Source organism: Symphalangus syndactylus, chromosome 17 (genome assembly GCF_028878055.3).
Source record: "Symphalangus syndactylus isolate Jambi chromosome 17, NHGRI_mSymSyn1-v2.1_pri, whole genome shotgun sequence".
Lineage (NCBI taxonomy): Eukaryota > Metazoa > Chordata > Mammalia > Primates > Hylobatidae > Symphalangus > Symphalangus syndactylus.
The window spans coordinates 44,640,164-45,599,053 of NC_072439.2; the positions used below are offsets into that span (position 1 = coordinate 44,640,164).

At 37.9% G+C, this 958,890-nt stretch overlaps 4 protein-coding genes, 2 long non-coding RNA genes and 3 pseudogenes across 42 annotated transcripts; 4 read left to right on the forward strand and 5 right to left on the reverse strand.

The window, feature by feature from the left end:
• Positions 1–28,440: 28,440 nt before the first annotated feature.
• PUS7L (pseudouridine synthase 7 like) lies at positions 28,441–174,696 on the reverse strand. 15 transcript variants are annotated; one of them, XR_010116415.1, is made up of 12 exons: positions 174,460–174,526; positions 170,092–171,017; positions 164,178–164,337; positions 161,267–161,459; positions 157,713–157,811; positions 153,556–153,637; positions 151,643–151,923; positions 146,969–147,022; positions 145,723–145,963; positions 121,902–121,984; positions 59,789–59,939; positions 53,478–53,652 (listed from the first exon to the last, which is right to left on the reverse strand). XR_010116415.1 is itself a non-coding variant. In XM_063620156.1 (11 exons), exons 1-11 carry the CDS (start codon positions 174,514–174,516, stop codon positions 29,654–29,656), a joined length of 2,175 nt encoding a protein of 724 aa, XP_063476226.1. In that variant the 5' UTR covers positions 174,517–174,628; the 3' UTR covers positions 28,441–29,653. The 15 variants fall into 15 exon arrangements, 13 of the variants coding, with proteins under 13 accessions (XP_063476226.1, XP_063476227.1, XP_055105737.2 ...); XM_063620156.1 differs by lacking the exons at positions 53,478–53,652; positions 59,789–59,939 and adding an exon at positions 28,441–29,689 and having other exon boundaries at positions 174,497–174,628; XM_063620157.1 differs by lacking the exons at positions 53,478–53,652; positions 59,789–59,939 and adding an exon at positions 28,441–29,689.
• On the forward strand, positions 60,400–61,646 carry LOC129466355 (putative elongation factor 1-alpha-like 3; annotated as a pseudogene).
• Positions 174,611–204,920, forward strand: IRAK4 (interleukin 1 receptor associated kinase 4). Of its 12 annotated transcripts, none has more exons than XM_063620194.1 (14): positions 174,680–174,783; positions 176,705–176,752; positions 179,082–179,236; positions 183,879–184,048; positions 187,382–187,527; positions 188,346–188,528; positions 189,081–189,241; positions 190,136–190,200; positions 194,109–194,223; positions 194,672–194,781; positions 198,787–198,970; positions 200,143–200,205; positions 203,233–203,391; positions 203,514–204,920. In XM_063620194.1, exons 4-14 carry the CDS (start codon positions 183,888–183,890, stop codon positions 203,547–203,549), a joined length of 1,383 nt encoding a protein of 460 aa, XP_063476264.1. In that variant the 5' UTR covers positions 174,680–174,783; positions 176,705–176,752; positions 179,082–179,236; positions 183,879–183,887; the 3' UTR covers positions 203,550–204,920. The 12 variants fall into 12 exon arrangements, with proteins under 12 accessions (XP_055105755.1, XP_063476264.1, XP_063476260.1 ...); XM_055249779.2 differs by having other exon boundaries at positions 174,742–175,200; XM_063620190.1 differs by lacking the exon at positions 176,705–176,752 and having other exon boundaries at positions 174,709–174,783.
• An 11,098-nt stretch (positions 204,921–216,018) lies between these two features.
• On the reverse strand, positions 216,019–232,127 carry TWF1 (twinfilin actin binding protein 1). 2 transcript variants are annotated; one of them, XM_055249776.2, is made up of 10 exons: positions 228,798–228,936; positions 227,076–227,153; positions 224,884–225,062; positions 222,730–222,825; positions 221,689–221,793; positions 220,863–220,883; positions 220,004–220,129; positions 219,607–219,757; positions 219,281–219,402; positions 216,019–218,056 (listed from the first exon to the last, which is right to left on the reverse strand). In XM_055249776.2, exons 1-10 carry the CDS (start codon positions 228,922–228,924, stop codon positions 217,886–217,888), a joined length of 1,176 nt encoding a protein of 391 aa, XP_055105751.1. In that variant the 5' UTR covers positions 228,925–228,936; the 3' UTR covers positions 216,019–217,885. The 2 variants fall into 2 exon arrangements, with proteins under 2 accessions (XP_055105751.1, XP_055105752.2); XM_055249777.2 differs by lacking the exon at positions 220,863–220,883 and having other exon boundaries at positions 228,798–232,127.
• TMEM117 (transmembrane protein 117) lies at positions 231,374–841,878 on the forward strand. Of its 10 annotated transcripts, none has more exons than XM_063620186.1 (9): positions 231,374–233,771; positions 266,020–266,124; positions 267,193–267,497; positions 370,253–370,385; positions 581,500–581,599; positions 648,254–648,351; positions 741,761–741,920; positions 822,513–822,642; positions 840,143–841,878. In XM_063620186.1, exons 3-9 carry the CDS (start codon positions 267,221–267,223, stop codon positions 840,787–840,789), a joined length of 1,545 nt encoding a protein of 514 aa, XP_063476256.1. In that variant the 5' UTR covers positions 231,374–233,771; positions 266,020–266,124; positions 267,193–267,220; the 3' UTR covers positions 840,790–841,878. The 10 variants fall into 10 exon arrangements, with proteins under 10 accessions (XP_063476256.1, XP_055105742.1, XP_055105741.1 ...); XM_063620187.1 differs by lacking the exon at positions 231,374–233,771 and adding an exon at positions 260,013–260,059; XM_055249767.2 differs by lacking the exon at positions 266,020–266,124.
• Positions 403,007–405,524, reverse strand: LOC129466358 (uncharacterized). Its single transcript, XR_008652133.2, has 3 exons — positions 404,196–405,524; positions 403,410–403,471; positions 403,007–403,138 (listed from the first exon to the last, which is right to left on the reverse strand). It is a non-coding gene; the product is annotated as an uncharacterized lncRNA (long non-coding RNA).
• Positions 448,688–450,175, reverse strand: LOC129466356 (zinc finger protein 75D-like; annotated as a pseudogene).
• On the reverse strand, positions 618,670–667,746 carry LOC129466357 (uncharacterized). Of its 2 annotated transcripts, XR_008652132.2 has the most exons (5): positions 667,633–667,746; positions 666,518–666,662; positions 655,674–655,813; positions 644,942–645,080; positions 618,670–619,416 (listed from the first exon to the last, which is right to left on the reverse strand). It is a non-coding gene; the product is annotated as an uncharacterized lncRNA (long non-coding RNA). The 2 variants fall into 2 exon arrangements; XR_008652131.2 differs by lacking the exon at positions 655,674–655,813.
• Positions 841,879–948,583: 106,705 nt separating the features above from the next.
• LOC129465538 (selenide, water dikinase 1-like) lies at positions 948,584–949,960 on the forward strand (annotated as a pseudogene).
• Positions 949,961–958,890: the final 8,930 nt, after the last annotated feature.

The window sequence follows — 958,890 nt, forward strand, 5'->3', positions numbered from 1 at the left end:
GAACAGCTGCTGCCTAATCAAAGAGTTTTGGTCGATACAACAGGACAGAGAGGAATAAATTTACCTTAGCTGAAGTGCCTGTGACAGTGTAACTGTAGGTAATATAATCCATGCCATTTTCAAAAGTAACAAAATTACTCTGAGAAAGTACCTCAAAGTCAGAGCTGAAGATAATATCACTAGATTTTTAGATCTAAAATTTCTCTTCCACAGTATGGAAACAAAATATACATATGTAAATCATTTTAGATAACATTGTCTGGAAAATTATGAGTTCAAGACACTATTGTATTCATTTATCAATCTATTTGCAACCATAAATAATGACACATTTTGCATTGAGGAAACTATGAAATAATTTTTAAAACAACTTTTTGGTAGTTATAGATATTCTGAAAGTAAAAGATGATTTGTTTTAAGATAAAAGCCTCTATTCAACTAGGTACACAGATATAAAATGAAAAAGTATCCCAGCTCCTTAAAAAATATGAGAGTCGGAAGTGTCATTCTGGCTATGTTATAAAGAAAACAGAGTATCGTCCTGTATGCCATTGTCCACATGGGTCCCATGACAGGTTTTGGTACAATTGTGTATGTTGTTGCCCTTCATTTTTTTTTTTTAAGTTTTAGCTTCGGGGAGCACATGTGCAGCTTTGTCACATGGGTGTATTGGGTCATACTGTGGTTTGGGTTTCCAGTGAGCCCATCACCCAAATAGTGAACATAATACCCACAGATAGTTTTTCAATTCTTGCCCCCCTCCCCTCTTTTGGAGCCCCCAGTGACCACTACTTCCATCTTCATGTTCATGTGTACCCATTGTTTAACTCCTTACTCATAAGTGAGAGGATGGGGCATTTGATTTTCTGTTCCTGTGTTATTTCACTTAGGACAATGGCCTTCAGCAGCACCCATGTTGCTCCAAAGGACATGATCCCATTCTTTTTTATGGCTGGTAGTATTCCATGGTGTATGTGTACCACATTTTCTTTATCCAATCTACTGCTGATGGACATTGAGGCTGATTCCATGACTTTGCTATCATGAATAATGGAGGCTTAAACGAGACATTTAGGAGCAAGCATTTATCTTTTCTTTCAGTTCTTTGCTCTTTGCTAAAGATACACAGGCAGAGTGAACTGTCATAGCATGGGCAGAACTGAAGACAGGGTCAAATGGCCTAAATAACTTTCAAACCAGCTATGCCACTACCAAAGCTGGTAAAGAGCTATCCACTCACAGAATTTTTGAATTGACTGTGCCTTTCCACCTTGAATTCAAAATTAATTTGTACCTCATTTTGTCTATAAATATAGAGCTTGGAGTTATTCAGTGGATACTTTTCACTTTTTCTTCCAATTTAAGAGAGTGCATCTTGCTCTCATTGTCCTTAGATCTCCCACTAATTGATATGGCTACAATTTTGTACATGACAATGATTTTCAATATGTAGAGGTAAGTAAAAGGCTACAGTGTTCTCTTTCCCAAATTGTGGAAGTAAAACAAGTTGATAATATGTCTTCTAATCTTAAAATAATACCTTGTTTTTCTGGCATGCTTCCATGACAATAGGAGAGACCTGCCCTCTAATATCGCATTAAATCTGCAGAGCAAATATTACACATAAAATATTTCAAAGATATGTGAAAATTTTCTTAACCCTTAGGTTAGCCAAATAATAGTTGATGGTTCACATAATTCACCTTTATTTAGTCCTTTTTCTTTTAATTTTCTGCTACTTCTCTCCCTTTCTCCATTATTTTCTTCTTTTGAATTATTCTAAACAAACTGCTTACACGGATCTAATACTGGCTCAGTCTGTGTCAGTCATTAACAGTCCCTAAAAACAGTCTAATTGCTTTTAACTCATAGGTGTCTTCATAACCTCAATTGCTATCGTTGTTCAAAAATATGGGCTGGTAACGTTAAAAATGCTATGTGTTCTTGAAATATTTTTGCCACATTTTGTGGAAGACACAGAAGCAGCAATGGGGAATGTAAGAAGAGAGAATAAATCCATGTGCTTGGTGGAGAATGTCAGGCATGTGGAGGTTTATACTTGGCTTGTCCGATTGCTACTTTGACTCCTGCTGAGGAGGTGTTGTAAAGGCTGATGAGATAGCAGCCCATACAAGGCACCAAGCTGGAGCCAGAGATAAACCAGGCCCACCCTGTCTAGACCTTACAGCTTTGATTTTGTTGTTTCTAGTTATATTGTTGCACATACTTATAGGAATTGAGTCATTTCGTGATAATTTAATAGCATATTAATTTTAAAAGAATCAAAGTAACAGGGAACAGGCTGTATGAATGTACAGATGTTAACATTTTATAATTTAAAGGTAAAAAAATTATCTCCATACACCACAAATGTACATTTTTCTCTAAGTATCCCATTAATCTAGGCATTCACCAGATTTCAGCCTTCAATCCTCATTAATCCTCAACCTTACAATATCCATGGGGGCAGTTTCTGTTCTCATGACTCCAGTTACATCAATAGATTTATAATCCCCAAATCTAAATCTTCAACTGGTCTACTCATTTGAGCTCCAGGCCCATACATGTGACTGCCTGCTAAATATCCTGCATCTTTCCTACTTTACATTTCCAAATCTGAATGAATTCCGCCTCCACTACCCCTAGTATTCTTTATCTTTGTATGCTGTCAGTGAGTGTCATCACCATTCACCTAATTATCAAAAGCAACACTGGAGGGCTTGGCTTCTTTCTTCTTCGTCACCTCAACGCCAACAATTCTGGTCTTCTAAATCCTTTTCTTATCTAGATCTCAAAGCTGCCCATTCCCTTAGACAATTCCTTTATATATATAATAGGATAGCCCAAGATCCCAGAAGACTACTAGATATAGACTCTCAGTTATGCTTTCAATAAATATTTGTTAACTGCTTGATCACCCAATTCACCAAATACAATACACTTAAAGATCTAATATAGATTTTAACCATTTTACATATCATTTGCTTAGCAAATTTCTTGCATACCCATGAGTCCAAATTTTTGATAAGACACAGCATCATAAAACGATGCTGATCAAATCCATGGAAAATATTTCTACTCTATTTACTATAAGCCAGAGATGCATTATATCAGAGTTCCATTGGCGCATGGATTTCATCTTCCTTTGAGTACTCAGGCTGAGCAAAAGTTACTAGAGAGTGCAAGGGAATAAAAGAATTTGGACAGAGGAGAGGATTTGGGGTTATTTAACCTTATTTTTCCTGCCTTCTAACATCAGATTTATCTACATTCAGTATAGTTTTAGATCTACCAGTTGGTATGTGATCTTGACAAACCAGAAGAGAAGAAAGAATGTGTCAGCAAATTTGGTTCTGTCTTGACTGAACTTTACCTTTTTGGAATGGTCCTTTTTTGTGCCATATATTTCTTCAACACTCTAAATGTTAAGAGGCATGCTCCTTGTGTTAGCATTGATATGATCCCGGAATTGTTAATTCTGCATTTTGTCCAAACCTTTGTTTTTCATGATAAACATGTCCAAATCCACCTGAGATATTGAGCCTACCCCCAATCATAACTGATGACCTTTTTCTTTGGACTATCTTTGACCCTCACCTTTGGTAATGATGAATGACTAGGGAGAATTACTTGGGGAAAGGTAAATTAGCTTCACATTCTTTATATTTAATCTCAAAAGAAAGTCAGATTTATATATTCCCTAAAGAGACAGACCAGCTCCTAGGCCTACAAGAGGTGAAGATAATTTCATTAAAATGTATTAACTTATTGATACTCAAAGTGTGGTTTACGAACCAGCTATACTGACATAACTGCTAGCTTGTTAGGAATACAGTATCTAGGGCTCCATTTCAGATATACTGTATTATAATCTTTTTTACAAGATCCCTAGGTGATTCTAATGCATATTAAAGTTTGAGAAGAGCTTTACTAAATTATCTCAAACAATAATGCATGAAACTGAAGGAATATTGATCAATTATGAACACTATTTTAAAAATGCTTGTCCCACAAGAAAATGATCAGAGTCTATTCCAGTAGAGTTTAGGGGAAAAGAAGTCAGTCTTAAAGTATTTGCATGGGCAGAGTCATTCCTACTGTGAGCTCATCCTCTATAAGCATTTCTCCAGAAGTAATAGATGCCTAGCATTTATATCTGTCCTTAAGAGGTGGAGGAATGAGGAATCATAAACCCATTTACGATCAAAGACAGTCCTGGATTAGATACGAGCACCTTAAAGCAATAGTTAAAGCTCATGTGCTCCTTATTTACTCTATATGGTTATTCTTATTATAACAAAAATCCTTATCATAACTTTTTATTCTTCTTATGGATTCAACAAAGAGCCTTATTTGATATCTAATGAAACTGTTCCAATTCTGAACTCTTCACCAGTTTGAACAAATCTTGTGTGGCTCTTTTTGCCCATAAAATTTGTCACTGTGTTTATATCTAAGTTTAGAAAAACTCAAGCCTATAACAATTTATGACAATTAGATGTTCAGTGCCTTGGTTTCTCACTCTTTCCTTTTTATATAGTCTTTATTCTTTTCTTTCATTCTTTTCATCCTTTCTTTCCTTTCTTCTCTCTTTCCTTTCTTCCCCATCCTTCTACTTCCCTTCCTGCCTTTATTCCTTGCTTTCTTCCCTACTTCTTTCCTATTACTTCTAAACCATTAATACAGTAAATATATCTTTGTTTAAACCATTTTGCAATCTACATACTTAGGAGATACAATATGAGAATTTCCCTTGTACGTTCTTCCAGATTGGTAACCAATATCCTTAGAAAATATGACTGCAATTTTCTGTATCAGATGAGATTAAGGAATAAGGAATGCCAAAGGATTAGGATCAAGGAATAAAATATCTATTTGCCAAAATCATTGTTTTAAATAGGGCAAATCTTTGTGTCAGGCCCAATGTCCATTCATAAGAAACAGGAGACCTTCTCTTTTGATAATCTAATGGTGGAAACTCCCTGCATCCTGGCAAGCAGTGAAGAAATGTTGCTTCAAGCAGGATTATAGATGCCTTTAAATCATACCAGGTAAGGCAGCCTAGGTAAAGAACTAGTTCGAATTTTTTAAAGGAAAAGTCATGTATCTTGAGAACAAGTAGGTATGACAAAAACAGCATTAAACTGTAAGCTGACGACTCAGAGAGCTAGTCCTAGGTTCTGCAATTCTCTGGCAATCGCTGATGAGTTACTTCAAGTCTTGGACCCTCAGGTATTCAACTGTAAAACGAGAAATCGGATCCTTCCAGTCTCTTCCAATTTCAATATCCTTTTTTCAATGATTCGTCATAAAAATGAACTCAAAAAATAGTAGTGAGGTTTAAATGAAATAAGTGAAGAGAAAAATAAGGAATATGAAAGAGTGGATTGAAGTATGGAATGAAATACTTCCATACTGCTATGGATAAATATATAGCTATATATAGCTGTATGAATGAATAAATATACAGCTATTTATTTATGAACAAATGAGATCAATTTAACAGACAAATTCTTGCTGTGCTCGTGGTCTATGGGTGTTCTAAATGAGATGCAGTCTTTGCTCACTGGCAGGTCAGAACCTTGTCTGGTCACTAGGCTAAATTTCAGCAGTGAGCTTGAGATCCCACAGAACATGAAGGGTGTGTTTTCTGGAGATGAGATAGACTCCTAGAGACCATTACTACAGAGGGAAGGGTTCTCTGTTCTGTTTCACAGATGCTGTCTGACAGCAAACACACAAGCATTGAGCATATTACTTGTTTTTTCCTATGCTTTCTATGTGAATGAAAGGGGTCAAGGAAGCAGAAAGTTTCAGTAAGAGTTCTCTTAATAACTCCAAAATAGATTCTGACAGTTTGATAGAAAATTAAGTTTTTAATTTCATAATTTCATTCTTTGAGTCTCAGAAGACTAAGACTCTCCTCCCTCTTTCTTTCTTTCTTTCTTTTTTTTTTTTTTTCTGAGATGGAGTCTCACTCTGTCACCCAGACTGGAGAGCAGTGGCGCAATCTCAGCTCACTGCAGCGTCTGCCTCCCAGGTTCTAGCTGTTCTCTGCCTCAGCCTCCTGAGTGGCTGGGATTACAGGCATGTGCCACCATGCCCAACTAATTTTTTTTTTTTTTTTTTGTATTTTTAGTAGAGACGGGGTTTCACCTTGTTGAGCAGGCTGGTCTCGAACTCCTAGCCTCAGGTGATCCACCCATCTCCCAAAATACTGGAATGACAGGCATGAGCCACCGTGCCTGGCCCCTCTTTTTCTTTCAATATATTTATTTTGGAAAATTACATTGAAATGCTGACTTTAAAATTTTCCCAATTAACTACTCTATGATTTCTGCAGAGCCTGAGTAACTCTCAAAGTTCAAAGATCACAGTTCTTTACAAGTCTGCTCAGTATAACATGCTTGTGTTCACACAGAGAAATGAACTGTAGTATTTCATGCTCGTTCAGAGTGTTAACTGTTGGCAGGGAAAAACTTTTGGTAATCCTTTCCCCAGCTACAAAATAACTTCTGGGTATCATATCATTAGATCTAATGACAATAAAAATGCACAATAACTTAACAAATCTACATTGAATTAAATTATTAAGACTCAAAAAATTAAGATAACCAGAGTTTCACATGCTGACATCAAATGATCTTATTTATAGAAGGTACATATTAAATTTGTTTGTTACATCACATGAAATTTACATTAAATGTAACTAACTTCATCTGACAGTGGTTCATTTGGTTAGGACACACGGTAGTATATACATGCCAGGAAGATTGCTGTTCAATAAGCAGAAAAAAATTGAATTCATAAATGTTTGTGGAGGACTGGAATGTTCTACACTAAGACTAAATTTCAGTGATGTATTATTTTTAAATTATAACAACAGTTTGGAATGTCAAGTGTCTGATGTACTGTGTACTATGAAACTATATACAAATACCCTCTATTTTGAGGCAAATCTAGTAGTTTTAGTGTTTCCACTGCCACCCAGAGGGGGTAAAAATCAACAAATCAAAGGAAAAAAACTTCTCTACAGTCAGCTACTATAAATCAACATTAGGAGGAAATTATTCTGCTAAAGGGTTTCTTCAGAAATTTGTGTATGGAAATCATCAGCCAAAGCAAAACAAAAAAAAATAGAGAAAATTTTTAAGTGACAAAGAAAATAATCCTCAGCTGGAATTTATACTTAGCAAGTGTGCTAGGGATGGGGTGTCAGGTAGCTGTATAACGCATGCTTTCTTGGTGTAAAGCAGGAAATGGAGCATTTCTAAGCACATCCCATTACTTAAATGCATGAAAGTACTCACTGGAACAGCTGGGTTTTTTTCAAAGCTTTTACCCTTCATTTAGTCTGGATAAAGTAACTCATTTTAAAGCTAATTGTAGGTTGCTCTTAAATACAGTGTGAGGGGTCTCCAATTTCTGATTCTCCTTTTCTTGATGGCAAAGATAAAAGTACTGTGTGTGTGCGCATGTATATGTATGTGAGTGTGTTTCAGTTGAAAGACTTTAATACGTTTATTTCCTAGAGTATATGAATGGTCTTCTTAGCAGAGATATATTTTTGTTCTATTGATATGTTTCTGGGTAACCCTTTATTCTTTCTTCATTTTAATATATGTTTTATGCTTTTCACTCTTCTAAACAATTCTCAATAGAGTTTGGTCAGAAAATGTGATCCCTTTGATCAGAAAAGGTGTTTCCACTATTTTACTGTCTAATAAAAGATATTTTTCATAAAATAAGCATTAAAAGTTGGTTAGTGTCACGGTACACAGCCAGTGGGAGATATAGATGCAAAAGCTCTGGTCCTTAACTTTCAGGAGGCTTATAAATTAATGTACAATATAAATTTTATGTATATATTTTACGTATAAATATACAAACACATATTATATTTGACTTCCACATTATATAATGACATATATAATGAGGGAAGTTAAATTTATAGTTTATTCTTCAATACTTTTTAACTTTTTATGTTTTTAAGTTGTCAATAAAAATTGTATATATTTATCATGTATAATATGTTGTTTTGAAATACAGTATGTATACGTTGTGGAATGACTAAATACAGCTAATTAACGTATGCATTACCTCACATACTTATCATTTTTCTATGGCGAGAATGCTTAAAATCTACTCTGTTAACCGTTTTCAAGAATGCAACACGTTCTTATTAACTACGGTCACCACGTTGTACAATAGATTACGGTACATCACTTGAACTTATTACTCCAATCTACGGGAAATTCTGTACCCTTTAACCAACATTTTCCCATAACCACTATTCTATTTTCTACCTCTATGAGTTCAACTTTTTTAGATTCCACACATAAATGAGATCATGAGGTATTGATCTTTCCATGCCTGGTTTATTTCACCTAACATAACGTCCCCTAGGTTCATCCATATTGTAAAAAAATGACAAGATTTCCTTCTTTCTTCAGGCTGAATAGAATTCTATTGTGTGTGTGTGTGTGTGTGTGTGTATACACATACCACATTTACACATATGTGGTATGTGTATACACATTTATATATATGTGGTATGGGATACATACCACAATTTTTAAATCCATTCATCCATTGATGGACACTTAGATTGGTTCCATGTCTTGGCTATTGTGAATAATGCTGCATTGAATATGAGAATACAAATATCACTTCAAAATACTAATTGCATTTCCTTTGGATATGTACCCAGTAATGGAATTCCTAGATCACACGGTAGTTCTTTATTTAATTGAGGAACATCCATTCTGTTTTTCATAATGATTGTATTAATTTACATTCCCACCAACAGGTGGATTACCTTTTATTCACATCCTCTCCAACATGTATCTTTTGTCTTTTTGATAATAGCCTTCCTAATAGGTGTGAGGTGATATATCCTTGTGGTGTGAGTTTACAAATTTCCATCATAATTAGTAATATTGAGCATTTTTTCTTATACCTGTTGGCCATTTGTATGTTTTCTTTTGAGAAATGTCTATTCAAATCCTTTGCTCTTTTTTAATTGACTTGTTTTCTCACAATTGAGTTGAGTTCCTTATGTTTTGGAAAATAATCCCTTAACAGATATACGATCTGCAAATATTTTCTCCCATTCTGTAGGTTGTCTCTTCACTCTGTTGATTGTTTTCTTGGCTAGGCAGAAACTTTTTAGTTTGATGTAATTTCATTTTTCTATGTTTGCTTTTGTTGCCTGTGCTATTAAAGTTATATTCAAAAAAGTCATTGTCTAGCCCAATGTAATGGAGCTTGTTTTCTTCTAGTAGTTTTACAATTTCAGGTCTTAATTTAAGTCTTTAATCCATTTTTAATTGATTTCCATGTGTGGTATGCGATGACAGTCAAATTTCATTCTTCTACATGTGGATATCTACTTTTCCCAGCACCATTTATTAAGAATGAGGATTCTGTGTTCTTGACATCTTTGCCAAAGATCAATTGACCATAAATGCATGAATTTATTTCTGTGTCTCTTTTCTGTTCTATTTTTCTATGTGTTTGTTTTCATGGAAATATCACAGTGTTTTGATTACTGTAGCTTTACAGTATATTTTGACATCAGGAGTATGATGTCTCCAGCTTTGTTCCTTTTGCACAAGATTGCTTTGCTATTCGAAGTCTCTTGTGAACTCCATACAAATTTTAAAATTGTTTTTATGTATTTCTGTGAAAAATGTCCTTGAAATTTTGATAAGTATTGCATTAAATCTATAAATTACTGTAGATAGTATGTACCTTTTAACACCATTAACTCTTTCATCCTATCAACATGGTATATCTTTTCATTTTTTGTGCCTTTAGTTTTATCAATATTTTAAGTTTTCAGTATACAGGTCTTTCATCTCCTCAATTAAATTTATTCCCAAGTATTTTTTGTAGCTATTTTAAATTGGATTGTTTTCTTGATTTCTTTTTCTGATAGTTCATTGCTAGTGTATAGACATGCTACTGATATTTGTGTGTTGATTTTATATCCTGCAACCTTACTGATTTTGTTTATTAGTTCTAACTGGTTTGGGTGGAATTTTTAGGGTTTTCTACATATGAATTCATATCATCTGCAAACAGGAACAATTTAACTTCCTCCCCTTCTAGTTGGATGCCTTTATTTTTTCCCTTACCTAATTGCTGTGTGTAGTAATTCCACTACTATGTTGAATATAAGTGATGAGAAAGTATTCTCGTCTTGTTCCTGATCTTACAGGAAAAGCCTTCAACTTTTCACCATTGAATATGATATTAGCTGTGGGTTTGTCATATATGGCCTATATTGGGTTGCAGTACATTCCTTCTATACCTAATTTGTGGGTTTTCATCATGAATGGATGTTTAATTTTATCAAAGGCTTTTTCTGCATCTATTGAAATGAGTTTGAAAGTATTCCTTACTCTTCAATTTTTGGGGAGAAGTTTGAGAAGGATTTGTATTTGTTCTTCTTTAAATGTTTAGTAGAATTCAGCATTGAAGTCATCAGGTCCTAGGCTTTTCTTTGATGGGAATCATTCTACTATTGAGTCAGTCTCATCACTCATTATTGGTCTGTTCCGATTTTTTATTTCTTCTTGATTTACAAATTAATATTTTATGATCAAGTTATATATTATGTTTCAAGGACAAAAATATGTTTTGCTATTACTTAGTGTAGAACCATCAGACACATCCATCTATATTGCTTTATTTTATAACTATATTAAGGTATAAGTGAGGTCAATAAAATACCCATATTTAAATTTTATGATTTAATCATCTTTGACATAAGTATACACATGTGAGATCCTCACCACAATCAAGAAAAACATTTCCATCAACTCACATGCCCCTTCATAATCCATCCCTTTCTCCACCCCCCTCCCCAATCAATGATCTGTTTTTTGTTCCTATAGTTTACATTTTCTAGAATTTTATATAAATGGAATCATAGAATACATACCCTATTTTATCCAGCTTTTTTCATTCAGCATAATGATTTTGTGATTCACCCATGTGATTGTATTCATTTGCCTTTTCTTAAATGAAGACTAATATCCATTTTATGTCTATACAACAATTTGTTGACCCATTCTTCTTTTGATTGGCTTTTGGGTATTTACCAGTTTGAGGCTTCTACAAATAAAACTGCTATAAAGTATCATGTACAAATCTTAGACTTTTTATTGACTATCTTCCTGGGAATTAAAAGGTCGAGTTATATAGTATATGTATGTTCATTTAAGAAAGTACCAGACTCTTCCAAAGTAGTTCTATCATTTTATATCCCCTTCAGCAGTAATGAGAATTTCAGTTGATACACATCCTTACCAACACTTAATATGGTTACTTTAAAAAATCTCCACCCCAAATCAACAGAATATACATTCTTCTGAGCACCACATTGCACTTATTCTAAAATTGACCACATCATTGGAAGTAAAAGACTCCTCAGCAAATGCAAAAGAACTGAAATCACTACAAACTGTCTGTCAGACCACAGTGCAATCAAATTAGAACTCAGGATTGAGAAACTCACTCAAAACTGCACAACTACATAGAAACTGAACAACCTGCTCCTGAATGACTACTAGGTAAATAACAAAATGAAGGCAGAAATAAAGATCTTCTTTCAAACCAATGAGAAAAGAGACACATTGTACCAGAATCTCTGGGACACATTTAAAGCAGTGTGTAGAGGGAAATTTATAGTACTAAATGCCCACAAGAGGAAGCAAGAAAGGTCTAAAATTGACACCCTAACATGACAATTAAAAGAACTAGAGAAGCAAGAGCAAACAAATTCAAAAGCTAGCGGAAGGCAAGAAATAACTAAGATCAGAGCAGAACTGAAGGAGATAGAGACACAAAAAAATCCTTCAAAAAATCAATGAATCCAGGAGCTGGTTTATTGAAAAAATCAGCAAAATTGATAGACCGCTAGCAAGACTAATAAAGAAGAAACTGAGAGAAGAATCAAATAGACGCAATAAAAAATGATAAATGGGAATCACCACTGGTCCCACAGAAATGCAAACTACCACCAGAGAATACTATAAATAGCTCTATGCAAATAAACTAGAAAATCTAGAAGAAATGGAAAATTCCTGGACACATACACCCTCCCAAGACTAAACCAGGAAGAAGGTGAATCTCTGAATAGGCCAATAATAGGTTCTGAAATTGAGGCAATAATTAATAACCTACCAACCAAAAAAAGTCCAAGACCAGACGGTTTCACAGCTGAATTCTACCAGAGGTACAAAGAGGAGCTGGTACTATTTCTTCTGAAATTATTCCAACCAATAGAAAAAGAGGGAATCCTCCCTAACTCATTTTATGAGATCAGCATCATCCTGATACCAAAGCCTACAGAGACACAACAAAAAAAGAAAATTTTAGGCCAATATCCCTGATGAACATCGATGTGAAAAATCCTCAATAAAATACTGGCAAACCAAATCCAGCAGCCCATCAAAAAGCTTATCCACCATGATCAAGTCGACTTCATCCCTGGGATGCAAGGCCGGCTCAACATACACAAATCAATAAATGTAATCTATCACATAAACAGAACCAATGACAAAAACCACATGATTATCTCAATAGATCCAGAAAATGTTTTCGATAAAATTCAACAGTGCTTCATGCTAAAAACTCTCAATAAACTAGACATTGATGGAACATATCTCAAAATAGTAAGAGCTATTCATGACAAACCCACAGCCAATGTCATACTGAATGGGCAAAAACTGGAAGCATTCCCTTTGAAAGCTAGCACAAGACAAGTATACCCTCTCTCACCACTCCTATTCAACATAGTGTTGGAAGTTCTGGCCAGGGCAATCAGGCAAGAGAAAGAAATAAAGGGTATTCAATTAGGAAAAGAAGTCAAATTGTCCCTGTTTGCAGATGACATGATGGTATATTTAGAAAACCTCATCTTCTCAGCCCAAAATCTCCTTAAGCTGATAAGCAACTTCAGCAAAGTCTCAGGATAAAAAATCAATGTGCAAAAATCACAAGCATTCCTATACACCAATAACAGACGAACAGAGAGCCAAATCATGAGTGAACTCCCATTCACAATGACTACAAAGAGAATAAAATACCTAGGAATCCAGTTTACAAGGGATGTGAAGGACTTCTTCAAGGAGAACAACAAACCACTGCTCTTCAAATAAGACACAAACAAATGGAAGAACATTCCATGCTCATGGATAGGAAGAATCAGTATCTCGAAAATGGCCATACTGCCCAAAGTAATTTATAGATTCAATGCCATCCCCATCAAGCTACCAATTAATTTCATCACAGAATTATAAAAAACTACTTTAAGGTTCATATGGAACCAAAAATGAGCCCACATAGCCAAGGTAATTGACTTTAAACTATACTACAAGGCTACAGTAACCAAAACAGCATGGTACTGGTACCAAAACAGATATATAGACAAATGGAACAGAACAGAGCCCTCAGAAATAACACCACACATCTACAACCATCTGATCTTTGACAAACCTGGCAAAAACAAGCAATGGGGAAAGGATTCCCTGTTTAATAAATGGTGCTGGGAAAACTGGCTAGCCATATGTAGAAAGCTGAAACTGGATCCCTTCCTTATACCTTACACAAAAATTAACTCAAGATGGATTAAAGATTTAAACATAAGACCTAAAACCACAAAAACCCTAGAAGGGTATTCAATTAGGAAAAGAGGAAGTCAAATTGTCCCTGTTTAAAGATGACATGATGGTATGGGCATGGGCAAAGACTTCACGACTAAAACACCAAAAGCAATGACAACAAAAGCCAAAATTGACAAATGGGATCTAATGAAACTAAAGAGCTTCTGCACAGCAAAAGAAACTATCATCAGAGTGAATGAGAAACCTACAGAATGGAAGAAAATTTCTGCAATCTACTCATCTGACAAAGGGCTAATATCCAGAATCTACAAAGAACTTAAACAAATTTACAAGAATAAAACAAAAAACCCCATCAAAAAGTGGGCAAAGGATATGAACAGACATTTCTCAAAAGAAGACATTTATGCAGCCAATAGACATATGAAAAAAGGTTCATCATCACCGGTCATCAGAAAAATGCAAATCAAAACCACAATGAGATATCATCTCATGCCAGTTAGAATGGCCATCATTAAAAGTCAGGAAACAACAGATGCTGGAGAGGATGTGGGGAAACAGGGATGCTTTTACACTGTTGATGGGAGTGTAAATTAGTTCAACCATTGTGGAAGACAGTGTGGTGATTCCTCAAGGATCTAGAATCAGAAATACCCATTTGACCCAGCAATCTCATTACTCATTATAATCCCAAAGGATTATAAATCATGTTACTATAAAGACACACGCACATATATGTTTATTGCAGCACTATTCACAACAGCAAAGACTTGGAACCAACCCAAATTTCCATCAATGATAGACTGGATTAAGAAAATGTGGCAAATATACACCATGGAATACTATGCAGCCATAAAAAAGGATAAGTTTGTGTCCTTTGCAGGGACATGGATGAAGCTGGAAATCATCATTCTCAGCAAACTATCACAAGGACAGAAAACCAAACATAAGTGGGAGTTGAACAATGAGAATGTATGGACACAGGGCGGGGAACATCACACACCAGGGCCTGTCAGGGGGTGGGGACTAGGGGAGGGATAGTATTAGGAGAAATACCTAATGTAAATGACGAGTTGATGGGTGCAGCAAACCAACAAGGCACATGTATACCTATGTAACGAACCTGCATGTTGTGCACAGTACTGTAGAACTTAAAGTATAATTAAAAAAAAAATCTTAGACATTTTAGTATCTGAGTTGTGGTATCTCCTTGTGATTTTAATTTGCATTTCCTTGATAACTAGTAACTTTGAACATTTTCCCATCTTCCATTAGGTTGCTTGTTGATGATTTACTTGTAAGAGTTCTTTATATACTTAGTGTATAAGTCTTTTGTTTGATATGTGTGTTGCAAATAATTTTTACCAGTTTGCAGCTTGCCTTTTGATTTGCTTAATTGTGTGTTTTGAAGAGCAAACTTTTTAATTTTGATTAAAACAAATTTTTTTTTGAGACAGGGTCTCACTCTATAGCCCAGGCTGTAGTAAAGTGGCACAGTCTTGGTTCACTGCAACCTCGACCTCCTGGCTCAAGCAATCCTCCCGCCTGAGCCTCCTTGAGTAGCTGAGCCTACAGGTGCATACCACAATGCCTGGCTATTTTTTTATTTTGTTTTTTGAGATAAAGTCTCACTCTGTCATCCAGGCTGGAGTGTAGTGGTGCCATATCAGCTCATTGCAACCTCCACCTCCGGGTTCAAGCAATTTTTGTTTCTTAGCCTCCCAGGTAGCTGAGATTACAGGCATGCACCACCACGACCAGCTAATTTTTTTTTCATTTTTGATAGAGACAGGGTTTTGCCATGTTGGCCAGGCTGGTCTCGAACTCTTGGCCTCAAATGATCCACCCACCTCGGAAATAAGCACATTGTGAAGAATGAGATATCCATCTCCTCAAGCATTTATCCCTTGAGTTGCAAACAATCCAGTTACTCTTTATTTTAAAATGTACATTTATTATTAACTATAGTCACCCTGTTTTACTAGCAAATAGTAGGTCTTATTTATCCTTTCTAACTATTTTTTATACCCGTTAACCATCCCCTTCTCCCCTCCAGCCCCCCACTACTCTACTAAGACTCTGGTAACCATCTTTCTACTCTCTATGTCCATGAGTTCAGTGGTTTTGATTTTTAGATCCCACAAATAAGTAAGAATGTGTGATGTTTGACTTTCTGTGCCTGGCTTATTTCGCCTAACATAATGATCTCCAGTTCCATCCATGTTGTTGCAAATGACTGAATTTCATTCTTTTTTATGGCTGAATAGTACTCCATTGTGTATATGTACCACATTTTCTTTATCCATTCATCTGTTGATGGACACTTAGGTTGCTTTCAAATCTTAGCTATTGTGAACAGTGCTGCAACAAACATAGGAATGCAGATCTCTTCCATATACTGATTTCCTTTCTTTTGTGTAAATACCCAGCAGTGGGATTCCTGGATCATATGGTACCTCTACTTTCAGTTTTTTGAGGAATTTCCAAACTGTTCTCCATAGTGGTTTTACTAATTTACATTCTCATCAACAGTGTACACCTTTTTTATACATTCTTGCCAACATTTGTTATTGCCTGTCTTTTGGATATAAGCCATTTTAACTGGGGTGAGATGATATCTCCTTGTAGTTTTGATTTGCATTTCTCTGATGATCAGTGATGTTGAGCATCTTTTCATATGCCCATCTGCCATTTGTATGTCTTCTTTTGAGAAATGTTTTTTCAAATATTTTGCTCATTTTTATTGGATTATTAGATTTTTTCCTATAGAGTTGTTTGAACTCCTTATATATTCTGGTTATTAATCCTTTGTCAAATCAGTAGTTTGCATATATTTTCTCCCATTCTGTGGGTTGTCTCTTCACTTTGTTGATTGTATCCTTTGCTGTGCAGAAGTTTTAACTTAATGTGATCCCAGTAGTCCATTTTTCTTTGGTTGCCTGTGCTTGTGGGGTATTACTCAAGAAATAACCCATATGCCGGGGCCAAAGGACATTGCCCATACCAATGTCCTGCAGAGTTTCCTAGATGTTTTCTTATAGTAGTTTCCTAGCTTGAGGTCTGAGATTTAAGTCTTTAATTCATTTTTATATGATTTTTGTATATGGTGAAAGATAGGGGTCTAGTTTCAGTCTTTTGCATATGGATATCCAGTTTTCCCCAGCACCATTTATTAAAGAGACTGTCTTTTCCCCAGTGTGTTCTTGGCACCTTTGTTGAAAATGAGTTCACTGTAGGTATATGGATTTGCCTCTGGGTTCTCTATTCTGTTTCATTGGTCTTGTGTCTGTTTTTATGACAGTACCATGCTATTTTGGTTATTATAGCTCTGTAGTGTAATTTGAAGTCAGGTTATGTAATTCCTCCAATTTTGTTCTTTTTGCTTAGGATAGCTTTGGCTATTCTAGGTTTGTTGTGGTTCCATATAAGTTTTAGGGTTTTTTTTTTTTTTGTATTTCTGTGAAAAATGTCATTGGTATATTGATAGGGATTGCATTGAATCTGTAAATTTCTTTGGGTAGTTTGGATATTTTAACAATATTAATCCTTCCAATCTCTGATTTGGTATGTTTTTGTTCTTTTCATTTTTGGGAGTGTTCTCTTCCATTTTCTTTACCAATATTTTACAGTCTTCATTATAGAGATCCTTCACTTTTTTGGTTAATTTCTAGGTGTTTAATTGTATGTGTGGCTACTGTACATGGAATTTTTTTTTTCAGATTGTTCACTGTTAGCATATAGAAATGCTACTGGTTTTTGTATGTTGATTTTGTATCCTGCAACTTTACTGACTTTGTTTATCAGTTCTAATAGTTTGCCTTTAGAGTCTTTTAGTTTTTCTAAATATAAGACTGTATCATCAGCAAACAATGATAATTTGACTTCTTCCCTTGCAGTGTGGATGCCCTTTATATCCTTTTCTTGTCTGATTGCTCTAGCTAGGATTTCCCGTACTGTGTTGAATAACAGTTGTGACAGTGCACATCCTTGTCGTGTTCTAAATCTTAGAGGAAAACCTTTCTGTTTTTTCTCATTTAGTATGATACTAGCTGTGGGTCTGTCATAGATGGTTTTTATTATGCTGATATATATTCCTTCAATATCCAGTTTTTTGAGAGTTTTTATCATGAAGAGATGTTGAATTTTATCAAATGTTTTTTCAGCATCAATTGAAAGGATCATATGGTTTTTGTCCTTCAGTGTGTTGATATGATGTATCATATTGACTGATTTACATATGTGGAATCATCTTTGCATCCCAGGGATTAATCCCACTTGGTCATGATGAATGATCTTTCTAATGTATTGTTGATTTGGTTTGGTAGTATTTTGTTGAGGATTTTTGAATCAATATTCATCAGAGATATTGGCCCTCAGTGGTGAGGTTTGTGGGCACTCAAGTTCTGACTGTTGGGATCTGCAATTGTCCTCTGACTAGGGCTGCCTTAAATGCTCTGTCTGTGTGTGGGTGCTAGCTGAGTTGGGTCCAGTATTTCTTTCTGCCCTAACAGGACAGCATTGGGTTCAATGCCTCACAATTGCTGTGTTCCTTCCCCAGTGTACAAGGAAGCTCTCCACACAAGGCAGCTGCTGCCCAGGGTGCCGGCATGGTGGTGTTGGCTGTTTCGGATTTTTTTTTAATCTCTTTGGTGCTTCTTTCAGAGATAAAAAGTTAAATCCAACCAGTGCTATGAACACTCGCCTGATTTCTGGTTCTTACGAAGGCATTTTTTCTGTGTAAATAGCTGTTAATTTGGTCTCCTTGCAGGGGGGACGATCGGTGGGGCTTTCTATTCCACCATCTTGCCTACATTTATGATTGTTTTTGAGCTAATTTTTATCCATGATGTTCAGCAAGGATTAATTATTTATTTCCATTCAGTCAATCTAGTGCCTTTTGTTGAAAAGATGTGTCCCATTGAATTGCCTTGGCACTTTTGTTATAAATCAACTGGTTATATATGTATAGTTCTATTTCTGGACTCTCTGTCTAGTTATACTAATCTATATGTCTCTATTATCATGAATACCAAACTACAGGGTAAGCCCTCCACCTTTCTTCTTTTAAAAAAAAAAAAAGTTTTGTTTACTCTAGATCCTTTGCATTTTCATGAAAGTTTTAGGAAAAGTTTGTCAATTTCTATTAAAAAACATGCTGGAATTTTATTTGGGATTGCATTGATTCTATAGATAAATTTGGGGACTTTAAGAATATTAGTTGGCTTAAGAATAATGAGTCTTAATTTATCTTCATATACGTAGCATTTCTTTAATTTCTATCAGCTATGTTTGCAGTTTTCAGTGCAGATTTCTTGGACACCCTTTGCTAGCCTCATTCGTCAGTATTTTATGTTGTGACTTGTTTTTTTGTGTTATTTAGAAAGAATTTTTTTTCAGTTGTTTCTTGTAAGTATATAAGACTATAACTTTTGTATATAAACCTTGTATCCTGCTAAAATGCTAAATCCATTAGTTAATTTAGTAATTATTTTGTCAATTACCAGAGGTTTATCTATATAAACAATTACAGAATCTGCAGATAGAAACAGTTTAATTGCCTTTTTTCAATGTCTAAGACCTTAGACCACTGTTGAGTAGAAGTACTAAATCAGGCAGTATTGGTTTGCTCCCAGGCAAATGGGGAAACAATTCAGTTTTTCATCATTAAATATGATAGCTGCTTGCTGGTACCTTTTATTTCTTTCAGAAAATTCTCTACCATTTCTAGTTTGCTGATACTCTCACAAATATAAGCTGAGTTTTGTTAAAAGCTTCTTCTGCATTTATTGAAAGTATGTGGGGTTTTTTATCATTATACGAATATGGCAAACTTTACTGATTGTTTTTTGAATGTTAATCAACCTTGCATTCAGGGGATAAGTTCCATTTTATTATAACGTCTCATCCTTTTTAAATGTTTTTAAAATTAATTTACAAACATTTTGTTAAGGATTTTTGCATTTTGATTCATGAAGGATATTGGCCTATACATTTCTCTAGGATAATGGCTTATAAATTTCTCCTGTGTGTGTGTAACATTTGTGTCAGTTTGTCATATTAAGGTAATGCTGGCCATTAGTCAGTGATCCCCCCTCCTTTATTTTCTTAAAATGTGTGTGTAATATTGGTCTTGTTTCCTCCTTTATTTTATTTTATTTTTTTAATTTTATTTTTAATTTTATTTTATTTTATTTTTTTGAGACGGAGTCTCACTCTGTCGCCCAGGTTGGAGTGCAGTGGCGCGATCTCGGCTCACTGCAAGCTCTGCCTCTCAGGTTCAAGCCATTCTCCTGCCTCAGCCTTCCCAGTAGCTGGGACTACTACAGGCGCCCGCCACCGCGCCCGGCTGATTTTTTGTATTTTTAGTAGAGACGGGGTTTCACCGTGGTCTCGATCTCCTGACCTCGTGATCCGCCGCCCGCCTCAGCCTACCAAAGTGCTGGGATTACAGGCGTGAGCCACCGCACCCGGCCTCCTCCTTTATTTTTAATAAAATTTTCTGGTGATAATCTATGGGTTTCAAATTTTCTTTTTAGGAAGATTTTAAATAAAATAAATAAATTTCTTTCATTGTCATGGTAGTTAAAATTCTTGTTTCTTTTACAGCAAATTTTGGTATTTTTGAATAAATGTCTATTTTATCTGAGTTTTCAAATTTGTTAGGTATACATTTGATTATAGTATTCTCTTATTATCCTTTGGCTGTCTATGTGATCTGTGATAACAATCCCTTTTTCATTTGTGATTCTTTTCCCCTTGATTAGTCTAACTAGACATTTGTCAATTTTATCGATCTTTTCATATAATCTGCATTTGTGTTCCTTCTTGTCTCTATTATTGGCCTGTTTTCTATTTATTTGATTTCTGCTCTTCATTATTTCCTTTTTGCTGTTTAATTTGGGCTTACTTTGCTCTTCGTATTCTAGATTTTTAAGCTGGAAACTTAGGTCATTAATTCTAGATCTTTCTTCTTGTCTAATATACGTATTAGAAGTTAAAATTTTCTCCCAAAGTACTTCTTTAGCTATGTTTTACTTTGACATAATATTTTCATTGTCATTTTGTTCAGAATATTTTTTACATTTGTCTTGTGATTTTGTCTTTGACTAGTAAATAATTCATAATTGACTAATTTTTAGTTATTTGAAGATTTTCTAAATACTTTTTTTTTTTTTGAGATGGAGTTTTGCTCTTGTTGCCCAGGCTGGAGTGCAATGGTGCAATCTTGGTTCACCACAACCTCTGCCTCCCGGGTTCAAGGGATTCTCCTGTCTCAGCCTCCCGAATAGCTGGGATTACAGGCATGAGCCACCACACCCAGTTAATTTTGTATTTTTAGTAGAGACAGGGTCTCTCCATGTTGGTCATGCTGGTCTCGAACTCCTGATCTTGGGTGATCCACCCACCTCAGCCTCCCAAAGTGCTGGGATTACAGGTGTGAGCCACTGCACCCGGCCCTAAATACTTTTTATTAGTTTCTAAATTAATTATGTTTTGGCAAAAGAATATACTTTGTATAATTATTGATCCCTTTAAATTACTGAGGCTTGTTTTATTCTCTAATTTATACTCTATTTTGGTAAATCCACTATACACACTTGAAAATAATGTGAAGTCTGCAATTATTAGATGTGGTATTTTTTTGTTTGCTTGTTTGAGACGGAGTCTCGCTCTTTCACCCAGGCTGGAATGCAGTGGCGCGATCTCGGCTCACTGCAGGCTCCGCCCCCCGGGGTTCACGCCATTCTCCTGCCTCAGCCTCCCGCGTAGCTGGGACCACAGGCGCCCTCCACCTCGCCCGGCTAATTTTTTGTATTTTTAGTACAGACGGGGTTTCACCGTGTTAGCCAGGATGGTCTCGATCTCCTGACCTCGTGATCCACCCGCCTCGGCCTCCCAAAGTGCTGGGATTACAGGCGTGAGCCACCGCGCCCGGCCTAGATGTGGTATTTTATAAATGTCAATTAGATCAAGGCAATTGGTAATATTATTGAGATTTTCTATGTCTTTACTATTTTTTATTTTGTCTCCTTGCTCTGTCAATTGCTGAAATACTTGTTTTTAAATCTCCTACTATATTTGTGTAGGAGTATACTACTACTTGCCTTTTAATTCTGCCCATTTTGCTTCATGTATTTATGGATTTGTTATTAGGTGAATACATACTTATAATTATGTATCTTCCTGATGAATTATCTGTTTTCAAGCAAGATCATTTTATCATTATTATTATGACGTACAAATTTATGGGGTACACGTGAAATTTTGTTACATATATATAATGCACAGAGATCGAGTCACTATGATCACAGGATATTTACAGTATCCATCACTTGAGTACAATACATTTTTGTAAACTCAATCACCCTGTTCTGCTATCAAACATTGGATTTATTCATTTTAACTGTATGTTTGTATCCTTCTCTTTATCCTCCTCATTTCCCCCATACTCAGTTTTTCCCGTCTCTGTTATCTATATTTTCACTCTCTACCTCAATGTGATCAAGTTTTTTAGCTTCCACACATATGTGAGAACATGTAATATTTGTCTTCTTGTGCCTGGCTTATTTTTCACTTAAGATAATGACCTCCAGTTTCATTAGGTTGCTGCAAATGACATGATTTATTTCCTTTTCATGTCCTAATAGTATTCCATTGTATATATACACCACATTTTCTTTATCCATTCGTCTGTTGATGGGCACCTACCTAGATTCTATATCTTTGCTATTGAGAATAGTGCTGCAATAAACATGTGAGTGCAGATACCCCTTTAATATATTGATAACTTTTCCTTTAGGTAGATACCCAGCAAAGGGATTGTTGAATTGCATGAGAAATTTTTTGAGAAATCTTCATGTTTTACATAGTGACTATACTGGTTTACATTCCCACCAGCAGTGGATAAGGGTTTTCTTTTCACCACGTCCTCACCAGTATCTGTAATAATCATTCTCCCTGGGATAAGATGACATCTCATTGTGATTTTGATTTGCATTTCTCTGATGATTAGTGATGCTGAGTAATTTTTCATGTACTTGTTGGCAATTTATGTGTCTTCTTTTGAGAAAGGTCTAGTCATTTACTTTGTCCACTTTATAAAGGAATTATTTGTTTTTTCTTGGTAAGTTCCTTGTATATTCTGAATATTAATCCCATGTCTAATGAATAATTTGTAGATATTTTCTCTCATTCTGCAAATTGACTCTTGACTCTCTTGATTTTTTTTTCTGTGCAGAAGCTTTTTAGTTTAATTAAGTCTCATTTGTCCATTTTTGGTTTTGTTGCATTTGCTTTTGGAGTCTTAGTCATGAATTCACTGTCTAGGCCAATGTCCACAACATTTTTTCCTAGGTTTTCCTCTAGTATTTTCTTAGCTTCAGGTCTTACATTTAAGTCTTCAATCCATTTTAAGTTGATTTTGTATATGGTGAGTGATAGAGTCCAATCTCATTCTTACGTATGTGGCTATCCATGTCTCCCAGCATCATTTATTGAAGACAATGTTCAATAAATAGTGGCAGTTAATGGGGTGCAGTTAATAGTGGAGGCTGTGCTGTGTTTTGCTGGTGATTAGGATGCCAGCTTGGCCAGTCTTTGGGCCCTAGTGGTGGCAGCAATGGACTGAGCATGCCTTTTGGGCAACCCAGGGCAGCTTACAGTACTATTGGTTCTAGAAGGGCTGATTATTCCAGTATTGGGATCCTGTGTGGGTGTGTGCTGGCTGTGGTGCTATTGGAAAGTTGAATCAGCCCAACCTCAGAGTCTGGGAGGAGTGCTCAGGTGTTAGCAGTAGCAGGCTTGGCTGGAAAGTTTCCACAGTTCTGGATGGCATGCTCAAGTACTGGGTAGAGGGGCCCAGTCTGGAAGACTTGTCCTCAGGCCCCGTGGTGGTGCATTCAGATGTTGGCTGTAATAAGCAAGGGACTGTGGTCCCCAGGCCATGGCAGAATGCTCTGGTGTGGGCAGCAGTGTCTATGCTGCATACCTGCCACGGGGGAAGGTGCGTCCCCTCTCAGCTGGAGCAGTATAAGCAGGTAGCTGTGGGGAGAGCAGTTTACTCATGCATTTGTCACATAGCAGCCTACAGCAGCAGCAGTGGGATTTGTACTAGGTGTATGTACATGTGCCCAGCCTTCCTTCTTCCTCTTTGGCCCAGCAGTGGCAATGGCAGTGGCAGTCCAGGCACCATTGCAGAATGTAAACCTTTGAAGGCTAGGCTCTCCCAGGGAAGGGAGGACCCCCCTTGGCTAGAGCAAAAGGCAGGCAGCTAAGGGGAGTGGAATTTGCTTGCACCTTGGTCCCACAGCAGCCCATAACAGCACAGTGGGATTTGTCCTTGGAGTGCATGGGAGCACCCAGCCTCCCTTCTCCCTCTTTAGCCTGGTGGCAAAAGCTGTGGCATTGTTCCCAGGGCAAGACACAATTCTCTGGGGATTTGGCTCTGAGGATGGTGCCAAGCTGCAGCTGCTCAGGGCTTGGATACCTGTGAGACTTTACATGAGTTCCCTCTTTCTAGCAACGTGTCTGTGCAATCTCTAGGCCGTTCTCTAGGTTAGTTTCAGCATTTGTAGGGGTTGAGACATTCTCCCATAGCTAACATTTTAAACGACCATGGTGGAAGTATGGAGACCTGGGGGTCTCTCTCTTACGCTTTCCCTGCACCCAGAAGCTTCTTCTGGATCCCAGCCAATTCCAACCAAGCAAGGACTCACTCTCCCCTTACCTGCTTTTGGTGCTTCTCATCACTTCTCTGCTGAATCCCAGTGCTATCTTGTAGATGATCTACTTGAAATGTGAATATCCACTTGCCATTTTTTTCCTTTCTGTGGAGGAGGTTCATACTAGCTGTATTTAGTCAGAAATTTTGAAACAGCATCCAGGTTTTGTCTTTTTAAGATAGGAAATGCTTGAATATACTTGCAGAGCAATGTAAAGGAATTTAAAAGGGGAAGAAGTGAAGTTTTGAGATAGAGATTGAGAGAGAGGATCATTGGAGAAGCAGGGAGGAGAAAGAATCTAGAAGCCAGGTGGAAGGATCAGCCATAGAAAGGAGGAAAGAACTGTGAATTGGCATTTCAATCATTATAAAATATTTATCTCTGGCAGTACCATTTGTCTTAAAGTCTATTTTATCTGATACTAAAGTTTTCTCTTCAGCTTTTGTATGTATACTGTTTGTATGGTAGATCTTTTCCATCCATGTGTATATCTTTTTCTGTCTATATATTTGAGCTGCCTATATATTTGAGGTTTATTTCAAAGTATAGTTGAGTTTTGCTTTTTTATATGCTCTATCAATCTCTATCTTTAATTGGTGTATTTAGAATATGACCATTTAATATAATTATTGATATGGTTTGATTTAGGTCTACCATTTTATTATTTCTTTTTTATATGTTCCCACTGACTTCATTCCTTTGTTCTCCTTTTCCTGCATTCCTTGGGATTTTTGAATATTTTTAATGTTCCATTTTAACTTATTTATTGACATTCTGTCTATATAATTTGTTTGATATAATATAATCTACAGTTGCTCAAAAACACAGCAGTGTTGTCGTTTTTGCTTTAAAGAGTTATACATACCTTAAACAATTTAAGAGTAAAAAAAAATCTATTCTATTTAGTCAGATATATTTACCACTTCTGTTGTTCTTTCTTCATGCCTGATGACATACATTTCCCTATGATATTATGCCTCTTCTCCCTGAATAAATTATTTTAAAATTTCTTGTAGACTATACTAACAACAAATTATCTTATTTTACCTTTATTTGATTATATTTCTATTTTGTCAGTTTTAAAATTTATAACTATTTCTTTAATTTGTAATTTTGTAACACAAACATTATTTCTAAATATTGTAGTTTCAATTCATTTTAAACTAACTTAAATAAATAAGATCATACATTTTAAATTTTGGGCACCTTTCACTCAATATTATGTTGCTTATATTTTTCCAGTTGTTAATTTTATCATCTAGCATTCCATCAATGAATGTATAGCATTTATTAATTCATTCTACTATTGACAGATATTAGAGTTCTTTCCAGTTTGAGGCTATTATGAATAATTCTGCTTTGAACGTTTTTGTACATATTTATTGGTGCTCATATATATGTATTTCTGTTGGGTATATGCTTATGAGTGGAATTTCTGGATCATAAGGTATGCATATTTTGAACACTAGTATATAATATCTAATTATTACCTAAAGTGTTTGTACTAATTTACATTCCTGCCAGCAATGTAGAAGAATTTGGATTACTTCATATTCTCAAAAACACTTGGATCGTTAAGAATATGTAGCAACCCAAATTCTCCTTAACATAATCTCAATAACACTTGATATTGTCATCCTAGATTCAGCTTATTCCATTGGTTAGGAAGTGCTACCTGCTTTGTTTTCATTAATAAAATTTAGTTTTTAGAGCAGTTTTAGGTTCATATTAAAATTGAGTGGAAACAACAAACAGTTCTTACATACTTCCTGTCCCCACACACGCACAACTCCCCCTCCACTACCAACATATAGCATTGAATGCATATATTAGAAAAGAAGTTTCTTCTTCTGTATTTAATGCTATAAATTTCTCTCTCAGCACTGCATCCCACAAATTTTGATAATTTGTATTTTCATTTTCATTTAATTCAAAATATTTTGAAACTCCTCTACAGATTTATTCTTTGGCCCACGTGTTCCATTCTTATCCAGTTGATTGATGGTGCTATTGAGTTCAATCATGTTTTTACTGATTTTCTTCCTGCTTAGATCTGTCCATTTCTATTAGAGGAGTGTAAAAGTCTACAAATATGATGGTAGTTGTATCAATTTCTCCTTACAGTTCTATCAGTTTTGCCTCATGTATTTTGATGCTCTGTTGTTGGGCACATAGCCATTAAGGATTGTTATGTTTCCTCAGAGTATTAACCCCTTTGTCATTATCTAATGCCTCTCTTTTTTTTTGATAATTTTTCTGCTCTAAATTAACATAGCTACTCCCACTTTATTTTTATTAGTAATAGTATGGTAAATATTTCTCCATCCTTTTATTTTTAATGTGCACATATCTTCATATTTGAAGGGAGTTTCTCATAAACAACATATAGTTGGACCTTGCTTTTTTTATCTGCTCTGGCAATCCATGTCTTTTATTGGCATCTTTGTTCCTGTTTTTTCTTCTGTACTTGTTCTTTCTTTTATGGTCTTAATTGAGCATTTTATATGATTCCATTTTCTCTCCTTTCTTAATATATCAATTATACTTATTTTTAAACTTTCTTTTGTGGTTTCCTTACAGTTTGCAATAAATATTTACAACTAATTGAAGTCCACTTTCAAATAACATTATACCACTTCACAGGTAGTACAAGTATCTTATATAGCAAAATATTCCTAATTTCTCTCTCCCATTCCTTGTATAATTGTTGTCATTCATTTTACTTATGCGTAAACATTCATGTGTTCACATATATATGTAGTATGTGTGTGTGTGTGTGCACGCACCTATGTAATTTGCAACAAAGTCCTTGAATTTTTGTTTGTCTGAGAAAGCCCTTATTTGTCCTTCAACTTAAAGGATAGTTTCACAGGGTACATAATTTTAGATTGGTGGTTTTTTTCTCTAAACATTTTAAATATTCTACTATAATATCTTCTTGCTTGCATAGTTTCTGAGGGGAAGTTAGGTGTAATTCTTAGCTTTGCTCTGCTAAAGATCAAGTGTTTCTCCTCTGGATTTTTGCAGTATTTTTTATTTACCTTTGATTTTTCTGTAATTTGAATATTACATGCCCAGGTGTAGTTATTGCTGGAGGCTGGGGTGTGGGTGCTTATACCGCTTGATATTTTCTGAGCTTCCTAGACCTATGGTTTTGTGTCTGGCATTAATTTGGGAAAATTCTCAGTCATTATTATTTTAAATATTGCCTCTGTTCTTTTTTCTCTTTCTTGTCTTTCTAGTGTATTCATTATGCATATATTAAACCTTTTTTGTTGCCCCACAGTTTTTGGATATTTTAGGGTTTTTTCTGGCTCTTTTCTCTCTGCTTTTCAGTTTGGGAAGTTTCTATTATCATATTCTCAAGCTCAGCAATTCTTTCCTCAGCCATGTTCAACCTACTAATCAGTTGATCAAAGGGATGTTTTTATTTCTGCTACTGTGTTTTATCTCTAGCATTCCTTTTTGATTCTTTCTTAGAATTTCCGTCTCTCTGTTGCCCAGGCTAAAGTGCAGTGGTGTGAAATCTCAGCTCACTGCAACCTCTGCCTCCCAGTTTCAAGCAATTCTTGTGCCTCAGCTTCCTGAATAGCTGGGATTACAGGCACATGCCACCACACCTGGCTCATTTTTGTATTTTAGTAGAGATGGAGTTTTGCCATGTTAGCCAGGCTGGTTTTGAACAGGCCACAAATGATCCACCCACCTCAGCCTCTCAAAGTGCTGAGATTACAGGTGTGAGCCACCATGCGCATTCTCTGCTTATGTTATTTATCTATTATTGCATATTGTCATTAAAGTTCTTAGCATATTAATTACAGATTTTAAAACTTTTTGGTTAGATAATTTCAACATTCCTGCTATATCTAACTCTGATCTGATGCTTCTTCCATCTCTTTAAACTGCGATGGGGGGGGTTGGCTTTTAGTGTGCATTGTAACCTTTTGTTGAAAGGTGGACATGATATATACTAGGTGAAAGGAACTCTGGTAAATAGACCTTTAGTATATGTTGGTAACATGTGTTGGGAGGGGAAGTGTATTCATCTGTTCTCGCACTGCTAATAAAGACATACCCAAGACTGGGTAATTTTTAAAGGAAAGAGGTTTAATGGGCTCACAGTTCCAGTTCCACATGGCTGAGGAAGCCTCACAATCATGGCAGAAGGCAAAGGAAAGACAAAGTCACGTCTTACATGGTGGCAGGCAAGGGAGCTTGCGCAGGGGAACTCCCATTTATAAAACCATCATATCTTGAGAGATCCTTCACTACCATGGGAACAGTATGGGGGAAACTGTCCTCATGATTCAATTATCTCCACCTGGCCCAGCCCTTGACATGTGGGGGTTATTATAATTCAAGGTGAGATTTGGGTCGGGACACAGCCAAACCATATCAGGAAGCATTCTATAGTCCTATGTTAAGGTGTCAGTCTTTTGGTAAGGCTGTGCCCCTGGACTGTGAACTTCATCAGTACTTCACAGTTTTTACTCTGCTAGATTGGATATGATGGCTAAAGGAAGCCTGACTTGGGTATTTCCCTTCTCCCATGTGTAAAGCTAAAGGGAGTTGAAGTTGAGTATTTCCTTTCCCTATGTGGAAGGCTACAGCTGGCTGGAGCTGGGTATTTCCCTTCCCAAAGGGAGGTTTAGGCTCTGAAAAAAAACTCAGCAGAGTAGGCTGTGGTAAAATCGTTTCTCCTGAGGACAAGTTTTGCTAAAAACAGAATGCTCAAGTGTATTTTGAAATGGTTTTTTTTCCCCTCCTCCTATTAGATGTATGAGAGGATTTTTCTCCAATATTGGCTGTAAGGACGAGGCAGAGTTCCTGAAGGTAAAATTCACAAAATCATGGAGGCCTCCTTATGACTGGGTCCTCTGGAGTTCTTAACTCAGACTTGTTCCCACTGAGCCTCCAGTAATTCATGAAATGCAATTCAAGTTTTCATACCCTGGCACTGGTTCCCTCAGAGATTTCTGCTCATGGATTTCTACTCCAGTAAATTGAGATGATAGGTATTTACCTGTCTGTCTCTCCAATTTGGGAAGCGGCAATTTTCTGTGGCCTCACTTCCCCAGTAGATCTAAGAAATGGTTGTTGATTTTTCCGTTTGTTTAGCTTTTACTTGTCAGAATGAAGCTGGAATAGAGACCAGAAATTTCCTATTTTACCAGTATCTTTAAAGGATATTATCACTGGCTGTAAAAGTCTAGGTTGGCTGTTCTTCTCTTTCAGCACTTTAAAGATGTTATCGCACTGTCTTCTGGTCTCCCAGGTTTTAAATGAGCAACATGCCATCGTTCAAGTCATTGCTCCTTTGTATGTATGAAATGTAACCTTTAAAGAAAAAAAAAAGGTACTTATAAGATTAAAAGAAAATCTTTGTTTTCCTGCATTTTTAGTATTATTTGTTTAAATTTGATTTTTTAAAATTTATCTGGTTTGTGGATCTGCTGAGCTTCTTAAATATGTACATTTTTATCTTTCACAAATTTGGAAAACTCCAAGCCATTATTTTTCAACTATGTTTTTTTACTATCCCATTCTCTTTCTCCTCTCCTTCTAGAACTCCTATTGCATGTACATTAGACCTTTTTATACTGTCACACATTTTTTTCTCTCTCTGTTCTTCAGATTTGATCAAATTACCTGTCTTCAAGTTACTTTGTCATCTACGTTCTGCCATTGAGCACATTCAGTGAATTTTTTATTTTTAGGGAAACTACTTTTTAAATTCTAACCTTTCCATTTAGTTAATTTTAAAGTTTCTTTTCTGTGATGGCAAATTATCTTAATTCATTTCAAGTATGTTCTTCTTTCTTCATAAAACCTACTTGTAATAACTGCAGTAAAATCTTTGATTATTCCAACATCTGGGTTATCTAGGAAATCTGTTTATTTTTTTCTCTCGATAACGGTCCACATTTTCCTGGTTTTATGCTGCATAATTTTGAATTGTATCCTGGACATTGCAAATGTCATGTTGTGTAGACTCTAGGTTCTGTTATAATACTCTGGAGAATGTTGATTTTTATTTAGCAGGCAATCAACATGGCTAGGTTCAGATCACAAATTCTGTCTCACTTTCTATGTGTGGTGGTTAAAAATCTCAGTTCAGTTCCAAAAACACTTAGTCCACTTGTTTGAGCTTGTCTCTTGCATTCATAAATAATAAGTGAGCCTGAAACATCTGCAGGTTTTACACAGAATCAGGGGATTCTCTTTTCTGGTTCTCTCTTCTCTGAGATCCTCTCCTCTCTCCAGCCCCCGGAATCTTCTTTGTTGGTTTCTCTGGTTGTAAGACGAGCTTCCTATTGAAGTTTTAACCTATTATGCATCCACTGCTGATGTGCTGCTCTGTGACTGGGGCTCTCTCTTGGAGCAAAGCGTAAGAGAAAAAAAATGGAAAATATACCTTGTATATTTACTTTTTATTCTTTGCTCCTACTTTTGTTTATTTCTTTACAGTCCTCAGGTAGTTTCTTTTTGTTTTTGTCAAGATCCTTGTGTTGTAATTAGTTGGAAATCTGGGTTCTAGTGGGATCTTGCCATTATGCTGGACACAGAAAATTCTTTCTTAATGTTTAAGTCACTGTTTCTCAAACTATGGATCATGTTCATTTGTGGATCATGAAATTAGTTCTGTGAATTGTTGATTCACATTTTTAGAATTCAGTACATTCGAGACTAGTCTGGATTATATCTTATTGCATCATGTGTAAGAAATGTAAATTATTTTATAAAATATAAAATACTTGTTTACTTGTTTAACAACTATTTGTTGAATACCTACTCTGTAAAGACTGTTAGGTTGTGGAAAATATAGCAGTGAAAATAATATACGAACATGCACACTTTTTAAAAAAATGAGTTGGAAGATAAAAAATGTACAACATATAGTGTGTTGGAAAAATAAGAGAAAAAAAGTACTCCAAACTTGTCTAATCTCAGGAGGAGGGATTCTGTGGGGAATATTGGGATGCAATAGTAAAGAAAAGTGTTACCTCCCAAAATTCTTCACTCTACTGACATCCACATGGTGATAATTATACTATACAAAAATAAACAGAAATCTAAGTTTTCTAGGCAGTGATTAGCAGCAATGTAAATGGTGGGCCAAATTAGAACAAGAGCAAACAGAAAAATAGCTACAGTGAGGGTTGTCTCCAGAGTTTCCATAAACGAACCTCTTTTTTTTTTAAACAAGCCTCTTTTCCCCCAAAATGTGCTGAAGGCTGATGGTTTTACACTGTTTGTGAAAATGAAGATGGAGAAGGTTTTTGTCACAGCATAGAATGGAAAGTTAGAATCACTATTGTTAAAAATTCTACTACGCCACAGTCAAGAATTCTCTACTGAGCACATTTATTTTTAGGATGCAGGCTCCTGAAATAGTGTCTGGCCTATCTTTTCCCGCTCTCCCTTCTCTTTTCTGCTTCTCCCCATCCTCACATCCCTGTTTATTTATACAAGGCAGTGTCAGTTTTCCTTTCTTCAACTTCTTGCCCCAGAGTTAATGGTACATCAACATGAGAACCCTTTCTATAGCCACCAATCATTTTATTCTCCCTAAGCAACAAAGCCTATTTGTTCCTTTATATTTGGGGACAGGTAAAATTTGTGGTCTTGGTCTGCTATTGGGAGCCCTCCTATAACTCCTGCATTTGGGAAAGGAGTAGAGCTAGGTCCTATGTCCTCATATCCTGGTAGCCCCAGTAGTGAAGGTAGCAGCTATGAGGGCATGTTTTTCTCTCTTCAAATGCCTCTGACAACTTATTCAATAGCTAATATCTAAACAGATCAAAGAATTATACACAGACATACACGAAAATATATATAGTGACACATACTTTTTTCCTATGCTATATTTTGTTACTGACATGCTTGTTTTTAAGAGAAATGCTACTCAGTTCTGATATGACATTAATATTGAGATGGGAGCTACAGCACAGCTTCCCATTCCATGCCTCTGGTTGAGATCAACAACTAAACAACTCTCTGCAACACTCTACCCCCACCTTTAAAATCTTTCCCAATGCAGCCCTAAGATAGCCACAATCAGTATTGGTACAGGACAGGAATTCTGCGTGTCCTCTCTACTTTTGGTTAATAGATAAAACTTTCCCATAAAGCTGTGTTTTTGCCAATTTTTACAAATAAATTTGCATTCCCAGATGATAATAGCTGAGTAATAAAGCAATAGAACATCAAGGCACTCTTTCTTCTACAGCAATGTCCATTCTAACTCTTTGAAGGTTTTCTAAGCACCATCTTAAACTACAGAGAAAATTAACTGAACATATGTAACTAAAGAAAAGGTACATTTGGGCAAAAACAAATATTATTTTTAAAGAGCAAATATTTCTTTCTAGTTTGCTTATTTTTAAAATGCAGATCTGGAAGCAATTTAGTAAATCTACTGCATGTAAATTATTAACTTTGGATAGAAATGATTTGTTTTCTTTGAAAGAGGTAGATAAACTCAAGGGCAAGGAGGTCGGGTTCAAATTTTAATCCCAAAGTTAAGTGAGGCAGAAACAGACCCTGTATATGATGCCTACTATAAATATGTGCGAGGCTGTTTAAATTGCTGACCGCAGTACAACATTGCTATTTTGCAGTAACATTATTTATGGTTTTCACTACACAGAGATTTTTCTTAGTACGATCATTTAAATTCAATCTGCCCATTATATAAAAATTAAATTAGAATTTGTACAACACAAGCACCAGGCCTGATAAATGCAGTTTCATATTCAATCAAAGTTTGTTGAAATACGAGTGTTAGTGAAAGCTCTTAAATAAAATAATATCACTTATGGGGTAAAGTGGATGGATTGAAGCAGAAATTAAAATTCTGATTAAAAGAGAAATGGTGGTGTTCTGGAATGTCTACACTACTCACACTTCTTGAAGGGATCTTCTGCTGGTCACAACTTCTGCTGAGTGAATAATGGACCCTATGTTTCTACCCCTCTAGGCTATAGATGGCTAAAGGGGGTCATTTTGAACCATGAGTAAGATAAGTAATCAAAGGAAATTTTTAAGAGAGACAGAGAGAATGAGAGAAAGAACAGAAGCGTAGAGAAAAGCAGAGATGACTGAGGAGTATCTAAAATAGAAAGAGTATTTGTATCTCTCTGTACATCAGGGAATCTGAGGTCATTGAATTTTTCCTGGGGACATTCCTCAAGGATAAAGTTTCAAAAATTATGCCTGTGCAAAAGCAGACCTCTGCTTGCCAGTGGACCAGGTTCAAGGCATTTGTTATCATTGGGGACTAGAATGGGCACATCAGAGTAGGTGTGAAATGCTACAAGAAGATAGACAAGGTAGCTGGTCAGAAGGAGGGACATATGTCAAAAGTTACTCTTTTCTCCTGTTCTTGATTCTAATCACCTGTGTCCCCTAACACATTGCTTCATCAGATATGCAGATATGCATCTCCCCACTCAATATTTTCATTCAGCCTAAATATCTCCCGTCTTAACTCCCTCAACAATTCATCATCTTGCAACTAAAAAAATAAGACCTTATTTTTTTTCTTTCCCTTCTCAGTTAAGCATTTTGAAAGCCTACAGGTGTATCTATATTTTCACACCTCATTTGTCCCTCTGCCTACTGCAATGTGGCTCCTACCCTCATTCCATCATGTCCCTTTCACCCTACCCTTGATCATCAAATTGCCAAGTACTGTATCTTTAAAAACCTAAACAGAATATTCTCCACTTACCCTACCAAGTCTACTCTCTACTCTTTTCAGCTCTGCTTTTTTTTTTTTTTTTTTTTTTTTGAGACTGAGTCTCGCTCTGTCACCCAGGCTGGAGTGCAGTGGTGCAATCTCGGCTCACTGCAAACTCCGCCTCTGGGTTCACGCCATTCTCCTGCCTCAGCCTCCCGAGTAGCTGGGACTACAGTTGCCCACCACCAAGCCCGGCTAATTTTTTTTTTTTTTTTTTTTGTATTTTTAGTAGAGACTGGGTTTCACCGTGTTAGCCAGGATGGTCTTGATCTCCCGACCTCGTGATCTGCCCGCCTCAGCCTCCCAAAGTGCTAAGATTACAGGCGTGAGCCACCGCACCCGGCCCTCCACTCTGCTTCTTGATCAGAGAAGCCGACCTATATGAACTACATCAATAACTTTTTCCTCTGACATCCAGTTGGGTTTTGTCAATGGGAGGCACCATAAGCGGCCAGAGTATGGAAGGTATTCACCCAGCTCCCTTCCTGCCATCCCATGGTTTGGCTGCAACTATATTTTTCTATTCATGACCACAACCACCTACGTCATGAGGTTCTTGGCTCTCTTCTACAGCTCTCTCTCTCTCTCTCTCTCATTCTCTCCTTAATTGCCCCATTTGAGGGGGCCAGCTATTTCCTGGCAGAACCCTTTCTGATTCCAGTCCTTATCTTGTCTTACAATAAATTTGATACTGTTAAACATCTCCTTCTTGCTATTCTTCAATTTCTCAGATTCTGATTGACCATTCTCATTACTTTATCAGTTCTTTCTCTGTCACTTTTTTTTACATTGGTGTTTCCCAGAGCCTGGGTCATATTTTCTTCGTGTTTTCATTAAGGTATCTCGATCTAGTCCCCTAGCTTTAATGTTCACCAAAAGCATAATTCTTGGGATCTAATAGGTACTCAACAAATGTTTGCTATACAAGTGAGTGAATATGTATGCTGATGACTACCAAAGCTTAGTCTCTACCACATGTCTTCCCTGATCTGCCTGTATGTATTTCTTACTTTCCACTAAACAGCGCTACTTGGATGCCTCACAAGCATCTCAAACTCAATGTGTTCCAAACTGGATGAATTATCTTTATCCCCAAATCTTGATTCTTGTATTCCTGTATTATTTAATACCAACTCTATCCACCCAGTACACACTTCAGAAATCTAGGAGTCATACTAAACAACCACCTAATTCCACACATTGCTCACTAAATCTCGTCAAGTCTATCATGCGCATTTCTCTGTTTTCCATACCTTGCTCTCCATTTGCTACTCTTGTCATTAAGGCCCTGTTGGTCTCTCATCTGACTAGTGCAATGTCTTCTTACCTGGGCTCTGTGGCTCTTGCTTTATTCCTTCTTAAGGTACTCTTTTTTTTTTTTTTTTTGAGACGGAGTCTCGCTCTGTCGCCCAGGCTGGAGTGCAGTGGCGCAATCTCGGCTCACTGCAAGCTCCGCCTCCCGGATTAAAATAGTCTTCAGGGTGATCTTTATAAATCACTTCTCTACTTAAAATAATTTAGTGGATCTCATTTGCATGACGTTCTTGATAGGCCCCCTACCTAACTTTCAAGCTTTTCATCTTTTACTTGCAACATGTACTTCATACTAAAAATATGACATTACTGAGAATAAACCTTACTATTTCCTCTGTTAGAATTTGCTTTCCAACTTAATTTTTCAAGCTTCTTTACATCATCTAAGACTTAACCTAAAAGTGATCTCCTCACTGATGCCTTTTCTTATTTTTTAAATTTCCCGCCATTCCATTCTTAGATCGTACTTTGTAAATATTTAAATTATACTTCTAAATGAATTGCGTTGTAATTAGTTACCTACTTATCTGCCTCGTCCAAGAGCCTGTAAAACCTTTGAGGATATATGTATCTTATCTTTACTTAGTTTGGTACATTTAATGCCTAGCACCACGTCTGGTGTATAGTGGAATTCAATAAATAATTATTAGATGAGTTTATCTTTTAATTCTTGTTATTGTTATTCAGGATCACCATAGGCATTGTGTTATGAGTTAAATTGTGTACTCCTACCCCAAATTTATAGACTGAAGTTTGATTCCCCAGCAACTCAAATGTGAAATTATTTGAAAATTGAGTCTTTACAAGAATAATCAAGTTAAAATGGGGTCATTGGGGTATGACCTAATCCAATATACTGGTGTCCTCATAAAAAGAGGAAATTTGGGCACAGAGAGGCATGCATAGAGGGAAGATGATGTGAAGAAATATAGAAATAAGACAGTCATCTACAAGCCACAGAGAGAAGTTTGGAATAAATCCTTCCCTCACAGCCCTCATAAGGAACCAAACCTGCCAACATCTCGATTTTAGACTTCTAGTCTCTAGAACTGTAAGACAACACATTTCTGTGGTTTAAGCCACACAGAAATACTTTGTGATACTTTGTATGGCAGCCCTAGCAAAAAAATACACATTGCAATTTAGCAGTAATTTTTTACATTAAAATAAATTTGTTATTTTTATTAAATCTTTACTTAAATGACTCATTTGGACTCTGGGCAACTTGCAATAGGCCTAGTGTTGGTAATATTTTACCATTAAATTTCTTTCTCCTTATATATTTCCAGTTTAGTGGGTCAAAATACAGCCACCAATGTACTCTTGTCATACTCAGTTAATACTTTCAGTGGATCTTGAAAATATCTCATTAAATTAAAAATCACAATTATGCCACTTGGGGTTTATTTTGCATTTTTTCTGGCTCTACTAATTTGTATTTTTTACCACATATTACTTTCCTCTTAAGTATTTCCTCTCCACTTAAGTTAGCCAATTAATGACCCCTATAAACTTTTTCTGTCTGAATTTTTAAAACTTATCTTTCATTCATTTCTCAGACACTGATTGAGAACCTATAGAGTTTGACAAATTGCCCTAAGTACTAAGGGTGATAAAGCATGGGGCCATCAAATAGTCTCTGATCACAAGAAGCATGTAATCTAGAATAAAGGATAAAATGAGTATAGGTCTTGAAATTATAACACACATGTCCAAAGATGTTTGTCACCAAATACCTGCATGTAATTTATCAGTGACCTCATAGCTAAAATAGGTGGAATAATACAAGCATCATGGGATATTTTGACAACTAAATGAAATAATGTATCACAGAGAGTAGCACTGAGGACTGGGGGGTGTAGGCTCTGTGTGTTTGTTTAGCCTTTCTTCTCTGCTCTATGATTCATGTTCTCACACCAGCCTTGCAATACTCATAATTCAAAACAATACCTCAGCAAAATATTACATGCCATGGACTTTTAAGTCTGCTTCAAAATCCTCAGATGACAGGGCTTATCCTGTACAGGTGGATACCATTTAAGCAGGTTTCAGAGAAAGGGCAAATCATATCTGCTTGAATTAGAACACACTGGGTTAAAAAAATTAATAATCTGTGCTCTCTAAATAGAACAACAAAGCCTGGATGACAGCATATCTGTTTATAGCATGATTTACTGAATATTTTAAGCCAACTGTTGAAAAGTGCTCAGAAAAAACTCCTTTCAAAATAGTACTGATCATTGACAATTGCACCCAGTTACTTAAGAGCTCTGATGCAGACATACAAGAAGATGTTGTTTTCATGCCTGCTAACACAACACCCATTCTGCAGCCCATGGATCAATGAGTCATTTTGACTTTCAAGTCTTACTATTTGAGAAACACATTTTAAAAGGCTATAGGTGCCATAGATAGTGATTCCTCTGAAGGATCTAGCAAAGTCAATTGAACTTGCTGGAAACAATTCACCATTCTAGACGTCATTTAAAATATTTGTGATTCGTAGGGAGAGGTCAAAATATCAATATCAGTAACAGGAATTTGAAAGAAGTTTATTCCAACCTTCATGAATGACTTTGAGGGATTCAAGACATCAGTGGAAAAAGCAACTGCATATGTGGTAGAAATAGTAAGAGAACTAGAATTAGAAGTGGAGCCTGAGGATGTAACCAAATTGCTGCAATCTCACAATAAAACTTTAACAGATGAAGAGTTGCTTCTTATACGTGAGCAAAGAAAGCGGTTTCTGGAGATGGAATCTACTCCTGGTGAAGATACTGCGAACACTATTTAAATAACAACAAAGGATTTAGAATATTACATAAAACTGATAAAGCAGTGGCAAGGTCTGGGAGGATTGACTCAAATTCTGAACGTTCTACTGTGGGTAAAATGCTATCAAACAGCATCGCATGCTACAGGGAAATCTTCTGTAGCAAACTTCATCATTGTCTTATTTTAAGAAATTGCCCCAGTCATGCCAGCCTTCAGCAACCACCACCTGATCAGCCAGCAGCCATCAACATCAAGGCAAAACCCTTCACCCACCAAAAGATTACAACCTGCTGAAGACTCCGAAGATTGTTAGCATTTTTTAGCAATAAAATATTTTTAACTAAGGTATATAAGTATTTTGACATAATGTTATTGCACACTTCATAGAATACAGTATAGTGTAAACATAACTATTATATGTACTGGGAAACTAAAAACTTTGTATGACTGGCTTTATTGCGATATTCACTTTATTGCGGTGGTCTGGAACCAAACTTACAATATCCCTGAAGTATGCCTGTATGTATCTTTACATACTTAAATAACTTTTCTGGGAGAGAGATTAGACTTCTACAGGTTCCCAGAAGGCTTAACAACAATTGATCTGTGGGAACATCATTTCTGTAGGCAGACTGTGGCTTAACATAATGCAATGTCAAGATATGACAAGTAGCACTGGATAAGAAATTGGCTGTCTGATGAGGTGCCTGGCTTTCTGAAAAGAGAGTTTTCTAACAAAACATGCCAAAATGTAAAGATTATATAATTAGATATAATCTTGCATTGAAAGATGTTTAGATTAGAAACTGCTAAAATCTTTCCAATCTCAAGTTCTAGGTTCAGGTTTAATAGTATTATATTTTTAGAAATATGTTTTACATTTAAGCCAAAATTAACAAATTAAGTCAAAGACTTCAGGGAGTAAAATACATATTTTATAAGTTCCATTTAATTTTAGTGATATGTTTAAGCAGAATGAAGCATAAATTAGTTTTTTTTTAAAGTTATCTGGTTTCTAAAAAGAATGTTTCGTATTTTTAAAAAAAATCATTTCTGATTCCTTAAAGAATCAAAAATATTAATGACTGAGGTTTGTTCAACGGATTTGGAGGAAATCTACTGATGATTCATTTAAATCAATTTGGAGAAGGTTGACTAATGTTTTCATAGCTTCTGTCTAGACTAGAAGCTTAAAAAGCATACCTGTGACTCTCCAAGCCTCTGATAAATCATGTCTGTTAAAACAAGAGTATGAAGAATAAAAAACTCATCACCCACAATACCCACAAGTATGAATCTGGAGCCTGGGGATGCTGAGAGTCGTCATTGTGTTAGGAGCCCAAGTGTTATTTACACATGGCTCAAATAGATCTTCCAAAGAGCTTTTTGCCTTTGTGTTAGTGCAGAATGTATATTCCAGGAGCAGGGTCAAGGAGGGGTAATTGTGGGAATGAAAAAAAGTATGAACCATCTGTTAGTGTCCGCTCCATAAAGTCTCACCACTCTTCTTCATAAATCATTTCCAGGGGCCCTGATTCTTTTTTTCCTTCCCTGCCACTCCACCAGTACTTGAGGTTCTGTCACTCTCCTAGTTTAACATTTGAAAAAGACTGATATTAAAGCAGTAATACTGACTTTATTCACTGTGCTTTAAGCTAAAATGCAATACAGCTCTTTTAAATTATCTCATTGGGCAGGTATAGCCATTTATTGGGAAACTCTCTGTTCCATGTTTGCCAAAATATAGAAATCAATAAAATAATCCTTCAAGTAATTAAAAATTTTGGTAGTCATTTTTAAATTTTGGCTTTTAGCAGTTAAAAGATTTTATCAAAGAAATTGTATTGGCTTTCCCAAGTTTATAACACAAAAGCTGAGCATCTCTGTTTAAAATAGCCCTGAAAAGCCTGACTCCTACCCACTTCACCTCCCCAGAGACCTGCCTTTAAATAACGCATTAGTTCCAGAGGCAACTCTGTGACTAATAGATGAGAAAGACACGTAAGTAATGCGATACAAAGCAGAAATCAAGAATATAGACAAAGGAAATATTAAGTTCTATTAGGGTATTTAGACAGACATCACAGAAGAATTGGCATTTGCATTGTACATTGAAAAATTAGCAGTGTTTTGACAAAAAATATAGAAAACAGGGGAAGAGTGTAAGTGGAGAAAAAGCTGGAACAAAATTCACAGAAGCTTGAAAGTAGAAGCGTATTTTCAGAACAAGTCAGAAAAAGTAGACCCTTGGTCTTTGTTTCCCAAAAAGTCATTATTTATCCTTCACTCTAGAGTGATTGGCTATGAATGATGTAGCACTGCACAGAGTAACAGAGTAGGTTCACAGGCTGTAGAGAAGGCATTATCTCTGCTCTAAATAAGCTTGCTGGCCAAACAGGAAGATGAGACAAGTATATTATATGTAGGCAACGTTAATATAAATGCACAAGACTTTCTTACTGAATTGTAAATCATTCAGCAGTAAAGTTATATCCCTAATTTGCTTTGATCATTTCTTTTTTTTTTTTAATGTTCCTATTGTAATAGTCACTGAAATTTTCCCAAATTAATAGATCAAAGAGAATAAAAGATATTATCAGATCACAAACCATTCTGGAGCTTTTTGCCTATACTAGAAAATAAAGGAGTTGGATAAGAAGGCCATGAATGTCCTTGCAAGTTACAACATGTTTTGATTGTATTTGCATAAATGTAGTCAGCACATAAGCTCTCTCTCTCTTTTCCTCTCCTTTCTTCCCTCCTCCTCGTTCTCTCTCTCTTTTTCTCTCTCATACATATATAATAAAAATATTTACATTTTTAACAACAAAAAATTACTTAATCCTCAGGTTAGACTGACATTTTCATACACATGCATTTTGTCTCTAAGTGAATATTCTTAGAGTATATTTGCATGTATAATCTAATAAATATAAAAATATATGGCATGAACATGTGTGTATCATTGTACATATATGCTGAGGTTTTGAAGAGTTGATAATATAAAATGGTTAATGCCAAATGTGGGTTGGTACCACTCTTCAACTTGGAAAGTGTATCAGAGAGTGCTCAGAGAGAGAGAGTTCCAATATGTTACTTATTTTGGTAGCATTCCTAAGGCTCATCAGAACTCTCCTTGCCTCCAGGCTCTAAGGTCAAAGCAGCAGTTAGGTCAAGTCTAGGGACTTCATGCTAATGGACACTGATCACTCCTTAACACTTCCTCAGTCCTCACAGAAGAATGAGATCAATTCTTACCTCCCTAGAAGAAGTTCATCTGTGGTGATCCTAAACCCAGAGTCCTTGAAGGCTCTGTGGGACTTTCAAGACTGATTTCAGGGAAGCTGAGGACTTTTTTTTTTCCTTTTTCCTTTTTTTTTTTTTTTAATTATACTTTAAGTTCTGGGATACATGTGCAGAACGTGCAGGTTTGTTACATAGGTATACATGTGTCATGGTGGTTTGCTGCACCCATCAACCCATCATCTACATTAGGTATTTCTCCTAATGCGATCCCTCCCCTAGCCCCCCAGCCACTGACAGGCCCTGGTGTGTGATGTTCCCCACCCTGTGTCCATACGTTCTCATTGTTGAACTCCCACTTATAAGTGAGAACATGCAGTGTTCTGTTTTCTGTTCCTGTGTTAGTTTTCTGAGAATGATGGTTTCCAGCTTCATCCATGTTCCTACAAAGGACATGAACTCATTCTTTTTTATGGTGTACATGTGCCACATTTTCTTTATCCAGTCTATCATTGATGGACATTTGGGTTGGTTCCAAGTCTTTGCTGTTGTGAATAGTGCTGCAATAAACATACGTGTGCATGTGTCTTCATAATAGCGTGATTTATAATCCTTTGGGTATATACCCAGTAATGAGATTGCTGGGTCAAATCGTATTTCTGATTCTAGATCCTTGAGGAATCGCCACACTGTCTTCCACATGGTTGAACTAATTTACACTCCCACCAACAGTGTAAAAGCATTCCTATTTCTCCACATCCTCTCCAGCATCTGTTTCCTGACTTTTTAATGATCATCATTCTAACTGGCATGAGATGGTATCTCATTGTCGTTTTGATTTGCATTTCTCTAATGACCAGTGATGATAAGCTTTTTTTCGTATGTTTGTTGGCCACATAAATGTCTTCTTTTAAGAAGTGTCTGTTCATATCCTTGGCCCACTTTTTGATGGGGTTGTTTGTTTTTTTCTTGTAAATTTGTTTATGTTCCTTGTAGATTCTGGATATTAGCCCTTTGTCAGATGGGTAGATTGCAAAAATTTTCTCCCATTGTTTAGGTTTCCCATTCACTCTGATGGTAGTTTATTTTGCTGTGCAGAAGCTCTTGAGTTTAATTAGATCTCATTTGTCAATTTTGGCTTTTGTTGCCATTGCTTTTGGTGTTTTAGTCATGAAGTATTTGCCCATGCCTATATCCCGAATGGTATTGCCTAGGTTTTCTTCTAGGGTTTGTATGGTTGTAAGTCCTACAATTAAGTATTTAGTCCATCTTGAGTTAATTTTTGTATAAGGTGTAAGGAAGGGGTCCAGTTTCAGTTTTCTGCCTGTGGCTAGCCAGTTTTCCCAACACCATTTATTAAATAGGGAATCCTTTCCCTATTGCTTGTTTTTGCCAGGTTTGTCAAACATCAGATGGTTGTAGATGTGTGATGTTATTTCTGAGGCCTCTGTTCTGTTCCATTGGTCTGTATATCTGTTTTGGTACCAGTACCATACTGTTTTGTTTACTGTAGCCTTGTAGTGTAGTTTGAAGTCACGTTGCATGATGCCATCAGAAGCTGAGGACTTTTAGGACTAGTATTCACCCAGGCTTCAGATAGACCCTAGAAAACAACTTCCACTTAGAACTCCATCAGTCCTAATACTCACTCTCCTAGTAGACTAGACTCCCTGGACTCAGCAGAAATTTTTGTTACATATTGAACCTTAATGCTGAATGCTTAAAAGGAAGGTAAGAGCTGAACTATGCAGAAGTATGTGGAAATGCTGATCTAGCCCATGAATCAGACTATAGAAATTCCTGAAAGACTGGCAAAGCACAGGGAATAATCAGCTTAATCCATACAAAGAGGATCTCAAATAATTTTGTATTGCACATAAGGATGTTTATCTTCTCTCAAACGTTAATTCATTAAAACTATTTGGATAATAAGAATAATAAATAAATAATTTTTCTAAATTAATAGCAGTTGACTATTACACAATGAATCCTTACAAAAAGACACAGGTCAATCTGTTTACAGAAAATTTCATAAACTTCAGAAAAGCCTTATTCTAACATCTACACTTCAGAAAAGAAGAAATCATATGGAAATCTTCAACTCAGTAAATGTCAGTAGTCAAAATACTTGTAGACATCTTAAATGTTCTGATTTTCTGAGGGTTTTAACAAACTGTGCCTTGTGTTCTGACATCCAGCACATTGGTAATAATATATATTCCTGGAGAAATATTTAATTGCACTAGAGCAAAACAAAGAGAGTCTTTCTAATGAAAAGAACCACAAAATAAACATACTTTTTAAATTAAACTAAGAAATTTTATAGAATGGTTGGATTAAACTAGCCTTTAATTATATCAGAACTATTAGTTCTGGGATGATTAAATTATAAGTTGTCAACATTTCCTTTTAACTCTTTACATTTAGTAATTAATAATTTGATGAGAAAATTTTACTTTCAGCTAAGGTTAAAATATGGAATGATATAATTTAATTATGAAACTAGCAATAACAACCTCAACTAAGACACAGAGAGCCAAATATAATTACACAGGAATTCAGTTTTTATAGCTTTTTCAAAGGTGTCTATTTCAGATTTGTATTGGTTAATTTTAGGTTGTTAGTTACCTGATATAGGCTTTTTTTCATGTGTCATTCCTATAAAATCAAGTTTAATATAACTTCAGAAATAAAATTTTTATATTTCCTTTAGTGGTTTGTGCATAGAACTCATGAGCTACAGAGGAAAAATGTATTACCTATACAGTGTTTTTAGAAAGAGACATATTAATTTGTTATTTCAAAGTCACATAGATGAACTGTATATTTGATGAACAAATTGGCTCTGAAGCTTTTCTTTAAAAAAATAACACTAACGTTTTAAGAAGTCAATTGACACTTGGAACAGATTACTATTATTTTTAAAGCAGACCAATTTTAAACTTTAAATAACAGAATTATTTTAAACTTGTGGCTTTCTAGGAAATATATATTTTTAATTCTTGTGAATATATGAATAAATTAAATATCCTCCTAGGGAAAAATTAGAGTATTAACTATAGGTTTTAAACTTGTTTTAATAAGAATTTAGATCAAATATTGAATAACAGCAGAATAACTACACCCAAGGCAAGGAAAATTATTTTTCAACTTCTCTTCTTTAATGGCACCATGATAGAGAATCTTATAGTATTATCAAGTACTACCTTATAAAATATTAACTGTCTTATGATAATATTTCACTGTCTTACAGTATTAAGAGAGCAACTTAAATATCCAAATCTTATAGATTTCATGATTAATTTTTTTTGATATCCAAGTATGATGTGTAATGAAATTTTGTAGTTACGTTTAAAGTAAGGCCACTATAAGTTCTCAAATTATAGAGTTAATTCAGACAATTGAGTGAGCTGCCCCAAATCATCATTTCCTTATATGGAACTGAGATATAAATGGAGTTTGGGCCCTCTTCCCAAGGTTTCCCCAATGTTTTTTTGATCATGTAGTTCAACCACTTAGCAATTTGGGGGATTAATTAAAGATAGTAAAGAGAAAGCTACAGGAAGATATTATAAAATATCCCATGCTAAAAAGATTATGTGGTTAGGCTTGACAAATGCGAAGTGACATCTGCTGGGACCTTTTGTAAAAAGGGATAAAGGAATTGGTTCATCAAGAAAAAAAAGGATTCTTACCAGGAACCAGTGAGAAAAACAACACATCTTCTAAAAAGGAGCAGGGCTAAGCAAATGATTCACAAGGCTAAGCTCACAGTAGATGAAAGGCCATGATTTTTAATTCATTTTCTGTAGACCACAGATAAGGAATCCTCCAGATCAAAGCCTGGCAACACAATGGACACTAGCAAAATGCAACTAGGTCTAAAAACAGCTGTCGAGGGTTTAATGTGCACAGATGAAATACTTTGGCTGTACTGGATGATCTTTAAAGACTTTCACAGTTCTATTGTTGTATAATATTATACTATAAAATATGAACTAAAAGGACCTGTATATCTTTGAGTTGGTACTTTCTAATGTGTAAAAAAAAAAAGTAACTCACCTAGCAATGAAAAACTGGGCTACGGCAAATGGCTGAGGTATAAATATTTTAAGTTGAATGAGAATTTTCAATGCTATATCATTTTCAGGCAAGATTCCATGAGTTTTAGTGTTTAAAGGTGATAATTTTGGGAGAAAATATACATTATTTTATTAATTGGGTCAATGAGTTTATTAAAGGTATTGACTAAATTTCAAATACCAGGCTCATATCTTCATAATACTTTCCTCATCGTGTTCTAATTGTCTTCCCATAGGTGTAGAAAGTAATTAATAGGGTCACACAGGAGAGAATAGATTTATAACTTGGTTTGGTGAAGACTCATTTAAGTGATCTTCTATAGCGATGAAAGTGTCGGGTCTATGGGTTCCATTATTCCAAGTAGAAGACAAGTAACTTTAAAGAGATAGATCTTTCTTGTTTTGTAAAGACTGACATCACCTCTCTTAGGTATATAGATGTTCAGCTAGCAATGCCATTTTTGTTTTGACAATTTTTGTGAAAAACTGTCTCACTCAAGTGTAGAAAAATTTGGTCACCTGAGAAGATCTGGACTGCAAGGAGGTCCTGAGGACACTTTTACAACTAGAGCATTCCTGGACAATATTTTGGAGTCTTGGAGTGGGATAGGCTGTACCTTTAGATTTCCTGCATGAAAAGGTTTGAACACTGCAACCTGGGGACTGCTGAAGAAGGGTTTTCACAGTGCCTGAGAGGCAGAGTAAGAGTTACAAATTCATAAGTCTACAGATGCTAGACAGATATATTACCTGAGGAACGGGCACTGGAGGGCTTGCCTCACCTTAAAGGGACAGTTGCTTCATGGCTCCCATTCATGACACGGATTTTTGCCATGAATAAATGTTTTGCCTAGAATTGCCAGACTTTCTGATTTTTCAAGACAACCGAGAAATCCAAATTTTCATGCAAAAACTTTTGAAGTGAAGCCAACGAATTTAAGATTTTATTAAAACACTGTAAGGATTATACAAAACAAATCTAGCATGGTGGATTCAGCTCAGAGTACTTTGCATGCAATCTCCAGTATAAAGGACACACAACTAGAATGTAAGCTCCTGGAGGGAAGGACCTTGTCTTCAATACCCCTGCTAATATCTGATACCATAGCAGGTGTTTAACATGGAATTTCAATTCACATGTAAGTATTTTTATGTATGACATATTGACACCTCTAAGCTGTTCACTGGTAGGAGACTTGCAGAAGAGTGCTTGGCAGAAGAAAGCCTCTGGTTTCAATTTTCAGAGCCCACAGGAGCCTACATTTTGTTTACTTACTTGGGATCTTGGATTCAGGTTCAAGTTCCCTCCCTCAGCCACAGTTTCCTTCTCATCCCATCTCTGTTCTTACCTTATCAACTTCATTCATACTCCCCACAGTTGTGGGAGGTGATGGATTATAGGGTTTTTGGATGACAAATTAGGGAGGCTGGAGAGGGGAAAGTCACATGCATTGGGTGAACCCCTTCCTTAGCTTTCACTGGATTCTAAATTACAGTTAAAAAATATTTCTCAAATGCTATGCCAGCTAAGTAGTCCATGCTTATAAGACTGAACATCAAGTGTTACTTGACCATCTAGAAAAAGTGGAAAAAGTGAGCAGCAGAAAAAGTGAGCAGCAGAAAAAAGTGAGCAGGGAAATACCTGGCCAACATCTTACACGGGATCTATGAACATTCCCACTCATATACTGTTATATCCTGTCCAAAGGAGGATAAGCTTGCACGAGCCATAATTAAGAATTTTGTTTTCTGGCTCGCTGGAAGTGGACTTCACCTTTAATATATGACTATTGATAAAATTCTCAAATACATTTCCCATTAAATAAGAAGTAAGAATGACTGTAAAGATCACTGCTCATTTAAAAATTTAGCTGCATTGAGAATTTCCTGTTAGAACAGGATATAATAAAATGAAAAAGAGAAATCCATTAACTCAGGGTATGGTTATGTCTCATCATCTCAGAAGTCTGTTCTTGGCCTTTTTTTTTTTTTTTTTTTTTTTTTTTTTTTTTTTTTTGATATGGAGTCTTGCTCTGTCATCAGGCTGGAGTGCAGTGGCACGATCTTGGCTCACTGCAACCTCTGACTCCCGGGTTCAAGCAATTCTTCTGCCTCAGCCTCCTGAGTAGCTTGGGGCTACAGGCGCACGCCACCACTCCCAGCTAATTTTTGTATTTTTAGTAGAGACAGGGTTTCACCATGTTGGCCAGATGGTCTCGATCTCTTGACCTCATGATCCACCTGCCTCAGCCTCCCAAAGTGCTGGGATTACAGTCGTGAGCCACCGCGCCCGGCCCGGCCTTTTTCTTTTTTAACTTATTACACTATGCACTCCCCCGAAGTCATATTCTTCACTATTTTGGCTTCAATCATTATCTGTACACTCATGACAACCAAATATTTCAGCCTCCATGCCATAGACCAAACACTTACTAGATCGCTTCTGTTCAGTCTTCAGAATATAGTTTATTAGCACTTTCTCTGAACGAAACTTCTCTGACCTTCTAAGACTAGGTGCATTTTGCCCTTTATTTGCTCCTATCAGAGAATTTTTCCCATCCTGTGTTTATTTAATCAGTCAATAATTGAGTGCTAGGTGCTTACAATGTAAAAATAAGTAAATACAGGCAAATTCTGAGCGTGTAGTAGATACGCAATAAATATGTTAACTCCAGGCTAACATCAATATCCAAATGGGTGCTTGATAATGAGTGAGTCCCAACAGAATTCTACAATTCTGCTCTAGGACAGTGTTCAAAGAAGTGTGATCTGGCCAGGCACGGTGGCTCATGCCTGTAATCCCAGCACTTTTGAAGCCTGAAACAGGTGGATCACTTGAGGCCAGGTGTTCAAGACCAGCTTGGCCAACATGGCGATACCTTGTTTCTACTAAAAAATACAAAAATTAGCTGGCTGGGGTGGCACATGCCTGTAATCCTAGCTACCTGGGAGGCTCAGGCAGGAGAATCGCTTGAACCCGGGAGGCGGAGGTTGCAGTGAGCGGAGATCACACCATTGCACTCCAGCCTAGGTGACAGAGCAAGACTCAAAAAAAAAAAAAAAAAAAAAAAAGTGTGATCTATAGACCACCTTTTGAGCTCAACCCCAGATCTACTGAATCAGAATTTCTGTCAGTGAAATATGAAGACATGTATTTTTACAAGCTCCTCCAAATGGTGTTTAATTACCCTGATATTTGAGAGTCATTTGTCTAAGCCAAGACAATGGCAATGTCAGGCATTTGATTTGAATCATGAACTTAGCCAACAGCAGGAAATCCAGATGATAGACAACAGGTTCAGTTACCTCACAAAGTTTGAGAAGGATATCACCAGAATCCCAGCTATGTGTGCTGCAGATTCATGGCAGAGTCCAATATAAAACAATGAAATGACAAGCTGTGATGAACTATAGAAATGGTCCCTAACTTCACAGACAAATAAAGAAGCAGAGTAACTTCATTTATGAGTCTGTGCTCTCTGCCACTCTGCAATTCTTGTTCAATAGAGCTGTTTTCCTTATGGAAATCTAAAAGTTTTGCTTCCTAGAATGCTAACCATTTGATAAATATTATTACAAAATTACAAATTACTTCCAGAAACATGGTAATGGTTAGTGATGTCCTAAATGACCCTGTGGCCCTCAGAAAGATAACTTGATACCTATTCTCTGAGATCGGATATTCTAGAGTCCTATGACGTTAGCCACTCTTTAAAGGCCAGAGAAGACAGAAGAGTAGGTTAAAATGAGATCAAATGGCCGGTAGTGTCAGAGGCATTTGAACCAGAGCAACTCCATGTTGAATAGGGGCTGGATAAAATGAGGCTGAGACCTACTGGGCTGTATTCCCACATGGTTAAGGCATTCTAAGTCACAGGATAAGATAGGAGGTCAGCACAAGATATAGGTCATAAAAAATCTTGCTGATAAAACAGGCTGCAGTAAAGAAGCCAGCTGAAACCCACCAAAACCAAGATGGCCATGAGAGTGACCTCTGGTTGTCCTCACTGCCACATTCCCACCAGCGCATGACAGTTTACAAATGCCATGGCAACATCATGAAGTTACTCTATATGGTGTAAAAAGGGAGGCATGAATAACCCACCCTTTTTTTTTTTACCTTATCATCAAGAAATAACCACAAAAATGGGCAACCAGCAGCCCTTGGATTTGCTTTGTCTATGGAGTAGCCATTCTTTTATTCCTTTGCTTTCTTAATAAACTTGCTTTCACTTAAAAAAAAAATGACAAGCTGTGACTGCACTCATTAACACTGAATATCTACTGAGGTTATACAATAGTCCAGGCTCTAGACTGAATGATTTATATAAGCTATGTGCACTTAAACTTCACAACAGCCCCATAACATAACATTTTTATTATCCCCAAATAACAGATAAGAAAACTGAGGCACAGAATCATTCACTAAACTACCAAAGGACTGTACAATTAGCAATGTAGAGTTTATATAAATCCAGGCAATCTGCCTCCAGCTGCAATCAGGGAGAACTTTCCACTTGTAGAATAAGCTCTGCCCGGCAAAGTAAAAACCGGCAAAGTAGGAGACTATCCTGGAACAGCAGAATCTCCTGGCCATGCTTCCATTACTGGACAGTGACCCACTGAAACTCAACTTTCAGAACTGAGAAGGGTGGATGAGCTTGAAGAGTGTCTGGCTTATTGAAACGTCACATGGCTTCCCATAGTGGGCCCTCTTTGGAGACGTCACCCTTTCACTGCCCAACGTTGGTTCTCAATGGCCTCAGTGTGGCAGGTATCCAAAAGCTGGCTCCTTCAGGGTCCTTACCACTAAACAGTTATCTGAAGTAGAAAATCAGCTCCCCACCAAAGGAAGATTGTTTGCAGCCTTTTGCTGCTGAGGTTCTTCATCCAGCTTAGGTATCAGCAACACAGGCCAAGACCAGCTCTCCTCTGTGAGAAACACGTACTCTTGCCAAGCCAAAAAGTGAGAGTGAAGGCATCGTGCTGCTGTGAGCCTCACATCTCTCTCCAATTCTTCCCTCTCCTGTTCAGGTAGTGCAGACTCAAATCAGCAACACTGCTGATAAGCTGATTTCCAACTGGGGAACAAGATTCCCACCTCCCTTTGCTGCATCCTTAACCTTGTGTAAGTGATTATCTTAAAACAACCCTCCTTGATACTGAGGATTGCAAACAGCTCCCTCCCTCTCGCCTCTCTGCATGGACACTACTATCTCCAAAAGACTGATGATGACCCTTCTTTCACTTGGGCTTGAGGAAGAGGGGGTGAAAATGGTTGTTGGTGACAGGGTTAGTTATGTAATTAATTAAGATCTGCAGGAAGATAGCTAAATTAATTTCTGGAAGCTCCTTCAATGTAGAATACACAGAGCTTAGAAACTTTTGTTTCATATCTTAGAAACTTTTGTTTCAGTTTTTTACCTTAGCAGAAATTTGAGGAAAACAGGAAAAATATCACTTGGCTTTCTGTTACAAGAGTTTATCTCGTAAAAAAAATACCTCTTCATCTTATCCCATTCTTCATCAATCCATAGGAGTCTGGAATTTTATGGTGATAAAGTAAACTGTACAGTCAGTATTTTATTCCCATCTGTATTTTCGCTTTATTTCCCAACTATCAATCCAACTATGATGATAGACATGTGTTTCTGGAGAAAAGTTGAACCAAATCTATTACTGCCATGGAATATCTCTAATTCAAAGTTTCTGTGAGTTTAAGTAATTGGCTACTTGCTTGGATTATCTTCACTCTCATTGAACATCAGGGAGAAAGAAAGCTCAAATAAAATCAGGTCAGAATAAATGAAACCAAAGATGGATTGTTATGGACATTTAGGTCCCTCTTCAAGGAGGAAGGGCTTATTTCCCATCTGCTGGAAATATGGCCTGAAAACAACCCTCAATTATCAGCCTTCTTTAGCTGGAATGTCATGGCTCTAGAAAATTGCCTCCCCTAAAGTTTCATCTCCTTCCAAGGTCAGATCTTATCCAATAATTAATTTGCATGGGGTATAATGTCCAGCCCCAGCCACAACTCAGAATAATTGGAATGACCCTCTTAGATCCAGAGCTCCCCATGTGTTGTTGGCTGAGACCTTCACTGGGATCACATCACAGCTCCACTTCTCCCTATGCCCAATCTTGCTTCCATCACATCCCTTCCTCTGTGTTTGTTCCAAGAATACTTCCTAATATACATTCCACATGGGTTCCTGGGGTACCTGAGATACAGGCAGAGGTCAGAATCACAGCATTTCACCAGTTTCATTGTTTTTTTTTTTTTAATTTAAATTATAGAGAAAATATTATTTAAGGAAATATTTCATTATGTAAGAAGATTACAATTTTAGAAGCTAATTTTAGAGTCTGAAGAATATTTGGTTTAGATTTAAACAGTCTCAAAGAGAATTATGGAAAGTGGAATAATGACAGTATCCTGTATGATTTCTATAATTTATTGTTTTTATGAAAATATTTGTGCAATTTTTAAAAAGAAGATATTACATAGATGTATTCAATCAAATAAATTAAGGGATTATTTACTGGCATGAAAACCAGAAGAGCATCTAATGCTGGCTCAGAAGAGAGAATCGATACGGTAAAGAGAGTTGCAGCGTTATACTAAGGCCAAGATCCATACACAAAACCCTAGGAAGATCACTATCTATCTACTCAATGTCTCTTTTATGAATGTTTTTCCAGTCCAGCTCTTTGGTAGATGGCAGGCTTTATACAGAAGAGGAGTCTGGCACTAAACAAATTCTATGTTCCTTCAAAAGTTCTCTACTTTACAACCTTTCTTCTCCAGTGATGGGTTCTACTTTCCTTCTGTTCCAAGTGCAGAGTCATGAAATTCAACCTCTATTTTGCTGCAACGTGGACAACTCAATACACCATGCCGTAATGAGCATTTTGAATATAATTGATTTTCAAGTAGATGAACTCTACTTAGTTCCTTTTAAATATTTTTCTCTAGTGTGATCAAACACACAGTTGGAAAACCTTACAGTTATATTGGAATAACTTCTTTTTCTAGCAGCATTTTGCAGAAGTTATCTAGGGAGTAAAACATGCTGTATTAACACTTCTCTATCCATCAGAAGTTTTCATTAATTCTGACCAAATAGATCAAATAAAGCTATTTCAGTGGCATGATGAAAGCGTAATCCTAATTAATGGCATTGGAATAACAATGTATAGATTGAACCATCAGAGGCTACATTATAAATCTGACCTTACACCATAGAGCAATTTTGCCCATTATCCCAAGAAAAGGAAGGAATTTGCTGAGCATACCTATTTATTTCCAATCATTTGTAATGTTTAAAATAGACTTGTAATTGTCCATAGTTTTGAATTTATTTTTAATCAGAGTTATAGGAAAAACTTTTAATTAAGCGACTGAAATATAATTTTCTGAAATAGCTCAAGTATGTTCTTGGATCCTGGAGGTTTGCATGGCCTTGATCATGGCATCTTCTTTAGGCACTGTCTGGAAATACTTTCTCTGAAGGGAATTGAACCCAACTGTCTACTAATTGTGTTTTAATTATTTATTTTTGGAATCAGTTTTCCACATTTTAAAAAATTCATAGCTCCCACAAACACATAAATAACTTCAGGTAATGTGAAATTTTGGTTGTAATACACATGTTAAAATGCAAAATAGTCTTACCTTTAAGATTTTTATTTTATCAATTTAATATTAACTTTTAATGCTAATTGTGCACTTTTTAATGAAAATAGTTTTATTAAAATATATTATGAGCAGATATGATATTATACTTTGGTTTTAGAGCAGTAAATCCATGGTTTTATTAAAATATGGTGAGTACATTGAACTCGCACTATTTGCATACTTGTAATATTTGTGGACTAGTAATTTCAAAAGAAATCAAATAGTTGGTTATGCAACTTAAAAGATAGATAATAACAAAGCAATAACAAAATGGAATCCACAATGGAGTTGTTTACCAAGTGACTTTACTTATATTGGATACACCATCCCTCAAAAGAGAAAAGAACTAATGTGCCAAGTAGAAAACATGCATTTCACTACATAGTAGCTCTCTCAACATGGGCAACTTACCTAAATTCTAAACTTCAGCTTCTTCAAATAGAGGCGATAATTCACAATGTGACTGTAAGAATAATTAAGGTAACATAAGTAAAGTGCTTATAGCATATATGAAGTTCCTCACACACAGGTAGGATTCAAAAAATCATAATGATCATTAATATTTGCCATCAACGTATCTGCATTTCTGTTTCTATCACTAGCTATGAGTCCTGGGCAAGTCATCAAGATCCTCTGACTTACATTTTCCTTGTGAGTAATATAGGGCATTAATAGGACTTGAATGGTCTTCTGTACAGGTTGTTTTGAGGATTAAATGAGATAGTATATGTGAAGGCAAAATGTCCATCATTACAGTCCTAACTTTTCAGATGAGGAAACTAAAGTCTAATAGCTGAAAGCAAACTATTCAAGGCCAGGTTACTAGCAAGTAGCTGAGCCAGGGTTTAAAAACCAAACCTTCAATTCCTGAACCCACGACTCATTTCATCTTATCACACAGCTGCCTCTAGTAAAGTTTTTAAGAACTTCCTTTGCATAGTCCAGGATTAGTCCCAGGGCATGGGATAGGATTAAGTTTTTAAAAGAAGCATAAGAACCTCAGCTGCTAGGGTGAAAGGTCATGGGAGTGGAGAACTATAACACCAACCATACTATTTTTAATAATAGGCCTCCCTGACTACTGAATTCAGTAGCATTGCTGAAGTCAATCTTTGACTTTTCCTTCATCACCCACAGCTACTTTTCCAAGTCTCACTCTTTCTTCCCTTAAAATTTTTCCATTATCCACAATTTTCTCCCCATTTTCACTGCTAACACTCCAGCACAGCCTTTATTGCTCTATGCCTGGTACAGCAAATAACCTTAGGCTGTTATCTCCTCCCTCTACCAATTACCCTCAACAATACTGCTAGATGGCTCTCCCAGAGATACCACTTTTCAGATTTACGATGCCTGGGATTATCCATTGTTGTGCTGGACCTGGCTCTCACCAGCTGGAGAAAGTGGATTGTGCACATGTCTTCTCAAACACTGCCTTCAGCAAAGTCATGTTGATAACTTTAAATAGTCCATTGTGGGTGCATTTATACCATAGACATCAGCAAACACTATGAATCAGGGCATATTTTCCCCCAGGGGGCTTATTGTTAAACATTTAGCAGCACCGATTACATCTGACATAGTCATTACTTACAGGTACTATATACAGCGTCTGACACACAGTAGTACTCAGCATACATTTGCTTAATAAATTACAGATGTTCGTCCCCTCATAAATCTGTATGTCTTGTCTGCACAATTCATAGTCCAACTCTACTGCCTAGCTTTCTAGACCTGCCTCATTTGGTCCTCCACTAGAAAGTCAACGTTTTTATTCTAAGACTGAGTTCTGGGCTGGGCACGATGGTTCACACCTGTAATTCCAGCATTTTGGGAGGCCGAGGCAGGTGGATCACTTGAGGCCAGGAGTTCAAGACCACCCTGGCCAACATGATGAGACCCTGTCTCTCAGGTGCGGTAGCACATGCCTGTAATCCAGCTACTTGGGAGTCTGAGGCACAAGAATCGCTTGAACCCAGGAGGCAGAGGTTGCAATGAACCCCTATTTAAAGAAGCTGAAATTTAGAAATTAGGTAAGTTGCCCATGTTGAGAGAGCTACTATGTAGTGAAATGCATGTTTTCTACTTGGCACATTAGTTCTTTTCTCTTTTGAGGGATGGTGTATCCAATATAAGTAAAATCACTTGGTAAACTTAACTCCATTGTGGATTCCATTTTGTTATTGCTTTGTTATTATCTATCTTTTAAGTTGCATAACCAACTGATTTATTTTAAAATTAATAATCCACAAATATTACAAGTATGCAAATAGTGGAAGTGAGTTCAATATACTCATCATATTTTAATAAAAACCATGGCTTTGCTGCTCTAAAACCAAAGTATAAGATCATATCTGTTCATAACATATTTTAATAAAACTATTTTCATTAAAAAGTGCACAATTAGCATTAAACCATATTGATGGCACCACTGCACTCCAGCCTGGGTGACAGAGCGAGACTCTCATTAAAAAAATTAAAAATAAGACTGAATTCCACTTAAGCTGCTGAGGCCACCACTGGTGCTGGCATGGTCTATGACTAATCCCTCCTCTAGGCCTCAGGTCCTTCTCTTTCTCCCACCTGGAAAGCTGTCTCCTTCTACTTGTGCAAATCCTGCTAGTTCTTTACAGTCCAGATCAGATTTCACATCTTCGCTGAAAATTCCATCATTCTAAGACCTTCTCATCTCTATGTAGATAGTCCATTTATTTGTCATTTCATTACTTTGTATTGTTTCATTCCCATTAGTTTTATTTCTATAGCTATATCACAAACTCCTTAAAAGCATTGTCCACTTTTTTTTTTTCTTATTTGTATTTCCACAAGTCAGGTACTATACATTAAGACTGAAGAAGTACATCTGGCCCAGTTGTTCCCAAACACTTTTTCATGGTCTGATCCAAAACATTCTTCTCAGATAAATTCTAGACTGTTCTTTTTGAGGCACTTAATGCCCATACACCTCCAACCCTCAAGCTCACAGTGCTCAGTGTAAGGGGAACCTTTGAGCTTCCTAACCACAAGCTGCTCTAGCAAGTCATCCAAACTGCAGCCAAAGGTATGGCACAATCATTGCTTGGACTTTCAGTTTAGTTTTCCCAGAATATTCCAAATGAAATAAAATAGGTTTTATTTTCTACTTTTTGCCAACACTTCTATGTATTGCAAATAGTATTTTCTATGTTAAACTGTGAAAAAATAATATAGTATAGGAAACAGTTGGAAGAATAAGCTCTACTTTGTGATATATAATCAAATATAGATTTCCAAATTGAAAATTGTTCAAAGAAATAATTATTTATGGAAATGGTATAAAATAAGCCTTTATATTATAAATGTATGCAATTTTAATAATATTTTTGCTCTGTGAATACATATGTGCATATGTATGCATGAATGTCTTACCTCGATAAGGACATCTGTATTCTGCAATTGAGTCCCTCTACCTTTTTTGCTGGTAAAAATGACTTTCGTTTTATTAAGTAATGGTGATAGTTGAATAAAGTTCATTTAATAGCTTTATTTGCAAAACTAAAAAGTTGGCAATTCGATGATTTTTATTCTACTCCAGCCTCATCAAAACCTTAAATATGTATATATGTATATATACATATTTATGTATCCATTTATGTGTATGCATACATATATGTATATTTGCCTTAGTTCATTTGGCTGCTATAACAAAATTACTATAAACTGAGTAATTTATAAAAATAGAAATTCATTGCTTACAGTTCTAGAGGCTGGGAAGTCCAATATCAAGGCACTAGCAGATTCAGTGTTTGGTGAGGGCTTGCTCTGTACGTCAAAGATGGCACCTATTATTGCATCCTCACATGGCAGCAGCAGAGAATGCTATGATCTCACATGGCAGGAGAGGCCAGGAAACTGCTTTTAAATTTCTTTTATAAGGGCATTAATTCCATTCGTGAATGTGGAGACCTCATTACTTAATTACTTCCAAACAGGCCCCACCTCTAAGTACCACCACAATGGGAATTAGGTTTCAATGTAAATTTTGGAAGAATTAGACCAAAGCAATATGTATAGGTACATATGTATGTGCAGTAAAGGGTTAACTTGGACTTGGGCTATTCAAATCCTGTGCATTCCAACCGTCTTCAAGGCTGGCCTTGACTAGCTCCTAAGGGATAACCCATAAGGTCTTGGAATATTCTACCTAATAAACATGTCACTTTATACCCGAGCTTTGGGCCATGTCAGAAGTGTTTCTGCTAACAATGTGATGTATGGTGAATGCCTGTTTTTGTTCACCTGGGACCTAGGGCCATTCTCTATCAGTTTGACCTCTGGGAGGGACTGGAGACAGAGTAGCTAAGTTCAGTCATGACAGCACCTCATGCCTACATGACTGACCCCCAAAACTGATCCCAAAAACGCTGGAGTGAGTTTTCCTGGTTGGCCACACATGCCGTCACACCTTGTTACTGAGAAAATTAAGCACTGTCTGCTGTTTCTACAACTTCATTTGAAGAAGATACCTGAAACCATATGCTTACCTCTAGATTTCTGTGTGTTTTTCCTTTGCTGATTTTAATCTGTATCTTTTCTGCTGTAATAATCTGCAACCATGGGTATAACAGCTTTCTGAGTTCTGTGAAACCTTCCAGTGAAGCATCAAATCTAAGGATGGTCTTGGGGACCCCCAGTACAACCTATATGAGTATATGTGATTCACTGGTTGTGAAACTCAAAACCTTGATAACCACTGACCTCAGTTCATCCTCCTTCATTTCCACCTCCAGCATACCCCAACTTTACCCTGCCTCACCCACATCCCTATCTCCTGCCTCCTTTTCTCCATTTATAAATGAAGGAACATAGGCCCAGGGAGGTTAAGTAATTTTCAATATAATATTTAACATTCTGTAATATAATTATTTAGTCATCACAAAAATCCCAGAGGTAGGAACTAAAATCTTTATTTATAAGTGAGAACTCTGAAGGCTTGAGTAAGATACTTGTCAGAGGTCATCAGCTAGTTAAGGTATGGAGTTGGGATTTAAGTCCAGATATTCTGACTCTAGACCCCAGCTCCTAACCTCTGTGTTCCAGTGTCTCAATGAATTAAAGAATGAATGAATTAATCACTGCTATTAACCCTATCAAACCTTCTGTTCACTTTCTTGGGATTACTAGCACACATTGTCTATGACGAAGCAGGCCATTCATCATTAATGACTTAGACCAAAGAATATTGACTTACATAGCAGAGCCAATGCACTTAGCCGTATAGGTATGTTGTGCCATTTGCCATGTGTGCTCTATGAGTGACGCCTCCTAGAGGTATTCAATGCAGTGGCCTAACACTAAGCCTAATTGCTGAACAATTAGGCAATCTGAGAAGTAAAAAGCTTAATTCAGGGGGCATACAAGGTTTATAATTGGGACTATTCATCTACCTGCAAAAAAGATTCCCTTTGAAGTACAATGATTAAATGCTTATGTTTGTAGTTTGCTAAGAACTTCAGTATACAAGGATAGATCAGATACTGTTTCTGCACTTATATTTCTTAATATTTAATTGGGGAGAGAAGCCAGTGGTTCACTCACAAATTATAATTTGAAGAACTCACCATAAAGACTGAAATTCACCAGGCCATCATTTTTTTTCTTATAACAATGCAGTCAACTTATCACCACTTAATGAGAGGCAGCATAACTAGGCAGTTAAGAACACAGATTGGAGAGCTTGAATCCCAGCTTCATTGCCAGAAGTTTTGTGAATTTGGCCATGTTATTCAACCTCTCAATGCCTACATTTCTTCGTATGTAAAATGTGAATGATAACAATAGAGATACTCAAAATGAACTAATATTTCCAAATGTTTAGCACAAGGTCTAGCACATGGTAAATGCTGCATAAGTATATATTAAGTAAGTATTGTGCTTAGAGAGAACTTCAAATCTTTTTTTTTCATTCTCACTGATTTATCATTTCTAACATGTCTTATACATTTAGAAGACTTTAGTTAGCTTATGTTGTTTGGTCACATTTAAGGATAAGATGAAAGAAAAATAGAGGGGGGGAAATAATCCATATTAACATCATTGCTTTTCCTTGCCATCAGTAGATTGAAAATCTACTCAGGATGCACAGTTTCTGGTTCTGGGAAAACTGTTAAACACACTGGAATTATTTCGTATCACAGAAACAAACACACACAAACATTTTGTGAACTCTTAACCAGCAGGTGAGGAAATTAAAGTCAAGTTTAAAGTCTCCATGAGAAAGGCTCGAATTACAATACAAATTTGCCCTCAACTAACATAAATGACTTCAGAAAAAAAACTGGAAATTTCAGGCGCTCCCAAACAAAACAAATTCAAAGTTCTGTTTACCTCATAATTGTCTTTTGCAGTCCAAGCAGACCGACAGAATGAATCAAACTTCTAAGATGTGGTGACATTTAGTTATCCTACTTAGATAGGTACAAATATTTTTAGAAATTTGCCTAGAGTCTAACAGGAAAAAGTACTGGAACAAAAGAAAGATTTCTATATTTGCTGCATTGTCCTTGTACTAACTCAACAACGAAAATAAGAATCAAGGAATACAACAATTAGGTACCCACCTCTGAAGTGTTTAAAGGAGTAATTGACCTTTCACAGGCTGAGGTAGTTACATATGTTTTATTCCATAATTATTTACTTTGGAAATAACAGAGTAGCTATTTAACTTCCTTTTTCTTTCCTTTTACCCCATTGATGTAAGGCAGACCTTTTCTGTAAAAGGAAACAGGATCTTAATAAATCATTGGCAACAATCAAACTTAATCATAATCACCTCTCACCTACAAGAGGGATCAAAAGTTAAATCTGCATATTTTATTTCCATCATGACTTTCTCTCTATTTTGAAATTATCTTGTTCAAATGTATCCAAATAACAACCTTCACTAATTTTGCTTGAAGATACTAGAAAATGCTGTGGCAAACTGTCCAAAATAACTTCCTAGAAATTCTGAGCAAATTGGACTGCTTTAATTTTACAATACCTATTAAAAATACAAGAACAAGAAAAAGCGATTAAAATTACCTTCCTTCAAGTATGCCTGGGTCTTGGATAAACTGAAAGATGAGCTTGAATATTGTATCACCATTGATATCTCCCTGTGGAAATCTGAGACCAGCAAGACTACACAACTGTCATTGATGCCCCAGGACACAGAGACTTCATCAAAAACATGATTACAGGGACATCTCAGGCTGACTGTGCTGTCCTGATTGTTGCTGCTGGTGTTGGTGAATTTGAGGCTGGTATCTCCAAGAATGGGCAAACCTGAGAGCATGCCCTTCTGGCTTGTATACTGGGTGTGAAACAACTAATTGTTGGTGTTAACAAAATGGATTCCACTGAGCCATCCTACAGCCAGAAGAGATATGAAGAAATCGTTAAGGAAGTCAGCACTTACATTAAGAAAACTGGCCACAACCTGACACAGTAGCATTTGTGCCAATTTCTGGTGAGAATGGTGACAACATGATGGAGCCAAGTGCTAACATGCCTTGGTTCAAGGGATGGAAAATCACCCATGAGAATGGCAATGCCTGTGGAGCCACGCTGCTTGAGGCTCTGGACTGCATCCTACCACCAACTCATCCAACTGACAAGCCCTTGCGCCTGCCTCTCCAGGATGTCTACAAAATTGATGGTATTGGTACTGTTCCTGTTGGCCGAGTGGAGACTGGTGTTCTCAAAAACGGTATGGCAGTCACCTTTGCTCCGGTCAATGCCACAATTGAAGTAAAGCCTGTTGAAATGCACCATGAAGTTTTGAGTGAAGCTCTTCCTGGGGACAATGTGGACTTCAATGTCAAGAATGTGTCTGCCAAGGAGGTTCGTCATGGCAACGTTGCTGGTGACAGCAAAAACGACCCAACAATGGAAGCAGCTGGCTTCACTGCTCAGGTGATTATCCTGAACCATCCAGACCAAATCAGTGCTGGCTATGCTCCTGTACTGGATTGCCACATGGCTCACATTGCATGCAAGCTTGCTGAGCTGAAGGAAAAGACTGGTAGCACTTCTGGTAAAAAGTTGGAAGATGGCCCTACTTTCTTGAAGTCTGGTGATGCTGCCATCATTGATATGGTTCCGGGCAAGCCCATGTGTGTTGAGAGCTTCTCAGTCTACCCATCTCTGGGTCGCTTTGCTGTTTGTGATATGAGACAGACAGTTGCTGTGGGTGTCATCAAAGCAATGGACAAGAAGGCTGCAGGAGCTGGCAAGGTCACCAAGTCTGCCCAGAAAGCTCAGAAGGCTAAATGAATATTATCCATAATACCTGTCACCCAAGTCTTAATCAGTGGTGGAAAACAGTCTCAGAACTGTTTGTTTCAATTGGCCATTTAAGTTTAATAGTAAATGACTGGTTAATGATAACAATGCATCATAAAATCTTCAGAAGGAAAGGAGAATGTTTTATGGACCACTTTGGTTTTTGTTGTTGTTTTCTTTTTTCTTTTTCTTTCTTTTTTTTTTTTAATGTGTGTGGCCATTTTAAGTCATTGGTTTTTAAAATAAGTACTTTTTAATGAAAACAACTTGACCAAAAATCTGTCACAGAATTACAGAATTTTGAGACCCATTAAAATGAAGTTTACTAAGAAATATATATATATATATAATATATGTATATTTTTTAAAGAAATAATAGTAATCTCACCTAAGCTCTCCCCAAGAATAGGAAATAGGAAACTCTTCCTACCTGGGTGAAATTTGATGAGAAAGAATGATGTGAGCAGATTTTTAAAGTAATTTGGGGAGTACACACCATAAACTTTAGAAACAAATAGAATTTTATAACTGTTCTGATTTTCAACTCTAATTAAAGCTCAAAAAAGTTGCTTCTTGGTGTAACTAAATTTTTACCAATAGAATAAAGAAATTCATGTATACAGTATTTGTTGAATACCTCTCTTCTCCCTTCTTTTTTTTTTTTTGAGACGGAGTCTCGCTCTGTCGCCCAGGCTGGAGTGCAGTGGCGCAATCTCGGCTCACTGCAAGCTCCGCCTCCCGGGTTCACGCCATACTCCTGCCTCAGCCTCTCTGAGTAGCTGGGACTACAGGCGCCTGCCATCACGCCCGGCTAATTTTTTGTATTTTTAGTAGAGACAGGGTTTCACCGTGGTCTCGATCTCCTGACCTCGTGATCCACCCGCCTCGGCCTTCCAAAGTGCTGGGATTACAAGCGTGAGCCACCGCGCCCGGCCCCTTCTTTTTAACTTCTCCCGACAGTGGCTGTCCCTCGTGTATTAACATGCACAATTGCCTTCCTTCCTCAAAACTTTCCCTTAGCCCTGTCATTTCCTCTGCCATCTACTCCCTACCTTAGCCATCCAGACTTGAAAGATTAACTAGATTTTTGTCTCTAATTTTTCACTTCCCGTTTTTTCTTTTAGCTTCAGCAATCTGATTTTGGTAATTCTACTCAAAATGCTTTCAGAAAAGTCACAAATGAACCCCAAATTGCCAAATGCAACGTGAGCTTTTTAGTCTTTGTTTTGCTGGACTTTTCTGCTGCACTTAACACTGTTAATGAGGAAATGCTTCTTGAAACTTTTCTCCATTGACAACTCCATTATATTTCTGCCTCTTTGGGTCCTTCTTCCTTTGATTACTTTATATCTTTCCTTCAGGGGCCCAAGAGGTGTGAAGACTATATGAGTACAGTTTCAAAAAGTAAACAGCCTTTCAGAAAAAATTAAGGAATGCAAATTTACTGGTTATATACATGAAGTAGAATTGCAAGAATATATTTCTAAATAGGTGTTCTATTCAACTTTTTAACATATGCAATATTTTTATTTAGCAAATTAATGTATGTATTTATAATTGCTCTGCTAAAGCTTTGAAGAAACATTTTATTAAGTTGATTAAATATTGCCTCTCATTTTCTGTGAATTTATTATGAAAAATGTAAAGTCTGGAAATAATATTTAATGCTATCTGAAATTCTGATTTAATTAATTTGAATCTAAGTTAATTAGAATTGCAACCAACTCTATGTTTCACTGATTAAAACATTTTAAATGCATCATGATAAGTTGTATTACTATCCTTAAATTAAGTAACCACATTTAGAAGAAAAAATAGCTACACATTTAAACTTCTATCCTGCTCATCTTTGGAAACTTTAGGGATGACCCTTTCTTGCTTTCAAGACAAATCAGAATTTTCAGCATTCAGAATATAAGTGACAAGGTTGATAAGACAAGACATATATTACTTTCTATGAAACCTTTAAAAGCCAAACCAGTTATTCACCAGCACAGCTCCATACACAACAGAGAGACTGAGAGTCTTCCTAGAAGTACTTCACAATTGGCCCTTTCTACAAGTGAAATAAGAACATAATTGTAATCTCTACCTAATAGCCTGAAGCCTTTCCCTAGTAGTCAGTTTAAACTGAATTAAACTACACATGAATATACAAGTCAACAATTGAAGGGAGATCGCAAAATATGGGCCAAGAGAGTCCGGACTGAGATGCTAGAAAATTATGGCTTTTCTAAGTACCAGAAAGAATTTATATTAACTTGCCCTTTTGCAAGAGAAAAAAAAAGTAGTTGAGAAGTAGTTTTATCAAACACTTTTTTGAATCAGAAAAGCAAGTGCTATTCACCTCACTGTAACTGCGGATACAGTTTAAAGTCTAAATGTGTCCTCAAAATAAGGAACACATGCAAATAATCATCTGTGAACTTAATGTATATGATTCTGATAAATTCTCTGAAAGCAGTATTTCAAGCTGGGCAAATTTACAAAATGGTAAAATATATGTTGAATTCACCCAAACAAATAATTTCAGCTATTTGCTACAAATCACAATCTCACATTGGTGGTTGCTCACTCATCTAATAAATTATAGTCTTCTGATTAATGATCTAGTCCACAAAATCAGAGAAAACCATAGACCAAAATTTAGGATGTTTATTTTCAATTTTTAAATCTTTCTTAAAACAGTTTTGCTTGGGAGCCAAGACGGCGGAATAGGAACAGCTCCCGTCTCCAGCTCCCAGCCCCAGCGACACAGAAGACAGGTGATTTCTGCATTTCTGCTTGAGGTACCGGTTTCATCTCACTAGGGAGTGCCTAACAGTGGGTGCAGGACAGTCGGTGAAGCGCACTGTGCGTGAGCCGAAGCAGGGCGAGGCATTGCCTCACTCAGGAAGCGCAAGGGGTCAGGGAGTTCCCTTTCCTAGTCAAAGAAAGGGGAAACAGACGGCACCTGGAATATCGGGTCAGTCCCATCCTAATACTGCGCTTTTCCAACGGGCCTGGAAAACGGCACACTAGGAGATTGTGTCCCGCACCTGGCTCGGAGGGTCCTATGCCCACAGAGTCTTGCTGATTGCTAGCACAGCAGTCTGAGATCACGCTGCAAGGCGGCAACGAGGCTGGGGGAGGGGCGCCCGCCATTGCCCAGGCTTGCTTAGGTAAACAAAGCAGCCAGGAAGCTCGAACTGGGTGGAGCCCACCACAGCTCAAGGAGGCCTGCCTGCCTCTGTAGGCTCCAACTCTGGGGGCAGGACACAGACAAACAAAAACCCAGTAAGAACCTCCACAAACTTAAATGTCCCTGTCTGACTGACAGCTTTGAAGAGAGTAGTGGTTCTCCCAGCACGCAGCTGGAGATCTGAGAACGGACAGACTGCCTCCTAAAGTGGGTCCCTCACCCCTGAGCAGCCTAACTGGGAGGCACCCCCCCAGTAGGGACAGACTGACACCTCATTCAACCGGGTACTCCTCTGAGACAAAACTTTCAGAGGAACTATCAGACAGCTGAATTTGTGGTCTCACGAAAATCTGCTGTTCTGCAGCCACCGCTGCTGACACCCAGCCAAACAGGGTCTGGAGTGGACCTCTAGTAAACTCCAACAGACCTGCAGCTGAGGGTCCTGTCTGGTAGAAGGAAAACTAACAAACAGAAAGGACATCCACACCAAAAATCCATCTGTACATCACCATCATCAAAGACAAAAAGTAGATAAAACCACAAAGATGGGGAAAAAACAGACCAAAAAAACTGGAAACTCTAAAAAACAGAGCACCTCTCCTCCTCCAAAGGAACGCAGTTCCTCACCAGCAATGGAACAAAGCTGGATGGAGGATGACTTTGATGAGTTGAGAGAAGAAGGCTTCAGACGATCAAACTACTCTGAGCTACGAGAGGAAATTCAAAACAATAGCAAAGAAGTTAAAAACTTTGAAAAAAAATTAGAAGAATGGATAACTAGAATAACCAATGGAGAGAAGGGCTTCAAGGAGCTGATGGAGCTGAAAGCCAAGTTTCGAGAACTACGCGAAGATTGCAGAAGCCTCAGTAGCAGATGCGATCAACTGGAAGAAAGGGTATCGCTGATGGAAGATGAAATGAATGAAATGAAGAGAGAAAGAAAGTTTAGAGAAAAAAGAATAAAAAGAAATGAACAAAGCCTCCAAGAAATTTGGGACTATGTGAAAAGACCAAACCTACGTCTGATTGGTGTACCTGAAAATGATGGGGAGAATGGAACCAAGTTGGAAAACACTCTGCAAGATATTATCCAGGAGAACTTCCCCAATCTAGCAAGGCAGGCCAGCATTCAGATTCAGGAAATACAGAGAACGCCACAAAGATACTCCTCGAGAAGGGCAACTCCAAGACACATAATTGTCAGATTCACCAAAGTTGAAATGAAGGAAAAAATGTTAAGGGCAGCCAGAGAGAAAGGTCAGGTTACCCACAAAGGGAAGCCCATCAGACTAACAGCTGATCTCTCAGCAGAAACTCTACAAGCCAGAAGAGAGTGAGGGCCGATATTCAACATTCTTAAAGAAAAGAATTTTCAACCCAGAATTTCCTATCCCGCCAAACTAAGCTTCATAAGTGAAGGAGAAATAAAATACTTTACAGACAAGCAAACGCTGAGTGATTTTGTCACCACCAGGCCTGCCCTAAAAGAGCTCCTGAAGGAAGTACTAAACATGGAAAGGAACAACCGGTACCAGCCACTGCAAAAACATGCCAAACTGTAAAGACCATCAAGGCTAGGAAGAAACTATAGCATCTAATGAGCAAAATAACCAACTAACATCATAATGACAGGATCAGATTCACACATAACAATATTAACGTTAAATGTAAATGGGCTAAATGCTCCAATCAAAAGACACAGACTGGCAAACTGGATAAGGAGTCAGGACCCATCAGTGTGCTGTATTCAGGAAACCCATCTCACGTGCAGAGACACACATAGACTCAAAATAAAGGGATGGAGGAAGATCTATCAAGCAACTGGAAAACAAAAAAAGGCAGGGGTTGCAATCCTAGTCTCTGATAAAATAGACTTTAAACCAACAAAGATCAAAAGAGACAAAGAAGGCCATTACATAATGGTAAAGGGATCAATTCAACAAGAAGAGCTAACTATCCTAAATATATATGCACCCAACACAGGAGCACCCAGATTCATAAAGCAAGTCCTCAGTGACCTACAAAGGGACTTAAACTCCCATACAATAATAATGGGAGATTTTAACACCCCACTGTCAGCATTAGACAGATCAACGAGACAGAAAGTTAACAAGGATATCCAGGAATTGAACTCAGCTCTACATAAAGTGGACCTAATAGACATCTACAGAACTCTCCACCCCAAGTCAACAGAATATACATTTTTTTCAGCACCACACCACACCTATTCCAAAATTGACCACATAGTTGGAAGTAAAGCTCTCCTCAGCAAATGTAAAAGAACAGAAATTATAACAAACTGTCTCTCAGACCACAGTGCAATCAAACTAGAACTCAGGATTAAGAAACTCACTCAAAACCGCTCAACTACATGGAAAGTGAACAACCTGCTCCTGAATGACTATTGGGTACATAATGAAATGAAGGCAGAAATAAAGATGTTCTTTGAAACCAATGAGAACAAAGACACAACATACCAGAATCTCTGGGACACATTCAAAGCAGTGTGTAGAGGGAAATTTATAGCACTAAATGCCCACAAGAGAAAGCAGGAAAGATCCAAAATTGACACCCTAACATCACAATTAAAAGAACTAGAAAAGCGAGAGCAAACACATTCAGAAGCTAGCAGAAGGCTAGAAATAACTAAAATCAGAGCAGAACTGAAGGAAATAGAGACACAAAAAACCCTTCAAAAAATTAATGAATCCAGGAGCTGGTTTTTTGAAAAGATCAACAAAATTGATGGACCGCTAGCAAGACTAATAAAGAAGAAAAGAGAGAAGAATCAAATAGATGCAATAAAAAATGAAAAAGGGGATATCACCACCAATCCCACAGAAATACAATCTACCATCAGAGAATACTACAAACACCTCTATGCAAATAAACAAGAAAATCTAGAAGAAATGGATAAATTCCTCGACAAATACACCCTCCCTAGACTAAACCAGGAAGAAGTTGAATCTCTGAATAGACCAATAACAGGTTCTGAAATTGTGGCAATAATCAATAGCTTACCAACCAAAAAGAGTCCAGGACCTGATGGATTCACAGCTGAATTCTACCAGAGGTACAAGGAGGAACTGGTACCATTCCTTCTGAAACTATTCCAATCAATAGAAAAAGAGGGAATCCTCCCTAACACATTTTACGAAGCCAGCATCGTCCTGATACCAAAACCTGGCAGAGACATAACCAAAAAAGAGAATTTCAGACCAATATCCTTGATGAACATTGATGCAAAAATCCTCAATAAAATACTGGCAAACCGAATCCAGCAGCACATCAAAAGCTTATCCACCATGACCAAGTGGGCTTCATCCCTGGGATGCAAGGCTGGTTCAACATACGCAAATCAATAAATGTAATCCAGCATATAAACAGAACCAAAGACAAAAACCACATGATTATCTCAATAGATGCAGAAAAGGCCTTTGACAAAATTCAACAACACTTCATGCTAAAAACTCTCAATAAATTAGGTATTGATGGGACGTATCTCAAAATAATAAGAGCTATCTACGACAAACCCACAGCCAATATCATACTGAATGGGCAAAAACTGGAAGCATTCCCTCTGAAAACTGGCACAAGGCAGGGATGCCCTCTCTCACCGCTCCTATTCAACGTAGTGCTGGAAGTTCTGGCCAGAGCAATCAGGCAGGAGAAGGAAATAAAGGGTATTCAATTAGGAAAAGAGGAAGTCAAATTGTCCCTGTGTGCAGATGATATGATTGTATATCTAGAAAACCCCATTGTCTCAGCCCAAAATCTCCTTAAGCTGATTAGCAACTTCAGCAAAGTCTCAGGATACAAAATTAATGTACAAAAATCACAAGCATTCTTGTACACCAATAACAGACAAACAGAGAGCCAAATCATGAGTGAACTCCCATTCACAATTGCTTCAAAGAGAATAAAATACCTAGGAATCCAACTTACAAGGGATGTGAAGGACCTCTTCAAGGAGAACTACAAACCACTGCTCAATGAAATAAAAGAGGATACAAACAAATGGAAGAACATTCCATGCTCATGGGTTGGAAGAATCAATATCGTGAAAATGGCCATACTGCCCAAGGTAATTTATAGATTCAATGCCATCCCCATCAAGCTACCAATGACTTTCTTCACAGAATTGGAAAAAACTACTTTAAAGTTCATAAGGAACCAAAAAAGAGCCCGCATCGCCACGTCAATCCTAAGCCAAAAGAACAAAGCTGGAGGCATCACGCTACCTGACTTTAAACTATACTACAAGGCTACAGTAACCAAAACAGCATGGTACTGGTACCACAACAGGGACATAGATCAATGGAACAGAACAGAGCCCTCAGAAATGATGCCGCATAGCTACAACTATCTGATCTTTGACAAACCTGACAAAAACAAGAAATGGGGAAAGGATTCCCTATTTAATAAATGGTGCTGGGAAAACTGGCTAGCCATATGTAGAAAGCTGAAACTGGATCCCTTCCTTACACCTTATACAAAAATTAATTCAAGATGGATTAAAGACTTATATGTTAGACCTAAAACCATTAAAATCCTACAAGAAAACCTAGGCAATACCATTCAGGACATAGGCGTGGGCAAGGACTTCATGTCTAAAACACCAAAAGCAATGGCAACAAAAGCCAAAATCGACAAATGGGATCTCATTAAACTAAAGAGCTTCTGCACAGCAAAAGAAACTATCATCAGAGTGAACAGACAACCTACAGAATGGGAGAAAATTTTTGCAACCTACTCATCTGACAAAGGGCTAATATCCAGAATCTACAATGAACTCAAACAAATTTACAAGAAAAAAACAAACAACCCCATCAAAAAGTGGGCAGAGGATATGAACAGACACTTCTCAAAAGAAGACATTTATGCAGCCAAAAAACACATGAAGAAATGCTCATCATCACTGGCCATCAGAGAAATGCAAATCAAAACCACAGTGAGATACCATCTCACACCAGTTAGAATGGCCATCATTAAAAAATCTGGAAACAACGGGTGCTGGAGAGGATGTGGAGAAATAGGAACACTTTTACACTGTTGGTGGGACTGTAAACTAGTTCAACCATTGTGGAAGTCAGTGTGGCGAATCCTCAGGGATCTAGAACTAGAAATACCATTTGACCCAGCCATCCCATTACTGGGTATATACCCAAAGGACTATAAATCATGCTGCTATAAAGACACATGCACACGTATGTTTATTGCGGCACTATTCACAATAGCAAAGAGTTGGAACCAACCCAAATGTCCAACAAGGATAGACTGGATTAAGAAAATGTGGCACATATACACCATGGAATACTATGCAGCCATAAAAAATGATGAGTTCGTGTCCTTTGTAGGGACATGGATGAAACTGGAAAACATCATTCTCAGTAAACTATCGCAAGGACAAAAAACCAAACACCGCATGTTCTCACTCATAGGTGGGAATTGAACAATGAGAACTCATGGACACAGGAAGGGGAACATCACACTCCGGGGACTGTTGTGGGGTGGGGGGAGCGGGGAGGGACAGCATTAGGAGATATACCTAATGCTAAACGACGAGTTAATGGGTGCAGGAAATCAACATGGCACATGGATACATATGTAACAAACCTGCACATTGTGCACATGTACCCTAAAACCCTAAAGTATAATAAAAAAAAAATAATAATAAATAAATAAATAAATAAATAAATAAAAATAAAAAAAAAAGTTTTAAAATATTGTCTAACAAAAAAAAATCCTTATTCTTTAGTTTGACTTTAATTCTCATACATTCTTTCAGTGAGTAAATATAAATCATTAAAAAATGGAAATTTTCTAAGTAGGAAATAAATCAATGAGAAGGAACTTGTGTAGTAGATTATTCTACTTGGAAAAGTATAGCTAAGTTTTTTAATACATTTTCATGTTTTAAAGAACATGAAATTTTTAAGTTGAAACAGAATCTGCAACTCCTTCATTGTATTTCAGTTTTGGGCAAAATTTCTTCACCAAACGTGAGGCTATTCTCACAAAGAATTCTCTTTTCCTACATAAAATGCCCAGCTGCCCTTTGGGTCACTGTGGGAAAAGGGTGTGTGTAAAGCAAATATGTGCATCGGCATGTAACCCAATCCTAAGAAGGAACTCATTAATTTCATTTTAGATGAGTCTTCATAAGGTGGAGCATGTCTTCATAAAGTAAAGGATACCATAATGGTGCCTAACATATATGATATAAATTCAAGCATTTACAAGAGCTGTTTAGATGTCTGTTTCCCATTAATGACAGAACAAAGCAGCTACTGCCTATGTCCCCCACCCACCTCAGTTTGCCCCTGTCAATCTTAACTGCAGCAGATTTTTCCCTTGGCTGACATGAACAGAAGTGCTCTGCCATATCATATAACCCTAGCTTTTGGGAATGACTTTTTGAAAATCTAGCAGAACAAGAAAAAGATGAATGAGGCAAGAACAAAAATTGAATCAGAGTATGATTTTTGCTAACCCTAGCCTTGATTTACTTCCATCCTAGGTTTCTTGTCTGGCCCTTACCACAGCAGAGAGTTGTCTAAGTTTGTCTAGGGTTGCCTTTTATACCCTGTCAACTCTCACACTCTCCTCTTGATCAAACGCTTCGGTCATAGCACCACAACTGCCTTCAAGGCAAATCCCTGTTTCCTATTAAAATCTACTTTCTCAGTTCTCAACCTCCAACACCTCTGCTTCTTCCAAAATGTCTGAATTGAAGTTAACAACTGTAATGAATTAATCCATTCTAATGGAGACGGGTGGAGAACCCTAAAACCACTCCCTATTGCCCAAGAAAACTAATACATTTTAGCAATAACCTGAAATAGTGAAAGATAATATTTCTGGCCTCAAAAAGAAGACGTTTAGAGATTAGATGAAACCTGAATATCCTTCCCTCCTTTTTTCCGCTTATGATATAACTTATATCTTTTTTGTTGACTCCTCAGATAGGCATGCTGCCATAAAAAAAGTCAGGTATCAGAGTTTGCGACCCTCTCTGCAGCTTACTAGGTGTATTTCCTAGGACAAGTCATTTAATCTTCCTAAGTTTTATGCCCACAAATTGTAAATAGAGTTCATAAAAATATCTAACTCATAGAGTCATTGCATGAATCACACTGACTTTTCATGAATATGAACAGCAACAAAAAATTAAAAATTCTCCATTTTTTATTTAGTCTTACCACAAATCCCACCAATTCTATTATCTGACCTTAACTTACTAGTCATGATGATACTTTTTTCTAGTTTTAATCAGTGAGCAGATTCTTTACTGCCACATTTTAAAATTTATCACAGCTTTAACTATATACAGTTGATAACTTTTTCCTAATGAACCACATGTTATACTTTCTTTATAATAAATTACCAAGCAAGAATAACTAAAAGCAAGACCCTGGCATGTGGCCAAGCTGTCATCATCAAAGCTGGGTTTGGCTTGTGCGAAGAGAAGACTGTTGAATTTCAGATGTTCCAAGAACAGAAATATATTTTTCATATGCCAAGCAGGCAGCAAAGAAATAAACATGTAGTAGTGATATAACCAACCTTTTGGCGTAGCTGTGGGAAACAAGGAAGAAGTGAAATAAATCCACCAATTCTCAGAAATGCCATCATGAAAAAAAAGGAGGTTAACATTAAAGAAAGGGTCAGAAAGTTAAAGTATAATAATAATAAAATAAAATAAAATAAAATAAAAACAGAATCACTAGGAGTGACAAAATTTCCAAGTAGTCACAGTGGTCCATGGTTAATGTTGACTTGAGCTACTATGAAAAGACTGATGGTGGCAAGTTGACCTAAACGGCAAGATTTAATGACAAAGTATAATCACACATTTTATTTTAAAGCCTCCAAGAATCTTTTTACCTGAATGATAACTTATTTGGCAACAAAAAAGTAAAATGGCTGAGTACTTCAAAATCACATGGTCCTAGAAAAACCTAAAACAGATTTCTTACAACCATTGTTCTTGTTGCTAAAAAAGACAATTTTATCTCTTTGAAATGGCTCACTTCTTTGGAACACAATCTTCACATTAATTTAAACATTGCAATCAAGCTGTATGTTGGTTTATATCTTTTTAAAAAGTCTATTGTTAGAAAAATATTATTTCATTCAAATGTAAATATAGATTAAAATTTATTTCTGAAACAAAGTCTCCTTCATCCTTCCTTATTTTCATGATAAAATTACTCACCTTGAAGGGTCATGAACTCTTTCTAAAAAAAAAAATGTATAAACAATAGAAATGTATTGCTTATAGTTCCTGGAGGCTGGGAAGTCTAAGATCAAAGTTCCAGAAGATTCAGTGTATGGTGAGGGGCTGTTCCTCACAGATAATGCCGTCTATGGGTTCTCATATGGCAGAAGGGGCAAACAAACTCCCTCAGACCTTCGTTACAATAGTACTAATTCAGGAGAGTGGAGCCCTCATGCCCTATCACCTCCTAAAGGCCCCACCTCTTAATATCGTTACCCTGGAGGTTAGTTTCAACATGTGAATCTGGGAGACACAAACATTCAGATCATAGCAGGCCTCATCATCTATGATTAGTTCTTATTTTATTATTTTTAACTAGCAAACAATAATCATATATATTTATGGGATGCAATATGATATTTCAACACATGTATACATTGTAGAATGATCAACCAGGCCAGTCAGCATATCCATCACCTCAAATATTTATCATTTCTTTGAAGTGAAAACACTTAAAATCCTCTCATTTACATGAACTCTTTTTATAAAATCACTCATAATGACTCATGTCATTGTCTCTGACATGTTATCTTTCTGAAAACATGCTGCAAATAGAGTAATACACTGGCAACATTGCTTTGACTATGAGAGATCATTTAAACTATTTTTAAAAGAATATAAAGTATGGGTTTGTATTAATTATAAATGTATATGTGGGGGGAGTTCTTATAGACTTTGTATAAATATGAACTTGTTTAAATAATGTAAATGGTATTTTTATGATATAATTTATTCAATACTTTAATATTAAAAATTATTGGTTTCATTTTCTTTTTATTTTAGACTTCAGGTGGAACTTTCTTTCAGCTAAGGTCCGAGGATCTCTTCAGCATTTATTTCTTCTCTTTGAGCTGTGAATAGTGTTATACTTATCACAGAAAATAGTCATGTTCCTTCACTGCAAAATTTCAGATTAATGGTCCAGGATTCCACTAAAAAACTAATCATTTATTTAAATTAGTGATTTTCTCCCAATAAGTAAAAAGTGCCTTTCTTCAAATCTTGAAAATGAATTTAAAGATGTTTTAGGAAAAGAATGGAGCTGACCCAGGGGATAGGAAAAAGTAGAACATCTGTGAGAATGACAGTTGACAGTTTTTTAAAAAAAAGAACAGGATTAAGAATGAAGACAATCAATAATTATATCAATAGAATTAATATGTATTATTTAAGAATTCTCAGAATTTTAGAACAATACAAATGTGGCCAAATAAAAAGTTTGTTATTAGACATTTGTTCTTTTATAAGGTAAAGATTAAAATAGATATCTAAGGTTAAAAAAAGAAAAATTGCAGATTACAGGTATAGTATGCATTGTTAAAGAAAATATAGCATATTTGAGATATGTCTTACCTTTATGATATTGATATAAAACACAATTACCGCTAGTCCCCAACAAAGACCATAGTTTCACTGCAAAGAAAATGCAGCAGGATCGGTCAGATGCAGGAATTTCAAAGCCAATTTTTAAGTCTAAGACATTTTAACAGTAGTTGTTATTTCACAGTGATGACAGCATAAGTAACTTGTTTCTCTTCTTATTTTTACAAGTGTTCTCTAAAGCTTTTATATGTTTTTTCATAATGTGTATGTGTGTGTATATGTATGTGTGTGTTATGTATCGATGCATGTATGTATAAGTCTAAAAGTATAGATTTGCCTGTTCATATATGATTAACTCTTTAAGAAATCAGGAGGCCGAGGCGGGCGGATCACGAGGTCAGGAGATCAAGACCATCCTGGCTAACACGGTGAAACCCCGTCTCTACTAAAAACACAAAAAATTAGCCGGGCGTGGTGGCGGGCGCCTGTAGTCCCAGCTACTCGGGAGGCTGAGGCAGGAGAATGGCGCAAACCCGGGAGGCGGAGCTTGCAGTGAGCCGAGATCACGCCACTGCACTCCAGCCTGGGCGACAGAGCGAGACTCCGTCTCAAAAAAAAAAAAAAAAAAGAAATCAGAAATCAGTTTTCTCTCTAAACTTTTTGAAATCTAAATTTGAGGGCTCACATAGCATTTTTCTGCAGTTATCAGCTATGCTAGTTTTAAATTTGGAAATGAAAGTACTGTGAAATGTCAGAGATTTTATTCTACTTAGAAGCCAGCAAATTAGCCAGCCATAGTTTACTGGATGCTTGTGGAAGACATGAGTCTCCTGAATCAGAGACACAGGATAGTTCATTAGTCACAGCAATAGCAGCAAACTATTTATTAGTCACAGCAATACAGCAAATTTGTGCTCTATCCCTGAGCCCCAATTCCTGTAAGGTGACAAAGAGAGACCCAGTGAATCATGCACGTGTAGGAGGTTGCATTATGGGAGTGGAATTCAGAGTTTAGGGAACTCGAATATGTTCATAGCAGGCACTAAATCTGCCCAATCTTGCACCAAAAAGAAACATTCATTATATTGGACAGTACAGAAATCTGCTGTATATAGAGATAGATAGATAGACAGATAGATAGATAGATAGATAGAAAGATGAGATAGATACACATCTGTGTGTATCTATATCTACAGATATCTGTGTGTATATGTGTATACGTATATGTGTGCATATATATATTTTTATATATATAATACTCATAGAAGTATTATAAACTCATACATATTCCTTAGATATTCTCTAGAAAACACAATTAAGAACCAAGGATGGCAAACTATAAACATGGTGGTGATCTCTGGAGAATCTGGAGAGGTCCAAAATTGGGAGCAAGTGGGATTTTAGCTTTATCTCTAAAATCCCAAATTGTAATTTAAATAGACTATATATTCATATGTGTGATAGGCTGAAAGTGCCCCAACCCCCAAAGATACAGGTTCTAATCCTAGAACCTAAAAATGTTACTGATACGTCAAAAACTTTGCAGATGTGATTAGTTTAGATTACTCTAAATTATCAGACTGGGTCCTAAATGTAATCACAACTGTACTTATAACAGCGAGGTAAAGGGAGACTTGACACAGACACACAAAGGAAAAGTCAATGCAAAGATAGAAAGAAGAGAGAAAAAAGTTGGAAGTTGCTGGTTGGAGAGATGCAGTCACAAGCCAATGAATGGCAAGAGCCATCAGAGGCTGGAAGAGGAAGGCAACAGAATCTTCCCTAGAGCCTCTGGAGGCAGCATAGCCCTGACCACACCTTGATTTCTGCCCAGTGGAAATCATTTCAGACCTAGAGCCTCCAGAACTGAAAATACATTTCTGTAGTTTTAAGTCACCCAACTTGTGGTAACTTGCTACAACAGTCACAAGAAACTAATACAATTTGTGATTTATGAAATCTTTAAAAAAAAAAATACATAGAGAAAAGACAAAAGAAAAAAACTCAAAATGTTAACAACTATTAGTTCTGGGTCACAGGATATGGGTCATTATTCATCTCTTCCCTTTCTGAATTTTTCAAATTAAAAAAAAGGAAAATGACAACAACAAACATTAGAACAAGGAGGATGCTAAGGAGATTCACTCTGAGAAACTGTCAGAAAATCAACATTTACACAAACAGTTTTACTTTAAGGCTAAGTTTCTCAGATAAGGTATTAAATATAGAAAATTGATTTAAATATTATGTACTCTCTAAGATGGATTAATGTCTGTAAAGCAAATGGCCATTGTTTAAATAAATTTCATTGATACACAATCCCAATGCCTCTGGTATACCTTGAGGAAAATCTGTTCTCTGGAATACTCTTGGCATCTCTTGGTTGTTTCCAGGTACCTTGCAATTAGCATTCCACAGACCATAGCTCGGTTTTGACTTTTATATCAAAGAAGGTCCTTAGTCTCTGTCCATATTAGCAGTCTTTGAATTGGCTTATACTTGTTCCCAGATATACACCTAAGTGGCACAAAACAAGGATATTTTTCAAGTAATAATTTTCGTAAGAACCCTGAAATGTCCCAAGACGCTGACTGAGAAAGTTTCTTTGCTAAAGAGGTAGGTTTTACTTTCCTATATCCCCTTTCATGGTAGTCATTTTCCCCCTTACAAGGAAAGACGTCATTCTCACCCATCCTGAACCTTGCCATGATATATTCCCTTAGGACATACCCTAGTGTTAACTAATAAACATCTGTGCATACAAACTAATTAGAGAAAATAGTTCCATATCCAGCTCATTAAGATCCAGGTTACCAATAAAAGTTTATTTTTATAGTTACCACCCATTTATCAAATGCATAACATATTCATGTTTTTATTTGTATTTTCTTGATAATTATAATAATTTAATTCAGACACTTTTTGTACTTAGAACTTTATGGTCACAGGTCATAAAAAGTTCAATCTTAATTTGTATACATATTTTTATGACAAATAAATAGGAAAGAATGCTTATCTTAGCCTAGCCTAAAGTGATGGCCTAAAGCTATCACCTTAGTGAGGGATGTCAACTCAGGGCATCAGGAAAAAGGGAGAAGGAAAAAGATGCAGGGAAAAAGGGCAAGCTAATATTAATACAAAGGAGGGCAAGATTTGTGTCCAATACCAAGGAGGCACAAACTGGGGAAGCGAAATTATTTCAACAATCTTGACTATATCAAAGCAAAAATATATGTGTACTGGCAAAGGGGCTGAATTTTTCCATTACCAAGAGTCACTAGGCCTGAGATTTTAGACATTCACCTCAATTTTCTATCACTTAAAAGACCAAACCCTCTGCTTTATCTGTCTTGTTTGATGTGTTTGCTATTCTAAAAAAAAATTATACAAGAGGAAATATAGATCCAGATTTAGCTTTACTGTTGCAAAACCATTTATCCTTCTACAGTCTTTAAAAGAGCAGAAAAATAAAACTTATGGCGTTATACATGTTTAATTTAAGGATTTTGGAATACCAACAGTTTCATTAATCCTAATCACTCCATTCAAGTGTATAAACATCTTGAATGATGAGGGGCATTTTCAACAGGAAGACAGATGATTACATTACCTTTAGTTTGGACATTTGATCAAAGAGCTTCCTGTCACCTTTGAACAGGAATTTCTATTTAGATTGCCAGTCAGATAGATGCTCTATCATCTTTTTAATCAAGATAAACAACTCTACCACCACAGTTACAGTGCAACCAAAAGAAATATAGGAACATACATTTTATAGGTGGCGAAGATGCAGATTATAAAACAGTACAATTAGCTGTTTGCTCTTAGTTAAAATGATCTTCCCCGATTATTTTTAACAAAATTTAAAAATCTCACTAAAATTAATTTCAGGTATATTTTGTCTATAACAATATGGTGCCAAGCTGTAAGTCACAGCCTATATTAGATTATAAAGCTTCTCAAATACTCTGTGTATTTATTGAACAATACACTCCCCACCCTCTTTGGCTTCACTGATTCTTTCTTCTGAAGCGCCACATCCAGGAAATTTTATGTTCAAAATCAAATTATGTGAGTTGTGTCTCTACTTCCTGGTTAGATTACAATTATTCTTTTAGCTTTTGCATTCCTAGACCGTGGGAGTAACTACAAGAAAGACCCTTTCTACACTTGGAAGTTGTCTCTAGCTTCACAGAAGCTAGACCCAGATTTGAGGAAGGAGTGTCAGGGGATGGAAAGGGGTAGAATGAAGCTAGTTTTGGTATTTCTCCAAACGTTTTAAAACTGTAGTGTCAAGAAATAAGCCACCGGGAGTGGTGGCTCTTACCTGTAATCCCAGCACTTTGGGAGGCTGAGGCGGGTGGATCACGAGGTCAGGAGTTTGAGACCAGCCTGGCTACCATGGTGAAACCCTGTCGCTACTAAAAGTACAAAAATTAGCTGGGTGTGGTGGTGAGTGCCTGTAATCCCAGCTACTCAGGAGGCTGAGGCAGGAGAAGCTTGAACCCAGGAGGCGGAGGTTGCAATGAGCTGTGATCACGCCACTGCACTCCAACGTGGGTGACAAGAGACTCTGTCTCAAAAAAAAAAAGGAGATAAGCCAAGAGTCTCTGTTTCCCTACCACGTAACCCTTAGCTAATTATTTCTGTGAAAAATTCTGTGGCCCGATTTTTACTGAAGGATTGTTTAAAAATCCAGACAAGAAGTGTTTTCTTTTTTAGATAAAATGCTTTAAATTGTTATTTAAATAAATATTGTTATTCTCCAAGTAAAATAAATGTTCAGTTAATTCTTATCTTTGAAAGGAACTTAATTATCAAAGACAAAAGCTCCCTCTTTTTGTTGAAAAGCTGAACAATTTTCTATTATGTTTCCTTTTAAGTAGAGGCCTTTCAGTACTGTTCAACCTTCAATTAAAAAAAACAACAACTGTTGTGGGGTGGAACCATCAGCTCTGGGTACATCATTATTTTTCAGAATGATTGGTGATTAACAAATAAATTATATCATCCACTTACATTTATTAAGTTCCCAAATGAACATAAAGTTATGCTGCATGCTGTATGAGGCAAGTTAAATAGACACAGGCCCTGCCTTCTAAGAGGGAATTAATCATATTTGTCAGAAAACAGCATGATGTAATCCATGCTATCCAATGTAGCATTGAATGAGAGCAGATTTTACTCATAGGAGTATTATAAACTCATACATATTCCTTAGATATTCTCTAGAAAACACAATTAAGAACTGGAAGAATTATTCCTGTCTTTTGCGTAGGTGATCTGATAGTGACCCTAATTATTTGCTTTCTGTCACTAATCATCCGGCCATCATGAAATAATAAATTTTAGGGAAATTTTTATTTATACGGTTAATTAAACTGGTTATAACAGAGTTTCCCAAAGGGTAGTAAACTTATGATTACCTAAAAATAATTTTAGGTGGCAAATGCATGACATTTTTTACTTTAATAGTAATATATTTATTGTAATGCATAGGAGAAGACATTAATTTATTACCTTCTTAAATCTGTGATATAACATTTCCTTTTAGATAAATTTACATTTAAAAAGTGATTAGATTTTTAAAAAATATATTAAATGGCATGTAGATATGACAAAAGTCATAAAGGCAAAGGGAAAATAATAAAGTTTAGAAAACATTTGGTTAGAATATGAACTTGGCATGTAAGTAGTAACAGAGCAGTGCCAAAATGAACTAGTTGGCTTTTCACATAAAACTGTCTTGTTTGACCTGGTAATGACATCTTTTTGCATGGAATTACAACAGTTGAAATATTAGGTAAGAGACTGAATAAATCAACAAAACCTACCAAAACTGCTTGTTAAATAATTCGAGCTGTATACACTAAAAAACAAAAAACCATTTCAATTAAGTAGTCTAAAAATACAACGGTATAAAAAAAACTTAGGAATAAAATTATTATTATTACTATATACTTTTTTTTTGAGATGGAATCTCTCTCTGTCACCCAGGCTGGAGTGCAGTGGTGCGATCTCAGCTCACTGCAACCTCCACTTCCCAGGTTTAAGCAATTTTCCTGCGTCAGCCTCCCAAGTAGCTTACAGGTGTGTGCCACCATGCCCAGCTAATTTTTTGTATTTTTAGTACAGACAGGGTTTCACCGTGTTAGCCAGGATGGTCTTGATCTCCTGATCTCATGATCCACCTGCCTCAGCCTCCCAAAGTGTTGGGATCACAGGCTTGAGCCACCGCGCCTGGCCAGGAATAAAATTATTTTCAAGTACAAGACTTGTATACTGAAAACACCATTGAGACAGATTAAAGACCTAAATAGATGGTAGACATTCTTTGTACATGGATTGGAAAACTTAATGTTCAGATGCAATACTGCCCAAATGGATCTACAAATGCAATGCAATCCTTAGTAAAATCTCAACTGGTTCTTTTGAAGAAATGGACAAGCTGATTCTAAAATTTATATAGAAATGCAAGGGACCCAGGTTAGCCAAAACAATCTTGGAAAAGAAAACCAAAACTAGAAAACTCTCACTTCTTCATTTTTAAACTTACTGCAAATCTACTGTAATCAAGACAGTGTGGTACTGGAATAAGGATAGACATAGAGATCAATTGAATAGAAATGAGTCCAGGAAATTAGATTCAAGACAGCTGACTAGATGCAGCTAAGATGTGGCTCCTCCACAGAGAGGAACCAAAATATCAAGTAAACCTTCACACTTCAAATGGATCTTTAGAGAGAAAACACTGAAATGTAATAGAGATGTGATGGAAGACACTGTGATTGAAGAGGAAGGAAGTGGAGTATCCTGCTGGGTGTTGCTAGGTGCCAGAACCAACCCCTAGACCCAGACTGAACCCCAGGAAGGGATGAATGAAGGAAACTCAGGGCACCACATTCCCACTGTGGACCTCTGAGATCCTAGCTACAGGAGTTCCCATGACTCCTGCAGATATTTGGAGTGGCAAGGAGAGCTGTCTGGAGAACAAGCAGAGGCACCGCTTAAACCTGCATGGAGCCCTCAAGACTTCAGCGTGCTGGGCAGCTATAGCAAAACATAACTCTAGGCACCCATCCCCTGAGGCTCTGGGTCATGCCCTAAGTGGCTGCAGCTCCTGCCATCTGTGGAGGCCAGGAGAGATTTGAGGCTGGGTGTGCTCATGAGCCCAAGACAGAACCCACTGTCACTGTCACAGGACTGAGATGCATCATATCATGTACCCCTCATGACTGCTGTTCCCTCTCAAGACTACCTGCTTGTCATTCCCACGGTGGGGCAAGTGGGCATCCACAGCACAGTCTCTACTACCCTGCCTGGAGTGGTTTGTTGGTGGCCTAGGAGCAGTTCAATACCTCCATCACAGCCAGTGCATGACCCTGAGTGGCCAGAGGACAATCTGCTGGTCTGGTCCCAGTTCCCCAGGGCTTGACCACACTGCCTAGGGGTATGAAGATGAGACTAGTAGCCTGATCTTTAGCAGGAGAGGAGCCCCCACTGTCAGAACACAGAGAAGAGTTTAGTGCAGGTCCATGTCATGACGCAGGAGTTGGGCACCCCTCCTTTCACAAGACCTGGAATGTGTCTGGCCTGATAGCCTTACTTTCTGCCACAGGGAATATTATACTCTGGAATGCCTGGAATGGCTCAGTGATCTGGGCATAGATGACTTGGAAGTAGCCTAACTGGTTGGGCCTGTTGCCAGAGCCAGACACTGAGAGGAGGAAGACCCACCAGATCAGGGTGTGGGAGCTGGGTAGGCCCAACTCCCTACTGTGCTGAAAACCCTAGGCCACCCCTCTTCCTCTGAGCTGGCTCTGTGGCACAGGAGAGTTGCTTCTGCGCTTCCCTAGAGGGTTGTCCCAGTGGCCTGAGAGCTGCCCCAGAACTTCACCAAGGTCAGCACCTGTACCTGCCCTAGAGAGCCTGAACCAGCCTGACCCAGCAGTGTCCAGCTTTGCCGCCTCTAGCTGCCTTGGCAGCAGAGTATGGGGAGTGACCCCTGAGAGCCATACACCCCACCCATCGCCAGGGACACCCCAGCGCTTCCCCTATCAACAAAGGCCAAGTATAAATTCCACTACCAGCTGGGCACAGTGGCTCATGCCTGTAATCCCAGCACTTTGGGAGGTCAAGGTGAGTGGATCACCTGAGGTCAGAAGTTCAAGACCAGCCTGACCAATATGGTGAAACCCCATCTCTACTAAAAATACAAAAATTAGCCAGGCATGGTGGTAGGCACCTGTAATCCCAGCTACTCTGGAGGCTGAGGCAGGAGAATTGCTTGAACCCAGGAGGCAGAGGTTGCAGTGAGCCAAGATCGCACCACTGCACTCCAGCCTGGGTAACAGAGCAAGACTCTGCCTCAAAAAAAAAAAAAAGCCATTACCATCACTGTAACTTCATCTTGCCTACAAGCACCATCTATTGGCTGGGAAGTCAAACCATACTGTCCATCACAACTTCTGACATTAGTGTACAACAGCCAGCTGTCACTCACAAGCACCACCTACTGGCATGCTTGGTGAACTGCCCAACCCAATGTAATTCCTGCTGACAGAGGTGCTGGAGAACAAAATATGGCTCCCAAATGCTGGAGAACAAAATATGGCTCTATCTTTGTTGGAAACAGTGAACCTGATCAGACATACAGCACACTGCTACTACAACCTACAAACAACTAGCATTAGAGAAAAACACTACACTATCTATAACCAACTAATTCAAAGAGATTTGGCCGCCTAAAACCACATAGAAGAAAAGCCAGCATATACAACAGTCACACGCTCAAGGAGAGAAGAAAAAAACTCACCCAAATGAAAGTAAATTCAAAAATAAAAAGTGACAGATTCTACAGATAAGAAGGAACCAGCACAAGAACTCCAGCACTGTGAAGAAACAAAGTGTTGTGATACCCCCAAAGGACCACACCAGCTCTCTAGCAATGGGTCCTAACCAAAATGAAAACTTTGAAATGACAGATAAATAATTTAAGGTATGGGTTGTAAGCAAGTTCAGTGAGATCTAAGTGAAAGTTGAAAAATAACACAAAAAGGCAGAAAAACAGATCAGGAGTTCTGTTTTACTGAAAAAAAGCACTTATGTTTTATTGAAAAACAGAACTTCTGGAAATATAAAATACACTGAAGGAATTTCACAATACAATTGAAAGTTTTAACAAGACTACACCAAGCAGAAGAAAGAATTTCAGGGTTTGAAGACCTGTCTTTCAAATTAACACAGTTAGACAAAAATAAAGAAAACAGAATTTTTAAAAGTGAACAAAGACTTTGAGAAATATGGGATTATGTAAAGTGATCAAACTTACAACTTTTAGGCATTCCTGAGGGAAAAGAAGAAAAAGAGGTTTGGAAAACATATTTGAGGGAATAATTCAGGAAAATTTCCCTGATCTGACTACAGATGTAGACATCCAGATTTAAGAAATGCAAGGAATATCTTCAAGATAGCCTACATGATGAATATCATAAAGCCATGTAGTCATTAGACTATTCAAGGTCAACATGAAAAAGCAAATTTTAAAGGCAGGTAGACAGAAGTATCAAATCACTTACAAAGGAAATCCCATCAGACTAACAACAGGCTTTTCAGTAGAAACCTTACAAATCAGAAAAGATTGGTGGCCTATCTTTAAGCTCTTAAAAGAAAAAAAAAATGCTAGTCAAAAATTTTATATCCTGCCAAGCTAAGATTCATAAATGAAGAAGAAATGAAGTATTTCCCAAATGAGCAAATGCTAAGGGATTTGTCACCACTAGACAGGTTCTACAAGAAATGGTCAAAGGAGTTCTAAACATGGAAATGAAAAGGTGATATTTGCCATAATAAAGGCACACATAAGTAGAAAGTTCACAGATCCCATAAAGTAATTACACAGTTTAGACCAAAGCAACTAGCTAACAAAACTATGACCAGAAGAAAAAAAACCTCACATATCAATATTAACCTTGGGCGTAAATGGCCTATATACTCCACTTAAAATATAGAGTGGCAAATTTGATTAAAAAAAAAAATGACCCAACTATCTACTGCCTACAAGGGACCTTCCAAATAACTAAAGACAGACTCAAGGGAGTAGAAAAGGATATATCACACAAACGGAAAAAAAAAAAAAAAAAAGCAAGCCGAGCAGCCATTTTTATACTGGATAAAACAGACTTTTAACCAACAACAGGAAAATAAGAGAAAAGGGGTATTATATAATGATAAAGGATTAAATAAAGCAAGAAGATTTAACTATCGTTAATAAATAGCACCCAACACTGGAGCACCCAGATTCGTAAAATAATTACTATTAGACCTAAGAAAAGAGGCTGACAGAAACACAAAAATAGTGGGGACTTCAACACCCTACTAGCAACACAAAACAGGTAATCAAGTCAGAAAGTCAACAAAGAAACTCTGGACTTAAGTTGGACTCTGGACAAAATAGAACTAATAGACATTTGCAGAACATTCTACCTAACAAACACAGAATATACATTTCCCTCATCTGAGCATGGAACAATCTCCAAAACTGACCATACGCTTGGCCACAAAGCAAACCTCAATAAATATTAAAAAATCAAAATCCTATCAAGCACCATCTTGGACCACAGTGGAATAAAATTAGAAATCAATACCAAGAGTAACTCTCAAAAATACACAAGTACATGGAAACTAAACAACTTGATCCTGAATGATTTTTGAGTAAATAATGAAATTAAGTCAGACAGAGATGCAACATACCAAAACCTCTTGGATTTAACAAAACCAGTGCTAAGAGAAATTTTTATGGCATTAAACCCCTGTATTAAAAATATAGAAAGATCTCAAATTAACAACCTAACATTATAACTCAAGGAAATAGAAATGCAAGAACAAACCAAACCCAAAGCTAGAAGAAGAAAATAAATAACAAAGATCAAAACAGAACTAAATGAAATTGAGACCAAAAAAATGATACAAAGGATCAACAAAATTAAAAGATGGTTCTTTGAAAAGATAAATAAAATCAATAGACTAGTAGCTAGTTTAACTAAGAAAAAATGAGAGAAGATTCAAATAAGCACACTCCAAAATGATAAGGGTACATTACAACTGATACCACAGAAATATAAAGAGATCATCAGAGATAACTATGAACATCTCTATGTGCACGAACTAGAAATCCTAGACACAATGAATAAATCCCTGGAAACATACAATCTCCCAAGGTTGAACCAGGAAGAACCACAACTTATTTATCAATTCCTTGTTGTTAGAAATTGTCATGGTTCATATCTTCTAGTATTGTAACTGTGAAGCAACAAGCCACTTTATATGTACATCTTTGTACACTTGTCCAATTATTTATTTTAAAAATCTTGTGGAACTGAAATTGCTGAGTTAAAGGTTAGGCTTTTCACACGTATTTCTAAATGGCTATTCATATTATTCCCCAATTTTGAGTACCAAGCTCTGCCCCAGTTGTAGAGGTGTACAAGATTGACAAGATGGTGATTCTCAGGTAATTTGCCTTCTATTAGGATGGATAAATTTTGGATTAATAAATATAGGTATGATTTGTGTTTCAGAGAGGGGAAACACAGGGCATTTTACTTGCCTAGCAGAAGTGCCTCTCTGTTCAGTTCAGGCAATGCTTTACTAAGAGATGTTTAAACTGAGATCCTGCACAGTACAGGTTACACAGGAAAAACGCGTTTCAGAAAGAGAGAAAACAGTATAATAGATGAACCAGGGATAAGACAGAATATGCCATTTGGGGAAAATAAGTAAAGCCCAGTTTGGCTAAAGCCATCTGTACGACAGATAAAAAGTTAATATCCTTACTATATGAAGAATTCTTACAAATCATAAGAAAAGTTTGAACATATCAGTGGGAACAGACAATTCACCAAAAAAGAAATATAAATATATAATAATTTTAAAAGTTCAATCCCATTACTAAAAAAATTCAATTAAAAATTAAAAACATTTTTTAAATTTTTGCCTATGATACTAACCATGTTTTAAAATAATCAGCATCCAAAATGGATAAGGGGCATTGTGAACAACAATACATGGTGGCTAAGAGCTTGAATTGAGAACCAGACTGCCTAGATTCAAAACCTGCCTGTTACTAACACCATAAGACAAGGAAAGAAAAATTAAAAGTTAAACATTTTTAAAAATCTGCCTGTTTCACTTACCACAGATATGATCTTTGGCAATTTGCATAATCTCTATGTCTTAGTTTCCAAATCTACAAAATAAGACTAATGCAACCTCCTAAGTTTACTGTGGAGATTAAATAATATATGTCAAGTGATTACAGCAGCACCTGGAACACAGTGAGTAACCAGTAAATGCTGTTATTATTATGTGACCTTGCTCAATGACTTTCCATGCCACCGTATCCACGCACTAAATCATTATAGATATTTTGGCTTATTTTTAACTGTACAATCTGACACTGGTACAATACTAAATTGATTACATAGTATATGTTAATATAGAACATGTTCATTGCTGAAGTCTTACATATTAAAATATATGTCAATGATAGGATAAATTTCTTGGTTATTATTTTTTGAAACAGTTTCTTAATATTTCTTATACATTTTTTCTAAATGCACTATAAAATGTCTTTTTAAGTTTTCAAATTCTAAAGTAAAATATTCCAAAAACAAGACTTGGCATTACATTTAATTATAGATTAATATGGAGAAATTACACCTTACAATTACAAATTACAACATTGGAACAATATTGAGGATGTCCCATATCCATGTTTATGTTATTTCCCTTTATTTATTTTACTCTTATATCTGCACACAAAAATAAATACAAAACCACAGCAGTATATTTTGTAGTTTTACATATATAGGTCATGCAGAGGATAAAACTTTGTGCATGAATGTATGTGTACGTGTGTGCACGTATATTCATATAGGACACACAAGAGATAAAACACATATTTACATTTTATTTATACATACATGCATACATATATTTATGTATAAAACAAATTATGTGGGAAATTCCAAAAAAAAGTCAATAATATTGGAATAAATGCATAAGCATATCACTTTCAAAAACAACTCCATTTTAAAGACATATTTATTTCAAAATATGACTGTGTTTAGCTAAAGATGAAGCTCGTTACTTTATAGTTAAACTATTTATTAGTAGCCTGTAAATATAAAGTGTCAGGAATTTTTTTAAGTAATAATACTTGCCCGCTTTACTGATGAAATTATCATTTATATTCACATACACAAAAACACCCAACTTTCTATTTCCTAACTTAGCTTATGAAAAATTCATAGAAGTTATAGGATTATTGTCTTAGATATCATGGCATTTGGAATTCTACTTGAAATACTTTGTTTATAATGGATAATAAATATGCATAGGATAAATGGGTATCATCTAACATGATTCTTTACAAGGCAAAATTTATTTGTTAATCATTCCCCTTCCTGGTTAAGTTTGTATTATCTCTTGCCAGAAAAAAACAAAAGGGCAGCCTCTGGGTTCCGGCACATAGGCTGAAACAGGCTGTACAGGAATCATGAAGAGTTGGGCTGCACTGCCCAACTTCTATTCTGTCATTTAACAAACCCATTGTTTTGCCCAAGAAAGTCTAGTGAGTCAAAAGGGGGACCAGGTGAAGTATAAGATAAATCAATGGGAAAAATCTGCACAAAATCCATCTGAACACTGGACCAGATGCGGACTTTCTGTGACGCTAAACATTTTGGGGCCTCTCCTTTGCATAGGCCACCATGGTTGCATGATTATTTTTGTAAGCTTGTAAAGATATTTTGTATTTTTATTCTTAAACAGGAACCTCCTCTCTCCCATATTAAATAAATCTCAGGCCTCACAAAACCTGAATCCACTCCTGCTCTTCACTCTTCTAACAATCACCTTCTGCCCTTAATTTTTTGAGACCTCTCACTAAATAAATGTAAAGGGAATACATTCTCTTGGCATTGTCAGCATCTCCATGACTGTTGGATATCTGCATCCCATCGCCCTGGTAACCCAAAGGAAAGAAGAAGGATGAATAACTTCCAACTCATGTAAACTTAATTAGAAAGAGAAAAGGAGAGTTTCAGTGAGGGTGGGGACCGGGGGAGGGACCTAATTTTATTGCACAGAATGTTAACGACCAAAAGATATTTGCGTGCTACAAAATATATGTTAACATTATTTTAAATTCCTAGCTATATTTAAGGAAGAGACCAAGAAAGACCTCTTTTGTATAATCATCCCCCTTATTCTAAAACACAGCTACTCTCAAACGCAAAGAAAGGAAAAGAGTGGGCAGTAGATGCCTCACACTGTCTCTAAAGTTTTATTTTGGTTACAATTTCATAGCAGGTAGATGAGAAAAATGCTAACATTAATGAGGAAATATAACTATTTAATAAATGACATTTGTTTGAATGTAACATTAGAGAATTCAATCCTTTCAAGAGCAGAAGTTCTAGGAACACTAAGCTTTCCTTCGCAAAGTAAGGTATAAATTGAATAAAGTGGGTTTTTTGTGGGAGGAAGAGTAGCACATCTTTCATATCTTGCAAGTGCAGGTGCAAAAAAGGAGAAAGTTGTGAAAAACAAGTGATACAAATAACGATTTAAGAGACCACTGAAGTTGGAACATTGTTGAATTAATATTTTCTTTAAACTGGCGTGAAATATGTTTCTAGATATTTCTTCCTCATTTTTAAAATTTATTCATATTCAATATGAAAATAACCGAGACTTTCAAAAGATAACATAGTTATATTCAGTATTTATCACAAAGTTTTTGTTCTGCAACATTTGCATGTCTTCCTAATTTTTTTTGATGCTAGCCCAACCAGCCACCACCTTCTGTTAAATGATGCTTGTCAGGATTTCTAGTTCATCTCCTTTGTTTCAGTGAAGTGTACTGTTCTTTTTTCCACACTCAAAGCAATGATATGGGGATATAAAACTACTGAAGTTCTATTTTATTAAGGAGTTTTATTTCAATTTCAGATAATTTTGAACAATTCATATTCTTTATACCTGACCTGATTTGATAAATACATTATTAGGACATATGGATAATGTGTTATTTTTACTATTTACTTATTTTTCTGTCCCTTATTCCAAGTATATTTAATTTACTAAGTTGACAGGGCACATGGCAAGTTATAAGATGTGAACACATTGTGATTTTTATATTAAAAAATTCCAATGACTACCTTAAGGTATTCTCCAATGACTTAGTATTTCCATTTTTATTTTCAGAGCATCTTTAACCTAAAGTAACTCTCATACGGTGGTACAGACTCCTCATTTCCCCCAATAGTTCTTCTCCTTTTCCGTAATAAAGAACTCTTGACTTTTTAGTTAGACCCATAGACACCCAGAATAAGAATTGCATTTCCTAGCTTCCATTGCATCTTCAAGCAGCATGTGACTGGATTCTAGCAAGAACATATAAGCAAAACCTTTCTGTAAAAGTAGTTGGCCCACATATTTTCCTCCTTTTTTGATCAATTTCCCCCAGTCCCCCGCCACCGCCCCCTGGCCTTAGAAAACGTGAATGGAGCAGTGAACTAGGGCCATGAGTAGACGCTAGGAATGGAAATCTACACACTGCCAAACAAAAAGGGAGGAGGAATCTGTTTCCCAAGAACATTGTGGAACAGATATTTCTTACCAGCATTGTACTGCCTATTTTGGAATTTTACTTGAGATGTAAATAAATTACTCTCATTTAACTCACTGGTATTTTGGGTTTCTGGTACTGAAAACTGAACATTGCCATACCCGATATGTGGTATTGTACCAGCTAATTTCCTTGGACATAAGTGCCAAATACAAAGATCCCTCTCTAGCATGTAGGTCCTATTAAAAGTTTCTGTATAGATAAACATTCTTGCACAGTATTTACAAGCTTTATAATGGCAATGAATTTATATTTATATCTGATATCAAATACTGCAAAGCTGAAGTTACTACTACTAGCTACAGAAAAAGCAGCAAACCTATTCGAGGAGAAAACTACTTTGGAACTATACTCAAAAGTTAAACCCTGCACATGACATTCCGATCAGATATGAGTCTTTAAATTACTTTGTTATCAACTGGCCAATAATTTAATTCCATCATAACCTTTGAGGACATAAACTAGATAGATATGTATAAATAAAATAATCAGGTCCAAAAATCATAATGGAAAGCAAATAATGTGGCTAGTTGAACCATTCATTCATTTATTTAATGGGCATATGTTAAAATTCTTTGTACTATTTCTTGTGCCAATTTATTCATACACATATAAATAAAACAAGTCCCTCCTAGGGTATTGCCTTTTTATATTTAAAGAGAAACAGAATTCATAAGCGAAGGATAAATAAATACTTTTCAGGCAAGCAAATGCTAAGAGAATTTGACTACCAGACCTGCCTTACAAGAGGTTTTGAAGGGAGTAATATGGAAAAGAAAGACCAACACCGACCACCAAAAAAATTCACCTAAATACATAGACCACTGACACTATAAAGCAACCATACAAACAAGTTTGCATAATAACCAGCTAACAACATACCAGGATCAAATTTGCATATGTCAATATTAACCTTATATGTAAATAGACTAAATGCCCCAATTAAAAGGCATAGAGTGGTGAGTTGAATAATGAAGCAAAACCCAACTGTATGCTGTCTTTAAAAGACCCATCTCACATGCAATGATACCCACAGGATGAAAATAAATGGATGGAGAAAAATCCATTAAGCAAATGAACAACAGAAAAAAAAAGCAGGCATTGCTATTCTAATTTCAAACAAAACAGACTTTAAACCAACAAAAATTTTAAAAGATAAACAAAGAAAGGCATTGCATAATAGTAAAGGGTTCAATTCAACAAGAAGACCTAACTCTCCTAAATATATATGCATTCAACACAGGAGCACCCAGATTCATAAAGCAAGTTCTTAGAGACCTAGAAAGAGATTTAGATAACCACACAATAACAGAGGGAGACTTCAACAGCCCACTGATTGTATCAGAAAGATCATCAAGGCAGAAAACTAACAAAGATATTTAGGACCTGAACTTGACACTTGACCAAATGGACCTAATAGACATCTACAGAACTCTCTATTCAAAAACAACAGAATATACATTCTTCTCATTTGCACATGGCAGATGATCTAAAATTGACCATATGCCCAATCATAAAACAATCCTTATCAAATTCAAAAAAACTGAAATCATACCAATCACACTCTTGGACAACAGTACAATAAAAATTGAAATAAATATTAAGAAAATTGCTCAAAATCATACAATCACATGGAAACTAAACAACTTGCTCCTGAATTACTTTTGGGTAAGCAATGAAATTAAGGCAGAAATCAAAAAATGGTTTGAAACTAATAAGAGCAAAGATACAACATACCAGAATCTCTGGAACACAGCTGATGCAGGGTTAAGAGGGAAGTTTATAGTGTTAAATGCTCACATCAAAGAATTAGAAAGATCTCAAATTAGCAACCTAACATCACATCTAGAGAAACTAAAGAAACAAGAGCAAACCAACTCCAAAGCTAACAGAAAACAAGAAATAACCAAAACCAGAGCTGAACTGAATGGAATTGAGCTATGAAAAAACCATATAAAAGATTAACAAGTTTAGTTTGTTCATTATTTAAAAGAATAAATAAAATACATAGACTGTTCATACTAGACTAATAGAAAAAAAAAGAGAAAGAAGATCCAAATAAACATAATGAGAAGTGACAAGGGGACATTATCACTGACACCACAGAAATACAAAAAAATCTCAGGGACAACTAACATCTCCATGCACACAAACTAGAACCCTAGAAGAAATGAATAAATTCCTAGAAACATACAACCTCTCATGATTGAACCAGGAAGAAATTGAATACCGGAGCAGACCAATAATGAGTTCCAAAATTGAATCAGTAATAAAGACCCTACCAACCAGAAAAAGCCCAGGACCAGATGGAGTCACAGCCAAATTCTATCAGATGTATAAAGAAGAGCTGGTATTATTCCTACTGGAACTATTCCAAAAAATTTAAAAGGGATTGCTCTGTAACTCATTCTTTGAGACCAGCATCACCCTGATATTAAAACCTGATAGACAGAAAGACACACACCCACACACACACACACACACACACGAGAAAACTTTAAGCCAATATTCTTGATGAACATAGATGCAAAAATCCTCAACAAAATACTAGCAAACCAAATCCAGCAGCACATCGAAAAGCTAATCCACCATGATCAGTAGGCTTTTCCCTGGGATGCAAGGTTGGTTCAACATATGCAAATCAATAAATGTGATTCATCACACAAACAGAACTACAAACAAAACCATATGATCATCTCAATAGGTACAGAAAGGCTTTTGATAAAATTCAACATCCTTCATGTTAAAAACCTTCAACAAACTAGGCATCAAAGGAACATACTTCCAAATAATAAGAGCCATCTATAACAAACCCACAGCCAACATCATACTGAATGGGCAAAAGCTAGAAGCATTCCCCTTGACATCCAGAACAAGACAAGGATGCCCAATTTCACCACCCCTATTTAACATATTTCTGCAAGTCCTAGCCAGAGAAATCAGGCAAGAGAAAGAAATAAAGGGCATCCAAATAGGAAGAGAGGAAGTCAAATATCTCTGTTTGCAGATGACATGATTTTATACCTATAAAACCCAATAGTCTCTGCCCAAAAGCACATTAAACTGATAAACAACTTTTGCAAAGTTTCAGGATACAAAATTAATGTACAAAAATCAGTAGCATCTCTGTACACCAACAACATCCAAGCTGAGAGCCAAATCAGTAATGCGATCCCATTTACAACAACCATAAAAAGAATAAAATACCTAGAAATCCATTTAACAAGGGAGGTGAAACATCTCTAAAACAAGAATTTCAATACACTGCTCAAAGAAATCAGAGATGATATAAACAAATGGAAAATATTCTATGCTCACGGATAGGAAGAATCAATCTTGTTAAAATAGCCATACTGCCCAAAGCAATTTACCGACTCAATGCTATTCCTATCTAACTACCAATGACATTCTTCATAGAATTAGAAAAAAAACTGTTTTAAAATTCATATGGAACCTGTCTACAGCCATACCATCCTGAATGTGTTTAATCTTGTCTGATCTTGGAAGGTAACACTCATATGGAACCAAAAAAAAAAATCCAAATAATCAAGGCAATTCTAAGCAAAAAGAACAAAGCTGGAGGTATCACATTATCTGATGTCAAAAACAGACACATAGACCAACAGAACAGAATAGGGAGCCCAGAAACAATGCTACATACTTACAACCATCTGTTTTTGACAAAGTCGACGAAGACAAACAATGGGGTCTGAAATCCCTGGTCAATAAATAATGCTGGGATAACTGGCTAGCCATATGCAGAAGATTGAATCTGGACCCCTTCTTTTCACCATATACAAAAATCAACTCAAGATGGATTAAAGATTTAAATGTAAAACCTAAAACCATAAGAACCCTGGACGATAGACTAGGAAATACCATTCTGGACATAGACCCTGGCAAAGATTTCATGATGATGACAATAAAAGCAATCACAACAAAAATAAAAATTGACAAATGGGGCCTAATTAAGCTAAAGAGCTTCTGCACAGCAAAAGAAAGTATCAACAGAGTAAACAGGCAACCTACAGAAAGAGAGACTCTATTTGCAAACTATGCATCCAAATAAAGGACTAATATCCAGAATCTATAAGGAACTTAAAACAAGCTAACGAGGAAACAACAAACAGGTGCATTAAAAGGCAGGCAAAGGACTTGAACAGACACTTTTCAAAATAAGCCATGAATGAGGCCAATAAATATATGAAAATATGCTCAACATCACTAATTATGGAGAAATGCAAATCAAAACCACAGTGAGATGTGGTTTCATCTCACACCAGTCAGAATGGCTATTATTAAAATGTCAAAAAATGACAGAAGCTGAAGAGGTCACAGAGAAAGGAGAAAGCTTATATGCTGCTCATGGAAATGTAAATTAGTTCAGTCATTGTGGAAAGTGTTTTGGTGATTTCTTCAATAACTTAACATAAAATTACCATTTGACCCAGCAATCCCATCACTGGGTATATACCCAAAGGAATATAAATTGTTCTACCATAAAGACACATGTATGCATATGTTTGTCACAGCTCTATTCACAGTAGCAAAGACATGGAATAAACCTAGATGCCCATCAATGGTGGACTGGATAAGGAAAATATGGTACACATAAACCATGAAATACTACACAGCCATAAAAAAGAACTAAATGATGTCATTTTCAACAACATGGATGCAGCTGGAGGCCATTATCCTAAGTGAACTAATACAGGAACAGAAAACCAAATACTGCATATTTTCACTTATAAGTGGGAGCTAAACATTGAGTACACATGGACACAAAGAAGGGAACAACAGACACCAGGACCTACTTGAGGGTGGAGGGTGAGGATCAACAAACTACCTATCAGGTACTATGTTTATTACTTGGGTGACAAAATAATCTGTATACCAAATCCTTGTGATACCCTTGTGATTAAATTATAAATTATAAAGGCTATGCGTTGAGAAAGACAATATTTCTTCCCTTATACATAATGTTCAAGTTGCTGAATGACTGACCAGGATATTTCACCAGAATTTAGATTGAAACAAAAAAGGCTGGAAGTTTCAGGGACAGAACTAAGAATTTGGCTATGAGAGAGTAAATGTTAAGGCTATGATTAAAGAATATCTAAGCAGGCAAAGATCCAAATCAAGAACATTAACAAAGGCCGGTTGGAGTTGGCAAGTTCCTTGGAATCTAATTAGAAATCAGGTAGGTCAGTTATCTGGGAGGACTTAAAGCCATGCTGGAAGACAGAGGCTGAAAATTAGAGTTTCTGGGCAACGCATCAGAAAATCAAGCCAAAAAGCAAGGCTCAGATTCCAAGTAGGTGGCTTTAGTAATAGGCATAGGAAATCAACAATATAAATGAGGTTTATTATTGAGCTAAAGATTCAGTGAGCCTAGGGCTTTCTATGTGTTTAGCCCAGGGCTGGAATTTGTCTCATAGCAAGAGACTGGCATGAAATTTCAGATACCTTTCACTTGGAAGAAAAATTAAGAGAATGAAGAATAAGGCAATTCTTGATACAGGGATCCAAACTCTAGGTATATTAGACTTTCTTGAGCTAATTTATGAGCATGATAGAGTTTTAGCAAATACAGGATTATAAAATTGTCAAATTAGGATCTCTTAAAATCAATAGTTGGGTCAATTTCATGGAGACTCTGATATGACATTTTTACTTTGGTAGAATTAAATGTTGCTGACGAGTCTTGTGTCTTCAAAAGGATAATGCACAATCTAAATTATTGCTGAAAGCCTGAAATAAGACATTTGGTTTCACATGTGAGAATATGGAGTTTTGCTCTTACGCTCTAGATCTGAGGGGACAAACCCTTCAACCCAAGAGGTTGAGCTACCTTGGGTCATAACAGCCACTGTGATTGCTGCTATGAGAAAAAGGCAATCAGTATGCAGGAATAGGCAGTATAATTAGTTCTCTACATCAACACAAAGAGATGCTCAAGCTTTTTAACAGACACGGAACTCATTTACACCCAAATCTGCTTATGTACCTCAATGTAGGATTGAAGTCTACCAGAGTTTCCATAGAAATTTCTATCTTACCCAAATTTTACTTACTCCTGAAATTTCATTATCATTAAAAAATATATAAAATGCTAGTTTTTAAATTTAGATTTATAAAAAGAGGCAGAAATAGATTTTTCCATCCATGCATAGTTAAAATTATAGAGTGAACTCTAATTAATACATATGTGATTAAGAGATTAACTTGTTCTGCTATGACCAGCATAAAAAAATAGTCATTTGAACAAGCAATACAGATGAAGAGATAATTCTATAAGAAAACAAATAGAAAAACATTCCTAAAAGAAAAAAAGAAAAAGAAGAAGAATCTAAAGTAAAGGGGTAAAATCACAAATGGGATTTCAGAGAAGCAGAAGTGTTCCAGGCAATGAAGGATGGTTGAAGACTTGAATTAAAAACAGATTCAACCGACAAAAAATACATTTTGTGAGGAAGGACAGATGTAATGGCTTGGGGGGAGAAAGGAAGTAAGCAATGGAGCAGTGAACAGGAAAGAGTGACTCAGCCATGTAGTCACAGAGAGGTGATCTAAGAAAAGATGAGGCTGGAAAGCACAAAATGAAGGATCAGAGACTGACTTTGCAAGTCAAGCAGGAAATTTCAAATTAGTTTCAGAATTTGATTAGAAATCAAATGGTAGCTGATAGATAATTAGCCCTACCCTATTCTTAAAATCCTTAAGGTTGGAAGAGGGGAGTTGGCAATAAACTAGGGAGAAACTCAAGAAATTAACAACTGTCTACATGTAAGAAAGCCTAAGTAGGGAAAGATTTGAAGAAGGGACAACTCATCAATCACCTAATTTATTTATTTTAAATTTATTGTTTATTACTATTATTATTAGAGATAGGGAGTCACTATGTCACCAGGCTGGAATGCAGTGGTGTAATCATAGCTCATGACAACCTCGAACTCCTGGGCTCAAGTAATTCTCCTGTCTCAGTCCTGAGGAGCTGACACTACAATCGAGTCACCACGCTAGCTAATCACCTAATTTAGCATTTTCAGTATGCAAAGTACTTTGGCATGGGTCATAGCCTTAGGTTCAAGCCTTGGTTTCACCTCCTACAATATCATCTCATGAAGTTCTTGGCTTCTTTGGGCAAAAGAATCTTCATCTATAAACTGAGGGTAACATATATTTAACAGAATATCATCAGAAATAAATCCAATAAATTGTGCTAATGTTCTGGATAAACTGATGCTTATTGTTATTGAAAAATAAAAGCAGGTGGCCGGGCACTGTGGCTCAAGCCTGTAATCCCAGCACTTTGGGAGGCCAAGGTGGGCAGATCACGAGGTCAGGAGATCAAGACCATCCTGGCTAACACGGTGAAAACCCATTTTTACTAAAAATACAAAAAAATTAGCTGGGCGTGGTGGCGGGTGCCTGTAGTCCCAGCTACTAGGGAGGCTGAGGCAGAAGAATGGCGTGAACCCGGGAGGTGGAGCTTGCAGTGAGCAGAGATAGACTCCAGCCTGGGCGACAGAGCAAGACTCCGTCTAAAATAAAAAAAAGAAAAAGAAAACTAAAAGCAGGTATTTATTTTAGAGTATTTTTAAGCAAAAGAGGAAACTACTTAGAGAAATTGAGTCCTATGCCCATAAGAAAATAGTGACAGAGCTGACATTCACCCAAGGCATACAGCTATAGAGGCCATGATTCTAAACTATTTGTTTATACTGCCTCAGTCCCTGATTTCAGGGAATTTACAATCTAGTTTGAGGTAAAATATATGGAATACTGAATAATAAGACAACAAAAACCTTATCACAAAGGAGCCTGTGATCCCATTTTAGATGACTGCTAGAGACAGGGAACTTTATCCTGGGATAGTGTTAGAAGACCTCTTAGAAGAGAAAAAACATTTATAATAATGGTTGGAATTGGCCGGGCGTTGGTGGCTCAGGCCTGTAATCTCAGCACTTTGGGAGGCCGAGATGCGTGGATCACAAGGTCAGAGAGCGAGACCATCCTGGCTAACATGGTGAAACCCCGTCTCTACTAAAAACACAAAAAATTAGCCGGGCGTTGTGGCGGGCGCCTGTAGTCCCAGCTACTCAGGAGGCTGAGGCAGGAGAATGGCGTGAACCTGGGAGGCGGAACTTGGCAGTGAGCCGAGATCGCGCCACTGCACTCCAGCCTGGGCGACTGAGCAAGACTCCGTCTCAAAAAAAAAAAAAAAAGAATGGTTGGAATTGGCTAATAAGAATGATGAATAAAAATAGAAGAACAGGAAAATAATGAGGCAAAAAAAAGCACAGATATTAACATTACTTAGTCCCATTTATGTTAAAGAAAAAGCTCAAAAATAAACTTTAATAAAAATTATAAATACTGCTTTCATTAAGCTATATAATAATTATTAGTACTTATTTCTATTGAACATAGTAAATAATTATTCAATTCCAACATTAGACTATAGGTCCTAAAATTGTCGTTATTTACTATTTGAAGGATATTTTGAAATAAATGATTCTGGGATACACCAACCAGAAACCAAAAAATCAATAAAAGAAAATGTAAACCACAATAAATAGACTATAATTTTTAATAAAGTATTTTATATTTAGACAAAAATAACACTATTAGTAAATAATCTTATTTTAGAATATTACTTCCTGCTTTTAATGCTTATTTCATATTTAAAGTTTAACAAAATTATATTCAGTTTCAAAAAGACTTGTGTTTCTTGGCCTTGAAAGAAATTATAAAAAGAAAATTTTAATCTTAAGACTTTCTTCTACTATTAAAAAAACTGTTAAAAAAATTAAAAAAAATAAAGATAAATGATTAATGAAAAAAAAAAACTGTTAAGCCTTACTACAAAATAGTCTTACAAAGTTTAAAAACTGCATTGTATAATCTGTATTTATTTTGTGGGAATTTTGAAAAGTCAAAAGTCAAACTGGGCCAGGTGCGGTGACCCATCCCTGTAATCCCAGCACTTAGGGAGGCCGAGGTGGGCGGATCACCTGAGGTCAGGAGTTCGAGACCAGCCTGGCCCACATGGTGAAACCCCATCTTTACCAAAAACACAAAAGTCAGCCAGACAAAGTGGTGGGTGCCTGTAATCCCAGTACTCAGGAGGCTAAGGCAGGAGAATCACTTGAACTTGGAAGGCAGAGGTTGCAGTGAGCCGAGATTGCACCACTGCACTGCAACCTGGGGGACAGAGTGTGACTCTGCCTCAAAAAAAAAAAAAGTCAAACTGGAAATACAAGTATAAAATACCATTAAAAAAAAGATAGGACTCTGTGTCTATGTTAAAATTAAGTTTACCAAAACTTTAAGGTGCTTTTAGGCAGCAAACATCTGGAATAAATTCCTGCTCACTTTATCTCTCTGCACCCTTCTTCTTTGCTCTTTTGGCTCCTATCCAAAGTGTGAGCTGTGAATATTATCTCTGTGTACTACAAGAGTGAGAAATATTGTTCAAGATGGTCTCTGGGCATCTTTTGATTTAGACCTTACTATATTATGACCAACATATTTTTTCCACTAAAACATTTCTTATGAAAATGCATAAAATATAGGGCAGGAATAATACATATCACTATTAAAACCATGATTAACATTCATGATCAGCTTAGCTATGTATTTTCCTGGCGGGACTTACTTCCCTAGAGGACTTATTTATAGGAATGGGAAGTTAGAGAAGACCCTGTCATGACTTATGTATTAGTTCAGATACTTAAGTAACAAGCGACAAAAACCAAACCTGGCTAACTTAAGTAAAAGAAAACATGATATGAGCAGCTCATAGGACCTAAGAGAGAGCTGAAGAAAAGGGATGGGAAAAGTGAAACCAGATAATCCCCAAAGGTCTTTGTAATTCCACATGACCACCACTGCTCAGATATGAACCTGAATTTTCATCACGTCAAGAATACAGACGATGAAGCAGAGTTAACATAAAAAGAGAAAAGCAAGGTACCATTAGAAAAAAAAAGAAAGAACAAGGTTTGAGTAGCAAAAAATAACAATAATGATAGCCACAATACAGAGTCTTTATGGAGGGTTCTCAAAGGCAGCAGACCTGGCCAATTCCTTAGTTACTATTTCAACAATAGTGAAAATGACTGAATATAAAATATACTAACCAGAAACCAAAATTTAATAAAAACTGTATGCCAAATAAAGACAATAGTATTTTTTAAAATTACAACAATATTTTTTTTAATTAATGGATAGACCAAAAAAAAAAATACTATTGGATAAGAGCACAGACTCTGGTGCCAGCTTGATTTTGCAACCCTGAAAGAGCTACTGAATCTCAAATGATTTATGTAACTTTTTGTACCAAAAATCTTGTTTTCATCCCGCCAGACAAGGCAATATTCCTGAGATGAGTGGTATATGTCACACTTACAAATTGCTCTACAAACTTGGGGGTACACCTTAGGTCACTTCTTTATTTTCCCAATTGATTGCTTAAGCACGTGCCTGCCATTTTGGTAGTAAGTTCAACATTTTTCTTTGAGCTCCACCTTGTCCCTGAATTTTTCAAAATCCCTGGCTTTACCCAGTAGAAGAGAGGTTCATTCTGCCTTTTGCACTCAAGCAGAAAGGGAGCTGGTTCCGCAATTGCTTCTTTCTGCTACATGGTGTTGCTGTTGACAGTTGGTCCTATAGCCTGGCAGATAGCGAACGCCTAGCAGTGACACACACCCCTGCTTAGGCTGTGCAGGTCATGAGGAAGGATGAGCTGATTCATCAGGGGTTAAACTCCGCTGAAATTGCCAATACTTGGTTCCCAGCGTCTCCTAGGACTGTTTCCATTCTCTACCACGTTAAGTACTTAAAGACACAGAATCACTGTCTTTCTTCCCTCCCTAAAGATCTGGGAGTGTTTTGCTTTGAAATCCCCCAGATCCAAATGTTCTGATTACATCCTTTTCCCTCTGATAAGGGGGCTTCTCAAATATTTTTCTAAGGAGCAATACCCTCAGTGTCTCCTGGGCATTACCCCCTCCCACCCTCCTTTCACACACACTTCTGAAGGACAGCATTCAGTGTCTTCAAGGTGATTCATTGGCCTAAAGAAATTCCCCAGATAATGAAGATAATAACTTACAATTTCTCTATTGAGTCCACGTTGTCTTTGAAATCAGTATAGGCACAATTAGCTTGTTTTATATGTAATGCCACAAAATCCTCATCCGTGAGTACCCATGCTAAGTAAGTTGTGTGAACTTTTCAGTCACCTCTTGTTGCATGCAGAAAAGAATCCATGACTTATAAAACCCAACGTGATTTGGTTTTCTGAATCTTGTCTCATACTGTGTAACCCCTTGCCCCACTAACATTAGCCTTTTTCTTCTTTGAATGTGCCAAGCTCACATCCTGCTAATAGCCTTGAACTTGATGTTCCCTCTGAAGAGTTTCCCATGGCTGGTTCTAACCCTTCACTTCCCTTTTCTTTTTTTTAACTTTTAATTTTTGTCAGTACATACTAGGCATATATACATATGGGGTACATGAGATGTTTTGATACAGGCATGCAGTGTGTAGCAATTACATCATGCAAAATGGGGTATCCATCTCCTCAAGAATTTATCCTTTGTGTTATAAATAATACAATTATACTCTTTTAATAATTTTAAGTGTGCAATTAAATTATTATTGACTAGAGTCACCCTGTTGTGCTAGCAAATAACTAGGTCTTATTCAACCTTTCTAGATATTTTTTGTACCCACTAACCATCCCCACTTCTCTCTCAACCCCAACTACCCTTCCCAGCCTCTGGTAAACATCCTTATACTCTATCTCCATGACTTCAATTGTTTTGATGTTTAGATCCTACAATGCGTAAGAACATGTTATGTTTGTCTTTCTGTGCCTGGCTTATTTCACTTAGCATAATGACCTCCAGTTCTATCCATGTTGTTGCAAATGATAGGATGTCTTTTTTTCTCAATGGCTAAATAGTACTCCATTGTGTATATGCACTACATTTTCTTTATCCATTTATCTGTTGATGGACACTTAGGTTGCCTCCAAATCTTGGCTATTGTGAACACTGCTGCAACAAACATGGGAGTGCACATAACTCTTTGATATATGGATTCCCCTTTCTTTTGGATACATATCCAGCAGTGGGATTGATGGATCATATGATAACTCTATTTTTAGTTTTTTGAGGAACCTCCAAACTGTTCTCCACAGTGTTTTTACTAATTTACATTCCCACCAACAGTGTATGAGGGTTCTCTTTTCTGCATATCCTCATCAGCATTTGTTATTGCCTGCCTTTTGAATAAAAGCCATTTTAACTGGGGTGAGATGATATCTCACTGTAGTTTGATTTGCATTTTTCTGATGATCAGTGATGTTGAGCACCTTTTTATATGCCTGTTTGACATTTGTATGTCTTCTTTTGAGAAATGTCTATTCAGATATTTTGCTCATTTTTAATCAGATAATTGGATTTTTGCCTGTAAGCTGTTTGAGCTCCTTATATATTCCTTTTATTAATCCCTTGTCATATGGGTAGTTCACAAATATTTTCTCTCATTCTGTGGGTTGTCTCTTCACTTTGTTGATTGTTTCCTTTGCTGTGAAGAAGCTTTTTAACTTGGTGTGATCCCATTTATCCATTTTTGCTTTAGTTGCCTATGCTGAAATTTTTGCCCAGACCAATGTCCTGGAGAGTTTATCCAATGTTTTCTTATAGTAGTTTCATGGTTTGAGGTCTTAGATTTAAGTCTAATCCATTTGATTTGATTTTTGTATATAGTGAAAGATAGGAGTCTAGTTTCATTCTTCTGCATGTAAATATCCAGTTCTTCCAGCACCATTTATTAAAGAGACTCTTTTCCCCAGTGCATATTGTTGGTACTTTTGTCAAAAATGAGTTCACTGTAGATATGTGGATATGTTTCTGGGTTCTCTATTCTGTTTCATTGGATTATGTATGTATTTTTATGCCAGTACCGTGCTGTTTTGGTTACTATAGCTCTGTAGTATAATTTGAAGTCAGGTAATATGATTCCTCCAGTTTTGTTCTTTTTGCTTAGGATAGCTTTGGCTATTCTGGATCTGTTGTGGTTCCATATAAATTTTTGGAACTTTTTTCTGTTTCTGTAAAGAATGTCATTGGTATTTTGATAATGATTACATTGAATCTGTGGAGTGCTTTGGGTAGTGGAAACATTTTAACAATATTGATTCTTCCAATCCATGAACATGGAATATTTTTTCCATTTTTTGGTGCCCTCTTCAATTTCTTTCATCAGTCTTTTATAGTTTTGTAACAAATCTTTTACTCTTTGCTTAATTCCAAGGTATTTCATTTTATTTGTGGCTGTCGTAAATGGCATTACTTTATATTTTCTTATCTGATTGTTCACTATTGGCATATAGAAATGCTACTGAGAGGGTTCTGTCTCTCAGCTTTGGAGCCCCCCTCCCTCTGTCTCTGTACAGGGGAGTTTCTTCTTTTTTTCTTCCCCATTCTTTCTTGTCTGTTACACTCCCTGCTCCTTAAAACTACTCCTGTGTGCCTGTGATGTTTTTTCTAATTCAACTCGAGACGAAGAACCTGGTGTTTCTCCACTCATCAGAGCCATATAATTTGGTGCATTGGCTCAGAATTTGAGGTACAGCTTTCATCAGAGTGGTGAGTATGGGAGCAAGCTTAAAATCTGTTCTATCATTCCAGGGTGTCTTTGCCTCTATATTTAAATAAACCCAATAAATCAACGGGCATCCGTCAGCCTAGTACATACACTTATCGTTGGCTGCTGTACTCAAGTCATGGATGTGAGGCTTGCTGGGGAGAATGTGGAGAACCCCCATTGCCCATGGGTATTGGGAATGTTGGCCAAGTTTGAACTAGGTTCTTTTCATGGGGAACCTTGCCATTGCACAAGACTGGGAAAAGTTCAGAGGCAACAGAGAATTTCTGGCCAGGGCACACTCTGGTGTGATTCAAAGGCCTCTGGACCAGACAGAGCCTCCGACAGCCCATCCTGGGGGTTGGCAGAGAACCTCAACTGTCCTGTTGCATAACTCTTCTTCCTTCTCTATCCGCAGCCTCTTACTGTTTCTCTGTGTGAAATGTGCAAGGATTTTTACAGTCTGGGAATAGAGTTTTCCCGTTTTCCCCTAGAGTAAGTTTACTTGCTACCACTTCTCTGGCAAGCACATAGCATTTCTAAGCCGACAACATCACCTAATGGAAGTAAATCAGAGTCTAGGCTCTTCTGGGAACAGGAAGTTTCTGCCTTTAGCAGTTAGGAGTAAAATGTCTTCCGTAGCCAAATTTTAGTCTCAATATTGTCCCACTGGCAGGGAAATGGCTATTTGGTTCCTAAGTTCCTTTAAGGAATCAATTTTGTCTCCTATTAAGACAGTACTTAATTAGTAAGGGATTTTAAGTCCGGAAGTTAACCAGAACCATTTTTTAATGGGTAAATGCTTTAGCATGGGCTATAATAGAAGGATATAGAGTTCAATCTAGCATGCCCTCTCCCTTAAAGGGGCCTTGCCCAATTACATGGTTTTTCTTGAAATTCGTTGTTTTGAAAAGCACAAGGCCACACAACTCTAGAAGGTCAAAGGGAAATAAAAGGCAGAGAACTGATTGCTTGGGGACAGCATGACTAAGGTCCAAACTCAGTTCCTCTGGTTCCATGGCTTGGAGGGTCACACCTGCAGTCATGGGCGGCACACTTAAATGGGTGCTGGGAATCTAGGAAAGAAGGAGAGAAAAATAGTTGGGGGGACGGATGCCTCCTACTACTTTCTCCTCCATCCTGGATTGCATACCGAAAGGAAAGAGACTAAAAGGACGCTTTTCTTCTCGCTTCTTTTTCTAGATGGGTAACAGATCGTCTTCAACATGCACTCCCCTGGAGTGTATGTTGAAGCACTGGGACTCCTTCGACCTTGAAACTTTGAAGAAAAAGTGGCTTATTTTCTTTTGTGTCCATATCGGGCAGGCCCAGGGAAAATAGTTCCTCAAAATTGAAAAAGGTAACTTTCAGGGAAATCATCTGAGGGTCCTCCTCCTTTGGGGCCCATTCATATTCTCTTTTCATTGCAGGACATTAGGCAAGTAAAGGGAGACTTGGGTCACTTTTCTGATGACCCTGATAGGTATATAGAAGCTTTCCAAAATTTAACTCAGGTATTTGACCTCTCATGCAGGAATGTTATGCTGCTCCTAAGCCAAACCCTAACTATGGTTAAAACAGGCAGCTCTGCCAGCAGGAGAAAATTTTGGACATGAGCAATATGCCTCCTGTAGTGGGCCAAAAGGGAAAAGAGAAAATAGGGAAGGCAAAGAAATAGGAGAAACACCATTCCCAATAGGAAGAGAGGCAATACCTCTTAAAAACCCTAATTGGAACTCCTTTTTGTGGTTTTTTCCTTCTTTCGTGGTTTAAAATGGTTTCTATCTCTTTTATAATGTTCTTCCAACCTGGGAGAAGTTAATTTTCCAAACCTTAAAAATGCTTGGCTTAGAGTTGACCTGGGGAAAGGGAACCCAGAAGTCTGACATGCTGGCAAAAGGGTAAAAATTTCTTACCATTAGGGCTTTTGGCTTCTCTTTACCTGTGCAAACTGGTAAAAGGGATAAGATTAGAAACCAGGCCCAGGATCCCATGGTCCTGCTGTTCAAGCCAATCCAGCAAAATGGTCAGTAACAAACTTGGCTACAGGCCTCCATCTTATTTCATGACCTTGGGAACATAATCTGTAACCGTGTGGCAATACTTTGTTTTAGTCTCCACCATTTTTCAGCAGGAAGTAGCCTCTTCTTGTGCTAAATCAGATAAGCCAGTTTGTCAATCTGGGTGGTGCCAGCTGACCCATCAGGGGCAGAGTTTACAAAATGTCTTAAGCACTGATCTTGAGAGCAGTTTTGGGAGGGTCAAAAATCTTGTAGCCTCCAGCTGCATGGCTTCTGGGCCATGGTTTCTAATCTTGTGCCTAGTTCATTGGTCTGGTCCCCAGGAAAGAAGGAAGTGTATCTTGGGAAGTGCCTGTTATCATCTTTGTTTTAGACTATAAACTGTAAACCAGGCTCCCCCTAAAGTTGGTTCAGCCTATGCCCGGGATGGGCAAGGACAGCTTAGGGGTTGGAAACAAAATGGAATTGTTTAGGTCCAATCTCTTCCACTGTCATAAATTTGCAATGACCGTTTCAAAAGCTGCCTATCACACCTTTAAAAATACCTTTTACACTTGTGGTTAAGTCATAACTTCATTAAGCCTTGTTGGTTTCACCTGTGAGGTTATTTTTTGTAAAATTCAAAAGCCAAAAATCTTAACTGCTTGGCGTGGCTAAAGTCAAGTAACAAGGGATTTAAAAGGATTTTCTTAAAGAATGCTTAGCTTAATTAAGAGTGGATATTCAAGTTATAGGTATATTTAAAAGGCTTTTATGTTTTTCTCTTCTTGAATCTTGTTTTTCTGGAAAAAAGGCTCTTTTCTGCTCGGTTGACTGAATTATTTTTCTCCATTTTTTGTCTTATCACTCTTAATACATGCATAAGAGGCCCTAAAGTAACTTCTGGTAGTATGGGACTCCTGGGGAAAAACAGAGGAGGTGCCACAGACCCCAGACCCTGATTTGGGAAAAAACCTCTGTTTTCCTCATGAAACCCCAGGAATTAAAAGGAGATAGATCCCTCTCAAAATCAAAGGCTCTGTTCTGTTTTGCATCGTGTTATCTGACAGTTTTGAGTTTTGGGGGTATCAGAAATTACTTTGCATTATGAGAGAGCTTTGGTGTGTAATAACTAGGTAGAAAATACACCGTAAGGGATGGCTAATAGTAGTTACAAATCAGAGAAGCATGCTCTTGGCCATCTGGAAAATAGGGAAATATCCCCACCCCTGACTGGGAGATGAGACTCCCATCAGGGATGGGCTGATTACAAAATAAGCCAATTAACTTTAGGTTGCCTTGCAATGAAATCCATGGTAAAAGCACTATACTGTCCTCTCCCATAGTATCTATATGGTCTTTTCATAAATTGAGCATTGAAATAAAAGCATAGCAAGGAGGGCTTTAAGACATTAATCTGCCCTTTAGTAAAAGTGTTATAAAAGTTTTGTAAAGATTTCACCTCACTGTCAAATTGATTAAAATAAGAAGAAATGATCTATAAGGTTTCATTTAAACAAATTGGGGTTAACATTAATAAACGAATGCAAGGGTAAAATTTGGCTTTGAACAGGATTTTCATGTCATAGTAAAGGCTAATGAAAGGTTTTTGCCTTTTGAGTAATCATTTTGGCAAAATAATTTATGGCAATCTGGAAATTATCCTTTCTGATGCCTGGCTTTTTAGATGGTTCAGAGGGCCCCTGAAACATTAAAAAAAGAAGTAAACAGGATTACTTGACATATTTAGTCACATGAGATTGCCAAAATGATGTTCAGTCTTCTTTAAGTTATATTTTGGTGAATAATACTAATACATGTTCAAATATTGTATGGGATTTCTAAAATTCTAATGTCTAAGTATATGCTATCAATCATAATTAAGGGTAAAGTTGTTGTAAACCATGGAGATAAACAAACTTCTTTGTCAGTCATGTTTTTAACTGTTAACTATCCTGGAAATGTTGCCATTCACAGACAATTGTTGTCTTGCTTTGTACCTTCTCAAAAGACAGTTTATAATCAAGCCGTATTAAGGACTTTAACAGGTGTTCTCAAATGCAGGTTTTTAATAGCTTTGAAGATTGTAACACTGGAATAGAGAAAGAACGTACAGGACTCCTAAAGAACTGACATGTTCACAAATATCAAGAAAACAAGAGTTAACTAAGTGGACTCCACTCAAAAAGTTTAAGCAACCTTTTCAACTTTTCCTTGGAATATTGCTGATCCTTATTTTGTTTTTCAGAGTCAAGGAAACTTATTTTAAACTATTTATGGCCTTTAATAATTGAGTAAGATATACTACTGTGAACAAAATTTGGGGCATGTTCATTTTTCTTCGCCTGGTTCCTCTAAAATTTGGAGACTACCTGTAAGTACTCTTAACCTATGGCAATATACTTGTTCACAACAGTGCAATAAGAATCCATTTTTCTTTGTCAACAGGACACAATTGGAAAAACTGGTTATTTTACCAAGGCTTTAACTGAAACAGTGTGTTTCCCTTCAAGGAATCAAGCTTGACATGCAAAGCCAATAAAAGCCCCTTGGGGAAAACTGGCCTTATACCTTGTCTACACAGTCCTCACACAGGATTCCTAACCTGTGGTCAGTAAAGAAGGTCACTTTCTAACAGGTCTGGGAACTCTGAGTTTATCCTGGGACCTCAAGAGGAGAGGATCACTCAACTCACAGGTATTAGAGGATACAAACCCACGGTTGGGCTCAGCTTTAAAGGTCTTATCTGAGATTCCTTGTGAAACAGAGTTTCATCAAAGCCAATCCAAAAGGCCTATGTAAAAATAACCATTCTTGCTGCACTTTATGCAAATAATCAGGCCAAGTATAAAACTGAAATTTAGGTGGAGCCAAGATGGCCAAATAGGAACAGCTCCGGTCTCCAGCTCCCAGCCCCAGCGACACAGAAGACGGGTGATTTCTGCATTTCTGCTTGAGGTACCGGTTTCATCTCACTAGGGAGTGCCTAACAGTGGGTTCAGGACAGTCGGTGAAGTGCACTGTGCGCGAGCCGAAGCAGGGCGAGGCATTGCCTCACTCGGGAAGCACAAGGGGTCAGGGAGTTCCCTTTCCTAGTCAAAGAAAGGGGAAACAGACGGCACCTGGAATATCGGGTCAGTCCCATCCTAATACTGCGCTTTTCCAACGGGCCTGGAAAACGGCTCACTAGGAGATTGTGCCCTGCACCTGGCTCGGAGGGTCCTATGCCCACGGAGTCTCGCTGATTACTAGCACAGCAGTCTGAGATCAAGCTGCAAGGCGGCAACGAGGCTGGGGGAGGGGCGCCCGCCATTGCCCAGGCTTGCTTAGGTAAACAAAGCAGCCAGGAAGCTCGAACTGGGTGGAGCTCACCACAGCTCAAGGAGGCCTGCCTGCCTCTGTAGGCTCCACCTCTGGGGGCAGGGCACAGACAACCAAAAACTCAGCGAGAACCTCCACAGCCTTAAATGTCCCTGTCTGACTGACAGCTTTGAAGAGAGTAGTGGTTCTCCCAGCACGCAGCTGGAGATCTGAGAACGGACAGACTGCCTCCTAAAGTGGGTCCCTCACCCCTGAGCAGCCTAACTGGGAGGCACCCCCCCAGTAGGGACAGACTGACACCTCATTCAACTGGGTACTCCTCTGAGACAAAACTTTCAGAGGAACTATCAGACAGCTGAATTTGTGGTCTCACGAAAATCCGCTGTTCTGCAGCCAGCGCTGCTGACACCCAGCCAAACAGGGTCTGGAGTGGACGTCTAGTAAACTCCAACAGACCTGCAGCTGAGGGTCTTCTCTGGTAGAAGGAAAATTAACAAACAGAAAGGACATCCACACCAAAAACCCATCTGTACATCACCATCATCGAAGACAAAAAGTAGACAAAACCACAAAGATGGGGAAAAAACAGACCAAAAAAACAGGAAACTCTAAAAAACAGAGCACCTCTCCTCCTCCAAAGGAACGCAGTTCCTCACCAGCAACGGAACAAAGCTGGATGGAGGATGACTTTGATGAGTTGAGAGAAGAAGGCTTCAGACGATCAAACTACTCTGAGCTACGAGAGGAAATTCAAAACAATAGCAAAGAAGTTAAAAACTTTGAAAAAAAATTAGAAGAATGGATAACTAGAATAACCAATGGAGAGAAGGGCTTCAAGGAGCTGATGGAGCTGAAAGCCAAGTTTCGAGAACTACACGAAGATTGCAGAAGCCTCAGTAGCAGATGCGATCAACTGGAAGAAAGGGTATCGCTGATAGAAGATGAAATGAATGAAATGAAGAGAGAAGGGAAGTTTAGAGAAAAAAGAATAAAAAGAAATGAACAAAGCCTCCAAGAAATTTGGGACTATGTGAAAAGACCAAACCTACATCTGATTGGTGTACCTGAAAATGATGGGGAGAATGGAACCAAGTTGGAAAACACTCTGCAAGATATTATCCAGGAGAACTTCCCCAATCTAGCAAGGCAGGCCAGCATTCAGATTCAGGAAATACAGAGAACGCCACAAAGATACTCCTCGAGAAGGGCAACTCCAAGACACATAATTGTCAGATTCACCAAAGTTGAAATGAAGGAAAAAATGTTAAGGGCAGCCAGAGAGAAAGGTCGGGTTACCCACAAAGGGAAGCCCATCAGACTAACAGCTGATCTCTCAGCAGAAACTCTACAAGCCAGAAGAGAGTGGGGGCCGATATTCAACATTCTTAAAGAAAAGAATTTTCAACCCAGAATTTCCTATCCCGCCAAACTAAGCTTCATAAGTGAAGGAGAAATAAAATACTTTACAGACAAGCAAACGCTGAGTGATTTTGTCACCACCAGGCCTGCCCTAAAAGAGCTCCTGAAGGAAGCACTAAACATGGAAAGGAACAACCAGTACCAGCCACTGCAAAAACATGCCAAATTGTAAAGACCATCGAGGCTAGGAAGAAACTATAGCAACTAACGAGCAAAATAACCAATTAACATCATAATGACAGGATCAGATTCACACATAACAATATTCACGTTAAATGTAAATGGGCTAAATGCTCCAATCAAAAGACACAGACTGGCAAACTGGATAAGGAGTCAGGACCCATCAGTGTGCTGTATTCAGGAAACCCATCTCACATGCAGAGACACACATAGACTCAAAATAAAGGGATGGAGGAAGATCTATCAAGCAACTGGAAAACAAAAAAAGGCAGGGGTTGCAATCCTAGTCTCTGATAAAATAGACTTTAAACCAACAAAGATCAAAAGAGACAAAGAAGGCCATTACATAATGGTAAAGGGATCAATTCAACAAGAAGAGCTAACTATCCTAAATATATATGCACCCAACACAGGAGCACCCAGATTCATAAAGCAAGTCCTCAGTGACCTACAAAGGGACTTAAACTCCCACACAATAATAATGGGAGATTTTAACACCCCACTGTCAGCATTAGACAGATCAACGAGACAGAAAGTTAACAAGGATATCTAGGAATTGAACTCAGCTCTACATAAAGTGGACCTAATAGACATCTACAGAACTCTCCACCCCAAATCAACAGAATATACATTTTTTTCAACACCACACCACACCTATTCCAAAATTGACCACATAGTTGGAAGTAAAGCTCTTCTCAGCAAATGTAAAAGAACAGAGATTATAACAAACTGTCTCTCAGACCACAGTGCAATCAAACTAGAACTCAGGATTAAGAAACTCAGTCAAAACCGCTCAACTACATGGAAACTGAACAACCTGCTCCTGAATGACTACTGGGTACATAATGAAATGAAGGCAGAAATAAAGATGTTCTTTGAAACCAACGAGAACAAAGACACAACATACCAGAATCTCTGGGACACATTCAAAGCAGTGTGTAGAGGGAAATTTATAGCACTAAATGCCCACAAGAGAAAGCAGGAAAGATCCAAAATTGACACCCTAACATCACAATTAAAAGAACTAGAAAAGCAAGAGCAAACACATTCAAAAGCTAGCAGAAGGCTAGAAATAACTAAAATCAGAGCAGAACTGAAGGAAATAGAGACACAAAAAACCCTTCAAAAAATTAATGAATCCAGGAGCTGGTTTTTTGAAAAGATCAACAAAATTGATGGACCGCTAGCAAGACTAATAAAGAAGAAAAGAGAGAAGAATCAAATAGATGCAATAAAAAACGAAAAAGGGGATATCACCACCGATCCCACAGAAATACAATCTACCATCAGAGAATACTACAAACACCTCTATGCAAATAAACTAGAAAATCTAGAAGAAATGGATAAATTCCTCGACAAATACACCCTCCCAAGACTAAACCAGGAAGACGTTGAATCTCTGAATAGACCAATAACAGGTTCTGAAATTGTGGCAATAATCAATAGCTTACCAACCAAAAAGAGTCCAGGACCTGATGGATTCACAGCTGAATTCTACCAGAGGTACAAGGAGGAACTGGTACCATTCCTTCTGAAACTATTCCAATCGATAGAAAAAGAGGGAATCCTCCCTAACACATTTTACGAAGCCAGCATCCTCCTGATACCAAAACCTGGCAGAGACATAACCAAAAAAGAGAATTTCAGACCAATATCCTTGATGAACATTGATGCAAAAATCCTCAATAAAATACTGGCAAACCGAATCCAGCAGCACATCAAAAAGCTCATCCACCATGATCAAGTGGGCTTCATCCCTGGGATGCAAGGCTGGTTCAACATACACAAATCAATAAATGTAATCCAGCATATAAACAGAACCAAAGACAAAAACCACATGATTATCTCAATAGATGCAGAAAAGGCCTTTGACAAAATTCAACAACCCTTCATGCTAAAAACTCTCAATAAATTAGGTATTGATGGGACGTATCTCAAAATAATAAGAGCTATCTACGACAAACCCACAGCCAATATCATACTGAATGGGCAAAAACTGGAAGCATTCCCTCTGAAAACTGGCACAAGACAGGGATGCCCTCTCTCACCGCTCCTATTCAACATAGTGCTGGAAGTTCTGGCCAGAGCAATCAGGCAGGAGAAGGAAATAAAGGGTATTCAATTAGGAAAAGAGGAAGTCAAATTGTCCCTGTTTGCAGATGACATGATTGTATATCTAGAAAACCCCATTGTCTCAGCCCAAAATCTCCTTAAGCTGATTAGCAACTTCAGCAAACTCTCAGGATACAAAATTAATGTACAAAAATCACAAGCATTCTTGTACACCAATAACAGACAAACAGAGAGCCAAATCATGAGTGAACTCCCATTCACAATTGCTTCAAAGAGAATAAAATACCTAGGAATCCAACTTACAAGGGATGTGAAGGACCTCTTCAAGGAGAACTACAAACCACTGCTCAATGAAATAAAAGAGGATACAAACAAATGGAAGAACATTCCATGCTCATGGGTTGGAAGAATCAATATCGTGAAAATGGCCATACTGCCCAAGGTAATTTATAGATTCAATGCCATCCCCATCAAGCTACCAATGACTTTCTTCACAGAATTGGAAAAAACTACTTTAAAGTTCATATGGAACCAAAAAAGAGCCCACATCGCCAAGTCAATCCTAAGCCAAAAGAACAAAGCTGGAGGCATCATGCTACCTGACTTTAAACTATACTACAAGGCTACAGTAACCAAAACAGCATGGTACTGGTACCACAACAGAGACATAGATCAATGGAACAGAACAGAGCCCTCAGAAATGATGCCACATAGCTACAACTATCTGATCTTTGACAAACCTGACAAAAACAAGAAATGGGGAAAGGATTCCCTATTTAATAAATGGTGCTGGGAAAACTGGCTAGCCATATGTAGAAAGCTGCAACTGGATCCCTTCCTTACACCTTATACAAAAATTAATTCAAGATGGATTAAAGACTTATATGTTAGACCTAAAACCATTAAAATCCTACAAGAAAACCTAGGCAATACCATTCAGGACATAGGCATGGGCAAGGACTTCATGTCTAAAACACCAAAAGCAATGGCAACAAAAGCCAAAATCGACAAATGGGATCTCATTAAACTAAAGAGCTTCTGCACAGCAAAAGAAACTATCATCAGAGTGAACAGGCAACCTACACAATGGGAGAAAATTTTTGCAACCTACTCATCTGACAAAGGGCTAATATCCAGAATCTACAATGAACTCAAACAAATTTACAAGAAAAAAACAAACAACCCCATCAAAAAGTGGGCAGAGGACATGAACAGACACTTCTCAAAAGAAGACATTTATGCAGCCAAAAAACACATGAAGAAATGCTCCTCATCACTGGCCATCAGAGAAATGCAAATCAAAACCACAGTGAGATACCATCTCACACCAGTTAGAATGGCCATCATTAAAAAATCAGGAAACAACAGGTGCTGGAGAGGATGTGGAGAAATAGGAACACTTTTACACTGTTGGTGGGACTGTAAACTAGTTCAACCATTGTGGAAGTCAGTGTGGCGATTCCTCAGGGATCTAGAACTAGAAATACCATTTGACCCAGCCATCCCATTACTGGGTATATACCCAAAGGACTATAAATCATGCTGCTATAAAGACACATGCACACGTATGTTTATTGCAGCAGTATTCACAATAGCAAAGAGGTGGAACCAACCCAAATGTCCAACAACGATAGACTGAATTAAGGAAATGTGGCACATATACACCATGGAATACTATGCAGCCATAAAAAATGATGAGTTCGTGTCCTTTGTAGGGACATGGATGAAACTGGAAAACATCATTCTCAGTAAACTATCGCAAGGACAAAAAACCAAACACCGCATGTTCTCACTCATAGGTGGGAATTGAACAATGAGAACTCATGGACACAGGAAGGGGAACATCACGCTCCGGGGACTGTTGTGGGGTGGGGGGAGGGGGGAGGGACAGCATTAGGAGATACACCTAATGCTAAATGACGAGTTAATGGGTGCAGGAAATCAACATGGCACATGGATACATATGTAACAAACCTGCACATTGTGCACATGTACCCTAAAACCCTAAAGTATAATAAAAGTAGATATACATAATAAAAAAAAAATAAAAAAAAAACTGAAGTTTATTCATAATTAGTTTTTACCAAAAATGGGACTGGAGAGAAAAAATTTGCTCCAAAGCTTATCATACGTTTGTCATTAAATGCTAGTCATTAACTGTTTTTAAGCTGTTTGCCTGCATTTTAGACTAACCCTACTTATTCCTGTGAATCAAGTGGTGATCTCCTGAAGCTTGGAAGAAAAAAAAAGGGATGGGTAACGTAAATATCTGGATCAATATACTAGTTCTGGCAATTATCCTGCAAACTCTGCCAAGTAATGAAAGTGAATAGGGTGCCCATAACCTGAAGATTTCTTTGTTTAGGAAAATAAAACCAAGGAACTTCATAGACCCCCCAAAGGAAAATTCTGTATCTTGGCAAATAAACTTTTAAATGGAAATTATTTACTACACCACACTTGTGAGAATTGCTGTACTCACTCTACTATTTGCAATAGGGTTATACAAGGTGGCACTTCTAACTAAAATATTGGACACAGAGTTTCCATTGCTGTCGTATTTTGCTTAATTATTAACCTTATAACCGGGATAATAGTTACAAACAAAAAGGAAGCATAAAAGTTTTACTATCATTAAGTCTGCCAGGACTTTTTATTGAATTTACTGATGCACTTTTAAATGAAACATGCTGCTTTTGGATTAACACCTCTAGTAAAGTAAAGGAAAATCTACAAGTACTTAAAAATCAAATCAAAATTATTAACAGGCTCAGGGAAAATGCCAGCTCCAGCCCTGGGTGGCTACAATCCCTCTTTAATGAATTCCAGTCTTCTTTATGGAATTGGTTAGTCACTTTATTAAGCCCTCTCTTGCTTATATGTCTTGTATTAATATCTAGACCTTGTATACTCAATACTATAACTTGAATTGTTTCTTCTCGCCTAGAAGCAATCAAACTCCAAATGGTGCTGCAAACTGAACCACACATGGACATGCCATTCTTCCGAGGACCCTTAAATCAACCCCAGGAGGAGCCCTAGCTGCTGTTCCCCATTCAACACCCCTTTTCAGCAGGAAGTAGCCAGAAAGAGTCATCCCCCAAAACACCCTAACAGCTGTCAGTGTGGCATCTCCACAGGGAGGAATGTTGTAAGAGTTATTAAGAAATTATTAAGAAATTATTTTAGGCAAATAGAGAGAAAAAGGGGTCTTGGGAAGTTTTCATTTTTTAAAGCATCTCCGGAAAAGTTTCTTGTAAAGCCCCGGCTCTTAGAGCCAGGCCAGCAACCTTTAATATGCAAATGCCAGCTGTTAGAAACTGGGTCACCCAACATGGAGATTCCCACGGCCTTCTTGCCCTTGCCCCGCATGTTCCTGACAACATGGCTTCCCTCACATATCCCCACGTGTGGAGAACATCATGGCGTCCTCCACTGGCATATTAAAAGGCTAGGGTGAAAGGGCCAGCTTTTTCACCTGCTATGTGAATGACATGCCTAGTCGAACCAATCCCCTGAGCCCTGTGAAAAACAGACACCGCCTCCTCCAGCCTCTGCACAAGGGCAGTGGCAGGTGGGGTTCTGTCTCTCGGCTTTGGAGTCCCCCTCCCTCTGTCTCTGTAAAGGAGAGCTTCTTATTTTTTCTTCCCCCTTCTTTCTTGCCTATTAAACTCCCTTCTCCTTCAAGCTAAAAAAAAAAAAAAAGAAAAGAAAAGAAAAGAAAGGAAGAAAGGCTATGCTACTGATTTTTGCATGTTGATTTCATATCCCGCAACTTTACTGAATTTGTTTATCAGCTCTAATAGTTTCTTCATGGAGTCCTTTTTTTTTTTTTTTTTTTTTTGAGACAGGGTCTCACTAGTGTCACCCAGGCTGGAGTACAGTGGCCCAATCTCGGCTGGTAGGACAGGGTCCTTTCCTTCAAGGTAACAGGTTCCCTTCTGGCCCAGAGTGTGTCTAGAAATGTCATCTGGGAGCTAGGACCTGGAAAAGGGGCCTCATGATTCTGACCAGTGCCCTACCCTGCTGTGGTTGAGCTGGTACCAAAGATGCAAAACAAAGTCCTCCCCACTTTTCCCTCTCCTCTTCTCAAACAGGAGAATGTCTCTTGGAGCCCTGAGCTGTGCAGACTGGACTTAAGGGAGGAGTAATGCCGGCACTCCTTTGGCTACCCCAGCTAGTGTCTCAGTATGTCACATGTAACCCCAGTCCACTGTCTCTGGGCCAAGTGCTCTAGGACTTGCCTAAGAGCTGCAGTCCTTATGGCCTAGACTGCCTTTCAAGTTTATTTAGAGACTGGGAGCACTTTGGCCCTCAGTGGCAAGGTTTGTGGGAACTCAAGTCCAGAGGGATCTGCGATGTCCCTCTGGCTAGAGCTGGTTTAAATGCTTTGTCTGTGGGTAGACATCAATCAAGTGAGTTTGGTCTAACAGGACAGCACTGAGTTCAATGCCTTACAATTGCTATTTCAAGAAAATTTTCAATTTCCTATTTAATTTCTCCATTGATCCACTGGTAATTCAGGAGCATACTGTTTAATTTCCATGTATTTGTACAGTTTCCAAAATTCCTCATTATTGATTTTTAGTTTTATTCCATTGTAATCAGAGAAGATGCTAGATAATTCAATTTTTTGAATGCTTTAAGACTTATTTTGTGACCTAACATATGATCTATCCTTGAGAATGATCCATGTGCTGAGGAAAAGAATGTTTATTCTGCAGCTGTTGAAGGAAATGTTCAGTAAATATCTGTTAGGTCCATTTGGTCTACAGTGCAGATTAAGTTTGATGTTTCTTTATTGATTTTCTGTCTGGAAGATCCGTCCAATGCTGAAAGTGAAGTATTGATGTCTCCAGCTATTATTAAATTCAGCTCTATCTCTGTCTTCAGCTCTAATAATATTTGCTTTATATGTCTGGGTGCTCCATTGTTGGGTACATATAGATTTACAATTATATCCTCTTGCTGAACTGACTTCTTTATCATTATATAGTAGCCTTTTTTGTCAATAGTTTTGGTCCTGAAATCTGTTTTGTCTGATATGAGTATAGCTACTCCTTCTTTTGTATGATTTCCATTGGCATGGAATATCTTTTTCTATCCTTTTATTTTCAGTCTATGTGTGTCTTTATAGGTGAAGTGTGTTTCTTGTAGGCAACATATCATTGGGTATTTTTTTTTGTCCATTCAGCCAGTCTATGTCTTTTGATTGGAGAGTTTAGTCCATACACATTCAATGTTATTATTGATAAGTAAGGACTTACTCTTGCCTTTGGTTATTTGTTTTCTGGTTGTTTTTTGGTCTTTCTTTCTCTCTTTTATACTTTCTTCCTTTTAGTGATGGTGATTTTTCTCTGGTGATGTGACTTAATTTCTTTCTTTTTATTTTTTGTGTATTCATCGTATATTTCTTTATTTAAGGTTACCACAAGGCTTGCAAATACTATCTTATAACACATGATTTTAAACTGATAACAACTTAACCCTGTTGGCATAAGCAAACAAACATGAAAAAGAAAACTACTAAAGGCTCTACTCTTTAAGTTTGTCCCCCAACTTTTTAACTATTGTTGTTTCTATTTATAGCTTACTGTACTACCTGTGTCTTGAGAAGTTGTTGTAGTTATTATTTTTTATTTGTTCATTGTTTAGTCTTTCTACTTGAGATAAAAGTAGTTTTCAAGCCACAGTTACAGTGTTATAATATTCTGCATTTTACTGTGTGCTTTTGTATTACCAGTGAGTTTTCTACCTTCAAAGGATTTCTTAATACTCATTAACATCCTTTTATTTGTCATTGAAATACTCTCTTCAGCATTTCTTGTAGGGCAGGTCTGGTGTTGATGAAATCCCTCAGCTTTTATTTGTCTTAGAAAGTCTTTATTTCTCCTTCAAGTTTGAAGGATATTTTTGCCAGATATACTATTCTGGTTTAAAATTTTTTTCTTCCAGTACTTTAAATGTGTCATGCCACTCTCTCCTGGCCTATAAGCTTTCCACTGAAGAGTTTGCTGCCAGATGTAGTGGAGTTCTATTGTATATTATTTGTTTCTTTTCTCTTGCTGCTTTTAGGATTATTTCTTTATTCTTGACTTTTGGGAGTTTGATTATTAAATGCCTTGAGGTAGTATCCTCTGGGTTAAATCTGCCTGGTGTTTGATAACCTTCTTGTACTTGGAAATTGATGTCTTTCTCTAGGTTTGGGAAGATCTCTGTTATTATGTCTTTGAATAAACTTTCAGCCCCTATCTCTTTCTCTATCCCTTTTTACAACCAATTACTCTTAGATTTGCTCTTTTAACTCTACTTTCCAGATTCTGAAGGCATACTTCATTATTTTTATTGTTTTTTTCTTTTATCTCCTTTGACTGTGTATTTTTAAATATCCTGTCTTCAAGCTCATGGATTCTTTCTCCTGCTTGATCAATTCTGCTATTAAAAAGAATCTGATCCATTCTTCAATATGCCAATTACATTTTTATGATCCAGAATTCTGCTTGATTCTTTTTAATTATTTCAATCTCTTTGTTAAATTTGTCTGATAGAATTCTGAATTCCTTCTCTGTGTTATCTTGAATTTCTTTGAGTTTCCTCAACACAGCTATTTTGAATTCTCTGTCTGAAATGTCAGATATCCTGTTTCTCCAGAATTGCTCCCTGGTTCTAATAAAATTTGTCTATCGGATTTGTCTGATAAAATTTTTCTGATAGAATTCTGAATTCCTTTTGTGTTATCTTTAATTTCTTTTAGTTTCCGCAACACAGCTATTTTGAATTCTCTATCTGAAAGGTAAAATATCTCTGTTTCTCCAGAATTGGTCCCTGGTTCCTTATTTAGTTTATTTGGTGTGGTCATGTTTTCCTAGATGGTATTAAAACTTGTAGATGTTTGTCTGTGTCTGAGCATTAAAGCGTTAGGGACTTATTGTAGTCTTCTCATTCTGGGCTTGTTTATATTTATCCTTCTTGGGAAGTCTTTCCAGATGTTTGAAATGATGTGGGTATTGCGATCTAAGCTGAATCTGCGTTAAGGGGCACCACATGCCCTTTAATATTGTGCTTCTTGAAGACTCACAGAGATGCTGCCTTGATGGTCTTGGAAAGGTCCAGAAGATTTCCCTGGATTACCAGGCAGAGACTGTCATTCTCTTCCCTTACTTTCTGTCAAACAAATTCTCTCTCTCTCTCTCTCTCCTCTGTTCTGAGCCAACTGGAGCTGGGGGTGGAGCGATACAAGCTCTCCTGTGGGCATGAATACAGCGGGATAAGACACCAGCCAGAGTCGTGAGGCCCCCCGTTCCAGGCCCCAGCTTCTGGATGACATTTCTAGATACATGCTGCACCAGAAGGGAATCTGCTGCTTTGAAGGGAAAGATCTAGTCCTTCAAAAGATTCATCAACTGCTAAGTGAAGAGCCCTTGGGCCCTGAATAACCAGCAGCAATACCCAGGTACTACATCAAGGGGATGAGCCAACTGGAGCTGCAGGTGGAGTGATACAAGCTCTCCTGTGGGCACCAATACAGGAACTGTGCTGGGTCAGATCTGAAGCCAGCACAGCACTGGGTCTCACTCAAGGCCTGCTGTAACCACTCCCTGGCTATCACTTGCAAACTCTACAATCAGCAGGTGGCAAAGCCATCTAGGTCTGTGTCCATCCTTTCAGGATGGCAATTTTTTTCAGGACCTGGGTGAATCCAGAGCTGCCATCTTGGAGCCAGGAACTAGAGTCAAAAACCTTAGAAGTCTACCAGGTATTCTATTGTACTGAGGCTAAGCTGGCACTCAAATCACAAGATGCGGTCCTTCCCACTGTTCTCTGCCTTCCCAAAATCAGAGGAGCCTCACACCATGGCCACTATCACCACAGGCCCACAGGAAATACTGCCAGACTACCACTGATGTTCCCTTAAGGCCCAAGAGCTCATAAGTCAGCTTATGGTGAATGCTGCCTGGCCTGGGACTCACCCTTCAAGACAGTGGGTTCCCTTCTGACCCATGGCAGGTCCAGAAATGCCATCCAAGAGCCAAGTCTTGGAATCATGGAACCCAAGAGCCCACCTGGTGCCCTACCCTTCTGTGGCCAAGCTAGTACATAAGATGCAAGAAAAAGTCCCCCTTACTTTTGCCTCCATTTTTCTCAAGCTGTAACCAGGGGAAGAATCTCATCATGTAACCACTACATCTGGGAATGTGCTGAGTCTCACCTGAGGCCAGCGAGTCTCAGAGGCTCACCCCCTTGATGTAGTACCTGGATATTGCTGCTGGTTATTCAGGGCCCAGGGCTCTTCACTTAGCAGTTGATGAATCCTTTGAAGGACTAGATCTTTTCCTTCAAAGCAGAAGGTTCCCTTCTGGTACAGCATGTATCTAGAAATGTCATCCAGAAGCTGGGGCCTGGAATGGGGGGCCTCAGGACTCTGGCTGGTGCCATATCCTGCTGTAGCTGAGCTGGTATCCAACATGCAAGACAAAGTCTTCCCGACTCCTTCCCTCTCCTTAAGGAGAGGGAAGGAGTCTTGAAGCCATGAGGGGTGATGCCAGCACTCTGTTGCCCCCGCCAGTGTCTCAGTGGATCGCATGTCCCCCCAGTCTACCGGCTCTGGGCCCAGTTCCACATTAGGACTCAGCTAGGAGTTCAGATGAGTCCTTTCAATCTCTTCAAATTGCCTTTCAATATTATTTAGGGCCCAAGAGCACTTTAGCTCACAGTGGCAAGGCTTGTGGGCACTCAAGTTCAGATCGCTGGGATCTGCGATTCTCCTCTGGCTAGGGCTGATTGGAATGCTCTCTCTGTGGGTGGGCATCAGCTGAATTTGGCCCAGTTTTGTTTTCTGCTATAACAGGGCGGCACTGAGTCAATCCCTCTCTCAAGTACACAGAAATGCTCTCCGCACCATGCCACCACTGCCAGAGAATGGGGAAAGAGTGGTGTTGGTGATTCAAGACTGTTTTTCCTACCTCTTCAGTACCTCTTTCAGTTATGTGAAGTTAAAGCCAGGTACTGTGAGTGCTCACCTGATTTTTCGTTCTTATGAAGGTGCTTTTTTCGTGTAGATAGTTGTTAAATAGGTGTCCTTGTCGGGGGGAGACAATCGGTGGAGCTTCTATTCTGCCATCTTGCTCCACTCCCCTCCCCAACTCTTTATTTTTCAGTTTCTATGTCACCACCTTAAGAAAGTCCTTCCTTGAATTCCCTCTCTATAGTCACTTTCTACTTGCATCAATCTATTTGTTTATTCTGTAATACTTACCAGATTTTTTAAACTTACTTGTTTATTGTTTACCAGCCCCCTCCCACCATCTTCACTAGAAGGATCATTCTCTGTCTTGTTCATTTCTGTGTCTCCAGCTCCTAGAGAAATATTTGACATAGAGTGGGCACTCAATAAATATTTCTTATATTAAATGAAGTACAAAGCATAACTTTTTAAGTATCTGTTTCTTTATCTATATATTGGATACAACATCTGTACTGTGAGAATCAAGAAAATAGTTGTGAGAACCCTCTATTACAGCACCATTACAAATATATAATTACAGTCATACATAAAATATTAGAAATAGAGAATTGCTAAATTCTTCAACAGTTACCTCCCAGGCTGTGAGTTCTTTGAGGTCAGGAACTACGTCTATTCCCCTTATCAATGTTTGCTTCATGCTTAGCCTAGTGTCTGCCATGTAAGTAAATATTTGTAGAATGAACAAATAAATCAATCAATGAGCATATCATCTCTCTGCCTCCAGAGAGACTTTCATCTACCCGGAATAAGTTTAGTTGTAGTCCTTCACAAAGAATTACATCAATAGTATTGTCTTCTATTCTTCATTTACTCAGTCATAAGAATTATTGAGTACCTACTATGTGCCAGGCACTGTGCCAGGTGCTGAGAATACAATGATAAAAACCCACAAACCAACAATGTCCCTGCTCTCATGGGACCTCATAGTACCTGTGGTTTTGCCATACTCATTAATCATTTCTACTTGTATTAAATTATGATTGAAAGATGCTTCCACTCTTTCAATGTTATGGGATTTAATTTTTTATGTTTGTAAATATATGGCCAGTTTCCATAGACTGCTACATTGGCAATGAAAACAAGTTTTATTCTGTATTCTCCATTTATATAGCTCATTTTGTATTATATAAAATTTCTAATTTATGAATTAACATAATTCTTTTATATCTAAACATATTTTTTCCCACTTACTTTGTCATGGATGGAGGAAAGTGAAGTGTCCTGAAAGTAGTATATTTCTATCTTTCCTTCTATTTATATAATACCTGCTTTTGGACTGATGAAACTCCTTTTATTCAATGCATAACTATTCCACCTCATTATAATTTTGTAATCTGGAAGTTTTAGCACCATAAATCATCCTTCTTTGTCTTATTTAATGTATTTTGACTTGAATTCATTCTAAACTGATATTAACATTATGACCTTTGCTTTCTGTTCATATTTGCCTTTGTTCACAACTTTATATATGAGCACTTTGAATCTATTTGTTTTAGGTGAGCCTGTATCATACAGGATAGAGTGAGATTTGCTTTCTGCTATGATATGACATATATATGGCCTCATTTTCCTCACCGTTTTATTTTAAATTGACAGTTTGTGTCGGAAGCAAGATGGAATTAAACATGCAAAAGGTTTTGGGGGCTGACTGACAGATAATGAAGAGAAGGAGCAAGAGTAGGCAGGAAAAGCCTTCAGACCATGGTATGGGTCTGAAACTTGAGAAGAGGGAGGGGAAGGAAAGGACAGTTGGGTAGGAAGATCCTCTGACTGCAGTGCAGCTCTGAAAAAGTCATGGCCAACCTTACAGGGAGCTCCAGAACAAAGACTGTGCATTAGAGAAGACTCACATTGGGCAGAGATGTGGCCTTAATATCCCTGCCCTGCTAAGCACTGGTGGAGTTGCAGGAGAGAACATGTCCTTGTCATCAACGCTGCAGCACATCCTGAAAGTATGTAGTAACTAAATGCAGGCCTGTAGCTAACTGCATGCCGCCTGCCAATCTGACTCTTGGAGGAGTATTTGAGTGAAAAATTGCCACGGCTACCACACACATTTTATAATATTTTTATTCAAGTATAATTTACATGCAGAAATGCACAGTTCTTAAGTGTGTACAGTGTAACAAGTTTGACAAATTAATAAATCCATTTATCCCATCTCAAACAAGGTACCAAACATTTCTTTCACCTGAAAAATTCCCTGTGGCCCTTGGATCAAATCAAACCTCCTTCCCTCTGCACACTGGTTTCTCCTCCCCCCTACAAACTGAGGCAACCATTGTTCTCATTCTTATTACCATAGTTGATTTTGCCTGCTTTGAACTTCATATAAATGGAATCATAGTACATGTTCTGTTTTGCTTCTGGCTTCTCTTATGTAACATAATGTTTTTAATATGCGTGCATGTAGCATGATCAGTAGTTTAAAATTGTTTTTTATTCCATTGTGTAACTATACCATCACTTGTTTATCCATGTTCCTTTTATGGACATTTGGGTTGCTTCCAGTTGTTGACTATTATAAAGTTACCATGAACATTTATTTATTTATTTATTTTTTGAGACGGAGTCTCGCTCTGTCACCAGGCTGGAGTGCAGCGGCACGATCTCAGCTCACTGCAACCTCCACCTCCCAGATTCAAGCGATTTTCCTGCCTCAGCCTCCCGAGTAGCTGGGACTACAGGTGCGCTCCACAACACCCAGCTAATTTTTTCTATTTTTAGTAGAGACAGGGTTTCACCATGTTGGCCAGGATGGTCTCAATCTCTTGACCTCATGATCCGCCCACCTTGGCCTCCCAAAGTGCTGGGATTACAGGCATGAGCCACCGCGGCAGAGCCCAGTTACCATGAACATTTTTTTATCCTTCTTTTGTGTAGACATGTATTTTCATTAATCTTTGGTAAATACCTAGTTTGGAATTACTGAATCATATTGTAAGTGTATGTGAAATTTATGAGAAAATGACAAACAATTTTCCAAATCATTGTTCCAGGGGTTCCCAACTCCCGGGCCACAGACTGGTACCCACTGGTACCGGCACTGGACTGTTAGGAACCCGGCCACATAGCCGGAGATGAGTGGCAGGTGAGCCACCATTACAGCCTGAGCTCTTCCTCCTGTCAGATCAGCAGCAGCATTAGATTCTCATAAGAGTGCAAATCCTATTGTGAACTGTGCATGCAAGGGATCTAGGTTTTGGGCTTCTAATGCCTGATGATCTGAGGTGGAACAGTTTCATCCCAAAACCATTTCCCCACATCCCCCCGCCCCGTCTGTGGAAAAATTGTCATCCACGAAACTAGTTCCTGGTGCCAAAAAGGTTGGAGACTGCTGATTTGTACCATTTTTCACACAAAAAAAAGGCTGTCAAACAGAGGTTGTGTTTTGGTTGGCATTTAATCTAATCTGTACACCAATTTGGGGTAAACCATTTTAACAACATTGAGTCTTCCAGTCAATGAACATCATACATCTGTCCATTTATTTAGGTCTTTTTAATTTTTCTCTCAGAAATGTTTTGTTAAAAGTGTAGAGAACATGTAACCACTTGTTAAATACACTCCTAATTGTTTTATACTTTTATGCTATTGTAAATGTTGTTTTTAAATTTTCATTGTTCAATTATTCATTGCCATTATATAGAAATAAAGTTAACTTTTGCACATTGACCTTTTAGTCTGTGAACTTCCTAAAAGCATCGATTAGCTCTGGCTGTTTGTTTGTAGATTCCTTTGCATTTTAAATGTCCACCATCATGTTGTCTTCCAAAGATAATAATTTATTCCTTTCCAAACTTTATGTATTTACATATTATTTCTTTTCCTTACTTTATCTCCCTGGCTAGGACCTCTACTATCACGGAAGTGGTGACAGCAGACATTTTTGCCTTCTTTCCGATCTTTTAGGAGAAGCTCTTCAATATTTTAACATTGTTTTCTTCATTATGGATCACACTTTCTTGCTTCACTAAATGCCTTATTTTAAAAATTCAATTCCCAACATTGAGTATAAGATATCAGTGGTGTTTTGTTTTATTTATTTCCCAAACAGTACAAGCTCTTTCCTTATTTGGCTGTTGGAAGAAAGGCTGTTTATTCTGACTCTTTCTAGAGTTTGAATTGAGCTTAGGCTGGTACACAGATTATGTTAGGTTGAGTTTACCTACCCTCAGAATGGGAGCTAATATGGCTCTCTGCTTAGCCATAAAGAATTCATGTCAGCCTGGGGCAGTGCCATGTGCCTGTAGTCCCAGCTACTTGGAGACTGTGGCAGGGGGATTGCTTGAGCCCAGTAGTTTGAGGCTGCAGTGCCTTATGATAATCACACCTGTGAATAGGCAGTGCCCTTCAGCCTGAACAACATAGCAAGACTGTGTTGCTTAAAAAAAGAAAAAAAAAATTATATCACCCTTATAGTCAGTCCATCAAGCTTTCCTTAAATTCCATACCCTCTGTTAATTCCATGGGAAAGTATAATTTTTGTTTTGTCTCAGAGATTCTTTTTAACACAAACATAAAGGTCTTTTGTAGTCTTTTACATCCTAACCCATTAACATTTCATTTTATTGTTTTTCTTGCATTTGTGGGTATCTGTTTTGTGTTTAAATCTTCATACTTGGGAGAGCTCAATTTTGTTCTAGTGGTAGTCTTTGTTTTCTCTTAATTTGTTTTCCTCATTGTCTATTGTTACCTGTGCTTCTTTCAATTTATTTCCATTTTTCTGATGATTTTGCTTTTGTCTTTTGCATCTTTCCTAAGATCCACTATCTCAGGTTTCATCTCCTCCTCCTTTTGTCTTGTCATATCTTTCCTGTGTTTTTATACTTGATCCATTTCCTTTTTATAGTCATCCTTTATAGAAATTATTGTTTTACAAAAAAATTATGTGTTTATCACATTTTTTATCTTCTTTATGGCCACCTTTGTGTAGTCTGTTGGTAAACTTTGCTGCTCTCTTCCACATGTTTATCTTACAGTGTCTATGTATTGAGGCCATGCCAGTATCTTTTATTACTAGTAATTCAATGAGTTAAATTTCCCAGACCAGCTATTTGCAGGAAGATCTTGATTAGGAGGCAGAGGCCAAGAAAATCTTCCAAGCTTTATAACTCAAAGATTCCCTCTTCTACTTCTACAAATATAGCACACCATTGTTTGTGATGCTTTGTTTAGCCCCAAGTCAGGTTCAGCAGGGTTTCTGCTGCCAGTTTTGCTTACTTAATTTTTATACCCTTGGCAATAAGCAAATTAACTCTTTTTCTTTAGAGAGAGCAGTTTTTGCTGCTTTTGAGATCCGCTATTATTAAATAGTCTTGCCACTTTTTTCATTCTCTACTATGCAAATTTTCAGGTCTCATCTGCTCTTGGTAGCTCATAGGTGTTTGTTACATTTGCTTATTATATTGTTGGTAGGGTTTTTTTAATGTCATTTTTCTCATTACTTTTGTATGACTTCCAGAAGGGGGAAAAATCCCCACTTATACAGCCATGTTCATATCAAAAGTCACCTAAAGGTGTTTTGGCAGAAATCTAAATTCTAACTCATGTCTTATAAGACAGTGTTTTATCTAGTTTCTTGGATAACATGAAATACAATTGTAAACGCAGTGGTCAAGGATTGAAAATGCTAAGTTTGCTAATTTTTCTTTTCAAAGAACGTATACGGAATATTTCCCAGTAGCTCCTACTAAAAGAAATTCTATTCACCTGCAATTGCTAGAGCTATTCAGCTGGTTATCAAAATACTTTAATTCATCGTCTAAAAAGTGATTGCATAATAAAAATAAATATCCTAAAACTCCAGAAATAGGCAGTGAACTGTAGGGTAGCCCCTAGCTTTTCTTAGTGCACTAAGCCATGCAAGTATACCTAGTAGAGTTACATGACCTATGAGGGGGTTATAAGTGCAAGGATATATTTCACTGTGAAATTAGAGCAGGCATTGAAGTTGAAGGATGGCTCCTAGTGAGTTTTCTTTTGGGAGCACCAAGTAATCATCAGTACAAAGGTCACAGAAGTATCTTATGAAGCCAACCAACCACCTATGGCTTTCTGTGGCTGTGGAACTGATCAAGTCCAATGAAGACTGAGAGCATGGGGGCATGGACCAAAAAGAGAGAGAAAAACAAAGAAGAAACACACAGGGCAATAAATGTCATTTTTATATGGACATCATATTTTATAACATTATTTATTTTTAATTTACCCTGAAAATGCAGAATGATTAAGAATAATGAGGAATCTTGCCTTCAGCTTCTTCCTCTATTTTATCTGACTCCATATAGTGTATTGCTCCCCAACTTTTTCCCCTCACATGAAGAAAATGATAATTGTGTGACTCCAAAGTAGACTGGAGAGGATTAAGGGTATTAGTGGGGGAAAAATGATTACCTTTCTTTACATAATTATAAGAAAAACAAAATACAACTACTAGGGAAGATATTAAGTATAGAATTTGTATAAAATTTCAAAATAAAGTATTTTTGCAATTTTAATGAGACATTCAAGCTTGCTTTTCTGACCATAATACTTTAAGAGTGGGTTTTGTGTGTGCAATGGGTACACACACTTCTTGGCTAAACTTAGGATTAAAAGAATAACAGGCAAAGTGTTTGTGACAGTGCCTAGCAAATAGTAAATGATATTTAACTGCATATAAAATTTTTTGGAAAATTTGAAAGTCTTCTTTTAGAGTCATCCAAAGTTTACAGCTATTGAAAGTTCCTCCAGGTTCATCCATGTTATAGCAAATGACAGAATTTCCTTCTTTTTAAAGGCTTAATAGTATTCCACTGTGTATATGTACCACATTTTCTTTATCCAGTCATCTGCTGAATGGTTGATTTGTATTGTGGCTATTGTGAATGCTGCTGCAATAAACATGGAAGTTCAAAGATCTCTTCAACATACTTACTTTATTTCCTTTCCTTCGAATATATGCCCAGTAGTAAGATTGTTGAATCATATGGTAGTTCTATTTTTAATTTTTTGAGTAGTCTCTACACTATTTTCTATAATGACTGTACTTACTTACATTCCCACCAACAATGTACAAGGATTTCCTTTTCTCCACATCCTTGACAAGATTTGTTATCTTACGTCTTTTTTTATAATAGCCATTCTAACAGATGTGAGGTGATAGTCACTGTGGTTTTGATTTGCATTTCCCTCATGATTAGCGATGTTGAGCATTTTTTCATATACCTATTGGTTATTTATATGTCTTTCTTTGAGAAATGTCTATTCAGGTCCTTTGTCCATTTTTTAATCAAGTTTTTTTCTTGCTATTAGTTACTTTTGGATATTAATCCCTTACGATATGTATGGTTTGCAAATGTTTTCTCCCATTCCGTAGGTTGTGTCTTCATTCTATGGATGGTTTCCTTTGTTGTCATGGTAATCACCATGGGTTTTCTCATAGACTACTCCCCTATTACGTTTAAAATGCAAGTTCACCAGCTGGGCACGGTAGCTCACACCTGTAACCCCAGCACTTTGGGAGGGTGAGGGTAGACTACTCCCCTATTACATTTAAAATGCAAGCTCACCAGCCGGGCACAGTAGCTCACACCTGTAATCCCAGCACTTTGGGAGGCTGAGGGGGGCAGATCAAGAAGTCAAGAGATCAAGACCATCCTGGCCAACATGGTAAAACCTCGTCTCTACTAAAGATACAAAAATTAGCTGGGCATGGTGGCACACACCTGTAGTCCCAGCTACTCGGGAGGCTGAGGCAGGAGAATTGCTTGAACCCGGGAGGCAGAGGTTGCAGTGAGCCGAGGTTGTACCACTGCACTCCAGCCTGGCGACAGAGTGAGACTCCGTCTCAAGAAAAAATATATATGTATATGCAAGTTCAATATATGTGTTCGTTTGTGTGCATCTGCGTGTGTGTGTGTTCCCCAAACCCCAAAGCAAAGAGAAAACAGGGCAGCTTTTAAAAACGCATCTGTTTCAACAGAGGTGAAAGGATTATTAACAGATTTAGTAGTTTTCTCAAACCAAAGGATGTTTTATAATATTTATTCTTGCATCCTAAATAATTTGATACATAACAATATAAAAGTCCTTAAAATTTATTGAAAGTGTAAGTAAATTTTTAGAACATATACTCATGTAGCCAAATTCAGGCCAGAAGATAGTCTGAGGATGGAAATTTACATCCCAAACTCACACTGAAATAGAGATGCAAAAATCCTAAACAAAATATTAACAAATAATATGATTGATCTCAGAAACAGTATTGAGTAAAAGAAGGAAGACACAAACACAGACATGTACAATTCCATTCACATAAAATTCAAAATCAGACAAAACTGTGTATTTTTTAGGAATGAATACATGGGTGGTAAAGCTATCAAGAAAAGTAAGAAGATCATTATAAAAGTTCTTCTTTTCACTATAAAAGTGAATTTTCCCCAACTTTCCTTAACGTCATAAAGTTTTAGAAATACGCAGATAAATTCAGAGATAAGCAGAAATTAAATAATCACTAGCTAGGCAAAGTGGAAAACTGAAGCACTTTCCATTAGAAATCAGTAGAGCAAAGTGGTTATCATCATGGCCTTAAAACCAAAAAGGGCCAGGTTAAACTCTCTTTACAACCTGGAGGAAGCTACTTAACTTCTTCAAGCCCTAGAATCCTCATTTGTTAAATGAGAATAGTTATCACACCTGACAGCTTGTTCTAAATTTTAAATGAAATTCTACAATGCATTTAATATTTCAATAAAAGGCAAAGATGAAACTATTACAAAAGAAAGAGCATTATAATGATACCCGATTTTAATACTCTAAACTTTCTATGAGGGGAAAGAACTATTTCAGAACTTTCTTGAGATATGTATTTACCAAATAAATTTGCTAAGGTATATTTGCAGTATTCACTCAGCATTTTTAACCCGGGTATATGTCAGGCAGTGATAGGTGCCAGAGGTATAAAGATCAATGCTCTTGAATAATTCACAGTAGATGATATAGATATTTAATCAAATAAGTACAATACAATGTGAGCAATGAGATGGTAGAGAACTATACAAAAGGCTATGAGAACACATATTTCACAGAAAAGACATTTAATATAAGCAGAGATGTTCCAGCCAATGGGAATGGGAGTTTGAGGTGTATAACATAGGAACATTTGCTATTAGGCTGAGCATCTCTAATCTGAAAATTCAAAATCCAAAATCCTCTGAAATCCAAAACTTTTTGAGTACTGACATGATGGCACAAATGGAAAATTCCACACCTGACTTCATGTGATAGGTCACAGTCAAAATGTAGGTGCACAACACATAGTCTATTCAGTGTTCCCAAGGGAAAAATAAATTACCTTCAGGTTAATGTATATAAAGTATATATGAAACATAAATGAATTTTGTTTAGACTTGGGTCCCAACTCTAAGAGTATCTCATTATACATGCACAAATATTCCAAAATCCAAACATATCTGAAATCTGAAACTTTTAGTCCCAAACATTTTAGATAAGGGGTATTCAACCTGTATTTGTGAAGCAGCTGTAACAAAGGGTATGTACTATGGAGTAGTGACAGATGCCACTTGAAGATTTGGGGCCGTACTTGCAGGTGTAAATGTGCTATGTTGAGGGGTTTGGACTGTTACTACATAGGTACTGGGAAGCTTCTGAAATGTTCTATGGCCCCCAAACAATGGCAGGATCACATTTCTACTTTTTGGACAATAATTGACAATAGTAAACAAGATTGACTGACTAGAGTGAAAAATGAAGGCCACCCAGTTAGAACATCATTATAATCATCAAAATAAAGAAGACATAAAAAATAGTCATCAAATTTTCCAATGCACTGGGAGAATGCTCTTACAACTTAGAATAACTGCTTCCCAGATTTGCTATTGCCTCCTAAATGTGAAAATTACAATATTATTTACATAGAATAAAAATGTATTTGATTCCTTTGTAATATTTTATATAAAAATAAATGTTTCCTTTTGAAAATCATATGCAGGAAGTGGAGCCAAGATGGCCGAATAGGAACAGCTCCGGTCTACAGCTCCCAGCATGAGTAACGCAGTAGACCGGTGATTTCTGCATTTCCCTCTGAGGTACCGGGTTCATCTCACTAGGGAGTGCCAAACAGTGGGTGCAGGACAGTCGGTGCAGTGCACCATACGGGAGCCGAAGCAGGGTGAGGCATTGCCTCACTCGGGAAGCGCAAGGGGTCAGGGAGTTCCCTTTCCTAGTCAAAGAAAGGGGTGACAGATGGCACCTGGAAAATTGGGTCACTCCCACCCTAATACTGTGCTTTTCCAACAGGCTTGGAAAATGGCACACCAGGAGATTATGTCCCACACCTGGCTCCGAGGGTGCTACGCCCACGGAGACTCACTGATTGCTAGCACAGCAGTCTGAGATCAAACTGCAAGGTGGCAGTGAGGCTGGGGGAGGGGCGCCCACCATTGCCCAGGCTTGCTTAGGTAAACAAAGCAGCCAGGAAGCTCGAACTAGGTGGAGACCACCACAGCTCAAGGAGGCCTGCCTGCCTCTGTAGGCTCCACCTCTGGGGACAGGGCACAGACAAACAAAAAGACAGCAGTAACCTCTGCAGACTTAAATGCCCCTGTCTGACAGCTTTGAAGAGAGTAGTGGTTCTCCCAGCACACAGCTGGAGATCTGAGAACGGGCAGACTGCCTCCTAAAGTGGGACCCTGACCCCTGAGCAGCCTAACTGGGAGGCACCCCCCAGTAGGGACAGACTGACACCTCACTCGGCCGGGTACTCCTCTGAGACAAAACTTCCAGAGGAACGATCAGACAGCTGAATTTGCGGTTCACGAAAATCCGCTGTTCTGCAGCCACTGCTGCTGACACCCAGGCAAACAGGGTCTGGAGTGGACCTCTAGCAAAATCCAACAGACCTGCAGCTGAGGGTCCTGTCTGGTAGAAGGAAAACTAACAAACAGAAAGGACACCCACACCAAAAACCCATCTGTACATCACCATCATCAAAGACCAAAAGTAGAAAAAACTACAAAGATGGGGAGAAAACAGAACAGAAAAACTGGAAACTCTAAAAAGCATTGCGCCTCTCCTCCTCCAAAGGAACGCAGTTCCTCACCAGCAATGGAACAAAGCTGGACGGAGAATGACTTTGATGAGCTGAGAGAAGATGGCTTCAGACGATCAAACTACTCCGAGCTACAGGAAGAAATTCTAACCAATGGCAAAGAAGTTAAAAACTTTGAAAAAAAATTAGACAAATGTTTAACTAAAATAACCAATGCAGAGAAGTGCTTAAAGGAGCCGATGGAGCTGAAAGCCAAGTCTCGAGAACTACGTGAAGACTGCAGAAGCCTCAGTAGCCGATGCGATCAACTGGAAGAAAGGGTATCAGTGATGGAAGATGAAATGAATGAAATGAAGAGAGAAGGGAAGTTCAGAGAAAAAAGAATAAAAAGAAACGAACAAAGCCTCCAAGAAATATGGGACTATGTGAAAAGACCAAACCTACGTCTGATTGGTGTACCTGAAAGTGATGGGGAGAATGGAACCAAGTTGGAAAACACTGCAAGATATTATCCAGGAGAACTTCCCCAATCTATCAAGGCAGGCCAACATTCAGATTCAGTTAATACAGAGAACGCCACAAAGATACTCCTCAAGAAGAGCAACTCCAAGACACATAATTGTCAGATTCACCAAAGTTGAAATGAAGGAAAAAATGTTAAGGGCGGCCAGAGAGAAAGGTCGGGTTACCCACAAAGGGAAGCCCGTCAGACTAACAGCTGATCTCTCGGCAGAAACTCTACAAGCCAGAAGAGAGTGGGGGCCAATATTCAACATTCTCAAAGAAAACAATTTTCAACCCAGAATTTCATATCCAGCCAAACTAAGCTTCATAAGTGAAAGAGAAATAAAATACTTTACAGACAAGCAAATGCTGCGTGATTTTGTCACCACCAGGCCTGCCCTAAAAGAGCTCCTGAAGGAAGCACTAAACATGGAAAGGAACAACCGGTACAAGCCACTGCAAAAACATGCCAAATTGTAAAGACCATCGAGGCTAGGAAGAAACTGCATCAACTAACGAGCAAAATAACCAGCTAACATCATAATGACAGGATCAAATTCACACATAACAATATTAACTTTAAATGTAAATGGGCTAAATGCTCCCGTTAAGAGACACAGACTGGCAAATTGGATAAGGAGTCAAGACCCATCAGTGTGCTGTATCCAGGAAACCCATCTCACGGGCAGAGACACACATAGACTCAAAATAAAGGAATGGAGGAAGATCTATCAAGCAAATGGAAAACAAAAAAAGGCAGGGGTTGCAATCCTAGTCTCTGATAAAATAGACTTTAAACCAACAAAGATCAAAAGAGACAAAGAAGGCCATTACATAATGGTAAAGGGATCAATTCAACAAGAAGAGCTAACTATCTTAAATATATATGCACCCAATACAGGAGCACCCAGATTCATAAAGCAAGTCCTGAGTGACCTACAAAGAGATTTAGACTCCCACACAATAATAATGGGAGATTTTAACACTCCACTGGCAACATTAGACAGATCAATGAGACAGAAAGTTAACAAGGATACCCAGGAATTGAACTCAGCTCTGCACCAAGCGGACCTAATAGACATCTACAGAACTCTCCACCCCAAATCAACAGAATATACATTTTTTTCATCACCACACCACACCTATTCCAAAATTGACAACATGGTTGGAAGTAAAGCTCTCCTCAGCAAATGTAAAAGAACAGAAATTAAAACAAACTGTCTCTCAGACCACAGTGCAATCAAACTAGAACTCAGGATTAAGAAACTCACTCAGAAGCACTCAACTACATGGAAACTGAACAACCTGCTCCTGAATGACTACTGGGTACATAACAAAATGAAGGCGGAAATAAAAATGTTCTTTGAAACCAACGAGAACAAAGACACAACATACCAGAATCTCTGGGACACGTTCAAAGCAGTGTGTAGAGGGAAATTTATAGCACTAAATGCCCACAAGAGAAAGCAGGAAAGATCCAAAATTGACACCCTAACATCACAATTAAAAGAACTAGAAAAGCAAGAGCAAACACATTCAAAAGCTAGCAGAAGGCAAGAAATAACTGAGATCAGAGCAAAACTAAAGGAAATAGAGACACAAAAAATCTTTCAAAAAATTAATGAATCCAGGAGCTGGTTTTTTGAAAGATCAACAAAATTGATAGACCGCTAGCAAGGCTAATAAAGAAGAAAAGAGAGAAGAATCAAATAGACTCAATAAAAAATGATAAAGGGGATATCACCTTTATCCCACAGAAATACAATCTACCATCAGAGAATACTACAAACACCTCTATGCAAATAAACTAGAAAATCTAGAAGAAATGGATAAATTCCTAGACAAATACACCCTCCCAAGACTAAACCAGGAAGAAGTTGAATCTCTGAATAGACCAATAACAGGCTCTGAAATTGTGGCAATAATCAATAGCTTACCAACCAAAAAGAGTCCAGGATCTGATGGATTCAGAGCCGAATTCTACCAGAGGTACAAGGAGGAACTGGTACCGTTCCTTCTGAAATTATTCCAATCAATAGAAAAGAGGGAATCCTCCCTAACACATTTTATGAGGCCAGCATCATCCTGATACCAAAGCCTGGCAGAGACATAACCAAAAAAGAGAATTTCAGACCAATATCCTTGATGAACATTGATGCAAAAATCCTCAATAAAATACTGGCAAACCAAATCCAGCAGCACATCAAAAAGCTTATCCACCATGATCAAGAGGGCTTCATCCCTGGGATGCAAGGCTGGTTCAACATACGCAAATCAATAAATGTAATCTAGCATATAAACAGAACCAAAGACAAAAACCACATGATTATCTCAATAGATGCAGAAAAGGCCTTTGACAAAATTCAACAACCCTTCATGCTAAAAACTCTCAATAAATTAGGTATTGATGGGACATATCTCAAAATAATAAGAGCTATCTATGACAAACCCACAGCCAATATCATACTGAATGGGCAAAAACTGGAAGCATTCCCTTTGAAAACTGGCACAAGACAGGGATGCCCTCTCTCACCACTCCTATTCAACATAGTGTTGGAAGTTCTGGCCAAGGCAATCAGGCAGGAGAAGGAAATAAAGGGTATTCAATTAGGAAAAGAGGAAGTCAAATTGTCCCTGTTTGCAGATGACATGATTGTATATCTAGAAAACCCCATTGTCTCAGCCCAAAATCTCCTCAAGCTGATAAGCAACTTCAGCAAAGTCTCAGGATATAAAATCAATGTACAAAAATCACAAGTATTCTTGTACACCAATAACAGACAAACAGAAAGCCAAATCATGAGTGAACTCCCATTCACAATTGCTTCAGAGAGAATAAAATGCCTAGGAATCCAACTCACAAGGGACGTGAAGGACCTCTTCGAGGAGAACTACAAACCACTGCTCAATGAAATAAAAGAGGATACAAACAAATGGAAGAACATTCCATGCTCATGGGTTGGAAGAATCAATATCGTGAAAATGGCCATATTGCCCAAGGTAATTTATAGATTCAATGCCATCCCCATCAAGCTACCAATGACTTTCTTCACAGAATTGGAAAAAACTACTTTAAAGATGATATGGAACCAAAAAAGAGCCCGCATCACCAAGTCAATCCTAAGCCAAAAGAACAAAGCTGGAGGTATCACGCTACGTGACTTCAAACTATACTACAAGGCTACAGTAACCAAAAGAGCATGGTACTGGTACCAAAACAGAGACATAAATCAATGGAACAGAACAGAGCTCTCAGAAATAATGCCACATATCTACAACTATCTGATCTTTGACCTACCTGACAAAAACAAGCAATGGGGAAAGGATTCCCTATTTAATAAATGGTGCTGGGAAAACTGGCTAGCCATATGTAGAAAGCTGAAACTGGATCCCTTCCTTATACCTTATACAAAAATGAATTCAAGATAGATTAAAGACTTACATGTTAGACCTAAAACCATAAAAACCCTAGAAGAAAACCTAGGCAATACCATTCAGGACATAGGCATGGGCAAGGACTTCACATCTAAAACATCAAAAGCAATGGCAACAAAAGCCAAAATTGACAAATGGGATCTAATTAAACTCAAGAGCTTCTGCACAGCAAAAGAAACTACCATCAGAGTGAACAGGCAACCTACAGAATGGGAGAAAATTTTTGCAACCTACTCATCTGACAAAGGGCTAATATCCAGAATCTACAAAGAACTCAAACAAATTTACAAGAAAAAAACAAACAACCCCATCAAAAAGTGGGCAAAGGATATGAGGATATGAACAGACACTTCTCAAAAGAAGACATTTATGCAGCCAAAACACACATGAAAAAATGCTCATCATCACTGGCCATCAGAGAAATGCAAATCAAAGCCACAATGAGATCCCATCTTACACCATTCAGAATGGCAATCATTAAAAAGTCAGGAAACAACAGGTGCTGGAGAGGATGTGGAGAAATAGGAACACTTTTACACTGTTGGTGGGACTGTAAACTAGTTCAACCATTGTGGAAGTCAGTGTGGCGATTCCTCAGGGATGTAGAACTAGAAATACCATCTGACCCAGCCATCCCATTACTGGGTATATGCCCAAAGGACTATAAATCATGCTGCTATAAAGACACATGCCCACGTATGTTTATTGCGGCACTATTCACAATAGCAAAGACTTGGAACCAACCCAAATGTCCAACAATGATAGACTGGATTAAGAAAATGTGGCACATATACACCACGGAATACTATGCAGCCATAAAAAATGATGAGTTCATGTCCTTTGTAGAAACATGGATGAAACTGGAAACCATCATTCTCAGTAAACTACCGCAAGGACAAAAAACCAAACAACAGATGTTCTCACTCATAGGTGGGAATTGAACAATGAGAACTCATGGACACAGGAAGGGGAACATCACACTCCGGGGACTGTTGTGGGGTGGGGGAGGGGGGAGGGATAGCATTAGGAGATACACCTAATGCTAAATGATGAGTTAATGGGTGCAGCACACCAACATGGCACATGGATACATAGGTAACAAACCTGCACATTGTGCACATGTACCCTAAAACTTAAAGTATAATAATAATAATAATAATAATAATAATAAAACTTTTACATGCAAAAAAAAAGAAAATCATATGCAAAAAAATTCATTTTATTATAACCTATCATTTACTTTATTATAAGGGAATTATAAAGGTTATAGAAAAATATCCATCTTCCCTTTTTAGAAAAGAACACTAGTCCTTTATGTTCCCCTGCCACAGGGGAGGCATTGGAAAACAATGATCAGCTCAGATTAAAACCCTATTGTACTGAAAAACTCAGAATCCTGACTTAACTAGTCTAAGGAAATGCCAGTAAGGCTTATTAGAAAAGGGAGGCTTGGTATAAAAGCATAAAGAATTGAGTTCAACCCCCTCCACTCTTCACCCTATCCTGCTGCCCAAACTCCCTTAGTTAAGGAGTGACCAGCTCTTTGATCTCTTCTCTTTTAAAATAACCAAATAGCTCTTGTTTTGACTCCATGGCTAAACTCCATCCTTGCAACAGGAGTTTTATTTCTACATTGGTAGTTGAGTTTCTAACAAAAAAGACAATTTAATATATCTTATATTTTGTAATATGTTCTAAAGACTAAATTTAAATAATTTCATGGCTATCCTGACTTCTTTCCATAGTACAATTTTTCTTTTCTAAGAGACGGCCTATGTACACAGGCAGAGTAAATTAACTCCTGCCTCAAAGTTGCTGAGAAAATGAATTGCTTAAGAAGATTAGCATCATTTTCTTTACTTAGAGGTATTCTTGACAACCTATACTGAAATTACACAAGATTAACTCCATTAACACCATTTCCCATTCTTTAAACTAGTAGCTTTTTAGAAAGCAGCATTTAGACTGAATAGTTCAAAGCATATTTTAAGAGATCTCGAGATGCTTAGAAATGCTCAATAAGTATCATTTAAGGATTTAGAATGGAGTGCTGAGAGGTCAAGTAACATATTATTGGTCATACAGTGAGCTGTAAGTGAAATGAAAAGATGCTGCTTGTTTTTCTCTTTGCCATTTAGTCTGCATATTCCATTTGCAAGAGGCATTTCAAATCAAATGAAAACTTAAGGGATATTAACACTGTTAATCCCTCAAAGAAAGGGATATTATTTATTTTTGTCTTTCCCATAGCATTTTGTAGAGTACCTTTCACTTATTCAAATATTTGTTGGTTATTATGCCATATATTTGATATTACTTTGTGGCCTATTAAATATACATAAATCAGAGGGCTTAGAAAAACAGATTAAAACAGTACTGAGAGACAGAATCTTTCTGAAACTAGAAAGCAAAATCTATTAACACAGACCCTAAACTTTAAACTAGTTACCCTAGCTGCCATTGGTGCCATTAAAATGTACAATGCATAAAAATCTCTCTCTCTCAAAATGTTGCCATGAGCCACCAAAACCATTTCAAACAAATGCAATCATAACCCATTAATTCCCTTAAATTTCCCTCTTTGATCTTTATGTAATCTTCAGTGTTTTTAACTGCAAAATAATACACAAATATACTCATGTTTGAAATTCAAACATCAAAAGTAAATGGAGGAAAAAAGTCCTATTTTCCTACCTCCCCATATCTTCCTCCAACCTCTTTTCCTACCCTTACATTAATGTAAAAAACTTTGTATTAAATTATATATAGTTTCATTTTCTTTTTGTTCTCTTAAAGATTGCTCCCAGGTAGAAAATGTTAAGGAACATTGACCTACACAGCTCTTAAAGATCCTAATTTGAATGAACTACTAAATCCCCAGATTTAGAAATAGTTGTTTCTACTACTACCAAAAAAAAAAAAACTCTAAAAATACGAATTGTAATTACTTTATGCTAAGACTACATCAGATCAGACCTCAATGGAAAGTCACTAACCATTTTATTATAAAAATTTTATCAGGGAGCATAGTAAAGTAATACTAACTGTAATAATACCAGCTGAAATTTACTGAGAATTTGCTAGGCACCAGACATTGTTCTTAGTGCTTCATAAGACTTGCTAAAATCAACTCTCAATCAGTAAAATTTTAAGATATAGCATGTGATCATCAATGCCTCTGCACATAATGTCTCAAATTTGTATGTATTTCATAAGTTTGTTTGATGCAATACTATCCTGGACTGAAAAATGATAACTAACATTACTTCAAGTCCGAGAATTCTACAACAGAATCAGTGGGTTACTAAAGTCGCATATTAAAGCAGTGGTAGAGCCCATCTCTGATTTCGGGGATTCTCAACTGTACCAGTATATTTCCCATACTCTAATCATTCATGTATTGGTATCATAATTTCTGCTATGTCTATACCGTTATTTATTTAATACCTTTAAATTGATTCTACCTCTTTAAAATTAAATTTAGTTTTAAAGGAAACATAATACCATCACATAAACAGGAAGCCAGAATTGATTGCCATAAATAAAAGGGAAGATAAATTCAATAAAACAATGCAATCCTATTACATTCTAGCTACATATTATATTGTTGCCTGCTGATGTTTCTGAGCCTGAGGTCTGCATAGTTGGCTAGAAAGGTAAATCGGCAAATGTTGATATATGTAAATAGTATCAATCAGCTTTCTCCATCCTTAAACAGAATGATTGATGCGAGGACTGAAAGTGTATTGAAAAAGAACAAGTTTCTCACTATGCTTTTTCAATGATATTTGTGCCAGGTACCATCTAAAACACCTCCTATGATCTATAATGATTTTACATATTATTATGATACAAATCCCAAAATACTTTGGGAAAACTCCAAAATGATTTGGGGATTTCCTGAAGGGATCCCCTTTACTTTATATTTTGGTCTCAGAATCTCAAAAGGTATCTTGTCTCTCCCAAGACATGCCCCAATATGCCTATTAAATCAATGGCAAGTAATATCAAGTTGGTAGAAATGGAAGTTATATTTTAATTTTTAGTTTAGTTTTTTTTTTTTTTTTGAGGCAGAGCCTCGCTCTGTCACCCAGGCTGGGCAATCTCGGCTCACTGCAACCTCCACCTCCCGGGTTCAAGCGATTCTCCAGCCTCAGCCTCCCAAGTAGCCCAGCTAATTTTTGTATTTTTAGTAGAGACAGGGTTTCAGCATCTTGGCCAGGCTGGTCTTGAACTCCTGACCTCGTGATCCACTCGTCTTGGCCTCCCAAAGCGTTGGGATTACAGGCGTGAGCCACCGCGCCTGGCCGAAATGGAAGTTATTATCCAAAAACTTGTTTTCAGAAGGCAAATGTCAGGTAGATGAAAACTACTGATTTAGGAAGCATAATCAAGCTCAACCACATGCTATTTTGTTTGACTTTGATTAGGTTAGTAAACTACTCAGGTATGTTTCCAATCTGCAAAATAAGGGAAGATAATACCTCCACACAGGGTGGGAATATGGATTAAAGTGTGACATACTGACATAATAGATACTCAGAAAATGTTAGTTAAATCAAAAGTTACATGACTTTCAGTTTTTTTTAATTCACAGAAAAAATCAAGGTGTTTTAATCTTAATATTAATAAAAGACCTCAATTTGTTTCACCTAACCGACTCCCAGGCACTACTGCTAGCTCAGCTTCAAACAATCTTGGCAATTAAAACTAATTCAAAAATAACAAAGAGGGAGGCATCACACTACCTGACGTCAAGCCAAACTATAAGGCTATAAGCAACCAAAACAGCATGGTACTGGTACAAAAACAGACACATAGACCAATGGAACAGGTTAGAGAACCCAGAAATAAAGGCCACACACCTACAGCTACTTGATTTTTGTTAAAGTCAACAATAACAAGCAATGGGGAAAGGACTCCCTATTTAATAAATGGTGCTGGGATAACTGGTTAGCCACATCCTGAGGATTGAAACTGGATCCCTTCTTTTTACCATATACAAAAATCAACTCAAGATGGGTTAACAACGTAAATGTAAAACCTAAAACTATAAAAACCCTAGAAGAAAACCTAGGAAATACCATTCTGGACAAAAGACCTAACAAAGATATCATGACAAAGACTCCAAAAGCAACTGAACAAAGCCAATAATTGACAAGTGAAGGCTGGGCATGGTGGCTCACGCCTGTAATCCTAGCACTTTCTGAGGCCGAGGTGGGTAGATCACTTGAGGTCAAGAGTTTGAGACCAGCCTGACCAACATGGTGAAACCCCGTCTCTAATAAAAATACAAAAATTAGCCAGGTGTCATAGTGGCCACCTGTAATCCCAGCTACTTGAGAGGCTGGGGCAGGAGAATGGCTTGAACCCAGGAGGTGGAGGTTGCAGTGAGCCGAGATTGCACCACTGCACTCCAGCCTGGGTGACAGAAGGAAACTCCATTTAAAAAAAAAAAAAAATTGACAAGTGGGACCTAATTAAACTAAATAGCTTCTGCACAGCCAAAGAAATTATCAAGAGAGTAAACTGACAATCTACAGAATGGGAGAGAATATTTTCAAAGTATGCATCAACAAAGGTCTGATATCCAGAATCTATGAAGAACTTAACAAGCAAAAAATAATCCCATTAAAAATGGAAGAAAGGACATGAACACACTTCTCAAAAGAAGACATCCATGGGCCAAAAGCATATGAAAAAATGCTGAACATCACTAATCATTAGGGAAATGCAAATCAAAACCACAATGAGATTCCATCTCACACCAGTCAGAATGGCTGTTATTAAAAAGTCAAAAAATAACAGATGTTGGGGAGGCTGCAGAGAAAAGGGAATGCTATACACTGCTGATGGGAATATAAATTAGTTCAGCCCCTGTGGAAAGCAGTTTGAAGATTTCTCAAAGAACTTAAAGCAGACATACCATTTGACCCAACAATCCCATTATTGGTTATATACCCAAAGGAATATAAATTGTTCTACCATAAAGACCATGCACGCATATGTTCATTACAGCACTATTGACAATAGCAAAGACATGGAACCAACCTAGATGCCCATTACAGTGGACTGGATAAAGAAAATATAGTACATATATACCAGCTAATACTACACAGTCATAAGAAAGAACAAAATAATGTCTTTCCAGCAACATGGATGTAGCTGGAGGCCATTATTGTAAGCAAATTAATGCAGGAACAGAAAACCAAATACCAAATGTTCTTACTCATAAGTGGGAGCTGAACTTTGAGTACACTTGGGCTCTAAGAAGCGAACAATAGGCACCAGGGCCTACTTGAGGGTGGAGGGTGGGAGAAAGATGAGGATAGAAAAACAACCTATCAGGTACTATGCTCATTATCTGGGTGATTAAATAATTTGTTTGCCGAACTCCCACAAAATGCAATTTACCCATGTAACAAACCTGCACATGTACCCCCAAACCTAAAATAAAAGTTGGAAGAAAAAATAAAAATAAAACAAAACTTTGGAAATGGGGTTATAGAAGGTCAGCAAAGGGTGGGTTTGAGATGTTTGGGTAGGTTAAGTGGGCATTTTGATGACATAGCTTCTCCTTCGGCATGTTTAATTGACGTGATGTTTAACGGACATCCTTGCAGTTTAAGAAGACACTTTAAAAATAAATTATCTCCTAATAATGATGTGAAGAAAAATAAAAAATCCAAAGATCATGCTTATGAAGGTCTGAAATGTCCCAGCAAAACTGCAAAAACCTAAGTGACTAGTCATCAGTTGGTCCAAAGCATACTATTAATAATAAAAGTCCTTAAACAAAAAAAATTCAACATGGCATCTTATTGGCATATAAAATAATATTCCACATGAATGATATCTCAATACATTTTATGGTGATGAAATAAACTTAGTGATCCTTTATACACTGCTGAAGTATTTACTAAATAAATAAATAAATGTCTAAAATTATAGTGCCATCTGCAGGCAAAGAAAGTAAAATCAATGATATATTTTCATGCTTTCGTATTTTCTGATTGCTATTCAAAACTTAAAAACTAGGATTTAATAATGTATATAACTCATTTTATGATTACATTTATAGGATACGATTTATCATATAAAATAAAACATTTTTTCTAAATTTTTTTTACTACCTAATAGAGCATTACTTCATTCTCAATATAACATTAAAATGATGGCAGTAATCCAAAGAAAATCAATGGTACTACAATATCCAATTTTGTGTATTGAGAATTATTTATTGCCAAAACATATAACAAAAAAACTTTTTAGTATTAAAAAAATCCAAATACCCCATCATCTTAACAGGAAGGCATTTTCATTTATTTGCTTTCCTCTTCCAAACTTGCATCTGCAGACACTTATTTAACAATAACTAAGTGCCAGGCACTTTTTAAAGCTGCTTTACATATATTAACTTAGAAAATTCTCACAGTAATCCTGTGAGGTAGGCAATGTTAACATGCCCATTTTACAGATGTTGAAACTGAAGCCCATGAGTTTAAATAACTTTCCCAAGGCTGCAGTGCTATACGTGGCAGTGCCAGGGTTCAAACTGGGTTAGTTTGTCTCCAATATCTTTGCTTTTAATCACTATGCTAACATGTCTCTTATTTGTGAAAGATGAATTCAGAGTATTATTGCAGTTGTAATACATGTGTTCTACTTTTAGGGGGCAACATTTTCTCATGAAACTAAATTGTTCATTGCTTTTTTAAATAACTACATATTTTACCATCAAGTTGATACATATCATTTTACTTACTTTAGTTATGTAATGCTGGACTTTGAAAACTGTTTTTAGTGTCTTTAATTGTATATGAAAATATTGCAATAAGCAAATTTTGCATTGCATATAGCTTCTCTTCCTTCTTTTGGATTTTATTTCCTTATGCTAACATTTCCCAAAATGGTTAAACCGGCTTAAGTATATATATCACATTACTGATATATAATGCTCCATACTGCTTTTTAAATTTCATCATTATATCTTACCAACAATGAAAGAAATGCTCAGATCTTCCTAAATCAATAGATGTCTACATGCCAGTCATTCCTCTCCCACCCACCCCCATATTTAACTGATATAAAATGGTGAAGGATGATTTATAATGTGGGATAGTTCAACCAACCAAAATTAAAATTTTCAAATGGGCACAATGTTTTATTCCTCCAGCAACAAAAAATGTGGAGATAATTCTATTATTTGTCATTTATGAAGTCGTAATTGTCTTGATTCTATCAGTAGCCACACACAAAAAAATCAACAACATACTCAAAGTCACTAGCAAGTGTCAGAGCTAGAATCTAAGAATGAATCTGTCTGACTCTAACACCTGTTTTAGATACTATGAAAAAATTACCAATGGTCAAGCGGGTGAGCGTATGCCAAGATATAAAAATTGGATGAGAAATTTTATTTCAATCTTCATCAAAGATTATTTGTCTCACAAAGAGGTAATAACTACTCTGGGGTACCTATCACAAACAGAGGTATGGCATTTCCCTTGTATATTGTTCTGATCAATAATTTCAAAAATAAGAAAGGAAGACAATAATAATTAGCAAAATGCTTCATCTATCTTTCTCTCCAACATTTGCTTCACTGCGATCTAATTTTACCAGTGTTCTAAGCAAGGAGCTAGAGGATATGAATATTCACAACTTTTTTTCTTAAATGTTATCTTGCAGTATTATATATATTCCTAATGGTTTTAAAAGATTGTAACTTTATGACACAGAATAAAGGTCACTGAAACATATAATAGAAAAAAAACACAGGCTTTGGGGTCACATGGACCTTAAATTTGGACCCTGACACTTACATGTCCCCTATAAAATTACAGTATCAAATCCTAACTTCTCAGGATGCTGTGAAAATTAAAAGAGATAACAATTATGAAGCTCCTAACACATAGAAGGTGCTTAAGATATTTTAGCCCCCTTTCCTTCAAAGAGTGACATATATATGATTATACCAAGGGTATCAGTTTTAAACGTCATGCTTCATTATTTCCTTCAGACAAACGGTAGCATAGCATGAAGCATCAAGATCAAAAGAGATCAAAAGAGACAAACCTGTTTCATCAATGTGGGAACCTTTAGTTTTGACATCAATGTCATGATCTTCCATTAGTTGGTATGAGAGATTACGGGGATGTTTCAAAATCTGTCTATAGCATCCTGGTACATTCAGTTTCAGAGTAGGTACTTTAAACCTACATGTCTGTAGTCCATCTCTGCTAAGTATGTCATGGTACCACTGCCCTACTTTGTTCTTTGGGTACTGAATATTGTATCCAAGTATTGGAAGAACCACCTGTGAAAGAAAAGAGGGAAACAATATGAAAATAGCCTTCAAAAAGATACATGATCATCTTTTTAATGTACTTTTATGACTGGGACCTGGATTTGTAAAAATAGTCTCAGAATATAAACATCACAATCAGCCTAAAACATGCTTTAAATAATATGCTATGATATTTTTATGCTGCCAAAGAAAATAGCTAACTAAAATCAAGGACTCACAATAACTAAGGTAACCAACTCAAATCACATATTATTAAACAATCCACTATTTAAGAAGTTTAGGTACAATTAATTAGCTGATAAAGACTTAATCTCTATAAAATAAAGCATGTACTTTCTGTAACACAAAGAGTAACCTCTACTGCTCAATCACATTACCAGTGTTTTGGCGGACAATTTTAAATTTTCTTATTTCTTCCAGAACAAGAAAACAAACACATAGCAACACATTCAATGTTTATTTTCTTAGCTGCTTGTGAGTAAACACTGCATTTTGTGGGGTATTCTTCCTTTGCTGGTGTCTTCTAGACAGTTTTCTTGAACAGTACCGAAAGGTAGTCAAGAAAAGGAAGAAGGTAAAAAATTCAAATATACACAATATGAATGAATCTGAAATTCACTATGCTAAGTGAAAGATGCCAGACACAAAAGGCCATATACTGTAGTATTCCATTTATATGACATTATTTCAAAGGCAAAACCATAGTGGACAGAAAACCGATCAGGGGTTGCCAGGGGTGAGGGATGGGAATGGGCACAGGAAAATCTGGAGAGGGGAGGAAACTGTTCTTTATGATTGATGTTTGTGGTGGCCACACAGTCCTACATTTATCAAAAATATGTTTATCGAAGCCTATACAATTGTCAACTAAGTGAATTTAATTGTATATAAATTATACCTTAATTTAAAAGTTGTTTAATAAAAAAAAGAGGAGGGGAACTAGTCAACATTTTGCTTTTTGGGGACAATGTCTACACTTAGATCTAAGTGATAGTAATTTTTAAGCAAATTTACCTGATGTATTGCATACATATTAGCTGATCCTTCCTCTTCAGTTACCAGGTGAATCTAGTTTTAAAAAACATGAAAATATGAATGATTCCCAAATATTCCAAATTTCCGCCACTTTCAATTTTCCCTAACTCTATCATATATAAATCAGTTCCTACACTGAATATACATAAACCCAAACAAGATCTTATCATAATTTGTTTCTGGAGGAGTAGACTACATAAAAATTAGAATGATTCTTCCTGCTTTAACCACTAATCACTGAATTTGGATAACATGGAGAAAGGTGGGCTGCTGAAAACTCTGAGGCAATACTTTCACCTCAGTCACCAGCAATCTTTTTCTAAATCACAAAGTTTTTCTTTATTAGGCTGAATCGAAAATCTGCTTCTATAATATCAACCCCCTCCCCACCCTCACTAATCTCTGTCCCCCGAAAATATAATACTCTATACAGAACTGATGTTTCTCTGGCTGGATGTGGTAGCTCACATCTGTAATTCACTGCTTTGGGAGGATCGCTTCAGGCCAGGAGTTTGAGACCAGCATGGACAACATAGGGAGACCCTGTCTGTATAAAAAAAAAATTTTTTTTTAATTAGCCAGGTGTGGTGGCACATGCCTGTAGTGCTAGCTACATAGGAGACCCAGGCAAGAGGATTGCTTGAGCCCAGGAGCTAAAGACTGCAGTGAAACATGATGGTGCCACTGCACTCCAGCCTGGGTGACAGGGCAAGACTCTGTCTTTAAAATAAAATTGAAAAAAAAAAATTTAAAGAGGTGGTATTTCTCAGCATTTGTTTCACAGAATGGTAACAGGTGTCACATACAAGAGGAAAAAAAGGTGCATGACAGATTAACTCTATGAAATGTGGCTCTAGGATATCACAGAATAAGCAGTTCTGCTTTCTCTTATACATGAAAGCTCAAACAGAAAGGGAGCTATTCTCTGTTCACAAGGCTTCACAGCATTCTCATATTCCTAAAGCATTCATCACATGGTACAGTGTCTAGAGCCCCTCTAAATCTACCTGATTTCCCCTCAACTCTCCCTAGTCTTATCAATAATGTTGCTCCTTTTTTGTTTTTAATTTGGGATTTGTTTTTTTGTTTATTGGTAACTAACCTCTTTCAATTACTGCACTCAGAAACAGATATAAAGCTCCAGATGTGATCTGATCAAAATACAAGAGACAGACTACATGGAATTATGATCTCTCTTGCATCACCATTTCTAGCCTTTTTTCTTTCACAGAGTCGTAAGTATACCTACATACTGTGATTTGAGTAATTTATGAAAACATTGAATAAACATGGTCAGGTATAAAACACCATGCTTTGTCTTTAGAGAATTCCCTCCAGGTTGATATCCAGCAATTCATGAACAAACATGCTTTCTTTGTATGGCTGCTCCACAACTATAAATTCACCTAAGTTTTTAATTGTCTAACTCACATTTCTCCCTCTTGCCCACACACACACACAAAGAAAAGTTACCAAGTGATTTGAACTGTAGATACACCTGTTAGTCTAGTAATTCTATCAAAAGAAGGAATCAGATTAGTTTTCTACAATTTTTAATTGTAGATGCATATTACGTGCTCCATATACCATTTATTAAGAATTTTATTCTTTTTCCTTTTCATATTTTATATTTTGGGCCTCTAAGTCCTGCCTTTTCTTTCCTCATTGCTAACTAATAAAATAAGTGATCGATCTTAAAATATATAGAAACATTGTTTTTGCTGCTCATAAAAGGAAATTCTGCAAAATATGTAGGAGAAAATGTTTTCTCTTCTCCTATAGCTCCAAAAAGAAAGCAGCTAAAATTCCAATCACAAAACCATCCTTGTAAATGTTATTCTGAATGAAGAAGTCTTATAAAACTCATGCATTTCAAAAATTGTTGCTGTATCTTGTGAAAGTAATCTTTAACTTCCAAAAACCTGAATTAGACATGGATGACTTACTAATTAGGGTGCTTTCCAATATTTAAATGGACATCTTTTCTGGGAGGTGTTAAGAAATGATAACGATTTTTTATTATTTATCAAAAGGGGATCATTGACATATCTCTTCTCCCCCACATGAGGTAAAATAAAACTTATAATGCTACTAGATTTGTTTTCACACAGAGTTTGAGTCTGTATCTCAATTAAATTACCATTCTTAGTAACATATGCTGCCTCCTAGTGACCATTTTCTTATCATTTCTTTCCTATTAGGTGGGAGCAAAAGTAATTGCAGTTTTTGCATATTCATCCACTTAATGAAAAAGTGAAGCCGACATCTGATGTTCTGCCTTATGCAATCTTTACTCCCTCTTTTCAAGTAGCGGTACTCTCGTTTTCCAGGAGACCTCTCCCAGGTGTCAGATGTGGATTAGGGTCCCAGGAAGGAGCCCCAGGAATGCAGGTTTAGCCAATCACATACTGCAGTTCACACTTTCTGGTTTGGTTCTGTACATTTGATCCAGGCCAGGCCATTCCTAGCCCACTGAGACTCAATTACACAGCTTTTGTTGACACTGTTGGGAAAGAAAAATCATTTTTCTGCAGAGAAGCAAGTCTAGAGTGGTGAGAAATAAGCCTAGAGTCGTTAATAATAATCTTGCCACCAAAGGTGTAAGCTAGACTGGGAATGGATCTAACAGAGAAAAGCAGAGCTGAATGATGAAAAAAAGGAGATCGTTTAGGACACTTAAGTCCCAAATACAGCTGCGCCTGAAACTATCATGGGCTTTCAGTTATGAGGGCCAATAAATTCCCGTGTTTCTTTAAATTACTGTGGGTTTGAGGTGGGTTTCTATTACTTAAAACCAAAAAACTTTAATTAATACATCAAGAATTCTGACATTAATTTAGATAAAGTTTCCTTTATGTAGAGTTCAGAGTCTGTTTTACCTCTATTTTTGAAAAACTGGACCATGTTCTAGTTCTCACTACAGACTAATTCTCTATACTCCATGATTTTTCTAGTAGAGACCAACAGGGCTAGGAGTTAGGCAGCCGGGTCTTTTTAATTCCACTACCTGTGTGACTCTGAATCTGTCTACTCTCCAATCTGAGACCAAATTTTCATTTCTATAAAATGGGAATTAAAAAAGAATGTCTCTAAAATCCTTTTCTTCTCTAAAATTCAATGATTTTACTATGTTACATACGAAAGTGTTATTCAAATTTTCACTAATTTTTAAAACTTATGAGACTGACTTATGATAAGGTTGGAGAATAATAATTTGTTCTTTTTGCATTACAGTACTATCAAATGAATTTCCTCGCATGATTTATGGAACCCAGTTTCATTAGTTCAAACTCACAGAGAAAAAAAAACAACTGGATGGCTGGGTGCGGAGACTCACGCCTGTAATCCCAACACTTTGGGAGGCCGAGGCGGGTGGATCACGAGGTCAGGAGATCGAGACCATCCTGGCTAACATGGTGAAACCCAGTCTCTACTAAAAATACAAAAAATTAGCCGGGCATGGTGGCAGGCGTCTGTAGTCCCAGCTACTTGGGAGGCTGAGGCAGGAGAATGGCGTGAACCTGGGAGGCAGAGGTTGCAGTGAGCCAAGATCACACCACTGCACTCCAGCCTGGGCAACAGAGAGAGACTCCATCTCAAAAAATAAAAATAAAAAATAATAATAAATAAATAAAAATTAAAAAATAAAAAAACTGGACAAGGAAGAAATGGAAGGACCAAGCTTTATAATATAAACTATATCATAACTTCACTAATATAAATGTCTCTAAGACATTGTTAAGAGGAAATTATGAATCATATTTAGATAAAATCACATTTCTATAAAAGAAATACACACATTACATGTTCCATATACCTTATAAAAATCATATTTCTTCTCCTCTCCATATTTTAAGTTTTGAGTCTCTAAGTCCTACCTTTTCTTTTCTTGGTGTAACTAATAGAATAAAAATAGTTTTTCAATGGATATTTATGTGAAAACATACAGAAAGGTGTAGAAAGACACAACAAACAATAGAGGTTGAGTCTCTGGAGGAAGCACAGGGAATCACATTAGGACACTAGCAGGGATGGCAGCCTCATCTGTAATGTTTTTATTTTTATTTTTAGGCACAGTCTCGTTCTGTCACCCTGCCTGGAGTGCAGTGGCGCGATCTCGGCTCACTGCAACCTCCGCCTCCCGGGTTCAAGAGATTCTCCTGCCCCAGCCTCCTGAGTAGCTGGGATTACAGGCGTGCGCTACCACGCCTGGCTAATTTTTGTATTTTAGTAGAGATGGGGCTTCACCATGTTGGTCAGGCTGGTCTCAAACTCCTGACCTCGTGATCCGTCCGCCTCGGCCTCCCAAAGTGCTGGGATTACAGGTGTGAGCCACCACGCCTGGACTTGATTTTTATTTTTATGGGCTGTTTTGTGCATTATTTGTTTAATCTTTTTTAAAATGGGTTTTTCAAAGGAAGCTTTACTACCTATATATCTTTCACTCCATACCACTGTTTTTATCTTTCTATTTACCAACATGTGTTAAGCCTAAACTGACAGCAGACTTGAAGCAGGAGATGAGTAAATATAAGTACAAATAGATAAATAAATTACATGTACGTTTAAAGTGTTTCTATAATCAGGGCTTTTGAAAATTCATGTTCTGGTATAGTAACTACTCTTGGAAAACTCTGATGGAATGATACTTACTTTACTATTTGGGAAATTCTCGTCATCAATATCTTCATCCAAACAGACCAAATCACCCTGCACTACTCTTGCTCCATAGGTTTCAAGTCTGTAAGATACTGCCTCATTCCAAATTTTGCTGGTATATGCGTGAACATAGAATATGCGCATGGAATGGGGTAAACAGAACCATGCCTGGATACAACCTTCCTCGGTCATGCCAAAGCGGTGCAATGCCTCCAACAATGCTCTCTCGCGCACTTTGAATTCAGGCATTAATGAAAGCGTGCCTTTAGCATCCTCTGAAACAAAGGGTAAATCAGGTATAGTTAGCCACTTTTATTTAAAGGCCAGTTATAAAGGCTTTTGTTCTAATCTCAAACTGAGGCAATGAACATGGGTATTAAGATGCTATTTAACACTTTCAGTTAAACCTAGCTACACTTGAAGAGCTTTAAAAAAAATAATAAGCATAATATGGCCCTACTTTCACTTTCCTGCTATTAAAAAAAAAAAGGCAAGAATCCAACATTAGTAACAGCTTACTAAAGTCCCTTACTTCAGAATAGACATAAACTAATGAAGTTATTCACAGGACTGTTAAAACAAAATCAAATGATTAAATAATTTAATTGCTGAGCTAGCAGAGGCTTGAGTTTTTTGAAGAGCTATTCTGGACATAAACACAGAATTTTTTTACTAAGAAAGGGCTGAGATCTGGAGCCTTCAGGCACACTATTATGCCTCACAAATGCACTTTGAAATGTAGATGACTGGAATCTACCACAAAGATGCTTATTCACGTATGGCCTTGGAATTGGCATTGAAATAGATGTACCAGGTGTTTCTTACGCGTATGAATGTTTAAGAATCACTGCCATAAGGAAATTATCATCTCAGGACTCTACAACAGACACAAACAAGTCACTTTGAATTTTCCTTAGTATTACCTAAATTACTTATAAGAGTTAGAAGTGTCCACACTGTTTACACATTGTGGTGTGGCACAAAAATACTACTTTCCTGTGAATAGCTGCACATATGTAATATGTACATAATTAAAAATGATAAATAAATATTTGAAAACTGACATCCTTTATTTCAATGTAAGTGAAATTCAGTATGTCAGTCAGATATCTGAATGAATCTGAAATGGTGTGGTTGCTGTTTTTATTATTTAAATAAAGGTAATATTTATAATATTATAAATAATATTATTTAAATGAAGGTAATATTTATCTGTATGTAGTACGCGAGAGGCATTATTCCAAGGGCATATCTAAATCTCATAATACTCTTTTAGATACTGTGATTTGCTTCAATTTACAGATAAGGAAACTAACACAATGACGTCAAATCACTTGCACAAGATCATACAGTTGGGAAGTATTAAAGTTGAGAGTTAACCCCATGCAGTCTGACTCAAGCCATACTCATAACCACTTTTCCTTAGTGGCTTTCATCAAGCATTCTATATGTATTCCATCATATTGACCTAAAGTTTTAAAAATTGACAGGGCTAATTGGCAACTAGAATGAAAATAATGTGTAAAGTTTGGAATATCATAAATGAACTTTTATTTATTTGTGTTTGTATCTCCCCCAGCTGCAATTAATTATATTGCCATGAGTGCCAGATTAGAATTTGGAACTCCTCTCTCTTCAGAGGATTTCAGCCAAGAAAAACTAAGAAACTATTTCTCCCATTGCCCCTACCCCTAGACAGGAGTTAGCATAGACATAAAAAAACTTCCAAATCTGACCAAAAACGAAGTGAGTACCTAAGTCATGTAACAAAAGTATTCAGTATGTAATACACTATAATCTATTTCTTAACACATTTATGTTACAATAAATGCTCTCCTGCTGATAAGACATTTATAATGTGTATCTGTATCTGCATGGCTATGTACAGGATGAAGAAACGTAAATACCAGTTTGAAGAAAATACTTCTTTGCTCTATTTACAGGATCATCCAAGTCTTCTGGTGTAAGAAACAATTTTATGGCTTTCATCTTAAAAAAATCAAGCAAGTAAACATGTGTTAATAAAAATGTCAAATTACTTTCTTAAAAAAAGATGCAAATTCTCTAGCATTCTAAAAGAATAGAGATTTAATAATTATACTTGATGCTGCAATTTTATCTTTCGGCTTGCAAAAATTAAACAGTCAATGTTAAATGTAGAAATAGGCCTTCTGCATGAAATAATTTTATATATAGGTTTAAAATATTATGGACTGAAAAGAGTATTTCCCTATCACTTCCATAATTCTACTTTTGTTATTTTTTTAAATATTAAAGTTAAATGTATTGACATTCTTAGTAAGGTGTAAGAATTCTGAAAAGCTTAGGCTAAATGTATTAAACCCTTATTTTTAAACTGTTTACAAAAACAAAAAAATTAGCAAGTATTATAAATAGTAAAACTTTTTTGCAATCATTTCAGGTTCTTAACAACCCACCAGAAGAAGCACCAAGAAAACCTAGCATATTTCCTAAGACAGTGAAAACTGAGCCCCTTCTGGCCTAAAAATAAATATTAAATATTTCCTTAACATTTAAATAGATGTATTTGAAAATATTTAATATTTAAATGGCTGGAGTAGAAGTAAAATTAAACCAATGTTTGTATTGTTACAGAAGAAAAAAGAAAAAAAAATGCAAATGAAAAAGGAAGACAATGTCCAGATCAAAGAGTTAAATATGGACACAAGAAATGCAAGCAGCTGTAAAGTGAAAGATCAAGAAGCACTCTGAGGGCTCAGAAGTAGAAACTAGTGAACTCCAAAAGCAACCCTCAAAGAAAAAGAAAAAAAACAAGAAAGATTTTAAGTATCCAACTTACCTGAGTCAAGAAAGGGAAGAAGAAAAGAAGTCGCTCTGAAGATGTAGAACGCCTCGCTCCCAGAGCAAAAGTAAAGAAAATCACTCAGAAAGACAACATTAAAAAAAGAAGCCTCAGAAGTTTCCAAGAAAACACAGCTATAACTTTCAGGTTAGGATTAAATGAACTAAAGTTATGTTTCACCCATTTCACAGCCACAAATATCTTTTTTGTTTGTTTGTTTTTTTGAGACGGAGTCTCACTCTGTCACCCAAGCTGGAGTGCAGTGGTGCGATCTTGGCTCACTGCAACCTCTGCCTCCCGGGTTCAACCTATTCTCCTGTCTCAGCCTCCCAAGTAGCTGGGACTATAGGCGCCCACCACCACACCCGGCTGATTTTTGTATTTTTAGTAGAGACAGGCTTTACCATATTGGCCAGGCTGCTCTCGAACTCCTGACCTTGTGATCCTCCTGCCTCAGCACAAATATTTTAACTGGCTTTTTTATTTCTCAAGATTTAGAAGTCCTTGAAGAACAAAAGGATGCTGGAAATATAAAAGATGGTTCTCCCTTAAAACCAAAAAGGATTCATAAGACAAAAGATAAAGAGAGACATAAAATTGGAGAAGAGGTTATATCGAGAGTACTATCAAAGTAAGTACACAGTGTAAATTCTATTGTCATTGGCAATTGACAGACAACCTAGAGTTCTGTCATCCTTTATCTCTATTATTGAGCTAAGAACATAAGAGTAAAATAATGGCATAAATTTTAGACTGGACCAATACACATGACAAAAATAGGAAAGTAGCAAGCAGAGGGGAATGGCAAGCCCTTAATTTCATTTGTGCTCTCAATTTCCTGAATTCTTTGGACTTAAAAATAATTGCCAAAATCTTAATGAAAAAGTTGCCAAATTTAATATTTTAAATCCTAAATAGATTAAAAGACGTTCCTTTTTTTTTTTAAATAGTATCTACTAATTCATGTATTTTATCACTGTCTTTAGCACTGGGATTTATTTCTAAAGCACGTGTCTTCGAGTAGGAAAGGATCTTAAATAGGTCATTTGACCGAATTTCCGACTCAATTTTCTTCTACAGTATTCATTTATTCAAACAAATATTATTAGGTATCTGCCACATGCTAGGTACTGCATAGGGTATTAGGGACAGAGCATTGAGTAAAAGAGTCATGGTCTCTGTTCAACTAAAACTTTCTGCCTACTGACAAAATTAAATAAGCAATAACAATAAAATATAATAAAACTTAAGATGGGAAGCCCAAGATGATACAAGATCACAAAATAAGAGGAATTCACTTTTTCTTGGGGAGTAGAATGAGAATATTTAAACTGAGACCTAAAGAATATACAGGTCGGGGAGGGGGTGCTTCAGGCAAAGGAAAGAAGATATAGCTTTTTAGCTGCAGGAACCAGCCTCTAAGATGGCCCCCAATGCTCTCCATCACTTGGTCTTCACACATGGTGTAGTCCTCTCCCACACTTATCAGGGTTGGTCTGTGTGGCCAGAAGACAGAAGAAGTGAAAGTATGCCACTTCTGAGACTAGTTATAAAAGACACTGCGGTATCTGTTGTCTCTCTCTCTCTCCTTTGCATCCTTGGACTTATCTTTCTAGAAGAAGCCATGCCACAAATAGTCTTAAAGCAAGAAAATAAAGTCTCCTGCCAACAACCACAAGCATGAGCTTGGAAGCAGATCCTCCATCCCGGTCAAGTCTTCAGAGACTACACACCTGGGCCAATTGTGTGACTGCAGCCTCACAAGAGACCCTGATCCAGAGCCACTCAGCTAAGCTGCTCCCAAATTTCTGACTCTCAGAAATTTAGATAATAAATGCATGTTGTCTTCAACCACTACATTTTGGGGTAATTTGTTACACAGCAATAATTGATTATTACTACTAAAGCAAAATTTTTTAAAAGTTCAAGAGCATGCAATATGAGGTTTGAAAGAGGTAGAGGGGTAGCCATCCAGCTTTTGCTTAAATGTTATGAGAAACAGGACATTCCAGTTATTTGAACAATTGTTAAGAAAAAGTCTTTCTTATGCTGGACTACAAGTCCCTTAAACATCTAGCCCATCCCATCTATGGATGCTTGTCTGGCACTGTACTAGCTGCCTTCACAAAAGTTCTTTCATTTGATTCTCAGAAAAATCTTGTGACATACATGCTATCTCCATTTTACAGATAAGGAAACCGAGGCTTGGAAAAGTTAAGCAACTTGGAAAAGTTAAGTACCTATAGTAACACATGTGACAAATGGCAGAACTCAAGTAGAACATCTGCTGCATCCAACGGGCCCCAAACTACTAAGTTCTTCTTCTGTATGACAAAATTTTAAACATTTTACAAGTTAATTTTCAGAGTTTTCTAGACTGAAGAACCACTGCTGAGGTAAGCATTTCTAGACACTTTATCATATCAGTTATATTCCAGTTGCTAAAATCTCCTTTGAAATGTGAAACCCAGAACTAATTATAGATTTGCAGATGTGGTCTAACTCATCAGCTCTGAACATTATTTGATATGTAAGATGATGTTCAATGCACTACACTTCTCACAAAATCTTTCACTGTTTCTTTCTCTTTCACTCAAGAAATCATATTAGAACACAGGTGAGTGAACAAGATACTACCATAAGAATAATCTTGCATTTGTTCAAATATATAATTTGTATAGTTTTGTAGTTTTCCTCCATTATGTGCACTCCATTTTAGTGTAAAAATATGTAATTATATATAAAAAATATAAATTAAAAGTAGATATACACACATACGCTTTTAATATTTCAGCAAATGCAGCTTCTTAGTTGTAACATACATTTTTAGTTTCATTTTGAACTAGTCAGATTTTGTTTTCAAATTTGCTGCTCCCCTTTTAGTCTCTGGATTTATGTGGATTCCTATCTTTTATATGATCTGATATCTGATTTCTGGGATTGTAGGGTCAAAATTTCCTCTAAATCTTCTATTCAGTTCACTAAAATTGGAAAGTGATAGTCATTTCTGTGTCAAATCTCAAATATGTACTAACCACAAGGACACTCACACAGTTGGCTTTCTTGTAATGTGATATCAAGGACAGAGCAGCAGCTTACTAAATGTTCAGTGATGTAATATATTTGGTATGTGTGTGTTTACATGCATTTATATGCTAGAGTTAAGAAAGCAAGGAGCTGGATTATGTAGTAAGTATAATTGACAGAAACAGATAAGATTACATTTTTCAAAATCCATACCATTTCATTCTTCAGCAAAGCTAGTCCAATTTGGTCTGTGTGAACTTTCCTTCCCTTCCCAAATCTCTGTGGTCCATAGTAATTCACAAAGCCTTTTTTCTATGTATACAAAATAATCAACAAATTAAGAGTACATAAATACAATTATGTGTCAAAATACACAATTGAATTTTTCTCTTCATAATTATTTTAATAGAATAACTCTGTAATCAGCAGTATACACACAGGGACCAAATGGTCTGAGAAATGCTGTGCAATTAAAGAAAAGGAAAGAAAACACAGAATTAGCAGTTAGAACATAAAACCAATGAAGAAAACTTTAAAAATATGTCAGCTTTCCATTCACGTTACTGAGGGATTTCCTGGGATGTGAGATTTTCAGTGCTAAAGCCAGAAAAGCTCTGGGCTTCCAAAATGAGTTGATCACCTAGTACCAAGATCTGATCCCTACTCTGATGCTCTTTCTTATTTTGAGACTCTTCAGCTGTCTGGAGATGTCGGGAGTTAAGAACAGGCTTACTTTCAAACCGCACACATCCTGGCTCTTTTCTACATAACGTTTGTTCTTTAGTTCATCTCAGTTTCTTAAAGGCTGACCTGAGACAATGGAGCCACTTCAGCTCCATGGACAATGGATTCCTCCAGGGGAGGAATATAGACTTCAGTTCCTGCTAGAGGTGAACACTTCAGGCCGTGTTTTAAAACTGTCACATTACTCAGAAGAAATAGAAAACTGTAACATACTACTGCAACCATTAAAGAAATTGGTCAGTCATTAAACATGTGCTCACAATGAAAACACCAGGCCCAGTTTCTTGAAAGACAAGAGTCCTCCACACTTACTTTATGAGGAGAGTATGCATTTATTCAGTCAACAATTATTATTGAATACGAACTCAAGAACTTTTTAATAAAAGATGCTGAGCCAATTTGTTATCAGCATGGTACAAAAGCAACTGCATCTTTATCTTATGTCATTTAAAAAATTAATTGCAGGCCAGGCGCGGTGGCTCACACCTGTAATCCCAGCACTTTGGGAGGCCAAGGCGGGCGGATCATGAGGTCAGGAGATGGAGACCATCCTGGCTAACATGGTGAAACCCCGTCACTACTAAAAATACAAAACATTAGTTGGGCGTGGTGGCCGGCGCCTGTAGTCCCAGCTACTCAGGAGGCTGGGGCAGGAGAACGGCGTGAACCCAGGAAGGGGAGCTTGCAGTGAGCCGAGATCGTGCCAATGCACTCCAGCCTGGGTGACGGAGCGAGACTCTGTCTCAAAAAAAAAAAAAAAAAAAAAAAAAAATTTAATTGCAGATAGAATAAGTACTCCCTGAATTAAATCTCATAAATATTTTTAGTTATTTCAAATTTGAAAAAATAACATCAGATGATATCCTAGAGTAACCAGAAGAGTTTTAAATTAACGCTTCAAAGTACTTAGATATAACAAAAGGTTTATAACAGAGATATAACCCTTGAAACAAAACTTCAAAGACTCCTTATTTTCAGGGTTTCTCAATTCCTTTCTCACATCATGAGAACTAATGGAAGTTGGCTAAAACTAAAATCGTTTCTAATGGGAATTTTGTAATAGGCAGCTGTATATTCATAAATAACAAATGAAAGACAGGTAATAAATGCTATCAGAGTTCAAAGAAACTTCTACCTTTTTTAAGATATATCATTTTAGTAAAAGTTTTTGAGGAAAAAAAAGAATTCTAGGTGGGTCAAGGAAAACAAAGGTAAAACAACATATGATATGGTTTGGCTGTGTCCTCACCAAATTTCATCTTGAATTGTAATCCCCACAATCCCCACATGTCGTGGGAAGGACCTGGTGGGAAGGAATTGAATTATGGGGTCGTTTTTCTCCCATGCTGTTCTCATGATAGTGAGTTCTCATGAGATCTGATGGTTTTATAAGTGTCTGGCATTTCCCCTGCTGGCATTCATTCTCTCTCCTGTCATCCTGTGAAGAGGTACCTTCTGCCATGATTGTAAGTTTCCTGAGGCCTCCCCACCTATACGGAACTGTGAGTCAGTTAAAGCACTTTTCTTCATAAATTGCCCAGTCCCGGGTATTTCTTCATAGCAGCATGAGAATGGACTAACACAACATATAAAGAGTATAATCAGATAACTTCTATATACAGATGAAAGTGCTAGATTTAAAAGATCTTTAGTTGGAAGATATTTTCCTAACTACAAGGCAGATTAATAACCAGTTTTTGTTTGTTTTCCTGTTGGAGAGGTATAAAATTGTGTAAAAAGGTCTTTGTGGTCAGAAACTTGAATCAGTGTTTCTCCGTATTGGCTCTAAAGTAGAGTCACCTAAGAAGTTTTTAAAAAATAAGTACTAATGCCTAACCTGCATCCCCAAATGTTCTTTTTTAATTGGTTCAGGAGTAGATATCAATAGGTGAAATTTTTTGAAAGCTCCTCAGGTTGAGAACTACTCATCTAGATCAGGGGTTAGCAAACTACTACAGCCCACAAATGAAACCTGGTCCAACACCTATTTTTGTAAATAAAGTTTTATTGGAACACAGCCATGTTCATTCACTTATATATTGTCTGTGGCTGCATCCATACAATGGCAGTATATTAGTTGCAAGAGGAACCAACATGTCTAAAAGGTCAAAAATATTTATTATCTGGTCCTTTACAGTATAAAGTTTGCTGATGTCTAGATGATCTAAGATGATCTAGTCTTGAAGGCTATAGTATGTGCACGTTTAAATGTCTGGAAAATGTCATTTAGAAACTTATGCTAAGTAATTTTTTACTGTAAAACATAAAGTTTATGATATGGTTTGGCTGTGTCCCCACCAAAATCTCATCTTGAATTGTAGTTTCCATAATCCCCACGTGTCATGGGAGAGACCCAGTGGGATTGAATCTAGAGGTTGTTACTCCCATGCTATTCTCATGATAGAGAGTGAGTTCTCACAATATTTGATGGTTTTATAAGGGGCTTTTCCTCCTTTGCTTGGCACTTCTCCTTCCTGCCACCAAGGGAAGAAGGACGTGTTTGTTTCCCTTTCCACCATGATTATAAGTTTCCTGAGGTCTCCCCAGCCATGCTGAACTGTGAGTCAACTAAACCTCTTTCCTTCATAAATTAACCAGTCTCAGGTATGTCCTTATTAGCAGCGTGAGAATGGACTAATACAGTGTGTGTGATTTATAATGTGTATACATCAAAATTTCCAAAAAATAAATTCCCCTGACTAAATACTACTCTAATATAGCAGATGCTTAAAAAAACTCTCTCTTATGAATGTAGATTGTCCCCTCTTCTCTGGAGGACACCATACCCTGCATTTTTAAAATCATGTTTACATATTTTGTTTTGTTTAAATACAAAAATGTATTAAGCTGAAAATAAAATGTAAGCCAAATGGACCTACTTATCACTTTAGAAAATAATTAATCACTTTCAAAAATCCCATAAACAGGTACAAAAGAAAAAGAAGTTTCCCCTCTTGCCTCAATGTAGAGAAAGAGACTATGAAGATTTCCCTGGATGCTCTTTTAAAATTAAGTTTTCTTACCTTAACATTTTCTATCGCTTCCATAATTCTCTCTCTCAGGTTTGCAGAATCATTTATTTGTTTTTTTAAATTTCTAATGACAATATCAAAGTGATTTCCTTTGAGCTGACCAAGTCTCAGGGAATCATCTACAGACCGAATATTAAAGACATTCATTCTTTTCTTTTCAATTTCTTTTTCAATATTTTTCAACCTGTAAGTAATAAATCATATAAACTCAGTTAAATTTTACATTTAAAAATTACTTTAAAATAAGGTTTTAAGTGGCAGTTGCCAAGCAACCCCGTATATGAGAATACTAATACAATTTTTTAAGAATATTCTAAAGTTAATGTTACTTCACCAAATGTGTGCTTAATACCCATTATTATAGGATTGCATTAACAGAATTATTTTAAAAACTTGAACATATATTAGTAATGTTATCACTCTTCCTATGTAGGCCTTCTGACTTCTCCTTAGCTCGAGTGACAGAACCTCCTAGCAGTTCTCCTGATCTTCCTGTCCCCAACTCTGCTGCTTTCCTTCTCAGTCTCTTTACCCAACATTACCAAGAAAAATCACTAGCACCAGAGGATTTTCCTGAAATTCTGCTCCGACCACTTCCTTACTCAAACTTTCAATTCTTGCCAACACCTAAAGAATTAATGTTTTCAAATTCTTAGAGTAACTTGTATGACCCTATAAGGGCTGATATAAAATTTCCTTTATAGCCATATTTTCCATAGTCCTTATAGGAATTATATACTTGACAGACTATTGAGTTTACTGCCTGCAAATATATCTCTAGTTTTTTGCATCTGCTAAAATCTTACTATTACTTGAAGTGTAATTAAAATTCCACACTCATAAGCTAAATTAAAGTAATCTCTCTTCCTAAGAGGGGAGCTTTCATCTTAAATATACTTTAACATCTAAAGTTCTTCTTTCTGCCCTATCCTGCACTTCTTGACCACAAAAGAAAATCAAACACTTTTTTTGTCCCCCATATAAGAGCTCGGAAGCCTCAGAAGAGTCTACTTGCACATAGTGGATACTTAAACATGTGTTAACTAAGAATTAATATATCGATATTACATTAATTAGGCTGAATTTTGACCCAATTATTCACATTTTGAAGTTTATCTTAAGGAAATTATAAGTTACAGATTTAAGTATAAGAATATTAATCATGGTATTATTTACAGTGAAAAGCTGGAAAGAATTTCAATTTTCAAAAACAGGGAATGTTAAACAAATTAGTCTGTATGATAGACATAATTTATTCCATGACATAAATTTTCATCTAACAATATTATTTTATTTTATAAAGTAAAATATAAACTGTATATGCAGTATGATTTTCATATATATAATAAATGTTGGCTGGGTGCGGTGGCTCACGCCTGTAATCCCAGCACTTTGGGAGGCTGAGGCGGGTGGATCATCTGAAGTCAGGAGTTCGAGACCAGCCTGGCCAACATAGTGAAACCCTATGTCTACTAAAAATACAAAAATTAGCCAGGCATGGTGGTGGGCGCCTGTAATCCCAGCTACTCAGGGGACTGAGGCAGGAGAATCGCTTGCACATGGGAGGTAGAGATTGCAGTGAGCCAAGATTGTGCGTTGCACTCCAGCCTGGGCAACAAGGGCAAAAATCCGTCTCAAAAAAAAATAAATAATAAATAATTTTAAGAAGTTTCTGTGTGATGTAGTCTCTGAAAAAGGTCTAGAGAGAAATGGAGAAAAATGTTATTGCAGTTATTTATTTTTGTTTATTTTTTTGAGACAGAGTCTCGCTCTGTTGCCCAGGCTGGAGTGCAGTGGCATGATCCCTGCTCACTGCAACTCCCACCTTCCTGTTCAAGCAATTCTGCTGCCTCAGCCTCCCAAGTAGCTGGGATTACAGGTGCACGCCACTACATCCAGCTAATTTTTTATATTTTTGGTAGAGATGGGGTTTCACCATGTTGGTCAGGCTGGTCTCGAACTCCTAACCTCAAGTGATCCGCCTGCCTCAGTCTCTCAAAATACTGGGATTATGGCGTAAGCCACCATGCCCAGCCTATTGCAGTTATTTCTGAGTAGTAGGCTTACCAGTAACTTCATTTTTTAAAAATTTTTTTCTATTTTCTATAATAAATATATGTCTTTTATAGTAACAAAAAATATTTGTAAAATTTGATTAAGCTGACGGAGGCTAAATTTGAGTACTTTACATTCTATTTCACAAGGATTTATTTTAAATGTAAGGATCCATGATAATAAAGGCATAATATAATTAATTAGGAAAACATGATTTATGAGATACTTTTCTGAATATAAATGCATATTTGAATACAGTACAGGATGTTTAGAAACAATTTAGACAATTTAAATCTTCCACTTCTCAAAGTTTCTATCCTAAAATTTCTTATATTTTCAATGTAAACTTAAGACATATCTCTATTTAGAAGATAATTATGAATATAGAATGTGCTGTTCAATAAGCATGTAATCAGTGAATATTGATAGTGAGGTTAATATACTCCCAGTATTATTCTGAGCTTTTGATCTTACACGTATTTATTGGATGAAGTATGAAAGTAAAGTTCAGTCTTTTTCTTTTTTTTTGAGACGGAGTCTCGCTCTGTCACCCAGGCTAGAGTGCAGTGGCACTATCTCTGCTCACTGCAAGCTCCACCTCCTGGGTTCTCGCCATTCTCCCGCCTCAGCCTCCAGAGTAGCTGGGATTACAGGCGTCTGCCACCACACCCGGCTAATTTTGTTTTCGTTATTTTTAGTAGAGATGGGGTTTCACTGTGTTAGCCAGGATGGTCTGGATCTCCTGACTTCATGATCCACCCGCCTCGGCCTCCCAAAGTGCTGGGACTACAGGTGTGAGCCACCACGCCCAGCCAAAGTTCAGTCTTATAAAGTAATATCTTATTACCTCTCTGGAGTCACTTTTCTAACAACCATTGCTTGATAGGTGATGGCTTTCTTGTCTTTAAGGCCTGCATAACTAAAATCCGAAGGAATAACACCAAGTTTGATAGCTAAAAAACCAATTGCTTCAAACATTTCCAGGTTTTCCTTTCGTAGGGTAAAAGCTGAAACAAAAAAAAAATCTTAGATCACAAAAAAGCAGCTACCATATATCAATTACATTCTTAGCTGACTAACACATTAGTATAATGAATCAAACTATTAATGTAAGGAGGTTTTTTGTTGTTGTTGTTGTTGTTTTGAGATGGAGTCTCACTCTGTCACCAGGCTGCAGTGCAGTGGCGCAATCTAGGCTCACTGCAACCTCTGCCTCCCGGGTTCCAGTGATTCTCCTGCCTCAGCTTCCTGAGTACCTGGGACTATAGGCACACGCCACCACGCCCGGCTAATTTTTGTATTTTTAGCAGGGATGGGGTTTCACCATGTTGGCCAGGATGGTCTCGATCTCTTGGCCTCGTGATCCACCCACCTCGGCCTCCCAAAGTGCTGGGATTACAGGCGTGAGCCACTGTGCCCAGCCGTAAGGAGTACTTTTTAATGAAAATATAAAATCAGCATGATAGATTTCAGCTGTTATTTTTAAAGTGCTGGTTGGCTCATTGAAGGCTTACAGGTAAAAAAATCCAAATTCCTTCATTTGGTATTCATATCTGGCCCAAATGCACCTTTCCTGTCTCCAAGTGCACCACTTCCCTTCACATATCCTATAACCCTGCCACAGAGAACTTCTTGTAATCCCTGGATTAACTAGAGCCTTCAACAGTTTTGTACTTTCATACATTTAAGTCCTTTGTCTAAAACATGTGTTCCCCTTGTATGTTCATTGCAGCGCTATTCAGAATACCAAAGACATGAAATCAACCTACGTGCCCAACAACAGTGGATTTGATAAAGAAAATGTAGCTGGGTACTGTGGATCATGCCTGTAATCTCAGCACTCTGGGAGGCTGAGGCAGAAGGATTTCAAGAGCAAACAATCTAAGACCAGGCTGGGCAACATATGGAGACCCCATCTCTACAAAAAATTAAAAAGTTAGCCAGGTGTGGTAGCAAACACCTGTGGTCACAGCTACCCAGGAGGCTAAGGTGGGATGACTGCTTGATCCTAGGAGGTCGAGGCTGTAGCAAGCCACGATGGTGCCACTGCACTCCAGCCTGGGTGAAAGGGCGAGACCCTGTCTCAAAGAAAAAAAAGTGGTACATATACACCATGAAATACTACACAGCCATTAAAAAGAACAAAATCATGCCCTTTGCAGCAACATGGATGCAGCTAGAGGCCATTATCCTAAGTGAATTAACAAAGGAACAGAAAACCAAACACCTCATGTTCTCACTTATAAGTAGGAGCTAAACACTGGGTACATGTGGACATAAAAATGGAAACAATAGACACTGGGGTCTATAAGAGGTAAGAGAGAGGAAGGGCATAGGGCTGAAAAACAACCTATTGGGTACTATGCTCACTACCTGGGTGATGGGTTCCATCGTACCCCAAATCTCAGCATCACACAATATACCCTTGTAACAAACCTGCACATGTACACCCTGAAACTAACATAAAAGTTAAAAAACAAAATGTGTTCCTTCCATTTATTATTTGTCTTACTTCTATGCATTCTTGAAGGTCCAACAGCAGCAGCCATTCACCCTGACAATTTTGGACATGTCATTCAAAAAGCTCAGCAATTTAAAAGAAATCCCCAACTTGTTTGAGATATTAGTTTGTTGCTGATAGTAGCCTAGGTGGATAAGCATTTTTTCACCCATAAAAATTTAGAATTTAGTATAGAAATATATTTAAGAGAATCAAATCCATGATATTGTATTAATATTAATCTATCTACATAAAAATTTATGCACTTGAATGTTTAAGAGAATGAAACTTGTAGTTTCAATTTAAAATATTTAATTGATTTAATTTGTCTTTTTATATTGAATCTTATTTAAGTTAGTAAGCAATATGGGAACATTTACAAAATCCTAAGGGTCACTAAATTTATAAGTTTAATGTATAAGATTTATAACATTTTCTTAATTACTTGGAACAATTACATATTTAAAAACAAAGTCAATTATACTGAATTTTAAAATTCAATTTTAGAGACTTCCACTTTGAGCCATGTTGGAATAACTGATACCAGATGACCTCCCACTGTAAACAAATAGAAAATGGAACAAAACATATGAAACAGCCATTTTTAGAGACTGGCAAATAGGTACCACAAAACTGTAATCTAAAAGAAAAGAAAAACAAACGAGGAGAGTCCTAAAATACTCTAATTTTCTGCCTAGAAGTACATTCTGGAACACAGCACAGACATAATCCAGGTAGAGCACAGGAGTTTTGCTGAGTTAAGAGGGTAGATATTAGATTTCAGGAATGCTGAGTGGGCTGGAATTCACAGGGAGAGTACCTGGTAAGACAAAGCTTTGTAGAGAAGAAGTTCCAGAAATCTACATAAATGGTTCCTTGAGTTTGTTGCTGATCAGTAATTTGTGCATGTCTACGGTTAAATGCTATGTATTATTTATTGTTGCATGACAAGTCACTTCAAATCTTAATGGCTCACAATATTCATTTATCTCCTGTACTTTCTGTAGATCAGGACTTCAAGAACTCTTTGATTTGGTGGTTGCAGTTCAGGCTCTCCTGAGGTTGCATGCAGCTAGATGTGGCTAGGGCTGCAGTTATTTATTTATTTATTTGTAATTTTTTTATATATATATATATTTTTATTATACTTTAAGTTCTACGGTACATGTGCACAACATGCAGGTTTGTTACATATGTATACATGTGCCATGTTGGTGTGCTGCAACCATTAACTCATCATTTACATTAGGTATATCTCCTAATGCTATCCCTCCCCCCTCCCCCCACCCCACAACAGGCCCCAGTGTGTTATGTTCCCCTTCCGGTGTCCAAGTGTTCTCATTGTTCAATTCCCACCTATGAGTGAGAACATGCAGTGTTTGGTTTTTTGTCCTTGTGATAGTTTGCTGAGAATGATGGTTTCTAGCTTCATCCACGTCCCTACAAAGGACATAAACTCATCATTTTTTATGGCTACATAGTATTCTATGGTGTATATATGCCACATTTTCTTAATCCAGTCTATCATTGTTGGACATTTGGGTTGGTTCCAAGTCTTTGCTATTGTGAGTACTGCTGCAATAAACATACGTGTGCATGTGTCTTTATAGCAGCATGATTTATAATCCTTTGGGTATATACCCAGTAATGGGATGGCTGGGTCAAATGGTATTTCTAGCTCTAGATCCCTGAGGAATCGCCACACTGACTTCCACAATGGTTGAACTAGTTTACAGTCCCACCAACAGTGTAAAAGTGTTCCTATTTCTCCACATCCTCTCCAGCACCTGTTGTTTCCTGACTTTTTAATGATTGCCATTCTAACTGGTGTGAGATGATATCTCATTGTGGTTTTGATTTGCATTTCTCTGATGGCCAGCGATGATGAGCATTTTTTCATGTGTCTGTTGGCTGCATAAATGTCTTCTTTTGAGAAGTGTCTGTTCATATCCTTCGCCCACTTTTTGATGGGGTTGTTTTTTTCTTGTAAATTTGTTTGAGTTCTTTGTAGATTCTGGATATTAGCCCTTTGTCAGATGAGTAGATTGCAAAAATTTTCTCCCATTCCGTAGGTTGCCTGTTCACTCTGATGGGCTGCAGTTATTTAAAAGCCTGAAAGAAACTGGAGGATCCATTTCCAAAGGGGCTTATTTACATGGCTGGAAGGTTGGTACTGGCTGTTAGCATGAAGCTCTAGTTCCTGTCCAAAGGGCTGTTTGAGTATCCTCACAGTACAGCAGCTGGCTTTCCCCAGAGTGAGCAATCCAAGAACATGACAAGAAGTATAATACTTTTATGACCTAGCCTCAGAAGTCACCTCACATCCACATTCTCCCTCAAATTCTTTCCAAGTTCCAAGGCTGAATGCTTCCAAAGCAAATATCATGTGTGCTTTACTGACCATTATATCCCATCCACTGGCAGACTAATGGGTAAACAAAATGTGGCATACACCTACCATGGGGTATTATGCAGCCTTAAAAGGGAAGGAAATTCTAACACATGCTACAACATGGATGAATCTCGACAACATACTAAGTGAAATAAGCCCATTACAAAAAGACAAATACTGTATGATTCCACTTATATGAGATACCTAGAGTTGTCTAATCCATAGAGACAGAATGAAAAATGGTGGTTCCCATTTTTCAGAGCTGGAGAGGAGGAATAATTGTTTAATAAATATGGGGTTTTAGTTTGGGATGGTGAAAAAATTCTGGAGATGAATGGTGGTGAGAGATGTACAACAATGTGAATGTCCTCAATGCCACTGATACTTAAAAATGGTTAAGATGGTACATTTTATGTTATGTATATTTTAACATAATTTAAAATTAAAAATAAAAGGTTTTTTGAACCATCATTCCTCCTTTTAACATATGCCTCCAACTATTCACAACTTTAGAAAAATGAATTTAAACTAATATATAAAGTTCTATAATTTTTTTACTCATTAACCCAAATTAATATTGTTAGAATTTCAAGTAGTATAAGATAAATAAGAATTCCTAGAGCTGCTTAAATCACTCACAAGCAATTCCTCTTTCTGCGAGTAAAGCTAGTATTGTTTTTCCTTCAAAATGGATATATCTGTTAACACTTACTATATGCCTAATATTAAGTAACTATTACATAGTAAACAATTTCATTATTTCATTCAATCCTTAGAATATCATTGTGAGTCAGGCTTTACTATTACCCCATTTTTCAAGTACAACCAAAAGTTATGAATTATTAAGTAACTTGCCCAAGGTATTATTCTTCCCATTTTTACATTTGTGAAATCAAATCTTAAAGATGTTAAAAATTTCATAAGTCTTTTTGTGAACTAAAAGTCATAATATCAAATCAAACCCACGTAGTTCCAAGGTCCAAACTCTTTTCATTTGCACCTGTAGTCCCTACATGGCACTATCCTATTTCTGTGTCACTGTGCAAATTTAGGTTCCTGGTTTTATCTTAAAATACCTTGCTAAATAAATTTATTAAATATGATCATCTGAAACAGTTCCATCCTTCAAGTAGAATTGAGGCCAATTAAACCTAGTCAGCAGGACTTTTACAGTGAGAGTTCATCAGTTCCAGCCACCCTGGGAATTAAACACAGACCCTAAAACAGTGATTCTCCAAGAGTAGCAGACCAGGAAAAAACACTGCCTGGAAATCTGTGAAAGCCTCAGAATCAGAAACTGAGAATGGGGCTCTGAAATCTGTTTTAACAAGACCTTTTGATGATTATATGCATGCTGAAGTTTCAGAACATCTTGTCTAGAAGACCAGCAGGTCCAAGTTTTCAGGTTCCCTACCTTGGGTAGGGAAATATAATTTGTTTTGGATTACTGAGTATCTCGTCACTTTCCCAAGCACAGTAAATATATTCTTCTAATCTCTAAAAACTTAATTTTAATTGAGATGACTTCCAAAATATGAAATCAAGATTTACCTTCAATAAAACTTATTAAACACAAACCAACTGCTTCAACTTCATACATTTGTGAATAGGCTAATATAAATGCCTAGGTTATCAGTAAGGCTAATTTTTAAATTCAGTGTAATTTGAAACGTTTTATCATCTTCCAATAAGTAACAGAATAAATAAGAATTCCTAGAGTTGCTTAAATTGCTTATCAGCAATTCCTCTCCCTAAAGGTAAATAATATATTCTTTCCAATCTCTCTAGCCAAGTCTATTCAATTCATTTTCACAATTTTAAATTTAACTAAGCTTATCCAAGAAAATGGATGATGATTTATTAAATTACCTGTATATATAACTTTTCCTTCTTGGCATTCAGAAAGAGGCCTTTTCCCACGCTTGTGTGCTTTTTCCCGAAATCTTACTGTTACCACCACATTCGGATTACCAGCACTGCAATTCATTTCAGAAAAAGATTTGGTTTCCACAAGGTTTCCAAACTTTTTGTTGACAAAATGGTGGACAGCTTTTCTGTGGTCTTTGTTTGCATCAGGTTTAAAGGTAAATTTGGAATTTTCTTTCTTTGCATCCAAATATTTAAAAAAGTCAAATGCTTCCTCTTCAGATACCAAATGACAAAGTTCTTTATACTCAAGATTTGGTTTTACAACAATTTCACTGTTTTTTCCTACAGTTATTAAAAATGGAAATTTCTGCCTAATGGCACTGTGTAAACTAGCCCTCTGGTTTCTGTCAAGGATTCTGCCTATTGAGAATTCAGGAGGTAGTCCAGTTAGCTCTGTTTTAGAAAGCCACTTCTCTTTTATATCACAGGCAAAATTATTCAGTAACTCATGAGTTTTTTCATCCAAAAACGAGCTTAAAACATCAGCTTTTTCTTCACATTTGGAAGTTCCATCAACGATAGTATCTTCCCTTTCTGAACCAGACTGATGATTTTGGTCACCATCAGTGTACTTAATCAAAGTATTAACTTCTTGGTTTCTTCCATCTTCAAAGGACAGATTTTGAAGATCTAGTTTTGGTTTTTTGGGAAAATTATTTGGCTCAGGTTGTGTTTCACTAATCTTGAAAATAGGCTCATCGATGGTCTTATTAACTAACTGTCCCTGTTCATCAATTTCAGTAACAATAAAGTCACTTGGTGAGCTTTTCATAGTGCCATGAAATCCAACATGATCATTAAAGAAACACAAAGAACTAAACCTGATTCTATAATCTGTATCTTCTTCCATTCTTCTATAATAGTGCCTAGAAAACAAAACAAAGAGGTGGTTAGTTAACAGAAAGAGAAGTTATGGATGACCAAATAGGAATAGGTTTGCAGGATTTAGTTAATTCTGTCTCTCTTTTAATTCTGAGTCTTCTTAAATGGTATCATTAACTTAATTTTTAACTATATGTACTTCCTGTGTACTTTGACTCTCCTACACCAAGCTGAATTAATAGGCAAACTATTTCTGGTATAGCTAAAGATTTGTTAACTTGTATCTTCACTGACTCCAGATTTGTACCTATTATCCAGGATTAAAATGAGTCAATTTTATCTTAAAAATATCATTTGTAGGCCCACAAGAAGAGGTGAGAACACAGGACTATAAAACAAAAATTTGTCCAAATTCCATTCCTGGAGCCTAAAATTTCCAGCTAATTCCAGAGAACATGTGGCTAAGTTTTCTTATATTATTAGTGGTTAGTGACAGGAGAGGTGACAAAAAGACAACAGGAAAACTGATGGGTAAATGAAGTTCTAAATACAAATTTGTGATTCGATTGTATTTCAAGGTAGGATTAAGTCAGTCCTGGGCCTTGTCTAATGCCCGCATTAGGACAAATAGAAGCTTTCAAGGTTGACCCAGAGGAAAGTTCTAACTATATCATTGGCATCAGACAGAAGAAACCCTTACAGAGCTTCCTGGGAACACTATGCAAGAGAATAGTACTCTGATCTCTCACTTTTCACACAAACCCATGGCTCCCATACCATATGGAGCTGCAGGAAAGATAAATTGCCCAGGGGCCCCATACTACTGAGTTCTGTGTTTCCTCCACATTCTCCAAGTAATTTATCATCATCTGGACCATCATCTCATACCTATAATGTATTCTACCAATCTGAACCAATTTAGCAAATCACACCTTCTCAATCCTTTCCATCATGCCATATAGGAATCATTACAAATTCTCCATATCCTAATTTCCTAAGGAATATATAAGATATATTTACTTTCCTTAATTACTTAATTTCCTGTACAGTTCCCTCACTTTCTTGCCCTAATTGAAACCTGGCTATTTCTTCAGGCTGCTTCTTCTTTAGTCCTCTCAAGTGAAGGCTGTTTTTTCTTTCCCACCCATCTACCTTAGGACCTGGAGGCTGTAAATATTGGTCTATGTTTGTCACTGTTCCTTGCAAGCCATGTCTTCCTCTACTACCTCCAAAAACCCCAATTCTTTTGAGGAGCCTGCCATTGGGCTTTACCATCTGCTGTCATCCTCTCTCGGATCCCCAGACAACTCTGCTTCATTCACTGATCTCTGGCTCACTACCTTCTTATCCAGCATGATTTTCATGATCATCTATATAGATCATCCATTCAATGTCTTGGACCCTCAAGTCCTCAATCTCAACCTCAACCTCACACCTCTACTTCATCTTGGTCATCCACTGTCATGGTCATAACTTTGACTTTGTCATCTCCAAAAACTGCATTAACCTTAAGCATCTGATTCTTATCACTCCCAATGTCCTTTACCACACCTACTTTAATACTTCCATTCCAAAAACTTTTAGATGTTGTGAAGGTCCCTAACTCCTGCTTCTACAACTAGTCCACAAACCAGCCAGAATGGTGTCTTAAAAGGTAAATTAAATCATATCACAATCCAGTTTAAAACCCTCTAGTCACATTTGTAATAAAATCCAAATTACTCACCCTGGCTTCCAAGGACATCTAAGATTAGGGACCCTGTTTATTTTCCAAACTCATTTGTACCTTTACCCCATTACCCACTATATTCCAGCCACTCTGGCCTTCTTCAATACTTTTGTGCTAACTGTTCCTGTTGTTTAAATTGTTCCTTCCCCAATCATATAGCTGTATCTTTTAGGATTCATGTCCTCAGAGAAGTTTTTCCTGACCAATAATCTACAGGAAACTGCAAGTGATTCTCTTTTTTTATTTTTTTGAGATGAAGTCTCACTCTGTCACCCAGGCTGAAGTGCAGTGGCACGATCTCGGCTCACTGCAACCTCTGCCTCCCGAGTTCAAGCGATTCTCCTACCTCAGCCTCCCGAGTAGCTGGGACCACAGGGGCACGCCACCACGCCCGGCTAATTCTTGTATTTTTTTAGTAGAGACGGGGTTTCACCATATTGGTCAGGGTGGTCTTGAACTCCTGACCTTGTGATCCACCCACCTCGGCCTCCCAAAATGCTGGGGTTACAGGTGTGAGCCACCGTGCCCAGCAAGTGATTCTCTTTCACAAAACCCTATTTAATTTTCTGCATAGCAGTTCTAGGTAAAGTTTTTATTATTTATTATTTATCTCCTCCAAAGAGAATGTTAGTTCCACGTGAGGAGTAACCTTGTCTGCCTTATTTACTACTGATGATCCTACATTTTGAACAGTGTCAAGCACATGGTAGGTCTCCAATAAATACTATTGTTAAATAAATGAAATAACTAGTACAAAATAAGAGCTGTAGGAATGAAGTGGAAGATAATTAGGAGAGGCATGATGCAAGAAGTGGCCATCTAAGTCCTCCATAGTTCAAAAGATAGAAATGAGGCAGAGACCTCACAAGTGATGTACAAACAAAACATGCAATGTGTGAGAGAAAAACAAGCAGTCCAGATACAGGGCAGCGGGGATGGGAATGCAGGGAGAGTACAGTGCTGGAAAATGCAGCTGAGTTACTACCAGATTATGGAAGATGTTGAATGCCCTGACAAGGACTTAGAATCTATTGGGTGGTCAATGGATGGCTACTGTTAGTGTTTGAGTAGAAAAGTGACACAATTCCAAAACATGCTTTTGGAATTGTAAGATGATTCTGATGGAAATGAGCAGGATGTATCCGATGGAGTAACAGTTAGAGGAGTTCAAAAACAAAACAGCATGGTCAAGAACATAGCTGTAGGGATTGGCTCTGAAAGAATAATGATCTTTTCTTTCTCCCAGAAAAAAGGAGGAAGATAGACATTCTAAGCAAGTGAAACAGGTAGGGAAACTTGGGGAGAATGTAATTCCAGCATCCTGGTAAGAGTGGAACCGACCTGGAGGACAGCAAAGGAGCCCACGTGGCGTTAAGCCTGAAGGTGCAGTATTCCCATTCAACAGAGACTGCTGATGACAGTGGGGTGGGGGGAGGTGGGGGCGGTGGGGAATAGTTTGCTTGGCCCGTGGTTGAGGAATTCGTTGGCTGAGGAGGGATGCTGAGAAGCTATTAGAAATACTGAACCCAGTCCTGCAGAAGCTACTTAACTTCGCAGAAAATTAGGGCGTCGTTGCCCTCCAGCACGTCCAAAGGTGTCCCCGACAAGGACAGCAGCTCTACCTGTTTCTTCTCCCTCCCCTAACTCTGCCTGTCCAAAGGCGCGACACTAGCCCACGTCACCTTTATTTGGGGGAAAAGGGTATGGATCCTCAATGCCAACCTCGTCACCCCCCCGCCCCCCCCGCCCCCACATACAAGCCCACCATCTCGCAAGAAGCTCGACCCGGTCTACCTCGGTTCAGTGGAAGGCATTCATTTACACAACGCTGTGCGCATGCCCGGAAGCCTTAAGTGTTTCAGCCTCCGACAGGGGCGTAATTAAAGGGGCAGGCGCCCACGTAAAGACGCGCCTTACGCAAGACGTGGAGTTTCTCACTTTGTGGAGCCGCCTGGAGGCGCCAAGATGAAGCCCGTCGGGGAAGTGGGGCGGGGCCAACCCGGCAGGCCCCGCCCCACCGCGGCGCTTCCTAGTTCGGCTGGTTCTTCTGTCGCCGGCTTCAGCATCCCGCGCCCGGGCAGGTAAGGCATTCCCCGCCTTCATGCCTCGGTCAAACGTCGTCCGAGGTCCGCTTCCAGGCCTCGGCACCTCTGCCCCAGAGTTGCTAGGGTAGGTTGAGGAACGGAAATCTCTTTATCATCCGTGAGAAAAGTTAGAGAGGAAGTGGGTTCCTTGGACAGAGCTTACTCCAGAAGAAAGACTTGGGTAGGTCCCCGGGAATCAAGAAGTTCGTCGGCCCTGAGGAAGAGCCTGAGGCTTGGAGGGACGTCACCCAGCTGTTCTGGGGCGCAGTCGGATCTCAAGTTTCTCACCTCCCAGGCCCTGGATTCCGTGAACCCGATTGCGAAATGAAGTCTCTTTTCCCCAGAACCAGGAAGTCAGGCCAGCACCTGACAGATGCATGTGGCGCCGACAGCTCGCGGAGCCTCCACACGATTGTAATTCGCTTGTTTCTCCGGCCTCCAAGCTTCCAGGGAATTAGAAAGTGGAGGGGGCTTATGGGATCAGATGAGAACGTTCGCAGATGGGGGAAAAAAGTGTACCTGTCAGCCTGGAAGCCAGAGAGAGACAAAGGGATAAAAGCAAACCCTGTCCAGGTGCGGTGGCTCATGCCTGTAATCCCAGCACCTTGGGAGGCCCAGGCGGGCGGATCACTTGAGGTCAGGAGTTCGAGACCAGCCTGGCCAACATGGTGAAACCCCCGTCTCTACTAAGATACAAAAATTAGCTGGCATAGTGGCGGGCGCCCGTAATCCCAGCTACTCCGGGGGCTGAGGCAGGAGAATCCCTTGAACCCGCGAGGCGGAGGTTGCAGTGAGCCGAGATCGCGCCACTAACACTCCAGCCTGGGAGGCAGAGGGAGACTCCGTCTCAAATGAAAAAAAAAAAAAAGCAAACCCTGAGAAAGCGAGAAAGCACTTTGAACATTTAGAATGGGAACAAACGGCGCTATTAGTGCTTCAAAAACGTAACTGCCGAAGGCCCCTTGTAAGCAGAGGATATTAAAATCTGCCTTTTCCCTTTCTTGGAGTGGTCCTTGAAGAGGGCTATCGGGAAGTTCAAATTTCTTCTGTTTTCGTGCAGAGCGTTCATTTGAAGTTTGCCTTCTACCTCTCCAAACTGAGCTTTCGATATTCCAGGCCAAACTTGCTTCTTCCTCAGCCTTCTCCATCTCAGTAAATATCGGGAAACTTGGTTATGCCAAAAACCTTGGTGCTGTCTTCTCACTCTCCACATCAGCCCTTAGCTTTCTATTGGCTCCACCTCAGAATCCTAGGACTTCTGCACTTGCTCTGCTACGACCCTGGTCCCAGCCTGCAGCACCTCCCACCTGGCTTATTGGTAGGCTCTCCTAAATGCTTCTTTCTTGCTTCTCTGTCCTTACTCCAACATCCTTTATTCCCAGCAGCCCCAGTATCCTTCTAAGACATGAGTATAGAGCATGTCTCTTGTCTCAAAACTTCCAGCCTCTACATCTCACCCAGGGGATAAACAAAGTCGATACAAAAACTCTAAGGCCCTTGGAGACCTGGCCCCTTTACCTTTCTGACCTCATCTGCTACTTGCCTGTTCCCTCCTCTGCAGTCTCACCATGTCCTTGCTGTTGCCCAGTGGGCCCACTTCCAACCTTTGCATTTACATTTCGTTTTGTCTGCAAACTTTTCCCACAGATAGTCCAGTGGCTGGCTTTCTCCTTCTTTTTGACCTTTAATCAAATGGCATCTTCTTATTGAGGCTTCCTCTGACTACCCTATTTAGAATTGCAACCTTTTCTCTGTTTCGTTTTGTTCTTTCATTTCACTTGGCACCATCTGACATAATATAGAGTTTATTTATTTGCTTATTGCCTTCCTTCCTCCATTAGAATATAAACTCCATGAATTCAGGTTTTTGTTTTTGTTTTTTTCTCTCTCTCTAATTTTCCTAATGCTTCATCTCCAGGGGCCTGGAACAGTATCTAGCACAAAGTAGACACTCAGTAAATATTTGGTGAGTCAATGGTATTATAGTTTGTTTTTTAAATATATGCAAAGCATTTTCAATTACTTACTGTTGTGTTGGATCAATGTTCAAGAAAGATATGTTAAGTTTAATTTATGGTACACCAGCACATATCCCAGTTTGTAATAGGCAGCCCTATCTAATTTAATAGCTCTGGAAGGCCTCACCAGCTTTTGTTCATAATGATGATGTTAAAGTATCTAAAAATAAAGACTAATGGTTATACAGCATATTTTGCTAAGAATATATGGAAGTAAATAGTGTATTTTAGCAAGGATATAAATATATGAAAATTACCATAGTTGATCAAATAAGACTGCCACCGTCTCAAAAGCTTAGCTATTTTCTCAGACTTGTTATTTGTACGCTTTCAGTAGATCCTCACTAGTGTTCTGGAAATTGAACCTAAATACAATCTGCACATATCTTTAAAAATAATGTGATATAAGAATAATTTCTGCCAGAAAATAATAATTGCTCCTTTTTTTTTGACCACTTATTATGTGACAAGATTTGGCCCTTTGCATGTGTTGATTTTAATTCTTACAGCACTTCTTAGGTATTACTATCTCTGTTTTTCAGATAAAGAAAAGCAAGGTCCAGAGAAATGTATTTACTAGGTCTGGTCACAGTTGGCTTTGGTTAGAACTTAGGCCTGTGCAACCTCAAAGTTCATCTTCCCTCCACCCCTGCACAATCTTTTCCTCTGATCAAAGTGCTAATGAAGCAGTCTTAAAACTTTATTAACACATTTGTCAAGAATCTTTTGCCCTCCTGTTTTGGGCACAGTACTTTGGGATGGCATTGGATTCCATAAGCAGGTGCTGATTTTAATATATTTCTCAATCACCACCCCACCTTTTATACTTGTCTGAGTTGTCTCATTTGAAAATATGAATGGGTTTTCTTTACTATGAGAGTTAGTGGTATGAGGAAACAGTCATGAAGGTATTTACTTATTTATTTGTAAGCAACATATCCTGTTCCACATGTGTTAATCCTAAGTGTACTAAAGTAAATCTTGAACAGTTTGAAAGAGATGACACTTTTTAAGTTTTTTTTGCACAATCTGTTTTCATTATTGAAAATTCAGAAAAGCAAAATGAAAACAAAACAATCATAAAAGTCATCACCAAGGGATAACCACGTTCATATTTTGGCTTATGTTCTTGTAAGTATGTGGTTGGGAGTGGTATATGAATGTACATTTAAAGTACAATTTTAATTTCTGGGATTTTGAACTTCTGGGCACATGTGTGGAGGAGTTGCAGAAGGCCTTCTTTTTCCTAGTGTCCCTACACTTATCACCTCTGCTGGAAGCCTGGGTGCAGGAGAGCTACCAAATTTATCCCTGGCTGTTAGATAGTCTGGGTTTTTTCCTCAATTCCTTGTATTTAGTTCTAATTTATAAGACTACTAAGCAGTTCTATCTTTTCTAGCTTTGTCAATCATGTTGTACCTTACAGTAGAGAGAAATCTTAGTGAGGAAAAATAACTTGAAGAGAGCAACTGCAGAGTCTATAGGTAACCTAGATACAATTTCTTAATTAAAATTAAAAAATCATCAGCCTTTCATTCAACACAAATGTTGTGAGTCGTTGCTGAGGTGAATTTGGTTGGGTCCTAGCCCAGGAGAGCACCCATCTAACAGAGAAAGCAGACACATAAACAGTAAAACATAATAATTATTATAACAGAAGAATGACTAGGTGACATTTTGGAGCAAAAGAGATGACAAATCAGGGAAAGTTAACAGTGCCTTTTGAATTGGGCTTGAAGGAATAATAGGCATTTACCAGGTGGCCTTTAAGGTACGTGGGCTATTCTTTTACCTGGCCCTAGATGACTTCACTTCCTGTTTCACAGGAAAAAATAACAGTATGTGGGAACTCTTCTCCCTTCAAATATGTCTGTATTTAAACCTCTGCTTCCTTCTTTCTACATTCAAAAGAGGTTTCTCTCTATTCAAGGCTGATTTGTTTACCCTATGTGCTATTCATTATCCCATTTGTATTGCCAAACAGCTTAAGTCTTAAACCCTTAACACCAACAGTTCTCAAAAGTCTGGTTGGAGTCCCTAATGCTCTTTCAGGAGATTTGTAAGGTCAAAATCGTGTATAGTTAAAAGATTCATTCAGAGTGCAATCGATTTTAATGTTCCAAGTTAATTTATACAGCTTCAGATTCCACATTGCAGCTTACCTTTAGGAAGTTATTTCTTGTCAAATTTTAGTGTAGTATCAAAGAGAAATATCTACTACTTTGTGAAAAGGCTATTAAAATACACCTTTCTTTGTAACTATATGTCTGTGTGAAGCTGGATTTTCTTCATATACATCAACCAAAACAACATGCTGCAGTGGGTTGAATGCAGAAGCAGATACAAGAATTCAGCTCTCTTCTATTAAGTTAAATATCGAAGAGATTAGCAAAACTTTAAAACAATGTTGCTCTTCTGTTTTTGAGGAAAAGGTAATTATTTTTATTAAAATATATATGCTAACATGTATATGATTATTTTAAATGAATTAATAAGTAATTTTTAAGTTTCTCAGCATCAATTTATTATGGTAAATATTGGTACATATAACCAACATAAACAAAAGCCCTTTGGGGTCTACAGTCGTTTTTAAGAGGGTAAAAGGTCCTGAGACCAAATTTGAAAACTGCTACTCTCTTGCATGCTCTCCTCCCTCTCTTTCCCTACCCCTCCACCCCCGTTTTCCCTCCCCTCACACTCCCCTCTCTCTCATTCTCCTTCCCTTCATAACCAGACTTCCTGGAAAATCTGTTTTTGCCATTCACTCACTTTTTCACTATAGCTGTTCCCAAGTCACCAATGGCCTTCTGATTTCAGAGTCTAACATATCCATCAGTGTCTATTTGACCTCTGATTCTTTTATACCAACCTGCCACCTTTTCTAGAAGTCTCTGGCATGCTACTGTCCTGGTTTTTTTCTTGCCTTCATGACTAAGCAGTATTTTTAAAAATTCTTCTTTCACATCATTCCTTTCCACTTTAAGCGTTCCTGATAGGCAACCTCATTTTATTGTTGCTTCAACCGTATATGTGTATATGCTCTTAATTTGTATGAGGGCATTTCAAAAAGTTTGTGGAAAAATTGCATTAAAAGATAAAAAATGTAAACTTTGGCTCAGCGCTTTGGCTCATACCTGTAATCCCAGCACTTTGGGAGGCCGAGGTGGGCAGATCACCTGAGGTCAGGAGTTCGAGACCAGCCTGGCCAACATGGTGAAACCCCATCTCTACCAAAAATACGGGAATTAGCTGGGTGTGGTGGTGCACACCTGTAATCCCAGCTACTTGGGAGACTGAGGCAGGAGAATCGCTTAAACCTGGGAGGCAGAGGTTGCAGTAAGCCAAAATTGCACTACTGCACTACAGCCTGGATGATAGAGCGAGACTCCAAAAACAAAACTGTAAACTTTATTTCTGAACATAAGCTCTATGAAGTTCAAGACACTTTTGTAGCAATAACACCAGCCATTTGGGCCATCCCTAAAGAACTGACAGTCCTGGGAATTTAACCATGTCAATAAAGTCTTTTTTACATTATTAACTGAAGAAAAATGGGTGCCCTATGAAGATTTTTCAAGATTAGGAAACAAAAAGAAGTCAGAAGGAGACAAATCAGGACTGTAAGGTGGATGCTTAATGATTTCCAGTTGAAACTCACAGAATTGCCCTTGTTTGATGAGAGAAAAGAGCAGGTGCATTGTTGTGATGGAGAAGGACTCTGTGGTGAAGCTTTCCCAGGTGTTTTTCTACTAAACATTTGACTAAAGCTTTAACAGAAAAGCTTTAGTTTAGAAACACTTAGAAAAGCTACTGTTTCTCAAAACACTCTCTAATAAGCAGATGTTACCATTCTTTTTCCCTCCAGAAAGTCAACAAGCAAAATACCTTGAGCATCCCAAAAAACTGCGGCCATGCCCTTGCTTTTGACTGTCTGCTTTTGCTTTGATTGGACCGTTGCCACTTTGGGGGAGCCATTGCTTTGATTGTGCTTCAGAATCATACTTGTAAAGTCATGTTTCATCTCCTGTTACAATTTTTTGAGGAAATGCTTTAGGATCTTGATCCCACTTGTTTAAAGTTTCCATTGAAAGCTCTGCTCTCATCTGCAGCTGATCTGGGTACAACAGTTTGGGCAGCCATCAAGTGGAAAGTTTGCTCAACTTTAATTTCCAGTCAGAATTGTATAGGCTGAACTAGTTGTCTATGGTGTTCACTGTTGGTTCTGCTGTTAATTATAGGTACTCTTCCTTTAGGGCACAAACGAGATGAACGTTTTCCTCGAAAATTGGTGTGGATGGTCTGCTGCAGCAGGCTTCATCTTCAACATCATCTCATCCCTTAAAATGAGTTACCAATTTGTACACTGCTGATTTTCTGGGGGGGCATTGTCCCCATAAATAAAGTGTCAGTGATTTCACCATTCTTCCAACCAACCTCCACCATAAATGTGGTGTTTGTTCTTGCTTTACTTTTAGCAGAATTCATGTTGCTGTGGTAGAGGTTCTTTTCAAACTGTCTTATTCTTAGTGTCTCAAACTAGATCCTGTTTAGACATGAATGATAAGCCAGTGTGAGTTTATTTGGGAAATATGTTTTGCAAAAAAAAAAAAAAATGAAATCCATGCATGGTTTTTGCACGACATGCATTTTCCATGAACTCTTGGAAAACCCCTTATATATGAGAATACTTACATAATGAGCATTCTTTGCTGAAACCTCTCTCCTAAGCTCCAGACCACATATGTAAGTACTTGGTATGAAGGCTCCTAGATAGTGCCAAAGGTAGATATTTCACATTTAACATGAGCCAAAAAAAAAAAAAAAAACTTTATTCTACCTCCCTTTCGTCTAACTGCTCATCTCTAGTGAAATTGTTTTGATTTGGCCTCCTAAATGTTTTGACGTTTTACCTCTCCTTTCCCCTACCCTATACTTTTTCCAAGCTCTCATTTCTGCTCACCTGGATTATTGCAGAAGTTTTCAAACTAATTTTCTTGCCTCAATATACATCCCTTTAATTTTTATCCAGAGGAATCCACTTAACCATATAAGATTATTTAACATCCCTCCTAAAAATCCTAAAGTGGCTCTCCTGTAACTTTTAGTTTATAAGTTCAAACTGTTTGTCTTAGCATATGAGGTACATGATGATCTGGCCCTGCTACCTTTCCACCCTCATCTCTTCTCACTTAATCACAGGCATCCTGTGGTCCAGCCATAGCAAGCTCTTTGCCTGAGACACACATGCTCCCACCTTTTCCCATGCTATTCCCTCTGCCTGGAATTTTCTTTTGGGCTTATCCTCATTCCCTTTCATTCATCCTTCCAACCTCCTACTCCAACCAAATCTGTCTTGATATCCCTACTTCAGACTGCCTCTGCTTGATGCCCCTTTTCTGGGCCCCATAACACTCTTGCAGCATTTATCACTCCCTGTCACTGTTTGTATCCCCTGGTATACTGAACAGCTTGGAAACAAAGATTTTCTCTTCTCTGTGCTCCCATTTGTTAGTACAAAGACTGACATAATATTTTCTGAATGTATTCATGAATGAAAAGAAAGGAATGGTCTTTCTGAAATAGAGAATGGCATGAACAATGCATTGTGTTATAAAAGCAGAGTTGTATGGCATGACTTTTGGAGTCAGACATAAGTGTGAGTCCTGGATCTTTCACTTACCACCTTTGTAAAATAGAGATGATAAGACTGTACTGGGAAATAATTTAGTTGTTCCTAAAATAAATACTGAACAACACCATTATCTACAGTATGCAAGTCACTAGGTATATATTCATGAATAAAATTAGCATGGTCCTGAACTCATGGATCTTAAAATCTAATATGGGAGACAGTAAACAGGTAAACAAATAAGCATATGATTACAAATACATTGTGCAATGATGAAAGATAATTAGGTGAAGGGTAGCTAGACCTATTTAGATGTGGTCAAAGAAGTCCAAAGAGAAGAAGTGAATACTAACATAGAAGCCTATGATACAGAGAAGCTTTTCGCTTTTTACTCTTTTTGATAGTTTTAGAATGTTGTTCCATATGAACACATTATTTACTCTAAAATTGTATTTTTAAAATATATATAGGGAAGCAAAAATAATAGAAGAATATCTGAGTCTGTTTGTCTTAATTGGAAGGAAAGATCATTTCCTATTGAGAATGAGGGACACGCAGAACAAATAAAATCCACATAGAAAGAAGTAAAGGTATGAAATAGTCACTAAGGACTATGAGAGAAGACAAGTGGAAGGATTAATGGCAGTGTTGAAGGCCCTGTGGAAAGGGGGTTGCCATAAATTTGTATTCACATCAGCAACTCTGGTGTACAAGTAAAGTTGTTAGATTTATCCCTGGCTGCAGCTCTCCAGGGTGGGGTAGCAGAAGAAAAGGGGTATTGCAGAAATAAAGGTTCTGTCTAGAGAGTAGCTGAAGTGGTGAAGCACAGGTTTTGGTGTAGTAGCAAATGAATTGTGGTCAGGCAGATCTCATGGACTCAAAAAATGTGCAGAGGTCAAGGAAGAGCAAACTATGTGAAAAGGGGGTGGGTGGACCATATCTGTTAATGCTACACAAATCATTTCAGTACTTTTTTTTTTTACTTCTACCAAAGAATGTTGCATAAATTTTTAATTGTAAATAAGTACTGATCGAGAAACATATATTAAATTGAAAGGTAAACGTTTTTATTAATAGATTTGATTTCTGAATATGCTAATTCTGATAGTTTATTGATATTACTCTTAAAAAGAATTTTTCTGGTAAGTTTTTTGCCCCTTTCTATAACTTTTATTGGAAAATATCAGTGTCAGAAAAAAGTCCCCCGATTTTTATTGCTATTAATAGGGGGAAAAAGGAAGCAAACCCAGAGGATAATTGGACAAATGAATTAACAATTTTAATTTCATCTTAGGGTATCAATGACTTGACTTTGGAATGTTTCTTTATTATGGTATAATCAGTTGCTGACATTTCATATGATATAGCAAAGCGTGATATATAAGCTTACAGATGTCATCTCTAAAAGTACTGTAAAATTTTAATGAGATTTTTCCATATTTTAGGAATAGAAGATGAACAAACCCATAACACCATCAACATATGTGCGCTGCCTCAATGTTGGACTAATTAGGAAGCTGTCAGATTTTATTGATCCTCAAGAAGGATGGAAGAAGTTAGCTGTAGCTATTAAAAAACCATCTGGTGATGATAGATACAATCAGTTTCACATAAGGTAACAGATAAAATTCTTTGTATTTTTAAATGCTTACATCACAATATGGAATGATTAATTGGTATAAGTACTGTCTAATGTGGCAGTTTAGAAAGTAAACCTCTCCACTATGGAGGAGACATTGGTAGTAGGTAACCTCTTTTTGATTGTTCCTTTTGCAGTTGTGTCTTCTTTGTCCCATATGTCAATAGGGCTAATACTGTGATCTCTCAAATAAGTTTTTTGGGTTAGAATCAAGATTCCCACCTTTGCTGTGGTTCCCTGTTTGGCAAGCCAAGTGAAATTCACTCTGCCTCATACTTCTCATTTCCAGATTGAAGGAAAATAAGAATGTTACAAGAATGTCTAGTAAAAATCTAGAGCTTAAACTTCAAAATGTGTGAATCTCTAATGCACTCTAACGATGTATTTTGGGAGTTTTTCAATTCGACATTTTAAAGTTGTTGCTTACAAGTGTACACTTCTGTGCACAGAATTCTTAAATCTTAGCCAGGATTTCTCAGTGCTGCCTTCAGATAATTTCAATTTTTCCTTTTTACTCATCTCTGCTCGATTTAGTGTAAAATATGCATGCAGATTTTATTTTTGTCAGTCATTGCAGTTAAAACCTATGTCAAAATATACACCATGGAATACTATGCAGCCATAAAAAATGATGAGTTCATGTCCTTTGTAGGGACATAGATGAAACTGGAAATCATCATTCTCAGTAAACTATCGCAAGGACAAAAAACCAAACACTGCATGTTCTCACTTATAGGTGGGAATTGAACAATGAGAACGCATGGACACAGGAAGGGGAACATCACACTCTGGGGACTGTTGTGAGGTGGGGGGAGGGGGGAGGGATAGCATTAGGAGATACACCTAATGCTAAATGACGAGTTAATGGGTGCAGCACACCAACAGGGCACATGTATACATATGTAACAAACCTGCACATTGTGCACATGTACCCTAAAACTTAAAGTACAATAATAATAAATAAATAAATAAATAAACAAAATGTTTCTTTGGTAGCAAAAGGAAAAGAAGACTATTTGTTATTTTCAGCATTAACCTGGCAAAGAACCTAAAAGCCTTGGCTCCCTTGCAGGAAATGTTTCCTCATAAGAAGAGCGAACATGTTAAATTACTTGAAAGAAGCTTAAGTTTAAACTGTGTTAAGCCAATGTTTAAAGATAATTTTTTGATATTGCTGTTAAAAACTTATGGGAGATAATTGGGGCAATGGTGGCAGGAAGATAAAGCTCTTCTCTTTTTTTTCTTTTTTCCAAGACTCATTCCTATGACAGAAAAAGCTCTTCTTTACAAAATAATACCTGCAAATAATTGTGAAAAGAATGGTAGAATGAGAAAAATACCTATTTGCAACTACCAATGAGTAACTGATTCATGCAAGGCTCATCACTGAACCTAAAAGCATAAGGTGAAAGGTGGTTGTTCTCGTGCATATGAGCAGGATATGCACAAGATTTTAAAGTATTATAGGCTGGGCACTGTGGCTCATGCCTGTAATCCTGACACTTGTGGAGGCTAAGGTGGGCAGATGGCTTGAGCCCAGGAGTTCAAGACCAGCCCGGGCAACATGGTAAAACCCCATCTCTACAAAAAATTAGCTGGGTGTGGTAGTGCACGCCTGTAGTCCCAGCTACTTGGGAGGTTGAGGTGGGAGGATCACCTGAGCCCAGGAAGTCAAAGCTGCAGTGAGCCATGATCATGCCACTGCACTCCAGCCTGAGTGACAGAGCAAGACCCCCTCAATAGATAGATAAAAAGTACTGTACACAAATTACTTGCGAAGTATGAAACGGAAGGGTACATTTTTAATGACGAAATCTGAAGTACACTTCCTTCACCAAGTGATCAAACTTTAGCACCAATAATAATGGTACAAGATGCCAATATGTACCCTTGGATGTGATACAATGGGAAGGGCACATTATACCTATGTAGTATTTCTACCAAAATGCTTAATCTGAATTTAATCATGAGAAAGTAGTCAGATAAATCTAGGCTGTTAGACCCTTTCTATAAGATATCTGGCCTATATTCTAAAACACACACACCCACAGACATAGATTGAAAGAGAGCATGCACAAGAGCCCAGATATGGCACAATTTTATCAATTATTCAATTGGTGAATCTAGGTGAATGGTTGTTCATTCTATCATTTTTTCAACTTTTCTGTAAGTTTGAAATTTTTTAAAATAAAATCTTTAGAGGAAAAACAGAAAAAAAACAATATTGGTTAAATTTTTAAATGTTACTTTTCAAAACTAATTTTTAATTTTAAAGAAATGGAAAGAAATGGGTTGAAAGCCGACTTCGTGATTTTTTTTCAATTTAATTGAATTACAGTTAAGATCAAAGGAATAATTTCCTAATTTTTTGTATATTCTGTTTCTTTTTAATTAAGCAGGCGGATTTATTAAAAATTATATCGCTATCAGAGTCTTAAGTCATATGGGAAGTAATATTTCTAGTAGATTAAGAATACATTCTTAAATCAAATGAGATCTGAATTTGTACCTCAACTTGGATACATCATATTGGCTGTGTGGCTATGGGCTGGTTACCTCTCCAAGCCTGGCTTTTTCACTAGTAAATTCGTATGATAATCATAATATCTTTGAACATGCTCATGTGTGTGCATCCTGTAACCCACTAAGTAAATATCCAGTAAGTACCCAGTAAATTATTATCATCATCTTTGGCATCTTTTTTCCTCCTACCTTTCCTGTCTCTTTGTAATTCTTGCTGGTTCTCTTGTTGTCCCTTTTCTTTAATGTTATAGGAGATGCTGTGGGCAAAATGGGCAGGGGAGATCAACACCTATTTTCATATGACCTCAGTTTATAAATGCTATTGTTTGAATGTGTACCCAAAAGTTCATGTGTTAGAAACTTAATACCCATTGCAACAGGGTTGAGAGGTGGGACCTTTAAAGGGTAGTTAGGCCATGAGGGCTTTGCCCTTATGAGTGGATTAATGTTGTCATAGCAGGAGTGGGTTAGTTATCTCGGGAGTGGGTTTCTGATGAAAGGATAAGTTAGGCCCTATTTTTCCTTCTCTCTCTCTCTCTCTCTTTTTTTCTCTTTCACATGCACGTGTGCATGCTCTTTTGCCCTTCTGCCCTTCCACCATGAGATGATGTAGCAAGAAGGCCCTAACCAGATGCAGCCTCTCGATCTTGGACTTCCCAGCCTCCAGAACCGTGAGCCAAATTAACTATTGTTTATAAATTACCCTGTCTGTGGTATTCTATTATTGCAGCACAAAATGGACCAAGACAATAGACTAATTTTGTTTCTTTGTTACTTACTTTTAAGGAGATTTGAAGCATTACTTCAAACTGGAAAAAGTCCCACTTCTGAATTACTGTTTGACTGGGGCACCACAAATTGCACAGTTGGTGATCTTGTGGATCTTTTGATCCAAAATGAATTTTTTGCTCCTGCGAGTCTTTTGCTCCCAGGTAAACTGATTGTGACCAGGGTGTCCACAATTAGGGTGGAAAGACAAATGGCAGAAATATAAATGTTTCTTCTTATTCTTACTTTTTTCTCATAGTAGATGAAGCTTACATTTGAGAGTCCCTTTCTTTCTTTCAGCACTCTTCAACTCTTTAAAAAGCAGTACAGACAAAGGACACTGTGGACTCTGCTGCTGAGGTGACAGAAGCTTCGTAAGAGTTAGATAGTTTTGTGCCAACAGAAAGTTTAGAAGGAAAGACTTCATACATCTGGCTTAGGCTCTAAGAAAGTAATTATAATTTTGAGTTCTTGCTTTTTTCCATCTTCAATTTCTACCCTGATGGGACTCTATGATTATAATTTTAAAAAATAGTATTCTGATGTGTTAGTGTCTAGTTGCCTTCCTTATAACCTTTCTTTTTTTCCTTTGATGCCTTTCACACCAGTGGTTCTCAACCTTTATCATGCATAAGAATCATTTAGGTTCTGGTTGAACATGTAGATTCCTAGGGTCTGTTCCAAATCTACATAATCAGAATTCTGGAATTGGGTTTAAGGTCTATATTCTTAAACAGGTGCTTCAGTGCCTCTGATATAGGTGGCTCATGGATCACTGTTTGAAAACACTGTCTTACTCTCTTTACCCATCTTCATTATAACTTACAGATTCATACTAGGCAGCTTCTTATGTGTGCAGTGAGAATATGAGACCAACCTGTAGAAACTGGAATGATATTAAATGAACCAAGTTTCTAGTTTAACTTTTTCACAACCACTTTTTCTTACTGAAAAACCACTTGTATCTTACTTCATTTGTTAGATGCTGTTCCCAAAACTGCTAATACACTACCTTCTAAAGAAGCTGTAACAGTTCAGCAAAAACAGATGCCTTTCTATGACAAAGACAGGACATTGATGACACCTGTGCAGAATCTTGAACAAAGCTATATGCCACCTGCCTCCTCAAGTCCAGAAAATAAAAGTTTAGAAGTTAGTGATACACGTAAGTAACATTTTCAGTGCTTTCCACTAGTGGATTTGTCATTAAGACTACCAGTGCTTTAAAAGAAAGCTCTTTCTCTTTTGTTTGTGCAGCAATTACAGGCACACTGGCAATAGCTCTTTTGTGAGTTGTTTCCTTCTGATATATTAAGAACAATCTTCATTGTATTAATCAGTGATTAGAGGCAATAGGACATGCAAACAACCAGAGAAGCTATGAAAAAAATAAGTAAATATTTACATAACTTGGAAGGGTCACTTTTTAAAATAAAATATGTGACTAGAGTTTTGGGTAGGTAGACTAGACCCATTCAAATGTGTGACTAGAATTTTGCATGGGTGACTATAGTGTTCAGAGGGTAGGATCACCAAACAGAATTCTCAAGAAAAACTTGTAATTTGTATTTTAGAAATGGTTTTATCTTCTCCCATCTTGTCTAATTCGAAATCATAAGTATTTGCATATATGTGAAATCTTCAAATGAGAAAATATTAGAATTATTAAAACGAATTTTTAAAATTTAAGCATGTTTTTCTTATTTTGACATTATAGGTTTTCACAGTTTTTCATTTTATGAATTGAAGAATGTCACAAATAACTTTGATGAACGACCCATTTCTGTTGGTGGTAATAAAATGGGAGAGGGAGGATTTGGAGTTGTATATAAAGGCTACGTAAATAACACAACTGTGGCAGTGAAGAAGCTTGCAGCAGTAAGTTATATTTTCAGGAATAAAAAGAAAGAGTTGCTTCATAGTGTGCTCTATAATAGGTTTTAAAGTTAATCTTTAGGAAATACATTATTTCAGTATGTATTTTCTTTAAATAAACATCATTCTAAATAGTAGTTCTTAAAATTTTAAAATCTGTTGAACACTATGGACCCTACCCCTAGAAAAATGTGGTTATGTACATGTACACACGATCATACACACAATTTTGGGAGATTCACAAACTAAAGTTGAGAAGCCCTGCTCCACATAGTGCTTCATGTGTAATCAAGATTAAAATGGTAAGATACCAGGAAAACTATTAAAAAAAAACCTTGTTTGCATTACTTTTCCCATTTAAAAATAAAGTTTAGGAAGTATACATAAAGAAAAAACATTAAAATTTTTTTTATCTGTGTCCTTTGTTGCCGTTTCTACTGAGGTGTTCACCTTTTACTTACTGACTTGTTATATTCTAAATCTTTTGTTAGAGCCTAAAAATATCAATAGAATGCATATGTATGTGATAAAGATAGTCACTCTTTGTCATGTACGTTGCAGGGCCTTTGTAGGGTTTTTTTCCATTTTGCACTTAAATTGCTTATGTTTTCTGTTTCCTAGAATTTTTTTCAAATTTTTTTGTGTAGTGAAATTTCGTCTTATTTCATTTTGTTTCCACAACTCAGTGAAATTTATATATATTTTTCATTCCACTAACCAGCCATGGACCTTGAGCAAATCACTAGTATTTCTAGATCTCAGTTATTCTGTAGAATTGAGAGAATAATACATTATTGTTTTAAAGAAAAGGAGATGAGCCAGCTGATCTCCTGATCCCTCTGAGCATTAGGAACCTTAGAATTGTGTAGTATTACATTGTATATTTTATTTTTTCAGATGGTTGACATTACTACTGAAGAACTGAAACAGCAGTTTGATCAAGAAATCAAAGTAATGGCAAAGTAAGTCTTAATTTGGCAGTGCAGTGTAGTGGAAAGAAAAAAGACAAGGAGTAAGGAAACTGGTGCACTCTAGAGTATGCCATGAACTAGTGATGTTTGCACATATATGAAATTAAAATAAAGTGTTTAGATTAGAGAAATTGAAAGTACCTTTGGCTCCATAATTCTAAGATTACATATACTCATATGCCTGGAGATTAAATAGCAGTCATTTTTATTTATGTATTTTTTTTGAGACAGAGTCTCGCTCTTTCGCCCAAGCTAGAGTGCAGTGGCGTGATCTCGGCTCACTGCAACCTCTGCCTCCCAGGTTCAAGCGATTCTCCTGCCTCAGCCTCCCGAGTAGCTGGACCTACAGGCATCTGCCACCATGCCTGGCTAATTTTTTTTTTGTATTTTTAGTAGAGATGGCGTTTCACTATGTTAGCCAGGATGGTCTCGATCTCCTGACCTTGTGATCCACCTGCCTCAGCCTCCCAAAGAGCTGGGATTACAGGCATGACCGCGCCTGGCCACAGTCATTATTTTAAGTCACAACAAAGTTACGTGGAATTTCACTATCACGTCCTTCATTATCATGTTTTCTACTTCCAGAATTCATGAGAGATCAATTGTAGAGATACTTAAAAACTATCTGTAGAGTAATAGGCCCTTACATATAAAGTAGCATCTGTAGAGCAACTAGAGTCATGTTATCTGTAAGGAGGCTTAGAAGGCATTGATCCTGTGTGCTGGAAAATTGTTGGACATCATCAGGAAAAGTAGGAGGGACAAAGTAGGAAATATATTCTAATTATTATAGTGATTAATAGTGATTGATGGCCGGGCGCGGTGGCTCACGCTTGTAATCCCAGCACTTTGGGAGGCCGAGGTGGGAGGATCACGAGGTCAGGAGATCGAGACCACGGTGAAACCTCGTCTCTACTAAAAATACAAAAAATTAGCCGGGCGTGGTGGCGGGCGCCTGTAGTCCCAGCTACTCGGAGAGGCTGAGGCAGGAGAATGGCGTGAACCTGGGAGGCGGAGCTTGCAGTGAGCCGAGATTGCGCCACTGCACTCCAGCCTGAGCGACAGAGCGAGACTCTGTCTCAAAAAAAAAAAAAATAAAATAATGATTGATATTTGAGTGTGTGCAACATGCCAGACATTGTGCTATGTACTTTATGTGCATTGTCTGTCTAACCCTTACAACTGTTACAACTGCCCATTTTGTTTGTTAACTGAGATTTAGAAACATTAAATAGCTTGTCCAAGATCACATAGCCAGTAAGTGTTAGAGATGGGATTGAAATCCAGATCTGTTTGATTGCAGAGCCTGAACTTTTGATCTGAATCCTAATGGGATTTACCAAATTATACCCATTAAGCCCACTGCTGTAAATCACCAATCATAGTTACCTAACCTCAAGTAAGAAGAATAGACTAGAATTGATTTTTGCACGGTAAAAATGATACACGCTGAAAAAAGATCAAACTTTTTTTTTCAGGATTTGTTTTCTCCACTCCTACCCCTACTCTCCAGTTCTAAAAGTAACTTGTTCACAGTAGGTAATCTGGAAAATACAGGAAAATATTTTTAAAATATACAAGCCTATATGCATGCAGAGCTTAATACATAGGTGATGGGTTGATAGATGCAGCACACCACTGTGGTACGCGTTTACCTGTGTAACAAACCTGCACATTCTGTACATGTGTCCCGGAACTTAATAATAATAATACAAACCATCTCTCAAATATATCACTCAGAGATAACCACTGCTAATATTTTTATATACTTGCTTCATGATGTGTGTGTAGCATTTTCCCATGTCATTAAAAATAATTTGAAAACATTTTAAATTATTATACAACAGTCTAGCATATGTGAAAATCATATTTTATTTAACCATAGCTAGGTTTCTTTCTAATTTTCAATATTAAAAATAAAGCTTCTTTAAAGTTCTTTGCACATAAATCTTTAAATGCAGTTATAATTACTTTATCATCTAGGGTAAAATCCTAGAAAAAGAATTACTAGGTAGGAATGCATGAACTTTTTAAAGACTTTCTAAATACACATTCAAATGGCTTTTTAGATAAGTTACTACCAGCAATGTATTACAATTTCAAACTTTACTGGTTCCTTACCTTCATTTAATATCATTACTTTTTTTTTTTTTTTTTTTGAGATGGAGTCTCGCTCTGTTGCCCAGGCTGGAATGCAGTGGTGCGATCTTGGCTCACTGCAAGCTCCGCCTCCCAGGTTCACGCCATTCTCCCGCCTCAGCCTCCAGAGTAGCTGGGACTACAGGCGCCCGCCACCATGCCCAGCTAATTTTGTTTTTGTATTTTTAGTAGAGACGGGGTTTCACCACGTTAGCTGGGATGGTTTAGATCTCCTGACCTCGTGATCTGCACGCCTCGGCTGGGATTACAGGCGTGAGTCAGTGCGCCCGGCCTATTATTACAATTTTTTAATAAGTGCCAGTCTCTGGATCTTACTAGCAGAATGAACTTAGCCAAGTTTCTTAACTTTCTATTCGTTAATTTTCTCATCTATAAAATGGGACAATAGTATTTAAGTTATTGTGAGGATTAAAATAAAACAGGTAAATCACTTGCCACAGTGCCTCGTATATAGTATGAACTCAGCAAATGTTAACTACTCATGTTTAAAATGTGCCAGTTTGGTGGAAAATGGGACACTTACTGCTTTAATTTGCACTTCTTCAAATTTTTATGAGACGGAAGAAATTGATATAATGAACTGCTATAATTGTGGATCATTTTGAATGAACAAAATGAATAAGCACTTAAATAATAAAACACTTATCATGTGCCAGATACGTTTCTAGGCTGTCATGTTTACATTTGCTCACTTAATTGTCTCAGCATCCATATTACATACCATTTTCTGCATTTAGCAGATAAAGGAGCTGAGGCTCAGTAAGGCTGTTAACTTGCCGTAGGTCACATATCCAGGAGGGGGCAGAACTAGACTTTAAATTTAGGATGTGTAACTCTGAGCCCTGTTTGCTTTCGTCTTACCACAGATGCTGCCACTTTATTAGATTGTAGGTCTCTTTAGTTCTATTACTCTCAAGTATATAAAGACACTCAAATTAGGTTATAAATAATCCAGTGTGATTAAAGATCAAAAACATGTAAATTAGATGTGATTCAAGATCATGTCTGTAAATCAGTGCTTTGAGTGTGTTAGAAAATTCTTGACAGTATTAGCATAAAAATTCAATGGACTTCTTGAAATCTTATTTGTGCCATCATTGAAAATGGGGCTAAAGAAAGTGAGCATCAGCCTAGTCCTTAACCAAACTTATCACAAGTTCCAATAATCTGAATTATTTAGCTTTTACTGTAAAATAGAAAGAGGTTTGGCCAGCTGTAGTGGCTCATGCCTGTAATCCCAATACTTTGGGAGGGCAAAGTCGTAGGATCACTTGAGGCCAGCAGTTTGAGACCAGTCTGGGAAACGCAGTGAGACCTCATCTTTACGAAAAAATTTAAAAAGTAGCTGAATGTGGTGTACACCAGTAGTCCAAGCTACTTGGGAGGATGAGGTAGGAGGATCACTTGAGTCCAGATGGTCGAGGCCACAGTGAGCTATGATTATACCACTGCACTCCAGCCTGGGCAACAGAGTTAGACCCTGTCTCAAAAAAAAAAAAAAAAAATAGAAAAAGAGGTTTTACTTCTAATGTTGATTAATATTGGCTGAAAAGAGAAGAATTTGCAGAAAATTATAAACAGTTATAATAAACATATATAAACATAAACATCAAGTTAGAAATGACATATAACATACTATTTTTTGCTCTTTTTTTCTATTAAAACTTTGAATAACTTCCAACCTACAACTAAATATATATTTATTATTATAATTTTGCATGAAAAATTATTTGTCACAGGTGTCAACATGAAAACTTAGTAGAACTACTTGGTTTCTCAAGTGATGGAGATGACCTCTGCTTAGTATATGTTTACATGCCTAATGGTTCATTGCTAGACAGACTCTCTTGCTTGGTAAGCTATTTGTTCATCAGATTGTTTGGCTTTTTGTTTATATGCTGGAATATTAATATTCATTTTGTTACTGGATTATTTAAACCAAATTCACTTTCATATTTTTCCTGCTCTATGAAAATTATACAGTTGATATGTCAACAAATTATACAGTTGATATGTCAACAACTGGGTTGCCATTTTATTAGGTGGTTATCTTAAATGTAAAATTCAGTGAAGACTATACTAAGAAGATGCTTTTATGTATTTTTATCTTCAAATAACAAATGTAAACACCCATTTGAGCTTACTTAGATATTATTTTTAATAACTTAAAAATGTAGTCCTAAATTATTAGTGCTATAACATCATCTTCAGTTGTTGCCTAGAAAAATATTCTGTGTTATATATTCTCTGTAGATTTTTTATTGTTCTTTCTTGTTTTTAATTTGGTTTATTTCTTTATAAGGATGGTACTCCACCACTTTCTTGGCACATGAGATGCAAGATTGCTCAGGGTGCAGCTAATGGCATCAATTTTCTACATGAAAATCATCATATTCACAGAGATATTAAAAGGTAAATGCTACTGTTTAAAAGCTTTTGGAAAGCTGTCTTTAAAGAACAATTTGCTGTCACTGTATTCACTATTCACATGCATGTCTTAACCTAGAGCATCTGGACTTTTTTCCCATCACTCCATGAAAGCTCTTCTCAATAAGGACATCTACAGTCTCCTTTATTCCACGCCCAGTGACTTCCTTCCAGTACTCATCCTACTTGACCTTTTTTGTTTGTTTTAATAGTAGTTTACTCTGTTCTTCTTGACACTTTTGCCTTATGGAAATTAGTTTTCTTAGTTTATGGATCACTATTCTTTTCTGAATCACCTTCATCCTCCATGAGTACTTTTCAGTTCTCTTTCTTTCTTGTGCATTTATCTAGTTAAATATTTACCTACTATAAGTAACATATTATTATATAGAGCTCAACATCAATCAATCACAAAATAATTATAGAATGTTAATATGTATAGTACACATATATATTATATATATTATTATATATAGTATAGTACATAGGATTAATATAAAGAAGGGTTTCCAAGAAAGTGATATTTAAGCAGAGATTCAAAGAATGGGCAGGAAATAAGAAGGCCCAATTTGAGGGTAACTGTAGAATGGATGATCGGGAGAAGAACATTCTAGGCAGAAGGAACTGCATTTGTAAGACCAGTGGTGAGACAGAATATGGGAGCATGATGAGTTACAAGAAATGAAATACACTTTGGGAGCCAAGATAGGAGGATCATTTGAGGCCAGGAGTAGCAGACCTGACTATGTTCCCTGGACAACATAGCAAGACCTCATCTCTACAAAAAAACTAGTCAAACGTGGTAGTGCCTGCCCACAGTTCCAGACACTAGGGTGGCTGAGGAGGGAGGAGGCTTGAGTCCAGGAGTTCAAGGTTGAAGTGAGCTATGATCATGCCAGTGCTCTCCAGCCTGGGTAATAAAGTAAGACTCTGTCTAAAAAAAAATGAAGTAAATGCAGTATGACTGAGATGCAGAAAGTTACAGGGTGGCGGATTGGAGATAAAACTACAGAGAAGTGTAGGAAGCTAAGTCCTGTAGGACTTAATGGACCAAGGTAAGGCTTTTAGTTTTATCACAAGTGTAATGAGATGCCGTTGAAAATTTTAAGTAAGAATATGGCATCATATTTAAGTTTTGCAAAGATGATTTTGACTCTAGTGTAGAGAACAGTTTGTAAGAAGAGGCAGTTAGTAGGCTGTCATAGGTGGCAGTTCATAAGAAGAGAGGTGAGCAAATTAGAAAGATTAAAATGGCAAAGCTTGTTGATACCTTGGCTATGCAGGGGTTCAGGAACAGGGAAGTATCAGGAATGACTCCTGGAATAATGGCATCCAGGCTTGCATTCTGGAATGATTATGGCATGATTCACTTATATAGAAAGGACTGGAAAAAGACCTGGTTAGGTTGGGGTTAGAGAGATGGTTAGAAAATGTGAATTCTCCTTTGTACATGTTGTGTTTGGGGTGCTTTTAAGATGTAGTAGTAGAGATGTTAGACAGTGTGATATACAGATTTGGAGCTGAAGGTCTGAGCTGAAGATATAAATGTGTATTACTTGCATACAGGTGATAATTGAAGTGACTGTATTCACTTGAGGGGAGATGTAGATTAAGAAAAGGTCACAAGATTAGGTCTTGAGGAACCCTAAGACTTAATGGCCAAATAGAAGAGATGATCACAAAAAGGAATCTAAGGAAGTACACATACAGAGAAGGGTAAGATGAAAACCTGGAGAGTGTGGAGTCCCTGAAAACGAGGAAAGAAAGTGTTTCCCAAGAGGGAGCAGTCAAAAAGAGTCAAGTGCTTTTATCATTGGATTAGCATCACCATGGTCTTTGGTGACTTTATGGAAACCCATTTCCAGGTAGTAGTTGGTTTAGAAGTCACATTGTAGTTGAGAGAGTGAGAGCTAGAGAACTGAGACAGGAGGAGAGACAAGTCTTTTAAGACATTTGACTAGTGAAGGGGACAGCTAGAAATAGATATGTCATTCAGGAAACTTTTTTTTTTAAGATGGCAGAGATTAAACTGTGCTTGTGTGCCTATAGGAAGGATCCGGATTAAGAGGGAGAGGATACTATGAAAGAGAGAAATGAGATGATGTGTTCAGTAGGGTTCCTGAGAATGTAGAAAGCAGCTCAAGAAGAGGAACTGACCCTAGATGAGAAAAGAAACACCATCTCCTATCCTTCATGGATTGGTACTTTCTTGTGTTCTTATATCATTGTCTCTTTTCTCCCTGTATGTTCTTTTTTTTTTTTTTTTTTTGAGATGAGTTTCACTCTTGTTGCCCAGGCTGGAGTGCGATGGCACAGTCTTGGCTCACTACAACCTTCGCCTCCTGGGTTCGAGAGATTCTCGAGCCTCAGCCTCCTGAGTAGCTTGGATTACAGGCATCCACCACTACGCTCTGCTAATTTTGTATTTTTAGTAGAGATGGGGTTTCCATGTTGATCAGGTTGGTCTCGAACTCCCGACCTCAGGTGATCCGCCCACCTTGGCCTCCCAAAGTGCTGGGATTACAGGCATTAGCCACCTGTCCAGCCTCTCTCTGTATATTTTTGCTGAGTGATATTATGTTGATTTTGACTGCTACTTATATGTGAGTGTCTTTTGAATCTGTATTATTAGCTTCCAATCTTGGATTTTTAGTATCCCCGTACCAAAAACACTTCATCTGGGTATGACACAGTAGCCTTTAAGTCAGCACATCAGAAATCAAACTCATCAGCTCTTCCCAACCTAAAGTCTTCCCACATTTCCTTTCTGATCCAATGAAGTCACTATTCATTCTGTCTCTCAAGCTGAAGACGTTCTCATTCTCTATATCATGCTAATTACAAAATTCTGTTGTGTGAGCCTCAAAATTTTCACTTTCCATTTATTCCATGTTATGACCATTTAAACCCTCATTATCTCTCATTTGCTTTGTTACAAACCTTTGTAGTCAACCTAAATCCAGCCTATCAGTTCTCATCTATTCACTACAACACTACCAGTTCATGGTCCTAAAAGTTAAGTCTAATAACATCAGTTTCCTACTGTGAAAACTTTAGCTGGTATCCTGTTGCTCACAGGATAAAATTCAAATTATTTCCGTGTTTCTTGGACACTCGTTCCTTGAAGTTGACCATGTATACCATATCATGTTTTTGTCACTTTGTACCTGTTACTCCATTTGCCTGGAGTGCCTTTCTTTCCCTCATGTAACTATTAACTTCTAATAATCCTTCAATACTAAGCACACTTTTCACCCTCTGTTTGAAATTTTTCCTATTTTTTCCAGGCACATGGTTGTTCTGTCAGCATTTTGTACCTAATATTACCATTGTTTTAAAAAATTATTTATGCCTTTGTCACAGACAAGATTTTAAGACTCCCCCATGCCCTGCAGTGAGCTTAAATACTGTACAACATAGGGAGTTCTCAGTAAGATTGTGTTGAATTAAAGTATGAAAGCACATAATGAATTAATTGAGATATTTTGGCCGTATTTTTTTTATCTTCAAAAGCCAGATACTACAGAACAAAAGAATAAAGAAATGCACAATTGAAATACTTTGGTTGGAAATTTGTTTTGAAATGAATTGATACATACTAAGAAAGGAATTAATAAAGGTGCCTTGGAAGACTTTGTAGTAATTTACCCTATAATAAATGATTTGTGGGATAATGAAAAGATCTCTTACTAATGTAGACAGTTTTATTTCATTTTTATTCTCCTAAATGTTTTCCTCAAGAAACATAAAAAAAAGAGGACAGTTGCTTCTCTTTAGCTATAATCTGAATTCTAGGTTTATTTCTATAAATTTTAGGCTTTTATGATGCATACTATAAAATGTTACACTCTGTAAATATGTATGTACATATACATGTATGCATATACATATATACATGCATACATACATACATACATCTAGCTAAGGAACTGTTTGACTTTTTTGGGGTGGGAAAAACATTTTTTTCTTCAAACTTTACATTTTTTTCAGTGCAAATATCTTACTAGATGAAGCTTTTACTGCTAAAATATCTGACTTTGGCCTTGCACGGGCTTCTGAGAAGTTTGCCCAGACAGTCATGACTAGCAGAATTGTGGGAACAACAGCTTATATGGCACCTGAAGCTTTGCGAGGAGAAATAACACCCAAATCTGACATTTACAGCTTTGGTGTGGTAAGTTCCATATACATAATTATTAAAAATAATCATTCTGCTATAATTGTGAAAATGAAGTAGAATATTATTTAATACACCCATCTTATCTCTCTTATGTAACAATGTAAGTTTTTCACATTAACCTCTACTTACACAAGAAAGTTTGTAAAAACTTCCAATGTGTAAAACTTTTGAGTTGATTTTTGAAATGACTATAAGAAATGATTTTCTTGCCATCTGTCTTTATGAATTATCATGACACCTAATGCATTAAATGAATCATGTCATACAGTATATACTTTAGTCTCACATTTTTTGACATTTACTAATCTACCTGTCTATTCCCAATAAGTTTTAAGATAGAGCAAGAGATAGGTGTGGGCGGTTGAAGAAGCCGAGGGCTTTTTCTTCATTTTATTTTTTCATGTGTGTTTCATATATGGAAACTTAACTTCATAGCACTGTGAAAATAAGGCATAGGGCTATAGAATATGCCTAATGTTTAGAAAATAATATTCTCCTAAGAGCCAGAGAAAATTATTCTTGTGAAGAATCCCCAAGAGGCAGGAAAAGGATTGGGAGTTCTCAGAACATATGTTGAGTGGGGCTGACTCTTTAGTAAGTTGCCAATAGAAAAGAGCTGCTTATGGTCGTGATGGGGTCCAAGATGTCCCTGAAGGAGGGATGGTGAGAAATGCCCAAAGCTCATGTTCTTTCCACTTTAATATCTAAAAGACATAGCTTTGTATAGAATGATTAATCAAATTTTGTAAGCAAGATTCATATTCCTTCTAGTTTATTTTTGTCTTGAGTATTATATATATAATTTATTAGTATCATGTATAATATATATAGTTTTTAGAGAGACAAGGTCTTACTCAGTCACCCAGACTGAAGTGCAGTGGTGGTATTACGGCTCACTGTAGCCTCAACCTCCCAGGTTCTAGTGATCCTCTCACTTCAGCCTCCCAAGTAGCTGGGACTACAGGTGTGTGCCACCACACCCAGCCAATGTTTTTTTTAAATTTTTTGTAGAGACAGGGTCTCCCTGTTGCCCAGGCTGGTCGTGAAGTCCTGGGCTCAAGTTATCCTCCCACATCTGTCTCCCAAAGTGCTGGGATTACAGGCATTAGCCACTGTGCCCAGCCTATCTTGTGTATTATATTAATGATTTTTTTTTGTCTTCATAGGTTTTACTAGAAATAATAACTGGACTTCCAGCCGTGGATGAACACCGTGAACCTCAGTTATTGGTAATTGAAATATTCGTTTTCCTCAATCCTTTTTTCTCTGCTTTTGTAGTCTAAATTTATATGGATAAATTTGACATCTAGAAATAACATTTTCTATTGGCAATCTTTCCATTGGCTATTACACGATAGCATATGGAAAAAGCATTAAATATTTTTCCTTCTCAGCTCTCCCATGAAGTATTTGTGAAGCCTAGAAAAGTCACTTATATGTTCTTTGTTTTGATTTCTTTGTGAGTAAAATGAGAATAGAACTAAATGATTTCTGAGGTCCTCTTTAGCTTATGTTTATTTTGTCACTTTTGGGGTGGCTACTGTTAATAACAGTGTTTCCAGCATTTTCAGAAGGGGGAAAAAAAGGCTTCCATTCAAATTTCTTTCAGAATAAAATTGCTAGTAAAAGTTATCTACTTATTTCTATCATAGGGTATTTTATTTACAAAGTTACAATAAAAAACATACCAAATGTGCTATTGTTAGGAAAAATTCATATCATGTTTTTCCTTTGCTCTCACACCACAACAACAGTCAACACAGAAGATTTCTGTGACCAAATGTGAGTGGGGAGGGTTTCTCCCCACCAACAAGCAGGCAATCTACTTTGCAGCAGAAGTCAGCTGGATCTCCTCCAATTTAATTCTGACACTATGTTCCTGGACATAGCAGCAGAAGTCAGCTTGATCTCCTCCAATTTAATTCTGACACTATGTTCCTGGACATAGCATCAGAGTCAGATCCCACAGGTTAAGGGCTCAGTCCCCGAGACTGCCATCCCACCAGACACCAGTCGTAAGTTTAGGCCTCCAGAACTTCTGACCAACTGCCTTCAAGTTGGAGTTCCTATGACCTCCTCTGTGGGTATGGAGGGCTCAAGATTGAACCCAGATTGATTCACTAAGTTGCAGCATATACTTTACCTAAGTTTTCCATCATGTTGCATAAGACTTTGTCCTTCAAAATGTATAAAAGCCTCAAAACTTTGGCTTTAGTAAGAATGAAATGCAGAAAAACATAAGCTCTATCTCAGGCATAAGTTTTGCATTTCATCATGTAATAGTGAAAATCATAAATCTTTGGAGAAAGTTTTACTCTTTCACCCATTCTTAAGGTTTGACTGTGATGTGACTCTAAAGTAGTAAGATTTTCATACAAGCACAGTTTAAAAAAAAAAGTGATCATTTGAAGAACCGTTATGTCACTAGATTCTGCCATTGTCAAACATTTTCAGAATTTATCTTTGAAAGTGTTTTTGAAGAGTTTACATCCTACCTCTCATGAATAGTTTTTTTCATCTGTATTAGGACTGTTATAAAAATATACCAAAAACTGTGTGACTGGCTGGGCGCGGTGGCTCACGCTTGTAATCCCAGCACTTTGGGAGGCCGAGGCGGGTGAATCATGAGGTCAGGAGATCGAGACCACGGTGAAACCCCGTCTCTACTAAAAATATTTTAAAAAAAAAATTAGCCGGGTGTGGTGGCGGGCGCCTGTAGTCCCAGCTACTCGGAGAGGCTGAGGCAGGAGAATGGCGTGAACCCGGGAGGCGGAACTTGCAGTGAGCCGAGATTGCGCCACTGAACTCCAGCCTGGGCAACAGAGCGAGACTCTGTCTCAAAAAAAAACAAAAACAAAAAAAAAACTGTGTGACTTAAAGCAACAGAAATTTATTTGCTCATAGTTCTGGAAGCCAGAGTCTGAAATCAAGGTATTGGCAAGACTATGCTCTCTCTGGAGGCTCCAGAGAAAATCTTGCCTTGCTCATTGGATGTAGGGCTTACCTCCAGGATTATCCATAATCTGGAATAATCTCATCTCAGGATACTTAATTACACCTAAAAGGGCCATTCTTTTCCTAATAAGAGCACATTCACAGGTTCCAGGAATTATGACATAGACATGTTTTGGGGGACCATGATTCACCCAACTCCACTATCTTATTCCTACACTTCTCTCCCTATTAATTTTTTTTATCATGGCCTGCTCCCCATTTTTCCCCCTCCTTTTTTCTCTTTGATTCAACAATCTTAGTACCCATAGAGAAGTTTGTTGGGTACAGGGAGGAGGAGTCAGGGTCCAAAAGTTGGAATTGCGCTATTAGAACACATCAAGAAGCAGACCACCCTGTGCTGCCCACCTAGTAAATGCTACTAATGGGAACATATAAGCAATTAGCTCATAACGTAGATATAAAAATTGGAAGGCAAATGGGTGGAAGTATCTAGGAGGTATAAATAATTAAATATACATTTATATATACACACACACACACACACACACACATACACCCCCAGTCATGTGTTGCCTAATGACAGGAATACGTTCCGAGAAATGCGTTATTAGGCAGTTTCATTGTGTGAACCTCATAGAGTGTACTTACACAAACCTAGATGATATGACCTACTACATACTTGGGCTATATGGTGTTGCTCCTAGGCTACAAATGTATGCTGTACAGCATAATACTGTCCTGAATACTGTAAGCAATTGAAACACACTGGTAAGTGTGTGTGTAAACATAAAAGAGGTACAGTAAAAATATGGTATTATAATCTTATGGGACCACCATCTATATGTGGTCTGTCATTGACCAATTGACCAAAATGTCATTTTGTGGTGGATGGCTATACTTATTTACATAGGATTTGTCCTGTATGTCTTCAATTTTTTTCTTTTTTTTTTTTTTTGAGAGACAGAGTCTCACTGTGTCAGCCAGGCTGGAGTGGCGTGATCTCGGCTCAGTGCAACCTCTGCCTCCTGGGTTCAAATGATTCTCCTGCATCAGCCTTCCGAGTAGCTAAGATTACAGGCACACACCACCACGCCTGGTTAATTTTTTGTATTTTTAGTAGAAACAGGGTTTCACCATGTTGCCCAGGCTGGGTCTTCAATTCTTAATAAGGTTTTAAGAAAAGATAGTAAAATGAGAGTGCATGTTATTACAAAGTAGATTTTTTTAAGTAATTAAAATATATATTCTATTTTCTTTTACTTTGATTTGAAGCTCTTAAAGTTTTAACACTCATTTTAAAGCTAGATATTAAAGAAGAAATTGAAGATGAAGAAAAGACAATTGAAGATTATATTGATAAAAAGATGAATGATGCTGATTCCACTTCAGTTGAAGCTATGTACTCTGTTGCTAGTCAATGTCTGCATGAAAAGAAAAATAAGAGACCAGACATTAAGAAGGTATGCATTTTTTATACTTATTTAAAAAGTGAAAGGGGTGGGGTTCATCATATTTTCCAGAGTGTACATTTTAAAGCAACTGTATAATGTGGTTCTTTTGTTTTTTTCTTTCTTTTTAAAAGGTTCAACAGCTGCTGCAAGAGATGACAGCTTCTTAAAACTTTATTGGAATAGACTTTTTATATACACGTATCTCAACCATTTTTTTAACTAATTTTTTTCCTAAATATTCTTCTTTACCTTTAACGAGGCGCAGACTGTTGCAGGACAGTGGTTATTAAAGCATGGGTTGAACTTCCAAAATATAAAAATAGAGCCACCATATCAACACTTAGCTCTACCCATTAGTATCACCCCCAGTTCTTACAGTAATCCCTGAGAAATCTCCTTCAAGCATCACCAAACACAGTTTGAAAATTACAGGGTTAGCTAAAAGAGCCTGGGCTGTATGTAGGGTGGAAACAGTCTGATCTGAAGCCCAACTGACTCCACTACTACTTTGCTGTAAAGCTTTGGACACACACTTAGCTGCTGTGAGCCACTAATAACATGGGGCTAATATCTGCTGTGCTTCTCTGACAGGTATGATGAAAATCAAATGATGCAGAATATATACAAGCACTTTGTAAACTGTAAAATGATACAAAATTTAAAGTTTATAGAGCCAGTTACAAAATCCTATTAGTCATATATTTATAGATTGTGTTCACAGCAATCATTTAACCACAAATAAAATATCCCTTGATGATACTGCCATAATAATATGTCCATTATTAGATTATGTTACATGACAAAGTTGAAGGAATTTTGCAGATGCAGTTAAGGTTCCTAAACAACTTACTTTGAGACTGTTGAAAGGGCCTGACCTAATCAAATGAACCCTTGCAAGAAGGATTCTCCTTGTTACCCTTAAAGAAGTATGTGAGAGGGCCACATTGGCTAAAACCTAAAGGTGGCCTCTAGGAGATGAGACCTACCTTCCAGTTGTGAGCAAGAAGGAAAAAAAAAATTGGGACCTCAGTTGCAACCACAAGGAATTGAATTCTGCCAACAATCTGAGTGAGCTTAGAAGAGTACTCCAAGCTTCAGATGATAACCAGAGCCTGGGCTGACACCTAGATTTCAGCTTTGCATGATCCTCAGTATGAGAACCTATCTGTGCTGTGCTGGACTTCTAGTATATAGAACTGTGAGATAATGGGTCACATTGGCCGGATGTGGTGGCTCATACCTGTAAATCCCAGCACTTTGGAAGACCCGGGCGGGCAGATCACCTGAGGTCAAGAGTTCAAGACCAGCCTGGCCAACATGGTGAAACCGCGTCTCTACTAAAAATACAAAAATTAGACGAGCCTGGTGGTGGACGCCTGTAGTCCCAGCTACTTGGGAGGCTGAGGCAGGATAATTGCTGGAACCGGGGAGGTGGAGGTTGCAGTGAGCTGAGATCATGCCACTGCACTCCAGCCTGGGTGACAGAGCGAGACTCCATCATAAATAAATAAATAAATAGGTCACATTAAGCCTTTAAATTTGTGGTAATTTATTATGCAGTAATAGAAAACAAATACAGGGGGTGGAGCCAAGATGGCCGAATAGGAACAGCTCTGGTCTACAGCTCCCAGCGTGAGCGACGCAGAAGACGGGTGATTTCTGCATTTCCATCTGAGGAACCAGGTTCATCTCACTAGAGAGGGCCAAACAGTGGGTGCAGGACAGTTGGTGCAGCGCACCGTGCAGGAGCCAAAGCAGGGTGAGGCATTGCCTCACTCGGGAAGCGCAAGGGGTCAGGGAGTTCCCTTTCTTAGTCAAAGAAAGGGGTGACACAGCACCTGGAAAATCGGGGCACTCCTACCCTAATACTGTGCTTTTCCAACAGGCTTGGAAAACGGCACAGCCGGAGATTATATCCCGCACCTGGCTCAGAGGGTCCTACACCCACAGAGTCTCGCTGATTCCTAGCACAGCAGTCTGAGATCAAACTGCAAGGCAGCAGCCAGGCTGAGGGAGGGGCGCCCACCATTGCCCAGGCTTGCTTAAGTAGACAAAGCAGCCAGGAAGCTCGAACTGGGTGGAGCCCACCACAGCTCAAGGAGACCTGCCTGCCTCTGTAGGCTCCACCTCTGGGGACAGGGCACAGACAAAAAGCAGTAACCTCTGCAGACTTAAATGTCCCTGTCTGACAGATTTGAAGAGACTAGTGGTTCTCCCAGCATGCAGCTGGAGATCTGAGAACAGGCAGACTGCCTCCTAAAGTGGGACCCTGACCCCTGAGCAGCCTAACTGGGAGGCACCCCACAGTAGGGGCAGACTGACACCTCACTCGGCCGGGTACTCCTCTGAGACAAAACTTCCAGAGGAACGATCAGACAGCTGAATTTGCGGTTCACGAAAATCCGCTGTTCTGCAGCCACTGCTGCTGACACCCAGCCAAACAGGGTCTGGAGTGGACCTCTAGCAAAATCCAACAGACCTGCAGCTGAGGGTCCTGTCTGGTAGAAGGAAAACTAACAAACAGAAAGGACACCCACACCAAAAACCCATCTGTACATCACCATCATCAAAGATCAAAAGTAGAAAAAGCTACAAAGATGGGAAGAAAACAGAGCAGAAAAACTGGAAACTCTAAAAGGCAGAGCGCCTCTCCTCCTCCAAAGGAACGCAGTTCCTCACCAACAATGGAACAAAGCTGGACGGAGAATGACTTTGACGAGTTGAGAGAAGAAGGCTTCAGACGATCAAACTACTCTGAGCTACAGGAGGAAATTCTAACCAATGGCAAAGAAGTTAAAAACTTTGAAAAAAAATTAGACAAATGTTTAACTAAAATAACCAATGCAGAGAAGTGCTTAAAGGAGCTGATGGAGCTGAAAGCCAAGGCTCGAGAACTACGTGAAGACTGCAGAAGCCCCAGTAGCCGATGCGATCAACTGGAAGAAAGGGTATCAGTGGTGGAAGATGAAATGAATGAAATGAAGAGAGAAGGGAAGTTCAGAGAAAAAAGAAGAAAAAGAAACTAACAAAGCCTCCAAGAAATATGGGACTATGTGAAAAGACCAAACCTACGTCTGATTGGTGTACCTGAAAGTGACGGGGAGAATGGAACCAAGTTGGAAAACACTCTGCAAGATATTATCCAGGAGAACTTCCCCAATCTAGCAAGGCAGGCCAACATTCAGATTCAGGAAATACAGAGAACGCCACAAAGATACTCCTCGAGAAGAGCAACTCCAAGACACATAATTGTCAGATTCACCAAAGTTGAAATGAAGGAAAAAATGTTAAGGGAAGCCAGAGAGAAAGGTCGGGTTACCCACAAAGGGAATCCCATCAGACTAACAGCTGATCTCTCGGCAGAAACTCTACAAGCCAGAAGAGAGTGGGGGCCAATATTCAACATTCTTAAAGAAAAGAATTTTCAACCCAGAATTTCATATCCAGCCAAACTAAGCTTCATAAGTGAAAGAGAAATAAAATACTTTACAGACAAGCAAATGCTGAGTGATTTTGTCACCACCAGGCCTTCCCTAAAAGAGCTCCTGAAGGAAGCACTAAACATGGAAAGGAACAACCAGTACCAGCCACTGCAAAAACATGCCAAATTGTAAAGACCATCGAGGCTAGGAAGAAACTGCATCAACTAACGAGCAAAATAACCAGCTAACATCATAATGACAGGATCAAATTCACACATAACAATATTAACTTTAAATGTAAATGGGCTAAATGCTCCAATTAAAAGACACAGACTGGCAAATTGGATAAGGAGTCAAGACCCATCAGTGTGCTGTATTCAGGAAACCCATCTCACGGGCAGAGACACACATAGACTCAAAATAAAAGGATGGAGGAAGATCTACCAAGCAAATGCAAAACGAAAAAAGGCAGGAGTTGCAATCGTACTCTCTGATAAAATAGACTTTAAACCAACAAAGATCAAAAGAGACAAAGAAGGCCATTACATAATGGTAAAGGGATCAATTCAACAAGAAGAGCTAACCTAAATATATATGCACCCAATACAGGAGCACCCAGATTCATAAAGCAAGTCCTGAGTTACCTACAAAGAGACGTAGACTCCCACACAATAATAATGGGAGACTTTAACACCCCACTGTCAACATTAGACAGATCAACAAGACAGAAAGTTAACAAGGATACCCAGGAATTGAACTCACCTTCTGCACCAAGTGGACCTAATAGACATCTACAGAACTCTCCACCCCAAGTCAACAGAATATACATTTTTTACAGCACCACACCACACCTATTCCAAAATTGACGACATGGTTGGAAGTAAAGCTCTCCTCAGCAAATGTAAAAGAACAGAAATTATAACAAACTGTCTCTCAGATCACAGTGCAGTCAAACTAGAACTCAGGATTAAGAAACTCACTCAAAACTGCTCAACTACATGGAAACTGAACAACCTGCTCCTGAATGACTGCTGGGTACATAACGAAATGAAGGCAGAAATAAAGATGTTCTTTGAAACCAACGAGAACAAAGACACAACATACCAGAATCTCTGGGACACGTTCAAAGCAGTGTGTAGAGGGAAATTTATAGCACTAAATGCCCACAAGAGAAAGCAGGAAAGATCCAAAATTGACACCCTAACACCACAATTAAAGAACTAGAAAAGCAAGCGGAAACACATTCAAAAGCTAGCAGAAGGCAAGAAATAACTAAGATCAGAGCAGAACTGAAGGAAATAGAGACACAAAAAACCCTTCAAAAAATTAATGAATCCAGGAGCTGGTTTTTTGAAAAGATGAACAAAATTGATAGACTGCTAGCAAGACTAATAAAGAAGAATAGAAAGAAGAATCAAATAGATGCAATAAAAAATGATAAAGGTGATATTACCACCGATCCCACAGAAATACAATCTGCCATCAGAGAATACTACAAACACCTCTATGCAAATAAACTAGAAAATCTAGAAGAAATGGATAAATTCCTCGACACATACACTCTCCCAAGATTAACCAGGAAGAAGTTCAATCTCTGAATAGACCAATAACAGGCTCTGAAATTGTGGCAATAATCAATAGCTTACCAACCAAAAAGAGTCCAGGATCTGATGGATTCAGAGCCGAATTCTACCAGAGGTACAAGGAGGAACTGGTACCGTTCCTTCTGAAACTATTCCAATCGATCGATAGAAAAGGAGGGAATCCTCCCTAACACATTTTATGAGGCCAGCATCATCCTGATACCAAAGCCTGGCAGAGACATAACCAAAAAAGAGAATTTCAGACCAATATCCTTGATGAACATTGATGCAAAAATCCTCAATAAAATACTGGCAAACCGAATCCAGCAGCACATCAAAAAGCTTATCCACCATGAACAAGTGGGCTTCATCCCTGGGATGCAAGGCTGGTTCAACATACGCAAATCAATAAATGTAATCCAGCATATAAACAGAACCAAAGACAAAAACCACATAATTATCTCAATAGATGCAGAAAAGGCCTTTGACAAAATTCAACAACCTTCATGCTAAAAACTCTCAATAAATTAGGTATTGATGGGATGTATCTCAAAATAATAAGAGCTATCTATGACAAACCCACAGCCAATATCATACTGAATGGACAAAAACTGGAAGCATTCCCTTTGAAAACTGGCACAAGACAGGGATGCCCTCTCTCACCACTCCTATTCAACATAGTGTTGGAAGATCTGGCCAGAGCAATCAGGCAGGAGAAGGAAATAAAGGGTATTCAATTAGGAAAAGAGGAAGTCAAATCCTCCCTGTTTGCAGATGACATGATTGTATACCTAGAAAACGCCACTGTATCAGCCCAAAATCTCCTCAAGCTGATAAGCAACTTCAGCAAAGTCTCAGGATACAAAATCAATGTACAAAAATCACAAGCATTCTTGTACACCAATAACAGACAAACAGAGAGCCAAATCATGAGTGAACTCCCATTCACAATTGCTTCAGAGAGAATAAAATACCTAGGAATCCAACTTACAAGGGACGTGAAGGACCTCTTCAAGGAGAACTACAAACCATTGCTCAATGAAATAAAAGAGGATACAAACAAATGGAAGAACATTCCATGCTCATGGGTTGGAAGAATCAATATTGTGAAAATGGCCATATTGCCCAAGGTAATTTATAGATTCAATGCCATCCCCATCAAGCTACCAGTGACTTTCTTCACAGAATTGGAAAAAACTACTTTAAAGTTCATATGGAACCAAAAAAGAGCCCGCATCACCAAGTCAATCCTAAGCCAAAAGAACAAAGCTGGAGGCATCACACTACCTGACTTCAAACTATACTACAAGGCTACAGTAACCAAAAGAGCATGGTACTGGTACCAAAACAGAGACATAGATCAATGGAACAGAACAGAGCCCTCAGAAATAATGCCACATATCTACAACTATCTGATCTTTGACCTACCTGACAAAAACAAGCAATGGGGAAAGGATTCCCTATTTAATAAATGGTGCTGGGAAAACTGGCTAGCCATATGTAGAAAGCTGAAACTGGATCCCTTCCTTACACCTTGTACAAAAATTAACTCAAGATGGATTAAAGACTTACATGTTAGACCTAAAACCATAAAAACCCTAGAAGAAAACCTAGGCAATACCATTCAGGACATAGGCATGGGCAAGGACTTCATGTCTAAAACATCAAAAGCAATGGCAACAAAAGCCAAAATTGACAAATGGGATCTAATTAAACTCAAGAGCTTCTGCACAGCAAAAGAAACTACCATCAGAGTGAACAGGCAACCTATAAAATGGGAGAAAATTTTCACAACCTACTCATCTGACAAAGGGCTAATATCCAGGATTTACAATGAACTCAAATAAATTTACAAGAAAAAAACAAACAACCCCATCAAAAAGTGGGCGAAGGACATGAACAGACACTTCTCAAAAGAAGACATTTATGCAGCCAAAAAACACATGCAAAAATGCTCATCATCACTGGCCATCAGAGAAATGCAAATCAAAACCACAATGAGATACCATCTCACACCAGTTAGAATGGCCATCATTAAAAAGTCAGGAAACAACAGGTGCTGGAGAAGATGTGGAGAAATAGGAACACTTCTACACTGTTGGTGGGACTGTAAACTAGTTCAACCATTGTGGAAGTCAGTGGGGCAATTCCTCAGGGATCTAGAACTAGAAATACCATTTGACCCAGCCATGCCATTATGGGTATATACCCAAAGGATTATAAATCATGCTGCTATAAAGACACATGCACACGTATGTTTATTGTGGCACTATTCACAGTAGCAAAGAGTTGGAACCAAACCAAATGTCCAACAACGATAGACTGGATTAAGAAAATGTGGCACATATACACCATGGAATACTATGCAGCCATAAAAAATGATGAGTTCATGTCCTTTGTAGGGACATGGATGAAACTGGAAATCATCATTCTCAGTAAACTATTGCAAGGACAAAAAACCAAACACTGCATGTTCTCACTCATAGGTGGGAATTGAACAATGAGAACACATGGACACAGGAAGGGGAACATCACACTCCGGGGACTGTTGTGGGGTGGGGGGAGGGGGGAGAGATAGCATTAGGAGATACACCTAATGTAAATGGCGAGTTAATGGGTGCAGCACACCACCATGGCACATGGATACATATGTAATAAACCTGCACATTGTGCACATGTACCCTAAAACTTAAAGTATAATAAAAAAAAAAAAAACAAATACAGATACTTTTCCATGATATTTTTCCCGTGATGATTTCCCATGATATTTACAGGTTCTGCCCACATTTGAGGGGTATGTGGAAATTATATAGAGCATGTACAGTGGGAGGCTTATAGTGTATATACTGAAATGTGGGGTTGGAGCCCTAACACAGAGACCCCAGCAGGGCACTGCCTAGTAGAGCTATGGGAAGGGTGCTGCAACCCTTCAGACTTGAGAATGGTAGAGCCACCAGCAGCTTGCACTCTGAGCTTGGAAAAGCCACAGGCACTCAACTTCAACCGTGAGGGAAGCCACGCACCCTGCAAAGCCACAGGAGTGGAGCTGCCCAAGGCCTCGAGGGCCCACCCCTTGCCCCAGCGTGCCAGGATGCGGGACATGGAATCAAGAAATATGTTGGGGCTTTTTTTTTTTTTTTGAGACGGAGTCTTGCTCTGTCGCCCAGGCTGGAGTGCGGTGGCATGATCTCGGCTCGCTGCAAGCTCGGCCTCCGGGGTTCACGCCATTCTCCTACCTCAGCTTCCTGAGTTGCTGGGACTACAGGCGCCTGCCACCATGGCCGGCTAATTTTTTGTATTTTTAGTAGAGACGGGGTTTCACCATGTTAGCCAGGATGGTCTCGATCTCCTGACCTCGTGATCCACCCGCCTCGGCCTCCCAAAATGCCAGGATTTAAAGTTTAATGTCTTCCCCGCTGGGTTTCAGACTTTCCTGGAGCTTGTTGCCCCTTACTTTAGCCAACTTCTCCCTTTGGGGACAAAAATGTTTTACTCATTGCCTGTACCACCAACCGTGTCTTGCAAGTAAATAACATATTTTATTTCAGAGGCTCATAGGTGGCAGGAACTTACCTTGAGTCTCAAATGAGACTTTGGACTTTTGAGTGATGCTAGAATGAGTTAAGACTTTGAGGGTCTATTGGGAAGGGATGATTATATTTTGCAATGTGAGAAAGACATGAGATTTGGGGGGCTGGGGGTAGAATGACATTGTTTGGATGTTTGTCTCCTTCAAATTTCATGTTTAAATGTAATCCCCAGTGTTGGAGGTGGAGGTGGGACCTGATGGGAAGTGTTTGGGTCATGGTGGTGGATCCCTCATGAATGGCTTAGAGCCACTGGTGATGAGTGAGTTCTCACTCAGTTCGTGTGAGATCTGGTGGCTTAAAAGAGTCTGCTCCCTCTTTGCCTTCCATTGTGATTGTAACCTTCCTGGGGCCTTCATCAAAGGGCAGGCAAATATTGGTGCCATGCTAGTACGGCCTGCAGAACCGTAAGCCAAAACAAACCTTTTTTCTTTATAAATTACCCAGCCTCAGTTATTCCTTTATAGTGATGCAAAACGGGCTAACAATATATAAATTTGTAATTTTTAAGTTATAGACTGTTTTTATTAAACACTTATGAATACTGTTTGAAGTGCTTTAATTTTTATAACAATCCTATGAATTTGGTAATAATATTCACATTTTACAGATAAGGAAATTACCCAAGATTATATAGCTAATAAGTTGCATGGCAGAAATTAGCATCTGGCATCAGTTTGCAATCTTTACCACTAACACTATGTCTGTGCATCATATTAATCATAATCATTTTCTCTGTCATGTGTTGAAAGTTATTGTGCCAAACATTGTGCTAAGAGTTTTAGAAGCATGATCTGATTTGATAAATCTACAATATAGATTCTACTCTTTTACTTCTTGAGGAAATTTTGAGACCCCCAATGATTAAATAACTTTTTTCCCTTGTTCATTGTATTAGACTGCAATTCTCCACTAATTATATTTGATGCCTTTTGCAATATGGCTTTGCAATTTTTCCCTTCAGGAAGTAAAGTCTATTTCCTCAACCATTAAATCTGGGCTGGCCTTGTAACTTGCTTATAGAAAAAGTGATGGTCAGTTCCAAGCCCAGGCCTCAAAAGCACTAATGCACTACTTCTCTCATTTGGAACCATGCCACTGACATGAGAACAAGCCAAGGCTAACATGCTGCTGATGACAGACCATGCAAAACAGAGACAAGGCATCTCAGATGAGGTCATCCTTAATCAGCCCACCTGCCAGCTGATCACAAACATACGTGAGACATGAGAGGTCAGCCAACTGTAGATTTGTGAGGCAGGATGGCTGTTGTTTTAAACTACTTTTTTTTTTTTTTTGTAGAGTCTCATTTGGTCACTCATGCTGGAGTGCAGCAGTGTGATAATGGCTTACTGCCGCCTTGATCTCTCAGGCTCAAGTGATCCTCCTGCCTCAGCCCCTTGAGTAGTTTGGAGCACAGGTGCGTGCTACCATGCCCAGCTAATTTTTTTTTTTTTTTAGTTTTTTGTAGAGACAAGATCTCACTATGTTGCTGAGGCTGGTCTTGAACTCCTGGATTCAAGCAATTCTCCTGCCTCAGCTTCCCAAAGTGTGAGATTACAGGTATAAGCTACCATGAAAATCACATCTGGGGGCTAGTTTGTTATGCATTAGTGTGGTATGGTTTGTTATTCGTTAGTGTGAAGATTACAGGTATAAGCTACCATGAAATCACATTGAAAATCACACAATTTGTTATGCATTAGTATGACTAAATCATGATTTAGTCATGTAGCCATTAAGTGGCAGTCAGAAACACACACACACAAGGATATGGCCCAGCTTGTCTTATTATAAATAGAGCTTGGTAATTAGAAAACTAAGAAATGCAATCTAACCCCTGTTCATGGCTTGCCTCTTTCCCATTAACCATCCAGAGTTCACTAAGAAACTACAGCCTGGCTGAATCCTAGCAAATGAGGGTGGTAGTGCAGCAGCACTGACAGTTGAGTAGAGGCTGGTCTCAGTCTTTTCGGAGCACAGAATCAGCTGAATGAGGATCCCTACTGGAAGGCACTTGATGCTCAGGAATGGGTCAGTACTGGCATTTTGTGTGGTGGAACCCATGGCTTTTGCAGGGCAAGAGATTTTGCCAGTGCTGGTGAGTTTTCCTGTGGCCAGAAATAAAATGATGGAGGCTAGAACCTCTGGTGACCTACCACTGCTGGCATGTGCTCCTTTCACAGCTGTTCTTCAAGGAAAGGTAAATTCATTTATTCATTCAACAAATTGAAAAATGCCCACTATGTCATAGAAACTTCTAGGTGCTAAGGATGTAGCAGTGAATGAAACTAAGCTTCTTGCCCCCATTGAACTTGTATTTTAGTGGAAGAGACAATATATGCACAGATATAGAATACCTAAGAGCCACGAGGAGGAATAAAGCAGGATTAAGGTGAGAGGAACAAGGAGTACAGATTGGGAAATTAGGGGAGACCTCTCTAAGGAGATGACACTGACACTTGAGCAGAGACCTGTAAGTGAGGAAGGCATGTAGATACCGGGTTAGAGTGATCCAGTGTGGGACAAATTCGGTGCTCTTGAGGCTGTGCTTGGTCTACTAGAGGAACAGAGAGCTGTCAATGAACTGAAGCAGACTGATCAAGGAAGGTAGAGAGCCACAGGCAAATCATGTAGAAGCTACTGGGCAACAGTGAGACCTAAACTTTCTTCTATGAGATAGTGCCACTATCATAACTAGTACAGTGTAAAACTTCAGTTTATTGGCTGAATTGGGGTGGGGAGAGCTACAATTTATATGATTTAAGGTAAACTGTTCCCAGTCATGGCTAGCCATGAATCATTTGTAGAACTATTTGATTCCTGGACCCACCTACTGGGTCAAAATCTAGTATGAAGCCCAGAATTAGTATTTTATTTAAAAAAGAACATTCCAGGCCAGGTGCGGTGGCTCACACCTGTAATCCCCACACTTTGGGAGGCCGAGGTGGGTGGATCATGAGGTCAAGAGATCAAGACCATCCTGGCCAACATGGTGAAACCCCATCTCTACTAGAAATACAAAAATTAGCTGGGCATGGTGGCGCACACCTGTAGGCCTAGCTACTCGCGAGGCTGAGGCAGGAGAATCACTTGAACCTGGGAGGTGGAGGTTGCAGTGAGCCAAGATTGTGCCACTGTGCTCCAGCCTGTGACAGAGCAAGACTCCATCTAAACAACAAAAATTCCATCCTTAAATATATGGCTCTATTTGCAAAGAAAATGTGAAAGGATATACGCCAAACTGTTTACAGTACGTACCTCAGGTACATTATTTTAGTTCTGAGTAGAAATGCCTTAGCTTAAATGTTTAAAAGTTTTAACAATGAGCCTTTTGTTTTGTTTTTTGAGACCGTCTCGCTGGGTCGCCCAGGCTGGAGTGCAGTGGCGCAATCTCAGCTCACTGCAAGCTCCGCCTCCCAGGTTCACGCCATTCTCCTGCCCAGCCTGTAGCTGGGACTACAGGCGCCCGCCACCACACCCGGCTAATTTTTTGTATTTTTAGTAGAGATGGGGTTTCACTGTGTTAGCCAGGATGGTCTCGATCTCCTGACCTCGTGATCCGCAGGGATTACAGGCGTGAGCCACCACGCCTGGCCCAACGATGAGCCTTTCTAAAGTTATTTCAGCATCTTTTGTAAAACTGCTACCAAAGACATCCATTTTGTCACATCTCTAATAAAAAGGATTTGAAACCAAATTGCACACAGGAGTGCATTCAACATTTTTCAGAGGAATGAATACAATGGCAAGTCTGAAAGAGTTGTGTCAAGTAAATCGGTACTGGGGTGCTTCTGTTACAGAAAATGAATAACTCATGGCATTTTTATTATTGCTACAACAGTGGCAAATTTTTAATCTAAGCACTCTATAGTCACAATTATTCTTGCCTAGGTTTAAAGCTACTTAAAATCCTTTTTGGACTTATGCAGACTAATTAACAAATAAATGAATGGGATTTCTAACCTAACACCAGGTACTGAATTATGCAAAATTACACAAACATTTAAAAAAACTATAGTAGAAAAACCAACAGTACACAACTTAAAGAGAAAAAATTTTTATTGTGATATAAAATGCACTTATAAAATGTCCACCAGAAGGCATGTGATTTTTCACTGCTATATAAATTTACTGGGAATATGTTATTCACCATCTAGGTATGATAATGCCAACTAAAACATACTGTAAACGATGAGTTATACTCTATAACAAATGCATCACTGATTTTCAGCAATCATTGGTTTAATAATAATTAGTTTAAGACTATAATCACATCTATATTCTGGAATGTCCATTTACTTTAATGTAGTGTAGTGGAATTTAGAGTATAATTGCACATAGATGGTACAGAAAAACATTCACTTCTATTTTACATCTTCATGACAGGTAGTCTTCCTGACTGAAAATAACAGCTTCAGCTATGGTCTGCAACACAGCTCCAGGATTCTTAATGCAATAATTTGGGTGTACGTGTGTCTGTCTACGTGTACACCCACGGAACAACTTATATCTTTAGTAAACAAGTGCAACATTATTGTCAGTTATTTTGCATGTTTAAATATTATAGTCTGATTATTTGTAAACAAACAAAACCCCACACAAATACTCTAAATTCTATTTTAAAAATCTGTCAACCCATAATTATTCTCATATGCTTTACTTACTCGAACACAAATTTCTGAAAGGTGCATATATTACCTTAGATAATAAGGTTTAGAAATGAGTGCTTCACACTATGAAATGTGCATTTCCAATAAGTGATTTACGCAGCATAAACTTTAGATCAAGAAATTACAAATCCTGGATCCCCACAGTTCATTTAGAAAATGCCTCAAAGTTATGGCTCTTGCAGCAGGTTTAACAGATTAAACATTAAGTGTTCTAGCTCCCTGTTTCAAGTATCAAAGAAATATGAGGCTCAAAATCTCTCTAGGTTGTAACTGATAATGCAAAGCATTAGAAAACAGTTAAATGTGTTTTGAAATACAGTATTAACTGAGATTATTAAGGTGTTTATCTGTGTTAGCCTGTTAAGTAGCAGGACTTTAAAGTAATTTTAAATCTGAGTATTTGCTCGGAAGTGATAAAGAACACAATTTGCCTACAAATGTATGGTTTTGGAGAAAAAAAAGTCAATCCTGAGTTTCAAAACTCAACATTTTTTGTTTCCTTTTGAATGATATTAATTTAAATTTCAATCTGAACATAAATGTTTGGCCTCACAAAGCATTGGAAAGATAATTTACTAAGGCTGTTTAAAGTCTCAATGTCATCAGAAAGCCTGCAGTATAGAAAATATCTAGTACCCTTAAAGTTTCAGAGTGAGCTGATCTGCAATTTTAATGCTATTTAAAAAAAGTCAAATATAAAAAACTGCTGCAATATAAAGCACTATTTCTAAAAGTTGCAGACATGATCCTACAGTCTGACAGAACTGGCACAGCTACTCGGAGTAAGCAACTTGCGGCCTTTTCCGAGGCACACTAAGTTTCCAGCTTAGAAAATACTCTAGCCTGGTCCTTAACATATTCATTAAGTAATATGAATATTTTAAGGTCTTTCTGTCCCACAAGAAAGTAGTAAGTTTACCCTTTGAGACATCAGACTTTCTAGAACTGGCCCAACTGTATAAAATTTTAAGAAGTATTTGAAGTGTGGAATCAACACTATGAAAACAGTGTGACAAAATTAAACATTGTGTTGAACCCTTTTCTAGCTTTAACTCAAAAATAGAAATCATGAGTCTTCCATAACATTAATTTTAAAAACACACAGAAGTGAAAAGTGCTATTTTCCAAAAAGTACAATTTTTTTCCCTACTTTGTATCAACATGGAATGATTTCAGTTCTCCTGTACTAAAAGCTGGACTTTTAAAAAACTAGTATTGCAATGTTTAATGTGATGACTTTAATCAGTAGTAGCTTCAGTTTCCGCTGGGCCCCTAATTAGTCTTCGAATTCCTCTTTTTCCTGCAGGACCTTTTGGTTTTGCAAAACTTTGCTTGTGTGCATGCTGCTTGGGATGTACTTCTTCATAAAGGAAGTCTGCAGTCAACTCATCCCCATTGTCTATCTCGATCTGTAAAAGATAAAATGAGAAGCACAACATTCAAAACCTAATACAAGCAACAAGCTGGTTTTCAGGTATATGAATGCTCACAAATAATACCCATTCCAGTAAGGCAGAATCAAGGACCATATGTAAACAGTTTCACTTTCTTCTTTTGGGGAAAGGGGCTAAATGAGTTACTTGAATATATAATCAGCTACATTTACTTCCTTCTTGGTTCTTTCTTAGTGCTCCAGTTTAAATAATGTTTAAAAGTAGAAGCCACCACTATATTCTCAAGTTGCTGCGATTTACTATTTATTCAAGGAACATTTACTCATGGCCCCTTCATCACTTGGTCACTTGAAAGCCCTCTACAAGAGAGGTAAACAAACCATGGCCTGAAGGCCAAATCTTGCCCAAGATAAGATTATTTTACATTTTTTAAGGGTTGTTAAACAACAATAGGAATATATGACAGAGATTATATGTGGCTTGGCAAAGCCTTTACTTACTATTTGGTCCTCTGTAGAAAATGTCAGCTGATCCCTGCTATAGAAGGTGCTACCCATGATAAAGTGATTGATTCTTAGGAGCTTAAAAAGCATGAAGGGTTCAGAACTTAAAAACACTGGTAGTTTTTAAGGACCTGTATTTTTATGAGTTTAAGGGCTCAAGAATATATATCTTTCCCCATGCCTTATCTGTACTTAAGAAAATTAATTTAAGAAAATTGGTAGCTTAGTTCCCAAATTCAAATGTTTATGCTTATTCCTTCCTTCCCCCAAACTGGAAAGACTCCCAACCATCCCATAATTCAGTCATAATGGAGACTATAATTCCTTATTAATATGGAGTAGAAATAATCACAAGTATGTAGCTCTGGCAGCACTGTCCAACAGGACTTTTTGCACTGATGGAAATGTCCTATAAATTCTGCACTAACCAATACCGTAGCCAGTAGCCACATTTAGCTAATGAGCATCTGACATGAGGCTAGTGGAATTAAGAAACAGAACTTTAAATCTTATTTAAAGTTAAACAGCCACATGTGGCTTACTAGAAATTACAGATATATATAGAGATGGGGATCATGATAGGTAGTCCTCAGGCCCTTAGAGGAGATCCTAAGGATTTAGGATGATAACAAGAAAAATAAATATTTTCATTTATAAATCATAGCACATCATAAACTACATAGAAATGAAAAGAAAAATTTAGCAAAAACTGAAGATTTTAAAATAGGTGGGCTACCTTTCTAATTACATCCATTTGTAGTTGTCTTTCTACAATTTCTAGCAGAGGGCTCTTGCAGCTAGAATACAGCATCCGCTCCCTTATACTGCATGTGTATCCAGGCATTGAATAAATAAAAACTGTAAGTTCAAATAATAACAAATATAATTAGCATATCAATACATAAACTTCATAAAACTACATACATAAACTTCATAAAAACAAGTACAGAAACTTCATAAAACTACGGCTAAGCCCTCTGGGCAAGAAATAAGTAAGACTATAGAGCTGATATACCAATATACAAACTGAAAGTAACGTGTTAAAAACAATGTATCATATACCTATGGACTCTAAATAGTCTCCTTCATGGGAATGTTTATACAGAAAGAAATGGTAACGAGCTGAATCCTTGGGAATCCTCTTTGGCAAATCCTTCAGTTCTGTACTTGTTGTGTTGGCCAAAATTATAATTTCATTTTTTATATCTATTTCCTGCCAATAAGAAACAAAATATGTTCATTAAAACCAGATATAAGTTAAAACATATAATAAAAAGACTAAGAGATAAAGGAGGAACTTAGTTCTGGACTGTTTGTCTTTTTCACAATGAACATTTACAAAATGAATTTTAGAAATCAGAAAGCTATTTAAAATGTAAAATCCATTAATAAAAAACCCTATATGAGCCATAAACTACCAAAACGAGCAGCCACTTAATAATCATTATACATCTCTTACCAACTGCACATAGTTGAGCTGTCTGTTATTCAATTTTTCCAAAGCCTGAAAGGCTTCTCGAGAAATGGGAAATGCTACTCCTTGTAGTGTTTGATGCTTAGTGTCCACACCCACATCAGTCTGTACCTAAGTATAACAGATTTAATTTACAAGTTTAGCAGTTAGCAATATCCTATGGCAAAAATAAGAAAACCCAACCTCTATAAAATAGTATCATTCAACCCTAGCCCAACCTATAATTAAAATTATTTTTCACATTTGTTTACGGTCCTGCTAGCATTTTGTCAACATGCAGAGTGCATGACACATCTTTACGACAATGTTGGAAGTGAACATTTGAATGAGTGTACAAAGTTAGTGGGGTTTGGGGGGGTTTGTTTTTATGTTTGGTTTGGCACAATTTCTTTAGAGTGTCATCAGATTACACCACTGATTATAAAATTTTACTTGATAGAATTTATAAACAACAATCTACATACAATATGTATAGAACTTTACTTTGTTCTGTTGGACAGAAAATGCAACACAAACACCATGCATTGAATTGAAAGGAGTACAAACAGTGTACAAAGACAACACAGCTCAACAAGTTATACTACTGCAGAAGTTCCAGACTTAAGAGATTTCTTTACTAAGAACATGGTGTGCATGTACTGGAAGAGGAGAAAGATAAGAAAGCATTCAATGCACATGTTTAAGATTTTTATGCTTGATAAATGATAGCTAGTGGAGAGTCTCATTTGCAGTGTTGCAACAGAAAGTCCAATAGAAATTTTACTTTTAAAAAAATGAATGGAGATTCTACAGCATAAATGATATTGGTTAATGAAAACATCATAGAACATATGCGAATGCATACCCCAATATGATCCTCTGGGCTCTGATTGCAAGGAATAAAACAAACTATCAAACTTGTAAAAAAAAAAAAAAATCACATAAAAAGCCCTACTCAAATATGAATTAAAATAATATGACAGATCCTTGCTACCAGTTTAATATTAAATGATATTCAACCATTCTCTAGACTGATTCCTACTGTCTGTAACTCAGGCTAATGAACAGTGGTTTCGGCTAATGAATAGTGGTTTCAGCCACTTGTTCTTTTCTGTAAAGTCCAAGTAGAAATACAGTAGTTATTCCAAATGTTAGAATGGCTGTAGAAAACACATTAAAAATAATGATAAACTACAAAATAATATGGCTGAAATTTATTGACTCTAATATGCTCAACAGGTACTCAAATAATAATCTCCCATATATATTTCTATTCAAGTAGAGTTCATAGAAGTTAATTTATAGACTCTCTAGAAAGCCAACAAAACAATAATCTGCTTCAGGCAACCTTATTAGATACATTCTTTGCACGAAATGGGTAACACACACTTTTTCTCTATATAGTATTCAAAGTACAAAGTTCACAACAGTTGTACTTCAAAAGGAAGATTTACTATTCTGACAGGAAGATTATAGGAAAAGCTATTTATAAAATGCATATAAAGTTTAATATTCATTTTAACTTTTTTTTCTGAAAAGACATTAAGCACATAGCCTTATCTCTAAACTAAACGGAATTAACCTAAGCTACCTAACTTCTTTAATCTCTAGTTATCCTCCCACATCTATTAATTAAAAATACAGTATTTTCAAACACAAAATCTTGCAAAGACTTTGAAGTTGTAACTTACCTCATTGATTTTAATCTGTCGTAATTCTTCCTCAGCTGCAGTCAGTGGGGCAGGGGAAGATTGTGACAGCAAGTATTTTTTATATCCATGTAATGATACATCTTCCTGTAAGTACAGAATAGACTATAATCAGTAATTCTCTAGAAGTAAAACGACAGTGAAGTTATTTTAGGAAAAACAAAAATCATTAACAGAAGAGATTTTAAATGAAAATAAATAGCATTATGAATTTTAATATCTTTTTACTTTTCTTTAATCCTCAATTTTAAGTTTCAAAACTTTTTAAAGGGAGTACCCACTGTTCATTTGATATGAAGTTTTATAATTACTAAATATTTTGTATGAGTTTCATACTGGCAAAGTGAAATACTGAACCTGGTCATCCTGTAAGTCTATAGGACAACTGAAATTAACCTTCTGGAGAAAACTGCCCAATGATTATCCAATAATCAACATATTCAGATTCTGAATACTATGTTATAATGCTTTATATAATTTCTTTGTAATTATTCATGGAAAATTATTATAGTTTTCATGTCAAAAGAAAAAAATACTACAAAGAGGTCTACCTATCATCAAAATTTTGTGGTTTAGAAGACTGAGACTCATGAAATTGAGAAACCAGCCCACTTCACAATTAATGGTGAAGAAGCAATATATTCCCATCTAGTCTTGTGCTCTATCCACTAGATTACATGACTTTCTGAATCAGAAAAGCTCTAAACAAACAAAAAAGTTCAAAAATATATTTCAGTGTTTCAATTTGTGTATATATGTGTAAATACATATATTTACCATATACTTTAGAAGAATCAGTATGTTTCAATACCACTTATTGTCAATGTCAAATAGATACAAATGAATAAACTCAAAGTTACATATTCATTACAGCTAACTTTAATATCATATGAAATACAGTATTTCTCTTATTCTCATGTTTTCAGACTATCCATCTGAATTCATATCAATTACCCATTACCTAGGAGTTCTTCTTTAATCATTTTAATTGCAACATATAGAATCCATATAAAAATATAATACCTTTACTGTTCCAAATACTTCATCTTTAATGTGGCCACCTCCAAATTCCTTCTTCAGAGTTGCTCTTGTTGCTGCATACAACATTTTTTGACGAACCTATTCAGTTGTGAAAGTTTACTTAGTTTATAGACGAAAACATAACATTACAAAAGCAAGCACATTCTGAATACAATACCCTGAATCACATTAAAAACAAAACTGAGCTGAAGTCCACCCACTGTAATAGCTAAAATACGTGTGTACAAATAACCATCATTAACATGGGCATCTAAACTATCAATGGCTATTAAGATAGACTTCAATTTACAATGCCACTTTTTTTGTTTTTTGAGACGCAGATTTGCTTCTTGTTGCCCAGGCTAGAGTGTAATGGCACGATCTCAGCTCACTGCAACCTCCGCCTCCCAGGTTCAAGTGATTCTCCTGCCTCAGCCTCCCGAGTAGCTGGGATTATAGGTGTGCGCCACCATACCCAGATAATTTTTTCTATTTTTAGTACAGACGGGCTTTCACCATGTTGGTCAAGCTGGTCTCAAACTTCTGACCTCTGGTGATCCACTCGCCTCGGCTTCCCAAAGTTTAGGGATTACAGGCGTGAGCCACCATGCCTGGCCACATTTTAAAGTTGAAAAAAATATAAATTGTTTAAATTCTTCATTTTTCAAACTCATATGTTCAAGAATAAAAAATTGAAATATGAGGAAAACTGAAATGAAGTTAACTTTGATAGTGACATTCTTCTCAAAGCTGTATCAAAGATTACGAATTCAGTTGTTAAGAATCAAAATTCACGGCTTACCAATGGCACATACCATTCTAGGAGGGCCACAAAGATGGAAAAAAAAAAATTAAAGAGTCAACTAGTATCTATGGAAAGCTACTAAAGATAACTACCAATTAACAAATAATTTCATAATCCTGCATGGTCAAATCCAGTATTTCTTTCAGATAGAACATGGGGAATTAAAGAGGAATGGGATGATCTTTTGAGAACAATATCTAGATAACTTTAAAAATAATTATTTTTTAATAAAAATTCAAATTAATTTTTTAAATATTGGGCCATATTCATATATTAATTCTGTCTATTGTTCTATATAGTCAATCTACTACCAGCTTTCCTAAAATACTTGTTTGTATGCAGGCCTATCACTTGAATGGCAGCGATTAATGTATGATAATACTAACAAAATTTAATATTATGTTCAATTAGTTCTCAGATTTATTACAATTATTACTCTCAGGGCCAGGCAGTTTCCTTCATTTTTCAGAGGCCCATGGAGTCATTTTAAAATTACCACAAATTAGGTTGGACACAGTGGCTCACGCCTGTAATCCCAGCACTTTGGGAGGCCGAGGTGGGTGGATCACTTAAGGCCACGAGTTTGAGACCAGCCTGGGCAACACAGTGAAACCCCGTCTCTACTAAAAATATAAAAATTAGCTGGGCGTGGTGGCACATGCCTGTAATCCCAGCTACTCAAGAGGCTGAGGCGGGAAGATCACTTGAGCCTGGGAGGCAGAGGTTGCAGTGAGCCGAGATTGCACCACTGCAGGCCGGTCTGGGCAACAGAGTGAGATTCTGCCTTAAAAAAAAAAAGAAAAAATTGCCATTGCCACAAATTTTTAAATCTTAAATCAGTAATAATAATAATAATAATTATTTTTTTTTTTTGAGACAGAGTCTCGCTCTGTTGCCCAGGCTGGACTGCAGTGGCGCCATCTCTGCTCACCACAAGCTCCGCCTCCTGGGTTCACACCATTCTCCTGCCTCAGCCTCCCGAGTAGCTTGGGACTACAGGTGCCCACCACCACGCCCAGCTAATTTTTTTTTGTATTTTTAGTAGAGACAGGGTTTCACTGTGGTCTTGATCTCCTGACCTCATGATCCGACCGCCTCGGCCTCCCAAAGTGCTGGGATTACAGGCATGAGCCACCATGCCTGGCCTGTAATAATTATTTTGATTTCAAGGGCAAAACTCTCGAATCTGAGCACATTGTTCCTGATTCTCTGTTATCAATCCAAGGATTTTCCTCATGATCATTCCCTTCTATGGGAAATAATTATTGCTTTTTAACCTTTATTTGACCTAGAAATTCCAAAAACATCTTTCTAGCATTTAATGTTAAACAAACTATAAAAAAGTTACTTACATGAGAATGATCTGGAGACCATGCAATGAATATCCATTCATATCCCTGGGCATTCTGAGAATCTAACCTGAATAATATATAGCATGGTTGTTTGTCCTCCAACAGGGGTAAAACAAAGGAATCATAATCCTTATCCCAGGAATCTGAAGGCTGACTATATGATCCAATCACAAGTTGCTCTATGAAAAATTATTTTTAGAAAGATAGGTAAATGGTTTGAAATACCAAGTGGTAGTGTGATGAAGGCTAGAAAAATAAATATATAGTCATTTCCCAGTTACTATTATTCACATCAAAAAGTTGAAAAGAAAAATGTGGCAACATAGAAAGTAATTATGACATAGAGTATTATAAAAACTGTTAACTTTTTATGAACATGGTTAAAATTTCTAAAATATACACAACCTAAGAAAGAAACATATAAAAATGATCATGACAGTTGAATTGAATGGTCAAATAATGGATGGTTACATTTCTATTTTCCAAAATGTCTGTGCTTATCAACAAAATATATTTAAACTACCATTCGAAAGTATAATTTCTGACATTAACATTGAATTGTATAGTAAGAAATATTAAATAAAACCATGTTTAACTCCTATTTATTTGGCCATAATGCTACAGATTTAAACATTTGCCTAGATGCATACACTGGTATAGCCACTTTGAAATGCTATTCGGCAGAATCAAGTAAAATTGTGAATCTACTATGCATACAGAATCTCTTATACATAAATACAAAGGTGTTCACTGCAGCACTATACAGTAACGGTGGAGACTGGAAATAGCCTCGATGTTCATCAATAAGAGGAAGGAAAAATAATGTGTGGCATAGTCATATAACATTCTGTTCAGATTTAAAATGAATTATTGAGCTATCAAAACTAATTGCAAATGTAACATTTTCAGAAAAAGGAAAGATAGTGTAAGATGGTATCATGCAGTTTATGTAAATCAAAGAGCACTATATGCTATTTAGGGATACACATAAAAACAGAGTGCACAAGTATCAGAACTCCTAATTGTAGTTGCCCCAGGGGAAGGAGGTCAGAAGCAAAATTGTTTAAAGGGGATGCTCTTATACCAGAAAAACGCTGAATTTTCTAAAATGCTTGAAGTAAATATGATAAAATGTTAGCAGTTATTAATAAAGGGGAGATATAGGTATTTGTGATACAATTTAGTCTTTGGAATTTTCCTTATTTAAAAATTTTCACAAAACAAAAAAGTAAAACCAGAAAATAAAGTAGTGCCATTTTCCTTCTGTAGAGATGCTAGTTAGATTAACTTTTCCATTTTAGTTCCTTAACTAGTCACTTAGGAAGGGATGGCATTAAAAACTTTAGCTCAGTATTTTTAAAATATGCTGTTTTACAATATACATATATTCCTATTGAATGTTATATGTAAACAAATGCATATTTTACAAACTATTCTGGTATTTTTTACATAAGCAGAAAATAGAAAACAAATTAGATTTGCTTCCAGTTTGTGAAAGAACAAGTTACTTTTCCAAAGCAAAATATTTTCAGATATTTAAGAAATTAGGCCGCCGGAATATTTTAATATATTCAGTTGTGACTGAGTAGCTATAACAGTAATTGTTCAAATTCAAATCTGCCTGATTTAAAAGATTCTCCCACTCAACCAGATTCCCTGTTTACAGAATTATTTTTAAAGAATCAATTTGTAGTTTGTTATATTCTCAGAACTTTCCCAAAACAAGAAAGGGTAATGATCATTTCTGTAGCAAAGGTTGCAATCAAATGGAGAAAATGGGAGTTTGAAATCCTTTGTTTATATTTAAAAACAAACTTTATTGAATAATTTCACAAGTAACTATTTTTTTTTTTTTTTTGATAATCACCTGTTTAGTGATTTCCATTCCAGAGATGGAAGCACTGACATTAGAAATGGACTGTGGTGCAGAAACTAAGACACAAAAAGTAAAAGAGGAAGAAGTCACATCAAAAAACATCTTTCTGTTTGCCTGATAGTCACATAATTCAGAATGAAATCAGGGGCCCATAGGGACCTGCACAAAATATGAGGAATCCAAGTTACCGTTAAGGTAAGATTTGAACTTGCTTCACATTAGTTAATAGTTCAAATCACTGACAACACACAGTAAGTTTAAAAATACAACAGCCACTAATCCAGGAACAGAAAATATTTAAAAATATTTAACTAACCATTTTCAATAGATATTTTCAGAAGTCTGTACTTTCCATTTCTGGCTCTGGCAAAGATCTCTTTAACATCTTCACTTGCTGTGGAAAAAGATAAAGAAAGTAAACTTTTTATACTTATATATAAATACTTTCCCATCTATATTGGAAAAATTAATTAGAACACAAAGAAAAAATCTGGAGCATGTAGCATCCTTATTATATTATAAAACTTTACCGCATAAAATAATGAAGACTGTATACAATTAAGAAATATAAATATTAGCATTTTAAAAGTATGTTAATAATTCCAATCTGTTTTAGCTACATAATTCTGTGCAGAAATAACACTGGGGTGAATATACTGAAGTTACTCAAACCCAATAATGAGCAAATTACAATTTTGAAAAACTTTTCTTGCTCTTTTGAAAAATATTGAAAACTTGCTTTCATTCTCTAATTCAGTTTCAAGCTTATGACAGACAGACACTCCTTCATCAATTCACTTTCTGTATTTTCTCGTCAAAAACAACAGTAAATATCAAATATCCTAACTTGTTTAAAGAAAAAGACAATAAAATGCATTCAATCTTAATTCTGGTTATATTTTTCTAACTTGCATTTCTCAAAAGCTAGATTAAACTCATTGAATAAATATGTATTTAATAACTAACCCCTGTGCTCCTATTAAAGCTTCAATTTCGTTCTAATTTCGTTCCTGTGTTGTCTATTAGCAGCAAGCACCACTATGTAAGTAGGTAGTGCTTGCTGTAAGGCTCAAGCATGAGAGTCAATAACTACATATTTATATATCGAAATTAATGCGGATAAATAAAACGTTTTTAGATTTGAGACTATTTTGCTTCTGCGTGCGTGCAGGGGGATGTGTGCGGTGGTGTCAAAAATCTTTACGAATAAAACATACAATTAAGTGTTCATCTGGGAGAAAGACTCGCTATTAACAGTAAGAGCTTGAGTTTACACTAGAACTCGTTAAGTGATCGCGAGTAACCCGGGGATATATTGTTTGACTCTTGATGAGGTTAGCACCTGCAGGCTGCCCAATTTCAAACCAGGAAATAATGGAGGTCAGACATAACTGCACATTGAACTGTCTGCACTCATTACAGGCAACCATACAGATCAGTTTCCCTTGGGCAGTATCTAGGAAAAAGATCAAAACACACGCTACACTCGAGATTTCTCAGAACATAACTCTCACTTTCCTATTTGGGGAGAAAATGCGGGAGAGTTTTGGCAAGCACCCCTACTGATGTGAGAAAGATTCTGGCATGTTTCTTTTTGTAATCAAAGTCTTGTAATATTCTCCTTTGGACCATGAAAAGGAAAACTCGCCTGGCTCTCGACAGCGTAGGGACGCCCCAGTCGCCTCCACTGTCCCAGCTCTTCCCTACGTGACCAAAAGGAGGAAAGTTGGGCCACTGTCGGGGACGGTGGAAGGCACGCCCCCTTCAACCAGGCCGCCTCGAAAGCCAATTTCCTTCGCTCCCCCGAATTTCGGGTCAATCTGCAACGTGGCGGCAGCAGGGACTGGGCTGTAGGAGGACGCAGGCCGGCAGCGCCCGGGAAGCAGGAGCGCGGAGAGGCGCCGAGGCCCGGCTCGCCCCGCGAGACCGACTTCCGGAGCTCCCGGCCCGACTCCAGCCCTGCCCATCCTGCAGCCCTCCTGGCTCTCCCGGCTCTCCCGGCAGCCCCTTCCCTGCAGGTCGCGCCGGGCGCTGTTACCTTGGATGCCGGTCTGGTGGGACATGGCGGCGGCCGCTAGCTCCCGGCTCCGGCGCTGAGTGCAGCCAGCGGCCCCGGCCGGCGGCTCCAGGAAGTGGCTGCTCCTCCGCCGGCCCCGGCGCGTCATCCGCCCGCGACCCGCGGCCGCCCCGCCCCGTGAGGTTGACTGAGTGCCAGAGCGTCCACGCCTCCCCGCTGCCCTTCCTGGGTGCCGGGCTGCGGTCCAGCCCCCGGCCTCGCGATCCAGGCTCTCTGCTTGGGGTCCTGCCTCTGCTGTTGCCGCCGCCTCTCCCGCTTCTTCCGGGGGGGAAATACCGCAGAATTTAGACAGCTCAGTGCTCCAACGTCTGCTCTCTGAAGACCCCGCCGACGCCGCCATTCGCTGCCTCAGCAAAGGGATGCTCAAAAACGGAAGTGATCATTTTACCAAATAGGCATTTTGCAGCTTAAAAAAGATGTGCACATTATTTTTCTTGGTTTACTCTTCCTATAATCGATACCGTTTAGTGTAGAAAAGCCTTCTCCTTTATCCATTGTTTTGAAAGAATGTAGACTGCCTCATCAAATTTTTCCACGATTTTAAATTGAGTTAATCTCACACTGTTAACTTTTCTTTTCAGCTGGACACATTTAGAGACTCAGTTTATCTTTCTCTTCACTCCAGAAAGAGACAGCCACTAAGAGATTAGCTGATTTGAGTATCCCTCTGTGGTCGATTATACCATTGCAAATCCTGCTCTGCTTTAGGTTGGCAGTTTCTTATTTAATCCAGTAATTATTCAAAATTCACTTGGACAGATTTGGAACGTAGCAGCAGATATTACTTAAAAATCTTTTCCTTTCCTGCTTTTACAAACATGTAGTTCCTTCCTGAAAGGTAATGTTAGTTTGTGGGGGGGGGGGTTGGTTTTTTTTGGTACTGCTTCTCTACTGCTGCTAGGTGGGAAGCTAGTTCTTATTTTTAGGGCCTTGAAGTGACACATACACAAAATTATAATCTGCTAATGAACAAATAATTTATTCAGGTCAATAATATAAGTGCAAGTTAATCACTGTTCAAATACTATACGATGTATTTTTAATGAGTGATTAACAGGCCTGCAATTGTTTTTCTTTACAAGGATCACAGCAAACAAGGTTATGTTCTATTCCCTGTTATCTGAGCTCTGTTTTTCAGACATATTCTCATATTCAGGAATAAACTAAATCTGAGTTTTATGACTTGTATGGATTTAAGAAATGTAGGGAGGAGTTTCATTCTAACCAAATTCTTCCTGACACAATGGTTCACCCTGATTTACCAGTTTTTGACTACATTGCTGAGCAGAGAGAAAATTGCAGAGTTGACTTGCAGTGTTTTGACTGATTCATATCCTAGTGCTTCGGGGAAATTGCTTAAGGAAGTTGGCGTTGCTCAAAAGTACAGATGAGCAAAATATAATCCTTACATATTCGTGCTTGGGAAAGGCCACTGTATTCTCAGTCCTGAAGAAGAGGAATGTCTAGTTAGGTTGGGACCACCCTGACAGCAACCAGAAAGTGCTTATTTACTGCCAGTACAGTAGTTTGACTTAAAAGCTGCAAGGGTCTTGGGTGCCTTGCTCTGCTCTAGCCACAAATATTTTCCCACTTTTCTTCACCTATTGTGTCTCCATTTAGTGAACATTTGCCAGAGCTGTCATGAGAATAATACCTTAGATTTGTATGGTAGTTTACAGTTTTCAAATAATATATAATAGACTTATTTGAGTACCAACATAATCCTGTATGATGGGCCAAAAAAAATATCAGGTTTTGTTTTTTAACTTTAAGAGGTTTGGAAATTGAACCACAGAGTTGGGAAGTCAGCAGGTTTGAAGGCTAAGACAAGTGTCTGTAAGAAACAAACCATTTGAAGACAACGTATGCAGATAAGAGAGTTTATTATGAGGATATTGGAGGATCTTATAGATCTTGACAACCTGGTTTTCACCTCTGCTTTTCTCTTCTTTTTCTCCAAATAGGATCTCTCTGCTTGTGCAGTCAAAATGGCTGAATATGGCTACCCTACACTTTCCAAATTGACAGGGTTGTAGCTGCATGCAGAGATTACATAGCTCTTCTAAGTCCAAGTTTAAAATTCCTAAGAGAAAGCATGTGAATGACCCTGCTTGGCTTGTGTCAAATCATTCTTGGCCAAGCTGGCTTTACCCAATATACCCTGCCCACGAGTGAAAGGCAATTATCACAGGAGGGGAGATGGATCTTGGATGTGGGAAACAGGTGTAGAATTCCTACTTTTCACAGTTTGGTAGAGGTAATGTTTAGAACCTAAGATGGTGGTCACAAAACACAAACGCTTATGGGGTCAGTTAAATAACATAAATGAATGAAACTAATAAATGGAGACCGTGGCAATGAGAGGGAGCACAGGATCCATCTAAAATGAGCTACTACTAGGCCAAGTGGGATGGCTGACACCTGTAGTCCCAGCTCTCAGGAGGCTGAGGTAGGAGGATCACTTGAGCCCAGGAGGTAGAGGCTGCAATGAGCCATGATCACCCCACTACACTCCAGCCTAGGCAACAGACCCTGTCTCAAAGGGAAAAAAAAAAAAAAAAAAAAGGAGCTGCTACTACTCAATTCAATTCTGACTGACTGATGCTCTGTGGGAATTCAAGCGCAAGGTGACCAATCTTACGTTTTGCAAGTGATGTCGGAAACTGGGATTTTATGTAAAATCTCTATTTCAATTATGTAGGAAAACAAAACAAAAAGAGAACTATAACTGCAAGTCAGGTTTGACCTATGAAATGGTAGTTTAGGACTTCTGACCTAGATCATCTGTGGTCAATTGCCAAATAATGACATTTTAAAATCATACCCTCCGTAAAGTCTTTTTACGACAGAAGAGACTATGATGTGTGCCACATTAATGTGAGCAGTATACATGTTTGTGTATAGTGCATATACACAGGAAACTATAAAAAATCATTCATCCATCCATCTTGTTTCTTCTCTGAATTGAAACCTTTTTGATAGATTCATTTCTTCTTTACTTGGTGAGGTAATTATAAAGAGCTGCACTGTTTGTATTAGATTTTCCTAGAGAAGAAACCCTGCTGTAAAATTTTTAAAAACACATAGAAGTTGTATGGCCATGAACAACATTATTTAACCTCTCTAAGTCTCCATTTTCTCTCGTTATATGCCATACCTATGTCTCATGGTTGTCATGAAAATCAAGTGAAATATGACTTTATGAAGCTCTAACATGTATGAATGCTCAGTGTATGTTGGGCTTCATATTTTGTTAGAATTAAGTCTAACACAATACATTACAATATAGTATGTTTCAAAATAAAAGATCATTTAAAACAGAGCAAGTGGAGTTAGACTGAATTTCCAAACCTCAAAAGCAACAATCCAAAGTTGATTTCTTATATAGGTTCATAAAACCACAATATCACTGGGCCCTGTGAACTGCTGTGTTTTATGTAACACATCCTTAGATTTATAAAGCATTAAATAAGAAAAATAACCCTTTGGGTTATAAAAAATGAGGATCAAGAATTAAGCAACATACCTTGGCTGAAATTAACTTTTATTATATGCATGTAATTATAACCCTCAACAATTCACAATAAACACCTGACAAGATTGCTAAAACTTTTCATGAAATGGAATATATAAGATAAAATTCTTTCATTCCTATTGCACTCAGTGGTGCTTGAGAAAACAGAACAGAGAGTCTGGGTTAAGGAATAGTTCAAGCAAATGATATTTCTTTATTATTTTCCCAAGTAAAATCTAGACTGAAGTAATATTAATAAATGATACGTACTTTCCAATGAAAGAAACAGGGAAAACTTTGGTTCAAAAGAATTGTTGATAATGATAAGGATGCATATTGGAATCCAAGTGCAGGAAAGCACAAAGCAACCAGCTTTTTGATGTATTATTTATAGTGAGATTTTCACCCTGGGTTGGAAAAGTGCCTTAGCAACAGCATCTTGAATCTCTTTCTCATTATCTCTAACATGTCATGTGGGGTAGGATGGTTTAAATGCCTAATAGGAATATTTGCAAATCACTTTGAACATACTGCTTGCTCTCTTTCTCTGTTTCTCTGTCTTTGCTAGTGATGCTAATTAACACCCAAAAACCTTCCCTGACGTTTAAATAGCATGTACAGGAGATATTATCTCATACTGAGTCCACAAACGGGGACAACCTTCCATGTCCTTTATGTATTTCTGTAATTGCGACACAGGCCACTCCAGACTTTCCGTATTAGATAAATTTAGGGCTGGAATCTGCAATCTGGTGGGAAGATGGTGCAAGGGGAACTGTGAGCTGAGCTTGCATAGCAGGGTTTGTTTGTTTTGTTCAGATCTGCTGTATTTTTTTAAATAAATTAAAGAAAGGCATTCATAGCAAATTGACAAGCAGGGCGAGAGGGCAGGGATGCTCAGTGAGATTATGGGAGAGTTAAAGCCCCTTCACTTCCAGCCTAAACTACTCTTTGGAGCTGCCTGAAAATCATAGCCTCCTGGTTGGGATCCAAAACAGATTAACCCTTTCACTAAGTGCTGCTGCATAAGAAAGACTTTAACATAAAGCTTCAATGTATCTGTTATGTTTTTTCAGAATAGGCTAGGTCAATATGGGTGACCTTTATTTAGGGGTGTGCCAATGAAGGAGTTAACTCTTACATTTTATGTTAATGGGAATAGTAATATAATGAATCCCAGAAAAAGAACTGTTCAAAAGTAATTTATTAAGATAATTATATTGGTGCATATGTGTTTGTAATGCTTTAATGATAGTTTTTGGTGAGATAGACAGTTGCTACACAATAATTTTTATTCCTTAACAAAACAACTAATATTTGATGTGGCAAGGTGCTCAGCTAAAAGTTCACATTTCTACTTCCTTTGCAGCTTGATGTGGCCATGTGATTAAATTTCAACCAATGATATGAAAAATTGTTGGGTGAGTCTTCTTGAAAGGCTTCTTAAGAGGGGCTAGATAGTGGATTATCCTTTTCTATTTCCCTTCCCCACCTCCTCCTGTTTTCTGTTGGAATGAAGGTGTGATGGCCGGAGTTCCAGCAGCTGTCTTGGACCTGAGGCTATCTAAATGATGAAAACCACAAATTAGGATAGTGGAAAAGAAAGACAGAAAGGAATCTTCTGCCTCCTTGTTGACTGTCACTCTCCCCTACTGGACCTGGCATGCCTCCCTCTAGAATTGTCTTACGTTCAAGAAAAATAACTTCCATTCTATTTAAGCCACAATTAATTACAGTCTGTGTTACTAGCAGCCAAATATATTTTGTAAGTGAGGCACCTTGTTTTACCAAGACTGTTATGTAAAAATATCCTTCATCATACAGTTCATTGGTTCATAGAGTGAAATCTTTCATAGCAGGTTAGTACAACAGGGATGCTGTGTTACCAAATTCATTTGATTCCTTAATTTTAGATTGCAATTAGTGAGAATTTGAGCAGCAAAGGACACATACAGTTTTAAAGTTGAAATTACAGCAAATTAATCTACATTCCTTGCATGTAACTAGATAGTGGCAAAAGTTTCCTGTAACTTTGCTAAACAGAGAAGCAAATCAGCTGAGACCTGAAAATATTCCTTTGCATAAAAGCAGCTAAATATGCCTTGGTTATCAGATTTAGAAATACTGTATATCTTTCAGCATGTATTTCTTTATTCTTAAAACTTTAATGAGATTCACTACTACAGTAAATGAAAACATTGTAAGAGATACATATATCTTCTGAATGTCAACATTTTTATTAAATATTGACTCATCCCAAGGTTATATAAAAATCCAAAAAGTATTCACCATATGCAAAAAGAAAAAAAAAAGTTTAAGTTCTATTTGTTGAGTAGCTTTGCTAAACAGCTGAATAGTACTGCGAACAGACATCAATAGTCTCTGAATTTATGATGTTTGTACTTCATTCTTTGTTACCTACAGGCTTAGACTTGACACTATTCTCTCTTAAATGAGTTCTCAGAGACAGCACCTAAAAGAGAAAACCCTGGGGAACAATTTCTCTCTGGCCTTTCATTTCAGTTGTGTTTGACCTGTTGTCAATGGAGAATCAAGCTTGTTAGAGGATTGGGTGGGCTGGGATCAAAGAATCCACAGAAGCATGGAGCTTGACCCACCTTTTCTTGCTGTTCTTTCTCTTTACTCACTGCAATGCAGCACATTTTACTACAATTAATGTGCACCTTGCAGAGAAAGGAAAGTGAAGGATATATTTACATACTAGTGAGAGAAATGTCAAATTCTTGTTTTTGTGCTATTCAATTATCAGGTTAGCAAAGGTTTCACAAGTTAACTGTACTCTTCCAGGTTCTTCTTGTTTCTGCTCCCGGGTCCACGCTAGCCCTTGCACTTGGCAATTTTGATCAATCTTATTAAGCCAGTTGACTTTGATCCTATACTAGGCTGGGCTCTTCTTAAGAGAAGCCGAGGTCAGGTGCAATGGCTCATGCCTGTAATCGCAGGACTTTTGAGGCTGAGGAGGAAGGATTACTTGAGGGCAGGAGTTCGAGACCAGCCTGGGCAACGAAGTGAGGCCTCCCACTCCCCATCTCTACAAAAAGTACAAAAAAAAAAATTGGCCGGGCACGGTGGCTCACGCTTGTAATCCCAGCACTTTGGGAGGCTAAGGTGGGTGGATCACGAAGTCAGAAGACCGAGACCATCCTAACACGGTGAAACCCCGTCTCTGCTAAAAATACAAAAAATTAGCCGGGCGTCATGGCGGGTGCCTGTAGTCCCAGCTACTCGGGAGGCTGAGGCAGGAGAATGGCACGAACCCGGGAAGTGGAGCTTGCAGTGAGCCGAGATTGCGCCACTGCACTCCAGCCTGGGTGACAAAGCCAGACTCCGTCTCGGAAAAAAAAAAAAAAAAGCAGCTGCAGCACCGGCAGCAGCTGAGTCTGCCACTCAAGTTTCCAGATTAGACTTTCCATTCAGGCTCCCAAGAGCACTTTTCTGTTTGGATTCCCCGACTCACTGACTCCGTAGGTCCATCCCAGTTGCCTTAATATTCATACTCCTACCAGCCTTATTCATGATCCTAGGTGCTATTTCATTCAGGTTTTCTGAACTGTTTTTTTGTTTTGTTTTTTTTTTTCTGAGACAGCATCTTGCTCTGTTGCCCAGGCTGGAGTACAATGGTGCAATCTCGGCTCCCTGTAACCTCTGCCTCCCCAGTTCAAGCGATTCTCCTGCCTCAGCCTCCAGAGTAGCTGGGATTACAGGCGCCTGCCACCATGCCTGGCTAATTTTTATATTTTTTAGTAGAGACAGGGTTTCACCATGTTGGATAGGCTGGTCTCGAACTCCTGGCCTCGGCTTCCCAAAGTGCTGAGATTATAGGCATGAGCCACCACACCCGGCCCTGAACTGGTTTTCTTTCTCACCCTTCAAATCCTGAACTCTTTTTCCCTCCCTTTCTCTGAGATAACATTACAGTTCATTTCTTCACACAGTGTGCCAGCCTACATGAGTCTCATCAGTTAATTTCCCTGGGCAGTGTTTTCTACACTCTCAGAGAAGCTCATTTCAAGGCCCTTCCTTACTCAGTGACTGTTGTTTCCTCCTGAACTGTTCTTTCACAAACAATAGCACAGGTCCAACTAATTCACAGTTCACTTTCCCTGGCTCTAGTAGATAACCTCCAATTCACTTTAGCCTCAACTTTGTTTCATTTTAAACTGTTTTTCCTTCCTCCCTTCCTTTTTTTCCCCTCCCTCCCTTCCTTTCTTTTACAACCATTGTCAGTGCCCTGATATTTCCTATTTATTCTAGCTCATTAACAGTGAAGTGGGATACAGGGCAAAGATCCCTAGTAGATTTTCAGGTATATTCATACTGTGACAGCACAGCTTAGATGTTTATAATGGAGATGGACTAACGTGTTGAAAAGGATACAGACCTTTCTGTTCTACAGCTCTGGTCTGGAACAGGAATATGTTTGAAATTATATGTAATTTTCATTAAAAAAAATACAACTGTAAGTGAGCTGAATTGCACTTTGAGGAATTTAAAGTTTGAGTACACATCAGAGAAGCAGTGTTTCCGCTATGGAAAAAGCTCACTTCCACGACTGCCTACTTGTGTGATGTTGAATGGGAGATGGTCAAAGGGAGAAAGAAGGGACAACAGCAGCAGAGTCATCTTTGAACAACAGTATTATCCCAGAATTGGTTTTGGTGTTCCATCTTTGCTGGGCTGTTTCTTTCTATTCTCTTCCCTACCATCCTTCTAACATCATAGCATATTTGTCACTTTCTCCCCACTGGCTTCTCTAGATGTTATCTCACCTAACCCTACTCGTCCTGGCCCTCTGTTCTGGGCTGCATCTTTCCTTTCTCCTAGCACAGCTAACTTGTCCAGACTCTCGCTTGTTCAGAATACTTGCCAGGTAACTGGAAGCCAATCTGGTAAACTAATTCACCACGAGGAGCTCATTCACTGATTCATCAAACATTTATTGAGCACTGCAGCTCCTGTGGAGGTATGAATGGCTGACCAAGGCTGTTCTGCTGCATTACCAGTGTACAATGCAACAACCTTGGGTTTTGGGGTCAGGCAGTCCTGGGTTTTAATCTTTTTTTTTTTTTTTTTTTTTTTTTTTTTTAGACAAAGTCTCTCTCTTGTCCCTCAGGCTGGAGTGCAATGGCACTATCTTGGCTCACTGCAACCTCTCCCTCCCAGGTTCAAGTGATTCTCCTGCCTCAGCCTCCCAAGTAGCTGGGATTACAGGTGCCCACCACCATGTCCAGCTAATTTTTGTATTTTTAGTAGAGACGGGGTTTCACCATGTTGGCCAGGCTGGTCTTGAACTCCTGACCTCAGGTAATCCGCCCGCCTCAGCCTCCCAAAGTGCTGGCATTACAAGGCGTGAGCCACCACACCCATCCCTGGGTTTGAATCTTACTCTGTCACTTGCTAGATGTGTCATCTAGGAAAAATTCCTTAATCTTTCCAGATGTCTCACTTTCCTCATCTGTAAACTGGGGACAATAATAACATCTTGCAGGTGATGTTGGGTTTTAAGGACAAGAATATTCAGTGGCTAGCTCCTAGTCAATGTTAAGTAAATATTCTTGTTATTATATTGTTAGTTATATTTCTCATTTATCATTTATGGTGACCTTTAATGCTTTAACTTTGGATACAAATTGTCAGTGCCTTAACAGTTAAGAATTTTAAGTCTTGTGACGAGTTGGCAGGAGCCATTTAGGAAGTCAGGGAAGTTTCTGTTTGCCTCTCACCAACACCAGTTGTCTTAGTTCTGTCAATAGAATACCCCAGTATCAGCTGTCTGAGGAACTGAGGCAGAGTGAATTGCTGAAGACACAGGAGAGGTGTTATAAGGATACACAGAGGTACATTTTCAAATGAGGCAGCCTGGCGATAAAATACCAGGAAACAGCAACAGCAGATCATGAAGTGAAAAGTAGGTCATTTGTTTGGAGTCAAGGTGTCAGGTAGCACACAAGGTGAAGAACCCAAAGCCGTAAACAGTAACAGGCTGTAAAAATTGCTACTGCAGCCATAAACCAAAGGGCTGCCTTTTCACATATGCTGGATGGAGAGAACTGCTGGTCATGCAGCTGTCTTTTTGCCACACTTGCACGCATGCAAAACAACACCATCAGCCATCAGTGGCATCATTTTGAACACCGATGACAATGATAAATTGAGACCCGATAGCTGGCTCTGCACAAGGGCAGGAAGGCAGTGCAAGAGAAAGGAGGATAAAACTCCATTCCTTTTGTTTGCCACTCAAATGCATTGTACTTTTCAAATGTTTAGGGCTTCAAATTTTAATGCGTTAAATTTTGGAACGTCTAGATAAAACACCCATTTGTTTGCATATTCGTGTGTATTGAGTAGGCTTTCTATTAGGTAGTTTTTGTGTTGTGAAGATTTTTTTAAATACTTATTTTGTGCACAAATTGTAAGGGTTCTAAGCTCAAAGTCTTTGGCTATCACTTTAAATGGCATTTGAGCAGTCATCTGGGGTTGTCAGTTTGGGGAAAGGGAGGAGGTAGACAAAATGCCATTTGGGCTTGTTGTGGGTAATTGTGGGCAAGGTGTTCTGTTCTGCTTCATTATACTCCAAACCACTTCATTTCTTTCCACACCACAGTTAGCTCACTTCTGACTTTACTCACCTCCTGTCCACTACCCACGATGTTACTCACCTCCTGTCCACTACCCACGACTTAACTCACTTCCTGTCCACTACTCACAAATTTACTCACCTCCTGTCCACTACCCACAACATTACTCACCTCCTGTCCACTACTCATGACTTTACTCACCTCCTGTCCACTACCCAGTCTAAAACTCTGGAGAGACGGTCGAGTAGCTGGCAGAACAGGGATTTTGATAGGCCCTGCATTTGGAAACTAGCTGCAAAGAAAGAAGATACTTAGCCATCATATGCCAGTGTTTCACCTCGGTGATTTGGTTCAAGCAGCATCCTCCAAATTTCTCAGGCTTTTAAAATTAACTGCACTATGAACTAAACATTCTCTAAAATGAAACATCAATATTGTTGAAGTTATTGAAAATAAACTACCTGAGACCCAAACTATAATATGATGACAGCATTAATTTATCTGACATCTGATGTATATTAATTTTATACAAGATGGTATAATTAACATTTCGCACAACCTGAATGCATTAGGAGTTTAGAATAAATTGAAGTTATCTGGAAACTAGGAACTGTGAAAGAATGCAGAAATATCCTGGCTGCCTAGCTCTTTCAGCCGTCAAAGAGCACACTGGATTCTTCAGCATTCTGAGAAGATGTAGGGTCTTTGAAAGGCCCACATTTAAATGAATCTAAATACTGGTTTTAATATGCTCTTCTTAAAATAGAAATAAGTGACAGAATTGAGTAAAAATTCATAGGGTTTTCAATTTTCAGGAAAAGCAATTTGGGTGCAAACTGTGCCTGTTAACCTACACTCAGAAAAATAATCTTTATGGATCTCTGTCAAATGTGTTGGCCTTACCTGAAGGGATAATGAGCTAGTTAGGGAAATATATTTCTGCTATAAGAGTTATGTTTTGAAAACATAGTGATTGAATAAAAACTCCTCTTGGGAGAATAATGAGGATGATTTAGGAGATATCCCCTTGATTATGTGATTGAAAAGAATATGCACATTTGTTTATTTCCATTTGGAGTCCTAACTTGACAAAAGCAAAACTTGAATTTATGACCTTAAATGACTGGAATGAGCTTAGGATTTTTATATATTTAGGCAGCACCTAAGAAACTCTTCCATTACTGAAGGCAGTGGAAACTATTTAAATATTTCAGAGCGGACTTACAAGGAACTACATCATTCCTTTGAGTTAAGAAAAAAATCACCTTTTATTTTTCAGGCAATAAATTATGTTAGTGTATGAACACAGTCATCCTAGAGTATTTCTGAAGGTACACTGTATTAGATTAGTTGATTCCACTTAGCATCAATGCAGAAAAAATAAAAATACACTTCTTTTCTAAGCTCAGGATTAGACTATGAATTATTTCATAATTCTCCACTTGCATAAAATTTACTCATATCAGCTATATTAATGCAAGCATAAAAGCTTTATTCTTCAGAGAGTTTAGTTTTGCGAACTAAATTTAGAGCCATATCTCAGTTTATCTCATGAGTGATGAAGCTATTTTTAAAAAATATACAGAAACAAGGAGACTCCGTGTCCACTTTTGACTTCTACTGCTTGAAAATACATACTTAGTTAATAGCACAGGTATATACTTGCACTTATTTAGCAGCTCTAAAATATGGGAGAGGTTTAACTTTTCAAGGATGTCTCTCTGATGAGTTTGTAGAATGTTAAGTCCACCTTCATACTGTTACTGAAATAAAGGACTTTGATTTTTCCCCTCTCCATACACGTTAAAACTTGCAAACAAAGTTATACAAATAAATTCTCACTTCTACCCATTTATATGTGATAAGCTTTAAATGTTTGAGTGAATCAAATTTCCTGTGAGAATAGAAAGTACATGTAAGTACTGACATTTTTTCCTTCTATTTACTGGAAAATGAAATGAACTTTTAAACACCTTTTTTTAATAATTTATAAACAATCTGCTCCCCCCACTCCCACACCCCACCCACCTTAACCTAGTTTTATTACTTTGAAATTTGTATCTGTTTTTTGTTTGTTTGTTTGTTGTTGTTGTTGTTTCTTTTTTTGAGACGGAATCTCGCTCTGTCGCCTGGACTGGAGTGCAGTGGTGCAATCTTGGCTCACTGCAACCTCCGCCTCCCGGGTTCAAGCGATTCTCCTGCCTCAGCCTCCCGAGTAGCTGGGACTACAGGCGTGTGCCACTACACCCAGCTAATTTTTGTATTTTTAGTAGAGACGGGGTTTCACCATGTTGGTTGGCCAGGATGGTCTTGATCTCTTGACCTCGTGATCCGACCCCCTCGGCTTCTCAAAGTGCTGGGATTACAGGCGTGAGACACTGCACCCGGCCTATATCTGTTCTTTTAATCTTAACATTTTAATATTACCCTTATGGTCTCAGTTCAGATTTTGATACACATTTTAATGCAGTCAGAAATAGAAATTAGAGGGGTATGTACATCCATAATATTTTAAAGGAACCTCTTTCCACTTTTTATTTCTTCCTATAACTTTCTTTTTCCTTCCTTGTCACTTCTTTGAATTTTAAATACATCTCAGTGCCACATCACTCTAACAAAACCGATAGGGTTCCCATAATTCTCCATGATGTGATGCATAGATTGAGAACACAGGGTTAATAAGAAACTAAAGATACAGAATTGTACGGGGAGAGGCAACATTACCCCACAGCTACGGATTAAGTCACCGAATACATGGCGGAGGGGAGGAGGGGAAGGAGGGATTTGTTGAACCAGTTGTTTGATTGTAGACCTAAAAATCCACTTTCTATGATGTACTGTAGACACAGTGTATGCCAAATTCTTACTTGTTTTCTTGCTTCTTAGTTTTGGTAAAGGAAAAAAAGAGTGAAGGCCTCCGCCGGTCTTCAAGTCTATTTATTGTAGATCTTTCTGATTTTTGATTCTAAAGTTTGATTGGTGGCAGATTCCACTGTAAGCTGAACTTTCCTATCTTGTTTCTCAGAAAAGTATTGCATTTCCCCTTATGGTATTTCAGAAGAGATGTCTGACCCAACAGCATTGATTTTCTCTATTGTAGTACCTATGACTGGGTGGTTAAATTGAAATAGGCGGCTGGGCGCGATGGCTCACACCTGTAATCCCAGCACTTTGGGAGGTTGAGGTGGACGGATCACAAGGTCAAGAGGTCGAGGCCATCCTGACCAACATGGTGAAACCCTGTCTCTACTAAAAATACAAAAATTAGCTGGGCGTGGTGGTGCGCGCCTGTAGTCTCAGCTACTCTGAAGCCTGAGGCAGGAGAATCACAGGAGGTTGCAGTGAGCCGAGATTGCACCACTGCACTCCAGCCTGGCGATAGAGAGAGACTCTGTCAAAAAAAGAAAGAGAGAGAGAGAGGGAGAGAGAGAGAATGAAGGAAGGGAGGGAGGGAGGGAGGGGCATCATTACAGTATGAAACTGTAGGCTGATGCTGGATTCTACAAAAGAGTTGTATTTGGCATCCTAATTATTTTGTGTTTCTCTTCTATATGGAAAGATCTAAGCTTATATTTCCCACGTAAAGACAGTTGAATAAATATGGTAAAATTAAACTTGTAAAAAAAAAAGAGAAAAGAAAATTATTATCCATTGCATGTGCTTTCAGATATTCTACATCTCTAGCTCTTAACAGGGTGTAATTACAGGTGTATTTTTCTTTTTTTTTTTGCCAGGTGGAGTGCTGTGGCGCAACCTCGGCTCACTGCAACCCTCCGCCTCTCCAGTTCAAGCGATTCTCCTGCCTCAGGCTCCCAAGTAGCTGGGACTACAGGCGTGCGCCACCACGCCCAGCTAATTTTTGTATTTTTGTTTATTATTATTTGAGATGGAGTCTCGCTCTGTTGCCCACGCTGGAGTGCAGTGGCCCGATCACCACTCACTGCAAGCTCCGCCTCCCAGGTTCACGCCATTCTCCTGCCTCAGCCTCCCGAATAGCTGGGACTACAGGCGCCCGCCACCACGCCTGGCTAATTTTTTGTATTTTTAGTAGAGACGAGGTTTCACCATGTTAGCCAGTATGGTCTCGATCTCCTGACCTCGTGATCCGCCTGCCTCAGCCTCCCAAAGTGCTGGGATTACAGGCATGAGCCACCATGCCTGGCCACAGGCATATATATATATTTTTAATAGAATCAATATATTGCTGTAGAAAAATATGTAGCAAGCATTGTTATTCTGCAGGTGTGCAATTTTATGCATTTTGCCCACTTTATTGTCCTCATAATCCAAAGACAGCAGGAAGGGCACTGCTTACTCACAAATAGAAATTAGTCTCAAACACACATAGACAAGTAATAAGTTAAATGTTTGCCAAACCCTTCTGTCTTTCTATAAGAAGCATAAAGTGGCCAGGCGCGGTGGCTCACGCCTGTAATCCCAGCACTTTGGGAGGCCGAGGTGGGTGGATCATGAGGTCAGGAGATCGAGACCATCCTGGCTAACACGGTGAAAACCTGTCTCTACTAAAAATACAAAAAATTAGCCAGGTGTGGTGGTGGACGCTTCCAGTCCTAGCTACTTGGGAGGCTGAGGCAGGAGAATGGCATGTACCCGGGAGGCGGAGCTTGCAGTGAGCCGAGATCGCACCACTGCACTCCAGCCTGGGCAACAGAGCAAGACTCCCTCTCAAATTAAAAAAAAAAAGGAAAGAAAAGCATAAAGACACAAAGTGAATAAAATTTGCATTACCACTTGATATAAATTATTTAGGACTATAGAATTTTAGGGACTAAGCAAATATTTTTTAATCCAATACCCTTATTGTGTGACTGAAATCATGAAAAAATCTTCTGCCTTAGCAAAAATACACATAAGCACATGGGATGAACCTTGGGTGCCCACAGAGGTCTTAACAGGCTGGAGTGCAGTGGTGTGATCACAGCTGGCTGCAGCCTCAGCCTCTTGGGCTTATGCAATTCTCCTACCTCAGCTTCACAAGTAGCTGGGACTACAGGCACACACCAGCAGACCTGGCTAATTTTTGTATTTTTTATAGAGACAGATTTTCACCACGTTGCCCAGGCTGGTCTCAAACTCCTGGGCTGAAGCAATCCTCCCGCCTTAGCCTCCCAAAGTGCCGAGATTACAATTGTGAGCCACTGTGCCCAGCCAAGAAGTCTTAAGATTTTGAATATTAATTTCATATTCCCCAAAATGCCTGAATCTACTAAAGTTTATGAAAATGTATTGAGGCCCTGAAAGCACAGAGTTAAGTAACTCATCCAGGATGATACAAGCCAGCAGTGGCAGAGCTGAATAAGCCCGTCTTTCATGATTTCCATTTGTATTCTGTTTGTGTTATACTTCAAATGTGACTATCTGCAAGGATACCAAATATTAAATCACTATTTTGTTTTTAGTGGAGAAGGGCAGGGATTTGGTTCCTCTCAAGAAAGATAAGTTTTTAAAGCATTTTTAAAAAAGTATTATTTTGTGCATTTCTAAGGTGTCAGCCATGAGGGCCTAGAACACTATGTTGGGTGAGCTAGCTGTGGGTGTGACCGTGTTGTTGTGAATGTATAATTTTGCCTGTCTCTTTCACGAGGAAGCAAAAGATGATGAGTCTCAAAGAGTTTTTATAACTTTAAGAGGTCCAGACATTTATGAACATGGAACCGATATTCAAGATTTCAGGACTTCTCTAGGGTACTGAAGATGTATTCCAATGCGTTTATGTGTATTTTTACTAAGGCACAAATGTGAGTTGACTTCAATGCAAGATTGGCTTTGGGAAGACAGTTACTTAACTCTTGCATGAGCCCAGATAATTACCCAACATCCACATTAAAACAAGATTTTTATTTTCTTGTTGTTAAATTGGACAGAGAAACTCTCAGAACACATTACAAACTTTGGCTTTGCAGACTTAAGTAAATTCGTATCATTTATTACACTACATTAATGATTTTTCAGTAATGATTTAACATAGTTCAGTTTGGTGACAAAATTAATTTGTGTAATTTTATAGATGGCCATAGCCTAGTATTTATAAAATCTTTAAATATCTTTTTTTTTTTTTTTTAGATAGAGTCTCACTTTGTCACTCTGTGAATCCTTTCGTATGTCTAGGTGAAGCTGATGGTCCAGTACTCTGTGTTCTCATGGGACACTTATTCCTCAGTTTCTATATGGTAGTATAATAAATGATATGTTTACCTGTCTGTGTTATTTTTCTATCAGATGAGCAGGGATGATGTTCTTTTAGCTGTTCCTATAGTAAACAGTAAATTTTTGCTAAGAGGATGAATGAAATATTGATTGAAATAAGTGGCAATAGCCAGGCACGGTGGTAGCTGCCTGTACTCCCAGCTACTTGGGAGGCTGAGGTAGGAGGATCACTAGAGCCCAGGAGGCAGAGGTTGCATTGCAGTGAGAAGAGATTATGCCACTGCACTACAGCCTGGGCAACAGAGTAAGACCCTGTCTCAAAAAAAAAAAAAAAAAAAAAAGTGGTAATCTACTGAAATTTGAAAACCTTTTCCTCTCTTTAATAGAGATAATTATAACAATATTAGACCTATTGTACAAATGGAACCCACAATACATGTTTAAAGGATATCGAGTCAAAGTCATGGACCCAGAGGGTATGATGATACTTTTCCATTGAATTTATGGCAAAGCATTCATATAGAAATTTTATTATAAAAATTTGAGGACATTTATTAGGCCTATTATCCACTGGAATGAAACTTGATGTATTAAGAAGGAAATAGGAGATGTGCCAGGATGTGTTTACTTATACAATTTCATTTAATCCTCACTGCAGTGCATACATTTTATATTATTAGCCAAAAATGTTAGATATGGGTATGTGTCTCAGAGAGGTTAAACAACTTGGCCAAGTTCACAGATAGAAAAGGTAGCAAAGTAGAATTTGAACCCAGGCCTAACTCCAAAAATCTACCTCCTTTCCATATACTATACATTTATTGAAGCTAAACGATGAGATGATCAAGAAAAGGATAACCACATTCTTTTGGTGAGGCTGAAAACAATCTCACAGTAGAGAGAACAAATTTGTGTGAGTGTAATTTCATTTTTATTTGTTTATTTTATTTTATTTTTTTTGAGACGGAGTCCCACTCTGTCTCCAGGCTGGATCACAGTGGTGTGATCTTGGCTCACTGCAACTTCCGCCTCCTAGGTTCAAGGCTCAGGCTCTTCTGCCTCAGGCTCCCAAGTAGCGGGGACTACAGGCACGTGCCACTACACCCAGCTAATTTTTGTATTTTTAGTAGAGACGGGGTTTCACCATGTTGGCCAGGATGGTCTCGATCTGTTGACCTGGTGATCCACCCGCCTCAGCCTCCCAAAGTGCTAGGCATGAGCCACTGCGCTGGCCATGAGTGTAATTTAAAAAAAAAAGTTTTATGTGCTGATAGTGATTAAATTGAAGTACTTTCCTTATCAGTTCAAATGCTAATTTCCTATTGTTTTCCTTTTTACTGTAGATAAGAAACATTTTGTGCCAGCTTAATAGTTTTAACAATAGTTTGACAAATTACTTACATTAATATACATATACATTCTCACAGCAGGAAAACAAAAATTTCAGATGTCTAGCATTGATATTTTACAAAATAATTAATTAGCTAATTAGTTAGCGAATCCATTAGCTAATATTGTGATGTAATTAAACAAAAGAGACTTGAGAAAGTTCATTATTTGAAGGAGGGGCAATTTTCTTGAATTTCTCTCACCAAGTATGTCTATCGAATTCTAATACAGAATCCAGCCTTCCACAGTCCAAGGGAGGCTCTCTGGTCAAACAAGGTGGCATTGCTTTCTCCTGAAGAAGAGTGATTTCACCAAGGCTTGAGGGACTTGCCAGGATTCATTCTGGGAGACCCAGGTGTCCAGCTAATTTGTGATTAGGAGGGAATCTATCCCTGTTGGTAGAATGCAGAAGTATCAGTTTCGGTGTCAGACTTCACTTGGCCTGAGGTGAGTGCCACTTCCAGGGTAGCAGCTCTAGTTCTCTCAAGAGGACATGAGACTTTGGCAATTATGGCTCCAGGAAATGGGCTCTAGAAGGAGAGGATAAAACCAGCAGATAAGGTGGAGCCTGTTTCATGTGATTTTCCCAAACCATTGTCACGCTTGCTCAGGGAAACCTTGAGATCTGTGACAAGAGAGGCTGGCGTGGGGCCTCGGATGCAGGATGGCAGATGCTGAGCTAAGAAAGCCCTGTGGGGCTGGGCGCGGTGGCTCACGCCTGTAATCCTAGCACTTTGGGAGGCCGAGGCAGGTGGATCACCAGGTCAGGAGATCGAGACCATCCTGGCTAACACGGTGAAACTGTCTCTACTAAAAATACAAAGAATTAGCCGGGCATGGTGGCGGGTGCCTCTAGTCCCAGCTACTGGGGAGGCTGAGGCAGAATGGTGTGAACCCGGGAGGCGAAGCTTGCAGTAAGCTAAGATTGTGCCACTACACTCCAGCACTCCAGCCTGGGCGACAGAGCGAGACTCCGTCTCAAAACAAAACAAAACAAAACAAAAAGAAAGCCCTGTGGTAGGGTGCACTATAGTCCCCAAATGCCTTCAGAGGCCAGGCAACCAGGTGGGGAACTTAAATGACTGAAGACCTTGTTAGGCAACTGTATGCCATTCAAGAATGTAGACCCTACAAGGCCAGTTCTATTGGTTTTCATGAGAAGCTAAACATTCTGTTTTTGTTTAAAGTGAAATCTACTGGTTTTTAAATATTTGCAACTCAGCTAAAGTTTTAAAGTAGTATGAGGATCAAAGAAAATAATCCACAGGCAAAATTGCCACTAGTTTACAAGGGTTGGTGTAGAAGCAGCTATTTGGAACTATGGAGGGAAGGGGCCTGGCCTACCTGCTTTTAAGGAATATTGATTTCATTAGTCTGGCTGGGTGGACCCCAAGCACTGGATTATCCCAATATGCAGCAGGGGTTGATCCCTACTCACTTAAAAGGTGGTATGAAGTGACTGGATTCTAGGCACCACAGGGCCCTATCCATAAGCCTTTCCTGGCTACCTTCTCTCCTCATTCTCTCTATTCTCCTCAGGTGATTTTATCTTCATGTGAATGAATAAATCATAGATGCATTGGTCTGTGTTTGGTTGGCAAATCCAGTGACCGGAATACTCTCTTTTACATAAAGAACTGTGATTATATTGTTATTAAATATTATACTATTCAAATATAGGAAGAGCAGTAACATGAATAATTCCCTTTCTATGTGTTTCTCTGAATTAAATGTGCATAAGAATTATTTAGGAAATTATTACAATGAAGATTATGAAACTCCACCTCGAGATTCTGGTTTAGTAGGTAGGGTTCTGGAATTTGTTTGTTAACACCCACCTGAGTTTACTGTAACACAGATGGTCTGGAGACCACACTTTGAGAAACACTGACTCATAATGGATGCTGATGGCTGGCAAATCTCTTATTTCAGCCCTGGTTTCTTGCCTGAGTTGTATAAACAACTGCCTAATAGAAATCTCCACCATCTCTACCTGGATAACTTCTCATTGTCTGAATCCAAATGTATCATTTTCCTCCAAAGCCTGAACACAGACTTTTAAAAAACTCCACTGAAATGCACCATCAAAGGTACATTTCTGTTGCCTAAGCCAGAAATCTACATTTGCACCTTTGGTGGGTGGGTGCCAGCAATCAGGGTGCATGCAGTATGTGGCAGGCACCAGTGTGCCCACTGAGGCTTTGCCATGGTTGCTCAGTGAGTCTACCTGGGCTTTCTAAGGGTAATCCAGTTCTTCTGGGACAAGCCAATAATAGCAACAGCTTTATTTATTGAGGTTTACTCTGTGCCAGGCACTCTTTTAAGTGTTTCACATGTATTAACTTAATCTTTTCTTGAAGCCACTGAATTCTCTGTCCAAGTTTTTGGCAGCTCAGTACCCCCTGAGGCTAGATCTACTCCCCATATTTCCAATTGCCAGCTGGGACTGCTGCTTCAAACAGATAATGTCGTCTTTTTCCCACAATGAGACCACCCACCTAACTATAGACTTCTAGAGTTGGGGATTTCTGCTACTGTTTTCTGCTCATAATTCCAGGGATATTGGTGGCTGCCTAAATTGGAAGCTATTTAACATATCTGGCTAGCTATTGTAAAATGGGGTAGCTGCCTACCTTAAAACAATAGAGTGCAGGGGTAAGAAGAAAATTCAGAGATTGTCTAGTCCAATTTCCTGACTTTATAGACTTGGAAACTGAGGCCTACAACTAAAAAGTGATTTACTAAGTGTAAGAGAGGAGTAAGAGAGCTGAGCTCTCTCGGTTTTCTCTCTTCACATCTCATGCTGGAATGCAAGCCTCATTCTAATACAGTTGCGTGATACCGGGGATTTTTGTCTGTGTTGATCATTTCTGTATCTGCCTGCACCTAGAATAGTGCCTGGAATGCAGTGACTGTGAAGGAATACATCACAGATGTGTTAGTCTATGGTTGGTTGGCGATGCAATGACCAAAATACCCTTTTGACATAGAGGACTGTGTTTATATTACTAAACATGGTTATTTGAGTTATACTCAAATATAGGAAAAAATACATTTAATCTAGTACATGGACTACTTATCGCCTCTAGTAAGAATGCAGTGGAAGAAACAGATGTAAAATAGACTTAAGTAGCAAGGAGGTCACTTAATTATCCTGCATAAATGTCACCTCAAAGGAAATCTGCCCTGACCACCCTTCTAAAATTGTCACCCACATCCTTCTTGATGCTCTGATTCTACCTATTTTTCTTAATAGCACATCTCATAGTCTAACATGACATCATTATGCATTTTGTATTTACTGTCTGTTCACTCATTAGAATAAGCTGTTTGAGCCTTGAGCTTTATCTTTCTCACCACCAAATTGGCAGAACATTGAAGTGCCTGACACAGAAGAGCTTCCTGAAAATGATGGTTTTACATTTTGGAATGGTAGCATAATTAACATGCAATACTTTGGCATTCAGAGGCCTAACATACCTCAGCAGATAGAAGCAAAATAAAAACCCAGGGCTGTACAATGCTGGAGTAAATGTGAGAGATGTAAATAACATTGTTTGGGGGGATATTTACAAAAACACATTCTCTTTATCATTAAGTAAATGACTTACGTATTTTTAGACTTCTTTCATGTATTTTTACCCCATATTGAAGAAATGACTGGTATTATAAGTAAAATTATGACATATAGATGAGGGATAGTTGCTTATTTAAAAATGTGATGTAGGGGGCTGAATAGTGTCCTGCTCCCCACCCAAAACTCATGTCCACTTGGAACCTCAGAATGTGATCTTATTTGGAAATAGGGTCTTTGCAGATGTAATTAGTTAAATCTCAAGAAGAAATCATCCTGGATTTGGAGTGAGCCCTAAACCCAACAATGTGCCTTTCTAAGAGAAGATAGAGATTTGAACACACAGACACAGAAGAGAGGATGCGTGAAGATGGAGGCACAAATTGGAGTGATGCGTCTGCAAGTCAAGGAATATCAGGAACCACCAGAAGCTGCAAGAGACAAGGAAAATTCTCTTCTAGAACCTTCAGAGGGAATGTGATCCTACTGGCACAGATAATTTTACACTTCTAGTCCCTAGAACTGTGAGAAAATACATTTCTGTTTTTTTAAACCACCAAGTTTGTGGTAATTTGTTAGGGCAGCCTGGAAAATGAATACAGTGAGGATAGGAGATATATGCTACCTTGAGAAAAGGAGGATATGGGAATTGTACCTTAGTCTACAATATTTTGAAGTATTATTATAATACCTAATGCATATGAGTGCTCACTATGAGCAGATAATGTACTCTGTGAGATTCAGCTCTTTAATGGCATCCTAAAACTCAGAAGAATGGGCCAACCAGGCCTCAGGGCTCAGCAGCTATGATGCAGGAAGGGCCTCAGACGTGTCTCAGGTAGCTCATTGGAAGAAGACATTCCAGACTCCCTACCTTATTCCTTCATATGAAATACTAGGGGTAGGGGGTTGCTCCCCTTAACCTTTGAGAGAGGCAGAGAGACCAGCCCTTCCAGTCCATGGGGAGAGGGTGACTCTTACTGTTTTTCATTTCATGGCAACTGGTACTCATAACCCTTGTCATGAAACAAAGAAATAATTTTCGTTTCTTATTATTTAAAATTCCTGGTGCCAATTATTTCCCTTGACTTCCATTTTATCCTCCTCTATCCTGAGTCCCTGCCCCCATCCCCTTGCTGATAAAATGGCTGGACCTGAGAAGTCCATTCTCAACAATCTGTTTTTTTTTTGTAGTAGTAGTTTCCTACTACTACAAATGATATATTTCACTATCCCCCATGAGTCTCTGCTCTTGTGAATGGACCACAACATTCTGGCTCCTTCTGACTTTTTTTCTTCGTCTTTCCGTCCTTTCTTTCCTACCCTGTTCGCTGTCTTTCTCCCCTGCTTCAGCACTTATTTATTGAGAGCCTTTTGGTAATTAGAGCCTTCAGCATTGGGATTTTTTTTTTGTTTTTTAAAGAGACAGGACCTCGTTATTTTGTTGCCCAGGTTGGTCTTGAACTTCTGAGCTCAAGCCTTCCTCCTGCCTCAGCCTCCTAAGTAGCTGGGACTATAAGGGCATGCTACTGTACCCAGCTATCATTACTGTTTCTGTGCTGCTCCTCATTGCCTGGAATTTCCTTCTTCCCCCATTTCTGTGTATCTAAATTCTCCTTATCCTTCAATGTTTGCCTCAAACTTCTTCTGTCTGGCTTTCTACAGCAATTCTTAGGGATAGTTTTATTTTCCCATTTCAGATTTCTGTAGCCTTTATGGTCAGTACAATGCATTTAGCCCCGATCATCTGTAACCTTGTATTACTATTTATGGTGATTATAAGCCATCTATTGTCTGCTCATTTAGATGATGAGTTCCCTAAGGAAATAGACACAATGTATTTATATTAGAAACCTCAACATTTTGAAGTGCTTGATAGACTAGTTGCTTGGAGATGTTTATTGATTGGGTGGTGTATTTGGTACTTTACATGAAGTCAAGCGCTCCCGAAAGCCAGTATATTACCGTGTTCCCCTAGATTAAGCCTCCCTTCTACCTTGGGTTAGGTCTATCAAACTTGTCTGAGGTCTGTTTTGAAGAAAAAAAGTTTTGAAGAAAGAAAAGATCATTTGTTTTCGAACCAGGAAGAAAGGGAATGTGAGCTCAAAACTCCCCAAAGGCAAATTTGCCATTTAAAACCAGCAGTCACATTCCTGTTTATGAGGTCATCTAAGCACTGCACACTGGAAGTGGGAGCCTCTGTGTATGTGGAAGCGAGCATGGGGCAGAGGAGAAAGCAAGAGGCAGTAAAAGGAACTGTAGGCTGGGAGCAGTGGCTCATGCCTGTAATCCCAGCACTTTGGGAGACTGAGGCGGGTGGATCACGAGGTCAGGAGTTTGAGACCAGCCTGACCAACATGGTGAAAACCCGTCTCTACCAAAAATACAAAAATTAGCTGGGCGTGGTGGTGCGCACCGATAGTCCCAGCCACTCTGGAGACTGAGGCAGGAGATGTGCTTGAACCCGGGAGGCAGACATTGCAGTGAGCTGAGATCGCGCCACTGCACTCCAGCCTGGGTGACAGAGCGAGACTCTCTCTCAAAAAAAAAAAAAAAAAGGAACTGTAGGGGGGGCAGGGCAGCAGCACAATTGCCCCTCTCTGTCAAGGTAATAGGAATGGCCCTATGAAGAAACTGCTGTATTTATATAGATTCTGCAGGACAGCCCTGTGTATGAATCAGGAGTGATGCTGACCACCCCCCCAGGCAAGTAACAGCTGTATTTCTGGTGTGACTGCTAGCCCACCCTCTGTTTGCCTGACTCCTCTGCTTTGAAAACTGTTTAGAGCCAGGCATGGTGGATCATGCCTGTAATCCCAGCACTTTGGGAGGCCGAGGCAGGTGGATCACGAGGTCAGGAGTTCAAGACCAGCCTGACCAACATGGTGAAACCCCGTCTCTACTAAAAATACAAAAAAAATTAGCCAGGCGTGGTGGCGCACGCCTGTAATCACAGCTACTCAGGAGGCTGAGGTAGGAGAATCATTTGAACCCAGGAGGCAGAGGTTGCAGTGAGCCGAGATCACGCCACTGCACTCCAGCCTGGGCAACCAGAGCAAGACACTTGTCTCAAAAAAAAAAAAAGAAAGAAAACTGTTTAGAAAAGTACCTTTGCCCAGCCATTTATAGGGTTAAGCCAAGGCTAGATGAACCAGTTCTTTAGTAAAAGAAACTCTGTGGGACATGAAGAATATAAGCAGGGCAGGGGTGAAATGAATAATAATGATGATAAAAAGAGCCAACATTTATGGAAAATTTAATATGTACCAGACCAAATACTAAAAATGTAACATTCATTTTTTAATCCCTCTAAGACATGCAAAGCAGCTACTGCTAAAGTACAAAGAGGTTAATTAATTTGCTTGATACCATATTGCTACTAGTTGGCATCATGAGGATTTCAGAGCACAGGTTCTAGTAGTCCAAGCAGCAGACATGTGATGGCCATCTTTTCACAAGCAAAATTCAGGATATGGGGCTTAAAATATATCAGCGTGCATTGGGCTCAATGAGAATGAACACTTGAAATTAGGATTGTTGAGGAAAATCCTAGCAGTAGAGTCATTGCCCTTTAAATACCAAAGAAAATTATGGATCATAATTTGTCTGTGTTTGGTTGGCAAATTTCTATTCTTGCCTCTTTGGCAATAAGGAAATTATGCTGCTTATATTCAGAGCATGTAATTAGCATCATCCCGACTGACCTATTGGAAGTTAAAAATAGTTTTGCTTAGAGTCCATCTAATCACTGACAAAAGCGTTTCCCGATTGACTTGGTAGACGTTACTGATGATTACACCTGTACTTTCCCCTGGCTTTCAAAATGCCATTTAGAGAGGATAAATTGGTTCATAATGAAAGCTCTCACCAATTTTTGAAATGTACATTGAACATTGATCTTGTCTTTTTCTTTTTTTTTTTTTTAATAAAGACTAAACTGTATTATTGAGGTACCAGGACATGTGAGGTGAACGGAAAAACATCATGTCTCATGTGGTTACTTATGATTTTTTTTTTTTTTCTTTTTTGAGACCGAGTCTCACTCTGTCACCCAGGCTGGAGTGCAGTGGCACAATCTTGGCTCACTGCAACCTCCACCTCCCAGGTTCAAGTGATTCTTCTGCCTCAGCCTTTCAAGTAGCTGGGACTATAGGTGTGCAACACCACTCCTGGCTAATTTTTGTATTTTTGGTACAGATGGGGTTTCACCATATTGGCCAGGCTGGTCTTGAACTCCTGACCTTGTGATCTGCCCACCTAAGCTTTTTCAAAGTGCTGGCATTACAGGTGTGAGCCACCACTCCTGGCCTTACTTCTGTTTTTTTAACTCTTGGATCAGATTTTACAAAGGAATGGTATGTAAACAACACACATTTTAAGCCTATTCGCAGGGTTGACTTCAGATGTGGAGGTGGAGTAGGCAGATGATTGACTAGTGTGATCTGAGAGTTTTCAAAAACTGTTTCTATTGTTACCCTGACACTCTGAAACTGTGGCCAATTGGCTAAACTCCTGCATATAAAAGAAATTGAGTTGTTTGTGCATATAAAAGAAATTGAGTTGTTTGGGCTAAAATACAGATGAGAGAGTGGGAGATTTATGCCCTACTATCTTGGTTTCTTTTTGGAACTTCTATCTATACCCTTTGAAAATCACTGCTGGCCAACACTGAAGTGGTTAACTCTGCATGAGTAAGCAATCACCACCTGGCTACTGGGCCAATGGATTTTGACCTAGAGGAAAGTTTTCATAGAATGGTAATGTTTGATGGGAAGGAAGAATGGCCTTTGTTGAGTACCTATTACGTGGCAGACACTACAGGTGTTTTATAGACGCTGGGTCATTTAAAACCCCTAATAGGTCTGTGCGGTAGTGATTGGGATGGAAGGAGACTGAAGAATAGGGAGAACAGTAGCTGAAATCCTGAGTGGGATCTCTCTGTGAACTGATTTCAGTGACCTACTTTGAGCTCCTAAGTCCACATCCAGATCTAACATCTCACCACTTCAGTGGTGAAGAAGGAAGATCTGGGGATTCCTATTGCAATTTTTTAGTAGCAATTTGTATAACTTTACAGCGAGTAAGCAGTGGGGCCAGAATTTATACCAATATTCATTATGTTAGGTTTCCTAAACATAAAACCCACATCTGTTTCCTCTTATATGGGGAAGAAGTATTATATAAGATGAAAGGTTAAAACGTGGGCTGACAAGCTGCATTGCCTGGTTTCTGATCCTTACTCTACCACTATGGCTACTTGTGAGATCTTGAATGAACTACTCAATCTCAGTATGCCTGTCTCCTCAAAGGTAAATGTAGAGAGGGATACTCCGTGTTAGCAGCTATCTCACAGGTCTTTAATACATGTAATGAACTTGGTAGACAATAAGCCTTCAATAAGTTGAGCTTTTGTCACTAATTGTTATTGTGATCAAGCTGAGAGGCTATTCCTCTGTCCAGTTCTGAAACAGGGCTGAGCTGGAGATCATAGCTGGCTACCAAGGCAAAGGGCACAGGCTTCTTGGTCAGTGGTTAAAAAGGGAACATTGATGCTGAAAACAAGCCTTGCCCATTTCAGTATTCTGCCTTGAAGTGGTCCTGGAGAACTACATTCTTTAAGCCCTGAGTCTTCTCAACAATAAATAGTAAGCATTGGTAGAGCTTATTCTTAAAATTATTATTATATGAAGAGAGATCTAAAGGTCTAAAGGTAGGCTAACAAGTTCCATGTAAGTGATGCCAGACTTATGGTTCTGATGAACTGAAGTTCATTTTAGTAGACACACATGTAGTTCAATTGATTATGGAGTGGATTGAGTTCTATTTCTTAAGGAGACAGAAGACAAGCTGATGAATGATTTTTATCCCACTATCCCCTGAAATACAATATATTTTTCAGTTTCTTTCTCAATGAAAGGGAAAGTGCCTCCTCTTTTCCTTTATTTTGTTTTGTCTGGAGGTGACAGGGAGTTATAAATTACAGACCTCAACTGAGTGCTGTGGCTCACCCTGAAATCCCAGCAGTTTGGGAGGCCAAGGCTGAAGGATGGTTTGAGGCCAGGAGTTCACAATCAGGTGGGCAACGTAGACCCTGTCTCTACAGAATTTAAAAAAATTAGCTAGGTGTGGTGGTGTGCACCTGTGGTCCTAGCTACTTGGGAGGGTGAGTCAGGAGGATTGCTTGAGCCCAGGAGTTTGAAGTTGCAATGAGCTATGATTGCAACACTGCACGCCAGCCTGGGTGACAGAGCAAGACTCTGTCTCTTTAAAAAAAAAAAAAACAATAGGCTGGGCACGGTGGCTCACACCTGTAACCTCAGCACTTTGAGAGCATGAGATGGGCAGATCACTTGAGCTCAGGAGTTTGAGACTAGCCTGGACAATGTGGCAAAACTCTGTCTCTACAAAAAATACAAAAATTAGCCAGGTATGGTGGTGTGTGCCTGTTGTCCCATCTACTCTGCTGGAGGCTGAGATGGGAGGATCACTTGAGCCCAGCAGGCAAGGCTGCAGTAGGCTATAATTGTGCCACTGCACTCCAGCCTGGGGGACAGAGTGAGACTCTGTCTCAAAGAAAATAGTAATAATAAAAGAAATAAATTACAGACCTCAGTATTCTGTATAATTTGTGAAGCTTTACTATTTTTCAGTTTTACTGACTGAAGAGTCCTTGCTTTAAACGCAGATCCAAGGGAAATTTAGCCTATGGAACCTTTGTTAAACAGTTACTCACGTGTCACAGTTTAAAAATTCTTTAGAGAATAATACTAATTACAGTTATAAAAGCACAGTGGAATATAATGACTAATATGTGGAATTAATCCACTATCTATGAGCCATTACTATAACTTACTATGTTAGGTACTAAGGATACAATCATGAGTAAGATTTAATCTCTGCCCCTTGAAGAGTTCATAGCGTAGTGGGGGAAAAAAGAAGTTGCAAAAAAGAACAACAGAAGTGTAATTGTAAAATGTACCAAGTGCCAGCATAGGCAGCAACTGTTTCTGGCAAAACTTGTTAAAGCATTACAAAAGAGAACCTTACTAGTTAAGAGTTCTGTAAAATGATCACAAATGATTGACTACTATATATATAGTGGTGTGGGGATGTGGGGGTTCTATTTCTTAAGAAGACAGAAGACAAGCTGCTGAATGACATTTCGGTTCCGATGAACTGAAGTTCATTTTAGTAGACATCCACGTAGTTCAATTGATTACACAGTGGATTGAGTTCACTCTCATATATATGAGAGGCATATATAGATATATATATATATGACCATATATACATGGTCATTCTTGGAAGCTAGAAAAATGTCAAATTAGTGGGAAGTATGGCAGTGAATTACCAATTATGCCTGTGCAGATAAGCTACCCTGTGGCACTTGGGCATGGCTCTCTCCATCCCATCTTAAAATCTGCGGACACCTCAGTTCTCCCTCTTGCCATCCACCCATTCCTGAATCAGGCTACCAGTCCAGGGGAGGGCCTAGCTCTGCCTTCATAGGTTTGCTAATATGGGCATATAGAAATTATCCTATTTTCCATTTGATTATACACACTAGTGACAACTTCCATTACCACGAAATATTAGCATGCTGGATAGCAGCTGTTAACACATTTTTAGCAACTGGTAAACTGAGGTAGCAGTTGCTATTAGGTGTGGAAGGAAACAGAGGCCACACATGTATGATGGAAAGGAGGTTACATTCAGGAAGAGAGGAATTGGTCAAATGTAGTCAAAGGGTCTTCCTGCCCTATGCCGCAGAGGTATCATTTAGGTATCATAGAATGACAGGCTCCGGAGAGCCTCAGACTGCAAAAAGTTTAAAAATCGTTCATGAGTATGTGTGCTGATGTATATATGTGTGTATGCATGTGTATACGTGTGCTTATGTGTGTATACATATGTATGCATGAGTGTATTTGTGCATCTCTGTGTGTATGAATGTATGTGTGCATGTGTGTGTGTGTGTGTGTGATAGATACCAGGCAGGTTGGAAAGTAAGTGGAAGACTTCTCATACTCCTCATGGGCTCTGCCTCTCCCCACCCCCACATCCTCACACCACCAACAGACAAAAACAGAAATCATGTTTTGCGACCTGAGATTGCTTTCGAAAGTTTGTAGCTCTTCGAGGACATTCCAGTGGGACCCTCATTGGTTCCCTGCAGGATGGTGGATTTTCTGTCAGCCGCCCCCCAACCCCCACCAGGTTCCTGAGTCAGTCCCCCGCCTGCAGCTGCTGCTCTGCAGAGGCGGGCCGGCCCGGGCAGGCTCGGCCCGTGGCGCACGCGGCCCGCGGGCTGGAGTCAGCCCGTGGTGCGGTCGGGAGGGCGGGGGCGGGGAGAGGCCATGCCTCCAGCTGCAGAGGTCGCACACAGCCGGCATGATCGCGGTCACCTGCGCGGCGCCGGTGCTCTTGCGCTCGCGTTGCCCGGCCCGCGGCCGCGGACTTTGCGGCGGGAGCGCGGCGCGGTGAAGCACCGGCGCGGAGGGCGCCCGGCGTAGGCGGCGGCGGGTGTGGGCCGAGCCGGTATTTATAGCTCCGTGACAGCAGCAGCGGCAGCGACGCCGCCGGCCCGTCTCGCCGCGCTTCCCAGCGAGGACGCTGGCGCGCCAAGGGCTGTGCTCGACCGCGACTCTCGTGTGCAGTCGCTCCGCGCCCCGCGCGACCCTTCGGGTGAGTACGTGGGCCTGGGCGTTGGGCGAGCCTCCCCAGCCTCCTGGTCCAGCCGCAGCGGAGCCTTCCCGGCCCTGCCGCCCGTAGCCCGGCTGCCTCCTCGTCACTGCCCGCGAGTGCGGAAGCAGCCGCGGAACCCCGGTCCGGCCCCCGAATTCCCCGGCGCCTCTGCTCCTGCCTTCCTGGGGATGGCAGCCAAAGAGGCAGGGTGAAGTGTCAAGAAGGGAGGGGGGACGCGCCAGCCTTCTGGCTGTGGGAAGAGGAGACTCCCGGGCGAAAGGCTCTTGGTGGGAGTCCTCAAACTCCCGGCTCCAGGGTGCAGAGATACGGCGGGAGAGCAGACCTTGAACTTTCCTTGCTTCAGCGATTCGTAGCCTAGGAACTGAGTAAAAGCCCTATTTTTCTTAATTAAATTAACAGGTTGCAGTTCGTAGGTGTTGTTCTTGAGAAAAAAACAAAGACTTGGGTGTTTGGGTGTTTGCTAACTTCATCGTGACCAAATAAAACTATGTTTTTTTCATTCCTATTTTTGAAAATGCCACAGGCCCACAAGTGTGTTCTACCCTCTGTGGAACAATGAAGTGTGTGTATGTGTGTGTGGGTGTGCGTGTGAGAGAGAGAGAGACACGGGAGTAAACATCACATGCTTATCAGGAACCAAAAAGGAAAAAAAAATGAGTAAAAGTATGTTGAATATAAGGGTATGTATTGCCCCCTAATTATAAATGATGTATTGTCTAAAATCCAAGGAAAGACTTCTAGGAAGCTACAGGGTTTTGTTTTGGCTTCAGAAACAAGGTCTTCCAATTTATTGAATATAAAAGTACTTGAATCCCTGTAAACCCCATTTTTTTGTTGTTGTAAAGTATTGACATTTGACCATATATATACTTTCTTTTATACCCCCAGTCTTCGTACTTTAAAAGTAATTAATGGATTTTGACATTTTGTCTCAGGCATTTATCCCTCCTATTCCACCCTCCATCTGATCCGTGTGATGAGAAAGTGGCTCTTGTCAGTTTTATCTATGCTTCTTTAAGCTGTCATTAAAAAATAAACTTTTTACATGAATTCTATTTAATTCATTAAATGTTTTTTTCTTTGGCTTTGTGTTTGGAATATGATCATGGCAATTTCTTTTCTTTTCTTTAATTTCTTTCTTTCTTTCTTTCATGCAGTCGGGCTCTGTCGCCCAGGCTGGAGTGCAGTGCCGTGGTTTCAGCTCACTGCAAACTCCGCCTCCCGGGTTCAAGGGATTCCCCTGCCTCAGCCTCCTGAGTAGCTGGGATTACAGGTGCGTGCCACCACGCCCGGCTAATTTTTGTATTTTTAGTAGAGATGGGGGTTTCACCATGTTGGTCAGGCTGGTGTCGAACTCTTGACCTTGTGATCCGCCCGCCTTGGCCTCCCGAAGTGCGGACATTACAGGCGTGAGCCACTGCGCTGGGCTGGCAATTCCTTATTGCAAACAAATCACTGAAAAGGAGGTCTAAACATTTTTAAAGGATATAGTAGTGATTATTTTTTAACTTTGTAGTGTGCTAGGGCTCATAAATATTTTGCCATTTCAATGGAAAGTTGTCTCTGTTCAGAGGACCCCTAGACCTCCTTTGCTTTTGGAGTTGCTGTTTTAAAAACTTGCATTGATTAAGCAATTTGTTTACCCAAGGACTGCAGGATAGGATCAAGGGGAGAAAAATAACTTAAAGGTTGAAACAATGTGAAGAGAAAATCTAGGAAGTGATTTATAGATGTAAACCTCTAAATTAGCTAAGGTACCACAAATATTATCCTGGAATCTATCAGAACCACTTATGGTGGTTTTACTGATTGACTTAAAAGGTTGCTTTTTATTTAAAAGCCCTTGTGGTCTTTTGTATTAGACTAAAAGAAGTTCTAACTTTATTTCTGTTATTATTGCTATTTGTGTTTTTTTTAACCTGTGTTAGGTACTTGCATTATGTAAAATGCTATGTATAATCTTTTCTTGCCTTTTTATCTAACAATTTAAGATAATATACTAAGACCTGTCATTACCTCAAGACTGGTCTGTGTGTATGTGTACATATGTGTGTGTGTGAGACCAGGTAGCTTGGAAAGTAAGTATAAGACTTTTCATACTCCTTGTGGGCTCTGCCTCTCCCGACCCCCACATCCCCATACCACCAATAGACAGAAACAGAAATGATGTTTTACCACCTGAGATGGCTTTTGAAAGTTTGTAGCTCTTTGAGGACATTCCATATATTTGATTTTTCACCTTTCTTCCATTTCTCCTTTTGTAGATTTGGATGTGTATTATCCAGACTCTACTCTTTCTGGAATGGAGTCTTCCAGTATTTTTTTTTTTTTTTTTCCTCACCCAGGCTGGTCTGTTATCTGTTATCCATACATCTATTTATTCATTTATTCATCCATCAGCAACTATCTGTCGAGGGCCTACTAGGTTCAAGTCATCACTTAGTACCTACTCTTACTTCCTTCCCATTGGAATTTTATTCTGTGTTTTATACTTCACGCAATGGTAACTAAGAGTAATAACTTTGGGATTATATAGAGGTAGTCGTGCCTGTTTCTGTCAGCTGGTAGCTTTATGACCCTGGACAGATCATAACCTCTCTGAATTTCTGTTTCTTCACTGGTAAATCCAAATGGCTGGTATCAGGAATAATTGAGAGAATACATGGAAAGTGCTTTCCAAGAGCCCAACCCCTAAAAGCACTAAAAAGTGTTAATTACAAGTTTGCTGTCTGCATCTACTGCAACCCTCTTCATCTCAGGAAATGCATTTTCCATCTCAGGAAATGCATTTTCCATCTCAGGAAATGCATTTTCTATCTCAGGAAATGGCAGTTCCATTCTGGATTTTGCCTAGGTCACGTCTACATCCAATGTATTAGTAAATCTTATTAGTTATTTTTGAATGTGTCCAGAACCAGAGTTGTTTAAACTGCCTTAATTTCTCTCTGCTTGGTCCAAGTTGCTGCATCTTTGGCAACGGCTTCCTCAGTAGCTTCCCTGCTTCTGTTCCTTGCCCTCCTTTCTTACAAAATATTTTCAACCAGGAAACAGACAGGCCTTTCTGACATATAAGTCAGATTGTGTCCCTCCTCTGCTTCCTATCCCGCTCGGGGTGAAAGCCCACATAGGAGGGCTTCAAGGCCTGCTTATGATCAGATGCTACCTCCTGTACCTCATCTCTTTCATACTCCCCTGCACCTCCTCCCCATCCAGTCATACTGCCTTCCTTGAAGATCCTTAATTTGCTCTAAACGTGCACCCAACAATGGCCTTTCCAACTTTTGTTCCCTCTATCTGGATCACACTTTCCCTAGATAGCTGCCGGCTTCTCTCCCTTCTCTCATGCCTGTCTTCTAATGTCACCTTTTAATGAGGTCTTTAACTTCCCTCACACCTCACACTCCCTGTTAACTTTTCCTTGCTTTAATTTTCTCTATGAACTTTCTTAAATACTGTGTTTAATTTTTATCTGTTTAATATCTGTTTCCCTCAAAGAAACTATCAGATGCATGGCAACAGGACTTAGTCTGTTAGTTACCCTAGCACATAGGCCAGTGCCTGGCAAAAAATAGGCAACTGGCAAATATTAAACAAATGAATGAATGAATGTTATGGAATTAACAATTCTGTACATCATCACTTTTATAGGTATGATTGTCTCACTCTCCTGCTCTGAAACTTTTGATAATTCTCTATTTTCAGTAAAGTACAGACCAACATTTTTGGATAATCTTTGTTGGACTGGCTCCAAATTATCCTTAACTCTCACAGGGTAACTCCAAGCACCCAGTGTTCCAGCCACACAGAACTACTGATACTGTCTACATCAGTCCCAGGCGGTTTCCTTTGTGCCGTTGCACAAAATAGAAATACTGTGATTTTTTTTTTTATATCAGATGGCTTTATTTTTCTAACTAACATAAAGGGTAAGATTTTAGAATTTATGTCCTTGTGTGTGGAAGGCATTGCATGGAGTGTTGAAGCCAGGTGGCTTGGATTTAAATCGTGGCTCTGATATAAATTAATTTTGTTATTCTTTACAAGGTACTGAACTTTAAGTCTCAGTTTCAATATTTGTAAAATGAGGAAAATAATATTTTCTTCGTTGGGTTGCTATGAAATTTAAGAGATGCTTATAGAGCTCATCAGCATAGTGTCCGGTATATAGTATGTGCTTAATAGATGTTAGCCTTAGAAATATTAATTTAACACCTCATGCTGAAATGAGAGGGAGTTGAGTGGGGGTGCGTTAGTATTGTTACTGGCCAAGTCATCAACGCAGTCCTTGGACTCCACTGCTCCTCTTAGCTTTGTTTGCCTTAGCGGAAGTTGAATGGCAGGTTGCTCCACCTTCTTCTCAACTCACCTAAACAATGAGGGAGCTTCTCTTTGTGAGTGTACCACTCAGCTCATCCAATAGATGCCTACTGATCACCCAATATGAGCCCAGTATTGTGCTGTACCCTGGCAGTAAACAGCCACTTCTCTGAGGAGCTTATGATCAAGTGAGGGAGACAAACACATGCACAGGTAATTTCACTATAATGAGCCAGGAGCTAAAATAAAAGCTCATTCTCATCCGTGGTTATAGAAACGAATTTTTAAAAGTGGAAAGGTTTTGCAGACTATGTGCCCTGTGTAACATAGTCCATTTGAACAGCCTCAAGCCTGCATTTAAATTAACAGTAGATACATCAAATGATCATACTGATTGTAAAGATGTTTTATGTGCACTACAGAGGTGAAAACAGTTTTGGTTCTCTGGATAATATTGGGGTACCTAAGGAATTATAAAGTAGGGCTGAGATGACTAGGCAGACATTTGCAGCCTGTGTACGAAGTCATGAAGTGAGGATAAGCAGAGGTTTAATTCAAATTATTATGTAAGGGTTTGAAATTTGGGACCCTCTAGAAGATATCACTGCAACTTCAGAATTATGAGGCAAGAATAAATTCCAGCCAGCTTAAATGATCAATAATGGGGTCCTGTTTTGTTCTGCTAGTTGAAACTGTTAGTGGAAATAAAGAATGAGCTGTAAGCATGATGGGAAATATCTTACTGGAAGAAACACTTCCAGCTTTGTGGTATATTAGAAAGATTAAGGGCTAGGTGTAGGTCTGGATTCAAATCCTGATGTCTCCACTTGTTACGTAAATTAAACAGGCAGCAACTGCTCTGAGCCTTTGTTTTCTTCCCTGTAATGTGGCAGTGATAGTAGCATTCATGGCATTACTGTGGTAATTAAATAAGATCATGTACTAGTGTAGGATTATTGCTCAATGCTATAGTTCTCTTTCCCTAAATAATATAAATGCTGGAGAGAAACAGCTGTCTCAGAAATTTTTTGAATGTTCTAATTTAACTTGAGCATGTGGACATTACATAGCCCATGAAGCAAGATTCTGGAGTTAAAAACAAGGTAATAAGCATGTGCTAGCCTCCAAAATGCACGTATTTAAAAAAAAGAATCAAGATTGTATGTATTGGAATTGATCTAGCCGTCTGCAGGAAATGGTGATCAGGCCCTGGAGTCAGCCTCAGAGGCTCAGATCACAGCTCTTCTGAGGTGACTTTGGGCCAGTTACAAAGTCCTTGTGAGCCTCAGTTTCCTCTCTGTAAAATGAAGTGATAGGAATGATAATAATGGTATTTCAGTAGTATTTCTAAATCCTACTGCCTTAATTGTGTGTGTTCATGGTGGGAGGGGAGGTGGTGGTAGCAACCATATCAGAATTCTTCACTGGCGAAAGAAGCAACAGCAATCAACCTGTAATAACAGCTTCTTAAATAATACTCCTTTCTAGTTCTGATGGGCATATGGGAACTATTTCTTTTTCATGACTCACTGGTGACCAGTGATGAATTTTTTTTTGTAGTGGTGGTCTTTGGACACTTCCAAAAGTGTTGTGTGAAATTGAGTTGAAAACCAACCTATTCTGGCATTCTTACACATTGAATATCATGAAAACACATAAAAGTTCATTTTTTGTTCTTCACTGCTTGCTCTGCTCTCTTTGGTGTGAGAGTCACACATTTAAGTTTCTGCTGCTATAGCAGGTGATGAGCCTCATATTGAAAAATATGAAAACAAAAACAAGACTCTTGAGATAGTCACCATTCCTAGGCGATCCAAGCTACAGTCCCTGGGGACAGATTTCAGAGTGTTCACAAAGATAACAAGGGACTTAAAATTGCTTAGAAGGCTTATGAATCCAAGGCACAGTCACTATTTGCTTGGCTGAATTCTATTGCCAATCCTTTTGCACGTTTATATTGCTTTTGTAAAACAGTCATGACAAGTCCTCATTAACTAAGATTGTGGGTTGAATAGGCATTCATCAGCCCAGAATATTGGATTGGGACTCGGGAGCCTTGGAGGCTATCTCAGATCTTCCATTGACTTACTTCAGGCTTGTGGCATGGTCTTTGTGATTTCAGTCATGTATAAAGTGAGAATATTTATCAATGGATACTCCCCCCACCAAGTGTTCAGGGTTTATAAAGGATTCTTTCTCACACACACGCGCACGCACACACACACTTTTTTTTTATGCATTAGAAGTAGATATATTACAGAGTTATTATTATTGTGTCTGGAGAAGAACATGTCTCCAGAAGACATTCAAGGAATGGCATCCCTGGGACTGGGACCTGGCCCTGCTCTCTAGGCAAGGAACGTGCAAAGAGTTGATCTGGCTGTCTGCAGAGAATGGTGATCAGCACCTGGAGTCAGCCTCAGAGGCTCAGATCAGAGCTGTCCTGATAGGTGACTTTGGGCAAGTTACAAAATCTGTGTCAGCCCCAATTTCCACCCTGTAAAATGAAGTGACAGGCATGATAATAACAGTATTTCAGGGGGTTGTTATGACAAACATGATACAATGATACATGCAGACATTCAGCACAGAGCTTGGCATGCAAACTGCTGTAGGCTTTGTAAAGGACCCTCTTCCCCATCTTCCCCCTCTTCCCTTTCTGAATTCTAAATAAATTGGGAGAGAAGAAAAATGAATTGGCAGGTGGCAGTCAAATTTTTGTCTGTATTATTTTTGATATCTAAGATTTAATCAGTGTTATTGCTGAAAAACAGACATAGTTTAGTCTGAGAGCCAAATGGGCGCATGAAGGCCAAACCCCAGGATTAGATAGACATAATCATCCACTTACAAGCCCTGGTGGACCCAGACAGATCTCTTCATGTGGAAGTTACAGCTTGTGTTCTTTATGGGCAGGCTGGTTCCCAAAGAGGGAAGAAGGAGGAGCTGAGCAAGACTTTGGAGGTGGGCCTGAACATTTTCATTTTAAGACAGCTGTGTACCTCCAGTGCACATATTCAGGTTAGGACCCACTACTGTGGGCATATTACATATTTTGCAGTGCTCTGTGTCTTTGGATGTGCCGTAGCCACTGCCTAGAGTGGCTTGCCTTCTGTCTGTCCCTTCTTCACTAGTAAAAAAATTCTGTTAATCCTCCAACCTTAAACTTGGGGATATCCTTTGTGAAATCTTCCTCTTTCTTCTCATTCACCCAATGCAAAGTTGCCCAGTCCTTTCTGTGGGCTACTACTCTACTGTAGACTTAGCTATTTCATAGAACTTACTCTCTATTGAAATTATTTGATAACTAGACTGTGAACATTTTAATAAAAGTTTATTCACCTATATACATTTGTCAGTGTTTAGAAGAACATCTGAAAGTAATTACACCAAATTCGTAAGCAATCATAACCCTGAGGAGATGGATTTGGGCAGAGGAGAGAATATTGTTTGACTTTTGTTAATATATGCTCATTTTACCTCTATATTGTTTTGATTTTGTAATAATCAAAAAGAGGAGGCCGAGTATAGTGGCTCACACCTGTCATCCCAGCACTTTGGGAACTTTAGGTGGGCAGATCATTTGAGCCCAGAAGGTCAAGACCAACATGGAGAAACCCTGTCTCTACAGAAAATACAAAAGTTAACCAGGCATGGTGGCACATGCCTGTGGTCACAGCTACTGGGGAGGCTGAGGTGGGAGGATCGCTTGAGCCCAGGAGGTGGAGGCTGCAATGAGCCATGGTTGTTCCACCTCTACATTTCTGCCTGGGAGGACCTCTACATGTCATCTTGGTCACCATCCCAATTTTGGACAGTGTTCTGCCCTCTCACATCCCATTGTCTCCCCCTACTCTTTCATTGTTTTTCTTTCATAAGTCCCCAAATGATCAGAGGTATGATTAGATGTTAGGGAAGGGACAGTATTCGCTTTCCTCATTCTCAGATTTGTCTTGGAGCCATAAGTAGGAACAGGTATCATCTTTTCCAAATACCTTTTTATGGAACTGTTATAAACCTGAACTGATAAAAAGAAGAAAGCCACTACTTGTTTTCCTCCTCTAACCCTATCTATCTTTTCTTATACAGGTAAACTACGAACTGGGAGTTTTGAAGAATGGGTAAAGACTTTCGTTACTATTTCCAGCATCCCTGGTCTCGCATGATTGTGGCTTACTTGGTGATCTTCTTTAACTTCTTAATATTTGCGGAGGACCCAGTTTCTCACAGCCAAACAGAAGCCAATGTTATTGTTGTTGGAAACTGTTTTTCATTTGTTACAAATAAATACCCTAGAGGAGTTGGCTGGAGGATTTTGAAGGTGCTTCTATGGCTACTTGCCATTCTCACAGGACTAATAGCTGGCAAATTTGTGTTCCATCAGCGTTTGTTTGGTAAGTACAATGACCCATGAAATGTAATATTGCTAATTATTTAATTTCTATTCTCCAGGATACAACTTTGCTATTCTAAATGCCAATGTAGGAGGCATTTTAGTTTGTCCTCCTGCCTTAGGTTGTTACGCATGGTTGTAACTGGGTTCTTCAACTACTCTCTGTTAATGGTTTACTTTTCCTACTGTCTAAGGAAAATTAGCATGAGGTAAAATTAGTACCAAACTTCATTAAAAAAAAAATAGCATTAGGCCAGGTGTGGTGGCTCACGCCGGTAATCCCACCAGTTTGGGAGGCCAAGGTGGGCAGATCACTTGAGGTCAGAAGTTTGAGATCAGCCTGGCCAACATGGTGAAACCTCATCTCTACTACAAATACAAAAAAATAACCAGGCGTGGTGGCGCATGTTTGTAATCCCAGCTACTTGAGAGCCTGAGGTGGGAGAATCACTTGAACCTGGGAGGCAGAGGTTGCAGTGAGCCAAGATCACACCACTGCACTACAGCCTGGGTGACAGAGCGAGACTCCATCTCAAAAAAAAAAAAAAAAAGAAATAGCATTACAGATAAAATGAATATATACATAATCATTTTTTTTGAAACCTTTTTTTATTTTTAAATTTTTTTTTATTACACTTTAAGTTCTAGGGTACAGGTGCACGACATGCAGGTTTGTTACATAGGTATACATGTGCCATGTTGGTTTGCTGCACCCATTAACTCAACATTTACATTAGGTATTTCTCCTAATGCTATCCTTCCCCCTGCCCCCAACCCCACGACAGGCCCTGGGATGTGATGTTCCCCGCCCTATGTCCAAGTGTTCTCACTGTTCAGCTCCCACCTATGAGCGAGAACATGTGGTGTTTGGTTTTCTGTCCTTGTGATAGTTTGCTCAGAATGATGGTTTCCAGCTTCATCCATGTCCCTGCAAAGGACATGAACTCATCTTTTTTTATGGCTGCTTAGTATTCCATGGTGATATATACGTAATCTTATTTAGAGAAGATATGAACATGAAAATAGCCTTTCCCCCCATAAATAGTACCGAAGTGTTGTGGAGAGTTTATAAATCATAAAGAAAATGCCTCCAAATCACAGCACATTTTCATTAAATATATTTTACACGTATTGTTCATTCAGGGAGTTGGAACTGAAAACTTTTACTCTCTTTTTTTCTTTTTTGAACATTGGCTTTTGGATGTTTATTTTGAGCTTATCCGACCAAAGAATAGTATATTAATGAGGGATCTCTTGATAATGACAGAAGAAGAGACTAAATTAGTTTAAGTTAAAAAGATAACTTACTATGAGGATGTTAGGATATTTCAGAGACTGAGGGTAGAATGAAGTGACAGGGACATTGGGACATTGGGATAAATGAAACCAAGGGCTTGAAATCTGTTATGATGCTATTTGTTTCACTGTGTCTATAATATCTGCTTTATTCTCCTTTTATACTGAAAATGAATTTTTATTACCTAGAGAGACTGGGTTGACTTTCCTGGTCTCAAGTTTAAACTCTCAGGGAAGAGAGTGAAATTGTCTCAGGGTTTGGTTCCCACCTCTGAACTAACCGATTTTTGCCTAGAGGTAGGTGATATTTATTCAATAAATGTTCATCGCTTATTACATGCCAGACAAAATTCTAGACAGTGAATCAAGCAGGCAAGGTCTTTGCCTTCATAAAAACTTACTTCCTACAGGAGAAAGACTAAACAAATAAATGTATACTCTGTATGCAATGGGGGAAAAGAAAGTAGTTTTGAATGCTGTAGCTGGGTCAATTAGGAAGAAAATGTAATAATAGAGCTTTGGACTTAGCAGTGATAAGATAAATAGGTGACTTACTGAAGGTATTTTTGGTCTACAGGTTGGGTTAGAAACCATGGCAATGTTTTAAGGAATAAATAAACAAATAAATATCCATACACACACATAAACATAGTATTATATATGTATTTTTCTCTAGTCCTCAAACTATTGCCATCTGTTTCTATTATATGAATATATAAAGTGTACATATTTTATATCATCTTGTGCATATATTTATAAAATGCACACATATGTATAGATGCACATAGTTTCTAGACATTTGGTGAGAAACTAGAAGAAAGAAATGGAGAAGTGCTAAAAATGGAAGAAGGGCCAAGGGAAAATTTTGTTGTTGGTGGTGGGGCAGATAGTTTTATTTGGGGGATAAGATTAATTGACCTGCTTATATTTGTGGGAGAAGGAGCTAGATTAAAGTGGAGATAAAAAATATAGATGAAAGACAGCATCTCTGAAGGTTTCTGTGGTCTGGGACTTAAGACACAGGTAGAAATGGTGGCTTAGAGAGGACAAGAGGAGAGACCCTGGTTTCTCAAATATAGACATGGGTGAGATAAAGATTGGTACTATATTAGGTATCTTTGAGGTGTAGGAACAGGAAGGTGAATATTCTTCTCTCTGTTGAACCTGATAACCTGATATCTGTTTAACCTGATAACCTCTGTTTTACTATGAAAAAGAAGATCTGACGATAAAGATGGAGGGGCTTGATGATGCAAGGGGTTTAAGGAAGTGGTCAAAGTTTGGAACAGTGGCCCTAGGTACTTGGGAAGTGAACTGACTCAGAACAAATGAAAGGGTTGCTGATTATCATGAAGATTGTTAGCTACTATAAATTTGAATGATACCAATCTGGATTGTTGAGCAGTGTTCTTTTTGAGAGCTCAGTCATCCAGAAGAGAATTTCAGCATGATTCATCTGGGTGGGGACTGCTCAGGCTTGCTGTATTGGAAACAAAGGATGCAAAGTAAATGGAGAGTTTTAATAAAAGCATTATTTATTTGATTGACAGGGGGTTGTGGTTGGACATGGAAAACAGGTGAGGGAGATGATGGTCTGGTATTGGGGGAACCCACCCCCAGTATTTTAACGTAGGTTCTTTCTATTTTCCATAAGTGTCGGCCGGCTGAGAAATAAAGAGAGACAGTATAAAGAGAGGAATTTTACAGCTGGGCTGCCAGGGGTGACATCACATATCAGTAGGACTGTGATGCCCACCTGAGTCTCAGACCAGCAAGTTTTTATTAAGGGTTTCAAAAGGGGCGGGGGTGTAAGAACAGAGAGTAGGTACAAAGATCACATGCTTCAAAGAACAAAAAGCAGAACCACTGATAAGGGTCTAACAAAGATCACATGGCAAAGGGCAAAAGCAGAACCACTGATAAGGGTCCAACAAAGATCACAGGGCAAAGGGCAAAAGCAGAACCACTGATAAGGGTTCAGTGGTGCATGTATTGTCTTGATAAACATCTTAAACAACAGAAAACAGGGTTTGAGAGTAGAGAACCGGTCTGACCACAAATTTACCAGGGTTGAGTTTTCTCAACCCTAGTAAGCCTGAGGGTTCTGCAGGAGACTAGGGCTTATCTCAGTCCTTATCTCAACTGCACAAGACAGACATTCCCAGAGCGCCGTTTATAGACCTCCCCCCAGGAATGCATTCTTTTCCCAGGGTATTAATATTAATATTCCTTGCTAGGAAAAGCATTTAGCGATATGTTTCCTACTTGCATGTCCGTTTATAGGCTCTCTGCAAGAAGAAAATATGGCTCTTTTTGCCAGACCCCACAGGCAGTCAGACCTTATGGTTACCTTCCCTTGTTCCATAAAAATCGCTATTATTCTGTTCTTTTTCAAGGTGCACTGATTTCATATTGTTCAAGCACATGTTTCACAATCAATTCGTACAGTTAATGCAGTTATCACAGTGGTCCTGAGGTGAGGTACATCCTCAGCTTATGACGATAACAGGATTAAGAGATTAAAGACAGGCATAAGAATTATAAAAGTATTATTTGAGAACTGATAAATGTCCATATTAAGATGAAATCTTTACAATTTATGTTCCCCTGCTGCAGCTTCAGCCGGTCCCTCTGTTTGGGGTCCCTGACTTCCTGTAACAGTCTGGGAGGAGTGGGCAGGGGCCTAAAGATTTGGATGAAACTCAACAGCTGAGATGGGAGTAAGAAAAGGGAAAGGATTGGTGGGTGTGGTCACATGACATGTTGTAACAGAAGTAAACCATTCTTTAGTAGTGATTCCCAAGTAGGGTGTGGTCTTTAGAGAGTGAGTCCTAAAGTGGCATGGAGAGATAGGTCATTGACACAGAGTTTTTAGGAACTCAGTTGGATCATCCACCAAACATTAAATAAGCATTATGTCCTGCATAGTAATTATGTGGATAGAAGAGGATAAGGGTGGATAGTGAATGGGAGTGGGTCATTTTCCAAAAATGGATAGAGTGCTGGGGAGACAAAACAGTATATACCTGTTACAAGCAATGGCTGGATATATTTGGATCCCATTCAAGAAATTTTCTCAGCATAGGAAGCTAAGGCAAATTTAGACCAAAATATCCAGTTTGGAGAAAAGTCATCTGTCTATATTGAGGATTGATTGAGAATCACACCATTAAGCTAATGGTATTAATTATAAACAGGACATTTGGTTTTGTAATTGCTACATTTTGTTAAATTATTCTGTTGCAAACTTTTATCTCTTATACTAAAATCACATTTCAGTTATGGCTTACATTTTAATTCTCCTGGTGGTATAAGTAATCAGCCCTGAAAAAGCACTTTCGATTTCAAGTGATTTATTGAGTACAAATTATTTTAAAATAATGCAAGTGAGTTCTCTCTCTCTCTGTCTTTTTTTTACTTACAGTAGAAAAGATTATATGATGTAGTCAGCTTTATTTCTTCTATTTGGCAATTTCTTTCTCCTTTTTTTCTTACTAAAAACCTATGAAATTATATGGAATATTAGAGAAGGAATCATAACCTTCTGTAAATGTTGGTGAGGACTCTTGATTTAATTTCCTGATGAACTCCGAACTTGTCCCCTCTCATTCTCTGATCCAATTTCCTAATAAACTTTGAACTTGTCTTCTTCTTCTGTCTCTGCTCATGGCAATTGATTCTTCCTTACTTCATGAACTATTAATCATTTCCTCCTAATAGTTATCTGCTCCTCTTGTTCATTATGGATTTTGCTAGTGGAATTATTTTTTTCATATTGCTAAATGGCTTCTGTCACTGTTCTGTGGTGAGCAGGTCTGTGCAAACCTATCCCCAAAGACTGAGAAGCTGAGAGGCTGAAGAAAGAGGCTGACACATCCGTTTTCACAGGAAACAACATTTAATAGGGACTTACTAACAGAAGCTATGTCTCGGTACCTGTGAGATGATGGATCCTTGCCCTGTTATCCTCCAGACCCAGGGCTTATACCCCATAGGAAATTTGCCTAAGGGAAGGATTCATGGTAAGTAAAAATCTTAGAGGCCTTCCGAGAACTAGGGTTGATCAGAAGTCAACATGATGGATTAGCATTTAAGATGGAGTTACTTTTACCTGCAGAACCACCAACAGAATAAAATCTAAACTCCTTTGATTGATATCCGAAGCTATTTATGATCTGCTCCTTCCTCACTCCGAACCTAATCTTTCACATTCCACATACTGCAGGGAGATATTTGCTGGTTCTCAAACTTGCCATGTTATCTCATGTCCCAGTGTTTTTTTGCCTATGTGCTCTCCCATGCCCATTATGCTCCTCTCTGCTTTGTCACCTTGGCTAGTTTTCCTTTTTCCTTCAAATCTCAGTTCAAGCATTATCTCCTCTGTGACACTTTCTCTGACTCCCTCCTGTAAGACTTCAATTGTCTTCTCTTCAGCTCCTGCTTTTGACTACTTGTACCAAAGAGTCACAGCCATGCAATGATATGGAAAATAATTAAAAATTCAATGCAAACATTAATGTTCTTATTGGCTTGGTATATGATAAGTGTTTCTGCCCTGGTTCCCAGATAATTAGCATTTATTCATAATTCATTTTTAAAGGGACATATTTAACAATTTGTACATGCAAACTTCTGATAGGTGATGATGATGATGATGATGATGTGTATGTTAGGAGGAGTGGGATTGCTAATGACAAGCACAGAAATTTTAGTTATAGAAATATTGGAATGCCTTACAAAAATGATCAGAATCATTTCTTGATATCAACTAAACAGCTTCTTTTTTTATATAGTTCTCTAATAAAATGCCAAATACAAACATTATATAGAATGCCAGTATCCCTTTCATTGAATCAACTTGTAAGTCTTCTTCATTTATTTTGTTATGGGAAGTCTCTTCTTAGTAGATTCCAGAAGGACAATACAGTATTGCCAATTTAAGGATGTGTGAGAAAGAGTGAATGATTCTGTGAGCATGTGATTTAATACACGTTAATACACATGGTTATAAATTTAATTTTTCTGTGAGCACGTGATTTAATACACGTTAATACACATGGTTATAAATTTAATTTTTCTGTGAGACATAAATGTTATGATTTTGTGACTCTTTAGGTAGTAACATAATTCAGGAGCAATTCTGAAATCAGAATTGATATGTTTAGAACTTTTTTTAGTTTAAAATGGAATCTTTGGGTATTAGGATTTATAAAAGTTAAATTCCACTGGAATGTCAGTTTATACTCTTCCAGTACCTCTCTCTCTCATTTGTTTGGATGATTCTAGTTTTTTTTTTTAATGTGTTTTAATAATGCATCCTGGCCGGGCGTGGTAGCTCACGCTTGTAATCCCAGCACTTTGGGAGGCCGAGGCGGGCGGATCACGAGGTCAGGAGATCGAGACCATCCTGGCTAACACGGTGAAACCCCGTCTCTACTAAAAGTACAAAAAATTTGCCAGGCGTATTGGTGGGCGCCTGTAGTCCCAGCTACTAGGGAGGCTAAGGCAGGAGAATGGCTTGAACCCGGGAGGCGGGGCTTGCAGTGAGCCGAGATCACGCCACTGCACTCCAACCTGGGCAACAGTGCAAGACTCCATCTCAAAAAAAAAAAAATTCAAAAATTAGCTGGTTGTGGTGGCACACGCTTGTAGTCCCAGCTACTTGGGAGGCTGAGGCAGCAAAATCGCCTGAACCCAGGAGGCAGAGGTTGCAGTGAGCTGAGATTGTGCCACTGCACTCCAGCCTGGCACAGAGTGAGACTCTGTCTCAAAAACAAACAACAAAAAAAAATTAATCATGAAAGCAAGCCTGTGATGCTTTATTCATGAAAACATTTCTATGAAGGGCAAAGTGATAAGGGTTCAAGTTACTTTGATTGAATAGCTTTATCTGAGGATAGATTTTAGAACATCAAGACTGTAATAGGCCGGGCGCGGTGGCTCACACTTGTAATCCCAGCGCTGTGGGAGGCCGAGGCGGGCGGATCACGAGGTCAGGAGATCGAGACCACGGTGAAACCCCGTCTCTACTAAAAATACAAAAAAATTGGCCGGGCGTGGTGGCGGGCGCCTGTAGTCCCAGCTACGCGGAGAGGCTGAGGCAGGAGAATGGCGTGAACCCAGGAGGTGGAGCTTGCAGTGAGCCGAGATTGCGTCACTGCACTCCAGCCTGGGCGAAAGAGTGAGACTCCATCTCAAAAAAAAAAAAAAAGACTGTAATAATGTATTTCTCAGACAAACTCCTTTCCTATTATTTGCCTTCTCTCTTTCTTTTACTTTTGTTTTCCAACATGTGCAGAGATCCTCTATTAGTTGCATTTTCTTTTTAACATTGCCCTTTTAATACATTGTCAGATGACCTCCACCATAAGGAGCTGTCCGTCTCTCAACAAGAATAATGTTCTATGTATTCATTGAAGGTATTACTTAGCTGAAACTGGAGTGGTTGGAAGGCAGGCCACCTCAGAATGAGTTGGTAGGTGTAGCATCTGAAAATGATTCTAAACCTGTTAATACTGCATACTTCCTTTTCCAAACATGTATTTGCTTATATAGTTATTTGTATAATGTTTCATTAATGTCTGATTTCCCAGCTATACCCGAAACTCTGTGAGCGAGAGATTATGTTGATCTTGCTTAACTTTTAATTTTCAGTGCCTAAAACAATGCCTGGCACAGTAGCATTCCGTACATTTGATTGAATAAATAAATTTGTTTCTTCATCCTTTACATGTTGTCTTTACCAATGTTGCCGTTTTTATTTTTTGAGACAGAGTCTCTGTTGCCAGGCTGGAGTGCAGTGGTGCAATCTTGGCTCACTGCAACCTCCGCTTCCCAGGTTCGAGCTATTCGCCTGCCTCAGCCTCCCAAGTAGCTGGAATTACAGGCACCTGCCACCATGCCCAGCTAATTTTTGTATTTATAGTAGAGACAGGGTATCACCACATTGGCCAGGATGGTCTCGATCTCCTGACCTTGTGATCCACCTGCCTCGGTCTCCTAAAGTGCTGGGATTACAGGCGTGAGCCACCGTGGCTGGCCCAGTATTGCCTTTTTATTGTAAGATATAGAAAGGTATTTATTTGTTCATTTATAAAAAATAAGACATGGCCTCTGATCTCAAGGAATTTAAAATCTGGTTAAAAAGACAAGATACATATGCATGAAAAATTAAACACTCTTGATACAAGAAAATGTGTATTGAGTATCAAATGAATAGTATGGACTGTGAGTGCTGTGAGAATTTAGGAGAGAGGATCATAGTGGGCCAGGACAGGGGAAGAAAGCTTTGTTGCCCATGTGGGACCTAAATTGAGCCTCAAGTGTGAGTGGGATTAAAATAATCAGATATGATGAAAGGTATTCCTTATAGATTTCAGGTCATGGAGTAGAAAGTGTGAGCAAAGATGGAGACAACTCAGCTTTTTTTTTGGAGTTGGGGGAAAAGCTGAAGATTTCATGCTCATTTTGACTGAGAACAATTTATCTTAGGAAAGAGGTGTTGCAGTGAAAAGCTAGGTTGGGCCACAATTCTTTGGTCTTTAAATGCCAGTCTTCTATCTTTAGACTTTATCTCTTCCATTACAGTCTTTAAGTCAAGGAAAATATTTGAAGAATGTGTGAGATGATGACAAGATTAATCTTGAAGCAGAATTTAAGGGGAATTGGAAAGGGAGAGATTCAGGGAGTAAAAAGGAAGTAAGAAGGTATTTTAGGGGCTGCCTGCAATAATTCTGGCTTATGTTTGTTCAGACCAGTCTAAAATAAGGAGTGGAGCAAAGGCAAGCAGATTGGGGTATGTGAGGCAATGTGAAACCTCCACAACTGATAGGATATGAGTAGGCAAGAGTGAGAGTGAAATGAAAGGTAACTAGGAAGATTAGGCTGGGAGACTGAAGGAGTGATTATCTTACTGAAAAAAAAAAAGTCCATAGTGGAATCCAGTTAGAGAAGAAGATAATGAGTTAAGGAAGTGATGGCAGCAGGTCATGAGCACATAAGTGATGGCGCATTTACCTTGAACAGTTCACAGAACAGCAAAGGTGTGTGTTACTAAGCTTAGTCCAGGCATACTTTTAAAAAAATTTTTATTTTTATTTATTTATTTATTTGTTTATTTATTTATTTATTCATTTATTTATATTTTTTTCTGAACCTTGCTCTGTCACCGGGGTGGAGTCCAGTGGCGTGATCTCGGCTCATTGCAACCTCTGCCTCTCAGGTTCAAGCGATTCTCCTGCCTCAGCCTCCTGAGTAGCTGGTGTTACAGGCGTCCACCACCACACCTGGCTAATTTTTGTCTTTTTAGTAGAGACGGGGTTTCACCATGTTGGCCAGGTTGGTCTCGAACTCCTGACCTCAGGTGATCCGCTCGCCTCTGCCTCCCAAAGTGCTGGGATTACAGGTGTGAGCCACCGCTCCTGGCCCAGGCCCACCACTTCTTATCCAAAACCCTGAGGCCAGATGTGTTTCAGAATTTAGAGCATTTGCCTTTATTTAAGGTCACCCTGCTAAATACCCCATCATCAGACATGTTAATATTTCTGTATATATGTATACATATTTACATGAAGTTAGATAAGTAAAGACCACAGATAGACTCAAGTAAGTTCAGGTTAGGTTTTGCTACTAAATGGATTCAGGTTTGGTCAGGTTTTGCTACTAAATGGATTCAGGTTTGGTCAGGTTTTGCTACTAAATGGATTCAGGTTTGGTCAGGTTTTGCGAATAAATTAGTTACAAAATCAGAGTCTTTTGGATCTCGGAATTGTAGAAACTGGATTGTGGACCTGTACTTGACTATGATAAGCATTTCTTTTTTTCTTTTTTTTTTTTGAGATGGAGTTTCACTCTTGTTGCCCAGGCTGGAGTGCAGTGGCGTGATCTTGGCTCACTGCAACCTCTGCCTACCGGGTTCAAGCGATTCTCCTACCTCAGCCTCCCTGATAAGCATTTCATATACATCTTTGCTTACCCGAAGATAGCCAGCTGCATAAAAATCATGATTTTTTAAAAATGCTGTAGTTAAAAAAATAGAATAATTTGATAATTAAATGGCTACAATAGATGAATACATGCTAAAGATGTACTTTTCTTGTGTTTATATTATGCAAATCATTAAGGGGTTTGCTATTTTCTATGTACCTATGTCTTTTAGTTTGAAACAGGAAGTTTGGGGACAAAAGCATTCTCAATATATCCAGAGATTTGGGATGACAAATTCTAGTTTGTATATTTCATTTTACTGTAACAAAAAGGATATCTCCCATACAATACCAAGTAACTCAACAATATTTTGTCATTTAATGAATTTAATAAAGTGAAATGCCTGTTTGTCTTTTTTTTTTTTTTTTTTTTTGAGACGGAGTCTCGCTCTCTCGCCCAGGCTGGAGTGCAGTGGTGCAATCTCAGCTCACTGCAAGCTCCGCCTCCCGGGTTTACGCCATTCTCCTGCCTCAGCTTCTCTGAGTAGCTGGGACTACAGGCGCCCGCCACCACGCCCGGCTAATTTTTTGTATTTTTTTAGTAGAGACGGGGTTTCACTGTGGTCTCGATCTCCTGACCTCGTGATCCGCCCGCCTCGGCCTCCCAAAGTGCTGGGATTACAAGCGTGAGCCACTGCACCCGGCCGTCTTCTATTTTCTTAGCTTTAAGCTTAGTTTGAATTTTTTTTGGTATGTTGAACTGCACATATGATTTTATCATTTCAAAACAGAAGAGGTTAAAAGATTCTGAAAAGCATGGTCAAGGTAGTCATGGTGATACAGGAATATCAAAACATGAAGAATTAGACATTTAGGAATAAAAAACTATTATTTTAATACAATGATATGGGTATGGTTTGACTTCCTTTGTGTTAATTTGAGATCTGAATAGCTGAATAGTATAAATAACCAACAAGTTATCATGGTCGTTGAAAGTATATTAAAACTGTATTTATGACTACTCAGGGCAAATTTCAACAACTGATTATTTTAATAATTGTATTATCAGAGTGCTAAGGACTTTTTTGGGGAAATTACTTGAAGAAACACTGTCTATATAGCCAAATGCCATGTAGAATATCTATAGTTTTAAGCTTTGCCCCCTCAAAATGTTATATTTGATACTCGTGACAAATATTTAATGTTGTGTCACCATCTTCATTCTCAACCAGTCTGTATGGAGTTCTGGAATCATACTTCTTCTAGGTGCTTGAATTGTCAAGACCCAGTCCTTTTTCACAGGGTTAGTAATTTTAGAGCCCAAAGTGACCAACAGAATTTAAGTTAGAGAAAAATGTTATTTCAAAGTTTGGAGTGACCTTCCGGCATAAGGAATTTAAAAAAGCAGTTCCTCATGTCTATCACTATGAAACAGTCCCTCATACCCCATCACAGTCCTCCTCCTCCCTCTCCAAACCACTCCTGTCAACTATAAATTAGTTTGCATTGTCTAGAATTTTATATAAATGAAAACATACAGTATATACTCTTTTTTGTCAGGCTTCTTTCATTCAGCATAATTTTGAAATTCATTCATGTTTTATGTATCAATACTTCATTCCTTTTTATTTCTGACTGGTATTGTGTGAATGTCAAAATTTGTTTACCCATGGTATCTGTTGATAGACATTTCTATTTTTTTCAGTTTTTATATATCACAAATCTATGAACACTCATGAAAAAAATAAAAAAGCAGTTCCTTAAAAAGACATGAGATAGATTAGGAAAGGTAACCTGGAAAATTATTGATATTTGATGTTTTAAAAAATTCCCAGGAACACCCTTCAGAGGGAGATTTGGTGTGTTGGAGCTACTGAACTTTGTAGCCCTTTTCAAAAAGCTGATCTTGTTACTTTGTGTTCCTGTTATGTTCTCTCTCCTAGAGCAGGAAAGGAAGGTAAGGCTGGAAATCCCAAGTATATGGCCATTTCCTCCAACACCTGCTTATTAGGTGCCTTCATTAGTTTGCAGTGCAGTCAGTTGCACATCAATTAGCGCTAAAGGGCAATGAGCTGCATGCAGCTTTCAGTGTGATAGAATCGTCTGGCTGCTCTAGTTCCCCTAGGACAGAGGATACAAACACTGTAAAAGGATACCTCAAGGACTTAATAAACTATCTTAGGTTAGAGCATTATAATTAAGCAATTATGAACCAGGGTGCCTTTCTAGGTACTTTTTTTTTTTATTGTACTTGATACAAATGAGTCATTCAGGGGCCAAGGGACTCTTTTCTTACCAGGTCCAATCATTGCCTCCACGTCCTTTTCTCATTTCCTACCCATGGGAGGTAATGCTAGAAGTTTTTCACAAAGAGGGCTATCACATGGAATTACAGAAGGCAGACTCATATACATGGTGCAGAGGGAAACCACTTCACTATTAGTGAGATGTAACCAGCCAGGGTGGAATTTGACAGCTGGCTAAATAACATATGGTAAAATTGAAAATGAAAAGTGCTTGATTACTTGATTCATTTAAAACCATATTGGTAGAGGTCTTAGTTTGCTTATTCTTCAAATAAAGGGGTAATCAGTCCTGGCCGAGTGAGTACTATGATTTGAGAGGATGCTGCCAGAATTTTCCCTTGATTTATTTCCTTTTATCTTTTATTAATTCCTACAACTAGAATGATTTCTTGAAGATATTTTCACCGGGTTTAAAACATTATGCTACTTGAGAGGTGTGATGAACTAACAAGGATGTTAATAATCCCATCATAGATCTGTGCCCAAAGGATAAATAAGTGGTGGTAGGTGGGAGGAAGTAGGCGAATGTGCTGATACTGTAACTATGTTGCCCTCCACGGTTCTGGATAGAAGCACGGGTCAAAGAAAAGCTGTTAGAAGATTTAGGGATATGCAGAGGGTCAGACTGGAATTAAGGGGCTTCTCCAAAGACAGGCTTTAGTTGTTTTACAATGGTAGCCTTGACACTGTGTATCTGATTTTGAGTATCACAGGTGGTCCAAGCAGTCCTATTGTTTTTAATTTGTATTCCTATCTTGGCTGTGACCCAGAGTTATTGTTGATGGGTAAATAGAAATGTACAGGGTTGATCTGCCTCCTGCCTCCAAGGTCATAACAGTAGCCAGCAGTAAAATTGGAACGTAAACTGAAGCCTCCTGATTCCCAGACAGGCGCCTTTTCAGGCATCCCAGATGGCCAACTGGCAGCCGGTGTGCCTTGACTGCCTTAGGACCGGATTGTGCTAGGCCACTCCCTACAGTTTTGCTCTGCATTGCCTGTGTTCTGGCATCTTTTTCTGGCACCACCTCCTGCCTGACCAGCTCTCACTTTTGGTTAAAGAAAGTCATTTAGTTGCCCCCACAAGAAGTTCTATAGTTTCAGGACAAAGTCTGTCATTGCTGCGGAGCCCAGAGAAACTCAGTACAATGCTTCCTGTCCTTGTGGCCGTCAGTAACCTTGTGTTCTTGGCTGGACTATACTTTTTCCCTTTAATTTCAGAGGAGTGAAATCCAGATATTCTTAGGCTACTCCATGCTTGTTATGACACTTTGTGTGTCCTTGAGGATATGGCCGTTGAAATGGACAGACTAGCTAAGAGTAACCAGCAAATACACACAAACCTGAGAGAGTGAGTTGGAACTTGCCCTTCAGCATCTCAGGGAAGAGTGTTTTTTATGTCCTTTCCAATTTATTCCTGTTTGAACTGTGCTGTTTTTCAACATCATCATTGACAAATGTGTTGAATACCTGTCATTTGCAAGGGAAAGCACCAGGTGCCATGAGCCTCTGCCTTTTAGGAGGGAAAATTATCAAATATGATAATTGCCAGCACTGCAGTGGGAGTGGGAGGGACAGTCTCTTTTAAAGGGGGCAAGAAGTCAAACCCAAGAGAAATCATCAAATAAAGCTTCCTAGAGAAATAGGAGTTTGTGGGAATCATAGAATCTCAGAGTGAATGGAATTGGTGAGAGCTTCCTTGTTAAATTTTCAGCCAATCTCTGAGCACCTCCAACAATGGTGACTATCCCCAAAGAAGTCTCTGTGTTTGATTACTGTTTCTGCATTTCCTGTGTGTGAACCTGAGCTTTGCCATACAACTCCAGCGGAATTCTGTTGGAGGGAGGAGGGCCTTCCAAGCGGGAGAAATGCCAAGCGCAAAGTTGTGGGGAAGGAATGGGCAAAATGGTTGCAGTGTAGAGCGTGAACAGGCCAGTGTTTCTGGATCAGTAGTTTTGGGTAGACTGGCAGCAGGAAAGAGAAACTTCAGTGCAAATTGTGAAGGGTCTGGAATTCCAGATTTGGGAGCTTAAAATTCATTCTGAAAATGATAGGAAGCCATGGAGCATATCCCTCCCCTCTTGATTTGTAAATGTAAAAAGTTATATAAACCTATTGTGGGGAAAAAAACAGAATATATGAAGTCAAAGAAGAAAAAGTTTTTGATCAAAAGGATGACAAGATCAAAACAGTATTGTAGGAAAATGCATGCAGGCTTAGTTGGCCTTGAGGCAGGGAGGTGTGCCACAGTTGCTGGGGTATACCTGACCTCAAGTGATCAAGGCTTGAGTTAGAAGTAGTGGCAATGAGAAGGAAATGGAGGGGAAGGAAGGAAGAGAATATGTGAGGAAGACTGATAGTGCAAATACAGTTTTCTTCTATTCTAAATAACATCATTTTAAGGACTCTATTCCCTGAGTCCATTCCCATCATATAGTGAACATAAGGCATAACAATCTATTTCTAAAATTGGCAACTTAAATTATCATTAGATCATCTTACTTTATTCTCCAAGTTTGCTGAAAGAAACAAATGTATGGTTCTGGTGGTTATTTGTGACACTAGAAGAGACTTTAAGAAAAAGCAGATTTATGCTCACGGATACTAAGCTATGAAGGTGTTAATGTCATTGAGTTTCTTACTATTATTATACTTTAAGTTCTGGGGTACTGTGCAGAATGTGCAGTTTTGTTACATAGGTATACACTGCCATGGTGGTTTGCTGCACCCATCAACTCATCACCTACATTAGGTATTTCTCGTAATGCTATCCCTCCCCTAGTTCCCCCACCCCGCGACAGGGCCCAGTTTGTGAATAATTTCTTTTTTGAAGCTTAGCATTTGTTGAACTTGTGGATCATGCTCATTAATTTGTCTCATTTGCAAAGTACAGGAGCCTTAATGATATAGGACTTGATTTTGTTCATTCAATAAACACTTAGAATTTTCTAGGCCCTAGGGATCCAGCATTGAACCCAACAAGGTCCCTGCTGTGACTGAGCTTACAGTCTAGCAGGAAAAGATGGATAATAAAGAAATCATTATATATTATATCAGAGGGTGATAAATGCTGTGGTGAGTAATAAAGCAGGGAGAGTCTAGGGAGGGGTCCGGAGAGTTCCCGGAATTCCCTCTCTAATGAGATGATCTGAAGAAGGTGAGGGAACAACATATGTAGCTTTCTGGGGGAAGACATCCCAAGAAGAGGGCAGGGCAGCCCTGAAAGCCCCAAAGCAGTGGTGTGTTGAGAGTGTTTGGTGAACAAGGTGGCAAGGAGGTCAGTGGCTGGAGCAGAGGGAACAGAGAAGAGAGTAGGAGGAGAAGTGGAGGGAGGCGGGACAGCCGGTCATAGGTTTTATAACAAGGCTTTATAACAAGCCTTCCCTCCTTAAGTAAAAGGGAGACACCAATAAACACATAAATCTGTATAGCTTTATTTAGTTTCTAAATTAAATGTGGTATATTTAAAGTTGGTGTTTTAGTGACGCCCTTGAGCTCATTGTCTTAGTTTATTCTGAGAGAATGCAGGATCCATGATTTTTATTCTGGCAGTTCCTTTACTCTTCTCAGCTCCCCATTATGGCTCCTTTATGGGGCTGTCCACCTCACCTCCCTCCCTCCAGTGGGACATAGAAGTGAAGGAAGATGCTTTGTAGGAAGGCTGATTTATTTAATAATTTTTAAGAGAGATTCTTCTCTGTGCCTGTTCCCCATCCCTGTCAGTGGTAGAGGCAATGCTAACTTTGTAATAGTATTTTCAGCAGTGGAGGTGGGGAGCGTGGTTCTGGAGGCAGCCATGTGGGGAAGTCACAGTTGATTGTCTTTAAAGTTCTAACTCTCAGATCCCCCCATAGAGTAAGAAAAGCATCTTTCTTTCTCTAGGGATGAATAGATTTTCTGTCCATGTGGGGGAGGGGGTTGCAGAGATGGAGGTTCACAGACCTCTCAGATTCTTTTCCTGTTATAACCCCAGCCATGAGTCTGCTAGTTCAGGCACATGAAAATGACCCTATCTGTTTTTTTCTGGGTTGCTCCCTGGCTTCTATTTAGAGCTTAAACAGATTACTGAACTCTGTGCCATCCACTGAATTTTGTAAACACAAGTGCTTAACAATCTATGTTTAAAAGAGGACAGAGAATTTGCTTAACAGCTGAATTCTAGATGACAGATCAAATTGAATATGAAAGAAGAATATTTTTACTCTTCTTCGGAACACTGTCACAGTGGGTGGAGGAAGATCTTTAGATACAATACTTTGAGCAAGTCTAGACATATTTTAGCTTTAGGTATGCAAGAAAGGGTAATAAAAGAGATGTTATACATTCATTCGAGAGATATTTCTGGTGTGCCTATTATGTGGGAGGATTGATTCTATGCACTAGGGATACAGTGGTGAATAATAATAATAACAAAACACTCAAGATTTTTGTTCTTATAAGTTATGTATTCTGATGGGGGAAAAATATACACTTGTGGTCGGTCATTCCTGCAATTCATCAGATATTTTTGTCTCATCATGTCTGACACGTGGTGAGGTTGTACTTGTGATTAGTTATGGCTGGTTAGGTCAGAGCAGGGGTGATGTGTGGCATTTCTGAACTAGAGCATTTGATTGCACATTCCAGACCCCCCAGCTTCTTTTTCTCTTCCTTGGCTATCAGCAGTTTTCCAGACGGTTGCTTCGCTGTCTGCTTGAGTCTGCCAGAGTGAAGGCAATGTGGAGTAGGGCCCTTAACTGATCCTCAATGGACATGTAGTATGAGAAGGAAATAAACTTTTCTTTTTTTTTAAGATGGAGTCTTGTTCTGTTGCCCAGGCTGGAGTGCAGTGGCGTGATCTTGGCTCACTGCAAGCTCCGCCTCCGGGATTCACACCATTCTCCTGTCTCAGCCACCGGAGTAGCTGGGACTACAGGCGCCCGCCACCATGCCCAGCTAATTTTTTGCATTTTTAGTAGAGACAGGGTTTCACCATGTTAGCCAGGATGGTCTCGATCTTCTGACCTCATGATCCGCCCTCCTCGGCCTCCCAAAGTGCTGGAATTACAGGTGTGAGCCGCTGCACCCGGAAAATAAACTTTTATTGTTTGAAGCCACTGAGATTTTAGAGTTGGCATAACTCCAAGCATGGCATAACCTAACGTCCTGAATGCCTGACTGGGAGAAATTAAAAAGTCCTGACTGATACAGAAATTTAAAAAGTAACATTTTAGAAAAAGAAGTACTTCTAGCTAGTAATATAGTCTCTAAACAAAACAAAATAGGGAGCTGTGACAGAAAATGCCTGGGGTGGAGTGCAGAGGATACTCTAACTAGAGTGGTCAGGTTAGCTTCCTCGGAGGAGGTTACATTGAAACTAAGACCTGAATGATGAGAAGGAGCTAGCCAAGTGAAAATCTGGAAGAAGTGCATTCAAACTGAAGGAATAGCACGTGCAGAATATGAGTGGTGAAAACATTTGGTACATTTAAAAAATATCTGGGAGGCCAAGACAGGAGAATCGCTTGAACCCGGGAGGCGGAGGTTGCAGTGAGCTGAGATTACGCACTGCACTCCAGCCCGGGTGACAGTGCGAGACTCTGTCTCAAACTGAAAAGCAAACAAAAAAACCAAGAAAAACAAAAAACACTGGCCAGTCACAGTGGCTCACACCTGTAATTCTAGCATTTCGGAAGGCCGAGACAGGCCGATTGCCCGTGGTGAAACCCTGTCTCTACTGAAATACAGAAAATCAGCTGGGCATGGTGGTGGGTGCCTGTAATCCCAGCTACTCAGGAGCCTGAGGCACGAGAATTGCTTGAACCTGGGAAGCAGAGGTTGCAGTGAGCCGAGATTGTGCCACTGCACTCCAGCCTGGAAAACAAAGCGAAACTCTGTCTGAGAACAACAACAAACAAACAAACAAACAATTTCAAGGAAGTTAGTGGAGCCTAAAGAGTAAGGAAGGAGGAGGTACCTAGGAGTTTAGTGATGTTAGACTTGATAGATCACGGTATTTCATTTTAAGAATAAGCCATCATAGAGTTTTCAGCAGAACATGAATATGATCTGAATTAGATTTTTAGAGTGACTCTTTAGGTTGCTTTGAAAAGATCAGACCATTACGCATGGGGGCATCTCTGACTCTAGAAGAAAGCCACAATTCTCTTGATTTGGGGGCTCAGAGCATGGAGTTCAGGGCTGACAAAACAGTTGGAATTACTCTATTACTTAATAGAGCAAATCCTAGAAAGGGCAGACCCACAGAAGGAAGCCCCAAATTTTATGTATAAACTCTCCTTTAATTCTTAACTGGCCCTGAACTGTTCACACTTGAGGGAGTTTTTAAGCCCAGCAAAAGCAATGGCTGAGAGGTGGTGAGAGGTGACAGCGTGCTGACAGCCCTCGTAGCCCTTGCTCACTCTCGGTGCCTCCTTGGCCTCAGCGCCCATTCTGGCCGCACTTGAGGAGCTCTTCAGCCTGCGACTGCACTGTGGGAGCCCTTCTCTGGGATGGCCGAGGCTGGAGCCGGCTCCCTTGGCTTGCGGGGAGGTGTGGAGGGAGAGGCACTGGCGGGAACCGGGGCTGCACACAGCTCTTGCGGGCCAGCTAGAGTTCCGGGTGGGCATGGGCTTGGCAGCCCCACACTCAGAGCTGCCAGCCGGTGGCTGGCTGGCCCTGGACAGTGAGGGGCTTAGCACCTGGGCCAGTAGCTGTGGAGGGTGCGCCGAGTCCCCCAGCAGTGCTGGCCCACCGGCGCTGTGCTCAATTTCTCACGGGGCCTTAGCTGCCTCCCTACGGGGCAGGGCTCGGGACCTGCCGCCTGCCATGCCTGAGTCTCCCCCACTCTCCCTGCAGTGGGTTCCTGTGCGGCCTGAGCCTCCCTCACCAGCGCCGCCCCCTGCTCCATGCACCCAGTCCCATCCACCGCCCAAGGGCTGAGGAGTGCAGGCGCACTGCACGAGACTGGCAGGCAGCTCTATCTGCAGCCCCAGTGCAGGATCCACTGGGTGAAGCCAGCTGGGCTCCTGAGTCTAGTGGGGACTTGGAGAACCTTTCTGTCTAGCTAAGGGATTGTAAATACACCAATCAGCACTCTGTATCTAGCTCAAAGTTTGTAAATACACCAATCAGTACTCTGTGTCTAGCTCAGGGTTCGTAAATATCGTAAGTACACCAATTGACACCGTATCTAGCTAATCTAGTGGGGACGTGGAGAACTTTTGTGTCTAGCTCAGGGATTGTAAAAGCACCAATCACCACCCTGTCAAAACAGACCAATCAGCTCTCTGTAAAACAGACCAATTGACTCTCTGTAAAATGGACCAATCAGCAGGATGTGGGTGGGGCCAGATAAGAGAATAAAAGGAGGCTGCCCGAGCCAGCAGTAGCAACCTGCTGGGGTCCCCTTCCACACAGGGGTCTCCTTCCACGTCGTGGAAGCTTTGTTCTTTTGCTCTTTGTAATAAATCTTGCTGCTGCTCACTGTTTGGGTCCACGCTGCCTTTGTGAGCTGTAACACTCACCGGGAAGGTCTGCAGCTTCACTCCTGAAGCCAGCGAGACCACAAACCCACAGGGAGGAACGAACAATTCCAGATCCGCTGCCTTAAGAGCTGTAACACTCACCGCAAGGTCTGCAGCTTCACTCCTGAGCCAGCGAGACTACGAACCCACCAGAAGGAAGAAACTCCGAACACATCTGAACATCAGAAGGAACAAATTCCGGACACGCTGCCTTTAAGAACTGTAACACTCACCGCGAGGGTCCGCGACTTCATTCTTGAAGTCAGTGAGACCAAGAACCCACCAATTCCGGACACAGTGGGAAGGGATGAACAGAAATTTTAGCGGTGTCTACTGCAGTAAAGACAGAGTTTGGGGTTTGAGTCATACCAAGTTAGAAGGATTGGTAAAGTTACGGGCATTGAAACCCCAGAAGGGTGCCCCTTAGAAATAAACAATAACATCCTTGGGCTATAGGAGTTGCCTCAGGACTGTGGACAAAAACTAATGTAGATTTGGCCAGGTACAGTGGCTCAGACCTGTACTCCCAGCACTTTGGGAGGCCAAGGCGGGCGGATCACTTGAGGTCAGGAGTTTGAGACCAGCCTGGCCAGCATGATGAAACCCCATCTCTGTTAAAAATGCAAAAATTAGCCGGGCGTGGGTGGTGCATGTCTGTAATCCCAGCTACTAGAGGGGCTGAGGCAGGAGAGATGCTTGAACCTGGGAGGTGGAGGTTGCAGTGAGCTGAGATCGTGCCACTGCACTCCAGCCTGGGTGACAGAACAAGACTCCGTCCCAAAAAAAGAAAAAAAAAAACCCACAACTAATATAGACTCATACATACCAAGTATCAAATCAAGCCTTCACAAGTTCAAAGTGATTAGCCAGTAATTTTAAGTTTAAAGTGATTAGCCAAATCAAGCCTTCAGCAGTTTGAAGTGATTAGCCAATAATTAATAATAATAATTAGTAAAATTAATACTCTTAGAGGAAGATAATAAAACAACAATGTATCATCTATAAAGTCCAGTTTAAAATTAAAGTTTATTATACATACAAAAAACCAGGACAGTGTGACCCATAGTCCAGAGAAAAAGTAGTTACTAGAAACAAGCACTTAGATGACCCAGAAGCTGGCATTAGCAAAGACTTTATAACAGTGTTCCTACTTTGTTCATGGGCAAGGACATAGAAAACCACCAACAGTTTCATAGTCAAACTGCTGAAATAAAAGATAAAGAGAAAATTTTGAAAGCAGTCAGAACTAAGGTCACATTTCACATAGGGGAATGATGATATGAATGATGGTTAATTTCTTACCACAAACAAGGGAGGCCAGAAGGTATCTTTAAAGTACTGTAAGAAATAAAAATTTCAACCTAAAAGTATATCTAGCCAACATATACTTACAAAATAAAGGTAAAATAAAGACACTTTCAGGCAGGAGGATTGCTTGAGCCAAGGAGTTGGAGACCAGCCTGGGACACATAGTGAGACCTCATCTCTACAAAAAAAAAAAATTTGTGAAGTGGTGCACACCTATAGTTCCAGCTACTTGGGAGACTGAGGCAGGAAGATCACCAGAGCCTGGGAGGTCGAGGCTGCAGTGAGTTGTGATTGCATCACTGCACTCCAGCCTGGGTGACAGAGCAAGACCTTGTCTTTTAAAAAACAAAAATAAATAAAAGACACTTTTCAAACAAATCAACAAGAAAGTTATCTATAGCAGACCTGCTCTACAAGAAATGCTAAGGAAAGTTCTTCAGGCTGCTGATCAATGAAACCATATAGAAATATCAAATATACAGGAAAGAATGCAGAGCACCAGAAATCATAAATATAGGTCTCAATTAGACTGTTTTTTCCTTAATTTTTTTTAAAAGACAAAAATGTTTAGGCTGGCACGGTGGCTTACGCCTGTAATCCCAACACTTTGGGAGGCTGAGGTGGGTGGATCACCTGAGTCGGGAGGTTGAGACCAGCCTGACTAACATGGAGAAGCACTGTCTCTACTAAAAATAGAAAATTAGCCGGGTGTAGTGGTGCATGCCTGTAATCTCAGCTACTTCGGAGGCTGAAGCAGGAGAATCGCTTGAACCCAGGAGGCGGAGGTTGTGGTGAGCCAGATTGCGCCATTGCACTCCAGCATGGGCAACAAGAGCAAAAACTCCATCTCAAGAAAAAAAAAAAAAAAAAAGAAAGGACAACAATGTTTAAAAGGAAAATTGTAATATTGTATGTCATGATTTTGTAACATGATACTATAAAATATATGACAATAATGACAGATTGGAGGCAAATGGAATTACACTTTAGCAAGATTCTTGTATTTTATATGAAGTGGCACAATGTTAACCCTAATTAAACTGTGGTAAGTTGAAAAGGCATGTTTCAATCTTTAGAACAATCAGTGAAAAATATAAAGAGGATACATAAGAAACCTAAATAGGATGTAAATTATTATACTAATAAAATAATATTATGCCAAAAGAAGGCAGGAAAAGAGGAGCAGAGGAAGAGTATACAGATGGGACAAGGGTGAACAGCAAAGTGGTAGACCTAAATCCAACTGTATAATTTTTTATGCAGAAAAACTAAACATTCCAATTAAAAGGCAGAGATTGTCAGACTGAATTTAAAAAGTTTGATCCAAGTATATAGTGTTTATAAATGATGTGTTTTAAATATAACAACACAGAGCAGTTGAAAGCAACAGGATGGAAAATGAATATATCCTGTAAGCAGTTAACAAAAGAAAACTAGTGTGAATATGTTAATATTAGACAAAGTAACCAAAAAGATGTTTTAAAATAATGAAAGGGTCAATTCAGCTGTACAATAAAACAATCATATATGTATCTAGAGAATCAAAATACCTGATACTAAAACTAACAGAGAGCAAAAGGCATAATCATAGTTAGATAATTTATTGTCCTTCTCTTACTAATTGACAGAATTAGCTATACAGAAAAATCAGTAAGAATATAGACAATTCTAGCACAAACACCTTGATCTGATGTTCAAAAGAACATTACTCCAGAAAAAGAATACACATTTTTTTCAAGTGCAATGGAATATTAATCAAGATAGAGTATATATTGATCCATAATAAAAATTTTCAAAAGATAAAATAATACAAAGTATGTTCTCTGACCACAAAGGATTTAAATTAGAAATAAAAGTCAATATACACACACACAGACACACAGACACACTGTCTGCTGTCTCTCTCGATCTCTCTCTCTTTCTGTCTCTCCCCCTCTCTCTTTCTGTCTCTCCCCCCACCCAACCCCCGCCCCCTGCCAATTCTCTTTCTCTCTCCAAATATTTAGAAATTAAGAAACACACTTCAGGCCATGCATGGTGGCTCATGCCTGTTATCCTAGCACTTTGGGAGGCCGAGGTGGTTGGATTGCCTGAGCTCAGGAGTTTGAGACCAGCCTGGGCAACGTGGTGAAACCCTGTCTCTACTAAAATACAAAAACAAAAACAAAAAACCAGGCATGGCGGCCCGTGCCTGTAGTCCCGGCTACTCTGGAGGCTGAGGCAGGAGAATTGCTTGAACCTGGGAGATGGAGGTTGCAGTGAGCCGAGATGGTGCCACTGCACTCCAGCCTGGTGACAGAGTGAGACACCGTCTCAAAACAAACAACCCCACCCCACCCCCCAAAAAAAACACACTTCAAAATGTCTATGGATCAAAGAAGAATTTAGAAGATAAATTATAAAATATTTCTAACAATGATGACGTTATATAAAAATGTATGGGATGTTAACAAAACAGGGCTTAGGGTAAATTTATATTTTAAATGCTTATATTAGAAAAGAAAAAAGTTACAAATCATTGCTCTGTTTTTATTGTAAGGGGTTGGGAAAAGAATAAATCAAAAGTAAGTAGGAAGAAGGAAATAATAAAGCAAATAAGAGCAGAAATAAAAAAGGAAAAGGAAAAAGAGAAACAATAGAGAAAATTAATAAATCCACATGTTGATTATTTGAGAACATTAATAAGACTAGAAATCTCTAGAAATATTGGTTAAGAAGCAAAGAGAGTAAACACAAATTACCAATGTCAAGAATTAAAGATGGAATTTCATTACAGATCTAAGAGATAAAAAGTACAGGGAATGCCAGTTTATGCCAATAAATTCTAAAAAATCCACTAAAGAAATATAATAGAAAAAAATTCTTGATAGTCATAACAACAAAACTGACATAAGAAGAAATAATCCACATAGCTATATATTTATATAAGAAATTGAGTTCGTTATCAAAAACCTCTTTAGAAAGAGATTTCTTGGCATAAATGGTTCCGTTTCTTTGTGCTCTTGGGGACTTGTAGCTGCCATCCTTCTCTTGAGGAAAAGGGAGAGTCAAGGCTTCACTTATTTATTTACTTTATTTAATTCTATTGTAGCACTTATGATGTGCCAGCTACTGTTCTGAGCACTTTACAAATAATAACTTAACTGTCAGAGATGTGATTCATACTAAGGACATGAAGAGATGAAGGAAAATTTCAGGAATGTTTATTTTCTACAATATATGCAAGTAATGTATACTTAACAGAATTGTTTTCTACCCACAGGTGACAGAAACTTGTGGGCAAATGGGAATATGCCTTTAAACGTGTACTCTGACGGCAGGGTCAATTAGTCAGTGGCTTACTTTCATTTTCTCTCTGTATGCAGAATAGAAAACAATTGTTAAAACCTGGAATATGAGGCTAAACTGTAATGCTTTCTGTTTCCTGTTCTTTCTGCATGATTTTCTGCCTTTCAGGCTCATGCTATTTCCTTGGATCTCTACATTTTTTTTTTAAAATTTGTTATTTCCAACTTTTTATTTTGAGTTCAGGTGTACATCTGCAGGATGTGCAGGTTTGTTACATTGGTAAATGTGTGCCATGGTGGTTTGTTACACAGATTATCCCATCACCCAGGTATTAAGCCCAGCATCCATTAACTTTTATTCCTGATCCTCTCCCTTCTCCACCACCCCCCATACCCTCCTACAGGCCCCAGTGTGTGTTGTTCCCCTCCATGTGTCCATGTGTTTTCATCGTTTAGCTCCCAGTTAAAAGTGAGAACATGTGGTATTTGGTTTTCTGTTTCTGCATTAGTTTGCTGAGGATAATGGCTCCAGCTCTATCCATGTCCCTGCAAAGGATGTGATCTCATTCCTTTTTATGCTGCATAGTATTCCATGGTGTGTATGTACCATATTTTCTTTATCCAGTCAATCATGGATGGACATTTAGGTTGATTCCATGCCTTTGCTTTTGTGAATAGTGCTGCAGTGAACATGTGAATATTGCTGCAGTGAACATGTGAATAGTGCTGCAGTGTGCATGTGTCTTTGTTTTTTTTTTCTTTTTTGAGATGGAGTCTAGGCCTGTCGCCAGGCTGGAGTGCAGTGGCGTGATCTCAGCTAACTGCAACCTCCCCCTCCTGGGTTCAAGTGATTCTCCTGCTTCAGCCTCCGGAGTAGCTGGGATTATAGGTATGCACCGCCACGCCCACCTAATTTTGTATTTTTAGTAGAGATGGGATTTCACCATGTTGGCCAGGATGGTCTCAATCTCTTGACCTCAGGAGATCCACCCACCTCGGCCTCCCAAAGTGCTGGGTTTACAGGCGTGAGCCACCGTTACCAGCCGTGTGCATGTGTCTTTATAATAGAACAATTTATATTCTTTTGGGTATGTACCCAGTTATATACCCAGTATATACCCAGTAATGGGATTGCTGGGTTGAATGGTATTTCTGCCTCTAGGTCTTTGAGGAATTGCCACACTCTCTTCCACAATGGTTGAACTGACTTGTACTCCCACCAACAGTGTAAAAGTGTTCCTTTTTCTCCACAACCTCACCAGCATCTGTTTGCTTTTGTTTTCTTTTTGAGATGGAGTATTTTTTCTTTTTGAGATGGAGTATCGCTGTTGTTGCCAAGGCTGGAGTGCAATGGTGCTATCCTGCTCACTGCAACCTCTGCCTCCTGGGTTCAAGCGATTCTCTTGCCTCAGCCTCCCAAGTAGCTGAGATTACAGGCACCTGCCATCACGCCTGGCTAATTTTTGTATTTCTAGTAGAGACAGGGTTTCACCATGTTGGCCGGGCTGGTCTCGAACTCCTGACCTCAGGTGATCCATCAGGCATGAGCCATGGCACCAAGCCTTTTTTTTTTTTTTTTTTTTGAGACGGAGTCTTGCTCTGTCTCCCAGGCTGGAGGGCAGTGGCACGATCTCAGCTCTCTGCAACCTCTGCCTCCTGGATTCAAGTGATTCTCCTGCCTCAGCCTCCCGAGTAGCTGGGATTACAGTCGTGCACCACCACGCCCAGCTAATTTTTGTATTTTTTAGTAGAGATGGGGTTTTGCCATGTTGGTCAGGCTGGTCTTAAACTCCTGACCTCAGGTGATCCGCCTGCCTCTGCCTCCCAAAGTGCTAGGATTGCAGGCATGAGCCACTGTGCCTGGGCTTTTTGACATTTTAATACTAGCCGTTCTGACTGGTGTGAGATAGTATCTCATTGTGGTTTTGATTTGCATTTCTGTAATGATCAGTGATCTTGAGCTTTTTTCCTGTTCACTGTCCACATGTATGTCTTCTTTTGAGAAGTGTCTGTTCATGGTTTTGTGTCTGGAAATCAACGCTGAATAAAATATCTATCTTTAGCTGTCTCTACAACAATGACTAGTATTTAATTACAACTAGGTAAGCCATTACAGAGCAGTTTTGCAATATTTGAGAATTGGATTGACTTGTTATTGATCTGATTTGATAATTTTTGTTAATTGATGTATGCTAATAAGAAGCTAATAATGTTTCATAAAAGACTAATTGGAAGTATTTTTCAAACATTATTGAGGAATCTTTTTTCCTTTGTTCACAGCACAGTACTAGGCCCTATTTAGTCTTCAGCAATTTTTCTAAGTATTGTTCTGATAGCAAAAAAATATATGTATCAGTTGATCAGTTTTCTGGGTGCTCTCTTACCTTAAATGGTAGTTGCTCAAAGGTTATGGATGTGAGTAATCATAGCTCACTGCAGCTTTGACCCCCTGGATTCAGGTGATCCTCTCGCCTCAGCCTCCTCAGTAGCTTGGACTACAGGAGTGAGCCACCATGCTCAGCTAATTCCTTTTTTACTTTTTAATTTGTAGAGATGGGGTCTTGCCTTGTTACTCAGGCCCATCTTGAATTCCTGGCTTCAAGTAATCCTCCTGCATTGGTCTATTCCTGCCTTTTTAGCGGAGTGAGATGTGACTAAGGCATTTCAAAGCACTCTATCTTCAGAACTACCTGCTACCTATCTCAATTGCAGGTTCATTATTTTCTATTTTTGGCTCATATCCTGTAGTAATCAAAGATTGGCTTGAAAACAATATTGGCACAGACCATCATTATGAGCACCAATACTGTTCTAAAAATAAATGAAAAAAGTGTCTGTACCTCTAACCACAGAAAACCTATGATGAAGGCATTTCGACTGTCCGGCCAATGGAACTCAGTGACATAGCAGGTATTAAGAAATAGGGAACTTTTCTGTAAGATACTTTCTTTTGGGCTTCTAATTTGCTCACTTTTAGTTGAGAATTTCAAATACTTATTTTTTCAGAGCTTTTGTATGTGTTTTAATGTTACCAGAGAATTAGCTTATTCAAGAATGGAAGATCATAAATCATTACATGACATATTATACAGGAAGACATTGAGCATAATTCGTTGATAATGCCCACTCATAAAGGTATTTTTGAATCTTTCCATCTTCCAGTTATGACAGTTAAGATAATAGTGTGCTTTACCACTCTACCATCAAGTAGTGTGTCGTGCCTTATGGTACAAAGAAATTGTCATGAAATAAAATTCAGCCAGTCTTTGAATTCTTAATACCTTAATAGCAATATGAAATTTCTGTAAAATCCACAGATTATAGCTTTCTTTTTCCCCTCTTGATTCTTATTTTTTGGCAAAGAGAGAAAGATAAAAAATGATGATGCAAATGAGATGTTTTATAGCACTGGAAAATATCTTGAAATAAAAGATAAATCAGACTCTAAAATGTAGGGGCAATACGAGGATGTAGGAAGATCAGTAGAGAATTTTATCAAAGGTGCCATGAGAAATAAAATCTTAGGAAGAGGATGCTCAAGAGTGATGGATGCTTGAGGAGAGACAGAGGATTTTGCAAACTGATTAAAGGTGATAGAAATAATAGTTTCTAATTAAAACTGCTTCTAATTAAAACTCCTTTTGATGGAAGGATAATACTTAGTGGATTTGAGTTCTCAAAGTACTGTCTTACAGTTTAAATATGAAAGAAAGTCTCATTTTTCTTCTAATAGGTTTAGTAGAGTATAATTAGGCACATTTAACAAGTGTTGTGCAGCATAGAGATTATTTTAAAAGTTAAGTATTTGAGAATCCACTTTAATCAAAACCTTTTAGTATGTGAGAATATAATTACATTTTACAAATATATTTGAAATTCTCTTTACTATATGATGGAAAGGTATCAAATTCATCCAACATTCAGAGGTTTAGTACCCTAATGACGTTCTTATTTAACAATTAATTTTAATACCAAAATGCAATAAAACACATTTATCTATCTTCTTGCTTGTCCTGGATATTAATAAAAATCTGAGGCTTATGCTGAGGCAGGAAAAGATTCGTTAATTTTATGTCATTAAAAAAAGAAAACTGTACTCACTTTCATTCTAATCTTAAATTTTGTCTTTCTGTACAGTTTCTACCTACTTTTACTGTATCTTTCCAGTTAGTTTTTATTTTCTCCTTTTATTTTATATTTCTCAGAATTTCATTCTGAGAGCCTTTTACCAACAAGGCTCTCAGAAGAATACTTTGATAAGTTCTCTTAAAGCTATTTTATTTTTGTCTTTTGCATTCTTTTCTCTCTACCTTAAAGCTATCTGCATATACTTGTTTTCTCTTTCATTTCTTTTGTTCTTCCAACTGCCTTTTGATCATTTATTATTAAAGCCAGTGAGTTATAATTTTTTTTGTTGTAGCTTGCTTTTAATCTGAGCTGAAAAACCCGTGTTTTTTTTTTTTTTTCATTTGTTATATTCTAGTCTTACATTTTAACTCCCTTCTTTTCATTTCTTTATTCTGTTCTGTTTCCCTATCTTAGTTTTTCCCACATTGGTAATTATTGCTTTTTTTCTCTTTGGACTAGATAAATTTCTTACTTCAGTAACATTGTAGGAAGGAATGAAAATAGTGAAGACAACAGGACATTTAACTTTTGCATTACAATAAATAGGAAGGAATTACGGAACTTTAATTTGTCTCCTCTTTTCACGGGTAAGAGGTCAGAAAGATTTATTAAAACCCACATTAAGGCTGGGCATGGTGTCTCATGCCTGTTATCCCAGCACTTTGGGAGGCCAAGGTGGGTGGATCACTTGAGGTCGGGAGTTTGAGACCAGCCTGGTCAACATGGTGAAACCCTGTCCCTACTAAAAGTACAAAAAAAAAAAAAAAAAAAAAAAAAAAAAAAAAAAAAAAAATTTAGCCAGACCCAGTGGCAGGCACCTGTAATCCCAGTTACTCAGGAGGCTGAGGCAGGAGAATCGCTTGAACCCAGGAGGTGGAGGTTGCAATGAGCCGAGATCACGCCACTGCACTCCAGCCTGGGCAACAAGAACAAGACTCCGTCTCAAAAAAACAAACAAAAAGCCATATTAAATCCTGGGAGATAGCCTCATGTAGTCTATTTTCCCCAACAATTTTGTTAGTCTACACAGGTTCTAGGATAGTTGATCCTGCACTTTTAGCATTCTTTTTAATTTGACTTGTTTTTCAGTTTAAGTCCTTTGTCAATATAGCACAGAATGAGCACTCCATTTGTATCAGTTGAATTAATTTGAGCTACTATCTAATGTACTGACTTCATTACCATTTAAATATGCACTGAAATCCTTCATTTCTGGAAGAGTAATGGGGATATCAAATTAGATCCGCTGGGATGAATTGAGGTCAGGGTCACTGAAATCTGTCTGGGGATGCAGGTGGGAATTACATTTTCTCACTAATAAATAACATTTGACATTTGATAAGTTTTTTTAAGTTCAGGGGAGCTGAACTTGTTCATACAAACTGTGTTAATTATCTTCCTTAAAAAACAGGTTAGCCTCTATAATTTTGAGCTGCAAGTAATAGATACAAGTCTCCCAAAATTATTTTGTAAATGATGTATTTGTAAGAAGTTAAATACAAACAGCTTCTTTACAGCATTAAGATTTGCTTAAATTCAGGACAGGGGGTTGAAAAGAATGGTGGGGAAGTGTGTGTGTGTGTGTGTGTGTGTGTGGTGTGAAAAGCGTCAGAATCGGGTAGGGCAATAGGATAAGTAGAAAGGGTTGTGCTAAAGGTGTGCCAGGAGCCATCTGACTTGTACAGGAGATCCAGTAGCTGAATGTCTTTCACTATCAACAGTAGTGAGGGCTCAGAACGCTGAAGCAGATTTACATGATATATTTTTATTTTATTTTTTTGAGATACCTGGAAAGCCACATCTGAGCTTCTGGGATATGCTGTTGCTTTTGGCTTTCAGTAGCTTAAGCAATTCAACTTGGCTTATATGTTTCTCATTTGTATTCTAAAAGTCATGCAGGACTGTGTCCAATAAAGTTTCTCTCATAAATTCATTTCTCTATCTCTTGATTATTTTCTTTGCCTTTTCCTCTGACTGTGACTTTGGTTGGATTGATTATCTAGCTGCCTAAAATTCAAATAATTAAATTTGGGACAGAGCCTAGAACGAAAACCTGTTGGACTACTTTATTTACTATTGAAAGGAGGAATGACAAATTATCACACCATTATTGGGCCGGGCTAACAGTGAATAAGGGAAAGAAATCAGAGGCTACTTTACCTTGCCCCCATGTCCTACTCTTCTCTCTTCCCCATTATATATTACGTTTTTTTTTTCCCCCGGGATGATATTAGTCCACAAGCTTTATCTGGAAAACCTGCATTTAGTCCCACTTGGTCCACTTATTCATATGGAATAATTCTGATGGCTTAAACTTTTAGTCTTCAAAATTGAAAACCTTGTTGGGATAGTTGATTGGCTTAGTTCTTTCGAGTAAAATACTTGGTATCTCAGAATTCTTATTCCTCTCCTCCAAGATGTCATCTGAAGGTACAAGAGAAAAGTGTGCATGGCGCGGTGGCTCACGCTTGTAATCCCAGCACTTTGGGAGGCCGAGGCGGGCGGATCACGAGGTCAGGAGATCGAGACCACGGTGAAACCCCGTCTCTACTAAAAAAATACAAAAAATTAGCCGGGCGCGGTGGCGGGCGCCTGTAGTCCCAGCTACTCGGAGGCTGAGGCAGGAGAATGGCGTGAACCCGGGAGGCGGAGCTTGCAGTGAGCCGAGATTGCGCCACTGCACTCCAGCCCGGGCGACAGAGCGAGACTCTGTCTCAAAAAAAAAAAAAAAAAAAAAAAAAAAAGTGTGCATGGTATCTAGTGGCTCATCCTGTTTTCATGACTTTGTCCTTTCCTTTCCAGTTGTTGTTCACGTTGCATTTATGATGAAGAACAGCAGCTGGCCTAACTCATGATTTGATTTATCTAGGATTGTTCAGTGTGGTGGCATTCTCTGGCTGATTTTGCTCTCTGAGTTTCTGTTGTTTCCTAGAGTTGGGACACACCTTCTTGCCATGCGGGCCCCAACCAGACTGTGGGCTTTCAACTTGGTTTCCTCTGGTATTGTCTTGTCATTTCTAAGGTCATTCAAGAGCTTAGGTTGATCTTCAAGATGTGGTTTTCTAGGAAACTCAGCTCATATCTAGCTGCCAGATGGAGGATAAGAGGATGGAGAAGACATTCTTATTTGCTCAGTAATCTTAGACAGTTTATTTATTTATTTATTTATTTTTTTGAGACGGAGTCTCGCTCTGTCGCCCAGGCTGGAGTGCAGTGGCGCAATCTCGGCTCACTGCAAGCTCCGCCTCCCGGGTTCACGCCATTCTCCTGCCTCAGCCTCTCCGAGTAGCTGGGACTACAGGTGCCCGCCACCACGCCCGGCCAATTTTTTTTTGTATTTTTTTAGTAGAGACGGGGTTTCACCGTGGTCTTGATCTCCTGACCTCGTGATCCACCCGCCTCGGCCTCCCAAAGTGCTGGGATTACAAGCGTGAGCCACCGCGCCCGGCCATCTTAGACAATTTATAGAAATTTTGCAGTGCACTGAATATGGTGATATCTCACAGCCTTGTTAGAATGATTATACAATTTCAAATATTTTTTGAGCCTTTAACCTATCCTGTCTACCTTCTGAAGCTCCCCTCCCCTCACCTTTTCTGGGTTTCCACTTTCTTCCTGCCACATAGACACACAGGATAATTTTCATTAAGGTACTGCATTTTCCATTGCTGTGCTTAGCATGGTTTCTGATATATAGATACTCAGTAAATATTTGTTTAATAAATGTTGGATAAACAAGACCTATGAAGTAAATAATTATACTTAGTTTAAAATACTATATAGAAATAAGTATTAGTAGTATTTTGTCATACCCTTTCCCTCGATACCCCTCTCTTTTAAATTATTTTATGACAGTGACATGTAATTAATTTTTCTTATTTTTAAACATCTTACTGTGTCAATAAGCATATATTTTCATAATGTGTAATGTATAGTATAAACCCAATTTTAATGTCTGCTTATTGTTCCACTGAGTGTGTCTAGCATAATTTATTTCATAGTTTTCTTGAATTTGGGGTGTTTTCTATTTTCCTCTTTTATAAACAGAGCTTCAAAGAATGTCCATGTACATACATACATTAAAAATTATGCTCATTTGCACAATATATTTAAGAAAAATGCCTAGAATTAGAATTTTTGAGTCAAAGAATGTGCACATTTTTCACTTGGTATATATTTCCAGGTTGTCCTATGAACTTTGATCTTCAAGTTGGAGAAATATGAATTTTTGAAAAGAAGCTATAATCTTTGACCCACTAATTGAGAGAATCTATCTTATAGAAATATAAGTAGTTTTGGCCGGGTGCGGTGGCTCACACCTGTAATCCCAGCACTTTGGGACACCGAGGCAGGTGGACCACCTGAGGTCAGGAGTTCGAGACCAGCCTGGCCAACATCATGAAATCCTGTCTCTACTAAAAATACAAAAAATTAGCTGGGCATAGTGGTGGGCGCCTGTCATCCTAGCTACTTGGGAGGCTGAGGCAGGAGAATCACTTGAACCCGGGAGGTGGAGGTTGCAGTGAGCAGAGATCGTGTCACTGCACTCCAGCCCGGGCGACAGAGTGCGACTCTGTCTCAAAAAAAAAAAAAAAGAAATATAAGTGTTTTTATATAAACATATATGTAATATTTTGAGGGCTTGTAGCAGCTAATAGCTGAAATCAGTGTGAATGACCACATATAAGAAAAAGTTTGAATAAAATGTGGATCATTCATGTTACGTAATATTATGTAGCCCTTGGTTTAGATCTGTTAACTCATGGTAATGCCTATGATACTAAGTGAGAAATACCAGTTGCAAAGTAATATGAATAGTATGGTTCTTTTTTTGTAAAAACATAACACACACACACATACACATAATAATACTTTATATATGTTTATGATTTGTTTGAATGTACAGGAAGCTGTGAAAGGACACACTCAAGTTCTTAAAACTGTATCTTAGTGTGTGCATGTATATTTTAGGATTGTTTCACGTTTTACAATGAAAAAGTTTTCCTTTTGTAAGAAAAAGTAAATAAGGAAGACAAACTAAAAATCAGGGCCTTAACAAACCACTCTGACTTTTCTGCAAACTGTGCTTTCAAACTAGACAGCTTCCTGTAGTTCTCGGAGGAATTTCAGGACTTTAAAGAGTGTGTCCTGAAGTCAGAATCACTTTTATAGTTAGCTTAATTGGTATATTATTTTACACAAGATAACAGCCAAACTGTTGCGATTTCTCCAGTCATTGATGTTCTCAGAGGTAATCATCCGCAGAAAGGCTGCTGAAAATATGGTCAGCTTACATCCTGGTCTGGTTCATGTCAAACAACCAATTTTTTTAGAAGAGGAAATAGAGGATGAAATAGCAAAAATGTTTCAATTTAAGAAATTGTTTTCAGAAATAATCTATACTTTTCTGTTGATAAGAGGAAGGAACAATTTTTGTTGCAGCTAAAAATATAGAATAAAATAAGGTGACAACAATAGGTTGTAGCTAAATGCATGCTTTTATTAACTCGCTAGATGTATGCTGTGATTTTGATTAAAATTTTGTCTTTCTGAAGGAGAGAAGTAAATATTAAAAAGGAAAAACCTTGGTATGTCTTAGAAAATTTTAAGCCTAGTAGCGCTATGTAAAATCATTTTAAAATGAGAAAGTTTAGAAACTTGGAGAACAAAAGTAAAATAAACACTTTATTTAGAAAAGTAAAATTGGTTATTGCTCATGGAAAAAATCTTGATCATTGAACGTCTCTGAACAGAGATGGTGACACAGTGAATTAAATATGGTAGGTGATCATTCATAAATGTGTACCAATGATATATTGAAAATATCTAGTGAAAGAAGTTCTTGGAATTCTGTATTTATACTTGATTAGCCAGTAATACTTGGGTTAAATGATAAATGCTAGTCATAAATGCTGATAAATGAATAAGTTTGTCAAGCATGATCAGATCAGGGATCTGAAAACCCTGTATGTTAATATTATTTTTAATATAGGTAGATTTTGGATACACATATGAACAGTTTTATCAAAGGATATACTGAAATTGTTCTATTCCTGTGGGAGCCTCAGAATTGAAAATCAAACTATAATTTTGACATAGATCATAAACAAGCGATAATAAGTTAATTAATAAGGCAGATTTTATTTCATGTTTGCTAAAACTTTATCATCAAAACAGTTTAAAGCATTGTATTCAATGTCAATGAAATTAAATGCTAAAATAGAAACAAAAGTTTCCATGGGGGTCATTGGTGACCACTGTATATTTCAGTGTATAATTGCATATGCAACTCCGTTGCTCCCTGTTGGTGAGGTCAGTGTGAGTGCCATATCACTCTGAAGCAAACTTTTATGTCTTAGTGCAGGCCTCAAAGTAGTATGCAAATATATTTTGCTATTGGGTGAGATTAAGTGTATCAATGCATATAGCTAACCGGTAGAGGTACAAGTCGTGCCTCCTCCTAATTCTGGGTCTAATGAGGGCTATGTCATCTCCATAGTTTGATTCTAAACCATCCTACTGTGCCTGCTTGCTGTATTTTTGGAGAGCCCCAACTCATTTCTACATATTTCATCAATGTACATTGTATCAGCATGCATAGTTTGAAACATTAATTTATTCAAGTTTATCTAATTCAGCTAACTGTTAATTTGTTTCTGCTGCCTTTGGAGTAATCTATCTCCAGGCCTTCCTGTGTTATCTTGAATAATTGAGAGTGTACTCGTAGAAAGAGCCACATTGCTGCAGAAGATGCTGCTAAGCCTCCAAGAGGTTCCCTTCACTTGAGCAAGGTTGAAAGTGATTCCAACTGGCTAGAAAAAAAATTACATGAAGGCTATAATAGACCTTTAGGAAGGAAATCTGTTTCTACCAAGACAGAAGAATAATTCATTTGTAAGGAATATAAATTAAAGCTTTCTTCAAGTGTCTCTTGAAGAAATATTCAAGTGTCACTTGAAGACACTCTTCAAGTGTCTCTAATATTTTTCAGGTAGCATTTTTCATACTTCCCTATTTCGTCAACTTTTAGTACGAAATTTTCCAAGCTTTAGTTTTCTCATTTATAAAATAAAATAATAATGCCTGTCCTCAATTCTACGAATTTATGAAGATCAAATAGGAGGATGTAAAGGCTCCTATAAATTATAAATTTACCCACTATCATAAGCATTGTTTTCTTTATCAGGGTGGCTTTTGCTTTTTTATTACTTTTCATAACTACTTACTCTATATACTGTTATTTGAATACAATAACATAAAACCAACCATGTTACATGGTTACATAACTTTAAAAAAATTTCTTTCTACCTTCAATTTTTATTCCTTTTATTTTTCCTGTGCAGAAAGAAAAATCAGCCTGTCAGCTACTCATGTCTAATTTCAAAATTATCTTGCAGAATTAAGCAGTTAAGGCTTTGTAGAAATTTGGGGAGTATAAGGAATTGCAGACGAATGCCAGCTCCTCCTGGGCATGCCGTTGTTCTCAATGTAAAAGTCCGGTTTTGCTCAGCATCAATTAATGGTGCCTTGGCACTGAGTGCAGGGGTCCCTAAAGAATCTCCTGCAGGCTGAGACAGTCTCCCTTGAGCCATTTTCCACAGAGCCAGAGTGGTGTGACCTCTTGCTGCTGCAGTTTTTCAAAGTGATTGTATTTCACTGCTCTCATAAACACATCTTGTAAAAGAAACAAGGTTGTCTTTTAAACTGTGCTCTTGCTTGACAAGAAAAATAAAACCCAGTCTACTTTCAGGACCTTATGGCCTAATAAGAAGTCAACCCTTTTCATTTTTGTTAAGAATACTTCTGTATCAACTTGCCATTCTTCATGTAAAAGTACAATTTATTATGAAAGAAGAGAATCTGGATGATAAATAGGCCTTTTATGTTCTTGTTACCTGTGATTCAGAAAATTCTAAATCACAGAGCTGGTTAAATAGAGAATTCTAAAACCAACAACAAGGAGATGCTTGTTAAATATACTTTTTAATGCTTGTTTATTTTATTATACACATGACATGTACTATTCACTGTTCATCTTACGTATATGGGAACTTGCAATTTTTGGTCTATTATACATGCCTATATATTTTATGTTTGGTGCTATCAGGAACACAGATATTATTAAACAAGGCTAGTATTTATTTTATTTTATATTTGTAGGTTATTATGCAGTCCAAAGATTATAGAGATAAAGGGAAATTAGACCAATTATTTTCATATGATATGTAGAGAAAAGCATTTGTGCATTCCTTTGTGTCAGTAAGCATAAGAACTCTCTGTCACCCAGGCTGGAATACAGTGAATACAAAGAAAATGTAAGATATTTTACTAATACTTTTCATATTGATTATGTGTTGAAATGATAATATTTTAGATATATTTGATTAGGTAAAATAGGAAATTAAAATCAATTTCACTCTTGAAAGACTTTAAGGCTGGACATGGCGGCTCATGCCTATAATCCCAACACTTTGGGAGGCCAAGGCGGGCAGATCACCTAAGGTTGGGAGTTTGAGACCAGCCTGACCAAAATGGAGAAACCCCGTCTCTACTAAATCTACAAAATTATCCAGGCATGGTGGTGCATGCCTGTAATCCCAGCTACTCAGGAGGCTGAGGCAGGAGAATCACTTGAACCCAGGAGGTGGAGGTTGCGGTGAGCTGAGATGTCGCCATTGCACTCCAACCTGGGCAACAAGAGTGAAACTCTTGTGTCAAAAAAAAAAAAAAAAAAAAAGGCCAGGTGCAGTGGCTCATGCCTGTAATCCCAGCACTTTGGGAGGGCAAGGTGGGCGGACCATCCTGGCTAACACGGTGAAACCCCATCTCTACTAAAAATACAAAGAATTAGCTGGGCGTGGTGGCAAGTGCCTGTAGTCCCAGCTACTCAGGAGGCTAAGCAGGAGAATGGCGTGAACCGAGGAGACAGAGCTTGCAGTGAGCTGAGATCGAGCCACTGCACTCCAGCCTGGGAGACAGAGCAAGACTCCGTCTCAAAACAAACAAACAAACAAACAAAACAACAACAACAACAAAAAAGACTTTAAAATGTAGTTACTAAAAAATTTAAAATTTTATGTGTGAAGCTTGCATTACATTCCTATTGCACAGTACTTCTCTAAGCAGTCTTGGCATAGAAATATTATGGAAGGCCAAGGCGGACGGATCACCTGAGGTCAGGAGTTCAAGACCAGCCTGGCCAACATGGTGAAAGCCCATCTCTACTAAAAATACAAACATTAGCCAGGCTTGGTGACAGACACCTGTAATCCCAGCTACTCAGGAGGCTGAGGCAGGAAAGTCACTTGAACCCGGGAGGTGGAGGCTGCAGCGAGCCAAGATCACACCATTGCACTCCAGCTTTGGGACAAGAGCGAAACTTCATCTCAAAAAAAAAAAAAAAAAAAAAAAAAAGAGAAAGAAATATTATGTTTGTATCCTTTATCCTTCTTTACCAAATTACCTCACTTTACCCCATATTTTGAGGACAGTTTAAAGAGGTCTGCACATTCTGCAAGCACTAATTTCTGTTGTCTCACATCAAAAATTTCATTAGAAATACCTGAAGTTTGCTCTTCTCTAAGAGGTTTCATCATAAAAAGTTGATTTTAAATTCACTTTAGGTCAATGAACATAAATGTCATGGAGTTTAGCTGTGCATGTATGGAAAGGAGGCTTTCTTCCTTGGGCGAGGGCACCTTCTGGTGGAAGATACTGAACACAGCAGCTTATTCGATGATAAGATGTAGATTTTAAGATTCTGGAATTGGCAAAAAAATTTATTTCAGGTGTTTGGAGGAAAAAAACTAAGATTGACAATAAAGATGTTCATTTCTCTGCAGCATCTTTTATAATTGAAGCTCATCTCAGTTCTGGGACTTATTTTTCTTAGTTACACAAGGCTAAGGTTGAGACAATATAGTAAGAACATTCTGATTTGGAGTGCTTTTTAAAATTGCAAAGTTCTTATTTGAGTTTTTGGGTTATTTTTCCCAAAAGTTTCCAATGTTGGTTTTTGTATCCATTATAGAAAGGAGAAGAGTTCTATATTTTTGTTCTTTATAATGTAAAACTTGAGGAAGTTTAGGTTATTTAATATATACAAGTAAGCTTCATTAGATAAATGAGGAAGAAGAGGTATAATAAATAAGCCCTATTACATTTTCTCAAGAAGTGATTTTAGTTATTTTGGAGACATGCATTTAAAAAGAGAAACATTGTTGAAAGGCTCAGGATCATGTATTTCTTGTCTTTTTCTGTTTCTTCTTGATGTATTATAGTTCATATGATTATTCAAGTCATATCTCTTCATCACCGCATTTCATATACAAAGCCTGCCAAAAATAACTATGAAATAGCTGAGATCTTAAATACTGAGAACAACATAGATTTCTCATAATTTGGAATTACATTAACCAGAAACAGTAAGACAGTTAAAATATGAGCCAACATCCAGCTATCAGCTAAATAAAGATATCCAAAACCACTTATTGCCTTTCAGGCTGATGTAAGAATAGTTATGAGTGGTTATAAGGGAATGAATCAGTTGGATTTCCTTTTAATATAGAGACCCTGGCAGCCCATTTCTAAAATTGTGCTTTAGTTATGCATATTACCTTCTTTGAAACCTAGTAAAAATGTGAAAAACATTCAGATGATGAAAACATAACACAAATACCATTCTTTCTGTGTATGAAAGACAGAAAAAAAAGCCCAAAACAAGGATCTAGCCAACCAACTCTATTCTAAGGGGGGAAATATAGTAAGAGTGGCCTGTAGCCAGGCATAGTGGCTCATGCCTATAATCTCAACACTTTGGGCGGCTGAAGTTGGAGGACTGCTTGAGCCCGAGTATGAGACCAGCCTTGGCAACATGGCAAAACCCTGACTCTACGAGAAATACAAAAATTAGCTGGGCGTGATGGCTCACGCCTGTAGTCCAGCTACTCAGGAAGCTGAGGTGAGAGGCTCTCTTGAGCACAGAAGGTCAAGGCTGCAGTGAGCCATGATCACACCACTGCACTCCAGCTTGGGCAACAGAGTGATATCGTCTCAAAAAAAGAAAAGAAAGACTGGATTACTCTATTAGTGAAAGGAGTCAAAATTTACCCATATTGATAGCAGAGAGCTGAAATGACTGTTTTACTTGTATGGAAATATTGTCTTTGCTTATTAATTAAAATGCTTTCATGAGTTGATGTATGGTAATATACTTTTAGATCAGTGTATTAAATAGTATATGTTATTATATTTTATTATTTATTAGGTAAATCTCAGTGGAATAAAAAAATTCATTCAAACCCATTTTCCCAAAAAGTCTATTTTTATTTTATTTTATTTTATTTATTTTTATTTTTATTTTTATTTTTATTTATTTATTTATTTTTTTTGAGACGGAGTCTTGCTCTGTCGCCCAGGCTGGAGTGCAGTGGCGCAATCTCGGCTCACTGCAAGCTCCGCCTCCCGGGTTCACGCCATTCTCCTGCCTCAGCCTCTCCGAGTAGCTGGGACTACAGGCGCCCGCCACCACGCCCGGCTAATTTTTTTGTATTTTTAGTAGAGATGGGGTTTCACTGTGGTCTCGATCTCCTGACCTCGTGATCCGCCCGCCTCGGCCTCCCAAAGTGCTGGGATTACAAGCGTGAGCCACCGCGCCCGGCTTATTTTTAGATTTATAGTATTTGTTTTAGTGATAACTTTTGTTCAGTTCTCTCTAGCATTTCCAGAAATCTATGCTTGTTTCATGGCCTCCAGTAAAGGCTTCTGTTGATGAGGGGATTTTAATCCCATGTCTGTCCAATTGGCTTTTTTTGGTAGGGAAGGATTCATTTAAGTGGAATCTTCCAAGCAGCTGTCTCTACCATCTCCCATATTCTTGCTCTACTCTTACTGTTTTGTTTGCCTGTTGTGGAGTCCTAATTAGGGAAAAAGACTCAGGCTGGTGGGAACAGGGGAAAGCCAAAAGAAAAAGCAGATAAGCTATAAGTCTGTCTTTCTTCCTGGTCCAGGACATGTAGCCCTCCTGCACAAATAACTCACAATCTTCCTGCATTCAACTTACCACCAGACCCTACAAGTTAGCACACTGCATTCTTGGCATTATCAGTACTGCACAAAGCCCTCTTCAGCACTCAGCACAAGCACCATCCTATAAAATTCCCAGCAAGCCTTTGTCTCCTTGCAGTAAGCTCCACTCTTGCTGACTTGCCTATGGCACCCTCGCAATGTATTTTCATACTTTCTGCTTTCTCTGATAAATCTGCCTTTCTTTACTTACTAATGTCTTGGTAAATTATTCTAACTGCCTGCACAATACAGGCCCCAGATAGTCGCTACCCGAGACACCTATCCCATCCCATTTATGAAAGTGAGGCAGCGAGCCAATGAACACTTCATGGATTCGTAGCAATCACAGTCTCTTGAGAGCAGGATGTCCACCTGACCTCTTTTGGTGTGAACAATTCAGCTTTGTGTGTATTGGTCCTAGTCAGGGCAGGCTGTGTAAGGACACTGTTTTGAGATCAGCATGCCCTGTGCCTGTGTAGGCTTGTTGTCAACACGTGAGTGCTTTAAAGAGAATAAGATACAGCTTCCCTCCTGACTTGTTCTCTTGCTTTCATAGAGATTGAAGGGCCTCCCCTATTTTCTTTTTCTTTTCTTTTTTTTTTTTTTGATATCCAGATACAGTTTATTTTTATGAGAAAGAACTTTAAAAAAAAATGTGAATTCATTGTAAAACATTAAGGAAATGCAGCCAAGAGGGAAAAAAAAGAACAGTATCTATAATTTACCATTTTGAGATGACTATGGTTAATACTTTTGGGAGTTTTCTTTTTAGGCATATATACTTTATTTTTTTTAATAAATAAGCTTTATTACTTTTTGGCTTTTTGGCTAAGACCAAGTGTAAATAAAAAAGCTTTACCCTTAGTGTGTGAGACAAACATGTATACAATAAATTTCACCATAATATGGTAGAAACAGTAATACAGATATGCACAGGAAGCTCTCAGAATACAGAAGACAGACGTTTAGTTCAACCAGAGGTAACCAGGGAAGGCTTCCTGGAGATGGTTACACAAGAGATTAATTTGAAAGAATAGGTAGAGGTTAGCTAAGTACGGACAAGAGAATAAGCATTCCAGGTATGAGACATTTTAGTATGAAACATTATGTTGAGCACAGGTAATTACAACTAATGAGATATTTCTAGAATATTGAGCATAGGTTGGGATAGAGATAAAGGCAGTCACCATGACATGGAGGAAGCTCGTGTATCATATTATCTATCCCATATGCTATAGAGAGGCATTAAAAGATCTTAAGCAGTAGAGTAATAATTTAGATAGATGGTATAGATCACTTTGGCAGCAGAAAGAAGGATGAATGGTGGAAAATCCTGGAGACGATTAGTGATAGACAAGAAAACATCTAAGGATGTAAAGGGAGAGGAGAACAGGGACTAAGGAATATAAGGGACATATAGAGGGTGGTGTACCTGCAAAGAAGAGGAAGAAGAATTGCTAGAGATGGAGGAAATATCTAAGAGAGTATGGTGTCATAGGCATCAAGAGAAGAGAGTATTTCAACAACAACAACAACAACAAAATGGTCAAGTAGGGAAGGGCTGGGATGTTTCACTTAGATTTGTATGTAGATCACTTAAGATTTTATAAAAGATATTTCAGTGGAGTGGTGGGGATAGAAGTCAGATTGCAGTTGGTTCAGGAGTAAATAGTACTTAGGCAAATTCAAACAGCTTGCATAGCTTAAAAAATTGGGCTTTGAAGGTGAGGAAAGAGACAGCAATAATTTGGGGGGGACATATGTTTGAGAAATGTTTTTTTTCTGGTGAGGTAGCCATTTCTTTTTTTTGACTTTTATTTTAAGTTCAGGGATACACGTGCAGGATGTGCAGGTTTGCTGCATAGGTAAATGTGTGTCAAGGGGGTTTATTGTACACATTATTTCATTAGCCAGGTATTAAGCCTAGTACCCATTAATTATTTTTCCTGATCCTCTCCGTCCTCCCACCCTCCATCCCCAGAAGGGCCCCAGTGTGAATTGTTCCCTTCTGTGTGTCCGTGGGCCTCACCGATTTTCTTTTTTTTTGGAGACAGAGTCTCTCTCTGTTGTCCAGGCTGGTGTGCCGTGGCGTGATCTCGGTTCACTGCAACTTCTGCCTCCTGGATTCAAGCAATTCTCATCCTCAGCCTCTGGAGCAGCTGGGACTGCAGGCACACACCACCACGCCCGGCTAATTTTTATATGTTTCTGTAGAGATGGGGTTTTACCATGTTGGTGAGGCTGGTCTCGAGCTCCTGACCTCAAGTGATCTGCCCGCCTAGGCCTCCCAAACTGCTGGGATTACAGGGATGTGCCACCATGCCTGGCCTGGGCCTCACTTATTTTCAGTGAGGGGTTGGGTGGCTGCACCTGCTGTCATTTTTACCCAAAGAAAGAGCAGAAGTACTGCTTGGGACAAAGCTAGAATCCAGTGCTCAGGAAATTTCCTAGGATAAAATGTTATTGAGAATCTTATAAATAGCTATTCCCTGGGGAGAGTAATGATTAATGCCAGTTAAAAGTGAAGAAGGTACTTCTGTTCCTGCTATTTTGTGCAATGTACACAAAACTGAGTAAAACAAATTATTGTAGGTTGTTGAAATAGCATCATGAAAAATTAAACAGTTGGAAGACAACCATTGTGGTATATATAGGGGCTTTTACAAGAAACTAAACTAAGGATGTTCTTTAAAAGGTGCAACTGGAGTCTACTTAGGGTTTAGTCTGGTTTGTGACCATGCCTTTCAGCCAGTGCAGACATGTGATCTCAGGACAGGGGCCCCTACTGCAGAAGACCGCCAGCATTCTGACTCCAACAGCCGTGATGCATCTCACTGCCAAGGCCTGGATGGAAAAAAATTCAGCAGAAGTTACACTTATGACGGCAGAAAGTTCAGCAGAAGTTATACTTATTTAGGATCAGATAGAGGGCTGGGGTAGCTTCAGTAGCCAGACAAGGACCAATCTACTCAAGAACAACAGTGATGAGAAGACAGATTTTATGGACTGGGTGTGGAAGGAAAGGGGCTGTGGCTGTAGGAGTAAATTATGTGGCTGCAGGTGAGACCATTTGTTTGTTTCATAGTGAGGATCAAAATAGCAGTTACAGATCCCTTCTTTCTGTGCTATGCTATGGAAGCTAAGATGGCTCTATGTGTTTTTGTATAGCTGGTGTGCCAAAGTTAGCCTCTATTTGGGGCAAATCTGTAGAAGAGAAGTAAAGCAAAAGAGATTCTATAGTATAATACAAAAGTCTAGGTGCAGAAAAACTAAGTTCAGATGTTGGTTGTGCCACTTACTAGATTTGTAACCTTAAATAATTTACTTTCTCCGAACATCACCAGTTTCATATCTGTGAGATAGGCACAATACCTACCTCACAGTATTGTTTCGAGGATTAAAGAAAATATAAAATGCAAAACACTCCACATTGTACTTCATATATTCTAAAGGCTCAATAAAGACTAATTTACTATTCTGTATGTGATTCTATGTAGTATGAATAATCCTTTCTCATACCTTATTGATCAGATATGCCATCCATTAGCCATACAATTATTTTATAATTATGTGTTCTTTGTTAGTAGGGGTTTGCATCATCAGTGCGAATGAATTGCTTATGGAAAAGCAATTGTGAACTCATGCCCCATGGATAATGAATGGAGAGAAGTTAGGGGATATTTATTGAGCCTTTATTATGTATTTTTGTGCACATTAGTTTTTGTTTTGTTTTGTTTGTTTGTTTTTTGTTTTTGAGATGGAGTCTTGCTCTGTCGCCCAGGCTGGAGTGCAGTGGTGCCATCTCGGCTCACTGCAAGCTCAGCCTCCCGGGTTCACGGCATTCTCCTGCCTCAGCCTCCCAAGTAGCTGGGACTACAGGCACCCGCCACCACGCCCGGCTAATTTTTTTGTATTTTTAGTAGAGACAGGGTTTCTCCGTATTAGCCAGGATGGTCTCCATCTCCTGACCTCGTGATCTGCCCGCCTCAGCCTCCCAAAGTGCCGGGATTACAGGCGTGAGCCACCGCACCCAGCCACATTTGTTAATCATTACAACAACTTAATGAGGTAGATACTATTATAATTTTTTTAAATCATGAAGAAACTGAGGATCAGAGATTAAGTTGCCCAAGGTAATGGTGATCAGCGGTCCCCAACCTTTTTGGCACCGGGGTGGGTTTTGTGGAAGACAGTTTTTTCAGTGACCAGGATTGGGGGAGCAGGAGATGGTTGCAGGATGAAACTTGCACTTTAGATCCTCAGGCATTGGATTCTTTTTTTTTTCTGAGATGGAGTTTTGCTCTTGTCACCCAAGCTGGAGTGCAATGGCATGATCTCGGCTCACTGCAACCTCCGTCTCCCAGATTCAAGCAATTCTCCTGCCTCAGCCTCATGAGTAGCTGGGATTACGGGCGTCTGCCACTATGCCTGGCTAATTTTTGTATTTTTAATAAAGACGGGGTTTCACCATGTTGGCCAGGCTGGTCTTGAACTCCTGACCTCAAGTTATCCACCTGCTTTGGCCTCCCAAAGTGCTGGGATTATATGCGTGAGCCACCAAGCCTGGCCTGGATTCTTAAAAGGAGCACACAACCTAGATCCCTCGTGTGTGCAGTTCACAATAGGGTTCACACTCTTATGAGAATCTAATGCTGCCACTGATCTGACAGGAGGTGGAGCCCAGGCAGTAATGCTTGCTCTCCAGCCACTCATCTCCTGGTGTGCAGTCCAGTTCCTAACAGGCCATGGACCTGTACCAGTCTGCAACCCAGAGGCTGGGGACCCCGATGTAGATAATAAATGGTGTGGTTGAAATAGTTTTGTTTGAGAGTAGGATTTATACTTTTTTTACTTTCTAACGTTGCATTTACTTATAAATGAGAGAACTGTTGAGGGACAGACTATAACCACTTTGCTGAAACTATGAAAAAAGCAAGACATAGATTTTGTTTATATTTAATTTTTAGAACAATGGGTGATTCTTGCATCTTCCTTGCAGGTTCATTGGGTAGCAGACTCTGAGAAGGAGGTGCAGGAAGTTCAATGGGGAGTGCTCTTGGGAAGGGAAGAAGGCAGAGCAGGATAAGACAGAGGCAGCAGTTCGATTGCAATATAGTCACAACAGGGTCCCTATGAGCCCCACACAGGGAGCTCTGAAACTAGAATAGTCCTTCAGAGTAGGCCTGAGTGGGATGAGGGCTTGGGCTTTTATACAGTCACATAGATCAGCCATTGGATCAGGGCTGGTTTGGGAAGGGAGCATGACCTTGGGAGAGACAGCTCTCTTCAGGCAAGGGCAGTTCTTGGAGAGGGCTGAGGGCTGAGAGTTGAGATCAGTCAGCTGACAATCTTCCCAGCAGCTTGGAAAATCAGTCATTTGGTCTTGAAAGGGGTATTTGGGAAGTGTCACCCAGTATTCATGACATGTTTTGTAATATGTAACTCATAAAAAGGAGAAAAGTAATTTTTAATATAGGAATGTAGATTTATTTTTAGTGTTCTCTTTTTGAAGCAGTTATAAAATAAATAGAAATTTAATTTTTGATATTTTCCTTTCAAATGATAACAATTCTTTTTGCAACTTCTGGGTTAGGTTGACACCGTACTTTGGTCTGGACTGTAAGACCGTTAGTGAAAATCTGTCAATAAATCTCACCCCATGCAGTGTAAAAGTGCCTTTTCTCTCTTCATTCAAATGAGAATCATTAAGATGTCCTGTCATTCTAGATGGGTTTTGAAGACAAAAGTAGCGTCTTTTCTTTTTCATCAGATTTTAGGGCTAGAGAAAGAATTTATCCAGGGGATATTTTCTCTTCTTTTTTTTTGTTTCTGTTTTTGAGACAGAGTTTTGCTCTTGTCGCCCAGGCTGGAGTGTAGTAGTGCAATTGGAGCTCACTGCAACCTCTGCCTCCCGGGTTCAAGGGATTCTCCTGCCTCAGCCTCCCGAGTGACTGGGATTACAGGCGTCTGCCACCACACCCGGCTAATTTTTGTATTTTTAGTAGAGACGGGGTTTCACCATCTTGGCCAGGCTGGTCTTGAACTCCTGACCTCGTGATCCACCAGCCTCAGCCTCCCAAAGTGCTGGGATTACAGGTGTAAGCCACCGCACCCAGCGGCAAGGGATATTTTCTTATGAATACTTTTAAAGAAGACATTGATTTGTCTCAGTTCACTTAGATGTCATGTTATATGTATTCTGAAAGTATTTTAAAAATTCATCTGACTTTTTTTTCTAAAGAGGAAATCTCGGCAGAAAAACAGTACTTATTTTTGTTACTTTCTTATTGATTCCTAATGATTTCCCCAGAGGTGGTCATGCATGTTTCCTATTCTGTTTAAGGGCCATCCTCCTCCACACCCACTAGCTTCTTACTTTACTGACAGATATGATATAATCATCTTTGACATCTCTCAATTCTATTCCTCCACATTTCAGGATTTATCTACTTTTAAAATAAGGGCCCTTCCTTTTCCCTTACGATTTGACCAGTATTTGTTGAGTGCATACCGTGTGTTAGGTATTCTTCAAGATGCATCGAATATGCCAGTGAACAAAGCACACAGAAGTACCTGTCCTCCTTGAGCTTACAGTCTTAACTTTTCTAGATTCCTTTTCTATTCTTAAGGCATCTTCTAACATTTCTTTTGGGAAATACCTCTTGAATTTTTTTTTTTTTGAGACGGAGTCTCGTTGTATCACCCAGGCTGGAGTGCAGTGGCATGATCTTGGCTCACTGCAAGTTCCGCCTCTCAGGTTCATGCCATTCTCCTGCCTCAGCCTCACCAGTAGCTGGGACTACAGGCACCCACCACCATGCCTGGCTAATTTGTTTTTAGTAGAGACTGGGTTTCACCATGTTAGTCAGGATAGTCTCGATCCCCTGACCTTGTGATCCACCCGCCTCGGCCTCCCAAAGTGCTGGGATTACAGGCATGAGCCACCGCACCCAGCCAGAAATACCTCTTGAATTTTTAAGCTTTCTAACTGCTTTCTAGAAAACACTCATATCCTCTTATTTTACATAATTTTCTCGTTATCAGGCTACCCTAAAACTACCATACTCCTATTTATTTTCCTCTATTGTTTTAAAGTAGTCTGCACTTACTCTCAGCTTCCTTAGTTCTCTATTATTCTTTAACCTCTTGTAATCCAATGTCTTTCATTAGAAGTTTGCAAAACTGTCCTGTGGAAAATATACTTTAAAAAAATCCATTTTTTTTGCCTCCACTGCTACACTGTCAATGTCTCTCTCGGACCATTGCAATAGCCTTTTTCCCAACTGGCCTCTTTGTCAACAGTTAGTCATCAAATCTACCTTATAAGCTGCTGTCAGAATACTCCTGGTATCAGGAGGTCAAGACTACCCCGAGTTTTAATGACTCATGAGGAGAATTCACAGGCCTCAGCATATATTAGGACTCATGGCTGGGATTTATTATGGAGAAAGAATCCAAAAGAAAGTCAACTAAGGGAAAAGGTGCGTGGGGCAAAATCCTGGGGAAATTAGGCACAAACTTCCAGAATTGTTTCCCAGTGAAGGCACACAAGACACACTTAATTCCCTCGGCAAGGGATTGTGACAACACATAGGAAATGTTGCCAACCAGGAAAACTTGTTAGAGACTCATTGGCCAGGGTTCTTATTGGGTGCTGGTCATGTAGGCACCCTCTGCCTGGCATGTAACCAAATTCCAAGCTCCCAGAAGGAAAGCAGGTGTTCAGGGTAAGCCACATCATTTATATAAACATTTTAGGCATAATGAACCAGCCTTTTAAATTATGGAATGATAGGAACCTTCCCCAAATCCAAGTTCCCAGATGCCAGCCAAGGGCCAACTTTGCAAGCAGGCTTTACTAAGGACAGCAACTTAGGCCTGCTATGTTAACTGTTTTCTGTATACTCTTCCTAAAGTGTAACTCTAATCTAACTTCTTTCTTTCCTTCCGGAAATTCCAGAGGTATTTATTGGAAATCTGCAATGCATCAGCCACTATTTTAGATACTGGGGCTACAGTGATAAACAAAATAGATAAAATCCTGTCTCTATGAGAGAAGATAGACTATAAAGAGATAAATGAAAAATGAATAGTAAATGTCAGATGGTAGTCAAGATTATGAAATAAAGCAGTTTAATGGGAAAAAGAACAAGGGATGGGGTAGGCACTATTTTAAATAAGGTCATCAGGGAAGGCTTGTCTGAAAAGGTGAGATTTTGTCATAGACTTAAGGGAATGTCTAGGCAGAAGGAATAGCAAGTGAAAGGCCCAGAGGTGAAATGAGCTGGATATGATGTTCCAGAAACAGCAAGAAGGCCAGCGTAGCTGGAGTGCAGTGTGGAAGGTAGAGCGTGGAAGGAGATGAATTTGGTAAAATAGGCAAAAAACAGATCATGTTGGCTCTTTTACGAGGCCACGATAAGGAGTTTGGATTTCATTTTAAGTATAATGTAAAATTCTCAAAGCATTTTGAACAGGAAGGGACATGAGCTAATTTATATTTTTAATTGATTATATTAGTTGCTGTGTCAAAAACGAACTGTAAGAGAACAAGAATGGAAGCACAGAGACAAATCAAATGCTTTTCTAGAAGTCTTAAGACATCATGGAGGCTTGGATTAGGGTGAAAGCAGTGAAGAGGCGAGGATATTATGACCCTTTACTGCTTAAAATCTTAAATCACTCAGTTGGCTACAGTATGTAGTTCAGATACCTTCAAGGCATTTTTTGAAACTAAGTTTCAGTCTTGCACTTATTCCCATTAAAAATTTCTCAAAATTCTGCCTTTTTCAGTGCATATTTAAATCAACCTAAATCTCTGTCCATTACTTAAATATTCTAGACTTTCTTACCTCCATGATTCATTTTATACTCAATTCTCTTTGTGAAAAATCACAATCTCCTTTAGCCATTTTTTCCATCCAAATGTTACTGTTCTTCAAAACCACCTTTTCATGAACCTTTCCCTATTCTCTACTTTGAAATTAATTTTTCTTCTGTCATTCCATATATTTCACTTATCTATTGCTGCCTAAAACCCTAACCCAGACTTACTGGTTTAGAATATCAATTTTACCTTGCTTGTGATTTTGTGGGTTAGAAATATATGAAGGACTCGGGTGCATGGCTCATCAGCTGAAGTAGCTGGGACTAGAGGATCAATTTTCAAGATGGCTTATTCACTCACAAGTTTGGCACCTCAGTGCTTCTTGGCCTTTCTCCACCTCTGCATGGCACCTCATCCTTCTGAGCTTTGGCTTTTCTCAGCATGACAACTTCTTAAAGCCATCAGGAGACCAAGATGGAAGCTGCCATTCCTCTTAAAGGTTAGGTCTGGAACTGACATACCAACACTTCCATGGTACTCTATTGGTCACTGAAATCACAGGCCAGCTCAGATTCAAGAGTGGAAAGAAAGTCTCTGCTCATTGCCAAGAGCATGGCATGGACATACAGGGAGAGAAGAAATTAATGGCAGCCACCTTGGAGACAGCTACCACAGCATAATCCCTTACCCACATTTCCATTTTCAAGGTGTTGGTTGGTATTAAATGTATTTTCACAGATGTCTCATCTTCCTTATTAAATTGTAAATTCTTTGAGGGAGAGAATGGTGGCTGGTTCATTTTTGCATTCCTAGTGTCACATTACAGATTTTCTTTTTCTTTCTTTTTTTTTTTTAAATTTAACTTTTAAGTTTGGGGGTACATGTGCAGGATGTGCAGGTTTGTTACATAGGTAAACATGTGTCATGGGGGTTGGTTGTACAGATTATTTCATCACCCAGGTATTAAGCCTGGAACGTACTAGTTACATTTCCTTCTTCTCTCTCTCCCACCCTCCACCCTCCAATAGTCCCCAGTGTATACTGCTCCCCTCTGTGTAAGTCCGTGTGTTCTCATCATTTAGTTCCCACTTAGAACATGTGGTATTTGGTTTTCTGTTCCTGCATTAGTTTGCTAAGGATAATGGCCCCCAGCTCTATTCATGTCCCTGCAAAGGACATGATCTCATTCTTTTTGTGGCTGCATAGTATTCCATGGTGTATATGTACATTTTCTTTATCCCGTCTGTCATTGATGGACATTCTGGTTGATTCCACATCTTTGCTGTTGACATCACAGATTTTCAATGCCCTTTTTTTTTAATAGAATTTATGTGGCAATATTCTTAGAAAATATATACAGAAATAAAAACTAACTCAGTTGAACACATAATTATTGCATATGTACTAAGTTCAATGGGTTTATTAATTGTGAGGATTGAACATTTTGCTTTTTTTAACTTTTATTTTAAGTTCACGGCTATAAGTGCAGATTTGTTACATAGGTAAACTTGTGTCACGGGGGTTTGTTGTGCAGATTATTTCGTCACCCAGTATTAAGCCTAGTATCCATTAGTTATTTTTCCTGATTCTCTTCCTCCTCCCACCCTCCACTCTCCAAAAGACCTTAGTGTGGTGGGCTGTTCCTTTTTATGTGTCCATGTGTTCTCATCATTTAGCTCCTGCTTGTAAATAACAACATGAGGTGTTTGGTTTTCTGTTCCTGTGTAAGTTTGCTAAGGATAATGGCCTCCATCTCTATCCATGTCCTTGCAAAGGACATGATCTTGTTCTTTTTTATGGCTGCATAGTGTTCTATGGTGTATATGTACCACATTTTCTTTATCCAGTCTATCACTGATGCGCATTTAGGTTGATTCTGTGGCTTTGCTATTGTGAATAGTGCTGCAATGAACATATGCGTGCATGTGTCTTGTTATATTTGAATAGTTTTACAGTTTATACATGAATTAAAGCCATTATACATTTACTAGGCAAAGTTCTGTGGTGGGTGCTGTGGGGAATACAAAGATGAATGACACCATCTTCAATACAACATTATTTAATTCACGTATCAAAACAACTGTCTGAAGTGGTGGAGAAAATTTGCCAGTCTCATGTTATACATGAGAAATGGTCAAGGAAACTTTTGTCAGATCTGGTGCTATAATTTAGTCTCTTTGTTTCCGGGGCAGTGATATTCCCTACACCATGCTAAAGGTTCATGCTAATGCTAATGCTAATGCTTAGTTTATATTCAAGGCCCTTCATAGTATGTCCTTAAACTTACCCTTCCTTTTATGTCTCAGTAGTCTTCAAGTACTGAATATTGTTGTTTTGTAAACAGGCTCAAAACTTTCACATAATTTTGCTGATGAAGGCTGTAAGACTCAGCAAATCTGCTATTTCATTTTCTCCTGACTGCTTTATTCCAGCCATGCTGGCAGCTGGTTAGATGGGATGGTGCCCATTCAGATTCAGGGTGGGTCTGCCTTTCCCAGTCCTCTGACTCAAATGTCAGTCTCCTTTGGCAGCACCCTTAAAGACACACCCAAGAACAATACTTTGCATCCTTCAATCCAACCAAGTTGACACATAGTATTGACCATCACGGTATTTAATAATAAAATACTAATACTAACTGAGCTCCTACCTTGCAGGAATAGCGTATGAGGCACTGGAGATATAAAGGTTCGTGGGAAATATTCCTTATCCTCAGGAGATTCTCAGACTAGCAGTGGAGACAGTGTCTTCTAGATTGTGCCTTCTCCTTCCCGATCTCCCTGTTTCCATCTCTTATTGAAATCTTAGTCATTTTTCAGAGCTCAGCAAAAATGTCACCTCCTCTATAAAGTCATTTGTATTTCCTCTAGTCATCTGATCACTTTTATATGGCAGTTACATTGTTCATAGTTTGTTGTTATATGGTTGTCCTCAACTTGCTTTGTCTCCTACTCTGCTGACATTTGGGAAGATGCAACATTTTGGAAGATGCAACATTTGAGTTCAGTCTATAGCACCTCGTACAGGGTGGGCAACCCCATGTTTTTGAACATTGGATTAATTGTAACAGTCACTTCTAGGTTGCCTGAAATAAACACATTTTTTTTTGTGGTCCACACTTCCTATACATGCTTTTAAAATTTTTTCTCAGTCCACAGCCTTTGCTGGAGGCTTTGTTGGCCATGGTTATAGGATGTGACTCCTCCCTCACTGCAGTTGACTGGATAGGAATGTGCACATAATCCAAGGCTGGTGAACTCAATTGCTGACCATTGCTTATCATTTTATCATATTTTCTAATCAGTTTGCATTAAGATGAGGAGGTTTCGGTTTATGGTGGGTGTTTGCCCAATAATTTAATATATTTTTGTGTCAGGCAACCGTATTGGTCTGTGTGCAAGAAGAGGAAGCTGCTCAAGAGAAAAAATAGAGAAGATGAGGTTCATCATATAAACTTCGAGCAAATGACTAGACCTAGTTGCCTGAGTCAAGTGCCTATAAGACAACTTTTTCTTTCTCTGTGAGATTGCCTCTCTGATTATTAAGTAAATTCTCCCTCACTTGAACTATATTGAGTGTTCTTTTGCAACCCAAAATGCTTTGAATAAAACATTGCCACATTCAGTCTTCTCAGTCTACACTTTCCTCAGTCTCTCACCATATTCTTAAACTTCTGCCGAGAGCTGCTTTCTTGAAATGTTTCCTTGGGCTTTTGTGATACTGAATTATTTCAATTCTTTTCTCACCTATCAGTTCCATCTATACTTTCCTTTTGTAACCTTCTTTTTTTTTTTTTGAGACAGAGTCTTACATTGTCGCCTGGGCTGGGGTACAATGGCATGATCTTGGCTCACTGCAACTTCTGCCTCCTGGGTTCAAGTGATTCTCCTGCCTCAGTCTCCCAAGTAGCTGGGACTACAGGCATGCACCACCATGGCCCAGCTAATTTTTGTATTTTTAGTAGAGATGGGGTTTCACCGTGTTGGCCAGGATGGTGTCTCCATCTCTTGAACTCGTGATCCGCCCACCTCACTCTCCCAAAGTGCTGGAATTATAGGCATGAGCCACCACACCCAGACTTTTCTTTCTTTTTTTAGAGACAGAGTCTTGCTCTGTTTTCCAGGCCGGAGTGCAGTGGCATGTTATCGGCTCACTGTTGCCTCTGCCTCCTGGGTTCAAGCCATTCCCCTGCCTCAGCCTCCTGGGTAGCTGGACCACAGGCATGTGCCACCATGCCCAGCTAATTTTTGTATTTTTTTTCAGAGGTGAGGTGTCACCACGTTGGCCAGGCTGGTCTCAAACTCCTGACCTCAAGTGATGCACTCCGGCTTTGGCCTCCCAAAATGCTGGGATTATAGGCGTGAGCCATTGTGCCTGGCCTTTGCCTTCATTTTCTTTGTCCATGCTTTTTCTCTCATGACCCTTGTCTAATTCCCATGGCGTCGGCTGTCAAGGCTATGAATGTGACTAATATACTGCACACACATGCACATGCGTACACACACACACATGCACACACACACACACACACACCAATTTCCTTCATAGTTTTAGCTTCTCTCCTAATTTCTGCTCTTTACTTATTGGCATCTGAAACTTAACAGCTCAAAACAGAATTCCTTATCTTTCCCTCCAGATGAGTTTGTAGATTTGGGATGATGTTTGAAGTACTTCTTCACTCTTAATCCTGTGAGTCTGAGTTCTTATGACTTTATTCCCTGTTAATGGTGTAATTTTTCTCTTAGTAATCTATCTAGACATATTAATGCCCTTTTAGGTATTTTAGTGTCAAGCTGGACTTTCAGGATATATTGTGATTAATATATATTATTAATAATATGTATTAATTAATAATATATTAATAATTAATAAATAATACACTTCAGGACATATTGTGATTAATAATAGACCCTTTCTATTAAGAATAGATTAATAATAGACCCTACTTGAACCTCACATTTCTAGATCTATTCTAGATCTGGCTGTGGGATGGGAGGCTGTTTTCATCTCATCTGTAATCCACTTTAGATATCTAGGATACAGCAAAAAAGTGCCTTCAGTGTTCCAGGAGTGAGTTAATCTCATTGACCTATTATAGTGTCCCCTACACAGTTTTCCATGGCTGAGAGCAGCATGTGATGTCGGTGTTAAATAACTTACTTCATAATGTCCAACACAGTAGTTAGTTGTACTGTAATAGGGTGCTTCTCTTACATAATACTTTCTTGAAATTCAACTCCTGAGCTGATTCATTAGCATTTGCAACAGAACCAGAGAGTCTAAGAAGATCTACCAAAAGTAGGATTGGCTCTGAGACAAAAGTGGCCTCATAAGTTGTTGAAAAAGTAACCGATCTGACAGACTTGAGAACTTCCAGATTCTTACTTCAGCCAAGAAAGACAGCAGTCATTTTCTAGTTGGAATGGAGCAGCTGTCCGTCAGTGGATTTCTATTGAGTATATATTATAGGCAGATAACCAAGCATTATGGCAAGATCAGAAAGATCTTGAGAATGCAGCCCCTGCCCTTGCACAAGAACCTTTCATACTGCTGAGAATTCAATACAAATCCTAATCTAACCACATGAAAGTAGCTGTTTTCTGTAGATTCATATTGCTTGAAGTCTGATCCTAAATATGTTTAATTACAAAACCCAAAATATTTTTCTTAGCTGCAATTGAAAGCAGCCTATTAGCAATGAACTTTGTAAGGTAGAGAAAGTTGGATTATCTAGGGCTCCTTTTACTGAAAATCTTTACTGATGAGTACTGTTTATAAACCACAGTGACAATTTATGTTGATAATTTGTAAAAGATTCTGAACTTTCTTCATCGTTAAAAATATAAACTTATTTTTAGTATGTGATAGGGGGTTTTATTGTATGTACAATGTAAAACATTGGTAGTTCATATATACATTTTTAAGTGGCAATAATAACCAGCCTCCTATCATGATCATTCTGAAGAAACAGTAATTTGCCATATTGTGAATTCTGCATATTGGAGTCCTGGGGAATTGTGCTTTGTTTCCTTAGTAAGCCACTTCAATTAACAGAAGATCTTTGAAATTCATTTCAGGTGTGTTTCCCTAAATTTTTATTTTTTTTTCAGATGAGAATGTACACATGTCACTAACTTTTAGCAATTATAAAAATGACTACCATTTATTGAGCACCTGCCCAATACCCACCACAGTGCAAGGTACTTTACATACATTCTCTTTAATTGTCCTCTTTTGAATTGGCAGGATCTTTTAGTCCTAAGTAGTGTATTAGAAAGAAAATGAGCTTTGGAAGCAGACAGAGCTGGATTTGCCACTACCTAGATATGTGACCTTGTGCAAACTGCTTTTCTGCTCTCTGAAGAGGTTTATAATAAAGGTTTATATATACTCATTTTATTCTCGTATGTGTATTACTATAAAGTGGGTCAAAATTGGTAAGCACTCAGTGAGTGTTCACACCATCCATGATCATTTCCTGCTAATGGTTTATAATTGAAGGTAAGTTTTAAAGTTTGGAGCCCACTCACAACTATTTTCTCAGCTTATTCTCAAATCTGATCCTCCAAACTGCAGTAAAAATCTACTAGTGGGATTAGACCGCTGGAGTTTGCTGCAGCATATTGTGTTTAAATAGGGTACTTGCATATAGGGTTTTTTGGTTTATTTGCTTGCTAACTTTTTCCTTAACATCGGCTTTAGAGATCTGCTGGGACAGTGTTCAGAGGATGGGGGCAGTCATTACACAGAGGTAGTTTAGGAAGTTACAGCAGCGACCACTGCTTTTTGGAAAATTACCCATTAATTTATTAAGGAATTAAAAAGAGAAATCAATTAGATTTTCCTTTATTATACCTGAAGAAACTCTCATGCCCTTAAATTATCTTACATTCTCGGCTGGGCACCATGGCTCACGCCTGTAATCCCAGCATTTTGGGAGGCCGAGGTGGGTGGATCTCAAGGTCAGGAGTTCGAGATCAGCCTGGCCGATATGGTGAAACCCTGTCTCTACTAAAAATACAAAAATTAGCCAGGTGTGGTTGCACGTGCCTGTAATCCCAGCTACTCGGGAGGCTGAGGAAGGAGAATCGCTTGAACCCAGGAGACGGAGGTTGCAGTGAGCTGAGATTGCGTCACTGCACTTCAGCCTGGGCGACAGAGTGAGACTTTGTCTCAAAAAAAAAAAAAATTATTTTACATTCTCTGCAATTCTTTTTTTTTTTTTTTTTGTTAATCTTTATTTATTTATTTATTTATTTATTATACTTTAGGTTTTAGGGTACATGTGCACAATGTGCAGGTTTGTTACATATGTATCCATGTGCCATGTTGATTTCCTGCACCCATTAACTCGTCATTTAGCATTAGGTATATCTCCTAATGCTGTCCCTCCCCCCTCCCCCCACCCCACAACAGTCCCTGGAATGTGATGTTCCCCTTCCTGTGTCCATGAGTTCTCATTGTTCAATTCCCACCTATGAGTGAGAACACGCAGTGTTTGGTTTTTTGTCCTTGCGATAGTTTACTGAGAATGATGGTTTCCAGTTTCATCCATGTCCCTACAAAGGACACGAACTCATCATTTTTTATGGCTGCATAGTATTCCATGGTGTATATGTGCCACATTTTCTTAATCCAGTCTATCGTTGTTGGACATTTGGGTTGGTTCCAACTCTTTGCTATTGTGAATAGTGCCGCAATAAACATACGTGTGCATGTGTTTTTATAGCAGCATGATTTATAGACCTTTGGGTATATACCCAGTAATGGGATGGCTGGGTCAAATGGTATTTCTAGTTCTAGATCCCTGAGGAATCGCCACACTGACTTCCACAATGGTTGAACTAGTTTACAGTCCCACCAGCAGTGTAAAAGTGTTCCTATTTCTCCACATCCTCTCCAGCACCTGTTGTTTCCTGATTTTTTAATGATGGCCATTCTAACTGGTGTGAGATGGTATCTCACTGTGGTTTTGATTTGCATTTCTCTGATGGCCAGTGATGATGAGCATTTCTTCATGTGTTTTTTGGCTGCATAAATGTCTTCTTTTGAGAAGTGTCTGTTCATGTCCTTTGCCCACTTTTTGATGGGGTTGTTTGTTTTTTTCTTGTAAATTTGTTTGAGTTCATTGTAGATTCTGGATATTAGCCCTTTGTCAGATGAGTAGGTTGCAAAAATTTTCACCCATTCTGTAGGTTGCCTGTTCACTCTGATGGTAGTTTCTTTTGCTGTGCAGAAGCTCTTTAGTTTAATTAGATCCCATTTGTCAATTTTGGCTTTTGTTGCCATTGCTTTTGGTGTTTTAGACATGAAGTCCTTGCCTATGCCTGTGTCCTGAATGGTATTGCCTAGGTTTTCTTGTAGGATTTTAATGGTTTTAGGTCTAACATTTAAGTCTTTAATCCATCTTGAATTAATTTTTGTATAAGGTTTTAGGAAGGGATCCAGTTTCAGCTTTCTACATATGGCTAGCCAGTTTTCCCAGCACCATTTATTAAATAGGGAATCCTTTCCCCATTTCTTGTTTTTGTCAGGTTTGTCAAAGATCAGATAGTTGTAGATATGCGGCATCATTTCTGAGGGCTCTGTTCTGTTCCATTGATCTGTATCTCTGTTGTGGTACCAGTACCATGCTGTTTTGGTTACTGTAGCCTTGTAGTATAGTTTGAAGTCAGGTAGCGTGATGCCTCCAGCATTGTTCTTTTGGCTTAGGATTGACTTGGCGATGCGGGCTCTTTTTTGGTTCCATATGAACTTTAAAGTAGTTTTTTCCAATTCTGTGAAGAAAGTCATTGGTAGCTTGATGGGGATGGCATTGAATCTATAAATTACTTTGGGCAGTATGGCCATTTTCATGATATTGATTCTTCCAACCCATGAGCATGGAATGTTCTTCCATTTGTTTGTATCCTCTTTTATTTCATTGAGCAGTGGTTTGTAGTTCTCCTTGCAATTCTTTCTTTTTTGGGGAGGGGTTATTTAAAGAGCAATGCATGCTAAGTATAGAACATTTGGAAACTACAGAACAGAGAGAGAGAGAGAGAGACAGAGAGGAAGAAAGAAAAGAAAGGAAGAAGAAGAGGAAGAACAATGAAAAAGGAAAAGAAAATTAAAATCACCTACTATTCGAAGACTCTTGACTAACCAGAGCACAATTTTTTTTCCAGATTTCCCTGATTTCGTTAAGTATTATAGCCCATCATATAGATAGATGTACTGTAATTTATTGAATCAACCTTCATTGCTTACTTAGGTTGTTTCTATTTTTCTTTTGATATAAATGAAACATTTTTGTATATAAATCTTTAAATGTCTAATTTTTTTGGAAAGACTCCTAGAAAGAGAATTATTGGGTCAAAATGAGTTGACTTTTAAGAAAGCTCTGGAAACAAATTGTGCAAAGGCTTTCTGAAAAGAATGAAACAAGTTATGTTTCTGCTAGTAGCATATGAGAGTTATTTTTCTCCAAATGCTTTCTTTTTCAACAATAGATCATTCATTTGCCCCGTTTTTTTTGTTTGTTTGTTTTTGAGATGGAGTCTTGCTTTTTTGCCCAGGCTGGAGTGTAGTAGCGTAATCTTGGCTCACTGCAACCTCCACCTCCTGGGTTCAAGCCCTTCTCCTGCCTCAGCCTCCTGAGTAGGTGGGATTATAGGCATGTGCCACCATGCCCAGCTAATTTTTGTGTTTTTAGTAGAGACGGGGTTTCGCCATGTTGTCCAGGCTGGTCTTGAACTCCTGAACACAAGTGATCCACCATCTCAGCCTCCCAAATTGCTGGGATTACAGGCGTGAGACATCACACCTGGCTGGTGCTGTTTAACTTATTTACATGTGTCATTTTCCTCACCAAGAAAATTATACAGTGAAACTGCTAGTGTACAAAATAGAGGAGAGCATCACAGTGCTACGAACCAACTTTTTAGGATTATGAAGAACAGATGAAGCACCTGAAGGCATTTTTAAGATCTCTATTTCAAAAAGAAAAGAAGTAAAATATATGTTTTCCATGAATTTATGAATCTGTTTGCCTAATGTTTTTTTCAAGAGGCTAGGAGAGAATGGGATTTAGTAGTCAGTAAATATTGTACCATTTCTTATAACAATATACAAAATTTGTACATTTTGTGGTCTATTCTGCAGTGATAATGGTGGCATATTACATAGAGAAAATGATAATGTTAACATTTTATGGATTTGGGAAGACATTTGCTTACTCAACCTACATAAATTTTATAGGTTTATAAATCTATGAAATACCCTGTTTGATCAATTGTGCATTCTGTTGGTGAATTTACAGCTGGTTGTCTTATATTGCAAGGCAGAGTCAGACCTGACGGTGTTAACTGGAGCAAAAGTGATCTAGGGGACCTGGAAGTTGGAACTAGACATGCCCTTGAGTGAGGGAGGCTGGAGTTGGGTAGGGACCAGGGCATAACTATAGACACTGGGGGAAAGATTATTTCAGGAAGGTACTTTATGGTATCCAGAGAGTTGACATAATGGTTTTATCAGAACAAAGGCCCAGGCACAGAAGGAAATGAGCAAGGGACCCAGTTAGCACATCTAGAGGATCAGTTGGGACTTGGTTTCAGGAAAACAAGACAGAAGCCTGTTGTTAGAACTTTGCCAAAGAGTCAGTTTTCAGAATTGAACTAATAGCAAGGTTGACTTGATATCTAGTGCTCTACATTGAGCTAAAGTTCCCTTCTCATGAGGATGCTGTTGGTCCAAAGCCTGAGATAAGATTGAACATCCAGGAAAGCTTAAGTGGCTTCCACTGCGGGGAGAGAAGGGATAGGGGTAGGAGGATATTGGAACCAGACAGACCATGGTAGTATCACCCAAAGGTGACTATTAATGTTTTAGAAGAGGGATACATGATGACCCAGAAGAGCCAGTCCTAGATTCAATGCTATTTAACACTTCCATTTAATGGATAGATTAGAGAACAAGCCATTAGTTACTCAAATGGCATCAAGTAAAAATAGTTACTTGCATATTAGTAAATAAGATTTCAGCATAATCTTAAAAAACTGGATAACTGATTAAAACCCAAGAGTAGCTTAACAAGGACAAAAGCACAAAGTACCTTTAAATAGAAAAAAAAATGCTACAAGTAAATTATTTTTCCTAAAATTATAGACCAAAAAATGGCAGACCTTTATTTTCCGGTTGACCTTTTCTGAAAAACTCATGAGGTATTGATGGAATTTTTAAACTGTGACATTAGTAACTTTACTCTTGCCAGTTTTAAAGTTTTCTGAAATTTACTTGATTTTCTAGAGTCCAGTTATGCTTAGAAAAAGAATAAAATATTATCAGACCTCTCTCGGTGCTACTTGATATATACTTTTCAGAAGAAGTATATATTTTTTGGGTACAAGTCAAGAAAAGTGGATATCATGAAATTATGAAAAGTATAATCTGATTTTTCTAGTGCTGGATGGGAAAAGGTCACTAAGCACTACTATTTACTGCTTCTGCTGGTGTTTTAATAAAAACTTTTCAAAGAAATCGAGTGTTGAGGATATAAAATCAATTGAGTCCAAGAGGGACTTATTGAATATAGAATAAAGAAAAATACAGATTAAAGGACATTAGAATGAGTCATCTCACATAAAAAATGGGGTATCAGTACAGCAGAAAATTCTGTTAGAATGATTTTTATGTGTTGCATTAATAATTTACATTCAATTCATTTAAAACTGGTTAGAATATTTGAAAAATATCTACTGAAGTTGGCAGCTTTCTTTTTAGATAAAGATTAAGATGAAGAGGCAGGTGATAAAGGAGCATTTATAGCCTAAGATGTGGGTTTAGGGGAACTCAGACATTAAAGAAAATGTTAAAATGTTTGCTATATCTGCACTTTACAAAAGAGTTTCTGCTAGTGAGCTCTTTCTCTTGGAGATTGTTCAACCCAAGGAACACTTGATCTTGCAGTGCAGCTCAGCCTGGGCCATTTATATGCCTACCCATGGTTATCTGGTTATCTGACCTCTTGGAACAAGAATCCTGTCCTTTCTAATTTTCCTACCACCAAGAGTGGCTGAGCAAGTGTTTAACCCTGCCTCGGTGACTCCTTTATGTACTCAAATGCCATCATTGTGATGGCTTAACTTTTTCTTCCACAAAAAGAAACAAAACCCAATTCTTTAACTTTCATCACTATCATATTTAATGATCATGCATTCACAGAGTATTATGTTATAAGTGAATGCCTGGTCATTTTGCTAGATGGTATCATTTAAGAAAAGAAGTATTTTGATTTTTCTAAGATCAGTTTGCATGAACAACTTGACGTGTTCACAAATTAAAAAGAATGATTTCTTAATTTCCTCAAAATCATACAATAAAACAGATTCATTAAATAGTTCACAAGAAGAAAGTTTATTTCCTTAAAAACAACCTTTTAGGCCAGGCATGGTAGCTCATGCCTGTAATCCCAGAACTTTGTAGGCTGATGGGGGAAGATAGCTTGAGCCCAGGAGTTCAAGGCTACAATGAGCTGTGATGGTACCACAGCACTCCAGCCTAGGGGACAGAGCAAGATCCTGTCTTTTAAAACAAACAGACAAAATGATTCCTAATGATATTAGTGTTTTAAATTCTATTTAACTTTTAATATCTATTTAAATTTTAATGTCCCCAATCCTAGACCTTTCATCAGGCCCTTTCACAAAGCAGTCTTTCTCCTGAGGCCCCAGCCAGCTCTCTTGGAACAAGAATTCTGTCCTTTCTAATTTTTCTACCACCAAGAGTGGCTGACAAGTGTTTAACCCTGCCTCGGTGACTCCTTTGTGTACTCAGTAGCACTACATTGATCCGTTGATCATTTTTCTCTCCCAGGTTGGTGCCTGGCTTCCATTTCCCTGGTCCTAAACATTTACATCTGAAGAAGAGAAATCAGTTATAGAACTAATATTCTCTGTACGCAAGAAAACTTTTTTACATTGTTATACCAAGCAGTTTAGTCCCTTGTTGTTCCAGTTTCTTCACTCCAAAATAACATTTGCATCAACATTTGCTTATCAAAAGATCTGTTTTTGGCTGGGCATGGTGGCTCACGCCTGTAATCCCAGCACTTTGGGAGGACAAGGCAGGCGGATCACCTGAGGTTGGGAGTTCGAGACCAGCCTAACCAACATGGAGAAATCCTGTCTCTACTAAAAGTACAAAATTAGCTGGGCGTGGTGGTGCGTGCCTGTAATTCCAGCTACTTGGGAGGCTGAGGCAGGAGAATCGCTTGAACCCAGGAGGCGGAGGTTGCGGTGAGCCGAGATGGTGCCATTGCACTCCACCCTGGGCAACAAGAGCAAAACTCGGTCTCAAAAAAAAAAAAAAAATTGTTTTTGAGCATGTCTGTGCCTGTGTATGTCTCCCCTATCCTGAAGATTTCTAGTTCCCTTAAGTTATGCAGAGAAAGCTTAGAAAGGGCAGCTGCAGTTGCAAGGCAGCAGACGAGTTTCTTGCTACTCAGTCTGGAATACTTGAGTATTCTTTCTATTCATTCTCTTATTCCCAGTATGCACTCATCTGCATTTTCTAGGCACTCAGTGGGAGGAGTGATGGACAATCTTGATGAGGAATGGGGACCAGAAGATGATCCCCCTTCTTCTCCTGGCAGACCCCATGGCTGAAGACATTCTCCCATTAGATTATATTAACTGTTAGTCAATTAACTTCGACTTTATTTATTTTTAAATATTTATTTATTTATTTGCATTTTCACATAGACTCAACACTATAATGGGTAGTACCAGAAAGTTGTATTTCTGGGCTCTTTGATCTGCAGCTTAAGAGTGTTAGAAATAACCTAAAGTGTTCAGATTAGAGAAGGATGGAGACTTATTTGCTCATTTAACTTAGGAAAATGATTTAGGCCTGGAACAAGATCTTCCTTTTCCGTGAATTTCTGGATGTGGGATATCTTTATATTTTTAGAGAAGGGAGCAAACTCAGTCCTGAGTCTGATGATATCCTTATTTTCTGTTTCCTCCATGTTGTGATCCTGTGCTCTCAAATCCCCCAAATCTTTCTGTAGCTTTTGCTTAGATCACATGAGTAAATATAGTTTAAAAGTATACTGTATATTCTCTAAGAATTGTCAAGCACTTAATATCATTACTGTTTATTTGTATGTTTTGGTTATAATAATTCTGTTCATTTTAACCAAATATTTATACCAGCATGCTAAACATACATTGTATTTTGCCATCAATAATTTCCTACCCAAACATTATTTTCTCTATAACATACTTTTTAAACCCTTACTTTATTTTTTCTATTTTATTTCTATTAACACATTCATACTTGTGCAATACATTTTAGATGAGTTCAGTTGTTAAACAAAGATGGCAGAATGAGACCTAGTGCGATGGCTCATGCCTGAAATTCCAGCACTTTGGGAGGCTGAGGAGGGTGGATCTCTTGAGGTCTGGAGTTCAAGACCAGCCTGGCCAACATGGTGAAACCTCATCTCTACTAAAAATACAAAAATTAGCTGGGCATGGTGGTGCGTGCCTGTAATCCCAGCTACTTGGGAGGCTGAGGCAGGAGGATCACTTGAACCTGGATGACAGAGGTTGCAGTGAGCCGAGATTGCACTACTGCCCTTCAGCCTGGGCGAGGGAGTGAGACGTTGTCTCAAAAAAAAAAAAAAAATGGCAGAATGAAAGCTCCATGTGGGCAGGGATTTTTATCTGCTTTGTTAACTCTTATATCCTTGGCACTTTTAAGAGTTCCTGGTACATATTACACACTCAGTAAATAGTGTTTAATGAATGAAAAAAATGGAAATATGTCTTTTTTTTCACCTTGGTTAATATTGTCCTTAAAGTACTGATGTTTTTATTGGTGCTTTTCCATGTGATTTTAAATTAATATATGTGTAGCCTTTAATGCATGTACCCCAAGAAAATTAATCTCATTAATTGATAGTTATATTCATTTTATCAAAAAATAAACTACACAGTTTAGGCATCTTCCTGTTGTATCTGTCTGCCATGTTTTTGCATGACTTTAAAAATTGGAGTCCTCCTCCAAGGAAGGCTTGTCATTATTGAGATTATTCATAGAAGCTATCCCAGGCTTTGAAACATTCCAGAGGAAAAGTTCAAAAAAATGTTTTGAGCATCTCGAACTGTTTTGAGAAGTGGAATACTTTATAAGCCTCAAGGCAGTGATTCTTAACTTCATTAGGGCCACCAATCCTTTTGAGAATTTGATCTCTGTTGAACATATGGCCCTGCCAAATGCATATACCAACATGTAAACACGCTGCATTTATTTAAGGGATTCATAGGCTTCTGGAAGCTCATTCATGGACTGTCTATGGGTCCTTGGACTCCAGGTAGGAAGCCTGGCTTTAAAGGCATACCTATCAAGCTCTAAGTCCTTGAATATAGCTACTGGATCTGCTTCATTCTTCACCACAGGAAAGTGCCTCATATTTAATAAACATTGCTTGAAACAATGTCTAGTAACAAAAAAGTCATATTGTTTTATAATCATATTTTGAACTTCTTACTGTCTATATATTCATATAAATTAACAAAGTTTGTATTAGGTATCTCCTGTCATGTTATGGGATAAAAGATCCTATTTACCTAAAGAAAAGGGAACTAACAGAGAGGGACTATTTTTGCTTGATAGAGGGCTGGGGCTATCTGAGTGACATCCCAGAGAAACTGGGGACAGAGAGAGGAGAAGCAGACCACGTCCAGCTGGCATTCTATTTAAATCTAGCATCCAGTTGTTCTCTGAGTTTATGAGTCATTCCTGTTTTTGCCACTGTGTGACAGTTGCTTTTACAGTATGCATTATATTATCTCTAGAAAGTCAATACAAACTGGATTTATGCAAGGCACAGAATCACACAACATGCTTTAATAAAAGAATAAAGGAAAATTTTGGCATCTTTTAATTATTCATTTTGTTCACTTTCATCATGGCAGAATATAAGATATGTTTTATTTTTAAATTTATGTTTACAGAGAATAGAAGTATTACATGTGACCAAATATTAACTATATCATGTCAAGTAGGACAAAAGTTCTCATGGGCTTTTCCATTTATATTGATGTATTTTAATTGACTTAGTTCTGTTATATGTTTTTGGGATATTAGGTGTAAATGCCCAGATGTGAAAGATAGAAATGCTTTGTACTTTCCATATTTCCTCTGGTGCATCTGAGGGTAGACAAAGTATCACAGGAGAAGTCTTTGGCTAAATCTAATCAATTAAATGGAAATCGTGATCGCACAACCCCATGTATACCAATGCATGGGAGAGTCGGGGGACATGCAGCGGGTTCGGGAGGGGATGTGCTTGAAGGCTTGGTACTAGGAATATTCATCTATAGGGAAAACCTTGAGTTACTAAACTTTCTCTGATTCTGCTTTGGTTTTGCTTCTCTTCCCTCTATTACTGCTTACTTCCTTTCTCAGACCTGCAGGTCTCCTAAGAAACTTAGCTCTAATGAACCCGCTCCTCAGTCTTCCCCTAGATTGTGATCACATTTTATTTTTCTTTATCCCTGCACTAAGTCTGATCTGGCAATTGAATGAGCTAACTCATTTCACAAATATTCGTGGTGCCCCTTCTATGTGCCAAACACTGTGCCGAGAATTCAGTGGAGAACAAGACAGACACAGGCCCTGCCAATGGAGCTTTCAGCCTCCAGTTAAATGCATGATGGAGAGGATGGGAGAGAAAGACAGTGGGGAACAATGGGTTACTTTTACTGTCCCTGACTGATATGTCTGCATGTAAAAGAACAGTCAGATTGGTGAGATTTCATGGTAGCCGTGCCTGCTGTTTATTCTCCTGTCTTTCTTTCATTCATGAAATAAATCAAATTTTGGATTGAGGAGCTGACCAAAAAGCATTTGGGTATGTGGAAACTTTGAGAACAAAGGGAGAGGAAGCTGAAACCTTCAGAGGGTAGAGATTGATGGTATTTGATTTTGTTCATAGTGTAGTATTTATTAATAGTTCTGTAATATTTGGTGGTATAAGTTCTGGTACCCCCTCCTTCAACAAATTTATATTAAAGCTCACTGTACATCTGCATATCAGGAAGTCTAGTATCTTCTTGGGATTTTCTTCTCATCTTGATTTACCCAAGAACCCCTGAAGCTTATACTGATGAGAGGAAAATCTGGCTGCTTTCTTTCCCCATGGGAAAGCACTGATGTTTAAACAGTGTTACTGCCATTTCTTCTTTGCTTCCACATGGTGTCAGTATTGAGTGTTAGTCCTTTCCAGGCATACAGACATCCAGGTTCTCAAAGTCTAGGTCTTACCTATACCCCTTGGAGGGAGGCTTGGCCACCCCTCAGTGACATTTACCAAAGGCGCTCCACACTTAGACTTCTTCTTCAGTTAATATTCCCATGATGAGTCATTACCTCTTAGGATCCAAGCATTGTGTCAGGCGGCTGGAAACAGAGGGGCAGACCGAAGTTAACCCTCCTCTGTGGATCTTGGACTTCCTGTCTTGAGTCTGGTTCATCAGTCATAGTTCTTCTTGTCTCAAGGTTATTTTGTTTCTAGAGCTTCATTACCCTTTCTTACCACTTGACCTTGTCCAGTCCACACCCATAACTTAATTTCAAATATCAGTGCTTCTTATACAAACTGATCTTCATCCCCTTCAGTGACCAACTTTGTATAGCTAAATATTCTTGCTTGGTCACAGAAGGGTTTATTGCACTTAGTCCCAGGCCAGTGACTATCTGCTGGCCCTAGATTGTCTAATTTAAAGGCCTGCTCAGGCGAGGCCTAGGAGAATAGAGAAGGCTTGTTTCTATTATTAAAAAGAAAGAGGAAGAAAAAGAAAGGAAGGGAAGAAGGCAAGAAGGAGTGAAGAAAGAAAAAGAAAGAAAGAGGAAAAAAAAATCCAGTGGTGTTTACTGAGTATAGTGTTTTCAAACTAGAGGAGGAGGCAAGGGTAAGGGAACCCTTTTTTTGTTTTTATTTTTAATATGGGAGGCTATGACCACATTTCACTGCCACTGTTGCAGATATTACAGCTTCAGCACCGCCCTCAACCTCACCTCCCAGCCCCACTCTAACAACTCTCTTGTCTGATCTAGCAAAAGGACTGCTGTGGCCATTATGGTAAATAGTGGCAGGGAGAGGGTGATGGTTGGGCAAGAAAAAAGTGGGGGATAAATTCATAGTCGCTACTAACTCATTCTTTTTCCAGCCACATTTTGAGCCACCTTCAAATCTAACAGAAGAGGGGAGGCATGGAGGGAGAATGTTAGAAGGGGAAACGGAATGGAGAGAGGGGAGGGATTCCCTGTTCCACCTCTTTGTTCTTCATTGCCTACTATTTTTCGGTGACTTAATGCCAGCCATGGTAACCTCTTTATTTTCTTCAAAACATTGTTTAAATTATTAAACTAAAACAAGAACGTTGTGTAGAATTTAGAAAATGTAGCAAAGTTCAAAGAAGAAAAAATTCTCTAGTAATCTGTCATCTAGAGAACACCACCATTAAAATTTTGGCAGTTTTCTTATGGATATATGTTTATAAAATATGAATTTATTCTGTGTATTCAATATTTATAATGATTATACCCCATCTAGGTTATTAAATATCATGTATAAACACATCTTAATGGCTGCATGATTTTATCACTTTATTGTACCACCATATTTAGTTGAACATTTAGGATATTCACAGGATGCTGCCTTTATTTTACTACTTATATCACTCTGATGTGAACATCTTAGTCCGCAGATCTTTGAACATTGTCAGAAGGACAAACACAATGAAGAGTTGTTACGTTACTGTTGCTGGAGTGTGAAACTGATGAGTCCTGATGGTGTTCTATCTTCAGCTACTGGGACTAAAAAATTAAATGGCATCTCAAAGTTTTCCTACTTCATCTTAGGAATTGAAAGGGCTAAACATAAGCCAGGTAGATATATCTGATTTCTTGTTGGCGTGAAGTAGATCTAGGCTTCTTCTCTGATGTTAACAGTCTCACTCTTAGAGCCTATACTCCCCTCTCTACTCCTCCCAGTGGTCCATCCTTCTCCCCTGCTACAGTCAGATCCATGTTAAGGTTGCAGCCTCCTAGAGCATAATCAGATTACTTGAAGCCATTAGTTACCTTAACCATTTATTTATGACCTCCCTATGCCCAGTTTTAGCTATGATGAGTTACATGCAGAGATCAAATCTGATTTATTGATATAGTGATACAATAATAGTACTATGGCTGGGTAGAGTGGCTCATGCCTATAATTCCGACGCTTTTGGAGGCCAAGGTGGGAAGACTGCTTGAGGCTAGGAGTTTGAGACCAGCCTGGGCAAGATAGCGAGAGCCTCATCTCTACAAAAAAAAAAAAAAAAAAAGCCTGCTGTGGTGGGGCCGAGCCTGTAGTCCTAGCTATTCAAGAGGCCAAAGCAGGAGGATCGCTTGAGCTCAGTAGTTTGAGGCTGCAAGATCTTGTCTCTAAAAACAAACAAAGAATACTAAGTCACCTCGAGTGCATGCCCTGTGTCAGGGCACTTTAGTAAGTGATTTATGTAATTCACAATGTAATCTTCACAGCAATCTTATGAAGTGGTTACTATTATTACCCTCATTTTACATATAACCAGAAGCAGGGAGAAGTTATGTAGCTGTCGCCCCAGTGGGCAGTGGCAAAACCAGGAATTAAGCCTCAGCCATCTGTCTCCCAAGCCCTCACCTTTACCCATTATGCATATCATAAACATAAACATTTTTAGCTTTTAGTAACATTTATTTTTAAAAGATCTTGGGCTGCAATATTGGGGTTCATAATTCTTACCTGAATTTTCAAACCAATTCTTTTATATGTGTCTAATTTTAGGATTCTTTTAAAGATTTTTATCAAGCAAAAGGCAAACATTTTTATGAGGATTTATAAACTCATAGAAGGTGGGAGCTGGAGTGAGTGACCTCACAATCCCCTTATCCTGTCATCCTCTTGCACAGACTTGGGTTATACTTTTTTAGAGATTGGCCAGTTGAGGTTGATTTAGGTTTCTATAGAAGGACTTGATCTCTGTTCCAGTCACTTGGTCTATGGCATTGAGTCATCTTTACTAGTTTGCTAGATTGATTTCCTAGGGTTATTATCTGGTAGATGGGGAAATCCTTCAGTTTCTATTTCTGCTCCACGAGAACACTCTTATCATCAAGGACATAGCCTGAGATGGAACATAACTGTCAGACACACTCACATTATTTGACAAAAATATAGTCTACAGGGTGCTGCAGACTGCCTGCAGAGTGCTGTGATTATAGCTGTTACAAGGGGGACGTCATTCTGTCCTTGCCTGGAACATTTCTTTTTCTCTTAATATAATTACTGACAGTACACTTTTTGTATATGCAGGCTCCATCTGGTCTAGTCTGATTAAAGTTGATGGCTATTTTTATGTCATCAGCAATCATAATTTTTTGTTTCATTTTTAGAACATCTCTTGCAGGGGTTTTGAATACTTTTTTTGACTTGTCTTTTTTAACTTGTCACCCAATTCTTGCCAAGGTTAACAGCAGAGTTTACAAACGTTAACAGCTAATCTCACCTGAGAATCACTGCCTAAACAAAAGGTTATTTCACCATGCTAATCCTTTTGGATAGCTTTGTCTAGCTGCGTAGTTAATTAATCAATTAGAAGCTACTTCTGATATTATTTTTCAAGATACATGTTTGCTTGGCTGTAGGCCTTTTCTTTGAATTTATTCTCCTTTTTTAAAAAACATTAATTTGATGCTTCCTCTGTACAGATGCTTCCAGTGGGTCTTGTTAGCCCTTAGCTCTATGCCTGCCTCTTGAACACTGGGAATTATCCTGCATTCTACTGAGTTCCACAGCTGTCTGCCTTACCAACACTCAAAAGCATTTTAATATTCTCACCATGCCTCTGAAAATTCTTTAGTCTCAATTGACCGTCACACACCAAATCCACTTTTCTGTCTTAATTCTCTAATCTCTGTACAATTTGATACTGTAACTGCACTTGAAGTTTTCTCATTTGATTTCCATAATGAAAATTATCTACTATATACTCTGCTTTTTTGGTCTCCTTTATTGGCCCTTCTTTAATTTCCAGTTGCCTACAAGTATTAAGTGAGCCACATAAGAGAGCTGCTTCCCTAGTTCAAAAACTTGGGTGTTGTATCTCCAGCCCTGCATTCTTTCTTCTCCTTTTCTCCTCATTGCATGCATCCACTCTCTTTTTAAAAATTTATTTTATTATGGTAATAACACTGGACATGAAGTATACCCTCTTAACAAATTTGTAAGTGTACAATACATTATTGTTGACTCCAGGTACAGCGTTGTACAGCAGATGTCTAGGGCTGATTCATAGTTGTTTAACTGGAACTTTATGCCCATTGATTAGTGTTTCCCTATTTGCCTGTAATGCCAGAACCAGACAACCACCATTGTACTCTCTGTTCTGTGCATTTGACTGTTGTAGATACTTCATATAAGTGGAATCATGCTGTCTTTGTCCTCTTGTGACTGGCTTGTTTCACCTGGCATAATGTCCTGAAGGCTCGTCCATGCTGTCTCCTATGGCAGGACTTCCTTCTTTATTAAGGCCGAATACTATATCATTGTGTGTATATATTCCACATTTTCTTTATCAATTTATCTTATCAGTTTCTCTGTCTATGGACATTTAGCTTGTTTATATAGCTTGGCTATTGAAACTGCAATGGACATGGGGATGCAGACATCACTTTGAGATCCTGATTTCAGTTCTTTTGGATAAATATCCGGAAATTCAATAGCTAGATCATATGGTATCTATTTTTAATTTTTCGAGAAACCTCCACACTGACACAGTGGTGGCACCATTTTGTATTCTCATCAATAGTGTGTAAGGATTCCAGTTTCTCCACATCCTTTCCAACACTTTTTGTTGTTGTTGTTAATTGCTATTCTGACAGGTGTGAGGTGATATCTCATTGTGGTTTTGACTTGCATGTTCTTTCTTTTGGTGACTTCATTCTCAAGAATTGACTGATCAGCTCTAAATTGATTCAGTTCGTATTTATATCTCTAGGTTCAGCATCACTCATGATATTTTCATCTTTCTTTAGGACCTCTTCATTCTGTTACTTTAATGGAAATCCAGACTCAATCTTCTCCCTGTGGCACAACCCATGTCAATAGTTAATCTCTGCAACCTCTCCTTTTTTATTGGCTTTACCATTTCCCCAGTTTCCTGAGTTTGAAACACTGAAGTTGCTCTCTGACCTCTCTCTCTTTACATTCAACAGGATAACAGCTACCAAATTTTATAGATTTTATCTCTAAAACGTCTTTGCACTCTTCTCTTTAAAAATTACTTTTTGTTGGTCAGGTGTGGTGGCTCACGCCTATAATCCCAGCACTTTGGGAGGCCTAGGTGGGCAGATCATGAGGTCAGGAGATCAAGACCACGGTGAAACCCCATCTCTACTAAAAATACAAAAAATTAGCCGGGTGTGGTGGCAGGCACCTGTGGTCCAAGCTACTCTGGAGGCTGAGGCAGGAGAATCACTTGAACCCAGGAGGTGGAGGTTGCAGTGAGCCGAGATCGTGCCACTGCACTCCAGCCTGGGTGACAGAGTGAGACTCCATCTCAAAAAAATTACTTTTTGTCATACCAGTTCAAACCTAGAGTGCCCTTTTTTTTTTTTTTTTGTGACAGGATCTCACTCTTTTGCCCAGCCTGGAGTGGAGTGGCATGATCACAACTCACTGCAGCCTCAAACTCCTGGGGCTCAAGGAGTGATCCCTCTGCCTCAGCCTCCTGAGTAGCTGGCACCACAGGTGCACCAGCACACCTGGCTCTAAATTGCTTTTTACTGTACTATTTCAGTAGCATTTTAAAATCCATCCCTTAAAATGTGGATTACTTCCTGTGATGGATAATGCAGAGAGTATCTCTTCTCTGCTTGACAATCTAGTTATTTGTTATGCTCAAAATTAAGTATAATATCTTAGCCAGATATCTGAAGTCCGTCACCCTCCTGTGGTTCCCTCCCTGTATCTTACACTTCAGTCACATTCCTGCTTTTTGTTAGTCCTTGATCTGCATTGTGCTTTCCACTTTGACGCTTTTACTCATTTATCATTTATAACTGGAGTAGCTGGTTCCCGTTCTTAGAAACTTGTCTACTCTTCTGTGTTTCCTAATGTGGCACTATTGATGCTCTTAAAATAATGTGATCTTTTCTTATCTGAGCCCATGGCATTTTCTCATTTTTCTTTGGTACTTTTCTTACTAAGCTCTGCATTATTTGTTGGTTTGTCTCTATCTGTCTAATCTATCTACCCACCCATCTCTAGCCTAGAAGCTTCAAAAATGTAGAAAAATATTTTTCTTTCTGATTATTTTTCCCCAGAACATGCATATACTCAAACAGAGAGTCAATTAATATTTGGTGGATGATGGAAAGTGTTTTACTTGTTTTCCAGTGCTCAGTTTCCTTTACATTTTTTTTATTAGTACCTGGTAGAGAGAGAATAAGATTTGGAGTCTGATAGATCTAGATTTAAATCCTAGATATCCCACTTACTAGCTGTGTGACCTTACAGAAATCAAGTAATCTCTCTGAGCTTCTACTCTCTCATCTACAAAATGGGGGCAATTATACTTAGTTGCTTATTTTGAGATTTGAAGTATTATGTGAAAGACTTTTGCAAAGAAGAAGAGCTCAGTAAGTTTTATTGTTTCCACCTTCTCTTTCTTCCATCCTTCTGATTTTCTCTGTTCTCATATATTAAATTTGTTACACAACTCCGTTGTTAATCACATTTTATTTTAATGCTGTTTACCTTTTCGTTTCTATGTATCTCATCTTCTCAACTAAATGTCAAGTTTCCTGAGGGAAGGAAAAGTTTTTATGTTCACAACTGCAGTTAAGGTTAGGTTCTGCATAGAGAGTCAGTCAATGAATATTCATCGAATAAATGCATTCCCCCATTTGCTCAGCTAACATTCTTTCCATTCACTGACTTTCCATATTGGTGACTTCTCCATTTCTACCTCTGGTTGGCAGCTTTCTAATTATTACCAGGTCTCCCAAATGTCCACTGTCAAACCCTAAAAGTGGACTTTCTTCCTGAACTCTACCATAAAAGTCCTAAAGCTTCCTTTCTCCAAATTAAACCTCCATGTAAATTGCCCACCTTAGGGCACCTTCTTGTTAGCAGAACCAGCAAAAACGCACAATAAGGACTCCTTGGATTTAACCAGCGAGTCAGATATGTCTTACAAACTGTGGTTTCTCTTAACACTTGTGTAGTCTCTCTTTCTGTCTCTGCTTCTCTCTGTCTGTCTCTCTCTCTCTCTCTCTTTGTTGGTATTAGAAGGCAATACGCATGCAGTGGGTTCCCTAAATAGAAAGGGATATAACATTAGAAATTGGAGCAGTAATTGAATTGTAATTATTTCTAGGTTTTTAAAAATTGAATTTAAGGATACATTAAGAAACAAACCATCCCTGGTGACTTAATGAAATAAAGGAGAATGTTATATGAAATTAACATATAGGTAAATATAGCCCGTATTTGTGCTTTTGGTTTAATTATACGGAATAATTTAAATATTTGTGTGCTTTTGTAAGGCAAAAGCATTACAATAGAGTGACACATTTGGTGAATTTGGATCTTATGTTAGCATGACATAGCCTCATTATGGCATTCCATTTGGCTTCTCAGGTCTGTTGATGGCTAAAATCACCTTTGCTTTGAGGTTTGGTTAAACATGTTATAGTTTGCTAACTTTACACTCGATTAAGTTCTTTGAATCTCTTCATTGTAACTTCAAACAACATAGGTAGTTTGCAAGAGAATGAAAGTTGGAACTCATGAAAATGCTGGTGTCTGGGTGGTTGTTTTTGATCATTTTGCAGACTATTTGGTTCTTCTCACCACTGATGTTTTTAAGTCCCGTAGGAGGTCCAAGAAGGAGTACCCCCTTTCTCAGCCTATGTTTTAAATAAATAAAGAAATAAGACAGAAATAAAGCCTGTGGTGACCAAAATACCACCTTTATTCCTAGAAGACTGTATGCTGGAGAATCTGCAGGCATGGGACTTCCCAATACTGAACTCCAAAATTAAATAGATTTCCCTGGTCCCAGGCAATACTGTACTGGACACACCTCTCCTGGAGGAGCAGAGCGGAATTTGGAGTGCTCTCCAGAAGAGACTTGGTCTCTAGAGAAAAGATGTTGACTTATATATGTCAAATTTATTCTTTCAAAATGGTCTGTCAGATATATTGCTTCTCCCGTGGAAGTCTGGAAGTGGAGAGTAGGCCATTCTTTATCTGGAAGGAAACACCTAGGACTGGGGAATAGACGTTCCGCATAATAGGGCCAATCCTCTTGTGTAATCCAGTTGATAGAACAAATGAGGTGGCCCATTATAATGGATTTATCCCAACATATTTGTTAAAAGGAACAGTCAAGATTTCAAGTAATGCTTTGCATTTAATAGCTGCCTAAAAATGATTTCTTATGTGTTAGATGTACAGACCAGGGTGGCATCCGGTCACACATTTTTCAGTTTCACAAATGTGACAATACTCCTGTAACAAGTATCACTGTTTATCTTATGTATTAATGATGAACCACAGTAGAATATGGTGTGTTACAATGAGTCAGTATTTTTCATCACAAACTCATCATGTTATTACTTCTTCCAGGCACTAATGGATAACTGTTTCTAAGACTGTACAAAAGGCTAATTCAAAAGATAATCTATTTGGAAAGATTTTCCTACTAATCTCTCTGAAGTTGGAGGTTTGCATATTTGGTTAAGTAAAAATGTATAAGATAATTTTCTGTCACAATTTCAAGTTAGTGTACAATAAACATCATTCTCAGTAAACTGTCGCAAGGACAAAAAACCAAACACCGCATGTTCTCACTCATAGGTGGGAATTGAACAATAAGAACTCATGGACACAGGAAGGGGAACATCACACTCCGGGGACTGTTGTGGGGTGGGGGGAGGGGGGAGGGACAGCATTAGGAGATATACCTAATGCTAAATGACGAGTTAATGGGTGCAGCAAAACAACATGGCACATGGATACATATGTAACAAACCTGCACATTGTGCACATGTACCCTAAAACCTAAAGTATATAAAAAAAAATTATCAATTTCATTTTACATAGTCATGTAACACCATTGAGTACAGACGATGCTGGAAATGGAAAGTATTGAGTAATATACTAATATTCTAGCCACAGAATTTTCATGTCCTTATATGCAGAAAAATAAATGTCAGTAATAGTCAACAGTGTTTAATTCATAGATTTATTTGTGAAGTTCAGGAAGGAAACACAATTTATACTATATAGATACTAAATATTAAGTTATGACCATCAAATGTTAGAATAGTGGCTAAGTAAATTACTCTTTAATAAAACACAGAGCCTAGAACACAGCACTATATAAATGCCTGTTAAATAGGAACCAGATAAAATAGTGAATTCTGTAGGAGTGGGGTTTCAAATAAAAAATGGCACTGTGAATCTTAATGGGTTTTATATACTAATCTCTTTTCTGTAAATACAATTTCTTGGCTCTCCAGAGTGTGGTGTGGCTCCTTGTCTATTCTTTCTATAACTGAGACAAGTTACAAATCTCAGTAGATTAAAACCTGGGAGGAATATTGCCTGAATTCTTAAAGATGAAAGAACCCTAAGCATCTAAATTATAGTGCTTTATTATTCATTGTTTGCGTAGACACTGGTCATATAAAATAACTCCTATGTCTGTTATTTTCTTGGCAATATATACATCAACAGTCTGACTAAAAGGATATAAAATATGGTAAGAAAATATGATACATTATGTGAATTACAGTAGAGATAAAAAATGCCATTACTGACATTTACTACATAAAAGTTGCCCTTTGAAATTATGTAATTATTTCAAGTATTTCATGCTGTGAAGGTTATTTTCACAAATGTTCTTTTGCTCTGTCTTAATAAAATGTGAAACATTTTAATAATGTAAAATAAGTATTTACCCTATGAATATTGTACTTTATTTCTAGTTTGTGGTCTCACATCTCTCCTCATAAAAATTACATTATCATATTACATTTTTATCATGTTATTTCCATGCTTCAAGTTCTCAAGTGGCTCTTATTCATTTTCAGAATAATTATAGAGCACAAAGTTATTTATTGCTGTGTAACAAACACATCCAAAACTCAGTGGCTTAAAACAAGAATAAACATTAGCAATCTCATAGTTTCTCTGCATGAGGAGTTTGGGAGCAGGTTGGCTGGTTCTGGCTTGGAGTCTCTCATGAGGTTGTTGTGACTGTATCAGCCAGAACTATAGTCATCTGAAGGCTTGACTGGAAAGTTACTTTCCAAGATGGATGGAAGATGTACTCTCAAATGGATGGAAGGTTGGTGCTAGCTGTTTGCTGGATCCCTTAGTTCCTCAAGTGGAATTTTTCATAGGGTAACTTGATTGTCCTCATGCCGTAATAGTTGATTTCCTCCAGAGACAGCAACTCGAGAGAGGGACCATGGTGGAAACTACAATAACTTTCACAACCTACCCTTGGAAGTTCCTCATGTCATTTCAACCATATTCTGTTGGTCACACAGGGAAGGCATAATTCAGTGTGTGGGGGGCTGTCTAGCCAGAGGTGAGACTCATTGAGGGCCACCTTGTAGGCTGGCTACCACACTTTCCAAAAAAATTTTTTTTTTTTTTTGGTTAAAAGTATTGAATTGGGTTAAATGGTCACATTTATTGTATGTGCAACCCAATTTCACTGACTCTTTGTAACCTCCAATTTCCAATCTTATTTAAAATCTCAAACATTTATTTCTTATCTCCGAGTGTATCATATGGGCTTCTAAAGTTGTCTGTCATATTCTGTTCTGTGCCCTCTATTGATGTTGACTTGCCGGAGGCTGGTGGAGGCCAGTGCTCCGCCACTGCTGCGGGCGGAGACTCCACCTCATCAGTCATCCATGCCAATGGTATGGTTTCCCAGAGTTCCACATTCCTAAGCCCCCAGGCTACTAAAATGAAGATGAATTATGTGAAATCCTTCCTATTTAAAAACCTGTGCTGATTTCCACCCAGAAGTGGAAAAAGTGTTCCCTTTTCTACCTATGAATTATATATATTTATCCCCTAGTACAAGATAGTGTGCTTCTATATCTGGTGGGGCTTAGACCAGGATCCATGGGCTGAGCTTGACCCTCATGTACCATCATGTGCTTCAGATGCAGTGTCGTGTTGCCTAGTTCATTTGACATTTAGCCGGAAAGTAAACTATTGAAATTATTGGAATTCTTTCCTTTGAGTTTAGCAAGCCAGTCTGAGTCCCAGCTTTAAGCTCAAACTAGCCACTTGCCATGTATGTGCAACACGGAACATATTAAACATATATATCCCCAGTGCCATTAGTAGCTGCATAAATAATGTTTGAGGTTAATCTGTGTGCTAATTAAATGTATGTTTAGAAAAATTCAGTATATATCTAAGTTTTGGTCTTATAGATCTTGAAGTTGTTCATTGCATACATCTGTCAAGGAACTTTTGTACTTTAATGGAATAATTCAATTCAAAATTGGCAGTGAAGTTCTTACCTGAAATCAGTAGAAGCACCTGGGTGCTTTAGTCCTAAAACATTGGCTGGCATATTCTTTCCATTAATGGATAATTGATTTGTTCTCCCTTATATAAAGTGAAGTGCTATGCAATTGTAGATTCAACACTCTTCTCCCGTCTTCCAATCAGTTTACTGCTCCTCTTTGTAAAATCCAGGAGTTATATTGCTTAAAGTCTTCTGATAAACATTTTCATAAGCTAGGGAATATAGTCTGAGAAAAAAATAAATGGATACATCAGAATTTCAGATTTAAATTCACATTAGTCATTCTTATAAATATATCTACCCCTTTAAATTTGATTTTTTAAGTGAATTATAAAATCTTAGGGAAGAAGTTTTGTGAAATACTGGAATTAATTGTTACTTGAATGTTTGAAAGAACTCCTCTCTCATGGAGTTCTTCAGAGATGGTGTTCTCTTTACTGAAAGGTGCTTGAACTACTGAATAAAACATTTTTTAGTAATAGAAAAACTCAGGTTTCATACTTCTTTAATCATTTTGGCAAATAATATCTTTATCAAGGTATTTATCCATTTTTTATCTCTGCTATGTTTGTAGTTTTTCATTTCTAATACTTTTATTACCTTATCTCTTTTTTCTTCATCAGTCTAGTAAGAGATTTGTTGGTTTTATAAAATTGTAATGTTTTTGGCTTTATTGATCCTCTATATTTTTGCCTTTGACTTAATTATTTTTTCGTATCTTTTAATATCAACTTTCTTTTGCTTTCTATGAGTTTATTACCTTGTGTTGTTTTTCTTCTTAAGTTGGATATATAGCTTGTAGATATTCAGCCTTTTATAATCTAAACAATTGAAGACTAAGTTTCCTATTTTCAACTATTTTTGTTGCATTCCAAAAATTTGAAATGTAGTCTCTTGATAATGTTTCTTAATCTCCATTGGGATTTTTGTTTTATTATGAATTATTTTGAAATGTGTTTTTCAATTCTGAAGTGTGAGGTATAAAAATTATTTAACATTTTGTTATTAATTTCTAATTGATTACATTTGTTTGGAAATGTGGTCTGTGTGATATCTAATCTTTGAGCTTCACTGAGGTTTGTTTTGTCAATTTTAAAGCTTTCAATGCATGTTGGAAGAGAATATGTGTTCTCTAATTGTTGCATTCAGGGTTCAATATGAAGTCCATTAAATCAAGTTTTAATTGTAGTATTTAAATATACTATTCTTCGTTAATTTTTTTTTGTTTTTTGTTTTGTTTTTTTGTTTTGGTTTGCATGACTTATTAAATGAGAGAGGAGTGCTAACATCTCACACTGATTATAGATTTTTAAATTCCTTCCTATAGTTTATCTGATTTTGTTTTACATACAGTATTTTGAACCTTATTTATATAATCTATCTTACTGATCAATTTTAAAATCATTCTATTTACCAGAGAATTTATTATTTGTTATTATGTAATGATTCTCTTTATTCCTAACATTATTTTTTAACTTAAAATCTATGTTGTCTGAAATTAATACATATTCTAGCTTTCTTTTTGTTAGTTTTATCTGGCATATAATTTTATAGCCTATTACTTCCAACACTTCTGCATTCTTACTCATGTCTCTTGCAAACACACATCTTTGGATTTGTTTTTCTATCAGTTTTCTATCTTCTATCTAACAATTATTGTCTTTTAACTGGAAAGATCAATATATTAAATTTATATTAGGACTTGATTCTGCCAGGTTTTTTTGTGTTTTCTGTTAGCACAGCTTTTCCTTCTTTCTTTTTTCCCTTTTTTTTTTTGCACAGATTGAATTTTGTTTATTCCTTTTCTCTTTCTATCCCTCCTTCACTCCTCTACTAGGTTTAGAAATTATGTATTAAATATCTACTATTTTAGTGGCTACCCTTGACACTTTACTATATATATTAAAAAACCTAGCTATTCTACAGCTGATCAATATCTTAATCACCTGCTAAATAATAAAAGTTCTCTGGAACGTTATAACTGTAATCAACCTCTTCTTACTTCCACGGGATTGCTGTTCAGAGTTCTAGTTCTTTTTAACTCCACAAAGTAGATGTTAATATTTTTATTATTTTATATAAACGTTTGTCTAGATTTGATACATACTTACTAGTTTCTTTTATCATGATTTCTTTTTGCCTCAGATATTTCTTCTGAGATCACCTCTGGAATTAGGTTCATTCTCCTTGAAGTACTTTTAAATAAAGGTATATGGGAGGTATACTCTCTCAGTTTTTGCTTTTTGTTTTTTTCGTTTTTAAAATCCTGTGACAGATGTCTTTTAGTGGAGTATTTAGTCCATTTGTACTTACATAACTATCAAATATTTGCATTTAAATATATCACTTTACCATGCTAGTTTTTTATTTACCTTATCTTTCATTAGTTCTTTACTCCTTTTTGCTTTGCTTTGGATAAATAAAATATTTTTAATATTTTATTATTACTACTATACTACCTTGTTAGTTACACATACTTTTATTCATTTAGTGATTACCCTAAAGAGTAAAACACACATAATTGACATTAAAGCCTACCTTTAATTAATATTGCCAACAATTTCCAAGAACCTTATAGCACGTAACTTTGTTGACCCCTTCTGCCTTGTAGCCTATTTTTGTCATAAACTGAAATTCCCCATTTTAAATTCTAAATGGTATTATTACTGTTGTTTTAGTCTTTAACGGCATCATTGAGGTATGATTGACATATAACAAACTTCACATACTTAAGTATACAGTTTCGTAAGTTTTTGATGTATGTATATAACTGCAAAACCACCACGACAGTCAGGATAACCATGCCTGTGTGAGCTTTTGTAACCTGCTTCTCTTATCCTTCCATACATTCACACAATCACTGTTTATTTGCATTTCCTAGAAATTTATATAAATGGAATAATATATTATGTGTGTATTTAACAGCTATTAAATATATCCATTGGTTATTTCTTTGGTAAAATTCATAATCTTTTTATCTATTTCTTTGAACATGCTAATTGCAGTTTTCTGACTTCTATGTTATAATGCCAATCTTTGCATCATCACTGAGTCTACTTATGTTATCAATTTTTTCCCCTGGTTTTCAGTAATTTTTTATGTCTTGTTTCCTTGTGTGCCTAATTTAAAAAATTGAATATTAGAGATAATATCTAAAGAATTGTAGAGGTTCATGATGATACAATCTTCCCTAGAGAAAATTTTATTTTCTTCTGGCTTGTAGATACTGGGTTTCAGGCTTTCTTTGGTTTGATCTGTTTCTGATTTGTCCTTACTCCTATGATATTGCCTTTCATTTTTTTTTTTTTAATTTATATCTTTTTTTTTTTATTATACTTTAGGGTTTTAGGGTACATGTGCACAATGTGCAGGTTTGTTACATATGTATCCATGTGCCATGTTGATTTCCTGCACCCATTAACTCATCATTTAGCATTAGGTGTATCTCCTAATGCTGTCCCTCCCCCCTCCCCCCACCCCACAACAGTCCCCGGAGTGTGATGTTCCCCTTCCTGTGTCCATGAGTTCTCATTGTTCAATTCCCACCTATGAGTGAGAACATGCGGTGTTTGGTTTTTTGTCCTTGCGATAGTTTACTGAGAATGATGTTTTCCAGTTTCATCCATGTCCCTACAAAGGACACGAACTCATCATTTTTTATGGCTGCATAGTATTCCATGGTGTATATGTGCCACATTTTCTTAATCCAGTCTATCGTTGTTGGACATTTGGGTTGGTTCCAACTCTTTGCTATTGTGAATAGTGCCGCAATAAACATACGTGTGCATGTGTCTTTATAGCAGCATGATTTATAGTCCTTTGGGTATATACCCAGTAATGGGATGGCTGGGTCAAATGGTATTTCTAGTTTGAGATCCCTGAGGAATCGCCACACTGACTTCCGCAATGGTTGAACTAGTTTACAGTCCCACCAACAGTGTAAAAGTGTTCCTATTTCTCCACATCCTCTCCAGCACCTGTTGTTTCCTGATTTTTTAATGATGGCCATTCTAACTGGTGTGAGATGGTATCTCACTGTGGTTTTGATTTGCATTTCTCTGATGGCCAGTGATGATGAGCATTTCTTCATGTGTTTTTTGGCTGCATAAATGTCTTCTTTTGAGAAGCGTCTGTTCATGTCCTTTGCCCACTTTTTGATGGGGTTGTTTGTTTTTTTCTTGTAAATTTGTTTGAGTTCATTGTAGATTCTGGATATTAGCCCTTTGTTAGATGAGTAGGTTGCAAAAATTTTCTCCCATTCTGTAGGTTGCCTGTTCACTCTGATGGTAGTTTCTTTTGCTGTGCAGAAGCTCTTTAGTTTAATGAGATCCCATTTGTCAATTTTGCCTTTTGTTGCCATTGCTTTTGGTGTTTTAGACATGAAGTCCTTGCCCACGCCTATGTCCTGAATGGTATTGCCTAGGTTTTCTTGTAGGATTTTAATGGTTTTAGGTCTAACATATAAGTCCTTAATCCATCTTGAATTAATTTTTGTATAAGGTGTAAGGAAGGGATCCAGTTTCAGCTTTCTACATATGGCTAGCCAGTTTTCCCAGCACCATTTATTAAATAGGGAATCCTTTCCCCATTTCTTGTTTTTGTCAGGTTTGTCAAAGATCAGATAGTTGTAGATATGCGGCATCATTTCTGAGGGCTCTGTTCTGTTCCATTGATCTATGTCTCTGTTGTGGTACCAGTACCATGCTGTTTTGGTTACTGTAGCCTTGTAGTATAGTTTAAAGTCAGGTAGCGTGATGCCTCCAGCTTTGTTCTTTTGGCTTAGGATTGACTTGGCGATGCGGGCTCTTTTTTGGTTGCATATGAACTTTAAAGTAGTTTTTTCCAATTCTGTGAAGAAAGTCATTGGTAGCTTGATGGGGATGGCATTGAATCTATAAATTACCTTGGGCAGTATGGCCATTTTCACGATATTGATTCTTCCAACCCATGAGCATGGAATGTTCTTCCATTTGTTTGTATCCTCTTTTATTTCATTGAGCAGTGGTTTGTAGTTCTCCTTGAAGAGGTCCTTCACATCCCTTGTAAGTTGGATTCCTAGGTATTTTATTCTCTTTGAAGCAATTGTGAATGGGAGTTCACTCATGATTTGGCTCTCTGTTTGTCTGTTATTGGTGTACAAGAATGCTTGTGATTTTTGTACATTAATTTTGTATCCTGAGACTTTGCTGAAGTTGCTAATCAGCTTAAGGAGGTTTTGGGCTGAGACAATGGGGTTTTCTAGATATACAATCATGTCATCTGCAAACAGGGACAATTTGACTTCCTCTTTTCCTAATTGAATACCCTTTATTTCCTTCTCCTGCCTGATTGCTCTGGCCGAACTTCCAGCACTATGTTGAATAGGAGCGGCGAGAGAGGGCATCCCTGTCTTGTGCCAGTTTTCAGAGGGAATGCTTCCAGTTTTTGCCCATTCAGTATGATATTGGCTGTGGGTTTGTCATAGATAGCTCTTATTATTTTGAGATACGTCCCATCAATACCTAATTTATTGAGAGTTTTTAGCATGAAGCGTTGTTGAATTTTGTCAAAGGCCTTTTCTGCATCTATTGAGATAATCATGTGGTTTTTGTCTTTGGTTCTGTTTATATGCTGGATTACATTTATTGATTTGCGTATGTTGAACCAGCCTTGCATCCCAGGGATGAAGCCCACTTGATTATGGTGGATAAGCTTTTTGATGTGCTGCTGGATTCGGTTTGCCAGTATTTTATTGAGGATTTTTGCATCAATGTTCATCAAGGATATTGGTCTGAAATTCTCTTTTTTGGTTATGTCTCTGCCAGGCTTTGGTATCAGGACGATGCTGGCTTCGTAAAATGTGTTAGGGAGGATTCCCTCTTTTTCTATCGATTGGAATAGTTTCAGAAGGAATGGTACCAGTTCCTCCTTGTACCTCTGGTAGAATTCAGCTGTGAATCCATCAGGTCCTGGACTCTTTTTGGTTGGTAAGCTATTGATTGTTGCCACAATTTCAGAACCTGTTATTGGTCTATTCAGAGATTCAACTTCTTCCTGGTTTAGTCTTGGGAGGGTGTATTTGTCGAGGAATTTATCCATTTCTTCTAGATTTTCTAGTTTATTTGCATAGAGGTGTTTGTAGTATTCTCTGATGGTAGATTGTATTTCTATGGGATCAGTGGTCATATCCCCTTTTTCGTTTTTTATTGCATCTATTTGATTCTTCTCTCTTTTCTTCTTTATTAGTCTTGCTAGCGGTCCATCAATTTTGTTGATCTTTTCAAAAAACCAGCTCCTGGATTCATTAATTTTTTGAAGGGTTTTTTGTGTCTCTATTTCCTTCAGTTCTGCTCTGATTTTAGTTATTTCTAGCCTTCTTCTAGCTTTTGAATGTGTTTGCTCTTGCTTTTCTAGTTCTTTTAATTGTGATGTTAGGGTGTCAATTTTGGATCTTTCCTGCTTTCTCTTGTGGGCATTTAGTGCTATAAATTTCTCTCTACACACTGCTTTGAATGTGTCCCAGAGATTCTGGTATGTTGTGTCTTTGTTCTCGTTGGTTTCAAAGAACATCTTTATTTCTGCCTTCATTTCATTATGTACCCAATAGTCATTCAGGAGCAGGTTGTTCAGTTTCCATGTAGTTGAGCGGTTTTGAGTGAGTTTCTTAATCCTGAGTTCTAGTTTGATTGCACTGTGGTCTGAGAGACAGTTTGTTATAATTTCTGTTCTTTTACATTTGCTGAGGAGAGCTTTACTTCCAACTATGTGGTCAATTTTGGAATAGGTGTGGTGTGGTGCTGAAAAAAATGTATATTCTGTTGACTTGGGGTGGAGAGTTCTGTAGATGTCTATTAGGTCCACTTTATGTAGAGCTGAGTTCAATTCCTGGATATCCTTGTTAACTTTCTGTCTCGTTGAGCTGTCTAATGCTGACAGTGGGGTGTTAAAATCTCCCATTATTATTGTGTGGGAGTTTAAGTCCCTTTGTAGGTCACTGAGGACTTGCTTTATGAATCTGGGTGCTCCTGTGTTGGGTGCATATATATTTAGGATAGTTAGCTCTTCTTGTTGAATTGATCCCTTTACCATTATGTAATGGCCTTCTTTGTCTCTTTTGATCTTTGTTGGTTTAAAGTCTATTTTATCAGAGACTAGGATTGCAACCCCTGCCTTTTTTTGTTTTCCAGTTGCTTGATAGATCTTCCTCCATCCCTTTATTTTGAGTCTATGTGTGTCTCTGCACGTGAGATGGGTTTCCTGAATACAGCACACTGATGGGTCCTGACTCCTTATCCAGTTTGCCAGTCTGTGTCTTTTGATTGGAGCATTTAGCCCATTTACATTAAACGTTAATATTGTTATGTGTGAATCTGATCCTGTCATTATGATGTTAGTTGGTTATTTTGCTCGTTAGTTGCTATAGTTTCTTCCTAGCCTCGATGGTCTTTACAATTTGGCGTGTTTTTGCAGTGGCTGGTACCGGTTGATCCTTTCCATGTTTAGTGCTTCCTTCAGGAGCTCTTTTAGGGCAGGCCTGGTGGTGACAAAATCACTCAGCGTTTGCTTGTCTGTAAAGTATTTTATTTCTCCTTCACTTAAGAAGCTTATTTTGGCGGGATAGGAAATTCTGGGTTGAAAATTCTTTTCTTTAAGAATGTTGAATATTGGCCCCCACTCTCTTCTGGCTTGTAGAGTTTCTGCTGAGAGATCAGCTGTGAGTCTGATGGGCTTCCCTTTGTGGGTAACCCGATCTTTCTCTCTGGCTGCCCTTAATATTTTTTCCTTCATTTCAACTTTGGTGAATCTGACAATTATGTGTCTTGGAGTTGCTCTTCTCAGGAGTATCTTTGTGGCGTTCTCTGTATTTCCTGAATCTGAATGCTGGCCTGCGTTGCTAGATTGGGGAAGTTCTCCTGGATAATATCTTGCAGAGTGTTTTCCAACTTGGTTCCATTCTCCCCATCATTTTCAGGTACACCAATCAGACGTAGGTTTGGTCTTTTCACATAGTCCCAAATTTCTTGGAGGCTTTGTTCATTTCTTTTTATTCTTTTTTCTCTAAACTTCCTTTCTCTCTTTATTTCATTCATTTCATCTTCCATCAGCGATACCCTTTCTTCCAGTTGATCGCATCTGCTACTGAGGCTTCTGCAATCTTCGCGTAGTTCTCGAAACTTGGCTTTCAGCTCCATCAGCTCCTTTAAGCCCTTCTCTCCATTGGTTATTCTAGTTATCCATTCTTCTAATTTTTTTTCAAAGTTTTTAACTTCTTTGCTATTGTTTTGAATTTCCTCTCGTAGCTCAGAGTAGTTTGATCGTCTGAAGCCTTCTTCTCTCAACTCGTCAACGTCATCCTCCATCCAGCTTTGTTCCGTTGCTGGTGAGGAACTGCGTTCCTTTGGAGGAGGAGAGGTGCTCTGTTTTTTAGAGTTTCCAGTTTTTTTGCTCTGTTTTTTCCCCATCTTTGTGGTTTTATCTACTTTTTGTCTTTGATGATGGTGGTGTACAGATGGGTTTTTGGTGTGGATGTCCTTTCTGTTTGTTAGTTTTCCTTCTACCAGACAGGACTCGCAGCTGCAGGTCTGTTGGAGTTTACTAGAGGTCCACTCCAGACCCTGTTTGGCTGGGTGTCAGCAGCGGTGGCTGCAGAACAGCAGATTTTCGTGAGACCACAAATTCAGCTGTCTGATAGTTCCTCTGAAAGTTTTGTCTCAGAGGAGTACCCGGCTGAATGAGGTGTCAGTCTGTCCCTACTGGGGGGGTGCCTCCCAGTTAGGCTGCGCAGGGGTGAGGGACCCACTTTAGGAGGCAGTCTGTCCGTTCTCAGATCTCCAGCTGCGTGCTGGGCTACTCTCTTCAAAGCTGTCAGTCAGACAGGGACATTTAAGTCTGTGAAGGTTCTTGCTGAGTTTTTGTTTGTCTGTGCCCTGCCCCCAGAGGTGGAGCCTACAGAGGCAGGCAGGCCTCTTTGAGCTGTGGTGGGCTCCACCCAGTTCGAGCTTCCTGGCTGCTTTGTTTACCTAAGCAAGCCTGGGCAATGGCAGGCGCCCCTACCCCAGCCTCGCTGCCGCCTTGCAGCTTGATCTCAGACTGCTGTGCTAGCAATCAGCGAGACTCCGGGGGCATAGGACCCTCCAAGCCAGGTGCGGGACACAATCTCCTAGTGTGCCGTTTTCCAGGCCCGTTGGAAAAGCGCAGTATTAGGATGGGACTGACCCGATATTCCAGGTGCCGTCTGTTTCCCCTTTCTTTGACTATGAAAGGGAACTCCCTGACCCCTTGCACTTCCCGAGTGAGGCAATGCCTCGCCCTGCTTTGGCTTGCGCACAGTGCGCTTCATCGACTGTCCTGCACCCACTGTTAGGCACTCCCTAGTGAGATGAAACCGGTACCTCAAGCAGAAATGCAGAAATCATCCGTCTTCTGTTTTACTGGGGCTTGGAGCTGGAGACCGGAGCTCTTTCTATTCGGCCATCTTGGCTCCACCACCCCGATATTGCCTTTCATATATCACATCCTAAAGCCTGAACTCTGCCCAGAATTCTTCTACTTTGATGTTCCCTGAATTGTAATTTTTGTTTACTCAGCATCATGAGACTAAAATTTATGCTATTTTTTTTTTTGCTTATCAGCAGTTCTGTGCTTGATCTTACCTCTCGCCTACATAGTTTAGCAGGTGTCAGCAAATGATCTATGGGAAATTGTGTTAGAATTTTGGGTCACTTTCTGAGTTTCCTTTTTTTCTGGTATTTTGGTCCCTCATGTCCTGATTGCATTTGTAGATATGAATTTCAATTTTTATCTCTGGCCCAGTGACACTGCCTCAAGCTCTAAGCCACAGTTTTCCATATGGTCTCTATAACACTGAAAATCAGCAAATCTCCCAAGGGGAAAAAGATGCAATAAATTTGGTGCATCTAAGTGCATTTTCTTTCCTTAGTGGTCTTGGCCTTTCAAGTCTAGCCTGCCTTGCTTGCTTTTTGATGCCTTCAAACAGTGGCCTTCATTATGATAAATACACTTGCTAGGTACACAGCTATAGGTTGATAGTTACTTCCTCTTAGCAGTTTGAGGCACTGTCTTATGACATCCATTGTTGCTGTTGGGAAGAAATCAGTATAATTGTTGTTCCTTTCAAATAATCTGTCTTTATTATTATCTGATTTTAAGATCTTTTTTGTCTTTTAAGATAAATAAGCCCTGCAGTTACTACAGCTTACTTCCTGGAGAGTTTTTTGGCCTCATTGCAGGAAGGAGGAAATCAGGCAGAGGCTAGGGTCTTCCTGAATAGAGGAGATAGAACTGGGTGTGTGGGGAGGCCAAAACAGCTGTATCATATGGCAGAGTACCAGAGTGAGAAAGAGAGCACAGAGGAATAACCCTGGAGATCTGAAGATGCCTCTTGACTCTTCACTGAGTAATGATCACCACAGGGATGTGAGAAACCACCCCAAGCTGGGAAAAGTATCGCTCAGAAGGAACACAGGAAAAATTCTTAGAGCTCGCACAGGACTAAGAGTAGTTTGTGTCCCTACAAGGCAAAAACACAAAACCTTGTCATTTATTTACTATCAGGTAGAGTAGTCAGAATGGTGGAAGTGGGGCAAAATTAACCCTGAGGGCTCCTGCTGCCTAATAAAGTTTAATAGAAATATTCAGTAGCATCAAACTATTTCCAAGTAATTTAAATGCATCCAAGAACAAAACTCAAGAGTACTTACAGGCATACAAAAATATCCTGCACCCAAGAAGGCAAAAATTCACAATGTCTGGCATCCAATAAAAAATTACTAGACACACAAAGATGCAGTAAAATATGACCCATAATCCAGAAGAAAAATAAGTCAAAAGAAGAGCCCAGAAATGATACTGTTGATATAGTTAGTAACAATGATATCAAAAATTATAACTATGTTCCATATGTTTCAGAGGGTGGACAAATGCCTGTGTGTTAAATTGAGACATAGCAGATTTCAAATATTTTACATTTGGTAATTTCAATATTTAAAGTTCTTGTATTGTCTAAAGTTTTATTTGCTATTTCTATCAACTCTCACTCATGGTAGCACTTCTTTTTGAGTTTAGTGAATTTTTATTTTGAACTCATATTTTAATAATATAATCTATCTAAATTCTGAGGATTTAAATAAAGCTTGTTTTTCTCTAGAGAGTATTCACATTTGCCAAATTTGGAATCCAAGAGATACAACAGTTTAAGGACAACTTTACATTCTTTGAAGGGTCCTGATTTATTCTGGGAGGCCCAGGCTTGGAATCTCCACCTTGCAGTGTCCTTGAGCTTACACTTTTATTTTTTTTTCTCAGCGTTTTTATGGGCGCTTGGTCTGAAAGTAAGTCTAGATTTTAAGTTTGCTTACTGGTACTCTTTAAATTTTAGCTGACTCTTCTTGCCTCTAGCCCTTTTGATATGCATGGAAATCTATGTTTGTTGTGTTTCCCCTATTTACCATCATATTTACAGTACACAGTACTGGCCAGGTGCATAGTTAGAATTAAGAATTTGCCATATGAGTTACTATCATTAATACAAAAGCCTATGGTGTTTAAAATTATTTATTTCTAGATTTTTTAAATCTTTGGAGTCTAGATAAAATAGAGAAAAAGACTACCTCATATAAGAATTTATATAAAATAACTTAGATTTTTAATAAAAATAATTTGGTAGTCAGATTTACTTTGCTCTGATTTCATTAAATAAGATTTTTTTTTTCAGAACTGGATACTTTTTGTTTGAACACCTTTCAAATACCCTTTTTGTTGGTGATCACCAAAGTGATTCCTGCATCCTGTTCTTTTGATTCTACTTTAACTTGGGCTTGGATAGTTATTGGAGAATTGTCCGAAAGATCTTTACGCTTGGCTTAAAAGAAATAATGATTGATAGATTTGTCCTAACTCACCTTAAAGTACATCAAAAGAGTCCTGGACTCTGCCTTCAAACTGTTGTGTGATTATTGGTGGGTTATTTGAACCACTTACACCTCAGCTTTCTCATTTATTAATCAAAGGAGTTGAAATACATTATTCTTGGATATTACTAGGGGATTAAAAAGCATAGAAACTTATAATTAACACCTATGATACTCCTAATCTGTCATTTAAACTTGTATCTTATGAATTATTAATATATTTTAGTAAATCTATAAATGGAATGCATAGAGACAATAGCACATTTGCAAGTACAAGACACCAGTCTGCAAGACTTAGAGGACTTGTGGAAAGTCATGAATGAAAATCAAATTCAGGATAAAAGGGAGAGTCAGAGAGATCTGAATGCATAGGTACAAATAATAGGAATACTGTAAATGTGGATGACATGGCAGAATCTTGGCCTTGGCATCCACCCTTTGTGATTGATCAAGATTGCTTAAGACCATGGAAATCAGCCTGCAGGGGATTATTCTTGACAATTTGACTTTTCCTTCTTAATTGCATTAGTATAATGCCTGAAGTTAAAACTTATTTTAAAATTGTTAAGTATTCTTGTTTTTTAATATTGGTATCAGTATAATGATGAAGATGTAAGAATTTAATAATGGTAGTAATATTAATTTTTTTTTTTTTTTTTTTTTTTTGAGACGGAGTCTTGCTGTTGCCCAGGTTGGAGTGCAGTGGCGTGATCTCGGCTCACTGCAGGCTCCACCCCTTGGGGTTCATGCCATTCTCCTGCCTCAGCCTCCCGAGTAGCTGGGACTACAGGCGCCCACTACCTCACCTGGCTAATTTTTTTGTATTTTTAGGAGAGACGGGGTTTCACCGTGTTAGCCAGGATGGTCTCGATCTCCTGACCTCATGATCCACCTGCCTTGGCCTCCCAAAGTGCTGGGATTACAGGCATGAGCCACCGTGCCCGGCCAGTAATATTAATTTTTAACAATTGGGAACTATACTTTCTATCTCATTGCCCATTTCAAAATACAGAATTTCTTTTTTTTTTTTGAGATGGAGTCTCACCCTGTCGCCAGGGTGGGGTTCAGTGGTGTGATCTCAGCTCGCTGCAACCTCTGCCTCCTGAGTTCAAGCCATTCTTCTGCCTTAGCCTCCCAAGTAGCTGGGAGTACAGGTGCGTGCCACCACGCCCAGCTAATTTTTGTATTTTTAGTAGAGATGGGGTTTCACCATGTTGGCCAGGATGGTCTCAAACTCTTGACCTTGTGATCCGCCCGCTTCAGCCTCCCAAAGTGCTGGGATTGCAGGAGCGAGCCACCGCTCCTGGCCCAGAATTTCAATAGTGACAATCTCTAATGGTTCAGAAAATATTTTGTTTACTTTTACTTGAATTATAAAAATAGATTCAAAGAATTTTGATTATTAAATGTTGAAATAATGTTTCTAAAATAATTATTTTAAACCTGTCATAGCTAGTTATGTCGTATTAGGTTAAGTGATATCAAATTGCTGATATTTGATGGATTTTGACCTTAAAAATGCTATTTGATATAATTTCACTTAGTAGTAAAATATAGGCCAAATTGATTCCATCAAAATTAGAGAACATAATATATGTATGCATAAATTAAGTGTGCTGATAAATTTTATCTTGGGCTACAGGGTAATATGTAGTATTAATTTAGCATTCTTTTTATTTGATGGCTAACTTTTCCTTAAAAGGAAAACTAATACATTCTAATAAATGAATACCTTTATTTCCTCTTGGAGTCATGTTTTTTCATGTTGAGCAATAAGCAATTTGATTTAGTTAAACTTGAGGATAGTTTAATGGAAAGAGCCAAATAGTAATAGTAAAATATAATATTCAGACTCTCTCAAATGGAAGGTTTATTACTGTGTTACTGAGACTAATTTATGTCAACATGTGTTTATTTAGTAATTTTACTAAACATTTATTTTAATATACACACTTTTGAAATGGACATTAACTTTAGTTAAATTGACATTAAACTTTAGATCTGAACACACTATCATTCATGCTGTTTCTAACCATGCTTTTATTTTCCTTTTTTTGTAGAACCTCTTTTGAATTTCACATTGTAATCTTTGTTAGTATTATATGAGATTGTATCTCAATATTCAGTGTTTGATATTCTGTCAAATTCAGCGAATAGCTGACATTTCTTGAGTATGCTCCTATTCCTAATAATAGATGATAACCATCTGCTCAATGTTTTTAAATTCTCTTTGTACCCTGAAATAAGATTTGATCTCAATATTAGTGTAATGGTACTCTTAAAGTTTTTTGATCTTACATTTATTATATAAAGCCATGTTTGTCTAACTATACCATCCTAACTGCCATAATGATACTCTGGTGTAGTTTGTTAGATAACTTTGTTGATGTCCCATTCATGGAATAATTCTCATATTTTAGTTATTTTTATTCTGTTACCATTTTTTATTTTTTTATTTTTTATTTTTTTGTTTGAGGCAAGGTCTCACTCTGTCACCCAGGCTGGAATGCAGTGGCATGATCGTGGCTCACTGCAGCCTCAACCTCCTTGGGCTCAGTCGATTGTCCCATCTCAACCTCTGGAGTAGCTGGGACTACAGGTGCTCCACCATGCCTGGCTAATTTTTTTGTATTAGAGACGGAGTTTTGCCATGTTGCCCAGGCTTCTGTTACCAGTTTTTAGTTAGTGAATTTAAACAAAAATAGTCATATCACGTTTTTATAAACTATAAATTTACACGTTTGTGATGAATTCTTAATATACTTATTTTAGTCTGACTGGAAGTGAATTTCAATTAATTTTCAACTGCCGTGATCAAATTTCATTTTATCTTTTATTCTCTTTTTCCAGCCATAAGAAATAGGGATTACATTTATTGTCAAGTATTCTAATATTTAAAATGTTAAATATTAAGTTGGCCTTTAAAGAATGTTATCAGTGTCTTACTTCAGGTTCATTTTATATATTAGAGAAGCATACATTGAGAGATAAAATATAAGGAGGAATACTTTTTCTTTTAGTGGGTAAGGATAACATATATAGCAGATTTTGAGCTAATCTCTCACTGACAAAGCAAATCATAAATCCCAGAATTGGACTGGATCTTCAAAGTCATATAATCCAGCCCTTTAAACTATGCTTGGCAAGGGCCGTTTCTCCTTGTCTGCACTGAAAGGAAGTTAATACCTCCTGAGAGAATCCATCCCATAAGCTCTTTCTATAATCCCAGATATAAAATATTAACAAAGAAGACAACTTCCCAGAGGAGATCATTTCTGACCTGTATTCTAGGCTTTATAGGAAGTAGAGCAGTTAGTTGAGTTATGGAGAAGGAAGGAAGGTTATCCCAGGCAGAGGGTTCAGCATGAGCATAGAAGATGCAACCTGCTTAGTGTTGATGGAAACAGAGTGAAAGGATGGGAGTGGTGAGGGAGGAGAGGAAAGTATGGGTCAAATTAATTCATGCCTTGTATACCATGTTAGGGAGCTTGGATTTTATATTACGGGAGAATTGTGATTATTGGAAGTTTTTTTTAAGTGAAGGAGTGACTTGATTTGACCACATATGATTTTAGTCAGATCTCTTGGCTCTGTGGTGGATGGATTTGAGATGGAAAAGGTTGGAGTAAGACACAGTGAGTTAAGAGGGCATTGCAATAGGTCTTATCAAGAGACAGTGAGAACCTAAATTATGAGAGAAGAGTTTGGATGTAAGGACATAAAATGATAGGGCAATTGATTGAAATGGAAGGTGTGTAGGAGTAGATTTAGGGATGGGGTGGGTCAAGTTGCAAATAGAGGCATACTGTATGTTGGGGCAGAGGGTAGGGATTTTGGCTTTGTTTTTGTATACTGAGTTTGATTTGCTGGTAGGATATCTAGGACTATAGTGGGCAGCTGACTTCCAGTGTGAAGCTCAGGAGGAAAAGTTTCTACTGGAGATATGGGATGTTGAAAGCATGGGAGAGGATGAGATCATATAGTGATATGATGAAGACAAGGACTGAGGACAGACCATGGCACATCCTTATTTATGGGATAATTGGAAGAAGGGATGCCTAAAATGGTGACTGAGAAAAATCAGGAAAATATAAAAAGAATGGCATATTTGGTGTTAGGGAACCCAAGGAAGTAGTGTCAAAAGAGACGGAGAACAACTGTTAGGTCAGATGCAGCCAGGATGTCTTGCAAGTTAAAGACCAGTATATTTATTCTGGATTTGGGAGTGGTGGAGGTCATTGCATTTGCCAGAGCAATTTCAGTGGAATGTTTGCATGGCAAGTAAGATCTCGGTGAGTGGGTGTGATAAAGATTACTCTTTCTTGAAGTCTAGATGCAAAAACAAGCAGAGTGGGTGGAAGTTCAAGGACATTAATTTTAGGATCAACTTAAGAGGCCTCAGAGGTAGAGAAAAAAGAATGAGGAGAGAGGGAGACATCAGATATACAAAGGAGCGAAAGGATGGCTGGACCAAGTCCCCCAGGAGAGGAAGGGGTGTGGTCTTAAAAAGGCACAGGTAGGGTCTTCTTTGGGAGGAGTACTCCATCCTTTGAGGAATAAGGCAAGGAAGTTAGGATAGTCACGAAGGTACATAAGTAGATGAATGTGAGCAGGTAGGAAGTTGAGGGAAAATAATGTTTGATGACAAGGATGTCTTCCTGAGCTTGAGACCAAAGTCATATTCTAAGAGTGAAAAAGGCTCAATGGAAGCTTTGAGATGAAATTTGAAATAGATATTAAGAAGAACAGGAAAGAGAATTGACAAGGACAGGGAAAAGCATTGATGCATTAATGTGCAGTGCTGTGATAGCAACTAAACTCTGGATCATGATTATGTAGTGGCTTCTCAACTGTGTTGTGCAACTTTTTTCCACAGTAGTCAAAATTGGAGAAAACAAACTGTAGCTGTACATCAGAGTTGGGTGTTTGCTGGGGATGTGTAAGACAAATATAGGGTATACAGAAATGTATGTGGTGTTGATGAAAAGGCTGATAAGGAAGCAGGAGCCTCTTGCCAAATAGGAGGGAACAGAATTTAGGAGGTGGCTTATAGATGGGGAGAAAGTTGGGGAGGAGAGCAGCTTAAAGAACTGAAGGGCTCAGAGGGCAAGTATAATAGGACCTAGATGTAGAAAGATAGCATTCCATGCAGTGGAATATTATTTGTTCATTTATTTATATAGCCTTTTTTTTTAATCCATTGGACAAATAACTTAAGACATACTGTGTGCCAGGTACTATGCCATGGGGACATAGTGGTAAAGAAGATCAATCTGGTCTCTACTGTGCTACAGTTTATAGACAAGTGTAGCACACATATAGTAGACAAAAAGTATACAAATCTTTGAGTCTCAGTGTTACAGACCACACGCTTTTAGGCTCCTGTGTAATAGAAATTTACATAAGGCCTAGTAGATTAGCCAGACAAGGCTTTATTTTGGGGATTGTGCTCAAGCTCAAGGGAGACAGTGCAGGTAAAAGAATTCTCTGGCTGGCTCCCTGAAAAGAGCCCGTAGGGATTTTTTATTAGGCATGTGCAGGAACTGACATCAGGGGGAGGGTGTGCACCCTGGGCTGGGTAGAGCATGTGAGGGCTGGGGCATGCAGGACAGCGTATCTGGTTGTGATGGTTTGAGGTAATGGGCCACCTAGTGGTCTGGCTGGGAGCAACAAGGCTATAAATCAGCTGTTTAGCCTTCCTTCTCAAGGTGGGACACCCCACAACCTTGGTTGGATATTTGGATCTCCTACGGCCAGTTTCTGGAATTCTTTAAGTAAAAGGCCTGGTTAAACATTACGAGAGCACAGAAGAAAGATATAGAATGGCTATTTTCTTTGTATGACTAAAGCCTCTAGGTTAGCAGGTATAGCATCAGCAAGGTAGTGGTGTGGGTTTTGTGATCAGTGGGACAAGAGAAGAAAAAAGAGAAAATATGTGGAGAAGGAGCTGCATCCCACTCCTGCTATATCTCATTAGGACTTCTGAGGTTGAGCAGTCTGAGAGGTAAGAATACATCATTGCCAGCAAGATGTGTTTTCTTCATATTTTACTTGTAGAATTTTTCTTTTGGAGGACTTGAGTGTAGGTCTTAATTTTCTTTCTAGAATCTTCCCACCAGTATTTCATTCAGTAAAAATATTTTATTATGTGTTATTCTGAGAACTAGGAAGAAAGATAAAGGAAATAAAGACTTCAGGTGGGCCATTTAAACGCCATTTTTTTGTTGCCTTCTATGGGCCTCTTTCCATCAGTCTTCTTTGATCCAGTAACATAATGGTAGCTGCAGTAATACAAATCTCCAAAATGTATAATGACTGCAGACCAGTTGAATTTCTCATTCACATAAAGTCCAAAACATGGCAGGCACCTGTGTTCCAATCAGTGATTCAAGGACCCAGAGGCCTTTTGTTTGTGGCTCTCCCCTCTTCAATACCATGTTTGCCAAACTTAAGTTGCATTTGGGGTCAAGGTGATGCTAGGGAACTAATTTCATCTGGCTGTAGGAGTGGAGCAGGTGGCATAGGTTTAGCTAATCCTAAGGCTTAGTTAAATTGCTTTTCATAACTCTGGCTAGGGTAATTGGTTCAGGACCCAAATGAGCCCGAATAGAATGAATCTCATAATTTTCTCTAGAAGTGCTAGGGCAAAAGCGTTATCTTTTCATCCATGGACAACAATGAAGAAGCAGCCCTCAGGTTGTTATGGTCATCTTGGGACAACAAAGGGTGTGTGCGTGTGTCTTGGGGGAGAAAGTAGTGGGAGCCTGCTAGGATGAGACGCCACACTGAGGAAATGGAGCTGGGAAATAGAGATTAATCAAGCCTTGATAATATTATCTGAGTGCTCGATCAGGCTTTGCTTGAAGTCATTCTATTCCTTTAGTTAAACTAGATCTACAAAAATTTTGTTTAGAGAACAGACATGAGAAAAAAAGATGGAAAATGTGAAAAGGGCCGGGCATGGTGGCTCACGCCTGTAATCCCAGCAATTTGGAAGGCCGAGGTGGATGGATGCCTGAGGTCAGGAGTTTGAGACCAGCCTGGCCAACATGGTGAAACCCCATTTCTATTAAAAAATACAAAAATTAGCCAGGCATGGTGGTGTGTGCCTGTAATCCCAGCTACTCGGGAGGCTGAGACAGGAGAATCACTTGAGCCCAGGAGGTGGAGGTTGCAGTGAGCCAAGATTGCACCATTGCACTCCAGTCAGGGTGACAGAGTGAGACTCCGTCTCAAAAAAAAAAAAAATAATAAATAAATAAATAAAGAAAATGTGAGAAGGAAGCCAATAAAGAATCCTTATAATTTAATCTAGTTTAAGTTTAGTTTTTGTTTTAACTTTTGTTATTTGCAACAGGAATATTCTTACTGGTATGTGGAATGCCTGCTGTGCTGATTTTTTGACTATTATATCTTTCGACTCCAACAAACTAAATATACTCCTTTAAGTAACTGCAGATTCTATTTGTTTCTTGTATATATGGGTGGGCCAAATCATATATAGGTTTTAGAGTAGAAGACTTAATGGACAGTAGTATTAATTTCAGTTTGGAGTCCTCTTGAGGAATGAATCCCTTCATTTGTCCTTTTATATTTCCTAGTCAGAGTCTTATGTGTAATGCCATACTTTTTCCTCTAAATTAAATCTTACTCTGAGTTTTTGCTTACCAAGGTAAGCAGAGAGTACAATATTAATAATATTTCAAATCACCTTTTCTATCACTAAGGTTTTACAGGAGTTCCAGGGCTACAGTTACTGAAAAGACTCCTTTAGCTTGTTTTTACTTCTCCATCCCTTCTCCTACTGCTACTTCAGTAATGGTCTTCTACCACTTTGGCACAGTGACTCAGTCTAAGGTGCCTGGGATCTACTCAGGTCGTTGTGCACCTAATAGAGGTGGGTGGCTGCCCTAACTGGCACCATTCCCCTGGGACTAGCTTAGTTTGATAACTCAGACTTCCAAAGCGATGTGTATTAGTCTGTTCTCATGCTGCTAATAAAGACATACCTAAGACTGGGTAATTTATAAAGGAAAGAGATTTAATCGACTCACAATTCCACATGGCTGGGAAGGCCTCACAATCATGGCAGAAGGCAAAGGAGGAGCAAAGTCATATCTTGCATGGCAGCAGGCAAGAGAGAGCTTGTGTAGAGGAACTCCCATTAATAAAACCGTCAGTTCTCGTGAGACTTATTTACTACCACAAGAACAGCACAGGAAAGATTCGCCTCCGTGATTCAGTTACCTCTCACCAGGACCCTCCTACAACACTTGGGAATTATTATAATTCAAGGTGAGATTTGGGTGGGGACACAGGGCCAAACTGTATCAACATGACCCTTGATACCTTGGCCTTGACCAACATTCATGTAGTCATCTCCAAATGAGGCTCTGCCACCTTGGACATCTAAATCCTTGTATTCTTTATGAACCCAGAAGCCCTCGGTCTATCTGATCCCTGCTTTAACAACCTTCCAGAGGTAGTGCTCCCCACATCTCCTACCTGGAAACACAAACAGTTCTCCTTCTCCTCTGAGACTCTTTAGTGTATTTCTTTGCACAGGCTCCATGTGAAAATCACTCCTAAAGAAAAGGGACCTAGAACTCTCAATTAAAAAAGTCTGGCAGTGAGGTAGAAAGGAAATTCTTCTTTCCATTCTTTTGGTGAAGAGAACACAGCAGCAAAAAGGCCAAGAAACCAAGTAGTTTCTCCATAATTCTCCCTGTCACAGTTGTCTACCTCTATTTTCCACAACATATGTTTGCTCATTTTATATACACTTTTTTTTTTTGTCCGAGACGGAGTTTTGCTTTTGTTGCGCAAGCTGGAGTGCAATGGTGCGATCTTGGCTCACTGCAACCTCCATCTCCTGGGTTCAAGTGATTCTCCTGCCTCAGCCTCCCAGGTAGCTAGGATTACAGGCATGCACCACCATGCCTGGCTAATTTTTTTTGTATTTTTAGTAGAAACGGGGTTTCACCATGTTAGCCAGGCTGGTCTCGAACTCCTGTCCTCAGGTGATCCGCCCACCTCATCCTCCCAAAGTGCTGGGATTACAGGCGTGAGCCACTGCACCTGGCCCATAATGTATACTTTTAAATATGCTTTTATATCATTAATCTTGTTAGAATTTTATGACATCTTAGTGATCCTAAACCTACTGTATTTCCAGAAAAAATTCTGAAGTTCTACGCCATTTCATCTGACTTCAGCCAACATTCATAATCATCAATCCCTGTGCCCTCCCACCCTCTTCTTCTTCACATATACAGGTTTGTGTCCCACCTTGATGCTTTTGATTGTTCCAAGCTGTATTTTCTAATTTCTTTGACTGTATTGAAGGCGACAGTCTATATACTCCAAGATGGATCTTATTAATAACATAAATACACATTCAGATTTACAAATATTAGTATATCTGTGATTAAAATAATCATGTTTGACCATGTCAGAAATGTATCCCTCTTAGTGATGTTTTCACTTCTGTTGGCCTGTAAGGATTGTTGTCACTTGGTTGTCTCCTGAAACTCCTCTAAAAGAAAGTCATAAAATTCTGAATTTTGGGACCTATAGACCTGTAGGAAAAGTGGCACATAATTTATTTTCCAAACCAGCATACCTAAGAAAGGAAGGGGTTACTATTAATACTTATGCCAGGACAACAATTATAAACCACTACTGTCCCAGGCAAACCACCTATATAGTCACCCTAAAGGACAGAGACAGTGTATTTCCATCTGACATCCTCAGGCAGTTCCAAGGTTCTTGGTCTGATTACATTACATGGGAGAAGTCCTTCATGAGAACGGTAAGCTGAGGGCAGTCTATGTGTATATGTTTCTAACATTTGACGGTTACTTATTGAGTTAATGTTTAAGTAGCTTATGGGAAATTTTTATGATATGATTTGACTCAGCACTGAAGTCCTTTGTGAGAACAGTAAGCTGAGGCAGTCCATGTGTATATGTTTCTAACATTTGAGGATTACTTACAGAGTTAACCTTTAAGTAGCTTATGGGAAATTTTTATAGTACAATTTGCCTCAACACTTGGGTCATACTAATTCTGGACTTAATATTTTGCAGCACTTTTATTGTTCTCTTCAAATGAATTTCAAGTCATGTTAACCTGCCATTTTGTTCTAATGACACTAATGGCTGAAATTAGTGGCAGACGATGAGCTTGGCCATGACAGCATAAATGGTACTGCCACATCTCTCTTTTTGCTAACTTTGTATTATTTCTGCCTGTGTACAGTTAGTCCACAATGTTTTATTTGCAAAGCACTGTTAAATCACCAGCAATATTATTTGACTCTTAAAGTACCTTTGTTAGTGAATGTGTTTGACATATGCTTATGTTAAGAAAGAAATTCACGTTTAAATCTTAAAGGAACTCTAATTGCCAGTCTTTGAAGTGCTGCATTATCAACTGCTGAATTAAATAAATAGGTCTTGGTCTAAAGCTGAAAGGAGTTGCAGCAAAAGGACCCCTGAACAAAGAGAGCCCATGAGTCCAAAGTAAGGTCACAATTCCATTAAATACTCAAATGATAATTGACTTCAAGCACTGTCCTGCATTGCTTACAGTTAAATCTCCAGCACCTAGAACTGTGTCTGGCATGTAATAGGCACACATTAAATATTTGTTCAATGAATGAATAAATATTCTTTATAGTGTAAAATATTTGTAGCATGTGGTTTTACTCTCAAGCATTCTGTGGTTAATATATTTTTATAATATTCTTGTCAGTATGTTGTGTGGAGGCTTGAAAATCCCTGGTTTTTCATAATTATTGCTTAAATTAATCAGCAGGTTCTATGATCTTATAATTTGTGGGGCTAGTATCATTTGTTTTAGTAGAAGGTTTTCCACATTCTTCTTTTAGTTATACAGTCACATTCTCCCTGACTTTCAGTTTTAACCTTTGCTTCTCTTGTATAGGCCAAGAATCCATGGCATGATGTAACCAAATCTCCTCCCCCCTCTTTTTTTTTTTTTTTTACCCTTCATCTCAAGTTTTAGCTAGGATCATGTTTCTGTTAGCCTGGTTTCCAGATGAAATCTAAAGTACTATTTTCATAAAGGTGAGATATAAGGAAAAGTTCAATAGTTAAATCTTAAAAGATTATTTCTTCCTATGCTCAGTGAGATATATGAGATACTATTTGTCGCTAGAGAGGTAATTTCCAGATAGAAATACATATATATATTTCATAACTGACATATCATTAAAAAAGGGAATATTTTCTGACGTAAGAAATTTTAGGATGGGCATGGTGGCTCACGCCTGTAATCTCAGCACTTTGGGAGGCTGAGGAGGGCAGATCGCGAGGTCAGGAGATCGAGACCATCTTGGCCAACACGGTGAAACCCCACCTCTACTAAAAATACAAAAAATTAGCCAGGCAAGGTGGCGTGTGCCTGTAATCCCAGCTACCTGGGAGGCTGAGGCAGGGGAATCACTTGAACCCGAGAGGCGAAAGTTGTGGTGAGCTGAGATCACGCCACTGCACTCCAGCCCAGTGACAGAGCAAGACTCCGTCTAAAAAAAAAAAAATTTATTGTAAGATTCAGGTCTACTGTATTTTAATTGTAGTTCCTATATGCACATCATCTCCATTATTATTCTTAGGAAGGGAGGTAAGTATAATAGACACGGTTTATCTTGGGAGAAGCCAGGGTGACCTATGCTCACTTCTTTCTTACTCCCAAGGTTTTTCACCTTCCTCATCTTTCAGGGTACTGGTGCCATCATTTCTCTTTACTATAAATCAAAACATTTCTCTGGTCAAATTCTGATATTAGTAATTTTTACTTTAGTGTTCATCTTAATATATGTTTCTTCCTTAAAGTGTTTGCATCTTAACATTCTCTCTAACTTTAGCATTTGTCTTCATAAATGCAATTTTATCATCAGGGTGAAAATTACGTTTTGCTAGGAGCCACACCAAGCTTCATTAACACATACACTGTCACCTCTCATATGCACTTGTGTTTGTACTTGTACAGAGGCATGTGTGTTAAGAGTGAGGCTAAGCTGCGTGTTTTATAACAGAGACTTAATTTTTTCTTTCAAGTTTTCATGTACCTTAAACAATTAGACCTTGTAAGTAAGACTGGCCTTGGTTTTATCATCTGGCCAGTATTGGGAATGGATCTATAGAAAAAAAGGGAAATGATATGGGATTCATGCAACTTCTTTACCATTTGCTATGAACCAAAATCATATTTGTAAAATAAAAAATAGCAGGTAAGTAGGGCTGTAATTCATCTTGTTTTCATGCTAGCATGATGAACTATCTCTGAACACTAGATTCTTGGATTAGTACTATTTACTGTAGGATGATGTGATATGAGGATTGTCTTTGACTTTATTTATGATCATTTATTTACAAAAAAGCAAAAAGAACATTATATTGTGGCTTCACTCATAAGGCAGTCTTATGGCAAAGACTTCAGAATATAGTGAGACATTAAAAGATTCATTAAAATAAAGCAAAGATCCATGAATTTTGAGTTACAATGTACATTAATTTTTAATAATATTTGTATTTCAGGTCAGTTGCTCCGATTAAAAATGTTTCGAGAAGATCATGGGTCATGGATGACAATGTTTTTCAGCACAATTCTCTTTCTCTTCATATTTTCTCACATATACAACACGATTCTTCTAATGGATGGGAACATGGGGTAGGTTATCTTTCCCCTTTCTACTGTGGTGAGTGTTATGTTTGAAACTCATAAGAATTTAAGAGTTTTTTAGCTTGTAGTAGTCTAAGTCTGCTTTACAAATATTCTACCCTAAGGAGTATTTTGTGTATTTTTCTTACCTAAGACATTAACAATTTTTTTTCCAGGAAGCATATAGTACATTACAATATTTAGATTTTGTTCTTTATCTTTTAGGACTTTTATATAGGGTGGTGGGGGGACAGGTACTAATTTCATTATACTGACAAGGGGGTATGAGAATCAGGAAATCTTATTGATTTGCATGTATTCAAATGATTCATAGAGTGGGGCCAAGATGAAGGTTTCCGGTTTGCAATTTCATTGGTCTGCAATGCCTGGCTAAATAAAAGTGTTTGGTACAGGAGGCATTTTCTTTAACTCTCTTGACAGTCCCGAGAGAGAGAGACCTTTGTTATAAATAGGTTGTTTTAAAAGCGGGCCACAGCTGGGCACGGTGGCTCATGCTTGTAATCCCAGCACTTTGGGAGGCTGAGGTGGGCGGATCACAAGGTCAGGAGATCGAGATCATCCTGGCCAACATGGTGAAACTCAATCTCTACTAAAAATGTAAAAATTAGCTAGGCGTGGTTGTGCAGGCCTGTGGTCCCAGCTACTCGGGAGGCTGAGGCAGGAGAATTGCTTGAACCCGGGAAGCGGAGGTTGCAGTGAGCCGAGATCGTGCCACTGCACTCTAGCCTGGCAACAAAGCAAGACTCCGTCTCAAAAAAAAAAAAAAATAAAAAAAAAAAATAAATAAATAAATAAAGTGGGCCACCCTGTATTAACTCCTAGCTTGTGATACATACTTATCAAATCACTAAGGCATGAATATGTGCTAACAGGTAGTTGTATAATTTTTCTAACTTTCTTCACTTGTTTCTTTCATTATATAATGAAACACAAGGATTGGTCTTTCAGTGTAATTTCCTCTTGGTTTGTTCTCAGTAAGTTTTTTTTGAGAAGGAATCTTGCTGTTGTCGGCCAGGGCTGGAGTGCGGTGACACAATCTCGGCTCACTCACTGCAACCTCTGCCTTCCGGGTTCCAGCAATTCTCCTGCCTCAGCCTCCCAAGTAGCTGAGATTATAGGCGCCTGCCACCATGCCTGGCTAATTTTTGTTATTTTTTAGTAGAGATGGGATTTCACCATGTTGGTTCAGCTGGTCTCGAATTCCTCACCTCAGGTGATCCATCCGCTTTGGCCTCCCAAAGTGCTGGGATTACAGGCGTGAGCCACTGCGTCTGGCCTGCTCTCAGTAAGTTTTAAGGCCGGAATATAAGGAGATTGGCTTAGTATTAAAATTAGATTTGTGACAATAATAAGCCACTTTAGGTATTTGTTATGTGTTGAAATAGTTACTGAGAAAGATTTTGATCTATTTTCCCCAATAGATCAGAAAGCTAGGTAATATCCTTTTCTTCTAAATGTAGGCTAGGCAGGATTATTGTCCAGTTCCATGGGAAACATGGAACTGTTTTGATGTTACATATAGATTTTGGCTACCATTGTTCAGTACTGAGAGGGAAGCTCATTTAGAATTTCTTTTTTTTTTTTTTTTTTTTTTCTTATGGGAAATAGGAGAGTAGCTTTAATAGGATGGATTGAATAGGAAATCAAAGTTACATGGATAAAAACAAAGGTAGGGTAAGCCTTCGGCAAAGTGTCGCAACAAGGTTCCCTTGAGGATGCCACACCCTGTGAGGAAGAGGGCGATCATCTTGGTGCTCCCTCTCCCCCTCTCTAGGTGGAGGGGGCTCCCGGAGAGATTGCCAGCCTGCAGGAGTCATTGCAGATAAAAAGACTGCGCCTGAATGTGCTTTACAGTTTGCAGTGTACTTTACTGGGTTTCAATCTCATTGGTCTTCTGAGCCGCCCTCTGAGGTATATATATATATTTTTTTTCTTTTTTTTTTTTTTATTATACTTTAGGGTTTTAGGGTACATGTGCACAATGTGCAGGTTTGTTACATATGTATCCATGTGCCATGTTGATTTCCTGCACCCATTAACTCGTCATTTAGCATTAGGTGTATCTCCTAATGCTGTCCCTCCCCCCTCCCCCCACCCCACAACAGTCCCCGGAGTGTGATGTTCCCCTTCCTGTGTCCATGAGTTCTCATTGTTTAATTCCCACCTATGAGTGAGAACATGCGGTGTTTGGTTTTTTGTCCTTGCGATAGTTTACTGAGAATGATGTTTTCCAGTTTCATCCATGTCCCTACAAAGGACACGAACTCATCATTTTTTATGGCTGCATAGTATTCCATGGTGTATATGTGCCACATTTTCTTAATCCAGTCTATCATTGTTGGACATTTGGGTTGGTTCCAACTCTTTGCTATTGTGAATAGTGCCGCAATAAACATACATGTGCATGTGTCTTTATAGCAGCATGATTTATAGTCCTTTGGGTATATACCCAGTAATGGGATGGCTGGGTCAAATGGTATTTCTAGTTCGAGATCCCTGAGGAATCGCCACACTGACTTCCACAATGGTTGAACTAGTTTACAGTCCCACCAACAGTGTAAAAGTGTTCCTATTTCTCCACATCCTCTCCAGCACCTGTTGTTTCCAGATTTTTTAATGATGGCCATTCTAACTGGTGTGAGATGGTATCTCACTGTGGTTTTGATTTGCATTTCTCTGATGGCCAGTGATGAGGAGCATTTCTTCATGTGTTTTTTGGCTGCATAAATGTCTTCTTTTGAGAAGTGTCTGTTCATGTCCTCTGCCCACTTTTTGATGGGGTTGTTTGTTTTTTCTTGTAAATTTGTTTGAGTTCATTGTAGATTCTGGATATTAGCCCTTTGTCAGAGAGTAGATTGCAAAAATTTTCTCCCATTCTGTAGGTTGTCTGTTCACTCTGATGATAGTTTCTTTTGCTGTGCAGAAGCTCTTTAGTTTAATGAGATCCCATTTGTCGATTTTGGCTTTTGTTGCCATTGCTTTTGGTGTTTTAGACATGAAGTCCTTGCCCACGCCTATGTCCTGAATGGTATTGCCTAGGTTTTCTTGTAGGATTTTAATGGTTTTAGGTCTAACATATAAGTCTTTAATCCATCTTGAATTAATTTTTGTATAAGGTGTAAGGAAGGGATCCAGTTGCAGCTTTCTACATATGGCTAGCCAGTTTTCCCAGCACCATTTATTAAATAGGGAATCCTTTCCCCATTTCTTGTTTTTGTCAGGTTTGTCAAAGATCAGATAGTTGTAGCTATGTGGCATCATTTCTGAGGGCTCTGTTCTGTTCCATTGATCTATGTGTCTGTTGTTGTACCAGTACCATGCTGTTTTGGCTACTGTAGCCTTGTAGTATAGTTTAAAGTCAGGTAGCGTGATGCCTCCAGCTTTGTTCTTTTGGCTTAGGATTGACTTGGCGATGCGGGCTCTTTTTTGGTTCCATATGAACTTTAAAGTAGTTTTTTCCAATTCTGTGAAGAAAGTCACTGGTAGCTTGATGGGGATGGCATTGAATCTATAAATTACCTTGGGCAGTATGGCCATTTTCACGATATTGATTCTTCCAACCCATGAGCATGGAATGTTCTTCCATTTGTTTGTATCCTCTTTTATTTCATTGAGCAGTGGTTTGTAGTTCTCCTTGAAGAGGTCCTTCACATCCCTTGTAAGTTGGATTCCTAGGTATTTTATTCTCTTTGAAGCAATTGTGAATGGGAGTTCACTCATGATTTGGCTCTCTGTTTGTCTGTTATTGGTGTACAAGAATGCTTGTGATTTTTGTACATTAATTTTGTATCCTGAGACTTTGCTGAAGTTGCTAATCAGCTTAAGGAGATTTTGGGCTGAGACAATGGGGTTTTCTAGATATACAATCATATCATCTGCACACAGGGACAATTTGACTTCCTCTTTTCCTAATTGAATACCCTTTATTTCCTTCTCCTGCTTGATTGCCCTGGCCAGAACTTCCAGCACTATGTTGAAGAGGAGCGGCGAGAGAGGGCATCCCTGCCTTGTGCCAGTTTTCAAAGGGAATGCTTCCAGTTTTTGCCCATTCAGTATGATATTGGCTGTGGGTTTTTCGTAGATAGCTCTTATTATTTTGAGATACGTCCCATCAATACCTAATTTATTGAGAGTTTTTAGCATGAAGGGTTGTTGAATTTTGTCAAAGGCCTTTTCTGCGTCTATTGAGATAATCATGTGGTTTTTGTCTTTGGTTCTGTTTATATGCTGGATTACATTTATTGATTTGCGTATGTTGAACCAGCCTTGCATCCCAGGGATGAAACCCACTTGATCATGGTGGATAAGCTTTTTGATGTGCTGCTGGATTCGGTTTGCCAGTATTTTATTGAGGATTTTTGCATCAATGTTCATCAAGGATATTGGTCTGAAATTCTCTTTTTTGGTTATGTCTCTGCCAGGTTTTGGTATCAGGACGATGCTGGCTTCGTAAAATGTGTTAGGGAGGATTCCCTCTTTTTCTATCAATTGGAATAGTTTCAGAAGGAATGGTACCAGTTCCTCCTTGTACCTCTGGTAGAATTCAGCTGTGAATCCATCAGGTCCTGGACTCTTTTTGGTTGGTAAGCTATTGATTATTGCCACAATTTCAGAACCTGTTATTGGTCTATTCAGAGATTCAACTTCTTCCTGGTTTAGTCTTGGGAGGGTGTATTTGTCGAGGAATTTATCCATTTCTTCTAGATTTTCTAGTTTATTTGCATAGAGGTGTTTGTAGTATTCTCTGATGGTAGATTGTATTTCTGTGGGATCAGTGGTGATATCCCCTTTTTCGTTTTTTATTGCATCTATTTGATTCTTCTCTCTTTTCTTCTTTATTAGTCTTGCTAGCGGTCCATCACTTTTTTTGATCTTTTCAAAAAACCAGCTCCTGGATTCATTAATTTTTTGAAGGGTTTTTTGTGTCTCTATTTCCTTCAGTTCTGCTCTGATTTTAGTTATTTCTAGCCTTCTGCTAGCTTCTGAATGTGTTTGCTCTTGCTTTTCTAGTTCTTTTAATTGTGATGTTAGGGTGTCAATTTTGGATCTTTCCTGCTTTCTCTTGTAGGCATTTAGTGCTATAAATTTCCCTCCACACACTGCTTTGAACGTGTCCCAGAGATTCTGGTATGTTGTGTCTTTGTTCTCGTTGGTTTCAAAGAACGTCTTTATTTCTGCCTTCATTTCATTATGTACCCAGTAGTCATTCAGGAGCAGGTTGTTCAGTTTCCATGTAGTTGAGCGGTTTTGAGTGAGTTTCTTAATCCTGAGTTCTAGTTTGATTGCACTGTGGTCTGAGAGACAGTTTGTTATAATTTCTGTTCTTTTACATTTGCTGAGGAGAGCTTTACTTCCAACTATGTGGTCAATTTTGGAATAGGTGTGGTGTGGTGCTGAAAAAAAAGTATATTCTGTTGACTTGGGGTGGAGAGTTCTGTAGATGTTTATTAGGTCCACTTTATGTAGAGCTGAGTTCAATTCCTGGATATCCTTGTTAACTTTCTGTCTCGTTGATCTGTCTAATGCTGACAGTGGGGTGTTAAAATCTCCCATTATTATTGTATGGGAGTTTAAGTCCCTTTGTAGGTCACTGAGGACTTGCTTTATGAATCTGGGTGCTCCTGTGTTGGGTGCATATATATTTAGGATAGTTAGCTCTTCTTGTTGAATTGATCCCTTTACCATTATGTAATGGCCTTCTTTGTCTCTTTTGATCTTTGTTGGTTTAAAGTCTATTTTATCAGAGACTAGGATTGCAACCCCTGCCTTTTTTTGTTTTCCAGTTGCTTGACAGATCTTCCTCCATCCCTTTATTTTGAGTCTATGTGTGTCTCTGCACGTGAGATGGGTTTCCTGAATACAGCACACTGATGGGTCCTGACTCCTTATCCAGTTTGCCAGTCTGTGTCTTTTGATTGGAGCATTTAGCCCATTTACATTTAACGTGAATATTGTTATGTGTGAATCTGATCCTGTCATTATGATGTTAGTTGGTTATTTTGCTCGTTAGTTGCTATAGTTTCTTCCTAGCCTCGATGGTCTTTACAATTTGGCATGTTTTTGCAGGGGCTGGTACCGGTTGTTCCTTTCCATGTTTAGTGCTTCCTTCAGGAGCTCTTTTAGGGCAGGCCTGGTGGTGACAAAATCACTCAGCGTTTGCTTGTCTGTAAAGTATTTTATTTCTCCTTCACTTAGGAAGCTTAGTTTGGCGGGATAGGAAATTCTGGGTTGAAAATTCTTTTCTTTAAGAATGTTGAATATCGGCCCCCACTCTCTTCTGGCTTGTAGAGTTTCTGCTGAGAGATCAGCTGTTAGTCTGATGGGCTTCCCTTTGTGGGTAACCCGACCTTTCTCTCTGGCTGCCCTTAACATTTTTTCCTTCATTTCAACTTTGGTGAATCTGACAATTATGTGTCTTGGAGTTGCCCTTCTCGAGGAGTATCTTTGTGGCGTTCTCTGTATTTCCTGAATCTGAATGCTGGCCTGCCTTGCTAGATTGGGGAAGTTCTCCTGGATAATATCTTGCAGAGTGTTTTCCAACTTGGTTCCATTCTCCCCATCATTTTCAGGTACACCAATCAGACGTAGGTTTGGTCTTTTCACATAGTCCCAAATTTCTTGGAGGCTTTGTTCATTTCTTTTTATTCTTTTTTCTCTAAACTTTCCTTCTCTCTTCATTTCATTCATTTCATCTTCCATCAGTGATAACCTTTCTTCCAGTTGATCGCATCTGCTACTGAGGCTTCTGCAATCTTCGCGTAGTTCTCAAAACTTGGCTTTCAGCTCCATCAGCTCCTTGAAGCCCTTCTCTCCATTGGTTATTCTAGTTATCCATTCTTCTAATTTTTTTTCAAAGTTTTTAACTTCTTTGCTATTGTTTTGAATTTCCTCTCGTAGCTCAGAGTAGTTTGATCGTCTGAAGCCTTCTTCTCTCAACTCATCAAAGTCATCCTCCATCCAGCTTTGTTCCGTTGCTGGTGAGGAACTGCGTTCCTTTGGAGGAGGAGAGGTGCTCTGTTTTTTAGAGTTTCCAGTTTTTTTGGTCTGTTTTTTCCCCATCTTTGTGGTTTTATCTACTTTTTGTCTTTGATGATGGTGATGTACAGATGGATTTTTGGTGTGGATGTCCTTTCTGTTTGTTAGTTTTCCTTCTACCAGACAGGACCCTCAGCTGCAGGTCTGTTGGAGTTTACTAGAGGTCCACTCCAGACCCTGTTTGGCTGGGTGTCAGCAGCGGTGGCTGCAGAACAGCGGATTTTCGTGAGACCACAAATTCAGCTGTCTGATCGTTCCTCTGAAAGTTTTGTCTCAGAGGAGTACCCGGTTGAATGAGATGTCAGTCTGTCCCTACTGGGGGGATGCCTCCCAGTTAGGCTGCTCAGGGGTGAGGGACCCACTTTAGGAGGCAGTCTGTCCGTTCTCAGATCTCCAGCTGCGTGCTGGGAGAACCACTACTCTCTTCAAAGCTGTCAGTCAGACAGGGACATTTAAGTCTGTGGAGGTTCTTGCTGGGTTTTTGTTTGTCTGTGTCCTGCCCCCAGAGGTGGAGCCTACAGAGGCAGGCAGGCCTCCTTGAGCTGTGGTGGGCTCCACCCAGTTCGAGCTTCCTGGCTGCTTTGTTTACCTAAGCAAGCCTGGGCAATGGTGGGCGCCCCTCCCCCAGCCTCGCTGCTGCCTTGCAGCTTGATCTCAGACTGCTGTGCTAGCAATCAGCGAGACTCCATGGGCTTAGGATCCTCCAAGCCAGGTGTGGGACACAATCTCCTAGTGTGCCGTTTCCCAGGCCCGTTGGAAAAGCACAGTATTAGGATGGGACTGACCCGATATTCCAGGTGCCGTCTGTTTCCCCTTTCTTTGACTAGGAAAGGGAACTCCCTGACCCCTTGCACTTCCCGAGTGAGGCAATGCCTCGCCCTGCTTTGGCTCGCGCACAGTGCACTTCACCGACTGTTCTGCACCCACTGTTAGGCACTCCCTAGTGAGATGAAAGCGGTACCTCAAGCAGAAATGCAGAAATCACCAGTCTTCTGTATCGCTGGGGCTGTGAGCTGGAGACCGGAGCTGTTCCTATTCGGCCATCTTGGCTCCACCCCCTCTGAGGTGCTCATTTAGTATTTCATTGTTTTTTCCTCACCACTAAAGGAGATGAATAGCAAAGGGAAAAATACATTTCACATGTTTTATATTTTAGTTTATACTAACAAGTGATAAATTCAAGAATGTGATTTTAGATAAAATGTTCAGGCTTTAGAAAGTTATTAAAATACTTTGTAATTATTTCTTGGACTTAGAATGATAGTTTTAATACCAGGTCGGTTTTGAAGGCTGTAACCTATGGCTAGTCAGAATATGTCTCAGCCTTGGAGCAGTGCCTGTAATACTAGAATGGGTAATCATTGGAGTTAGCTAACACAGCCAAAGGTTTCTCTGTGAGTTTGTACTCAAAGCACTGAGAGCAGAAGGAGAAGGAACCTCTGTGAAAACTACATTTTAAAAGCAATTGCTGGAAATAATACATGATATAATATATAAAATATATCTTCTTCTCAGAAGCTGACTTTTGATATAATTCTGTTTTTTTTTTTCATCTAGAGCTAAAGAGGTCTGTGCTAACTGGAAATGATTATTCTGAGGAAGAGAGCAGATTTGAAAGCAATAAATTAAATGCAATAAATAATTCATTGTACTCTGTAAAGCACTCAATAGCTGGAAATAAAATGAGAGTTAATAGTTGTTGAGCATTTACACCAGGCATGAATTATCTCAATTAAATCTCGCAGTGACTCCATGGAATAAGAGTTACTACCTCCATTTTGCAGATCAAGAAACTGAGGACTAGAGACGTTTTGCCACTCTATTGTTTAAAGGAGAACACAGGTCTGATTGATGGTTGACCCTGTTACTCGTTCACCATATGCCTATTAGCCTTTCTCTGTATTTTATTATTCAAGCTGAATTTGACAATTGAAAGAAGCAGGAGATATGCTTAGGAAATAAGAGAATAGTTAGCCTAGAATTTATGTGTAGCCTAACTAAAATTGAAAGTGGTCTTTTTTATTCTCAGACTAAATGCAGTCTTGCAGATTTTTAGGTAACTGTTGAACTCTTCACCATTATGCCTCATCTTCATAGGAAAAGCATCTTTTACTGAGAGGATATATTAAAGGTGCCACATTGTAGAAAAATTCAAAGCAAGGGACAAATGGTTTAGTTCTGCAGAAAAAATAAATCAAGGCTGAACATGGTGACTTATGCCTATAATCCCAGTGCTTTGGGAGGCTGAGGCAGCAGGATCACTTAAGTCCAGAAGTTTGAGACCAGTCTGGGCAACAGAGTGAGACTTTGTCTCTTACAAAAAATAAAAAACTTAGTTGGGGTGATGGCACACCTTGTAGTCCTAGCTACTTGGAAAGCTGAGGCCGGGGGATTGCTTGAGCTTGGGAGTTCAAGGTTACAGTGAGTTATGATTGTGTCACTGCACTCCAGCCTAGGTGAAACAACAAGACTCTGCCTCTAAAAAGAAAAATAAAAAATAAAAATTAAATCACCATTTATAAAAGATGTATTATTAACTTTTATGACACACATCATTTGATCAAGTGAGCACATTGAAATAGGAGTGTAAACTTGGAGGAAAATCAGTTCTTAGAGCAAGTGGATACAACTGTGCTATTGGGGTTGTCCTAGAAGACAGCATGTTTTCTGAGGTATTGCTTCATCCCATGTAGCACAGGGAATGATGGAGCCAGAGAGTGCAGAAAGGACAGTGAGCACATAGACATCACAAGTAACTGGTTTTATGTCAGAAGATTCTTGGTAGTAGAGAGGAATTCAGGATTCTTTACACTGAATCTCATTTGCTTTACACTGAATCTCATTTGCATTACACTGAATTTGTGGGGAGTCCAATGTGTCTTTGTTTATGGGTCTCTCTAGGAATACTGGCCTAGAATTATTTCCAAAAGGGTTTCAAGAATATCCTATGATGGCTAGATCTGTGTTAATGTATTTTAGGATTCCTTTCCAAACTGGAGGAGTTCAGGACTAGAATGAATGGTGAGTGGCTGTAGGATTTCCAAGGGGAAGAAGGAGTTTTCTTAGACTGGTCTGCATTTTGTGTGCATGTGTGCCAATTTTAGGAATGGTATAAATTTAATCTAAACTGGGGTCTCATGATCTCTTACTATAGAGAAAAGAATCCCTAGGTTTATCTAGACCGGAACCTCAAGAGTTTTTAGCCTAGAGTTGCCTGGCTCCTGTTTTTCTCATTACAGTGGATTCCCTGAAGTATGCACTAACTCTTATGGCTTTAGATACCTATGGGGAGCCAAGCTGAAAGGCAGTCAGATGGAGAGGGAAAGAGGTAAGTTAGCTGGCTGAGCTAAAAAGGATCAAGGCTCGGACAATCCATATTTGTAGCACCACAAGGAAAAACCTTGTCCCAAATTTGACTCTCTTTCTGCACCTGTTCCTTATACCACTAAAATGCTGCTTATTGTAACCTCCTTTATTCTTTTTTTTTGAGATGGAGTCTCACTCTGTTGCCCAGGCTGGAGTGCAGTGGCATGATCTCGGCTCACTGCAAGCTCTGCCTCCCGGGTTCATGCCATTCTCCTCCCTCAGCCTCCCAAGTAGCTGGGACTACAGGTGCCCGCCACCACGCCTGGCTAATTTTTTGTATTTTTAATAGAGACCGGGTTTCACCATATTAGCCAGGATGGTCTCGATCTCCTGACCTCGTGATCCACCCGCCTCAGCCTTCCAAAGAGAACCTCCTTTATTCTTTAAGTCACCAAGATGTAACTAAACTCATCATTTTATAAATGTTGAGGGTTCTGCTGAGGAGAAGGTGCTGATCCTGGGCATAGTTTTGCATCTAGCCATTTTATGAGTAACTTCTTTTTTTTACAAGGTGGCAGACTAGGTAACCTGAAGCCTTGCCTACTACGAAATCTTTAGAACAGCTGGAAGAGACAATGCAGCTTGGTATACTCCTTTAAAATGCATAGCTGAGTTTACCCAAAGGTCAGGAAAAATCCCAGAGGACAAAAATGCAGAAGGATCTGAAAACTCGGGCAGTAAGACTAAGAACTGATTGATGCTGAGATGCTCAGTGGAGGTGACTTAGGCACTTGAATTTTAACCTTTATGTAGGGACCAGAAACAAGGATTTGGCTCATATTAATTGAAAAATTGAAAATAGAAATTTCCACACAGATGGTCCCGCAATGGGCTACAGTGGGAGGGGGAGGTGAAATGGAAAACAAGTAACTGTTAGCAGCACTGAATCCATCGGATCTGCAGCAAACTGGATTTTTGCCTTGTTAGAGGAAAGAATTCAGCCAAGGGACATAAGGCAGAGTGAGAGACTGAGACAAGTTATAGAGCAAGAGTGAGAGTTTATTAAAAAATTCTAGAGCAAGAATGAAAGAAAGTAAAGTACACGTGGAAGAGGGCCAAGCGGGCAACTTGAGAGATCCAAGTGCCCCATCTGACCTTTGACTTGGGTTTTTATACGTTGGAATGGTTCTGAGGTTTGCATTTCTTCTCCCCTGATTCTTCCTTGGAGTGGACTGTTTGCATGCTCAGTGGCCTGCCAGCACTTGGGAGGGGCTGCCTATGCAGTGTGTTCACTGAAGTTGTGTGCATACTCATTCAAGGCATTTTTCCCTTAGCAGTCAAGTGTTCCCAGAGGAAGGTCATATACTAGTTAAACTCCACCATTTTGTCTGTTACTGCACATGCTTGAGCCCACTAGCCTAACTTCTGAGATCTTGTCAGGAAGCTGCTGATCACCAAGAGTTTGCTCTCTGTTGGGAGACTGCCTTTCTCTGGCACTGGCTGTGACCAATTATTATTTTGGAGAGACTGTTTAACAACTGCTATCACCTGATGGTAGCCTGACATTCTTGAGGAGGGCCCTCTCCTGCCCTGCTCATGTCTGCCTAGCTACCTACTCCAACAAAACCACTTAGCACAGGCAAGCATCAAGGAAGCTTGTACTTAAAACTGGGCTCTGGGGGAAAAATATCTCCCAGGGAACTGCTACCATAGGTGCAGTTTTGTGATTTTAATATACAGTTTCCTTTGGATTTTAGAACCTCAAAACATCCCCAGCTATTCTCTTCTCCCAGTTTCAGGTTCTTACTTTTCTCTGGACACCCCTCCCCAAATAACTTGAATTCCTCTGTTTTATTATGTAGAGCAATTTAGTCTCCTTTTGCCTCAACTTCTATCCACTTTGATTTATCAAGGGCTTTTCTTTTAGTGAAAAAAATAATATTAATGCATTTTCCAATCAAAGGAACCAATACTCTGATTTGCTGCTTTCTCAGAATATGAAAGTGTCGACCTAAAAGGAAGAAACTGAGGCAAAATTAATATAAGTAGAGTTTGTTTAGGCCAATCTTGAGGACTGCAACCCAGAATCATAGATTCAAATGGCCCTGAATATATGCTTCAATTAACAGCAGTTATAAGTGTTTTGTTAAAGGAAAAGAGGCAGATTTTGAGCTGTTTACCAAGAATTTACATTAAAACAACACAAGCTGTTGATTGGCTATACAGCTGGTCAGGAGCAAAATGACTTTAAACAATTGCCCCCAGGCATGGGTGATGGGTGTGGTGGAGGCTGGGGGTGGGGTCTTGTGGGGTTGGGGTAACGACTGAAGTTTCATACTCATGTCTTTCTGGGCCTGAGTACCTCACACAGCTCAGACTGCTCTGAACTATTTTTTTTCTCAAAAAAAAAAAAAAGTGTATTTTTGTTAAACAGTCTCTCCAAAATAATAATTGGTCACAGCCAGTGCCAAGGAAAGGCAGTCTCCCATTAGATAGCAAATTCCTGGTGATTAGCAGCTTCCCAATAAGATCTCAGAAGTTGGGCTAGTGGGCTCAAGCATGTGCACTAACAGACAAAATTTTTTTTCTCAAAAGAAATATTTTCCTCAGTATTTAGGCTTTGTTTGTTTTAGAGGTAACAATTGTCCTTATTTTTGTAAATTCTACTATCAGTTGAATGATCTCTTGTGGAACAAAGGGAAGATGGTGGGAGGGGCCAAGATGGCCAAATAGAAACAGCTCGGGTCTGCAGCTCCCAGGGAGACCAACACAGAAGGCAGGTGGTTTCTGCATTTGCAGCTGAGGTACCCAGTTCATCCTACTGAGACTGGCTAGGCAGTGGGTGCGCCCCACAGAGAGTGAGCAGAAGCAGGGTGGGGCATTGCTTCACCCAGGAAGTGCATGGAGCCCGGGGCGGGGGGGTCCTCCCTCCCCCAGCCAAGGGAAGTGGCGGGGGACTGTGCTACCCACCAGGGTTACTATGCTTTTCCCATGGATTTTTGCAATCCATGAATCAAGAGATTCCCTTGTGAGCCTACACCACCAGGGCCCTGGGTCTCAAGCACAAAACTGGGTGGCTGTTCAGGCAGGCACTGAGCTGCAGGAGTTTTTTACATACTCCAGCGACACTTGGAACTCCAGTGAGACGCAAGCATCCACTTCTTTGGAAAGGGGGCTTAAGCCAGGGAGCCAAGTGGTCTTGCGCAGTGGCTTCCACTCCTATAGAGCCCAGTAAGCTAAGAACCACTGGCTTGAAATCCCCATTACCAGCACAGCAGTCTGGAATCTGCCTGGGATGACCAAGTTGCTGTGGGAGGGGAAGCTGCCATTACTGTGGCTTCAGTAGGCGGTTTGGGAGGTTTGGACTGGGCAGCATTCCCCACAGTGCAGCAAAACAGCTGTGACCAGACTGCTTCTCTAGATCCTTCCTTGGCAGGCAGGGCCTCCGTGTAGAAAGTCCACCAGCTCCAGTTAGGGGCTTACAGACTGAATTCTCATCTCCCTGGGACAGAGCACCTGTGGGGAGGGTTGGCCGTGGTCTCAGGTTCAGCGGGCTTAATCTTTCTTGCCTGCCGGCTCTGAAGAGATTGGCTGATCCTGATGAGGGTGATTCCCTGAGCACAGCACACCAGCTCTGCTAAGGGACAGACTGCCTCCTCAAGAGGGTCCCTGACCCCATGCCTCCTGTCTGAGTGAGACCTCCAAACAGGGGTCGGCAGACACCTGATGCAGGAGAGCTCTGGCTGACATCAGGTTGGTACCCCTCTGGGATGAACCTTTCAGAGGAAGGAGCAGGCCGCAATCTTTGCTGTTCTGCAGCCTCCACTGGTGATAACCCAGGCGAACAAGGTCTGCAGTGGACCCCCAGCAAACTGCAGCAGACCTGCAGAAGAGGGGCCTGACTGTTAGAAGAAAAACAAACAGAAAGCAACAATAACAACAACAACATCAACAAAAAAGACCCCACAAAAACCCCATCCAAAGGTCATCAGCCTCAAAGATCAAAGGTAGATAAATCCACAAAAATGAAGAAAAACCAATGTAAAAATGCTGAAAATCCCAGAAGCTAGAATGCCTCTTTTCCTCCAAATGATCACAGTATCTCTCCAGCAACAGCACAGAACAGGACTGAAGCTGCGATGGATGAACTGACAGAAGTAGGCTTTAGAGAGTGGGTTATAACTGATTTCACTGAGCCAAAGGATTATGTTCTAACCCAATTCAAAGAAGCTAAGATCCATGATAAAAGATTACAGGAGCTGTTAACTAGAATAAACAGTCTGTAGAGGAACTTAAATGACCTGATGGGGCTGAAAAACACAGCAAGAGAACTTTGTGATGCAGACACAAGTATCAATAGCTGAATTGACCAAACAGAAGAGAGAATATCAGAGCTTGAAGACTGTCTTGCTGAAATAAGGCAGGCAGACAAGATTGGAGAATAAAGAATGTGAAAAGGAATGAACAAAACCTCCAAGAATTATGGGACTATGTAAAAAGATGGAACTTACAACTGATCGAAGTACCTGAAAGAGAAGGAGAAAATGGAACTAAGTGGAAAAACACAATTCAGGATATCATCCAGGAGAACTTCGCCAGTCTAGTAAGACAGACCAGTATTCAAATTCAGGAAATCCAGAGAACCCCAATAAGATACTCCATGAAAAGATCTACTCCAAGACACATAATCACCAGATTCTCCAAAGTTGAAATGAAGAAAAAAATGCTAAGAACAGCAAGAGAAAAAAGACAGGTCACCTACAAAGGGAAGCCCATCAGACTAACAGCAGACCCCTAAGCAGAAACCCTGCAAGCAGAAGAGACTGGGGGCCAATATTAAACATTCTTAAAGAAAAGAAATTCCAACCCAGAATTTCATATCCAGCCAAACTGAGCTTCAAAAGCGAAGGAGAAATAAAATCTTTTTCAGATAAACAAATGCTGAGAGATTTTGTCATCACCAGGCCTGTCTTGCATATTTAGTGCTTCCTGAAGGAAGCACTAAATATGGATAGGAAAAACCATTACCAGCCACTACAAAAACACACTGAAGTACACAGACCAATGACACTGTGAAGCAACTACATTAACAAGTCTGCAAAATTAACCAGCCACCATCATGATGACAGGATCAAATTCATACGTAATATTAACCTGAAATGTAAATAGGCTAAATGCCCCATTAAAAGACACAGAATGGCAAGCTGGATACAAAGACAAGACCCATTGGTGTACTGTCTTCAAGAGACACATCTCATGTGCAAAGACACACATAGACTCAAAATAAGGGGATGGAGGAAAATTTACCAAGCAAATGGAAAGCAGAAAAAAGCAGGAGTTGCAATCTTAGCTTCTGACAAAATAGACTTTAAAGCAATGAAAGTCAAAAAAGACAAAAAAGGGCATTACATAATGTTAAAGGGTTCAATTCAACAAGAAGAGCTAACTGTCCTAAATATATATGCACCCAATACAGGAGCACCCCAGATTAATAAAACAAGTTCTTAGAGACCTACAGAGACTTAGACCCCCACACAATAATAGTGGGAGACTTAAATACCCCACTGTCAGTATTAGACAGATCATTGAGACAGAAAATTAAAAAATATATTCAGGACTTGAACTCAGCACTAGACCAGGTGGAACTGATAGATATCTACAGAACTGTCCACCCCAAAACAACAGAATATACTTTTTTTTTTTAGCACCACATGGCACTTACTCTAAAATTGATCAAATAACTGGAAGTAAAACACTCCTCAGTGAATGCAAAAGAACTGAAATCATAACAAAAGTCTCTCAGACCACAGCAAAATCAAATTGGAACTCAAGATTTAAAAGCCCACTCAAAACCACACAACTACATGGAAATTGAACAACCTGCTCCTGAATGACTCCTGGGTAAATAATGAAATTAAGGCAGAAATCAAGAAGTTCTTTGAAACCAAAAAGAGCAAAGAAACAATGTATCAGAATTTCTGGGATGCAGCTGAAGCGGTATTAAGAGAAATGTATAGCACTAAATGCCCACATGAAAAAGCTAGAAAGATCTCAAATTGACACCCTAACATCACAACTAAAAGAACTAGAGAACCAAGAGGAAACAAATCTCATAGTTAGCAGAAGACAGGAAATAAACAAGCTCAGAGTGGAACTGAAGGAGATAGAGACATGGAAAACCCTTCAAAAAATCAGTGAATCCAGGAGCTGGTTTTTTGAAAAAAATCAATAAAGTAGATTGCTAGCAAGACTAATGAAGAAGAGAAGACTCAAATAAACACAATCAGAAATGATAAGGCGGATACCACCACTGACCCCACAGAAATACAGACAACCATCAGAGAATACTATAAGCAACTCTATGCACATAAACTGGAAAATCCAGAAGAAATGGATAAATTCCTGGACCCGTAAACCCTCCTAAGACTGAACCTGGAAGAAGTTGAATCCCTGAATAGACCAATAATAAGTTCTGAAATTGAGGGAGTAATAAATAGCATACCAACCAAAAAAAGCCCAGGTCCAGAATTCTACCAGAGGTACAAAGAGGAGCTGATACCATTTCTTCTGAATCTATTCCAAACAATTGAAAAGGAGGGAATCCTCCGTAACTCATTTTATGAGGCCAGCATCATCCTGATACAAAAACCTGGCAGAGATACAGCAGAAAAGGAAATTTCAGGCCAATATCCCTGATGAACAGTCATGCAAAAATCTTGAATAAAATATTGGCAGCAGACTGAATCCAGCAGCACATCAGAAAGCTTATCCACCACGATCAAGTTGGCTTCGTCCCCAGGATGCGAGGCTGGTTCAACATAACGCAAATCAGTAATGCAATTCAACACATAAGCAGAACTAAAGACAAAAACCACATAATTAACTCAATAGACACAGAAAAGGCTTTTGATAAAATTCAACACCCCTTCATGTTAAAAACTCAATAAACTAGGTATTGAAGGAACATACCTCAAAATAATAGCCATTTATGACAAAAAACAGTCAATAACTTATCAATAACATGCCGAATGGGCAAAAACTGGAGGCATTGCACTTGAAAACTGGCACAAAACAAGGATGCCCTGTCTCACTACTCCTGTTCAACATGGTGTTGGAAGTTCTGGCTAAGGCAGTCAAGCAAGAGAAAGAAATAAAGGGTATTCAAGTAAGAAGAGAGGAAGTCAATTTGTCTTTGTTTGCAGATGACATTATCCTATATCTAGAAACCCTATCATCTCAGCCCAAAAGCTTCTTAAGCTGATAAAAAACTTTAGTGAAGTATCAGGATACAAAGTTAATATGCAGAAATCACAAGCATTCCCATACATCTACAGCAGACAAGCAGAAACCCAAATCATGAATGAACTCGCATTCACAATTGCCACAAATAGAATAAAATATCTGGAGTACAGCTAACAAGGGAAGTGAAGGACCTCTTTAAGGAGAACTGCAGACTGGTCAAGGAAATCAGAAAGGACACAGGCAGATGGAAAAACATTCCATGGTCATGGATAAGAAGAATCAATATCATGAAAATGGCCATACTGCCCAAAGGAATTTATAGATTTAATGCTATTCCCATTAAACTACCATTGATGTTCTTCACATAATTAGAAAAATCTATTTTAAAATTCATATGGAACCAAAAAAAACTCGCATAGCTAAGACAGTTGTAAGCAAGAAGAACAAAGCTGGAGGTATCACACTGTGATGCCTTTAAACTTACTACAAGGCCACAGTAATCAAAATAGCATGGTACTGGTACAGAAATAGGCACATAGACCATTGGAACAGAATAGAGAACTCAGAAATAAACTCGCACATCTACAACCATCTGATCTTCAACAAACATGACAAAAACAAGCAATGGGGAAAGGATTTCCTATTTAATAAATGGTGCTGGGAGAACTTGCTAGCTATATGTGGAAAATTGAAACTGGATATCTTCCTTACACCTTATACAAAAATTATCTCAAGATGGATTAAAGCCTTAAATGTAAAACCCAAAACTATAAAAACCCTAGAAGACAATCTAGGCAATACTATTCAGGACATAGGCATGGGCAAAGGCTTTATGATGAAATTGCCGAAAGCAATTGCAACAAAAGCAAAAATTGACAAATGGCATCTAATTAAACTAAAGAGCTTCTGCACAGTGAATGAAACTATCATCAGAGTGAACAGACAACATATGGAATGAGAGAAAATCTTTGCCATCTATCCATCTGACCAAGGTCTAATATCCAGAATCTATAAGGAACTTAAGCAAATTTACAAGGTAAAAACAAACAACACTGTTAAAAAGTGGGCAAAGGATATAAACAGACACTTCCCCCCCCCCCAAAAAAAAAGACGTACATGCAACCAACAAACACATGAAAAAGAGCTCAATGTTACTGATCATTAGAGGAACGCAAATCAAAACCACAATGAGATACCATCTCATTCCAGTCAGAATGGCAGTTATTAAAAAGTCAGGAAACAACAGATGCTGGTGAGGTTGTAGAGAAATAGAAACAGTTTTACACTGTTGGTAATGTAAATTAGTTCAACCATTGTGGAAGACAGTGTGGTGATTCCTCAAAGATTTAGAACCAGAAATACCATTTGACCCAGCAATCCCATTACTGGATATATACCCAAAGGAATTATAAATCATTCTGTTATAAAGGCACATGCACAGCTATGTTCATTGCAGCACTATTCACCATAGCAAAGACATGAAATCAACCCAAATACCCATCAGTGATAGAATGGATAAAGAAGGCCGGGCGCGGTGGCTCAAGCCTGTAATCCCAGCACTTTGGGAGGCCGAGGCGGGTGGATCACGAGGTTAGGAGATCGAGACCATCCTGGCTAACACGGTGAAACCCCGTCTCTACTAAAAATACAAAAAAATTAGCCGGGCGTGTTGGCAGGCGCCTGTGGTCCCAGCTACTTGGGAGGCTGAGGCAGGAGAATGGCGTGAACCCAGGAGGTGGAGGTTGCGGTGAGCCGAGATCGCGCCACCGCACTCCAGCCTGGGGGACAGAGAAAGACTCCGTCTCAAAAAAAAAAAAAAAAAAAAAGAATGGATAAAGAAAATGTGGTGGGTGGAGCCAAGATGGCCGAATAGTAACAGCTCCAGTCTCCAGCTCCCAGCCCCAGCGACAAAGAAGACGGGTGATTTCTGCATTTCTGCTTGAGGTACCGGTTTCATCTCACTAGGGAGTGCCTAACAGTGGGTTCAGGACAGGCGGTGAAGCGCACTGTGCGCGAGCCGAAGCAGGGCGAGGCATTGCCTCACTCGGGAAGTGCAAGGGGTCAGGGAGTTCCCTTTCCTAGTCAAAGAAAGGGGAAACAGACGGCACCTGGAATATCGGGTCAGTCCCGTCCTAATACTGTGCTTTTCCAACGGGCCTGGAAAACGGCACACTAGGAGATTGTGTCCCGCACCTGGCTCGGTGGGTCCTATGCCCACAGAGTCTTGCTGATTGCTAGCACAGCAGTCTGAGATCACGCTGCAAGGCGGCAACGAGGCTGGGGGAGGGGTGCCCGCCATTGCCCAGGCTTGCTTAGGTAAACAAAGCAGCCAGGAAGCTCGAACTGGGTGGAGCCCACCACAGCTCAAGGAGGCCTGCCTGCCTCTGTAGGCTCCACCTCTGGGGGCAGGGCACAGACAACCAAAAACTCAGGGAGAACCTCCACAGACTTAAATGTCCCTGTCTGACTGACAGCTTTGAAGAGAGTAGTGGTTCTCCCAGCACGCAGCTGGAGATCTGAGAACGGACAGACTGCCTCCTAAAGTGGGTCCCTCACCCCTGAGCAGCCTAACTGGGAGGCACCCCCCCAGTAGGGACAGACTGACACCTCATTCAACCGGACAAAACTTTCAGAGGAACTATCAGACAGCTGAATTTGTGGTCTCACGAAAATCCGCTGTTCTGCAGCCACCGGTGCTGACACCCAGCCAAACAGGGTCTGGAGTGGACCTCTAGTAAACTCCAACAGACCTGCAGCTGAGGGTCTTGTCTAGTAGAAGGAAAATTAACAAACAGAAAGGACATCCACACCAAAAACCCATCTGTACATCACCATCATCGAAGACAAAAAGTAGACAAAACCACAAAGATGGGGAAAAAACAGACCAAAAAAACTGGAAACTCTAAAAAACAGAGCACCTCTCCTCCTCCAAAGGAACGCAGTTCCTCACCAGCAACGGAACAAAGCTGGATGGAGGATGACTTTGATGAGTTGAGAGAAGAAGGCTTCAGACGATCAAACTACTCTGAGCTACGAGAGGAAATTCAAAACAATAGCAAAGAAGTTAAAAACTTTGAAAAAAAATTAGAAGAATGGATAACTAGAATAACCAATGGAGAGAAGGGCTTAAAGGAGATGATGGAGCTGAAAGCCAAGTTTCGAGAACTACGCGAAGAATGCAGAAGCCTCAGTAGCAGATGAGATCAACTGGAAGAAAGGGTATCGCTGATAGAAGATGAAATGAATGAAATGAAGAGAGAAGGGAAGTTTAGAGAAAAAAGAATAAAAAGAAATGAACAAAGCCTCCAAGAAATTTGGGACTATGTGAAAAGACCAAACCTACGTCTGATTGGTGTACCTGAAAATGACGGGGAGAATGGAACCAAGTTGGAAAACACTCTGCAAGATATTATCCAGGAGAACTTCCCCAATCTAGCAAGGCAGGCCAGCATTCAGATTCAGGAAATACAGAGAACACCACAAAGATACTCCTCGAGAAGGGCAACTCCAAGACACATAATTGTCAGATTCACCAAAGTTGAAATGAAGGAAAAAATGTTAAGGGCAGCCAGAGAGAAAGGTCGGGTTACCCACAAAGGGAAGCCCATCAGACTAACAGCTGATCTCTCAGCAGAAACTCTACAAGCCAGAAGAGAGTGGGGGCCGATATTCAACATTCTTAAAGAAAAGAATTTTCAACCCAGAATTTCCTATCCCACCAAACTAAGCTTCAGAAGTGAAGGAGAAATAAAATACTTTACAGACAAGCAAACGCTGAGTGATTTTGTCACCACCAGGCCTGCCCTAAAAGAGCTCCTGAAGGAAGCACTAAACATGGAAAGGAACAACCGGTACCAGCCCCTGCAAAAACATGCCAAATTGTAAAGACCATCGAGGCTAGGAAGAAACTATAGCAACTAACGAGCAAAATAACCAACTAACATCATAATGACAGGATCAGATTCACACATAACAATATTCACGTTAAATGTAAATGGGCTAAATGCTCCAATCAAAAGACACAGACTGGCAAACTGGATAAGGAGTCAGGACCCATCAGTGTGCTGTATTCAGGAAACCCATCTCATGTGCAGAGACACACATAGACTCAAAATAAAGGGATGGAGGAAGATCTATCAAGCAAATGGAAAACAAAAAAAGGCAGGGGTTGCAATCCTAGTCTCTGATAAAATAGACTTTAAACCAACAAAGATCAAAAGAGACAAAGAAGGCCATTACATAATGGTAAAGGGATCAATTCAACAAGAAGAGCTAACTATCCTAAATATATATGCACCCAACACAGGAGCACCCAGATTCATAAAGCAAGTCCTCAGTGACCTACAAAGGGACTTAAACTCCCACACAATAATAATGGGAGATTTTAACACCCCACTGTCAGCATTAGACAGATCAACGAGACAGAAAGTTAACAAGGATATCCAGGAATTGAACTCAGCTCTACATAAAGTGGACCTAATAGACATCTACAGAACTCTCCACCCCAAATCAACAGAATATACATTTTTTTCAGCACCACACCACACCTATTCCAAAATTGACCACATAGTTGGAAGTAAAGCTCTTCTCAGCGAATGTAAAAGAACAGAGATTATAACAAACTGTCTCTCAGACCACAGTGCAATCAAACTAGAATTCAGGATTAAGAAACTCACTCAAAACCGCTCAACTACATGGAAACTGAACAACCTGCTCCTGAATGACTATTGGGTACATAATGAAATGAAGGCAGAAATAAAGATGTTCTTTGAAACCAACGAGAACAAAGACACAACATACCAGAATCTCTGGGACACGTTCAAAGCAGTGTGTAGAGGGAAATTTATAGCACTAAATGCCCACAAGAGAAAGCAGGAAAGATCCAAAATTGACACCCTAACATCACAATTAAAAGAACTAGAAAAGCAAGAGCAAACACATTCAAAAGCTAGCAGAAGGCTAGAAATAACTAAAATCAGAGCAGAACTGAAGGAAATAGAGACACAAAAAACCCTTCAAAAAATTAATGAATCCAGGAGCTGGTTTTTTGAAAAGATCAACAAAATTGATGGACCGCTAGCAAGACTAATAAAGAAGAAAAGAGAGAAGAATCAAATAGATGCAATAAAAAACGAAAAAGGGGATATCACCACTGATCCCACAGAAATACAATCTACCATCAGAGAATACTACAAACACCTCTATGCAAATAAACTAGAAAATCTAGAAGAAATGGATAAATTCCTCGACAAATACACCCTCCCAAGACTAAACCAGGAAGAAGTTGAATCTCTGAATAGACCAATAACAGGTTCTGAAATTGTGGCAATAATCAATAGCTTACCAACCAAAAAGAGTCCAGGACCTGATGGATTCACAGCTGAATTCTACCAGAGGTACAAGGAGGAACTGGTACCATTCCTTCTGAAACTATTCCAATTGATAGAAAAAGAGGGAATCCTCCCTAACACATTTTACGAAGCCAGCATCGTCCTGATACCAAAACCTGGCAGAGACATAACCAAAAAAGAGAATTTCAGACCAATATCCTTGATGAACATTGATGCAAAAATCCTCAATAAAATACTGGCAAACCGAATCCAGCAGCACATCAAAAAGCTTATCCACCATGATCAAGTGGGCTTCATCCCTGGGATGCAAGGCTGGTTCAACATACGCAAATCAATAAATGTAATCCAGCATATAAACAGAACCAAAGACAAAAACCACATGATTATCTCAATAGATGGAGAAAAGGCCTTTGACAAAATACAACAACCCTTCATGCTAAAAACTCTCAATAAATTAGGTATTGATGGGACGTATCTCAAAATAATAAGAGCTATCTACGAAAAACCCACAGCCAATATCATACTGAATGGGCAAAAACTGGAAGCATTCCCTCTGAAAACTGGCATGAGACAGGGATGTCCTCTCTCACCGCTCCTATTCAACATAGTGCTGGAAGTTCTGGCCAGAGCAATCAGGCAGGAGAAGGAAATAAAGGGTATTCAATTAGGAAATGAGGAAGTCAAATTGTCCCTGTTTGCAGATGACATGATTGTATATCTAGAAAACCCCATTGTCTCAGCCCAAAATCTCCTTAAGCTGATTAGCAACTTCAGCAAAGTCTCAGGATACAAAATTAATGTACAAAAATCACAAGCATTCTTGTACACCAATAACAGACAAACAGAGAGCCAAATCATGAGTGAACTCCCATTCACAATTGCTTCAAAGAGAATAAAATACCTAGGAATCCAACTTACAAGGGATGTGAAGGACCTCTTCAAGGAGAACTACAAACCACTGCTCAATGAAATAAAAGAGGATACAAACAAATGGAAGAACATTCCATGCTCATGGGTTGGAAGAATCAATATCGTGAAAATGGCCATACTGCCCAAGGTAATTTATAGATTCAATGCCATCCCCATCAAGCTACCAATGACTTTCTTCACAGAATTGGAAAAAACTACTTTAAAGTTCATATGGAACCAAAAAAGAGCCCGCATCGCCAAGTCAATCCTAAGCCAAAAGAACAAAGCTGGAGGCATCACGCTACCTGACTTTAAACTATACTACAAGGCTACAGTAACCAAAACAGCATGGTACTGGTACCACAACAGAGACATAGATCAATGGAACAGAACAGAGCCCTCAGAAATGATGTCGCATACCTACAACTATCTGATCTTTGACAAACCTGACAAAAACAAGAAATGGGGAAAGGATTCCCTATTTAATAAATGGTGCTGGGAAAACTGGCTAGCCATATGTAGAAAGCTGCAACTGGATCCCTTCCTTACACCTTATACAAAAATTAATTCAAGATGGATTAAAGACTTATATGTTAGACCTAAAACCATTAAAATCCTACAAGAAAACCTAGGCAATACCGTTCAGGACATAGGCGTGGGCAAGGACTTCATGTCTAAAACACCAAAAGCAATGGCAACAAAAGCCAAAATCGACAAATGGGATCTCATTAAACTAAAGAGCTTCTGCACAGCAAAAGAAACTACCATCAGAGTGTACAGGCAACCTACACAATGGGAGAAAATTTTTGCAACCTACTCATCTGACAAAGGGCTAATATCCAGAATCTACAATGAACTCAAACAAATTTACAAGAAAAAAACAAACAACCCCATCAAAAAGTGGGCAGAGGACATGAACAGACACTTCTCAAAAGAAGACATTTATGCAGCCAAGAAACACATGAAGAAATGCTCCTCATCACTGGCCATCAGAGAAATGCAAATCAAAACCACAGTGAGATACCATCTCACACCAGTTAGAATGGCCATCATTAAAAAATCAGGAAACAACAGGTGCTGGAGAGGATGTGGAGAAATAGGAACACTTTTACACTGTTGGTGGGACTGTAAACTAGTTCAACCATTGTGGAAGTCAGTGTGGCGATTCCTCAGGGATCTCGAACTAGAAATACCATTTGACCCAGCCATCCCGTTACTGGGTATATACCCAAAGGACTATAAATCATGCTGCTATGAAGACACATGCACACGTATGTTTATTGCGGCACTATTCACAATAGCGAAGAGTTGGAACCAACCCAAATGTCCAACAACGATAGACTGGATTAAGAAAATGTGGCACATATATACCATGGAATACTATGCAGCCATAAAAAATGATGAGTTCGTGTCCTTTGTAGGGACATGGATGAAACTGGAAAACATCATTCTCAGTAAACTATCGCAAGGACAAAAAACCAAACACCGCATGTTCTCACTCATAGGTGGGAATTGAACAATGAGAACTCATGGACACAGGAAGGGGAACATCACACTCCGGGGACTGTTGTGGGGTGGGGGGAGGGGGGAGGGACAGCATTAGGAGATACACCTAATGCTAAATGACGAGTTAATGGGTGCAGGAAATCAACATGGCACATGGATACATATGTAACAAACCTGCACATTGTGCACATGTACCCTAAAACCCTAAAGTATAATAAAAAAAAAAAAAAAAAGAAAATCAGCAAAACAAACCTAAAAAAAAAAAAAAGAAAAAGAAAATGTGGTACATACACACCATGGAATAGTATGCAGACGTAAAAAGGGACGAGATCATGTCCTTTGTAGGGACATGGATGAAGATGGAAGCCATCATCCTCAGCAAACTAATGCAGGAACAGAAAACCGAACATTGCATATTCTCACTTATAAGTGGGAGTTGAACACATGGACACAGGGAGGGGAACAACAGACAACTGGGACCTGTTGGGGAAGAATGGGAGTGGGAGAGCATTAGGGAAAAGAGCTGATGCACGCTGGGCTTAATACCTAGCTGATGGGTTGATAGGTGCAGCAAACCTCCATGGCATACATTTACCTATGAAACAAACCTACTCATCCTGCACATGTACCCTAGAACTTAAAAAAAGAAAAGACAATACAAAAGGGAAGATATTCAAAGAAAAAGGGGCTAGGCAATCAACTATATTAAAATGAGAATTATATAGTAATCACAGTTGAACTTCTGCAGTGACTATACAGTATACTGCATTGTTTATATATAGGAATGAAGCCTTGAGAAAATGAGACATCAATAGAAGAGAAAACTATTTTCTTCCATAGTAATGGGATTTGACTTGATTAAAAATTATTCCAAATACATTTTCTAATTTCCTCTCTTTTCAACTATGTACCCTGAACCAGTCTATTTAGAAATTATCTATTTGGTATTAATAAAGAGAGGCGTCCTCCCATGTTCAGGTCAAAATCTTTACTGACTAGAAACTGAAAAGGTCACCCAGGGCTGGGAAGGATTTTTCAGTTTTGGGTACTTCAAACACTTTTTGAAGTTGTCTTTCTGAATAATTTCTTAGTAATGTAATTTTTATAGCATCCATAGTATAAAGCCTTAATTTAGGAAAGGCTTGCTTGGTCTTTTCAAATATTCCTGTTCCCCAAAGGATGATAATGTATAATGTACAAGGAAGGAAGTGGTGGGGGAAGCAGTGCTAGTACACCATGACTTTGATCAGAATATTCTGAAAAGAGCCACTTGATGGCAGCAAAAGGCATGTTTTCATCACTGATTGTCTCATTAATGAATCACAGGAAAAGAAGGGAATCTTCCCCCTTCTGAATTTCTGAAACCTGGTGTTGAAATATTCTCCTGCTGTGTCGTTAATGGGCTTTTTGAGTAAATCTACGTAGTGAACTCTTTAATATGCACTTATTTTGTGATGTTCTTGGCCCCTTTTACTTTATGTTCCAAAACAAGTTTAAATAACAGTATGTATAGATACTTATATGCTTGCATATGCATCTATATGTTTATAGACTTATTTTAATATTAGAATAATAAATACTGTGTTTAGCACTGAGGGAATTAGACATTTGACTCACTGATAAAAATCCTTCTGTGAACTGGAATGTTTCCAAAGAGTGCATACTATTTAGGGCAGAATATGAAGAAGCTGATTTTTTTAGTGTTAATCAAAACGAAAAGTTCCATTTTTCCTGATACAAAGCCTTTTCCAGATAATAAATTACCAATATTAATACATCACTATGTGTTAAGTATTTCAGAGAGAGAAATTGAGAAATAAGACAAAGTGATGCAGGCAATTTTGAAAATAAATGTTACTATTCACATTCAGGATCTGAACAACGTGAAGGTGTGAGTTAGGTGGTGATTGTAATGAGAATGGAATAGACTCTGTCTCTCTGTTCTGTTTCCTTTTTGATAAGCTTTAGTAAGAAGTCACATGGAGAACTCATCTGGCTGGGTGTGATGAGTACCCTCAGTAAGTGTGATCTGAACAGGACGACTGCACCAAGGGAGGTGGCAGGAGAGAATATGTGAAATGGAGACTTTCCTAAAATGTAAAATGCATGGTTTCTTTTTTTTTTTTGAGACAGAGTCTCACTCTGTCACCCTGGCTGGAGTGCAGTGGCGCAATCTCGGCTCACTGCAAGCTCTGCCTCCTGGGTTCATGCCCTTCTCCTGCCTCAGCCTCCTGAGTAGCTGGGACTACAGGCGCCCACCACCACGTCTGGCTAATTTTTTTGTATTTTTAGTAGAGACGAGGTTTCACCGTGTTCACCAGGATGGTCTCGATCTCCTGACCTCGTGATCTGCCCGCCTCGGCCTCCCAAAGTGCTGGCATTACAGGCGTGAGCCACCGCGTCCAGCCAAAATGCATGGTTTCTATGTACTGAGGGGGCAGCAAAAGCAAGCAAGGATGAATAGGAAAAATAAATAAGGGAGAGACTGGCATAGACTTGGAAGGCTGAAAGAAATTGTTCAAGATCTAATTAAAGTCCATGCACCAAGCTGACTTAGGTCTTAGCCTCTGGAGCTCTTACATTTATCCTGATTTTTAAAAGAATGACTAATACAGTGGTTCATAAGTGTGAAAAGACTCTGATTTGTAGCTTCAGTTTCTGTCATCACAGTTGTAGGCTACAGCACATAATTTTTCTCAAGGCTGAATTATCATTTAGTGGAAAAAAATCAAGGTGAACTTTTACTTCAAGCAGTAGTTTATTTTTAATTAAAAAATTTTTGTTAAGTTCACTATTTTCAACATTTTTACACAAACTTTTTTCCTTTACTAGTCAATAATGATTGAGTAGTAGGAGCCCAGGTGCACATTTTTACTGATAAGAACTGTGATTTTCACTTCTTATTGCTCTTCAAGTAATAAGTTGGTCAACCTGCTGCCATTGTTTACACTGGTGGCTTCCTTCCAAGGAAGGAATGTTTGTGTGTTTGCTTCTTTGTTTTATTTATTTTGGGAGGTGGTGTTTGTTTGTTTTGGGAAGTGGTATTTGTTTATTTTTGGAGGTGGTAAGAAAAAATTTAAATTTAATAAACTATAAGTGACCTAAACTGATGAAACTATTGAAGTACAAAGCTACCAATTGTAGCAAATTAAAAAAAGAGATACAATATGATTTCCAAAGGTATGTAGCTAAACATAGCATTTAGGGGTGGGTAAAGAATGGAGGACTGGGAAAGGGTTTAGGAGCTGGTGTGGGAAGAGAGCCGAGTTGTATGTTTTAATGAAGCCCAGAACTCCTTGATTCAATAGCTGAAAAGCTTGATTGGCTGCTCATACAAGGCTGGATGCAAATTCTGTTGGAGTGGTGCTTTAGATAATTTGTTGGGTTCACTCTTAATTAGGCTAAACATTGACTTGCTTGTACGATTAATTCACAATAATAGCACAATTAATTACTAAGGCTGGGAGTAAGGGGCAGAGCTAGTTGCTGAGAATGGGCTGGTGACAAGAAAGGCTGGAAATGAATGGCTGATTCTGGTCAAGGGGGTTGACCCGGGGAGGCCCTGGAGAGGGGGGTTGAGTAAGGGGAGAGAGAGAAGGAGGGAGAGGGAAGGGGGTAAGAGGGAGCAAGAAGAAAGAGAATGCGACTAGACTTATTTAGCTAGAGGAAACAGCAGTAGGGCACAGTTTGCTGCGTTAATACTATTGGTTTTGCATTACTTGATTTTAATAGTACAAAGGTAAAATAGCACAGCATATCCAAATTATCATGAGTTTAGTTAGTGTTGTTTGAATTGGTGAAGTTTTAAAACATTAATGAAAAACAATCAATGTTGGATCCTTGTTACTCTGTGGGAGTGCTTTATTACCTATTCAGAATGAACACTGATTTGACACACTTAAGAGGTGTTCTGTGATCATTATTCATGGTTGTTTACTCCAGCTCTCTTATTAAATATTTTATCAGCTTGTTAGAGGGGGAAAATTCTGATTTGGCAAATAAAATAACTTGAATGTTAGCCCCATCTTAACTGCATAGAGGCAAAAATAATGAGGAAAAGTTAGACAGTTTTCTCATTTTCTAGAAATGAGTTGTTATATCATTTATAATTAATGATATTAATAGTGATATTAATATTACTATTCCTGACATCATCATCATCATCATTAATCTGGGGGAAATGCATGCAAACTAAATTTTTAAGGTCGCAAAAAATCTTGGTTTTCTTTGGCCTTATTTTATGTGGGAGGCAGTGTGATATAATAGAAACAGCATGGACTTTTGTCCTGGTATTCTTTAGCCATGTGACTCTGAGTAAACTATACTTTCTGAGCCTCAGTTTCCTCAAGTGTAAAATGAAGATGTTAGTACCCATTTCAGGGTTGTTGTGACAATCAAGGAAGATAATACATGCAAAACAATTGGTATGATGTCCACCACATAATGAACTCTTGATAAATATTAGTAGCTATTATAAAAACAGAAAATATATATTTTAGTTGAAGTACTTTAGCTCTCAATAAATATTAATTGCTGTAATTAAAAGCAATAAGTAATTTGGCCAATATAATGAAATGACCTAATTTATGGCAATAATATTACATTATCATGTAATTGTAATAATTATTAATTTCATACAAAATGCCCAAATGAATACCTGGCTCCAGTAGGTCTTTAATAAATATGAATGTCTTATGCCATAGTACTTAATGTGTAATCTTAAAGATACTTATGGAGTGAAATTAGCCCATTGAATATATGGCACCTGGCTTGAATGCTATTGGAATGCATCTTTATGAATGTAAATAAGCAGTTCCTTATTTGATTTTCCATAAATGGAAAGTAAATATTAAAATCTATAATATTTCATTAGGGTTCACAAGTTATGTTAAGTAACTAAATGATTATTTGATAATTCTTTTTAAAAAGAGGGAAAATTTGATACAATTGTGGATGATAGCATGGGAATTAATAACTCAGTGGCCTGTGTGTATGCACATGTTGTGTGTGTATTCATTATCTGGAGCCCATATGATAATGAATATCTTTAGATCTATCTGAGTTCCTTCTTCCCAGTGGTGAATATGTAGGAAATAATTACTTTCTAGTCATGGAAAATTGATGTATATTGATAGCCTGAGGTTTCAAGGCTTACCAAAAGTTATATAGTTTGATTTAATAAATTAATAAGAGATGGCCCAGCACCATCTGAGAAAGTGATATTTCTGTGACAGGTTATCCTGTTTGTTATCAACTCCATAGTTACTCTTGAGGAATTGATGAAAACAGTAAACAGAGTCCTATTAAGAAAATATTTTAATATTTAAATATTTCCCTCCTAAGGGTAGCATCAGTGACAGTACAACTGTATACATTATCCTTGCTCCTGAGTTAGGAATGTCTACAAACTCTTCTACCATTCCGGTACCAGGTCAGGAAGGTAATATTTTTTTTCATGGTGGACTTAAGTGAGCTGCCTGTGCTTTCTTAAGAAGAGCATCACATTGGAATTGGTTAACTTTTCTCTATTTCATTTGCCTTTAGGCTACCACCAGGGTACCCTGACACTCTACTTTTTCTTTTTTTCTGGAGAAGCAAATATGCGTAACATAATTAAGTTAGTGTCAGAAGACGTGGGATTATGAGACTTGAAAGAGCAAAATATTTACAATAAAGTTCTTTAGAATTGGGACACTCAAAGACTGATACTGATTTAAGTAACATACTAAATATCCTTATTTAATTTTAAGAACCACCACTTTATGTCATTTATAATAAAAGATCACTAAAATAAAAACAAAATATGAAGAAAGAAAGGGAAGTATTGGATTTTGATATATATTTTGTAGCCTACATAGTTTAATTCTCTCTCCCTAAAATACATATTTTAAAAGATTAGGAGGGGCTGGGCACGGTGGCTCACACCTGTAAACCCAGCACTTTGGGAGGCCGAGGTGGGCGGATCACGAGGTCAGGAGATAGAGACCATCCTGGCTAACATGGAGAAACCCTGTCTCTACTAAAAATATGAAAACAAAAAAAACTAGCCAGGCATGGTGGCGGGCGCCTGTAGTCCCAGCTACTCGGGAGGCTGAGGCAGGAGAATGGTGGGAACCCGGGAGGCAGAGCTTGCAGTGAGCCGAGATTGCGCCACTGCACTCCAGCCTGTGTGACAGAGCAAGACTCTGAGACTCCATCTAAAAAAAAAAAAAATTAGGAGGATAGTTCCTAGGCATATTGCAAAGCATACATTATTCAGCATCCTATGTAGTAATAGGAAATAATATATATCACATATAAGATGCTTATATTCTTTTAGCAAAAAACAATTAGTTTTTATTGCTTCAGTATTGCCTCAGATTTCAATGTTGCCTCAATATTTGATTGCTTAAATTTGGTTAATACATCTACATATGCATATTCTGTTATTTTAAATATATTATAAATTATATTTTAAATATATTACTTAATGTATTCTAGTATACACTATATATCTCTATGTATATGTGTAATATCCATTATTAGGTAATAAAATTAGTTATTAAAGCATTTTACTTTTATTAGAGAATTTGATGTACGAACCTGCAGCTAAGTATCCAAAATAAATCACTGATGATAAAAAGTTATGAGTAGCAAAGAGATACATTTTGAACCCTACAGAGGCATCTTAAGTGTGTGGAGATATAGTTCATAAAACTGAGACGTCAACAACATTTCATAGAATGGATCTTAAAGGAGCAACAGATGTGCTATTTCTGTTGGGATGCTGTCAAGTTAATACAGGGCTCAGCAGAAAAGAGATGAGCTAGGAAATTTCAGCTCTAGTTGTAGTTTAAAGACAGATTTCCCTGACATCAAACAGAGTTGGTTCAAGAAGTAGGTCATTGACACATTTTGTCGTAGTTACACAATGAGTGATGATGGCTTACAAAGGCAAGGTAAGAATTTAGGACTAGAAGATGCAAGTCAAGGTTGGCATGATTGGAGATCCAAGTCATTAAGATTGTCATTTGTGGTAATAGTCTAAACTCATGGATTACTTAGCAATTAGCAATAAGGTGGAGCTAGTCAGGAGTTTTGGAGAATTTAATGAACTCCATGGACCCACTTCCTCCAGCCTCCCAAATTTTGTGTACAATGTGAGCGAGTTTACAGACTCCCAGCCATTGAACTAAGTATCTCAGAATTAGGAGAGTAAACAGGAGACCTCAATGATAAGCCTTTAAAACTAATATGTATCAATCAGGATAGGTTAGATTGTGCCTCAGTAACAAACAAATCCAACATCTCAGTGGTCTGAAACAACAAAGTTTATTTCTTGCTCTCGCTACATTTTCATTGTGAGTCAGCTGGAGGACTCTGCTGCTTGTTGCTCTCCCTCTGGGATCAAGGCTGAAGTAGCGGTTGAAATGTGGAAGGTTGCTAGTAGCTCTCAGGGAGGTCTCAGAGCGGTCAGTAATTGAACATTCTGCCTGGAAGTGACATAAATCACTTCTGCTCACACTCTGATAAGAACTAATTATTTGGCCCCACTCAAGCACAAGGGCATGGTAAATGCATGGGCCTGGGAGGGGGAGAACCAGAAGCATTTTCAGGAGCAACTCTACAGACTACCACGTGAGACCACTCCTACCTCTCAACTAGAAAGGGATTATATACTTACTGATCTCCTACTTCTCTTTCCTAAAATTCTTCTCCACCTTCTAACACACAATGTCTTTCTTCCTATGAAGGAAATATATAGAATATTTTAAAAATCATCCCATCTATGGCTTGACATAAAAGGCGTGGATGCATTTCACGTCAAAATCTAGTTCTTTTTCCAATTGTACATAGTGATACCAGTTGGCCAGTCAGGATAAGTGTGCAATAATTGAACAGAAGAGAAATCTATTTCATGAGGAAGGTAAGATGTCAGGATTAGTTAGACACTGGACTGACTGGTGGCTACTATGCTCTGGTTGAGTTCTTATCTATAATTAGTACTGTATACATTCTGATATGGTCACTACATTCATTCTGATTGGTACTTCTTATGCCATTTTGGTTCTAAATACTTCGAATGTCATCCTTAGTTAATAGAAATAAATTAGTTAAGTTATTGAATTTCGAAGAAAAGGAACAGGTCAACAGGACCTTATGGCGATGTGGATAAAACATGTATAATAAGTCAGAGGAATTATAAAATGTTATACCTTCTTATGCCTACAAATTTAAAATGAGTGTTCTTATCTATCATTAGTACTGTATACATTCTGATATGGTCACTACATTCATTCTGATTGGTACTTCTTATGCCATTTTGGTTCTAAATACTTCGAATGTCATCCTTAGTTAATAGAAATAAATTAGTTTTTGAATTTCGAAGAAAAGGAACAGGTCAACAGGACCTTATGGAGATATGGATAAAACATGTATAATAAGTCAGAGGAATTATGAAATGTTATACCTTCTTATGTCTACAAATTTAAAATGAGTCAAGAACACAGTTGGAATTTGATCATTTAAAATAGAGGCTCCAACTATGGCTGAACTTTTGCACTCGTCCTGGTTGCCCTAGTAACAGGGCTCCCTTTCTATGCTAGTAATGTTACAGCGTGAGTGAGGTAATAATTGGCAGTAGAGACATATGCGTTCAAGTCAGCTCCTACTTCTGGGTAAGTTAGGAGTTTGCTGAAGGCAAAGGATGAGGTCATGAAGGGACGAATTTGAGTTAAAAAGAAAATAAGAAAAAGAATTAAGTTGAGCCTTATCTTGAAATTTTCTGAGCAGAGCCCCACACATCGCATGCATTTCTCCTGATCTTGGTTGAAGTCAGGGTAGATAGTAAGTCACATGGTTGTATATCTCTATGTGGTCTTCCATCACGGCCCAGAGGAAGCACTAGACTGGAAAATTGTAACCTGTGCAAATTGGCTTGGATTACAGCCACTTGTGTGTGGATTACTCTGTCTCTCTTAGAGTTACCCAGAAAGTTCTCATCTGCCCAAAAGGTTCAAGAGGGAGTCAAAACAGTCTTGCTCATATTTTTCTGTAAATGTTGTTTACTTTCTATTTGATATTGTCCTTAGGTATATCGTATCCTTGCCAAATGTTTCTGTTCGAATTCTGCTTAATGGTCTGAGCCTTTTTTGGCTCTCATTAAATATATGTCAAATGTACACCACTGCTTGGACTGAGATTAGGAAGAGTAAGCAATGAGCACTTCACTGTTTTTTCTTTTTGTAATTTTGACTTTTATTTTAGATTCAGGGGGTACATGTGCAGGTTTGTTACATGGGCATATTGCATGACACTGAGGTTTCGGGTACGATTGATCCTGTCACCCAGGTAGTGAGCGTAGTACCCAATAGTTAGTTTTTCAACCCTAGACCCACTCCATCTCTCCACCCGCTAGTAGTCCCTAATGTCTACTGTTGCCACCTTTATGTCCATGTATACTCAATGTTTAGCTCCCACTTAAAAGTGAGGACATGTGGTATTTGGGTTTCTGTTCCTTTGTTAATTCGTTTAGGAGAATGGCCTCCAGCTGCACCCATGTTGCTGCAAAGGACATGATCTCATTCTTTTTTATGGCTGTGTAGTATTCCATGGTGTATGTGTACCACATTTTCTTATCTAATCCACCACTGATAGGCACCTAGGTTGATTGCATGTCTTTGCTCTTGTGAATAGCTGAGTACTTCACTCTTTCAATATCTGTTTTCTCTTTATCTAAACCTTTCCCGCTAGAAAAAGAAGAGGATAAGAGGTGCTTCCTCTGTTCCATTCTTTAAAATTCCTGAAACAAAACCTAATAAAACTATAACATAAATAAATTAAAATAATACACAACATTACCTAAAAATAGAATGGTTTTTAATTTGTTATTCAAATGAGGACACCTTTGAAAGTGAAAGAAAGTACTGTTAATAATAACACAGAAGAAAAGACATAGATTATGATGTCCATGGCTAACTTAAAAATATAGTGACCATACCTAAAGCCAGTAGGAGAGAACAGAGAGATAAGGAGGGAAGGAGAATTACCTTGGGATACTCTAAGGGGAAATCTTGGCCTTGATGCACACTGAGTTTTCATACTCACTTGTAACTAATTTACAGCCAAGTTCAGTTCTATTAATAACAGAGAACATGAAATTATTTTAAGATAAAAGCTCTTTTCCAGGAATAACTTGTATCAGGCTGACTATGTAAGAATGAGTTACTAGGCAAAAAATAAAGTCATAGAAATCCATATTCATAGTGAAGCCTCAGAAATGGTCTTAGTGATTGACAAAAGAATTGTCTAAGTTAAGGACTAACTCACTAATTTGATGGGATTTTCTATGCCCATGACAATAATTTAAGAAAATTAAAATGAGCTCCACTTTTCTGAAGGCAAATCTGTCATGTCCTGCCTCAGATTTCAACGGGACTAAAGAAGAGTCCCTGGAATGTGAGAAATGACTATAACTGTGTAGTGGGCAGCCTCTGAGATGGTCTCGGTGATCCCACTTCCTGGTATGAAGCCCAATCCTTTATTCTTTTCCCCTTAAGTATAGGTTGAACCCAGTGGATTCTGTTTTTAATGAATAGAATTTGATAAAAGTAATGCCATGTTGCCATGTTACTTCTTCTTCTTCTTTTTTTTTTTTTTTTTTGAGTGAGGTGTCATTTTGTCACCCAGGCTGGAGTGCAGTGGTACAGTCACAGCTCACTGCAGCCTTGACCTCCTGCTCAAATGATCTTCTCACCTCAGCCTCCTGGGTAGCTGGGATTACAGGCATGTGCCACCATGCCCAGCTAATTTTTTGTATTTTTTGTAGAAATGGGTTTCACATGTTTCCCAGGCTGGTCTTGAACTCCTGGACTCGAGTGATCCCTCTCACTTGGATTCCTAAAGTGCTGGAATTACAGGCATGAGCCACTGCACCCAGCCACATGTTACTTCTGAGGTTAGGGTGGCTTCTGTCTTACACGCTCTTTCTTGCCCTCTCTCTGGGAGCCCTCACTCTGGGGGAAGCAAGCTGCCACATTATCAGTATGTTGTCCTATGGAGAGGCTTATGTGGCAAGCAACTATCTCCAGATAATAGCCAGGAAGGACCTGAGGCCTGCCAACAACCTCATGAGGGAGTGGAAGCAGTTCCTTCCCAGATCAAGCCATGAGATGATTATAGCCTCAGCCGATGTGGTGATTATAGCCTTGTGAGAGATCCTCAGCCAGAGGATCCAGCTAAATTGTGTTCTGATTCCTGACCCACAGAAACTGAGATAATGAATGCTTTCTGTTTTAAACTGATACATTTGGTGATAATTTATTCTCTATAGGTGGATAACTAATGCACTGCATATAAAATAAAATAGTGTGTTCTGAATGATGAAAATACACAGAAACATGCGTGTGCGTGTGGACACGCACACATACAGAGAATGGCTACAAAATCCTTATGTGTGAAGGATAAGAGTTTTTCCTATGCTCTCCTGCATTCTCTGTGCTGATTTTATTTTTTGCCCTGTGTTTTTCTGGATATTTTCTTTATGTTTGTGGTAGGGGGACTTTAAAACGGTTCCACGGAATATTAGCAAATAATAAACAGAAGACTCAAGCTCAGGCATACAGACCACATATGATATTATACAGCATATATTTGGGAGAAGCACTATTGATCTTTCTTACTGAATGCAAATTTTTCCTGCGAGTTTTCATAAAGAGGATTCTCTAAAATGTAGAGAACACCTTCAGTGACATTCTTAACAACATCCTTACCGTAAACAGAACAATGAATTTTAGCCGGCTGTTTCTTTTCAAGTCTGTCAGTATGGTCTTTATTTGCAGTTTTAAGGACTAGCCTAATTGTAGCATGTGGCACCCAAGTGGAACTTACTAGCCTCCAAGGAGAATATCTTGCATATTTGACTTTTTCAACAATATCAAGTGTTATGACAAAGGAGTTCACCAAATTTCTTCTGCAGACGGATGGTTGTCTTTGGGAATGGTTTAAGTTCTACTTCTGACAAAGGAAAAAATAATTGACAGGTAACACCTTTTTTCCAGCTATATAGTTCTGTGATTTGTTGTCTATAACTTACCTTTTATTTGTTCTAAAAAGGTAAATATTCAGCTTGAAAAAGCTGCTGAAGGAAGATTAAATCCAGGCTACTTCTCATCCTATTCTGCTATAGGGGTAGCTAAAACCCTTTGCAGAATTTTAAAAAATATATCTCTTTAGCACAATACAAATTATTAGAGTCATCAGATTATAGGTGCCATATACCACATTAATTTAGGAATAATGGTGTAATGCTGTTTCAGTTACTTATGAGAAAGTACCTGTATTTAAAACTGTTTCCAGAATTGGCAGCTTTTACTGCAGCCTGCACATGGGGAAATAATTCTTACTAAAATCACTTAACACTTCCTTATGAGCTTTGTGTGACACACGGATTTATGTGCATGTCTTGTTAGTAGGAAATGAGTTTGAATTTTACATTGGTAAGTAAGAATTATATTGTAAGCGGAAATATAAAAAGATATAATAAAACTGTTTCGGCTGGTAATGTCACAGTATCACTAATCAAAGAAAGCACAACAGAGCCATAGAAATATATTTTTACTTTACAGAATGAAGTAGAAAATGCACTTTAATTGCTGTCAAGAAAAGATAGAAGCAAAATATTGTTTGTGATAGATATCTGTTAGTGTACAGTACAGATTTATCAACCGTTTAAAAATTAATTTAAAATTGGCCGGGCACGGTGGCTCATGCCTGTAATCCCAGCACTTTGGGAGGCCGAGGTGGGTGGATCATGAGGTCAGGAGTTCAAGACCAGACTGGCCAAGATGGTGAAACCCTGTCTCTACTAAAAAAATAAAAAATAAAAAAATAGCCAGGCATGGGGGCAGGCGCCTGTAATGCCAGCTACTTGGAAAGCTAAGGCAGAGAATGGCTTGAACCTGGGAGGCCGAGGTTACAGTGAGCCGAGATCGCACCACTGCACTCCAGCCTGGGCGACAGAGTGAGACTCTGTCTCAAAAAAAAAATAATAATAATAACTTAAAATTATATTTCCATCCTCGTATGAAAACCCATGGAGGCTTCTGGCATTCACCTTGTACTTCTTCCATTCTGTCATCTGGCAACTTGCTGAATATTCCTTCTCTCTCACTAAAAAGTTTCTGTGGCTGTCTCACAGTCTTGGTCTTTGCGTGAAGTCTTGCCATCATCTTGGGTGTTTCTAAAATCCATATGGTCACCTAGGGACTCTGTCAAATCATCCAGTGGATGCTTCCCAGTCATTATTCTACTTAACCTTTTTCTCTCTCCATCCCTCGACATTTATCACCATTCCTGCCTCCTGGAAATACTGTATTTCCTTGGTTCCTAACACCATTCACTCTCCTCCTCTCTTTAATCCCTCCTCTAGGTATAGCAGTATCTCCTTATCCCCAGTTTTTCTTTGCAGTTTCAGTTACCTGTGGCCAACCATGATCTGAGAATATTAAATGGAAATTTCCATAAATGAAGAATTCATAAGTTTGAAGTTGTGAGTCATTCTTGGTAGCTTGATGAACTCTTGTGCCATCTTGCCTGGGATGTGAATCATCCCTTTGTTCAGCATATCCACATTGGATATGCAGGAGGCAGGTCTTGGTTACCACCGTCTTGGTTATCAGATTGACTGTCAATGTACAACAGTGCTTGTGTTCAATGAACCCTTATTTTACTTCATAATGACCTCAGCGTGCAAGAGTAATGATGGTGGCCTGTTGTTATAATTGTTGTACTTTATTTATTTTTATTATTTATTTATTTTTTCTGAGATGGAGTCTCGCTCTGTTACCCAGGCTGGAGTGCAGTGGCTCCATCTTGGCTCACTGCAAGCTCCGCCTCCTGGGTTCACGCCATTCTCCTGCTGCAGCCTCCTGAGTAGCTGGGACTGCAGGCGCCTGCCACCACACCCAGCTAATATTTTATATTTTTAGTAGAGACAGGGTTTCACCGTGTTAGCCAGGATGGTCTCAATCTCCTGACCTCGTGATCCGCCTGCCTCGGCCTCTCAAAGTGCTGGGATTACAGGCATGAGCCACTGCACCCGGCCTGCATTACTTTATTATAAAATATTGTTGTTAAGTTCTTCCTTTGCCTAATTTAGAAATTAAACTTTATCATAGGTATGTATATATAGGAAAAAACAGTATATATAGGGTTCAGTATTATCTGTGGTTTCGGGCGTCCACTGGTGGACAAGAGGGGACTACTGTATTGCTTTTCAGTTTTCTTTGGGCTCTCATCACTCAGGGTTTTAATCATGTTTTCTTACTCTAGTTAGGCTACTTGTATGGACCTACCTTTCTAGCTTGATTGATAGTCTTTATGCAGGAGATTCTAAAATATGTATGTCTATCCTTGATTTTTTTTTCAGCTGAATATCATTCTAGCTACTAGAGACAGCCATTTGAATATGTCAACAGTATTCAACCTGGATAGTCTAAAATTGAACTCTTCACTTCTCTCACCCAACCCTTGCCACTCTCTCTGTTCCGTATCAACAAATAGCACAGTTATGTACCCAGTAGCTAAGGCCAGATGTAGATGTGTTGTTCATTCTTTTTTTTCTTCTCCCTTACCTCATGCATGTAGTAAATCACAAAGGCTTATTGATTCTACCTGCTAAGTATCTCTCAAATCCATTCAATTAGTCCTACCTTACGGCTGCTCCCCTTATTAATTCTTTCTTGGATTGCTGCAACAGTTGCCCTTCCTAGTTCAGTATGTTCATGTGGTGGTAATTCATCTAAAACATTTATATCCTTGCTTCCAACTCTTCACTGTACAACTTATCATTGTCTTCAAAATTAAGTCCAAGTCCTTCCCATGACTTTTACTACTCTTAAGTAACGGCCCCAGCTTATCTCATTATTCTGCTCTTTTGTTATTTTTGTCCAAAGGCTAAGTTCCATCCAAAGTGAACTTTTTTTAGTTCTATGAAGAAGACTTTCTTTTTCATACCTCTAGGTCTTGATATAAACCCCTTCAGCCCCTGCCCTCCATGCCTTCACTGCCTATACCCTGGCAAGCTCATACTTATTCAGGTCTCTGCTTAGACATCACTTCCTCTGGGAAAACTTTCCTAACGCCTTAAGGTCAGGTAAAATGTTTCTTCTGTGTATTCACATGGAACCATGTGTCACTCACATCATAACGTTTAGCACACCATGTCCCTCCCACCTCTAGTACCCTAGATGAAAATTATTTTTTATGTGGCAAGAATACTTAACCTGAGATCTATCCTCTTAACAAATTCTAAAATATACTTTGCATTAGTGTTAACTGTAGGCACAATGTTGCACAGCAGATGTCTAGAACCTAATCATCTTGAATAACAAAAACTTTATACTCATTGATTAGTAACTTCTCAGTTCCCCATCCCTCCAGCCCCTGGCAACCACTACTGCACTCCCTGTTTTTATGTGTTTGAATATTTTAGATACCTCATATAAGTGGAATCAAGTTTTTTATTTGCCAATTCTTAATTGGATTATTGGCTTCAGGGTGGAGCCCTTGAAGGAACATGGCCAGGATAGCATGCATTTTTAGGGCCTAATAGGCACAGCTGAAGGCAAAGACAAATCCCCAAAATTAAGGGTGCCATTTTATACTGGCTCTTGGATCCCCAACAGGAAGGAGATACTATGGGAGAAGACAGCACATACCATGCATTTCATTGCAAGGCAACCCAAAGCCAATCAACCTATTTTGTAATCAGCCCATCCCCCATGGGAGTCTCATCTCTCAGTGGGGGTGTGGGGATGTTTCTGTGTCCAGAGTTGGTTCCTTCTGGTGGGTTCTTGGTCTTGCTGACTTCAAGAATGAAGCCGTGGACCTTCGCTGTGAGTGTTACAGCTCTTAAAGGTGGCATGGACCCAAAGAGTGAGCAGCATCAGGATTTATTCTTAAGAGTGAAAGAACAAAGCTTCCACAGCATGGAAGGGGATGCAAGTGGGTTGCTGCTGCTGGCTGGGGTGGCCAGCTTTTATTCCCTTATTTGTCCCCACCCACATCCTGCTGATTGGTCCATTTTACAGAGTGCTGATTGGTCCATTTTACAAACCTCTAGCTAGCTACAGAGTGCTGATGGCTGTGTTTTTACAGAGCACAGATTGGTGCATTTTACAAACCTCTAGCTAGCTACAGAGCACTGATTGGTACATTTTACAAACCTCTTGTAAGACAGAAAAGTTCTCCAAGTCCCCTCTGGACCCAGGAAGTCCAGCTGGCTTCACCTCTCATTTGCATATCTTTCACGTGACCAAGAGCATGCTTCTGTGATTCAAATGTGCAAAGAGTTAAGTATCCCTCCCTATTAGCTATCTTTTAAAGTATATTTCCTACCTAGTTGTTACATATCAAAGCTCTCTCATAATATGAAGTGAAGGGGTAGGTTGCCCCTCCACACCTGTGGGTGTTTCTCGTTAGGTGGAACCAGAGACTTGGAAAAGAAAAAGACACAGAGACAAAGTATAGAGAAAGAAATAAGGGGGCCCAGGGGACCAGCGTTCAGCATATGGAGGATCCCGCCAGCCTCTGAGTTCCGTTAGTATTTATTGATCATTCTTGGGTGTTTCTCGGAGAGGGGGATGTGTCAGGGTCATAGGATAATAGTGGAGAGAAGTTGAGCAGATAAACGTGAACAAAGGTCTCTGCATCGTAGACAAGGTAAAGAATCAAGTGCTGTGCTTTAGATATGCATACACATAAACATCTCAATGCCTTACAGAGCAGTACTGCTGCCTGCATGCCCCACCTCCAGCCCTAATGCGGTTTTCCCCTATCTCAGTAGTTGGAACATACAATCGGGTTTTATACCGAGACATTCCATTGCCCAGGGACGGGCAGGAGACAGATGCCTTCCTCTTGTCTCAACTGCAAAGAGGCATTCCTTCCTCTTATACTAATCCTCCTCAGCACAGACCCTTTATGGGTGTCGGGCTGGGGGATGGTCAGGTCTTTCCCTTCCCACGAGGCCATATTTCAGACTATCACAGGGGGAGAAACCTTGGACAATACCTGGCTTTCCTAGGCAGAGGTCCCTGCGGCCTTCCACAGTGTTTGTGTCCCTGGGTACTTGAGATTAGGGTGTGGTGATGAGCATGCTGCCTTCAAGTGTCTGTTTAACAAAGCACATCTTGCACAGCCCTTAATCCATTTAACCCTGAATTTGACAGGGCACATGTTTCAGAGAGCATGGGGTTGGGGGTGAGGTTATAGATTAACAGCATCTCAAGGCAGAAGAATTTTTCTTAGTACAGAACAAAATGGAGTCTCCTATGTCTACTTCTTTCTACACAGACACGGTAACAATCTTATCTCTCTTTCTTTTCCCCACAATGAAGGAATTTGATACCCCCAAAACTAAAAACTTAGATAACACAGTATAAAACAGAACAGAGCCTATGATTTTGAGAGGGAACTCTCTGCTTTTAATTCCTAGGGTTTCATGAGGAAAACAGGTTTTTTCTGAAAACAGGTTTTTTCCCAAAACAGGGTCAGTGACACCTCTTTTGTTTTTCCCAAGGAGTCCCAGGCTACCAGAATTTATCTTAAGGCCTGTCATGTGTGCTTTAAGAGTGGCAAGACAAAAAATGGAGAAAAATAATTCAGTCGACTGAGAAAGAAAAAAAAATTTCCATAAAAATAAGATCCAAGAAGAGAAAAATGTAAAGGCCTTTTAAATATACTTGTAACTTGGATATCCACTTTTAATTAAGCTGAGCACTCTTTAAGAAAATCCTTTTAAATCCCTTGTTACTTGACTTTAGCCACACCAAGCAGTTAAGATTTTCAGCTTTTGAACTTTACAAAAAGTAACCTCACAGGTGAAACCAAGAAGCCTTAATTAGGTTATGACTTAACTGAGAGTGTACAAGGAATTTTCAAAGGGGGTGATAAGCAGTTTTTGAAACTGTCATTGCGTTTGGTTGAAAGTGTGAGACAAGACCAGCAGCTCTTTGCAATGGCATGTAATTTCAGATTATCATGTACTTACTGCTGCAAGAGCCTGATATTCAAAGCTGCTACAGCAATTTGGGGTTCTTGGCTTTGGACTGCTTTCCCAGATGTTATAATTCTTTCTGGGACACTTATTTAGAAGTCTACTATCAAGGAAGCCACATGTGAACTTCTTTGACTATTCCTAAATCAGGATCATAACCCATTTTCATATGCCACATTATAGTGACTTTAAAATTGTTTAAGTAGAAATGTTTGCTTGGGTAGTGAGACTTTTTAGAAGCAAAAAATACTATTTTGTATCTTTTTTTGTCAGTTTAGATTATGTTAAACAAGAAATCTTTTGGATTATACCAGAATTTACTTGGCTCTTTCTACAGAACTTTTCTAGTCATCAGACGATAGAAAAAGGGCTTGATTAAATTGAATCAAGTAACTTTCTATATCCTTCAGTGATTTGACTTTAAGCCACAGTTGGAAGAGAACAGTTTCCTGCCTTTGTCAGGTTCTGGAAAGATTTATTTGTTTCACTACCTATTTCTTCACTTGACACAGAGTGGTGGCACGTTACTGTTTTTTCTTGGGGACTGAAGTGTCTAGAGAAACTCTTAATTGTACTTTTCTAGTTGAATCCCAGTATTAAAGGCTTTTAAGTAAACTTTAGCATTTTGAAATCTGACTTTATTCAGAAAATAAATTTTATAGGAGAATATTAATATTATGTATTTAAAATTAACGGATATATAGCTGGGAATTATCCTTTAGAAAGTGTGTTTTGTAAAGGACTTGTTCTATTTCTGAGTTCTTGTTTCTTTCACATGTTTTAAGAAAGTGCTGAATGATTGATTAAATAAACTTTAGATTGGTTAACACCTGATATTGAGAAGACTGCGCCTTGGAATTTCTGTTTTAATTTCTCTTTATCCTCTTGTCTAATAACTATGATAGGCGATATTTATGATCTGTCTTTGTATCTCAACTTACCTTGTTCCAGATGTACATTTTTGATGTCTTTTTTTCCAGTTATCATGTATTTAATATAATTTCCTCAACTTTGCTACAACATGGAAATAGATTTTTTTACTAAAAATTATAAAGTAATTATGTCTTCTATATTTATATTCTTAATAATATTGACCTATCTGTTAATAATGTGTAATGCTAATGAATAACTTAGTTTCCTTAGTGTTAGTTTCCATGATGTTATAATTAACATCCCTACCTATGAAAATGTAGGGAGCTGTCTGAAGCCCAGGAAGGTCAGGAAGGTGTTAAGAACCAGGACAATGCATTTAACGTATCACAATCAAAATGCCATTCAGCCTTTGCCCTCAATATTTGACAAAAAATGAATTTGTCATTGTCTCACAAATATCCTGCCATGAGCTACCACTTGTCTGCCTTGTAACTCATCTTTTCCATGACCTAGTTCTTAACCTGGTTTTTGTCTTTAAGTTGTCACTATAAAATCTCTCACTGGAAGATATCTTTGGTTGCATTGTTCCTCTTATTAGTCTCAACACCTCATATTATTATATCAAAGGGTATGGTCAGGAAGACAAATTGTATTCGCTAGAGGAAAAATGAAATTAGTTCTGTGAGCCCTTGACTCTATATATTTGTAGTGGTTTTGGAGTCAGACAAACTCTGCTTCAAATCCTGCTGCTGCCACCTCTCAAACTCTCTCGTCCCAGGTATAATAATTATAGATAATAGTTATCAAGACCTAACTCTTTTCCAGGTACTGTATTACGTGATTGATGCTTTCTGCTTTTTAGTCAAGCATAATGAATTGTATCACAAAGCCACTGGGTTTCCAGCGAAGATCACCTTTGTTTAATGGATAAAACAAAGGTGATTTTATTTAATGCTCATGACAGTTTAGGAGGAGAGACAGACCACTAACAGAGGTTAAGTAGTTTGCTGAGAGTCATGTAGCCGATACCATGTCAGGCAGACTCAGAATTCAAATGCAGGCTTTCTCTCTCCAGAGAACTGGCAGTGTTAGCTACGTGGAGTTTTCCTAGGTATGAAGTAAAAATGATAATATCGTATCTACTTTATAGGATTAGTGTGGTGATTAAGTCATAGAATATCTGAAAAATACATTCTCTTCTGTTTAAAATAAACTTATTCACCAAGCATTAGCAGACTCTCAGGGTACATTGCTTTTATCCATTAAACAAAGGTGATCTGTGCTGGAAACCCAGTGGCTTTGTGATGCAATTCATTATGCTGGACTAAAAAGCAGAAAGCATTATGGCTTTAGGATGACATGGAAAAACATACACTGAAAAGACTGATAGCTGGATGACCCTCCATAGTATCTAGCGGCGTGTCACTGGGCTCTGGATCTGCCAGATTCCTCAGCCTATCAGTCTTTGGGATGATGGTGAGAGAAGTAGCTAAAGGAATCAGAATTACAAAAAGTATCCATGGGATGGTGTGATGGCTTGAAAGTACCAGGACTGAAATGAGAGACAACTTTAAATTCTACACTTGTATTAAATATCTCCCCCAAATATAGAGAAGTTTGTTTTTAGTAAAGCACTTACACTTCTAGTCGACTGGAGGCTAAATGGGAATCACCAGTGTGACATGACTGTTAAAGGAGCTAATGAGTCATAGGTAGCATTGTTTTCTAAAATAAGGAAATTAATAGTACACCACAGTATCAGACCATGTTGCCAAGTCTGTCCTGCAGACTGTGGCAGAGCAACAGATGAAAGGATTTCTCAGACACAGGTATCCAGTAAAAGAGTGGGATAGGGGACTGCTGGCACTAGGGGCCCAAGAGAGTTAGCAGCCCCCCTAAGCCAGCAATGCTCACATTTATTTAGTACAGATTTAATGACAAAGGCTTGGAGCAAACACAATTTGTGGGTAATAAACATTGTCGACCCCCGAGTAGAGAGCATCCTGAGCATGAATGATCAAAGGTTGGTTTCTGGAGACAGGAGTAAACAACTTTATCTAGATAGATTTCTTACATTCCCTTATTATCTGCCCTCACCCTTTGCCACGGTAAGAACAGCTGCCTTCAGCTCATTCTTCCCTGAAGCTTTGCAAAACCTCCTGGCCTTCCAAGAAGGCCCTATAATTTTTATAATTTTTATAACTTTTCCTACCACCCTGACTGATCTCCTATATCTCCCCCTTTTCTGATTTTTGCATCAGGTTTTGTTGATTGAAGAGTATAGATGTATGTAGCAACAGGTTTGTCAGGCGCCATGGTTATAACTCGTATTCTGGCTTTGCATCCTAGAATTAGTAAATAACATAAGACAAACATGAGTGTAATCGGTAACATTCTTTTCTAATCAAAGAGTGACATGTAGTATTACTTGGCACCTCAGTTCAATGTGTGCCATTACTAAGGAACCCCCAACTGGGGCTTTGTTAACCCCTTTCAGCTAAGCAGCTATGTTATTAGAGACTGCCCAAGTAACAGGGTGGAAGAAAGGCAGATCTAAGAGATGAGCCTAATAGAGTGTAGCAGGTGCAGGTTGCAGGCAGAGTGAGAGCATAAAAAGGATCAATACCCTATGTGAGTTGTAGTGTACAACAGAGAGCATAGCAAGGAACAGATTATCTGGAGTGAATGGTGTGTTTCTGGAGCAGGATTCACTCAGCCTCCTGAGTTGTCTTCTTCAGCATCTCCTAGGTAATGTCTGGGGCTTGTAATCATCCGAGGAAGCTGCATCGTCCAGGGCTGCAGGTTCTGCAGGGACATTTCCTTCATTTCTGACACCAGGTTGGATCCAGCCATGCCATGATATGGTTTGATGTGTCATGCTGGAATCCACAGAGGACCTGAGGGGGTGTGAACACAAGCATATTCTCTTCCCCATGTTAGCAATTCGTTTGGACCACAACATACATTACTGTTTATGTCTTTGCATAAAACTGTGCGTTTTATGTCTGGAGAGGTTTTAGCAAGGTGCTTTTCTATAGCTGATTGAAATTTATTATTTAAATTTAAGAAATTAAGGGTAAATAAGGCTTGTGCTAGTAGTGTTGCAGGGTCTTTACTCATATTCCCCCTTTTTTGTTTTCTGAGCATTTTTTAAGAGTGGAGTGGACACATTCTACTATGGCCTGTCCTTGAGAGTTATACAGGATGCCTGTGGAATGTTGGAAGTTCCACATGTGGCAAAATTGTTGAAATTGTGAGCTGGCATAAGTCGGACCATTGTCAGTTTTAATTTTTGTGGGCCACCCCATAAATGCAAAAGTTGAGAGAAGATGTTTAATAACATATTTGTTGGACTTTCCAGGAAAAGCCTGTGTGCTAATTAGGTGAGAATAGGTATGAGTGGATACATGTACATATGTAGTTTTAGTTTTGTGAATTCAGGGACATGTGTAACATCTGTTTGCCATAACTGATTAGGTTCTAGTCCTCTAGGGTTAGCACCTGTTGAAGGAGGGAACATGCCTGTGAGCTGGCAATCTGGGCATTGCAGGATAATTTGTTTAGCTAGTCTTTACGTAAGTTGAAATTGTTTAGTTAAGTTCTTCCAATTTTGGTGGAAAAGTTGATGCGATTGGGTGGCTTGGTCAAGCAGTGAGGTCATAACTTGCAGGTCTGCTTGATTATTACCATAAGCCAGTGGGCCAGGCAGTGAGCTGTGGGCTTGAATATGTGTGATAAAAATAGGATGTGTACATTGATCTAGCAATTGCTGAAGTCAAAGAAAAAGTGCACACAGGGTGGGCTCAAGAGTGGTCTTAATGAGGGCTGTTTCAAGGTTCTGCAGTAAATAAACAGAGTAAGCAGAGTCACTAATAATATTGATAGGCTGAGCAGAAAAGGTCTCCAGGGCCAATATTAAGGCTCTAACCTCAGCTCTCTGAGTGTTAGTAAGTCCAGAACGAGTGAGAGAATTATGCGGTCTCCACCAAACAGCCACTTTTCCATTTTTACCAGAGCTGTCAGTAAAAGGTGTTAAAACTTTAGGTATGGGGGAGTGAACTACTTTTGTAGGCACAACTACAGGAGAACGAGATAAGAAGTGAATTAGTTTGTCAGCAGGAAGGGCATGCTCTATATGGCCTGTATAATCAGAGAGTGTTATCTGAAGATCTAGAGATAGGGGCAATATTGCTTCCAATTGCTTTTTACTTAAAGTAATTCTTATGACATCAAGGTCATAACCTAGCAACTGATTGCATCATCTGCAGCCTGTATAGATGACTTTACTAACTAGCTGGATATAGGGAGATAGTGTTTTAGTCCCAGTATGTGAGCAAAAATCTCATTCTAGGAAGTGTAGCCTTGGGGCCATCTGTCCTATTAATCTTGTTGGGGAATGTTTAGTAGGAAAAACAAACAATTGGACTGAATATTTTGGGTCTATGCAATCTAGTTGCCTCTGAGAAATAGTGTGCTCTATATCCTTAATTTCCCTTTTTGCTGCAGGAGTTAAATGCCTGGGAGAGTCTAGAGCTGTATTGCCTTTTGGGATAGAAAACAGGTTTTGTAACTTATCAGTAGTTATGTTCAAGGAGGGGCGAAGCCAATTAATATCGCCCAGTCATTTTTGATAATCATTTAAGGTGTGCAAGTTGCTTGTATTTAACCTTTTGAGGTCTTATTGACCAGGAAGTTAGTATGTATCCAAGATATTTCCAAGGAGAAGACAATTGTACTTTCTCAGGTCCTATGATTAAACTTCTTAACTGTGTATTCTTTATGACAGAGGCATATAAACTTAAAAGTTCTGGCTCCATTGGGGCTACTAGTAAAGTATCATCTATAAAATGAATAATCTTGCAATTAGGAAATTTTTTTCTACTGGGGAGCAAAGCCTGATTTACATGATACTGTCACATGGTAGGACTGTTTAGCATTCCTTGAGGAAGTACTTTCCAATGAAATTGGTGAGCTGGCCTTTCATTATTGATAGTTGGTATTGTAAACGCAAATTTTTCTCTGTCCTGTTTTGCAAGGGGAATAGTATAAAAGCAGTCTTTTAAGTCAACAAAGACTATAGGCTGATCTTGAGGAATCACTGTGGGGGAAGGGAGGGCCTGTTGAAGGGGCCCCATAGGTTGCAGATTAGCATTGATAGCCCATAAGTCATGCAAAAGTCTCCATTTGCAAGATCTTTTGGGAATGACAAAAATGGGCAATTCCAGAGGCTGTTTGATGATTCTGTATGGCCAGCTTTTAATTGTTCCTCAACTAATTCATGGGCTCGTAATTTCTCTTCCTTTAAAGGCTACCGTTCTATCCAAATAGGATTTTGAGAGAGCTGTGTCGGGGTAGGGGAGGAATAACAGTGGCCATTAGTAGAAAGAGGTCTGCCGAGTGACCTCAATCAACCCTCTTGTAAATGGGCTAGTGGCTCCATTTTCTCTAATGCTTTTTCTTATCTCTTTATAAGCGTCAAAAGAAATGGGTTCATAGACCTGATTGCCTTGTCGATCTTGCATTACTGGGCAGGCTAAGAGCTCCCCTTCTAATGACACTTGCCTAAGATAGAGTCCCACAGCTGTAGTGTATCCCTTGTCTTTTTTCCAATTTATTGGAGGAGGGGGCTTAGGCAAAACCTCTGTTTCCTCTTTGTTATTTTTGCCCAGTAATGGCTTGGCTGAGGGAGAAGGAGGAGGTGGTAAGGCAGGTGATAGTTCTTCCTCCCTTCCCTTTTTAGGCTCTTCTGTGTAGAGCAAGACCAAAGCAGCCCTAACTAAAGCCCATAATGTTAGAGTTGTTACTGGGACCCTTTGCTTTTGTGCATGATGTTGTTTAAGATTTCTTCCCACTTGTTCCCAGAGTTCTACATCTAGCGTACCTTCTTCTAGGAACCATAGGTTATGGGTACAACAGTTTGCATTAGGTTCCTTAATTGAGCCTATGAAACCGAGGCTGTGGTAGCTTTAAGCAGTTGGTTCAATACTTTCATATACTGTTGCTTTATATACTGTTGTCCCATGATGAAACCCTAGCCTGAATAATTCCCTTAAACTTGGAAATCCCGAGTGGGCACCAATGACTTACTGACTTACTGACTGCGCAGTCTCTTCACTTCCATTTTAGAGGGTTCTATTGTGATCCGTTGCAGTATTCCTCACATGGGGCACCACCTGCTAAGTCTGTCCTGCAGACTCTGGCCAAGCAACAGATGAAAGAAGTACTCAGACACAGGTATCCAGTAAAAGAGCAGGCTAGGGGACTGCTGGCACTAGGGGCTGAAGAGAGTTAGCAGCCCCCCAAGCCAGCGATGCTCACATTTATTTAGTACAGATTTAATGATGAAAGCTTGGAGCAAACACGATCTGTGGGTAACAAACATTGTTGACTCCCTGAGTAGAGAGCAGTCTTGAGCGTGAATGATCAAAAGTTGGTTTCTGGAGACAGGAGTAAACAAAGTTATCTAGATAGGTTTCTTTACATTCCTTTATTATCTGCCCTCGCCCTTTGCCCCAGGGTAAGAACAGCTGCTTTCAGCTCATTCTTCCCTGAAGCTTTGCAAAACCTCCCGGCCTTCCAGGAAAGTTTGCGTCTTTCCCTATAATTTTTATAACTTTTCCCACAACCCTGAACGATCTCCTACACCATGTCTAGCACATTTTCACCACATCTCAAGTCTATATTCTTGAAGATTCATTGGCCATTTGATTATATTTGGAGGCCAGACCACTTGAATAAAGGCTTTTCTGACAATTTTATTTCAGGAATTGTTTAATCTGGGTTTTAGCCTGGGGAATATTATCACTATCTTCAAATACTTGAAGAGCCGTCATGTATAATTGGGAGTAGACTTTATCTGTATAGTGCTGGAGGACAGAAAGAGGAAGGATGAATGGAGCATAGTTATAGAGCTTCAGTTGGGGCTTAATATAAGCAATAACTTTTTAACTGTTAGAGCCACGTAAAACTAAAGTGCCTGGTTTGTTGGTAAAGCAATGCGTTCCTTACTGGTAGAAGTGTTCGAGAAACTACTAGATAGACTGCCTATCAGGCAGAATATAGATAAGATTTCTGCTTTGAGTGATTGGTTAAACCTTCTGACTTCTAATGCCTCTACCTAGTCCAAAATTCTTTAGTATTACAAAAAAGATACAACTGTTTGCAATAGAGCAAAGTATTGCCTCAAAATGAAATCTAAATGAAGAGAAAATGGGTTCTACTACAAAAATTACCTTTTCAAGAGATGTTCACTCATATATGGAATTGCAAAGAAAAAAAAATGTAGGTATCATAGAAGCAGAGAGTAGAACAGTGATTACCAGAGATAGGAACGTGAGGGGGCGGAGAGAATGGGGAGAGGTTGGTCAAAGAGCAGAGAGTTACAATTAGGAGGAGTAAGTTGTGGTATTCTATTGCACAGTAGGGTGATGATGGTTAACAGTAAGTATTGTATATTACACAATAGTTAGAAGAGAGCCTTTGAATGTTCTCATCACAAAGAAAGGATAAATGCATGAGGTGATGGATACACCAAATACCCTGACTTGATCATTATACAACATATATATGTATCAAAACACTAAATTCTACCCTGTAAATATGTAGAATTACAATATGCCAATGAAAAATTAAAAAATTTCATTTTGATATATAAATAGGAACGTGAGTTCATTATTTTAAGGTGAGACTACAAATGTCAGAGAAACCAGATGTGTGGGTCAGCTAAAATAGTTTCCCTGAGGAATACAAAATGATCAGAAGGGTCCAGGGTGAGGCGAATCTGAGTAAGGGAAATGGGTGCACTATTGAGTGGCTAATGACATCAGGTTCTAATGTATCCATGTTCACAAAAGGGAGATATCTGGTAGGCAAACTCGGTCTACACTCTGGCTTCATGTTAGGTACAGGAAAATATGGTTACTGCTAAGAAACCCCGATACTCTTGTTTTCTAACCATTTTTTTTAATTAAATGCATTAAAAAAGAATACCTTCTACCTTTTCTACATTATGTAATTATTTAATCTACTTCCCTACATATACTTGACAAATTATTGAGATGGCTTCGTAATATTTTCCGCTTAGCTCATTCTGGGAGAAGAGCTTCTTTTCCTCTTAAAAATTATCTTGTGTGCTTATCCCTTTCAGGAAAAATCACACCCCAAATTGCTCAGTCACAATCTCTCCTGGGAGATAAACTGTGAATAGAATGACTCTTCTTTTACTTTTTCCATCATATTGCCAAATAGAACACAGAGAGTATTCACATATTATGTATTTTGTTTAGAAGCTCAGCTATCAAAGACTTGAACTATACAAATTTCCCAGAGAAGGTATTTTGACCCCTTCCGTATGCTACCTCATTTTCCCTGGCCAATGATATCCTTAATCTATAGCTTCTCAAGCAGATAACAGATCTCATTTTAAAATTCTTGTTATAAAGTTGAATAAATACTATGCAGTTAAAGGAGTTGCATCATAAACCACCTCAACGTTTAGAAGCTTAAAACAGTGGCCATTTTATTTGATTGCTGATCTGTGGGCCAGCAATTCAGGTTGGGCTTAGCTGGATATTCTTTTGCCCATCTCAAACAGCTGTTTTCTGACATGCTTTAAGATGACCTTACTCACGTTTGGTGGTTCTGGCTGTTTGCAGGACTACAAGTCTCTGGTAGGCTTTGCGGGTTTGTTTACATGGTGGCAGCCTTCCAAAAGTAGCAAGAAAGAGTTCCCAGCACCAAGAGGGCAAGACCCAGTGGATGAGCAATTCTTAAACTTCTGTTTGTGTCATGTTGGCTAATACCTCTTTGGCCAAAGTAAGTCCCATGGCCAAGTTCATAGTCTGTGAGGAAGAGGACCATGCAGGGTCATGGATACAGGGAGGTATAATACACTAGGAGTCGCTGCTGTAGCCTCTATCACAGTTTGTGCATACATTTATAGGTTGGTGCAAAAGTAATTGTGGTTTTTGCTGTTACTTCCAGTGGCAAAAACTGCAATTACTTTTGCACCAACCATATATATATATATATATATATATATATATGGTTGGCATTTAATATTTGGCTTTGATCAACATAATATGAGGATTTACTTTATATATAAGTAACAAAGAGTAGTGTGAACAGGAGGGAATTAATCTACATTAAGAACTTATGATGTGTCAATAACTTTACATATTTTATCTCATTTAATTTTATAAACTCAGAGTGAAAAAAACTGAGATGCAAGGAAGGTAAGTAACGTGTCCAAGGTCACAGTTAGCACTTTACACTCCAGTCTATGGAGCTCAACAAGCATTAAAAAGATCAAAAAAGAACAGAATAAAAAATATCAGTAATGCATATATTAATAATAGGTATTTTTTCATAAACTGTATTTGCTTTTTTGTGTTGGCTCACAATGCATAATAGAATTCTTGCCATGAATTGTTTGTTTTTTGTTTTACACTTGAAAGCCACTGTTACCCCATATAGACTCCCATAAGCATATGAAACCAGAATGGTCAGAACCAGAGGGGACTGAAAGTATATCATGGCTGAGTGGGGTGGCTCACGCCTGTAATCCCAGCACTTTGGGAGGCCTAGGCGGGCGGGTCACTTGAGGTCAGGAGTTTGAGGCCAGCCTGGCCAACATGGTGAAACCCCGTCTCTACTAAAAATACAAAAGTTAGTCAGATGCAGTGGTGCACATCTGTAGTCCCAGCTGCTCGGGAGGCTGAGGCATGAGAATTGCCCGAACCCGGGATGCGAGGTTTCAGTGAGCCGAGATCACGTCACTGCACTCCAGCCTGGGCGACAGAGTGAGACTCCATAACAACAACAACAACAACAACAACAACACCAACAGCAGCAACAACAACAACAACAAAAGCATATCATTAGCTTCCCACTCCTGATTTAGCTGAAAGGTGTACTATGACTACTATATTACATTGAGATAGTGTTTTCATCAGATGAACACCTGACCCTTTCCACGCAGTTAATCTCCTTTTATCAGCATCTGCTAACATTTCTTTGTGACTTACAGAAAATGATTATCATAGGGAAAGATTTGAATTCTGGGTGGAATAAATTAGAACATCAATTTACCCTATTGATAGACCCTTGTAGGAACCAATAACTAGTACAAGAGACACTTAAACAATTTGGATGTAGTGCCTTGTGTTTGAACCAAAGCATATATTACTCAAATATTTAGTCCAAAGAGGTAAAGGAAAAGTATTATTTTGTAATCTATTATTATTTTTTTGTTAATCTCATTTGTCTTCAATCATGCAAAATGGAATGTTTGTTTTAAAATCAGTCCACATACTGAAATGTCTTTCATTTGCAAAATGAAACCATGCCATTAAGTGTTGGAGGAGACAGATTCTTTTAAAGAAATATCAACGAAATGGGAGCATTTCCAATAGAAATTTGAGCTGAAATAAGTTCCTGTGTGATGGCTTTATTTGAAACTTCTCTCTTTGAGATTTTTTTTTGTACTTACCTAGCATGCATAAAGATCGCATATAATAAACTGAGATCATTTGATAGAAAACAATGGGAGGGAAATGTCCATAAGTTCCTACATATCTCTACATGCAAAGAAGTCAAATGGTTACTTGAAATTCTCAAGAATGCTTTATAGATTGAATACAGATTTTTTTAAAGCCGTTGTCTTCTGTGCTCACCAAGTAAAGTGTGGGCTAGAAAGTTATTTTAAAGTCATTTTATTGCAAGAAAAACAGCAGGATACTGCCAAAGCCCAAAAGCTGGTAAAATTGCAATGAAACATTGAAAATTACAAGGTCAAAGCTTTATATTTATATGAAAGTAATATTTGAACCAAAAAAGGTGATATACTTTAAAAAAAATTTGGCCTATTCCGAAGAAATAATGAAAAACAAAATAGCTGGGTTATTTATCATTGTATATTTTGATTGTTATCCCAAATTTAAGAAATAATTAATGAACAGCATAACTTTTTACATGTTAATTATTATAGTTATTCATTTAAAAAGTGCTTGCAAAAAATAATTGTGGATGATTATTTCTTTCTGATTTTATTTTCAAATGTTTGTGTATGGAACATTGTTTTGGAAGGAAAGATTTAGCAGCATCACTCAGCTTATAATTAGTGTCAGATATGTTAATAAAAACTAATCAAGATGTTGGTAAGCAAATGCTAGAAACTGAAAATGAAGGTGATTAAAAGAGAGTAGTTTCTAAAACAGCTAGGATTAACTGAGGTTGGAATCCCAACAGGATTTCTGCTTTTGTTCACTGGCCTTGCCCGTCACTGCTGACATAATATGTCATGCTGAAAGAACAAACCTTCAGTGAGGGGTCCAGACGACATACTTCAAGTTGAAAGTTCTATATTTGTTGGTTCAATAATGCTGAGTTAATTACATTTTATAATTCTGCTATACTTGAATTCTAAATTGCAGTCCCACGTCTTGTCTTAAATTGTTATTATTTTTTTTTTTGGTCACACCTTTTATTGGGAAAGAATCAAAGTCTGAATGAATGATATTTATTCTAGTGGGCTCTAAGATGTAATACACCAGGAAAGAAAAATTACTACTTAAAGTGAAGAAAATGACTGTGAAGTTATTCTATTCAGTTGTCTTAACAAACATGAATGTGTTTTAATTAATTTTTTTGTGTAAATGTAAATTGTTAATGTTAAAATGATAGAGGTTAAAAAAATCAACTGATTACAGAAATTTTTGAAAATACAGAAAAATATAAAGAAGAAATAAAAATCATCTACAGTTAATGTACTTAGAAGTACTCACGATTAAGTTTTTGATATAAAGTATTTTTCTTTTCCTTTTGCATTCTCTTTTGAATGATCGTATAACTGGATATAGAATTAGAATTTGACTATTATTTTCCTTCAGCACTTCGAAGACATTACTTTGTTGTCCTATGGCATCTATTATTGCTGATGTCTTTATGATTTTTTCCCTTCCATTACTGCTTTTAAGATCTCCTTGTATTTGAAGTTCTGCACTTCACTACAATACATCTAAATGTGGATTTCTTTTCATTTGTCTTCCTTAGAATTTCGTGGTATTCCTAAATTTTAGAATCAATATCTTTCATGACTGTTGGAAAATTCTCAACCATTATCTCTTTAACTATTACCTCTCACTCACTTCTATAACATCCTTTCTGGAATTTCAGTGAGACATAAATTGAACCATCTCATCCTATTCTCAGTCTCTCTTAATCATTCTGTCTTTCTATTGCTCTGTGCATATTACATGTTATCCATAAGTGCTTTCCAGTTCACTAATTCTCTTTTCAGAACTCCAAACTGAACTTCTGCTGTTTAACCTACCAATTAGATTTTAAATTTAAGGTTATATATTTTTTTTATTTCCATAAGTTTTATTTTATTATTTTTTAAGTCATATTTTCTCCCTTCTGTACAGTTATGGGCTAAATCACGTCCCCACCTCCCAAATTCTTTTGTTGAAGCCCCAGCCCCTAGTATCTCAGAATGTGATTATATTTGGCTACCGGGCCTTTAAAGAGATGATTAAGGTAAAATGAGGTCATATGGTTAGGCCCCAATCCAATATGACTTGTGTCTTTATAAGAAGAGTTAAGGCACCAGACACAAGCACACATAGAGAGAAGACAGTGTGAACACACACCAAGAAGGTGGCCATCTCCCAGTCAAGGAGAAAGCCTCAGAAGAAACCACACCTGCCAGCACCTTGATCTCAGACTTCTAGTCTCCAGAACTGTGAGAAAATAAATTTCTGTTGGTTTAGTTACCCAGTACATGGGATATTTGTTATGGCACACCTTGTCAAGTCATGCACATGCTAGAGTGATTTTTTAATGTGACTTTTATCATTTTTTGATATCTTTAATTCTGTTTAACATATTTTAATCTATTTTCTAGCTTTTTGTTTCTGTTACCTTGTTCCTATGATACTCACATTGTCTTGTTTAGAATGTACATTTTACTGTGAATTAACCTCTCAATGAAGCTTTTAGTTAGTTTTTTTTGTCCCCTTGGGAGTCTTATGTGCCCTGAGTGAGTTTAAAAAATATTAATCAAATGGCCAAAAAGTGAGTATTATTTTAATTTGTGTTCTTTTAGGTACTAATGAGTTAGAACTTTTTCATGTGCTTGTTAGCATATGCATTTCTTCTTTTGTAAAGTTAGGAGCAGTGTTCATATTTATCCCAATGAAACAAAAGCATGTACATTAATCATGGACTACATTCTGTTCTGATGATTCAGTGTTAGATCGATTTCTGAGCTCTGTAATATCTGCAAGTTATAAGTCTTTCTTGGCTTCCTCCAGGAAGTTGAAAATTAATATTTATTTCTATATTTGTCAGGAAAACACATGAGTGTTTGAAGATGGGGTGGGATCTTGTTTTTAACTCTATATAATACCTGCAGTTAATCATGGCAAACCACCAGTTTCAATTTGTCAGGGTATTGCTATCATATTCTAATTTTGTATCAACTAAAATAATATATTTCTTTTTGATTGAAATGCCTTTAGAATCTTAGAACAAGCCTTAGGAAAGACATTACTGCTTATGGAAAACATGAAAATTTGAAATATTGTAATAGATTCTATTTAAATACATTTTTATATGAGAGTAAAATAAGATACTCTGTGGTAATAAGCCTTCACAGAATTGGGCACATTGGATTCACCTGTATATTAAAAAAAGTATGTATGTATTAGATGCCTGGCAGCATCTAGTAAAATGAGATCTACATGTGTGAATTCGTGTTATTTAACCCTTGACTTAAAAGTACCACTCACAGAAGTAGAAGTGTGAGTGTTAAGGTTTATCTTACGTACGTATATATCACACACATTTTTCATATTTTAATGACTAGAAATTTGGCAGTGTTACAATTAAATTACATTCATATGGTAGTGCTTTATTTCTTCTCCTTCAGGAAAGCTGTTATTAAATTGCAGCAAATTAGAATGAAAGTATGTAGACTTGAGAATATATGGACTATAATGCATTGGAAAATTCTACGAAGAACAGCATCTAGTATTTCAGTGGTTAGCAATGGGAATTGCATGGTGATAGGCTGGGGTGTCAGAGTTTTGTGGGTACAATGTATATTATTTGGGTGATGGATACCCTGAAAACCTCTGATTTCACCACGCTGCAATGTATCCATGGAACAAAATTAATGTTTACCCCATAAATTTATACAAATATTAAAAAACAAAATGAAATAAATATGAGGCTGCTCTGAATGATGGTTGGTATTTTGCAAAATATTCACAAGTATGTATTTAAGTGTTTGCTAAACATAATACAAAAATAAGAAACCACTGCTTTTTAATTATAAGCAGCTTTTCCTTATGAGTTTCTAAGTTGGAGATAGGAAATAGCTGTCACCTCAGAACACAACTCCAGTTGATAGGTAGTGACTAAGTGGGGCAATGTTTTCAAAAGGATTCAAAAACCCTCCCTATGCTCAGTGGGAAACTATCATTTTCCAATAAGTTATGTTTACTGTGGGCAATGGAAAAGGGAGCGGTGGTACCGCTATGAGGCATTTACTGACTCTTCTCCAAGTGCTAATAAGATAGCACATGTCATGTTCAATTTTTTATTGGTCCTGATGAAATATTTAAAAAGTAGGTTTACAAATAGATAAAACTTTATTCCTTCCAACTTTATATTTCTGGGACAGGTTTTCAGAGTCTGTTCCTCTTGGGTGTATGTTTATATTATTCATTGCTTTCTAGTCACTGTGCTTGATTCAGACCTCCCTGGAATGGGAAGTAGGCTGACAGGCAGTTTTGCAGTTATGCTTTCCTGATGACTCATTTGTATTTGAAATTTAGTTTTGGTTTCATAAATATAAGACCTAGAATCTTTCTACTGCTACATTTTTTTTTAAACTGCAATCTTATTCTACATTCTATAATTTGTTGTACCCGTGGCTGGTTTCTCTCTTTTTTCGAAGAATGGTTGATATTTGTGAAAGCAGCATAACATTTGGATATTGGAAATTTCAATTGCAGGATTCCAATCAGAGATCAATGACCTCTTTTAATTCAAATGTATTTATTTTTCTGGACAATTCTTTTCTCTGTTAGGGGATGCTGTACTTAGATGTTTAAGCCTTATGAGAATGTCATAGCTCTTGTTAGGAATCCTAGATCCATAAAATCTGTTCCTCTGTTCCTCTAGACAATTATTATTAATTATTGTTATTATTTTAATTTCTGCCTAAAATTTTAGCCTCAAACAATAATCTGGAGTAATTGATCTTCATTTAAGAGCTTAGATATTAAAATCTGTGTTATCTTGTGGATCAGTGGCATTTTCTGACTTTGAAACAAATTTTTATTTCTGTGTTATTTCTGCATACCTTCCATACAATGCCTTTGAATAAGACAGTGACTGTATTATCTACTAGCTCTCAGATGGCATTTTAGACTATATTTCTAAAATGGGAAACATGCCCTTTGGTAAGATTTAAACTAGTATATAAATCAAGGCCAGCATTTCCTAATGTGGAAGCTGATCTGCCTTAGGAAATATTAATTATAAGAAAATTGATTTAAAAAACTCTTAAAGGTAGTTCTCGAAGTGGAGGATATTAGAGCAACGGATCATCATCCTTCAGTCTAGAACTCTGTCATTCCTGGCAGCTGTTAACCATCTGCCTGCTTTCAACCCATGTGAGAAATGTAGATGAGCACAGGAATTGAGGGTCAAATGAATCTGAGGTCTTTTTTCTTGCAGTTTAAAAAATTAGACTTTACACTATTTTATTATCCAAAAATGACTTTAAGGTAACTCCAGATTTCCTTTTAAGATACTATCATGGGACATTTCACTATCCTTTGAAGTTTTAGGAAAAAGATGGAATTGAGCACTACTGGCTTTTAATCTAAAAGGAGAGGGCATTTATAAAGTGATCTTTTATTTTAATGTTTTCATACCTCACACCGTAAAAGATTTTTTATATAGCTTATGATATCACGGTCCATTCCTCTGAAATATATACATTTAATAGGATTTGTGTGCCTCTTTAATTCTTTAACATTAATTAGGACTTAGTGTGCTGGATCTTTCATCCAAAGATCTCAAAGCATCTTGCATGTCTATATTAGCTGATTATTTTTTCAGTATGTCCCTGTGAGGTAGCTGTTAAGTATTATTCCTTATTTTACAAATGAGATACAGATGAAGCTGAGAGAGGCATAAGAGACCTGCCCAAAGTCCCAGAGCATGTTAATATTAGAAAAGCAATAAAGGCACAGTCCTCTGACTTGAGAGATTTTCAACCTTTCCTTGGAATATATCCCTAATTCCATTCTAAAATGCTACATTGTCCATGGAACTTAGCATATTATTACATGCTGGTGCTTTAGGAAATTAAAGTGGACTTAAGAATTTAATAAAGTATCACTGTGTCTCTATTATACTTTGATTAGCTTTTCAGGGAAATATGTGTGATCAGTGTCCTGTCACACAAAGCTAAGTATTTCCTTTTGCCCAGTCATATGGGGAGCACTGAAAGAGGGCCTCAGAAATAGTAGCCAGAGAATATGGTGACTGCAAGTGTGGGTGACACTAGTGATGATTTTCTTACTGGTGGAGAACCTTGCAAGCTCAGAGGTTTCTCTATTAATGAGCAAGTCATGCATCCTTTAAATTCCTCCAATTATAAAGTCATTGGAATGTTAGTATTATTAGGGGCCTTAGGATTTTCTGAGTAAAACTTCCACACAAAATAGGATTTTGTTTCAAAACATCCTTGACAAATCGTCACATAGTCTCTGTTTGAGCACTTCAGGAGATAAGAAATTGTCCAAGAAATTTTGTTCCACTGGATAACAATTGTAATAATCAATCCACAAATATTTATTGTTATCTATCTATCTATCTATCTATCTCTGTCTATCTATCTGTCTAAAATGAAAGAAATATAAGATATTGTCCCTGACCTCCTCAAGGACCTCAGCCAAGTAACTTGATTTCAGTCTGTTTCCTAATGTATATAATGAGGAACTGGCTTGTTTTGAGGATTAAAGGAATCAAATATAAAGCACTTAGGAAAGAGACTGCTACATAATATATGCCCAGTAAATATTAGTTCTAATTATTGTCTATGGACAAGATGAGAGAGAGAGCAAGAGTGAGAGCAAGAGAGTGATTGCTTATTACATCTTATTTTGTTTTGCATACTATCATCTTAAATGAGACCGTCATCCATTCTCATTTGAGTGACTGCGGCAGCCTCCAAACTGATCTCTCCATTTCCAGTCTTGGCCTTTGTGACCCATTTTCCACACTGAAGCCAAACTGAACTTAATGCAAGTTTGGGAGGCCGAGGCAGATGGGTTGCTTGAGGCCAGGAGTTTGAGACCAGCCTGAGCAACATGGTGAAACCTCATCTCTACCAAAAAATATACAGAAATTAGCTGGGAGTGGTGGCACACGCCTGTAGTCCCAGCTACTCAGGAGGCTGAAGTGGGAGGATCACTTGAGCCTGGAAGGTGGAGGTTGCAGTGAGCTGAGACTGCACCACTGCACTCCAGTACGCTCCAGTCTGGGTGAATGAGTAAGACCCTGTCTCAAAAAAAAAAAAAAAAAGCAAGTCTGAGTGAGCATAATAACCACTATCTTAACATTCATTGCTCTCCATGTACTTCTCTATGAATTAGTTTATTTTAATTTTAACTTAATGTAATTAATTTGTTTAATTTAGAGATGAGGTCTCACTGTGTTGCCCAGGCTAGAGTGCAGTGGTGTGTTTCTAAGTCACTGCAGCCTCCATTTCCCAGGCTGAAGTGATCCTCCCACCTCAGCCTCCCAAGTAGCTGGGACTACAGGTGCATGCCACCCTGCCTGGCTAATCTCTTTTTTGTTTTTTAAACTTTTTGTAAACACAGGGTCTCACCATGTTGCCCATGCTGGTTTCGAACTCCTGGGTTCAAGCAATCCTTCCATCTCAGCCTCTCAAAGTGTTGGGATTATAGTCATAAGCCACCATGCCCGACCTGACTGCTTCTTCAGGCTTGTTTATACCACATATGTCCTCTAACTTTATCCCCAAATTCTGAAACAGACAGTGTTCCAGCTCTCCATGCTGTCTCAGGTATGCTGTGTCAAGGTCTGGCCCAGGCCCCCAGCTTCACTTCCTGCTTGAGCTGTAGCACAAATTGCCTTATTGGACTCCATTTTGCTTCCTTTCCTCAGGCTATGTTCGACTCATCAGTCAAGGTTGGGTTTATATGCCAACTCCAAGAAGTCTTCTCTGATCCCTTAGGTGTAATAACCTTTATGTCCTTCTTCATCTTTAAACCCAAGAGGCTTGAGGTCAAAGACTATGTCTTGCTCACTGGTCTTTCCCCAGAGTCCAAATCTTGGCACAAGGAAGATACTCACTAAATATATATTGAATGAATAACAATTCACAGCAGTGTGGAACAAATGTTCAGTAGTTCAGACAAAAAGTGCAAGAAAAGCTACAGAAAGTAGACACTACCTTGATTATGTAGGCAGAGAAATGGTCACATAAATGTGATGCTTTAGCTGAAAACTTTTGCTTGGTCTTTCTGGAATAAAGACATTCAAGTAAACCTCTAGGGCATCAGTTAGACAAACTTTAGTCTTTGTGCCAGGATGCAATCCCAACTGAGCTACTTCCTGGCTATAAAATATTGTACATCTGTAAAATGGATGTTATAGTAACACCTACTTTACAGACGTGTTGAGAGAATTTTTTAGTATGAAATGTGAAACACTTGGCCCAGTGCCTGGCACATAATGGATGCTCAACAACGGGTGTTTGTTACACTTACCATTATCACTTGTACTACGTGCCTCAGCTCAATTCAAGGGATCCTTAACTCTTTCAAGGGACAGATTACATAGATGTAAGCATTTCCTAAGCCTAATGATTGAGAGCACATATATCCCTGGTTCACTAGACTCCTGTGTTAGGGTTTGGGATTGAGAGGGGAGACTTGGAGAAGATGGAGGGAGGGTGGAAGATGTGAGGAGAAAATGGGAGGGAAGTGAAAAAAATCACTATGTATCCATCTCAGGCAGGCAGCAGATATAGAATTGTTTATATTAAATGAAAAACCACCTGTAATTCAGACTTTTTTTTCTTTTTTCTATTTTTTTGATACAGGGTCTCACTCTGTTGCCCAGGCTGGAGTGCAGCGGTACAATCTTGGCTCACGGCAGCCTCAACCTCCAGGGCTCAAGTGATTCTCCCAACTCAGCCTGTTGAGTAGATGGGACTACAGGCATGTGCCACCACACTCACCTAATTTTTATATTTTTTGTAGAGACGAGGTTTCGCCCTGTTGTACAGGCTGGTCTTGAACTCCTGAGCTCAAGTGATCCACCCACCTCAGCCTCCCATAGTGCTGGGATTATGGGCGTGAGCAACTGTGTCTGGATAATATTTTTATTTTCTTTCAAAGCTCATGAGAATGTTTTCATGAGAATGGAGATGTTAATGCAGAATATTTTGATGTTCTTAATCCTGCTAAGTTGGGGACCAACCTGAGTCCATGGAAGGCCTGTAAATGTCTTCTGGTTCAGGTCAGCAATGCCAAACTTCATACTTGCACTTGTCTGTTTTTGAGGAAAGGGACCATGGTATTAAAGGTTTCCATGCTCTAACAGAGGTAAAGAGACATTGTTATTTTTGTGCTTTCTCCAGTCAGAAGTAAGGCAGTGAGCTACATCGCTGAGTAATAGAGGCATGTTTATTAATAATAGACCCCTTAATATATTTGGTGACTGTAGAATATCATGATTCAACAAGAAAAGTCTTTATCTTATATTCCTATTTCTCATTATAATAAAAAAGAGTTTCCTAAGTGATTTTAAGCCTAGCATTTGATGATGGCCAAAATTTTTTTCCCGTAGAATAACTTTTGTGCAATCTTTAAGCTTTGTTATTTTGGAGCATCAGAGATTGGAAAGCAAAACCAACAAACATGCAAATAAACAGCATCAACAAAACAGTAGTAAAATCCAGGATTTTGTTTATTAGCAATAGTTACATGGTCCAAACATTTTATATAGTTTTTTCTTTTTTATCTAGTAGTGTATTTTATAGCTACTGTTCCTTTTCAATTAATTGAAAGAAAGGTTTATAATTATCCTTTTCTCATAGTGAATGTATATGCTCAAGAGAAATCATGTTTTGCATTTATTTATTTAACATATTATGTTTGATGGAAAATGGTCTTCGTTGGAATGAGAAGAGGAATTGCGATGGGAGATGAAGGAGGAAGTGAACTTTTGATGAGTGCCTATTGTGTGCCAGAAGCACTACATGTGATAATGAGAATATCATGTGTTATCTCATCCAATCCAACAGCAATCTTATATGTCAGAAGCATTATCTTTATTATAGGTGAGAAAATTGAAGCTTCAGAAATTAAGGAATTCGGTTGGGCGTGGTGGCTCATGCCTGTAATCCCAGCACTTTGGGAGGCTGAGGCGGGCAGATCACAAGTTCAGGAGATCGAGACCATCCAGGCGAATATGGTGAAACTCCATCTGGACTAAAATACAATTAGTCGGGTGTGGTGGCACGTGCCTGTAGTCCCAGTTACTTGGGAGGCTGAGGGAGGGGAATTGCTTGGACCCAGGAGGTGGAGGTTGCAGTGAGCCGAGATTGCACCACTGCACTCCAGCGAGGCTCTGTCTCAAAAAAAAAAAAAAAAAAAAAGGAAATTAAGGAATTTGCTGAAGTCCACAGAGCTTGCAAAACTGGCCTTTAAACTTTGACTCTGAAGCCTGTGGTTTTTTTCCCTCTGAATAGATACGTTTTGTAAAACCTGTTATCTCCTAAAGGTGATTGATTTTAGATGCCTTAGTGTTTACACAGGGATTGACATTGTTGTTACCAGATAGATTGGAACTCTCTCTCCATACTCTTTGAAACACTGTAAAGAAGCCATCACTAGTGATTACTTGTTTTCTTGTTTTTTAAAATTTTTATTTCAATAGTTTTTGGGGAACAGGTGGTGTTTGGTTGCATGGAAAAGTTCTTAGTGGTGATTTCTGAGATTTTAGTATATTCATCACCTGAGCAATATACAGTGCACCCAATATGTAGTCTTTCATCCCTCACCTCCCTCCCATTAGATAATGCTAGCTAGTGATCTGGACTTTATATGATCTGTGGAATACTGAATGAGCAGATATCACAGGCTATAAGAAAACAGACTAATAATCTGCACATTATCAAAACAATAACAGTAATATGATAAATTGCCAGATTATAAAATTAACAACCAATGTGATTTTAATGAGTCATCTCTGAAAACTCCTTGTTCTGGAGTTCTGTCTCCAAATAAACTCATATATTCTCTGGACAACTTTCACAATTACTGTAGAAGTCACAAGAAAGCTTGTAGAACTTTGTCTCATTCCCCTGGATTTTAACTAGGGTTATGTATGAGCCTGTCTTAATGTGTTGCAGAATTTAACCTGAAACAAATATAGGTAATATTTAAAAAAATGACAACAGAAATCTTTTACTGTTTCATGCTGATTGTAAAAGTAATACAAGCTTATTGAAGAAAAAATATAGAACAAGTAAAACATTTAGAAAAAATGAAAGTTATTCACGATTCTGTTATTCAAGATAAACACAATGTTTTAGTGCATTTTCTTACAGTGATTTTGGTATATATTACACTTTCTAAAGTTGAGATTGTTTCCTAGGTACAGTTTTATTTCATTTTCACTTAAAAGTTAATGAATCCATTTTCACTGAAACGCATCATTAAAATTTTAAAGAAATATTATTGGCCGGGGGCGGTGGCTCACACCTGTAATCCCAGCACTTTGGGAGGCCGAGGTGGGCAGATCACAAGGTCAGGAGATCGAGACCATCCTGGGTAACACAGTGAAACCCCGTCTCTACTAAAAATACAAAAAATTAGCCGGGCGTGGTGGCGGGCGCCTGTAGTCCCAGCTACTCGGGAGGCTGAAGCAGGAGAATGGCGTGAACCTGGGAGGCAGAGCTTGCAGTGAGCCGAGATCACGCCACTGCACTCCAGCCTGGGCCACAGAGCAAGACTGTGTCTCAAAAAAAAAATAAATAAATAAATAAATTTAGTGAATGTCTGTGGGATTTTCTCCCAGCATGATCCTTTCTTCTGTTGTCTACTATGGTTACTATAGGAGCAGCCATCTTCTTATATAACCATATCCCAGTGGCAATCTTTAGTTGGATCAGAGATGGGCACTTGACTCAAAATGAGCTTAGTGGAGCGCTACCTTAGGAAAAAAATTTTAACTTGGAACCTCCCTGGTAGCTGAAGCAGTGGGAACTTTCACTGGGCATATTTGTCGGTGTTAGTAAGAGGAAATTAAGTTGACAATACAGAGAGCAGATACAAGAGTCAGAAAAAGTATCCAGACAGTGCCTGTGATTCTAGTTGTTCTGGAGGCTCAGTCTTAAGCCAGTAGATTCTTTTTGTTGACGCTAGTTTGAGTTGGATTTCTGTGGCATTTTACAAAATGTTCTAATACATTTGCTTTAGAAGCGTAAAGATTAAAAATCTGAGGCCCTGAGAGATTAGATAAGCTGGAAAGTGGTGGAACTGACATAGAACCCAGATATATTTGACTCCAAAACCTGCATATGCAACTATTAAGATTCATAGTCTTGAAGCAGAGTATTTGTGGAACTTCTCTCTCCATGTGGTTCTCTCCAACAGAAATAGCAGCAAGAACAGGTGAAATGATGCATAGGTACCTGCTTGTTTTAGTTTTGTTTCCATTTTTCTTCTTATTTTTTTTGGTATAGGGACAGGGGACTTAAGAAACAGTAAGGAGATCTTCCTTTTTTTCTACTTGAATATCTCCACTTCTACTTTCAATATATACCCCATCCATCAAGTTCAGACTACATATTTAATTGGGACTAGTTATCAGTTTCTTTGCTAAAGGTGACTGGTTTCTTTCTCCTTCTTCCTTTGCATCCTCCAATTCTGTTCCCCTCAAGTTCTAAAAATAAGAACACCTTATGTAGAACACCATATATAGAATCTGTAATTTCTCATTTTCATTATCATCATTACCATTGTCACTGGCATTATATTTACTGAGTGCTTGCATGGGCCTGGCATGAATTAGGCAAATCAATATTATCTCATCTGAGTTTTACTATAAAGCCCTGTAGGCCCACCTCCTCTTTGTCTCCTACTACCATTCTTATTATTGACGTGCCATTGTTGTTAATGGTTCTCTCCATTTTATATATGAGGAAACTGAGCCTCAGAGAGCTTTTCTGACCTTTCCCAAGATCACATACCTAGTAAGTGGTGGTGCCCAGATGTGAATCCAGTTCAATCTCCTTTTAAAGTTCATGCATGCACTCATGCTAATATTACTGCTTATGCCAGATTTTGTGATAGAGCTGGTTCTCACAACTGCATAGGGCAAGAGAGGGAGATAAACAGATAGTGTTCTTACTAGTCTAGTAGAGTGTGTCTGGCTGCTAGGCTAGAAGTCCAAATCAGTGTTTAAAGCGCTATGGAATCAATTAGGGAAGGTAAGATCTATAGCAAAAATCCCTCACAACTGGTGCAATACCTAGATTATTTTGTAGATAGGATAGTGGTTCTGCCTGCAAGCACAGGACTTAAATTACTGCTTGGGAATTACAGAAACAAGATCATCTAGACATTGGCAGAGGGAGAGGCAAGGACTGGAAATGTTGTCAGGGCTCCCGTCAAGAATATAACTTTCTTTTAATTAGTGTTATCATAGTTTATCTTTCTCTATCCATTTACGTTTAATCTATATGTCTTTATATTTAAAGTGGGTTTCTTGTAGACAACATATATTTAAGTCTTGGTTTTGGATACACCCTGATAATCTTTCTTTTAATTGTTGTTTCTACATCGTTGACATTAAAGTGACTATTGATACAGTTAGGTTAATATCTACCATATTTGCTACTGTTTTCTATTTATTTATTTTGGACATATCACATTTTATTTAAGAAATCAATTCCAGATGAAGTGTAAGTCTAAATGTGTAGGGTAAAATAATACAACTGGAAAATTAAAACACAGGAAATTATTTTCATGATTTTGAGTATACAGTGATTTCTTTACTAGAACTCCAACAGCACTAATAATGAAAGAAAATATTTGATAAATCGGACTACATTACAACTTGAAACTTCCCTTCATCAAGGGACATCATTAAGTGAGTGAAACAGCAAGCCAGGAAGTAAGAGAAGATATTTGCAGTATATGTATCTAACAACTCAAATTTAGAATCAAACAAATCAGTAAGAAAAAAGATAGACATAGAAATATGGTCAAGAGACTTAGCAGGCACTTCACAAGAGAATATTCAAATACTCAAACACATGAAAACACATCTTAATTGATCATCAAGGAAATACAGATTATAACCAAAACACAGTACTACAATTCACTCACTAGGAAGGCTAAAATGAAAAAGACTATTTCAAATGTTGCAAGGGTAAGGAAACCCTCATACACTGCTATTCGGAATGTAAATTGGTACATTTTGAAAAACACTTTGGCAGTTTATAAAGAAGGTGAAGATATGTCAATATTCTAGTCATTCCATTCCTAGAATGCTAGAATGCTGCTGTATGTTATTTTTCTTGATCTGGATGATAATTACAAGGATGTTCACTTTGTAATAATTCAGTGAGCTTTACACTAAATACTCCTGTTTGTGTGTCATGCTTCCATAAAGGTTTCTTTTAAAAATGCATATAAATAGAAAAAACTTTCTTGTGACCGGGAGGCTAAGTGCTGTGTTTATTCTGACTGAGCTATTACAGTTATTAAATGCTTTTGATCAAACCAGAAAAATATTATACATTTAAATAATTATGAAGAAAAATTAAAATTTATTAAAAATCCCACTTCTAATGATGCAGATGGTTTTTGTTTGTTTCAGACAGAGTCTGGCTGTGTTGCCCAGGCTGGAGTGCAGTGTTACAATCTTGGCTCACTGCAGCCTCTCCCTCCTGGCTGAAGTGTTCCTACCACCTCAGCCTCCCAAGTAGCTGGGACTCCAGGCACACGCCACCATAGCCAGCTAGTATTTTTGTCATTTGTTTTTCTTTTTTTGTAGAGACGGGGTTTCACCATGTTGCCCAACCTTGTCTCAAACTCCTGAGCTCAAGCAGTCCACTCGCCTCAGCCTCCCAAAGTGCTGGGATTACAGATGTGAGCCACTGTGCCCGGCTGGATATAGATGGATTTTTGAAATTAGTTCATACCATGAATTAATATTAGTTATTTCCAGAATAAAGCTTGGCTCACCACCAATTGTATCTCTACTTCTTATTTTCAGAGATGGTATGTTAATGGGAATGAAAGGAATTTTCTTATAATAATAAGGTCATTCAAAATTTTAGATTTCCTTTAGAGTTATATGGCACAAATTAAATCCTGAACTATCATCAATTTTGCTCAATGATCAGCTGACTAATTGTGGAGTCCTTCTTCAGTTCTGTTGAAAGGAAAACACAGGAAATTATTTGCTATGCAGGATTTCCTTCCCAGCCTTTCCTCCTTTCCTGGGCTAGGATGTTTTGAAAGCCCCTTTGGCTCCCAGGAGGCGGTAAACTCTGGGGCAGTGTACCCGGGTAAGCTCAGGGAAGGAGAAAGTGGTGGAAAAGGTTAGTGAAAGGAAGGCAGGAAAGAACCTCCCTCGAGGTTTCTCTTGGATCAGTCTGGGGAAGAAGTATGTATGGAGCTGAGGATTTGAAAATAGATTCCTTTAGAATTCTTCATGCCCACTATTCCCAGGACAGTCTTTGTGTACTCCCAGAGGCAAGTGACCCTTGTTTGAAGACAGCTAAGGACTTCTCAGCAGTTGCTCCCCAGACTGCATCTGCAGAGGCCTCTCTGGGTCTTAAACACCTGTGCAGCTGCTGACTTGCAGGGGCTGGGGAGCTGCAGGCCCCAGAGGTGAGGACTTTCTGAAACCACTAGAGGGAGCCCCAACTTTCTCAGTGGACTTTGGACAGGCCTGGGCAACTGGGCTGAGTTCATCACGCTGTCAACTGTACCTCTGGGACACTGGAAGGATCTAGCCCTTGCTCACCTCCAGAATGAAGCAAGGGCTGAGAGTGCTCAGAGAAAGTTGTATCTCCCTGGAGAGAAGTAGGTCCCTGCACTTCCCTGCTACATCATTTCAGGCTTCTCTGTGACCTCTTCCCGGGTCAGTTTTCAGAGGGGACAGCATGCAAGATGGGCTGAGTTGCAGAGGGCCAACAGGTAGCAAAGTGGAGGAGACACAGCACTAGAAAAGAGAAAAACCAGTTTACAGAGATGATTCCTGGGTGTTTAGGTCAGTTCCACCCTTAGAGGCCACCAGAACCCAGAGGTCTTCACTATGTATTCAGCTTTGAAGTTGTGGTGACTGATGTGCAAGGGCCCAGAAAAGCAAATGGAAGACGTGCTAGTTCATGAGTTCCTGTTCATGGAGACCCAGAGGTCTTTAAGGAGACCAGGCTTCTGGCAGTCCTGGAGACATCAGGAAAATTAGGAAGACAGGCACTGGAAGCTTCTACATTGAGGGAACATATGGAGATTTTGTACCCACTCTTAATTATTGGTGCAGATTTGCCAATTGGATGAAAATAAGGTACATATTAAGTTCACATTTAACCCTAAAATGGTCAGGCCCATCTATTCAGAGAGTATATTTGGATACCTAGCTCTGGGCCAGCCTTTGGTAGAATTACTGGGCTTCTAAGGCAACCCCTCCCCTCTAGAGAAAGTACACGAGAGGTGCTCTAAGATAGTAGTTCTCAAAGTGGGGTTGCTGGAACATCAGCATACATGAGAACTTGTTAGAAATGCCAGTTTTCTGGCCCTACTCGAGACCAACTGAAGTAGAAACTCTGGGACAGGGACCCACTGATAGGTGTTTAATCAAATTCTGGGTTTCAGAAGCTGTTCTAAGAGGACACTGTGAAGTGAGCTTGCGGGGGCTACAAGGAGGAAACAGGATGTGATGCCGAAGAAAGGATTTGGACAGGTCGGGAGGCAATATTAGGGGCTAAAAACAAAGTATAATCGAAGACAGATTCACAGCCTGGTTCAGCATCAAGTATATGTGAGCTGGAACAGAGGAGAGAGAGTGGCTAACATCTGGGGCAAGGCGAAGTAAGGCCTTGAGGCTGAAGGAGGGAGTGTGGGAACTGGGAGCTGTTGCAGCTTTACGAATGGAAGAGTGACATTGTGACCGTTGTATTTGAGGAAAATTACTGAATATGTGGCACAGAAATGTCAAGTTGGGATGTTTTGAGGATTCTGTCTTTCCAGGGAAATTTCCCTGTGTCCATCCTTTCCTGTGACTCTCCTGCTTCAGAATGGGTAGAGGAGGGGCAATCAGACTGTATACAGCGACAAGAAGTGCTTCTGGAGGACATGGCACCCCCTATTAACAGGCCAGCTCTTTCTTAAAGAATTCAGGAGTGAAACCTCTGCTGAGGGGATATCCTGAAAAAATAGATTTGGAACCCTCCAAGAGGAACAACAAAAAGCCCAGACCATCCTAAGAAGGGATTCCTGGCCTTATAGGAGATAGCCAAGAGAACCCCTGCACCAGGCTTCAACATAGAGAATGCCACCAAAAGAAGATCTTTACACTCTTGTCACTTACAGCAGAATGGGCCCAAAGTGAAGAAATAAAATTGGAATAACCCCTTTTATGGAAGCTGAGGGCCTCCCTAATGGAGGCCTGGAGATGGGCAGATGCACGGGTACAATCTGAAGAGACAACCCCCTTTAGGGATGAGATCTTCTGCTACCGAACTCAGAGTCCCTCTGAAGTGTCTGCTGCAGCTCTCGGGTTGGGGTCAGTTCCTTTTTGTCATCCAAAGTCTCACCCTGAGATACCCAGAGCCTGAGGATGGACAAGGGAAATCTTTCTAGGCATTGCCTAGCTCTTCCTTCCTACTTCATCCCTAACTCCCAGCCCTGGAGCAGAACTGCTTCCCAAAGCTGACCTGGCCTCCTTCCCTCCCTCCTTTCCCTGGGTTGTCCAGATCTAAGGGTGACATTGTCCTTCTACTGCTCTCAAACATGGCTCCTGACCTCTCCCCTCATATCTCATGATTATTGATCCTTGAGAGTTTCCCTGGCTCCCTGTCTCTTCTTCCTTCTACACCAGTGTCCCTTGTCTGAACCCACGGTGGTAGCGGGGAGCGGGCAGCATGGATGGAGAAGAGGAAGGCAAAGAAGACAAGAATGAGAATGGGAGGGTTTTGCTGTTGAGCCAGGGACAGGACTTTGTAGGTGGCTCCCTCCTTTAAATGAGAAACAGCTTCCTCCCCAGCGTGGTCATTGCCATGCCCACCTACCTGCCATTTACTGTTTTTCTAGGAATAAAAAGGAGGTAGCAAGGAGGGCCTTTAACTTACTTGACAAAAGACTAGGCCATCATTCCTTTTTGTTTATTCTTTTCTCCCCAACCCTGCCTCCATTCTCAGTTATTGTGTCCATTCTTCTGGGAACAGTGAAACATAGTAACACTCGCTAGGCCCTGCCTCTGGGCCCCTCCTCCTCTACCGCCCTGGGAAAATGGAAGTGGCAAAGTGGCAGGAGCAGGATTGGCTTGTGGCAGAGGGAACAAGGCAATGAAGGAGAAAGAGGTTTCTTGGGAGTGGAGAAAGAGCTAGAAGAAACTTTAAAAAGTCCATGGGTAGAAGCCATGTCATTGTCTGCTGGGAGGGAAGGGTGGAGACCTGAGTCTAGCACAGGGTAGGCTTGACCCACTCACATGCTCTTGTGCCTCAGCCACCGCAAAAAATGGGATTATGGTGGATTCCTGACTTCCAACCTCAGTCCTCACAAATGCACACAGGTGGAAAAAGCCTGCAGTCCTCTGCTCTCACAGACCCTTTCTTGTCTTTCTCCGCTCAGCCCATCTTCTCTGGGAGACTGAAATATGAACCCACACCCCCTCACACTTGGTTCAGGTCTTCAGTTCCATCTCTGCCTGTGGGATCTGGAGTTGGAGCATTCCGCCTCTTCACTCTGTCCCATGCATGAATAATCTGTCCATTTCTCTAGTTCCTGAGCTTTTGTATGCTGTCTTTCTCTTGTGTCCTCAGAAAGGCAATGGAGTTTATGTCTCTTAGCCATGTGCTGAGGAGGTGGTGGGCAGATAATGCAGTAGAATGACATCTTTCTCCTTTATCTCATTTTGCCATTTCTTTCCTTACTGCCCATGTATGTCTCCATGGACATATGTTTTTTCTCGTTTTCTAAGATGGCAAGGAAATGACGTGAGTAGTCAAGATGCATAGGGAATGTGGCCCTGGGAGACTGTGTGAGAGGGCTGAAAGGGCAGACTAGGCACTAATGAGTCAGTCAGAAGCCCTGACATCCTGATCCTGTTCTACAACCTCAGGGATGAGAATATGCTTCTTCCTGGAGCCCTTGTATTCAAATGATGGTGGAGTATCTGAACTTAGAATAACAAATCTCAATTCTCTGTTTCTGCTCAGACACATCTAAAGGTAATCATTTCCTGCCACCTGCCATAAATAATTGATCTCAAATAGAACCATGTTTCCTGCTTTCGAACCCTGCTGGTAATGATGCCAGTGTAGATGGACCTGCATGATAAGCTTTGAAGCTAACAGGGATTATAACAGGGGTAAGCAGCTTTGGGAAAATGGAGTGCTCTTTTGCTGACTTGTTTTTGGGGACTTTGCTGATTCTCGTGAGGAGCAATAACTGCTGGGTCCATTGATCTAGTACATCCTTGAATTTTTGAGTTAACTTCCTTTCTTTCTAAAAGCTACATGAACACATTCTTTGGAATGGTGGTATGCTAGCAGCTATCCAGGATGCTAGCAAACATGGATTCACACAAAGAGAAGGGAGCCCTCTGCAGGAAGTTGAATTTCCCCTTTTAGTTTCAAGGGCATAATCTCAGATCATTGTAGGGATGATGGTGGGGCAGTCATAGTCTCCAGCCTTTGGGAATATAATGAGATCCTTTCCTCCCAGATGACTTCCTCCTCTTGGCTTAGCACTTTCATTCTTTTTAGTGGCCATTTTATACAATCACCTCTTTCCTCTTTCATTTCCACTTTATTGGCTTGAGGATGCACCTAATAGCATAAATATCATCTATAAAAATTCCACCCCTAGCCATCACCTCCCGTCCATTTTCAGGAATCTCAAGTTGGGGGTTTCTAGTATATTTTGGTTTTGTTACTCATGGGCAGTATACCTAGCTGAATTGCAACATCAGTGTATTGTTTCAGGCTGACTAGAGAGGAGCACCTCCAGAAAGAAATATCATGCAGAAGGCTACCATTCTGACCATTATTAGTGGGCCTGAATACCAGCTAGAAATGTGGGAAAACTCATTAATGAAGGATGCTTAAAAGCTGGACAAGTAGACAAAGCTTATTTTCTAATAACTAGCTGAAAGAAGAATGAAGAAAGTTCCAAATGTTTAGGAAACATCTACTGTGGCCAGTCATTGTCAGGCATGCTCACATGTGTGCATTTAATTCTCACAGTAGCCCTAGGAAGTAGGAATTATTATGCTCATTTTACAAATTTGAAAACAAGATTAGAACGGATTCTTGGTAGGAAAAATACCTGATGACCTCTGTTTCACGTAAGTGAACATTGGCCATTTCTGGGTGATTTGGTAACAAAGTTTTGTTTAATGTCTAAATTTAACATGAAATGTCATTTTCATTAAAAAGTACAATTTTATGAAATACTAAATATATAGAAGCCTTGGCCAACATTATAAACCAGGATCTGACATAAATCCATACCTTCCAACTTCCTTTGACATCACAGTATCTTTTCATAAGAAATAGTCACTTTGGCCAATAGGGAAAAGAAGAAAACGAATAACATCCAAAAACAATTTCCATCCAGCCTTGCTCTGACTGGGGTCACATGCCTTATTTTGCTCTGACACTTCAGGATGTTTCCTCCTGGTATTAACTATGCACCAAGGCTAAGAGGTCACAGGGCTCTCCTTGCCATTCTCAATAAATCAGTTTTGCAAAATCTCCAGGTCTTCTTGCAGAGTATTCAGACATAGAGGGTGTTATAGGTGATATAGTTTTGCTATGTCCCCACCCAAATCTCATTTTGAATTGTAACTCCCACAATGCCCATCTGTTACAGGAGAGACCCAGTGGCAGGTCATTGAATCACGGGGGTGGGTCTTTACCATGCTATACTCGTGATAGTGAATAAATCTCACAAGATTTGATGATTCCGTAAGGGGGAGTTTACCCTGTACAAGCTCTCTCTTGTTGCCTGCTGCCATCCGTGTAAGACATGGCTTTCTCCTCCTTACCTTCTGCCATGATTGTGAGGCATCCCCAATTATGTGCAACTGTAAGTCAATTAAACCTTTTTTTCCTATGTAAATTACCCAGTTTGGAGTATGTCTTTATCAGCAGCATGAAAAGGGACTAATACGTAGGGTTGTAGCGGATCAGCTATAAAGATGAGCCTCCCTTTAGGGCCTGCAGCAGTATGGCACCAGTTTGAAAGCCTCCATCCAGTCCACATAATGAAAATCAGAAAAAGAACATTCACCACTTATCTTTGCTTTCTACAAAGAAACAGATACCTGGTTGAGGACCAAGACTGCCTTCCTCTTCATGTCCTTTTATATGTCTGTGTAGACAGAATCAGCAAGAGGAGAGATATGAAGTGCTTGTAAGGTACCTAGGTCTGTCCTTGCATCCAGACATTCCCTTGCTACTTGTAATTCCTTGACAGAAGACATTGTGGTAGTGGGTACTCAGGAGAGAAGCAACTAGAATGGGGCACTTCTCCCAAGGCAAACATTGAATCCTCTCTTGCTGTTAGAGAGTAAAATTCCCTGAGGCCTGGGCTTGGTTTTCCATGCAGATTGATTGATAGCTATTAATACTGTCTCTAATTTAGTAATTCTCTGTGAGCTCCCTTGAGAGGTCCCAAGTACTCTTATTTTCCATCTCTCCTCACAAAGAATCAATAATGAAACTAAGTATTGACCATTATATTTGTCGAGCACATGATACCTGAAGAATTTAGATGGCTGGGGGTGGGGAAGATTTGAATAACCAGATACGTACCTACAGATAGATAGGTAAAGATATCTCATAGCTCCACTTTCATTTTTTTTGTTTGTAAAATACTCCTTATGTGTAAGTCTTGTGCTAGGCACTGAAGACACAATGCTGAATAAGACAGCTTAGATTTCTTTTTGTGAAGCATAAGATGTATCCCTCCCAAATGTTCTACTGATGACAGACTTCTATCATTAGAAGCATCATAATTTTGTATTCTTTCATCACTTCTGAGGTCAAGCTTTACATGGTAACTTTCCTCAGTTTAGAGACATACTTGTTTTCTTACTTTTTAGATGTTTGTCCTAGAGTTTGCAGTACACATTTACAAGTAATACAAGTCCCCTTTCAAATAACACTATACTACTTGATGGGTAGTGCATGTACCTCATAATAACAAAATATTCCTAATTCCTCCCTCTCATCCCTTGTATAATTGCTATCATTTGTTTTACTTATACAAAACTATACCTAAGCATATACATATGAGCATACATAATCAAATATGTTTTTGCTCTTATTTTGAACAGATTGTCAGATTAAGAATAAGAAAAAGAAGTTTTCATTTTATGTTCATTTATTTCTTGAGGATGCACCTTTTTTCTTTATGAAGATCAGAGTTTCTGACCTGTATCATTTCCCTTGTCCCTGAAAAAGTTTTTTCTAACATTTCTTGCAATATAGGTCTACTGGCAATAAATTTCCTCTTTTTTTTCTTGTCTAAGAAAGTCTTTGTTTCTCTTTCACTTTTGAAAAATAATTTCACAAGACACAGAATTCTAGCTTTTTTCAAGAAAAAAAGTGAGTTTCTTTCTCTCAACCCTTTATTACAATAGTCCCTCCTATCTGTAGGGGATACATTCTAAGACTTCTAGTGGATGCCTGAAACTGAGGATAGTACTAAGCCCTCTAAATAGTATTGATACGGTTTGGCTGTGTCCCCACCCAAATCTCATCTTGAATTGTAACTCCTAGAATTCCCATGTGTAGTGGGAGGGACCCAGTGGGAGGTAATTGAACCATGGGGGCTGGTATTTCTGGTGCTGTTCTCGTGATAGTGAATAAGTTTCATGAGATCTGATGGTTTTGTAAAGAGTAGTTCCCCTGCATAAGCTCTCTGTTTTTGTCTGCTGCCATCCATGTAAGTCATGACTTGCTCCACCTTGTCTTCTGCCATAATTGTGAAGCCTCCCCAGCCACGTGGAACTGTAAGTCCACTAGACTCTTTTTCTGGTATAAATTACCCAGTCTCGGGTATATCTTTATCACCAGCATGAAAATGGACTAATAAAGTTGTAACTGATCAGCCATAAATACAGGCCTCCCCTTAGGCCCTGCAGCAGTATGGCACCAGTTCGAAAAGCCTCCATCCAGTCCACATAATGAAAGTCAGAAAAAGACCATTCACCACTTATCTGTGCTTCTTACAAAGAAACAGATACCTGGATGAGGACCAAGACTGCCTCCCAGATTGAATGATAGCTGTTAATGCTGTCTCTAACTTAGTAATTCTCTGTGAGCTCCCTTTAGAGGGCCCAAGTACTCTTACTTTCCATCTCTCCTGACAAAGAATAAAGAATAAGTCTTGACTGTTATATATCTGTCAAACACCTGATACTGGAAGAATTTAGATGACTGAGGGTGGGGAAGCTTTGAATAACCAGATACATACATATAGATAGATAGGTAAGGATATCTCATAGCTATACTTTCATTTTTTTTGTTTATAAGATGCTTATTATGTTTAAGTCTTGTGCTAGGCACTGAAGATGAAATACTGAATAAGACAGCTTAGATTCCTTTTTGTGAAACATAAGATCTGTCCCTCCCAGATGTTCTATTGATGACAGATTGCTATCATCGAATGTCTCATAATTTTGTATTCTTTCTTCACTTCTCAGGTGAAGCTCTATGTGGTAACTCCTCAGTTTAGAGACAATGGACATGGCTTCCTTCTTCTGTGGCTTTTCTGGTGTCTAAGAAGGCTCAATTGCCTACTGAAGTTTGTTCTGCATATGATACAAGTATAAGGCAGTTCACCTGTGTGGGTTCTCTGGTGTTTAATAAGGTGGAAGTTCTGAATGAATCTTTTTCCGCATTCATGACATTTAAAGGACTTCTCTCCCATATGAATTATTTGGTATGTGTGTAGATTTGTGTCATGACTAAAGCTTTTCCCACACCATGAGCATCTATATGGTTTTACTCCTTGATGTGTCATGTAGTGCTTACTAAGATCTGAACTCCATGTAAACCTTGTGTCACATTAGTGACACTTACAGGTTTTCTGTTTACTTAAGAAGATCAGGGCTAACTGAAGCTTTTCCCACATTCCTGACATTTAAAAGGTTTCTCTCCTGTGTGGTGTTTCTCATGGAGACACATAAGTTTTGGAAGTTCTTGTTTACAAGTGGCAAGTTTCTTTACTTCCTTGGAAAAGCTCAATGCTGTTTCTGTACCTTGTGTATATCACCATGATATTCCCTGCCTGTTGTTTTCTGGGCAATTGCATTGTGGTCTTTTTTGATATTTTGCATCCTAGCATTTGTATTTCTGATGCAGAAACCGATACAGGATGATCACTTCCAGTGTCATATTTTAGCTTTAACCCTAGAGAGATGACAGTTTCATAGATACTCTGCATTACAACATTGTATTCTCAGGAGGATGCAATAATTGACATTCTTCCTCAGAAAAATACACAGCCACTTCTTCAAATGTCAACAAACTCTGGGACTCAGGCAGGATGAGCTGAGATGCCATCTTCCAGTCTTTGGTGCTTTTCTGCTCAGAACGGGCTAAAACCTGTTGAGCATACACAACTCTTTCATATACAGGCTGGGTTTCTTTGTGAGTATTCCAGCCCAGCTGTTCTTGTAGTACCCATGTATATTCCAGCATTCTTTCTGGAACACACCCTTTGGTTGGGGCTTTGCTGGTTTACACTTGAAGTCTGGGGCCACTGCTGTTCCTCCCAGGAGCACTGCCTTCTCTCCCAGCTCATGGGCTGTGACCTTCTTCTTTGTTTGACCAGGTTCTCTCTGTAAGTGTTTCACCAGGACCAGAGCCTGTTTTGACATTCTGTGGATGATGCTTCTGCACCCAGTTGTGGGTATCCTTGTGCAAAATGGTCAGGAACTGCTCTAACATCAGTATTTCCAAGATCTACTCTTTTGAGTGGATCTCTGGCCTCAATCACTGATGGCATAATTTCTGAAGTAGGCTGATAGCCTCTGGCATTCCAGTTGCTTCATTATATCAGAAGGTCTGGAAGTGCCTGTGAGCACCCTGAGGCCGAGATACCCTATTTATGTAGTGTATTTCTTACTGGGACTGGAGTTCTCTTTCACAGACCCATTAGTCTCCCACATAGCCCCCATCTGGAGGTTCAAGTATACATCTGCCTTCAGCTCTCATCACTGTTTGCTCTAGGAACAGTTTTAACCCTGCGTGTGACACTGACACCCACCTGGGGCCACTTCTGGCAAATGAGGGTGCATCAGGTTTGGTACAACATCAATGAGTAGATCTTCCTAAGATCACTTCAGTCGGCTCTGGCTTCCCTGGAGGCCACGTTCCTCTTCCTCAGCTTGACTACCGTCTGTTGCTGTGTCTCCTTGCTGCTCTGGGTATTGAAGCTCTCTGTTCCTGCGCCACATGGGGAAGCAGTATCAGGAAAGTGCACTATGCCTGGCAAGTGAAGCTCCAAGATTTTGGGAGCCTTGGAAGGGGCCCTGGAAGATCAGTTTTCCCATTCTATCCCTCCACCTCCCAGAGACCTTACCTGGATTCACTATTCCTTGGTCGATGTCTGTCTATTTTCTCTTTATTGCCCTTGTTCTTTGCCTCTGTTTTTGTGTTCCACACTTTTGCTGCCTTTTGTGGTTTAAATTATTTTATATGATTTTGTATTCTCTCCTTAGAATATTACCATACTTGTTTTCTTACTTTTTAGTTGTTTGTCCTAGAGTTTACAATATACATTTATAAGTAATCCAAGTCCCCTTTCCAATAACACTGTACCACTTGATGGGTAGTGCATGTACCTTGTAATAAGATATTCCTAATTCCTCCCTCTCATTGCTTGTATAATTGCTATCATTCGTTTTACTTATACAAAACTATACCTAAGCATACACACATGAGCATACATAATCAGATACATGTTTGCTCTTGTTATTTTAAACAAATTGTCAGCAATTAAGAATAATAGAAACAAAAGTCTTTACTTTACCTTCATTTGTTCCTTCACAATGCTCTCCTTCATGAAGATTGGAAGTTTTGACCTATATCATTTCCCTTGTCTCTGAAGAACTTTTTTCTAACATTTCCTGCAAGATAGGTTTACTAGCAACAAATTTTCTCACTTTTTTCTTGCCTAAGAAAGTCTTTGTTTTTCTTTCACTTTTGAAGAATAATTTCAGAGGGTAGAGAATTCTAGGTTTTTTTCTAGAAAAAAATGAGTTCCTTTCTCTCAACCCTTTATTGCAGTAGTCCCTCCTATCCGTAGGGGATACACTCTAAGACTTCTAGCAGATGCTTGAAACTGAGGATAGTACCAAGCCCTGTATATACTATTGTTATGGTTTGGCTGTGTCCCACCCAAATCTCATCTTGAATTGTAACTCCCACAATTCTCATGTGTAGTGGGAGCGACCCAAGTGGAGGTAATTGAATCATACATGGAGGTCTTTCTGTCACTGCTCTTGTGATAGTGAATAAGTGTCATGAGATCTGATGGTTTGGTAAAGAGGAGGTCTCCTGCACAAGCTCTCTCTCTTTGCCTGCTCCCATCCATGTAAGATGTGACTTGCTTCTCCTTGCCTTCTGTCGTGATCGTGAGGCCTCCCCAGCCATGTGGAACTGTAACTTAATTAAACCTCTTTTTCGTCCCAGTCTTGAGTATGTCTTTATCAGCAATGTGAAAATAGAGTAATATAAATATATTCCTTACTATACATACATACATATGTATGACCAAGTTTATTTTATGAGATAGGCACAGTAAGATATTAATAATATTAATGAAATAGAATAATTGTAACAATATACTGTAATAAAAATTATGTAAACATAGTTTCTCTCTCAGAATATCTTATGGTGTTATACCAAACTTCATTTTGTTGTCTGTTCTCTGATAAGTGAGAAGGCTATTAAGTGACTATATACATTTATAGCATCTAAACATATACACACTGGACAAAGAGATGATTCACTTCCCAGGAGGGATGGAATGGGATGGTGTGAGACTTCTTCACACTACTTAGAATGGTGCATAGTTTGAAACTTATGAATTATTTATTTGTAGAATTTTTCATTTAATATTTTCAGACCACTGTTGACAGAGGGCAACTGAAATTGTGGAAAGCGAAACCGTGGGTAAGGGGGACCACTGTATTTCACCCCAGTCTCTTTTTATTGCGTGGTTTCTGAGGTGAAGTTGGATATATTTCTTATCTTTTTTCCTTTATATGTAAGGTGGTTTTTTCCCTCTGGTTTTTTTTTAAGATTTTTTTCTTTGATTTTCTGCAGTTTGAATACAATATGCCCAGGTGTTATGTGCTTTTTTTGGTACTTGTTCTGCCTGGTGTTCTGTGAGCATCGTGGAGCTGTGGTTTGTTGTCTAACATTAATTTGGAAAAATTCTCAGTCATTGTTGCTTCAAATATTGTTTCTGTTTTTTTTTTTTTTTTTCTGTTGCTTCTTTTTCTGATATTCCCATTACACATAGTTATACCTTTCACGGTTAACCCGTGGTTCTTATATATTCCTTTTTCTTTTCTTTTTTTTCTTTTTGCTTTTTAGTTTTGGAGATTTCTATTGACATATTCTCAAAAAAAAAAGTTCTGATTTTTTTTCCTCAGTCATGTCCAATCTATTAATGAGCCCATCAAAGGCATTCGTCATTTCTGATCCACTTGTTTTGATCTGTAGCATTTAAAAAAATCCTTTCTTAGAATTTCATCTTTCTGCTTATGTTATCCATCTGTTCTTGCAAGTTATTTTTTTGGATAAAAGCCCTTAGCATATTAATGATAATTTTTAAACATTCCTGGTCTGACAATTCCAACATTCCTGGCATATGGGACTCTGGTTCTGATACCAGTTCAGTTTTTTCAAACTTGGGTTTTTGCTTTATAATTGTTTTCCTTGTAATTTCTTGTTGAAAGGAGGATGTGATGTACTGGGTAGAAAGAAGTGCAGTAAATAGGCCTTCAGTGGTGCAGTGGTAGGGTGTGGGGGGAGGGGAAGTCTTTTGTAGTCCTCTGATTAGGTATCATACTTTTTTTCTTTTTTCTCTTTCTTTCTTGCTTTTTTTTTTTGGACAGGGTCTCACTTTGTCACCCAGGCTCGTGTCCAGTAGTGGCGTGAACAGGGCTTGCTGCTGCTGCCTTAACCTCCCAGCCTTAAGCGATTCTTCTGCCTCAGCCTGCAAAGTAGCTGGGTCTACAGGCGCACACCACCACACCCTAGCTAATGTTTGTATTTTTTGTAGAGACGGGGTTTTGCCATGTTGCCCAGGTTGGTCTCGAACTCCTGAGGTCAAGTGATCAGCCTGCAGCCTCCCAAAGTGCTGGGATTACAGGTGTGAGTCACTGCGCCCAGTCCAAGTCTCAGACTTTTAATGAGCCTGTGACCCTGGGCTCTGAACTTCACCAGCGCTTCACAGTTTCTCCCCAACTTAGGCTGGATATGATGGCTAGAGTGGTCTTTAGGTATTTCCCTTCCCCCAGGTAGGTTAGGCTCTGATAAAATTCCAGGAGGTTAGGCTCTGGAGGGCAGGCCTTGCAAAGAACAGAATATCCTTTCTTTCATATTTCAAATGGTTCCTCTTGCCTCCCCACTGCTGAAAGCACAGGGGAATTTTTCTCTGATAGTCGCTGTGAGGACCTGGAGATAAGACTCACAGAAGTGTGAGGGTCCTCCATGGCTGGGTGCCCTGGAGTTTTTAGCTCTCAGACTTGTCCACACCGAGCCTCCATCAGTTTATCAATTGCAGCTCAGGCTTCTGTACCTCAGCATTGGTTCCTGAAGAGGTTTCTGCTCATGAATTCCTCCTTTGGTAAGTTGTGGTTCTCTGTATTTGCCTGTCTGTCTCTCCAATTTTTGGTGTAGGGTTTTCCCTACACTGACAGATTTAAGAAGAGTTGTTGATTTTTCAGATCACTCAGCTTTTTGCTTGCTGTTAGGATGGAGTGGCAACTTCTAAGCTCCTGACAGGTTGGACTAGAAACTGGAAGTTGAAAAAGGGTTTGAAACCCAACCAACTTTCAAGGGAGGGGCATAGGGAGAACAATAGACACCTCAGATACAACTGTGGATTAGTGAAGGAAAGACTTGTGTCTTTTCACGGTGAAGCCTGGGCAGTGGGAAGCCATATTCAGAAGTCCCCCTGTCCCCCGCAGCACAAAAGCAATACAGCTGAACTGGCTCTAGGTAGATAGGCCATGGCAGGTAGAGGGGCCATGGCAGCCTTACAGAGTTCCAGTCACCCCACTGTGGTGCAGAGAATAACAGAATCATTTTCCTTTTGTCACTGAGGGTGGTATGGACCTGATCCCTCCGCAGACCTGATGAGGCCTTGGGGTTAGGATGAGGGGGATAAGATGAGATTGAAAGATGAGGCCGATGACTGTAGGCCAGGTGCCTGAGGAGCTGAGCTTCTCATGACCTAACATGAAGTGTCTGCTTCCAGAGAGGATATGAGCCCGAGGTAGAAATAGCTGGGGTATGGCCTGAGAATTTCTAACACGTTCCCAGGTGATGCTGATTCTCCTAAATCTGGGATAACACTTTGAAAACCACTGCATTGTTTTCTTCCAAACTTCCTAACCTGCTATTATTTGGTAAGTATAAGTAGATCTATGCATAATCAAAAGACACGTTACACTACCCAGTTCCACAGATGGTGTACTTTCTTGTACTATATGGTTAATCACCTAGATGTAGCAAGGAAAATGAACACTGGTGTCTCCCATCTTTTGGTTACTGCTGTTTTTTTCCCCTTGATGTTGTGCTTTTATGTTGACACTTTTCTTTCTTTCTTCCTACATTTTCTTTGTTCTCCTTACTCTGATCTTTCCTTATAACCTCTATTTGTTGTACTGTTTTTTTCTATGTTCTGTGAAATACTGTGATCAATATGTGAAAATAGTATCATTTAATTAAGCTTAAGGCACACTACCTTGCCTCTAGCCTGAGAACATCACAAGCCTGCTGTAATTTCTATGATTGGCCTCACTTAGGAGATTTTATTTGTTGAGAGGTACCTGAAAAACCTTAGCAAACTCGGTTTAGAAAAAAAAATGGTGGCTACAGTAATAATATATAAATCAGAGATTTGAGACACAGATGATGTAGTTACCATAGGAAATTTTTTTCCTCTTTGGCTATTATTACTCGTGCTATCTACAAGATCTGTCCAAGAACAGTGTATCATCTAAAAGAGGGGATGCTGGACTTAAAAAAATAAGTGAAGAAGAAAATTTAAATTAGAAGTCTTAAGTCAGTCATTGTATCCATATTGATATTCTTAACTGAAAAAGAACAAAACCCAGGAAGGCTTTTATTTATCAATTCCATGAAGAACATATTTCTTTTGTGTCATGGTGATCAGTGATTTTTGATTTTAAATATATAATATGCTCAAATAAGATTTCTTCTTATTTTTTGGACTTAAAATTTTTGGATTGTATGATTCTGAGACTTACATGCATACGTTCATCTCATAAGGTGGAAAAGCTTTTGCTCAAATTCTTTTTGTCCATGTTGAAATGAGAATTAAAACCGCTAGAGGGCACTGTGGATAAGCATTTGTAGCAAAGATACCTATAGGAGCTAGAACTTGCCAGAATTTGGTTGTACAGGAAGTCCTCAATTACCCACATGTACTGATCCAAAAATGTGCTTATAAATTAACTCTTAAGAATTCAGGATTCAGAATGTATTTTCCTAATAGAAACAATAAAATAAGTAGTAGTATAATAATTTCCGAAGTTGACCCCTAATAGTCTGTTAAATATATATATGACACAGGTTTGTTTGTTATGTGAAGGTAAGCAATAATAACAAAAACAAATATTATACACCTCATTGAGATATAATGGGATTTACCAAACAACAAATAAGACTATACAACTCATTTAGATATAATGGGATTTAAGAATATTTTGATGTAGAGAGTTTTATTTTGGTGGGAACTGGCTTAATTACAAAAACCCACTAACTTGGATATATTACAGAGTTACAATCTCTGTGTCTCAAAAACAAGAATAAAACAAAATACCCGGGAATAAACTGTTAATCTGTGGGTCACCCCCGTTGACTGGATTGATAGCACTACCCCCTCCTCCCAACTCCCTTCAGTTTTCTTATGTCCACTACCTCTCACTACTGCTGCTTCTCCTCCTGGTGCTGTTCAGTAGCATGTTTGGCTTCTTTCCCTTTTCTTTAAAGGCAGCCAGATATCCAGCCAGTCCCAGCCTCTGGGTGAAGCCATTCCTCCTAGTTCCAAGCTAGCAAGGGTAATTTAGCACTGTTCGCTTGCAGACCTAACTTTGGGAATTCACTCAGTTCACCTCCCAGGTGGAAACGGGACCATCCCTATGGCCACAGCAGAGTTTCCCTTTCTCCCTGTGTCCCACCTGCCCTAGGAATGGTTCCCCTTTCCTCTTTCTTTCTTCAGCTTTCTTCCTCCTAACTTAATTACTGTTTTGGGATTATTTAATTTTTTTTTTTCTCTAGGGCTTTCACTACGTAAGTCTACATTTCAGTCAATGAGTGTCTTAAACTAGATAGGAAATAATACATGACTTGACAGTTAATTCTTTGCCCTGATTTCTTGCCACACTTCCCTTTGTTCTTTAGTGGAAATACAAAGTCACAGTTTTCTTTCATCTTTTAAGAGCTAATGGGGATGAAGGCAGAGGTCAATGGTGAACAGAGTGCCTGAAGGTTTGTGGATGATGCAAAATATTGGGGGAGTACCCTGAGCCCCACAAACCACCTTTATAATTTAGGTTGCATCAGTATTACCTGGGTGCCCGCCAAAAATACAGATTCTGTGAGGTGTTAGGTGGGACTCAGAAAAGTGCATTTTAATTAAGTATCGTTGATGATTCTGATGAGTGTTATTCTGGCCACAGATATAAATTGATAAATTATATAATAGTCCCTCCATCCTTAAGCCTCCTTTCAGGCAAATGTGTCATGGACTTTAGAGTGTTATCTTTTGTTTATGGGTTTTTGTTTTAAGGTGGCAAATGTGTCACTATCACCAAGGAGATGGGAAAGGTATGATTAGTTGGATTTTGGATGAGGTTGTGAAAAAATAATGTTTAGTAAAGATGAGCATCAGTCTGATCTGCTCATTTAGAAGGATACATGTAGTATTTCCACCTACACTTTTCACAAAAGGAGAAAGCATTATTTATGAAGCCTGTGTGTGTGTGTGTGTGTTTTAGGTGATAAATAATTGAAAGTAAAGGTTGGCATCACTATGCCATATCAAGCTTTTCCTTTTCTTTCTTTCCTTTTTTTTTTTTGGTGATGAGGAGACAGATGGTATTTTTTTCTATAGATGCCAAAAAAGGAAAAAACCAAAACCCACCAAGTCTCACAGTTGTGGAAAGAAATCTTACATGATCTCTAAAAGCAAGGATCGGATTCTGCTGGCGCTCCTCTTATCCCAGAAGACTAGGGACCATGAATCACTTGGAAAATAGCTTTGTGTATTCTGAGTGCTTGTCACTGGATTGGCTAACTAGAGGGGTTTTTAGTTGAAACCAGGGCTTTCTAATTATGCACTTGATAAGCATGTAAGAAGTAAGAATGAAATATATCCCGCTGATTAATAATGATATATTTCAAATATACTGGTGTTTAAATGGATATTAGACACTATGTTACCCTCTCCACCACTTCAAAATATTATACCATTTTAGGCTTTATAGTCTTTCATGACATCAAAGGTAATGTTATTATTTAAATAGAATAAGGACATCTGTTTTAGAAAGAGACAACAGAGGCCGGGCGCGGTGGCTCACGCTTGTAATCCCAGCACTTTGGGAGGCCGAGGTGGGCGGATCACGAGGTCAGGAGATCGAGACCACGGTGAAACCCTGTCTCTACTAAAAATACAAAAAATTAGCCGGGCGTGGTGGCGGGCGCCTGTAGTCCCAGCTACTTGGAGAGGCTGAGGCAGGAGAATGGCGTGAACCCGGGAGGCGGAGCTTGCAGTGAGCCGGGATTGCGCCACTGCACTCCAGCCTGGGCGACAGAGCGAGACTCCGTCTCAAAAAAAAAAAAAAAAAAAAAAAAGAAAGAGACAACAGGTTCTTCAATGTGTGTTTTGGCTAGGCAAATGATAGCAAAAAAAAACCTCTGATGCATCATTTTTAAATAGATCATTGAAATGACAGAGTTTTGATTTTTTTCAATGTTCTTTTTAACATCTGACAAGTCTAAGTACTTCTATCTACATAAGTCACATACTAATTAGTAATTAACCACTGTTATTTAATTAGACTATCTAGTTGGTACGTCGTGCATTAATCACTCCCAATTTGGTATGTGCTGGCTACTCTTGGTGACTAGGCCACTCTGCTGGGGTTCATTTCATGCTGTGTGTTGCAGCTGTGCCCAGACACAAACTTTTTCTGCCTTTGTCTTGAAATTAGATAAGAAACATAAAAATGTAGAGAATTGCACTAACCCTAGTTAGTCAACTAAATTTCCAAAATGGTTACATAAGGCAAAAGTGAATTTTTGCTGATTGAATGAAAAAAAGGACTCTTTCATTCAAAAAGTCATTTTTTTTCTCCTTTTTTATGCTTCAGATTTTCTTTCAGATGATTTGACAATGATATGTATGCTTTAAGGAAAGGTCAAAATTATATTTTAGACCTACTGAATTTGCAAGTGTTCTAAGCATGCAATAAAAACATGTAAAATCTCTACACTGTATTAGATGAAACATATTTGAATTAATTTTAATTAGAAATGGCCAAAGTAATTTAGAGAAATTGTTTTAATAAAAATGGTACATTTCTTAGATTATGAAACTTTTTGTACTGTTTATTCCATTGGTTGTTACATAAATGGAGACTTCTGCTATTATGAATTCCTTAAACCACATAGTATGTCTTAAGCAACTCCTAGGACCTTATCAATATTTTATCCAGAAAGTACTCTTGATAATTAACTCTACTGTTTTTTTTTCTTTTTTCTTTTTTTTTTTTTTAGATGGAGTCTTGCTCTGTCGCCAGTCTGGAGTGCAGTGGCGCAATCTTGGCTCACTGCAACCTCCACTTCCCAGGTTAAAGCAATTCTCCTGCCTCAGCCTCCCGAGTAGCTGAGATTGCAGGCACACACCACCACACCTAGCTAATTTTTGTATGTTTAGTAGAGATGGGGTCACCGTGTTGGCCAGGATGGTCTTGATCCGCCTGCCTCAGCCTCTCAAAGTGTTGGGATTACAGGCATGAGCCACTGTGCCCGGCCGATTAACTCTACTCTTGTACGTGCACTCAACCCTAAGTAGACGTCACCTAAGTCAGTGGTTCTCAGCTCTGGGCAGAGGCCAGGGAAGGAGGAGATTTATGTATTCAAATTGCCTATAGAGTTTTTTGCTTGTTTAATTGTGTTTTTGTATGAAAGAATGTTGTTTGGGGTGGGGCTTTATGATGAATGGCAGCCATCTAGTGTGACCAGACCATCATTTTCCCAGGATATGATGCACGCAAAACCCTGAGACAAAGACCATCTCAGGCAGATCCTGTACAGCAGGTTGCACACTTCTCTGAGAAGACTAGACACAGTCAATTCTCACTCCCCAGGAGACCCATTGTAGTTTTGCAGAAACACTCACTTACAGCAGCCTTGACAGAGTGGCAGAGGGAGAAACAGAGGCTTCAGGAGGGTATTGGCTCATTCAAATCTGCACCGTTAATAAGCACTGGAAGTAGGACCAGGTCTCAGATCTTTAGCTTCCTGATCTGGAGCTCTCTTCTCTATACATTTCTCTCCTTTTCCTCCTCATCTTCCTCTTTCTTCTTCTTCTGGATAAAGACATTTAGGCAAATAAGTTTAATGTGCTCATTATTTCAAGTTTTATGTAATGTTATTTCATAAATGTAATTTCTGATTATTTTCATTTATTCTAGTTGGCAGGTTCATTAATCAGTGTAAATATGTGTAGATTATAAACTATGCAGGTGGTGCCTTTAATATTACATAGATATGTGGAAGTCCTTCCTTTTATTCTTAATTGTCAAAAGATGGAATTCTGTCTCTAGAAAGTTTTGGAAGCATTCTAATAAAGGTTCTATGAACGTGAGTAATGAATCCCCCCAAACTTCTTTGATTTTCCCTCATTCCACATATGATAATCCCCAATTTGAGAAAAAAGCTCTTTTAAACAGAATGAAAGGTCTGATTGTTGATACTTTGTAATAGAATCTGGCTGTTAAAAATACTCAGCAAATAGACATTCTTCCTCCCACTACCTCTGTGTAGCATAGGGAATGGTTTAGTCAGTAATGGTGTTTTCTTAGAAATTTGTAATAATTAACTGTGCATATTAAAAATAAATTTAAAATTCAGAACAAACCAGGATTTAAAAATTCCAGGTTTTTTTGGTCAAATTCAATGATCAGGTCTGTGATATCTTTGATAAAAGAAGTAACTCTTTCAATGAAAATAATATGGTCTGTGTTAGCAGTATCCAGATATTGTTATCAGTGGGTCATTATTCCCTCACAGTTATTTTATGTCTTTTTTATTATATGGAGCCCTATCTGACAAGGGTCAACATTCTAAAACTACTACATGGGGCAGTGGTTATGCCTCTTACTATCCACCTTCGATGTATTCTCTTGGTCAAAGACCAACTGTGAAGGATTTATAAAGTGGTAGCGTGGCATAGTTCAAGAACTCAGTTTGAGCTAAGATTCCTGACTTCTCATCTATTGCTGCTGTCATCTACTTTTGTGTCCCTGGGACATCACTTACTCTGATCTATAAATTTAAAGGACTGCCCTAACATTATCACTTGTGCCTTTTAACCCTAAAGTTTTATGTGAGTATTTAAGCAAATATGTTGAAAACTTTGGGCATGCACTAAGGCTATGAATGCTGATTTAAACCTAGGGCTAGGGATTTTTATGTAAATTTCAGTGATTCCATAAACATTCTTTAGTTCTTGATAGGGTATTTTATAAATATTTTAAGGTGTCAACAGTTTGCCAGAAACAGCTAGCAGCCAGAACTCAGTCCACAATCTACACGTCATTTGGAGAAAATGCTGAAGACAGAATAGAGGCTACAATACATAGAAATGGCAAAATCCAAGATCCAGTTTACACATCAGTTGGTTAAGCAAATAACATATACCATGATTTGTGGTGCTAGCTGAGTTTGATGATAATAACTATAGGGCTTGCAAAGCCCAGGCATTTATTTCTTTCTGCTTGTAGTGCGAAATCAGGGTAATGAAGTAGTTTGTTAAAAATATAAAGAGGAGGAAAACCCATGGATTTAACTATTGTTTTTCACTGTCTCACAGATTACCTGAAATTCAGTCAGTAGATGAGAGATTTGTGTGTGTATACACATAAATAAACTTATTTTAGGTTCGGGGGTACATGTGATGGGTTGTTACACAAGTAAACTCATGTCACGGGGGTTTGTTGTACAGATTATTTCATCACCCAGGTATTAAGCCCAGTACCAAATAGTTATCTTTTCTGCTGCTCTTTCTCCTCCCATCCTCCACCCTCAAATAGAACCTAATTAGTGTCTGCTGTTTCCTTCTTTCTGTTCATAAGTTATTATTTAGTTCCCACTTATAAGTGAGAACATGCGATTTGGCTTTCTGTTTTCTGCATTAGTTTTCTAAGGATAATAGCCTCCAGCCTCATCCATTTTCCTGTGTGTAGTGTTATAGAACAGGCTAAAGAAGGCCCTGGTGTATTAGCTTGATTTGGCCTCTATGTTGTTTACTTAGCAGGCTAGGGTGGTTAGCTAGAACCAAACTCAAATTCTTACACATCCAGTTGCTTTAAATATAGCCCAAATAAGCGTATTTTTAGACACTTAGAGCTTGCCTGTTTTACATAGCTTGTGAATCTGCACCCAGCATCTGTTAACCATAGATAAGACAAACTCCAGCAATAAAGACATCAAACCCTGTTGCCCTTTGATCCCTCTAACCCAAATAGTTTGCTGCTGAATGCCCTAACCTAGGCATGTAAGCCGCCTCTCCAAGTTCTCCCCTGGAGATCCCTTGCCTTATTCTCCTTCTGAGTAGTGACCGCCTGCCACTGTCTCTGGAAGTACTCTTGCTGGGAGGAACTTCCTCTCTCATGCAACCATAAGTTGCAATAAAGCATGCTCTGTGGTAGTGCCTCTTGGGGTCTTGCCTTTTCTGTGGTCAACCCCCAAAACCTTGAACTTACCACATATGTATAATATATATCTATGAGTATGTTATTTAAAAATAATAAGCCAGGTAGATTTGCTTCTGCCTTGGCATGAAGAAAAGAAATCTACATAAAGGATGCATTAAAAATTGTTGTTCCTTCATAGTATGAAATTGTAATTTGGTTCCTGTTTTTATGTGAACATTAAAGACAACATTATATAGTGAAACACCAAAGGACTTAAAGTCAGAAGCCTTGAGTTTGAGCCTTGATTACTCATTAGCTGTGTGAACTTAGACAAGCCATTTAGCCTCTCTGAGCTGTAAAATAATGATGATACTACCTATAATTATTTTTATTGACCAAACTACAATACAGAGGTGACAGAAAGGGTGTAAAAGCAATGTAATTAAAACAGTGTAATTAAGAGAGTGAACTCTCCTTTGAAATTCTGGCCTCATGACTTGGGTGTCCAAAGGGGAACCTTTTTGAACTTGTTTTTTTTAGCCGACAAATGAGGATAACAATACTACCTCATTCATATGGTTACTCTAAGGATGAAAAGATGTCTCCTTTAAATGTTTCAAATGCATAGACGTGCATATTATGTGTGTGCTTCAATGGTAAAATGAAGTACAAGTATCATCTAAAGCCTTTACATGTGTCATGAGGAATGTGAGCGTAATAAAGAAGCATGATGTTGAGGAGGGGGTGATATTCAGTTTTAAAAAGCCATGAAGTCTTTAGGCAGTAATTTTGTTTTGATGTGAAAAGTGTGAAATATTAGGAAGGGATAACACTCAGCAATGAAAGTTTCCCCAAATGATCAAAATAATTGTTGTATGTTCCTTTCTCATGATTCACATAGATATAGACTTCACACATACTATATTCAAACCACAAAAATACTACCCAAGTACAGAGATGAATTTAAAAGGAAAACAAGGAGTTTTCATTTTAATTTAATTTCCAGACAGTGGATTACATCAATGAGGTCTGGCATCTAATCAAAAACTGCAAATAAAGGAAGCAGATCAATTATCAGACTCCAGTTCAGTGGCTTCAACATGATGCCGAGTGCTTTTATTCATGTTACACAGATGAACCCAGCCCTCTTAACATAAAAAAGCAAAGACTGCCCTTGAATGAAAACAAGGTGACTTAGTTTCCTAAAATCCAGTAGGAAGACCCATGGATTTAACTATTATTCTTTTCCATGTCACTGATTAACTGACATCTGCGCGTTCCACATGAAGACAGGAAGCCCTTTTCAGAAGACTAACATGGTAACGTGAGATCAGAAAAAACAATGAACTGTAGACATTTGCTCCTTGTGAGCCTAAGCGTAATATTGCTAAGTGCAGCGCTAAGGAGATGTGTATAGTTTGTCTTGTGCACTGCATTAGGGTGTGATGACAAAGAAAATGTAGCTAAAATGAAGACAAGTCAATTGATATATCTACTTAGATTATATGCTGAGCAGCAGAAATGCCTTTGATGGATGATGAAGTCATAAAAGTAAGGTGACCTTAACAATGTGTAGGATAAAAATATGAGTGCTGTATGGGCAGATATGAAAGGGAGCAGTCCTCACCATTACAGTACTTATTTCTGTGATGAGTGGTACAGAGAGCATGGATTGAGTGCATGTACTGAGGAGAACAAGTTAAGAAACAAGAGCAGGGGGATTATTTAGTATCTCATAAACTTTTGGGGAAGAAAGCGGGTATATAACTAAATAAATGAAAGAAAGAAAGGAAGAATGGAAAGGAAGGAAGGAAGGGAGAAAGGAAGGTAGCAAGGAAGGTGGAGTGGGAGGAAGAGAGAAGGCAGGAAGGGAGGGAGGGAGGGAGAGAGAGAAGGAAAACAGCAAATGAAAACAAAGTGGAAGGATTGTGGTGATTGAAAGTCAAATTTACCCAAACGTTTCATATTAGATTTTCTTAACATGAGGAAAAATTATTTTAACGATTAGTCAGTGTAGGTATAAAAATATTATGCCTTTGAATGTATATGTATACACATATATGTGTATATATGTATATCTACATATATATTTGTGTGTGTATGTATGTATACATACAGAGACAGAGAGAACGCCTTCATCTGTTCCTAAGTATGGGAAGGTTGGAGTGCTTGAATCAGGAGCTAGATTTCATGTTACCACCAAAAGGACTTTGCTAGGCTTTAGTCTGCTCCTGTATAGAATGGAGGTTATAATGCTCAAATGGTTGTTTTGAGGAGTCAATGAAGCAATGCCTGTAAAATGCTGATGTGAATTAAAGACTCCATCTTGTATAATAATAATAATAACACAACGAAGCAGATGTCAAGTTGAACAGATACAGTTCAGGGGCGCCTAATCACCATACGCAACAGGTGTACAGCTGATTGGATTCATACTGACTTTAAGAAGGAATTAGATAAACTCCAAATTTGCTTAAATTAATAATTATTCATAATAGGCTTCTCCTTCTGCTAATGTGGAAATAGAGTTTAAACTTCTGTGGAATTTTAGGAAAATAAACTATATAGGTTAATGAAAGATATGGAGGAATAGGTAAGTGTTAAAATTAAATTAACCCTATTTAAAGATAGAAGAACAAGAATGTAGAGATCTATTCCTCTTTTTTCATGGTTGTATTGATTGGTGTTGAAAGGACTTTTTATAAGTTTAGGAACATGTAGTAATGAAATGCTAGGACAACTTGTGAATTCAGCTGTTGTATTTTCGAAAAAAAATGTTGCTGGCAGCCTGTTGGAACATCTCATTTTTATTCTACTAAACGAGTATTAAAGAGTCTTCTTTCCTTGAGAAAAGGAACATTTCTAGAGAAAATTTCTGAAGTTTAAATATGATAACAGATGGTATTCCAAATCTTTTGTCAATTACATATGTGATAGAACTCCAAATTTAGATTCATTACACAGCTACAATTCTTGACGAAGTATTTATGAATTTCTAGTATAATCAAAGAATTACCTATCCGCCTCCCCCCCCGCCGCCCCATAGAGGTATGTATATATCCTTTTGGAGGAAATTTTAGGTGGGCCAGGTCACTGTTCTTCTCATTCAAAGATGACTTTAGTTGTCAGCACAAATAATCTTTGTGCTGTGAACCAATAATCTTTTCTACCCTCTGCACTGGAAACCATACTGACTGGTTTGTGGCTATAGCAGGTGACCCTGTTATATGAATTATCACATCTTGATCTTGTGATTATTCCCATTCTTTCACTCAAATGAGAAATTTCATTTCAAAGACTTGACTTGCTCCTTGCTGTGGTGGTTTTTTAGCCATCTGCGGTGGTATTATCTTGTTGGAACCATGTTCATATGTCCAAAATAATTCCATAGGCTGTTCTGATTTTATACTCCTGCTGCTCTGGTACCCTGATGCCACATTTTTTTCTGTCTTTCCTTGTAAATTTAGACTGTGATTAAAAACCTGGGGACCCCCTTCAAGACCTTTGCACATGCTGGCCCAGATGCTTCTGTTGCTTTTCCCTGGTTTTCCACGTGCCTCTGAAGAGATGGGTTTTCACATGTCACCTTCTCACTGAGACAGTCCCTGACCTTTACATCAGTAGTTCCCATTAAAACCTTCCCAGTCCCATTATTTCTTAATTAAACACTGTAGGGTTTTTTTTATAGCATTTATCATGATTTGTAATTATTTATTACATATTTTACTTGTTTCTTTATCTTTCTGTTATACTTATGAGAGTAGGACTGGAACACTTTTATTTTCCCAGATCTCTTAATTGGCAAGTACGTGTTTAATCATTTTGTTAATCTTTAATTTGAACTCGTTTATAACTTACAGAAAAGTTATAAACAATAGTACAAAAACTTTCAAATATTCACATTTAGCAATTATCACCGTATTTTAAAATCATATTTGCACTATTATTTTGTTTGTATATATCCCTAAATAGTTGTGTTTTCTAAGAGCAAGAACATTCTTGTTTGTAAACACAAGACAATTATTAAGACATTTAACACAGATATGGTATTAATAATCTATAGACCACATAGACATTTTGATAACTCTTTCATTAATGATTGTTCTATCAACTGTTTTACCAGCCCAAGATGCAATATGAGTTGCATTTAGTAGTTAGCTCATTTCTTTGGTCTCTTTAAACCTCAAACCATTTCTTAGCCTTTTTAATCTAATTTAATTCTATCTTATCTTATCTTATCTTATCTTATCTTATCTTATCTTATCTTATCTAGAGATGGAGTCTCTCACCACTGCCCAGGCTGGAGTGCAGTGGCACAATCTTGGCTCATTGCAACCTCCACCTCCTGGGTTCAAGCGATACCTCCCAAGTAGCTGGGATTACAAGCATTCGCCACCACACCCAGCTAATGTTTGTATTTTTAGTAGAGATGGGGTTTCATCATGTTGGCCAGGCTGGTCTTGAACTCCTGACCTCAAGTGATCTGCCCGTGTTGGCCTCCCAAAATGCTGGGATTACAGGCATGAGCCATCCCATCTGGCCTTCTTAGCCTTTTATAACCTAGACATTTTAAAAGAGGATAGGATAGGTCAGTAATATAATAGAATGTTCCTCCATTTGCAGTTATCTGATGTTGCTTCATGATTGGATTCAGATGCTGCATTTTTATGAGGAATACTACATGAGAAATGTTTCCTTCTTACTGCATTACATGAAGAGGCACATGATGTCAGATGGTCATGTTTAAATCATATTTCTTAACAGTGACTAAATGGATGGTAGAGGGTTATATTCTAGGACTTTAGACCTATCGTTTGATTGTTAGGATACCTTACAAGTAGTATTAAATAAATTGTTTAAATATAGAGAGAAGACATGAGTGTGAGTTCAGGCCTTTGGAGCCCTCGTGTTAGTCTAGAGTTAGCTGTTACACACTCTTAAGTTTTCTGTATTTGAAATATATGCTTATTATTTACCATCAAAAAGCTGTTTGAGGCTGGGCACGGTGGCTCACGCCTGTAATCCCAGCACTTTGGGAGGCCAAAGCGAGCAGATCACGAGGTCAGGAGATAGAGACCATGGTGAAACCCAGTCTCTACTAAAAATACAAAAAGTTAGCTGGGCGTGGTAGTGGGCACCTGTAGTCCCAGCTACTCGGGAGGCTGAGGCAGAAGAATGGTGTGAACCTGGGAGGTGGAGCGTGCAGTGAGCCGAGATTGCACCATTGCAATCCAGCCTGGGTGACAGAGCGAGACTCTGTCTCAAAAAAAAAAGCTGTTTGACTGAGTGTAGATTTTTTTTTTTAAAGGTATTAAAACACTTCCATCATTCCAGTATCTGGAACAAAGGCATGGGGTGAATGAATGAATGAATGAATGAGCAAATCAGTGTTTAAGCTTAATGTTATTTTGTCAGAGGCATGTGAACCAGAGCAATTCCATCTTGAATAGGAGCTGGGTAAAATAAGGCTGAGACCTACTGGGCTGCATTCCCAGATGGTTAAGGCATTCTAAGCCACACAATGAGATCAAATGTCAGCACAAGATACAGGTCATAAAGACTTTGCTAATAAAACAGGTTGCAGTAAAGAAGCTGGCCAAAACCCACCAAAACCAAGATGGCCACTAGAATGGCCTCTGTTCGTCCTCACTGCTACACTCTCACCAGTGCCATGACAGTTTACAAATGCCATGGCAGCGCCAGGAAGTTACCCTATATGGTCTAAAAAGGGGAAGCATGAATGATCCACACCTTGATTAGCATATCATCAAGAAATAACCATAAAAATGGGCAACCAGCAGCCCTTGGGACTGCTTTGCCTGTGGAGTAGTCATTCTTTTATTCCTCTGCTTTCTTCATAAACTTGCCTTCACTTTGCACTGTGGACTCACCCTGAATTCTTTCTTGCACAAGATCCAAGAATGGAGTCTGGATTGGAACTCCTTTCTTGTAACATCTTTCTGGTGACCATGGAAGGGACTATAGTGCAGAAACCCCTGACCCAAATGCTAACTTTGGGTAAGTGGTGGGGTCCAGTAACTTCTTTCTGGTGAACCCTGAAGGGATGATGCTGTGAGACCTCTCACCCAAAGGAAATAGCACTGATTGGATGACTTTGGGTATATGCATATCCAGGAAAAGAATGGAATTAGGTTAGAGGCTTAACTCAGGGGAGTTAGAGTGTCTCCTGAGACAGAGAGGGTTAAAGGCTCCTCTCAATAAAAGGCAAGGATGCTTGACTGACCTTGTGTTAGAGGCCTGACTTAGGAGGGTTGGAGTTCCTTCTAAGATTTAGGGGGTTAGAGACCCCTCTTAGTAAAGTACCTCTTGGTAGAGTCCTTCTCGTTTAAGTCCTTCTCGGCTAAGAACAGGTTTGGCACTACGGGATGTTAACTGCTATTCTCTTTGGAATAATCTGCTTTGCACTCTTTGCTTATGACTATGGTAAGCCTAATCCTTAGGCATGTACAGGCATGTACAGGATTAGGCATGTTCAGGATCATGGGACATGGGGAGCTTTTTCCCCCCTAAGTGGGGAAACTTGAGAGCTATTAGGACTGCTGGAAAAGATTCCTTCACGACTGACAAGCAGCTGCCTGAACTTTTCAGTGTCAGCTGCAATGGGGGGTCTTTCTCTGGCCTCCCTGAGTGCCTCGCTTTCCCCACTCTGCCACAGGCAATGCTCCTCTCTCTCTTTCTGTAAACTGGTTGAATGAATGGTAAAAATCATTGTTTATTAAAGTTTTGATTAATGGGGAAAAGGATTTGCAAGGCTAATCTTAAGCTGTTGTGAATTTGGTGTGTGTGTCTTTCTGTGTTCTATAATGGAGAGGGGCACCTTAGGCTAGAACACGGGCTTAGGACACCTGTAAGCCCGCTTTTCAAGATAGCCCAGCAAACTGGTCAGTTAAAAACTTTGCTGCAGTTCCTGAAAAAACTGGATGAGGTTTCCTTCTTGTCTTGTATGTCCTCGGGAGCTTGACCTTGTAACCATGTGGCCATGCTTTCTCTTTTCACAATGGCGGCCTGCATTTAGGGTTCAATTCCTGGCTTAGAGATGAGTCCTTTATCTTCTGTCAGTATGTATATGTATATATGTTGTGTGTGTGACATAAAAGAGCTTTGATTAATTGGCTTAAAAATAAGAGCTTAAATCAAATATTTTGTTAGAAAAGTAAAAAGTGTAATGCTTTTTAGTTCATGTGACTTAAGTAATCTTTAGGAAATAAAGACAGTTTTAAAGATTATTGGTAAAATAAAAATATCTTCAAAAATGTAAACATTTGGTCTAAGTTATGCAGGTTTGATATTAGGTTTGCTAAATGCTTTAAGGTCATAAACTGCTTCTTTGACTTTTGAAAATTGTTCAATTTACCTACCTTGGAGCATTAAATTCTAGATAAAGCCTGGGGACATGTGGAGTTAGCCATGCTGTCTAGCTATGCCGGAGTCAGCCCTTATCTGCACTTCTGCCTGGTGTGTCCTAGGATAGGCTCCACACCTAGTACATAATTAAAATCGCTTACTAACCAGGATTTTCACCAAAAGTAAAAGTCACTAAGAGTTAACAGTGTAACGTGTATTTGAGACTACTAAAGAAACAGTTTTACATGCAAAGTGTGTAATACAGTGAAATGTGTTTTTGGAAACGATTATAGAAAGGCATGGGAATGTGGATTTTTCTTGCCTAAATTAAAGGGTTAAAGGATTGTTTTAACCTATATATGCCTACTGTTCCATTATTGGAACGCTGAGCTTGTGGCAGTTATTTATATACTACTGCTCAAGGTCAACACCAAGGTCTGATTTTCCCCCCAAAATTTGTAACCTCCAGCATAAATGGGTTAAGTTAAATAGGATAAAGCTGAAGGTTTAAGCAAGTTATAGACGGTTTGTGAGAAGTTAATTATAAAAGAAATTCTGTGTGTGAATATATTGGCTAAAGTTAAAGTGCCATTATTCAGTTTTTCTGTATATTGAATTTTGCAATAAAAGCACAAGTTTTTCTTAAAGCAAAAACCTGCTTATAATCTGCTCTTTAACAAAACTTATACAGGGTTATAAAAGGTTTATGAGAATCTTACCTTAGGGTCAAACTAATTAAGATTAAATACATTTGTCTATAAGGTTTTATTAAGAATTGGGTTTGACATCAGTAATGCACTAATGCAACAGTGACATTTGGCTTATTTGGTATAAAAATCATGCAGGTAGCATTGTCAAATGTAAAATAGTGTTTGGCTTTCTTTGGGCTGTATTTGTATAAATGTACTATTGATATGTGTTGAAAATTATAGGAAACTCCTATAATTCTGATATAACTTAGTGTATATTAATAATTATAATTGTTACATAAAATTATCGTGTGCCACAGAGGTAACCAAAATTTGTCAATCGTGTTTTTGACTGGAGCTGTCCTAGAACTTTTTGCCATCCACAGACAATTGTTGTCCTGTTTTGGTCCTCTTTACAAGATGGTTTATAGTCAGGTATAGGACTTCGACAGGTGCATTTAAATGCAGGTTTCTGATAACTTTGGAAATTGTGACATTAGAATAAAGGAAACAACTTTCAGGACTCTCATGGATAGCTGAAATGTTCATGAATATCAAACGAGTTAAATACATAAACTAAAGAAATCTGAAGTAATCTTTTACCTTTTTGCTTAAAATGCTGCTGATACTTTGTTCTGTTTTTCAGAGTTGAGAAAACTTTTCTTTTGAGCTGTTTACAGCTTGTAGCAATTGAGTAAAGTATACTCATAAACAAAATTTGGAGCATATTTGTTTCTCTCTACCTGATTTGTCCATAATTTAGAAACTATTTGTGAGTATCCTTAATTTATGGCAATGTAGTTATTTGCATAAGTGCAATAAGAATCTGATTCCTTTTATAACAGGACACAATAGGAAAAACTGGTTATTTTACCAAGGCTTTGGCTGGAATGGCATGCTTTCCTTTAAGGAATCAAATTTGACTTGTAGAGTCAATAAAAGCCCTTTGGGGAAATGTCTCATACCTTGTCTCCACAGTTGCTGTACGGGGTTTCTGACCTGTGGTAAGTAAAGAATACCACTTTCTAACAAGTTCAGGAGCCCAAAGTTATCTTGGGACCTCATAAGGAGAGGAATTTACTCAACTCATAGGTATTTGATGGTACAAACCCATGGCTGTGCTCAGCTTTAAAAAAGTCTTAATTGAGATTGCTTCTATGGAGCAGAGTTCCATCAAAGCCAATTTAAAAAGAGCTTATGTGAAAAATAATTATTCTTGCTACACTTTATACAAATAAAGTGGCCAAGTGTAATAAAGCAAATCAATCTTACCATGATTTGTCTTTAGTAAAGATGGAAAACTGGAGATAGAAATATTATATTTCAAGAACTATGGTACACATTGTTAAATTCTAGTCTCATCAGTTGATTTTAGGTTTGTTTCTTCAATTTAGGCTAATGTTACTTATTTCTGTGAACCATCCAGTAATCTCTGACAGCAGCTCAAAAGAAACAAGAGAGATGGGTAATGTAAAAATCTGGATCAGTATTCTAATCGTGGGCACATATTGGAATCATGTAGCGACCCCATATCAGCTTGGTTCCAACAGTTGTCTAGTTCATGGAAAGCCTTCTAATTTAGTTTGAGATAATTTTACTTATTTTGCTTTACTGTTGTGGAATATTTTGCTGTTGTATTCTTGGTGTAGGAATGCAGGACAAGCTTATTAAATGTTTTCTTAAACACTTACTAATCTTTCATACAGCACCTTTAGTCAAAACTCAGAGTTATGAATGGCCCTCACCATACTGATGCTTTCTGACTGAGCTCCTCTCTATCTTGAATACAAGAGACCCTAATAGTGAGGTAGGAATATCATTGCCCCTGTTCAGCCTGAAGGAGTTACAGAAGATGGATCTTCGTCCCTCTGCAACCCTTAGGATTAAGGGTTCTCTTATAAAAGGGAGGGGAGGAATGTCAGAGGCGTGTGAACCAGAACAACTCCATCTTGAATAAGGGCAGGTTAAAATGAGGCTGGGACCTACTGGGCTGCATTCTCAAATGGTTATGGCATTCTAAGTCACAGGATGAGATAGAAGGTTGGCACAAAATACAGGCCATAAAGACCTTGCTGATAAAATGAGTTGCAGTAAAGAAACCAGCCAAAACCCACCAAAACCAAGATGGTGACGAGAGTGACCCTCTGGTTGTCCTCACTGCTACACACTCACCAGTGCCAAGACAGTTTACAGATGCCTTGGCAACATCAGGAAGTTACCCTGTATGGTCTGAAAAGGGGAAACATGAATAATTCACCCCTTGATGAGAATATCATCAAGAAATAACCATAAACATGAGCAACTAGCAGCCCTCTGGGCTGCTCTGTCTATGGAGTAGCCATTCTTTTATTCCTTTACTCTCTTAATAAACTTTCTTTCACTTTATGGACTCACTCTGAATTCTTTCTTGCACGAGATCCAAGAACCCTCTCTAGGAGCCTGGATCAGGTGGGACCCCTTTCCTATAACAATTTTATAATAATGTGCCAGTTTTGAAAACCGATCCTTTATCTCCATAATATGTCTTTGATAGAGTCATAATATGTCCTAGCTGGAAAGCCAACAAGCTCAGCTAACAGATGAAATAAGAGGCCCGGGATTATGGAGTGATGTGCCAAAGGTCACACACATGATGTGATTTGGATCTAAACATTTCCTCAATGATAGTCATCAGGCTTTTGGATAATCATCTTAATCCCTACAGTAGAAAAAATTTTCTAAGTGTAGAAGCACATTTTGACATCATCTTCAAAGTTTTTTCTCTCTCCTTCAAGGATGACTGAGTAGAATCTAATAAAAATGCTTTTAATATAATGTGCCTTGATTGGAGATGGATAATGGACTAGACAGTGTTCTGCCACTGGACGTTACTTATCCTGCCTTCAGCTTAAAGATGCTGGTGATCTTTTCAGAGCAGAATCAAAGACCATTAATGGAGTTTGATGTTTTCTTCAGTTCAGTAGAGGTGGAGATGTAGTGACTGTTTCTTGTGATTCTTGTCTACCTAGTCAATGGCAAAGATCATGTATATCATTCTTGTGGTATCCGTTTACTCTTGATACTGTTAATTTCATAGAGCATTTTATACATTTCTAAGTCCCTCAGCAAAAGCAGGATGAGAAAAACATGGAGATGGAAAACAATTTCTTAGGCAACAGGTTAAAATTCCTTTAATTACACTGTGACAGATTTTACATCTGAAAAAACCCTCCTGCTACAAACATAGAGAAATGCTAGGTTAGCTACAACAAACATCCTTTTATATTAGTAGCCAAGAAAGTAAAGGAAATTCACAGAGGCTAAACTATGAAAAAAGAGAAATGTAAACAGGGCAGTGAGGGGCTCTGTCCTCGGGTTCTTATAGCCTCATAGGGAAATCAGTAACATTTGTCTTTGCATGGTATAGCATTGGTGTTAGATATAAATAATTGATATGAATAGTATAAATAATAGTTGTTAAATTAGTCCAAATAGATTAAAATATATGTGTGATGTTTAATGCAATTAAGTCCATGGTGATTACTCCTAAAGTCGTTAGAATTCTGCAAATGCAGAATTTACAATTTTTGGTAGCTATTTTTAGACTGCAGTCTTGAATTCAGCGTGGGCTCATAAGCTGTCCACTCAATAAATTAAACTCAAATGAAATTAAAATTTGAGAAAATGAAAATTCAAAATGAATGATTCTTTTACATTTTGAAAAACCTGTATTCTGTAGGAAGGTAATGCTATTATGAAGTACCTTTTAACATTGTGACAGTTTTATGCGTCAGCTTGAATGGCCACAGGATGCTCAGATTAATTATCAGTTCTGGGTGTGTCTGTAAGGATGTTTTTAGATGAGATTAGCACTTGAATCAGTGGACTCAGTAAAGTAGATTGCCCTCTCCAGTGTGAGCAGGCACCAGTCAATCTTTCGAGGTCCTGAATAGAACAAAATGGAGAGAAAGGAGGAATTTGCCCCTGTTGCTTCTCGCCTTAAGCTGGAACATCTCATCTCATCTCATCTTCTCTGGTCCTCAAACTGGAATTTCCACCATCAGCTCCCATGGTTGTCAGGCTTTCAGACCTGGAGTGAATTACAGTGCTGGCTTTCTGAGTCTCCCGCTTGCAGATGGCAGATTGTGGGACTTCTCAGCCTTCATAATTGTGTGAGCCAATTCCACTATAATAAATCTCCATGTGTATAACTCCTACTGGCTCTGTTTCTATTGAGTTCTGTGATTAGTACAGTAAGGATGCAAATGAAACAACCCTGTAGACATTTTGAGAAATCTGGATGGTCTCATTTTTCTCACCTGTGAAACAAAGGAATTGAGTAGATGACCGCTTATGTATTCTGTGATTATATCTTCATTCATTTATTTAATATTTATTGAGTGTTACTGTATGCCCAATGCTGGACATTTGAAGATGAATAAAATACATTTCCTTTGTTCAAAAAACGTATGTTCTAGTAGAGAAACAATAGTAAGCAAGTAATTAATCCAATATGTTATTTAACTGGATGTATATGTAGAATTGACTGACTGAATAAACTTGAAGCAGGAGACCAGCCAGGAGATGACTACATTAGCCTAGGGTTAACATTGAACGTTGATTCTTTCTATTCATTGCTGTTTACCTTAATCTAGGTTGTTAAATTGAATGTACTCTTTTCTTAAAGTCTATAATCTTTATTAATGTATTGAATCTGGCTTGGATTTTAGATGGCTTTTACCTGCTGACAGTGCTGAAGTGTTGAGGTCTTGCAATTAGCTCAGTAGGTTATGCTTGATAACAAATTGATGTGAGGTTACACCAGGGAGAGAATGGGACCATGAATTTTCTCTGTCATTTGATTCAAGATGAAAATGATGGGAATCACACCTGAAGAGAAAGGAAGGCAACTGCAGGACTGTTGAGGCCCCCTGAGTTTTCTTAGTATCTTTTATCAAATGAAAGATATGGCAGGTGTTTTATGACATGATAGAAGGACATATCTCATTCTTTCCCACTAAGTGTTTTCTAGCTCTTTGTTCTCTGATATTTAGCTCTGTGCTTTTCTACACAGTTTTGGGGCACTAATAATATAAAGTAGAAAAGTAGAAAGTTTCTAGATCACAGAGATCATTACAGATCTCAGTGGTTGTTATCTCACATTGCATTAAAAATAAATCTCTTCCACTGAAGTTGCTATATACATTATCCTTTTTAACAATGATATATGCATTTTGAAATATATAAAATAAATATAGAAAGAAGTATATTTGTAAGTTTAAAGAATAATAGTGAAAGGAACAATCTTCTACCTACCACTCAGCTTAAGCAACTAATATCCTGAAGCCTTCTATGGACATCTCTCTGATCTTCTCCCACTCCCCTACTGCCTCCTTCCAGTGGAAACTTGTATAATTAATTATGTGTTTGTAATTATTCACCTTTCTTCATATTTTATCAGGTATAAATGAATTTAATTAATATGTTATTTTTCATTTGTGAAACTTGATATCATACTCATATAACATACACTGCCAAGACTTGCTTTTTTCACTCAACTTTATTTTTCTGAAATATAGCAATGTCGCTGTTTATGACTAAGGTATTTGCTTTTATTACCGTATTCTGTTGAAGGAAAATAACATAAAAAGTCTTTTTTTGTTCTTAGTGGAAATTCTTGTTGTTTGTAGTTTTCTTGCCATTTCAAATATTGTTGCTAAGAACATTCTTGTAACATGTCTCTTTGGTTACAAATTTACAGATAACAAACATACCTAGAAGTCAAATTGTAAGGTTATATGTTATGTGTATCTTCAACTTTGTTACATAATGCCAAATTATTATCCATGTTGGTTGTACCAATTTATACTCTTATCAGCTGCAGGTCCGTTCTTGTTATGTAACAGACTACAGTTTTTACCTATCTATGTAATATGTTATCTCTTCATGGTTTTAATTTTAATTTCCCTGATTACAAATGGGTTGAAATATCTTTTCGTATTTATTGATCTTTCATATTGATGGCAGCAGTGGCCCACCTGGAGTGCCCGCAGCAAACACACGGGCTACGGTGGGGGTGGTGTGGCCAGGGTTGCAGCTCCATGGAGCTGGAAACAGATGGAAGCCCCACTCCCTTCCAAGTGGGCAGGTTAGGAACCTTGCACTTCCCGGGTGATGCTGCAGCCACCCAAGCCGTGGCTGCAGACTCAGGCATCCCTGTGCTCTTGGGGGCTGGAAGCAGGCAGGAGCCCTGCTGTCCTGGGGAACCGCTATAGCCATCCAGCCACAGCTGCAGGCCAGGCATCTCTGTGTTCTTGACAGCCTGGGAAGCCCCCCTTCCCTGCAGCTTGGAAGTGCCTGACCCTGCTGCCTGGCCTCTCCCCCCTCCTGATGCTCACTCCCATCTTCGAGCAAAGTTGAGGCTGCGTCTGGGTGCTGTCACAACCCAGCCACTTGGGGCAATGCTAACATACTAGACTCCTGCCGCCTCGGCCCCTCCAGACGCTGGGCACTGACAAGCATGGGAGGGAGGCTAAGGGTGGCTGCCAGGGCCTGCAGGCACTCCTCTTCACGAAGAGCCTGGGCAATGACAGGAGGCAGATAGGCTGCTAGGCAGAAAGGGGTGGGTCCCCTGTGAAGCCCCATCTTCAAACCAGGGAGGGCCTGAAGCCTGGGGGCCTGGCTGACGGACAAGAATGGGAACATATGATGCTTTTTCTGGGCCCACCCATGGCCACCCATGAACCAATTAGTACTCACTTCCTCCTCTTTGAAGCCCATGAAAACTCTGAACTCAGCCAGACTCAAGTAGATGACTGGATGACCTGCCTGTGGAGAGGAGTGACCCACTCCAGGGTCTCTTCTCTGCTGAGATTTGGGCAGACGTCAGGACTACCAGCTGCAGAGAGGAGCTACCCACTATAGGGTCTTCTCTCTGCTGAGAGAGGAGCACTCCAGGGTCTCCTCTGTTGAGAGTTGGGCAGATATTGGGAGCACCAGCTGCAGAGAGGGGCTACCCCCTGGGGGTCTCCTCTCTACTGAGAGCTCAATACTTGTCGGGATGCCCTGCCCGCAGATGGGAGCTACCCACTGAGGGTCTCCTCTTAGCTGTTCTGTCACTCACTAAAGCCCCTCTTCATCTTGCTCACCTTCCACTTGTCTGCATACTTCACTTTTCCTGGACACAGGACAAGAACTCAGGACCTGCCAAATGGTGGGGCTAAAAGAGCAATAACACAAACAGGGCTGAAGCATGCCCCTTGCTTGCCATGTTGCAGGTGACAAGAAGGAGAGAAGAGAGAAGGAGAGAAAAGCTGTGGCCCCTTGGGAAGCCTAGACCTAGGAGCTCACCAAGCCAGGGCTGTGACACCCTCTCTGGGGCTCTGCAGTTCCCGGCATCTTCAAGCTTCTGGGCGCCATTGTGTTCCCCAGTGCCAGCCGTGGAAGCTGCTTAAGGTACACCTGGTCCAGTCACAGCCTCACGGGGAGCCGGCACCCTTCTCAGAACCTGGAGCTAAGCACCCCACCACAGCCAGTGTGCATGGCTCTGCGCAGTGACTGGACCCCATACTCAATTGCTCACACACCCCTCACCACTCGTGCCTGGCTTGCCCTTGACCGGCATGAGAGTCAGACCAGTAATGTGAGCTGAGCACAGTCTGCCAGTCTGAGTGGGTGGAATGACCCCAGCAGGCTCGAGTAAAAACTTGGGCAAAGGTGCCCCTGGCCACAGAGGTTTCCAGCTGGCGAATCAACACCTGAAGGATCCTGTGACAATATGCCTCTTGTGTAGAAAACATATTTCTATCTTGTGGCCATTTTCTTTTCTACTGAATCCTTTTTTTAATTAACATTTTAGGAGTTGTTTAAATGCTTTGAATGTTAATCTTTTTTTTCAGTGTGTGTTGTCAATGTTTTCTGCAAATTGTGGCCATTTCAAACACATGTAAAAGTAGATAGAATAGTGGTACCCACTGCTCAGCTACAACAGTATCCCTTTCATCAATTCATGGTTACTCTTACTTCATCAAACAGGTACTCACAATTCACCACCTCCCCGTCAAGCAAATGCCAGACATCATATAATTTTACTGTGGCTTGTTTTTCATTTCTTCGACGTTTCTTTTGATAAACAAAAGTTTGTAATTTTAATGTAGTTGAATTCCTAAGTTTCTTTCCTCTATGGATTGTGTTTCTTATTTAAGAAATTCTTCTGTAAAAGATTGTGGAGATATGTTCCCAAGTTTTCGTCTGTTTTAAAGCTTTACCTAGACACTAGTTAGAATAGCCTTTCCCCATTCTTTCACAGATTTCTTATGCTATCTCTGGCATATCAATTTTACAAATCTGTGAGATCTGTTTCTGGGCTCTGTACTCATGCTAATACCATATTTTATTAATCACTATACCCTTACAATAAATTAATACTATATGTTATTGTATCTATAGTATTCTTATATATTATTGTATATATAACTATATTAATAATTATTAGGGCAGGAGTTTCCAACTTTGCTCTTCAGAAACTTTGACTATTTTGGGCTTTTGTTCTTTCATGTAAATTTTAGGAGTAGATGATGAAGTTCTACCAAAAACTTTTGAGATTTTGACTGGCAATCCATGTATAGATAAGTTTGTGATAAAGTTACAGAGTTTATGAAATGCAAAAGTATAACACATTCACAGATTCAAATTCCCCAAATTTGAAATATTTTGGGGTTTTAATCTGTGAATGTGTTATACTTTTCAATTTATTTAGATTTATTCCTCTTTTTATTTAGGCTTTTAATTGGCTTTTTCCTTCTCAATGAAATCTTTACCATCCAGACTATTTAAAAAGAAACCCCACCTGATTCTAGAATATTTCTATTTTACTACCATAGTTCTTAACCTCATATTACATGTTGCTTCTCCTTGATATAAATGATAACAGAGTTTCATCTGCCTGATTATTTCCTGGAATAGTCCCTGGTATATAGTAGGTGCTCAATAAATTAACTTTTAATTTTTTTTTCCATAGAGGTCTTTCAAATCTTGTGATAGATTTGTTCTTTGATTTGGTGATGTGCCAGTAAATGTTTAACAATAGGTTATCTGGGGAGTGGGAGAAGCGGAACAACTTGTGGATTTGCTGATTTCCATGCTGTAAATTCTCCTGCCGTGGCCAATATCAAGTTATTGACATGACATCACAGAATGGGGGAGTTGAGAAGAGATGTGGAGTAGTGTGCCATTATATAGTGTTCCCACTAAACAGAAACAATAGATGCCAGTAACCTCAACAATGTAAATAATTGCGAAATGTAATAATAATTATTAGTAATTATAAGTTTATATAATTTAATTTTTATTTATGATCATATTTAACAACTGGCTCACAAAATTCTTAAAAATTTAACAGTGACTAGGCCGGGCGCGGTAGCTCACACTTGTAATCCCAGCACTTTGGGAGGCCGAGGCGGGCGGATCACGAGGTCAGGAGATCGAGACCACGGTGAAACCCCATCTCTGCTAAAAATACAAAGAATTAGCCGGGTGTCGTGGCGGGTGCCTGTAGTCCCAGCTACTCGGGAGGCTGAGGCAGGAGAATGGCGTGAACCCGGGAGGCGGAGCTTGCAGTGAGCCGAGATTGGACCACTACACTCCAGCCTGGGCAACAAAGCGAGACTCCATCTCAAAAAAAAAAAAAAAAAAAAAAATTTAACAGTGACTTCTTGCAAGCTGTACAAACTGGCTCCAGAATTCCACTGTTTCTTTATGTTTTTGTGCAACTGTTATATTTCCGTATATAAGTTTTCTAACAATTTCTTCTTGATTTATAGGAATGCAGCTAACTTTTATATTTGTTCTTATATCTGGCAAACAGGATAAAATTTCTTCATAATTTGAATAATTTATATGTACATCTTTCCAGGTTTCTTTGTGGACTGTTCTATCATCTGAAAAATGACAGTTTTGTTTCTTCATTTCCAATCCTTATATATTTTATATCTTATTGCTGTATTATTGCATTGACATGAACTTCCAGTATAATGTTGAATGTTAGTGGTAATGAAAATCATCCTTGTATTGCTTCTGATTTTAAATGAGTGCTTTAAGATTTTATGTTTCTTTTTGATATCTTCCTTGTTGGACAAAATAAGTTTTCTTTTATTTATAGTTAGATAAAAATTTGTTTTTATTATTCATGAGTGGGTGTCGGATTTCATAGCATGATTATTCTCTATTCATTGAGATGGTCATATACTATATAACAAAGATGTTGGACATACCAGGAATAGTTTGTGGCATGCTTAATAACATAGTGTCAAAATGCAAAAAGCAATGATTGACAGAAGTAAATGGCAAATGAAAAAATAAGCACATGGAAAAAAGAAATACATGTGAACAACATGACTAGCTACTTGATCTACTGCAAAAGTACAGAACACTCCAGTGAATGCAAAAATACATAGTATTCTTTTTTTTTATTATACTTTAAGTTTTAGGGTACATGTGCACAACTTGCAGGTTTGTTACATATGTATACATGCGCCATGTTGGTGTGCTGCACCCATTAACTCGTCATTTAGCATTAGGTATATCTCCTAATGCTATCCATCCCCCCTCCCCCCACCCCACAACAGGCCCCAGTGTGTGATGTTCCCTTTCCTGTGTCCATGTGTTCTCAGTATTCTTGAGCTACATTAATTATTTACAAAAATTAACCATTTAGCAGATCAGCTATAAAGCAATTTTCATCAAATTTCAAAGAATCTGTATCATGCATGCAAGGTTCTCTGACCACAATTAAGCTTCTTGTACTACCTCTCAGTAATGTTTTCATATATGTTTTTCCTTTCCTTCCAACTTTTATTTTAGGCTTAGGAGGTAAATATGCAGGTTTGTTACATGGATAAATTGCATCTGGGGTTTGGTGTACACATTATTTCATTACCCAGATTGTCAGCATAGTACCCAATAGTCTTCCGATCCCCAGCCTCCTGTGCCAGCATCATTCTGATACCAAAACCTGACAGAGACACAGTGAAAAAAGAAAACTTCAGACCAATACCCCTGATGAACATAGATACAAAATCCCTCAAAAAATATTAGCAAATCGAGTCCAGGAGTACAGCTGGATTGATAGAACAGTGGAATGGCTTTTGATTGATAGAACGGCAGAATGATCTTTGAGGTCAGAATTACAACATGAACTAGGTGACGATAATGTGCAGGGGTGGGGCAAAGTTCTCCAGAAGGCCAAGTATGCTCTGAATCAGCGCTTGATATATGGTACTATTTCTCCCATATCCCTGAATAACAGGTCCAGGAATCAAGGGGTGGAAGTGGAAGTGGCACCACTCACTGTCACCCCTAGTGATCTACTTGCAAAATTTTTGCTCCCTGTTCAAGTTACGTTCTGCTGGGCTAGAGGTCTTAGTTCCAGAGAGAGGAACACTGCCACCAGGAGACACAACAACAATTCCATTAAACTGCAAGTTAAGATAACCACCTGGACACTTTGGGCTCCTCCTGCCTTTAAGTCAACAGACTAACAAGGGAGTTTCAGTGTTGGCTGGGGTAATTGACCTGGACTATCAAGATGAAATCAGTCTACCACTCCATATCGGAGGTAAGGAAGAGCATGCATGGAATATAGGTGATCCATTAGGGCGTCTCTTAGTATTACCATGCCCTGTGATTAAGGTCAATGGGAAACTAAAACAGCCCAAATCAGGCAGGACTACAAATGACCCAGACCCTTCAGGAATGGAGGTTTGGGTCACTCCACCAGGGGAAAAAACCACGACCTGCCAAGGTGCTTGCTGAAGGCAAAGGGAATACAGAATGGGTAGTAGAAGAAGGTAGTCAGCAATACCAGCTGTGATCATGTGACCAGCTACAGAAATGAGGACTGTAACTGTCATGAGTTTATTTCCTCCTTTTTTTGTTAAAAACGTGTTTGTGCATGTATAGACTTGTACTAAGAAAATATCTTCATTTTATTGCCTTTTCCTTTATCATGTGACATAAGATTTATTGACTTCATATCAGCATTTAAGTATCACTACCTTTATGTAATAGTATTTTTGGGTTGGGGATTGGTGTGTTTCCAGTTGTATGAAGGATAATTGTATTATGTTAGGCATAATTATGACCTCATTATTGTCTTTATTTGAAGATTATGTATGATCTCAAGAGATGTGTATGGATCCAAGTTGACAAGGGGTGGACTTGTGATGGTTAATTGTGATGGTTAATACTGAGTATCAACTTGATTGGATTGGGGGATACAAAGTATTAATCCTGGATGTGTCTGTGTGGGTGTTGCCAAAATAGATTAATATTTTAATGTGTATATGTGTATGTGTATATATATATATATATATAGTTCTATTAGTTCTGTCCCTCTAGATTACCCCGACTAATACAGTTATATTAGATATCTGCTAAATGCAGTGTCAGTGGTCTTTGATTCTGTTATTTTCTGCTCTCTGCATTCTGGTTGCTTATTTCCTCATGTGTTTGATCGTATTTACATTTGAGCTCATAATCCATGGGATTTTATCTGTAGGAATTCTTTGAACTTCACATTTAAAGTGCTTTACTGCAGAGAGAATTTGAGTTTGCTTTGTCTAAAACTGTAGGCTGTGGCAACCTTGGATTACTAGATATTAATATTTTTGCTTGGATTTTTTTGAGCACACAGATCCTGTCAATTTAGCCCCCAAATCACCCACCTCCATCCATATTCAAGACAAAGAGATTGTTTTTCTCTTAGTTTGTCTTGTAGGGTGTATTTTATTTTCTAGTTCACTGTTTCATAGAAGGTATTGCTTTTTAAAAAATTCTTGCTTTTAAGGAGTGAATAATTTTACCAGCTAAATTGAATAGTCCATAGACTTTGCATCTAATCATTTATATGATTGTAGACCATAAAACCCAAAATGGTAGGCCCTCAGAGAAAAATCCCCAATTGGTCAAGATGTATCATTTGTTCTATGTATTACTGGATATAGTTGGTTGATATTTTGTTTAGGATTTTTGCATTTATGTTCATAAGTGAAACTGAGTTGAAATTTTCCTTTTGCACCAGTTTATTGTTAGAATGTAATACCAAGGTTATACCGACCTAAAATAAGTTGAGAAAAGTTCCCTCTTTATCTATTCACTGGAAGAGTGTACAAAGTTGGCTTTGTTTTTCCTTTTAAATGTTTGGTAGTATTTTCCAATGAAGCTACCTGGGCCTGACATTTTTTGGGAAAAATTTTTAAATCACAGATTTACTTTATAAAATTATTAAAACTATTGAAATTATTGAAATTTTTTGTTTCTTTTGTCAATTTTGTTGTATTTTAGAAATTTATCCATTTTCTTTATGTTTTCAAATTCCTTATCACACGTTACGATACACTCTCATAGATTTTGTAGTGATGTCCCCTCTTTCATTTCTAACATGACTACTTTTCTTATTCCCTTTTATTCTTCATTTATCTTGCCAAGGGATGATCAATTTTACAATCATTTTCAAGATCCAATTTTTAGCTTCATTGATCCTTTCTAAGTTTTGTTTGTTTTCTGTTTCTTTAATTTCTGTTCTTATCTTTGCCACCTCTCTTTTTTCACTTTATTTGCATTTGTTTTACTGTTATTTTTGTAAATTTTTGAGATGGACTTAGCTCATGAATTTTCAGGTTTTCTTCCATTCCATTATATTAAAGGTTAAACATTTTCCTATACACTTCAATAACAGCTTTAGCTGAATCTGGTAAATTTTTCTGTGTACTATCATATATAAATTTTTTTTTGGCTACTATGGATCAAAATGGTTTACAGTGCACAAAATAAAGGGCAGAACTGAGGCTACAGCTAAATAAATAGTATATGTTTTGGAATATGTTCAGCTCCTAGTAAGTTAGCATATCCATTGCCTGAGAGTATTTTTAGCATGATAGAGTAATACTGTTGGCCAAGACAGCATGGGTGTATTTGTCACACTAGGTGTCACTGACTGTGAATATATGTGAGTATTCAGAACGTGAGAAATACAAACACGTACTGGACAGAGTATTTCTTTAAGATAAAAGAAAGCTTTTGGAAATATAGTATTATAACAAATCAGTACTTCAAGGGAGTGGCATTTAATGCTGTAATCATTTTTGTCATTATATAACTATAATTCTCACTACTTTTTTATATTTATGTAGCAGGTATTAGGAAATATGTCTGAAATGTTGGATAGTTCTATCCTAGTTTAAAAGGTGGTCAAGAAGTGCCTGGGTTACAGCAATTCCATTACTGGGTATATACCCAAAGGAATATAATCATTCTACTGTAAAGGCACATGCACACGTATGTTTACTGCAGCATCATTTACATTAGCAAAGTCACAGAACCAACCCAAATGCCCATCAATGATAGACTGGATACAGAAAATATGGTACATATACACCATGGAATACTACGCAGCCATAAAAAGGTATGAGATCATGTCCTTTGCAGGGACATGGATGAAGCTGGAAGCCGTCATCCTCAGCAAACTAACACAGGAAGAGAAAACCAAACACCACATGTTCTCACTCATAAGTGGAAGTTGAACAATGAGAACACATGGGCACAGGGAGGGGAACATGACACACCCAGGACCTGTTGAGGGGTCGGGGGCGAGGGGAAGGAACTTAGAGGATGGGTCAATAGGTACTGCAGACCACCATGGCACAGGTATACCTATGTAACAAACCTGCACATTCTGCATGTGTATCCCAGAACTTCAAGTAAAATAAAAAACATTAAAAAAAAAAAAAAAGAAATGCCTGGGTTAGTCCCTATCTATGCATTTATTTCCTTGCATGTGGGACATTATGTGAGAGCACCAAAAGACAAGTTTATGGTATATTTATGTGTAAGGTAATGATTTTTCATTAATTACAAAATCTTTTATCTACAATTATAATAGTCTGTAAATTATTTTTATCCACAAGACAAATGGGCTCAATCATTTTAAAAAGTGACATCGAACATAATAATTTGTGCCCTTAAAATAGAGGGCTGGGTTAATAATGGTTTTTCAGCTGGAGAGAATGGCCCGAGGAATTAACTTTAGATTCCACCACTTTGCAAATAACAGCTTTCCCAGAGCAAATAATGATTGATACTTAGTGAGTAATAAAGTTTTATTTCATTTGACAAATTTTACAGAAAAGCTAGCTGCAGTTAGTGTTTAATTCTGATTAGCCTGAGGGATCGAGGGACAGATAAGGCAAAACAATCAATAATTCACAATTCTATAGCAGAATGAAGGGAAATGAGGTGGGGCCTCTGGAAGGGTAGGAGCTCAACACGTGAGCAAAGCTATTGGGTAGTGGGGAATCCAGACTACAGTCTTTGTTTGCTGGATTGGGTGTTCAGAATAGCAGAGGTTCTTTGTTTTTGAGACGGAGTCTCATTCTGTCGCCCAGGCTGGAGTGCAGTGGCACAATCATGGCTCACTGCAACCTCTGCCTTCTGGGCTTAAGTGATCCTCCTGCCCCAGCCTTCCAAGTAGCTGAGATTACAAGCGTGCACCACCATGCCTGGCTAATTTTTGCATTTTTAGAAGAGATGGGGTTTCACCATGCTGTCCAGGCTAGTCTCGAATGTCTGACCTCAAGTGATCCGCCTGCCTCAGCCTCCCACAGTGCTGGGATTACAGACGTGAGACACTGTGCCGGGCTAGAATAGCAGAGATTCTTAAGCAGGTGAGAACTTTAAGGGTAGTGCACAACTTCTAGGCACTGAGAAGTTGATATGGAGATGAATCCCTTTCCTCATCATCTCTCTCAACTCTGCCTCAGTCTCTTCCTCTGCCTCGCCTTTAAAAATAAAATCTAACATTGATGAAAGAAGCATATGTCGTGGCATTGTGCTTGTTAGGTACATGATCTTAAGGAACTTTCAATCTGGTAAAAGAACCCTTAGGAGATCTATCGCTAATATAGTTCTAAAGAGTGATTTCTTAAACCATTTTTGTCTGTCACCTTTTGTTTCAGAAAGAATGTCTTATATTCCCTTGAGTTAAAAATTTACATCAGTAAAGACTGAAGATTTAATCTTACTGACAGCCCCGAGGACATTCAAGGGCAATATCACCCATGTCCTAGGAAGTTTAGGAGTAAGACTGATGGCAGGTATTAAGGATATTCAGATTGCAGCTCCTTCTAAATGAAAATTTATTATTTCATTATTCCTAAGACTTCATTTATTACGATCCTTGGGATTTGAGATAATTGAAGACAACAATAATAATCTCTTTATGTGTTACATAGTATGGAGTCATTCATTTTGAAACATTCCCAAGTGTGTTGCCGACTGCATATAAAATTCAGAGTGGGAAGCTCAGGAATGGTGAAGGAAATGTGTATAGACATACACATGGATGCCCTCGAAGTCCTGAGAGGACCTTGTGGCCTCAAAATATGATAAATCCTGTAGAATGTTTGACATGTTGTAAACCCTCCTCCAACTCATAGTAGCCATGGTAATTTGATGTGAGAGGGAGGATACTAATAATAATAATGACAGTAATAATAATAGATGATATCCACATCTGTTCTACTGAGCAACAATAGCAAAAACTATACTATGTATGTATGCAAGAAATGTCAGACTTCCTTTCATTTCTCAAGAATAAATGAATAACAAAATATATTTGAAGCCCAAAGGTATATAATTAAAAATTATTGTAAAACTAGGTTCTGACAAGACTAATGTTGTAAGGAAAATTGTACATTATGTGTTCTTTCACTAAATATTTCCTCTCCTGTCAAATGGTAAATCAGGCAACCACTTAAAGGCATCTATTTAAATTAGCCATGATCAAGTTATATGACAGTGGAAATCACACCATCTTGATAAAGAAATTGAGATGCATAAAATGGTAACAAGGCTGTGTGAATAGGAGCAGTGCTAAGACAGAGGTGGGAATTCGTCTTCTCAATGGCCATGTCTCACATGCACTCTATTCATTATTGAAAGTTACCCCACTCATTATTCAAAGTACAAGCTAATGAACTTAAGTATATAATAACAACTTCAAAAGGAGTCACATGGGCTTAACCATCATTATGCAATTTGTCAATACGATTTTAAAAACCTATATGCAGTGGACAAGTCAACCTGATGCATTAAATAAGGGCACTATCTCTGGGTCAGTGAGATCTGGGTTCAGATACCAACTCTGTTCCTCGGTCATGTGCAGTATTGGTAAGCTATTTCATTTCTTTAAGTTTTAGTTTTCTTGTCAAATACAAAGATGATATAGTTGTATTTGATGAGTTGTATTTGATATAGTTGATAGGGTTATCATGTAGATTAAATATGTGCAGCACATAATAAAACAATACATATTAGCAATGCTGGCAAATTTGAGGAAGATGTTTATCTCATTGAATAACTAGGTTTCTTCAAAGTATTCTATTTTTAGCTTCAGTACTATTGGGATTGTTCACCCCTTCCCACCTTCTTTGACCAAAAAGAGGCCATATCTCATGACTTTTCTGGCATCTTTTAGGTATAAATACATTTATTTATCTGGTTACTTTTATTGCCCCCAGAGCAGTCTCAGTCCAGTCCAGGGCAATAATCCAGCCTCCCAATGCACTGGCTCCTGCAGAAAAGAAAGAGCAAGGAGGTAAGGAACAGGAGAAGTCATAATTGAGTGTAGCAGTCACGGACAGCCCCTCAGGGACACTCCAGGCAGATGTGGGCGTTTTTGTGGGTTCTTTGGAGATCTTCTGTAGTGTTGCTGGGAATCTCTCCCCTGAGTTCCGTGATGTGGGTGAATAAACCTCTTTGGCTGGTCACTTACGTTTCTACCCTCATTTCCCAGACACTGCTGGTGTCTCTACCCTGTCTCAAGGACCCTCGGGCAGAATTTAAGACAACTGCTGGCCCTCTCAAGTGTGGCCCATGTCTGACCCAGGGGAAATAGTCCCATGCCCTTTGCCCCACACATTCTGTGATTGCATTTTCCCCCCAGTGCAGGGACCACTCTTGGCAATGTTGTCAGAGCAGGTTGCCAGGCAGTCTCTTCCCCTTTAGATTTCTCAGGTGTGGGCTCACTTTCATTCTAGGAGACACATATGAATCTCTCTGATATCCCTTTCCTTGGGCATGAGGTGCAGAAAATCACTGCCTGCCCCCAAGGAATACCGCGAGCTGTTATAACTTCACACCTCTCCTCCCAGTCTCTCCAACCTTAGAGGTGCTGTCCAGGTCAGGGTTGCAAAAGAAGTTCTTGATCACCTCCTTTAAGGTCTTTTTGGTGGTCCCTGACACCAACTGGGTGTCTTACAATTCGGTTCACTTCTGACACTACTGTGAGTTTGTGCAGACACCACAGGTTAAGAAGCTCAGTCTCATACACTTGCCTTCCCTTCAGATGCTAGCTGGACATCCTGGCTCCCCATGCTACCTGCTCTTCTGCTCAATTTGACTGTAAATATGGAAGTTCCTGTCAGGTTCAAAAATTTGTTAGAATTGATACAAGACTTAGGAAAGCGCTATAGTTACTATAATTACAATGACATTTTATTATAAAGGATACAAATGACCAGCCAGATGAAGAGATACTCAGGGCAGCAAGGTCTGGAGGGGTCCTGGGTACAGAGCTTCTGTGCCCTCTCTAACTGGTCTTTCTAGCATATCAATATGTTCACCAACCAGGAAGCTCTCCAAGCCTTATTGCTGAGAGTTTTTATCTAGGTTTCATTTTATGGATATAATTGGTTAAATCATTGGCCATGTGATTGATCTCAATCTCTAGTCCCCTTCCTCTGCCCAGAGATTGGGAAGGTCAAAGTTCCAACCCCCTAATTACATAATTGGTTTTTCTGGCAGCCAGCCTCCATCCCGAAGCCATCCAGCCAGTCTCCCCACCCCACATCCATGAACCACTTTGCTGGCATAAATTCAGGTATGGTCCAAAGGGGTTGGTATGAATCACAAAAGACACTCTTATCATTCAGGAAATTCCAAGGGTTTGTGAAACAATGTGCCAAGAACTCGGGACAAAGACCAAATGTACTTTTAAAAATTATACCACAAACATGGAATTTGGGAGTGGTTGGTACCTATCCAAGGGACTTAGTCAAAAGTGAGAGGAAGAATGTTATTTTAACATCTTATTACAGAGTGAAAATGCAACAGAACTATTGCAACATGAATGTTAGTTCAGATAGGGCAAATACAACTTTTAAATATGGGTGTGACTAGTTTTAAATGTTCTTGGAAGTTTTTTGCACCAGGTTACGTAATTGTAAGTGAAAAGAAGTGATACAGATCAAAGAACTTGTTGAAAAATTGCATCCCTGATAACTAGTGACATATTTTTAATGTTAGTTATATACACCCTGGAAGTACTGCCTTTAGTGAACCAGTTTAGTTGGAGATCCCCTGGGTATCAAAGCCATAAGAGCAATGGCGTATAAGAAGGATATTTTCCGATTTTGGAAGGTTTGTACTTAGAAAATATCTATGTGCTTGTACATCTTAATCGAGGATTGGAAAGGAATAACTTATCTGGTAATTTCTAAATTTTCAGAAAGGTTTGAGGGAACTAAAATGCTTTGAATTTGAAGAACACCTTGGGGTCATATTGAGACTTCTTGAAAGGCTGCTCTTTTTCATAATCTGGAAATAGATTATATTGCAAATCTCCCTGAATATATGAACAATCGGTTTTGAAATTCAACTGAACTGTGTCACAGTGTTAGTTATGATCATTGTGAAAGCTGCGTGGAGAGGTTATCTTAAAACCCACATGGCACATTTCAAAACAATGTCTCATAAATAAAATTTGAAAACTTTGGATGTTTTGCAAACTGTGTTTTAAATATCAGAAGTACATTGTTCTCATTTGGAGTACAACTTGCCTTTAGGTTTTTGCCTTATTTGTTAGGTTGTGTGTGACAATGATACTTTCCTTATGGATACCAATAGGATTATTATTTTTTTTCAATTTTATTTATTTATTTTTTCTTCCTTATCTTCATTTTCTTTTTTTTTTTTTAGTTATACTTTAAGTTCTAGGGTACATGTGCACAACGTGTAGGTTTGTTACATATGTATACATGTGCCATGTTGGTATGTTGCACCTATTAACTCGTCATTTACATTAGGTATATCTCCCAATGCTATCCCTCCCCGCTTCCCCCACCCCACGACAGGCCCCGGTGTATAGACTGGTCTTATTCTAAAAGAATGTCCCCAAATACTGGAATAGTATCAGACTAGCAACGGCCATAAACTCACCTCAGTGTTAATCCTACTCAGAATTGTTTAGATTTATTACATGTTTATTACTTTCTTTCTTTATAATAGGTAGGCAATGGATGATTACAATTAAACTGTTAACCTAGAAAACATTTTAGATAAGAAAAGTATAAAAGTTCTGTGATGCAAACTCTATTTTATTTAAAAAAACATAAAAACTATAATTAACGGGAAGCTCCTTTTTCTGTTAAAGCTAATAAGAAATAGGAGAATGCAGATTAGATAAAATTGTATTAAATAAAAATTTTGTACATCTGTACTGATTATTTATGTTTAGGACATTTTTCATGAAAATAAAAACATGCTATGGCAAGAAAAAAACATGTAGCTGTTGGAAACAGTTACCCAGGAAATGCTCTTTTAAAATATGTATCTCTTACAATACACTTAAAATCACTTTGATTATAATGAAAATAATACAAATTCACTGTAGCATATTAAACATATGGATAGGCAAAAATCAACCTTAGGAAAAATAATCAGTGAATAAAAGCATGGACTGTGGAGCCAGAATACTTGAGTTCAAGTCCTGATATGTCCATTTACTAGCTGTGTGGCATCAGGTAGGTGTGCCGCTCTTTTTGTGCCTCCACTTTCCTCATTTGTAAAGTGGCAATAATAATAATAATAGTATCATTTTCTTATAGGGTTAAAATCAAGATTAAATTAGTTAATATTTGTAAAGTGCTTAGAACAGTATCTTAAACATATTGAATACTATACAGATGTATTGTGAATAAGATATACACATAGTCTCTTTAAGTAAAAATTTTACCCTATACGTCTTGCACCTTTTTTTAACTTTGTATATTGTAATTATTTTCCACATCTTTAACATTTTATTTATTATTAAATTAAAGCATTTTATTGTATATGTCTACCAACAATTAGATAAACTGTTACACTTTCAGCTTGTTTTCAGCTTTTTATTCTTTTAAACAGTCAGCATAATTGTTATATCTAAGTTTGTAGCAGTTATAATTTTAGAATAAATTACAAGAAATGGAATTACAAGTATATAGATATATACATATTTTTTAATTAAAATTTCACATTTATATTTAACAGTTTTCTCTTCTTTTCCTTTTTTTTTCTTTTTAATTTAGAGATACGTCCTTGCTCTGTCACCCAGCCTGGAGTTCAGTGGCGTAATCATAGCTTATGGCAGCCTTGAACTCCTGGGCTCTTCCTGAGTAGCTGAGACCATAGGCACACACCACTGCACTCCGTTGTATACACATTTGAAAGCATTTTTTTAATATATTAACAAATTGCTTTTTGTAATGTGCCACTAATGTTCCTCCCAGCATCAGAGGATGAGGGACATTAACACACTTTTCCAAACCTCTTTTCTCAAACTACTTGTTTATATCATGTTGGGAAAGGTGTTCCCAATAAAAACTTTCTCATTTGTCAAATTAATATTTTAACTTTTATTTTAATCTCTTTTCTAGAGAGTAAGTGTTTTAAAGTTTTAATTAGACGTACTTGAACAGAGTTTTGAAAGGAGTTTTATAAAATTAATAGTAATTATGGGTGTTCGAATATAGCTTTGAAAAAATGTGTCAACTTTAGAAGGTAGCAAGAACTTGACTTTCTCTTTTGTATTTTAATGTAAATTATACATTTGTGGGAAAGTGGGTGACTTGGGAGGAAAAACCAGTAATAGGCTGCCCATTACACCTGATAACAATTACTACTATGAACACTCTGTGCTAGGCACTGTGATAGTGTATCTCTCTCTCTCTGTGTGTGTATAACATATATTTTATGTAATTTCAAATCTTCGTATTGATATATTAACCTTATGGGACAGGCTATATTATTACCCAGTTTTACAGATGAAGAAACTGAGGCACAGAGAGGCCTTTTTTTCAGAACAGATGTGAGCAGGCACCCACCTATATGTAGGGTAAAGAAATGGTTACCTGAGCTCTGATCACGGCAAGTCTCATGCCTTTGAGTTGTCACTGACTGTCTCAGAGACAGCCAGAGATCTCCACCCTTTTTGTGCTTAATGACCTTCGGAAAGAAACTGCTTTAAATGATGGCCGTCTTCCATTTGTGTAACTTTAAAAGTTGTATTTTACTTTGAGGTGTTTAATCTGAGAGGTGGCTATGTTTTGTGAACTTCTGCTCCCTTTAGAAAAGGAAGCAGTGTATCTAAATTGCCCAGTTGGTAAGCGGGTCTTATGAATGAGTCACTTATTCAGGAAAAATGTTTTGATCACCTACTACGTGCCAGTCATGGTCCCGTGAATTTCTGGGGTTACATGACTAAGATAGCAGCCCTGCCCTTAAGGAACTTCTGGCGGGAGGCAGATAATATACAAACACGTAAAATAATGACAGACTGGGTATAAATGCTATGAGGAGATAGCAGCATGATATGATAGAGTAACTGTCCTGTGAATACCCAAAAACCGCAAGCATGTACCATTTCTGTCTCCGAAAGGGAGTGGAAGGTTTGTCTCTCTGTTAGCATGTAGTGGCAGAGCATTTTATAGAGGTCCTGAGAGAAAATTTGCCTTAGAAAGTCTGTGCTATGATTTTTTTGAAAAAAAAAAAAAAAAAAAAAAAAAGGAAGTATGTGGCCAGCTAATTGATAAGAAAACAATGTTTCTCAAAAAAAGAATATGTCAATTGTTATTTAAATTATTGAAGGACAACCCAAAGGACACCATTCAAAGTTTCTGTCTAGATTCTGGCTCTGTTCTGCCGCTGATAAGCTGTGTGGCTCTGGAGGAACCATATACTTCTGTTGCTTGATTTATTTATCTAGAAATAGAAAAAATATGAATGTCAGGATATAACTTAATAACAAACCCTGTGTAAAGTTGATTTCTTCTGTATGAAATGGAAAAATGTCTTGATCACCTACTACGTGCCAGTCATGGTTCCGTGAATTTCTGGGGTTACATGACTAAGATAGTAGTCCTGCCCTTAAGGAACTTCTAGCAGGAGGCAAGAAGTTTGTGTGTAAAGCACTGGTGATTATATCCAGTTACCTAATGCCTGTACAGGCTTCAATTCACAAAGTCAGGATTTCACCAGTTTTCCCAATTTTATTTAACCAAGAGTATTCTCTGTAAAAGTGAATTGTTGCTGAAGCATTTTTAAATTCCAGCTATGTTAATAAGAAGCCATTTGAGAGCAGCTGTGCTTCATTATTTATTTTTATTCAATATTTAATTTGGAAAAAATAATGTAGAAAATAGAGATTTTGTTTTTCTGGGACAATCATCATACATGTTATTGACATCAGATAGTGGGCAATTTAACCTTCTCGAAAATAATATATTCGCTAAGAATCTCAGCAGCCTCAAGTCAAAAATGAAAGCTTACGTATACCACAAGGGATAGTCAAATCAGTATGAAAAAGTCTGAAACCTGTATTTTCTTGCTGAACATGATCTTCTGTAATCACAATAGAAAGCTATTTCACCAAGTGTTATCCAGGAAGGGATTGGTAGGTGATATTACCTGGATCAGTTTTTCTATGCTGTGAATACCAATGTAATCATTTTCTCAGGTTTTTGTATTTTTCTTCAATATCCATTTAAAAATGAACCAAATACTCCTTCTTGTTCTACTGTAGTTCTTCCATGGCACTGTTTCAAGCACTTAACAAATTTCATATACTGAAGGAGTAAAAGTTATCTTGGTGACTTAAGAAAATACCCATACAGACACACTCATTCTTAAAAGGGTTTCTTCTGTGGGAAGGAAGTGGTTTCTACAACATACATGTAATTACTACAGTAAATTGTATTGTGAATATGAAGCAGATGAAATGTGAGCCCTGTAGACTCATGAATTTTGCTATTACATTTTGTCTTCAGTTTCTTTTTTTGTTCACTCTGTTGTCAAAGTGCTTTGTACATTCCTCTCTGTGAACTTTGCAGATCAGAGAAATCAACTGAAAGAAGGAAATGATATGTTTTAGTTTATTCAAAGGATATATAGCAGCGGTCCGCAACGTTTTTGGCGCCGGGGACCGGTTTAATGGAAGACAATTTTTCCATGGATCGGGGGATGGGTGGAGGTGGGCATATGGTTTAGGAAAGAAACTTTCACCTTAGATCATCAGGCATTAGTTAGATTCTCATAGGAGCATGCAACCCTGATTGCTCACATGCACAGTTCACAATGGGGTTCATGCTCCTATGAGAATGTAATGCCACTGCTGATCTGACAGGAGGTGGAGCTCAGGTGGTAATGCTCGTTGGCGTGCAGCTCACCTCCTGCTTTGTGGCCTGGTTCCTAACAGGCAGCAGACTAGTACCAGTCTGCAGCTCAGGGATTGGGGACCCCTGATGTGTGTTTAGAAATAAATTAGGATAATGTATAGATTTATAAAAAGTGGCTTAGAGGTACCCACTTTCTTGTCACTTTATTAAAATCTCTTTAAGATAAAAAGAAAATGTGTTAATAATTGTGAAAGAATTATATATCACTTTTTTCCCCGGAATCTCCATTGTTACAAGGAGAGAAGCTTAGTTTTTGAGAGAAATCTGCCAACATTTGCTGTAGCAGATGTATTTTAGTTGTTTAAGAATGTGTGATAATCTCACTCTTTCATTTTGGGGTGGTCCTTACTTTAAAAATAAGTGTAAGTGGGTTATGGCATTCATTTTGTAAGCCATTTACAAAAGTTTGCACCATTCTACCTCTTGTGACATTGAAGAAATAAAGCATAATTTTCATTTTGTCAGCAAATCTCTCTATGACAGGCAAGGGCTTACATAGTGTATACAGCAACATTCTCTAATGGATTGCAGGTCCCATATGAGAATGTGCAGTGTGCTCATTAAAATTGCAGCAGCAGAAAAAGCAGAATAAATTGTCACCAAGTATTTAACTATGACATTTATATGTATTTCTTTTTGACATGCCTGTGGGCATTTCACTGTAAATTGTCCATGAGGATTGTTGTGACAGCTTTATGGACTAAAGTTAGGGACCCAGCCTGTCACTTGGCTAAAGGATGACAGCCTAAATAAGAAGAATATAGTGAAAATAGCTTATTAATAGCTGTATGATTCTGTTATGACGAAGTTTAGGTACAAACTATCCCAAGTACCTTGGGAATTTGGAACAAAAAATGAGAAAGCAAGTATCATCAAATGATTTCCAAATATGAGAAATATGAAGGCTCTATCCCTGGAAGAATTTAACATGCAACAGTAGTATCTACCTCTCAGGACTATTGGGAAGATTAGTGAAAGCTGCTAGCCCAGTGACTAGGATACATGGGAAGCTTCATAGATGTTTAATTTTTTCTTCTTGTCTTCTGGCATTGTCTTTCTTTTCTTTTACCAAACCATCTAAGGAAATAAATGGGAAAAGAGCAGGTGTTATAGCAACAATAATCATTGCAAATTTTCTGGGGAAAGGTTGGGGCCACTGTAGAAGGATTCAGGAAGAGGTGGAATTTGTCTAGTCTTTGAAGGAACTTAGAATTTAAGTTAAAGTTGCGGGAAACTGGGAGAGTGTTCTTGGCAAGAGGGCCCTCAAGAACAGAGGCTCAGCAGCAGCGTTTAACCTGGTGTTTCCGGGGAGCCATGCAGGGAATAGCTAAGGTTGGAGGCTGATTGGGCTGATTGTGGAAGGCTTCAACATGAGAGCTCAGGAGCCCGTGGACTTCATCTTCTCAGCTTTGAGGGAAGTTGCTGAGTAATTTTACTTGCTAGAACAATGACAACATTTATAGAGAAAAGTATGTCTGGAGAGGAGCAGGTTTCAGACACAAGATTTATTTTTAGACACAGAAATTGTAAGAGATGAGAAAGTCACAAAAGCACGGGAGGAAGGTTAGAGCTGTATATGTTGAAGCCACAAAATTGGTGAGTTTTCTGAGAGAGAGACAACGAGGAGGAGGGGGAGGAACAGGAGGAAGTATGAACTCTTAACTAACTTTGGCATATGCTTATGTTTTGTAGATGAGAGGGACAAAACAAGCAAGAAACAGAGTTAAAGGAATGGTCACTGAGAGAAAAGGAGATGTTAACAGTGAAGATAGTCATGTTTGGTGGGGGAGAGTTACTTTTTTTTATTGCCTCTCAGATTTAGGCACTGTTTGGTGGCTTTATGTGTTTTAGCTCACTTTATTTTTATAACAACCCAATTAAGTAGACAGTATTTTCACCAAATTATGGAACATAAAAGTGGGCTTTTGTCATTAAAGAGGGCCATGCAAATTTTAAGTGGCAATTGAGTTGAAAATATTTATTGCAGGGGATTAGGGAGTTGGTGATTAGAAAACAGCAGAGGACATATATTTTCTGGAGAAATTTTGCAGTGTGAAAAAATGTTAAAATGGTAGATCTCTGGTATCTGGGGTCAGAGGAGATTTTCAGACTGTGATATGAAGAAGATTTTATCTTCTTTGCAACTCATGACAATTTCTTTGTAGGATGGGAAGAACATTTCTGAGAAGACGGTAAGAGAGAGTTGTTGGAGCTTAGCTGAGCTATGTTTTATACGGGATCCAAAAATTTTACTCTGCAAGAAAAATGAGTGAGAAAGAGAAAAGACTGGTCTCAGCACTCTGTAGTGGGAGGATCGTGAGGTGAGATATGGTGACTAGGGGTCAAGGAGAGAGACTGGAAAGGAGATGTGTTTAATGGGGATTTTTCTGAGTGAAACTCTATGCTTCATGGGACATGACACCTCCTGTTATCCCCACACATTTCCGTAACACTACAAAATCCAGGATGTACTTGGTATGATTACATTTTTTTTCATGATTGTCTGTAAGGGAGATGAGATTTATATCAATGTTAGTGAAGTACTAAAACAGTCATTCCATATGGAGGAGGACCCATATTCATGGGGATTTAATTTGTCATTGTTGTTTTATATTGGTTTAAGATTAGGATAGTTGAGGTAATAAATTTATGGGGTGGGAGAAGAAAACAGTAGGGAGTGAAAGACTAAAGTTTCAAAAGTGAGATTAGATGGACTCAAAAATAGGTTTATAGGCCATGAATAAGAGGTGGTTATTTTTCCTCAGAGGCAGAGGAAAAAAGAGAAGGTTGGGGAAAATAGAAGCGCATTTTTAAAGTGAATTGGTGGTTGTGCCTATGATAATTTTGGGAGAGACACTCAAGATGAGGAGTTATGTCAAGATGAACTTCATCATATCAATCTCTCTATCAAGCAGGGAGCAGTAGCATTTTGGGGGATGAGGAAGCAGCATTAAACATAAGATTTAAAGAAGGCAGATGTTTTGGACCATCTGATTGAACAATGAATAAAATGATTGCCTAGAGCAAGAAAGTGTTTGAATGCTATCAGATTCATTTTATAAATTTTTCCAGGAATATTGCCACTTGCATTAGAAGTAAATAAAGTTGAAGGATATATTTAGGTAGGACGAACTAGCTATGCTTCAAATTATATCAGAAGGGTTGTTCCCCACTTTGTTTGGAAGAGGCGGTTAGATATGCACCAGTTTTCTTAAAAGAGACAGTCCACCTAACTAAATTTATATGTCTCAGGGTATATAATTAAAGTATCTATATAGATGTCCATACCATCTATGAAATAGCTCAATATTTTGCCTCCAAGACTGTAACCTTGGTGGAATAGTCCAAATATGAGTAATTTTCCCATTAACTGGTTCAGAATTTTGCTGATGATGGGCTAAGTCAGGTATGTCTCATGGCATTTCTCTACCCTTTGTTCCTTGTAAGAAGGACTTTTTTGATTAAAGTTCCCACTGAAGAGATACACCTGGGGGCCATGGTCTTAACCAAATGATCCTAGTTTTCCCTAGACCACAGTGGACTGGAATACGGGAGTGTCCTGACAAAAGAGCTAAGGAGTAGTTAGTGACTTATGAACCATTGCCTGGCAAGAAAAGGTGAGGTAGGCCAATACAATTCTCCCTTTAGGGAATCTGATTTGATAAGTGCTAAGACAAGAAACTGCAAGTGATCACTGAAATAGAAAGGATGTCCTGAAGTCTAATTGTGGCCATAATGGTGGGTTAATTACGAGTCCAGGTCCAGTTTCTAAAATGACTTTAAGATGTAAACCTAAAAATGTAATGTTAAAAGTTTGTTTTTGAAGAGCATTAACTCTCGGCCTCATGGGTGAAATGATGTCGTGCACCTGCTGTACGGAGACACACGATGTCTTCTCAGTTGAACGGTCTGAACGTTTAGAAACAGCACCCTCCCTCCTCCTGCAGAATGTGACTGCTCAGAGAACTCGTAGAGACACCAAGACTGAAAATCCTATCTCCCAAGAATCTTTTATCATCTTCATTCCTAAAACATGAAGACTGTATATGTGTATTTCTTCAATGTAGAATTATTTCTGTTTTGAAGCTAGAAGATGTTTTTAAAAAGTATAAAGGAATGCAGTGGAGCCTTTAAATCCCTCATTGACAGTTTGTATTCCCTGCATAACCTTGAATATCTTATTAGCAATGTCAGTTTGCTTTTTGAAATGCAATCTCACTGCTCAAAGTAACCTCCAACACACTTGCCAGTTGAAAAAAGAAAGTTCCTATGTGGTTAAATAGAATCCAAATTTGTCAATTCTAGGTTTTTATTTTTTATTTTTTATTTTACTTTAAGTTCTAGGGTACATGTGCACAACTTGCAGGTTTGTTACATATGTATACATGTGCCATGTTTGTGTGTTGCCCCCATTAACTCGTCATTTACATTAGGTATATCTCCTAATGCTATCCCTCCCCCCTCCCCCCACCCCATGACAGGCCCCGGGGTGTGATGTTCCCCTTCCTGTGTCCAAGTGTTCTAATTGTTCAGTTCCCACCTATGAGTGAGAACATGTGACGTTTGGTATTTTGTCCTTGCCTCTGTACATTGTTCTTATTTCATTTCATACTTAGAAGATGTTATAAAGCCAATTAAAATTATATGCAGTTCTCTGATGATATAAAAGGATGCATGGCTCTGAGGGAGAGAAGTGGCTAAAGGTGGTTGCCAGGGGCAACCAACGAAGGAGCTGTAAATTAATAGGCTTGTTCCTTTCAGATATGGCACTAATCAGAAGCAAGCAGGGAAATTTAAAATAATTTCTTAGAGCAAAAACCTCTTCCAGTATTAGGGAGATTCTAAACATGTTTTTATGCTAGGTGAATTTATGGGCCACCTGGGGGTCTCCTTGAAGGGATAACTGAGAACCAATTCTGGAGAGAGACCTACATCTGGCAGGATCAAAAAAGACAACCACAGAGAAAGAGATGATTCCCTAAAAAGAGAGATGATGACACACTTCAGGAATCAAACCAAAATTAAGCAAGTCAGGGAGGAGATGCTTTCTCCTTAAAAGCCATAAGAACAGTGTGAATCAGTTCACATTATTTCTATTTTGTTTTTTAAAAAGTTTAAAAGTTTCCGCTTAAATATTACTGTTTAAGTTCATTTAAACTTCAGCTATTTGCAATATGTATATATGTATTTTGTTTTTAATTGGAAAAGGGTTTGGAAGCTCATACTAATTTATTACTTCAATAAAGTTTAGAGATTGCAATTTAGACCAAAATCGAATCTTTGATTTTGCCACTAACTGGTGCTAAAGTTATTCAGATTGAAAGGATATTTTATCAGGTGGCTCTTTGAAGGAGTGTGTGTGTGTGCTTTGTCCGTCTGTTAGCTTTGTTAGTCAAGACTTCTATGAAATGTTTTGCAGTGTCATTAGTATAATGACTCATGATTAATTTTTTAAAAATCTGGTTTTTTTAAAGGAAAAAGCTCTCTCTCCTGAATGGTATGATTACCAATGTGATATGATAAATTTTTGTTTCTATCCTTGGTTTTGAACACTAGGAATTGTATGCATAATTTAGCGTTCAATAACAATAGCCCTATAATGGAGAGATGTAGGTCAAATGTTATATAAAGTTGTATATGTATAGGATGAATAAGTCTAAAGCTATGATGTACAGCAGACTATAATTAATAATATTGTATTGTGTTTGTGATAATTGCTAAGAGTAGGTTTTAGGTGCTGTTACTACGTACAAAAAAGTGGGGGTAACTATGTGTGATGATAGGTTTTATTTGCTTGACTATGGTAACCATTTCACTGCATATCAAAACATTATGTGGTATGCCTTGCATACATAAAATAAAAATACAATAGCCCTTTTAGTTTAATTTTAGTAATATGATCTGATAAAATAAAGATAAAATTAATATGTAAGAATAATAGTAAACTGGCTGAGCATGGTGGCTCACGCCTGTAATCCCAGCACTTTGGGAGGCTGAGGCGGGCAGATCACTTGAGGCATTCAAGACCAGCTGGCCAACATGGTGAAACACTATTTCTACTAAAAATACAAAAATTTGCCGGGAGTTGTGGTGGGCACCTGTAATCCCAGCTGAGGAGGAGAATTGGGAGGCTGAGGCAGGAGAATTGCTTGAACCCAAGAGGCGGAGGTTGCAATGAGCCGACATCACACCACTGCACTCCAGCCTGGGCAACAGAGCGAGACTCTGTCTCAAATAACAAGAAAAAGAAAAAAAAAAGGAATAATAGTAAACTATAAACTCCCTGAAATGGAGGCTTTGGTCATACCTTAGTACCTAGTACATTACATATCCTTAGTACCTAGTACAATTTCTGGGACATATTTAGAGCTCATTACATATTTCTTAAAAACAGTCAGTAGTTCACAGGGAATTGTTAATATGATTATAGGATTATATTTTTTATTTGGCAAAATCAAAACTCCACCAAATCACAAATTTTATTTGGCAAAAATCCATGTAAAGCAGTTGTGCTTGAGGGCTTTCTAAAAAGTGCTGAGCTGAAATTGTCCTGATAGACAAGAAAGGGAGAATGAGTTCATATGGTGAGCAGCAGAGATGAGATGAAGAATCCCACTCGTGTACAGATAAACATACCTAGCTAACGTTCAGCAAAGTGGGGTAGAGGGCTACATTAAAGTTACCCTTATAATGTGATTCCTCTCTCTATGTTAATGATGCATAAGGAGAATATCATTTGCAGATGAAGTAAATGGTAAATAAGCTCTGAGATACAATTAGGATCCTTGAGAAAGGTCATATGAGTCTAGCAAAGGTTTGATGGTGTTAAGAGAAAAACCTTAGTTTAAATTTAGCAGAGTTTAATTAAGCAAAGAATGATTTGTGAATCAGGCAGACTCCTGAACCAGAGTAGTCTCAGAGACTAGTGCAGCAGTGGTGCAAGAAAATTTATGGACAGAAAAAGGAAAGCGGCATACAGAAGATAGAAATGAGGTACAGAAACAGTGCCTTATTCGATACAATTTGAACAGTTGGGCCCTTGATTACTTGATGATTGGCACGAGAGTAGGTTACAGTCTGTTTACACATCCAGTCAGTTACAGTTTAATGTGTACAGAAAAATCTTTGGGCTGAACTTAAAATAGGTAAGGAGGCAACTTTAGGCCAAACTTAATTTAACAAGGGATAACTATAGGTGAGATGATGGGAGTGGCTTTGGCTTTAGAAGCAGAAGACAGTATACTAAGCATTCTCTGGAACTGTTTGTAGAGTTGTTGAATTTCCTGTTGACTTCGTGAGCCATTGTAAACAAGCTAAATGTTTTGGGTTACCTGCGTCACCTGTTGAATTCTGAGGCTATTGCTTGATTGGAGGAACCCCTTCCTTGGGAGATATGCAGATTCAGTTCTAGACTGCCAAAATAAAGCAAATATTTCAATAAAGCAAGTCACATGAATTTCTTGGTTTCCCAATGCGTGTAAAAGCTGTATGTACACTATGCTGTAGTCTAGTGTGCAGTAGTCTAGTAAGTGTGCAGTAGGATTATGTCTAAAAGATGTGCATAACTCAGTTAAAAAACTTAATTGCTAAAAAATGCTATGATCATTTGAGCTGTCAGCGAATTATAATCTTTGCTGGTGGAGAGTCTTGCCTTGATGATAATGGCTGCTGACTGATCATGAAGGTGGTTTCTGAAGGTTGAGGGAGCTATGGCAATTTCTTGAAATAAAAATGAAGTTTGCTGCATCAATTGACGCTTCTTTCCATGAAAGACTTCTCTGTAGCATGTGATGCTGTTTGGTAGCCTTATACCTACAGTAGAACTTCTTTCAAAACTGGAGTCAGTTCTCTCAAACTCTGCTGCTTCTTTGTCAACTAAGTTTATGTAAAATTCTAAATTCTTTGTTGTAATTTTAATAGTGTTCTCAGCATCTTCACCAGGGTAGGTTCCATCTCAAGAAAATACTTTCTTTGCTCATTTATAAAAAGCAACTCATCATCTGTTAGTTTTATCATGAGACCTGCAGCAATTTAGTCACCTCTTCAGGCTCTACTTCTAATTCTAGTTCTCTTGCTGTTTCCATAACATCTGCAGTTGCTTTTTTAACTGAAATCTTGATCCCCTCAAAGCCATCCACAAGGGTTGGAGTCAACTTCTTCCAAACTCCTGTTAATGTTGATATTTTTACCTCCTCCCATGAATCACAAATGTTCTTAACATCATCTAGAATGGTGAATCCTTTCCAGACTATTTTCAATTTACTTTGCCCAGGTACATCAGAGGAATCACTATCTATGGCTGCTATAACCTTATGAAATGTCTGTCTTAAATAATAAGACTTGACAGTTGAAGTTACTCCTTGATCCATGGGTTGCAGAATGGATGCTATGTTGATAGGCATGAAAATCTCCTTGTACATCTCCATCAGAGCTCTTGGGTGACCAAGATTGTCATTGTCAATGATATTTCATAATATTATAGTGGTAATATTTTGAAAGGAATTTTTTTTCTGAACAGTAGGTCTCAACAGTGGGCTTAAAATATTCAGGAAACCATGCTGTAAACAAATGTGCTGTCATCCAGGCTTTGTTGTTTCATTTATAGAGCACAGGCAGAGTAGGTATAGCATAATTCTTAAGGGTCCAAGGATTTTTGAAATGATAAATGAGCATTGGTTTCAACCCAAAGTCACCAACTACATTAGTCCCTAACAAGAGAGTCAACCTGTCCTTTGAAGCCAGGCATTTACTTCTCTTCTTGAGCTATGAAAGTCTTAGATGGCATCTTCTTCCAATAGAAGGCCATTTTATTTCCACTGAAAATCTGTTGTTTACTGTAGCCATTTTCATCAGTGACCTGAGCTGGATCTTCTGGATAGCTTACTGCAGCTTCTCCATCAGCACTTGCTTCTTCACCTGGCACTTTTATGTTGTAGAGGTGACTTCTTTCCTTAAACTGCATGTTCCAACCTCTGCTAACTTCAGACATTTCTTCTGCGGCTTCGTCACCTTTTTCAGCCTTCACAGAATTGAAGAGAGTTAGGGCCTTGCTCTCGATTAGGCTTTGATTTAGGGGAGTGTTGTGCCTGGTGTGATGTTCTATCCAGACCACTAAAACTTTCTCCAAATCAGCAAGAGGCTATTTTGTTGTCTTATCATTAGTGTGTTCTCTCTGTAGTAGTGCTTTTAATTTCCTTCCAGAACATTTTCTTTGCATTCACAACTTGGCTAACTGGTGCTAAGGGCCTAGCTTTTGTCCTATCCTGGCTTTTGACATGCCTTCTTCACTAAGCTTAATCATTTCTAGCTTTTGATTTAAAGTGAGAGATGTGAAACTCCTCCCTTCACTTGAACATTTAGAGGCCATTGTAGCATTATTAGTTGGCCTAATTTCACTATTGTTGTGTCTCAGGGAATTGGGAGACCTGAGAAGAGAGAGAAAAGGGGAACAGCTGGTTGGTAGGGCAGTCAGAAGATACACAACATTCATCAATTCAGTTCACTTTCTTAAACAGGTGTGGTTCATGGTGCTCCAAAATAGTTGCAAGAGTAATATCAAAGATCACTGATCACAGATTACTATAACAGATATAATAGTAATGATAAAGTTTAAAATATTGTGACAATTACCAAAATGTGATACAGAGACACAAAGTGAGCCCATGCTGTTGGAAAAACAGCGCTGACAGATTGCTTGATTCAGGGTTGCCACAAACCTTCAATTTGTGAAAAACACAGTATCTGTGTAACACAATAAAGTAAAACACAATAAAATGAGGCATGCCTGTATTTACTTAGTGTAGGTACTTCTGTAAATTGCCATCTCTAGCAATGATGGCAGCCAGTTGTCATAGTTAATTATTTTTTCCTGGGTCTTACCAAGGAGTTTGAGCCCACTCAAAGAGCTTAGAGTAAATACAAAGGAGAATCACCATTAAAGTCTTTATTCTTTATGGTTTTTAGTTATATTTATTTAGGTAATGACTGACTATGCATATGGCTTGTTTTGTAAGGTACTTCAAATGTCTCTTGGTAGTTGCCCTGACATAAATAATAAAATGTTTTTTACATTTTTTTTGTTGTTTTTTTTTGAGACGGAGTCTCTCTCTGTCGCCCAGGCTGGAGTGCAGTGGCTCAATCTCGGCTCACTGCAAGCTCCGCCTCCCGGGTTCACTGTTTTTTACATTTTTATGGTTCTGAAAAAAATAAACCCTTAAGTCTTAAATCAACTTTTTATGTAAAACCTATACTTTGCAGGATATATATGGGGTTTATATTAATTAAAAAGGTTATAGACTAGTAAAACAGTGCTAGGGGCTGGGGAGGTAGTCTGATAGAGGGTGAAATAAAGACCTCACTGAGAGGTGACATTTCAGCAAAGTCCTGGCAGTAGAGAGGGAGAGGGTGGTAAATATCTAAGGGAGGAGTGTTCCAAATTGAAGAAACAGTAAAAATGAAAAGACTCAAGGCAGGAGTGGGCCTGGTGTGTTGATTCAAGACCAAGAAGCTTATTTTGGCTGGAATAGACCATGTCTGGGAAGATAGCAGGAGATGAGGTCAGAAAGTTCACAAGGGGGCCTGATTGAGTAGGGCTTTAGGGTCTTGGAAAGGCTGACAGTACCCTGTGTGAGGTGGGAAACCACTGTAATGTTTTAAAGCAGAGGAGGAACATGATCTGATTTAGGCTTTAAAACGCTTATTCTGGCTTCTATCCCTATTTCAGGAATATATTTGGCTGTAAGCAACAAAATATCTGACTAATAGTAATAGTAATTTAAACAAACAAAATCTGTTTTCTTTGATGCAGGTTTCTGAAATTGATTCAACCTTTCCATGATGAAATCAGGGATTCAGGCTCTTTTGTTGTTGTTGTTGTTGTTGTTTTTCTGTTTGAGACAGTGGACAGAGTCTGGCGCTGTTGCTCAGGATGGCGTGTGGTGGCACGGGCTTGGCTCACTGCAACCTCTGCCTCCCAGGCTCAAGTGATCCTCCCACCTCACCTTCCTGGGTAGCTGGGACTACAAGCACATGCCACCATGCTTGGCTAATTATTTGTATTTTTTGTAGAGATAGGGTCTTGCCATGATGTTCAGGCTGGTTTTAAACTCCTGGACTCAAGTGATCCACCTACCTCGGCCTCCCAAAACGCTGGGATTACAGGTGTGAGCCACCGCACCCGGCCCCCAGACTCCTTTTATCTTTTTTCTCCACCATCCTCCACATGTTGGCTGTCCACATTGTACTTTTTGTTTCATGGTTATAGGATGGCTGCTGCAGCTCCAGATATCACATCCTTGTTGAAGGCAGAAAGGAGGGAAAGACAGCACTAGCCACATCTACTTGGAAAGCTTTACCTCTGTGTTACAGGCTATCTGGATCTGTAAGGAAGGATGAAACAGTTAAAATATTTTCATTCTTAGCTCCTGTAGAAATGGCAGTTAAGAAATGAAGAAGTTGGGAGTGGATATTGTATCAGTCAACCTGCAGTGTCTGACAGTCATGATTCATGATACCTGTTTTGGTTTATCATTTTACCAGGCTCTTCATGTACATTTTCTCATTTGGATCCTGCAGTGATCCTCTGGGGGAGAGCAAGTAAGAGACGGCAAGCTTCATTTTAGGGATGAGAAAGCCAAGGCCCAGAGGGAAAGTGACTGCCTCACAGGTCTTTTGATGACAGGGCAGAGACTAACACAGATGTCACTAACTCTCATTTATTATATCCTGGGACCTAACTTTAGCATTATATGAATACCTTGTATGAGGCATTACCAGTTGCATTCAGCCTCCTCCAGTAAATGAGAGAAGCCACCTGGTCTCTGCAAGGGTTTAGAGACTATGATTACTTTGTGGCTTTTCTCTACTTGCCCCAGAGCTGAGCTTCCGCAGGCAATGAAGAAAGCCAAGGAGTAAGGAAAATCATTACTGTCTGTAGGGAAGAGGCAGATTCATCCTTCTGGCCTGTGACACAGTGGAAAAGTTCCTGAGAATTCATGGGTAGAATGTGTTTCTTATAGAAAAACATTTAAAATGCACCAGAAGAGCTCTGTCTGTAAAGAAAGTATATTTCATTAGTTTTATAAATTGCATAATTCTTTTATCAAGATAAAAATGGCCCTTTGTTTTTTAACTAACACTGTGGTTTCTTCATAAGATTTGCTTAAAGCTGGGTTTCCAAATAGCTCTGGGAAGCAGAACAGCTGCGCTCGTGCCAGACGGGTGTTTTTCCTCCTGCCTGAGTAGATGCAGCTGGGAGACGCTGCTCTTCAGATCCATCTTGTGTCCAGGTGTGCGTTCACCCTTCCCTTGCACATGACTGATGCTGTTTTATCCAACAGACCTTGGGATTGAAATAATGAATGACCCAAGGCTCTAGAATGGCTATGAAAGAATATAGAAAGCCCCTAGGTTTAGGCATAAATAATAAAATTAAACGGAATGGGAATTTTAACCTATGATGCTGAAAATGTAAACTACATTTAATCTTTATAACAACGTGTGAAAGATGTTACTATTTTATTACAATGTCTTTTATAGATAAACTGAAATTTAGAGCTACAATTAAACTACTTACAGTTACAATCAGTATTCAACCAAAAACAGATTTGGATCTAGTTGTGTTCTGCTTATGTAGCTGCTAACAGCTTTCTGCAGTGTCCTGGGCACCGTAGCAAAATTCGAGGGAAAAATGAGGAATGGTGATGAAATTCTGGGGCATCTCAGGACCTTAATTTCACAGATAGGTAATATCACATGTATCCTATAAATGACATGTGTTGTGGCCTGGTTCAAGTCCGGTGATTGGTTCTCAAATTCCTGTGTGCTTAAAATTCATCTAAGGAGTGTTATAAAATGCAGGTTTCTAGGCTCCAATCCGGAGGTTCTAGTTAAGCAGGGGTGGTGACAAGCCTGGGAATCTGTAGTTTAGTAAGCATCCAGGCTTCTTTGATGTAGATTTTCTGCAAATGACATTTCAAGAAATATTGCTTTAAATTGAAATTTAATAGCCAGAATGGCACTAGGCATTCAGGAGGCTTCCAGCTTCACATCCAGGAGTTGGTAGATTGATGCACTTCTCACTAATGAAGATAAACAAGTTATCTCCAATGGAGACTTTTTCCCATTTATTCCAGTTTGGCACTGAGAACTTTGAGGAGATATTGAAAAAGCACAGTAGCTCTTTTCTAGGTAATAATAGAGAAACAAAAAAAAAATTAAGAGGCAACATACAGCTTGCTTTATTTACTCTTTCCCTTTACTTTGGATCTGGAATTTTTTTATTTCTTTTACCTAGCCAGACACACCAGAAGAGATTCTCAGAGGATGCTAAAAATATTGCTCTTGTCACTACAGGCTTCACATTCCCATTGCTCTCTCTCTGCCTGAATCCTCAGTAGAAAAGATGGCTTTTGTCTTTTGTCTCTTTCTGACAAGAATTAGGTCCCTGGGTTCTGAGTTACTTTTGTGTAAGTTCTTGCCTCTCTGGCCAGACACACTAAGTCCACATTGAGGTCAAGCATTTAGGTCTCAGGAAGTCATAGGACCCTATATGGGGCTCAGGCTGGGCCGGGCTTTTGTTTCAAATAGGGAGCTCAGTCTGGTAGTGAAAAGAAGAAAATAGAACAAAAAACCTCCTGAATACAGCTTGAATATAACAAATAACCTGAATATAAATTTGTTTCTCCATTCCAAAAATGTTTATTGAGTGGCTGCTGTTTGTTAGATATGTGTCAAGGACCAATCAGGTAAATAGTTTATGATTAAAAGAAGCGATTTAGAAAACCACATTGTCGGCTGGGCGCGGTGGCTCACGCCTGTAATCCCAGCACTTTGGGAGGCCGAGGTGGACGGATCAGGAAGTCAAGAGATCGAGACCATCCTGGCCAACGTGGTGAAACCCCCATCTCTACTTAAAATACAAAAATTAGCTGGGCATGGTGGTGTATGCCTGTAGTCCCAGCTACTTAGAAGGCTGAGGCAGGAGAATCGTTTGAACCTGGGAGGCAGGGGTTGCAGTGAGCTGTGGTGGTACCACTGTACTCCAGCCTGATGACAGAGCGAGACTGTCCCCTGTCCCCCCCAAAAAAAAACCCACATTGTCTTTTGTTTTCTGTTGAAAACCTTTAGCATCTGCTTCCCCATTCGATATTACAAGCTTTTAAAACATTAATAAGTAGATCATTGTTGAACACTTATTGTGCCTGATGCCCAGATAACTCTATTTTCAGGCCATGTAAAGAAGAATATCAGAGCATGGATTTAAGAGGCAATCAACTGTGGGTCACACCTTGCTTCTGCTTTCCTTCCTATTGGCTGGGTGAACTCGGGCAAGTTACTTTGCCCCCACCCCCAATACCCCATCAAGCACTTTTTTTTTTAAACGGTGATGTAATACCTTCAAGTATGTTTCTAAAGATTAAATAACTAAAGAATGTAAAGCATTTGGCATACATTTAGTGTTTAATGAATTTTTTTTATTTTTTATTATTTTTTATTTTTTTAATTTATTATTTTTTATTTTTTTATTATTTATTTATTTATTTGTTTTTATTATACTTTAGGTTTTAGGGTACATGTGCACAATGTGCAGGTTTGTTACATATGTATCCATGTGCCATGTTGATTTCCTGCACCCATTAACTCGTCATTTAGCATTAGGTATATCTCCTAATGCTGTCCCTCCCCCCTCCCCCCACCCCACAACAGTCCCCGGAGTGTGATGTTCCCCTTCCTGTGTCCATGAGTTCTCATTGTTCAATTCCCACCTATGAGTGAGAACATGCGGTGTTTGGTTTTTTGTCCTTGCGATAGTTTACTGAGAATGATGTTTTCCAGTTTCATCCATGTCCCTACAAAGGACACGAACTCATCATTTTTTATGGCTGCATAGTATTCCATGGTGTATATGTGCCACATTTTCTTAATCCAGTCTATCGTTGTTGGACATTTGGGTTGGTTCCAAGTCTTTGCTATTGTGAATAGTGCCGCAATAAACATACGTGTGCATGTGTCTTTATAGCAGCATGATTTATAGTCCTTTGGGTATATACCCAGTAACGGGATGGCTGGGTCAAATGGTATTTCTAGTTCTAGATCCCTGAGGAATCGCCACACTGACTTCCACAATGGTTGAACTAGTTTACAGTCCCACCAACAGTGTAAAAGTGTTCCTATTTCTCCACATCCTGTCCAGCACCTGTTGTTTCCTGCTTTTTTAATGATGGCCATTCTAACTGGTGTGAGATGGTATCTCACTGTGGTTTTTTTGATTTGCATTTCTCTGATGGCCAGTGATGATGAGCATTTCTTCATGTGTTTTTTGGCTGCATAAATGTCTTCTTTTGAGAAGTGTCTGTTCATGTCCTTTGCCCACTTTTTGATGGGGTTGTTTGTCTTTTTCTTGTAAATTTGTTTGAGTTCATTGTAGATTCTGGATATTAGCCCTTTGTCAGATGAGTAGGTTGCAAAAATTTTCTCCCATTCTGTAGGTTGCCTGTTCACTCTGATGGTAGTTTCTTTTGCTGTGCAGAAGCTCTTTAGTTTAATTAGATCCCATTTGTCAATTTTGTCTTTTGTTGCCATTGCTTTTGGTGTTTTAGACATGAAGTCCTTGCCCACGCCTATGTCCTGAATGGTATTGCCTAGGTTTTCTTGTAGGATTTTAATGGTTTTAGGTCTAACATTTAAGTCTTTAATCCATCTTGAATTAATTTTTGTATAAGGTGTAAGGAAGGGATCCAATTTCAGCTTTCTACATATGGCTAGCCAGTTTTCCCAGCACCATTTATTAAATAGGGAATCCTTTCCCCATTTCTTGTTTTTGTCAGGTTTGTCAAAGATCAGATAGTTGTAGATATGCGGCATCATTTCTGTTCTGTTCCATTGATCTATGTCTCTGTTGTAGTACCAGTACCATGCTGTTTTGGTTACTGTAGCCTTGTAGTATAGTTTTAAGTCAGGTAGCGTGATGCCTCTAGCTTTGTTCTTTTGGCTTAGGATTGACTTGGCGATGCGGGCTCTTTTTTGGTTCCATATGAACTTTCAAGTAGCTTTTTCCAATTCTGTGAAGAAAGTCATTGGTAGCTTGATGGGGATGGCATTGAATCTATAAATTACCTTGGGCAGTATGGCCATTTTCACGATATTGATTCTTCCAACCCATGAGCATGGAATGTTCTTCCATTTGTTTGTATCCTCTTTTATTTCATTGAGCAGTGGTTTGTAGTTCTCCTTGAAGAGGTCCTTCACATCCCTTGTAAGTTGGATTCCTAGGTATTTTATTCTCTTTGAAGCAATTGTGAATGGGAGTTCACTCATGATTTGGCTAAAATCAGAGCAGAACTGAAGGAAATAGAGACACAAAAAACCCTTCAAAAAATTAATGAATCCAGGAGGTGGTTTTTTGAAAAGATCAACAAAATTGATAGACTGCTAGCAAGACTAATAAAGAAGAAAAGAGAGAAGAATCAAATAGATGCAATAAAAAATGAAAAAGGGGATATTACCACCGATCCCACAGAAATACAATCTACCATCAGAGAATACTACAAACACCTCTATGCAAATAAACTAGAAAATCTAGAAGAAATAGATAAAGTCCTCGACAAATACACCCTCCCAAGACTAAATCAGGAAGAAGTTGAATCTCTGAATAGACCAATAACAGGTTCTGAAATTGTGGCAATAATCAATAGCTTACCAACCAAAAAGAGTCCAGGACCTGATGGATTCACAGCTGAATTCTACCAGAGGTACAAGGAGGAACTGGTACCATTCCTTCTGAAACTATTTCAATCGATAGAAAAAGAGGGAATCCTCCCTAACACATTTTATGAAGCCAGTATCGTCCTGATACCAAAGCCTGGCAGAGACATAACCAAAAAAGAGAATTTCAGACCAATATCCTTGATGAACATTGATGAAAAAATCCTCAATAAAATACTGGCAAACCAAATCCAGCAGCAATCGAAAAGCTTATACACCATAATCAAGTGGGCTTCATCCCTGGGATGCAAGGCTGGTTCAACATACGCAAATCAATAAATGTAATCCAGCATATAAACAGAACCAAAGACAAAAACCACATGATTATCTCAATAGATGCAGAAAAGGCCTTTGACAAAATTCAACAACCCTTCATGCTAAAAACTCTCAATAAATTAGGTATTGATGGGACATATCACAAAATAATAAGAGCTATCTATGACAAACCCACAGCCAATATCATACTGAATGGACAAAAACTGGAAGCATTCCCTCTGAAAACTGGCACAAGGCAGGGATGCCCTCTCTCACCGCTCCTATTCAACATAGTGCTGGAAGTTCTGGCCAGAGCAATCAGGCAGGAAAAGGAAATAAAGGGTGTTCAATTAGGAAAAGAGGAAGTCAAATTGTCCCTGTTTGCAGATGACATGATTGTATATCTAGAAAACCCCATTGTCTCAGCCCAAAATCTCCTTAAGCTGATTAGCAACTTCAGCAAAGTCTCAGGATACAAAATCAATGTACAAAAATCACAAGCATTCTTGTACACCAATCACAGACAAACAGAGAGCCAAATCATGAATGAATTTCAATTAATACTATTATTGAGGTTTTCCAACTGCTCTCAAGGAGACTTTAGTATAGCTGGGAACACAGATATGTCCTTATTTAAAAGTGTATTAAAAGTCAATGTGGCAAGTTTCAGATCAGTGGAAGCTGGAGACTGGAGGTGGTTGGAGTGCTGTTGGAGGAAGCACTGTCAGAGGTTGGAGCAAGGAGAGCACTTATCGGAAGGAACTTCTTAGGAGAGCCAGTCTCAAAGATATGGTGTAGACAAAGCCTGAAGCTGCACTCTTACTACATTTGCAAGTTGATCTCCAGTGTTCGGTATTCTATTTGTGGCTACACAAATTGAGAAATGTCAAAAATGTAAGTGGCAGAAAAAAGGTCAGAAAATTATTTCTGTAAGGATAAGTTAAAGGTATTGTCATTATTTGAATCTGGGAATGTGGTTCTTAATGATTTTAGTACAGGAGCCATTTTGGAAAGGAAAAAGAAAAAGATACAAGACAACAAAACTAGTGATAGTGATTGTGTTCTTTATTTTTGTTGGCCTCACATGCCTAACAGAGGGGTTAACACAAGAAGTTTTTAATCAACCTTTGTTAATGAATCAATGTACCTTCCCTGTTTTCTGTTTGATTTTACATAGCCACAAATAAAAATAACTTTTGAAAAAAAAAACCAACTTACCTGGAATGGAGAAACTGGTAGCCCTTGAAGTTATACCAGTTGCATTATAGTCAAGGTAATCATACAATTTGTCATCCAAAATGGGACACTTTTGAGAATCAAAGGGGACTCTATTAATAATTAGACTAAGACATTAAGTATCAATTTGAATTGTCCTGGGTACATGGGGACATTTGGGCATCCTGATTATAGGTTTTATTTATTAAATCCCTCCTCATCAGTCTTTTATTAGTTAATACTAGAAACAAATTAATAGCTCCTATGGAAATTAAATTTACGAAGTCTCAGTCATGCAAATGCTATAAGAAAAGTTAAGGGATTAAAATAAAATGAATAAATAAAAGTTGATATTTATTGAATGCTTATTTGCTAAGCAATTATATCTCTCAATTATAGATATAAAGCTCAGAGAGATACATAATTTCTGTGAGGTTCTGTTGCTAGTAAGTAATAGAGATAAATGAGGCTTTAATTCTAGATTTGTCTGACTTGGAACTTTATTGGAATATACACTTGACAGTTCTGGTCTAAAGGAGAAAGATGTTTAATAACTGTAGTTAAGTAAAAATTGCAATTCTTTTATTTTTTTTTTATTATACTTTAGATTTTAGGGAACATGTGCACAATGTGCAGGTTTGTTACATATGCATCCATGTGCCATGTTGTTTTGCTGCACCCACTAACTCGTCATTTAGCATTAGGTATATCTCCTAATGCTGTCCCTCCCCCTCCCCACACCCCACAACAGTCCCCGGAGTGTGATGTTCCCCTTCCTGTGTCCATGAGTTCTCATTGTTCAGTTCCCACCTATGAGTGAGAACATGCGGTGTTTGGTTTTTTGTCCTTGCGATAGTTTACTGAGAATGATGTTTTCCAGTTTCATCCGTGTCCCTACAAAGGACATGAACTCATCATTTTTTATGGCTGCATAGTATTCCATGGTGTATATGTGCCACATTTTCTTAATCCAGTCTATCGTTGTTGGACATTTAGGTTGGTTCCAAGTCTTTGCTATTGTGAATAGTGCCGCAATAAACATACGTGTGCATGTGTCTTTATAGCAGCATGATTTATAGTCCTTTGGGTATATACCCAGTAACGGGATGGCTGGGTCAAATGGTATTTCTAGTTCTAGACCCCTGAGGAATGGCCACACTGACTTCCACAATGGTTGAACTAGTTTACAGTCCCACCAACAGTGTAGAAGTGTTCCTATTTCTCCACATCCTCTCCAGCACCTGTTGTTTCCTGACTTTTTAATGATGGCCATTCTAACTGGTGTGAGATGGTATCTCACTGTGGTTTTGATTTGCATTTCTCTGATGGCCAGTGATGATGAGCATTTTTTCTTGTGTTTTTTGGCTGTATCAATGTCTTCTTTTGAGAAGTGTCTGTTCATGTCCTTTGCCCACTTTTTGATGGGGTTATTTGTTTTTTTCTTGTAAATTTGTTTGAGTTCATTGTAGATTCTGGATATTAGCCCTTTGTCAGATGAGTAGGTTGCAAAAATTTTCTCCCATTCTGTAGGTTGCCTGTTCACTCTGATGGTAGTTTCTTTTGCTGTGCAGAAGCTCTTTAGTTTAATTAGATCCCATTTGTCAATTTTGGCTTTGTTGCCATTGCTTTTGGTGTTTTAGACATGAAGCCCTTGCCCACGCCTATGTCCTGAATGGTATTGCCTAGGTTTTCTTGTAGGATTTTAATGGTTTTAGGTCTAACATTTAAGTCTTTAATCCATCTTGAATTAATTTTTGTATAAGGTTTTAGGAAGGGATCCAGTTTCAGCTTTCTACATATGGCTAGCCAGTTTTCCCAGCACCATTTATTAAATAGGGAATCCTTTCCCCATTTCTTGTTTTTGTCAGGTTTGTGAAAGATCAGATAGTTGTAGATATGCGGCATCATTTCTGAGGGCTCTGTTCTGTTCCATTGATCTATGTCTCTGTTGTGGTACCAGTACCATGCTGTTTTGGTTACTGTAGCCTTGTAATATAGTTTGAAGTCAGGTAGTGTGATGCCTCCAGCTTTGTTCTTTTGGCTTAGGATTGACTTGGCGATGCGGGCTCTTTTTTGGTTCCATATGAACTTTCAAGTAGTTTTTTCCAATTCTGTGAAGAAAGTCATTGGTAGCTTGATGGGGATGGCATTGAATCTATAAATTACCTTGGGCAGTATGGCCATTTTCACGATACTGATTCTTCCAACCCATGAGCATGGAATGTTCTTCCATTTGTTTGTATCCTCTTTTATTTCATTGAGCAGTGGTTTGTAGTTCTCCTTGAAGAGGTCCTTCACGTCCCTTGTAAGTTGGATTCCTAGGTATTTTATTCTCTTTGAAGCAATTGTGAATGGGAGTTCACTCATGATTTGGCTCTCTGTTTGTCTGTGATTGGTGTACAAGAATGCTTGTGATTTTTGTACATTGATTTTGTATCCTGAGACTTTGCTGAAGTTGCTAATCAGCTTAAGGAGATTTTGGGCTGAGACAATGGGGTTTTCTAGATATACAATCATGTCATCTGCAAACAGGGAGGGTTTGACTTCCTCTTTTCCTAATTGAATACCCTTTATTTCCTTCTCCTGCCTGATTGCCCTGTCCAGAACTTCCAGCACGATGTTGAATAGGAGTGGTGATAGAGGGCATCCCTGTCTTGTGCCAGTTTTCAAAGGGAATGCTTCCAGTTTTTGCGCATTCAGTATGATATTGGCTGTGGATTTGTCATAGATAGCTCTTATTATTTTGTGATATGTCCCATCAATACCTAATTTATTGAGAGTTTTTAGCATGAAGGGTTGTTGAATTTTGTCAAAGGCCTTTTCTGCATCTATTGAGATAATCATGTGGTTTTTGTCTTTGGTTCTGTTTATATGCTGGATTACATTTATTGATTTGCGTATGTTGAACCAGCCTTGCATCCCAGGGATGAAGCCCACTTGATCATGGTGTATAAGCTTTTTGATGTGCTGCTGGATTCGGTTTGCCAGTATTTTACTGAGGATTTTTGCAATTCTTACAAAAAATTAATGATGTCTCAGAAACAGAATTTCAGAGGAGGAGGCAAATTCAACCTTTTCATGAGAGGTAGAATCTTGTTTCCTAGAATCCTTAAGAACATGCTAGCATCTCTTGCTTTGTGGTAATTTAGACAGAATTGAGAAAGGGATGTAAATCCCACTCTTTATACACTAATGCATTAGTGTAACCCATGTACATGAATGCATTATTTTTTCTTGTCATTTTTTCCTTCATGTTAGAGGCTCATTCAGTTTTCTCAGAAGTTGAGTTTTTTCAATGTATGAAGAAGCCCTGTGCTTTCTCCATGGTGGTAAATGCTGATTTTTTTAGACTGGCTTAGTCATAACTTTGTCTACATATAAGAGACTAGACCAGGGTTATTTTGTGATTCCCACCTTAAACCTGAGCTATGCTCTCCTCTTAGGTTTTGGCTAAGAATGGGTACATCTGAAGGATGGTGGGGATGTTGTATTAGGAACAGAGCACCTGGTGGCTTCAAATCTAGGAGCTGGAATCAGCCCTCTGTGTTCAAATCCTGATTCAGGCCTGCAGTAGCTGTGTGGCCTTGGGTAAGTTACTTCATTTCTTTGTGCAGAGTTGGCTTCATGGGCATGTGATCTGCATAGTTGCACGGCGCCCTGGTCAGGAGGGCCCTGCACTTGGTTTAATGTTCTGTAGTTGCTATCTTGAAATGTGTAATATTTTTTGAACAAGGAGATCCATATTTTCCTTTTTCACTTGGTCTAAAAAATTAAGTAGCTGATTCCGTTTCTTAGCCTTAGATTTTTTTACTAGTAAAACAGGGATAGTAATATTTTCTTCATCTTTGTGTACATAGGATCCTCCTAGGAAAGGATATGCCAGTGGTAAGGTGGAGTCAGGCAGTGAGTTTAATCTAGCTGAGTAGTTTAATCTAAGCTAATTTATTTAAAAAGGAAGGTTGAACTTGGCTATTATATGATGTCCACCTCTCGTGTTGTTTTTTAGCTTATCTTGCTGTAGACTTGTGCCTTGGGGTATAGAGGGGAAATTATAGTACTCTTTTATATGAGAATATCTAGGAGACATTAGGAGCAAAAGCAGCCTTGTTTTGAAACTGTGGCCAGGTAGTATCATATGAAGATGGTGGGGAGGGTCTCTTTTCTTCAGTAAAACTGGGCTTTGGTATCACAATTTTGGGATAGCATCAGTGCCATAACTTGGTAGACTGGCACTGTCTGAGTCCCAGCAGTGCTGACGACAGTGGGGCCAAAGTTCCCTATTAGGTTTTTGAGGACTTTGGAGAGCCAATCAGCTGATGCAATCACTGCCATTACCACCACCTAAATGAACTGACTTTTTCAAAAGAGGAAAATGGCAAATGCCAGGTAGTACCTCAGGCATTGTATTAAAAACATACGTGAGAAATTGCCTTCATTCTCTAAGAAATAATTGGAATGGATTTTGTAAAGTGCTGGAAGTACTTTAAAAATTAGTGAGGAAATGACATCAGAGAAATGTGGGTTATTGATAACATTAAGAACTATATTGTACTGTGAGTGTCTGTGGCCTGTGACACAAAAGTTACCTCGATATATGAGCCTCTTTTTCTTCTATTAATTAATGACAGGAAGAATTGGATTTCAATGACATATATAGCAACATAACATTCAAGCGAATCATACTTGAACACCAAAGGCAAGGAAGAAACAATCTTTAATGAAAAGGTTACTAATTCATCTCTTCTTTATAAAAACTAATAATGGATCATTATTGTGGTGTTCGAAAGGTTTTCATATCTTGCTCACACCTCCCAGCTCATGAAGTTAAAAGCTATTTAGAGGCTGGGCGTGGTGGCTCACGCTTGTAATCCCAGCACTTTGGGAGGCCGAGGTGGGCGGATCACGAGGTCAGGAGATCGAGACCATGGTGAAACCCCGTCTCTACTAAAAATACAAAAAATTAGCTGGGCGTGATGGCGGGCGCCTGTAGTCCCAGCTACTCGGAGAGGCTGAGGCAGGAGAATGGCGTGAACCCGGGAGGCGGAGCTTGCAGTGAGCCGAGATTGCGCCACTGTACTCCAGCCTGGGAGACAGAGTGAGACTCCGTCTCAAAAAAAAAAAAAAAAAAAAAGCTATTTAGCATGTAAGTGAGATATTCTGTTCATGATTCTACATTTATACTGTAGATTTAAATATGGATAGCAATTCAGCACATATCTCCAATTAACCAGTGCTGATATATATTTGAGTAATCAGTGTCCACAGCAATATGGTAATTTCTGATTATGCAAGGATAAACATAGTTGTCCCCTTAGTCGTTGAACTTTACTATAATAAATATAGCCCTTTGAGAATGGTAGTAGATAATGAATTAATGGGGGATTTATTGTAGCAGGCTGTAAAATAGCCCAAAGGAAGATATGAAAAAATCAAAACACCAACCATTTCCAGAAGCAGTAGTAGACAGGCCTTAAACTATTGATTTGACAGTTTGGGCCATTAGAATAAAGGCCCAACTAAGAAGCAGATTTGGGGCATTAGAATAAAGGCCCAACTAGGAAGCAGATTTCCCAGTCTGCAGAGCCTGCCAGGGAGAAGAAATATGCCATTTAACAAGTACCTTGCCCAGGTGTTTTTGCTTCTACCAGCTGGCAACTACAGAATGTGGTACAGTCTCATACTCACCAGGAGACATTACAACAAGCTCCTGGGGAGTTAACAAGTAGAAAATACCCAGGCAGGCTCAGCAGGAACAAAGCTTTAATATTCTTAACCTGCTGAAGGCAGTGAAAAGCGCTCATTAGAACAGTTGCTCAAATGAGTCACATTTCGATCGCCTTCCAAGCCTGTGTTTCTTTACTAGATGCTACTTTGAAGCTGGCATTTCCACAGGTACAACTTGCTGCAAACAGGTCAAGAACTCTGCTCTAAAGTTGTGCAGAATTTGAGGATCTTTATTTTCATTTAATGTTAGATTCATTTCAGTTTATAGCCATGTGAGAATATTTGCCAAAAGGAACTCTTTTTTTTTTTTGTTACTTTGGTCTGATGTAAATTTACTACTTAGAAACGTTGAGCTGAATTTATTACTTAGAAACATAAACAATGGCTTGAACTACTACATTTTCCAGCCCTTTAACGTGGCCAAACGTCATGTAACATGTCAGCCCTGAGCTTGGTTAATTTATTGCACCTTTCTGTTGATTGGAAGGGTTATGAGTCCTAGAAGATTTTGCTTTCATTTTGAAATACCATCTGCTAAATTGCTAAATTATATTTTAATCACTTTTTTTTAATATGAAGGGGTTCCTTTCTAAGAACAACTTAGAAACATTAAGATAATTTCACCTGCAATTGTGACCTTGAAAAAGATGGAAAATGTTACTGCTTCATTCTTTTGGCATAGTCCTTCAAACCAAACAAAGGATTCCAACAGCATAATTTTATTATTCCTTTTGCTGACAGTTCAGGTTCTTCATTCATACTTTGTATTTTCTTATTTATAGAAAATATTTTCCTCTCAAAGACATAGCTTTAGAAATTCCCTGATACCAAAATATGTTGTTGTACTTATATTTTACAAACTCAAAGAGAAGGAGGAAAAATACCAGTATTTTTTTGACATTTCCTACAGGCAAGTAACTCAAAAGAAATGCAAAAAACCAAAGAGACAGAATTCAGAAAGGCAAATTACAGGAATTAAGTAATCATAACTTCTGTGTTGATAAAAACTCAGAAAAAGGAAATGACGTAATTATCCAAAATGTTTAATTTTGAGAAATAGAACACCATTTATGTAAAAGACATCTTCATATTATTGGCACTTTTGTTCCCCTCAACTAGTGTTTTGAAGGATCACGCCTTCAGAGCAGAGAGATATGCCAACGACAGAAATATTTCAGATTCCACAGAATTTTAGTTGATTTGTTGTTGGAGTTAACAATAAAACCATATCAAGTAATTTGAACTGGATAAGTTGGCTGAGGATAGATGTCAAGCAACATACATGACACAGCTCTTTAACGTTCTAGGAAAGTGGCTGTCCCCAGCTGGATACAGCATTTCGACAGCATGTGTGCAAACATAGCTGGTTCATCCTTGGTGAGTCATTTGTAGCCACGAGTATACTCTGCAGGCGACACAAGAACCAATGCATGATTGGATGAACCACAGAGGAGGCACTTTGGTGCTCAACTTTCAACATATTCTGTTTTTACATGTTTACATTTCAGTTTTTTTTCTGAGGATACTCAGTTTAATATCTTCTATTTGAGGTGCCTTACAATTGTGTAAAATTCTTAGGTATTATTATTATTTTGTTTGTTTTTGTTTTGTTTTTATTTATTTATTTTTATTATACTTTAAGTTCTGGGATACATGTGAAGAATGTGCAGGTTTGTTATATAGGTATACACGTGCCATGGTGGTTTGCTGCACCCATCACCCCGTCACTTACATTAGGTATTTCTTCTAATGCTATTCCTCACCTAGCCCCCCCACCCCCCAACAGGCCCCAGTATGTGATGTTACCCTCCCTGTGTCCATGTATTCTCATTGTTCAACTCCCACTTATAAGTGAGAACATGCGGAGTTTGGTTTTCTGTTCTTGTGTTAGTTTGTTGAGAATGATGGTTTCCACCTTCATCTATGTCCCTGCAAAGGACATGAACTCATCCTTTTTTTATGGCTGCATAGTATCCCGTGGTGTATATGTGCCACATTTTCCTTATCCAGCCTATCATTGATGGACATTTGGGTTGGTTTCAAGTCTTTGCTATTGTGAATAGTGCTGCAATAAACATACGTGTGCATGGTCTTTATAGTAGAATGATTTTTAATCCTTTGGGTATATACCCAGTAATGGGATTGCTGGGTAAAATTGTATTTCTAGTTCTAGATCCTTGAGGAATCGCCACACTGTCTTCCACAATTGTTGAATTAATTTACACTCCCACCAACAGTGTAAAAGCATTCCTATTTCTCCACATCCTCTCCAGCATCTGTTGTTTTCTGACTTTTTAATGATGGCCATTCTAACTGGCATGAGATGGTATCTCATTGTGGTTTTGATTTTCATTTCTCTAATGACCAGTGATGATGAGCTTTTGTTCGTATGTTTGTTGGCTGCATAAATGTCTTCTTTTGAGAAGTGTCTGTTCATATCCTTTGCCCATTTTTTTGATAGGATTGCTTGTTTTTTTCTTGTAAATTTGTTTAAGTTACATTTCAATATGTAAAGATATCTCAAGATATTTTAGATAAGGCAGATCTGATTATCTCAACATAAGATTTTATGAGACTAAGGGGAAGCAAACCAAAACATTGTTTATCTCCAGAGAGGTACTATTTTAAAGGAATTAAAAATGAGAGCCAGGTGCAGTGGCTCATGCCTGATATCCAGCACTTCGGGAGGCCAAGGCAGGTGGATCATCTGAGGTCAGGAGTTCGAGACCAGCCTGGCCAACATGGTGAAACCTCATCTCTACTAAAAATACAAAAAAATTAGCTAGGCGTGGTGGCAGGTGCCTATAATCCCAGCTACTCAAGAGGCTGAGGTGAGAGGATCACTTGAACCTGGGGGGCACAGGTTGCAGTGCACCGAGATGATGGCATTGCATTCCAGCCTGGGCGACAGAGTGAAACTCCATCTCAAAAAAAAAAAAAAAAAATAGTGCATATGGGAGTCTTTCTCTACGTATACTGAGGTTTGAGAGTTCTGTCCAAAGTACCATTGTAGAACCTTTAAAACCATATGAGAAACACAAAATTCTCTTCTCATGTTGTATTAGTCTGTTCTCACACCGCTAATAAAGACATACCCAAGACTGGATAATTTATAGAGGAAAGAGATTTAATTGACTCACAGTTCAGCATGGCTGAGGAAGCCTCAGGAAACTTACAATCATGGCAGAAGGGGAAACAAACACGTCCCTCTTCACATGGCAACAGCAAGGAGAAATGCCAAGCAAAAGGGGGAGGAGCCCTTTATAAAACTATCTCATGAGAACTCACTATCATGAGAACAGTATGAGGGTAACTGCCCCCATAATTAAATTACCTCCTACCGGGTCCCTCCCATGACACGTGGAGATTATGGGAACTAAGATTCAAGATGAGATTTGGGTGGGGAAACAGCCAAACCATATCACATGTTATGCATAAAGATGATGTTTTTAAGAAAGGGACTTTTCTTAAAGAGGATAGTTTTATGTTCTAAGTCAGGGTCAGCAAACTGTGGCTCACAGGCCACATCTTGCCTCCTACCTGTTTTGGCATGGTCTGTGAACTAAGGATGATTTTCACGTTTTTAAATGGTTGAAAAAAAGTCAAAAGAAGAATATTTTATGATCCAATGAAGATGATATAAAATGTAAATTTCAGTTTCCATAAGTAAAGTTTTATTGGAACACAGTCACATTCGTTCATTTATGTATTGTCTGATGTATTGTCTGTTACATATGGCTACTTTTGTGCTTCCATGGCAGAATAGAGTTGTAACACCTACAAAGCCTAAAATATTCACTATCTATCCCTTTGCAGAAAAAGTTTGCCAACTTCTGTTCTAAATTACTTATCTTCTGATTTTGATACAAGATTGCATAATGAAAACTAAGTGTTTTTATAGTTAAATGGGAATTTATGTTATAATTACTTTTGGACTAATATTATGAACAAATAATTATAACAGATTTAATTAAACCATAGTATTATTTTCCATTGGCATTTGCATGGCATGAAATAGGTCCCCAATAAGTATTTTTTGAAGGAATACATAAATAAATTGACACATGAAGCAGAAAAATATTGGTACTAAAAGAATAATCCATTTTAGCCACTTACTTTTTCTTCTGATTTAAATTCTGTTTCTGAAAACTTGTTTACTTTAGTAATATTGGTCATTTCTCTGAAGTAATCAGTTGCCATACATTTGAAAATGATACAGTTGTGGAATCACAAACTATATTTGTGTCTGATTTAATTCAGCTAAATGTGATCCTAATTAGATGCATGGTGTTCCAGCTTTTTGTGTTCCTCAGTTCATTTTTTGTGGTTTCTTTGTGCAGGCAGTATTAAACATATATGCAAATCTCTACAATTATTCACACTGAGAGACAGAAGTGTCTGTGTTCTGTGATCATCCATTTATACATTAAAAAACCTTCTTTGTAGGGAATAAATAATTAGATGGCCTTGGAATATAAATCTGAGATTTCTGCTGTACAGTGATTTCCTTCTGGTAGAGTCTTTTTTTTATTATTATTGTACTTTAAGTTTTAGGGTACATGTACACAACGTGCAGGTTTGTTACATATGAATCCATGTGCCATGTCGGTGTGCTGCACCCATTAACTCGTCATTTAGCATTAGGTGTATCTCCTAATGCTATCCCTCCCCCCCACCCACCCCACAACAGTCCCCGGAGTGTGATGTTTCCCTTCCTGTGTCCATGTGTTCTCATTGTTCAATTCCCACCTATGAGTGAGAACACGCGGTGTTTGGTTTTTTGACCTTGCGATAGTTTACTGAGAATGATGATTTCCAGTTTCATCCATGTCCCTACAAAGGACATGAACTCATCCTTTTTTATGGCTGCATAGTATTCCATGGTGTATATGTGCCACATTTTCTTAATCCAGTCTATCATTGGACATTTGGGTTGGTTCCAACTCTTTGCTATTGTGAATAGTGCCGCAATAAACATACGTGTGCATGTGTCTTTATAGCAGCATGATTTATAGTCCTTTGGGTATATACCCAGTAATGGGATGGCTGGGTCAAATGGTATTTCTAGTTCTAGATCCCTGAGGAATCGCCACACTGACTTCCACAATGGTTGAACTAGTTTACAGTCCCACCAACAGTGTAAAAGTGTTCCTATTTCTCCACATCCTGTCCAGCACCTGTTGTTTCCTGACTTTTTAATGATGGCCATTCTAACTGGTGTGAGATGGTATCTCATTGTGGTGTTGATTTGTATTTCTCTGGTGGCCAGTGATGATGAGCATTTTTGCATGTGTTTTTTGGCTGCATAAATGTCTTCTTTTGAGAAGTGTCTGTTCATATCCTTCGCCCACTTTTTGATGGGGTTGTTTGTTTTTTCTTGTAAATTTGTTTGAGTTCATTGTAGATTCTGGATATTAGCCCTTTGTCAGATGAGTAGGTTGCGAAAATTTTCTCCCATTTTGTAGGTTGCCTGTTCACTCTGATGGTAAGTTCTGAGTTTGAAGCTTCCATGATTATTGATTATAATTATTTTTAAAGTTAATAACTCCTTTGGGGATTTATTTGAGACTGAAGTAAGTCCAACATGCAAAACTTCTAAGTTAGTAAACAAATAAATCTCCAATCTCATCAAGCAAGTTATTTACTGGAAGCCTTGTAAATTAGAAGCATGGTGCCCCACAATTCCGTTAATAAAATCTCATCAGCATAATTTAATGTCACATATACAGTATTAGGTTTCAGAGCCAGAACCACAATTACTATGAGAGAGAGTTAACTGTATAAATCTCAACGGGAGAAACTTCCAAAACAATTTAGAACAGACAGGTATAACAGAAAAACTCCCCTAGGTAAATAATATTAAAATATTATTTAATTTATATTTATGAAATTATCAGCCAAATAATTGTGATTTATAAGATCATTTCAACAAAAAGGACAGCAACTATTGCTCAACTGTAAAATAGAATAATTCTATTAGAATGACATTGATACCATGTTAATCTTTATTTACACAGTTTGATATAAAATCAGAATTGTACCCATGTTATTTATAAGCATGAAATCTTTGGACGTATAGAAAATTTCAATATGAGTTAGAAAAGGACTTAACAATTAAAAATTTTAAGGATTTCTTAGTCCAAATTCAACATTTTTTCTCTACGAATGTATGAAACTTAATTGATACTACTGAGTATTTTAACTGACTTCTAATTGTGTTTGAAGGATGTATTATCTATGGGTTCTATAGCTACTGTTTTCTATAGGTTTCTGTTCTAAATCAGTGTATCTATAGGGATATAGACATAGATATAGAAATTACTAAATATTTTTCTCATAAACAAAACAGTAAATATCCTTACTTTTTCTTCTTATGGTTTTTAAAACATATAAATGATTGATCGATAAAATAGAATTGAGAGAAATATGTTACATAAAAGTACTTTCTAGAAAGTAAAGGAGAAAAATTGGAAATAATTACAACTATCAAATAATAATTATGTAACAGTTTTGCCTATAAGCCTTTAAAGACATTAAAATATGCCAATTTATAAATATAATTCATGCAACGTGAAAGTATGTTATGCAACACAACAATATAATGAACTCTACCACTCAAATCAGGAATCAGAACACTACTAGTAGCCTTACCCTGGATCCCTCCACAAATAGTGATTATTTTGCATTTTGGCTTTATTTCTCCCATGCCTTTATTTTAAAATAGTTTTATGTCATATGTATATGTGTGTATGTGTGGGTGTAAGTGTGTGTATGTGTATATATAGCCAAAAGTAGGTTGCTTGATGTTGCTTATCTTTGAACTTCTTTTTGTAATTTGTTTTTTTCATCTTTGATGTTATGACTATACTTTATTAATTTTCTCATAGTAAAACATTCCATTGTGTGAGTATACCACAAGTTATCTATCCATTTTTCTACTGTTGGACATTTGGACGATTTCCAGTTTTCTTCCCAATTTTATATGTGCTGCTATGAATATTAGTGTAAACATCTTCCTTTAAACGTATGCAAAAGTTTTTCTAGGCATATAATGAAGAGCAGAGTGGCAAGACCATGGTTTATCCAAATGTTCAACTCGGATATTGAACATTTATGTTCAGTAACATAAATAACGTACTCAATTATCATATAATGACAAATTGTTTTCAAAAATGTTTGTGCCAGTTTACACTATCCCTGGCAATATTACCCTTGATCCATATCCTCACTTAAATTTGTATTGGGTATTGGTAGATTTTTTTTTTTTTTTTTTTTTTAAGACATGGTTTCACTCTGTTGCCCAGGCTGGAGTGCAGTAGTGGGATCTTGGCTCACTGCAACCTCCGCTTCCTGGGCTCAAGTTATCACTCCTGTCTCAGTCTCTTGAGTAGCTGCTAGTACAGGCATGCACCACCATGCCGGGCTAATTTTTTGTATTTTTTGTAGATACGGGTATTCGCCATGTTACTCAGGTTGCTCTTGAACTCCTGGGCTCAAGAGATTCACCCGCCTTGGCCTCCTAAAGCCCTGGGATTACAGGTATAAACCACTGCACCTGGCCAGATTTCATAATTCGTGCTAATCTCTTGGGTGTAAAATGATCTCATTGAGGTCTTAATTTTCATTTGCTTGATTACTAATGAGAGTAATCATCTTTTTATATTTTTATTACTATTACTTTTTTTGTGTGTGAAGTATCTTTTGCTTGTTACATGTTTTGTTCAGTTTTTCCTCCCAGTTAGGTTGTTTGTCTTTTTTTCCTACTTATTTGTATTAAATTAATTTTCCTAGATTAAATTCAGTTTCCTAAAATTACAACAAAAAACACAAGCAAAATATTTTGAGCACAACTGTTTCAAAATGTTATGTGAATTCTCTAAAGCAGTACGTTTTATTTATTGAAATGGTCTCCAACAAGAAAATGTCTAACTGGTTAAATATTGGTTTAAAGGTAGATGACAGACTAAATCATATATATAGATAGGTAGAAATATGTTTGTGTTTTTTCAGCCCCAAACTAAGAGTGATCCTTTATCCTAAAGCCTTTAGATTCTAACGTATTTATTATTGGAACAAGGGGAATACTAAATTTGGGTCTGACATTTTTATATTATTTAAACATCATTTATATTATACTTATACTTTGAAAAGTCTTCCAATATCCATGGAACAAAAAAGTTCAGCATGATAACTACCTAAGCCATTACTACCATATCTGTAGATTTTTTTAAGCCTTTGTCAGTAGTCTATCATTATGCCATTATCAATATAACATACTATCGATAAAAAGGTACTTAAATATCATTATACTAATTATTTTAATTATTTAAAATACAACTTTAAAATCCAATTGTGTCCTAAAGTGATATTTCACAGTAAGAGGCAAATGTATTATATGAAGCATGAGCTTTCCCTGTTGTGTCTTTCATTCTTTCCCTCATCTGTATCAGAAAAGGTCACAATCTGGGGATAATTATTCACTTCGCCTTTTCTACCTGGTGAGATGGCTTGAATTCCCAAGATCTGTCCTTTTCGGGGCTTCATACTGGGATCTCAGGCCCCCATGCTAAGCCTAATTTACTTATTGACTTCATATATTTATAGTGGCATAACAATGGCCATGTGGATTCTCTGCTAAATATACTCTTACGTTGTTGCTTCCTATATAAAAAAGCACTCAATCCTACTGGTACCATCAGACCAGTGCTCCCCAGGTGGTGTGAAAGTTTATCTGAAATCCAGTTTCTGAAAAATAAGTAAACCTTATATGGGAGGAGTTCCCTGAAATGCTTGCTTCTCTTTACCATCTAATATAAGCAGAATTTCTGAAAACTACATTCAGCTAGGGTTGCTGTGAAGATTTCAGTAACAGCACCTGATATATAGGAAGTTTTCATTAAATGTTACCAGTGAGGAAAATGATGTTGATTTTTGTATTGTTAGAAGTCTTGACACGTTTGGCATCATCCATGTTTTGCTATTAATTCGTAAGACTACCTCATTAAACCTTTATTTTGAATGTGCAAACATTTCTCATTTGTAGTCTTTGGAGGCCTACTTTTACACGTGTTTTATTTCCATAATTACCTAAAGCTAATTTGACAGGTAGTTTGTCTCATTTTTTTTTCTACTATAGTGTCTAGAAACGTGCTTTACATAGTGCTCAATGAATGTTTGATTAAATTAAGACATGGTTACCAGGGCATCTGCATATTATAACCACAGATTAAGAAATGTAGATACAGAACATGTATTCATTTGAACTTCAAAGTACGAATCCAAATAATAAAGCTGGTATCAAGGTGGCTAGTGGTTCTGGGGCTCTGGTATAATCACTCTGTCTGGTTTGCTATCACCAAATTATCAATAGGGAGCTTGATGTGAGAACACATTCAAAAGCAGATCACCTTCAGCTCCCCTCTACAGGGGTTCAAGAGTCCATTTTCAGCAATGCAGAAAATAGTTTGAAAAACATATGTTTAGGGGAAAGCAAAATGGTGTTTTCTCACCTGCGAAAGGTAGTTGCTAATAATGCATTTTAGCTCTTGTATGCCATCTCACTAAATCTGTACTACTTTGAAATTATAGAACATGTTTTTTCCTGGAAGACAGAAATTATCTTCTTTATCCCCATGCCTGATCATTACTGAACATAACAGTTACAAAATGTATAAAAACACTGTCTCTTTGGGCTCCTTCTTTAGCTATTTTGTTTTCTAGAGAAGAATAAGAATAAATAAAGCAGAGCTTCCTTCAAAATTACAATTTCTTCTGGAATCACAGTTTCAGAAAAAAGAGAGAGAAGAGGATGAAGAGTATGAGAAAGGAGAGAGAGAGGGAAGGATACAGAGAATAGCACAGGGTTTTAAATGAATTTAATTATTCTCCTTTACCAAGGTTTCTTGCCATAAGTCATCTCAGGTCAATTTACTCCCAACATCAGTTTTAACAAAGAAAAGTGAACAAGAAAGCTAACAACAATGGAAAATGATGCTGGACTTTGCCAGAGCTTTTATTTCAACAGGATATTGAGTATTAAAATGCTTTGGCTTGGAGAATCTTGGATGTTGCTTCCAAGTCTTTTTTTTTTTTTTGAGATGGAGTCTTGCTCTGTTGCCAGGCTGGAGTGCAACAGCATGATCTCAGCTCACTGCAACCTGCGCCTCCCGGGTTCCAGCTATTCCCCTGCCTCAGCCTCCTGAGTAAGTGTGACTACAGGTGCGTGCCACCACTCCCAGCTAATTTTTTTTGTATTTTAGTAGAGATGGGGTTTCACCATGTTGGGCAGGGTGGTCTCGATCTCCTGACCTTGTGATCCGCCCCCCTCAGCCTCCCAAAGTGCTGGGATTACAGGCATGAGCTACTGCCTCCGGCCACAACTCTTGATTCCTGCCTCCATTGTACTTTGGTCCTGTTTTCCATTCCAGATCTAGGTTTGTTCTGCATGCTGGCCATCAACTTTGTTTCCATTCAAATCCAGACCTGCTTTGCTTTCTCATTTTCTGGCTCAAGTCCCAAGCAAAATTCTGTCTGGATAGATCGGAGATTCAAATGGTCGAGGGCCATTTGCAAGCAGCTGTGCTGTTGCATTTGAGGTTTTGGTAGGCTCTTTCACTATCAAACAAAATATGGAAGCCTAGTTTTTAGAAACAGTTTTTACTTTTAGCCATGAAATGCATGAACATAGTACATGAGGTCCAACAATACTTACAGCTTATATTACAACAATCAGGGTGACTTCCCTTGGTCTTGTTTCCATCGGACAACAACTGTGATCTCATTTTAATTAAATTCATTGTCATTATTTACATTATCATGACTTTATAATTAATGTTGTTTGCAGAACCAAGCCGAAGAGTATGATGCCTTTTTTTCTTATGCCTTTTATACACACTGTCATAGATCTATTCCTATCCTAGTTGTTTTTACTTTTGGTCTGTGCCACAAAATTAGTACACTTTAGTTCCAAATTATATCCAATTATATTATTAATTTTACAAAACAAAATAGCTCAGTCGCCCTAAAAATACTCTTTTGTTCACTAATTACTTCAAGGTATTTTGAGTAGGAAGTGTGTTGGATTTTTCTTGTGTGTGCCTTAGAACAATGTGCTAAACACACAAAAAATATTCAATAAGCACCTTAGTTGATATAACTGAATTTGCAGTGTTTTTTCTTACCGTTCTTTCTATGTGTGTATGTATGTATGTATGTATGTATGTATGTATGTATGTTGAGACAGAGTCTCACTCTTGTTAATCAGGTTGGAGTGCAGTGGCATGATCACGGCTCACTGTAGCCTCAATCTCCCCGGGCTCTGGTGATGCACTCACCTCAGCCTGCCGAGCAGCTGGGACTATAGGTGTGTGCCCCGACGCCCAACCAATTCCCCTATTTTATGTAGGGATGGGGTGTTGCCATGTTGCCCAGGCTGGTCTCAAACTCCTGGGCTCAAGTGATCCACCCTCCTCGACTTTCCAAAGTGCTAGGATTACAGGCATGAACCACCACACCTGGCCTTCTTATTATTTTTAAATTGGTAAGTTCACAAATGTATAGCATTCAAAAATGTTTTTCTCTGCCTCTCTAATCTTGACATGTATTTACCAAAGGAACATATAATCTGTGCATTATTTGTTTATAAAGTACAAAAGGAGCTCTAAACTGATATAAAATAGTGGTTCTCAAACTTTTTGATATCAGAAGTCTTTTACATTCTTAAAATTTATTGAGCACCCCAAACATTTACTTTAGAAAATTCTGGAAAATACAAATGTACACAAGCACAGCATTCTGTCAGATGATAGCATGATGATATCATATGTCCCTTAGCCTCTGGAACACTTCACTGTAGCTTTAGATAGTTAAGAGTGAAAAAGTCAAATAACGACTTAGTTCTGTTATAAAAACAGTTTTGTTGTTGCAGAACTCAAAGGGTCTTGGTGTCTCCAGGGCTTCCCAGCAACACTTTAGGAATTTCTGCATAAATATGAAGTGGTAATAATAAATATTTTCAGAACAGCTTAAAGTTTACAATGTAGTTTCACAAGTATTTTCTCTTTGATTTCCCCCATAACACTGTGAGATTAATTAATATAGTCATGACAATATTATGTAAGTTTACAGGTAAGAAAAAATTATATTCAGGGAAATTAAGTGATTGTCTCAGGGGGACTCAACTAATAAAATTAACTCAGATCTTCTAATTTTAGAGCTTGTGATTTTTCCATTATATTGTATTTCCCCGTAAAAAATTTCCATAAAACAAGGTTAGTTGAGTTAAATCTAGTTCTATCACAGCCTCTGGAGCATGAGGCTGATTTGAATTAGAACTGATGTCTCCATTTAGCTTGTGAGTGATCTTGTGAAATCTAATGTGGTCCTGGGTGACACCTGAAAGTTTAATCTGGTTCAAGGTTAACCTAAAGATGTGGGGAGACTTCCTTAGATGGATCTTAGGTAGTTCTGGGAATACACCTATCAAGAACCTATAATTCTGCTGCAGAATTTACCTGGACTCTTAGGCACAAATGGTTGACAACTGAGCTATACCACTCAGGGTCACTGGATACTTGAACAGACTTGCCAAATCTTTCCTGGGCTGAACTGTTGCCCCCAGCAGTAGACTAAAATGGCCAACAGCCAGGAGCAAAAGTATCAAATACTATATGCCTGGGAGCTGGCCCTAGTGTATTTATTTCTTTGGAGGACTGCACTTTCTATACGGTTTTTAAGTTTTAACCTTTGGGCAAATCAAAATGACAGCACCTGTACACCCTGTACATCAAAAGGGACCTGGTCAAATGTCATTCTTTTTCTCTGTTGCTGCTCAGGGCTTTGATTCTTCAAGTATTAAACATGAAGACAATATGGATCACAGGTATAAGGGACACAAATATGTGCTGGGTAGGAAACTATAAATAACAATGTTAAATGTTCTTTGAAATTAATGAAAAGGAAGGATGAATTTATAGAAGTGGTATAAAAAACTCTTTGACAATCTTTGCTCTGCAGCAAACTGAACTAGTTAGAAGAAATATAATAAATGCTTTATTGAAATACAAAAATGATAATATCTTCTAAACTGTATCTTTGATGTTTTACTTAGCTGCTAAAATAAAGCAAAATAAATAAAGCTACCACCCCGACAACCGCAAAGCTCCCCTCTGTTGACTAGGAGGAGAAAGTCTCTGTTTCTTCACTTGACATTTAGGTGCTTTTTGTCAGTCTTGTGCCATACTCAAAACCATCTTTTCCACTTGGTCTCCTCTTCCCAAACAGTGGCCCCTACCACCTTAAGCCAGGTTGACTTCTGTATTGTCCCACCCCACAGATTTTTACCTCTGCACTTTTGCTCATGTGATTCTCTCAGCGTAAGAGAGTCACATGAGAATACACTTATCATGAATCTATAATTCTCCTGTAACGCTTTTCCTCACTGATTTCTACCCATTCTTCAAGCCATTCTTTCCCAGTCCAGTGAATAGCAATTTCTTCTTCCTCTAACCTTTTACAGTAGGGGATAGCAAACTTTTTCTTAAAGACAGTAAGTATTTTAGCCTTGGTGGGCCATAGGTTTCAGTTGCAATATTGAGTTTTCTTGTTGTAAATAAAAACAGCCATAGACAATTCTTAAACAAATAGGTGTGGCTGTGTTCCAACAAATTATCTACAAATAGTAATAATTATTAACAAAGGAGCTATATTTTGCCAATCCTTCTTCTAGAGCATCTATTGTGATTAGCAATACTTACCACATAATGTCTTCTTTTCTTATTGTCTTATGTGTTTATCCCATACTTGATCAACTAGAGTATAAATTTCACGAAGACAACCATAGCATTTTTTCTATTCCACACATCAATTCTGATACATTAAACATGGTGTGTATTCAGACATAGAGATATTTGTGATTGATTTAACCACCTTTAAACAATTTTTTTAATTTAAATTTTATTTTAGACTCGGGGTACATGTGCAGGATTGTTACGTGTGTGATGCTAAGGTTTGGGCTTCTAATGATCTTGTCACTCAAGTAGTGAACATAGCCTCTAATAGGTGGTTTTTCAACCCTTGTTGCCTTCCTACTTTTGGATTCTCCAGGGTTTATTGTTCCTGTCTTTGAGTACAGGGCCCCTTTTATTTTTATTTTTATTTTACTTTATTTATTTATTTATTTATTTATTTATTTATTTATTTAGAGACTGAATCTCACTCTGTCACCCAGGGTGGAGTGCAGTGGCACAATCTCGGTTCACTGCAACCTCTGCCTCCCGGGCTCAGGCAGTTCTACTGCCTCGGCCTCCTGAGTAGCTGGGATTACAGGCAAGTGCCACCATACCCAGCTAATTTTTGTATTTTTAGTAGAGATGCGGTTTCACCATGTTGCTCAGGCTGGTCTCAAACCCCTGACCACCTAAGGTGATCCACCTGCCTCGGCCTCCCAAAGTGCTGGGACTACAGGCATGAGCCAACACCCTCAGCCTAGAACACCTTTTAAAGACAAGAAAAACACTTAATTCCTCTTTACTTCCATTCTTGTGTCTTTTTGTTTGTGTACTACTTCTTAATCTTGGATTTATGTGTTTTTTTTTTTTTTTTTTTTTTGCTGAGTGCAGGCATCACCTCTTGCTGATAGAGTGTATTACCTCTCTATGTTAAGGTATACAAAGATACATATTAAAACATATCAAGATAAATGCTTTAAGTTATATCCTCAGAAAAATATTTTGTGACTTATGTATTAGTCTGTTTTCATGCTGCTGATAACGAAAAGAGATTTAATTGGATTTACAGTTCCACATGGCTGGGGAGGCCTCAGAATCATGGTGGGAAGTGAAAGGCACTTCTTACATGGTGGCGGCAAGAGAAAAAGAGAATGATGCAAAAGTGGAAACCCCTGATAAACCCATCAGACCTCAGGAGACTTATTCGCTATCACGAGAATAACACAGAAAAGACCAGCCCCCATGATTCAGTTACCTCCCCCTGGGTCCCTCCCACAACACGTGGGAATTCTGGGAGCTACAATTCAAGTTGAGATTTGGGTGGGGATACAGCCAAACCATATCAACTTACTTGTTGGCAGAATGATCAGGAGGAGGCCTCATGCTTAGCCTGCCAAATTAGCACTCATTTCTTAGGAGAACAAAGTACCATAGGTTGGGCTCCTGATAGAAAGCCTGTTGAGTTTTGCCATTTAATAAAATAGAGTACACAGTGTAATTTGTACAATGTCAAACTTCAAAGAACAATTTATAACAATAATGTTTCTATTTACAGTGTGCCACTAAGGAAGGGACAATAAAATGTCAAGTTTGACAGTGTCTACTGGTTGATATTAAGGTCAGAAGGGGGGAATATTTCTATTCTCAGCATTTTATAGTCAGTTGACACAACAGAGGGCAGAATACAGTCAACTTTGCATTCTTTTCAAAATTCAAGGCTTTGGAAAGGACAGTATTCTAGATGTTATATTTACCCAAGGGAAACTGAAGTGTAAAAACAGAAACAATTTAAAACTGCATGTTTCTAGTTGTTTTTTTTTTTTTCTGTTAGCCTCAAGAAAAATTCTGATAAATGTAGTCCAGTCATAGGTTTTTATTCATGCTGTATTGTAACCATATATTTGGGTATGTTAGCTGTTCATTTCTAATACTACACCCACATTTTCTGGTGACATAGATGGGGTCAGAGTAGATTAACGATAAGCCATATGATTTGTAGAACTGATGAGGGGGAAAAAAGTATAGCCATCCTGCGTGACAGAAGAAGATACTCAGCTCAGATGCCTCATCTTGGAATATGAATTAGCATGGTTCACTTGTAACAAAGAATGGTTATGCTGATCATAGTGAAGAATCTGATATGTGTCAGCTGCATCTCTTTATAATAAAATAACACAGAGCTAAGTATAGAAATAAGTCATTCTCTTGCCACTGTGTGGGATTAAATGCTCAACTTTGTGTAGGCATTTATTACCTTCTAGATTCTTCACATGTTGCTAAAATCATAGAATTTCTGGAAGCATATTTCCACTCACATCCTCTGACAGGGTGTTGCTTTCAAAAAGCAAAGCAGTGTTTGGCTGAGCTCAGTACAGTGGGCCAGGTACTGATGGGTACCAATCAGAGCTTGACATTTAGAACTAGGGGCTTTCCTAAGTGCAGTGCAGTGAGATCATCTTGCCTAGGAGGTAAGAGATGAAATGCTTTAATGCTAGCTTGTGTAGACGACATTACTTTTATTACCATCTAGGGACCATCCAGAGGCATACTGAAAGAACATCACCTCTCGCCCACACATAGGAGTGACTTTGCCAGTGGAATAGCTGTTGTTGAAGCTAACTCATGGGAATAAAAATACTGAACTCCTTCAAAAGCAGCCACACACTATAGAAAACCAGACATCTACCCAGACAACTCAAGTGGCATGGAAAAGCATCAGCAGTCTCCATGTAGATCCTAAGAGGCTAAAAAGTATTCATTCTTTCACTAGTAGTTTTTGAGCTCCAACTCTTTGCCAGGGGGTGGACCATACAAGACAGACATAACTCCTGTGAACACAGAGCATATATTATGACCACATAATTTTGTGAATACAGTTTTCTTAAATTCAGTAAAGGAGGAAGAGTACAAAGTGTTCTGCCATTCTGCAGTACAGGAAATTGGCTTGACCTAGTTTGGAGTGGGGTTTGGAGCAGAAAAATTCCCTTGAAGCAGTGACATTTAAGTTGCAAACATAAGGATGACTAGAAATTAGACTGAAATGGGGGTGGGAGGAAGGAGCAAGTGTTTCAGAGATAGGGGATAAGACTGTGAAAGTTTGAGATGAGCATGGTAATACTCTGAATCTATAAGAATGCTAATTGGGCTTGTAGTTGGATTAGGCTAAATCCTATTTTTTTTTCAGTGTCTAGTCAAGGGAGATTTTTTTTCTGAAGAAAGAATAACATGCCAGAATTACTAACATTATTCAAATTAAATTATTTATTCACAGCTCCCCGGAGTATAAAGCTAAAGACTTTGTCTCTCTAACTTTGTTATTTCTAATTGATACTGTTTTCATCAATCCCAGTTTGATAATTATTAATATAATTGTATGACTTTTTAAGTTTCTGAAATGTTTTTAACCTGCTTTACATATATCATTCCATTCAGTTCTCATAATTAATATGAACAAGAATCACAGTGTCCAGGATCCCTCTCTGGGGGATGGAGGACATTGGCACAAACCTCACAGTTTTGTATTAGACCAATTCTAATGTTTACAGTGAAAATCAGATGATGGATGTTAACAAAAAACCATGTTTGATTTCTCAATCCAACCATGGGAAGTTTCTTTTTCTTATTTCTAGGAAGTTATAAACCAACCATCCCAATGAAATCATCTTTTTTTCATTGAATAGTATTACATAGATCTTTTAAGAAATATTTACTCATTACTTTTTCTTAAATGCTACTAACAGACAGAATCATCTAAGGGACAGAGGTGGAATGTGAGAAAATTGATCTTTCTTGGAGGAAGGCAGATAAACTGGATGACCACTTAAGATTTCTTTTTTTTATTTTTATTTTTTATTTTTATTTTTTTATTATTATACTTTAGGTTTTAGGGTACATGTGCACAATGTGCAGGTTTGTTACACATCTATCCATGTGCCATGTTGTTTTGCTGCATCCATTAACTTGTCATTTAGCATTAGGTATATCTCCTAATGCTGTCCCTCCCCCCTCCCCCCACCCCACAACAGTCCCCGGAGTGTGATGTTCCCCTTCCTGTGTCCATGAGTTCTCATTGTTCAATTCCCACCTATGAGTGAGAACATGTGGTGTTTGGTTTTTTGTCCTTGGGATAGTTTACGGAGAATAATGTTTTCCAGTTTCATCCATGTCCCTACAAAGGACATGAACTCATCATTTTTTAATGGCTGCATAGTATTCCATGGTATATATGTGCCACATTTTCTTTATCCAGTCTATCATTGTTGGACCTTTGGGTTGGTTCCAAGTCTTTGCTATTGTGAATAGTGCTGCAAGAAATGTACGTGTGCATGTGTCTTTATAGCAGCATGATTTATAGTCCTTTGGGTATATACCCAGTAACGGGATGGCTGGGTCAAATGGTATTTCTAGTTCTAGATCCTTGAGGAATCGCCACACTGACTTCCACAATGGTTGAACTAGTTTACAGTCCCACCAACAGTGTAAAAGTGTTCCTATTTCTCCACATCCTCTCCAGCACCTGTTGTTTCCTGACTTTTTAATGATGGCCATTCTAACTGGTGTGAGATGGTATCTCACTGTGGTTTTGATTTGCATTTCTCTGATGGCCAGTGATGAGGAGCATTTTTTCTTTTGTTTTTTGGCTGCATAAATGTCTTCTTTTGAGAAGTGTCTGTTCATGTCCTTTGCCCACTTTTTGATGGGGTTGTTTGTTTTTTTCTTGTAAATTTGTTTGAGTTCATTGTAGATTCTGGATATTAGCCCTTTGTCAGATGAGTAGGTTGCAAAAATTCTCTCCCATTCTGTAGGTTGCCTGTTCACTCTGATGGTAGCTTCTTTTACTGTGCAGAAGCTCTTTAGTTTAATGAGATCCCATTTGTCAATTTTGGCTTTTGTTGCCATTGCTTTTGGTGTTTTAGACATGAAGTCCTTGCCCACGCCTATGTCCTGAATGGTATTGCCTAGGTTTTCTTGTAGGATTTTAATGGTTTTAGGTCTAACATTTAAGTCTTTAATCCATCTTGAATTAATTTTTGTATAAAGTGTAAGGAAGGGATCCAGTTTCAGCTTTCTACATATGGCTAGCCAGTTTTCCCAGCACCATTTATTAAATAGGGAATCTTTTCCCCATTTCTTGTTTTTGTCAGATTTGTCAAAGATCAGATAGTTGTAGATATGCGGCATCATTTCTGAGGGCTCTGTTCTGTTCCATTGATCTATGTCTCTGTTGTGGTACCAGTACCATGCTGTTTTAGTTACTGTAGCCTTGTAGTATAGTTTGAAGTCAGGTAGCATGATGCCTCCAGCTTTGTTCTTTTGGCTTAGGATTGACTTGGCGATGCGGGCTCTTTTTTGGTTCCATGTGAACTTTCAAGTAGTTTTTTCCAATTCTGTGAAGAAAGTCATTGGTAGCTTGATGGGAATGGCATTGAATCTATAAATTACCTTGGGCAGTATGGCCATTTTCACGATATTGATTCTTCCAACCCATGAGCATGGAATGTTCTTCCATTTGTTTGTATCCTCTTTTATTTCATTGAGCAGTGGTTTGTAGTTCTCCTTGAAGAGGTCCTTCACATGCCTTGTAAGTTGGATTCCTAGGTATTTTATTCTCTTTAAAGCAATTGTGAATGGGAGTTCACACATGATTTGGCTCTCTGTTTGTCTGTGATTGGTGTACAAGAGTGCTTGTGATTTTTGTACATTGATTTTGTATCCTGAGACTTTGCTGAAGTTGCTAATCAGCTTAAGGAGATTTTGGGCTGAGACAATGGGGTTTTCTAGATATACAATCATGTCATCTGCAAACAGGGACAATTTGACTTCCTCTTTTCCTAATTGAATACCCTTTATGTCCTTCTCCTGCCTGATTGCTCTGGCCAGAACCTCCAGCACTATGTTGAATAGGAGTGGTGAGAGAGGGCATCCCTGTCTTGTGCCAGTTTTCAAAGGGAATGCTTCCAGTTTTTGCCCATTCAGTATGATATTGGCTGTGGGTTTGTCATAGATAGCTCTTATGATTTTGAGATATGTCCCATGAATACCTAATTTATTGAGAGTTTTTAGCATGAAGGGTTGTTGAATTTTGTCAAAGGCCTTTTCTGCATCTATTGAGATAATCATGTGGTTTTTGTCTTTGGTTCTGTTTATATGCTGGATTACATTTATTGATTTGCATATGTTGAACCAGCCTTGCATCCCAGGGATGAAGCCCACTTGATCATGGTGGATAAGCTTTTTGATGTGCAGCTGGATTCGATTTGCCAGTATTTTATTGAGGATTTTTGCATCAATGTTCATCAAGGATATTGGTCTGAAATTCTCTTTTTTGGTTATGTCTCTGCCAGGCTTTGGTATCAGGACGATACTGGCTTCATAAAATGTGTTAGGGAGGATTCCCTCTTTTTCTATCGATTGGAATAGTTTCAGAAGGAATGGTACCAGTTCCTCCTTGTACCTCTGGTAGAATTCGGCTGTGATTCCATCAGGTCCTGGACTCTTTTTGGTTGGTAAGCTATTGATTATTGCCACAATTTCAGAACCTGTTATTGGTCTATTCAGAGATTCAACTTCTTCCTGGTTTAGTCTTGGGAGGGTGTATTTGTCGAGGAATTTATCCATTTCTTCTAGGTATTCTAGTTTATTTGCATAGGGGTGTTTGTAGTATTCTCTGATGGTAGTTTGTATTTCTGTGGGATCAGTGGTGATATCCCCTTTTTCATTTTTTATTGCATCTATTTGATTCTTCTCTCTTTTCTTCTTTATTAGTCTTGCTAGCGGTCTATCAATTTTGTTGATCTTTTCAAAAAACCAGCTCCTGGATTCATTAATTTTTTGAAGGGTTTTTTGTGTCTCTATTTCCTTCAGTTCTGCTCTGATTTTAGTTATTTCTAGCCTTCTGCTAGCTTTTGAATGTGTTTGCTCTTGCTTTTCTAGTTCTTTTAATTGTGATGTTAGGGTGTCAATTTTGGATCTTTCCTGCTTTCTCTTGTGGGCATTTAGTGCTATAAATTTCCCTCTACACACTGCTTTGAATGTGTCCCAGAGATTCTGGTATGTTGTGTCTTTGTTCTCGTTGGTTTCAAAGAACATCTTTATTTCTGCCTTCATTTCATCATGTACCCAATATTCATTCAGGAGCAGGTTGTTCAGTTTCCATGTAGTTGAGTGGTTTTGAGTGAGTTTCTTAATCCTGAGTTCTAGTTTGATTGCACTGTGGTCTGAGAGACAGTTTGTTATAATTTCTGTTGTTTTACATTTGCTGAGGAGAGCTTTACTTCCAACTATGTGGTCAATTTTGAAATAGGTGTGGTGTCGTGCTGAAAAAAATGTTTATTCTTTAGCAGTGTGTTTCAGTGGCTTAAGAATTCTTCTGTTTAAAGAAATATGAACTGTTTTGCATATCATTGTGCCTGATTTAGTATTGCTGTGGTTTATACAGGGATGATTTAATATTGTTAATTTACTAACAGAGTGTATTAATCAACTAATAGTATTTAAAGAGCTAGTGTATGAAAAATCAAGCAGAAGGAAAAGCAAAACGTGGAAGAATCTACTTTAGCTGTGTCCCTTATGATGTATTACGACCCTTGTTTGATACATGACTATAATAAAGCATTGCCATTCAATTAGAGTAAGTTAACTTTAAAATTAATATTGTGCCTATGCTTGATTCAATTTAAAGGGCTGAAGAAAGGGAAGAGAATTTTGAACCATTCACTATGCATTAGCTCCAGTGACAGAATATAAATCATAGTAAGTCATGGGCTTCTGCCCAGTTCTGATCTCTGTGTGGTGCATGTCAATGTCAAACTTAAAAAATGTGCACTTTGGTTAGAGCGGCATGCATTTGGTAATTGGACAGAAGTGAGTGGAATGAATTGGAAGTTAAAGTCTAGCCCTTTGGAAATGTTTTGACACCTTACCCAGGAGCTAGCATTTATTAATAGTAATGGTTCCTAAATTTTTATTTTGGCTGGCTTTCTGAGTATATTGAAAGACCCAGAAGGAGTGATGAAAGAAATGCATTAGTGAAAAGTATTAAAAAATTACCTTTGACATCTCTAGCACACAGAGCAAGTCCAGATGACTGACAAAAGAGCGTAAATCAATCAACATAAATATCCCCTTAAATCTTGTCTTTCACGTCCAGTATTTAATTCTTCCCATTCCTAGTATGAAGATAGGAATTCCACTATCACTAAGAAAATCCACTCTGGGCATCCAAGTCGATATTTCTAAAAATTCACTTACTATTAATTAATGAATAGAGCTAATTAGGGAAATAACTTGCATATGTGTTAGTGTGTGTGTAGGGGGAATACTCAACTAAAAAGGGGAGAGAGAAATTAAAATGTAAGTTCTTACTGTGTTCCAAGGACTTTGTTAGACACTTTTTCTAATTTATAAACAACTAGTAAATATTATTTGTTTGAAAGTATTTGGCATTGTTTCATACATATGTACCATCATATTTTTACATTGGTAATGTGATCCTACAAGACTAATTAGTTAAGATATTACTATGTTGGTCAACATTTTTTGTCAGGGGTGGGATCAGGGCAAAAAAATATCATCTGAGTATTAAAAAGATGCATGATATCACTACAACTTGTTCTTGCTGCTTCTGTAGTGAAAAGCACTGTAAAGGAAAGGACATTTGTCTCTGCTGTACATGCACATGACCCATGTACGATGCATATTGCACAAACATTTACCAGCAGTTTAGTGAAAGTCTGATCTTGAAGCGTTAACACTTGTTAACATTTTTATTTGCTTTATTAAGTTTAATATTCTTAATTCTTTTTGGCTTTTTGTATATGGAATCCTCAAAACAGACAAGTTTTTGGCAAAAACTTTGAGAAAAATAAGTAAATTCATTCAATGAGTAGGATTGGGAAGCCATTTTGCATGAAGCTTATGTTGAGAATGGATTTGAATAGAAATCTAAATTTCTGCAAATAGAAATTTGATGGGACCACTGGGAAGTAAGTAGCAAAGTGGGGAAAGAAATGGAAGATTTGTGTTAGTTTAGTGGAATGGAGGCTGGTTAGTGAGTGTGTATCAGTACAGAAGTGGGAAGAAAAAATGAAAGTAGGCCTTTAGATTCAAGAGAAAGTTGCAGAGAAAAAGCCTGGAAGATGAATAGGAGAGAGAGAAGAAAAGGCTCGATTCAAAGTTGTCACTTATTTTCAGGTTAGGTATTGATTTTCTTGACTCAAAGATATAATAGCTTCCAAATCTTCACCAGTCGCCAAGTTGGAATTATACCAGTTAGAAATACAGTAATCTGGAATAGGTCAAAATGAGTGTTGCTGATGCTTAGAGACAGTTCAGATAGGAATCCATAATGAAATTTGAAACAGGAATATAGGATGAGTCTTCTTAGAGTCCAATTTAATAAGTTAGAGCAGAGATGGATAAGGTCAGCTTTTGTATAAAGTGGCCCCAGGGTCAGTAGGGCCTATAGTAACTGGATTGAACATTAACATATTTGAAAATAGAATATGCATTGGTCAGCATTGCAAACATAGAAAAAGATGAGTTGAATTCATTCAGCCAAACAAATATATATTGAATGCCTTCTGGGTGCCAGACAGAGGCTATAGTGATGAACAAGACAGGCAATGTCCCTGACCCCTCAGAGGTCTTACAGTCGTAGAGGTCAGTGATGGCATGATGTGGCTGAGCATTGTCCGGAAGAGAGGCTGCCAGTGATACTATTCTCCACTTTCCAGAACCTCTCTCCTTTGAAGACAGAGACGGCAGGCATTTTTGCCTATTATTACAGACTTAAATCATCTCACAAATGCCCTTTTTTTCTGAGACCATGCTAACTCTACAAGTTTCTGATCATAATTTGGATTCTTAGATGTGTCTGCCTATTGAGAATGAATACCAGAGTCAAGCAAATATGAGGGCGTTGGTCCTGGTGATGTTTACATTTCTCTTTTAAAATATGGCCATTAGTATTCTGTGTGTTACATCAGTCTACTGAGGTATATCCCTAAGGGCTAAACCCCTTCTTAGACTTCTGCCAAAGTCATATTTTTGAGTCTTGAAGGTTGGGAGCCAGATCCTATACTATCATAACTTTCTTGAGAAATAGCCAGCTGGGCTCATTGGTGACACTCATAATCTGTGTTAGCTGTTCTTGTTTTGCCTTAACATTTCTGAAAGGAATAGGTCGTAGTCTCTCCAAATAATATTGAACATATATCTGAGACATACTGCTTTCAAAGGAGTGATAGAATAGATACGTTTATCTTTTCTTGTTTCCTTATAGTGGTTCCCTTGTGTCATTTCTTGATCTCATGGCAGACGTCTCTTGCCTCAGGTATGGCTGGCAAAGAGCCAGTCCATAATCTTATGGGGTGTCTTTCAACTGTTCAGGGGATGGAGAAGTCTCATGATGTGTTAATTTGCTTTCGACATCTGGTTCTTATCCATCTGCTTAGAAGTCTGCTGTTATTAATTGATTACCGGCAAAGCCAACCTCAGGCTATCTTTTTTTTTTTTTAAAGTCAACCTGAAGTTATTTACACTTTTCTAAAGTGAGCTTAAGTAGAGCAACAGCTGATTATTCTTTAACAAAATAGCAACCTCTGTGCTTTGCAACCTCAGCCTTTTCTTGGTATCAGCATTTCTCTTTTTTTAATTTTTTTAAAAAACAATTATTCCATACAAAATACTTAAATAGATTTCTGGCAGGTGACCATTGCCCTTTGCAGATCTCTGTGATGTTTTGATTTTCATACCCTAAATGGTATGCCACAATGGACTTGGTTGAAGAAATTAATAGTAACACTATACTTTTAACGCTTTTCCATAAGATGGTAAAAATAGTTGGGTATATGTGGAAGTTTAATTATTTACATTTTTTTAAATAGTGATATAGTAGGGTGTCTAAAACTTTAAAACTTTTTGTTTTGTTTTTCAAACTTTTGGTTTAGCAGTACAACCTTGTTTTCAGATAAAATGTAAAGAACCTGATATAACAAAGTGATAAAACTAGAGATAGTCTAGATGAAGCCTGAATGCATCAGCGAATTGGGTGGAGTCCTGGCTTAGAACTGCATAAAACATGACTTCAAAATGTAGAGTTTAGAATTTCAATATCAAATGTTACTAATGAGGAGGAGCATGAGAAAGAAACAGAATAAGAAGCAGAATATTGTTTTGCCATATGCATATGGAGGAGCACTTTGAGAAGTCCACCAAAACAAGTGGGATATTAGTAAAAAGGCTAAAATGAGCCTAGAAGCTATAGCAGATTGGTAGCTGAGCAAGCCATGCAGTGGTGGGGACATTAAGAATGATGACCTGATATTGCTTTAATGGGAATGCTAGTTACAGATTGCAGAGGAACAGTAATATCAGACTAAAAAAAGCCTTTGGGGGTGTTTCAAATTGTATTAAAATTAGAATGATTCTTTCAGAGCAAAGGAATCAGGCATATCAGGACTCCAAAAATAATGACAAAGTTTAATTCAATTCATTTATCCTCTATAATGGGCTAGACATGGTGCTAGGTATGTTTATATTATGTAGTGTACTGAAAATAATGCTGAAGCTGAAAACTGAAAACACGGGTTATTTTATGCCCCATAAACGTGCCAGATGGGAATCACTAGCATTCTATTATCTACTAATATGTGGGATAAGGATACAAAGTGACATTATATATATAAAAGAATTGAGATTTATTCTTTTCATTTGGAATACTGGTCTTTTTTATGGGCAGTACTAGCAGAGGGTTTGGAATATATATAGATATCTATGCATGTGGAGACCAATAAATTCTATTAAACATCCTAATTGTCTCTTAGATTTACTGCACACGTTAATGCCTAATGCTTCATATCATGGGAATATTTAATGCCAGTTTCATTCTATTTTTAGCTAAAGCTTACTCATTGCCAAGTGATGTGTTTTCGCCCATAAAATATAATGCTTTATGATACTTTGCTCATATTGTGCTTACTCTCTTTTGTCTGTAACATCCCCCAAAGCAAAACTCCTCTCTGCCTCTTAAATTTTCCTCAAGTTATTGCTTTATCTTGTTTCTCATCATCACCATAAAATTTCTAGAAATGATAGTTTCTATCACTCAGTATTTACTTCTCAATGCACTGCAGGTTTTCTTCTGCATCTCCAGTGCTTAATAAAAGTACTCACTTCAGAGCCGTTATTGGTGACCTGCTAAATACCAGCTCTGGAGTGTCTTTGCAGCCTCTGTGCTACTGCTTGTCCAACCATCAGTTTGGTACTTGTCTTGGTCCATTGCGGTATTTTGCTGTAATAAAATATGACACACTGGGTGGATTATAAACAATAGAAATTTATTTCTCACAGTTCTGGAGGTGTGAAGTTCAAGATTAAGGTACCTGCAGATTCGGTGCCTGTTGAGGACCATCTTCTGGTTCCTAGAAGGTGTCTTCTTGCTGCATCCTTACATAGTAAAAGGAAAAGGCAGCTCTCTGGGGACTCTTAGAAGAGCATTAATCCCATTCAGGAGAACTCTGAATCAGATTCCAAAGGCCCCACCTCCTAATACCACTAAATTAGAGATTAGGTTTCAACTTATGAATATGTTGAACATATGTTGAACATACGCTTAATACATATGTTCAACATATTCATATGTTGAAACCTAATCAACATATTAGGTTGGTGATGGTGCCTTCGAGTGACACAAACATTGAGACCATGGCAGTGCTATTTGCCTTAAGTGTCACTCTCCCAATCTGCTCTCTCCTTCTTTGGCTATTTCCTTTCAGTCTCTTTCATGGACTGTCCTTCCTCTATCCATTAACGTTCCCTGAATGTGGGTCCAAATCTTCAGTCTTTATAGTTTTTGCCTTAGTTTGGGACTCATCACCTCTCACCTGGTTTACTTCTGGAGACTCCCAATATCCTCATAGCTTGTTGGGCATAAGCCTCTCCTACCTGTTCCACATCATACTACATACTTTGGGAAGAGCAGCTGTCCATTAAAACAAGCCTGGTCTTTCACTAGATTACTTAAAACATCCATTGCCCAATGGATCAAATGAAAAAAATTCTTGCATGGAATGCAAACCCCCTCAGAGACTAGCTGTCATTTTCTGTTTCTGTCTTATGTCCTTCCACTCTTCTCCCTACACCAGCGGGAATGGCTGCCTCTGCACTTGTGTTCCTGAGCATGTGGCTGTCCTCCTTTCTCTGTCTAGCAATATCTAAGGTGTTTAATCCCTGCATGCCTTTTTCTTTTTGATACAGCAAGGGTAACTGTAATGTCTGTATTAAGGAAGATTGTGGTGGTCAAAGGAAATAGGGCCTATGTAACTGCTTTATTTTCTACAAGCATCATAAACTGATCTATACACATTTATGTGGTTCTTGTTATTAGATCACTTTGAGGTGGGCTTGGGGGAATTTGTGGAGGATACTCAGGAAACCAATAAAGACAATTAAAAGTTTAAAAATTAGAATAATGAAGAACAGGAAAAGGAACAATTATTCAGCCAGAAGAAGAAAAAGCCTGAAGGGAGATATAAGAAAGAAAAATTATTTCCTAGAGGACTGACTTAGACTATCCTCCATTAATATTGAGAAGAAAGCACAGCAAAGCATGTAGGATTTATGCTTGCTATAAGGAATATTTCCCACATTAAGGGAATCGGCTATCTAGAATAGTTTATTCATTAAACTCCCCAAATCTGTTCATCTATAGGTCTAAAAAGATATATTTTCTTCTGTCTAACCCATGTAGGTATGAAGAGGCCTGAATGTGGAGAAGTGAATTAGGTGATTTCTTGCAGTTCTTTTTTTCCCCTCAGTAAGTCATTCTTTCATTCTCTGTCTCTCTTTGCCTCTATCCATCTCTCTAAATGTCTCTCTCTGGCTTTCTTTCTCTTCGTCTCTGTAATACTATTTCTCCCTCTCCTTTTTCTTCCATTTGTTCTCTTACCTTTCTCTCACCATTCCTGAACACTTTTTCATTTGAGCTCCTATCCTCCGAGCCCTAAAATACGGTACAAACAAAAGGTTTCAGAAATAGTCCAAACACCACTATTCTACCCTTTTTTTTGGTCTTAAGTTCCTCATATTTTTTGGTTGGCATTGTAAATATTTTGGATAAGAGGATGATATGGTTTGGCTGTGTCCCCACCCAAAGTTCATCTTAAACTGTAGTTTCCATAATCCCCACTTGTTGTGGGAGGGACCTGGTGGGAGGTAATTGAATCATGGGAGTGGTTACCTCCTTGCTGTTCTTGTGATAGTGAGTGACTTCTCACGAGATCTGATGGTTTTATAAGGAGATTTTCCCTCCTTTGCTCTGCACTTTTCCTTGCCACTGCCATGTGAAGAAGGACATGTTTGCTTCTCCCTCTGCCATGATTATAAGTTTCCTGAGGCCTCCCCAGCCATGCTGAACTGGGAGTCAATTAAACCTCCTTCCTTTATAAATTACCCAGTCCTGGAATGTCTTTATTAGCAGTGTGAGAATAGACTAATACAAAGGAAAATTTTTATTTCTGTAGAGTTAAGGAGAGAGGCATTTTTATGATCACTTACTTTATATTATTTTAAGAGGTCTTCTTTCTTCTGCACTTTTCTCAGCATAACTCCATATCTTTTTTTTTTTTTGAGAGGAATTTTTCCTGTAACTTATGGACAACACATTTTGCCAGTTAACTATAAAGTTCCTTCATTACATTATATTGTAATGAAGTCTGAGGGAAGAGGACATTAATCAGTACCATTACTCTGGGGAGCAAGAAGCACCACAGAATGCCCTGCTGAACTTTGAGGTATATATTTGTAGGTTCAGTTTCTAACCATTGCATTTAGTAGGTTGTACTTGTTTCTTGTGTTATCTTTCTACTTATGTGTGTACTTCCTGCCTTTCTTTTGATGATGTTGGTGGCAATTTGTTTCTCATTAACTTTGCTTCCTATTTTTCCTCTATTATTTTTTTTTTCAGTTCTTCTCATTCCTTTTTAATGTTTAGCCTTTGGGGGGCAGATTTCATCATTTACTGAGATTGGCTCCTCAAGGATGCAGTCCTGTAACTTGGCATACTGGTGGATCCCAGTACTTGCTACTGGAATCCACACAACTATCAGGTGACAAATGTTAAACTTGTATTATTTGTGGGAAAGTCACATGGCTGAATCGATACCATCATTTTTCTTTTCTCTTGAGCAGCTACAATATCTCATCTTTGACTTTTTATCTAGTCTTCACTAGATTTTCCCCTCAAGCACTTTTAAAACATATACATAATTGAATTTTGTTCCTGTTTTTTTTTTCTAACTTGAATGTCATAGTTGAAGAGAACTATGTAATGTTCATTATCGCAATTTCATTGTGAATCAACAAACCCCTGAATTAAAACTTTACAGTATAAACTCTAATAAGAATAGTGAAATTGGCACTTCTGGAAAGCAAGAGAGAGGAGCAGTGGTCATTATAAGCAAGATATGGAGTTAACAGTTTGTAAATGATCACTCGTTACTACTATTTCGACAGATGCTGTTAAATGGAAGCTATCCTGGAAAACTTATTTGGAACTGAGTGTAAATATTGTTGCTATAAAGTAGAATGATTAATTAGTATATTAACTATAACAGGAATATAAGGTCATTTAAATTATAGCTTTGGGTTTCCTCCCTCCCTTCATCTCTCCATTCTTCTTTTTTCTCTCTCCACTCCTCCTTCCCTTTATTTTTTTAACAAATATTTTGAGCATACACAATCTGATCAATCAAAATTATATCAAGCTTAAATGTTTCAGTCAACTGGTAATTAAGGTTTTTTTTCCTGTCATAAATATTTATTGAGTACCTACCGTTTGCTTGCTTGGTGAGTTAGTAAAGTACCTTATTTATGTAAACTTATTTAAGTCCCACAAAGGTCCTGTGACTGGTATTATTATCTCCAATTTTCCTTAACTTATTTTCCTTCTCCAACACTTTTCCTTTATGTGGCTCTGAGTTTCTGATCTATATACTTTTTCTTCTCTCTGAAGAACAACTTTTAACATTTCTTGCAAGGCAGGTCTACTGGCAACAAATTCCCTCCATTTTTGTTCGTCTGTGAATGTCTTTATTCTCATTCACTTTTGAAGAATAACTTTGCAGGGTACAGAATTCTAGATTGGTGTTATTTTTTTCTCTCTCAATGCTTTTAACATTTCACTCCACTGTCTTCTTGCTGTATGGCGTCTGAGTAGAAGTTAGATGTAATTCTTATCTTTACACCTCTGTAGGTAAGATATTTTTTTCCCCTGGGTTCTTTCAAGATTTTTTAAAAATATATTTTCTATAGTTTGAATATGATATGCCTAGATGTAGCTTTTTGGCATTGATCCTGCCTGGTGTTTTCCGAGCTTCCTGGATCTGTGTTTTGGTGTCTGACATTAATTTGGGAAAATTCTCCATCATTATTGCTTCATATATTTCTTCTGTTCCTTTCTCTCTTTCTCTTTCTGGTAGTCCCACTAAGCTTACATTACACCTTTTATAGTTGTTCCATAGTTTTTGGATGTTCTGTTTGATTTTATTTTCAGTCTTTTTTCCCTTTGATTTTCAATATGGTAAGTTTCTATTGACATAGCCTCAGGCACAGAGAGTCTTTCCTCAAGTGTTCCTAGTTTACTAAGGAGCTCATCACAGGCAGTCTTCGCTTCTGTTACACTGTTTTTGATCTCTAGAGTTTTTAAATTATTTCTATCTCTCTGCTTACATTACACATTTATTCTTGCATGTTGTCTACTTCCTCTATTAGAATCTTTGGAATATTAATGAAAGTTCTTAAAGAAAATTTCTGGCTTGATAATTCCAACATTCCTGCCATACTTGACACTGATTCTGATGCTTGTTCATTTCTTCAAAGTGTGTTTTTTTTGCTTTTTCGTATACCTGGTAATCATGCATTGGATAAGAGAAACTGCAGTAAATCAGCCTTTACTAAGTGGTAGTAAGGTGTGGGAAGAGGGGAAATGTTCTGTAGCCCTATGGTTAGGTCTCAGTGTTTTAGCCCATGGACTGTGAACTTGAAAAGTGCTTTTTAGTCTCCTTCACCAACCTCCTGGCCCCTGGGTGGGACAGGATGGGTGGAGGGTCTAGAGTTGGGTATTTCCCTTCCCCGGGTCAGATAGGCTCTGATCAAATCCCAATAAGGTTAGGCATCATAAAACAGTTTCTCTTGAGGGCAGGTCTCGTGAAGAGCAGAGTGCTCTGTCATATTCCAAAAGGAGTGTTTTCCCCTGCTGAAAGTATAGGGATATTTTAAAGCAATTTTCACTCTGAGAACCTGGTGGAGTTCCAGGAAGTAAAACTTCTAAATTTTGGGACCTTTCTATGACTTGGTCCCTGTGGAGATTTTAACTCTCAGATGTGTCCATACTGAGCCTCTAGCAATTTATCAATTAGTTCAGGTTTTTCTGTCCTGGCACTGGTTCCCTTAGAGGTTTCTACTTAAGGGTTTCTTAAGTGGGGTTTCTTCTCTTTTAAGTTGCAATTTTCTGTATTCACCTGTCTATCTTTCCAGTTTTGGGGGCAGCAGCTTGCACTTCTCTGACAAATCCAAGAAGAGTTGTTGCTTTCTTGGCTTGTTCACCTTTTTTTACTTGCTGTTAGGATGGCGTAATGACTTCTCAGCTCCAGTCTGAAAGAGGGGCCTGGTGAACTGAAAACCTTGTCTATTATTTATATTTAAATATATGAAAGCAGGCAATTTTCAACAAGCCTGAGTAACTTGCTTGAGGTCAAACACAAATATAAGGGATGGAATCTAAAATTTAAAAAAATTGAACTCCAATTAAAAGATGTATTTTAGCTGTTACAATTGGTCTTTTGCTTTGAGTGACAATTATATATTGTTATTACTTTGAGTAACAATTATGTATCTGGGTACCTATTGGTACAAAGAGTATTAAGTTTCAGTTAAACAGGAGAAATAAATTTTTGAGATCTATTGCACAGCATAGTAACCATATTTAACAATAATATATTGTATACATATAACATCACTTTGTACTCCATAAATATATACAAATATAATTTATCAATTTTTAATAAAAAAATTAAACAAAATTATGTATCTGGGAAAATACATTTGAATCATGGAAAAATTCTTCTATAGATTACATAATCTAAATTAATAATTGATACCACAGAGTTACAGATATTGAGTATTTCACATGTGGAATAAAAGATGAATTCCAATTATAGTGAATAGTACATTGAATATTTCCTATTTTTGAGCTTAGTTTCTTTCATGGAAATGTATACATATATTTCCTATGTAAAACAGAGTTTATAAAGTACTTTATTATTTTTTAATCTCTTTTCTCTTTTATTGCTATTATACTACTAACATTGCATTCATAAGAGGTCATCCTTCAGATGGCAGTGAGGATGAATGATTATTTGGCTGTCCGTCAGTAAAGTTGATGATGGTATGATTTTAAAAACGAACAACAATACTCAATTTATTGAGTACTTAGTAGGGGTCAGGCAAAAAGTTTAAGTGCTTTACAATAAATTATCTCACTTAGTTCTCAAAATAACCTTATATATAAACTATCATCAATTTATATGGTAAAGCTAAGAAAATTGAAGTTAAAAATTAACTTTCTCTTATTTCCCAGGGTTGGTAAGATATGGGGCAAGGATTTGAACCTAGCCTCCTTGGCTCCAGGGCTCACAGTGTTAAAAATAACTCCATGTATATTTGTCCAATTAACACATTCTCTTTTAAGAAACATTTATTTGTGACCAGCATCAAAAGAGGGGAAAAATTAGTCTCAGGTTTACATTATCTACTTTTTTTAGAAGAGAAATAAAACTTCACTTAGAACCTAGACTCTTCGTGCTTTATTGCACAGTGGTTTGAGAGCATTGTCACATTTAATTAAAGACTCATTCACTGTGTCACTGTATTTTAATGTGAGTTGACATGGAGATAGGAAACATAGATATAATTTTAATATTAAAAATTAACATATAGTGGTGAAGGGTAAACAGCACAGACTGAATTTTTAATTTTTCGACTATTTCTAATGAAGAATATTTAAAATATTTCAGTGGCATTTAATCAGCCTCCAATTATGAATTTACATAATATTTACTCCACAAGAAACATTATTTTACTTTCATGATCATTTTAAAATGTACAATTTTCAAATCAACTTTTCAGAAAACAACTTTGTTTTCTTTGTGGACAGATGGCAAAAATTATATCCACAAAACTTTTTGTTTTCATAGTCTGGAAAAGTAGTATGCAGTCATTGTGGAACAGGGCTTTTAAAAGTTGCTTATGTTCTGCACTGAACCAGTTGAATAACACAGCAAAAGAGCCACCAGTGTCTGACCTGGCTTCTACAGACCAAATAAACCCTTTGTATGTTTGTTTATTTTCATCTGTAACTTTGTTTGCTTATTTTTCATTCTGACACTTTTTAGTGAAATGAGTAAAATCTTCTCAACAGTTTAGACTATACTTCCACAGATCTGTTGACATTTGATGAGCACATCCGCTAAATTGAATTTAAAAGGGATAGTTTACTTCATCTCTTTCTTTACCTGTTCCACTAATCACTTGTACCAAATTTAAATAAGTTTAAATTTTTATTTTAAAGAAAAATGACAACTTTTTACTCCTTTATATCCATCTTGTGCCTGTTCATAATGGTAACGAAAAATGAGTGAATGGATATGGAAATAAAACTATTTTATAACTAGATATACAGTAAAATTAAGGCGCTCACCTCTGCATTTAGGACTGTATTTTAGCTTGGTATTTGACGAATGGTAAAACTCAGGGGTACTGAACCCAGATCTCAAGAGAACCTTTTTCTGTACAGCTCTGGGACGGCTGAGGAAATGCCTACATCAAGCCTTCCATCTGCTTGGCCAAAGAAAGATTTCCACATCCATTTCTAGTTTGCTCAGTAGCCTCTGTAAAAGTAATTTATTCTCTCTGTGCTTTGTTTTCTCCATCTAGTCAGTGAGGCCAATCATACTTACCACCAACCTCCATCAAGACAAACTTCTGAGAGAAAAGAATCTCACTGAGCATCAGGGATGCTGAAAAGTCACCACATAAGTATTAGTAGAAGTATAGGGGTGAGGGTGGGAGAACACATTATTCTTCTGTGCGTGTAGCTAATAGAACAAACACTACTGTTTCCTATAAAAATGCTACTACTTCCATATTTCCTGTATGTGGACTCTATTCTAGACATTCTAGTTTGGTGTTTATAAAAAAATCAGATACAGGCTATGAATAAAATATCTCTTTAATCTTAAATCCAGTTTACTGTAGAATATCTTAAAAACCTAATCATGAATGAATTTTCAGAAAAAGACCGTAAATCATATATAATTTTTTATCTTTAAGAGCTGTATACATGAACTATTTCAGGATTGGCAAATATGTAGCATATGCATCATCTGTTCCTCCTTCTGCATACATGGCAGACATTGCCAATCCTTTAAAATCCTCTACTCTATTGAATAAAGACAGAGATGCAGAATTCTTTGCACTGTGTTTCAGGAAGCTATGACCAACCCATCAGAGTTGAGGATGAGTTAAAACCCTCATAGGTGGGAATTGAACCATGAGAGCACTTGGACACAGGAAGGGGAACATCACACACCAGGGCCTGTTGTGGGGTGGGAAGAAGGGGGAGGGATAGCATTAGGAGATATACCTAATGTAAAGGTCGAGTTAATGAGTGCAGCACACCAACATGGCACATGTATACATATGTAACAAACCTGCGTGTTATACACATGTACCCTAGAACTTAAAGTACAATAAAAAAACAACCCTCTATGCCATTCCTGATCAACTCTGACTTTCTTATTTACAGATAAAAATTGTAAGCCACAAATATTATGGGATTTTTTTTTTACTGAAGTCATATAACTTGTTGTTTTTGCTATTATTTGAATGAAATGCCAGATGTGCATGTTCCCACCATAGTTTTATTCTGTGACATCAGGTTGTTTCTACAATTTTCAAGCCTGTCTGCATTCATTATAGTCATTATATTTTTCATATTCTTTCTGATTGATCAACTCATTCATTTACTCTTAGATTAAGTAGCATTTATGGAACAGCTACTATGTGTACTATGCCTGGGCTAGTGTCTCTGCACTCAAGAAACAGAGTTAAATAGAGAAATCAGGTCTTTACAAAACTAGCCCTCATACATGATAAAGTGCCTTCTGGATCAGTTTCATCTACTAGAAACACGATCATGTCTTTCTCATTGCTTAAGCCTATGTTGCCTAGTTATTGGTGTATCTTTCTGTCCCTTTCCAGCCAAGCTTCACATTAAAATAAATGGCTACAGCTATGGTCTTTATCTCCTTTCTTTCTATATATGACCCAACTGACTGCACATTAGTATTTTTCTCTTCTCAATCACTGAAAATATTCTTGCTGAAGTCAATAATCATTTACATGTTAAATTTAACAGATATATTTCAATTCTTAATTTTCTCTATTTAAGCATTTCATGCTGTCAATCATTTCATTTCTTGAATTTCTTATTATATTCTGTTTTCTTGTATTCTTTGTTATATCACTTTACAATACTCTCCTAATTTGTTCTCATATCTCTGAAGCTGCCTTCTCTTTAAACAGTGTGGGTTCTTTTTCTTCTTCCAATTCCTTTGAGGTTGGTTTCCCTGGGATTATGACCTCAATTTCCTTTTCTTCTCTCTGGGGAATTTCACCTACTATTAAAACTACAAACTGCAAACTGCACTTCTAGCCTGAATATTCTTGTATCTTTCTCTCAATCTCAGATTGTGGCCTCAATTTCCTTTTCTTCTCTCTGTGGAATTTCACCTACTTTTAAAACTATAAACTGCCAGCTGCACTTCTAGCCTGAATATTCTTGTATCTTTCTCTTGATCCCAGTACAGACTAGTATTTCACCTACTTACTGGGCACGTCCTTGTGTTCCACAGGCATGTAAAACTCAACTTTTCCAAAATTGAACGTATCTCCTCTCTTCAAACCTTCCTCACTTCCTGTATTTGCTAATTTGGTGCATGGCAGCACCACTGGTTCACCAGTTGCTGAAGCAGAGATACTGAATTTCTGTTAACCCCATCTTTTTTCTTACCATCCTCATCCTACAAATTCTATTGGTTCTCATCCTTTAAAAGACTTTAACTGTGTCCCCACCTCCTCATAACTGCTGCTAGTTCCATAGTTAGGCTCTTGTCTTTCCTTGACTCTCTGCAATAGCCTCCTAACTGATCTAATTTCATCTCATCATAACCTTATGAATCTCCATGTTGTTGTCAGCTGAGTGTTAATAAAACAGAAACTGTATCATCTGGCATCCAAGCTTAGAATCATTGAGAACTCCCTTTAGATTCGGAAGTAAACTCTCTCCCTTCTACTTGGAGGATCAGTTCCTGCCTACATTTCCATTTTTTGTTGCTCATCACTCTAATTCCCTAGTTTTCCATCAACTAACCCCTTAGTTTTGACTTCAGTTTCAGCATATTTTAAGTGCCTTGAGTTCATCATCATGTCTTGCCTCCTTACTTTTGCATATATTGTTTCTTCTACCTGAAATGTTCCCACCTCTCTTTTCTTAGCTATACCGATTCATCTTTTAAATGTCAATTCTGATGCCATTTGCACATGGAAGCTTTACCTAATCCATAGCATACTTTTTTTTTTCTCTAATTGTAGCATTTTCTTCAAGGAGTTGCAGTTGTCCTCTTTGATCTTTAGCTATTGCAATGCCTTTCACTATTTGCAGGATGTATTGGTAGAATCAGTTGCATCATGATTGGTCTTGTCCCCAGAGTCTACCCATTCTGTCCTGGGGCTCTGGACATGCCCTTGGCACAGTTCCTCTGCTTGGGTTTGTCACTGCATTGGCTCATGGTGAGCAATATTCAATAGCTTGATCCTGAAGTCATCAGGGGTTTTGAGAATGAAACTAGGCCATATCTTGTTTTTGACCAGTGAAAGGGAAATAAATAAAGTAATTCTAGAACAACCTACCACTTACTTTAGAGCTTCACTTTTATATCATCTATATTTGGCATGGAAACCATCTGTGTTTTTGTCTTTGTGGTCAGCCATTATTGTTTGTTTTGCCATGATATTTGTCGGAATGATATTATTTGACTCTCCTTTAAGTACCTCCTGCTTCTTTGAGTAAGGAGATCCTACCAGTAAAACTCCTTTCTGTATCTTTGTGTTACCATTTTATTGAGATATATGGACTATCAATTGTTTGTAAATAATTGTATTTTTGTAAATTATGATCTATCTACCTAATTATCTATTAATATCATCTCTCTAAATCTTCTGCCACATTTTATCCTGATACACATCTTGACTTCTTTGTTAAAAAAAATGTACAGAAAATATATTGGAAGGAAATTGTAGCAGTTGTTCTGAGTGATGGAATATCAGGTGACATTTTGCTTCCAATCTTTAATGCTTTTTATAGATTAATGAAATTTTTAAACTTTCATGGTTAAAAAGCTTTTTAAAAGAAGAAAGACAAAAGGAAAATATGTTCATGGGAAATAATATAATTTTATGTTGAGGCCACCCCCTTTCTCATTGAGTAATCATCCAAATTTGATTTGAAGAGAATGACATGTATTTAACCAAAAGAATTCTATTAGGTACCTACATTAACTATGGTTTAGAAGAGGTAGAAATCCATTTCAGCTTTAGAAAGCAGGGGAAGGGTGGAAAGAAGAGGAAGTGATATTGGAGCTTTATTTTAAAAGAGAAGCAAGGGTAGACTGCTGAAAATGATTAAGGAAGGTATTCCAAACATAGGGAACAGCAATTGTATAATAACCTCAGAGATATAGCAAAGCAAGGGCAGCTCAGAATGGCTGGATATTACTACGTTTATGAGATGACGAGAAGTAGAGAGATTGTATGTTGTGTTATTGGCTGATCCCTAAAACTTTAGTAGGAATTGGTGAAAGTTAGGATTTGTGTGTGTGTGTGTTTTGATGAGCTCTTCAAGTATTACACAGTATCTTATTTTATTAAAATCAATACACATTGCAATTTTTCTTTAGCCTCTACTTTTCATGCAGAGGTATTTTTTCACTTCTTTAAACTTAATGCAGTTTATTTTTTATAACACCCTTTAATCAATGAAATCCTGTTACCCTTTGTCACGAGCAGGTTTATTTGCATCACTGGATTTAAAACACGTTTCTTGCATTTTACTTTCCAGTTCTCAGGTGTCATTTGGGAATATGATGCAGCTATTAGCTAACAGACTTTCCCCCAATTCCTAAATAACCTAAAGTAATATTAGACTGTATTTTAGCTCATCTGTACTCATAATTCAAGTTTTACTGTTAATTTTTTTTGGAAAGCTGACTCCAAAGTGAACAAAAGTAGTTTGTGTGGAATTATTTTTACTTATGCTCCACTTTGAATGCAATGTGTGCCAAGCACATCACCTTGGGATGACAGCTTGTTGAAGCCAGAAGGACTCTAATTTACATAAATTCTAGTTGTGTTAATCACCAAAGATATAATTATGTCATCATATGCTGTGTGCTTTTTTAAATAAATGATTCTGAAACAGACTGTTCTTTGATCATTTCATCATTTTTTCATGAGCTTGCAGAGGAAATTTATGTAGTGAAAAGCTGACCATCTCAGCACACTCTAGATGCCTCCTGATGGCAGGAAGCTCACGGTTCTTCTGAATGAGATTAACTATTCATCTAGTGAACACTCAACTGAATGAATAAATGAAGCCATTTGTTGAAAGTCAGGAGAGTGTAAATATTTTGTTTTCATGAGCTCCAGTCTTGATCATTCCTATCTATACAAAGGTACTTGCTTGTGTCATTTTAGCGCTTATGATTCTTACAGTGCTCATTATTCTTACTGCATGGTCTGCTTTCCAGTGGTCCTTTGTAGTGACTGCGGAGACCCTTTGTGGCTCAGTGTGGTGACTCACACTCCAAATTGTCTTCCTGACTACCTGGGGCTGTGTGTAGAAGCTTTAGCCATGTCAGTGACTCCCTAGTCTGACCATGTGTTAGCATCACCAGGAGGTTAAAAAAAAATGCATTCGCTTTTCATCAGCTTAATTAAGTCAGAACCTCTTAGGAAGCGGGCTAGGCAATAGTGCCTATTTAAAGTGCCCTAAGGTGAATCTAATGTGTAACCAGGGTTGAAAATGAGTAGAACATGGATCAGGACTGAGAGGTCTGTGGGCCATGCTTACCATGGGCAGTGGTGAAGGATGCTCAGGAGTCTAGGAAGTAGTATCTTGGAGAAGTGGCAAAGAAAAATCCAGATAGGCTTTTAAAAGAAGTCACTTAAAGTCAGTAGAATGGGAACTTTAGGCCTTGAAGAGAGAGAAAACTCAAAGGAGAGGATAGAGATGGGGCCTGGAGGTAGCACCTGGGCAATTTTCTGGTGCCCATGAAGGTGTGTGCCCAGAGAAGGTAAAATCATATTGTGAAGAGGAAATGACAGAAGAAAGGGGATGATTTAGCTAAGTTGACAAAAAAAAAATACTTCAAATAAGTAGGAATTATCATTTTCCTGTTGGCTGTCTTCTATTCTTAATTTTGGATGCTGCTGATTTGCATGTGTATTGTTAGGCTGACTAAGGCCACTGAAAATTTATCAAAGCAATGTTAATTAAAAAGGTGCTGTCTACCTATTTTTTCCTGAATTATATACTCATAGCTTGACTATAATAATAGGATAAGGTTCACCAGGTACAGACATGGGTATTTATCTAGATGCCTCCTGTAGGCTTATTCTTCTGCCCATTTTAAGCCTTCTAGCATGCCCTTGCTCACAGCTCCAAGAGCTAGGTAAAAAGCTAGCCATGTATATAGCCAGAGGGCCTGCTTTTCAGCTCAGGAGTTGCTACTAGCTTCCCCTGTGCCTGCCTGTAGACATTTTCTGATTTTGTACCCTGATGTCCACATTTCTAGTAAATTTCCTCCCTAGATTTGGTGATTTGACTTTTTCTGTTGGCTGAGCAGCTCTAACTTGGCCTCATTTATCTGCTCACCCTTAGATGCAGGATCACAGTTCAGACACTGATTGCTTAGGACCTCCTCCTGGTTTCTGGGTGTTGGAACAGACATTTAATAGCAACCATAGTTAAGAGGTCCTACTGTGTGTTCCCCATCCCCTTCATCTGTGGAGGCCACCTGTTCACAAGTAATGAGTCATTTCAATTAAAGATTTTATGAAGATGTCTTTATTAGTCAATTTTCATGCTGCTGATAAAGACATGCCCAAGACTGGGCAATTTACAAAAGAAAGAAGTTTATTGGACTTACAGTTCCACGTGGCTGGAGAGGCCCCACAATTGTGGTGGAAGGTGAGAGGCACGTATTACATGGTGGCAGACAAGAGAAGAGAGCTTGTGCAGGGAAACTCCTGTTTTTAAAACCATCAGATCTTGGGAGACTTATTCACTATTATGAGAACATCATGGGAAAGACCTGCCTCCATGATTCAGTTTTCTCCCACTGGGTCCCTCCCACAACACATGGGAATTATGGGAGTACAAGATGAGATTTTTGGGGGAGGAGTCACAGAGCCAAACTGTATCGATGTCTAAAAGTGTCTTTTTGAGTATGAGTAAATCTAAAATCTGTAATAAATATGGTTAACCATTGAACAACATGGGTTTGAACTGTATCAATCCTCTTATGCAAACTTTATACCGCCTGTGCCACTCCTGATACTGCAAGGCCAACCCCTCCTCTTATTCCTCCTCCTCAGCCAAGTCAGTGTAAGGATGATGGGGATGAAGACCTTTATAATTATCCATTTCCACTTAATGAATAGTAAATATATTTTCCTTATGATTTTCTTAATAACATTTTCTTTTCTGTAGCTTAACATATTGTACAAATGTAGTATGTAATACATATAACAGGTGAATTACATATTGATTGTGTATGTTATCGGTTTGGCTTCCAGGCAACAGTAGACTATTAGTAGGTAAGTTTAAGGGAAGTCAAAGTTATACACAGATTATTTTTTTCTTTCCAATTTTTATTTTAGGTTCAGGGGATACATGTGCAGGTTTGTTGTATGGGTAAATTGTGTGTTGTGGCAGTTTGGTATACAGATTATTTTATCACCCAGGTAATCAGCATAGTACCGGATAGTAATTTTTTTATCTTCATCTTCCTCCTACCCTTACCTCAAGTATGCCCTGGTGCCTCTTGTTCTCTTCTTTGTGTCCATGTGTACTCAATATTTAGCTCCCACTTGTAAGTGAGAGCATGCAGTATTTGGTTTTCTGTTCCTGTGTTAATTCACTTAGGGTAATAGCCTCCAACTCCATCCATGTTGCAGCAAAGGACATGATTTCATTCTTTTTTTTTTTTTTTTGAGACAGAGTCTCACTCTGTTGCCCAGGCTGGAGTGCAGTGGCACAATCTACACTCACTGCAACCTCTGCCTCCCAGATTCAAGCAATTCTCCTACCTCAGCCTCCCGAGTGGCTGGGATTACAGGCGCCCACCACCATGCCTAGCTAATTTTTTGTATTTTTAGTAGAGATGGAGTTTCACTGTGTTAGCCAGGATGGTCTCGATCTCCTGACCTCATGATCTGCCCGCCTCGGCCTCCCAAAGTGTTGGGATTACAGGCGTGAGCCACCATGCCCAGACTCTTTTTCTTTTTTGTGGCTGTGTAGTATTTCATGGTTCTATATGTAGCACATATTCTTTTCTTATTGCAACTTTTAGGTTCAGGGGTACAGGTGCAGGATGTGAAGGTTTATTACATAAGCAAACATGTGCCATGGTGGTTTGCTGCACAGATCATCTCATCACTCAGATGTTAAGCTCAGCATCCATTAGCTATTCTTCTTGATGCTTTTTCTTCTCCCACCTCCCACCCTCTGAGAGGCCCCAGTGCATGTTGTTCCCTGCCATGTGTCCATGCATTCTCATCATTCTGCTCCCACTTAATAAATGAGAACACACAGTATTTGGTTTTCTGTTCCTGCATTAGTTTGCTGAGGATAATGGCCTCCAGCTCCATCCATGTCCCTGCAAAGGACATGATCTCATTCCTTTTTATGGTGGCATAGTATTCCATGGTGTATATGTACCATACTTTCTTTATCCAGCCTATAATTGATGGGCATTTAGGTGGATTCCATGTCTTTGCTTTTGTGAATAATGCTGCCGTGAACATATGTGCACATATATCCTTAAAACAGAACAATTGGTATCCCTTTTGGTATGTACCCAGTAATGAGATTGCTGGTCAAATGCTATTTCTGCCTCTAGGTCTTTGAGGAATTGCCACATTGTCTTCCACAATGCTTGAACTAATTTATACTCCCACCAACAGTGTAAAAGTGTTCCTTTTTCTCCACAACCTCACTAGCCTCTGTTGTTTTTTGACTTTTTAGTAATAGCCATTCTAACTGGCATGAGATAGTATCTCATTGTGGTTTTGATTTGCATTTCTCTAATAATCATTGTTGTTGAGCTTTTTTTCATGTTTGTTGGCTGTACATATTTCTTCTTTTGAGAGGTGTCTGTCCTTTGCCCACTTTTTAATGGGTTTTTTTTCTTGTAAATTTGTTTAAGTTACATATTGTTTGCTGAATATTAGATGTTTGTCAGACAGATAGATTGCAAAAATTTTCTCCCATTCTGTGGGTTGTCTGTTTACTCTGATGATCATTTCCTTTGCTGTGCAGAAGCTGTTTATTAGTTTAATTAGATCCCATTTGTCAATTTTTGCTTTCATTGCAATTGCTTTTTGCATTTTTGTCGTGAAATCTTTGCCCATGCCTGTGTCCTGAATGGTATTGCCTAGATTTCCTTCTAGGGTTTTTATAACTTTGGGTTTTACATTTAAGTCTTTAATCCATCTTGAGTTGATTTTTGTATATGGTGTAAGAAAGGGGTCCAGTTTCAATTTTCTGCATATGGCTAGCCAGTTCTCCCAACATCATTTACTAAATAGGGAATCCTTTCTCCATTGCTTGTTTTCATCAGGTTTGTTGAAGATCAGGTGGTTGTAGGTGTGTGGTCTCATTTCTGGGTTTTCTATGCTGTTACATTGGTCTATGTGTCTGTTTTTGTACTGGTACCATGCTGTTTTGGTTACTGTAGCCCTGTTTTATAGTTTGAAGTCAGGTAGCGTAATGCCTCCAGCTTTGTTCTTTTTGCTTAGGATTGTCTTGGCTAGTCATGATCTTTTTTGGTTTTATATGAACTTTAAAATTGTTTCTTTCTAATTCTGTGAATAATGTCAATGGTAATTTAATGGGAATGGAATTTAATCTATAAATTGTTTTGGGCAGTATGGCCATTTTAACAATATTGATTCTTTCTATCCATGAGCATGGAATTTTTTTTCCATTTGTTTTAGTCATCTCTGATTTCTTTGAGCAGTGGTTTGTAGTTCTCTGTGAAGAGGTTCTTCACTTCCCTTGTTAGCTGTATTCCTAAGTATTTTATTCTTTTTGTGACAATTGTGAATGGGAGTTCATTTGTGATTCAGCTTTCCACTTGCATGTTGGTGGTGTATAGGAGTGCTAGCAATTTTTCACATTGATTTTGTATCCTGAGACTTTGCTGAAGTTGCTTATCAGCTTAAAAAGATTTTGGGCTGAGATGATGGGGTTTTCTAGATATAGGATCATGTCATCTGCAAGCAAAGACAATTTGACTTCCTCTCTTTCTATTTGAATACGCTTTATTTATTTCTCTTGCTTAACTGCCCTGGCCAGAACATTCAATACTATGTTGAATAGGAGTGATGAGAGAGGGCAACCTTGTCTTGTGCCAGTTTTCAAGGGGAATGCTTCCAGTTTTTGCCCATTCAGTATGATATTGGCTGTGGGTTTGTCATAAATGGCTTTTATTATTTTGAGGTATGTTCCTTCGATACCTAGTTTATTGAGAGTTTTTAACGTGAAGAAATGTTGAATTTTATTAAAGGCCTTTTCTGCATCTATTGAGATAATCATGTGGTTGTTGTCTTTAGTTGTGTTTATGTGATGAATTACATTTATTGATTTGCATATGTTGAACCAGCCTTGCATCCCAGAGATGAAGCCTGCTTGATCATGGTGGATAAGCTTTTTATGTGCTGCTAGATTCGGTTTGTTAATATTTTGTTGAGGATTTTTGCATCAATGTTCACCAAGGATATTGGCCTGAGGTTTTCTTTTTTTGTTGTATCTCTGCCAGGTTTTAATATCTTGAGGCCAGAATGATGCTGGCCTCAGGATGAGTTAGGGAGGAGCCCCTCCTTTTCAAATTTTTGGGAACAGTTTTAGTAGGAATGGTACCAGTTCTTTTTTGTACCTCTGGTAGAATTCAGCTGTGAATCTGTCTGTCCTGGGCTTTTTTGTTTGGTAGGCTATTTATTACTGCCTCAATTTCAGAAGTCAATATTGGTCTATTATGGGATTAAATTTTTTCTTTTTTCTTTTTTTTCTCTTTTTTTTTTTTTTTTTTTTTTGAGATGGAGTCTCACTCTTTCACCCAGGCTGGAGTGCAGTGGTACGATCACTGCTCACTGCAAGCTCCGCCTCCCAGGGAGCTTACTCACTGCATTCTCCTGCCTCAGCCTCCCGAGTAGCTGGGACTACAGGCTCCTGCCACCACGCCTGACTAATTTTTTGTATTCTTTTTTAGTAGAGACGGGGTTTCACTGTGTTAGCCAGGATGGTCTCGATCTCCTGACCTTGTGATCCGCCTGCCTTGGCCTCCCGAAATGCTGGGATTACAGGCGTGAGCCACCGCGCCCGGCCTGGGATTCAATTTCCTCCTGGTTCAGTCTTGGGAAGATGTGTAGTCCAGGAATTTATCCATTTTTTTTCTAGATTTTCTAGTTTATGTGTTAGAAGTATTTATAGTGTTCTCTGATGGTTGTTTGTATTTTTGTGGGGTCAGTGGTGACATTCCCTCTTATCATTTCTGATCATATTTATTTGAATCTTCTCTCTCTTCCTTTTTATTAGTCTAGCTAGTGGTCTATCTGTTTTATTAATTTTTCAGAAAACCAGCTCCTGGATTCATTTATTTTTTGAAGTTCTTTTTCTGTCTCTGTCTCCTTCAGTTCAGCTCTGATCTTGGTTATTTCTTGTCTTCTGGCTGCTTTGCGGTTTGTTTGCTCTTGGTTCTCTGATTCTTTTAGTTGTGATGTTAGATTGTTAACTTGAGATCTTTCTAGTTTTTTAAATGTGGGCATTTAGTGCTATAAATTTGTCTCTCAACAGTGCTTTAGCTGTATCACAGAGATTCTCCTACATTGTAGCTTTGTTCTCATTAGCTTCAAAGAACTTCTTGATTTGTAGATTAATTTCATTATTTACCCAAAAGTCATTTAGGAGAAGGTTGTTCAGTTTCCATGTAGTATATGGTTTGAGTGAATTTCTTAATCTTGACTTGTAATTTGATTGCACTGTAGTCTGAGAGACTGTTGTGACTTTGGGTTTTTTTTTTTCTTTGCATTTGCTGAGGAATGTTTTAGTTCTAATTATGTATCACATATTTATCCAATCCACCATTAATAGGCATTTAGGTTGATTTCGTATCTTTGCTATTGTGAATAGTGCTGCGATTAACATATGAAGGCATGTACACAGATTTTTGAAATTGTTAGATTTTTGCAGTCTCTAACCTCTCCATTGTTCAAAGGTCAACTGTATGTGCTTTTATATCAAATAACTGAGTATAAATGTATACAATGCTTGGTTTAGTTTGATATCAACTTCCAATTCTTCTTCACTCATTTAACTCTAGAAGGTGGAATTTGTCTCCCTCCTTTTTAGATTTAACAAATATTCTCTAGACATCTACAGCATTAGGCAATGTTCAGATTCTACCTGTGTTCTTCTACCTGTATTCATATAATGCCTTGAAACTATCAGGATTTCAGAAATGGTTTCTGACCTTCAAAGTTCCAGCAGTTAGTGATTTCATATGATATTAACATTGTACAGTGTTTCTCATAGGCTGATGACTGTTTACTATACAGTGCACTAGTTGCAGTATTTGGCTCTGTTCAAGGACTAGTCTATTTTTAATAGGAAAAAATAGGTCATTTGGTAAAAACACCCAACATAAACATGACCTCTATTCTCCAGAGGATTTTAAAGCGAATACCTTGTGGTTTCAAAGGAACACTTTTTAGGTTGGACATGCATGTAATTTACCTGTTATCTGCAGCTGTTAACATGCAAGCAGAAAGTTGATGCTTGACAGCACAAATAATTCTAGTGTAGGAACTTCAAAAAGGAGCCAGAAGAAAAAGAGAGCCATATAGTTCTGTGTTGCAACAAAACTCATGGATTAAGGCACAGGTATGAACTCATGGAAACTGAGTTAAAATTTCAGAAATATTGTGAAGCCCCACAGTTTAAATGATAAAATATTCAGGTATGAGTAAGTCTCTTGACTTCTCAACGATAATATTGATGAGAAGCACCATTTCTACTTGATGAGGTAGCTAGGGAAAGTGGAAGCAATTTTATAGGATTTCTGTGTTGAATTCTAAAATTAGGATCATAGAGATTTTAAAGTATTGTGTCATATGTTGATAGGCATTGTATTTTTGGATGTAAAAACAACTGTATCTTTAAATGTAAATTATTAATATGATTTCTATGATAGTTTTATGTATCAACTTGGCTAGGCTATAGTACCCAGTTATTTAATCAAATACAAATCTAGGTGTTGTTGTGAAGGTATTTTGTAGATATAGTTGACATCTCCAATAAAATGACTAAGTAAGGCTGGTTGCGGTGGCTCACGCCTGTTACCCCAGAACTTTGGGAGGCCGAAGGGAGCAGATCACCTGAGGTTGAGAGTTTGAGACCAGCCTGACCAACATGGAGAAACCCCATCTCTGCTAAAAAAACAAAATTAGCTGGGTGTGTTGGTGCATGCCTGTAATCCCAGCTACTTGGGAGGCTGAGGCAGGAGAATTGCTTAAACATGGGAGGCTGAGGTTGTGATGAGCTGAGATCGTGCCATTGCACTCCAGCCTGGGCAACAAGAGCAAAACTCTGTCTCAAAAAAAAAAAAAAAGACTAAGTAAAATAGTTTCTTCTTGATAATTTGGGTGGGCCTTACCCAATCTGTTGAAAGGCTGCAGAAGCAAAAATTGATGTTTGCCAGAGAAAGAAGAAATTCTTCCTCAATTTTTTTCGATATCAACTTCTTCCTAAGAAATTCCAGCCTGGTTGCCAGATCCACAGTTGCATACGCCAGTTCCTTGAAATAAATCCCTATTTATGTGTATGCCTATGTCTGTCTGTCTGTCTATCTATCTATCTACTTCATCATCTGCTGGTTCTGTTTCTCTGGAGAACTCTGATACCGTTTCCTAAATGGAAAGCCTTTTAAATATATGAAATAAATAATATTAGGTAGATGTTGGGATAGAGGTTTATGTTTCTAATGTTCCCATTTCAGTTCTCATTTCAAGCCTTGTTAAGGCTGTGCAAAGCCTGCTGGGACATATCCTCTGCCTCTCCAGCCTGCCTGCCTGCTGCACCGGGCATTCCAGCAGCAGCCCTGAGCTGCCCTCTCCGCTCCTCTCATGCCCTGCTGCTTCCGGCCTTCTCTTCCTTTGTCTGTCTGTTTTCTTCTACTTCAAACACTTTTGCCCTCCTCTGCCCTTCTCTGTAAAGCCTTCTCTTCTCTCTGCCCCCTTCTCTTCACACCAGAAGAATTAGGCTTCTCTGATCCCCGCTTCCTCTCTCATGCACAACATTTTACACAGAGGGCTCTGTTGAATTGTTTGCAAGTCTTTTTTCATTTGCTAAATGGTAATGAGTATGTCTTATTCATCTTGGTATTCCCAGCACCTAGCACAGTTCCTGGCATCTAGGAGGTGTTCAATCAATATTGTTGAAAGAATGAATAAATAGCTGACCCTCCCCTTCAGGGATAAGCAGCTGCCTTTAAGTTCCATTGCAGACGGCTGGGAGGCATCCTAAGTGGCTATTCTTTCAGGGCTGGGTATGCTCCTAAGCTTCTTGTTCCTGAGTTGCGTGAAGAGAAATTCCCAGGCAAACAGACCTTTAATTACCACCAAAAGCCTATGCTTTCAGTATTTGTGAGGGATTATATGTATGCCCAGCAGATTTAAGCTGATTGTGTGGAAATATCTGGCATCATACATTGGTGGCACGAATGCTTTGCAAAATGAGTATAAATTTGGGCTGATATATTTTAACCTTTTAATTAATGTCTTGAAGTCTTACCTGCATTCATTAGCAAGGAATCCAATATCCCTTTTGAAGTTATACCCACCCAGTCAACCTTAAACTTGATGCTTTGCCCAGTCCTATGTAGGGTCACTAGGGTCTGTGTTTTTCAAATACCAGCTGTAGAAAAAGCTGTGCCATTCTGATTATTCTTCTACTTCATGTGTGTCTTACTGTTAGTCTGCTACATGGTGTCATTGTTGAAGCTTGCTCCTGCATAGTTCCACAGACTTCTGTCTACCCACCATGAGTGTTGTCCCTGGCCCAGACCCTGCATGGGCCACAGCACTGTTTCTAACCCCAGAATGGTGAGTTCAGAAGAGCTTCCATTAGTCACACTGGGGGCTGAAAACAGCTCTCCTACACATGCCCTTTGGTGAGCGGCCCAAGTCAGCAGTGTGGCCATCCACTTTCCCCACAGTTTTTGTCTGGAGACGTCTCATCATTCTTCTATAGCGCTGGGCCTGTCAGGTCTTTCACAGTAAGCCTCTGTGCTTCCCATCTTAGGGAGCAGATCTCCTCTTTTCCTCCCTGGTGATCAGCTCTGCATGTCAGTGTCTTGCAGAGCTTTACTAGAGTCACAGAAGTTTATTACACTCTTTCCCATTCCCCTTTCTCAGTAACTTTCTTATCTTAACCCGGAGAGCTACCGGGAAATTACCCAAGTGATTCCTCATGGAACCCAGGGAACATTTGCTTCGAGGTGACTTCCTGCCTCCCCGTCTTGAAATAGATGAAGCAGATATAAATTTTTATGGGTCTTTCAAATGGCACTAGATTTAATCTCTACCTTATTAGGCATTATGTATGTAAAAATGGTAGCCCTTTCATTCAGCTATACCATCACTTTCCCCTTAAGAGGTATCAAGAAGCTTGGTCAGTTAGAATGCAGAAAGATATTTAAACTGTAGCAACTTATGGAAGAAACTCAAACAATCTAGTTTCCAAATGTGAATTGTTCACATACTTTAAAATATAGGCTAAATTACATTGTAGGCACTCATTACAATACCCTTCACTACATCATTAATTTCAGCTTCATCGTTTATTATTTTTTTACCTTGCCCTTGTTCTAGCCAGGATATTTCACTAATTGCACAGCCTCGATCATATTTCAGGAATCTTTGTTCTTCTACTTCCCTCTGTGGCACTATCCTATCCAACATAAAAATAATTTTCTCCCAAAGTTATGTTGATCTTTTACTATCCCAGTGTTTCTCCCATAAAAAAAAATAATAGTTACCATTTGTTGAAACTTTACTATACTAATTGGTTCTTTATTTTTTTTGGTAATTTTTAAAATGTGGAAATAATCTACCTGCATAAAAGTGAAGGCCGATTGCACACAGGTATGTCTTAATTATTGTGGAGTAAATTATTATAAAATATTATTAAGCGAACACTCATGTTGCTCATGTTATTATCACTGATGTCAATCAAAGGAGTATTGTCAGGATCCCAGAAGCTGCCCTCTGGTTGTCCTAGTGATAAACCTCTCCCTTCCCTCCAAGGTAACAACTATCTCAGGTTTTAGGCCCTTTGCTTTCTTACTTTGCTAAATAATTTTACCACTTACATGACATCTCTAATACCATAGCTTAGTTTTGGCTATTTCTGAGTTTTATATATTTGTAATTATATAATGTTTTTGGTGAGGGGGTTTTGACTTCTTTTCTGTGACAATTTCTGAGAACTATCCAGGCTTCAATTAGTAGTAGTTTTCATTGTTGAACAGTCTCCATTGTAGGACTGTACTATAATATGTTTATCCATTCTTCTGTTGATAGGCATTTGGGTAGTTTCCCATTCCAGATTATTATAAATAATGATGCTATAAACATTCCTGTACCTTTCTTTTGGTGCCCATATGCACATCTGGGCCTGGATTTTTCTTGTGGGAAAGTTTCTACTTATAGATAGAATTTTGTGAATAGTTACAGATCTACTTTTTATTCCTATGTACATTTTGGTAATTTGTAAATGTTTTTTTTCTAGAAACTTATTGATTTCATCTAAATTTTCATTTTTAGTTTGCATATCATTTAAGAAAATGAGCTGATTATTTGTTTAATCTCTGAAGAATCTATAGCACTGCCCCTATTTCATTTCTGACATTGATTTCTGACATTGTGCTTTTTCTGTATATTTTGATCAGTCTTGCCAGGGACTGATTAGTTTTACATCTTTTCACAGGACTAGCTGTGTTGGTCTATTGTGTAATTCCTTTTTTCTTTACTTCTTATTTAATTGAAGTCTTTAAAAAACTTACCTATTTCTCTCTTTGTGGTTAATTTTGCTGTTTCTTTCTCACAGTGCTCTCATTATTATCTTGTTCAAAATATTTACTCTGCCTCATTGAGGTTTCTGTTTTGACTCCTGTTATTTGGAAGTGTCTCTCTTAGTTTCCAATGATCTGGGAGTTCTCAAATTATGTGTTACTGATGTGTAGTTTAGTTATATTATGGACAAAGAATATCCTATGTATGATTTAGTCATTTTAATTTTTTTGAGACTTGTTTATGGCCTGCTTATGATCAATATTTCTAAGTGTTCTCTGTTGCATTAAAAGAATGTGCATTCTGTAGTTGTGGGGTGAGTTTTTCTCTATATATCCATTAGTCAGAGTTTGCTAATCCTCTTATTTAAATCCTTTATATCCTTACTAGTTTCTGTCTGCTTGTTCCATTGATTATTGAGAAAAATATGTTATTTCACATCTTCTGTGGGAATTTATTTTTCCTTAATGTTTTGCCAATTTATTTTAATTTATATATTTTGATAGCACACTGTATCTTCCTGATAAGTTGACCCTGTTATCATTAGTAAGAATCGGTCTTAATTTATAATAATACTATTCACCTTTAAAATTGATATTGATATAGCTCTACCAAATTTTATTTTGCTGTTATTTGCATGTTATCTTTTCCCACTATTTTCAACCTTTATATAGCCTTAGTTTTAGGTGTTTTTATACCAGCATATAATTGAATTTTTACTTTGCAGGTCTGAAAAATATCTTTATTCTGTTCTCACTTTTTCTGTTTTCTGCATTGTCTGTTTTGTTCCTTGTTTTTATTTCATTTTGAGCTTTTTATTTTCCTTGTTAGAGATTTTCTTCAAATATATGGTAATACCTGAAGTCTATCCATATTTAAGGCTGAGCAATAAAAAGATGACTGGGAAGTCTCTGTGCATGGATAGGCTTATTGATGGATAAAAATTAGGGAGAAGGAGGCTGTGCAGGAATTTGGCCATTTCACTGGGAGACCCTCAATTGTTAATAAGCCTTTTTTAAGAGGGAGGGGCTGCTCAGATTTTTTTTTTTAGATGAAACTTCTGTCTTTAACCTAGACAAACAACATTGTGGATAATGGAACTCATATATGAATGTACACACACACACACACACCCTTTGTATTTTAAAGCTCCTTCTTATTAAGGTGCCTCATTCCAGGCTTGAATTTCTTCATGTAGCAAATATCCCATCTAAGTTAGGTGGGGTGAAAGTCATTTCCAGGTTTCATTGCATCAGGGAAGATACCTGGTGGCTTAACAACTCATTGTGAAACATTTCTACTGATCCTCCATTGGAGGATCATTTTTCTCTTTCATTCCTCTTCTCCCTTGCCTTCAGAAATCCTGAGCTGCTCATCCCTGAGCATTATTGGGATCCAGAGATAGAGTTTAGCTTCCTTATTACGTGCTCCAGAAAAAGTCAATACAACAAAGAAAGCTGAAACAATGACCATCCCCGTTCCTCAATCTGCTTTCTAAAATTGCATTAAAAATTTCTCATGTTCTGTCATTTCTTCTCCTACTCTGCAGTTTTTTTTAAATTTCCACATTGTCGTTGTAGTAGATTTTGGAAGAGGGAAACATAATTTCTCACTCCACCAAGTTTACATGTAATCTTACTTCTAGGGTGCTGTTTACATGTGGCACCAAAAGGCCTAAAAAATAACATCTAAGAGACAGTTGAAGCAGGTTCAAAGTTCAAAGTTCAGAAACACGGGGCAAGTGTTGAAAAAGAAAGCATTATTGTGAATAAAGCACAGCGTATTTTACTCGTGGTCGCAACCACTCACACCTGAATCAGATGGTAAGAGCAAGTACAAGAAGTAAAAGTGAAAAGTGAGTTTTCCATAATCTCTTTGGGAATTTGAGACTGCAGGGCATCAGTGTCCCTGTTGCTATTGGCTTGTGGTAGCACAGGCATGGTACAATGATGTGGGTGTATTGGTTGACTGATCACAGACATTATAAGGGAGGCATCTGTCGTAATAACAGAATTTGCGAAGATGTCTGCATTGTCCTTGGCACAGACATGAGTACCTTGGTCTTGGTGCACACGTTGACAACATGAGTGGCAGTAGCAGGTTCTTCGGTGGGCATCAGTTGAAGAGAGGGTGTCTCTGGAACCACTTTTGGCATTGGAATCAACTCACCTTCATGACAGTGAGTGGAAGAAGAGGAAAATAGCACTGTAATAGCTAACAGTGCTGGTTCCAACAGCACAAAGGAAACTCTCAGAAAACTTACTGAGTTATCTGGAGGAACATGATGGGTCTGAAATGTTCACAAGATGGGTGGAATTCTGGCTTTTCTTCTCCTCTCCTCTCTTTTCCTTTTTCTTTTTTATTTTTTGACCGTGGTATGATAGCTGGTGTGGTACAGCTTTTGAAACACACATTTCAAAAGCAGAGCATGAAATTCTTGGTGGTTAAGTCAAGAGAAACTATATAATTAGTAAAATTATGAAACAAATTTATGGGGCACTGAGAACTAATTTACTTCTAATTTGAAGGGCATATGATGATAATGAGGCTTTGTGAGGCTAAAGAGATGTCCCTTGGGCTTTAAAGTTCTTCGTGGAAGGTCCAAGTTTTGGTATGGCCAAGCACAAATGGGGAAAGTGCTTCAAAATCCTTTATCTGATACACCACTTCTATATTATTGGCAAACTCAATTCCAGGGCCCCTCTCCCAAACTCCTGTGTTGATCTCTCCAGCTCTATTCTACACTACTAAATGATGTCTGCTTAATATTATCTTCTTGTTACCTTTTTCTGACACTTTGTAAGAGACCTATAAAATATCTTTGGTCTTCAGAAATGCAGCCTCCACTCTTTCCAGGTTACACATTATCTGCCTTTATTTTATCTTTTGTCAACACTTTATATTTCAAAATCAGGCTCCCTTTATTTAGCTAGTTAAGTGATGTCAAATCTAGCTTTTCATCTATTCAGTGCACAGATTTTCCCTCACTTATTGTGACTCAGTTGACACACTCACCGTTTGTCCCACATCACTCAAAACGGAGACACATTGGTCTTTTGGGGATTTTGTATTTGTTTTTTTGAGACAGGTTATCACTCTGTTGCCCAGGCTTGAGTGCAGTGGTGCGATCAAGGCTTGCTCACTGTAGCCTTGACCTCCTGGGCTCAAGCAATCCTCCTACCTCAGCCTCTAAGTAGCTTGATCTACAAGTATGCGCCACCAAGCCTGGCTAATTTTTTGGTTTTGTAGAGATGTGGTGCACTATGTTGCCCATGTTTAACAGGTTGGTCTTAACTGGAACATATATTGCATTTTTTAACTGGAGAGAGAGGGGAGTGCTATTCTAAACTTCAGGACACCTGTGAAATTTGTATGCGGAAACAGTACATTCGATTTAAACATGTTTTCCCCATTTCCTAGAGCAGTACCACAAAGTGTGGGCACATCTGTTGATCTTTGTTCTAATTAGGAATAATTTGAGAACAAACCTCAGTCTACCAACTACACTGATGGCTTTTTTCTTATAGCCAATTTAGTGTCATTTATTTCTAAAAGGCTAGAAGAATTGTTGCACAGTTAAAATTGAACAAAATACTCAGAACCACAATTTTAGACTCTGCCCTCTTTCCTGGGTGAATAGTTACAATGCTTTTCAGTGCAACGAATATAGTCTCAGTGAAGTTAGCTCAAGAACAAAGATAAGGTAGGGAACAGTGATTCTTAGGAAGCAACATGGATGTCCCATGGAATCCAAAGTGCTGGTATACATGTCCCATGAAGGCATTAGAATTAGACTGCCACACCACGCATGTTTTTTCCTGTCTTCTCTCCTTCTTTGCATATGTCAGCCGGCTTTCGTCCTCTGCCTGCCCTCTCACTCTCTGCCACTCTCTCTCTCTTTCCTTCTCTTGCTTTGTCTGCAGATTACAGGGGATAAAACTGTGGTCTCCAGTAATCACTGGGTTGTTTCCTCATATCACCTCCAGGAGAGATATTTCCTTCTTTCTCTCTTTTTGCATTGGTTCTAAATTACCAGAAAAGGAAACAATAGCAGAGTTGGGCATCATTATATATGTCTCCATAAGCTTACCCCAATGGCAGGAAGAAATTACTAGAAAAGAGGCACTGAGTGATAATCCAAGATGGGACCACTAGCTCTGGGGTGCTATTTTCTTTCTCTTGAAAATTTATGAGTTTACAAGTATCAGGGTCATGGTCTAGCATGTAGTGAGACATCAGTAATTATTTGTTTAATGAATAAATGAATATAAATTAAGATAGGTGCTTATCCAATATAAATTTACATGCTGCAATAAGGTTCCTGGGTAAAAAGACAGCTCCCTTCTCCCTTCCCCATATCACTGGAGCCTAAAATTCTTTCAACAGGAATATGGAGTAAATCATTGGGAAATAGTGTTGAGTAGCTACAGGGAAGAGAAAAAGAGGTGGTTGAATTCATATCCAGAGGAAGATGGACAAAAAGAAGAAAGAGAAGAAGAAGGAGGAGGGGAGAGAAGAGAAAGAAAAGAAATTGTCACAATTGCTTTGAATTTGAAAATTTTGTGGGAAATACAAGAGCAGTCTCATTTTTCAGGTTTCTTCATTTTATTATATACAGTGGACGAATTATAGTTCCTGGCAAATGTTAATTATTGTATTTATGTCCCATTGTTTTTATTCCATTATTGTGATCATTTACAACCATGAGCACTTGCCTCCACTGACACATACCCATTAAAATTAAACTGGTTTTTGTTCTACTTTGAACAGCATCAAAATCTTTGCAAAACTTGTAAGTTATTTTATGCCCTTCCAATTAGTTTAGATAGAAGCATCATTATATAGGGTAAATTAATGAATGCCATTCTGGCTTAGCTCACAATTCCCTTTTACAATAATAAAAACTTATAGCAATGCATTATATATATTTTACTTGAATAGTTCTAAACACTAAATTTTATTTAACACTAAAATGTGACTAAATTAATTATGAAATTTCAGGTAATTTGTGACTCTCTGGATTCCTTTGGGGATTTATTGGGGTTCTCTTAGCAACAAGCTCAGGATTTTAAAGCTTGGTTATCTGTATCATTTTTCTAATAACTTTAGCGAAGATAAATGAAGTCTCTTTGTAGTATTTGTTTACTTCATTAGAGATAGAAGACAGAACTATTCAGAGCATCAAATTAGATTGCATATTCCTGGAGTGTTTGGGAAGTTGATAAAAAAAAATTAAACTATGAAAGAAACTCAGGATATAACCACAAAATATCTGGAACTTTAGAATTAGTTTTTTTTTTTTTTTCTCACTTTTTCACCCAGGCTGGAGTGCAGTGGCTCAATCTCGGCTCACTGCAAGCTCTGCCTCCCGCGTTCACGCCATTCTCCTGCCTCAGCCTCTCCGAGTAGCTGGGACTACAGGCGCCCGCCACCACGCCCGGCTAATTTTTTGTATTTTTAGTAGAGACGGGGTTTCACCGTGGTCTCGATCTCCTGACCTCGTGATCCGCCCGCCTCGGCCTCCCAAAGTGTAGAATTAGTTTTGAGGCTGTATTGTTTTTTAACCTTATAGACCTCTATATTTTGACTTTAAAGGACACACAACAAATGTAGTTTTACAGTATCCATTTGAAGGGCAGTGGAATACATTTTCTTTCCTTTTTTTCACATGGATAAAATAAATGTATTTTACTATGTAGCTCTGGTATTGTTTGTGCCAGCAAATTGGTGCACTAAATCATGTATTGATAAGTAATCCCATTTAAAAAATACTTTAATATGATTAAGTAGATTTTCAATATTTTACTTTTTAAATTATTCAACTGATGTTCAAAGTAAGTAAATTTACAGCATGTGTTGCAGAAAGTCAAAGATATGTTCTTTATTTTGATTTATTTATATTCTAGCCTCTAGCTTTTTATTCCAGAAGAGGTAATAAAAATGATACAATAACACTCTATTCTAACTTTGTTAGAGCATCATAATTACATGGCACACAATTTGTCTTTGATGTTTGCTTTTATTTTATCTTGTATTGCAAATCCTTGTTTTTACCTTTTATGCTTTTATACTCATCCTACTTTGGCCCTGACGTCAAATGATTTAATAATTTACTATTTAATTCATTTACTTATTTATTGCATTCCTAAAACATACTATACCCTGGGCCAAGAATTTCATTTGCCAAAAAAAAAAAATGATACATGTATTTTACCCTTGATGAAATAAATCTTATGGGAGAGTGGGGCAATGTAAGAAAATCATTAAAATACTCTGGGAAAATGATTTAACATAGAGGTATAGTCAAAGTATTATGACAACACTAGGGAAGCAATAACTTTCAAAAGTAATGGCAGTAGATTTCTCAGTGGACAGACTGAGGTAGTAATCTCAAGCCAGAAGACAGGGAATGGCATGGGACAAAGAGAGCATTCTGGGCAGCTATGATAAGTGTATTATGAAATGGTGGTATATTAGTGAGATTGATTTCCTAGTAGGAGGAGGGCCTGAAAGAAGGAGATTCTGAAATGTAAGGAGATGAGTCTAAAAATGAAGATGCCTTGCAGAGTGGAGGTTCTTCTTATCCATGTTGTCTTAGTCCATTTTCACGCTGCTGATAAAGACATACCTGATACTGGGAAGAAACAGAGATTTAATGGACTTACAGTTCCACATGGCTTGGGAGGCATCACAATCATGGTGGAAAGCAAGGAGGAGCAAGTCACATCTTACATGGATGGCGGCCAGCAAAGAGAGAGTTTGTGCAGGGGAACTCCTCTATTTAAAACCATCAGATCTCATGAGACCCACTCACCATTGCGAGAAGAGCACAAGAAAGACCCATCCTGCTTATTCAACTACCTACTACTGGGTCCCTCCCACAACACTTGGGAATTGTGGAAGTTACAATCCAAGATGAGATTTGGGTAGGGACACAGCCAAACCATATCATATGCTTTACCCTGTGACACTGGGGACCACAATATTATTTTGAAAAATGGAAGCCAGTAGGCCAAAAGTTTACCTTTTTTTGCATGCATATTATGAAATAGTTGTACTAGAAGCTTTGCATACTTTATATTATGTGTTCCCCAGTAAACCCCTGTGAAGGAAAGGTATTTTTATTCCCACTATATAGATAAGGAAATGGATGATTATCAAAGTTGATCATGTGTCCCAAGTGATGTGGGTATGGGGTGGGTTGCAAGCTTAATATTTTCTGGTTCCAAGACTTCTGCTTCTCCAGTATGCCCCGTTTCTTCCCTGGAAATCCCCATAGTGTCAATAAAGAATTTACTGTGGGTGGAAATAGTTACAAAAGAATGGAAATTATTACTTTAGTTTCAGATTAGAGATTATGGACAGAATTTAGACATTGATGGTGGTGATGACAGAAAAACAGCTGTTGAGAGTAAAGGAAAGGGAGAAATTGATGTAATGCTAATGTTTCTGTATACAGCACAAATGAATTTCACGGAATGGGCTGAAGTAAGTCAAGGAATGGAAGAAAGAATTGATGTATGCTGGATGTATTCACAGTGAGGGTGGGCTTGGTTAATGATACTCTGTCTCCAGTCTTCTTAGATATGTCTTCCTTATAGAACTTAGAGGGAATTAATGGCTAAAGTTAGGAAATTTGAGTTGGAATTTTATCAGTGACCATCGTTAGTTCAGATGCAATTTTAATCATTACAGGCTACAGCTAACAATTGTCTGCAGCATTTTTGTGACATTCCAGGGGATCTTGCCCCATAGCTTCAAACCATAGGTCTGGCCTGGAAGGTCCTTACACATGTATTGAGCTCCATCAAAGTATGTTAAATCAAGAACTAGAGATTTTGAGCAAATATACTAAAATGTGGTTATTTGGATAACAGTTGAGTAAGTGACTAGAGTCATTAATCTAGTTAATCATTTCATTACAAACACAAAATGAGGAAAGGTTAATTTTAAAAATCTAGGTTTAGTTACTGGCATTTTGTAGTGACAAATTTTCACTTTAATGCCTTAAGAATACTTAGAGCTTTTGCTTTAGTTTTAGTGTGTTTAACCCAGGCCTGTACTCATGCAAGTCAACTCCTCGTCCATGATTTACTTGTGTGTGAAGCCCCCAATCTTATTTATGTTGCCCAAACATGGCTGAGAGAGACAGCTGTGACATTATGAATCCAGCTGGCCACAGATGCATTTTCAGTGAAGCATGGATCCATATTGGTTTGGTGATCTGTGTGTACTGCCTCCTGTTAAAATTCAGACTCAACCACTAAATCACCTGGCATTGACTGCAACCACTTCTGTATGACTAATAGACTGAAGTGAACTGGAACTTTTGTTGCTAGTGATCAAGACCCTTACTGTAAGACCAATTCACTATATTATAGTTTTATTGACTATTTTGCTCATGTTAAGAGTCTGTTTAGTCATTTTGCAGCAGGTTTTAATAGCCTTGGTATCTCTTGTTGTCAAGATGTTATGATAATTAGCCTTTTCCAGATCTTGTATATTGAAATCTCCACATGTTTGTTATGGATTTGATGGTTGTTTAAATCTCGAGGAAAAAATAATTGAAGTTAGAAGCTGAGAAAAAATTTATTTAGGATCTTAGAAGCCTTTATCAATGATCAATAGTTACTTAGAAGGCTGGTAGAACTGTAAGATTTTCTAGATAGTGGAAAAAAGAAAACAAAGCATAAAAGAAAACAAAGGATGTATGAGTTGTTAAAATAATCAGCTAATGCACCAAACAAAATAACTTTAATTGTGCCTCTTAGCAAATAAAATTTAATTCTGAATTACTTTCCCAAATCATTAGGTATATGAAACCCCACAATTTCACTTTTCTAGAGTCCAATGTGATATTCAAACTGGCTAAAATTGCTGATATAAATATATGCCTGTCTTGTTCTTTATAATCCAACCAGGAAATCTTGTTAAATGTTAATGGATATGCAAATGAGTGAAATAATAGCTGAAAATTTTTATGACAGGTCTGCATATTTGTAACTCTTCTTCATATTTATCCAAAGCAGCAAAAATAAGAATAATTACTGAATAATGACTAGTCTTTATATATTATTCTTCATTTTTAAGTATATTACTTATTTCATAAGTTGTCAGTACTATCTCATCTGCATTGTTATAGCATCTAGCACTTATCATATGTCCACAGCCACAGGCAAGGATACTTTATTTTGTGCTGGGTGAATCACTCTGGGTGAATACAGGACAGTTATCTTCCAGTAAGTCAAGAAGCTATAAATGTAGCTGGAGAGATAAAGTGAACACACAAAACAATTTTTAGAAGTTTTTAATATCTTCCTCCGTGGAAAAGTTTTTCATGATTCAATCTCATTTTATTTCTGTTTCTAGGATTTAATGTATGGAGATCTACCCATGCCATATATAAATAAATATGAATGATTTGGGTCACTTTATTAAATCATAATTTAAACAAATATTTATTAATTCTCCACTGGAGAATCAACAGTAGACAAGATAGCCAAAATAGCTTCCTATTCTTCTGGACAGTTTTTTCTCTTGGTTTTCAGTGATAGGAGCTTGTCTCTTGACATCCTAGTAATTTTTGAATGATGGACAGATATTATGTATAAAAGTGTGTAGAGGATAAAACGAAATTTTATTTTTCCCCAAACTTTTACTTTTCCTTTGTTAAGTGGAGAGAGTAGAAGCTGATCACCACAATCCAGTCATCAAATGGACTGGGTAAGGGCTGATTTACACTTTCACAAGGATTCATCCATCTCTGGTTTTCTGTAGCCCTCCAGAGGGCTGTGTTCTCTTGGACCACATTCTCTGGCTGGTTCTGAACTCTAATAGAGTCCTCAGCATGAGGAAGTTGCCAAACCTCCCTAATGCTTTTTAGAGATTTTACTTAGTCTTTTAGTCTCCTTCCTGTACAAGTTCAGAAAGGTTTGGCAAGTGTCTTGAAAGGCAACCAGCTGTGTGTCATGCTGTCTTCTGGGTTTCTCCTTCCTCACTAGGATCTTGGCTCCTTAAATTTCCAGTGTTGTCTCTTCTTCACAGTTCTAACTTTCCACAGTTCTCTCTAATCTGGTATCTTGATTTTTCTAGTCTTCATTGCCTCATCAATTTTAATTTTTTGATTATTTAAACTGTTAACACTTTTGATTAACATATATTCAAATTGTATACACATGTACAGTAGCACCACTTCATTAAAACTCCTTTTGTCAATAACCTCCATGATACCAAATTTGTGACATTTTTTGCATTTTTAAAGAACTTTTAAGTTCAGGAGTACATGTGCAGTTTTGCTATATAGATAATCTCGTGTCATGGGGGTTTGTTTTACAGATTGTTTCATCACTCAGGTATTAAGCCTAGTACCCATTAGTTATTTTTCCTGATCCTCTCTCTCCTCCCACCCTTTTCCCTCTGAAAAGCCCCAGAGTGTGGTGGTGTTTTTTTTTTTTTTTTTTTTTTTTTTCAGTTCTTAGCTGGATGATTGATCTGTTGCAAGTGTATCCAGCCGCCTGTCTCTATTTTCAGATAGTAAAATAAAAGAATGATACCTTCTCTTATACATATCTATGCAGTTACAGGGAATATACCCTAAAATTTCCACTCTACCCCAAGATATTCTAGAACTAATTGGAAAAGTGGGCAGGTGGGGCATTGAACAAGTTCTTCAAATTAGGTATCATTGAAAGAACTGGGCAATTACCAGAGCTAATCCTTTATAGTAATGTTGAGTTCACTGACCAAGAGCTGTTCAGTGATCATGGTACTGAATGGTGCTACACCAAGTTGTCCAAGTGAATAACTTGGGGGCTTTCAAGTGGACGCCACTTCGATTGGTGAATTCAACATGAATTGAAACTCAAGATTTGATGATTGCTCTGGAGAGCTAAAGGTTCTGCATACTATTCTTGACTTCTTATTAGGATTTATCTTAAAGGGAAATAGGTCTTAATTTTTATCATCTACTAAGCTACTTGTGGACAGAGTAGATATTTGTTGTGTTTTATAGCTTCACTAATACTTATAAGAAGAAGGTGTTGCTTAGTGGTTAAATTTCTGCGTTTGTGAATCAATCAAGTTCAGATTTAAATCCTGTCCATTTACCAGATGCTTGAACTTAAGCAAGTTGCAAAAACTCTGTAAATCTCAATTTCATATTGTCAATTGGGAATAATAATACATTTCATTGTACCAGTGTGAGAGTTGATGTATACACTGTATTTAAAGTGGTAATAACTATCTTTGGTACCTTATAAGCATGCAATTTATGGTAGCTATAAATTTTGGGCTACTATCAAAGTGCATGGAATTGGAGATTCAGAATTTTGGGGTTAGTCCTTAAAACACTTACACAGAGCTTCCAAGGTAGGTGAATGAAGTCTGTTGAAAAAGAGTTATGTTAAGAATTTTTAAGTTTGCTTTTGTTGTTAAATAAAACTCGTTAAATATCTGTTTATTTTGTGGATAACAGAATTATCTGAAATAACTCCAGAAAAGAAAAAACTGAATTGGAGATAGTTTACCTCTCAGTGACTTCAAAAACGTGTTTCTTCATAATTTCAGTAGATAAATAATGAACAATCATTATCTATTGGATGTATTTTAAAATTAAGAAGAATTAAGTTTTACCAGTACTCTAAATTGTACAGGTATTATTATGTATAAGAAAAGGAGCAAAATTTAAGGTAAAAATAGTTAAGTGAACAAAAACTTAAGGGTAAAATAAAAACTAAAAGAGGGAGAGAGAAATTTGTCACCTAGCTACCATTCGTTAGTTATATGATATGAATAGGGCAAGTTATGTGATCTGAGTCCCAGTTTTTTCAGAGAAACTGCAGAATTAGAAAAATAATAATTAATGTTTTCTTGAATATTAAATGAAAACGTAGAAATGAAAATGCTTGATGAACAGTAAGCATGGTCTTAATACTAATATTTAATGATCAGTGGAAATAGGAATTAGCTATACAAAAAGTAAATGGTATAATTATATTTTCTTATTTATATTTCAGTAATAATTTAAATCACACATATTTGGATCAAATTTCATACTGCTTTATTATGCATGGAAATTTTTCTTAAATCTTGATATTATTCTGAACATTATTCAGGTATGATGTTATATCTAAAGCCTGATCCCAGCATTTTTCCAGTTGTTTTTGATTTGATGGAACTGAAGGAAAGTTAGCTCTTCTCTCCTCTTTCAAGTTACTCCAATTTAGGAAGTGTTTCTGCTCTGCTCATACTTGAGTGATCATGCAATAATACCTTTGCTGAGTATTTCTGTTTGATTTTTCAAAAGCTGTCATTAGTCTTACAGCTCAAATATGAAATGCACATGGTAATTGGTAGAGCCACATTCAGTCTTCAAGTGTAATTGAAAGTGACCCAGACACCCTGAGAGCTCTTCTTAGACTTCCAGATTTGTAAGCATATGTGATGGGACAAGAGCAAGACAGCTTGTTGAGAGTGGGAAAAGTCCCTTTGCCTGTTGCTGAACCAGAAAGCCTTAACTGTATGACTCTCTGAGTCTGGACAATGTCTTGTGTGTTTGTTTCCACAGAGCATATATCATTACAGACTATATGGGCATCCGAAATGAAAGTTTCATGAAATTAGCTGCAGTAGGGACCTGGATGGGGGACTTTGTCACAGCTTGGATGGTAAGAAAATTTTAACTTCACCCATTTCAAACATCAAACGGAAGACATGTTCACAGTGTTGGACAGACACTGCTTTTGATGGTGTAGAGTAAAATAATTACCTCTCTTTGAGTGAAACAAGTGTATGAGTAAAGATAATTCCAGAGATTATATCCAATATCTGTGGACCACAGAAAAAAAAATCAATGCAATTAGAATGTAAGTAATGGCACTCCACCAGAATCTGTCGATCAATCTATTATCTATCTATCTATCTATCTATCTATCTATCTATCTATCTATCTAAACACACATGTATGTTTGAGCACATAAACATATACAGTCATAACATTAATAGAAATTCTCCCTGTGAAGTTATAAATAATTTTGTTTGTCTAAATAATTTTGGCTTTTTTTTAAGGCATGTACAATTTTCAGGTAAGGAATGTGGTCTGGCCTGTCTCAGAAGACCATATGAAATATTTTTTTAGCAATTTAAGAAATAGTTTTCTATATTTATTTTCCTCATTGGAACTACTAATATAATGGTAAATGAGTTCTGAGTATTATCTCTTTTAATCTCTTTTATATTTTCTTACTCCTTGCTAGTATAAGCCTGGAACAAACAGACAAACATGTCTCCTGCTGAGCTCATCTGTCAAGAAAGTATCTTCTGTTTTTAATCATTGGGTTAAAATTTAAAGATAGCATGTTGCTAGAAGGCTCTGGGTTCTATAAATTTATGAGAGACTCACAGAATGCAAAGAGTATAACTCCCATAAAAGTGGAGCACTTCATTAACACCGTTCATAAATGCAGTTGATTCTAATTACCTTTGTCAGTCTATTCACTTGAAAATGAGGAGATATACCAGAAGGCAGATAATGCCTGACTCAAACAAGACTTGGCATGGACATGTCCCTGCAGATATGTCCCAGATATTGTAGGTAGATATTGTAGGTAGGAACAAAAGAGTTCCTGCCATTTCTATTGATTGCTTCTTACCTGGAACAGGTGCTTTCGGGGATCAGGAAGCAGTTGTAGCTTAACTGCTTCTGCTGAGAACATCCGGGAAGAGTATCAAGTAACTACCAAAGGTTTTGTATGGCCTGTTTTTGAGCCTCCACCTACCTCTGTTGATTTTTAGAATGTTAACAGAACAGATTACTGGATGGATTCTATTCCATTAACTTTAAAATGTAAACTTGAAAAATGATTTATTTGTAATCTCTAGAAATAGCAATTAGAATAAGCTAGACATTGAGAACAGGCTGCCTCACATGAAAAATTTCTTTTTTCCTGGCTGGGCGTGGTGGCTCATGCCTGTAATCTCAGCACTTTGGGAGGCCGAGGCGGGCAGATCACGAGATCAGGAGATCGAGACCATCCTGGCTAACACAGTGAAACCCCATTTCTACTAAAAATCCAAAAAATTGGCTGGGCACGGTGGCTCACGCTTGTAATCCCAGCACTTTGGGAGGCCAAGGCGGGTGGATCACGAGGTCAGGAGATCGAGACCTGGCAGGCGCCTGTAGTCCCAGCTACTTGGAGAGGCTGAGGCAGGAGAATGGCGTGAACCTGGGAGGCGGAGCTTGCAGTGAGCCGAGATTGCACCACTGCACTCCAGCCTGGGCGACAGAGCGAGACTCCGTCTCAAAAAAAAAAAAAAAAAAAAAAAATGCAAAAAATTAGCCAGGCATGGTGGCAGGCGCCTGTAGTCCTAGCTACTCGGGAGGCTGAGGCAGGAGAATGGCGTGAACCTGGGAGGCAGAGTTTGCAGTGAGCTGAGATGGTGCCACTGAACTCCAGCCTGAGCTGGAGTGAGACTCTGTCTCAAAAAGAAAAAAAAAAAAAAAAAGGAAAAATTTCTTTTTTCTATTGAAAAAAGCTTTTTAGGAGGAGATACATAAACTTTGAAAAACGTAATTTCTTTGAAATTTGAGGGATGTTTAAAAAATTTTTTCGACATAAATTATGCATTGTGATTTTGACACCACTTTGTTGCAAATCTGCTTAATAAGATGGAAAATATAACTAGATTAAGAGTCCAGGAATTTGAATTATCTGACCTGACCACCTATGGTTCGACCTTCCACAAATAGTAAACAGTTCTCTGAGGCTCAGTTTGCAGATTTATCAAATAGGATTAACAGTTCCTTCCTGTGTTACATATTTTCTGTAAAGCTTAAATGTGTGGCCCTGTGATGTGACTTAAAATGCTAAAGTATAAGATAGACATAAGCGCTTCATTGTGCACATTGTGGGGCTTCTCATCACTTTAGCTTGGCTCAGTCCTTTGAGGTGATGGCAAGGGCCAAGTCATTGATCCAAACCTCAGGATGCCTAGACTTCCGGAGCCCCATAAGTGTGAGCAGCTCACCTTATCCCAGGCCTGGGGTCCAGAGTGTCTGGAGTTTATTTCAATCGCCAGTGCTGCAGTAGGCTAAGATGATATGGTACATTGCTTCCTGACTTTTGTCTTACACTGAACCTGACAAAAGTTAGAGGAGAAACAATGAACCAGCAGGACCTAGGAGCTCAAGTTTGCAGGCTCATGCCAGCCATTTATTACATAAATCATTTTCTTTTCCACTATGGCAACATTGTTTGTTTATAACCCAATTCTATCCAATTCCTCCCCAGCCATTTCTTCAAGATGGTGCTTTCTGTACCGTATACAGCTCTGCCTCTCTTTATTGGTTCATTATTATTATTTTTTAAATTAGTATTTTTTCTTTTTTAACCATAGGGAGGGGTCCAATTGCTACAGCAGCCTTAGGAGGAAAACGCATGGTAGAGTTTTGACCAAAGACCTTTAACCCTTCCTGGTTGGATTTCTATTCTGCACTTGTCTGCCCCTCTCATATGGCTAAGGGGAGTAAAAATAATTCCACAGTTCGGCCTGTGATCTTTGTCTCCTTCCAAGGTCTGGCTGACCTTCATAGTTTCTTCTAATTTTACTGTTTTAATGTCTTATATTTCTACTAGCTAACCTGATAACTTCACTTTTTTCTATACGAAAGATTACTGCTACATCACAGAACTAAGACTGGATTGAGTGTCAAGAAAACCGTGTTCTAGGTTGAACCTCACAATGTGATCTTAAGTCATCTAACCCCCTGGGGCCTTTCTGTAAGCTGGAAGAGAATCTAAAGTCTCTTTATGCTATGTTATATGAAACATTGACATTTCCACATTAGACACAGGGATAGAAATAGCAAAGGAAATACCAAGCCCTCCTGGTTTTAAAATACAGTCACACAGGGAGGATTCCCAGAGCACATCATTTCTATTCCCATTTCTATTCACTGATTGGGCAGTGAGTTTCTGTATAAGTATTTATATGTCTACATACGTGTATATTGATAACATTTAAAAAAATATATTTTCCCTCACGAGATAAGTCTAAGGTAGCCTTGACCTTCATCTGTCTATAGGATTCTCGTCATGAAATGAATATCAATGATGAGGGTGACTGTCATGGAAAAGCAACTATTTATGTTAACAATCAAATTGTGTCTTTTATATAGTTCTGAAATGGAGGATTTTTCTTTTATGGAAATAATTCAAAACTTTTTCATAGTTTTAAAAGCCATATCAGTATTGATGTGATCCGAAGATAAGGATGGTGTCAACCAATATGAGAAGTATCTTTGGCCCTCACATTACAGAGCTTCAAGCTCTACTGGGTCCAATTTCTTAGGCAGCTCTGACTTTTCCTGGCTCTGTGGTACTCCCCATGCAGCGGACAAGAGATATATAACTCAGGGTTAAGGGTACTAATTCTTATGTCAAATAGGTTTTTAAAATAGGTTAATGTGTAAGAAATACATAAAATACTGAGCGATGTAATCCGCATTGAGCTGGGTCTTTGCTATGGGCAGGAGCAGAGAAAAGCTCTGTCCTGAAGATGTAAATAAAACAACATGGGGTGTCTCATGAGACACCATTTCCAGGTATCCACCTATGTGTGCATGCACTGTGCCATTAAGTCAGAAGCTGGAGGAGAGTTGGCCACTTCCATATCACATTACCAGTTTTGCCATTGCTGCTTTAGCTTCTGATGAGGTCTGAGGTGGCAGGGGATTCCAAGGACTTCATGATGGCACTTGCTTCTGCCCTTAATTTAATACCAGAGAGAAGAAGCACTTCTGCTGAGCTATACCTAATAATCTCCTGTTCTAGCCCCTGGTATATCCTGTTTTAGTTGCTTCCATCTTACAGAAGTAAATGGTATGACTCACAATAGAATCAGGGCATCAGACTCTAGGTTTGAGGTTCTTGTTGGGGTGAGGGGTACAGATAAGGTAAAACTGAGCCATGACCTAAGAAGACAATTCTGGGCCGGGCACAGTGGCTCATACCTGTAACCCCAGCACTTGGGAGGCTGACACGGGCAGATCACTTGAGGTCAGGAGTTCACCAGCCTGGCCAACATGGTGAAACCCCATCTCTACTAAAAATACAAAAATTAGCTGAGTGTAGTGGCACATGCCTGCCATCCCAGCTACACAGGAGGCTGAGGCAGCAGAATGGCTTGAACCTGGGAGGCGGAGGTTGCAGTAAGCTGAGATTGTGCCGCTGCACTCCAGCCTGGGTGACAGAGTGAGACTCTGTCTCAAAAAAAAAAAAAAAGACAATTCTGTTAGCCAACACTGAAGTCATCATAAAGCATCCTTCATCCTGAAAACTGTATACTGTGTATATCAACTTCTAATAGTCACAGGACATTGCATGGCTTTAACATAGCAGCCCTAGGATTATCTGTCGGAATTTATATATATGTGCCACTACTAGCAAAGGCTTTACCATAAAGTGATGTCGTAGACACATAAAACAGGAAAAAGTCAGTTTAGTTGTTTGCCAGTTGGCTTTACTTTTATTTAAGGCATTTATAGTGACCATCTGTTTATAAAATTATGTGTGATTTTTAACGGACTTTTTTCCCCTTGAAAGTTGAAGTTTTATTAGAGCCAGACAAGCTTAACCATTAAAAATGCTTTTGGATTAATAAAACATAGCCTTTGTAGTTGGAATATAGGAAGAAATAAGTTGTAATTTTTGCTGAATTATTTCTCTCTATTGAGGATCTAGCAAGGATATGATTTTAGAAAAAAGGTGTTGATTTTGGAAAAAAGGTGTTTTTTAGAAATATATTTTACCTTTCTATTTTAACTGTGCCTATTTTATATATAAGTATTATAATATCCGTCTAAATATTTGAGTGACAATTTTTGCTGTCTTATTTTTCATACACTTTGTATTTTTTCAGAGATTTTATAATTAATATTTATACTGCTATTATCTTTGCTTCAAAAGACTGTTTATAATAGTTAAGAGAAAAAGTTGAAAACTCTTCCTTACTTGACTAGAAGCTTCTTGAGGGGAGTTACAATGTCAATCATACTTATAATTATATTCCTAACACCCAACACAGAACCAGGTATAAAATAGGTGCTCAAGAAATATTTATTTAAAGAATAAATAGATCATAACAGCACATAAGCACTGTTTCATTTCTTTTTTCTAGTTCAGTTTTGTGACTTATTATTGTAAAATGAGCATTCTAGAATCCTATAAAGGTGGAAGGTCAGCTATATTGTTCAGGGTATCATATATATTAACCTGCTTTGCTCCTCTCCCTACCCCACCTCAACCAGGCTATGCACTTCTTCACACTAAATTTGTTCCCAGAACCACAAGGACACATGCTTGTGAACACTCTTGAATGGAAGTGATGAATTGCCAGTGTAAGTCTCCCAAAATGGTGATGTCATTCTTGAGTATAAATGGCAAAGAGTATAAAGAAAAGATTGAGCTCTGCAGATCCTGCCAGTGCATTCTTCAAATGGTCATTACTGCTCTCAGTGGCACTGTGTTGCTCCCAGCTCTGGGGCAGAAGGAAGCTGGGTTGAGATATGTCCCTTGAGTCATGTGAGCAAGAAGAGATTACTACATAAGACAGAAAATTGGTTACATTTCAGTGGACAGAGAGAATTAAAGAATGGCATATACTTGAGAGTAAATACCATTGCATCAAGGGTTAATATTCATTTACAAACCTAGAACAGAATAGAGGGGGGAAATATTTCTGCAGTGTTTGAGCATGAAGTATTCCTTCTAGCTTAAATATAGGTAATATGAAATAAAATTTATAATTATATAAACATACAACCTAAAATATGGTGATTTTTAATTGTCATTTTATGCTTATTGCACACTTATTTAGGAAAGGAGTTAACTGTGTTATTTTCATTTTATCAAGTTAAAAATAGTTTAGTTCAAAATTTTCTAGTTTATACATGTCACTATTTTGTGGACTATTTCACAAACACTAAGTGTGTGAATGAACAGTAACCTGGAATATAACCAACATCTAGCTTGTTATACTGTCTGGAATTGAGTTTGACAATTCATATTATAATCAGTGCCAATTTTCTAATTATTTCTCTTCTACTAATGTTTCAAAATGACAGAATAAAAAGCATAATTGAATTTGATTTAGCACTTGAAATAAAGTAGCAATAACAGTTTTACTGAACTTCATAATAGAAAAAAAATTTAAACCATGAAACTTGGAATGGAAGGCCAGGGTGAGCAAACTCATTGAACACGTGTATATGAGAAATGGAAGGGTGCCAACCAGATATTTAGCCATGGGAGCTGGACCTAAGAGCCGAACATTCCTCTGGGTCTTTCTCTTTTGCTGTCTTTCTCTGCCTGTTCATGGAAACCATTTTGACCTCAACTTACCCCTGGTTAGTTAACCTCATGTTTGGTACATTCATATGTTCCGTTTCATTACTTATACAGTGAAAATACAAACTGGATCAAGCATTTAATTAATACACTATCTTTCTATAAAGATTTCGTGTTATGTGAGGTTCTCTAAGAAAAAAAGCATGCATCAGGGATTTAGGGGCACAAGATTTAAAGAAGAAGGATTCTTGGGGAGTCTGTAAGAGATGAGAGAAGCAGGAGAGAGAAAGAGAAGGAGGCAAGCAAAGATATAGTTCTATGGTGTCACATAAAGTCTGCCCTCAGCCTGATCTCCTGGGCCTGTGCTCTTGGGGAATGGAGGGCTCCAGTAGGTCAAGAGGATGTGAGTGGGGCACCAACATGGACCATCACATAGACAAAACCCAAGGACAGCATATTTAATGGCACCCATACTTGCCAAAAAAAAAAAATAATAATAATCAGTTTGTTTAATCATTTGATTGAAGCAAAGAGCATAAAAGGGAAATTATTTTTTGCATTTCCTTTTTGCTCATTAGGAAGTTTAGAGGAAAGTAAATGTGGTCATTTTGCTTTTGCATGTATAAATATTTTAATGTCTCTATAAATATTTTAGCTTTGTGTTTCATGTTCCTTCAAAATAATAAGTTCCAGCTAAAAAATTAATAAGGCAGGAGAGTCTAACTTCCTGTGTTCAGATAGCATCATAAGTGATGATCAAGAGTCTTTTAATTTTCAGGACTTTTGGAATTAAAAAAGCAGAATATGACCTGGAATAAAAAAGGATTTCTGGGTAAAAAAGATTGTACTATAATGTATAGATATTTAAGAACAGAGACACAAATTCTGGCTTTCACTATAAGTCTCCTAATGCCAATGTCCATCAAAATATCAAATAATTCCATAGTATGTGATAGGTATATTGTATGCAATTTCTATTTATTAAAAATTTATGGACTATAAATTTTATATTCATATTCACCAAGAATATGAAAGGCACCTAGGAAAATTCACCTAGGTATTGAATTGAACTACATTAAGATATGAAAGAAACTGAGGACATCTCTTATAGAAAGACATTTCACCAGAGACAGGGAATGCTCATTTTTCATCTTTTTCATCCCCAACTTAGTTTCAGCTTCTTCCAATTCCATTATACTTTATTTCTATTACTTAGTTTATACTTCCTCTAGGTGGGTACCTCCTTTGTCCACATATTCTTTATGATTTTTCTAACATAAAGTTCCACACCTTTTTTGATGGAATTTTCTTTATTATTATTATTATTATTATTATTATACTTTAAGTTTTAGGGTACATGTGCACAACGTGCAGGTTTGTTACATATGTATCCATGTGCCATGTTGGTGTGCTGCACCCATTAACTCGTCATTTACATTAGGTGTATCTCCTAATGCTATCCCTCCCCCCTCCCCCCACCCCACAACAGTCCCCGGGGTGTGATGTTCCCCTTCCTGTGTCCATGTTTAAAACACTGTTTATCCACCATTTACATGAAGAACTTTGAATAAAGCCCAGGAGGCATTGATACTTGATTTTTTCCTCTTTGAAAGTCAATGATATGATGAAGTGAGTGCTGGCTGTTAATATAGGCTCATATTAGAACTTGAAAAAAGAAGCTATGTGCTTTTCTGTAGTACGTTTAGGAGTTGGATGGCTCCCTTCACATTTCTTTCACCTTTTATTTAGTGCCTCCTGTGGGCCGAGAACTATTCTAAATATACATATTTAGAATAATGTTTATACATAAACTTTATATATTATATATTGTACATTATCTTATATACTATATATTATATATATAAATAAATATATAAATATATATTTTATATGTTTATATATAATATATATTTTATATAATACATTATATATAAAATATATTATATATTTTATATATAATATTTGTATATATTTATATAATATATAATATATAAACATACATGTATAAATATATATACTATATATGTATAAATATATATAAAATATATATAATAAATGTATATAAAAAATATATAAACATATATAATATATCATATATCATATATATTATTACATATAATGTTTATAATATATAATTATATATTATATATAATTTATAATATATAATTATATATTATATATAATTTATAATATATAATTATATATTATATATAATATATAATAACATAATATATAAACATTATTTATATTATAAACATTACATATATAAACATTATATATAAGTAATATATAATATATAATATAATTTTATTACATAACAATAAATTTTATTATATAATAATATTTTTATAATAAATAATATGTATTTATATTAATAATTTTGTAATAAATAATATTTATTATATAATAATTATATATTATATAATAATTTTATTATATAATATTTTATAATAATATTTATTTATTTATATTAATAATTTTATAATAAATAAATGATATTTATTGTATAATAATTATATATTATATATTTATTATAATTATATATTATGTATTTATTATATAATCATTATATATTATATAATTATTATAATTATATATAATATATCCAATGTATAATTATAATAATTATATATTATAATATTGTATATAATTATATATATAATTTTATATTATATATAATATAATATAAAATTTTATATTATATATATTATATATAATATAAAATTATATATAATATATATTATATATAATTTTATATTATATATAATATATATTTTATATTATATTATATATATTATATATAAATAATATATATAATTTTATATATAAATAATTATATATATAATTAATATATATAATTAATATAATTATATTATTAAATATTATATAGTATATAATATATATAATTGTGTAATTATATAAATAATTATATAAATAATTTATATTATATATAAACATTATTCTAAATATGTGTATTTAGAATAGTTCTCGGCCCACAAGAGGCACTAAATAAAAGGTGAAAGAAATGTGAAGGGAGGCATCCAACTCCTAAACGTACTGCAAAAAAGCACATAGCTTCCTTTTTCAAGTTCTAATATGAGCCTATATTAACAGCCAGCACTCATTTCATTATATCATTGACTTTCAAAGAGGAAAAAATCAAGTATCAATGCCTCCTGGGCTTTATTCAAAGTTCTTCATATCATATATATATTATATATAAATATATATAAACATATAATATATAATATGTAATATAAGTATAAAATATATAATATAAATGTAAATATATATTATATAATATAAATATATATATAAACATTATAAATATAATACAGAAATAGATATTTAAATATATTTATACATTATTTATTTATATATAATATAAATGTAAATATGGTGTCACATAAATATATACACATTATGTTTATATGAATATAATGTATATATTGTATTTATATAAATACAATATATACATTATGGAACCATTTTGACCTCAAACTACCCCTGATTCATTAATTATATTCTTAAGTATATATTTATATATACTTAAGAATAGTGCATACACACACACACACATTTTAGAATCATGCTGGGCCTGCAGGAGGTGCTAACTAAAAGGTAAAAGAAATGATCAGGGGAGTCATTCGACTAATTCCAGAAGTACTACAAAAGAAGCACATAGCTTCATATTTCAAGCTACGTGCTTGAATTTCTAATCTCAGCTAATATTAATGAGTACCCATTTTATTGTATCATTAACTTTATATCAGATAATACTGATTTTCCATTCATAAAAACCCTGAAACAGGTGGAGACACTGAAGCTTAGGAGGTTAAGTGTCTTGCCCTTGCCAAGGTCACACAGATACGGCAGTATGAATGGCAAAACTTGTAATATAACCCAGGCAATCTGGTTCCAAACTTTTTATTGTTTTCACATACTATTCTGACAAACTGAATAATTTTCTTGCAAATATTTAACAGTAGATCTTAATCCAATATGGCATATAGACATAGATTTTGGTTCAATTTTTTTTTCTACTTACATGTCAATTGAATTTGTTAAATTTTGTCATCAGATGGGGGAAGTGAGTATGTTTTCAGGCACGAAATGATATAACCATCACGTCTCAGCCAAACTGTTGCTTTTCAACTTTAGAAAATTCCTAAATTCCTATATTCCTATTCCCTTTTGATAAAGGTGGTGGAAAGCATCTTATTTCTGGAACGGGAAGAAAGTAAAAGAATAAGTTCTATCTTATTATTGTTTAAGATAGATATTGCAGTTCCTGGTTACTTAAGTGCTAAGTGTTTTTATGAAATTGCTATTCTTTAGCAGTTGTTTGCTCCACAGATTTTTAGAGCAGTAAAGTTTTTTATATTCATAGAGTATGCCACATTTTTAGTTAAATGTGTTTTAACCATATTTAAACATCAGAAAGAGCTTTATAGCAATGAAGTATCTTGTATTTATGCTTTATTGTTGTTGCTTCATAAAAGCTTCATTATGTTTCAAGAGATGAAAGTATTTGAGTGAACACAGGGAATACAATATATGATAAGAAATGGTTAAGTAAGAGTTTTCCTAAAACTAAGTTTGGGATATATTCTTCTCTTATATATCTGAAAGCTGATTAGGAAATAAATGACTTCTTTTTTCCCTGGCTGACAAAATATGTTAAGCTTTATCTCAGATCTGGACCTGCCTCCACCATCCTTCACTAGTCTACCAAATTGCTCAGTGAAACATCTTAAGTAGCTTTTGGAACATGATATTGCATAAGGAGTCAATTAAGCATGCAATAGCAATATAAATTACTGGTCAAGTGTAAGATCAAATACATATCTCTGCCATTTCCAAAGATATCAGTTAAAACAGAAGATAAAGTCCACATCAACAGTTTCTTAAATGCTATAGACAAGGACTCACAAAAAGAAAGTAGGACACCGCATGGGCCACGTTAAGAATTCCAAATTGTTCTTGACTACTGACCAGAGGATATATGAGAAGTAATGCCTATGCGTCAAGTGAGTGAGATGAAACGGAAAACCTAGAGAGAAGCCATCTGTTTTCGTTGAAAGAACAGCACCTCTCATAAAGGTTTTAAAATACATCATAAAAATACTATGAACCTGTAGCTATTGAAGAAAAATGAAACCTAATAATTTTCAAAACCCAAGTGCTTTTTTTCTTATGTTGTAATTATCCTAATTTCTCTTTGGCATTTTCAGTTTGAACGAAAAATAATAGAATCAAGGAAGATTTTTGGCAAATCTAAGTTGCAGGTTTGAAAAAAAAAGAAGGCATTTTATTTTACTTAAATAAAATTTAGCAAAGTGAACCAGTTTTCCCCCAAACAATATGCTATATATCTAAAAAAAACCCCTTGTTTTGATTATATGATTTTGTTAAAAAAAAAAAGCAGAATAATTATTCCTGGTGCTTTTGCATACTTTCTTAGCCCTACAAGTCTCTATCGTAATGCCATTGCTATCTTTCTAAAATTGGTGACACCTTCAATTGACTATCTCTGTAGACCATAATATCTTTGAGAAAATATTTTCTCAGGTGTCAAGGGATCTGTGAAGTGCAGGGCTTATTCAACTAAATGAGGAATAGTCCAAATTTATTTTTGCTACTATTTTTGTCCAAATATTTCTTAAGATAATCATCTTTTTCCTCCATTCAGCCACCTTTTTGCAACAAACATTTTGAGATAACAAAACTCATGAAATAAGGTGTTTGTATACATAGTTTTTAAATATGTTATCAAATTTTGATGTTGCAAAATTACAGGCCTTTAGTATTCCAAAACCCCACTGAGGGTCTCTCTTACTTCTTCATGAATCTATTCACTTAACAAATATATACGAAACACATGTAAAGTCATAACAAATTAGTAAGGAGTAAACATTAGATTGTATTAAATATGGTAAAAATTGAGTCAAAATACCATTGCATTTGAAATTAGCTTTTTCTTATTAATCTCTCAAAGGTCTTGTTCCAGCCAGCCCCTCCCTAGACTTGCTGGTTTGGCAAATGGTCGCGCTGTGTATAATTCGTTCTGCAATGCCTTTTGGTCTGTTCAAATCTTACCAACCATGTTTCAGCAGCTTAAGTCATCAGTTTGTGGTGAGGTTTTAATGAGTGACAGTGGCTTTCTCTGTTAAACTTACATAAATAATAAATACCAGCATTGCAAATTCAAATGCCCTCAAGGCCAGGCTGATCTAGTAAAAGTGTGAAACATCTGGTATGAGATAAAAGGGTCTGTGAAGAGTTGAGGGGAGCTGCGTTGAACCAGAGATCGTGTTTCTTGTAAAGAAGCATTAAAATTCAGTTTACAACAAAAATATCACTAATGCAAAGTAGGATATAACTTCAGCAGAAATTCTGCCCCTTGGTCACCTGACAGGGAGTCCTGTTTTGTGCTTTTTAAACAGGGCACATTAATCTGGAAACTGACTATGGCATGACTGTTGCAAGAACAGCACAGCGCAGGGCATGAGTTTGGGACAGGTGCCATGTTGTAATGTCTCTATCACACCCTTAAACTTATCCATCCTGTAAAAGGTTGGTTCTCCCTGTTCTGTCCACTAAAATTCAGGGGAGACAAGGACTCTCTGCATGTTAATCATAGCTGATAAGAACAACAGGAATCTTTGTACTGCTTAGCACTAATTCCACCCAAACATTTAAGGCTCAAGTAGGTGAAAAGCATTTTCATAATAACACTTACTGAAGTGTTAATTAAATGCTTGTTATAGTAGTCAGGTCAGCCCTTACCAGCATGGATGCAGAGAGACCTCAAGTTCATGCTGTATTTATTGACTAACTTACTAGCTTTAGTTTATCATCAGGAAATTGTGTGCAGATGGGTACTTAATATGCATTGTGGAAATCTTAAATGAATACAAATATCATTAAGCTGTCAATATTTATACATCTCTTAAGCAGTTTATATATAGATTTAGGGAACAGAGCTTGTTGTTTAGTTGGGTGTTCTAATCAGTTTTTACCTGAATTTCATAAGGCTATGATTCCCAAACTTGTCTGCGTACTGGAATCACCTGGAAAGTTTCAAAGACTACTGATGCCTGTTTCTCACTCTGGGATAGTGAGAGTGTCTGCATGTAGTCTGGGTGTTGGAATGTTCAAGAGATTCCTAGAGATTCTAAAATGCAGAAAAATGCGGGGACTGTTCTCTAAGGTGGTTCCAGGAAGTTTGGCCTGGGAACATTTGGACATATTCTATGTCAAAATCAGATATTAAGGGGTCATACCTATCAGATATTAAGGTTGAAGAGAAACCAAGAGGAAGAATCTTTTGGTGCTGGAAGACTATACAACAGGCAGGTACGAGGGTAAGATGGATATGATGAGGGTTGGCTTTCTTTTTGGGTTACAGCACCCCAAGGGCCTGTACATTGCCACAAGGCAATATAAGTGCTCAGTAAATTTTACCTAGCCTCCAGAGTTAAGTCTAGAACTGACTGTGGGATTCTTACAGAGCAACTTTGACTCTGGGTTCCTTTTGATGCTCACAGTGGATTCCCTTTTTCCCAAGGCTAGATTCTACCATCCTTCATGGAAAACCTGACAGATGTTACTATGCCCAGGCTTTGGCTCAGATAATATTTAAGTTTTCCTCTCTCTAGTTATCAGGACAAGCACTGCCAGCCCCCCACTTTCTGTTCATGATATGAAGAACAATCCTTTTATAATTTTGCCTATTGCAATAAAGTGTCATCTATATAAACTTTCTTCTGATTTACCTGCCCACCAGCAAATGACCTGCTCCGCCAATTCTTCATGTGCTTTAATTTGATTCTTTACTTCTTATTAAACATGAGTAGGTATTGTTGCCATTTGCTCAGGGGGTGGCTTATTTTTAGTAATTATTACTTAGAGGATATGGCTGTGAACTGCTGTGAGATAAAAGATAAAGCATGTGGAATTATGGCTGCTAATATTGTTAGTGTTACTTAATTTAAAAAATTACAGTGTTTCATACATTAGAACATCTTAAAATATCGTTCTCAATTTGGATTTTCTGAACGAAGACTTTTTACTAATTTTAACATCTTTTTATTGTTTCTCTAGTGTCATTTCCAAAGCTTAGCTAAACAGGAACTGATACCAAGACTGTATAATCACTATTTTACATAGCAGCCTTTTTAAAAAAATAATGAGGTCAGCTGTAAGTAGGTCACTCTGAATTATATATATACCTGATGTTAGTGTTATGTCATTTTATAATTTTCTCTGCTTATAGAAATTAAGATATGAATTATATGAGTTATGTGATGAAAGCACACAATAAAAAGTTTGTGTTCTGTAAGGAATGCTTATATGTTAGGTATACTTTTCAAAAGATGGTAAGACAGTCTTGAGCAGGCAAATCGTAGTCCCATTTATTAAAATAAGTGACTGAGTGGCAACTTCGAGCAGGTGATTGTGGGGATGATGACGCCCACAGTGCTGTATGACGTGCAAGAGCTGCGAAGGGCCATGAAGGTCTGTGCTCTTCCTCTCATGCTCTTGGTGCTGTTGGTGCAAACGCTGATGTGCTTTCTTAAGAAACTGTCACCCAATAACAAAGACTGGAAGCAACCTAAACGCCCATCAATGGTAGACTGGATAAAGAAAATGTGGTACATGTACACCATGGAATAGCTATAAAAAGGAGCAAGATCATGTCCTCTGGAGGAACATGGGTGGAGCTGGAGGTCATTGTCCTTAGCAAATAAGGCAGGCACAGAAAATCAAATACCATATGTTTTCACTTACAAGTGGGAGCTAAATGATGAGAACACATGGACACATAGAGGGGAACAACACACACTGGGGCCTGTTGGAGGATGGAGGGTGGGAGGAGGGAGAGGATCCCGAAAAAATAACTAATGGGTACTAGGCTTAATACCTGGGTGATGAAATAATCTGTACAAAAAACCCGCATGACACAAGTTTATCTATATAACAAACCTGCACATGTACCCCTGAACTTAAAGTAAAAGTTAAATTTTTTTAAAAAAGAAAGAAACTATGACCAAGGCCTTCTGAGAGTGGCAGGTGTAAAGTATAGGAGATTTTCCTTCATTTATGACAACTTGAAAACATCATTACTTTACATTATACCAATTATAATTTAAAAATTCTTTTCCAAAATGGGAATCATTTGCTCCTTCCTGTGGCTCAATGGGGAGTGATTATAATTGTCACTTTTAGTACAGCTCTAGAGACTTCGTGGTCATGTTAACTACTTTTGAGATATGTAACTTTATGACTGACACTTTGGGGGCCTCCTGGTCTACTATAGGCTTAGAACTGGCAAAAGAGTTCTTGGCTTCCCTAGATGACCTACCCACTGTGCCCTAGCCTGGGTCTGCCGAATTTTAATGACCAAGTATGTAATGCAAATACAAATGGTCCCCAACTTAGGATGGTTCTACTTAAAAATTTTCAGTGTATTGTACCCTCATCATAAGTCGAGGAGTACAGTTATCCTCCTCAACCGTGTCAACAAATACTCTCAGACTTGTGGAAGGTTCTGGGCCAGGCTCTGGGAAAGCAAAGAGGTGACAAAGCCTTTGCAAGAAAATTCTGCCCTTCAGAGGAGGAGAGCAGAAGAGGTCAAGGAAAAATTAAGTCCCCAGAGGGCAGAAACCGTACCTATCCGGGCACAGTACCCAACGCACAGTAAACAGCCTAGAAATGTTTGTTATTACTCATAATTATTATGGCAAACACTTTGGGTTTCAGATGGGACAATAAAACTGAACAAATCCTGTTAAAAAAATAAGTGACTAAAAAGAAGTATTGAGAAATGCAAAACTTTAAAATATAATCTTGACTCAAAGTAAATAATTTGAGTTTTGCCATAAAACTTTGTCTCATAATTTTCCATCCTGATGAGTTCTGAGTTCTAAAGTCTATGAGTATTTGAGGCAAAAATTAGATACTCATCCAAATAGTTTTCTTGTGTATACTTTTAGTCCTGCTTATTTTAGTAGAGTCCAAGTAGCAGATTTTATTAAAGTATGAATGCTATATTCTCTAAAATGGATTATACGCAGAAAAATATGAAGGAAAGGGAGTTTGGGCCAGATATGTAATTCAGGAAGCAAATTTGGGAAGCAGCTGAGTAAAGATGGTATTTTCCTAGTCAGTGACAATTATCAGGACCTCTCCTCTGTGTCATGTTTCCACAACATTTCATTGACTTTCCTATAAAAGTAAAGCTTGGGTCAATTCGGGTGTGACAACAAAAGAATTCAATAGTAAACCCAGGGGAATCATAAAGACAAGTGCAGATTTTAATTCGAAAGTTTTGACAAAACAGCTGCTCAAGGACAACAACTTTTGATGTGAAGTGGATCCTGACAGAAGCTCAGATCCCTGATATTTCAGTCCTGTTCATTTGTCAACACAAAGGCGAGATAGTGTCTTATGGGATTAAGCAAACTCCATGGCTAAAAATATAGTTTGACATTTCTTGAAAGCACTTGACAAGACTCCACGCAAAATTATATTAGTATTCTTTTCAGCTGAGAGACAATTTTTAAGGGAGTCTGAGTTCTGTTATTCAAATTCAAATTTAATCTTTGCTTGCCATGGCATCTTAAAAAATTTAATCATATATTGTTGGGGTTTAAATGTTGGGTCTAGGGTGTTTTAGTACAGTTGGAAAATAAACTCTAGAAATATTATTACAAAAATTAAATTGCATTTGGGAACTTTTAAAAAAAATAGCAGCCCTGAAAAAGTCAATTACAAAGATTTTACACAATAGGAATTCTACATAATAGGAAAGTGATTACTGACCATGTTGTCAGTAGCCATCAGTGTCTGCCCTGGTCTTTGGCATCCTTGCTGTGGTACAGCTGGCTGGCAGATTGTAGCTAATGTGCAAGTAGAGAAGAAAGGTGAGGAGGAGCAAGGGTTGCAGAATACAAGACGCCAGCAGCCTCAGAGACTGGGGTGATGCATGTTTGATGTTTAGTGCTGGGAGGAAGAAATCTGCAGAGAATTTCTGTGGTACTGGGCTGATTGGAGATGGGGGCGGCAAATGGAAAATATTTTATGGGTAGGTAATTATATTGGTTCTAGGAAGATATTTCAGCAGCAGAAATGGTGAATGGCAATCCTTAATCACCAAATGTTGCAGCCATGGGAAGTGGAAGGCTGAGTTTGAAAGTGTTAAGTCCTCTTCAAATGGATTATCTGTTACTGTCTTAAAATCTCTGTCTTAGCATTTCCTTTCCTTTGAAAAAACATTATTTGCCAGCTTGTTGGACTCTAGCTCTTGTTCTATTTACCTACAGGGAAAACAGACTGCAGTGTCCAATAGCATTATTTACTCTTTAAAGACTTTTTTTTAACCAAAAACTGCAGATGGCTTAGTTTTCTAAAACAAATGCAAAGGTGTGAATGGTTAATCAAGCTGAAACAATTGCAGAGCTGTGCTTTTGAAAGCTTACCAAATGCCAGCCTCACTTTTGATGTTAGCATTTTTTTTTTCCTAAACAGTGTGTCCATAATTTCTAATGAAGGCTTTGCCCATTCATGCTTGAAATTCATGATAATAATGTGCAGCCAGATAATCACAAGATTTGGTGTCAAACTGTGGGGCATATAATTTCTGCGTGCCTGTGAATTAGCACTGATACCCTAAACATAAATATATTTATGGTTCTCCGTAAATATGCCATTAAATGTTAAAATGCTGATAAAATTATTAATTACTTTGTAACTTTGTTGAAAACATCAGCAGAATGAACTTAATTCAGGTGGTTCTTGATAATACTAAAAATAATTTTAATAAATAATCTAAGCTACCAGATGCCTGGTGAGAAACAAAGTGCTGGTGTGGAAATGACAGAGAAGGCACAGGAACAAACGGAGGCAATTTAGGATAATGCTCATCTCCACCCAGGTTCCTAGTTTCAAATCAGAGAGAGGATGAAAGCATAAAGACCCTGGCCAAAGGAGGGCTCAGAGAGAAGTGGCAGATTGTAAATTAGCAGGACCCTGCTACTAGCCTGGAAAGCAACATGACATTCCCTGAAGGTATTCCAAGGATAAAAATAAGTACTGAGAATGTGTAGCTGTCCAATCCACAGAGAAAGGCTCATGTATTTGTAAGCTGCATTAGCCCTTTTACATCACCAAGTCAATTCAGTGGTGTTATATTGAGCATCTAAATTATTTTGTTCATGCATTAAGTAAATAACATACACATACATATATATATATAAAATACACACATACACATACTTATATAACTCACAGAAAAGTTAATATATAAATATCCATATTTCTCTACTTTACCATTTTAAAAGATAAGTGACAAAAGGAAATTACTAGTTACAGTGCAGTACAATCCACCAATGAAGCTTATTTTCAGCAAGAATGCTATTTACTTTATTAAAATTTGATTTGTATATAATTTTTCAGGAATATAACTATTGAATAATGTTGGATTTCCTTATACCGTTTAAAAAATTAACTGGGTGTGGTAACTCACACCTGTGATTTCATCACTTTGGGAGACTGAGGTGGGAGGATTGCTTGAAGCCGGGACTTTAAAACCAGCCTCACAACATAGCAAGACACTGTCTCCACAAAAAATTTAAAATTAGCTGGGCTCTGTGGTGCATACCTGTAGTCCTAGCTACCAGGGAGGCTGAGGTGAGAGGGTCGCTTGTGCCTAGGAGTTTGAGGCTGCAGTGAGCTGTGGTTGGTCCACTGCACGCCAGCCTGGGCAACATAGTGAGATCCTGTTTCTGAAAAAAGAAATTACCCTATCAATGCCTTGATCCGTGTTGATGATTTGAAATGAATTATTGTAGCTGCCATGGTAATTACAATAGTAATATACAAAATTTGAATCCATGTGCTAAAGCCTGTTCTAAATGTTTTAAACCTATTGATTTATTTAAAGCCAAATGGTATTAGGTATATTATGATTATTTCTATTTTATAGCTGAGGAAGTAGAGGCATTTTGAGTCAAGTTTACACAGCCACTAATTGGCTATAATCATGAAGTGTGGTGAGCACTGGGCAATAGGGTTTTCAGGGATATCGAGTAATATCTCATTTATTTGACATCAAAATACGTATTTCTCTTTACTCAATAGTTAACATAAACACAAATTAATCCCTGGAAGTTTGTGACTATATTTGTGTTTTGATTAAATTTTTCTGAAAATTTTTGCATCTGTTCCTATCTTAATTAACAGAAAATTATAAAGATAACCTATTCTATTAATAGTGGAAAGAATGTTGAATTTGCCTACAGTTGGGTTTAAATCTCAATCCTGGTACTTACTAATTATATGACCTGGGTCTTAATTTCCTTTTTGGTAAAGTGAACTGATCCCTACATCCTTGTAAGTCACTTAGCATGGAACTTATGTCATGATAGGTTCTCATAAATGCTAGCTATTGCTATTAATTTTATTGCCCCTATTTCCTTAAAAGGAAAGTGAGGGACTAATGCTCATCTTATAGGAGTTTTGCTAATTAAATGAATGGAATTTATATATGCCATTTGTAAATGCATATGTATGTGTGACGTACCCTAGCACAGTTCTTAGTAATTATCATTCAGTAAGCATATAGATTACATGAATTAATGCAGGCAGAGCACTTAGAAGATTCCTGGCATGTAGGAAGGACTTACCACATGTTATCTATTATTATTACCATATGATCACTTTGTTTCGGTATTTCAGTTGGTTGTCCTATTGTACTTATTCCCTATTCTTGGTTTATGGTAGTGGCAAATTAATTAATTAATTTTTATTACATGGATAGGTGTACCAAGTGACAAGTTGACACTGATCACAAAAATCCATAATTCAGGAAGGTGAGAATTACGTGGTGAGCGAGGTAGTGAGGCCAGATATATATGTTAGTTGAGGCATCTATGGAACATCAAGGTAGAGGAGTATGGTCAGCAATCGGATACAGAAAATAAATTGGACTTTATGCAGTCATTTGGGAATCATCAGAATATGCCTGTTATTTGAAACTACTAAAGTGAGTTTAAAGAATGAGATGCTGTATGGAGCTCCAGAGAACGTGGACATTCTAGAGAACTCCCCAAAAATAAAGATGATGATATATATTTGGAGACATAGAAGAGAACCACAGCAACTTTGGGCACTGTATGTGGACAGAGAATTTGTGGTCTACCCCAGTCTTCAAATGCCTATTCACTTCTACAACAGTTGACATAGTGTCCCTTCTTTAGGCCCTCATACAAAGTTTGGGGTGGGTGCCACTTCTTGGCCCCACTGTCTCAGCTTCCCCAATATTCTTCTGCATGAAACCATGTCCTCAGGATGCATTTTCTCTCCCTCCCCAGACAGAACTGAATGGTGCTGGACAAAGTAACTCATCTCTGATCTTTTCCAGTAAACCTACTCCCTCATCTGTCACTCAACCTGTCTCTTAGCCCTTCATGCTCTGACCTGATGCATATCCATTAACTGGCTGCTTGGGTTTGCTTGGTTTAGAAGCTTATATAGTCAAAACCTAACACTTTTACAAAGAGTCATTATATCTTGTCCTTTTTCTCCCTCTTCCTTCCAGATGTATCTGCTTACTATAGCATTAAGACTGAATGAATGAATACATAAATAAGGTTGTAATAGTTATGAGACTGAATGAATACTGATGATGCAGTGGCCTTTGCACTTGTTCTGTTGAAAATGTCTCTGATGTTATCTTGCCTCCATTTCATAAAAGTAGACTAATAACACATGTAGTTGTGTGACCTTTGGAGTAGGTATTGCATGATGACCTTTCTCAAAATTAATTATTAAATCAAAGATTTTTTTTAAATAGCCTTTTCAAATGATTTTTGCTCCCTAGGGGAAATCCTAAGAGATGTAATCACTGTATTTTGACTGGTCACCAACATTGGAAAAATGCGTATGCAAAATTCCTACAACACTAACAGGAAGATCAGGCCTTCTGGTCAGCCTCAGTTCTTTCTTCTGCCTCACTTAAGTGTCTGTTGAAGAGGATAAGGGATTTGCCATTTGAAGAAATTGAGCTAGAAAACTTTAGAGATGGCTTGCTGCAAAGGTTGCACATTCTTCGGTGGAAGAAAGAATGATTTAGCAAATCCATAAAATTAGCATTTTAGCAGATATTTCTAGGCACGAGCCACATTTAAGAAATAAGAGTAAAATTCTTCAGTAGTGACTGCATTATTTTTAAATTGCTCACTGAGGCTTTTCAGACCTTCTTAATGCCTTTTGTCTACAAGATGAGCTCGTGACATAACATTTAGGGACATGGAGAACTTTAAAATGCTGTAACACCTGTTTTATTTTATTTTATTTTTCCAGAACGAGTTCAACATTTATTTAGTAATAATATAAATTTTCTGTCTTTAGCTAAGTCTGCATTTCTGAAATGATCTTTTACTGAAGGCATGAAAAGAATCAGGTGGCAAACTTACCTAATGTTAACCAAACTTACCTAAGCGTACTTTGCCTTAGAAGCAATAGGTAAATGTGTGACACTTTGGAAAGCACTGTAGTAAAGATTTCTTTTAATCATCATCATTTTTATTCATGGGACAAAAGAGAATTTGGCCTTATTTCACTATAGCCAGAATGATGATTGGAAACATTATTTCACTGAGTCTTCCTGGGATAAAAATGTGAACATCACCAAAATGTACTAATTTTAAGAGCATTGTTGGATTGCCATTGACTAGCCAGTGTCACAAATGTGACTTCTAAACTGTAACATCATAGGTAGCACCCTGGTTACTTTTTATATTTTAAGACAAACATTGAACCTGCTAATGGCATTTAGAGATTATTGAAGCCACTCATCATAATATGTCAGGTCAACTGGATTTTCCCAAAGTATTTTCTATTTTCACCTAGCATTGAGCCCTATATTGCCAAAACCTCTTTTTTCTCCCTTCCCAGATGAAAGGGATCCTAAAATAAATGGATTGGATCCAAGTGGATCCTGGGGGCCTGGTGCAGGAGCTAGGGTGGGATTGGGGTTGGACAAAGCTTTCTCCATCCCCAGTGGTCTTGGAATGAGAAGACTATACAGTGGAATAAGAGAAACCTGAGAGACAGAATAAAGGGGTTGAGACATAAGCCAAAGTCAGAAAAACATACTTCTTTTTTTCTTCAATGAATTTATTAATATCTTATTTTATTTTTAAATTTATTTAAATAGTTTTTGGGGTAAAGTGGTTTTTGGTTACATGGATAAGTTCTTTAGTGGTGATTTCTGGATTTTGGTGCACCCATCACGCAAGCAGTGTATACTGTACCCAATATGTAGTCTTTTATCCATCACCACCATCCCACCCCTTCCCCTGAGTCCGCAAAGTTCGTTTTATCATTCTTATGCCTTTTCATCCTCATAACTTAGCCCCGACTTACAAGTAGTAACATATGATATTTCGTTTTCCATTCCTGCGTTACTTCACTTAGTATAATGGCCTCCAGCTCCATTCAAGTTGTTACAAAGGCCATTGCAGAAACTATACTTTTGTGAGGGGCTGGAAAAAAAACCCTTGTAAAAGGCAACAGTATGGAAATACAGGAACATGAATTTGGAAATGAAAAGAATAGGCTATGAAGATTCTATAAACTCTGGGATATAGTAAGAGGATTTCTGAATTATGGGGCTACAATCTTAGTCTTGATAGAGGGGGCAGTTGAGGCAGAAGGTGTGACACAGTGAGCCTGTCAGTACTCTGAGAATCACTTAAACCATGATCTGGATGGTGTATTTTGTATTGATATGCAATATTTGTACATACTTACGGATACATGTGATATTTTGACACACGCATGCAATGTGTAATGATTAAATTAGGGTATTTTGGATATCCAGCACCTCTAACATTTATCATTTCTTTGTGTTGGGAACAGCTCAAATCTTCTATTCTAGATATTTTGAAATATACAATATATTGTTAACAATAGTCACCTTACTGTTCTGTGAAACACCAGAACTTATTTCTTCTATCTGTACGTTTGTACCCATTAACCAACCTCTCTCTGTCATTACTCCCCCACCACTGCCTTCACCCCACACTCTTCTCAGCCTCTGGTAAGCATCATTCTACTCTCTACCTTCATGAGATCAACTTTTTTAGCTCCACATATGAGTAACAACATGGTATGAACACACAAAAGTTTAAAAACTCACTGATTGAGCAGACACACAAATATCAAAGAGACAGGAATCAAATGTTACCAGTACAGAAAACCACCAAATCACAATAAACAATGAGAGAAGGAAAGGAATAGACGGTACATGAAACAATCAGAAAACAATTAACAAAATGATAGAAATAAAACCTCCCCTATCAGTAAACTTCAATCTGTTTACAAAACAGATTAATTTCCCCACTTAAAAGATATAGATTGGCTGAATGGATGAAAAAATAATAACATGACCAAACTATATGCAGCCTAAAGAAATTTATTTCACCTGTAGAGACTCATATACGCTGAAAGCGAAGTGATGGAAAAAGATACTCCACACAAATGAAAACTAAACACTGAAAGGAGTAGCTATACTTAGATAAAACAGACTTTAAGTCAAAAACAGTCAAAAGAGACATAGAAGGTCATTACATAATGATAAAGGGGTCAATTGAGCAAGAGGACGTAACAATTCTAAATACATATGCACCTAACACTAGAGCATCCAGATACATAAAGCAATTATTATTAGATATAAAGGGAGAGACAGGCTTCAATACAATAATAGTTGGGGACTTTAACACCCCACTCTCAGCATTGGACAGATCATCTAGACAGAAAATCAACAAAGAAACATTGGATTTAAACTGCACTTTAGACCAAATGGACCTAACAGACTTTTATGGAACATTTTATTCAACAGCTGCAGAATATATATTCTTCTCATCAGCACATGAAACATTCTCTATGATAGACCACGTATTAGGCCACAAAACAAGTCTCAGCAAATTTTTAAAATTCGAAATCATATCAACTATCTTCTTGGATCACAATGGAATAAAACTGGAAATCAATAACATGAAATTTACAAACTGTACAAGTACAAGGAAAATAAAAGCGTGCTCCTGAATGACCATTGGGTTGAAGAAGAAATTAAGAAGGAAATAAAAATATTTCTTGAAACAAATGAAAATGGAAACACAACATACCAAAACCTATGAGATACAGCAAAAGCAGTGCTAAGATGCAAGTTTGTAGCAATAAATACCTATGTCAAAAAAGTAGAAAGATTTCAAATAAACAGGCCAGTGACATCCTCTCAAGGAACTGGATGGTGTAGCTTAGCCAAACATGTTTAAAAGTGCTAACATCTTCAGTTGAGTTAATTAAAAAGGTGAATCTATAACAATGAATTTTGTTGGAGGGTATTAAAAATAGGTTTTGTGAAAGAAATGAAGTTTCACATTGTGTTTGGACCAAATATGCTAAAAAACAACTTGATTTCCTTCATACAAACATTTTAGAGGGAGAGTCAGTATAAAAATTAAAAATATTTGCAATTTCGCAACAAGTTCAGTCTTTATGGAGCGAATTACACAAGATTGCTCTGTTTCTAAGTGGACAAATAAAATTTTCTAAAATAAACCTGTTTTACTACTTAAATGATCAAGCTGCTGCAAGCCTTGCGGGAAAATGATTATATTTATTAGTCCTCTAGTCAAACGCCTATGTTCACATGAATTTAAGCATCCTGCAAAATCTTCTTTCTTTGTGAATGGATAAGAGCAATTTCAGCACAGAATTTTAAATTCTCCAAGTATTCCTGTCTCTGAAATTAGCCTCTCTACCCAAATTTACAAGGCTTGTTATCAAATATGAAAATATACCAGTCTGTCAAAATTTAAAACCTATAATTTTTGGTTCCACACTAGTATTGTATGTAGCTCAGTGTTATTCCTTAATAAATATTTGTTGAATGAACAAACTAATTTTGCAATAATTTGTCAAATGTGCTCTTTCTTAAAGGATTTCCAGTCTCTTGTGGGATTATTACATCTTTTTCCACTTGAGTTTCACAGAAGAGTAGGATACATGCACTAAGATGGCCCCTAGAATATGTATTTTTTCTTGAAATTATATGCAATAAAACCTCTTCCATTCTACTTGAGCATATACCATATTGAACGTCTCCACAGATGGTTTGCTGTCAAATCCTTGAGTTTAAATGATGCTGAATGTATTGTAGTCCTGTTGGACATAGAGAGGTTGCCTTGCATTAAATGCCCCCCAGGGATCAATATAATTATTTCAGTTCCCACTGCACTCCTTTTGCCCCAAGTAGAGTACACTGGAGACTTGCAGTGTAGAAAGAACATAAGCTGTAGGCTGGGTGTGGTGGCTCACACGTGTAATCCCAGCACTTTGGGAGGCCGAGGCGGGCGGATCAAGAGGCCAGGAGATCGAGACCATCCTGGCTAACACTGTGAAACTCCGTCTCTACTAAATATACAAAAAATTAGCTGGGCATGGTGGCATGCGCCTGTAGTCCAGCTACTCGGGAGGCTGAGGCAGGAGAATCGCTTGAACCCGGGACACGGAAGTTGCAGTAAGCTGAAATTGCACCACTGCGCTCCAGCCTGAGCGACAGAGTGAGACTCCATCTCAAAAAAAAAGAAAAAGAAAAAGAAAAATCCTGGATCTGTAGGATTGATGGCTACCTTGGAGAACCTACTGCTGTTTCCCTCCCCCAAATATTGTTTTATTGAAGCAATAGAAAATAGTTTTAGCACATTGTGAAAACCCGTGGTTAACTTGTGATTTATTTTCTTTATAACTTGTTATGCATTTGTACATTATTTTATGACAGCATAATAACATAAGCATTTACTGCTTTTTATTAAAATCTTCTTAATGACTGTATCATAACTCTGTGTGGTCATAACCTACTTTAATTAACCATTCTTTAATTTTTGGACATTTAGGCTCTTTCTAGTGTTGGGCTATTCTAAATAATGATACATCTTGTACAGGAAGCTTTTTCGATTTTTTCATGTTATTTTCTTGATAAAGAAAATAATTTTCTTTATCTTTCCCAATAATTCTTTCCCAAAATTAGAACTTTTGAGCTAAAATATATTTTTTATTGTGATAAAATGTACATAACATAAAATTTACCATTTTGAACATTTTTAAGTGTAGAGTCTGGTGACGCTGGTCATTCACATTGTGTGGAACTGGAACCACCATTCATCTCCAGAACTTTTCCCTCTTTTCAAGCTGAAACTCTGTTTCATAACAATAATTCCTCTTTTTCTCCTCCCCTCAGCCACTGGCAGCTAGCATTCTACTTTCCATCTCTAGGAATTTGACTACACTAGGCACCTTATGTAGTTGAAATCATACAACATTTGTCCTTTTGTGTTGACTCATGTTACTAAATAAATGTCTTCAGATTTCATCCATGTCGTAGCATATGTCAGAATTTCCTTCCTTTTTAAGGCTCATATTCTGTTTTGTAGGTTTACTAAATTTTGTTTATTCATTCTTCCATTGAAGGATATTTGGATTACTTTACCTTTTGGCTGTTGTGAATAAATCTGCTGTGAACATTGGTGTACATTATCTCTTCGAGTCTCTGTTTTCACTTCCTTTGAGTACATACCCTGAAGTGGAATTGCTGGATCATATGGTAATTCTATGTTTAATTTTTTGAGGAACTGCCATTTTGTTTTCCTGCTTCCACAATTGCTACCAGCAATGCACAAGGATTCCAGTTTCTCTATGTTCTTACCAACAGTTATTTTCTTCCTTTCTTTTTAAAAATAATGGTCATTCTATCAGGTGTGAAGTCGTATCTCTTCATGGTTTTGATTTGCATTTCTCTAATGATTAGTGATGGTAAGCATCTTTTCATGTACTTATTGTCCATCTGTTTATCTTTTGGGTATATTATTTGACTGTTAGGGTTCTTTTCCCATTTTTTAATGGACTTACTTGTTTTCTTTTGTTAAGTTTTAGGAGTTATTTATATACTCTGGACATTAATCCCCATCAAATAAAAGATGTACAAAAATTTTCTTCCATTCCATGGTTGCCTTTTCGTCCTGTGGATGGTGTTCTTTGATACACAGACGTTTCTAACTTTGAAATTCAATTTATTTTTTGTTTTATTGCACGTACTTTTGGTGGTATATCAAGAAATCACACCAGTTAGAATGGCGATCATTAAAAAGTCAGGAAACAACAGGTCCTGGAGAGGATGTGGAGAAATAGGAATGCTTTTACAATGTTGGTGGGACTGTAAACTAGTTCAACCATTGTGGAAGACAGTGTGGCGATTCCTCAAGGATCTAGAACTAGAAATATCATTTGACCCAGCCATCCCATTACTGGGCATATACCCAAAGGATTATAAATCATGCTGCTATAAAGACACATGCACACGTATGTTTACCGTGGCACTATTCACAATAGCAAAGACTTGGAACCAACCCAAATGCCCATCAATGATAACTGGATTAAGAAAATGTGGCACATATACACCATGGAATACTGTGCAGCCATAAAAAAGGATGAGTTCATGTCCTTTATGGGGACGTGGATGAAGCTGGAAACCATCATTCTCAGCAAACTATGGCAAGGACGAAAAACTAAATGCCACATGTTCTCACTCATAGCTGGGAATTGAACAATGAGAACACATGGACACAGGGTGGGGAACATCACATACTGGGGCCTGCCGGGGGGTGGGAGGAGGGGGGAGGGATAGCATTAGGAGGTATACCTAATGTAATTGATGAGTTAACGGGTGCAGCACACCAACATGGCACATGTATACATATGTAACAAACCTGGACATTGTGCACATGTACCCTAGAACTTAAAATAAAAAAATTTATAATTTTTTAAATAAAAAAAAAAGAAATAATTGCCAATTCCAATGTCATGAAGCTTTTCCCTGCCTTGTAGTAAGTTTTGAAATTAGGAAATGTGAGACCTCCAACTTTATTTTTCTTTTCCGGATGAACTTTTTTAAAGCCTGCATTTTCAATACAGACATACATGCATTCAATGTAGGCCAAGCAAGGTCTAAATAATCAAGCAAGTTTCTTTCTACCTCCTGGAGGCAGAACCAGTGAATTTTACATCTTGATGGATCAATGTTCTCTTTTCCCTGTGACTTTTTAAAATTAACTTTTAAATTTTTAACTTTTTATTTTGAAATAATTTTAGTCTGACAAAACAGTTGCAAAAATGATATAGAGTGTACCTGTAGCCTTCAACAAGTTTCCCTTAATATTGATGCTTTACATAATCGCAATTCAATTATGCAATCAGGAAATTGACATTTGTGCAAAGACAAAACTAGAGATCTTATTCAAATTTTGCCAGTTTTTGCAACAACATGTTTTTCTGTCCTGAGATATCTGATCCAGTATTCTGCATTTTCTCTTTTTATTAATAAATATCTTGAGGGGAGATAACTTTGAGACTTACACAAATATCCTATTTCTCCTCAACTTTTGCCCATTAATCTTAGCATCTGTTAGTGGATCTTATCAGCAATAATTATTACTGTGGTGTTTGCCTAATGGTGATACTGTATTTCCCTCTTTCCTTTGACATTCACTGACTGGAATTCTTTTGAAATGAAAAACTGTCCCTTTTCCCCCATTTTTTTCTTAGAACATATTTTTGAAGCCTCTGAATACATTGAGCCAAATATATTCCTGAAAGATTTCTCCCAAGTTATGCTTCTCAGCAATAGTATTTAATATCATAGTAAAATGGTTCAACCCATTCAGTGGTCCAACATGTCAAGAGGCTGTCCCTAATTACCCCATCTAAGTTAGACTCCTCTTAACTATGCTATTTTCTATTGCAGAAACTGATTACCATAATAGGAAATACCAAGACTGGGAGAGGGGATGGTAACTTTAGAAATGATTAAGGAATGCCTCTTGAGAAAGTAACATTTTTGCTGAGAAGGGGAGAAGTATGAGAATGAGCCAAGCAGAGAGAAAGTGGAGGAAAGAGTGTTCCAGGCATAGGGAACAGCATGTGCAAAGCCCCAAGGCAGCCAAGGCATTTGCCTTAGCTCAAGGGAACTAATATTCCTGAGGAACTCAAAGATGGCCAGAATAAAACATAGTGGGTGAGGCAGCAGTGCTTGGGAGATGAAGTTTGGTTGTAAGCAGTGGCCATCATCAGGTAAAAGTCTTGAAGGCTTTGTTAAGATGAATGGATTTTACACTGGGGACAGTGGAAAGCCACTGGAAAGCATTTTTCATAGGTTCTTTTAGGATTGCACATTCTGTTATTTACTGTCTGTATTAAGATTCCTATGGCTGCCATAACCAACTACCATTAAATAAGAGGCTTAAAACAACAGAAATGTATTCTTTCCCAGTTCTGAGGCTGGCAGTCTGAAACCAAGGTGTTGGCAGGGCCATGCTTCCTCTAAGCCACTAGGGGAGGATCCTTTCTCGCCTCTTTAGCTTCTGGTAGCTTGAGACATTCTTTGGCTTGTGGTATCGTAATTCACTCCTCTGCCTCCATCTTCATTCACATGGCTGTCTTCTTGCTGTGTGTCTCTGTGTCTTTACATAGCAGTTATTCTTTCTGAATCATTCTCCTCTTCCTATTAGGACACCAGTCATATTGGATTAAGGGCTCACCTATTCCAGTATGACATCTTAACAAATCAAATCTAAAATGACCCTATTTCCAAATAAGGTCCCATTCTGTGGGGGCTAGGATTTCAATATATACTTTTCAGGAACACAGTTAAACCCATAACACTGCCTCTATTGTGTGCATGTGTTTTTAATTTCAACACACCTACTTATATGGTAGTTTTCTTTGCAAAATCTTTCTTTTTTTTTTGAGACTGAGTTTTGCTGTGTCACCCAGGCTGGAATGCAGTGGTGCAGTCTCAGCTCACTGCATCCTGTGTCTCCTGGGTTCAAGTGATTATCCTTCTTCAGCCTCCCAAGTAGCTGGGATTACAGGTGCGTGCCACCACACCCAGCTAATTTTTGTATTTTTAGTAGAGATGGGGTTTCGCCATGTTGGCCAGGCTGGTCTCGAACTCCTGACCTCATGTGATCCACCCACCTCGGCCTCCAGAAGTGCCGGGATTACAAGCATGGGCCACCGCGCCCAGCCCCAAAATGTTTCTTTTTTTCAAGTTATAACCTTTTAAAGTAGCCTGTTTTTGTTTTGTTTTTTGTTTTTGAGATGAGGTCTTACTGTGTCACCCAGGTTGGAGTGCAGTGGTGAAATCTTGACTCACTGCAACCTCCGCCTCCCAGGGTCAAGTGAGCCTCCCACCTTACCCTCCCAAGTAGTGGGGACCACAGGTGTGTGCCAGCATGCCTGGTTAATTTTTTGTATTTTTAGTAGAGACAAGGTTTTGTCATGTTTCCCAGGCTGGTCTCAAACTCCTGAGCTCAGGCTATCCATCCACCTCGTCCTCCCAAAGTGCTGGAATTATAGACGTGAGCCACCATGCCTGGCAACCTGTTCTTATTTTATCGATTTAATAACTTTCTTCAATTTACTGAGGATATAAAGTAAAATTGTGTTTTCAATGGATTTTTACAGTTGGGGGCCATTTGCCTTGGTGTTTAACTTGGTTGCCTTCTTTTGAGTTTGGATGTGGATTGTTTTCATACGTTTGTGAAATGTGTGTAGTTTCATGAATTGCCTGTTTGACATTTTTTTATTCTTTAGTTGCTTAATACACTAGAATCGTTCTTATTACCAATAGGTTCTTAATATAGATAATATGTTAATGTTTCTCTATCAGATTTTCTGCACAAAACATCCCAGGTTGTTTTGGGTACTTTAAATACTTATTTTCATAAAATGATTGCAATATTGTTATGTATTTTACTTTTTTTCTTTGAAATTTATTTCATAAATTTTAATAATAGAGGTTTATCAGTAAGTCAAATAAATATTTCCCACATATTTTCTTCTAGTTATTTATGGGTAAATTTTCTTTACACTTACATACCTTTAATGCTTATTTTCCCCTAATTACTAAAATGATGAATTATTTATTTCTAAATATAAAACAAATGGTTAATGTCTAAGAAAGTTCAGAAAAGCTCAAAGAGAAATCAATTCTCCATACATTCATGATCCACTGGTAATTGCTTTGAACTTTTTTTTTAAGTTTTTAAGCTTTTTCCGTGCAAATATTTTAACCATATTAGTTTAACTCTCTGTGTAATATTTGGAGAACCCCGGATTTCTTTTCTTGACATTATAATCTAAGTATATTATAGAACATACTTTGTGAATATCATTATTTTTAAACAAATGTACTGTTGACATTTAATGAAGAGATCAGAGAACTATGACCCTTGGGCCATATCCAGCCTACCATTGTTTTTTGTAAATAAAGTTTACTGGAACACAGCCACAATCATTTGTTAACATATTGTGCATAGTTCATTTTGGGATAAAATAGCGGTTGAGAAGTTATGACAGAGAGACACTGTGGCCCCAAAAGCCAAAAATATTTACTATCCAGTTCTTTGCAGAAAAAGGTTGCTAATCCCTGCTCACTATACTTAACTATTTTTTTTAGTTTTGTGCTTTGGGTAGTTTAATTTTTTTGTTTTAATATATAACATGATGATGAAATTTTATCAATTATATTTGTTACTTATCTTGAGTTTTCTTAGGCCAGAACTTTGAATAATTTTAATAAAGTCATTCATTTATTTATTTCTTCTTTTATTCAACAAAAGCGTTCTGAATACCTATCTCATAACTAGCACTGTGTTAGTTTCTAAAATACACTTGTAAGTAAGATACAGAGTTCTTACTTTTAGGGAGTTTACAGTTTGGCAGGGAAAACCAATATATTTAAATGTGTTGAGCATTTGATGAACATTTTGTACAGAGTTTATCTAGTGAGATTATCACACAACAGAAAATCCTGACTTAAAAGAAGGAGGTCAAGTAAGACCTCTCGAAAAAAGTGGTGATGCCTGAAGAATGAAACTCAGCCAGCAGGTTGAAGAGAGGCAGTGGCAACGGGCATGGAGTCTCATGGAGAAGGATCAGAGTGTTTGAAGATCCAAAGAGAAAGAGATTCCTAGAAATACCAGGACCTTGAAATTGTATATTCTGGCTGAAGTTGCATGAGTGAGGAAAAGAGCTGGAGAGGTTGAAGGACCAGGCTTTAAAGATTTTAAAGTATGGTAAATATTTTGAATTCTAAGGATATAAGAAACTATTAAAGCAGATTTTATCACTACTTTGGCTAGGAAATAGGGAATTTTTTTGAGGACAAAGAGTTGCTGCAGAGATTTCATTTAGGAGTTTAGGCCAGAGAAGATGGAGCTTAAGGTGTTGATGGTGGAGAAGAGAGAAGAGGACATATTTGACAGATATTTTGGAGGTTGAGCTGGCGAGATTTTGTGATAATAGTGGTGGGAGTTGAAAATGGGGAGGAAGCAAGGATGACCCCAGGCTTATGAAACTGGATTAGTGTCATTCACTGAGTGAGGGAGCACTAGAAGAAGAGCAGTTTGTTTAGAATAGGATGGGAATAATGATGTTGAGTTTGAGAAGGCTGAAAGATGTATAAATGGAAATGTCAAATGAGGGGTGAACTAGATCTGCTCAAGCCTAAGAGCACATAACTCAGGGGAGAATACAATTGGATATACATATTCAAACGTCTTTTGCCCACAGATGATTATAGAGGTTATGGGAGTTACCTGAGCAGAGAGTATGGAGTTAGGTGACATGATGGCCAAGGTAAAGGCCCAATGAATACCACCATTTAGTTATTTATTTATTTTTTTGTCGAATGAGGAAGGTAGAGCTGGAAAAGGTAAATTGACAGAGATGGAGGAGGGGCAGCAGATAAGAACAGTATCACAAATCAAAGGAGTGAGAACTGTAAAAGGGAGCAGTGGTCAACTGTAACAAATGCTGCTGGAAAGTCAGGTATACAAAATCCTGGACAGATGTTTATTGGTTTAATTGAAATGAATGAATGGTTTTTGTTAATATGTAGGAAGTCAGTTCAGTAGATGTTACGATGTAGAAATAATTTGGAGACAGGTTAAGTGAGAGGTGAAGATAAAGAACAGCAAGTATAGATGATTTATTCAAGAAGTTTGTAATGGAAGAAAAATAAAATAGAAGCTCAAGGGGGAGATGGGAATAAGGAAGGTATATTATTTGTTTGTCTGATTTTTAAGAAAGAAGTTTAATCTTCTACATATTTCAAAATTTCTTCTCAAACATTATTACTAATATTGTGAAGGATAACACCATCTACATATGAAAGTGCTTGCCTCACTTAGGGTTGACTAGACTGGAACATTATCATTTTTAGTAGAACTGAAGCTCTTCTAGGGCAAGGATTTTTTTTTCTCTTTCATTCTTTGTTTTATACCCAGCACCTAGAATGGTGCTTGGCACATAGTACATGCCCAATAAATACCTGTGGAATGAACGAGTGAATAATACATCTCTTTTAATATGAAGTATAGAAGTGCTATCTCAGTATTGCTTTAGCGTGCAAGTCTTTGTTAACTAGTCATCTCATGTATAGAGATCCCTATCAAACTGAATTCCTCAGTGGCAAGAGCTATGATTTGTTTATCCATGGATCCCCATAAAGTTGTATAGAATTTAGCACTTAGGCTGTCAAACATAGTTGTGCCAGATAACTATTTTTTTGCCTTACATATGGAGAGAAGGATGAGAGTTCAAATAACTTAACCTAGACCCCAAGGGAAATTGGCCATAGAGCTTGCTTTCAGCTCTCGATTAAGCTCTGGTTTAATTAAACCAAAAGGAAATATTTTTCCCTTTGAAAATAATTCTATATGGAGAATAAAATCTGGTGGCTCTCACTTGACTACAACCATTTCATTCTCTGCATTGTGAGGTGTTTCTAGTACTACGGAATTGGTACTGGTGATGGAAAGAATGCTCTCTCTATATATAAATGTCCTTAAAATGCTATCCTCACAGAACTTTATAAAACAACCCAAGAAGAGAGTAACAGTGTTAAGAATATAAAAAATGAAGTTTGGTACAGTATTATATCATGGAGGACTAGCTCAGGAAGGAAAGAGGTAAAGTTCTGCATGACTGTAAAATACCCAAGCCAGTCATGTTACTCATATTGATAAACTACTGTCCCAGCTGCATTTTTCAGATTAACAAAAATCAAGCTACAAACCGTTAAAGAAATATAAGAGACATTTCTTACTGGTTTCATGTAGGGGCATTCAATTTACGGTGCAGTACCTATCACTTCAGGAAAGAAACATTGCTTTAGAAAAGAAAGATATTTCTAACTATTTTGGACTAAATGGTCAAGTCTCTAAGTCTGTAAATTTCACTAGATAAAAAAATTCTATGTGCTGGGCAAAATATTATTGAGCATCCATTTTCCTTTTCTTCTTTACACAAAAAGTTTACTGTTATAGCTCATTGAAGGCTCAATGCGAAATGAACAAGCTCTTTGCAATCCTGTCACCCAAGTCTTATAAACAATCAGCTCTTTCCACATACATAATCATAAGCACAGACTATAATTGGGATATTTATTTATTTATAGCTTATTTGTGTTCTATGTTTATTTGTGGCTGTGCCTCTGCAGGTAGAGTGAGGTGGATTGTTCAAAATTCAGTTAATGGTGGTGAGCTGGGTGTACAAAGGCTGAAATGCTGCGTATTTCTTTTTTTATTAGATTTTTGTCTCTTCCTATTCACCATGCTTCAGGAAAGTTATTAATAACTCAATCTTCACAACTTATAAAGTGGTTACTGACTTGGGTATGAACTGATTAAAATTTAGCTATAAATCATCCATTTAATTGTAGTTTCTCAGTTTGGGAGGAGAATTTCATGATTATTTTGTTAATTTCAGCATTGGATTATTCTTGCAAAAGAATTGTCTAGACTATGCTTTGATGCCTCCAGTAATGGAAATCTCATTACCTCACAGGACGGCCCCTTCCAGCTCTTGACAAGTCTCAGTATTTGAAAGTTTCTCCTTACAGTGACACCTAAATCATTTTTCCTGAGCTTACATTCTGTGATTATTGTTCCAACTGTTGAGGTTATACCAAAACTTTCTCTTCCATATGACAAACTGTTACATAATTAAAGACACGTAATATAATTCACCTCAGTATTTTTTTTCAGTGCAAGCATCTACAACATCTTGTTATTTCTTAATTGACTTGAATTCAAGATGCTTCAGTATCTTGGACACTTACCAATCTTTTTCTTAAAATGTGGAGTTTTGCTGTTACCTCACATGTTTTAGATACACTGTTAATTTAGCCCAATATTACATTTGTCTCTGATAATCACATCAATTTATTGACCCAAACTGAATGCACCGACAACTAAACTTTGTCATATAACTCTTCTCACTGCTAAGCCATGCCGCTCCCATTCTGTACCTATCTAATTTGTTTATTGGCTATGATAACAGAAACTTATATTTAACCTTATTTACTTTTAATTTGTAAGACCCCAGTCATTTCTGCATTCTTTTAATAGATGTTTTGATCCTTTTCTCTCATGTAGTCTACTTAATCTCTGTCAGCTCCCTGTCACCTGCAGGTTTGATATGTAGAACTGTATGTCTTCATCCAGTTCATTGATTGATAATATTAAACCTCAGCATTCCCTCTAGGTGGGCATCATTTCATTAATCAGGCTCTTTGGATAAGGTTATTCTATCAATTTCAAACCTATAAATACCACATTGTAGTTAAGAGTTTGGGTTGAAAAGAGATCCTAGACATGGTTCTCAAATCTATTATGTAAAAGATACAACATTTTAATTACCCTTGATAAATTACGCAATTGTCTACATCATGGTTTTTTTTTTTCCCTTTAAAAGGAGATAGCATATCTACTTCTGAGAGTCTGGGATACACTTTAAATGGGATAATGTATATAAATTGCTTAGCATAATACTTGACACATAGTAAGTAGTTGTATTAGTCAGGGTTCTCCAGAGAGACAGAACCAAGAGGATGTATGTAAAAACTGCTTTATATGGCTGGGTGCAATGGCTCACGCCTGTAATCCCAGCACTTTGGAAGGCTGAGGCAGGCGGATCACCTGAGGTCAGGAGTTTGAGACCAGCCTGGCCAAAATGGGAAAACCCCATCTCTACTAAAAGTACAAAAATTAGCCAGGTGTGGTGGTGGGTGCCTATAATCCCAGCTACTCAGGAGGCTGAGGCAGAAAAATCACTTGAACCCGGGAGGTGGAGGTTGCAGTGAGCCGAGATCACGCCACTGCCCTCCAGCCTGGGCAACAAGAGCAAGACTCTGTCGCAAAAAAAACAAAACAAACAAAACAAAACAAAACTGCTTTATATATATATACATAAAGGGAGTTTATTAGAGAGAATTGGCTTACACAATTGACTCACAATTACAAGGCAAAGTCCCATCATAAGTCATCTGCAAGCTGGGGAAATAGAGAAGCCAGCAGTGTGGCTCAGTCCAAGTCCAAAGTCTCAGAACCAGGGAAGCTGACAATGCAACCATCAGTCTGAGGCTGAAGGCCCGAGAGCTTCTGGGAGTCTGCTTGTGCAAATCCTAGAGTTCAAAAAGGCCAAGGAACCTGGAGTCTGATGTCGAAGACCAGGAAGAGAGGAAGCCAAGTGTCCAGCATGGCAAGGGAAGAGTGAGAGTGGGAAGACTCAGCAGCAAGCTGCTTATCTCCCTTCTTCTACCTGCTTTGTTCCAGCCTTGCTGGCAGCCAGTTGGATGGTGCCCACCAATTGGTAGGTCCTTCTTCCCAGTCCGCTGACTCAAATGCCAATCTCACCTGGCAATACCCTAGCAGACACACCCAGGAACAATGCTTCTTCAGCCATCTGGGCATCCCTCAATCCAGTCAAGTTGACACCTAATATTAACCAGCACAGTGTTCTATTATTACTGACTATCTTTATCATTGTGTTAGTTTGGGAAATACTAGCTGTAATAACAAATAACCCAAATATTTCAGTGCTATATAACAATCCATTGTGGGCTGTCCTGGCTGGCAGATGGCTTTCTTCCCTGTTGTGATTCAGTGGTGCAGGCTCTTTTTATTTGGTAGCTCAGCCACCCCTTAGGGCCTCAGTGTCTTCTTTATCTAGGCAGAAGAAAATAAAAAAGAAGGTTTATAACTAACACCACCTAGAAGTGAAATAAATCACTTCAACTCACGTTCCACTGAGGAGCACTAATCACATGGCCTCACCTAGCTTCAAAAAAGGCACCAAAAAATGTGGCCCTGACTGGGCAGCCAGTTCCCAGTGTTAACAGTTGGTGAGAGCACACATTTATGGTAGACAGTGTATCTCTGCTTTGATCACCATCATCATCATCATCATCATCATCAATACTCCCTCATTAAGCCACATGCAGCTCATGTTCCTCTATCTTGTTCAGTGAGATTTTGTAAACAACCATGTAAAAGAACTACCTGACATCTTATCATGTCTCTCTACATACTTAAAGGTTTTGAGCCATTGTAGAATTGTTATGAAAGCTCGGGAAAAAAAAGCCTAGTGGATAATTCAGACATATATCCCCTGCCATATCTAGAGTTATCCTGAATTTCAGCAAGTGGATGCAGGTACCTCACAGCTTAGTTGTACTGATTGGCAAAAGTGTGATGAGTCGGTCAGTAGCACCTCCATCTTGTATGCAGAAATAACTTCATTTGATGTGTAGTTAAACAAAAAACCGTTTTAATCCAAACTGTTACTTTAAAATAACTTTCTACGTCTATTAGTTGCCTTCTCTATCTTAGTACGTACCTTTACTTGATTTTTTCATATTTAAGGATAATAAAATAATCCAATGAACATCATTATAATCATTTATAACCAGCAATTGTTTTGTTTTTCTTTCACACATGCATACAGAGGCATATATGTAAAATCATTTTGGATTTAGAAAATTTAGAAATGTATAAAGAAATAAAAAATTGCCAATAATCCTCAGCTAGAGATAATTACAGTAAAAATTTTGGTGTATTTCTAATATTTTCCATTCATATAGGGTAACTATTACCTAATGAGTATATTTAGTAAGGATATAAAAATGCCCTTGTTTATTTAGACATTCCCTATTATTGTATGTATGTCAATATAGTTGTTGCATGTGTGAGAGTACGCTGTGGTGTGATCTTAGTAAATGCATTGCTCTCTTAATTTTGGATACTTACTTTGCATAGCTGTTAATTGAGAATACTTACATTTTTAGGTGACATGAAGCTGGGTGTGATTAATTATAAAGTACTTTATAAAAGTACCTTAGCTATACTAAAGGTATGTGCTTAACATGTTTTTGCCTGGTTCCTGCGCAATTATCACTATATTGTTTGGTGTAAACATTAACTAGACAATCTTAGAGAGTGCTATGCTGTGACCTTCATTAAGGGGGCTGGGAAAACTTATTTTAGAGACCAGTAGCAAGCCTAGAGAACACACAGAATGATTCTGTGCAAGTGAAAGTGGGTTTTAAAAATAGGATCAAAGGCAAGCTGCATAAGGAATAAGGTCTCAAAGGATTAATATGCAACTGAGTAGCCTAGTGTGCTGAGAGAAGAGGTGGGAAAGGGGGCGGGACTGCATGTTTGGCCTGGGTGTATCACATAAAACAGTGAGGGAGTTGATAGCTAATAGCCCATTTGATAGAATCCCTCTTTTCTACGTATTCATTGATTGACTACTTCCCTCACATTTCACACTTAGCAAGACCTTCCCAAGCCAAGGCCTAAAATCCACATCCCTGCAGTAAGTAGAAGTCTAAACATGTCCCCCAGCATTCCTGTCCCCTGGTTCTTCAACCAAACACCAATCTGGATACTGCTGGGGAGGGACTTTGCAGATGGAATTCAGGTTACTAATCAGCTGACCTTAAAGCAGAGAAACTAGGCCCAGGTGCAGTGGCTTCCACCTGTAATCCCAGCACTTTGGGAGGCTGAGGTGGGCGGATCACTTGAGGTCAGGAGTTCGAGAACAGTCTGGCTAATGTGGCAAAATCTCATCTCTACTAAAAATACAAAAATTAGCCCAGTGTGGTGGCGGGTGCCTGTAATCCCAGCTACTTGGGAAGCTGAGGCAGGAGAATGACTTGAACCCGGGAGATAGAGGCTACAAGAGCAAAGATCATGCCATTGCACTCCAGCCTGGTTGACAGAACGGGACTCCATTTCAAAAACAAAGTAAAATAAAAAGTAGAGAAATTAGCCTGGATTGTTTGGATGAGCCCACTGTGATCACATAAGCCCTGAAATGCAGCAGAAAAAGGCAGAAGAGTTAGGGAGATGCAGCAGGAGATATGGGGCAGATGGGGAGGGGAGCCCAGGGGGATTCAAAGCATGAAAGGGAGCTGGCTCATCCTGACATGCCTTGAAGATGGTAGAAGGGGACCAAGCAGGCAGCCTCTAGAGGCAGAGAAAAACCCCAGCCTACAGCTTACCAGGAAATGGGGACCTCAGTCCCGCAGCTGCAGGGGACTGAATTCTGCCAACAACCAGAATGTCTTGAAAGCAGATCCTTTCCTAGAGCCTCCAGAAAGGAACTCAGCTCTGCTTATACCCTTTTTCACTTTGTGGCTTTCCTGGTTTTCTGTTCCTGCTTTTACAATGTACCTCATTTTCTGACTACACAACTGTGAGGTAGTAAATGCATGTTGTTTTAAGCCATTTAATTTGTGGTAATTTGTTCCAGGAACAATAGAAAACTAATGCAATCTCAAACATATGTAAGCATAACTTCCTATGCCAAGTACTCGTACCTTTTTGCTTGTACGCCTCCCTCTGCCTAGATGGTGCTTTTCTTATTCCTTAAGGTAACCCCTACTCAGTCTTTGAAATAACCATGTCACCTCTTTCAGGAAGCTTCCCTCTGTAGGGTTGAGTGTAATTTAGGTGCTCTCACTCTGCACTGCAATAGAAACCTATTTATAGCTCAATCTTTGAATTTATATACAGGTAATCATTGATTTATTTGTCTGTATTCCCCTTCAGCCTTAAAAATGCCTTTTGATAAGAGCTGACATCTTGTCTTACTTTGCATTATCAGTGACTATTCTAGTATCTAGTCCTGGTAGTAATACAAAGCATGATTGCTGAAACAATGATCAAAGGAACAATGGTTTCTAAGCTAAGGTCATGAGCTGAATCAAAATGTTCCATCCCGAAAATTAAATAAGATTTTTTCCTATTTATGAAAAAATCAGTGATAAAAGTTCCCATTTTCAAACCTTTGTCCTATAAGTTATATTTCAGACTTTGCCACCTGCTGTTGCATATCTTCTAAGAAGAACTAGTCTATAAAAAGCAGAACAGAAAAGCGAGTTATTAAAAATAACAAAGCAGAAATCATTAGGAAAAGACATTGGTGCTTAAAAGCCTTTGTTTTTTTCATGAACTCCTATTTATGGTTGTGAATTTATGTTGTATACATATTATTGAGTCATGTTTTACTAGTTGGTAAAATTATTCCTAGTTTTCATGATACAAATATTCCAGTATTTCACCATGTGCAATGAATAGCACTGACTTAGTGATGCTCTATTCTCTGAATCAAGTGGATGGTCTTTGCTCTATCATGGATTTGGGGTCTTTTTTTAGTAGTTTGTTACTTCTTTTTAACATGATGCTCAAGAAAATATAGTCTGGTTAATGCTTAAGATGAAACAGTTTATATAGTTCTGCTCATTTTCAGACCTAAAAGACACACACACACACACACACACACCCACATACACACACACACGTGCTCCTACTTTCTTATAGTGTTATTATTAGTGCCTTTTTTCACATGCGTTCTACCACCCATTCTAACACAAAGCAGCACTTTTAAAACAGGTAATCAGAATGTTCTGTAGCAATATGTGACAGAATATAATAACATATCCAATAGAAATTCCTAAGGGTGTTTCAGCAGGTGGAATGCAGAATGATCAGCCGATGATTTGGCTAGAACCTCTGCCAAAACCTCCACTTTTGTGAAAAGGGCCATTGGGAGTCCTGATAATGAGATGTGGTTAGGATTTTGACATCTGCTCTTAAAGATATTACTGGAAGCCCTTCCAGGACCAATACTGACAGCTCAGGAACTCCTTTTGACTTGCCTTTCCGAGGAATCTTATGTCCCAAAGAAAGTAATCAGAACGTTTGTTTCCTCCAGAAAGCCAGGGTTGGCAAACCGAGCAAGACTGGTCTAGGGAGCATGATATCCTTCATTCTACAACTTGTTTGTTTAATTGATAGCCAACTTTGCAAATTCTCTCTGAGCTGTTAAATGCACATGGAAAGATGCAGAGAGGGCAGCATACATGGGTGAATTACTGCCAAACATCTCCATATGTTGTGTCACACGTAACCAGTTTTCCTATGGAAAGGGACAGGTGAAAATGAGAATGATTTACTCTCACAATAGCCTGTTTCTGCTAGGAGCATATGTTTAAAAAATCTAGTAATAGTCATAACTCTGCTCAGTTTCATATAACTTTGAGTTACCACATGGTATATCCTGGAAGACTAATTTTACTGTGCCTAATATTAGGACTACGTTAGCACTCTTCACTTTATAACGATCCTGTGGAAGAAAAAAAGGAATAAAAGTTAATAATTTATACATAAAAATTTAGACCATAATGGCACTAAAAAAGCAAAATAGATTTTGTCTCCATTCTCCCAAAGCATCGTTATCCTGTGCATGTGTTCTTGGTGCTTTGGAAGCACATTAACATTTAAATTATTGAGAGGTTACACTACACGGTAGTGATTCCCAGAAGCAGTTACCCTACCTTTAAGCAGGCCTACCCTATTCCTTGGGAGTCATTTCAACAGTGGGAGAACCTGGGAGTATGTATAAAATAATCTTATGCTAAACCAGCAGTAATTTTATATTTAGCCATCCTTACTTAATTCTCAAGGCAGACAAGTTTTCTACTACGTATTAGTTTCTTGCACAGATGGACTCTTACTAGGGAGGCTTCTTAAAACTATTTAATGTATATGTGCTTTTTAATTATATCCAGACTTATATTTGCTTATTTATTTCCTCCATATCAGTCTAATCCAGATGGACAAATGTAAATGTTAAAAAAATCAAGGTCATCATGATCTTTAATATTTTCATCTGTTTTTTTGATCTATATGCTTATCAAAACAAAATTCTTATTTCTCTATTTTTAAAAAGTATACTGTTTTATATTATTCCCTGTAAGTGTAGCTCTGACTGTATAGTTCTTCATATTTTGCCTTTTAGAACTAGTGCTGTTAGCCTGATATTCACTGGTTAATTTAATCACTTATCAAATATTTGAAAGTCCCTGGGGGACAACAGCTATATATTTTTAATGCTTAGCACTCAGTAATGTTTTTGCATTAATACTATGTGCTAAGGAAATTCAGATTGAATAAGATGGGATCTCTAACCTGGAGGAATTTCATAGTCTAATAGAGACAATGGATATGTTGCATTTGTGCTGGGTCTTGAGTTATAAACAGGATTAAATCAAGGAAGCAGCCACTTCTCAGGCAAAGCACCATGTCCTAATGTTTCAGTCATCTCCTGAAATAACCCTTTTGGCCACCAGTATTTGTTTTTTTAGATGGCTGCTTCAGGTAAGGGGTACAGTACACACTCTGTAATATCTCTTAGGGTATTAGAGACCCTCTGTAATATCCTAAATGACTCATATGGAGCTGTCACCAATGATTTACTTACCATTGATCTATCTATTCACTACCTCTAAGGAAGAATGGATACAGCAGACTTTCTATTTCAAGAGCATTTGATGAAATTAAAGCTTTTTTCAGGTGGCTGTGAAAATGGATTAAGAGAATCCAACCTGGTATTTGTAAGGATAAGGTGTACCTAGAGCCTCTTCTAGGACACATTTGAAAGCGGGATATAAAATACAACAAAATAGTTGTAGATAACCTTAATGAGGCAGAAAGGCATAAACACAAGCCTTAAAGATCACATTAAATAAGCCGGCCAGTGTGAGCTACTTACATGCCCATATCTATTATCTATTGCTGATTTAGGGTTCTCTTTTAGGCCTGCAGCTCTGTTTTCTCTTTCAATGACTTTGATCATCTTCTATTTGAACATCCAATAAGTGATTTCGGCTTTGCCTTTCTGCTTATCTTTTGCAGCTAATCCTGATCCATTTTTCCTTATTGTTTTTCTGGTACCAATTTTAGTCTTGCCACATCTTATTGCTTAACTGTTTCAAGGGGCCCATAACTTGATAATGAGACAGGATCTGAGAGTATTGGAAGATTATTGTGGTTTCTAGAGTAAGTCAGCCCTAACTATGCCATTCCTGGGGGCCAGAGGGCAAAGGAGGTTCTTGTCAGGCACCAGTTATATCTTATCTCTTGTCTTCAGAGGTCAGTGGATAGATAGAGATAATCAATGCACTTTAGTAACAAGCTTCCTTGCTCCTACTGCTCTGTTTTTTGTATATGATATCTCCCACCTGCTGTCCATTTTGCTCAAATGTCATCTTCTCAATGAATCTTAGCCTTACCACCCCAAGTACAATTGCAACTATCTCCCTCCTCTGCTCCCACCTCCCACAGCACTCCCATTTGTCTTACTAGGCTTAATTTTTTTCTTTTTTTTCATGTCATTTGTTGCCTTGTAACATATTATGGAACTTATTTATTGTGTTTACTGTTTAAGTATTTTGTTCCCACTAGAATGTAAACTCTGTAATTTTTGTTTGTTTTTATTGATGTAGCCCAAGAGTCTAGAAAAGTGCTTTAGCATGTAACTAATTAATTTTTTATTGGTACATAATAGATGTACATATTTTCAGGGTGCACATGATAATTGGATACATTCATATAATGTGTAAAGATCAAATCAGGGTAATTGAGATATATACCACCTTAAATATTTATCTTTTCTTTATGCTAGGAATATTTGAATTATTCTCTTCTAGCTATTTTGAAATGTACACTAGATTATTATTAACTATAGTCACCCTATTGATCTGTCAAACAATGTCTTCTTTTAACTATATGTTTAATTTTTAATACTTATTAAATATATGAATGAATAACTCCAATATCCACATCATTGCCATCATTCAGAAGACTTATTTTGCATTCTTAATTCTTATTTCAACTAGATATGTTTGCTAAGAATCTTTCTTTTAATCTAGTTTTACTGCAGAAAATGGTATTTCTCTGTTCAGTATGAAAGGATTAGCTATCACAGTGAAAAAGAATATAAAGATATGTGAGAATGGCTTTGAGAAGCTAGAGATGCTAAAAGAATGTTACATTTGCTTCTATACAATAGTACCCTCCAGGCAGTAAAAGTATTTACCTTAGGCTCATGTTATCATGAGTATGAATTTTATTAACTTACTTGTCGTGTACAAAAGGAGATGACAGCATGCTACATCTGAAAGAAAAAATAAACTATTGCCTTGTGTCTCCTCCAGAACAAAACGAAAACCTCAGTAACCTGCAGAGCTTAAAGATCATTTGTGTAAAAGGGAAAGAAAAAAGGTTCAGAAGCCTTAAATAGGCAAAGTGAAGCAGCAATATATTGCCATTCCTCAGTACTTAAGGAGAGAACTTAGAAGTCCTGTAAAATCAACTTCTCTGCATCACTCCAAGGAGATATAGTAGTGATTTTAGAAAAAAATAGTTTTATAAATACAAATACATAGTTTAAGTCATTTCTTCTAAATTCTTGGAAATTATATGCTAGATGAGATGGCTGAAAATTATATGAAATTGTGGAGTTACCTGTTTTTATGTGAGTAGTAACCAAGCATGATTTTTTGACAGAAGGTTCACAGGCCTATGCCAAAAGCTGATTAAATTGCTCAATTAAGTAAGAAGAGATGACAAACAAGAACAGCTGTAGGCCAAGGATTGGTCCACATGAGCTGTGCACACAGTATGGATTCAGAGTATGGAAGTGTCCATCTAGGGAAAGTAATAATGAAAATGGTCACTGAAAGAATGGCCATTTTCATTCTGTCACTTTTGTAATAGCCTAGTATTTTTTAGTAGCACTCAAAATGCTAAGGTTTTGGGAAAGGCAACTTTGGATTTGGAGAGTGGTTAATGTTACACGAAATAATCTTGTTTGTTGAATTTCTCATGCTATTAAACCACATAGCTATAAAGCAAAAATAAATTTTAGTATATTGTCTCTTCAAGCTATGCTTCTCAATGAAGAGTGTATAGCAAATCATATGTAGGAATTTAGAAAAAATACAGAGTTCTGGGTTCTACTTCATAGAACCCAAATGCCCTGGGGTGAGGCTCAGCAACTGTGTGCCAGGAGCATTGCTCAGGTGATTCTGATGCCTGTTGCTGACTTGTAGTTGCTACAGAAAGAGAACCCACTTAACTTCAGGTCTAGATAAATGGAAAATGTGGAGGAGAAAATAGAGGATAAGTAATTGTGTCAGTTAAACACACTTCTGAGATTTACAGCTCCTTATTAACAATTCTGAAATCTTGAAAGCGTTGAAAGCCAAAAAAGAAAAAAATAAAGCTTCATGAAACCTGCCCAGCCCTCATCCAGTTTCTGGCACAACCAGATCTGAACTGACATGAGGCTTTTCATGATCTGTATTTATCCCAACAAGTGTGAAGAGATAGGTGTTTTGTTACAGAAGCATGAATGTATTTCTTATGGAAGTTTTACCTGATAAACTGTATATGTGCACTCTCTCTCTATATATATAGAGAGATACATATATATATATATATAAAGAGTATACATGTAATATACATACTAGTAATATATATACTATATATAGTAGTCTATGCTAATATATATATATAATATATATATATTAGTCTATTCTCACACTGCTAATAAAGACATACCTGAGACTGGGTAATTAATAAAGGAAAGAGGTTTAATTAACTCACAACTCAGCGTGACTAGGGAGGCCTCAGGAAACTTACAATTGTGGTGGAAGGGGAAGCAAACACGTCCTTCTTCACGTGATGGCAGGAAGAAGAAGAATGAGTGCCCAGCAGAGGGGGAAGCCTCTTATAAAATCCATCAGATCTCTTGAGAATTAACTCACTATCACGAGAACAGGATGGGAGAAACCACCCCTATGATTCAATTATCTCTAACTGGTCCCTCCCATGGCATGTAGGGATTATAGGAACTACAATTCAAGATAAAATTTGGGTAGGGTCACAGCCAAACCATGTCTATCTATCTATCTATCAATCATTCATCTGTCTATAAACTATATACATATAGCTGTATATATACCATTTTCTCTTCTAGAATCTAAAGAATTTTAGATCTTAAAGGGTATCTGGTCTCAATAAGTTTTGAATAAGAGATGGTAGAGTTGTAGTAATGGCTTCAGTTGACATTTTGTTCTGTCCTACTCGAATGATTTGAATATATTTTACTGATTCTAAATTTTTTTGAGGGCAGAAACTCTGTATGCTTACCTTATATAATAATGACCATACATATTGGGTCATTTAAAATAGTACCTCATCCAGGTCTCACAACAATCACGTCACGAATGCAGGGCTCACTGTTCCAAGGATGAACAGCCTGAGGTGAGTCAATGAGCTATCACAATGCTTAGTGGAGTGGCACAGAATTAATAATCCATGAGTATTTAGTAAACTGAATATTGTTTTAAATTGAATTGAACTACTACATTTTTTTCTATAAGTAATAGAATACATTCAATGTGTGCTGGTCAAAAAAACCTTAAATGGGAAAATATTTAATAAATACTTTTATAAAACATATAGACATTTTGTAAATCCTATGAGCAAATGTAAAAGGGCCAAGGGATACAAATTTTATTGATGTATGTATGATCAGAGTCAGCTTTAAGCATTAAATTTAATGTATAAGGGTAGGATTGGTACTAATCACACTTATTTTGATAAACACTTATTTTTATAAACTTCCCTCTAATGATATATACTCAATCTTAGAGGAGTGTACCAGTAATGTGGGAAGTGGGTTTGGGATAAAGGGTGCAGGGTGGTCAAATGTCATCCTCACTCCCTCTCCATCAGTGAGGTCTTCAGCAGCCGAGCCAGTGGTCCACTCCCAGAACCCAAGGTCCTCTGCACCTGAGGCTTAGCCATGTGATTCCTGCTCTGATTGCACTGCCTTTCAGGACCTAATGGATTCTTACTGTTTTCGGTGTTTGCATAAGGAGATTACCATTTTCCAAATGCTAGTATAAGCAAAGGACAAGACCAGATAAAATGGGCTAATTTGGCTGCAGTGCTAAATTGTTCTGTGCAAATCATGAAACTTCTCTGTGCCTGCTTCACCATTTGTGAAATAAAGATTGTCAAACTGGTGTGACACTGAATGGTGATGAGTACAAATGAACTGAAGTTTCCAAGAGTCCTTTGAAAATTATTGTATATTTAATGTAGGTGATGTATTGGTTGAATGCATTGAATAAATAAAATGTTTTTACAAAAAATCTGAAAATATAAAATAATTAGTTTGAAAAAATATTACTTCATTAAGTATTGTTAACATTAGTGAAATAGACACATAATCCGTTTGCTAAGAGCTTGGACTTTGGGATCAGGCATGATTGTATTTAATCTGCATCCTGGCTCTGCTGTACTGTGACACTGAACCAGCTATCAATCCTCTCCAAGCTGTATGGTTATATGTTCCTATTCTATAAAATTGGGAACATAGTAATGCCTGGATCATGGAAAAATATGTTAATTAGTTGTCAATAAATATATTGTAGGTCCTAAAAGGTACAAAGTGAAAACTTGATTAGCCTTTCCCTTCTTCAGAGAAATAAAGGTAGAATTGAAGTATGTGTTGGGAGGGGAGACACTTCTCAAGTATAACCAGACTTAGAATCTGTAGGGTTTATTTGGCTGTGCACCTTTGAAAATCATTAAATATCTGTATTCTTTCTATAATTAATTATTTCTGGACTTTAAGAATATTTTTCTAGGACTAATGATGAAAACTTGAATTCTTTGTTAAAACACCTTGTGTTCTACAACGCTAAAATGAGGGTGAGAGAAAGAGTATGGACAAATTGAACTATTCCTAAGAATACAATGGACAAGATAACCAGGAAAAAGCAACAGCAACAATTTCCCAATACAAAACACTCTGGCTATGTAATTTTTAAAAATAAAACAGACAGATAAGAAAAACAGCAATCTTTTCAAAACCATGGTCTTTTGTACAAAAGTAAAGGATATCTTTAGAGACCAAAAATAAAGTGTGACTCAAACCCAGACAGGTAATGAGTGGGACCGTGACTGGCTTGAGGGCATCTGCCAATGCTAGTGACTTAGAGCACTTGTTTTTTCACTCATCTGAAACAAAACCCAAGGGCTCAGACAAAGCATGTTGTCAAATCAGAAGCAACCAATATCAGGACAGGAACCTTGAATAGCTACACTCTCACTGAAAAATCAAAAAACTACCTTAAATAAAAAAGGTGCTTTGGAAACTTGGTTGTCTTGTCAGAGATCCTAGAGAGTGGAAAACAGAAAGTATCCCCTTAGAATTCATAATATTCTGTTCCTCAAGTGAGTTGATGGCCCAAAGTCTCACTACCTGTAGGCTTAAAAAACTCCACATAAAAATTTATTTTGGAGAGATGCCAGGTTGGAAGTTTCCTTAGTCCCTTCACAGAATGAAGCAGACATTATTTCTGAGGGAACACACTAACAAATCAGTCCTTAAAATATCTCCACAAATAAATTGCTGATAAACATGACTGCATAATAAAAAATTACAAAACACAGAAAGAAACAAGTGTCATGAGAAACAGCAGTAAATACAACTAGCAGAATCAGACCTACAAAGATTTTAATTATTAGAATTATCTATATAGAACATAAAGTAATATATGCAAATAAATAAAGAGGAAATTGAAAATATGGGTGAGGAATGAAAGACTGAACCATTTGAAAATGACCCAAACAGCACTTTTAGGAATAAAAATTTTAAATGATTGAAATGAAAAGGTCAGTTGTGGGTTAAAGAGCATGTCAGAAAAAGATAATGTTTAAGATGTTTTTAAATGTAAGCAAACATTTATCATATTAAACAGCTACCATAGTGATTTCTTTCTGAAAAAGCTTAAGCAAGTGTTAATAAAAGTCAAATGGAACTGAAATTCTGGAAAAATTTCCGTAACATTTGGGAAGGAGAGTTAAATCATCATAAATTTTTCAAATTGGTGGGAGTAGAATGGTGATATTGATTAGTTCAGTTTTGCTAATTTAAGTATGCAGAGTGAAATTTCTAGAACAACTTCCTAGTGAATAGAAATCCAAACCAATATAGAAGGAAAGAAGAAATGAAATGAAAATAAAGTCTCAGGGCTGGGTGTGGTATAATCCCAGCAGTTAATCCACTTAATCCCAGCCTGTAATCCCAGCATTTTGGAAGGCTGAGGCAGGCAGATTGCTTGAGCTCAGGAGTTCGAGAACAGCCTGGGCAACATGGGGAAACCCTGTCTCTACAAAAAATACAAATATTATTCGGGCGTGGTGGCATGGCACACACCTGTAGTCCCAGCTACTTGGGAGGCTAAGGCAGGAGGGTCACTTGAGCCCAGGAGGCAGAGGTTGCAGTGAGCCGGGATTGAGCCACTGCACTCCAGCCTGGGTGACAGAGGAAGACCCTGTCAAAAATAAAATAAAATCTCAATTAATCTGAAAGAAAGAACAAAGAAAAGTTTGAGCACGGGAGCATATAAAATGAAGTGGTAGAAAAAATTATGTTAGTAAGCACAATTAATGTAATTTTTCTGTTAAAGAGCAAAGATTAGCAGACTAGCTTAAAACATTTCCATCTATTTGCTGTGCATTAGTTTTCTACTGCTGCATAACAAGTTACCATAAACTTAACAGCATTAAACAAGACACATTTGATAGCCCACTCTTCTGTAGGTCAAGTCTATGTGGGCCCCACTGGGTTCTCTACTTAGGTTCTCATAAATCTGAAATCAATTACTGGCCAGACTTGGCTCTTTCCTGGAGGAGCCAGGGAATAACCTGATTCCCAGCTCATTCAGCTTGTTGGCAGAATTCAGTTCCTTTTGCTTGTAGGGCTGAGGTCCCTGTTTCCTTTCTGGAAATGGCCCTGGCCACCCTAGGTCTTTTCAAATTGTCTCTTCCATGTCAGCAAAGGAGAGCATCCCTGCATTGAATCCCTCTCTAGCTTCCAATATCGCTGACTTCTACTGCTTTTTAAAGGACTCATATGAGTAAATTAGTACCACCCAATAATCTTTCTTTTGCTCTCATCATAGTCACAGCTTCCACCTAGAACTAAAGGGAAGGGGATTACACAAGAGCAAGGGCCATAGGAGGTCATTCTCGGAATTCCATCTCACATATACTGTTCTCAGAGTCATGTTTAAAACGTAAAGTAATAATGCCTGGAAAACATATGCCAGGAAAATACGACCTAAAACAAAGTTGATATAGTTATATTGCTATCTAGCAAAATAGACTTTTGACAGGAAACAAAGCATTTTTAGGATTAAAAAAAGATACTATATAATGAACATGTAACAATTTTAAACTTGTATGTGCCATTATAACACACTTCCAAAATTTATAAAGAACAAATTAGGCTGGATGTGGTAGCTCGTGCCTGTAATCTCAACTACCAGGGAGGCTGAGGCAGTAGGATCACTTGAGGCCAGGAGTTTGAGACCAGCCTGTACAACATAGCAAGACCCTGTCTCTAAAATAAATAAATAAATAAATAAATAAATAAATAAATAAATAAATGGGCATGGTGACACACACTTGTAGTCCAAACTACTTGGAAGGCTTAGGCAGAAGGATTGCTTGAGCCCAGGAATTCAAGGCTGCAGTGAGCTATGATTTGTGCCACTGCACTCCAGCCTGGGCAACAGAGCAAAACTATGTCTCTTTAAAAAAATAAAAATAAAAGAAAGAATAAGTTGACAGAATTTGCTAATTGTTAAATCCACCATCATAGTGCTTATGGTGGAAAAGAAAAAGCACTGAAGATGTAAGCATTAAGCATTAAGAATTTAGAAAAACAAAAGAACAGGTAAATCAGTCAAAAATATATTAGGAAGCAAATAAAGATATGAGCAGAATTAACAAAAATAAAGGTACTATATAGAGGATCAAAATATACAAAATTTGTTATCTGAAAGGCTAATAAAACTAACAAATATAAGATTAATCAGGATTAAAAGAGTACAAATAAACCATGTGGAAAAAAAAACTATCAACAGATGCAGCAGAGATCAAAGATGTAACCATATGCTTCAATAAAGAAAAATATCAGAAAAGTAAAATGAAAATATCTTGGATATGTAATTACATCGGATATATTAACAAAACAGAAAATGAAATGGTTTGACTAAAACACTTTTACTTGGTGTAATCTTAAAAATATGTCCTAAAGCTGATATTTCACTTATATTTAAAATAAAAATATTTGGCTTTATTTTTAGACACAATGCAAAGTAGGATTTCTTTTTACAAAGGTACACATTTAGGTCATTGCTTTTAAATTTCTAAGTTTTCTATTATGAATATCACTGAAACACTCATTCCGTAACATTATATCTGCTCTCAAGCAACAATAAAATATAGAAACAATGCTTATGTAAACTTACAAACCATGTTACTGAATAGTTCCCTTACTTCTTAATCTTTCAAATTCTGAAAATGGTTATGCTTATATCAGATGGCTGAGTTACCAGTCTTTTCTTGGACTTGCCATTTCCTAACATTAGAAACAAACATCAAGCCTATAGTTATCTTCCGCACATTAGCCTACAGATTTGGGTTTGTCACCCTATAGAGCTGGCTGAACCATTTTGATAAGTGGTATTATGCAAACAATATGGCAGGCTACCTAGTGGTGCAGGACCTAGGAGACTGAGCTAACTCTTTTGGCTCCATCATTAGGGATAGCATGTAGTAGGCATTTCATTTAGAAAACTGGAATGCTGAGGATCTTTAAGATGAGATTTATTTTCCCTTTGAGAAAATATTTGCTTTTTTTGTGTTCCAAGGGCTCCTTTGTGGATAACATTTTTATGATTACATTTCTGAAAACATCCTTTATTTTTCTTTCTATTAGCTCTCCGTCCCTGTATGCATTTTCAGAGCCATTATATTATGGTATATTGTACATAATTGCTTTCTCTAGTAATGATCAGTTATCCATGTTAACAAAGCAGAGAAGGTATGCATCCTGAAAGCTCCTCATTCTTTCAGGCAAAAATAAATGCTCAGTCATATAATATTGGGCTAATATTGTTTGATAATTTAGCCACCCATAAGGAATGGCATGCTAGAAGATGGCGTAAATATTTTTTTTTCTGCTGGCTTCTTGCTCAGCAAAACCAGTGATCATTCTCATTTTTTCCATTTCTTCTAAATTACAATTCAATGTGGCGGAAAGCAAATCACACTGGGGCACATCATATTTATTTTGTATTTGTTAACACACTTTTTGAAACTCTGCAGAACTTGCCTGGAAAGGTACTTTTTGATTGTGTATATTTCTGTATTCAGATGATTCAGGTGTCTTTCTCTAAATGCTTCTTTATTCTGAGACATGCCCAGTTTCCTTACTTAATAATAAAACAGTCCATCAGTCATTGTAAATCAGTAGGGATCCAGCAATAAGGTGCAATACATCACAAAAGCAGGGCAGGCTATCACTGAGATAATAAGCAGGTGCATTAATATTCATGCATTATGAAATCCTGGTTGTGCCTCTAAAAAGCTGTAGAATACATTCCAGATTTAATGTTCACCAGTAGATGTTTGCCAGTAATTTTAAGATACTTCTTGTGGCAATTTATTCAAGGCATCACTAGGTGATTTAGGAAACTTCCATCTGCAGTTTCCATTCACTTAACTGTATACTCAGGTAATGTTCCTCAGTGAATATGCATAATCCTTTCTGCTTAGCCTTTGGGTTGTTCTTTGTCTCAGTTGGAAGTGATGTTGTGTAAGACGGATCATATGTGTATGTCTGACTATGTGATGTGCTGTGTATGGTTAGAGTAGGAAGGGCAGCAAAAGGGGGGTAAAACTACATACATACATCCTATATAGTACAGTATTTACATAGTGTCAAAGACATGAAATTTGGACTTTGTTTCCATCTCAGAGTAATTTAAGCGCATGCATAAGAAAATAATGCTATGCTACAGTGGATGCAAAATTACCAACAAAGCAGGGCCACCACAGAGGATGCTTGTATTGCCTATTCCATAAGAAAAGTTAGGACCTCAAATAATAAATGAGAAAAACTAACCAGAAACTCTTTACCTGTCATGATGATGTTGGGTTTATTACTGTTGTTAACATTCTGTATACATAGGATGGACACACACCCAAAATTCATTCAGATGTTGGGACCAGTGATGTCAGACTTACCCCAAGAGGGTATAAAAAGATTTATTTCATAAGTAGTGAGGCTTTCTGGGGAGAGCATGGAGGCTCCCAGGCAAATCTGAAAATAACTTGAGCCAGGGCCAAGAAAGGAACCTGGTTTGGAATTCTTATGGTGTACTTGGCGTGAAACCAGGGTGAGGGTTTCCATACATGGTTTAAACTTCCTACTGGTACCAAAGGAAGGGGCACCATAGTTTTCTTATCAGTTTTCTCAAGTGTCAGGCAGAAAGCAAAGAAGGAGGGGTGAGGCTTAAATGTTGTAAGCAATCAAACATCAAAAAAATGGAGTCATTTTTCATACTACAGTTATGATGATGTTGGGAGAAACTTTGGGAAATATGACTGTAGTGTATTTAGGACTTAATATGCTTAGAAGCAGAGAAGTAAAATGAACAACTTGAAGAAATACTGGAGCCCTGTGGTTCACCTCGCCTCCTCTCCAATTTAAATTCTGACCTTTTCTGGTTGGTAACCAGTGTCTCATCACTCCTAGTCAGTACTCATGTCCTTCATCATGATAAAGAGTCTTTCCTCTTGGCCTGTGTATGTGAAGATTTTCTCATTTTGATGTTGGCTTTGGCTATTGGTAAATCAGTATATCCTGAACCATATTCCATGGGCGGTAAAAGTTCTCAAGCATTAGATCTGCTTTTACAAATTAAAAGAAATTCAGTATCTTTCCATCCTGTCACTGAATGAACCACCATAGGAAATTTCAAAGCGTATGTTAAATTATGGGTTTTCTTAATATTGAAAGCTTGGCATTAATTGGCTATACATACTGAAAAAGTGCCAAATACTTGCTTATAATTTCACCTATTGTTCCTGATGTGAACCAGTATATGACCACAATATACTGACCAATATATGACCACATTTTCCTCAATGAAATTGAATAAAATGATATCAACCAAGTCAGGACAAGAATATTTCAGTGATAGGTCAATTCTTCCCTAATTGTCTCAATTGGCTTTCTTAGTTGCACAAGGAACTAAAAGAATGTTGGCCATGATAACAATTATACCAGGACCTTTATTGAAGTATTTAAAAGATAATTAAGGAAATCTATGAAAATCCTATTTCTGGTGGCATATTTTGCTGTAATTTTCATGAGATGGGAGACACTACCAATGTGGGACTATGGTATTACTATTATCTTTAAGAGAAGAGGTGAAAAATCTACCTACTAAATGCTGTTAAAGAATATTTAGCAGCCGGGCGTGGTGGCTCACGCCTGTAATACCAGCACATTGGGAGGCTGAGGCGGGTAGATCACCTGAGGTCAGGAGTTTGAGACCAGCCTGGTCAACATGGTGAAATCCCATCTCTACTAAAAATATAAAAATCAGCGGGGTGTGGTGGCACTCACCTGTAATCCCAGCTACATGGGAGGCTGAGAGAGGAGAATTGGCTTGAACCCTGGAGGTGGAGGTTGCAGTGAGCTGAGATCGTGCCACTGCACTCTGGCCTGGGCATTAGAGTGAGACTCCATCTCAAAAAACACACAAACAAACGAACAAAAAAACAAAAAAGAAACAAAAAAACCCCTTAGCATTCCACTTATGAAACACTTTTCATGTTTCATTCATGTCATAAAGATAGGTAGTCAGATAAACCCAATGTTTAGTTTACCGCATATACTGAATATTAAACAAAATGTTTCTTCAAAATTATCTCTCAAAAGAGCTGAAACGGTTTTATGTTCAAACTCCTACAGAATCTCTTATTACATTTATTTTATTTTGAACAAAGTTGTATTTGGGGAAGACATTAATAGAAAACATTGTTAATTAAAAACTGGCTTTGAATGTTATTTAGGTCATCTGATGGATACTGTTAAAAAAGGAAACAAGCCTCTCATGGAAATACTAATTATTTCGGGTGATATATGCTCAAATTTGCCAAAAATCTGTGTTACTGTAAATGGGCCTCTTAGAAATCACTTTAAATGACAATTCAGAAATTTTGTTTTAAAATAGAGAAGTTTTAGCAATCAACCAAAAGAACACAGAGAACAGGAATCAAATATGCTAACTTTATATTAAGACTAAGTGACATATCTAACTCTGAATCATCTGTAATGGAGGGTTCCCAAATGTAGTGATGGTCAACTATGTTTCAAGACAATGAAAAGAGGAAACATGATGGTTACTGATCAAAGGCAAAGTTGGTAAAGGACAGTTCTTGAAGGTAGGTGCCAGACTCTAAAAGCCCTGGCACAATGCAGGTAGAGTGTGCTGGCTGAGTGGGTCCTGCCACCCCTCAACATGAGCCTCTTGGATGCAGAAAGTCTGGAAAAAACTCACATCATTCAGATGTCAATCAGTTCCAAAGGAACTAGCATGAGAATTTTGTTATCAAGAAGAAAAAAGGAAGAAAATAATAGGAAAATCAGCAGAAGTTGGAAGAGTCCTCCATCAGAAAATGCTACCAAGGACCAGAGGAAAATGGTGACCAAATATATTATGATGAATTTTTTAAAATCAGGGAAGTAATTGCATTGTAAAATGAGGTTTCAAAGCAATGGCATAAGAATTCAGAGAGGATGATGTGAGACAATTGAAGATGAAACAAGAGCTGGTAGACTCAGGAAAGAAACATGAAAGAAAGAAATTTAAATAAATAAAGGTCACATTGAAATCTCTACAAATATTACTTGACACACTCCAAAATCGTCAGTATAGATACTAACTCAGTGAGCAAAATTGAAAGCTAATAAGTAATGTAGACATAGAGGACAGAGAAAACCAGCATATACATAATTGTTGTCCCTAAAAAATAGAACTAAAGTAATGGAAAATAAAAGTCATGGATTAAGATAAGATTCCAAAAAGACTGAACAGAACAAAGGAAAACTTGAATTCTTAGATTGAAAGGGCAAATCATGCCTAGAAAATTGACACAAGTCAATAAACTTAGCAAAATTATTCTACTCAAAATATAAAAAGAATACTTTATAAAACTAATTTACCTGGAAAGATGGAAAAAAATAATTTCAGGTTCAGTTTTCTCACTTCTTAGCATCAACAATGTTAAGGCAATAAAGGAATGCCTCCAGTTTCTTAGGGAAAAAATGTGACCCAATAATTTAAAACTCAGCCTAATTATTGGCCAGGTATTTTAAAAATAAACAATTTGGTTGTAGGCTATATCGTTCTCTTGCCAATTTAGTTTTAGGGTCAAGTTTAAAAGAAATGCATAACATCCAATTATAAAGCAGAATGTAGAAATAGAAAATATTTTTATTTTCTCATTTTTTATAGATGAGGGGAGAAGATATCATTAAAGATGATAAATAAAACAGGAATATAAGATATTGAAAGAGTTAAATATGTTAATAGGAAAAATAATAAAATAGGGTAGTGAAGGGGAAGAAGACAAAAGGGGAGGAAGCAGAAATAAAATTTTCTTGTCCATGCTCATAGTAGGGAGTAAGTAAAATCTAAATAAATAGAAAATATTAATACATGCCTAAATGAAGTCTAATTATAAAGATAATAATTAGAACAAAATAGAAACCTTTCATATTTTAGAAGAATGCACATAAAAAGGTATGATGGTTCTTTGATGCCTAGTTTGTTTATTTTTTAACATGAAGGCATGTTGAATTTTATCAAAAGCCATTTCTGCATCTATTAAGATGATCATGTGGTAACTGTTTTTAACTCTGTTCATGTGATCCAGTAAATGGATCATATTTATTGATTAGCATATAATGAACCAAACTTGCGTCCTAGGAATAAAGCCTACTTGATTGTGGCAGATTAGCTTTTTGATATGGTGCTGGATTTGTTTGCTAGTATTTTGTTGAAGATGTTTGTGTATATGTTCATCAGGGATACTGGCCTGCAGTTTTCTTTTTTCATTGTGACTCTTCAAGGTTTTGGTATCACAATGATGCTGGCCTCATAGAATGAGTTACGGAGATATTCCTTTTCCTTGATTTTTGGAATAATTTCAGTAGGATTGGTACTAGCTCTTCTTGTATGTCTGATAGAATTTGGCTGTGAATCCATCTGGTCCAGGACTTTTTTGGAAGTGGTAGCATTTTTTTTTTTTTTGAGATGGAGTCTTACTGTGTCACCCAGGCTAGAGTGCAGTGTCGCCATCTCCACTCACTGCAACCTCTGCCTCCAGGGTTCAAGCAATTCTCCTGCCTCAGCCTCCCGAGTAACTGGGATTGCAGGTGTGTACCACCACACCTGGATTTTTATCTTTTTCATATTTTTAGTAGAGACAGGGTTTTGGTATGTTGGCCAGGCTTGTCTCAAACTTTTGACCTCAGGTGATCTGACCATCTTGGCCTCCCAAAGTGCTGGGATTACAGAGGTGAGCCACCACACATGGCCTTTGTTGTTGTTGTTGTTGTTGTTGTCGTTGTTACTGATTCAATGTTGAAATTTGTTTTGGTCTTTTCAGGATTTCAGTTTCTTCCCAGTTCAATCTTGGGAAGTTATATGTTTCCAGGAATTTATCCATTTCTTCAAGTGTTTCTAATTTTTATACATAGAAATGCTTACAACAGTCTGTAAGGTTTTTCTGCATTTCTGTAGGGTCAGTGATAATGTCCCTTTTGTCATTTCTAATTGTGTTCATTTAAATCTCTCTTTTTAACTTAATCTGGGTAGCACTCTATCAATCTTGTTTACTCTCTTGAAGAACCAACTTTTTGTTTTGTTCATCTTCTGTGTGGATTTTCATGTCTCAGATTTGTTCATTTCAGCTCTGGTTTTGGTTACTTCATTTCTCCTGCTAGCTTTGGGGTTGGTTTGCTCTTGTTTTTCTAGTCCTCTAGGTGTGATGTTAGGTTGTTAATCTGAGATCCTTTTAACTTGATGTAGGTGATCAGCACTATGAAATTTCCAGTTAACACTGCTCTAGTTGTGTCCTAGAAATTCTGGTATGCGCTTTCTTTGTCTTCATTTGTTTCACAGAACTTTTTATTTGTGCCTTAATTTCATTCTGTACCCAAATGTCATTCAGGAGCAGATTGTTTAAGTTTCATTTAATTGTATGGTTTTGATACATCTTCTTGATACTGATTTCTATTTGTATAATGTTGTGGTTTGAGAGTGTAGTTGGTATGATTTTTCTCTTTTTGAATTTGCTGAGAATAGCTTTATGGCCAAGCATATGGTTGATATTAGAGTATGTGTCATGTGCAGCTGAGAATAATGTATATTCTGTAATAAGAGCCATCTATGGCAAACCCACAGCTAACTTCATGCTTAAGGGGCAAAATGTGGATGCATTCCCCCTGAGAACCGGAACAAGACAAGGATACCCACTCTCATGACTGCTATTCAAAATAGTACTGGAATTCCTAGCCAAAGCAATCAGGGAAGAGAAAGAAAAAAAAGACAATCAAATAAGAAGAGAGGAAGTCAAATTCTCTCGCTTCACAGACAATATGATTCTATACTTAGAAAACCCTAAAAGTCTCCTAAACTGATAAACAACTTCTGTAAAGTTTCAGGATACAAAATCAGTGTACAAAAGTCAGCAGCATTTCTGTATGCCAATAATGTCCAAGCTGAGAGCCAAATCGAGAACACAATCTCATTCACAATAGCCTCAAAAAGAAAAAAATACATAGGAATACAGCTAACCAGGCAGGTGGAAGATGTATCTACAATGAGAATTAGAAAACACTTTTGAAAGAAATCAGAGATGACACAAATGAATGGATAAACATTCTATGTTCATGAATAGGAAGAATCAATATTATTAAAATTGCCATATTTTCTGCAGCAATTTACAGATTCAGTGCTATTTCTACCATTTTTCACAGAATTACCCATAGTCTATTCTAAAATTCGTATGGAACAATAAAAGAGCCCAAATAGCCAAAGCAATCCTAAGCAAACAGCACAAAATCAGAGGCATCACACTACCTGACTTCAAACTACACTACAAACCTACAGTAACCAAAACAGCATATTGGTACAAAAACAAATACAGAGACCAATGGAACAGGTTAGAGAACCCAGAAATAAAACCATACACCTTCAACCGTCTGCTCTTCAACAAAGTTGATAATAACAAGCAGTGGGGAAGAGACTCCCTATTCAATAAATGGTGCTGGGATAACTGGCTAGCCATATGCAGAAGAATGAAACTGACCCCTTCCTTTCATCATATACAAAAATCAACTCAAGATGGATTAAAGACTTAAATATAAGATCTAAAACTATAAAAACCCTAGAAGAAAATATAGGAAACACCATTCTGAACATAGGCATTGACAAAAATTTTATGATGAAGTTCCCATAAGCAATTGCAACAAAAACGAAAATGGACACGTGGGACATAATTAAACTAAAGAGCTTCTGCCCAGCAAAATAAACTTATCAATGGAGTAAATGAACAACCTACATGATATGGTTTTGCTGTGTGCCCACCCAAATTTCACCTTGAATTGTAATAATCCTCACATGTCAAGGGAGGTGCCAGTGGAGATAATTAATCATGTTTCCCCCATACCGTTCTTGTGGTAGTGAATAAGATTCACGAGATCTGATGGTTTTATAAATGGGAGTTCCCCTGTATAAGCTCTCTTGTTTGTTACTATGTAAGTCATACTTTTGCTTCTCCTTTGCCTTGTGCCATGATTGTGAGACCTCCCCAGCCATGTGGAACTGTGAGTCCATTAAACCTCTTCGTTTATAAATTACCCAGTCTTGGGTATGTCTTTATTAGCAGTGTGAGTACAGATGAATACACTACAGAGTAGGATAAAATATTTGCAAAATATCCATCTGACAAACGTCTGATAGTCACAATTTATAGGGAACTTAAATAAATCAACAAGCAAGAAAACAAATATATAATCTCTTTAAAAAATAGGCAAAGGACACGAACAGACACTTATCAAAGGAACACCTACACATGGCCAACAAGCATATGAAAAAAAAAGCTCATCACTAATCATTAGAGAAATGCAAATCAAACCACAACAAGATACCATCTCACGCTAGTTAGAATGGCTATTAAAAAGAAAAAAATGACAGATGCCAGCTAGGCTGCAGAGAAAAATGAATGCCTATACGCTGCTGGTGGGAATGTAAATGAGTTCAGCTACTGTGAGGAGCAGTTTGGAGATTTCACAAAGAACTTAAAATAGAACTAATATTTGACCTACCAATCCCATTACTGGGCATATGCCGAGACCAGCTCTGTTGTGGAGACCCTAACCCAGCGAAGCTAGAGGAATTAAGACAAAGACACAGAAATAAAGTGCAAAGTGGGAATCAGGGGGCTGACAGCCTTCAGAGCTGAGAGCCACGAACAAAGTTTGACCCACATATTTACTGACAGCAAGCCAGTGATAAGCATTATTTCTTTTTATTTTATTTTATTTTATTTTATTTTATTTTATTTTATTATACTTTAAGTTCTAGGGTACATGTGCACAACGTTAGCTAAAAGCATTCCTTATGGGAAACAAAGGGACAGGCTCTGCCTTGTTATCTGCAGCAGGAACGTGTCCTTAAGGCACAGCTCGCTCATGATATTGTTTGTGGTTTAGGAATGCCTTGAGCAGTTTTCCGCCCTGGGTGGGCCAGGTTTTCCTTGCCCTCATTCCGGTAAACCAACAGCCTCCAGCGTGGGCATCATAACCATCATAAGCATGTCACAGTGCTGCAGAGATTTTGTTTATGGCCAGTTTCTCATGGCCTGTTTATGGCCAGATTTGGGGGCCTGTTCCCTGCAGGCATATGCCTAAAGGATATAAACTGTTGTACCATAAAGACAAATGCACATGGATGTTTATTGCAGCACTATTCACAATAGCAAGATATGGAATCAACCTAAATGCCTATCAGTGGTAGACTGGATAAAGAAAATATAGTACATAAATACCATCAAGTACTATGCAGCCATAAAAAATAATGAAATCATGTCCTTTGCAGCAACATAGATGCAGCTAGAGACCATTCTCCTAAGCAGATTAATAAAGGAACAGAAAACCAAATACTGCATATTCTCACTTATAAGTGGGATCTAAACATTGACTATATAGAGGCACAATGATAGGAACAACAGATACAAGGGTCTACTTGAGTGGGGAGGGTGAGAGGAGGGTGAGGACCAAAAATTTCCACCTATCAGATACTATTCTCACTACCTGAGTGATGAAATCACTTGTACAGCAAACCCCAGTGACACACAATCTACCCATGCAACAAACCTGCACATGTACTCCCTGAACCTAAAATAAAAGTCAAAAAAATTTTTAAAAAGGTATGATGGATGACTAAAGCAAGAAGAAACTAAACAGCTTCATATGTGCTATTATTGAATGAAGTCAGTATATTGTTAAGTAGAAATAAATAAAATCACATACTATCAAATAAAATTTTATCTGTTATGTTCATTAATGTCCTTTATGTATATGCTTGTTTCTTGATTGGTTTGTCTTAAATGATACTCCATCAGTTAGTGGCTACCTCAAGAGCGACACTACATAGCCATGGTTATTTTTCTATTTTGGCCTTGTATCCCTAATAAATCAATATTTTACATGAATATCACATGCTTATCATACAACTATATCAAATATGACTTTAGATATAGTATATGTAGTACCTGCATGGGAATTAGCTTGTAATCAGGCTAAGAAGATAAGAATGGCAAAAGTAGAGAATCATACAGAATGTCAATTAATAGTCAGTTTTGTCACACAAATATTTTATGAAGCCCTCTTAGAGACTGCAGGCTTCAGTGACCTCCTTCCCTCTGATTTTTAATAGCAATTATAGACTGTATCATAGTTTAACATTAAATTATGTCTTTATCATATTCTAATAGTTCAGTATATGATAGTCTTGTCTTTATAGAAAAGATTGTCAAATCCTTTGACTCTAAATCCGTTTGTGTGTTGTATTACTGATGTGAAGCAAAGTGATTGGATAGAAATCTCAGATACGAACAATAACACACCAATAATTATTATACCACCTGCTAATATACATATTTTGTGCTCATAGGTGATTAATAAGAAAACAAGGTGCAGAGAGGTTAATTACCTTGCCCTAAATTAAAAAAAAAAAACCCTACTAAGAGATATATTTAGGGTTAGAACCCAGGCAGGCTGGCTCTGGAAATAGTGCACATAATGGTATAATAGATGTGTGACCTTGCTCTGTTATTTAACCTCATTGACTTATCTTCCTCCATTGCTGAAAGGTGGAAAATAATGACTTACTTTACAAAGTTGCTGTGACTCTTAATAAGAAAAATCCATTAAGAGCTTTGTAATCCATGAAGCTGTATAGCAAATGTGAAGTATAACTCTCGTCATTGATATTTTCATGCTGTTGTTGCCTGGCATCATATATGCTCACCTCAAAGGAAAGCAAAGATTTCACTTAGATTTTTGTAGAGATAATTTTTTTTTACAATCATTTACTGACTTTTAAACCACAAAATGCATGTTTTTGCTCAGATTGCACAATATGTGTTCTAAAATAAGTTATATTCTACTGAAAAAGATTATCTGACAAGCCATGATGCGGTGAGTGCCATAATGAGGTTGTGAGTTCTGTACAGAGACCTAGTAGAGAGGAAAGGGGAATGGAAGGATTCTGAGACTCAAAGAGTTAAGCACATTTCTCCCAGCGTAGAAAGATTTGCAATTTCAAATTCTAATACCTACCTGTGAGAGAGGTATTCGCAGGTTTTGTGTATTTATGCTACACAGAAACCTCATGGCATTGTCTTTAGTCTCCCTTTCCGGCATCTTCTCCCACAAAGACTGTCCTTGACCAACACCAGAAATGAATTTGATTTCTCTAATGCAGGAGATAATTGGATTTTTCTTTATGGAATGCATCCCTTTAATGACTGTCTCTGCTTCTGCCAATTTAGCCGCAAGTGACCTGACATTGATCTGATGATATGACTTAAAATAAAGAGTTCGAGCTGGAGGTGGCAAAGATCAGCTGCCTGGCATCAGAAAGAATGTTTTTTTTTTTTTTTTTTGCTTCATCTAACCATTTTCCTGAGAAAATGCTTTATCCTTGAATGTCATTTTTACAAAACATGCAGCTGTAGTAATTGGTCATACAGCAGCAGATTGTCTCCTTCTAGAAAATATAATAAGTATTTCCCAGAAAGTGCCCTGGAGAAAACACTGAAAATTGAATAAAACCCACCCAGTAATCATTCTGTTCCTTGGAAATACTTATTACCATGTTGATTCTTTCTGGAACAGGATAAATATTGCCTAACAGAATTAATTAAATCTTTTAAAAGTCGGATGCAACAAGAAATATTTATTTACGTATTTATTCATGTAACCTTTAGGTTTTGTTAAAATATTTGACACTAGACCTGTTATTAAAGAAGGTTATAAAGGAACAGTGGCTGAAATTGTAGTATTTGGAAAAAACAGCAATTTCTTCTTCAAGAGAAGTTATGATATAAAGCTCTTTTTATACCTAAGAGTATGTGAGATTTAAATTTCTCTATTTTCACCTTTATTCTTTTTTTCAGTAACAATGTAATTCACTTGATACATGGTTAATTTTTATTCTATCATCTTCCCCTTACTCCTTTTGATAAGTATCATGAATCATTTTGATGGAAAATACAATCCATGGGCATTAGTTTGAGCGAGAAAATATAATCCTGTAATTTAAAAGGATCAAGAAGAAAATAAACAGTTGAAAAAACCATCGATGAACTAGTTTCTCTTTAAAAATAAGCGAAAAGTGTTTTCCTATATGAATTTTTAATATTAGTTGCATTCACATTTATATAGTGATTGACAGTTTAAAGAGAAATGAACTGAAAGTTTATATTAAAACCACGCATGATTGTTGAATCTTTTTTGATTCAACAATGAAGCCACAAATTATTGTAGGCCCTATGTTAGATAGAGCCTACATAAATCTGTAGTGTTACTCAGTGAAGGGGAATGGACTAACTTTGGTTTTCATCAACCAAGAGAATCTTGGGAACTTTATTCCTAGAAATGACATTGAGAAATAATATGAAGAATTAAAATCAGATCTTTCCTGGAAACTAGAATCCTTATCCACCATTCTGATTGTGTCACCTAAGTGAGCATGTGAAGCATTGACATGCCAGTGAATGTTTCCAGAGACCATTTTGGATGACCCTGCTTGAGAATTGATGTGCCTTCCACAGGAAGTCCGGTATTATTGAAAGGGTCACTGATCTAAAAGGACTCCCCACTGAATCACAATCTTTCATCATAAATGATTAAATTTCACCCATTTTAAGGCCACTGTTGAAAGCTACACTTAAATGCAATGATAAAGCTTTAAGCACAAGAGAAAAATTTATTTTAGTGGATGATGAAAATTCTCTCTTACTCAATGCAGTAAACCTCATTTCGTTTCTGTTTTCATAATTTTGAATCTGTTTTGTCTGGATTTAAACATTATTAATTAAAATCATAAGTAATGGAATAGTGTTCTCTTCTCTTGAAGGGGAGGCAGATTTTCTGGAAATGGGAAAAATGTGCATGTATATATCATACACACACATTTATGTAACACTTTTTTAACGGAAATTTATTCTCCATCCTCACTGGATTTTTAAAATACCTTTCTAATAGATTAACTATTTATAATACTTTGGGCTTCTGCTGAAACTATTAATATGTGATGTGGTAGATGAGCAATGTACTTTGTTAATGGATCTTTAAAAACAGGCATTTGTATCTTAATTTATTTTATAATTTCTTCTTGAACAAATATTTTGGTCTAGATATAAAAATCCCTTTGACATTAGAAGGGGTAGAAAGATCTTCATCATCAAGGATTTCAAAGCCTAGTGAAGAGAAAAAAAAGCATATAAGTAAGTAAAAGAGAAGGTAGAAGGTGATACATGACATGAGAAGGATGGGTCAAGAACCACAGGTTTTCTGTAAGTGGGAGAGAACAGTGAAGACATCACAATAGTAATATGACTTAGGCCTCAGAAGATGGGCAGAATCTGTGCAGGTGAGGAAAAGAGGAAGAACATTTTTAGATGAAGGCATAGAATTGTGGGTGAGAGAATGCTAGGTAATTAGAATAAATATGCTATAGAACTGGGTATGAGTACTTTACCACACACATAGTTGGAAGAAGTAAGGAAGAGGAAAAGAGAAGATAATATTTTGATTAATGATATTACTAAAAATCTAGACATTAGGGAGTGCTTGAGTTTTGGATTTAGACAAACTTTGAAAGAATATAGTATTTTATTTGTTACATATGCTTTGTTTCTATGGTACCGTCTTATATCCAGTAATCTTAATATTTAAAAAATTCTTAGTATCTGACATGTTGAATGACTTTAAATGGGCTTATTCCATATGTACAGTCAAAGAAACTATTAAAGTTTTTAATTGAATGAAGTATATCCTAATTTTTGTTTCTGCATATGTTATAATGTTAAAACGTGTACTTATTCTGTTCTCAATAGAATGTAAATTATAGGCTTATAGTTAAATCTGATTTTAAGATTTCTGAAAGTGCTAAATAAGTTCATTTCATTGCTTCAGGTCACTGATATGATGCTTCAGGACAAACCCTATCCTGACTGGGGAAAATCAGCAAGAGCTTTCTGGAAGAAAGGAAATGTTAGGATCACTTTATTCTGGTAGGAAATGGTTTCACTTATTTATTTCTGCCTTGCCTCATCCACTAAAGGACTTGAGTTGGGTGTAATTTTCCTTACAGATATAGAATTCTATCTAGAGGAACATTTTTGGTAGCTACTATGCTCCATTAAAACCATTATCCTAATTATTTTATGAATTAATTTCTTCTTACATATTGTGTATATTCACATTTATAAAATATAAGTTTTGCTAATATAGTGATACAATTAAGATTTAACCAATGGTAAGTTTTTGACTCAGCAAAAACAAGCTGTAATTTTCATCAGTAAAATCTGATAGATGAAACTGTCTCCTATAAATACTAAATTGCCTAGTATATTTGACAGGATATGATTTTGCTCTGAGAAGTGATAAAGAAAAGGAACCTCCTTACAAATCACATCTTCTACATTGGCATTTCTTCTTTATGTAGTTTCCTTTAGCTCTCCAGCCCAATCTTTGCAATTAAAAAACAATCCATGTCTTATGGAACCTTGTTTTTTGTGAAATCACCATTATTTATGTGTATGTGAAGAAGTTCAAACAGAAAAGATAGGAATGGAGAGGCAGCAAGAAGGGCACTTTCACGTGGCTGTGGGACACTCCCCAAGCACAATGATTCTACGTGATATAATATACAGTTGAATAATTATATAATCCCAAGAAAAGTTATGTAAACTAACACTTATAAATGTTCTACAGTATTTCCCCCTTATCTATGGTTTTGCTTTCCCTGGTTTCAGTTACCCTTGGTCGACTGCAGTCTGAAATTATTAAATGGAATGTTCCAGAAATAAACCATACATAATTTTAAATTGTGTGCCGTTCTGAGTAGTGTGATGAAGCCTCACACCCTCCCAGGAGATCAGTCGTCTCTTTGTCTAACGTCTATCCATGCTGCCGATGCTACCTGCCCTTTGGTTACTTAGTAGCTATCTCACTTATCAGATCTATTGTCAAGGTATTGCAGTGCTGTGTCCAAGTGATCCTTATTTTAGTTAGTGATGACCCCAAAGCACAAGAGTATTGATGTTGGCAGTTTGGGTTAAGCCAAAGAGAAGCGATATGGCTTCCTTTAAGTGAAAAGGTGAAAGTTCTCTACTTAATAAGGTAGGAAAAAAATCATACACTGAGGTTAACATATCGTATTCTAAGAAATATGGTAAGAATGGATCTTCTGTCCCTGCAATTGTAAAGAAGGAAAAATAAGTTTGTGCATAGGATATATAGGGTTTAATACTATCCAGGACTTCAAGTATCCACTGGGGGTCTTGGAATGTACGCCCACCAGATAAGGGGGACTACTGTAATTGATTATAGCTGGCGTGGTATATATTATCCTGTATACCTGCCTTTTGAAACAAAAGAGAAAAAAATCTGTTTATTCTTGGATTTAATTCTGGCAGTTGATTTTTTTTTAATGCAAAAGCTTCAAAAATCGTAGTAACGAAGTACTTGAAAATATACACTATGTTATCTTTTGTGCTTTAGTACTATCATTAAATGTTGCTGGAGATATATGACATTTTGAACTCAATTCTTAGCAGGTAAACAAAAGTGGATTTTCAATACTTTTATGAAAATGAATATGTTTTTTAGATGTGTATTCACACCTCATCTTCAAGAGACACGTGTGGCCTATGGTACTATTTAACCTCCGTCTTTTTTCCTATTTGTAAACTTCCCATATAGCTTTTCTGAATAATCTATAATTTAATGATTATAAGAAATATTTATTGATAGTATGTTTTGCTTGAGGCAGCAGGCCAAAGACTTTATTTATTTAATCATGACAATCCCATAAGATAGGTGCTATTGTTATAGGCATAGGTCTCTGACACCAGAGCCCTAGTTGGTAATTATTACACTAGGACTGCCTCTAGGAGAGCAAAAGCTACATCAGTGTGCAAATTTCCAAATGATTAATGTTAATTCTTGTTTAGGTAGGTGCTAAAGAAGAACATACAGTTCTTGGGAGCCCTCTTCCCCGCAAAGTTCTCTACAGGGGTTTTAAAAGTCAGAATTTGAAAGGAGATAAACTAATATCAAATGTGTTTATAGATGGTCTCTCTTTAAACAATATTTATTTACTATGTTTACACATGTTTCTTATTAGTGTACTGATACGGTCTCACTCTATGTCCCCACCCAAATCTCATCTTGAATTGTAGTTCCCATAATCCCCACTTGTCGTGGGAGGGACCCAGTGGGAGGTAACTGAATCATGGGGGCAGTCACCCCCTTGCTGTTCTCGTGATAGTGAGTTCTCAGGAGATCTGATGGTTTTATAAGGGGCTTTTCCACGTTTGTTTGGCACTTCTCGCTCCTGCTGCCACGTGAAGAAGGATGTGTTTGCTTCCCTTTCAGCTGTGATTGTAAGTTTTCTGATGCCTTCCCAGCCATGCGGAATGGTGGGTCATTTAAACCTCTTTTCTTTATAAATTACCCATTCTTGGGTATTTCTTCACAGCAGCATGAGAATGGAGTAATACATGTATCTTCAAAGGTAGCTGATTGATGACTGTTCTCTGCTAGTTATCAAGGTCACATGTATACGATTTGCAAGGGTAAGCCATGTATTCTATAGGCCCCTATGATTGCTGTCATTAGCTGTTCTTAATCATGATTGCTGTTTCAGAGGAGAGAAATCCATTAATATGATTTTTTCTTTGAACATTATCACTCAGGTCTATGTATCACCAATGTCTTACAAATGTTATTTTTTTAAATTTTTTTTTTTTTTTTTTTTTTTTTTTTGAGACAGAATCTTGCTCTGTAGCCCAGGCTAGAGTGCAGTGGTGCAGTCTTGGCTCACTGCAGCCTCTGCCTCCCAGGTTCTAGTGATTCTCCTGTCTCAGCCTCCAGAGTAGCTGGGATTACAGGCACGCACCACCACGCCTGGCTAGTTTTTTTTTTTTTTTTTTTTTTTGTATTTTTAGTAGAGACAGGGTTTTGCCATGTTGGCCAGGCTGGTCTCGAACTCCTGACCACAGGTGATCCACCCACCTTGGGCTCCCAAAGTGCTGGGATTACAGGTGTGAGCCACCACACCTGGCCTCAAATGGGTTTATTTTTTAAGATATGTGATAATATAGACCAGTGGGTATTCTAAAACGTAGTTTAAATGTTATAAAAATGATAATTTAATTAGTCACTGGCAAATAGATAATATTCTTAAATAGAGAGCAAACTAAAATTCACACTTTTTTGTAGTTATTGTTTCTGTAAAATTATTAATAATTAGGCAATATATTAGATTGTTTTCACTGTTATATTTCAAAAGTAGTATTTCAAATCATTGCATAAAGTAACTGAAGAACAATTTATATGCCACTTTAAAAATTTTTTCCATTTTATCCATTTCTATACATTTAGATTATCTTGACAATGGTATTCATGGTTGTAAAAAAGGAAAAGCTGATGGAAAAAGTTGAATATAGAAATTATGTGGGAAGCGAAGAAATCTTCCTTTTTGTTCATACTTTTCACATAAAAGGGATTTAGCGAGTAAAAAGGGCATTTGGTGTTTGGTTTGGTTTGGTTTTTTTAGCCCTAGGAGATAAAATACAAAACTTATTGGCAAGGTTTTAGATTAAAGAAAAGGCAGTACTTACATACTTTATGTTGCCCACTCAAAAATGGGTATTTTCTTTTGATTTTGCTTTAGTTAAAGAAAGAGAGATTAGTGGGAAAAAAAAATGTATGGTGGAGAAAAAATTTTGCAAAGGAAATCTTTCTTAACTTGCAGTGTGACTATGCACGGCAGTTTGAGCAGCACAACATGTAATTTTGTTCTAGTAAACGTATCTCTTACCTACTTGCAGCTGCTTTAACTCACAAATGCCTGTCAGAAACTGAGTTCTTCCTTAATTTTCAGTGATAGGTGTCTCTATGTTGAAGACAATAGTTCCTATTTCTTTCTGCAATTGTGCAAAGATGAGGCTGCTGTAGCACCTGGGCTTTCATATTGCAAGGCAGCCTAAATAGTGGCAATATTTGAAAGGCGGAAAGGGAGCAATATTTATAGATCTCTTCCAAAGCCCTTTTCCTAGTCCTTTTGATAATTAAAGAGTAAAGATCTAAGAATCTAAATGCTATGTGAATGCCTTATGCTCTTCTATTTTTCAGAGGCGCTACCAACAACCATTTTCACTGACTTGTGTCTAAAGTAAAAGAACAGCTACATGAAGAACAAGTAATATGATATTCATGTTAGCTTCTATCCCCCTGATTTGTATACTCTCTAGAGACACAATTTGTATGCTTTTGAAGGGAAGCATTTTAGGATGATATTTCCCAAAGGCTTAGCTTTTAAAAACAAAAAAAGACAAAATAGACTTCTATGATTAGTAGAAGAATTGGTGGAAGAAGGGATTGGGAGATCTAGTGGTCATTAGGGCTTCACAAATACTCCAGGTCTTCACCTCCCAGACACATAAGAGGATTTCACCTTTCTCCCCCCTCTGATTACATGACTTGACTTGATCAAGGCAAATGTGAATAAAATTGGCATGTGCCATATCTAGGTGGAAACAATTAATATTCAATGAGATGCACTGAAAGGAGCTCCTTTCTTTCTTTCTTTCTTTCTTTCTTTCTTTCTTTCTTTCTTTCTTTCTTCTTTTTTTTTTTTTGAGACGGAGTCTTGCTCTGTCACCCAGGCTGGAGTACAGTGGCACAATCTTGGCTCACTGCAACCTCTGCCTCCTGGGTGCAAGAGATTCTCCTGTGTCAGCCTCCTGAGTAGCTGGGATTACAGGCACACACCACCATGCCCGGCTAATTTTTGTATTTTTAGAAGAGGGGGGGTTTCACCATGTTGGTCAGGCTGGTCTTGAACCCCTGACCTCGTGATCTGCCTGCCTTGGCCTCCCAGAGTTCTGGGATTACAGGCATGAGCCACCACTCTCAGCCAGAAGGAGCTCTTTTCTCAGTTGCAATTGTGGAAGCCTGTGTCTAGCTGGAGCCCTTGTCATTTGGATTCCCTGAATGACCAGGATAAAACAAGCATCCTTGATAACACTGCAGACTTGCAGTTTGAGTGAGAAATAATCCACTGAGATTTAAGGACTGTTTGATACTGTAGCATAAAATAACCCATTCTGATGTTTACAAAAAGTCATCCCTAGAAACGGGGCGTTGCCATAACAGAAAGCTGAAATTTGTGTATTAAGGGCTGGGCAGCAAATGGCAAGGAAATTGATGCTGGAAACTGGAAAGATGGTAATCTGAGTATTACTGAGTATTATAGTGGCAAGTGTTATAGTATTTGAGTATTATAGTGGCAAAGCAGTTGGTAAAAACTGTGGTCTGTGATGACTTGGAAGCTCCAGGAGAAGTTGGAAAGCTAAATGTTCATAGTATGTTGCTGTGTGTATCTGTGTACAGTAGTTGTGTACTCTGTTCCATCCTAGTACATAGGGTTAAATTTTATGTTTTCTCTTTTGGATGTGCAATGTTGTATATTTTTTAAAATACTTTCTCTACCAGTGTAATGGTTTGGGTGGGGTATCTCTTAATCCTAATTATCTTAATTCTTAACTGGGAAGCAAATGTAGCAGCTGATATTATTCCTGCTTTGAATATCATAGTTATTAAAGTCTAACAAAAGGAACTTAGTTGTTTACCTCTGACCAGAGAAGAGTTAATCAACAAATGATAATTATCTTAATATACATTAAATATGGTATGGAGAGTAACATAATAATCATAAAAATACAATAAGGTAATAAAAAAGACCTAAGAATCAGGGAAAGTGTCAGGCAGAAGAGTTTTGGTAATAGTATTAGTAACTAGTAGTTTGATATCCTCTACAGAGCAACTCATTTACCATTATTAAGTGAAAGTGAATTATTATTTGTTTTATGAGCCATGGTTCAAAACTAAGGGATGTGGAGAGTGCAGGGGAGGGTTCATCTGGGACAAGTTGAGACCTGTGACAGTCCCCATTGATGAGCAGTCTCTTTCTGGGATTAGACAGCTGCCATTGCCCAGATCCAGCGTGAATTCCCCTTAGCAGTGCTGGTTACATAGTGCCAGCTCTTGTTTTCAAAATATCTTTTTTCTTCATTTCCCCAGCTGTCCAGAGCTCCCTTTGTGTGTGCCTTCTTTCTTTAGAATAAGGGATAAATGCATTAAATATATTGAAGGTTGAAATGCTTTGATGTTTGTTTTTCCACCAAGGAAGTTTTCTGACAAACTAGAGGTAGAATCTATAGGCAGGTGTCACAGGTCAGATGAGTCAATCTCTGAGTTAGTTCTCACAAAAGTTAAATAAAACCTGATTATAATGGCTGGGCATATGAGTGACTCATATTCCAGAAACCAAAGAGGAACCAATGTCTCTATGTGTAAGCGGACAAAGCTTTGCTATTAAGTCAGAGAAAAATACATTCTTACCTTATTTATATATTTGTTCATATTTATATCTTTCAATTGTGTTAGTCCTTCTGGGAATGCAATAGGGAACAAGAAACATACACCCTGATGAACAGAGATGCAACAATTGTTTAAAAATACTATCAAACCAGGCTGGGGTGCGGTGGCTCATGCCTGTAATCCCAGCACTTTGGGAGGACAAGGTGGGCAGATCTCTTGAGTTCAGGAATTCGAGACTAGACTGATCAACATAGTGAAACCCCGTCTCTACTAAAAATACAAAAATTGGCTGGACATGGTGGCACATGCCTATAATCCTATCTACTCGGGAGGCTGAGGCAGGAGAATCGCTTGAACCTGGGAGGCGGAGGTTGCAGTGAGCCGAGATTGCACCACTTCACTCCAGTCTGGACAAGAGTAAGGCTCCGTCAAAAACAAACAAACAAAAAATACTAGCAAACCAAATTCAACAGCACATTAAAGAGATCATGCACTGTGACCAAGTGGGATTTATCTCTGGGATACAAGGGTGATTCAACATATGTAAATCAATCAATATAATTATACCACATTAGAGTAACAGAATGAAGAATAAAAACCACAGTTATCCCAATAGTACAGAAAAAGCATTTGACAAAAGTCAACATCTTTTCATGATAAAAACTCTACACACTTGGTATAGAAGGAATGTACCCTCAACACGATAAAGGTCATACATGAAAAGCCCACAGCTAACATCATACTCAATGGTAAAATCTGAAAGCTTCTCCTCTGAACATGCCAAGGATGCTCACTCTCCCCCACTTCTTTTCAACATAGTACCAGAAGTCTTAGAGCAATTAGGCAAGAAAAGGGAAACAAACAAGTCCAAATTGTTGCACCCAGACATAGAAAGACATTTAACCTATCAGACATATGAGACATATTACCTGTCAGTCATTACCTCTGTACTGAAATCTCCTTATAATTCTATTCTAGAGCAACTGTCATTGAGTGCTTCCTGTATTCCTGGTACTGGGCTTTTCACATTCGTTGTTTCCTTTAATCCACATTGCCACTCTTCATGGTAATTATCATTATTAGCTGTATTTTAAAGACAAAAACCTGCTGTTTAAGTTGCATAGCTTGCATAGCTAGTGAATCTGGAAATCCAGTGTGGGCAGAGCTTGCACAGTGCTGCACTGAATGGCTACAGTTAATCTAAGATTTTAAGATATTTAACATATTCAAAAATGATTAATCATATTTTCAGCAAATGTATTTACTATAACCCTTTCTTTCTCCTTGCAAATGAATTTGGGTTATGTAAAGAAAGACAAAATATCCAGGAAACCCTTGGAGTTTATCTACTTATGTTCTATTACCCTTTTATTATTGACAAAGAAATTGAAACAAAAACAAGTTGCTTGTCTAAGCACAAAATTAATGCTCCTGTGGCAGTGAGCACCCAGGACTACTGATTTCTGGTCTAGCAGACTTTTGACTGTTTCACATTACCTCCCTATATTCTTTGTTGTTGTTGTTGTTTGTATGAAAGAGTCAATAAAATTGAAACTAAAAGAATTTGCTGATGATTAGATATATTGAGATAACAACTCTTTTAAGTCAGTAGTAACAATCAGAACAGTCTGTGTAGTTTAACTTGATATAATTGTATATCATTTTTCTTTCAATTATGGAGGTTAAGCAAGAAAAAGATGTACAGTATATAGTTTAATTTGCCAGTAAAACATGATGTATTACCAGAAACTTCACTTAATTTCACATATAAAAAGCCAATTGCTGTTATTTTTATTTTGTTTATCTTCAGGGTTTTCAAGGGCTTAATTTCTTTAAAACATATTTGCAAGGTTGAAATTAAATATTACAGTTGATGTCCTAAATTTTGGCTATATTAAACACAACAAAAGCCCAGCATTTTATTGGGGGACCCTAGAGGTAATAAAATACTACATATCATAGCTACTCAAATAATAACTCTACTCCTTGGAAAATAATGAGTTCATTGTTCCTGCCAAAAGCATCTACTAGGGAGATAACATTCCAGCATTGGTTGCAAGAACAGTTGGTATCTAAAGTTCTTTGCATTCTAAAATAATATAATTCTAGGTAGTCTATTTCCTTGTGTAAGGTCATCTATGTGTTCAGACAAACATGAAGTCTTCAGTATAATGATTAAAACAACTCAAAGTAACATCCTAAGAAAATGTTAAATTAGTTTTAGCATGCTCATTCCGTAGAACACAATCTAGCCACTATCTTTCCACGATCTTTGGAAAGATATTTAATGACATGAGAGGTGGAGAAAAAAAGATACTAATGTAGGTATCTTTAGAAAACAGTGTGTTGACTGGGAATTTTAAGAATTAATACGAAGGGAACTAGACATGCACAACTGTATTCTAGTTGGGAGAGTTATTTCTCATGGGGTTACCAGTTAACAGCTCTGAGCTTGCTTTACACATTTGCTGGAATTGATTGATGAATAAATGAATGGTAGATGACAGAATCCAGATTTCTCACTGTCAAAGACTGAAGTTAACAGAGAAGCAAGGGATTGGGGACAGGCTATAATCAACAATGTGGTACTGGATTAGAGTCAGAGACATCAGTATGAATTCATGTTTAGCTTAATACATAGAAAGATGGATAGTTACAAGGATAATTTCAGCCATGTTTGTATATAGCTCATTCTAACATAGAAAGATGGATAGTTACAAGGATAATTTTAGCTATGTTTGTATATAGCTCACTCTATCTGCTGAGAGAGCTTAGATAGAATGATACCTCAGTGGTAATGAGCACACCCACTGCCCAGATCTTGGTTTCTGACATCATTCTCCGATAAAGGGAACCAGGGCTTCTTGGAGAAATGACTGATTCTAGATCTGGGGTAGTGAATATAGAAGATGATCCTGCAGCATCGTGTCATGCCAGAAAGTAAGGAAGTGTTCAAAAAACAGAATGATGGAGCATTTCAAAGGGACGCAAGAGTCAACCCAAAAGAAGTCTCAATGGCCAAAGCTACGGAAATTTGGTTAACAAAAAATGAATTACATAGTATTAGATTATAACCCAAACTATCAAGTACTCATGAGTTCATACTTAGATAAAAATGATTAAATAAATAAGTAAATTGGAAAGAAGAAACAAATCTCCTGTACAGAAGAATTTACATAATTTATGTAGCTATTCCTGTCCTCAAGATGGTGAAGCTTAACTCCCCACCCCTTGAGTATGAACTGAACTTTGTGACTTGCTTCCAAAGAATAGACTATGGAAAGTGGTGGAAATTAGCTTTACAGTAGAGAAATCTGACAAACATTACCTTGACCTTGTGATGAAACTTAAAGTTATCAGTGATGAGTCATGTTGATAGAATGTAGGTTATACATCTGTACCATAAAAATGCTGTACCATTATAAATATTTTATATCTGTTTGGGTCCAATTTTTAAAATACCGTATCCTAGTTAGAATAGAAAGATAGGTCGGGCGCGGTGGCTCACGCCTGTAATCCCAGCACTTTGGGAGGCCGAGGCGGGTGAATCATGAGGTCAGGAGATCGAGACCATCCTGGTTAACACGGTGAAACCCCATCTCTACTAAAAATACAAAAAATTAGCTGGGCGCAGTGGTGGGCGCCTGTAGTCTCAGCTACTCGGGGGGCTGAGGCAGGAGAATGGCGTGAACCCAGGAGGCGGAGCTTGCAGTGAGCCGAGATTGCGCCACTGCACTCTAGCCTGGGCGACAGAGCAAGACTCCGTCTCAAAAAAAAAAAAAGAATAGAAAGATAAAAGAGAAGGCCATCTAAGGGGCCTTCTCTCAAATTATTCATTAATGTTCAGTTGTTTAAAGCAGAAAATTTTGTTGTTGCCTACTTATGCATAAACCTCAAGGCTGTAGCAACCACTCTCTTATAGCCAGTGTGTTTGCCCTAGCATAAGCTTCTAACTATGGACTATTTCTTTACTGATATCGTTCAGTACAGGGATAAATCAAATGTGCAAAAAGTTAGAATAAATTTGTGATCTGTAGTTGATCATGTCTTCCTCATGAACATCCACCTAGCTGCTATAATGTGGGATATAGGGGTTCATCACAAAATTTTAAATTAGTAATTAATGATATCTATGAAACTTTTGTCTAAATGATATCTTTCAGAGAACTCAGTCTTATTTGGTTAAGTCTATTTTGAATAAATGTTTAGTTTTTTAGATCTCCCTCTTTCTTTTTTTTTTTTTTTTTCTGAGACAGAGTCTCACTCTCGACCAGGCTGGAGTGCAGTGGCACGATCTCAGCTCACTGCAACCTCCATCTCCCAGGATCAAGCAATTCTCTGCCTCAGCCTCCCGAGTAGCTGTGATTACAGGCATGTGCCACCATGCCCAGCTAATTTTTGTATTTTTAGTAGAGACGGATTTTCACTATGTTGGCCAGGCTGGTCTCGAACTCCTGACCTCAGGTAATCCACCCACCTTGGCCTCCCAAAGTGTTGGGATTACAGGTGTGAGCCACCGTGCCTGGCTGATCTCCCTCTTTCACTCCATCTTCTTGACTTCTTTAACTTACTTTATAATGATGGAGGAGGGCAAGTCTGTGTATCTTTGATGATCTCAACTGTTCATTTAGCCTTACTCATGGACAGTGATGGTTGAAGTCCAGCTTCCTGTTTGATCTTTTAATTCCTAGCCGTGTGTCTCTGGTCATGAATTCCGCTCACCTAACCCTCCCTTCAGGTCCCCACAGTCCAGGGACTTAGTCTTGGTCTGTTGGGACCTAAAGGGTCTTTGAGTCCAGGCCTCTGCAGTCTTCTCATCACCTTTGCATCCTCTTAGTGAATGCAGGAACTTCTGGGTCATCTGCAGGACTTTGTGACATTGGCAGAGAAAAAAGGAGGGCATTTGGAGCTTTCTCAGTCTCCTGTTCCTACCTATATCCATTTACAAATGCCCTAGACTGTGATGATCATTCTTTTATAGGAAAGACCTGCCATCTCCCTTGGGCTACGGTCAGAGAAGCCCTGATGCACCTTGAGTGCCTTCATGTGAATCTTGTCACTTCTACATATCACCACTCCCTCCTTAAAGTAGATGGTGGTGGTATAGGGGAATAAGATCCTTGCTGTCTGGCTTTCTCACTCTTCTATCCCTCTTTTGCCGCCTCTAGGTGGAAAGGAAGATTTCCTCCGTTTTCATGGGCAGGAGTTTCTTTTACATTGTGTCCATCCTGCCTATTCTCTCCACCTCCGTGGTCAGGTCAGTCAGGCCTCTTGATATAATAGGTCTGAGATGTTAGAAATTAGGAACTACCGAGGAATAATGTATTGGCTTAATAGTTCCAAAACAGAATCCCCATTTCATCTCTATTGCAAGTAGTGCTATAATGCCACAAACTAGGCTTTCTAGGAATATAAATCTTTCCAGACTGCTACATTCTCTAAATCACATGTTTTGGTGGTTGTAGATCCAGGAAGGTGTTGAAACTATTTAATAGTAAGTGCGAACCTTGATAAAAAGTCATAAACCAAGAATTCAAAACCTTTTCCTTTTTTTTTTTTTTTTTTTTTTTAGTGCTAGTCTTCTTCTTTTAACTTTTATTTTAAGTTCAGGGGTACAAGTGCAGGTTTGTTACATAGGTAAACCTGTGTCATGGGGGTTTGTGGTACAGATTATTTCAGTCACCTAGGTATTAAGCCTAGTATCCATTAGTTATTCTTCCTGATCTCTCCCTCCCCTACCCTCCACCCTGCAAAATGCTCCAGTGTGTGAACACATAGTTTCATAGAAGAGAAAGATTTTTTTTTTAACCTTTCTTTTTAGTCCTCAGTTCTTGGGCCATTCCATATGAATTTCTTTACACGAAGTTTTCCTTTTTCAGCATTATCATTCCAGTGTTTCTGTAGATGACTTGAGCCTTTCTATTGTGTTAAAGTCCCCTCAACCCCTATACCAGACCTTCTCCCTTCATGGTGGCGTCTACCTAGATCATCATTTGGAACTAGATCCCTCAGTTTGTATGAATGTTTGATGGAGTCTCTTTCTTACCCCCAAAGTAGAAATTTACTTATTTTGTACACATGGTTTCAAAACAAAGGCTATTAAGAATATTCTGCTTTTCATTGAGCAGTGGTTTGTAGTTCTCCTTGAAGAGGTCCTTCACATCCCTTGTAAGTTGGATTCCTAGGTATTTTATTCTCTTTGAAGCAATTGTGAATGGGAGTTCACTCATGATTTGGCTCTCTGTTTGTCTGTTATTGGTGTACAAGAATGCTTGTGATTTTTGTACATTAATTTTGTATCCTGAGACTTTGCTGAAGTTGCTAATCAGCTTAAGGAGATTTTGGGCTGAGACAATGGGGTTTTCTAGATATAAATAAAAGAGGATACAAACAAATGGAAGAACATTCCATGCTCATGGGTTGGAAGAATCAATATCGTGAAAATGGCCATACTGCCCAAGGTAATTTGTAGATTCAATGCCATCCCCATCAAGCTACCAATGACTTTCTTCACAGAATTGGAAAAAACTACTTTAAAGTTCATATGGAACCAAAAAAGAGCCCGCATCGCCAAGTCAATCCTAAGCCAAAAGAACAAAGCTGGAGGCATCACGCTACCTGACTTTAAACTATACTACAAGGCTACAGTAACCAAAACAGCATGGTACTGGTACCACAACAGAGACATAGATCAATGGAACAGAACAGAGCCCTCAGAAATGATGCCACATAGCTACAACTCTCTGATCTTTGACAAACCTGACAAAAACAAGAAATGGGGAAAGGATTCCCTATTTAATAAATGGTGCTGGGAAAACTGGCTAGCCATATGTAGAAAGCTGCAACTGGATCCCTTCCTTACACCTTATACAAAAATTAATTCAAGATGGATTAAAGACTTATATGTTAGACCTAAAACCATTAAAATCCTACAAGAAAACCTAGGCAATACCATTCAGGACATAGGCGTGGGCAAGGACTTCATGTCTAAAACACCAAAAGCAATGGCAACAAAAGCCAAAATCGACAAATGGGATCTCATTAAACTAAAGAGCTTCTGCACAGCAAAAGAAACTATCATCAGAGTGAACAGGCAACCTACACAATGGGAGAAAATTTTTGCAACCTACTCATCTGACAAAGGGCTAATATCCAGAATCTACAATGAACTCAAACAAATTTACAAGAAAAAAACAAACAACCCCATCAAAAAGTGGGCAGAGGACATGAACAGACACTTCTCAAAAGAAGACATTTATGCAGCCAAAAAACACATGAAGAAATGCTCCTCATCACTGGCCATCAGAGAAATGCAAATCAAAACCACAGTGAGATACCATCTCACACCAGTTAGAATGGCCATCATTAAAAAATCAAGGAACAACATGTGCTGGAGAGGATGTGGAGAAATAGGAACACTTTTACACTGTTGGTGGGACTGTAAACTAGTTCAACCATTGTGGAAGTCAGTGTGGCGATTCCTCAGGGATCTAGAACTAGAAATACCATTTGACCCAGCCATCCCATTACTGGGTATATACCCAAAGGACTATAAATGATGCTGCTATAAAGACACATGCACACGTATGTTTATTGCGGCACTATTCACAATAGCAAAGAGTTGGAACCAACCCAAATGTCCAACAACGATAGACTGGATTAAGAAAATGTGGCACATATACACCATGGAATACTATGCAGCCATAAAAAATGATGAGTTCGTGTCCTTTGTAGGGACATGGATGAAACTGGAAACCATCATTCTCAGTAAACTATCGCAAGGACAAAAAACCAAACACCGCATGTTCTCACTCATAGGTGGGAATTGAACAATGAGAACTCATGGACACAGGAAGGGGAACATCACGCTCCGGGGACTGTTGTGGGGTGGGGGGAGGGAGGAGGGACAGCATTAGGAGATACACCTAATGCTAAATGACGAGTTAATGGGTGCAGGAAATCAACATGGCACATGGATACATATGTAACAAACCTGCACATTGTGCACATGTACCCTAAAACCCTAAAGTATAATTAAAAAAAAAAAAAAAAAAAGAATATTCTGCTTTTCTTCAAATTGACACTTCCATTGCTCCTAAGAATAGGCTGCTCACATTTTAAACCAAAGCACCCTCTTCTTTATAAACTATGAGTTTTTCCAAGTTTTAGGGTCCTGTTTCCTGCTATTCAGATTGGAGTTTCACCTCAGTTAACTAACTCAGCCAACCAGAGCTTATACAGGCTAACTTGTGAGATCCTGAAGCAAACCAATGCAAAAAACAGAAATTCAGGTCAATGATAAGCAAAAATACCAAAGCTGCCAAGAGAAGCTTCTGAAAAGTATAATTGTTTGCCTTGTTCTGCCAATTGGCTTGGCCCTTCCAGGAGATAAAGAATTTCTGGGATGTGATCCATCATCCTGGCTGTCAATCTACTGCTCTTCCATATTTTATTAACTCTGTGTGGGATTTTACTGTACTCTCCTTTTTTGGTAAACATTCTTCCCCATCATGTCCTAGCCCTTATAGCTTCCCTTCTAATGTGAAGAAAAGACCTTCAACTTCATTCTCATTCCATGTTTACCTGTCTCTGCCTTGATTCTCTTACACACACCCACACACATACATGCACAACCTCGTATATGCACACACTCAAACATGAACACACAAACATATATCGGATTGATTATAAGCCTCGGTTCACTACAGTTTTAGTATTAGCCCATGCAAGACCATCTTTTATCTATACATCTTTGTATCAATATTAGACGTTAGAGATTTTATTTGTTAATCTGCCCAAGAACCCAAAATGTACAAGTTCTTTAAATTAGACCTTTTTATCCCATCTATACTTAATCTGCAGATTCATTGACGACTCTTCTCTACATCCTTCATCTGTGCCAACTCTAGCACAAAGGGGAACCAGGGATGAGTAATGTTGTTTTTTTTTTTTAGTTTTTCTTTGCTTTCTTTGTCTTCTTCTCCTCCTCCTCCTCCTCCTTCTCCTCCTTCTTCATGTTAATATAAGAGGAAATTACCTTTGGCAAAATGCCAAGTATTGGAAAGCATATGAAATAGGATGTGAAAGTCACTGGGAGCTTATTTTTTGTCTCTGAAACTCTATCGCCATGTAAGTGTGGTCCCCCAATCGCTTGATCTGTAAAGCAGGTCTTGCTTTTGAATACCCTTTTAGTAAATAAACTACCCCATAGGCAATGAGATTTTGCTATAATAAATCAGTGAGTGCAGCTGTCATTGTAGGGTACATCGATAATTTAAAAAAATCACCGTAGTTTTGCTCTCCCCAAGCCCATTCATTTCAGTCTTCCTCAGCCCTCCTCCCAACCTCCGCAAAGCCGTGTCCGGAAAGCTTGGGGTAGAGAGACCACAATAACTCCAGGCTTCTATGCAGCATCTGCCCTTTTCCCCTTCCATAAGGAATGAGAATGCTGAGCTCAGTGCCTGTAGATATGCATGATTTATTCACACTTGCAGTCTTGGCGAGAATCACTGAATGCTGCATTTTCTTGGTGCAGTATTTTTATGTGTCTTCATGTTAGAGTGGCAATTTGGGGTAAAGAAAGGAACAAAGACTATATGTCAAAGAAAAATACTTAGTATACTTTATTCAGTTGAGAAAGAACATACAACTTTTAGGTTTCCCCTCACACTTCTAAAATATAGTTGGCTGGGATTCTCTTGTAATATACCATGAAGTAACATAGTGCTTAATGAAATGAAATTTGAGTATCACAGAGAGGAAATGATGAGCCAAGAAACTGCCATGAAACTACATTAAAATGTACTTGGCATACATCTGAATTACCCCAGTTGCATTGCAAAAATAATGCAGTGATACAGTTTCTGGAATTAAAAGAACAGCATGTTGCCAAGGTTGAAACTATCAAAGGCAATTTAATATGTTTTTTTCTCTATGAATAAATGAACGGAATTTTTCCTTTTAGCATAAGATGATTACATATAGAATCACATAATCTGAATTCTAATTTCACACCTACATTATATGAAGATACTTTTATCCTTTTTCCCATTAAACAATTTAAGTTTATAAACATCTTAATCAGTGACTTTACCACAGTATGTTTTTTAATGTAAAATATGGTAATGCCAACTGCAGGTCTCTGAGGTTAATGAATTGGACACTTAGCATCATTGCTTCTTATAAATCCGTCCTCGCTGTAGCAGATTCCAGTTAAGCTGCCCATGATTTTCTGCACTATGGAAGTATTATTTAACAAATTTGTGTCCACAGTGGATTAAAGTTACTGGACTGGGTTTGGAGAAGGAAGAAGGGTACTAATATCTCTGAGACTCTCTACTAAGGCTGGTGCCTTAAATATATACTCACACTTAACTTGTAACAGCCCTGTGAGATAGACGTTACAATCACTGTTGTATGAGGAAAAAACTCAATTTATCTGACTAACGTCACAAAAACAGTTTTAAACACCCATACACATGTTCATTTCGCCCCATCATGCAGCTTATAGACTTTACATTTACATGGCGCTCTAACTGTTTAATAAAACAAATAGTGAAATTAATACAGCTCCTGAGGAAAGCATTTTCCCCCTTTGGGGGAACCACCATGATTTCTTAGAGAACCAGGCAGAATTACTCCCACTATTTATTTAGAAACTTTTCTTCTTGCACCTGTTTCACAATCTGTTCGGGTCCCATGGCCATCTTTTCCATGTAAGTGGTTATTGACTGAGAAGTCATCTCTCTGGATAAGAATGGGATCCCTGGGGCAGAGATAAAGGTCACCAGAAATGCCCTTGAAATGGCGTGGTGATAGAATTAATTATTTCTTTTAAATAAGGTATGATAACCATTAGACCTCTGGGTTCAGTATCATAGCTTCTCCTCTATCCTGAAGTAGGGAGAGTTTACCTCATTTATATCCCAATAAACTATAAATATAAATATAAATGTGTGTTTGTGTGTGTGTTTGTGTACATATATAATATACATGTTGTTATGGGCTGAATTTATATCCCCCAAATTCACATGTTGAAGTCCTAATGCCTCAGAATGTAACTGTATTTGGAGATTGGGACTTCAAAGAGGTGATAAGGTAAAATGAAGCCATTAGAGTGGGCCCTAGTCTGATATGACTGGTGTCCATATAAGAAGGTGAAATTAGGATACAGACACACAGAGTGTAGATTATGTGAAGACACAGGGCACAGACAGCCATCTACAAGCCAGGGAGAGAGGCCTCAGAAGAAGCCAACCCTGCCAACACCTTGATTTGAGGCTTCTAGCCCCTTTAATGGAGAGAAAATAAAGATCTGTTGTTTAGGCATCTAGTCTGTGGTACTTTGTTATAGCAGCCCTAGCAGGCTCATATACATGTGTAATATAAATACAATAAAAATTGGCCCAATTAATCCCAATCCCCAGAGCAACTAATTTTTTTTTAAATAAAGAGTCAAGAAATACAAACACAACTTCATTTCATGGATTTTCACAAAAGCAATTGCTAGGACCTGCATGCCTTTGGTTCAAGACATGGCTTAGGATTGGACTTGTGCTCTAATTCCCACATATTTACTATTTGCATTACAGGGTCATAGCAGTAACTTGATCTGCAAAAACATGACCCTGGGAACTTTATTATTTGCAGTCACAAAAGAAAAGATTCACCCAGTACTTTGGGAGGCCAAGGCAGGCAGATTGCTTGCACTCAGGAGTTTGAGACCAGCCTGGACAACATGGCAAAACCCTATCTCTACAGAAATTAGCCAGGCATGGTGGCATTTACCTTAGTCCCAAGTACTTGGGAGGCTGAGGTGAGGGGATCACTTGAGCCTTGGAGGTTGAGGCTGAAATCATGCCACTGCACTCCAGCCTAGATGACAGAGAGAACCTGTCTCAAAAAAGATTCAGTCATATGTAGTCTATTATACCTACAAAAGCAAGAAAATGGATTATTTGATTTTACTTGCAAGTTGGAACAAAATGGGTTTGGGGGTTGGCTAGACAGCTCTTTCTGCCTAATCATGTAGGAAGGCAGAACAAACTTTACTGAAAAGAAATCTCATACTTCTATATTTGAACAGTAATTTTATTTTATATATGTCGCATTTTCATAGTGCTTTACAATGTAGAAAGGTCCTTTCTGAGCATTGTCTCTGCTTCTGTGAAGCCTTCCCAGGCTCCTCCAATAGACTCAGCACCATTTGATTTCAAGTCCCTGTCTTATAGCATTCATGGCACTGTAGTTGTTTATTTCACATGTTGATCTCCTCAAGGGCAGTGACTAAGCCTGTTCAGATTTCTGTTCCCAAGGCCCAGGATAGATTCTGCCACACAGCATGTGTCTACTAAATGTTTGTGGAGCATCTTGTGCCCTTCCAGAACTACTATTTTTATAGCTGAAGAACGTGAGATCCAGAAAGTTTAATTGACAAGACAGCTTAGAGAGAGACACAAAACCTGGAGGTTAAGGGTAGGGTGGGTTTGGGAGGAGGGAGGGAGTGATAGGGGAGAGTTGGCAGCAGTCAGAGGTTAGATCATCTCAGGTGAAAAAATTTTGTTCTAACAGAGATAGGAAGTCATGGACAGTTTTAAATAGAAGCACAATATGATTTCATTTGCATTTTTAAAGATTGTTCTGGCTGCTGAGGGAAGCCAGGAGACCAATTAGGAAAGAGGACATTGCAGTCACCCCTGAGAGAGATCATGGTGACTTGAACTATAAAGGAAACAGAGGAGATGAAAAAAAGTAGATAGATTCTAGAAATGTTTTGGAAAGAAAACTTTGCTGACATTTTGTATGTGAGGGGCCTAATTATTAATTTGACAAATAGTTTTTACCTGTTAGGTGTCAGTGACCATTTTAGGTATCGAACATTGTGGAAAAAATAGATAAAGTACCTTCTGTCAGGACCTGCAGTTTACATTCTGGTAGAGTTATTCAGACCTAAATAAATAAAAGATCACCAGTCAATCAGTCAATCCCATAATGGCATATGTCATAAAGAAGATAAAGCAATGTGGTGATCTGAAAAGACCACTTCAAATTATGAGCCAGGAAAATTCCCATGGATACCTAATCGGAGAACTGAATGACTGGAAGGAATGAGCCATGTGAAGGTCTAGGACAAAGCATCCCATGTGCAGTATATAGTTAATGCAAAGGCTCTGGGTGGGGATATGCTTGGCATATTCCAAGAATAGAAAAAAAGGCCAGCGTATCCTATAGGAAGTGAAAAAGGTGGAGGGTCATTTGAGATATGGTCAGTCCGAGAAGTAGTGGGCAAGATGTGGTGTGGAGCCTGTGGGCCACACACACGGTGTAGCAGAAAGCCATTGTGAAATTTTAGGCAACTTCATAAAATGATTGCTCTAGTTGCTGTATGGAGAATGGATTATAGGAAGGCAGTACAATAAACAGGGATCTGGGCAAGACATGGATGTTGGCTTGGAAGAAAGTGGTAGTGGTACAGGTGGAGAGATGTACATAGATTCGGAACATGTCTTACAGGGAAAATAGACATGAGGAGAAATGGAAAGAGGCTGTCTCCAGAGATGACTTAACTTGTGGCCTTGAGCATCTAGTGATAGTGCCATTTAGAGATGGAAAAACTGGTGGAGGAGCAGGTTGGGGAAGAGAATCAAGATTTTTCTTTGGACAGATGCCTGCTAGGCACCCAAGTTATGATGCCAAATTAGCCGATTATCAGAGAATGAAATGGCGAGAAACGTTTGAGCTTCAAGGTTTCTGGTCCCAGCAATGAAATGTTACATGTTAGATTGAGATGCCTATTAAACACCACGTTAGAGACATTAATGAAGTGTCCTAGCTTAGTTAAGACCATTTTTACCTTAGAGTCACCCCATTATGACCTCCCATTGGTTGAGATGTGATCACAGTTCCACAGTAGCTGCCAGAGGGGAACATGTGCTCATGGGGTTCAGGTAAATGTACCACGCTAGAGGAAAAGACACACAGCACAGCTTATGTGCATTGCCCAGGGATTCTGGAACAATTCACTTCTAGATTCTCTTTGCCCCATTTCTCACTTTTCTAGAAACCATCTTTTGACTTCTTCTAATCCCTGGAAGACTTTCCCTCTCATTTGCCTCCTTGTTTTGTAAAGCTGGTAGAGACAATAGATATGCTTGTATTTCCACCAATTCTCCTGTTCAAGTTATCCTTTGGGAGCCATAATTAATCTGTAGCATTTAACAAGTGTTAGCTTTAACTACATTGGAAGAAAATTTGTTATAGATTTACATGCATGGGCTTTGGGGAAAAATATTTCTCTTTATTCCAATAATTTTAATATAGAACTTCATTAAGCACACAAATCAATGGAAACATTTGCTTATAAAAACAACATAAACCAAACTAACTTTGCATTTTAAAAATCCTCTTGTTCAGTTTTGTGAGCTCTGCAGTCACATTTCTGATGTATATGCTAATGGTGTGTTTTCTCACACGTTATGTAAAAGCAACCTATTATCTTCATTTCAGATTCAGATTCCTGAGTCAAGCCCCTGTTATGACCTCAGTATGGTATTTTTTTTACTGACTTGTTTAATCAGAGCATGAACTTTGTGAAATAATACTGTTTTCCCAGTTTTATACATAAGGAGACAGGCTTAGAGTGGTCCGTGACTTGCTTAATATTATATAGGCAATCAGTAGAGGGGCTGACCCCTCGATATTTTCTATTTCCTGCTTTTGAATGGTGATCAAATTAGCTTGGTTTGAAAATACGTACCCAAAAGGGAACTCTATTTTCCTCTCAATTCTGCTTTTCCCTCTTCCCCTCCACTTCTCTCTCTCTGAAATGGCAGTGTCATTCATTTAACTTTGTTTTCCATTCTTCACCTCTACATCCAATCAGGTCCTTAAAATTCTTCCTTTCTTTCTTTTCATTACTGTGGAATCAGCTATTTGCTATCCTCCCTGCCATTTCCTTGTTCAGATTCTCACCCTCTTTCTCCTGAAGAACATCAACAGCCAACTTACTTATCATCCTGCCTACATCCTTTCTTCCTTTTAGTAAAGGCTCTTCTGTTCTTCACTAAAAGACAGATCAAGATGTCTTAAACACAAAATTTATTTTGGTACTTCCCTATTTACAATCATTGATTGGCTCCCCTGTGCTCTGATAACTTCCAAACATTTTAATAGAATCTCAAAGCTGATATTATGCATCTTTTTTCTTGGGCCTTTAGCTTCATTCCTTGTCACTTTCCACCTACAATTCTCTTCGACATTCTTTGCTCTAGAGATAATACATTTCTTTAATTCCTAGATGGGTAGACATTGTCACTTGCTTTTGGTTCTTTGCATATTTTATCCCTCCTCCCTGAAGCATTTACAATGTGTTCTTTTTAAAAATTGTGAAATAAAACACACATACAGAAAAAGATTTAAACACAGTGTACTATATAATGAGTAATTACAAAGTGAACCCCTGTGTATCCTCTACTGCCAAGAAATAAAATGTCATCAACATTCCAGATTCCTCCAATTCTCTTTTATATTACATTCTTCTTATCCCCTTTCTTCCACTCCAAGGACTTATCCAGACTTTGTGGTGATGATTTCCTTGCTTTTTTCTTTCTCATTTCACCAATTGCACATGCATTCCCAAGCAATACAGTTCAGTTCTTCCTCGTTTTGAAATAAATAACCACACTTGCCAGGCGCGGTGGCTCACGCTTGTAATCCCAGCACTTTGGGAGGCCGAGGCGGGCGGATCACGAGGTCAGGAGATCGAGACCACGGTGAAACCCTGTCTCTACTAAAAATACAAAAAATTAGCCGGGCGTGGTGGCGGGCGCCTGTAGTCCCAGCTACTCGGAGAGGCTGAGGCAGGAGAATGGCGTGAACCCGGGAGGCGGAGCTTGCAGTGAGCCGAGATCGCGCCACTGCACTCCAGCCTGGGCGACAGAGCAAGACTCTGTCTCAAAAAAAAAAAAAAAAAAAAAAAAAAAAAAAAAAAAACCACACTCTATCTTTTCCTTCTTTCACTCATAATAATGTTTGTAATGTTTATACACATTTTAGAGTGTATCTCTAGTTTCATCGTTTTCATTATTGCATTGTATTACATTGTATGAACATAGCCTTTAAAAAAAATCCATTCTCCTCTTGATGGGCATTTTAGCTATTTCCCATTTTTAGCTATTAGAAATAATGTCTTCAGGATCATTCTTGCATACATGTCTCTTGGATGATGGGTATCCCCATAACTCTAGAATATGTATAATTAGGAGTAAAGGAGAGATACGTATTTTTACCTTCACTAGATAATCGTTACAGCTTTCTGGAATATCAGTTTACACTCCCACAATTAGTGTATGAAAGTTATCTTTGTTCTACCCCTTTCCTTCACCTAATGTTTATAGACTTACATTTTAGCCAATCCGGTGGTTGTTCAGTAACATCTCATTATGGCTTCAATTTGTATTCCCCTGATTATTGTATTGACCATTAAAAATCTTTGTTTCTGAAGTGCCTGATCAAGTTTCTTGCCCATGTTTCCATTGGTTTATATGTATTTTCATAATAGAAGAGTTTTAAAATATTTTCTGCATGCTAATTCCTTGTCAGTTGTATATGTTGCTCATTCGGTACCTGGTCTTTTTACACTTCTTATGGGTTAAAGCATAAACTTTGATGCAAAATTGTCTGATTCAAATAATGGCTCTATCTCCCTTAACAATTTGAACTTTGGTAAGTCATTAAACTTCTCCATGCCTCTTCTGTAAAAATGAGAATAATAGTAGTCCTACCTCACATGGTTGTTGATTAACCTATATAAAGCAGTAAAAAGAGTGCCTGAAACCTAGGAAGTATTATGTAAATAAACATTTGCTGTTCTTTATTTTTATTTTTTGATCGTGATTTCTTAATTATAATATAGTCAACTTTTTAAACTTTAGTAACTTTTAGTGTTTTATTAAGAACAAAAAGGTTCTAAAGTTATAAAGATAGTCTTTGTATTATTTTCCAAGCTTACTGCTTTGCTTTTTAAGTCTACAACCCAACTGGTGTTAAGTGGTTGCAGTCGAAGTAAACTTTTATTTTTTCTTATATGGATAAATCATTGTCCCACAACCATTTATGGAAAAGTTTATTTTTTTTCCACTGGTCTGCAGTGCTACCTTTGCCATATAATGTACATTTATTTGCGGGTCCATTTTTTAATTGGCCTAGTTACTCGGTACCAATATCACATTCTCTTAATTACTGCACATTTATTATTGATATATGTTGAAGTAGTTCCTGCCACTTTGCTCTACTTCTTCAAGAGTATCTTCATAATTCTTTGGTTCTTGAATTTTAACTTTAAGAATTTTTCCATTTAACTTTATGAATCAGCATGTCAACTTCCACAATAAAATTGGAATTTTGAGTACAATTTTATTGAGACTATAGATCAATTTGTGAAGAATTCACATTTTAAAAATTATGAACCTTCCAATCTCTGAATATTGATACATATTCCTTTATTTATGTCTTCTTTAATGTTTCTCAGTAAACAGTATCATGTTCTCAATTACATATTCCTTTATTTGTGTCTTCTTTACTGTTTCTCAGTAAACGATATCATGTTCTCAATAGATGTGTTTGAAATATTACTAGTACTTGGTATTTTTAAATACTATTGTGAGTTATGGTCTTTTTTAATAGTTTTCTTTCTTACTTTTGTACATAAGAATCAACTCAAATTTCATATATTGATTTTGTAGCCAGCAAACTTATTAAATTATTTTACTAATTTTAATGATTTATGTGCAGTTTATTTTTTATCCTATTAATATCATATCTCTTGTGAATGACAGCTCTGTTTTCACTGTTTTCAGTTCTTACATCTTTTCTCTCTGTGTCTTGCCTTATTGTGATGGTTAAAACCACCCAAACAACACTTGAAATGAGGAGAGTTGAGTTGTTACTTATTTCAATAAAGTCTTTATTAAGTATGATGTTTGCAGAGAGTTCATAGTTTATCAGCTTAATGTTGTCTCCATTTCTAGTTTGCTTAGAATTTTATTATGTATGGTTGTTGAATTTCATACAATGATTTTCTGCATCTGTGGAAATAATCATATTATCATATATATTTCAGTTAATATAGTAAATCACATTTATTTATTTTCTTGTTTTCTTTTTCTTAATTTTTTTTTGAAACTCAAGTAGACAGAATTAGATTAATCATAATCCTTGATTCAGGAAGCTGTTTCTTCTCTAGTTCATTCATGGTCACGTTTAATTATTTGGTTACCTATTTCCAATAATATGTTAAATATGTATGGCACTAACATGCAAAACAATAGCTACATCACTGACAATAATTGACATTTACCTTCATACCCTGTCTACCAAAGCAAAAATCATCCTGAAATATTTATTTTCCTTTAAAAATATTTTATTGTATCTTTCATTTTTATCTATCTTTATGAAAAGGCATCATAGTGGCATTTTCTTTTCCACATGATATTATATTGACAAATTTTATCACATTAGTGTCTTTGTCTATAATTCATTGATTTTGACTGCTGAATAAAATTCTATTAGGTGAATACATTCAAGTTATTTGTTCTCATTTTGAAGAGCATGTAGTATGCTTTCAAGTTTTTGTGATTATTAACAGTGCATTTATGAACATTCTTGTATGTTAATTAATTTCCTAATATTAAAATAACCTACATAATCTGGTATAAACAGAATTTAGTAATCTTGCATCTTACTCTCCATATATTGCTAGATTCAATTGCCAATATTTCTTAAGAGTTTTTGCCTCTAGGTTCGTGTATGATATTGGCCTCTATTTTTCTTTTCTTGCACTATCCTTGTGTCTCTATCCAGATTATGCTGGCATCATAAAATCAGTTGGGGAGTGTATGCTCTTTTCCTTCTCAGGAAGGGTTTGTATAAAAATAGTTATTTCTTGAATATTTGGCATAACTCAATGAAGGCATTTGGGACAAGAGCTTTTTCTATAAGAAAATTTTCTTTATTAATTATTCGTTTTCTTTAGTTGTTAGAGGATGATATATAGTCATATTCTATTTCTGTCTTCAGTTTGTTTTGATGAATTATACGTTTTTCAGCATTTGTCCAGTTTTTTCTACATTTTCAAATTTATTGCATGAAGTTGTTCTTAATTTTCTCTTAGTATCTTTAGAGTCTACAGGATTTGTAGTGATGGCTTCTTTATCATTCCTAATATTGGTTACGTGTGCTTCTTTTCTTCATTATTATTTTCTATAGTTTTTCAAATTAGTCATTTTAAATAAACTAATCTTGGTCTTTGTTGATTCATTTTACTGCGTGTTTCTTTATTTTCTTAATTTATGCTCTTTTTTAATTCTCCTTATTTCCTACATTTTTTTTGCTGTTTCTTTTCATAATACCTTGAAGTGAATACTGAAATAATTACTTCACAGGCATACTTTCTTTTTCATATATGCATTTTAGGATCTAAGTATTACTTTAGTTACATATCAGCATTGTTTACTTATCTATTATTTATCTCTGGCATAATTAAATTGTGTTAGGTTATATACTGTGTGTAATTTCAACATTTTGAAATTTGTCAAGACATACTTTATACCTCTTTACATATCATCACTTTTTGAAAATCTCCTGATATGTTTAAAAATGTGTATTCTGTATTTTGGAATTACATGTTTTCTATGTATCCATTAGGTTATGTTTATTAACTGTGTTCAATTCATCTATATTTTTACCATTTTTATGTGTCTACTTCTTTTAGTTACTGAGAGCTACATGTAAGTGTATTAAAACCCACAAATAATAATGGAGTCCATTTTTTCTTATTATGCTAATAATTTTTCTTAGTATTTTGAGGACATCTTAAGTGGTGCATAGAATTTGTAAGCCATCATTTTTTGTCCCATTTTGAAGTGATTCTCTTCGTACTCTCTCTAGATATATATTTTTTGACTTTAAAGTCTGTTTTGTCTGATATTAATATAGAAACACCTTTTGTCTTTTGTTGTCATGGGTATCATTTTGCGTACTCTTTTACTTTCAATCATTTAGGATATTTATGTTTTAAATGTTTCCTGTTAAATGCACAGTTAGATTTTTAGAAACAATCTAAAAATCTTTTTTTTTTCAGACTGGGACATTTGGCCCATGTACATTTAATGTAAACACTGATATACTTGGATTTAAATCTATCGTCTAAATTTGTACTTTAATTTTTACCTTTTTTGATGTTTTTGATTGGATCAGTGTTTTTCCACACTTGGATTTATACTCCCCTATCAGTATAAAAGTTATAAACTCTGCTTTAATATAAGAATTTTTTTAATGTATCCTTAATTTATTAAAGTCTTACATTCACTTATTTTCCCTTCTTCCAGTTTGCTTTCTTTTATTTTAATTATTTTCTTCATCCATTAACTTCTCACTGGGATCATTTTCCATCATTCCTTCTGCTTGAAGTAAGTTCTTTATTATTCCTTAAAGTACAGGTCTGTTAGTTACAAATTCCCAGGTATTGTTTCCTTGAAAATGTCTTACTTTAATCTTAGAGTCTATAGTCATTTCAAGGTAGTCTGTATCTGGGAATTCTAATCTTGAAGAATATTTTGCTGACTATAGTATTCTAACTTGAAATTCTTTTTTGCATTAAACATATTGAATATACATTTCAAATACATCATTTCACTCTCTTCTGGTGTCCATTGTTTCTGTTAAGGAGATGGCCGCTTAGTCTGTCCTTTCTTTGTAGCTGCTTTTGACATTTACCCTCCGTCTTTGGTCTTTCTCTTTTATAATGGCATGCCTAGATGTGAATTTTCTGAAAATTTTATTTATCATTCTTGTGATTTCTTGGGATTATTGAAATAGTAGATTGGTTTTCATTCCTCAGTTTTAGAAATGTTTTAGTTTCTATAGAGAGTTTTCTATAGAGAGTTTAGTTTAGTATAGAGAGAGAGAGCGCCATTGTTCCATTCTCTTCCACTTTTCTATCTGAGGTGCCAGTTAAATACATATTAAGCCTTCTTCGTGTATGCCCTATTCTCTGACACTCTCCTTTGATTTCTCCTCTCTTAACATTTTGTCTCTCCATGCTATGCTTTTAATAGGTTCTCCTAGCCTATTTCTAGTTAGTTTTCTTTTCTTTTCTTAATCCTGTTCTTAATTTCAGCCATTGTTTTTTACTTCTAGAATTTCTATTTGTGTTTTTGTCAAAGCTGCCACATCCTTTAAAAAGTTTTATCTCCTTCTTGAAATTTTAAAACTGAATTTTTATTTCTTGACTTTCTTTCTTAGAATATAATAAGCACGGTTGTTTAAATAGTTTGTCTGCAAATTCTAATATTTGAACATTTTGAGTGAATATTTCTATTAGTTCTCAGTGTTGATATTTTGTTTTCTTGCATGCCCAGTTATCATTGGCCCTATAATAGGCAGTTTATATTTTAACAACACTTTATAGGGGTAATTTCAGGCATAAGAGGATAGCTTCTTTTTCAGAGTAGGTTTTTGTTTCTTTTGCAAGATGCTACAGATTTTCGTCAATACAAGTTCAAGGCTTGAGGTATCATGAACAACCCAAAAAAGTAATAAAGCTGGGATGGGAGTTCACACAAGGGCCACTTTGTTCAAAGTTTACCTGTTGTAAGGATGTAGCCTTTCATGCTCCCAACTTAAAGTCAGGAAGGAATTATCAGAGCGCCTACCCTTGTGGATAACTAGGCTTTCATTTGAATCATGAGCTGTTCAAGGTTGCTAAAATCAGAGTTAGCAGGTCCCTTCCAAGCAGAACTAGGCTTCCTTGCAAGGCCAGTAATACCTCACTACCTTGTTAGCTCTTTGATGCTTTTAAAGAATATTCTTTCTATATGTTATGCAGGCTTTTTAGTTTTTCAGCAAGGGGTTTGATCTGTTTCCTAGTTCCCTATTACTTGAAGCAGAAGTTTCAAGATACATATGATTAAAACAGTCACCTTTCATCTGCTTAGTTTTTCTTATTCTTCAGGACATGACAGACATTATTTCTTCAGTAAAGGCTTCTGAAGCCCCCAGACATTGTTCAAATAGGTTTTTTTTTTTTTTTACCTTCATAGAATATCATTCTTTTCTATTACAGCACATATTCTACATTGTAATTTACACTTGTTTATATACCCCCCATTAGTCTGCAAGCTCCTTTAAGACAGGGACTATAGGCCAGGCGTGGTAGCTCATGCCTGTAATCCCAGCACTCTGAGAAGCCAAGGCAGGCAGATGACTTGAGCTCAGTTCAAGACCAGCTTGGCCAACATGGTGAAACACCATCTCTACTAAACATACAAAAATTTGCTTGGCATGGTGGCATGCACCTGTAATCCCAGCTACTTGGGAGGCCGAGTCAGGAGAATTGCTTGAACCCAGAAGGTGGAGGTTGATGGGAGCCAAGATCCCACCACCGCACTCCCACCTGGGAGACAGAGTGAGACCCTGTCTCAATTTAAAAAAAAGCAAAACTGAGACTATAGCTATTTTTGATTGTTTAATCATCATTATCTGATGTAATTCATGGCATATAATAGGTATTAGATACATATCTGTTGAATAAATGAATGAATGCCCCATTACATCAGGACACAGATGAAATTGTATCAGTTGAAAATAAGTTAATGCATTTGCATTATGCATGTAGAGAAATATTATTTTTGTATGCATTGAGAATGTACTCAATAAAACAGTTATATCTGCAGACAATTTATTCAGCACTGCTGTGTGAAGAGTTTTAGGACGCTAAAACTCATTAATAGAATCATGGGAAAAAAAAGCCATGAAAGTAATTCTTTCTTACATATCATCATGGCTTTGACTTCACCATTGAAATGATTAAATTCTCACATCTCTTAAAAAATGTGAGGAAATTACAGATAAGAAGTGTCTGTGTGTGTCTGTGTGTTTTGCAACAAAACAACAAAACATTTATTAGAAAAGTTAAAAGAGTTGAGCATAGGAAAGAGGGTAAAGAAAACTGGCTAGCCATATGTGGAAAGCTGAAACTGGATCCCTTCCTTACACCTTATACAAAAATTAATTCAAGATGGATTAAAGACTTACGTGTTAGACCTAAAACAATAAAAACCCTAGAAGAAAACCTAGGCATTACCATTCAGGACATAGGCGTGGGCAAGGATTTCATGTCTGAAACACCAAAAGCAATGGGAACAAAAGCCAAAATTGACAAATGGTATCTAATTAAACTCAAGAGCTTCTGCACAGCAAAAGAAACTACCATCAGAGTGAACAGACAACCTACAGAATGGGAGAAAATTTTTGCAACCTACTCATCTGACAAAGGGCTAGTATCCAGAATCTACAATGAACTCAAACAAATTTACAAGGAAAAAACAAACAACCCCATCAAGAAGTGGGTGAAGGACATGAACAGACACTTCTCAAAAGAAGACATTTATGCAGCTAAAAAACACATGAAAAAAATGCTCATCATCACTGGCCATCAGAGAAATGCAAATCAAAACCACAGTAAGATACCATCTCACACCAGTTAGAATGGCCATCATTAAAAAAGCAGGAAACAACAGGTGCTGGAGAGGATGTGGAGAAATAGGAACACTTTTACACTGTTGGTGGGACTGTAAACTAGTTCAACCACTGTGGAAGTCAGTATGGCGATTCCTCAGGGATCTAGAACTAGAAATACCATTCGACCCAGCCATCCCATTATTGGGTATATACCCAAAGGACTGTAAATCATGCTGCTATAAAGACACATGCACACGTATGTTTATTGCGGCACTATTCACAATAGCAAAGACTTGGAACCAACCCAAATGTCCAACAACGATAGACTGGATTAAGAAAATGTGGCACATATACACCATGGAATACTATGCAGCCATAAAAAATGATGAGTTCATGTCCTTTGTAGGGACATGGCTGAAACTGGAAATCATCATTCTCAGTAAACTATCTCAAGGATTAGGTTAGGAGATACACCTAATGCTAAATGACGAGTTAATGGGTACAGCACACCAACATGGCACATGTATACATATGTAACAAACCTGCACATTGTGCACATGTACCCTAAAACTTAAAGTACAATAATAAAAAAAATAAAAAAAGAAAAGAAAAGGAAAGAGGGTAAAGCATTACTTAATGAACCAGTTTTATGTGAAGTTTCTTTACAAATATTGTAAGTACATAAGGAGAAGAGCTTTCAAACTGATTTTTGTATGTTAAATGTCGGTTTAGTTGTACATAATAGTAAACTCTCAGTAAAACTTTATGGAAGGAAAATAGAAGGAAGGAGGCAGGGGAGAACCAGGCTACTAATGTGTTTCATTTTTACTAAATCGAGGGATTTTATACATATATCGCTATGAAAAACCTCAGCCTACCTGGGCACAGTGATGTGTGCCTGTAGTCCCAGCTACTTGGGAGGGTGAGGCAGAAGGATGGTTTGAAACCAGGAGTTCAAGACTGCTGTGTGCAATGTTCGTGCTTGTGAATAGCCACTACACTCCAGCCTAGGGAACATAACAAGACCCTGTCTCTAAACAACAACAACAACAACAACAAAACTCAACCCAGTTGCAACTCCCTTCTTATCGGGAATTCTTATAGTATGTAAAGACAAAGGTATTTTTCTTTTAACCATCTGTGGAGTTCAAAGAACCAGTTCAATCCTGGATTCTACTAACAAACTCAACTGGTTTCAACTAATTGATTAAAAATTTTTATCAACTTATCCTTTAAGACAAATGCACTCAATTGATCATGGTATACCACATGTGATATTTTCTTCTTCTTTTCTTCATTATCTTTTGTGCTTGATACTGTATTTCTTTGAATTCTGCCTGAAGTTGCTTTAGATTATCGTGACAATCATGACACATTGTGCATTTAAATTGAGCTCGTTGTCAGAAATATCTGCATTAATATAGGTTTCTCCATTTTTCAATCCCAGTGTAGGGTTTTTAATTTGCCTTTGTTAAATGTATTTCCTTATTTATTCTAGTTTCAGACTGTAGTTTCTAGCTTGCCACAATCCGTTTTGTGATTTTGTCTTTCACGGTATTCTGTTTCTCAACTTTTTATTAGTCACAAATTTCATAAGCATATCTTCTCAGTGTGTATTCAAATAATGGGTGAAAACATTGAACAGAACAAGGTTGAACACAGATCTGGCAACTTATTAGTTCTCCCAGCAAGTATACAGCATAACTCTTACTATTTGTTACTTTTTGGGAATGGCAATTCAACAAGCTACAACTGTACCTGTGGCATTAAGGATTGTTCTATCAGAAAATTTTATCAAATACACGGAAATTAAGATGTTCCTGTCACACTATTACTCTTATTTATCAAGATTAAACCTTTTAGCAGCACAGAAATTGTTACTTTTGTATGCCTTTCTCTTCTTAAACCCATGTTGGTTCTTAGCGATCTCCATATTCATTCAAAATAGTCCAAATTTGTTCAGTATTCAGTTATAGAAACTTTCTAATGGGAGGTATCAAATTTACCAGAATACTGTTTTCAGAAGTATACAATGGAAATTAGAACATTTGGTGCTTTTCATTCCTGTAGCATCTTTTCTATTGTCCATAATGTCCTATCAACACTTGTCAATGGTACCAGTATGACAATTTATATACCAGATATTTAATATCACAGGATATAGTCATATGCCCACATGCACACATACACATGCTCTCATACACTAAAGAGTGTTATAAAACAAAAGATAGTTGCTATTTTCCTCTTTATCTTAACAAGTGGCTGAGATATTACCTCATGTGCCTTTTTTTTTAAATTTCAGTTTTAAAGATCATTTTTGATATATACCAAATAAATACTGGTAATTTCTGCTTTCCCTTTGATAAAGTAACATATTCTATTATTTTATTTAATAACTTACAGAAATGACTTTTGAATAGAAAATGCAATCAGATGAAAAAAACATCAGATGAAATTAAAAGGTATTTGGGCAAAAGTGACTTCCCTGCTATATTAGGATTCCATTTAACTGAGAGTGACAGAAACCTATCAGCAACTGTGACCTTTAAAAAGTTCAGAATTGGGCCGTGTATTCTGCTGCATGATTTATAGATTCCCAACCTCCTTATATTTTGCTGCACTGCTATCTTTGCCATTCTAATTTATGGGTCACAGTAGATGCTTGAAATCCAGTTTGAATCTTCACATTCCAGGTTGTAGGAAGAAGGAAGGTGATTATGAAAGGAACATGTCTCTTTCTCCTTTTAAGGCCATTTCCCAAAAGTTGCACATATGACTTTCATTTATACCCTGTTGGCTCAAATCTAGTCACATGCCTGCCCTTGGTGTGACTGCCACGCACTTATTGAATAATCAAGTGTTCTGTTCTAAGGAAGAGGAGGGAACAGATATTGCAACAATTGGTGGTCTTTGCCATCCTCTCCTTATCTCCCAGCTACCCACTACTTCTTCCCAGAAACTGTGGCTAATTTCTTTTGTATCACTTAAGAAATCGGTATGTATATGTTTGTATGTGTATGTATATGGGTATTTATAGACATATGTATATGTTAGTGCTTTTTTATTTCTTGTATATAAATATTATGGGAGTATATCATAGAGACTGTTTTGTACAACTCTTCATTTAATGATATATTTTGGAGATCTTTCCACATTTTATAGAAAAAAACATAATTTATTAAGCCACTTCCCTATTAATACCAATTTAAGTTGTTTTCAAATGTTTGCAGTGAATATCAATTTACATACATTATTTCACAGTTGAACGAAGCTATATGTATGTTCCTAGAAATTTAGTTCTTGGGCCAAAGGGATATGCATTTTTAATTTTGATAGGTGTTGACAAATTGCTTTTCTAAGTTGTACCAAATCTCCCCACTATTGAATCATGCATTGGATTACAGTCTTCCCTCGTTATCTGTGTGAATTGGTTTCAGAGCCCTTGTGGATACCAAAATCCATGAATGATCAAGTCCCTTGTATAAAATGCCCTAGTATTTGCATATAACCCATGCACATCCTCCCTTACACTCTGAATCATCTCTAGATTATGTATAATATCTAATACAATGTAAAACGCAATATAAGCAGTTGTTATGCTTTATCGGTTTTTTAGATGTACTATTTTTTATTGTGTTTTTTTTATGCTTTTTTTCCAAATATTTTTGATCTGATGTTAATTGTATCCACAGATGTGGAGCCTGCACATAAGAAGGGCTGACCATATCTGATAATTTATGCTTTGTCAGACACTTTTACCAAAACAGTATAATATCAAAATTTTTAATCCTTGTCTTTGATAGATTAAAAAGACGTAGTGATTCCTTGTTGTTTTATTTTGTATTTTTCTTACTTTGAATGAGATTGATAATTTTCTTATTATTTGGTGACAGTGGACAATTTTTTGCCATGCAGAAATATTTTATTTTTACGTTATCAAATCTATCAACCTTTCTGTTGATGACTTCGAGAATTTGTTATTATTAGAGCGGTCTCCTACTCCAAGATTATGAAAAACGTTTTCTCTTTGGCTTTTTTTGGTAGTTTTGTGCCTTTATTTTTGTGTGTTGAGGCCTCTGATCCATCTGGAATTTGTCATATGGTATGAGATAAGAAACATGCCATGATATTTTAAAGCTGGCAAAACAGTAGTCCCACAACAATTTGTTGAATGATTCATCTTCCCCCACAGTTTTGATATATCATTGGCATTATATACTAATCTCTGGACTTCCTAGTCTTCTCTATAGATCCATTTTTTAAAATCTTTCTATGCATACTAAATTGTTTTAATCAGTGGAACTTTATAAAATATTTTAACATCTAGAGGATTGGTCCCCATTTATTTTTTCTTTTTCAGAATTTGCTTGGCTATTCTTCTCTTTCCTGTTTAAATTTGAGAATAAGTTTATGTCACTTACAAAATAAGGTTGACATGGCTCTGTTTCTTCCTTCTTGCTCTGCACTGGAGTTCAGAAATCTCTTTGTGAATATTTACCATTCTCCTCAAGTCTCATCATGTTTTCCAGTCAACTCTCAGATAATTTGTCTTTTTTTTTTAACTTTTATTTTAGATTCGAGGGTACATGTGCAGGTTTGTTATATAGGTAAACTCGTGTCATGGGGGTTTGTTGTACAGATTCTTTCATCACCCAGGTATTAAGTCTGGTACCCAATAATTATTTTTTTCTACTCCACATCCTCCTCCTACTCTCTAATCTCAAGTAGACCCCAGTGTCTTGTTCCCTTCTTTGTGTTCATGAGTTCTTATCATTTAGCTCTCACTTGTGAGAACATGTGGTATTGGGTTTTCTGTTTCTGAGTTAGTTTGCTAAGGATAATGAACTCCAGCTCCATCCACATCCCTGCAAAGGACATGATCTCATTCTTTTTTTATGGCTACATAGTATTCAATGGTGTATATGTACCACATTTTCTTTATTCAATCTGTCATTGATGGGCATTTAGGTTGATTCCATGCCTTTGCCATTGTGAATAGTGCTGCAGTTAACATTCGCGTGTATATGTCTTTATGATAGAATGAATTATATTCTATCTATATATATTATATTATATCTATATATAGATATCTATACATATTATATTATATCTATATATAGATATCTATACATATTATATTATATCTATATATAGGTATCTATACATATTATATCTATATATAGATATCTATACATATTATATCTATATATAGATATCTATACATATAAATATATTCTATCTATATATTATATTCTGTATTCTATATTATATGTATGGGATTGCTGGGTCAAATGGTAGTTTCATTTTTAGCTCTTTGAGGAATCACCATACTGCTTTCCATAATGGTTGAACTAATTTACACTCCCACCAACAATGTATAAGTGTTCCCTTTTTTGTGCAACCTTTATTTATTGACAGCCATTCTGACTTCTGTGATGTCTCACTGTGGTTTTGATGTGCATTTCTCTAATGATCAGAGATATTGAGCATTTTTTCATATCCTTGTTGGCCACATGTATGTCTTCTTTTGAAAGATGCCTGTTCATGTCCTTTGCCCACTTTTTAATGGAGTTGTTTGCTTTTCTCTTGTAAATTTGTTTAAGTTCCTTATAGATGCTGGATATTATACCTTTGTTAAATGCATAGTTCACAGATATTTTCTCCTGTTCTGTAGGTTGCCTGTTTACTGATCTTTGATTTTTGAATCTCTCTTGTATTTCTTTGTATGTTACCTTTTCAATGATAGCATTATCAGATTTAGGTCAGAATAGGACTAATGTCTTTATAGAATATCTAGAAATGGGTCAATAGGTCATTATCTTGTATACTTTAACAATAGACTCAATTAGAAAGCTATACCTGAGAGTTTACACACTCCTGAAATATTTAAAATTTAGATTAAATACTAATTTTAAATAAATAATAACTAAAGTATAAATGCATTCAAACCAGTTATCCTTTTTTAAAATTTTGTTTAATTGACAAATAATAATTATATATATTTATGGGGTACAGTGTGGTGCTGTGATACACATGTATATCATAGAATCATTAAATCAGGCAAATTAACATATCTATTACTTCACACACTTATTTCTTTTTGATGAGAACACTTAAAATCTCCTTCAGCAAATTTTGAAATATAAAATATGTTATTATTAACTATAGTCACCATGCTGTGCCATTCTGATCGCTAAAACTTATTCCTCCTAACTGAAACTTTGAACCTTTTGACTAACATCTTCTCTTTCCCCATCCACCCCCCACCATCCCACCTCTGGCAACAATCTTCTACTCTCTACTTCTATACATTCAACTTTTTAAGATTCCACACATAAGTGAGACCATGCAGTACTTGTCTTTCTGCGCCTGACTTATTTCACTTAGCATAATGTTCTCCAGATTCATCCATGTTGTCAAGTGACAGAATTTCTTTCATTTTTAAGGCTGAATAGTATTCTGCTGTGTGTATATACATTTCCTTTATTCATTCATCCATCGATGGGCACTTAGGTTGATTTCATATCTTAGCTATTGTGAATAATGCTACAATAAACATGGGAGTGACATATACCTTTGACATACTAATTTCAATACTCTTGTATATATATCCAGACTTGGAATTGCTGGATCATGTGGTAATTATATTTTTAGTGTTTTGAGGAACTTTCACATGGTTTTTCAAAATGGCTGCGCTAATTTGCATTCCCACCAACAGTGTCCAAGGGCTCCCTTTTCTCTACATCTTCACCAACACTTATCTTTTGTCTTCTTGATAATAGCTATTCTAACAGGTGTGAGGTGATGTCACACTGTGGTTTTAATTTGCATTTCCCTGATGATTAGTGATTTTGAGCATTTTTTTGTACATCTGTTGGCAATTTGTATGTATTTTCTCCCCCCATAATCCAATAATTTTTATTCTAGCAACACGAAACAGTTCAACATTAGGTAAACTAATGTGTTTGTCTTTTTTGGATAAATGTCTATTCAGGTCCTTTGCCCATTTTTAATCAGATTTTTTTTCTTAATATTGAATAGTTTGAGTTCTTTATATACTTTAGACATTAATCCCTTATCAAATATATTGATTTCAAATATATTCTTCCATTCCATAGATTGTCTTTTAATTCTGTTGATTATTTCCTTGACTATGCAGTAGGCTTTTCATTTGATGTCATCTCATTTGCCTATTTTGTCTTTAGGCAACTGGTGATCGTATACAAAAAATCATTGCCCAGACCAATGTCATGGATCTTTTCCTCAGTGTTTTCTTCTAATCGTTTTATAGTTTCAGGTCTTAGGTTTAAGTCTTTAACTCACTCTATGTTGATTTTTGTATATGAGGTGCGATAAGGGTCCAATTTTATTCTTCTGTATTTTAATATCAGTTTCCTCAGCACCACTTATGAAGATACTGCATTTCCTTATTGTGTGTTTTTGGCTTCTTTGTCAAAAATCAATTGACTATAAATTGGTTGGCTTCTTCCTAGGCTGTCTGTTCTGTTCCATTGGTTGGTGTGTCTATTTTTATGTTAGTATCATGCTATTTTGATTATTATAACTTTGTAATATATTTTGAAATCAGGTAGTGTGATACCTCTAGCTTTGTTCTTTTGGATCAAGACTGCTTTGACTATTTAGAGTCTTTTGTGATTCCATACACATTTTAGAGTTGCTTTTTTCTCTTTCTGTGAAGAATGCCATTGGAATTATAATAGCAATTGCCTTGACTCTGTAGATTGTTTTGGGTGGTATGGAAATTATAACTATGTTAATTTTTCCAATCCATGAACACTGGATATCTTTCCATTTATTTGTCTTTTCTTCAGTTTCTTTCATCTACATTTTATAGTTTTCAATATACAGATTTTTCACCTTCCAGGTTAAATTTACTTCTAAGTATTTTAATTTTTGATGCTATTGTAAATGGGATTGTTTTTTAAAGTATTTTTCAGATAGTTTGTTTTTGGCATGCAGAAATGTTACTAATGTTTATATTGATTTTATGTCCTGCAACTTAACTGAATTCATTTATCAGTTCTAACTTTTTTTGTTGGAGTCTTTAGTATTTTCTATATATAAGATCAAGTCATCAGCAGGGACAATTTCACTTCTTCCTTTCCTATTTGGATACCTTTTATTTCTTTCAATGCACTTATTTAGGGAAAAAGCTTAGGGAGCAACTAACAAAATGCTGCTGAGAACTCTGGATAGTATAGTAAGATGACTAAAGAGAGTGCTTGTGGTGAACATTAGAATGATTGCTAGGAAAAAATCAGTCAGGAAAACAGAACTTTCTATAATCCCAAATTAGCCTACAGTTATTGGTCGGAAATGACCATTTAAAAGAAATACATTTTATATACAATGTACATAGCATCAAAATAACTCCATATGGGAATTATACAAAACAATTATTATATGCATCATTTTTAAAAAACTACTTTTACGGCCGGGCGCGGTGGCTCACGCTTGTAATCCCAGCACTTTGGGAGGCCGAGGCGGGCGGATCACGAGGTCAGGAGATCGAGACCACGGTGAAACCCCGTCTCTACTAAAAATACAAAAAATTAGCCGGGCGTCGTGGCGGGCGCCTGTAGTCCCAGCTACTCAGAGAGGCTGAGGCAGGAGAATGGCGTGAACCCAGGAGGCGGAGCTTGCAGTGAGCCGAGATCGCGCCACTGCACTCCAGCCTGGGCGACAGAGCGAGACTCCGTCTCAAAAAAAAAAAAAAAAAAACTACTTTTACTTGTTCTAAATTAGGTTAGAGCATTAAGAATTTTAATTTGATCAGCATCTACAGACTAACAAAGTGATAAATAAATATGAGAATTATAAGCTCAGTTTCTCAAGCTAAGTCATATTACATTAACATTATTTAGGTATATCTAATTTTTATAAACTATGCATAAAGGTAGGAGTTTTATTTTTGCAAGTATAGTAATGGACACTTTACTATTTTGATATATGTTTGTAAAAGATCTTAAGAAACATTTAGTTTTCCCTCCCTAGTAGAACTAAATAATAAGATATTCTGGGTTTTACTTTTCTGTAATAGAATAAAATAAATTTATATGTTTTCTTACAATAAATACATTAACCACAATGAGAATTGGAAGCTGCCAGAATAAGGTATTAATATGTCCACCAATGTTTCTGCTCTTCTTAAAGAAGACTGTTTGGTTTTGCATTGAAAAATGTATTTTTCGCTACTTTTTTCCAGCATTGTAACTTAATTTGCTGCACACTGTATTTTAAAAAGCCAATTCAGATAAGATGTTTAGTATCATCATTTAGACGTGCCACTTTCTCCTGCTACAAGGAATTTAAGTGACAGCAATATATGTTGAACATTTTCTGAAAACACACTTTTTCTTTTAATCTATACACAAACTCAATTAGTGCTCAGGTCAGTCAGTGGAAAGGCATTTATAGAATCAATCATTTTGGGTTAAGAAGTAGACACCCCGCAAGCTTACTAATGGAATGGAAATAATGCCTGGAACCTCTCCAAACAGTAACAGTCTCAGTGGAGCAATTAAATATGTATGAAGAATGTTTGCTGAGAAGTTCAAACACATCAACCTGGGGTTTATATTTGTGGTTTAATTTATTCAGCACCTTCCAGTGAGCCGATGCTTGATGGTCTAAAAACATTGCTGGGCCCTGCATCTATTGCATCCTGCACTGAGTTTTCAGTGACGGTCACTCAGAAGCAGTGGTTATTTTTAATCATCTCAAGAAGTACAGGCAGAGGGGGGAGAATGGGAGTTTTTGATTTGCATTTAGATACCCAACACTGCCTCATTAATAAATTTGGCACTCTTAAGAGTATGTCCGGCAATCTTCAGCCCATTTAATAGAAAGTATTGGCATAGGCAAAACTCCTATTTCTGCTCACAGCAGTGGTATTTAGGCCTTCAGATTGCAATTCACTTGTATTATTGCTGCAATCTGTATCTTCAGATCATTACTTTTCTCTCTCAAAAGCGAAGTCTGTATGGTAGTAACTAGCTGAACTTTATACTAGTAGGAAATAATGGTGCTACTGTGTTATAATACCACTGATTAAATTATGGAAAAATTTCAGGGGGAGATAGCAACAGGATGAGACGGCAACATTTTCTTTTATACTCAAGTTTTGTTTTTAAATTCCAGAGAAACAAGGATATATTTTTTCTTATTTTATTTTTAAATTTATAATTGATATAACAATTGTACATATTTATGGTGTGCAATGTTATATTTCAATGCATTTATACATCATATTATGATCAATTGGAGTATTTACCATATCCATCACCTTAAACATTTATCCTTTCTTTGTGGTGACAACATTCAAAATCTTCTAAGTATCTTGAAATATACACTACACTGTTTTTTGCTAAATGGCGAACAGATGTATGAAACCATGTTCAGCATCACTAATCATCAGAGCAGAGCAAACCTTGACCTCTTAATAGGCCCTTTATCATCACCTGTGCCCCAACCACATGCCAGGGGTCACAGGAAGGAACTTTCAGAGGAGCCAGCTCTGCCTGGACCAGTCGTTGAAGAGGTTAGTCCTGGGGAGAGGGTGCTGTGATAGCCTGGGGTCTGACACTCACCAGAGGGTTGGGCTGGCAGCAGAATGAGGTTTCTCCCACCCCCTTGCCTGTGGAACCTCTTCTGCCAGGCTGGTCTGGAAGAAATGAGTTCTAGCTTCCATATGGGGCTTGAGGACAAGGAAAAGATAGGGTTTGAGATGAGAATGAGGACTTGAGTTATGCTAACAGCTTCCAGTTTGGGTCTCAGATTCTGATTCAGAAGCCAAGTATGAGGATATAGCCCCCAGTTGGGTGGGGAGACAGGATCACAGGGTTTGGGATGGGTGGACTCCTCTCAATCATGTGGATCAGGGAACAAACCCTGAGCAACTAGACCCAGATGGGTCAATTTCTGGAGAATTTGATGCCATTGCCATCACTATCAGCCCCCAGTCTTCCATTATACCCAGTCTTGGGGAGGGTGTACCATTTACATAGACCAAACATGAATGAAGCTTCCTGGAGTTGGCTAATTGACCAATCCGTACCCTGAACTTTCCTTCCTATGGCAGACATTGCTCATCAAACACAGTCTCTGTTCAGTTTAGATAAGGACTAGAGTCCTTCTCCACATGGGGCTGCAGACAAGCCCTGCCAATTCCTCAAGATCTCCAGCTCAAGAGGCAGTGGTTGGCCATCACTCTGTAACGAACCTTGATGAGCCCCCAGGAAACACAGAGTCACCTCCAGTAGTCCTGGGTGATGCAGACAGCATTGAGAATGTGGCATTAGCGCTGGCAGATGTGGCACATGTGGGCTAGGGACTGCAATGTGACTGCTGCCCACTCCTCCCATGAGAAGTCCTCCAGTGCTGCCCACTGCCTCATCTCCAGAATCCTGGACAGTATCAGCCACCATCAGCACTGAATGATCCAGGTGCTGAGGGCTGTGTGCCACAGTGCCTGATGCACCAGGGTGCCCCACCACCAGGCTTGGATCTTGATGACTGCCATATCTTTGTCAGAGAGCTTCTTTTGGTTTTCTGGGGGTTTTCCGAATTTCTCATTGGCATTATCCACTGTTTGTGTCTTAACCAGAGCCAGAGTTTTGGCCTCTGCCTTCAACTTTGAGGTTAATGGCCCTGAAGAAAAATGGGCCAGCATCTCCTTCTGCTGTGGCTCATCTTTTGTGTGTGTGGGTTTATTCATTTTTTTAGGCTGCTTCTCATTAGTTCTGTCCTGCAAGTTGTACAGGAAGCATGGTGCTGACATCTGCACAGCTTCTGAAGAGGCCTCAAGGACCCTTTACTCATGACAGAAGGTGAAGCAGAGCAGGCATCTCACATAGCAAAGCAGGAGCAAGAGAGGAAATAAAGATATTTAATGTAGGGAAAGGTTGGGATGGTTTGTTTGTGTGCGTGTGTGTGTGTGTGTGTGTGTGTGTTTCTAGGGGTTTGTATTCAAATGTATGTGGTATACAACTACTAATATCTTATCAAAGTTACATGTTTATTATTCTAGGCTGAGGTCTGCAGTAGATAGAATTAGCAACAACTAGAATCCATACAATGGGTAAAATTCCAAATATGGTCAAGATTTTGAGAGGGTTCCATGGATAGGAAGAATCAATATCATGAAAATGGCCATACTCTCCAAAGTAATTTATAGATTCAGTGCTACTGCCATCCAAACTACCATCGAAATTCTTCACAGAATTGGAAAAACCTACTTTAAATTTCATATGGAACCAAAAAAGAGCCCGTGTAGCCAACACAATCCTAAGTAAAAAGAACGAATTTGGAGGTATCACACTACCTGGCTTCAAACTATACTACAAGGCTATAGTAACTAAAACAGCATGGTACTGGTACCAAAAGAAACATATAGATCAATGGAACTGAACAGAGACCTCAGAAATAACACCACACACCTACAACCATCTGATCTTCAACAAACCATACAAAAACAAGCAATGGGGAAAGGATTCTGTATTTAATAAATGGTCCTGGGAAAACTGGCTAGCCATATGCAGAAAACAGAAACTGGACCCCTTCCTTACACCTTATACATAAATTAACTCAAGATGGATTAAAGACTTAATTGTAGGACTTAAAACCATAAAAACCCTAGAAGAAAACCTAGGCAATACCATTCAGGACATGGGCATGGGCAAAGACTTCATGACTAAAACACCAAAAGCAATTGCAATAAAAGCCAAAATTCACAAATGGGATCTAATTAAACTAAAGAGCTTCTGCACAGCAAATTAAACTATCATCAGAGTGAACAGACAACCTACAGAATGGGAGAAAATTTTTGCAATCTACCAATCTGACAAAGGTCCAATGTTCAGAAACTACAATGAACTTAAACAAATTTACAACAAAAAAAAACCCCATCAAAAAGTTGGCAAAGGATATGAACAGACACTTCTCAAAAGAAGACATTTATGTGGCAAACAAGCATATGAAAAAAAGCTCAACATCACTGATCATTAGAGAAATGCGAATCAAAACCACAATGAGATACCAGCTCGCACCAGTCACAATGGCTATTATTAAAAAGTCAGGAAACAGTAGATACTGGTGAGGCTGTAGAGAAATAGGAACGCTTTTACACTGTTGATGGGAATGTAAATTAGTTCAACCATTGTGGAATACAATGTGGCAATTCCTCAAGGATCTAGAACCAGAAATACCATTTGACCCAGCAATCCCATTACTGGGTATATACCCAAAGGAATATAAATCATTCTACTCTAAAGACACACGCACACATATGTTTATTGCAGCAGTATTTACAATAGCAAAGACTTGGAACCAACCCAAATGCCCATCAATGATAGACTGGATAAAGAAAATGTGGTACATATACACCATGGAATACTATGCAGCCATTAAAAGGAATGAGATAATGTCCTTTGCAGGGATATGGATGAAACTGGAAGCCGTCATTCTCAATAAACTAATGCAGGAACAGAAAACCAAACACTGCATGTTCTTGCTCCTAAGTGGGAGTTGAACAATGAGAACACATGGACACAGAGGGGAACAACACACACTGGGGCCAATGTTGGCGGTGGTGGGTGAGGGGAGGGATAGCATTAGGACAAATAGTTAATGCATGCAAGGCTTAAAACCTGGATGACAGGTTGATTGGTGCAGCAAACCACCATGGCACATATATACCTATGTAACAAACCTACACGTTCTGCACTTGTATCCCGGATCTTAAAGTAAAATAAATAAAAATAAAAATAAAGATTTTGAGAGGGTTCTTGGTGACATGATTGCTCTGGTGCATGTCTTGACCCAGCATTACATATTGTCTTGTCCAAGATGCAGTGGTGTTGTAGGGTTGAGGGCTGATACTCCAGAGTGAATGACACCTCTGATGGATGCACTGCAAAGCCCAGGGATTCATCTTTGAAATAGATTTACAACATTATTAAAGGAAAAAGCTGAAGTATCATAATTTAACAGGATATAAAATGAAAACAGGTCTTCTAAAATGGAAACTTGAAATCCCAGGGAGGCATTTAAAATGTGATTACTACAGATCTGTCATGCCAATTTATGAGCTGTGAAAGCTTGTTGCTTTCAAAGCCTCTTTTAGGACACTCGTATTTAAGGCCTCTAAGGCCATCAGTTGGATGCTTTTTTTATATTGATGAAATCCTAAGGGTAGCTTATAAGATGATAGATTTAGCTTCACTGAGAACCAGCATTTAATCATCTGTGATAGCAACATGAGGCCAAGTGTAGTTTGACCACTGTCCTAGATCACTGAGGACACATTTTATAGCTCATTACTTTATATGTAAGATGGATTTTTAAAAAGTATATATTGGATTAATTTATAACCCAAACCACAGAATAATTGGAAATATCAAATAATCTTATTAGCTGACACTGAATCTACCAACAGTCCTAACTAGTCTTTGAGTTAGTAACTCTATACCCTGGGTTGTTAAAGAAAATATTTTAAGTCATTTATTTACCTCTACATATGTCAAACAAAAATTTCAGAGGCCACAAAGAAATAGGCAACAAACAAAAACATTCAGCATTAGCTTCTTAAAATGTGGATTGGATCAGATCGCTCTTAGAAACTATTACTATTTTAGTGGTAACTTCCTACCCAGAGATCACCCCACCCCTCCTTCACTACTCCCTGCTGCAGATTCCTTACTTACAGGAGAAAAAAAAAAAATTGCATACTTCTCAGCATAATGTTCAAGGCTTTACAGCATCTAGCTAATCCTTCATTTCTAGCCTTTTTTTTTGTCTCTTGACATATCAATGCTTCAATTTATCTACAGTCTTCTCCCAGTTTCACAAGCTTGCTGCATGCTTCGTCTCTGGTGACTCTGATCATGCTCTACCTTTGCCTACAAGGCCTTTCTCCTTTTTTTCCACCTATTAAACTTTATCCATATCCAAAGATTCAGACTGTGGCCAGGCCCAGTGGCTCATACCTGTAATCCCAGCACTTTGGGAGGTCAAGGCAGGCGGATCACTTAAGCCCAGAGTTCGAGACCATCCTGGGCAGCATAGCAAAACCGCATCCTATTAAAAATACAAAAATTAGGCAGGTGTGGCAGAACACACTTGTTATCCCTGCTGCTTAGGAGGCTGAGGCAGCAGAATTGCTTGAACTTGGGAGTTGGAGGTTGCAGTGAGCTGAGATCGCATCGCTGCACTCCAACATGGGTGACAGAGTGAGACTCTGTCTCAAAAATAAACAAACAAACAAAAAAACAAAAAGCAAAGATTCAGCTTGAATGCCATTTTTTATGAAGTCTGCTCCCAATCCCTATTATGTAATCAGGGCTCCATCCTCTTCATTTGCACATCCCTTGGTTGAGTCTTATAGAATAGTTGTCTAGGATTTGGCTTTGATGTTTACACAGGTTTGATTTATACTGGGATGGAATCCCTTTATCAGTTACATAACCTGAAGCACCTTATTGAACCCTCTGAGCTTCAGTTGTTTTCCCCACAGGACTGTGAAAAGTACCTAGCGGGATATTTTTGACACAGAGGAGGCATTAAAGGGGCAGTATGGACATGTCAGTCCCACTCCTGTCCAGGAAAAATTTCACTACGTAAAAAATGAGGATAATAAGGCTTCTGAAGTAAGATTTTATGGTTGTGGTTATTAATTATTTAGCAAAGAAAAGAAGAAGAGGTCGGAAAAAGAGGAGAAACAGAAAGGAGAAACAGGAGAAAAAAAGAAAAGGACAAAAGCAACCCTCTGAGAAATATTACTGCTCTGTGAAACACAAATGTTTATAAACCAAGTGAATTTTTTGGACTGTGGTTTAAAATGATATGTTTCTAACATTATCTTTCTACTTTATGTGTAATCACCTGTCGAAACACAGGAAAAGAATAACTAATTAAACATTAATGAATAGGGGGAGTGTGTGTGGGAGGGAGCACATATTTAACCTGTTAGATTTATTTTTTAAATTATACGATCAAAAATTAAAACATTATGGTATTGGTCCAAGAATCAAGAGACAGGATAAATACTGCTAAAATTTTCACCATATTTGAAGGGATGTTCAGGATGATGAACTTAAAATGTGGTCTTTTATGATTTATGCAAAGTTCAGTCTATCCTAAGGGAACATCTTAAAAGGAGATCAGTAATCCACTCAAAATACTAAAGCTGAGGTCGACACAGGGTAAGAAAAGACCCGATATGAGCCTCCCCAAACTGAAAGCCACAGGGGAGAGATGCTGAATTTCAGTTGTGGGTTATAAGGAGCTCCCTTTTCCCACAGCCAAATCTAGAGATTAGAATCCAGGATTGCTTGATTGGGTCGATTAACTCAGCAGGTGAGCTGGTGCTCTCTAGGTTCCTTGTGTGCTTAGTTTATGCCATTTTCACATCATAGTGAAGCTAACATTATTGTTATCCATGCTTTACACTTAGAAAATATGGGCATACAGAGATCATTTGTTCAAGGTGATGCACTAGTAAGTGGTAAAGCCAGTTATAAATCCAATGTGACTTCAGAATTTGCATAAAAGCTACTGTGCTATATTGATAATTCCTACACACACACACACACACACACACACGTACATTCTCTCTCTCTCTCTCTCTCTCTCTCTCTCTCTCACAAAGAAACATTACAAAACTGCAGAACATTTCTATCTTCAGTAGAGAAACTTTGAAAATTATGTATTTGGAAAAAAGTCAAGTTTGATCATCATTTTTTTTCCCTTCACCTCATTTGACCAAAAACAAAAACAAAAATAGAATCAGGCTAACCAACTCAGTGATAACAATAACCACTGTGAAGCAAAAAATAAAAAATAAATATAGATTACAATGGCGTATGTGTGAGGAGTTGAGAACTGTAAATGATTTCTAAGCATAAAAGAAAAAATCACCACAAGTAAAAAGATTTATATATTGAACTACATAAAATATATATATTCTTGACAGAAAATAGTTATCAACAAAATTGAAAATGACTTACATTCTAGAAAGTTGTTTTTAATTAGTATGAAGAGGATTAATAGTCTCAGTTATCTACTGAGACTCAATCAATTAGAAGAACACTATGAAGTAGACAGCTTACAGAAAAATGCATAGAAATGACTTCTAAATATACAAAATGAAAACCTCATTATTGATCACACAAAATGAAATGAAAACTCTAAGTACCATTTTCATCTATCGAATTAGCCCAGATTTTTAAAAAGTTTTTACTAGAAAAGATAAAAGTAAACATTCTCATACTCTACTGCTAGAGTGTAATTTGAATCAACCTTTCAAAAAATAAATTTTATAATATGGAAAATATCCATAAAATAGTCATACCCCTGATTCAGTAATTATTCTGCTTCTAGGGGCATGTCTTAAGAAAGTACCAGATATTAACAAGGATTTATAATACTGACATATAACTGACATATATGACATACAATAACTAAATGTCTAATAACAAGTCCAAGTAAGTTAGATAAATTTATATCATGGAATATTACACAGCTATGTAAGATAGCGTGTTTGAATGATAGTGTGTTTGATTTTTCTTAAAAATATCCACAATGGAAGCAGTTAATTGTAAAAGCAGGATATAAACTTGGACATGGTAGGATCACAATTTGGTAACACAGACACATGCATACACATGTACATGCATAGCTATAGAGAAAACACAGGAATAAAATACAGCCCAAGAATAACAAAATACTGGCAAAAAATCAACCACTGCATTACTGGAGGGATAATTTCATTTTCCGCTATACCCTTTTCTGTGTTTTTCTATTAGCATTTAAAAAATATTTTTTAACATGGAAAATATGTTTTGGAAAGCAATCCTCATATTTCAGAAAGCGAATGTCATTACTGGACACTGATGATAACTATAGGATTGTTGTTCAGTGAAGCAAATTATTAATAACCTGACTCAGAAAGCCAATCGAGACCATTCCTCATATCCTCAGCAGATTTTATGTTAAATTATTTATATAAGTCATTTATAACTCGTTATATTACTAAAAATACTAGTTAGGAACATCATTTATGGTCAGTATTTTTGTAAAACTTTAAATTAAAATTAAACATATAAACACATATATACACACTATGTGCACACATATACACATACATACCCACAGAATAAGGATATATATAAATTTATGTATACCTAAATTTATATAAAAATTTTATATTTTCACATACGTGCATATAAAACAATGTATGTATGTTGAAAGGAACCAGACTTTTTCCTGCTTTTTTATTGCATTAGTCAGATATATGGAATCTCATTATTATACTTAAACTACTTACTATTGAATGTGGACCCAAAATGTCATGTTTTAACCTTTTAAATATGAAGGAAGGAAGAAATATGCAATCACATATTTCAATAAAGTTAAATTCCATTTCAGGTTTCATCTCATTATTTATAATTTGATCAGATTCACAAGATGAAATTACTCATAAATAATACATGGATATTTCATGTGAATTTTGATGTAGATTTATACAATGTGGAATTTTACTGCTATAGATTACTATGCATTCTTGAGTTTTATGATGAAAGATATAGCCAGTAGTAATATAATGCGATAGGAATTATATGATGTCGCAAACCCCAAAAAGTGTTTGCAGATGCAATTAAAATGTATAAAATAACATGGGCTTTCATCTTACATGATTTCTGTTTCTCAGAATAGCATTTTTTAGGATAATCAAAGAAATGTTTGTTTTAAAAAATCAATACCCTTAAAGCATCATCATTATTTTTAAAAATGTGCAATTGTTTCTACAGGTTATTGATTTTACCTGTCTCAGTATATAATGATTGTTTGGTCTTAAGTCTTTTCTAAAAGGGTTTGTAACTTGGCCATTATTTACACATATAGCCTAGTTCTATGGTTAGTGCCTTCTCTTTTCCTGGTCTGTGACTGGGCCCCTGCTGACCCTGACAAATGACTTTTTTCTTCCTCCTAGTTAACCCTTCTTCACATAAAGGAAGAAAGGATTTATGAAATATCTATCGCATACTAGATGTTTATTTGTATGTCACTTGATTGAATCCTCAAATAGCCTATATGCTAGGTCATTGGAGAACACATCACTCAAGCAAAGAGGCAAGAGAAAGGAGAAGTTGCACACCCATGGGAAGAGTTTTCCTCTTATGGTGGTTTAGAAGTAGTCCTGCTGCCTTGGGCTCAATATTATGTGCTTGAGCAGAGCCCTAGGCATCTGCACTCCTATCCATTTGCTGATTCTTCTCATCCTTTTGACATGTTGACTGTCTCTCTATATATAGGTGTCCACTCCATTTGTTGTTTGTCTTTACCATTCTGTTTTGGGATTGGAGCTCTGTCTCGAATCCAGATCTCGACACAATGTCTAGTCCTTTTAGCCATCTCCAGTAGAGGAAGGACCTTGCCTGTCATATCCTCAACTACTTGCTAGGGTTGTGTCTTCAAAGGACTGGTAGCTTGGAACAATATTTGCTACTAATATCTGATTTTGAGTTTCTCCTCTACATAAAACCTTCTCTCCTGACCAGAATTTTCACTGGTATTGGGGCAAATTGCCTTATAGATTTCATTGTAAATCACTACCTTTGGCATCCTAAGGCCAAATCAACTACTCCAACATAGATCCCACTTGACACCCATGTCTCTGGTGCTACACCCTGAATAAAACACATTATATAGGAGACACAGCTTATTTTACATTTTCATCTTGGAACAAAAATATATCATATGCAATAAGGAGGAAATTTATGAGAAAATATGGTGTTTCTATTTTTAAATAAAGTATATATTATGCACATATGTTTTTGGATTTTGCCAGATTTTTGACATCTTTCTGAACTCATTGCTATTGTCATAACTATGTTAATTTCAGTAGTATTCTTTAGAATAATGTTAATCCAGTATATTTAAAATAAATAAATTAGGAAACCTGGAGATTATTGAGAAGACAGAACATAGTTTGAAAATTACCTTTTTCGTAATAGAGATTTAATTATCTTTTTCCAAGGAATTTCTTTATCTTGGCTTAGCTTTGAATTCAACTCAGTAGCTACCAAAGCATTAGGTGGGCATTTGTCAACAAAATGCATTTTAATATTATTTTTGATGCTAGACAGTACAAACGCCTCCAAAGCATAAACGAACCTCCCTATTCATTCTATTACATTTAAAAAATGTTTTTATATATTTTTGACATTAGTTCCTCTTACCTTAGGTAATTACTGTCTGTATAATGAGCAGCCATGGCCTCATTGAATAATGGCTGTTCTATTTCTTTCAAGAGTTTAAAAGACTTGTAGCTCATATGGCTGATTATGAAGTTTCATTCACTTATGGAAAACATTTTTTCTTCTTCCCTCATGACATATGGTGTGTATTCTAGAAAAATATTTTTAACATTAAAGCATCACCAGGAAAAAAAAGATTAGAGTGTTTTGACATTTCTGTTATTTAAATTCTTAACAGAAGAAAAATCAACCTTGTTAAATGAAAGAATCTATATTTATTCAAACTCTTTTGAAAAAACATTAAAGATTGGTTCAAAACATTTGTAATTACATTTTATTTTGGAAAGCTTTTCACAATTCAATAGTCAGGGTTTCTTTTAAGTCATCTCAGTGGAGAATATAGCTATCCTTGAGAATCACATATAAACTTTACAGAATTAGCAAATGTGTAGTTGTGGTTGTGTCCAGAGACTGCTGGAACATTGAGATGAATATTGATAAATTCAGCCAGATGTTCATTGATGTTCATTTTCTAGTACAGGAGCCATTAGCTACATATAGCTACTGAGCACTTGAAATTTGTCTGAATTGAGATGTGCTGTAAGCATAAAGTCACCATGGATGTCAAGAATTCATTAACAAAAAAATATAAAATATCAAATTCATAATTTTAAATTGATTTTATTGATTTGTGGCTTGTGTTGTATTTCTGCCTTTGTATACAAAACATTTAAGTAAAATATAAAAATGTACTTCACTTTTCATATTAGTGTCCTGTTATCCCTTTAGCATTTCCCAAGTCATTGTTTCTTACTAAACTGCATAGGAGGTACAGCAGCTCCTCTAATGGAGTGAGCTCTCTTGGTATTGAGGTGGCCAGCATTATACTCAATGTTCCAGCTATATAGCAACCTACAATATGAGTCCCTGCAATGTGCTGTGTGAATTACATAAATTTTCTCACATACTCTTCACTATACTCTATGATGTGGTTATTATAACTGCAGTTTTAAGATGAGGAAACTGAATCTCAGATGATTCAAAAACATGTTTAATATGATTATTACAAAGCTTACTAAAGGGACTGAGGATTCAAAGCAAAGTTTGTCAGTCTTTATAGTCTCACTGTGCAAATACTTTTCTTTCTATCTTAAGACTTTCCAGGAAATTCATGAAGATATGGACTTCTTTCAAGGAGTTATGTTAAACTGATCTTTGGGAATGATGATGGTTATTAACGATGATTGTCAGTAAAAGTTACACAAGACTTCTCCAACCTTAGTAGGTAATTAAGTATGTTCCACAAGGAATAGTAAGTGATGGCATTCACTGAAATAGGCACTTTATCTAAATGTTTCCATGCATCCTTATTGTTATAATGAGTAAATAATAACAGTGGCCATATTAAAAATAGAATTACCCTTTTTGAATTAAAATTATGTATTTGCATTAGAAAAAAGCATTTGAAACATGTATTTTTAAAAAGCAATAAGAACTCATTATAAAATTATTTGTAACCTGGCCCACATTTAGCACTACTGCTATTTGATGAGTTGAAGAATGAAGGACATCAGTTTATGTAATAATTTTTAGTTAAGAACCAATCGTTTCTTATTTTAAAAACGACCACGAAAAATTTTGAAGATTTATATGATATCGGAGAACATTTAGAACACCATGTGAAACCTCTCTTGTCTCTTGACTAGGTTCTGCTGATTGGTTTCACTGGTCAGAATTGGCTGTGGACATTTTCCCTACTGCTCCCAAGCCAATGTAGGGACTGATGGTACAAGAAGCATCTTTCCATGACACTTAGCTCTTCTGTCCAGAAAACCTGCCTTGGCCACTAAGGCCATTATTCCCACAGATATCTGCAGGTTAGAGAAAGGTGAGAAAGCGTATTCTTAAGCAATTTGAGTTACCACCGTATTTACAGTGGTAATTTTTATGGTAATGAGATTGTGTCTTACAGACTCACTTGTAATTTTTTGACTTGCCCTCTGGCTAAGTGAAGTCTAAACCTTTCCTCATATGCTGCCTCAGCCATCAGGTGCACAAGTACAAAGACTCCTTTCATGATGAGAAGCTGTGTGATTTCAAATGAAATTGTACCTAAAGGATGCTGTAATTCACATTTACAAAGAAAAAGTACTTACTAGTAAATAACTTTCCGTTTTCTAATATCCTCTATTTTTAATCCGTTGGTAATATCATCTATTGTTAAACTCTATGGTAAATACAAAAACAAATAGAAACATACAGTATTTATTATTTGGTAATATAAGGGAAAATTGCTCTAGTCATAAAATTATTTTAAAGTTGGTTACTTTGGTTATCATTTGCCCCAGCATGTACTTCAGACTACAGGAGTTTAGAAGAGAAAAACAAATATCTGTTTACGGATAGAGATTAGTTTTGTTTTGTCTTGTTTAAAACCATCCTCCACCCCTTCCCACCCCAACTAGTTTCACAGTGGAAAACCATGTGCAAATCATAGATCCTGGCAGCGAGAGGAGAAGCAGATGGGCATAAATCTTGAGATTTAAGTATCTTAATCAGACTCCACAAGTAAAAAGAGAGACAAATTTTTTTAGCAAGCTGCTTTTAAAATATTCTATCTTGTAATTGTGAGTGGCACATTGAACTTTATATAGCGTGTTTCTTCTATAATAATCTCTATTAACTGATAACTGTGTCCTTTACAGGACATTATCCAATTATGTCTCAGATTTTTAAAATAGATTTTAAAATTGTGAGTATATACAAGTTACATTAATATGTATTGGATCTTTGGTCCATCTTAAAACATATTTTTTTAAAAAATCAATAAAAAAATCAATAATGTCTATAAAACAGAAATTATTTATGGAGCAATCTTATAGGCACTTCGCATGATTAACTCAGTAAATAACTGAAGGGTGGCTTATTGCTATCTCAGATGAAGAAGCTAAGGCTCAAAAAAGGTAAATAGCTTGCTTTTATTGTTGCTTAATTAGTAAATAGTAAAGATTCAAACACGACTCTGCCTAACTGGAAAACTAATGTTCTCACATGCTATCTGATTTAAAATATCAAACTATAATGTGGAAAATGCAAAACAATTCTGAAATTTTGGCATTTATGAAATCAGTAGTCTGGATTTTTTTGCACAATGGATAAAAAGCTTTTTGATATTATTGAGGATTTGGGCTGTCTTGGTAGTGCTTTGGCTTCAAGGTTTATATTTTAAAAAAAACGATGCCACAGATTCTTATCAGTAGTATCGCTATGGGGAGAAGTCATATTAAAAAAATAAAGCTTAAGGAAACAGTCCAATTTGAATAATAGGAACATAGATGGAAGGTACGATGGTGTTGAATAATCGTGCTGTTGCTATTATGACATTTCACTTATAAAGAAAACCACAGTAATTTTCCCAGTTTAGTGGTAAATTGAGAAATAGGAGTCCCTGAGAAACCTTCCACATGCGCAGCATTTTGAATGGTGTTCGGAACAAAGCATTGGAGTGAAATTCAATTAAAGCAAGTCAGGACGCCCTTCTGAATGAAGTTCTGAACTAGCTTTTCCTTTACACCCTGCAAGATTCATCTTATTGTAATTCTCTATTGATTTGGGTATGAATTACAAGTTAATGACCTTTGTTCAAAGGTGGAGAATTACCTTGTTTAATGAAATGGAATGTAAACAGCCAATGTTTTTGCTATTAAAAGGAAATCCATGAGGAGTTTTTATAAAAGAAATACCTGTAAGGATTAATGTAGGTGTGAACCAGCTTCTCCAGAGCCTTTCCTGAATATTTTATGCAAAAAATAAGTCCCGCCTTTAAAATAAGGAGAAAAAAGCATGAAAGGTTATGCTGACTATAGTCAACAGGCTAAAATTTTGATAATACCACAAATTTTTCAGTTTGTACACACACACTATGCAGTGTGTATGTACATGCGTGAATTCCAGTGTCTAGTATATACTATACTCATACATTGTTTAGTTTTAGGAAACTATGTAATATAAATATAGCAAGAAAACTTTATTTTCCCTTGGCAGAAAGTAGAAAACTGAAGCAGAGAGTTAAAACATGACCAAGGATCCTGTGGTTACTCTGGTAGAACCAGTAAAACAGAGAAGTCTGTTCATTCGTGTTGCTTCCACAAACCCACGTGTTTGATGGAAATGAAGGAGGTTATCTTGTCCAAACTATAAAAGTAATCATTAGATACAAAGACCTTCATACTAAGATAGCCACCAGAGTGAAAGTTTCACGTGATTTGCTGTCATATAATTCTATAGCAGTTAAATTAATGTGATCTACCATGATTTTCATTGCATGAGGTTCATTTACTTATTTATTTATTTTTGAGATGGAGTCTCGCTCTGCCTCCTGGGTTCAAACGATTCTCCTGCCTCAGCCTCCTGAGTAGCTGGGATTACAGGCATGTGCCACCACGCCCGGCTAATATTTTTGTATTTTTAGTAGAGATGGGGTTTCACCATGTTAGCCAAGATGGTCTCGATCTCCTGACTTCGTGATCTGCCCGCCTCGGCCTCCCAAAGTGCTGAGATTGCAGGCGTGAGCCACCACGCCTGGCCGAGGTTCACTTTTAATATTGCTCTCTTACTAAAATGAAGCAGTTACTTTAAGAATGGAAACTAAGTAAGAAAAATTCTCACAACCAGACTTTGTTTTAATCTCTGCTCTATTTTTTATGCAATAATTCTTTATTGAAATTGTGCTTTTTATAAGGCTGTGACTTTTCCTTTGCTATTTCACAGGCAATGACATTTATAAGTTAACACTTTAAATAGGCTGGTGTTTGAAATAGCATTTTCACTTTGAAAAGTTAATAATATGGTGAAATAAATTCTGTTGCTTTTATCTGTAACAAAGTTTTCTCAGAAATCTGCTTCTCTGTGTTTCTTTAATGTGGTCAACAAACATGAAAAAAAGCTCATCATCACTGGTCATTAGAGAAATGCAAATCAAAACCACAATGAGATACCATCTCACACCAGTTAGAATAGCAATCATTAAAAAGTCAGGAAACAACAGATTCTGGGGAGAGGATGTGGAGAAATAGGAATGCATTTACACTGTTGGTGGGAGTGTAAATTAGTTCAACCATTGTGGAAGACAGTGTGGTGATTCCTCAAGGATCTAGAACCAGAAATACCATTTGACCCAGCAATCCCATTACTGGGTATATACCCGAAGGATTATAAATCATTCTACCATAAAGACACATGCACACATATATTTATTGCAGCACTATTCACAATAGCAAAGACTTGGTACCACCCAAATGCCCATCAGTGATAGACTGGTTCCTTACAGAATTGTTTTTTAAAAATGAAATAACTTCTTCATTTGTTATTTTAATCACCTTTAAAGCAAGATAATGCCACTTAGATAAGAGGGGTAATTAGCCATTTGATTGACCTGCCATAATAATGCTACACATTCTTTGGAATTATTTGTCATTATGCCTCTCATAAGAAAAGATAATGGAAGAACAGACCACACTGTGCATGGAAAATATAAATATAAAATATACATATCTCTTCACTTTGTAAGATAAAATAATCAAGAATACTTTTAGTTCATAATTTATTTCAGTGAAGGTGCATTTATATCCTGGAGGATCACATTAATATTTTCAGAGCAATAGAATTGTGTAATGTTTTACAACAGTTCTACTCAATTAGAATCCCTGTTTTATGCTTTAAAATGTTGCTATGTCAGTTTCATGGTTTTCTAAAGAGTTTGGAGTTCTGTGTACCTACAAATAGCAATGAGTGTCTACATATACAAAAGATTCAGTGAATATGGTAAAACTGTAAGTTGATGAGTGTTTAGGAGATAACCTATTATTTTCTGACAAGTTTGTTTTTCTGTCTATTTATTTGATCATTGTTTTTCATCTTTATTGTCTACCTGGATGATCTCCCACTAGCTGGAAATTCAAAATCCATTTCTCAGTGTGTCCTCTCACTTCCCTGATTTTAGAACTATTACTGAAGCTTCACCCTAAGACAGTTACTTTTCCCTCACCAAGCACAAATGTGAATGTGGTGTTGTACCTTCAGAATCCCCTATCAGCTATGCTAGTCCCCTCCATATTTGTTACCTCAACTCTGTGGCTCTCAGGACACTGGAGCCAGTGTTTCTGTGAGGTGGGTATTTGTGAAGGAATGTGTAGACTGGAGAAGGCTACTCACAGATCCCTCAGATAAGAAGGATGTTGATGGGAAGCTCTTAGGGAAGGGATAAGGACAGCAGAGATGTCCCACCTAATTGCTGCAAGGAAAGTAAAGGACTGAGCAACTTTTATTATTTTGATAATGTATGTATGTCAGCAGGATGAAACTGCTCACAGAACCATAGAAATCTGAAAAAACAGATGCTTTTTCTAGGTAACATAAAACCAACAGAAAAAGAGAAAAATATAAAGAGTGGTTTGAGCATATGAAAATCATACCAAATGTCATCATTTATATGGATGATCACTAAAAGAATTGAAAATAATAATAACTAGCATATACTACAGCTTTTTAGCATTTACTAAAGTTTTAAGCATTCTATAAAAATTACCACATCTAAGCTTCACAACAACCTTATGAATTATGCACAGATAATATAACTTGTCCCAAAAGTGACAGAGCTGGGATTAGAAACCTAGCAGTATGATTCCAAAATATGTGCTCTGGGGATAGTAGATGATAAAGAAACGAATGAGAAACAAACAAGCCAAAGAAAATACCAGCTTTGAAGATGCTTGTCAAGAAATAAAATACTATGATAAAAAGAAACGAGTGTTTAGGTGGCTACTTTTGCCTGGGAGTTTAGAGAACTTTCTGAGGTTTAAGTAGAACACTATATAACAAGAAGCCAGTAAAGCAAAGAGACCAACTAATCCAAAGGCTGCACAGCAGAAAGGAGGCTGGTATGATCCAGAAACAAAGGGCCAAAGTGAAAATGGTACCACACGACTCTGGAAGAAGTGAGTGATAGGATCTGGTTTAAGTTTAAAAGGTCATTTTTGGCTGCTCTGTGGAGCATGTATCATAGAGAGGCAAAACTAAAAGCAGTAATTCCAGTTGGAAGGTTATGTCAGTGGTTTGGGTGAGAGAGGGCAGAGCTTTGACTAGAATGTGAATAGTGAAGATGCAGACAAGGGAACCCGTTTGGGAAATAGTTTCTTTTTTCCAGCCTTTATTTTTTTATTGAGGTGAAATTGACATAACATAAAATTAACTATTTTAAACTATACAATTTAGTAGCATTTAGGGCTTTCATAATACTGTACAACCACTCTCTCTATCTGATTCTGAAACATTTTCATCACTCCAAAACAAACCCCCTACCCATTATGCAGTTGCTTCCCATTCTCCCCTTCCCCAGGCCCTGGAAAACACCAGTCCATGTTCTCTCTTTATTTATTTACCTATTCTGGATATTTCAATAATTAGAATAATACACTGTGTGGTATTTTTAGCTAGTCTTTCGCTTAGCATAATGCTTTCGAGGTTTGTCCATTATGGAGCATTTATTAATCATTCATTACTTTTTATTCACAAGTAATATTCCATTGTATGGATAAAGCAAATTTTATTTACCCATTCATCACTTGATAGATATTTGGGTTGTCTCTACTTTGGGGCTATTAGCAATAATGCTGCTATGAGCATTCACATACTTTATGTACGGATATATGTTTTTATTTCTCTTGGGTGTATAGCTAGAAGTGAAATTGCTGAATAGTATGGTAAACCTATAACATTTTGAAAAAACTGCTGGGTAATATAGTAACATTTAACATTTTGAAGAACTACCAAACTGCTTACCAAACTGGCTATAGCAGTTTGTAATCCTACCAGCAATGAATGATGGTTCTAATTGCTCTCTATCCTCTTAAACATTTATTATCGTCTGTCACTTTTATTGTAACCATCCTAGTGGATGTGAACTGCCATCTCATTGTGGATTTGATTTGCATTTTCCTAATGACTAGATTGAGCATCTTTTTATGTGCTTACTGGCCATTTTTATATCTTTCCTGGAGAAATGTCTATTTAAAATATTTACCCATTTTAAAATTGGGTTATTTGTCTTTTTATGGTTGAGTTGTAAGAGTTCTTTATATATTCTGCATATAAAGCACATATCTGATAAGTGATTTGCATGTATTTTCTCCTAGTTTGTGGCTTGCATTTTCACTTTCTTTTGATGTCCTTTGAAGCACATATGTTTTTAATTTTGATGAAGTTCAATTTATCTATATTTTCTTTGGTCAGGCTTCAGGTATCACATTTAAGAAACAATTGTCTAGCTCAAGTTGACGAAAATTTATTCCTATAATTTCTTCTATGAGTTTTATAGCTTTAGCTCTTATATTTAGGTTGTTGATCCATTTTGAGTTGTTATATATGGCATAGGATAGTATCCAACTTCATTATTTTGCATGTGATTTTTCAGTTGTCCCAACACCATTTGTTGGAAAGATTATTCTTTTCCCCATTGTATAGTGTTGGCAGCCTTGTCAGAAATCAATTGACCGTGGATGTATATATATGGGTTGCTTTTTGGATTCTCAATTCTGTTTTGCCTATATATATATATTTCTTTATGCCAAGGGTCCCTTGCATTTCCATATGAATTTTAGGATTAGCTTGTCAATTTCTGACAATAAAGCAGCTGGGATTTTGGTAGGGATTATATTGAATATGTATATCAATCTGAAGAGTATTTCCACCTTAACAGTGTTAAATCTTTCAATACATGTACATAAAATATATTTCTATTTATTTTTGTCTTCTTTAATTTTTTCAACTATATTTTGTAATTTTCAGTGTATGGGCCTTGACTTACTATGTTACATTTATTTTTAAATATTTAGTTCTTTTTGATGTTATCATAAATGAAATCTTTTTCTTAATTGCATTTTTAGATTGTTCATTACTAGTGTGTAAGAAATAAAATTGATTATTTAAAAATAGTTAAGGTATGATTGACATACAAAAAGTTGTACATATTTAATATATACAACTTAATGAATTTGAAAATAAGAATACACTGTGAAACTATCACCACAGTCTATGCCATGAACTTGTTCATCCCCTCTAAAAGTTTGCTCCCAATTTCTTTATTATTATTTGTATGATAAGAATAATTAACATAAGATTTACTTTGTTAGTAAAATTGTAAGTTTACAACACAATATTGTTAATTATAGGCACTATGCTGTCCAGTAGATCTCTAGGACTTACACACCTTGTATAACCAAAATTTATACCTTTTGACCCTCCTTTCTCCCTCCAAGTCCCTAGCAACCATTCCATTCACTGCTTCTATGAGTTTGACAATTTTAGATTCATCTTATAATTGGTATCATGTAGTATTTGTCCTTTTGTGTCTGGCTTACTTTATTCAACATAAGCCCGAATACCTTAAAAAAGAAGGAAATGCTGTGATTTTTGACAATATGGATGAAGCTGGAGGACATTATGTATGCCATGTTCTCCTTATCCGTTATTCATCAATGGACATTTAGGTTGTTTCTATGTCTCAGCTACTGTGAATAATGCTGCATTGAACATGGGAGTGCAGATAGCTCTTTAACATACTGATTTCATTTCCTTTGGATATATACCCAGTAGTGGGATTCCTTGATCATATGGTAGTTCTATTTTTAATTTTTAATGATTTTTATAAAGGTTATGGGTCTGTAATTTTCCTTTGTTATAGTTTCTTTGGAAAAAATTCTACTTGATCATGACATCATTTGTTTTTTATTTGAGACAGAGTCTTGCTCTGTCACCCAGGTTGGAGTGCAATGATGCGATCTTGGCTCACTGCAACCTCTGCATCCCGGGTTCAAGCAATTCTTCTGCCTCAAGTTCCCAAGTAGCTAGGACTACAGACATGCACCGCCATGCCTGGCTAATTTTTTTTTATATACTTTTAGTAGAGATGGGGTTTTACTATGTTGCCCAGGCTGGTCTCGAACTCCTGACCTCAGGTGATCCACCCGCCTCGGCTTCTCAAGGTCTTGGGATTACAGACGTCAGCCACAGCACCTGGCCCCGTGGTGTCTTTTGTTCAGGGGAGAAATGAAGTCATTTTTTTAAATTATGAGAAATATTACATATGTATGAGTTTATTACATATAGAAGAATATATTATAAATATATTTGTTACATATTACATATGTATGAGTTTATTATTTATAGAAGAGTATTGTAAGTATATTTGTTACATATATGTATACAATAAACTATATGTATATATGTTTAATATAGGTATACTAACAACTCTCATATTGTTGGCAAACTAGTAGGTGTATGCAAGTATATCTTTGTGGTTTAAATTTTAATTTCCTTGAAATCTAATAAGTATGAGCACTATTTTATATTGAAATTGGCCCATAGTCTTCCTTTTCTAATAAGTGTCAAGTACCCACCACTCAGGTCAAGAAATAGACAAGTATAGGGACCCCAAAAACCTCTATTGTTTCCCTCCCAGATCACAGTTCCTTCCTCCCTTAAGATAGCCATAATTTGTGCTTTGTAATAATCAGTTACTTGGTTTCCTTTAGTTTTACCAACCTTACATGTATCTCTAAATAAAATAGTCTGATTATCCATTTCTGAATTTTATCTAAATAAATACATACTTCTATCTCTTGCTTTTTTTCACTCAACATTACATTTAAGAGATTCATCTGTTATTTTTATACCTGTATCTGGTATCTAAGGCAAGTTTTCTCCTTTCTCTATTGTCTGACATTCAAACTGGATTGCTTTTGGGTTAGCTATGTGATAATTTTATTACTCTATAAGTAATACATGCAAATGATAAAAACAAAAATAAAAATTCAAGTAACACCAAAAGGCATAAATTTAAAAGGAAAACACTACCACCCCAATCCATGCTCCTTAATGACTACGCAACCCTTCCTGTAATTGACTCCTTTTGTTTTAAAATCCTAAATTATTCTATTATGCTAATGTTAAAAATTTATCAGTTTCACACAGTAATTATTAACAACACACAATCAATGATAGGAAATTTACTGTCTTATATTACTACCCTCTACTGCCCCTCCTAGACTATTTTTTGCAATTATTCTTATTTATATTTTTAGTTTTGTTTTTTCTATTCTTATCTTTAAATAATGGCTCCATGTTTCTCTCTACCTCATCTCCCTTCCTCATCCTCCACATTTTTATGAGCTATGTTGTTTTTACATTGTTAAAATTAAACATTCTCTCATTGGAATTATAATTACCTTCAATTTTGTTTATTGATTCAGCCCAACATTTGCAAATCCACTAATTATATTTATATTGTATGTTATATTTTTCAATTTGATGAATGGTACTTTCCAAGTCCTCATTGGGTCAAAACAGATATTTATGTTTCTATATCAGCATATGCTTCTTATCACTTAATACTACCAAACAAAGCAGAGAAAACTATTGTCAATAAGAAATCTGGTTTCGTGGATTACAGATATCATCTCTGGATAAAAAGAAAACTTACAGTCTTATAATTTGAAAGAAAATTTCCCCAACTACTTGTTAGTGAGATAATTTATAGTAGCTTTATCTTGGAATACCTGTAAAATAACCTGGAAAAAGAAAAGAAGACTAAAGAATGACTAAATTGTTGTCTTTTAAGTGCAATAATGACAAATATATTTTTAAGTGTTATTTCACATTCATTATTTCATTTAACCTTCACAACAACACCGTAATTAGGCACATCCAAATAGCACAGTGGCTAAGAGCTTTGGTGTTGGAGTCATAAAGATTAGGGTTTAAATTTAAACTCCATATTTAATAACTTTGTAATGTTAAACAGGCTACTTAATCTCTCAAAGTATAATGCTCCTTACACAGAAAGAGGTTGTTAATAGTTTCTTTCGGCCATGTTTTGTAGTTTTCCCTGTAGAGGTTTTTCACCACCTTGGTTAGATACATTCCTAAGTATTATTTATTTATTTATTTGCAGCTATTGTAAAAAGGGGTTGTGTTCTTGATTTGATTTTCAGCTTGGTCGCTGTTGGTGTACAGCAGAGCTACTGATATGTGTGCATTAATTTTGTATCCTGAAACTTTGCTGAATTCATTTATCAGTTCTGTAGCTTTTTGGAGGAATCTTTAGGATTTTCCAGGTATACGATCATACCATCGGCAAAGAGTGACAGTTTTACTTCCTCTTTACTGACTTGGATGCCCTTTATTTCTTTCTCATGTCTGATTGCTCTGGCTGGGACTTCCAATACTATTTTGAATAGAAGTAGTGAGAGTGGGCATCCTTGTCATGTTCCAGTTCTCAAAGGGATTGCCTTCAACTTTTCCCTATTCACTATTATGTTTGCTGTGGGTTTGTCATAAACAACTTTTTATTACATTAAAGTATGTCCCTTCTATCCCAATTGTGCTGAGGGTTTTTAATCATAAAGAGTTGCTGGATTTTGTCAGATGCTTTTTCTGCATCTATTGAGATGATCATGTGATTTTTGTTTATAATTACGTTTATCTAATTTTTGTTTTTAATTCTGTTTAGGTTAATTCTGTTTTAATTCACATTAAACAATACATTAAAAAGATCACTTGTGTTTGTTAAATCATCCCTGTTTCCTGGGTATGAAACCCACTTGACCATGGTGGATTATCTTTTTGATATGATGTTGGATTTGGTTAGCTAGTATTTTGTTGAGGATTTGTGCATCTATGTTCATCAGGGATATTGGTCTGTAGTTTTCTATTTTTTTGTTATGTCCTTTCCTGGTTTTGGTATTAAGGTGATACTGGCTTCATAAAATGATAGTATTTACCTCATAGGATGTGTTTGAGAAGTGAGTATATGGATATAGTAATATAATTTCAACTGCCTAATAAATTTTAGCTTTTATAATCATTGTCTCCTTCTGCCCATTCTGCTTTTCCTTCTTCTCCTTCTTCATTTCATAGATTAAGAAATTAGGCCTGAGAGCATAACTGTCTTTTCCAAGTACACATAAACAGTACAAAAAATATACATATAGGCCACTGGAACAGAATAGGGAGCCCAGAAAGAAATCCATCCATTTACGGTCAATCAATTTTTGACAAAGATGCCAAGAAAATGCAATAGGGAAACAATCATCTTTTCAATACATGATGCTAGAAAAACTGACAGTCCACATGCTGAAGAATGGTATTTGATCCTCCACTCATATCATATTCAAAAATCCACTTAAAATTGATTAAGGTCTTAAAGATAAGACCTGAAACTGTAAAACTACTAGAAGAAAACATAAAGAAATATTCCATTATATTCTGGGATAATACTCAAGATGATCAAAACACAGGCAACAAAAGCAAAAATAGACAAATGGGATTACATCGAGCTAAAAAATCTTCTGCACAGCAAATAATAGAGAATAAATAACTCATAGAATGAGGGAATGTATTTCCAAACGGTATATGTGATAAGGGGTTAATATATGAAATATATAAGAAACTCACACAGCTCAATAGCACAAAAACAAATAGACTGATAAAGAAATGGACAAAGGACCTAAATAGATATTTCTCAAAAGAAGACATATAGAAATCCAACACATATGTGAAAAAATGCCCAACATCTCTAATCATCAGGGAAATGCAAATAAAAACCATGAGCTATGACCTCATACTCGTTAGAGTGGCTGCAATCAAAAAGATAAAAGATAAGTATTGGTAAGAATGTGGAAAAAAGTGGAACCTTATTCACTGTTGGTGGTATGTACATTGGTACAACGATTTTGGAACACATTATGGAGGTTCCTTAAAAAATTAAAAATAGGAAATCCAAAACCTAAACAGACTCAAAAACAAGTAACAAGATCCAAGCCATAATAAAAGTCTCCCCATAAAGAAAAGCCCAGGACCTGATCACTTCACCACTGAATTCTATCAGACATTTAAAGAACTAATACCAAAACACCAAAAGCAATGGCAACAAAAGCCAAAATTGACAAATGGGATCTAATTAAACTAAAGAGCTTCTGCACAGCAAAAGAAACTACCATCAGAGTGAACAGCCCATCTACAGAATGGGAGAAAATTTTTGCAATCTACTCATCTGACAAAGGGTTAATATCCAGAATCTACAAAGAACTCAAATAAATTTACAAGAAAAAAAAACCCCATCAACAAGTGGACGCAGGATATGAACAGACACTTCTCAAAAGAAGACTTTTATGCAGCCAACAGACACATGAAAAAATGCTCATCATCACTGGCCATCAGAGAAATGCAAATCAAAACCACAATGAGGTACCGTCTCACACCAGTTAGAATGGCGATCATTAAAAAGTCAGGAAACAACAGGTGCTGGACAGGATGTGGAGAAATAGGAACACTTTTACACTGTTGGTGGGACTGTAAACTAGTTCAACCATTATGGAAGACAGTGTGGCGATCCCTCAGGGATCTAGAACTAGAAATACCATTTGACCCAGCCATCCCATTACTGGGTATATACCCAAAGGATTATAAATCATGCTGCTATAAAGACACATGCACACGTATGTTTATTGTGGCACTATTCACAATAGCAAAGAGTTGGAACCAACCCAAATGTCCAACAACAATAGACTGGATTAAGAAAATGTGGCACATATACACCATGGAATACTATGCAGCCATAAAAAATGATGAGTTCATGTCCTTTGTAGGGACATGGATGAAGCTGGAAACCATCATTCTCAGCAAACTATCGCAAGGACAGAAAACCAAACACTGCATGTTCTCACTCATAGGTGAGAATTGAACAATGAGAACACTTGGACACAGGAAGGGGAACATCACACTCCAGGGCCTGTTGTGGGGTGGGGGGAGGGGGGAGGGATAGCATTAGGAGATGTACCTAATGTAAATGGTGAGTTAATGGGTGCAGCACACCAACATGGCACATGTATACATATGTAACAAACCTGCACGTTGTGCACATGTACCCTAGAACTTAAAGTATAATAAATATATATATATATATTCAAAAAGAACTAATACCAATAGTACTCAAATTATTCCGATAAATAGAGGAGGAAGGAATACTTCCAAACTCATTCTACAAGGGCAGTATTACCCTGACACCAAAATCAGACAAGAACACGTCATAAAAAGAAAACTACAGGCCAGTATATCTGATGAATATTGATGCAAAAATTATAAACATGATACTAGCAAACCAAATTTAACAATAAATTAAAAAGATCATTCATCATGACCAAGTGGGATTTAGCCCTGGGATGCCAGGATGGTTCAATATATGCAAATCAATCAGTGTGATATATCAACAGAATGAAGGACAAAATCATATGATCATTTCAATTGATGCTGAAAATGCATTTGATAAAATTCAACATTCCTTTATGGTAAGAAATGGAATCCTCAAAAAACTGGGTATAGAAGGAACACACTTCAGCGTAATAAAAGCCATCCAAACAGACCCAAAACTATACTGAATGGGGAAAAACTGAAAGCCTTTCCTCTAAGATCTGGAACATGACAAGAATGCCCACTTTCAACACTGTTGGTCAACATAGTACTGGAAGTCCGAGAAATCAGACAAGAAAGAAATAAAGCGTATCCAAATTGGAATGGAATAAGTCAAATTATCCTTGTTTGTGGATGATATGATCTTATATTTTGAAAAACCTAAAGACTCCACAAAAAAACTATTAGAAATGATAAATTCAGTAAAATTGCAGGATATGAAATCAACATACGAAAATCAGTAGCATTTCTATATGCCAACAGTGAACCATGTGAAATAGAAATTTTAAAAAGTAATCCCAGTGGCCACACACAAAAATAAATACCTAGCAATTAACTTTACCAAAGAAGAGAAAGATCTTAATAATGAAAACTATCAAACACTAATGAAAGAAATTGAAGAGGGCACCAAAAAATGGAAAGAGAATCCATGTTTATGGATTAGAAGGATCAATACTGTTTAAATGTCCATAGTACCCAAAGCAATCTACATATTCAGTGCAATCTCTATCAAAATACTAATGACATTCTTCACAGAAATAGGAAAAGCAATTCTAAAAATATATGTAACCACAAGAGACCCAGAACAGCCAAAGCTATATTAAGCAAAAAGAGCTAAACTGGAGTAGTCGCATTACCTGTCTTCAAATTAGGCTATAGAGCTATAGTAACCAAAACAGCATACTACTCGCATAAACACAGACACATAGACCAATGGAACAGAATAGAGAACCCAGAAACAAATTCATACAGCTACAGTGTACCCATTTTTAACAGATGTGCCAAGAACATACACATTGGAAAAGATAGTCTCTTCAATAAATGGTGCTAGGAAAACTGGATATAAATACACAGAAGAATGAAATTAGACCCCTGTCTCTCACCACATTAAAATCATATCAAAATGGATTAAAGATTTAAATCCAAGACTTCAGCCTATGATACTACTAATAAGAAAACACTGGGGAAACTCTCCAGAACATTGGTCTGGGAAAAAGTTTTCTGGAGTAATACCCCAGAAGCAAAGGCAACCAAAGCAAAAGTTGGCAAATGGGATCACATGAAGTTAAAAAGCTTCTGCATAGCAGTGGAAACAATCAACAAAGTAAAAAACCCACAGAATGGGAGGAAATGTTTACAAACTACCCATCTGACAATGGATGAATGACTAGAATATATAAGGAGTTCAAACCACTCTATAGAAAAAAAGTTCAATAACCTGATCAAAAAATGGGCAAAAATTTTGAGTAGACATTTCTCAAAAGAAGACATGCAAATGGCAAACAGGCAGATGAAAAGGTGCTAAACATCATTGATCATCAGAGAAATGCAAATCAGAACTCTAGTGAGATGTCATCTCACCCCAGTTAAAATGGTTTCTATCCAAACGACAGACAATAACAAATAATGAAGATGTGGATCAAAGGGAACCCTCATACACTGTTGGTGGCAATGTAAATTAGTGCAACCGTTATGGAGAACAGTTTGGAGGTTCTTCAGAAAACTAAAAATAGAGCTACCATATAATCAAGCAATCCCACTACTAGGTATATATCCAAAAGAAAGGAAATCAGTATATCAAAGAGATATCTGCAGTCCCATATTTGTTGCAGCACTGTTCACGATAGCCATAATTTGGAAGCAATGTAAGTGTTCATCAACAGATGAACAGATAAAGAAAATGTGGTACAGATATCTAATGGAGTACTATTCAGCCATAAAAAGAATAAGATCCTGTCATTTGCAATGACATGGATGGAACTAGAGATCATTATATTAAGTGAAATAAGCCAAGCACACAAATAAGAACATCGTGTGTTTTCACTTATTTGTGGGATCTAAAAATCAAAACAATTGAACTCACGGATATAGAGAGTAGAAGGATGGTTACCAGAGACTGGAAAGGCTAGTGGGGGCGGGGAGGTGGGAATGGCTAATGGGTACAATAAAGATAGTTAGGAAGAATGAATAAGACCTACTATTTTATAGCACAAAAGGGTAACTATAGTCAACAATAATTGTACATTTAAAAATAACTAAAATAGCATAATTGCATTGTTCGTAACACAAGGCATAAATGCTTGAGGGGATGGATAGTTCAATTTTTATGACGTGATTATTATGCATTGCGTGCCTGTATCAAAATATCTTATGTACCCCATAAATATATACACCTACTATGTACCCACAAAAATTAAAAATAGAACTATCATGTGATCAAGCAATCCCTCTACTGGGTATATATCCAAAGGATATGAAATGAGTATGTCAAAAAGATATCTGCGCTGCCATGTTCATTGCAGTAGTGTTCATTACTCACACTAGCCAAGATATGGAATCAACTTAAGTGTCCATCAGTGGATGAATGGATAAGAAAATGTGGCATGTATATAGAACGGAATAGTATTCAAGTTTTAAAAAGAAGGAAATCCTATCATTTGCAACAATATGGATAAAGTTGGAGGACAATGTGTTAAGTGAAATAAGCTAGGCACAGTAATACAAATGCAGCATGATCTCACTTATAAGTGAAATCTAAAAACTTGAACTCATAGAAAAGGAGAATAAAATGGGTATCAGCAGCTGGGGGTGAGGGACTGGGGAGATGTTGGTCAAAGGACAAAAAGTTTCAGTTAGGCAGGAGGAAGAAGTTTAATAGATCTATTGTATACCATGGTACCTACAGTTAATAACAATATGTTGTATACTTGAAAATTTCTTTTTTTATTATTATTATTTTTTATTATTATACTTTAGGTTTTAGGGTACATGTGCACAATGTGCAGGTTTGTTACATATGTATCCATGTGCCATGTTGTTTTGCTGCACCCATTAACTCGTCATTTAGCATTAGGTATATCTCCTAATGCTGTCCCTCCCCCCTCCCCCCACCCCACAACAGTCCCCGGAGTGTGATGTTCCCCTTCCTGTGTCCATGAGTTCTCATTGTTCAATTCCCACCTATGAGTGAGAACATGCGGTGTTTGGTTTTTTGTCCTTGCGATAGTTTACTGAGAATGATGTTTTCCAGTTTCATCCATGTCCCTACAAAGGATATGAACTCATCATTTTTTATGGCTGCATAGTATTCCATGGTGTATATGTGCCACATTTTCTTAATCCAGTCTATCGTTGTTGGACATTTGGGTTGGTTCCAACTCTTTGCTATTGTGAATAGTGCCGCAATAAACATACGTGTGCATATGTCTTTATAGCAGCATGATTTATAATCCTTTGGGTATATACCCAGTAATGGGATGGCTGGGTCAAATGGTATTTCTAGTTCTAGATCCCTGAGGAATCGCCACACTGACTTCCACAATGGTTGAACTAGTTTACAGTCCCACGAACAGTGTAAAAGTGTTGCTATTTCTCCACATCGTCTCCAGCACATGTTGTTTCCTGACTTTTTAATGATGGCCATTCTAACTGGTGTGAGATGGTATCTCATTGTGGTTTTGATTTGCATTTCTCTGATGGCCAGTGATGATGAGCATTTTTTCATGTGTTTTTTGGCTGCATTAATGTCTTCTTTTGAGAAGTGTCTGTTCATGTCCTTCGCCCACTTTTTGATGGGGTTGTTTTTTTCTTGTAAATTTGTTTGAGTTCGTTGTAGATTCTGGATATTAGCCCTTTGTCAGATGAGTAGGTTCCAAAAATTTTCTCCCATTCTGTAGGTTGCCTGTTCACTCTGGTGGTAGTTTCTTTTGCTGTGCAGAAGCTCTTTAGTTTAATTAGATCCCATTTGTCAATTTTGGCTTTTGTTGCCATTGCTTTTGGTGTTTTAGACATGAAGTCCTTGCCCATGCCTATGTCCTGAATGGTATTGCCTAGGTTTTCTTCTAGGGTTTTTATGGTTTTAGGTCTAACATTTAAGTCTTAATCCATCTTGAATTAATTTTTGTATAAGGTGTAAGGAAGGGATCCACTTTCAGCTTTCTACATATGGCTAGCCAGTTTTCCCAGCACCATTTATTAAATAGGGAATCCTTTCCCCATTTCTTGTTTTTGTCAGGTTTGTCAAAGATCAGATAGTTGTAGATATGCAGCATTATTTCTGAGGGCTGTGTTCTGTTCCATTGATCCATGTCTCTGTTGTGGTACCAGTACCATGCTGTTTTGGTTACTGTAGCCTTGTAGTATAGTTTGAAGTCAGGTAGCACGATGCCTCCAGCTTTGTTCTTTTGGCTTAGGATTGACTTGGCGATGTGGGCTCTTTTTTGATTCCATATGAACTTTAAAGTAATTTTTTTCCAATTCTGTGAAGAAAGTCATTGGTAGCTTGATGGGGATGGCATTGAATCTATAAATTACCTTGGGCAGTATGGCCATTTTCACGATATTGATTCTTCCAACCCATGAGCATGGAATGTTCTTCCATTTGTTTGTATCCTCTTTTATTTCTTTGAGCAGTGGTTTGTAGTTCTCCTTGAAGAGTTCCTTCACATCCCTTGTAAGTTGGATTCCTAGGTATTTGATTCTCTTTGAAGCAATTGTGAATGGGAGTTCACTCATGATTTGAAAATTTCTAAGAGAGTAGGTTAAATGATGTTGCCACAAAAAATAAGTCTGAGAGATAATGCATATGCCAAATAGCTTGATTAAGCCATTCTACATTGTATTGTATACATATATCAAAGCATCATGTTATATACCATAAAGATATATAATTTTTACTTATCAATCTAAAAGCAAATAAATAAAATAAATACATTCAATTTAATAATTAGTGTGAGCTATGTCTACTAGCTAGACCTGTTTTTTTCCTTTGAGAAGTTGTTCTTTTAAATACATGAAAAGTTTGTGTGTGTGTGTGTGTGTGTGTGTAATAGATCCTGACTAGCAATCTTCTAGGGCTGTGGTGGTTAAATTTAGCTAAGAGAAATTGCATTTAGATATTAGGTAGCATTTTAATATGCCTGGGTGGGTTTTGAAGGCATTATTCTTTCTTGTGAAATTTTGGGAAAAGAGGTAGATAGCCTTCCTTGAAAAATTGTTTATAAATTTGAAGACAAGTAGCTGGACAAGATTTTCTTTCAATGCTAATTTTTGTTTTCTAATTCAATGATCATTTTCCTGTGAATACATGTTTTTGCTTAAGCCGAGGTTTATTTTCCAGTTTGTATAGGTAATCCTTCTTAGTTGATCTTAATTATAGCTGTCAAGAGCTAAACATTTCTTTTCTATATCTGGACTAGGAAATGTTTCCAATGAACAATCATTTTAGGATCCCAAGCATCCTAAATTTCTAAAGCTGTATTAGTTTTCTATTACTGCGTAACAAATTACAAGAATTTTGATATCTTAAAAAAAAAGACCCATTTATTATTTCACAGTTCTGTAGGTCAAAAGTTTGTTGAGACATGGCTGGGTCTTCTGCTTTGGCTTAAGTAAAATTGTCTGCTGACTATTTTAATACATTCTTATCTTGAGCTTGGGGCACTTTACAAACTCTTTTTTATTGTTGGCTGAACTCAGTTCCTTGCACTTGTAGAACTGAAGTCCCCATTTTCTTATTGTCTGTCTCGTAGGTCTGCTGTCAGCTCCCAGAGTCACTCTCAAATTTAAGCCCCATGATTTCCCCCCATTTCAGCAATAGAGAACTTCCCTCCCATGCTGCATCTACTGCCACTAGCCAGACAAAACTCTGAGATTTTTTTTTTTTTTTTGACAGAGTCTCACTCTGTCACCAAGGCTAGAGTGCAGTGGTGTGATCTTGGCTCACTGCAACCTCCACCTGTGGGTTCAAGCGATTCTCCTGCCTCAGCCTCCCGAGTAGCTGGGATTACAGCCACACGCCACCACGCCCAGCTAATTTTTGTATTTTTAGTAGAGATGGGGTTTCACCATGTTGGTCAGGCTGGTCTCGAACTCCTGACCTTGTGATCTGCCTGCCTCAGCCTCCTAAAGTGCTGGGATTACAGACATAAGCCACTGCACCTGGCCAAAACTCTGAGCTTTTAAGGGGCTCATGTGATTGGGTTAGGCCCTTACAGATAATCTCGCTTTTGATGAACCCAAAGTTATCTTATTAGAAATCTTAATTAACCCTGCAAAAATCCCTTTGCCATGTAAGGTAACATAATCATGAGAGTGATGCCTCATCATATTCATAGGTTCTACTCAGGATTAAAAAGAGAAGATTACACGAGAGCAAGCATCATTGGAGATCATCTTAGAGTTTTGCCTAATAAAAAGTACTAGTATCTGGGGCAAACAACACAGGTTTCTGAGGCTATCTGAGTATCTATCTTATAGTCTTCTATTCTCAAACAAGCTTTCTTTCCAAATTCCCTGTTTCTGTAAGTGTCATCCAAGTTTAGTAATAAGTTTCATTAACTTTCCTTTCAAAAATATTTTATATTTGTTCTTTATATCATTACTATTTAGCTGTAAGCATGCCATTCATATATTACTGCAGGAGTCTATTTTCTGCTCTTCCTCAATATGAGCTCTCTCTTCCCTCCGTGACAGAATCCATCCTGAAAAACAATGATGTTAAAGAATATTATACTACTTAAAAATCAATCAATGGGATCTCTTTTCTGTAACATTAAAATAAGTCTTCATTGGACAATTTTAAGAATTTAAGAATTTTAAGTACATCAGAAATATGATTTTGCCCATAAATATCTAACCTTATTTTGCTTAGATAAGCCTGGATATAACCCAATCCATATCCCCTATCCTTTTTCTTGTCTAGGCAGATGCATCCACTTCTTCACAACACAATGGTGTTAATTCCTGCTAATTTTATCCCTAGATGTAACATGATCCTTTCTCTTGATTTTATTTGCTCTTTCTTCAAGGCAATGGATAATTTTAGTGCCTTCTTGAGACTTTCCTTTATTCTTCATTACAGTTAGAAGTACATGCTAGTCTTCTCTACCTAATTAAATTATAGCCCATTTTCCTAATTATGTTATAAAGTGCTCAAGAGTAGATATATTTGTATCTTATAATTTTGTGCCCATATATAATTGTTCCTCAAAATATTAATGCCAACTACTTTCTCTTAATAAGGAAATGACAAAGTCAAAGTCAAAAGCTATGACTGAGAAATATGTTTCTACAAAGTGGAATGACTTGATATTAGGTAGCATTTTAATATGCCTGGATGAGCTTTGAATGCCCTTCTCCATTCCTGAACATAATGGAAAATTAAAGTACTAAGTACCTTTGCTTCCGATATTTGGGTAAACTCTAATAAAGTTGTCAATTACTTGGCCAGTTGCAGCCAAATTGTTTTAAATAAATTATCCAAATAATTTTTTTTTTCTCTTCACCCTTGCCAAGAGAGACCCTGGGAGCAGAACACAAATTAAGCCCATATCTGAATTTACAAGGAAAATATCTGAAACTATATTTACATCCAAGTTTGCAATTTTCTTTTCTTTTTCTTTTTTTTTTTTTTTTTTTTTTGAGATGGAGTCTTGCTCTGTTGCACAGGCTGTAGTACAGTGGCATAATCTCAGCTCACTGCAACCTCCGCATCCCAGGTTCAAGCGATTCTCCTGCCTCAGCCTCCTGAGAAGCTGAGATTACAGGCACATGCCACCACACCCGCCTAATTTTTTGTATTTTAGTAGAAACAGGGTTTCACTGTGTTGCCCAGGCTGGTCTTGAACTCCTGAGCTCAGGTGATCCGCCCACCCTCACCTCCCAAAGTGCTGGGATTACAGGCATGAGCCACTGCACCCAGCCTACAATTTTCAAAGCAATCTTGTGTTGAAGAAGGAAATGTCTTCAACAGTGGTCCATCTTCAGTCTTTATCCTATAAAACCTCTGTGTGGTTTTTGGAGTTTGGGGCCACTAGTTTGTTCCTGAAATTCTCTCCTTCCCTAGCTTTTTACTGGTTTTCTCTGGATTTCTTAAGCTATCTCTGGCTACACCTTACTAGTCTCAATCTGTCTCTGAATACACCATAAAAAGCAGTAATATTCAAGATTCTGTTTTTGTTTTTCCCTATAAATACTTTTTATTTTTATTTTTTTTTACCTGAAAAAATTCATTCATCGCTGTGACTTTGACTTTTATTTGAAAGATTCAAAATTCAGGCCCTGACCTTTTCTTGGTCTAGATTCCTATTTCCAGCTGACTATTGTTAATCCCTATATAGATGCCCTGCCAGTTCATAAATTTAACAATCAGTGCAAAACCAAATTCGTATTTCATTTCTATTTTCTTTCCTGTTTCTCAGTTGAGTTAATGGTTTCAAGTTCTTTTATTCACATAGTCTAGAAACTGTGGAAATATCTGCCCTTCTTCTCCCATGTTTTACTACCCACCCGCTACAATTTCAGCATTTCCTTTCAAATTTGTCTTCCTGCCTGCAGTGTCCTTTCTACTGTGGAAATTTATTCATCTTTTAGGTCCAATTTAATCAGAACTCTCAGCCACCCTTCATACGTGGATAAAAATCAATCAGATATTCTTAGAAACTTCTATAGCATCTTTTTTTTTCCCAAGGTATGATTATTTGTGTACATATTGGCATCCTTCAATTGGCAGCAAGTTACTTAAAGGCAGAGGTCATTCTCTATATTTTAGCTGTGTGTCTTTATCATGGTGGTTGCTCAAAAAATGTTTCCTGAATTCTCTGTGCCCTTGCCTACATGACAATATAACTTTCAAATTCAAAAAGCAATCCTATTTTCCAATCTTTTACATTACCTGAAGTAACATTTTCTGTTAAGAGAATTTCTAAATTTTGATGAAATTATACTTTTTATATAGCTTTAAAATTCTCCACTGGGTTTAACCAAACAAGGTTGATGATTTGCCTTTAAAAATGCCAACAATCAATTCTTAATTCAGTCAAACTGATGAGTGGGTCCTCCAGTCACAAGTGCTATCATGCATTTTCCTTATTTTTGAGTGAAGTATGGTTGTTTTCCCAGTTTTTCCTGAATTAGTCTTAAATAAGTCAGCGTCTTCACAAGTTCCCAAGAGAAACTAAGTATATTTCTACAGTAATAAAGCATTAGATGCTTTAAAAAATCTTTCCCCTTAGAATTTAAGAGTGAAATGTGTGTTACCTGAATCCTAATATTAATTTTTTGATATTTCATTGTGACATGACATTACATCCTTTAAATATTTGCGTATAATTTCAGATAATTTTTGTGTTACTTTTATTTTATAGTTTTCTTTCACAACAGAAAATTATTTTATGTTTATAATATCTGCCTTCCTAGCCATTATGTCATGCGGCCCTTATCATGGAAATCATTGTCTCTTTTAGGGGTACTTTTGGGGAGTTATCAAAATATGTTTCTTGGTGGAAAGTCTCATGATGATATATCCTCTTCAAGAGATGTTTGAGATGCAACTCAGACATACTCTTGTTCTTAGCCTTGATTTATGTAAACACTTTGTCTTCATCAAAGTCACAAAATTTTATCAGAACCTTATTTTTAACCCAGTATATAAATTCATCCTATTTAGAAATCAAATAAAACATGCTTTTGTCCTGTTCACTGCCATTTGTCAGCATCCTACTTTTTCTTTTCTTTTTTAAAAGTACATTTAACAACAGGCAAAAGATGCAACTTGATACAGTTAGTTAAGAAAATTCTACTTTGCATTTTTAAAAGTTGAGACAATGTTTGGAGTACTGTAGGTATCATTTTATTTTCACTACATGAATAATAATGGATATAGTTCTTCCTGGCATTGTCTGTATTAGTGGGCATTAATCTATTGCCATATCTTTATTATGACTTTCATTACCAATCTTGCAGTAATATTTTATGTCTGGGGTAATGATTAATAGATAATATTTTGTGTATTTCTGATATGATTTGGCTGTGTCCCCACCCAAATGTCAACTTGAATTGTAGCTCCTAGAATTCCCACGTGTTGTAGAAGGGATCCAAGGGGAGGTAATTGAATCATGGGGGATGGTCTTTCCCTTGCTATTCTCATTACAGTGAATAAGTCTCACAAGAACTGATGGGTTTATCAGGGGTTTCCACTTTTGCTTCTTTCTCATTTTTCTCTTGTTGCCACCATGTAAGAAGTGCCTTTCGCCTCCCACCATGATTCTGAGGCCTCCCTAGCCATGTGGAACTGCAAGTCCAACTAAACATCTTTTTCTTCCCCATCTCAGGTATGTCAGTATCAGACTAATACAGTAAATTGGTACCATTAGAGTGGGACGTTGCTGAAAAGATACCCAAAAATGTGGAAGTGACTTTGGAACTGGGTAACAGGCAGAGGTTGGAACAGTTTGGAGGGCTCAGAAGAAGACAGGAAAATATGGGAAAGTTTGGAACTTCTTAGCGACTTATTGAATGGCTGTGCCCAAAATGCTGATAGCCATATGGACAATAAGGTCCAGGTGGAGGTGAGGAACTTGTTGGGAACTGGAGTAAAGGTGACTCTTGTTATGTTTTAGCAAAGAGAATAGCGGCATTTTGCCCCTGCCCTAGAGATCTGTGGAACTTTAAACTTGAGAAAGATTATTTAGGGTATCTGCAGAAGAAATTTCTAAGCAGCAAAGCATTCAAGAGGTGACTTGGCATTCAGTTTTATGAGGGAAGCAGAGCGTAAAAGTTTGGAATATTTGCAGCCTATGTGACAGAAAAGAAAAATCCATTTTCTGGGGAGAAATTCAAGCCAGCTGCAGAAATTTACATAAGTAGCATGGAGCCTAATGTCAATCCCCAAGACCACGTGATAAATATCTCTAGGCCGTATCAGAGACCTTCACAGCAGCATCCCCATCACAGGTCTGGAAGCCCAGGAGGAAAGTGGTTTCGTGGGCTGAGCCCAGGGTCCTCGTGCTGTGTGCAGCCTAGGGACTTGGTGCCCTGTGACCCAGCCACTCCAGCCATGGCTGAAAGAGGCCAAAGTCCAGCTCAGGCTGTGGCTTCAGAGGGTGGAAGCCCCAAACTTTGGCAGCTCCCACGTGGTGTTGAGCCTGTGGGTACACAGAAGTCAAGAATTGAGGTTTGGGAACCTCTGCCTAGATTTCAGAAGATGTATGGAAATGCCTGGATTCTCAGGCAAAAGTTTGCTGCAGGGGCGAGGCCCTCACGGAGAACCTTTGCTAGGGCAGTGCAGAAGGGAAATGTGGGGTCGGAGCCTGCACACAGAGTCCCTATTGGGGCACTGCCTTGTGGAGAGGTGAGAAGAGGGCCACCGTCCTCCAGACCCCAGAATGGTGGACCCACCGAGAGCTTGCACCGTGCACCTGGAAAAGCCACAAACACTGAATGCCAGCCCATGAAAGCAGCCAAGAGGGAGTCTGTCCACTGCAAAGCCACAGGGGCGGAGCTGCCCAAGACCATGGGAACCCACCTCTTGCATCATCATGACCTGATTTTGAGACTTGGAGTCAAAGGAGATCATTCTGGAGCTTTAAAATTTGGGCCGGGCGCGGTGGCTCACGCTTGTAATCCCAGCACTTTGGGAGGCCGAGGCGGGCGGATCACGAGGTCAGGAGATCGAGATCACGGTGAAACCCCGTCTCTACTAAAAAATACAAAAAAAAAAATTAGCCGGGCGTGGTGGCGGGCGCCTGTAGTCCCAGCTACTCGGAGAGGCTGAGGCAGGAGAATGACGTGAACCCGGGAGGCGGAGCTTGCAGTGAGCCGAGATTGCGCCACTGCACTCCAGCCTGGGCAACAGAGCCAGACTCCGTCTCAAAAAAAAAAAAAAAAAAAAAAATTTGACTGCCCCACTGGATTTCAGACTTGCATGGGCTCTGCAACCCCTCTGTTTTGGCCAATTTCTCTCATTTCAAACAGCTGTATTTACCCAATACCTGTACCCCCATTGTATCTAGGAAGTAACTAGCTTGCTTTTGATTTTACAGGCTCGTAGACGGAAGGGACTTGCCTTCTCTCAGATGAGACTTTAGACTGTGGACTTTTGGGTTAATGCTGAAATGAGTTAAGACTTTGGGAGACTGTTGGGAAGGCATGATTGGTTTTGAAATGTGAGGACATGAGATTTGGAGGATCCAGAGGTGGAATGATATGGTTTGGCTGTGTCCCCACCCAAATCTCAACTTGAATTGTAGCTCCTAGAATTCCCATGTGTTGTGGGAGAGACTCAGGGGGAGTTAATTGAATCATGAGGGCTGGTCTTTCCTGTGCTACTCTTATGATAGGGTGAATACGTCTCACGAGATGTGATGTGTTTATCAGGGTTTCCACTTCTGTGTCTTTCTCATTTTTCTCTTGATGCTGCCATGTAAGAAGTGCCTTTTGGCCGGGTGCGGTGGCTCACATCTGTAATCCCAGCACTTTGGGAGGCCGAGGTGGGCAGATCATGAGGTCAAGAGATGGAGACCATCCTGGCCAACATGGTGAAACCCCATCTCTACTGAAAATACAAAAATTAGCTGGGCATGGTGGCGCAGCCTGTAGTCCCAGCTACTCAGGAGGCTGAGGCAGGAGACTTGCTTGAACCTGAGAGGTGGAGGTTTCAGTGAGCTGAGATCATGCCACTGCACTCCAGCCTGGTGACATAGTGAGACTCCGTCTCAAAAAAAAAAAAAAAAAAAAAAGTGCCTTTCACCTCCCACAATGATTCTGAAGCCTCCCCAGCCATGTGGAACTGTAAATCCAATTAAATCTCTTTTTCTTCCCAGTCTTGGGTATGTCTTTAGTAGCAGTGTGAAAACAGACTAACACAATTTCCCTCTGTTGAACTGGTGAATTATTTAGCATGTACAAGGTAATTCAGTAGTAAGAAAAATGGAGCTGGTGAGTTTACTAAGAGACACACAGGATTAACATGCCCATTAGGTCCATCCAACCTAATTTTGCAATGCACAGGCCTCTTTGCTTTGTAAAGAGGAATGTACCATTATTTGCAATAGCATCTCAGCTTGGTGGATGTTAAAGGATGAACATTTCCACCTCAGGTCAAATAGATGAATTTATTCATTCTACTAGTTATGAAGCAGCAGCAATGTAGCAGTCATTGGTAATCAATAATAAATGGCATAGGCCATCTCCTAATGGCTTTGAAGTCTACTGGGTATTTTTTTTTCTATTTTTTATTCTACACCCTAAAACTGTGAAACACAGAGAAACTAAAATGGTTCTTTCTAAACAAGATTAACTATGTTCTATACCAATAAGCTACTTTTAAGTGCCTCTCAGTAAACTAACATCCTTCAGATACAGGTAGAGGAATTCAAGCCACTACAATAAATAAAATTATTTCAATCATCACTTTTTATATGGAGATTGCCAATGTGCAGGGTCTAGCATAGTTGCAGTGGCTGGGCACTGCAGAACTTCAGGGGACATTGTTTACATAGATTAGGATGCTGGGACGCTGTTCACATACATTACAATCTGAGTGATCAAATGCTCCAACCCAGAGGTATCTTTTTCACCCACCTCTTTTATGGCCTGTCAAGAACAAGCGTTACCAAGTTGTTTCTTCATTTTACTTTGTTTACACTTTTGAGGTGCTGCTGTGCTCAGGGTTCTTTTCTTGTTGAAGTAATAGAGATACACAAAGATAAATAACACGTAAATGTGTATTTTAGTGGACAACATTAGAGTCTAGTAATTTCCATTACAGACCCCAGATCTCAATGGAGCCACAAGCAAGATTAAGTTCATAACTGCATCTCCGTTCTCAAGGATGCTATCTTAACAAATGTGTTCAGGTTGGCCAAAAACCAGCAGCAGCATTTACTTACTGAAAGCCATATGGAAAAGTTGTACTCTTTCACTAGGTCACTTGGCAAACATTACCTTTGTGCTCCCTCGACGTTTCCTGATCTGAAGAGTAGGAAACCAGAAGGGAACCAAATCACTTCCTTCCCCACTTCCTAAAGAGCAATGTAGACCTCATCAGCTGGGCTTCAGGGTTCAGTAAACCCACATATTTCAGGATAAACTGGCTTGAGTACATGAGTGGTGATTGCTTTTGTTACAGAGTTGAGGTGACAATATTGATCATTAAAACAAGCAAAATGAAAAGTGTTGGCATTCTTTCATGGCCATCTGTGACTTCAGTGTGCTGGTACTTAGTGTTCACAGGCAACTGAATGTTTGAACTAGTTCTTGGTTTTGCAGTGAAAAATGAAGGAAAGCATTCTTCTGCTTTTGCGTGTTTATTTTTTTCTCATAAACAACATGGTTAGAAATTATGACATTTAATCGTTTTAAATTCCATTGTCATGCCATATTTTGTTTCATGTATTTAGCATTTTCATATGTGAGACTATATCATAATTTAATTGTAAATTTAAGTTTGCTATCCCACTTCATGCATTCTTTTATTGTATTGTTAACTTTAAACCTTTCCATTTAATAAGATTCATAGATTTTTATTTTTCTGTAAGAAACTGATACATTATTTGACTTTTTCCAACATTTTAACATTAGTATTGTAAAAAGAAATAAAATTTATTTTTATTTCCTTTAAGATTTTATAATAATTGTGCAGGATGAACATAAAGAATATGATATTCATGACTGGAATCAAAGATTATAAACATTTAGAACATGAATAATAGTTAATGTATTAAAACACATAGTTTTATATATATAATATATATAAACATAATAAATATGTTTTATTTATTATGTTGAATCACATGAAGTTTCTATTTTTGATAGAAAAAAATCATCAAATTTTGGCAATCAGCTTATATTAGGTAATTCTGCACATTTTTGCTACCAGTTTAACGAAAATTAAATTGCGTGATAGTTAACCACCATAAATGAGTCAGCCCTTTGTGGATTACCTAAACCTAATACCAGTTCCTCTCTCTTTTGATTTAATGACTGCTTTCAGGCTGACTACTCAAGAAATCTATCTTAAGTGGTAATGAATGAAAGAAAACAATATCAATAAATTTAGATACCTAAAGTAAAAGTTCCGTATTTTATAAAACCCAGGAGTTAGAATAAAGGAGCAGTTAAGACGATGAATTAAATCTTATTTTGGGAGATTATCTGTATTTATTTACATGTGCTACTATGTCTCTAATCCCATATATAATAAACAATTGAGTAGGCTCTAAAATGCATGTTTCCAACAAATGATATCAAGATGATATTATATTTTTGAGAATTTCTGCAGATTTTTAGCTGAACAGAAAAAAGGTGGTCTACTACAAAGCTTGAACTCTACTACAAAGCAAATCCTTAGTGTCAGTAGATATAAATTCTCATCAGTTCTGTCACTGGCAGCCTCTGTGACACAAGCAGGTGGCCTAACCTCTATGGAAGCAGTTTATTTGTTCACTTTACCAACATCTTAGTGCACATATGCATTCACACTTCTTAACAACAACTCTGATTCTCAGGTGCCCACCCCAGAGGTTAGGAACCATTGGATTATAAAAGCTCTGTTAACCCTTATTAGTCTCACATTCTAATTTCTATTATCGTAAGAGGTATTAGCACAATTGAGGAAAAGGAAATAGACTAACTGGAAATATGGAATCATTATAATGAAGATTCCAGCCACTCAAGCTCATAATTATGTATGAGTTCTTTCCATTTGACTAGCGGCCAGAAACCAGAGAGGGTGGAATTGATGAGCCAGTGTGTCATGCTGGCAGTGGCTGCAGCCTGAAAGGAAAGTAATCCAGATGATTGTTTAATTGGATACTACTTAAAAAGAGGAGTTGAAACCCCCCAAGAAGTATGGTCCAGATTAAACATCTTTTCCACCATATTGGTTAAATAAAAACCCAAGGATGGTGCATTGATGGCCAACATCCATGAATTTCCATTTTCACTGCCATGAAATTTCCTTTTAACTGTTCCCTGCCGGTCCTTGACAGTCTCTGTCAGCTTTACTTTTCAATGTTAAGTACTTCTTGATGATGATTTTGCAATAGTATACTTATAATGAAAAATGAAAATGAAGGAAATCCTAGCTACAAACATAAGAACAGGAGGGTAATATTCAAGTGCTTCCTATGAAAGGCATTGCAGTGCAGTGCTTATGGCAAAAACTGTCATGAGTCAGCCTGGACTTGAACCATCTTACATCATTTCTATCTTATATGTTATATAATTTATAAAGTATGTGTTATAAGTTTGGTTTAGTTATTGAAACTTTCTGTGATTCAGTTTCAGCACTTTTAAATTGGGTGGGATGGTATTGGGGTAGTAGTAAACATTACATAAGTTAATTTGTGGTTAATTTGTATAAAGACCTTATACCAGTGCTTGGCTTAAATGCCATATGTCTGAAACAGTAATTTGCTATTATTACTATTTCCTTCATGGCAGTTTTACAGAAAAGTGACTCTTCTTATATGACCTAACTAACTGAGCCCTGGCTCTTTCAAAGTAATGGTTTTGGCTGAATTATCATAGCATGGTAAATTCTATCAATTTTACAAGAAGTGGCTCAGAAAAACAAATGGCATGCAATACATTTGCATCTGCAGTTATATCTGCATAAGACACTGAGCATAATTTTGGAGGTGAAATGACCAATTAAAGTATTTTGCTCCCTCTTTTCTTTTTTCCATTCTCTTGAGATTTTATTTTTAGGTCTTTTTCTCTGAGCTGTATGCATTGATATTTAATGATTGCCATTTTTATTCCTTTTGGAGAATTAATTGTTAAATATCAGGCAGAATACCTCCTTTAATTTCCCTTTGGAGTAATAAGATGGTGCCAGTAACTGTTTCCTGAGATCTGTAGCAATGCCCTTTGTCAAAATGGAAGTACATTATAAAGCCAGAAAACCACTTATCAAGAGCTCTTAGAAAGAATGTTTTATATTATATAAATATGTCAAATAGTGAAAACATCCAAGAAGTGAATTGGTGCTGATTTGGCCTCAGGAAACTCTCACACAAAATGTTACAATAAATTCTAATTACCAAAGTACTTATCAAATTATAAAAAAGTTTTAATTACTAACTTTAATTACTTTATTCACAATGAGATAATTAGCATGAATAAGAATTACTCCCTTTTTCAGCTTTATTGAGCTATAATTAACAAAATTGTGTATGTTTAAAGTGCACATGATTTGATAACATATGCATATATCAACACAATCAAATTAATGAACATATTCATCATACATAGTTAACCATTGTGTGTGTATGTATGTATGCATGTGGTGAAGAAACTCAATACCTACCTTCCTAGTGAATTTCAAATAAAACTTCAGTATTATTAATTATAGTCACCATGCTGTACATTAGATCCTCAGAACCTATTCACTTATAACTGAAAGTTTGTACACTTCAAACAACATCTCCCAATTTTCCCCACTCGTAATCCCTGATAACTGTTCTTCTATTCTTTGCTTCTATGAGTTCCACTTTTTCAGATATCACATATAAGTGATACCATACAGTATGGGTATTTCTATATCTGGCTTATTTTATCTAGCATAATGTTCTTTAGGTGCATCCATGTTGTTGCAAATGGAAGGATTTCATCTCTTTTAAGGCTGAATACTATCCCATTTTGTGTGTGTGTGTGTGTGTGTGTAACATTTTCTTTCTTCATTCATCCATTAATAGGTACTTAGGTTGGTTCTACATCTTGGCTGTTGTGAATAATGATGATATGAACAAGAGAGTGCAGATATCTCATCAAGATACTGACTTAATTGCCTTTAGATATATATTCAGAAGTGGATTTGCTGGATTGTATAGTAGTTCTATTTTTAATTTTTTGAAGAACCTCCTTACTGTTTGCCATACTTGCTGAATCAATTTACATTACCATTCCCACTAACAATGTAAAAGGGATCTGTTTTCTTTTCTTTTTTTTTTGAGACGGAGTCTCACTCTGTTGCCTAGGCTGGAGTGCAGTGGCACAATCTCAGCTCACTGCAACCTCCGCCTCTCGGGTTCAAGCGATTCTCCTGCCTCAGCCTCCCGAGTAACTGGGATTGCAGGCACCCGCCACCATACCCGGCTAATTTTTTGTATTTTTAGTAGAGGTGGGGTTTCACTATGTTGGCCAGGATGGTCTCGAACTCCTTCCTGATCTACCTGCCTCAGCTTCCCAAAGTGCTGGGATTACAGCCACTGCACTGAGTCTAGGGATCCCTTTTCTTAACACCGTCACCAACACTTGTTATCCCTTGTCTTTTTGATAATAGCCATTCTAACAGCAATATGTCATTGTAGTTTTAATTTGCATTTCCCAGATGATTAGTGAGATAAAGCAGCTTTTAATACACCTGTTGGGCATTTGTATGTTTTCTTTGGAAGAATGTTTATTCACACCCCTTGCCCATTTTCTAACCAGGTTATTTCATTTTTTGCTATTAACTTGTATGAGTTCCTTATATATTTTTAATATTAACCCCTTGTCAGATACAAGGTTTGCAAAACCATCTCCCATTTTATAGCTTGCCTTTTTATTTTGTTGATTGTTTCTCTCGCAGTACATAAGTTTCTTACTTTGATGTTATCCCATTTGCTTATTTTTAATTTTTTTTGCCTCTGCTTTTGGTGTCATATACAAAAAATCATTGCCAATACGAATATCAAGGAGATTTTTCCCTGTTTTCTTATAAGAGTTTTATGATTTCAGGCCTTACATTTAAGTCTTTAATCCATTTTGAGTTAATATTTGTGTATGATGTAGGAGTCTAATTTCTTTCTTTTGCATGTGGATATTCATGTATCGCAATGCTATTCTCTTTGTATTCTTAGTGCTTTTGTCAAAGATTAGTTGACTATCTATGTATGGGTTTATTTCTGGCTCTCTGTTCTATTGGTCTGTGTATCTCATTTTTATGCCAGTAGCATACTGTTTTGATTACTATAGCTTTGTAGCATAATTTGAAATCAGAAGGTATGACACCTCCAGTTTTGTTCTTTTTTATTTTTTAAGGACAAGTGTCTTTCTCTGTCACCTGGGCTGCAGTGCAATGGCTTAGTCATAGCTCACTGCAGACTCAAACTCCTGGACTCAAGCAATCCTCCCACCTCAGCTTTTGGAGTTGCTGGGGCTGTAAGCATGCACCATCAGGCCCAGCTAGTTATTAATTTTTTATATATAAAAACAAGGTCTCACTATGTTACCCAGAGTGGTCTGGAACTTCCAATCTCAAGAGATCCTCCTACCTTGGTCTCCCAAAGCACTGATATTTTAGGCATGAGATACTGTGCCTGGCCCTGCTGTACTTTCCCAAGATTCATTTGGCTATTCACCATCTTCTACAGTTTTATATTAATTTTAGAAATGTTTTTCTGATTTCTTTGAAAAAATGCCATTGGAATTTTTATAGGAATTACATTGAATCTGTAGATTTATTTGGGTAATATGGACATTTTAACAGTATCAATTATTCCCATCTCTGAAGATAGGAAGCATTCCATTTATTTGTCTCTTCAGTTTCTTTCATCAACATCTTACAATTTTCAGTGTACAGATCTTTTACCTCTGGTTAAATTTATTCCCAAGAATTTTATTCTTAATTATTCTTTTGTAAATGGGATTGTTTTGATTCTTTTTTAGATGGTTTATTATTAGTATGTAGAAACACAGCTAACTTTTGTATGTTGATTTTTTTGTCCTGCAACTTTACTCAATTTGTTTATTAGTTCTAACAGTTTTTTGTTTTTTTTTTTGATGGAGTCTTTAGGGTTTCCTATATGTAAGATTATATTATCTGCAATCAGAAACAGTTTTTCTTCCTTTCTGATTTGGATATCTTTTATTTCATTTTCTTGCCTAATTGTTCTGGCTAGACTTTCAGTACCATGTTAAATAGAAATGATGAGAGTGGGCATCTTTTCTTGTTCCTGATCTTAAAGTAAAAGCTTTCATCTTTTCGTTGTTAAGTACGATGTTGGTTGAGAGGTTGTTATATATAGCCTTAGTTCTTTTGAGGTACATTTCTTCTGTACCTAATTAGTTGAGAGTTTTTATCGTGGAATAATGTTGAATTTTATCAAATGCTTTCTCTGCATTTGAGATGATCATATGATTTGTATCCTTTATTCTCTTAATGTGATGCATCACATTTATTGATTTGTGTAAGCTAACATATCCTTGCTTCCCAAGGATAAATGTCATTTGATCATGGTATTCTTTTAAAGTGCTATTAATTTGGTTGGGTAACATTTTCTTAAAAATGTTTGTATTTATATTCATTAGGAATATTGACCTATGATTTTCTTTTTTTATAGTATCCATATTTGGCTTTAGTATCAGAATAACGCTAGCTTCTTAAAATGAGTTTGGAGGTATCCTCTCCTAAATTTTTAGAAGAATTTGGGAAGGATTGATACTAATTCCTCTTTAAATCTCTGATATAATTCACTTGTGAAGCTATCAGGTTTTGGGCTTTTCTTTAGAGGTTTTTACTCATGATCGGTCTGTTCAGGTTTTCTACTTCTTCATTATTCAGTCTTGGTAACTTGTATGTTTCTAGGAATTTATCCTTATTCCAGGTTATCCAATTTGTTGGAATATTATTATTCAGAGTAGTCTCTTATGACCCTTTGTATTTCTGTGGTATCAGCTGTAATGTCTTCCCTTTTATTTATAATTTTATTTGAGTCCCTTCTTTTTTCTTGGTCGGTATGGCTAAAGGTTTATCAATTTTGTTTATATTTTCAAAAAATGAAGTTTTAGCTTTGTTGGTATTTCATTGTCTTATTAGTCTCTATTTGATTTATTTTTGCTCTGATCTTTGTTACATCCTATCTTCTACTAACTTTGGCATTAGTTAATTTGTTCTTCTTTTCCTAGTTCCTTGAGGTATAAAATTTAGTGTTTTATTTGGGATCTTTCTTTATTCTTATTATAGGCAGTTATGATTATAAACTTCCCTCTTAGAACTGTATTTGCTGTATCCTATCAGTTTGGTACGTTCTGTTTTTATTTTTTGTGGTCTCAAGATACTTTCTGATTTCCCTTTTGATTTCTTCTGTGACCCATTGGTTGTTCAGGTAGCATGTTGTTTAATTTTCATATGCTTGTGAATTTTACAAAATCTTCCTGTTACTGATTTCTAGTTTCATACTATTGTGGTCAGAAAAGATAAAGTGCTGTTTTGTGGCTTAACATATGATCTTACCCTGAAGAATGTTCCATGTGTGCTGGAGAAGAAGGTTCATTTTGCTGCTTCAGATGGAATGTTTTGAATATATTTGTTAGTCATTTGGTGTATGCTGTTATTCAAGTCCATTGTTTCGTTGTTGATTTTGATCTGTATGATCTATTCATTGTTGCAAATAGAAGTTGAAGTCCCCTATTATTATTGTATTGCTGTCTCTTTTTTTCAGTTCTGTTAGTAGTTGGCTTGTATGTTTAGATGCCCTGGTACTGGATACATATATATTCAAAATTGTTACATTCTCTTTATATATTGACCCTTTGTTATTATATAATGACCATCTTTGTTTCTTGTAACAGATTTTGACTGAAAGTCCATTCTGTCTAATTTAAATATATCTACCCCTGCTGTCGTTTGGTTACCATTTGATTAGAATGTCTTTTCCCATTCCTGCATTTCAGCATATGTGTGTCCTTAAGACTAAAATGATTCTCTTATAGGCAGCTTATAATGGGCTCTTGTTTTTGCTTTTTGAATCTATTCAGCCACTCTGCATTTTTAGATTAAAGAATGTAATCCATTTACATTTAAACTAATTATTGATAGGTAAAGACTTATATTTCTACTTTTTAAAATGTTTTGCTATTCTTCTGTTCCTTTCTTTTACTCCTGCTGTCTTTCTTTGTATTTTGATGATTTCCTATAATCTTATATTTTTAATTCCTTTCTTTTTGTCTTTTGTGTATCTACTAGAGGTTTTTTCTTTGTGGTTACAATGAGGCTTGCGTAAAAGATCTTATAACATTCCATTTTAAGTTGATAAGAACTTGACTTCAGTTGCATACAAACACTCTACACTTTTACTCCCCAGTCAACATTTTATGCTATTGATGTCACACTGTGCATCTCTTTATACTGTATATCTTTAACAAACTAGTGTATCTATAGTTATTTTTAATACTTTTGTTTTTTAACTTTTACTCTAAAGTTACAAGTGGTTTATATACAACTATTACAATATTCTGAACTTGACTATATTTTTAACTTTACTAGTGAATTTTATACATTCAGATATTTTTATTTTGTTAATTAGCATCTTTTCAGTTCAATTTAGCATTAAGTTCTACCTTCAGCATTCTTTTAAAAGTCAGATCTAGTGGCAATGAATTCCCTTAGCCTTAGCTTCTATGGAAAATTCCTTCTCTCTCCTACATTTCTGAAAGACAGCCTTGTTGGATATAGTATTCTTTTTTAACTCTTCGTTTCCTGAACACTTTGAATATATCATTCCACTCTCTCCTGGTTTTCAAGGTTTTTTATGGAGATGTTCACCAATAGTTTTATCAGGGTACTCTTCTTTGTGATGAGTCTCTTTTCTCTTGCTGCTTTAAAGTTTCCCTCTTTATTGAAGACTTTTGTCAATTTGATCATAAAGTATTCCCTCTCTATCTGTTTGGAATACATTCTAAGATCCCCAGTGGATGCCTGAAACTGTGGATAGTACTGAATCCAGTTGCCATCATTTGGAACCTGTTTCTGTTCATGTCTTCTACAAACAAATTTAATGCCTTTTCCATCTTTGCTTATCACACATTGTGACCATAACTTCTGCAGTCTGAGGTACAACAGCAAATGGAAACTAGTATGAATTTCCATTTTTTCTTCTTAATTTCATGGGTAGAAGATTTGTTCTTACTATGGATCTTGGGAAACTCAGCATACCATTTTTTTTTTCTTTATTAAGTCAAGAGCTTTCACCTTTCCACTTGATGGCTTTTCTTTGGCATATCCAAATTGCCAGCATCACTACTGTTGTGCTTTGGAGCCATTATTAAGTAAAATAAGTATTACTTGAACACAAACTGCAATACTACCACAGTTAATCTGATAACAGATGGCTACTAAGTGACTAAATGACTGTTAGCATACTCAGTGTCATATACTGGAAAAAGGGATAATCCACATCCTGGACAAGAAAGAGCAGGATAAAGTAAGATCTCATCACTCTGCTCAGAACAGAATGCAATTTAAAACTTGTGAATTATTTCTGGAATGTTCCGTTTAGTATTTTCGAACTGTGGTTGACTGACTGTAGGTAAATGAAAGCATTGAAAGTGAAACCACAGATAAAGGGGAACTACTGTAATGTGTCTCAGAAAAATATTCTCTGGGTGGGTCCTTCTTTAGATTCTTTGAGCTTCATGAATCTGGATGTCTATATCCCTCTGGGAAGTTTTCAGACGTTATTTCTTTAAGCCTTCTGTTTCTTTCTCTCTTCTCCTGTGACTTTCATGAATTGCGTATTTATTATCTTGATGGTACCCATAGGTTAGTATGCTCTCTTTCTATATATATTGTATTTATTTATTTATTTATTTATTTGAGACAGGGTCTTGCTCTGTCACCCAGACTGGAGTTCAGTGGTGTGATCTTGGCTCACTGCAACCTTTGCCTCCCAGGCTCAAGTGATTCTCCTGCCTCAGCCTCCCGAGTAGCTGGGACTGCAGGCGCAGGCCACTATGCCTGGCTGATTTTTCTTTCTTTTTATTTTAAGAGACAGGGTTTCACTGTATTGCCCAGGCTGGTCTCAAATTCCTGACCTCAAGCAATCCACCTGCCTTGGCCTCCCAAAGCACTGGGATTACAGGCATGAGCCACTATGCTCGGCCTACTATGCTGTCTACTCTTTTTTAATTGTCGTTTCTCTAACTGGCTAATTTCATGTGACCTGTCTTTAAGTTTGATATTTTTTTCTTCTGCATGATTAAATATGATATTGTAGCTCTCTTTTGAATTTTTCAGTTCTGTTATTGTATTCTTCAATCCAGGATTTCTGTTGTTTTTTTTTTTGGTTTCTATTTTTTATTAACTTCTAATTTTGTTCATGCATTGTTTTTCTGATTTCATTTAGTTGTCTGTTTCCTCTTCCATCCCATTGATCTTCTTTAATATGATTGTTTTGAATTATTTGTCAGACAGTTCATAGATGTCAATTTCTTTGGGGTTGTTACTGGCACTTATTGGTTTCCTTTAGTGGTGTCATGTTTATCTGATTGTTTATTATCTGTATAGCTTTGCATTTGTATCTGCATTTGAAGGAACAAATACCTGTTCAAGTCTTTACAGATTGGCTTTGGCAGATATTGACCTTCTCCTGTAGGGTTCCCAGCCTGTTAGGATTGGTTCTGGGACCACAGTCGACTGGAATTTTAACTGGGTCACGAGACTTTTGCTGGTTCTTACGAGGAGCAGAGTGTATATGGATCCTGTCTGGTCTCAAGACAGATTGGACTTTGGGCAGTAGAACAGACACTAGGGCAAGGGTGTGCTTTAGATTCCACAGTTGGCTCCACAGATGGTAGGCCTATTACCAGGTATACTATTCGGTGTCTTTCTTTCCAGGTTCTTAGGAGGGCTCCCACTGGGTCACTAGGAGGATCCTTGGTCAGGCAGAACTGGTCCTGGACTATGGCTGAGAGGGGCTAGAACTGAGTTACAGAGTGTGCTTCAGGGTCCACAGCTGAGTTCAGTGTTTTTAGGTCTCTCTCCAGGGTCACAGACAAATGTACCTCCTGCCAGGTTCTTGATTGGGCAAGACTGCCCCTGACTGCAGCCGAGCAGGGCTGGAGCTGGGTCACAGGTCTACTTCAGGATCTACATTCAGCCTGAGGCCTATTTCTGGGAGCATGGATGAGCATGTTTTCTATAAAGTCCCTTGGTGGGCAGAACTGCTTTCAGATCACAGCTGAGAGGAGCTGGAACCAAGTTAAAGGGCTCTTTCAGCATCTGCAGTGGGACCAAGTTGGTGGGACTGCCACCAGGGCATGAATGAGCATATCTCCTGGCAGGTCTCTGTGTGGGCAGAAATGCTCTCAGACTACAGATGAGAATGGCTACAGCTGAATTACAGGGCCTCTTTAGGGTCCACAGCTGGGGCTGAGATCAGCCGATCTGTTGTACAAAGTGCGTGTGGGCATGACTCCTCCCTCATTCCTTGGTGGATGATTCTGGTGGCAGGACGAAGGCCAGATGGAATTGTAGCCAAGTTCATAGGGGGATGAGGCTGTTTCTGGGTCTGTATCCAGGACCGCTGTTCATAAGCCTGGCGACTGGGTACAAGCCTGCCCTCTCAGACAGCCCTGATCAGTCTTGGACTTCGTATCTGAATCCAAAGCTCGAAAAAGGCACTTTTGTCCATAGATGGCTGCCAAATTGTTGTTCTGTGGGTGGATATGAGTAGAGGATCTCCTATTCTGCTATCTTGCTGACTCCTAGAATAGTTCCTTTATAAATATTGTAATAGATGAGGTTTCTAATTTCTCAGCAGACACTTATTCCAAACTCCTAGACTTTCACACCTAAAAATGTGCCTCTGAATAAATATTTAATTTTACAGTATCAGTGTACATTTTTAGACCTATGAAGTAACATTAGAGTATTAATTCTTCTCAATCAACTGTCTTTACTAAAGGGGGTTCCAGGTGAAAATACAGTAATGATATTAAAAATACCACAGAGCCTGTGGACTACAGGTTCTGACCAATAGAATAGACACTGGCTATAGAACTAGAGTGAGGTACTACAGTACCCTTGTTTCACCAGAGGTTAACCAGGCAGTGCTGGATAACAGGGAGGTGAGAGGCTCTGTGAAGGAGGCTGGGGAGAAAAAGAAAGTGGGACATGAGAAAATTGGAGCCCCAACTATTTACCAACCTATACAGCCATATGAGTGCATCCTGTAAAGTGTATATATTTATAGCATCCTTGTGAGAAATGCATTTGAAAAGCCAAGAATGATAAGAAAATATCCTTATTACCAAAAAACTTTGCATAATAATCAATATTTTATTCTTCATCAAGGTTGTTACATTCCTTCATGAAAAAAGAAATTGTGGTGATTTCATTCAGAGTTGTTTGAGGTTTCTCAAGCTCAAGAAAACAAAATCAAAAACACATAGACTTAACCTGGAGAAAATTTTGCTTAAGTCCCACTATTCTTTTTATATAATACTTGCAATTTCTATCTATTGAGTTATAATAATTAGTTAGAACTTCTCCCATACTTATTTAATTCATTTGAATTTCTGTGATCAAAGTTACTCTACACCATAGCAGGAGACAATCTGTACTTTATATTTTAGAGGTCATGAGTCAAATTCTTTTGAAAGTTTGCAATTTTAATAAAATAATGAGGTTTAATAGGAATGTTTATTTTCTAAAATTTTAAAAAATAACATATCTTTCCATTCATGAGGAGAAAAAAATTTAAGAAGTGTTTCTTTATATCCATTATATTAAAGTATAACTTGCCTCAAATAAGAAATTGTGAAAAGGAAAACCAAATTTTTGGCTTAGAGGTTTACACTATGTACAATTGAAAAGAGAATTCTATGAAGATTCATATTATTTTTATGAGTTTCAATTATTATAAGACATTAGAGGGCAAAAATGGTTTTGTTAATTGCCAAAATGGATATGTGTTCTACAATGCTATTTCACCTCTATGTTTTTTCTTCTGTTTTCCTTTATTTCCCTTTTCTTTCTTGCATTTTTATCTGATTAAATTTATTTCAAATAATTGCTTTTTCTTCTTATAATTCTAGACAATATCTAGGCATCGATATAGCCCTGAAAAGCACAGGCTTAACTACATTATGGACAATCTCTGGCAGATTAAATTTTCATCACCCACATTTCAGATCAACTTTAAAAATCAGCATTAAAGACTAATTTATTTTTCTGATTGTTAAAAACGCTTTAGTTTCAACTAACCCTTGTTGAACTCCATCTGTGTATACCTGTGCAAGATTTTACGGGGGCTACAAAGATATGTAAGAGAAAATGTCAGGCTCCTAGTATCTTATCTAGCAGGGAGCAGATGCTCTGACATGGAGAGAGGTCACTAGACCACAAGCCATGGATGATATATGTCCTATGAGAACAGGCTAGATTTTTGGCTTTTAGAGGTGGTCCCTGTATGGGGCTTATCAAGTCTTGGAGATGGTGATGAGTCTGGTCTAACTATCCTTCTCTTTTGTAGAAGGATAATGGAATCCAAAGATTTCCTCACCTATTCACCATCTGCCTTATCTTCTTACACTGCATGTCCACTACCCTTGGTAAACAATGTACAGGTTTACTATGAGCTACACACCAATGTTTTCTTGGGACAGTTACTGCACTAACCAAAGTCATTTTTAACATTGTTGTTGTTAATTATTTGTTCCATAATTATTATCTTAATGTTCTTTAGGGAAAATTGCTTTTGAAAGAAGGCATTTAATTTTTTTTTCTTTTTTCTTTTGAGATGGAGTCTCACTCTGTCACCCAGGCTGGAGTGCAGTGGCGCAATCTCGGCTCACTGCAAACTCCGCCTCCCAGGTTCAAGCGATTCTCCAGCCTCAGCCTCCCAAGTAGCTGGGACTACAGGCGCACACCACTGCGTTTGGCTAATTTTTTTGTATTTTTAGTAGAGACAGGGCTTCACCATGTTGGACAGGCTTGTCTCGAACTCCTGACCTCAGGTGATCCACCCGCCTTGGGCTCCCAAAGTGCTGGGACTACAGGCATGAGCCACCATGCCCGGCCAACTTTTTTCATCTTCCTTTTGGCTAATATACCTTAGGGTAGGTACTTGCCAAGGGGCAGACATTTAATACAGCACAGATAACATGCACTCTCTAGTATCTATATTTTATGCCTTATGTTCTTTAATGAGTGCCTTGTTCCTTACAGGACAGTTCTTTTTACTCTGACGTCTGTGGTTGTACTTGTGATTACAACGGACTGGATCAGCTGGGACAAGCTGAATCGGGGATTTTTACCCAGTGATGAAGTTTCCAGAGCATTCCTTGCTTCTTTTATCTTGGTCTTTGACCTCCTTATTGTGATGCAGGTAAGTGTATTTCCCTCCCCTCACCGAAGTTGCTGCATGCTCTGTTCCCAGTATAACAAACAGGATATGGCAACAGGCTCCAGAAATCTAAATAAGTACAGCGTTTACAGTTACTATTGATGGGGCATTCTCTGTTTATATTTTCAGCTATTATACTGGGAGGGAAAGCCAACTGGACTTTTATAAGAGGGGCACCAAAAATGTGTTTTATGAACATTGCAAGGTGGGCCCCTAGAAACCATATAGCACGTTGGTATTTTCTGCCTAGGCTTTAGGGGAAAACACACTCGGAAACAAAAACCAAAAAACCCTGTCATTTAGTAAATGGAAAGCTGCACACATGAGGACCATGTAAAAGCAGCAAAGCAGGGAAAAGCAATTGTCAAAGCAACTCAGGGTTTTATAGCAGTTGAAATGGAGTGATGTAAAAATTCTTTTTCTGGTTATGGAAATTGTTACTTTCTTTCAGTATTCACCGGAGATCATTCCATTTTCATGTAAACCATATTTCTGCCCTGCTTAGCAACAGATTTTTCATACAATAGCATCACACTAACCAGTGTTACTCATATAATCTGCTGTGACTGTTTGGGGTTTTAGGAATATTCTTTTGAATGGGGCAGAAAGAGACACCAGCTATTTCTTGCTCATTAAATATCCATCCATTTGTTAGACATTTTCTTATTGCTTTCATAAGGCAATTTTTTTTCCCTCCTGAGGCGTTGTAAGTCACCAGACCAAAGACTACGATTACTGAAGGAATACTCCATTGTATTCTGAATTTATGTGAGATTTCACAGGATAGCAGATTGGTTTTCTCATTTCTGGGGGCAAAAAGAGGCCTTTATGAGAGATTTTCAGTGTTGTCTCAAAAGAGAATAGAAATTTATTTATTGATTTTTTTTTTTTAATTTGTTAAATAATATATCTTGGGCATTAGGTTCAAGATGGTTCTTTGAGTATATTACTATTTTAATGGATAATATTTTAAAATACACTATCATTTAAAAAAATTATTTAAAGAGATAAAACGGAATATTTTTGTCGCATTTGAAAATTGACAAATTTTGTATTTCCTGAAATAGCAATGGAAAAAACTTTCCAGTCTGACTTTGAGTCAGACAGCATTGGCAGGTTCTAGATCTGCCTCTCACTAAGCTGTAGGACGTCCCATGGATATCTACAGAAGTGAATTTTTAGCACTTATGCAATAATTTATCATGCGTTACTTATATAAAGGCTATTTTTATCTTCCTCTATTTCCTAACTAATATAATGTCTCTTGTAAAATGTCCACATTGGCCAGATGGCCTACTGATACCTCTCTGAACCCATCTTAAAGTCAATGGTATTAGTAGCCAAGTAGACTGTTGTCTAATTGAATTTGCTTACATTCATATATTTGAGAGCATAAATTCTTTGATTGTCCGTTACCATCCTCATGCTTCTACTCTATTTGTGTAAGTTTTAAGTACTCTTCCAATAAGTTCACTAAAATCAAGGACTTCAAGTGGGAAAATATAACATTGTAATTTACAGATATTATGGAATCACTCAAAAACTGCTTAATAAAGACAGATGGAAGAAAGAAAGGATAGTCAGGATTTACATAGGCAGAGTCAGCAAAGGGGAAGGGAAAGACATTATAGATGAAAAAATATCATAACAATGTAAAATGTCAATAACATGCTGAAGTGTTCAGAGAGTAGTCAGAGCACCAAATGACCGATGATGAAGAGTTTATGCTGAGGAATATTTAAGTTTGGACCATTTTGGCTACAAGTAGCAATAACTCTACCAAGCTAATTTAATCAAAGGAGGAATGTATTGCTGCATTTTAGGGATATCCTACCCAATTCAAGAGGAGGGATGTAGTTGCCTCTAGGGACACATGAAAGCAGAGACCAGGGTGTAACAGGGAATCCAGACCTAGCCTTTATTTTCCATATCTTATCTTTTTTGTTTTTGCCTTCTCTTTTTTTTTGTCTCTTATTGTAAAGCAGCCTTTCCAGGTTTCTCATTCAAATGGAAGAAAATGGCTACTGCCAACACCTCAGAGGGCAATCACCCTCTATCTGTCAGGCCTGATTCCAGATTTCCTAGGAAGGAATTGGAGAAACTCATGGGCTCAGCGTGGGAGGCTATGGTGATGAGGTCATCTGAAAGAAAAGGGGAGAGAGGTTGGGCTATAACTCCAAATTAATAGGTTTCTAATATAAAAATGAGTAAAAAAATTAGCCCCCAAATTTAGGTCTGTTAACTTTTTCTTTTCTGTCTCCCCTAACACTAAGTCAACTAGCCAGGCCTACTGATTTATCTTTCTCTATGCTTTTAATATCATTCTTCTTTCTCACTTCCTTGCCACCATTCCAGTCTTGACTCCCCTCTATACTATTGTAATCTCCTCTGGATCTTCTGCCACCACACATCCATGTCCCTTCATACCATACGCCCTATGCAGCTCTTCTTCATAACCTTCCAGTTGGAAATGTCATGTTATACACTTCTCAGCCGTAGATATTGTCCATGACTCCTCATTGTCCAGGAGGAGAGTCCAGCCTCTGTGAGCTCTCTGAGTGCCCTCCATGGTCTGGCCCTGACTCTGTATTCTCCCACGTCTTCTATGCTCTAGTTCCACCCAGATCAACATATTTGCTGCTGGGCATTTGCCCACAGCATACTTATTCCCCAGTGTCAGGAGTCTCTTGTTCCTCTACAGATTGTGCCTTTTCTGTTCTGCTCATTTAGATCCTACCATTGGAGACCATTTCAACTCTCTCTTCATTAAAGCCATGCGATCACTTCCTCTTGAGAACTCCTGTAGCACTTTTTACCTGAACTGCAATTCAACATGTCACTTTTTCCTTATAACTCTTCATATCCCTGGAGCTTCCCAAGCAAAGTGCCTTACATGGCAGGAGTAGGCCCAGAGTAATAACTGCTTGATGAGGATAAAGAAGTGACAGCTCAGCACTCAGTCTTGTGCAAACTGTATCCCTCTTTGTGAGCATCATGTAGAAGTTGTAGGAACTAGTACATGTGGTAAGAGAGTTAATTTAGGCAACAGAGACCCAGAAAGCATATGTACTGAAGACATTTGAAAATATATAAGACAGATATCTTAACAAGTTCACAACCAACTAAACTGTGTTCTAATTCATCCTGTATTTACATATTTCAGATGAAAGAAAAATAAAGAAGTAAAATTAGTGTCACTAAAACACCTGTCCTTATTAGAATTATTTAAATGATTTGAAAGCAGTCGATCCTAGGTTTTTTATTGGTAGGAAAATTCCACTTCTACTATAGAAAGGTACTGTAATTTTTTTTTTTTTTTGTCTGAGACGGAGTTTCACTCTTGTTGCCCAGGCTGGAGTGCAATGGCGTGATCTCGGCTCACTGCAACCTGCGCCTCCCGTGTTCAAGCAATTCTCCTGCCTCAGCCTCCCGAATAGCTGGGATTACAGGCATGCGCCACCACACCTGGCTAATTTTGTATTTTTTTTTTTTTTAGTAGAAATGGAGTTTCTCCATGTTGGTCAGGCTGGCCTCAAACTCCCAACCTCAGGTGATCCACCCACCTCGGCCTCCCAAAGTGCTGGGATTACAGGCGTGAGCCACTGTGCCTGGCTGGTATTGTAATTTTTTTTTAAAAAGAAACCATTAGAATTTGGTGCTACTTTTGTAAAGTTCTTTTTATTATTTTTAATAAAATTAGCAGGCCAGTTCTGAATACTTTTAGAGAAAGTAAATCATTAATTTTTATAGATATTTACTAAATAGGATTTTTCTACCTTTATTGTTGTATCACATTTTTCTGTGGTTTTAGTAAACTCACTAGAACTAGGGCATAAACAGATACCAGCAAAATGTAATGTGACTCACACATGCTACGTACAGGACACAAGAAATAAATTGTAGAGAAAACATTCTTCTAAGGAAAACTTTATCTCAGTTTCTATTAAGTGTTTGTAATTATGTCGTTTGATTTATATATATCCCTTTATTTCTTTGCATAAGTATTTGACTTGTAGCATATCCCACCCACCTACCTTCTTTGCTAGGTTAAGGAAAAGATTCAGGTAATGGATACCCTAAAAGTGCTGACTTCACCACTACACAATCTATCCATGTATGAAAATTACACTTGTACCCCATAAATTTACACAATTTTTTAAAAAAGAGTTAAAATATGTATGTAAACAAAGAAAAAAAGTGGGACAAATGGAGCAAAATATCCAAATAGAAACTTCCAGTGATCGTCCGCCTATAGGAGCATGAAATTTAGCAACAATTCATATAAGAAAGCACCTCCATAAGAACCAAAAATCAGATGAATGATCACAGTGCTTGGTTTTAACATTATATTAGGAAAGAGGCACTGAAGAGGGTAGGAGAGACAGCCTTGAATTGCTGATACCTCTCTTCCCCCATCCCCCAGCAGTAGCCACGTGGCACAGAATCTATGTGCTTAGGGGAGGGAGGAGAGCACAGTGACTGTGGGACTTTGCACTGGAACTTAGTGCTGCCTGTCATAGCAGAATGCAACACAGGGCAAAATTCAGCCAGCACACATAGAGAGCATCTAGACCAGCCCTAGCCAGAGGGGAATTTCTGGTAGCCTCCCAACTGCAAGCTAAAGTGCTTTGGGATCCAAATAAATTTGAAAGGCAGTCTAGGCCACAAGGACTTGGAATTTCTTGGCTAGTCTTTGTGCTGTGCTGAGCTTGGAGGCAGTAGACTTTGTGTCATGCGACCTAGTGAGACACTAGCCACGGTGGCCAAGGGAGTACTTGAACCACTCCTTCTTCAATCCCTAGTAGTGCAGCTCGCAGCTCCAGGACAGACTTCTCTCCTCTGCTTCAGGAGAGGAGAGGAGACAGTAAAGAGGACTTTGTCTTGCAACTTGGATACTAGCTTACCACAGTAGAATAGGACACCAGGCAGAGTCCTCAGGCCCCCATTTCAGGTTCTACCTCTGAACATTTCTGGGCCAGAAGGGAACCCACTGACTTGAAGGGAAGGACTCAGTCCTGGCAAGATTAATCACCCACTGTCTAAAGGGCCCTTGGGCCTTAAATGAACATAAGGAGTAGCTAGGCAGTACTCACTGCAGCCTTGAGTGACATCCAGAGCCATGCTGGTTTCAGGTGAAACCCAAACATCCCCACCTGTGGTGGCCATGGGGAGATATTCCTTCTACTTGAGGAAAGCAGAGTGAAGAGTAAAGGGGACTTTGTCTTGCAGCTTGGGTACCAGCTTATCCACAGTGGTGTAGAACACAGAGTTGGCTCCTGAGGTTCCTGACTCCAGGCCTTGGCTCCTAGATGGCACTTCTGGACTCATCCTGGGCCAGAGGGGAGCCCATTCCTGAAAGGAGAGAGCCAGGCCTGGCAGCATTTACCATAAGCTGACTGAACAGCCATTGGATCTTGTGTGAACATCAGCAGTAGCCAGGCAGTACTTGCCATGGGCCTGGGGCAGTGGTAACCATGAAGAAAGATTCTTCCTTCTTGACACTGGCTTTGGCAAAGAATTTATGACTAAGTCCCCAAAAGCAATTGCAACAAAAACAAAAATTGACAAGTGAGACCTAATTAAACAAAAGAGCTTTTGTACAGAAAAAGAAGTAGGAGAGTAAAAAGACAACCCACAGTATTGGAGAAAATATCTGCAAACTATGCATCCAACAGAGGTCTAATATCTAGAATTTAAAAGATGCTTAAACAACTCAACAAGCAAAAAACAGATAATCCTATCTAAAATTGGGCAAAAGAACATGAACAGACACTTCTCAAAAAAAAAAAAAAAAAGACAAGCAGCCAACAAGCATATGAAAAAATGCTCATCATCACTAATCATCAGATAAATGCAAATCAAAATTGGAATGACATACCATCTCACAGCTGTCAGTCTGACCTATTATAAAAAAGATTAAAAAGAATAACAGATGCTGGCAAGGCTGCAGAGAAAAGGGAATGCTTATGCACTAATGGTGGGAATGTAAATTGTTCGACCACTGTGGAAAGCAGTTTGGAGATCTCTCAAACAGCTTAAACAGAACTACCATTCAACCCAGCAATCCCATTACTGAGTATATACCCAAAGGAAAAGAAGTTGTTCTACCAAAAAGACACATGCACATATGTGTTCTTCCAGCCTAGGTGCCCATCAACAGTGGATCAGATAAAGAAAATGTGGTACCTGAACACCATGGCATACTATACAGCCATGAAAAAGAATGAAATGATGTCCTTTGCAGCAACATGGATTCATCTGGAGACCATCATCCTAAGTGAATTAACAGAGGAACAGAAAACCAAATACCACATGTTCTCATTTATAAATGAGAGCTAAACATTGAGTACAGGTGAACATAAAAACAGGTACTACAGACACTGGGGACTACTGGAGAGGGCAGAAGGGGAGAGGGGAATGGACCGAAAAACTACCCATCAGGTACTATGCTCTCTCCTGGGCAACAGGGCCATCCATACCCCAATTCTTAGCATCACATAATATACCCGTGTAACAAACCTGCACTTAGACCCCCTGAGTCTATAATAAAATTGGAAATTATTTAAAAAAGAAAAAAAATGGAAAGTAGATGATAAACCTAGCAGAAATCTACTCATATTTCTATATCAATAAATACAAATATATGTGTGCTTATATGCATAGATGTATATGTGTGGGTATGTGTGTAATATCTTAGATTTATGTGCATCAAGTTCATAACAGAAGCTGAATAGAGGAGAGACTATTAAAAAGAAGAAGAAAGTTTCAAAGATCAAGTTTTGGATCCTTATATTATTGATATCTTTCAACATCTCTCTCATGTAATTTATCTAAGTACCTGCTTGTTACCTGTGTACATAACATACCTCCTATAATGTGTAAGCTCCTTGAGGAAAGGAAATGTTTTATCAATTTTTTCATTCCCACAGCATGGTTAGTGCATTGCAGTTTTACCGTAAATATTTTGCTTTGTGAAAGAATAAAGGAATTAATGTAACATTATTTCACATGCACCAAATAATGTGATTTTTCAAGAGGTGAAATACCAACAGCAGGAGAATGATCTATCAATAATATTACATTTGGTCATTTTCACTGAAGTATGATCTTACAGTAATTAACTATCTAAATATAAATCTGAATAAATTGCAGTTAGGTGTTATAAAGCACTCTTTGGTATAGTCAAAATGCACTTGGAGAGAAGTGATATTTCCTGAAAAGCAATTCTTACTGCACTGAAAAAAAATCATGAAAATTGCATTTCACAAACATTTCACCATGTAACAGATTTAAAGTGTGTTTGTATTCTGTTTTGTGCGTGGCTCTAAGAAGTAGGTTGACTACTTTAAAAATAGATATTGTGACTCTTGGTAGACTTTATTTTAAAACCCCACTGACCTGACGTTAGTAGAGCAGCATTTCTTTTGAAGTCACACTTGTGGAAAGTGGATTCAGTCATTTCAGAGCATATGGCAGAGCAACAAGCATAAACCTATGTTAATTAAATAGTTATGGTGTTTTAACAAGTTGGAATATATTTTCAAGATAAGTTATTCCAACTGGTTACATTTACAGGCTACTTAGAAAGAAAGATTTGTTTAAATGTTTGTCCACTAGATTTAACATCTCCTTGAGCTTCGGGAATATTTTCTATAACTTCTTCGAAGTATTTTAAGTTCCTCTTTACATGTGTTTCACATCTTCATTTTTCCTTACTAAAGGAAAAATGCCATTTGAAAACACAATAGTGCTGGCTTCTGTTATAGGGTCCCAAGTGGTGACGTGGAATAAAGGGCTTATCACTTAGGTAATACCTGGATTAACCAAAAATGCCTACTCTCCTCTCGGTATGTGCTTAAGGGATTAAATCTCAACTTTATTTACTCTCACCATTTTTCCCTTCCCTCATTACTGCTAGTACAGTGGGGAGACAGACTGTTCAGGGAGAATCACGGAGGGGGACTGCATTATGTTTATTAGCAGTCCTGGCAACAGATCTCCAAATAGTAGACAGACAACACGGTGAGTTTGTCCATACAGAAGGAAGGAGTCCAGCCAAGTGAGTAGTCTGCATGAAGTGCCAAGGAGGATATCCTTACAGGTGGCCCATGGTATCAGAGGAATTTGGCAGAAGGTAATAGTGAGCTGGAAGCATTGGGTTTATCAGGCAGAAACTTTTAGGATTCAATCATGAGTACTGGAGTGACAAACGCATTCACTTGAAAATGAAACTAATAGTCTGGTTAGCATATGATATAGATGACAGTTGAAACTGATAGTAAATTCTGTGAGGGATTATCGTGAGCGAGAGAGATCACTCGGGTTTTTATGTATAACATGGAAAGAATGTAGTTTGAAGGAATTACAAGATTTGGTTAAGTAAGTGGAAAATAGAGACATTCAAGTTTTATCCCAATTAAAGTAAAATGCTTCAGTCCCTGAGGTATTCGTTTAAAAGAGAGCTAGAACATGATTTAAAAAACTGGAAGGATATAAATTCTATACTACTGCAGATGGGCAGGAATTTTTTCAAAGCCATCCTGAAGCAGCAAGATATAACTCATTTGCATTTGTATTTTTCCAATGAATGTGCTTTTTCTTATAATTAGAGCTTGATCATCACTCTGAAAAGAATATTTCAGCCCTATCCCTCACTCTCATCTTTGTATGTGTGTCAAGGTTGGCCCTGGAAGTCGTGTGTAGTAGTTGCCACTTGTCATTGTCTCACTTGTACCCAGTAAAAGAAAGTGCAGCATTGAAGACTGACACGTTCAGCCATGCTATTGGCACCCAGAGAGCATGGCTGTACTTCAGGTTAGAATTGTATAGGTGATGCTAAATGCAAGCTATGGTGCAAGCTTTTCCCAGATCTGATGGACTGGTTCTTTGTAACTTTTTTTTTTTTTTTGAGACAGATTCTTGCTCTGTCGCCCAGGCTGGAGTGCAGTGGCGCCATCTCGGCTCACTGCAAAGTCCGCCTCCCGGGTTCACGCCATTCTCCTGCCTCAGCCTCTCCTAGTAGCTGGGACTACAGGCGCCCGCCACTGCGCCCGGCTAATTTTTTGTATTTCTAGTAGAGACGGGGTTTCACCGTGTTAGCCAGGATGGTCTCGAGCTCCTGACGTCGTGATCCGCCCACCTCGGCCTCCCAAAGTGCTGGGATTATAGACGTCAGCTACCGCGCCCGGCCTGTAACTATTTTTAATGGATGGTGTCAGGGATATGAAGTATTTCTATGGGCTCCTCTATGAACTTTTTAAGTTACAATGATAAAGCTAAGGAACAAATTACAAAAGAACTTTGTAGGCAATGGAATCATGGAAGCCAGTATAACAATTCTCTATAATTCAGAGCATTCATTTTAAACTCATGCCTAAAATAAGAAATGAGAAAGAGCTATTGTTAGACCGACAAGTTCATTAATATCATGAAGTCATGAAATTTTAGAGCAGGAGGAAACTTTAGGATCACTTTTTCATATCTTGAGTTTTACAGCTGAAGCCCAGGGAGGTTCTTTAATTTGCCTAAGGTCGTAAAGTCAGTCAGTGGCAGGACCTGATGTAGAAGCTGGGTCTTCTGAACCCCTCCCCACTACCCCAACGGGCAGTTTCTAAGTCAAGGTTTATTAACTCTGGAGTTGGACGTGAAGAGGCACGTTGGAGAATGTTGTCCAAGAGGCTTAGTGTCAAGTCTAGTTAGATTAAATATGGAATTCAGTAACAGGAGACCGTAATGAGAACACTGCACAGTGAAATGAGGAACAAGCTACTAAGATGGGCAGAATGGTGCAATGAAAACACTGCTGGACTAAAAATAAGACAGGAGTTGAGGGAGAGAAGGCAGAAAAACTAAAAGGCCAACATTCATTGAGCACTTAGTATGTGCTGGGCACTGTCCTGGATGCTTAGATGTACTTTATTTCATTTAATCTTACAAAACCTTCCAATAAGGATACTATTATTAATATTATTTATAATTTTACAAATGAGAAGAAAATGGGAATTTCCTAAGGCACACAGGTACAGTCTGGATTCAGCAGAATGAGAATTAAAAAAAAAAAAAACAAAAAACAAAACTGATCTGTCTGATTTCAAAGACCATACTTTTTTTCCTAACTTGTTGTACTGTTGTGCATATAAAATGAAATAATATGCTGTATACAATGTTAAAAACAAAGCACATTGCAGGTGATAGGAAGTTTAGTGAATGACGGGAACACTCTTGCAATAGACTAAAGTCAGGGCTGCATAGTTCTTAGTGGCAGTGTGACCTTAGTTAAGTCAGCTTGTTTCTAGGAATCCACTTTTCTCATTGATAGCATGACAGTTTTTTCCTTCCTCTTGTTACAAGATTTTTTTGTGATGGTCAATTTTTTTTAAAATGTTTGAAGTATGATGTTTTTGCATGTCAAAAATACATAATATGGATAGAAGAAAATTAATTTAGTTGAAAAATGTTTCAGTTATTCTTTGAATTACAATTGATCATTCAGACCTTTGGTTTTAGCTAAGAAAAACTATAGTAATATGACGGTATATAAAGAATTTGGAGTAGGAGAAACAATGTAGCCATAACCTACAAATAGAGGCATACTCTGAGGCAGTGATTCTCACTGTTACCTGATCATAAGAATCACTGGGGGCAGGGCACAGTGGCTCACGCCTCTAATCCCAGCACTTTGGGAGGCCGAGGCGGGTGGATCACCTAAGGTGGGGAGTTCAAGACCAGCCTGATCAACATGGAGAAACCCCATCTCTACTAAAAATACAAAATTAGCCGGGCGTGGTGGCATATGCCTGTAATTCCAGCTACTCCAGAGGCTGAGGCAGGAGAATAGTTTGAACCCTGGAGGCGGAGGTTGGGGTGAGCTGAGATTGCGCCATTGCACTCCAGCCTGAGCAACAAGAGCGAAACTCCGTCTCTCACACACACACACAAAATAATCACTTAGATGTACTTTATTTCATTTAATCTTACAAAACCTTCCAATAAGGATAATATCATTAATATTATTTATAATTTTACAAATGAGAAGAAAATGGGAATTTCCTAAGGCACACAGATACCGTCTGGATTCAGCAGAATGAGAATTAAAAAAAAACAGATCTGTCTGACTGAAACAGAACCTTTACAGAGATGTGAGTTCTCTGGATCAGAAGAGCTCCAGAAGTTTCTTGTTTAGTAAGTGGGTAATGGTGCCTGGGATATATGTTCTTTTAAATCATTACAGATGATTCTTGCAATTATAGTTACCTGCATTAGAATCACCTGGGTTCTGCTTAAAAATGCAGATTCTTAGGTCTTCCTCTTACATCTAGTAGTATGAGAATCACTAGGGGATTCTGCCTGGAAATATGAGTTTAAAATTAGACTATGATTTCTCAGCTCTCATGTAACTCTGGTAATAAGTGAATGTTTGCTACTGCTTTGATCAGATGGCTGTACATGATAGAACTGCAAGAAAATTCTAAACTGCTAGATGATAGTCTCAGTTTATTGCACTTGAAGATGTTTGGGGAATTGTTTGAATTTTGAATTTCTCCTATAAAACTATATCACTACTGTTGTGTATTTGTGGAAAGCTGAAAGATAAAACTAAATATATTCTTGATACATTTTTCTCTAATTTTTATGTGTGTGTGTATATATATGTATATACATATATGTATGCTGAAAACGATATTTATATCCGAGAGATTACCATTTGTTCAACCTTTGATTTCAGTAGCTGAGTACATTCATTTGGCAAGTCGAATAAGGTCTAAAGCAGAGAAACAGCAGGAAATCAGGGAGGTACATATATCTCAGTTTTATAACAAAATAAATTTACACACAAAAATGTGTCTAGAAAAAAGATAAGTAGTTGTTTATAATCCCTTCCTGGCCTTCTAAAGAGGGTGAATGCCAAGAAAGATCTTTTGTTTTAATGAATAGGGTGGTGGGTGTATATGTAAATTGGAGAAGCTCAGGAACCTGGTTGAGTATTCCTGCCTATGCAGAAGGTTGAGAAGACTTGTTACGGGGAAAGAAAGAGGGAGGATATAGAGATGACAGCTGCCTCAGCCAACAGAAATTGTAACAGGGTTTTCAAAACAGTTTTGCTGTATTATACATAATGTTACATCTTACATCCAGCTTCAGCTTCCCAATAAATTTTCAGTTAATATTAAATATATATATACATATATATTATATATATATGTATATATATAATATATATATATATATTTTTTTTTTTTTTCCTCTCATTCTTTTGGCATTTGATGGCCAGGTCATCAACCCATCTTTGCATGTCAGATGGGTTTCTGGGCAAGAGCCAGGGGAAGGAAAAGGTCATGGAGTCTAAGGTACATTCTTTTTTTTTAATGATTTCAACTTTTATTTTAGATTCAGGAGGTACTTGTGCAGGTTTATTACATGAGTATATTGTGTGATGCTGATGTTGATGAATGATCATAGGATGATGATCCTATCACCTATGGTGTGCATCATCCTATCACCTAGGTAGTGAGCATAGTACCCAATAAGTAGTTTTTCAGTTTTTCAGCCCTTGTCCCTTCCCTTCCCTCTCTAGTAATCCACAGTATCTCTTGTTGCCATCTTTATGTCCATATGTACCCAATGTTTAGCTCCCACTTATAAGTGAGAACATGCAGGATTTGGTTTTCTGTTCCTATGTTAATTTACTTAGGATGACGGCCTTCAGATGAATCTATGTTGCTGCAAAGGACATGATTTTGTTCTTTTTTGTGGCTGTGTAATATTCCAGGGTGTACATGCATCACATTTTCTTTATCCAATCCACCACTGATGGGCCCTTAGATTGATTCCGTGTCTTTTGCTATTGTGAATAGCTCTGTGATACACATGTGAGTGCACATGTCTTTTTGGTGATGGAATGATTTATTTTTTATTGGGTATGTACCCAGTGATACGACTGCTGAGTTGAATGGTAGTTTCGTTTAAGTTCCTTGAGAAATCTCCAAACTTCTTTCCAAAGGGGCTGAACTAATTTATATTCCTACCACCAGTACATAAACATTCCCTTTTCTCTGCAGCCTCATCAGCATCTGTTATTTATTCTTATAATAGCCATTCTGACATTGTATCTCATTGTGGTTTTGATTTGCATTTCTCTGATGATTAGTGGTGAGCATTTTTTCATATGCTTATTGGCTCCTTGTATGTCTTTTTTTTTGAGAAGTGTATGTTCATGTTCTTTTGCCCACTTTTAGAAGAGATTTTATGTGTTTTGCTTGTTAAGTTGTTTAAGTATATTACAGATTCTGGATATTAGACCTCTGTTGGATGCATAGTTTGTAGATATTTTCTCCAATACTGTGAGCTGTCTGTTTACTCTGCTTTTTATTTTGCTGTACAAAAGCTCTTTATTTAATTAGGTCTCACTTTTCAATTTTTGGCTTTGTTGCAGTTGCTTTTGAGGACTTAGTCGTAAGTTCTTTGCCAATCGTGTTATCTACAATGTTATTTTCTAGGTTTTCTTTTATGATTTTTATAGCTTGATATTTTACATGTAAATCTTTAATCCCATCTTGAGTTAGTTTTTCTGTATGGTGAAAAGTAGGGGGACAGTTTCATTCTTCTGCATATGACTATCCAGTTATCTCAGCACCATTTATTAAATATGGAGTTCTTTCCTTATTGCTTATTTTTGTTGACTTTGTCAAAGGTCAGATGGTTGCAGGTGTGCAGCTTGTTTCTGGGTTCACTTTTCAGATCTATTATTCTATCCGTCTGTTTTTGTACCAATATCATGCTGTTTTGATTACTGTAGCCATGTAGTGTAGTTTGAAGTCAGGTAGTGTGATGCCTCTGGCTTTGTTCTTTTTGCTTAGCATTGCTTTGGCTATTCAGGCTCTCTTTTGGTTCAATATGAATTTTAGAATAATTTTTTATAATTCTGTGAAAAAAGATGTTGATAGTTTGAAGGAATAGTGTTGAATCTGCAGATTACTTTGAGCAGTATGGACATTTTAATGACATTAATTCTTCCAGTCTATGAGCATGGAATGTTTTTCCATTTGTGTCATCTCTGATTTTTTTCAGCAGTGTTTTGTAGTTCTCCTTGTAGAGATATTTTATATCCTTAGTTGGTTGTATTCCTAGGTACTTTTTTGTGTGGGTGGGTATTCTAAGTGAGATTATGTTCTTGATTTGGCTCTCAGCTTGAACCTTATTGGTGTATAGAAATGGTGCTGATTTTTATATGCTGATTTTGTGTCCTGAAACTTTACTAAAGCTGTTTATCTGGTCTAGGAGCCTTTGGCAGAGGTTTTAGGGTTTTCTAGGCATAGAATCATATTGTCTGCAAACAGAGATAGTTTGACTTGCTCTTTTCCTATTGATGCGTTTTATTCTTTCTCTTGCCTGATTGCTCTGGCTAGGACTTCCAATACTATGTTGAATAGGGTTGGTAACAGCATCCTTGTCTTGTTCCAGTTCTCATGGGGAATATTCCCAGCTTTTGCCCAGTCAGAATGATGTTGACTATAGATTTTTTATAGATGACTCTTTTTTTTTTGATGTATGTTCCTTCAAGGGCTTGTTTGTTGAGGGTTTTATAATGAAGGGAGGTTGGATTTTATCAAAAGCCTTTTATACTTCTATTAAGATGATCATACAGTTTTGGTTTTTAATTCTGGTTTTGTGGTGAATCACATTTATTTAGTTTTGTGTGTTGAACCAACTGGCATCTCAAGAATAAAGCCTACTTGATCATGGTGACTTAACTTCTTGATATGCTGCTGGATTTCATTTGGCAGTTTTTTTTCTTTTTTTGAGGATTTTTGTGTCTATGTTTATCAGGGATATTGGCCTGTAGTTTCTTCTTCTTCTTTTTTTTTTTTTTAAGACAAAGTCTCACTCTGTCACTGAGGTTGGAGTGCAGTGGCGCGATCTCAGCTCACTGCAACCTCTGCCTCCCGGGTTCAAGGGATTCTCCTGCCTCAGCCTCCTGAGTAGCTGGGACTACAGGCTAGTTTTCTTTTTACATTGTGCCTTTATGAGTTTCTGGTATCAGCGTGATACTAGCTTCATAGAATGAGTTAGGTAGGAGCTCATCCTCCTCCATTTTTTGAAATAATTTCAACAGAATTAGTACCAGCTCTTCTCTGTACATGTAGTAAGATTCAGCTGTGAATCCATCTGATCCAGAGCTTTTTTGTATGTAGGTTTTTTTGACTAATTCAATTTTGTAACTTGGTATTGGTATGTTCAATGTTTCAATTTCTTCCTGATTCAATGTTGGGGCTTGTGTGTTTCCATGAATTTATCCATTTCTTCTAGAATTTCTAGTTTGTGTGCATAGAGGTGTTCATAATATTCTCTGAGAATCTTTTGTGTTTCTATGGGATTGGTTGTAATATCACCTTTGTTGTTTCCAATTGCACTTTTTTGGATATTCTCTTTTTTTTCTTTATTAATCTAGCTAGCAGTCTATCTGTCTTGTTTCCTCTTTCAAAGAGCCAACTTTTGGGTTCATTGATGCTTTGTATGGATTTTGGGGTCTGAATTTCATTCAATTCTGCTCTTATTTTAATAATTTATTTTCTTCTGCTAGCTTTGGAGTTAGTTTATTCTTATTTTTCTAGTTCCTCTAGATGTGACACTAAATTGTAAATTTGAGATCTTCCTAACTTCTTGATGTAGGTGTTTAGAGCTATAAATTTTCCTGTCAACACTGTTTTTGCTTCATCCAAGAGATTTTGCTATGTTGTGTTGTCTGTTCGTTTCTTTCAAATAATTTTTAATTTCTGCCTTAATTTAATTGTTTACCCAAAAATTGTTCAGAAAAAATAGTTTAATTTCCAAGTAATTGTGTGGTTTTCAGATACCTTCTTGGTTTTGATTTTATTTGTATTCCACTGTGGTCAGAGCATATGGTGGGTATGATTTCTATTTTTTCTAATCTATTGAGACTTGCTTTACAGCTGAGCACTATTGTGTAGTGGTCTAAGGCTTTTCATAGATATAGGAGTACTTGTATTATTAATCTGGGTGCTCCAATGTTGGGTGCGCATATATACTTAGGATTATTAAGTCTTCTTGTTGAATTGAACCTTTCATCATTGTATAATGTCCTTCTTTTTCTTATTTTATTATTGCTGGCTTAAAGTCTGTTTTATCTGATATAAAAATAGCAATGATATAAAAATAGCAACCCCTGTTCTTTTTTGTTTTCCATTTTCATGATAGATCTTTCTTTCTCCAGTTCTTTACTTTAAGCCTATAAGTGTCATTTTCTGTGAGAGGGGTCTCTGGAAGACAGGAGACAGATGGGTTACTTTTTTATCCAGTTTACCACTCTCTGTGTCTTCTTAGTGAAGCATTTAGACTATTTTCACTCAAGGTTAATATTGTCATGTGTGGTTTTAATCCTATGGTGAAGTTATTAGCTGGTTGCTTTGTAGTTTCTGTTATATAATGGCTTTATAGGGTCTGTGAACTATGGACTTACGTGTATTTTTGTGGTAGCAGGTATTGTTATTTTGTTTCCATTTTTAAAATTTCTTAAAGACCTATTTTAAGCCTGGTCTAATGGAGATACATTCTCTTAGCGTTTTTTTTGTGGGGGGTGTCTGGAAAACATTGTATTTCTCCTTTGCTTATAAAGCTTAGTTTGATGGGATATGGAATTCTTGGTTGAAATTTCTTTCCCTTAAGGATGCTGAAAATAGGCCCCCAATCTCTTTTGGCTTGTAATATTTCAGCTGAGACATATGCTCTTAAACCGATGGGATTCCATTTGTACATGGTCGGAACTTTTTCTCTAGCTGCCTTTAAGATTTTTTCTTTAGCATTGTCCTTGGGCAGTTTGATGACTATATGCCTTGGTGATGTTCTTTTTGTATAGTATCTCACAGATGTTCTCTGGATTTCTTGTTCCTGGGTGTCTACCTCTTTAAAAATACTAGGGACACTCTTTGTACTATTGCTTCAAATATGTTTTCCAGATTGTTTACTTTTTCTCCTCCTCTCTCAGGAATGCTAGTAATTTATAAATTTGTTTGCTTTACATAATCCCATATTTTTCAGACTTTGTTCATTAAAATTTTTTTTTCTTTATTTTAGTCTGACTTGATTAATTCAAAAGACTAGTCTTCTAGTTCTGTAATTCTTTTTTCTGTTTGGTCTAGTATATTGATAAAACCTTCAATTGTATTTTGAAATTCTTTAATTGAATTTTTCAATCCTGGAAGCTCTGACTGATTTTCTTTAAAGATGTTTATCTCCTTCTTCATTTCTTGGATTTCTTTAGAAATTTCTTTTTTTTTTTTTGGCTTTCATCCTTGTCTTGAATTTTGTTGAGCCTCCTTGCAATCCAAGCTTTGCATTCTTAATCCATCATTTCTGAGTGTCTGTTTTAGTCAGGGACCATTGCTGGAGATCTAGTGTGAACCTTTGGTGGAGTCACAATATTCAGATTTTTCATGGTATGAGAAAAGTTGCACTGGTTCTTTCTTATCTGGAGACACTGGCACTTCTAATTTTTGTATTTATTAGTATTTTCATGTGAATAGGATTTTCCCCTTTCTTTCTTTCCCATATATATATATATATATATATATATATATGTTTTTGTTTTGTTTTGTTTTGTTTTTCTTTGTTTTTCTCCCTAGTGGGTATAACTGTAAAGAATGTTGGCTAGGGTCTTTTGGCTTTGTTTCATTTTTTTTGTTTTTGTTTTTGAGATGAAATTTCACACTTGTTGCCCAGGCTGGAGTGCAAATGGCACAATCTCAGCTTACTGCAACCTCTGCCTCCAGGGTTCAAGTGATCCTCCTGCCTCAGCCTCCCAAGTAGGTGGGATTACAGGTATCTGCCACTACACCTGACTAATTTTTTGTATTTTTAGTAGAGACAGGATTTCCCCATGTTGGCCAGACTGGTCTCGAACTCCTAACCTCAGGTGATCCACCAGCCTGGCCTTGGCTTTGCTTCTATAGCCCTATGCACTTCTGTCAGCTGGTTTTATGTTGAACTGTGTGGTTCTACCTACAGGCCAGTAGATGGAAATTATGGGTAAAAGCCAGCTCTGGCCAACGTGGATGGGTATATATTTCCATCTTGTTTACTGGGAGGTCTCTGTTGCTGCAGGCAATGCGCTGAACTGTTTAGTGCACAGTGGTCTTAGCTCCCTACTCACCACCACATGAGGGAACCAAGAGAGTAGGGCCTGGACTGGGCAGGCTCACCTACAGCCACTCAATGGCAGGTACTAGCACCAGCACCTAATGTGTGGCCACCTAGCGCCCAGAGGTATATCTAGGCATGGAGCTTGGTAACCTGCTTGGCCCTAAGTTCACTGCATGGGGACAGGTGACTGCCCGAACTCCTAATCCAGTAGAGTGGATGCACCTGGAGATCTTCCTGGGCATGGAGCATAGGGGCTGCACTGCACCACAGTCTCTCCACAGGAAGTGTGGGGCAACTCAGGCCACTGACCCAAGCAAGGGGATACTTCAGATGCCTGGAGATATGCCTAAGCATGGAGTGGAGAGGGTCCTGTTGCACCACAATCTACACACAGGATGGGTGGGAGACTTAGGCTGCTGGTCCATGATAGGAAGTGCTCTGATTGTCTAGAGATCTGCCTGCATGCGTGGAACAGAAGAGGCCCTGCCACACTCTAATCTATGTACATGAAGGTGAGATGGCTCAGGCTACTAGTCCAGGAGAGTAGGTGCTCTGAATACCTGGAGTTCTGCCTGGATGTGTAGCAGAGAGGGCCCGGCTACACCCTAATCTATCCACAGGAAAGGTAGGGTGGCTAAGGTTGCTGATCCAGGCAACAGGGTGCTCCATCTGCATGGAGATTTGCCTGGGCATAAAGTGGAGAGAATCCTGCTACAAGCCAATTTATGCACAGGAAATGTGGGGTGGCTCAGGCTGGTAATCCAGAAGAGCAGGTGTTCTGAATGGCCAGACATCTGCCACGGTGTGGAGTAGAGAGGACCCCACTGCATCCCAGTCTATGCACAGGAAGGGTGGGGCAGCTCAGGCTACTGATCCAGGAGAGTGGGTGCTCTGACTGCCTAGGCATGGAGCAGAGAGGTCCCTGCTGCCCCACAATCTAGGCACAGGGAGGGTGGGATGACTCAGGATGCAAATTCATGTAAGTGGGTGCTCCAAATGCCTGGAAATCTGCCTAGGCATGGAGCAGAGAGAGTGTCCCCTGCACCATGATCTCAAGTGAGCAGGATGGGGCTCCCAGCAAGGTCACACACAGGCCAGTTCCAGGTCGCCAAGCTAGGCCTGGCTACAAGTCTCGTTGCTCAAGAGAAACTGTCACTGTAGCAGCTCCCCTCTCACCCTAGAACTACACAGGGGGAACACAATTCCAGCACCTAAAACTGGGGCACTGTCCACACACACCATTCACTTCTGGCTATGGAGGCCCCTACTCAGCACCAGAGCAAGCTCTGCAATCTCTGATCCAAGACTGTAATGCCTGCACGGCCACGCTGCTGGGTTGTCAAAGAATTACTGACTTTGTATGCACCTGGATTAGAAATGGCATCCTGCTCTCCATGCTGAGTCTGGGAAAATGCCTGCAGGAATTCCTGGTATCTTTTCCTCTCAATGTCCCCAAGCCTCACCCCAAGTTAGTCCCAAGGCTTGGGAGAAACAAAATGCTCTTTCTTGTCTTGGGTTGCGTGGATCCCCATTGGAAAAGTGACTCACAGAGGGAGGCTCTCTGCCCACCCCCTGTTCTGGGTCTTCACTGACTTTTATTTACCAAATGCCTTCCCAGGGGCTGCTTGCCAACCTTCTCCTCCCTGGGATCTGGGACGTCCTTCACTGTCTTAATGGGTTCCCGTTTTCCTTTTTGAATTAAAATTCATGCATTTGAATTAAAATGTATGATTTTGCTGTTTCCAAGTGGTTAAGACACACTGCAAGCTTCTAATCTGCTGTCTTGGAAGAAAAATAATGCATTTTCTGATGACATAAATACAAAAGTGCTAAGTTGTTACATGTATTAAATGAGTGTAGAAATAAGATCTGGTGGCTGCATTCACTTTATCTTCTGACTACCAGTTAATTCAATATTTAAAATTCATTCTTCTTTGGTTTTCATAAAATTACCTATTTTTTTTTTCTTGGCTCAAAACCTAACTATATGTCTCTTTCTTTCCAGTCCAGTTTGTCAGATTTCCTTCCTCTAGCTGCCCATTATACATACTCTGTGATTCTGCCCTGTGTTTCCTTATCTTCTCATCCAAGTTATTTTTTAAGGCGGTTCTGTTCACTGCCATGGCCTAATGGCCTCCCAATAGGCTAGTCTTTCTCAAATCTTCCTCAAGCCCTAAGACTTCTGCTGAATTTCAGACCTGGATATCTAACTGTCAACCAGCTCTATCCACCTGGATGTTTACATGGGCATCTCTGGTTCATCATGTCTAAAACCAAGCTATCATCAACCCTTCAAACAGTTACCTATCCAGTCACTCACACCAAAAAACCTTTAAAAAATCCAAGATTTCTCTTTCCTACTTATCTTCCAGTCAGCCATCATGCCTATATATTCTTCTTGCCAAATATCTTTTAAATCTGCCCCTCCTTTAGACTCTTATCACCTATACCTTATAGTTCATGTTACCATCAACTTTCGCCTGTATTAGTACAAAGCCCTTTCTCTTCTTTTGGTCTGACTCCACTGTTCCAAAGTAATCTTTTTAACACTAAAATCTGATCTTCAAAATTCTTTAAATAATAATTCATTTGCATGTCATCTATACAAGGCCTTTTATTGTCTAGCTCATGCCTGGCTTCTGACCTTCTCTTCCTGGTCGTTATCACCACCTTCCCTCTCCTACCCCCACCTCTTGCATTTTATACTCTATTAAATTTTGAAAGACTTGTTGATTACCGAATTCTGCCTTTTTAAAATAGTGCAGACCTTTGCATGTGCGTGCAATACAAGGGCATCTCCCCAGTGTGCATGCTTCACTGCCCTCAGCCATCCAACCCTCAGCTTATATGCTATCCTCTCTGTGAAGTCTCATCTGCCTCTCTCAGATAAACTTTAGTGCTTCTTTTATTATTTGTTCATGGCGATTTTTAGATATTTCAATTAGAGTTATTTTACTGTTCCATTTAAATTTGTTTGGATGTATTTAATTGTTTTACTAAAAAGTTGTAAGAATTGCCTAGAATAGTTATGTCAGACACAGAGAATATTCAACAGATGTTGGCTGAATTTAGACCAGCACCTAAACTAGTTCCTTTAAGGTCACTGGGACTCAATATTCACATTTTAAAGGAAAGATTTTAGAGTATTGTAAACTGGGAGCAATTTTGTTTTTTCATTTCTTTAGAATTTCGGATCAATATACTTGTATGAGCTATTTTTAAGATAAATTTTCTATGTGATAATTGTATTTGAATTGATCAGAAACTGAAAGATTTGTTTTACAGGGATTATTTAAAGCCTGTTGACATTAGACAATTCCTGCATCAAATTTACTGTAGGCTGTAGGAGTGTTTATGATGTAATTCACTTTTCATAGTATTTTACAAAGCACAATCATCATAGACCCAGAGTAGATTGTTTGTGCTGACTCTTTTATACATCTCTGAGCCCAGCTTTTCTTCTGGTAACTCTTTTAGTTGAAATTGGTATCCTCTATGCGTGCCATTGGCATATCTCCTAGAGACAGCTGCAAAGACTAGCAAAATTTGGGAGTACGATTGTTCTTCCCTGTATTATGAAGCAAGCTAGGAAAATTCTGAATGCAAAGTCACCAGGAAGAGATTCTGAACATGGCAGACCCCATTTTGTCTTTCCTAATCCCTAGAAGAAGGAAAAGAGGTAAAAAAATTATGATAAAATCTGGATTCATTTTGCTACTGCCAACAGGGATGATCTGGTGACTCCCACCCAGAGGTGCTTCCTTGAGAATGGAGTGATGGAAAATTGCAATCACAGACTTTCACATTAGGAGTAAAAACTTATATTATGATGGGTGAAAAAACTATGCCTAACGAAGTACAACTTTAAGAGCTCATAAATCTTAAGCTCAGTCATAGATTATTAATTTAGAAAAATAACAACTATGTATTCTCAACTGCAAACTACTCAATAACGTTAGTGTGTGTTGTATATCCAGATAGAGAATCACTAAAGGTTTCAAGCTTAGTGGCAAATGTATCTTTAAATATATATTTACTATGCTCTCTATAATAAAATGAAAATCATGGTTTATTTGATGGAAATAGAATGATAGTTTGTAGGCTTTCACAATCAAATGAGAGAACTTGAAATAGGGATTCTCATAAAATGAGATTTTTTTCTAAACTGGAAAATTCTCTAGCCATAATGACCTGGGTAGGGATGGAAGGAAGAGAATGAAGTATAACAAGGGCATAATTTCATTTGAATAAAAGGAATTGGTGACTTACGTCAGAGGAGCTATGTTAGAGATATCTAACTGCCAACCAGCTCTATCCATGGACATTTACCCAGATGTTGTTACTTCATAGCATGGTTCGGGTATTAGTTCTCTCTGCATCTGTATGGTGAGTAGCTCTGAGACATATTCTTTTGACCTCTAGGATTCCTTAGGTCATAAAATGTGTATTTTCTGACCTAATGAGGCAAAAATGTAAATGAATGATAGAACATCTTTTTAAAATTGATTCCCAGAGATCTAGAGTGTTTATACACCCTCTCTGTTTTCTTCTCAGAGTTGCAGAAAGCTTCATTTCACTACTAAAAGGCTTCCTGATTCCCTTATCTATCAATAACAGTAAGCCCAATTCTAAAAAATGTTTTTAGAAAATTACTTTCATCTCTTCATGGCCTGGAATTTGCTTGAGGACACCATGAATAGTAGGTCATCACCACTACATTTCAGGAAAGAGAGCCAATGTAAATATTTCTGACACGTCTTTGAGATATGGTTTAAAACTATGCTATAAAAAGGAACTTGCAAATCTAATTAATATTTAATTTTAGTCTCATGATGCAAAGTAGCCTACATGGACGTTTTAATGCCAAACTGCCAGATAGGTTGTAAGAATATACTGTACACTCCCACCAATAGTGACTGGAAATACCTGGTATAGTAGGCAGAATAATGTGCTTCCCACTGGCCGGCCCCCCACCAAAAAAGATACTCATACCCTTCTCCCAGGATCCTGCAAATATGTTAAGTTGCATGGCAAAGGGAAATTAAGGTTATACTAGAATTGGGTTTGCTAATCAGTTGACTTTAAAATGGGAGATTTCCTTAAATTTCCTTATCCAGGAGGGCCCAATATAATCACAGGAGTCTTTAAAAGAGGAAGAGGGAAGCAGAAGAGAACCAGAGAGATAGCAGTGTGAGAAGGACTTGGCCCTACATTGCTGGCTTTAAAGGTAGGGGTGAAGGCCATAAGCCAGAGACTGTAGGTGACCTCTACAATCAATAAAAGGCAAAGAAACACATTCTTCCTTAGAGCTTCCAGAAGGAACACAGCCCTGTCAACAACTTGATTTTAGACTAGTGAGACCCATTTTGAACTTTTGTCCTCTAGATCTTTAAAATAATAAAGTTCTGTTGTTTTCAGGCACTAAGTTTGTGGTACTTTGTTACAGCAGGAATAGGAAACTAATACACTTGATTTTCTCCATATCTTTGCCAACACTGAGTGTTACTGATTTTTTAAATCTTTTGCTAGCCAATAGTCAAACATACCCTATTGCTCTTCTTTTATTATTATTAGTTAGATTGAGCTTATTTCCTCTACTAGATGCTTGATGAATATTCATGTTGTTTTATGAACATCCAGCTCATGGGCTCATCCTGTTTCTTTATTGAGGTTTTAGGGTTTTTTCTTACTCATTTGACCATTTAGTGTCACTTTTGCTGTTGGTACCTGCTAAAACATTAAGAAAATAACTTATTGTTTTATCAGGAATTTATGATGAATATTATAGAGCACCTTTTTACGTTCTAGGTAATTTTATGTGCTTTCTTTAAGTATGTTTTCTACTTTGAACTATTAATGTAACAAACTATAAGAATAGATTTCTTACCTTGTCCCAAACTTACATTACTAGGGTATGTCCCACTTTGTGGTACTGCATTATTCTTTTAAGATACTTCTGAATCCAGTTTTGCAACTATATTTATAAACGAAGTGTGCGTATTCTTTTTTTCCTGAAATTTTTTTATCATGGTTATGTTAGTCTTATAAATAAGCTGAAGCCCTTCTGTCTTTTGCGGTGCTCTAGAACCATTTACATATATAGGAGCTATTTGTGGTATACTCTATTTTTTTCCTGCCTCATTACTGATCCTCTTTCTTCACCTCGTTTTGACATCATTTTAATGGTATTTAGAGAGAAAAGAGAAGTAAATATAGTATCTCAAACTGTTATTTTGAGGTAGAACCTGCCCCATCTTTTAAAATCAGAAAGCTTTTGCATTCTTGAGCCATTCTCATATAATTATGGAAGGGAAAGGAGGTGAGACATAAGAAAGGATTGCTCTGGAGAGTTGTTGGCAAAGTGACTTCTGCTTGCCTGTAATTTCATTAATTTCTTTTCTTTCCCCTTCTTTTCCTATGATGATGCTATTATTAGTAGTACTATTTTCACCATCATCAGTATAATTACTATGCTCTATAACATATTAGAGCCTGTTTACACTGCACTAAATTATAAATAGTTAATCCTTTATACTATAAACTTGGGCTGTATTAACAGAAGTGTCCAGGGTAAGGGAAATGATAACTTCATGTTACTTTGTCATGGTCAGAATATTTCAGCAGAATTATGTTGAGTTCAGGGTACTACAATAAAAATGTGTTGACATTTTAAGTAACAAAAACATTACAGGTTCTTTGGAAAAAAATTTGAAAGACTAATAGTAAAACGGAAACAAAAATGACCCTGATATAACCTTACAGATAAATCCATCATTCTAGGCTTCAATCTGTGCACATAATTCATATATATTTTTACAAAAATAGAACATCTTCTATGTTACTGTTTTGCAAACCTGCTTTTTCAAGTCACAGTATGTTGCTAACATTTCTCATGTCATTAACTATACTTTCCCAAGATCATTTTAATAAATGCATTGTAATTTTATCTGTAACTGTATTAACAGATTCTCTATTGTTAAATATTTGTTTCCATTTTATTACTATTTATGGTGCAGCAATGAACAAGATATGGTGATTATTTTCTTGAGATAAATTCCTGGAAGTGGAATTGTTGGTTGAACATTATGACTTATAATATGCTAAGCCAAATTTTTCTCTAGTGGTTATTTCATCTCTCATTCCATAGTAAGAGTAAAAAGGCAACCATTCCTTAAACCAACAAAGACGACTGTATTTATATTAGTAGTTTCCAATTTGATTGACAAAAAAGAATATTTCATTTTGACATGCATTTCTTTAATTACACATGTCCATGATCTCTAGTTCAATTATTCTTTTAGAATTTGGATTTTGTTTAGATTTTTAGCAAGGTAATATAGAACTGTATATTGTACAACCACCTCAGGGGACCTGAGATTTAAAAAGCTTTAAATGAACAAGCCCCTTCATCCTTCTACAGTGAAAACTATGAATATCCACACTAAGTGGGGGCAGACATTGGCCATTCATATTCTCCCTTATTATCAGGTTTTGCCATCAGGTCCAGTTCAGTTTTGCTGCTGAATGAATGATGAAAAATCTTTATTTTCAGAGCTTTTCTATTTCAGAATTGAGGACAAGGGACGGAAGATGTGCAGTGGAGATTATTTTTTTTCTTTATTGGCTATTTATATTTATTCTTTTTGTGAATTGGTTGTTCACATCCTTTACGTAATTTTCTCTTAGGATGGTTAATGTTTTTCTCATTGTCTTGTAATAGCTCCTTGCACAGTAAACAAATTACCCCTTTTCCTGTCATATATGTTACACATATTTGTTCTGAGTTTTATTTGTTGAGATTGTTTACAACAGTTGTTTTCAAGATTGAATCTACGCAAGAATCACCTGATATGTGTGTTGTGTATGTCTGTATGTGGTGTGGACTGGGTGTGTCTGTGCGTGTATGCAAATTCTTGAACACTGCTCATAGAAAATTTTATATAAAACATATATAAAAGGTCAGGATAGAACTCTGGCATCTGAAGGCTGGGTGCAGTGGCTCACGCCTATAATTCCAGCACTCTGGGAGTCCAAGGGGGGCAGATCCACTTGAGGTCAGGGATTCAAGACCAGCCTGGCCAACATCGTGAAATCCCATCTCTACCAAAAAATACAAAAATTAGCCGAGTGTCATGGCATGTGCCTGGAATCCCAGCTCCTCCAGAGGCTGAGGTGGGAGAATTGCTTGAACCTGGTAGGCAGAGGTTGCAGTGAGCCAAAATCCTGCCACACTACACTCCAGCAGCCTGGGCAACAGAGTGAGACCCTGGTTTTGTTTTTTGTTTTTTGTTTTTTATTTTAAGAAAAAGAACCCTGGCTTCTGAATCTTAGAAAGCCCAAATATGTTATTAACGCAGAAATCCATATTTTAATTTATGAGAGGGTGTGTTCAACATACAATTGTTTTAAATGTATCAATCTTTTTCTTTGTGATATCTGCTTTTTATGTTAAGCTGAATGTTCTGTGTTTCAAACGAGAAAGTGAAGAACTGGAAAGTGTGTCCAGAGGCCAACATCCAGGATCTTGAGAGACCTAGAGAATGATATTAGAGGACTGATGGAGGAAAGGGAGGTGTTTAGCTTGAAGCATAGACTTTCAGTAGAAACATGCTCTCTACCCTCATGTATCTGAAAGGCCGTCATATGGAAAAGAGAATGTAGCTATTCTATGTTGCATCAGATGATATGAAGAGCAGTGTGCTGAAATTCAGGGCATCAAATCCATCTTCCACTGTGAGTTTTCCTTTATAAAACAGCTCTGATCATATCACTCCCCTATTTGGAAAACTTCTGTGGCTTTCGTTGTCTTTAAAACATTCAGTGTCCTACAAGGCCCTTTGCAATCCAGGCCTCATTGGGCAACTTCACCACACTATTCGCCAAATGTGTCGCCCAAATGAATGGTTTGATGTTTCTTAAAATTCAGTAGGTTCACACTTTCCTCCTTTTCAAACTGTAGAGTTTCACTGGCTACCTATATACTGAAGCCTCCTTCTTTCTAGCCTGAGCCTTATGTTAAGCTCTAGTCAAGGCAGAGGCCTTGGAAGTCAGTTTCTCATCAGCCTCTCTGCAGAATATCACCAACTTGACCTAATACAAAAGATAAGTCATTAAAAAAACTTGATAAAGTACTTATATTTGTATATATTTACCTATATTTTTATGTATTTAATATTTATTAGCTATACTGTAGGTACTGGGGCTACAAAGGTAATTAAATACATATCCTCTCTTCTAAGAACCTTAACATCTCAAAAAAACAATGAAAATTCAATAGGAAAGATTAGTGAATATTTAAAAACTGAAGAGGTGATTACAACTCTGTAATTCATATTTCAGCCATTATTGAAATTTGAATGAATTTATAGTACATTCAGTTATAAAACTACCTTTGGTAATACAGTGTTTAGGAGGATAAATAAAAGGAAAAGAATTAAACTTGTTTGAGTTGTGTAGAGGAATAACAGGATTGTGTTTGGAATCGAAATGCATAATTTTTGCCAAGATGATTAAGTGGAAGATGTTTATGATTCCGTTGAAAATTTGATTGGTGTTATACAGTATGTTAACTAAAAGACACACTCATTTTTACTTGCTCAGGAATCCTTATAATGTTCATTAAAGTGCCTGCATGTTTTTGCATAACAAAAGAGAATGTGCATAGTTAACCACTGAACATCTTGGGATAATAAACATCGTATATATTTTAACATCTGCTATATTTATGTTTCATTCTGGCCATTAACGGATAGTTTTAACTTCCATGACTTTTTTTTCTTATTGTTACATAGAAATATGAAGCAGGAGTTCTAGTTTTTCTAGCAATCAGTTACTCAGCTGTATTGCATATTGCATTTAAAGTCAGTCCTTTCCGATATAAGTGTGCTGTGCAGGAAAAGTTCTGAGTCAGTAAGAACTCCAGAATTGCCAAGATCAGAAGCCGCTAATATTTTAACTCCATATCTCCACACGTCTTGAGCTGGCTAGTGAGCTGTCATGGAATGCCCATTAAGGAAAATGCATCCCACCACATTACATACTGTGACTTAAACGTCCAGACCCAGGCCTGAACTTCTGTGACAGATTACAAATGTGTTCTTCTCTATGGAGCAGTGAGCCAGTTAAGAAATTTGTAAATAGTGAACTTGTCAACCAAATGTGGCTTGATGTTATCTCTAGTTGATCAAAAACCCTAGCTTTTTCTCCAGTTGATTAATGACCCTTCTATTCTTTCACTATAGAACATTCTGAGAGTGGATACTAATTGTATTAGTTATGGCTGATTTCCTTTGGAAGTGCTAAAACAGTGCATAACCCTCTAGAATATGAACTCCTTAAAGGCACAGTATCGCCACCATTTGGCCAGTGTATTGCAGTAAGAGTTTTCTTTTTTTTTTTTTTTTTTGATTTCTTTTTTTTTTTTTTAATTATACTTTAGCTTTTAGGGTAATGTGCACAATGTGCAGGTTTGTTACATGTGTATCCATTTGCCACGTTGTTTTGCTGCACCCATTAACTCGCATTTAGCATTAGGTATATCTCCTGATGCTGTCCCTCCCCCATCCCCCCACCCCACAACAGTCCCCGGAGTGTGATGTTCCCCTTCCTGTGTCCATGAGTTCTCATTGTTCAATTCCCACCTATGAGTGAGAACATGCGGTGTTTGGTTTTTTGTCCTTGCGATAGTTTACTGAGAATGATGTTTTCCAGTTTCATCCATGTCCCTACAAAGGACATGAACTCATCATTTTTTATGGCTGCATAGTATTCCATGGTGTATATGTGCCACATTTTCTTAATCCAGTCTATCGTTGTTGGACATTTGGGTTGGTTCCAACTCTTTGCTATTGTGAATAGTGCCGCAATAAACATACGTGTGCATGTGTCTTTATAGCAGCATGATTTATAGTCCTTTGGGTATATACCCAGTAATGGGATGGCTGGGTCAAATGGTATTTCTAGTTCTAGATCCTTGAGGAATCGCGACACTGACTTCCACAATGGTTGAACTAGTTTACAGTCCCACCAACAGTGTAAAAGTGTTCCTATTTCTCCACATCCTCTCCAGCACCTGTTGTTTCCTGACTTTTTAATGATGGCCATTCTAACTGGTGTGAGATGGTATCTCATTGTGGTTTTGATTTGCATTTCTCTGATGGCCAGTGATGATGAGCATTTTTTCATGTGTTTTTTGGCTGCATAAATGTCTTCTTTTGAGAAGTGTCTGTTCATGTCCTTCGCCCACTTTTTGATGGGGTTGTTTGTTTTTTTCTTGTAAATTTGTTTGAGTTCATTGTAGATTCTGGATATTAGCCCTTTGTCAGATGAGTAGGTTGCAAAAATTTTCTCCCATTCTGTAGGTTGCCTGTTCACTCTGATGGTAGTTTCTTTTGCTGTGCAGAAGCTCTTTAGTTTAATTAGATCCCATTTGTCAATTTTGGCTTTCGTTGCCATTGCTTTTGGTGTTTTAGACATGAAGTCCTTGCCCACGCCTATGTCCTGAATGGTATTGCCTAGGTTTTCTTCTAGGGTTTTAATGGTTTTACGTCTAACATTTAAGTCTTTAATCCATCTTGAATTAATGTTTGTATAAGGTGTAAGGAAGGGATCCAGTTTCAGCTTTCTACATACGGCTAGCCAGTTTTCCCAGCACCATTTATTAAATAGGAAATCCTTTCCCCATTTCTTGTTTTTGTCAGGTTTTTCAAAGATCAGATAGTTGTAGATATGTGGCATTATTTCTGAGAGCTCTGTTCTGTTCCATTCATCTATGTCTCTATTGTGGTACCAGTACCATGCTGTTTTGGTTACTGTAGCCTTGTAGTATAGTTTGAAGTCAGGTAGCATGATGCCTCCAGCTTTGTTCTTTTGGCTTAGGATTGACTTGGCGATGCGGGCTCTTTTTTGGTTGCATATGAACTTTAAAGTAGTTTTTTCCAATTCTGTGAAGAAAGTCATTGGTAGCTTGATGGGGATGGCATTGAATCTATAAATTACCTTGGGCAGTATGGCCATTTTCACGATATTGATTCTTCCAACCCATGAGCATGGAATGTTCTTCCATTTGTTTGTATCCTCTTTTATTTCATTGAGCAGTGGTTTGTAGTTCTCCTTGAAGAGGTCCTTCACATCCCTTGTAAGTTGGATTCCTAGGTATTTTATTCTCTTTGAAGCAATTGTGAATGGGAGTTCACTCATGATTTGGCTCTCTGTTTGTCTGTGATTGGTGTACAAGAATGCTAGTGATTTTTGTACATTCATTTTGTATCCTGAGACTTTGCTGAAGTTGCTAATCAGGTTAAGGAGATTTTGGGCTGAGACAATGGGGTTTTCTAGATATACAATCATGTCATCTGCAAACAGGGAGAATTTGACTTCCTCTTTTCCTAATTGAATACTCTTTATTTCCTTCTCCTGCCTGATTGCTCTGGCCAGAACTTCCAGCACTATGTTGAATAGGAGTGGTGAGAGAGGGCATCCCTGTCTTGTGCCAGTTTTCAAAGGGAATGCTTCCAGTTTTTGCCCACTCAGTATGATATTGGCTGTGGGTTTGTCATAGATAGCTCTTATGATTTTGAGATACATCCCATCAATACCTAATTTATTGAGAGTTTTTAGCATGAAGGGTTGTTGAATTTTGTCAAAGGCCTTTTCTGCATCTATTGAGATAATCATGTGGTTTTTGTCTTTGGTTCTGTTTATATGCTGGATTACATTTATTGATTTGCGTATGTTGAACCAGCCTTGCATCCCAGGGATGAAGCCCACATGATCATGGTGTATAAGCTTTTTGATGTGCTGCTGCATTCGGTTTGCTAGTATTTTATTAAGGATTTTTGCATCAATGTTCATCAAGGATATTGGTCTGAAATTCTCTTTTTTGGTTATGTCTCTGCCAGGCTTTGGTATCAGGACAATGCTGGCTTCATAAAATGTATTAGGGAGAATTCCCTCTTTTTCTATCGATTGGAATAGTTTCAGAAGGAATGGTACCGGTTTCTCCTTGTACCTCTGGTAGAATTTGGCTGTGAATCCATCAGGTCCTGGACTCTTTTTGGTTGGTAGGCTATTGATTATTGCCACAATTTCAGAGCCTGTTATTGGTCTATTCAGACATTCAACTTCTTCGTGGTTTAGTCTTGGGAGGCTGTACTCATCGAGGAATTTATCCATTTCTTCTAGATTTTCTAGTTTATTTGCATAGAGGTGTTTGTAGTATTCTCTGATGGTAGATTGTATTTCTGTGGGATCAGTGGTGATATCCCCTTTTTCATTTTTTATTGCATCTATTTGATTCTTCTCTCTTTTCTTCTTTATTAGCCTTGCTAGCGGTCTATCAATTTTGTTGATCTTTTCAAAAAACCAGCTCCTAGATTCATTAATTTTTTGAAGGGTTTTTTGTGTCTCTATTTCCTTCAGTTCTGCTCTGATTTTAGTTATTTCTAGCCTTCTGCTAGCTTTTGAATGTGTTTGCTCTTGCTTTTCTAGTTCTTTTAATTGTGATGTTAGGGTGTCAATTTTGGATCTTTCCTGCTTTCTCTTGTGGGCATTTAGTGCTATAAATTTCCCTCTACACACGGCTTTGAATGTGTCCCAGAGATTCTGGTATGTTGTGTCTTTGTTCTCGTTGGTTTCAAAGAACGTCTTTATTTCTGCCTTCATTTCATTATGTACCCAATAGTCATGCAGGAGCAGGTTGTTCAGTTTCCATGTAGTTGAGTGGTTTTGAGTGAGTTTCTTAATCCTGAGTTCTAGTTTGATTGCACTGTGGTCTGAGAGACAGTTTGTTATAATTTCTGTTCTTTTACATTTGCTGAGGAGAGCTTTACTTCCAACTATGTGGTCAATTTTGGAATAGGTGTGGTGTGGTGCTGAAAAAAATGTATATTCTGTTGATTTGGGGTGGAGAGTTCTGTAGATGTCTATTAGGTCCACTTTGTGCAGAGCTGAGTTCAATTCCTGGATATCCTTGTTAACTTTCTGTCTCGTTGATCTGTCTAATGTTGACAGTGGGGTGTTAAAATCTCCCATTATTATTGTGTGGGAGTTTAAGTCCCTTTGTAGGTCACTCAGGACTTGCTCTATGAAGCTGGGTGCTCCTGTGTTGGGTGCATATATATTTAGGATAGTTAGCTCTTCTTGTTGAATTGATCCCTTTACCATTATGTAATGGCCTTCTTTGTCTCTTTTGATCTTTGTTGGTTTAAAGTCTGTTTTGTCAGAGACTAGGATTGCAACCCCTGCCTTTTTTTGTTTTCCATTTGCTTGATAGATCTTTCTGCATCCCTTTATTTTGAGTCTATGTGTGTGTCTGCATGTGAGATGGGTTTCCTGAATACAGCACACTGATGGGTCTTGACTCCTTATCCAGTTTGCCAGTCTGTGTCTTTTAATTGGAGCATTTAGCCCATTTACATTTAAAGTTAATATAATTATGTGTGAATTTGATCCTGTCATCATGATGTTAGTTGTTTATTTTGCTCGTTAGTTGATGCAGTTTCTTCCTAGCGTCAATGGTCTTTACAATTTGGCATGTTTTTGCAGTGGCTGGTACTGGTTGTTCCTTTCCATGTTTAGTGCTTCCTTCAGGAGCTCTCTTAGGGAAGGCCTGGTGGTGACAAAATCACTCAGCGTTTGCTTGTCTGTAAAGTATTTTATTTCTCCTTCACTTATGAGCTTAGTTTGGCTGGATATGAAATTCTGGGTTGAAAATTCTTTTCTTTAAGAATGTTGAATATTGGCCCTCACTCTCTTCTGGCTTGTAGAGTTTCTGCCGAGAGATCAGCTATTAGTCTGATGGGCTTCCCTTTGTGGGTAACCCGACCTTTCTCTCTGGCTGCCCTTAACATTTTTTCCTTCATTTCAACTTTGGTGAATCTGACAATTATGTGTCTTGGAGTTGCTCTTCTCGAGGAGTATCTCTGTGGCGTTCTCTGTATTTCCTGAATCTGAATGTTAGCCTGCCTTGCTAGATTGGGGAAGTTCTCCTAGATAATATCTTGCAGAGTGTTTTCCAACTTGGTTCCATTCTCCCCATCATTTTCAGGTACACCAATCAGACGTAAGTTTGGTCTTTTCACATAGTCCCAAATTTCTTGGAGGCTTTGTTCATTTCTTTTTATTCTTTTTTCTCTAAACTTCCCTTCTTGCTTCATTTCATTCATTTCATCTTCCATCACTGATACCCTTTCTTCCAGTTGATCACATCAGCTGCCGAGGCTTCTGCAATCTTCGTGTAGTTCTCGATACTTGGCTTTCAGCTCCATCAGCTCCTTTAAGCCCTTCTCTCCATTTATTATTCTAGTTATCCATTTGTCTAATTTTTTTTCAAAGCTTTTAACTTCTTTGCCATTGTTTTGAATTTCCTCCCATAGCTCGGAGTAGTTTGATCATCTGAAGCCTTCTTCTCTCAACTCATCAAAGTCATTCTCTGTCCAGCTTTGTTCCGTTGCTGGTGAGGAACTGCGTTCCTTTGGAGGAGGAGAGGTGCTCTGCTTTTTAAAGTTTCCAGTTTTTCTGCTCTGTTTCTTCCCCATCTTTGTGGTTTTATCTACTTTTGATCTTTGATGATGGTGATGTACAGATGGGTTTTTGGTGTGGATGTCCTTTCTGTTTGTTGGTTTTCCTTCTACCAGACAGGACCCTCAGCTGCAGGTCTGTTGGATTTTGCTAGAGGTCCACTCCAGACCCTGTTTGGCTGGGTGTCAGCAGCAGTGGCTGCAGAACAGCGGATTTTTGTGAGACCACAAATTCAGCTGTCTGATAGTTCCTCTGGAAGTTTTTGTCTCAGAGGAGTACCTGGCCGAGTGAGGTGTCAGTCTGTCCCTACTGGGGGGTGCCTCCCAGTTAGGCTGCTCGGGGGTGAGGGACCCACTTTAGGAGGCAGTCTGTCCGTTGTCAGATCTCCAGCTGAGTGCTGGGAGAACCACTACTCTCTTCAAAGCTGTCAGTCAGACAGGGACATTTAAGTCTCCAGTGGTTCCTGCTGAATTTTTGTTTGTCTGTGCCCTGCCCCCAGAGGTGGAGCCTACAAAGGCAGGCAGGCCTCCTTGAGCTGTGGTGGGCTCCACCCAGTTCGAGCTTCCTGGCTGCTTTGTTTACCTAAGCAAGCCTGGGCAATGGCGGGTTCCCCTCCCCCAGCCTCGCTTCCGCCTTGCAGTTTGATCTCAAACTGCTGTGCTAGCAATCAGCGAGACTCTGTGGGCATAGGACCCTCTGAGCCAGGTGCGGGACACAATCTCCTGGTGTGCCGTTTTCCAGGCCCTTTGGAAAAGCGCAGTATTAGGGTGGGACTGACCCGATTTTCCAGGTGCCGTCTGTTACCCATTTCTTTGACTAGGAAAGGGAACTCCCCGACCCCTTGTGCTTCCCGAGTGAGGCAATGCCTCGCCCTGCTTCGGCTCGCACACAGTGCGCTGCACCGACTGTCCTGCACCCACTGTTTGGCACTCCCTAGTGAGATGAACCCGGTGCCTCAAACGAAAATGCAGAAATCACCCGTCTTCTGTGTCGCTCAGGCTGGGAGCTGTAGACCAGATCTGTTCCTATTTGGCCATCTTGGCTCCACCACGAAGAGTTTTCATAAATGTGCGCTGACTCATATTGAATTGAATTAACTTCATTTGCCATGGAAGATAAAAACTATTAAGAATTTCAGCACTGTTAACATTCTCAGTTCTGTGTAGGGGTTGAAGATTTACAGAAACAGTGCATTTTATTCTGCCAGTAAGTAAATAACTCTACAAGAAAACTGCTGGCTTTTCTAGTTCCTTCGTTCAGCTGCTTTTAGAAAATTAGTGTCACAGTTCAGCCACAGCAGCAAATTCTAGCCAGACAAAGCATGTGTTACAATCAGTGATATATTTTATAACTAAAAGATATCTTTGGTTGGAATTTAGATGTTTTCCCCAAATTTAAAATTTTTCAAATCTTTACCTTTTTCTACCATTTAAGTTTGCTTCTTTCTACAGAATTCTAGAATCTTCTTGTCACAGAAAGATCTTTTCATTACCAGGAAAGTCAGATACCATTAAAAATGTAGTAATGTAATGCAGAAAAGAGAATGTCATAATAGTTCTTAAATATAGATTTTATCAATAAACAAATCTCTTGTTACATCAATGATTCCTGGAATCAGGGTGAGATGCTTTAAATGTTTAGGGACCTGATATAATACCAGAAATAAGACTACAAGTCTTGGATAGCTCAAGACAAATTATACTTCTCAGAACCTTAACTTCCACAGTGATGCCACATGGGTCACAGAAGGGACAAGCAGAGGCCATGAAGTGAGTAGTGGATGGGAGATGGACTATCCCACCACAACCAGAACACCTTCCATCTTATCGCAGATTCCTATAAAACATCTCTCAGGGTTTCACTGTGTAAAATATTTTGACTGCTACAGCTCTATAACAGTGGCCCAAATGTAATATGAAATTACATAGGAAGAATGTAAGGGTTCTGAGTAATCACAGTGCAAATATACAGAATAGAGGCTTAGCAGCAATAGGTGTGAAAATATCCTGTTGCACAGTATCAACCAATACCATGATATGGCTGCCCCCCCTACACACATACACCAAAACTAATAAGAAATGGAGCTGTATTAAAAGAAATAAGGAATTTAAAGCAGTGGAGGTGAGCACTAGCCTGAATAGTCAACTTCACTTAGCCAGAATGGTCTTCAGAAAGATGTACATGAAACTGTAATTCCCAGCTGTCTGTACCGTATTTGGTGACCCAATCTTTCTTCCTGTTGTGATAGTGTTGACATCTATCACAATGGTCTGAATAAAGTCTTCCTTACCATTTTAAAAAGTGTCAGAATATTATTTTCTTCAACACAACTACCACCTCACGATGCATCTCCAGAAATTTTTTATCTTGTGACTCTGAAACTCTGTGTCCACTAAACAGTAACTCCCCATTCCTTTTTCCCCTTGTGCCTGAGCAACCACTCTTCCACTTTCTGTCTTTATAAATTTGACTACTCTATGTACCTCGTACAAGAGCAATCATATAGCATTTATCCTATTGTGTCTGGCTTATTTCACTTAGCATAATGTCTTTAAGGTTTATCTCTGTCATAGCAGGTGTCAGAATTTCCTTTCTTTTTAGGGCTAATTACTATGTCTTTGTATGTATATACCATATTTTGTTTATCCATTGATCTATCCGTGGACACTTGGGTTGCTTCCATCTTTTGTGAATAATGCTGCTATGGACATTTGTATCATGGGCATAGAAATGTCTGTTCAAGTTCCTACTTTCAGGGGTTTTTTTGGAAATATACTCAAAAGTAGAATTCCTGGATCATTTGGTAATTCTATTTTTAATTTTTTGAGGAACGGCCGTACCATTTACATTCCCACTGTCAATGCACAAGGGTTCCCATTTCTCCACATCCTCTCCAACACTGTTATTTTCTGGATTTTTCAGGATTGTAGCCATCTTACTGAATGTGAAGTGGTATCTCATTGTGGTTTTGGTTGCATTTTTTAATGAGGAACCTTTTTTAAGAAAGTTATTAACTTTTTTATGTAAGTTAAAATAAAACCTTTATTTCTAAGTTATTTGGTGCTGTTCCTCCTAATAACCCTAGAAGCCTCCTGACTATGCTCTAAGGCAGCTCTGTCCAATGGAAATACATTGTGAACCACATGTGTAATGGTAAGTTTTCTAGCAGCCACATTAAAAAAGGAACATGTAACATTAATTTTAATAACATCTTTATTTAACCCAATATATTTAAAATACTATAATTTTACCTGTAATCAATATAAAATTATTGATGAGATATTTTACATTATTTTTTCATACTGAGATGTTAGTGTGCATTTTATACTTATAGCACATCTCATTTCTACCTGTCCATATTTCGAGTGTTTAATAGCCACATGTAGCTAGTGACTACCATATTGGACAAGTCCAAGATCTTTATTCTAATTGAATACTCACTAATCCTGTGACAAATTAGAAGGCAAAACCAACCAATTATCATATGTGATTTGCAGAAATCCTGTGTCCATAGGCAGCTTGTGCATGGAGGTAATGTTTCCACCTCACCAACATCCACACATTGACCATGTGTATGCACACTCACACGTGGAAGGAAACCTCCTTCTGGATAGAAGTAGCAACAGGGTCTCACTATTTTGTTATATTACTATAAGGTAATGGCATTGTTTTATACTATTTAACATTTTTAATTTAAAACTGAGAGTATTTCAGCTAAATTATGAGTTTAAAAACATTGTTTAGCAAGTCTGGGAACCTAACCCCAAATTATTTGATTTCCCAGGAATCAATATGTAAACAAAGTCTAGAATCACAACATTTATGATTTGGTCAATTTCTGTGTGGAGGTGACCACTGAATATTTGATTTAGATCTCCAATAAGGGCTTTTAATTCTGCTCTAGTATTTCTTCTAGTGGGACCTTTTTTTTAAAAAAAAAAAAGAAATCTTTTTTTCCCTTTTTTTTGTGTTGGCAGCAGGTGAGCCACCTGAGTAGTACTATTTAAACTCTTTGATCATCTAAGTGACTTTTTAAGTTAAGGCACTACACTACAAAGTAAATAAAGCAACATGGGTGTCAAATCAGACATTGTCACAAGAGAAGTAAGATCCTCTGAGAGCTTTGTCAGCTTTAATAACCATGGTATTTCATAAGCTGAGAGTTGTCTTCAGGGCCCAACTGTCACTGAAAAGCCCATGATGGTGTTTCTTGGGCTGGCGTATTTATTTCCTCTGTGCACAGCCTCCACACTCAAGAGTTAAAGAGCTTTCGAATGATTAAGAAGGAACTGTTTATCAATTTAAGCTTAAATGTTGACTGTTTAGATAGCAGGGTGATTGTTCATGAATTAATGATGCAGTAAAGTTCATTTACATTTAATGGACAATATTGACTATCTTTCCAAGCTTCCTGTAGAATTCAACAATTTTTTACTGCTCAAAGTTTTGAATACTTTTTCTTCTCCACTGGAAATTTTTCCCTTCCTCTAGGGAGTAGATACCTGGAGACCGAATCCATGCCTGCTACTAGCCTTCAGTACCCCAAGCACCCAACTTCACAGCAGTACTTTGTGACACTTGCTAATTCATTGACTGATGACGAAAACTTTATTCTTGTCACCTTGGGCACATAGGTTTTATCTGTGCTGCCAAAAATAAATTTAATTAATTAAGATAAGATTTATTAATAATGTGTGAGTGCCTACCAATCATCAACTCTGTGCTAGAGGCATCACACTTATTAATCAATTTATCACATATCTGAGGCACATGTAGATGGAACAGCCACTTTTTCTGTTACATGTATGTAAACCAAGTCCCAGAGAAGACACATCTTGACTGCATCTGTTACCAGCTCTGGTACACTGGCTATATTTAACCTCTCTGGGTTCCAGTTTCCCATATCTATAAAATGGGAGTAATAAAACTAAGTGTGGCTATAAGAAATAAATTGCATAGTTTTATTTTAATAGCTTTCCTTCTTCACTTTGCAAGAATGGAATAAGTTTGTGCAGAGCATTTCACTTCCTACTAGAAGGTGGAAAAAATATCTTCTTACTTAGAATAACAAAGCCAGTCTTTGGGTTATGCCAAATTGCTCTGTATCAGACAAAGAACTGGACCAAAGGAAAAGAAAACCAACTGGGCTTATTTAAGCCTACCTTTGAATATTTTATAATAATATGACCACTGATAAAATCGTTCTAGATCCCTGTTATAATCTAAGTTAAAAGTTATAATCCTGGCATAATTAATGTCTAAATTCTCAAGCACTGTGAGAGTTCTATGAATTCTAGAATTTCATAGAATTAGGAGAAGTATGGAATTTGTTATAGAATTTTCATAAGTCTATGAAATTTTTTTTCCGGAGCCAGCTTCCAGCTAGGAGCTCATAAAAACAAATTAAACAAACTACTGTTACTACACACACACACACACACACACACACACACACACCCCTACACTTAGAGAAATTTTTGACTAGAAATAAAATGTCCTAAATTGAATATCAGCATTTCCTAGCATTTTCTTAGTAAGTATAATTCTCTCTCTGTGTGTACACAGTTTTAATTAATATAGAGGACTGAAAATAGCCATATCTTTAAGATCTCTTTTACTTTAAAATAATTTATATAAAGATATACCAATTCTGTTGCAACTGACATTAAGAGATTTTAAATGTCTTTGTACATTGACAGTTTCTTAACACATTACATATTTTTATTACAGTTTGATAAGATGTAAGTGATTACTGAAGAGTGTTCCTTAATATTTCAAAACTGATGGCAATTGTGTTATCAAAACCACCCAGACAATTTACAGATCTCTCACCAATTTGAGACTGCATTGTTCTTACTGGAAGAGCCTTTGATCAACAGCTCCAGGTTTCTTGCTTCAGAGTACCTGGAGTAAGTGTACTGCATGGAGTAGTGTCATTTATTTGATAAGAGCTTTTTAAACACAAACAATATGCCAGGCCCTGGGCATAAAATATGGTGGATAAAACTGGAACTGCCCTTTTGGAGCCTGGAATCTTGTGATAGAAGTAGATATTAACTAATGAATTATAGAAATAAATACATATTGATATGGTTTGGCTGTGTCCCCACCCAAATCTCATCTTGAATTGTAATTCCCATAAGCCCAACTTGTTGTGGGAGGGACATGGTGGGCAGAAATTGGATCATGGGGGCAGTTACCCCCATGCTGTAATCATGATAGTGAGTGAGTTCTCACAGATCTGATAGTTTTATAAGGGGCTTTCCCCGTTTGCTTGGCACTTCTCCGTCCTGCCACCATGTGAAGAAGGACATGCTTGCTTCCCCTTCCTCCATGATTGTAAGTTTCCTGAGGCCTCCCCAGCCCTGTGGATCTGTGAGTCAATTAAACCTCTTTCCTTTATAAATTATCCAGTCTTGACAGTTTTTGATAGCAGCATGAGAACAGACTAATACACATAGGTACAAGTTGTGGTGATTTGTATTATGGAGAAGTGAAGAGAGATAGAAAAACACTGAAAAGGGGAGAGACATGGCATGGTCTGGGGAGCCTGGTTAGAGTTTACCTATCTGACTGATCAACCCCATGAAGAGGGTGATGAAAGGAAAGAACTGAGCTTTAAATGGATATGAGCTTGGGTTTCAAATCTGTCTACTGTATCCTGAGGGAAGATGCTAAACCTCTCTGAAACCTCTGTTTTCTCATTTATAAAATGAATTATTGTATTTACCTCAATATAATTTTTGGAGACTTTAAAATAGATTTCCTGGTGGCTGACACATAGTGTGCATTTAGTAAACAATAATGTTCTTTCTTGGACTTCTCTTTTGATGACAAACTTTTGCTTCATGCCTAATAAGATTGTATTCTTCTTCTTAAGTATGATTTCAAATACTATTCATGACAAAGACTGTCAAGACAAGTAATTATGACATAAAATTGTATCTGCTGTGGAAATACTTATATTCAATGTAGGGCTTTTTATTTCAGGTCAAGTATTTGGTAATATAATTAAGGGAATGGATTCATTGACTTTAGGAAAATAGCATTCATCTTGGATATCATTAGATTGGCTAAGCAAAGCTATGTGACTTAATGGAAAAGCTACCTTACCAAGAATTAGGAGTACATGATTGTCATTGAGGCTCTTGAAAAGGCATGGTGCAGCTCTGGGCCTCAGGTGAACCCTAAGTCTTTTTTAATCACCTTGGAAAGCTGAAGAATGTGGTTGGTGCATATTTCATCTGGATGATTCTTATTCTTTCTGAGATTTTTAGCTTAAGAGTCACCTCTTCTGAGACACCTGGCATGATTACTTAAGGTCTGGCTTATGTGGCACTGGGCTTCAGAAAGGAGGTTCCATTAAGAGAACCTTGCAACTCCTTACTTAACGCCTGGGTGTAGGACGGAATCCTCCACCACATGATGCTCTCCACAAGGAGTGGAATAGTGGCCACCACGCTCCTCAACTCTTGGCACAGTGGCATTTAAAAAGTACTGTTTCATAAGTATCTGATTCATGATCTAAGAAAAAAATTCAGTTATATGCTCAACACTATAAAAATCTTCCGAAAAAGCATATAGAATGGCCTTTCACTATGAGATTATAATTTCACAAGGAGAGCAAGCCAAAACACAAACAAAAAAATCAGAGAATGTAAGGGGGACATTATAACATGAGGTATACTCTATATGTTCTTCATAGGCTCCAGAGATTGTCATGGAAAATTTGGGACTTTGAAGACTGGAAGAGAATTCATTAAGTAGAAAAGCAGACATGGTATATTGGGAGCACTGTAGGTGAGATATGGGACATTATGGTGATAGGCTTGAGAAGAGCAGCAGAGTCCATGATGATTGACGGTGGAAACTAACACTGGATACGTGGCCGAAGTCAGATTATGGAAACACTTGAAAATTCAGAGGAGTGCAGAAAGGTGGGGTCAGAAATATGGAGACATTAGTAGCTTTCAGCATGAAACTAACATGCTTAGAATAAAATATTTAGGTTAGATTACAACAGATGAACTAAGTCTAAACAGAATAAGTCTCTGAGTAAAATCATTTTAAAATAATACTTTATATGAAAATAGTATTTTTTAATTCACTCTCATTGCTTTTTTCTCATTGATCATCATAGCAGTTCAATCAGGTAAGATGATACTTGTATCTATTTTACAAAGGAAGAAGTACATGCTCAGAGAGGTTAAGTTGTATGTTCAGGGTCATCTAGTTAATTAATGGCAGAGCCAGAATTATTAGAAAAACATCCTGAATTTCAACTGTCTATCATTAAAGTTAAAATGTATCTAATGGTAATAACTATGTAGTCCTGATTTTCATGTATATTGTCTAAAAACATAATCTTGGTAAAAACATGTAGAGATTTTTGTTGGTGAAGCTTTTCACTTTTTTGTTAAAAATATATGCCTGTTTGTAAATCTGCACAACAGCATTGAAGAGAATCAAACAGATTTTGCTGGATTAACCCAAATTTATAATACTCAAGTACCATAATGCTTAAACAGTAGAATATGTTAATTGTCTTATGTATCAGCAGTCAGTGACAATTCTTGCCACTAAAACTACATATACTACAGTCTAAAGGGGGAAATGTTTGAACTATAAGAAATAAAACCAGAAATATGGATTTGTTGCAAAGATGGATTTTTCTGTAGAAGAGACATGACATACCTTCCATAAACAGAACCAATTTAGGATGTGGTAAGTACCATGTTTAACTTTTAATTTCATGAGTGCAGCTATTTGATTCATACTTTGGGCCACATAATAATACATTTGATGATTTACTGCAGAATGTTTTGAGGGAAAGCTGTATAGTACTGTGTTTAAAAGGGCAGATTCTAAAGTCAGCTTTGCTGAGGTACAAATCCTAGTCCCAGCATTTACTCACCTTGTGATCTTATGCTAGTTTGTAAGCCTTATTGTCTTTATCTGTAAAATGAAGAGAAGAATAATTAAGTAAATTTTATCTATGATTGTTTTTAAAATAGGAAAATAAAAAAGAAGTGAATTGATGGTAATGAGTAAAAAGGTTCTCATGCCAGCAAAACCACCATTATGCATGTATTTCATACATAGACACATACATATATATATTTTCTATTTGTCATGAACTACTAATTTGTATTCTAGAATATGTCTAACCCATTCAATTTTCCAACTCTTTACTATAGAAGTGTCAGCATTAGATTTGCTGGAAAATGGAAAGCAAGCTTTTATGACATTTTACTGATTTTTAGTGATCCGTGGTGATTAATGAAGCTTTATGGGAAACCAGAAACAAATAATTCCTGGATTCCTGGCTTTATGTTTTAGAGAAATCCATTAGGCACTGGAAAAGTGCCTGAAGGTTGCATTTAAAGGGTTTTTTTAGAAAGCTATATATGTAAAACATGGTATCAGTCATAGAGCAAGCACTTTATAAATGATTAAGTCTAGATTGTTCTTCCTTTCCCTTTTCTCCGCTCAAGCTACAATCTACATCTTTTACAATTACTCATTCAAACTGATGTGAGTAAACATCAATCAGACCTACTGTCAGCTAGAGCAATTCCTAAAAAGTAATAATAATAATTGATGCTGCTGACGGGAGCAGTATCATGAAGTTAAACCTGTAAGAAATAAGACTGATCTTTTAAAACAGTATTTGAAACTCAGTGTCTTCGGTATCTTTTATCCTCTTTTGTGTGTAATATTCCTTTGCAGTTGGGGAAGCTTATAGAAGGTACTGTCTTAGTCCATTTGTGCTGCCATAACAAAATACCTGAGGCTAGGCAATTAATAAGAACAAAAATATTTCCTTACAGTTAGGGAGGCTGGGGCGTTCAAGATCAATGCACTTGGTGTCCAGTGAGGGCTGCTGTCTGCTTCCAAGATGGCACGTTGTTGCTGTATCTTCCAGAGAGCATGAAGGCTGTATCCTCATGTAGTAGAAGGAGCAGAAGAACTGACCCTTTTCTAAGGGATGGATTTTATAATCCATTCATGAGGACTACAGCTTTATGACTTAATCACCTCCTAAAAGTGAGGTGATTAATAGTATGACATTGTTGACTAAGTTTCAACAAATTAATTTGGGAGACACATTCAGGTTCTAGCAATACCTGGTGACATTGGTCAGGCAAGAATGTCACAGAGCTGCTTTGTGGGGAGAAAGAGATCCCAGGAGATTATCCTGCTTCCAATGACCCACGCCCTTCATCCTTCAGGGACATCTTTCCAATAGACTGACAATCTGACTCCATGTTTGTGAAGGACCAAGTAATACAGCTGTGAGAGGAAAACAAACAAATGATGTACCTTCTGATAGAGATGAGGATAACCAACCTTGAAAGAGCTCCTTGGGGGTTAGTGTGACAGCATGCAATCCATTCTCAAACACATATTTTCACATTAAAATGCATGTCATAGTCAGTAGTTCAAAGTATCTTGGCATTAATTGAATTAGGGAATGTAGAATATTTGGGGGGAAATGTATAAATCAAGTGCTGATGAAGAAAAATGTAGCCTAACAGTGTTTCTTTCCATTGCAAACTGTAGAACAGAGGGAGCAGCCATGAATGATTAAGAACCACTGACCTACATGGGGAAATGCTGACTGAATGTATAAAGTAGAAGGAAAAGCACTATTGATTTCTGATTTTAAGGATCTTACAGGCTTTACATTAGAGCTAAAGCTTTCAGAATCTTGTTTTAAAATATCTTATAAGAAGTATTTTTAAAGGTTCATTAAAGCAGAATATTTTTAAAAACAGACCTTGACCCTCTCGGCAATTGATGAATTATTTGAGAAGTTTAACACAACGTCCTGCTTTAAATTAAGATAATGTGGGTAAAGATAGAGAAAAAAATAAGTGTAATTTGGTGGATTTGAAACTGATTAAAGATTATACCTAAATATGTTAATAAATAAATCTATGTCAGTCTATAAAGTGATTTCTAAAGGTTTGCAGGAGTCTTTATTTTTAGACCTATCCTGTTTAACTTTTTGTTTTAAATAAATTATATAAATTTGTATTCTGGTCAGATTTACAAATAAAACAAAGCTGGAAGGTATAGGTAATACACTGCATTATGAAATTCTAGGCCAAATCCTTTACACACACACACGCACATACACACACACATGAAAAAGATGGTGGAAAATAGGCCTAAAAGTAACATGTGTAAAACATTTTAAAAATAGTGCATGTCCATATAAATGTGCTATTACAATGGGAAATTAAGGAATCCAAGGAATAAGAGAAAAAAAAATTAGAAATAAGAAGCGTAAACATCCATGAGTATAAAGGAAATTAAAGGAATAATTTCAAAAGTATTTTTTAAATTTCATGCAGATATATTTATACACATACATATTCAAAAACCAGCATCATACTTAGTGGTGAAATATTAGAATTGTCAATATATTTTCTTTAAAGTTAGGAGCAAGATAATGATGTTTTATCATTAGAGTTTGTGGCAGACAACAGAAACCAATCTAGCTAGTTTAAGTAGAAAGGGCCATGTGGCAAAATTGATTTCGAAATTGTTGGAAAAGTTGGTGGAGCAAGCTCTGGGCATAGCTTCCAGGTATGTCTTATAGAACACCTGCCAATAGAGCTGCATCAGCTGTGATTATGAAGCTACGGAATCTTGCAGCCACTGCCCAACTATTGGCTCTATGACCACACCATCTCAGGGAAAACCTATAGTAGCAAAATGACTACCCTACCCACTGCTTCTCAACACCTACAAAACTAGTCATTAAATACTGGTATCTATGCTGTGGTTAAGAAAACTCCAGAAACTCTCTGACCATGTTCTTAGTTTGCCTAATCAATAGAACAGAAGCACAGCCCAATCTGCTTCATTTCTACCCTCCAAATTTCATGGGTAAACATCTGCTTGATAGATTGCAGGTAGAATCCAAGCTCAAAGAAATCCTGGGAAACGTGGTTTTTCATTTTCCAGCTTCTAGCAGACTAAAGTCATACTAAAAGAGAAATGACATGGCCCTGATTGCAATGATCTACAACATCCACCATATAATATCCCCTACACCTGACATTTATCTGAAGTAGTAGCCAATGGAATTAAATAAGAGATATAAAGCAGGAAGCAAGATCATCGTGTGTGCTGTTAACATGATCCTATACTTAGAAAACCAAGAGGATCAGCACAAATATTATTAGAAAAATTAGGTTTCAGAAAGGTAATGGTTATAACATTAATATACTATACAGAAATCAAATAGTTTTCTATAATCAGTAACTAATTAGAAAATACAATGAAAGATGTTATCTCATTTATAAGCAATCAAAAAAGATACAATAGCTGGCATAAAGTTTAAAAATATGTGGATTTTATTGTGAAGAAGCCCTTAAAAATTTCTGCTGAGGTATATAAGAAAAAATGTATAAAAAGTACTTTGCTGGCCGGGCGCGGTGGCTCACGCTTGTAATCCCAGCACTTTGGGAGGCCGAGGCGGGCGGATCACGAGGTCAGGAGATAGAGACCACGGTGAAACCCCGTCTCTACTAAAAATACAAAAAAAATTAGCCGAGCGTGGTGGCGGGCGCCTGTAGTCCCAGCTACTCGGAGAGGCTGAGGCAGGAGAATGGCGTGACCCCAGGAGGCGGAGCTTGCAGTGAGCCGAGATTGCGCCACTGCGCTCCAGCCTGGGCGACAGAGCGAGACTCCATCTCAAAAAAAAAAAAAAAAGTACTTTGCTTTGAATTGGAGGATTCAATATTATCAATATTTTTAATTTTCCCTAAATTACTCATATGTGATTTATATATATAATATATCCAGTATACATATATTAATATATCCAAATCAAGAAGTCTTTTCCGAACCTGACAATTCTACATTTAAAGTGAAGAAATACATATGCAAAGTTAGCTATGGAAAGTCTGCAATGCACTGCCAGATATTAAAATATTGTAATGAAGCCGCAGCTAAAATAGTTTTTGCATTAAAAAGAAATAGAAGTTCACTGGATTAGGATAGAGAATTGGAACATAACTACATATAGAAATAATTTAATATAAAATGAAGGTGGTATTTTACATCAGTCAGGGAAAGGTAAATTATTCAGTAACTTTTGAGACACTGGCTAGGCGTTTGGGAAAAAAAAAATGTTGGATCACAACCTAACTCCTTACACCAAAGGAATAAAGATGACATAGATGAAGCAAATGCATGAAGGTAAAAAGTGAGTAAAGACTCTAAAGAGAAAGTTGATTAATATAAATGGCTAATACATTTCCCAAGAAAGGCTCAACCTCATTTATAATTAAAGGAAAACCAATCAAAACAGGGAGGTACTACTTTTACCTACCAAATCTAAAGGCCACAGGATTGCATTTATAAACACTGTGATTTGGCAATGCTTTCTACTTTCCTGAGAAAGTTTGCCAGCATTACCACAGTTCAGTTCTCAGTAACATCTGTAGTGCCTGCCTGCTCTTTTCAGCCGGTCTGCAGCTACAGAGGCCCTTTCCTCTTAAAAATATATGAGGCTTGGGGAAGAAACAGCTGAGTCTCCCATGCCAAACCATCTAACTACTTAGCTATGCACGTCAAGAATTTATTTACTGAAAGAATATCTAGTAGTTGCCTTTATAAGAAGGAGATGGAGCTGGAGGTTGTGGAGGAGGATAGATCATTGATTTTGTGTTATAAGCATCTGTATGCTTATAGGGCATGTTTGAATTTCTGATCATGTGAACATTTTTTACATTGTACACGTATTTTTAATTTGCATCAATTTATGGCATACAAGTCCAGTCCTGCTACATGCATAGCGCAGTGGCCAAGTCAGGGCTTCTAGGGTACCCATCACCTGAACAATGTACATTGCATCTATTAATTTCTCACCATCCATCCACCTCCCATCTCTCACCCTTCCAAGTCTTCATTGTCTATCATTCCATTCTCTGTGTCCAAGTGTACACATTTTTTTAGACAGGATTTTACTCTGTTACTCAGGCTGGAGTGCAGTGGCATGATCACAGCTCACTGCACTCTGGACCTATTGGGCTCAAGCAGTCCTCTTACCTCAGCCTCCCAAGTAACTGGGACTACAGGTGCACACTACCATGCCCAGCTAATTAGAAAAAAAAATTTTTTTTAAAGTCAGAGTCTCACCACGTTGCCTAGATTGGTCATGAACTCCTGGGCTCAAGCAATGCTCCCACCTCAGCCTCCCAAATTGTTGAGATTACAGACATAAGCCACCATGCCCAGCCCAAGCGTGCAGTGCCTAGCCCAAGTGTACACATTATTTAGCTCCCACTTATGGGTAAGGACCTGTGGTATTTCCCTGTGTCTAACTTAGTTCACTTAAAATAATGACCTCCAGCTCCATTCACGTTGCTGTAAAAGACATAATTTCGTTCTTTTTTATGGCTGAATAGTATTCCACTGTGTATATATGCTGCATTCTCTTTAATCATCCATTGATGGACTGTTCAGTTGATTCTGTATCTTTGTTATTGTGAATAGTGCTGCAATAAACATGGGAGTGTAGGATCGGTGTTAGTCTTGCTCTGCTCTGAGGTGGTCAGCCTGGCCTGTGACTGTGTTTGGGTCTCTAAATCAACTAGAACGTGTTAAGAGAAGCAACCATGGCATGAGAGAATTTGCAGTCACACCAGATGACAAAGGATCCAAGCATTTGATTGGGTTATATAGCTGAGAAAGGAATGACAGATAGAAATTATAGCAGTGTTCATGGATATCGAATCTAGAAGAGTCAGTAAACATATTAGCCATGGGCTCAGAGAATATGTTAAAGGAAACAGTTTTGGATGAATGAAACAGAACGCTAAGCAGTGAGGCACTCCAACAGAGGCTGACGTGGCAAGTGAGTTCTCTCATCATGAAAACTGTTCAGAACCAAGCGTATTGTCAGATCGAATAAGGGACAGAGATCAAACCCTGGAATTCTTAGAGGCTACCGTATTCTTACTTGTACTTCGTAGGAGTTCCCAGATATTTTAAAAGACAAAAATAATAGTTCCATATAATAAAACAAACAAAGTATATTGTAAAACTACAAGTCAGCTATCTAGCTTCTCAGGAACAATTCCAGTGTACTGGCTTTTGAAAGCAGAGCTACAGAAGGTCGTTTGTCATGTCTAAAGGCCATAGGATCACTTTTATTACCTTTTCGATTTAGCTTTGCTCTCTACTTTTTTCTAAAGTTAGCCAGCTTTACTACATCTCTGCTTTCAGGAAAATCTAGGGAATCAGCCCTCCCTCTTTTCAGCCAGCTTCCAGCTGATGGATTCTGGGCAACTGCTTAGAGAGAGCAAAAGTAGACATGACCTTGGGAGAAGGTGATAAAGCAGCTTTGGTCTGACCTTTCCTTCCTCACAGACCACCAAGTCCTGAAAGTGAATGTTTAATGCCCCTGGCAAGATTGCTGGCCTCTGTTCCAAACAATTACTGAACTAATCTAAATTATACAAACACAGACCATTTATCAAGGTCAGCCTGCAACAATTTGCATATGTAGGCAGAGTGTTCCCAGTACAAAGGGTGAACTGAGGAGAGATTAAACAGAAATGAGTTGCTGATTAGTCAAAAAAAAAAAAAAAAAAGACTGATTAAATATCTAACAGTGGGCAAGTTTGCAGGTTTGGTTACCTAAATTATTGCCTTATTATCATGAGACAAAAAGGCGTATTTTTCTTCTTTAGTAATAACTTTTAAAAAGACCATCTGGCAAATGTAGATTGAGACATTTGACCTCAAAAGTCTTTAACATTCTTCTTGATAAATAAGAATAAAAGGAAAAAGAGACTGGTTTGTTTTTGTTTTTGTTTTTGAGACAGTCTCACTCTGTTGCCCAGACTGGAATGCAGTGGCACAATCTCTGCTCACTGCAACCTCTGCCCCCCACCTCCTTCCCCTGCTTCAAGCGATTCTCGTGGCTCGGGTATCTCAGCCTCCCGAGTAGCTGGGTTTACAGGTGCCCACCACCATACCCAGCTAAATTTTTTTGTATTTTTAGTACAGGTGCCCACCACCATGCCCAGCTATTTTTTTTTTTTTTTTTTTTTTTTTTTGTATTTTTAATACAGACGGGGTTTCACCATGCTGGCCAGGCTGGTTTCAAACTCCTGACCTCAAGTGATCCGCCCACCTTGGCCTCCCAAAGTGCTGGGATTATAGGCATGAGCCACTGCACCCAGCCGGAAAAGAGACTTTGCCTGGGGGAAGTGGTGATGAGAATATTTCCAGCCCAGGGAACAGATCCAACTCTCCCTTTCAGTTGTTATTTCCTATGGGAGTGAGCAAATTCCTTAAAACTTACTGGTTGTCTATTGATGCCCCTAAAGGGACTTGCTTCCATTCTCCACACTCACCTGAAAAATTTACATCAAAAGTTAAATAATGCAGTCATAAAAAGAGAAATACTGTATGATTCCACTTTTATGAGATACCTAGAGTAGTCGAATTTATAGAGACAAAAAGTGAAATGGTGGTTGCCAGGGGCCTGGGGGACAGGGGACATGGGGACTTGTTTAATGGGTATGAAGTTTAAGGTTGAGACAATTAAAAAAGTTGTAGAGATAGATGGTAATCAGGTTGACCAAAATTTAAATGTCCTCAACACTATTAAATTATCCACTTAAAAATGATTAAGATGGTAAATTTTATGTTATGTATATTTTATCACTGTTTAAAATAAAATGTTAAAATCAATGAATTATATTCATAGACGAAGGAATATTACAGTGACTGAACTTTAAAAATCCAGTTTTACGTCCTCAGTGTCAGAGTCTCCACTGGACTATTTCAAGCCTGGGGAGCTTGGTAACGAGCTGATCATCTTTGACTATGTTTGGCTGGCACTGAAGTGGACCATGATACTGAGTTTATGGTCTTGCTCATGGCAAGGAGCCAGAAGCCGGAAGCTGGGGTAGATCAGACAGGTGGGGGCAGCTCATAGTGGTAGGTTGCCTGGCTTGTTCATTGCTGAGCACAAAGGTAATGGGTGGTAAATATCAAAGCTGGTCCTAAATTGTTGAGAAATAAGTAGGGAGAGCAGTCTTGCATTTGAAACCGCAACTACAATGTCAGGGAAATATAGGTAACCTATTAACATCACCTGAGAACTGTAAGGTATGATGAAAAGCAAACATCTGCTGCTTTACATAGTTTTGGTAATAGAGTCATCATATGTTTTTATATCCCTAGAGGAGAGGCAACTAGGAGTATGGTTTTCACCAAGTAAAGACTGAACAGACACCCAGGGCTAGCTTTATAAGTATGCCACTTGTGCAGTTACACTGCTTCCCATGCTCTGAAGAACTTTGTACTTGGTTTAATGACAGTTGTTGCCTTCTTCGTATTTGTAATACCTTTTGAACAAGGGGCTCCATGTTTTCGTTTCTGCTAGGCCTCTCAAATCATGTACCTGGTCCAGTTGGCACCAATAAAAATATCAAACTACTGTCCAGGTGGTCACGCAAGGAGGTGATGCACAAGCCTAGTTTGGGCAGATATGGAGTGTTAAAGAAAGGACCTGGGGTTGGTCTAGATATTATTTGGGAATCTGGGTGGAGATATTATTTGGGAATCTTGGTGGAGCTGAAGAAAAAACACAGATGGAGAAATACGTAGTATTGCATAAATTTGTGACTCTAAGCTTGCCTGTTAGTAAACTGTTGGGGACAGAGTCCTGTGTCCAGTCAGCATCATTGTCCAGTCACATAGTTATGTGTCTGCAATGCTCCTCTCCTTTTCTACTCATGCTGTCATTGCTACATAGAGGAGATCCTGGATAGGAAAAGGTCAAGGTTCTGTCTCCTGTTGTGCCCAGTGAGTAGGATTGCAGGGTCTCTTATGCCTTCTGTTGGGACATCTGATTGTTTGCATTGCTTCTCCTGCCCTTGCTATCATCTTTCATCTTTATCCCCTCAACAGAGTGGGCCTACCGAGAGAAGGTGCATTAAACCAGTCATCAGGAATCACAACAGGGATTTCAACTAACTGGGGACTGGGAAGAAGAAGGAGATTTCCAAGCTACAGGCTGAGTTGGACTTGGGGGCTGGTGTGGAGGAGCAGAGATTGGCCCAGAAGAGGAGTAGGGCTCCTTTGGTGGGATAAAATGGTGGAAAGGGGGTTCCATCCATGCCAGTGGGACTCATTGTCAGAAGGACTGTTGTCCAGGCAAAGTCATCAGAGCTGAGTTGTCTGGAGGGAATATTGAGGGTATGGTGTTGGCTCTGAATTTCTGATTATTTCACCAGCTCCTATTTCTTCAGGGCATATTCCCCTCAGTTCCTTTATCATGTGGAATAGCAGCACCTTGATTTCAGTCTGACACAGATTCAATTTCTAGAATTGTCACTGTATAGATGGGGGAGACCTTAGGTAGGTTACTTTACCTCTCTGAGATGAGTGCATATTTTCTCATTTTATAAAATAGTTAAAACACATATTCATAGTATTACTGTGATGATTAAATAAGAAAATATGTAAAATGTGGAGCACAAAATAGATCCCAAATGATTTGGATCTATTATTACTATAATCAGCATTATAACTGTTATTCAAACAGGGAAGAGCTAAAGATATACCAAACAGACTAATACAAAAATCCATGGAGATTAAGTTAAAAAGAAAGCTAATTGCTATTCATTTACATAGTCAACGTATCATTGTTATTTATTTACTTATTTCCTGGTGGTTATTGTTATTTTGTATGTACAGATGTAATTAATTCTATATTTTAAAATTGAAAATATATATCTGAATAGTGGGCCCTGGAGCTATTAGATTATCTTTCAGGGTTCTGTAAATAGGATTATAATTAGGGACAGTGTAATCTCTTATCCTCCACAAAGGCTTCTTATTTTACTTCTGTAGAAACAGAATCTTCTGGATCTGCAAGAAATCTTACAGATCATCTACTAAAATTCCCTCTTTTAAAAAATGAAGAAATTGTGGTCTGTTAAACTATATCTTTTAAAGTATTGAATTATTTTCCCCTGAAGTTTTATCAGTTCGATACAAATAAAATCATTTTATTTGTTTAATTTGGTTACCTTTAAGTAAGTTAACTTAAATCATTTCAATCTAAGTCTTAGCTGGGAAACAAGACTTCTATTATTGTATCCACTGCTTTCCTTTTATTAAGTTCTTGAAATGTTTATTTTGGACAAAATGCTTGGTACTATATTTAATTTATAAATGGTGTGTTGCTTTCCACTGCAGTGTTCTACAAAGGTGGATTAAATTAATTTACCTATACAACCTTCTGTTCCTGCATAATGATGCTTTTTCTGTGTGAGTTGTTCGTGAATCAGATAAATGTGGTTTTTCATCCTGCTTCAAAATATACAATGTGGTTGCTCATGATCTCCTCCTCAAAAATACACAGGAAACATGCGGCACACACAGTACTCAACGAAGAGTCTTTCTCTCTCTCAGTCTTGTTCTTGCTCTCATTCTCACCCTCTTTTTCCTTTTCCCAATAGGAAAAGTACTCAATGGGTCTATTTGTCTTTTAGACTCTTGCACATACTGTGCGATCCCATGGTATAGGCAGCAGGACATGCTTTGTTCCTTGTTCCCCAGACTGTGTCACTTCAGCAGATGTTGCCAAGTTGTACCTCATTGTGTCAAATGCGGCTTGACCAATTCTCTTCAGAACACAATTTGAGTCAGCAGAGTGATTTCAGAGTTGAGTGTTTCCTCTGAATGTGAATTTTAACTGATGAATTTTCCAGCACAGGGGAAAAGATGCCATAGGCCAAAATATCAGTAAAATCTTCAGCTCACTGAAGTGGCATAGTGGTTGTCTCTTTGCAAGTGGTTGTATTAAGTAAGCATATTATTGAAAATAATGCTCTTCTGAGTGATGCCCTATGAGAAAAGATAATTTTTCTAGGCCAGTGAATTAGTTTTAACCACTTTTTTCTGATAAGGACATTTATTTTTTATTTGTTTAGACAACTGAATATAATTCATTTGTAAATCTTCTCCCCTATAATTTCTATTCCAATCTGCCTTTACACACACACGCACATGTAGAGCAAATTAGTTAAAAGCATTCTTTTTCCCATTGTCTAATCTTCCACTTAAATCAATACTACCTATATTGTAACTTTTTATTCCATGATGAATGGTTTCCTAGATTAAAAGTTTGGAGTTTTTCCCACAGGTAACAGATTCTGGAAGGACTTCAAATGCCATGCATTTTTAACCTCTACTTAGGGTACATAGATATAGAAATAAATATGAGTGCCAGAAAATTCACAACCTGTGATAGAATCATACAAATCTCAAGTATGTTCCCAAGAATACTCTAGGGTTGAAGGGTACTTAAGTTTTAAGAATTCACAGAGGACAAAGGTATTAGTTTCTCTGAATGATTCCTATCTTTCAACATAACCTCACAGTTTCAAATGGTATATATGTGTTTTGTTATGTAGGAAACTTCCTCACATTATAAACCCCAAATCTTTCATACATGAGCATAGGAGCTCTCTGGAGAGACAATCATCAAGATCATTTATGAATTTTCTTATATCTGACACTGTTCCCCCAATAATTTAAGATGGTAACAATCTTCAGTGCAGCTGTCCCTTCTCTCTTGGGAAGCTTTGTGTTCTGCTTACTAACAGAGGTGATTTTCTTACAAGAGTTGGTAATCAAGGGGTCAAAATGAGAGGACAGCATATTTTTAAAAACTCAAAGAAATGGTCAAACACCACTAACTGTACCCTGTCATCAGAATTTTTCCTCTCTTCTTTACTCAGCTCCTAAGTTTCAAATCTGGCTGCATGTTATCATTTTGGGACTTTTAAAAAACTTCTACACCCTGGCCTTGCTGTCGAGCAATTGAAATGACTCTGAAGGTGGAACCCAGTGAGTCAGGATTGAGCACCATGACCTTATAGGCTGAAGTATGTGCTGAAGAGGGTTAATCACAAATAGCGACCAATGGAGTAATAGAAACTACTGCTAGTTAGAGTCCTACCTGGACATCATCATAAAAAGAAGCTGAGGGACCTTTAAGGGTAGATTGTGTTTCTCTTCAGGAGGATGTGAAAGTTTTATCACAGAGCTCAACATAAAGTAGGAACATCATGTAACATAAAGAACATCTCAGAAATTAATTTAAAACAGAACACATTCTGGTTTAAGATATAAAGGAATAATCTCTTTGACAAGGGCAATACTCTTTAAGAATGAAAAAAAAAGAGCTATAGAGAAATATACTCCGGTGGGAAAAGGGACCCAGTCTAATGATCCCAACTCTTCACCCTCAAACTTCTAACTATGTCTTGGGGTTTTATTATTTTGACCCTTCCTGTCATCATCACCCTTTACCCCAAGGTACCAATAACCCCTTTTCTTAGTCCAAAGACAAGAGCCACAAATGAAGCAATATGCCCAAAACACATTCTGATAATACGTTCTTAGTGCCTAGCAGGTGATGGCATAATTTGCTATCTCAGAACTATACATTTTAACAATTTTTAAAAAATTTTGTGTTTATAGCTCTTGAAATTTTTCTTAAATTTTCTTTAGAAAGTTAATGCTAGACCTAGTTATATTAAAAAGAATAACGGGAAGGGCATTTTGTTTCATTTGTGGGTTTTGTCTTTGGACTAAGAAAAGGGGATATTGGTACCTTTGGGTAATGGGTAGTGATGGCAAGTAGGATCAAACTAAGAAAACCTCAAGACATAGATAGAAGTGTGAGGGTGAAGAGTTGGGACCATTAGAACAGGCCCCTTTTCCCAAAAGAGTTTGTTTTTCTTAACAGGTCTTATTCTTTTTTCATTCTGAAAGAGTATTGATTGAATGTCAATCAGAGAGATGATTGTCAGAGAGATGATTCCTTTATAGCTTAGCCTGTATCTCCAGGCTTGAAATTCTACATCAGTGAGATAATTAAAACAACATGCTTTGGTTGAAAGCCTTTCCCAACCACAGTGAGTCCTGAAACTATATTTTTATTAATCAAGCATAAATTTCTAACAAAGATCCACTGGTACAGGCGTTCAAACAAATTGCATTTTTGCCCCTCTTAAAATGCTATAGGCTGTTATCAATGATAACATTTTCAAAGGCATAGATTGTAAAGTTTGATAGAGTGTGCATCTTCAAACTTTCAGAGATGTATGTTTAATTCTTTTCTGTGAAAGTTAACAGCTAATAGACCCATTTAACTCATTTTCCAGGGCTTCTGTTATACAATGATTTTCTATTGTTTAAAGAAACAATATGTCAGTTTCTTTATAATAGCCACATGTTGAAAGAAAGCCACCCATTCAGTAAAATATGAATGAGGTAGTTATTTTAACAGCTATGAAAACTTGAATCAAGTTGTCTGGGTACTTTAGCTGAATTGATAATGGAGGAAATTAGGCAGTGCAAGCTGCTCTTTTCTGAGTGCCTGTACTGTCCCTCCATTATTAATCACAACATGGCCATTGATATTCCTATCAGATCCACTTCAGAGTGCTGATTGCTGGTCTGTGTCACTCCATGTGAGAATACATTCTGGAACCTGCATTTTATGTTCCCAGAGAAGTGCTGAGCATTCTGCTGGAAGTAGCATCTTTCTTTCCCTGAGGGCTTAATCTGTCAACTTTTCCCAATTTAGGAAAATGCAGCTGCCTTATGGAACAGAAAGTCATTCACTCATCCACTCACTCATTCCTTTGACAATTTTTTATACATTTGCTATGTTCCAAACACTGTACCAGGTACTAGAAACATAAAAGATGACTGAGACCTAGTCCTTGCCTTCAAGTTACTCACAATCTAGCAGAAGACAAAGACAAAAATCAGCCAATTTGCCACATGCAAAGTATACCTGATGTAGCCAGGAAAGGCAAAGATGGCTCATTTGCAAATGTCAGTTCGAGGAAGTGAAATACAGAATGGGTCGTCAGAGAAGTGGCCAGTTAATGGACTGTGTTTTCAATGGATTTGGTTCTTATCCAAAGCATATGCCCTTATCATTGATATTTGCTTAAATATCTTCCAATTATTTTCTCTTTCAGAAGTAATTAATTTCTGGGAACAGCCTGTCTTCATTAGGAAAAACTTGTCTTAAATTTTTAATTTTGGGGAGTACGTACTAGGTATATATCTTTATCACAATCTATCAGAGGATAAAGACAAAAATCAGCCGAATTGCCATATGCAAAGTATATGTATTATGGGGTACATGAGATTTTTTGATACAGGCATGCAATGCATAATAATCGTATCATGGAAATTGGATTATCTGTGCCCCAAGCATTTATCCTTTGTTTTAAACACAATCCAATTATATTTTTTAGTTATTTCAAAATGTACAATTAAATTATTATTGACTATAATTACCCTGGTTTGCTGTCAAACTAGTTCTTACTCATTCTTTCTAACTATTTTTTGTTGTACCCATTATCCTTCCCATTCTCTGGTAACCATTCTTGTACTCTCTATCTCCATGAGTTCAACTGTTTTGATTTTTAGATCCCACAAATAGCTGAGAACATGTAATGTTTGTCTTACTGTGCCTTGCTTATTTCACTTAACATAAGGACCCCCAGTTCCATCCATGTTGTTGCAGATGACAGGATCTCGTTGTTTTATGGCTGAATAGTACTCTATTGTGTGTATGTGCCACATTTTCTTCATCCATTCATCTGCTAATGGACACATAAGTTGCTTCCAAATCTTGGCTACTGTAAACAGTGCTGCAACAAACATGAGAGTGCAGATATCTCTTTGATATACTTTCTATTGGGTATATAACCAGCAGTGGGATTCCTGGATCATATGGTAGCTCTATTCTTAGATTTTGAGGAACCTCCAAACCTCCATAGTGGTTGTACTACTTTACATTCCCACCAACAGTGTACAAGGGTTCCCCTAGTCTCCAAATCTTCTCCAGCATTTGCTATCACCTGTCTTTTGAATAAAAACCATTTTTAACTGGAGTGAGATAATATCTCATTGTAATTTTGATTTGCATTTCTCTGATGATCAGTGATGTCGAGCACCTTTTCATATGCCGGTTTGTCACTCGTATGTCTTCTTTTGAGAAATGTCTATACAAATCTTTTGTCTATTTTTTATTGGATTATTAAATTTTTTCCTATAGAGTTATTTGAGCTCTTTATATATTTTGGTTATTAATCCCTTGTCAGACAGGCGTTTTGCAAATATTTTCTCACATTCTGTGAGTTGTCTCTTCACTTTGTTGATTGTTCCCCTTTGCTGTGCAGAAGCTTTTTAACTTGATGTGATCCCGTCTTTCTATTTTTGCTTTGGTTTCCTGTGTTTGCAGGGTATTGCTCAAGAAAATTTTTCCCAGATCAATGTCTTGGTGATTTTCCCCAGTGTTTTCTTGTATTAGTTTCATAGTTTGAGGTCTTAGATTTAAGCCTTTAATTCATTCTGATTTGATTTTTGTATGTAGTGAGAGATAGGGGTCTAGTTTCATTCTTCTGCATATGGACATCCAGTTGTCCCAGCACCATTTATTGAATAGACTATCTTTTCCCCAGTGTACGTTCTTGGCACATACTCTTTTATTCATTCAAGGCCTACATATATTCTGATTCGTATAGAAATCTGATTTGAGATGCACAGAGAAAATTTCATTACATTTTGCTTGCGGATGTTTGATTAAAAAATGATTTAAAAACCCAAACCTGTTGTGTTTGTCAAAATCCAAGTGAGTTACAGCAATTAGAATATAGTTCAGAATATTTTTGACAACTCTTCTTGAGTGATTTTTGAAGACTGAAATGCGTCCAGGATGAGGTTCCCATTCTCTACACAGCATTGGCATTAGTAGATATATCACCATGACATACCTTAAAAAAAAGCTGAAATTGCATTTCCCAGCAATCGCCCTCAGTACAGCCTTTATGCATTAGGGTCAGATATGAGGCTGGTGACTAAATTTATCTTCGTTTATTTTTGTTCACTTTTTTTGCCTTTTTCTCTTTTGTTTCTTCTTTAAGACAGACATATATGCATGTTAACTAAAAATTGTAAAAAGATAAATACTTGAGGAGATGGACACCCCATTTTTCATTATGTGATTATTAGGCATTGCATGCCTGTATCAAAACATCTCATGTACCCCATAAATATATACACCTACTATGTACCCACAAACATTTAAAAAAATAATTTTAAAAATTAAAAAAAAATTCACTGAAAAGAAAGTGCTTTTAATTCGGAAAACAATTTTTAGTAGTGTTAAACTATAAAGAAAATTAGTCACAGGAAGAAATTTTATATCTTCTAAATTCTTTTGAAAATTCTATGCAGAACCATAATCACTGGGGAAAGCTTGCAGTTAGAATTAATCTGACCAGCATACTCATAATAAATTACTTTTTATTAATATTAAAACTAATAAAGTTAGCAGACCCAAAGTAAATGGATATATGGTATTCTGTTTTTATTATTATTTCCAAAGGCTAAGGTAGCTAAACTTTCATGCATGAGGTTGTAAAAATTAAATGATGCACAATCATTTGAAAAATGGATTTTCCTTGTACAAGTTGGCCTTTTAAGTTCTATATATTAGTTTAGAAATGCATCTGTCTTCTGGCTGATACTGCTTTAGACTGATCAAATTTCTGTTTGAATATAATAATGGGATAGTGTTTTGAGTTTCTCAAAATAAATGTCTGAGAGATAGCATTAGTTCTTTTTGATTTGACACTTCCTTTCCATTGCCTGTTTGGAGGTTGCATCAACTTTATCCTGGTTATTCTACTTGAGACACACAGCATAACACATGATCACCCAATCAGTATTTACCTTGAGTCAGGTATGATTAGATGCATCTGGAGAGTCTTAGAGGATGGGTCTGCCAGGAGCCCATTTGCATGATGGACTGAAGAGTCTTTTAGGAAGTAGTCCATCCTATGGCAATAGAGAGTTAACATAGAGAAGCTTGATATAAATTCAATGTTTTGAGAGTAGAAGGAACCAAACCATGGAAGTTGCATGGTTCATTCTGCCACCCTCCAAAATGTAGGCTTGAGTGTGTTGATGATCAAATCCTAAAGCATCCTTTACCACATTTTTGAACAATTTTGGAAACACTGAAGATTTCTGCTTTGTATTCTATATATAGCACCCGAATAAGCAGGAGTACAAAGAACTAAAATAGTGACTGCAGCAAGAGGCTGGAACAGCCTACTACCTGACCCAATGAAGAAGCAGGACAGGAGACATCTTTGGCAGTGGTTAGCTGGAGGCAAAACTAGCCATGCTAGCACTGGAGGGAGACAGTTTCATAAAGGTTGATGGCTAACTCAGTGGCTTTCCAGCATCTTCCAAGCAGGTTCATGGACATTGTCTTCTGCAGTAGGTATCTGTTTAGAGTCTGGAAAAAAAAGAAAAAAAGGCAGATGCCACATGGCAAAAGAGAGAAGTGGGTTTATGTGCAATTGTGAGACCCATTGGTCACTTCTTAGAACTTGTGTGTGTGTGAAGGACCTTATTTTAAGAATACAAGGTCTTGAAATGCCTTAAAGTACTTTTCCTCAGGACGATGTCTTGGGGAAGACAGAAAAGTCTGATAATGATAAGGATGACAAATTACAATATGACATGTAAAACAGATAAATGAACTGCATTTGTTGCAAACTACAAAACTAAACCAAATGCAGAATTATAAAGGAGCAAACTGTTAAGCTCTTTTCATCCATTTTGTTTATATTACCGTCTTCTGAATGAGTTCATAGTGTCAACAGCATCTTTGGCAAAAATAATGAAATTAACAGAATAAGTGAGGTCAGAGTAATGCCTCACTAGGTATTCAACTGAGTTCCTTTGAACTATTTTGTTCTGCTTATTTTGTCTGGGGTTTTTCTTTCAGTTTATTTCCAACTTTGACAAGCTGCAGATCCACGTTTCCAGCTGTCTTCTGTATATTCCCACCTGAAGATGTTATTGCCTTATAATTATTCTCCAAATCTTCTGCCCTCTGTGTTTTGTCGTTGATGTTGTTGTTAATGATGTCACCATCCCTTTAGTCTCTCAAGTAAGGAAAATAGATTTACCTTTTGCTTCTCCCACTCCTTTGGTACCCATATCCAATATGTGAACATCGGTGCCATTAGTAACTTCTCAAATCTCACTCCTATCTTTCTACCGCTGGAGTACAGGTCTGCACCATGTCTTGTCTGGACTTTTGCAATAGCTTCTTAACACAAGACTCTCCCCACTATAGTCAATACTCTACCTTTGTTATTATAGTCCTCTTGCTAAGGACAAATCTGATCGTGTCATTTGCTCTTCATAATCCCTGTTAGCTTCATTGCATGGGGCGTAAAGCCTAATCTGTAAGCACTGAAAATAAAACCCTTCACACACTGGCTCCTTCAGCTTCATCCCTATCACCCAGATTCAGCCATATTGGACTTCTTACTGTCATTTGCATAAAACTGGCCCATTCACATTTGTTTGTATGCAGAATTCTTTCATAAAATGTCTTCAGTTGGCAAAATCTTAGTCATCTTTTCAACAGAGAACAAAATCACCTTCTCTTGGATTTTGAGCTTTCTTGAATGCTCTCAGGGGCAGAATTAGTTTCTCCCTCTTTTCTGTTCCTTGGCACTTTCCTTCCTAACCACAGCATGACACCTGCCACAATTATGGTCATTTCTCTATCTTGATGTCTCTGTCCCCACTAGACTGTGTGATCCTCTAGAACAGAAAGGTGTCAGCAATTCTCTTTGTGTCCCCAGAGCCTTACATGGGACTACACCATGGCTATAGAATAAGTATTGACAGAGTGAATGAATAAAGAGCACAGCGAAGTGACTAAGTCAGAGGAGGGACACTTAGATCAGCTTCAGAAAGCAGAACTACAAGTGGATAGAGTGTGGCTATATGTAGAGTAGAACATTCTAAGTGTCAGAGCTTTTAAAAACGGTAGTGTTTCCATGTTACTAATAATCAGAGACATGCAAATCAAAACCACAGTGAGATACCATCACACCAGTCAGAATGGCTATTATTAAAAAGTGAAAAAATAACAGATACTGGCAAGACTGCAGAGGAAAGAGAATGCTTATACACTGTTGGTAGGAATGCAAATGAATCCAGCCCCTGTAGAAAGTAGTTTGGAGATTTCTCAAGGAACTAAAAATAGAACTACCATTTGACCCAGAAATTCTGTTACTGGGTGTGTATATTCAAAATAAAATAAATTGTTCTTCCAGAAAGACATATGCACTCATATGTTCATCACAGCACTATTCACAATATCAAAGACATGCAATCAACCTAGGTGCCCATCAGTGGTGGATTGGATAAAGAAAATGTGGTACATTTACACCATTGGAATACTATGCAGCCATAACAAAGAAGAAAATCATGTCCTTTTCAGCAAATGGATGCCACTGGAGGCCATTATCCTAAATGAATTAACACAGGAACAGGAAACCAAATACCACATGTTGTCACTTATAAGTGGGAGCTAAACAGTGGATAAACATTGACATAAAGCAACAAAAGACGCTGTGGATTACTAGAGGCAGGGAGGGAGGGAGGCAGTCAGAGGTTGAAAAACTAACTATTGGGCACTATGCTCAGTAGTATGGTGACAGGATCAATCATACCGCAAACCTAGCATCACACGCCATATCCAGGTAACGAACCTGCACATATAACCCATGAATATAAAAGTTGAAATTAATTTTAAAATAAATTAAAAGCAAAATAAAATAAAATAAAATAAATGAAATAAAGAAGTAGCAAGTGTTCCTTAATTAGAAATTCTCAGAGGATGGTTGGCCACTTGTGAACAAATAGGTGACGTGCCTCAGGTAGTTGTTGGTTATGCTAAATGACCTCTAATTCTGCTCAGAGATTGTGTTATTCTTCATTAATACACAATCCCTCGTGTCACCTGATAATTTCCAGTAGTCAGTGATATCTGCCTTTAACCCTGGCTCTGTAAGTGTATCTTCCATAAATAGATTGGAAATGTATTCAGTTGGAACTAAGCCAGGGGAAGGGGGAGAGAATGAAAATGAGGGTATCAAGTAAACATAAATGACATACTATGATTTTTTTAAAGATGGTACATGAAAACTGAAATGTTCTGTTTGTAACATTGAGAAGAGCTGAGGCTTTGCATTTTTGGTACTGCAAGTGCCAGGAGGGAGAAGCAGCAACCTCCTCCCGCTCCTGGGAGTTTGGTGTAAAGGGACATGGCCCAGCCTGCAACTAACTTGGAGTTAGTCCAATCCATCTACTTGTGCTAAATTGTAGCTCTAATATCTCTGTGGGTTTTGTAATAACATATATAATTATGATGCATTGTTTTTATATAGCAACTTTCTCTAAGGAGCGTAAAGTGCTGTGTGGACATTATCCCATTAAATCTTACAGCACTCTGGGGACATTGAAAGAAGGCAGGTGATATTATATCCCCTTTGAACCCAGAGCTGAAAAGGAATTTCTCCAACCAAAAGTAAATAAAAGCAAGATGGAATGAAAGCAAGATTTATAAGAGGATATAAGGTTAGAGTTTAAAGGAAGATATTGACTATGTTAGAATTAGAGGGAGATTTAAGGCAAAAAAAAGTAAAAGAATAGCTGTGAGAAAATGAGAAAGTGTCTAGAGTGTGTATATATATAAGTGTGTGCACAAAATTAAAATAATATACAAATACTTTCAAAATTTGAAAAGCAAGATTATTTTAAAACTATCTATAATTTTACTACAATAATAAAACTAATTTGATATATTACCTTATGTCTTTTTGTTTTGCTTTTACTGTGCATCTGTGATTTTCCACAGAAAATTATACCATATATTCAATTTTGTAATATGTATTTTTCACTTAACTATATATCATAAAGTTTGCATACTTATAATTCTGAGTAGCTGTATAATTTTCCATGGAATTATAAACCATAATTTGTTTTACTCTTTTCTATCAAAAGGCAGTTTCCACATTTTCACCATAATAAATAACAATAGATTGAAAATCTATCTTTATGCATATGGATTTTTTATTTTTTTAATTATTTCCTTAGCAGAGAAAATTTCCAGGAGTAGAATTACCAGATTAATATGGATATGTAAGTACATTTAAACATGACTGCATAAACATACTCTCAAATTAACATGTAAGTGAAAAAAAGGAATAAGAAAATTATCTAAAAACCAACTATATTTACAAGTTACAAACTGTGTGTACAAGTTTCCAAACTTTTAAAAGTAAAAATGTGAGCAATTATTTTTATCTGTGCACAAACAAGTAATTTGATTTTATTTTTATCACATCGTCATTCAATTCAATTTCTTTGGTAGTATGAAACCAGATTAAAAATAAAAAGTTGTATCTCAAAGAAAACATAAATTTGTACCTGATTTTTAAAAGTAGATTTACTTGGCTGGAACATGTAATTTCTTTGTATTCTTAATTTTAATTTACATGGTCAAATGTTGTATGAAAATAATTAGGAAAGTGTGTATGTGTGTATACCAATACCTAAAGCCCCATTTTAAGAAAGTAAATATAATTGTAAATTTTTCTTATTAATTATGGAAGCATTGGAGAAAATGATATGTGTGTATTACTGTTTTTGGTATCATGTACCAAAGTGATTACCTCAAGAGTCAAAGATTAGGCTGGGCACAGTGGTTCATGCCTGTAATCCCAGAACTTTGGGAGGCCGAGGTGGAAGGATCACCTGAAGTCAGGCATTTTAGACCAGCCAACATAGTGAAGCCCCATCTCTGCTAAAAATACAAAAAGTAGCCGGGTGTGGTGGTGCACACCTGTAGTCCCAGCTACTCGGGAGGCTGAGGCAGGAGAATTGCCTGAACTCCAGGGGTGAAGGTTGCAGTGAGTCGAGATCACATCACTGCACTCCAGCCTGGGTGACAGAGCGAGACTGTCTCAAAAAAAAAAAAAAAAATTCGAAGATTAAAAATACTGGCTTTTAAAAACATTTAAAACACATTAAAAACATATTGATGTGTAAGGTAAATACTGACCAAGGAAACTGTCAGGCCAGTGTTTTTCCAAATGGCAATCAATCTAAATGATGTCAAGAATATGAAGTCAAAACTAGCTTAGATATGAATAAGGCATACAGCCTTAACCGTGGACTTGAGAATCTTGTTTTAATCACTGTTCTCAATAATGTTCTTGCTGATCTGAAGTCACATACCCCTTTTTATCTATTTTATGATTTTAAGTAATGTTGCAAATTGACTGAAGTTAACATGGGACACCAAAACATTTCTACTAGCTGACAGAAATTTTGCAAACCATTGTCATTTTTATGGCTTTAGCAATAGTGTTCAAAGATGTGAACTGAGCATTGAAGCAGTGCTAGAGATTGCATTTTCTGTTTCACCACACAGTCTAACAAGCAGGGTCTGTCTTAGGAAAAATGGACTTAAAGTATTATAAGAAAGACATTTTTTCACAGACTCTAAAAGACAGTTAATCTAAAGTTAGGTAAATTAAAGCTACCCACTGAGAAAAGTTCATTTGGTCTCTGTTTAAAACTAAAAACTCCATGCTATAATTTGTTTTCAAATTATAGCAAAGATGAGCAATTTATACAGCTACATCCTACTCCTGTAATACAGTGATGAGCTACATACTCTCAACAACCTGTGGTCACCAAGAAAATGGAAGACAGACAATGATTGTTTAATTTACTCATTCTCTCAGAGCTTGAATGAGGAATTTATTCCCCAATGGGTCCATAGGGAACTTCTTTCAAGACTCTATTATTAATACAATGCTTCCGTATTATCCTATAAGTATTGTTTAACTTGTTTGCCTCTTCTACTAGAGGATGAGCTTTCTTGGAGGCAAGAATTTTGATTGATGTCTTTGGTATTCCAAGGCCTTGCACAGTTTCTGGCACATAGTAAACACTTATTAAATATTGGTGAGTAATCAGCGAACCAAATGGTTTTTACTTCCTACCACGCATCTACTATTGTACTAAGGACTGACAGAGACATAAAGAAGTGTACCTTCAAGGAGTGTATAATTAATACATAAATGTGAAGTTAATGAACACCACACAGTAGTCTGTTGTGAAGCTGTAATAGAAGATTCTTTGGTGCTGGCACTAGGAAAATAGTCAAGAAGAGTTACATATACAAAAAAAAAAATTGTGCCATTGTGATAGGTGAGTGATAGATAGGCATGGCCATACAGGTTAACTGAGAAGTACTAAGGTCTATTTCCATCATTGTTTGATTAGTGTTCAACTCCCTTTCTAGGCTCTGCTACAAAAAGTCAGACTGTACATGGGTTTTCATTCATCATTGTATTTCTAAGATCTAGCAGAGCACTGGCATGAAGCAGGTAATTGAGCACTTGCTTTGCTCAATTCAAAGGCTAGATCATTCTCATCCTCATCTCCCAGCTCAGGTGTCCTTTCTTCCAAGATGCCTCGCGGAGTACCCTCTGTATTATTTCTTTTCTCAATCTTTAGTTTATTTCCTTTGCAAAACATATTACCACTTATTTGGCTTTTTACTCGTTCTTTTACCTGTCACTCCCACCAGACCTGATGGTAAACCTCTGTCCATCTGTTTTGGTCCTGGTTGCAACCATAGCACATATCACAGCACCTGGTACCCTTTCCCTGCAAAGGCTCTTACCTCATAGAGGTCTTTTCTTACCCTATCTAACATAGCTTCTCCCAATCCTTATCCTGGTTTATTTTCTCTCTAGCACTAGTATTTTCTGAAATTATTCTGTGTATGTAGTTATGCCATATTCAAACTATAAACCCCATGAGGACAGAGCCTAGAGCCATTTCTACCTGATTCATTGCTGTATCAAGGCTTAGTAGGGGGACTGACACAAACAGTTCTTGAATGTGCAAATATTTAGCAAATAAAAGGTGATGGCACAAATAAAAGACAAAATAATTTTTAAAAAAAAAAAGCAAAGAAAAGAGATTAGTTGTTAACTAGGATAGCAAAACAACTGTTAGCTTAGAATTGTGATGGTAAAGGCAAGATCTATTTTCAGTGAAAAATAATGGTTGGAAATCAAAGATAGTTAGAGTAAAGAGAAGTGACAAGGACTAAACCAGAAGAGCAATCTGAAGACTTTATCTCTACACAACTGTGGGCAAACATCTCTACACAATTTGGCAGCTTCTTTTTCTTTTTTTCTTTTCTTTTTTTTTTTTTTTTGTTTGTTTGTTTGTTTTGAGATGGAGTCTCCCTCTGTCGCCCAGGCTGGAGTGCAGCAGTGCGATCTCGGCTCACTGCAACCTCTGCCTCCCAGGTTCAAGTGATTCACCATCCTCAGCCTCCCAGGTTCAAGTGATTCACCATCCTCAGCCTCCCAAGTAGCTGGGACTACAAGTGTGCGCCACCATGCCCAGCTGTGGTTTAATGAAAGACACAAACGAAACAACGGTTAGACCAAGACAGTAATGTAAGGTCATTTAGTGCCAGGACAAGCTGAATTACTTGCCATCATGCAAAAACACTCATGGGACTGGACAGACCTAGGTTTGGCTTTTAGTCTTCTATTTATAGCTGTATTACAGTGGGTAAGGCAGGTGCCTTCTGTGAGCCACAGTGTCTCCAATTGCAAAATTAGAAAAATAAAACCTGCCCTGTAGTATCATTTTTAAAATAGAACAAAGAAATATACGTAAAAGGCTGCACCTGGTACAGAATCTACTTCATGTGGGAGATCATTGAATAGTGGTCATTGTTAGAACAGTGCATCAATTACAGTAACCAGCTAGAAGGGTGGCAAGCAAAATATTTTAATCATATTAGTAAAGGAAGATGTATTTCCTTTCATTTAAGTAACTTTAAAGGACATTGCTTTATTTTAGATTATTGCATGAGCAACCTATTGATCATAATATATAATTGTCAGTAAGGGCATGATTAATCATAAACTACTGACTTGAAAAAGAAAAATCATTAATTAGGATAATTATTATTCTTTCTCATTGTATATAATTGAGGCTTAGGAAGTAAAATTGAAAAAAATCTTTCACTGATCCTGAGTTAATTAGCATACCTTGCAGGTATTTACATTAAAATACCCAAATGTTCTTCCTATGTTTTGTTCTAAAAGAAGAAGAGATTTGAAGAGCTCTCCATTTCAGGCTAAGGCTAATTGAAAGGCAGATGATACATGATTAGTTGAGGTACTTGTTTTGAGTGTGTAGTTGTTCGAGTGAATTTTTCATTTGAAGATATATATAGTATTAAAAGTCCAGGAATCTCTGAGTTGGGAATTAGGGGCAGAGAGCAGTCAACAAATCATATATTTGTAAAATAATTTAGAACCTTCTTCAGAGAACTGATTTCTGAATAGTCTGTCACCTAAATAATTTCATAATGATGCTGATTTGCCAGCTTCTTCTCCAGCAAGAGGCAATAAGTCAAGTGTATTTGGGTTTATATGGGGAAAAACATATTAATTGATTTATGCGTATAACATTGCAGATATCCATAAAGCAAAGCCTTTGGCAACTGGCAAATGTAATAATTTCATATTTACCTATGGCTCACCAAGTACAATCCACTGCTTGAAGGCAAAACTTTATGTTTTATGTTTAGTTTTTACGATGGCTTCCATATAGTCTCTCTGTGCATTAAAAGTCCATTTTCAGAACCATGGGTTTACCAATTTTTATGAGTAAAAATTTTATGAGATATTATACTGAGGTAACATGAAATTATTTTCTGATAATTTTTACCACCTTGAGAACTCCACTGTTACTTTGTTTCCATATATGCCTAAGGATATCATTTGTAATACTTTTAAATATGACACATTTCATTAGAAATATGATATATTGCAGAGATATTATATGAAGCTTCAACCTCATAATAACATTACAGATTAGTTTTTGATGTTGGTTACATTGACAATTCTATTTAAAATCAAATATAAAGAAGGATATTTAATAAAATGAGTAATGATTTTTATATTTATAGGCAATGTGTCATCTTCTGATCATAATTATGAGCAAAAAGAATTAATCGTTTAAGTGAAGGGCTTCTTGTAACACAGCAACTTAAACACTCCATTGATATACAAATAAGGGAGACTTAAGATAAAATAGTTTGTTAGGTTTCTATGCCAAAAAATGTTATTGTTAACCCATATAGATCTTCTTGTGTTTTTGCACTGCCTTAAGTCATATATGTAATATAAAAGTTTTACCGTTTAATGATATGCACAGCCGCAGTATGTTGGGAGCACAAATCTTAACCGTCACATAAGTTCCGAAGAAACATAAAAGCTGTGTCTTTTTAGCAAGCTGTGAAGTTTGATAGCCATCACTAGTGGGCTCTAAATCATCTCAAAAGCCATTCTGTGTTTCCATGCAGTGATATAGGAATTTGACATCAGAGTCCCTAAACATGATGAAAAATATCCTCAGGTGAGAAAAGCGAAGTGCAAAGTAGTTAGGGAGATAGTATTCATTACTAGAAATATGATAAGTTTAGAGCCAAATCTATGCATTGGCAGCAAAAATTCTAAGATGGCCATAAACCATCTAGAGTTAAATGCATATCTCAGCCTGCATATTTTGTAGGCCTTGTCAATGACTTGCAGGATAAACATAGGACCACTTCCATTCCTTCACTTTGCAATGGGTGTTAGACAGGATTCCCTTCCCAGGTGCTCCAGGTAGCAAAAAATTCTGAGAAAATATTATTTCAAGATCAGCTGCAACATACCACTGAAAGTCAACCTTTCATAACAGATATAATTTAGCATCAAACAGAAGGACATATCGGCATGATAATTGGGCTTAAAGTGGGTAGATAATTGCAATATTAGGCCTGATGGGGGAAAATGTCATGAAAAATCTTACTGTGGTAAACAAAAGAAGTCTTTTCAATCAGACTGTCCTGGGTACAAATCCTTTTGGTATCAATTGTGCAGCATTGGACAAGCTATTTAACTGCTCTCTGAGCCTCAGTTTACTCCCATGTAAATTAAGAAAAATCCTACCTACCATATATATTTGCATGTGGTTTACAATAGATTAAATATATCAAATGCCTGGCACAGAGCAAATTCATGACAAATGTTTGTTTGCTTAGTCTGAATTGAATACGAAAATACAGTCAATCTCCTATATAGGATTGTCTTTTATTATTATTATTATTATACTTTAAGTTCTAGGGTACATGTGTACAACATGCAGGTTTGTTACATATGGATACATGTGCCATGTTGGCATGCTGCGAAGAGTCCTCAGTAATGTGAAGGGAAATGTATTGGAATATAGTTTGGGGGCTACTGATTGAATTTCATCTGGTCTCTACCAGTAATCTGTTGGATGATATGGGAGGATTCCTTGTAACCTCATTGACTGTCATTGTCTGTAACTGTAAAAGGAAGAGTTTAATTTGATTCTTTATTTATCAATGTTATTTTATATTCTTTGAGAATAGATGCTTTGCATCTAGTGAGCATTGAATAACTGTTGAATTAGTTCAATAATAGTGTGATGCCGTCCTATGGGGAACTTGAGTATATCATTGGGAACTTCTGTGAGAAATGTAGACATCACATTCACTCTATTCATGCTATGTGGAATCTATAAAACAGATTTGCTGTAGCCACCTCAGGCTTTGAATGGATTGTGTCAGTATAAAGATAGGCAACTGCTAACAAGCATGTAAGGTTCTTTACCCCAGCATGTGGACTTGTTTTCCAAAAAGACCCTGAGGATGATAGAATCTCTCTCCCATAGGTGTCCAACAAGGAAAGTAATGTATTTTAGACTTTTCTTGGCCATTGACCTCTGGACTAACAATAGTTTCAGAAAATTTTTCAATTCACTGAGGGAATAATTCTCCAACAACAAAATGTATTTTATTCTTTCCTTCCCTCTAACCTGGTCCAGTGTATCTTGTTTTCCTAGTCTTTCCTATCTTACCTGAGGGTGGATAATTTTTCTCTAGAGCTCAGAGGATGAACACTCTTGACCTAACACTCATTGAAGAAAGGCATGGAAAGCCTGCCAGTTCAAATCCATTGCTCTAAAGGTTTTACTTTCTGTTACATATTATCATTGGGTGGTCCATAGGGTCAGAGATGGAGGTTGTTTCAGAACCTGAAGTCTTTACTAAAAGAGATGAAAACAGAAAGAAACCACACTGGGTACAGAGCAGTGAGGATCCAGCCTATTGTTTCCAAAAGCCTGCTACATTCAAGACACAGTGAACTTAACCCAGTTTTGTTTTGTTTTTTAGAAGAACAGCCATCTTGACTTCACAAAGAGTGATGGTCAGAATATTTAACTACTGGTACAGCAGCGGTACTGACCAAAGAGAATAAATACTGCCCAATCAGAATGGACACCAGCTGTAAACAACCAGTGTATCCATATTGGTGCACCCTGGCTTTTAACATTTGCCCTTGCAAAAACTACTGAAAATATTAAAAGGGAATTTCACATGTCAGAGTCCTCTGTTCTACCAAAATTCAACTTATTTTATGCTAACAAAATTATTTGAAACGAATCTAATCATAGTCTCTCTCCAGTTACTGCCTCTTCGCCCTACTCTGACTAAAGCAAAGCTCCTCATTAGAGTTCTGTATTTATTTCCTCTACTTCTCACCTCCCATTTTCTCTTGTACCAACTCCAGTCAGGCCCTTGTCCCCCATGTCAGCTTCCTCAGGAGCTCAAAGGTCTTATCAATATCAACAACCCCCATATTGCCAAATCTGATGGTTAATATTCAGTCTTTTTATTACTTAAACCTTCAGGGGCATTTGACACAAGTCGATCATACCTTCCCTTTTGAAATACTTTTTTACCTGGCTTCTAGGACACCACTTTCTCTTGTTCTTCTTCTAACGCATGCCATTTCTTTTCAGTTTTCTTTACAGGATTCTCTTCCAGCTTATAAATGAGGGAGTGCCTCAGTCAGTCCCTGGCCTCTTCTCTTGGCTTTGTATGCTCCCTTTCTAAATGATTTTATCCAATTCTGTGGCCTTAGATCAATAGACTGGTGAGTCCGCATCTATATCTCCAGCCTTGTGCTCTCCCCGAAGATTCCCAACTGCCTACATAATATACCTCCACTTGGATGTCTAATAAGCCCTTCCATATTAGCATATTCTGAGCTCTCTGGATTTCTTACCCACTTAGCTATTTTCTGCAAGTGTATTGGTTCCCCAATGTCTCCCTTCTCAGCAAATGCTATTACCATTTACCAGTTGCCCCAGCCATTCAGAAATTCAGTTGGTGATGCCTTCAAAATACACCTTGATCTGACCACCTGGCCACCCTTATTTAAATTGCTGTCATTTCACACCTAAACTACTGCAACAGTCTCCTAATAGATTTTTACCCCTCCTACAGTCAGTTTATAACTGTCCACATTACTCACGCTCCCATGACCATTGTTACCTTGCTGTGTCTTCAATACAATCGTCTCATTTCCTCTTCAGGGCCTTTGTACTTGCTCTTTCCTCTAGATGATATGATCCTCCTCCAGAGCTTCTCAGGGCTTCCTCTTTCATATCAATCAGTACTCCACGCAAAGGTCATCCTCAGATAAGTTTTCTTTTTAATAATTAAAATAGAAGCCACACCCAACTCACTATTCTCCATCCTCTTTCTCTACTTTATTTGCTTTAGAGCATTTATCACTATTTGACATCACATTATCTTGCTATTTTCTGATTGGTCTGTCTCCCCAGATAGAATATATGCTCCATAAGACATTCCAGAAAAAATATATAATCATAGAACTAAAACCATTGTGAAGAACTCTGGAGGTCATTCACCTCTACCCACCATCTAATATTTAGATCAATCTTGTACTCTCTCCATTATTTGTAAAGTGAATATTTTTATATTGAATCACATTTTCCCACTGATCGCCATCATCATTATTTTTTCATGGAGAAAAATGACCTCAATATTAAATAAAAATGTTACTAAGGACAATAATACCTACTCTTGACAGTATGCAATTAATTTTCCTATATAGCCCATAGAAGAAATTAGTCATTCAGACAATTGAATGTGACCATTCCTGGCAGCATGTGTGGAGCCAGAACAGATACTGGAGCAGTGACATTTTGTACCAAATATGCAAATATAATAAAGCACCAAATAAGTAGGAGCTATGTGCTATTGAACTGTAGCCAGAGCCTGAACAAGAATACAAATATGTTGTCTAATAACTTTGTTCCACTAGATTTCATTCATTCCTTATTGGAGGAACACTCATTTGAGTAAGAAATATGCCAATTTATATAGTTAACTTTCATTCTTCTTAAGAACCGCTAACTAGATCAAGTTGTTTGATAACTGATGAAGATGATCCAAGATGACTTATCATTGAGTGTGTTTCTTTAGACTTTGCACTAACTTTAGTTATCAGCAACTCTTCAGAGCCAGTTACTTGTACCCCCTTTCCCCTTTTATTGGTATCTTTAAGATGTTAAGCATTCTTTCCTGTATACTGGTTAACTATATTTGCCTAGTGAGGGAGTACTGATTTTCCATTATTCCTAGATGCCACATGATACATTTCTATTAGTTGTAAACACTTATAAGACTGACTTATATTTTGTCCTTCATCACATCAGTCTGCCAGGGCAGGACGTCTTTAAATGAGGCCCAGTGCATTTCATCAGACACGTTTCTACATTGGCACTTAAAGGAATGATGTTTTCAAGGTGTCTAGGTGTAATGAAGTTTGTTTTAAAAACCCGCTGCTATCTGGCCTAGAGCCTCAAGGCAAGGCCTCTGAAAAGTAACAGACTATACTTACTTTTCAGGCCTCTTCTGGGCTTGACTTATTTGCTTTTTCTATAGGCACTAAACTATTACTTATATTTCATTTATATATGTTGACTTAAGAATTTTCCAGAAAACTTCATATTGGCCTTTGCAAGTAAGAAAAATTATTGATGAATAAAAGACATTAAACAATCCTTAAAATAGATCCTTAGGATAATTAAATTGTTTGAGCAACAACAATTTTGAGAGTTCATTGGTATTTTAGAATACACAAAAACACATAAAAAAGTGAAGTTTTTAACATTTCAAGTAAGGGTTTACAGTTTGACTTGGATCTGTTTTAATGATGAATGAGGTCTGCCATCTTTACTACTTGTTGAAAAAAGCCTACTTGAACCAGAAAGTCTAGATTTTTCTCCACAGATTTTAAATTCTTTAAATAGCGTAAGTTCCTCCTGAGAGAAAACTCCAAAGAGTTATAGAATTAATTTGCCCTTGAAGGGAAAAACAACAGTGAATATTAAGAGAAAATGAGAATACAACATATGAGAAAAGGGGAGTTGTCAAAGGACATCTAGGAAGCAACCTCCTGCAATGTATTCTCTATTGTTCATCCTTCAGATTTACAGCAGGGCATCTCTTAACATTCAGCCTTGCCTTAATGTTCCTCCTGCTGTCATCCGCTGTGTGGAATGATCCCCTGACCTTTTAAATCACATGTTGGTTTACATTCTCTTTCCTTGTTCTCTCACTTAGTTAGACATATCTCATGAACTTCTTTGTATTTACATGATGACTAAAAGGGTGAATTGGATCAACCCAACAAACATTTTTAACCAACTCTCCAAACATTTACTGCCTCTTCTCACAGTATTTACAATGACTTCCACTCTCTCTAATTGTCCACTCCTTTCCTTTGTAATCAATGATAAATGGCTCAATCTTTGTTTCACTCTCTGTATAATTCCAGTACACCTAGTTTATAGGGAAAAAATAAGACAACCAATTATTAATAATAATTAATGTAAGATTGATGTATAATGTTTATTTACAAAAACAAGTATTTATTGTGTTGTTTCTGTTCACTTATATCCATCCTGTGTTTCCATTTACGTGAAACCACGAAGAGATTCTTTTTTTTTTTTTTTTTTTTGAGACAGAGTCTCACTATGTTGCCCAGGCTGGAGTGCAGTAGTGCAATCTCGGCTGACTGCAACCTCTGCCTCCTGGGTTCAAGCGATTCTCCTACATCAGCCTCCCAAGTAGCTGGGACTACAGGCATGAGCCACCACGCCTGGCTAATTTTTGTAATTTTAGTAGAGATGGGGTTCCGTCATATTGGCCAGGGTGGTCTTGAACTCCTGAACTCAAGTGATCCATCCGCCTTGGCCTCCCAAAGTGCTGGGATTACAGGTGGGGATTGTTATAGATCTTTAACCTTCAGAGCGCTCCATTCATCAATTCAACAAATATTTGAGTTCTTCCTATATACTGAGCATTATTTCAGCCATAGAAAATACAGCAGAGAACAAAACAGAAAGAAATTCCTCTAAGCTCCCTGGAGCTTACATTAATAAACAAATAAATAAGCAAAATCTACTATATGTCAACGTTTCCAAGGATTTATTCAGCCAAGTGATACTAGGGCAACTTTGCCAAATTAGAAGAAATACAGTGTTGCTGAAAGAAATCAGGCACTCAAGTTTCTTAATAAGAAACAAAAATAATCACCCAAAGCCTGAGTACAATTCTTCAGGCCACCACTGCTCACTGTCATCTGAAATTCGGTTGCTAGGACACTGCTAAGCATAGCAAAGCTAAGGACACTTTACAAGCTGGGGAAATTTTGGTAGAATGATGTTATGATATTCATAGATGTAAATTCAGTTATGAAATATGGGGGATAGAGATTAACATAGAAAGAAATAAATATATCTGTAACGTTGAATTTTGATATCATTCAAGCTTAATAATCTAATGCCTATAAAGAGAAGATATACAAATTATTACATTGAAGAACTGTTGGTATTTTATAGTAACATTTAAGAATTTATAGCTTTTCACTAAAATCTAATCTATCTCTTAATTTCCTCATAAATCAGGTGGCTAATTTTAGCCTAGAAAATACAACTTTTGTTCTGATACTCTGGCTGTAGTTTTGCAGGGTAGAGTAATCAGTATCATTACATTTTTATCCTCTAACGCTTCTCTAAATAGAAATGAGGTCTCTTCATTTGATTTGGGAAATTGAACGCCAGTCAGGGAATTCAAAACAGTGTTGGTTTCAAGCTTGAGTTCCCCTGAATAGTACCAAATTATTTTCCTTGACCCTGAGGCATGGGTCTCAATGAGAAAACATAGGGAAATTATGAATCCAAGGTATCCTGAGACGATCTTGCCTGCATATTTAACATTGAACTGAAATTTTGTGTCTCATGTGACTCATGAATAATAGGGATCAGTAACTGATTTTCATTGCTATAGGCAAAAGTAAACAATCCATATATGTAAAAAATAAGATTATATATATATTATGACACTGTCCTTTTATTTTTATATGGGGAATACACTCATATGAATAAAAATTAACTGTTCATCATATATGAAGCAAGATGCAAACTTGGAAGTCTCTTCACACTGTGTACATTACCTTCAACTGATGAGAACTGGAGTAGCGTAATACCTTGTGCCTAAGTAATTCTCACATCACTGAACCACAAATCTGATAGACCTCTGCAGTTATTGTAAGATTTAATAGCAGAGAATGATAAGAAAGCTTTGAATTACTAAACACTTATAACACTTCTCAAAGAACAAAATAAATGAATATTTCATAATATACAATCCCAGGATTAGCCTCTCTACCATGGGCTTTGTAGCTGAACACCTCTTGCCTCGTCATTCCCTTAATTCAATATTTTTATTTTGTGTTCAAAATATATATTTTACATTTATGTAGAAGGAAAGAAAGCCATGACTCTCATAACACTTCTATACAATCTGTATATAAAACTGGCTATACATCCATAGTTATGATGCCAAGAGAATCTCAGTGTTTGCTATGAATCACCCATTAGTCAAATCTCTCCACTCATCAGAGTCTGATTAGAAGCCAACTATCCCTGGGGCAGTTGTTTCTTGAAGAAAATGTTAAAGTTGGTCTTCTTGTTTACATCCGGGTAGTATGAATCAAATGACATCCCTGTGACAAAAAAGAAAGAAAGAAAGAAAATAGTTTAAAGCCTCTCATGGAACTGGCTTTTGGTGATGACGCCTTCAGTGATTCTCAATTAGAACACATAGAGCAGGTAAAAATAATTCCAGTTCTGAATTAAAAGCAGGAAGTGATGTCACTTTCCATAGTTAAAGGCAGCATGACCTAGCAGAAAGTATGTATTCTTTGGAGCCAGATAAAACCTCAGCTCTGCTGCATGGCACCTATGTCACTTTGGACAAGTGACAGCTTCCCTGAGGCAGATGTTCACATCTGCAAGTGGATGTGTTAATTAGCTTGATTGTGGTTATCATTTTATAATGTATGCATATATCAAGACATCACATTGTGACCTTAAATATATGTAATTTTTATTTGTCAATTATACTTCAGTAAAAAATGGGCTAATAATAGCAAGTAGGATGGTTTTGTATGTAAGTATATACATGAATATACAGCCGAGGATGATAATAGAACATTGCAGGTGTTCCATAATTTATAACCCAAATGTCCACAGATTTCCTCTGCCATCGGTTACACATGCTGCTGGCTCTCCCGCCCACCTGCATAGCAGCAGTGTCTCCCTCACACTGTTAAAGTCTTTCACACACAGTGTGACCCACATTGCACAAGAAACCAGTAAGCTCCTGTTCTTCTGTCTTCATGAAGCCAATGCTTACATGTCTCTGAGGGAGGTGCCCTTCTCAACAGCCCTGTTCCAGGCGCCCTCTGGGAGGACTGTGCTGCGGCCCAAGTCCTGGTCAAAGGCCCCAGGGGGCCAGCGCTCTGCAATGGATAAGGGCAGAAAGGAGAACACGGCTTTCTTCGTTTTTCTCCTGGACCTTGAAACAGCCAGTGTGTGACCCTCCTGGAAACATACCTATCCACTTCCTTTGCTTCCCTGTCAGGATAAACTTGACCTTGAAATTATGCCAGGAAATCAACCATTTTTGTTGGACATTCACCTGTCTTTCACCTCTATCTCCAGCAATGTGCTAATGTTATCTCATCCTCCCAGGGAGCTTGTGAGGCTGACATATTTAACACCGATTTATAGATGAAGAGACTGGAACCTAGATAGATTCAGAACACCATCCCTACTCTCTGTGCTTTCTACCTCCTTTAAATATCTGAGGTTTCACCAGCCTAGGATGTCCATTTCTTTTTTTTTTTTTTTCCGAGATGGAGTCTCACTCTGTCACCCAGGCTGGAGCACAGTGGTGCGATCTCAGCTCACTGCAACCTCCGTCTCCCAGGTTCAAGCAATTCTCCTGCCTCAGCCTCCAGAGTAGCTGGGATTGTAGACACGTGCCACCACACCTGGCTAATTTTTGTATTTTCAGTAGAGATGGGGTTTCACCATGTTAGCCAGGCTGGTCTCAAACTCCTGATCTCAGGTAATCTGCCCACCTCTGTCTCCCAAAGTGCTGGGATTACAGGGGTGAGCCAACACGCCTGGCCAGGATGTCCATTTTCTATTAAATGAGCACTACATGTTCTGCAAAATGTTAGCAATTATCATTATTACTTTTCTGCTCCAAGTCAAATTAGGACAGAGTTTACACTCACTCAAGAATGATGAGTCTGAAGAGGTATCTAGAGTAGGAATTGAAATGTAAAAAATCAGAGTAGTAGAGAGAGAGAATAGAGGCAAGCCTTTAAGAGATTAAGTAAAAGAGGTTTGGAAAAACAAAATCGTGATTATGAAAAGTAAAATAGAAAGTATGGATATGAAAGACTTTATGAATGAGTCATCATCTATTTTATTTATCTTCTTTTAAAAAATTCTTACATGGCACCAGCTGCTTCTGTCACACTTCACACCCCCAGATCCACACTACCTTCTCTGAGCCCTTTCTTTAAAAAAAGAAAAAAAAAGTAATCTTCCAGATAAAAACTAAGACTTGTTCTTCCCCCTCTTTCCTTTACCCTCCATTTCCATAACTTATCTTTCTCTGTGAAAGTACAGGTGGGAAATAATCAAGGAACTATTTGTGTGTGTGTGTGTGTGTGTGTGTGTGTGTGTATGAGATTTTGATCATAGTCTACAAGACATCTCTAGAGATTGCTTTCAAACTAAAACCAACTTCATACCCAATAGAAAACTTTAGTTTCATTGAAGGAAAAGCTAAATGGGAGCATTCGAAAGTGTCTTGCTAAAAAGAAGATGGTTCTGAATACACTTGCCCAATTACTACCAAGAAATCTTCTCTTCCTTAAACCTAGAAATAAAAAGAGAAGTGCTCTATTGGTAGTGCTTGGTGTCATTTATCCAGGGCAAGTGAAAGATATTCTGGTTGTCAGTCATTTTCTTTGTCAAGCATAATTTTTCATGAGTTATATTTTAGCAAAATACTAAATTCAATGTCAATTATTATTATTATTATTATTATTATTATTATTGCAAATGTCTTCCAAGCAACATAGAACAAAGGTGGCATTAGTGGAAAACAAAAGGCAAATGCATGTTAACCTCAACAATAGTTCACATGTGTTATCACCGATGCATCTTCTACTAATATTTTAGATCAAAATATGCCAAATTAATTCAGCTCTGGTGCATTGGGTTTTATGAACTTCCCAAATTACGTGTCTATTTGCTGCTGATGTCTGAAAGACAAGTGGAGGTGAGACCAACAAGAGATTTACATGTACACTGATAGAAAGGGATAATGTTGCATCGTTCTGTTTTACTTCTTATATATTTATTTCTTTTTAGCAGCTTGAAATGATCCATAGATCCGGAAACTGGTAGACATTGCAGGCTTTCCTGGTTACTGCCACTCACATACTATCTTCTTCAAGGCCCATTCTCTCTTAACCAGAACTCCCAACAGAGAGGACAGTGGAATGGACATGGAAACCTCTAAAAAGTTTAGGCACTATATTACTAGCACATCCCTCTCAGCTGCATATATAAAAGTCTCAAATAGACTTAATTTCTTTATATTGATGTAATAGATTAAAATCTCAAATTAATATTTTGTTTCTGACTTTTTCATATTCAAATTCTTTAAAGAATATTAACTAAACACAGGACTGATTATTTGGTGATTATTTAGGAGTTACAAGTGAAAATGTGTATACTAATATCTATGGATCTATCTCAAATATTTCTTCAACTTTTGTGTATTCTTTCTTCACATGCTAGTTTTGAACTTTAATTTGGTGCCTCTATCTGAAAACCAAGAGGAGGTGAGACACCTAAAAATAGCCTCATTTGCATCTGTTTCCCTTCCTTCAGAGAAGGAGGGTTGGCCCACCCAGTTTTGCCTTGACAACCAGGGAATAACTGATGACAATTTGGGAATTAATTCACTGTTGGTCTGTCATGCTACCATGTCAGGTCTTCCATTATTTGGCTCAAACTGATGCTGAATTGCAAGAGAGCAGGACAGGAGCCTGTCATTTTTACATTCCGGACGGTTGCCAGCAGACATGATTAATAAAAGTCACTTGATATGAATCAAAGAACTTGGTTAAGTGAATCAGATCCTCTTTACTTTGTCTTCTTACAGAAAACATGCTATAAGGTTTATATTTTTTTAAAGTCATGAAACAAAATATAACAAATTTACCCCATATTTATTAAATACGGATCACTTCCTTCCTAAAAACATTTAAGTTCAGTTCTCCAGAATGAAAGAGATAAACATGTATAGATGCAAATCAATTCTGTATTGGTTTCTTATTACCACATTAAAAAGAAAATCTGAAGATATAAGTTACGACTTAATTTTGATTTTGAATGCATACTGCTACCTAATGTACATAAAATAACCATCACAGAATGAAACTGATATATCCAACAGCTGGCTGCATTTAAATGATTTTAAAATAAGTGCTTATAAAAAGTCAATTTTTGGTGTTTTGCTGCTTAGGAATGAAACGGATCACAAATATGTTTTTATTTGATTTTCTCTGACAGGACTGGGAATTCCCACATTTCATGGGAGATGTTGATGTAAATCTCCCTGGTTTGCACACCCCTCACATGCAGTTCAAGATTCCTTTCTTCCAGAAAATCTTCAAGGAGGAATATCGTATTCACATAACAGGTGTGTTATATCTTTGAACAAAATTTGATTATCTTCGTACATTAGTTAGGGTAATGCTAGTTGCTGTAAAAAGCAAGCCATAATATTTGAGAGGCATAAATACAATGTTATTTCTCATTCACTTAACAGCGCAAGGTGGTTTTCAGATCAACAGGGGGCTCTGTACTATCATTCTGGGACCTAAGTTACTGGTGGCTTTGACAATTTCAGTGTTTGTTAGCATCCAGCAGGCAGATGGAAATAAAGACAATGGGGAAAGTGATTAAGAAGGCTTGTCTGTTCCTTAACCTCTGGGGCTTGGAAAAGAAATAGGTCACCTTTCCTCGTGTTCCATTGATGATAACTGGTACATAGGCCTACTTAGAGTCAGGGACAGCAAGGAAATACAGTCCTTAGCTGAGCAGCCACTTCTGGTGTCAGATCTAGCATTCTAGTATAGGATTATCAAAAAGGGAAGACAAATCTTTGGTGTAGACAGCCATTTCTGCCATTCTCCATATACCACTCTACCTTGACCTTGTTCATTGGATGGGTTTATTTTTCACCACATAGAACTCAGTATCTATTTTCAATGTGATATTCTTTATGCTCTTGTTCTTCATTTGTTGCTGAAATTAAAACAATGGTATCCTAGAACCCCAATCAGAACATATGCCTTTAGGGAGTTAGGCCACTTCTCATTTGATTTTCTAAAAACCTACTTCTGTGGCAAAGCTCAGGTTCGTCTTAAGTGACTCTCTTGTGGATCTTCAGATTATTTTATTTTTAGATATTTTCTGCTTTTGAAATGGCTAAAGTATGATTTATTATAATATCCTTTCATGACATATCAGTCATTCTCATCTAAAAAGGGCTTCCCAGAGCTACGTTTTATATTTCTCTTTCTTTATGACAAGAAGCAGACAGCTGAATGATCACAGATAAAGGATGGCATTAGTTCCAAAGCTGTTCAAATGCAGGTAATGAATGTGTGTCTGTTTTAAGGACAATGGCCTAGGATCCCACACCTGCTATAATAAAATCTGCTGAAGAAATCTGTGCTTACACTACCGTCTGTGCTGCCAAATAAAAATAGTCTGAGCCCAGAAAACATTAACATGAGTACTGCAAAAAACCTTTGCTTCCCAGCTAGGAGGCTGTTTTTTGCTTTGAGCATGAGGCGACCTTCCTAGATTGGAGAATGAGCTCATGAATAGGGAAGATGCAGCAGGTTTCTCTTCCTATTCAGAATGAATGAGGCCCATCTATTAAATTCGCTGGGTAAATCAATCAATTTGAGTTCAGGTCACATAGTCTGGTTTCAGAGTCCCTACTTAATCTCTGCAGCATGCTACCCTCTTGGACTTCTAAAACAGCTATCACACACGGCATCATCATATCCCTTTAAGGGGGCTTTTGCGTAGACCATCTGTTCTTGCTACCAGCTCTTGTCCCAGGCCGTCATTGCACTAATATTGTCTCTGACTATCAGAATGCCTTGTCAAAAATATCCTGCTTAAGTACAGAACTTCAGGTTAAAAAAGGAAAAAAAAAAAATGGAGAGCCTGTTGGTAAGAGAAAAAATGAGCTGCTAAAAATATTTAATTTAGGATTATTTTGTATAACTTTATCATTTACATTGTCATTTATAGATGGTACAGATTTCAGATTTGTGGTGTCCAGAGTTTACACAATGCAGAATACTCTGTTTAAGAAGATGAATATAAAAATTACATCTCAAAATTATATTCAGTGCCTCGGAAGGGGGCTATGCACGCAGAGTCCCTAAAGCTTCAGTGTTATTAACTTTGAGGTAAAGCCTACTGTGCATTTAGATAGAAGCAGATACATGACTTCCATTTGAACTAAAACTCTTTTCCCACCAAGAATTATTTTCTGAAAACCTAAAAGGATGAAAGATTAGTTAAACTTTTGTAGCAGAGACTGCATATTAATCCGGTTTGCCCGAAAGTGGTAATGTAATTAAGGCTTTGGTGCACTGTTTGCCATATGATGCTGATGGCCAGGTCATCAGGGAACTTTATAAATACACAGATTGTTGGGCTTCATTACTAATGTTTTGATCCAGTAGGTCTGGGTGAGGGCCAGAGAATTGAACTTTGGAAAAGCTCCCCCAACTGATGTTGATAATTGGGGATGTCTCCTTTCTGACTGAGAGACCACAGATGAGATCAGAGCGTCTCCCTGAAATGCGCCATGCAAACAATTGGGTGTCTGGACTTGCCAAAAAGGCTTTTGAGGATTCTGGAGCTTAAATTCAAAATATTAATAAAATAAGGGGCTGAATGTGGTGGCTCGCACCTATAGTCCTGGCACTTTGGGAGACCAAGTCAGGAGGATCACTTGAACCCAGGAGTTTGAGACCAGCCTGGGCAACACAGGGAAACCTCATCTCTAAAAAAAAAAAACAGAAAGAAAGGAAGAAAGAGGAGGGAGGGAAGAAAGGAAGGAGGGAGGGAGGGAAGGAAGAAAGGAAGGAAGGAAGGAAGTTAGCTTGGCATGATGGCACACACCTGTGGTCCTAGCCACTTGGGAGGCTGAGGTGGGAGGATTTCTTGAGCCCAGGAAGTCAAGGCTGCAGTGAGCCCTGATGGCACCACTGTACTCCATCCTGGGCAACAGAGCCAAATCCTGTCTCAAAAAATAAACTAAACTAGGGTAGGTGAGGACTTTGGAGTGAAGGGCTCCCCCATAAACAAATTAAATCCAATTTGTGGTAACCCAGTTTGTTCACATGCATCCACATAGCCATGATAAAAAATACCTGGGAAAATGGCACGGGTTTGGAGGTTGAAGCAGTCTGAGCTTTCCTTTTCTTTTTTTTTTTTTTTTTATTATACTTTAGGTTTTAGGGTACATGTGCACAATGTGCAGGTTTGTTACATATGCATCCATGTGCCATGTTGATTTCCTGCACCCATTAACTAGTCATTTAGCATTACGTATATCTCCTAATGCTGTCCCTCTCCCCTCCCCCAACCTCACAACAGTCCCCGGAGTGCGATGTTCCCCTTCCTGTGTCCATGAGTTCTCATTGTTCAATTCCCACCTATGAGTGAGAACATGCGGTGTTTGTTTGGTTTTTTGTCCTTGCGATAGTTTACTGAGAACGATGGTTTCCAGTTTCATCCATGTCCCTACAAAGGACATGAACTCATCATTTTTTATGGCTGCATAGTATTCCATGGTGTATATGTGCCACATTTTCTTAATCCAGTCTATCGTTATTGGACATTTGGGTTGGTTCCAACTCTGCTATTGTGAATAGTGCCGCAATAAACATACGTGTGCATGTGTCATTATAGCACCATGATGTATAGTCCTTTGGGTATATACCCAGTAATGGGATGGCTGGGTCAAATGGTATTTCTAGTTCTAGATCCCTGAGGAATCGCCACACTGACTTCCACAATGGTTGAACTAATTTACAGTCCCACCAACAGTGTAAAAGTGTTCCTATTTCTCCACATCCTCTCCAGCACCTGTTGTTTCCTGACTTTTTAATGATGGCCATTCTAACTGGTGTGAGATGGTATCTCACTGTGGTTTTGATTTGCATTTCTCTGATGGCCAGTGATGATGAGCATTTCTTCATGTGTTTTTTGGCTGCATAAATGTCTTCTTTTGAGAAGTGTCTGTTCATGTCCTTTGCCCACTTTTTGATGGGGTTGTTTGTTTTTTTCTTGTAAATGTGTTTGAGTTCATTGTAGATGCTGGATATTAGCCCTTTGTCACATGAGTAGGTTGCAAAAATTTTCTCCCATTCTGTAGGTTGCCTGTTCACTCTGATGGTAGTCTCTTTTGCTGTGCAGAAGCTCTTTAGTTTAATTAGATCCCATTTGTCAATTTTGGCTTTTGTTGCCATTGCTTTTGGTGTTTTAGACATGAAGTCCTTGCCCACGCCTATGTCCTGAATGGTATTGCCTAGGTTTTCTTGTAGGATTTTAATGGTTTTAGGTCTAACATTTAAGTCTTTAATCCATCTTGAATTAATTTTTGTATAAGGTGTAAGGAAGGGATCCAGTTGCAGCTTTCTACATATGGCTAGCCAGTTTTCCCAGCACCATTTATTAAATAGGGAATCCTTTCCCCATTTCTTGTTTTTGTCAGGTTTGTCAAAGATCAGATAGTTGTAGATATGCGGCATCATTTCTGAGGGCTCTGTTCTGTTCCATTGATCTATGTCTCTGTTGTGGTACCAGTACCATGCTGTTTTGGTTACTGTACCCTTGCAGTATAGTTTGAAGTCAGGTAGCGTGATGCCTCCAGCTTTGTTCTTTTGGCTTAGGATTGACGTGGCGATGCGGGCTCTTTTTTGGTTCCATATGAACTTTAAAGTAGTTTTTTCCAATTCTGTGAAGAAAGTCATTGGTAGCTTGATGGGGATGGCATTGAATCTATAAATTACCTTCGGTAGTATGGCCATTTTCACGATATTGATTCTTCCAACCCATGAGCATGGAATGTTCTTCCATTTGTCTGTATCCTCTTTTATTTTATTGAGCAGTGGTTTGTAGTTCTCCTTGAAGAGATCCTTCACATCCCTTGTAAGTTGGATTCCTAGGTATTTTATTCTCTTTGAAGCAATTGTGAATGGGAGTTCACTCATGATTTGGCTCTCTGTTTGTCTGTGATTGGTGTACAAGAATGCTTGTGATTTTTGTACATTGATTTTGTATCCTGAGACTTTGCTGAAGTTGCTAATCAGCTTAAGGAGATTTTGGGCTGAGACAATGGGGTTTTCTAGATATACAATCATGTCATCTGCAAACAGGGACAATTTGACTTCCTCTTTTCCTAATTGAATACCCTTTGTTTCCTTCTCCTGCCTGATTGCTCTGGCCAGAACTTCCAGCACTATGTTGAATAGGAGCAGTGAGAGAGGGCATCCCTGTCTTGTGCCAGTTTTCAAAGGGAATGCTTCCAGTTTTTGCCCATTCAGTATGATATTGGCTGTGGGTTTGTCATAGATAGCTCTTATTATTTTGAGATACGTCCCATCAATACCTAATTTATTGAGAGTTTTTAGCATGAAGGGTTGTTGAGTTTGTCAAAGGCCTTTTCTGCATCTATTGAGATAATCACGTGGTTTTTGTCTTTGGTTCTGTTTATATGCTGGATTACATTTATTGATTTGCGTATGTTGAACCAGCCTTGCATCCCAGGGATGAAGCCCACTTGATCATGGTGGATAAGCTTTTTGATGTGCTGCTGGATTCGGTTTGCCAGTATTTTATTGAGGATTTTTGCATCAATGTTCATCAAGGATATTGGTCTGAAATTCTCTTTTTTGGTTATGTTTCTGCCAGGCTTTGGTATCAGGACGATGCTGGCTTCATAAAATGTGTTAGGGAGGATTCCCTCTTTTTCTATCGATTGGAATAGTTTCAGAAGGAATGGTACCAGTTCCTCCTTGTACCTCTGGTAGAATTCGGCTGTGAATCCATCAGGTCCTGGACTTTTTTTGGTTGGTAAGCTATTGATTATTGCCACAATTTCAGAACCCATTATTGGTCTATTCAGAGATTCAACTTCTTCCTGGTTTAGTCTTGGGAGGGTGTATGTGTTGAGGAATTTATCCATTTCTTCTAGATTTTCTAGTTTATTTGCATAGAGGTGTTTGTAGGATTCTCTGATGGTAGATTGTATTTCTGTGGGATTGGTAGTGATATCCCCTTTTTCATTTTTTATTGCATCTATTTGATTCTTCTCTCTTTTCTTCTTTATTAGTCTTGCTAGTGGTCTATCAATTTTGTTGATCTTTTCAAAAAACCAGCTCCTGGATTCATTAATTTTTTGAAGGGTTTTTTGTGTCTCTATTTCCTTCAGTTCTGCTCTGATTTTAGTTATTTCTAGCCTTCTGCTAGCTTTTGAATGTGTTTGCTCTTGCTTTTCTAGTTCTTTTAATTGTGATGTTAGAGTGTCAATTTTGGATCTTTCCTGCTTTCTCTTGTGGGCATTTAGTGCTATAAACTTCCCTCTACACACTGCTTTGAACGTGTCCCAGAGATTCTGGTATGTTGTGTCTTTGTTCTTGTTGGTTTCAAAGAACATCTTTATTTCTGCCTTCATTTCATTATGTACCCAATAGTCATTCAGGAGCAGGTTGTTCAGTTTCCATGTAGTTGAGTGGTTTTGAGTGAGTTTCTTAATCCTGAGTTCTAGTTTGATTGCACTGTGGTCTGAGACACAGTTTGTTATAATTTCTGTTCTTTTACATTTGCTGAGGAGAGCTTTACTTCCAACTATGTGGTCAATTTTGGAATAGGTGTGGTGTGGTGCTGAAAATAATGTATATTCTGTTGATTTGGGGTGGAGAGTTCTGTAGATGTCTATTAGTTCCACTTTGTGTAGAGCTGAGTTCAATTCCTGGATATCCTTGTTAACTTTCTGTCTCATTGATCTGTCTAATGTTGACAGTGGGGTGTTAAAATCTCCCATTATTATTGTGTGGGAGTTTAAGTCCCTTTGTAGGTCACTCAGGACTTGCTCTATGAAGCTGGGTGCTCCTGTGTCGGGTGCATATATATTTAGGATAGTTAGCTCTTCTTGTTGAATTGATCCCTTTACCATTATGTAATGGCCTTCTTTGTCTCTTTTGATCTTTGTTGGTTTAAAGTCTATTTTATCAGAGACTAGGATTGCAACCCCTGCCTTTTTTTGTTTTCCATTTGCTTGATAGATCTTCCTCCATCCCTTTATTTTGAGTCTATGTGTGTCTCTGCATGTGAGATGGGTTTCCTGAATATAGCACACTGATGGGTCTTGACTCCTTATCCAGTTTGCCAGTCTGTGTCTTTTAATTGGAGCATTTAGCCCATTTACATTTAAAGTTAATATTGTTATGTGTGAATCTGATCCTGTCATTATGATGTTAGTTGATTATTTTGCTCGTTAGTTGATGCAGTTTCTTCCTAGCCTCGATGGTCTTTACAATTTGGCATGTTTTTGCAGGGGCTGGTACTGGTTGTTCCTTTCCATGTTTAGTGCTTCCTTCAGGAGCTCTTTTAGGGCAGGCCTGGTGGTGACAAAATCACTCAGCGTTTGCTTGTCTGTAAAGTATTTTATTTCTCCTTCACTTATGAAGCTTAGTTTGGTTGGATATGAAATTCTGGGTTGAAAATTCTTTAGGAATGTTGAATATCGGCCCCCACTCTCTTCTGGCTTGTAGAGTTTCTGCCGAGAGATCAGCTGTTAGTCTGATGGGCTTCCCTTTGTGGGTAACCCGACCTTTCTCTCTGGCTGCCCTTAACATTTTTTCCTTCATTTCAACTTTGGTGAATCTGACAATTATGTGTCTTGGAGTTGCTCTTCTCGAGGAGTATCTTTGTGGCGTTCTCTGTATTATTTCCTGAATCTGAATGTTGGCCTGCCTTGCTAGATTGGGGAAGTTCTCCTGGATAATATCTTGCAGAGTGTTTTCCAACTTGGTTCCATTCTCCCCGTCATTTTCAGGTACACCAATCAGACGTAGGTTTGGTCTTTTCACATAGTCCCAAATTTCTTGGAGGCTTTGTTCATTTCTTTTTATTCTTTTTTCTCTAAACTTCCCTTCTCGCTTCATTTCATTCATTTCATCTTCCATCAGCGATACCCTTTCTTCCAGTTGATCGCATCTGCTACTGAGGCTTCTGCAATCTTCACGTAGTTCTCGAAACTTGGCTTTCAGCTCCATCAGCTCCTTTAAGCCCTTCTCTCCATTGGTTATTCTAGTTATCCATTCTTCTAATTTTTTTCAAAGTTTTTAGCTTCTTTGCTATTGTTTTGAATTTCCTCCCGTAGCTCAGAGTAGTTTGATCGTCTGAAGCCTTCTTCTCTCAACTCGTCAAAGTCATCCTCCATCCAGCTTTGTTCCGTTGCTGGTGAGGAACTGCGTCCCTTTGGAGGAGGAGAGGTGCTCTGCTTTTTAGAGTTTCCAGTTTTTCTGCTCTGTTTTTTTCCCCATCTTTGTGGTTTTATCTACTTTTGGTCTTTGATGATGGTGATGTACAGATGGGTTTTTGGTGTGGATGTCCTTTCTGTTTGTTAGTTTTCCTTCTACCAGACAGGACCCTCAGCTGCAAGTCTGTTGGAGTTTACTAGAGGTCCACTCCAGACCTTGTTTGGCTGGGTGTCAGCAGCGGTGGCTGCAGAACAGCGGATTTTCGTGAGACCACAAATTCAGCTGTCTGATCGTTCCTCTTGAAGTTTTGTCTCAGAGGAGTACCCGGCCGAGTGAGGTGTTAGTCTGTCCCTACTGGGGGGGTTGCCTCCCAGTTAGGCTGCTCGGGGGTGAGGGACCCACTTTAGGAGGCAGTCTGTCCGTTCTCAGATCTCTAGCTGCGTGCTGGGAGAACCACTACTCTCTTCAAAGCTGTCAGTCAGACAGGGACATTTAAGTCTGTGGAGGTTCCTGCTGCATTTTTGTTTGTCTGTGCCCTGCCCCCACAGGTGGAGCCTACAGAGGCAGGCAGGCCTCTTTGAGCTGTGGTGGGCTCCACCCAGTTGGAGCTTCCTGGCTGCTTTGTTTACCTAAGCAAGCCTGGGCAATGGTGGGCGCCCCTCCCCCAGCCTCACTGCCGCCTTGCAGTTTGATCTCAGACTGCTGTGCTAGCAATCAGCGAGACTCCGTGGGCATAGGACCCTCCGAGCCAGGTGTGGGACACAATCTCCTAGTGTGCCATTTTCCAGGCCCATTGGAAAAGCGCAGTATTAGGGTGGGACTGACCTGATATTCCAGGTGCCGTCTGTTACCCCTTTCTTTGACTAGGAAAGGGAACTCCCTGACCCCTTGTGCTTCCTGAGTGAGGCAATGCCTCGCCCCGCTTCGGCTCACGCACAGTGTGCTTCACCGACTGTCCTGCACCCACTGTTTGTTTGGCACTCCCTAGTGAGATGAAACAGGTACCTCAAACAGAAATGCAGAAATCACCCGTCTTCTGTGTCGCTCAGGCTGGGAGCTGTAGACCGGAGCTCTTCCTATTCGGCCATCTTGGCTCCACCAGTCTGAGCTTTTCTCTCTTGCTTTTGTTCTGTTTCTTTTACTCTCTCTGTTTTGTTAATTGGCTGAAGAGATTGTTGAGGCCACCCCAGAGTAGCATCTAGTCTTCTGTGAAGGGCTTTTTACTTTACCTGACTACATTTGTAAGACAATTGTTTCTGTGGAAACCTAGGTAAAATTTCCAAAATACTGTGCTACATGCTGCATTTCAATATTCTCAATAGTTAGTAGCCTACAAATTTCCATGTGAACTACAAATTCTGGCTTCCTGATCAACTCCTCCAAGTCCTGGTACTTTTTTTATGGAGACTTCAGTGCTTTCCTTGATAACTAAATATAGTGTCACCACTGGGGTTATTAAGCATAAACCCCTCTAGATGCATCAGGGGATGACAAACGTTAATGTGTATTAGAATCACCTGGAGAGCTTATTTAAAAGACAGCTGCATTAGCCACACCTCCAGAATTTGATGCCTGAGGTATGCAGCAGACTTGGAATCCACCCTTCTGTCAAGCATGGCAAGTGATACGTCTGCTGGCTGGCAGAGGACTGCTCTTTGAGACACACTGCTGCTGAGAGACATTTTCTATAGTTAGAATTCCTCTTATCTCAGCTTTAATTTGTTTTCATGTGCAGCTGTTTGTTAAAATCAAAAGCCAAGGGGTAGAATGCAAATTCAATAGTAGTGGGATGACCAGGGAGAAAGGCACATGATAGAGTCCTCCTAGGAGCTGAAATTTTAGAGCTGGGGCCAGCAGGGGAGACTATGATTGGGGAAAGGTGCTGGTCTGAGTGACCACAGAGGAAGCTGGAGCCAGGGATGGGAAGGGAACCTATAGAACCCCAGATGGCTCCCTCTTTTGCTTTATCTGCTTTGTTTGTTCTGCGCTAGAAGAGCCTGGACAAGGTCCATGAAAGGTCTCCTGAGTCAAAAGTTGACTCCACCTTGGCCCCAATCTACCATGTCCCTGTGATCTAGAAAAAGACATCCAGCATACACTGAAGCAATGGAGCAAAGAGGCTGGATACATGGGCTCTAGCTTTGCTACTTACTGGTGGTATGGTCCTCATCGAGTTCCTTAACCCTTCAGAGACTCAGTTTCTCATCTATTTAATGGACACAGTAATAATACTTATCCCATAGGGTTGTTGTGAGAATTAAATTAATATATGTAAGGCACTTACGACGCTGCCTGCCATGTAGTAAGCATTCAGTAAGCTTTCACTGTTTTTTACTTAAAGCTTTTCCTTTCATCTGGCCAGAGATTGTCTTTTTTATTTAATTCAGAAATTCTGGGTAGCTTGAGAGGGTGCCCTTTTGCCACTTCCCCGCTATTCTGAGTTCTCTACTCTTATCTGCTGTCCTGAGTCCTTAAAAAGGAGAAAGCTAAGAATGCAAAATTCTCTCTCCCAATGAAATACTCTGTATGTAGAGGGTTATCTGACACTGATGAGTTCCCATTGACATTTTAAAAGCATTTAGGATTTGAGTATTTTTTTAATCCTGATTCCAAGCTAGTTTTATTTACGCATGTCAGAAATAACTTGAATTATTGCATCTGTTTAGCTCATCTGGATCCCCCTTGACAGATGGCTTGCTGCAGTATGTATGAGCTTTCATTTTATAAGCTGGGCTACAGCTTATAAAAATAAATCATTTCTATCCAAGAGTGTTTTAAAATATATTTTTTCTTAGAATTTGGACTTCAGTAACAAAGGGAATAAATGGTTAGTGATTAAGTCACACTGGTACTTTTAGCCCAAGTTCATTGTTCTCCTCCTAAAAGTAAATGCTAAAAGCAACTGTATAATGATCTTCTCTGCCCTATTCCCCTTTACCTATAAGGTAAGTGCATAGATGGATTGAAAATGCAATGTACTAAATCTCTGGAGGTGAGAGAGGAATGGCCTCTCAATTCAGTCTCGGAAGCTCCTCTGAGTCCTATTAATGCCAATCCCGGTGGAAGCTCTGCCATCTGTCATCGCAGCCAGACAAAGGAAGTGTCCCATTGGTGGCCATCATCTGAGTAAATCAGGAGGGGGTTGGGCAAAAGGCCAGAAGGAAGGCCTGTGCAGCCTTGAGAAAAGAATTCACGCTGTTGGCACGATGATGCCCCCGGGAACCCTTTCAGCAAAAATGGAACGTGTAGAAGTAAACAAGCCTGTGTAGTGTCTGTTCTATTTCAGTTTCCTGTGTTGTGTGAGGGTACAGGTGTTTTACAATGGTGAGAATGTGGAAAATAATGATTAAAAATGAAGGATTTTATTTTCATAGGTGCATGATTTCTAGCAAATGAGTGAGTTCCCAGAGATTGGTTTTTTTAAAGAGCTCTCCTGTATGAATCAGGCCATGAGAAGGCTGGGGAGGGCAAGGCCAGTGGTTCCTCCAGCAGGATGTTCTGTCTGGCAAAATTAGCAAGGGACTTGTTACAAGGAAATGTGATGCATCCTGTATACACAGAAAGTCCCTGAAGATCATGAATTTATCCAAAGTACACAAAGACCTCTTGCTCCTCTCTTTCCAAACCTCTCCTCAAGCAGTTTTCATTTTCAGCTCTTAAGAGTTAACTGTGTTTACTTCTATATAAAGCAGCAATTCCTTTTATTTGTCCAAAACTCATCTTCTTCTGGGCCATCATTTTGCCCATGGCCTGTCAGTTCTTGCTGGCCCTGAGTGTCTGCCCTGCCCACCCTGAGGTATCCTGTCTTCATTTGTACATACGTGAGCACCTTTGTAATAAAACTTACATGCCCTTTAGGAACTGTCTTCAGAGCCAGAGGAAGGACTTGAAATATATAATTATTCATAATCCTTGAAACATGAACATTTTGCTTTTCACAGTTTTTCAGATTATATCCAATTTTAGCTATATCGTGGAATTCATCAGATAATTATGACATGCATTTTATTTGAAATGCTAAAACTTCTCTTTTCGTATTTTTCTGGGCACATTGTCTCAGAGTTTACGAGTTGGTTAACAGATATTTTTCTGAGTTAATATGTGTCAAAAATTAGTTGGTATCTGGAGAACACAGAAATGAACATGACACAGTTCCCCATCTCAAGAAAGTCATAGTCTGATGGTCATCAAATTCAGTATAACCACTTGTCTTCTTCTTTCTATGTTTATGATCACACGTTCCTACCTGTACTCGTCACATTGGATTGCTTCCTAAGAAATAGTCTCCCACTTAGGAAGTAACAGTGACAAGAGAGGCACTTTGAGAAGTTGTATCAGTTTGTTTTTAAGTCTTAAGAAGGTACTTTGATAACTCAAATAATTATGACTACTTCACAAATTAAAAAGTAAATATTTTCAGTTTACTAAATGGCCTCCTCATAACCCAAGCACTTAATGTGGTTTCTAGATATCCCTAAATTGCCTAGGGAGAGACATGAAGAGATGCTAACTTGTGAGCCCTGTTTTTACTGCTCACATCTGGAATGAGGGGAGATTGAATATGGATGGCCAAGAAGACTGATACAACAAATTGCGTATTTCTTTTACTTATCCAAAATTCATCTTCTTCAAGGCCATGGTTTTGTGCTGTCCCATGATGGTTGCTGAACGACTTTGGGGAGCTTAACTGCACATCCATACACCTGCACTAGATGTCAAAGTCTGACCAAGTAATCGCACCCCTGTGGTAGAGAGGGGCCCATAGCACAGCTCAACCACAATGCTAACTGGCACCTCTGCAGAGTAAAAGATTAAAAATTTTATATTTGCATATTTCAGTCATGAAAAGTTCATTATATGGTGGAATTATCAGTACCTTATAGTCTTTTTCCTTAGTTGAAAAAATAACACTTTCCCTCAAATTGTTGTCATTTGCTATTTAAGTGAGGGTGATATTTAATGAAGAATCCTTTTAAAATGATCTATCCTCGGATTCTGTAAACTCCCACAAAGTAAAAAGATAAAATTTTCATTATAATATCATCTCTGACAACCAGTAAGATTCATTAAAAGCCCAAAAACCAAAAAAGAGGTAATCCCACCAACACCATGCAGTGATTTCTCATTAGAGGAGATAGTGAAGTATTTCAACAAGGAGATTAATAGGAAGAATGTATGGATTCTCACCCTACCTCCTTGCTGATTTACATTATGCTATGTAGTTGAAACAACAGGGGAAAATGCGAAAGCTCTCATATGATTAATGCTGAAATACCAACCCTCTGGTTACTGTCGATTGTATATTCACAACAACACACTTGGGAAAATGGCTATAGAAGCACTTTCTATTCTGTTCTTTTTTGTCTTAAATCAAATCCTTTCTATCTGGGTCATTTCAGGGACTCAAATTTATTTTTTATGGTAAACACTGTTTCTCAGAATATACAGTTTTTTTCAGAAAACCTTTCTCCTTCTAAAATTGTATATTCCATCTTCTTTGCTCTAATGTTGAGATTTCCTGGCCCAGCATAAAACACTAAGATTTAGGCAATGTTTATTTCACAGACTCATCAAAGAAACTTCTAGGGCTGGGAAGAAATCTTAAGGATTATCTAGCTCAACCCCCTCACTTTATAGACAAGAACACGGGGGTTGGGTTGCCCTGCCTGACTTTACCTTCTGCTTTGCCACATCTTATAGGGCAAAAGGAATTTTTTAAGGAGGAGAAAGCATTACCAAGGTAACGACACAGTGTGTGGGAAAAATGGAAAGATGGATGACAGAGAAAGATGAACATCCTTCCTCTGTAAACAGATAAATGAACTAGAGGTCATGTCAGATGCGCAGAAACAAACAAACAAAAATAATAAAAAGGGCCATTTTTTTCTACCATTTTAGCAGCTTCAAGTTTCAGCTGAGTGAGAGAAGGAGGCTGCTGCATCTGCAGGAGGGAGAAGAAGAGAAATGTGATATGAATAGGCAGCCTGGCTCACTGCATCCCTTCCCCTCTGCACTTCCCCACCCCCACATGGCCTGTCTTCTGTGGGGGAGAGGTAGGGACACGATCCCCTGTTTTTTAGCTTCAAAATTCATAGATATAAAAGGTCTTTCCTCAGGGCCAATACTACTGCGAGCAGTAGACAAACTACTAATTGCTAAGGATTTTTAACATGTTAAATATGCTGATTCACAAAGCATATTTACATGGAGCCACACACTGAGTCCTCTTGGATAACTGATCCCATGTCATCTTCCTGTTAGTGTTGGTATTTAGTAATGCATACTGTTTTATCCCAACAGAAAAATTAGATAATGTGATCACTTTTAGGATATATCTTTGTTATAATCCTTGTATGTCCTTCTCTCCCTCTATTCCATCACCAAGATCCTATATTGTCTGGATTGAAGAAGTAGAGAAACAAATTGGAGAAATAATACCACCCTACATTTTTGGCAAACAATGTATTTCAGAGAATGTTCCAACACAACATCTCATTTTATCCTCACAAATAATCCTTTGAGGTAGTTACACTGGTATTATTCTCCATTTCACAGAATAAAAAATTGGATTCCATACATGACCAATAAGTAGACAGATTTGGGGGAGGAGGGCAGAATTATGGAACTGGAAGGCATCTAGTTCAGTTTTCTCAATTTGAAAATAGAATAGCCATGGTCTAGAGAGGTTAAACAGGTTACCCAAGGTCATATGCTTTAAGTTTAGTGTTGGGATGAGATGCCCATCTGCTGATTTCCAGCCTGCAGCTTTGTTGCCATGGTGCTCCCTTTTACAAACCAGTAAAGATGTGTTGGAGTAGGTGATGCTATCCGTTAACTCATGTTAGGCCACACAGTTTTAATTTGCTCCTTCTCCACCCCATCTAAATGTTCAGACATCAGGACACATGAGAAATAATAAAAAGTGACCCTTGGGTGTTCAAGTTTAGTGGTCAAACTGACCCAGCACTATTCACTTGGTAGAAAAATAATTGAATAGTGCTGGAAAAAGTTCTTTGGGAGAAAAGAAACCTTTGGGAGTCAAGAAAGTAGTGGGAACCAGGTATAGTGACTTAAGCTTGTAGTTCTAGCTACCTGGGAAGCTGAGGCAGGAAGATTGCTTTTGTCTCGGAGTTCAAGGCTGCAGTGAGCTATAATTGCACCCCTGTGCTCCAGCCTTGCAACAGAGTGAGACACTGTCTCAAAAGGAAAATAAGAATTTTAAAAGGAGTTGGTGATCAGTCATACAAGCACAAGGACCTCTTCCCCCACCATCTGGTCTGGCTTTGTAACATGTACAGACAGCAAGAGAATAAATATAAAGCTCCTACAACAGAGGGGAACCCAAAGCCCCTCCTTCAACTCGCTTTCTGTCATGGAATCTACAGATTAGTGTCTCCTCAATACTGGATAAGAATCTCTGAACTTTTTCATTTCTCCTGTTTCTCATCCCTTTCTTGCCTTTTTCTACAATAATCTCCATTCTTTTCCTTTTCTCTCCCCTCAGCCTCTTTCTTCCATGTCGTCTCATCTTTTTATATATGCTGTTCTATCTACAACGTACTGAAAGCATAAACGAAAATAAACACAAAATTTTCCAAACTGTTTTCTGTACTGCTTGTTCTTCAAGGACCACATGAATTGTTGCTTCCTCAAAATCTTTCCTGCAGAAAGTATCCTTCAGTTTTTTTTTCCATTTCCTCAATATTTACAGCATTTATGGTTTGTATCACTCATTTGGCACCTCTCAGATGTAGCCTCTTATTAATCTGTTGATCTCTGTCCTGTTCCCCTAACAAGATGATGAATTCCTTTCTGAAAGGCAGAGACATATGTCTTCAGCATCTACCAGTGTGTTCTACACAGAGTCTATTATGGTTGATCCTTAGTATGAACCAGGTTTAGTTTTGAAGATCTCATGAGTGGCTTGAACTTAACAGCACCAGATGCTATAAATATTTTATCATATCTGAGACAACATTCCCAATGTTCAAAATTACTTTCCAGTTGGGTATGCCCAAAAAAATCATTCAGGCAAGAGTTTTCATTTCAAATATTATAAACTCTGTATAGCTGAACAATGTCAGGACAAGCAGAGTTACTGTTTCTCTTCATATAGTTTAGGTAAGCTCTCTTCATAGAGGAGCAAGTTGCACCTTCTCATGCAAATAAAAAAATTATCATGGTTTAGGCAAGGCTTTCATGATGATAATTATAGCAATTACTGGGCCCCTATTATGTACCAGGCACTGTCCTTAGCATCCAGTAATCGCACGAAATTCTGACAACTTTAATAAATACTATTATTTTCTGCATGTAAAGAAACTGGGCTTTAGAGAATTTAACAACTGGCTCAAGATCACACAGCTAGTAATTTTGGAGCCAGGATTAAAAGTATTTAGCCTTACATATAATAGGAGCTTTAATAAAATATGTAATTATGATGATAAAATACTTTCCTAAACTCCTCACAGTTATGTCTTTTATATTCTTATGTAGCTAGATATTTTGTTAGACTATATATTGCCAAATACATCATCATATGAAGCAGTAACAATAACGTTAAATAGTATTACTTCAAATACAAAAGAAAAATGTTTTGGCATAATACATAAAATTATTATAACTAAAGCTTCTGGAACCTGGTACATACGTCCCCTAACTTGCTACAGCAAACCTATGAGGCAGGTATTACTATATTTTTATAATATACATGATGCTGTAAAACTTGCAATAACTTATAATAAAAAATTATAATAGAATCTAGTATCACTCGAAAGTTTTTTCACCTTTTGTCCATTTGTAGAAATCATAATAAAAATTATAATGGACTCTAGTATACCTGAAAAGTTTTTCCACATTCTTTCCATTTGCAAATGTAAAAATATCATTTGATAATAGATCATTAAATATTGTATTTATATAAGATTTTAAATATTAAAAAGAGAAATAGTAGTTGCAATCTCCTCAAATATATCTTTTCAAGCAGTTCATAAGGTATGGTTACATTTATGTCTGATAAATGCATTTTGTTCAATGAGCATTTGATGCAATTATTTTTAAAGTCTTGAAATGAATGCTCAAGGATTATTGATCTGAATCACATGAACTAATGGTTTAATCAACAGGTCACCTACAAACAGCAATATGAATTCATTTGATATACTGCTGTGCTTGCATTGCAAAATGATTTATTTCTTGCCCAGACATAATTATAAAACTGTAAGAGATGTTCAATCATACATTGAACTTTTCTAAGAATTTCATTAGACTTTGTTTTTCACATTAATTGAAATGTTCTAGAGGATAACCTACATGGAACCAAATTTGAGTATAGCTGTGGTGCCTATAAAACAAGGAGACTTAATCTTGTTAGTATAAATGCCATAAATTACTGGCTCAGGCACCTACAGTTGTGTTTTCATATGCCCAGAATCCATTTAGTAAATTCCCTTTGCCAATTCACTTAATGGCAGCACAGCACTGTCAAAAAATTAATTGTTAACCAGTCTAAAACATTAACAATTGATGCTATTATACCATTATCCTCATTTTATTGTAGAAAACCTTATTGCAATTTTATGGCCCTTTGATTAATGCAGTATTTCTTTTCTAATGCAGGCAAATGGTTTAACTATGGAATTATCTTCCTCGTCTTGATTTTGGATCTTAATATGTGGAAGAACCAAATATTTTATAAACCTCATGAATATGGACAATATATCGGCCCAGGGCAGAAGATATATACAGTGAAAGACTCAGAAAGTTTAAAAGATTTGAACAGAACCAAGCTATCCTGGGAATGGAGGTCCAATCACACTAACCCTCGGACTAATAAAACATATGTTGAGGGAGACATGTTCTTACACAGCAGGTTCATAGGAGCCAGTCTTGATGTCAAGTGTCTGGCCTTTGTTCCAAGCCTGATAGCCTTTGTGTGGTTTGGATTCTTTATTTGGTTCTTTGGACGATTTTTGAAAAATGAGCCACGCATGGAGAATCAAGACAAAACTTACACTCGCATGAAAAGAAAATCTCCATCAGAACATAGCAAAGACATGGGAATCACTCGAGAAAACACCCGGGCTTCAGTAGAAGACCCCTTGAATGACCCTTCTTTGGTTTGCATCAGGTCTGACTTCAATGAGATCGTCTACAAGTCTTCCCACCTAACCTCGGAAAACTTGAGCTCACAGTTGAATGAATCTACTAGTGCAACAGAAGCTGATCAAGACCCAACGACTTCTAAAAGTACACCTACGAACTAGACTCGGAGACAGACTTGGAGATAGCACAAAAAGCAACCTTGAGTGTAACTTTAAAAATTTAGTCTTTCCTTTTGTATATGTAAGGTTTACGTAGTGTTAGGTAAAACTATGAACAATGCCACAACGGTGCTCAACATGCTTTTTCTAGGATTCATTGTTTTCTATTTGTATTATAATACACGTGCCTACTGTATACTTAACAGTCCTCTAGAGATTGCTTTTCACGATTGCACAAGCTATTACTGACTTTACAGCATAGTAGAAGATTAGCTGATGACCCATGTATCTGATGTTCAACCATAGTGGTGCCTTGAGACATTAAACTGTTGTTTTTAACTGTACCAGAAATGAAGTGTGGAACAGTTACCTAACCTATTTCACATGGGTGTTTTGTATACAACTGTTTTGATCTACACTTGATGTCTGAGCAGAAAACAGAAATAGCTAAATGTGACTCAGGAAGTATCTCTTGGTTTCTTATTCAGCAGCAGAGTTGGTGACTTTGACAACTGGACTGCAGAGAAATATGTTGATCACCTTTTAATTTTTATTGGCTGTCTGCCAAATACAAATACAGATGCAAAATTCAGTAATAGGAGATCTATAACCCAACATGGGTCACTACTCGTGAAATGTGACTTTCTTCCACCAGTAATTGCAATTAGGTGATAATACCTAATTATGTTTTCCTAATTAAAGATAAATTGCTACTTGATTAAAAATCCTGCCCTTCACCTTTGGGAACAAAGGTTAGGAGACACATTTGGGTGAACTCTCAAACTTATTGGCATTTACACAAAGCCCCAGACAACCAAGGAACTGAAGCTTTCATCATGTGAGAGCAGCACAGCCCACCATTTACAATATTCGTATATCTTTCTGCAAATATGGCTCTGGATAGTGAAAACTGAAAAACATATGCCAACCCCGAGCAAGGGAACTCCTCAAAAAATCATGCAGCGGAACCTTGTCAGGTAGAGAAGCCGTGCATGAAAGAATTTGTTTAATGTCTTGTTTTGCGTGTGTGTTTTTTGTTTTTGTTTTTTAAGAACTAAATATTGCACATTAATAAATAAGAATTATACAGCAGTGATTATGTGATGTGGTTTTTTGTTTAATTGTATCTTGGCTTAAGAAAAGTCCATTTACATGGGGTTTTTAAAGCTTGATGCCAGGCAAGTTAAGAAAAGGCACACTGCCAACTTGCTCTCAATTTTGTTCCATAAATTGTGGTTACGTTTCTTGAGGGGGTGAGGGGAGATCACTTTTAAGGAAAAATTATTTTCTTGTCACACACTGACATAGCTGCATTTTTTATGATTTTTTAAATCTCTCGTTTTGATCTATCTGCTTTTAAGCTTGCATCATACTGAATTCAGCATGCATAATAGAACTATGCATTTATCTGTCACTCGAGAGCCAGCTTTAATAAACATCTTTACTAAGTATTTGGAACCATGCCCCTGCTGTTACTTTTACCTTTAATAGCCATGCATGGTGCTACTTAGAATCATAAACATATCTGACACACACACACACACACACAAATGCAGAGATCAAGCTCACTATATAGTAACCCATTGCCCATACTGTCTAAAGGAACTTACCATGTTATGTCTGATAGGTGGCAACACTAGCTATTACTAAATTTTGGCAGCCTAGAACATTCAACTTTTAGCTCTGGGACATGTAAATAATAACACCTAGTACCACATTTTTATTTATTCTGAAAGTCATTGTGTTGTAGAATGATGAAAGAAGTTGATTTAGAAAGTAGATGTTTATTATCAATATGCATGTCTTATAAAAATATTATTTGAGAATTTTTACATGGGTATTAATGGAAAATGTTTTAATGAGAAAATCTAATTAGCAGAAGTAAGAGAAAAAAATAACAAACCTAGAACAACATGTTTATGTGTTTCTAGGGATTAGCTAGAAAAACTATTAAAAAAATGAAAATATATATTTAAAGTTTTCATAAATTTAGTAACAAATGGAATAATTTCCAAGGACATTTTAATAGTCAAACAAGACTTCAGCCTTCTAAGGCTTCCACTGTTGAATTGTAAATACTGATAGTGACCTTTTCTTACCTACATATGGATCTACTTTCTTCTTTTGCTGCCTTTTTTGGATATTGCATTTATACCAAGTAAAGATACTAAAATGAAATAAAGTAAAAATTAAATCCATTCACATTCAGTCTTGAATCCTGAGTCATACAAATAGACTGAGACTCTACAGAGCTTTTTGAATACCAAGACTTTTAAACTATTAAGGACATTTTAAAAAGATATGTGTAGCAATCTCAGAAATTGAAGTTAAAAAAAAAGGATTTAAAAAATTACTAAGCACAGATTCTAAAGAAAGCTTAACAAATGTGATGTCTTAATTGCAGTGATGCTTAAGTACTATAAACAATTATATTTCTACTGTTCAGTAATTACAGTACTTTCTTCCACACAGTGCAGAATTTGAACTAATTTGACATAATTTCAGTATCCTACATTTATAAAGTACTTCATTAGTAGTTTAAATGGAAAATTAAATAAACACTATGAATTTGTGCCTGATAATATACACTTAGACATAAATCTCATCACCACATGTCTATTTGTATTGTATAATCATAATTAGTTACCCCATTTTCTCCCCATGGTAGCTACTTATGTTACCTTATATTTTAGCATAGCTGAGATCACCAGCAAATGCTATTTAAAATGTTAAGAATTATTTCTTCTCCATCTGCCCTAAGAGTCAACCAGGTACAAATTTTTTTTATTTTTGTAGCATCAGATTTCACACAAGTAATGTACAAAAACACTGCACCACTCGCTGACAGTACAGTGGAAAGAAGTCCAACACAGGCATTCAGATTTGAAGGAGGGAGTCAATACATGGCAGCTCACCACTGGGCTCCATAAGCAATTTTATCACATTATTTGGGTTCCCCATGGGTCACCAACACAGCCCAATATGAAATATGAGAAAGACAATGCTAATAAATCCTGTCTCTATAACTGATAATTCAGGAGGCCAACTGGATTATCTGACATTAAGCTAAGACCTCAGTACCCTGCCATTGCTTCTCATCTGTCTTCACTGAACTGACCCTTATTTTAAATTTCAACTCATGCTTAGGCAGCTACAAGTAGTGTATTATGCTTACATTGGTTTTTCCCTCTGAGACTGACTTGGCTCACTACTCTATCTGGCCTGATTTCTTCGAGCTTTGTTCCTCGGAACCCAACTCTGACCTATTATCCAGCCCTTACCTTTAAGAGAGCAAGAGCAACTCAATTAATTCTGCAGCAGATAAACTGGCACTTTCCTCGTTTATCCCCATTTAGACGTTTAAATATGTTTGTGTGCATAGAGTTGTAATCAGTGAGTATAAATATAGGTAACAGAGTCAAGCTCAGAAACGTTTGGGTTGCTTCCATTTAGACTGGCCTAGAACTGTCTTATTTGAACAACTAGGGAAGTTTAGATGTAGTATTTATAACTCACAAGTCACTCTTGTTGAAGAAACTAGAAAAAGAAGTGGATATTTATAATGAAAAGAGAAGGTTAGGCAGATGGTGGAGAACAAGTAGAGGTTGTGGCAATGAAATCTTAGAAATAAAAACAGCAATTTTACTTTAAACAGGCTTTAAAACTGCAGAGAGAGAATAGAAGCCTCTATGAAAGGAACTTCACCATAAAATTCTCATTAGGCTAGTACTCTTATGTGTTGTGTAGAGGACTCAAAAGTTATGTTCAACATAGCTGAGTGAGGGCATTATGTAAAAGGCTGGTTGGTTGGTTGGTTGGTTGGCTGGTTAGCTGACTGCTTTTTTTTATTATTAAACTTAAAGTTTTAGGATACATGTGCACAACGTGCAGGTTAGTTACATATGTATACATGTGCCATGTTGGTGTGCTGCACCCATTAACTCGTCATTTAACATTAGGTATATCTCCTAATGCTATCCCTCCCCCCTCCCCCCACCCCACGACAGGCCCCGGGGTGTGATGTTCCCCTTCCTGTGTCCATGTGTTCTCATTGTTCAATTCCCACCTATGAGTGAGAACATGAGGCTTCTTAAACATTCTAGCATTGAAATTACTCTATGTCTGCCCCAGGGAGCATGATGAGACCTGGGAGGGGAGAAATGTTACTGTGAAACAAACTACAGTAGGCAACATGAGAAGAGAAAGGAAAATCACATTAATTTAGAGAGACTGGAACATCCTTGATGGAAAAACAAACATCGGGGCAAATTTGGCTTGTAAGCATATTATCAGCATATAAAAGCTGATATCCTGTAAATGAAAATATCTTCCAGGTACTTTCTCCTAGAGAGAGATTCTGAAAAAATTTAATGAGAAACAAATTGGAAAGTATTACTAATTTAATATGTATAAAATACTACTGATAATATTTTAAATAAGTGTGAGGTATCAATTATTTTACTTTAGTGAATATAAAACATATATTTCACAGGTTTATATATCTACCTCCAACATAAGCTCTCCTAAGGTCTAAATTCCTTAATACCAACTGTACTATTGGGCTTTTTAAGGACTTATATAACTGAGAAGGACCACGATAATTTATAATTGAGAATTACAGGAACAAAACAAATTTATAGATAGTGCTTGCTCTAATAAACTTTTTCACCCTATCCAGATCTTTGCTCAATTCTCATATTAATGATGCTACCATTTTGAATATTTTCTATGTGAAAATAAATATTCCATTCAATACTCACATTAACCTTAACAATTGAAGGTAAGTATGGTTAATTTCACTATACAGATGGTGAACCTCAGGCTTAGAGAGGGTTTTTTGACTTGCCCGAGGACTGAAAGCTAGCCAAATGCAAAGTCAAGGTTGGAATTCAGGCTTGTCTGACTCCAGTTTTCCATCACAAACATCTATAAACACCCATCAAAACCAGAGTATCTGTATCAAATGGGATCTTTGGTAAGGATAACCTGGGAAATGGTTGTAAAGCCATAAATATGCTTAACTTCTAGCAGTTCTTACCGCTCAAGAATCTAAGTTAAATATTAATTTCTAATAGCTGCCTGGATGCAATTTACAATTTAAAGCATATGATTGAAACAGATAAGGTCAAATTAAATGGCAAAAGCAGTCAGTTCATTGCCAGGTGTTTTGATTTAAGCTACATTTTTAAAACCACAACATAGATTTGTCTCAATACAATTCCTAGCACTGGAATTTGTTTCTTTTGTCATTTCACTTTCTTTGGGGAAGGGAGACTGGAGCTCTGCATGTTTTGAACACATTCCCAGGAGAATGTTAGAGGAAGAACTGGTAGTTATGAATATTAAAACAAGGGAAAAAAAGATTAGCTAATGGCCAGTTCTAGGAAGCATAATTTGAATACAGGCTCTAGAGACAACCATATTTTGAAAACCATGTTTTGAAATGATGACTCCAAACTTATTATTTTTAAGAATCCTTATCCAGGTATCAAGACTGGCCATGAAGATGTTTCCCTTGACACAACGAGCCCTATTCTCATCCCTGGAATGGGAATTCCTCACAGGGTTTTGAAGAGGACCAAAGAAGACTGTATTTGTGAAAGCATGCAGGTAGCTGCAACAAGTCATGCAGACGTGAGGTGAATATGACAGGCATTGGCTCCAGTCCCCTCTAGTGCCCAGCTTTCAACAGAACCCCCTCAGCTTCTTTCAAGTTGATGCTGCCATTAAACATGGTTAGGCCGTTTGCTCCCAATTTTCTGTCCTTGTCAGTTGCTTTAAACTCTACAAGCTGCAATGTAATCCCTTTTCACTTTTAACAGAAGTTCAGATCCCTTAAAGCAAGCAGCTATATTGTCTGAAATCAATGGTCATAATCCCTTGGAGCTGCTGGGCCAAACTTATTCCTGAAGGTTTCCTAGGCTCTAGAGTTCTAAATTATTTCCTTCCTTTTATGATTGCTTTACTAGCTTCTCTTACCAGGACACTCTCATCTTGCCACTAATCCACCACCTTTCATAAATCCTGAAGTGAAAGTGCTTGTGTCTTCAGCATTTAAAGAAAGCTGACACATACACCTGAGCCCCTGCACTTTAGGATCTTCCAGCTGTATTTGGATACAGTTGAGGTAGCCACTTCTGAATTGGGATGTCACTCTAGCCTTGCCTTTTAGAAGGCTCACCTTGGCAGCCTGTGGAATCAGGGCAACACTTCAGCCAAGCCACAGTGCTTTGTAGAATAAAATTTTAAGACAGTGTCAGAGTTTTCCATTCACCATATAGGCTTATTTGCTTTGAGTACATCATTTTATCTGGATAGCAGTTGACTTAAACCAAACCACACTAGAAAAGATCTGCACTTAAAAACAGTTACTCTTGACTGAAACAAAATGTGTAAGATGAGACGAAGAGCAATGGCCATATCAGGAAAGACAACTCTAACGATTACTCTTCTAGCTTGATAACCATGAAATTACTATAAAATTATCTTTGAACAAATTATGTTTTTGCATTTGAAGAGCAACATGTTGAACTTCAAATACACTAGAAAACTCAGAGGCTCTGTCATTTACATATCCAAATAGTCTCCAAAATGAATAGATTTTATTTACTTCTGTCTCCTATAATTGGTCCACTATCCTATTCTCCATCATTATCACTACTGCCATGTTGCTATCTCATATTCTATTCCGAAGATGACTGCAATTAATCTTAATTGGTCTTCCTGGCTCTCACCTTTTCCAGTGCTACCTATTCTCTACACTTGTACCAGAATAATATTTCTGAAGTGTAAATCTGATTGTAACACTTCACACTTTCAGTGGCCAGTTATTGCCCAGCAGTGGTTTTCAAAAGTATTGTGTACAACTCCAAAATCCCACTGGCTTAACACAATAAAAATCAATTCCTTGCTCATATGGCCACTGAACTGGGTGTTCACTGGGTGGCCTCACATACAATGACTCAGGGACTCAGACATGTTTCAGCAAGAGGTTCTTTGACTTTCTAGGGTCTTACAGTCTTCGGCATACTCAGCAGGCTGGTGATGAAGGAGAGCAGGTGAGGAAGATGCTGTAAGAATTTTCAGGAATAGACTTAGAAGTGGCATGTATCACTTCTTGCATTCCATTGGCCAGAACTCAGTTACAGCTGCTGCCTAACTGCAAGGAATGCTAGGAAATGCTGTTCAGCTCTATGCCCACAAAGGACAGGGAACAAACTTGGGGAGTTTCTAGTCAGAAAAGCATTTACAAAATATGCCCAGCCATGTCTCACACTTGGAAGTACATTCAGTGGGTTTGGGATGGAGCTGGAGCTGAGCTGAGTTTATAAAGTTCTGTAGGTGATTCTCTTACAAACATCCATTTGAGAACCCCTAATAAAATGCAGATTACTGCCTGGCACTCAAGACTGTATGCCAGCTTCTCTGGTTTTCTTTCCCCTGTCCAGTGACTTCTAACCCTGCAGCCATGTTGAACTACTGACAGCTCTCCCTTACATCACTTGTACCACTCAACTCTGCTTTTGCTCAGTGTCTTCTGTTTGTAATCCCCTTTTCCACTATAACCACCAAGACCAATTCGAGTATCATCTCTTTTATTAAGTCTTTCTTCATGTTCCAAAATAAAATGAACTGCCCCTCTATTGTGTTCCTATATGACCTACCTTTTATCTATTACAGTATCTTTAGCATTTCTTCCACTATATGTTTATATATCTGTGTCTCCTATTAGATTATAAACATTTTGATCCTGCCTATAATGATGACTTGGTGTGGGAGAAGGAATTATACTTTAATTAGTTTTTATAGTTTCTGACTCAATAAAATTTGACTGCATAACTACATATTAAGTGAAATAATGTACTTAGAATTGATTCATTAAGGCCAGGTGCAGTGGCTCAAGCCTGTAATCCCAGCAATTTTGGAGGCCGAGGCAGGCAGATCACTTAAGGTCAGGAGTTCAAGACCAGCCTGGCCAACATGGTGAAACTCTATCTCTACTAAAAATACAAAAATTAGCCTGGTGTGGTGGCGGGCACCTGTAATCCCAGATACTTGGGAGGCTGAGGCAGGAGAATCACTTGAACCAGGGAGGCGGAGGTTGCAGTGAGCCGAGATTGCGCCATTGCACTCCACCCTGGGCAGCACAGCAAGACTCCAAAAAAAAAAAAAAAGAAAAGAAAAAGAATTGACTCATTTATGTAGCATAATCTCAAATTATCCGATCCTCTCCATGATAGATGTTGTAAGGGAGTGGACTCTGCCAGTCAAATCCTTTCAGTTAAGACGGAGGCAGATTATTTCTTACATTCAATATGGGAAATGAGGGGTAAGAAGAGCAAATTTAAAAAATCCAATTTAAAGAGAGTATCCCAGTTGAGACAGAAAAACTTGAACAAAACTATCAAGTAAGGGAGGCCTACGGTAGGGAGTGAGAGCAAACCAGGACAAAGCATGAGAGAGTTAAGACAAAGAGCAGATAGGTGGAGCCAAGATGGCCAAAAAGGAACAGATCTGGTCTACAGCTCCCAGCCTGAGTGACACAGAAGACGGGTGATTTCTGCATTTCTGTTTGAGGTACCGGTTTCATCTCACTAGGGAGTGCCAAACAGTGGGTGCAGGACAGTCGGTGAAGCGCACTGTGCACGAGCCAAAGCAGGGCGAGGCATTGCATCACTCGGGAAGCGAAAGGGGTCAGGGAGTTCCCTTTCCTAGCCAAAGAAAGGGGTAACAGATGGCACCTGGAAAATCAGGTCAGTCCCACCCTAATACTGCACTTTTCCAACGGGCCTGGAAAACGGCACACTAGGAGATTGTGTCCCGCATCTGGCTCAGAGGGTCCTATGCCCACTGAGTCTCGCTGATTGCTAGCACAACAGTCTGAGATCAAACTGCAAGGCGGCAGCGAGGCTGGGGGAGGGGCGCCCACCATTGCCCAGGCTTGCTTAGGTAAACAAAGCAGCCAGGAAGCTCCAACTGGGTGGAGCCCACCACAGATCAAGGAGGCCTGCCTGCCTCTGTAGGCTCCACCTCTGGGCGCAGGGCACAGATAAAAATTCAGCAGGAACCTCTGCAGACTTAAATGTCCCTGTCTGACTGACAGCTTTGAAGAGAGTAGTGGTTCTCCCAGCATGCAACTGGAGATCTGAGAACGGACAGACTGCCTCCTAAAGTGGGTCCCTCACCCCCGAGCAGCCTAACTGGGAGGCACCCCCCCAGTAGGGACAGACTGACACCTCACTCGGCTGGGTACTCCTCGGAGACAAAACTTCCAGAGGAACTATCAGACAGCTGAATTTGTGGTCTCACGAAAATCCGCTGTTCTGCAGCCACCGCTGCTGACACCCAGCCAAACAGGGTCTGGAGTGGACCTCTAGTAAACTCCAACAGACCTGTAGCTGAGGGTCCTGTCTGGTAGAAGGAAAACTAACAAACAGAAAGGACATCCACACCAAAAACCCATCTGTACATCACCATCATCAAAGACCAAAAGTAGATAAAACCACAAAGATGGGGAAAAAACAGAGCAGAAAAACTGGAAACTCTAAAAAGCAGAGCACCTCTCCTCCTCCAAAGGAACGCAGTTCCTCACCAGCAACAGAATAAAGCTGGATGGAGGATGATTTTGACGAGTTGAGAGAAGAAGGCTTCAGACGATCAAACTACACTGAGCTACGGGAGGAAATTCAAAACAATAGCAAGGAAGTTAAAAACTTTGAAAAAAAATTAGAAGAATGGATAACTAGAATAACCAATGGAGAGAAGGGCTTAAAGGAGCTGATGGAGCTGAAAGCCAAGTATCGAGAACTACGTGAAGATTGCAGAAGCCTCAGTAGCAGATGCAATCAACTGGAAGAAAGGGTATCAGTGATGGAAGATGAAATGAATGAAATGAAGCGAGAAGGGAAGTTTAGAGAAAAAAGAATAAAAAGAAATGAACAAAGCCTCCAAGAAATTTGGGATTATGTGAAAAGACCAAACCTACGTCTGATTGGTGTACCTGAAAATGACAGGGAGAATGGAAACAAGTTGGAAAACACTCTGCAAGATATTATCCAGGAGAACTTCCCCAATCTAGCAAGGCATGCCAACATTCAGATTCAGGAAATACAGAGAACGCCACAAAGATACTCCTCGAGAAGAGCAACTCCAAGACACATAATTGTCAGATTCACCAAAGTTGAAATGAAGGAAAAAATGTTAAGGGCAGCCAGAGAGAAAGGTCGGGTTACCCACAAAGGGAAGCCTATCAGACTAACAGCTGATCTCTCGGCAGAAACTCTACAAGCCAGAAGAGCGTGGGGGCCGATATTCAACATTCTTAAAGAATTTTCAACCCAGAATTTCATATCCAGCCGAACTAAGCTTCATAAGTGAAGGAGAAATAAAATACTTTACAGACAAGCAAACGCTGAGTGATTTTGTCACCACCAGGCCTGCCCTAAAAGAGCTCCTGAAGGAAGCACTAAACATGGAAAGGAACAACCGGTACCAGCCCCTGCAAAAACATGCCAAATTGTAAAGACCATCGAGGCTAGGAAGAAAATGCATCAACTAACGAGCAAAATAATCAACTAACATCATAATGACAGGATCAGATTCACACATAACAATATTAACTTTAAATGTAAATGGGCTAAATGCTCCAATTAAAAGACACAGACTGGCAAACTGGATAAGGAGTCAAGACCCATCAGTGTGCTATATTCAGGAAACCCATCTCACGTGCAGAGACACACATAGACTCAAAATAAAGGGATGGAGGAAGATCTATCAAGCAAATGGAAAACAAAAAAAGGCAGGGGTTGCAATCCTAGTCTCTGATAAAATAGACTTTAAACCAACAAAGATCAAAAGAGACAAAGAAGGCCATTACATACTGGTAAAGGGATCAATTCAACAAGAAGAGCTAACTATCCTAAATATATATGCACCCGACACAGGAGCACCCAGCTTCATAGAGCAAGTCCTGAGTGACCTACAAAGGGACTTAAACTCCCACACAATAATAATGGGAGATTTTAACACCCCACTGTCAACATTAGACAGATCAACGAGACAGAAAGTTAACAAGGATATCCAGGAATTGAACTCAGCTCTACACAAAGTGGACCTAATAGACATCTACAGAACTCTCCACCACAAATCAACAGAATATACATTTTTTTCAGCACTACACCACACCTATTCCAAAATTGACCACATAGTTGGAAGTAAAGCTCTCCTCAGCAAATGTAAAAGAACAGAAATTATAACAAACTGTGTCTCAGACCACAGTGCAATCAAACTAGAACTCAGGATTAAGAAACTCACTCAAAACCACTCAACTACATGGAAACTGAACAACCTGCTCCTGAATGACTATTGGGTACATAATGAAATGAAGGCAGAAATAAAGATGTTCTTTGAAACCAACAAGAACAAAGACACAACATACCGGAATCTCTGGGACACGTTCAAAGCAGTGTGTAGAGGGAAGTTTATAGCACTAAATGCCCACAAGAGAAAGCAGGAAAGATCCAAAATTGACACCCTAACATCACAATTAAAAGAACTAGAAAAGCAAGAGCAAACACATTCAAAAGCTAGCAGAAGGCTAGAAATAACTAAAATCAGAGCAGAACTGAAGGAAATAGAGACACAAAAAGCCCTTCAAAAAATTAATGAATCCAGGAGCTGGTTTTTTGAAAAGATCAACAAAATTGATAGACCGCTAGCAAGACTAATAAAGAAGAAAAGAGAGAAGAATCAAATAGATGCAATAAAAAATGAAAAAGGGGATATAACTACCGATCCCACAGAAATACAATCTACCATCAGAGAATCCTACAAACACCTCTATGCAAATAAACTAGAAAATCTAGAAGAAATGGATAAATTCCTCGACACATACACCCTCCCAAGACTAAATCAGGAAGAAGTTGAATCTCTGAATAGGCCAATAATGGGTTCTGAAATTGTGGCAATAATCAATAGCTTACCAACCAAAAAAAGTCCAGGACCTGACGGATTCACAGCCGAATTCTACCAGAGGTACAAGGAGGAACTGGTACCATTCCTTCTGAAACTATTCCAATTGATAGAAAAAGAGGGAATCCTCCCTATCACATTTTATGAAGCCAGCATTGTCCTGATACCAAAGCCTGGCAGAGACATAACCAAAAAAGAGAATTTCAGACCAATATCCTTGATGAACATTGATGCAAAAATCCTCAATAAAATACTGGCAAACCGAATCCAGCAGCACATCAAAAAGCTTATCCACCATAATCAAGTGGGCTTCATCCCTGGGATGCAAGGCTGGTTCAACATACGCAAATCAATAAACGTAATCCAGCATATAAACAGAACCAAAGACAAAAACCACGTGATTATCTCAATAGATGCAGAAAAGGCCTTTGACAAAATTCAACAACGCTTCATGCTAAAAACTCTCAATAAATTAGGTATTGATGGGACGTATCTCAAAATAATAAGAGCTATCTATGACAAACCCACAGCCAATATCATACTGAATGGGCAAAAACTGGAAGCATTCCCTCTGAAAACTGGCACAAGACAGGGATGCCCTCTCTCACTGTTCCTATTCAACATCGTGCTGGAAGTTCTGGCCAGAGCAATCAGGCAGAAGAAGGAAATAAAGGGTATTCAATTAGGAAAAGAGGAAGTCAAATTGTCCCTGTTTCCAGATGACATGATTGTATATCTAGAAAACCCCATTGTCTCAGCCCAAAATCTCCTTAAGCTGATTAGCAACTTCAGCAAAGTCTCAGGATACAAAATCAATGTACAAAAATCACAAGCATTCTTGTACACCAATCACAGACAAACAGAGAGCCAAATCATGAGTGAACTCCCATTCACAATTGCTTCAAAGAGAATAAAATACCTAGGAATCCAACTTACAAGGGATGTGAAGGACCTCTTCAAGAACTACAAACCACTGCTCAATGAAATAAAAGAGGATACAAACAAATGGAAGAACATTCCATGCTCATGGGTTGGAAGAATCAATATCGTGAAAATGGCCATACTGCCCAAGGTAATTTATACATTCAATGCCATCCCCATCAAGCTACCAATGACTTTCTTCACAGAATTGGAAAAAACTACTTTAAAGTTCATATGGAACCAAAAAAGAGCCCACATCGCCACGTCAATCCTAAGCCAAAAGAACAAAGCTGGAGGAATCACACTACCTGACTTTAAACTATACTACAAGGCTACAGTAACCAAAACAGCATGGTACTGGTACCACAACAGAGACATAGATCAATGGAACAGAACAGAGCCCTCAGAAATGATGCCACATAGCTACAACTATCTGATCTTTGACAAACCTGACAAAAACAAGAAATGGGGAAAGGATTCCCTATTTAATAAATGGTGCTGGGAAAACTGGCTAGCCATATGTAGAAAGCTGCAACTGGATCCCTTCCTTACACCTTATACAAAAATTAATTCAAGATGGATTAAAGACTTATATGTTAGACCTAAAACCATTAAAATCCTACAAGAATACCTAGGCAATACCATTCAGGACATAGGCGTGGGCAAGGACTTCATGTCTAAAACACCAAAAGCAATGGCAACAAAAGCCAAAATCGACAAATGGGATCTCATTAAACTAAAGAGCTTCTGCACAGCAAAAGAAGCTATCATCAGAGTGAACAGGCAACGCACAGAATGGGAGAAAATTTTTGCAACCTACTCATCTGACAAAGGGCTAATATCCAGAATCTACAATGAACTCAAACAAATTTACAAGAAAAAAACAAACAACCCCATCAAAAAGTGGGCAGAGGACATGAACAGACACTTCTCAAAAGAAGACATTTATGCAGCCCAAAAACACATGAAGAAATGCTCATCATCACTGGCCATCAGAGAAATGCAAATCAAAACCACAGTGAGATACCATCTCACACCAGTTAGAATGGCCATCATTAAAAAATCAGGAAACAACAGGTGCTGGAGAGGATGTGGAGAAATAGGAACACTTTTACACTGTTGGTGGGACTGTAAACTAGTTCAACCATTGTGGAAGTCAGTGTGGCGATTCCTCAGGGATCTCGAACTAGAAATACCATTTGACCCAGCCATCCCATTACTGGGTATATACCCAAAGGACTATAAATCATGCTGCTATAAAGACACATGCACACGTATGTTTATTGCGGCACTATTCACAATAGCAAAGACTTGGAACCAACCCAAATGTCCAACAACGATAGACTGGATTAAGAAAATGTGGCACATATACACCATGGAATACTATGCAGCCATAAAAAATGATGAGTTCGTGTCCTTTGTAGGGACATGGATGAAACTGGAAAACATCATTCTCAGTAAACTATCGCAAGGACAAAAAACCAAACACCGCATGTTCTCACTCATAGGTGGGAATTGAACAATGAGAACTCATGGACACAGGAAGGGGATCATCACACTCTGGGGACTGTTGTGGGGTGGGGGGAGGGGGGAGGGACAGCATTAGGAGATATACCTAATGCTGAATGACGAGTTAATGGGTGCAGGAAATCAACATGGCACATGGATACATATGTAACAAACCTGCACATTGTGCACATGTACCCTAAAACCCTAAAGTATAATTAAAAAGAAAAACAACAACAACAACAAAGAAAAAAACAAACAAACAAAAAAAGAAAGTTCATATGGAACCAAAAAAGAGCCCGCATCACCACGTCAATCCTAAGCCAAAAGAACAAAGCTGGAGGCATCACGCTACCTGACTTCAAACTATACTACAAGGGTACAGTAACCAAAACAGCATGGTACTGGTACCACAACAGAGACATAGATCAATGGAACAGAACAGAGCCCTCAGAAATGATGCCGCACATCTACAACTATCTGATCTTTGATAAACCTGACAAAAACAAGAAATGGGGAAAGGATTCCCTCTTTAATAAATGGTGCTGGGAAATCTGGCTAGCCATATGTAGAAAGCTGAAACTGGATCCCTTCCTTACACCTTATACAAAAATTAATCCAAGATGGATTAAAGACTTAAATGTTAGACCTAAAACCATTAAAATCCTACAAGAAAACCTAGGCAATACCATTCAGGACATAGGCGTGGGCAAGGACTTCATGTCTAAAACACCAAAAGCAATGGCAACAAAAGCCGAAATTGACAAATGGGATCTAATGAAACTAAAGAGCTTCTGCACAGCAAAAGAAGCTACCATCAGAGTGAACAGGCAACCTACAGAATGGGAGAAAATTTTCGCAACCTACTCATCTGACAAAGGGCTAATATCCAGAATCTACAATGAACTAAAAACAAATTTATAAGAAAAAAACAAACAATACCATCAAAAAGTGGGCAAAGGACATGAACAGACACTTCTCAAAAGAAGACATTTATGCAGCCAAAAAACACATGAAAAAATGTTCATCATCACTGGCATCAGAGAAATGCAAATCAAAACCACAGTGAAATACCATCTCACACCAGTTAGAATGGCCATCATTAAAAAGTCAGGAAACAACAGGTGCTGGAGAGGATGTGGAGAAATCGGAACACTTTTACACTGTTGGTGGGACTGTAAACTAGTTCAACCATTGTGGAAGTCAGTGTGGCGATTCCTCAGGGATCTAGAACTAGAAATACCATTTGACCCAGCCATCCCATTACTGGGTATAAACCCAAAGGACTATAAATCATGCTGCTATAAAGACACATGCACACGTATGTTTATTGTGGCACTATTCACAATAGCAAAGACTTGGAACCAACCCAAATGTCCAACAACGATAGACTGGATTAAGAAAATGTGGCACATATACACCATGGAATACTATGCAGCCATAAAAAATGATGAGTTCATGTCCTTTGTAGGGACATGGATGAAACTGGAAAACATCATTCTCAGTAAACTATCGCAAGGACAAAAAACCAAACACTGCATGTTCTCACTCATAGGTGGGAATTAAACAATGAGAACTCATGGACACAGGAGGGGGAACATCACACTCTGGGGACTGTTGTGGGGTTGCGGGAGGGGCAGGGACAGCATTAGGAGATATACCTAATGCTAAATGACGAGTTAATGGGTGCAGGAAATCAACATGGCACATGGATACATATGTAACAAACCTGCACATTGTGCACATGTACCCTAAAACCTAAAGTATAATAATAAAATTAAAAAAATAAATATTAAAAAAAAAAAGAAGAAAAGAAAAAGTGGCACATATACACTATGGAATACTACGTAGCCATAAAAAATGATGAGTTCATGTCCTTTGTACAGTCATGGATGAAACTGGAAAACATCATTCTCAGTAAACTATCGCACGGACAACAAACCAAACACCGCATGTTCTCACTCATAGGTGGGAATTGAACAATGAGAACTCATGGACACAGGAAGAGGAACATCACACTCCGGGGACTGTTGTGGGGTGGGGAGAGGGGGGAGGAACAGCATTAAGAGATATACCTAATGTCAAATGGCGAGTTAATGGGTGCAGCAAAACAACATGGCACATGGATACATATGTAACAAACCTGCACATTGTGCACATGTACCCTAAAACCTAAAGTATAATAATAAAAAAAGAAAAAAAAAAAAGAAAGACAAAGAGCAGCCAGTCAGAGGGGGCAGCTAGAAGTCCCCTGCACTAATTTCTGAAACAAGAGTGCAATATCCTCACCTGACTCTTCAGTTTCTTCTTCTACTACAACTTTTCATGAGTGAATTGACTGTGATTGATGGGAAGGCAGTTATTTGATGACTGACTCTGTATCTTGAGATGCCTGTCTTTTAGAAGAAAGGAAATATAATGTCCCCATTCTGTATGTTTTTCTACAGCTCATATCTCTGAGTGCAGACCCATAGCACCTAGTAAGTTTACAGGCAGGACCAGACAGAATGAAATTGAGATGATGAAACAGGTTTGCATTTTACATGTTGCTCTCTGAAAGCCACAACTGGAAAATAAACACAAGTCAGAAGCTCTAAAACTCAGACAAACTGTGTCTATAGCTGTACTTTTATAACCGGTATCTCAGAACTCCCTAGAAGCTTATTTACATGTTGAAAACATCAATTATTCCTCCCATTTGAAACACATAGTTCTTGTAATCAATTGCTTTGAGTCAATGTTTAGAATTATTCATGAAAGAGTTATATTTTAATGGCATTTGATGAGAACCAGCAGCAGCATCCATTAATTTGATTAGTTGTTTATGGGCTGGAAGAGAAGCCTGGCACCTAGCCCTAAGCGAATCAATAGTGTGAGGTCTAAGTGTAAGTATCCATCCAAGCCAGCCTTGCCAGCCAGGATTCTACACAGAGTGACAACAGTGCGGGGAGGGCAAAACGTTACACAAGAAGTGTCTTACGGCCCCTCTTTCTGCCTGCTTGGCATTTTACCGTCAGTTACCTCTTATCTAAAGGCAGTGAGTGTAAGCTATTTTTCTACTCCACCCCACTCCAGCCCCACACCCTGTTGTCCTTTCTGAAGGACACAGTAAAGGGATTTCTGTGGGTTGTTGTTTTTTTTGTTTGTTTTGTTTAGGTTTGGTTTTTTTGAAACCTAAGGACTTAAATATGTATCATCATCCAAGCCTGAAAATAAATAAATCTGGACATTGAAGAAAACAGGAGCAAGAGCCAGGGGCCCAATTCCGCTGCAGGGTTCCTCTGTTTGAAAGGGTTGAGGAGTAGCTGCCAAAGAAGGCGAGCCCCTGATGCAAGGGATCCAGTATGGAGGGAAGTGTGGCAGCAGACACTGCTGGAGCTGGCAGCGTGTTGTCATTGTTCCAGAGAAATCTGTCCAGTTTGAAGGAAGAAGCATTCCTGGGAGAAGCCAAAGGAGAGGCATACAGACAGCCCAAGCTGGGACGTCAACCAGTTTGCATTTTGTGATTGACAAGTCACTTGGCCTCCAATCAAATGGTCTCGGGTTTCGGGCAGGGAACCAGTAGAAAATGGACTGCAGACAAGAGACCAGGCTGTATTCTAGTCCCAACCACCAGACACACCATATGGGGGAAAGTAACACCTCAGTGCCCGCCCCACCCCCACACAGGAGGAGCTGGCTCCTGAGAACAGACCTAACTGCTGGGGGCAGGCTGCTGGGACACTGCTGGATTTTGGTAGGGGTCACTCAGTGACTGAACAAAGCCAAATTCACAGACCTAAGGATGCTCCTGCACAAAAAAACAACTGAAATAATGCCAAAGAATAATGCTTTGCTAAGGCAGGAAAGACTGCATTTGTTTTTATAAGTCTACCTTCAAAAAAAGGTAGTCCTTTCTATAGCTGTAGTTAAATCATTATTTGTGTCATTATGTGTTTTAAGTGTATCTTTCCCTCTAGTTATTTGTATGGCTCAATCCTGTATATTTAGTGCCTCTCTCAGGATATATGATAATATTTGTGAGGATGGATATCTTAATTAGTTTGATTTAATTATTCCACATTTGTATTACAAAATCATAGCATCATTTTGTACTCTATAAATACATACAACTATAACTTGTCTATTTAAAATAAACTTTTTTTATAACGAAGATATGCTGAGATGGGAGAGGTGAGCAGGGTTCAGATCATGCTTGGGCCTCATTGACCATGTTGAGGACTTTGTACATTCTTCTGAAGATAGTGGGAAACCACTAAAGAATTTTAAGCAGAAAATGGCATTATTAGGTATAGCATACTTGAAAAAATACTCTGACCAAGAAAAGATTTCAAGGCCCCACCAGTACAATAAAATAATTAAATCAATTTTGGCTTGACTTTGGTGTCTCAAGATTCCCTCTCCACAACTGGATGAAATTACTCACCACCTGCTTGTGGGAGGATGGCACACCAAACTGGCTGCAGGGATTCCTTTTCCATGTACTCGCTCTAGGCAGCAGGGTCATGGTGACAGATAATGGTTGGGCCACCCAGCTGAAGGACCTCAGAAAAGGCTCTTGTAACTCAAGTCTTTATAAGGACAAAAAGGATTACCTGCAAAGATTTCACTTCATATAATAAAGTGAAATATATTCTGTTCTTCAAAAAGTTAACCTAAGCCTAGACATAGGGAAGCAATAGGCAGATATATCTGGGTTTATATGTACAAATAATATAGAAAAGTAGAAAGGTACTCATAGTGTCCCAGTTCTAGCTCCTTAAATCAAAACAAAACAAAAGAAAAACTTCAGTTCTGCAAAGAGTTCTCACAAAACAGCAAGAATACCAATACAAACCCTCTTAATCACTTGTGGTAGACAAGGAGATGTGCTGCCCCAGATCCCTTACAAAGCACTTTCCATTCAGCAGCAGGTGATATACTAAGTGAACGGCTTCCAGGTGTCAGCTCCTTTAGGGTCTGCCTCAGCTGTAGAGAACCACCTTGCCCAGGGACACAGTCTCCCTGGAGCAACACACATCCTGTCATGGAGCTATGACATAAGGCCAGAAGAGCCACTGGATGATTAAGCTCCACAGGAAGGCCCAGGAGATGAACAATGACCAAGAACAAATAAATGTATTGGTAAGAAAGGCAATGGCATCATCTAAACGTAGACAACCACATACTCAACCCAATAGTAGGTCCAATCACAGCTGCTGTGCCAGATGCAGTAATTTTGTTAGGACAGTGGTAGCTCTAGCAACCACCAGAGCTAGAGTGGGCCACAGCTGATGGTGAGAAAGGTTGCTATTTACTTGACTTATAGCCGTGGAGTTGATAACATCCCAAAACAATTGAGGCCATGTGGTGGTGCTTCAATAATGGAATCCAGGGTGTAATGATTAATTGTGATTCCTGCCAAGGTTAGAGTGGCTTCCAGTGGGTCAGATCTATAGAAAATATAGGAGATGTGTCTTTACAGGCAAAGTGAATGGGCAGTGGACTAGGGTAATACTCAGCCTGCTGCAGCAAAAGAAATTAAGTACAGAGGATCAGTAGACTAAGCATAATCACCCTAATAAGTCATTACCCTTGTTCAGTTCCTAGACCTGAGCCAATTTAAGACCTGAAGCCCATTGATCAAAGAGAGAACTGGGTCCTCAGGAAGAAAGATCCTAAAACACCATAGCGTGTACTATGGCAGTGATTCTACTAAACTTTCACATTTTACACACTTACCTGAGTAAATGGCTATAGATCCATTTGGAGGAAAGTTTGGGAAGTATAAGGACGTGGTGCCTGCATCCGATGAGAGCCTTCTTTCTGTGCCATAACATGGCAGAGGGCATTACATGGTGAGAGGGCAAGAGTGTGTCAGCTCAGGTCTCTCTTCCTCTTCCTATAAAGCCATCAGGGTTCCATCATGGGGCTCTACCTTGATGACCTTGTCTAATCCTAATAAACTCCAAAGGCCACACCTCCAATCAACATATGAATTTCAGGATTAAGTTCCCACATATTAAATTTGGGGATATGTTCAGACTACAACAGTGTCATAATAGTCTGTTGTTATATTGAGGAGCACTCAGAAATCAAGTTACAAATGGAGTCATGGCCAAAATCCTGCTTGCAATAAGTTCACTGGATCCATGGACCTGCCTTGTAGTCATTTCTCCCACCCCTGAATGTATAGTTGAGATTGATACACTTAATACCTGAAGTAAGCTCCACATTTTGTCCTTGGCCTATAGACTGAATGCTATCATAGTGAAGAAGGCCAAGCAGAGAAGTCTCTAAAACCAATCATCTATGCCCAGCCAAGGTAGCAAATTTAAAAATACTGCGCCAGAGTGGGGAAGAGTGGAAATTAATGCCACTCTTGAAGACCTCTAGATCCTGGGGTAGTCATCCTTATCATATATCTGCTTATTTTACCAGTCTGACCTCTGGAAGAAGTAGGTGGGTCCTGAAGGTAGGATATTACCACAAATTCAACCAAATTATAGTTCCAACCACAGCAGCTGTGCCAAATTCAATATTTTTGCTAGAGCAGATTAATATGTCCTCAGATACAGCATATGCAGTGATTAATTTATCAGATAAATTATTTTCTATCTTAATCAAAAAAGAGTATTGGAAACCACTGGCATTTACATGAATTAGGCAAAAATATACATGTATAGTTTTACCCAAGGATAACTTTCCTACTGCAGTCACAACATAGTCCAAAGAAATCTGGACCATGTAGATATCCTAGGGAACGTCACATTGATCAATATCATCAATGATACTATAGTTATAGGGGCAAATAAGCAAGAGATGGCTAGCATACATAAGGTCTTGGTAGTAGATATGTGCCCAACAGGGTAGGATATGGACCCTGAGAAAATTGTGGGGCCTGAAACATTTATAAAATTTCAGGGGCGCCTGTGGTAACATGCTGACATCCCTTCCAAATTAGTGTACCTTGTGCTTCCCACCACCAAAAAGTAAAATAAAATAAAAAGAAACATAATGCCTAACGAGCTACTGTATTAGTTCATTTTCATGCTGCTGATAAAGACATACCAAAGACTGGGCAATTTACAAAAGAAAGAGGTTTAATGGACTCACAGTTCCATGTGACTGCGGAGGCCTCACAATCATGGCAGAAGGTGAAAGGCACGTCTCACATGGTGGCAGACAAGAGAAGAGAACTTTTGCAGGGAAACTCCCCTTTTTAAAACCATCAGATCTCATGAGACTTGTTCACTATCATGGGAACAGCACCGGAAACACCTGCCTCCATGATTCCATTACCTCCCACCAGGTCCCTCCCACAGCACATGGGAATTCAAGATGAGATTTGGGTGGGGACACAGCCAAACCATATCACCTACATTACACACAAAAAAATACTTCTCCAGTTGATACACTGGGCAATGGGAAAGGCCTCCAGGTTTTAGCGGGACTGTTAAGTCTAGAACAGAAGAGGACTCTACAGCAAGTCCAAGATACACAGCAAGCAACTCTGCCACCACTTGGGCCATAGACAGGTAAACCCAATGGTGTTGGAGGTATCAGTGGTGAGAAAAGAAGCCAGGTGGATCCTGTGTCATGCCCCAGTGGGAGATCACAACAGAGGTGTCTGGGTTTCTGAAGCAAGGCCATACAATCTACAGCAGGTAATTACATGTTTTTTGAAAAGCAACTTCTGACATAGTACTGGCCCCTGCTAGAGATGGGGTACCTTACCATGGCACAACACATGACTATACAATTCAATTGCTCATCATGGGCTGGGTCCTATCAGTCCTAGTCATAAGGTTGGGCAGGACCAGCAATAGTTCATCATAAGATGGAAGTGGTACATCCAGCATCAATCACAAGCAGGACCAGAGAAGACAAGCAAGCTGCATAAGCAGGTAGTCCAAGTCCAGGCACCCAGAGCTTCCCCCTTTATTATAATAGCATTCCTTTTTCAACTCACACCTCTGGACATATGCTGGACACCAACTGACCAACTACTAGAAAGGAAAAAAATTAACCTTGGTTTATGGATGTCTTGGCTTTGTATGCAGACATCAACAAAAAATGGACAGCAACCATAGCATATTCAGGGATGACACTGAAAAACATTGAAAAGGGATATTCTTCCCAATGATCAATGCTTTGGTTTGTTTACCTGGTCATATCCTTTGTGTGGAGAGAAAAGTAACCCAAAGTTGGAATATATATGAATTTACGGACTGTGACAAGTGGCCTAGTTGGCTGGTCAGAGGTTGTAGAAGAATATGGATGGACATAAGTGAGTGATCACAAAATATGAAGATCTTTACAACACATGTTAATGCCTGCAAGAAAGCATTCACTACAAAGAGGAATTAAACAACCAACAGACAAAATGACTCAGCAGTGGATATCAATATCTGTCATCAGAAAATGCTAAGTCTGAGTCATAACAGCAAAAAATTAACTAGAAACAAACTACATTCGGCAAGCTAGACTGTCAGCCCCTACATGAAGAAACCAGAGCAGCCCACTAAAGACATATCATGTTGTGAAAGATGGTTTGTCTGTTATAATCCAGAGAGATTTTTCCACAAAATCGGTTAATTTGTGCTCGTTAAGACAGCAAAAACAATCTGTCAACCTGACCCTCTCCGCTATCTTTCTGGGAGCCTTGGGGCTGTCCGGAAGCTATGGGGAGAACTGCGTGCTTGACAGCTGGTTAGAACACTTCCACGAGATGCTGCCATGAATAGGAATTTTTAAATAAGTGCGGTGAGGTGTTTTTCTCATTCTGCCTAGGTATTCAAAGGCCATCTAAGGATATTGGAATGATTTTTAAAAGCTTACATTAATTAAGGAATATTGGATCAGATGCCCTCTTGCATCCAAAAAGCATGTTTATCCTATCATCTTGGGACCAAAAAGCAAAATATGGAAGATTAGCAAAGGAAAAAGACAGCAAATCCACAGATGCAGTCCTACTTTAATCGTACTGTTAATAATTACCTTTGTTGAACAAATGCAGAAATATCTGATAATCCATGACAGATGGGAATTCATCCATTCTAGACTCATAAGGGCTGACGTGGGTGTTCATTACTTGGTGACAAGAAAAGCTGTCTTCATCAGTATCTCTCCTGATGTGGTCAGTTTATGTTTGTCATCAGAAGAAAAGACAATCGGGGCTTCATGGGAGCCAGATCTGATACTAAACTGCAAAAATGCATGTCTCCATTGACAGACGAGGGAGAGCCCACCAGAGCATGCTTTCTGAGGTTTTCTTCTCCAAGTACTGGTAGGTTTTGGAAATTTTATATTGTTTTGCAAAACAAACTTGCACACCAAATAGCAGTCACCACACTAAAACTGAGCAAAGACTGGCATACTTTGTCATTCTGAGAATCTGTAAACACAAATGCTTGTATACACACACACCCCCCACACACACATACACACATACACAGAGTGAAACATTTAGCACATATAGTAAGGTGATGGCTAGGCTTTTCTGAGTATACAGTGTTTTATTGGCAAAATAGTAACAAATCAAATGTAATGATAGTCCTTCATGCATTATCCCATTAAACAAGTCTCCTTGATATGATTATTGGCCACTTGGCAACCAAAACCATGCCTTATAAAGCTGTTTTAAACAGCACCTGTAAAAATGCATGTTGATGGGTGAATAAAGGAAGGAGTAAAGGAATGAATGAATGGATAGATGGATGTATGAATACAATGTAAGTAGTATGATAGCTTTGCATAATACATGGCCTTATCACTTGTATTTTCTTAACTAATCTCTTAAAATTTGCTTCCCCATATTACCCAGAATCCAATAATACCTCCCTGAGGTGCTCTCATTTCAGCTATTAACACTGTGGATCACTCAGCCCCATGGGCATTTAAGAGCAATTGTAAGTCTGCTCAGTCCATCATTGTTATTGATTCCTCCATTGTCATACATGGTTACTGTTGGAAATTGGTCCCTTATAGTCACATGGGTTGTTTGACATTGCTGACTAATCTCAAATTATGGGAGTTCACCATAGAATTTCTGATAATATTGAACCTCAAAATAGGTGACAAAGGTCTCTCTTACTCTAAGGAGGCTTTTTGGCCCCCACATGCCAATTTACTTACCTTTATATAGCAGGGGATGTTGACAGGGACCTCCCTTGTCAGGCTACCAAATGTTCTGCTCTTTCTTCCTCAAAGGAAATCAGCCTTACTTTTACCTAACTAACAAGTACTATATTGCTCAACTGATTCCTGCCTGAATGCAGAAACCCTGAGGCAAGGTAAAATGTTGAGTCTACCCAACGAAGAGAATACAAAAGCTAGTTCTTTTGCAAAAACAATTCAGAGTTCTCACTCACCCAATACTATCCTGCAATGGTCTCATTAACATATATTAAGTACAGTGTCCCAGCCCTTGTTAAGCACCTCACATGCATTAACTCCTGTAATCCCCACACAATTTCCATGACAGGCCCAATTCTTACCTCCTTTTTACAGAATGGAAAACTGTGGTCAAGTAATTTCAGGACCTTGGACTTGCAGAACCAGTTAAGGGCGAAACCAGATTCCAATAAAGAGCATCTAGTTTTTGTGACAGCCCTGTCCTGTGCTATCCATCCATGCTTTGTGCAAGCAGCAGAGTGGGCAGGCAGCAGGAGGCATGGAAGGGAGAGATCAAAGATAGGCTACTGGTGCAGGTCGGGTCATTCTGCACCATTTTTGCCATCATGATCCCTTGCCATGGCTCTACAGACAGAATTATTTTTCATGTACCCTCTGAAGCTCCTCAATGAATTTAAGGTGAAGAAGTCTCAGTCTCACTGAATCAAATTGGATTACAGACATATTGCATACTCTCATTTTCTGCAGCATTCTATGAGAATCAACATATTTAAAATCCATACATGTTGGAATATGTTGTTTCTCTGGCCAGTCTTTGTTCTGATATGCTCTTGCCTTATTGCTCATTTAGAAAAACCAATTTTCTCAAATGCAGAACCTAGGAAAAAAATTGCTGGTGGAATGGCCACTTTTAGCTTTTGCTGTATTCTTCTATTGGCAGAGGATTTTACATGGTGCCAAAGATAAGCAAAGAACAAGTAGATTTGAAAAGAGATTTTTTTTAATGGTCAAAAAATCTCCTATTATGAGTAGTTGTATATTTTTGTAGAATGTCAGGATTTACATAAGCAAATTATTCTTCCTTCCTTGAAATCATTTCTCTTCTTGAATCCCAGATCTTGGTGTTACCGTGTATGCAACTTACTTTAAAATACTTCACCCTAGACAGAGTGACGTAAATATGTGCATGTTTGTTTAAAGTACACTCTAGGGAAGTCAGCTGTCCCAATAGGAACTCTCATTTCTTGGATGGTCAATTAGAAAGCTACCATCATATCAGAAAGGTGACACTCTAAAGTACCTTCTATACTGTTCCAGCAATGTTGGCCTTGGATATGATATTGTTATGTAGTATAATGAATTTCAGAAACAAGACCTCCTTGGTGAAATTAATGATAGTTAAGATTTGAGGATACTTTAATGATACTTCTAATTCTTGCATAAGCCTGGAATAAGTGTTCTAACAAGCCCTTTGGTCCCACTTTAGAAAAGACACTCAAAGGCCGGGTGCGGTGGCTCATGCCTGTAATCCCAGCACTTTGGGAGGCCGAGACAGGCAGATCACCAGGTCAGGAGATCGAGACCATCCTGGCTAACATGGTGAAATACCGTCTCTACTAAAAATACAAAAAAAATTAGCCGGGCATGGTGGTGGGCGCCTGTAGTCCCAGCTACTCGGGAGGCTGAGGCACCAGAATGGTGTGAACCTGGGAGGAGGAGCTTGCAGTGAGCCGAGATCGCGCCACTGCACTCCAGCCTGGGCGACAGAGTGAGACTCTGTCTCAAAAAAAAAAAAAATGAAAAGACACTCAAGACTTGATCCCTAGAGGGCCCTCTGTGTCCAGCCATTGAATCAGAGCATCCAAGTTTCCCGATTGTTAATAAAAAGTTGCCTGAATCCTGCCTGTATTATTCAGTCAGCCTCAAATGAACATTTAATGTAAGCTTGGGTCAGTTACTTAAACGACAGACAAATGGGATGTCAACAAGGTTACAAGACAAGTTGTGTGCACTATTTTATGCCCACTTAGAAAATATTTAATAAATGTCTAAATGTGTGGTGCAATTTGATCTGAGAGCTGCTTTCATTATACATTCTATCCTTATTGCATAATAGCTAAACTTCATCACCTCAAATTTTTCGAGACTACATTTATCTACAAAAGCACCTAAGATGGATACACCTTCCAATAGACTTGAGTCTGTTTATACTTGCTTATTGTCACCACTTATTCACTTACACAAACTAGAAACCTGAATCAACTTCAACATTACCCTATTTCTTTTTAAGAGGCAGGATCTCTCTCTTTCTCTCTGACACCCAGGTTAGAGTGCAGTGGCACAGTCATAGCTCATTGTAGCCTCAAACTCTTGGGCTCAAGTGATCCTCCTGCCTCAGCCTCCTAAGTAGCTAAGTCTACAGGAAAATGCCACTACACCCAGCTGATTTTTTTTTTAAGGACAGGGTCTCACTACGTTGCCCAGGCTGGGTGCAAACTCCTGACTTTAAGTGATCCTCCTACTTTGGCCTCTCAAACTGCTGGGATTATAGGCATGAGCCACCGTGCTTGTAGTACGCCTTTTTTTTTTTTTTTTTTTTTTTTGGTAATAAATTGGACCATGCAGCAAATCTAAAACTTTCTAGTATACTTCAGATTCCCTCTTCTCTGCCTCCACTGCTGCTCCACAGACTAGCTTTTTGTTATCTATTATATGGACTGTTGCCACAGCCCCCAACTGTCTTTCACCTTAGTCTTTCCTTTCACATTGCTGTGATAATATTTCTCAAGGGTAAGCATGTCATCCATTGTTCAGAAACCTTCAATAACCATTCCCCCCTTTAATAACAGAATAAAGCAGAATTCCTTCTGTTGGAATTCAAGGACTGTCTTAGCTGCAGTTTACTTTTTGGCTACATCTCTTTCTCTTAGTTCTCTTACATTTGCCACATGCATTCCAGTCATTGCCAAGGTCTTTGCTGTTGCTCCTGGGGCTTCCTGTGCCTAGAATGCACACCTTTCCTTCTGCATGCCTCAGAGCTTAATGTAAATGTCACCTTCTCCACTAATCTTTCCTGATCCCCTTAAGTAGAAGTAATCCTTGCTGCTTCTGTTACTACATGTCTCTAAATTTGATGAGTATTATAATTCGATGTTTTATCCTATCTTCCCTAGTAAATTGTGTCTTGAAGGCATTGATCATATATATCCTTCCTTTTATGTTCTTTACAGCACAATAGTATTCAGTTAATACTTTTGAATTGTACAGTATGCATACATACTCAGTCTAACTTAGTGGTTTCTTAAATGTCTACTCTAAGAGCAGTAGGATTCAAATTTAAGTGAATATGAGAACCGTGGTGGTTGTGGTGGTGGAGCAGGAGCAAAAGGGATTTATATTCACAGATTCTGACACCCGACATCCTAAGATCTTGACTCAGGTCTAGGACATGAACTTCTAAACACACATCCCAGGTAATCTTGAAACAGATGGTCCCAAGACCACATGCTGGTCTATGAGTCAATGGCAGAGCATGAACAAGGAAATACTAACGTGAGTTGGGAAGACTTGCTGGCACTGGGAAAGGAAGCTAGTAGGCAGAGCAGATAGCTCTCTGGGTTCTGTGTCCTGGAATCATGCCAATCAACCCAAATTAGTGTCCTAGGGTTTCACTGTTTTTCAAACTGATCTACAAAAGCATTCATACTTTTGAACTACACTTAAAGAGCACCTGCAGGAATTCATCAATGGTGATCGTTTCCTTACTTTAAACATAACATACTTGAAGTTGTCAAACAGAGCGTAATATTTGGACCGGGAAGTGGGAGATGGGGTGGAAGGGTAGAAAGAAAGCCTAACAGAATCCTGTCTCTGAAGGCTAAAACAATTTGCAACAATCAGTGATAGTCCTTCTGTTATCACTAATTCAACTGATTAAATGCAATTGCAGGCTGGGCATGGTGGCTCACGCCTATAATCCCAGCACTTTGGGAGGCTGAGGTGGGTGGATCGTCTGATGTCAGGAGTTCGAGACCAGCCTGGCCAACATGGCTAAACCCTGCCTCTACTAAAAATACAAAAAAAAAAAAAAAAAAAAAAAAATTAACCAGGCATAATCCCAGCTACTTAGGAGGCTGAAGCAGGAGAATCGTTTGAACCCAGGAGATGGAGGTTACAGTAAGCTGAGATCAAGATCAAGCCACTGCTCTCCAGCATGGGCAACAGAGCAAGACTCCATCTCAATAAATAAATAAATAAATAAAGCAATTGCATTATAATAAACAAATGGAAAGTTGATCATCAAAATGTATAAAACACCTTCAGTTTCAGCTACAACATGTCAAAAGTTTGGAAGTCATTACTTCCATCCTTATAAGAAAAAGCCCAACATATTGAACATCAATAACTTTCCTTCAATTCCTCAGAGAATTGAGTTCAGGGGAAAAACTGTGCTCCTGAAATTTAGAAAAATAGATGAATACATAGAATCATGGCTGAACTCAGAGAATCATAGCCAAATACAAAGAATCACAGCTGAGATTAGCTTATCTGCTGCAGAAGCCACAAGAGCTACAAACTGGTAAAAACACTTTAATGATTATTTTGATGAATTGCTAGAGCCTGAGTGTAAACTGGCTTAGAGTAAGACTTCTTGGGCACCCAGTCCTAGAGGGGCTCTCACACTTTTCTGAGTTTTATCTCCAGGAATCCTCAGGTTCTCATGGTGAACAAGCCATGGAAATTAAAAACAAAAAAAATTCTTATTTTTGGTAGGAGGAGGGGAAATAAATCATTTTGAGAGAAACCCAGAACATGCTCTATGACAAAAGCCTAATCTCCAGGAGAAACAACTTTACCAAAAGCTTGTAACACCAGTGAGAAAGGTGTTTACCCAATCCCAGTTTCCTCCAGCCTTTCTATTTCACCTAAGGAGAGAATAATAAATACAAGTTTAGAAACACTGTAAAAGTCACAGTGCAGACACACAGACCCACTAAAACACTGAGATAACATCATAAAATTATAGAACATTTCTCCTCTTGTACCTTGTCACCAACAGGCCTTCAGTATAATAAGAGTGGAGAGCTTCAAGACACAGATTCTGTCTAAGGAGTAGCTCTTTGGGAAGCCAAATACAAGAGGGGAGATGTAAATGAGGAAAGTGAAGGCTTTGGCAACTACATCTGCCATAAACATGAAAACAGCCCAACCCCCAGCCGGGTAAGCATAAAATCTTATACTAAAGGCCTATTTCCCTCAGTTCCTGTTATTCAATACATGTCCAGATTTCAACAAAATACTATGAGTCATGCTAAAAGGCAAGAAAAAAAATAGAACCTAATGAGACAAAGCAAGTATAATAACAAAATTCAGATATGACATGGATTTGGGGATTATTAGACAGGAATTTTAAACATTATGATTATTATGCTAAAGTCTCTAGTATAAATGTAGACGTGTAAGAACAGTTGAGTTCTGTAAGCAAAGAGACGGAAACTCTAATAAAGAGTCAACAGGAAATGCTAGTCAAAAACACTGTAATAGAAATGACGAATGACTTTGATGGGCTCATCAGGAGACTGATCAGGAGACTAGGCATGGACAAAAAAAGAATCAGTGGACTTGAAAATATGGTAACAGAAACTTCCAAACAGAGATACAAAGAGAAAATACAAAAGATAATAACAATTTTAAAAATAGAGCATCCGGAACTGTGGGGCAATTTCAAAAAGTATAACATTCACGTACTTGGAATGAAGAAAGAAAAAGAAGAAGGAGAGGAGAACAGAAGAAATATTAGAAGTAATGATGTCTTGGATTTTCAAGAGTTAGTGACAGACACCAAATCAAAATAAAGGAAGCTTAGAAAACACCAAGCAGGATAAATATGAAATAATCAACACCTTGGTATATTACATTAAAACTGCAGAGAGAGAGAGAGACTTTTTCAAAGCCAGAGGGGGAAAAAAATACTCACCTCACCTACAGAAAAATAAGGATGAAAACTATATTGGACTTCTCTTCAGAAACCATGCAAATCAGAAGAGAGTGAAGTGGAATATTTAAAGTATTGAAAGAAAAACAATACCACCAGCCTAGAATGTTATACCCAACAAAATTATATTCAAAAAAGGAAAAATAAAGGCTTTCTCTGATAACAAAAACTGAAGTCGTTTATTGTAAGTAGGCCTTCCCTGTAAGAAATATTGGAAGTTCTTCAGAGAAAAGAAAAATTATGTAAGTCAGAATTTTGATCTACATAAAAAAGGAAGAGTGTCAGAGAAGGAATAAAGAGGAAATCAAATAAAATACTAAGAAAGGAGAGAAAATGGAATTATACTGAACGCTCAATCAAAGCCAGCCAGAGAAGGTAGAAAAAGAGAGCAATATATTTTTAAATGCAACCAATAGAAAACAGTTACACACATAGTAGTTATTAAACTAGTTATATCACTGTATCGGACTTATTTGGGCTACTATAACAAAATAGCATATACTGGATAGATTAAACAGCAGAAATTTGTTTTCTCACAGTTTAGGAGTCTATAATTATATGCTGTCAACAAGAAACCCCTTTGACACACACAAACACACATGTGCGCACACACACACACACACATATCTATAAAGGAATGGAATGTTGATGCTAATCAAGTGGAAGCTAGAATACCTCTATTAATTTCAGACAAACAATACATCTCTAAAAAATGGTCAAAAATAGTCTCAGGCATTTAAAAATATTTAGAAATACATAAAAATTAAAATATAATTTATCAAAATTTGTGGAATGTAGAAAAAGCAGAGCTTAAGGAAACTTAATAGCAGTAGCTGCACATATTAGAAAAGAAGAAATATTTATAATCAACAATGTAAGCTTACACCTTAGGAAACTATAGAAAGAACATAAATTTAAGCCCAAGTCAAGCACAAAATAATAAAATAATAAAAACTAGACAAGGAATTGATGTCATTGAAAACAGGGAATCAATAGAAAAAAATCAACAGCAAATTCTGGCTTTTGGAAAAGAACAGTAAAATTGATAAACTGCTAGCCAGGTGTCTTAGTCCACTTTGCTTCTACAACAGAATACTTGAGACTAGGTAAATTATAATGAACAGAAATTTATTTCGCACAGTTTAGGAGGCTGGGAAGTCTAAAACTGAGGGGCCAGATGATGGAAGGTAGAAGGGCAACACTGGACAAGATGCAGGGAGGGTAGACAAACTCCCCCCTTTTTAACAAACTCACTCTGACATTAATTTAATAATGAGGGAAGAGCCCTTATGGCATAATCACCTCTTAAAGGTCCTACCTCTTAACACTGTTATAATGGCAATTAAATTTCAACATAAATTTTGGAAGGGACAAAGATTCAAATCACAGTACCAGGCCAACAAAGAAAGAAAAGAGATGATAAAAATTGCCAGTATTAGAAATGAAAGAGGAGTCATCATTACTGATCTCATGGTCATCAAACGGAGAATAAAAAGATATTATGAACAACTGTCTCTCCACAGATTTGCTAACTTAGATGAAGTGGACCAATTTTTTAAAGACACGAGCTACCCAATTCACACAAGGAGGAAAAGATAATCTAAAAGAATCCACATCTCTTAAAGAAATTGAATCAATAATAACCTTCCAAAACAGAAAGTACCAGGACCAGACAGTTTTACTAGTAAATTCTACCAGACATTCAAAGAGAGAATACCAATTTTCTATAATATGTCCAGAAAATAGAAACAGAGGAAATTCTTTCTAACTTATTCTATAAATCTAGCATTACCCTAACAGCAAAACTACATAAAGACATCACAAGAAAGAAAAACTATAGACCGATATCCCTCACAAACATAAATATAAAAATATTAACAATCAACTCCAACAATGTATCAAAATAATTATACACCATGAGCAGGTGGGACTTATTACAGGTGTGCAATGCTGGCTCAACACTAGAAAATCAATTAATGTAATCTGCCACATAAATAGGCTAAAATAAATTATATGGGCAATTGATGAAGAAAAAGCACTTGACAAAATCTAACATATACTTAACGATAAAATCTCTCAGCGATGTAAGATAAAAGGAGGACTTCCTCAACCTGATAAACAACATTTACAAAAAACCCTGAAACTACATAATGCTTAATGTTAAGAAACTGGCCTCTATCCCCCTAAGATCGGGAACAAAGCAATTATATCCCCTCTTACCACCTCTATTCAACATTGTACTGGAAGCCCAGCTATGCAATAAGACAAAAAAATAAAAAAAGGACTTAAAAGTTTACATTTGGTATACTGCAGCAGGCCAAAACTGTTTCTCAAAAGAGCATAGTTGTCTTTATTAAGAACGCCACCATTTATAATAGCACCAAAATAAATTAAACACTTAGGTATAAATCTAAGAAAATTCACGTAGGATCTATATGTAGGAAACTACAAAATTCTGATGAAAGATATCAAAGAAGATATAAGCAAATGGAGAGAGATTCCATGTTCAAGGATTGGAAGACTCAATATTGTTAAGATGCCTATTCTTCCCAACTTGATATACAGACTCAACTCAACCCCAATCAAAAGTCCAGCAAATTATATTTTGTGGATGTCAACAAACTAATTTGAACTCTAGTTTGTGTGGAAAGGCAAAAGACCTAGAATTGCCAACACAATACTGAAGAGGAAGAACAAAGTTGGAGGGCTGACATTACTGAGCTTCCAGACCATGTAGCTATATACTTATAGTTATTATATAGTTAATCAAGCTTATTAGTGGAAAACACAGACACATAGATCAATGTAACAGAATAGAGAGCCAAGAAATATACCCACAAAAACAGCCAATTAATCTTTGACAAAGGAGAAAAGGCAACCAAATGGAGAAAGGATAGCATCTTCAACAAATGGTGCTGGAAAGATTGGACATACTTATGCAAAAAAAAACCTAGACACAGACCACATACCTTTCACAAAAGTAAATGAAAAATGAGTCATAAACTGACATGTAAAGTGAACTAAAAATAAATATTTAATATTTATTAAAGAAAACAGAAGAATGTAGACCTTGGGTTTAGAGATGAGTTTTTATCTCTAACACCAAAAATATGGTTCATGAAAAAAAATTGATCAGTGAAACTTTGTTAAAATTAAAAACTTCTGTTTTGCTGAAGACACTGTTAAGAAAATAAAAAGATGAGCCACATACTGAGAGAAAATATTTGCAAAACCTCTCTGATAAAGAACAGATATGAAAATATATAAAGAAATCTTGATTTTTCAACTTTAATTTTAGGTTTGGGGTACATGTGCAGATTTGTTACATGGGTAAATTGCATGTCACCTTGGTTTGGGGTACAAAAGATTTCATCCTTCAGGTAGTGAGTATAGTGCATACTAGGTAATTTTTTGATCCTCACCCTCCTTCTACTCTTTATCCTCAAGTAGGCCCCAGTGTCTACTGTTCCCCTCTTTGTGTGCAGGTGTACTCAATGTTTAGCTCCCACCTACAAGTGAGAACATGTAGTATTTGGTTTTCTGTTTCTTCATTAGTTCACTTAGGATAATGGCCTCCTGCTCCATCCATGTTGCTGCAAAGGACATTATCTCATTTTTAATGGCTGCATAGTATTCTATGGTGTGCATGTACCACATTTTCTTTATTTAGTTCACCGTTGATGGGCATCTATGTTGATTCCACACTTTTTGCTATTGTGAATAATGCTGCTATAATAAACTACTATAGCAATAAATAATACTGCTACAATACAATAAATAGGCATGCATGTGTCTTTATAATGAACAATTTATATTCCTTTGGGTATATACCAGGTAATGGAATTGCTTGGTTGAATGGTAGTTCTGTTTTAAGTTCTTCTGAGAAATCTTCAAACTGCTTTTCCTGGTGGCTGAACTCATTTACATTCCCACCAGCCATGTTTAAGTGTTCCCTTTTCTCCACAGCCTCACCATAATCTGCTGTATTTTGCTATTTTAATAATGGCCATTCTGGCCATTATGAGTTGTTGTCTCATTGTGGTTTTTATTTGCATTTCTCTGATTAGTGATGTTGAACATTTTAAAATAGACTTGTTGGCTGTTTTTGTATCAGTGTCATGCTATTTTGGTTACTGTAGCCTTATAGTATAGTTTGAAGTCAGTAGTATGATATCTCTGGCTTTGTTCTTTTTGCTTAGGATTGCTTTGGCTATTTGGGCTTTTTTTTGGTTCTGCATAAATTTTAGAAGATTTTTCTAATTCTGTGAAAAATAACACTAATGGTTTGATAGAAATAGTATTGAATCCGTAAATTGCTATGGGCAATATGGCCATTTTAACAATATTGATTCTTTCTATCCATGAGAGTGGAATGTTTTTCCATTTGTTTGTGTAATGTCTGATTTACTGCAGCAGTGTTTTGTAATTTTCCTTGTAGACATCTTATACCTCCCTGGCAAGCTGTATTCCTAAGTATTTTGTTCTTTTTGTGAATATTGTAAATGGGATTTTGTTCCTGATTTGGCTTTCACCTTGGATGTTATTGGCATATATAAATGCCAAAATACCCATTTTTGTTCATATCCTTTGCAGAGACATGGATGAAGCTGGAAACCAACATTCTCAGCAAACTAACACAGGAACAGAAAACCAAACACTGCATGTTCTTAATCATAAGTGAGAGTTGAACAATGAGAACACACAGATACAGGGCAGGGCACATCACACACCAGGGCCTGTTGGGAGGGTGGGGGGAAAGGGAAAGGAGAGCATTAGGACAAATATCTAATGCATGTGGGGCTCAAAACCTAGATGACGGGTTTACAGTGCAGCAAACCACCATGGTACATATATACCTATGTAACAAACTTGCACATTCAGCACATGTATCCCAGAACTTAAAGTAAAATAAAATTAAAAAGAAAGAAAAAGAAATGCTACTCATTTTTGTACATTGATTTTTATATCCTGAAACATTACCGAAGTTGTCATTTCTAGGAGGCTTTGGGTACAGATTATCAGGTTTTCAAGGTATAGAATTATATTGTCTGCAAAGGGAGTTGGTTTGACTTCCTCTCTTCCTATTTGGATGCCTTTTATTTCTTTCTCTTGTCTGATTGCTCTTGCTAGGACTTCCAGGACTATGATGAATAGGAGTGGTGAGAATGAGTATCCTTGTCTTCTTCAAGTTCTCAAGGGAAATTCTTCCAGCTTTTGCCTGTTCAGTGTTATGTGGGCTGTGTGTTTGTCATACATTTGAGGTATGTTCCTTCAATGCGCAGTTTGCTAAGCGTTTTTAACATGAAACCATGTTGAATTTTATCAAAAGTTTTTTCTACATCTATTGAGATGATCTTGTGGTTTTAAATATTAGTTGTTTATGTGATCAGACACATTTATTGATTTGTGTATGTTGAACCAACCTTGCATCACAGGAATAAAGTCTACTTGATCATAGCGAATTATCTTTTTGATGTGCTACTGGGTTAGGTTTGATAGTATTTTGTTGATGATTTTTGTGCCTGTGTTTATTTGGGATACTGACCTGAAGTTTTCTTTTTTTCATGTGTCTTTGCCAGGTTTTGATATCAGAGCCATATTGGCTTCACAGAATGAGTTAGGGAGGAGTCTCTCCTCCTTGATTCCTTGGAATAATTTCAGTAGTGTTGTTACCAGCTCTTCTTTATATGTCTGGTAGAATTCAGCTGTGAATCCATCTGGTTCAGGGTTTTTTCTGGTTGGTAGGTTTCTCATTACTGATTCAATTTCAGAACTTGTTATCGGTTTGGATTTCTTTCTTCTTAGTCCAATCTTGGGAGGTGATATGTTTCCAGGAATTTATCCATTTCTTCTAGTCTTTCTCGTTTGTGTGCACAGAATGTTCATAATAGTCTGTGAAGGACTTTTGTATTTATGTGGGTTGGTGGTACTATCTGCTTTGTCATTTCTGATTGTGTTTTTTTAACTTTTATATTAGGTTCAGAGGTACATGTGCAGGTTTGTTATATAGGTAAATTGTGTGTTGCAGGGTTTGGTATAGATTATTTTGTCATCTGGGTATATGCATAAGCACTTGATAGGCAGTTTTTCAATCCTCTCCCTCCTCCCAGCTGCCACCCTCAAATAGGTCCGGTGTCTGTTGTTCCCTTCTTTGTGTCCATATGTACTCAAAATTTAGCTCCCACTTATAAAACAGGACATGTGGTATTTGATATTCTGTTCCTGTTCTAGTTTGCTTAGAATAATGGCCTCCAACTCCACCCATGTTGCTGCAAAGGACATAATCTTGTTCTTTTTATGGCTGCATAATATTCCATGGTGTAAATGTATCACATTTTCTTTGTATAGTCCACCGCTGATGGACATCAAGGTTGACCCCACATCTCTGCTGTTGTGAATAGTGCTGTAATGAACCTATGTATGCATGTGTCCTTATGGTAGAATAATTTATATTCTTTTGGGTATATACCCAATAATGGGATAGTTGGGTCAAATGGTAATTCTGATTTAATTTATTTGAGAAATCACCAAACTGTTTTCCCCAACGGCTGAACTAATTTACATTTACACCAGCAGTGTAAAAGTGTTCCCTTTTCTCAACACCCTCACCAACATCTGTTAATTTTTTGAGTTCTTAATAATAGCCATTCTGGTGTGTGAGATGGTATTTCACTGTGGTTTTGATTTGCATTTCTCTAATGATTAGAGATGTTGAGTATTTTTCCATAGGTTCATTGGCCATCTGTATGCCTTCTTCTGAAAAGTGTCTGTTCATACCCTTTGCCCATTAGGTCAATCTTACTTATTCTTTCAAAGAAACAACTTTTGGACCTGCTGATCTTTTGTATAGATTTTCATATCTCAATTTTGTTCAGTTCAGCTCTGATTTTTGTTATTTATTTTCTTCTGCTAGCTTTGGGGTTGGTTTACTCTTGTTTTTCTAGTTCTATGTGTGATGTTAGGGTGTTAATTTGAGATCTTTGTCTTTTTGATGTAGACATGTAGCTATAAACTTTCCTCTAAACATGCTGTAACTATTTCCTAGAGATTCTGGCATATTATATCTTTGTTTTCATTAGTTTCAAATAATTTCGTGATTTCTGCTTATTTTCGTTCTTTACCCAAAAGTCATTCAAGAGCAAATTTTAAAAATTTTCATGTCATTGTATGGTTTTGAGAGATCATCCTGATACTGATTGCTATTTTTATCGTGCTGTTGTCTGAGAGTGTGGTTGTTGATTCCAGTTTTTTTAGTTTGTTGAGAATTGCTTTATAACCAAGTATGTGGTTGATATTGGAGTATGTGGCATGTGAAGATAAGAAGAATATGTATTCTGTTGTTGGGTGGACTATTCTGTAGATGTCTGTTAGGTCCATCTGGTCAAGTATCGAGTTTAGGTCTCAAATATCTATTAGTTTTCTGTCTAATGGCATCTGTGGGTTGTTGAAGTCTCCCAATATTATTGTGTGGTTATCTAAATATCTTCATAGGTCTAAGAACTTGTTTTATGAATCTGGGTGGTCCAACACTAGATGCATACATATGTAGGATAATTAAATCTTCTTGTTGATTTGAACCTTTCTTCATATGTAATGCCCTTCTTTGTCCTCTTTGATCATTGTTGAGTTTTTGGTAGATTTTTCTCCATCCCTTTACTTTGAACCTATGGGTGTCACTGCATGTGAGATGAGTATCTTGAAAATAACAGACAGCTGGGTCTTGTTTCTTTATCCAACTTGCCACTCTGTCTTTTAAGTTGTGCATTTAGCCTGTTTACATTCAAGGTTAATATTGACATGTGAGGATTTGATTCTTTTATCATCTTTTTTAGCTTGGTTGTTACACAGACTATATATAAAAAATAAATATCCTCCACATGCTCCATGAGCAATAGAAAATGGAGCCCACTCTAATGGCAATCGTCACAATGAAAACAGAGCCTTCGGAAATGGTAAACAGCCCTGACAGCTTCCATTTCCTGAAGCCTCTAGATATTTAAAAAATAAGGATGGATTAAAACAGTACCGCAAAAAGTTGTGTGATCCAAAGAACACCTTAAGGAGGAAATGCACCACACTGCTCCACAGCCTATCTCTGACTCTAGCAAAAAGACCATTTGAATTTGCTCTCTGCTTTGTACGAATAATTCACAACTGTGGCCCACTGCTGCTGCTAGTGTAGGCTATTCTTCCCTACCTGGTGGCCCCAGGAGATCTCTAAATTCATTTCAGGACCTCATATGGCAGAGAGAAGTCACATAGCTCTCCAGAGAGGTACAATCAGTGAGGACATTTGCCCTGCAGTCCATGGGAGAGAGTTATGCAAATATTGTTCCTCACAGTTGCCTGACCCCACTGAGGAGCCAAACATCCAATTCCCCTCATGGGGGAGAGAAAAGGGAGCATCCCATTTCTGGAATTCCCTGACTCTGATTGCTGGCATAGGTTGTGCTCCCTTTTAACCTACAGCTTGGAAGTGCTGCTTCCCAGTGACCACATTATTTAATTAAGAAGCTTCCTTTAACTCTAACACTGAGGTGGGCCTTACAGGAAGCAACAAAATATTTCCATAGTTTTTATTTAGTGGCAGTAACCTGACTTCCTATGTTAAAAATAAAGAAAACCTCTGCATTTCACTCATCTAGTAAAACAACCTAATAATAAGATTTTTTTTTTCCTTTTAGTGATGAAAGTCCCAGGTGTTGTATTGTGTGTGTGTGTGTGTGTGTGTGTGTGTGTGTATGATCTTGGACAAGTTACTTAACCTATTTGTGCCTTGGTTTCCTCTTCTATATAAATGGAATAACAACAATACCTACCTCACAGGGTTATTGTGAGGATTAAATAAGTTAATACACGCAGCTAGAGTGGCTACTGTGACACTATCCATGAGAAAAAGAAATCAAGCAATCTACCCAGGGTAATTATGCAAACAAATTTCTAATTATATGTATGCTGACTGCCCAAGCCACTTAAATTGCCACTCTTTTTGATCTATGACTTTTGTATTAATAATGACTAATTCTACATTTTTGAGCCCTCTCGCTTGAACTTTAAATTTAAATATGCAAATATCCACTAAACATATATACTTGGACTCCACTGGCATTTTATATTTAGTGTATGTAGAACTTTCTGACAGACTTTCCTGATGTGTTGGTAATTTATTTTAAAAATATTTCTTATTTCTGTACAAGCAGTGTGAAGTAAGTTTAAATTTTAAACAGTTTTACAGGTTAATCCTAAAAATGCCTGGAGGAAGATGGGTGGGGGTAATTAGGAAGTTTACTCCATCAGAATCAATGTTACTCCATCAGAAACCAATGCTCCAAAGACAGTTACTAAACATTTGAATTACCATTATCAAAATCTGAGACCCTGGAGTTTGTAATTATCTTTAAAATATTAGCGATATTTTAATAATAAAATAATTTAAAAATTATTAAGTAAATGAATGTGTTTAAGAAAGGTGACTGGCTAGGAATGTTCTACAGGCTCCACTACCCTTGCAGGAACACAATGGTTCCATGGTTCAGGGTTCCCCAGCCAACCCCTGACTGCCACTCCCCAACACAAGCCACCCCTGACTCCACAAAGGACCTTGTAGCCTAACTCAACCAAAAAGTTGTCTGGCCCTTCATTCACAAAGTCCTGGAATCAGTTTTCACTAGCCTTTACTGCAAGGTGCCTAATGCAGAGTGTGGCATTGGTTTTGTGCCTTTTTACTAATCATTTTTGGGACTTGCTTTCAGGATAACACCCCATCTTGTTACAAGTTGTGGGGAAAAGGAAGCATAGACCACACCTACTTCTGCCCCACCAGTGGCTACTGTATTTATCAAATAATCTGGCATCTTCTGATCTGCTAAATTAGCTTTAGAACAGTTTGTGTGAATTTCCTGTCTGATGGTTGGCCCTATGGTTCACCCAGATGCCTAAATCAGACCTGTAGAATTTATCCTAGATTATTTTCTTTTCTTCACCTCACCCATTCCCATAGTTGACACACTTACAGTCTCTCCAGGACATCTCTTTGAGTAAATCCTTATTAACTGTACCCTAGTTCAGACCCTCTGTCTTCTTCCTGGAACACTAAAAATGCTTTCTAACTGTCCCTCCTCCTCATCTTGCTATACCTTCTAACACCTTCCATATGGCAGTCACAGTAATATATCCACAAGTATAACCTTATTCCTATTCCTCTGCCTAAAAGCTTTTGAAAATTTGCATTATCAACATAGTGAAGTCTGAACACCTTGCTTACATCCATCATTTTTTCTTCCACCTGGGAAGTCTCTGTCCCTGGTCAGATCTTGCTCCTATGTTCTAGACTTATAGAACCTCATGGTAATCTGCTCTCATTCATCTCTTTATCATCAACAGCCAGAGGGTAGCTCAATTCAAATTTGCTAGAAGAAAGAGAAACACAGTAGTTGTCTGAGTAACTACTTAGAATAGAATTCAATATAATAGCTAACAATTTTTGAGTACAGTAATTACTATGTGCCAGACACTATTCATAAGCTCTCCACATGAATTAATTCATTCACTTCTCAGAACACTATAAGGTAGTATTGTAACCATTCCATTTTTACAAATGGGAAAACTGAAGCACAGAGAGGTTAAATACCAATGCCACACTGGTTGCAGTCAACAGGACCAGGATTCAAACTGGCAGTCAGGCCCCAGAGGTGATATTTCTAACCATTATGCTCTGCAGTCTTCTGCAGCCTTTGGGACAGATGGAATTCACGGTTAACAGAATTTTGAATCAGACACTTCACATCTCTGAACCTGATTTCCATTCAGTAAGTGGAGGTAATTGCGCCTGCCTCACAGAGTTCTATGAGAACTACATGAGATGATTCTTTATAGAATTATAGCATTTTACTCTGTGCTCGGCTTATTATATTGTTGCCTTCTACTTCCTCTGCCCTGGCTGTCTCTGCTCTAAGCCCTGGCCTCCTTGCATTTCCTCCAGCACACCTCACAGGAATGTGCATGCCTTACGACATTTGCATAGGATATTCCCTCCTGTCCTTCCAGATGCCCACATGGCCAGCCCTGCAGCCATCTGCAAATCTTTGCTTGGATACTGCCTCCTCAGCAAAGCCAAACCTGAGAACTGTATTTGAAATGACAACACTACCTTCCTTTCCTGCACTGCTGAGACTTCTTACCTTCCTCTGTTTTGCTCGTCTTTCCAGGTCACGGGTCATCTTCTAGCAACTATATAATTTATTTATTATGCGTTGATTGCCTGTCTCCCCTGGCTGGACTGTAAGTTCCATATCTGGTTTATTTAGAGATTTAGCCCAACCATCTAAAACAGTGCCTCACATGGAGATGCACGCAACAAATACTTGTTTAACAAATGAAAGCTCTTTTCCATCACCTCTCTTCATACATTTTAGCTCCTTCTTATCCTCCAACTTCAGTTTAGCTTCACTTTTGCAAGGAAACCTCTGACAACCCCACTCCACTCCTAGCCCAAGACTATGTAGTCCCATGGTTATTTTTTCTCCTTAGCACTAAGTACGATTTATCAATGTTTATTTTTGTGAGTACTTGATTAATGTGTTTATCCAGCAGGTGATAATGTCTGTGAGGATGGGAATTGTTTTGCTCATCATTTTATCCCCAGGCCAAGCACACTGGTGGGTATGTGAAAGGCCTGGAATACAAATGGATAATGAATGATTGGAGATAAAGGAATGAGTATCCCCTTATATTCAGCAGGCAGTAAATAGGTAAGGCTCATATGAACTCCACATATGAATATCTTAGAGTCATGTGATGCTTTAATTTACTTAGCAAGTTTATCTACTATGATGGATAATTTTGTATGTCAGCTGACTGGGCCACAGTGTACCCAGATAATTGGTCAGACATCAATATTATCTGCTGTTTCTGTGAGGGTGTCCTTGGATAAGGTTAACATTGACACTAGTAGACTTAGTAAAGTAGATAGCCCTCTCTAATGGGCATGGACCTCATCCAATCAGCTAAAGGCTTGAGTAGAATAAAAAGGTTGACTTCCATGAATAAGAGGAATGGAACTCCTCCTGACTGGCTGTTTTGAGCTGGGACATTGATCTTTTCTTGCCTTCAGACTCAAAATGAAATATTGGCTCTTCCTGGATCTTAAGCCTAGAGCCCATCAGACTAGTCCTACACCATAAGCTCCTCCGGATCTCCAATTTGCCAGCTGGAGAGCTTTGGAATTGACAGCTTCCATTATTGTGTGAACTAATTTCTCTTTCCCCTATTGCTTCTGTTCTTCTGGAGAACCCTAACTAATACACCTCCCTTATTTGGCTTAATTCTCATCACAACGTTGAAGTACAGGAGGGATAGATGGTTTGACATAAAGTCACATATCTTCAATGTGGTCAAACTAGAAAGAGAACCCAAGTCAGAAGACTCTACAAAGTCCTGTTTTAGCGCCCTCTTGCTAACCACTTCGGACATTTAGTAGAATTTTGTCTAATATTTGCTTTCAGAGTAACATACCAACTGGTAGCAAGATTGTTGGATGGCTTTATAAAGGTTATGTACTCTTCAAATGTGCTTAAAGATTTCCTTGGCATCAGACTCAAGAGCTCCCAAACCAACCCCTCCAGCCCTGTCTCAGTCCTGCCTCCATTTATCATTTTGCCCAAAATCTTCAAGAAGAAGGACAACTACTCAATTAATTGCTTCCTAGTCATTGTTGCCTATGGCTAGGAGCTATCAATTAAAAATATAAGTATATACAATTTTAATGATACATAAAAATACAAAACATATTTCAAGAGTCACTGAAGGCACAAGTAAGAAAAAGAAGTATGTGTAACTGCATAATTCAAATTTAACACTGGAAATGTAAAATGTGTAATGGATTTTAAAACCAAATCTGTCGAACTCTGTTACCCGTGAGACCAACAAAAATCTCACCTCCTTTGTGAAGCCTTAGCAATCTGGTCCCCAAAGAAGCAATTTCTTTTGACTCTGCATCCTTTTCTCTGTAGAAAAATGTCATTCTCATATCAATTATCATATACAATTGCAATTATTTCTTTACATATTCTTCTTTCCCCTAGACTGAGGGTTTTGCATTTGTTTTGTTTTGTTTTGTTGAAAGAAGGGCAGTGTTATCCTAGTAGCTCAAGTCTTGAGCATAGTGCCTACCATCTTCTAGTTGCTCTATAAAGTTTCATGTGCACCTCCCAATTTCGCCACCCTCACCAAACCAGACACTCTTGTTTTTCAAGGAATGTTCAGAGAGAAAAAACAAAAGAATATATATCCATTAGCCAGAATATTTTCTGACATCAAGCTGTCACCACTTTAACCAAAAATAACTAGACATTTGTCACTTTTTTCTGGTTGCCTTGATGATGTTGGAATGAAGGGGGCACAGCTCTTTAGACCTTTTATTGGATAAATGAGAGGAGAAAAGTGCTTACTAAGGTGCAACTACCAAAGCTTATGCTAAAAACTTAAGCTAATGTTGTTCAGGAAGAAAAAATTTCTGATGAATTTCTGCTTCTTAATTCACACAGAGAGAAATAAAGAACAGCAGCCACTCTAATTAGCAAGCGGTTCCTCCAGCAACAGGATTTACACCTGGACATAAACATGTTCACTCAGGTTGGGATGAACATTTCCTAAGGCAAACACTTTTTGAAAAATTGTAAAGCTAATGATCTTGCACTGACAGCATAACCTTGAGCTTGTTGCCAAATAGAATGCCAAGAGTAAACATTTAATGAAAGGAAGAAAAGCTGCAGTAATGATCCTTCTTGTGACCCCAAGCTCAGCGACTCCGAGTGTTTTTGAAAAGTTCTGTGAAGACATTTTTCTATTTGCTGGTACTTTTTCCTACAGTTTTATGTCTTTTATGATCTGACTTGATATGGATGAGATGCATTTCATCAATTAGAGCAAGATGCAACAATTGCATCTCTTCCTCTAATTTCTTATCCCTAGAAAAAGAAATAATCAGCCCTGAACTTTAGTAGGGGTCAGTCATTATTTTGAAATATTGGTAAGGGCCATAGGTAAAAATCCTTAAGGCTTATTCTGTGGATTGGGGACATTTGTGTAATTTATCATATATGGGGGTGGGGAACTGGAGCCATGTGTTGGTGGATGAGAACACAATAAACTTCTCATTATTTAAAATCCCAGGAACCAAACCTGTCTATTAATTGGAGAATGGCCTTGTGAAAGAAACATAGGACATAGGATTAAAAATGCTTGGGTACCAATCCTGTTATCCAACCTCAAACAAATTAAATAATCACTCTGAACTTCCAATTACCTTATCTCAAAAAAAAGATGGATGGTAATTTAGGGGTTATATGATTGTTATAAAGATAAAATGGGATAATATATGTGTAACTGGCTGGTACAGTGCCTGGAACAAAGGGCTCAATATATATTATTAGGTAAATATGAACTAATAGAAAGTATCTATACTTTAAATTAAATATATCTATATTGTACTATTTTTTCCTGTATTTTTGCCTCCTTAAAATCCAATTTCTCCCTCACATCACATTATTAAAATCCAATTTCCCCAAAATCCAATTTCCCCCAATCCAATTTCTCCCTCACACTCATGAAAATGGACAATTTATTACATATATGCAATGGGGCGTTGCATATATGTAATAAATCGTCCATTTTGATGAGTATAGAAGCCAAATAAAGACATACACCCTCTACTTACTTCAGAGAAACCAGGACCAGGTATCTAATTATATAATACATTTTACTTATTTATCATATTTATTTTTATTATATTTCTTTTCTCCAATACTATAAGCTTCATAAAGACAGGCATTTTAATCTATTTTGTTAATTAATATATTTTCAGCATCTAGAACACTGCCTGACACTAAAGGAGATAATCAAGAAATATATGTTGAATAAATTTGATACTGCTCTCCAAAATATTGAGTTGTGAAGAAAAAATGCAAAAATTAAGAGAGAGTTGAAATTCACTCTAGCTGGCAGACAATAATAGTTGAGATGCATGACTTTTAGACTCCAGAGCCCTCTTGATTCTTGCTTGTTTCCCAAAACTGCTTTTGCAGATTCCCCCAAATCTTTGCAGATTCCCCCAAAGCTACCTGACACCCTTTGTATATATTCATTTATTTCTTTAAACAGGTCTGGTTTCTGTTTTTGCAACTATGTGGCTGATGCTGAATTGATGCTTGTTCAGTGCCTGTAGAAGAGAGTAACTGCTAAACTCAGAGCTAGTAGGAACGTTATGACAGAAGCAATCTCATTTTGATGGTGTCACATATGGCTTGAGCTAACCACCTATATGCTTAATCATCAACTAAACAACTGGAAAGGCAATTAGATGTATTAAAATCATACTTCTTCAGCTGTAATAACCGTAAGTTCAACAATCATATAAATATCACTGGAGACACCTGTGAGCAATTCCTTGATCAGAGATAATCCTTGCCTTTAAAATGGTGAGATTGGAAAAGGCAAAAAAAACTTTTTATGTCATAAAAATACTAACAAATGAGGCAATGATTTAAATTTCTGCTCTTTAAAATATAATTTTAAGAAAATGAAAAGGCAAGCAACAATGGGAGAAAATATTTGCAATTTCTAACGAAGGACTTATATCCAGAATATATAAAGAATAGATACACATATATAATTATGAATTTAGGTCAATATAAAGAATATATAAAGGACTCTTACAATTCAATGAAAAGAAGACAGAAAAGCCAGTTGTAAATATGGGCAAAAGTCTTGCATAGTACTTGTACAAAAGAAGACATACGAATGCCACTAAGTACATGAAAAGGTCATAAAGTCATCAGGGAAATGCAAAATAAATTCTCATACCTTGCTAGTAGGCTTGAAAATTATACAGTCACTTTCAAAAACATGTTATCAAGTTTTATAAAGATATTATTATGAAGCTCACTGCTTCTACTCTTAGGCATGTGCCCCAAATAAATAAAAGTATGTGTCTACAAAAGGCATACACAAAAATGTTCACTGCATCTGTATTCAAAATAGTCCAAGCTGAAAATAACCAAATGGTTTACTAACAGGTAAATGGATACACAAATTGTAGTGTATCTATGTGGTGGAATACTACCCAGCAATAAAAATGGAACTACTGATACTAAAACAACATGGATAAATTTCAAAACATTATGCTGAGTAAAATAAACTGAAAGCACAAGAGTTTGTGCTAAACAATTCTTTCTAGTCTTAGAATCAGCAAAACTAATCTGTAGTGATGGAAATGGGATTTTGGTTGCCTGATGCAGGAATCAGTAGGGCAAGAATGGGCTGAGTACAAAAAGCATGGCAGAAATCTCTGTGGTGGTGGAAATAATGGATAACTTGACTAGCTTAGTGATTAGAGGAAGTATATATTTGTCAAGCTCCTAAAATGTAAACTTGGAATGTGTGTGCTTTATTATATGCAAATAATACCCATCTCAATAATGTTGATAAAGAAGCAGATAGATTGTTTGAATACAAAAAGCATGAGGCAGAATGTTGTAGATGCTACTCAATGACTGATAGAAAGTTACATGGAAATGGAGGAAATTATTTTCATCTGGGGAAGTCAGCAAAAGCCTCATGGGAGACATGGTGTTTGAGGAGAGGCTCAGGTCTGGATGGCATTTCAATAGAAGATGATGGAAAGAGCGCAGAGTGTGTATAGGGGATAACAAACAATCAAGTATGGCTGGGGTGCATCCTAAATTCCTTGATTGATTCAGCAAATATTTTACTGATAGCCTGCTAGAAGCAGGCACTCCCTTAAGAGATAAAATGAAGTACCTGTTTTCGTGGCTCTTATATTCTAATGTGGAGAGATATATGAGAAATAAACATAAAATATCAGCTAGTGCACTATAAAGCTGGGCGAAGGGGAGAGAACATACAGGGATGGGGGTGGGATAGCTCTGTTAGATAAGGTAGTCAACAAAGTTCTCTCTGAGAGGGTGACATTTGAGCAGAATCAGGAATAAAGTAAGACCAAGTACTGCAGATACCTGGAGAAAGTACATTTCAGATGAAGGAATGGTTAGTGCACAAGCCTTGAAGAGGGAGCATGACTAGTGTATTTGAGGAACTGCAGTGAGCAAGGGAGGATGTAATGGCTCCAGAGCAGGAACAAGGAGAAGGCAACACATCTGGAAAGTAGTGGGGATTATAGGGGAAGGCAGAACTCATAGGGTGGTGCTTCTTATTAGCATGTAACATGAACCACCTAGGGATCTTATGCATCTGCAAAGTTGACAGCAGATCTGGGAGTAGGGTCTGAGATTTTGCATTTCTAACAAGCTCACAGGCAATGTAATGCTTGCTGGCCCACAAAGCACTTTTTATGTAGACAAAGTGTAAGGCCTTGGAGGATACCTTAAGGATTAGCATAATCTGCCAGCTCTGTCTAGGGTAGCAAGGCAGAGTAGGGGAAAACGGGAGGCTATCGAAATACATTCAAGAGATTATAGTGGTTTGGACTAGGATGGCTATGGAGGAGGTAACAAGAAAATGTTAAAATTTTGATATATTTTTAAAATGAAGCTGAGTGGGCTTTTCCAACAAATTAAATTTGCCATATCAGAGTAAGAGAGAGGTCAAGAATTACACCAAGGATTTGATTCTAGCAAGTGAAATATTACATGGGTATATAGTTCAGGGAAATGCTCCAAGGTTGGGATATAAATTTAGGAGCAGTGAGGGTATGGATGAAATGAGATGAGATCACAAACTGAGTGTAGAGAGGAGATGTCCTAACACTGACCCTGGGTGAACTCTGAAATTTAGGAGATTAGGTGGAACCAGTAAAGGAGACTGAGTATAAGTGGCCAGTGAGGTGTGTGAATCAAGTGCATGGTGTCCCAGATGCCAAATCATGATAGTTTTTCAAGAAAAGAATGATCATTGTGTGGAATCTACCAATAAGTTGATGAAGATGGACCTGAGAATGCTCAATGGATTTGGCAAGGGAGTGGGGGACCACTGGTGACCTTGACGAGTACTGTTTTGCTAGAATGGTGGGTATGAAAGACTGATTAGAATGAGTTTTAGAAAGAATAAGAGAGGAGGAAGTGGAAACAGTGAGCTCCTACAGCTCTTTGGTGGAGCTTTGCTATAATAAAGAGCAGAGACATGAGATGTAGATAAAAGCAAGATCATGGAAATAATTTTTATAATGGGAATTATTAACGTAAGGTGTATGTCAATAGCCATTATTTAGTGGAGAGTGAAAGATAAGGGATAATTACAGGGTGAGGTTCTTGAAGAGGTGAGAGAGCAAAGTATTCAGGACACAGGTAGACAGAGTGGCCTCAGAGCCACAGGTGCAGGTGGGAAGGTAGGATTTAGATCTAGCAAAGTGGTAGATGGGATGTGAGCTTGTGGAAGTTCTCATTGGTTCCATTTTTTTTTTTTTTCAGTGAAGGAGGAAACAGGATCATCAGCTAAGAATAGGGAAAAAGATGCTAGAGGTCTGATGTACATTGTGACATAGTTGTTCCAGAGGATAGGAGGAAGGCTATACCAGTGAAATGCCATCAGATTGGCAGGCAACACAGAGGTAAGTTTGGGATTTAGAGAGAGAAAAGTTAAGATCGTTTTTGTCTTTTTCTCTAAACATGAAATAAACTGTGTGAGTGTAGGTTGAGAATAGGCTGTGAGTTTGAGTTAAACTGGGTTTTGCCAGACAAATATGATTCAGGGGGAGAAAGGCACAGAAGATGAATATATATGAAAAGAACAATTAAAGTGATAAGATATTGAGAATAAGTAGATAAGAAGGAAAGAAGACATTTGAAAAATTGAGAGATAATGTCAAGGTGATCATTTGATTGTATTTGTCTCTGTGAGTATGGTCAAAGAAGTTTTGAAATTTAGATAATAACAAACTGATTAATAGGAGGTTGTAATCAGAGACAAGAAAGGCTAGAATTCATATCATGGAGGTTGTCTGGTTATCAATACTAGTGTATCCTAGGGTTTGCTATGAGAGAAGGCATTCTTTCAGTACCGATGAAGGTGAAATTATTGCAGAGGAGGTTAAGGGGCTGAGAGACCGAGATACTGGAGGGATCATCTACAAAGACATTGAAATCACCAGAGTTAGGACAAAAGGAAGGAAAGTCTTTCTAGTTTGGGAACTTACTAGTTTGTGTGTTTGTGTGTGTGTGTGTGTGTATAGATATTATATGTATTATATATTATACACATGCCATGGCACATGTATACCTACGTGACAAACCCACACGTTCTGCACATGTATCCCAGAACTTAAAGTACATATATTATACATATATGGCACGTGTATACCTACGTAACAAACCTGCACATACCTATGTAACAAAACTGCACATTCTGCACATGTATCCCAGAACTTAAAGTACATATATAGTATACATAATGTAAATATGTATAATATCTAATACATATATAATATACACAGTATTAATTTCCTATTACTGCTGCAACAAATAACCACAAACTTAGTGACTTAAAACAAAGCATACTTATTATTTTAGAGCTCTGTTGGCTAGGGTTCAACATGGATTTCACTGGGTTAAAATTGGGGTGTCAGTAGACCTATGTTTCTGGAGTTCTAGGAGAGCATTTGTTTCCTTGCTTTTTTCAGTTTCTAGAGGCCGCCTGCATTCATTGGCTCATGCTTCTTACTTCTTTTACAAAGTCAGCAACATTTCACCTTTCCTATCACACTTCTGTAGTCAAATTTCCCACTGACCGTACTTGGGAAAGTTTCTATGCCTTTAAGAACTCATATGATAAAAATAACCCCACACAGATAATCAAACATAATCTCCCCATCTCCAGGTTCATGATTTAGTCACATTTGCAAAGTCCCTTTGTCACATAACATAGCATATTTGTAGGTTCCTGGAAATAGGCTGTGGACTTCTTTTGGGGGGGGGTGCATTATTCGCCCCACCATACGTGGCTGAGGTGCCCTGAGCGACGCAGTCTCTTAGAGATTATCCTGATTGCCATGCATCTCTTCTTTCTAATTATTATTTAGCATTCCTTTTGCATAGTCCCAATCACTCTATCATTATATTATCCATTTAAATTTAACTATACAAGGAGCAGAATTACTGGCATGTAACCAATGTCTCTCATTTCCTCCTACTGCTGATAGTGAAGTTTCTGTTCCGTTTCATTTAGTATGTCTTTCTCATAATATGAGTGTTTTTCTCAGACATAATTTCTCATAAGTGATTCCTCACAAAGAAGTGTTTTGCTCAGACAAGATAGTAGCATAGATATTACGTGAATTCTTGCACATTCTCAAATATCTTTCATCCTAACTGATAAAGAATATTATCCCAAGATATGAGATTCTTAGGCTGCAGTTCTTTTTTTCCATCAGTCTGTAGGCTTTTTTTGAGTATCTAGTTTTTATTGTCACTACTGAAAGCTCTGATACAAAACTGTTTTTCCTTGGTAAGTCATTTTTATTCCTCCTGGTAATTTGTAAGTGTTCTTCCTCTTATTCTTAGAGTTCAGAAATGTTATCTAGATAAGCCTAGTTTTGTGTCTTTCTTTTTAATTTCTTTCTCTCTGGATTCCAGCAAACCCTCTAATCTGCAGATTCAGATTCCAGTTATCCTTTAACTTAGATAAATGTCCTTCTCTTTACAAAAATTATAGCCTCTCTTACATATATATATATTTTTTTTAATTTTTTTTATTTTTTTTTATTATACTTTAGGGTTTTAGGGTACATGTGCACAATGTGCGGGTTTGTTACATATGTATCCATGTGCCATGTTGATTTCCTGCACCCATTAACTCGTCATTCAGCATTAGGTATATCTCCCAATGCTGTCCCTCCCCCCTCCCCCCACCCCACAACAGTCCCCGGAGTGTGATGTTCCCCTTCCTGTGTCCATGAGTTCTCATTGTTCAATTCCCACCTATGAGTGAGAACATGCGGTGTTTGGTTTTTTGTCCTTGCGATAGTTTACTGAGAATGATGTTTTCCAGTTTCATCCATGTCCCTACAAAGGACACGAACTCATCATTTTTTATGGCTGCATAGTATTCCATGGTGTATATGTGCCACATTTTCTTAATCCAGTCTATCGTTGTTGGACATTTGGGTTGGTTCCAAGTCTTTGCTATTGTGAATAGTGCTGCAATAAACATACGTGTGCATATGTCTTTATAGCAGCATGATTTATAGTCCTTTGGGTATATACCCAGTAATGGGATGGCTGGGTCAAATGGTATTTCTAGTTCGAGATCCCTGAGGAATCGCCACACTGACTTCCACAATGGTTGAACTAGTTTACAGTCCCACCAACAGTGTAAAAGTGTTCCTATTTCTCCACATCCTCTCCAGCACCTGTTGTTTCCTGATTTTTTAATGATGGCCATTCTAACTGGTGTGAGATGGTATCTCACTGTGGTTTTGATTTGCATTTCTCTGATGGCCAGTGATGATGAGCATTTCTTCATGTGTTTTTTGGCTGCATAAATGTCTTCTTTTGAGAAGTGTCTGTTCATATCCTCTGCCCACTTTTTGATGGGGTTGTTTGTTTTTTTCTTGTAAATTTGTTTGAGTTCATTGTAGATTCTGGATATTAGCCCTTTGTCAGATGAGTAGGTTGCAAAAATTTTCTCCCATTCTGTAGGTTGCCTGTTCACTCTGATGATAGTTTCTTTTGCTGTGTAGAAGCTCTTTAGTTTAATGAGATCCCATTTGTCGATTTTGGCTTTTGTTGCCATTGCTTTTGGTGTTTTAGACATGAAGTCCTTGCCCACGCCTATGTCCTGAATGGTATTGCCTAGGTTTTCTTGTAGGATTTTAATGGTTTTAGGTCTAACATATAAGTCTTTAATCCATCTTGAATTAATTTTTGTATAAGGTGTAAGGAAGGGATCCAGCTGCAGCTTTCTACATATGGCTAGCCAGTTTTCCCAGCACCATTTATTAAATAGGGAATCCTTTCCCCATTTCTTGTTTTTGTCAGGTTTGTCAAAGATCAGATAGTTGTAGATATCTGGCATTATTTCTGAGGGCTCTGTTCTGTTCCATTGGTCTGTATCTCTGTTTTGGTACCAGTACCATGCTGTTTTGGTTACTGTAGCCTTGTAGTATAGTTTAAAGTCAGGTAGCGTGATGCTTCCAGCTTTGTTCTTTTGGCTTAGGATTGACTTGGCGATGCGGGCTCTTTTACATATATATATTTTTTTACTTCTTTTGGAATTCTCATTATTTGTAAGTTATGTCTATTAGATCTGCATCCTAAGCTTTGTATATATTCCATGATGGTTTTATCTCTTTGTATTTTTTTCTCTATATTTTCAAATATTTCTTCCATTTAATCATTTGGACTTCAAATTTGAGCCTTAATAGTGGTAATTATTTTTAAAAGTTAATTTATTAAATGTTTTAGGTTGAAGATCAGTCCTTTGAGGAGTTATAATTGAATGTTTTTAAAGAAACTTGGGTTCCCTCAGAGGAATTATTCTAGTTTGTTGCCCACACATAGATTTATCACTGGGGCTCAAAATGTGCTTCTGATACTCTTGGAACATCAGCATTCCCTTGGGTGCTGGTGAAGATCTAGCAGTTTCTGTTCTTGTAGGCTAATTTGGAAAATTGTCAGTGCCCTACTGGGACTCCAGGAAGAAACTCTGCTTTGCTGCCTATCAAGGTATAAAGCCAACTGGTCTCCCCACTTCAGAGAAAGACCATGCTCAGCCCACTATGGAACTCTCCTGAAATGCCTTAGAAGACAAGGATGCCAGCAGGTCCTCAAAGAACAGTCAAGCAGAATGGTACCACTGTTGCTTTGTTCTGTGTTGTTTTGTTTTTTAAAGAGTCTATGGATATCTATGGGCCAAACTCAATCCAGGATCCAAAAGCCTCACTTTCTCCCTCTAAAATGGGAATAAGATTCCTGATAGAAGAAAATGATGTATGCCAAATGCAAAAATAAAAGTAAATGCTGTGAGAAAAGTATTGGTAGTTGTAATTTCTCTTCTTATTCTCAGATTAAAATGTTAAAAACATTTAATCTTCTAGCTTGAGACAGACAAATTTATACAATTTTATGTCTATTAATTTATTTAATTTCCATAAAACAGACTTAAAGCAAGTATTATTTTCTTTATAGATTAGAAAAATGTTGCTCAGAGAACTCAGTAAACTTTTACAAAGTCCCCAAAAGTTGTAGGACCAGGATTCAAATCCAGACCTTTGAACTCTAGTTCCAATGTGCTTTCCACTATTCCACAGAATTGCCTTTACAACGTGATATTATGTCCTCAGGCTTTACAGAGTATCAGTTCAAGAGCCATCCATGCTCACAGCATTACTTATCTATTGAAACTATAGATTCAGGGGTGTATGTGCTGGTTTGTTACATAGGTATATTGTACAATGCTGGGTTTGGCCTTTAGGGAACGCTTCATCCAAATGGTGAAGGTAGTACCCAATAGGTAGTTTTTCAACCCTTGCCCCCATCCTTTCCTCCCTCTCAACTTTTGGAGTCCCAGTGTCTAGTGTTTCCATCTTTATATCCATGTGTGTACCCAGTGTTTAGCTCTCACTTATAAGTGAGAACATGTGGTATTTCATTTTCTGTTTCTGTGTTATTTCACTTAGGATAATGGCCTCCAGCTGCAGTAATGTTGCTGCAAACTAGCAGCACTTAAGCATCTTTTGAAAGTCATAGCATCTTATTTAATGACTCATACAATAAATTCATGTTTGGATTTAGTTTATGAAAGAAGTTTCTCTACTAACAAATTTGAATGTTTTCTTCTGCCGGAAAGTCAATGCTTCATAACTCACATCTTCTTTCTTTTCTTTACTGCCAGGAAATTTAATTCAGCTAAATTTAAGACCTAATTATGGTAATCAAATCATCTTGGGTAACTGATAACACTAAATTCCTTTACTCCTGAAATGTAAGGAATTGTCTTCTTTTTATAACTTTTTTTCTTGAAAGTATCATCAAATAATTTTGAATAAATAGTATAAATGGACAATAAATAAAAATGAGTTGCTATGTTCTGCACTTTTTAACAGGTATTAAGGGGTTCTGAATCTAGAAACAACTTACCAGGGATGGGTAAGATGAAAGGCAGAGAGTTAACCTGCTCTCCTTAAGCAATTCAGGAGAATTTGGAAGGTTATCATTTGGGGAGGAGAGACAAAGGATAGGAGATTGAAAGGAAGAGAAAGCAGTATACCAATGCTGGGCACAGAGAGCCCACCCAGAAAAGGTGACTGGCGAAGATCCCTCAGGAGATCTCAATGCAGATCCCAGGGACTCATGTGCATTGTGCACTCTCAGCTGACTCCTGTGATTCTCCCTAAGCTCCTGTCCCTTGCCCTTTACTACTGGTCACATCAAAACAGCTCCAGTACAGATACCTTCCCTAGCATTCATCTAGAATGTGGAAACTCATGCCTTCTCGCTCCCTCATGCCTCCTTGCTTTTGAATCTCTGTGAAGGCAGGCTGGTTGAACCTCCTTTCTACCTTTAGACTTCTCTAAAAATAAAGAATTCAGCAAAATAATGTATGTCCCTAATATCAGACGATGGTTGATGTAGTTTGGATGTTCCCTCCAAATCTCATATTGAAATGTGATCCCTAATATTGGAGGTGAGGCATGGTAGGGGGTGTTTGGGTCATGAAACAGATCCTTCATGAATGACTTGGTGCCCTCTCTATGCTAATGAGTTGCCATGAGATCTGATTCTGTTAAAGAATTGTTAAAGAGTCTGAGACCTCTCTCATCTCTCTCTTGCTTCATCTCTCACCATGTGACATGCCTGCTCCCCTCTTCACCTTCTGCCGTGAGTGAAAGCTCCCTGAGGCCTCATCAGAAGCCAAGATGCTGGCACCATTCTTGTACCATAAACCTGTACCTGAGAGAAGTGGATAGGTGGATAGGCCTATAGAAGTAAAGTCAAAAGACCCTACCCAACATTCTCTATAGTCACATCTACTAGGGATGCTGTGTAGAAAATGGAATGTTTATACACTGCTGGTAGGAATGTAAATTAGTTCAGCCACTCTGGAAAGCAATCTGGAGATTTCTCAAAGAACTTAAAACAGAACTACCATTTGCCCAGCAATCCCATTACTGGGTATATATCCAAAAGAAAACCAATCAGTCTACCAAGACACATGCACTTGCATGCTCATTGCAGCACTACTCACAATAGCAAAGACATGGACTCAACCTAGGTGCCCATAGGTGGTGGATTGGGCAAAGAAAACAAGGTACATAAAAACCATGGAATACTATGCAGCCACCAAAAAGAACAAATTCATGTCCTTTGCAGCAACATGGATGTAGCTAGAGGCAATTATCCTAAGCCAATTAGCACAGGATCAGAAAGCCAAATACCACGTGTTCTCACTTATAAGAAGTGGATGCTAAACAATGGATACTCATGGATATAAGGATGACAGCAATAGACACTGGGAACTACTAGAGTGAGGAGGCAGGAAGGGGGGCAAGGTTGAAAAACTAACTGTTGGGTACTATGCTAGTACCTGGGTGACAGGATCATTTATACCCTAAATCTCAGCATCACGCAATATATCCAGGTAACAAATCTGCACATATACCCCCTGAATCTAAAATATAAGCTGAAAAAAAATCAAATGCCATAGCTTAAAAATAATAAAAATAAAAAGAACTACAAGAGTATAATTGTAACATTTGTAACACAAATAAATGATAGATTCTAGAGGTGATGACTATCCCATTTTTCCAATGTGATTATTGCAAATTATATTCTTATATCAAAATATCTCATGAACCCCACAAATTTATATGCTTATCATGTACCCATAAAAGTTAAAAATAAATGAAAAATGTAAAAAAAATTGTTGAATTCCTCAGATATTCTTTAGAAGATGCAAAATACTCTGTAAATGATTATTAAAACCCTTTAATGTCTGTACCCCTAAAGAAGAAGAGTTTAGTGGGAAGGGGTGTGTACATGATTAAAATGAAAAAGCTCTATAAATTAAAAAAAAAAAAAGCAGTAGGAAACATAGATGGCATTCTTCTTGGGAAGGTGTGAGTGGGCAGTGAAACCAAGAAGTAAAGTCTGGTTCTTCTTGGATTTGCTTATTCCCAGCAGTGTTCATTTGAATGACATTCCAGATTATGACTATTCTTACTATTTCTCTGTAGGAGTCATGATTTTTAATAAAGATGCATCCTACTATAATAAGTAGTATAAAAAATACAGAGTTTTTGTTCAGGTAATTTTCCACTAGTATGTTCTAAAAAGTAGCGATAGCCATAAACCCGTAAGAATATATGTATGAATTAATTATGTTGAAGGGCACAAAAGTGGCTTCCAGCTCTGAATAAATCAACTTGCCATCATTTCTTTCTCTAAAGGGCAGCAAAACAAAGTAGGTTACAGTTTGCTATGATTTGAATGTGGTTTGCCCCCACCAAAAGTCATGTTGAAAGTCTATTCCCAGTGTGGCAGTGTTGGGAGGCGTGGTTGTTTGGGTTTGGGGGGCAGATCCCTCATGAATAGATTAGCATCATCTCTCAGAAGTGAATGGGTTATTACTCTTTCAGGAATTGATTAATTCTGGGTGAGAACTGGTTGTTATAAAGCGACGTTCCCCCTTGTGTTTGGTCTTTTTTCATACAGGCCACTTCCCCTTTGACCTTTGGTCATGTTATGATGCAACAGGAAAGTCCTCACCAGAGGTCCAGCAGATGCTGGCACCATGCTCTTCGACTTTCCAGCCACCAGAATAGTGAGGCAAATGAACTTGTTTCTTCATAAATTACCTAGTCTCAGGTATTCTGTTATAGCAACACAAATGGACTAAAACACAGTCCCTGCTACCTTTGATAGGTATTTAAAATGAAAAAAAAATCACACTATACTTGTACCTTTCAGCATATAGAAATTGTTCAGACTAGTTCAAACACCACCATCCAGCTTTAGAGGTGATTAACAGCTTTCTTCCAGTTACTTAACCAGCCTTAACATTTATTGAGCACATTCAAAGATAGAAAGCTCTTATGGAATTAAACTTGGCGGAAAAGGGTGGTTATAGATACACTCACAGCACATTCAGTAAGACTTTATGGAGCCACTGTGACAGATCTGACTTCAGGAAGTTCTGCCAAACCGTCAGTTGCTGCTTGTAAACTGTGCAGCTTGGAACAAGAAAAACATGTATTTCCTTGTCAGGAGGATGCAAAACTTGACTGAAACTCTTCTGGGCTTATCCATCTCACCTGATGTTAAAAATGAGCAATTGATTTCCCTCATACCATACAATCTGTTGAGGAAACTAGCAAAGGTACAATCTCAGGAAGAAGTAGGCCAATGTTACTATGCTATAAAAATGAGATGTTGGAAAAGTTTTGACAACACATAGAACTAATTAGAAAGCACCACTCAAAAAATAAAGCAAGTTACTATTATATAAAACATTTAAAGGTTGGTGGCCCAAAACTCATCTCAGGTTATTCTGTCATTAATTGCAATGCTGGACTGGCATGCCAGCTATTAATAATGCCTCCTTCTCTGCAAATAAATGATGTCTTTGAAAATATATTCTTCCAGAAAATCACTAAAGACAGATCATTTCAGAGGCACTGATGTATTATTCATTAGAAAAGAAGCAGTGTCATGATGCAAAAAAGAAAAAAAAAATTAAGTGAATAGGAAGCAACTTTTGGGTCTAAAATGTCACAATAAAAGATTTAACTTTCTCTGTTTCTAAATCAGAAAACTAAGCCTTTTTTTCACTAAGGAGCAATTAAAACTATGAGAGGCCCCAGTGCTGAGGAGAGTGGCTGGTACCTGGTGGAAAGTCAATAAATCATTCTGCAGTGGAGAAATAAATTGTTTTTTTTTGGTTGTTTTTGATTTGTCAGATCACAATATTTATTGCAATACATCTGTTTACAGCTCACAATTAGGCAACTTTTATTAACTGGCATGAATTTAAAAGCTCATAGTGCAATGGATACAATCTCTTCTAGAGGACAAGGGTGACAGATTTTCAAATTCCAGAAGAGAAACCACAGTATAGACTAGATTTCTCTCATGGCTAGCCCATTGGATTGTTCTGAAAAAAAAAAAAAAAATCCTTATTTTATTATAAAGACCTTAAAACCCTTGAAAGTTATGTTTTCTTTCAGTCTATCTGGTACATAAGGGTATCTTTACAAATGCTTTCTTACAAAATCATTAGTCCTGCAGGCAAGTGTATTTAATCCATTAATTTAGCATTGTCCCATCCTCCTTGGCCTTCTTAATCATGAATGAGGAATATTATACTGAGGTGGATAAAAGCATGAACTGTGTTTTCAGATTGCTGGGCTTGAACGTTGGCTTTGCCCACTTAATAGCTGTGATATCTCATGAGGATCATTTTAGTTGGTTGTGCTTCAGTTTTACTACCTGTACCATGGGCCTAATGATAGCACTGCTATAAGAAATAAATTAGTAACTTTAATTTGTTAATTAACTTGGTTAATACACGTGAAGCATCTAGAAAGTAGAATATAGTAAGCACTACATAAATATTAATTATTTTATTATTCATTATTATTTTAACACAGAAAATAATTTGTTTCTTACAGGCACAGATAATCATAAAAGCGAAATAAACAATGGGAAGACAAATCCAAATGTAGTATGTTAATTCATGATCTGTTACTTGATTTTGGTCAGTTCCATCTTTTGGTTTCCATGTTACCAGTTTTGAAGTCTCTGAGACTGATTCTGGATAAGAACTTATTTTGAAGATAATTTTATTATATTCCAGAATGATCAATACTGGTATCTTTATGAGATCATTTGTGTCAATGGTTTACCAATTTTTTGAATTTATAAGGAGTTGCTTTTACTTTCCTCGATTATAGGAAGTGGTAAACGGTACATCCAATTGCCCAGAAATGAGCTTGATTCCATCCTCTTCTCATCTTCCACATTGAATCTGTAAGTTCTTATAGTTCTATATTTCTGATTCATCCACTTTCCTGTATCTCCAGAGCCACTATCCTAGTCCAAGCTGACATTATCTTTTTCTCCTTTATCTTAAGCCAAATCTGCCTTTTATGCCCTTTAGATATTTGGGGCTTTTGCATTTGCTGTTCCTGTGTCTGAAATGATTTCAACCTAAGCATCACACAAGATTGCTACTTTCTCAGCTCTCATCTCTCAGCTCAGCTAGCTCTTCCTCAGAGAGTTCTCTGTTACCCTAAAGTTTCTCATCTACCCCAGTACTCTCTATTACGTCACCCTATTTATTTCTGCTATGGACTGAATTGTGTCCTCTCAAAATGCATATGTTACAGCTCTAACCTCTAATGTGATAGTATTTGGAGATGGGGTATTTGGTAGGTAATTATATTGAGATGAGGGAACGAGGGTAGCAACTTCATGTTGGAATTAGTGTCCTTATAGTCAGAGACTATAAGCTTGTCCTCTCTCTACTATGTGAGGACACAGAGGGAGATACTCATCTGCAAGCCAGGAAGACAGACCTCACCAGAACTGAACTCTAGCAGAAATTTATCTTGGATTTTCCAGTATCTAGAACTATGAGAAATAAATTTATCTTGTTTAAGCCACCCAGTCTGTGGCATTTTGTTATGGTAGCCCAAGCCAACACAATTTCCTATATAGCATGTAGTGCAATCTGGATTGCTCTTATTTCTTTACTTAACTCCATAAGAGCCAGGACTTCGCCATCTTGTTTTAATTCCTTAAGGGCCAGGACGTTGTCATCTTGTTCATTGCCATAACCCAGAAACTGGAACACTGACTGACACATGTATAGTAGATACTCACTAGCAATTTCTGAATAAATGAGCAATGATGCACAGATGAGATAGTTTTTCCAGATGTGATTTTTTTTTAAAGAACATTACCTGTGGGATGAAATGCTAAAGTTTAGTAGAAATTTAGTGTATAGTCCACTTATTGAATCACAGATTCCACTCCATCTCATTTCTAAGCAAAAATAAATATATCTTCTCAGACAACTAGTTGCACACTTTTCTTTAAAAAATACCGTGAAGTATAGAATCTATGTGTCACTGCCAATACTTTATAGCTAGGATATTATTCTTAAAGCAGGAGAACGCCATTTGGCAACATATGTCTTTTTTATTTCACTTGAATTCAGATTTGACTGAATACTTCTAGAAGACTACTGGAAATGGATATGCCATCAGCTTATTTGCTTTAGGGACTGAGAGTGTGGACCTGGGGTGGGTGAAGTTAATCTAAAGAATAAAGGACTGAGGTGCATAAGTTTGAACAAACGGAAATGGACCATTTTAGGGAGCAAACTAATTACAAAAGGGAAGAGCAATTTTGGATGGAACACAAAGTTTCTTACCCCTGTCCCTGAAAGGAGAAGGGACTACATCAAAAAATCCAAAGGCACCCTAAAGAGCTATTTTACTGTGATCTGTGGAGACAGCTGGGGTAGAAGGCAACTCTTCTCTGTAGCCTGGGAGACCACAGGACAGCAAACTTGGGGTTTCCAATTTGCCATTCCTGTTGGAGCACGGTGTGGACCCAGAGTCTCAACAGCAAACCAGAATAATGACATCTGGAATGGAGATACCACAGGGGAGGACATCTTATCTTTGTGACTTTATTCACCTCTGGCTTCTATGGTAGCAAGTCATTATGTCAATGGAGAATAGGACATGTCAGCCAACAAATATCCCCCCAAAGACTCCTGAAATTATATGGGTTTAATTAAGGTGATCTGCTAAGAAAGGAATTGATTCTATCGTTGAAATTTTAATTTTTAGTTCCAGGCTGGTGTACTAGGTCATAGGCATTGCATCCCTAATATATAACTTCAGTGTTCATTGGGACTTTTGTCCTTAGTATTAGCAGTAAATGCTGCTTAATGAATCGGCTCTGAATTTTGCCTCATGTGATGACTACTCTAACAATATTCATACAGTTCTTTACAGTGTGCACAACGAAACCATCTCAGCAACTCAATAATGAGAGTAAAGTTTGGGTCTTAGGGAAAGAGCTGAGTGAACTCTGAGGGAAGTCATGCACTTTCACTTTAATTCTTCATTCTTCTTAGTCAGACTGAGAAATTCAGTGCTTAAGGGCAAAGCTTCTCACAGTGTTTAGCATGTACAAATAATTTCGCTCTTACCTTTCCCCCACTGTTGTAGGGTACCATTAAAGCCCCAAGAGAAAGGAAAGAAAAATTCAGTATGATGCAGCCAGCACTGATAGGACCCTCTCTTCTCCCTTTCTATCCAGGCCTGGCCACTGAATAACCTTGAGAAAACTGCAACTAGGTTAGGAGGACTCACATCAAAAGGAGCCTCTATCCAGGCTGTCTTATCCTAATTTATAGAAGTGACATAATTGTAAAATATTAAAATAACCTGCTCGTGATATTCATGCATTACAAAGAGTGTTCTACAAAGGATTTTTTAAATCTCACATTAAAAAATATAATACATATATATATTCACTAATTTAAAAGAAGGTGAAAAATATTACATGGTTTTTTATCCAAGGAGGAGGAGTATAACACCTAAGTACACAATTTTCTCCATTTTCTGTTAGGACTTTCCATTTCACAGATGAGAAAATTAAAGATCTAAGAGATTTAATGACAAATAGGTAGTAAAACAAAACCTCCATCTCCAGAATTGTCTTCCTCATTTTTTTTTTGTTTTTTTTTGGTCAATGTTGAAACTTCAAGAGGACTCTTGATACATAGCATTGACTCAGGCTCCTTTACTCAAATGAATTTTGTGCATTAAGTTGGTTTCCTCTGAATTTATCATTAGTTCTTACATTTTTTGAATGAAACTTCAGAGTATCAACTGATCTTTAAGTTCTGCTAGTCTATAAATGTGTTCTTATTTCTGCGGCAAGGATTTCATCTTTAGTACAATCTATGTCTTCTGCTGACATTCTGATTCATCTAGAAAACTTTGGTATGGCCCCAGCTCAAGTCTCTTTCACAGGGACTGAGAAGCCTCCTGGAAAAAGAGTTTACCTAAAGGGAAGAAGGAAGGAGGAATGCACATTTATAACAAAGTCTTTGTCATTGAAAGGGAATAAGAAAGCACAACATAGTGGCCACCACTCAAATACATGTCTCACGCAGATGCATGTCTAGAATGAGAAAAATTTAACTAAAATAGAAAGAGCAGTTTTACACAAAAGCTCTGAAAGTGTTGGTGTAGAGGCAGTGCTCCTTGGTGATCTCTCAGACAACTTATAACACAAGGGGAAGAAAGGCATGCTACCTTTCCCCATTTATCCACTGTGAGACTTGAGCACATATTCACTGATGCCTGGGGGAGCAGTGGGAGAGCCTACTAGAAGATCATGGTGCCCAAGGGAATCTTTGAAAGCTAATGGAGCAAAAGCAGAGTCCCAAAAGGGCATAACTGTTTATAAGAACACATTAGGAACCCTTTTGGGTTTTGTGGAAATACTAGGTGGTGAACATTGCAAAGGCTAGGGAGCTTGAATGTATAAGTAGGTGTAAGATCCAATGAAATGTATTTATAATAATATTATTTAGTTTTAATATTATGAATAATAAATTATAAAATTATAAATAATAAACAATAACCTCATGTGTAGCCATATATCAGAAACTCAGATTGGATTTTACCCTTCTTCAGCTTCTGTCAATTGAATGTGTAGGACTACAGAGGGTGGGATAGGGATGACGCAAGAATAAATTGACAACATATTCCCATGCTCCAATAGAGTAAGGTTATTTAATTGTAACGTAATTGTAATTGATGTCAGTATAATATATGCAGCAGCCTACATCCAGTAGTTGTCAATGCAATTTCAGGGTTCTGTCATATATTCCAGTTCCTATGCCCATTTCTACTAGGGCTTTAGCCAATTGCAGAGAGAGGACAAAATGTAAATATAACAGTAAAGCAGGTAGGAGCCTCTCTCAAAACATTTCATCTTCAGCTAATCTGTGACAAAGTAAATCAGTCTCTCTCTATATATATATATTTTTTTTCTCTATCTAAGGAATAATGAGGTAGAGTATTTCTGGTGTATGTATATGTTATTTGTGTAAAAACTACATGTATGGGGTGGAGCCAAGATGGCCGAATAGGAACAGCTCCAGTCTACAGCTCCTAGCATGAGCAACACAGAAGACCGGTGATTTCTGCATTTCCATCTGAGGTACTGGGTTCATCTCACTAGGGAATGCCAGACAGTGGGCGCAGGACAGTGGGTGCAGCTCACCATGCATGAGCCGAAGCAGGGCGAGGCATCGCCTCACTCGGGAAGCACAAGGGGTCAGGGAGTTCCCTTTCCTAGTCAAAGAAAGGGGTGACAGACAGCAGGAGGAAAATTGGGTCACTGCCACCCTAATACTGTGCTTTTCTGACGGGCTTAAAAAACGGCACACCAGGAGATTATATCCCACATCTGGCTCGGAGGGTCCTACACCCATGGAGTCTCACTGATTGCTAGCACAGCAGTCTGAGATTAAACTGCAAGGCGGCAGCGAGGCTGGGGGAGGGGCACCCGCCATTGCCCAGGCTTGCTGAGGTAAACAAAGCAGCCAGGAAGCTCAAACCAGCTGGAGCCCACCACAGCTCAAGGAGGCCTGCCCCCCTCTGTAGGCTCCACCTCTGGGGGCAGGGCACAGGCCAACAAAAATTCAGCAGGAACCTCTGCAGACTTAAATGCCCCTGTCTGACAGCTTTGAAGAGAGTAGTGGTTCTCCCAGCACGCACCTGGAGATCTGACAATGGACAGACTGCCTCCTAAAGTGGGTCCCTGACCCCCAAGCAGCCTAACTAGGGGGCACCCCCGAGTAGGGGCAGACTGACACCTCACACGGCCGAGTACTCCTCTGAGAAAAAACTTCCAGAGGAACGATCAGGCAGCAACATTCGCGGTTCACGAAAATCCACTTTTCTGCAGCCACCGCTGCTGACACCCAGGCAAACAGGGTCTGGAGTGGGCCTCTAGCAAACTCCAACAGACCTGCAGCTGAGGGTCCTGTCTGGTAGAAGGAAAACTAACAAACAGAAAGGACATCCACACCAAAAACCCATCTGTACATCACCATCATCAAAGACCAAAAGTAGATAAAACCACAAAGATGGGGGAAAAATCAGAGCAGAAAAACTGGAAACTCTAAAAAGCAGAGTGCCTCTCCTCCTCCAAAGGAACTCAGTTCCTCACCAGCAACAGAACAAAGCTGGAGAGAGAATGACTTTGACGAGTTGAAAGAAGGCTTCGGATGATCAAACTACTCCGAGCTACAGGAGGAAATTCAAACCAATGGCAAAGAAGTTAAAAACTTTGAAAAAGAATTAGACGAATGTATAACTAGAATAACCAATACAGAGAAGTGCTTAAAGGAGCTGATGGAGCTGAAAGCCAAGGCTTGAGAACTACGTGAAGAATACAGAAGCCTCAGGAGCCGAAGCGATCAACTGGAAGAAAGGGTATCAGTGATGGAAGATGAAATGAATGAAATGAAGCAAGAAGGGAAGTCTAGAGAAAAAAGAATAAAAAGAAATGAACCAAGCCTCCAAGAAATATCGGACTATGTGAAAAGACCAAATCTATGTCTGATTGGTGTACCTAAAAGTGACTGGGAGAATGGAACCAAGTTGGAAAACACTCTGCAGGATATTATCCAAGAGAACTTCCCCAATCTAGCAATGCACGCCAACGTTCAGATTCAGGAAATACAGAGAACGCCACAAAGATACTCCTCGAGAAGAGCAACTCCAAGACACATAATTGTCAGATTCACCAAAGTTGAAATGAAGGAAAAAATGTTAAGAGCAGCCAGAGAGAAAGGTCAGGTTACCCACAAAGGGAAGCCCATCAGACTAATAGCTGATCTCTCAGCAGAAACCTACAAGCCAGAAGAGAGTGGGGGCCAATATTCAACATTCTTAAAGAAAAGGATTTTCAACCCAGAATTTCATATCTAGCCAAACTAAGCTTCATAAATGAAGGAGAAATAAAATACTTTATAAACAAGCAAATGCTGAGAGATTTTGTCACCACCAGGCCTGCTCTAAAAGAGCTCCTGAAGGAAGCATTAAACATGGTCAGGAACAACCAGTACCAGCCACTGCAAAATCATGCCAAATTGTAAAGACCATCGAGGCTAGGAAGAAACTGCATCAACTAACGAGCAAAATAACCAGCTAACATCATAATAACAGGATCAAATTCACACATAACAATGTTAACTTTAAATGTAAATGGACTAAATGCTCCAATTAAAAGACACAGACTGGCAAACTGGATAAGGAGTCAAGACCCATCAGTGTGCTGTATTCAGGAAGCCCATCTCACATGCAAAGACACACATAGGCTCAAAATAAAAGGATGGAGGAAGATCTACCAAGCAAATGGAAAACAAAAAAAGGCAGGGGTTGCAATCCTAGTCTCTGATAAAACAGACTTTAAACCAACAAAGATCAAAAGAGACAAAGAAGGCCATTACATAATGGTAAAGGGATCAATTCAACAAGAAGAGCTAACTATCCTAGATATATATGCACTCAATACAGGAGCACCCAGATTCATAAAGCAAGTCCTGAGTGACCTATAAAGAGACTTAGACTCCCACACAATTATAATGGGAGACTTTAACACCCCACTGTCAACATTACACAGATCAACGAGACAGAAAGTTAACAAGGATACCCAGGAATTGAACTCAGCTCTGCACCAAGCAGACCTAATAGACATCTACAGAACTCTCCACCCCAAATCAACAGAATATACATTTTTTTCAGCACCACACCACACCTATTCCAAAATTGACCACATAGTTGGAAGTAAAGCTCTCCTCAGCAAATGTAAAAGAACAGAAATTATAACAAACTGTCTCTCAGACCACAGTGCAATCAAACTAGAACACAGGATTAAGAAACTCACTCAAAAGCACTTAACTACATGGAAACTGAACAACCTGCTCCTGAATGAAAATTGGGTACATAACAAAATGAAGGCGGAAATAAAGATGTTTTTGAAACCAATGAGAACAAAGACACAACATACCAGAATCTCTGGGACACATTCAAAGCATTGTGTAGAGGGAAATTTATAGCACTAAATGCCCACAAGAGAAAGCAGGAAAGATCCAAAATTGACACCCTAACATCACAATTAAAAGAACTAGAAAAGCAAGAGCAAACACATCCAAAAGCTAGCAGAAGGCAAGAAATAACTAAAATCAGAGCAGAACTGAAGGAAATAGAGACACAAAAAACCCTTCAAAAAATTAATGAATCCAGGAGCTGGTTTTTTGAAAAGATCAACAAAATTGATAGACCACTAGCAAGACTAATAAAGAAGAAGAGAGAGAAGCATCAAATAGATGCAATAAAAAATGATAAAGGGGATATCACCACTGATCCCTAGAAATACAAACTACCATCAGAGAATCCTACAAACACCTCTATGCAAATAAACTAGAAAATCTAGAAGAAATGGATAAGTTCCTTGACACATACATCTTCCCAAGACTAAACAAAGAGTCCAGGACCAGATGGATTCACAGCTGAATTCTACCAGAGGTACAAGGAGGAACTGGTACCATTCCTTCTGAAACTATTCCAATCAATAGAAAAAGAGGGAATCCTCCCTAACTCATTTTATGAGGCCAGCATCATCCTGATACCAAAGCTGGGCAGAGACACAACCAAAAAAGAGAATTTTAGACCAACATCCTTGATGAACACTGATGCAAAAATCCTCAATAAAATACTGGCAAACCAAATCCAGCAGCACATCAAAAAGTTTATCTACCATGATCAAGTGGGCTTCATCCCTGGGATGCAAGGCTGTTTCAACATACGCAAATCAATAAAGGTAATCCAGCATACAAACAGAACCAAAGACAAAAACCACATGATTATCTCAATAGATGCAGAAAAGGCCTTTGACAAAATTCAACAACCCTTCATGCTAGAAACTCTAAAAAATTAGGTATTGATGGGATGTATCTCAAAATCATAAGAGCTATCTATGACAAACCCACAGCCAATATCATACTGAATGGGCAAAAACTGGAAGCATTCCCTTTGAAAACTAGCACAAGACAGGGATGCCCTCTCTCACCACTCCTATTCAACACAGTGTTGGAACCTTTGGCCAGGGCAATTAGGCAGGAGAAGGAAATGAAGGGCATTCAATCAGGAAAAGAGGAAGTCAAATTGCCCCTGTTTGCAGATGACATGATTGTATATCTAGAAAACCCCATTGTCTCAGCCCAAACTCTCCTTAAGCTGATTAGCAACTTCAGCAAAGTCTCAGGCTACAAAATCAATGTGCAAAAATCACAAGCATTCTTATACACCATTAACAGACAGAGAGCCAAATCATGAGTGAATTCTCATTCACAATTGCTTCAAAGAGAATAAAATACCTAGGAATCCAACTTACAAGGGACGTGAAGGACCTTTTCAAGGAGAACTACAAACCACTGCTCAATGAAATAAAAGAGGATACAAACAAATGGAAGAACATTCCATGCTCATGGGTTGGAAGAATCAATATCGTGAAAATGGCCATACTACCCAAGGTAATTTATAGATTCAATGCCATCCCCATCAAGCTACCAATGACTTTCTTCACAGAATTGGAAAAAACTACTTGAAAGTTTATATGGAACCAAAACAGAGCTCGCATAGCCAAGTCAATCCTAACCCAAAAGAACAAAGCTGGAGGCATCACGCTACCTGACTTCAAACTATACTACAAGGCTACAGTAACCAAAACAGCATGTTACTGGTACCAAAACAGAGACATAGATCAATGGAACAGAACAGAGCCCTCAGAAATAATGATGCATATCTACAACTATCTGATCTTTGACAAACCTGACAAAAACAAGCAATGGGGAAAGGATTCCCTATTTAATAAATGGTGCTGGGAAAACTGGCTAGTCATATGTAGAAAGCTGAAACTGGATTCCTTCCTTACACCTTATACAAAAATTAATTCAAGATGGATTAAAGACTTAAATGTTAGACCTAAAACCATAAAAACCCTAGAAGAAAACCTAGGCATTACCATTCAGGACATAGGCATGGGCAAGGACTTCATGTCTAAAACACCAAAAGCAATGGCAACAAAAGCCAAAATTGACAAATGGGATCTAATTAAACTCAAGAGCTTCTGCACAGCAAAAGAAACTACCATCAGAGTGAACAGGCAACCTACAAAATGGGAGAAAATTTTTGCAACCTACTCATCTGACAAAGGGCTAATATCCAGAATCTACAATGAACTCAAACAAATTTACAAGAAAAAAACAAACAACCCTATCAAAAAGTGGGCAAAGGACATGAACAGACACTTCTCAAAAGAAGACATTTATGCAGCCAAAAAACACATGCAAAAATGCTCATCATCACTGGCCATCAGAGAAATGCAAATCAAAACCACAATGACATACCATCTCACACCAGTTAGAATGGCGATCATTAAAAAGCCAGGAAACAACAGGTGCTGGAGAGGATGTGGAGAAATAGGAACACTTTTACACTGTTGGTGGGACTGTAAACTAGTTCAACCATTGTGGAAGTCAGTGTGGCGATTCCTCAGGGATCTAGAACTAGGAATACCATTTAACCCAGCCATCCCATTACTGGGTATATACCCAAAGGACTATAAATCACGCTGCTATAAAGACACATGCACACGTATGTTTATTGCAGCACTATTCACAATAGCAAAGACTTGGAACCAACCCAAATGTCCAACAACAATAGACTGGATTAAGAAAATGTGGCACATATACACCATGGAATACTAAGCAGCCGTAAAAAAGGATGAGTTCATGTCCTTTGTAGGGACATGGATGAAACTGGAAAACATCATTCTCAGTAAACTATCGCAAGGACAGAAAAGCAAACACCGCATGTTCTCACTCATAGACGGGAATTGAACAATGAGAACACATGGACACAGGAAGGGGAACATCACACTCCGGGGCATGTTGTGGGGTGGGGGGAGGGGGGAGGGATAGCATTAAGAGATACACCTAATGCTAAATGACGAGTTAATGGGTGCAGCACACCAACATGTCACATGGATACATATGTAACAAACCTGCACATTGTGCACATGTACCCTAAAACTTAAAGTACAGTAAAAAAAAAACTACATGTATACATATATTCAACATTTTTTTTTTTTTTTTTTTTTGAGACGGAGCCTCGCTCTGTCGCCCAGGCTGGAGTGCAGTGGCGCAATCTCGGCTCACTGCAAGCTCCGCCTCCTGGGTCCACGCCATTCTCCTGCCTCAGCCTTTCCGAGTAGCTGGGACTACAGGCGCCCGCCACCATGCCTGGCTAATTTTTTGTATTTTTAGTAGAGACAGGGTTTCACCATGGTCTCGATCTCCTGACCTCGTGATCCGCCCGCCTCGGCCTCCCAAAGTGCTGGGATTACAAGCGTGAGCCACCGCGCCCGGCCCACATATATTCAACATTTTATATTTTATTGTATAGGCACATGTTTACATATATTTTACTTATATGTACATACATACATATATATATATATTAGTAGGTATTTTTGATTCATATGCCTTATTTTCTTTATCAGCTCTTCAGTAGTGAAGGTATTTGATTTTTCATAAATATTTCCATGGAATATTGTTGTCGATTTTTCTTCTTAAATGGGTGAGCCACTTTTGTCCAAGGTTAATGGAGGACGTGTTGTCCTACTGGTTGTTTTTTAAAATTCATAAATCTATCCAGTTAGGAAATTTTAATGTTTTCAGAAAGGTTACAGGAAGAGATGTAGAGATCATGTGCTTATTAAAGAAAATTGCTTTAGACATTTTAAAAATGAAAAATGCTATTTCTGGGCATTTATTCAACTACAAATGTAAAATTATAATGGGCAAGGTGACTCTGGTTCAACATAGGTACATTAACCAAAATCACAAGTCACAGTTACATCCAGATTGCGTGACCCTTTCGTCTAGTTTCATGGAAAAAAACATTAGATGAGGACCCAGGTCTTATAGGAAACATAAAAAGTAGTCTTGACCTGGGACCAAAAAGGACATTTGCAGGCAAAATTAGTGAGTGAGAAGACCATTTAAAATATTCTGAGTACTGAGGATTGTATTTCAGAGGACTCCGTGTTTGGAGAGCAAAACTGGTGGTGGTGGGGTCTAAGTTTACTTGATGTGGAGAGAGGCTGGTATTCTCTTAGCTTTAGAAGACAGACAAACAGAATATTTGCACATAGTTCAGGTTCTGCCATATGCCTGTGTATCATAACTGTAAAGCATTTCATAGGTATTAATATTTTACTGTAATTTTATGGCACATAAAATTGGTCAATATCATGAGTGTGTTATAATAATAGCAATTCCATTACTTACTGATTGTTGATCTTAAGTCTAATACTTTGCTTTTCTTAGACTTAGTTTCCCATCTGTAAAAGAGAAAAAATAGTTTTTTTGTAAACATCTTAGAATTGTGAGGATTAAAAGAGAAAATAGTCATGCAAGTTCTATATAAATGTAAAGTATCTTTGATGAACATTACATTTAACAAACACTTGATCAGTGTGTCCCCATGTACAAATAAACATAAAGATCCAGAAACTTTTGCAAAGTAGCAGTAAAAAAGGAAGGGATAGAGGGAGGGAGGGAAGAGGAAAGGGAAGGGAAAGAATAAATCAGCCAATCTATTTAAGGCACATTTTCTCTAAAAAAAAAAACAAAACCCTGAATTTAGTCCTATTGACTGGTGAATAGACACCATGCTCTCCACTGATGAGCTCCTATTAGAAGTACTAAACCAAACAAAACATAAGAAAACACTACTAATTCACTTGCCATAGGCTTAGAATTTGTGAAAGCAGAGAAATACTGTTTTATAGTTGTGTTTTACTCTCCGTGAATATCTATCAAGCTAAGAAAATTCACATATGTAAATAAGATTATAGGTAGAAAGAAAGTTTAAAGCTCTTGAAAATAAACTTTTCAAGATGCCCTCAGGCACTTTAACAATATAATTTGCATATAAATAATTGACACCTAATTATAAATCATTTTGATCTGTTCATCAAAGCAGGTTCCAAAGGACTGCTGGTAAGCAGGGCTTTGTTTGCCTAGTTCCAATAACTGTATTAATTAAAATTTAATTGAACAACCAAGCTTAATTAATTAACTAAATAACATAATAGAAAATGAACAGTAACAACAGTGCAATTTTACAATTATGACTGCTAGTATCAGATTAGCTTCCCCAGGACATATGAATTACTGCAGTCTTCATGCAGTTGCATTTACTTTCATTTTTTAACCCTTTAATTCTCAAAAGTTTCACATTTGTAACCTTTGAACTTCCTATCTCCTAACTCTGTCAAGTGCAATCTTGACATGTTTGTCTTTAGCTTTCACATCCAAGCTCCAAGGTGGGTTTGTTCAGCCAGCTTATTCGTAAATATTTGAACTTCACCAAAGTGTGTAGTTTTGGTTGAATGATTTACAACAGAGACCGAGAAGGTGGTGTGACATTATGACTCATAGTCACAGCTCTGGTTTTAAGACTTAGGAAAATCCCAGCTGGTCAGGAAGCTGAGGCAGGAGAATTGCTTGAACCAGGGAGTCGGAGGTTGCAGTGAGCCGAGAACGTGCCACTGCATTCCAGCCTGGTGACAGAGCGAGACTCTGTCTCAAAAAAACAAAAACAAACAAACAAACAAAGACTTAGGAAAAACTAATATGAGAAGCTTGATTAATTTTCACAGCATTTTGTTAGTCTGCTTAATTTTCGAATTGTCTTTTGTACTTAGAAAATGTGCTTGGCCTAGTAGTTCCTTTCTTTAGGATTGGTAGCAATTCCTGGAAAGGGTCTAGGGAGTAAGTAAGGTTACTGAGTTGGAAGTTTTTCCGTTCTCCCTCAGCCTTTAAGTAAAGCCTCTGATCTAGAAAACTGGTGAGAGCAGTGCTGTGTCTTGACTTTGGCCCTATTACAGACAACTGCTGATTCATCTGAGCAGAACTCTCACTGTACTTTGCTTGGTCATAGTCAGAAGAGAGGTGAGGTAGGAGAATAGTCATAGTCAGAAGAGAGGTGAGGTAGGAGTCTCATCCTGGGAGTGGACATGCAACACAAAGGGAAAATATTAAAAGAGAAGCTGAGACTCAGGGTCACTGTACCTGTCAGTTTCCTTGCCCACCCCATTCCCAACCAGCACAGCCAAAAACTATCCTCCCAACATGCCAACTCTTTCTCACTCTCTTTCCCGCTTCATTACACATTGAGCAAATGATCACCTGTTGTTACCATGAAGCTCCCATTATTTTTTGACCCACTGCAAATGTGTTTGGATAGTAGAACAAATAAAACACTCTTTCTGATTGTGTTTGGAAAGTGTTTAGAGTAATAGTATATTAAGCAGTTGTCAGGCATGGACACTATAATGGGAGGACAGGAATCATGGCTTTCTTTTTAAATTTTTGCTTCCTGCCTGAGGCATCCATTATCATACCTGGCATACCACAGGGTTCTAATAAATGTTTGGATAAGTAGTAATGTATAAATAATCTTAAAGCCACTGCAGAAACAAGTCTTGTTCTTCGGGTCTGATTTGCCAGGCTTCATTGTTCTATTTCTCTCTTTTTGCTTTTTCACAAGTCCTGTTGTTTTGATAAGTGGGTGCTATAAAAACAATTTAAATTATGACAAGGTTAATTCTTACATTGTATTGTAGTCAAAATGATGCAGATTCATAGGAAATTAAGACTGACTTGCATGAGAGTTTAAATGTATTCTGTATCAGTCTAAAACTGAGGACGCACTTGGCTGAACTCCGGAGGTATAGAATGTAGTATTTCATTAACATTTCCTGGTAGCTTTCAAAATGTTATCCAGTGCTCAGGCAACAATCCAGGATTCCTGCTATGGCTAATTAAAAATCTGCCAAAGTCAATGGTCATTCTTCTAAAGTTAGAAAAAAAAATCAATAAGTCAGTTCAACATTGTGGTTTTCAAGACTTCAGCATCCAGTAATGATGGACTGTGTAATTTGGAGCAACCCTGTCACTGAGGACAACTAGAAAATATGGACAAGAGATAAAAAATCATCCACTTGAGGACATCAGAGAGATAACAGAACAATGAGGAATATCGGGCCAAGACTGGAAAAAGAAAGGGACTCCTACCCTAATGATGTCAACCCAGCAATTGGGGCTGGGTTTGCCCTGGGAAAATTTGCTGATCCAGATGAGGCTGCTAAGACTAACTAGAGTTTTCACAACCTTAAAAAGGGTACAGGGCTGAACACTGAGTTTGGTAAACCACCTTTATCTTGGATTGGGACTCAAAAGGCTATGCTTCAGGAGTAAGGGTAACCCAGAAGTAAACTAAACTTCTCCCTAGCTCTAGCCTAGCCCAGATCACCCAGAACAATCTCACCCTGAAATTGGATTAAAATAATCCTTGTTGGCCTGGTGCTGTGGCTCATGCCTGTAATCCCAGCACTTTGGGAGGCTGAGGCATGAGGATCACCTTAGCTCAGGAGTTTGAGACCAGCTTGGACAACATGGCAAACCCTAGTCTCTATCTAGAAATTAAAAAAAAAAAAATTACCAGGCATGGTGATGCACACCTGTGGTCTCATCTACTCGGGAGGTTTGGAAGGATTGCTTGAGCCTGGGAGGCTGAGGTTGTAGTGAGCCAAAATCATGCCACTGTACTCCAGTCTGATTGACGTAGTGAGAACCCCTCTTAAAAAAAAATCCTTGTATATTAATGCCCCCCAGGTACCTACAGAAGCAAATAAAAATTCTCCTAGAGGAATATAATATCATTCTATGCCTCAAATTATATCTAGGAATGTTTTTTGCAAACCAAAGTCCTGCACACAGTCAATGATATAACCAAGCCCATGAAGAAATAAGACAACATGAAAGAGAACCAGCAGAAAAATACAGACGACAGGAAACATCCAGAAGCTGCAGACATCATGTAGGAATTATTAGATTTCAAAGTCACTAAAAACAATTTAAAATTAATTTTATTTCAACTAGAATCTATCTAGTACTAGTCTAGATAAATTCAAGGATATAAATACAAATAGGTTATAATCTCTACTTTCAGGAAAATTAGAGTAAAGACATAGAAAATTTGTATGCAGTTTTCCTCTTTTATTTATTATGTTTTTATGCAAGGACTGGTGGAATAAAAGAGCAAAGAAAGAAAAAGGTAAGGGAAATTTCTATGCCCATTAGCTTCGAAGCAAGCATGAGAAAGAGCCATTTAGAGGCAAATATCACTACAAGGGTAAATGTTAGAAATAGGGAAAATTGACCAAAGTGGTGGAAGGAGTGGCTCATCTGAGAAAGTAATGATTGGGCTAAGAATAAAGTGTAGGATTTTACTGGTGTTATCTTCTAAATAATAGCTTGAATACACGACTCCTTGACTTCAAAGCTGTAGTGACTCTGTATCCACTATATGATAATGTCTGTGTAACAGGCTTATTAAATTTACTGAATCAGAAGCTACAATCATTTTTCAGCTAGATGTAGAATTAAATTAAATTAATTAAGTCTAAATTAATACTTTAATTTACCATCCAATTTAAAGCTAGGGGTTCCTGCAGCAAGGAAGTGATATGGGAGCATGGCCTGGTTTTCTTTTCTCTGATTCCCCCTCTCAATCTCTTGCCCCTAACTTTTAGGATCTGAGCTAGAGAAAAAAAAAAAAAAGACTAAGAAAACAAGAGGTAGTCGTTTAATCAGATGGGGCTGCATCAACTTCTCTCCTAGCCACAAGTGATCTTCCAACAGCTGCATTCAAGTCCTGGCTTCCTTGTGGAGCACATTTGTGAGCTCCTTGGGGGCATTTCCACACTGTACAATTCATGCAGTGGGTGAAGTATTGTCTGGTGAGTCTGTTTTGGACCCTTCCGCAGCTCCCATCCCCATGCAACCGCTTCTGCCCCAGGAACACAACCCATTGTGTCTTGTCCCTGAGGCACTCTTACCCTGAAGGCAGTTCTTCCTTGGTGGCCATCTAGGAGGCACACTTGGCCACCATAAGTCTGAGAGAGGAAACTGCCCTGTTGCTGCCCTGTTTCCCAGCCTTGCTGCTCCTACTCCTAGTGTAGCTCTTGACTCAGCTTCCCACCTTCAGGATTCTGTGGTCAAGAAATACGTACAACCCCCAGGTCCATGTGTGTTTCCCAGGGACTCCCTCACTGACTTCCATTCTCGCAGCTCTACTGGGGAGAACACAAGAGTTTCTACAGCTGAACAAGCATGAACTCAGGGGTGAAATGCTGGCCTTGCCTCTTTGCAGGCACCCTCAGTTTCTCTGAATGTCTTGTTCTCTCTCTCTCTCTCTCTCTCCCCCCTCATTCTAAGTCCTGCCCTCTCCTCTTGACTTAGAAAGAGGAAGGAAAGTAATGTGAAATGCAAAGCACTTTTTCCCCAAGCATAAGATTCACTGCCTCTATTAATCTCCTCTTTAACAAACTGAATACTTATATAAGCCAGAAGGAGGGGTGAAGAGAAAAGGGAAAAGATGTTTTGGACTGTTCTTGATAAGACTTAATGAGGTGTGTGTTGTACCTCTTAAAAGAAATTGTCCTTAACTTTGGGATTTTAGACAAATTTATAAAGAACAAGAAGAATTGTGTCCAATATCCAGGCACATTTGATTTCCTAATTATGCCAAAAGACATTCATGATATGACTCCTGATTGATTACTTCTCATGCCTTTCCCCATACTTGGAACACATTCCAAGTGTTGTCAACTACTTGCAACATCTCAAACATGTCTCATTATTTCATGCCTCTCCTAAACTCCTTCAAATCTCGGTTGTTCCCCACTTGGTGTTCCAAATACCCATCCATTTCTCCAAACAAAAGCAAACATCTCTTCTGTGGAAACATTTTTCCTTCATTATCCCATTGCTTCTTCGTATGTGTTTATCACAAAAGATACTAAATTGAAGGTTAATTATTGAATTCAATCAAAATTTATTATCTTCCAAGAGATGAAAATTATTCTCATTATTCTAGGAGCTCCATGAGGCCAGAGGGTATGCCTTATTTACATTATGTTCCCAGACCAATGTAAACATCTGTAGGAGACAAGACAATGCCACCCCAAAATATGAAGGATTGTTGAGTTGAAGGCAACTAAAAAGAAACAGATACAGGAAAGTTCTCTGACCTCCCTCTATTTACCTAAAAGCAGGACACACATTTACAAAGGCGAAAGGTATTCTGACCCCTCCTCCTACAACAGAGAACATAGGTCAATCACTGAAGACAACTTGAGGCCTCTATCATCTAGAGATGATACTGTCAGGCCTCTGAGTCCAAGCTAAGCCATCATATCCCCTGTGACCTGCATGTACACATCCAGATGGCCAGTTCCTGCCTTAACTGATGACATTCTACCACAAAAGAAGTGAAAATGGCCTGTTCCTGCCTTAACTGATGACATTATCTGGTGAAATTCCTTCTCTTGGCTCATCCTGGCTCAAAAGCTCCCCTAATGAGCACCTTGTGACTCCAGAGAACACCTGCCTGCCAGAGAACAACCCCCCTTTGACTCTAATTTTCCTTTACCTACCCAAATCTTATAAAATGGCCCCACCCCTATCTCCCTTCACTGACTCTCATTTCGGACTCAGCCCACCTGCACCCGGGTGAAATAAACAGCCTTATTGCTCACACAAAGCCTGTTTGGTTGTCTTTTCACATGGATGCACATGAGATTTGGTGCCATGACTCGGATCAGGTGACCTCCCTTGGGAGATCAATCCCCTGTCCTCCTGCTCTTTGATGGTGAGAAAGATCCACCTATGACCTCAGGTCCTCAGACCCACCAGCCCAAGGAACATCTCACCAATTTCAAATCCGGTAAGCGGCCTCTTTGTACTCTCTTCTCCAACCTCCCTCACTATCCCTCAACCTCTTTCTCCTTTCAATCTTGGCGCCACACTTCAATCTCTCCCTTCTCTTAATTTCAATCCCTTTCATTTTCTGGTAGAGACAAAGGAGACACATTTTATCTGTGGACACAAAACTCCGGTGTTGGTCACGGACTCAGAAAGTCAGCCTTCCCTTGGTGTTAAACCATTGCGGGGACGCCTCTCTGATTATTCACCCACGTTCCATTGGTGTCTGATCTCTGCAGGGATGCCTGCCTTTATCATTCGCCCATGTTCCCTTGGTGGCAAGTCAATTGCGGGGACGCCTGCTTTGGCTGCTCACCCACGTAGGAGCCCAGGGCTGCTCCCCACCCCCTTCTCCGTGTCTCTACCCTTCTCTTTAAACTTGCCTCCTTCACTATATGCAAACCTCCACCCCCATTCCTCCTTCTTCTCCCTTAGCCTGTGTTCTTAAGAACTTAAAACCTCTTCAACTCTCACCTGACCTAAAATCTAAGCATCTTATTTTCTTCTGCAATGCCGTTTGACCCCAATACAAACTGGACAGTAGTTCCAAATAGCCAGAAAATGGCACGTTCAATTTTTCCATCCAGAAGATCTACATGATTCTTGTCGTAAAATAGGCAAACGGTCTGAGGTTACTGACGTCCAGGCATTCTTTTACACATTGGTCCCTCTGTAGTCTCTGTTCCCAATGCAACTCATCCCAGATCTTCCTTCCCTCCTGCCTGTCCCCTCAGTCCCAACCCCAAGCATCGCTGAGTCTTTCTAATCTTCCTTTTCTACAGACCCATCTGACCTCTCCCCTCCTCACCAGGCTGAGTTATGTCCTAATTGTTCCTCAGCCTCTGCTCCTCCACCCTATAATCTTTTTATTACCTCCCCTCCTCACACCTGGTCCGACTTACAGTTTTGTTCCATGACTAGCCCTCCCCCACCTGCCCAGCAATTTCCTCTTTAAAAAGGTGGCTGAAGCTAAAGGCATAGTCAAGGTTAATAATGCTCCTTTTTCTTTATCCTAAATCAGATAGTGTTTAGGCTGTTTTTCGTCAAAAATAAAAACCCAGCCCAGTTCATGGCTCATTTGGCAGCAACCCTGAGATGCTTTACAGCCCTAGACCCTAAAAGGTCAAAAGGCTGTCTTATTCTCAATATACATTTTATTACCCAATACGCTCCCGACATTAAATAAAACTCCAAAAATTAAATTCCGGCCCTCAAACCCCACAACAGGACTTAATTAACCTCACCTTCAAGGTGTACAATAATAGAGTACAGGCAGCCAAGTAGCAACATATTTCTGAGTTGCAATTCCTTGCCTCCACTGTGAGACAAACCCCAGCCACATCTCCAGCACACAAGAACTTCCAAATGCCAAAACTGCAGTGGCCAGGCTTTCCTTCAGCCTCACCTCCCCCAGGAGCTTGCTACAAGTGACAGAAATCTGGCCACCAGGCCAAGGCATACCGCAGCCTGGGATTCCTCCTAAGCTGTGTCCCATCTGTGCAGGACTCCACTGGAAACTGGACTGTCCAACTCACCTGGCAGCCACTCCCAGAACCCCTGGAACTCTGGGCCAGGGCTCTCTGACTGACTCCTTCCCAGATCTTCTCAGCTTAGCTGCTGAAGACTGACACTGCCCAATCGCCTCGGAAGCCCCCTAGACCATCACGGACGCCAAGCTTCGAGTAACTTTCACAGTGGAAAGTAAGTCCGTCCCCTTCTTAATCAATACAGAGGCTACCCACTCCACATTACCTTCTTTTCAAGGGCCTGTTTCCCTTGCTTCCATAACTGCTGTGGGTATTGACGGCCAGGCTTCTAAACCTCTTAAAACTCCCCAACTCTGGTGCCAACTTAGACAGTACTTTTTTAAGCACTCCTTTTTAGTTATCCCCACCTGCCCAGTTCCCTTATTAGGCCAAGACACTTTAAATTATCTGCTTCCCTGACTATTCCTGGACTATAGCCACATCTCATTGCCGCCCTTCTTCCCAACCCAAAGCCTCCTTTGCGTCCTCCTCTTGTATCCCCCAACCTTAACCTCTACTCCCTCCTTGGTGACCGATCATGCACCCCTTACCATCTCATTAAAACCTAATCACACTTACCCCACTCAACGCCAATATCCCATCCTGCAGTGCACTTTAAAAAGATTAAAGCCTGTTATCACTCGCCTGCTAAAACATGGCCTTTTAAAGCCTATAAACTCTCCTTAGAATTCCCCCATTTTATCTGTCCTAAATCCAGACAAGCCTTACAAGTTAGTTCAGGATCTGCACCATATCAACGAAATTGTTTTGCCCATCCACCCCGTGGTGCCAAGCCCATATACTCTCCTATCCTCAATAGCTCCCTCCACAATCCATTATTCTGTTCTGGATCTGAAACATGCTTTCTTTACTATTCCTTTGCACCCTTCATCCCAGCCTCTACTTCGCTTTCACTTGGACTGACCCTGACACCCATCAGGCTCAGCAAATTACCTACACTTTACTGCCACAAGGCTTTACAGATAGCCCCTATTACTTCAGTCAAGCCCAAATTTCATCCTCATCTGTTACCTATCTCAGCATAATTCTCATAAAAACACACGTGCTCTCCCTGCTGATCATGTTTGACTAATCTCCCAAACCTCAATCCCTTGTACAAAAACAACAACTCCTTTCCTTCCTAGGCATGGTTAGTGCGGTCAGAATTCTTACACAAGAGCCAAGACTGCACCCTGTAGCCTTTCTGTCCAAACAACTTGACCTTACTGTTTTAGCCTAGCCCTCATGTCTGTGTGCAGCGGCTGCCACTGCTTTAATACTTTTAGAGGCCTAAAAATCACAAACTATGCTCAACTCACTCTCTACAGTTCTCATAACTTCCAAAATCTATTTTCTTCCTCATACCTGATGCATATACTTTCTGCTTCCCAGCTCCTTCAGCTGTACTCACTCTTTGTTGAGTCTCCCACAATTACCATTGTTCCCAGCACGGACTTCAATCCAGCCTCCCACGTTATTCTGGATACCACACCTGACCCTCATGACTGTATCTCTCTGATCCACCTGACATTCACCCCATTTCCCCATATTTCCTTATTTCCTGTTCCTCACCCTGTTCACATTTAGTTTATTGATGGCACTTCCACCAGGCCTGATTGCCACTCACCAGCAAAGGCAGGCTATGCTATAGTATCTTCCACACCTATCATTGAGGCCACTGCTCTTCCCCCCTCCACTACCTCTCAACAAGCTGAACTACTTGCCTTAACTCAAGCACTCACTCTTGCAAAAGGACTACACGTCAATATTTATACTGACTCTAAATATACCTTTCATATTCTGCTCCACCATGCTGTTATATAGGCTGAAAGAGGTTTCCTCACTACACAAAGTTCCTCCATCATCAATGCCTCTTTATTAAAAACTCTGCTCAAGGCCGCTTTACTTGCAAAGGAAGCTGGAGTCACTTACTGCACAGGCCATCAAAAGGCATCGGATCCCATTGATGTAGGCAACACTTATGCTGATAAAGTGGCTAGACAAGCAGCTAGCTTTCCAACTTCTGTCTCTCACTGCCAGTTTTTCTCCTTCACATGGGTCACTCCCACCTACTCCCCCGCTGAAACTTCACTTATCAATCTCTTCCCACACAAGGCAAATAGTTCTTAGACCAAGGAAAATATCTCCTTCCAGCCTCACAGGCCCATTCTATTCTGTCGTCATTTCGTAATCTCTTCCATGTAAGTTACAAGCTGCTAGCCCGTCTCTTAGAGCCTCTCATTTCCTTTCCATCCTGGAAATCTATCCTCAAAGAAATCACTTCTCAGTGTTCCATCTGCTATTCTACTACCCCTCAGGGATTGTTCAGGCCTCCTCCCTTTCCTACACATCAAGCTCAGAGATTTGCCCCTGCCCAGGACTGGCAAATTGACTTTACTCACATGCCCCAAGTGAGAAAACTAAAATAACTCTTAGTCTAGGTAGACATTGTCACTGGATAGGTAGAGGCCTTTCCTACAGGGTCTGAGAAGGCCACTGCTGTCATTTCTTCCCTTCTGTCAGACATAATTCCTCAGTTTGGCCTTACCACCTCTATACAGTCCAATAGCAGACCAGCCTTTATTAGTCAAATCAGCCAAGCATTTTTTCAGGCTCTTAGTATTCAGTGAAACCTTTATATCCCTTATAGTCCTCAGTCCTCAGGAAAAGTAGAACAGACTAATAGTCTTTTAAAAACACACCTCACCAGGCTCAGCCACCAACTTAAAAAGGACTAGACAATACTTTTACCACTTTCTCTTCTCAGAATTCAGGCCTGTCCTCGGAATGCTACAGGGTACATCCCATTTGAGCTCCTGTATAGACGCTCCTTTTTATTAGGCCCCAGTCTCATTCCAGACACCAGACCAACTTGGACTGTGCCCCAAAAAACTTGTCATCCCTACTATCTTCTGTATAGTCATTCTCCTATTCACCATTCTCAACTACTCATACATGTCCTGTCCTGCTCTTATTTATACTGCCAGTTTACACTGTTTCTCCAAGCCATCACAGCTGATATCTCCTGGTGCTATCCCCAAACTGCCACTCTTAACTCTTAAAGTAAATAAATAATCTTTGCTGGCAGGACTATGCTGAATCTCCATAGGCACTCTCTAATTAAATGTCCTAGGTCCTCCCAATTCTTAGGACTTTAATACCTGTTTTTCTCCTTCTCTTATTCCATTTAGTTTTTCAATTCATACAAAACCATATCCAGGCCATCACCAATAATTCTAAATGACAAATATTTCTTCTAACAACCCCACAGTATCACCCCTTACCACAAAATCTTCCTTCAGTTTAATCTCTCCCACTCTAGGTTCCCACGCCGCCCCTAATCCCACTCAAAGCAGCCCTGAGAAACATCGCCCATTCTCTCTCCATACCACCCCCAAAAATTTTTGCCATCCCAACATTTTACCACTATTTCATTTTATTTTTCTTATTAATATAAGAAGACAGGAATGTCAGGCCTCTTGAGCCCAAGCTAAGCCATCATATCCCCTGTGACCTGCATGTACACATCCAGATGGCTGGTTCCTGCCTTAACTGATGACATTCCACCACAAAAGAAGTGAAAATGGCCTGTTCCTGCCTTAACTGATGACATTATCTTGTGAAATCCCTTCTCCTGGCCTCATCCTGGCTCAAAATCTCCCCTACTGAGCACCTTGTGACCCCCACAACTGCCTGCCAGAGAACAACCCCTATTTGACTAATTTTCCTTTACCTACCCAGTTCTTATAAAACGGCCCCACCCCTATCTCCCTTCGCTGACTCTCTTTTCGCACTCAGCCCGCCTGCACCCAGGTGAAATAAACAGCCTTGTTGCTCACACAAAGCCTGTTTGGTGGTCTCTTCACAGAGAGGCGCATGAAAGATACCAGAGGAGTCTACATGAACAAGCTGTACTAATGAGCCTTTATCTGCCATTTATTTTTCTACTCACAAGTTCTCACCCCTAGAACTCAAAGTCCTTTTCCTTAGTCTCATCACTTCTCTCAAATTTGCTGTTCATTTTTGAAGATGCTATATAAGCTGGAATTCGAAGCCACCTCCTGGAGGACTACATATTCTCTGGTGGTCTCCATGTATATGTGAAATTAAACTTCTATTTTCCTCTTGCTGATCTGTCTTTTATTATAGGTGCCCATTCCAACTAAGGCCCTATTGTTGATGAAAGAAAATGTTATTCTGCCCTACACACCCATGGGTATTGAAGAGTAAATGAATAAGTTAGTGAAATAAGTATTGTAAAAGGAAAAATATGGATATAAATCCAGCACCATGAGAACAAAGAATAAAAAGGGACTCCAACTAAAAGTATCAAGAAAAGCATTTTGGAGAAGGCGATATTTTCTCTAGACTTTGAAGGAAGGTGCTATGAGGTGAATTGTGTCCCCCTAAATCCACATATTGAAGTTCTAATCCCCAGTACCGCAGAATGTGACCTTATTTAGAAATAGGGCCATTGCAGATGCCATTAGTTAAGACGAAGTCATACTGAGTAGAATGAGACCCTAATCCAGAAGACTGATGTCTGTTAAAAAAGGGGAAATTTCGGAGAATGCCACATGAAGATGGGGCAAAGGCCAAGGAACGTCAAAGATTGCCAGCAAAACACCAAAGCTAGGAGGGAGAAGCATGAAGCAAATTCTTCCTTGCAGCCCTCAGGAAGAACCACCCCCACTGACACCTGACTTCAGACATATAGCCTGCAGAATGGTGAGACAATAAATCTCTCTTGTTGAAGCCATCAGTCCGTGGTACTTTGGTATGGCAGCTCTATTAAACTAATATGGAAGGGTAAGAATTCATCAGGAAAACATTGGGAAGCACAATACAGCTTGAACAAAGGGAAGAATGGTGAGTGAGCCCTGGGAGCAGTCCATGCTCCTCAGGAGTGGAAAAGATGCTGCATGGGCTAGGGGCAAATATATGGCAGAAGTTAAGATGATATGAAAAGCTTTGAGCCCAATTATAAAGAGCTCTCACCTGTCTTGCTGAAAAGCTAGGATTTTTGTTCTAAGTAATAGGGACATTTCCCACCTTGTTAAGTTATGGAGAATATTATCAGTCATGATTCAATCATTTATTTAATCAACAAATACTGTGTAACTGCTTCATTGTTCTAGGCATTGAGGATAAAGTAGGGGGTGAGAGACAATAAACACATAAAATAAACAAATGAATTTTATATTGCAATGATTGTTGTGGAGGAAAAAAGTGAGGGTAATAACTGGGGAAGATAGAAAAATAAATATATGTCAAATAATGATATCAGCTGAAGAAAAATAAACTAGGCAGGTTGAGAAGATAGAGAGTTCAACAGAGGGGAAAGGAGCAGAGCAGGATGTGTTATTTGAGGAGGGTGATCAGGGAAGGTGTCTCTTTTAAGTGTTATTTGAGATCAGCAGGAATCCAGGGGCAAGCCTTGCAGTATTTCCAGGATTAGCAGTTCTGGCCCCAGGGGTGGGGATGGTGGGAATGGTGTTTGCCTTATGGTGTTTGAGGGAACAAGAAGGAAGTCATTGTAGCTGTCTTGCAGTGAGCAGAAGGGAGAGTTTGAGGAGATGAAAGAGTTTGCCAGGAGGTGGGAGATAACAGGGTATGACAATGAGAAATAATTAGAATTGCTAACTCTGGGTCCTTTTCTCTTGGGATTGCGCATGAAAAGGTGAGGCCACCTTGAGATGACCACTATGAAGTCCGTCAAGAGCCAGATGTACATTTCCCATCTTGGAAAGGCCAAGGAGTTGGACAGCTACCTTGAATGCTAGCACACAGCTTTTAGCACACCTGAATAAATGAAAGATCTGATGACACAGCCAGCTCTTCCAGCGAACAAAAGCAATTTCAACATTGTTGGGTGTGTGGATAGTGCTTCTAAATGTAAGTGCTGGATTTTTCACCTTGGAAGAAGGATGAATTATTGAAAAGCACTCAGCTTCATTCTTCTTTCCCCGTAACATATATTTTCTCATAGCATTTAATACACAGGATCCGGGAAACTTCACCAAATATTATGTATAGAAAATGTTCTATCATCTTAAGAGTCAAGTCAGCAAGAGAGGTGATTGAAATGTTTACATAATTAGAAACCATGGTCAGAATTTAAATAAATCATTATAGACAGTCTCCATGAAAAGCCCTAAAGCTCCCACCTAGCTCCAAATTAATGCAAAGGGAAGAATAGCACCAAATTACACACCAAACTCAAGTTATAGTAATTACTCAGACCTCAATCAATAACCTGGCCAATTTTACATTACAGAGAAACCATACTTTGCAAGTATCCACGCCTATCATTTTATTAACATTAACAAACAAAAATGAGTTCTAACAGCTCTCTGGAAAGGCATGAAATATTTCATTTTTCTTATTTGGAGGCAGAGACATTTGCAAGAGTCATAATAAGTACCTTTTTTAATGATTGCACCAAAAATCAAGGCTAAAACAGAAACTCAAACTTGGTCCTGTGCTCTGGTTGAGAGGACAATAGTCATTTCCAACTTCCCGGAGGTTTGAATTCTAGCCATTGTGGGAAGACTGACAAACCTTATCTAAATTGCCATTTTTCAAAAGCTTGCAGAAAATGTGGTAGGGAAAATCATTCCCCTCCCCATTCTCACTCTTATATAAATAGAACATAGCCTCATTAGGATTTCATTTTAGATTCATTGGAAAGGACTGGGTTTTCACTTCTGAATTTTCTATCTAACCAGGTAGAAAGAATACCCATGGGGAATCAGAAAACATTTTCGAAAAAAAAAAATAGAAACAACACTGCCTCAGTCTAGGTAACATTCAATTATGCTTCTCTTTTTCTTTTTTGAATGTATTCCCTTGAATATAGTAAAAGCAAATGATTTTAAACTCACGACCACCACTATCTGCTATTTAGAAGGCAGGATTCATCAGGTTGAATTAGAAAAATGGCACAACTGGAAAGGAACTTAGAGCTGATATAGTTTAACCTCACCCCTTTAAGAACCAATGCCCAAAGTGTTAAATAACTTGACCTAAGTGGCATAGTAAAAAAGCATTGCCCTGAAATTAAATATGAGTTTGAGATTCCGATTTGAAGTCTTCTGTTTGAAATGAAATATTTAAGCTCTTAGGGAATGAACTGAATTTCAAAACTCTCAGTCCTGGTTGACCGCAGTTTAATGGTTTTCATGAAGTAGGATAATCATTCATCCAAAAGATCATGTATGAAATGTGTTTGGCATGTAAGTGCTTAATAAACATTAGTTATTATTGTTATGAAATAATTTTCAGCTCTTCTCAAACATTAGACATCTCTAATATGCTTGGACTTTTATGACAGAAACACTTTCCAAAGCTCAGTGCCTCAACAAGAACAATTGCTTAGCTGTGAAGCCACAGGGAAATTTAAGGACACTGGGAATGTGAGGCAACTATGCAACCCCATCATCTTTTACTGACATTAAACAAGAGCATCTGCCATCACAGACATCTTTGCTGGCCTATTTTAAGATACTTGAGATTCCGACTAAGAGTATGTTGCCAGGAGCTTCCCTGGGGAATGAGGCAATCTCAAAGTGCCTGAACACATGCATGCTCAGTAGGAACACTGGATTGAACTCATCACACATTTTTCTAGAGGCTTTGGTCTGTGTCTTAGCTGCAGTCAAGTACAACCTGATTTATGCCAATGCCGACAATACCACACCCTACTCTTCAAATCTCACCCAATAATGCCAGGTGTGGCATACCTGTCTGAGGCAGGAGGGAGATGAAAGAAAAGGGAGACTATTTCTGGATCTGGAATTTTTTCCACTCATTAGATTCTGCATGGTTGCCCCTTCATCTTTGTTGCATCTTCACATCATGAAGGTTGTTAAGTAATCATTTACTTAAAGTCTATTCCTGTGAGTTCACCAGAACAAGGACCATGCCTGTTTGGTTTATTGCTGTTTCTCAGTGTGTATCATGGTGTCTGATGTGCAGCAGACACCCAGGAAATCCTGTTGAACAAATGAACGCACACTTGCATTCTTTCTGATCAGAAATGGAGTAGCCTCAGAACTTTGCACACAAGGGATGGAGGCGGGTTGGAAGAGGCAAGTGAATTAATATTTATTGGGTATCTCCTTTGTTCAGGGCATTTTCACATGTTATTTTAGGAAATCACTCCTCTAGAAGGATGGGCAAGAAAACAGGCCAGCTGCTTGTCTGACTAACAGCCATGTGCATTTCACTTCAAGGCATTACATTTGTTTCCTGCTTGCTTTTCCTACTGTTCATCTGGGAGTGCTCAAATTTGGAGTCACTTTAGTTAAGCACTAATTAACCAATTAGCAATTGTCAAATTTTTTTCCCTTTCTTTTTAAGGAAAAGGATTCATGGATTCATTTCCATGTTACATTTCTGTCTAGGAATTGGCTTATGCATGTAGAAATGCTATATTTGTAAATAAAATATAGATGTAAAATTCTATTTCCTCCTGCTCCCTAAAATCATAGACTCTGACTGAGTCCCAAAGCCCTAGTCCATCTTGTAGGTTATAGTATTGGCTCCCTTCAAAAGTTTCCCTGACCTCAAGAGAAAAAATAAAGGTGTGGGTAAACTGTTTAAGTAAATAGATATAGATATAATAGGTAGAGACACAATTTCTAGTTTCTGTTCTGTTTCTAGTTTATGATATATTTAGATTGCTAATAAAATGTAGTTCAAAGACAATTGAATGAAAATAAAAGTGGCAGCAGCCCTTTCTTTGTAGCACAGAGTAGATCACATGTTTAAGGAATTATCCCATTTGCTGGCTTTCTCTAGCTAAGCCACAGTTCTGGTGACTTTACCACTTATTAGCTCTTTGACACTGAACAATTTCTGTTGCCTCATTTGTAAAATAAGGATAATAACTGTGACATTTAAGTTAGATAATACATATAAATTGTTCTTCACAGTGCCTGGTGCATAGCTACATACCAAATAAAAAGTATCCCCTACTAGTAGTCACTCAAGAAACATTTATTGAGCATTCATACATCGTAGGCATGAAGGTCAGTGTTGGAGAGTTGAAGTCCATTTGAAGTTACCGAAAGTGAATTTTTGTTACTTGCAACCAAAAATCGTAGCAAATATTATTGTCTTCCGTTTGGCTGGGTAACATAAAACTGAGTTCATGGTGTCTCTGCTGTAATCTGAAACTGAAGAGAGATGTTTTTTCTCCCCCAGGAAAAATGTAGGCCTGGAGAAGAAGCACTTGGCTTGCTGCAGAAAACATTTGAATGGTTGTAGAAGACACTTGTGGTAAGTGCAGGAAGAAAGAAAGAAGAAAGAAGGAAGGAAGGAAGGAAGGAAAGAAAGAAAGAAAGAAAGAAAGAAAGAAAGAAAGAAAGAGAAAAGGAAAGAAGGAAGAAAAGAAAAGAAGGAAGGAAGAGAGAGAAAGGAAGGAAGGAAGGAAGAAAGAAAGAAAGAAAGAGAAAAGGAAAGAAGGAAGGAAAGAAAAGAAAAGAAGGAAGGAAGAGAGAGAAAAGGAAGGAAGAAAGAAAGAAAGAAAGAAAGAAAGAAAGAAAGAAAGAAAGAAAGAAAGAAAGAAAAGTTTGATTGAGGATAGTAAGTGTGTACTAGGACCTACCCTGATATTTTTAGGCCTGGAGTCCGAAGCAGTGATTTTGTTTCTATGTCAGCTCTGACAACTTTGGGGCATAAACATGACTCTGCTTTAAAAACATACATATATACACACACACCAGGAAAGGACTCCAGGAAATATTTCATTTAGTTCTTAATATATTTAAATTATAAAGCATAAATAGTTAAATTAAAACATAATTATATAAATTACTAGCCAGTGACAGCCATTAGCAGGAATGCAGACATCACATTTAATTTTTAGTCTCAATCTTACTCTGCCTATTCTATTATGTGAAATGGAGGAATGCCAGAATATGAATTTCATTATTTCAAGGCCAAGGTTAGTAAGATGAAGGAAGTGAGGGGTCCTTAGTCAGCTGATATAGTTTGTATATTTGTTGCTGCCCACATTTCATGTTCAGAAGGTATAAATAGGCTTCAAATTGGATCCAGCTAGGCATCAGTTCTTCAGCTCATCTCCAAAGATAGGCATGAGCCACTATGCAGTGTTATGCAGGTAGGATTAAATGAGATGTATATGAGAGGCATGTTAGAAATGTTTTTGGAAACATGGCTGCCTGAATGCAGCCTCTTTCCTCTCCTCAACAGCTCCAAGGTACTTTGCTATCTGGAATCAAGCAGCTGCTGTGATTTATTGGTTATTTAACCAATAAAATATTTATTGGTTAAATAACCAATAAAGTTAAAAGGGGGAAATAAAATCAAGTATACAGGTTATTCTGCTACATGTACATGAAAAATTTAAAGACAGAAACTGTCATATTTCCCTAAAAACAGAGCAAAAAGACTTCTATATTGCTCATAAGTAACCTGCACAAAATAATTAATAATTAAATTCTTATTTAAAAAGAAGACTGATAGATAACCACTAGGCAAATGCAAACAAACAGAAAGTGAGAGCATCAATATTAAAATCAGTCAAAATGGAAGTTAGGGTTAAAGGCACTAAACAGGCTAGAGAAAAGCATTGTATGATGGAGGCAGTTTCCGTAGGAAAGAAGAAAGAGAATAGAGACAATATTTTAATAGATAAGAAATAAAAATTTTCCAAAATTGATGAAAGACATCAAGCTACTGATTCAAGAACTGCTACAAACCCCAATCAGAATAAACAGTAAAAACAGGTACTTCATAGTGAAACTGCTTAAAAGCAAAAATGAGAGGAAAGCATTAAGACAGCCAGAAGAAATAGACTATTATAATATAGCAGAGCAATGACAAAAGTCAGAGGATATTGGAATGATACCTTTCACAAAAGAGAATAAAACAAAAAATGGGAGGGGAGGGTGAATAAAAGTTCTGCAGTTCTAAATTGCTAGGTAAATGGGAAAAGTAATCATTTTTATTATACCATAATAAGTCATTACACTGGATATAAAGGGAAAAAGCAAGTATATGCGGCTTACCAGAATCATGCATTAAAAATAAGATTAAAAACCAAAGGTAGAGAAAAGACCTACAATACAAACACTTTAAGAAAAATTAAGGCATCACCACAAGGCAATGTAAGACTGTAAGGAAAACAGTATTATTTGAGATAAAGAGACATTGTATAAGGATAAAATATTAATCTACTAAGAATACCTTACAACTTTAAATCTATATGAATCCAATGATATAATGAGAACAGGCAACTGCCTTTTCTGATTGAGAACTTGGCTGGAAACCCCTACTAACTAGAAATTGCTGTTGGCACCAGGATCAAGGACAGGTATGGCAGTCTTATCACTGGTAGTCCCTGATCGTCTCTGCCCTTTTAATATGAGTGACCTTTGATGTCTGGGAAGTAGCTAAAGATTATTGTTGTTTTTATTTTATTTTGTTTTTAGACTATTTCTCACTAGACAGATGTCCTGCATGCTGACTCACACTAGGTAGCAAGATTTTAAATTGTATCCAGACTATCCGATTTCTGGCAAAGGATATGGCCCATGGTTATAGAGCTTACATGAAAATATCTTCCTTGCCTTCAAGCAACATTTACTTTGGGGAAGACCAACTTTTATAAGTGGCTAAAATACAAGGCATGGTATGATAAGTGTGGTAAGAATGGTAGAAACAAAAAAATGTATAAAAGGCATAAGATGTTATATATTCTAAAGAAAGTTGGAAATAAACGCAAAACTCAAGTATCAAAAAAAACAAATTCAAAGTTGCTAACTCAAATGAAACATGAGAGTAAGTCAGAATTTTACTTTCCATCTAGCGCCAGAATCGCCACAAAGATAAAACGCAACAATAAGAATATCAGATCTCCATGGGTCCTACTAGTCAGGCATCCCATCCTCTCAATATTTGCATTTAAGCATAGTTTAGATCTACTTTTAAAATTATGATTTAACATAAAAAGATGTAGAGGATCAAAGTGTAAAAACACGAAGGCATCTATGAAACCCTTGCCTCACACAGCTTTCCGTGGGAACTGGCTTGCTTGGCCGAGGAGTCTGATTTCTACATTCTCTGCTGAGCCTTCAGTACGTGTGCATCTCTTTGGAGGGAATACAAACAGAGAGCTCTCACTGTCTCCAAAGGGCTGCCATGCTGAGTCAACTCAATAGGACAAAAAGAACAAAGTGAGACAAGCTGCAGCCTTCCAAATAGCATCCTGCAAGCCCTTCCACCTGAAAGTTGCAGGGCAGAATCCTTAAAAAAAAAAAAAAAAGGGGAGGGGGAGTTCAGAGAATTGTCTGTTTAATTTTCATCATCCCTAATGTAAACTGGGCTAAAGTGGTCATAGGCCAGGCCCAGCAGACTCCAGCATTCCTTTTTTTCATGCACTTGAACATAAGCTGAACCACAGCTCTGGGTTTAAGACCTAGCCTTATATTCCTTGCATAAATGACAGGCCAATTGAGACTCATTTATAGTGAACAGCATGTCCAAAATAGGACCAAGAGGCAAAACTAAGTTCTTTTAATGTTACTCTTTAATTCTGCATATTGCCCTTGTCCGCTTACCCAGGGAAAATAGAGATTTGGAGTAAGAATCAGAAAAGATTCTTGATGTTGTTTACTGTATATCTGTGTGTCTATAGAGAGAGGAAGAGATTAATTAGCTTAGTTACACAAGCAAGGTATGTTTTTAAACTATGGATTCTTGTCTCTCTCTTTCTCTCTCTCTCTGTGTGTGTGTGTGTGTATGTGTATGCACACACATACACACATGGAGAGGAAGATGTGTCGCAATGAACACAACAAAATTTCTGACCTCTGGGAACTTAATTTCTAGTTGAAAACAGACAGTAAGCAGATAAATTGATAATATATAATATGTTGGGAGTGATCCATGCTATAAAGAAACAAAAAAACAGAGTAATAGAGATTGAGAGTGACAGACAGTGAGGTAGTTACTATTTTTACATAAAGAGATTGTCAGAGAAGTCCCCATTGATAAAGTGAGATTTGAACAGAACTACAAAGAAAACGAAGGAACCAACCATTAGGATATCTGTAGACACAGCAAAGGACCAGAAGTCCAGCAGAGGGCATAGTAAGTGAAAATGAGGTGAAGTATGTCTAGCGTGTGTAAGGAACAATGAAAAAGCCACCAGGGCTAGCCAGAGTGAAATGATAAAGGGAGACATAAGAGGGAAAGAGAGAATGTCTCAGAGTGATACAGAGGAATAATCACAAGGTGCCTTAGAGTCCATGGTAAAAACATCAGCTCTTATTCTGTGTGAGTCCATTGGTGGATTTTGAATGAGAAGTGACATGATATGATGTACATTTTAAAATGATCACCCTGGTTGCCCAATAGAAAACAGACAAAATTGGAACAAGAGCTAAAGCTGGGAGATCAAACTGTAGGAGGTTATTGTAATAATCCAGGCAAGTGGTGATGGTAGCTTAAACCAGGGTGATAACATGTTGTGACCACTTCAGACAAACGGGATGTTCTTCCACCCAAAGTTTCATTTAGATATTGAGACTGATATTGACACACACTCATACAAAGAGGGCATAAAAATATTTATTACTCACATATTAAGGCTTGAGGGAAAACAAGGCAAGCCTCCCCAGTTGGTCCAAAGAGGGCCAAATCTGCCCTTGAGAGAGAGCAGAGAAAGTAGACTGACATGGAGTTTTGATGGTAGTTAGAAAACGGGGATGGATTGAGAGTTCCCACGCATGCTTTGAACTTCCTACTACTGCCAAAGGAGGGAGTATCTAGGACTTTCTCATCAGCTTCTCTGATGTAGAGTAGAAGGTGAACAGGGAGGGGTGAGGCTTTCAAATATCAACAAATGAAGCCAGACTATTATACAATGGCAGAGATAACAAGAGGTATCAGATTCTGGAACTATTTTTTTAAGAAAGAGGTATAATATTTATAACTGGAATGGGATTTGGGGGGTTAGAGAGGTAGAAATTAAGGATAATTCCCCCTTTCACTATAGCTTAGCAAATAAAAAAATGTAAAATAATAAAAATATAAAAAATTAATCAAAAAGCTGCTTTATTTGTTCTTGGATTTCCCCCACTTTTAGATTGAAGATTTTATTGAAATATAAGAACCAAATCCTTTACTTCTCTTTAGTCCTCTCTAACTTCTCCAACAATTTTCCCTTGGAACAAAAACAGTGCTCTGCAAATAGGAATGTACAAAAGGGGTTTGCTGATTGAAAAGATGTGTAACAATTTAGTCATGTGTCACTTAACAGGGATACTTTTCTAAGAAATCAGTCATTAGGCAATTTCATTGTTGTACAAATATCAGAGTGTACTTAGAGAAGCCTATGTGATATAGCCTACTATACACCTAGGCTAGATGGTATAGCCTGTTGCTGCTATGCTCCAAATTTGTACAGCAAGTGATATGGTTTGGATTTGCATTCCCAACCAAATCTCATATCAAATTGTAATCTCCAATGTTGGAGGTGAGGCTTCAGTGGAGGTGACTGGATTATGGAGGAAGTTTCTCATGGTTTAACACCATCCTCCTTGGTGCTGTTGTTGCAATAGTGAGTTCCTGTGAGATCTGATTGTTTAAAAGTGTTTAGGTCCTCACCCTTTCTCTCTTGCTCCTACTCCAGCCATGTAAGATATGCCTGCTTCCCCTTTATCTTCTACCATGATTGCACGGTTTCTGAGGCCTCCCCAGAAGTCAAGCAGACGCCAGCACCATGCTTCCTGTACAGCCTGCAGAACCACGAGCCAATTACACCTCTTTTCTTTATAAATTACCCAGCCTCAGGTATTTCTTTATAGCAATGTGAGAACTGACTATTATAGAAAATTGGTAGCAAGGAGTGGGTCATTTTTATAAAGGTATCTAAAAATGTTTAAGTGACTCTGAAATTGGGTAATGGACGGAGATTGGAAGAGTTTAGAAGGTTCAGAAGAAGACAGACAGATGATAAATTTTGGAACTTACTAGAGACTTGTTCAATGGTTGTGACCAAAATGGTAATAGTGATATGGACAGTGAAGACCAGGCTGAAGAGGTCTCAGATGGAAATGAGGAAACTATTGGAAACTGGAGTAAAGATCACTTTTGCTGTACCTTAGCAAACAGCCGGGCTGCGTTGTGCCCCTGCTCTAGGGACATGCAGACTTTGGACCTCAGAGTGATAATTTAGAGTATCTGGCAGAAGCAATTTCTAAGGAGCAAAGGGTTCAAGATGTAGCCTTGCTGCTTCTATAAACCTATAAACCTATGCTCATATGCATGAGCAAAGAAATGATCTGAAACTGGAAGTTATATTTAAAAGGGAAGCAGGATGTAAAAAGTTTAAAAAATTTGCAGCATGGCCATGTGGTAGACAATAAAAACGAATTTTCAGGAGGAAGAATTTGCTAAGACATAGCTTTCACCTCAGCACCCAGTTTTGTAAGGGGTTAGAAAACCAAGGAAATGCAAGGCCAGGCTCTGCATTCTAAGGGGAAATAGGAGAGTTGTTTCTAGGGCATAATTTGAGGATCTAGTTGTAGACAAGTATTAGCTCAGAACAACATGTGAGAGCACAATATGGGGTCACAGAGTGGCCTACCAAGTCAACAAAGCATAAAGGTGAGAATCATAGTATTCAGAAATGTAGGTGTTGGTTGGCAAAGTTTCCGACCATTTAGATCCTATCCTTGTTTCTAGACCTTGGAAACTTTTTTTAAAATGTCTTCATATCCCATTCTACCCCTGAGGCAGCACATAGCTATGGAAACCTTAACTTACTAAGAAGTGATAACTTCTTTAGATTATCCTAGGTTAATTCATCATTCAAAACATTTTTACTGTTTATTAAATGTGTTATATAATAATAATTGATTGTCAAGCATTGTCCTGGGTTTTGTAATTGTAGCATTGAAGAGAAGAATGAAAACAAGCAAAAGCGCCTATGCTCATGAAATTTACAGTCTGGTAGATCCCATCTCTCAGCAACCACATGCTTCCAGCCCTACCAGGAGGGCTTTGTGGTCCTAGCCTGAGAATGTCTCCACCTGGAGAAGCAGTGATTAAACACTTTCTGTGATCCTTGTCTTTTGATGTGTGTGTGGTAGGGGGCAAGGGATGGGGTAGGATAGCAGTGGGCAAGCATACTTGCTGTCCAAGTATCAATCAAGGAAATTCAAGGGTATCTTGATACTGTTAATGATTTTTTCTCACAAACACATTCCTATATGATGAGGAAAGAATAAGTTTCAAGAGGTACAAATGATGGTACCGCTCTAGAGCCCACTGCTGTATCATGTTATCATTGGTGTCACATTCCTTATTAGTTACAGTTCAGTTCAATAAACAGAAACCACTCTATTTTAAGCAGGAACTGACATGATATTGGAAATTAGGTACTTACAAAATAGTTGGAAGTTATTTTAAAAGTTTATTTCCTCTCTGAACCTCCAGGAACAATTCTAGAACAATAGGGAATAACTGTAACTATGCCAGAAAAACAGGACTACTGCTACTTCTAAAACAGCCACTGTTTAGCACACAGAAAACTGGATCATGCACACTAAAACATTACTTGAGAAAATCCATGACCACAACCATGCTAAAGCAGACATAGCCAAAAAGAGGGCAAAAAGGTGGCTTCTACCCTGTTTAGTCTTCCATATTTCCCACAAGGATCTAGTTAACAGAATTAATTTGCATACAGAACGCTAGCTGCAAGGGAGTCTAAGAAGGCAGAAAAGAGGTTAAATGAGCCAGTTCCTGATATCTAGCATACATTCTAACTTTCAAAGTGAACATTTTAACCTCCAAGGTGAATTGGTGAAAGTGCAGACTCTTGGTCCCTGACTACACTTAATGAATCTGATTCTTGGATATGAGAACCAGCATGTTAACAGTCACCTCCTCACCCTAGGTAATTCTCATGCTTGGGAACATTTTGAAAACATTGCTTAAGATGATCAAAGTGCTATCTGGGATACACTGTCATATACGTATCCAGAAAATATTTTAAAAATGTAATTTAAAAAAATTAAAACTGGGCCACACGTATCATTTAATTTTATAGACCTGATTCTACTCAGAATCAGAAAGTGAAATGCTTTTCACTTCAGGTAATTTTTCATTCTATAATGCCAAATAGGAGAACATTTCTCTCCTTAGTGTTTTGCTTTCTCTAGTTCTTCATGCAATTGGGACAAATTTTGGCAATTTGATGACTGCATTTTATTATAGGAGTTTTCTTAATGTTCTCTCTGTGGGTATTTCAAAGTAATGTCCAATTCAGACCTTGAAATTTATTCTTTTCTAATTTGCCAGTGGAAGACAGTGTAGTATCATTCTAAAGAGAAGAGAAATTCCTCTTTTAGGAAAGCAAAAATACATGTTCTTTGTCTTAGCAAAGACTTTCATTGAACAAATGATTGCATGGGGCTTCTACAATTTATTGACTTAATAATAAATACATTTAATTGCTCAATTTAAAAATAAGTGGAAATTTGTAACTTCAAAGAAAAATATCGAATCAACCTTGCATACTGCCTTAATCACAGTGCCTCAAAAGAATGTTGGCTGAATTAACGAAAACCACATTATGCTGATTTACTTTGCTAAGGTAATGTATCTGTAGCCATTTCCTGAAGTGACAGTTTTTCGTGGAAATACTTGTGGTTTCTGAGATTTCCTGAAATGTGAATTTCAGTCATGTAATTAAGAGGTTGTTTTAGTCATGGTAAATAATACTGGCTGCTGTAACAAACAACGTACAACCTTGTTAGTGGCTTACCACAACAAGGGTTAATTTCTCACTTGTGTTGTGATTCAATGGGCTGTTTGGTAATCAGCCTCTGACATAGTGATTAGAAATACAGTCCCCTTGTATCTAATGGCTCCCTCCACCATCTGCTAGAGCAGGGATCAGAAAATATTTTTTTGTAAAGGCTGGATAGTAAATATTTTAGGCCTGCCAGGCAATAGACAAAATCAAATATATTATCTAGGTACTTATGTAACAAGAGAGAAACCAAACTTTGGCAAGTATTATTTTGATGAAATTAAAAATATAATAACAATGAAATTCTCTAATACAAGTTTACTGATGAGAAAAATTGAATAGTTCTTTTGGGGCGATACACTTTGGCTTAATTGGGATTCAAAATTAGTTTCCTTATCATCAAAATGATTGCAAATGTTCATTGGATAATGCTGATCTGTAATACAATTTTATATATTTTATCTTTTGTATGTCTTTTTTTTTTGAGACAGAGTCTTGCTCTGTCGCCCAGGCTGGAGTGCGGTGACGCAATCTCGGCTCACTGCAAGCTCCGCCTCCCAGGTTCATGCCATTCTCCTGCCTCAGCCTCCTGAGTAGCTGGGACTACAGGCACCCGCCACCACGCCTAGCTAATTTTTTGTATTTTTAGTAGAAACGGGGTTTCACTGTGGTCTTGATCTCCTGACCTCGTGATCCGCCTGCCTCGGCCTCCCAAAGTGCTGGGATTACAGGCATATGTCTTTTTAAATAGATAAATTCTGCTCAATATTGATATCAATCTGTGAGCATACAAATTTAATTGACCATATTCATCTCTTAGAAAACATTTGCAGGAGGCTGGGCAAGGTGGATCACGCCTGTAATCCCAGCACTTTGGGAGGCTGAGGTGGGCGGATCACAAAGTCAGGAGATCAAGACCATCCTGGCTAACACGGTGAAACCCAGTCTCTACTAAAAAAATACAAAAAATTAGACGGGTGTGGTGGCATGCGCCTGTAGTCCCAGCTACTGAGGAGGCTGAGGAAGGAGAATGGCGTGAACCCGGGAGGTGGAGCTTGAAGTGATCTGAGATTGCGTCACCGCACTCCAGCCTGGGTGACAGAGTGAGATTCCATCTCAAAATAAATAAATAAATAAATAAATAAATAAATAAATAAAAATAAAAAAGAAAACATTTGCAGGATTCTATTAGATTGTTCTCTTGTCTTGTAACATGTCATTGCATTGCAGGCTAATCACTTTTAATTGAACATTAAGAGGAAGCTCCTCAATAGAACAGTTTTGAAATATGGAAGTAAGTATAGGTTTTTATAAATGGGAAATTCTTTTGCACTTGTGCTGAAGTACCAAAAACATTGCTGCAAATTTGTGTGGAAATGGAGATTTTTTTTTTTCTTCCTTTAAATTTACAGAACAGAAAGTGGGTAAAGCTGCTTGACATGACTTGTGAGTCAAGTTGTTATGAAAATAACTTCATAAAGTTTTACTTGTTAGTGCTATTTTACCTCAAATTTTTAGGTTGGATTTCTTAAACATGATCAATTCTGTGGAAAAAGCTGTTTTCCAAAGCTATTTAGTGTTTGCTAATCACAGCTGAGTGAAATTTTGCTTGTTCAGAAAAATTTCAATTTTGACCAGAAGCTCAAAAAAACACAAAAAAATTTTACCACTGCCAGGCCCTTGATCTCCTGTGGGGTAAAACAAGTCAAGATATCTAGCTTCTATTCCTGACCAAAATTCATGGAATTGATGATAAGTAAGTCCATGAGAGCAAATGAAGTTTACTGTTGATGACTCTGGTTCAATAACACGTGATAGAGTAAAATTTTTTCTGCAAAGTACCCGATGATGATAACAGGCTTTAAATACCTCATTTTTTCACTACCTTTATGAATTTGTCCAACCAAATCTTTTTCTGCTGTACACATATTTTTACCACCATCAGTTGAAACACATCTTAGCACATCCCACTTCAGGTTGTACTGAATTAAAGTTTTCTCAACTTCTTTGAAAATAAGCTCACCTATAGTTGTTCCACACAGATTATTCAGTAACTTCAAACTCAGCATTGAATAAACAATAACAATGAGCAGTACATATAACATCTACTCATGAAGAACTAAGACAAACCACTCAAAATCATTTGCCTTATTTTTTGTTGCCTATTGATATTGCTCTCATATCCTTAACTCTTTGAGCAACTTCCTTGCATCAAAAGGCTAACAGTTTTAGATTCATTTTCTCTGGGTACATTTCTTCTACTACTACAGTGAAATACTATTTGATTAACTCATCATCAGGTAACGGCTTTCTTTGCTTGGCTAACAAGCCACTTGGAAGCTTACTGAGGGTGCAGCCTCATTTTCATTTTTTACTTTTGTGAAGAAATTTTACCATGAGATATTTTGTTTTAAATTTTCTAATTTTTCTGGACATTGCTTTCCTATGAGTTAAGAATGTTGTGATGAGGGCTTAGTTTGATAATACCCATGTGTATTGTCTTACTTTCCTATTTTTGCTGTAACAAATGTAGGGACTTAACACAAATTTATTTTCTTATAATTCTGGAGGATAGCATACCCCAAAGGGTTATTACTGGGTTAAAACCAAAGCATTCTGGAGGATCTAAGGAATAATCTGTTTTGTTGTTTGTTTTGCTTTTCCCAGATTCCATAGTGTTTCTGAACTCCTTGACTTAAAGGCTTCAGTCAGCAATCACATCATTCCAATCTTTGCTTCCATTTTCCAGTTTTCTCTTCTGACTCTAACTCTCCTGCCTCCCTTTTATAAGGACCACTGTAATTACATTGAGACCACTAGAAAAATCTTATCTCAAGATCCTTTACTTAATCACATCTGAAAACTCCCTGTTGGGATATAAGGTAACATATTCACAGATTTCACAGGTCTTGATTTGGATATCTTTGGGAGGCCATTATTTTGTCTACCACAAGTATACTGTCATTTCATAAAAAACATAATGTTTTGCTACCTAATTTGATAACAAAATAATCCACATTTTACTCTACCTTAAAAGTGTGCCATTTAAAGTCCTATTCTCTCTGCCTTCCTTCGTCTTTTTTTTTTTTTTTTTTACCTGATGGACATGCACTGATAGAAAAAAATACTTATGTGTTAAATGCCATGGTACAATAATATACATGGCTCAAATGCTGTCAAATTATAATAACACCATTGCAGTTTGTAGTGTATTGAGTCAGCATGTTATAGCAATGAGATTGTCATGTATGCTGTCTATTGCACCAATTCAACTCTGCCATTGCAGTATAAAAGCAGACATAGACAATATAAATGAATGTGAACATGAATGTTTTTAACAAAACTTTATTTGTGACATTGAAATTTAAATTTTATATAGTTTTACATGTCATAAAATATTATTCCAATAATTTATTTAAAAATGCAAAACCATTTTATTTGTGGACTACACAAAGATAGTCAGTGAGCCAGATGTGTGCTGTAGTATTCTAACCTTTCTAGGACTCTCAGAGTCCTCCATTGCAGAAGGCTTTGCACACTATACCTAGAATTACGATGCACTTCTGCCCACATTCCCTTAATTGGAATCTAATCACTTGAGCATATCTAATTGCAAGAGAGGCTGGAAAATATAGTTTTTCTGTGTGTCCAAGAAAAGGGAACATGGATGTTGGTGAACACTAGCATTTCTACCATAATCTACTCCTCCTGGTAACCAAATTTTCAGTTTCTTCTTTTTTTTTCCACACATAGATTACACTCATTTTCAAAATCTTGCTCAAAGTCTTGGGCCTCAATATGTCCTCTACATCATCATATCACACATAGTTCCACATAGTCCTATGACTTGTAAACTTAGTATCTGTCCCTGATACCCACCATAACAAACAGTCCCATTTGGTAAGGATGAAAAAAAGAGACACAGCAGTTACTGTTTAAGGGTAATTCAAACACTGTGAAGGCTGTCAGTCCCGAGAGCAGAGGATGATCCTTGATTCTTCCTTGGATCTGCACTCTGTAAGGAACTCCTTTACACATTATTCTCTATGGCCCCCTGACTCTACCCTCTGCGAGGGACCTCCTTATCATGTCTTCCTTGGCATATCTGAAGTGATTGAAGACTTCCTTAGGGCTGCGGAGCTTTGCCAGTGCACTGCCGACCGAAAGGTTTTTAAAATGTTCTTTAGTTACAAGTTCCTTTAGACTACCCTCCTGGTTTTATCTGCCATGCAATTTCCACAAAGTTTCAGATTTGTTTGCTTGCAATCAATACCATGTGCCTGTAACCACACCCAAGTTGCTTTCCAGACATTGGTCTCAAATCAGCTTGATTTTATTGCTTAATTTCCCTATTTTTCATTTTCTTAATTTAAGGTAGCTAAAACACCTGAAATGATTTTAAGGTGGCTAAAACTGGTGATTCATGTGATATCTGATGCAGGTTTAGTCACTTTAACCCACAGAAGTTTTTTGGTTACCCAAAGTCTCTCCCAATCACATCACTTACTGTTTGGGATCCAGAAGCTGCAGTCATAGACGTTTCCAACCTGTTCATGGCCCACATTTTTAGACTTTTTCAGGTTTGTCTCGTTTCTGCTTGCAACATGGACAACTCTTTCCTGAGCTCATCTCTTTCTTCTAACACCCTGACAAATGCAGACAAGACTAGCTAGCATATACCACTACCACTGTTTTCCAACCTCTTCCCCTAGAGCTATAATTCAGTAGGCACATGACCTGCCTGCCAAATTATTGTTGGCAACACATTTTTTTGCAAATGTATTTTCCTAAGAATAACACTTTTTTGATTTTCAGCCTGCTGAACACCTTCCTACTTAGAAGCCAGAATCTCCAGTATCAGTTGGAAAATCTAGGTACAGGCTAAGTGCTGTAGCAAACAACACTAAAATCTCAGTAGCTTAACACAATTACATTTCACTTCTCCTTCATGCTTTAGTCCATTTTGATGTTCACTGAGAAGCTTGCTATGCAATGATTCAGAATCTAGTCTTTGAGAGGGGACTTTAAAAAGTAATTTGAGGTTCCAAATCTAAAGATTCTGGGAATATACTATAGAGAATAAAATAGGAATTTAGGTATTAGAAGACCATTAGAGCAACTTAGGAAACAGTAAATCAAATATTAGAACCAGATGAAGAGCAAGAATTACTAGAATCCCAGTCCCAGAGAACTGGGTTAAAGCTCTTAAAGTGTCTCCTGGGGTTCTCCCATGACTAGGATTGATCAAGAAAGCCCAGTCAGCAGGTAGGCATATATTGGCCTCTGCTGTAGGAGCTGGAGAAAGGCAGAAAAAGGACACCAGGCAGATGTTATACCCTTCCTCCTAAGGGCACCCAGCATGGCACATGAAATAACGAGGACCTAGGGAGAGCTCCTACTTTCACAGTGGGAGTTGTCACTATTTCTTTATATTGATCATCACTTTCATTGTAATTCTGGGAATTGGTTTAAAGCTCAGGAATAACTTTTCAACTTCTTTTGGTTTATTTTGGACCCCACAAAATTATTTATATCAGGGTTTGTTGTGTATTCCATTTTATGATTAACCTTCTTTGGATTTACTTATTTTCTAGTTAAAGCCACTAGTCTCAATGCCTAAACAAATATAACTAACTAAATAAAAGAATGTAATTTCTTAGACAATTTTATATGTTAGACATTATTAATAAAATACACTATGTGTTAGGACATATATACATTTTTTAGAAAATGAAGTTCACCAAGACTAAGTTAGTAAGTGACAGAGCAGGGGTGTAGAGATGTTTAAAAACACATTCCTTGTTTCTAAAAACTTTCAAATGTTTCAGAATGTTTTGGGAAATTTTGGATAACTAATATTGATATCCCTCCAATAATCCAAAGACACAGATATTTTTGGTGGCTCAGACTAAAAAATATGCCGTAAACTCTGGCATTCTCTTGAGTTGAAGTAAAGGCTTGGGATCCTATATTGAACCAGCCAGATGGAGCATGGACCACTTCAGGAGGCAGTGAGTAGGAGTGGCCCTAAGTAGGTGTATTAGTCTACTTTCTCACTGCTATGAAAAAGTACCTAAGACTGGGTAATTTATAAAGAAAAAAGCTTTAATTGGCTCATAGTTCCACATACTGTATAGGAAGCATGATGCTGGTATCTGCTGGGCTTCTAGGGAGACCTCAGGAAGCTTACAATAGTGGTGGAAGGCAAAGGGGGAGCAAGCACTTCACATGGCTGGAGCAGGAGGAAGAGAGTGAGGGGGTGCTACACACTTTCCAACAACCAGATCTCACGAGAACTCACTCGCTATCACGAGAACAGCACCCTGGTGGTGTTAAACCATTCATGAGAAACTGCTCCCATGATCTAATTGAAAGAAGGAAAGTGCCCTTATCCCTCTCCAGGGTGTGTGATGGGGGTGTGGCTTGCTTCTTTGGTGCCCCGCTGCTCAAACCTCTGGGGAGCATGCAGACGGTCAGGTTGTGAAGCTTCGACCCTACAGCAGTGTCTACGGGTGGATGTTTACAGCTGAAACTTCAGTGGGCATGTGTTACAATGTGCTCTTTCAGTTTAGCCATCCATAGGCAGCTTGTGTGTATCGGCTCAACTGGCCCCCCTGCCTTACCATAAGGACAGAGGGCTTTCTGTATCCTGGGTTCTTGCCTTGGTGCGCCTGAAAAATAGGATCACACATTGGCTTGGAGGATGGATGCAAGGTTTTTTATTGAGTGGTGGTAGCTGTCAGCAGATGCAGGAGCCAGAAAGGGGGTGGAGTGGGAAGGTGGTTTTCCCCTGGAGTTGGGCTGACCAGTGGCCAGTTTCTCCTCCAACTGCCCTGGCCAAAATCCATGTCGTTCCACCAGCTGGCCTGCCAGCATCTGCTGGTGTCTGCCAGTGTGTTCTTCTGCCGGTGTGCCCCTCTCAGCATCCTCCTGACGTCCAGCTGCTTGTGTGTTCTTCCACTGGTGTGCTCCAGCTGCTTGTGGACGTGATTGCTAGGGTCTCAGGGTTTTTATAGACACAGGGTGGGGACATGGTGGGCCAGGGTGGTCTTGGAAAATTTAACATTTGGGCACAAAAACAGAATTGCCTGTCCTCACCTAAGTCAGTGGGCACAGGTCCGCTGGTGGAGCCCTAGACAGGGACCTGCCCTTCTCTACACAGCACTTCCTTGTCCCCCTTCACAGTCACCTCCTACCAGGCCCTGCCTCCAACTATTACATTACAACTGAACATGAAGTTGAGTAGGGACATAGATACAAACCATATCAATAGGCAATATTATTTAGCACGTGTCATAAGGATAGCTATATCTATACTAACATAGATTGATATCTGTCTATATGCTTCTCTGTCGATCTCTCTACATATCCTTTTGCTCCAAATGAAGATGAATTCTGATGCTACTTTTAGAGATCTCACAAAGTCTAAATCTATTCCTCTCTTACAGTTTTGGTGGTTAGAAAAGAAATCAGGTTGCTTTTACAATTTTCCCCAAACTTTTCTGAACTGATTCCTCATATTTCTCTGCAGGGTTTGAGCTAAAGAAGCTTTCATGAGACAGCCCTCTGATACAGTTATAGTGAATTCAGAGATGCTAGGACAAGGTTGGATTTCCTAGATCCCTGATGAGCTAGATTTTTTGGCTGCCTCTAGGTTCAGAAGAGTTGTGTGCTTGAATAACGATCCATATAATGGGCTCAAGAGGAGAAATGTAGAATGTGTAGTATATATTTTTGCTATTAGGGATATGATTGACTCATTCTGGGGACCTGAATAAATGAATATATCTTTGGAAGAAAATTCAACAAGCTAATTGTTAGCAAACTTGTGGCTTTTAGTTAGCTGTTAGTGGCTTTTTGTAAAGGGATTAGGGTGAGGTCCGCCTACCAGCCTCTTTGGCACTGAGAATAAGTATTAATAATACTAGGTAACATTTAAAAGTACTTATGCTAAGCATTGTGCTAGGTACTCATGAATAATGTTATTAAAACTTCGCAAAAGCCCTATGAAGAAGGTAATATTGTTAATTCCATTTTATAGGTGAGCATACTTAGGCTTCCAGGCTTATAAAGGACATATGGGTTTGTCTCCCTGGGTTCCAAAGTGGCAATGCCACCTAGCCCTATGGATTGAAGAAAGTATATTCACTTGCTTACACAGGTCAAATAAAATCCTTGATGCTAGGTTTGGTTGGCTGTATCTTTTATGCCTGGTAAATTCTGAGAATCTGTTTCTGGACCCTTGAGGTCTTAATGTATGCAGTAAAAAGACATCTATTTGTAGGTCACTGGAAAGGCAAAGGTCTTTCTGTGGTCATGCATTCTCAGCTTTAATTAGTTCAGAGTGAACAGGCAGAGAGTTTGGAGGCTAAGGAAAGACAGAGGCAAGATTTACTAGGGTGGGCAGCTTGACTATATTTGGAGTAAAGGCTCTGAAAATGTGGTCTTTTTTACTTTGAATTTCCCAAAAGGCTTTTAGGATTTCAATCACGAATTTCCTCTATATTTAAATATAAGAAATGGAAAAATAAGTTTAGAATAACACATTCCTGAATATCAAGCAGGCTGTATATATTGCCATTGCAACTTCCCAAGGTATCTATAACTTAGAGTAGAGGATGACAAACTATGGCCCATGGGCCAAAAATGGCCTGCCATCTGGTTCTGCAAACAAGGTTTTATTGAGACACAGTCTTGTTCATTTATGTATGTATTATGAATGTCTGCTTTAGTCCTACAAACGCAGAGGTGAGTAATTGCAACGGAGAATGTGTGCCCAAAATATTTACTCTTTGGCCCCTAGGTGGGGCTTTGGCCGCAAAACCTACTTTTGGTCAAACTCCTCGGACCTAATGTGAGCTAGAACTTCCATTTTCCTCTTTAAGGTCTAAGCTAGAAGCCAGCTAAGAGGCTTTCCTGGCCTTCATGGCTTCCTTACTCAAACCCATCACTATGATTTTTGTCCTTTCATCAGAACAAGTGTTCAAAGAGTTTCTCTAAGGCTTGGAGCACAGCTGCTTAAGTAGTCTTACATTAATGACGAAGTGATGGTTATCAGACAGTAAGACTAATAGGATGGAGAGTAACTACAAAAAATGTGATAAAAATGCATAAAGTAATACATAAACAAAATATATCATGTTTGATAAAGTCAAAGTAGAAGTTTTAGCAGTTAAAGAAAAAACTGATCAAATTCTGGAAATGTTAACAGGTGTCACATACAGAATAATAAAAATGAACATTCAGAAAACATGTGTCAAATTTGTCAATGTAATAATTCTGCTTTATCGTTAATCATAACTTGGTGCACTATTTTACTAGTGTCCTGTCCTAGGTACAGTGAGAATGTAACCAAAGTGATACCAATTCCATTTATACTGGCTTTACTTTGCAGTTAAAATGATTCAAATTATTAAAATAAAATCAAGCTGTTTTATTCATAACAAGCCAAAGTTATCTTCCTTTGGAATATCTTTTAGAGATGATGAAATGATGTATGAAGACCTGTGCTGAGAAATGTATTTACTACAGACGAAAAATCCAAATTACTACAAAAATTCAATTCGAAGTAGAAAATACATGCTGTTGGATTCTTCATGGAATAGTAACAATACCACTGAATAGAATGTGATTTTTCAGAACGTTGAATACGCTCTTAGAACAATAATTTTGTAAACACACTTGGGAGAATATAATTTGAATACAAATGTACTCTTATTTAGCATTTTACAGTATTTATGAATTTCAAATATATCAGAAGAGATCACTTGGCAAATTGGGAGCAAAATATATTTTTCTTCTCTGTAAGACAGAGAAGTCCAGTAAAAGAGTCCCAATTTATAGCCTCAGATTCTAAACCAAGTATGTCTTTGGCTGAAGAGATTTCTCCTGGAACATGGTGTGTGGTTCTGGGCATGACACATACAGAGGCACATAAACAACTCCAGAACTTCTAGAAGGGAACAACTGATATAGTTTGGGAGAAATCCAGCACTGAAGAAGAGTGTGCCGGAAAGATATTTGAAAAGGAGTTTGTTGGTATGGCCCAGTGACTAAAATCAGGACCAACATTATGTAAATTAAGTTGAAATGTAAGGAAAACAGATTTTAGCTGAATCATGTTCAGAAGAATTCAAATACAGAATTCGAGAAAAGGAATGAATGGTTTCTGGAGGTGGTGACATTCTTCATTTCTGGAATGTCCATAAGCAGCTATTTGGAGAGACAGTACTCTGAATTTTGAAAAAATATAGGAGGTTATAAAAGAAATAATCAATGATAAATAGTAAAATTCATTATAATGAAAATAAGCTCTAAACATAACAATATAATTGAAAAAATTGCAGAAATGTGTTAAAGGATTTCTAACAATTATAAGGGATATCTAATTCTCACGTATAAAATATCAAAACACCAAATATATGAACATAAGACATAAATAGATAATTCACACATGGGGAATAAACAACTATAAATGTTTACCTTCACAGTTATTTAAAGAAATTCAAATTAAAACAAATATACCATTTTAAAAAAATAAAAGAAACAAAATGGAAGACAAAAACTAAATTGGTAATATTCAACGGTGGCAAAAGGGTGTTTTAAAATGAACTCCATACATTGCTGGTGGCATTGTACATTGGTAAAGCCTTTGCGCAAGCAAGAAAACAAGTTAAAACACATCATATAGACCATTCATAACTTGCTTCATTAAATCTATTCTTCATGATATTGTCTAAAGAAACAGCTCACATGATATAAATTACAGTGGCATTTATAGTAGTAAAAAAGTTAGAAGGAAATAAACTATACTTACAACAAATTGGTGAAATATGTACCAGCCATTGACCCCCGCGCACCCAGCCGGCGGGAGCACCCGGCGCCCCAGCTCCCGCAGGGCCGCGCCGAGGCAGGCGAGCCCCCGCGGAGCCCAGGCGCCGGCCCGGGCCCCCGCCACCGCCGGGCGCGGCATTTTTATGCAGGCGACGCTTAAGGAAGCCCGGCCGCGCCCGGTGCATTGTGGGAGCGGCCCGCGGCCCGTTTTCGGGAGGAGGCGGAGGGCGCAAAGCGAGCCGGGGGATCCATAAAGAACCCAGCCAACCCGCAGAGGGAGGGGAGGGGCTGAGCTGTGAGGAGAGCGGGGCCCAAGAACCATGTCTACGCGGGAGTCCTTTAACCCGGAAAGTTACGAATTGGACAAAAGCTTCCGGCTAGCCAGATTCACTGAACTGAAGGGCACAGGCTGCAAAGTGCCCCAAGATGTCCTGCAAAAATTGCTGGAATCTTTACAGGAGAACCACTTCCAAGAAGATGAGCAGTTTCTGGGAGCCATTATGCCAAGGCTTGGCATTGGAATGGATACTTGTGTCATTCCTTTGAGGCACGGTGGGCTTTCCTTGGTTCAAACCACGGATTACATTTACCCGATCGTAGACGACCCTTACATGATGGGCAGGATAGCATGTGCCAATGTCCTCAGTGACCTCTATGCAATGGGGGTCACAGAATGTGACAATATGCTGATGCTCCTTGGAGTCAGTAATAAAATGACCGACAGGGAAAGGGATAAAGTGATGCCTCTGATTATCCAAGGTTTTAAAGATGCAGCTGAGGAAGCAGGAACGTCTGTAACCAGCGGCCAAACAGTACTAAACCCCTGGATTGTCCTGGGAGGAGTCGCTACCACTGTCTGCCAGCCCAGTGAATTTATCATGCCAGACGATGCAGTGCCAGGACGTGCTGGTGTTGACAAAACCCCTGGGGACACAGGTGGCAGTGGCTGTGCACCAGTGACTGGATATTCCTGAGAAATGGAATAAGATTAAACTAGTGGTCACCCAAGAAGATGTAGAGCTGGCCTACCAGGAGGCGATGATGAACATGGCGAGGCTCAACAGGACAGCTGCAGGACTCATGCACAGGTTCAATGCCCACGCCACCACTGACATCACAGGCTTCGGGATTTTGGGCCATGTGCAGAATCTGGCCAAGCAGCAGAGGAACGAGGTGTCGTTTGTAATTCACAACCTCCCGGTACTGGCCAAGATGGCTGCGGTGAGCAAGGCCTGCGGAAACATGTTCGGCCTCATGCATGGGACCTGCCTGGAGACTTCAGGCGGCCTTCTGATCTGTTTACCACGTGAGCAAGCAGCTCGGTTCTGTGCAGAGATAAAGTCCCCCAAATATGGTGAAGGCCCTCAAGCATGGATTATTGGGATTGTAGAGAAGGGCAACCTCACAGCGAGAATCATAGACAAACTCCGGATCATCGAGGTTGCACCACAAGTGGCCACTCAAAACGTGAATCCCACACCCGGGGCCACCTCTTAATCTAGACAGAAATAGCTGTTTGGTTTTGCTTTTAAATAGATCTATTTCCCTTATCACTTCAATTAAAGACTATAAACAACAACAACAACAAAAAAAGAAATATGTACCAGCCATTAAACTTTTACTAACACCTGATAATTTCATGGGAACAATTGTTTCTCCAAAATTTCATGCAAAGGTGGAGATAAAATGATACATACCATGACTGCAATGATGTAAAATGTGTAGGCATGTGAACCAAGAGAAGATAAATAAAAACAGTAGCAAAGGTGGTGAAATTATGGTGGTGATTTTCTTCCCTTTACAATTTGTCTTTAAAGGAGTAGTACTGTATTTATTTAAATAAAGAATTAGGAATGAAAATTTTTTAGACAATTCTGTGTATACTTTTTAAAGTCTTGTTTTGGTAAAGCTTGTGGTATTTTTACACGCCTGTGAAAAGCTAACTGGCTTAGGAAAATATAGGTATATATATTTAGGGTAAATTTGTATATATAGATTTTATTAAATATATGTATTTACAAAGTAGAAACATAAAAACATAAAATATAAACATGTTTAATCAATTTGTAAACTCATTTTTTGAATGTTAGAAATAGCATTATTTTGAAATAACTGGAATATATGGCATAATATGATACATATTAGCAACACAGTTATGCATCCGTGTACCTGGCACCCCTCATCCACTTCTTAGGAAAACTACTATCCTAATTTGATGTCTATTATTCCCACGCAATTTAATATACTTGCATAAATACATGTCTACGCCCAATATAGGTTGTTTTTCACATTTTAAAATTTTATAAATTATCAAAATTATAACATTTAAAAAAATTTATTCCTTGTTATACATGTATATTCTGCATCATAATTTTGTGTCCAGAATTGGTGGGTTCTTGGTCTCGCTGACTTCAAGAATGAAGCCGCGGACCCTCGTGGTGAGTGTTACAGTTCTTTAAGATGGTGTGTCCAGAGTTTGTTCCGTCAGATGTGTCCAGAGTTTCTTCCTTCTGGTGGTGAGAGGTGACAGCGTGCTGGCAGCCCTTGCAGCCCTCGCTCTCTCTCGGCACCTCCTCAGCCTCGACACCCACTCTGGCCATGCTTGAGGAGCCCTTCAGCCTGCCACTGCACTGTGGGAGCCCCTCTCTGGGCTAGCCAAGGCCGGAGCCGGCTCCCTCTGCTTGTAGGGAGGTGTGGAGGGAGAGGCATGGGCAAGAACCAGGGCTGCATGTGGTGCTTGCGGGCCAGTCCGAGTTCTGGGTGGGGCTGGGCTCCGTGGGCCCCACACTCGGAGCAGCTGGCTGGCACCGACCCAGGTAGTGAGGGGCTTAGCACCCAGGCCAGTAGCTGTGGAGGGTGCACCAGGTTCTCCAGCAGTGCCGGGCCGGCGCTGTGCTCAAATTCTCGCTGGGCCTTAGCTGCCTGCCCATAGGGCAGGGCTTGGGACCTGTAGCCCGCCATGGCTGAGCCTCCCACCACCATGGTCACCTGCGTGGCCCGAGCTTCCCCGATGAGCACTGCCCCTTGCTCTGCAGCACCCAGTCCCATCGACCACCCAAGGGCTGAGGAGTGCGGGCATGTGGCGCGGGACTGGCGGTCAGCTCCACCTGTGGCCCCGGTGCGGGATCCACTAGGTGAAGCCAGCTGGGTTCCTGAGTCTAGTGGGGACTTGGAGAACCTTTATGTCTAGCTAAGGGATTGTAAATACACCAATCAGCACTCTGTGTCTAGCTCAAGGTTTGTAAAAGCACCAATCAGTGCTCTGTGTCTAGCTATTCTAGTGGGAACTTGGAGAACTTTTATGTCTAGCTAGAGGATTGTAAATGCACCAATCAGCACTCTGTGTCTAGCTAAAGGTTTGTAAATGCACCAATCAGTGCTCTGTGTCTAGCTATTCTAGTGGGGACTTGGAGAACTTTTATGTCTAGCTAAAGGTTTGTAAATGCACCAATCAGCACCCTGTGTCTAGCTCAAGGTTTGTAAATGCACCAATCAGTGCTCTATGTCTAGCTAATCTAGTGGGGACTTGGAGAACTTTGGTGTCTAGCTAAAGGATTGTAAATGCACCCATCAGCACTCTGTATCTAGCTCAAGGTTTGTAAACGCACCAGTCAGTGCTGTGTCTAGCTAACCTAGTGGGGACTTGGAGAACTTTTGTGTCTAGCTAAAGGACTGTAAATGCACCAACAGCACCCTGTGTCTAGCTCAGGGATTGTAAATGCACCAATCAGCACCCTGTCAAAACGGACCAATCAGCCCTCTGTAAAATGGACCAATCAGTTCTCTGTAAAATGGGCCAATCATCTCTCTGTAAAATGGATCAATGAGCAGGGTGTGGGTGGGACCAGATAAGGGAATAAAAGAAGGCTGCCCCAGCCAGCAGTGGCAACCCACTTGGGTCCCCTTCCACACTGTGGAAGCTTTTTCTTTCGCTCTTTGCAATAAATCTTGCTGCTATTCACTCTTTGGTTCCACGCTGCCTTTATAAACCGTAACACTCACTGTGAAGGTCTGCAGCTTCACTCCTGAAGCCAGCGAGACCACAAACCCACTGGGAGGAATGAACAACTCCAGATGGAAGGAACGAACAACTCCAGATGCGCCGCCTTAAGAGCTGTAACACTCACAGCGAAGGTCTGCAGCTTCACTCTGGAAGCCAGCGAGACCATGAACCCACCAGAAGGAAGAAACTCTGAACACATCTTAACATCAGAAGGAACAAACTCCGGACACGCCGCCTTTAAGAACTGTAAAACTCACCGTGGTCCGAGGCTTCATTCTTGAAGTCAGTGAGACCAAGAACCCACCAATTCCAGACACAGTGGGTTCATGGTATCACTGACTTCAGGAGTGAAGCTGCAGACCTTCACGGCAAGTGTTACAGCTCTTAAAGGCGGTGCGTCTGGAGTTGTTCGTTCCTTCCTGTGTGTTTGTGGTCTTGCCAGCCTCAGGAGTGAAGCTGCAGACCTTCACGGTGACAGTTACAGTTCACTAAGGTGGTGCATCTGGAGTTGTTCCTTCCTCCCGGTGGGATCATGGTCTCACTGGCTTCAGGAGTGAAGCTGCAGACCTTTGTGGTGAGTGTTACAGCTCTTAAAACACAGCACGGACCGAAAGAGTGAGCAGCAGCAAGATGTATCCAGAAGAGAGAAAGATCAAAGCTACCACAGCGTGGAAGGGGATCCGAGCAGGTTGCCGCTACTTGCTCTGGTGGCCTGCTTTTATTCCCTTATCTGGCCCCACCTGCATCCTGCTGATTGGTCCATTTTACAGAGAGCTGATTGGTCCATTTTGACAGAGTGCTGATTGGTGTGTTTACAAACCTTTAGCTAGACAGAGTGGTGATTGGTGCATTTACAATCCTTTAGCTAGACAGAAAAGTTCCCCAAGTCCCCACCCGTCCAAGAAGCCCAGCCAGCTTCACCTCTCACTGACACTCTCTGCCAGACTTTGTGGCTCCTAGCTCTGGCACTCCAGCAGCCCAGAGGGAGGTCGCCCCAGACAACCAAGAGGAAAAGAGGGGAAGCGAGAAAGAGACAGAGACCCACCATCGTGGCCAACGTCTCTGCGAAGAGGGAACGGCGGTCCAGGCACTGGACCCAGCCTCTGATCAAGCCCAGCAGGCACAGGCCGGCCACGCCTAGTGTGGGGCCCACAGAGCCACGCCCACCCTGAACCTGGGCCAGCCTGCGAGCGCGGCTTGCAGTCCCGGCTCCCACCTGTGCCTCTCCCTCCACACCTCCCTGCTAGCAGAGGGAGTCGGCTCCAGCCTCGGCCAGCCCCAGAGAGGGGCCCACACAGCGCAGCGGTGGGCTTAAGGGCTCCTCGAGCATGGCCAGAGTGGACGCTGAGGCTGAGGAGGTGCAGAGAGCAAGCGAGGGCTGCTAGCACGTTGTTACCTCTCAATTTTTCTAGACATTGTTTGTGAGACTCATTCATGTTGGTATATGTAGTTTTATTTATTTTCATTCGAGTATTCCAAATAAACATACCACATTTGTTTATCAATGACTGTATTAACATTTGAGTGGTTTCCAGTATTTTGTTATTACAAATAAAGCTGTTATAAACATCTTCTTGTCCATGGGTATGAGAATTCTTCTATATCACTTCTGTTGAATAAAACATTTTACAATTATAGAAATGTTCATTGTGCTGCCCAATAGAGTAGTCACTAGTCAGAGTAGCTACTGAGCCCTTGAAATGTGGCTCATGCACATGGAGAACTGAATGTAATTTAATTTTAATACATTTTAATTTAATAGCTACAGATGGCCAGTGGCTACTGCATTGAACAGTGCAGTTCTAGATCATGTACTTAGGAGTATATACTGAGTCATGAGGGGTGCACATCTTCAACTTTCTGCACTGCAGAATTACCCTCCAAACTGGTTTGGAGGTGTGTGTATAGTGTACAGGCATAGTATTCCTGTTGTTTCATATGCTCACCGATATCTTGTGTTATATTACTTTTTAATTTTGTCATTTTTCCCTATTGTGTCATTGTGGTTTTAATATACATTTACTGATTACTAGTGAACCTAAGCAAATTTTACATGCTTGTTAGTCATTCTGGGATTTCCTTTCTTGTAGCACACCTAGGCATTGCTTCTGATCATTTTTCTGTTGGATGCATTGTACTTTTCTTCTTTTTAGGACATATATATATATATAGACACATGCATATATATATATAGACACACGCATATATATATGCATATATATATATGCTTTTTGAGTTTATTTAAAAATATTCTAAAGCCAAAAACAATGCTAATTTTTTTCATAAATTTATTTTATTTTTCACATTTTGGTCTTTCACCTATGTGGAATTTATTTTTATGAAATAAGGATCAATGTCTATGTTTTTGCTTTCCCATAATCAATTTTCACAGCCTCGCTCAGTGTAACTTCTATCTTCTATCAAGTATCTATATGTGTATAGGACGGTTTCTGAGGTTTTGATGAAAATATTCATGTTATCTAGCTTGTTTATTCCTGAAACAATGACTCTTAATTCCTATAGCTTTATACCTTCTTGATATATGGTAGAATAAGTATCCCCTGTCTCCAAATATAATCTTTTCTCAAAGTATTCCTGGCTATTCTTGGACATTTGTTTTTCTATAATAGTTTACAATCACCTTAAAATAACATTTTTAAAATTATAACTACTGGGGAGAATTGACATTTTTGTGACATTTAGTCTTTCTGCCCATTATTTCATTAAATTGAATATTCTTTCATGTTAAATCCTTTTGGTTCTCATTATTACCATCCTAGTCCAAACCATTATTCTCTTGTCTGAAATTCTGTGGTGTGAATGTGCCTCCTGAGTACATGTTCACCAACACCGCTCATTTCTCCCCCAGCCCCACCTCTGTTTATTCTCCACATAGTAACAAGACAGATCATTTTACCTGTGATATTATAGCACAGCTATGCTCAAAACTCGCTAATGCCTCCTATGTCACTAAGAATAAAAACACAAATCGCTAACCATGGCCTAGGAGAACCTGATTTGGTCACTCCTCTGACAGCATCTTCTACATGTTTCCACGTTCTCATTCCACTCAAGACACGTAGGTGTGCTTCCACCTCAGACCTGTGCACACTGTTCTCTCTGCTTGTAACTCCTTCCCTGCGGGTATGAAAATGGCTCCAGGTATGAAAATGGCTCATGCTCTCACCTCATCCAAGTATTTGCCCCAATACTATTTTGTTGTGGAGTGGACTTCCTGCCCAACCGACCTAAACGATCACCCCTCTCCACAACAGTATCCCAAGCCAGCTTAACTTTCCTTCTAGCGCTTATCACCACCTGACATGTTATCTATTTAGTTGTTAATTTTCTTTCTCCTCCATTAGGATATGTACTTTACGAGTCAGCAATAAATGAACGCTTATGCTTTGCACATACTTTGTTCATTATTTTTCTTTTCTTTCTCTATGGCTGTGGTTTTGTGAAAGAAAGAGAAAAAGCCTCAAAAATAAACTTAAACTCACTATCATTTCTGCTTTTACATAGAATTATACTCTTATTTCGGGCTGCTTTTCTAAAACACCTAACATTGGAGATAAATAAGAGGTCATGTTTTAAATGCAATATATTGGTGGTGGCAGTAACATAGTGTGCCATCCATCATTTGGAATAAATAAAAAGTTCAGACTCTGTCATGCAAACAATCTCTATGAACAATTATTTAATACCAATACAAAGAAAAAGATGTGGGGGAGTTGTCCCAGCCTGGCAAGTAGAGAGAATACAAGAAACTGCAACTCAGATTATCCTGTTCCAAACTTCTCCAATAGTTCTATTCCTTGCCTATTTATGTCACCACCAATCCGGAGCTACTGTAGCCCAAGGAATTCCTGACTTTCTACCTGCAGGTCTATTAAGTAAGGGCAATTATTCTGCAAAGAGGTGACAACTCCTTTATGGAAAATGTTGAATTCTAGGGTAGAAAACTGTGCAGTAATGAAATGTCAGTAAGGCCACAAGGAGCCAACTCCACTGCAATGGTGACTGCAGACAGGGAGTGTCCAGGTGCCACAGTGAACAAAGTGGGCACAGAGCACAAGCATCCACTTACTGTCTTCAGGGATGCTTTCGGCATGACTCTCCCAGAGATCAATTTACTGTTGAGCTACAACACTCTACATTTGAAAAAACGGAAAATAAAAAGTCTTTCTTTAAGAACAGTTGGTATTGTCAATCCTTAAGCTACCTATATCAACAGGACTGGGACCATGCAGGTATCTGTGGGATGTGCCGACCTTCGGATGAAGTCCTAACTAGTCAGCAATGTGGAGCTTTGATAGATGAGGTCATGCTTAGTGAACTGAAGCTCATCTTTTATTCAGTAGATGTAACCTCAGTTTTATTCAACTGAATAACTTCTGCTACTCCAACACTCAAGAGTATTGACTGCTGTTTTAGAGCTTTGATATGCCGTTCATTTTGTAAAGGCAATTTACAGGGTGTTTCAACTTTGGCTATAGATAACCAAGTTATGGGAGGGATGAAAGGGTTCCATGATATTGCAGTATAATTGAACAAATGCATGACTCTTTTTACCATTACACAAGGCAAACTAAAAAAGCAATATGGCAGTCTTTTAAAAAGGGAGATAAACTATATAGGTTACTAAACCAAAGAATCATAGCTAAATATTTTTTTTTTTTTTTGCAGAAAAGGGGAAATAAAATGGAGTAAAGACTATTTTCACCAAGGCCTGCCCTTAAAGGAGCTAAGCACCCTCAAAATAAATTCATGCTTCTTAGCTCTCCCTTTCCTTTAATATTGGCACAACTCAGCCATGGCATTCTGCCAATTATCATCAGAGTGAGAAACAGTGCATTAACCTTCTCTTTTTCAAGGAACAAAGTTCTTAAGAAACAATTGATTACTGCTTGCCCAGGGTATGCACATAAAACAGGAATTCTCCTGGGGAATCTACTATTTGTGGAGTAAACCTTGAAGAAAAAAAATTCAATCTGAACACATGTATTGCTTTAATAGTTGTTGAATTGTCACAGTCTTGTTTTTTCCTTCTTTTCTTCTTAACTATGGGTTTTCTTTCACTCAGTGGCCTATAGAAACCAAGGATCTGCAAGCCACCAATATGCCCAGAGCCCTACAAAGATTTTCAAAGGATTTGTAATATAAAATTCCAGCCTTGCTTCTCCGTCCAGAAGGACATATCTAAATGACAAATATGTATCTATATGGGTGTACACACACACACACACACACACTTTCCTGCACATATAATTTCTTACTCTCCTTATAAAAATGAGTAAAGTATACTTTTTCAGGAGGATTCAATATGAAATCACAAAGCTATATAAGGAAAAAATAACTTGAAAAAACTTCAAATTAACAGATATCTTCTTGAAAGCTAAATTGCTATTTACCATTGTAATACAGCTGATAAAAAATAAACCTTATGCTCTGTTGAATTAAATTAAATTAAATATAAAAAGGCTACAGAAAAATCATTTATGATAAATTCAGGGAATATAGCTACGTGATTTTACACATTCAGTAAATATTACCATGCCAAAGTATGAAGACATTTTTGAATTATCTTTCAACTCAGCTCGTGCTAGGTTGTTTCCATAGCAATAGTGAGTGAACAGTTAAAAGCCATTTTATCATTTCTGTAGCTTGCGGTGGTCACCTTGTGTTCATTTTAATTTTTTTTAAAAAATGCCTCTATGCATCGAAAATTAATTTGACAATACTTATATTTCCTTTTCACCCTAGTGTAAAACATAACAGGGCAATATTGGATTAGCTTCCTTTATTGAGTTTCAGGATGTTTACTTTTATCCCCTCTGAGATTCTGGTGCATCAAAAAATTTAACAAGTAATTAATATCATAATCTCTTTTAACATTGAGATTTAAAAAAATTTTATATCCAAACGTGAAGGACCAATTCTTGAAGACATTCTCAACCTCACATACTGCTCTCCTTATGTGTATCAGTTAGAATCCTGGCAGGAAACAGATGGCACACTCAAGCTGGCTAATTAAAGAGTATAACAAAGGGACCATTTATAAAGATATGCCTAGAAATAGAGAAAACAAGATTGAACAGTTACCTCCCAGGGACAGAATAGCCAGAGCTGTTAATATCCCTAAGCCAGAAGTTGCAAATAGTAGAAGTTATCAGAACCTGGGGCGGGCAGTGAGACAGAGAGGAGTACCTTTCAAGAGATACAGCCTTCAGTAAGGTGACACACCAAATCATGGCAGTGGCCAGGCAGGAAGGGAGCTAGCAGAATAAATATCCAAACTTGACCTCTTCCTAATATGCCAGCTGTGTTTCCTGCTGCAGTATAATTTGAAACCAGACAAGAATCAAGAGGAGGCCGGGTGCGGTGGCTCACGCCTGTAATCCCAGCACTTTGGGAGGCCGAGGCGGGCGGATCACGAGGTCAGGAGATGGAGACCATCCTGGCTAACACGATG

Bases quoted from the DNA above. Each gene is read 5' to 3' on its own strand.
- PUS7L (XM_063620153.1), bottom strand. From the start codon at position 174,516: ATGCCTTCCACTGAACCGAG. The intron at 164,338-170,091 runs GTAATTTAATAA...TTTTTGTTTCAG, and splicing joins AGGAAAAGTTATATATACAG to CTTTTACCCTACGAAAGGAA. The intron at 153,638-157,712 runs GTATGGATTTTG...GATTTTTTTAAG, and splicing joins CTTTGCTGAAGAATGAAATG to ATGAAAGCCATAAAATTGTT.
- IRAK4 (XM_055249780.2), top strand. From the start codon at position 183,888: ATGAACAAACCCATAACACCATCAACATATGTGCGCTGCCTCAATGTT. The intron at 189,242-190,135 runs GTAAGTTATATT...TTATTTTTTCAG, and splicing joins CAGTGAAGAAGCTTGCAGCA to ATGGTTGACATTACTACTGA. The intron at 200,206-203,232 runs GTAATTGAAATA...CTCATTTTAAAG, and splicing joins ACCGTGAACCTCAGTTATTG to CTAGATATTAAAGAAGAAAT.
- TWF1 (XM_055249777.2), bottom strand. From the start codon at position 229,176: ATGGCGGCGTCGGCGGGGTCTTCAGAGAGCAGACGTTGGAGCACTGAG. The intron at 227,154-228,797 runs GTAACAGCGCCC...CTTTTTCCACAG, and splicing joins CCACCAGACCGGCATCCAAG to CAAGTGAAGATGTTAAAGAG. The intron at 219,403-219,606 runs GTATATGATACA...TTGAACTTACAG, and splicing joins AGACTATTTAGAGTCCATAG to TTTTTATTTATTCAATGCCT.
- TMEM117 (XM_063620186.1), top strand. From the start codon at position 267,221: ATGGGTAAAGACTTTCGTTACTATTTCCAGCATCCCTGGTCTCGCATG. The intron at 581,600-648,253 runs GTAAGAAAATTT...TCATTGCTTCAG, and splicing joins ACTTTGTCACAGCTTGGATG to GTCACTGATATGATGCTTCA. The intron at 822,643-840,142 runs GTGTGTTATATC...TTTCTAATGCAG, and splicing joins ATATCGTATTCACATAACAG to GCAAATGGTTTAACTATGGA.